Source organism: Mobula birostris, chromosome 4 (assembly GCF_030028105.1).
Source record: "Mobula birostris isolate sMobBir1 chromosome 4, sMobBir1.hap1, whole genome shotgun sequence".
Taxonomy (NCBI): Eukaryota; Metazoa; Chordata; class Chondrichthyes; order Myliobatiformes; family Myliobatidae; genus Mobula; species Mobula birostris.
Window position 1 is genome coordinate 135,888,009 of NC_092373.1, and position 1,153,433 is coordinate 137,041,441.

At 40.5% G+C, this 1,153,433-nt stretch overlaps 6 protein-coding genes, 1 long non-coding RNA gene and 1 other non-coding gene across 15 annotated transcripts; 4 read left to right on the forward strand and 4 right to left on the reverse strand.

Moving 5' to 3' along the window:
* Nucleotides 1–487: 487 nt before the first annotated feature.
* On the reverse strand, nucleotides 488–33,981 carry ccna2 (cyclin A2). Its single transcript, XM_072254729.1, has 8 exons — nucleotides 33,408–33,981; nucleotides 30,146–30,380; nucleotides 21,073–21,182; nucleotides 20,480–20,703; nucleotides 19,486–19,690; nucleotides 19,008–19,121; nucleotides 4,436–4,569; nucleotides 488–1,881 (listed from the first exon to the last, which is right to left on the reverse strand). Exons 1-8 carry the CDS (start codon nucleotides 33,603–33,605, stop codon nucleotides 1,821–1,823), a joined length of 1,281 nt encoding a protein of 426 aa, XP_072110830.1. The 5' UTR covers nucleotides 33,606–33,981; the 3' UTR covers nucleotides 488–1,820.
* Nucleotides 33,982–47,632: 13,651 nt separating this feature from the next.
* On the reverse strand, nucleotides 47,633–120,900 carry bbs7 (Bardet-Biedl syndrome 7). 2 transcript variants are annotated; one of them, XM_072256103.1, is made up of 19 exons: nucleotides 120,646–120,900; nucleotides 100,918–100,983; nucleotides 99,817–99,879; nucleotides 96,471–96,646; nucleotides 91,771–91,957; nucleotides 89,093–89,165; nucleotides 88,208–88,324; nucleotides 87,166–87,296; nucleotides 81,001–81,085; nucleotides 79,488–79,590; nucleotides 77,994–78,186; nucleotides 77,773–77,847; nucleotides 71,759–71,821; nucleotides 69,684–69,823; nucleotides 59,642–59,806; nucleotides 58,020–58,129; nucleotides 57,824–57,927; nucleotides 50,737–50,860; nucleotides 47,633–48,957 (listed from the first exon to the last, which is right to left on the reverse strand). In XM_072256103.1, exons 1-19 carry the CDS (start codon nucleotides 120,679–120,681, stop codon nucleotides 48,824–48,826), a joined length of 2,145 nt encoding a protein of 714 aa, XP_072112204.1. In that variant the 5' UTR covers nucleotides 120,682–120,900; the 3' UTR covers nucleotides 47,633–48,823. The 2 variants fall into 2 exon arrangements, with proteins under 2 accessions (XP_072112204.1, XP_072112203.1); XM_072256102.1 differs by having other exon boundaries at nucleotides 71,759–71,824.
* Nucleotides 120,901–120,974: 74 nt separating this feature from the next.
* On the forward strand, nucleotides 120,975–135,297 carry LOC140196618 (uncharacterized). Of its 2 annotated transcripts, none has more exons than XR_011885764.1 (4): nucleotides 120,975–121,054; nucleotides 124,879–124,962; nucleotides 129,221–129,492; nucleotides 134,913–135,297. It is a non-coding gene; the product is annotated as an uncharacterized lncRNA (long non-coding RNA). The 2 variants fall into 2 exon arrangements; XR_011885765.1 differs by having other exon boundaries at nucleotides 121,033–121,120.
* On the reverse strand, nucleotides 131,461–137,328 carry ost4 (oligosaccharyltransferase complex subunit 4 (non-catalytic)). Its single transcript, XM_072256105.1, has 3 exons — nucleotides 137,221–137,328; nucleotides 131,944–132,087; nucleotides 131,461–131,636 (listed from the first exon to the last, which is right to left on the reverse strand). The coding sequence occupies exon 2, from the start codon at nucleotides 132,084–132,086 to the stop codon at nucleotides 131,973–131,975; it is 114 nt and encodes a 37-aa protein (XP_072112206.1). The 5' UTR covers nucleotide 132,087; nucleotides 137,221–137,328; the 3' UTR covers nucleotides 131,461–131,636; nucleotides 131,944–131,972.
* A 248-nt stretch (nucleotides 137,329–137,576) lies between these two features.
* trnag-gcc (transfer RNA glycine (anticodon GCC)) lies at nucleotides 137,577–137,647 on the forward strand. The gene has a single exon. It is a non-coding gene; the product is annotated as a tRNA-Gly (tRNA).
* Nucleotides 137,648–195,084: 57,437 nt separating this feature from the next.
* On the reverse strand, nucleotides 195,085–335,667 carry LOC140196031 (short transient receptor potential channel 3-like). The gene is made up of 13 exons (XM_072254730.1): nucleotides 335,367–335,667; nucleotides 285,135–285,912; nucleotides 273,037–273,090; nucleotides 269,143–269,331; nucleotides 265,501–265,665; nucleotides 253,950–254,166; nucleotides 253,620–253,853; nucleotides 234,818–235,082; nucleotides 231,983–232,178; nucleotides 227,204–227,425; nucleotides 221,386–221,469; nucleotides 218,192–218,267; nucleotides 195,085–195,280 (listed from the first exon to the last, which is right to left on the reverse strand). The coding sequence occupies exons 1-13, from the start codon at nucleotides 335,522–335,524 to the stop codon at nucleotides 195,132–195,134; spliced, it is 2,787 nt and encodes a 928-aa protein (XP_072110831.1). The 5' UTR covers nucleotides 335,525–335,667; the 3' UTR covers nucleotides 195,085–195,131.
* A 76,768-nt stretch (nucleotides 335,668–412,435) lies between these two features.
* kiaa1109 (KIAA1109 ortholog) lies at nucleotides 412,436–846,166 on the forward strand. Of its 3 annotated transcripts, none has more exons than XM_072256106.1 (86): nucleotides 412,436–412,627; nucleotides 415,368–415,454; nucleotides 440,648–440,803; nucleotides 446,384–446,500; nucleotides 446,849–446,927; nucleotides 455,711–455,775; nucleotides 456,202–456,382; nucleotides 459,819–459,894; nucleotides 460,753–460,946; nucleotides 462,870–462,949; nucleotides 471,556–471,706; nucleotides 493,311–493,467; nucleotides 499,860–499,938; nucleotides 501,230–501,321; nucleotides 507,076–507,193; nucleotides 536,160–536,315; nucleotides 542,117–542,214; nucleotides 544,781–544,959; nucleotides 552,889–552,995; nucleotides 558,887–559,086; nucleotides 562,978–563,208; nucleotides 567,518–567,655; nucleotides 590,892–591,068; nucleotides 595,300–595,428; nucleotides 601,232–601,351; nucleotides 606,149–606,429; nucleotides 610,197–610,447; nucleotides 610,983–611,238; nucleotides 611,574–612,399; nucleotides 617,834–617,904; nucleotides 627,293–627,466; nucleotides 636,349–636,469; nucleotides 649,078–649,224; nucleotides 652,074–652,201; nucleotides 655,955–656,157; nucleotides 662,817–663,014; nucleotides 666,463–666,674; nucleotides 668,328–668,479; nucleotides 684,957–685,107; nucleotides 688,964–689,116; nucleotides 689,349–689,589; nucleotides 699,508–699,653; nucleotides 705,812–706,031; nucleotides 714,743–714,901; nucleotides 719,234–719,409; nucleotides 719,746–719,921; nucleotides 720,660–721,369; nucleotides 723,365–723,610; nucleotides 724,858–724,951; nucleotides 740,662–740,868; nucleotides 743,468–743,706; nucleotides 745,494–745,738; nucleotides 745,834–745,939; nucleotides 748,439–748,536; nucleotides 748,987–749,181; nucleotides 749,905–750,073; nucleotides 752,922–753,133; nucleotides 754,067–754,265; nucleotides 759,667–759,726; nucleotides 761,791–762,017; nucleotides 763,708–763,838; nucleotides 766,044–766,167; nucleotides 767,776–767,885; nucleotides 771,959–772,058; nucleotides 776,311–776,373; nucleotides 783,583–783,821; nucleotides 786,138–786,353; nucleotides 791,506–791,686; nucleotides 793,430–793,619; nucleotides 794,157–794,318; nucleotides 798,038–798,177; nucleotides 799,941–800,145; nucleotides 806,178–806,381; nucleotides 807,058–807,237; nucleotides 807,327–807,464; nucleotides 808,620–808,862; nucleotides 812,773–812,926; nucleotides 817,912–818,069; nucleotides 820,761–820,953; nucleotides 823,113–823,330; nucleotides 823,431–823,682; nucleotides 829,743–829,946; nucleotides 835,242–835,436; nucleotides 839,379–839,513; nucleotides 844,130–844,292; nucleotides 845,052–846,166. In XM_072256106.1, the coding sequence occupies exons 3-86, from the start codon at nucleotides 440,701–440,703 to the stop codon at nucleotides 845,272–845,274; spliced, it is 14,997 nt and encodes a 4,998-aa protein (XP_072112207.1). In that variant the 5' UTR covers nucleotides 412,436–412,627; nucleotides 415,368–415,454; nucleotides 440,648–440,700; the 3' UTR covers nucleotides 845,275–846,166. The 3 variants fall into 3 exon arrangements, with proteins under 3 accessions (XP_072112207.1, XP_072112209.1, XP_072112208.1); XM_072256107.1 differs by having other exon boundaries at nucleotides 412,439–412,523; XM_072256108.1 differs by lacking the exon at nucleotides 776,311–776,373.
* An 86-nt stretch (nucleotides 846,167–846,252) lies between these two features.
* On the forward strand, nucleotides 846,253–919,207 carry adad1 (adenosine deaminase domain containing 1 (testis-specific)). Of its 4 annotated transcripts, none has more exons than XM_072256109.1 (12): nucleotides 846,253–848,186; nucleotides 853,955–854,127; nucleotides 864,184–864,372; nucleotides 864,467–864,619; nucleotides 867,713–867,784; nucleotides 887,796–887,921; nucleotides 895,102–895,228; nucleotides 901,892–902,059; nucleotides 904,705–904,937; nucleotides 906,054–906,291; nucleotides 913,589–913,721; nucleotides 917,604–919,207. In XM_072256109.1, the coding sequence occupies exons 2-12, from the start codon at nucleotides 853,956–853,958 to the stop codon at nucleotides 917,718–917,720; spliced, it is 1,728 nt and encodes a 575-aa protein (XP_072112210.1). In that variant the 5' UTR covers nucleotides 846,253–848,186; nucleotide 853,955; the 3' UTR covers nucleotides 917,721–919,207. The 4 variants fall into 4 exon arrangements, with proteins under 4 accessions (XP_072112210.1, XP_072112211.1, XP_072112212.1 ...); XM_072256110.1 differs by having other exon boundaries at nucleotides 901,904–902,059; XM_072256111.1 differs by lacking the exon at nucleotides 917,604–919,207 and adding an exon at nucleotides 914,036–915,700.
* The last annotated feature ends 234,226 nt before the right edge of the window (nucleotides 919,208–1,153,433 follow it).

Sequence of the window (1,153,433 nt, forward strand, 5' to 3'; positions counted from 1 at the left end):
CAATGAAAAAAGTGCAAGACATATTCAGACCAGGCAATCAAGACAAGTTAAACTGAAGGATTTGAAGGGTGGGGAATTAAGGTATTAAAAGGAGACTTCCATCACAGTGTAAAGGAGCTGCTACTCAGAATGACTCTGGAAATGGTTTCAGTATAAATAATTGAATTTTACTTAAACTACTTGAAAATAATGAGTGCCACATAAGATATACCAAATTTTGCCAAAAGGAATATATGGATAGGTTCTGGATTGCAATGTGGGGAAAAGGCTTACATTATTTTAAATGTGTGTAAAACTTGATGTTGAAATTGGAAGCTATTTGTGCACTCAAATATGTATTTAAACAAAACACACAAATTGAAAAATTGCTACAATAGTTAACAATTTTGAAATCTACTGCTGACATCCCAACCATTATCATTCCCTTTGCAGAAAAATGATGGAGATCAATATATGTATTGTCTATCAATTGCCAAATGCAACATTTAGTTCTCTCCCCCCCCCAACACTCAAGTAAATTAATCTGTATTTCCTGATCTCTCTTTATTCTACTTCCCTGCTACCCAATTTGCCTCTGCTTCTTTCAACCAATTTACGATGCAACCAAATTCACACATTTGTCACTAAGCCTCCCCCATGCTGGCTCACAATCCTCTCTGCACACCTTTTGTCTACATTTCTGCAGAAATACATGTTTTTTTTATGTAATGCTTTAAGAATCCTGGTATCTAGCACTATTTAAACCAGACATTAGAACCAATGTATTTATTTACTACATGTTCCATAATTCACACAAGGAAGCTATTCAAATAGACATGGTAGCTGGACTCATTTTCCTCTCTCCCAAAGTACTTAAAGGTATTTGAACATATTTAGTACAGGCATTCCAACAAAAGAGTATTGAAGGGTTCCTTAAAAATGCTATGGTTGTGTTGTGGTGTCAATTGTTCAGTTAGAAGCAAAATCCCATTACTTTTGTCATACTAGAAATGGAAAAAAAAAATCAATGCTTTAAGCTCAGAAGACAATAAAATAAAAAAGCTAGAATGCTAATCACATAGAAGGCAGTATTCTGAAAGGCAAATTACTGATGAAGGCAACATTCTGTTCTAGACAATTAGATTTAATATCCTTATGAATTACAAAATATTCACATATAGCTGCACTTCAAGAATTTTTATCCCACATGATAGTAGCAGGAAATGGAACCATTAGCACTAAGTAGCTAATCCTCAGCTAGAGCTTGTTGATACTTGGTTTAACTAGTGAAGATACAATTTTGACATAATATTGATCATATTACAACAGGCTTTTGTTTTTTCAAGTTACTATAACTTATTCATGAGCCTTTCCCCTAAATGGATGTATTGGGTCATTCCGGCTTTATTCAAGTTGCTTAACATGTTTAATTCCCCTATTAGTCAAAACCAGTCAAGATTATTAAAAAATCAAGATGCCATCGTTTCAAAATACCTAATACACCATAAAAAATTGAATGCACATAGTTCCCGTGAATCAAGAAAAAAATACTTGCCCTATTTGCTAATCTGGGTTTGGTTATTTTAGCTCTAAATATAAAAGATGTACACAATGGGATTGCACATATGTTCATAATTCATAAAATATACAAGTATAAAACAATGCTTAAAGCATACACAAGTCATCAAAATTACTAATGGTGTAGATTGCAGTTATCCAGTGCTAAAAGATGTAGTGGCAAGTTGAAATCCCACATTTGTCCTCAAAAATACTATGCTGTACAAAAAGGTCTCCAGATTTTACAAATGTATGCAATATAAACACTAGGCAACGATGATGCATCACTGTGAAAATAGCAGGTTCAAAGATAGTGGAGGATCAATGACTGACACAGAGTGATACCTACAAGAGAAAGAAAAATAAATAAAAGTGAAAAGGCATGGCATTTTTTAAACTTAGCTTTGAAGTAATGAAGTGCTGAATTCGAAACCCAAAGCACATTGGCAATGTCATAAATCATACACTTGCTCTCCAATAGAGCAAAGGGTACACACTGTTCATGCTTTAACTAAATGGCACGTAAATACTTATTCAATACACTACATTACTCACATTTACACCATTCACAGACTAGAAACAATACACAATTTTGACAGATTTTAATTCCCGCCAACCCCCCCCCCCCGCCCCCACCACTAGTTGTAAGTTTCTCAACCTCTTCCAGTGGTCTAATAATCTAAGGAGGTTAGATCAGTGGTCCCCAACCACTGGGCCGCAAAGCATGCGCTATCGGGCCGCGAGGAAGCTATATGATTTGGCGATATGAGTCAGCTGCACCTTCCCTCATTCCCTGTCACGGCCACTGTTGAGCCATTACGCACACGAGGTCATTACCCGCGCGTCATCCATGTCAGTGCGGGAAGGAGATCAACTCCGAGCTTGCAAACGACAGTGGGCTGAGAAGTATGTTTGACATAACATCTCTGCCGGCATTCCGGATCAAAGTCAAGGCTAAAACTCCTGAGATAGCCATGAAAGCACTGAAAACGTTGCTTCCATTTCCAACATATCTCTGCAATGAATGCAACGAAAACTAAACTGCGGAACAGACTGGACATAAGGAACCCCGTTCGACTATCGCTGTCTCCCATCACCCTTTGATAGGACCGTGTTGTTGAAGGAAAACAAGCCCGGGGTTCCCACTGATTCAGCGATATTGGTGTGTTGCAATGATTTTATATGTTCATACGGGAAAAACATGTGTTGCGTGTTTAGTATCCAAACGTTACTTAAAATGTTATGATGCTATTGACTTATATAACCATATACAAATAAAACACAGAAACAGGCCATCTCTGCCCTTCTAGTCCATGCCGAACACTACTCTCACCTACTCTAATTTTAACGCTACTCTAATTTTTCTTTGAATGATAATATCGAACCTGCCTCTACCACTTCTACTGGAAGTTCGTTCAACATTTACTTCAAGCTCCCCTGATAATTGACATCACTATATTCATGCAAGGAAAATATGCACTGTGTGTTTAATATTAAATTCGTTAGATAAACCCTTTTAGAAAGGAAATTGAGTGTATTAGCCACTTATCACCGATATTCTGGTCATGAATAAGACCCCCCCCCCCCACCGAACAGAATCACCAAAAACGATTGGTAGAAAAAGAATCGTACACGCATGCCAAATCACGCATGCGCACTGGTGCCCACGCAAGGCTTCATGGTTATTGTAGTCTTTCCTGGGGAAAACCCAGCGTATTTGACTGCTACTCTCTTGTCCGTTGGCAACCCTACCCCCCCCCCCCCCACCCTGGGCCGGTCTGCAGTGCAAAAAAGGTTGGGGACCACTGGGTTAGACGACCAAAGAGCAAATATTACAAAACACAGCTGATTGATCCTGATCCTACACTCGTTTCACTCTGGTGAGAAATATTCAGGTGCAATAACAGCCAACTAGTAGCAAGGTCAAAGAACATCAACCCAAATTACTTCCTTAAACAGTGCTTGAAGTATTCCACTGTAATGAAATGAATGATACTTTGAAGGGAAGTTTAACAGCTTACAAATTAGCTAAACTAATTTAGTTTGTTTACTTTCACAAACACGAGGAAATCTGCAGATGCTGGGATTTTAAGCAACACACATAAAAGTTGGTGGTAACACCTTATATACCGTCTGGGTAACCTCCAACCTGATGGCATGAATATTGACTTTTCAAACTTCCGCTAATGCCCCACCTTCCCCTCGTACCCCATCCGTTGTTTATATACACACATTCTTTCTCTCACTCTCCTTTTACTCCCTCTGTCCCCCTCACTATACCCCTTGCCCATCCTCTGGTTTTTCTCCCCCTTCCCCCTTTTCTTTCTCCCTGGGCCTCCTGTCCCATGATCCGCTCATATCCCTTTTGCCAATCAACTGTCCAGCTCTTGGCTCCATCCCTCCCCCTCCTGTCTTCTCCTGTCATTTTGGATCTCCCCCTCTCAAATCTCTCACTAGCCCTTCTTTCCATTAGTCCTGACGAAGGGTCTCAGCCCAAAATGTCCACTGTACCTCTTCCTAGAGATGCTGCCTGGCCTGCTGCATTCACTAGCAACTTTGATGTGTGTTGTTTAGTTTGTTTACTGTTTGATTTACTGCCCAAACAGATTTCAACATTGCACCAAATTTCATTTGATGAGTTCTTTAAAACACAAAATTGCCATGTAATTTAAACATGGAACACAAGAATTCTCTTCTTCCAGTTGTCATTATGCTTCAGATTCTATTCGGTGTGGTGCTTGTCAGCTTTTTGACTCCACATATGGCACTGCATTTGCAATTACCAGTCTTTTTTAATTAATCCTATAAGTGTAACAAGACAAGCTAAACCAAAACTAAAGTCTCAATCATCTCAATCTTTTGCTTTGACAACAAATTAGGCAGTTCACACCATACTCACTTTGAGCTCTTGTATTTCTCTCTTACTGCTTGCTGTGCATGTTCTGGTGCTTTGAGGTAGTTTTGATAAAGGTCTGTCACACATGGCTTTAAGGTTTCCAAGACATACCCAGTTAACTGAGCCAATGACCTAGGCTGTAAAGAAAATGCATCAAGTTAATTAAGAAAAATAAAATTCTAATGAAAGACATACATACCAATTTAAAAGGGCAAATGAATAACACATCTAAAGAAGCCAGCAGTTTAGCTATAACACTTTAGTATTCCTTCTGAATCAAGGACTAAAAGGCTGAAGGGCCAAAAAGTCTACTGAGTATTCCTAGAGGCAAGGAAAAAAAATCTTCAAACTAGTACAAAGGACAAAAGAAAACAGTAATCGGAAACATGAAATGCAAACAAATGGCAGAACAGTTGGAAATCTGGTTTAATCAATAGATTGTTTCTCAAATCTCAGTTCAGGTTCATGTTACACCTGAGAAAAGGGATATTTTAATACCCAACGTGATCTATACAAAGTTGTTCACAGTTGAGCATCCAATAAAATTAACAAGATTTGCAAAACAGAGGTGATAATTTTGCTGTTTTTGTCTTACTTGATGGCTGGGTTGGAGAAGGCAATACCTTGGCAACATGTAACTTGCATTTATACCATAAAACAACGGGGGAAATGGTGCTCATCGCAGCTGGAGGCGCCTTAGAAAACTGCTGGCACCAAGCTACTCTTAAGCTGGTCAGTACACTGCATTTATAAAGTTTGCTAAATCCAGAATATGCAGAGCAGCAAATACCACATCTATCACTGAGCAAAAAGTAGGGGAAACAAAAGCCACAATCCAAAGATTCAAAAAAAAAAAAGGGCAAATGATGCATGGTAGTTGAATAGGTGAACTCCACACTAGAAGAAAGCAAATTACATTTGGTTGGGTGGGGGAAGGAAGAGAAGCAAAAATTAACACAAAAGAAAAGAGTAGATTGATATCTCCAACAAGATCAAGCCTTCAACCACGTGCCAGTTCCTCACAATTCTCAATTTTATGTCAATTTGTATTTAAATCTTCTCCCACTCCCAGGATCTTGCATCTTTTTTTAAAAGAAAACTTCCATATTTTTAAATTAGAATCAGCTTTGCAATAAAGACAAACATGCCATTTGCCTTTTCAATTTGTTTGAACTGCCTGCTAATTGTGATTCTTGCACTAGAACATCTAAATCCCTCTGAACTTCAACTCATTTGCAGGACAAAAGTCTGCTTTTTGATCCCTTAGTGCTCAACTCTACACTTAAGCACTTTAAACTCCATTTGCCAGAATTTTCCGCAAACAGGAATTCTGCAGATGCTGGAAATTCAAGCAACGCACAAAGTTGCTGGTGAACGCAGCAGGCCAGGCAGCATCTCTAGGAAGAGGTACAGTCGACGTTTCGGGCTGAGACCCTTCGTCAGGACTAACCAGCCTCTTGGTCCTGATGTACAGAATGCATTGGCATTCTCTTTAATCCTACTAGCCAAGCACTCTTCATGGCCCCTCCTGGTTTTCCTAATTCTCTTCAAAATCTTTTTTAGCTTCTTTGCAATCCCCAAGGGCTCCGTTTGATTCTAGCTTCCAAAGCTTTACATACTTTTCCTTTTTCTTCTTGACCAAATTCATTACCTCCCTCAATATCCAAGGTTCTCTTAATCTGCCATCTGTCCTTCCTTCTGACTGGAACATACCTGTCCTGTACTCTGTACAGTTGGTTTTTAAATATGTTGGATGTGGACTTGCCCCCGCCCCCAAACAGCTGTTCCCAATCAACTTTCCCTAGTTCCTGGCTAACACTCTTGTAATTTGCTCTGCTTCAGTTTAATACTCTCCAGCAAGGTCCACACTTACCCTCATCTATAACCATCTTTAAACTTAAGATGTTGTGTGGTCAACTGTTCTCTAACTGTCAACTGTTCCCAGAAAAGTCAGTCACCTGGCCAGGTTCAACACTCAGCAGCAGATCCAGTACACCACTCCTCTTATTGGTCTATCCACTTATTTAAGAAGCCTTCCTGGATCCACTTAAATACTGCCCCATCTAGACCACTTGCACCAAGGAGATCCCAGTTTATATTAGGGAATTTGAGGTCCCCCACAACAACTGTATTGCTTTTACACCTGTCCTTAATCTGTCTGCATACCTGTACTTCAATATCCTGGTGCCTACTGGAGGCCCTGTAGTACAATCCCAGAGCGATTGGACCCTCCATTATGGTAGGAATCTTCTGCCATGTGGGAATGATGCTTGCATAGATATCATTGCATTTTGCACTGAATTGGAATGATCAAGTTAAGCCCCTACGGTTTAACTACCTATTGCTCTTGGTTGGCCTGTTTTTTTAGAATTATAAATACATTGCTGGGTGTCTGCATTTCCAATTTGCAAACCATACGGGTTACAAACCCAAACCATATCATACCTTAGGGAGGACCTCTGCCAAGGAAAAAGATTCAAGATTGTTTAATGTCTTTTCCTGTACACAAGTGTAAAGGAGTACAAAATAATTTTTATTCTAGATCCAATGCAGCACATACTAAAAAGAGAGCATAATAAAAATAAAATACAATGAATATAACTATAGAAGATAGCTGATATGGGACTTCCGGGTCATCAAGGGAATGGCGGCCTAAGGAAAAGGTCTCTCGACAAAAAAAGTAAACTGCCCCAAAATCGAATTTAGACAAATACTTCATATTGCATAACTATATTAATAAAAGGGGCAAGGATGATGTCTAAGAACAAGATTAAAAAGTCCGCTCCGAAGGCTGATAAACACAAAGAGACGCAGCCAGGCGATGGGCCTAGCTCCCCCACGGCAAGCCAGGACGGAGAGAATGAGGGGGAAATCGGTGACTCTGTCTTTGATTCTCGGAGAGATTCACGAGTTCCAACAAGATAACAGCAAATAGCTGGAGGATATTAAAGGAGAAATAGTAAAAACTAACTTGAGGATAGATGAAGCCGAAGCGAGGATTGTTGGAATTGAAGAGAAGCTACAAAACGCCGAGGAAGTAATAGCAGAAATGCTAAAGCTGCAAGAGCAGCTCCAGTGGAAACTAATAGATCAAGAAAGCTGCTCAAGGGAAAATGTGAGGATCTACGGAGTTCCCGAAGGAACTGAAGGTAAACCCGGATTGATGATTCCCTTCATGGAGAAGCTGTTTAGAGAGAACCTTGATATACCGGCCACAAAAGACCTACAGATAGAAAGAGCTCACCGCGCGTTGGCACCACAGCCTCCGGCAGGTGCCCAGCCCAGATCGATTCTGGTCAGATTTCTCAGTTACAGAACGAAGGAAGAGGTGCTTAAACGGGCATGGCAAAAGAAAGGTTTCATGTGGAGCAACTGTAAAATCAGTTTAGACCACGACTACACACCGGAGATTCTTGCCAGGCGGAAGGAATATGCGGAAACACGGAGGGTCCTGAAGGAAAACAACATCAGATTTCAGACCCTGTATCCAGCTCGGCTGAGAGTCTTTTACGACGAAAGGACAAAAACTTACGCTATGGTGGAGGAGGCAACATTGGACCTGGCAGACCGGGGACTACCTATTAAAGTTATCACCCAACCGGAGTCGCTACTGGAGAGGATTCGGCAGAAGTCGTGGCAGTTAGTGGGGCGAGGATGCTCCACACAAACCAGAGTGTCAAACTACAAGGAAAAGCTGCAAATATTCAAACGCGAATGTACAGAGAATACAGACTAATTAAGAGAAATGACTGAAAAGAGCAATTCGGACTTAAAGGTAAAATGAAAGCTGGTATCTGAAAATAAACTAGACGGAATAACTTGAATGATAGCAATATGGTCGAGACATAAATAGAAGAAAATTCTCTATGATTATTCAAACTGCTGAGGGCCCTCTAACACAGGGTGAAGATAGAGGTTATCCCTCTGAACTGAGGCGGGTCGGTGCTCAGGCCTCACTGTGGGAAGTCGGGAAAAATTTTCAAATGTTATACGTTCAAAAATGTCTAGGGTGTGGTTATATGTCTTGGTTTACTGTTGAGAAGGGATTGCTTACTGTTTGGTTAGAAAAGGAGAGTTTTTTTTCTACTAGAGAAAAATGCAAACTGAATTGGTAAAAATAATTTCCTATAATGTTAATGGGGTTTTGAATCCAATTAAAAGAAATAAGATTATGCCTAATTTGAAAAAAGAGAGGGCAGGAAACACATATGAGCCAATCTGAACATGGAAAATTAAAAAGAATGGGCTTTAAGCATGTATTTTATTCATCATATAAATTGAGTCACAAAAGAGGGGTAGCTACTTTAATATCAAGTACTCTTAATTATGAACATATTTCAGAGACTAAAGACAAAGATGGACGGTTTGTAAAAATTACAGGAAGAATAGAAGGTACAGAAATAACACTGCTGAATGTTTATGCTCCTCCAGGTTGTGAATGGTCATTTTATAGACACATTTTTGACCTAATGGTCAGTTCTCAAGGGGTAGTAATTTGTGGAGGGGATTTTAATATTAGATTAAATCCTGTATTAGATTCTTCAAGAATAGTTACTCAGAATAAACCTCTGACTCGGAAAATGAATTTATTGATGGAGGAGTTGGGAATTATAGATGTGTGGAGGGAATTACACCCCACTAGTAAAGATTATACACATTACTCTTTCCCTCATTCGACCTATTCAAGGATAGACTATTTCTTTATCTTTAATACAGATAGATTCAGGATAAAAAACTGTAATATTGCAACAATTGATCTGTCGGATCATAGCCCGGTCTCTATGTCTCTAATCCTGGAAAGAAAAATGAGGAAAACACTATGGCGGCTAAACTCACATATACTCAATAACCCAAAAGTAATGGAGAGATTAAGGGGAGAAATCAAAGAATATCTAGATCTTAATGACACGGGAGAAACATCACCAGTGATCTTATGGGATACATTGAAAGCTGTACTGAGAGGGAAAATTATTTCTATTACCACTCACATGAAAAAAATCAATGCACAAAGATTAGCAGACCTTCAAGGAAAATTAAAACAACTTCAAGTTGTAGATAGCAACAAAAGTAATTCAAATCTAAAACAGGAAATTAGGAAATTGCAAAGTGAAACTGACAGTATTTATACATTGGAAACTCAAAGAAATTTTCTTTACCTGAGACAAAAGAATTATGAAGTAGGAGGTAAATCAACTAGATTATTAGCATATAAATTACAAAAACAACAAGCAGACAATACAATTCATAAAATAAAGAATCCAAAGACAAAGCTTGTGGAGAGTACAATAGGGAAAATTCAAGAGAGTCTTGAAACATATTATCGAGAGCTGTACTCCTAACCCCGGGCCCCCAATGAGCCCTATATAGACAGTTTATTGAATTCTTTAGATCTACCTAAACTTATAGATTTACAAAATGAAAGTTTATTAGAACCAGTAACTGCCAAAGAACTGAACGTGGCCATCTCTAGGTTAAAGCTGGAAAGTCCCCGGGTTCTGATGGGTTTACCTCAGAGTGGTACAAGTCCCTGAAGACACAGTTAGCCCCATTACTACTTAACGCCTTTAATTGGATCTTGCAGAGAGGAGAAACTCCACCTTCCTGGAGAGAAGCGATTATTTCAGTTATTCCTAAAGAGGGTAAAGATAAACTAGAATGTGGCAATTATCGGCCAATTAGTGTTCTTAATTTAGATTACAAACTATTTACATCTATATCAGCGTGCATATTGGAAAAGCTCTTACCTGGCCTAATCCACTTAGACTAGACTGGATTTATTCAACAAAGACAAACACAGGACAACATAAGGAGAACTCTACACATATTAGAACAGGTTAATAAGAACGAGACAGAGACAATGGTAGTAGGATTAGGTGCTGAGAAAGCTTTTGATTCGGTTAGTTGGGCATTCCTATACAGTGTTAGGAAGATTCAGCTTTCAAGACAAGTTTATTAAAGTAATTCAGACTCTATATGACAGCCCTACAGCCCGAATTAAGATAAATGGGGACCTCTCTGACTCTTTCATCTTAGAGAGGGCACTAGACAGGGATGTCCAATTTCTCCTCTCCTTTTTGCGCTATATATTGAACCACTTGCCCAACTAATAAGACAGAGCGAAATCGTAAAAGGTATCAAGGTGGCAGGGATTGAACAGAAAGTGGCATTATTCGCAGATGATGTTTTGGTCTTCTGAGTGAACCAGAAAAATCATTTATAGGATTGTTTACACTGTTGGATGACTTTGGGAAAATATCAGGTTATAAAATAAATGTAAAGAAAACGCAGGTTATGTCCCTATATTACACACCATCCAAAAAATTGCAGGATACATACAATCTTAAGTGGGAAGCTAAATCATTAAAATATTTAGGGAATAACCCTGCCGAAGGATCTTTCAACGCTGGCACAGGTAAATTATGGGCCATTAATCTCAGAGATAAAAGCAGATATGCATAGATGGAATCTTATCCCCTTTTTAAGTTTAAGTTCAAGGATAAATACTATAAAAATGAATATTCTTCCTCAGTTACTGTATCTTTTCCGTACTTTACCGGTGGAGGTGGATGATAATCAATTCAGGGAATGGGACAAATGGATTTCCTGCTTCATTTGGCAAGGAAAGAAACCTAGAATTCGATATAACACCTTACAGTTAGGGAAGGAAGGAGAAGGTATGGTTCTTCCTTGCCTGAGAAATTATTTTTATGCCTCACAGATAACCCCTCTATTATATTGGTGTAATAGGGAATATAAGGCTAGATGGAAGGAAATAGAATTTGGATTAGTTGACAGTTTTCCTCTACAGGCCTCAATAGCTGACAAAGGATTGATGGCCCAATTGGAAAAATTTAAAAACAGTTGGATAAATCTTACATTAAAAGTATGGCAGAAGGTGATTAATTCGTGTGGAATTAATAACATGTTAAAACTCTTCAGATGGTGTGCATATGATACCGAATTCCTTCCCAACAGAGGAGATAAAAGATTTAAATTATGGATAAAGGTCGGTCTTACAACCTACCTCTCATTTATAGATAAAAGAGTATTACAAAGTTTCCAAATCCTGCAGGACAAACATGGCCTAGAACATAATGACTTTTTTTAGGTACCTTCAAGTACGAAACTATGTTAACCAGAGTTGTAGATATACAGACCTATCAACAGTAGAATTAGAATTTTTCAAGATCCTGAATTCGGCTTGCAGTTCAATACCTAGTAAATCAGTTCCTCGATTATATAATGCACTCTCCCATGCTAAAAATGTAAACACATTGTATATTAAAGAGAAGTGGGAGAAAGAAGCGGGGTTGGTACTTTCAGAGGAGGCATGGGGGAAAATATGCAGCTTTCAGTGGTCCACGACTAATTCTTTGACTTGAAGAGAACATTGTTGGAAAAATATTATAAGATACTTCAAGACCCATCAGGAAAAATATAGAGATACAAACGTGATGTGTTGGAGAAGGTGTGGCTCCAAGGAGGCAAATCATTTTCATATTTTCTGGGATTGCCCTAAATTAAGTATATATTGGGAAAGTATTCATAGAACATTAATTAAGGTACTTAGGTTCCAGATACCTCTGAACTTTGAGACGCTCTATTTGGGGCATGTATTGTTTGTTGAACAGAAGGAAGATATAAAGTTGCTGCAGGCCCTCTTAGCGGCAAGTAAGAAATCAATCACTAGAAAGTGGCTAAATCCAATACCACCTACATTAGAAGATTGGTACGAAATTATCTTGGAAATATTTAAAATGGAACAGTTGACTTACTCCCTGAGAATTCAAAAAGAAAAGTTGTATCAAATCTGGAAGAAATGGATTGAATATATAACCCCAATGCGAGCAGACTTTAGATGACTCTCCAAATGATTTATACTGCTCTTCTCATCAACACAGTAATATTGCTAACGTAAGCACCCCTAGTCTAAATGTTTACCGTTTTTGTTTTCTTTTGGAAAATAGAGAATTAATACAAGTAAAGGAAAAGATTTGGGAAAGGGATAAGAAATGATAAAGTAAATAAGTACATAGGGATTGGATAATTATGTCTGGGGGCAGGAGCAAGCATGAACAAGTTAGGATATAAACACCTACAATGGTTGTTACATAGGCTTACATACATTTTGGACCAGAAGAGATTTATGGAAACTATTGTTACTATGTTTCTTAACAACTAATACCATTACTTAGCCTAATAGATTAGAATTACCACTGTACATAATTACCTATTTAAGTGTCTAATTTCATTTTATATCATCTCAATGTGTACTTAATGTATAAATAATTATAGTTTTACACATAAAAAAATGGAAAAGGTTATGTGTGGAAAAAGTACATGATACTTGTGAATTCCATATCCAAATAAAAATAAAATTTAAAAAAATGATAGCTGATATAAATAGATTGAATGAAAAGTCCATAAAGTGACACTAGGGTCTAAATAAGGCGACTGACAGGAAATAACAAAAGTAGTGGTGGAGGTGTTGATCAGACTTACTGCTTGGAAAGTAACTACTTTTGAATCTGGTGGCCCTGACATAGATGCTACACAGCCTCCTACTACTGACAGCATACTCTGATGCTCTCTACTACACATCTGTGTAATGATGTGAGCATCCAATTCTCTTCAGCCCCCTCAAAGTAGAGGCGCTGATCATCTTTGTTGACTGTGCATGATGTATTCATAGACCACGAGAGGTTGTGTGTGTACTCCCTGGAGCTTGAAACTATTTGTAGTTAGCACTGCTGTGCCACTAATGCAAAGGGGGTGTGGGACGCGAGTGTCACAAACTCCCCAGAAGTCTTTTGTTATGTTGGCATTGAGGAAGAGGGCATTTGCCTGGCACCAGTCCTTGAGATCTTCCACCTCTTCTGTAGGTCAGCTTGTTGGTGGTGAGCCCCACCGTCATGTCATCAGTGAATCTGACATCATGATTTTTCGGGTGCTTGACTGTGCAGTCACATGGGAGCAGCGTGTACTGCAACGGGCTCAGTACATAGCCCTGGTGGGCATCCGTGTTGAGGATGGTGGGGAGGGAGGAGAAGAATCAGATGGTACTCCATCTACCAACCTAAACTTCAGTGTGCATACTCAAAATACACTACAGTTAGGTGCCAGTCTCTTGAACAACTGCTCCCAAAGTCACGATCTCTATTAAAAACGTCAGTACCCAGGAACAACACTACTATATGGATCCCTCCAAATCACACACCATCTCCAACTGAATCACTGTTAATGATCAAGTACCAAGAACTCCTTACCAATAGCTTTATGGGAATACCTTCAGATGAGCCTGAAGTGGACTCAACACAAGGACAACGAAAATCATCTTGCTAGAAAAACCCCAGACCCCAAAAAGTAAACATACCTATTCACAGTTATCGGAAATTGGTAGCCAAAAATTGAACCCAATTTATATTTCAGTAGAAGACTTGGTTGCAAACCAAACGAATTGTTATTTGTTTTCTTTACTTTTAGTAAGTCAGTTCAGTGGGGCAATAAAATTTGGATACGTCACTGGATCGATGGGGTTAGCAGCTCATAGCCAAGTGCCTCCTTTGTCACCTCTAATCCAAGGAACTGTGAACAGATATCTGCTTGATTGCAGATTTCTCTAGCACACATCATTCTGGGGAGCCACGGTAGCCATGGCACATTCCTCAAAGTAATCCCTCAGTCTTTACACTATGAAGTTCTAAGTTGGGCATTACCCCTCTTTAATGTTAATGTTCTCCTATCTATGAACCTTGTGCTTAAGAATTTAAAAAATCCTTGCAGACCGAGCACAACAGCAGTACACTTAGATTTCTATTGACATGTTCTCAGACTGGAGTCTCTGGTAGACACAGGAGTGACTGCCAGTCTAATCAGTCACAGTGCCTATTACCCCAAGGTACTGAGTTACTAAAAATCATAATCGACAAAATGTCCATTCTTCCCACTTTTATTTGATACTAACATTCGATGGGTTTTAATGGGATATCCCCTCATTCTTCTAAGTTCCAGAGAGTACAGTCCCAGAATCAACAGCCGTCCTCATATGAGTTGCCATCTGTTGGTTTTAAAGTTTCCCAATCCTCGTAACTCTCCACAAATTTTTGCTCTATTATATGCCCTCTGCTTTGCTTTTATGTGGTCTTTGACTTCCTTGTCAGCCATGGTTGTGTTTTCCTGCCTTTAAGAACACTACTTCTTTATTATCATGTGTTATTTACAGTATATAAATACTGCCTTCCAAATTGCTCCCAGAAATTCCAACAATTGATGCTCTGCCATCATTGCTGTTACTGCTCCCTTCCAATCAACTTAGACCAGCTCATCTCTCATGCTCCTAATCCTCTTTACTCCACTGTAATACTGATACATCTGACTTCAGTATTTCCCTATCAAATTACGAGGCGAATTCTATCACATTAAGATCACTACCTCCTTAAGCTCCCTCATCAAACCTGGTTCATTACACAATGCCCAATCCAGAACAGCTGGTTCTCCTAGTGGGTTCAACCACAAGCTGCTCTAAAAAGCCATCTTGTAGGCATTCTAAGATCCAGCACCAACCTGATTTTCCCAATCTACGTGCATATTGAAATTCCCCATGACTATTGCAACATTGCCCTTTGACTGTGCTATATGATCATCTACCTTATTCTGTAGACTGCATGCATTCAAATATAGCACCTTTAGTCCTGTATCCATCACCCCTTTTGATTACATTCCCCTGCTTGTGCTTCACCACAACTCACCTCTGCATGTAAACCAAAAGCCCTATCACCCTGGTTCCCGTACTCCTGCCAAATTATTTTAAACCAGGGATTGCCAACCTGGGGTCCTCAGAACCTCAAATAATGGTAGGGGTACATAGCATAAAAAAAGAATGAGAAACCCTGGTTTAAACCCTTCCTAACACCTCTTGCAAACCTGTCTGCAAGGTTATTGGCCCCACTTGGGTTCGGGTGCAACTTGTCTCATTTGTACAGATCATTATAATAGAGATCTGAAACCCTTCAAGTTTCATTAGCAGCACAAGCAAAAGCAGAGATTATGCTGAACATTTATAAGCCTTTGGTATGGAAAACTAGGAGCAGCATGATCATTTCTGGTCACTATATATCCAAAGGGATCCTGAAAGATGCAGAGTAGAGTTAGAATTAGGCTGGAGAAGTTAGGGGTTAGCCCCCTCTTGTGGGGAACAAGGAGATGGCAAGATGTTTTAAAAGAAATTAGATGTAGAGTATCTATGGAAGGAAGTACAGTGGACTTTTTGGATCGAGACCCTTCGTCAGGACGAACGGAAAAAAGAGATAGTAAGAGATTTGAAAGTGGGAGGGGGAGGGGAGACCAGAAATGATAGAAGACAGGAGGGGGAGGGATGAAGCCAAGAGCTGGGAAGTTGATTGGCAAAAGGCTGAAGAAGGGGGAATATCATGGGACAGAAGGCCTTGGAAGAAAGAAAGGGGGAGGGGAGCACCAGCGGAAGATGGAGAACAGGCAAGGAGTTATGAGACGGAAAGAGGTAAATAAATAAATAGGGATGGGTTAAGAAGGGGAAGAGGGGCTTTAACAGAAGTTAGAGAAATAAACGTTCATGCCATCAAGTTGAAGGCTACCCAGATGGAATATAAGGTGTTGTTCCTCCAACCTGAGTGTGGCTTCATCTCAACAGTAGAGGAGACCGTGGATTAACATATCGGAATGGGAATGGGACGTAGAATTAAAATGTGTGGCCACTGGGAGATCCTGCTTCCTCTGGCGGACAGAGAGTGGGTGTTCAGTGAAGCAGTCTCCCAATCTGCGTCAGGTCTCACCAATATATAGAAAGCTACACCGGGAGCAACGGACACAGTATATCACACCAGCAGACTCACAGGTGAGGTGTCGCCTCACCTGGAAGGACTGTCTGGGGCCCAGAATGTTTGTGAGGGAGGAAGTGTAAGGGCAGGTGTAGCACTTGCTCTGCTTACAAGGATAAGTGTCAGGAGGAAGATCGGTGGGAAGGGATAGAGGGGCGAATGGACAAGGGAGTCGTGCAGGGAGCCATCCCTGCAGAAAGCAGGAAGTGGGGGGGGGGGAAAGGGAGGGAAAGATGTGCTTGGTGGTGGGATCCTGTTGGAGATGGCAGAAGTTATGGAGAATTATATGTTGGACACGGAGGGCTGGTGGAGTGGTAGGTGAGGACAAGAGGAACCCTATCCCTAGTTAATGCCCCTCCTCCCCTGATCCCTAATTTATTATTTATTTTTTCCCTCTTTCCCTCTCACAATAACTCCTTGCCTGTTCTCCATCTTCCTCTGGTGCTCCCCTCCCCTTTCTTTTCTTCCGTCCCATGATACTCCCCCTTCTCCAGCCTTGTATCCCTTTTCCCAATCAACTTCCCAGCTCTTGGCTTCATCCCTCCCCTTCATGTCTTCTCCTAACATTTCGGGTCTCCCCTTCCCCCTCTCAAATCTCTTACTATCTCTTTTTCTCCCCGTTAGTCCTGACAAAGGGTCTTGACCTGAAACATCGACTGTACTTCTTCCTATAAATGTTGCCTGGCCTGCTGCATTCCACCAGCATTTTGTGTGTGTTGCTTGAATTTCCAGCATCTGCAGATTTTCTTGTGTTAGATGCAGACTATGATAGGTTCACACAAATTACAAAGCTTGACCTATCAGCTTTTCTTTGGGTGAGGGGAGGAAGGGGTTGGAGACTGGGGATGAAACAGCAGTACTGCTGCAGCTCTGTGGAATAAAGACTTGCAATTTTGCCTGCAAGAGTGGTGAAAGTTAGATCAAATGAGTTCAAGAGGAAATTGGGTCAGTTCAAGGAAATAAATGTGAAGGAAAATGAGGATATAGCAGGGGAAATGGAATTGACTGGAATGCTCTACAGAGCCTTCACAAAGTTGTGAACCGAATGAAGACCTTTCATGCTATAGTGACTATTAAAAGAAGACCGCCTGACAAAGTCAAGAGAACGATAATGGGAAGAAAGCCTGTATGCTCCAAATGTGGACCTTTTAGAATGATAAAACTGAGAAGATGTCAAGGAGCATTGGACACCTAGATTAAAAGAGTTTTCTTCCTCTAACTACTTAAATGTTAAGGATAGTTTCACAGCGATTGTAATTGGGCAGCCGAGTTATTCCAAAATTGCTTTAGTTTATGTTCCATATTAATGATTTAGGGTACAGATGGTGTATTAAGCTTACAGACAATATTCAAGTTGGAGGGTATAACATGGATAAAAAGGTTGAACGGACAACTGATTTAAGTTGATTCGGGGTCAGAAAATGCAAAGTTACCGATTTTAGTTGATGAACTCAATGGCTTCTGCTGAATCATTTAAACATCAGAAGCTTGAGAGAGTTTGCATCTTACAAAATGCAAAAACACTACATCACCACTCAGTGAAGCTTTATGTCAAGAGCTGTAGAGCATAATGACAAGCAATAAGGCTTTAGCCAGACCAAAGCAGAGTTCAGTTGCACACCATGGATGATTGAGAATTCAATATATGGTTTAAGTATGAAGAAAAGGTTGAAATGTTTCATGAAGTGATATTCAATGTGGTACTTATGTTAAAATGGATGAAATGGATGCAAGATCAAAGGAATTTATAAAACAAATTTAAAATTAAAGCTATGTCTCATGAGCAAGTCAGTTGATAACAGGCTAGAATTATATAGTCTGTCAAAAAGAGGGAGATGGTAATCCTCAGATTATTTTTTTTGTAAAATTCGTAGTTTTTGCTGAATGTTTTTTCTTGTGAATGTCACATATCCGATGCTATGTACCCATGACACATTTACAAGTAAGCTTTTCGTTGTACTTGTGCATACATGTTTTGTCCATATCAACAATAAACTCAACTTCAATTTCAATGTGAAGATGGCTAAGGGACAAGAGATGATGCAGATACTGAGCAGTTGGATTGCTGACCTGAACTGACATTAGCACAAGTTCAAGCACCATTCCAGAGATACAAAACCCAAACAATTCCACATAGAAGAGTCGCTGTATTGTTGCACGTTTTATTTTGACTGAAGCTTCTCCTGTGCATTATATAGAAGAAAGTCGCTTTTTATATTAAAAATGCAAAATGGGGTCTTGAATATATCCAACCCAGTTTGGAGCTTAATTGGTTGTGGTAACAGAACATGAATGAAGCAATAAGTACCTTAACATTAAAAGTGACAAGAACATTATTATTTTTGCACAGAAGTATTAGTATCAAGCCAGATACAGGATGCAAATGAACCTGAAGCAATGAACAATACTGAAACATGGACAATACTTCCTGACTTTGTCAATTTGGGGGTAAGCTGATGTAGTGTTCAAAGGATGCTATTGAAAGAGTGAATGCAACATAAAGTAGAATTGGATAGAAAACAAGAATAAGGCACAATAGTAACCGAAATGTGTTAAACCAATTGTAATACACATGGATTATGGCAGGTATTTGTTGAAAATATACTAAAAAAAAAAAAGGGCAACTCCTCAACAGCAAATTGAGATCTTCTGCAGAATTATCAAAAGGAAAACTTCTTTATAAATGCATTCAGAATTTAAAATTACCATTTATGACTCACCCAGCCAGCCTGTGATATCGTATAGTTGGCCAAACAAAAAGCTGACGCAGCAAGGACAGAAGGTGGATATTTCAGAAATGGTTCAGAATCGATCAAGCTTAGTTCTCCCAGGTACTGCCAAAAGAGAGATCCTGGTTACAGAGTGCACAAGAAGCAGCGACTACTCAGCCCACAAGATCACATTCAATCTTTCATATCGACCCTCAGTCGTGCCCAATCTCCCTTACATCAAGCCTCTTATTGAATCCGGAGTTAAGAAATACTAAAAATTTGCTGTCAAATAAAGAAATCGCTCTTCAACTCAGTGCTAAATAACTAAGCTCTTGTGAGAATGATGCAGAATGCCAACATTTACAGTAGCCTTTCAGCAATCCACATCCTTGAGATTAAATGGTCCGTGCCACTCCAAACAGTGCTGCGGCTTGCAAAAATAATTAAAGTCAGATTCTGGTACAACTTGGATACAAACAGTACTCACCATACAGAGACTCTCAACTTTACTGCTCGCCTTCTCACGGCCAACATATTGAACAAGGAATTGGTTTATTGTTGGTGCTGCCAAGTCAAATGATAAAACTTTAAGAATGAGATGTTCCATCCGTAGAACTTGTTTCTTTGTGTAGGTATCATCAGTTATGTAAACAAATTCAGCTACTTCAGGTGGATATATTTCTTCAAATTTTCTGTAGAAAATGAAAATGAATAAGCATATCTTTTCCTTTTCAAATCAATGACCTACTGCAAAGCTTTGTACTATCTGCAAACTTTAAACTTTCCCATTAGGACTAAATACACAGGGATAAAGAATGACATCCCCACTAAATAGATAGTCATACTTTACTGGTCCTGAAGGAAATTGGTTTTCGTTACAGTTGCGAAAACCTATTCAGTATCCCATTCTATAAGCACCATGTACCCACTGTTCTGAATCAAATTCCAGTATCCAGCTGGAAGACTGAGAAAAGTTTATTCATCATAATGCCGGGAAAGCATTAGATCCTTTGTCATTCTTATATCTACCTATCTCTATTCTCTTCTCCCCCCCACACCTCAAACTCCCATACGCTTTTCCTTTCCCGCATGCAACTCTTACAGCTTTAAATGCAAGCAATCTGCCTTGACCAGTTAGTTCCATGCTGCCTCAGAAATGGCCCCAACATGTGAATACTTCTTAATCTACATATTCACTCATTATCCATGCTCCATTTTTAAATTAACGAGCATGTCTTGAGATAATTTCCTTAGTTATTTTTCCAATAGAGAATATATTCTCTCCATGTTTAACAGAAGGCAATTCACACTTTCCTATATTCAATGTTACACCAGCTTAACCAATTGCTACAATTTATTCTCACATAATACAGGGGATGAATATGCCTAGTACTTTCCAGGTCCTTCTGTCCCCTCCTTTAGTTCAGACAAAAAAATTAATGCACCAGACTGACTAAACTAGAAATTAAATTCATACTTACGAAGCCAACAGCATGGCGGCTGTTCCAACAAGCTGGAGTTTTCCTCTAAGGACTGACATGGATGACAAAAATCTGTCGATGTAGTTTACAGCTAAATACAGTGTTTCATTCTGCAATTTGTATTCTTCTCCAACTTCAACCAACCAGTCAACAAGAATAGCTCTCATACTGTTGGTTATATCAGGTTGTTTCTTCATGTAGCCAACTTTGGGTCTGCATTTCAACTAAGAGGTGGGGAAAAATGTTAGATTTTTGCACAAGTCTGACTTTATCAAGCCCATGGCTCAGGCTTACTAGTCATACTCAAAAACCTCTTACACATCTTGCAAATTCACTGGACTAATAAAAGTAGGTGATAAAACTGCATGATATGACAGTTAGAGCAGCTAAATGTTGATATACATTCCTTTTAGATAATTACATTCACACAAGTGATAAATGATAGCCTTCACCCACATCGCATGAAAAAATGCGTATATTAGACATTAATAATAAAAATAAACAATATGGTTACGCAACTATGATTGATTACGCCTTTGCAAATATCGGGGATGAAGGTAAATGGAATGGACCAACTATACAAAAGTTCTTACCTCCATTTCTCTTAGGTATTTATGTATATCATCTGCATATTCAGATAATTCATTAGCATTTACTTGTTTTGCTTCACCACATGAAGATATTGACATATCCATTGGAGAGTCTAGATGCAAAGAAAATCACAGTAAATTTGATTAAGTTACCAGTTAGAACAACATTACATCCATTTTAGTTCAGTGAATTAACAAACCAGTAGCCATGAAATAATCCTCTTTGAATTCTGCCGAGGTGAAAACTGAACAGTTGGAAAGTATCAATTGGAAGAGACAAAGTCAGGGAACTTGCAAGACCAAAATGCTCAACAAACTTGAACTTTTTTTTGGAAGTAACTGCTAGAATAGATAAGAATAGTTTTGGTCTTTAAAATAAAGGTTAGATTAGAGCAAGTGCAGCAAACTCTACCAGTTAAATTCCAGGAATTGGATGGGGTTGGTAAGAATGGGTACCATCATGGAGGATTGGGTTGACTAGTATAGTACTCAGGAGAAAAGTCTCAGGACTCAACAGGCTAAATGCAGAGATGTTCCCCTGTTGAGGCATTCTGGAACCAGGGATCACAGCCTAGAACCTGGGGCAAGAAAATTAATTCTAAAAGTCTGTGGAAGATAAATCTTTAAATATATTTAAGAAGATGGAAAGTGTAAATAGAGTAGGAACATGTCAAAGAACCAGCCCCTGCTTTGCAGTTTGTATCAATGACTTGGATGAAGAAGTGGAAGGATGGGTTAGTAGGTTTACAGTGGCATAATGCTTGGAGGTGTAGCCAGGGTAGGAGGTTATCATAGGTTACAACGTGACAATTACAAGATGCAGAGGTCGGCTGAGAAGCAGCAGATGGGTTCTACCCACAAAAGTGTGAAATGCTTCACTTAGGGAGGCCAAATTTGAAGGCAGAATACAGAGTTAATGGAAGGATTCTTAGCAATATGGAGGAACAGAGGGATCTTCAAGTGCCTGTCCATAGATCCCTCAAAGTTGCCACACCAGGTTAATAGGGTTGTTAAGAAGACATATGGTGTGTTGGCCTTCATTAGTAGGGGCATTCAGTTTAAGAGCCATGAGGCAATGGTCTACAAAACCCTGGTTAGACCATACTTGCAATACTGTGTTCAGTCCTGGCCGCCTCATTATAGGAACGATGTGGAAGCTTTAGAGGGGTGCTGACTAGATTCACCAGGATGCTGCCTGAATTAGAGAACAAGTCTTATGAGGATAGGATTAGTGAGCCAGGGCTTTTCTCTTTGGAGTGATGAAGGAGGTGACTTGATAGAGGTGTACAAGACTATGAGTCGTACATCAAGCCGACAACCAGGGACTTTTTCCCTCAGGGCAAAATGGCTAATACACAGGGGCAAAACTCAAGATGACTGGAGGAAAGTATGGGGGGGGGGGAGGGGGGGTCAGAATATATAGTCTTACTAATATGGGGGGGGGGGGTGCATGGAATGCACTGCCAAGGGTGTTAGTAGAGGCAGAAACATTATGGGCATTAAGAAACTTATCGATGGGGCACATGGATGATAGAAAAATGAAGCCTATGCTGGAGGGAAGGATTAGATTGATTTTAGAGAAGATTAAAAGGCTGGCACAACATCATGGACCGAAGGGCCTGTACTGTGTTGTAATACTCCATATTCTAATTGTGCTGAATGATAGACAAGGTTTGAAGGGACAAATGATTTACTACTGCTCCGAAATACAGTTGTCACAATAAAGGACAAACAAGTCAAACATGATCCAATGATTTAAGTAGTCATTATATAAGAGATCAGAATGCTTAAACTGAAAAAGACTCAAAAGATAAAGAAAGGCTTGGCAGTGATATGGAAAATGAATATCCAGGTGACCTCCTATGATTACACAAATGAAACAAGAGGTATCAGAAAGTAGCGCAGATCAAAAGTGTAGAAAGGGCCATTTCGAACCTCCCATTGTACCTCTGGCCAAAGGTTGTGTTGAAATTCAAAAATCAAGCTTGGAAAGAAAAGACAGGTTAGCACCAAGTAACAAAAGGTAAGCAAAGTATGTGAAGAGCAAGAGGATAAGACGTGAAAGAACAGGACCAGTCAAGTGTGACAGTAGAAAAATGTGTATGGAACCAAAAGAAACAGAGGTACTTAATGAATACTTTGCTTCAGTGTTCACTATGGAAAAGGATCTTGGCGATTGTAGGGATGACTTACAGCAGATTGAAAAGGTTGAGCATATAGACATTAAGAAAGAGGATGTGCTGGATGTTTTGAAAAGCATCAAGTTGGATAATTCTCTGGGACCGGATGAGATGTACCCCAGGCTACTGTGGGAGGCGAGGGAGATGATTGCTGAGCCTCTGGCAATGATCTTTGCATCATCAATGGGGACAGGAGAGATTCCGGAGGATTGGAGGGTTGTAGATGTTGTTCCCTTATTCAAGAAAGGGAGCAGATATGGACCAGGAAATTATAGACGAGTGAGTCTTACTTCAGTGGTTAAGTTGATTGAAAAATTCCTGAGAGGCAGGATTTCTGAACATCTGGAGAGGCATAATATGATTAGGAATAGTCAGCATGGCTTTGTCAAAGGCAGGTCAAGCATTACGAGCCTGATTGAATTTTTTGAGGATGTGACTAAACACATTGATGAAGGTAGAGTGGTGGATGTAGTGCATATGGATTTCAGCAAGGCATTTGACAAGGTACTCCATGCAAGGCTTATTGAGAAAGTAAGGAGGCATGGGATCCAAGGGGACATTGCTTTGTGGATCCAGAACTGGCTTGCCCACAGAAAGCAAAGAGTGGTTGCAGACGGGTCATTTTCTGCATGGAGGCTGGTGACCAGCGGTGTGCCTCAGGGATCTGTTCAGGGACCCTTTCTCTTCATGATTTTTATAAATGACCTGGACAAGAAAGTGGAGGGATGGGTTAGTAAATCTGTTGATGACACAAAGGTTGGGGGTGGTGTGGATAGTGTGGAGGGCTGTCAGAGGTTACAGCGGGACATCGACAGGATACAAAACTGAGCTGAGAAGTGGCAGATGAAGTTCAACCCAGATAAGTGTGAGGTGGTTCATTTTGGTAGGTCAAATATGATGGCAGAATATAGTATTACAGCTATATGGTGATGTTACAACTTTATAGGGCCCTGGTCAGACCCCAGTTGGAGTACTGTGCTCAGTTCTGGTCACCTCACTACAGGAAGGATGTGGAAACCATAGAAAGGGTGCAGAGGAGATTTACAAGGATGTTGCCTGGACTGGGGAGCATGCCTTATGAGAACAGGTTGAGTGACTCGGCCTTTTCTCCTTGGAGTGGCAGAGGATGAGCGGTGACCTGATAGAGGTGTATAAGATGATGAGAAGCATTGATCATGAGGATAGTCAGAGGCTTTTTCCAAGGGCTGAAATGGCTAAGACAAGAGGGCACAGTTTTAAGGTGCTTGGAAGTAGGTACAGAGGAGATGTCAGGGGCAAGTTGTTTTTTTTTTAAAAAGACATTAGACATTAAGAATGATGCCAATAGGAAAGGATGAAGAGGTGACCTATACAAGAGGTATGGGTTGCATTTGAACCAGAGAGAAACCTTGCAGGGAAATCTGTTTATGCTACATAGGAAGGTTTAACTGGATTGCCAGGGTAAGAGACTCTTAGCAGGAGCAAGTCACAGGATAAAACACTAGCCAACGAGAGCAAGTTTAGAAGTCAGGATAGCCAGAGGCACAAAAATCGCAAGGAATGGAATACTCATTTGAAGTGCATTCATTTAACACACAAGGTCAACAGGCAGGACAGACTGGCTCCAAAGACAGATGTTATACAAACACAGCTAAGGACTGGCAGCTCAATATTTCAGCATACAGGTGCTACCGTTGTTAATAGAGATACAGGTAGCAAAGAGAAGTAACCTTTTGATAACAGCAGTGCTTCGAGTGACACTCAAGGAAATTGCCCAGAGGCAAAATAGGTACAACTTAGAAACAGAAAAGGGAGAGTCATTCTGGTGGGACTGTATTATTATACATACTCCCAATAGTCACTGGAACAGGTTTGTAAAGAAAATGGCCAGAGTTTTCAAAATAATAGGTTGTGTTAGTGGGAGATTTTAATTTTCCCCATTATTGACTAGACCAGACCATGCAGACAATGCAAAGCTGGGAGGCAGTGTGAAATGTGAGGAGGATGTTATGAGAATGCAGGGTGACTTGGACAGGCTGGGTGAGTGGGCAGATGCAGTTTAATGTGGATATATGTGAGGTTATCCACTTTGGTGGTAAGAACGGGAAGGCAGATTATTATCTAAATGGAGTCAAGTTAGGAAAAGGGGAAGCACAACGAGATCTAGGTGTTCTTGTGTATCTGTCACTGAAAGCAAGCATGCAAGTACAGCAGGCAGTGAAAAAGGCTAATGGCATGCTGGCCTTCATAACAAGGGGAATTGAGTATAAGAGCAAAGAGGTCCTTCTGCAGCTGTACAGGGCCCTGGTGAGACCACACCTGGAGTACTGTGTGCAGTTTTGGTCTCCAAATTTGAGGAAGGACATTCTTGCTATTGAGGGAGTGCAGCGTAGGTTCACAAGGTTAATTCCCGGGATGGCAGGACCGTTATATGTCGAAAGATTGGAGCGACTGGGCTTATATACTCTGGAATTTAGAAGGCTGAGAGGGGATCTTATTGAAACATATATTATTCAGGGATTGGACACGCTGGAGGCAGGAAGCATGTTCCCGCTGATGGGTGAGTCCAGAACCAAAGGCCACAGTTTAAGAATTAGGGGTAGGCCATTTAGAACGGAGTTAAGGAAAAACTTTTTCACCCAGAGAGTGGTGGATATATGGAATGCTCTGCCCCAGAAGGCTGTGGAGGCCAAGTCTCTGGATGCTGTCAAGAAAGAGATGGATAGAGCTCTTAAAGATAGCGGAATCAAAGGTTATGGGGATAAGGCAGGAACTGAATACTGATAGTGGATGATCAGCCATGATCACAGTGAATGGCGGTGCTGGCTCAAAGGGCCGAATGGCCTACTCCTGCACCTATTTTCTATTGTCTGTTGACTGTTTCTTAGGTCTACACATAGACAGCCCTACTCAGGAGGATATAATACTGGAACCTTCTTAGGAATCAAGGCATGGCAAGTGACTGAAGTGGCAGTCAGGGAACACTTTGGCTTTTGTGACCCCAATCCCATTAGTTTTAATATAATGATGAAAGGCAATAGGCCAGCTTCACTGGTTAGGGTTCCAGCAGAGGCAAATTGGATGAACCTGTTAGAGGTAAAGAGAACAACAAGTGGGACACTGTTAAGAATGAGATATCAAGAATCCAGGAGCAACATGTTCCTGTTAAGAGTGGAGGGTTTTAGAGAATTTTGATGGACAAGATATTGAGGCTCTGGTCAAGGAATGAAGTACACATTGGGTTTAGGAGGTCAGAGACAAATGAATCCCTTGGTGACTATGAAAAGGTTAAGAACACAGGTGTCCCCTGCTTCATGCCACTTCACTTTTACGAAAGACCTACATTAGTACCTGTTTTCGCTAACCGAAAGAGGATTTTTGTTTTTACGAAAAAAGATGCCCGCTTTAAACTTTTGTTTACCTCGAGAAAGACTACCATGACCATAAAGCCTTGCACGGGCAGGTGTGTGCTCATGCATGTATGTGCCGATTTTTTTCTACAAATTGGTTTTGGCTAAATCTTCCCAATTCTGTTAAGTGAAACTACAGTGCACATACATTATTTCTACTTTATATAGGCTGTGTATTTATCATATCATTCCTGCTTTTACTATATGTTAGTGTTATTTTAGGTTTTATGTGCTATTTGGTATGATTTGGTAGGTTTTTTTTGGGTCTGGGAATGCTCACAAATTTTTCCCATATAAATTAATGGCAATTGTTTCTTTGTTTTACACCATTTCGGCTTACGAACGGTTTCATAGGAACGCTCTACCTTCGGATAACGGGGGAAACCTGTATCCTTAAAAGTTTTAGAGGAACGCGGTTTCCTTTAGTTGTGTACACGTACATTCAGATGACGGTAAACAAACTTGATCTTGAAGCAGGAAATGAGAGGGCAAAGAGGTTACAAGATGGATCTAGAAGGTTAGGGAAAAGCCCAAGAGGTTCTACAGATATATTAAAAAGGACGGCTAGGCGTAGGACCCCGAGAGATTAACAGGACACCTACGTCTTGAGCAAGAAGTGGGTGGGATTTTTAGCAGACATTTTTCTTGTGCTTACTGAGGAGAAAATCGTAGTTGCTCAAAATTCAAGGGAAACAAATTGAGATATTTTGGAGTACTTTCACGTTAGCAGGGAGGAGGTATCTGCAGCCTCACAGTGCATTAAGATGGATAAATTCGCAGGGCCTGACAGAGAACATCCTTGGACTTTGTGGAAGGCTAGTGAAGAAACTGGAGGCCCTTGAAGAGATATTCCATTGTTTAAAACAGTGCAACACAGGAAGAGGCCATTTGGCCCACAATATTGTGCTGAACCACCTAAAAAGCAAATCAAAAGCACCCGAACACTAATCCCTCCTACCTACACTATGCCCATATCCCTCCATCTTCCTTATATCCATGTGCCTATCCAAACACCTCTTAAAAACCTCAAGTATTTGCCTCTGCCACCATACTAGTCTGACTCAAACAGCTTTCCCTTCACATCCCCATTGAACCTAATCCCTCTCATCTGCAATGCATGTCCTGGGGTATTAGACATTTCAACCCTGGGAAACAGATATGCTCTGTCCACTATCTACACCTCTCAATCTTGTAAACCTCCACCAAATCTCCTCTCAGTCTCCAACATTCCAGAAAAAGCAACCCAAGTTATCCAGCCCCACATGATAGCACATGCCTTCTAAACCAAGTAGCATTCTGGTAAACCTTTTCTGCACGCTCTCAAAAGCCTCAAAATCCATCCTATTGTGGGACAACTAGAACTGTTTGCAATACTCCAAATCTAGCCAAACAAAAGTTTTATGAAGTTAGAAATTAACCTCCTGACTTTGAACTCAATGCCTCGATAAGACATACCATAAGCCTTCTTAACTACCTTATCGACCTGTGAGGCCACTTTCAAAGAGCTATGAACTTGGATCCCAAGATCTCTTTGTTCAGCAACACTATTAAGGATCTTGCCCTTAATAGTGTACTGTTTCCTTGCACTTGTCCTGCAAAGGTGCAGCAAATCACATTTATCAGGGTTAAACTCCATCTGTCGCTTCTAGGACAATATTTGCAACTGATCTATATCGTGCTAAATTCTTTGCCATCAACTCCACCAATCTTGGTGTCATATGCAAATTTACTAACCTGTACATCTATATTTTCAACCAGGTCATAACCCTCCAGCTCGAACAAGCCCCTTCAACCACTACCCTCTGTCTTCTATGCATAAGCCAGTTAAGAATCCACACTGCAGACACCATGCATTTTAATCTTCTGGGTTAGCCTCCCACCAGGGACTTTGTCAGAAGCCTTTCTAAATTCCATGCAGACAACATCCACAAAGAACAAGCTAGAGATCCACAGGGCAATCACACTGACACAAGTAGTGGTGAGGCTAGTGGAGCGAATGCTGAGGGACAGGACAATATATTGAAGTAACCAAAAATATAAGATGAGGGTAGGGCAGCAGATGCTGTCTATTAAGACTTTAGCAAGGCTTTCAACAAGATCCTACACAGTAGGCTGGTCTGAAAGGTCAGGTCCAATGGAATCCAGGGACAGCTTGTTAGTGGAGTTCAAAATTGGATTGGAGGTAGGAAGCAGACAGTGGTGGTTGAAGGTCATTTCTCAGAATAGAGGTTGGCGACTAATGTTGTGCCATGGGTATCAGTGTTGGGAACTTTGCTATTTGTTATTTACATAATTGATTGGATACAAATAGACAAATCCTGATTAGCAAGTATGCAGATGAAAAGAATTAAGGAAGTAATATTCTAGTGAAGACCATCGTAGATTACAAGGAGATTTTTATGAATTCGGGGAGTAGGCTGAGAAGTGGCAAATGGATTTCAATATGGGAGTGTGACACGATTCATTTTGGAAAGTCAAACCAGCATGGGACTTGCTGTATATTGTAAAAAGCAGGGTACAAGCAAGTGTAATGGAACAGAGGAACCCAGGAGACACACACATAGCTTGTTGAAAGAGGCATCACAGGTAGACAGGGTAGTGAGAAAGGTGATTAGCATGCTGCCTTCTTCACTCAGGGTAATGAGTACAGGATTGGGATGTTATGTTGCAGTTGCACAAGATGCTGGAGAGGCTGCACTCAAAAGTACTGTGTACAGATTTGGTTGCCCTGTATTGGAAGGATGTGGTTAAACTGAAGAGTACAGAAAAGATTTACAAGGATGTTGCTGGACTAGAGGCCCTGGGTTACAAGGAAAGGAAGGCCAGGCTAGGTACTTATTCCTTGTAAGGTAGAAGAATGAGAAGTATCCTTATTGATGTCTTAACATTGAGAGGGATAAATAAGCTAGATGACAAGTCTCTTCCGGAGGACTGGGAAGTCCAAGAGTGGAGGCGTAGATTTCAGGAGAGGGGAAAGACTAAAAGGGACTTGACTGGCAACATTTTCCACACAGAGGGTGGTCAGTATATGGACCCAGCTGTAGTGGTTGAGTCAGCTAGATTAGTGTCATTTATGAAATACATAAGCACATTGAGATGCAGGGCGAGGGGTATATGGGCTGAACACAGGAAATTAGGGCTACCCAGGTGGGCACTGTGGTCAACATGGATTCATTGGGATGAAGAGCCTACATCTGTGTTGCAAAGCTCTATGGCTATAAGAAAACAGAAAAAAGTGTAATTTGTTATTTAAAAGTGAGGTAGAATCTCTTATCCAACATCAAAACCAAAGGGAAGGCTCCAAAGCTGGTGCTTCAGGTTCAAAAGAACATTAATAACATCCATCCATCCATCAGTTACCCTTGCTCCACAAACTAATGCTGTAAACACACAGCACTGAACAGTGGCAACTCAGAACAGATGGAAGAGATGCACAGTAGTATAAAATTAAGAATGCCAACTGCAAGAATGAGCAGTAAATAATAAAAAGGATCCAACAAAACTTACCGAAGCTAACATCTGTGATGGACTTAACGGTAGGCAATGGCTGGTAACTTTCCAAAGAGAGCACTGTTGAAGTTAGCACCAAACCTGCAGAAATTCCTGCAGTGCTGTTCGCACTTTGAAGTGGGGCATCATCAGGTTCATCCACGTGGATAGTGAATGTTGGTTTGGTTGGTACTTTTCCTGTGAGTACTGGGCCAGAATTTTCTTTGCCGCAGCAAAATCCCAATGTTGAAACCTGCAGGTTAGATGCAAAAAGAAATCAGAATATAGAAAGAACTTTTATTACTAGGACTAGAGCAGCCATCTTTACACTGGGCCAATTTAATCGTCATAAGGGGTACTGCCATCTTTTGAACTAGATTGCATCAAATTTATTATTTTTAAATATTTTCCTCAGTCTGTAACTTTAGAATATGTTCCAAGAGAATAACTTGGGGAAGTATATGATTTATAATCAAAAAGAGCAGCACCACCAACTTGTTTGCCTAACAGATTAGGGAAATTTATAAGTTCAATTACATAAAAGCCTATGAAGGGCTAACAAGATTAAGTATAGTCAGTGGAGACTGTTTGGATGACATTTTGGGATTATCAAATAGATTCGATAAAGGAGGAAACCAGTGTTTGTGGCATCTTTTAGATTTTCAGAATAGTTTTATTAATTGTTACAGATTTTCATTTCCTTACATCAGGAATAGCTTTATACTGGCTCAAAGCAATCCTAGTCACATTTCTTCCCCCCCAAATCCCACATTTCATTTTGCTCTAACATTCTTTATCTCAGTCAAAGCCTCTCCAATTCTCCTGCCACCAATCTACACGAGGCAATGTAAAGAGGCCAACCCACAATCTGCATGTCTTTGAGATAATGGAAGATTCCTTATGAATCCAGGGGAAAACACAACTATCAGAGAGAGAACACGCAAATGACATACAGTAGTACCCAAGGCTAGGATTCTATCTGGGTCACTAAGCTACCCAAACCAGGTACATGAAATTGGCATAATATGATGGATTACATTGAAAGTTAACAGAAAGCAAGGAATGAGAATAAACTCATCTTTCTCAGGTTGACGAGACTTCAAGGGGAAACAATCTCAGTGCCAACAATATACGAGAAACATTGTCATTCACTTTGATGCACAAAGATTTTCTGAAATTCTGACAAACTTGGAAGTATTGAAAGCTGACATAGAAAGTAACCAGAAAGATAAATAATTTGGCACTTATTACAAAATGATTTGAGTACTGGAGTAGAACCATCTTAATGCAACAATTCAAGAACTACTTGAAATTATAAGACATAGGAGCAGAATTAAGTCATTCTGCACAGAATTTTGCTTATAGCCTTGATATCATTACCTTAGTAGAGGTAAGGGGAATGCAGAGTATTCACTTGACTGGCTCCTGATTTATAGGCATCCGTTAGTCTCGTGAGACCATGGAAGGTTTCCAAGGCGCAGGCAGTTGCCCATGCTGCAAGTCTCCCCTCTCCATGCCACCGATGTTGTCCAAGGGAAGGGCATTAGGACCCATACAGCTTGGCACCGGTGTCACCGCAGAGCAATGTGTGGTTAAGTGCCTTGCTCAAGGACCTCACCACTCATACACGCTGCCTCAGCCAAGGCTCGAACTAGCGACCTTCAGATCACTAGACGAATGCCTTAACCACTGGGCCAGAAACACGGCTCCTGATTTACTGTACAAGTAAACTGGGATTACATTCTCGAGTTTAGAATGAGAAGGGATCTCATTGAAGATTACGGAATTCTTGCAAGGCTCAGCAGGACAATAAAAAAAACTAGGAAAACTGAGTTGATTATTTTCCTTGGCTAGAGAGCCTAGAAATAAGGAATGCATTCTCAGTGTCAGAGCAGGAATTTCTTCCAGTGCTCAATCATGAAAGTACTGAACCCAAAGAGCTGTGGAAAATCAGTTATCAAGATTTCAAACAATCAAATCTCTGGATATTAAGGACAATGATGAATCTGGGGAGGGTGAAGAAAATGGAGCCAAAGGTGAGCATCAGCCAAAATTCTGAATAGTAGAGCAGGGTCAGAGGTCAAATAGCCTACTCCTGTTTTGACTTCATCTACTTAGAACACCACTAGAAACCGACAAGACTCCCACTCACCACCTCACCAAACATTAACGAACCTTCTACGTTCATTGAGGGCTATTGTCTACACAAGCACTTCTAACAGTCCAGTGCAAAAGTACTCAATTAGTAATTAAGTTTCCAAAATCCTGAATCAATGTAATAGGACAATTTATTCTAATTTATGGGCTTAAGATCTAATTTGAGGGAAAACAGGTAGGCACAGGCCTGAAGTATTGTGAACTGGCTCAAACTTTACAATTTGTTGTTTGAAATTTCCGAGTCTGGAAATCTGCTACAACAGTTAAATTGGTAAACTGCATGCTAACTCCCACGAATTCCAATCATAGATGACAAAAGCCCCACAATAACCCACAGAAAACGTTCCCTACTAACAACCAAAATCATGTATGCTTTACAACAGCGACCACGAATTCAAATTTACGAGTCGCCCACCCAAAATATACAAAAGGTCAGAACGCTTCATTTACATTTTCTGAAAAGAGATTATCCTTGTAAAATATTACCCAAGCGACACAATAAAATGCTACTTTTAATAGACTGGTGTACGTTAAAGTTTACATGTCCTTTTCTGTGGCAGTGACAAACAACCCAATTTTGATCCACAATTTCACATTTTGTGCCAATAGAGCGCAGCAACCTCCGCTCGGTAATAACTTCCAAGCGGAAATATTAAAGGGGCAGACGCAAGTTTGCATTCATTTCTACTACATCCGATTGTAGAGCTCTTCCGCAGTGTGAACGTTGAGTGGTGAGGTCCATTTTTTTTTAAACACAAGTACTGCTTTCGATTTCATTGTTGCGACAAGACGCCTTTAATTCGACCCCAATAAATCGGGGTTGGGAAGACACCCCCAGGTTCGAATCTTTTCAATGTAGCAAAGCAACGAACAGTCGTACAATGGAAGACTGATTAAATTGAATTTTATGTTATACATGCACCATGCTGATTTGTGGAAGGAGAAACTACGTATCGGTTTCCACAGATGCTGCCCGACCTGAGGAGCGTTGTTAGCATACCGCTTTCATCTGATTTCTTGCATCCCTTGACTTTCAAGCATCCAGCTCTGGATAATACATTAAAATCGGTGCACAAACCGTAACATTCGGTACCCAAGAGACCTTGCTTTATGCCCTACTTACAGACTTGGGGTGAGGCTGCAAAGCCTGGTTGTTCTGCAGCACCCCGAGCACCTTCCTGCCGCCCTCGGCCATCGTTTTGCGGAGGTTTCGCTCGCGGCCTTCTTGCTCCGGTTCCTCCCAAATTGCGCGTTTTAGCCCCGGGGGCATCACGTTCTCCCGGTTCCCGGCAGCATCGTCGGGAGAGCTCTGAAACATCATCCTCGGATTTTAAGGTTAGTTTTGGAGAATGGGGAGTGGGGGCGATCACATAGAAACGTGGGATCAAGCCGGGCGGTCCCAGAGCAGACGGTTTTCCCTTCCGGAAGCGTGAACGTTGCTGGCGGCAACAGAGCCCGGCCCAGGCTCGGTGCGGGGCCCTCCTCGGTACCTCGTGTCCCAGCTGCACCCACACTCTCCCTACGGCCACGCCGCTGCCGCTGCCGCTGTTCCCCCGTCCCCGGGCCGACTGGGGCAGTTGTTGTGCGACCAGCAGCCCCGCCGCCCGAGCCCTCTCACTCCCATACGTCAGCGGCGTTAACCGTAACCCAGTCCGTTCAAGTCTCCCGCGACTATTGAAATTGGCCAATCGCCGCTCGGCGCGCGGACGTTTGTCCCCTTTCAGATTTGAATTGCGTTCTGCGATTGGTGCGGGGTCGACTGTCAATCAAAGGCAGGAGGAGGAGGGCGGGGCTGCGGTCAATTCTCTGTCACCCTGACCCCGGGGGAGAAGCATCGGCCCTGGAAATGATGTGGATCCACGGGTTACTGCGCAATCGAAACTGACTCACTGGTTGCACTGTAAAAATGTCGGTCGCTTTCTTCATTTAATTGCTCCGACAGATAAATTCCCGCTGCTGATTTTTTTTAAATCGCAGGTGCCGGAAATCTGTGAAAAAAACACACACACACACTGAAAATGCTGGAATAGGTCAGGCGGGATGTGTAGAAAGAGATTAAACATTTCAGGCTGAAGAGCTTGCGACAGGACTGGGGCTTTAACAATACTGTCAGTTCCCGGAACTGAATGGGAGCAAGTGGGATTAGGCAGAGCACTGACAGATGGCGTTTAACACTGACGATGCAAGGTGATGCGTTTTGGGAAATTAAATAGGGACAGGACACACAGTGAATGATAGGGCCCCAGGAGTATTGATGAACAGAAAATATCTTGGAGGTAAAAGTCTGTAGTTCCCTGAAAGTAGCAACAGGTCGAAAGGGTGGTGACAAAGGTAAAGGCACACTTTACCTTTCCTGACGAAGGGTCTCGGCCTGAAACGTCGACTGTACCTCTTGCTGGAGATGCTGCCTGGCCTGCTGTGTTCACCAGCAACTTTGATGTGTTGCTTGAATTTCCAGCATCTGCAGAATTCCTGTTATAAAGGCATACTTGTCGTCATGAGATAGGAAATGGAATATAAGAGTTTACACTTTATACTTTATTGTCGCCAAACAATTGATAGAACGTACAATCATCACAGCGATATTTGATTCTGCGCTTCCCAAACTTTGAAACTTTATAAACTTCATAAAGTTTATAACTTTACAAACCATTAGGCTGCAACTGGAGTGCTGTGTGCTGTTCTGAATGTCAGGCATTAGAAGGATATAAATGAATTGGAGAGAGTGCAAGGTAGATTCACCACTGGGCAATTTGATTTTCTTGGAGCAAAGGAGGCTGAGGTGTGACTTAATACAACATTATGAGAAGCATAAATAGGATAGGTAGTAATATTGATTTTCCCATGGTGGGGGTGTCTAAAACAAGAGAGCGGAGGTTTAAGGTGAAAAGGAGTGGTTTGGATGGGATCAAAGGGGAAGATTTTTCATACAGAGAGTAGCCTATATCTGGAATGCTGTTAAAGAGGAGGAGGTGGAGACAGAATCACAACATTAAAGAGACATCTAGACAGACATTTGAACAGACAAGAGCATAGAAGATTATGGATCTAATGAGGCCAATTGGGATTTATTTGATAGGTTTGATAGATGGGATCAGAGGGCTGGGCCATATAGTTCATTTCTAAGCTGAACAACTCCATGACTCTGATTCTAGGAAACCCTGGAATTACACAGCAGGTTAGGCAGCATCTGTGAAGGGAGAAACATTCAACATTTCAGCTTAATGGGATCTGAGCAGAACTGGGAAAATTTGAAGAGAAGCTAGTTTTAAGACCAGATAAAAGGAGGAGGGTGTCAGAGAATACAAATGGTGTGATTAAATGACAAAAAAAGTAATAGCTCAAGATAATTAGCTTCACAAATTAAAGTTGGAATAATGATATGCCCTCATTAATTATTATGCTAATTATCTTGCGTCAACCCTTTCATTCCCAGAATTGTTCTCCTGAACCTCCTCTGGGCCCTCTCCAATGCAAGCACATCTTTTCATAGAGGGTCCCAAAACTGTTCACAATACTCCAAGTGTGATCTGATTTAGAGGCCTTATAAAGCCTCATCTCTGGATATTAAGGGCATCAAGGAATTTGGGGATAGACAGGAGGTGCTGAGGTAGGAAATCTGCTATAATTGGTGTTGGATGGAAGAGAAATGTCAAGGAGCTGAATGGCCTCCTCTTTTTATTTCTTACATTCTTATGAACAATCGATGTGGCTAACTATGAACCTCAGTTCAAGTGCATTTTAGGATGGAAACCGAATACCATCATTGCTACTGAATCCACATCCAGAGAATGAATAAGAAGAAACAGAAGGTCAGTGTGAGGAGACATATTGAGTACTTGTTTATCATTTGTAAAATTATTTATGATGTATTGAAGGCAGTGTGATAGGTTGCACCAGAAACAGATGATGAGAGATGGGATTGTGAGGAAAATCCCGGAGGTTAGATGATTTGGACTCATGTGTAGGGAAAAGGGAGTGGGTGCCTTTGGGACTTGTGTTCTCAAAGCTGAAGGATCACAGGTAGATGGGAGCAACATTGAGGGAGATTAAGCCAGGATGATTGAAACTGTAATGCAGAAGATGTGGTCCATGTAGATTTCAGTTGTTGTTATTATGTAAGGCAATGAAGTATGGCCCGGGAGGGGCAGGCACGAGTCTGTCCGTTCAGGAGCCGGGGCTGCATCAGTCTTCATCTGGCATCTTGTCTGGAAGTAAGCCTTTGATAATGTTCCACATGGCAGGCTGCTATGGAAAGTTGGATTGCATGGGATTTAGAGAGAGGTAACTAATTGGATACAGAATTGGCTTAATAGTAGGAAGCAGAGGGTGATGATAGAAAGTTGTTTCTTGGGTTGGAAGCCCGTGACTAGTATTGTTTTACAGAGTTTGGTGCTACATCCATTGCCGTATCAATGATCTGGATAAAAATATGGAAAGCATAGTTAGTAAGTTTGCAGGTGACTCTAAAATAGGTGCTGCCATTTACAGTGAAGATGGTTATCAGGATTTACAGAGGTACCTTGAGTCACAACATATTGCATTTTGGGAAGAGAAATGAGGGTTGAATTTTCATGGTGAACAGTAGACCTTCAGGAGTGTTGTAGAACAGAGGGACCGAGGAGTACAGATGTATGGTTCCTTAAATGTGGTGTTACAGGTAGACAAGGCAGACTTCACTCAGTGCATTGAGAGTAGAAGTTGGGCTGTTATAGTGCAGTTGTACAAGACATTGGTGAGGCTGAATTTGGAATACTGTGTTCAGATTTGGTTGCCCAGCTACAGAAAAGATGCTGTTAAGCCAGAAAGCATGTAGAGGAGATTTATAGAAACACAAAAGTGATTGCAGAGGCTGAAAACTGGAGCAATACACACACACGATGCTGGAGAAACTCAGCAGGTCAGGCAACATCTATGGAGGAAAATGAACAGTCGACGTTTTGGGCTGAGACCCGTTATTTATGAGAATGTTGCTAAGGCTCAAAGTTACGGAGAGAGGTTGAGCAGGTTAGAACTTTTTCACTGGAGTCTGGGAGAATGAGTAGTGATCATATAGAGGTGTATAAAATTATGGGGCACATAGATTGGTGAAATCACACAGTCCTTATTCAAGGTTAGGGAATTGTATAAGGGCTAAGAGAGTTGTAAAAGGGCGCCTGAAGGCTTTGTGTGTCAATGCAAGGAGCATTTGTAATAAGGTGGATGAATTGAAAGTGCAGATTGTTATTAATGATTATGATATAGTTGGGATCACTGAGACATGGCTCCAGGGTGACCAAGGATGGGAGCTCAACGTTCAGGGATATTCAATATTCAGGAGGGATAAACATGAAGGAAGGGGAGGTGGGGTGGCGTTGCTGGTTAAAGAAGAGATTAACGCAATAGAAAGGAAGGACATAAGACGGGAAGATGTGGAATCGATATGGGTAGAGCTGCGTAACACTAAGGGGCAGAAGACGCTGGTGGGAGTTGTGTACAGGCCACCTAACAGTAGTAGTGAGGTTGGAGATGGTATTAAACAGGAAATTAGAAATGCATGCAATAAAGGAACAGCAGTTATAATGGGTGACTTCAATCTACATGTAGATTGGGTGAACCAAATTGGTAAAGGTGCTGAGGAAGAGGATTTCTTGGAATGTATGCGGGATGGTTTTTTGAACCAACATGTCGAGGAACCGACTAGAGAGCAGGCTATTCTGGACTGGGTTTTGAGCAATGAGGAAGGGTTAATTAGCAATCTTGTCGTGAGAGGCCCCTTGGGTAAGAGTGACCATAATATGGTGGAATTCTTCATTAAGATGGAGAGTGACATAGTTAATTCAGAAACAAAGGTTCTGAACTTAAAGAGGGGTAACTTTGAAGGTATGAGACGTGAATTAGCTAAGATAGACTGGCAAATGACACTTAAAGGATTGACGGTGGATATGCAATGGCAAGCATTTAAAGGTTGCATGGATGAACTACAACAATTGTTCATCCCAGTTTGGCAAAAGAATAAATCAAGGAAGGTAGTGCATCCGTGACTGACAAGAGAAATTAGGGATAGTATCAATTCCAAAGAAGAAGCATGCAAATTAGCCAGAGAAAGTGGCTCACCTGAGGACTGGGAGAAATTCAGAGTTCAGCAGAGGAGGACAAAGGGCTTAATTAGGAAGGGGAAAAAAGATTGAGAGAAAACTGGCGGGGAACATAAAAACTGACTGTAAAAGCTTTTATAGATATGTAAAAAGGAAAAGACTAGTAAAGACAAATGTAGGTCCCCTACAGACAGAAACAGGTGAATTGATTATGGGGAGCAAGGACATGGCAGACCAATTGAATAATTACTTTGGTTCTGTCTTCACTAAGGAGGACAGAAATAATCTTCCAGAAATAGTAGGGGACAGAGGGTCCAGTGAGATGGAGGAACTGAGCGAAATACAGGTTAGTAGGGAAGTGGTGTTAGGTAAATTGAAGGGATTGAAGGCAGATAAATCCCCAGGGCCAGATGGTCTGCATCCTAGAGTGCTTAAGGAAGTAGTCCAAGAAATAGTGGATGCATTAGTGATAATTTTTCAAAACTCGTTAGATTCTGGACTAGTTCCTGAGGATTGGAGGGTGGCTAATGTAACCCCACTTTTTAAAAAAGGAGGGAGAGAGAAATCGGGGAATTATAGACCGGTTAGCCTAACGTTGGTGGTGGGGAAACTGCTGGAGTCAGTTAAAAAGATGTGATAACAGCACATTTGGAAAGCGGTGAAATCATCGGACAAAGCATGGATTTGTGAAAGGAACATCATGTCTGACGAATCTCATAGAATTTTTTGAAGATGTAACTAGTAGAGTGGATATTGGAGAACCAGTGGATGTGGTATATTTGGATTTTCAAAAGGCTTTTGACAAGGTCCCACCCAGGAGATTAGTGTGCAAACTTAAAGCACACGGTATTGGGGGTAAGGTATTGATGTGGATGGAGAATTGGTTAGCAGACAGGAAGCAAAGAGTGGGAATAAACGGGACCTTTTCAGAATGGCAGGCGGTGACTAGTGGGGTACCGCAAGGTTCAGTGCTGGGACCCCAGTTGTTTACAATATATATTTAATGACTTGGATGAGGGAATTAAATGCAGCATCTCCAAGTTTGCGGATGACACGAAGCTGGGTGGCAGTGTTAGCTGTGAGGAGGATGCTAAGAGGATGCAGAGTGACTTGGATAGGTTGGGTGAGTGGGCAAATTCATGGCAGATGCAATTTAATGTGGATAAATGTGAAGTTATCCGCTTTGGTGGCAAAAATAGGAAAATAGATTATTATCTGAATGGTGGCCGATTAGGAAAAGGGGAGGTGCAACGAGACCTGGGTGTCATTATACACCAGTCATTGAAAGTGGGCATGCAGGTACAGCAGGTGGTGAAAAAGGCAAATGGTATGCTGGCATTTATAGCGAGAGGATTCGAGTACAGGAGCAGGGAGGTACTACTGCAGTTGTACAAGGCCTTGGTGAGACCACACCTGGAGTATTGTGTGCAGTTTTGGTCCCCTAATCTGAGGAAAGACATCCTTGCCATAGAGGGAGTACAAAGAAGGTTCACCAGATTGATTCCTGGGATGGCAGGACTTTCATATGAAGAAAGACTGGATGAACTGGGCTTGTACTCATTGGAATTTAGAAGATTGAGGGGGGATCTGATTGAAACGTATAAGATCCTAAAGGGATTGGACAGGCTAGATGCAGGAAGATTGTTCCCGATGTTGGGGAAGTCCAGAACAAGGGGTCACAGTTTGAGGATAAAGGGGAAGCCTTTTAGGACCGAGATTAGGAAAAACTTCTTCACACAGAGAGTGGTGAATCTGTGGAATTCCCTGCCACAGGAAACAGTTGGGGCCAGTTCATTGGCTATATTTAAGAGGGAGTTAGATATGGCCCTTGTGGCTACGGGGAGCAGGGGGTATGGAGGGAAGGCTGGGGCGGGGTTCTGAGTTAGATGATCAGCCATGATCATAATAAATGGCAGTGCAGGCTCGAAGGGCCGAATGGCCTACTCCTGCACCTATTTATGTTTCTATGTTTCTATAACTAGAGGGTAAGGATTTTAAGCGTAGAGAGCAAAGATTTAATAGGATCCAGAAGACTAACTTTTGTTTTACTGGGATTGGTCAGGATTTGGAATGAGCTGCCAGAGGAAGTGGCTGAGGCAAGTATACGAACAACATTTAAAAGTACTTGGACAAGTACTTGGATAGGACAGGTTTATAGAGAAATGGGGCAAACACAGGCAAATGGGACAAGTGTAGATTGGAATCTTGGCTGGCATGGACCAGTTGGTTTGAATGGCCTATTTCAGTACTGCATGACTCTCAGGGGCTTGATTTTACATGAAGCTAATCTGTGATGGAAATACAGCCTCAAATCTTACCCTACCACTTGATTCATTATGATTAAATTGTGCTCTCTAAAATTCTGAGTTAATCTAAAAGTATGATTAGGGAATTCTAATGTTTTGCAGAGAAAACATGAAAATTGCAAATAAACCCATAATATTCAGAATACAATATTTAATAAAAATAAAGATAAATTATTAATTTGTGAAGCTAATTATCTTGCGATAATCCACATGCTCAGCATTATCAAATTAGCTGCTGTATTCAGAGACTGGCTTGACAGTTACAGCAAGGATCACAAGAGATTACTGAAGGCTCTGCTGGGAGTTTACACTCTGAGCTAACCTTACAAGGTAGCATCATATCTGTAAGCCCAAACTAAAGCAGATAAACAGCAATATTGTAAACAAAAATTTTCAAACAGATGTCTTCAATCAAGGTGTGCTTTGAGAGGTTGATTAAAATTTACCCGGTTAACCTGCAATGAACATACAATTCATACAATGTTCTTAATACTATTATTTCCGCATTATGTGAATTGATTGTTTTGTTTTCTTAATAAGACCCACTTCAATTTTTTTTATTTGCTTTGGTTTTCTTCACTCTTATTGTTTGCTCAAGATTTTTTTCACCTTTCTTATTATCTTGGCTCCATTAATAAAATCCTTTTTTTCCCCATTCTTTTCCATTGGTTGAAAATACATATTAGCACAGCCACTGAAAATCAGGATCAGATTTAATCAAGTTTAATATCACTGTCATATGTCAAGACATCTGTTGTTTCATATATATACATTTAAAGTAAGTCGTGTGAAAAGGGAGCCAGAAAATATTGACCAAGAGCAATTCTTCAATTACTCACATATGGCAATTTTCTCCAGGATTAGTACATGATTTAATCATCGGGGTATGTAAGTTGTATCTTCACGAATCAAGAACACTGGATAGAATTCAGTTGCTGCCTTTAGGAAATGAAAGGAGTAGGAGCAATATCATTTTGGTTGGAATAAGGGAGTATGCCTCTGTTTTCAAATGTTGCTTTTTCTGTCAATCTTAGATCCACAGAAAATCTTCTATTCACTCTACCACAGGCTACCAAATGAAAAAGGGCACATCCAACTCGACCAATTCACGAACACTTATCTTTATACACTGAAAGTTTTAACAGTCAGAAAATAGATTAGATATAGGGAGTTTCAGGAACACATTCATGGTTGTGCATAACTTACAAACTTACAAAAACAAGATATCGATGTAGTTATAAAGAAGGCAAGACAGTGGCTATACTTTATTAGGAGTTTGAAGAGATTTGGCATGTCAACAAATACACTCAAAAACTTCTATAGTTGTACTGTGGAGAGCATTCTGACAGGCTGCATCACTGTCTGGTATGGGGGGGGGGAAACGGGGGAAACACTAAAACACAGGACCGAAAGAAGCTGCAGAGGGTTGTAAATCTAGTCAGCTCCATCTTGGGTACTAGCCTACAAAGTACCCAGGACATCTTTAGGGAGCAGTGTCCCAGAAAGGCAGCATCCATTATTAAGGACTTCCAGCACACAGGGCATGCCCTTTTCTCACTGTTACCATCAGGTAGGAGGTACAGAAGCCTGAAGGCACAAACTCAGCAACTCAGGAACAGCTTCTTCCCCCCTGCCATCCGATTCCTAAATGGACATTGAAGCTTTGGACACTACCTCACTTTTTTAATGTACAGTATTTCTGTTTTTGCACATTTTAAAAAATCTATTCATCTAATTGATTTACTTGTTTATTTATTATTATGTTTTATTTTATTTATTATTATTTTAATTATTTTCTGATTCGGATATTCAATCACACTTCAGCTTTTGTATGAATCTTTCTGAGAAACATTTGTAAAGACTAGAGAGGTGAGTATGTAACAAAATAATTGGGGTACATTCACAGAAATACTTTGCATTTGGTGTGTACTGGTCTACTGTATCATTGAGTATTATTTACTTGGGTTACAAGAACCAATTTAGTGACACTGTGGCATAGTTGGTAGAATCAGAATCAGGTTTTTTATCACCAGCATGTGACATGAAATTTGTTAACTTAGCAGCAGCAGTTCAATGCAATACATAATCTAACAGAGAAACAGAAAAAATAATAATAAATAAATAAAATAAAACATAATAATAAATAAACAAGTAAATCAATTTCTGAGACACTGCTCCCTAAAGATATCCTGGGTACTTTGTAGGCTAGTGCCCAAGATGGAGCTGATTAGACTTACAACCTTCTGTAGCTTAGTCCTAATAAAGTATAGCCAGTCTTGCCTTCTTTATGACTATATCGATATGTTGGGACCAGGTTAGATCCTCAGAGATCTTGACACCGAGGAACTTGAAGCTGCTCACTCTCTCCACTTCTGACCCCTCTATGAGGATTGGTATATGCTCCTTCGTCTTCCCCTTCCTCACTGCCTTACAACTAGAATCATAGAGCTCTACAACACAGACACAGGCTCCTCAGTCCATCTAGTCCATGCCAAACTCTCATTCTACCTAGTTCCATGAGCCCGTATGTGCTCCATAGCCCTCCACGTATTTGTCTTAACTTCTCTTATATGTTGCAATTGAACCCGCATCCACCACTTCTGCTGGGAGCTCGTTCCATACTCACACTATGTCACAATGGTGGGTGCATTGGGAACAAGGGTGGACCCAAATGCAAGACATATCTTGTGAGGTTACGGTATGGACTCCGAGCCAGAGACTGGGCAAGGACCCAGTACCTGGGTCTTGCCTCGGGCTCGGACCCCAGAACCAGGCATGGATATGACATGGGCTAGGGAGAGGAGGAACATGGAAAAATAGAGCCTCGGTCTCGGGAAAGCAGGTACATGGAACCATGGACACATACACAGAAGACAGAGTCGGGACCCCTCCTTGGAAACAGGACATAGGGCCGGGACTCATGACCCCCCCCCCCCCCCGTGGGGCAATGGCAAGATGGCCTGACTTACCACAGGGAGGCGAGGACAAGACAAGACATGAACCCCCCGCCCCCCCATGGAGCAACGGCAAGACGGCCTGACTTACCCTACGGAGGCAAGGACAAGACAAGACAAACACCAAAGAACAACACAGTTCCTATCTAGCTCCAGCGATAGAACTAGACCGAGGTGCAGGTGAGGGCTACAGATGAGGGCTAGAGGCGAGAGAGGCAGAGAAGGGACTCAGACAGGGGGGTAGGACAGGAATCACAGACCGCCGGGGCCAGGACTTAACTAGGTACTCGGATGCCGCCAGGATCAGGACTTGACTTGGTACTCAGATGCCGCCAGGGCCAGGACTTGACTGGGTATTTGGATGCCACCAGGGCCAGGACTTGACTTGGTACTCAGATGCTGCCAGGGCCAGGACTTGGACTTAGATGCCGCCGGAGCCAAGACTTGGACGTGGTACTTGAATGCTGCTGGAGCCAGGACGTGGTACTTGGAACCTCCGGGTAGTGGCGAGTTCTAGACTTGGCCCAGGAACAGTAGACAGCGGCTCCTGATTCTCTCCGGCAGGTTAACTGACAGACCGATATTGATGAGGAAACTTTGCAGGCTCGCTTCAGCGAAATAACTGGACAGGGTTGCTCTGGTGAGGAAGGGCGAATTACCAACACTCACTTCGGCAGAGACTAGGCTTGCTCTGGCCAGATGACATCGGCACACCGCACCTTTGATGACTTTGCAGACGCTCCGGTCCCGAACAGCTGAAAGCCGGAGACTATAAACTACCGGTTCAGCTGAGCGTTAATTGCCTCTAATCACCAAAGCCGAGGGACACGGGAAAACAGGGAATCAACGGTCCGGATCGTAACATACACAAGGTAAATTTAAAGGGACCCCAATCCGGACCATGACACATTAATCTCTGAGTGAAGAAGTTCCCCCTCAGGTTCTCTTACTATTTCACCTTTTACCCTTAACCTACAACCTCTAGTTCTAGTCTCACCCAATTTCAGTGGGGTGGAAAGCCTGTCTGCATTTACCCTATCAATACCCCTCATAATTTTGATTCTCTAACAAATCTCCCCTCATTCTGGAATGCTCCAGGGAAAAAAGTCTTATCCTATTCAACTTTTTCCAGTAACTCAGGTCCTTGAGTCCTGGAAACATACTTGTAAATTATCTAGAGGCATAGAAATAATCCGGACTTTGCTATCTATGCAATGAAAAAGGATCTAATGCTTTCCCAGTGTATATGACAAGTAAACTCCTATCTTGCTTCCAGCCAGATATAGGTATCGATTTTAACCTACGTTTCAATGACAAACTCTGCTATCTTCATCAGGAATGATGCCTGGACACATCTAGTCTGGTGGTATTTATAAAGCCTTCATCCATCCCTCCTGATTGGTTAGTCCTCATCCAATCAGGTTTCTTCTGTAGTACCTTGTTTACAATCGAATTCCAGATGACCCCGGACTCAGGACGCTGCCGTTTACAGGATTCCCTGTTGAGTGTGGAGCAGCATATATCGGACAGTTGGGATTCACGGTGGAAACCTGCATTAAGGAGCACAGGAGGTGTACCTGTTTGGGTTATCTGGAGAAATCGGCGGTGGCAGTACATTGCATTTGCAATGGTCATAGGATTGACTTTGACGGGACAAACCACAAAGGTTGGGGGTGTTATGGATAGTCTGGAGGGCTGTCAGAGGTTACAGCAGGACATCAAAAGGATGCAAAACTGGGCTGAGAAGTAGCAGATGGAATTTAACCCAGATAAGTGTGAGGTGATTCATTTTGGTAGGTCAAATATGATGGCAGAATATACATTAATGGTAAGACTCTTGGCAGTGTGAAGGATCAGAGGGAACTTGGGGTCCGAGTCCATAGGACACTGAGAGCTGCTGCACAGGTTGACTGCGCGGTTAAGAAGGCGTACAGTGCATTGGCCTTCATCAACCATGGGATTGAATTCAAGAGCCAAGAGGTAATGTTACAACTAAAAAGGGTCCTGGTCAGACCCCACTTGGAGTATTGTGCTCAGTTCTGGTCACCTCACTACAGGAAGGATGTGGAAACTATAGAAAGGGCGCAGAGGAGATTTACAAGGATGTTGCCTGGATTCGGGAGCATGCCTTATGAGAATAGGTTGAGTGAACTTGCCTTTTTCTCCTTGGAATGACGGAGGATGAGAGGTGACCTGATAGAGGTGTATAAGATGATGAGAGGCATTGATCGTGTGGATAGTCAGAGGCTTTATCCCAGGGCTGAAATTGCTAACATGAGAGGGCACAGTTTTAAGGTGCTTGGAGAGATGTAGGAAGCCACCCAGCTTCAAAGACCATATTCCATCCGACTCCACCACCATTGTTGGCAGCCCATTCCACGCACTCACCACTCTGCATAAAAAAGACTTATCCCTACATCTTCCAGCTACTCAGCTGGAAGCCCACGAAGAGTTTATCTGTGCAATGTTTGCATGTTTTCTCTGTAACAGAATGGGATTGCTTTCAGTGTTCTGGTTTCCCCCCACATCCCTAAGATATATAGGGTCAATAGGTTAATTATACACTGAATTGCCCCTAGTGTGTAGGTGAGTGGTAGAATATAGGGATTGATGAGAATGTGGTGACAATGGAAAAAGGAATCAGTGTAAGTGGGTGCCTATTGGTCAGTGTAATCTGAAGGTCCTGTTTCAGTGTTTCTCAATGATGATAACTTTCCAAATATCTGAATGCCTGATCATAATGCATCCTTTCACTGCAAGCCTGCATTCTCTATGGGTTCAGCAATGACTGTTGCAAACCAATAACAGATTCCCACACACTTGCTGCAGTATCTGCATAAAAAGTAACCCAGGTCTTCCTGTTGAAAGATATTTAATGGATTTTTCAGCTAATTGCTTGATTTCTTAGAAACCTATGTGTTCATTTGGCCAACTATTTGCAGGACAAGACAATGCCAGGTCTTGGTGGAAATATTGAGATTAAACCACTGTCTGAAAAAAAAAATCATTTCTCCATCCAAAAGTGAAGCTCATTAGGTTTAACCTGACAGATAAATCTTGTGAGGTTTTTAATTGGTTCTGAAGGGACATGTGGGCACCTGCTACACAAATGATGCAAGAGGGTTGGCAGTTCAAACTGGATACCACACAACATTGTCCTCTACACAAATGATATGGGTTATATTACCAAGGCAAATTCCTTATCCTCAAGAAGGTTAATTAACTTTAAACGGGACATAATTTTTTATCTAAATCACTATAATAAAAAAAAGGCAACTGACCAAAAGCTTGCTCAGAGATGGGCTTTAAAGATGGCCTAATGGAAGAAAGGTAAACATATGGGTCGATTTAGTGCTATCATTCAGAAGTTTTAGACTTCAATGTCTGAAGCATGACCATCAATAAGGAAATTATTAAATCTGGACATGAACAAAAAGTCAAAATTAGACAAGGACATTTATGTTACGGGATTAAATGATGTTTCAGAAATAGTGAGGTGATTTGAAAAAAATGTACTGTGCAATTTAAAATTAAGATTTTACTTAACCAGAAAATTGAGTAAGTGAGCAAGTGTAAGATAAGAATTAGGTTCTGGTAGACATTAATAGAGCAAAATTAAGATGGTAGCTAACCTATTTAAAAAGACCTTTATCAGAGCATTAGTAAACATCTGACCAGTGTTAAGCAGGTGAGCAGTCTACTGTTACTGTTACAAAAATCAAAAATTACTTTTAATATCTTCTTCATACTCTATAAACCAACATTTTAGTCAAACACTGGGCCATGGGGACAACTGATTAATTATTTTGTTAAGAATCACCTTCACTAGCATGTAGGTACAGGGTTACATGTGCATCAACTTAATGACATTGTTCAATCCACATGCTTTTTCCATTTTATTTATATTTTCCTCACTGTTATGTTGTGTTTTTTTTCTTCTCCCTCTCTGTTATGTATTCAACAAAGTTGAGACAAAGAAAATATACAATAGACATCTGATAAACGTATTCCAATTTAATATTGATACAGTCTCTCATATAACACAATCACTGAATTAATGGATACATTTACTGAAATTAGTTTGGCAAAAATATACATGTAATGCAATCCAGCATTTGCGCTAGAAAAACAAGAATCGTTGTTGCACTTCCTTTAGTAAATGGAGTTACCTATTAACATTTCAGTGCTGATAAATTAGAAGTTTTAATGAACAGTATGCCAGATAACATTAAGAGTATTTTCAATATTTATTTGTTACTATATAAAGGGAATTACACTATTCAGTAACTCATAAAAGTATTACATAATATTGATTACAAGACTGATTATATATACATAAAATTAATGAATAATCCCATATCTACATATTTTGCCCAAAGTATGACTCAAAGCAGTATACATATTAGCTCTCACAAACAGCAAATATATTTTAAAGTCATATATTGCCCTATAAGAGGTCTTTTAGGTTTAGAGTGATAATTATAAACAATTATGTTGCTTCAGAGGAACAATGGGAAAATCAAACTGTACTCATTATTACTATATTTTAGTAAAAAGAAAAGGCATGAAAAAGTATACATTTAATACCTGTTGTAAATATATATTATCAAAATAAAAATGAGAAAAAAATGCAACTAAATCAAAGTGAATCTTGCGCTTATTCTTGCTGAATTCTTCTAAAGAACATTTCAGTATAGACATCTTGAGTTGGGTTGTCATTTTTTTCCCCCAAAGTAGAATGAACCACTGCCAAAAATACATTGTCTATATCAGCCAACAGGAAACTGGTTGGCGATAGATATTTCACAGTAGTTTTAATCAATTCTCAAACTCTGGAAAAATTGCCTTTTGTAAATATTTGACTACCATTTTCAAGAAAAGTAATGCAAGTTCAAAGTAGAGACAAATTTCCATAGTGGCTATCTCTTGACAAAAATATAAGCATCTATGGAAATGCAGGAATGCAGCATACAAACTATATATAAGCTTTTGATTTCCATGTTATCTTCTGCCCAAGCAACAGCAAATACTTGGCAGAAATGCATCAAGTATCTCCACAGTAAGGGTAAGCTGATTAGTTCTTGTGTATTCGGTCCATCAGTTAGGTTGAATACTTGCACCACCAATAGACAACATGTTCCATTCACATTTCTTTCATCAGGAACTTTATGTATGTTTTTCATCATGCTTTACATAATTCCTCTATGCTGAATCAAAGAATGCTGCAAGACTATTAGGGTCATAATTATCCAAAATTTCCAGAAGAAGTGGAACTTTGGTTTTCACATTTGTGCCTTTGAATTTGAATTTATCTATAAAGAGGTCAGTTATCATGCCTAAATGGAGTGGGTAGAAGTGCAGAGAGAACAAAGATAAAAGATAATTAGTTTTAACATATTGATGTATCCCACAGTGTATCAGTTCAAGAAATACTACTTTCAAAAGTAACATTGTACAATGTTTTATCTTTAACTTACTTTCATCAATTTTCCACAGATATGATGGAAGACAGAGAATTAATTCTCAAAAACTGGGTGTTCAACAGGTTAGGAAAGTTCTGCTGAGTTAACTGATAGTGATATGGAAAGGATATTCTAACCAGTGGCAAAGGTATTACAAGAAGTAGACATTTAAAGAACTTGCTTACAGAACTGTAGCTCGGTATTGTAACACAAATTTCCACTTTTCAGGCATAACCTGCAATCAGTCGACATCTGCGCAGGGTTACAGAGGTCCAGTAACTGCAGTGTCATTAAGTCAGCTAAGCAATCAAGCTGAAGATTGCAAACCAATAAGTGAAACAAAGTCTGGACAAGATTAAGATAGACGACAAATATATTTGTACGGTGTGAAAAATGATGAAGTTTCAAACATTATGGAACAAAGGAGACTCAAGTAATTTAACAGAGGTATATATAGGTGTGGCCAAGTGGTTAAGGCGTTCGTCTGGTGATTTGAAGGTTGCTAGTTTGAGCCTTGGCTGAGGCAGCGTGTGTGTCCTTGAACAAGGCACTTAACTACACATTGCTTTGCGATGACACCGGTGCCAAGCTGTATGGGTCCTAATGCTCTTCCCCTGGACAACGTCGGTGGCATGGAGAGGGGAGACTCGCATCATGGGTCCCAATGCCCTTCCCTTGGACGACATTGGTGGCGTGGAGAGGGGAGACTTGCAACATGAGACTTGCTGGTCTTCCATACAACCTTGCCCAGGCCTGTGCCCAGGAAACCTTCCAAGGTGAAAATCCATGGTCTCATGATGTTTATAACATTATTAGGGGTGTAGACTGAGTACTGAAAAATGGGGTAATTTCTTTCAGCATTAAAAGCCAGGAGGCATGTAATTAAAATGATTGGCAGAAAGATGAAAGGGAAGGTGTGGAAAAACTCCTTTTCTCCCAGTCATTCACCAAGGCTACATCAACTCCCAAGGCAACAATCTCCACCATCAGGAAGAGTCTAAGAGCCATACAGTTAAGCATAACAGAAACAGGCCCTGCTGCCCACCAAAAACACTTGCACAAATCTCTCTCACCTGCATTAGATTTGTATCTTTCATGCCTTGCCTAGTTAAGTGTCTGTCCAACTAATTCCACCACCTTCTCTGGCAGCAGCCTATTCCAGTTATCATCCATTCTCTGTGTAAAAAATCATTCCCTACAGATCCCTTTTAAAACTCCTACCTCTTACCTGAAAATTGTGCCTCTTGTTATTGATGCCTGGACCATGGGAAAAAGATTTTGACTATCTACTCCATGTATGCCTCTCATAGAGTTAAACAACACTAAAGCACAGAAACAGGACCTTCACCCCATCTAGTCTGTGCCAAGCTATTAATCTACCTCATCTCATCAACCTCAGGGGACGGCAGAGTCTGGAAGTCATTGCTAAGAAGGGTGGTTGAGACAGCAACCCTCATCACAATTAAATGGTACCAAATGATGGAGGTGAAACAGTACAATGAAGAATAAATTATATAATATTAACCGTGCTGGTCATTTAAGTTGAAAGCATGTTGATTTTAGAGGGCGGGGAGGACATGAAAATAATACGTTTGGTGCATACTATGCATTTTGAAGAGGCATTTACATTTACTCTCTGTTTATGGTACTTGCCATACAGTCTCTCCAAGTGAGCAGGCTGCTTCTTGAATTCCTCGAGCAGACTATCAGCTTCCTCCAAAATTGAACGATATTCAGGTATTAGGAAATCCACATTTCCTTCATAAACTTGTAGCTCCTGCAAATGGAAAGAATCACCTAATCACACAGATCTCAATGTTGAATTTCATAGACTTCCTACACTTTACTGTTGTTGTACTCTGCACTGTCTCTAACTATACCATCATATTCTGCATTTTTCACTCCTTTTGTACTACCTTGAAGTATGTATGAATGGAATGACCTGCTAGCACAGGCAAACAAAAAACTTTTTACTGTATTACATTATACATCAGGCAATAATAAACTAATGACCTATTAATATCTATTATGTTGGAACATTAGAACACAGAACATGGAACATAGTATCTACAGCACATTACAGGCCCTTTGGCCCACAATGTTGTGACAACCATGTAACCTGCTCTGGAAACTGTCTAGTTACCCTACTGCACGGCCCTCTATTTTTCTAAGCTTCATGTACCTATCTAAATCTCTTAAAAGACCCTATTGTATCTGCCTCTACCACTGTCACTGGCAGTGCATTCCATGCACCCACCACTCCATGTGAAAAGACTTACCTCTGACATCTCTACTTCCAAGCACCATAAAACGATGCCCCCTTGTGTTAGCCATTTCAGCTCTGGGAAAAAGCCTCTGGCTATCCACACCATCAATGCCTCTCATCATCTTATACTCCTTTATTCGGTCACCTCTCATCCTCCATCACTCCAAGGAGAAAAGGTCAAGTTCACTCAACCTAAGGTACGCTCTCCAATCCAGCAACATCCTTGTAAATCTCCTCTGCACTCTTTCTACAGTTCTTCCTGTAGTGAGGTGACTAGAAATGAACACAGTACTCCAAGTGGGGGCTGACCAAGGTCTTATACAGCTCTAACATTATCTCACAGCACTTGAACTCAATCCCATGGTTGATGAATGCCATCATGTCATACGCATTTTTAACAACACTGTCAACCTAAGCAGCAGCTTTGAGTGTCCTATGGACACAGACCCCAATATCTCTCTGATCTTTCACACCGCCAAGTCTTACCACAAATACTATATCCTGACTTCAAATTTGACCTACCAAAATGAACCACTTCACAATTATCTGGATTGAACTCCATCTGCCACTTCTCAGTCCAGTTCTGCATCCTATCGATGCCCCACTGTAACCTCTGACAACCCTCCAGACTATCCACAACACCCCCAACCTTTGTGTCATCAGCAAACTTACTAATCCACCCTTCTACTTCTTCAACCAGGTCATTTATAAAAATCACAAAGAGGAGGGATCCCAGAAAGATCCCTGTGAAACACCACTGGTCACCGGCCTCCATGCAGAATACGAACCATCTACAAACCCCCTTTGCCTTCTATGGGCAAGCCAATTCTGGATCCACAAAGTAAGGTTTCTTTGGATGCCATGCCTTCTTACTTTCTGAAGGAGCCTTGCATGGGGAACCTTATCAAAAGCCTTACTGAAATCCATATACACTACATCCACTGCTCTACCTTCATCAATGTATTTTGTTATATCCTCAAAGAATTCAATCAGGCTCACAAGACATGGCCAGCTTTTGACAAAGCCATGCTGACTATCCTTAATCAGGTTATGTCTCTCCAAATGCTCATAAATCCTGCCTCTCAGGATCTTCTCCCATAATTTGCCCATCACTGAAGTATGACTCAATGGTCTATAATTTCCTGGGTTATCTCTACTCCCTTTCTTGATCAAGGGAACAACATTTGCGACCCTCCAATCCTTTGATACTTCTCCCATCCCTATTGATGATGCAAAGATCATCGCCAGAGGTTCAACAATCTCCTCCCTCGCTTACCATAGTAGTCTGGGGTATATCTTGTCTGATCCAGGAGACTTATCTAACTTAATGCTTTTCAAAACCTCCAGCACATCCTCTTTCTTAATATCTATATGCTCAAGCATTTCAGTCCGTCGGAAGTCATCCCCACAATTGCCAAGGTCCTTTTCCCTGGTGAATACTGAAGCAAAGTATTCATTAAGTACCTCTGCTACCTCCTCTGACTCCACGCACACATTTCCACTACTGTACCTGATTAGTCCTATTCTCACACGGCTCATCCTCTTGCTCTTCACATACCTGTAGAATGCCATGGGGTTTTCCTTGCTTGCCAAGGCCTTTTATGGCCCCTTCTAGCTCTCCTAATTTCATTAAACTCCTTCCTGGCAACCTTGTAATTTTCTAGAACTCTGTCAGTACCTAGCTTCTTGAACCTTTCATAAGCTTTCCTTTCTTCTTAAACAGATTTCCTACATGTTCCCTGAACATATGCCACATTTCTGCCATGCATTTCCCTGAGAACATCTGCTCCCAAGTTCTTGCCTAATAGCATCATATTTCCCCCTACCCCGATTAAATGTTTTCCCAAATTGTCTGCTCCTATTCCTCTCCAGCGCTAAGGCAAAGGAGATAGAGTTACGATCACTATATTCAAAACATTCTCCCACTGAGAGATCTGACACCTAACCAGGTTCATTTTCCAATACCAGTTATTATTCATATTTGCTGTGGACATTATAGACAAGGGCAACATTTATTACTTACTTCTGAGTTCAATGTGGTTGTTTGTAAGCTTTATGCTCGCATAGATTTGTACAGCACAGTAACAAGCACTTTCACCCCATCTTGTCCATGCCGACTATTTATGTTAATCCCATTTGTATTGGCCTATATCTCTCCAAGCCTTTCCTGTCAAAGTACCTGTCAAAATGCTTCTTAAAAGTTGTAATTGTATCTGTTTCCACTACCTCCACTTGAATCCTCACTGAATTGTGGCTGAAAGAAGACTACAGCTGGAAGCTTAATGTTCAAGGATACATATTGTATCAGAAGGACAGGCAGATAGGCAGAATGGTGGCTTTGTTGGTAACAAATGAAATCAAAGTGACATTGGATCAGAAGGTGTGGAATCATTGTGGGTAGAGCTAAGAAACTGCAAGGGTAAAAAGACCCTGATCGGAGTTATAAACAGACTTCTGAACAGTAGCAAAGATGTGGGATACAAATTACAATAGGAGATAGAAACTACATGTCAAAAGTACAATGTTATGATAGTCGTTGGGAATTTCAATACGCAGATAGATTGGGAAAATCAGGTTGGTGATGGATCCCAAAAGCAGTAATTTGCAGAGTGCGTACAAGATGGCTTTTAAGAGCATCTTATGGTTGAACCCACTAGCGGATTAGGTATTCTGGATTGGGTGTTGTGTAAAGAACTGGAATTGATTAGAGAGCTTAAGGTAAAGGAACCCTTAGGAGACAGTGATTACAATATGATAGAATTCACCCTGTAATTTGAGGAGAAGCTAAAATCAGATATATCAGTATTACAGTGGAGTAAAGGGAATTACAGGGGCATGAGGGAGGAGTAAGCCAAAATGATTAGAAGGGAACACAAGCAGGGATGATGGCAGAGCAGCAATGGCTGGAGTTTCTGGGAGTAACTTGGAAGAAGCATGATAGATACATCCAAAATAAGTAGTATTCTAAAGGCAGGATGGCACAACCATGGCTGACAAGGGAAGTCAAAGACAACATAAAAGCCAAAGAGAGGGCATATAATAGAGCAAAAATTAGAGAATTGGGAAACTTTTAAAAACCAACAGAACACAATTTAAAGAGTCATAAAGTAGTAAAGAAGGAATACGAAGGTAAGGTAGCCAATAATATTACAGACATTACCAAAGTTTCTTCAGATATATGGAGTGTAAAAGAGAGGTGAGAGTAGATGTAGGACCACCAGAATATGATACTGGGAAGGTAGTAAAGTGGGACAAGGAAACAGCGGACAAACTGAATTAAGTATTTTGCATCAGTTTTCACTGTGATAAACACTAGCAGTATGCCAGATGTTCAAGAGTGTCAAGGAGCAGAAGTAAGTGAAGTTGCCATTACTAGGGAGAAGGTGCTTGGGGAACCGAAAGGAGTGAATGTAGATGTCACTTGGGCTAGATGGTCTACACCCCAGTTGGCTGAAGAAATTGTGGAGGCATTAGTATCGATCTTTCAAGAATCAATGGATTCTGGCATGGTTCTGGAGGACTGGAAAATTGCAAATGTCACTCTACTCTCCAAGAAGGGAGAGAGGCGAAAGAAAGGAAATTGTGGGCCAGTTAGTCTGACCTCAGTGGTTAGGAAGATGTTGGAGTCGATTGTTAATACATGGTTTCAGGCTACTTAGATGATAAACTAGGCCAAAGTCAGCATGGTTTCCTTGAGAGAACAACCTGCCCGACAAACTGTTGGAATTCTTTGAAGAAACAACAAACAGGATAGACAAAGGAGAATTGGTTGATGTTGTGTACTTGAATTTTCAGAAGCGTTTGACAAGGTTCCACACATGAGGTTGCTTAATAAGTTAAGAGTCCATGGACCGCAGAAAAGATACAGGCATGGATACAGTATTGGCTGGTTGGCAGGTGGTAAAGAAGAGGAACAAAGGGAGCCTTTTCTGGTAAACTGCCGGTGAACAGGTGGTGTTTCACAGGGGTCTGTGCTGGGATCACTTCTTTTTACATTATATTTCAATGACTTGGATGATGGATTTGATGGCTTTGTGGCCAAGTTCGTAGATGATACGAAGATAGATGGAGAAGCAGATAGTGTTGAGGAAACAGAGAGGCTACAGAAGGACTTAAGGCAGATTAGGAGAAAGGGTAGAGGAGTCACAGATGGGATACATGTTGGGAAGCATATGGTCGTGCACTTTAGAAAAGCATAGATTATTTTCTAAATGGAGAGAAAATTCAAAAATCTAAGGTGCAAGAGGTCTTGGGAGTCCTCATGCAGGATTCCCGAAAGGTTTATTTGCAGGTTGAGTCGTTGATGAGGAAGGCAAATGCAACGTTAGCATTCATTTTGAGAGGACTAGCATATAAAAGCAGGATGTAATGCTAAGGCTTTATAAGCACTGGTGAGGCCTCACTAGGAGTATCGTGAGCAGCTTTGGGCACCTTATCTAAGAAAAGATGTGCTGACATTGGAGAGGGTTCAAAGGAGTTTCACGAAAATGATTCCGGGATTGAAAGGCTTATCATATGAAGACCATTTAATGGCTCTGGGCCTCTACTCACTGGAATTCATAAGAATGGGGTGGGGGGGGGGGTAGGATCTCATTGAAACCTATCAAACATTGAAAGGCCTAAATAGAGTAGATATGGAGATTTCCTTAGAGTGGGGAAGCCTAAGACCGCAAGACACAGTCTCAGAATAGAGGGATGTCCATTTAAAATGGAGTTCAGGAGGAATTTCTTTAGCCAGAGAGTGGTGAATCTGGAATTCATTGCCACAGGAGGCTGTAGAGGCCATGTCAGAGGGTATATTTAAGGCAGAGTTTGATAGATTCTTGATTAGTCAGGGTATGAAGGGATATAGGGAGAAGGCAGGAGATTGGGGCTGAGAGGGGAATGAATCAGCCATGATGAAATGGCGAAGCAGACTCAATGGGTCAAGTGGTCTAATTCTGCTCCTATATCTTATGGTCTTTTTCTAGGTGGTGGAGCTCACCAGACTGAGAAGTGTTGTCAAAGAACCTTTGGTAGGTTGCTGTACCAGGAACTTATAAATAGCAGGTGGTGCATTGGCTGTGGTGAGAGAAAATATATGTAGTTAACATGAAGAATGGGCAGCTTATAAAAGTAGGCAATGGAGTCAGTCAATCAAACAAGCTGAGAATTCAGATTCTCAGGGAATCAGGATGCAAGCCTCTCATCATAGATTCTATTCCTTGTGGCCAAGTATTTGCATGGTTGATTAAGTTAAGAGTCTGGTGCTGACAGTATTTGATGTTTTTACTGTTGAACAGAGCCACACTAATGGAAATGGAGCGTACACAATGTACATGCTTATCAGTCCACACCCAGTCTTTGTCTGGGACTCACTGCATGCGGATGCAGTCTGCTGCATTATCTGAGGGGTTATAGATGGAATTGCACTATGGATCTTCATTAGAGAATGGAACATTTTCTGTGGTGACAGGAGGGAGTCATAAATTAAACAGCTGAAGATTGTTTACTCTAGGTCACGGCTCTGGAAGGACACCTATGATTGTGTCCTTGGGCTGAATGGATGGCCTCAGAACCACAAATATCTTCTTTTGTATTAAAAATGACTACAGTTGACTTTCAGTCTCATCTCTGATTTTTATTAGCTAGGACTCCCTGATATTAAACTTTGTCACAATGCCTTTATGCTAAGGCCAGTCACCCTCACTGTACCCTACATTTATAAACACATCAAACTGTTTCACAGAAACAGTAATACAAAAGCTGATAATAAATCAAACACAGGAAAGCAGGAGTGAAGAAAGTAAACTGGACCTTGTGACCGGATAGCTGAAAACATCCCAGCAATTGTAGGGTGCACAAAGGACAAGGTGAAGAAAAGGTGTTGAAGGATGCTGATCGGATTGTGTAGTTAGTCAAGGTCTGAAGTTTGGGACCACAAAAGGAATACCAGAAGAAAAAGGAATAATGAAAAGCTGAAGCCAGAAGAAGCAAAGGGATAAAAGTCCATATGGACACAAGGTGGTTAGAGAGTATAGGAGAAAAAGCACAAGCCAAGTCAAAATGAGGAAAGAGCAATATGCCATTGATGTGCGTGCAGAAGTGTTTTTATATTGTGTCAAACTTCTTAAACATTGGTAATACTGGAACTGCAGCCAATGACATTTCTATTGCAAAGGTAAAAAGTGACAAAATAACAATGATGTTACTGTAGTATGCAATGCTCTAGAGACAATAGCAGCTCTTAAGAACAGGTTAACATCACAAAGTTGTTGGGCAATGAGATACCAAGCTAAGATATGTCAGTTTACCTGGCTGTGATATGAAATGCATGGGATATAAATGCCCAATCCGGGTCACTTTAGATCTACATTAGCTTCCAAAAAAATGCATTTAACTGAGCAAATATTATTGATTACTGGAGGTGACTACTTCCTTCCTCATCTTGCTCTCAGCAGGTTGTTTCGTTGCTATATTAACAATGTAACTCACCTTCAAAGCATCAATCAGCTGGACTTTCTTGGCTAACAGCAACTGATGTTCCAATTTGGGATGGATCAGTTTTAAAGTATAGTTTACTGATTCCTCATTAACATCTTCAAAAAGAAAAACATATATCCTTCAGAAAAGCAGTTTATAAATATTTAAATTCTAGGACATCTGAAACAAGTTACAGTTTGGTTCTCACCATATGAAATGTTGAGGTTGATTTTTCTTTTTGTAGCTTCTTTAGTTAAGACATCCTTCAGGATGGAAATGGTAGAGATGTTGTCAGATTTAAAAGTTCCTTCACCTTTTCTAAAATTAAATGCAAAGTTGCAGATTAACATTCCTGAAGGTCAATTCTACTAGAGCAACATAAAAGAACAAAGATACCATTTTACAATAAACTGAAACTGAGGTAAATAAACTACTCTCTATCATCAATTCAGCTTCCTTGGTGAGACAATGACAAAAATAATATAAATTTTATATAAAAGGATTTACACAAATGCATGACTAAACAATACTCAAATATAATTGAGTTTCAGAGGCGTTAGAGACAGAAAAAAATGATAATTTAATGAAACATCATTATACAAGACGTTTTTATTCTCAGAATCCTAATGATGGATATTTCCTTTAACATGTGATACTGTACATAATAAAGTTCTTCATTTTTCATGTGCAAAACAAATTTAAAAAATCATTCCAAAAATATTCAATAAATAAATCCTTAGAAAGAAAACATAGTTATCAGTCTTTCTGTTTAAAGCATCAGGGTAATTAATAACTAGAATTTGTAAATTGCTTATTGTTATTTATGGTTTTTATGTAAGAGAAGAATGGTTGCAAAGTTGGAAGCAGGAAAACTAGATCCCTAAAATACAATATGTGTCACTGGAGAAAGTCTAGATGAATGTTGTACATCTGGTTTGTTTTCAACCAATCTGCTAACTGGGTGGTACAGTGATAATTTTTTTTTACTAATAGCAACAGTCTCTAAATATGAATCCGCAACAAATCCATACATTACATGTGTAAGTCCCTATGGTGAATAGCTTTTGAAAGTATCATTTTGAAAACTTGCTAGCAAAACCAGTTAGATACCAGAAAGCAGCAAAGCATATGACCCTGCATCGAGACTGAGATTGGAAAGGGAAGATCGCCTGTATGCAGAGAGGAAGCTCATAAGCAGTTCCTTTCCCCTTTCCCCCTACAGATGTTACCTGACACAATGACTTCCTCCAACAGTTCCTTTTGCACCAAATTCTAGCATTTGCAGTCTCCTCTGTCTGAACCTTAAGCATCCACCCTAATCATAAACATTTTATTTATTCTTTGCTAGCCCTCCACCCTTTACAACTTAAAATACACTTCAAGTAAATTAAATAAACTAGGTCAGAGGTATATTAAAAACCACACCTTAAAGGATAAGTAGCAGTGAGAAAAATTCAGAATTTAGAAATAACAGAAGCCAGAAGTGAAGTGAAATAAAAGTAGAATATGCACAAAAATAATTATAGAGTTTATGAAACAAATTTCACAACATATGTCAATGATAGCAACCCTAATTCTGATTCTGAAAGATTACAGGAGCTGAATGAAGTTAAGCAATTAGGGAGGAGTGACGTTATGGAGATATTTAAACATATGTAAGGTTTTTTATACCAAGGAATTGTAAATCACTGACAGGTGGTGACAGAGTATATTTGGATATGAAGCAGCACAGCTGAGGATGATACAAATTGGGTGGAAGATAGCTCAGCTACAAGAAAATGTAAAATGAGTCAACAATGGTAACGCAACTAGCATAGTAATTTCACTTACCTGTAGGTACATTCCAACTGTGTGTCCAGAAATGTATTCTGAAAGTAAAATGTAACACTATCACCCACTGGAACTTTATCCGGTACTTCTGGCACACAGAAGACGACCCAGGAATGAATTTCTGCAAAGCTGAACTGCCCTGTCAGTGTCAGTGAATTTACTGGTCTGTTACACAGAAAAAATGGGGGGGGGGGGGGGAGAGAGAGAAAAGGGAGTGAAAATTACTATCAATGAGAATTGCAGTGATAGTCACTTTCTAATTTTATGATATTGCCCCCTTTTATTCCGAAGATGGAAGTACAGTGGATTCTGGTTAATTGGAACAACTGTTAAAGAACAAAACTAATTGAGAAAATAGCCAGGATTCCCTTTGTTTATTTGGGACACAATGCCACTTAATTGGGACAGGAAACTGTTGCTGGACTGTTTCTAACTAGCATCAGACGTGAGCACTTGAGTAGCCACTAAACACTACACCGTGTTTAGAGCAGATTTTAAATAGTGTCACTTGCGTGTGCTTATTTTTAGAAAGCAGTGATTTTTGTCACTGATAGATGGTAAGAAATAAACATTAAGACAATTCAGAACTGTTTTGCTCGCTGCTGTTTTAATCATTCAGGCTTGGAGATGCCAGAAACCGCTGGGAATGAAAATGAAAAAATTCACTACTTAAACAAGTTAGGAACTACAAAAAACATGAAGGTATCAACAATCATATTGAATGCTACGATGGAAATGAAGATTGAGGATGCAAACGGCAAATGCATTGTATGAAGGCAGTCCATTATCTATGCAGGGAGGGAAGCACCTCTGGTCATGTCCACCCTGAGGCAGCTCACTCACCTTTGGTCCCCACCAGAAACTCAGCTCTCACCTGTGGCTCCAAGTATCTGTTTGCATGTGACAGTGATCACACCCCGGTACACCACAACAGGTGGGCTAAGCCAAGTGAGGGTAGCCAGCGGGTCTCATATTCCAGTGAGAGGGGGACATGCCTATCTCAGCATGTCAAATTAGCTTGAGCAGACTGCACAGATGAGATCAACAGTAAGATCTAATGGCCAGAAAGGTGATTCTGCAATGCTTTGTGGAGAATGAAGGTCATGACAAGGTACAGAAGATGACATGCTCATCTACTGCAGCCAAGGAATTTCCCAGTTTGTGATGACTACTCATACCACTGGACTTGGACTTCTGAGTTCAAGAGAATGGAACTGTCCCAGTGCAATGGCTTTTCCACTTTAAAAACTCTCTCGCACAGGTCTCGTCATTGTTGGATATGACGGACAACCAACCATCTGCACTGATTTTGTTCATTTACAGTCAATCAAAAGAACACAGGATGAACTTCTCCATCAATAACCATTAGGAACTAACACACAGTTTTATAGTACTGTAGTATTATTTCTAGTGTTCTAATTTGTTCTGTATTTCATTTAAATACATAATTTATTACTCAGTTAAATGGTAGTTTGTCTTTTTTATACCTTTTTAACTATTTCCTTGCAACTTTGGTTAATTGGGATAGCAGCTTAATTGAGCCAAAATATACTTGTCCTAAAGTGTCCCAATTAACTGGAATCCACGGTATATAATAGAAAATAACTCATTCACTGATTTCATGACTAATGAAGACAATGCTCATGTCACATAGTCTAACAAGAATCAATTAACATTGGATTCCCACCCTGGTGACAAGCACTGTAGATGATTATAGTATTTCTAATACTCTAGATCGTTATGGTGTGCACAGTGAAGTATTTATATAACTGAGACTTTAAAACTAAATATTGCAACTTACTAGTAACAGTGGGCAGAGCTCAGTACTTTAATAAAACCTTAATTTAATTATTAACCTGCTCTACAGTATCATTCACATTTTATTCTCATCCTCCAACAACATTTTCTTTAAAAAAAAACATGACCTATAAACTCAGTGGCCATGGAATGATTGTTGGTGCCAGACAGGATGGTTTGAGTATCTCAGAAACTGCTGATCTTCTGGGGTTTTCACACACAACAGTCTCTAGAGTTTACAGATAAACAAAAAGCATCCAGTGAGTGGCAGTTCTGACAGTGAAAATGCCTCGTTAATGAGAGGTCAAAGGAGAATGGCCAGGCTGGTTCAAGCTGACAGGAAGGTGACAGTAATTCAAATAACCATGCGTTACAACAGTGATGGGCAGAAGAGCATCTCTGAACACACAACACATCGGGCCTTGAAGTGGGTGGGCTACAGCAGAAGACCACAAATATATTAGTGGTCACTTTATTAGGTACAGGAGGTTCCTAATAAAGTGGCCATTGGTTGCATACTACATTCCTGTAGCCACAAATGATTTTACATAGAAAACCATTTACATACTTTTTAATTAAATGAGAGAACAATATACTTATGCAGCAAAACAAGAAACATGTCAAATTAATTACAACTTATAATACCATTACAAAAGCTACAAAATTCTACCCCTTAGTCTTAATCTTTATGCATTACATGATTTGGTATAAGTGCAAAATCCATCACATTTCTCCATGTATTTTACGCAGAATGTACAGATGAACTGGTAGCTTCTGTTCACACAGTGGAAGTACACATTGAAGTTGCTGGGATCAAGCAAAGACATTAATTGGTGAGCAATGCAATTCTCATGTTCCTGCTCAAGCATATATATATAATCTGAAGAAATAATATGGTATTAACTTAAAAAGTAGGCTTCAGAAGATGAATGAAAACTTTGATTCAAAACTAAACAAAAGGGGCAGTTCTTACCAAAGAAAGTGTTGTGATTCACCTTTGAAGACAACCATAGAATCCCTCTGATGGTTCAGATTTTACAGGTTAAAACATTCTGCTTTCTCTGAGTAGATCCAAATATCCAGCGCTTCCCTAGATAATCAATTCCGGTACCATGACATTTCATTATCTGTTGGTGAAGTATTCATTCTGTCTGCTCCAATTAGATTAGATTTATCTTCATTACTTGGAAAAAAGTTTCCCTTCAAGAGCTGTTAATTTAAGAGCTTCCATTATAGTGAGTGATTTGCAGAGGTAAGTTAGAGCTTTCTGCACAACACTTGAAATTATGTATGTATTGTTACTTGTTTAATAAAAATCCTTATGGATCGTGCATGTAAAACCATCCCATAGCACTGAAAGAAATTGGAAAGTGAAACCTTGCTATTTTAGCACACATTCCTATGATTTTAGAACTTCTAGTGCAATGGCTAGATTTTGAACAACCTCATGATTTTTCCTTCTTCAACAATAGAATCTGGACTAAAGCAAGATTATAAAAAGTCCTCTGTAAAAAGTACTAAGCTATCCAAAGTTATCATACACTGAAAGATTCAGGAACATCGAGACTTCAAGTCTACTCCACTACTCAAATACTTCGGTCATATCTTATCTGTACTTTACTAACTTGGTTCCAAATCTTCAATACCTTATTAAATATCCATCAGTCTCAGTTCTGAAACTTGAGAATAGATAAAATAGCCTTAAAACCATTCTGGTAGTGGCAGAGGAAAAGCAACATTTCCAGGATTTTACTAATCTTTTATGCATTGTGCTTTTTGATTTTCCTACTGAATTGCCCGAGGCCCCAACATGCTGGAATTATTTACTCCGTCAAGTACTTTACTTACCTTAGACACATCAGCTAGTCAATACTATCTATCTCCTCTTGATTTAACTATTTTAATAGGATTCTTGTGCAACTGCAACCCACCTAGACAATGCATCCTTCCTGAACTGTAGTGTCCACATGATACACTGAAATACCATACCTCAAAGCACACTGGAATCTCAATTTATACCATTATTTAATTTAATACTGAATGATTTTAGGTACAATTTACAACCATATGGATGAGAAAATAAAAGTTATTTAAAACAGTTTCTCTCATAAAAATCTATGTTCTTCACACTTCAGCAGATTGCCTGGGATGAAACATTTCAGTTATGAGGCGAGACAAAATCTCTTTTTCTTGGGACAGAGAAGATTAACAGGGGACACAATTGAGGTATACAGTACAAAAATTATCATGGGTATAGATTGGATAGGTTGCAGGAAATTATCATCCATTATCAGAGATAGATAAAACAGGCAGACTTAGATTCATGTAAAAGGAATTTATTTAGAGAGGATCTGTGGGGACATTTTTCCACCAGAGAGTGGTGAGTAATTGGAGTACATTGCCTGATAGCAGTGGAAGCACAGTTGCTGACACACTTAAGTAGAGTCTAGATGACCACTTGAATTGCCTTGGCATTGAAGGCCTTGGGCTAAATTCAATATTCAAGACTGTATAACATCATTTCCAGCACACGTGTAAAAGGACCAAAGTAATTGATACTCCAGATCTGATGCAGCATAAAAGAAAAACACAATTAGATAAATTGACTACCCATCGTAGAGCCTTCCTGTCCACCACAGTGCAGTTTCTTTACCATGCAGTGATACCGCATGTTAGGATGCTCTCTGCTGCTCATATGTAGAAGGACATGAGTATTGATGTGCATAGTCCACTCGCCTTAGCTTCCTCAGAAAGTAGAGGCGTCGGTGAGCTGTCTTGATTACGTAGAATGTGTTCTGGGTCATGAGAGTTTGTGTGAGATGTGCACTCCCACAAGCTTAAAATTGCTTGCAGTTTCCGCTGCTGTGCTGCTGATGTGAAGAGGGTTGTGAGTGATATGAGTTCTCCTGAACTACAGTTAAGACAAAACTGAACTGAGCTAAGACAAGATGGCAACAGCAACCAATGATGATGTCTTGCGAACATTTCACAAAACTACTTCTTCTGCGTGTGAGTGCAGCCTGCGATTTACATTTTAATGGTGTGCTTTTGGGCCTATCGAGCAATCAGGTGCATTGCTCTCTCAGAGGAAGTTTGGTGAGGTAGGGAGTGGAGTGTGCGGCCTGAAGACCTTGGAAGCCTAGAGGTGAGCCCATGATCAACTCCATTGCCTCTCTCAGATTGAGAGGTCAAGCAAGGTTAAAGTCGACGAGGATGAGGGCAGAGGGCGGGCGGGTGTTTGGCCTGTTTGACCAGTTTTCCTCTCCCTCTCACTAGCTGCTGTTGGAGGAAAGTGGTTCCACAATGCAAGGATTGATCGATGAGGCTCGTGGCTGTGGACTCATTTTGGAGGACTTGAGGTTCATGTTGCATATGTTTCTGGTTTGGTCAGGGTACTTCAGTGTTGATTGGGGCACTTTGACAAAGAATGGCTCTACGGCCTGCAGTTGGCTAGTGGCGTGGCACTGAACTGAACTGAACACTCCAGGACTCCGAGTCTGATGTCTGATATTTTATATTGTTCACTCATTTCTTGCTGTTTGCACAATCTGTTCTTTTTAAGCGCGTTGGGTGTTTGATGTTTTCTCTCAATGGGTTCCATGGTGTTTCTTTGTTCTGTGCCTGCCTGCAGGAGGACAACTCTCAGGAGTTATATTCTGAATAAACGTACTTTTGAATCTTTGAAGTTGATAACCATCTCCTTTGTCTTGCTGACATTGAGGAACAGGTTTTTTGCCTAGCACCAGACCTTCAGCTCTTCCACCTCCTCTCTGTAAGACGCCTGATTGTCATTGATGATGAGCCCCACCACTCTTGTATCATAGGCAAATTTGATAATGTGATTTCTCAAGTGTTTGGCTCTGCAGTCATGTGTGAGTAGAGTGTACAGCAATGGGCTCAGCACACAGCCCGGTGGGGCGGGGGGGGGGGCACTCTTGTTGAGGATGATGGGAAGGGAGGAAGAGTTGTGCATCCTGACTATCTCAGGTCAGGTGGTTAAGAATCCTACACCCAGTTGTACAGAGGTGTACTTAGACAAAGGAGAAGGAATTTGTTCACCAGCGTCTGTGTTGAATACCAAATTGCAATCCAGGAACAGCATCCTGACACAAGTGTTCTTGTTTTCCAGCTGTGTCAGGGTCAGGTGCATGACAGATACTATGGCATCTATCGTAGAGCAGTTCTGTCTGTAAGCATATTGGTGAGTGTCCTGTGTGGCAAGGAAGGTGTTTTTGATATGTGCCATTATCAGCTGTTCAAAGCACTTCATGATAATTGGTGTCAGTGCCACTGGGATGTAGTCGTTTCGTTCTGAAGATATAGAGTTCTTAGATACAGGACTGACAGTGGCAGATTTGAAGCATGAGGTGATAGCTGCCTAAATGAGAGAAGTGTTGAGGATGTCAGTGAACTGGTGTGCACACTCCCTGAATAGTCAGCCCGAGATGTTGTCTGTTCCAGCTATCTTGTGGGGACGGTGGGGGGGGGGGGGGGGGGTGTTGACTCTCTGCAGAGTCCTTCTCACGTCGTCAGTAATGCCACATACACTGCTGAATGTTATCGGACAGGTGTTCGTGAATTTTTGTGCATAGGTAAATCTTTGCTCCCTTGATGCCCAAGATGAGGATTCTCCTGGCTGCTCCAAGAGATGTTCTGTCTCCAGACTTGAAAGCAGTGTCCTAGACCAGGGGTCTCCAACCTTTTTTGCACTGTGGACCGGTTTAATATTGACAATATTCTTGCGGACCGGCCGACCGGGGGGGGGGGGGGGGGGGCCTGTAGGGCTGCCAACGGACAAGAGTAGCAGTCAAATACGTTGTGTTTACCCAGAGAAAGACCACAATGACCATGAAGCCTTGCGCGGGCACCAGTGCGCATGCGTGTACCTGCCGATTTCTTTTCCCCTGCAAATCGTTTTTGGTGATTCTGTTCGCGGGGGGGGGGGGGGGGGGGGGAGGTGGTAATCACGACCGGAATATAGATGATAAGTGGCTAATACACTCAATTTCGTTTCTAAAAGGGTTAATCTAACAAATTTAATATTAAACACACAGCGCATATTTTCCTCGCATGAATATAGTGACAAGTCAATTATCAGGGGAGGACAGGGGAGTTTGAAGTAAGTGTTGAACGAACTTCCAGTGGAAGTGGCAGAAGCAGGTTCGATATTATCATTTAAAGAAAAATTGGATAGGTATATGGCCAGGAAAGGAATGGAGGGTTATGGGCTGAGGGCAGGTCAGTGGGATTAGGTGAGAGTAGCGTTCAGCACGGACTAGAAGGGCCGAGATCGCCTATTTCCGTGCTGTAATTGTTATATGGTTACATAAGTAAGTCAACAGCATAATAACATTTTAAGTAACGTTTGGATATTAAACACACAGCACATATTTTCCCCGTATGAACATATAAAATCACTGCAACACACCAATATCGCTGAATCAGTGGGAGCCCTGGGCCTGTTTTCCTGCAACAAGACGGTCCTATCGAGGGGTGATGGGAGACAGCGATACTCGAAAGGGGTTCCTTATGTCCAGTTTATTCCACAATTTAGTTTTCATTGCATTCATTGCAGAAAACTCCGCTTCGCAAAAAAATGTTGGAAATGGAAGCAACGTTTTCAGTGCTTTCGTGGCTATCTCAGGATATTTAACCTTGACTTTGATCCAGAATGCCAGCAGAGATGTTATGTCAAACATATTTTTCAGCCCGCCGTCATTTGCAAGCTCAAGGAGTTGATCTCCTTCCCGCGCTGACATGGGTGACGCGTGGGTAATGAACTCGCGTGCGTAATGGCTCAACAGTGGGCGTGACAGGGAATGAGGAAAGGTGCAGTTGACTCATATCGCCAAATCATATTGTTTCCTCGCGGCCCGGTAGCACATGCTTTGCGGCCCAGTAGTTGGGGACCCCGTCATAGACTTTTAGTAGGGAGCGCACCTCTGCGTTCAGCCAGTGCTTCTGGTTGGGTCGTGAGATGACTGTTCTTGAGGTACCAACGTTCTCTACACACTTACAGATGTGGCCATAATAGACGAGGCATACTTCTCAGAGCTGTGTCTTCCACATTTGTGGCAGCCTCCTTGAACATCTGCCAATTAGTTTTTCAAAACAGTCCTGAAGTTAGAGATTACCTCATTAAGCCATTCAGCGATAGTCCTCTTAACTAGTCTTCCTCCATTTTCAGCATGCTGGGATTCACATTATGGAGATACGGTTTGAGAGGCAAAGATAAGGATGTGGGAATGCTTAGCGTCTGTTTGTATATATATGACCCAGTCTGTTTGTTCTCCTAGTGGTCATGGTAATATGTTGGTGGAATTTGGGTAGAATGTCCTACAGGTTATCATGATTGAAGTCTCCTGCAATTATGAACAGAACTCGTTTTGTGGAGTGCTGACCACACTGTCAAGCTCTCCCAGTGCATCTCTGGCGTTTGCAGATTGTAATGATGAACACAACAGCAAACTTCCTGAGCGGGTAATATGGCCAGCATTCCATTGTAAGATGTTCAATGGCCCCACAGCAGTGACGGTCAGGTGAGTTTATGCACCAACCTTGTTAATGTACTCACAGAGACCACCTTCTTTGGATTTCCCTAACAGGGAATTCCCTAACAAGATCAGGCAAGTTGTTGTTAAGCTATGTTTTGGTGAAAACCAGAATGCAGCAGTTTCTCATCTCCTTCTGTGCATTCATTCTCAGTTTCAGCAAGTCCATTTTATTTTCTATCAAGCAGACATTGCCAGGAAAAGTGATGGCACCACCGGCTTGGTCGGGTTAGCTTTCAGCCTAGCTAGTGCCCCGGCTTTTGCCACATTTCTATTTCCTCTCACACTGCCTGCTTCTGCCGCTTCCTCAGCTGAGCTGCCTAGCTGCCTGAGCTGTCACTGTCACTAGGTTTGGTGTCCATAGAATCCCTAGTCCATTAAGCACCTCTATTAGCTCTGGTGCTGGCAGATTAAAAGTAATTTGGTCTAAGGGTTCAGCGGTGCTATATTCACAGAGCTTTGGTTGTCTGAAATCCCTGACCAGACACTTTGAAGTACTATCTAAGAATTTAAAACTAGCCCCATTGTTGGGAACTGGAGAAGCCACAGATATCTCTGCGCTACCATTTTGTATACAGGTTTCCCCCGCCATCTGAAGGTTGAGCATTCCTATGAAACAATTCGTAAACCGGAATGTCCTAAAGCGACGCAATCGGCAATCGCCTCTGATCTGGGCCAAGATTTACGTGCCAGGTAGCACCTAATTAATTAGCTTGTTTATTTCGGCTTTTTTTCTTAAAGATGTGCTGGGTGCCTCCTGGCTACCGCTGCATTCTTCGCGGATCAGCATCTGTCCGTGGCCCGGGGGTTGGGGTGGTGGGACACTAGAGTGTCGTCTGTTTCCATCAGGGCAGGCAGGTCATCTTCTCTTATGACTGCCTGCCTCGATGTCGAAGGTCGAGGTTCGTCGTCTGCTGTGGCTGATGTGGAAGGCTTGCTTGACTGCTAGCCTCGCGCATTTTTAGATCATACAGTTCTTTGTAAGCACTCAAACCATCCTGCAAATATGCCCTAAACCGACATACCCTTTCAAAAGTAAAGTCGTACTTTATCATTGCAGCGAAAATCTCACGCAGTTGCTTCGCGTTCAGTTCCTGGACGACTTCACTTTCGGTCCGTTCGCTACTGCATTCAGTTTTGATTGTTATCCTTTCCTCTTCCAATTGCATCAGCTCTTCATCTATCAGTTCTTGGTCATGAGATGCCAAAACCCCTTCAACATCATCTTCGTCAACTTCCACAAGCCAAACTCACTTTGTCCTTACTTCGTTCACCACGATCGAAACACTTAATTATGTCTAGTGTTATGCTAAGTGTAACACCCTTACGAGCTCTTTCAGGCTTTTCCGATATCTTAGAACTCATCTTGCTAACGGCTGCTCACAGGCACGTGTTTAAGCAATGCCAGCTAGAATGCAGTTCCGGGGGAGGAGCGGCTGCTTGGGGTGTGCGCTGCTTTTTTTTGCGCACTGCCTTTTTTCATAACAGTGAAAACATCTTCTGAAAGCGAAAACAGGCAACTCATGTAGGTCTTTCGTAACAGTGAGGTTTCGTAAAGCGAACTTTCGAAAAGCGGGGGACACCTGTACTATAAATGGTACAAGATGATGCCTGCTGGTCAGCATAGATATGGTGGGCATTGTTCTGTGCTGTGTTACTCTATAACTCTATTACTTCTCATATTATTAATCTACCTGTTATGATCAATAACATATGTCCTCTGGTGAAGTGATAACGGTTTGATCTGATACTGATGGACCCGGCATGTTTTAGGCTGGAGACGTGGAGTAATGTAAGCTTGTAATGTTCCATGCTGCCCTTCAATTGAACGAATCTGCAAAAAGAAAGTGAAGTTTATCATCCAGAAAGGCATCTTATTCTATATACCCCTGCCTTTAGAGCCACAAATTTGAAACCGTTACACATTCATATATTAAATTAATTCTCCAAAGCACCTACACTACTTGAGGGCTTGGAAAAAAAAACAGAAGATTGTTATTTTCATTGATAGCATACCTCTTAATGGCTTTATAATAAGTTAATACAGATAGTCATATTTGGGAAACAGGCAGAAAGCTAGTCTATTTCATAGCTATTCTTAAATATGAACCTGGTACTTGAATCTCAAATGATAATTGACATATCAAATTCAGTATTCTTGGAATGAATTCAATCTATGAGAAGATCCCACATATTATAAAGTGGTTTAAGAATAAGTCACATTTATGTTGTGCCTTTCAGGATGTACTAAAATGGTTAAAAATGAGTGCAGTTATTGTGGCAATTTGTGAGGTGTAGGAAGCAACAAGATTCCACTATTAATAAAAAGGTTATATTGACTAGAAATTTTATTTATTGATTTATAATTTATTTATTGAGGGATAAGTATTAACAAAACAAACGCAAACAATCCTGCTATTCCTTGATCAATTATGGGACTGAAAACAATGCATTTAAAATACAATGAGCCAATTTGAGTTGGATTCTACCCTTTACCCAAACATGCCACTCATGATCCTGCTCCCCCTCACTTGCCAGAACAAGCTGATTCCCTCCACATTTTGGAGTCATCACAAGACTTCAGTAGATCTCAATCAACATTTTATGTGGGGCCAGCCCCCAAAATAGCCTTTCACAGGAATTGAAGATGTGAACGTGGGAGTGGAGCCTTATCCTCTATCAAATCTATATATCAACATCTAAGGATATTTGGAAACTATAAAGATTACCTCAACTGATTAATTAAAATAATAACTGTTAAAATAAAACCCTAAAATGTTAAAAAAAAAATTAAAATAATAATATAAAATAATTTGTCAATAAGAAATTTGATCTCCTAGATCAGAGATCCCCAACCTTTTTTGCACCACGGACTGGTTTAATATTGACAATATTCTTACGGACCGGCCGACCGGGGGTGGTGTTCAAATAAGGTTAAACTCACCTCAATATGTCTTTTACAGTTAGGGTTGCCAACTTTCTCACTCCCAAATAAGGGGCAAAAGTAGCAGTCAAATCCCGGGACACTTGTGTTTACCACAGAAAGACTACCATGACCAGTAAGCATTGTGCAGGCACCTGTGTGTGCATGCGTGATGTGCGCATATGTGACGTGCGCATGCACGTACACGCCGATCTTTTTCTCCACAAATCGGCTTTGGCTTAATCTTCCCCACTATACTGTACATACATTATTTCTACTTTATATAGGCTGTGTATTTATCATATCATTCCTGCTTTTACTATATGTTACTATTATTTTAGGTTTTATGTGTTATTTGGCATGATTTGGTAGGTTATTTTTGGGTCTGCGAATGCTCACAAAATTTTCCCATATAAATAAATGGTAATTGCTTCTTCACTTTACGACATTTCGGCTTACGAACCGTTTCATAGGAACGCTGTACCTTCGGATGGCCGGAGAAACCTGTACACGGGATGTCCCGGCTAATATGGGACAGTTGGCAACCCTGTGTTCAAGTTTAACAGTGCCTGACAGGGAATGAGGAAAAGGTGCAGCTGACTCATATTGTTTCGTCGCGGCCCGGTAGCACATGCTTTGCGGCCTGGTACCGCTCTGCGGCCCGGTGGTTGGGGACTGCTGTCCTAGATATAAGCTATATTAGCAACAGTTGAGAGACTCTTCACAAACGGGCTGTATTACAAGGCTGTGATTAGACCTTCACATATGCTGTAGGTCTAATTTTCATAAACTTCTAACAAACTCCATCGTCATAAGATATCTTACGACTTTACAAATTCATAGTACCTTTAGTTCCAACCTAGTGGTGTTTGCTTGGCATCGATAAGTAGCCAGGAGAAAATTACCGTTCTGCTATGAAAAAAAATACAAACAAGTTGCAAATATGAGACTATTTTAAAAACAGACTAAAAGTTACATCTCCTAAAAGCTAATAGTAGTTCATATCATCTGACTTTTTAAAAAAAAAGTATCACCAATATACTTTATGTATACTTCAAGGTCTGTTCAAATTTTACACCTGCCTACTATTAGGTTTCAGCTTAGTTTTAATTTCACATTTCACAGTGGAACATTATTCTCTGATGCTTCCCTTCCTTTATCACAGTGACGCAGCAGGGAACAAGACCCTCTGGTCCAGCTCATCTCTGTCAACTGCGATACCCAGCAAGCTAGTTCCATCTGCCAATAGCCCTCCGAATTCCTTCTCTCCATGTACTTACCTAGTCGGCTTTTAAACGTTGCTATTGTGCCCACCTCAACTATTATTTCTGGTAACTCATTCCAAATAAACATCATCCTTTGCATGAAGAAGCTGCCCCTTTTAAATCTCTTGAAGGCGAGCATGTCAAATGACCTTCTTCACCACCTAATCTAACTGTAACACTGCTTTCAACAAAATATCCACTTGCATTCCTGGTCGCGTTGTTCCATAACATTCCTCAGGGCTCTATCATTCACTGTATAAGTCCTAACATGGTTTGATCTCCCAAAATGTAATACCCTACATTTATCTTGATTGAAAGCCATTTGCCAATCCTCAGCCCGCAAAACTAGCTGATTAAGACCCCCAGTAATTTTTCATAACCTTCTACACTATCTACAACAACATTTAGGATTATATGACCATAAGACAGAAGCAGAATTAGGCCATTTGGTCCAACGAATATGCACTGCAATTCCATCAAGACTGATTTATTCTCTGAATCCCATTCTCCTGCCTTCTCCCTGTAACCTTTGACACCCTGACAAATAAAGAACCCATCAACATCTGCTTTAAATATACTCATGGCTTTGCTTCCACAGCCATCTGTGACAATGAATTCCACAGATTCACTACCCTCTAGCTAAAGAAATTTCTCCTCATCTCTGTTCAAAGCAGACGTCCCTTTATTCCAGGGGCTCCTAACCTGGGGTCCATGGACCCCTTGTTCAATGGGTTAATTGCTAGCTGTGTGTGTGTTCCAGTAAAATAGTGGCGTGCGCGACACAGCGGCCTCTCAAGGGCCAACCAAAGGTGATTTTTTTCCTTTGTAAATTTGTTTTTTTATGATTGAAAGACAATTCTACTCCAAGAAGTTTGGATACTGCAGGGTTCCTCCATTACTGGTTACTCCATCCACGGTTCACCCTATCCAGGCCTTCTCAGGCCATTCAATATTTGGTAGGTTTCAAAGGGATACTCCCTTATTCTTCTTAACTCCAGTGAGTACAGGGCCAGAGCCATCAAACATTCCTCATACATTAACCCTTTCATTCCTGTCATGCCTGGCTGAATCCCTCCAGCATTTTGTGTAACTCTTGCTACTAAAACAAGTTGCTCCCACATATGGGCTATTGGGAATGGTTTCCCAGCTGACAGGGAAGATCAGCTAACCAGAAAACCTACCCAGCTCTGGATTGATAGTGGTCATCATGTTCAATATTTCATTTTTGTATTATTCAGAAAACCAGGCATTATACATACATATCCAAATCATTTATATAAATTGCAGACAAAGGTCTCAGCACTGACCTCTTTCGTACGCTGCTAGACATAGGCTTCCAGTCTGTAAAACAACCTTTAACCATCACTCTCTGCTTCAGAGCCAATTATGAATCCAACCTGCTATCTCATCCTGAATCCTACGTGATCTAACCTTCCAGACTAGCCTGCCATGAGAGAGCTCATCAAAAGCCTTGTTGAATCCATGTAGGCAACATCAACTGCCTTATGCTCAGCTACCCTCTTGGTTACCTCCTCAAAGAAATTCAAGAGATTTGCCAGACACGACTTCCCATGCATAAAGCAATGTTGACTGTCCCACATCAGACTCTGGCTTCCCAAATGTTGGTAAATCCTGCCCCTCAGCAACCCCCACCCCCTCAACAATTTATCCACCACTGAAGTCAGGCTCACTGGCCTGATCATCCTGATTGTCTTCCGTATACTTTTTAAACAATGATGCTATATCAGTCATTAACCAGTCCTCTGGAATTTCACTACCTGTGGCCAGAGGTGAAGCAAAAATCTCTGCAAGGGCCTCAGCAATTTCTTCTCGAGCTCCCCACAATGTCCGAGAATGCACCAGTTCAGGCCCTGGGGATTTATTCACCTAACTGTACTTTAAGGACCCCGATACCTCTTCCCTGTTAATTTGTACATGGTCCAAGTCAAAATCACTCATTTGCCCCATTCCCTTAACTTCCACCATTTTCTTCACAATAAAAAGTGATGAAAAATATTCATTAAAATCTTCACCTATTTTCTTTGGTTCCACACACAGACAACTATAGACTATTCTCTCAATCGCTAGCACAGTAGTGTAGGGGTTAGCGCAATACTTTACAGTGGCAGCAATCACCGATCAGAGTTTAATTCCTGCTGCTGTCTGTTTGTATGCTCTTCCTGTGATTGTGTGGGTTTTCTTCGGGTGCTCCAGTTTTCTCCCACATTGCAAAGATAAATTGGTTAGGAAGTTGCTGACATGTGATGTCAGCACTGGAAGCGTGGCGACTCTTGTGGGCTGCCCCCACCAAATCCCGACTGTATTGGTTGTTTACTGTATGTTTTGATGTACATATGACAAATAAAGCTGATCTCTTTACTCTTAATATGCTTACATAATCTCTTCGGATTTTACTTCACCTCGTCTGCCAGATCCTTCTCAAATCCTTCTTTTGTCACTTTAACTCCTCTTGTTAGTGTACTCCTACACTTCTTGTAGTCATCAAGATAATTACTAGTTCCCAATTGCTTAAGCACAGGTAAAGCCCCTCTCTTTTTCTTAACCAGAGTGTCAACATTGCTCATCAAGAAGGGTTTCCTACCCCTGCCAACTTTGCCCTTCACCCAGACAGGAATATAAAGGCCCTGAATTCTTGACCACATCTTTAAAGGCCTCCCTCTACGTATTAATGCTCCTTACCCTGGAAATAATCTCCACCAATCAACCACTGTAAGAACCAGCATAATGGCTCCAAAATTTGCTCTGCCTTTATTCTGGCCTTAACTGCTGAACTGGCATTATACTTCTCCAGGACCATATTAAAACTGATAAAATTATACACAAAGTGCTCACCAACTTGCCCTATCTCATTCTTCAGAAGGTTGTTCAGTGTTCCACCCTCTCCAGTAGGTCCCTCTATGTACCGATAAAAGAAGCTTTCTGGGACACATTTCACAAATTCCACTCTTTTCAACCCTTTCACACTATGGTGGCCCAGTTAATATTAGGGAAGTTAAAATCTCTCACTAATGCTACTCTATTATGTTGTTAACTAACTGTAATCTTTATACACATCTGCTCCTCCAAATCCTGGTGTCCATTGAGGGTCCTATAATATAATTCACCAAAGAGTCTTGCAAGTTTCTACAGATGTACCATGGAGAGCATTCTGACTGGTTGCATCACCTTCTGGTATGCAGGTGTCAATGCACAGGAATTTAAGAGGCTTCAGCAAGTTGAAGATTCAGCCAGCTTCAACATGGGCGCAAGCCTCTCCACCAGGGAGGATATCTTCAAAAGGTAGTTCTGCCCTTCCCTTCGCTATGTTTTTGTTATGGCTATCTTACCCCAGTCCACAGAGCCAATCCACACCCTGAATTCAACGCCTTTTGCATTGAGACAAATGCAGTTTATACCAATGGTCTTCCTCTCCTTTCACTGTGCTCCTGTCTATCCTGATGACTAAGTTTGCTCTTGTTGGCTACAGTATTATCCCTTGATCTCTCATCAGCCACTCTACTGCTCTAGGCTCCAACCCTCGCTTTCTAGTTTAAACCCAGCCCCCAAGCAGCATTAGCAAATTTTCCAGCAACAATATTGGTCTACCTCCAGTTCAGGTGCCACCCATCTCTCTTGTACAGGTCACTCTTACCCTAGAAGAGATCCCAATGATCAAAGATTAAAGATTCAAGCTTACTGTTTTTATCATGCATACATTGAAAGTAGTGAAATGTGTCGTTTGTGTTAACAACCAACACACCCGAGGATGTGCTGGGGGCAGCCTGCCACATCTTCTGCTGCCAACACAGCATACCCACAATGTTGACAGAATAACACAAATCATAACAAGCAACAAAACAACAACAGCAAATCAAGTCCGATTCTTCCCTCCCACCCACACATGTACAGAGTGCCTTAACCCCAGTTTAGACCATCATCTTTGGCCTCCAGCCTCCAGCAGACTCAGACTCAGACTCAGACTCAGACTCAGACTCAGACTCAGACTCAGACTCAGACTCAGACTCAGACTCAGACTCAGACTCAGACTCAGACTCAGACTCAGACTCAGACTCAGACTCAGACTCAGACTCAGACTCAGACTCAGACTCAGACTCAGACTCAGACTCGTCAACATTGGATTTCTACTTCCCCAGTGGACTCACAGAGATTCAGAGACTTCACTTCAACCAACAGGCCTTGACTTCTATACTTCTGTTTTAACACTCGGGCCTCGTTGCTCAGCCTTCCCCAAGATATGCACATTGAACACTAGGCCTCAAACTCTGGTCTCACCAATTAGCAAACTCGGGCGGGGGGGGGGGGGTCATTGGACTCTGGGACCCACTGGCAGCTTGCTGACCTGGTGGGAGGCGGTGGGTCCCTTATCTACATTCTGTCAGCCCAACATCTGTCATCTGACCACGGATGTCCCATGTTAGTGTCACTGGCATTCGAACGCAAAGTGGAGATTTAGACCTCTAATTCCCCTACATCCTGTCCCTGATCCAAAACTGAACCCCTAATTCCCCTCTCTGCCTCAAAACCTTCCTTATGAATATTAAACAAATATAAGTAAATCTGAGATGCAAATCAGTGGAGGTCGCAGCTCAGCACCATCTTGGATCCAACAAAGAACTTGAGTCCCTGCCTGTGCACCTGCTCCCTGGCCAACTGAGCTATTGTTCAATCTCTACCATCACTAGCATGTGGCATAGGAAGTAATCCAGGGATTGTTCTTAATTATTCTCCCACCAACACATTAGTTATTTGTCCCATTTTTCTGTTTCAAGTCCAAAGATTTGTAGATCAGATATAATGGCCCACAAATTCAAATGTACTGTCGTTTCTGTGGTGGTCCATCTTTCCCTCTGATGCTCCAAAAGAAGCGCTGCACAGAGAAAGGTGACATCTCATACACCTGTTAGGCCCAAGGGTGACCAATGCCCAGGAATGTCTCATTGCAATCATGTTTCATTCCAGAAAAAATATTATTTTGTACTGTATACTGTAAAAGAAAATGGTGTCATTAGATTTACTTCATGGTCAAATGATTCAACTTCTATTGAAATGGAATTATAACGTGAACATTACTGGGGAGAATAAAGAATGGTTTAAATGTAACATATTCCATTTAGAAAGTAATTACAATGCCTCCTAACATTGTGTTAATAATGTGACTGGTCTGATACAATGCATCCTTGTGAACAATCATTTAGGCCTGAAAATAAAGTACAAAAAAAAAATCACAGATGTCAAGAATAACCTCTGTCGATTTGGAAGTAGTTAGTATTTTTCCTGAATCCAATGAGTCGGCAAAATAAGGCATTCACCACTTGTGCAGAAGGCAATGTACTTAAATATTGAATGAATCAGGAACACAATTTGGAATCCAAATCAGCATTTGTTCCAAGTCTTAATCTTAGCAGTAACTACCACTGACACAAAGTAGATAAAAGTAGTAAATTTCGAACATGATCTCCGGTTCTAAAAATTACCATACTATATATCCAAATAAAGAAACATTTCAGTGAGAGTCTGAGTTTGATATCAGTATCAACATTTCAGTTTTATCAATTAATCTTATATATTTTATACCTCGGCATCACAGCCACTGAAGCTAACCACAGCTGAATTTTTGTCTACATCCAGTAGATCAATTGGGACATCACTCTGTGAACAGAAACACATAGGAAATAAAGTACAAAAAACAAAATTAAATTTAGTTTTACATTGAAATTGCTATAAAAACAAAATTATCGACCAGACTTTTCTCTGGAGAACACATGAGCTCTAATGCTACAATCTGATGCACTTACCTGAAGCAACACATTGTCAATAGCTGTCTGCACTTCGAGGGTGAGGCTGTAGCTTGCATCATCACAGTTTAGAATAAACTTATCATTAACATTAAACACAGGCATTGCTGAAACTGCACCACTTGAATGTGCTGACTGGTGGTACTTCTCACGCTCTTGAAGCACTTTCAATTGTAACTGGTCCAACTCCACCCTAATGAAGAAAGGAATCCTATATTTAACTTCATGTCCCAAGATCAGAAAAGTACATTGGGTTATAAACCAATTCTTCTAAAATTTACAGAAAAACGTCTTATTTGGTGATCAGATTTTCCAAGTCCCAGATGACTAGTTACCATCTGTTTCTAAAAGTAATCTGTACTTGAGAAGATAATAGCATGGAAGGTAAATAAAAGTAAAAAGCAACTAATATCAACTATAGAACTAAGCAATGAAACATAACCCTGGTCTGGTTCTGGAATACTTTAAAGAACAAAATTATATGATGCCGAATGTGGATTTAGTGAGACTACAGAGATTCTAATTGTTATGTAGTGTACATTTCAGAAAACAGAAGAACTCTCAAGAGCACATTCAGCAAACAAGAACAACATTATAAAGTCAGAAAATTACAAGCATGATAAAATAAAAAATTCATCTGCATAAACAGAAAAAAAATCTTACAGTATACCTGAAAAGACAATGCAAAATATATATATATATATATATATATATAAAAACCAGGCAATACAAATAAAGTAGAAAGATCAGATTATCTATCTGGAAGAGCAGTACAGCTAATGCCAGTTATTTATATAAGACAAATCACTTGAACAGTGAAGGCAATATTTAATCAAAGCTTCCAAAATTATGAATTCTTTTAAAGTGTCAGAGTGCACTAGAATGCAAGGTAATATTAGATCTGAAGCTAATTACTGATTTTGAAGGAAATTGCAGGTTTGTGGATATTATGGAAAAGATCATACTCAGTAACCAAGAATCCCTGGCAAATATTCTACTCTTCCACAACATGAAACTCTTAGCTGCGCAAGGTGCCTGAGAACTACGAGGACCTGCGGGACTATAAACCAATCAAAAATGATACATAAGCGAAAAAAAAAGATATTTTCTTAGAGTTTATGTTGCATATTTGAAACAAAAAGAATCCAAAAATTTAACTATCCCTGTCAAAAATAAACCAAGAAATGCAAAGATTAATAGTGCTGATGTGAGGTGCTTTGCTGAAATCCATGCAGATGTGGGAAACATATATGGAAAGTACACCCAGTTTGTCACTGATTCTCTGTTTATTTACAGCTATTCAAATACTGCTCTCTCACAGTGTGACTGTTAAGAAAAACTGCAAACATTACCAGATATTGCATCATAAGAAATTTTTGTTTCACCTGTGCAGATTTAATCTGTCTTTGTTATTACAACATACTATTTTTATTAAAAATACTTCTCAGACTACAATACAAAAGGCAAAATGTAAACATGACTATTACTTCAGACCTCATATTCATGATTTTATTCTGCATATCTTGGCTTATCTTCACATCATCACAAGGCCCCGGCTCTCTCTGAACTGGCTCTGTAGTTAGAGCCATCACCCACCCTATGAATTAAATAACATAAACAGAAAATTTATTTCAGCAGAGAAAAATAAAATCAGCAATTCCAAGAACACCAATCATCGGTATTTTATTTATGAGCAAAGTTATAGGAAAACTAACTTGAGCTTAATTTCTTTCACCATTAAAAGGGTATTGGAAAAAATTCCAAGCTTAAAATATAAAAGCAGTTCTTACAAAACAAATAATTGCAAATACATTTGAAAAACAAATTTGTGCAGTTTGTAGACATTATTTCAAAACAACGGCAACTTCTAACAGATGATTTAGATTGGTATCAATCTTCTTCTGCCAGTTTATCATTTTAACAAAAGACATCTTGATACACAAAACTGCAAGAAAAATTGAATTAGTATCTTGCAGCTAGTATGTAGTACTTCAAAAGGAATTGAGGTATGGTTTAGATGGAGCAAAAATATACATACCAATAAAGATTTACAAGGCATCTGCCTTGCTAATCTGTGACATGCCTCCTCTTTTCCCAAGAAGCTTCTCCTAAGGTCACTTCACTTGTGCACCTGCTCAACTCCTGCTCTCTAACCTTAATCCATTAAATTGCTGAGCACCAAACTTTCCTTCCTGTCCCACAAACTCAATGACATTGTAAATATTTCCATCTGTCTCAGTGCAGTGAATTGACTCCTCACTTTTTCCTTACTACCTTCTCCTCTAGAATCCCATCACTTGCTCTCTACTTTCCTTGGCAAAGTCAGTGATGGCATTGTTACTTCACAAATACCTATCTTTCCTGAAGTTCCATGTTTGAACATCTCCCATCAGCTTTCTTCTACTGGAAAGGCAGTGACACTGATCTTAACAACATTGAAAATTAAATCCACTGTGATATTGTATCTCATCTCTCCTCATTCTTCTTTACTGTTTAAAGCTTTTGCTAAGATTGACACCATCCCAATCTCAAAACCTCCTCTGTTGTACATCAGACTGTACCTACCATGGGTGGGTCCACTCTCATCGAATGGAAAATTATGCATTCGAGGTATAATCTTGAAATGGAATCAGTCAAGAGAAATGCTTCCAAAAAAGTCTGAGATGGACAGGTTAAACATTAAAATGCTCAGATATCTTAAGGACAGAATGTGGGAAAGGCTGTTTCTTGGCAACCAATCAAAAAAGAAGTTTATTCACAGATAATAGATGCCAGTATGTTTTTTAAAAAAAAAATCAGTCAATATGGCTGAGACTGGAGGAGCTTCAATACTAAAACCCATTCAGATTCAGCTTCTTCAACAAGCAAATACTAATACTTCATAATATACTACCTCCAGCTTTAGATTCCACTATTTAGCTATTCAAGGAGTAACAGATTAAATTTTGCTTCATGGAAAAAATCATGAAATGTAGAAATACAAAAGTTAACTTGGTTACTTACATACCTGTGTATGTAGCTGTCAAAACTTCATCATATCCTTCTTTTCCAACACATCCTCCTTGAATTGAAGTGATGCTTTCAGACAAAGCCTGGAAAGTGCAAAAACTCACAAATTCAATGTTAGATACTCCACTAACATCTAAATTTGCAGCTCATAATTTTCTAAAGGTGATATGAAAATATTGACAAATGATAAAGTAGTTATACAGGTTTCCTTTCACAGAAAAAGATAGTAAGCAAACTCATACTAGATGGCTCAGCAGTTATTCTGTGCAGCTTCAGCTACAGTTTGATCTTATCCTCGGGTGCCCTCTGTATGGAGTTCACACTTTCTCCTTGTGTAACTCACAGGCTTCCTGCAGCGGCTCCAGTTTCTCCCCACATCCCAGCATGTGCTGGAAACTAACTGGCTACCAGAACTATCCCTAGAATATGGAGGCAACATGTAGTATATGATAATAGCTTAAAATAACATACCCATCACCCTAACAAGTGGAATTCTGCAGGTGCTGGAAATTCAAGCAACACACATCAAAGTTGCTGGTTAGTCCTGACGAAGGGTCTCGGCCTGAAACGTCGACTCATCTCTTCCTAGAGATGCTGCCTGGCCTGCTGCGTTCACCAGCAACTTTGATGTGTGCTGCCTGATACCCATAGCCCTACTCATTTCTTCTCCTTCCAGATACGTAGGAAATCTATCATTTTAAATGTTATAGCTGCAGTAACCAATGGTGGAACAGAGACCTCAGAGCCAATGCGGGAGACAGACTCCTGTGGACAGGCAACACAAGAAACAGAAGCCCTATGGGTAGAGAGTGCCCAGGGCTCCATTAGCAGAATGTTCAGTTAGCCATGCCATTCCGTGTCTCCTCATCCTTCAATTTCTTTTAAGAACATCTTTTCAAATCTTCTTCATTTCTAAGTACTCCCCTAAACTTAACCAGTCTTTACAGTGAAAGACAAGGAGTTGACTAAGATGAGTTGCACTCCTAACTTAAATTTTACACGGTGACAGCTCCTAATTTTTCATGACATTGGCTGACCACATGACAGAAATTGTGAACTCAATTGTTCAACGGTGAATAGTCCATATATCATGGTCCATCTGAAATTCCATTTAACTCTTTATCCAAAGCCTACATTTTCATACCAAAATGCAGCAAGTGCAAGGAAGTTTATGAACCCTTTAGAATTTTCTCTATTTCTGGCTAAATATGACACAAAATGTGATCAGATCTTCACACAAGTCCTAAAACTTGATAAAGAGAACCCAATTAAATAAATAACACAAAAAATTATACACCCTATCCTCATTATATATGTTTTCAGACAATGCGGATTCACAGTTATGCGAGGAACCTATTTCTACTAACATCTCCTTATATGCGTCCAAAACTCACAGTTATGCGAGGAGCACTGCTTTCCTGCCAATACAAGTCACATGCGCACACCTCACAGTCTCACTGTTGGGCTGAGAAGCACCACTTTCCCGCCAATACAAGTCAGGTTGGTGTGCCTCACAATCTCACTCCCACCAGTGTTGCATTGGTTTTGGCAAGGTGTGGATGCGCGATCTTGCGCTCTTAAACTTTTGTTGGTTTTACCTACGGTGCAGTGTTTTGTGCTTGAAATATTTAACCATGCCTCCTAAGCGTCCGATGTCATGTCCTGGGCCATCAGCCGAGCGGCAGAGAACTGCTTTAACATCTGAAAAAATGTTGGAAATTATAAACAGCGCAGCATCAGCTGAAGGTAACACAGCTCTGGGACGCTACTGCCGGGAACAGAATCTTGCCTTTAAAGTTCTTTTGTTGCTTGACAATGCGCTAGCCTATCCTAAACATTTGGACAGCATTCATCCTAACATAACAGTGCGTTTCCCGCTGCCTAACACGACATCGCTGATTTAACCACTCGACCAAGGTGTGATTCACATTCAAGGTGTACGTATCTTTTTTTTTTACGGCGAACTATCTCTCAGATGCTGCAAGCAACAGACGATTTTGAAAATCCCGGGAGTTTACCAGCGGTGAGGGAATGGTGGAAGTCGGAACACTTGGCACAAATGGTGATGGACATGGACCCAAGTTTAGAACGGAGTCAGCATTTCAGTCGTTCCCTGCCATCAACCCTTCTACCCTACAAGCAAGTTTATGCTGAAAAACAAAGTGCTGCCAAGCAAACAACCCTCACCACTTTCTTCAAACCGGTGTCATCTCCTGCTGCCGGCAGTTCTGTGAGTCTTCCTTCACCGCTTGGTATGATCTTGACGACCACAACCATCCACCTTATCCATGTAAAGCTGCCCGACACCACAACAACCACTCATCTCCCAGGGCAAACACACCTGCCACTGTTGGTGGGTGCTGTACACCCTAGGATGTTAACTTTCTGTGATTTATTACATTGAATATTACCTTAAATTGATGAAATATAATACAAATGTTGTCTTGTGGTACTGCCTTTGTGTAGTATTGGTATGAAAATGTGAACAAATTACAGATAAAACATAACACATTTTCTCCATTTAAATAATTATTCACATTATGCGTCAATTGCGAGGAACGTATCCCCTGCATATAATGAGGATAGGGTGTACTTGTTCATTTATTTATTGAGAAAAATAATCCAATATTACAGATATTTGTTGGAAAAAGTGTGTGAACCTCTGGGATTATCAGTTCATTTAAAGGAGAAATTAGAGTCAGTGGTTTCAATCATTGGGATGACTATCAGGTGTGAGGGTGGGAGGCCCTACGCTATTTAAAGAACATAAACCTGGGTCTTCACTATCAAAGTCTGATCTTCACCACACAGGTTTTTAGAAATGTGTCATGCTTGATCGAAGGAGATTTCTGAGGACCTCAGAAAAAAAGTTGTTGATGCTTACCAGGCTGGAAAAAGGATACAAAACCATGTCTAAAGAGTTTGGGCTCCACTAATCCATAGTCCGGCAGATAGTATACAAATGGAGGAAATTCAACACCGTTGTTACTCTCCCCAAGAGCGCTCAACCAATAAAAATCACTCCAAGAGTAAGGTGTGTAATATTCCAGGTCACAAAGAACCACAGGATAACATCTGAGGAGCTACAGGCCTCTCTTGCATTGGCTAATGTCAGTGTTCATGAGTCTACCATCAGACAAATACTGAACAACAATGGTGTGCATGGCAGGATTGCAAGGAAAAAGCCACTACGCTCCAAGAACATTGCTGCCTGTCTAAAGTTTGCTAAAGACCAATCACAAACAAGAGAAAATCTGCAGATGCTAGAAATCCAAGCAACACACAACAAAACACTAGAGGAACTCAGTAGTCCAGGCAGCATATATGGAAAAGAGTACAGTCGACGTTTCAGGCCGAGACCCTTCATCAGGACTGGAGAAAAAAAGCTGAGGAGTCAGAGTTAGAAGGTAGGGGAGGAGGAGCAAGAAACACAAGGTGATAGGTGAAACCAGAAGGAGAGGAGGAGGGGTGTAAAGAGATGAGAAGTGGATTGGTGAAAGAGATACAGGGCTGGAGAAGGGAAAATCTGATCGTAGAGGCCAGAAGGCCATGGAAGAAAGAAAAGGGGACAGGAGCACCAGAGGGAGGTGATAGGCAGGCAAGGAGTTAAGATGAGGGAGGAATGCAGCAGCATTACCGAAAGTTCAAAAAATTAATGTTCATGCTATCAGGTTGGAGGCTACCCAGACAGAATACAAGGTGTTGCTCCTCCAACCTAGAGTGTGACTTCATCGTGACAGTAGAGACCATGCACTGACATGTCAGAACGGGAATGGGATGTGAAAATAAAATGGGTGGCCACTAGAAGATCCCGCTTTTTCTGGTGGATGGAGTGTAGGTGCTCGGCGAAGCGGTCTCCCAATCTACATCGGTTCTCACCGATACATAGGGAGCCACACCAGGAGCACCAGATACAGTAGATGACCCCAGCAGACTCACAGATGAAGGTCGCCTCACCTGGAAGGACTGTTTGGGGCCCTGAATGGTAGAGAGGGAGGAGGTGTTGGGACAAGTAGAACATTTGTTCCATTTGCAAGGATAAATGCCAGGAAGCGGGGAGGGATAAATGGACAAGGGAGTTGTGTAGGGAGCAATCCCTACAGAAAGCAGAAAGTTGGGGGGGGGGGGTTGGGAAAGATGTGCTTGGTGATGAGATCCCGTTGGAGATGGCAGAAGTTGCGGAGAATTATGTGCTAGACACAGAGGCTGGTGGGGTGGTAGGTGAGGACAAGAGGAACCCTATCCTTGGTGGGGTGGTGGAAGGATGGGGTGAGGGCAGACGTGCATGAAATGGAAGAGATGCGGTTGACGGCAGCACTGATGGTGGGGGAAGGGAAGCTGCAGCTGAGGGCAGCGTTTATGGTGGAGGAAGACCATGTGGATAAGCCAGAGGCTATTGGAAGAGTGCTCTGTGGACTGACGAGTCCAAAATAGAACTGTTTGGCTTAAATGAGAAGTGTTATGTTTGGCGAAAAGCAAACACTGCATCCCAGCATAAGAACCTCATCCCACTGTGAAAGATGGTGGTGGCAGTCTCGTGGTCCGGGCCTGCTTTGCTGACCTGGGACCAGGATGCTTGCCATCATGGATTGAACTATGAATTCTGAATTGTACCAGCAAATTCTACAGGAAAATGTCAGGGTATCCATCCATGAACTGAAGCTCAAGTGAAAGTGGGTCAAGCAGCCAGACAACAACCATAAACACACAAGTCAGTTGACTAAAGAATGGTTAAAGCAGAAGAAATTTCAAGTTTTGGAATGCCATGTCGAAGTCCTGACCTTAATCCTATAGAAATGTTATGGATGGACCTGAAGCAAGCACCTTATGCAAGGAAGCCCACCAACATCCCAGAGTTGAAACAGTTTTGTAAGGAGAAATGGCCTAAAATTCCTCAAAGCCGATGCACAAGACTTATCAACAGTTACCCGAAACGTTTGGTTGAACTTATTGTCGTACAAGGGCTTTACACCAGTCACTGAAAACAAAGTTTCACATACTTCTTCCAATAAATACATGATCATTTTTCCTCAAGAAGTGAATGAAAAAGTATATATTATTTTGTGTTACAGGTATTTATTTAATTGGGTTCTCTTTATCTAGTTTTAGGACTTCCGTGAAGATCTGATCACATTTTAGGTCATATTTACACAGAGAAAGAGAAAATTCTAAAGCGTTCACAAACTTTCTAGCACCACTGTATGTTGTGCTAAATATGTTCAAGCATGCAACACAAGAGTCCATAGAAGAATCACATTATTTGGATTAAGCATTTATCTGCATCAGTTTTTTTCCCCCAATTTTGTGACTGTTTCTCACATGTGCCCTCATTTGTTAACACTACTGTTATGCTGGTAATTCGCTTTTTGTTACGAATTAAAGGAAAGATATTTAAAACATTCCCATTGAAATCATTTTTAGAAATTACCATTTAAGTAAGGAAATTAATTTTATTTTTCTTTTATATCATTTCTTCTGGGCTAGGATTGGATATTGTGCCATAAGTAAAACACCAATAATTTGCTATCCAGTTGTTTGAAAATCCTAATGGTTTGGCATCTGGTTCACTGGGTTCCATTTCCTGCACTCCCTTTAAACTTGCTGGGGCTGTTTCCCATGCTCCCTCTAAACTTACTGGGCTTAATGGAAAACTTACTATACCACTGTGTAACATTTTTAACAACATGCTTGGGTATTAATGAGAGTAATATTCACTGGCACCATCACATCCCAAAGGGCCAGAATTTTATTGTGAGGATACTTAAATAATGAAAATAACATTAAGAATAACAACATCTGTGGCAAAAGGGGAAAAAGATAACAAAAAACAATGGAATAAATATCAATACAGGAAAAAATATGATTCAATTAAAGAAACACACAAAGCATTTTCAATTGTGTATTAGGAATGCAGATATTATACCAGGTTACTGCTGATACCAAAAGAATGAAAATTGCATTGAAGTCAAAGAATAAAAACATCTGCAGCATGAATGAGAAAGGGAAAGGCAAAAGCACTAAAATATTAACCAACACCACCAGTGAAAGATGGTCATAATTGAAAACACAGATGTATATGTGTAATTTCAATTCATTGAACATTGAAGCACATTAACCTAAAATCATAGAGCCATCTTTATTCGCTCAAGCTTTGAAGACTTACATGTTCATATCGAAGGACTGGCTCATTATTGTTATCAAACCCATAGACTTCCACCATTCCATCATCACGGCCAATAAGCAGCTCTCTGACACCATCTCCCAGAATGTCATAGTAGTCAACACAAAGAGCACCTGCAGTCCATACAAAAAAAGATTAAATTTTTCTCCCTGTAGTTTCATTTTTTAAAGAAATTACCAATTAGTTCTATAACTTTTTTCTCCAATTCTGTTCCAATTATAACAACTGGATTTGAAAACATACTGTAGTTTCTTCAAGAACCAGTTCAAGATTCTGAATTCCCTTTCTTACAAAGCAAGAAAATTGAATTTCCACCAAGAACAAAAGTAGCTTAGATAGGCCCACCATTTCCTAATCTACACAGTGGCTAATTGGGATCTGACAATAAATATCTTTATTATCTGATTCTACCTAGCAAAGACACCTTTGTCAGCTTTGTGCAACATGGCAACAAAACTGCTCTCCATACCATCCTGGATTAGATCAGGAAAAAGTTCAAAGCCCTAAACATATTCAATTCTCAGTAATTCTAAAATGAAACCTCTGAAGAAAATAAACTACATTTTCCTAAAGTTGATTTTGTGCAGAATTGCATTTCACTATTCGTCAGGAAAGGAAAAGGAAAAGGAATAGGAATATTGATCTTGCGTACCAGATGTATTCTACTTAATTATATTATGAAGTTAAATCTGACTCTAGAGGTAGTCACATGAAATCATCTTGTCAATGACAATCCAAAAATAAATCAAATTGCAAAAATGTTAAAAATAATTAATTTGTAAGGACTGCTCAAATGATTTCAATTGCTTGTGTTTCAAATTAATTATTTGTTATTAGGACTCTTATTTGCTTTAACTCTGTTTTAATTCTGTTATTTATATTAGCACTTACACCTTATGGGAATTAGTTGGCTCACCAGGCTTCAAGAACAGGAGGTTGAACTAAGTGACGTCCTTAAGCAAAAACTAAACACTTCTTCTCTCTAACCAAGCCCATTTAAAAAGACATGCAAAATACCCCTTACCTCCCCTTTTCTTCTCATTGGAGATTTCCCACCGATGTATTGGAGAACTCTTAGTAAGCTGTACCAGTCCTATTTTTCCATCAGAAGTTCCATAAATTAGCTCTTCTCCAGAGTCACCTAGGCATATTGAAAAGTATATTCTCGTTTTAAATACAACACCATAGCATTTACAAATAAAAATAACTTAGTTTTACAAAACATGCATTTGAGATAAAAAGCACAATATGGATACACTGGGAAAGAACCTGACCAGCAATCATGTAGCAGCATTGTCATTACTTTTCCACTTCAATTGACACACAAGAAGTTCATTGCTGAGATTGGTTGGAATAATTAGAAATCAAATGGTGGTTACAGCAGCAGCAAGGACATATTGTTTCACATATAGCATCAATTTGGGAATTCTGCACTTGAGTATCCAAGGTAAGGTACAGTATAAATGCAAGAGATTCTGCAGATGCTGAGTTACACACACAAAATGCTGGAGGAACTCAGCACATCAAATCAGCACCTTTGGAGAGGAACAAAGAGTCAACGTTTCAAGCTAAGACCTTTCATCACAACATCCTGATGAAGGGCTGCAACTCAAAACTTTAACTCTTTATTCTCCTCCTTAGATTCTGCCTGACCAGGTGAGTTCCTCCAGCATATTATGTGTGTGTTAGAGTATAAATGCAATATTAGGTTAGTTGAGTGATATGCTTGTGCAAGGACCTAGTTTTTCCAGTTCTGTTGAGCGAATTTAGTAAACAGTGTTGCAACGTCATACACTGCAATTGGAGTATGGTTGCAGGCAGTGGATAACAAATTATGGGCTCAACTATACAATCATTGCAGAATAAACTATTATTATAATTCTACTCATGATTCCAGTATTATACTTACCTCCATTTCCATTGTGTAATGCCAGTACTTTAGGTACTCCAGGAACTTCTACCTTGTACAACAAGTCAGACCCCTGGTAAAAATATAATGAGTACAAGATTATCAAATATGCTGACTATGAAGTATGTGAAGAATAAAGTAATTAAAACTGATTTTAAATGTACTAAATTTACAAATTTTTACAAAACCTTCGCTCCCAAAGGTCACATAAAATGTGAACATGGAGCATATTATAATTGGTTAACCCTCATGTCAATTTTCTGCAATATTCCACTTTAACCTTCAAGAATTATTCAACATATGCAGCATTTCAAATATACTTCCACATAGAGTAGTATCCATCAAGAATCAAGATCACAGTTAGATTTTAAATGCTCTCGTTTCTACTTTTTTACATTTTCTAATTTTGATCATGGGATATGATGCAAATATAGAAACAGGGACTATTCTCTTGCTCTATATTTTATTCTCTTACCAGTTTCATCTAGCTATACTGCACACCATTTTTACATGCGATTACAAGCTATAGAAATTCATCCGTGCTGTTTCTTTTGGCATTAAAATTCATCAGCAATCTACATGCAATCCTCCAATAATGACTGTTCTGAAAACTGTTTGTGAGTTAAGATGAATAAAAACTGTATGGGAGGGTATCTCAGAAACGGCTATGACAGGAGAGCAATCAGGAACGGGAATAATCAGTGTGTGAGCGAGTCTGCTCAACACACCTTGATCTGCTTGAACCTGTACACGAGTATGTGATTGTTGTGGCTTAGTTCAGAGTGTGGGAGGTAGGTGTGAGAGAAGCTGCAGCAGAAGATGCCTGCAGCCCCACAACAATCAGCGTATCTATTCCAATAGTCTATCAAATGGCTGATCATATCTAGGGGTTGTTCAGAGTCAGGCGAACAAGATTAAGGTATTCACTAGCGTTATTTTAGAAATGACACTAGCAGGTTCAGCTTCAGGAACAGCAGGCATTAGGGCTGAATTTCCAGTACCTTCCCTCATAGTGCTGAACTCGAAAGGTTGCCCTAAAGAGTCACATTACCACTCTCTGCTACACTAGACTGTATAATAATGGGAGTGGGGGCCAGGGCAAGTGGAAGAAAAGTGGCAGGGTTATTCCAGGGTCAATGCTACCTGCCCATGTTTCTTACAGCTTCTTTATGCAAAGGGCAGTTGTTGCAGGAGGATGCCTGGGAATTACCTTCAGAATCATGACCACCATATAGAAATGATTACGCTATTGGGAGCATCTCACAGTTTAGCCAAATATCCACTCCAAGTTAGTGCATAAAAAGTTTCATTTATCAAAACTTAAAGACTTCCACTTTGCCAGTGCAGTTATTCTCGACCTTTGTGGCATATCTCAGCACAGTCAAACTACAAAGATTTTAAGACAATTTGTTTATTTAGGATTACCTCAGCTTTGAAAGCTCTGTGGATACTTGTGTACATTTGTCATTTGAGGCTTGACTTGAGGATTCCAAAAGTGCATCCATTCTCTTACGCCACCCTCGTGACTTCCTGCCCCAAGTGTCAGCTCCTTTGTCACATGTCCTACTATTGTACTTTATGTACTCCTGATACAATGTATATGGAACTATTTCTATTTTCACATAATTTATCCTGTCATTTAATTTTTAGGCGAGCTATGTTGACTGGGATCCCAGTTTGGACCAGCCTTCATGAGCTTTATTTGACAAGAGAAAGATTCTGCTTTAATTGCACAAGAGTAAAGTCAGACCTCCAAATAATGTTCAGTATCACCCTTCGCTATTATTAAGAATGGTCAAAATTTTTGCTAGAATAAAAGTTTGGTTAATGCATATTGACATCACCTGCTTGGGAAAATTAGTGCTAAGGCAGCAGCACCTTACACTCAAAATTTCATACCTTATTAGCACACAGTATTAATTTACTCAAAAACATTTGTGAAACAAGTTAACGTTATTTTAACATTCCTGCGCAATGCTGACTTTGTGGTATCGCACAACAAATTTCTAGGCCTAATCCTACTGTCTACATAATCCCCGACTTGCTATTATGGGATACTTTTTTTTCTTAATATCTTTCCATTATTTTCTTTATCTATGATTGATTTTCTTCAGTTCAACCATCCAGAAAAAGCAAAGGCTTGAGAGAATACTTCCACTGTTTCCTGGATCAATACAACAGTGTGAAACATTGTTGAGATACGCCAGAAAATTGCTTATCATTTACAATCTTATGGGAAGAATACTAATGATGATGATGATGATGATGTCAACTCAGGCTTGAGAGGCCAGCATCGGGCATTTTCATGCCTTACAAGGCACGGATTGGAAGGCTGTGTGGGGTGCCACTCCTCGCACAGACATTTCGCAGTATTTTTCTTTATTTTACGAGGTCGAGTTGTGAGCTCTACACTCAACCCGGCACGGATGGAAAGCATACTCGGGAGTGGCCCGACTGGATTCGAACCTGGGAACCTCTGTTCCGGAGTCCGGCGCTTATGTCACTGTGCCACCAGCCAACCTAAATTTAATTCATTACTATTTTAACTATATTTATCCTTAAATGCATTTTTAAAAACATGGCAGTAAGTTAATGCAAACATTGAAAACAGCCACATTCTTTAATTCTGTCTCAGAAGAATTGCTCCAAACTGTAATATCAGCACTCTGCCATATTACCTTTAACACTCTAAGCACCCGGTCTTGGCAGGCCAGTATTGGTGTAATATTGTCCACTTTTTCCACTGGCAAACAGATTATATCATTGATCTTGTCACTGGATAGGTAGTAGTCCTGATCTTTACAGTCACAATAGTGGTTATAGATATAACTTGCACACAGGAAAAGATCTGCACCAGACACATACCTATGAGGAGCCAAAGTACAATGAAAATTACAACAGGGGTCTCAAAGCACAAGTTCACATGCATAAGTACTTCTTTTAAGTGAAAGAAAATAAACAAAAGACTATTGATTTGTATATCATAAACACAAGAGATTCTGCAGATGCTGGAAATAACTAGCGCACTAATCGTGAGTTGGAAAGCTACGACAGAGGAGGCGGTGCACAGGTCCGGGAGTGAAGTTCAAAAGGGAGAGCTTCGCGGGAACTCAGCACTATCCGGTGCACCAATTGTGTGCTGGAGAGCAGGGAAGGTTCCGCCATAAAAGGGAGACACTGCCAGCGGAGTGGTCGTAGTCAGAGTGGTAGTGCTTTGATCGTTCGGGCTTCAGTGAGGTAAGTGGGTAAATGGACTTAGGTTTTCCTTGCATTTTTTGAGGAATAGAGAGCATGCTGTAGAGTTAGTACTTTGCTCTGAGTGTCAAATGTGGGAATCCAGGGAATCTTCCAGTCTCCCAGATGGCCACATCTGCACCAGGTACACCGAGATGCAGCTCCTTAGAGACCCTATTAGGGATCTGGAGCTGTGGCTTGATGACCTTGCTTATTAGGTAAGTGAGCAGGAGATAGATAGGAGCTACAGGGAGTTAGTCACCCCGCGGCTGCAGGAGTTAGATAAGGGTGACTGTCAGGGAAGGGAAAAGAAGAGCTCAAGTACTAGAAAGCACCCCTGTGGCCTTCCCCCTCAGTAACTGTTATCTAGTTTTGGATGCTGTTGAGGGGATTGACCTGACAGAGGACAACCACGGCGATCGGGTCTCTGACACTGAGCCTGGTTCCGTGGTGCAGAAGGGGAAGAGGAAGATGAGGAATGTGGTAGTCATAGGGGATTCCATAGTGAGGGGAACAGACAAGAGGTTCTGTCAGCTTGATAGGATGTGTTGCCTTCCAGGTGTCGGGTATGGGATGTCTCGGATCGGGTGCAGAGTATTCTGAAAAGAAAGGGTAAACAGCTAGAAGTCTTGGTACACGTTGGTACCAATGACATAGGTAGAAAAAGGGAGGAGGTCTGGAAGAGAGAATTCAGGGAGGTAGGTACGAAGCTTAAAAACAGGATCTCTAGGGTAGTAATCTCAGGATGCTGTCCGTGCCACCTGCTAACGAGCACAAGAATAGCATAATCAGAGAAATTAATGTGTGGCTGAGAGACCGGTGTAAGGGGCAGGGCTTCAGGTTCCTGAATCATTGGGGCCTCTTCTGGGGGAGGTACGACCTGTACAAAAAGAATGGGTTACACCTGAACCCAAAGGGGTCCAATATCCTAGCAGGCAGGTTTAATAGAGCTGTTAGGGAGAATTAAACTAATTTGGCAGGGGGATGGGAACTGGAGTGACAGGGCTGAGGAAGGGGAAAACAGAAATAAATCAAAGATAGCGTGCAACAGAGATGATAGAAAAGACAGGCAGGAGGTGAGGCATAATCACAGCCAGCTGGATCAGTTACAGGGCAATAGAGGCATGGTGCAGTTAAAACAAACAAAAAACAAATACTGGACTGAAAATGTTATATTTGAATGTACGCAGCATAAGAAATAAAATGGACGATCTTGAAATTCAGCTATAGATTGGCAAGTATGACGTTATGGCCATCTCTGAAACTTGACGAAAGGATGACTGCCATTGGGAGCTGAACGTCCAAGAATATAAGGTGTATCGGAAAGACAGGTTAATAAGCATAGGTGTGGCCCTGTGTATAAGAAATAATATTAAATCATTAGAAAGGGATGACCTACAATCGGAAGGTGTAGAGTCTCTATGGGTTGAGTTAAGAAATGGCAAAGAGTAAAAGGACACTAATGGCAGTTGCATACAAGCCTCCAAACAGCAGCCGGGGTGTGTATTACAAATTACAGCAGGAGATAGAAAAGGTGTGTCAGAAGGGCAATATCATGATAATTGTTGCGGATTTTAACATGAAAGTAGATTGGGAAAACCAGGTCGCAGAGATGGGGTGATGGGGAGGAAATGAATGTGTATTTTGCATCAGTGATCACAGTGGAAAACTGCTGCAGTATACCAGACATTCAAGAGTGTCAGGGAAGTGAAGTATGTGCAGTGAAAATTATGACTGAGAAGGTGCTCAGGAAGCTTAATGGTCTGAGGGTGGATAAATCTCCTGGACCTGATAAAATGCACCCTCATGTTCTGAAGGAAGTAGCTGGAGAGATTGTGGAGGCATTACAATGATCATTCAAGAATCGATAGATTCTGGCAGTGTACCGGATGACTGGAAAATTGCAAATGCTACTCTGCTGTTTAAGAAGGATGGGAGGCAGCAGAAAGGAAACTATAGACCTGTTAGCCTGACATCAGTGATTGGTAAGTTGTTGGACTCGACTGTTAGGGATGAGATTACAGAGTACCTGGAGGCACATGACAAGATAGGCCAAAGCCAGCATGGTATTCTGAAAATCCTGCCTGACTAACCTACTGCAATTTTTTGAGGAAATTACAAACAGGGTAAACAAAGGAGATTCAGTTGATGTGGTGTACTTGAATTTTCAGAAGCCCTGTGACAAGGTGCTGCACATGAGGCTGCTTAGCAAGATAAGAGCCCATGGAATTACAGGAAAGTTACTAGCACGGGTGGAGCATTGGCTGGTCGGCAGAAAACAGAGAGTGGGAATAAAGGGATCCTATTCTGGCTGGCTGCCGGTTACCAGTGGAGTTCCACAGGGGTTGGTGCTGGGACTGCTGCTTTTTACGATGTACGTCAATGATTTGGACTGTGGGATTAATGGATTTGTAGCTAAATTTGCTGATGACACAAAGATAGGTGGAGAAGCAGGTAGTGTTGAGGAAACTGAGAGCCTGCAGAGAGACTTAGATAGTTTATGAGAACGGGCAAAGAAATGGCAAATGAAATACAATGTTGGAAAGTGTACGGTCACGCACTTTGGTGGAAGAAATAAATGGGCAATTACTTAGATGGGGAGAGAATTGAAAATGCAGAGATGCAAAAGGACTTGGGAGTCATTGAGCAAGATAACCTCCAGGTTGAGTCAGTTGTGAAGAAGGTGAATACAATGTTGGCATTCATTTCTAGAGGTATAGAATATAAGAACAGGGATGTGATGTTGAGGCTCTATAAGGCACTCCTGAGACCACACTTGGAATATTGTGTGCAGTTTTGGGCTTCTTATTTTAGAAAGGATATACTGACATTGGAGAGGGTTCAGAGAAGATTCACGAGAATGATTCTAAGAATGAAGGGGTTACTGTATGAATGTCTGGCAGCTTTTGGGCTGTATTCCCGGGAGTTCAGGAGAATGAGGGGGGGATCTCATAGATACATTCCCAATGTTATAAGGCCTGAACAGATTAGATATGGCAAAGTTATTTCCCATTGTAGGGCAGTCTAGGACAAGAGGGCATGATTGAAAGATGTCCACTTCGAACAAAGATGTAGAGAAATTATTTCAGTCAGAGGGTGGTAAATCTGTGGAATTTGCTGCCACGAGCAGCTGTGGAGGCCAAGTCAGTGGGTGTATTTAAGGCAGAGATAGATAGGTTCTTGATTAGCCAGAGCATCAAAGGGTATGGGGAGAAGCCAGGGAAGTGGGGATGACCAGAAGAATTGGATCAGCGCATGATTGAATGGTGGGGCAGACTTGATGGGCAGAATGGCCTATTTCTGCTCCTCTATCTTATGGTCTTAAATACAGAGCAACAGACAAAATACTGGAGGAACTCAGCAAGTCAAGCAGCAATTATAGAAATGATTAAACAGTCAACCTATTGGGCCAAATCCTTCATTAGGACTGAAAAGGAAGGAGGAAAATGCCAGAATAAGAATTGGGGAAAGGAGAAGAATGGCAAGCTAGAAGGTGATAAGTGAAGCAGATGGGTGGTAGGGGTGGGGGGGGGGTGGATGAATTAAAAAGCAGGGAGGTGATAGGTGGAAAAAGGCGAAAGGTGGAGAAGAAGGAATATGACAGGAGAGGAGAGGGGATCATGAGAGAAAAAGGAGGAGGAGAAGCACCGGGGGAGGTGATAGGTGAGGGGAAGAGGTAAGAGGCCAGAGTGGGGAACTGAAGAAGAGGGTAAAAATTACAGGAAGATGGAGAAACATATGTTTACGCCATCAGGTTGGAGGCTACCTAGATGAATTATGACATGTTGCGCCTCCAACCTGAGAGTGGCCTCACCTTTGCATGTTGGAAAGGGAATGGAGATAGGAATTAAAATGGTTGGCCAAAAGGAAATTCTACTTTTTGCAGATGGAGTTTTTTTTGTATTGATTTGTATATTTCCTGATTACATAGGAAAATGGGCAACAAATGCAAATTCCAAACTGAAGCACACTTGGAGACAAATGAATACATTTACAGAAGCAATAAAAGGGAGTGAGCTTGCAGAAAGATTGTGAAGGACAGTAATCCTAACTACCATTAGCCACTAATTAATGAAAAGTTGTATGGCACAGGATGTAATAAGTCTGAACAAAATTAGACAGATATAATTAACAAACCACTTACAGAGCTTGAATACTTTCCATGAGATTACTTTCAAATGACAAGAACTGCTTTCCCTTTTTAGTGAACCCGCGCACCTCTGAACCAGCGCTAATGAAGATCTTCTCCTGTGGAGTACCAACGGCTCCTCCCAGTTCCAACCTGGAAACTTTCTGTCCTGGCAAGGTCTTGAACACTGGCTGTATACAATTTAAATATACATCCATGAATACAGAATCAAGTTTATTATCAATGTCTTATAATGACGTGAGTTTAGTTGTTTAGCAGCAGCAGTATAATTCAAATAGATAAAATTACTATAAATTACAAAATAAATAGTGCAAAAAAGGAATAATGAAGTATGTTTATGGACATTTCATGAACCATTCAGAAATCTGATAGTGAAGGGGAAGAAGCTTATCCTGAATTGTTGCAGCTTTAAAAACACATCCTTTAAAGTTTAGCAACATCACACATTTCAAGAAGCCATTGGAATATTTTCAAGCACAAGAAATAAAGCCTGATCTAAAACAGTTGAAGAACTACAAGGTGTGCTATTACATATATAATTATTCTTCAGGCCAAAGTCAAGAAGCTCTTCCCCACTAGTTCCAAATGAAGCTATTGTGTTTGATTTGGCCTAGGTCTTACGCTTAGCCCAACTAAACTATTGTGGTCAGTGTGGCAAATCAAGATCCAGGCATTGCTGCTGCTGTTGTCTCATGCAGCCAGATTTTAGGCGGTGGATTCAAAGATGAGGCCCTTAGATCACCTGAATAGCCTATTTCTAGCTCATTGTTCCCACATGCTCCTTTTTTTAAACTATATTTTTCATTCTCTAATATTTTGATCATTTTGCTACCCTAATCCTTCATGAGGATGTACTTAAATTGAAGCTAAAACAGCTCAACTTTAAAAGCTTTTAATTGTTTGACTACAAACAATTTCAATTCAATTTTACTCTTCAAGCTTTAATTTTAATTTATCTGGGCATGTTTTGTTGTCATCCAATGAAAGTGACCTTTCTCCAACTATTTTTAACTTGGAAATAGACAATTGGGTGACCCGTTGGGGCACCCTTCGAGAGAAGGGTAGTGCAGTCTGATGTGACCAGAATGAACATTAAATTTTCCTGAATGCTATTGGTATTGCTTTGCTTTGGAAACTGAAGTAGTAAACCTCAGTTTATTAAAGAAGAATGACGCGTAGCAAAGCAAATATAGCTCCTCCTCAATTAACGAAGGACACTTTTGATGGCATCATTTCTGGCTTATCTGCCATCCAGGAGATCTCAAATGTCCTCTTTCTTTAAGGATCATAGTTTCCCTTCTGCCGTCATCAATGATGTCCTCACCCGCATCTCCTCCGTTTCCTGCACTTCGGCCCTCATCCCATCCTCCTGTCACCACAATAGGGACAGAGTTCCCCTTGTCCTCACCTACCACCCCACCAGCCTCCAGATCCAGCACATTATCTTCCGCAATTTCCGCCACCTTCAACAGGACCCCACCACTAAGCACATCTTTCCCTCTCCACCCCTCTGCCCTTTCCGCAGGGATCGTTCCCTCCGTGACTCCCTGGTCCACACATCCCTCCCCACAGATCTCCCACCCAGCACTTATCCCTGTAAGCGTAAGTGCTACACCTGTCCCTACACCTCCTCTCTTGCCACCATTCAGGGCCCCAAACAGTCCTTCCAGGTGAGGCAACACTTCACTTGTGAGTCTTTTGGGGCCATCTATTGCATCTGGTGCTCCCCGTGCGGCCTCCTCTACATCGGTGAAACCTGATGCAGATTGGGGGACCACTTCGTTGAGCACCTCCGCTCCGTCCACCACAACAGACAGGATCTCCTGGCTGCCACCCACTTCAACTCTGCTTCACATTCCCATTCAGCTATGTCCATACATGGCTTCCTTTACTGCCAGGATGAGGTTAAACTCAGGTTGGAGGAGCAACACCTCATATACTGTGTGGGTAGTCTCCAGCCCCTGGGCATGAACATTGAATTCTCTAACTTCCAGTAATTCCCTCCCCCTTCCTTCCCCCATCGCTGTTTCACTGCCCCCTTCACCAGCTGCCTATCACTTCCCTCATGGTTCCGCCTCCCTCTACTACCCATTGTGCTTTCCCCTATTACTTCTTCACCTTTCCTGCCTATCCCCTCCCTGCTTCCTCTCCCCTACCCCTTTATCTTTCCCTTTACTGGTTTTTCACCCGGCACCTACCAGCCTTCTCCTTCCCACCCTCCCCCCACCTCCTTTATAGGGCCTCTGCCTCCTCCCTCTTCAGTCCTGAAGAAGGGTTCCGGCCCGAAACATTGACTGATCATTTCCACGGATGCTGCCCCACCTGCTGAGTTCCTCCAGCGTGTTGTGAGTGTTGCTCTGCCACCCTTGTGCCTCTCGTTGTCATTCTGGAGACGTGCAGCCCTTTCATCCCCCGTCTCTTCATCTCTTCTGCTGTTTGTTCTTTGTCTCTGATCCTGGAGACATGCATGCCTCTCCTCCTCTGTCTCTTCTTCCCTCATCTTTTTTTGTCCTGACTCTTTGATTCTGGAGTCGTGCAGCCCTGGCCTCATCCAATTCCTGTTCTCTCCCTCTCCTTGCCGCTTCCTGACAACGTTTGATGTCATCTCTTGACCATAATGTCCCCCTTTCCACGCAGCATAATTAGACTGACCATTTTTTTTTTAACCCTAATGATGGATAGAAGATACGAAGCACTAACACCAAAGGATACTGATTATTCTTGATGATGTATTTGGTGCTCTCCTAAATGGATGTGATATAGCCACCGCTGTCCTTCCACTGCAGTAAAGGGTTTTATGGGTGTCTCGGAGTACGTCATTACAATAAGATTTAATTATCTCTTATTGATGGGTGGCAGTTAGATCTGTCCCAATCCTGCACATGCTGATGGTGATTAGAAAATGTGACCCCTCGAAATAGAGCTGTCCTGCCCTTTTGCTCCAGTAGGTGTCGCTGCTGAGGCTGGCCGTGCGCATGCGTCGGGCTGTCGCGTCCCGATTTCCATGATGGACAATTGGGTCTCGGGTGAAAGCCAGCTTGTTGATTTTTGGTGAATGAGCAATTTTATACGAATATATAACCCTGATCTTTGCCTACATTCTGTAAGTTTGCGCATTTTAATTCGATTGAGCCAAAAAAAGTGCACCGTAATGCACCATTTGCGCTAATTGGAGGTCACAAACAGATTGATAGAGCATGAGAGTTTTAGTAGTAAATAGATACTCTATATCTTTGCACAGGCAGTCTAAATCTTGTAGATTCCACCTTTATTCCTTCTCCTCTCCTAATTACAGAATCCTGTGCAAGTATTTATTTAAATGTCTAAAATTTATACTTACAACCGCTTCTCCCTTTTTAATTCCAAAACAAGTAACCACTCCATCTTGATCTCCAATAACAACCTAATAGAACAAATTAAAAACATTAAAATAACAGAAGTCTATAAAGTATATTCTAACTAGTTTAAAAAGAAGTTCAAGTGTTGACAGAAAATTAAAAGGTAAGATTGCAATAAAAGTTTTTAAACATATGGCAAATATATCCTGCCTAGGTAATTTGACTGCTGCTATAACAAGGGCAGGGTTCTAACTTTCTTGACCTTCTTCCCCAATAGTTACACTGGAAATGGAAAATCAAATGACTATCTTAATATGAAATTACTTAGAGCTGCCATTATTGACTCCTATTCTCTATTAACTCCTATTCTCTATTATTTCCCACAGCATTTTTGCCCTCTTCCCTTCCCCCCAACTCATTCTTGCTCTCTCCTTTCCCCACCCTGTTTGTCTTCACAACACCTACACGTTCCCTCCCTCTCTTTAACCACCAGTTCCTCTCCCTCCCCAAATACCCCTCAGCCTTCCCCTCTCTCTCCATTCTCCTCTCCTTCTCACACACTATCCTTCCCCTCCCAGCCTCAAAAATGCTTCTTATCTCCCATCTCTGCCTTCCTTCATCCTTTCTCTTCCCAACAATTCTCCTTCAATTACTCCTTCACCCTAACTCTTCCCTCTCCTTATCTCCCTTCTAATTCATTTCTCCTCTCTTTGACTGCTCTCCCTTTCCTCTCTCCATCCCTCATCTCTTATCACCCATTCCCTCTATCATCTCCAGCTTTCTCCTCTTCCACACTCTCTAATCTGTACTATCTTCCTCTTTCTCCTGTTGCCCCTGCATTTTTGCTCCATCACTTTCTTCCTATTCCTCTTCCACAATGGTCCTACTCTTCCTCTCTGCCTTTTTCCTGCTACTCACCTCTCAACTCTAACCCCACAAATCATTTTAATTTTAATTTCTATAACTTGCACAATGTACATTAATTATTAAATTAACATGAAAATAACATTTTAAGACACCTGCAGTGTTAACTTATGCCACTACTACAATCATTTTAATTCACCAAAAATATCAACAGATTAACTGATAGTATTAAAATTGACCTTTTGGGTTGTTCGGCGTCCTGATGCAGGTAACAACCTCATAGTCTTTTGGGAAGTAACTCCGACCTTTGTTACAGATAAAGGAACAGAAATTATACATTTATTCCAACATAAAGATCATAATAAATTCTGAATGTACAACTTACTGCAGAATACTCAAATCTGTGGAAATGTTCTTTACTTGTAGTAACAAAATTGAACCTGTATTATATCAGAGTGCTTTGCTAATAGAGTTTGTGCAACATTATGTCAATGAAACCCGAGTCCTTGCCAAACTGCAGATTCCATTACTGGAAGAATAGCAAGTATAGATTAAGCAGACAAACAGAATGTGCCCTGTCCTTGAACTGACATGCAGTACATGTACATGTGTATAAAGGAATGACTAGGCTGCCTTCTTTTGGAAGTGATCACCTGCTCTTCTGCAGTGCTAGTTTTCCCTTACTGCAAGTAAAATAAATGCACTTTTGATTGATCCACTCTGAGTTAATTGCTGTTTGTTATAAGACATAGCAAAAAGGTGCTCAGCAAATGTGAAATTAAACCATGATTATCTTTTATATATGAAATTTAACAGAAATTACGGAATAAAGATCAAAGAAACCATCTTGACCCACCACATCTTATTAAAATCTCATAAACTGAATACAGTTAAACAATTCCACATGTCCAACCAAGTTAACTCAGTACAAAAATTAATAGTGGCTCTCATTACAGCATCCAGATGCATCTTGGTTAATTCCAAGGATTGTGCGTCTAGCTTTCTCAATGAATGTCAATATGATACATTCATCATTCTTTCTGTAAGGAATTCCCTGACAAGAAATCATGTGTTTTCAGAATAGTAAACACAACCTGTGGAAGCAAGAAGCTGAAAATGTTCATTTGTGGGACAGGACACTTTGAGTTAAATACTTGCTATCAGTGCAGAAATTATCTTATGACACATTAAAAACATGCACAATATTGGCAAACATAAATCTGATAACCATTTTGTCAACTATATGTCTTAAAATATAGTATATTTTAAGTAGATTTCATAAGAAGTAAATAGCTATGCACTAATTACAATAATTATAGATGCTGCTTTTATGTTAAGTCTACTTTAATTTGAGGATAGTTCACGTAGGTCTTTAATGACCCATACCTACCTTTGTAATTAAATACAATAAACTGCTCATATCTTATGTAATCTTTAGAACTAGTATATAAAACATATCATTTCTATGGAAAGTAATACTTATTAAACTGTTCATCATTTCATTTTTTTCCCCCAAGACAATGTAGGTTCTGTGTATCATAGCTGAGCCTGATTGCATAACCTCTGCACTAAATGTTATATATAAAAATAAATTGAGCAATGTTGTTATTACCAGAGAGAAAAAACTCACTCTCTTCAAAGTCATAAAATCAATTGTATTCATCAAACTCACTTCAGCAACAAAAAGGAATTATATTTGTGTCTAGTTGTTTATAGAATTAATTTGTCTACAAACGAAAATAAAGAGGATATGTTTACATAAACTTTTTTAATTAAACACATCAGTGAAGCTTCCCAAGAGAGTCAAGCTGTATAAAAGACACAGTGTTTTATTAAAATACCAGCTTATGGTAAAAAGGTAAATAGTGATGACAAATGTGGATTTCTTAAAGAGCTAGCAGAATTTATAATGGAGAATTTAAAAAATGACAGAGAAATTAAACAAATACTTTGTATTTTTTTCCATAGAAGATATAAAAATCATGCTAGATGTACTGGAGAACGTAAGGTAGCAGGAATGAAAAACAACAGAAATCAGAAAAGCTCTTTCCACCATTACCCCCAGCCTCCATCACCAAGCCAATTTTGGATCTAATTAGCTATCTTGCTTTGGATTATCTGTGCTTTAACCTCTGGACCAGCCTAACATGTGGGACCTCATCAAATGCTTGAGTGAAGTGCATATAGGCAATGTCTATATGCACTTTACCATTCTTTCCTAATTACCTCCTTTTAAAAAACTCAATTAGTGCACAAAGCTATGCTATCTTCGATCAACAACTGCCTATCTATAGCTACGTAATTACTATCCATTAGATTTTTCTCCAGTAAATTTCTTACACTGACAAAAGGTTCATCAACCAGTAAGCCAACTATCTTATTCTTACTGTACTTATTAAATAACAGCTCCAGCCTTCTCGTACTTATCCTGTGGCAAAGACAATTATTTCTGTCAAGGCCTCAATTACCTAGTGACAGTCCTTTGATTTCCACAGCATTTTAGAATAGATCTCATCTGGCCCTGGCCAGGGGCAGCGCTAAGGTGGTGCTAGCTGGTGCTATAGCCCCAGCAGAAATTGCAATAGCACCAGCATAGCACCACCAAGAAATTTACTGAAATTTCACATACAAATTGCAGCTGCTGTATAGTTTTGAATATAGCTTGTTTCTCCAGTTGATCTACTGAAACAGCGCCCCCAATTACCATAGCACCCATGGAGCAATAAAGTTGTAAACTCTGTCAGATCCACTCTACACTTCTGCTTATTCGTTCATTGTCAATGTCGTGCCGTTGCTGTCCTCAGATCAGTTAAGTTGATCTAAGATCACTTAAGGTGGTGATGTCACTCATTCTCACTCACGCAAGAGATTGATAGTATACAACCAGCCGCAGATCCATGGTCTCGTGAGACTAACGGATCACACACACACACACACACACACACACACACACACACACAACACACACAGTGTTTTTGCAAGCTAGCGTGGGCCTGGCACGTGCATTATTTTGGCGGCGTGAAAAATAGAGAAAACGACCTCATCCAGAGGAATCAGTGCTGTCTCAGCCTGAATCTGTCTTGAAAGTGACATGCAGAAAGAAGTAAGTGGGGATGAGGACGACAGCAGTTCATTGAAGAAGTGTGAGGGCAAAGTAGAGGAACAAGAAATGGAGTGGGATTCGGAAGAGAACGTGGATGAAGCTACTCTTAGTGCTAGTAGGAATACTGTTAGCGATGTTAGCCAGCAGCCTGAGGAAGGACCCCGATGGCCAGCATTGAAAATGTACCCTTCGCTGCCCACAACAAGTTTGGCAATCAGCAAAGGAGTTTTATTCATGGCTGGTTTGAATGACTGGAATATTCGATCACGAAAGATACTACATTCTGCTTCGCATGCAGGCATTTCCTGTGTGGAGGACATGGGTTCCATTCTGAGTCTACCTTCACTGTCACCAGTTACCGCAACTGGCGGAAAGCTACAACAGCTTTCAAAACCCACCATGTAAGTGCAGCTCATAAGTTTGCTATGGAGGCACGGGCCGAATTCAGAATAAGAAAACAAGACGGTTTAAGATTAGGAAATATGCTTGACAAAGGACATGCAAAGATTGTCCAAGAAAATCATGAGTATATGAGAGCTGTGTTTGAGTCTCTTGCGAGGACAGACAGTGAATGACACAGTGGAATTTCTAGCTCCAATGAGACCGTACCGCGATGCATTTATAGATTTATACAAACTAATCTGCATATCACTGACTCTACCCGTGACATCTGCCTCATGCAAACGGAGTTTCTCTTGCCTCAGACACCTCAAAAACTACCTAAGGAATAGCAGCGGCGATGCTCGGAACAGCAACTTGGCCCTGTTGGCCATAAACAGCCGGAGGACCAAAGCACTTGACATCCAGAAAATCATTGATGCTTTCATCACCAATCACAACAACAGACGGATTGTGCTTCTCTGAAAACATTAATGGTGAGTGCAGTTGATATTTTAAAAATTTGAGCCAAGACTAATGTTGATTATTATTATTATTTTGTGGTGGATACCCCATAGTCCTTAGGTTTCCTGCAAATCCTACACTATTACATTTACTGCTATTAATCCTACTGGTTTTGCTTAGACTTCCAAGCGGTGATTCTGTTGATTTTTGTTTTAAGTTCAGTAGCCGAATTAATTGAGGTATTGCATGGTCAGAGTATGATTTGTTCAACTCCTGGTAAAGCCTTGCATCTGTTGTTTGCCTTATTTGACTTTAATAACGGTGTATTTTTTGGCATTTTCTGTCTATGTAATGCAAATAGCAGTGGCCATTGTGGGTTAGTGTTGTGTTTTTCAGTTGAAAAGCACGTATTTGATGCTGACTGCGGGATTGGTGCGTGATTCACGTTGTGCGCTGTGGGGCGGATGCTCTGTTGGTTTGTTTGTTTATGCTCTGTGTAGCCCGGGTTGTCTCCGATGCTGTTGACACGGTCACAGTTCACTTCAATATTATATTTATCAATTGCTGTTGCTTGTGGATCAACAGAGGCATTTATAGTAGGCACATAATGCTTGAAACTGACTTTTGAACGCCACGCGTCTGGCCTTGCGAATAAATATTACCATAGGGTACATCCCTCAGCACCATCGCTGAATAATTCAGCCCCACTGCAGCACCAGCAAGAAAAAATCTCTGGTGCCGCCACTAGCCCTGGCATTTATCCACCCTCAAGCACCGTAGGCAACCAGCACCTCAACTCTCTTAATAATGACATGCTCCAGACTATCAATGTACTCAGATTTATTTATTTATGACACATACTGTGAATTGAAACATAGTGAAATGAATCGTTTGTCTTATCAACCAAAGCAGCCTAAGGAAGTGTTGGGGCAGCTCACAAATACTCTTCAGGTTCAAGTTTATTGTCAACAGACCGCACATTTATACAAGCAAAGGAAACAACGCATAAACAAAATATTACAAGTTAATAAAATATAATTCAAAATGTATGTGAACTGCGCAGCACATGTAAACAGTAGAGTCTAAGACCATAACATATAGGAGAAAAATTAGGTCATTTGGCCCATCGAGTCTGCTCCACCATTTCATCACAGTTGATCCATTCCTCTCTCAGCCCCAATCTCCTACCTTCTCCCTGTATCCCTTCATGCCCTGACTAATCAAGAATCTATTAACCTCAAACTTAAATATACACAATGACTTGGCCACCACAGCAACCTGTGGCAACAAATTTCACAGATTCACCACTCTCTGGCTAAATAAATTTCTCCTCATCTCTATTCTAAAAGGTCACCACTTTATTCTGAGGCTATGTCCTCTGGTCATAGACTCCACCACCACAGGAAACATCCCCTCCAAATCTACTTTATCAAGGCTTTTCAACATTCGATAGGTTTCAATAAAGTATCCCCTCATTCTTCTGAGTTCCAGTGAGTAGAGGCCCAGAGCCATCAGACACTCCTCATCTGACAAGCCTTTCAAACCCAGAATCATTTTCATGAAACTCCTTTGAACCCTGTCCAATAACAGCGGATCCTTTTTCAGATAAAGGGCAAAAAACTGTTCGCAATAATTAAAGTGAGGCCTCACCAGTGCTTTATAGAGCCTCAACAGTATATCCTTGTATTTATGTTCTAGTCCTCTTGAAATGAATGCTAACATTGCATTTACCTTCCTCACCACCGATTCAACCTGCAAATTAACCTTTAGGGAATCCTGCACAAGAACTCCCAAGTCCCTCTGCACCACAGATTTTTAAATTTTCTCTCAAATTTAGAAAAAAATCCTATGCTTTTATTTCTTTATGAAATGCATTACCATACACTTCTCAACACTGTATTCCATCTGCCACTTCTTTACCTATTCTCCTAATCTGTCCTAAGTCCTTCCATAGCCTCTCTACTCCCTTAAAACTATCTGCCTCTCCACCTATCTTCATATCATCCACAAACTTGGCAACAAAGCCATCAATTTTGTCATCCAAATTATTGGCATATTACATAAAAAGAAGTGGTCCCAACAAAGACCCCTGTGGAACACCACAAGTCAACCAGTGGCCAATCAGAAAAGGCTCCCTTTTTTCCCCAGCCCTTGCCTTCTGCCAATCAACCAATGCTCAATTCATGCTAGTATCTTTCCTGTAATACTTGTTAAGTAGCCTCATTTGGGGCAGCTTGTCAAAAGCCTTCTGAAAATCCAAGTACGCAACATCCACTGATTCTCCTTTGTCTATCCTGCTCATTATTTCTTCAAAAAATTCCAACAGATTCGTCAGGCAAAACGTTCTCTTAAGAAAACCATGTTGACTATGGGCTATCTTAACATATGCCCTCAAGTACCGCAAAACCACATCCTTAACAATCGACTCCAACAACTTTCAACTACTGAGGTCAGACTAACTAGCCTATAATTTTCTTCCTTTTGCCTCTCTCTTTCTAGAAGAGTGGAGTAGCATTTGCAACTTTCCATTCCTCCAGAACCATGCCAGTATCAATTGATCCTTGAAAGATCTTTACTAATTCCTCCACAATCTCTTCACCCACCTCTCTCAGAATCCTGGGGTGTATACCATTTAGTCCAAGTGACTTATCTACCTTTGGACCTTTCAGATTCCCAAGAACATTCTCCATAGTAATGGCAACTTCACCCCCTTCTGCCCACTGACCTCTTAAACTTCTGGCATACTGCTAGTGAAGAGTGATGCCAAATGCTTATTCAGTTTGTCACCCATTACTATCTCTCCAGCATCATTTTAAAGTAGTCCAATATCTATTCTCACCTCTCTTTTACACTTCATGTATTTGATGAAAACTTTGACATCCTCTTTAATATTATTGGCGAGCTTACTTTTGTATTCCATCTTTTTCTTCTTAAGACATTTTTAGTTGCCTTCTGTTGGTTTTAAAAGCTTCCCAATCCTCTAACTTTACACTATTTTTGCTCTATTTTATGCCCTTTCTTTGGCTTTTATGTTGGCTTTGACTTCTCTTGTCAGCCATGGTTGTGTCATCCTACCTTTAGAATACTTCTTCCTCTTTGGGATGTATATCACTGTGCCTTCCGAATTGCTCCAGAAATTCCAGCCATTGTTGTTCTGCCTTCATCCCTGCCAGTGTTCTTTACACCAATCAATTCTGGCCAACTCCTCCCTCATGCCATTGTAATTCCCTTTACTCCACTCTAAAATACTGATACACCTGACTTTAGCTTCTCGTTCTCAAATTTCAGGGTGAATTCGATCATATTATGATCACTTGCCATAATGGTTCTTTTACCTTAAGCTCTCTGATCAATTCCAGTTCATTGCACAGCACCCAAATTAGAATAGCTGATCCCCCAGTGGGCTCAACCTCGAGCTTCTCTTAAAAAAAAGCCACCTCATTGGCATTTTAGAAATTTCTGCTTTTGAGATCTAGCACCCACCTGATTTTCCCAATCTACCTGCATATTGTAATCAACTATTAGTATTGTAATGTTAGGACATTTTCTGGAGTTAGAGTATATAGCAAATATTAATCTCTAATCTCAAATGCAATCAACCTTGAGATCTGAATATGAATTACAAGATTAAATTTTAAAAGCCACTCAAAACAGGAAACATCTAATTGATTTTAGATGTCTGCATATGAATGAATGCAGTCAACATCCCACTGCATGAATATGACTCAGAGACCACAGTAATTAACACTCATTTTGGGTGTGTTGGTGGGAAGATACAGCCATTTGAAAAATTACATGTAACTCAAAGGAAGCATGATGAGGGCATTGTAACTATAGAAATGGTCCTATCACCTTGTTCTTTAACACACAAAAATGTGCTACCATGTTGGTTCATGGCAGTTCTGTCTCTTTCTCTCTCATATGACTCCAAAAGTTGCCAGCTTGTGTGTCCCAAATAAAGGCTCTCTGGTGACTTTGTTCACAGTTACAACAGTAACATTGCCCTTTTGACATGCATTTTCTATTTCCCATTGTAATTTGTAGACCACATCTTTACTACTGTTTGCGAGTCTATATATAACTCCCATCAGGGTTTTTTTTTTACACTTGCAGTTTCTTAATTCTACCCACAAAGATTCGAGATCTTCTAATCCTATGTCACCTCTTTTGAAAATTTGTTTTCATTTTATACCAACAGAGCTACCCAATCCCTTCTGCCTACCCACCAGACCATTTGATACAATGTATATACTTGGATGTTAAGCTCCCAGCTATAATCTTCATTCAGCCATGATTCAGTTATGCCCACAATGTCATAAATCCCAATCTGTAGCTGTGCTACAAGATCATCTACCTTATTCAGTTTGCTGCACAAATTCAAATATAACACCTTCAGTCCTGATTTCACCCTTTTCAATTCTGTCTGCCTTTTACATTGCACTCATCCTGTTGACTGCAATTTTGCCCTATCATCAGCCTGTTTGCCAGCAGTCTTACTACACATTGCCTGTGTTTGCAAACCAACTACCTCATCGTCAGCACTATCACTCCAGTTCACGACCCCTGCCAAATTAGTTTAAACCCTCCCAAACAGCTCTAGCAAACCTGTCTGCAAGGATATCGGTCCCTTTTGAACAGTCACACCTTCCCCAGAAGACATCCTAATGATCCATAAACCTGAACCTCTGCCTCCCACACCAGTTCCTTAGCCACACATTCATCTGCCAAATCATCCTATTCTTATTCTCACTGGCGCATGGCATGGGCACCAATTCAGAGATTACTATCCTGGAAGTCCTGTGTTTCTGCTTTCTACATAGCTGCCTAAAATCTCTCTTCAACTTCTCCTCACCTTTCCTACCCATGTCATTGATGCCAGTATGTACCAAGACTTCTAGCTGCTCACCCTTCCCCTTTAAAACGTCATGGACTTGATCTGAGACATTTCTGTTCCTGGCACCAGGGAGGCAACATACCATCTGGTATCTCTATCGCACCCACAGAATCTCGTTGCTGTTACTCTGACTATGGATCACCTACCACCACTGCAGTCCTCTCCACCTCATCTCCCTGAGCCACAGCACCAGACTCAGTGCCAGAGACCCAGTCACTCAGGCCCCCTGCCCCCCCGGTAGGTCACTCTCCTTCACCAGTATACACAGCTTGCTGTCCTAGTGATGAGACCTCGGTGGTGGCAGGGTATTCATTAGTCTCACAGCCTGGGGAAAGAAGCTTTTACTCAGTCTGGCAGTTCTAATCTTGATGCTCCTGTACCTCATTCCTGGCAGTAGTGGGTCTAAGAGATTGTGGGATGGATGGTAGGGATCCTTAAGAATGCTTCAGGCCCTCCATATACATCACTCCCAGTAAATGTCACAAATGGGGTGGACCTACAGCTTAATCTTCCACATTCCTCTTCAGTGGATACAGCCAAAAGGTATTATTTAGAACCGCATTCACATCTCCTGTCTCTACACACACATATTGCTGCTTTCCTTGACTACCCTTTTGCTCCAAATATCTTAATTTTACCTGCCAAAAATATTTAATGGCCCATTTCTGCCCTTCTGTTTTTCATTTTAAGTTCTCTCATGCACCATCTACATTCTTCATGTGATACACTCAATTACAGTTTCGTATACCTGTCACACGCTTCCTTTTGTATTAAATAACATCCTTCTGTATGAAATTACGTCTTTCAAATTATAGATTCAGGAATGCTGATGATACAAAAGTAGGTAACAGGAGCAGGATGTAAAGAAGCTTCCTGTAGTAGGTGAGCTAAGTGAGTTGGTGAGAACGCAACAAATGGAATACAATGTGAACAAATGTAAGGTCATTTACTTGGACATTTTTCACAACGATGACAGATTGGGAAGTGGTGATGTTCAAAGCAACTTTCCTAATAACTTATTGTACTGTCCTGAGCATTAAGCAATTAGAAAGATAAATGGCCTTTATTACGAGAGCTGAGTACTGCAGGCAAGATTGAGTACTGTTATAGTATTGGTCTCCCTACCAAAAGAAATGAGTTGCAGCCAAAGATTTACCAGATTAGTTCCTGGGATGTCAAGTTTGCCAAATAAAGAGAGATGAAGTAAACCTTGTCAATATTCTCTAGAGTTCAGAGAAATAAAACGTATTGAAAGCTACAAAGTTGTTAAAGCTTTGACAGTGTGAATACTAGGCAATTATTTATCCTGGCTGAAGAGTCTTGAACTAGAGAATAACAGGATTTAGGAATAGTATGAAAGTGGTGGATCTTTAGGATTTTCTACTTCAGAGACTGAGGAAACCCAGTAATTAAATTCATTCTATACAGCAAGCAAGTGTTTTCTGAATAATAAGGGACTCAAAGGGTATAGGGAGTGCAGGAAAGTTGTGTTGAGATAAATCAGCCATGATCTTGACAACACACACAAAATGCTGGAGAAATTCCTCCAGCATTTTGTGTGTGTTGCTTGGATTTCCAGCGTCTGCAGATTTCCTCTCGTTCATGATCTTGACAAAGGGATCCATAAGAATGGTATACCGTCCCAGCAACCTTGCAACTCTAGAGATGGGTGTGCAATCCTGACCTTCGTTACTACACAATAGAATTTACATATTCTCACCAAGCTTCCATGGGATTCCGCTAGATTTACTGGTTTCCTCATACAATATGGCCCAAAAACGTACTATGCAATGCCCCTTAGTCCAGGTATGTGATAAAAAGCATCAAAGGGGAGTTGTTGGGTATGCACAAGAGAATACTTTGCTAAACTACAGAGAAATAGTGTTTTTTTTTTGACAAGGTGATGAGAGGGATTGATGAGGGTAGGGCAGTGGATGTTGTCAACATGGATTTTAACAAGTCTCTCATGGGAGACTAATCCGGAAGATTAAGATGCATGGGGTCCCTGGCAAATTGCCTGTTTGGATTCAGAAATGGCTTGCGCATAGAAGACAGAGGGTATAGTGGTTGAAGGGACTTATTCGAGCTGGAGGTATGTAATTAGTGGAGTTCTGCAGGAACCTCTGCTGTTTGTGATGTATATAAATAACCTAGATGAAAATGCAGATGGGTGGGTTAGCAAGTTTGTGAACGATACCAAGATTGGTGGAGTTATGGATAGTGTAGAAGACTGGCAAAGAAAACAGTGCAATATGCATTTGTTGCAGATATGGGCAGCGAAATAGAAGATGGAGTTTAACTCAGATAAATGTGAGGTGTTGCACCCTGGAAGAGCAAATGTAAGGAGACAGTACGCTGTTAAGGACAAGATCCTTAACTGCGTTGCTGAGTAGAGCCTTCTTGGGATCCAAGCTCACCGCTTCTTGAAAGTGGCTACACAGGTCAGCAAGGCCTGTGAGTTTGACGTTAGTGGTGGGTAAATTGATGGAAGGTATTCTTGGAGATGGTATATATAATTATTTGGATAGACATGGTCTGATTAGAAACAGTCAACATGGATTTGTGCGTGGAAGATCATGTTTGACAAATCTTATTGAATTTTTCGAAGAGGTTACTAGGAAAGTTGACAAGGGTAAAGCGGTGGATGTTGTCTATATGGACTTCAGTAAGGCCTTTGACAAGGTTCCACATGGAAGGTTAGTTAGGAAGGTTCAATCATTAGGTATTAATATTGAAGTAGTAAAATGCATTCAGCAGTGGCTGAATGGGAGACGCCAGAGAGTAGTGGTGGATAACTGTGTGTCAGATTGGAGGCCAGTGACTAGTGGTGTGCCTCAGGGATCTGTACTGGGTACAATGTTGTTTGCTATATACATTAATGATCTGGATGATGGGGTGGTAAATTGGATGAGTAAGTATGCAGATGATACTAAGATAGGTGGCGTTGTGGATAATGAAGTAGGTTTTCAAAGCTTGCAGAGAGATTTAGGCTAGTTAGAAGAGTGGGCTGAAAGATGGCAGATGAAGTTTAATGCTGATAAGTATGAGGTGCTACATTTTGGTAAGACTAATCAAAATAGGACACACATGGTAAATGGTAGGGCATTGAAGAATGCAGTAGAACCGAGGGATCTAGGAATAATAGTGCATAGTTCCCTGAAGGTGGAATCTCATGTGGATAGGGTGGTGAAAAAAGCTTTCGGTATGCTGGCCTTTATAAATCAGAGCATTGAGTATAGGAGTTGGGATGTAATGTCAAAATTGTACAAGGCATTGGTAAAGCCAAATTTGGAGTATTGTGTACAGTTCTGGTCACCGAATTATAGGAAAGATGTCAACAAAATAGGGAGAGTACAGAGAAGATTTACGAGGATGTTACCTGGGTTTCAGCACCCAAGTTACAGAGAAAGGTTGAACAAGTTGGGTCTTTATTCTTTGGAGCGTAGAAGGTTGAGGGGGGACTTAGATTAGATTAGGTTAGACAATAGACAAGCAGTCCTCTTTTATTGTCATTTAGTAATGCATGCATTAAGAAATGATTCAATATTTCCTCCGGTGTGATATCACAAAACAGAGGACAGACCAGGACTGAAAAAAACTGACAAAACCACATAATTATAACATATAGTTACAACAGTGCAACAATACCATAACTTGATGAAGAAGTCCATGAGCACAGTAAAAGTTCAAAGTCTCTCAAATGTCCCACATCTCACGCAGACGGGAGAAGGAAGAAAAACTCTCCCTGCCATGCCCGATCACAGTCCGACTCTGAGTCATCGGAAAACTTCGAGCCTCCGATCAGCTCTCCGACACCGAGTACTGAGCACCATCTCTGTCCGAACAATTTCACCTCAATCTCGGTCGCCAATAGCAGGCAAAGCCGGCGATTTTGAGGCCTTCCCTCCGGAAGATTCCCAACCGCGCAGTAACAACAGCAGCGAACTGGCGTTTCAGAAATTTCTGCAGATGTTCCTCTGTCCTTTCATGTCCGTCTCCATCAAATCAGAATTGTCCACGGCCCCTATTTAACGGATACGATATCATTTTTCACCAGAGGGCTGCGCACGCATGGCGCACTACTCTCTCTCCTCCCGCCAATTTAATAGAGGTATGTAAAATTATGAGGGGGATAGAGTTGACGTGGATAGGCTTTTTCCATTTAGAGTAGGGGAGATTCAAACAAGAGGACATGAGTTGAGAGTTAGGGGGAAAAAGTTTAGAGGTAACATGAGGGGGAACTTCTTTACTCAGAGAGTGGTAGCTGTGTGGAACGAGCTTCCAGCAGAAGTGGTAGAGGCAGGTTCAATATTGTCAGTTAAAGTAAAATTGGATAGGTATATGGACAGGAAAAGAATGGAGGATATTGGGCTGAGTGCAGGTCGGTGGGACTAGGTGAGAGTAAGCGTTTGGCATGGACTTGAAGGGCCGAGATGGCCTGTTTCCGTGCTGTAATTGTTATATGGTTAAGGTGGTTAAGAACACTGCCTTCATTAGTCAGGGCACTGAGCTAAAAGTCAGGAAGTTATGTTGCAGCTTTATAAAACTCTGGTTAGGCCACATCTAGAGTACTGCATACAGTTCTGCTCACCTCACTATAGGAAGGATATTGAGGCTTTGAGAGGGTGCAGAACAGATTTACCAGGATGCTGCCTGGTTAACATGGTATGTGCTATCATAAGAGGCCCAGTAAACTTGGGTTGTTCTCTCTGGAGCGCCAGAGTCTGAGGAGAGATCTAATAGATGTTTCTAGGACTATGAGAGGCATAGATAAAGTAGACAGGGAGTATCTGTATCCCAGGGTTGAAATGCTTAATTCCAGAGGGTATGCATTAAATGTGAGGGGAGTAGGTTCAAGGGGGATATGAAGGGCAAGTTTGTTTACTCAGAGAGTGGTTGATGTCTGGAATGTGCTGCCTGGTACAGTGGTAGTGGCAGATACATTAGAAGCTTTTAAGAGACGTTGGATTGGCACATGAACGTGAGGCAGATGGAGGGATATGGACATTATATAGGGAGGAGGGATTAGTGTTTGGATGCTTTTGATTTGCTGCTTCATGCTTATTCAGCATGACATTGTGGGCAAATGACCTGTCCTGTCCTGTTCTATATTCTATGGGAATGAGAATGATGCAATCTGTTTGCTTTGAGCCCTCATCAACCTGACGAGATGAATGAATTCCTGTGTTGAAAAAAGTAAGTAAGTGCGAAAATGCACTTGATGAAGATGTTAAAAGATATTTTGTTTCTTTTGAGGAGTTTAGAACTGGGGACATAGTGTCATGATTCCATGGGTGATAAAAAAAATCACTGGGGACTTCAATATGAAGGCGGATTGGGAAAATCTGGTTGGTGCAGGATTACAGGAGAGGGAATGTCTACAGTGCCCATGAGATGGTTTATTAGAACAGCTTGTGGTTGAGCCCACTAGAGGATCAACTACTCTGGACGAGGTGTTATGCAATGAACCAGAATTGATTAGAGAGTTTAAGGTAAAAGAACCCTTCAGGGCAAGTGATCATAATATGATCAAATTCACCCTGAAATTTGAGGAGAAGCTAAAGTCAGATGTTCCTGTATTAAAGTGGAGTAATAAAATTACAGAGGCATGAGAGAGGAGTTGGCCAGAATTGACTGGAAAAGAATACTGGCAGGGATGACGGCACAGCAGTGATGGCTGGAATTTCTGGAAGCAATTCAGAAGGCACAGGATATATAAATCCCAAAGAGGAAGAAGTATTTGAAAGGAAAGATGATACAACTGTAGCTAACAAGAGAAGTCAAAGCCAACATAAAAGCTAAAGAAAGGGCATGTAATAGAGCAAAGATTAGTGGAAGTTAGAGGATTAGGAAGCTTTTAAAAATCAACTAAAGACAACTAAAAATAGCCATTAAGAAGATAAAGATGAAATAGGGAAGTAAGATAGCCAATAATATTGAAGAAGATACCAAAAGTTTCTTTAGATATACAAAGTGTAAAAGAGAGGTGAAAGTGGTAATCAGACCACTGGAAAACGATGCTGGAGAGGTAGTAATGGGGGACAATGAAATTGCAGATGAACTGAATAAGTATTTTGCATTAGTCTTCACCATGGAAGACACTAGAAGTATGATAGAAGTTCCAGGTGTAGGGGGCATGAAGTGTGTGAAGTTACCATTACTAGGGAGAAAGCTCTTGGGAAACTCAAAGCTGTAAAGGCAGATAAGTCACCTGGACCAGATGGTATATGTCCCAGAGTTCTGAAAGAGGTAGCTGAAGAGATGGTGGACGCATTAGTAATGACCTTTCAAAATTCACTAGATTCTGGAATGGCTTGGGAAGACTGGAAAATTACAAATGTTACTCCACTCTTCAAGAAGGAAGAGAGGCAGAAGAAAGGAAACTATAGGCCAGTTAGTTTGACCTCAGTGACTGGGAAGCTGTTGGAGTCAATTAATAAGGATGAAGCCTCAGGGTACTTGGAGGCACATGACAAAATGGACTGTAGTCAGATTTCCTGAAGGGAAAATCTTGCCATACAAATCTGTTTGAATTCTTTGAAGAAGTAACAAGTAGGATAGACAAAGAAGGATCAGTTGATGTGTACTTGGATTTTCAGAAGGCCTTTGACAAGGTGCCACACGAGGTTGCTTAACAAGTTATGAGCCCATGGTATTACAGGAAAGAGTCTAGCAAGGATAAAGCAGTAGATCCTTGACAGGAGGCAAAGAGTGGGATAAAGGGAGCCTTTCTGGTTGGCTGCCAGTAACAACCGGTGTTCCACAGCGGTTTGTGTTGGGACCGATTCTTCTTACGTTATATGTCAATAATTTGGATGATGGAACTGATGGCTTTGTTGCTAAGTCAGATAACATGAAGATAGGTGGAGGGGCAAGTAGCTTTGAGGAAGTAGAGAGGCTACAGAAGAACTTAGATTAGGAGAATGGGCAAAGAAATGGCAAATGGACTACAGTGTTGGGAAGAGTATGGTCACGCACTTTGGTAGAAGAAATGAAAGGATTGACTATTTGCTAATTGGAGAGAAAACACAAAAAAATGAGGTGCAAAGGGACTTGGGAGTCCTTGTGCAGGATTCCCTAAAGGTTAACTTGCAGGTTGAGCCTGTGGTGAGAAAGGGAAATGCAATGTTAGCATTCATTTCAAGCGGACTAGAATATAAGAGCAAGGATGTAACATTAAGACTTTATAAAGCATTGGTGAGGCCTCACTTGGAGTACCCTGAGCAGTTTGGGTCTCTTATGTTAAAAAGGATGTGCTGGAACTGGGGAGGGTTCAAAGGCCTTAAATATACATACTTGGTCTCCACAACTGCCTGTAGCAAAGAATTCCACAGATTCACCATTCTCTGGCTAGAGAAATTCCTCCTCATCTATGTTCTAAAAGGACACTCCTCTATTGAGGCTGTGTTCTCCAACCACAGGAAATATCTTGTCCTCATCCACTCTATCAAGGTCTTTCACTATTTTTTCCCTCCCCCCCCTCTGCATTCCGCAGGGATCGCTCCCTACGCAACTCCCTTGTCCATTCGTCCCCCCCCCATCCCTCCCCACTGATCTCCCTCCTGGCACTTATCCGTGTAAGTGGAACAAGTGCTACACATGCCCTTACACTTCTTCCCTTACCACCATTCAGGGCCCCAAACAGTCCTTCCAGGTGAGGCAACACTTCACCTGTGAGTCGGCTGGGGTGATATACTGCGTCCGGTGCTCCCGATGTGGCCTTTTATATATTGGCGAGACCCGACGCAGACTGGGAGACCGCTTTGCTGAACATCTACGCTCTGTCCACCAGAGAAAGCAGGATCTCCCAGTGGCCACACATTTTAATTCCACATCCCATTCCCATTCTGACATATCTATCCACGGCTTCCTCTACTGTAAAGATGAAGCCACACTCAGGTTGGAGGAACAACACCTTATATTCTGTCTGGGTAGCCTCCAACCTGATGGCATGAACATCGACTTCTCTAACTTCCGCTAATGCCCCACCTCCCCCTCGTACCCCATCTGTTACTTATTTTTATACACACATTCTTTCTCTCACTCTCCTTTTTCTCCCTCTGTCCCTCTGAATATACCCCTTGCCCATCCTCTGGGTCCCCCCCTCCCTTGTCTTTCTTCCTGGACCTCCTGTCCCATGATCCTCTCTTATCCCTTTTGCCTATCACCTGTCCAGCTCTTGGCTCCATCCCTCCCCCTCCTGTTTTCTCCTATCATTTTGGATCTCCCTCTCCCCCTCCAACTTTCAAATCCCTTACTCACTCTTCCTTCAGCTAGTCCTGACGAAGGGTCTCGGCCTGAAATGTCGACTGCATCTCTTCCTAGAGATGCTGCCTGGCCTGCTGCGTTCACCAGCAACTTTTATGTGTGTTGCTTGAATTTCCAGCATCTGCAGAATTCCTGTTGTTTTCTTTCACTATTCGACAGATTTCAATGAAGTCACCCCTCATTCTTCTGAATTCTACTGAATACAGGCTATCAGACGCTTTTCATATGACAAGCCATTGTATCCTGGAATCATTTTCGTGAACCTCCATAGAACATAGAACCATAGAACACTACAGCAGAGAAAACAGGCCATTCGGCCCTTCTAGTCTGTGCCGAAGCATTATTCTGCTAGTCCCATTGACCTGCATCCAGTCCATAACCCTCTAGACCTCTCCCATCCATGTACCTATCCAATTTATTCTTAAAACTTATGGGTGAGCCGGCATTTACCATGTCAGATGCCAGCTCCTTCCACACTGCCACCACTCTCTGAGTGAAGAAGTTCCCCCTCAACCTTTCTCCTTTCACCCTCAAGCCATGTCCTCTCGTATTTAGCTCTCCTAATCTAAGTGGAAAGAACCTATTCACATTTACAATGTCTGTACCCCTCATAACTTTGTAAACCTCTATCAAATCTCCCCTCATTCTTCTATGCTCCAAGGAATAAAGTCCTAACCTGTCCAATCTTTCCCTGTAACTCTACTCCTGAAGACATGGCAACATCCTAGTAAATCTTCTCTGCACTCTTTCAATCTTACTGATATCCTTCCTCATCTCTCTCTCTTCCCACGATACTTAAGGAGGTGGCTTTAGAAATCGTGGATGCATTGGTAATCATTTTCCAATGTTCTATAGATTCAGGATCAGTTCCTATGGATTGGAGGGTGGCTAATGTTGTCCCTCTCTTCAAGAAGGGAGGAAGAGAGAAAACAGGAAATTATAGACCAGTTAGCCTGACGTTGGTGGTGGGAAAGATGCTGGAGTCAATTATAAAAGATGAAATTACGACACATCTGGGTAGCAGAAACAGGGTCAGTCGGAGTCAGCATGGATTTACGAAGGGGAAATCGTGCTTGACTAATCTTCTGGAATTTTTTTGAGGATATAACTATGAAAATGGACAAGGGAGAGCCAGCGGATGTAGTGTACCTGGACTTTCAGAAAGCCTTTGATAAAGTCCCACATAGGAGATTAGTGGGCAAAATTAGGGCACATGGTATTGGGGGCAGAGTACTGACATGGATTGAAAATTGGCTGGCTGACAGAAAACAAAGAGTAGCGATTAATGGGTCCCTTTCGGAATGGAAGGCGGTGACCAATGGGGTACCACAGGGTTCAATGCTGGGACCGCAGCTGTTTACAATATATATTAAATGATTTAGATGAGGGAATTAAAAGTAACATTAGCAAATTTGCCGATGACACAAAGCTGGGTGGCAGTGTGAAATGTGAGGAGGATGTTATGAGAATGCAGGGTGACTTGGACAGGCTGGGTGAGTGGGCAGATGCAGTTTAATGTGGATAAATGTGAGGTTATCCACTTTGGTGCTAAGAACAGGAAGGCAGATTATCTAAATGGAGTCAAGTTAGAAAAAGGGGAAGCACAACGAGATCTAGGTGTTCTTGTACATCAGTCACTGAAAGCAACCATGCAAGTACAGCAGGCAGTGAAGAAAGCTAATGGCATGCTGGCCTTCATCACAAGGGGAATTGAGTTTAAGAGCAAGGCGGTCCTTCTGCAGCTGTACAGGGCCCTGGTGAGACCACACCTGGAGTACTGTGTGCAGTTTTGGTCTCCAAATTTGAGGAAGGACATTCTTGCTATTGAGGGAGTGCAGCGTAGGTTCACAAGGTTAATTCCTGGGATGGTGGGACTGTCGTATGTCGAAAGATTGGAGCGACTGGGCTTGTATACTCTGGAATTTAGAAGGCTGAGAGGGGATCTTATTGAAACATATTATTCAGGGATTGGACACGCTGGAGGCAGGAAGCATGTTCCTGCTGATAGGTGAGTCCAGAACCAGAAGCCACAGTTTAAGAATTAGGGGTAGGCCATTTAGAACGGAGTTGAGGAAAAACTTTTTTTACCCAGAGAGTGGTGGATATGTGGAATGCTCTGCACCAGAAGGCTGTGGAGGCCAAGTCTCTGGATGCTTTCAAGAAAGAGATGGATAGAGCTCTTAAAGATAGCGGAATCAAAGGTTATGGGGATAAGGCAGGAACTGGATACTGATTGTGGATGATCAGCTATGATCACAGTGAATGGCGGTGCTGGCTCGAAGGGCCGAATGGCCTACTCCTGCACCTATTGTCTATTGACTCTGTCTGTACCTCTCGCTAAGTAAAGCAACCAACGTGATTAACGACCCCATCCACCCTGGCCATTCTCTCATTTCCCCACTCCCACCGTACAGAAAGTATAAAAACTTGAAAGTACGAACCACCAAGCACAAGAACGGCTTCTGCCCCGCTGTTATAAGATTACTGTATACAGCGGGGTGGTAGAATAAATTGGGTTCTTGGCCTCACAATCTATCTCGTTATGACCTTGCACCTTATTGTTTACCCGCACTGCACTTTATCTGTATCTGTAGCACTTTATTCTGTATTGTTATTGTTTTACCCTTAGTGCGCTTTGTAATGATCTGATCTGAATGAACAGTATGCAAGACAAGTTTTTTCAAGTACCTCAGTACATGCGACATAAGAACCAAATTCCAATTGTTCACTGTGAACACTCTCGACGACTAGGTTTATATGTCGAATATAAAAATACCGTTTTCACCAAAAGACTTTAAACGCAGTAGCCAGGCCTTACTCAAAAGAAAAAAAACATTGCTGAATGGATCAAGGACCTACCTGTAGGTAGTCGACACGATTCAAATTTACCTCCATGGTCAATACGTTAGGGCCCGTTTCTGTTTCTGAAAAGTGGCAGCTCGAATATCGATGTCAGGGGGACATCACCGGTAAATCCAGGAATCTCATCCTGAATGACTCTTGATACATCTGTACGAACCGATAAAAAAAATTAGCTGTAAACAAACAGCATCGTAACGACACCTTTTTCCACACAAATCCACGCCAGACCTCCCCAATCCCGTTTCTAGGGAGATTTTAGGCGGCTCGCAAGCGCGCATTCCACTGGTTACAGATTATTGCACCGTCTTTAAACCTTGCCGCTCATTGGTGAGGAGAGAAGATCGGAGGGACGTGGCAGGGGCGCTTTTACAGCTTCTCATCGAAGGCAGGAAGGAATCGATGCTGGGTAAAATCTTGGCTGAATTTTCCACGGATTTTCAGCGCAATAGAGCTTTAAAAAGCAGGACTTAAAGTAATTTATTCCCTTATTTTATCTAGTGTCTCGCGTCACGTTTTGAAGTCGCTCGCTTTTCTCAGTGAGAAGCCAAGCACACTTTCAGACTAACTGAATCTTAGCAGTACTCCATGAGAACCATATTGTAACTCCTTCATCCTAAATTATTTATTAAAATGTATCAGATTGATTTATATTAACAATGGAAAACCCTCCAAAACTCCCATATAAAAGTAAAGTCCTGCTAGAGTTGGTGAGATCACACCCATAAACAGTGGCGGCGCCAGAGATTTTTTCTTGCTGGTGCTACGGAGGGGCTGAATGATTCAGTGATGGTGCTGAGGGATGCACTGTATGGTAATATGTATTTGCAAGGCCAGACGCGTGGCGTTAAAAAGTCAATTTCAAGCATTATGTCCCTACTCTAAATGCCTCTGTTGATTCACAGGCAACAGCAATTGATAGATCAAATATAGAAGTGAACTGTTACAGTGTCAATGGCATCGGAGACAACCTAAGCTACACGGAGCATAAACAAAAAGAAAACAAACAAGAGCATCCGAGCAACAGCGGACAACGTGAATCACGCACCAATCCCGCAATCAGCGTCAAATGCGTGATTTTCAACTGAAAAACACAAAACGAACCCACTACTATTCGTATTACATAGACAGCAATGCCAAAAGATATACCGTTATTAACGTCAAATAAGGCAAACAACAGATGCAAGGCTTTACCAGGAGTTGGACAAATCAGACTCTGACCATGCAATACCTCAATTAATTCGGCTACTGAATTTAAAACAAAAATCAACAGAATCACTGCTTGGAAGTCTAAGCAAAACCAGTAGGCTTAATAGCAGTAAATGTAATAGTATAGGATTTGCAGGAAACATAAGGACTATGGGGTATCCACCACAAAATAATAATAATAATCAGCATTAGTCTTGGCCCAAATTTTTTAAAAATCAACTGCACTCACCATTAATGTTTTCAGAGAAGCACAATCCGTCTGTTGTTGTGATTGGTGGCGAAAGCATCGATGATTTTCTGGATGTCACTGTCCTTGCTTTTGTTTTATTTCCAGCAGACGCTGAATCTGATGTAGCTCTGCAGTCAGGTTCACTTCAGTCACTCCATAGTATTGGGTCATTGGCCAAAAACAATTCTTGTCTAGGAAGAACTTGTGTTTGGGACTCAATGCTGAGACTCCAGTCAGAACACCCCCAGTCTCAATTGAGAACCGTCTTTTCATTTCAGTCAGAAGTCTGTCTATAACCGGATAGAAACAGTGGTTGCGAAGGTCATCAGAGGATGTGACAGGTGTGCATTCAGTTTGGGCCTCAACAACAAAATCATGTAGGCGGCGGGGTGGCTGGGCCTGTCTCCTTTCATGTGTTCTGCTCTGTATACCGGCCTTGACGCACAGGTCCCTAGCTCTTGTCTGAATTTCACTCTTGATTCCTCTCCCCATTTTGCTCAGAGTGCATCGATAACAGACTGAGCCAATTCCACAGCAGATGAAAGCTCCAAACTGGGAGATTGTAGCTGGTCTGACATGAACTTGGTGATTCGGAATAAATCCTCAAACAGAGTGAGAAGTAAAGCAAACTGCTCATCAATCAGTCCATTTACAGCTCTGGCCTCCTGTTTTCCTCTGTGCATTTGGTTGACCCATAATATCCTGTAGTGTAGCTAGAATGGCAGGGAGTGATTTCCTTATAGCCCACAAAGCTGTATACTGCCATGCCCAGCATGTATCTGACAATTTCTTCAACTCCTCGGGCTGTGCAGTTGATTCCAGTTCTCTCTGTTTCTTCATGAAAAGATCATGGGCAACAGAGTTTGAAAAGAAGTCGTAAAGCAGCTGCACAGTTTCAAAAAACTCACCCGCTTGTGGTACATTGCTCACAACATCCACTAAAACAAGGTTAAGTCTGTGAGCATGGCAGTGTATATATAATGCCTGCGGGACCTCTTTCCTGAACCTCTCTTGTACCCCGTTATTGCACCCGGACATCACTGCCGCCCCATCATAACACTGACCTATACACGCGTTCTTATCAATAACACACTGGGCGAGTGTCTGTTCAATGCTTTTAATAAGCGACTCTGCGTCCAACCCTTCTGCTGGAGTGAAGTGCAAGAATTCTTCAAGCACTGTTTCGTCATTCAAATACCGCACCACCACCGATATTTTCTCCTTTTTACTCAAGTTTTTACTTTCATCCACTATGATGGCAAAATGCCCAGCCTCCTTGATTTCTGCACTTATTTGACGTCTGACCATATCTGCCATAATACCCATAATTTCATTTTGGATATCGTGATGGGTGTTTTTTGCATTTCCAGGATTGTCCTCTATTTTTTTAGCTACAGTCTTATCAAACTTCCCAGTTACACTGAGCAACTCTACAAAGTTTCCCCTATTGCCAGATCCATCATTCTCCCGGTGTCCTCGCCGGGCAATGCCTTGGCACGCAGTATAGCATAGAGACTCAGCTACTGCTCTCATATACTCACGATTTTCTTGGACAATCTTTGCATGTCCTTTGTCAAGCATATTCCCCAATCTTGAACGGTCTTGTTTTCTCAATCTGAATTCAGCCCATGCCTCCATCGCAAACTTATGAGCTGCACTTACATGGTGGGTTTTGAAAGCTGTTGTAGCTTTCCGCCAGTTGCGGTAACTGGTGACAGTGAAGGTAGACTCAGAATGGAACCCATGTCCTCCACACAGGAAATGCCTGCATGCGAAGCAGAATGTAGCATCTTTTGTGATTGAATATTCCAGCCAGGAGTACAGGTCAAACCAGCCACGAATAAAACTCCTTTGCTGATTGCCAAACTGTTGCGAAGGGTACTTTTTCAATGCTGGCCGACAGGGTCCTTCCTCAGGTTGCTGGCTAACATCGCTAACAGTATTCCCACTAACACTAAGAGCAGCTTCATCCAAGTTCTCTTCCGAATCCCACTCCATTTCTTGTTCCTCCTCTACTTCGCCCTCACACTCCTTCGTGAACTGCTGTCGTCCTCATCCCCACTTACTTCTTTCTGCATGTCACTTTCAATTAAGACATGCTTGGGCTGAGACACCACTGATTCCTCTGGATGAGGTTGTTTTCTGACTAAAAATCGATCCATTTTTCATGCCAGCCAAAATAATGCACGTGCCAGGTCGATGCTAGCTTGCAAAAGAACAATATGTGTGTGTGGCATCCGTTAGTCTCGCGAGACCATGGATCTGCGCCTGGATGTATACTATCAATCTCTCGCGTGAGTGAGAGTGAGTGACATCACTACCTTAAGTGATCTTAGATCAGCTTAACTGATCTGAGGACAGCAACGGCAAGACATTGACAACGAACGAATAAGCAGAAGTGTAGAGTAGATCTGACAGAGTTTATAACTTTATTGCTGCGTGGGTGCTATGGTAATTGGGGGCGCTGTTTCACTAGATCAACTGAAGAAACAAGCTGTATTCAAAACTATACAGAGAAAGCAAAGCAGCTGCAGTTAATTTCTTGGTGGTGCAATGGTGAGGCTATTGCAATTTCTGCTGGGGCTATAGCCCCAGCTAGCACCACCTTACCGCTGCCCCTGTCCATATAGTACCTCATACAATTTTGTTTAAAAAGGGTGTGTATTAGTGAAGGCTCCGAGAATCTTCAATGGATTTATCCCTAAATTGTAAGGTGCTGAGCCCCGACATCAGGAAATGGATTTAACTCCGGATGACCGAACACTTACAAAAACTGATGAAAATTTTTCTTCCAGCCTGCCATCAAGGCCTATAGTTTGGAATTGACCGAAAGACAAAGGAACAGTGCCGCATGGATACAGACTGCTCAGCCCACAATGGTGTGTAATGAACTTATTAAAATATTCATTTTAACTAATTTGCGTACACAATATCAATATCCCTCCACCCTGCATGTTCACGTACCTATCTAAGAATCTCTTTTATGCCTCTGTCATAAAATATTTATTTCCAGTATCATCCCGGATAGTGTATTCCAGACGCCCACTACACTCTAAACTTACCCTGTACATCTCCTTTGAACTTCCCCACTCCCATTTTAAATGAATGCCCTCTACTCTTGTACATTTTGACCATCTGAAAAAAAAAAGATACTGGCTGTCTATCTATGCTTCTCAAACTTCTGTTTGATTTTCCCTCAGCCTCTGCCACACAAGATAAAAGAACCCAAATTTGTCTAACTTCTCATTGCATATGCCTTCCAATCCAGGTTGCATCCTTCTTTTGCACCTTCCCCAAAGCCGCTACATCCTTCCAATAATAAGACACCAGAACTGTATGCATTATTCCGGATGTGGCCTAACCAGTGTTTTATTAAAGCTATAATTTCTTGAGTTTAATGCCTCAACTAATATAGATACACATGCCATGTGCCCTTTTTTTACCACCCTATCAATCTGTGTAGCCGCTTTCAGGAAGCCAATAATTTCGACCCCTAGATCCCTCTGCACAAAGCCAATGGATTTACAGCGAAGTTTGTGGATGAATCAGACAGGTGGAGGGGCAGGTGGTGTTGGGGAAACAGGGAGTCTGCAGAAGGATTTAGACAGATTAGGAGAATGAACAAAGAAGTGCCAGATGGAATGAAGTGTAGGGAAGTATATGGTCATGCACTTAGGTAGAACATAGGGACCTAATTAGGCCAGTTGGCCTATTGAGTTTGCTCTGCCATTCCATCATGGCTGATTTATCATCCCTCTCAACCCCATTATTCTGCTTTCTCCCCATAACTTTTGACATCCTTACTAATCAACAACCTGGCAACCTCCGCTTTAAATGTACCCAATATCTTGGCCTCCACAGCCATCTGTAGCAATGAATTCCACAGATTCACCATCTTCTGGCTAAAGACGATGGCCCTTGTCTCTGTTCTAAAGGGATGTCCTTTTCCTCTGATGCTGTGCTCTCTGGTCCTAGAAGGAATGAAGACATGGACTATTTTCTAAATGGGGAGTAAATTCAGAAATCAGAGCTGCAAAGGGACTTGGAACTCTTCATGCAGCATTACCTAAAGGTTAACTTGCAGGTTGAGTTGGTAGTAAGGAAGGCAAATTCAACGTTAGCATTCATTTTATGAAGACTCGAATATAAAAGCAAGGATGTAATGCAGAGGCTTTATAAGGCATTGGTCAGAACGCACTTGGAGTTTTGTAGGCAATTTTGGGCCTTTTATCTAAGAAAGGACATGATGGCATTGGAGAGGGGCCAGAGGTGGTTTATGAGAATGATCTCGGGAGTGAAAAGGTTAATGCATGAGGAGCATTTGAGGAGGCTCTGGGTCCGTACTTACTGGAGTTTAGAAGAATGATGTGGTTGTGGGGGGGGGGGGGCAGGAGGAATACTCATTCAAACCTATTGAATTGTCAGTACCTCCAGGTGAACTTTGTCTTTCTGTTCATTTTTCTCCTAGCCATCAGTGTGTTGTTTTGTATTGCCATTTGCCCTTGTTTGTTTTCATGCCCCATGTGCTCCTGCTCTACTCCAGCCCCTGTATTACTGAGTACTCCACCTCTCACCTGTTTCTCATTATTACCTGTTTTGCTGCCACTTCTGTCTCATTGTGCTCCATCTATCATCTGCCTCTCTGTTTATTGCTCGGTGTATTTTAGTCCTGTGTTTTCACTTGTTTGTTTGCCAGATTGTGCCAGTGAATTTTCCTGAGCCTTTCCAGCATTCGTATCTGTGCTCTGCCCGTCTGAATATTGACCCTGCCTGTTTCCCGATTCTGGTTTTTGGATTTCTCTGAATGTTTTGATCTCTGCCTGAACTTTGACACCAACTTGGTTTGCACCTCGGGATTTGTTACTCAATTAATATCACTGTGTGCACAGTACTGGGTCTGTGATTGGATCCCTGCTCTAGCACCCTGACATGAATATTGAAAGATCTAGATCATGTGTTCATGGAGAGGATGTTTCCGATAGAGGGGGAGTCTAGGAACAAAAGGCACAGCCTCAGAATAAAAAGACATCCCTTTAGAACAGAAATTAGGAGGAATTACTTTCGCCAGGTGGTGAATTGGTGGAATTCATGAACACTGTTACAGGTCTTGTCATTAATAATATATTGACACTTTATATTTGTTCTCCCAATGTGCAACACCTTACATTTGGCCAGATTAAACTGTTCCAAAATTCAAAGTAGCTTTATTTTCAAAGTATGCATATGTCACCTTTTACACTATGAAGGCCCCAATCTACACTGGGAAAATTGAAGTCACCCATGACAACAACCCTGTTGGTTCAACAACTTTTCCTAACTGCAATAATTGCAGATAACACAGTAACCCCTTTTCCCTGCAGCATGTCTGCAGAATTTCAGTAAACAGAATGTGCTGGTGACCTCTCCCCTGTCAAAACAACCTCCCTGTGAAAATTCATAACAAGGGGTAACTAAATCAAGCAATGCAAATTGATTTAATTTATAAGGAGTGAACTGGGCATAGAAGGAACAATCAAAAGGGAGAATGTGTGTCAATCCATTCAGTGTTGAATCTTTTGTATTGAAAAGGAGAGCTTTTCTGAGAGAATGCAAACCATGGCAACCTGCAAATAAACTGCAAACTGGGGCAGATTCCTTCCATTGGTCACCAGGGTGAGCTGTATTCAGAATGAAAGTTAAGGATATTTATGTGGGATTGAAAGTGCCATTAAAAGTTAAACACTACAAGATCATTAGATCTCTAAGATTGTAATAGTGCTCGGTATTTTGTTATTATTATATTCCATATAACTTTCACTCATTGAATTATTTTAGCTGTAATTTTAGTACTAATAAACTTTTGTTGAACTCTCCTGCATAAGGCCAGCCTGAACAAAGAAACTAAGGATACAGTGCTGCTAAAATGAGGAAAGGAGGAATGGATCTTGTCACGGTCACTGAAGTTTAGGAATGACGTGCCTTTATTGGAATATAAAATCTTGCAGAACATTTGCAATTAGATGCCAAAAGGATATTTCCTGTTCCCAGTTGAGCTCAACACCTTTGTTGTGCGATTTGAAAGGGAGAATAAAACTACACCTATGCAAATCCCTGCAGTGACCTGTCCTTAAGGCCAATGTCAGAACATCTTTCATGAAGGTAAACCCTCGCAAGGCGTCAGACCCTGATGCTATACCTGGTAGGGCACTGAAAGCCTGTGCCAACCAACTGGCAGGGGTGTTCAATCTCCACTGCTGCAGTCAGAGGTTCCCATCTGCTCCAGAAGGGCAACAATCACACCAGTGAGAAGAGCAGACTTAGCTGCCTCATTGACTATTGCCCAGTTGCAGTCACATCTACTGTTATGAAGGACTTTGAGAGGTTGGTCATGGCAGTTCTACAGCAGATGCAATCTCATTGGCTCTGGATCACCTGCACAATACATACATCAGGCTGATGTTTATTAATTACAGCTCAACATTCAACACCATCATACCCTCAGGAAATAATCAATAAAGCTCCAAAACGTGGGACTCTGTGCCTCTCTCTGCAACTCCCTCATCGGGAGAACAGGGACAGTCCAGATTGGAAACATTTCCCCCTTGCAGACAATCAACACTAGTGCACCTCAAGGATGCGTGCTTACTCCACTGCTCTCTTCTCTACACCCATGTCTGTGTGGCTAGGCAGAGTTCAAATGACATTTATAAATTTGCCAATGATACTATTGTCAGAATTTCAGATGGTGACAGATGGTGTACAGGACTGACAAATCAGCTGGTTGTGTGGTGTTGGATTCTGTTTGTTGATGACATCACTGTTGTAAGCAGAAACAAAGGTGGTGATGAATCAGCATATAGGAGGGAGATTGAAGATCTGGCTGAGTGGTGCCATTAACAGCAACCTCTTACTCAATGTCAGCAAGACTAAGGAACTGATTATAGACTTTAGAAGGAAACCAGAGGTCTATGAGCCTGTCTTCATCGGAGAATCAGAGGTGGGGAGGGTTAGCATCTTGAAATTCCTAGGTGTTATTTCGGAGGACAGTCCTGGGCCCAGCACGCAAGTGCAGTTACGAAGAATGCACGGCAGCACCTCTACTTTCTTAGGTGTTTGCATTGATTCCATGACATCTAAAACTTTGACATATTTCTTTAGATGTGTAGTGAAGAATATATTGACTGGATGCATCACAGCCTTGTATGGAAACACCAAAGCTGTTGAAAATAGAAAATCCGACAATAAGCAGTGGATATGGCCCAGTCCATCACAGGTAAAGCCCCGCCAACCATTCAGCACACCTACACGAAAATGCTGTTGCAGAAAAGCAACATCCATCATCACGGACCCCCACCACACAGGACGTGTTCTCTTCTCGCTGCTGCCATTAAAATGATACAGGAGCCTAGGACTCACACCACCAAGTTCAGGTACAGTTACTACCTCTCAACCATCAGGCTCTTGAACCAAAGGGGTTAACTTCATTTGCCCCATTATTGAAATGTTCACAACTGATACTCTTCATCTCATGTTCTCAATATTTATTGTTTATTATTATTAATTCTTCATTTTATATTTGCAGTTTGTTATCTGGTTGAACACCCTAGTTGGACGGTCTTTCATTGATTCTGTTATGGTTATTATTTTATAGATTTATTGAATATCCCTGCAAGAAAATGAATCTCAGCATTGTATGTGATAACCTGTATATACTTTGATAATAAATTTACTTTGAACTATTACCACTAGGAAGCATACTAGGCAGCTATATGCACATAAGAATGCTATAAAATGCAAGCAGATTGTTAATCTGCAAAGAAAATAATGTTTAGTCAATCTAATTAAAAAATCAGATTCAAAAGTGGTGTCGAAATAGCAGCCTTGCATTCAAAGTCATTCAGAACAAGGAAATGATTGTGGACTTCAGGAAGTGCAAATAAAGGGAACACACACCAGTCCTTGAGGGATTATTAGTAGAAAGGGTGAGCAGTTTCAAGATCCTGGGTGTCAACATCCCTGAAGATCTATCCTGAGCTCAACGTATTGATGCAATTACAAAGATGACACAGCAGCAGCTATACTTCATTATTAGTTTGAAGAAACTTGTCACCAAAGACTCTCACAAATTTCTACAGATGTACCATGGAGAACATGCTAAGTGGTTGCATCACTGTCTGGTATGAAGGGACTACATTATCAGAAAAAGCTGCAGAAAGTTGCAAACTCAGCCAGCTCCATCGTGGCCACTAGCCTCCCCAGCATTGAGATAATCTTCAAAGGCAATGCATCAAACAGGCAGTATTCGTCATTATTATTTTTATTTATTGAGATACAGAACTGAACAAGCCCCTCTGGTCCTTCAAGCTGTGCCACTCAGCAATCCCCCGATTTAATCTGAGCCTAATCACAGGACAATTTACAATGACCAATTAACCTACCAACCAGTACATCTTTGGACTGTGGAGGAAACCCACACATTCATGGGGAGAGAATATAAACTCCTTACAGGCAGCAGCAGGAATTGAACCCAGGTCATTGGTACTGTAAAGCACTGTTCTAACTGCAACATCATTGTGCCACACCACTAAGGGCACCCATCACATGCCCTCTTCTTATTGCCACCATCAAGGTGGTGATACAGGAGCCTGAAGATACACACTCATTGTTTCAGGAACAGCTTCTTCCCCTCTGCCATCAGGTTTCTAAATGGACAATGAACCCAAACACATTACTTCACTATTTTCCCTTTTGCTCTCTACATATACTACTTGTTAATTGCTATATTTTATATTGCAATTTAGATTTTTTAACTATGTACTGCACTGCAGTGCTGCCACAAAACAGCACATTTCATGACATATGCTAGTGATATTAAACCTAATTCTGAGGATCTTAGATACTTGGAGTCTTCTATTCTGGCAAGCTGTGAAGGTAGAATCATGGAAACATGTTGAAAACCTTGCATGAAAATACAGCTAGACCAACTGGTCGTTCCTACTTCTTCTGTTCTTTTGATTTTCCTAAATCTACTATGCCAAACACTGGTTTCAAATTTTAAATGCTGCATTTATGGAAGAGAACTAGATGAACATCATGTTTTTCTCCAGCTCAAATTGCTTTCAATGATTTCTACCTTACTCCAACTTAGGGTTGAAATAAAAATGTACCTACATTTGGGACAATTTATTCTAATCTTGCAATAAGCAATTTATCAGGTAGCTTAGTTACTGCAGCAACAGGTTACACTACCGATTGATCTACAACTGGTATTTCTGAAGCTTAATTTGTTAACATTTCACCAAAGGTGGAGTAGCAACGATCCATTCTTCCTAATCAATACAGTTTTCACTCTGATTTTAATTTGTATATCATTTTAAGGGAATCACAAAGATGGGCGGTTCACAATTGCAGCAACATAAATATTTATTGACAAGGCACATTTTCCCTCTCAGTACAAAGCATACATTTTATTTTGAAAGTAGTATTGGTGAAATCCAGTGTGGACCTTGCTTCATCTTGTTCCTTTGCTGGCTTGCATCTTTCAAGTAATTTGTTTTTGGTCCTAATCTTCACACTATAAAACAAAAATTACAACATTATTGTTTACAACATAAGTTTAGGCTGGAAATTGTTGATGCTCGTGTTGTTCTACTGAACATTGTGGACACAGTGCTGACATCAGAATGTGCGCTTGTGCGCTGCACCCAGCACATCCTTAAATGTACTGTTAACACAAACAACAGTTCACTGTACATTTCGATGTACATGTGATAAATCTGCACCACAACCATTTCGAGATTAAGCTGTTTTACAAACAAGCATGACTATATTTCACAAATATTTTGAATCAGTGATTATTTTTCATAAATGTGATTCATTACCTGTTAAATGTTAAGATTGCGATTTTACATCACTCTAGTTTCTTGGGATTGTTAACAGCAACATAATGGTACAGGACAACTAGGAGGAATAAAGACACTCCTAGCATGTTGGCAAAGATTGCCAGCTGTACGTCTGTGATCATCCTAAAAGAAAAATAAAAAAATACATTAGAAAAAATGTGAAGAGCACAGCTGTTGTGCAAAGTAAACTATTGTGAAATTGATGAACCTGCGCAATTCTGGAACCCATCAATAGATAACTCCAGATTCCAATCACAAAATATTTATCCATCAGTAATGCGAAGTGAAGCTTATTGTCATTTAACTACATACATGTTACAAAACCATATAATGTATATAAAAACGAGACGTTTCTCCGAACCAGGGCATAAAGCACAGTAGTACACCTAACACACAATAACTTATGAAGGATAAAATCTACAAACTCTGATGCAGTCTGTGTTATTTTACAACATTGAATCACAGTGGATTTAATTTGGCTTCTTTTAACACTGATCAACACAAAAAGACTTGTGTAAAAATGAAAATAGATCTCTGTGAAGAGATCTAAATTACAAATATACAACACAAAATAATTTATTGCATAAGTATTCACACTAAATCACTGGTGCAGTCAGTTGGTTTCAGAAGTCACATAATTAATTAAATGGAGATCACCATGTGCAGTCAAGATGTTTCAATTGATTGTAGTAAAAATCCACCTGTATCTATCTGGAAGGAACAACTGCTGGTAAGTCAGTATCTTGGTGAAAACTACACCATGAAGACAAAAGAATACTCCAAGCAACTCCATGAAAAGGTTATTGAAGTCAGGAGATAGATACAAGATGATTTCCAAGACAGTGAATATCCCTTGGAGTACAGTCAAGTCAATCATCAAATGGAAAGAATATGGCACAGCTGGACAGCAGGACTACCTCAAAAACTGAGTGACTGTGGAAGAAGGGGACTAGTGAGGGAGGCCACCAGAGACCTATGACAACTCTGGAGGAGTTACAAGCTTCAGTGCTAAGATGGGAGAGACTGCGCATAAACTGTTGCGTGGGTGCTTCACTAGTCGCAGCTTTAGGTAGGTAGATATACTTTATTAATCCCGAGGGAAATTTGGTTTTGTTACAGCCGCACCAACCAAGAATAGAGTGTAAGTATAGCAATACAAAAAACCCCAACAATCAAACACCAAAATGCAAAACTATGCCAGATGGAAAATAAGTCCAGGACCAGTCTATTGGCTCAGGGTATCTGACCCTCCACGGGAGGAGCTGCACGTTCGATGGCCACAGGCAGGAACGACCTCCCATGCCGCCCAGTGTTGTATCACGGTGGAATGTGGCCGAAGTCCAACAGTAAAAAGTTCAATATCCGGTCTACAAACACGTTCCTCGATCGTAATATGACCCGGATTGCACCATCTGTTGTTAACCAGATCAGTAAGCACCCAACTCCTTTACGCTTACCGCTCTCAGTGCACCTCTGGTCACTTCCACTCACATGAAATCTTGGATAGAGTTTGCCAGAAGGCATGTGGGACACTCTGAAGTCAGCTGGAAGGAGGTTCTATGGTCTGATGAAAGCAAAATTGAGCTTTTTGGCTATCAGACTAAACACTATGTTTGGCATAAGCCAAACACCCGACTTCAACAAAATATGCCATCCCTGCTGTGAAGCATGGTGGTGGCTGCATCATGTTGTGGGGATGCTTCACTGCAGCAGGCCCCGGAAGGCTTGTAAAGGTAGAGGGTAAAATAAATGCAACAAAATACAGGGAATTCCTGGAGGAAAAACTAATGCAGTCTGTAAGAGAACTGTGACTTGGAAGAAGATTTGTTTTCCCGCAAGACAATGATTCCTAGCATAAAGCCGAAGCTACACAAAAATAGCTTAAAAACAAAGTCAATCTTCTGGAATGGCCAAGTCAGAGTCCAGACTTCAATCCAACTGACTTGAAAAGGGCTGTTCACTCACAATCCCCATGCAATCTGACAGAGTTTGAGCAGTTTTGCAAAGAAGAATGAGGAAAAATTGCAGTGTCCAGATGTGCAAAGCTGATAGAGATCTATCCACACAGAATCAAGGCTGTAACTACTGTCAAAGGTGCATTTCTACTAAATTATAACTTGAAGGGGGTGAGTAATTATGTAATCAATTACTTTGCTTAATAATTGTAATAAATTTAGACCAATTTGTAGAAATTTTGTTTTCACTTTGGTATGAAAGAGTTTTCCATTGATCAATGTCAAAAAAAGCTAAATTAAATCCACCATGATTCAATGTTGTAAAACATTAAAACACGAAAACTTCTAAAAGGGGATGAATACTTTTTATAGGCACTGTTGCTAAAGATTTGGCTTCTACTGCCCTTGGTGACAGAGGATTCCAAATTCATTACCCTATCTTGTACAACAATTCCCACACAGGAGCATGATGACTAGAAGTGATTGCAATATGGAATTTCTTTCCAAACATTAAATAATTCATTTCCAGTCATAACTATAGTTATGTACACATCCATAGAGACTACCCTACAGAAACAAAGAATTACTAATATTTAGGATTCAAGTCAGAAAACTACACCACAGAAACAGGCCCTTTGGCCCATCTAATCCATGCCGATCAATTTAAACTGTCTAGGTCCCATTGATCCGCACCAGAACCACAGCCCACCATATCCCTACTATCCATGTACCCATCTAAACTCTTAGCAATGTCCATGTTTACATTTGATTATCATTCAACTGTACATGAATACAGCCTAATGAAACAGCGTTCCTCCAGAGCCAAGGTACAAAATGTAGTACTAACAATCATACACAGCACATGTAGCACACAGTCACAAAGAATATATAGTCCAAGTTCCTGCCATCATGGGTGGAGCTAAGGAGACAATGGTGCCTAACAGCGACTCCTTTGCTCGCATCTTCAGAAATATCTCTATTTTTCCCTTTCAGGGTTCTTTTGAAGACCCTGACCTGGAGTTACACGCTGACTTCGATTCTTTGTGGGAATGGGACCCGCTCTCAGCGTCTTACAAATGGCCAATATTCGATATAGCCTAGAAGATTAGCTCGCCTTCAGAGTTCCGGGATCTCATGGCTCCGGAGGCTGGGCAGACTCGTGGTTGGTGCCTCTGCAGGGAATCCGTGTGTCATGGGAGACGGAAGATCAAAAGCAGCAAGCTGGCTGTGTGCCCAGAGACCCGAGTTCTTTGGACACAGAGCTCGGAAAAAGTGATGCAACGGACTTTTAACATCACAAATAAGCGAGTTATAAATTTACTGTGTGAACGAGTAATCTTTGGGGTACTGCAAGTCTGTGTCTTCATTAATGCGTGGGAGGGGGGAGCGGGGGGGACTTTGGGGTTCTAACATTTAACTGTCATTTATTCTTTGGGGCACTCCTCTGTTTTTGTGGATGGTTGCGAAGAAAAAGCATTTCAGGATGTGTATCATATACATTTCTGATATTAAATGTACCTTTGAAACCGTGAAGGTTGTTGGCAAGAGCAAGCCTGTAGCAGTCTGTAGATGAACACAATCCTACTTGGCTTTCACCAAGCAAACCCTGGAGACCAGCATCGACACCAGCATGGAAACTGTGCCACACTGCCTCTGGCACTGACTCCAATGCCTCTCTCCTGGGCAGCCGCAAACATACGACACCGCGGCATGGAGCCGAGTCCACATTACAACCGAGACTACACAGCTTCCCCGCCTTCGGTCTCCCCAGTGAACCAGACTCCCAGCATTCCACATTACCAATGTCCAAGAAGGTCTTGGGATCACAAAAAAAAAGTCTAAGATATTCACTTGACTGCACACGGCCTTCATGTACCGAATCCGACGTCTTTCTGTGGCAGGCAGCAATACAATCTGTACCAAGTCCAGCTCCCCCGCCGATGAGGAGATCACTGATGGGGGTAGACTTGCATTACTTGAACTTCTTAATGCTCAGCAGGGTCTTGCAATAGTAAAATAGTTTTAAAAAAAGGCAGTTGCGCTTTTGGCGGCCCTGTAAAGGCTGCTGGATCCAAGCACCCGCCATCTTACTGAAGTTCCGGAAGTCAACAAAGCAAAATCTCTGAATGATTAAATGCAGTAAATCAGTTAAGAAGGGCTATAAATAAAGGTTTAACAAGTGATATGGCTGAAAGTCTAAAAGGAAAATAGTATTAATGGTTCTAGTTCACATGCAAAGTTAAAATTAGCAGGAATTTATATACCTTGTGACTCAATTAAAAATATTACTGAAGACAGATCATTAACTTTCCCAAAGTTCAATCATTTAATACAATAAATGTCAAGGTGTAATCTACTAACCCACCTTTACAATCCACGTATTACCCACAGTCTTGCAAAATTCAATCAACCCAGACTCCAGTTTTAAGAGAGGGAGGGAGAGGGAGGAGGATGGCATTTCCTTTTATTATTCCTCTCTATTGTGAATTCTTTCATAAGAATATTGTTTTATCTAATTTATCATATTATATTATTTTGCATGCATACATATTTTTTGAAGTCCAGAGAATATAAACCAGGTTCAAAGAATGCATCTTCATAATTTATGGTCTTATGGTCTAAATTTAACTCTGGTACAATTGTGATGAATCCAAGTCAAATGCTCCCTTCCTGTGATATGCCCAAAGCTCAAAATACTGCTTAAAATTTAGCATAAATCACCGAAGCAACACTCTCTAAACGCAAGAGATTTAGCGGATGTTGGCAATCCGGAGGAACACGCAGAAAGTGCTGGAGCAACTCAACAGGTCAGACAGCCTCTATGAAGAGGAATTAACAGTTGAAGCTTCAGGCCAAGACCTTTCAGTGGAACGACTCTGTAAGTTTTAGTAAGATATAAGAAATGTAGCCTGTTTGATTACTTCTTAGTATTTCAGTATTCCCTGTAGGTGTGTAAAAAAAACCTGCTAGACTACCAAAATATTCAAATACATAATTACACATTTAATACCTTAAAATCAAGAATTTGACCAGTATGTTCAAAGATCGCACAATTATACTTTCCAGGAAAAAAAGGACCAAGAAAATGACGATGAATTAACACCTAGTAACAACATTTAATCCATCTATTAGCAAATCCTTTCCTTCCCCTTACGTCAACGCACATCAAACGACCCTGCTTCATGTAAACGGCCTAGTTAAACTTATCTGGCTATGCCACAAAAATACACTTGTAAGTAACTTATTTGCTGCTACGTGCATAGACCACACAATCCTGTCAAGACCCCAGAAACGGATTTACCTCTCAGAGGGGGATTTAATCTACCACACGCCACTTGGTCGCCTATTTTCGAGCCACGTCTCCTCCGCGCAAAGCCCGGGTACACGTCGCGCACTCGAGCATGCGCGGTAAGCGCTGCGCCGGCGTCCGTCACATGCTGGCAGGGCGGGCGGGAGAAGGCGCCGGAGGCCGCCTGTCGCGTAGCGAGTGGGAGTTCTTTTTTGGGGGGGGTGTGGGAACTTCATAACGACTGAATAGACGTGTTTTCCATGTGATAAAAAAAAGACTTTACATTGAACCACCGGGGCTATGGTATTTTGTCAATTAATGTGCTGGTAGATCTAATATAAGGGCAGAAGCGAGGGTGTCGTATAGATGCATTGGTGGTTCAGTGGTAGAATTCTCGCCTGCCACGCGGGAGGCCCGGGTTCGATTCCCGGCCAATGCAATCGCAAACTTTTTAATCCGTCTGCAAAGGTGAATAAACCCTAATTTTTATCCCGCTTCTCCTCAGTTCGCATTCTTTAAACATATAGTACTGTATAGCAAGTGGCCATGCAGGTACTTATAAAAGTCTGCGCCGTCTCATTCCGTGAGTTCCAGAGCCCCCTACCGCGCCGAGAAATGGAACTAGAAGCAGGACAAATCAACTTGACTGATTTGGGTCATTTGAGGTATTTCAGGAGGAGGTTGGTATTCTGCTTTTTTTTGAAAGATCAAGGACGTCAGGGTTAAGGGGAATCGGCAGAGAGGTGGAGTTGAGAGTAGATCATCTATGTTCATGTTTCATAAGGCCATAAGATAGGCACGAATTAAGCCATTCAGCCCATCAAGCCTGTCCTGTCGTTCAATCATGGTTGACTTATATTCTCTCTCAATAATTAAGAATATTATCACTGCCAGTATTTTTCCATTTGTGGGAATATTTTATAACATCTTTCAGCATATCCATTGTAACTTCAGGTATTTGCATTTCTTCAATCATGCCTGTGTTTTCTTTTTCCTCCCTAATCTAACTGGCTTCTTCATTGTGTGTCACCCTGTTTGACCAGATACTGTACTAGACCAAACGTTCATTATCTCTGTGTTTGATGGTAATTCTGTGCTAGGGTTGGTGACATTTTGGTACATTGAATTTAGCTTCAATGTCCTGAATAAACCTTTTTCATTGTTTCTGAACTGATAATAATGTTTTCTTTGGCAAAAGGGATATGAGAGGATCATGGGACGGGAGGCCTAGGGAGAAAGAAAGGGGGAGGGGGAAAAGCCCAGAGGATGGGCAAGGAGTACAGTGAGAGGGACTGAGGGAGAAAAAGGAGAGAGAGAGAAAGAATACATATATATAATAAATAAATAACGGATGGGGTACAAGGGGGAAGTGGGGCATTAACGGAAGTTAGAGAAGTCAATGTTCATGCCATCATGTTGGAGGCTACCCAGACGGAATATAAGGTGTTGTCCTCCAACCTGAGTGTGGCTTCATCTTTACAGTAGAGGAGGCAGTGCATAGACATATCAGAATGGGAATGGGATGTGGAATTAAAATATGTGGCCACTGGGAGACCCTGCTTTCTGTGGCGGACAGAGCGTAGGTGTTCAGCGAAACGGTCTCCCAGTCTGTGTCGGGTCGCCACCTCCCCCTCGTACCCCATCCGTTATTTATTTATTTATTATATATATGTATTCTTTTTCTCTCTCGATCCTTTTTCTCCCTCTGTCCCTCTCACTATACTCCTTGCCCATCCTCTGGGCTCCCCCCTTTTCTTTCTCCCTAGGCCTCCCATCCCATGATCCTCTCATATCCCTTTTGCCAATCAACTGTCCAGCTCTTGGCTCCATCCCTCCCCCTCCTGTCTTCTCCTATCATTTTGGATCTCCCCCTCCCCCTTCCACTTTCAAATCTCTTACTAGCTCTTCTTTCAGTTAGACCTGATGAAGGGTCTCGGCCCGAAACGTTGACTGTACCTCTTCCTAGAGATGCTGCCTGGCCTGCTGCGTACACTAGCAACTTTAATGTGTGTTGCTTGAAATTCCAGCATCTGCAGATTTCCGTGTGTTTGTGATAATGTTTTCTTCGTCTAGTGCATTTCATATACCTATTTAGTCTGGCTTTGTATGCACCAGCTTTTGGACCTTATATTTCTCTAGCTTTTCTTTTAACTTTCTTGCTCAGGTTATGCATTTTATAGTCCATTAGGTGGACTATTTCCGCTCTTAAGATTTAAATTTTGATTTTTAATCTCTTCTGTCATTTTGGTGATCTCACTTCATTACTCCATTTTGACTTTCTATTAATGAGTGCCTCTATTTTGGAGTCATTGCATTGTGCTGCCATTAATATTGCTCAGTATGTTACTGTGTGTAGTTCTTCAAATGTTTCAAGTTTTCCTAAATGTTATGATAATATAATATTGTTTTAGAGTATTAGCAATTTTTGCAAATTATTATTATTTCTTTTTTTCTCTTTCCTTAAGTACTTGCACTGTCTTTTTTTTTGTACATTGGTTGTTGTTCATCCTGTGGGCTGTGGTCTTTCATTGATTCTATTGTGTTTCTGTGATTACTATGATTGCCTGCAAAAAAATGAATCTCAGGGTTATATATAGTGACATATATGTACTCTGAAAATAAGTTTACTTAGAGCTTTGAACTACCAACTAAAACTGCAAGTTAACCTTGAGGGAATCTTAAACTAGGGCTCCCAAGTCCCTTTGCACCTTCATTTTTTTGAATTCTCTCCCATCTAGTGTATGTTTTTATTCCTTCTACCAATGTATACCTACCAGCATTGTATTCCATCTGCTACTTTGCCCATTCTCCTAATTTGTCCAAGTCATTCTGCAGACTCCCTGCCTCCTTAACACTACTTGCCTCTCCACCTTTCTTTGTATCATTCGTAAACTTGACGTTGATAGGCCAGATGGCCTTTGCCTGCTCCCGTTTTTTGTTTTCTTGTGTTGACCTTGACCAAACCAATCTATCAGTGGCAGATGTATCTGTCCGTAACAGTCTTTGTGGAAATCAAAGTCCACACAAAGTCATTACAGGGTAACATAACATAGAGTGGACTCAGAATTGACCTCGCAGGTCAGATCTGGGTATTCAGGTATCTGTAACCTCATGGCTTAGCATATCTTTATTACTAACCTAAAGGATCAGCCCTCATTCAATGAGGAGTGAGGAAAGGCACGCAGAGAACAGATATATCCTGTGAAACTGTAACTCGGAGTAACAATAACACAAAAGAGATTCTGCAGATGTTGGAAATCTGGAGTAACACACACAAGATGCTGGAGGAACTCAGCAGGTTAGACAGCATCTATGGAAGAGAGTAAACAATAGGTTCAGAGGGTACATTTAATGTCAGAGAAAGGTATACGGTTGATGTTTCAGGCTGAAACTTCTTTGGGACTGGAAAAGGAGGAGGAAGAAGACAGAATAAGGAGGTGGGGGGAGGAGAAAGAGTACAAGCTAGAAGGTGATAGGTGAAGCGCAATGCACACTAAATTCTGGAGGAACACAGGAGGTCAGGTGGCATTATGGAAGTGAATAAACAGTTGATATTTCGAGGCTGAGGCCCTTCATTAGGACTGGTGATAGGTGAAGCCAGGTGGGTAGGGGAAGTGGGATGACATAAGAAGCTGGGGTTAATAGGTGGAAAGATAAAGGGCTGAAGAAGAAGGAATCTGATAGAAAAGGAAAGTGGTCCATGGGAAAAAGGGAAAGAGGAGGGCCCCCATTGGGAGGTGATAGGCAGGTGAGAAGAAGAGAAGATGTATGAGGGAAGCCAGAATGTGGAATGGAAGAAGGGGGAGGGGGTCAAATTACCAGACGTTAGAGAAATCGATGTGTGCTACCAAGTTTAATGCCTTGGTTAAGATCTCTACTGCTATACTGTAGGTATTTCATTTTAGCGGTTTCTGCAAAAGCACTGTGTCCTGCTCGTAGAATGTTTTGGCTTTGGCTAAAGATAAAAAGCCCTGCTATTCAATTTAGGAATATTGTGTCAGCCAATCAGGATGGAGAAGTCGGGAGAAAGTTCTAGAAAGAGCGGGGCCGAGAGAGATTTGTGACGGACAGTAGTCTGGTTCGGGGTCTTTTGGCGGGAGCTGTGGAGAGGACCGGGGGCGGGGGGGGGGGAAGATGCCTCCGAATGTTGTGGGAAAGTGAGCCGCCATTGCGCAAAGTGCTTTGTGCAGATGAATGGATCAAGGAGGAAGTGCCAATACTCCCGAGAGACAGCCAGTTTCTTCTAGTTGGATTTCAAGCGAAGTTCAGTCTGTGATGTGTGCTTCCACGCAGACCGTGGATCCAGCATGTGAGTATACGACAAGACCAGGACGTGCTTGAACTTAATGTGCACATTGGGCTGGTTTAACTGTACTGGGCTCTTTTTTTTCCTTTTCTCTTTCCTACTAACTGTTGCTGAAATAAAGCTGAAATTTGTAAATATGCTTTGTTTATAATTTTTTGCAGTGTACGATCTGTTACTTCTTGTTGACTGACAATCGTGTGTGGGCAGCATTTACATGGCATTTGCTCAAATCAAGGTTTCTTTAATTGGACCATCACAACGTTCCTGTTTGGTTACCGGCCCTAGATGTATATTGTTTATAAAAGTTGGCCTTCTCATTGCTGAGTCATGTGGCTATTAGCAGAGTTGGCTAGTGAACCAAGTTTGCTTTTGAGCCCGGTGCGGGTCTGCACAAGTTTGAGGCTACTCAGGCAGAATATGAGGTTTTGCTCCTCCAACCTGAGAGTAGCCTCATCATGGTAGTAGAGGAGGTCATGGAGCGACAAGTCAGAATATGAATGTAAACTTGAAGTAAAATGGTTGACCACCAAGAAATCCGGCTAGATGTGGATAGAGCAATGGTGCTCGACTAAGCGGCCCCCTAATTTACGTAAGGTCTCACTGTTGTAGAGAAGGCCCCATCAGGCACCTCAGATGCAGTAGACAACTTCAACAAACTTACATGTGAGGTGTTGCCTCACCTGGAAAGACTGCTTAGGGCCCTGAATGAAGATGAGGGAGAAAATGAATTGACAGGTGTAGCACTTTTTCCGCTTGCTGGGGTAAATACCTGGATGGAGATTAGTGAAGAGGGATGAATGGAAAAGGAAATCACGGAGAGAGCAACCCCTGCAGAAAAGCAGAGATTGGAAGAGGGGTAGAGGTGAAGATATGTTTGGAGATAGGATCCCGTTGAAGATGGCAAAAGTTGTGGAGAATGATGTGCTGGATTTAGAGTCTCAAGGAGTGGTAGGTATAGACAAGAGGAATTCTATTCCTCTTAAGGGAGTGGGAAGATGGGGTGAGGGTGGATATCTGGGATACGGAGGAGATGAGATTGAGGGCAGTAGTAATGATGGAGGACATCCTGTGCTTTGAAATAGGATATCTCTGATGTTCTGGAAGAGTAAGCCTCATCCTGGCATCAGATGCAGCAGGTGCCCTTGGATTTGGAGAAAGTGGGAGGAGCCAAAAGAGATTATTGAGTCTGAGGATCAGTTCTGCCATATTGAGGAGGGTGATGGTGGAGAGGAACTGGTTAGGTCTATTGTCAAGAAAGGAGCAGAGGGCTTTCAGGCCTTTTTGATGGGAGATAGAAGTGTATAGGGATTTGGGCATCCGTGGTGAAAATGAGGTGATCAGGGTCAGGGAACTGAAAGGTGTTGAAGAGACCTTGAGCACGTAAAGTGTCGCAGATGTACTGTAGATGGGAAGGGGCTGAACCAAGGGGGATAACATGGAGTCGCAGTATGTGGACACAAGTTCAGTGGGGCAGGAACAGGCAGAAACAGTGGGCCTACTCGGACATTCGGGTTTGTGGATCTTGGTTGTTGTTCTTTTTCGCGCCCTGTGGGGCGGCATTTTTGCCTTTTCCATAGTATTTGACTGTTTGTTTTAATGAGGCTGAGTTGCTGGCTCGATGCTCGATGCTCAATGTGGATCTTGGTAGGAGGTAGAAATGAGCATTGTGCGGTAAGGAAACTATGAGCTTGGTGGCAGTGGATGGGAGTTCTCCAGAGTTGATGAGGTTGGTGATGGTGCAGGAGCCAGATGATCCTCAGCAATAGAAACATAGAAAATAGGTGCAGGAGTAGGCCATTCGGCCCTTCGAGCCTGCACCACCATTCAGTATGATCATGGCTGATCATCCAACTCAGAACCCTGTACCAGCCTTCCCTCCATACCCCCTAATCCCTTTAGCCACAAGGGCCATATCTAACTCCCTCTTAAATATAGCCAATGAACTGGCCTCAACTGTTTCCTGTGGCAGAAAATTCCACAGATTCACCACTCCCTGTGTGACGAAGTTTTTCTAATCTCGGTCCTAAAAGGCTTCCCCTTTATCCAATGAGTATAAGCCTAGTCGATCCAGTCTTTCATCATATGAAAGTCCTGCCATCCCAGGAATCAATCTGGTGAACCTTCTTTGTACTCTCTCTATGGCAAGGATGTCTTTCCTCAGATTAGGGGACCAAAACTGCACACAATACTCCAGGTGTAGTCTCACCAAGGCCTTGTACAACTGCAGTAGTACCTCCCTGCTCCTGTATTTGAATCCTGTTGCTATGAACGCCAGCATACCGTTCGCCTTTTTCACTGCCTGCTGTACCTGCATGCCCACTTTCAATGACTGGTGTACAATGACACCCAGGTCTCGTTGCACCTCCCCTTTTCCTAATCAGCCACCATTCAAATAGTAATCTGTTTTCCTGTTTTTGCCACCAAAGTGGATAACCTCACATTTATCCACATTAAATTGCATCTGCCATGAATTTGCCCACTCACCTAACCTATCCAAGCCACCCTGCATCCTCTTAGCATCCTCCTCACAGCTAACACTGCCACCCAGCTTCTTATCATCCGCAAACTTGGAGATGCTGCATTTAATTCCCTCATCTAAGTCATTAATATATATTGTAAACAACTGGGGTCCCAGCACTGAGCCTTGCGGTACCCCACTAGTCACTGCTTGCCATTCTGAAAAGGTCCCGTTTATTCCCACTCTTTGCTTCCTGTCTGCCAACCAATTCTCTATCCAGATCAATACCTTACCCCCAATACCGTGTGCTTTAAGTTTGCACACTAATCTCCTGTGTGGGACCTTGTCAAAAGCCTTTTGAAAATCCACATCCACTGGTTCTCCCCTATCCACTCTACTAGTTACATCCTCAAAAAATTCTATGAGACTCGTCAGACATGATTTTCCTTTCACAAATCCATGCTGACTTTGTCCGATGATTTCACCGCTTTCCAAATGTGCTGTTATCACATCTTTGATAATTGACTCTAGCATTTTCCCCACCACCGATGTTAGGCTAACTGGTCTATAATTCCCCGGTTTCTCTCTCCCTCCTTTTTTAAAAAGCGGGGTTACATTAGCCACCCTCCAATCCTCAGGAACTAGTCCAGAATCTAAAGAGTTTTGAAAAATTAGCACTAATGCATCCACTATTTCTTGGGCTCTTCCTTAAGCACTCTGGGATGCAGACCATCTGGCCCTGGGGATTTATCTGCCTTTAATCCCTTCAATTTACCTAACACCACTTTCCTACTAACATGTATTTCCCTCAGTTCCTCCATCTCACTGGACCCTCTGTCCCCTACTATTTCTGGAAGATTATTTATGTCCTCCTTAGTGAAGACAGAACCAAAGTAGTTATTCAATTGGTCTGCCATGTCCTTGCTCCCCATAATCAATTCACCTGTTTCTGTCTGTAGGGGACCTACATTTGTCTTAACCAATCTTTTTCTTTTCACATATCGATAAAAGCTTTTACAGTCAGTTTTTATGTTCCCTGCCAGCTTTCTCTCATAATCTTTTTTCCCTTTCCTAATTAAGCCCTTTGTCCTCCTCTGCTGGACTCTGAATTTCTCCCAGTCCTCAGGTGAGCCACTTCTGGCTAACTTATATGCTTCTTCTTTGGAATTGATACTATCCCTAATTTCCCTTGTCAGCCACGGATGCACTACCTTCCCTGATTTATTCTTTTGCGAAACTGGGATGAACAATTGTTGTAGTTCATCCATGCGATCATTAAGTGCTTGCCATTGCATATCCACCGTCAACCCTTTAAGTGTCATTTGTCAGTCTATCTTAGCTAATTCATGTCTCATACCTTCAAAGTTACCCTTCTTTAAGTTCAGAACCTTTGTTTCTGAATTAACTATGTCACTCTCCATCTTAATGAAGAACTCCACCATATTCTGGTCACTCTGACCCAAGGGGCCTCTCACGACAAGATTGCTAATTAACCCTTCCTCATTGCTCAATACTGTTGCGTAACCGGCAACAATGAATATTAATCGAGATGGGTTTTATAAAAACAACCAAACATTTCTTAGACACCTATAAACGATAAGAAAAAAAAACAAAGGAAACTTTAACCGGACGTTAACAGGTATGCAGCTGTTCACCAACTTGCCACTCGGCTCTGGTTCTTAAAGAGTTAAACGCGAAAACAGTTCTTAAAGCGATACAGTCAGATATAGTTCTTAAAGCGATAACTTCGAAAGTCCAACAGTTTTACACATTCAATTGGGAGAGACTTCTCTGGGGAAGGATTTCTTCACAGACGCAACTTTACTGCCGGTTCTGTCCACAGGATTCCTGATGCCGAAAATAAACAGTTTAAATTGATTGACCTTAAATTCCTTTTAGAGGGAGAGCCTTTGTGCATGAACTCATTGCGCTTTTGCAAGAGTTATCTCAATGCAGGTTCTCTCCAATGAAGACTCAATAAGGTCAATTCTTTATTAAACTGCCAAACGATGCCGACTTCTCTCGATCCTTCACTTCGATGAATTCTTCACTCCCTTCAAAACTGTTGGAATTGAGTAAATTGGCACTTCCAGCCACAAATTTCCAGTCCAAGTAATATGGAATCTTTCAACAGAACGTACAACCGTTTTAAAAATGAAACTGCGTCACAAAAACAAACGCAACAGAAATGGAGGAACAACACGTTCTACCTGGAAATCTACAAACTCAAAAAAACTAACTGCGTCACCTGGGTCGACCCTTATATGGACATGGGGCACATGTCATCACGTGACCTCATCGGCGGGAAAATCACATCAGGTGACCTCCAAAAGACCATTACATCATTCTCACAAAAAAAAACAGATCTCCTTGAGCATGTAACAATACCCAGTCTAGAATAGCCTGCTGTCTAGTTGGTTCCTCGACATGTTGGTTCAAAAAACCATCCCGCATACATTCCAAGAAATCCTCTTCCTCAGCACCCTTACCAATTTGGTTCACCCAATCTATATGTAGATTGAAGTCACCCATTATAACTGCTGTTCCTTTATTGCACGCATTTCTAATTTCCTGTTTAATACCATCCCCAACCTCACTACTACTGTTAGGTGGCCTGTACACAACTCCCACCAGCGTTTTCTGCCCGTTAGAGGTCCATCTGCTTCTCACTTCATTGCCGCACCCCCCCAACCACCAGTCTTCACCTATCACCTCCTAGCTTGTACTCTTTCCCCTCACCCGCCTTCATATTCTGGCTTCTTCCCCCTTCCTCTCCAATCCTGATGAAGGGTCTCGGTCCAAAACGTTAACTGCTTATTCCTTTCCATAGATGCTGCCTGATACGCTGAGTTCCTCCAGTATGTTAATTAGTCAGGATAACGTGTTTGCTAAAGAGCATGCAACAGATAAATCAAGGCATCACCCAACCAACAGATTTTCCAAAACTCTGCAGTCCTATACTTCCAGCCATGAATATTGGTGGATAATTAACAGCTAACGGGAAAAAAACCCGTCAACCAACAAAGTCCAGCAACTGAGTGGTAGAGGAAGAGCTGAAGCATCCATAAAAATCAGGTTTATTATCACTGTCATATCTTATTAAATTTGTTGTTTTGTGGCAATATCTAGTACAAGACATAAGTTACAATAAAAAATAAATAATGGTGCAGAAGAGGAGTAGTGAGTTACGCTTATAGGTTCATGGACTGTTCAGAAATCTGACGGCGCAGGGGAAAAAGCTGCATCTAAAATGTTGAATGTGTGTCTTCAGGTTTCTATGCCTCCTCCCTGGTGGTAGTAATGAAAAGAGGTTATGTCTGGAATGTTGAGGGTCCTTGATGGATGCCACCATCTTGGACCGCCACCCTTTGAAGACATTCTCGTTAGCAGGGAGGCCATAATGGAGTTGGCGGAGTCTACAACCGTCTGCAGCCGTTTTCAATGATACACATTGGAGTCTCCAACCGCCTGCAGCCTTTTTCAATAATATTGGAGTCTACATCCTCTTCAGCCTTTTTCAATGATACTCATTGGAGTCTACAACCGTCTGCAGCCTTTTTCAATGATACACATTGGAATCTCCAATCGTCTTCAGCCTTTTTCAATGATACTCAATGGAGTCTCCAACTGCCTGCAGCCTTTTTCAATGATACACATTGGAGTCTCCAACCGTTTGCAGCCTTTTTCAATGATACATATTGGAGTCTCCAACCGTCTGCAGCCTTTTTCAATGATACAGCTTGGAGTCTCCAAGCGTGGTGGTGATGCGACCAGTCGGAATGTTTTCCACAGTACATCAGAAATTTGCTAGATCATGGCTTCTTCCCAACATTGCAGAAGCCTGTCTACAGTTAATCAAGATCGCACCGTATGGTAAAGAAAGTCGGATCACTGCATACAGAAGATTCTGTGGGACGAGACAACATCCCAACTACAGTAAGTGAAGAATCACACTCCAAACGGACATCAAACCAATCTGTTCCATTAGTGGTTTTCACCTGACCAAGTGGAAAATTGCCCATATCTGTTTTGTTCACCAACTCAGGACAAATCCAAGCCAGCATATTACCATTAAGTTAGCAGAGAGACTGAAGGTGACTTTAACAATAATTTCAGATGGCATTTATTCTCTAGTAGTCTGCTCTCTGATGTCCAGTTTGAGTTTTACAATGATGCTTGATCACAAACATGGAATGAAGAACTACATTCTGGAGGGTTGTGAACATGACACCCTTTGACATCATGACAGCTTTTGGCCAAATGTGATGTCAAGAAACTCAGTGAAAAATTAAGTCAATGAAGATTAAAAATAAAGGATCCAGTTGTTGGATTCATCACTTGCAAGGAGGAAGACAGATGTGATTGTCATAATTTAATTTCCAGCCCCTAGACATCAGAGCATTGAACACAGGATTTGAGATATTATATTGAAGCTTTATAAGATTTTGATGAGGCCTCATTTGGGTATTGTGTGCAGATATGAATAAGCTTGAAAGAGTGCAGAGAAAATTTACAAAGCCACAGGGAAAGATTGAATAGATTTGGACTTCATTCACTGGTGCACAGGAGGATGAGGGGAGATCTTATAAAGATGTACAAAATTATGTGGGGTACAGATAAGGCGAATGCTTGCAGGCTTTTTCCCATCAGGTTTAGTAAGACTAGATTTATAGGTCATAGGTTTAGGGTGAAAGATGAAATATTTCAGGGGAATCTGAGGGGAAACTTCTTCACTCAGAAGATGGTGCATGTGTGGAATGAGCTGTTGGTGGAAGTAGTAGATGCAAGATCAATTGTGACATTTAAGAGAAGTTTGGATACGTGGGTGAGAGAGTCTTCTCCACTATTCATTAATGGCTGATTTATTATCCCTCTCAACGCCATTCTCCTTCCTTCTCATTGAAGCCCTTAATACTCAAGAACTTATCAACCTCTGCCTTATATATTCCCAATGGCTTTTCCTCCCCAGCCATCAGTGGCAATGAATTTCACAGATTTATACCCTTTGGCTAAAGAAATTCTTCCTCATCTGTTCTACTGGGATGTGCCTCTGTTCCGAGGCGGTATCCTCTAGTCTTAGACTCTCTTACTATAGGAAACAACTTCTCTACATCCACCCTATCTAGGCCTTTCAATATTTGATTAAGAATGTGTTTCAAAGGGTTAAGATGAAATAGATTGTGGTTTCAATGACTTCCTATCATAGGGAAATTATAAACGGAGTGTTCTGCAAGCAAAAAGAATTCTGTTAGGACTTGAAATCTTTCAACAAGTGTGATGAAAGAGAGAGGGAAGGAAAATGCATTAACTCATCTGAAGGTTAAGGAGAATTGATAAAGTCCCATGAGTTTACCAACAAACAAGTTGTTCTCTCTTAACTATTGTCTAGACATCATAACATGTTGGATCTATATTGAATAAAGCACAATCATGGTCATCAAAGAATATTTCAAATTTAAGAGCAATGAAACTGATAAATCTCAAAAAAAATCAGTACAAATGCAGAGGTGCAACACCAGACAACAGATCAGTTCAAGAATAGTTTAGAGAGATGAAAAAAATGATGGGATATTGATTGCTAGATCTCTTTTTTGCTAGCTGGTTTCAAGGCGTATTGTTTGACTGGGCAGAAAATGTTTCATTCTCAGATGTCTGTCTTGGAAGTGCCTGAATGTAGTAAAGTGAGTGGCTGAAAATCTCTTTTATTCCACAGCATTGACTCCCTTCCCTTGATCATAATCACAAGCCTAAAATGAAGCAGTTATAATGTAATTAAAATGCTGTGAAGGAAAGGCATACAGAGTAATTATAATTAAAGCAGACAGCATATCAATGAGAAATCATATTGGGAATATAATTAAAGCACATCGATAGAATTGAAAAATGAGCAACAGGAGACTGGCATCCTTGAGTACTGAGCTGCTAGATCAGTTCCATGTTGTTCCACAATGTATCTAACGGCAGTCTTTATATTAGTAAATAAATAGGATGGGATCCAAAGATCCAGAAGCTTTTAATGAGATACAGAAATAATGAGAATTAGCCATGAATCACTTCCACATCACACATTTAACGTGTCTGATGATAATATTACACAGCATTACAGGGATCTCACTTTACCAGATTATGTTGGGGTGCCTTATATTATCTCCCATGGTACTTTTCTATGCTAACAACTAGCTCTCTTATTATTAGTAATAGGAGATAAATGGTTCTAAAAGATAAACTGACTGCCGGTGAGACTTGATATTGGAATGGTTTTCAATTAAGGTAAGTTAAATAATGCAAGTGCTTCTGATAATATTTTATAAGCCTCCAAAGAAGTTTACTATTTCTGCAGCTAATGTTTTTGTTTTTTTCACATTTTTCCTTCAAACTTCCATATTCTAATAAAGTTTTCAGGACAAATACTTATTAGATTTAGCTGTCTGCTCTGCAAGTATATACAGTAGCATGCAAAAGTTTGGGCACCCCGGTCAAAATTTCTGTTACTGTGATTAAAATATGATCTGATTTCCAAGAGGAATAAAGTTAAAGATGACACATTTCTTTAATATTTTAAGCAAGATTACTTTTTTATTTCCATCTTTTACAGTTTCAAAATAACAAAAAAGGAAAAGGGCCCAAAGCAAAAGTTTCGGCACCCTGCATGGTCAGTACTTAGTAACACCCCCTTTGGCAAGTATCACAGCTTGTAAACGCTTTCTGTAGCCAGCTAAGAGTCTTTCAATTCTTGTCTGGGGGATTTTTGCCCATTCTTCTAGTTCTATGAGATTCTTGGGCCGTCTTGCATGCACTGCTCTTTTGAGGTTTATCCACAGATTTTCGATGATGTTTAGGTCGGGGGACTGTGAGGGCCATGGCAAAACCTTCAGCTTGTGCCTCTTGAGGTAGTCCATTCTGGATTTTGAGGTGTGTTTAGGATCATTATCCTGTTGTAGAAGCCATCCTCTTTTCATCTTCAGCTTTTTTACAGATGGTGTGATGTTTGCTTCCAGAATCTGCTGGTATTTAATTGAATTCATTCTTTCCTCTACCAGTGAAATGTTCCTCATGCCACTGGCTGCAACACAAGCCCAAAGTTCATGAAATTCTGCACCCTTTTTTATCCAAACATACCTTTGATCATTGTGGCCAAAAAGTTCTATTCTAACTTAATCAGTCCACAGATCTTATGTCCAAAATGCATCAGGCTTGTTTAGCTGTTCTTTTGCAAACTTCTGACGCTGAATTTTGTGGTGAGGACATAGGAAAGGTTTCCTTCTGATGGCTCTTCCATGAAAGTCATACTTGTGCAGGTGTCGCTGCACAGTAGAACAGTACACCACCACTCCAGAGTCTGCTAAATCTTCCTGAAGGTCTTTTGCAGTCAAACAGGGGTTTTGATTTGCCTTTCTAGCAATCCTATGAGCAGTTCTCTCAGAAAGTTTTCTTGGTCTTCCAGACCTCAACTTGACCTCCACCATTCCTGTTAACTGCCATTTCTTAATTACATTACGAACTGAGGAAATGGCTACTTGAAAACGCTTTGCTATCTTCTTATAGCCTTCTCCTGCTTTGTGGGCATCATTTATTTTAATTTTCAGAGTGCTAGGCAGCTGCTTAGAGGAGCCCATGGCTGCTGATTGTTGGGACAAGGTTTGAGGAGTCAGGGTATTTATAAAGCTTTGAAATTTGCATCACCTGGCCTTTCCTAATGATGACTGTGAACAAGCCATAGCCCTAACAAGCTAATTAAGGTCTGAGACCTTGGTAAAAGTTATCCGAGAGCTCAAATCTCTTGGGGTGCCCAAACTTTTGCATGGTGCTCCTTTCCTTTTTTTTTCACTCTAAAATTGTAAAAAACAAAAATAATACACTAATCTTGCTTAAAATGTTGAAAAGATTATTTCATCTTTAACTTTATGACTTTTGGAGATCAGTTCATCTTCTGCTCACTTAACTATTCACAGTAACAGAAATATTGACCAGAGTGCCCAAACTTTTGCATGCGATTGTAAGTATACACTTCCACCAAAGTGATAAAAGGAAGTTATTAACTGACAAATGAAGGGTACAATGCTATCCATTCTATTTTCTTTTCTGTTATGAGGAAGAACTTGTTGGGACCAAAACATTGGAGTCTGTTGATGAGGATGGATATTGGAGAAGCGCTGAACATAAGTTGGAAGGGATTCTCAGTGGAGAAAAAAGTTAGATGGAAGAAAATACCATGGGGCAAAAGCAGGCTAAATCAATAAGTCTGTTAAGATATCCTGCCTATGTATCTTGGGTATGATTAGTGGACATTATGCCTGGAGGAAACATCAGCTGAGGAAATAAGAACAACATGGAAGATAATGATTTGACATTTAATGGCAGGTTTATAATCTCTTGGGGAGGTTCAGAGATGTACCTGAGAGCTTACATTCAGCTTCTGTGAGACAGATGTTTGCCAGTAATGTTAGCCTCGATCCCTAGCAAGTGGGGGGCTGCAAGTTTGGTGGGGGATGGGAGCTAGGTTAGAGTGAGGAGAACTGTAAGAAAAGCTGAGCTAGTCAATCTGGTGTTGGAATTAGTAGTGAATAAGTCTAGAGAGGGTAATAGGGTCCAGTTGGATTGGAGTTCTGAAATGAGAGAAAGGGTCAGCAGATAGCTGAGAACCTCTGGTCAAAAAAGTGGGCATGGAAGTGTGGGTGACGGATGAAGAAGAGGTAAATGTCATCTCAGGTTCAGAATTCATTATGGGTAGCTGAGGACCAATCAGTGGATAGTGAAAACATGGTAAGGGATGAGAATGGAAGGGTTAGAGGAAACTGATGGAGAGAAAGGCCTGGAAAAGTATTTTCAGAATCCAGGAGCTATTGAAATTTGAAACCTTCTGGAAAAGGAAACAATTTGTTGTTGAAACTCCAAATGGAGCAAAGAACGAAGCAAAACTACAGGTTATTTTTGAGATGTTGCAGTGAAAGCCAAGGAGCATGCATGTGTCAAACACATGGCATTGAACATTTTAGTGTACAACAGGAGTAGTGATAAGAGAGACACTGGTGCCACACTCTACATTGCGGAAAGCTGTGTGTATCATTGTTGCTATGTTGGTCCATTGTAGAAACATCACGTTTTCTGCAGCAGCACTAAAATGGTGCAGATTTATGGGATTAATCTGGAGTTCCACTAGAGTTGTGCGTGGGGAGCTGATCTGTGGTGAGTCATGGTGGGATCAAAGCTGTGTCTTGGATGAAATGTTGATTGTGGGATTGGTGTCACAGAAAGGGCATTTGCAGAAATTTACTTTGATTAAAAATTTAACAGCTTGTCTGTAGACAGTAACTGACACATCATGATGATAATTTGAATTTAAGACCTTTTTAGAGGCTTAGACAATATATTCAGTATTATTTTTAATTTTGTAAGACAGAATACACAGGAGGAACTTGTGAAGGGAAATATTCAAATCTTGATTAAAATTGAAAGGAAGAGCACAATTTTTTTTTAAAATTTGTATGTGTCAAGGAATAGATTAATTGGGGAAATAAATTTAAACTTTATCAAAGCCTCTCTGTCTGACAATTTGCTGGAGGAACTCAGCATTTGAGCAGCATCTGTGGGGCTGGGGGGGGGGCGGGTGGGTGCAAAGGAATTGTCGACATTTTGGATGTGATCATGATTTGAGATCCTTTGAGTGGGTGAAAGAATAATTTATCAGGAGATTGATGGGAAATGGTGTTTTTTTAAATAACCATATATAATATTTTAATAAGTTTCCATTCTACTCTCTGTCTAGGACCACATCATTCTGTGAGCAAGTTTAGGGCAGTAAGAATAAGTCATATGGGAATATCCGATCAAGGTTTTTAACAAAAATACTCCATTTCTCATCTTTTTCCAGGGATTCTGATTAAGATAGTGGTAATTTCTATCATAAATATTCATTAGTAGAGAAATTATAAAACCAAATGGAAAGTTTTATAACTATTTTTGAATTGGATTAAGTACATAAATATAATTCAAAATAGTTACCAGACACATTGCCTCTGTGAGATGTTTGTTTCTCAGAATCAGAATCAGGTTTATCATCACTGACATATTTTGTAAAATTAGTTGTTTTAGACCAGCAGTACAGTGCAATACATGAAAAATGCGATGTTACAATAAGTATATATTCAAAACTAAATAAATATTGCAAAAAGAGAGCTAAGCGTTCATGGGTTCATGGACAGTTTAGAAATCTGATGGCAGAGTGGAAGAAGTTGTTGCTAAAACAATGATTTGCATCTTCAGGCTCCTGTACCTCCTTCTTCATGTTACTGCACTCTCATGCCATCCGCATGCCGCTACAGGTCCCTGCCTATCAGCACCAGAAGAGCCTTAACCAGTTTTGTGCCTTCCTCCATCCGCTTTCTCGACACCCAATTTTGAATATATAGTATGCATAGCACCCTTGACAGTAAAAACATTCAGTTTATTATGTGTATTTGTATTTTAAATCACATGCATTGATTTTTAGTATCTATTATATATTGTGAGTATTCTATATTGTGTTTAACTATATGTAGTGTGATGTTGTGTATATTAAGCTCTGTGATGTTGTCCTTACCCCTGCACAAACAAAGTTCCTCAAGGAACATAAAGTGAATTGAATTGAATAGTAATGAGAAGGGGCCATGTCCTAGACGGTAAGGTTCTTTCATGATGGACGCTGCCTTCTGAAGGCATCGCCTTTTGATGCTGTCCTGGATGGTGGGGAGGCTACTACCCATGATGGAACTGGCTGAGTCTACAATGTGAGATTGGTTATATCTATGCCAACAGGCCTGAAGAAACATATGATGCCCTTAACTGAAATCAGGACCAAGATTTAACTGCAGCTTTTTCCAATCCTGTGCATAGACTTCTCCATACCAGATAGTGATGCAACTAGTCATATTCTCTTCACAGTACATTTCTGTCTATAAGAATTTTAAGGAAATTGTACTTGATTGCCCAGCCATTCTCACAACATTGAAAAATTACCTATAAGCTTGCACAGATATTGAATTTCATAATCAAACATTTCCATAAGATGTATTTCAGATACTGTACATATATATCATATATTCATATTTGTCACAAATGTTCACATAATATTTATCTGAGGTATACACTTATTAAAAAGGAGAGGAAAGAAAGAACAATCGAAAGAAGAAAACTATGTACAGAGTAGGGAGTGATTTTTCTTTACAACGTATTCATTGACTTGTGAGAATAAAATCAGGCCTATGAGGTGTTATGTAGTTAAAGAATTTTTTTCCAGTATGAATAAAATTGTTCCAACATATGATTAACAGCTGCTGTTATCTTTTCCATTTTGTAAATGTCCATTGTAATTTCCATCCATACATTTAAAGTTAGGCTCTCCTGTGATAACTATTTCCTGATAAGGGTCTTTTTACCAGCCACCAGCAGTATATTCATTAAATATTTACCTCTTTTCAACCATTCTTAAGGTATATACCCAAAATATATGGTCTTACTCTCTAAGGATATTTCACATTTAAAGATGTCTTGTAGGGCATTATGTATCCCATTCTTTGATAGTCTTTGATAACGGGGCATTCCCAGAAAATATGAGCAATACACATCAAAGTTGCTGGTGAACGCAGCAGGCCAGGCAGCATCTCTAGGAAGAGGTGCAGTCGACGTTTCAGGCCGAGACCCTTCGTCAGGACTAACTGAAGGAAGAGTTAGTAAAGGATTTGAAAGTTGGGGGGGGAGGGGGAGATCCAAAATGATAGGAGAAGACAGGATGGGGAGGGATGGAGCCAAGAGCTGGACAGGTGATTGGCAAAAGGGGATACGAGAGGATCATGGGACAGGAGGTCTGGGAAGAAAGACAAGGGGGGGGGGACCCAGAGGATGGGCAAGAGGTATATTCAGAGGGACAGGGAGAAAAAGGAGAGTGAGAGAAAGAATGTGTGCATAAAAATAAGTAACAGATGGGGTACGAGGGGGAGGTGGGGCATTAGCGGAAGTTAGAGAAGTCGATGTTCATGCCATCAGGTTGGAGGCTACCCAGACGGAATATAAGGTGTTGTTCCTCCAACCTGAGTGTGGCTTCATCTTTACAGTAGAGGAGGCCGTGGATAGACATGTCAGAATGGGAATGGGATGTGGAATTAAAATGTGTGGCCACTGGGAGATCCTGCTTTCTCTGGCGGACAGAGCGTAGATGTTCAGCAAAGCGGTCTCCCAGTCTGCGTCGGGTCTCGCCAATATATAAAAGGCCACATCGGGAGCACCGGACGCAGTATATCACCCCAGTCGACTCACAGGTGAAGTGTTGCCTCACCTGGAAGGACTGTTTGGGGCCCTGAATGGTGGTAAGGGAAGAAGTGTAAAGGCATGTGTAGCACTTGTTCCGCTTACATGGATAAGTGCCAGGAGGGAGATCAGTGGGGAGGGATGGGGGGGACGAATGGACAAGGGAGTTGTGTAGGGAGCGATCCCTGCGGAATGCAGAGGGGGGGGAGGGAAAGATGTGCTTAGTGGTGGGATCCCGTTGGAGGTGGCGGAAGTTACGGAGAATAATAAGTTACGGAGAGTTGATAGTGGTGGAAGGGAAGCCCCTTTCTTTAAAAAAACTTCTCAACTCTGCTCTTAAACGCATCTCCCCCATTTCACGTACATCTGCTCTCACTCCATCCTCCTGCCACCCCACTAGGAATAGGGTTCCCCTGGTCCTCACCTACCACCCCACCAGCCTCCGGGTCCAACGTATTATTCTCCGTAACTTCCGCCACCTCCAACGGGATCCCACCACTAAGCACATCTTTCCCTCCCCCCCCTCTCTCTGCATTCCGCAGGGATCGCTCCCTACACAACTCCCTTGTCCATTCGTCCCCCCCATCCCTCCCCACTGATCTCCCTCCTGGCACTTATCCGTGTAAGCGGAACAAGTGCTACACATGCCCTTACACTTCTTCCCTTACCACCATTCAGGGCCCCAAACAGTCCTTCCAGGTGAGGCAACACTTCACCTGTGAGTCGACTGGGGTGATATACTGCGTCCGGTGCTCCCGATGTGGCCTTTTATATTTTGGCGAGACCCGACGCAGACTGGGAGACAGCTTTGCTGAACATCTATGCTCTGTCCGCCAGAGAAAGCAGGATCTCCCAGTGGCCACACATTTTAATTCCACATCCCATTCCCATTCTGACATGTCTATCCACGGCCTCCTCTACTGTAAAGATGAAGCCACACTCAGGTTGGAGGAACAACACCTTATATTCCGTCTGGGTAGCCTCCAACCTGATGGCATGAACATCGACTTCTCTAACTTCCGCTAGGCCCCACCTCCCCCTCGTACCCCATCTGTTACTTATTTTTATGCACACATTCTTTCTCTCACTCTCCTTTTACTCCCTCTGTCCCTCTGAATATACCTCTTGCCCATCCTCTGGGTCCCCCCCCCACCCCGTCTCTCTTCCCGGACCTCCTGTCCCATGATCCTCTCGTATCCCCTTTTGCCAATCACCTGTCCAGCTCTTGGCTCCATCCCTCCCCCTCCTGTCTTCTCCTATCATTTTGGATCTCCCCCTCCCCCTCCAACTTTCAAATCCCTTACTCACTCTTCCTTCAGTTAGTCCTGACGAAGGGTCTTGGCCTGAAACGTCGACTGCGCCTCTTCCTCGAGATGCTGCCTGGCCTGCTGCGTTCACCAGCAACTTTGATGTGTGTTGCTTGAATTTCCAGCATCTGCAGAATTCCTGTTGTTCCCAGAAAATATGATAATGGTTTGCATTTTGATTTCCACAATTTCTCCGGCAAACAGTGGGGTTACTATCATAATGGGATTTCTGAGAGGGTGTAATAAAATATCTGTCACGTACCCCGTGATGGGTTAAAGATCCAGCAGAAATGGAAAACACTTTGGAGTCCAGTATTGCTATTAACTAATGATATTTATTAGTAACTACGCATTACAGTAATATAAAACAGGTTAGCAATGATCATATATAAGTAAGTGTGGAAATATATATGAAAACCAAGCTTCTTCGAGTCTAGGGGTAAATAGATAGTCTTACGAAGATGAATAAAGTTCAGTTCAATTCGTGGTATTGAGTTGAGTAGTGATGGAGAGAGAGAGAGAGGGAGAGATTTGAGTCTTTAGGTGAGCTGACGCTGTCGATCTTCCCATTGTCCTCTGAAATGCTTTAGAAGTCACCGATTGTGACCACAACAAAGGGGACCGTTCTTCTGTGGTGGAATTATCAACCCAGGCGAGGGTGGACATGCATAACTCCCTGTCGGTCACACCCTTTTCTCACTGCGAGAGCCACTGATCGATCCACCTGATCAGTCCTCCAAAACCCATCTTTCTGTGGGCATAACAAAGCTTATTCCGTGTCCGAGCCATGTGTCTGTAGATGTAACAGTTGACCTTCTATTTATCTCACTGTGCTGAACACCAGCTGTCCATCTCTCTGTAAGAACTAGGAAGCTGCCAGTGTTCTTGCAGAAAGTATAAACATGCTGTGAGCAGTCTTTGTCTCTCGCTCTCTTTTTAACAAGGAGTCTGTGTTGGATCTCTCTCTCTCTCTCTCTCTCTCTCTCTCTCTCTCTCTCTCTCTCACTCTTTATAGGGGTAATTAAAGACCCCATCATATATCAAGTTTTTCCATCTGAACTCCCTCCAGTTCTGTGAACTGGTACACCTCCATTGATACCTCCATATTGTTGTCCAGTCTTCCTCAGATATTATTATCCCTCCTTCCTTCTCCCATTTTGTTTTGATGTATGAAGTTGAGTGTGTTTTAAGATTTGACAAACCCTTATAAATACTCTAAATTATTCTACTACCGTTGTCTGAATTATATGCTTTTCTAAATAGCTCTATCAGACATGCACTTGCTTTGGTTACATCTTTAACCATCCTATTAACATACTGTCACATCTGTGAATACCGGTAAAAGTCTTGTTTTTCTAATAAGTGTTTCTCTTTGAGCATTTCAAAACTGAACAGTGTTCCTTATTTCATTATATTCCAAATAGCTGTTATTCCTTTATCTGTCCAGTCCTTAAATCTAACATCCAGTTTATTTGGCGTAAAATCCAAGTCATATGCACACCATTTAAGAATTGCAATGTCTATCTCTAGTTTGTATTCTTTTATAATAGTTTTCCATATTTTAAGAGCCCATTTTACCCATGGGTTTTCAGTATTATTTATGTAACTTTGTAGATTATTATCAGCCAAAATTGCCTGTATGAGGATGGAAAGTATCCTCTCTTCCATTGTTTTTCCATTGAGCGTCATATGATGGGTTGCACCAGTGTATCACGGCTCTCAACAGTGCTGCAAAATAATAATCTCTAAAAGAAGGTAGGGGGCTTTTCCTTTCCCTCCTTTTCCTTGGCTCATTGCAAAGTTTTGAGATGAACCCTAGGCCTTTTACCTTGCCATATATATCTTGATAGCATCTTGTTCCATTTATTGAATTGATCTTGGTCAATCTCTGTTGGTAGGGTCTGAAAGATATAGTAGTCTGGGCAGTATATTCAACCCTTGAACTGAGACCAAGAAAGGGAATTAGGTTCCATCTTGTTATATCTTCCTTACTTTTTTTATATATAGGCTGATAATTACATTCTGATAATTTTGCCAAATCTTTTGGCATAATGATGCTCAAATATTTGATGGACTCTGTTTGCCATGCCCAAGGATATCCACTTTCAATTTCTCTTGGTGGGCTATAGTTACATAAAAGTAGTTGGGTTTTATCTGTGTGGATCTTGTATCCTGATAATTGGCCATATTGTTCAAAGGATTGCATCAATTTAGGTAAAGAGTATGTGGGTTGCCCTAGATAGATCAAAATGTCATCCACGTAATATGCTCTATCCCTTTAATAGTAATTCCCCTGATATCTTCATTTTGCCGGATGTATTGAGCTAATGGTTCCAGATATAATGCAAAGAGTAGCGGTGACTTCCAGGTCTTTGTTAATTCATCTGGCATTTACCTTCAGAATCACCATTACATTTACTGCTATTGCTTGTTTACTTTCCATACAGCTATCAAAAGCATCTTGTATTTATCTAGCTTTGCAATATATAATGTTATAATTTGTCACAGAATCTGGACAAACAATGACTGGGGAGAAAGATATTGTTTTAAAAAATGACATTGTGGGCGTAACCAAAAGAGGAATTAGATGGGAAAAGGACTCCCTTTTTTTTGTTAGCTAATCAGACTTGTATGAGGGTTCTTCCATTTATTACGTTCATGGCTTCCATTGGATCTTTTCTTGTTGCCATTTGTTCAATATTAATTTTAGTTTAACACTCAAAGTAAGTTAGATAATAGGTGACCATAGTTATAGAAGTGTGTCGTGTGGCCAAGTGGTTAGGGCGTTGGACTAGCGATCTGAAGGTTGTGGGTTTGAGCCTCAGCCGAGGCAGCACGTGTGTCCTTGAGCGAGGCACTTAACCACACAATGCTTCAGTCTACCCAGCTGAGAATGGGTACCGGCAAAAATGCTGGGGGTTAACCTCACGATAGACTAGTGTCCTATCGGGGGGTGGAGTCTCGTACTCTCAGTCGCTTCACACCACAGAAACCGGCGTAAGAACCATTACATGGTGGGCCACAAGGCTCGTGACAGACTTTAATCTTTAATAGTTATGGAAGTATTATTTGAAAAGCAGATGGGAAAATAATCAGCATCTGTGCAGAGAGAAATATAGTTAATACCACAGGTCAATGACAAAACACGTATCCCCTTGCCTCTTCTTTCAATATTGTGGACAATATTGGTTTCTGCCCAATCACAGAATTTTCTTTTTTTTTCTCTCTCCACTCCCAGCTCCTCTCTGCAACATAAAATATGCTCATTTCCCTACTTTTTCTGTTCTAATTAATGGTTATGGGCCGGAAATGTTAACTTTGCTCCATCTTGAAAGATGCTGCTGATAGTTTTCAACACTTTTAGGTGCAAGTTTTAAGCCTGGGACTTTTCATTTATGTTTTATGAAGCTTTCTTTTCTACTTATGTTTTTAATGTGGTAAATGTCAGCAGTAAATTTCCCTGCAAATGGAGAGCATTCTATAAATATCAATCAAGAGGAATGAAATAATATAAATATTTATATGTTTATTGCTTTGAGAAATTATTTTCTGCCCTTTTCAGAATCCAGTTAATATTTTCTTCCAATTTTCTTTTGAACATTGCTTTCAAGAACATTGGATTAAATCTGGCTTGTAAACAAATAAGAACAAGATGCACCCCACTTGTCTTTAAGGTCACTGAGCTCTACAGTATTGGAACAGGTCCTTGTCCCACTGAGTCTTTGCAGACTGCTGGGCACTCACTTTAACCAATCCTACATGAATATCCCCCCACATTCCTATCTGCACATCTGTGGTTTCTATAACCCACCTAAATTACTGGAGAAATATACAGCAACCAATTAACTTACCAACTCATGCCATGTGGATGTGGGAACAAACACAGACAGTCACAGAGAATACAAAGTTAATGCAGGCAACATGGGAAGTTAGGATTGAACTCTGAGGCAGCAGCTCACCAGCTACATCACTGTTGCAATATTACAGATTGCCAGGTATGAGGTTGTGGCCATCACTGAATCATGGCTAAAGGATGGTTGTAGTTGGGAGCCAAATGTCCAAGGTTACGTAGGGAGGTAGGTAGAGGGGGAGGCATGGTTCTACTGGTAAAGAGTGACATCAAATCAATAAAAGATGTGACATATGATTGGAAGATGTTGAATCCTTGTGGGTTGAGTTAAGAAACTGCAAGGGTAAAAGGACCCTGATGGCAGTTATATACAGGCCTCCCAACAGTGGCTGGGATGTGGACCACAGTTTACAAAAGGGAATAGAAAAGATGAGTCATGGGAGATTTTAATGTGCGGGTCAATTGGAAAAATCAGGCTGGTAATGGATCTCAAGACAGTGAGTTCATTGAATGCCTAAGAGATGGCTTTTTAAAGCAGTTTGTTGTTGAGCCTACTAGGGGATCAGCTATACTGGATTGGATGTCATGGAATGAACTGGAGACGATTAGGGAGCTTAAGGTAAAAGAACCCTTAGGAACCAGTGATCACAATATGATTGAGTTCAACTTGAAATTTGGTGGGGAGAAAGTAAAGTCTGACATAGCAGTATTTTAGTGGCGTAATGGAAATTACAGCATGTATGAGAGAGAAGTTGGCTAAAGTAAATTGGAAGCAGCTGCTGGCAGGGATGTCAGCAGGGCAGCAATGGTATTACTTTCTGGGAAAAATGAGGAAAGATGCAGGATAGATGTATTACAAAAATGAAGAAATACTCAAATGGCAAAATAGTACAACCATGGCTGACAAGGAAAGTCAAAGCTAATTTAAAAACAAAAGAGAGGGCATACAACAAAGCAAAATTAGTGGGAAGATAGAGGATTGGGAAGTTTTTAAAAACCTACAGAGAGCAACTAAAAGGAACATTAGAAGGGAAAAGGTGAAATATGAAAGTAAGCTAGCAAATAATATTAAAGCTTTTTCAAGTATGTAAAAAATAAAAGAGAGATGAGATTAGATATAGGACCGCTAGAAAATACTAACAGGCAGATGAACTAAATGAGTATTTTGCATCAGTCTTCACTGTAGAGGACACCGGCAGTGTGCCAGATTTAGTGTGTGAAGGAAGAGAAGCAGGTGCAGTTACTATTATAAGGGAGAAGGTGCAGTTCCAGTGACATCATTGTCCAGAATGGCAGCCTAAGAGAATACCTCCTTCGGAAAAACACTTACAGGTGTCCCCCGCTTTTTGAATGTTTGCTTTATGAAACCTCGCTGTTACGAAGGACCTACATTAGTACTCTGTTTTCACTTTCAGAAGGTGCTTTCACTGTTACGAAAAAAATTCAGCGCGCGCCCCGAGCAGCTGCTCTTCCCCCGGATTTGGAACTGCATTCTCGCCGGCATTGCTTAAACACATGCCTGTGAGCAGCCGTTAGCAAGATGAGTTCTATGGTGTCGGAAAAGCCTGAAAGAGCTCGTAAGGGTGTTACACTTAGTGTAAAACTAAACATAATTAAGTGTTTCGATTGTAGTGAACGAAGCAAGGACAAAGTGAGTTTGGCTTGTGGAAGTTGACGAAGATGATGTTGAAGATGTTTTGGCATCCCATGACCAAGAACTGATAGATGAAGAGCAAATGCAATTGGAAGAGGAAAAGATAACAATCGAAACTGAATGAGTAATGATAAAGTACAACTTTAATTTTGAAAGGGTACGTAGGTTTAGGGGATATTTGCAAGATGGTTTGAGCCCTTACAAAGAACTGTGTGATAGAAAAATGTGCAAGGCTCAGCAGTCAAGCAAGCCTTCCACATCAGCCACAGCAGACAACGAACCTCAACCTTTGACATTGAGGCGGGCAGTCATAGGAGAAGATGAGCTGCCTGCTCTAATGGAAACAGATGATGAGATGACACCCCAGTGTCCCACCATCCCAACGCCCAGGCCGCGGACAGATACCGTACCGATTCGCAGAGAATGCAGCAGTAGCAGGGAGGCACACAGCACATCTTTAAGAAAAAAGCCGAAATAAACATGCTAATTAGGTGCCGCCCGACACGTAATTATCGGCCCAGATCAGTGCCGATTTCTGATTGTGTCGTCTCTGACCTGGGCCGACAATTATGTGACGGGCGGCACCTAATTAATTAGCATGTTTATTTCGGCTTTTTTCTTAAAGATGTGCTGTGTGCCTTTCGGTTACCGCTGCACCCCTGCGTGCTTCGCGGCAATGTATCGGTTGGCAGCCTGGAGGGTGGGGGGCCACTGCACCACCCAACCTGTGACGACTCAGACTAACACACCACCATCAATGTGCTCGACACTGTCTTCCCAATTCCGGTAAGTGATACTACACTGTACATACATTGTTTCTACTTTATATAGGCTGTGTATTTTTATGTGTTATTTGGTATGATTTGGCAGCTTCATAGCTTAAAGGTTACTGGAGAGCGCTTGCACCGTGATTTTGCCAACAGCACTTCCGTGAGATTTTCTCTACGGAGAACAGTTCAGTAATGATTGTGGAAAAGTATTTCTACTTTATATAGGCTGTGTATTTAGCATATCATTCCTGTTTTTACTATATGTTACTGTTGTTTTAGGTTTTATGTGTTACTTGGCATGATTTGGTAGGTTATTTTTGGGTCTGGGAACGCTCACAAAATTTTCCCATATAAATAAATGGTAATTGCTTCTTTGCTTTATGACATTTCGGCTTACGAACCATTTCATAGGAACACTCTACCTTCAGATGGCGGGGGACACCTGTATTTTGCCCCGTTAATCCGCCAAATACAAGATCTCTCGAAAATATCTGAACTGGTAAGGGGGGCAAGAATGGGGAAAAGGAATGGAGATAAAAAAGCATCACTGCGGAGCCTATGGACGAGGAGTTTCCAACGAGCGGCTCTCCTACGCGAACGCGATGCTAGGCTTCGTTCAGGCAAAGCGGCAAATTTAGTAAAAATTCTGGAAGAGATATGGGAATTCCAAAAAGACATAAAACAGCAACTAAATGATATCAAGTCAGAGCTCACCAACATTAATCAAAAAATAGCAGTGGCAGAGACACGAATTGAAAAGGTGGAAGATCGCATTCAAAATGTGGAACCAATGCTAAATAAGATGATAAAAGTGTTAAATCAACAAGAAAATAAACTACTCGACCAACAAGGAAGGTCATGACGGAAGAATATCAGGATATATAATGTTCCCGAAGGAGCGGAGGGGTTATCTATGGTGGAGATTGTAGAAAAGTTACTACGGGACATGCTGGAGATTCCCTTGACTATGGAATTTGACATTGAGAGAGACAACGCGCGCTCATCCCGAGGCCTTCTAGAGACAGGGAAGATAAGCCACGGTCAATAGTAATTAGATTCCTTCGATACAAAATCAAAGCAGAGATTCTGCAGAAAGCCTGGGGAAAGAAGATGGTATTTTTGAACAGGAAATTAATATATTTTGATCAAGATTGCCCCCCCAGCGGTCCTGCAGAAAAGTAAGGAATATTCTGAAGCGAACCAAAGAAAGATTAGCTTCCAGACTCCATACCCTACTAAACTGCGAGTGTTTTATGAAGACGGGACGCAGCTGTATCAGACAGTGGAAGAGGTGATTGCTGACATGAAGGACAGAGGGTTGCCCGTCAGCGTGATCAAACCGAGGGAAAGCCTGGCAGGGCAGCTATCCCGCTCTGCTTGGGAAATAGTGAGAGAATCGAGAAAGCAGGAGATGGGAGGAGAGTGAGAGAAGAATATCAGGAAGAGACTGCGAGTTTTCAGAAGACAGCCCTCCAGAAGAGCCATAAGGTCTGACTAATTTCAAAAGTGTTGATAAGCTAAACAGAAGCAAAAATAGACGATGCTATACTTATCTCAAGAAATACATATTACAATGTGGATTTTATATTACTCAATTATTTTATTTTTTATTCAATCATTCATTCACTCCTTTTTCCCAACCTAAATGAGAATATATACTTGGGAGGAATACACAGGGAAGTCTTTTCTGTGTAATGGACCTAATTTTTTTCCATTTACTTTTATGGGTACTGCAGTAGGGGCCCTCAATTCACAGGTAGGAGTGGCTATCCCACACGGCTAGACGTTTCCTCTAGCTGAACCCAGGATCATCTACTAGAGAACTCAGCCTTGGAATCACACCTTCGTTACCTTTTTTTTCCATTCATGTTTCTTGGTTCTTATTTGTTCAGGGACGATTAAATTTATTCTGCTAAGTTTAATGATATACTGACAGATAAATACACATGGCTAAGGACGAAGTAAAATTCATTTCTTTTAATGTCAATGGGCTGTTAAATCCAATCAAACACAGTAAAATTCTATCAAAAATGAAGAAAGAACAAGCCCATGTAGTATATTTACAGGAAACTCACTTAAGTGATAATGAGCATGAAAAACTAAAGAGAATGGGCTTCACTAATTTGTTTTTCTCCTCATATAAATCAGGACATAGAAGGGGAGTTGCTATTCTCATCTCAAGCAAACTAAATTTTGAAAAAGTATTCGAAATGGGAGATAAGGAGGGCAGATATATTCTGGTAAGGGGCAATATAGACAGAAATTCAGTTACTCTGTTGAATATATACACAACCCCCAGAAACTGATAATAGTTTCTTCCAGAAAATTACTAATATTATGGTAAAGGAAACAGAAGGTCTCTTGATTTGTGGGGGAGACTTAAATTTACAATTACAACCAACATTAGACTCTTCCAATAGAAAAACCTATGAAACAAAGTCTTTACATAAGAAAGTTAACACACTTTTTGAGGATGTGGGTCTAACTGATATATGGAGGGATCTTTTCCCCAACAGAAGGGATTACACTCATTATTCTGCCCCCCATTCCATATATACAAGAATAGACTATTTCATAACATTTGGAAAAGACAAAGACAAAATAATCACCTGTGGAATTGGGACAATAGATGTAAGTGACCATGCACTTATATATTTATCTGTTGATTTTGACCTACAACCAAAGAATACTATTTGGAAGCTAAATTCAAGTCTACTCAATGATCCCTATTTTAAGGAACAAATTAAAAACTGAGATTGAGGTCGAATCGCTCGGACAGAGATGGTGATCAGTACTCGGTGTCGGAGAGCTGATCGGAGGCTCGAAGTTTTCCGATGACTCAGAGTCAGACTGTGATCGGGCATGGCAGGGAGAGTTTTTCTTCCTTCTCCCGTCTGCGTGAGATGTGGGACATTTGAGAGACTTTGAACTTTTACTGTGCTCATGGACTTCTTCATCAAGTTATGGTATTGTTGCACTGTTGTAACTATATGTTATAATTATGTGGTTTTGTTAGTTTTTTCAGTCTTGGTCTGTCCTGTGTTTTGTGATATCACACCGGAGGAAATATTCTATCATTTCTTAATGCATGCATTACTAAATGACAATAAAAGAGGACTGTGTGTCTTCATAATCTAAAAAAAAAGAAGAAATTGGTCTTTACTTAGAATTCAATGATAATGGAAAGGTTTCACCTCCCATTCTATGGGATACCCTGAAGGCTGTCTTAAGAGGGAAAATTATGGCAATATCTTCATATAAGGAAAAAAAGGACTAAAACATTTGAGGAATTACAAAATAAGCTGAAGGAACTAAAAAAAACACAAATTGAGTTTGGCACAGGATACATTAGAGGACATTTTAAAAATTAGGAATTAAATTAATAGTTTGGCTACACAAGAAATAAGGAAAAATTTAATGCTTCTGAAACAGAGACACTATGAAAGTGGATCTAAATCTATGAAAATACTGGCGTGGAAACTGGAAAAAATGATAGCAGAAAATACAATTCATAGAATTAGGGATTCAAGAACAAAAGTGATAAAAAAATAAGCTAAGTGAAATTCAAGAAGCTTTTGAAGTGTTTTACGAAACTCTATATTCCAAAGTTCCGGGGGGGAGCACAACCCAAATTGACACCTTCCTGAATCCTTTAGGGTTACCCACTTTAAGCAAAGAACAAAATGGAACGATGACAGCTGACATAACTGAAGCTGAACTAAAAACTGCAATTAGTAGGCTTAAATTAAGCAAGTCACCAGGTTCAGATAGATATATGGCAGAGTGGTATAAAGAGTTTAAAAATGAGTTAATTCCTGTTTTACTCCCCACACTGAACCGGGCTCTAAAAAAAGGCACAAATGCCACCCAGCTGGAAGGAGGTGATAATCTCAGCTATACTGAAAGAAGGCAAGGATAAAATGGAATGGGGGTCATTTAGACCAATATCTGTTCTTAATGTGGATTACAGATTATTTACCTCCATCATGGCCAAACGATTAGAAGAGTTTCTACCCACATTGATACATAATGATCAGACAGGTTTTATACAACAATGCCAAACACAAGACAATATGTGAAGGACACTTCACATTATGGATCATATATGAAAAATGAAATTGAAGCAATAGTGATAAGTGTGGATACTGAAAAGGCATTTGATTCGGTTAATTGGAATTTTCTTTACAGAGTTTTACATAGATTTGGTTTACATGACACAATTATTAAAACTATACAGGCACTATATGATAATCCTATTGCTAGGATTAAAATTAATGAATATGTATCAAATAGTCTTACCCTAGAAAGGGGCATGAGACAGGGTTGTACATGGTCACCGCTACTCTTCGCATTATATCTGGAACCATTAGCTCGATACATCAGACAAAATGAAGATATCAGGGGAATTACTATTAAAGGGACAGAGCATAAGTTGGCCTATTACGCGGTATTCATTTTGATCTACCTAGGGCAACCAACATACTCTTTACCTAAATTGATGCAATCCTTTGAACAATATGGCCAATTATCAGAATACAAGATCAACATAGATAGAACCCAATTACTTTCATATAACTATAGCCCACCAAGAGAAATTGAAAGTAGATATCCTTGGGCATGGCGAACAGAGTCTTCAAATATTTGGGCATCATTATGCCAAAAGATTTGGCAAAATTATCAGAATGCAATTATCTGCCTATAGATAAAAAAAATTAAGGAAGAAAAACAAGATGGAACCTAATTCCTTTTTTTAGTCTCACTTCAAGGATTGAATCCATTAAAATGAATATATTACCTAGACTATTATATCTCTTTCAGATTCTACCAATAGAGATTAACCAAAATCAATTCAATGAATGGAACAAAATGTTATCAAGTTATATATGGCAAGGTAAAAGGCCTAGAGTTCGTCTCAAAACCTTGCAATTAGCCAAGGAAAAGGGGGGATTGGGCCTACCTTCTCTTAGAGATTATTATTTTGCAGCACAGTTGAGAGCTGTGATATGCTGGTGCAACCCATCACATAACGCTCAATGGAAAAACATTGGAAGAGAGGATACTTTCCATCCCCATACAGACAATTTTGGCTGATACCAACCTACATAAATACTATTGATAACCCATGGGCAAAATGGGCTCTTAAAATATGGAAAACTATTATAAGAGAATATAAACTAAAGGGAGATATTGCAATTCTTAAGTGGTGTGCATATGACTCCAATTTTACGCCAAATAAACTGGATGTTAGATTTAAGGACTGGACAGCTAAAGGAATAGCAGTTCTTTGCAATATAATGAAAGAAGCAACATGTTCAGTTTTGAAATGCTTAAAGAGAAACGCTTATTAGAAAAACAAGACTTTTATCGGTATTTACGGATGCCACAGTATGTTAATAGGAGGGTTAAAAATATAACCAAGGCAAGTACATGTCTGATAGAGCTATTTAGAAAAGCATATAATTCAGATAATGGTAGTAGAATCATTTCAAGCATGTATAAGGGTTTCTCAAATCTTAAAACATATTCGACTTCATACATTAATACAAAATGGGGAAGGAAGGAGGGATAATTATATCTGAGGAAGAATGGACAATAATATGGAGGTATCAATGGAAGTATACCAGTTCACAGAAATGGAGGAAGTTTGGACGAAAAAACTTGATATTTTATTGCACCCTCTCAGGAATCCCATTATGATAGTAACCTCCCTGTTTGCTGGAAAAATTGTAGAAATCAAAATGCAAACCACTATCATATTTTCTGGGAATGCCCCGTTATCAAAGACTATTGGGGTGGGATACACAATGCCCTACAAGCCATCTTTAAATGTGAAATACCCTTAGAAAGTAAGACCATATATTTTCGGTATATACCTCAAAAATGGTTGAAAGGAGATAAATATTTAATGAATATACTGCTGGTGGCTGGTAAAAATACTCTTACCAGGAAATGGTTATCACAGGGGAGCCCAACTTTAAACGCATGGATGGAAATTACAATGGACATTTACAAAATGGAGAAGATAATAGCATCTGTTAATCATAAGTTGGAACAATTTGATTCATACTGGGAAAAATGCTTTATATAATACCTCATAAGCCTGATTTTATTCTCACAAATCAATGAATATGTTGTAAAAAAAGATCACTCCCTAATTCTACATAGTTTTCTCCTTTTGCTTGTTCTTTTTTTCCTCTCTTTGATAAATATTATGTGGAGATCTGTGACAAATATGATTATATGATATATATGTACAGTATCTGAAATACATCTTATGGAAATGTTTGTTGATGATATTACAAATAAAAAGGGAGAAGGTGCTCAAAAAACTGAAGGACCCAAAAGTACATAAGTCACCTGGACCCGATGAATTGCACCCCAGGGTTCTGAAAGAAGGGTAGTGTTAGAGATTGTGGCAGTATTAAAAATGCTCTTTCAAAAATCATTGGACTCTGGCATGGTGCCAGGGGACTGGAAAACTATGAATGTCACTCAACTCTTTAAGAAAGGAGGAAGGCAGCAGAAAGGAAATTATAGACCAGTTAGCCTGACCTCAGTGGTTGGGAAGATGTTAGAGTCAATTGTTAAGGATGAGGTGATGCTATACTTGGTGACACAGGACAAGATAGGACAAAGTCAGCATGGTTTTCTTCAGGGAAAATCCTGTCTGATGAACCTGTTGGAATTCTTTGAGGAGATAACAGATAGGATAGATAAAGGGGATGCAGTGGATGTTGTATATTTGGACTTAGAAAAGGCCTTTGACAAGGTGTCACACATGAGACTGCTTATCAAGTTAAGAGCCCATGATATTACAGGAAATTTACTAAGATGGTTCAAGCATTGGCTGATTGGTAGGAGGCAGCAAGTGGGAATAAAAGGATCCTTTTCTGGTTGGCTGCCAGTGACTAGTGGTGTTCCACAGGGGTTGGTGTTGGGACCACTTCTTTTTATGCTGTGTATAAATAATCTAGATGATGGAATAGATGGCTTTGTTGCCAAGTATGCAGATGATATGAAGATTGGTGGAGGGGCGGGATGTGTTGAGGAAACAGGTAGGATGCAGAAGAACATACAGATTCCTAATACAGATTAGGAGAATGAGCAAGAAAGTGGCAAATGAAATATAATGTTGGAAGATGCATGGTCATGTACTTTGGTAGTAGAAATAAATATGCTGACTATTTTCTAAACATGGAGAAAAATCCAAGAATTTGAGATGCAAAGGGACTTGGGAGTCCTTGTGCAGAACACCCTAAATGTTAACTTGTAGGTTGAGTTGGTGGTGAAGAAGGCAAATGCAATGTTAGCATTCAATTCAAGAGGTCTAGAATACAAGAGCAGGGACGTGATGCTGAGGCTTTATAAGGCACTGGTGAGGCCTCACCTTGAGTATTGTGAACAGTTTTGGGCCCCTCATCTAAGAAAAGATGTAACACACATCAAAGTTGCTGGTGAACGCAGCAGGCCAGGCAGCATCTTTAGGAAAAGGTACAGAGAGAGAGAGAGAAAGAATGTGTGTATATAAATAAGTAACGGATGGGCATGAACATTGACTTCTCTAACTTCCGCCAATGCCCCACCTCTCCCTCGTACCCCATCCGTTATTTATTTATATATACACATTCTTTCTCTCTCTTTCCTTTTTCTCCCTCTGTCCCTCTGACTATACCCCTTGCCCATCCTCTAGGTTTCTCCCCCCCCCCTTTTCCTTCTCCCTGGACCTCCTGTCCCATGGTCCTCTTATATCCCTTTTGCCAATCACCTGTCCAACTCTTGGCTCCATCCCTCCCCCTTCTGTCTTCTCCTATCATTTTGGATCTCCCCCTCCCCCTCCCACTTTCAAATCTCTTACTAGCTCTTCCTTCAGTTAGTCCTGACGAAGGGTCTTGGCCCGAAACGTTGACTGTACTTCTTCCTAGAGATGCTGCCTGGCCTGCTGCGTTCACCAGCAATTTTGATGTGTGTTGCTTTAATTTCCAGCATCTGCAGAATTCCACGTGTTTGCGTAAGAAAAGATGTACTGGCATTGGAGAAGGTCCAGAGGAAGTTCACAAAGATGATTCCAGGAATGAAAGGGTTATCATATGAGAAACGTTTGATGGCTCTGGGTCTGTACTTGCTGGAATTTAGAAGTATGAGGGGGGCTCTCATTGAAACCTTTCGAATGTTGAAAGGCCTAGACAGAGTAGATGTGGGAAGGATGTTTCCCATGGTGGGAGAGTCCAGGACAAGAGGGCACAGCCTCAGGATAGAGGGGCACCCTTTCAAAACAGAGATGTGGAGAAATTTCTTTAGCCAGATAGTGGTGAATTTATGGAATTTATTGCCACATGCAGCTGTGGAGGCCAGGTCTTTGGGTGTATTTAAGGCAGAGATTGATAGCTTCTTGATTGGACATGGTGTCAAAGATTACGGGGAGAAGGCTGGGAAATGGGATTGAGGAGGATAACAAAAAGGATCAGCCGTAATTGAATAGTGGAGCAGACTTGATGGGCCAAATGGCGTAATTCTGCTCCTATGTCTTATGGTCTTGTTATAGCCATCCAGAAATACATGGGGTTATAGGACCCAGGTATATTTGTTATTTTCAGACTAAAGTATTGACGTCAAGTAATGTTGTTGGAGATACTTTTCTAACCTACTCTGATTTCCACTTTTCACCTTCCTCCATCCTTCATGCTGACTAGATTTCATTCTTTCCCTTCACAACAGGATGGTGAGCATGTGTTGAGGAGGGGTCAGTGGTGAGTAGGACCAAGGGACTTTACTATTGACAATATAGGGAGCAAAGGATTACAATTGGTATTCTTGAAGCAAGATTTAGTCATTACAGAACAGAGAAGCCAATAAAAATGATCAAGAGCAGGAAAGCCTACAAGAAGTGATAAATACAGCCCAATGCATCATAGACAAAACTCTCCCCACCATTGAGCACATCTACAAGGAGCGGTGGCACAAGAAAGCAGCATCCATCGTCAAAGTTCCTTCAGTGTTTCTGAGATCAGTTGGTGGCATGGAGCTTAACTTGGCACAAAGGCCCATTAAAGAATACTCACTGACTTTCGTGCCATTTCTCAATTTAGTTCCTATTGGTTCTCACCAACGTTAAATGTAGATGAACTCTGAATCACTTTCTCAGTTTAGAATACAAATGCAAGCCAATGAGAAGGGTGGATCATTTAAAAGTACTATCAAAAGAATTCCCAGTGTGGGGAAGTGTGGCTGCAGTCTTTGAATAATATTGTGCAATGGAACTTCAGATAGGATATTGTATATGTTACCAATAGTGAGATATTTATATAAGTTCAATATATGATTGTGGAGTACAAGGTAAATCTAAATGTTAGCATTTTGCTGTTGGTAGTTGTCACAATTTCAGCAAGTTGTCATTTATTATTATTATGGAACACGAAAGCACAGCACAGGCCCTTCTGTCCATGACGTTGTGCTGACCTTTTAACCTACTCTAAGATCAATCTAACCCTTCCCTCCTACATAGCCTCCATTTTCGATCATTCATGTGCCTATCTAAGAGTTTCTTAACTTTTCCTAATGTATCTGCCTCTACCACCACCACTGGCAGGGCGATCCACACCCACGTCTCTGTACTATCAAAAGAATTTTTAAATACGTATCTTTGACATCTCCCCAATACATTCCTCCAATCACCTTAAAATTATGCCCTCCCTGTATTGCTATTTCTACCCTAGCTATCCATTTGATGCATGCCTCTTATTATCTTGTACACTTCTATCAAAATTGAAACAAATGTTTATTGAAACAGAGTTCCTCTGATGATCTCCTCTCCACCTTTAAATTGTTCTCTTTGCATGCTCAGTTGCCTTTCTTCACCTGGTCATGATTAGTCGCTTAGTTCTTCAAGCAATTCTAGATTAAATGCTGGAATAAAGCCTCATGCAAAGATGCTTGGCTACAATTATTAGGAAAATTTGAAGTTGCATAGTCAGATGTTATGTGATCAAATTTCTAAGAGTGCCTTTGACCAAAGATGGCAAGATGAATTAATGCTTGGAAACAGTGTGGGTTGTAGGATTGAGGATATGATGTTGCAGTGTTATCTCTGATCTATAAATGTTCAAAGTTCCAAGTAAAGTTTATTATCAAAGTACATATGTATCACCACATATAACCCTGAGATACTTTTTCCTGTGGGCATATTCATCAAATCTATAGAATAGTAACTGTAAACAGGATCAATGAAAGAGCAAGTAGAGCATAGGAGACAACAAACTGTGCAAATGCAAATATAAATTAAGAGCAACAAATAACAAGAACGTGAAATAACGAGATAAAGAAACTTTACAGTGAGATAATTGGTTGTGGGAACATCTCAATAGGTGAGTGAAGTTATCTTCTTTTGTTCAAGAATCTGATGGTTGAGGAGTAGTAACTGTTCTTGAATCTGGAGATGCAAGTTCTGAGGCTCTTGTACTTTCTATGTGAAGGCACAGCGGGAAAAAATCATGGTCTGGCTGGTGAGGATCTTTGATAAAGGATGCTGCTTTCCTATGGTTGTGTTTCATGTAGATGTGCTCAGTGGTTGGGAGGGCTTTACCCATGGTGTACTTGGTCGAATCCACTATCCTTTGTCAGATTTTCCACTCAAAGGCTTTGCTGTTCCCATACTGGGCTGTAATACATTCCATCAGTACACTTTCCACCACACATCTATAGATGTTTACCAAGGTTTTTGATGTCATGCCAAACCTCCACAGACTCATAAGGAAGTAGAGATGCTATTGTGCTTTCTTTGCAATTATATTTATATGATGGGTCTAACACAGGTCCTTTGAGATAGTTGGACCCAGGAATTTGAAGTTACTGACCCTCTCCACCTCTGATTCTCCGATGATTACTGGCTCGTGGACCTCTGGTTTCCCTCTCCTGTAATATACAATCAGTTGACATTGAGTGAGAGGTTGTTGTTATGACACCGCTCAGCCAAATTTTCAATCTTCCTCCTGTATGCTATCACTCATCACTACCTTTGATACAGCCCACAACAGTGGTGTCATCAGCAAACTTGTATATGGAGTTGGAGCTGTACTTAGCCACACAGTCATAGGTGTAAAGCGAGTAGATCAGGGGGCTAAGCACACTTCCCTGTGGTGCTCCTGTGCTGGTGGAGTTTGTGGAGGAGATGTTTTTGCCAATCCGAACTGACTGGGGTCTACAAGTGAGGAAATCCACAATCTAATTGCACAAGGGGTATTGAGGCCCAGGTCTAGGAGTTTACTGATTAGTTTTGAGGGGATGATGCTGTTAAATGCTGAGCTGCAATCAATGAAGAGCATCCTGATGTATGCATTTTTGCTGTCCAGACATTGCCTGATATGTTGACCATTTTCTGTTTTTTATCATAGTAGAGGAAGCTACCTATCTTTGTAAGGCATCAAACTCCCTACTTCAATAGTTCTCTCCATCGGATCAGCTTGCTATCTGGATCTGAGAATGTGCCTCAACCTCCCTCTTATGAGATCATGATGATATGCACTATACTTTGACATATAACCAAGAGTTTTAATGGAGGGGGTAGATTTGGGTTAAAAATATGCAGTTGTTTTTTCTCCTCTTTCTTTTATCTTACCGATGGGCTCACATTATGCTCATTGTCATGTCGTAGTTGAAGCAATAAAGTGGTAAAGCAAAATGAGAAGCTCACCATGAACTTCTGAAAACATCTTCAAACTACAGTTAATTTGGAAATATAAAAAAATACATAAAACCACTCACACCACAGTGCTTATACCATTTGCAACTTTCACATACTCCCCCACTATTTCTCTGGCAAAACAGTGAATTACTACATTTCAACTCTATTTTATAGAAATAATATTACTTGAAACTGAACAATGGAAAATGAAGCAGGATTTAATGAATATGGTAAAGCAAAAACAAAGTGGAAACGTCTACTCCATCATCTGGTTGGCAAGGAAATGCTAAGTTAGGTAAAAACTTATCTCAAGGACTCCTTGTGCCATATAACAGGAAGAAATGATGAAATCAGATGTCAGACACTTTGAAATAATAGCTGTTTTTTAACATCTCAAGGACAAAATTATACTAAAGCAGTAGCAAAAAGATGTGCTTATTAATATAACTAGCTTAATGCTGTACAGCAGGCAGTACAAATAGGCATTCTGTATGCTTACTTACTACATGTACTGCCTGTGTTTCATTTTTGAAACACAGGCAGTACATATCATAAGTAGAGATATACAGTAACAGTAAATGTCTAGAGTTGAAATTTCTGTTTGCCACTGAGAATAATGTATTATTCTTGGTCCATAAAGAGGGATTTAAAAAAATATTGTGCTATTATACTTCATGCTATTGTGCCACTGTTATCTGCCTTCTGAATGAAAATATTGCATCCACTTGTTAGGGTGTATTCTGGAGTATACAGCAAATATTAACTTTAACAGTAGCCATTCTTCAGCCATTCTATAAACATGGATTGTACATTAAACTTAAAATGCAGCCTTGAATAATAGTTTTCCTGGAGCTGTGGACACCAGCTGATTAACAACCGGACAATGCTGAGTAACATTCATTTTGGGTGTCTGGAGAGAGGATGCGCAGAAGGAGGTGTGTGAAAACTATGCGTACTTCAAAGGAAGCATTGTAACTATAGAATTGTCCTGTTGTTAACTTTGATCTTTACCATATAATATTGGGGTTGAACAGACCTCTTCCTACAAGAATGCCTCACTTTGTTGAATAAAACACTTTTATACAGTATCCATTAGCTTCAGTGTCTTTCCAGTTGCTTTGTTCATGATACTACATTTGGGCGCTTGTCTGGATGCCTTCGTGACCCATCGTGTGACCAGTGATCTCAGCAGTCTAAGTGGGTGAGTATTTTTAAAATTAACACTCACACTTGAATCTGTTCGGGTTGGTGGCTACGGGATCATGAGGTATCATGAACACGGCGGAGAGCTGAACTAGTAGATACAGTTAAAAGTAGTGTGGTGTGTGTGCATGCATGTGTGTTTATGAAAGAGACTGAACATATGTGTGTTAGTTTGGTGCCACCTGTTGCAAAGGGTGGCTACTGGCCGTTCAGGATGCCCGTGGAGTGCGTGTGTACTCACTTGGGGAATGGTATAGTGGCAGACGTGTTTGCGAGAGTGTGTGTTTTAAGAATAAGTCCGTAACCTTGGTGTAACAATTTTAAATGTAAAGGAATATAACAGGTATTACGAATTCAGACACACAGAAGTGACAGATTGCAGAATACATGCTCTGCGGTTTTAAGTGTGTACTATTTAATTTTTATCCATCATTTATATTTTGCATAATGTGGGAATTAGTGTGGAGATATTTAAGGGAGATGTTATCCCTGGATATATCTGTTGGGATGGCACCAATTGAAGTCAGGCAACATCAGCTCAAGAACCCTGATGAGCTGAAAGAAACCTTGACTTTGATTATGACCATCCATAAGCCCTTCACCCGGGGTAAAATCAGAGCATTTTGTCAGAGTTGCCCTCACTTAAAGTCGCCTGCAGGAATTTAGAATTCTGGTGCAAGCTCGAGGAAATGATTGAAATTCACCAGATGCATCCTAAAGATAGACATGTGTTGCTGAAAGCTAAGTGCCCAAGAAATATGTTGGACAGTATGGGGTGTGGGGTGGTACGTGAACAACTACCAGGAATGGCAGCAGTGAAGAAAGATATTGCTTTTTTAAAGAGGAAGTGAGGCAGTGACTGGGGGGAAAACACAGTAACAAGGGAACGGTAATGGCAGTGATTCAAAGAGCTGATGAGCCTGCAGAACATAAATATGGAGCGTATGAGGAGTATTCAGGGTTGGATAATCTCGGGAGGGATGACCCAGTCTTCCTGAAAATGCTGAAGGAAGGCCTGAGCTCAGCCCATGAGGAAGCTTTAGATTTGGGGATAATGGTGTGATTGATCTACTCCGCGATAGTATCATGGGCCAGTGAGATGGACTAGAGGATGGGGAAGAGACGTCGTAAAGTGGTTGTCGTGAATGTAGCTGCCATGACAGCACAGAGAACTTGCTTTGTGTGCCCACAGCCAGGGCACGTAGCAAGGAACTGCTGGAATAGACATGGGAAGGTAAAGGAGACGATTTGTTACAGCTGCGGCTTCTCAGGCCCTGGTTGGAGATAGTGTCCTGAAAAGAGAGAGAAGTGTGAAAACCACTCACTAAACCAGGCAGATTCCATAGCAGCACCTTCTCTTTCTGATTTGACTGCTGACCAGATTATAGAGCTGGTGAGGGCAGACAAACGGCTGACAGCCCCCTCTATTGCCAGTGGTGTCATCCACGGATGTACCCAAGAGGTTGATTAGGGGTCCGGCAAAGTGAAATGTAGATTTTTGGGTGTGCCCAAACAATGGAGGTACTCTCTTGGGGGTAGGCTCACTGAGTAAGACAGGTCCTATCATAGATTCGGGAAAAGGAGAAATAATGTGTACAAGACAGAGAGAATGAACATGTGTGACCTGCAAAGCAGCTAACGCGACCCACAGAGAGACAGCAGCCCCGGGCAGGGAGGAGAGACAGGGCGATGTGTGGGAGTCATGTCTGGTGGTCCTTAGGGTAGGGACCAAGCACAGGCAGGAGCTGTTAGAAATTGTGCAGCTGCCTGAGGAGGGTGCAGTGCTTACCAGGAAGGGGATAGTAAGGAGCATAAAGGGAATGAGTGGCCAGATATCAGTGTGAGAAGAGCAGCAGAAGTACAAGAAGCAACAGAAATTACAAGACTACAGGATGAAATGACAAAGCTAATTCAATAAGATTACATGGAGATGTGAAGGACCACTGCAACCAGGGTAACACAGTGAGGGATCGAGCAAAGCAGTAGTGACATATTGCGGATCAGAGGGAGCCAGAGGAAGAGAAGCCCTCCCACTGCCAGGTGGCCAGGTAACGTAGTCATGGTAAGGGAGCTGGTTGAAAGGACAGGTTTCACTCCCAGGTCAGTAGGACGACAGGGAGTGTTCTGGATGAATGACGCTTGTGTTGGTGAACAGTCCCAGCGGAAACACTGGACTTGGGTTAAATTGTGTGACTCACCTTCTTGTCACCCTCACAGACAGACCAAGAGGTCAAGTGTACCCAGTAGTGGTGTCATTGCAGAGACCTCCAGTGATGAACACCAGCCAGCTGCACCAGACCCGACCACAGCTGATGGAAGCAGACCCACAGCAAACACGAAGGCAGAGGACACCGAGAGAGCCGACAGCAAGCCATGAATAGCATGTTAAAGTCTAACGCTAACTGTATTCTGTATGAAGGCTGGTTACTGAAGGCAGATGATCAGCTGTATAGCTCAGAATCGAAAAACATTTGGGAAAAATAGATGAGACTGAATCTGAGTTACAGCAGAGGCATCAACTTTGATGGTGGAGCAGACTGAGAAAGAAAAGGAATTACACACAGCTGGGCCCTTTCAGTGGTTGGGCCAGCAATCAACTGGACAGTGTGGAAGAGGGTGACACTGGGGTGAGGTCCTTGCAGTCATTTATATAGACACCATGCCACCCTCTCCTGTACATGGATGAGAGGGTCTGAGAGACCAGTCATCGAAATTATGACAGTCTTTGGTCATGACTCGGAGTGTGAACTGTTGCCTTTGAGCCTGATACATGAAGGGCTGAAGATAAAGAATGTGATTAAACTGCAATCGGCCCACAGGGAAGGAGTCAACGGGCATATGAATGACAAGGCTGCATTTTAAGGGCTTGGTCAAATTTCTGGAACAAACTCTGCCGAAGTAGGTAACTATTAGGGATGGTAGCGTGGATGTAGATGCACATGATAGGTAATTGGGGAAGGGGGTTTCGAAGTCCAAGGCATTTTTGCTGCCCTATTTTTGATTAGATCCTCCTTAAAGTTTGGCCTTTCCTGGAACAAATTTATTTTTGTCCAGGAGGGCTAAGAGGAGGGACTGTTAGGGTGTATTCTGGAGCTAGGTTATATAACAAATATAAAGTTTAACAGCAGCCATTCTTCAGACATGAACATGGATTGTAGATTAAATTTAAAATGCAGTCCTGAACAATAGATCTCCTGAAGCCATGGAGACCAGTTGATTGAAAACCAGGCCATGCTAATTAACATTCATTTTGGGTGTCTGGAGTGTGGATGTGAAGAAGAAGATGTGTGAAAACTATCTGTAATTCAAAGGAAGCATTGTATATACATTGTAACAATAGAATTGCCCTGCAGCTATCTTTGATCTTCAGCATATAAATGTAATACTAAGTCGAACAGGGCTCTTCCTCCAAGAATGTCTCCTTTTGTTGAATAAAACATTTTTATATCCACTAGCTTCAGTGACACTCTGGTGACTTTGTTCACATTACGACACGCTGTCACTTCTTTTATTTTGTTTTATTCTACTGCCTCAAAACTAATTTAGAATTACATAGATTATGTAAGGCTGATTATTAAACCACAGTTAAGAAGAAGAGAATAATGAATCAGTCTGTCAAATGTTCTTTCTTTATTGAATGATTAGCTTGTGGTTTGCTTTTGCTTTTCAAGAAGGTAATATGATACTTTTCAGACATTTTTTTTCTGAGAATGCTTGCTGGCTTTGATATCAATGGGTAGCAGTGATCAAGGGTTAAATACTGGAAGGCAACCCCAACCCTGCAACATGTGTTGCCATTTCCATGGTGGCTGATAACTTGCTGTCTGAGTGACATGATGCAGGGTGCCAGGACAGTTTATAACCTATTAAAACTGAGTTCATTCAGTGCAATTGCCAGTTAGCTGTTGCCCAGGAGACCAGCTGCCTGGTGTGAATTGGAGCTAAAATGTGTTAAGGATGTTAAGGATGTTCTACTTTTAAGTCGGAAGGATGTTTACGTTCCTGGTCTTCTTGGGTAGGTGAAAATGTTCAAATCCTGACATCAGATTCTTCTAAAAGACACCTTATTCAAGGTCTGTCACGAGGAGAAACCATCAGGCAGACTACCAAAAAGATATTTCAAAGCTCCCTTGTAAAATGCAACATTGATTCTTGGGAACATTGAACAGTGCACTCCACTGTGAAAAGGAGTATTGAAGAGGATATTGGCAATCCTGAATTTATATTTCAAACAAGAGAAAATCTGCAGATGCTGGAAATCCAAGCAACACAAACAAAATGCAGGTGAAATTCAGCAGGTCAAGCAGCATCTAGGAAAAGAATACAGTCAACATTTCAGGCCACCAGCCTTCGGTAGGACTGGAGAAAAAAAGAGATGAGGACTAGGTTCAAAAGGTGGAGGACAGAAGAGAGAAACACAAGGTGATAGGTGAAACTGGGAGGGGGAGGGATGAAGTAAAGAGCTGGGACGTTGATTGGTGTAAGAGATACAGGGCTGAAGAAAGGGGATTCCGATAGAAGAGAACAGAAGGCCATGGAAGAAAGAAAAGGGGGGAGGAGCACCAGAGGTTGGTGATGGGCAGGCAAGGAGATAAGGTGAGAGGGAAAAGGAGATGGAAAATGGTAAAGCGGGTGGGGGGCATTACTGGAAGTTTGAGAAATCAATTTTCGTGCCATCAGGTTGGAAACTACCCAGAAGGAATATAAGGTGTTGTTTCTCCAACCTGAGTGTGCCCTCATCACGACAGCAGAGGAGGCCATGGATTGACATATCGGAATGGGAATGGGAAGTGGAATTAAAATGGGTGGCCACTGGGAGATCCTGTTTCTTCTGGTGGACAGAGCGTAGGTGCTCGGTGGAATGGCCTCCCAATCTACGTCAGGTCTTAGTGAGCAATCCCACCTTTTAGTCCAGCACATAATTCTCCAGAACTTCAGCCATCTCCAACGGGACCCCACCACCAAACACACCTTTCCCTCCCTACCACTTTCTGCTTTCCGCAGGGATCGCTACCTATGCAATGCAATTCCCTTGTCCATTCATCCCTCCCCACTGATCTCCCTCCTGGCACTTATCCTTGCAAGTGGAACAAGTACTACACCTGCCCCTACACCTCCTCCCTCACTACCATTTAGGGCCCCAAACAGCAACACTTCACCTGTGTGTCTGTTGGTGTCAGTGCTCCCAGTGTGGCCTCCCTTATATCAGTAAGACCCGACGTACATTGGGAGACCATTTGTCTGAGTATCTACGCTCCATCCGCCAGAAGAAGTGGGATCTCCCAGTAGCCACCCATTTTAATTTCACTTCCCATTCCCATTTCAACATCTCAGTCCATGGCCTCCTATACTGTCGTGACGAGGCCACACTCAGGTTGGAGGAACAACACCTTATATTCCATCTGGGTAGCCTCCAACCTGATGGCATGAACATCAATTTCTCTAACTTCCAGTAATGCCCCCACTTTCACCATTCCCAATCCCCTTTTCCCTCTCTCACCTTATCTCCTTGCCTGCCCATCGCCTCTCTCTGGTGCTCCTCCCCTACTTTTCTTTCTTCCATGGCCTTCTATCTGCATCTATCAGACTTCCCCTTCCCCAGCCCCGTTTCTCTTTCACCAATCAACTTCCCAGCCCTTTACTTCATCCCACCCCCCTCCCAGCTTCACCTATCACCTCGTGTTTCTCTCTCCCCTCCTCCACCTTTTAAACCTAGTCCTCATCTTTTTTTTTCTCCGGTCCTGCTGAAGGGTCTCAGCCCGAAACGAGAACTGGACTTTTTTTTCCATAGATGCTGCCTGGCCTGCTGAGTTCCTCCAGCATTTTGTGTGTGATGCTTGAATTTATATTTTGTGAGCGCACAGATGGCCATTGTAAATGGTGGAAAGAGAAAACCACCTCACAACTGATCCACCCATCTGGCCTGTCAGGTGTTTCCATTCACATCTCAAGGAAAAAATTCAGATCCCATATTGGCCACATCAGTCACCTCAGAACACACCAGAATAGAGATGAAGCAACTCAAGGATCAGACGATGAAGAAGGGCTCTATGGAACATAATGTTGGCAAGGTTTTAAAATCTATTTCAGCTACTGAATTTTAAGATCACCTGTGGAGATGATAGTTCAGTAGTCAATAAAGGTAGACATGAGTCCTAGAAATAAAGGATCAATATCAATTGTATTGATTGTTTCCGTCCATAATAAAAACAGTTTTCAAAATGGATTCAGATGAAGAAAACCCTTTGGTTCCCTCCCAGCACGAGTTCTACTATCTTCCCATTGAAAGCTCACCCACCTTATCTGACAACCTGTCACAATTGTTGATCAATCTCCATGCTTTCTGGAACAAACATTCCCTCACAGCTCCTAGTATATTATGCTGTCCAGCCCGCCGCATTTGAAGTAATTGTCCTGCACTGATCTTTGCTTTCATCTTAAGTCTCTGACTGAGTCATGAATTTGATACTATTTGATAAAGTAGATGAGAATATTTATCAAAGTATGTCTTATTTCTCATTTTGCTTGTCTTATTACCTTTGGATGGCATGCTATGCCACAAGGCTAGAATTTCAAATTCTCCTCCAACTCCCACAACGTCTCTTACTTCATACCTGTAGTGCCACACATCAGATGGTTCTTAATGCCAAACTGTTCCTGTATGATTTCAAAACAGAACTGTAACATAATGCATAGCAATAGCATCATTTTGAACTCATGTTCTTCTATTACAAACTCTTTCTGTAGGAGATGCTGGAATCTTTCCTGCACCAGGCTGCTCACAATCAGAATCAGATTTAATATCACTGGGATATGTTGTGAAATTTGCAGCAGCAGTACAATGCAATACATGATAATATAGAAATAAAACTGAATTACAGTAGGTATATATATAAAATAGTTAAATTAAGTAGTGCAAAAACAGAAATAAAAAAGTAGTGAGGTGGTGTTCCTGTGTTCAATGCCCATTCAGAAATCGGATGGCAGAGGGGAAGAAGCTGTCTCTGAATCGCTGAGTGTGTGCCTTTAGGCTTCTGTCCCTCCTTCCTGGTGATAACAACAAGAAGAGGGCATGTCCTGTCCTGGGTGGTGGGGGTCTTTAAAAATGGATGCTTCCTTTTTGAGGCACCACTCCTTGAAGGTTGCTGTCAGTTACCATCCCTCACATTTTTCTCTGGGCCCTGATTTTAAAGTGAGTCATATTTACGTTAAATATGTTCTTAGTTTCTTCCTTTCAGTTCTACAAATATACTGCAGCAATAGATGGTGTAAGAGGAAGAGGATAATAAAACGGAAGCTCCCCAGCATTTTAGTTACAGGTCTTCAGTAGATTCATATTCAGATTCAGATTCATTAATCACATGCACATCGAAACATACAGTGAAATATGTTGTTTGCATTAACTACTAACATAAACTAGTGACGTGCTGGGAGAACTTGCAAGCATCAGCACACAGCCTGCTGCCAGCACAGCATATCCACAATGTTCCGCAGAGCAGCACAGAACACAATGAGCACCAAAACAACAATAGCAAAGTCACCCCCTCCCAACCATCCACAGATAGGTAGTCCTCCAGCTCCGTGACAGGCCTCCAGTCTCCAGGCTTTGCCCATCAGGCTTTGACTTCCAGACTTCCGATCGACCTTTGGTCTATGATCTTCGGTGTTGACCCCCCCCCCTCCACCCCCCATTTAGCCAGTAACTGGACCCCGAACTCGAGATGAATTGCAGCTTCGAACTCCAGGCACACTGACCTACCGGTCCTTGTGCCTCCTGCTTGCATGGCCTTCAAATGTGGAATGGAGGCTTGGACTGTGGGTGTCCTTTGTCACCTGTCCAAATCACTGCACTTCAAATGTGGGGCATGGAGCGTGGAGCAGAGATGGGACCTCCAGCTCCTCCACATCCCTGCCCCTAAACCCTAACCTGACCTCTAATATCACCATATCACTGTCCTAAAGCCCTAACCTGACCTCTAACTCCCCTCACTGTCCCCCAAATCATCCCTACACACTTAATAAGACTATTAAGTCTGAGCCACGATCTTGATGGAGACCACAGCTGAGGCCATCTTGGAAAAACAAAGTATTACCCAGTACTCTAGCTGTTCTATCAGAGCATCATGTGAAGTGGGGGGAAAAGACCAAGATTTGTCAGGTAGCACTCGGTATTCTGCCCTTCTGCCCTCTTCCTTTCCAGTCCTGACAAGTGGCCTTGGCCCGAGATGTTGACTGCTCATTTCCTTCCATAGATGCTGCCTGACCCATCGAGTTCCTCCAGCAATCTATGTGTGTTGCTCCAGATTTCCAGCATCTGCAGTCTCTCTTGTGCCTCTGCACTCAGTATAGGCTTGATACCAAGAGACCCATGTCAGGTGAAGGACAGTTCTGAGTATCATAATAACTCAGCTACCAGTGATCATAACCATAAGATGGCATCAACAAAATTTATGATGAATGGCATGAATGGAAAATGGCATGTTCTTTTATCAATGGGCTGTGCTCATTCATGGCAAAGCCATCATCTGTTGTTGGTCTATCTTTGCCCTTGAGAAAGTAGTGCTGGGGGACTGGCTTGTTCAACTGCCGATCTCCATCTGGTGAAAGTACTTCCATTGCTTGACTGAGTTGGGAGTTCCACAGTTTATCCCCAGTAAAAAACCAGTAAGGAAGGATGACTTGAGACTTTGGGGAACCCACTGGAGGTGATCATCCCTTGAACTCTCAGCGGCAGATACTATGGGTTTGTGAGTTGCTTTCTAGTTTAGGTGGTGTTGATAATTAACTACGATATACTCTGTAAGTAATATGTACTGTAACCATGGTGTGTTGCTGCTGGTGTGAGTGAATGTTCAGGATAATGGATGGAGCTAGGCTGTTTCTGGAGCAATGTTCATCCCGGAGATGGGGAATATTGTGTTATGCTCCTGAATTTTACCTTATAGAACTCTTGTGGTTGACCTTTTTGTTTCTGGTCAAAGGTGACCGCAAGAAGATACTGCATTGTGGTGCACACCATGCCATTGAATGTGCACTCTCTAGTTGGGGATAATCATCATCTGGAACTTATATGGCATGAATGTTATTTCCCACTTAGCAGCCCATGGCTGAATGTTGTCCAGATCTTGCTCCACTTAGGCATGGGTTGCTTTTTTTTACTGAAAAGATACAAATGGAACTGAACGTTGTATAACTATCGGTGAATATCCCACTTCTAATATGAGGGAAGGAAAGTGAACAGCCAGTGGCATTCAGCCAATGACAATTGATTGCTCAATAGACAAATGCTTCAAATACAGGTTGTCACTTCATATTATGGACAACTGTTGACTTCCTGATGTGACTGTCTAAGTTCTTTGATGATGCCCTGAGGAGAAAATACTGGTGAAGTAGCTCATGAGCCATGTGGTTCACATCGACTTGGAGTAGAAGTCTGCTGCTATTGAGCCTCACATCCTCTTGAAGAATCCCGATAGGTTTTTAGAAACATAGAAACATAGAAGACCCACAGCACAATACAGGCCCTTCGGCCCACAGAGTTGTGCCGAACATCTCCCTACCTTAGAAATTACTAGGCTTACCTTTCACCCTCCATTTTACTAAGCTCCATGAACCTATCCAAAAGTCTCTTAAAAGACCCGATTGTATTCGCCTCCACCACCGTTGCCCGCAGCCCATTCCATGCACTCACCACGCTCTGAGTAAAAAACTTACCCCCGACATCCCCTCTGTACCTACTCCCCAGCACCTTAAACCTGTGTCTTCTTGTGGCAAGCATTTCAGCCCCGGGAAAAAGCCTCTGACTATCCACACAATCAATGCCTCTCATCATCTTATACACCTCTATCAGGTCACTTCTCATCCTCCGTCGCTCCAAGGAGAAAAGGCTGAGTTCACTCAACCTATTCTCATAAGGCATGCTCCCCAATCCAGGCAATATCCTAATAAAACCCCTCTGCACCCTTTCTATGGCTTCCACATCCTTCCTGTAGTGAGGCAACCAGAACTGAGCGCAGTACTCCAAGTGGGGTCTGACCAGGGTCCTGTATAGCTGCAACATTACCTCTCGGCTCCTAAATTCAATTCCATGATTGATGAAGGCCAATACACCATACACCTTCTTAACCACAGTGTCAACCTGCGCAGCTGCTTTGAGTGTCCTGTGGACTCGGACCCCAAGATCCCTCTGATCCTCCACACTGCCAAGAGTTTTACTGTTAATATGATATTCTGCTGTCATAATTGACCTACCAAAATGAACCACTTCACACTTATCTGTGTTGAACTCCATCTGCCACTTCTCAGCCCAGTTTTGCATCCTATCAATGTCCTGCTGTAACCTCTGACAGCCCTCCACACTATCCACAACACCTCCAACTTTTGTGTCATCAGCAAACTTACTAACCAACCCTCCACTTCCTCATCCAGATCATTTATAAAAACCACGAAGAGTAAGGGTCCCAGAACAGATCCCTGAGGCACTCCACTGGTGACCGACCTCCATGCAGAATATGACCCGTCTACAACCACTCTTTGCCTTCTGTGGGCAAGCCAGTTCTGGATCCACAAATCATGTCCCCTTGGATCCCATGCCTCCTTACTTGCTCAATAGGCCTTGCATGGGGTACCTTATCAAATGCCTTGCTGAAATCCATATACACTACATCTACTGCTCTTCCTTCATCAATGTGTTTAGCCACATCCTCAGAAAATTCAATCAGGCTCCTAAGGCATGACCTGCCCTTGACAAAGCCATGCTGACTATTCCTAATCATATTATGCCTCTCCAAATGTTCATAAATCCTGCCTCTCAGGATGCATGCGCCGGTCGTGCATGTAGCCTGTTACAGTTGCTCAGTAGTTTCTTACTTTTAAACTTTTTAACTTAGTTATTTGTTGTATTTTTAACCAATTTCCCCCGGGATCAATAAAGTATGACTATGACTATCTTCTCCATCAACTTACCAACCACTGAGGTAAGACTCACTGGTCTATAATTTCTTGGGCTATCTCTACTCCCTTTCTTGAATAAAAGAACAACATCTGCAACTCTCCAATCCTCTGGAACCTCTCCCGTCCCCATTGATGATGCAAAGATCATCACCAGAGGCTCAGCAATCTCCTTCCTCGCCTCCCGCAGTAGCCTGGGGTACATCTCATCCGGTCCTGGCAACTTATCCAACTTGATGCTTTCCAAAAGCTCCAGCACATCCTCTTCCTTAATATCTACATGCTCAAGCTTTTCAGTCTGCTGCAAGTCATCCCTACAATCACCAAGATCCTTTTCCACAGTGAATACTGAAGTAAAGTATTCATTAAGTACCTCTGCTATTTCCTCCGGTTCCATACACACTTTCCCTTTTTTTTCACACTTGATAGGTCCTATTCTTTTACATCTTATCCTCTTGCTCTTCACATACTTGTAGAATGCCTTGGGGTTTTCCTTAATCCTGCCTGCTAAGGCCTTCTCTTGGCCCCTTCTGGCTCTCCTAATTTCCTTCTTAAACTCCTTCCTATTAACCTTATAATCTTCTAGATCTCTAAAATTACCTAGCTCTCTAAACCTTTTGTAAGCTTTTCTTTTCTTCTTGACTAGATTTATTACAGCCTTTGTACACCATGGTTCCTGTAGCCTACCATAACTTCCCTGTCTCATTGGAACATACCTATGCAGAACTCCACACAAATATCCCCTGAATATTTGCCACATTTCTTCCGTACTTTTCCCTGAGAAACACACATCAAAGTTGCTGGTGAACGCAGCTGGCCAGGCAGCATCTGTAGGAGGAGGTGCAGTCGACGTTTCAGGCTGAGACCCTTCGTCAGGACTAACTGAAGGAAGAGCTAGTAAGAGATTTGAAAGTGGGAGAGGGAGGGGGAGATCCAAAATGATAGGAGAAGACAGGAGGGGGAGGGATGGAGCCAAGAGCTGGACAGGTGATTGGCAAAAGGGGATACGAGAGGATCATGGGCAGGAGGTCTGGGAAGAAAGACAAGGGGGGGGGGACCCAGAGGATGGGCAAGAGGTATATTCAGAGGGACAGAGGGAGAAAAAGGAGAGTGAGAGAAAGAATGTGTGCATAAAAATGAGTAACAGATGGGATACGAGGGGGAGGTGGGGCCTTAGCGGAAGTTAGAGAAGTCGATGTTCATGCCATCAGGTTGGAGGCTACCCAGACGGAATATAAGGTGTTGTTCCTCCAACCTGAGTGTGGCTTCATCTTTACAGTAGAGGAGGCCGTGGACGGACATGTCAGAATGGGAATGGGATGTGGAATTAAAATGTGTGGCCACTGGGAGATCCTGCTTTCTCTGGCGGACAGAGCGTAGATGTTCAGTAAATCAGTCTCCCAGTCTGCGTCGGGTCTCGCCAATATATAAAAGGCCACATCGGGAGCACCGGACGCAGTATATCACCCCAGTCGACTCACAGGTGAAGTGTTGCCTCACCTGGAAGGACTGTTTGGGGCCCTGAATGGTGGTAAGGGAGGAAGTGTAAGGGCATGTGTAGCACTTGTTCCGCTTACACGGATAAGTGCCAGGAGGGAGATCAGTGGGGAGGGATGGAGCGGACGAATGGACAAGGGAGTTGTGTAGGGAGCGATCCCTGCGGAATGCAGAGAGAGGGGGGGAGGGAAAGATGTGCTTAGTGGTGAGATCCCGTTGGAGGTGGCGGAAGTTACGGAGAATAATATGTTGGACTCGGAGGCTGGTGGGGTGGTAGGTGAGGACCAGGGGAACCCTATTCCTAGTGGGGTGGCGAGAGGATGGAGTGAGAGCAGATGTACGTGAAATGGGGGAGATGCGTTTAAGAGCAGAGTTGATAGTGGAGGAAGGGAAGCCCCTTTCTTTAAAAAAGGAAGACATCTCCCTCGTCCTAGAATGAAAAGCCTCATCCTGAGAGCAGATGCGGCAGAGACGGAGGAATTGCGAGAAGGGGATGGCGTTTTTGCAAGAGACAGGGTGAGAAGAGGAATAGTCCAGATAGCTGTGAGAGTCAGTAGGCTTATAGTAGACATCAGTGGATAAGCTGTCTCCAGAGACAGAGACAGAAAGATCTAGAAAGGGGAGGGAGGTGTCGGAAATGGACCAGGTAAACTTGAGGGCAGGGTGAAAGTTGGAGGCAAAGTTAATAAAGTCAACGAGTTCTGCATGCGTGCAGGAAGCAGCGCCAATGCAGTCATCGATGTAGCGAAGGAAAAGTGGGGGACAGATACCAGAATAGGCACGGAACATAGATTGTTCCACAAACCCAACAAAAAGGCAGGCATAGCTAGGACCCATACGGGTGCCCATAGCTACACCTTTAGTTTGGAGGAAGTGGGAGGAGCCAAAGGAGAAATTATTAAGAGTAAGGACTAATTCCGCTAGACGGAGCAGAGTGGTGGTAGAGGGGAACTGATTAGGTCTGGAATCCAAAAAGAAGCGTAGAGCTTTAAGACCTTCCTGATGGGGGATGGAAGTATATAAGGACTGGACATCCATGGTGAAAATAAAGCAGTGGGGGCCAGGGAACTTAAAATCATTGAAAAGTTTAAGAGCATGAGAAGTGTCACGAACATAGGTCGGAAGGGATTGAACAAGGGGTGATAAAACAGTGTCAAGGTATGCAGAGATGAGTTCGGTGGGGCAGGAGCCTCACCTGTCCAGCTCTTGGCTCCATCCCTCCCCCTCCTGTCTTCTCCTATCATTTTGGATCTCCCCCTCCCCCTCCAACTTTCAAATCCCTTACTCACTCTTCCTTCAGTTAGTCCTGATGAAGGGTCTCGGCCTGAAACGTCGACTGCACCTCCTCCTACAGATGCAGCCTGGCCTGCTGCGTTCACCAGCAACTTTGATGTGTGTTGCTTGAATTTCCAGCATCTGCAGAATTCCTGTTGTTTTTTCCCTGAGAACATCAGTTTCCAATTTAAGCCTCCAATTTCCAGCCTGATAGCCTCATAATTCCCCTTACTCCAATTAAACACTTTTCTAACTTGTCTGTTCCTCCCTCTCTCTCCAATGCTATTGTAAAGGAGATAGAATTACGATCACTATCTCCAAAATGCTCTCCCACTGAGAGATCTGACACCTGACCAGGTTCATTTCCCAATACCAAATCAAGTACAGTCTCTCCTCTTGTAGGCCTATCTACATGTTCTGTCAAGAAACCTTCCTGAACACGCCTAACAAACTCCATCCCATCTAAACCCCTTGCTCTAGGGAGATTCCAATCGATATTTGGGAAATTAAAATCTCCCATCACGACAACTCTGTTATTATTACACCTTCCAGGATCTGCTTCCCTATCTGCTCCTCGATATCCCTGCTACTGTTGGGCGGCCTATAAAAAACACCCAGTAAAGTTATTGACTCCTTCTTGTTCCTAACCTCCACCCACAGAGACTCCGATGATGATGATTGGATTGTTTTTTTGGAAGTGGACCAGCTAAGCCACTTTGAAGTCATCAAAATCACACGTTCTGAGCTGCCAGATCTTTTCTTAATCTATGCCCCAGAACACAACAGAGTTCCCTGGGTGATGGTGGAATTTACATAGCGCAGTGAAGTGGTCACTCCTAGAATAACTAACATGGATAGTTATATTTTCAACAGGTAAAACAAAACAGAATAAAATAAACCCCAGTGTTGGTTTACTTAGCACCCATTGCTGACTCAGAACCTAGCCAACTTGGTTGGTAACCACGCTACTCAGCCATTTTTGGTGTTGGAGCATTAGTATTCTCCAAAAAGACCACAATCTTTGTCCTTGCTGCTTTTGTGCTTCTTTACTGTTGTTCAATGAGGAAAAGTATCAAATTATCAGCTGAATGGTAATCAGCACGAGTTTTGTTGCCTGTGCTTGACATAATGCTGTAGAATTCTGCTATCCCATCTCAGGAGGGACAGAGCATACCCAGGGACTGTGAGAACAGAGTTCAGGACCATCTGCTTCACTCTGACAGAAGGACTATATCTTAATGTTGCTTGACTAATCTGTGGGTTAGCTCTTCCAATTTAGTCACCAAGGGATTTCCAAGGTCTCCCGAACAAAAGTAATTCACTGTGTTCTAATCGGGTGATTAAGTGATCAATCCAGTTTTCTTCTTATTTTGTTTGATTTATCTGATAATGCCACATGACCAGTTAGATAACTTCAGAGTCACAAGTAGCCCATACTGGGTATGCCTCTTGAATAATTGGGAACCAGTGCCCGAAGCAAATTTCCTTCTCTGAAGGATTCTAGTAGGTTTTTGATAACAATTAGATAGTTTTTAGGATACCATTCCCAAAACTATTTGTTTTAAATTCTAGATTATTTTATTAACTGAACTTAAACAGAACAGCTACCATAACAGAGATTTGGGATTTCAATATTGTTAATCCAGGTCTCTGGATTGCTCCTCTATTTATATGACAGTACACCACTGTTTCTTACCCCTTGAAAATAAAAAGCAGGCATCTTCGGTCAAATTGCAAAAAAGAATTTCTAAAAATAAATTCCATTCACTTTTCAGTTACTTAAACTCTTATTCTGAATGTCACTATTTCATGTAAGCTGTGTGTGCAAGAAAACCATAACGTAAACGCTCAAGGATCTTTCTAGGGAAAATTGTATGAGCTCCAGACGGCCTTCTGTGAGTTTTCTTGCTAGAACCACTTACAGCACAAGTCAGTGCACTTGAGGTTGTGGAAGCTTCATGGTTTCGGCTCCGTCCACACTACGCCGGATAATTTTGAAAACGCCGGTTTCGAGTAAAAACGACAGGCGTCCACACTAAGCGTTTTTCAAAATATCTCCGTCCACATTAGGCGGATATTTGGGCGAATCTCCTCTACTGGGCAAGTGCAGGACACACAGAAAACAAGCGAAGAGGAAACGATATACTTCGTGCGCGTTTGTCCAGTTACAGAGTAGAAACACTTTAAAGGAATCGCTCTTGGCTCTTGCACAGGAGGACTTAAAACTTAAAAAAAACAAATACTGGAGCGTATGGAGGCAACTGACAGGGAGTTCACAGACAGTATGACCCGGCTGACGACGAACATTGAAAAACTGACGAACTCTGTTGCATTAATAGAGCACCTTGTTAAATGTATAATACGTCTGCATCAGCGTTATCTTGTATTCCCATACAATGTTACATTAGGCTGTTACACATCTATTGTCAGAGAAGTACTTGCATAAATAGGTAAACCACCTTCATACAAGCAAGGACAGAAAACAGGGCGAAGTGAGTATACTTATTCACTTCGTTGTTAAAACAACGAACATCTGTTCCGGCACGCCATGACAGCGTTTTTAAATAGTCATTAAAGCTCACTTTACAATTTAACTCTCACGCCGTTCACACCGACTGCGCGTTATAACAGCCGTACGGCAGTGCTTGCGCAGTACCAAGCAGAAGCAGAAAAAAGCATTGTTGTTGTGGTGTTGTCATGACAGCGTTTTTAAATCTCTCCGGTTACCCCGTACACACTACGCCGGATATTGAGCGTTTTCAGATTTATTCACGTCTACACTACGCCGGATAATTTTGAAAACGAAGCTTTTTCTCTTCGTTTTGCCCTCCCGTCCACACTGAGCCGGCGTTTTCAGCCCCCGAAAACGGAGATTTTCGAAAACACTCTCCAGAGTGAATAAATCTGACAATAGATGTGTAACAGTCTAATGTAACGTTGTATGGGAATACAAGATAACGCTGATGCAGACATGTTTTATACATTTAACAAGGTGCTCTATTAATGTAACAGAGTTAGTTTTTCAATGTTCGTCGTCAGCTGGGTTATACTGTCCGTGAACTCCCTGTCGGTTGCCTCCATATGCTCCAGTATTCTTTTTTTAAGTTTTAAGTCCTCCTGTGCGAGAGCTAAGAGCAATTCCTTTAAAGTTTTTCTACTCTGTAACTGGACAAACGCGCACGAAATATACCGTTTCGTTTTCGCTTGTTTTCTGTGTGTCCTGCGCATGCCCGGTAGGAGGAGATTCGCCTAAATATCCGCCTAATGTGGACGGAGATATTTTGAAAAACGCTTAGTGTGGACGCCAATCGTTTTTACTCGAAACCGGTGTTTTCAAAATTATCCGGCGTAGTGTGGACGTAAGTCACCAATAAAACATATATGCTGAAGAAAGAGGCCCAGTACCCTGCACAATCAGCACGTCGTTGTTGGCACAATAATGCAATATATTCAAGATTTTGAGGATAGTCTGTATTCAGCTCCAGAAACAACACTGTAGTATGGTTGTTAAGGCCTCAAAGAAGCTTCAAAGTTCATAAAATATGTGAAAAGTGCTCTCATAAATTTGCACAAGCAATATCTCACCTTTATCTTCCTATAATATAAACACTAAGTGTTCACTGGCTAGTGATGATACAACTTTACCATCCTCCTGTACTAAACTGTACTGCTTCATACTTCAAAAAGTAACACTACAATAGTATTGATGATCCAATGATTGAGAGGAGCCTTACACTTTTGAATTTGCACATGAGATTTCTAAGGTACAGGTCCACTTTTCATCAAGCATATTGCTGGCAACCTGTATGGCTCTCACTGTGTACAAGGCTAGAAGGGCCTTTTATTGATTGCAGGCTTGGCTTCAGTAGAAGTGTGGTCTTTTCTGGTCACAACACTATTACATGAATGTTAAGACCTCAGAGAATAAGCTAAAGAGATTTACTTTGGAGAAGTAAGCCAAGGAGAAACTACTTAAAATGCCGCTAGTAAAGCTGAGGTTTTTTTAGTGCAGAGGAAATAACAGGAGATTTCATACAAATTTATAAAAGGTTTTGATATATATTTGAAACAAGACTTCAATGCTATAAAGGCAGAGAAGTGGCACTAATTGAATAACTTTTTCAAGGAGCCATGATGGGCCAAATGCTCCCACTCTATGCCATATGCAAGTTTCACATAACATGGATAGCAAATGTATTTGATGAATTACTATTAAAAGTGGTTGTTAATGAAATGTAAATTAATTTAGTTTGTTTCATATCTCACAGAAAATTTTGTACTCTAATATATATATCGTTTGTTCAATTGGTATCAAAGACACCAATAAAAGATAGGATAAGCTACTGTATGTGAAATTTATACATGACTAAACTTGCAATCTTGGTGTAAGTAGTGTGGCTAATAATTTCTGATATGATTACAAGCTAGTTAATAAATCTTTCAGACAGCTATAAATGAGAATACAATTCATTCAGCATTGAAGTCCTTCAGTATTGACAACTATATGAACTTTAGGCAATTGTAAGGACAGTATTTTTGACTGAATTGTGTTTATTAGTATATGAATTAACTATTATATTCTAGAGATGCTAAGTAGACAATATGCTAACTCGCAATTTTTTTATTTATAAATATTATTGCCATTAAGTTGTGCTGTTCTGTATTTCCATATATTGATCAATATTCTGATTTAATCACTGATGTTTTTGTTTTGACAGACAGGTATTAAGCTTTTCACCAAGCTTTTGAATGAGGAAAGCCAGCTCCTCAGTTGCTTGAGACTTGTCTTCCAGAAGTTCATATCGAAGGCTTGAGATATCCTGTTTGATTTCTTTAAGTTCACCTGGAAAATATGGGTGTAATGTTAGTGAGGACACCAAGGAGAAAACTGTAAAACAAATATTGATTTGAAGAACTAAGACGTGGAAAAGAACAGTAGAAAATATACACAGTGCAATGTAGTCAGAAATAGTAGATACAAATTGAAACTGAAGTTATCCTGTTACAGGCAAATTCAATACTATTCACCCTGTTGCCAAAGATGGATTCATTAACTTTCATTTATTTCTGTATTCCTTACTTTTACCTCTTCACATTGCCTACTCCCATGTGTTAAATTCTTGTTTTACTTTTTAGCTCATTTATGGAAAGTAGACTTTATCAAGGTTTTATTTATTGTATATTTTTGGTTTGGGAGTTTATTTGCAGGCCAGGGAATGATTTAGTCTGGAATCACATAAAAGTAAATGAGATCAGATTGACATTTTTATGAAATATGGGCAACACTGATAAAGGCAACATTTATTGTCCATCTCTAAATGCCCTTTGAGGAGATGTAGTGAACCACCCTTGAACACAGTGATGCTTTGGGTGAATGTATCCATAGTACAGTATTGGGATACATAATGCCCTACAAGACACCTATAAATGTGAAATACCCTTAGAGAGTAAGACCATATATTTTGGGTATATACCTCAAGAATGGTTGAAAAGAGATAAATATTTAATGAATGTACTGTTGGTGGCTGGTAAAAAGACTCTTACCAGGAAATGGTTATCACAGGAGAGCCTAACTTTAAATGTATGGATGGAAATTACAATGGACACTTACAAAATGGAGAAGATAACAGCATCTGTTAATCGTAAGTTGGAACAGTTTTATTCATACTGGAAAAAATGGTTTAACTACATTACACCTCATAGGCCTGATTTTATTCTCACAAGTCAATGAATATGTTGTAAAAAAATCACTCCCTACTCTGTACATAGTTTTCTTCTTTTGATTGTTCTTTCTTTCCTCTCCTTTCTATAAATGTATACCTCAGATAAGTATTATGTGGAGATTTGTGACAAATATGATTATATGATATATATGTACAGTGTCTGAAATACATCTTGTGGAAATGTTTGTTTGATGATGAAATTCAAGAAAAAATAAATTACAAAAAAAAAGAAATATTTCCCACTCAGGATGGTGTGTGATTAGTACTGTAAATTTGATGGACTACTAATACTGGGTTTATATTAATTTGGGGTGTCACAGGGTGTTAGCACAACACCTTACAGTATCAGCAACCTAGGTACCTGCCTGTAAGGAGTTTGCACATTCTCCCTGTGACTGTGTGGGTTTCCTCCAGGTGCTCCAATTTCCTCCCACAGTCTAAAGACATACTGGTTGGTAGGCTTGTAAATTGTTCTTTGATAGGCTTGGATTAAATTGGGCTATTGCTGGCCGGCATGGTTCGAAGGGCCTGACAGGTCTATTTCGTGCTCTATCTTAATCAATCAATCAATAAATAAATATTATTTAATTATCTAATTTTAATTCCCTATTTGCCATAGTGAGACCTGACCTCATGCCTCTTAACGATTAATTCTTGGTTTTAACTACTTTGCTGCTCTGTATTCTCTGCAAACATCTTGACTGGGGTTCATTCATTTGTCACTGATATATGTTCGGAATCCCAGGGAATCAATGCAGATAGCCTAATGGGCACTAAAATACCAACAAATGATACTCATTGCTTCCTGGAACGGTGACAGTTTTAGATCTGTCCTGTTACTTTTCAATTTTCATTGCTTCCTGGAACGGTGACAGTTTTAGATCTGTCCTGTTACTTTTCAATTTTCTGACTAATTTGTCTTGTTCCAGTTTGTCAAAAGACTTACTAAAATCCACTTGGAAGATCTCTTTGATCTTTTTATCACCTCTTCAAAAAGTTCAATTGTTAGTCAGACAACAATATTGTCAGTCAGACAACGTGTTAATGGTTTCCATTAACAGACTCTATCCTGACTATCCTCGGTTGAACACCACCTTTTTAAATGAAGATTTTCCATACAAGTGTATGCAAATGCCTGCAAAGAATCAATCCATCCCCTTCTTTACTGATATGCAACAATCTATTCCATAGCCAGAAAGGATTGGTAAATGATGTGCAGAATTTCCATGATCTCCTTCCTTGTCTTTCTGAACAGCCAGAAATATTTATTTCATTCTAGCATGTATTTACAAAGATTTTAAACAACTTAATATTTCCTTACCAAATGCAACATTTCCTTGTCCTGTTTCTCATCTACCATGTTTATATCACCACCATTTTACTCACTGAAGTCTGCGTACATATCTTTTGTGTCTATGCATATTAGGCTCAGCTGTTGGACTCCGGCCATATTATTTGCCAAGGGAAATCTCGCATGCAATTGTGGTTGTTGTGTACATCCCTCCCTCTGTCAACCCGACATCAGCGTGTAACATCATTTACACCGTCATAGCCAGACTACAAACCCAGCACCTGACTGCCCTCATTACCATCTCGGGTGACTTCAACCAGGTTACCATGGCTAGAACACTGCCAAACTTCACGCAGTATGTGAGCTGTACAACCAGAGGGGAGAGGACTCTGGATTTGATGTACGCTAACGTTAAGGATGCATACAGCTCCTCTCCCCTCCCCCCACTGAGAAGGTCAGATCACAACATGGTGCATCTAAAACCCTGCTACGTGTCTCTGGTGGAGAGTAAACCTGCAACCTCGAGGACAGTGAGAAAATGGTCGGAGGAGACTTATGAGGCACTCCAGGGTTGTTTTAAGGTGACAGACTGGCAGGCACTCTGTTAGCCACATGGAGAGGAATGTTCCGACAAGAACATTTTATTTGCTATTCAAATAACAAGCCATGGGTAACAAAGGACATTAAGGACATCCTGAACGCTAAAAAGAGGGTGTTTAGAGATGGAAATAGGGAGGAACTGAGGGCAATACAGAGGGACCTGAAAGCCAGGATCAGGGAGGCTAAAGACAGGTACAGGAGGAAGCTTGAATGGAAACTCCAGCAGAACAACATGAGAGAGGTCTGGAGGGGGATGAGGACCATCACTGGGTTCCGGCAAACTAGCAACAGAGGAGCGGAAGGCAGTGTGGACAGGGCCAATGAACTTAACCTGTTCTTTAACAGATTTGACATTGTGGCCCCTGCCCATCCCCCATATGAGTCATCGGTTGTCGGCCCCCAACCAACACATATTCCACTCTCCCCTCCTACCCCTCCTCACAGTCCCCCACCCTGCTCTCATGACTATACCCCTTCCCCACATGAAACCACCATGGTGGGCTTCACAGCTGAACAGGTGAGAAGACAGCTGAAACGTCTCAACCGAAGCAAGGCTGCAGGACTGGATAGTGTCAGTACCGGGTGCTCAAAGCTTGTGCCCTTCAGCTATGTGGAGTACTTCGCCATGTCTTCAACCTGAGCCTGAGGCTCCGGAGGGTTCCTGTGCTGTGGAAGACGTCCTGCCTCGTCCCTGTGTGAAGACGCCGCGCCCCAGCGGCCTCAATGACTACAGACCGGTGGCATTGACCTCCCACATCATGATGACCCTGGAGAGACTTGTTCTGGAGCTGCTCTGGCCTATGGTCAGGCCACACTTAGGTTCCCCCCAGTTTGCCTACCAGCCCCGACTAGGAGTTGAGGATGCCATCGTCTACCTGCTGAACCGTGTCTACGCCCACCTGGACAAGCCAGCGAGCACTGTGAGGGTCGTGTTTTTTGACTTCTCCAGTGGGTTCAACACCATCCGCCCTGCTCTGCTGGGGGAGAAGCTGACAGTGATTCAGGTGGATGCTTTCCTGTTGTCATGGATTCTTGATTACCTGACTGGCAGACCACAGTACGTGTGCTTGCAACACTGCGTGTCCGACAGAGTGATCAGCAGCACTGAGGCTCCACAGGGGACTGTGTTGTCTCCCTTTCTCTTCACCATTTACACCTCAGACTTCAACTACTGCACAGAGTCTTGTCATCTTCAGAAGTTTTCCGATGACCCTGCCATAGTTGGATGCATCAGCAAGGGAGATGAGGCTGAGTACAGGGTTACGGTAGGAAACTTTGTCACATGGTGTGAGCAGAATTATCTGCAGCATAATGTGAAAAAGACTACGGAGCTGGTGGTAGACCTGAGGAGAGCTAAGGTACCGGTGACCCCTTTATCCATCCAGGGGGTCAGTATGGACATGGAGGATTACAAATACCTGGGGTATGAATTGACAATAAACTGGACTGGTTAAAGAACACTGAGGCTGTCTACAAGAAGGGTCAGAGCCATCTCTCTTTCCTGAGGAGACTGAGGTCCTTTAACATCTGCCGGACGATGCTGAGGATGTTCTACGAGTCCGTGGTGGCCAGTGCTATCATGTTTGCTGTTGTGTGCTGGGGCAGCAGGCTGAGGGTAGCAGACACCAACAGAATCAACAAACTCATTCGTAAGGCCAGTGATGTTGTGGGGATGGAACTGGACTCTCTGACGGTGGTGTCTGAAAAGAGGATGCTGTCCAAGTTGCATGCCATCTTGGACAATGTCTCCCATCCACTACATAATGTACTGGTTGGGCACAGGAGTACATTCAGCCAGAGACTCATTCCACCAAGATGCAGCACTGACCGTCACAGGAAGTCATTCCTGCCTGTGGCCATCAAACTTTACAACTCCTCCCTTGGAGGGTCAGACACCCTGAGACAATAGGCTGGTCCTGGACTTATTTCCTGGCATAATTTACACATTGCTATTTAACTATTTATGGTTTTATTACTATTTATTATTTATGGTGCAACTGTAACAAAAACCAATTTCTCCCGGGATCAATAAAGTATGACTATGACTATAATTATCCTTAACTACTCTGTTACATTTTTTTTGTTGCATTTGACTTTCCTTGATTTAACTTATCAATAATTTCTTTGTGCTTTCTCTTTTCATCTCTACTTTCAGTTTAATATCTTCACTGAAGTTTTTATTTTTTTTTCTGAGTTTTTGACAGCATCAGTTAACATAGAAACATAGAAAACCTTACCCCCTCATTTACTACCCCGGAATGTATTATCTCTTAGATGCTGAGAAAGCCTTTGACAGAATTGAATGGCCTTATTTATTTAATATTCTTGAGAAATTTAATTTTAATTTGACATTTATATCTTGGATTAAATTGTTATATTACTCCCCGGTAGCCTCGGTTTGTACAAATAATTATAGATCTTTTTTTTGTCTTTTTCGTGGCACCAGGCAAGGTTGCCCTCTTAGTCCTTTACTATTCAATATTGCTCTTGAACCTTTAGCAATTGCTATTCGTGACTCGCCAAATATTGTTGGTATTACCCGTGGAAACGAAATACATAAATTATCATTATATGCAGATGATTTGTTGTTATACATCTCTAACCCGGAGAAGTCAATTCCTGCTATTTTAGATCTGTTAGCTCAATTTAGTAACTTCTCTGGTTACAAATTGAATCTTAATAAGAGTGAATTATTCCCTTTAAACAAGCATGTACCTACTTATGGACGTTTACCATTTAAATTGGTTACTGATTCATTTATATATTTAAGGATAACAATTACGAAAAAATATAAAGATTTATTTAAAGCTAATTTTTTACCTTTAATTGATCAGATTAAACTTTTATTTACCAAATGGTCGCTAATCTCTTTGTCTTTGATTGGTCCGATTAATGCTATTAAGATGATCATTTTGCCCAAATTTTTGTATATATTCCAATCGGTTCCAATTTTCATCCCAAAATCTTTTTTTGATAACGTAGATTCAAAAATTTCCTCATATATTTGGCAGAATAAAAATCCTAGGTTAGGTAAAAGGTATCTACAGAAATCTAAAAAGGAGGGGGGGCTCGCCCTCCCGAATTTTAGATTTTATTACTGGGCAATTAATATTCGATATTTAAAATTTTGGTTACGAGATTTGGACGTATCTTTAATCCCTCATTGGGTAAATCTTGAGTCTAATTCATTACAAGGGCTTTCCTTGGGTTCGGTTTTAGGAACTTCACTTCCTTTTACTTCTTTTAAATTATATAAACAAATGAATAACCCAATAGTTAAACATACTTTACGTATATGGTTTCAATTCCGAAGATTTTTTGGGTTTAATCAATTTATTCTAGCAAGTCCCATTATATCAAATTTTCTTTTTCAACCTTCCACGATGGATCAAGCTTACTTTGATTGGAAAACCAAAGGTATAATATCTTTTTGCGATTTATTTTTGGATAATTGTTTTATGTCTTTTGATCAACTCTCTAATAAATATAATTTACCCAGATCTCACTTTTTTAGATATTTACAGAATAGAAACTTTTTAATTACTGTTTCCCCTAATTTTCCACACCCATATCCAATGGACATTTTGGAAAAAATCTTAGATTTAAATCTCTCTCAGAAAAGTGTAGTAGCAATTATATGTAATATAATTATGAATTTATGTCCTGATGCTTCTAATAAAATTAAAGCTGACTGGGAAAGAGAACTTGAGATTAATATACTGACTGAAAAATGGGAAAAAATTCTTCAGTTGGTGAATTCATCCTCTGTATGTGCTAAGCATAGGTTGATACAGTTTAAAGTAGTGCACAGGGCTCATACGTCCAAAGATAAACTATCTCGTTATTACTCTTATATTAATCCAATATGTGACAGATGTCATTCCGAGATAGCTTCTTTAACCCACATGTTTTGGTCATGTCCCTTGTTGGAGAAATATTGGAAAGATACTTTTGATATTATTTCAACGGTCCTAAACATAGACTTACAACCTCATCCAATTACCGCTATCTTTGGACTACCAATGATAGACTTAAATAATTTAACCTCTTCATCATGAAGGATGATTGCATTTCTTACTTTAATGGCTAGAAGGTCCATTTTGCTGAATTGGAAAGAGATTAACCCTCCTAAGGTATTTCATTGGTTTTCACAAACTATGGTGTGTTTGAATTTGGAGAAAATTAGAAGTGCAGTTTATGACCCTTCCATTAAGTTTGAAAAAACCTGGAGGCCATTCATTCAGTATTTTCACTTGATGTAACTTGATCATTTCCAAACTTGTTTTATCTCTCTGTACTTTTGTTGGAGGAGAATGGAGTCGTCGACACTAAGGTTTTCTTCTTTTCCATTTTTAAGTTGTTAGTTTTGCCCAAGTCTTTTAGTTTAGTTGATTAATTCTGTTTTTCTTTGGGGATGGGGTTTGTTTTTTTTTTCTTTTTCATGATTTTTTTTTCCAGTTTTTTTTTGATTTGTATTATCCGTTGTCAGTTCTACATGATTAGGAGCTTTGTTAACTTACACTATTTGATTTTACAATTACTTTTCCTAAGTGTAACAATATTTCTCCTACTATTTGTATTATTGCTATGTTTTGTTTCTATACTTCGAAATTAATAAAAAGATTGAAAAAGAAAGAAAAGAAAAAGAAAACCTACAGCACTATACAGGCCCTTCAGCCCACAAAGCTGTGCCGAACATGTCCTTACATGAGAAATTACCTAGGGTTACCTATAGCACTCTATTTTTCTGAGCTCCATATACCTGCTCAGGAGTCTCTTAAAAGACCCTATCGTATCCGCCTCCACCACCATTGCTGGCAGCCCATTCCACGCACTCACTACTCTCTGCGTAAAAAACTTACCCCTGACATCTCCTCTGTACCCACTTCCAAGCACCTTAAAACTGTGCCCTCTTGTGCTAGCCATTTCAGCCCTGGGAAAAAAAGCCTCTGACTATCCACACGATCAATGCCTCTCATCATCTTATACACCTCTATCAAGTCACCTCTCATCCTCTGTCGCTCCAAGGAAAAAAAGGCCGAGCTCACACAACCTATTCTCATAAGGCATGCTCCCCAATCCAGGCAACATCCTCGCAAATCTCCTCTGCACCTTTTCTATGGTTTCCACATCGTTGCTGTAGTGAGGCGACCAGAACTGAGCACAGTACTCCAAGTAGGGTCTGACCAGGGTCCTATATAGCTGCAACATTATCTCTTGGTAAAGTTCTCTGTAACTTCAACAAAGGCCTTATTTCATGCCATTACTTCATTATCGCCTCCCTGAATGTCTTCCACTGAGCTCATAGAATGAGAATATTTAAAACAAGTCATAAAAGAGTAACACACACAAAATATGCTGGAGGAACTCAGCAGGTCAGGCAGCATCCATGGAAATGAATAAACAGTTAAGTTTTGGGCTGAGACCTTCTTCAGGTCTCGGTAAGGACAAGAGGAACTCTATCACCGTTAAGGCGGTGGGGAGATGGGGTGAGAAGTGTACGGGAAATGGAGGAGATGCGGGTGGAGGCAGCCTCAATAGTGGAGGGAGGGAAACCCCATTCTTTGAGGACATAATCTCTGATGTCCTGGAATGGAAAGTTGTGTCCTGGGAACCGATGCAGTGGATATGAAGCAACTGAGAAAAGGGAATAGTGTTTTTACAGGAGATAGGGTGGGAAGAGGCATAATCAAGATAACCATGGGAATCAGAAGGTTTATAAAAGAAGCCAGTTGACAGTTTGACTCCAGAGATGGAAACAGAGAGATCAAGAAAGAGGAGGAAGGTGTCAGAAATGGACCAAGTGAATTTCAGGGCAGGTTGGAAGTTAGAGGGAAAGTTAATGAAATTGATGAGCTCAGCATGGGTGCATGAAGCAGCACCAATGCAGTTGTCAGTGTGGCAGAGGAAGAGTTGGGGAGAATTACCAGGAAAGGCTTTGAACATGGACTGTTCTGCATCGCCAATGAAGAGGCAGGCATAGCTGGGGCCCACGTGGATGCCCATGGCTACCCCTCAAGTTTGGAGAAACTGGGAGGAGCCAAAGAAAAAAATTGTTGAGTAACTTGCTTAAAGAATCTTTTTAATTTCTTAACTTGTGACATTTGGAAGTCATTATGTAGGTCAACAGGTAATATTAAGTGTAAATGTCTCAAAATACAAGAGACTGAAAAAAAGGAGTCATAATCTAGAATCTGAATATTCAATCATAATATTGGATTCTGATACACTTGTTCCAAGACTGCTTTTATCTTAAACCAAAGAGTGGGCTTTGGTTCAGTGACAGTGCTTGTGTCTCTGAGTTAAAAGGTTACAAATCAATCCCTACTCTACAGTCTTCAGCTTGTAAACTAAACGGACACTTGGTTGGCAGGACATAAACAAGAGCTGCATCATTCCACCGCTGACTTTGGAATATTTATCTCACAGTCAATCCAGTCCCTCTGTGTACATAATAAAGAACTTCATTTCCCAGTGTGCAGTGTGGGTGGTTCACCCGGAACTGAAATGACTTGGTCAATGGGACACAGGCAGACAGACACGTGCCCTTGGTGGGCCGAAGGCCCAGAGTAAAATAAGGTCCAGCTGAAGCCATTCTATAAATCTGTAAAATAAAATAGTTCTGGTGTTTTTTACCCATGCAAGTTTGTCCTTGTTAAAGAACAAATGTAACACCTTCCATCACAGTTTAATTCATTACTTGTTTCATTCTGTGGAATTTGCTGTGCATATATCAGGTGGTGCATTTCTTCTGGTTACAGCACCTCAAAAATAGTCATCGAGCATGAAGTGCTTTAAGATGTCTTGAGGTTTTTAGACACGAGAGGAAAGAAATGTGTGATGGCACCTGACAGTGTGGCTGGGGAATGGGGTTGCCCATTAATTTTGACACAGGCAATAATCTAACTCTATGCTATTCACATGATTGCATTTACACCCAGCATTAATAAGCTGGTTGCAAGCCTTATTAGGCAGAAAATATTATGCACTGCTATCATCATGTATAGTTAGTATGCACAAACTAAAGCCAGGCTGTATCTTCGGAATGTACTGTACATTGTGATTGCAGGAAGAAGTTATAAATGGAAAAAATGAGAAAGCTGGACTTAAGATTTTCCAAAGCTGCACTGCCCTTGAATGGAGAGCAGACGTACAGTGGTCCTGCAGACTCTGTGGGTAAACTCAGTAAGCATTTCAAAGTCATTCCCCTATCCACAATCCCCATTCAATATAAAACAACGATTGCAGGATCGGTCCAATACAAATCCACACTGAAAACTCTCTAACCTTTCCATCACCCTATTAACAACAGTAATTTCCCAGCCAGAGATGTTAGGTTAACTGGACTGTAATTCACTGAGTCCCTTTTCATCTTTCTTTTAATAAAATGTGACAAAAACAATTTTTCAATCTAAAGGAATATTTCCCATGATGGCTAATCCTCCTTGTTCTCATGAACTGCTTTTGATCTCTCAATCAAACTTGTCATTGCCTTGGCACTTTATTGTCTGCTTGCATTTTCTCTGCATTTTGTTCATTTTTCTCTGCATCTGCTTATATTTCTCTGTCATTGCTTTTCCCTTTGTACCCTCTTGATGTACTTGTGTTTTGAAATTATCTGTATGGATGGCAAGCAGATACACAAGACAATAATAAACCAATTACTTCCATGGAATATTTAGTCCTGCCTTCAAAAAGAGTGCATAATTCACGGTGAACCAAAATTCCTGTCCCACTGTGAAGGACCCAGTACCAGCCCTGAATTTTTCAAATAGACAATAAGCTATTGTTAAGCATTGTTAATAATAAAAAAATGTTAAGTATTTATTTATGCAAGCGTTAGCTTTTCTTTTGGAACCCTGCTATCTGACAATGTTACCAAGATTGAAAGTCTTTAAGAATGGTTAGGTCTGTCCTCAGAAAGTATTTGTGAGAGGACAAACTCATTAACAAGATTTAGAAAACCGATAAATCTGTCCTCCACTTTTGTTGTGCTAATTGAACATTCCTGTATCAGAGAATTCATGGTCTTAGAGCAGACAGATGGATGAATGGGCACAATCATTTAGCTATATGAGGATAAAGAGCCGCTACTTGGACTGTTGAGCTCTAAATGATAAGCTGGTGTCAGACCTACTCTACAGACCAGTTGACATTACACTGTGCCCAATCTGCTTAATACTATTTGCTGTTGGTTGCCCATGGTTTAATGTCCTGCCAAGTAAATTGTCAGTTATATTTCATATCATAAATGTGTGAATGTTCAATTAATTTGGAATTGAATAGCACACAAAGCTCTTAAAATACATATGTTACACAAAATAATCTTTTTATGGTAAATGGTTCAAACATAAAGGTGTTTATTCCTCATACACGTCACTTTTGCCTCTTGGATAAAACCCATAAATTAGTAGCACAGTCTTTATATTGCCTTTTTGTTAGCTCCAATTCTGTGTGACCTATGCTGATGAACCAGATGGCTGACTTGCATAATGATTCTTGTTCCCAGTAGGGAAAACTGAAAGCCAGCACACAATGAATTTATGTTTCTAATTGCTAGATACATATCATAATTCACGAGCATTTAGCAACCAATGCCCTTGAATGACAAAGTCTACAAAAAGTAGTGGATACAGCACAGTCCCATCACAGGTAAAGCCCTCCCCATCATTGAGCTCACTTACAAGGTGTGCTGTTGCACAAAATCAACATTTACCAGCAAGGGTCCCCACCAACAAGCCCATGCTCTCTTCTCACTGCTGGCATCAGGAAGGACCCCACCAACAAGCCCATGCTCTCTTCTCACTGCTGGCATCAGGAAGGAGGAGCAGGAGCCCATTCTGCACCTTTGAGACTTCAGTTCCCACCGTAAAAATGCCAGGTCATACAGGCGATTCAAAACTCAACTCCGTTAGGGAAGGTTCAGTCTATTGTTGGCAGTGATCGTTAACCAGAAAGAGTGTTATTAATAAAGTATTTAGTTGTTTTCTTTGTTTCATTTGCCACCGGCGAGCAGTTGCTGAGCTTCACTAGTGCCATCTTGAACTGCACTTATTGTGGTTCTTTGTATTTACAGTGAATGCCCACAAGAAAATGAATTTTAGGGTTGTATATGGTCAGTCCCAGGCTGCCGGTGGAATCTGCAGGGGCTCGAAAAGCTGGTGGAGTGGGCTCGGATGCGTTTCAAACCAGCCAGATCAAAATCTGTGGTGCTGAGGCATCAGGAGATGTATGTGCACAGTGACAGATATATACTTTGATAATAAATTTACTTTGGACTTTGATCAGCCATTTCTAAGCTTTGATCTACACCATCCTGAAGAACAATGGCATGATGTGCATGAGAACACCACCTCTGGAAATTTGCCAACATCCCTTCATCATTACCAAGTCACAATCCTGGACTGTCAATTTAGAGCACTGCAGAAGCAATTTTACAGCAAAGCTGGCAGCAATTCCAGAAAGCAGTTTACTGACAATTTGGCAATCAGTGAAGAGTAACAGACACTGTCCTGCTAGTGATGTCTATCTCCCTTTATTGAATGAATTAGAAAATGCTTACAAGTACCTGCCTTCTAATCTAAGTTTTGTAATTTCATCTTTAATCCATAATACTGCCTGCATTAACAGATTAAGATATTTTGCTTTTAATTTATTTCAGTGATGTAAACAGAAATAAAGTTCACTGCCAAAATATAAATAGTGTTTTAATGTTTAAATATCAGAAAGCTCCTTTCAATGCCTTTGACCATTACTGCATTAACTTTCTCTTGTGTAAGCAATATCACCTCATATCTCAAAAAGGTTACATTTTCAAATCACCTGCTCCAGTTTCAACTGAGCCTTAAAAAAAGCTGGGAAAACACCCAGCATTGAGAATTACAGACACATTCCCGCACATCTGCAATGATGCTGAGCTTTGGAGGAAATTAAATTCCTACGATGCAGGGGTCACTACATCTATCTACACACTTTAATAACATACACCAACTGCTGGCTTCAGGTTGTTGTATCACACTGTTATTGCCTGAACACCAATAGGTTCATCTGTTTTTGCAGAAATTACTTCGTGTGTTAATAATAAAACTCTTGAACCAAAGCAAGATTTAATTGTGCTACTCTGATTCCAGTGATGTAAATTTAAATCCGGTTTGCATGTAACACAAGCATTAATAAAGAGCATTTGGATAGACATTTCCTCAAAGGTGCTTTGGTAATGATGCTATGATTTTATGGTACTGCAATTATAATTTGAATGAATTAATGTAGATTTATAAAGAGAGAAACAGAAAGCAGCTATCTATTTACATAAGGTTGTCCTCTATGTGATAAAACAGAGTCTAAACTGAGGAAGGTTGAGCAGATTGACATGAAAGACTAGATAGGTAAGAGCAAACATTAAGTTAAAAAATAACATAAAAGCAAAAAAACAACACATCTACTTGTCACTGAGAATAGCATAAAATGGTGGCAAGCAGAATACACACTCCCAAAGAGAGTAAGGAACTTAGAATGTTGAACGTAGAACAACACAGCACAGGAATGGGCCCTTCAGCCCACAATGCTTTGCCAAACCAATTAAATTAGTAATAAAATGGCCAACAAAACTAATTTCTTCTGCCAAGTCAGTGTCCATATCCGTCCATTTTCCTAACATTCATGTGTCAATCTAAACATATCTTAAAGATACTTAATGTATCTGCCTCTTACACCACCCAGGCAACTCATTCTAAGCACCAACCATTCTCTACATAAAAATCTTCCCTTCACATATCCTTTGAAACTGTCCTCTCTCACCTTATCTCCTTACCTGCCTATCACCTCCCTCTGGTGCTCCTTCCCCTTCCCTTCGTCAGTCCTGACGAAGGGTTCCGGCCCGGAACATCGACCGATCTTTTCCATGGATGCTGCTTGACCTGCTGAATTCCTCCAGCGTGTTGTGAGTGTTGCTTTCCCCCTTCCCTTTCTTCCATGGCCTTCTGCCCTCTCCTATCAGATTCCCCCTTCTCCAAGCCTTCATCTCTTTCATTAATTGACTTCCCAGCTCCTTCGTCCACCCCTCCCCTTCTCCCAGTTTCACCTATCACCTTCTACCTTGTATTTCTTCCTCCCCTCCCCCCACCTTCTTACTCCGACTTCCCATCTTTTTTCTCCAGTCCTGATGAAGGGTTTCAGCGTGAAACATTGATGTTTACTCTTTTCCATAGGTGCTGCCTGACCTGCTGAGTGTCTCCAGAGTTTTGTATGTGTTGCTTGGATTTCCAGCATCTGCAGATTTTCTCTTGTGTGCAATAGTTCATATGTGGCCTAACCAGAGTTTTATAAAGTTGCAACATAAATTCCTGACTTTTGAGTTTAACGAAAGCAAGCATGCTATGAGCCTTCTTTACCACCCTATCAATCTGTGTTGCCACTTTCAGGGAGCTATGAACTTGGACCCCAAGATCCCACTGTTCATCAACACTGTTAAGGATCTTGCCATTAATAGTGTACTGTCTCTTTACATTTGGCCTTCCGAGGTGCAACACTTCACAGTTAGTTGGGTTAAACTCCATCTGCCATTTCTCCACCCTTATCTGCAACTGATCTATATTCCACTGTATTCTTTGGCAGTTTTCTATGCTACTCACAACCCCATTGATCTTCATATCATCTGCAAATTTAGTAATCCACCCATCTACATTTTCATCCAGGTCATTTATATGCATCATAAACACAGAGGTCTCAGTTAACTATTCTTGCCTCTCTCAATAACCTGGGGTACAACCCATCAGGCCCTGGGGACTTATCTATTTTAATGCTCTTTAAGAGACCCAACATGATTTCCTCCTTAGCCTCAAAGTGCTCTAGCATTTTAATACTCTCAGCACTGATTTCCCTATCCTCCACGTCCCTGTCCTTGTTAAATTCTGATGTAAAGTTCTCATTAAGGACCTCACTCACATCCTTTGCATTTAAGCAAATGTTCCTCTCATTAGCCTTGAGTGGTTCCACCCTTTCCCCAGTTATCCTCTCACTCCTGATGTATGTACACAATGCCTTGGGATTCTCTTTAATCCTACTAGCCAAGGACTTTTCACACTCCCCACACCTCGGCTTTCCTAATTCCCTTCTTGAGTTCTTTTCTGGCTCCTTTATAATTCTTCAGGGCTCTGTTTGATTTTAGCTTCCTGAGGTTTACATACTTCTTTTTCTTCTCGACTAAATTCATCACCTCCCTCGACATCCAAGGTTCTCTTACCTTCCCATCCTTGTCCTTCCTGCTGATTGGAACATATCTGTCCTGTACTCTGCAGTTGGTCTTGAAACACCCTCCACATGTTGGATGTGGACCTGCCCCAAAATAGCTATTCCCAATCAATTTTCCCTAGTTCCTGCCTAATGCTCTTGTAATTTGCCCTGCTTCAGTTTAATACTCTCCCGCAAGGTCCTACTTATCCTAATCTATGTCTATCTTAAAATGTAAGGAATTGTGGTCACTGTTGCCTAACTGCTCAACCACTGAAAGGTCAATCATTAGGCCAGCCTCATTATCTAGCACCATGTCATAGTCATAGTTATACTTTATTGATCCCGGGGGAAATTGGTTTTCGTTACAGCTGCATCATAAATAATAAATAGTAATAGAACCACAAATAGTTAAATAGTAATATGTAAATTACACCAGTAAATTATGAAATAAGTCCAGGACCAGCCTATTGGCTCAGGGTGTCTGACCCTACAAGGGAGGAGTTGTAAAGTTTGATGGCCACAGGCAGGAATGACTTCCTATGACGTTCTGTGTTGCATCTCGGTGGAATGAGTCTCTGGCTGAATGTACTCCTGTGCCCACCCAGTACATTATGTAGTGGATGGGAGACATTGACCAAGATGGCATGCAACTTAGACAGCATCCTCTTTTCAGACACCACCGTTAGAGAGTCCAGTTCCATCCCCACAACATCACTGGCCTTACGAATGAGTTTGTTGATTCTGTTGGTGTCTGCTACCCTCAGCCTGCTGCCCCAGTACACAACAGCAAACATGATAGCACTGGCCACCACAGACTTGTAGAACATCCTCAGCATCGTCCGGCAGATGTTGAAGGACCTCAGTCTCCTTAGGAAATAGAGACGGCTCTGACCCTTCTTGTAGACAGCCTCAGTGCTCTTTGACCAGTCCAGTTTATTGTCAATTTGTATCCCCAGGTATGTCCAGCACAGCCCCTTGACTTGTTGGAGCATCAACATATTGATTTAAGAAACTTTCCTCGGTGCACCAAACAAATTCTGTCCTATTCAAAGCACTTGCACTCAGAGGGTCCCAGTTTACATGAGCAAATCTAAAGTCCCCCATGAGAACAACCCTATTGTTTTTACACCTTCCCTTAATCTGCTTGTATACCTGTTCCTCAATGTCCCAATGTCTATTGGAGGGTCTGTCATACAATCCTATCAGAGTGATTACAACCTTCCTACTTTTGAGTTCTACACATACAGACTGAATGGACGAGTCCTCCATAACATCTCCTCTAAGTGCAGCTGTGATATTGTCCCTGGTTGTTGTGTAACTCTGCCCCACTCTTTTACCTCCCTCCCTATCTTTCCTAAAACATCAAAACACTGGGACATTGAGCACCCATTCCTGTTCCTCTCTCAACCAAGTCTCTGTAATGGCCACAACATCGTAGTTTCATATACCATGCTCTAAATTCATCACCTTTAGCCATAATCCTCCTAGCATTAACTACTATCCCACCTGCCTCTTTTTACCTAATTTGCTATACCTTTGGCTCCAAATTCTTAAGCTTAAATTCTACAATCAAATAAATTATTCCAAATGACTGAGCACCCTTAGCATCTGGCTGTTCTTGCTGAAGTCTGTTGAGCCAAAGCCTCCCACTCTATAAAATGGTCACTCCCACAATGGCTTCTCAGCTTGTACCTAACTTTTTTGTTGAGCTTTGCTAAGTTACTAATAACCCAAGCAATCTCCTGCTCCTCAGGTAAGTCCCAACAGACCCAGATAGCTTTTTAAAATTAGTGTGTAAAGTCCATAAAGAGCTGTCTCCAAATCTTGCCACAATCTCCTGCTCCGCAAACTTGCATGCTATCATAAAATAATAGCAAATTTATCCTTCTGCGTTCACCAGCAACTTCGATGTGTGTTGCTTGAATTTCCAGCATCTTCCTGTTGTTAGCAAATTTATTCTAATCATATTATAATAAAATAGCCAGCACACCTTAATTTGGATAATGGTATTATTTTGGAGAAAGGCAGAGAATGGCAGAGATGTTTAGTGATCATTTTCCAATGAGTTGTTACAGTGGAGCGTGGAGCACCAGACGCCATAAGAAAACTAACATTAAATCAGAAATCAGGACCTGTTGGTATTAACTTTACGCATGGTAAGAATGATGAATAAAATAATACATTAAAGTCCTCAGGTCTAGCTGATTCCTATTTAACCTTTTTTTGACAAATTAGTTGAGAATATTGTAGATGTCTTAACTATAATTTTCTGAAGTTCTCTGATTATGGGAAGAGTTCTTTGAGACTGGCATAATGGCAGGTTACTCCAATACTTAAAGAAAGACAAGATATGGGAAACAGGGCTTTGTAGACCATTGGCTTAATATCTGTTTTCTCAAAAGTCCTAGAGTCTATGGATAACAATGTTGCATGTGATTGATCAGACCTGTCCATGTGGATAGGAGACTGTAGCTGAAATGGTACTCTGCAGAAGAGGGTGTCCGGAGGCCGTGATAAGACAGTAACAGGAACAAATAACTCATCATCCTTTTGACCATACATCTCATACCTCTGTAGTTGATGAGTGTGAGGTCAATTGGACTTCTCTTTTAGGATACCCACATCTTTAATTGGATCAGATTGTGCCCTATATCTGCTCTTACCAGACACAAGTTTAACAGTGCTTAATGAGAGCACGTTAGATTGGGCAGAACTCCAAAGATAGCTGGGAAACTCATCCAGATACTTCCTGGATGCCCTGGAATGAGCCTTTAAATCCAGCTAAACTGTGTTCTATTTTAAGATGCTGTCCTCCTTACAAGGATGTGACATTCATTTGCCACAAAATGAACCTTATTTATAGGATCATGACAGCAGTGTTGGCACTTAGTTTAACCTGTTAAAGCTGCGAGGAGCTGAGATGTTCAGACCTGGCACATCCTACATCTGTTCAGAATCCAGACAGGCTCCAGCACTTTCTCAATTAATATGCAGTACATCGAACATAAGTCATAGATCATAGAATGATACAGCACTGAAAGAGGCCCTTCAGCCTGTAACATTCTTCCAAACTAATTAGTAATCCTGCCCAACTAAACTAATTCTTCTGTCTACACCATGTTCAGATCCTTCCATCTCCTTCACATTCATGTGCCTGTCTAACAGCCTTTTGAACATATCTATCCCATTTACCTTCACCATCACCAGCACGGGTAGCACAGTGCAAACACCCACCACTCTCTGTATAAAAAAAACTTGCCCCACCCATCTCCTTCGAACTTACTCTTTCTCACCTTAAATACATGCCTGTCGGTATTAGCCACCTCAACCCTGGGAGAAAAGATGCCAGCTGTCTAAAGTTTAGTGATCTTAGATGTCAGCTTTATTTGCCACATTTATATCAAAACTTTTGAACATACAGTGAAGTGCACCGTTTGTGTCAATGACCAACTCAGTCCAACGACGTGCTGGGGGCAGCCCACAAGTGTTGCCATGCTTCTGCTGTCGATAAAGCACACCCAACAACGTACTGATCCTTTACCTACTTGTACATCCTTGGAATGAGGGAGGAAGCTGGAGTACCCGGAGGAAGCCAATGCAGTCATGAGGAGAACATACATCCTCCCTACAGACAGCAGTGGGAATTGAACCTGGATCGCTGGTACTTGCAAGTATTACACTAACTGCTAGGCTACTGCATCTCTATCTAGCCTCTCATAATCATATAAACCTACTATTCTGTCTACCCTAACTCTGTCTCTCATAATCTTATAAAACTCTGTCAGATCTCCCCTCAGCTTCAGCCACTCAGAGAAACCCCAAGTTTAACCAGCTTTTTATAGAAATGCTCTCTAATCCAAGCAGCGTTCTGGTAAACTTCTTTTGCACCCTCTTCAAAGCCTTCACACCCTTCCTATAATGGGATGACAAGAAATGAATGTCAGACAGGACCTGATGAAGGGTCTCGGCCTGAAATGTTTCCGTCCATAGATGCTGCTTGACCTGCTGAGGTTCTCCAGAATTTTGTGTGTGCTGCTCAGCCCTTAGGATGTAGTGTTGGTAAGTTCTTCAACCTAGCAAAGCTGGAGTCAAGCCCGAACATGGAATAAGCATGCTTTGCAATTGTAGTCTAGCAATCGGGAGTGGGAGCCCTAGTGATAGACTTTAGCTCCTCGTGTCCTGCTTGTTGTGCACAAATAGGCTTGAGTTCTACAATGAAATATCAGTAATTACCCAGGTACCTTCTGACATTTCACTACCGAGCTAACTACAATTTCAGGAATACAAAATAATCTGCAGATGCTGGGGTCAAAGCAACACTCACAACACGCTGGAGGAACTCAGCAGATCGGGCAGCATCCGTGGAAACAATCAGTCGACGTTTCGGGCCGGAACCCTTCGTCAGGACTGGAGAGGGAAGGGGCAGAGGCGCTATAAAGAAGGTGGGGGGAGGGTGGGAAGGAGAAGGCTGGTAGGTGCCAGGTGAAAAACCAGTAAGGGGAAAGATAAAGGGGTGGGGGAGGGGAGGCAGGGAGGTGATAGGCAGGAAAGATGAAGAAAGAATAGGAGAAAACACAATGGGTAGTAGAAGGAGGCGGAACCATGAGGGAGGTGATAGGCAGCTGGGGGAGGGGGCAGAGTGACATAGGGATGGGGAAGGGAGGGGGAGGGAATTACTGGAAGTTGGAGAACTCTATGTTCATACCAAGGGGCTGGAGACTACCTAGACGGTATATGAGGTGTTGCTCCTCCAACCTGAGTTTAGCCTCATCATGGCAGTAGAGGAGGCCATGTATGGACATATCTGAATGGGAGTGGGAAGCAGAGTTGAAGTGGGTGGCTACTGGGAGATCCTGTCTGTTGTGGCGGACGGAGCGGAGGTGCTCGACGAAGCCGTCCCCCAATCTGCGTCGGGTTTCATCGATGTAGAGGAGGCCGCACCAGGAGCACCGGATGCAATAGATGACCCCAACAGACTCACAAGCAAAGTGTTGCCTCGCCTGGAAGGACTGTTTGGGGCCCTGAATGGTGGCAAGAGAGGAGGTGTAGGGACAGGTGTAGCACTTGCGCTTACAGGGATAAGTGCCGGGTGGGAGATCCGTGGGGAGGGACGTGTGGACCAGGGAGTCACGGAGGGACCGATCCCTGCGGAAGGCGGAGAGGGCTGGAGAGGGAAAGATGTGCTTTTCAGGATTTCCACAAATACAGGGAAGTCCCAAAGATGGTGGTGGCTGCCTGCAGTATGTTTCACTGTACATGTCCGACTGGATATTGAGCATTGAGTACACCATGGGAACACAAAGTTGTAGGAATTGCAGTCACCAATCTGCTCCAGATCAGACCTAACCTAATGGAAACCACTTGCTTATTAATTTCAGTGGTGCAAAATGGCAGCAAAGAATTCAGAGAAGTAGCAGTATTATGAACATTTTTTAGAAAATTGAATTTATTTAAATGCTTTTAGGAGTCATATTTATTTAAAGAGTATATTTAAATGTTTGACACTTTGACTAAGTTTTAATAGTGTTTGCACTGGGTGACACAGTGACACAACAGCTGGTGCCCCAGATGCCTAGCTTTGATCCTAAGCTTGGATGCTCCTGTGTGGAGTTTAGCACGTGCTCCCTGTGACTATGTGGGTTACCCATTTCTGCAAGGCATGAACCCATAACCTATATGTGTTAGAAACAACATAAAAATGTTTGACATCTTTGATTGCTAGGCAAGGCCAGACTGAGTTGTTGGTTGAAGTTCATTGTTTTTGTCACTTATCAGTACAGCATGAGTTTAAAGTCTAACTCAGCACACCTCAGGTCTGCAGCCTCACTAAAACTGGGTAAATCTTAGAGTGCATGTCATTAAGTAGACAATTTCCTGTATCCTTTACTTCAAATACAATTTGCATCTTTCATTTACTGGAATTTTGAGTTTTAGTGAATTATTTATCTCCTTAAGCAATGATAATTAAAAATTGGGAAGGAAGCAGACAGAGAAAGAAGCTGTGACAAATTAGGTGGAATAAAATGAGCAAGAGAAAGACTGAATTAAGGGACTGAGAAAAAACAGAGATGACTTATAAAAAGAAAAGTTACAGTAATTTATAAATTACTAAAGAAGGATGTACTACATATAGTTATGTGTCTCAACAACTTGAACTGTTCCTGGTGTCAGAACCTTAAATTTATTTCGTGGGTAATTATTGGTAAGACTCAATCAATTAATAAAAACAATAGGGAGGTTGAGTACGAGTTATTGCTCACAGCTGAAAAATGATTGATCAGCAAATTATGAAGATTTACAGCTTGTTTGGTTTTTTTTAGAGTTTAAAAATGGGTTTTATTTGTCACATGTGAAATGCGTCATTTTCTCAAATCAAATCAGTGGGGAATGTACTGCACAATCGTTGCCATGCTTCTGTCACCAACATAACATGCCCGCAACTCATCAACCCTAACCGTATACACGAGGAAATCTGCAGAGGCTGGAAATTCAAGCAACACACACAAAAAGCTGGTGGAATGCAGCAGGCCAGTCAGCATCTATAGGAAGAGGTATAGTTGCCGTTTCGGGCCAGGACCCTTCGTCAGGACTAACTGAAAGAAGAGGTAGTAAGGTGGAGAGCAGGCAAGGAGTTACAGTGAGAGGGACAGAGGGAGAAAAAAAGAGAAAAAAAGGGAAAAAATATATTAAATAATAATATATTTTTATGGTGCGGCTTCTATATATTGGCGAGACCCGACGCAGGCTGGGAGACCGTTTCGCTGAACACTTACGCTCTGTCTGCCAGAGAAAGCAAGATCTCCCAGTGGCCACACATTTTAATTCCACATCCCATTCCCATTCTGACATGTCTATCCACAGCCTCCTCTACTGTCAAGTTGAAGCCACACTCAGGTTGGAGGAACAACACCTTATATTCCGTCTGGGTAGTCTCCAGCCTGATGGCATGAATATTGACTTCTCTAACTTCCATTGATGCCCCTCCTCCCCTTCACACCCCATCCCTTATTTATTTATTTAATATATTTTTTAATTTTTTCCCCTTTTTTTTCTCTCTCTCTTTTTTCTCCCTCTGTCCCTCTCACTATAACTCCTTGCCTGCTCTCCACCCGCCGGGCTCCCCTCCCCCCTTCTCTCTCTCCCCAGGCTTCCCGTCCCATGATCCTCTCCCTTCTCTAGTCTGGTATCCCTTTTGCCCATCTACTTTCCAGCTCTTAGATCCACCCCTCCCCTCCTGTCTTCTCCTATCATTTCAGGTCTCCCCCACCCCCTCCTACTTTCAAATCTCTTACTATCTCTTCTTTCAGTTAATTCTGACGAAAGGTCCCGGCCCGAAACGTCGACTGTACCTTCTTCCTATAGATGCTGCCTGGCCTGCTGCGTTCCACCAGCATGTTGTGTGTATGTAACCCTAACCGCATGTTGCCACCAACATACCCTACCCACAACTCACCAACCCTAACCGTATGTCTTTGGAACATGGTGGGAAACCAGAGAACCTGGAGGAAATCCACACTGTCACGGGGAAAACATACAAACACCTCACAGTCAGTGCTGGAATTGAACCCCGATCTTACTGTAAGTGGTGCTGTAAGGCGGTGTGCTAACTGTCGCACTAGTGTGTATTGTTCACATGAACTTGCTGAATGATTGTTAATTAACAAAGGTCTGTGTCATTAATTCCACCATTACTTTTCATGAAAGGTTTTCTAACAGTAGCCAAATGTCCAAATGGCTGAGCACGCTGAGGGTGTCAATGCACAGTTCTTGACACTGCTTTGTGTAAGCAATAGATCAGAAAGAGGAGAATTTTACAGCAAAATATGAACTTCAAAAATAAAGTTCAAGGGAAAACTAGATCCTAATTACATTTTGTTCAATAATCTTTCTGAACGTTACTGGTCCTTACCTTCATTAACCTCATCGTTTTCTTTATCAACTTGTGCTTTCAAGACATACCGTTTAATCAGTCGCTTCATTATTTGCTGAGAAAGACAAAGAGAATTAATAAAAGAAGAATATCAAAGAATATTTCTGAAAAAAATTACTGCTTAGAATGAAAATCATAGTGTATAATAATTATGCTTAAACTGGTTGTAGAAAACTAAGAAGCAAATGTATTATGTTAAAATAGTAATTCATATGAGCTAGCTTAGTCTGAGATTCATGCATAGGCTTCACTCACATGATTTCACCTTCCACTCAACTCCACCGCGTAGTTAAGTAAAGTGCAATTTCAGGACTGGAACTTAACTGGCACCAATTGAAACCATTCCTCTTAAGAGGAGGTTGATCATTGCTTTCAACCATTGGAAATATTTACATAATCTTTGAGGAGGTTGCATCAAGTCAAACCCAACCAGGGATATGAGATGATGCCATGATTTTCAGGTATATTCTCAACAAATTAGGGCTGCTGGAGAAGGAAATCCTCTATACACAGGGGTACAGGAAGACACTGTTTAACGATGAAATCTCCATAGCAGGACATTATTAATGAGGAGGCGTGAAACGATAATGTAGTGGCTAGCACAACACCATTCTGTGCTGCTGATCAGCAGTTGGGGTTCAATTCTCACCACTGTCTATCAGGAGTTTGTACATTCTCCCTGTGGCCATATTGGTTTCTGGGAGGACAAACCAGGGCAGGACTTGTACGGTGAATGGTAGAGCACCGAAGAGTGCAGCAGAACTGAGGAACCTGGGAGTACAGATCCATAATTCTTTGAAAGTGGTGTCATAGGTGGGTGAGGTCATAGAGAGACGGTTTGGCACATCGGCGTTCATAAATCAAGGTATTAAGTACAGAGGTGGGATGTAATGTTGAGCTTGTTGGCGAGGTCTAATTTGGAGTATTGCGTGCAGTTTAAAGTTCGAATTTATTATCAAAGTATGTATATCATATGCCACATTGAGATTCATTGTCTTGCAGGCACTAATAAAACAAAGAAACACAATAGAATTCACTGAAAAAACACACACAACAAAACCGCCACATGTCCTCTTTGGAAAAGAGGACAAATTGCACAAGCAGTAAAAAGAAGTAAACAAAGTCCTGTGGAACGCGAACTGCAGAGTCGCTGAAAGTGAGTCCACAGCTGAGGAGCCTATTCAGTGCTGAGCCGAGTGAAGCCAGTCCAGGAGCCCGATGGCCACACAGGGCAGTTCAGTGCTGAGCCGAGTGAAGCCAGTCCAGGAGCCCGATGGCCACACAGGGCAGTTCAGTGCTGAGCCGAGTGAAGCCAGTCCAGGAGCCCGATGGCCACACAGGGCAGTTCAGTGCTGAGCTGAGTGAAGCCAGTCCAGGAGCCCGATGGCCACACAGGGCAGTTCAGTGCTGAGACGAGTGAAGCCAGTCCGGGAGCCCGATGGCCGCCGACTACAGGCAGGACGGCAGTTCAGTGCTGAGGCGAGTGAAGCCAGTCCGGGAGCCCGATGGCCACAGGGCAACAACTGCTGCTGAATCTAGTGGTGTGGGACCCAAAACTCCTTCCCCTCCTGCCTGACAGGAGTAGCGAGAAGAGAGGGAGATCGGTCAAACACAGGCAGCCATCGCTGAACACCTGTTTGTTTTCTGCTCTTGTACTCAACAATTTTAATCCAGCTCAACGCTTTAATTGATGTGTGGTAATGGAGCCGACCATGTGTTCACCTTCCACTATCCAGCCTCGACACAGTGTCCACCCTGGTGAGGGCTCATGAGAGTTTAGTTCGCCTAAACCCCCAGGAGGTCGCAAAAGCGCTGTATCATTTAGTCGGCTCAAAAGTACATATTTAAAATGAAATTACAGGCTGCAGACTGCAGCGATCACATTCAGAAGTATATCTAGAGTTTTGTGAGCTGTCTGAAAAAAGTCGCCATTGGTTGCTGGCGCCATCTTCTGGTCACCTGCCTCCAGCAAATATATCAATAAGATTGAACGAGTGCAGAGACAATTTACAATGATGTCACCAGGACACAAGGACCTGTGTAATAGGGAAAGGCTCAATAGATTGGGACTTTATTTCTTAGAGTGTAGAGAATGAGGGGAAGTTTCATAGAGGTATACAGAATTATGAGGGGTAAATGTAAGCAGGCCTTTCCACTGAGGTTGGGTGAAACTAGAAATGGGAGTCCTAGGTTAAGGGTAAAAGGTAAAATGTTTCAGGGGAACATGAGGGGGAACATTCTCCACTCATAGGATAAAAATGAGCTGTTAGCAGAAGTGGTGGATGCAGGTTGAATTTTAACATTTAAGGGAAATTTGGATGGGTACATGGATGGGAAGGGTGTGGAAGGCTGTAGTCTGGGTGCTGATCGATGGGTGTAGGCAGATTAATAGTTCATCATGGACTAGAAGGCCTGGGGTCCTGTTTCTGTGCTGTCATGTTCTATGACTCTATAAGGTCAACATTAGAATGAAGTGCCCATGAGTTGGAAGTAGTGACAGGAACGGTTCCTGGCTAATGTTCGTAAAAACATCATCAAGAAGGGTATGAGTCACTCTGACACTTTCAAACGTTTGCACGCACAATATATTGTTTATCTGTATGCTGTGGAGGCTTTTCATCTTGTTTTTAATTCATGAATCGAAATTTGACTGTCATGGTGAAATTGTATCTGTGAAATCCCTAGCAATTTAGTAGAGCATCAATTATTGTGTACAATCTGGTAAGACCTCCATGCCTTTTTCATCCCTCTGATCTTCTAAGGAGGAACAGCGATTTTTTTTTTGTCCGTCCAGTTCCTGGCATTCTTTGAGGGCTATAGGTCTGCATATCAATGAGGTGATATAACTATTTGTTAGTATGTTGCAGTATGATAAACATATTAGGTCAACTCATGTGGTCTAGCAAGATCCATCCAAATTAATTGGTCATCTTACTGTTGAAAAAGTCATTCATAGTTTTGTCATGTGAAGATATTTTGCACAGAATTGTGAAAATGTTCTTTTTTCTTGTGACTTTGCAGTCGTATAACAGACGATGAGACATCTTTCTCAAAGTTGACAAACTGAATGGAATAAAGCTTTTATGAATAAAAATAAATTAATCACGACAATAGCAGCTGACACCCATTCAACTGATTTTGACAAGTAAAAAATGTTCACAAATAGCACTTACCTGATATCTAGTCGGCTGGTTTATAATGCTGTTGAAACTTTGGGTTTCTGAAATCCTTAGATTAGACTGTGCAAATAGATTTAGCTGAGAAAAACAACAAAAAAAACACTTCAAATTCACAGAATGATACAGCACAAAATGAGTCTTATCATCCCACTGCAACTGTGTAGTTTTTTGGTAGAGTTCACCGGGGAGATGACCACGTCCTGTCCTACCTCAGCTGATGGACAAGTGCTTCATAATGCTGAATAATTCCTGGAATAAGTACCGAAAGTAGCAAGGGCACAGTGCCTTCTTTGGATAGAGACGTCACTATCCTTCACCAGTAGAGGGTCGGTAACATAGCTGCCAGATTGAGATAGTGCCTACCAGCATGCAAGCCAACACCAGGGATGAACCTTCCCAAACTCATCTACATCATGCTACAAACTGCCAATGCATCTGGCCATCATAATGTTGGCTGGAGTAACCAGGTTTACAGTCCTAGTCAAACTCCCATCTTCATCCCCAAGTCATCTGCAATCTTAATGTGTGGTGCTATTATTACAGGTATGTTCAATAGATTAAACATAGAAAAAGTATGGCAGCTCAAAACTGCAGGCCATCAAATGGCAGTGGAAGTACATTCCACAGCAATCTTTATTCTCTTGCAAACATGCTGGAGAATGCCGTAGTTTCATTGAAGAAGGCAGCAAATCTAGGTGTACACTGCACTAGGCTGGCTTAAAAGTGGATACAGAGCTGCAACACAACCATGAGTATGTGCTAAGCAACAAAGCCACTGAGTAGCAGACAGAGCTAAGTGATCGCACAGCCGATGGAAGAAATCAAAGTTCAGCAATCTTGTCATGAATGTGGTAGACAATTAAAAAGCAATGGGAGGAGACAGCTCAAATACACACCCATATCATTGATAATGGAGTCCAGCTTGTGAGAAGGCAGAACCATTTTCATCCAGAAATCCTCAACTCCTTTGTAAGATTCATACCATTACAGAAGCCACTCTTCAGATAAATCATTGTACTCAATATGATAAAGAGAAAGAACTGACAGCATTGGGATAGGAAACATCTCAGTTGTAATACAGAAAGCCAGCTCTGGAAAACCTGCTGAGCCTCTGGCCAAGCTCTTCCAGTGCAGGCACAACACTGGCCACTACTAGCCAGTGCAGTACATTACCTGTTTGTGTCTGTCCACAAGAAGCAGGACAAATCCTCAGTTACCACCCAACCAGTTTATTTTCTATTATCAGCAGAGTGATGGATGGTGACATCAAGAATGTTATCAGGCGGAACTCACCACCAGTAGGTTTGCCCTTCAGTCACAAACCATTTGGAGTGAGAACTGCAATTGTTTCTTTATTGTCACTGGGTTGAAATCCTGGAACACGCTCCCACACACACGGTGGGAAACACCTTCACCAGAAGTATCACAGTAATCAAAGAAAGTGGCTGATTACTACCTTCTCAATAGCAATTAAAGACCAGCAATAAATACCAGAAAAAGCAATCGTGAAAATTAAAAGAAAATAAATCGAGTTCACTTTTGAGGAATATTATTGATTCTGCTTTCACCACTCTTTCCGGGGCGCATTTTGAGTTATTATTACCAATTCTTGAATAAAGTTTTATCCAATGCTAGTGATCTTCTGGAAGAAGATGGCATTAGCGAACAATGTGAGCAAGAGCAACACCCTCCAGACAGTTCACGAAACAATTTCTTTCACTTCTTTTCCATCTTCTTTTCCTTTCAAATGTGGTTCTGCTACTGTTGGAGCCTGTGATCGACACTTTGGTAGTGTGATTTCAGGCTGATTGAGTGATCTGGTGCTTTGCTGCCGGAGAGGGGAGACCTTGCTGCTGTGCCCAGAGAATGTTACCCAGGTTTTCTGTGATTTGGATATGGACTTGGACTATGGACATTTTTTTAATCAGTCTTATAATTTTTTATATTGTGTTTTTTGCTCAATCTTTCTTGTGCGGGGGGTGGTGAATTTGGGAGTTGATGTGTCTGTTCCATTATTGTGCAGGGAGAGGGGTTTGTGGGTTGATAATCATGTTGCTCTTTTTTTCTTAGTTTTGTGGCTATATGGGAAGAAGAATTTCAGAGATGTATACTTTGATAATAACGGAACCTTTGAGACTGTTTGGGGAAGTTTCGAGTGAAGTGTGTGGCCTCGTGGTCAAGAAGCTTAGAGATGGGGCGTGAGCCAATGATCAACTCCATTCCTCACTGATCTCACTGGTTAAAGCATTGAGGAATATTGAAATCATTGAGATGAGAGTGGAAGGCGAGCAGGTGTTCAGCACTGTCTACCAGCCTCTGACTCACAGCATCTGAAGGAAGGTGTCTGTGTGTGACAGACTCTCTCTCTCACTCGCTGCTCCCAAAGAAAGGTCCCTGTGTTGGAATGGTCTCTCCCTCACTCTCTTGCTCAATGCTGCTGTAGGATTGTGCTGGAGTCCTGGGTCTTGGGCAAGGTTTAATCGACGTGGTTTGTGGACTGGACGTTATGATGTGTTTCTGGTTTCTGGTCACTCTTTTTTTGGTTACTATTTTGAGCAATTTTGATCGGGGTGGCCTGCAAATAAAGAACAACTCTGCACTAGATTGAACTGAATGGAACATGCCTGGACTCTTTCGATTTTGTGGCTTATATTCCATGTTTTTTGTTTGATTTTTTTTTTCCTTTTTTGCCGTTTGCATAATTTGTCTTATTTTTGTGCTAGGACGGGTGTTGGTGGGGTAAGGGTTTAATGTTTTTTTTTGAATAGCTTCTAGTGTTTTCTTTGTTTCATGGATGTCGTGAAAAATCTTTGGGTTATGTGCTGCATCCGTAATTTGATAACAAATGCACTTGGAACCTTCGAATCAAATCTGCACTCTCTGTTTCCAATCCTCTTGTTAGAGCTAGTACTTCCTATTTAATAAACATTAACACTTTTCATAATTTGAACATGTTTATGAATTTTCACATTAATCTGCAGCAAAGAAAAGAAACCCAACTTCAGTAGCTCATTCAAACAAATGAATGTCCTTGGCGAGATAACATATGTCATGCAATTCTATTCACTACACATGTTTGTACTGGAGCAGCAAACAGCTTAATGAATGGGTGACTAGGTGCCAATGTAAAGCTTCATACGCTTGGCTCAATTGAAAGAAGCCCAGCAATTTTCTACAAAACTCTGTAGTGCATAGTTTTTCTAAAGGCAAATATGATGCCATGGATTTTGACATGGAATGTCTGAAAGATATTAATAAACAAAATGAAGAAGGTATCCACCAGATATCAGCAGAAAACTAGCCACGGACTGGTAGTTTATGACACAAGTTTTGTTTTGCACATTGGTTGTTGTGTTTATATTTGTAAATCTGCTACGTTATTAGTGAATTACTGTTAGTGGGAATACCAAGGCCAGGTGGTATGTCTCCTGAGAGAGTTCTTATCTTTTACATACCATTTTGATGCATATCACTTCTCCATATTAAAGCTGAAGTAATGATTGGGTGTTCATGCAACTTTTTAAAACACAAGTCTGCAATCATTACTTTGAGGAACGCTTATCAAATGTGAAGAACTTGCTGTAGCAAGTGAACTATTATAGAGAAGAAAAAACCAAGCAGCTCAGTTCGTATATGCACTATACTCTGCCTAGGAACACAAAATAAAATAAAGTACTAACCAATGAGATCAGGGCTGATCTTGCATCTCATTCACTTTTCTGCTTAAATCTAGATATCTCCTAATTCCCTTAGTAACAAAAGATCTATCAACATTCTCCTTGAATATACTCATTGACTGAGCAACTACATCTTTAAGTAGAAGACAAGGAATACCATATTTACAAGCCTCTGGATGCAGAATTCTGAATAGTTTGGCCTTACATAGCCAAATTCTTATCCTGAAATTTAGACCATTAGTCTTAGATTTTCCAGTCTGAAGAAATACTTCTTCGCATCTGCCCTGTCAATCCCTCCCAGAACCTTACGTGTCAATGAGATCCCTTTTCCTTCTTCTAAACTCCAGTTAGCATAGGGCTTCTCTGGTATCCCTGGTATGCCAAGGAATAGAACTGTAGCTCCATGTAAATTCCGTAATGTTCATAGCAGAAACTGAAACTGAAACATATCTTTCTCTAATTTTCTGTCTCATCAGGTTTTCCTAGTCTTGAATATAAAATAAAATTAGGATTTTGCCTTTGGTGACTTTAAGATGATTAAGCTATATCATCACACCATACATAATGAAGGAATCAAAATACTTTTCTGTCACGTATTATTAGACATCTCTCTCATTCTCTCTCTTTTTCATGCCTATGCACAGTATTGACCATGAAGGAATTAAAATATGGAAGAAAACATCAAATGAGTCAAGGACTGTGGAAGTAGACACACCAGATGTCTTTGTTCTTGCCATGTGTTTGAAGGAACGGAGACTGCCATTTTGTGAAGTTGCTTTGTAACCTCCATTTTGTGAACTGTCTGATAAGCTAACTCTTGCTCTGGGATAATTTAATCAGAGCAATTGAACTTAATTACAAAGAGTTTCTGCTATTGAGCTGCTAAACGTGAGGTCATTCTCCGATCAGCTGCTTATTGTGTATAATAGCAACTTTGCAGAGTCTCTGTGTCCTGAATTGACTAGTTTAAACCAGAGTTGAATAGAACAAAAAAAGTCACTTAAGGCACAAAGCTGTGCAACCCTTGATTACATCCAATCGGAATCCAACACAGGTCAGTCAGATGACCTCAAGCCAACGAGATTGAAATGTAACATTTGAACTGATAAGGAAAGACTATAAGAATGAAGGGCTTCAAATGCAAAGTGGCAAGAACACCGGAGACTGACTATTGCAAAAGAGAACCACCATGCCTGAGGCTGTGAGAAAACAGATCAATCATCTGGCACACAGGAGATACTCTGTTTCAGTGTTATAAATTGGAGAAGTGGTCTGTATTGGTACAGACAGCGGAGTAGAATTTATGTTTTAAGTTGTTGGCAGGGATTCAACATAGCTATGTCAGTGTTTTTGCAGAGACAATAAAGTGAAAACTTTGATTAATTGATGTTGTGTAGTGAGTTGCCTAACCTACATCAGCTGATGAATAGTCATCAACAAGGTCAGACAATCCGGCAATCTGCTTCCAGGTTTATGTAAGTGCAGATACAAGGAAGTGCATAGGATTTCTCCCCTTCGCACTGCAGGGAATCTTTAACATTCACCTCTGAGATAAAGATAAATCCAGAGAAGAGATACTGGTGCATTTTTCCAACACTAAATAATCCTTTATTAAACAACATATTTCGTAATTCCTTTCAGGATTGTCAAGAATTTGTGATTGTTTCTATTTTGGTTACTGCAGGTTTCCACTCTTTGAGGTCATTTTGAAATTAATTATGTTTGTTACTGGAAGTTTCTGTTCTGTTACTTCACTGTAATTGTCATTATGAAATTGATTTGTGGTAGCACTCTCATATCTGAATCAGGCAATTCTGAGTTCAAGTCCATCTCTGACATTATCACTGCAAACTCAAGGTACAGCAAGCAACATTGACAGATAAGCTACTAAAACACAATACCAAACACCCTTTTCGATGGATGTAAAAGATTATAGGAAGGGGCTGTGGTGTTCTCCCATTACCCTGACTAATATTTAAACATATAATCAGTAACTAGAAAGCAGATGACATGACCATTATCTTATTGCTGTTTATGTATTTTTCTGTGCTTTTTAAGTACTTCATTAGCCATAAAGGAAATGTTTTAATTGTTGCTACATAAAACAAAGTATTTATACCATTTTAAATACATACCCTGGACTTTGAATTCATCATTCCAATTTCTATGTCTTTCTTCAGTCTTTTCCTTCTGCATTTGAACAGGCCAAGGAGACAGTTTTTGATTCTTACTATCAAATTGATGCATGACTTTGGAGTAGGCACAAGACTGAACGGAGGGGGCAGTGTTTTCCCATGGTCAAAGTAGAACATCCACAGCTTTGAACGGGCAAATTTCCATTCCACATCTGCATCATCCTAAGGGTGAGATGAATAAATTGCATGAACTATTTCACAACAATAACAAGAATGCCAAGACCAGACTCAGCAAAATTTAATTGCTTCTAAGTCCATTTGGCCTTTGGAAGTAAATAATTTACGATTCAAAAGTAAAATTGTTAGTGTTGTTTTGAATGATGACCCCTCCCCCATCCCAAAGATTTATCTCCATCCTTACCTAATTAAAATAGCTACTCACCACTGTTCCCCATACAAATGCTATCTCACACACGTCTATCTAATCATTGTTGCTCCTTCCATAGGTTTCATTTCCCACTCAGTCTGCTCCACACCATTCAATCACCACCTGTGCCTCCAGAACTGCTCCCCTAACTAGCCTTGCTCTGCAGTTCAGCACCACTCTTCTCTCATCACTACACCTCCATGTCCTCCACTAGTGGTGCAGTACCAAACATCACTGTGTTGTCCCTGGATTACACCCGCTTCCTCCCCTCTACAGCAATTGCTTTTCTATTTGTATTTATAGTCCCTGATCGCCATCACCCTTCTCACCATAAAAACTACCATCCCATCCTCCTCCTTGATGATCATCCTTCCCTGTTTTGCATTTGGTCCATTTGAGTATCCACCATTGCTCTCTCAAAGACCACCTTTTCATCCAACCCAATGACCTTCTCACCTTCCCGAATGTCACCACTGACTTGACCATCAGCACTCTGTTACTCACCAAGTTACCACAGCCTATTGCCATTGCTTCCCCGTTGAAATTTTGCCCACCTAGCTTCTCAGAAATAATTTGATCCCTGCAATTGACCACCTCTGCATCGCAACCCTGCTCTCACCTTTCATTGCAGCTGCCACCACATGACCACACTGTGCTCCTGATCATTGTTGCTCCAGCCTATGGATTGGCACCACACCATTCACTCATTGTTCCAACTCTCTTTGTCCATCATGGCCCTCTCTACCACCACCACTCCACTCCCTCTGATCATCTCAGAGTGGCCAGTTCTCCCTTATTGACACTGGGCCATTGATTTTCCCCTGGACCGTTATTTTGGCTGGTTTGCATCAGATTGTGATTGCTGGAAAGCACATGATTGTTGAGCCAGTTTCATTTATCAGTGTTGCTTATTATTCCCTGCTTGCTTCTCGCACGTGACCAAGTGGTTAAGGCGTTCGTCTAGTTATCTCAAGGTCGCTAGTTCGAGCCTCAGCTGTGGCAGCGTGTTTGTGCCCTTGAGCAAGGCACTTAACCACACATTGCTCTAGTCTGTGCGAGGAATGGCGCCCCACACAGACTTCCAATCTGCGCCTTGTAAGGCATGAAAATGCCCTACGCAGGCCTCTCATGGTCTGAGTCGACGTCCCTCCCCTCCCCTGCTCCAACCTGGAAGTTTACTCAGCACAGACAGTGACTTTTTACTTGCTGAGTTGTGTATTTAATATTTCAGTAATATTTGAGCAATATGGTCGATATATTGCTTGGTAAAGCATTCTTTATTGTTTATATAATTCACTCTGGGTTATATATAAAAGTACATGAATGACATACAGATGGAGATAGAAGAAGAGTCTGAAGTGTTTCTCAGCATAAGCACACACAAAGGGCTTTGTCACTATAATAGACTTATTTCTGGAGTAGCATCTGCACCTGTACTTTGGCAGAAAGCTATGGACCAGGTGCCACAAGGCTGTCCAGGTATTCAATGTTAGCTGGATGACATCATTGTTACTGGTAAGGATGACAAGGAACATCTCCAAAATCTCAAGACAGTCTGAATGAGATTTGGACTCAGAGCACGACACAACTTAAGCCAAGAATCACTTACTGTGGTCACTCCGTTGATGCACAATGATTATACAAGTGTGCTGAGAAAATTCAAGCAGTGCTGGATGCTGTAAGGCCAAAGGGCATGTCACAGTTGTGTCCTTTTTAAGATTTGTCAATTACTATATCAGATTCCTGCCAAATCTGGCTACTGCGCTCTGCCCCTTGAAGTCATTACTACAGATGGGGAAGAAAAGACCGTGGACAAAGCAGTGTGAGGTAGCTTACAAAAATGTAAGGGAAATGGTGACATTCGACACCGTATTCACACATTATAATCCACATCGTCCAGTGAAATTTGCCTGTGATGCCTTGCCTTATGGACTACGTTAGATGTAGTTGTATCATATGTTATGAGTGATGGAAGTGAATGGTCCACAGCCTTTGCATCACATTCCCTTACTGCTGAAGAGAGTCTGGTTTGGGGTGTAAGATATTTCAACCTGTATGGAAGAAGGTTTACTCTCCTTACTGATCCTCAAGCACTAGTGTCTATTTTCAACCCAGTGAAGTATGTTTCACTAACAGCAGCAGCAAAGATGGGCTCTGTTTCTTGGAGGACACAATTACAAGATCGAATTCAAGAGGACAACTAATCATGGAAGTGTTGATGGATTGTCCTGTTTACCCTTGGAAAAGGAAATACTTGAAAAATTTACAAAAGAGGACACTTCCTCTCTAATGTAAATTGAAAGTGTCCCTATTATGGCAAAAATGACCAAAAGGGAAACCAGAAAAGACTCTATACTTTCCCAGGTCTACATGACCATCCAAAGTGCAGCAGAAAATCCTAGTTCTTGCATTTTTACCAGTGCCAGAATGAACTTACCCTTGACAGGAGTTGCTTTATATGGGGATTGCGAGTTGTTGTACCATCCAAGCTGAGAAGTAAAATGTTGGAGGAGCTACACGCCGGTCGTCTAGGCATGGTCAAAATGAAAACATTGACTCAAAGCCTGTCTGGTGTCCTGGGATCGATCAGCAGAGTCAGCAGTTTGCCATGCACTGGTCGAGATGCCAACACCTCCAGAAGGTGCCAAGAGTATTTCGGAGAAGAAAGAAGAAAGGAGAAGAAAAGTGTCCAAAGCTGTCAGAACCACTTCCTGCAGTCCCAGAGCCAACTCCTACAACCAGCATGAAGGAAGCGCCAGAACCTGAGATTGTTTCACAGCCTCAAGTCTCTCCTGCCGAGCAGAGTGACCTCTCTGATCAGGAACGACGTTATCCCACAAGGGTAAGAAATCCTCCACAGTGATTAAATCTCTAGGCGTGTATGGGACTATAGATCAATACATTCCATATTTCAGTTGTGATGCATTCTATATTGAGTTGGAGTTTATACTTAAGCAGGGAGGTATGCTGTTTATTTAATATTTCAGTAATATTTGAGTAATATAGTAAATGTACAGTATTGTTTGATTATGCATTCTTTGTTGTTTACATAATTCATTTTGAGTTATATGTAAAACTACGTGAAAGGCGTACGTCATTATGCCACCACGTCTTAAGTGTGTGCCTCACTAAAGTGAAAACAAAGTAGACACGCATTTGCCTGGTCCTGTGTTTTTCTTTTGATTAGTTTTCGAAGTTACAAAACATAACACTCAACATTAACAAAGCTAGAGCTGTCGAGCAAGATTACTATAACTGACGTGCATTTGGATAAGATCAGAAGAGTTAGTTCAGCTCTGAAAGTGCCACAAGAGAAAAAATTTAATGCAATTTGGCACGAAAGTGCAATTTCACCAAGATAGCCCACGAACAATGATAGAAATGCAATAGAGGGTGTTTTTCTGAAGCTGAAAACAAATACACATTGTTGAATGAAGTTAGATTGCAATGCCCATTGGGGAGGAGTACATGACGAGACAGGGCAAGATGCAGGAGCTTTGGATATTCGGTCCATTTTGCATTAGATATGCTATCACAAATATTGGCTTCAGAAGTGAGGTTCAGAAAACATGGGTATTTACAGGGGAATGTAGAGGGTGCAGCTTAAGATCAAATCATCCTGAGTACCTGGCAAAATCAAGGACATGGAGGCTCTATTATGCTAAATGGAGGGCATACAAAATATTGTAGGTTAAATCTTTCCAAGGTTTAGTAAATAGTCAGACTGAAAGTGACAGGAGGCCTCAACTCAGCAACCAGAAAGGATGCATAGAAATTGGGAAGGATGGAGATTAGGACAAGCATTGGATTAGAGTTCAGGAACAATACAGAAATTTAGGAGGTGGCCAAAAAATTCATCAGAGCATCTGAAAGGATATTCATCATTGTCCTGGTGCAAAAGATGAGCCAAAAGATCAAATTAACAAGGAGGAAGCCAACACCCACCCTTGGGTCAGTCACTGGGTTACACCAAGCTTGGGGACCATCCGCCAGTGAACACTGAATGCTGGAAGTATTGAGCAGGTCAAGCAGTAACAAACAAGGGGAGAAGCAGAATCAATGCTTCAGATCTGGGGCCTTTCAACATTCAGTCCTGCAACTAGAGGGGAAGCCAGAGTTAGGAAAAGTAAAGAAATCTTAAGGACATTGGTGTGAACCGAATAGTCATCAGAGAAAATGCAAGAGGCCATGAAACTGGACACAGAGCAGATGTGAGGTTGTCAGATTCCTTTAACCCTCTGACCATCCATCCTCTCACTCATTTACACCCACCTTGTCCATAATGGGGTGATTGAAATAAAGACCAATATTTTTACATTAACTAAGCTTTTAAAGTAGATGTCACATCTTACCTCAATTTCCTGATATGAGCTATTGATCATGGCAATTAGCATGTTGAGCAAAACCACCACCATAGTGACATTGTATATTCCATATAAGACATATCCAATGTTCTCAATGAATTTGTGGTCATATTTGAGGACAACAGAAGAAACTTCAGACAAACCGAAGATTGACCAGAATAGTGTCTTGAAACTTTCTTCAACTCTGAGAAATATAGCAGATTTAAATTAATCGGTTCTATTGAAACAAAATATTTTAATGATGATTAAAAGTAGGCTTGCAAAGTTCAGAAAAAAAATTGTTAACCTGCATACTGGGCATGAGAAATTTCCAATTGTTTTCTAGACAATCTAAGACTTGAATCTTACCTCTCTGATCACTCAAAGGAGCATCTCAGTTACTTCTATAACACCCATTTTATTCCATGCATCAATGGTGTACAATTTCCATTTTAGTCCTAATATCCCTGCATTTATGTAGCACAACTTTAGTTAATTTTTAATGTCCTTATTCTCTTCCTATCAGTTGTTCTTAATGCATGATTTGCTTTGCTTTGTCCTCCCTTCTCCTACTGCATGCGAATCAGGTGTTTACTTGTCTTCTCTTCAGGTTCCCCAGGAATATTACCATCTTTCACCCTAAGGACAGACTAAAGATCCTCTTTCAGGCCTCCATCAATGTCCTTATGTGACGATTAAGCACAAGAGTTCTTAATTTGCTTATTGTTTCTTGAAATGATTTCTGTCCCATTGCCACCACATAATAATTATAATCCCAATTATGGGACAATTCAACATAAGGAATCAACTTATTAAAATATCTATTTGCCTTGGATAATGGATTTCAATGGTATCACTATGTTTTTCCTTGATGCAAAACTCATCTACACAAATACTGTATATAAACACGAGTCCATCTGTATAAAAATAATTTAAAAAGGGCTTATAGCTTTTGTTTCAAGAAGTTTGAATGTACGGGGGTGGGTATACACTGCCTGCAAAGAGTTTTGATCAGATTCTATGTATTCTGCTCGTGGCAGGATGGATAACCTGACCTCAAAAGGAATGCAATGAGGATTCATCATATTGACAACATGACTAAGAGTTAAATTATGAAGGTATAGGAAATTGGTTTGTGTTACCTGGAGCTTAGTTATAATCTAAGCAAGACATCTACAAAAAAAAATCAATTAAATTGGTTTGTTACAAAGATATTATTTCCACCGATGGGGGAAATTGAAAATAAAGTCGTTCAGCGTGACCAGTGGCGCAGCTGCTCCATCGACCCAGGTTCGATCCTGAGCTCCAGAGCAGTCTGTGTGCAGCTTGTCCACTCTCCTTGTAACTGTGTGAGTTTCCTCACACAGGACACAGTCACAGGGAGGGAAGTAAACTGGGCACTGTTCACTGCCCCTGGTATGCAGGTGAGTGGTAGAACCTGAGGGGGGGGGAGGGGGTTGCGCAGATGATGAAATAGGTTACCGGGAAAACTTGAAGCAGAATGGAATTGCTCTGTGAGATGGCATAGATCTGAAGGGCCAAATGGCCTTCTACATTATAATGAAGTATGGAAAAGATCAGCAATTTTTTTTGGTAGTTTAGGTTGTAAGGGATATGAACACAGACACTAAATGAAGCTGAGATGCAGATAAAGCTTAAACTAACTGAACTGTGGAACAGATTTGATTTTCCAACTCTTGACTGAATGGACCTCTAAAACTGCAGCAAAATTTAATGTTGCAGCCATTGGTCTTTCTGAAGTGGCTGAGGCACAGGGCCTTCTCAATTTGTGGATAGAGAGCTATCAGGAAGCTTTATGTGAATGAGCATGAGTTACTGCAGGAAGTGTGGAATCCAGTTAGATGTCAAGGAGCAATCGTTGAGGCGGGGGAGGGGGTTGGCAGAAGGTCACAGGAACCTGTTGTTAGGCCATTCAGCAAATGTTGATTCAATGCAAGGAAGGATTCAAAAGAAATCCAGGGCAATTCCGAACTACGACCAACATCAGAGTATTCAAAAATAGGTAGAACATTCAGAGTGGAGTCTTCCAGTCATTTGTGTAACTTCTTAATCAGAGAGCTCTTGAGACCCTTTTCCAGCCACTTATTTCCTCCTCTTTCTCAGGAGTCTATATTACTAAAGGAGAATTGGGACAAAAGGGGTGTTTATGGGCAGCTGCAGGGAGGTGAGATTTATAAGAAAGGGGAGTCACCATTTGGAATTTATCAAGCTAGGATTGGCCTGGCGATGCTTTATATTGCTTTCAACACTGTTCTTCATATTTGCGTTAGACATGTTTTTGTAGGAGGCATAGCTTAAACCCTACACCTGTTTTATGCTGCACATACCCTTGAAAAGTCAAAAGTGGTTGACACACATAGTGTTTAATTCACACTCTTATCTGTTCTTTTTCACAGTCAAGGAAATTATATTTTTGAAAGAATCCTGTTGCTTAAAACCTTCCCTTTAAGTAATTGGAATCATCAGAATGTCAATGATTTCCCAGTGTTGAAAAAAATACTGAAAAATTAGTCCAGAATGTCTACATTCTGCAACAGTAAGTACACTGACTTTGTACTTGGGTAACTTTTAACTTATTTCCCTAATCCTATTGGTACATGGAACACTGATGCATGGCGCAAAGCGCTCTGAAATCAGAAGGTAATTCATCTTCCCCTTTTACAAGCGGGTATTTTGTAGCAATTAGCAATGGCATTAGTGGAAAGCAGAAAGCACAAGTTGAGTTTGCCTTGTTAAGCACAGTTCCCAGGGAAGTGAAGATAAACAAAGCAGATCTCATTAAGCAACAATATGAAATAAGTTGAAAAATAAACTTGTACTTACGTTGTGAAAGCCGGATTCACTTTTGCACCAAGGTAATAAGAATAAAGGATAAACATCCCAATCATGAAAGCAAGGAACACCATTATAAAAATGACCATGAATTTGAAAATATCTTTCACAGTCCTTCCAAGGGAAATTTGTAATGGACCAAAGCTTTCATTTGCAGGCAGGATATAAGCGATTCGCGAAAAACTAAGGACAACAGCTATTGCATAGAGGCCTTCAGAAATTATCTGAGGATCGGAGGGAACCCATCTATCTCTGGCTAAAAAGACAAGATAAAAAGTTATAAGAAGCATTATTAATTGTTATGGTCAAATTTGAAATTACAGCAGACTACATATCATTCACGAAGGCAGAAGCACTTCTGAATTATATCTTAAAATATTTATTGTATGTTTCCTTTTAATAACCTTTGTAGTAAGCATACATATTTCTGAACAGCCTTCTTGTAATTTCATGAAGAAAATCAAATAGAAAAAGCTTGAAGAATTCTCTAAGTCAGGTAGCATAAATGCAAGGTTAACAGCTTGAGAACCTTTCTTCATAACTGGCAAAGTTTTGTGAGAAATATTAAGCCTACATATCTCTAACCAAAGTTCAAAGTAAAATTATTATCAAAGTATATATATGCCATGATATACAACTCTGAGATTAATTTTCTTATGGGTATATGCAATAAATCTATAATAGAATAATAACTATAATTGAATCAATGAACAACTGCACCAGTTTGAGCATTCAACCAGTGTGCAAAAGACTATGCAATACAAAAAGAAATAATAATAAATAAATGAGCAATAAATATTGAGAACATGAGATGACGAGTCCTTAAAAGTGAGTCCATTGGTTGTGAGCACATTTCAATGCATGGGCAAGTGAAGTTGAGTGAGGTTATCCCCTTTGGTTCAAGAGGCTGAGGGGAAATAACTGTTCCTGAACCTGGTGGTGCGAGTCCTGAGGCTCCTGTACCTTCTTCCCGATGGCAGTAGAAGAAGACAGCATGTCCTGGATGGCAGGGGTCCCTGATGACGGATGCTGCTTTCCTGTGACAACCCTTGGTGTAAATGTGCTCAGTGGTGGAGAAGGCTTTACCCATGATGGAATAGGCCATATCCATTCTGTTCAAAAGCATTGGTGTTTCTATACCAGGCTGTGATGCACCCAGTCAATATACTTTCCACTATACATCTACAGAAGTTTGTCAAAGTTTTAGATATCATTTCAAATCTTTGCAAACTCCTAAAGAAGTAGAGGCATTGCTGTGCTTTCTTCCTAGTTGCACTTATGCGCTGGGCCCAGGACAGGTCCTTTGAAGTAATAACACCAAGGAACTTTAAAGTTGCTGACCCTCTCCATTTCTGAGCCTTCAATGAGAACTGGATCAAGGACCTCTGGTTTCACCCTCCTGAAGTCAATAATCAGCTCCATGGTCTTGCTGAAATTGAGTTGCTATGACACCACTCAGCCAGATTTTCAATCTCCCTCCTAAATGCTGATTCGTCACCACCCTTGATTTGGTCAATAACAGTAGTGTTGTCAGTAAAATTGAATATGGTATTAGTCACACAGTCACAAATGTAACATGAGTAGAGGAGCGGTGGGGGGGGTGGTGAGCATCTGTCAGGAAATGCATTTTCTCATTTTCCAGGAAAAAATGAAAATTCTGTCAAACACCTTTATTCCTCCACTGATGACAACCGTAGACTGAACTACTGTTGTGGCGTGAGGTTAACCACAAGATAAGATGCTGGAAGTTGATGTAGTCCGGCTTAAGCCAATTTCCGGTAGCAGAAAAAAACGTTTCTTTCAATCTCACTGGCCTGAAAACAGATACTTTTATTTCGCTCACCGAAGTTAAATGTTACTAATCTTGTTTCTTGTAACTGTGGGTAAAAGGGCCAATGCTATGGATGATTCCTTTGCTCTTGCTGAGATCTATAACCTGCAGTAATCTCCCTCACGTCCCTCGACTGCTTTACTCATTGAAATTCAAAATCATAGTGGCTTTCAGCTTCTTAGCCTCAGGATCATTTCAACTTGCTGTTACTGCATTATGGAGGTCACTCCCGTCATGGGATTGCTCATACTCCTGTGGAGGCCTCGTGAGCAGCCACATGACAAAAGTGATCTGCACAAAGAACATGTCTCCTGCATGCAGTGTTCTTCATATCATGTCCAGACTGCTCTGATTCCTTGCAATTATCCATTCATTCAGTCACACCACTCCCGTAGCTAAGGGAGCGTCAATTATGTTATATTATGTCTTTTAAGACTTGGCTGTAAAGATCACACTTGTTAGGCTAAATGGATAAAACTGTGAAAACTTGCAACATACCAACAGGGAACATTGCACTGAAACCAACATCAGTATCAGAATGGGATTGCACAGGAAGTTTTTACAACTTTCTTCATAGTTATTCCAAACATAATGACTAAATAATTGTTTCTTGGATATTCTGCTACTGACATTTGCTTCCCTTGGTTTGGTTCATTTCCCAAGACATATCCAACAATGCACCCTTCCTGTTTGGGTCAGAAGCACACTAATTAAGAAAATGCTCCTGAAAGTACATTTCAAACATTGCCGCTTACGTTATTGCTATTCCTGTCAATGGCTGAATAGTTGTAGTCCGCAGTATCACTACTCTATGGATCATACACATCTCTGTCATTTCTCTGCAAAGTTGCTGCCTGATATGCATCCTAGTTGGCAGGCTAAATAATAATCCCAGTGGCATATTTGTACCGCTATTGTTCCACGGCATTCTCTCTCTAGCACTGCGGTATATCCCCTACAGGTCCCCTCTGGGTTATGGACACCTAACTTTTGTCCAGCTTGAACACTAGAATGAGCATTGGGGAAACTGGCAGGATGGATCTGATGGCTGCTTTCAGGATTCAGTCATTTACTGCAATGTCAGGAATATCATTACATCTTGCAGAGGAATCTTAAAAGTTCAATTAAATGTCATGGTTTAACTACAGTATATGTTCCTCTTGCATTACTTATGTTTTAATTAATATACTGTATACCGATGGTCAGATTCAGTTCTGACCTATGAACTGTTTTCTTGCTCATCTTATGTGCTTCAATGTTTAGAATCCTTTCTGCCACTCAACTTGTTTAACAGGGTTTATACGTTTACAAAAAAACTAGACTGTAGAGTAAATCTATTTCAGAACTTCTTGTACTTCCTCATAGTCTGTGCACAACCCCCTGCCAAATTTATTAAAATCTCCCTCCACACCATTGGTGAACCTCCCCATAAAGGGACATTGGTCCCATTTCTGTTGAAATGCAGTTTCTTTAGCCTGACCAGGGTCCAAACTGCATCAGATCTGGTCCCCGTACCCTAGAATATAATGCCCTCCCTTCTGTATCCGCTCTTCAGCCATGCATTTATCTGTTTCATTTTTCCATTTCTATACTCATTAGCATGTGGTATGAGAGATAATTTGGATATAACCACCTTTGAGGCCCTTCTTATTAATCCCTTTCCTTTACGTTAAAATCTGTCTACAGGTCCACAAATTATTTTCCTTTGGCATCGCTGGCATTGATAAAGAGCATGACCTCTGGCTAGCCACCCTCCCATCCAGAACTTCACCTAGCTTTAACTGATCTTGTTAACCCTGGCACCATGGAACCCTCAAATCTTAAATATGAGAAATTGTTCAAATCTGTTCTTTAGCCTCAGAAATATCTGTCTGCTCCCTTAATGGGAGAATCTTCTGTAATCGTTCACCTTCTGCTCTTCTCAGCCAATTAACATTATTGCACATGACCCCTCTGCTCTCTCCTGTGCAGTTTTGCAGTCCACGGTACTGTGCCCTTGGCAATGGCTGCACTCTCCTGCAGAAACCTCTCCTCCATTGGTACTCAAGAGTGAATATAGGTTAGAAAACAAGATGCCTTGGGTTGCCTGATTCTCTTGAATTACCTGTCTATTCATTTTTGTCTATTTAGTAGTCATTCATTCTCTCCCTGCCTGTACTCTTTAAACTGTGAAATAGCCTCTACTTCAAAAATGCTGTTCACCAAACCTTCAGCCTCATGGATGGGTAAGAGTGATTACAAACAGCTCCCCTTTAAGAACTACAGGCTGTCTCTAATCAGCAACAGCTGGTCTGAAATGATGCTATCCAATCAGGAGGATGAACCCTGCGATGAAGTGCTGAGGCAATATATAGTGTGGTTAGCACTAACTTGTCGGTGCTATTAATGTCGCAGAATGAATTATCTGTGCATCTTAAACTGTGTCAATGAGTGTGTGATAATCATTTATTGTGAATTCTGTGTTCATTCCCAATGTTATCCAGTTTAGCCTTTTGCATTTTTTGGTGAGAATTCTGGAAAGGTGGGTCTAAACATGTTGATTATGTTTCTGTTTTTTTTAATGCTGTGACTGCTATACACTCACAGGATGGGACTTTGGCAAATACAAATACAGGTAAACAGTGAAAGGTAGCATTAATCAGTGAATAGGTTGCATCAATTCTGTTAATGTATAAATTCCTGCAGTCTAATCTCTAAAAAGAGTTTATCTTGTTTATCATGCATATTAAGTCTGTTACTTCAGTTCTTTTGCCCTGGTATTTGAATTTCTTTATCTTAAATTCACCAAAATATTTAAGGAATGTCTTTACCTCTGTTTCAGCTTTTCCTCTTAATTGAGCTTCATTAATAAAACCCCAACACACTGCTTTCATGATAAATTAACCCTATCTTGACATGCTCCAAATGTGCATTGAAAAATCAAATCTCTTATAAGACCTCAAGATACAGGATCAGAAATAGGTTAGTTGGCCCATCGAATCTACTCCGCCATTTCATCATGTCTGATCTATTTCCCTTTCAGCCCCAATCTCCTGCCTTCCCCACCCCCCCACCCTGTAACCCTTCATAGCCTGACTAATCAAGAATCTATCAACCTCTACCTTAAATATATCCAAATGACTTGGTTTCTACAGATATCTCTGACAATGAACTCCACAGGTTCACCACTCTCTGGCAAAAGAAATTCCTCCTCATCTCAGTTCTTAAAGAAAACCCCTCTATTCTGAGGCTGTGTTCTCTGGTCCTAGACTCCCCCACCATAGGAAACATCCTCTCCCCATCCATTCTGTCGAGACCTTACAACATTTTGATAGGTTTCAATGAGATCCCCTCTCACTCTTCTGAATTCCAGTGAGTACTGGCCCAGAGCCATTTAACACTCCTCATATGATAAGCCTTTCAATCTTGGAATCATTTTTGTGAACCTCCATTGAAGCCTCTCCAGTTTCAGCATATCCTTTCTAAGGTAAGTGACCCAAAAATGCTCTCAATATTCCAAGTGAGGCCTCACCAGTGCTTTATAAAGTCTTCACACTACATCCTAGCTTTTATATTCTAGTCCTCTCGAAATGAATGCTCACATTGCATTTGCCTTCGTCATCACAGACTCAACCTGCAAATTAACCTTTAGGGAATCCTGCACAAGGACTCCCAAGTCCCTTTATACATTTCATTTTTATATTTTCTCCATATTTAAAAACAGTCAACCCTTTCATTTTTTCTATTAACATGCATGACCGTACACTTCTTGACAATGTATTCCATCTGCCATTTCTTTGCCCGTTCTCCTAATCTGTCTAAGTCTTTCTGTAGCCTACTTCCTCAATACCTTCTGCCTCTTCACCTATCTTCATATCATCTGCAAACTTTGCAACAAAGCCATCAACTCCATTCATCCAAATCATTGACATATAACTTAAAAAGATTTGGTTCCAACACAAACCCCTGTGGAACACCACTATTCACCAACAGCCAGTCAGAAAAGGTTCCCTTTATTCCCACTCATTGCCTCCTGTCAATCAGCCACTGCTTTATCCATGCTAGGATCTTTCCAATAATACTATGGGCTCATAGTTTGTTCAGCAGCCTCATGTGTGGCACCTTGTCAAAGGCCTTCTGAAAATCCAAGTACAAACATCAACCGATTCTCCTTTGTATATCCTGCTTGTTACTACTTCAAAAAGTTCCAACAAATTTGTCAGGCAAGGTTCTTCCTTATTTATTCAGCCTATTATATCATCTGCCTCCAAGTACCCTGAGACCTCATCCTTAATAATTGAATCCAACATCTTCCCATCCACTGAGGTCATACTAACTGGCCTATAGTTTCCCTTCTTCTGCCTCTCTCACTTCTTGAAGAGTGGAGTGACATTTGCAATTTCCCAGTCTTGCCAAACCATTCCAGAATCTAGTGATTCTAGAAAGATCATTACTAATGCATCCACAATCTCTCCAGCCACCTTTTTGAGAACTCTGGGGTGGACACCATCTGGTCCAGGTGACTTGTCTACCTTCAGACCGTTCAGTTTCCCAACAACCTTCTCTAGTAATGGTAACTTCACACACTTCATGCCCCCAACACCTGGAACTTCCACCATACTTCTAGTGTCTTCCACAGTGAAGACTGATGCAAAATACTTAATCAGTTTGTCCACTATTTCATTGCCCCTCATTACTACCTCTCCAGCATCGTTTTCCAGCAGTCCGATATCCATTCTCGCCTCTCTTTTACGTTTTACATATCTTCTTTAATATTATTGGCTAGCTTACTTTTGTATTTCATCTTTACCTTCTTACTTTTTTAGTTGCCTTCTGTTGGTTTTTAAAAACTTCCCACTAATAGTTGCTTTATTATATAGCCCCTCTCTTTTATGCTTGCTTTGACTTACCTTGTTAGCCACAGTTGTGTTATGTTTCCTTTAAGATACTTCTTCCTCTTTGGGATGTATATATCCTGTGCATTCCGAATTGTCTCCAGAAATTCCAGCCATTGTTGCTCTGCTGCCATCCCTGCCAGTGTTTTTTCCAATCAATTCTGGCCAACTCCTCCCTCATACCTCTGTAATTCCCTTTACTCCACTGTAAAACTGATACATTTGACTTTAGCTTCTCCTTCTCAGATTTCAGGGTGAATTCAATCATATTATGATCACTTGCCCCGAATAGTTCTTTTGCCTTAAGCTCTCTAATCAATTCCAGTTCATTACACAACACCCAGTCCAGAATAGCTGATCCTCTAGTGGGCTCAACCACGAGCTGCTCTAAAAAGCTATCTCGTAGGCATGTGGTACTTATTTTGTATACTGTGTGCATTCAAGTATAAAACCTTCAGTTCTGTATTCATTATCCTTTTCAATTTTGTACCCTTTTACCTAAAAGTAATATTAAAGTGATACAAGACTTTGTCTATATAATTCATTGCAGCATCCCATGTCTTGCAACTTGCCATTCTTGTATTCCCCCACACTGTAAGTATAGCTCGGTGACTCCCAGCGGGGGTGGTTACATGTCCTAAGGGAGCATTAGGGGAAATAGAAGTCATCAGGGGGTGTTCAGGATTATTGGGGGGTGGGGTGGTAAGCAGCACCCTAAACTGAGGCACAAGACCTGACCAACCACTAGTAGAGCAGGCACTTCCAAAAATATGATGAGGCACTGGAACACAGGAAGAACCATCACTCTGCAGGCGATGAGCACTCATCGTCACAACACATCTGAAACTTGGCAACTTCATCCAATCTCACCAACCAAGCAGACATTATTGGGGATGCATAAATTAGCAAACAGGGTACCCAACTGTTCCCCTGAGCCACAACATGGAATGAGTTCCTGCAATTTAACAGTTGGTAAGTCGAGTACACCCTCTCAACTTTCTCTACAGATCTACAGAAAACAGGTCACACAATGATACAGCACTGCCAGAACCAAATGGTGAAATAGAGCCAATCAGTGAAACTGCCATCCCCGAGGATTCCTCTTCAGGTGTTCAAAGTGACCTCAGCTTAATATGTGTTGTTAAGAACCATCTTTGGGCATTATGAGACCTTACGTGGTTGGTCAATCATTCTTAACTGGAATACTATAAATTAGTTTGCCGAACACCAGCTCTATCCTGACTGACACTCAGATTCCAGTCTGAATCCTTGCCAATATAATTTTTGTTGTGATCGTCTTCATCCTCACCTCGCTGTTCCTTTGCGTGCCACTACCATCGTTCCATCCGTGTTAACTCGTTGCCGTTGTCAACATCTAATAGGCATTCCCAGTTTGTGTTAATATTTTACTTTAATTTAGCCCCGTTAATGATGGATAAGTACGTATGATGCGATCTCTACAAGTCTGAAGGCAGTGAAGTCTTGAATTCTAATCCTGCTAAGAAACAGAAACTGCAGGAAGTGTGTCAATAAAATGTTATAAACCTGGAGTACAGTTTTATTCCACTCCCGTCAGATCAGTGACACCCCATGTATCTGTAATACTGTACTGTCTAATGAAGTCATGAAACCATAAAGATTGTAGGAACACCCTGAAAAGGCTACTTATGGTATTGCTCAGTTCCAGAAGATGAAAGAAGTATTTGAAAAGCATTGTACACCCGAGTCATTTGCCAAGAAATCTAAAAATGACTTTGATAGTGGTCTCATTGCTTCTTATTACATTTCCAAAATATTAGCACAATGTGAAAAGTCCCATGCGATTGGTGAAAAATTAATAATGCTTGCTGTATCAGAAGTGCTCCCCACTGTTCTCAAAATGGCCACCAGTATTTTAAAATCAATTCCTCTGTGTAGTAACTCTGTAGCTCACTGTATTGATGAAATGAATGAAGACATTGAGTATCAACTATGCACAGAACTACAAAAAACAGAATTTGGGATACAACTGGATGAGTCAACAGTGCGAGACAACAAGGCATTGATAATGGCATATGTATGGTTTATCAAAAATGGAAAAGTTTATCGAAGTTCAGAATGAAGAAGAAACAAAAATGCTTTTTAAATATGTTGGCATTGGGGCATGTGGCTACACTGTCTTATGGAGTTTCTTGGTCTTTGGAGAAGAAGCAAACTGCTCTTTATTGTGTTTCTATCCTCCTAGCTCGTTGAAAGAGGCTTCAGGGCAGTGAACCACAAACTCACAAAGAACTGAAACTAGTTGGATATTGTTAGGCATGTGGGCTTAAGCGTTTTGCTGTCACAACTTGAACCAAATATTTCAACTCTCGCTAAAACCATTAAGCTCAAAGATCACATTGATGTCGAAGCCGCTGTACAGCGCACAGGTGCTGTGTAAGGACAAATAAAAAACTTTAAAGCAGAATCATTTTTCTCACATTAGCATATGGTAGACATGTTTTTACACTATGGGGGCACTGGAAAGCATATTGTGCCTAACAAGGGCGTTGGCAAGTATGAAGGTGCTTTAGGAGGGTATTGTCAAGTATGAAAATATTGAGAAACAGTGGTATAGCCTTACGCACAATATTATATTTTCAAAGCCATTAAGCCAAATACTGATAATCTGATCTAACAACTGTGTAACAATTTCCACAACCTCCCCTCTCAATGAGAATTATGGAACAACAGCTTACATTTATAGAGTACTTAAATAGTAAAGCATCCTTCACCATCGGTGGTATCTACGGAAGGTACTGCCTGAAGAAGGCAGCATCTCTCATCCAAGATCACCACCCGCTGGGCCATGCCATCTTCTTGCAGCTGGCATTGGACAGGAGGTACAGAAACCTGAAGTCCTGTACAAACATGTTCAAGAACAGTTACTTCCCTTCAGCCATTTGTTTTTTGAACCAATCAACTCAATGCTAATCACCAGAGTTTAGCAACGCTCGGACCATTAATCACTTTGCACTGAAATGGGCTAGGTTTTGTTTTTTTCTAAATTCACTCTTGTTTTGTAAAATTTGTGTTTAATTTATGTTTTTCTTTTGAATGTTGATTATATGGTGAGCCGATGATGCTGCTGCAAGTTTTTCATCACACTTGTGCATGCATAAAATGTGTGTATGACAATAAACCCACCTGTGACTTTGACTCTGAATATTACCAGACAAAATATGAGTTTGAGTTACATAGGTAGATGGGTTTGTTGGGATGCCTCAAAGGAGGAGAAAGTTGGAGATTAAGGTAGAAATTTCTGAACTTCGGAGTAAATGAAAATTTAAAAAAGAACTCTAGATGTTGTAAATCTGAAACAAAAACAGAAAATGCTGGAAACATTCAGCTTCTGTGAAAAAAGAAAGGTTCTGCTGTCAAGTCTATGACCTGAAATGTTAGTTTTTTTTTCTTTCCATGCAGACAGTTTGATCTGCTGAATGCTTTTAGAATCTTCTGTTTTTATCCTGGAGCTCAAGGCTGGGACACTGAAGACTGGTGGAAGTAAAGAAATTTGCAAAATATACAAGAAGTGAGAACTGAGAAAAATGGAGGTACTGTAATCTGGAAAGATATAGGGCTGAAAGGGGCTGCATTGGAAAGATTATGAAAATTCATGAGTTTTAAATTAAGAATGAGAATATTAGAATCAATATCTTGATTTACTAGTTCAAGGGTGAGGGGTGAATGGGACTTGATGCAAATTAGTGTACACGCAGCAGAATTTTGGTGCGCTTAAAGATTAACAATCATTTTTAAAGGTTAGCTTTATTTGTCATATATATATATTGAAATTTCGAAACATACAGTGAAATGAGTCAACAGCCAACAGAGTCTGAGTATTTGCTGGGAGGCAGACCGCAGGTGTCACCAGGCTTCCAGCACCAACATAGCATCCCCACAACTTAATAACCCAAGACTGTACATGTTTGCAAAGAGGGAGGCAACCGGAACACTCGGAGAAAACACACTTGGTCAGGTGGAGAATGGAAAACTCCTTACAGACAGTGATGGAAATAGAGCCCTGATCGTTGACCACTGGTGCTGTAAGGCACTGTACTAACCGCTACATCACTGTGCCACCCCGTACTGTGCAGGGGTTTATACTGGGTTTTAGATCAGAGGCAAGGCCGGAGTACTTAGGAGTTGTCTGTGCCGAGTGTTTTCAGGGCCCATACCTTCCTACTTTTTCCAGTCTACCTTGCACTTGCCCCAGACTCTCATCAATGTCAACAGGCCTTTCATACAATCCTGTTCAATTTTTGCGATATTTTACATCCTCTTGTCTCCTATTATCAACTTTATTGAAATCTGCTCTTCTCAACAAGCTTATTCGTAACACTTTGGTTTCATTCCAATGTTTAATTCAATTTCTTTTTCATGGGAATTGGATTACTTAGCATGTGAAAATGAGATACCCAATGATTTAATTTCTATGCATTCTCTTTCTAGACCTTGATTACTTTGCCCTTCCATAATGGTAGAAGCTGGAAGCTTTCAAACAGTCGCATTTTATAAAGGAACGTCCTATAGTCGTTAGCCTCCAGATTGATTCAAGACTTGCTCATTCACAACTCTGTATACAGCACTTGAAATTGACCTTATACCTGTATTCCATTCAACCCAATTCAATCCAGTAGCTAAACTTCATAGGGAAGGAAGGTCTCATTTACTCACCTGTGGAAAGTCACATTTACTCAACCTGTTGATAAATGTTTATGCAATAAAGCAGACAATTTTGGATGTACTGTATTTGTTGATTTGCGAAAGGTTGTTTACTGAAATACACTGGTTACTGTTATTATAAATACCCAAAATACCAGATACCTGAAATTATAGACTCAAGATTCAAAATAATTTATTGCCATTTTTCAGAACAAACACACGTGGAGAGTGAAATGATTGTTACTCTGGATCTGATGCAGCTTAAAAAACAATAAGCATAAAAAACACAATAAAACACAATAAATATGAAAGTAAAAGTAATCCTATAAAACACTGTACAAATAATTGTTTGAGTGTGGGCGCAATGTACAAGGTAATCAAAGGAAGGAAGATCAGGGCAGAAAATCTCACCTCCTTAACCCGCCCAGCCTGTCTGTGACTCTAAACCCATCAATATGTTTTTTTTCTAATCCCCAACTGAAATGACATAGAAAGCCATTAATTGCAGTGGATATTAGGGACGGACAATATATACTAGCAACACAAATGAAGAAATAAATAATTATCTATAAAAGCAATCAGAAAAGCAAATGCAAAGAGGTCAATCTGGAGGCCATGAGTGGGGATGCCTTAACTTGTTCTAATTAGTATTAACTAATGGAAAGGAAATTTGGCCAGTGATTTTAATATAAACAATAATTTTTGCCCATTTTGTACTATTTTCTGGTCTCTCTGCATTTGCAAATGAAGTGTAATAGGATTTTAAACTAATATGAGTGAAACATTGTAAATAAAAACTTTGATAAGTAGAGAAAAATTACACCAGTGAATTGCAGATTTAAGATAGTAAGTTATTTTTAGTATTCTAAAATAATGTTTGATGGTAATTTCTTTGTTAGAGAACACTGTGCAGATATGGTAACATGCACAAGGACATGCTACATAATATCACAGGAGCTGCATGCTTGTGTTTTTTTTTAATAAACCTTTTAAATACTAATTAGAAATATATCACTGATATTTAGTCACACATAAAGTGGCAAGCAGAGCTCGATTCTGACTTGAGTGACGTCTGTGCGGTGTTTGCACATTTTCCTTATGGTTTCTGTTTGGTGTTTGGGCTTCCTCCCACATCCCAGATAAGTGCTAATAGGTTAAGTTTCTACAGTAAATTGACCCTGGAATTGGTGGGTGCTGGGAGAATCTGCGTGGAGTTGATCAGCATGTGAGAGAGGAGCTGTTACAGGGAAATATGCAGGGGAAAGGATGGATGGGTTTGTTCTGAGATCCGGCACAGGCTCAAGAGACCAAATGCTCTCCTCCTATGTCATGAGAAATATGAAAATACAGATCAAAACGCTGTGATGTGCAATTGAAAGTGGACTTGATATTTGCCTCAGTTAGTGGCCATTTATATATCAGGAATGATATGTGCTGCTGTTCTGCCTATTTACAGTCAGCTGTTTATTTGCAGCATCAATAATTGTGACCATTTTCCTGTAACTCAATACATGTACACAGACATTGATGTAATATACGAAACATAACAATTAATAGTTTCATTCCAAATACTATCCATAACCTAATATAAAACAGATAGGAAGAGACTACACAGGTGAGGCTTGACAGTAGGTCTGCTCAATTCTAAATTTTCTAGCTAGGATTCTTACATTTGGCTTATTTGAACAAAATAATGGATATACAATCTATCGTGCATTTAATCACATTTGCAAGAGAGAAGCAATGGTGGGAAATATTAAGTTAACTCTCTAGGGTGCTGAACTTATCATGCTCTGAAGCCTCATGTCATGGTTGTTAATTTTTCTGGTCATTAATTTTAATGAATGATAAATCAGATAGGTCATAAATTGGACTGCTGACCTTCGAGGTCAATTATCCAATTTGCAATCCTCTCAAGCAAGGGTGTCTGTTGCCAGCAGTGACCTTTTCATGAAGTGATTTCAGTGAAGAACAGCACTTTCAATAGAAGACCTTTAATCCAATTCTCATTGTTTGTAATTGCAACAATTATTTCCATAAGCCTCTTAAGTTTATAAACAGGCATGCACTCTACTTTTCTGCAAAACCAGAAGGGGCTTGCAAAATCATTACATAATTCAAAGCAGATCATTGTCTTTTACCCATTAACCCACACCACCATTACATACACATCACCTAGTGTCACTCTATGTACAAACTCTTACTTGTACATTGTGGTTTTATAGGATTGCTTTTATATTTATATTTAAATTTCAATAGATGTATGTACACAGCTTATAATTATATTTAAATTTATTGTGTTTTTTTTTGTGTTCTTTATGCTTATTCTGTTTTTTCTTGTGCTGCATCGGATCCAGAGTAACAGTCACTTCATTGCAAAATTTAATCTGACCACCCACTGGATGAATTACAGAGAGCACATCTAAAAGGTCGGTAATGCATCTTTTAGAACATGAAGTGAACTCTAAGCAGAAGACCACCACTAATTTTAATCCTTGCAACAGACTGCAAGTAACAAAACAATTATTTCCACATTGATAAATTAACCCTGAAAGTACTTAGTATAAAATATTTACCTACTAAATTTACTCTATCTAGATTTCTACTTTTTTTCCCCCAAAAGATGTATGAACTTTATTCTTGAAATTTGCTGCTTTTGTTCTCTAATCTGAAATCAGATAGAATGCATGCAGGTTAATTTCAGATGAGTATCCTGAGACTGACAAGCAGGCAAGTCTTAGGGAATCCATAACTTTCTGAATTTACAGAGGTAGTTTTAGTAATTGAAAAGGGACTTCATGGAGTTGGTTTCATTACTCTCCAACTGGCAGAACTCATTTTAAAAGCACTGCTTGGAAAGGGACTCTTACAAGTTGTTTAGACCTATTTAACTCAAGTAGACAGGAATTTTCAAGATTTATGAAAATTAACCTTATGGCAATGTGACTCAAAGTACATTTTGACTGGACTCTGAGAAGGAGAGCTGCCATGGCCTTGCCATCAGTTTGAAGCAGACTTGGTCATTGGTTATACAGCAAACTTGGCCATTGAAGAAAAGTATAACACTTTAAGAAGGTAGAATATTCCACTTAGGCTCCTTTTTGGCTATCTTACCGCTTTTACTATCACTTGTCTGAATGTTGGTGGCTGCCCTTTCCTGAGTGTGAATTGAAACAGCAGCACTTAAATATGCACCAGAAGATAGGAACAGGAGTGAGTGACTGATCTTCTCATAGATGATCAGCAATTCAATCAGCTCATAGCTGTCTGCGCCCTTCCATCAAACCTCTAGCATATCCCTCGATATTTGTCTTATATAAAAATCAATCTTAAATTTAACAACTGTAATTTATGAAAGATAGTTCCAAACTTCTATCTTTTTCATGCATAAATATTCCCCAATTTCATTCCTAAAGGGCCCAAATTAAATCTTTACTTTAAGTTTTCTAATTTTGATTTCCCAGCCAACAGAAATCATTTCCTTCTCTCTACTTTTTCCATGTAATATATTGAATATTTTGCTCAATCTATCCTATCCTTTTCGGTACCAGGTGTCAAACCGAGTTTTTGTAATCTATCCTTTTAATTTAATCCTGGAATTTTACATAAAATTCCAGTAAGAATTCAATCCAGTTCTTCTGCCAATATAAAATTCCCAGTTTATGATGCCTGGAAAAGCTCCCAATACTCTTCGCATTATCTAAGCAGGACTTGGTGTAGCAAAAGAACAATCACTAACTTAATTCGTTCTGTCAATATAAGCCTTACTCACCTTCTAGATGTAGCCCCCACTTGCCCTGTATACCAGTTGGTTCTTTAGCTCATTTGGATAGCTAGTGGCAAATATTATTGATAAAAATGACCTCACCTTGTCCAAAACTATCAGGAAATATATACTTCAATCACTCAAACTATTAGAAAAAGAAGCTGTGCTATTGTCACAGCCTTAGATGATGGCATATTTTACAACCCTGTATTTAACAGTTTTTTGTATTTCTTTGTATTCTGGCTCTCAACACCCTACCCCCCCCCCCCCCCGCCAACCTATTAAACAGATAATCTCTGCAGCTGGTTTCCAGGGTAACCCTATCCTACCACAGCGATTCTCATTGACCAATCGCCTGCCGCCTCACAACTACCTTCGCTACTACTAAAAGATAATTTGTTTTCTCCCATCCCCAGTTCCTATGAAGTCCTGAAGCATTAGCTCTGTTTCTCTTTACAAATGCTGCCTGACTTGCTGAGAATTTCCAACATTTTCTGTTTTTTTAAAAATTTTGGATTTCCAGCATCTGCAGTTTATTTAATTTGCTTTTCATCGTATTCAATGATTTCAAGTACTGTAACTGGACTTTGCAGCATGTCATAGAGTTGTATAGCAGAGAAGCAAGCCTTTCAGCCTACCACATTAATGCAGAACATCATGTCCATCAATACCAATCTCACTTCCATATTCCGCTTGGCTCAATTCAGGGCCTGCCAAGATCTCTCAAATGTTATTACAGTTCCTGCCTCCACCAGCTTCCTGGCAGCTCGATTCAAATGTAAATTACTTTCCTACATGAAAGATTTATCTCCTAAATCTCCCTTAAACCTCATCCTTTTCACCTTATAGACACCCTTACCATAGGGAACAGACACTGGTTGTCTACCCTGTATACAGACATCCCACCCTGCAAAAACTCATTTCAGCGAGGTAGCACCATCAATTTGTGGGAGACTCTCGGAACTTCTGGGAGAGGTGGGATATCTGCAATAGAGTAGCTCCTTAGCAGCTAGCCAGTTAGTTTAAATAACGTTAGTCAGTCATAGTCATTGTCATACTTTATTGATCCCGGGGGAAATTGGTTTTTGTTACAGTTGCACCATAAATAATAAATGGTAATAGAACCATAAATAGTTAAATAGTAATATGTAAATTATGCCAGTAAATTATGAAATAAGTCCAGGACCAGCCTATTGGCTCAGGGTGTCTGACCCTCCAAGGGAGGAGTTGTAAAGTTTGATGACCACAGGGAGGAATGACTTCCTATGACGCTCTGTGCTGCATCTCGGTGGAATGAGTCTCTGACTGAATGTACTCCTGTGCCCAACCAGTACATTATGCAGTGGATGGGAGGCATTGACCAAGATGGCATGCAACTTAGACAGCATCCTCTTTTCAGACACCACCGTCAGAGAGTCCAGTTCCATCCTCACAACATCACTGGCCTTACGAATGAGTTTGTTGATTCTGTTGTTGTCTGCTACCCTCAGTCTGCTGCCCCAGCACACAACAGCAAACATGATAGCACTGGCCGCCACAGACTCGTAGAACATCCTCAGCATCGTCCGGCAGATGTTAAAGGACCTCAGTCTCCTCAAGAAATAGAGATGGCTCTGACCCTTCTTGTAGACAGCCTCAATGTTCTTTGACCAGTCCAGTTTATTGTCAATTCATATCCCCAGGTATTTGTAATCCTCCGCCATGTCCACACTGACCCCCTGGATGGAAACAGGGGTCACCGGTACCTTAGCTCTCCTCAGGTCTACCACCAGCTCCTTAGTCTTTTTCACATTAAGCTGCAGATAATTCTGCTCACACCATGTGACAAAGTTTCCTACCGCAGCCCTGTACTCAGCCTCATCTCCCTTGCTGATGCATCCAACTACGGCGGAGTCATCCGAAAACTTCTGAAGATGACAAGACTCTGTGCAGTAGTTGAAGTCTGAGGTGTAAATGGTGAAGAGAAAGGGAGACAAGACAGTCCCCTGTGGAGCCCCAGTGCTGCTGACCACTCTGTCTGACACACAGTGTTGCAAGCACATGTACTGTGGTCTGCCAGTCAGGTAATCAAGAATCCATGACACCAGGGAAGCATCCACCTGCATCGCTGTCAGCTTCTCCCCCAGCAGAGCAGGGCGGATGGTGTTGAACGCACTGGAGAAGTCAAAAAACATGACCCTCACAGTGCTCGCTAGCTTGTCCAGGTGGGCATAGACACGGTTCAGCAGGTAGACGATGGTATCCTCAACTCCTCGTCGGGGCTGGTATGCGAACTGGAGGGGATCTAAGTGTGGCCTGACCATAGGTTGAAGCAGCTCCAGAACAAGTCTCTCCAGGGTCTTCATGATGTGGGAGGCCAATGCCACCGGTCTGTAGTCATTGAGGCCGCTGGGGCGCGGCATCTTTGGCACAGGGACCAGGCAGGACGTCTTCCACAGCACAGGAAAGTACAGTACAGGAGCTATGCTAATGAACGAATGACACCTGTTAAACTCACCTCAACATGTCTTTTACATTTTAACCCACCATGGACAATAGAAAAGTCACTTTTGCAAACAGCGCACTGAGCAACACTGCCATTATTTTGACCCCTATTAGGCAGAGGTACACTTTAGTGTAGTCTGGGGTGAAGTACGTTTTATATTTTCTTTTTTTTGGAACATTCTGCCATGCCGTGCTCTTGCTCTCTCTCTCACTCGTGCTCTCTCTCTCTCGTGGTCGCTCTCACGCTCTCTCTTGTTTTCTCTCTCTCAATCGCTCTCAAAAAATTGATTTCCGTGATATCTGGGAGACGTGGGATGTCTGCTGTATATGCCGCACATAATTCAATATACTTCTATCATGTCATCGCACAGTTTTCTTTGCTCCGGGGAAAAGAGATCTGTCCTACCTAATCTTTCCTGCGAACTTAAGTCTTCCTGGTAACACTATCTGAATCTTCTCCGCATCATGTCTGCCTTACTGACATCCTTCACATAGTGTGGTGATCAGAACTCCCTCTAACCATAGCCTTCCTATTGTGAGATGACAGATCTGAGCTGTTCTGACGCAAGATCTTCAACCTGGACATGCTGACTTTATCTTTATGGGTGCTTAATATATCTAGCGCTTCTCTTTTTCATGCTCTAAGCTGAGTGTCTAAGAACGTGCAGCTTCAGACACCTTTGAATTTGCATCCAGGATAATATATGGCCAGAGGAGAAGGAATTTCTTCGACTGTCTACAAAAGTTACAGCAGCAAAGCAAGAGACATCACCAGAAAAGTCACAGTTTTAAAAACAGCACTACGTGTCAGCAAACAGCCTGCTGGAACTCGGCATGTCAAGTGGCATCTGTAGGAGGAAAGAAATTGTCGACATTTCGGGTGGACAAATTGTCAACATTTCAGGTCTAGATGCAGGGTTTTGACCCAAAACATGAATGATTCCTTTTCCCTCCACAGATGCTGCTCGACCTTCTGCGTTCCTTCAGTATATCGTTCATTGCTTTGGGTTCCAGCATCCGCAGTCTGGTGTCTCTAGTTGCTCAATATCAGCTTCACCTAGTTCTATTAGACTATATTATTAATCCAATGGTCCTGGAGTTCAAGCAGACCTTACTAGATGCACTCAAGCCAAACAGTGATGAACGTTACCTTACCATAGGTGTAGTACTCCACTTCTGGTGGCAGCGGCACAAGTGACAGGTTATTATCCTTCACAAGTTCATCTACAAACTGTTGTGCTTTTGAAGCTTCCAGAAATGCCAGGAATCTTGCTGTGAATGCAGCTATAAAAATTGACAGCATTCCAAAATCTAGAAGATTCCACATTTGGAAAATATACTCCCGTGGTCCTTCTGTCCAAATTTCCTTACATTCAGTCCACATCATGCCTATAAATAGATTATTTTGGACAGTTACTTTTCACGCAATTCTTCGCTATAAGTAAGATTTTATTACATACACTTTCCATGAAGGAATCTACCTACCTAGTATCCACACCATGATTAGCATTTCTGTCCAAGTAAACATGGTGGTTTTCATTCTGAAGACTTGTTCAGGATAATCCAGGACTGTGACATTGGGTAAGGTTTTGATGCCTTCAAATCTGTCAGAGGCATTAAATACTAGTAAACACAGGAAGATGATGAAGGATGCTGCATGCATCACAAACTTCATGAAGGGACTTCTTAGAATCTTCCCCAGCTAGAAGAAAGAAATTAAAATATGCATCCATCTTCTAGATACATGCTGATAATCAGTATTTTTACCTCAGAAATAACTGTGTACCCTGTTAAACACCTGATGTTCTCTTTTTTGAAACTGACTTTCACACTGGAAAACTACTTAAGCATTACCACCAGAAGCTGATATCCCATTTCCTCCTATCATGCTCCTGCTGCATTTGACTCTCTGGGTTGCAGTTCCACTGAGGTGGGAAACCCTCGTCTAACTGCATGTGTTTGAAGACTGAGTGTATTAACTCTTTGAGCAATGAGCCTCAATTTTGCTCTTCCTTGACAACTACAAATAACTTTTTTTCCAGCTGGAATCACATATTTTGTTAACAAGGAACATGAACAGTAGTTACTTTGCATTCTAGACCCTAACTTATTAATATCTTTAATATTGTTCTGAGGTAGATGAGCACATCGAATGCTGGAAGCTGAAGTTACAAATTTCCTGCTCTATGCAAAATCAACATTAAATAGTCCATTTGCTAATTAAATCATGGACATTGAATTAACGTATTGTTTTACAATCTTACATTGTTATAGAAGGCATAAGGTAATAAAAAAGCCTTTATATAGCTGTGCATTTCCCTGATGGCTGTAATATCCTTATGGGACAGCACATTTTCCAATTAAACAATGGACAATGCATTAAGGTATCATTTTGTAATCTTAAATAATTGTATAACTGAGGAAACATCAAAAGTATTTGCAAAGCAGCACCTTTTTCTGGTTGGGCAATATCCTCATTAAACATTACACTGGCTAAACAAATTAATGGAAATGCATCAATGCAAACAACAGGAATTCTGCAGATGCTGGAAATTCAAGCAACACACATCAAAGTTGCTGGTGAGCGCAGCAGGCCAGGCAGCATCTCTAGGAAGAGGTACAGTCGACATTTCAGGCCGAGACCCTTCATCAGGACTAACTGAAGGAAGAGTTAGTAAGAGATTTGAAAGTGGGAGGGGGAGGGAGAGATCCAAAATGATAGGAGAAGACAGGAGGGGGAGGGATGGAGCCAAAAGCTAGGCAGGTGTTTGGCAAAGGGGATATGAGAGGATCATGGGACAGGAGGCCCAGGGAGAAAGACAAAGGCGGGGGGGAAACCAGAGGATGGGCAAGGGGTATAGTCAGAGGGACAGAGGGACCGAGGGAGAAAAAGGAGAGAGAGAGAAAGAATGTGTATAAAAATAAATAACGGATGGGGTACGAGGGGGAGGTGGGGCATTAGTGGAAGTTAGAGAAGTCGATGTTCATGCCATCAGGTTGGAGGCTACCCAGACAGAGCCAGTTGGAGGAACAGCACCTTATATCCTGTCTGGGTAACCTCCAACCTGATGCCATGAACATCGACTTCTCTAACTTCCGCTAATGCCCCACCTCCCCCTCGTACTCCATCCGTTATTTATTTATATACACACATTCTTTCTCACACTCTCCTTTTTCTCCCTCTGTCCCTCTGACTATACCCCTTCTCATCCTCTGGGTCCCCCCCCCCGTCTTTCTCTCCGGTCCTCCTGTCCCATGATCCTCTCATATCCCCTTTGCCAATCACCTGTCCAGCTCTTGGCTCCATCCCTCCCCCTCCTGTCTTCTCCTATCATTTTGGATCTCCCCCTCCCCCTCCCACTTTCAAATCTCTTACTAACTCTTCCTTCAGTTAGTCCTGACGAAGGGTCTCGGCCTGAAACGTCGACTGCACCTCTTCCTAGAGATGCTACCTGGCCTGCTGCGTTCACCAGCAACTTTGATGTGTGTTGCTTGAAATGCATCAATGTATTGTTTTCTGATCTTAAATCATTGTATAAGTTAGAGGACAATAGAAGTCTTTAGAAAGCTGCACATGAGTTTTTGAGATCTTGAACTTTTACAATCAGTGTTACAAGTTTTTCCTATGAATCATGGTTGTTGTAAAAAAAAGCTGACTAGAACTCCGACAACAGTTACAGTCATTGATAACAATAAAAAAGGTAATGGATAATGCATGTATGAATGGAGCTAAACTAAGCCTTCATATAAAAAGCATAAATTAAATCATTAATTAAATTTTAATACAAAAATACCTGGACAAATTGATATGACAGTGAATCAACTACCATCAGTTCAAGCCATTTTAAATCAACTGATGGTTCCATTCATCTCTGTTTAAATGTTAAAATGTCAAAGTATTGATTTACCAATTTAATAATTTTAGCTCCAGCAGTCAAGGCCCAATGAAGAAAGGCTAACAAGGAAAGTGTGTCGTATCGACCGCCCTTATTTAGTTTGGATAGTCTCGGAGTCATAAACAGCTCGGAAATTGCCCTTCAGACCAAATCTCCATGCTGACTAAGGTGCCTTTGTGAGCTAGTCCCATTTGCCTGCATTTGGTCCGTATCCCTCTAAACCTTTCTTATCCATTGTCCAAATGTCTCTTAATTTGTAGTTATACATCTCGACATCACTTCCTCCTGGAGCTCCTTCTGTATACCTATCACCCTCTGTGTGAAAAACTGAGGCCTCCTTTAAATATTTCCCCTCTCTCCTGAAACCTATGCCTTCTAGCTTTAGACTTTCCTGGGTAAAAGTCTGTGACCACTCTTATCTGTACCACTCATGACACTCTATAAAGTCACCTCTTGTCCTCAATGAAGCCAAGCGTGTCAAACATTACCTCCACCATCTTGTCTGTCTGTGTTGTCATTCTCAGGGAAATCCATAGCTGTATCTCTAGTTCTCTCTGTTCAACAACATACTCCAGGATCTCTTTGTTTAGTGTACAAGTCCTGCTCTAGTTTACTTTCCCAAAATCCACCATTTCCCAATTGACTGGCTTCCATCTGTCATCCCATTTGATTTAGATCCTGTTGCACCTTAAACAATCTTCTTTCCTGTCCACCACCACCAAGTTTGGTGCCACTGATTATACCATCTGTATTCTCATCTAAATTGTTTCTCTACATGGCAAACGTTAGGGGACCAAGTATGAATCACTACAGCACACCACTGGATTGTCAAGTTGAAAAACAACCTTTCAAAACCATCTTCTAACTCAATCCACCAAGCCAATTTGGTTAGCTCACCCTGGATCCCATGTGATCTCACTTCTCAGACCAGTCTATCATGTAGGTCAAAAGTATCACTAAATTCAATTTAATTCACTTTATTCTTCCTGAGGAACTTTGGTTGTGCAGTGGTAAGGACAACATCACAGAACTTAAGATACACAACACCACACTACATATAGTTAAACACAATATAAAATACTCACAAGATTATGTAGATGACATCTTCAAAAGACAATTAAATTCGTGAGACACAATCTGCATATGCAAAGCCATGCTGATAATTCCTGATCAGTCCTTGCGTTTCCAATCCTGCTCTCAGAATTTCCTTCAGTAAATGAGCCATCATTGAAGTTAAACTCAGTAGCCTGGGGTTCTCTGGCTTAAAAGACTCGTATAATGTTCCCAGGAAGAACCGGAAAGTAAGATATCATGGGCTGGATGTGATCTATGGCAATATGTTCCTCAGGTGCTAAAGAAATTCAGCATGTCCCCATCAACTTGGACCAATGTTTATTGATGCTCCATAGAAAGCATTCTAACTGGAAACTTGGCAGTTGCTCTGCATGTGACCACAAGAAACTGCAGAGATTTGTGGACATCACAGGAAACAACGTCCCCTCTATAAAATCTGTCTAAACTCCTCGCTGCCTTAGTAAAGCAGTGAAAATAATCAAAGACCCCAGCCACTCCAGACATTGTCTCTTCTCCCCTTTCCCATTAGGCACAAGATACAAAAGCCTGAAGCTCATAACACAAGGCTCAAGGGCAGCTTCTATCCTATTGTTATCAAACTCTTGAATGGACTTTTTGTCTGATAAAATGTACTCCTGGCCTCACAATCTACCTTGTTATGATCTTGCACCTTATCGTTTACCTGCACTGCACTCTTCTGGTAGTTTTTAAACTTTATTCTGTATTGTTATTGTTTTACCATATTCTGGGTCAATGCACTGTGTAATGACTTGACCTGTATAAACAGTATGCAAGATAAGCTTTTCATTGTATCTTGGTATATGTGACAATAATAAACCAATTGCTGTGTTATTTACCAATGTACAAGCAAATATTATGCCCAGAAGTGTAAGATGAATTTTGAGAACTCGATAATTCACAGCAAGTGAGTGCAATTTAAATATAAAAACATCGAAATTCAACTGCATTAAACTCAAAAAAATGTGATATCTGACCAAATATTTAGGCCATTAACTATTCAAATACATATTCAATCACACATTTCAAAGTAAATTTATTATCAAAATATATATATGTCAACATATATAATCCAGAGATTTATTTTGTTGGAGGCATCACAGCAAATATAAAGAAACACTATAGAGTCAATGAAAAACTGCACACAACAAAGACGTTCAAACAATCAATGTGCAAAAGAGAACAAACTGTGTTACTACAAAAAGAAATAAAAACAAACAAAATAATAATAATAAATAATAAATAAGCAATAAATATCAAGACCTTGCGATGAAAAGTCTTTGAAAGTGAGTTCATAGGTTGTGGGAACAGTTCAATGGTGGGGTGAGTGAAGTTGAGTGGTTATCTTGAACCAGAGTCTGATAGTTAAAGGGTTAAAACTGCTCCTGAACCTTGTGGTGTGGGTCCTGAGGCTCCTTTACCTCCTTCCTGATGGTGGCAACTAGAAGAGAGCACAGCCTCGATGGAGGGGTCGTTGATGATAGATGCTGCTTTCCTGTGACAGCGCTCCCTGTAGATGTGCTCAGTGATGGGGAGGGCTGTGTTGGACTGGGACATATCCACTACTTTTTGTTTGCTTTTTTATTCAAGGGCTTTGGTGTTTCCATTCCAGGCTGTGATGCAACTACTCAGTATACTCTCCACTGTGCATCTATAGAAGTTTGTCAACGTCTTAGGTGACATGTTGGATCTTCTCAACTTCTAAGGAAGTAGAGATGCTGCTGTGCTTTCTTTTTAATCGCACTTGCATGTTGGTCCCAGAACAGATAATCTGTAATAATAACACTGAGGAATTTAACTCCACCTCTGATCCTCCAATGAGGCCTGGCTCATGGGCCTTTGGTTTCCTCTTCCTGTAGTCAATAATCAGCTCCTTGGTCTTGTTGACATTGAGTGAAAGGTCAATGTTATTACACCACTCAACCAGATTTTCAGTCTCTCTCCTATATGTTGATTTGTCACCACCTTTGATTTGGACAATGACATTGATGTCATCAGCAAACTTTAATATGGCTTTGGAGCTGTACTGAGGCACACATTCCTAAGTGTAAAGTGAGTAGAGCGGGGAATAAGCACAGAGCCCTATGGTGCACCTGTGCTGACTGAGATTGTGAAGAAGATGTTGTCGCCAATCCAAACTGACTGGGGTCTGCAAGTGAGGAAATTGAGGATCCAATTGCACAAGAAGGTATTGTGGCCAAGGTCTTGAAGTTTATTGATTAGTTTTGTGGGATTAGTTTGATAGGATTGAATGCAGAGCTGAAGTCAATGAACAGCACCCTGATGTATGTATCTTCACTGTTCAGGTGTTCCAGGGTTGAGTGAAGAGCCAATGAAATGGCATCTTCTGTTGACCTGTGGTGATGGTAGGCAAAATGGATCAGAAGCAAGTCACTCCTCAGACTGAAAGGCTGACACCAGATGAAATTATGCCCTGATCAAAGTCTGCACAATCAGCAGTGGAGCAGAATGGCAGAGAAATGTCGAACTAGGAAGCAATAACCATATCAGTGATAAAATACACTTGGAATGAGAAATAAATCTGCTGACATAAACTGAGGGAAGATCTTTATTTGCCAATGCATTTGCTCTCTGCACCTCAATTTGCTAAACAATCACAGTCAAATCTGAAGCAGAGTAAAAGCTTTGGCTCTGACAGAAACATAATTAAATTAATCAGCCCTCATTAGGAAATTATGTGATGTTTCGTTCCTTAATCTATTTGCATTGAAGTATGAAACCTTCTCTTTAAGGAGAGAGCTTTGAATGAATTTTTAGCATGACTCCTGGTAGTCAATTTCCAAAATCAAAGCCCAAAGAATATTCATGGTTCTGAACTAGAACACTTTGATAAATAAAGGGTGGAATTGGTGAATTTATATTTTGTTTGGCATATGTACTAATCATCATAATATTTTGAAAAATTCTTTGCCACATGAGAAGTACATCAAAAATTTATATTAATTATATTGTTCTGCTTTGTTTCCTCAATGAAAAATTGAACCGTTAGTTCCCTGAGCTGAGATCATTAATTCTTCACACCCTGAGCATAACATTTGGAAACATCAGCATATTTTTGGAAAATGTAGATAATCATAAACACAAGAAAGTCTGCAAATGCCGGTAATCCAGAGCAACACACACACAATGTTGGAGGAACTCAGCAGGCCAGGAAGTGTCTATGAAAATGAATAAACAGTCAACGTTTTGGTCCCAGACTCTACTTCGGGACTGGGAAGGAAGGGGGAAGACTTCAGAATAAAGAGGTGGGGGGAGCGCAAGGAGGATAGCTAGAAAGTGATGTGAAGTCAGGTGGGTAGGAAAGATAAAGGGCGGGAGAGAAAGGAATCTGATAGGGGAGGAGAGTGTACGACAGGCGAAAGGGAAGAAGGAGAGGCACCAGGGAGGTGACAGGCAGGTGAGAAGAGGTAAGAGGGCAGAGTGGAGAATTGAAGAAGGGAAAGGGAATTAAAACATTTTCTACCAGAAGGAGAAATTAATATTCATGCCATCAGGTAGCTATTAAACTCTAGAGGTAATTCAGGGTGAATAGTTGTGCACAGCATCAAAGAGGAGTAAATGCAAAGAAGAGTTGGTAGAGTCAGGCAGAAGCACACTGTATCCCCTTCCTGAACTGGTGTGTGAACTAACTACTTCTTTGTGATGTTTGCAGGCAACAGTTTAGCTATTTGAACTGTTTACCATTATGCTGCACTAAATGAGCTAAGACAGCAAAATTACAGGTGATGGTGACTGATCATAAAAAGTGATATTGTCATGCTAGGAAGCTTCCATACAGTAAATGCCTCAGCACTATGATTATTAAAACATTCTAAGGCCCATAGACTGATGAAGATTAAATAATCAATTTGGTCATCTTAGGATAGTGCCAGCTGATTTAGTGGACTGCTCTTTTTTATCATATTAAAAACAACCAAAGATCAATAATTGTAGATTGATTTCTCAAAAAGTAATGAATTCTGAAAAATTAAGTTAGGTTCCCTCTTGCTCACTGAATAGGTAAGTAGTATTCTTTGATCTTCTCTCTTTAAAGAAAATCTGCCTTGGAATTCATTCATATTCCAAGCATGTTACTTTGTGAAATCAGCTCATTGTACTCTTCCCCTAAAATTCAATTCCAATGTAATTTATTTATCTGTGTTTAATGGTCCTGGATGAATTCTTGGCAAAATTCCACCAAATAGTTGCAAATTCTTTGTTTGCAGCCAAAATTCCAACAATTTGTAGATAGTCTCAACTACCTCTGTGCTGACATTTGTTGCATGTTCTAAAACCAGACCGGAAACTGAGAAAATGATACAGCCTCATTAAAAGCCTTCCTATTTGTGAAATGGGAAATTGAAATGAAGATAACTAAGTGTAACCTAAAACAGTAATTGATTATTTTTGTGAAATGTTAGACATTATACTGGCCTCAAAATACATAAATCAACAAGGGATCTATTCAATCAATAGCCACATAATTTTCCAGCAACAATAGTGACCCTTATCTACCTTCAAAATCAATCTATCCCTCAGTCAGTGAACTTATGATTATTTATTATGTTAATAAACTAATCTCAATATTCTAGATGGATTTCAAAGTAGATGACGACAGACAAACAAGTTTCAGAACATTAATTTTTGCACCAATATGAAAAGTTGTTTGTAAGTGGACTTGGATAATTTATCAAGCTGCACTTTTATTAAAACTGTGATATTAAACCTTTGTTTAAGAAAATCCTGGACATGCAAAACAGCTTTCCTTTACTACAACTTCACAATATAGTTCCATGGTGTTTTATACAGTGTCAAAATTTATAGAAAATAGCTGATGTCTTGGTTTTTCCTTCTTTTCAACAAAAATCCTTCCTACATATAAAAGAAAAATTCAGGAATTTTACAGTGCTTGATTTCACATTGGAAGTATTCTGAGGACTGCTACTTCATCTAATTTGATTGCATATATGTGTTTTTTCTTGTTTCCAACCATTCTGGCGGGTCTTTCAAGATATAAAGCCCACTAGAACAGTCGGAGATAAAATATTAACGAATTCCAAAAATATTCACCATCTGACTCCATGGTTTATCAATGGGAGCTGTGCTGTTTGCATAATTTCAAAATATAATTTTTTAGAAGAGCAATATAGTTATTAATGCAGGGTAATCACACATGTGCATACATTATGGAAACAGCTTCTAAAGTAAAAATTCTCTCTTTTATATTTATTCAGTAAAAATAAATAAATATGTGGGGTTTCCAGTGTTTAAAACAATAGTTATCTAATTACTAATGCACATTTGATCAAAGACATGTTGAATACCATGGTGTTAGCGAAATCAGATGCATGTTTGGAGTAAAACATACATCTCTAGTTTCCAGGTGTCTCCTCAGGAAAATAAAGATCATGACTGATGGCGATCTAGATAACATCTGGGTCAAAGATTGTCTGGTAATACGAGAAATTAAAAATACATTAGAAATACGAGACTTTGTTAAATTAAAACAGAGCTGAAAGGCTGCCTTAATTTAAGAAAATCACATGAATTCAAAGAAATAATTTATTCTGTTAGTTGGATGCTTACTATGTAGTGTACAATATCAGAGACCTTCTGTCAGAAATGTAGATGTTACTAAAATAGGTACAAAAGCAATTCAATACTATTCATTTCCTCGGGTAAAGTACTGTATCCCTGAATTACGGTAAACTATGATGACAATGTTGAATGATTATGCAGATTATGAAGCAGACAATGGCAAGTTGTTTACTGCAGTATGACAAGTCTATTCTGAAATTTTCAAACCGCCAATTATAACCAGAGTAGTTGTCCAAGTACACTTACAAAAAACATATCATATTAGAGTAAAAAAATAATTTCCTACTCCTGACGATTGTTTCTCTATTTTCAACTGCTTTAGTTTTCTAGTACATCTTCCGTGTTTCAAACCTGCCACATGAAAAATGTTTTGAGTTAACACAATAACATTAAACCATGACACTGTAAATCAATGTGAGGTTCTTAATGGCTCCTGCTGCAAATTCAAGCTGTTCTTTCACCTTTGCCTTACAATATCAATAATTTTATCTATATATCTCTATAGTATGGGCCATTTTTCAATAGATTTTTATGATTAGAATTTTATATAAGAGCTCCACAGAAGATATCCATGATTTTCTTAAACATATGTACCAGAGAAATTTTGTTTAAAAATTACATCACTATTATTAAACATTATTTGGATCAGCCAATGACATAGTAAAGGTACCAATTTCTTAAAAAACATTAAAAAAATAAATATAGAAATGCTTTAGCCTTGAAACTGTTCTAAACCTCAAAAGGAGTGCTAAGCCTTTGATGTGTGGTTAAGTTAATGTACGTCTAGTGTATGAAACCTTTGATGCAACTGAACTGAAGCCTTTACTGAGAATTGAATCAGCTTTCCACAATTTTTCATCTTCTAGTTTCACCATCACAGAGGAACTCCAGCGTGTCACATTTTCAAAAGGCTGGGGAAGGTAGGACGAGCTGGTGATGGTTGGGATTAGAGCAGCAGGGGGAGGGGCAATAAGGGGTGGGCTGGGATATATTTGGGGTGGAACCGGTGGTAAGAGAACCTCGCACTTTGGGGACAGATCAACATGTGTTCAGCAGAAAATATAAAAGGAGGATCTATGCATGGACCATATTAAGTTGATCTACATGTATGATGCGCCAAAGCTTCTTGTGGATTGTGAATGAACAAAGTAATTTGACAACAATGGCATCAATGTGTGCATTAATTGCTTTTTGACAACTGTATATGACAGCCCTCCATGCCTGTTTTTAGTGAAACTCCCGGCTTCCTTGGCTGCGTAAGTCAAGGGAAGACACAATCTGGTCCTGCCAAACTCGTGAGATTGAGACGGTTCTTCCACCCCAATCCTCAGTTTGTGTGACTCTGTGTGATTTGCTACCCTGTTACAAATTAGTGCCACGAAATAAGAGACAGTACATATGATTAAAGGAATCATATTTATGAACCTTAACTTAAGTGAAGGGTTAGTGAAGAAAAACAAAAAGGGCCCATTTTAATTAAACAGTCATTGTGCACAAGTTGGAGCTCAAGGCTTCACTGATATTCACTGATCTTCAGTCGATCTTGGCACCTGGGACCATAGAGTCATGGTCCCACACAGTGTCGAATCCTACGACCGGTTCTCTCCAACATCCTCTCTCTTCATCTCCCGCCAAACAAAAGCCCCACGACCAACCTCAGTGTCCCTCATCAAACCTACCCCCAGTTCCATCATCCTAATTGGATGGCACACATTCCTCATCGTCCCTTATCTTCAAAAATAACCCAAACATGCTGAAAGCAGAATGAACTGCTCTTACAGAGCTGCTAAATGAAATACCTACAGCATAACAGTAAAAATGTGAATCAGGGCATTACATTAGTTTCTTTCCGTTGTGGACATTTCTAAGCCTTAGTAGTTTTAAATGAAAATTTTATCCCTTTAATAATGACTTTAAATTGGGCAAGATAAAGTATCTGACAGAAATGAAAAGACAAGGGCAAGCCTCAGGCAAAATTTAGAATGAAAAGAGTTGAATTTCAAAGTACGCATTTCTACAGCTACATTTGAGGAAAATAGAATGAGAAATGACAATGAAGTACTATTGCCATTGACAGTAACATTGACGTCCAAACTAATACACAACATGTGCAGATTAAGTTGCTGCTCACAAATTGAAAACTTTAATTTATGTCTTCATGCCCTGTGGCTTTATTTTCACATTTAAATTGTGAAATGATGCAAGCAATGTATATTTGTAACTATTTTCATAAAGAACCAAGCTTTGAAAATATATTGTGGGACATTAGTCATGTTATGTTGAGCTGAATGTACTTATAATGGAATTCATTTGAAATAAACCGATCTATGGCAAAGATAACATATTAGTTAAATAAATTTGGGACAGCTGGGCTAAGGTTTTGTATGCCAATGCACCACTTTGATTTCAAAGCTTTTTGAAATTTCTTTCATAAAGACAACACTGCATACCTTGCTACATGGTGCAATCCAATAGCCAATTGCAAGAAATGGGAGTCCAATTGCAATAACGAGCACCACAAGGCATTTCATGGTGATGGGCTGCTCCCGTAATCCTGAGAGGTTTTCATACCATATTGTGAGTAGCTGCTGCTGGCAATTTGGATGGGCTACAAACTGTAAGGAACACACAATTATTGATTACAACAATATCTCCAACATATCGGTGGACATTCTGAAACTCTTCAGTTCTCATACATTTATTTATGTGAATGAGCTTTCAGAAAAAAAATGTAACAGAATGACTGTCAACGGCAACATTTGTCAAATGTCAACATCCACAGCAAATTGTAATTGGTCCCATTCAGGCTTTGCTTTACTGATAGCATTCCTTCCTCCAAGTCAGAAGGTTCACGGTCCGAATTTTGCTCTAGACAGCACTGGGAACTGAAGGTTAACTCTCAGTTTTTGGTTGGTGTCCAGCAGAATATAGCCATCCAGTGGTGAATTCCCTTTGATAAAAGGATTGTAGGATAAAACCAGTTCCCCATCAACTTCTATAAAAATCGTCAGAGATAAGAAAAGAGTGGGCTGACTGGAATCATGCTAACTTTCAAAATGGTTTTGCACTGGAAGAACGAAATGTCCTCTCAGTGTAATAAGACGTCCTCTCTGATCCACCCTGACTGTTAACTTTTACCACCCTGTCTCTTAGCTGTTCTAGCACAGGTGTAAAGGCCTGGCAGAGAAAGAGGGATCATTTAGAGGCTGCAAATTATAAACACACAAGCTGCTTCAGATGCTGGAAATCCAGAGTAACACACACAAAATGCCGGAGAAACTCGGCAGTGTAGGTGTTATGGTTTGTAACTCCAAACCATTAAACTAATTCAAAGGAAAACAAGAGAGCTGAGAGATGTGAGTCTTAATTTGTTCTTTAAGCAAAGCACTCACATATCATGTGGTAGCATCATTACGTATGCAATTCACTTATTTTTACATACAACCCATAATTATTTATTTAAATAAAAATGCTTTATCAAACAATATATTTACAGTATTAACTAAATACTACTGAAATATTAAATGCACAACCCTCCTCTATGCTTAGCTACAAACTCTCATTCAATATAAAATGCACCTTAACTATATACAATATAATACCACTTCTATATCCATACATCCACAGCAAAATTTAACTTGTCCCATTCAGGCCTAAAGATTTAATCGCTGTGGAGGATTTCTTACTCTTGTGGGATAATGTCTTTCCTGACAAGGGGGTGGGGATCACTCTGCTTGGCAGGTGAGACTTGTGGCTGTGAAACAATCCCAGGTTCTGGGTGATGGTTGTAGGAGTTGACTCTGAGACTGCAGGAAGTGGTTCTGACAGCAGCAGCTGCAGCCCCCCTTTCTTCTTCATCCTTTTTGTTCTAGTTTGTGCATCTTGATCTTGGAAGGTTCATTTAGTTCAATGGAATATTCTCTTATTAATCGTTCTATTGCTCCCTTTATGAACTGATCTCTCCTTCTGGTTTCCTCACCCACAGCATCATCTGACAAACCCTCTGTTTTCCATAGACTCCTTTTTTCCTGACCTTCCTTTCATCCAGCTGGGCTTTGGTCTTTGTATCTACTTTTACAAGCAGTTTTTTGTCTCCCACTTGAAGTTAATGCAATAACCTTAATGCACGCAAAATGGATTCTGGTTCTTTGTACTCACAAAAGCTGAATATTTGCAACTTTCCTGAAGTTCCTAGAACTCTTTTCCTGCTTTAAATCAAGCAACATTTTGCATGTGCCTGCCTGATTAACATATCTGAAACTTTCTCAGATATGTTGCCTACAAAAACGGTTATGGTTGGATCACTGCTTTTGTCACTTTTACGCTTCCTAAGAGCAGTATGGTCCTTCCTTGGTCCAATATGCTTTCCAATCAGAGAGCACCAACACCTGTTTTCCCTCTATTGGGTAATGGTTCATGGTGTTCAGCATGAAGACAGTTGTGGTATTATCCAGTACTTTCCTTAATTTGCAAGGGATGTGACATGCAAATGGTGGATGGATCTCCAATCAAGTTGTAATAGTTTCAGCAACTCACGTCCCCACAATGAAGGTCCTCTTGGTTTTACCATAAACAAGCCCAATGTGGCTTGTTGGTTGTTGTATTGTTTTTTTGGAGTTACCTTTCTCCGGTTTAAGTTCTTAATTGGATATCTGCAGGCTTCAGCTTAGTATTTTTGAATGCATCTCAAACCCATTTTGTGGAATGACTGAAACAGCCAAGCATGAGTTCAATTCCAATTTAATTAATTTGCTGTTGACTTCTGCTGTCGGCCATATCACTTGTTTATCGTTAATTTTCACAAATTGTAAATTTCAAGGCTACATAGTCCTGTAGCACCCTCATCATTATCAGATTTTTCATCAACAGCATGCAGATTGGTGCTTTTTTTTAAACTGCACCTTGACTTTTAATCTTTTTCTCTTCTCTGTGCAGTCCATTTATTTTTGTCTGACTGACATGCTCCTTGTATGTGTCCTACTTTGCTGCATTTTCTGCAAGTTTTGCCTTTAAACCTGTACTGCTCTGGTGTATGCGAGCCCCTGCCACAATGGTAACACCATTTGTTCATCCAGGCTGATTTCTGTTTCAATTCTGCATTTTGTTCATGCTGTCCTTCATTCCTGACTGCAACTCAGTTATGTCTGTCTGTGGTTTCCACTGAATACAGCAATTTTAATTGCTCTTTTAAATGCTTTAGTTAGGAGTTGTTTTTGAATGCTTTCTTATAAGATTCCACAAACTAAATGATCTCTCAGAGCATCATTAAGCACATTGCTGAACTGACATTTTATTTATCTTTAAACAGTGCAGCTTTAAAGTTTGAGGTAGTTTTAAAACTGCAGTTCCTTTATGGATTATCTGATACTTATCTCTTTTGATCATTGCTGTCAAAGCAGTAGATACAAAAATTTCATATAGACACTCTATATCCATTGCTATTCCACGGACTGTTTGGTTGATTTTATCTAACCAGGGAAGATCAATATTGGGAAGGTTAAAATCTTTAGTGTACATACCTATTTAGAATTTGATTCTTTGCAATATTACTCTTTAGGGGTTTCCAGATAGATAAGACTGGCTGTCAAGGCTCATGGAAGTTTCAAGTATCTGTACAAATTAGGAGCATCTAATGTCAAAATGGTCCCCAGTGCAGTTTTAACTAGGGCCAGAATGAACTTTGCAATAACTTTCCCTCGAGCTGAAGCTGTTTTTGCTGATAGTCTTTGGGTATAAAAGATATATTCAGGAAAATATATCTGAAACTTTCTTCTCTGAAACCATAATAAGTCTCACAGAGTAAAATGCACCCTCTCAAAACACAGTGTTTCCATTTGAGACCCTTCTCAGATTTTCATTCCTGCCAAGTACTTAGTAATTATGAGGGAGCTAACGACCCCCAACCCTGGTCTTCACCAGCCTCTGTCATTTCTATCCTTGGCATGAATGAGTCAGCACTATGCAGTCATTGTAAATGAAACCCAAAGCTACTTATCTAGAGCAAATAAAATACTGGATGTAAGTTCAGAGTGCACATTGTTAGTGGAAACTGTAAGTGTAACTAAATGGTAAGACTCTAAAGGAAAGTGTACCTTTTTGACTTCATATTTGATGGCCAGTTTGACACGGGTCAAGCCTGCTCTTTGACAGTGGTGTCCTTCATCTTGATCAGCTTCCACGTCACCATTCAGAATAGCTTCAACTTCCTCACTGTCTCGGCACAGGTCGAGGACACCAACAACAAAGTCTTTGCACTGCATAGATAGCTTGCGATAGTCATTCTATATTAAAACAGTAAAAAGACACTGCTCAAGAAATTGGACTCATAAATCATTGTGGGTATTCATTCTGTCTATGGAGTACAAAAATGAAAATTTGTTTAAAAGTTATATTTTCTCTCTAATTTTGAAAAATAAATCTTCACTCTTTTGTTTCCTCCATGCCAAAATCCCCAAGCAAGTTGTGAAGAGAGAAAGGCAGTCTCAAAGTTGGGAACACTAAATGTTCATATTCAAAAGCTTAAGCTTTTAGGGAATTACATCTTTTCGAAGCATTTCTGTGAAAATTCAGCTGAAATTGGCCATATACAAGATGCTAAAATAGAGACATCAGATTATATTTCCATTAACTCGGGGTAGCACCCCATTACACTACATTACACGGTATTTCTATATTCTATATTCATTTATGGCACGTTCACATTGCTGACAATCTTGTCCATTTGTATTTGTTTGGAAGGATGGCGTGGCATGACTTCCTTAAATCACTACAGTGTTTGTGTTAAAAACTGCTACACTGTTTGGTAGGAAATTCTAGGATTTACATCCAGCAGTGATGAAGGAGCCATGATATATTTCCAAGTCAGTTTGGAAGGGGACCTGCAGGTAGTGGTGTTCCTACATTCAGACTGATTTTATCTTTATTGGCTGCAAAGGAATGCAATTTGAAGTTCAGTTGGTGCAGTTGCAGTACATTTTGCAGACATCACAAGGTGGTGATAGCACAAGGCGCATACATTTACTGCAGTGGATGTGTTGCTGGTTTAAGCAGGCTGCTTCGCTCAGGAGCATTTTCTGACCTGTATTCCTCCACAAAAGTAGAGATTATTTTATCATAAAAACGGACTCACATCTTACAGTCAGAGGAAATGGTCTGGGGTGTCAGAAAATAAGTCACTCATTGCAGACCATCAAGCCTCTGACCTGCTTTTGTGGCTACACAACCATGACTTTATGATGGCAAAGCCAATAAATGTCAAAATGGTTAGATTCCCTCTTGCTGGAGACGGCGTCATGGTGGAAACAGTGCCCACCTCTCTACAGCACATTGCTGAATATTGCCTCTGTTTTGTAAACAAGGAGATAGGTTAATTTGCTGGGAAGTTACAAATAAATCTGAACTTAGTGCAACTATTGATGAAATACTTGCAGCCATGGATGAGATAAACTGAGCATAGCTGAAGGTCATTAATCTTTGGATGCCGTCCTCAAGAACTCCTGCAGTGACACCCTGGAGCTGTGATGATTGACTTTAATAACCCCTCTGTCTCCCTTAACATCTAGAAAACTTCAATCAAGTCATTCCTTAATCTCTTCTACTAACTTACAAGTAATATTGCAGTGTGATTTCTCCTTGTATGTGGACTCTTGGAATCCAGGTATCATTCTGATAAACCTTCACTTCACCCCCTCCATGTCCAATCTATCTTTCTGAAGATGAGTGTTCAGAATGCTCTGGGTGCAGCTTAACCTGGATTTTAACAGCTGTAGTCTAACTGATACCCTTTTGTGTTCCAGTTCTCTAGATCGGAGTGGCTGAATTCCAATAGCTCATTGCATGTTCAACACAGCAGGAAAGAGAATGACAAGAAGCAGTGGTGCTTCGAATGATTAGCCAGAAATACCGTCTGTGAACTCAATATGGGGCAGCACGGTAGCGTAGTGGTTAGCACAATGTTTTACAGTACAGGCAATTCATGTTCAATTCCCGCTGCTGCTCATAAGGCATTTGAACATTCTCCCCCGTTACCGTATTAGTTTCCCCCAGGTGTTCTGATTTCTTCCCACAGTCCAAAGACCTATCAGTTGATCATTGTAAATTGTCCCATGATTAGGCTATGACTGAATAGGGGGATTGCTGGGTGGCTAAGCTCAAAGGGCCAGGAAGGCCTATTCCGTGCTGTATCTCAATAAATAAATACAGATATAAATAAATTTAAATATATTTTTAATCCAGTTCATTATTTTGATCTCCATATTTGCTCAGACTACTCTTGATAATCCAAGAATTCTGCAGAAGAAACAAGGGTACTGCAGAGCAAGCCACTCAATTCAATGTTTGAATCCATTACATTGATAAAATATTGAATGTCTTTACAATGACTCATTTTTGATTCACTTTGGAAGGTCAAATTTGAAGGCCAAATACGGAATTAATGACAGGATTCTTGACAATGTGGAGGAACAGAGGAATCTTGGGGTCCAAATCCATAGATCCCTCTAAATTGCTGCACAAATTGATGGGATTATTAAGAAGGTGTATGGTGTGTTGGCCCTCATTAGTTAGGGGATTGAGTTCAAGATCCGTGAGGTAATGCAGCAGCTCTATAAAACACTGGCTAGTCCACACTTGGAATATAGTGTTCGGTGCTGGTCGCTTCATTATAGTAAAGATGTGGATGATATAGCGAGGGTGCAGAGGAGGTTTACCAGGAAGCTGGCTAGATTTGAGAGCATCTCTTATGAGGATAGGTTGAGTGAGGTAGGGTATTTCTCTTTGAGGCAAAGGAAGAGAAGAGGTGACTTGATAGAAGTGTACAAGATGATAAGATGCATAGATTGAGTGATAGCCAGAGACTTTTTCCCAGGGCGGAAAAGGCTAATGCAAGGAATCATAACTTTAACGTGATTGGAAGAAAGTATACGGGGGGGGGGAGGTGTCAGAGGCAACAGCTTTTTTAAAACACGTATATAGTAGGTGCATGGAATGCTCTGCCAGGGATGGTGGTAGAGGGGGATCACAGTAGGGATATTTAAGAAACTCTACAATAGGTACACGAATGATAGAAAAATGAAGAACGATTTAGGAGGGAAGGGTTATATTGATCTTAGAGTAGGTAAAAAAAGTTGGCACAATATCATGGGTTGAAAGGCCTTTACTGTTGTATGTTGTATATTCAGTGTTTTCCCATTTGGTTCATATAACAAATATATTGACATATCCTCCATTTGATGGTATTATTTATTTGTCATCATAAATATTTTGGGAAGGAGAAGGATACATAAGAGTGTAATTGAATCATACAGCAGTGACATTTAAATGGGATAAAATTACATGATCATGCCAAAACTGGCAAGCCCGAAGAATGCATTCCTGGACTGAATACCATTGCTGATGGTAGTCTTCTAAAAGGCAAAACAAAAAGTACTCTAACTGCAAAAATAAACATGGAACATAAGGGTAGCCATTTCCTCTAGACAGCAGGAATTTGATAAGCCTGACCAAAAACATGTATGTATGTAGCTGGGATGACGTAGAAGAAGAAGACAACTGCACTAATAAGTGTTTGCCTTGAAGTGATACACAGTACGTTGCTTTGATTTCCTTGCAAGTTAATGTCTGAGAATCCAGCACTCCTTCACTGGGGAAGAGGAAATGGTCAAGAGCGTGAACACCATTTTTATTAACTACCCAATTCATGGCAGCATAAGAATTGGAGCTGGTCAATTTAATTTCCTATTAACCAGCAGAGCAATATAACTTGAGAAGGCCAGAAAGGAGGATAAGAACAGGCAAGAAACATCTAGAATAACATAGAACTGTGATATAGTAAGTGAAGATATTTTCTGGTATTTGGTTGATCAAGAATCAGGGATTACTGTATATCAACTGTCTAACCTTTCACATAAATTATGGATTATGGCATAGAGTAACCTAAAAAGAGGGAATGGAGAAAAATATAACTACAAGAAAAGGTTAACGCTCACCGATGATGTCACCTTGTGTGGACCCTTTACCAATTCAATTTTCTTGTTTTTAAGCTAGAAAAAAGATAATGGCACTGAATAGGTGAGGTTACAATGTTCACACTGTTAATTGTTGGTATAATTTTATCATCAATTTTGCCATTCGATATATTGTCTCCTTGAAGAATAGTTGAGAACATGATTACCATAACACGAAGCTGATAAAAAACAGCAAAATAAATTTGAACATTTTGGTCAAATCCCATGTTAAGTATCACTGAGGAAAAACTTAAGGAGAAAGTCTGCACAGACTTAAAATTGGAATGTTGCTTTGTAAAGGCTGCCCTTGAGCTCAGATCACTAATAGATAAATGAGAGCGTCTCATCTAAATTTGTCTGTATTTCGTGGGAAATAGAAATCACACCTCAAAAGAATAAAAAATGCAATATGTCTGCCTTGCTGAGTTGACAGAGTGAGTTTTTAGATACTTAATTGCTCTGTTAACTTTGCCACTTTGCTTAAATTAAACAGAAAGGAAAATCTACCAATCATTAATCTGCAGGCAGATTGCAAAAAAAAAACCCTGGAAATTTTAACATACAGCACTGTTTACTTCAGAAATGGCTGGTTAACAACCCATTTGGATGAAGTGAAAGATGATAAGAACCATTTCTGGATTGCTGTGCATCACTCAGAAATTCTGTTGCATTCTTCCTGACATTAGTAAGGCTTTAAATGATGTAATTTCCTCTTCATGTGTTCCTTTTCAAGCATTGTTGGGGAAATAGTTAGCATTTTCCTGGGAGTACCATCAGTGATCATACCCAAGGCAGCTGAAGTTCCATTGTGTGGTCTCAGGAAACTCCATACTTAAATTTTATCTTTCAGAGCCTCCCAATGGTACAGAACTACTGCCCAAACCGACCACCTTAACCCCTGACACAACCAAATACATGATTGCTGACATAACACCCGTATTCTCCATGATGCCCTCCAAGCAAACACATATGAACATCAAATCTTGCACTCAACTTTCAATATGCACAAGGCATGTACAATCTGTTACATTTGGGCAGAGACAATATATCGAAAATTATTTGCTACAACCAAATTGCAAAGGCAAAAAATTTAAAAACAAGCTTAATTCAGTCCAATAAGATCTCAATCCTCTACTAAGCCATCAACAGTTGTGATAACTACATGTTGGCTTGCATATATTAAAGTCTCAATAAAGGCATATAGATTTATCATAAATATCCAAACCAACTCCTATTAAATCTGGAAGTGGAGCACGTTTGAGCTGTGCTGCATTCATGATATAAAAAACCATTTACTTTAATTATCTTAGTATCATCACCCCATTCTTTCTTGAGATTCAAACAAGCCTTCAAAGTTTTTCTATCAAAAACTCACTCCACTAGTTCAATTTCCAGTCTCACCCAGTCTCACAACCCTCTATGTCTTACATTGAGCACAAGATGTCCACACATGGTTTGTGTGCATATAATGCAGGCGCCATGCATATTTTGTATTAGTGCACATGTAACTGTGAGTAACTTCTGTTCTTTCATGCACTCTACTCTTTTGTGTTTAATTCTCTCAGCCCTACCAGCTCTGATCCAGCATGGCACTGATCCTTCATTTTGCCGAGGGTTTCATGGGCCTGGTTTTGCAATGTTAAGATTTCTCAATCTTTAGTCACACCTGAACAAGTCCTGATCCTCTGATCATTCCCCACATACCAATTCTGATTCTCCAATCACTGGTAAGCTTCACCCTTCCACTCCCCACCCCCACCATTGTCTATAGATTCCCAGGAACATCTCCTACTATTATCCTTCTCCACAATCTCCACCCCCCTCAACTCCAGGGGCTTCACTCATTCCTGGACAATTTCCCTTGTCTTGAGCAGAGCAGGAAATTTGTGCTGTAGGGAATTCAACCATACAAGAAACATGAATGAAAACAGTAATGCTCTGGGACTCATGAAAACCTGTCCTAGTGTTGTGTGCAAGATAGTGTATATAATGCTGGTAACAAATATGGATTTTTGCATCTGTGCACATGCAATTATGAGTTATTTCAGTCTTTTTTGTGCACTAGAGGAAAGAACTTGCACAAATGAGCATCATGCCAGCATCTTCTGAAGGATTGTCATTGCTGGTATTAACTAACCCTTCTTCTCTGAGGTGTACTCAAAGCTCCTAGGAGAAGGGAAGTTTGACACACTGCTGTTGACTCCAGCAGAAGACCAGTTCATTCCAGCTGGTGACATCTGTTATAAGATATGTTGTATTGGTAGGAAGTTGTGGAGCTTCTTACAGAGAGAGAGATTTTACTCTTGTTGCCTTAACAATGAGCATCAGGCAATGCAGGCACATTGAGGGTCTTCGCCACATTGCTGGCATGCAGCATTGCCACAGCTTTTAAGGTATAGTATGCATCAGCTGCAGTTACCTGGAGAGATCTGAAGACCACAGGGTAACAGCAAATTACTTCCTTCTAAAGGCAGAACAACCCAGATCAGCAGATGAATGGTTACATCATTGCCTTTGAAAACCATCCTCTGGAAACATTGCTCTCTCGAGGTGGAAAGCGCTTCCAAACAACGCCTGAAGGCTACATCCTCTACACCAAAGCTGTTTCCCCATTCTTCCTATACCCTTCTTATTGAAATAGTCCTTGCCTTCTCCTTTTGTTCCTGTTTGTGCCAGGCCAAAATAGCTTGGAAAAAATACCTGTCTCAATATTGTGAAAAGCAATCTGTTCATTCATTGCCGCTTCACAGAACTTTCCACTGACTTGGTCCCCAACAATCCTGCAAGTAATTGATAATGCCTTTAAATAGCACAGTTGTATGACTGCTTCCCGCTGTTTAGACCTCACTTCTTTGACTGAAACAGCGTATTAGTGCATGCACTAACTTAACAGGACAGATACCAAATTCACATTGCTCAATAACTTGCATTCTCTATGTTCTCCAAGCAAAGGTGTATGATCCACATCATATCTTTTACTCAACCTTCATATGTACAAGGCATATTTAATCTATCTAAATTTCAAATTTATTTCGATAAGATCTCATAAATAAGACCCAACAATTGTTGTGATAACTGAATGCCAACTAGCATAAAGTCCTAACAAAGGAAAATAAATTTATCATAAATATCACTTCTGCTAAATCTGGAAATGTACCAGATTTGAGTTGTATTACAATCATGATCAGAAAATTGCTCATTGAATTATCCAAAAACCACATATGAGGGTTCAAAATAAGCCTTTAATCCTTTTACATCTGAGTGCAACAGTATTCCTGAGTTTCCACCAGGGACTTGAATGGCTGACAGCAGTGAAAACCAAGAGGAAGCTACTGACATGATGAAGGAAGCCCTGAACATTGCCAGAGATGGTGGGTTTTTATTGCTGCCCAAAACGTAATGGGCAGTAAGTAGTAAGTAAGTAAGCTTTCAAAATTACTCTATCAAAAGTTCATTCTCTAGCTTCAGAATGCAAATTGCATTTTTTAAAACTTATTATTTATCCCACACACTTTACAGTTAATTGTAAATCCGATCTTCCTTAATTCTAGACTGTTAGGCCACTGGCAATTACTTGTTTCTACTACTTCACTCTAACTCTTCATCATTCGAAATAACTTTAATCACTCAGTGAACTCTTCTGCTGAAGGAAAAATAATCTGTTTTTTTTCAGGTCTTTCTTTGCACTTCCAGTACATTTCTCACACCAGGAAGCATCAATTAGAGAAATTGCATTTTGTTCTCTATCAGTTCACCTTCTATTTACAAGACTATTTCAAAACCGTCCAGGCTTGCACCGATTTTATGTAGCTTCAGAAGTTTATCTCTATTTCTCTGTCTTACAAGGATAAAATTCATCTTGCACAGCAGAAGAATGGCATTAGCATTCTGTTTAACATTCTTCCCAATTTCCTACTTACGTAATCGTTAAGAACCAATTTCAACTTTGGATTTAAAGTTAAATTCTTATAATATACCAATTATTATACAATTGGGCATGTCAGCGTAGGGAATAGAACCATATGCCTGTTTGCATTTTGTTCCAATGTACAACAAACTGCCTCACAGTTAACAGGTTACTAGGCTCAAAAAACACAAAAATATTCATGAGAAAGTTCTGGTAATGAATTCAGTCTCACATTGGCAGAAATATTTTACATCTACAACATTTTGTTTTGATGTTATTTCAAATTTCTTTGAGTGCTTATTTCAACTCTGACATATAGATGCCTTAGGGACAATATGATACTCCTTAGCAATGTCATCCAAAGTCCTCCTTAAACCAATACCAGTTTCTTTCTAGTATTTTGGATGTGGTGGTTAATGTTGAATGGAATAATTTTAAATAAAAGACCATAGAAACATAGAAAACCTACAGCACAATACAAGCCCTTCAGTCCACAAAGTTGTGCCGAACATGTCCCTCAGAAATTACTAGACTCCCCCATAGCCCTCTATTTTTCTGAGCTCCATGTACCTATCCAAAAGTCTCTTAAAAGACCCTATCATATCTGCCTCCATCACCGTTGCTGGCAGCCCATTCCACGCACTCACTACTCTCTGAGTAAAAAAACTTACCCCTGACATCTCCTCTGTACCTACTCCCCAGCACCTTAAACCTGTGTCCTCTTGTGGCAACCATTTCAACCTGGGAAAAAGCCACTGACTATCCAAACATTGAGATAGTGCAAACACGAGGAAATCTGCAGATGCTGGAATTTCAAGCAACACACATAAAAATTGCTGGTGAATGCAGCAGGCCAGGCAGCATCTATAGGATAGTGTTTTACTTTAACTAATAATTGCTGGAGTCTGATTGAATTATTTGATAAACTGCCACTTCCTACTGAGCTTTTGCCAATGAGGAGAATAATACCCTCACACCTGACCTTATGTTTGGTGAATAATATGAGTTTAAATATATAGGATAATTTATCATACATATAAATATATAAGGCACAGTATATAATATACCACACTTTATATGGATTCCTTTTCCTGTGAATAAGTTCTTTTAATTTGTCTATATGTGCAAATGAAAAGTATTGCTTTATTGAATTGCCAGTTCCAACTCCTATTCTGTATGTTTCCATGGCAGAACACCAAAATGAAGGGAAGACTTTAAAATAGACATTATCACTAGAGAGCAAGTGCTAGGTAATCTACTGGAACTAAAGACTGACCTTGTCTGCATTACAGCAACTTAAAAGAAGTGGCTACAGAGCAAATCAGGAATATTTCATTCTGGAAATATCCCAACAGACTGGAACATCACAAGTGTACTGTTCCTATTCAAGCAAGGATGGAGACAGCAAGCAAAAAATGGTAAGTCAACTACAGCAATGTTTGTCATCAGGGAAATGCTGGACCTTCTTATGTAAGTTGATAGAGAGCACTTAGTGAGCCATCCAGTAAGGTCAGCATGGTATTATGGGGGGGGGGGGGATTCTGTTTAGCAAGTATATTAGCTTGTATTGAGGATGTTATGAGCATGGTGGGTAATGGAGAACCAGATTTATTATATTTCCAGTGGAATTCCAAAAGGCATTCATTAAGAAGCCACATAACGGTTACTGATCATATTGAGAGCTGAAGGAGATGGGGATAATATAATAAAACAGACGGATGACAAGCTCACATAAAACTGATCAGCAAGCTACAATTAGTGGGATACACAGTTATAACCTAGGGTCTCAATTAGTTATGAGCCACATTTTGATGACAGGACCCTGTATATTTTAGTCAAGTTCACTGATAACACAAAGATAAGCAGGATTGCTGGCAAGCATACGCAGAAAGGACACAAAGAGTCTGCCAAAAAATATGGGTAGGTTAAATAAGTGGCAAAGGTTTAGTAAATGCGAGGAAATATAAATTTATCCACTTTGGTAAGGAAAATAGAATATCTGGAATTCTCTACCCTGGGGAGCTGTGAAGAATGATTTCTTGAATATATGCAAGGTTGAAATAATGTTGGGGGTTAAAGAAAGTGATTTAAAGCCAAGATTAGTTCAGCCATGGATAAGCTCAAAGGACATTCTTGTCTACTTCTGTTCTGTTTTTTTGCATATTTTCACCAGGAAAATAATGAGATTAATAACGAAACGAAGTAATAACTTGATCAATAACGAAGTCACTTGAAGCATACAGCACTGACCAAACCCAGATATTCATCCATCTTCCTCCCAACTCCGACCACTGTTAAACTTCTAACACTTGCCAGTTTACACTCTCTCCTGCGAGAGAGAGAGAGAGAGAGAGAGAGAGAGAGAGAGAGAGAGAGAGAGAGAGAGAGAGAGAGAGAGAGAGAGGGAGAGAGAGAGGGAGGGAGGGAGGGAGGGAGAGAGAGAGGGAGAGAGAGAGGGAGAGAGGGAGAGGGGAGAGGAGAGGGAGAGGGAGAGGGAGAGGGAGAGGGAGAGAGGAGGGAGAGAGAGAGGGGGAGGGAGAGGGGAGAGGGAGGGAGGGAGAGAGAGAGAGGAGAGAGAGAGAGAGAGAGAGAGAGAGAGAGAGAGAGAGAGAGAGAGAGAGAGAGAGAGAGAGAGAAGGGTCAGCTATGATTAAATACGATTAAATGGCAGGGCAGACTCAGTGGGCCAGATGGCCTAATTCTAGTCCTATGTCTTATGGTCTTACGGTCTGACTGCTGGTCCTATACCGTACATCCCAATCAATGTGATCTTTTCTGGTTGTAGGATCCATGCTTAGTGATCCCCTTCATCTGCAGGCCACCAGCCAGGAACGGAGTGAAAGGACGTTCATGAGTTCATGAGTATGGTCAGTATCGACTACGTGCATGCAGTATTTCTGGATTTCTTCACACTACTGTGACCACTTGTTCACCCTGTCCATAAATATTAATGCTGTCTTATGTAAATTGGAAATCCACAGACAAGTTACAATTAAACGGATGAGAATCTCAGGACCTGTGATAGTTGAAAATGGTACCTCGGCCTAAGAGTAATATAATTGTTTTTACACTTCTGTCTAAGGCTGTAGCAGGATATGGATCAGCTGGAAAGTTGGGCATCTTTTATTTTTCCCTTTCAGGGTTCTTTTGAAGACCCTGACCTAGAGTTACATGCTGACTACGGTTCTTTGTGGGAATGGGACCCACTCTCAGGGTTTCATAACTGGCCGTTGTTGTTTGGCACGCCAAGGGGTCGGCCTAAGGACCTGGCTCGGCTTTGGAGGCCTAGGATCTTGGGGCTCTGGAGACGGGCGGATCGAAGGTCGGTGTCACAGCAGGAGACCCGTGTGTTGTCAGGGGAGTCAGAATATCTACAGCTGTGTGCCCAGATCTTTGGGGACAGAGCTTGAAAATAACAATGTAATGGACTTTTAACATCGTAAATCAGTGAGTTGTTTGTTATGTCTCCCCGCTCGATGTGAAAACAGTGACATCTCTTTCTCCCGTATGAGGGAGAGAGAGAGTCTGTGGCATGCTGAATACCTGGTGAACGAGTAGTCTTTGGGGTAACTGCAAGTCTGTGTCTTTTCTATTGCTTTACTCACGCTTGAGTACTCAGTGGTGGGTGCCGGTGGGGTGAGGGGGGATTGCTGCTTGTTGCCGCTTATGTGTGGGAGGGAGGAGAGCTGGGGGGGACTTTGGGGTTCTAACATTTAACTGTCATTCATTCTTTGGGGCACTCCTCTGTTTTCGTGGATGGTTGCAAAGAAAAAGCATCTCAAGACGTATATTGTATACATTTCTCTGACATTAAATGTACCTTTGAAACCTTTGAAAGATTGTTCGCAGATTGAATTTTTAGTCCTGTCATGTGTTATGTGATGTGGTTTGGGAAGTTAAACAGAGTAGGACATATACATTAAATGGTAGAGCTCTTAGGAATGAACTGGGAGATCTAAGGATAAAAGGTCCAAGTTCTCGAAAAGCAACAACATAAATAGATTTGGTGGTGAAGAAGGCACGTGACATACTTGTCTTCATAGATTAGGGTATAGACTATAAAAGAGGTAGGACATTATGTTGCAAGATTACACAAGACTGATTAGGGCACACTTGGAGTATTGTGCAGTCCTGGTGTGACTATGTTGGGGAGAATAGAGAGGAGATTCATCCAGATGTTGTTGAATTGGAGAATTTTAGTTATTGGAGATTGGATGGGCTGGGCTTGTTTTCTCTGGGGTACAGAAGAATAAGAGGTGACCTGACAGAAGGGTGTAAAGTTATGAGTGGAATTGATAGAGTGGACAATCAATTTTTCTCCCCATGGTAGGGCTATCAAAAACAGGAGTGTACAATTTTAAGGTAAGAGGTGGGAGGTTGAAAGGGAATTTCAGGAGCCAGTGTTTTTTATGCTGTGAATGGGTGATACACTTTATACTTTATTGTCGCCAAACAATTGGTACTAGAACGTACAATCATCACAGCGATATTTGATTCTGCGTTTCCCACTCCCTGGATTACAAATATCTGGCCAAGTGGTGGAATTGGATACAATTGCTGTCTGAGAGGCATTCAGACAGAAACTTAATTGGGCAAGGCACAGAAGGATATGGACCTCATGTGGGTAAGTGGGGATTACTGTAGATTGTCAAAACGGTTGGTAGGATGTGGTTGGATGAAGGTACAGCTCTGAAATCCTATAACTTTGTCTCCTTATTTGTCATTTACTTGATGAAAGAAGTTTGTCAAGTTATGAGTCAGCTTGGCATAGTAACAAGGTTCCTTTCACATTAATATCCTTCCCTATACTTTCAGTCCACCCTGTGTTTTCTTTCCATTTGTGGCATTTGCTTTTCTTTTGTACTGTTTGTTTGAATTCTCTGAAAAGGTCAAGGTTCAGTGTTGATTTGGGAGCTTTATAGAAAATTGTCCGTCAAATGTCACCAACTTATGTTTTAGTTTTATTCTACAGGTAATCTCTTTAAATGGGTTCGAGTAATCACTAAAGAGATTGCCAGCTTCCTCATTTCCTGCTTTGGGATGTTCATACTTTCTTTTCAATGCCTCAACCTTTAAAACATTGAATTGAACCAAAACATTGATTTTGAGTTCAGCTGTCATCTAAATAAAGTGAAGGTTCACTTAGAAAGGGCATGTCTATAACGGTGGTGGCTAGACAAACTGAGTGAGACTAATCATGTGGACACCAACTATGAAACAATAGAGACAGCTGCTTCCCACATTTACATATTTCTCACCACACTGAATTTATGCTAGGTCATTGAACAATCCCATTACTCAGCTTATTTCATTATAACCTATTTTCCCTCACATCCTTTCAACTCCTCTTTGAATTGCAGCTGAGCCAGTGCAAATGGAGGAAGGTGAATGAGAACAGAGTGAAAAACAATAAAAACAACACAGAGATGCCGAACATGGCAGGTGTTTGTTATCTAAAATAAAAGTGAATCTGGAAATACCCAGACAGTCGGGCAGCACTCGTGGAGGAAGACTGAGTTAATGTTACAGATTATTGACCTAACAGTTGAACTGTTAGGTCACAAACTGGAAAAAAAACTGGTTATACATACTGAGCAACACACACAATATGCTGGAAGGACTCAGCAGGCCAGGCAGTATCTTTGGAGAAGAATAAAGAGCTGACATTTTGGGCCATGACACTTTATCAGGTCTTTTGGTTATAAACGTTGAATTCCAAAATCTTTAATGCATCTAACCAGAAGATAAGATATTGTTAATTAAGTTTACATTCAGATTTGCTGTGACAGTATAAGAGCCAATGGACAAGTACTTTGAGAAGGGAAGTGGACGTTGGTAGAGATGGAAGAATATACTAGCAAATTATGTAGGAAACAGTCCCTCTGGAGAGCCTAAGGGGATGAGAAAATGTATCTATTGGTCTATCTCATACAAAGCAACAGTAATTATGGATGATAATCCATTAAGTATGATAAATGTGAGAAAGTCTGCAGATGCTGGAAATCCAGAGCAACACACACAAAGTGCTGCAGGAACTCAGCAGGTCAGGCAGCATCTATGGACATGAATAAACAGTCATCATTTCAGTTCGAGACCCGTCTTCAAGACTGAATGGGAAGGAAGAAAACACCAGAATAAAAAGGTGGTGGTAGGGGAAGGAGGGTAACTCAAGGTGGTAGATGAAGCCAGGTGGGCGGGAAAGGTAAAGGGCTGGAGAAGAAGAAATCTGATAGGAAGGGAGAATGGACTATAAGAGAAAGGGAAGGAGGAGGGGACCCAGGGGGAAATGATGGGCAAGTAAGAAGAGATGAAAGGCCAGTGTGGGGAATAAAAGAGGGGAGGGGGAGGGAATTTTTTTTTAACCAGAAGCAGAAATCGATATTCATGCCATCAGGTTGGAGGATACCCAGATAGAGAATAGGATATCCATTAAGTAGGGATAGGGTGGAAGGAGAGTCCTATACTTTCCTACCCTATCCAAGAATCTTATCCTTTCTCTGGGTGAAAGGAGAATAGTTGAAAGGAGAAGTACATGAAGTAGAATAGAAACATTTGAAAATCCATCAGCTATGGTGCTGGTACCGCCACGGTTAAGGAGAAAGAACAGCATCTCGGAAACGCTGATGAAGGAGCGCCATTGCCACAACAGATTGAGTAGAAGCAGACATTCTGGGAGAATAGAATGGAGTGATTTCAAGAAGCAGGATAGTGTAGGCAAGATAGGTTTGGGTTCTGTGGCTTACAGTATATATAAATTTCTTACTTATCCCTTCTGCAGCTTCTATTAAAGTAAAATATGTTAAATTCACTATTTTCTGTTCACATGAATGCAAATAACCTATAGTACGTGTGATGTGCCTCCTGGTTGAAATAAAATTAGCTACAAAGGAGTTCAAGCTTAAGGACTTGGACTAAGTACAAGGGTCACCATCTACATGCTCAATGTTGGGAGAGTTTGCTATAGAAGCTTGATGCAATGTTTTGGCTTTCTGATATGCAGAGCGATTATTTTATTATTCACCTCCTGTGAATAAGGTGGTTACTGTATATGTCTGTGGTCATGCAGTGCTGTAGCCCATCCACTTCAAGCTTTGACATGTTGTGCGTTCAGAGATGCTCTTCTGCACACTGTTGTAAGGCGTAGTTATTTGAATTTCTGTCACCTTCCTGTCAGCTTGAACCAGTCTAGCCATCCTTCTTTGACCTCTCCCATTAAAAAGGTATTTTTTTCCCACAGAACTGCTGCTTACTGGGTGGCTTTTGTTTTTCACACCATTCTCTGCAAACACTAGAGTCTGCTGTGCGTGAAATTCCCAGGAGATCAGCAGTTTCTGAGATACTCAAACCACCCCGTCTGCCACCAACAATCATTCCACAGTAAAAGTCACTTAGATCACATTTCTTCCCCATTCTGATGTTTGGTCTGAACAACAACAACTGAACCTCTTGACTATGTCTACATGTGTTTATGCATTGAGTTGCTGCCACATGACTGGCTGATTAGATACTTGCATTAGTGAGCAGATATGCAGGCATACCTAATAATGTGGCCACTGAGTGTATGTCTGAAACTACAAAAACTGGAGATACCTAGGGCAGTTAAACTGATGGGACAAAGTGTGGTTTAACCACCATTACTGTTGAAACGTTTAGCTGGAATCTTGTAGTAGAATTCAAAGATGGTAGACTTTAAAGCATTTTTTTTTGGTTTAGTATTTTTTTAATTTCCCAAACAACTTAATAATTATGTGGCTATTTTTCACATGCAGCCTGACGCCGACAGCAAGTATTACAATGTTATGACAGTTAGTATGTTAACCTCATTCTGCAGCATTAAACTAATGGATGATTTTTCCATGTAACACTATCTAGATCAGGACACAACAACCAAATCACACACTAATATTCACATTGACTCATGTAGAAAACAGTTTGCATTAACCTTCGCCATGGCAGAAAATTACAGTTCGTTTCAGTATCACAAGGCATGAAATGCTGGATCAGAGAAACTGCTCCAGGGAAATAAATTCTGTGCACCACCAACCCACCCTTGGCAGTTGAAGGATTAACTATCTCAATGTTCCAATTCACTTTTTTTAACCAGCGCAGCTTTTATAAAATTTAAATAAAATATACCTGTTTAGACGTATATTTAAGAATTCATAAATCTTACCTTAAATTCTTTTTCAATGTTTGCCAACTTGGCTAATTCATTACTAAGTTCCAGTGCAGTATGTACTGGATCCTCACTAGACAATGACAAATAGGCAGGGCTTGCTAATCCTTTGTATGCATTGATCCTGGATCTGGAGTGGCTAAAGGAATCGTGTTTTTGCTTCTCCACACATTCAGTACATTTGCAGAAATAGTCATGGGGTTTCTCAATCCGTGCTCCCTTCATCAACAACATATGCACCACTTCATATTTCTGGCAGTGTGCTGCCAGTATTATTGGGGTGATATCTGGAGAAAATCTGGTGCCATCTTCATCATAGGCATAAAAATCATCATCCTGCATTTCTTGTTCACATGGGCTAAGGGTCAGACGATTACTGGGCTCAAATCCAGAGTGATTCAAAATTGCTTCCACAATTCGTATGTAACCCTTACTGATAGCAAGTAATAACGCATCTCCGATTCGAGCCAGGTTATCCCTCTTCAGAAGAAGCTCTGTTACTTCCAGATGTTCATTTCCAACTGCTAGTTGGAGTGCGTTTTGGCCCATGTAATCAACACAGTTAACATTCAGTGACTTGTTCTCCTCCAGCATCCTCCGGACAACTGGGATGTTTCCATATTCGGCCGCGTCCAAAAAACGCTCCTCTTCTGGGGTTAAACTCGTTCCCCTGTCATTGAACATGAACGCTGGTCCCCGCACAGCCTGCCTCCTTCCTTTCTCTCTGAGCACTGTCATTCTCCGCTGCATTACTGCTGGGTTACTGACACGTTGCCTAGGATAGGGAGAGAAAAATACACCACAGTTATATATGAAACATTTCGGCAATCAATGCCGCTGACCTTAGTACAGCTGCATTTTAAAAATAAAATTGTTTACATAACATTTAACTTTTCCTAAAGCTTGCCTAATGTAATTTTAATATGATTACTTGCGGTTACTGTGGTTTTCTCAAGAAATTAATGAAATAAATGAAACTGAATTGGATAGAGCCAAGAAATGTGCTGGATTGAGGCATGCAATGTTCAGCTTACAGTAATTCCAGATACGAGCCAACACCATCCCTAGCCTTAATGAGTTGAAGATCGCTAGCAATAATTAAAAATACTTCTCTTAAAAGGTAGTAGACATGATTGCAACCAGAGGTATAAAGCATTATTGTAATCAAAGTGAGCTGCAAGTGATGGCAGGGTGCAGGTAAAAGTGAATAAGTTTTTTTCTATGGAGGGAGGAGAGAAGTTTCTCCTCATGAAGGATAGAAAGTCCTTAGAGATATTGTCAGCTGGCAATGGTCCATATGAAAAACCATGCACAGAGGATATCGACTTAGTATTGCAAGAAGTTTGAAAGCTTCAGTCAAAATCTGTGAAAATATTACTTAGTCTTACCTCCCAACAGCAGTCATAGACAACACCCAGAGTAACATTCATCCACACTGTCATCAATCTCACATCAATGTTTCGCAGTTTACATCACTCCAGCTATTCAACAAGGATGAACACATCATTCAATGTGACAGATTCTCATTGATCTACTTCCTTTCCACTTGCAGGACAAGAGATACGTGGATAACGCCAGGCTGGCTGATTACCATTCCAGTTGGATAAGTTGTTTACAGATGACTCAACCATAAAAAAGATTACTTGACCACCTCCACCAAATTCTTCTTCTCCTGCTTGGTATCAACTCCATGAAAGGAAGCAAAGAATAAGCCCTCATCAAGGCCAGGTAGTGCACCCTTTGGTAGACAAGGGGTGAGTACCACAGAGGTTCAGGCAGTGCAATAATTGCTTCTGCATGTCAATAGTCTGCTCCACCACAATGACCCTAGTAGGATATCCTTTGTTTTCCTGGATTACCCGTGAGCTATGCATAGAGTCAAGAGTCATCAGTGAATAGTCCTTGATGCATAGTTGTTGTGGCACAATTACAGATGTCTCTGTGGAATGTATCCAAATGAAGTCATCACTACTATTGACAGGATGCTGGGTATTGACCTGTAAGATGTATCGCATGTGATGACACCAGCTGAACCTTGAGGGAATAGAGCCCCTGTCAGGTAGCAGCCGTTCCTGGGTCAGCATGAGATGCTATCAAAGCAAGATCAGTGGTGCCCTGCAACCCCATAAAACTGTCTGCTCTCTCTTCCCAATTGTCTTGTGTAAGACATGATGAAATGGATTGAGGTCTTTTTGTGAAGAAAGTGTAGGGATCTCCTTAGCTTTAGATCACACCAGAATAGCCATGGATTCTCAGTTAGTTTGCAGAGGTTTAAGGCACTGAGGACTTGATAATGAATAACCAAGCGGGAAAGAAATCCACATTATGTGATGTAGAAAACCTTGACAGCTTTTGGAAGAAGCAGTTCTGGGTGTGTGCTGTCGGACTTCAAACAATTGTGAAAATAATCTTTTTTTTCCTCTCATGGAAGAATTCAGCAGCAACATTGAAAGGAGTGCAACGCCCTGAGGGATAGGAAACGTGCCAGGATGAAACACTGGAGTCTTTCTGAAAATACACTTTTGTCTGGAGACATAACCATCTCTAGAGTTGTGTACGCCATCTCCACATGTGCCTAGCTGCAAGATGTGGCTTAAGGAATATGGGGTGAGGGCAATGTAGAAGTTCTCTAGTGTGCTTACGATGGATGTTTACTCATAAATCTTTACAATCACTCATTCAATCACATGCTTTGAAATTCACACGTTGGGATTGCCCCTATCTCATTCCCATCAGATAACCGAGAAAGTACAACCAAAGTGGCAAGTTGCAGTCACTGACAGAAAATTTGCCAGTGGGATTGATTAGGTCAAAAGTGGATGGGAATGATCAGCGGGATCAGAGTGTTGATTAATAGCTGGTAGCAAATACTCTTCCTGACACTGCATTGAGAAACATTTAACCTATGTTATTGCTTTGTTGCTGCCCTAAATGCCATTCATTTTATTTCCGTGAGCCTTTTAGGCTGCATTCCTACGTGTAGAGAGGCAAGAAGTCCTGGAGTGCACCACTGAGTTTAAGATATAGAATGTGTCTGGATCCTGTCTGTGGTGGTATGAATTTCTTGTTGAGGCATTGTACATCATTTAGTACCTGCAAACTGTACACTGTACACTGTACGGTTAAATGCCAAGAGCTTTAGAGTAATTATGTGGGTTTTCAGAGACATTTACGTTTAATCTTATTGGTATTCAAAGCTGAACTTTTGCAAAAGCACTATTCTATATATGTACAGTGACCATCTCCTTTACCTTAGTCACTTACTTCAGTTACTGCCTTGACTTCAATCCAATACCTATCTTGTTGTAATTAGCATGTTATATGAGCACAGTGCACATTTCTGTCTTACCAAGTTTACACAACAATTTGAGAGAGATGAGAGCTGCTTCAAATGATAGTGGTGGTGACAGGGGAAGCAGAAGAGGATGAAAAGATAGTCAACTCTGAAAGTGATGCAGTCAGGTCATATCCTACAGGCCTGGCGTTCACAGGAACACCTCACTTCACCAGCTCAGATCTAAGATAGAGTAACACATAAAAAGGTCTTGTCGCTGTTCAGTAATGAATAATAAGTGGTGAGTTCCTATTTCCTGACACTAATCTTCTCTAAAAATTGGAAATCTCACCATTTTCCCTTGAAATTCAATGACATTACCATGGTCTGTTCCTACAGCACTAACATCCTGGGCATCATAATTGACAAGAGAGTGATCCGGACTAAGCAATGGGGACAGTCTCCAGGTTGTATAGGGGTTTGTTCCTGAAAACTGTCTCAAAATTAAATCAATTTCTCCCAAAACTGGATTATGAAATTTTAAGTCTTGACAGCCCCTAGGGACTGATTTGTATCAGGTACACTGAGATCTCTATCACTATCATTAGATTATTGCTTGAAAACAACCCTTTAATCAATTTTCTCTTCTGTGGAAAGCTTTATTGCTAATAACTGCAAATAGTAAAGCAATATATGTGATATTAATCATGATAAATAGAACTGCAGTAATGTCCTACTGCCTACTTATAATTACATTTTTGTTCTTTCTTGAATTGGAAGAGGATTTCTGCTGCAATCATCACATGATCAGCTTCTGCAAGTTGCTCATCAGGAAAGTTCACACTTAGTTTTAAATCAGCTGAACCCTGATCCTCTCAGTCCAATGCTTGCTATTTCACCATAATTCATAGTATTTCAATGTCCTGCAGTACATATACACTCAATGGCCACTTTATTAGGTACACCTTGGAGTCCAGAGTGGTCTTCTGCTGCTGTAGAACATCTCCTTCAAGGTTTGATGTGTTGTTCAGAAATGCTCTTCCGTACACCACTGTTGTAACATGTGTTTTACTGTCACTTTTCTGTCAGCTTCAAACAGTCTGCCCTTTCTCCTCCGACCTCTCTCAGTAACAATGCATTTTGCCCACAGGACTGCCACCTATTGGATGTTATTCTTGCTTCTTTGTACCATTCTTTGTAAACTCGAGAGACTGTTGTGCATGAAAATCCCAGGAAATCAGCAATTTCTGAGATATTCAAATCATCCCATCTGCCACCAACAATCAAAATTTAAAGTACATTTATTATCAAAGTCTGTATACTATTTACAGTCTTGAGATTTGTCTCCTTACAGGCAGCCACAAAACAAAGAACCCCAATAGAACCCGTTAGAAATAGACCGTTAAACACCCAAAGTTTAGAAAACAAACAAATCGTACAAACCACAAAAGTAAGCAAATAGCATTCAGAACTGACATTCACAAAAGTGGCTCCACAGCCATGAAGCCAGTCGCAGCTGTTTCTGGAGCCCATGAGCTGCAAGCCACAGCCCCAGTCCAGAGCATAGATGAATAAACCTCTCGGAGCAGTGAGCTGAACACCAGCCCATCCCTGGCCTCTGAGCCCGACACCCTGACCTTAAATCAGCCAAGCCTCAGGTTCTTTCTCACTCTTGGGCCTGGGCCCTGCTGCCTCGACTCTGCCTCACCTTGGTCCTGCCGCTTCAAATTGCCTCCAAGTCTGCTCCAGCAGCCAAACGTTGGCTTGTTCCCTGTTCTCGGGCCCGGGTCCTGCTGCCTCGATTTGGCTTGTACGTGCCATGCCACAACCATCATGCACTTTCGAGATTTCAGTTCAAACAGTAAAAATGCCAGATCATACAGGCAGTTCAAAAGCTCAGCTCTGAAAAGGACGTTACAGGCTATTGATTGCAGTGATCATTCTTGAAAAGAGTGTGCGATCAATAAAGTGATTAATAGTTGTTTTTGCTTCCAGTCAGTCGTTGCTGTGCTTCACCAGGGCCAGCTTAAACCGGAAATTAAAGTCACTCAAATCACATTTCTTCCCCATTTTGATGTTTGGTCTGAAAAGTAACTGAACCTCTTGACCATGTCTGAATGCTTTTATTCATTGAGCTGCTGCCACATGATTGACTGATTAGATATCTGCATTAATAATCAGGTGTACCTAATAAAGTGGCCACTGGGTGTATGCCTGTATTAAGCTCATCCGTCACTGATAGGTTCTCAAAGATGGAGACAGAGTGGTGGTGGCCAAGAAGGGTCATGTGTGGAGGACCAGATCAAGAGGGCTCAGAGCTTTCTTCTTCAGTCAATAGGAGCAAACCTTTTCCATCCATCACACAAAAAACCTAAATATTTAAACATCATCCTTACCTTTGGAGCTTCTTCCGACCCAAGATTTAATTCCCTGAATGTACTATCAGAAGTTGTGCTGACATGGCTTCACCTCATTTCACTGCTGGACCCGGTCTATATAATTTAGAGCGAACCTGCCTCCTACCCGTAAATGCCCTGCTCATTTAAACTAGGATAGTCTGGTGTCATGTCAGGAAGGAAACAACATCTCCATGGTTATCTCACACACTTACATCTCCACAACATCACTGCCACATTGCAACTTGTAGCATTTGTGAGTTTCTTTAATAAATAGTACAAAGAACTAGTTATTTACAGATATATCTGTACATATCTTTAACTAAACACAAACTTCAGTTTCTTAGTCTTTTTCTCTAATTGTTTACCTTCTCTGTTGTTGTTATACTAACATAATTACATCCATAACTTTGAACAGGGTGCAGTTTATGCAAACTTTAAGACAAACAGAAATAATTCTAATTAATACATATAAGATTGGCTTTATTTGATACATATACATCGAAGCATACAGTGAAATGTGTCATTTGCATCAAATCAAATCAGCAGGTAGAGTACTGGGCAACTACAAGTGCCGCCATGCTTCCAATGGCAACGTAGCATGCCCACAATTTACCAATCCTAATCCATACATCTTTGGGATGTGGTAGGAAACCAGAACACCCGGAGAAGCCCAAGGAGAACATATGAACTCTTTCCAGACAGTGATAGAAATTGATCACTGAAACTGTAATAGTGTTATGCTACCATGTTGCCCTAACATGGCACATAAATAAATATCATGAACTCATTAGTAACAGTCCCTAGTTGCAGTAGATTGACTGTTAGCACTTCCAGTTTACGGTACTTGCTGTCTTGCATGTTGATCTCCTTTCTTCTTATCCAGTTCCTAAACAGTACTTCTCTTCTTCCCTACCTTCTTAACCCAAGTGCTATGAGTCCACTGTTTTCCTTTATGAGGTGAGTAACCTGGTCTCTGCCTCCTACAGATCACTCCACCTACAGCTGGGGTCACAACTCATTCAGATGACCCATAATCCATGGGTACTTCAGTCTTTGTCTTGTGATTGAAACAAATAAGCCCCAATTTCACTTGATACTTCTTCTAAGTGAAACCCTCTCACTGGGCTTTATACAAACTGGGCTTTTCAGCTAGACCTGCCAACAGTCTCATGACTCAGCAGTGAGCAGGCCACCTTTCATAAACAATACACGGCTCGGGTCAGTGTGATTTGGGGTTCAACCAAAGCAGAACATCGTGATGTTCCGATTAAAGAAACCTTGACCTGAGTGAATACTGTGCAAGCGCTGCCCATACACAATTGTCGGTCAGCAAGAAATAACAGATTGTGCACCACATTAAATTATAGAGAAAGCTTATTTACAAATTTCAGCTTTATTGAACAATTAGTAGGAAAAAGAAAGGAAAAGAAAAGGGCCCATTACAGTTAAACTGGTCCAATGTGCACAATGACCATTGGAGCTTGTACTGGAGTTGTCCTTTACTCACGTGCTGGACCCACGGTCTGCACGAAAGCACACACACCACATTCCAAACTTCCCGCGAACTCAGTCCTGAACAAACTGGTCCTCCCTCAGCAGTATTGGCCCTTCCTTTTTGGAGCCATTCATCTGCACAAAGCAGAAGACAAAAGACCCCAAACTAGACTACTGTCCTTCTGACTCACATTCCTAACGTTTACAGCAGGGCTCCTAATCTCAGCTAAAACCAAAACATTCTACCAGCAGGACACACTGCTTTTGCAGACAACTGCTGAAATGAAATACCTACAGCATAGCAATACAAATCTTAACCAAGGCATTACACTCTCCCCCCACCAAAAATAGTCATGTCCTCATGACTGTGGAATTTATTAAACCATTACCAATAACACAGTATTCAAATAAATGTTGTGGTTTCCAGACCCCCAAACCATTTGTAAATGGCAATAACGCATCTCACTATTGGAATAGATGCAACAAAGTTTTCCCAATGCATCTCATGCCAGCCTATCTGGGGATTTTCTGACTCTGAGACCTCCTGATCTCATCTTAGGCTTCTCCAGCCTCAGCCACTTCTTGTGAGGGTGCCTCCTCCTGTCTGTCATTTGTACCTTCCGGCAGCTCAGGTCCCCATGGCTTCCTTGAACTTGGCTTCCTTCAGTTTAAGCAGGTTCTGACAAACACCTTCAACCTCCACTGGTGCTAACTGACGAGGCCTCTCTTGGAAAGGGGTGTCCTCAGTCACTCTAATAGTCTGGAGCAACCAACATCAGACTCATCAGTAGGAACAACATCTTCACATTCCAGCATCTTCGTCCTTTTCCACTCCTCGGGTCTTGGCGAGTCACCAAATTTGAAAGAATTCAATGTTAACTTCCTTGACCCAGGAGACGGTTTCTCTTCCATTTCCTCGGCAAAACTAGACACTACCATCACAGGAAAAAGAGGGGCAATCGGCATCCCACGTCTGAGGGTAACATCTGTTCCTGAGGTGTACCTGAGAATCACTGTCATCCGATTTGCGTAGACAGCTGAAGATTTCTGCACTTCAGGTCTCACCAGCACTCCTGCAGGTAAGCCTGACTCTTTCTCCTGATTATCAGGAGCATCCACCTGGCTGGCTGAGGTGTTGGGTTTTTTGGCAAATGCAGGGATTCCTATCACTATAGCTACTTGTCCAGGACATAACATGACAGGTTTTTCTTGTTTCTGCTCATCATCCTGCTTAGGAGGACATGCACCTTCTCAAAAGCAGCTCTGAACACATGGACAAGGACAAGGTTTTCTCTCCATTCCTCCCCTTACATGCTCCTGCAAGCCTTCTCACAATGGAAATATTTGTTCCCAGAAAGATGGAAGCTTCACTCTTTTCAACCAGACCAACACTGGCGAGTCAATACTCTCAGTTTCTCCAACATCAGCTCCTGAAAACTCCAGTTTCAATAATAAGCATCTATCTACAGGTACTCATCAGTACTAAACCCCCAAATCTCAAATGCACTGAGTGGCATCATTGGTAGATGTGTCCAATACCGGTTGTGAAAGGATCTGTAGAGTAAAGTATCTTGAGGACCTGTGTCAAGTATGGCTCTAGCATAAACACCTTCAATCCATGTGAATATATCAGAGCTGGGTCCCACTATGATGAGAAACCAGAGCAAGAATTTAGGGGGAGGGGAGGAATAAGTACAAGGTGATAGGTGAAACCAGGAGAGAGTGAGGTGGTGAAGTAAAGAACTGGGAAGTTGATTGGTGAAAGAGATAACGGGCTGGAGAAGGGGGAATCTGATAGGAGAGGGTAGAAGACCAAGGGAAGGGGGAGGAGCACCAGAGATAGGTGTTGGGCAGGTAAGAAGATAAGGTAGGAGAGGGAAACGGGAATGTTGAAACGAGATGATCATACCATCAGGTTGGAGGCTTCTCAGATGGAACATAAGGTGCTGCTCCTGAGTTTGGCCTCATTGCAGCACCAGAGGAGGCCATGGTCTAACATAACACCATAAAACCATAAGACATAGGAGCAGAATTAGGCCATTCAGCCCATCCAGTGTGCTCTGCCATTCCATCATGGCTGATCCTGGATCCCACTCAACTCCATACACCTAGCTTCTCGCCATATCCTTTGATGCCTTGAACAATCTACTTACCCACAGACTTTGCCTCCACCACAGTCTATGACAGAGCATTCCATAGCTTTGCTACTCTCTGACTAAAAGAAATCCTTCCTTACCTCTGTTCTAAAGGTTCGCCCTTCAATTTTGAGGCTGTGCCCTCTAGTTCTGGATACCCTCACTGTAGGAAGCATCCTCTCCACATCCACCCTATCTAGTCCTTTCAACATTCGGTATGTTTCAATGAGATTCCACCACCCCCAACCCCATATTCTTCTAAATTCCAGTGAGTACAGGCCCAGAGCTACCAAACGCTCCTCATATATTCACATCTTCATTCCCTGAATCATCCTCGTGAACCTCGTGAGGTGTATAAGATGATGAGAGGCACTGATCATGTGGATAGTCAGAGGCTTTTTCTCAGGGCTGAAATGGCTAGCACAAGAGGGCACAGTTTTAAGGTGCTTGGAAGTAGGTACAGAGGAGATGTCAGGGGTAAGTTTTTTTACGCAGAGAGCGGTGAGTGTGTGGAATGGGCTGCCGGTGACAGTGGTGGAGGCGGATACGATGGGGTCTTTTAAGAGACTCCTGGATAGGTACATGGAGCTCAGAAAAATAGAGGGCTATGGGTAACTCTAGATAATTTCTAAAGTAAGTACATGTTCGGCGCAGCATTGTGGGCGGAAGGGCCTGTATTGTGCTGTAGGTTTTCTATGTTTCTAAACCTTCAGGAATAGTGTTTTGCACTTTAGTATTTCCCTTGATACACTGATTGGACTACATCTCCTCCGAGACTCCAGCCCATTCCTTTACTGGGTTCCTCTGTAGTTTTGCCTCTTTTGCTCTCTGTTTGATTAACCACTAACTTACTCTTCGAAGATTTTCCTGCCCCTCACAGTCTCACTTGAAATGTTCACCTTCTCTGCAATTGTAACAGAAAATACTAGTCACCTCTCTAGTCAAGAGACTCTTTTCAGCAGCAGTCCTCTGCAGATGGGTGGGGTTTCCCAACAGACGCATCAAATTTAGCTGAAACATTAGCAGACATCCATCGAAACAGTTCAGCTCAAAGGTTTTCCACCTCATTCGTCAAAAGCTCTATCTCCATGGCATCAGAGGTCACTTTAGCAGCAGGGGCTACCACTGAAGGCATCACTCGGCTTTTGAAAATGCCCTGCTTCTCAATCACGATTTTCACCTCTCTAACTTCTCTGAGTAGCTCGGTAGAAGATGGAGGAGGGAGCATTTTGTGGGTCATTTGAATATGCTGAGCAATCACGTCATGTGACATTGTGTCTTTCACAACTTGCTCCATTCTCAAGTAATGTCTCTCAGACAATTAAATGCCCCCTTTCTTCCCCATTAGCTGTGGGCTTGACTCCAGAGAACACTCCAGCCGATGATAACTTTGGTATTTATCAACCAGTGATGCAATAGCTGAAACCAGCACAGAATTTAAATCAACCCCTGAAGGACCCATTAAACCTTTCACATCAGACAGATCTTTTCCCTCACTTTGCAGAAATGAGAACAGCTTGTCTTTAAAGCCTTCACCCTCAGCTACCTTCCCCACTTCTCTAAAGATATAGCCTGCTCATGGTCCCACTTCTCCAGGGTCTCCTAATGTATTGGATAGCGTGACATCAGTCACGTCGCTGTTAGTCTGGATTAACGCAACATCCTTACCAGCTGATTGGTCAAAACACCAATCAGCGTAACTTTCACCAACACTTTTACAGAACTTAGCACTCTGAGTAACAGTTCATTGGGACTTTGGATATTCATTTGGTACATGGAGCTTAGAAAAATAAAGGGCTATGCGAGGGAAATTCTAGACAATTTCTACAGCAGGTTACATGGTCGGCACAACATTGTGGGCCAAAGGGCCTGTAATGTGCTGTAGGTTTCCATGTTCTTTGTTGAACTTGAATAAAATAGCTCAGTTGTATATGTGGCTGAAGAGCTAGTGCAGTGGTCAGGGATTCAGGTTCTTGCATCATTGGGATCACTTCTGGGTAAGGGTGACCTGTACAAGAGAGATGGCTTGCACCTGAACTGGAGGGAGATTTGCTAGTGCTACTCAGTAGGGTTTAGCGTGGCTGATGAGATACCAAGGGATATGACTGTAGCCCTTGTAGTTCTACGGTCACCCTGCTCAGAGCACAAGCATTAGTTGTGAATAACCTCTTTGAATCGCACCAAACCTTAATCGCTGCCGCCTCCATAATAAAGTACTTTAAACACTTTCCCTGACGCTAGTTTAAACACAGGCTTAAACACACAAACCACTTAGTCAATCCTAAAACAATATTCCGACAGCATCCAAAATCCTGGACAAGCTCTATCTTTCCTTTTCTTAACTAAAACTTCTTATAGTTTTAGTTTGGTCTCTCTCGTGACCTGTGGTTTCTGTCAACTTTCTTTTCTTTTTCCAGTTACGTATCCAATCTGTCTTTTGGCGTTAGCCCTCTAAATTGTATCTACTTTGGGAATTCTGCTCTCATTCAAGGTTTATGCTGTGTCTTGGGGGCTTTGGTTGTGCCTTCTACCTCTGCTGCTCAAGCTCCCACTGTATCAGTAAATTCCCATATTGTGTCACCTCAGCCTGGACCTTTATTAATGAAGTTCCATTAGAACCGCATTTGAAGGCTGTATTTGTGTCACAACTTGCCACACTTGTGATCAAGATTTTAATTTTTTTTAAAGATTATAGAGGAAATGTCTGTTTGTACTGTTGCAACACCCTGATAGATTTTCCATACTGAGTTTTAACTTTAAAGTGTTGATTAGCAATTTGCAGTTTATAAAAAGGATTCTAGTCAGACAGCATCTAAACTGATAATGAGCCTGGTCATGTAATCAGGGCTTCAGTGTGTGTGTGGTAAGGTGCATTTTGGGAACAGTAACAATAATTCCACTTCTATGCAAGCACATTTCCACATCCACTCTCTCAGCATTGGTATGCCACAGGGGTGTAGTCTCTCCCCTCTCCTATTTTCTCTATACACCAATGACTATGTCTCCAGTGATCCGTCAGTTAAACTGATGAAGTTTGCAGACAAAACTGCCGTCATTAGACTAATCACCCGAAGTGACGAATGCAAGTACCACCAGGAAGTAAACAAACTAGTGGCCTGCTGCAATCATAGTAATTTGCAGCTGAATGCCCTCAAAACCAAGGATATTGTGTATCAACTTTGGGAGAGATGTATCTGCTCTGCCCCCATTCATCAGAAGCAAATCTGCAGTTAGCACCGTTTCAACATTCAGTTTCCTGAGCATCAGCTGTTTGCAGGATTTCATGAGGGAGAACCACATCTCCTTCATAAAAGGCCTGACGGATGATATATTTCTTGCTGTTCCATCTTCTCTAGAACACACTGGCAATGCCACACTGCCCTCTCACATCAGCCATTTCTGTCTGGTGTGGTGCAGCATCCTCTTACAATATATGAAAACCACAGCAAGATGTCAGGTGAGCAGAAAAAGTTCTTGTCTGCAGTCTACCATCACCGCAGGACTTGTACGTGCCCAGGACAAAGAAGCAGGCAGGAAAAATCATGGTGGACACTACCCACCCAGCAAACTGCCTTTTTCAAAAACTCCCTTCAGGAAAGCACTAAAGGGCAATTAAAACAAAAACCACACCACTCTAAAATTTTTTCTACCAGGCAGTCAATCTGATTATTTATTCTGGTTAGCCCCCCCCCCCCCCCCATTACGTCAATCTCTGAACTGCACTGTAAACACTTTAAACCACTTCTTGTAATATTTACATTGGAAATACATCTGTACTGTGACCTACAGATCCAAACAAAAGTTTTGGTCTATAGAGCAGTCATTCTTCCTACATTACTGTATTGAGCTGAGTCATGGACTACCTACAGGAGACCCTGAAAGCCTTGGAACAATACTACCAAAGAACCTTATGAAAGATTTTTAGCATCAGCTGGAAGAACAGATACACTAACACCAGCATACTGGAAGAGGCCAACGTGAACAATGTTTTCACCACGATAAAACAACTTCAACTCTGATGGATTGGCCATGTAATTCAGATGCCTAACTCACTCCTCCACAATCAGATCCCTTACTCCCAGTTGGAGGAAGGTCAGTGAGCCCCTGGTGGGCAAAGGAAAAGCTTCAAAGATAACATCAAAATCAGCCTGAAGAAATTCAACATTACATCTAAAAACTGGGAAGACATTGCACTACCAGATGCACCTGGAGCATATCTATTCAAGAGGGAGCTGCACTACATGAGAGTGACCTCTGCTGTGCCGCAGAGAACAAGTGGCAGCTGTGAAAGCAGAGACTGAACAACCAAAAGACCCAACCACTCACCACAGCCACCACCTACTCATGTCCACACTACACCAGAATATGTGGATCCTGGATCAGCCCCTACAGCCCCTGAGGACACACCACGAGAAAACCCCTTAGGAGAACATCATACTCGACTCGAGTGACCGCACTCCTACATGCTGGTGTTTATGTCGTTATGCACATTTTATTTCATATCCTTACTTTAACCTCTAACTTTATTTTTATATAATTCTTTATTCTTACAATTGTTGAATGTTGATTTTTTTTTTGTTGCATGTCACACCAGCACACCACAAAAAAATTACATACATGTAAATGTGTATGACGAATAAAGTTGATCTTTGATGTTTTAAGAGAGTTATGGATAAGAATATATAAAGGTCCTCATGTAAAAGTGATACATTGGAGGAATCCAGTTACAACAGTAATGGCAGAAACTGGGGGAAGTAAATTGGGGGTAAATGTTTGCGGGTAACTCCACTTCTAATATGTGGGAGTCATTTAAAAACTAGTTGATTTAGAGTTCTGAACCAATATGTTCCTGTGAGGATGAAAAATAAGGACGTCAAGGTTCAGGAAATTTGGATTATTAGATGAGTTTTAAAGTTCATCAAAAAGATAAAACATACATATATAATTTTTTGGAATATGAATTTAGTCAAGAAAGCAGGGGAAAACTTAAACAAGAAATTAAGAGGGCTAAAAGGGGCCATTAATTACTTGACAAGTAGGATGACGGCACTTTATACGTACACTAGGAGCAAGAGGGTTGCTAGGGAAGAAGAAGATCCATTCCAGGAGAAGGGAAGGAATTTATGCAGGGAGGTAGGTGAAGTGACTGAGGTCCATTACTAATACTCAAGAAGGATACTTATATTTTATTGTTGCCAAACACTTGGTACTAGAACATACAATCATCACAGTGATATTTGATTCTGCACTTTCACACTCCCTGGATTAAAAATATTAAATATTAAAAATAGTTAAAATTAGTAAATATTAAAAATTTAAATTATAAATCATATATAGAAAATAGAAAAATGGGAAGTAAGGTAGCGCAAAAAAAAAACCGAGAGGCAGGTCCAGATATTTGGACGGTATGGCCCAGATCCGGGTCAGAACCTGTTCAGCAGTCTTATCACAGTTGGAAAGAAGCTGTTCCCAAATCTGGCAGTACGTGTCTTCAAGCTCCTGAACCTCCTCCCGGAGGGAAGAGGGACGAAAAGTGTGTTGGCTGGGTGGGTCGTGTCCTTGATTATCCTGGCAGTACTGCTCCGACAGTGTGCAGTGTAATGTGAGTCCAAGGACGGAAGATTGGTTTGTGTGATGTGCTGCACTGTGTTCACGATCTCCTGCAGCTTCTTTCGGTCTTGGACAGGACAACTTCCATGCCAGGTTGTGATGCACCCTAGGAGAATGCTTTCTACGGTGCATCTATAAAAAATAGTGAGGGTTTTAGGGGACAGGCCAAATTTCTTTAGTTTTCTCAGGAAGTAAAGGTGCTGGAGGGCCTTCTTGGCAGTGAACTCTGCTTGGTTAGACCAAGTCAGGTCATTTGTGATATTGACCCCGAGGAACTTAAAGCTTTTGACTCGTTCCACTTGTGCACCACCGATGTAAATTGGGTCGTGCGGTCCGCTACTCCAACTGAAGTCAACAACCAATTCCTTTGTCTTGCTGACATTGAGGGATAGGTTATTGTCTTCGCACCATGCCACCAGGTTCTTAATTTCCTCTCTGTACTCAAACTCATCATTACCCGAGATACGGCCTACAATTGTTGTGTCATCAGCAAACTGATATATTGAGTTTGATGGAAACTTGGCTACACAATCATGAGTGAACAGTGAATACAGCAGGGGGCTGAGTACACAGCCTTGTGGGGCACCGATGCTCAGTGTGATTGCAGAGGAGAGCTTGTCCCCTGGGTCCTGTCTGTCAGGAATTTGAAGATCCAGCTGCAGATCTGAGTGCTAAGGTCCAGGTTCCAGGGCTTAGGAATCAGTTTATTTGGAATGATGGTATTAAAGGCAGAGCTGTAGTCAGTGAAAAGGAGCCTTACGTATGAGTCTTTATTCTCCAGGTGTTCTAAGAAGGAATGTAGGGTCAGAGAGATGGCATCTGCCATTGACCTGTTGCTCTGGTAGGTGAATTGCAAAGTGTCGAGGTTGACCGGTAGGCTGTGGTTGATGTGTGCCATAACCAATCTCTCGAAGCACTTCATAGCAATTGATGTCAGAGCCACAGGTCGATAGTTGTTCAGGCATGCCACCTTGCTCTTCTTCGGCACTGGGATTATTGTTGCCTTCTTAAAACACGAGGGGATCCTAGACTGAAGCAAAGAGCAGTTGAAGATGTCAGCAAACACTCCAGCTAGCTCGCTTGCACAGGCCCGGAGAACCCGTCCTGGGACGCCATCTGGGCCCGTCGCCTTCCTTGGATTTATCTTCAGGAAGGCCCTTCTAACGTCCTCCTCGGTGATGATGAATCTCAATGCCACCAGGTCCAGTTCATCCAGAGGGAGCGGGATCTGTCTTCACTAGGGAAGACGCAAACGATCTCCCAGATGTAATAGTGGCCAAAGGACCTAGGGTAATGGATGAATTGAAGGAAATTTATATTAGGCAGGAAATGGTGTTGTATGGGCTGTTGGGTCTGAAGGCTGATAAGTCCCCGGGACCTGATGGTCTGCATCCCAGGGTACTTAAGGAAGTGGCTTTAGAAATCGTGAACGCATTGGTAATCATTTCCCAATGTTCTATAGATTCAGGATTAGTTCCTGTGGATTGGAGGGCGGCTAATGTCGTCCCTCTCTTCAAGAAGGGAGGAAGAGAGAAAACAGGGAATTATAGACCGGTTAGCCTGACGTCGGTGGTGGGAAAGATGCTGGAGTCAATTATAAAAGATGAAATTACGACACATCTGGATAGCAGTAACAGGATCGGTTGGAGTCAGCATGGATTTACAAAGGGGAAATCGTGCTTGACTAATCTTCTGGAATTTTTTGAGGATGTAACTATGAAAATGGACAAGGGAGAGCCAGTGGACATAGTGTACCTGGACTTTCAGAAAGCCTTTGATAAGGTCCCACATAGGAGATTAGTGGGCAAAATTAGGGCACATGGTATTGGGGGCAGAGTACTGACATGGATTGAAAATTGGCTGGCTGACAGAAAACAAAGAGTAGTGATTAACGGGCCCCTTTCGGAATGGCAGGCGGTGACCAGTGGGGTACCGTAGGGTTCAGTGCTGGGACCACAGCTGTTTATAATATATATTAATGATTTAGATGAGGGAATTAATAGTAACATTAGCAAATTTGCTGATGACACAAAGCTGGGTGGCAGTGTGAAATGTGAGGAGGATGATATGAGAATGCAGGGTGACTTGGACAGGCTGGATGAGTGGGCAGATGCATGGCAGATGCAGTTTAATGTGGATAAATAGATTATGAAGACACGTAGTCCCCTTTTATTGTCATTTAGTAATGCATGCATTAAGAAATGATATATTATTTCCTCCGGTGTGATATCACAAAACACAGGACAAACCAAGACTGAAAAAACTGACAAAATCACATAATTATACATATAGTTACAACAGTGCACAATACCATAACTTGATGAAGAAAGTCCGTGAGCACAGTAAAGTTCAAAGTTCCTCAAATGTCCCACATCTCACGCAGACGGGAGAAGGAAGAACTCTCCCTGCCATGCCGACCACAGTCCGACTCTGAGTCATCCGAAAACTTCAAGCTCTGATCAGCTCTCCGACACCGAGTACTGAGCGCCATCTCTGTCCGAGCGATTTGACCTCTTTCTCTGTCGCCAAAAGCATGCAAGGCCGGGGATTTAGAGGCCTGCCCTCCGAAAGATTCCCGACCACACAGTAACGACAGCAGCGGATGGGCATTTCAGAAATTTCTCTAGATGTTCCTCTGTGATTTCACGTCCATTCTCCATCAATCAGAATTGTCCACGGCCCCTATTTAACAGATACGACATCATTTTTCACCGGAGAGCTGCGCACGGGCGGCGTGCTGCCATCTTCTCCTCCCGCCGAGGAGAATGTGAGGTTATCCACTTTGGTGGTAAGAACGGGAAGGCAGATTATTATCTAAATGAAGTCAAGTTAGGAAAAGGGGAAGCACAACGAGATCTAGGTGTTCTTGTACATCAGTCACTGAAAGCAAGCATGCAAGTACAGCAGGCTGTGAAGAAAGCTAATGGCATGCTGGCCTTCATAACAAGGGGAATTGAGTATAAGAGCAAAGAGGTCCTTCTGCAGCAGTACAGGGCCCTGGTGAGACCACACCTGGAGTACTGTGTGCAGTTTTGGTCTCCAAATTTGAGGAAGGACATTCTTGCTATTGAGGGAGTGCAGCGTAGGTTCACAAGGTTAATTCCCGGGATGGCGGGACTGTCATATGTCGAAAGATTGGAGCAACTGGGATTGTATTCTGGAATTTAGAAGGCTGAGAGGGGATCTGATTGAAACATATAAGATTATTAAGGGATTGGACACGCTGGAGGCAGGAAGCATGTTCCCGCTGATGGGTGAGTCCAGAATCAGAGGCCACAGTTTAAGAATAAGGGGTAGGCCATTTAGAACGGAGTTGAGGAAAAACTTTTTCACCCAGAGAGTGGTGGATATATGGAATGCTCTGCCCCAGAAGGCTGTGGAGGCCAAGTCTCTGGGTGCTTTCAAGAAAGAGATGGATAGAGCTCTTAAGGATAGCGGAATCAAAGGTCATGGGGATAAGTCAGGAACTGATTGTGGATGATCAGATATGATCACAGTGAATGGTGGTGCTGGCTTGAAGGGCTGAATGGCCTACTCCTGCACCTATTGTCTATTGTCTATTGGGACGCTCCTCTTCTGTTCGAATCTTGTGAAGAATATGTTAAGTTTGTCAGGAAGAGAAGTGCCACAGTTATTGATATTCCCAGCCTTTTCTTTGCGCCCAGTGATCTCATTTAGACCCCGCCATAGTCTATTAGCATCCCTTTGGTTAGCCTGGGCTTCCAACTTGGCTCGATATTGCCTCTTGGCGCCCTTAATGGCTTTCTGGAGTTCACACCTGGATTCCCTGTAGCGACTGATATCCCCGAACCTAAAAGCCGCAGCTCTAGCCTTTAAAGGGGACTTGACCTTATAATTTATCCAAGGTTTCCGGTTAGGGAATACCCAGATATGAATGATTGTGAGATTTGTTGATATTCCAGGGCAGGTCAGTATTAAAGTGAAGGATATTTTGTTGTTGCTGATTAACTGGAGTCTGTTGATTTGCACTTGTTCCTCAATCACACTTTACTTACTTGTGCACAAGAACAGCATGGCCTCTGTCACCAAACTGTTCTGAAGATTGAACAAAGAAATACCATTTTATACAGAAACTGACTACCAGATATGGATATTGACCCATTGGGATATTCAAATTTCTTATTTGCATTATCAGTCACCATTCACAGTATAATAATAAAGATGTTAAAATTCAATAGAAACTGCAAGCTAACAACCAATGTTACTTTGAAGTTGGTAAAGTAACTATCCCCTAGTCAGTGTGTGCCTTGCATCCTTTGATTATCTCCATATGCCAAATGTTTCCAGTTCCCTGTTGTGCAAGGGAAAGCTGTGCTCTTCAAAGGCCTCACTTGCCTGAGTTGACTACACACGATCTGTAAACTATTTATCTATATTCCCATGTTTTCACAGGAACTAAATGCTGTAGTTTGGGAAAGCTGAAATAAAATTCCGTGGAAATTTCAGAATATTTCACATGAAAGATTGTTGACCTGAAAAGCTTCATTGAGTCCGATATGCTCAGTGTTTCTAGCATTTTTAGACTTTATTCTATATATCAAACATCTCAACAAAAGAAAAAAAAGTCCAAAGGTGTTTGATCAGACAAAATACAATATTGATGATCAGGAGATTTTGCTGGAGTTTAGAAGAATGATGGGAGGGATCTCATTCAGACATATTGAATATTGAAAGGCCTAGATAGAGTGGACGAGGAGAGGAGGCTTCCTATAGTGGAAGAACCTAAGAATAGAGGGCACAACCTCAGGATAGAAGCATATCCCTTTAGAAGAGAAATGAGGAGAAATTTCTTAGCCAGAGGGTGGTTACAATAGATAAATTGAATATATTTAAAGTTGTGCTTGATAAATTCTTGATTATTAAGGGAGTCAGAGGTTACAGGGAGAAGGGAGGAGAATGGTGTTGTGAGAGGTAATCAGCCATGATCAAATGGCAGACTAGACTTGATGGGTCAAATGGCCTAATTCTGCTCCAATGTCTTATGGTCTTATTAAGGGATGATAAAATTGTTTCTGGTAACTCTAGCCTTGATAAGGGGGCTGTAATTGATACAGTTGCACAATAGCACAGATGCTGGAAAACTGTAGGGAAAAGAGAAATGCTGGAAATATTCAGCAAGTCAAGCTTTATAGACAGAAATAGAGGCAATGTTACATCTCAATGACTTCTACTAAATTGGTTATTGACCAGAGAATCACCCAGCAGTTCAGTGTAGGTTTTAAACGAATTTATAATAAATCACGATCCTGATTAACATTACTGCTCTTTGTGGATTATGGATTTGTGGAACTCATCCAGTGAGAAACCCAGACAAGCTCTACTTAATGATAGTTTACAAGCCGCACCTTGTGGCTGATTCTACAAAAGTAGTTTGTTAGAGATTAGGAAGAGGTGTGTGGGCTTTCTTTTGTTCGAGAGGCATCATGAACATTATTTTCAATTTGACAGTCTAAGACTGGAACTTATTACATCCAACAATAGGCTGTTCACTGATAGTAATGCAAATGAAAATAAACTGAGTTATGAACTATTGCATCCAGTCCTGACAGACCCTACATTGTAGAGAAGGGTATTGCCAACAACTGAAAATGGTTAGGATGCATACTTCATAATTCCTTTAGTCACAGTGACAGGAGGGTGTTCCAAATATTGCCAACATTTCAATGACTTTTTAAAAATAATTTTGTTTTCTTTATACTTTCTCAAAAATTTCAAAAAAACAATGAAATCAACAAGAACACACCAGCTCAGACATGTGTAAAAATGAAATAAGCAAAAAAAAGGGACATAACATTAGAGGGATGCCTATTGTACAAAGTGCTCAAAAATACTAAACATTAAATCTCAAATGAGGGCCGTGAGAAATCAGCTGGGGGGAAATTGCTCATCCGCCCCCGGCCTCATCCAGGTAGGCAAGAAATGGATCCCAGATAGCCGAAAATTTTTTAATTGAGTTGGTTCTCAAGAACCTAAGTTTCTCCTACTATTTGTTTCTCTGCAGCCATACAACAGTCTCTGATGCTGGGGATGATTGTTGCCAAAAGACTTATCTTGAGGGAATGGAAATCACCTTCTCCCCCTTGCTTTCGGAGATGGACGGCTGATATGATCTCAGTCATACAGCTGGAGAAACTTAGGTTCTTAAAATAAGTTTGTTAACCAGACTTATTCTTTAGAAAGAACACATCAGAAATCAATTAAAAGTGCTGTAAAATAATGAATATTCTTCCAGAGGCAGTTCCATAATTCAACTAACAAAGGCAGGTTGAATGAGGGTTCTTGCTTCTGAAAGATCATTGGAACATTTCAGTAAATAGTGAAATGGCAAATTAGTGTCACAAAGTCTGTGCTTGGCATTGCTATTGATTTTTCCTTTACTCTTCCTTTTTCTTTATTTAAGTTACACACATCAAAGTTGCTGGTGAACGCAGCAGGCCAGGCAGCATCTCTAGGAAGAGGTGCAGTCGACGTTTCAGGCCGAGACCCTTTGTCAGGACTAACTGAAGGAAGAGTGAGTAAGGGATTTGAAAGTTGGAGGGGGAGGGGAAATCCAAAATGATAGGAGAAGACAGGAGGGGGAGGGATGGAGCCAAGAGCTGGACAGGTGATTGGCAACAGGGGATACGAGAGGATCATGGGACAGGAGGTCCGGGAAGAAAGACAAGGGGGGGGGACCCAGAGGATGGGCAAGAGGTATATTCAGAGGGACAGAGGGAGAAAAAGGAGAGTGAGAGAAAGAATGTGTGCATAAAAATAAGTAACAGATGGGGTACGAGGGGGAGGTGAGGCCTAGCGGAAGTTAGAGAAGTCAATGTTCATGCCATCAGGTTGGAGGCTACCCAGACGGAATATAAGGTGTTGTTCCTCCAACCTGAGTGTGGCTTCATCTTTACAGTAGAGGAGGCCGTGGATAGACATGTCAGAATGGGAATGGGATGTGGAATTAAAATATGTGGCCACTGGGAGATCCTGCTTTCTCTGGCGGACAGAGCGTAGATGTTCAGCAAAGCGGTCTCCCAGTCTGCGTCGGGTCTCGCCAATATATAAAAGGCCACATCCGGAGCACCGGACGCAGTATATCACCCCAGTCGACTCACAGGTGAAGTGTTGCCTCACCTGGAAGGACTGTTTGGGGCCCTGAATGGTGGCAAGGGAGGAAGTGTAAGGGCATGTGTAGCACTTGTTCCGCTTACACGGATAGGTGCCAGGAGGGAGATCAGTGGGGAGGGATGGGGGGGACGAATGGACAAGGGAGTTGTGTAGGGAGCAATCCCTGTGGAATGCAGAGAGAGGGGGGGAGGGAAAAATGTGCTTAGTGGTGGGATCCCGTTGGAGGTGGCGGAAGTTACGGAGAATAATATGTTGGACCCGGAGGCTGGTGGGGTGGTAGGTGAGGACCAGGGGAACCCTATTCCTAGTGGGGTGGCAGGAGGATGGAGTGAGAGCAGATGTACGTGAAATGGGGGAGATGTGTTTAAGAGCAGAGTTGATAGTGGAGGAAGGGAAGCCCCTTTCTTTAAAAATGGAGGACATCTCCCTCGAACTAGAATGAAAAGCCTCATCCTGAGAGCAGATGCGGCGGAGACAGAGGAATTGCGAGAAGGGGATGACATTTTTGCAAGAGACAGGGTGAGAGGAGGAATAGTCCAGATAGCTGTGAGATCAGTAGGCTTATAGTAGACATCAGTGGATAAGCTGTCTCCAGAGACAGAGACAGAAAGATCTAGAAAGGGGAGGGAGGTGTCGGAAATGGACCAGGTAAACTTGAGGGCAGGGTGAAAGTTGGAGGCAAAGTTAATAAAGTCAACGAGCTCAGCATGCGTGCAGGAAGCAGCGCCAATGCAGTCGTCGATGTAGGGAAGGAAAAGTGGGGGACAGATACCAGAATAGGCACGGAACATAGATTGTTCCACAAACTCAACAAAAAGGCAGGCATAGCTAGGACCCATACGGGTGCCCATAGCTACACCTTTAGTTTGGAGGAAGTGGGAGGAGCCAAAGGAGAAATTATTAAGAGTAAGGACTAATTCCGCTAGACGGAGCAGAGTGGTGGTAGAGGGGAACTGATTAGGTCTGAAGCGGAGAGCTTTGAGACCTTCCTGATGGGGGATGGAAGTATATAAGGACTGGACATCCATGGTGAAAATAAAGCGGTGAGGGCCAGGGAACTTAAAATCATTGAAAGGTTTAAGAGCGTGAGAAGTGTCACGAACATAGGTCGGAAGGGATTGAACAAGGGGTGATAAAACCATGTCGAGGTATGCAGAAACGAGTTCGGTGGGGCAGGAGCAAGCTGAGACAATAGGTCGGCCAGGACAGGCAGGTTTGTGGATCTTGGATAGGAGGTAGAAACGGGAAGTGCATCTTGGGTAGGAGGTAGAAACAGGAAGTGCATCTTGGGTAGGAGGTAGAAATGGGAAGTGCATCTTGGGTAGGAGGTAGAAACAGGAAGTGCATCTTGGGTAGGAGGTAGAAATGGGAAGTGCATCTTGGGTAGGAGGTAGAAACAGGAAGTGCATCTTGGGTAGGAGGTAGAACGGGAAGTGCTTATTGACTCTTTATTTAAGTTGTTCAGTTAATGGAAGTACTAATTTTTCCATTTGAACTATATCACAAAGTTCTTCGCTAAGCATCTGAACTTTTGATTAACATTTTCTTGTTCTGATAAGCTCACAGTCAATCATTCCCACTCATCACTGTATATTTAAGTACTGCAGTCCATGAACAAAGAAGCCTCACACTTGATGGCGAATGCTTAGGCTTTTTAAATTTTTTCTAAAGCCAGGCATCACCCAGTTGTTATGGTACCTGACTCAACCACTTCCTCTGGCAGTTCATTGCACATAGATACCACACTTTGTGTCAGTTGTCCCTCAAGCTCCATAATAAATCTTTCCTTTCTCTATACCCTCATCTATACCCTCTAGTTCTTGATTCCCTAACTCTTGGGAAAAGACTGAGTGCTTTTACCATATCAATGGCCCTGATGACTTTATACAGCTCTATATGATCATCTCTCAGACTCCAATACCCTAACAAAGCTCTTGCCTGTCCATCCTCTCCCTTTAACTCAGTCCCTCAGTCTCAGCAACATCATTATACATGTTTTCATTCTTTCAAGTTTAATAACGTCTTTCCTATTATCGGGTGCCTAAAACTGAACACAACACTCCAAGGGCAGCTCGACTAGTGTCCTGTTGAACTGCATCATAATCTCCTATTCTTTTAACTCAGTGAACTGACTTATGAAGGCCAGCATGCCCAATGTCCTTCCTGAGAGGGCATTCCCACAATGTATTATGGAACAAATTCTGGAATTTAGACCCAACAATGCCATATTCATATTTCCAAATCAGGATGGTGTAAAACTTGGAGGATGACCTGGAGGTAGTGGTATTTCTGTATGCCCCTTGTCCTTCCTTTTCCCTATGGCAGAGGTTGCAGGTTTGAGGGGTTTCCCAAGGTAGCCTGGACAAGTAACTGCAGACCGCAGCCACTGTATGCCAATGGTGGAAGGAGTGAATGATTTGGGTGGCAGATGGCATATCAATCAAGTCGGCTGCATTGACCTGGATGGTGTGAAGTTAAACCCGTTGAAAGTTGTTAGAGCTGTACTCATCCCAGGTGGTATTCTATTTACACTCTTAACGTATGCCATATAAATATATATACATGGAAAGAATTTAGGAAGTCAGAAAGTGAGTCAGCTGCACAATGTATCAATCTCCTGAACTGATCTTGTAACTATGGTATTTCCATGGCTGGTTCAATTAAGGTCCTGGTCAATGCCAACCCCCCAAGATGTTGATGGTGGGGCATTTGGCAATGCCACTATTGCCTAAGGCTTGATTTAATCAATTTTCTGACTTGTAGTTCAGCTCCAGCCCACCTTTCCTTCAGATGTGGTAGGCTGGTTGGGTTTGATGGGTACTCATTGCTTAAAACCTGTTTTTACACTTTAGGATTGGTGGTTAGTGAGTGAGTGAGTGAGTGACCATGGATTACAAATTGAATTGAGTTTATAGTCTGAGAGTATAGGCAAATTTCAATGATAGAGTTATCACTACACTCAGTTCATATCCATCTTGTGTGTCCACATATCAAAATTCTCTTCTCTGTGTAGAACATAGAATATAGAACACTAAACACAGTACAGGCCCTTTGGCCCACAATGTTGGGTCGACCTTTTAACCTACTATAATGACAATCTAACCCTTCCCTCCTACATAACCCACCATTTTTCTTTCATCCATGTGCCTAACTATAAAAATGCCTCTGATGTGTCACTACACCTGGTTGTGTATTCCATGCACTGACCACTCTCTGTGTCAAAAATGTAGCTCTAACATACCTTTATACTTTCCTCCGACCACCTAGCTAATGCCAAAGGAAAATTGATTACCAGAGCATTTGGAAGCAGTTTATCTGATGGAACTGTAACTCTTTAGTTCGTGCACCTGTTTAGTTCTGCTCTTGGGCTAGTTGACAAACAAAGCTGGAGCTAGATCACCCTACCGTGGGATCCTCCGTTAAGTAGCTCTTCATCCTCATTTATTGAAAAGTTACACACCTTGTTGCTTCTTTGCATATGGCACTTTGGAGGTGGCCAGGCCACTTCCCACAAGCTATTTCACAGCATTGACAGCTGTAAGTAGCCTCATCTCATCAGTAACAGTGGCAGACTTGTCCTAGTTATCATTCAATAGTTTTATCATTGACTGGATATTTTCAAGTCACTGATATGCTGCTTTGGTTGGTACTTTTCATGGTTTGTGCTGAACCTCAAGATAACACGCGTGATGTGATTGTAACATGGCAGCTTCTTTGTGATCAGGATTTGGGCTCCTTTTCACTGTGAAACAAATATGAGATGTTAGCATGTAAATATAATCCCTACCTGCAGCTGAAAGCGGCTGTCTCCATGACTCACTCCAGTCAGTATGTGTAGATGGACCACTTTGGACAGTGACTAGCAATCTCACAGGGATGAGGAAATACACTCCCAGGTTAGGGCAATGATTCCATGATATAGGTTGTGCGTACTGAAGCCATAGCCTATTGTTGGCCATCAGCGTATCTGATCAGGGTGGTCAACAGAAACAACAATCAAGTGAGCTTGTTTGTCTTAAATCAATTCAAATTTCTTCACTGTGTCAGAGTTGAATATTTTGCTACAGGTCATGCTGTCACAATGTGGGGGCATTGGGAGCAAGGGTGGACCCAAATGCAAGACACATCTCTTGAGGTTAATTAAATTAAGTTTATTGTTTGATACCAGGAGAGCAAAGCAGAAGCAGGAATAGCGAACTGGACAAGGACTCAGGACTACGACTAGGCTGGCACAAGGGTCTGGGCTAGGACTTGGAATCGGATCCCAGAACCAGAGGAGACATGAAGAGGCTAGGGTATGGACTCCGAGCCAGGGACTGGGCAAGGACCCAGTACCTGGGTCTTGACTCGGGCTCGGACCCCAGAACCAGGCATGGACATGACATGGGCTAGGGAGGGGAGGAACATGGAAAAACAGAGCCTCGGTCTTGGGAGAGCAGGTACATGAAACCATGAACACATACACAGAACACAGAGTCGGGACCCCTCCTTGGGTACAGGACATAGGGCCGGGACTCACACACAGAACAGAGAGCCGGGACCCCTCCTTGGGTACAGGACATAGGGCCGGGACTCATGACCCCCCACGGGGCAATGGCAAGACGGCCTGACTTACCCCACGGAGGCAAGGACAAGACAAGACAAGACATGACCCCCCGTGGGGCAATGGCAAGACAGCCAGACTTACCCCACGGAAGCAAGGACCAGACAAGACAAGACATGACCCCCCCCGGGGCAACGGCAAGGTGGTCTGACTTACCCCATGGAGGCGAGGACAAGACAAGACATGACCCGCCGCGGGGCAACAGCAAGACAGCCTGACTTACCCCACGGAGGCGAGGACAAGACAAGACAAGACATGTCCCCTCACGGGGCAATGGCAAGACGGCCAGACTTACCCCACGGAGGCAAGGACAAGACAAGACAAGACATGACCCCCCCGTGAGGCAATGGCAAGACAGCCAGACTTACTCCACGGAAGCGAGGACCAGACAAGACAAGACATGACCCCCCCCCGGGGCAACGGCAAGATGGTCTGACTTACCCCATGGAGGCAAGGACAAGACAAGACCAACACAAAAGAACACCAGACAGTACCTATAGAGCTCTGGCAATAGAACTAGACCAAAGTGCAGGCGAGGGCTGCAGATGAGGACTAGAGGCAAGAGAGGCAGAGAAGGGATCAGACAAGGGGGTAGGACAGGAATCACAGACCGTCAGGGCCAGAACTTGACTCGGAACTTGGATGCCACCAGGACCAGGACTTGACTCGGAACTTGGATGCCGCCAGGGTCGGGACTTGACTTGGTACTTGAATGCCCCCAGAGCCAGGACTTGACTTGGAGCTCCGGGTAGTGGCGAGCTCTCGACTCGGCCCAGGAACAGTAGACAGCGGTTCTTGATTCCCTCCGGCGGGTTAACTGACGGACCCACCTCGGAGAGGAAACTTTGCAGGCTCGCTTTGGCAAGGTCACTTGACAGGGTTGGTCCGGTGAGGAAAGGCGAATTACCAGCACTCACTTCGGGCGGAGACTAGGCTGGCTCCGGCCAGATGACATTGGCATGCCGTACCTTTGGTGACTTTGCAGACGCTTTCCCGCCAAACGGCTGAAAGCCGGAGACTATAAACTACCGGTTCAGTCGAGAGTAAATTGCCTGTAATCACAAAAGCCGAGGGACACAGGAAAAAAGGGAACCAAAGGGAAACAGGGAGTCAACGGTCCAGATTGTAACATAAACAAAGAAAATTTAGAGGGACCCCAATCCGGACCATGACACAGGCAGTCTTTCAGGTGCTTTTCTGTTTCCCCCTGTAGATACTGTTGGGTTCCACCAGCATCTTGTGTGTTGCTCAAGATTACAATTGGAGTGTCTTTTGTCTTCTATGTGCTATAGTAGCCACAGTCTGGTCTAGGTTTGTTCTTACTCAATATTAAGCCCCAGGTAGAGAGGGTGGGGTAATGGACAATGGTTACATTATTGACTGTGACTGGAAAATAGTCAGAACTTAGTTAATCTGTAGGCTTTCCTAGTTGAGGGAAAGGCTACTTTAATATACAACAGTTGGTCTCACGTACTTCAATAATAAAAGTCACCTTCATCTCTGTATTCAGCAAGTCATCCCAAGGCTTCCAGCAAGTAACTGGAACTTGCTTCCTAAATAATCCATGGTAGAGATGCAGGCAATTAATGATCCTTTGAAAAAGCAAGAGATTCAAGGTAAGGAGGGGCAGCGAGAGACAGGTCGGCTTATCTTGTTGCTCAGATCTTGAGTTGTGTGTGTGATTAATACTGTATGTGGGGTATTCATACATTGTCCTCTTTGGCAGGACAGGCATTGAATCAGGTTAACATGAGGACTGGAGTCACTACTGCCTCTGCTGTATTTTTCTAGTGTACATCTTAACCATGCAATTCAATGTAGCAAGATTAGCAAAGCCCCCTTTAAATTAGGTACCTGGAGAGAAAAGTATTGCATAGAGCAGTATTGTGTAATGGATTCTGAAGTTGGTTTACAGACTGCCCAGCCGAATATTATTTTGCAGCCAGAAGGAAATGGTGAATCATGTATATGTATATGGAGTGTGAGAGCTTGGAGCCTCTGTTCGTGTATCTGAAGGGGCTGCTCCTCAGGTGTTGGCTGCACTTTAGTCCCAAACTCCTGACCTTTGGTCACCCAGTGTGGGGGGAGGTGGGATTGTCCAAGGTGGCCACTTAAGGGTCTAGGTGTTGGGCACTCAAGGGTTCTGCCTGAGCTAATTACCTGTCCTTCTTCTGGTGTTACACTCAGTGCCTGTGTGGCTTTGGAGAAGCAATATGTGGTGTCCATGGGTACAACTGGGACACAGTGGCACGACTGCATTCTGGATAGTGATGACTGGGTATAATTTGAAACTGCTTTATGAAGTACTGTAATATCGTAATAATGTGATCTTGTAATCACTGAATCAACTATTTTTGGAAAAGGAAAAGATTAGAAAAGCAAACTAAAGGCTGTGATCACCATGCCCTAAATATTCCACAGGAATCAAAACTTCTAGAAGCAAAAGAAAACAAAATATTCTATTATATTTTCTGATAGGGTTCTTTGAATATATGGCATTTTCACCTTGTGCTAATGGACCATATTTATTCATAAATGAATATTCTAGCCTTCATTAGCTTTTGAATGTGACACATCCTGAACCTGCAGACATCACTGCAGAAACTAAATGCATGAACTCTGAATCCTTTTCATTCCAAATCACACATAAGTCAGTTTCAGCTCCTGCATTTACTGGTTGTAGGAGCCATGTATCTATTTCCTGTCTGTGTTGAATTTTGTGGTGGGTTGGGACACGGGAGAAGCAAATGAGTATAGCTATGTGTTCACACTTTGTCTTAATTAGTTGTTTAGTTTAGTCTAGTGGAGAAGGGTTGAACCACAGAGAATTTTTTGTTGTTGTTGATGCTTAAGTACATTAACTTAGCTAATTGGAATGCTAATTCAGTTCAACCGCTAATTACGCTTAGTATCACTTGGTTACGATGATTTGAATGCTAAGGTTGCAATATCACTAATTTAGCTTTGTTAGCTTTTTTAAAATCATTATAAGATTATTTGTCTTTACTGGTTTTGTGATAAAGGACCATAAGTACCTTTTTCAACTTTGGACCTTCGTTACTTGGAAGCACACCATACAGTGTTGATCTCCTGGCTTAGTCTCTCAGTGGTTTTGGTTGGTTTTAGAGTGACCGCTACACCGGTAGTTTACCAACGTAAAATTTGGCTGCATTTAAAAATTACTTCAGGAGGCTTCATTAATTCAGATGCAACTTTGTTTTATAAATACAGCAGAATTAAACATGGGAAAACACAAGGTATTATTCTCTTGTGGTGAGACTGCTGTCACAGAGCAACCATGTTATTATATCACCAGTATATCTCTTCGAGCATTACAGATGAAATGTTAGTTGCATGTTAATCAGAGTAATTGAAATGAAGTCATCAACTGCAGAGTTGTTCTGTTCCAGGAAACCAAGTTAAGACAGCAATGAGCAGGAAGCTAATGAATATTTCATACGTAAGACTCCTGCCGCAGGATTTTACACAAGCCTCTACACTCGCCATATCTGCCACACCAGAACCCACAGAACTGGAATGAAGGCAAGTGTACTTGACTACAAGAGGAAGAGCATATGTGAGACCAAAACCTTGATGCATGTCACACAAAAAAAAATCAGGGATCTGGTACTCTTCGCTACAAACAGCCACTCAGTCAATTAAGTTTACTCAAAACATTAATAGCTTCTTTCTGAGCTACTTTTGGTTTCGACTTGCTATTTTCCTCAGATTGTTTAACTTTTTATGTTTCTGATAATAACCTTGCTAATACACTGGTAAACTATACCAAAAGCATTGCCTTCATCAACCCTCCCTGTCACCTCCTCAAAAATTTCACTCAAGTTAATCAGTCATGAAATTCATTTCACAAATCCATGTTGTTCCTCCTTTTCTTCCCATTCTGATTTTAAAAACCTTGGATCTACCCATTTTGTTTCAGTGTATCTCATGAGATTTCCTGTCCCCACATATTACTTCACACTCTTCCTGCTTAGCATCAAACTGTGTATCGCTTCCCAGCCACCAACTTCTTTTGAAGACTCAAAGACTTTAGTACCATGTCTTCTCCTACCACAACCAGGTTTTGCTTTTGGTCATTAATTTAACTTTTCCTTCCTCTTTCCCTTTGTGTGTTCATAAATATCTTTGGGATTTTCGTCCTTTTGACACATTGCTCTTACTTCATGCACCCTCTTTGTTTCCTTGTACAGTATCTCTTTCCACAGATGTCACCCGAGCACATGCGACACTTTATCTTTTTATTTCAGATTTCAAGCATGTGTAGACTTTTTTCCACCCATTTTGCCTCTCTAATTTCTTTAATCTTACCGCTTCACATTCAGGATCTAGACTCTCTGTAGTGTGGGGCCCCTGTATCTGTCATAAGCCTCCCTTTTCTTGTCCTATGCTGCCCTACCTGCATTTAAGCCACTTAAGGGATCCAGTTTGGGAGTGTTTTATCTTATTGAAACATAATTGGTCTATGACTACCTCCTCCTATTACTTAACCACCATTTACAACAACCAGAGCAGCAGAGGAACCAGTGGCTTCTTAGTTTTTTTCCAGGTATAAAAGGGACTTCAGGAAGGTACAGGCTGACCGTTCTTCACTACACATAAATGGCTTTTCTGTGGGTGAGTTAGGAGCACCAGGTTTCTGGGAGTGCACATAATGAATCTCACCTGGTTCCCAAACACCACCACTTCGGTCAAGAAAGTACAGCAGTGTCTCCACTTCCTGAGGAGATTAAAGCAAGCGAGGCTCCACTCCTCCCTTTCCCCTATTCTAATCAACTTTTACAGGAGCACCATTGAGAATGTTCTGATCATCTGCATCATCATCTGATATGGGAATTGCAAGGGATCTGATGACAAGACCTGCAAAGGATTGTGAGGACTGCTGAGGGGATCATCGGGGTCTCTCTTCCACCCATCCGAGATAATTACCAGGAGTGCTGCGTATGCAGGACCCTTAGCATTATCACTCATCCCTCCCAACCATCCTACAATCTCTTCGACCCCCTACCATTGGGCAGGAGGTACCATAGCGGTTGGACGAGGAATGTTAGGGTGGTAAGCAGCTTCTACACCCAGGACATGAAACTACTGAACTCCCTGCCACCACCTAGGTCCCACCATGTATGAGCGCCAGTCGTGCTGTAGTGTTTACTTTTTAACTTGCGACGAAAATGCACCTTATTATTTGTTAATTTATTTGTGGTAATATTACTTTATGTGCTGTGGATGAGTTATACTTATCATGTTGTGCACCTTGGTCTGGAGGAATGTTGTTTCATTTGGTAGTATACATGTTTATGGTTGAAATCACGATGAACTTGAACTTGAGTAAAATAGATGTGGTTGAGTAAAATATGTGGCTGAGGAGCTGGTGCAGTAGCGAGGGATTCAGGTTCTTGGATCATTGGGATTACTTCTGGATAAGGGTGACCTGTATGAGAGAGATGGGTTGCACCTGAAATGGAGGGAGATTTTCTCATGCTACACAGTAGGGTTTAGAGTGGCTGATGAGAGATCAAGGGATATGACTGGAGCCAATGGCAGCAAACTTAAACATCAGAATAACAGTCCTTAGAGAGGATATTCTTGGGGAATCATCTAGTGAAGCCATACGGGTAGATCTTGGAGACAAAACGGGGATGATCACTCAGATGGGATTGTTTTATAGGTTCCCATTATAGTCAGTAAGAACTGGAGGAACAGATATGAAGTCCAATTGCAGTTAATTGTAAACATAATAGGGCAATATTAGTGAGAGATTTTAACTTCTCTAATCATTAACTGGGCCATCCAGGAAGGGGGGTGCTAAAAGTAAGAGGGTGTAGGGTTAATATCACAGGTAACAGATTTAAAAGGGACATTAGAAGCAGTTCCTTCACACAAAGGGTGATGCATATTCGGAATGAGCTGCCAGAAGTAGTGGTTGAAATGGCACATTAGCAACATCTAGATAAATACATAAATTAAAGAGGTTCAGAAGGCCAAGGGCCCAATGCAGGAAAATTGCACTATCTTGTTGGGTTGGAGGGCCTTTTCCATGACATATGACTCTATGACTGACTCTACTGCTCTAACACTGATTTACCGTCAAGTTTCTACTTATTGTCCAATTTCACTAAATTCGTGACACATGAAACCTGCATGTGTTGCATTACAGTACACAGAAAACAGGTAATTTTCCATTTTCAGCACAGATACTAGGGCTGATCTTGTTTTCACATATTTTCATATGATTATTTTTCACAGGATTGCAGGAAATCACAGTTACACAGTTTGTTTCTTTTTTTATTTATTAACAGGAAAAAAACTATATATTATGAGCAGCAATTTGTGCATGACATGCTCTAGTGTCTTGCTGTTCTTTTCTAAAAGGTTTTTGAATAGTTTGCAGCACTTTTCATATTTATTGGACTGCAATTAATGATTTCATTATCGTCCACTATTCCCATCTTTGCAATGCATAACACACAGTGAATGACACACAATCAGGAGAGTAGAAAAAGATTATTTCATTCCGAGGCATTCAGATGATGGTATAAAGTCTAGCAGCTTCAATCTCATAAAAATGGGAAAGAAATAAACTCATCTTGTGTTCCTTAAGGTTGTCCCATCTATGTCTTAGTCAATGAAGTGCTGCTAAGAAAAAGTATTGCAGTTTTGTGGCTTGCAAACTCAAGCAACTCCATTGTGGATACTAGCCTCCCTGGCACTGAGAACAGGAATTAGAGTCAGAACCAGGTTTAATATCACTGACACATATCATGAATTATGTTGCTTTGTGACAGCATTATTATGTATTGTGTATACATAATAAACTATAAATTACATTAAAAACTATAGTATACATAAATAAATGATATTAAATGAGTAGTGCAGACAGAGAGCAATTAAAGAAAAAAACAGTGAGGTAGTGTACATGGGTTCTTTGTCCATTCAGAAATCTGATGGTCCTGGGAAGAAGCCGTTCCTAAAACACTGTACCTCCTCTGTGATGTAGCAATGAGAAGAGGACATGTCCTGGATGGTGGGGGGTCTTTAATAATAGATGCCGCCTTTTTCAGGCATTGCCTTTTGAAGATGTCCTTGACGCGGGGAAGGCTAGTGCCCCTGATGGAGCTGACTAAGTTTGCAGCTTTTTACAATCTCTCCATAACTGATGGTGATGCAACCAGTTAGAATGCTCTCCACCGTACGAATGTACAAACATACGAGTTTTTGGTGACATGCCAAGCCTCCCCAAATTCCTAATGAATTTAGCTGCTGTTATGCCTTCTTTCTAATTACATCATCATGTTGGGCCCCAGGATAGATCCTCAGAGATGTTGACACCCAGGAATTTGAAACTGCTGATCCTTTCCTCTGCTGATCACTCGATGAGAACTGGTGTGTGTTCCCTCGACTTCCCCTCCTGAAGTCCACTATTAATTCCTTGGCCTTACTGATGTTGAGTACAAGGTTGTTGTTTCGACACAACTCAACTAGCTCATTTAACTCATTCCTGTACATCTCCTCATCATCATCCGAAATTCTGCCAACAATAGCAAATTTATAGATGGCATTAGAGCTGTGCCTAGCCACACTATTGTGGATAGAGAGAGTAGAGCAGTGGGCTGAGCACACATCCTTGAGGTGCACCAGTGGTGACTGTCAGCAAGGAGATGTTGTTTCCAATCTGCACAGACTGTGGTTTCCCAATGAGGAAGTCAAGGATCCAATTGCAGAGGTATAGAGGTCCAGGTTTTGGAGCTTGCTGATTAGTACTGAGGGTATGGTGGTGTTGAATTCTGACCTGTAATCAGTAAACAGCAGCCTGACGCACGTATAATTGTCCAGGTGATCTGAGGCCGAATGGAGAGCCAGTGAGATTGCATCCTCTGCAGACTTATTGTGGCAATAAGCAAATCACAGTGTGTCCTGGTCCTTGCTTAGGCAGGAGTTGATTCTGGCAATGAGCAACTTCTCAAAGCACTTCTTAACAGTAGATGTGAGTGCCACTGGGTGCTGGTCACTGAGGCAGCTCACCCTGCTCTTCCTGGGCACTGGTATGAACATTATGGCAGAGGTGAAGTGCTATAGGCACCATCATTAAATTACTCATTTAATGTCACCCTTTTGAAGCAGGTGGGAACCTGCGACTGAGGCAGGAGAGATTGAAGATGTCCTTGAACACTTCTGCCAGTTGGTTGGCACTGGTTTTCAGTTCCCTACCAGGTACACCATCAGGGCCTAATGCCCTACAGGGTTCATCCTCATGAAAGATGTTCAAGACACAGAATGCAGAGTCATCAGATGCTGCAGGAATTTATCCGGATGTAGTTTTATTCTCCCTTTCAAAACTTGCATAAAAAGCTTGTAGATTATCTGGGAGTGAAGCATCACAGCTATTCGTGGTGTTAGGTTTTGCCTTGTAAGAAATAATGGCCTACAAACCCCTGCCAGAACTGACGTACATCCAATTCCATCTTAACTTCAAATGGAATTGTTGTCTTGCTCTTAAAATAGCCTTCCATATGTCATATTGGAATTTCTTGTAAAGTTCTGGATCACAGGTCTTGAATGCCATAGATATAGCCCTCAGAAGATGATGAATTTCCTGGTTCATTCATGGCTTTTGGTGTGGGTATGTCCAGTATGTTCTCGAAGGCACATACTCATTCACACAGCTCTTGATGAATTTGGTGACAATTGTGGTGTATTCATTCAGACTCGAAGATGAATCCCTGAACATTGTCCAGGCCACCAACTCAAAGCTGTCCCGTACTTGCTCCTCTGCCTCCCTTGACCATATCTCCTCACCACTGGTGCTGCTGTCTTTAGTCTCTGCCTATCCATTGGGAGTAGAAGTACAGTCAGGGGATCGGATTTTCAAAGTGCAGGTGTGGCGTGGCACCGTAAGCATTCTTGACGGTGGTATAATAGTGGTCAAGTGTGTTGGTTCCTCTGGTTCTACAGGTGATATGTTGGTGGTAGTTGTTCAAAGACTTCTTCAAGCTGGCCTGGTTAAAATCCCTTGCGATGATAAGGAAGGCATCAGGGTACACTATTTTGTGACTGCTGATCACAGCACTCAGATCCTCCAGTGCCTGCCTAACATTGGCCTGAGGTGGAATGAACATTGCTACAAGGATGATAGCAGAAAACTCCCTCGGCAGATGAAATAGATGACACTTGACTGCTAAATGCTCCAGGTTGGTTGAGCAGGGCTGAGATAGAACTGTCACGTCAGTGCACCATGATGAGTTAATCACCCATTCTCCCCCTCCTCTACCTTTAAAAGACTCAACTGACGTGTGTTTGTGGAGAATGGTGAAGCTATCGGGCTGCAGCAATGTATTTGAAATGGCGGAGGTGAGCCATGCTTCTGTGAGGCCAAGTACACAGCAGTCCCTGATGTCCTTCTGGTACTGCAATCTTACTCTGAGGTCTTCAATTTTATTTTTGAGAGACTGTGCATTCACCAGCAAGACAGTAGGGAGTGGTGGTCAAAGGACTCTGCATTCCAATCAAACTTGTTGACCAGTGCACCTTCCCCACTTCCATTTTCTTAAATGGGAAACTACACTCGTGGCCTGAGTCTGCCATCCAAGGTCCATCAATTTTGAGGACTAGTAGATGTTTTAAATGTCTTAAAGGTGAATTTGCTTACTGAAGTACCTATGTCTGTGAGTGTGGATTTCAGCTGTAATAGTCCTAAATGGGAATATTTGATGATTTCAGTTGGAGCTGCACGTAAAGAGTCACCACTTATTGTCGCCATCTTTATGTTACCAATGTTTTATACTATCTTCAAAAGCAATGATTCGAGGCGGTGGCATTCATCATTAAGGACTCTCGCCATGCTCTCTTTTCATTACTGACTATCAGGGAGGAGGTACAGGAGCCTGAAGACACACTCTCAATGTTTTAGGAATGCCTTCTTTCCCTCCACCCTCAGATTTCAGAATGGTCCATGAACCCATGGTCCATGAATACTTTAGTTATTGCTCTCTTTTTGCACTAATGTTTTTTAAAATATTTCTTATTGTAAGTTACAGTAGTTTTATGTATTGCATTGTACTGCTGGCACAAGCAACAAATTTTATAATATATGTCATTGATAATAAACTTGATTCTGAATTGCATTACCGCAATGAAGCACAATCCAGACATGTCATCCTTTGCAACACTGGAGAAAGTACAAGAGATCGCTACTGAGTTCCCTTCACATTTTACTGTAAATTCAGTAGATCAGCAGAAGTCCAAGTGCTATCAAATAACCCCCATGAAAACTCCAAGAGATTGGGAGATTTTTGGATACTTGCAAAAGGAGATTATTCAGAGACAGCAGCAAACAATTCTATAAGCTAGAAGTAAAAAAAATCAATTAGATACTTGCAGATTGAAACAAAAAATCTATTTTTAAAAATATAAATAAGATTAATCAGATTATCTAAGTGAAAACACAAATAGAAAATTACACTGAGTTTTGCAGTCTTGAAGAAAAGCTCTCAATCATAGTGGTAAAACTGGGCAATCGCTATTTACAAAAATAAGGTGTTTTGTGCAATACGTTAGATCCTGGGGAGCTGAGATAAGAACGGTGACAGCAAGGAAGATAAGTGATCCAGGACATATAATGGAAGATCCAAAATTGATTAATAGTCTGAGTTTGATTGATTTATGGTTGGTGAGCAAAGTCTGAAGTTAACCTTGGGAAATTAAATGAGTAACTTAATGATGATGCCTATAGCACTTCACCTCTGCCATAACACCTTCTTCACACTTGAAATTAATTGTTGGGATTACCAACGTTTTTTTAAGAAAAGCATGCATTTACTTAATACCTTTCTTTTACATCTTTAGGCAGGAGGTACAGAAAGTGTCAAGAAATGTAGTTGAGGCTTGGCACAAAAACAAAGCAGTGGAGACGATTCAGCAATGAATGACAACTGTAATAATATACTGCAAAAATAACAAGCCACAAGGGGCCACAAAACAAGAGAGAGCTGACACCAAACACCACAGGCCACAAGGTAACAGAAGGCTAAGTGCAATTGGTTAGGGCTAGTTGGTTCGATGGGTGAACAAGGACTTTGAATGGGAGATGGGTTTAAATGGGCCGCAGGTGATGGGTATAAAATGAATGGTAGGTGACTCCTGTTAGCCGGGTGGGAACTGGGAGGTGCCTGGCCATGCAGGCCTGACAGGAGTCCCCCTCCTACAGCCAGCACCTGATGGCGTAAGGTGATATGGATGGTTCTGGTGGAACTTCTCAATGAGTGATGGATCCAAGATGAAACTGTTTGGCACCCAAGATCTCTCCTCCGGGTTGTACCCTTCCCAGCTAACAGTGTGCTGCACACCCCACCATAACAATGTGAATCTATCAATCGGTGGCCTGCGTACACTGGAATGCTTTTCACCATCGTAGGCTCTGGAGGTGCAGGCTCAGGTCGGTTGAGTGCCCCCCCCACCCATGGACAACAGGCTTGAGGCAGGACACATAGAAGGTAGGTGTCATCCTGAGGGATGGTGGCTGCTGGAGACAGTAAGTGACTGGATTGATGCGACGGATGATACTGAAGGGAATGATGAACCAGGGTGAGAACTTGCAGGCGTTGGTGCACAGGGGCAGATCTCAGGTAGACAGCCAGATAGAGTCACCAGGCCAGAGTAGTCTGGCCACATACCACTGGTGATTGGTCTGGCAGCAGTCAGCGCAGTTGGCAGCTAGGATGGCCTTCCATGCCCTCTTCCAAGCATTCTGGCAGTGGCAAACCAAGGTGCTGGCAGACAGGACCTCCACCGTTGCCTCCTCCATGGGAGGAGATACTTCTTCTATGTGAAAGGGTTAAAGGCAGAAACTTCTCCACCTGCTGAATGGCTCTTTCTGATTGACTGTTGGTCTGCAAATGATAGCCGGAGGACAAACTCACTGAGGTGCAGAGGAGGGAGCAGAAGGCTCAACAGAAGTGAGAGATGAATTGTGGGCCCTGGTCTGAAACGATAGCCTGAGGGAGACCATGGAGGTGATCTCTGGGAGCCTTGCAGAACTGGTCCTCCATTGTCATGATCACTGTGGCCCCAACAGAAGGTGGCAAACCCATGAAGAAATCCATGGTGATGTGGGACCATGAGCGTTGAGGGACCAGTAGGGGCTACAAAAGCCCAGGGGGGTCACTGTTTGGAGGAAAGGGACTGGGCATATTTGAGGGCAGGCAGTGATGAGCTGACATACATCAGCCAACACATCATGGTGGACCACCAAAACAGCAGTCACAGAAAATCCAGAGTCTGCTGTGCACCTGAATAGCCGGAGAGGGCTGAGGAGTGGCCACATTGGAGTGCCTTAGAGAGCATGGCCACCAGCACATACATGTGGATGTCAGGTGTTTCGGCAAAGCAGGCTCGTGCTGTAGGGCATGACAGTCTGGCTCTCAAGGTCCCAGACGCTCTGGAAGGATGGAAGGATGAGCTGAGAGTCAATCACAATTTCAGCTGGGCTGAACTGTTTTGGCAGGGTGTCTGCCTCAGTGTTCTTGGAGCCCGATTGGTAGGAGATGGTAAAGTTGAATTGTTGGAAGAAGAGAGCACAGCAAGCCTGACATGGGTTAAGTTGTTAAGTTTGTCAAATGGATATGAGGTTCTGGTGGTCAGTCCAGATCAGGAAGAGCTTGGTGTTTCCTATCAGCCAATGTCTCCGTTCCACCAAGGTCTATTTAATGGCGAGTAGCTCTCTATTTCTGATGCTGAGGATGTTCTACGAGTCTGTGGTGGCCAGTGCTATCATGTTTGCTGTAGTGTGCTGGGGCAGCAGGCTGAGGGTAACAGACACCAACAGAATCAGCAAACTCATTCGTAAGGCCAGTGATGTTGTGGGAATGGAACTGGACTCTCTGACGGTGGTGTCTGAAAAGAGGATGCTGTCCAAGTTGCATGCCATCTTGGTCAATGTCTCCCATCCACTACATAATGTACTGGGTGGCCACAGGAGTACATTCAGTCAGAGACTCATTCCACCGAGATGCAACACAGAGCGTCATAGGAAGTCATTCCTGCCCGTGGCCATCAAACTTTACAACTCCTCCCTTGGAGGGTCAGACACCCTCAGCCAATAGGCTGGTCCTGGACTTATTTCATAATTTACTGGCATAACTTACATATTACTATTTAACTACTTATGGTTCTATTGCTATTTATTATTTATGGTGCAACTGTAACGAAAACCGGTTTCCCCTGGGATCAATAAAGTATGACTATAACTATGACTATGACTATTTCCTACTCTATGAAGGCATTATGTAGAGTTGAAATTGCACAAGAAAGCAACACAAGGGTATGTCTTCCATCCAGTCCTTGCTGGGAGAGGATGGCCCCAGCACCCACGCCAAATGTGTCCACCTGTACCACTAAAGATCTAGAAGGGTTCAGATGGTAGAGAATGGGAGTGGTACTGAAGCATCACTTGAGCTCCTTGAGACCATGGCCCACAGCAGCTGACCATGAGATAGGTGACTTGGTGAGGAAGGTGAGAGGAGCGGTGATTTGGCTGTAGTTCCTGACGAACTAGAAAGTGGAGAAGCCCAAGAAGGCAGATAGCTGTTTGAGGGAGTCATTCAACGATGGGATGCACTTTCTCTAGGTCCATGGATATGCCTTGGGGTGAAAGGACGTAACCCAGGAAGAAAATGACTGGGGTGCGAAAATGGCCGTTTTCTAACTTGCAGTATAGTTGGTTTTTCAGAAGATGCTGAAGGACTGAATGGACATGTTCTACATGTTCCTGGGGAAACCTGAGGAAGATGAGAATGCCCTCAAGGTAAACAAACTCATATCTGTATAGCAATCCTTGAGGATTTTGTTAATGAAAGCTTGGGATAGAGCTGGACTATCGGAAATTCTGATGGGCGTCACCGAGTATTTGTAGTGGCCAGAGGGTGTTATGAATGCTGTCTTCCACTCATCCCCCTGGCAGATGCAGATCAGGTTGTACGCTCTCCATACATCCAGTATGGAGAAGATCTGGGCCCAGTGGAGTGTTCCAAATGCACTATCCATCAAGGGGAAAGGGTACTGGTTCTCAAAAGTGATTTTGTTGAGTCCGTGGTAGCCAATACAGGGATAAAGAACAACCTCCCCTCCTCCATCTTCCTATTTGACAAAGATGAATCCTGCACTGGCTGGGGACAGGGATAGTTGAATGAAGCTGTGCTGTAGCTGTTCATGGCTTGGTTCTCAGGAGGGGAGAGGGAGAAGAGACGACCTCACGGAGGTGTAGTGCCCAGGAGGAGGTTGATCAGGTAGTCATGTGGTCTGTGAGGTGGTAGGGTTCTGACTTTTCTTTCGCTGAAGATAATGGCTATGTCGTGGTATTTTGTGGGAGTTTGGTGAGGTCAAGGGTTTCCTTCGTCTCTGCAGATTTACGGGTGAAGTCAATTGGGGTTGCAGGCAGGTGGGTCTCCAACTCAGCTGCGAACTGGATGACCAGTTGAAGTGAGGGTTGTGAATGGAGAGCTGGGGTAATCGAAGATGAGAGTCGATAAGGAGAAATTGGATGGACTCACATTGCTCTCTGAGGCTCATGAGCACAGGTCATATGCATGCTCTGATTATCCCAGACCCCAAGGGATGTCTGTCAATAGCTGTGATGCAGAGGAGTGAGAAGTAGATTTGGTCAGGAGTCCAAGCTGCACACACACAATCCGGTCCGTAAAGTTGCCTGCTGTGCCAGAATTCACCAGAGCCTCCTGTGTATGTAGGTCCGCCGGGGTCTGGAGGAGGACAGGGAGTGAATCCAGCTATTGTGATTAAACAAGGGACTGGGGAGAGCTTACCAGACAGAAGGTCCCTCATTTCTACCATGTGGGGCTGTTTCCTGGATGCAGTGGACACTTGATGGGTTGGTGGTCAGCTGCTCCGCAGTAGATGCACCAGTTGTTTCTCCAAGGGCACTCGTGCTCTTCTTGAGGCATTAAGGGATCTCCCCCTAGCTGCACGGGCTCTGGAGGCATTGCCGAGGAGGGTCCTACAGCCTGAAATGGTTCTGGGAACGGGACTGGGGGTCTGGAGGGTCCTTCCATAAGAAGCTTGTCAATATGCTGGGCCAGAGCGATGAAGCTTCTGAGGTCGGTGGTCATCTCCTGGGTAGACAGCTCATTTTCAAATGCTCTGAGAGGCTGTGATGGTAATGGCTAGCAGTGCTTCTGCATTCCAGCTGCACTCTGCCATTGGGTCCTGAATTTGATGGTGTAATCCAGTACTGAGCGGGAGCCTTGATGCAGGGAAAGTATCTAATCCACTGCCTCCCTTCCACCTCCCAGGTGGTCAAAAACATGGGACATCCCAGTGGTGAAATCTTCATACATGTTGTAAGTGGGGGTTTTATAGTGCAAATTAGTGGCAACCCAGGTCAGAGCTCGCTCAGCCAAGAGCGAGATGACAAAGGTAAACTTGACTCAGTCCATAAAATAGAGATGGATGAAGCTTGAAATGTAAGGCACAATGTGACAGGAAGTTGTGGCACCAGGTTGGGGATTTGCCAAGGAGCTCAGACACTGGAACCCAGGGCTCCCAGAGAGGAGGATGACTGGAGCAGGGTTGCTGAGTCGAGACAAAGGGTTGGTTGAGAGTGGCGAGCAGATGGTCAATGGTTTTCTGATGCTTCTGGATCATGTGCTCATGTTGACAAATGGCTTCCTTTCGACAAGCAAACTCTGCTGGGTCAATAGCTACTTCACCCACCCTGTCAGGAAATGGGGTGGAGGCTTGACCCAAAAGCAGAGCAGTGGAGACGATTCACTTTAATAATAGCTTTCAAAAAGAACAAGCCATGAGGGGCCACAAGATAAGAGAGGAAAAATACTAAACATCACAGACAACACGGTAACTGGAGGTTAGGAGCAACTGGTTGGGGCCAGCTGGTTCGATGGGTGAACAAGGGCTGTGGATGAGAGCTGGGTTTAAATAGGCTGCAAGTAAGGAGTTGAAAGCGAGCAGCGGGAGACCTCTGTTAGCTGGGAGGAGACGGGGGTGGGGAGGGGGGGTTCCTACTTGTCCAAACCTGACAGAAAGACTTAAGTTGCACACCACCAAGTTCATGAATAGCTACTGCCTTTAAGTCACTTAGTTCTTAAACCAACTAGCAAAACACTAATCACTAGCTTCCCAACACTATGACACCTTGACCACTTTGCACTACAGTGGACTTTTTTTTGTTCTAATTGTATTTCCTTGCAAAATTGTGTGTAATTTGTTTAATTTATGTTTTTCTTCAATTCAAGTCTAATTGTCATTTAATTGTATATGAATACTCATGAATACAGCATAGCAAGGCAGCGTTAATATAAGGTCAAAGTACTAAAACACATTACCACGTTACACACAACACATTCATGTAATAAGAGAGTCCCGATATCTCCCCCACCCCCCGCGACACTGCAGTTTGATGCCTATTCCTTGTACATACAAGTCAACAAAACCATATATAATACTCTGTGTCTGTGATACCGCAAGTAAGTTTTTTCATCTCATCAGTACGTACACGTACTTGTGCATATGACAATAAACTCAGCTTTGATTTCAGAAAGTCTCAAATTTAAAACCTATTACATTTGAAGCAAGTTATGGTCAATATCTATGAAAATTATAGCATATGACAATATTGTTTTAAGGAAGGTTTGGAACACTAAGATTCGTCAGTGATACCATATGGTCTATTGTGTTCAGCCGAACTACTAGAATAGGAATGATATTTTATCCCTAAAAGATGACATCCATGACAATGCAGCAGATCAGTATAACAAAGAACTGTTATTTTAGAATTTCTGCTCATGTCTTCTAAATCAATGTGAATGCACTTTCAGATCTTGTTTCCAAAACTGAGTGTAACTTATATATTGTTGCTCCATACTCCATAGATACTGGAATTTATTTCCAAGATGAAGGACGTTTGAAATGAAGGAGAAGGTGGGCAGCTCAGGTTGGCTGCTTGTTTGTAGGGTTGTTCTCCAAGCCTGGAGGTTAGCTCACAAGTGTTTTGTCACCAGTCGAGTCGACATCATCAGTGCGCAATTGAGTGTTGTTTCTGCTGAGTGTTCATCTTTATTTTGGTCCTACTCATTGTTCTGTTTGACAATTAAATAATTACCAGGAGGGAGAGGTGTGATGGATGTTCTCTGTCCAGGGCCCTGGGGGTTCTTTGCCAAGCTGAGCTTTCTAACACAGCAGCTGACTTTTCCAGGGTTGAAGAGTTGATTTTGAATAAGTTAAACTTCCATTCAATATTTCTTATTCAGCCTCTTGTTGTAAGCAAGTGAACAAAAGGGTTCTCATTGGCCCATTATTTAATCAACAGAAAATAATGGGGCCTGTTTCAGCTTAGTTAAATACTGCATTCACCTGGCCTGACAAATGTAAATGAAAAAAATCACACGCACGTGAAGTCACCGAGGAGCAAAAAAACAGTATACAGTCAGGCTTGTTAGGAATGGTCAAGGAACGACAAGAAGAATGGCAGAAAGATGGGGAGACTAGAATACCATCTACTGCTTTTGATTTCTGCAATAGACAACTCATTGGGATGTCTTTTTAATAATCGTACTTGTGTTTTGGAAATCCTTTGTGTTTTTGAATTGTACGTAATTCAGAATTTTTTTTATAAGATAGAAATCCTCAGTGAGTTATAAATATATTTTAAGAATTTTATCTAAAAGTGTACCACTAAAAATAAATGAAATATGCTTAAACTATTTTGTTAGCTGGAAGTATCTCCTCTTTGACAGGGAAAGGGGGGCTTACTACTCAAATAGTGTTTATTGGCAGCTAAACTCACTGTGGAGGATAAACAGGGAAGTGATCTAGCCTTTGAAGAGTAGGTGACTAAAGTATAATCTCCCTTTATTGAAGGTATTCATTACTATCTATATCAGTTAGGGCATAAGTTACTCGTTTCAGTTCAGAACTTCATGAACAGCAAACCCTATATCATTGCAAAGGATATAGGCTTATTCTAATCCTCAATGAGGATGAAACACTTGCTGCCATATTCAGCCAAAAATATAGACTGTCTGATTCATGATCAGACTTGTCCAGGCATTATTACTAACACAGAATCCAGTCATCAGCCAACTTGATTCACTTTATGTGCTATGGGACATGGCTTATGAGATCAGACAGCATCTTGGCTGTGGCTCTGATGATGTACAGTCCAAATTATTCCTCCTTTATCCATGTTTTTCCAGCAGAGCTGGCATTGATCTGAGAATGTGCAAAATTGCCAAGCAGGTTCTCTCACATAAAAGCAGATTAAATCAAACCAGCCACATATTTCCTTCCAAATCACACACTTCTGATTTGATGATTGCTGAATTACCTTAACCAGAAGGGCAACAGTTATTTAAAATGACCTTGCATCAACAGCTTCTCAACAGTGAACAGGATGGGCCATAAATGCTAACTTTGTGAGTGATATCCATAATCTGTATATCAGGTGGAAGAAAAATATCATATCTGTACTTATCACTAAATACAATGTTTAAAAATAAGTTTGGCATCCTTCTTTCTAGTTTAATACCTGTAATAATAATATTACCACCTGTAATAATTCTGTTTAATATGATTAGCTGATAAGTCAGCTTTGACAACACAACTGCTGGATTTGTATGAAATGAAGCCTAGTAGGAACAAATGTTGCTAAAATCAAAGTTTTCGCCTCACCACAGAAGTAAGTAGAACACTTAGTGATGTCTCTTATCAAAGAAAAGCGTAGGGCTTCTAAATGAAAATTATCCCTCACTTCCTGGAGAGTTAGAAACATACACATAGGTAACATGAAAAGGGAATATAATGGAAAATACAAACAACTGAATATTAAAATATATGAACACATATTTCCACACTAGAGTGAAATATATGTTTTTCAGAGGATAGGAACAGAAAGAAACAAATGGAATTGATGAAAGGCAATAAGGCTGAAAGACTAGCTACTTCTCTGTCCACAGATTTTGACTGAACTGCTAAGAATTTCCAACTCTTTCTGGTTCCATAATAAATGAAAGAGTAGCAGGAAATTATAGGCCAGTTAGCCCGATTCAATAGTTGGCAAGATGTTGGAATCTATTATTAAAGATGAGGTTCAGGGTACTTGGAGACAGATGATAAAACACAGGCCAAAGTCAACATGGTTTCCTTAAGGGGAAATCTTGGCTGACAAATCCATTAGAATTATTTAATGAAATGACAGGCAGGATAGATAAAGGAGTGCAGTAGATGTTGTGTACATTTTCAGAAGGCTTTTGACAAGGTTGTTACACATGAGGCTGCTAAACAAGATGGTATTACAGGAAAGATCAACATGGATGAAAGATTAGCTGACTGGCAGAAGGGAAACAGTGGAAGTAAAAGGGGCCTTTTTGGGTTGGCTGTCGATGACCAGTGGGATTCCACAAGGGTCAGTGTTGGGACCACTACTTTAATGATCTGGATGAATGAATTGATGGATTTGTGGATGTTATGAAGATAGGCAGAGAGGCAGGTCTTGAGGAAGTAGGGAGTTTGCAGAAGGACTTGGACAAATTAGGAGAATGGGCAAAAAAGTGGCAGATGGAATACAGTGTAGAGGAATGTATCGACGTGCACTTTGGTAGAAGGCATAAAGGCATAGACTATTTTCTAAATGGTGTGAGGATTCAGAAATCTTGAGAGTCCTAGTGCAGCATTCCCTAAAGGTTAAATTGCAGGTTGAGTTGGTAGTAAGGAAGGCAAATGCAATATTAACATTCATTTCAAGAGGACTCGAATATACAAACAAGGAGGTAATGCTGAGGCTTCATAAGGCATTAGTCAGACTGCACTTGGAGTATTGTGAGCAGTTTTGTGCCCTATATCTACAAAAGGATGTGCTGGCATTGGACAGGGTCCAACGGAGGTTTATGAGAATGATCCTGGGAATGAGAGGGTTAACATAGGAGATCTGATTTTGATAGCTCTGAGCTTGCAGTCGCTGTAGTTTAGAACAATGAGGAGGGATCTCATTGTAACTTACTAAATATTGAAAGACCTAGATAGAGTGGATGTGTAGAGGATGCTTTCAATAGTGGGATAGTCTAGGATTAGAGGCACCACCTCTGAATTGAGGGGTGTTCCTTCAGAACAGAGGAGGGATATCTTTATCCAGAGGATGGTGAATCTGTGGATTCATTGTCACAGATTCATTGTGGAGGCTAAGTCATTGGGCATATTTAAAGCTGAGGTTGATAGGTACCTAAGTACAAAAAGAATCAAAAGTTATGGGGAGGACACAGGAGAATGGGGTTGAGAGAAAATAAATCACCCATGATCAAAATGCAGAGCAGACTTTATAGGCCAAATGGCCCAATTCTGTTCCTATGTTTTATGGTCTTATGGTTTTTTATATAGCAAAAGGTATCCTTTGAGAAAGCAGAAAATACAAAATCAGAAACAGACATAAAAACATGAAATTGTTACATCACAGCTGGATGCTGTTTGACTCATAAAGCCAGTGACAATTCTCCAAATAGAGACCCAGGCACCTGCTTATTCCTCACCATTTCCACATCTTCTGTCGTCCTATTTTACATATCCAATTCGTTGTTGTAAAAATAGAATAATTGAATCTGGATCCACTTTACTTCCAAATCGTAACCACCCACTGCATTAAAAATATTTTTCCTCACATTTTCCCTGGATCCTTTGCTAACTGCATTAAATCCATTTCCACTAATGGATATTTCTCTCTATCCACCCTCTCTAAGCTGACCGTGATCATCCCTAACAATTCTCCTTTCAATCTTCTCTGACCCCAGGAGAACTGTACCCGATATATTAGTCTATCCTTGTAAAAGACGTGCAGCATTCACAGAATTGTTCTTGTAAATTATTTCATTGTCCTCTCTAAGATCTTCACATCCTTCCAAAAATGTGGTGCCTTGAATGAGGAGAGCTATAATTGAGTACTTTGTGTGTGTGTGTCTTCCCAGAAGAGAGAGACCATGCAGATGTTACAGTGAAAAAGGAATAATTCATACTAATAAATCTGATATAAATAGAGAGCTAGCAAACATCAAGGGACACACATCAAAGTTGCTGGTGAATGCAGCAGGCCAGGCAGCACCTCTAGGAAGAGGTACAGTCGACGTTTCAGGCCGAGACCCTTTGTTAGGCCTGCTGTGTTCACCAGCAACTTTGATGTGTGTTGCTTGAATTTCCAGCATCTGCAGAATTCCTGTTATTTGCATTTTAAACATCAAGGGGTTAAGTATTTTTAAAAATGAAAAACAGAACAAGTAAGATAACATGTACCTATGCTGCTGTGAAAAGGCAGGGAGAAAGGTTAAGATGCCTGAGGACTTGAATTAAGACGACATGATTTTTTTGTTTAATAGGAAAGAAATGGTTGGACTGAATAATCACAGATCATTCAGCCAAATTCTGGAAAGAATTCTGAGGGACAGTATAAACTATTGCTTGAAAATTCTCAGAATAATCAAATGCTGTCAGCTTAGGCATGTTAAGGAGAGGTCATAGCATATTTTTTTAATGTTGTGAGGTAGGAATGTCATTGAGTACGGTGGTTTGGATGTCCCAAAACCAAATGCCCCTGACTGATCAGGACTCCCATGGTAGGTGTATATATATAATGATTTCAAAATAAATGCAGGGAACACGATTAAGAAGTTTACAAAAGAGGCAAAAATTGGCCGAAATATTGAAAATATGAAACAAGGTTGTAGAGTTCAGGAGGTTGTGGATTGGCTGTTCAGAGGGACAGAGATTCAGTATGTGGAATTCATTCTGAAGAAATGTGAAGTAGTGTCTTTGAAGACGTACACACAAAATAATGGAACATTCTATAAAAAAGTAGGATAGTGATAAGTGTCGAGGGGCACAGACAGACAGCTGTTTCAATCCACAGATCTCTGAAAATAGTCGGGCAGTTAAAAGGGTCATGGGGACATATGCATGGCTATCCTTTATTGGTCAAGCCACAGAATAAAGGCACTGACAGTCATGCCAGAACTATAAAATACTACTTTGACTGTACCCAGATTACAGTGCAAATTTGTCATCACTACCTCACTACTTTACAGGAAGGATGATCACACAAGAGGGTCAATGAGGAGACTTGCCATGCTGTTACCAAGATGGGGAAGTTCAGTGGAGGAAACAGAGAGGCTGAGAAGAGATTTAATTGATGTACACAAAACAGTAAGGGGTAAAGAGAGAAGGAATGGGAAGGATTTACTAAGGGTCATAGACTTAAAGTGAAAGAAAGATGAAGTAGAGGGGATCTGAGAATTATTACAATATCCAGAGAGTGGTCAGGATCTAGAATTCACTGGCTGGAAAGGTGGTGGAAGTAGAAATTCCTAATACATTTAAGATTACTTGAAGTACAGTAACTCAGAAGGTTTCTGACCAAGAGCTGGAAGGTGGTTTGGTCTTAATAGCTCATATTAGCAAGAAGACAGATGACCGGAAAAAAAAACGAAGTTCGTTAAAAGCTTTAGAAAAACTCAGGTAGTCGATTGGCGAGTGCAGATGTAAGTCAAGGGCAATCATCCTGTGTTAACCCTGAATCTCTTCACAATTCATCGCTAACTCACCTGTCTTCACAATTCATCGCTAACTCACCTGTTCAGTGGATTCAGAATTTCATAGCTGGGCGCCGCTCCGGTACTTAGTGCCAGGAATCTCTTCACAATTCATCGCTAACTCACCTGTCTTCACAATTCATCGCTAACTCACCTGTTCAGTGGATTCAGAATTTCATAGCTGGGCGCCGCACCGGTACTTAGTGCCAGGAATCTCGATCGGCTCTTGAACTAAGCAATAGTGAATCTTCCCATTGCCCCTCTGAGTGCGTGCGTTTATATTTGTTAGCGTCGCGAATGCTTTTGAGGCAAATGAACAGATAGATAATGGTCGGAGCTCAATGGCTTACCCACTGGCTCGCTTGGTGGCGCTAATTTTCCAGTTGGGTAAAACACCTATATCCTAATTTCAACTCATTAAACCCTATTTTCTGAAGGAATATTTTGGAGATGTTGTGATAACCTTCATCTTGAGCGGTGCACTCAGATTAGCAACTCAGGAATTGAATAATCACACGTTACCGAGTTATTTAAAATTATTAACTCTAAGTGATTAGAATTTTAACGCGCGGCAGCAAAACCCTCAATATACACAATAACTAATTTATACAGGTAGCTTCAACGAGGGGGTTAGCGGTTAAAGTAAAGAAAAATTAAATGTTTCCGTCTAGTTCCGTTCGATTTTACGATTATAATGTCATTTTCTCCGGATCACGTTAAAGTTGAGCCTGTACATTAGAGCTTATAGTGGACACTCAGACCACATTAACTGTCAACATTTCCCCATTTTATTCATCTCCAACATTCTGCAAAAGTTGTATTGTTTTTTAAATTAAAACGAGGAACCATCGCAGGAAAATTATTTCAAAATGGCTTAATATTTCCTATACTTCTTTACTAGAATTGATGAATTCGATTTTCATTGAAAAAAACAACATGATTTGTGTGTGAATGAACGGAATACAAAAGTACTTACATGGTTTTTGGATATCCATGTAGACTCTTGTCCTCCGTTTTTGGGTTGTAATGATGCGAACTAAGATCTCCGTTCTCCTCTTTCCAGTCGTGTCTGTTTTCTTCTTCATGGAAGGACACGCTTGTCTGAACCTGGTACCTTCTATCTTCTTCTGACATTCAGGCGGAATAATAGTTCACGCCGGTATATATAGAAAGTAGAATTAATCACGTTCCTGTGGGCCGCCGCAACTCATTGCACCCCGCTGCAGTGGGATTTCTCCTGGTGCTGGATGCGCTGCCGGTGGCACTGGCGCAGATTCACCAGGGAAGAGTGACACTGCCTAACCTACAACGATTCTTATCAACGCCCCCCACCCGACACAAAAACACACACACACACACACACACACACACACACACACACACACACACACACACACACACACACACACACACACACACACACTCTCCTGTGACACCGAGAGCTTCGCCTGAGAGACAGTGATGCCGCAGAACCATATGGTCAGCGGTCTAACATCGCGTCGAGCAAACGCAGCTAGTGGATACACGAACTGGCCTCTCAGATGAAAAGTTAACGCTTCTGAGCAGCTGGTACTGGAAGTGAGCGGCGGGTCAAAAGCCACGAAAATCGATATCGCATTAAAATCTCAACACAGACCCCTGAGCAATCACGAGAATGCTCGGCTCGGTAATTTCCTCGGAAAAGTCTATCTTATTCATTCAAATACGTTAATCAATTATTAACTTTCGGCACTCTATGGAGAGAGAGGATTCCCAAGTTTCTTCGAGCTCCCCAGTGAAATCAGAGAAAGGACAGGGCTTGAGTGGAGAGAGATGGGGATGTCTCCAGTATCCTAGCCTCAATCCTGCTTTCTGAAGTGCCACTGAGAAGGGTTTTCTTATTGTGCTAACTTGACGAATGTCCCGACACTTTAAATCAATTCGCAACGCTCCCACAGCTGCTGCTGGTGTGGTTGGGGTGAAACTGGTTGTTTCAGGAACGGCAGCGGTCTGCTCCTCACGTGTTTGTAGCTGCGGACAAGGGATGGGTATTGAGAAAGGCCAGATGATCATAATGCTGTTTGGGTTTACAAGTAGAGCATTAGTTTCCTGATAATGCATTTCACTAATGCCTAAAGCAACGCAGAATATCGGGGTTATTCAGTGGCAGATCTTTGCAGACTTGTACAAGACTTACTCGCTGCTGGATCTCTTAACACGCTGTGGCGGTGAAAGTGCCTCCCCGAGATCGCAGCAGGGCTCTACTGGAGACGTTACTGCAATTAGCTGCTGATAAGTGAGTCAGGTATACGATATGTGCCTTCATTCTGAGTGCGGGTAGCTCCACCGGTAAGCCAGTCAAAAACAAGCATCACCTGGGGTTGTACCTCCAGCTGACATGGCATGAGTTCTCCAGGCACTCCACATCACCTAGAAATAGTCATTAATTTCAAAGGATGCACTGGCGATATACAGGAAGAATACAGTACCACACTCAGGGGCTACTTTATTAGGTACACCTGTACACCCTGTTGATGTAAATATCTCACGTGGAAGCAACTCAATTAATAAAAGCATGCAGACATGGTCAAGAGGTTCAGTTGTTGTCCAGACCAAACATAGGAATGGGGAAGAAGTGTGATCTAGGTGACTTTGACTGTGGAATAATTGTTGGTGCCAGACAAGGTGGTTTGAATATATCCGACTGCTGATTTCCTGAGATTTTTATACTCAACAGTCCTAGAATGTACAGAGAATGGTATGGAAAACAAACAAAAAAAATCCAGTGAGTAGCAGTTCTGTGGGCAGAAACACCTTGTTAATGTGAGAGGTCAGAGGAGAATGGCCAGACTGGTTCAAGGTGACAGTAGCTCGAAGAACTACACCTTACAACAGTTGTGTGTAGAGGAGCATCTCTGAATGCACAACACATCAAACCTTGAAGTGGACAGGCTACGGCAGCAGAAGACCACACAGGATTCCACTCCTGTACCCAATAAAGTGGCCACAGAGTGTGTGTAGGAGCAGAGGCAGTATTTACAAGATAGCTGTTGATTATGACTCGGAGGAGGAGGGGTAACATTGTGCAAAGATGTGGTTAAACATCTGTGCTGCTTGAACAGCTGGAGATGTGAGAAAGTGCATGGACAGGTGGATGGCTGTGAAATAACTAAGTCGTGATGAGCTGGAGGATAGATAGCATAATGAAGAAGAGCATAAGGCAATAGGGGCAGGAGTTGTCATCTCAATGCTGACCTACCCAGGTCTCACCTCCTCTTATCTGCTAGTTTCCCATAGCCCTCAAATCCTCAATCTTAAAAGAAAATCCATCTTCACTTTAAATACCAACAGTGATTCAGTCTCCACAATCCCCTGCGGAAGAAATGTCCAGAGATCCACCATACTCTATGAGAAGAGGTATCTTTGCATTTCAGTTTTACATGGCTGTCCCTTTTCTTGTAACTTGTAGGTATGAGCAGCAGGATGAATATAAAAAAACCAGGATATGAGTCACTATTCTCACCCTTTGCTGAGGTCATGAAACTACCTGTGGCACCGAATTCAGGTGTAGAGGACCATGCCCCCATGGTTGACTCCTGTGGCAAATCCGTCGGGCTGGCTACCTGTTGCATGGAAAAGCAGTCATCCCTCAGCTCGTTCAAGCCCATAGTTTGATGTTAAGCAATGATTCACCGAATACCGATACTGCCATCACCTCCTCTGCTCAAGAGCCGACTGAATTTGATGCTTTCTAAGTTCCATTAAAGTCAAGCTAAGTTATTCAGATACTTTAATGCATTAGTGTTATGCCTGAGCCTAAACTGCCCTAACAGAATCACTGTCAAAAATTCAGGATTTCATGCCCACAAAGTCTTTCCAGGCTTTGGTTGTCAGGAATCGTAGTGCAGGTTTGACCCAAAAGTAGAGCAGCAGAGGGGATTTTGCAGTAAATGATACTTTACAAATAAGTTGCAAAATAATAAGCCACAAGGGGCCAGAAAAGAAGGGAGGCCAGGTACTGAACACAACAGGCAACAAGGTAACTAAAGGCTACCTTCAGAATGGCTGATTCAATGGGTGAACAAGGACCGTGAATGAGAGCTGGGTTTAAACAGGTTGCAGATTATGCTTTGGAAGTGAGTGGCAGGTGACTCCTGTTAGCTGGGTAGAGAATAGAAGATGCCTGTCTGTGCAAACCTGACTCCAGTGCAACAGAGAATTATTGTGATTCAGGAATACAGCAGGCTTGAGCAGGTTTTTCACAGAAGCAAGATCACTGTCATTAGAACAATGGATCGTGGAAACTATCATCGCAAAAAGAAGGAATCGTCTGAGAAATATGAAAGTAAATATGTTATGTGGAAAAACGTCTCAATTCATGGGAAAGGCTCATGATTCTGGACACAAAGTAACAAACAAAGCCACCAGTGGACAATCACTGATTGGTTATAAAAAAAAGGGTTATACAAGGGGACATAGCCTTAAGATTCGGGGAGAGTAGATTTAGGACAGAGATGAGGAGGAACTGCTTTTCCCAGAGGGTGATGAATCTGTGGAGTTCTCTGCCCAATGAAGCAGTGGAGGCTACCTCAGTAAATATATTTAATCAAGGTTGGATAGATTTTTGCATAGTAGGGGAATTGAGGGTTGTGGGGAAACGGCAGGTAGGTGGAGATGAATCCATGGCCAGATGAGCCACGATCCTGTTGAGTGGCGGTGCAGGCTCGACGGGCCAGATGGCCTACTCCTGCTCCTATTTCTTATATTCTTATGTAAAAATTTGGTTGTGCACCAGGAGTGGATAAACCTGTGTAATATTTTTGTAATAGTGGAACTGCTGATTAAAGTTAGATGCATCAGCTTGGATAGAGTGCATGGAGAAGATGTTTTGAAATAAACAGTAACACACCATCAAACATTCCTTTATTGTGAAGGGGAAAGACATAAAACATTAATGTATCTATAGTTGATGCTGAGAAAGATTCAGAAAATTTGCTTAAGTATCAAGGGAGCAATCATTATTTTATGTGTTTGTGTCTTCATCATAGAGGATATCAATGTAGCAGAATGCACAGTCCCATAAACAAGATGGACAAGAATAACTGCCAGGTCAACAAATAGTTCATTGTCAGGGATCAGACAGAATCCAAACTGCTGTAATTATAAATGACAATCATTATAACGCTTGCTGCTGTGAATTTGTACAAGGTTGCAGAATTTGGAGATTCAATGTGAACTTGTTTGTACTTTTCACTGAGAGATTCAAAGCAATAACAATAAGAATTCATGGAAAATATATTACATTAATAAATTAATATTAATATTAAATGGTTTTGTGTTTTTGATAATTTTTTATAAAATATTCTAAGATTTGTTCATGCATTTTTAAACCATGGCTAAAAACAATTATCCTACTTCTTTTAAATGTTTCTCATCTCTTATATATCTATAATAATATCAACACTCTGAAGCTCACCAGCTATGTTGGAATCATGATGGTAGTGATTGCAAAATGTGTAATTTCCAGATTTTTTTTGTTGCTATTTTCTCTAGCATATTCCTATGATAGATTAGCATCTTGAATTTCAGACAGCTATTTGAGTGGCAGTCCGTGATGTCTGGGTTCTTTGTATAATCTGTGGGTAAGGAACTCACAAACCAGTTGCTCAACAAAGCATGACTGTTTATTCCAAGGTCTCCAGGTTAAGCAAATCTTGACAGACAATTATTACAACCACGAAAGCAGTTGGTCACATGATATGCACTTAATGAGACAGCAGCCTTAAAGCAACACTCACATTTTCACAGCTTCAGAATCAGATAGATTTATTATCACTGACATGTGTCAGGAAATTTGTTTTGTGGCAGCAGGAGTACACTGCAATACATTAAAATTACTGAAAGTTCAGAAAACTAGCGCAGAAGAGGAATAACGAGGTAGTGTTTATGGGTTCAAAGACTGTTCAGAAATCTGATGGTGTGATTGTGTGTGGGTCTTCATGATTCTGAATCTTTTCCCCCGATGGTAGTAATGAGAAAAGGGCATTCCTAGAATGTGAGGGTCCTTAATGATGGATGCTACATTCCTGAGGTATTGTTGTTTGAAAGGTTGTGCCCGGATTAGAGCTGGCTGAGTCTATAACACGCTGCAGCCCTTTTTTAGTCATGCAAACAGTCAGAATTATCTCCTCCATACAGTTGCAGAAATTTACCAGATCTCAAATTCCTAATGAAGCATAGATACTGGCGTGCTTTCTTCATGATTGCATCAATGTGCTGGGCCCAGAATAGGTATCTGAGATAAAGGTGTACAATAACAACAATCATTTCCCTCTTTTTAACAAATAAAAAAGGTAAGAAAACTATATAATCACAGACATTCATGCTCTTAGACCTGTGATGTGACATAATACTCCCATTCCTTTTGGGTGTCATCTTACTGTTCTCGTGGGCTTCTCTAGGATTTCTCTAGGAGCCTCTGTTACCGCTTCCCCAATGTTTTTCTTGGCTGGTCCTTCCATTTTCCTGTTTTTCTGTATTTATAATGCAATGATAGACTTTGTTCAAGTCTAGCATTAATTTTGGGTTTGTTGTCAAGCTCTCAAGTAGTGTCAAATGTTCAAAAGATAACCAGATGCATCATTAACAATCTCATCCATGACATAATCAGTTTCTTGAAAGATGATGAAAATGGCGGCTGGAGGTATGCCCTTACTGATGTCGCTGTCTTTCTGTCCTAGGATCCTCTGGTGCTGCAAACAATTTGTTACTTCTCGAACATGGGTCATTTGAGTAATACACCACTGACATAGGTCCTTTAGCCCAACTAATCAATGCTAACCACAGCATAGTCCATGCTAGTCCCAGCTATCTGCATTTGGCCCATAACCCTCCAAGCTTCTGTCCTCCATTGGTGTTGGGAGCACTTCTTTTCCCATCATATGTTAATGATTTGGATGCTGAAATGGATGGCTTTGTGGTCAGTCTGTGGAGAATTCAAAGACAGGTGGAGGGGGCAGATATTGTTAAGGAAGTTTGGAGTTTGCAGAAGGATTTGGCCAGATTATGAGAATGGGCAAAGAAGTGGCAGATGGAATACAGTGGAGGGATGTGTATGATCGTACACTTTGGTAGAAGGAATAAAGGTATTGATTATTTTCTAAATGGGGAGTAAATTTAGAAATCAGAAGTGTAAAGGGACTTGGAGGTCCTCGTGCAGGATACCCTAAAGGTTAGCCTGTAGGTTGAGTTGGTGGTAGGAAGGCAAATACATTTTGAAAGGACTAAAATGTAAAAGCAAGGATGTAATGCTGAGAATTTATAAGGCATCGGTCAGATAGTACTTGAAGTATTGTGAGCAGTTTTGGGCCCCTTATTTATTTAGAGATGCAGCGCAGAATAGGTTCTCCCAGCCTTTCAAGCAGAATCGCTCAGCAACCCCCGACGTGATTTAGCCCTAACCTAGTCACAGGTCAATTTACAATGATGAATTAACCCCCTAACTGGTACGCCTTTACCTGAGAAAGGATGTGCTGGCATTGGGGAGGATCCAGAGCAGGCTCTCGAGACTTAACCTAGAAATGACAGGGTTAACTATATGAGGAGCATTCTAGGTCTCTACTTGATGGAGTTTAGAAGAATGAGGGGGATCTCATTGAAACCCATTGAATATTGAAAGTCTTAGATAGTGTTCTTGGAGAGGATAGTTCTTATAGTGGGGGAATCTAGGACCAGCAGGTGGAGTCTCAGAATAGAAGGATGTCCCTTTAGAGCAGAGATGAGGAGAAATATTTTTAAGCAGAGTGTGGTGAGTCAGTGGAATTCTTTGCCACAGTAGGCTGCGGAGGCCAAGTCATTGGGTACATTTAAAGTGGAGATTGATAGGTTGCCAGTTAAAAATGGTGTCAAAGATTATGGGAAGAAGGCAGGAGAATGGGGTTGAGAGACAATAAATCAGCCATGGAGAAGACCCAATGGGCAGAATCTGCTCCTATGTCTTAAGATCTTATCCAATTGTACTCGACTCAAATATTTTCCCTGGCAACTCATCCAGGTACTCACTACCCTTTGGGTAAAGAAGTTACCTGTGAGGTTCCTTTTAAATTTCTCCCCTCTAATCATGTATCTGTTCCCCTTAGTTTTTGACTTCCCAACCATGAGGAAAAGACTGTGACAAACCACTTTTTCCATTCCTCTCATAATTATAAATGTCTACAAGGTCACCCTTCTTTCTCCTATGCTCTAGGAAATAAAGATTCAGAATGGCCAACCTCTTCCTATAACTCCAGACCTCTAATCCAGGTGGCATCCTCGTAACTCTCTTCTGCACCCTCTCTAGCTTAACCATATTTTTCCCTAAACAGGGTGACCAAAACTGTGTACAATACTCCAAACAACACACATCAAAGTTGTTGCTGAATGCAGCAGGCCAGGCAGCATCTCTGGGAAGAGGTACAGTTGACGTTTCAGGCCAAGACCCTTCAACTGAAGGAAGAGTTAGTAAGCAATTTGTAAGTGGGAGGGGGAGGGGGAGATCCAAAATGATAGGAGAAGACAGGAGGGGGAGGGATGGAGCCAAGAGCTGGACAGGCGATTGGCAATGGGGATATGAGAGGATCATGGGACAGGAGGCCCAAGGAGAAAGACAAGGGGAGGGGGAACCCAGAGGATAGGCAAGGGGTATAGTCAGAGGGACAGAGGGAGAAAAAAGGCGAGTGAGAGAAAGAATGTGTGTATAAAAATAAATAACAGATGGGGTACGAGGGGGAGGTGAGGCATTAGCGGAAGTTAGAGAAGTCAATGTTCATGCCATCAGGTTGGAGGCTACCCAGACGGAATATAAGGTGTTGTTCCTCCAACTTGAGTGTGGCTTCATCTTTACAGTAGAGGAGGCCGTGGATAGACATGTCAGATTGGGAATGGGATGTGGAATTAAAATGTGTGGCCACTGGGAGATCCTGCATTCTCTGGCGGACAGAGCATAGGTGTTCAGCAAAGCGGTCCCCCAGTCTGCGTCGGGTCTCGCCAATATATAGAAGGCCACATTGGGAGCACCGGACGCAGTATATCACCCCAGCCGACTCACAGGTGAAGTGTCGCCTCACCTGGAAGGACTGTCTGGGGCCCTGAATGGTGGTGAGGGAGGAAGTGTAAGGGCATGTGTAGCACTTGTTCCGCTTACGAGGATAAATGCCAGGAGGGAGATCGGTGGGGACGAATGGACAAGGCAGTTGTGTAGGGAGTGATCCCTGCAGAAAGCGGGGAGGGGAGGGAAAGATGTGCTTAGTGGTGGGATCCCGTTGGAGGTGGCAGAAGTTACGGAGAATAATATGTTGGACCCGGAGGCTGGTGGGGTGGTAGGTGAGGACCAGGGGAACCCTATTCCTAGTGGGGTGGTGGGAGGATGGAGTGAGAGCAGATGTGCGTGAAATGGGGGAGATGCGTTTGAGAGCAGAGTTGATGGTGGAGGAAGGGAAGCCCCTTTCTTTAAAAAAGGAGGACATCTCCCTCGTCCTGGACTGAAAAGCCTCATCTTGAGAGCAGATGCAGTGGAGGTGGAGGAATTGCGAGAAGGGGATGGCATTTTTGCAAGAGACAGGGTGAGAAGAGGAATAGTCCAGATAGCTGTGAGAGTCAGTAGGCTTTTAGTAGACATCAGTGGATAAGCTGTCTCCAGAGATAGAGACAGAAAGATCTAGAAAAGGGAGGGAGGTGTCGGAAATGGACCAGGTAAACTTGAGGGCAGGGTGAAAGTTGGAGGCAAAGTTAATAAAGTCAACGAGCTCAGCATGCGTGCAGGAAGCAGCGCCAATGCAATCGTCGATGTAGCAAAGAAAAAGTGGGGGACGGATACCAGAATAGATATGGAACATAGATTGTTCCACAAAGCCAACAAAAAGGCAGGCATAGCTAGGACCCATACGGGTGCCCATAGCTACACCTTTAGTTTGGAGGAAGTGGGAGGAGCCAAAGGAGAAATTATTAAGAGTAAGGACTAATTCCGCTAGACGGAGCAGAGTGGTGGTAGAGGGGAACTGATTAGGTCTGAAGCGGAGAGCTTTGAGACCTTCCTGATGGGGGATGGAAGTATATAGGGACTGGGCATCCATGGTGAAAATAAAGCGGTGGGGGCCAGAAAACTTAAAATCATCGAAAAGTTTAAGAGCGTGAGAAGTGTCACGAACATAGGTAGGAAGGGATTGAACAAGGGGGGATAAAACCGTGTCGAGGTATGCAGAAACGAGTTCAGTGGGGCAGGAGCAAGCTGAGACAAGAGGTCTGCCAGGACAGGCAGGTTTGTGGATCTTGGGTAGGAGGTAGAAACTGGAAGTGCGAGGTGTGGGAACTATAAGGTTGGTAGCAGTGGATGGGAGATCCCCTGAGCGGATAAAGTCGGTGATGGTGTGGGAGACAATGGCCTGGTGCTCCTTAGTGGGGTCACGATCGAGGGGTAAATAAGAGGAGGTATCCGCGAGTTGTCGCTGTGCCTCGGCAAGGTAGAGGTCAGTACGCCAGACTACAACAGCACTCCACTTATCGGCGGGTTTAATAGTAAGGTTAGGATTAGTGCGGAGGGAGTGGAGAGCAGAGCGTTCCGAAGGAATGAGGTTGGAATGGGAATAAGATGCGGTAAAGTCGAAACGGTTGATGTCCCGTCGGCAGTTAACAATAAAGAGATCCAGAGCAGGCAGAAGACCAGAGCAGGGTGTCCATGAAGAGGAGGAGTGTTGAATACGGGAGGAAGGGGTCATCGGTGGGGGTGGAAGAGTCCTTGCTGAAGAAGTAGGCTCGGAGACGGAGACGGCAGAGGAAGAGTTCCGCATCATGGCGAACACGGAACTCGCTGAGATGTGGGCGAAGGGGAACAAAGGTGAGGCCCTTACTGAGAACAGAGCGTTCTGCCTCCGACAGTTGAAGGTCGGAGGGGATGGTAAAGACCCGGCACGGATGAGAGCTGGGATCAGAGGGGGGAGGGGGGAGGCTGGGGGTGTCAGTGGAGAGGGGAGGGTTGGGGTGAGAGGAAGATGGAGCCTCTGAAGACCCAGGAGCTGACAATGGGATCTGAGGGAGACGGGATTGCAGAGTATTGGTGGGGGAAGGGGAGATGGGAGTCACAATAGCAGCACATAAAGACCCCGCCTGGAGTTCAAGGCTGGAGTCGCAGTTGGTGGTTGCGCAATCGCTGTGAAGGTGTCCATGGTCGTTGCTGGAGTCCGGGTTTTGAATACTCCAAGGCTAGCTTCACCATATAACTGCAATATAATGTCCCTACTCCTAAACTTGATGCCTTGACTGGTGAAGGCCAGAATTCTAAACACCTTCTTTATTAATCTGTCTACTTGTGCAGCCCCTTTTAGCAAACTTTGCACTTGTACTCCCAGGTCCTCCTGTTTCATAAAACTTGTCAGTGCTCTGCCATTCATTTTAAAAGTCCTATCCTGGTCTGACTGTCCATTTGCCATTGCTCAGCCCATCTTGCTAAATGATCAAGATCTCTTTGCAATTCACCGTAACCAGCTTCACTACCAACAGGATCCCCTAATTTAGTATCATTAACAAACTTGCTAATTGTTCCACGTCCATTCACATCCAAATTATTTACATAAATAATGAGTAACAGAAGCCCCAACACTGACCTCTGGAGTACCCCACTAATCACAGGCCTCCAGTTGGAGAAATGGCCTTCACTGTCACCTTCTGCTTCCTATCATCATGCCAATTCTGAATCCGCCTCATCAGGACCCTGAATCCCTTGCACCCTAACTTTGCTGATCAAACTATCATGTGGGACCTTGTCAAAGGCCATACTATAAAGTCCATATAGTCAATATCCATGCACAAACCATGCTGACTATACTTGATCAGATGTTGATTTTTCAAGTGATTATAGATCTTGTCTCTCAGAATTCCCTCCGATAACTTCTCTACAACTTAAGTCAGACTCATTGGTCTTTAGTTCCCTGGCCTGTTTTTCCTACCCTTCTTGAACAAGGAAACATTAGCTACCCCACAGACTTCTCATGAACCTCCTCTGAACCCTCTCCAAGTCAGCACATCCTTTCTTAGATCAGGGGCCCAAAACTGCATTTGCCTTTCTCACTACTGACTCAACCTGCAAATTAATCTTTTAGGGAATTCTGCACAAGGTCTCCCAAATCCTCTTGCACCTCAGATTCTTGGATTTTCTCACAATTTAGAAAATAGTCTACACTTTTATTTCTTCTGTCAAAGTGTATGACCATATAATTCCCAACACTGTATTCCATCTGCTACTTCTTTGCCCATTCTCCTAATTTGTCTAAATCCTTCTGCAGCCTACCTGCTTCTTCAACAGTACCTGTTCCTCTACCTATAGTTGGCATAAGCCAAACACCTCATCATCAAACTAGTAATATGAAGCATGGCCGGCTGGTGGCATAGTGGCATCAGTGCCGGACTCGGACTTCCCGAATTCGAATCCAGCTGGCTCCCTTGCATGCTTTCCATCCATGCTGGGTTGAGGGTTGAGCGTCGAGCTAGCAAATTGGCCTCGTAAAATAAAGCCTGCTAAAAAAAAGTGCTGTCATGATGGCGTCCCGATGACTCCACTTGTAGTTAAGGGCTTAACTGCAGCAGGCCCTAGAAGGTTTGTGAAGGTAGAGGGTAAAACAAATGCAGCAAAATACAGGGAAATCTTGGAGGAAAATCTGATGCAGATCTGCAAGAGAACTGCAACTTGGGAAAAGATTTGTTTTCCAGCAGGACAAAGACCCCAAGCACAAAGCCAAAGCTACACAAGGACGGCTTAAAAAGAACAAAATTAATGTCCTGGAGTAGCCAAGTCAGAGCCCAGACCTCAATCCAATTGAGAATTTAGCAGCACTGTAAGTTCCTAAACTGGAAATCAATGCTTAAAACCATAAGGGATGCAGACTCAGCTAACACTTTTGAATGCCACCTCAAAGCCTATTTACTTGACCTTGCTTTTAACTAATATATTTTTTCCTTTTATTTTCATGTATATTTTAAATTTTATTTTATTACATGTCTGTACTTTCATCCATTGTAAAGCATAAACTATGTCACCTGTACGAAAAGTGCTCTCTAAATAATTACTTTTACTTCATATCCTCATATCTTAGGCATCCATGATATTCTCATTTCATGAACACCATAGAAAAGTACACATTAAGAACTCCAGACATCCCCAGTGGTTCCACACATAGGCAGCCCTGATGTTCTTTAAAAGGACCTAGTCACTCTTTTACTGTTAATATCACTGAAGAACCCATCTTTCTATCCTGGACTCACCAGCACGTGGCACAAGGAGTAATTCAGAGATCACTACACTTAAGGTCCTACATTTTAATTTCTTACCTGACTCTCTATATTCATTCTGCAAGACATCATTCCTTGGTCAATCATATGAACGAGTCCAATAACCTCTGGGTGTTTGCCCTCCCTGTCAAGAATTTTCTGGAGCCACTCAGTGGCATCCTTGACCTTGGCATCTGTAGTCATAGTCATAAAGCATGGAAACAGGCCCCGTTGCCAACTTGTTCGAGTTGACCATGGTGCCCACCAAGCTGGTCTAATTTGATCACATTTAGCCCATGTCCTTTGAAAGCCATTCTATCCTTGAACTTATTCAAGTGTTTGTAAGTTGCTATTGTACCTGCCTCAGCCGCTTTCTCTGGCAGCTCATTCTGTCGACCCTGTGCAAAAAGCTGTTGACCCTTAGGTCATTTTTAAAACTTGCACCTGTCATCTCAAACATATGCCCTCTTCCCCAGGAAAATGAATTTATGCATTCACCCTACCTACACCCCTCATGGTTTTATACACCTCTGTACCCTGTGCTCCAAGAAATAAAGTCTTAGTCCACCAGACCTCTCCCTATAACTCAGGTCCTGGAGTCAAGGCAGCATTTTTGAAATCTTATCTGCACCATTTACAGCTTTATGATATCTTTCATATGACACAGTGACTGAAACAATAGACAATACTCAAAGTGTAGTCTCTCCAATGTCTTGTACATTTGTAACATTTCAACTCCTATACTCATTGTCTTGATTTATGAAGGCCAGTATTCCAACGGCCTTCTTTGCCACCATCTCTACCTGTGACACAACCTTCAATGAACTACATACTTGTACTCTTCGCCCTCTGTCCACAACACTCTCCAAGGCCCAACCATTTACTGCATAGGCTTTAACTTGGTTTGGCTCCCTGGTTGAGTTTCTGCATCTTGGATAGGTGACTTGGATAGGTTGGGTGAGTGGGCAAATTCATGGCAGATGCAATTTAATGTGGATAAATGTGAAGTTATCCACTTTGGTGGCAAAAATAGGAAAACAGATTATTATCTGAATGGTGGTCAATTAGGAAAAGGGGAGGTGCAACGAGACCTGGGTGTCATTATACACCAGTCATTGAAAGTGGGCATGCAGGTACAGCAGGCGGTGAAAAAGGCGAATGGTATGCTGGCATTCATAGCGAGAGGATTCGACTACAGGAGCAGGGAGGTACTACTGCAATTGTACAAGGCCTTGGTGAGACCACACCTGGAGTATTGTGTGCAGTTTTGGTCCCCTAATCTGAGGAAAGACATCCTTGCCATAGAGGGAGTACAAAGAGTGTTCACCAGATTGATTCCTGGGATGGCAGGACTTTCATATGATGAAAGGCTGGATCGACTAGGCTTATTATCGTTGGAATTTAGAAGATTGAGGGGGGATCTTATTGAAACATATAAAATCCTAAAGGGATTGGACAGGCTAGATGCAGGAAGATTGTTCCCGATGTTGGGGAAGTCCAGAACAAGGGGTCACAGTTTGAGGAGAAAGGCGAAGCCTTTTAGGACCAAGATTAGGAAAAACTTCTTTAGACAGGGAGTAGTGAATCTGTGGAATTCTCTGCCACAGGAAACAGTTGAGGCCAGTTCATTGGCTATATTTAAGAGGGAGTTAGATATGGCCCTTGTGGCTAAAGGGATCGGGGGTATGGGGGGAAGACTGGTACAGGGTTCTGAGTTGGATGATCAGCCATGATCATACTGAATGGCAGTGCAGGCTCGAAGGGCTGAATGGCCTAATCCTTCACCTATTTTCTATGTTTCTATCTTCCACCAACAGTTCTACTAATATTGCACTTCTTTAATAGCAAGCTCCTAGAAACATATACAGAATTATGAGGGGTAGAGATAGGGCTAATACAAGCAGGCTTTTTTCAGTGAGATTGGGTGAGGCTGTAACTACAGATTATGGGCTAAGGTTGAAAGATGAAATGTTTAAATGGAACACAAGGGAGGAAAATTTCTTCCCTTAGAGGGGTGGGTGTGTGGAACGAGCTGCCATTGGATGTAGTGGATGAGGGTTCGATTTCAAGAAGTTTGTATAGGTACGTGGATATGAGGGGCATGGAGTGCAATGGTCATGGTGAAGGTTGGTGGGACTACGCAGATTAATAGTTTGGCCTGGACTAGATGGGCTGAAGGACCTGTTTCTGTGCTGTAGTGTTCTATGACTCTATGTCTCATATGGTGAGTTTCTAAAATGCTCAATTGGCCCACTTGTGGTGCTCTCATCTGTTTCAGTCAAAAAGCTGCCGTCTGACTGGATACAATACCACTTTATTCTTGAAAAGAGGAAATTCACCCTCAAAGTTCTTCTGGCAACTGTAGACTTTGTTTTAATAGATTGAAAATGAACTGTTGCAAATCCTTACTATTTGCAATCCTTTCTTGATAGTTTGATCCAGATGCCTTTGCAAGAGTATCCTGAAAAATTACTTCAGTCACAGAAACTGCCAGATTATTAAACTCGCATGAGCAGTTTAGCTTTGGATGTACGGTAGTTTTGCCAAGAATAGATCTTCCTTGTCAGTGAAGTCAACAATGATGGGGCAACTCTCAAGTGCAATGCTCTAGTTCTGATTTATGTCTGATTCTGCAGCCTCTCTGAATATAAACTTAACGTATTGAATGCCTCACCTTCCCAACTCATCTTGAGAGACAGATATTCTGATGGTAGTAACATCTTTGAAATCCATTTTAATTTTTTTTTTAAATAAACAATGCCTCTCAATTCTGTTATTGGGATTGCTTCATCTGCATGACCCAACATTGTCCTCCTGTTAAGATCGAATCCCCTTCCTGGTAATCCCTCCACTTCAAATGTTGACAAAATTGGATTTCTTATTTATCCAGTCTGAATACCAACAATTGGTAGATTCTTTTCAGTGAAAAGGCCAGTTAACATCATTATTTTCTCAAGATTCATTACTGAGCTTAGATTTCCAACAAATAAGTAAAGCCTTCTGCCCTTGGTGAAAGAAGATGTTTCTCCCATGCTTTCTCTTCAACTTTCATTGGTTTATGTTCATACCGGTCTTTTATTCCCATGTCTGCCATTGTTGACAATAAACTCTTTCTTGACCCACATTGCTATACATAAAATGAAGGCCTGCAATATATCAGGTTGAACTCTGCCTAGTACAATGCCCATGCCCTGAATGCTATCACTGGAGGGTTTGAACTTGTTCTGATTTGAAAGCATTGCATGTCACTATCAAAAACTTGATGAGCTCAAAAAAAAAAAGCTAATGTATAGTGGTTGCTGTTGCTCCTTGCAGTTCTCTTGGAATTAATAGCCAGTGAATACTTACGTCATAAAAATTGCTGGTGAACACAGCAGGCCAGGCAGCATCTATAGGAAGAGTTACAGTTGACATTTCGGGCCGAGATCCTTCGTCAGGACTAACTGGAAAAAGACATAGTAAGACACTCAGGTTGGAGGAACAACACCTTATGTTCCGTCTGGGTAGCCTCCAATGTGATGGCATGAACATTGACTTCTCTAACTTCCGTTAATGCCCCACTTCCCCTTCGTACCCCATCCGTTATTTATTTGTCTTTTATTATTATTAATTTTTTTCTCTCTTTCCTTTTTCTCCCTCTGTCCCTCTCACTATACTCCTTCCCACCCTCTGGGCTTCACCTCTCCCCCTTTCTTTCTCCCTAGGCCTCCCATCTGTCCCATAATCCTCTCATACATGACCACAGGGGGTACATGTCCACAGATCCCTGAAAGTTGCCTCACAGGTGGATAGGGTAGTTAAGAAAGCTTATGCAGTGTTAGCTTTCATAAGTCGAGGGATAGAGTTTAAGAGTCGCGATGTAATGATGCAGCTCTATAAAACTCTGGTTAAGCCACACTTGGAGTACTGTGTCCAGTTCTGGTCGCCTCACTATTGTAAGGATGTGGAAGCACTGGAAAGAGTACAGAGGTGATTTACCGGAATGCTGCCTGGTTTAAGGAGTATACATTATGATCAGAGATTAAGGGACTTAGGGCTTTACTCTTTGGAGAGAAGGAGGATGAGAGGAGACATGATAGAGGTGTACAAGATAATAAGAGGAATAGATAGAGTGGATAGCCAGTGCCTCTTCCCCAGGGCACCACTGCTCAATACAAGAGGACATGGCTTTAAGGTAAGGAGTGGGAAGTTCAAGGGGGATATTAGAGGAAGGTTTTTTACTCAGAGAGTGGTTGGTGCGTGGAATGCACTGCCTGAGTCAGTGGTAGAGGCAGATACACTAGTGAAGTTTAAGAGACTACTAGACAGGTATATGGAGGAATTTAAGGTGGGGGCTTATATGGGCAGGGTTTGAGGGTGGGCATAACATTGTGGGCCGAAGGGCCAGTACTGTGCTGTACTATTCTATGTTCTATATCCCTTTTGCTAATCAACTTTCCAGCTCTTAGCTCCATCCCTCCCCCTCCTGTCTTCTCCTATCATTTCCGATCTCCCCCTCCCCCTCCCACTTTCAAATCTCTTACTATCTCTTCTTCAGTTAGTCCTGATGAAGGGTCTCAGCCCGAAATGTCAACTGTACCTCTTCCTATAGATGCTGCCTGGCCTGCTGCATTCACCAGCAATTTTTATGTGTGCTGCTTGAAATTCCAGCATCTGCAGATTTCCTCGTGAATACTTACGTCAATTGGACAGAAACCACACCAGCTGAGAAAGCAGCTCCTCAGCAACTGGGAAGAGGAAGGTGAAGAGGACCTTGGTGTCAAACAGCACACAGACCTTTCTATAGTTATTCCAGTTGTACAGTATCTATCTTCCCATGAGTCTTTTGGGGTCATCTACTGTACCTGGTGTTCCCAGTGTGGCCTGCTGTACAGTATATCAGTGAGACACAATGTAGATTGGGAGACAGTTTGCCAAGCATCTACGCTCTGTCCGCCACAAAAAGCCAGATCTCTCGGTGGACACACATTTCAATTCTACTTCCCATTCTCATTCTGACATGTCAGTTCATGGCCTTCTCTCTCGCCGTGATCAGGCCACACTCAGGTTGGAGAAGTAACACCTTGTATTCTGTCTGGGTAGCCTTCAACCAGATGACATGGACATCGATTTCTCAAACTTCAAGTAATTGCCTCCCTCCCCTCTCCTTCACCGTTCCCCATTCCCCTCTCTCACCACATCTCATTATCTGCCCATCAACTCCCTCTGGTGCTCCTCCCCCTTCTCTTTCTTCCATTGCCTTCTGTTCTCTCCTATCAGATTCTCCCTTCTCTCGCCCTTTATTTCTTTCCCCTATCACCCCCTTCCCTTCTCCCAGTTTCACCTATCACCTACCACATTGTACATCTTCCTCCCCTCCCCCCACCTTCTCACTCTGACCTCATTTTTTTTTTCCAGGACTGATGAAGGGTCTTGGCCCAAAACATCGACTGTTTACTCTTTTCCATAGAAGCTGCCTGGCCTGCTGAGTTCCTCCAGCATTTTGTGTGTATTATTTTGATTTCCAGCATCTGCAGATTTTCCGTTTGAGTATCTATCTTCATACTTCTGGCATCTCTGAGGTACCCTAGCATGTCCTTTTCTTCCCAAATGTGGGAGACGAGGCTGTGAATTCATGATTGAAGTTCTTCCCCACCAAGTTTTTAATCTTTAGCAGGAATCCTGTCTGCTCCTGAGACCTAGCTGCTTTACAGCTAGCATATGACTATTTAGTTGTGTGATGGAATTAACAATATTCCTGTCAAGGAAGAGCCCTCAGTCCAGCAGGGTCAACCACAGTAGCACAGCAGTTAACACAACACTATTATAACTCTGGATGTTCCGGAGTTTGAAGTTTAATTCCAGCGCTGTCTGTAAAGAGCTTTTATGTTCTCCCATTGAAACTTATGGAATTCCTCTGGGTGCTCCGGTTTCCTCCCACAGTCCAAAGACGTACCACTAAGTAGGTTAATTGTTCAGTGTAAATTGTCCTGTGATTTGGCTAGTGTTAAATAGGTGGGTGGCTGGGCCATGCAGCTCATTGGGCTGGAAGGGTCTGTTCTGCAAAGTATTGCTAAATAAACAAAAATATATCAATAAACACCCTTGCCTTCACAGCATGAAGGATACATGGATGCCATCATCATCAGTGACCTGTTAGATTTCTTACATCTTCTGATCCAGCAGGCGGAGCAGCATGGCAGCAGCGGCCTTTCAGATCTGGTGCTACTTTAATTTAGTTTTTTAATTTAATTTTAAGGCACAATTAGAGTTTAGGGCAATGGATAACAGAGTGACTATCTACCATTGCCAGATACTGCTAGAATACAGAGATGGCCCAAAAACAAACATTCATGAAGATCAGCTGGTTAAATTGTGCGACCTCGGCTTGCTGAGAGAATTGGCCTGCTGTCCTCGGAGTCGCCTGATGTCGGTGGCTGGAGGTGGAGATGTCGTAAGCGGTGTGCGAGGAAGTGGAAGCGAGGCGAGCGGGCAGGCAGGAGTCCATGTCAGGAAAACAGTAAACCTTGGCTGGCCGGCTCTCCCATCCATTCTGCTCTCCAATGTCTGCTTGCTGAGGGAATCGGGCCTGCAGTCCTCAGAGTCGCCTGATGCCGGTGGCCGGAGGTGGGGATGTCGTAAGCGGTGTGCGAGGAAGTGAGGCGAGAGGGCAGGAGTCTGTGCCAGGAAAAAAGCAAGCCCTAACCGGGCTCCCCTGTCCATTTTGCTCTCCGATGGACATTAAGTTGGACTGCATCCGACTCCAACGAAATACTCGGCGGGAGTACAGAAACGGATGGAATCCCGGACTCAACTGTTTATTTATGTAACAGTTTTTTCCCCCAAGCCATCAGACTACCAACCTACTGCCCTCTGCTGTGCCTATTGTCTTGTTTATTATTTATTGTAGTGCCTGCACTGTTCTGTGTACTGTATGCAGTCCTGGGTAGGTCTGTAGTCTAGTGTAGTTCTTGTGTTGTTTTACGTAGTTCAGTGTAGTTTTTGTATTGTTTCATGTAGCACCATGGTCCTGAAAAATGTTGCCTCGTTTTTACGGTGTACTGTACCAGCAGTTATGGTGGAAATGACAATAAAAAGTGACTTGACTTGACTTGAAATGGTTTCAAGGTCATTAGTTCTTTGCTGGACTTCAGCCTTCAGGTGCTTGTAGACATGCTATAGTCAAGATCTGACTTAAAACAGAGACTGCTGGAAACACACAGCAGGTCAGATGTCTGCCATGAAAGAGATTGAGAGTTAATGTTTCAGATCTGAACCCTTAGTCAGAATGTCAGAGCCAAGATGTTAACTATTTTTCTTTTTACACAGATTTTACATGGTCTGATGAAATATTCCAGCATTTTCTGTCTTTATCCACAGAACTAAGCCTTAAATTATGCTCAGTCCTCTTCAATGGATAGATCACATCATTCACAGACCCAAAACAGATATTGTACTCTACGCTGTATGACATCAACTTATAGAGTAATACAGCATAGAAATGGGTCTAACTTGTCAATGCTGGCCATGAGACTCAATGAAGCTAGTCCCATTTGTACATTTGTCCCATATCTCTTAAAGGATTTCCTTGCCATGTACCTGTCCAAATAAATTTTTCATGTTACTGTACCTGCCACAACCATTTCCTTTAGAGACTAATTCCATAAACACATACTGAAGAAATTGTCCCTCAGACCTATGTTCTCTAGTTTTTAAATTCCCTTTCCCTGGGCATAAGACAGGTGCATTCACCATATCTGTGCCCTGCAGGATTTTATACACCTCTGCAAAGGTCAACCCTTTATCGTAGGCTCCAAAAAATAAAGTCCCAGCCTGTGCAATTTCTTCTTGCAACTCCAGCCTTCAAGTCCTAGCAACATTCTTGTAAATCTTCCTTGAGCCCTTTTCAGCTTAATTGTATCTTTCCTATAACAAGGCAACCAGAACTGTATACAATACTCCAGGAGCAGCGTCACCAACTTCTTGGACAACATGCCAACTCCTATATGGCCAGTGTGCCAAACATCATCTTCATTATCCAATAACTGTGACACCATTGACAGGGAGCTATGTCCTTCTACTTCTAAGTCCCTCTGTGTGGTATCAAATTACCAGGAAGAGAGAGGAAATGATTCAACATGTTTAAAAATTGTCCTCGAAAGAATGTAAAAATCCCAATGACATGTGCTAATCTTTGGCCCAAGAAGGGTAAAAATAGATGAGGAATTTTCAACTGCCTTGCACAATAGTGGACATTATCTATTCCAGTTTCTTCAATATCTTACCTGCGGCACACTATATTGCTGTCAATAAAAGGAATTGTCATGATTTGTGATATTCCCTGTTCTTCTCTTTTTGCTAAACTTGCTTTCTAAATAGCAGCTTCTCTTTGAAAGACTGCAAACAGTTGTAAATAAACTTTCAACTATGTTTTGTTTAACTTCTGGTCATAAAAGGAAGTCAGTCATCAGTTCTTGAACTGTAAATGGCAAGCAGTAATAAGCTTGAAGTTAAAAAACACTGCTTTGCAAACAAGCTCTGTCTGTAAATAGTCACGGCACCTGCTTTATTGCTGGTTGAGTTGTAATAAGACAAGGGATTGTTTAGTCTTGGTTGTTTCAAACAGACAAGCTGACTCTTAAGTTGCTTAGTTGAAGGAAGTCTGCAAAACAGATGGATAATTTTATTTAGCATATCAATAACTGAAGTGTTTATAGTTGGGTGTTTTATGTTAGCTTTATAGCATTAATGGAGATATTTAAAATGTATGTTGCCAAAAATGCTTTTGGACCATTTGTGTTAAAAGGATATCTGAGGAAATATCATGTGCTTGTGAAGTCACACAAGTGGAAGTAAATGGAGTATAAATGTAGAGAGCAGTTTCAGGCTTATTGGGAATCTGGTAAAGAACATCACAAAACCATGAAAGAAACCAAGGGGAATGAGCGTCCGTTCCTTCAACTTTCGTTTTTGCAATGGACAATTTGTCTGCATCATGTTATGTGTTTTTAGTTTGTAGGAATTCTACCTGTGTTTTGTAAATCCTTTGTTCTTTCTGCTTAAGAAATGCTTTGGAAAAGGTTCATATTTTAGAAATGGTTCGTAATTTGGAAATGTTTCAAGTTAAGATAGAAGTCTTCTGAGAATTTGGAAATGTTTAAGATACAAATCCTTTGAGTTTTAAATGTGTTTTAAAAATGTTGTTTGGATTTAAACACTGAAAATAAATGAACTGTGTTTTAAACTACTTTGTTAGCTGGTAGTATCTTCTCCTTGGTAGGGAGAAGGGACCCAATGCTTGAACTGTGGGTCTTGGCAGCTAAACTTGTGTAGAGAATAAACAGAAGTTAATTAGTCTTTGAAGATTGGGTAGTAACAATATAATCTTCCATTAGTGAGAATACTTGCAACTATTTATATCCTTATGGGGTTAAAGCCTTTGTCTGAATTTAAAATTCTGCAGTCAGCAAATCCTATACCGTCACTCACAGATTCATAAAGGTTATAGTTAGCTAAGTGATGGATAAGTATTTTATGCAATAATTTGTGACACACTGCTGCGGTCTTCCAGTCGACTGCATACAATGCTGTCAGTCGACATCTTCTGGATAGATCATGAAATCATATTTTCACTTCTTTTATGTCTTTTACATTTGTTTTTCATCTTCAGTGTGATTCTGGAACTGTTGGAGCCTGAGATTTGCAGTTTGGAAATTGTTTGGGTGTTTCAGCGCTCTGCAGTCTCCAAGGGGATTCCAGGACACAGACTGCCTTTTATCACTGGTGGGATGGCTATGCTACAGAGATGGGAGAACGTTGCCAAAGTTTTCTGCACTTTGGAAGTGGACTTGGGACTGTGGACTTCCCCCTCCCCCCAATCTTATGTATTTTTTGTATTCTGTGTTTCTCGCCTGATCTTTCTTTTTTTGTGCGTGCCGGGAAGTGGATTTGGGGGTTGATGAGCCTGTTCTGATTATGTTTGGTTTTTTTTGTATGGGAGGGGTTGGGGTTGATGATCATGCTGCCTTTCTTTTTTTTCCTGGTTTCATAGCTATCTGGAGAAGAAGAATTTTAGAATAACATACTTTGATAATAAATGAATCTTTGAAGCTATTTGTGGGTGTACTGGGAAAAAGCAATTCTCTTTGTGTCCCATGATTTGTCCATGTGTAAGGTCAATAAACTGATTTTTATGGCAGTGAATCCAGATCTTGAGAGCTTCATTCTGGCACTGACCATGTTAACCACCCTTTGCCTGTGTGGAACTCTGCAATGAGTTTGGATAGCTTTTTGTTTGAAGGTGACTCTCATCTATTCCTTCACAACCTTGCTTGTCCCTTTCTGTTGTCAAGTTGATTGAATGTTACTTTGGCTTGAATGGACTTCAAATTCTTGAAATTAGGTAATGGAAGGATTAAGCACCTCATCTATGGAAACCACCAGGAACTTGGGTTTCACAAGTTAATGCCTCTCAGGTGAGTGTTCTTGAAGCCTATTTGTTGCCTTCACCAAAAGGACACACAACTTATTTCAAAGTCAATTTAAAGCCTTTGTCATCTGTTTAGCTCTTTGAGATTTGACATGGAACCATAACATCTTTAGAGCAAATAATATAAGAATTGGAGAGAAAACTCATGAGGAAGTTAGAGTGGAAATCTGCAAGAGCAAATTGGACTTAATGTCCTTAAAAGGATTGATATTACTTAGGATTGTTACATAGAACTGTTGTATTTTATAAAATTCACTCTTGGCTATTCTGTTTGCTAATTCCCACTAGTTCCCTCAAGTCCCACACTCGGATCTCTCTGCTTCTCTGTGTCTCCATCTTTTATCTCCTTAAAACCTATCTCTTTGACTAAGCTTTATATCATCGTTTTATCTCCCCTCATGGCCTTTTGATAATGCTCTTTAAAGAATATTACACTAAAAGTACTTTCAAAGCACACATGTTGTTTATCAATCCACATCTTGGGGAAAAAATCATTTCCGAAAATGAATAGTTTGTGTTATATCACATTAAATCACAAAAAAATTGGAAGATAATTGCACTGTTACATCATAGAAGCAGCTTACCAAATATATGCTGCTCCCCTGTGAAACGATTAATTAGCCCCACCCCAGCTCCACTCTTCCCAGAGTCCAGTAAATTACATCATGTTATTCGAATTTCCTTCTGAAAGCTATCATTGACTGTATTGCTACTTCCCCTACAAGCAGTGATTTTTGATATTCACTCCCTGCATAAATAAGATTTTCACTCACTTCTGTGCCTTTAGCTCTTAGGTTTATTCCTGTGTCTTCAAGTCATTGAAACATCTGTTAATGATGACAGACGTAAATGACTAGTCATTGTAATGATTGTTGATTTTTTTTGCTGGTAAGATGTATTTTCATTTCGAGCAAGTGTACAGTATCCAGATTCAATTAACTGAACTCCACTCTGTGTAATACGGAAGTGGACCTAGATAGATTTCTTCTAATTTTCTCTCTTTCCCTTTGATGAAGCACCTAACATCTTTTGCAACAGGGTTGAAATCAATATCTCCCTGCACAGCAAAATATGGGTACTTATGAATGCACCGGCTAATATGTGGTTTGGGATTTAATGTCTCAATGCATTCTCACATTATATCAATATTTATATTAGGCCATACTGTGCAGAGAGTTCCTACCAACATCATATTTACTAATAAAAGTATTGCCTTAATGTTTTTCACAATGGATATGTATCTCATCTAGATGTAACACTTGTAGCTTGTGTTCATGTTGGACAATTTAAATGCATTGGAGTTATTCATGCAATCAAGAATCATAAAAAGAACACAAGATTGCTTTATGCACCATTCACTCTTCCCGTCTCTTTCAATTCATTGGATAAAATGAGGCTCCAGGTTTAAAGCAATATACGCTTGGAAATTTATTCCAGTAGGGAGCACTAAATCAGCAGTCCCCAACCACCGGGCCGCGGACTGGTACCAGGCCGCAGAGCATGTGCTACCGGGCCACGAAGAAACGATATGATTTGGCGATATGAGCCAGCTGCACCTTTCCTCATTCCGTGTCATGGGCGGCACCTTTCCTCATTCCCTGCCGGGCCGCGAGGAAATGATATGATTTGGCAATAGGAGTCAGCTGCACCTTTCCTCATTCCCTGTCACGCACTGTTGAGCTATTACGCACGCGAGGTCATTACGCATGAGTCATCCATGTCAGGGCAGGAAGGAGACCAACTCCTCTAGCTTGCAAATGACGGAGGGCTGCAAAGTATGTTTAACATAACATCTCTGCCGGCATTCCGGATCAAAGTCCAGGCTAAATATCCTGAGATAGCCACGAAAGCACCAAAAACGTTGCTTCCATTTCTAACATATCTCTGCGATGAATGCAACGAAAACTAAATTGCGGAATAGACTGGACATAAGGAACCCCGTTCGAGTATCGCTGTCTCCCGTCACCCCTCGATAGGACCGTCTTGAGCCCAGGTCTCCCACTGATTCAGCGATATTGGTGTGTTGCAATGATTTTATATGTTCATACGGGGAAAATATGCGCTGTGTGTTCAATATCCAAACGTTACTTACAATGTTATGATGCTATTGACTTATATAACCATATAACAATTACAGCACGGAAACAGGCCATCTCTGCCCTTCTAGTCCGTGCCGAACGCTACCCTCACCTCGTCCCACCGACCTGCACTCAGCCCATAACCCTCCATTCCTTTCCTGTCCATATACCTATCCAATTTAACTTTAAATGATAATATCGAACCTGCTTCTGCCACTTCTACTGGAAGGTCATTCAACACTTACTTCAAGCTCCCCTGTCCTCACCTGATAATTCACTTATCACTGTATTCATGCGAGGAAAATATGCGCTGTGTGTTTAATATTAAATTTGTTAGATAAACCCTTTTAGAAACGAAATTGAGTGTATTAGCCACTTATCACCTATATTCCGGTCGTGATTAACACCCGCCCCCCAAACAGAATCGCCAAAAACGATTTGTAGCAAAATAATCGGCACGTGCACGCATGCGCAAGTCACACATGCGCACTGGTGCCCGCGCAAGGCTTCATGGTCATTGTAATCTTTCAGGGGGTAAACCCAACGTATTTGACTGCTATTCTTCTCCGTTGGCAACCCTACCCACGCGCCCCCCCCCCCCGCCCGCAGTTGGCCGGTCCGCAAGAATATTGTCAATATGAAACCGGTCCGCAGTGCATAAAAGGTTGGGGACCCCTGCACTAAATGCATGGATGGCATATAATCTGCTGCCAAAAATCACATTATGTGATTAGCCATATGGTTTGGAGTCAAACTTCAATTAAGATTCTCATATAATTTGTGCACCAAAATCATTTGCAACCTCATGTAAGTTTTGCAAAAAACACCCAGTTGAAGTGAGCAGCATTTGTATACAAATAATATGGTATAAGATAGGAGGAGGATAAAACACAGGGACCAAAATAAATTGCAAGCAAGACTAACATTTGTGGTCTTGCTTTTGGCCACTCAAACTTAGCACAAAAAGTTACTAACTTAACAGCCTGATATGATGTTCAGGAAGAGGTTGCACCTATCCAGGAAGAAGAACACCATCTATCATATTGGATAACATAATTGCATTTGCATCAGATAGGAATGCCAGAAAATTTGAAATAGGGACATCATTATATTAAATTTGAATCCTAGCTTTCTTGCAAGGCCTGCTTTCAGTTTTTTGAATTTTCTGGGCCTACAGTGACATAGGAGCTTGTGTAACAAACAGCTAGGTACACTTTTCTGCTATAACTGTTTAAAGAGATTAAGTAATAGTGAATGCTGTACAAATATCCAGACAGCGTTCAGGGGGTTTCCGTCTTCCTCAGGAACAAAGCATGAGGAGACATCCCTTTAACAAAATACTTACCACCAAATTGTGCCATGAACATCTGTGGAGAGAGAAAAAGAGTTGAAGCATATAAGGTGGGTGTATTGATAAAAGGGAAGGTCTGTGATAAGATGGAAAGCAGCAAAGGTAAAATACAGGGCAAATTGTAAAAGGACTAGAAACTAAAGGCAGGCCTAGACATGTTACAAAAGAAAAAGAAAAATGATCTGAAGTTATTAAAAATACCAGTTATTGAGAACTGTAGCAAACTTAGTCAAAAGCTATCATGCTATTCTTTGAACCTGGGTTGCATTTCACTAGAACATCATAAGTGGCTAAGCAAAGAAAGTTCAGATCTACATATAGAGGAATAATAGTGTAAAGTAAGAGGTGACCAGAAGCTCATGTTCTGAATAGTGACTATCTGCTCTGCATTTAGTCAGCATACTGCAGGGAAGACTATATTGTGAGTACAGTAAGGAAGTACAACCATTTCATATTTTAACCTGAAATGGGTGTTTGGGGATCGAGACAACAACAAACTTCTGAAAGAAGGGAAGTTTTGTTATATCATGTGGATGTAGAAGAAACGCAGACTGATCTGTTCAATATGGAGGCTGATAGGGAGGAAGTTAGAACTTGGGAATCATTGAAGAAAAATGAATGCAGATTAGAAGTGGTGATACAGAAGTTGGGGCACAACAGATACAATGAGCTAGGAAAAACTTGGAGAATATATTGATTTCTGTCAAAAGCCAAAAAGCAGAATGAGAGTAAGTGAAGCTAAGTCAACTGTGTGACTCAGTAAAATTACGGAGGATATTGGTCAAAAGTCTATCCCTTGAATGGAAGATAGTAAAGACACGGTGATATATCAGGTGAAGCTAGTAGACTACAAATGTTGATCATATATTCTGGTCTAATTTGGGCAAGAGCTGGAAATGACATCAATATAGTTTTTGATAAAACATAAAGAGGCGAGGAAGGGAATTTGGAATAGGAACAAGTGAGTTAGTCCTTGGCGTTGCAGAATGGTAGAGTTGGTTAGTGGTAGGCGGAACTGGTTTGGCCTCCTTTCAAGGAAAATGTGCAGAGCATTCAGTATCTTCTGATAAAGGCTGAGATATAGAAGGTTTGAACATCCAGTGGTGAAAATAGGACGGTAAGGACAAAGAAAGTGGTTAAAATAGTAAACGGAGTTGAGAACAGTCACAAGTGAATTACAGGAGAGAATCACTAATGAAGGACTGAGGAGATCATATTTAAAAGCACTAAATGAGATTTCTCAAAAATATTTCATTAGAAGTGATCGGAAACAGGTGAGAGAGAATATGTGAATCAACAATATTATGCATACAAACATATAGATGCTTTTAAACCATTTTTAACATATATTGCATTTGAATATTAAATGTTGTATATTGCTTTGCCCATAATGTAAGTGAAAGTGGCTTTATTTTTTTCACATGATGTTAACTATGATCAATGGATAACAATTTTATTTGGTGCCTCTAGCCCCAGAGTCATTGTACATCTTATGACACAGGATATATAAAAATATATTTTCAAATGTAATATTCCCTCTAGTTTTGTCCATCATGAAGGTGGAAAGTGATCTAATTTTTTAAATATTTAAATGAGGTGCCATTTCCCTTGCCCATGGCATTTTATCAGTATCTTGGTAGGAATCGAAGTTCGCAGCTGCAGGTGGGCACGTAGCAATATTTTAATGATTACCATAATTTGCTGTTAAATAATGGCAAGAATAACTCAGTGTTCATTTTTAATATTCAAATGCCAAAGCAAATATATACAAAGGACAGATATGCAATTCAACAGGGAAATCCAAAAATTGCTGACAAAAATGCAATGTTCTGCTGTGAACTTCATGGAGATAATACCCCATTGACTGGCTCACCATTCAAATATACTGAGATAGGTTTCTGAATCTGAGAAATTATGAGCAAAATATTGACAAAATTATGAGCAAAGTATGAACTAAATTATCAAATGTACTTAATGTAGTCTACATGAATTTCAGTAATGCCTTTGACAAGGTCAAAAGACTAGCCCATGGGATCCAGAACAAGGTATCAAATTAGATCCAAACTTTCTTGGTGGTGGGAAGCAGAGGGTGATGCAGGAGGGCTATTTCTGTGATTGGGAACCAGGATCAGTGCTGCACCCAATATTTATGATACATCTTGCCAACTTGGATATGAATGTAGGAGGTATGGCTAGCAAGTTTGTAGATGAAATAAAAATCAGTAGTGTTGTTAATGATGAAGACTGCCATAGAATACGAGATACATTGATCATTTTGTAAGATAAACAGAACAATGGTAGAAAGAATTTATCCTGACAAGTGCAAGGTGATGTGCTTTGGGAAAATTCATAAGGTGGAACGTACGCAGTGAATGGTAGTGTCTTGGTGCTTAAGGCCAAAAATTCATCAGGAGACAGCACATATAGGTAGGTGGTGAAGATGCATGAAATTCTTGAGTTTGCTAGCTGGGGCATGGAATACATGAGCAGAGAAGTCAGGCCATTAATGTAATATTGTGTGCAATTCTAGAAGCCAATTTAGGAAGATTGTAATTACGCTGGACGAGGAGAGGATGCAGAGGAGATTTACCAGGATGTTGCGTGGTAAATGAGTTATTGCCTGGAGATGAGTTATTAACTTCAAACTTCCTGCGTAATCACTCAGAGTTGAACTGCATGTGCGTGTAACGAGAGCTTTATAACCCACCTCCTTCTACCTTAGGTCACGAACTTATCAATCACACATGCTGTAGACACTTTCTGGAGGTCCAAGTTCCATATGCTCCACGACCGCTGGACTAAGTATGTAAATGTAGGAGGGGACTATGTTGAAAAATAAACATGCTAGGTTTTCTAAAATTGACTCCTTCTACCCTAGGCCACGAACTTATCAATCACCCCTCGTATGTTGTAAGGTGAGACTGGATAAGCTGTGTTTGTTTTCCTTGGTGAAGAGAAAATGATTTGATAGAAGTACATGAAATTATGAAATGTTAGAGGAGATAAAAGTTTATTTCCAAATACCCTTTAAAACTACTAAATCCAGAAGACGGTTGGACGTGGAACAGTCTGCCTAAGTGTAGTGGAAGCAGATACTCTCATGACATTTCCGTGCACAATCCGGATTTGATGGAGACAGCCATGAGAAACGCAGAGGAACATCTGGAGTAACTTCTGAAATGCCTGCTTCGCTGCCGCTGCTACTGTGCAATCGAGAATCTCCAGAGACGAAGGCCCCAAATCCTCGGCTTTGCATATCGCCTGTTGCCGGGGCCGGGGTCAAAGCGCTTGGCAGAGACGGTGCTCGGTGCTCGGTGTCAAAGAGATGGGTCGGAGGCTCGGAGTTTTCGGATGGACTCGGAGTCAGACTGTGGTCGGATGCTTCCAGTATGCTGCACCGACAAGTTGGCAGTGCTGGAGGTTTACCGTCTGTGTGAGATGATGGGACTTTCAAGAGACTTTGGGACTTTTACTGTGCCATGGTCTGTTCTTATCAAATTACGGTATTGCTTTGCACTGTTGTAACTATATGTTATAATTATGTGGTTTTTGTTAGTTTTTAAGTCGGTTTGTCATGTGTTTTCGTGATATCATTCTGGAAAAACATCTTATCATTTCTTAATGCATGCATTACTAAATGACAATAAAAGGGGACTGCGTGTCCTCATAATCATAATCATAATCATAATAATCATTCGAGAAATAGTTAGACAAGGTTAATATGGCAACACATGAAAACTACAGACAATGGCAAATGAGATTAGTATAGTAGGTATGTGAAGGTTGATTTTGACATTGTGTGCTGAAGTGTTTGTATCAGCGCTATGAGTATAACTCAAGAAATACTAGAAAAGTGCCAGGACTGAGTTAACACAAGGAGCCTGTTTGGAAGTTATTTAAATTCTGAACAGACAAAACTAATCTCGAAAGGTGTGCTTATTGTTCATTGACCATTCTGGTACTGAAATTTTTCTAACATGAACATAGGGCCTCCTTTAACTAGTAAATATGTTAAAAGTTCAAAGTAAACTTATCAAAGTACATGTATGTCACTGTATACACAACGCTGAGATTCATTTTCTTGTGAGCATACTCAATAAATCTATAATAGAATAATAATCATAATAGAATCATTGAAAGGCCACACTAAACTTGTGTGTCCAGCCGGTGTACAAAACACAACAAACTGTCCAAATACAAGCAAAAGAAATAATAAATAAATAAACAAACAAACAAACAAACAATTAATATCAAGAACATGAGATGAAGAGTCCATGGAAGTGAGACCATAGGTTGCGGAACCAGTTGAAAGATAGTGCAAGTGATGTTGAGTGAAGTTATCCCCTTTGATTAAAGAGTCTGATAACTGAAGGTTATTAACTGTTCCTGAACCTGATGGTGTGAGTCCTGTGGCTCCTGTACCTTCTTCCTGTTGGCAGCAACAAGAAAAGAGCATGACCTGGTGATGGAAGTCCCTGATGAAGGATGTCATTTTTCTGTGATAATGGTTCATGCAGATGTGCTCAATTGTGGGGAGGGTGTTACCTGTGATGGACGGGGCTGTATCCACTACTTTTTGTAGGACTTTCTGTTCAAGGGCATTGGTGTTTCAGTACCAGGCTGTGATGCAGCTAGTCAATATACTCTTCACTACACATCTATAGGAGTTTGTCAAAGTTTTAGATGTCATGCTGAATCTTCGCAAACTGCTAAGGAAATAGAGGTGCTGCCATGTTTTCTTTATTATCGCACTTACATGCTAGGCCCAGGACAGGTCCTCCAAAATAATATCAACAAGATATGTAAAGATGCAGACCCCCTCCACCTCTGATCCTCCGATAAGGACTGGTTCATGGATCTCTGGTTGCCTTTTCCCAAAGTCAGTAATCAGCAACTTGGTCTTACAGAATGCAGAAGCGAGAGGTTAAAGATCCTCGTGAACACTCCAGCTAGCTGATTAGAACACGTTTTTAGTACATGGCCTAGTACCTCAACTTGACTAGATGCTTTTTGTTATAAATCATGCAATAAGATTTCTTTTCACTTTTCTTTCAGCCTCTATTACAATATCCATCATCAGTTTTTCTGTGACATATACATCACCGCCTTCTTGAGTATTGAAAGCCAGCCAGTCTAATTTTCACATTCTAAAGCCTGACTGATTAAGGTGATGCATATTTTCTTGCCTTGTACACTTACTGTACGTCTCAGATGACCAGTTTCCCTTACCCTGGTGACGTAAGCCTGCACTTCTACAAATTGCCACACATCGTATCAGCAAAAACAGATCGGGAAAACTAACTGAAGGTGGACACCATCCATTGCCCTGGTTTTACAGATTATTGGTCATTTTTCGTTAAGGTCACTGACTCAATTGGGTGTTAAATGATTCATGATTATTAATGTACTTTCACCACTTTTGCAAATTATCAATTCTGTAAATCAATCATTATAGGTTAATGTATTCCAGTTCCATTCTAGTTGCTAATTTAATTTTTTGTTGCAACATCAGTGAATTAATAGAAAGAAATTTAGATAATTTGGTGATATTTACTGTTCAAACAGTGACTTATTGTTCTGGGAAAACAAGAATATCCTAAATTAATACTGAATTAATGTTTGTGAATAAGAGAACATCAGATAAAAAAAACAAGGGACCAGGCCCTCCCCTGAACTATAAAAAAATTTGTCACCTTAATCTGCTATTAACATGCAAACCCCACACATGCTGACTGCTGACATTGACATTGAATTCTTACTCTCCTGATGATGGACAGACTTTGCCAACAGAACTGAAAAGCAACAAAAAAACTATATCTTCTGGGAATCTAAGAAAAACAGAAGATGCTAGAAATGTTCAAATGGTGAGGCCACAACTGTAGAAAGAGAAATGGACCACCTCAGTGTCGACAAACATGGCTCTTGCTGTGATTGTGTGCATTTTGATGCTTGCGTACACAAAACTAGGTACAAATGTGAACAAAACAGCCAGTACTCTCGATATGGACACACTGAGGTCTTGTTGCTGAGTCTTATGACTCTCTCACTTATTCTCACATACTTCCACTGTTGCTTCTCCACTCTTTCCAATAAGCTAGGCGGCACCCAAACTCAATCAAGTGCAAAAATAAAACCCAAAATAAGAGAAACTATTTAAACAAAACAACTAATTGATAATTTTTCAGCGTACAAGACAAATAAACTTTTCTCAGGCTTACAGCTGGGTGCAGATGTCGATTTTAACCGACATTTTGATAACAAACTCTGCCATCTTCGTCAGGGATGATACCTGGGCATGTCTAATCCAGTGGTATTTATACCCCTGTCATTTGCCCCTCCTGAATGTTTAGTCCTTATCTAATCAGGATTCCAGTTCTTACTTAGGGCAAGATCTTCACCTTTGTTAGAAGTTGTTTTCCTCTAGAACATAGAAATTTACAGTACATTACTGGCCCTTCAGCCAATTGTGTGCCGACCATGTAATCTACTCTAGAGACTGCCTAGAATTTCCCTAGCGCATAGCCCTCTATTTTTCTGAGCTCTAGTTTTATTTCAATGCATGGTCCCAAAAGCCATCGGCATGACACAGTATTTTTGTGCCAAAGTCAATCCTATAGCCATTGCAAATACAATGTTCTGCTACCATCGATTCCTCTGGGTAACCCAAACGGATACACCTCCTGTATTCCTTGACGTGGGTTTCCACCATGTACCCATCTGGCTGATATACACTGCTCTACATTCACAGGGAATCCTGTAAATGCCAGCCGTCCTGAGTCCCAGGTAATCTTTGAACCACATAAGCTGTGAATTGAGCTTCCTTACGGGTTTGTGGATAGTCCCAGATAGGATACATGGTGGAAACCTGCAGCATGGAGCACAAGAGGTGTGTCTGTTTGGGTTACCCAGAGAAATTGGCAGTAGCAGAACATTGCATTCTCAATGGCCATAGGATTTACTTCAACAGTACAAAATGACTGTGTTGTGCCAATGGCTTGTGGGACCACTATGTGAAGGAAGCCATTTCAAGGTGGATGGGGTTCTGTTGCACTCAAACTGCCGATCATTACAGTGGTGATTCATACTTCTCCAGCTTACCAATCAGCAGTTTTTTTGATAGCCCCAGGATGTGGCCTGGAAGACGCATGCTTTTGGGTCAAGGCTCTGCAGCCCTGTGGACAAACCAATTCCATACCGATGTCACCAACTAAGCTGTTGCGGGAGAAACGGAACTTTGCGAACAGTGGATCGGCTGTCAGGGGCCTCTTCCTTTTCTTTCTCTCTCGCCAGTTCTCGACTCGGAGAACTCAGAATAAAAGTGACACAGCAACCCTAACATCATAATCAGCCAGTTGTTTTGTTTTGTCGGTCTCCCCTCTCGCTGTGAAAAGGTGACATCTCTCTGTCCCTTGTTAGGGAAAGAGAGCCTATGGCATGTCAACTTGTTGGGTGAACAATTAGTTTTGTTGGACTGCAGATCATGGTCTGTCTTTGGAGGCTTTGCTATTGCTTGCTTGGTGGGTGGTAGGTGCTGATGCTTCCAGCTGAAATAAGAGGGGGTGAGGGAGGGTTGGTGCTTTGCTGTTGCTTGTGTGTGTTGGGGGGGGGGGAGGAGAGGGGACTTTGGGGTTCTAACGCTTTACTGCATTCAATCTTTGGGGTTCTCTTCTGTTTTAGTAGATGTCCATGGAGAGTAAGAATTTCAGATTGTACACTGTATACATTCTCTGATATTAAATGGAACCAATGAACCTGGTGGTCTGGGACCCAAGGCTCCGATACCTCTTTCCCAAAGGCAGCAGCAAGAAGGGAGCATGGCCTGGATCACGGGGGTTCTTGATAACAGATACTATTTGCTTGTGGCTGTGCTCCTTGTCGATGTGCTCAATGCTGGGGAAAGCTTTTCCTGTAGTGAGTGGGGCTGCATCTACCAGTTGTAGACTTTTCCATTATTGGGCAATGGTGTTTCCATACTAGTCTGTGATGTAACCAGTCAAGATAATCTCCACTGTGCATCTATAGAAGTTTCTCAACGTTTTACATGACATGCCAAATCTGTACAAATGTCTAAGAAAGTAGAGGTACCGTTGTGCCTTCTTTGTAATGGCACTTACGTGTTGGCATTAGAGCTATATTTAGCCTCACAGTCATAAGTATAAAGTGAATAGAGTAGGGTGGTGAGCACGCAGCCTTGTTTTGCACCTGTGCTGATGGAGATTGTGGAGAAGACATTGTTGCCAATTAGTATTGACTGGGGTCTGCAAGTGAGGAAGTTGAGGATTCAATTCAACAACGAGGTACCAAGGCCCACGTCTGAGAGCTTATTCGTTGATTTTGAGAGGATGAAAGCGTTGAACATTGAACTATAGTCAATGAAGAGCATTCTGATGTATCTTCATTATCCAGATGGTTCAGAGCTGAATGAAGTGATAATGAAATGTCATCTGCTGTTGACCTATTGTGGTAACAGACAAATTGGAGCTAATACAAGTCACTTCTCCGGGAGAACACAACTTCCCACAATTCTAGCTATATCTACCCAAAATAAAAAAGTTCTTAACAATAACCTTACAGGTACAGGAGCCTCAGGATCTACACCACTAGGTTGAGGAACAATTATTACTTCTCAACCATCAGGCTTCTGAACCAGAGGAGATAACTTCACTCAATATCATTCACCCCATTACTGAACTGTTCCCACAACCAACGGCTTCATTTTCAAGAATTCTTCATCTCATGTTCTCAATATTTACTGTTTATCTATTTATCACCATTTTTTTCTTTTGTATTTGCGTAGTTCATAGTCTTTTGCACAGTGGTTGTTTGTCCATCCTGTTGGGTATGTTGTGTTTCTAGGATTTACTGAGCATGTCCACAGCAAAATGAATCTCAGGGTAGTATATTGTGACATATTTTAGATTATGAGAACACTCAGTCCTCTTTTATTGTCATTTAGAAATGCATACATGCATTAAGAAATGATACAATGTTTCTCCGGAGTGATATCACAGAAAACAAGACAGACCAAAGATTAACACTGACAGAACCACATAATTATAACATATAGTTACAGCAGTGCAAAGCAATACTATAATTTGATAAAGAACAAACCATGGGCACAGTAAAAAAAATGTCTCAAAGTCCTGAGTCGATCGACTCCCGAGTCCCCGATAGCAGGCGGCAAAAGGGAGAAACTCCCTGCCATAAACCTCCAGGCGCCGTCAACTTGCCGATACCTTGGAAGCAACCGACACTGAGTCATCTGTCTGAAAACTCAGAGCTTCCTGCCAGCTTCTCCGACACAGTCTGCCGAGCGCCTTCGACCTCTCCCCGGCTGCTGAAACATGCAAAGCTGAGGATTTTGAAGCCTTCAGCTCTGGAGATTCCGGTTACCACAGTGGCAGCGGCAGCAAAGCAGTCATTTCAGAAGTTTTCCAGATGTTCCGCTGTGCTCTCACGTCTGTCTCAATCAAATCAGAATTGTGCATGGTCCCCTACTTGACAGATAACAGGTATTCATCACCGAAGTGGCCGCACACACTGTCATCGCGCCGCCATCTTCTCCCCCCTCCTGGGAGGATTTAGGATTCTCAGGGTAGTATATTGTGACATTTCTGTACTTTAATTATATATTTACTTTGATTTTTTTTATATTAATAATCTGGAGTGTGAAGCATATAACTCATCTACAGTCCTTTGCTGATTACATCTGAAATGGCTACTCAATATGCCCATGGTAAACATTCTTCATCAACTGGGAACTCTAAAGTGTAATTATGGACTGCCTGTATGTTTGAGCTCAACATGAACCAGAATTTTCTTCTTCTGCCAAAAAAGTGTTGAACTTTTTTTTTGTATCTATCAATTCTGAGCTTGGCACTATTTCTTATTTTACTATTTGCAGCTGCTATCTTCACAGTCAGAGCCTGAAGCTCTCTCTGCCCATCTTTGATCTGACTCACAAGACTCATCCATGTACACTTACTGAGTCTGCACCTGGCTGATTGAACATTCAGGCCCATTTTCTGCTGCTTTTTTTTTGTTTCTTGTGTAACCTCCAAGTTTTCACAGAGTGTACAAGGTTTGAATGTTGCTCCCAAAGGCAGATCACAAACTATTTCTATTTATTCTATTTTATCAAATTCTTGGCACTAATGTAATGTGGAGTACCTATAAAAGATATTCACCACCCAGAGGTTTTCATGTTTTATTGTTTTACAACATTCAGTTACAGTGAGTTTAATTTGGCTTTTTGACACTGATCAACAGAAAATGACTCTTCCATGTCAAAGTGAAAACAAATTTCTACAGATTGGTTTAAATTTATTACAATTGTTAAACAGAAAACAATTGATTGCATAATTACTCACCCCCTTCAAGCCAATATTTAGTGGATGCACCTTTGGCAACAATTAGTCTTGCATCTGTGTTTTATAGTAGGGATGATGAATTTTTGATGATGTTTAATCTAATAACCAAAAAGCTCAATTTTGGTGTTATCAAACTATAGAACTTCTTCCAGATGACTTCGGAGTCTCCCACATGCCTTCTGGCAAACCCTAGCTGAGATTTCATGTGAGTTTTTTTTCCAACAGTGGCTTTCTCTTTCCCACTGTCCCATAAAGCTGTAATTGGTGGAGCACCCGGGCAACAGTTGTTGTATGTGTAGTCTCTTCCATCTCAGCCACTGTAGCTCTTAATTCCTCCAGACCTGTCATAGGTTTCTTTGTGGCCTCCGTCATTAGTCCCCCTTCTTGCACGGTCACTCAGTTTTTGAGGACAGCCTACTCCAGGCAGATATACATCTGTGCCATATTCTTTGTATTTCTTGATGATTGACTTAACTGTACTCCAAAGGATATTCAATGACTTGGAAATATTCTTGTATCCATCTTCTGATTTGTGTTTTTCAACAATCATTCCACAGAGTTGCTTGGAGTGTTCTTTAGTCTTCATGGTGTAGTTTCTGCCAGGATACTAACTCACAAACAGTTGGAGCTTTTAGACACAGGTGTATTTTTACTGCAATCAATTGAAACACCTTGACTGCACATATGTGATCTCCATTTAACTAATTATGTGAATTCTAAAACCAATTTGCTGCACTGGTGATTCGGTGTGTCATATTAAAGGGGGATGAATACTTCTACAATCAATTATTTTGTGTTTTATATTTGTAATTAATTTAGATCACTTTGTAGAGATCTGTTTTCACTTTGACACGAAAGAGTCTTTTTCTGTTGATCAGTGTCAAAAAAGACAATTTAATCCTCTGTAATTCAATGTTGTAAAACAATAAAACATGAAAACTTCTGGGGGGGGGTGAATACGTTCTATAGGCACTGTATGTTAGGATTTACCTTGAATAATACTGGAGTGTGCTGAGTTCTATTTACAAAAGCAGTTAGAAGGTGTTTATCTTATTCTACTCCAGCAGTACAATATGAAAGCTGTACAAATAAGTTTACATTCATCAGAAGGTATCACTATTTGTACTTGGCCACATTACCTAACTACAAGTACACCAAAAACATGTTCACAGAAACCAAACCAGTGAGTTATTGCACCTTCAAACTCAAAGAACAAATGATAAGTAGCTGATTTCAACAGGCTGCACATTCCACTACTTATCATAACCAAACCTACTCATGTGAAGAGTGAATGATAGTCACAAATAAATTCTGCAAATCTCATATAGTGTAAAATGATTATATGACACAATGGATTTCAATGATGGCACAGGTTTTGCAATTGTGCTGATGAAAAACTGTCAACATTGTCATTAAACCTCTAGACTGGATAAATCAACATGTGTTAATAAAGTGGACGATGAATTTTTGGAATGAATGAATTTTTGGTTTTTAGATCGATATATTGCAGAATCTACTGGGTAAAAGCTATTTGAGACATTGTATTGTGCAATAAATTAATGTTAATCTTGTTAAAGGGCATTTAGACAAAGTGACTACAAGATGATAGATTTTTACATTGCACTTGAAGGTGATGTAGATTAATCCAAAGTTAAAGCACTGAACTAAATAAAGTTAAGGTGGGGGAAGTGGGTTGATCAGATTAAAATATATGACAATAAACAGGCAATGGTTAGTACTTTAAAATGATTTGCAAAACAAAAAGGAACCCTTTAAAAGTACAAAAACATAACAGTAAGGCAGCTTTGATTTACAGATGTAATTGTGAAGTCCATTCTTTCACTGAACAAGTTCATATTGACATGGAAGTATGTGCATGTAAGTAAATATCATCTGCATACTGGAGCTTAATGACTGAGGCTGGAGGTGTGGTAGGTTGAACAGTTTCAATTTGTCCCGTAGATTAGCTTCATTCCAGCAGGAAGTTTATTGAAAAGAGTTCAGTAATTAGGTTGGAAGGATTGATAAAAGTGCTGGGGTAATGAAGTTTCCATGCTCAACAGCAGGCAGCATGGAATTTAGGTCTATTATGGTCTCATTGGTTAAAATCACAGTTGGCATGTGATTCTGTAGCAAGAGTACAATGGAAATGAACTTCTGAAGACAGGGATTGTTGAGAAGGGTGCCCCACGTTTCTTTCTGATTTACAAAATGAAGGCTTGCATCAGATGAGTAAAGGCCATATCTAATGCTTAAAACTGGGTGAGGTGAGGGCCTCCATCGGTCTGGGTTGACCATGGGTATTGCATCCTAGCTGTCTAGATACGCAAGTCTGGGCAGTACAATGTGGAGAGCAAGCTGTTGCCCTTGTAGCAAGCTCCCCCTCTCCACACATCTGATGAACCCAAAGGAACAGCAGAGACTGATAGAGTTTGGTACCAACAGCGTCAGCACTGAATTCAACGTAGGACTGCCTTAGGGACCCCAGATCTGGATTTTTTCCTCGGGGTTTACCCCATGAGTAAGATCAAGACTTTTCCTTCTCCGAGATGAGCTGCCAACCATGGCTGATGAGCCACATCTGCCTGAAGCAACAGGTTTCAAGATGCCAGTAACCTGCCTTTGCCCCTTCTCCTGGTAGTAGAAACAGCTCTGCCAGGTTCAGTAGCTATGTCACACATGAAGGCCAGGAGCTGTAATTGGTTGTCTGAGACTATTTGAAGCGCACACCATTGGGAGCATTTATTAAGTAGTGGGAGCTTGTCCCCATTACCACTCCCAGCTATAACCTTAATGAACCAATGTTTAAAACTAATCCATACATTTCTTTTGGAGTCAATGCATTAAGAAGATCATGTCTATTGTGACTACAGATGGACAGAAGTACACACTGCATATTAGGGAGCCACTCTTTGGCCACTGGGTAGAAGCGTTTAAACGAGGCTTGTGATCACCTTTTTTGTAGAAAGTAGCAGAAAAGGCGTAGTTACCATAATTGATGTCTTCTTTCTTGAATTTATGGAGATATTGCGGTTCTCTAGTCCTTCTCTTCCCAGATGTGAGAGATGAGGCTAAGAATTTGTGTCCAAAGTTCTTCCTTTCAAATCTCTTAAGCCGTCGTCTTTCAGTTGGCAGGTGATGTTTTCAAATTCTTGACAGTCTGGGAGGGTTGTGAGACAAGGAAGGGCATTTGCTATAGTATGAAATGATGCACATGCATCTAGGGAAGACTTACATATAGATGTAGAACTCTTTAATGGGATCCTTTCAGTAGATTACTTTGTTCCATTCTTGGTTCTCAACAAAGCAAGATCTTGCATGTTTGAGATGTAGATGACCATAACCTCACTGAAGAATCTGAAGTGTCACGGTTATCAGTGAGTTGTGGGCCTCCTGTGATTCTTTCACATACCAGCTGTTCTTCAGGTGATGAGTCTTAAGGTGAATTTTAACAATACAGAAAGCCATAAACACTAGTTTGAGGATTCTGATATTAATAAACTAATTTATGTAATTTTAAATTGTAATACAATTACTTGAAAGCACAATTGCTTAAAATGTAATCTGACAGTATTCGATTTTTGCAACTGAAAATAGATAATTTTCTGAAGTGAAGCACGATAATACTACTTCATGTTATTCCATTAATTTAACCAGGTACATGGTGATTTTGATGACAAGAGCTAAAAGTAAGATACAAGCTGGAATAGGCAAAGAACAATGTGGTTTTGTGAAAGACAAAGGTACAAGAAACGCAATATTGATGTTAAGGGTACTATCAGAACGAGCTATTCAAGTGCAAAAAGATTTGTTTGTTTGTTTTATCGACTACACAAAAGCATTTGATAAAGTGAAGCACAATAAGTTATTTGAAATATTACAGAAAACTCTAGATCCAGATTCGAAAGACCTCCGCCTAATCAGAAATCTGTACTGGGAACAAACTGCCGCTGTAAGCATAGATGGAGAAGTGAGTCAGTTTACGAAAGTCAAGAGAGGCGTTAGACAAGGGTGTGTTTTCTCTCCTGATTTATTTAATGTGTACAGTGAACCAATATTACAAAAAAAAAGAGACATCTTGGGAATCAAAGTTGGCGGTGAAAACATCAATAATTTCAGATATGCGGATGACACTGTGTTAGTTGCAAGTACGGAGGAAGAACTACAAAACTTAATTGATGTAATCGTTGAAGAAAGTGCAAAAATGGGTATATCTATCAATTGCAAAAAGACAGAATGTATGGTGATATCCAAAAAGAAGGAGAATCCTATCTGCAGGCAGAGAATAAATGGGGAAGACATAAAACAAGTACAGAACTTTTGCTGCTTAGGAAGCTGGGTGACATCAGATGGCAGGTACAACATGGACATCAAAAGAAGAATAGGGGTGGCAAAAGACACCTTTATGAGAATGAAGAGTATACTGACCAACACTAAACTAGGCATGACAACCCACCTCAGAGTACTGAAATGTTATCCGGTTATGTTATATGGCTCAGAATGTTGGACAATATCTAGTAACATGAGGAAACGAATTGTAGCAGCAGAGATGTAGTTTTTGAGGAGGATGCAAAGAATATCATGGACGAAATGAATATCTAAAGAGGGTGTCATGAACAGAGTAAACACAAAAACAGAAATAACGTATGAGATCATGAAAAGGCAACGTAACTTCATTGGACATGTGATTAGGAAAGAGGAATTAGAATGCACAGTAATTATGGGAAAGATTGAAGGGAAGAAAGCAAGAGGAAGACAAAGACAAATGATGATGGAGACAGCAGCCAGAGAACTGGAAATGAATACCAATGAATTGATCCACTTGACCCGAAACAGGATTGTGTGGGCCATGGCAGTCAAAGCTCAAACTGGGCATGGCACCTGATGATAATGATGACATGGTGGCATGAGTCATCCTTATGACAGTGACACACAGGATGGTATCATTCCCTGTGCAGTGTGTCCTAAGAGTAAACATCATAGGTAAAGCCAGGAAAACTAAATCTACACTCCATGAGCAACACATTCTAAATGCTGGAGAAACTCATCACGTCAAGCAGCACCTATGGAAATGAATCAACGATCAATGTTTTGGCCCAAGGTACTTCATCAGGACTAGGAAGGAAGGGGGACAATCCCAGAATGAGAAGGTGGCAGGCAGGGAAGGAGGACAAGCTAGAAGGTGATAGGTGAAGCCAGGTGGGTGGGGGAGGGGGTATGAAGAAAGAAATTGGGAAGTGATAATTGGAAAAGGCAAAGGGCTAGAGAAAAGAGGACTGCAAGTCCCTTACTCTGCTTTCAACTTTCCAAAAACTTACAACACTGCATAGCAAAGGCAGGCCAAGGTATTGATGAGGAAAAGTAGAATACAAGAGTAATCCAGCAAGAAACTTAGAAGCAAAATGTGAAATGTTCAATAAATGTGTTAACAAAAAAGAAAAAAATGGAAGTTATTAGAGTGCCTTAGAAACGGAGACAGGAGAAATCATGTTTTGTATTAAAGCTACAGCAGTAAAATTAAACTAATATTTTATGACTGTGCAGAAGACACAAATACTTCCAGGAAATGGTAGAGGACGATGTGTTTAGAGGGAATAAGGAGCTAAAGAAATTAGCATGAGTGAAAAATTATTTAATAGAAATTAATAGGACTGGAAGTTAATAAATCTCCAAAAACCAATAAACTGCATCATAGATGTTTGAAGAAAGTGGGTACAGTGGAGATCATGGGTACACTGGTTATTATTTTCCAGAATTTCATAGATTTCAGCATGGTTCCCATAAAATTTGAAGGTAGAAAATGTAACCCTGCTATTTAAGAAAGGGTGGAGGGATAAAACAGAATCAGAGATCAACTTGCTTGACATCAATAATGGGAGATTGCCATATCTATCATCACGGAAGTGGTAACAGGACTCTGAAATAAATAATAAGATCATAGAATCATAACAGAATCATAGGAAAATAACAGAATCAGCATTGATTTGTGAAAGAGAAATCATGTTTGCCAAATCCATTCGAGTTTTTTGAGCTTATAACAAGCAGAGTAGATTAGGATAAACCAACTGATGAGGTACTTGGACTTTCAGAAGTCTTTCAGTAAATGCCACACAAAAGATTATTTAACAAAATGGAGAATGTGTGACATTGTTGAACATGGAATGGTTAACAAATAATTTTTGGAATAAATGGATTATTTCTTGGTTGAGAAGCTCTAGCCAATGGGACACTGCAGGGACTGATGTTAGGATTTGAATAAAATGATCATGTGCATTATATCTGGGACTTGGAGGAGAATGCAGAGAAACCTTAGGGGATGTAGACAAATTAAATGAATGGGGAAGGGATAGAACATAAAATGGGAAGTCATTCACTTTGTCAGACAGAAAGGCAAACTGTTTTTTAAATGGTGAGTGATTAGATGAGGCTGGTGTTCAAAAGACCAGCAGGGCATCTTTATGCACAAATCAATGGATATGTTATGGAGGTTCAGTAAACAATTAGGAAGGCAAATCACATTAAGCTGAGCAGTTATCACAAGAGGATTCAGGTACTAGATTAGCATTCTTATTCCCAATGATATGGAGCTTGGTGAGATTGCATCTGGAATATTGTATAATTCTGGTCTCACTACCCAATCACCATAAAATTATGTCCCCTTGTATTAGCCATTTCCACCCTGGGGAAAAGTCTCTAGCTGTCCATTCGGTCTGTGCCTCTCTTATCATCTCACTGAGAGCTACAAAAGTTTTACAGGGCATGATGAGGTAGATGCAAGAATGACATTTCACCTGACAAGTGTGCCTGAAACTGTAGGTTACAGTCTCAGACCTAGGGCTGGCTACTTAACAAAGAATGAGAAGAACTTATTTTTCACACAACGGGCATTAATCTTTGTACTTTTTTACTCAACAAAGGCTATACAGTAGATGCTCAGTCATTGAATATATTCTAGAAAGAAATTAATATTGTAGATATTTAGATTTTAGGGTCACTGAGAAAGTGGCACTGAAATAAACAGTTATCCATGCTTTTACTGAGTGGCAAAGGAGACAAGTGGTCTTCTTTACTTCTGTTTCTTCTTTCCTTATGTTCTATACAGCAATCACTACGCCCTCACCATCATTACTCTCCCACGGACGTTATCCCCAAATTTCATTGGCCCAATAGTTGCCGGCCCTCTTCCAATAATACCCTTCCCTCAATGTCAACCTTTCCCTCAAACCTGGTCTCATTTTTAATCCTAAAGTGGCACATTCCTGAAGTATGCAATAGTCTTTCCATTATGCCAAATGCAACCATTCATACCCTTCTGCTAAACCAGTATCATCTATTTTCATGCAAAAAATATTAGAGGCACATGGATTTTTAAACGACATGTATTTTTTGATTTGTTTCTGAATGCCACTCAGGAAAACATTAGTGCTCAATTTTCCTCTCATAATCTTTAGAAGTCTGATGCGCTGATGCATAGAGGCACCTTGGCATCAGTAGCAGAATATATACAAGCATGTACAGTATATGTATGTGGCTAACAAATACTATGTGGAAAGTTTGCATCACCGTAATTTAAATTTGATTTGCATAATAAAATAAAAATAAAAATGAAAATAGAAGACAAAAAGACGTTAGTTAAAAGCAAGATTAAATAAATAGGTTTTGTGCTGGCAGTTAAAAGTGTCAACTGAGTCTGCATCCCTTATAGTTTTAGCTATTATACTCTACCGTTTAAGAGCGTAGTTCAAAAAAGCTAATCTGGCAATTATCTTTTGAAGGAAATTGTTTAAATTTAAGAGACCAGCAAAAGAAGACCAGAGAGTTCAAGCAGGATTATAAAACAAAAGTGTTTCTATGATATACTCTGGTCCCAAACCATTAAAAGCTTTAATAAGAAGTAAGAGTACTTTAAAATAAATTCTAAAATAGCCAAATATACTGGAGTAGCTATGATGGGAGTGATATGCTCCTCATCCTAGTTTTAGTTAAAAGCCTAGCAGCGCAGTCTGAATGAGTTGAAGTTTGTCAGTAGATTGCTTTAGAAGGCTAGTAAAATGTGCATTGCAATAATCTAGTCTATCTGATATAAAGGCTTGAATTAATTTTTCAGCATCATTACATGACAGAAACAGGCATATCTTTGCAATATTCATTAAGTGTAGAAATGCTGCTCTGGTCACTTTCTTCGTGGGATTTAAAGTTCAAATCAGAATCAAGGATAACACCCAGGCTTGTTACTTCTGATTTTACAAGGGGAACCAAGTTTTTAAGATTATCAAGAAGTTTATCTTTTTTGCTTTTGGGATCAACCAAAAGTATTTCAGTTTTATCTTCATTTAGTTTTAGGAAATTATTGGTCATCCATTTGTTTATTGCAGCCATATCAGAAGTCAGAGACGATAGGGTATTATTATTCTCAGGCTTGACTGAGTTGTACTATTGTCCATCATCTGCATAACTGTGGAAATCAAGTTTATACTCTCTAATGATGTTTCCTAAGGAGATCATGTTTCAGGAGAAGAGTAGGGGACCAAGACAACTTCCCTGAGCAACACGATCTCTTTGAAAACTATCTCTTCAAAAATTGGCCTCAAAGACAGAAAGGAAAAATTCTCTGTAAGATATAGAAGTAAAAGCAATTAGGACACTACTAGAAAGGTTAACCCAGTTCTCAAGGCAATCTAGGAGAACATTGTGGTCAATTGTGTGAAGGTAGCACTTAGATCGAAAAGAATTAGAACTGAAGACCAAAGGGTATCATAGTGAACAGAAACAGACCCAGAAACATGTGGAAGGCAGTGATGGGTTTTGATTGGTCATCCAGGGGAACCTGCCAGCAGCCTTTACAATGGTTTAGTGTGGTAATGTAGTTTGCCCCTTCAATCCTTCCTGGGCATCCTTCAGGGCCTCCACCACACCTTAGGCTCAGCATTCATAACTGAGGCTCTGTTGGCATCAGTGCTGAGTCTAAGGTCCGTGTTTATTTATCCATTTTATGTGGCTTTTTACATTTTAAATGGGAAATATTAATTTCTTGTATTCTGACATTGTTTTTCCTTAAGGTTTTCTGTAGCATATAAATATTAACTTGAAGGTTAAGAGTTGTATTAAGGTTGGCATGATCACTATTAACCTGAACAGCAGCCAATCAGAGATCGGGAGGCAGAGAAGAAGGGACTCACTCAGATCGGTAAGTGTACATTGGAAAGCAGTGCCTCGCAGGAGTTCCGGTGTTTGCACAGTAGCCAATCAGAGATCGGGATTCTTTAGCAAGTGCAAATTAAAATAAAGAAGGGGCAAGTAGACTGGCCTTTGTTGGGAGTGAGGATTTTGAGGCGTTAGCTCTTTAAGGTTTCAGTGAGGAGAGGCTTGAGTGAGAGAAGGTGAAAAACTGTTGGTAGATTTTTTTGGACTCCGGAACAATGCCAGAGTTTTGATTCTTGAAAGATCATTACTAATGCCTCCACAATTTCTTCAGCTACCTCTTTTAGAATCCTGAGGAGTAGTTCATCAGGTCCAGGTGACTTATCTACCTTCAGATGTTTGAATCGTCCCCAAGCACCATGCCCCTAGCAACCATAGTAATAGCAACTGCACTGACTTCTCCCCCTTGACACTCTTGAAGTTCTGGCATACTACTAGTGTCCTCCACCATGAAGGCAAATGCAAATTACTTATTTAGTTCATCTTCCATTTCCTCGTCCCCTGTTACTATCTCTCCAGCATCATTTTCCAGCGGTCTAATATCTACGCTCGCCTCTCTTTTACTCCTTATATATCAGAAAAAACTTTGGTTTCATTTTTGATACTATTGGCTAGCTTACCTTCATATTTCATCTTCTCCCTCTATATGGTCTTTTTAGTTGCCTTCTGCTGGTTTTGAAAACCACAGCACCCAAAACAAATAGAAAGTGCTTAAGTTATGGTGAATGATGTCAAAGAGCTGAGTATGTACTTGTCAGCAGCATTTGGTCATTGACAGTTCCTTGCACCAGAAAACTAGCAACCTTTGGATGGACCACAGGGAAATTTCTAATAGATTGAGAATCTTCTAGCTGCAGTTTCTGCTTGTCTCAGTGTGTGTCCCTACTGACAGATGATTATGGATGTCCTGCTAAGAGGGACAGGTAGGAAGGCTGAATAAAAAGAACAAAAATTGCAGCAATGTCAGACCAGACAAATAGGACATTGGCACAGAGTGCTACTGGTGTTTATGACCTTACAGTTTATGCAGCCATACATGAAGGTATGCTTCAGGATGAATGCTATGCTGACTGCACTTTTCTTCCCCATGCTTTGGTGATTTGCATATTGTGTTTCTACAGTTTTAGTGTATTCCCTGGCATCATGACCCTGTCACTTTCACAGCTCTGGTTGTTGGCCAACAAAAGATCTGTTGGACCTGTGGCCAATGTGAATTTGCATTTGTTGTGAATCCAAAGTAGTTGCGAATGCACATAATTGTACAGACTGACAGTGGGTTCAATCAAAAGGCAATGACATCATGCACATACAGTACAAAATAAACTTTGATCTGTGTGACTTAAATCCTGGGATCGGGATCAGAATCAGAATCAGGATTAGGTTTATTATCACTGGCATGTGTCATAGAATTTGTTAACTTAGCAGCAGCAGTTCAATGGAATACATAATCGAGAATAAATAAATAAATACATAACTTACAGTATATGTATATCGAATAGATTAAAAATCCTGTATAAGCAGAAATAATATATATTAGAAAAGTAAGGTAGTGTTCATGGGTTCCATGTCCATTCAGGGATCGGATGGCAGAGGGGAAGAAGCTGTTCCTGAATTGCTGAGTGTGTGCCTTCAGGCTTCTGCACCTCCTACCTGATGGTAGCAGTGAGAAAAGGGCATGCTCTGGGTGCTGGAGGTCCTTAATAATGGACACTGTCTTTCTGAGACCCTGCTCCTTGAAGATGTCCTGGGTACTTTGTATGCTAGTACCCAAGATGGAGCTGACTAAATTTACAACCCTCTGCAGCTTCTTTTGGTCCTGTGCAGTAGCTCCCCCATACCTGAGAGTGATGCAGCCTGTCAGAATGCTCTTTATTAAATTATGAGGACACTCAGTCCTCGTTTATTGTCATTTAGAAATGCATGCATGCATTAAGAAATGATACGATGTTCCTCCAGAGTGATATCACAAACAAAACAGGACAAACCGAAGACTAACACTGACAAGACCACATAATTATAACATATAGTTACAGCAGTGCAAAGCAATACCATAATTTGATAAAGAGCAGACCATGGGAACGGTTAAAAAAAAGTCTCAAAGTTCCGATCGACTCCCGATAGTCCCCGATAGCAGGCGGCAGAAGGAAGAAACTCTCTCTGCCATAAACCTCCTGGCACCGACAACCGTCGATGCATTGGAAGCACCTGACCACAGCCAACTCTGAGTCTGTCCGAAAACTTTGAGCCTCCGACCAGCTCTTCGACATTGAGCACCGAGCACCATCTCTGCCGAGCGCTTCGTCTCTGTCCCAGCTGCCAAGCAACAAGCAAAGCCGAGGACTCGGGGCCTTCCCCTCCGGAGATTCTGGATCACACAGTAATATGGCAGTGAAAAAGGCATTTCAGAAGTTTCTCCAGATGTTCCTCCGTTCTCTCATATCTGTCTCCATCAAATCAGGATTGTGCACGGCACCCTACTTGACAGATAACAGATATCATTCACAGGAGTGGCTGCTGCGCGCTGCGTCACGCCGCCATCTTCTCCTCCACCTCTGTGGTACATCTATAAAAGTTTTTGCATGTTTTTGTTGACATACCAAATCTCTTCAAATTCCTAACAAAGTATAGTTGCTGTCCTGCCCTCTCCATAGGTGCATTGATATGTTGGGACCAGGTTAGGTCATCAGAGATCTTGACACCCAGGAACTTGAAACTGCTCACTCTTTCCACTTCTGATCCCCCTATGAGGATTGGTATGTGTTCCTTCATCTTACCCTTCCTGATGTCCACAATCAGCTCTTTTGTCTTAATGATATTGAGTGCAAAGCTGTTGCTAGCGACACCACTCCACTAGTTGGCATATCTTGCTCCTGTACGCCTTCTTGTTTCAGTCTAAGATTCTACCAACCCTTGTACCAAGTGAAGTTGCCAAAGGATTGGCTGCAACACTAAAATAACGTAGTGCAAGTCAGTAGCCTGGCTTTGTTCACAAGTTTTACCTTTCCATCCATTGATTAGTCCTAAACTATTGATATCTGTGTAGGATACTGATATCCAATTATAGATTTCTTTCCCAAACTTCATTTGGGTGAGCACATCCATCATGTATATGTGTACTCTTCAAGTCTTCATCTGGTCCAAGCTGACCAGGCAGGGTTGCATTCACTGTCCTGTTTGTGTACAATTGTATTCCTGAGTAGTGGAAGGCTTTCAGAGGAATTCCTGATGGCTACTGTGCAGATGCCATCTCAGTGAATCACCAGACCTAGACCAGACTTGCGTTAATTGATGATGACTTTGGACTGAAACATTAAATCCTTATTAAGCAATTAAGACAGGTTGCCAATTTCTGATTCCTCTCCCTTTTTTGCTTATATTTAAGGACAATGATGTCTGTCCTCTTGGATCCTGACAAGCTGCCAGTTGGATGCATAGCACAGTTAACTTTCTGTGGGTCTGATCCAAAAAAATAATGTAATAGATTACCAAGTCCTTGAAAATGCAGTAACCTTGGCAGCACAACAATCGCTATACTTCTCTGACATTCAATAAATCTCTCCAATTTTCTGTGACAGCCCTTGTTAGGCAGTTCTTAGGCCATTCCAATCTGGTCTCAAACTGTTAAAATACTTTCAAGTTTCAGTGCCATCAAGGGATCACGATTTACACATAATTCCAATGGCCGCTTTGTGTATTTCACTGCCTAAGTCAAAATGTTGGATTCACAGCAAGAGCAGTCTACTGAATTGATCTGCATAATTCTAACAACCCATTCGGGGTACAGGGGGCTCTGGATAGAGCCTTTGATGTCTGGCATGCTGCTCCCTACCAGACAGGGTGGACGGGCATCACTGGTCCTCATCCATCTCCTAAATCCCTCACATGTTGGCTCCAAGCACCATACCCTGGTAAACCGCTTTAGCTGGCGGGCTAAGCCACGAGAGGGGGTGGTGTTAACACGGCACCACTGGGCGAAAGACTTCCATGATTAAGTCACCGGCTGGGACGGAAAGGTCCTCAGATGAAATATAATAGCCATGTGTTCACAACCAAGGTGAGCCACCTGGTTGGAGGAAATCAGCTATGCTCAAACATGGAGAGGGATGGGCTCTGCCAGGTTTCAGATGCCCAAGACACGCTGCATGATGAGCACACCAAAAAGCAACTTTATACCGGATCGATTGCAGCCCAGGTTACCAATGACCGCACTATCTGTCTCACACCAGGGCGGATGCGATAAATGTGCTACTGGTGATTTGATACGGAAGATCCGTGGCAGAGAGAACATCACAATCGCCACATGGAATGTAAGAATGCTGAACCAAGCAGGGAAACTCAAGGAACTCATGCATCAGATGGAAAGGTACAATTGGCACCTCCTCGGGCTCTGTGAAGCCAGGTGGAAGAACGCTGGAGAAGTGCATACTGAGGAAGGACATCTACTCTATTACAACAGAGAAGAGAACAGACATGAAAATGGCGTAGGGTTCCTAGTCAGCAGATCCATCAAGAATGCTGCCCTAGGATGCCAACCAGTGTCAGGGAGGCTCATAACCATCCACCTGTGAGTAAAGCCATTCAACATCACAGTGGCACAAGTCTACGCCGCAACAACAGACTATGACGATGAACACGTTGAAGAATTCTATAAGAAACTACAAGATGTCATCGACAAGGTGGACAAAAAAAATATTTTGATCATTCAGGGTGACTGGAATGCTAAGCTGGGCAGAGACGCACAAAATGAGTGGGGGGATCTCATCGGCCCCTCATGCAATGACACCTCCAATGAGAGGGGACTGCGCCTGCTGGAATTTGCCAGTTATAACAACCTGGTGCTGTCTAACACACCTGCAGAGCACAAAGCATCCTGAAGATGGACCGGGCATGCCCCCAATGGTCAACATCACCAGACTGACTACATCCTGGTGCAAAGACGGCACAAATCTGGTGTGAACAGACCGAAGACCAGAACATTCCCAGGAGCAGACGTGGGCAGTAACCATGACCTTGTCATGGTGAACATCAGAGTGTGCTTGAAGAGAATCAGCAAGCCAAAAAACAGCCGGCTGAGATTCGACCTTGAAAATCTGAAAGACCCCGCCATCCCTGAAGAATTTCAGGCAGCAATTGGGAGGAAGTTTGCACTACTACTCCTCCTTGATGAAGACTGGGAGACCACCACAAATAAATTTAACACAGTGATGACGGAAACAGCAAGCAAGATTCTGGGGAAAAGCCGCTGTAAGTCTAAACCATGGGTCACTAACAAGCTACTGGATATGTGTGACACAAGAAGGAAATTAAAGAAAGATAAAAACACAGCAGAGGGAAGAACAGAATACAGGAAAATCAACAAGTAAATCAGAAGGGAAATGAAGGATGCAAAGCAAAGATGGATAGCCGAACAATGTGCGGACATTGAAGACAGCTTCTCTAACAACAACACAAAGAAGGCATTCCAACTGGCAAAAGATCTTACCAAAGAAAAACAAGCCAAAGTGAACACCATCCAAGACAAAAATGGCAAAAGTCTCACAGAAGAAAAGGAAATAATGAAAGGGTGGACAGAGTACTGCTCAGAACTGTCTGTGAAACTACTAGAGCAAAGGGGATCCAAGCATGCTGAATGTGCAGGAATCTTCCAATGAGGAAGACTATCCAATCATGAGTGAGGAAGTTGAAGCCGCAATACAATCACTGAAGTGTGAGAAGTCAGCAGGAGTTGACAATATCCCTGCTGAACTGCTGAAGCATGGAGGAGAGGCCATGATAGACAAGCTTACCACCATCTGCAATAAGATCTGGCAGACAGGTGAATGGCCGACACCTCAGACTCAGTCGCTGATCATTGTGCTTCCCAAGAAAGGCAATCTCCAACTTTGCCAGGATTACCGTACCATCAGTTTGATCAGCCATGTAAGCAAGGTAATGCTCAGAATCATCTTGAACAGACTGAGACCTCAGGCAGAAGACATCATTGCCGAGGAACAAGCAGGCTTCTGTAAGGGCAGAAGCACCACTGAGCAGATTTTCAACCTCCGCACCCTCTGTGAGAAACACCTTCCGCACCAGAGAGAGTTCTACCATGTCTTCATAGACTTCAACAAGGCGTTTGACAGAGTCTGACATGATGCCTTACGGGCCACCATGAAGAAATTCAACATGGGGCAGAAGCTGATTCATACAATCCATCAGCTTTACGCCAAGGCAACCAGTGCAGTACTCGCTCAGGGCACCATCGGGGAGTGGTTCTATACCTCTGGAGGAGTCCATCAGGGCTGCCTCTTCTCCAGTCTCTACAACGTCTTCCTGGAATGAATCATGAGTGTTGCCCTTGAAGATAATGTGAGCACAGTCAGCATCAGAGGGAGGAACATCACAAACCTAAGATTTGCTGATGACATTGATGGACTTGCAGGAAAAGAGGATGAACCGGCCAACCTGGTCAGCCATCTTGACAGAGCCTCCACAAAGTTAGGAATGGAAATAAGTGCCGAGAAAACCAAGCTCATGGCAAGTGCCAATGGTGCCATCACAACAGACATCTCAGTCCATGGTCAGAAACTTGAGACAGTGCAGCAGTTCAAATACTTGGGGGCAATCACCAGTGATGAAGGATCAAGACAAGAAGTCCTGGCAAGAACTGCACAGACAATGACTGCACTATCCAAACTCAAGACAATATGGAGGGACAGAACCATCACCATGAAGTACAAAATCAGACCCCTGCGTGCATTGGTATTCTCCATCTTCCCGAACGCATGTGAGACATGGACCCCACACAGCAGAGCTACAGAGGAAGATACAGGCATTGGAAATGAGATGCTATCGCAACACCTTGGGCATCTCATACTTGGACCACATCACAAACGAGCAGGTCAGCAAGACCATCCAGCGCCACATTGGCCCCCGTGAAGACCTTCTCACAACGGTGAAGTAAAGAAAGCTGAGATGGTATGGCCATGTAACAAGATCCAGTGGCCTTGCAAAGACTGTTCTACAAGGAACTGTGGAGGGGGAAAGAAGGAGAGGTAGACAGAGGAAAAAATGGATGGACAACATTAAAGAATGGACAGGGAAAACACTTGCGGTGACCCAGGCTCTGGCACACAACCGCAACAGATGGGAAAAGACTGGTGCAAAGCTTGTCATGATGGTGCCCCGATGACTCCACCAGGAGTTTAGGGTGCAAGGCAAGGCAACAACCAATTCACCATATCAATTAAAACAGAGGCCCCTGTCTATTTCAAACCAATACATTCTTGTAAATAAACAAAGAGAAATAAAGATAGATATTCAGCATTAAAAACTTAATTATCAGAAAAATATGATGTTTTATTTTAATAATTAGAAACAAATATACTTCATTTTTCCTGTTAACTATTATAATTTTTTATAATTTGCATTTAAACTTTATGGAGAAGTCTTTCAGCACCAAGAGAAATGACACTCTATGTCAAATATGTTAGATGTTAGACTTATTTGATATTATTAGCAACACACACGAAATACTGGAGGAACTCAACGGGTCAAGATCTATGGAAATGAATAACCAGTTGACGATCTGGGCTGAGAACTTTCTTCGGGACTGGAAAGGAAGGGGGAAGATGCCAGAATAAAAACGTGGAGAGAGAGGAAGGAGGATTAGCTAGAACATGATAGGTGGGTGGGAAAGGTAAATGGCTGGAGAAGACGAATCTGATAGGAGAAGAGAGTGGAATATGGGAGAAAGGGATGAAGGCAGGGCACCACTGGGAGGCAATAGGCAAGTGAGAAGAGGTTAAGAGTTCAGAGTGGGGAATAAAAGGGAAGGGGAGGGAAGGAAATAAAATTACCAGAAGGAGTAATCAATACAGGTTGGAGGCTACCTAAACAGATTATAAGCTGTTGTTCCTCCACCCTGAGAGTGGCCTCATCATTGTGAAAGAGGAGGCCATGGACCGACATGTTGGAACAGGAATAGGGATAGGAATTAAAATGGCTGGCATTTCGATTTTTTTTTTAATTTCAGAAAGTCAACCACTGTCTTTTCAGGACAATTAGATAGGTCTATTGCATCACTTTGCCCATTTTGCTAGAGTCATGAGAGCAACTTAAAAATGATGTGAACTGAATGGATAATTGATATGACAGCTTTATTCCATCCTTCCCTCCATTTTTCCACTTAGATTCCAATTTTGACAAGATTATTCACGCAGTCGAATGGTTGGGTGTTGTATTTCTCGAGATAATTCAATAAACCCTGTAACCACAGTAGTTTTTACTACTGTCAGCTGAAGTTAATCAGATTTGAGCATTGACAAGATGTGGTGCACTGAGTTACAAATCCAAAGCAAGGGTTACCATTTAAGCAGGTCATAACTAAAGCAATGAAGATCATTTGTTACAATGAAATATGTTTTTAACAGAATGATTAAACATCCCTTGAATTCATCTGTTACCATGGGCAGCTTTAATAATTTTATTTTGCATGCTGCAGTATCAATCAGAAAATATTACAAACTAATTCGTATTCATGTATCAAAACAAAATTTAGATATTATCACTGCCTAAAATATACCAAATGCTGTAAAATAAACCGCAGTACACATTTCAAAGTCAGATCAAAAAATCCAACATTGAAACAGTCTAAGTGGAGTATTTCCAGTTTACCAAACACTACTGATGTTCTTCTCATCTGGGAGCAAAATATGGCAAATTCCAAGACTTGCCTTTGTTGGTTGAATAAGTGCTATTGAGAAATCATATGGTGACATGTAAACATATCTTTGAAGTTATAATCCGCCATGGTGCATTTGATAATTCTAATGTGCTTATATTACTAGATACAAAAATATGCTCTTTTTACATATTTTACATTTTAAACAAAATCTAATGCTGGATGAATATTTCATATGAGATAAATGAAGACAAAAAATGACAGAATTAGGTCTTTAAATTGCAACTAATTGCTCAAATGTGAATCTGTTGTTGTACTTCAAGTATTCCTCACTACATACAGTTTATCATGATTATAGTTGCATGTTTTATTTTAGTGAAAACTTGGCTGGAATATCAAATAATTATGGTGGTATGCATTGAATACTTGATGGAATCGATATGACAATTAGCAGATGTTATGGTGATAAATACCCTACAGTAAATAGTGATCAAAACAGATAAGTTGTTACAAATTCAGAAATCAGAACAGATAATGCTGGAGATGCTTGGTTGGTCCTCACCTTTTACCCCACAAGCCTCTACATCTAGCATATCATCCTTTGCCACCTCCAACAGTTCCCCTCCACCAGAGTCATCTTTCCTTCTCCCCTCCTTTTTGATTTCCTCAGTGATCACTCTCTCTGTGATTCCCTACATTTCTCACCCCTTCCCACTCAGGCCTCGCCATCCCCTGCCATCTTTCCCTGCAACCATAGAAGGTGCAAGACTTGTTACTTCACCTCCTCTCTCAAGACCATCCAGGGACCTAAACAGTCCTTTCAGGTGAGGAAGAGATTGACGTGCACCTCCTCCAACCTGGTTTAATGCATTTCATGTTCATCACGTGCCCGCTTCTACATTCACGAATCCGAGTACAGACTAGATGCAGAGCACCAGCACTCTGTAGCAACAGCTATCTTCTGATGAAAGTAATTTCAATTCCCTCTCCCACACTGACTGTTTCTCCTTGGCCTTTTCTTCTACCATGGTGAGGCTAAAACCAAACAAAGAATAGCAGCTCATATTCTGCTTGCGTAGCCTACAGCTCAATGGTATGAACATTCAATTTTCCCATTTCAACCAAAATAAAACACTCCCCAATGTTTCTTTCTCACTCCCACTAGTCCACCTATGATCACCTTTTCTTTCACCCCTTGTCTCACTCCATTACCTAGGCATCACCTTTCCCCATCTGCCCATCACCTACAAATCTATCTATCTGGTTTTCTTTTCCATCTTTAATGGGAACCTAGTATGAAAAATATTTTTACCTTCCCCCCAGCCCCCGCTCACCCACTAATCTCCTTCCTGGCACATAGTCCTGCAAGCAACAGAAATGCTATTCCTGCCAATTTACTTCTTCCCTTACCTTCATTCAGGGCCCAAACAATCCTTCCAGGTGAGACAACACTTCATCCCAAAATGTTGGGGGGTTGTCTATTGCATGTGATGCTTCCGATGTGACCTCCTCTACATGAGTGAAACCTGACATAAATTGGGGGACTACTTTGTTGACCACCACCACTCCATCTGCCAAGAGCAGAATTTGCTTATGGCCAATCATTTTAATTCCTATCTCTATTCCCATTCCGACATGTTGGTCCATAGCCTCCTCTTTTGCCTTGATGAGGTGACTCTCAGGCCTCATATTCCATCTGGGTAGCCTCCAATCTATTGGCATGAACATTGATTTCTCCTTCTGGTAAAAATTTCCCTCCCCCTTCCCTCTTCTTCTATTCCCCACTTAGGCCTCTTACTTCTCACCTGCCTATCACTGCCCCTGCTCTTCCCTCTGTCCCATGATCCACTCTTCTCTCCTTTCAGGTTCCTTCTTCTCCAGCCCTTTACCTTACCCACCCACCTGGCTTCACTTATCATCTTCTAGCTAGTCCTCATTCCCCTCCCTCCCACTCCCTTTTTATTCTGGCATCTTCCCCCTTCCTTTCCAGTCCTGAAGAAGACTCTTGACCTGAAACATCGACTGTTTATTCATTCCTATAGATGCTACCTGACCTGTTGAGTTCCTTCAGCATTTTAGTGTGCCTTGCTCTGGATTTCCAGCATCTGCAGAATTTCATTTGTTTTTGATTTCTTCTCCATTTGTTTGTCTTTCCTATCTCCTCCAGCACCAAGTTCCATCTATCCATCATCTCTCTCATCTCTGGCTCCACCCACCACCTACCAGCCTTTGGCTCTACCCTTTCTCCTCCTCTTCCCCATCTGACTCCAGCTAACCCGAATTTTTCTATTTATGTTTCCACCTATCACCAATCAGCAGCTGAATCAACAAACCCCATGACCCCATCTGGCTTCATCTGCCCCCTCCCCCCTGCATCTGGTTCCAACGATCAGCCTCTATTTCACCCTTCCTCTCACTTCTATATACTATCTTCCCCCCACACTATCACTCCTGACGCAGTCTGAACCTGAGATACTGCTTGACACATCGTGTTCTTCCAGCAGTTTTTGTTTCATTTGTAAAAGCTGCAGGTTCATCCCTGTGGAAGGAATCGGTAGTACAAGCTTTCTCTATATCTTTCTCTGTTGCACATTTTGCAACCGCTGCTTGGGTTTTTGCTTGCAGACTCCCTGGTCAGACTGAGCATAATTTAATACATCACTGTGATACACCTTGCTCACTGCCACACCACAAAGCCTGTGCCAAATTTGTCCTGGTCATAGTGATATCTGTATGGTGTGATTTGCTCCTAAAATTCTCTTCCCAAAAAGTTTCTGGTCTAAATCTTCCTCAGTACACATGTCATTTCCTCAGGAGTGGTGTTGATGAGTACAATCCCATTTTAATGATATTGACCCAACCATAGAATGCCATTTGCATTCTGGAGACAGTACTTCTGTGATATATTACAGTCCCATACATTGCTCTCTAATGGCAATTTTACAGTAAGTAGTGTCCTGTATTGCTTTTTATGTAGCAAAAAAAGCTATGAAAATAAATATGTTGCTGACAGAGGAATTAAGATTGAGAACACTGAGTAAAGTAAAAGAGATAGAGACATATGAAAGCTTTCATAGATCCCTAGCATTCTGAACATTATATTTCAGTGAAACTAAATATGGATGGAACTTATTGTGGGACAGAATCGCAATTCTCAATGTCTGAAAGAGCAACCCAGGAGCAGCACAGGCTCTATGGACCAAGACATCCCCTTTATACCATGGATATTGTATGATTAGATAAGTGAAAGTAGACAAAGGATCTACTAATTACTTTTAGTGAAATTAAGCCCCAAAGATAACACTACCGGCACTGAAAAAACATAAAAGCTTTGCTTGTTTTCCACAACTCTTTAATCAGATCTTGGACAATGAGTCATTGACCAAAATTATTAACTGTTTATCTGTTTATCCCTTCAGAAATGCTGTTTGAGATGTTTAATCTTCCTTGCATTTTCTGAGTTTATTTCTGATATACAGCATCTACAGTTTTTGTTTCAGGGAAAAAACAGTATTAGTATTTAATAAGTTTATCAAGGCTTCCCCACTGTATACTGTGCCACTGACTGAATGCATATTGCCTTGCAGGTGCTGTAATAAACTAATTCCTTTTCTCTTTATCCTGATGACATGATTTATAACCTATGCAATCACATGTAGCATTTATACAATGAAAGCATGCTGCCACATAAAATCTGACAGAACTGACCATTTATGCACCAAAGAAATGTTTTTGCTGTTTGCCCATACTAGAGAATAATACATAGCAAGGCAGATGTCAAAACTTGTAGTGATCAACTACAACTTCACCAACATGAGGCAACAGCTCCAGTCATAAGGTATATTGGGAGGAGCTCAGAATCATGAATATGAAGAGGAGGAGTTGTAAGAGTGGGAGGTGGAAAGAATGATTCAATTTAGTCAGGTTTTCCTGCCAGGACTAGAATTTATACAAAACAGTAATTTCATTCCTAATTTATCAATATTCTCATATCATATCTTCTTTCTATCACTAACCATCATAGAATGTGAAACTAGAACCTAACCCAAAGCATGCAGAAAACAAAAATATAAATAAAATTATGATGTATTGCATTAAATGTAAAATTGGTTTCCCAAGTGCTGTTGTAAGGACTGCACAAGAACAGCAGCAATACATATTCAGTAGAGGAGAAAATGATTGTTCATAGAGTACTATCACAAGCAATTGAGTGCTCCAAGACCCTATCTCATCAGTAGTTTGGGCAGGTTAATAAGACAATACTGTGCAAGAATGGTGAAGAAAGGGGACTGGAGAAAGGATAAAGAAAGAGGTCCGTTATTCGACTATTTACAACAGGTAAAACAAAAGAAGCTGTGGGTCAATGGAAAATGGGATGGAAAAAGCATAAGGATGAGGATGCCACCAAGTCTGATTGGTTCAGAACCCATTGGTTCATTTGCTCTATTATCAATAAGGCCATATAGCTATCCTAATAAAAGCTAACATTATCTCACCCATGGGACGACAGATAAACTAGAGTGCCTGTTCCCTTTCATCAAATACTACTATTTCTAGTTGTACACTCCTCCTCTATGAAAGTGAAGTATTTCAGTGAGCGTTTTGTAATGTCTTTGGGTGACGTTGCTGTCTTAGTTGAAAACTATGAGACGTAGGTCCAATGTTAAGTGTCACTCTGAAGTTTCCTGTATGAATGTTAATTATGAGTGCTGATTAAATGGTAGGTGACTGATAGGAGGGTGGTACATTAAGCACTGGCTCAGGCTTGTAGTGCCATTGACAATTGTAACACTCAGCTATATTGGCTCGTATCTATCTAGGGGAAACCCCGTCCGCTGCCCACCTTGTCTCCCGGTTACGTCGGTTGCTGTACAAATGCCACCTGATTCGGCTTCAAACATCAATCATCAGCCAGCATACAATGTACGTTTTACCAATTACACTTTATAGATATTACTAGGTCTATGAGATTAATAGAGGTACAATACAAAAAAGGAATGGACAAGGCGCCAGACTTATCAAAGTTCAATTTTTCGTGCACACGTTGGAACTCAGGACCTCCTTTCTTCCCTCTGCGATCCACTTGGACCCCTTCGACTCGCAGCCCGGGACCAACCAGAGTGATCAACCAGCGCACTCCCCGTACGTCCGTCGTCCCCCCGGTCTCTCCTCCAACTCCCCACCCGGAGTGATTGAGCAGAGCACTCCCTGTACGTCCGTCGTCCTCATGGTCTCTCCTCCAACTCCCCACTCGGAGTGCTCAACCAGCGCACTCCCCGTACGTCCGTCGTCCTCCCGGTCTCTCCTCCAACTCCCCCCCAAAACCCAGTACGTCCGTCGTCCTCCCGGTCTCTCCTCCAACTCCCCACCAAAACCCAGTATGTCCGTCGTCCTCCCGGTCTCCCCTCCAACTCCCTGCCAAAACCCAGTACGTCCGTCGTCCTCCCGGTCTCTCCTCCAACTCCCCCCGCAAAACACAGTACGTCCGTCGTCCTCCCGGTCTCTCCTCCAACTCCCCACCAAAACCCAGTACGTCCGTCGTCCTCCTGGTCTCCCCTCCAACTCCCCCCCAAAACCCAGTACGTCCGTCGTCCTCCCGGTCTCCCCTCCAACTCCCCCCCAAAACCCAGTACATCCCTCGTCCTCCCTGTCTCCCCTCCAACTCCCCCACAAAACCCAGTACGTCCGTCGTCCTCCCAGTCTCTCCTCCAACTCCCCGCCAAAACCCAGTACGTCCGTCGTCCTCCCGGTCTCCCCTCCAAAACCCAGTACGTCCGTAGTCCTCCCGGTCTCCCCTCCAACTCCCCCCCAAAACCCAGTACATCCGTCGTCCTCCCGGTCTCCCCTCCAAAACCCAGTACGTCCGTCGTCCTCCCGGTCTCCCCTCCAACTCCCCGCCAAAACCCAGTACGTCCGTCATCCTCCCGGTCTCCCCTCCAACTCCCCCCCAAAACCCAGTACGTCCGTCATCCTCCCGGTCTCCCCTCCAACTCCCCCACAAAACCCAGTACGTCCGTCGTCCTCCCGGTCTCTCCTCCAACTCCCCCCCAAAACCCAGTACATCCCTCGTCCTCCCGGTCTCTCCTCCAACTCCCTGCCCGAAGTGATCAAGCAGAGCACTCCCCGTACGTCCGTCATCCTCCCGGTCTCTCCTCCAACTACCCCCAAAACCCAGTACGTCCGTCGTCCTCCCGGTCCCTCCTCCAACTCCCCACCAAAACCCAGTAGGCCCGTCGTCCTCCCGGTCTCTCCTCCAACTCCCCACCAAAACCCAGTACGTCCGTCGTCCTCCCGGTCTCTCCTCCAACTCCCCACCAAAACCCAGTACGTCCGTCGTCCTCCCGGTCTCCCCCCAAAACCCAGTACGTCCGTCGTCCTCCCGGTCTCTCCTCCAACTCCCCACCAAAACCCAACACGTCCGTTGTCCTCCCGGTCTCCCCTCCAACTCCCCCCCAAAACCCAGTATGTCCGTCGTCCTCCCGGTCTCTCCTCCAACTCCCCACCAAAACCCAGTACGTCCGTCTTCCTCCCGGTCTCTCCTCCAACTCCCCACCAAAACCCAGTACATCCGTCGTCCTCACGGTCTCTCCTCCAACTCCCTGCCAAAACCCAGTACGCCCGTCTTCCTCCCGAACTCCCCTCCAACTCCCCGCCAAAACCCAGTACATCCCTCGTCCTCCCTGTCTCCCCTCCAACTCCCCACCAAAACCTAGTACGTCCGTCTTCCTCCCGGTCTCTCCTCCAACTCCCTACCAAAATCCAGTACGTCCGTCGTCCTCACGGTCTCTCCTCCAACTCCCCACCCGGAGTGATCAACCAGAGCACTCCCCGTACGTCCGTCGTCCTCCCGATCTCTCCTCCAACTCCCCCCCAAAACCCAGTACATTATTCGTCCTCCCGTTCTCCTCTCCAACTCCCCACCCGGAGTGATCGAGCAGAGCACTCCCTGTTCGTCCGTCGTCCTCCCGGTCTCCCCTCCAACTCCCCCCCAAAACCCAGTACGTCCGTCGTCCTCCTGGTCTCCCCTCCAACTCCCCGCCAAAACCCAGTACATCCCTCGTCCTCCCGGTCTCCCCTCCAACTCCCCGCCCGAAGTGATCGAGCAGAGCACTCCCCGTACGTCCGTCATCCTCCCGGTGTCTCCTCCAACTCACCGCCAAAACCCCGTTTCCCAGCCATATGAGACAGCATATCACCCCAAGAAAGAATAACATAGACACCCATTGGTTCATTTGCTCTATTATCAATAATATAACGCAAGCAAACTGCTAGCTAGAGACTTTATCAGCATTTAACATAACAAAGAAGCCATTTTGATTAACATACGCAGTAACATAAAAGAAGAAACCCCTTACACTCTCCCCCCACCAAATAAAATTCATGCCCTCATGACATTAACAGAGTTCGCCATTGCTCCTTGCAAATTGCAAAACACAAAACCCAACCCAGGGGCATAAAGCAGTGACATAACTTTCCAGGGCAGTAGAGATAACACTTCTCAGGCATGACCAGCTGCCAGCGCTGGGGGTGGTCCGGGGGGTGACGTGACTCGGTACAAGACTTGGTTCTTCAGCTTCAACCGAGGCCACTCCTTCAGTAGTAGGGGCACTGAGGTGTGCTTCACCTTCTCCACCTGAGCCATATCCCCCTTTCTAACTGCGTACCAGATAGTGCCAATGCTCGGGTCATCACGCTGAGCCACCCCCACTTCCTGAAGGCTCACCTCCGGCAGCTGCCTGTTCCTCAGAGCAGTCAAATTACAGTACACAGTGGATAGCGCGTCATCATCTGCCCCCAATTGATCCACTGCCCAATCCGGCCCCATCGGGGCTCCTGCTTCCGCGTCGCTTGCAAATTGACACATGGCCTTCACTCCCGGGGCAGGGACACTCTCCCACTCCTCATCTGTGCCCGACCTCTCATGCACCCGACGAGATAGAGCAGCTGTATCGATGTTCCGACTCCCCGGCCGGTACTTCAGGCTGAACTCATAGACAGACAAGGCCGCCAACCACTGATGCCCGGTAGCGTCCAGTTTTGCCGAGGTCAGAATATAAGTGAGAGGGTTGTTGTCTGTTCTCACCTCAAACTTGGCCCTGTATAGATAGTCGCTCAACTTGTCCACCACTGCCCATTTCAGCACCAGGAGCCCCAACTAGTGAGTGGGATAGTTTCTCTCAGATGGCGACAAGCTTTGGCTGACAATCGCCACCAGCCTCAATCGGTTGCCCTGTTCCTGGTACAGGACAGCCCCCAGACCCTCTCGACTGGCATCAGTGTGTAGAACATACGGCTTCCGGGGATCAGTAAAAGCCAACACCGGGGCCTGAGTCAGCGCCCTTTCCAGAGATTGGAACGCCTCCTCACATTGAGCATCCCACCTCAATCCAAAAGGCTCCGCTGGGTTCAAGTATCCTCCTGCCTCCTACCCTTGGTCTCCCTTTTCTTCCCCACAGGTGGAGAGCCACATAACAGCTGGTTCAATGGGTGAATCATTTTAGTGTATCCTTTCACGAATCGCTGGTAATACCCACAGAACCCCAAAAACGAGCACAGGGCACTCACCTTCTGGGGTCTTGGCCAGGTGGTCACTGCGTCTATCTTAGCCGGATCAGTAGCTACTCCATTTCGCAAAATTATGTGTCCAACATTGCCAACCAACAGCTTACAGAACTGGCATTTATCCAGGGAAAGTTTCAACCCTTCCTCCTTCAGCCGACTCAACACCTTCAGCCGACTCAACACCTTCAGCAGCCGCTCCTCAAGTTCTTCCAAAGTAGATCCAAACACTATCAGGTCATCCAGATACACCAACACCTCGAGCAGGTTCATATCCCCCACCGTCCTCTCCATGAGCCTCTGGAAGGTGGCTGGGACCCCTGATATGCTTGGGACTTCATTCGAACTGAAAAAATTCCCTCTACCCTGCCCCATCTGGTGAAACTCCGCTAAAAGCTCCCAGGGATCTCCTGACATTCCAAATGCTCCCTCCAAAGCTTCCAGATATTCTGCCAGGGAAGCCGAGGGCCGTTTCGCCTTCAGCACCCAGACTACACCGGCCGCCCCTCCCCTCAAACTTTCCACCAATTGCTGTCTCTTTTCCTCATCCGAACCTGGCCACGCCTCTAACAACTGGGACGTATTTTCAATCCATACCTCACAGTTGTCCTCCCCTTCCGGGGTAGGCATGGCTCCTGACAAAATTCTCAGCTTCTCACCAGGGAGGTAATGGCGGCTGCTAACTCGGAGGTCTCACCTCTAGCTGGGGGATGGGGCCTAGCCAAGCCTTCCCACTCTGACCCTCCATCACTGGCTACTGGCACCTCCCCTGGGGTCTCATCTAGCTCCTCCTCTGGTGTCTCACTTTCTTCCTCCAGGAGGGCAGTTCCAATGTCATGACGTCAGCACTCATACGAACCAACACCCAGCTAGATTCCACTTCTTTATCACACCTGCTAGCTACCAGTTCTACCTGCCCTATACCTTTGATCAAACTCAACCCTCGCATTAATACATCTCCCGAAATGCGGAAATCTACCCCACTTAACATGCATGCATGATTCACCGGTACGTCCTCCAACTCTCACCAGCTTACAATCTTATCTCGATTCATCTCCGCACTACTGAACGTGTAGATTTATACAGCTTTACCGAAAATCCAAACCCAGACGTCTGCCCCCACAAATGTAACACTCAGCTGTATTGGCTCGTATCTATCGAGGGGAAACCCTGTCCGCCGTCCACCTTGTCTCCCGCTTACGTTGGTTGCTGTACAAATGCCACCTGATTCGGCTTCAAACATCAATCATCAGCCAGCACACAATGTACGTTTTACCAATTACACTTTATAGATATTACCAGGTCTATGAGATTAATAGAGGTACAATACAAAAAGGAATGGAAAAGATGCCAGACTTATCAAAGTTCAATTTCTTCGTGCACACGTTGGAGCTCGGGACCTCCTTCCTTCCCTCCGCGATCCACTTGGACCTCCTCGACTCGCAGCTCGGGACCATCCGAAGTGATCGAGCAGAGCACTCCCCGTACATCCGTCATCCTCCCAGTCTCTCCTCCAACTCCCCGCCAAAACCCCTGCTTCCCAGCCATATGAGACAGCATATCACCCCAAGAAAGAATAACATGGACACCCATTGGTTCATTTGCTCTGTTATCAATAATATAACCCAAGCAAACTGCTAGCTAGAGAACGCTCTCAGCATTTAACATAACCAAGAAGCCATTTTAATTAACATATGCAGTAACATAAAAGATAAACATAACAAAGAAGTCATTTTGATAAACATACACAGTAACATAAAAGAAGAAACCCCTTACACAATAAAAAAACAGTCACTTACCATGATGTACTAAGAGGTTATTGAACTTCTTGCATCACCGGCATCTCCGCACCCCACTTCAAGACCAACGCATTTGACCACAGGGCCATCAGGCAGTGGTCGGCACGTAGTGTCCTGCAGGCACTGCAGGAGAAGGACGTGATGGACACAGTGGCGTGGTTCCCTGAGCAGACTGTCCAGTTCATCTGGCAAAATGCCTCATCGCCAGATCTCACAAACAGGCACAAAGACCTCGCCTGGCTGGCGGTGAGAGGGGCCCTCCCAGTCAGATCCCTCCTGTACGCCCGGAACAGTTCCTCCACACCCCACTGCCCACGGGAGGACTGTAATGGGGTGGAGTCGGTGGCTCACCTCTTTGCACACTGTGGGTTCGCAAAGAAGGTGTGGAAGAGAATGGAAGGGACAGTACTAAGATTCATGCCCAGCAGCTGCGTTACCGAGGACTCCGTGATCTACGGGCTGTTCCCGGGGACGCACACGGAGACCAACATCCGGTGCTGCTGGCAGATCATCAATTCGGTGAAAGACGCTCTTTGGTCGGCCCGAAACTTGATGGTCTGCCAGCTGATGGAGATGTCCGTGACTGAATGCTGCCGACTGGCACACTCTCGTCTGCAGGAGTACGTTCTGAGGGATGCACTCAAACTTGGTGCAGCCACCGCGAAGGCCCGGTGGGGAAGGACCACAGTTTAACGTTCATCACCCGTAGGAGGGGGAGAGGTTGGGTGGGGAGGAGACCTACCCTCATCAGCGGTGTGGACAGATAATCAACATGGTGCCCAAGGAGTGGGTGGAATTGTTAATTTGGGAAAGTATTAGAGCCATTGCCTGCCTTTATTGTTGAAAATTTTGATTGTTAATAAGTCTTAACACTTGACCAAGAGTTGAGAGTAAACGCATGATTTACTGTAAACATCTTTCATTTGTAAATGAACAGAGTCAACGCAAAATTTTATTGTTAATAACTGTATTGAATAAGGACTCACAGTCAACGAATGGTTTTCTTTTTCTGTATGTAATTATTTTTATTTTGTAATATTTCTGAATAAAGTATTTTTGGAAAAAAAAATCTCCGCACCCCACTGCCCACTGCCCATGGGAGGACTGCAGTGAGGAGGACTCTGTGACCCACCTCTTTGCACACTGTCAGTTTGCAAAGAGGGTGTGGAGGAGGATGGATGGGCTAGTGTCACGTTTCATCCCCAGCAGCTGCGTAACAGAGGACTCTCTGATCTACGGGCTGTTCCTGGGGAAGCACACGGAGACCAACATCCGGTGCTGCTGGCAGATCATCAACTCAGTGAAAGACGCTCTTTGGTCGGCCCGAAACTTGATGATCTACCAGCACATGGAGATGTCCGTGGGAGAATGCTGCCGACTGGCACATTCTCGGTTGCAGGAGTACGTGCTGAGGGACGCACTGAAACTCGGTGCAGCCACCGCGAGGGCCTGGTGGGGAAGGACCACAGTATAGGTTTCTCCACCCGTGGGAGTGGGAGGGGTCGGGGAGCGGGGAGTATACCCCTCAACAATGATATGGTAAGCTGAACTACTGGAGTGCCACGTGGGTGGCTATAAATACGGATACGTACTGACTATAATGGAAACGTATGTAAAGGATGGAAAGTTATTGAATGGTTTATTGTATATATTTATTTTTGAATAAAGTATATTTTGAAATTTTAAAAAATCTGTATAAGACAATGAAGCTGTTAAAAAGAGGCAGATACATTAGCTTAATTTAGTTTTTGCTTTGCTTACCCCATTGTCTGATAAAATGATATGATAATAAATAGTTATGAATTAGTTTTTTTGCAGTGACTACAGATAGAAAGTTCATATAACTAAAAAAATGTCAGATGAAATTCATGACATATAAGTAAGAGATATTAATCTAGAATTGAAAGCTGGCAATAATATATTAAATAATGACATAAAATTACCTATTATTAAAAACAACTATCTGATTTCTTGTGTCCTTAAAAATAATCAACTGCCCTTACCTGGTTTGAGCAACATGTGACTAGACCTACATCATTGCAGTTGACCATTAGTTGCTATTAGAGCCACTCAATTGAACGAAACCATTACCATGAAGTAAAGAAAGAATAAAATCAGACCATTTAACATTGGCTTCTGCACCAACTCTGGCAAAAATATTTTCTGACTAATGTCTGTGGATTCCTTACATTAAAGCTGGAAGGACTGGCCTTCCCCCCAAAAAAATTGCAGTCTGATGTAGTCATACTTATGGAATCATACCTGAATGACAATATTCCATATACATTGTAGCACCCCACCTTCAACGCACTCTGGATTCTATATTTTAATAGCTAGGTGGAGAAGGTAGTGATGAACTGGACAGCCAGAAGGGGTGAAATGTTTGTTCCCCAAGTTTTGTACAGCATACAAGAGCTTTGAATGTCACTGATTCGATTCTGATGGACCTTCACATGCAATATTTTTTCCATTTTAATGTTCTCAGTGGCTGGCACCCAACCCAACACCACCATACACATTCACTCCCTCCCTCACTCCAGCAAAATGAGGACAAGAGCAGACATTTTCTTCAGTTTATTTCTCACTGCCTTTTCAATATCACTGGAGAAAAGATTGTCCAGACTATAAACAAATTGATGCTATGTTTTTGGTGATATATAGAGTTCAAATAAGTGAAACATTAAATTGTGAAGACTCATAACTTTTATTCCAGTTTCTACTATGTACACACAGAGGACCCAGGACATGTGCACTGGCAACATGTATTGCACACTCCATTTCTATGGCTAATTCCAGAAGATATAGGTTTCTGGTTGCCCTACTTTAGCACCACTTGAGTGGAACTTTCAGAAATTGGTTCCATCCAGAGATGTTCTCATTTCAGAGGATCTATCCTGGGTCCAGCATGCAAGTGTTGTTACAAAGAAAGCACGGCAGCACCTCTGTTTAGAAGTTTGCAAAGGTTCAGTATGACATCTAAAACTTTGACAAACTTCTGAAAATGTGTGGTGGAGAGTACCTTATACTGACTGGATGCATCATGGCTTGGTATGGAAATACCAATGCTCTTGAATGGAAAAACTTACAAATAATAGAGGATATGCTGCGGTCCATCATGGGTAAAGCCCTCCCACCCATTGAGAACGTCTACACAGAGCACTGTCGCCGGAAAGCAAGAGCCATCTTCAAGGACTTGCACCACTCAGATCAGGCTCTCTTCTCACTGCTGCAAGCAGGAATAAGGTACAGGAGCCTCAGGACTCACACCACCCGGCCCAGGAACAACCATCAGGCTCCTGAAACCGAGGGGATAACTTTACTCAACTTCATTTGCTCTATCATTGAAATGTTCCCACAACCTAAGGACTTACTTTCAAGGACTCTTCATCTCATGTTCTTTATATTTAATGCTTATTTATTATTTTGTTTGTTTTTTTTTTGCACAGTTCAATGTCCTTTGTGCATTGGTCATTTGGCCGTCCTGTTGGATATGGTCTTTCATGGATTCTATTGTGTTTCTTGGATTTACTGTGTATGCTTGCAAAAAATAAATCTCAGAGTTGTATATGTTGACATATATGATATTTCATAATAAATTTACTTTGAACTCTGAACTGAAAACCTGATTAGGTATGCCTCCTTTAAGCTCTCCATTGGTCTGCACCCTGCCGTAATACTGAGCCCTGTTCTGAGCTGACATAACATTCCAAATCACAGATGATCCTCACCCAGTCCAAATCTTAAATCACAAGAGATTCTGCAAATGCTGGAAATCTTCAGCAACACACCAAAATGGTGGACAAACTCATTAAGTCAGGCAGCATCTATGGAGTGGAATAACCAATCGACATTTCATGCTGAATCACTTCATCAGGACTGGACGTGAAGAGGGAAGAAGCCAGAAAAAGATGGTGGAGGAGCGGAAAGAGAGATAAATGATAGGTGAAACCAGGTGAGGGGGAAGATGAGTAATTGGAGGGGGGGATGAAGTGAGAATCTGGTAGGTGATAGGTGGAAGAGGTAAAGGGCTGAAAAAGAAGGAATTTGATAGGAGAGTATGCACCGGAGGAGATGATGGGTAGGTAAGGAGAAGGGTTATGAGGAGACAGGCAGCATCTATGGAGAAGAATAAACAGTTGATGTAAATCCCAAGCATTGCACCCCACCCCTGTCTAGCACTACACATCTCTGTCAGTTTTCCATCTCCCAGACTATAAGACCATAGGATCGCCCCATTCTGATCCTCAATCCTTTTCTCTGCATCTGTTCATTTCTCATTTTCAACTGACTTCCTTCAAACTTCTTGCACTGTTCAACTCATGTGAATTCAGGTCATTACCTTCTGACATTTTGGGCTTCATGTACCATTTAATCTTCAAGTTGACCTGTAATGCAGATATGAAAAAGAAATTCCAGATGTTTCTTTCAAAAATATCAGCCTTAAAGCAAGACATATATCAAATCAATAATTTTAAAGGAGTGATTACATATGTTTTACTGCTATATATCATAAACCTGTTTTGATTCTTTAGACCATTCTTTTCCCAAGAATTAAGAATGTGTAATCTCCGGAGATCTAAATAGGTTGCATTAGTCCATAGTTCCTTTTACATTGGCCGGTGCTTGCCTATCTTTTTAAAGATGGCCGAATTCAACAAGAAATAATTTATGTTTTAGATTTTATCTGTATTATCTCTGCAGTGGAAGTATATATAATTTTTGGATTTTATAATTCTACCTCCAAATATATTTGAAAGTACTGCCAGCTATGTGGTGCCGTAGTTTAACTCATTGAATTATAAAAGATAAAATAATGTCCATTGTCTATGGCGAAAGAGCAGAGAATGTGTTTAATTGAATAGTTACACCACAGAGCTGACAAAGCTCAATGTGCTTTCAATCCAACATCATTTTGAGATTTTAAAATTTACAATTCAGGATATCCTGGACCCTTCTCAGAATCAGAATCAGGTTCAATCACCCAGGTCAAGCCTTGTATCCACTGGTCAGGGGATTAACTCTGGTTCAAAGAGAAGCACAGAACTGCATATCAGAAACATGATGTATCAGCCTAGCGAAGCTGCAGATCAAAACCACCAACGTGTGAGGAAAAAGAAATGACAGACTATATTTAGAGCCAAGCAATTCTGTAATCAAACAATCAGATTAAGGTCCTTGAGCCCTGCCTTGTCTTGTCATTACTGCTGACAAGTGAATAAAGAAAAGGAATAGGACCTGCAACCATACCCATCCAGAACAAAGACAGAGCATTAGTTCATAATTACTTTTACATTGGCTGGTGCTTGCCTATCTTTTTAAAGATGGCCGAATGTACGCAGAGTAAGAAAATGAAGAATGATCTATCTTGAACACTTCCTGAGAACCTCAATGTGGTGTTGTTATTTTGTCATGTTACATTATTGCCATGCTCTTACACTTTAATTCCCTTTGAAGAATGTTGTGTTTATTTCCTCTTTGAAGGCATTGTGTATAATTCTGTACATGAACAGTGTCTTCTATATAACGATAAAGAAAAGCATCTGTGTTTACCTCATACTCCTTAACATATTTGTGTAATTAACTGCAAGTATAAAGACTAAAACAGTCTGTGTTTACACTGACAATGAGAATAAACAATTGGAAGCAAAGGTGCTGATAGTTTGAGCATTTTGTGAATTTATTGGTAAAAGTGAACTTGTGTTTTCATTTTCACTCCTTATGTGGGATTTCCTACAGCACCATTACAATTCTCATGTTTCAAATTTGAGTCAGCCTGCCATTTAACCCTACAGCTTTCATGTAGACAATAAATTCCCACATCCAATTTATTTAAGCTAACCAATATTGAAGTATCTGTTTGAGCATGCTCAGTACTAACAACCCTCTATTCACATACTGTAAAGATGGCAATACCCATGCCTAATCTTACGCCATTCGATGTGCATTTTGAATTATTCTCATTTCTTAACCAATGGAAAATTAGATCTACAAGTTTAAAGAATTAATAGTAGGATTTGCATGTATAGATAACACAAGAAATATAGCACTCCTGTTGTATTATGCAGATGAAAAATTACAGATTTATAACATTTGATGACTTAAAATTGCTGCCTACAAATGAGCAAAAAAGGTACCAATTGCACATTTCACTTCAAAGCAGTATGAAGGATATGGGGCAATTGTGCCCCGTCTCTCAAAGCAAAAAAAAATCATTATTGTACTGCCTGAGACAACTGCAGCAAAAGGCAATTTACTGATCTTGAGTAAGAGCTGAAAACAGATCATTGAAGGGCACATATCAAAGCAAATTTAACAGAAAGCCTTTGATAACAACATCAAACTGCCTGACCAGCTTGAATGACAAGATCATTGTCACATTCAGAGTTTAGAACAGTTGAAGTGCAAAGACCTCAAGATGTGATGAATAGAATCAGATGGAAAATGAACACCAGGGCAGAAAATTTATTCAAGTTTTGAAATTAATTCAAAACTACCAATAGAGAAAAAATTGCCAGCAAAGTTCAAAGTAAATTTATTATTGAAGTACATATATGTCATCATATACAACCCTGAGATTCATTTTCTTGTGGAAATAATAAATCTAATAACTATTATAGGATCAATAAAAGATTGTACCAATAGGGTAGTGAACCAGTGTGCAAAAGACAACAAACTGTGCAAATACAAAAAGAAAGAGAAAAAAGAAATAATAATACCTATGTTAATGTATTCTTTTGCCATAGTATCTTGGTCCAAAACCGGTCTGGAAAGTTTACAAAAAAAAGAACTGAAATGACAAATTTCAGAAAAGATTATGTACATTCAAATGTGCTTACCTAGGACAGAAGGGGGAAGAGGAATGACAGACATTAAAAATCTACAAAACAGTCAAATGAAACTTCTAAGTATATACTTCGTCAACGAAAACAGGAATCATCAGTTCACATAAGCATATGCAATTCCAATAAGAAGGATACACCACTAAACTTAAATGATCCACAAACCAGGAAATTGAAGACATTATCACTACTGAAGATAAAGTTAACTCATGGAAGAGCATGACTCACTATGGAAGACATTCCCTTGATCCGAGCGGACCAGATGTCAACAAGGAAGCGCCGAATGCCTGGCTCAGATTTGGAGACCTCATCCCAGAAACAGAAGGGTTCCTTGTGGCAATACAAGACCAGGTGGTTAACACAAAAAATATCTAATATACATAATAAAAAAACCAACAAATTCAAGATGATAAATGTAGAAAATGCAGAGGAGAACATAGTCATAATCATAGTCATACTTTATTGATCCTGGGGGAAATTTGTTTTCATTACAGTTGCGCCATGAATAATTAAATAGTAATAAATAAATAGTAATATGTAAATTATGCCAGTAAATTATGAAATAAGTCCAGGACCAGCCTATTGGCTCAGGGTGTCTGACCCTCCAAGGGAGGAGTTGTAAAGTTTGAGGGCCACAGGCAGGAATGACTTCCTATGATGCTCTGTGTTGCATCTCGGTGGAATGAGTCTCTGGCTGAATGTACTCCCGTGCCCAACCAGTACATTATGTAGTGGATGGGAGACATTGTCCAAGATGGCATGCAACTTGGACAGCATCCTCTTTTCAGACACCACCGTCGGAGAGTCCAGTTCCATCCCCACAACATCACTGGCCTTACGAATGAGTTTGTTGATTCTGTTGGTGTCTGCTACCCTCAGCCTGCTGCCCCAGCACACAACAGCAAACATGATCGCACTGGCCACCACAGACTCATAGAACATCCTCAGCATCGTCCGGCAGATGTTAAAGGACCTCAGTCTCTTCAGGAAATAGAGACGGCTCTGACCCTTCTTGTAGACAGCCTCAGTGTTCTTTGACCAGTCCAGTTTATTGTCAATTCGTATCCCCAGGTATTTGTAATCCTCCACCATTTCCACACTGACCCCCTGGATGGAAACAGGGGTCATCGGTGCCTTAGCTCTCCTCAGGTCTACCACCAGCTCCATGGTCTTTTTCACATTAAGCTGCAGATAATTCTGCTCACACCATGTGACAAAGTTTCCTACCGTAGCCCTGTACTCAGCCTCATCTCCCTTGCTGATGCATCCAACTATGGCAGAGTCATCCGAAAATTTCTGAAGATGACAAGACTCTGTGCAGTAGTTGAAGTCTGAGGTGTAAATGGTGAAGAGAAAGAGAGACAAGACAGTCCCCTGTGGAGCCCCAGTGCTGCTGATCACTCTGTCGGACAGACAGTGTTGCAAGCACACGTACTGTGGTCTGCCAGTCAGGTAATCAAGAATCCATGACACCAGGAAAGCATCCACCTGCATCCACCAGAAACAATCCAACATATTACAGGATCCTGTACCAGTTTAACACAATATGATTACTTACAAAGGCACAATCAAGTGGCAAACATCATTCCTCAAAATCTTGCTTTAAAATACAAACTCATAAACGAAATCACACCTCACTATAAATACAAGTCTGATTCAGTTTTAGAGTCAGAATAACACTAATGATATTATGACCGATCAGTTATTATGGACAGTGCAATCCATAATAACTGTCTGGATATAATAATACAAGATAAACATGCAAGAACAACTTATTTAATAGAAATAGCCAATACAAACACACAGAACTTACAGAAATCAGTAAGTGAAAAACACCAGAAAAATGCTAAATTAAAAGAGGAAACTGAAGGACTCTGGAACATGAACAAGGTATTCATTGTCCCAATAGTAATATCTACAACTGGTGTCATCCCAAAGGCATTATACAATAGCATTAAACAATTAGAGCTACACAGTAGTATCTATGTAAATCTTCAGATACTAAATACCACTAGAACACTTCCAAAAGTTCCTAGCAATTGACAAATGAGTGTGCTTGGCTATGCCTGTACCTCAGGTTTTACCAACTTGTGCTAAGAGAAAAAAATAACAATAATAATAAATAAATAAGCAATAAATATTGAGAATGTGAGATGAAGAGTCCTCGAAAGTGAGTCCATAGGTTGCGGGAACAGTACAGTGTTGGGGTAAGTGAAGTTATCCCCCCTAGTTCAGGAGTCTAATAGTTGAGAGGTAGTAATTGTTCCTGAACCTGGTAGTTGAAGTCTTGAGGCTCTTGTGCCTTCTTCCTGATGGCAGCAGCAAGAACAAAGCATGACCTGATGATGGATGCTGCTTTCCTGTGACAATGCTCCATGTAGATGCGCTTAACAGTGGGAAGAATTCAGCATGAATTCAGAGTTGTTCACAGAAGGCAGAGGTTTGAAGTAGATGGAGTACATTCTGCTTGGAGATTAGTGACAAGTAGTGTCTCGCGAGGATCTGTTTTGGGACCCCTGCTCCTGTGATTTTTAAAAATCACTTGGATGAGGACATGGAAAGGTGGATTAGTAAGTTTGCAGATGACATTAATGGTTGTGTTATGGATAGTGCAGAAGGATGTTGCAGGCCACAATGGGACAGTGACAGGATGAAAAGCTGGGCTGTGAAGTGGTAAATGGAGTTCAACCAGGAGAAATATGAAATGATACACTTTGGAAGGTTGAAATTGAAGACAGGGTACAAGGTTAATGGCAGTATTCTGAGTAGTGTGGAGCCCACATCCATATATCCCTCAGTTGGCACACAAGTTTATAGTGTGTTTAAGAAGAGGTATGGTATGTTGACCTTCATTAGTTAGGAGGTTGAGTTCAAGAGCTGGGAGGTAATGTTGCAGCTCTATAAAACTCTGGTTAGACCACACTTAGAATTCAGATCTGGTTGCCTCATTATAAAAAGGATGTGGAAGCTTTAGATAAGGTGTAGAGGTGATTTATCAGGATGCTGCCTGGATTAAATACTATATCTAATGAGAAGAGGTTGAGCGAGCTAAGGCTTTTCTCTTTGGAACGTAGGGGGATGAGAGGTGATTTGATAGAGGTATATAAGAGGCACAGATTGGACAGCTTGTGCCCTTATCCCTGGAACAAATGACTAATATCGGAGGGGATAACTTTAAGGTGATTAAAGTATAGGGAGGATGTCAGATGTAGGGTTTTTACACAGTGCATGGAACAAACAACAAGTGATGGTGGTAGAGGTAGATATATTAGGGAGATACAACAGCCTCTTAGATAGGCACATGGATGAAAAAAAGTGGAAGCCTATGTGGGAGTGAAACATTAAATTGATACTGGGGGTAGGTTAAAAGGCCAGCAGAACATTGTGGGACAAAGGGCATGCAATGTACTGTATTGCTCTAAGTTCTATGTATAGTGAGTATGAAAATTTATATAGAGATCAACAACTTTGATGGTTGAATATTAACCACAATCATCAGAGCATTTAGCCAGGGTCAAAATGGATATTTGCTACTCACAAAATGATGTACTGGTTGAGGCAGCTGTACCTATCAATTGGATGAGATAACAAATTTTCATTCTAACGTAACAAGGAAATATCAAGATGTTGCCTTACAATAGTTATTGGACCTGCTGACACAGTTTTATATTTGGACGCAAGTGTGAATGTGGCAAATTTAGGGTTAGGGTTAGGCCATATTCTCACTAAAAGGTCAAAATTACCAACAGTTTTATAGATAATATTTCATGTGAAATCTCATGATGACTTTTTCCACTGATGAGTTCCTGTAACATAAATCAGCTTCTATAAACATTAATGTCTTACAGAATAATCGAACATGACTATTCCTCCTGAAAGTACAATGCTATACATACTGGCCATTTGAAACGAAAACAAAAGGTGCTAGAAATACTCAGCAGTGGGGTTGCAATACACAGAAAATAAGTCTTACCATTGCAGGATAATGGCAGAACATTGTGGACTGAAGGACCTATAGTGCACTGTACAGTTCTATGATGAACATTTCTGTAATTCTTTGTTATTATATTGGTATTGTCAAAATATATCAGATACTACTATTACCTATGAGCCAACTGGAGGAAATATTTGGCAATTTACAAAGTTACTAAATGCCACATTCCCTATTTATTATCTGAGTGAATTGCTGTGGTTTACTTAAGTTATTTTATAATGCTTTATTATTACAACAAATAATGAAAGAACTGGTATACATGGTTTTATTTGATTACTAAAAAAAATCCATTGTGAAAGCATTAATCCATAACCATAGAACCATAGAAACTACAGCACAGAAACAGAAACAGAAACTATTTCCAGTAGTGGAAATAACAAAATATTTGTCCAAGGCTTAGATTAAACCTTTAAAAGTAGTTGAGGTATTGTAAGAGCCACCCTAATTATTCAAGTACTCTGCACATTGGTACGCTTGTTGCCAAAGATCTCAGCTTGCTTCATAGTTTCTTTCCTTAGGGTTTTTACTTCATAGATTGCTGTTTTTGAGCAGAGTCTTTCAGGTATATTGGGGAGGAAAACAGATCATTGCAATTACCTTCACTCCTCTTACTATTGAAATCTTAGTAATCATCCTTCAATATTTTCAAGGAGTGCTATCATTATGTATCTAACAACACAATGACAACCAACCTTGATGTTTGCGCTTTTAATTGTCTGGGAGAGGAATGTCACATTAAACCACGCGAAGATTGCACTTCACACAAAAATATTCAAGATGTTCTTATCAACAGAGATAAAATGTTGTTGCATGTCAACTGGGGCATATACCAGTTGACCAATAGTAAACGCTCAGTGACCACTGAGTATATATTCGTGGTCAACAGGCGCTATAGCCTATGGACGTTAAGCTTCAACGTGTTGTTCATTCAGAGATGCTCTTCTGCACACCAGTGCTGTAACGTGTTATTTGTGTTAGTGTCGCCTTCCTGTCAGCTTGAACCAGTCTGGCTAGTTTCCTCTAATTTCTATCATTAACAAGGCATTTTCGCCTACAGAACTGCCTGGATTTGTTTGTTTTTTGCACCATTCTCTGTGAACTCTAAAGACGTGAACATGCCAAATCAGCAATTTCTGAAATACTCAATCCACCTAGCCTGGTACGAACAACCTAGAATCCCATATCTTCCCCATTCTGATATTTGGTCTCGGGACCTCTACTTGCATCATTTTCAAACGATAATTCTCTTTTTCTTCTCCACGCCGGCTGGAGATGCTTCATTTTCCTGCTATTAGTTTAATTTAAACATACAAATGTGTTTTTAAAATTATTGAACTGTGTTTTAACAGGCCATTGAGCGGACTCACACACCACACGGCAGGCGCAGCGCAATGAGCGCAGGCGCAGGCGCGGAGCCGTTAGTGCGTCTCGCGAGAGCTGGCACCCGGCGACTGGCAGGAAACGTCATGTTGGAAATGGGCCGGGGAGAGGCGGCGTCGTGTTCCCGGAAAGCAGGGACAAGTGGAGAATGGGTCAGGTAGACAGGCGCTGTGCGAAGAGCGGTCGGGTGCTGTTCAACTGCTGCCGGGCAGTTCCTTCGTGTTACAGGAGAAAGTAACGTTTAGGCCAATGGCGGAACGGGTAAATCCATTTGACAACGCCAACTCCCTGTCCCATTTGGAATGAAGTGGGCCTAGGCTGATGGAATGTTGCGAGGTTTTCAGTCGTAAACATTAAAACAGTGTTACTGCCCACTGCTTGTCTGGGCAGTTATTGTGCTTCCTGTCATCGGAAACCCGACGTCTGTTGCTTCAGTGCAAGATCAGTGGGGCACATTGTTTATTCCAGGGAAAACAAGATTAATAATTAGAATAAATTCTAGCGGCCACAGATGTAAATGTATTTAATCATCGCTAATATTTCAGCTTGATTATCCTTCAGCAGTAAAGGGTCGTTCTGTATCTCCTCGATAGCTGCTTATCCTATTTCCATTGTTTTCCTTTGTCGTCTTCTAACATCTGTGTCTCACTTCACATTTGTACTATTGAGTGCTACTTCTTGGTCATAGATGTATAAAATCACTGTTTAGTTTCTACTCTGACTCTATTAAACACCAGTGGGGTAATAATGATTACCTTATATAAGATTCAGTGAAGTAGAGTGTTGTTGTATTTGACACCATACTTCACCGACCTTATCATTGATTTTAAAAATAACTAGTGTACATAATAGATTTGTTAGTAAAACACATATCTGATACACAAACCAGTTTGAAAGAATACATATTTAAATGGTCCAAATTTTAGTTTAATTCTCTCTAAACTCCAAATGAGAGAAAATGGAGAAATTATGCAGTTTTATCTTGTGGGTTTTAGAGGTAAATGTGTGTTTTGATCCTCTGCCCTATTCAGTAACAGCAGTTTGCTTGCAGCCCACACCTTAATCATAAAACTTGGCAGTTTTCTGCTTACCATGTACTGTCAACTGTTATTTGAGTGTCATACCTATTCTGGCTATTCCATGTCCATGCATAAGTGAAACGACCCCAAATGACTCAAAATGAACAGTATGTAATTTAGCAGCTTTGGGTGGGAGGTAGTAAATTTGTTGTTATTGGCTAATCTGTGACAAAGGTTATGGATGAAAAATACTCATTTCCAGTTTTTGTCCAGAGCTGAAGGGCTGGCTGTATTTGATACACAGGGGAACTGACAATTGGCTAAATTGACTTTACAACAGCAGCAGCAGCTATGCTTTTGCAGCATTATCTGTATCCTGCAGACTTAGAATCTTCCTTTAAGTTTCACTTCTCTTGCAAAACAACTGTTTAATACAATTATAAAGCTCAGTCAAGTCCATGGTGCTAGGTTCATTTCTGCTTCTAAGGCAGTTGTTATTTCTGGAGTTCGTTGACTCATAGAACTCAGTCAAGCTATCAAATCCAGGTGATTCCTGGTGAACGCAGCAGACCAGGCAGCATCTCTAGGAAGAGGTACAGTCAACGCTTCGGGGCGAGACCCTTAGTCCTGACGAAGGGTCTCGGCCCGAAACGTCGACTGTAGCTCTTCCTAGAGATGCTGCCTGGCCTGCTGCGTTCACCAGCAACTTTTATGTGTGTTGCTTGAAATTCCAGCATCTGCAGATTTGTTTGTGTAGGTGATTCCTCAATGCTTTTCAGAGCAAGCTGGTATAGAAATATTTAATCGCTTTCTACAATTAGTAGGAGAGCAAAGCTGTTTTACAGCTCTTGATTTGTAAGATTTAGAATTTTTGCATAATGCTTCAGTAGTTTTTTTGCAGTAGGACTGCTTATTTTGTAGAATCCTATCATGTTGGTGGTTTGCCTGGCCTGCCATGAGGAAAATTGCAGCTTTGGGTTGTGGGATAGTAATGGCATTTTAACTCAGGCTAACCATATTTTCTAGATGCCTTGAAGCAATAGCCATAATGTTTTCCTGCATTCTGTTGACAGGGGTTGGGCAAACCAGTCTGTTGTGTTTTATTCTCCTCACACAGTAGTGTCTTATATTCCGTCTTTTAATCTGCTAAGGTAGTTTCAGAATTTAAACACTTTGGAATTCTATTGCTAATGTGCCACCGCCATCCCAGCAGGCAATTTCAGAACCCTGACATCTTGGCTATATGGTGTTGAGATTTTGTCTGCATTTAGTCCACTTAATTTCTCTAGTATTTTCTCTTTGATATTATTTGTTTAATGGCTCAGCTATTTCTTCATCTCCTGAGAATAATTTCTCATGCAGCACAGCTTTTTTTATTGCTACTCCTTTAATTGTTGACAGTCTTTCAGTAGTTTTTAGATATTTTGCTAATTTATTGCCATGGTTTACTATCTTGCTCTATTATTTTTATTGCACTTCCTAAAACTACCTATGCTCTAGCTTACTACATAAGGCAATATTATAAGTCTCTTCTAATCGACTGTTATTTTAGTCTGTGGAGAGTCATGGATCAATTATGTGGAATATTTATTTCCCCATGGAATGTATAGTTATATTTTTTATTTAGAGATACAACATGATAATAGGCCTTCCGCTCCAGTAAGGCCAGCATTGCCCACTTAAACCTCTGTTACCAATTAACCTACTAAGTTGTAGTTCTTTGGGATGTGGATGGAAATTGAAGCACCAGGAAGAAATCCACACGATTACGAGCAGAACATACAAACTCCTTACAGACAGCACAGGAGGAAATTGAGCCCAGAGGTTGCATGTGCTGTAAAGTGTTTCGCTAACCACTATGTTACCATGACACACACAAAGTATTTCTTGAACTCTATTGCCAGTCACATAGAAACTGATTGCATATGTATTTTCTTAGTTTCTGAGTATTCTGGAGTAACATTTAAATTTATTATGTTTAGGTTTTGAGGTCAAACTGAAGGATGATTGTCAAGAGTTTTCACAATCCATATAGGTATTCTTCCAGGATATATCCTGTTTAATTTATGGTAAGTAATTTGATTTATTATTTTATTATTTCCTTTTGAGATATTCTAATTTGGTGCTATTTATTTATAACTGCATTAATCATGTAAACGCTTTGATTGAAAATTTCTGCAGTTAAATTTTGTAGCTTCAGCTTTGTGGATTAAATGTATAGTAGCAAACTGTGTTGAACATCAGGAGAGTATTACAAAGTGATAGATATCATGGGAGTGCTACAATGCAGTTAGACGATTGGACTTATAATCCACTAGCCTATTCTAATGACCCAGAGACATTAGCTCAAGTGCTGTTTTGACATACCTGGAATTTAGACTAATGTTTGTATTCTTGTTTATAAAGCCATCAGAGCATTTTTAAAAATAAAATATCTGGATTATCAATGTTCTTTAAGAAAAAATGTTGAAAACTCTTATCAGATCTGGCTCATAAGGGACTTCTGAAAGTATTTAAAGAACTATGAAATCTCCTGGTATCAGCTCAAACATGGATAAGAATGATTATCACCTTCAGTTGATGAATCAGTAGTTATTTGTGTTCCACCAGTCACGGAGAGTAGCAGGGTTAAGAATGTACTCTTGGGACTTAGCATTGTCATTAGCTATGCTAGCTGAGGTTTGAATTCTGTAGTTTGTCAAATTGGATCTGTACGGGATTAACCCAGAACAAGAGTTAAACTGACTTGATCTCTTCCTTGAAAATCTATCTGTTGCAGATGCACCTGCTATGAAATATTTCCTAAGAGTGAACACTAAACAGTGTCTGTAGGATCAAAGACCCTTATTACCTGTGTTGTGTTGCTGTTTAATTTTTCTCAGTGGGATAAATGAAGAATGAATCGGGCATTTCAAAATGGGATATTTTTGTGATGCTATGGACTATAAACAGTGGAAAATAGTATTTCACTGCATTCTTACGACAAAGTATTTCACTCATTCTGCCATTGTCATCAAGCCAGGGAACAATCATAAACTTTTTTGTTTTTATTGACGCATGTAATTCCAGCATGTTGAAGTTCAATTTTATTGTCATTCAATCATACACGTGAATACAGCTAAATGAAACATCGTCCCTGTGGGGCCAAGGTAGAAAACTCAGTGCATATGGTCACACACAACATATATACCTTATGAACCAGCACATACAGTCACAAAATAAAAGTTATCAAAATAATAGAACTCATCCCTGAGTGGCATGGCCTGAAGCTTGACAGGATGCCATAAAGTGCGAGATGCATTTTTATGTAAGACAGTACAGTATAATGTTACTGGCACTTATAAGCAGTAGTATAAATATGTGATACAGTAGCAATAAAAGGCGAAAAGTGACCAGTGCAGGATGAGAGTGTGTCTGTGAGTTTGAGAGTTGGGGGAGGTGGTGGCAGGGCATTCAGGCAGGGTGTACATGAGTGCTGGGTGGCAGCAGGGTGTTAAGATGTCTAAAAGCCTGGAGGAAGAAGTTCTGGTGCTTATTATGTGGAACCTTCTGCCTGATGGCAGGAGGTCAATGCGATTGTGGGAACATGGGAGGGCTCTTTGACAATTGGAGGCACGGTGTATGCGATGCTTCTGTTATATATCCTGAATAGGGGGAGGGAGAGAGACTCCAATAATGTTTATCAGCAGTCCTTACTATCTATTGCAGGATCTTGCGATCTAATGCATTGCAATTCCTGTACCAAACGGTGATGCAGTTGATCAGAATACTCGCGATGGTGCTGTGCTCCTACAGAACGTGGTGAGAACTGGGGTGGGGGGCTGTGAGAGCTTTGCTTGCCACAATCATCTTGGGGTGTGGAGGTTCTCCTGTGCTGTCTTGGCTAAAGAGAATGTGTTGAGAGACCATGTGAGATCGTCAGTAATGTGCACGCCGTAAAACTTTGCCCTGACTCCACAGAGATGCTGTTGATGTGTAGTAGAGAGTGGTCAGCCTGCACTTTCCTGAAGTCCACAGTCACCTCTTTAGTCTTGTCCATGTTGAGACTCAGGTTGTCGTGTTTACAGTGGTCTGCAAGCTGCAATGTGTATTGAGGTCAAGGCAATGCAATCATCTTCAGCCGCAAGATACCTCAGCCATCACGGGAGCTAGTCATCAGCAAATTAAATGTACTTTTTTGATATTTAAAAAAAAAACTGCTTTTAGTACAGAATAAAGCTCACGCTATAGGAACATACAACATCTCACTGTTCTGAAGACGATGATGCTGAACTTAATGCGTCTGTAGCTGAGGTTTTTCAGTGCAGCTACCATATTGGCATCTATGTGATATTTGTCCAGGAATGTTTTTTCCACATAGGCAGAACTCTAAAGTGCAAAACTGCTGACATATAATGAGGGACTGTACATTTTGAATAGCAAAACATACCTGTGTTTGCCATAGTTAAGTGATCCCACAATCAATAGATGAGACCAAAGCTGTGCAGTAATACCACATTTAACTGTGAATAGCGATGGATCGTTAAATAAATGTAGAAGGACTACAAACATCTCTACTCTTTGCCCAAGCTCTCCTCTACAATCACTCTGAGCACTGGTGCCCCACAAGGCTGTGTACTCAGCCCCCTGCTGTACTCACTGTACACCCATGATTGTGTACCCAAGTTTCCATCAAACTCAATATATAAGTTTGCTGACGACACAACAATTGTAGGCCGTATCTCGGGTAATGATGAGTTTGAGTACAGACAGGAAATTAAGAACCTGGTGGCATGGTGCAAAGACAGTAACCTATCCCTCAACGTCAGCAAGACGAAGGAATTGGTTGTTGACTTCAGAAGGAGTAGGGGACCACACGACCCAATTTACATCGGTGGTGCGCAAGTGGAACAGATCAAAAGCTTTAAGTTCCTCGGGGTCAATATCACAAATGACCTGACTTGGTCCAACCAAGCAGAGTCCACTGCCAAGAAGGCCTACTAGCACCTTTACTTCCTGAGAAAACTAAAGAAATTTGTCCTGTCCCCTAAAACCCTCACTAATTTCTATAAAAGAAAGCATTCTTCTAGGGTGCATCACAACCTGATATGGAAGTTGTCCTGTCCAAGGCTGGAAGAAGCTGCAGAAGATCGTGAACACGGCGCAGCACATCACACAAACCAATTGTCCTCCGTGGACTCACTTTACACCGCTCGCTGTTGGAGCTGTGCTGCCAGGATAATCAAGGGCACGACCCACCCAGCCAACAGACTTTTTGTCCCTCTTCCTTCCGGGAGAAGGTTCAGGAGCTTGAAGTCTCATACGGCCAGATTTGGGAACAGCTTCTTTCCAACTGTGGTAAGACTGCTGAACGGATCCTGACCCAGATCTGGGCTGTACCCTCCAAATATCCGGACCTGCCTCTCGGTTTTTTTTGCACTACCTTACTTCCCATTTTTCTATTTTCTATTTATGATTTATAATTTATATTTTTAATATTTACTAATTTTATTTTTAATATCTTTAATATCTAATATTTGTAATCCAGGGAGTGTGAAGCGCAGAATCAAATATCGCTGTGATGATTGTACGTTATAGTACCAATTGTTTGGCAACAATAAAGTATAAAGTATATGGAGGTTGGTGTATGACTGCCAAAGGGCTCAGGCATTTATGGCCACCACTTATAGGCACTCCTCTGTTTTCGTGGATGTTTGCAAAGAAAAAGAATTTCAGGATGTATATTGTATACATTTGTCTGATATTAAATGTACCTATTGAAACCTATTGAAATTCTAAGTGACTGACGCATCTGTCTTTTCCTGAGCTTATTGCCATCCCAGAAATCAGACTTCAGTCAATTAAATTAACTGAAATGCAAAATCCAAAAATGCATCAGATATAGCAAAGGATTTAGGACCAGAAATTTATGTGAACCGATCAGTGACTGTGTGTCATGCAAGCATCTCCTGAAACCTTTGTTTGTCACACTTCCCTACCTTCCCAAGGCTTTTCCACTTCCAGCAGGATAGGATTCAGGAATCTGGAATATTTTTCAACCAGTGAGTGCAAGTTCAAAAACAATCGAGATGTTGCATGGCTTGTGACAAAACAACCTACCTAAGGTACATTCTCGCCATTATTGGGTGCCGAATCAGTGACCGTGAAGCTGTTTCACATCCATATTTCCCATCATAGATGCTGCCTGACTTGCTGAGTTTCTCCAGCATTTTGTGTGTGTTTTGCTCAAAATTTCCAGCATCTGCCGAATCTCTTGTATCTATGATTTGCTTCTTGACCGGCTGTCTTCCTCCAGCAGCTCGTTCTTGTGCTTTAGATTCTAGCATCTACAGTCTCTTGTGTTTCAGACCTACTAGTTTGCTATGTTCTCCTGAAGGTATGCCTACTTTGAGGAATTTCTCTTTTTTTTTATTTGGGAGTTGTATGAGTTCTCTGTTTTGACTGCTTTTCGTCAACATTCTTGCCAAGACTTGATACCTGCATTTGTCACCCACCAGTGTCTGCCTGATCCCTCTTTCTTACTTTAATATGCTGGCCATCTTCCCTGATGTGAGCTCTTAACCTAAAATAATGAATAATGACCGTCCCATGACCTTCATAGATACTGCTTGACCAGCTGAGTTCCTACTGCACTTTTTTTTTTGTGAAAGGTGATGTTTCACATTGACCTTTAATCACAACCATTGCTTAGTCAGTGCAGTCCAGACTCTATTCCTTCTCTCTTGTAACACACACAAAATGCTGGAGGAACTCAGCAGGCCAGTCAGCATCAATGAGAAGGAGTTAACCCTTCATGAGTCCTGATGAAGAGTCTTGGCCCAAAACATTGACTGTTTACTCTTTTCCATCAATGCTACTGAGTTCCTCCAACATTTTGTGTGTATTACTTTGATTTTCAGCATCTGTAGATTTTCTTGCTTGCTGCTTCTGTTGTTTTGGTTTGGTTTCAATTATTAAGAACATAGAATAGAGGTAGGTAATGGGAATGGTAGGACTTCCTATGTGGTTTATATCCAGGTGAAGTTTAGGTTTCTTTATTTTATTGTTTATATATGTTTCTCAGCTGAGGTTTTCCTCTTTGAAAAGGCTATATATTAGTGAACTGACCACTTTGTGATTTGACAAATAATAATAAAATTCTGAATGATATGGTGCTAATATATTAGGATATCATAAATTATGAGAAGCTTGCAACCAAATAATCATTACAATAAACTGATTCATACTATAATTTTACTATGATTACCATTGAGGTAAGAGCTAACAAGGAACAAAAACACTGGTTGTAGTAGATTACAGGGTGCCTAACACATTTAGAGCAAAATTAATGGAGGAATATTTTATGATAAAGGTGGTACAGTATTGAGAAGGAACTTCAATTTTCTTGTGGCACAAGAATATAAAATGGCAAAATTCGTGTTAGAGATGAAGTCATAAATTGAGCTGAACTATTTTCTGAAACAATAGCTGTGGATCTACCCAAGCAATAGGGTATCTTGGTTTTTATGTCATGTGTTGGATTAATTAGTAATTTTCCTATGAATGATGATTGTGGGAAAAATCATCACAATGTAATATCTTTAATGTTTTATAGAGAGGCAGATTAGTTGATAAGTAGTCATGAGCAAGTTTAATAATTGTTTAAGGCTGATAACTTTTATACAAATATATTAGGTAAAACAATGGCAACCATTTAAAGTTGTTGTAAAATTCTCAGTGGGCGTAACTTATTTAGAAATGCTAATAACGATAATACAGATATATCCCTCTATATTGCAAATTGAAGAATAGAAACAAAAGGGTAAACAAAATGGCAGTGAAATAGTTAACATCACAAAAGAGGAAGTACTAGAGAAATGAAAGGAGCTGGATACAGACAAATCCATATCATGCTGGATTTCAAAGAGCTGAAATATAAACAAAAGCACAAAATGCTGCCAACACTCATAGGTCCAATTTCACTTTTCTAGCATATTCAATTTTTTTGATTTTCCAATTAAAGTTACTATGTTCATGATGCTCTTAAGTACTCAAGATTCTGGAACAGGATAAGCAAACTGGAAAGTAATAAACAGACTGTAACACTTAATGAATTAAGAGAAGTTGAAGTTACACTAAAGGAATTGTTTTTGACTGAGATGAACAAGATATGGACTTGAGACTATAATTCAAATTGAATTTTATTAAGTTCTTCAAAGATGTACAACAAACTTAAATGAGGTGGTATGTCTACAGTTGAGCCTAATAGCAATATCTCAATCTCTAAACTTCTCTAAGGTGCATGTTCAGTTCTTGCTATGTTGTGTTGACTAACTTTATAAAGTCTATCAATCATATGCAGAGTATTCCTGATTTAATCTTCTTCTCTGGGCTTGTGGTTTGGTACCTTGCCATGGCCAGCCAAGAATGGCTGCCAAAATAATTAGTTTGTCATTATTTTATTTGCTTCTCTGTGGCTTCTAGAAGGTTCAATATGCAGACCTTTCCTGAGTGGTTATCTCAACGTGTTCACTTCTCAGTTGAGTTTTCAAGTCTGTGGTTTCCCTACTTTCTTTTCTGACCTTGCACTCTGGCACAATCACATTAATGCTTGTAGCTGTCCTTTCCTAAGTGCCTTGAGGGAACAATACTTTGTGCAGTGCATTGTTCACTTGTACCTATTACTGAAGAATGACTAACAAAATTTATGTGCATAATTAAATATCGGGTCCTTGCCCTAGGCTTACAGAAGAAACCAGAATGTGTAGACAAGTTTGATTAACATCTATTGCTGTCAAAATTCTGTAATTCATCATTTAAGGACAGTATAACAAAACACTTGGGGAAATATATGGTTGGGCAGTGTCTTCATATGTTTGTATTGGGAAAATGCTTTGATAAACTCTATGGAATTAATTTTGATGAAGTAGCCAGCAAGATAGATAAATTGCAATTAGGGTTGGGAGCTTGCACGGCGGTACAGTAAATTCTGGTTAATCAAGACACATCGGGACCTGTACATTTTGGCCCTATTAAGTGGCTGCCTGTTAGCTGAAGTTTCAGGGAAATAGTTTAAAAAAGTATCACAAAAAGACAAACTACGTAACAAATTTTGTATTTAAATGAAATACAGAACAAATTAGAACATTAGCAATATTACAAAACTGTATTAGTTCCAAATAGCTATTGAAGGAGGAATTCATCCAGTGGAAGGTGTTGTGTTCTTTTGACTGACTGTAAATGAACAAAATCAGTGCAGATAATAGACTGCCTTCATACAATACTTTTGATGATTGCATCCTTCAAATCTTCATTTTCGTTGTAACATTTGAGGTTGTCAATCCCTTCAAATTCTTCATCATTCCTAACTTGAAGTAGTGGATTGGTTTCATTTTCACTCCAGGCCGTTTCTGGCACCTCCAAGCCTGAATGTTTGAAACTGCAGTGAGCAAAACGGTTCTGAATTGACTTCCTGCTATTTTCTCACCAACCATCAGTGATTAAAAGCCACTGCTTTTTGAACACAAGCACACGCAACTGACGTGTTTTAAAAACAGTTCACTCTAAGCACGATGTAGTGTCTAACAGCCACACAAGTGTACATGACTGATGCTAGTTAGAAGCAGTTTGGCACCAGTCTCCTATCTCAGGCAGTATATAGTGTCCCAAATAAACAACGGGAATTCCAGCTATGTTAAATGCTGTCCTGAGGGCCACGGTAAAACCTTCAGCTTGTGCCTCTTGAGGTGGTCCATTGTGGATTTTGAGGTGTGTTTCAGATCATTATCCTGTTGTAGAAGCAATCCTCTTTTCGCCTTCAGCTTTTTTATAGATGGTGTGATGTTTGCTTCCAGAATTTGCTGGTATTTATTTGAATTCATTCTTCCCTCTTACCAGTGAAATATTCCCCGTGCCACAGGCTGCAACACAAGCCTAAAGCATGATCGATCTACCCCCATGCTTTAACAGTTGTAGAGGTGTTCTTTTCATGAAATTCTGCACCCTTTTTTCTCCAAACATACCTTTGCTGATTGCGGCCAAAAAGTTCTATTTTAACTTCTTCAGTCCGCAGGACTTGTTTCCAAAATGCATCAGGCTTGTTTTGATGTTCCTTTGCAAGCTTCTGACACTGAATTTTGTGGTGAGGACGTAGGAAAGGTTTTCTTCTGGTGACTCTTCCATGAAGGTCATATTTGTGCAGGTGTCACTGCACAGTAAAACAGTGCACCATCACTCCAGAGTCTGCTAAATCTTCCTCAAGGTCTTTTGCAGTAAAACGGGGGTTTTGATTTGCCTTTCTAGCAATCCTACGAGCAGTTCTCTCAGAAAGTTTTCTTGGTCATCCAGACCTCAACTTGACCTCCACCGTTCCTGTTAACTGCCATTTCTTAATTAATTACTGAGGAAATGGCTACCTGAAAGCACTTTGCTATCTTCTTATAGCCTTCTCCTACTTTGTGGGCATCATTTATTTAAATTTTCAGAGTGCTAGGCAGCTGCTTAGAGTTGCCCATGGCTGCTGGTTGTTGGGACAAGGTTTGAGGAGTCAGGGTATTTGAAAATTGCATCACCTGGGCTTTACTAACGATGGTTATGAACAAGCCATAGCACTAACAAGCTAATTAAGGCGTGAGACCTTGGTAAAAGTTATCTGAGAGCTTAAATCTCTTGGTGTGCCCAAACTTTTGCATGGTGCTGCTTTCCTTTTTTGCACTCTAAAATTGTGCAAAACAAAAATAATACACTAATCTTGCTTAAAATGTTGAAAAGAATGTTTCATCTTTAACTTTGAGTTTTGGAGATCAGTTCATCTTCTACTCAACTATTCATAGTAACAGAAATTTTGACCAGGGGTGCCCAAACTTTTGCATGCTACTGTAGATGCCTTGGGGACAATATGATACCCCTTAGCAATGTCATCCGAAGTTCTCCTTAAACAATACCACTAACTTTGTAGTTTTTTGGATGTGGTGGTGAATGTTGAATGGAGTAATTTTAAATAAAAGAACATTGAGATAGTGTTTTACATTAATAATTACTGGAGTCTGATCGAATTATTTGATAAACTGCCACTTCACACTGAGCTTTTGCCAATGAGGAGAATAATATCCTCACACTTGACCTTGTGTTTGGTGAATATATAGGATACTTTATCATACATGTAAATATACAAGGCACAGTATATAATATACCACACTTTATATGGATTCCTCTTCCTGTGAATAAGTTCTTTTAATTTGTTTATATGTGTGAATGAAAAGTATTGCTTTATTGAATAATCAATTCCAACTCCTATTCTGCATGTTTTCATGGCAGAACACCCAAAATGAAGGGAAGACCTTAAAATAGACATTATCACTAGAGACCAAGTGCTAGGTAATCTACTGCAGTGGTCCCCAACCACTGGGCTGTGGACCGGTACCGGGCCACAAAGCATGTGCTACCGGGCCACGAGGAAATGATATGATTTGGCGATATGAAACTATATGAGTCAGCTGCACCTTTCCTCATTCCCTGTCACGCCCATTGTTGGAACTTGAATGCACGCGAGGTCATTACCCACACGTCATCCATGTCAGCGTGGGAGGAAGATCAACTTCTTGGGCTTAAAAAATGACGATGGGCTGAAAAGTATGTTTGACATAACATCTCTGCCAGCATTCTAGATCAAAGTCAAGACTGAATATCCTGAGATAGCCACGAAAGCACTAAAAACGTTGCTTCCATTTCCAAGATCATATCTCTGCGAAGCGGGCTTTTTTTGCAATGAATGCAACGAAAACTAAATTGTGGAATAGACTGGACACAAGGAACCCTCTTCGAGTATCGCTGTCTCCCATCACCCCTCGATGGGACTGTCTTGTTGCAGGGAAACAAGCCCAGGGCTCCCACTGATTCAGCGGCATTGGTGTGTTGGTGTGTTGCAATGATTTTATATGTTCATACAGGGAAAATATGTGCTGTGTGTTTAATATTAAATTCGTTAGGTAAACCCTGTTAGAAATGAAATTGAGTGTATTAGCCACTTATAAGTGACTTAGTTGACTTATCACCTATATTCCGGTCGTGATTAACACCTCCACTCTCGCCCCCCCCCCCCCCCCCTTCGGTTGGCCAGTCCACAAGAGTATTATCAATATTAAACCGGTCCGCGGTGCAAAAAAGGTTGGGGACCCCTGATCTACTGGAACTAAAGACTGACCTTGTCTGCATTACAGGAACTTAAAAGAAGTGGCTACAGAGCAAATCAGGAATATTTCATTCTGGAAATAGCCTAACAGACTGGAATATCTCATCAGTATTTCCCGCACTTTGCTTTTATTTCAGGTTTCCACCATCTGCAGTTTATTGGTTTTGTGAACAATTTTGAGATTAGGAAGTATTTGATTTTTTTTTAAAATGAGCTCCTGATGCACTATGCTGTGCTATTGTACATAAACCAGTATCTAATAATAATCATTTAAGTGATTAGATGGTAGTGCCCTTCAAAAATTGCATTGTAGATGGAAACTTTCTTAAAACCCTTTTTTATTTACCAAGACTTCCCTTTTCCAGTTATTGTCTTTCTTCGACTATTTTACACAGTGCGCTCAAACAGCACCTGGTGTTGGATAGATTCAATTAACAACAACCGTTAGGCCGTTTCATTTTATTTTTCTGAGATGCAACTTCTTTCTTGTCAATATATTATTACACAGATTAGTCTATTATTTTGGTTTTCAACCATATGACCACCAGTTGCATTAAGTTGTAGAGAAGCTCTTTGGATATTTGCACTAAATTTACCCAACAAGTGGAAGAGTTTCTGTTGGCCGGGAGGACACAAGACCTTGGCACTATGGCTTGGTCAGTTGTAATGTGAAAGAGGAGAGCATTAAAAGGAGCAATAGCTATTAGAGATTAGGAGATCAGATAAGAGTTTGTGACAATTAGAATTTAATCCAGAGGAGTTTGATGTAAAACATTGAGAAGGTGCAACAGAGCAAGAAAATATATATATTTTAAATAGATAAGTAGTTAGAATTGTGGAGGAACAGAGGAATCTTGAAGTGAATATCTATGGATTCCTGGAAGTATTTAAATGGTAGGTGAGGTGAGTGAAAGGTATATAGGATGCTTTTCTTCACTAACCAAGCTGTAGAATACAAGAATAGATAGGAGCCCAGAACAAGCTAAGTTACTTTTGGACATTGGTTTTAATATCATGTACATTTACAGCACTAGGTTCTGTATTTTTGATTTCGTTTTTTTATTACTTTGATGTAATTTTGTATCCTTGATCTGCCTGGAAGGCATCCAAACAAGCTTTTTACTATATCTGAGTGCATGTGACAGCAATAAATGAATCCATTTCTCAACATCACACTGCAGGAAGGATGTAATTGTACTGAAGTTGGTGCAGGGAAGAACTATGAGGATCTTGTAAGGACTGGGGAAATTTTACCAAGAGAGAAAAATTGGGTGAGGTAGGATTGCTCTTTACAGAGCAGAGGAGGCTGAGGAGAGGCTTAATTGAGGAGTAGAAACATTCAGGGCTGTTGAATTTGGAATTCCAGGATTTATACCAAGCAATGATGAAAGACCAAAGTTATATTTCCAAATCAGAATTGAGTGTGACCTGAAGGGGAACCTTAAGGTTGTGGTTTTCTCCCATGCACTATGCTGTCATCCTCAGTGGCAGAGGTAAGTGAATTTGGAAGTCCGGGTGAATAACTGCAATGAGTTTTGTAGAGGGTACATACTATGGTTACTGTGTACCAGTGCTAATGAAGATTGAGGTGGCTCAGGGTGTGCTATTCAAGTTGGTTAGATGGTGTTGTACGTGTGAGTTGGGGCTATGTTCATCCAGGGAAATGGAGAATTTTCCATCATTCTCTTGATTTGTGTGTTATAAATGGTGGAAAGGTATTGGAGCAGGTGGAAGTGAGTCAATTTTTCTTTTTTTTTGCAGGATTCTCCCCTGTACATATGCCTTTGGTATTGATACAAGTCCATAGGACATGGGAACAGAATTAGGCTATTCAGCCCATTAAGCCTGCTCTGCCATTCCATCATTGCTAATTTATTATCCCTCTCAAACCCCATTCTCCTGCCTTCTCCACATAATCTTTGATGCCTTGGCTAATCAACAACACCTCAATGTCCACTTTAAATATACCCAATGACATGGCCTCCACAGCCATGTGTGGCATGAATTCCACAGATTCATCAATCTCTAGCTAAAGAAATTCCTCTTCATCTCTGTTCTAAAGGGATATTCTTCTATTCTGAGGCTGTATCCTCTTGTCCTAGACTGTTCCACTATAGGAAATTTCTTTCCCTGTCCACTCTATTTAAGCCTTTCAATATTCTTTAGGTTTCAATATGACTTGGCTAGTTACTTTTTTGGTCAATGTCACCCCCCTTCCCCCCCCCCCCCAGATGATGTTGACAATCATAGTCTATAGTGGTAGTAATGCCATTTGAAAGTTGAGAATACTTGGTTAGATTCTCTTTTATCTTAATGATTGTCATTGTCTGGCATCTTTGTGGCCTGGTTCCTAATTGTCATTTATCTGTTCAAATCTTGCTGCCTGAAACGTGGGTCTGCTTCATTTCCTGAGGAGTTGCAATTAGAATTGTGTAATCATCAATGAACATCCTCACATCTGATCTTTTATGGGGAGGGGGAAGTGAGTCACTGAGAATGGGCAGATCTGGGACACTACCCTGAGGAACTCCTGCAGTGGTATCCCTGGGTATGATTATTTCTGTTTTACCAGTACTCCATGATCATGCACTCAATCATATGCTGTCATGAAGTTCATGACTGTTACTCTCAGTCTGTCTTTGCAGCTCAGCTCTTTGTTTGTAACAAGACTGTGGTGCGGTTAGGAGCTGAGTGGTTTTGTGAAATACAGACTGGCTATTGCTACTCTATAGCATGGACTCTGGATGACATTGGTGATTGTGAATTGATTGGATTAACTAACCGAATCTGTCCTGCTTTTTGAGATCACAACAAATATGGGGAATTTCCAGGTTGTTGCAATCTTGTAACTGTACTGTGACAACTTGTCTGGGAGCAGAGCTGGTTTTGGACAATAGGCTTTTACTATTATAGTTGGAAAGTTGTTAAGTCCCTTAGCCTTAGCTGTTTTCAGTGCTCGAATCTGTTTCTTATATTACGTGGAGTGAATTGAATTGGCTGATTTCTGTGAGGGTGGAAATTCCAGGAGGATGTTGAGATGGATCTTCAAAAACAGCAATTCTAATTGAAAGTGAAAATGTCATCCAACACTTGCATGCTGAGCCTGCTATCGCTGAGCTTTGGGATGTTCTTGAAGCCACCATCTCTTCCTGTTTAGCTGTTGAGATGTTATTTACAAGTGGTTGTGATAGGGCAATGAAGTTCTAACCTGATCCTTTTTTTGTGAGATGGCTTGTCTTTGTCTGTTGTATGTGTCTGCAGTCTGTGGTGAAGTCTCACTGGCCTGTTATCTCATTTTAGTTGTACCTGGTGCTGCACTTTGCATGCCTTTCCACACCCCTCATTTGAATCAGGTTGGTTATCTGGCTTGATGTTAACAAAAGTGAGCCTTAAATTATTACGCTGAATGTGGGCAGATTATCGCGCTGTACATGTATTTCTGCTCCTTCAGATGGTCCACCATTTTTCCCTGATACCAGTTTTGGGCTGATAGCTCAAAACCGTATAGTATGATTTGTAATAATATGTTACACAATGGGGACCCCTGTGTGAAGATGGGACTTTGTTTCCATATCTGTGTGGTTTGTCAAAGAATCTGCTTTTGATAGATTAGTGGTGATGAGGTCAGGTGGCTTTATCCCTTATGTTAATTAACATATTACTTTCTACAAACCCAGCCTGGCAGCTGTTTTATTTTGGGCTTTACTGAGGGTGGCATGGTAGAGTGAGGGCAGCACAGGAGTTTAGCAGTTAACACAACACTTTATAGTATCAGCAATCACTGATCAGTTCAATACCTACCACTGTCACTGAAACTGCATGGGTTTCCTTTGGGCGCTCCAATTTCTTCCTACGTTCCAAAAAGATGTTAGGATTAATAAGTTACGGGGATGTTATGTTGGTGCTGGAAGCATGGTGACTTTTGTGGGCTTCCTCAGCACATTCTGACACTGTTGGTCATTGATAAGAACAATGCATTTCACTGCATGTTTTGATGTTTCTATGTAAATGTGACAAAGTTAATCTTGGGCAGGTAGTGGCATCAAACCAGAGGTGAAAGGCATTGAAATTTCTCACCCAGAGTTTGCTTTGCGCTTTCATGCTGTCAGTGCTTCTTCTAAATTTTTTTCAACATGTATGAATAATTGGGAGGAAGGTCCTCTGCCTATATTTGATTAAATGAAAAGTCTTTTCACAAAGGGTGGTAGAGTCTGGAACCTGGTGCTGGAAAGGGTGATAGAGGCAGAAATCTTTACCACATTTAAAGTGTTTGGATAAATACTTGAAGAGCTGTAACTTGCAGGACTACTTGTCAAATGCTGGGAGACGGTATGAATTTTATTTTTTCGTCATCAACAAAAAATGTTCATGGCCTCTCATCTAAGTCATTGATGGAGAATGTAAACAGTTGATGTCTAATGCAGATATGCTGACTGGTAAAGGTTTGTTAACGCTGTATATTGGGGTTTAAACTAGAGTTGCAAGGGGTGGGAGCCACAGTTCCAGAATAGTTAGTGGAGAGGTTGTAGGGGCAGATGTTGCTAAGACCTCAGACAAAGTTAGGAATCAAAAAGTTGAGCATGGTGTGACGAGTGTCCTGAGCTGCATATATTTCAAGGCAAGAAGTATCATAGAAAAGGCAGATGAGCTCGGTATGGATCAACACCTGGAATTATGGCATTGTAGCTATTAGTTAGACTTGGTTGTGGGAGGAGCAGGACCGGCAGCCTGATATTCTGGAGTTCCGTTGTTTTAGATTTGACAGAGCGGGTGGGATTAAAGGAGGAGGAGCGACATTACTAGTCAGGGAAAATGTACCTGCAGTGCTCTTTCAGGACAGAATGGAGAACTTGATTAGTGAGGCATTGTGGGTATGACCACATTAATAGGGATATATTACAGACCACCCATCGATCTTTGGGATTTAGAGGAACAAATTTGTCGAGAGATCACAGACTGCCGCAGGAAACGTAAGGTTGTTATAATAACTTTCCACATATTGACTGAGAATGCCATACTGTAAAAGGACTAGATGGGTTGGAGTTTGTCAAATGCATTCAGGAAAGTTTTCCTCATAAGTATGTGGAAGTCCCAATGAGAAAGTGTGTAATACTGGATCTGCTATCAGGGTATGAGACAGGGCAGGTGACAGAAGTTTGTGTAGGTGACAGAACTTTGCATCCAGTGACCACAGATCCATGAATTTCAAAGTAAATATGCAAAGACATAGGTCTGGTCCACGGGTTGAGATTCTAAGTTGGAGAAAGACCAATTTTGATGGTATCAGTAATGATCTGGCCATTGTAGATTGGGGCAGGCTGTTTTAGAAACATAGAAACATAAAACCTACAGCACAATACAGGCCCTTTGGCCCACAATGCTATGCCAAACACATACTTACTTAGAAATTATCTAAGTTTACTCGTAACCCTCTATTTTTCTAAGCTCCAAGTACCTATCTAGAAGTCTTTTAAAAGACCCTATCGTATCCGCCTCCACCACCATCACCAGCAGCCCATTCCACACACTCACCGCTCTCTGTGTAGGTATGTGCCTGTCAGAATAAAAGGTAACAATAACAAGTACAGGAAAGCTTGCTTTTCAAGACATATTAAGGCCCTGGTTAAGAGAAAAAAGGAGATGCACAGCAGGTATAAGCAAGTAGGAACAAATCAAACCTCAAAATAAATTTATAATCAAAGTATATATATGTCACCATATACGACTCTGAGATTCTTTTTCTGCGGGCATACTTAGCAAATATATAGAACAGTAACTGTAAACAGGATCAATGGGCAAAAAAACTGAAAATGCAAATATAAATAAATAGCAACTTACAAGGATCATGAAGTAACAATATAAATAGTCCTTAGAGTGAGGCTATCAGTTGTGGGAACACCAGAAGTAGAATGAGTGTAGTTATCCTCTTTTGTTCAAGAGCCTGATGGCTGAGGAGTAGTACCTGTTTTTGAACCTGGTGGTGGGAGTCCTGAGGCACTTGTACCTTCTACCTGAGGGTAGCAGCGAAAAAAGAGCCTGGCCTGGCAGGTGAGGGTCTTTGAGGATGGATGCTGCTTTTTTATGGCATATTTTCATGTAGATGTGCTCGATGGTTGGGAGGGTTTTACCTGTGATATTTCGCTCAAAGGCATTGGCGTTTGTTCCCATACCAGGCTGTAATGTCGTCAGTCAGCACACTTTCCACTCCACATCTGTAGAAGTTTGCCAAGGTTTTTGAGGACATGCTGATTCTCTGCAGACTCCGAAGGAAATAGAGGCACTATTGTACTTTCTTTGCAATTATATTTATATGATGGGTTCAGGCTAGGTCTTCTGAGATAGTGATACCCAGGAGTTTAAAGTTACTATCCTTCTCCACCTCTGATACTCTGATGAAGATTGGCTCGTGGGCCTCTGGTTTCCCTCTCCTTAGTCTACAATCAGTTCCTTGGTCTTGCTGACATTGAGTGAGGGGTTGTTGTTACACCACTCAGCCAAATTTTCAATTGCCCTCCTGAATGCTGATTCATCACCACCTTTGTTACAGCCCACAACAGTGTGTCATCAGCAAACTTGTATATAGTTTTGGAGCTGTGCTTGGCCACGCAGTCATAGATGTAAAGTGAGTAGAGCAGGAGACTAAATGTACATACCTGCGGTGCTCCTGTGTTGATGGAGATTGTGGAGGAGATGTTTGTGCCAGTCCGAACTAGGCATCCAGGATCCATTTGCACAAGGGGGTATGGAATCCCAGGTCTTGGAGTTTACTGACTAGTTATGGAGTACAAGAAATGCAAGAGAACATTTAAGAAAGAAATCAGGAAGGCTAAAGAAGGCATGAAATTATTCTAACAAAGTGAAGGAGAATTTCAAGAGATTCTACAGGTATATTAAGAGCAAAAGGATTACTAAGGACAAAATTGGTCCCCTGGATTACCATTCTAGTCTTCCACTTATGAAGCCAAAACAGATGAGGGAGTTCTTTAATGCATTTTGTTTGCATCTGTGTTTACTCGGGAGACATGTACAGAGTCTATAGAAGTGGGGCAAAGTGGCATCAACTTCATAGACCCTGGGCAGGTAACAGAGGAGGAGGTGTCTGCTACCCTGAGGCAAATCTTGGTGGATAGGGCTTGACAGGGTGTTCCCTCGAACTCCATGGGAAGGCAGTGCAGAAATTGATGGGGCCCTAGTAGAGATATTTAAAATGTCCTTAGCAACAGGAGAGGTACTAGAAGATTGGAGGATAGCCATTGTTGTTCCGCTGTTTAAAAAAGGTTCTAAACATAAACCAGGAAATTATAGGCCAGTGAGCTTGACATCAGTTGTGGGTAAGTTATTGGAAGGTGTCCTAAGGGACCAGATATATAAGTATTTGGATAGACATGGACTGATAAGAATAGTCAGCAAAGCTTTGTGCACATTGGGTCATGTCTAACCAATCTTACTGAGTTTTTTAAGGAAGCTACCAGGAAAGTAGATGAAGGCAAGGCAGTGAGTTGGAAGGAAAGATTGAATAGGTTAGGACTGTATTCTTTAGAACGTAGCAGATTGAGAGGAGATTTGATAGAGGTATACAAAATTATGAGGAGTATAGATAGGGTAAATACAGCAGGCATTTTCCACTGAGGTTGGGTGGGACTACAACCAGAGGTCATGGGTTAGGGTGAAAGGTGAGAAGTTTAAGGGGAACTTGGAGAGGAAACTTCTTCATTCAGAGGATCACGAAAGCGTGGAATGAGCTGCCAGTGCAAGTGGTCAATGTGAGCTCGATTTCAGCTTCATGAGAAGTTTGGATAGGAACATGAATAGTAGAGATATGGATGGCTATGGTTCTGGTGCAGATCATTGGGAATAGGCAATTTAAATGGTTTCAACATGGACTAGATGGGCTGAAGGGCCCGTTTCTATGCTGTACTTTTCTATGACTTGAGTGCAGAAATGATCTGCTGGAAAAATTGACATTCAAGGGCCACTTGCATGGAAAGCTAGCTTTCTCTTTGTTTGAACAGGGAAGGTTGTTTTGATTATGTTCGAAGTATTGGGTATACAGTGAGTTGTACCTTCTTAACTGGAAGGTGCAGATTTTTAAGGTTCATTGATAACACGATGAAAAAATAATTTATTGATAAATTAATGATATAATGTTCATTGCCAGTTTTCAAAGAAAAAATCTGTAGGTTTATGAGAATGATACCAGGGAATAAGCTTAACAAATTTTCTTCAAAACACTAACATGGGGTCTGCAAGAATTAGATAACAAGTGAGTGCTGCATCATCACTATCGTCTTGGAATTGTTTGCCTTTATCTGTCTGCTGTTTTGTTAACCTTGCTTTTTCCAGTTTACTGTAACTGTTTTATCCCTTTCACACCAGTTTATGACTTTCAAAAGCCTTTTTGTTGGCTATAACACACGGCTCAGGAACTTGGTGAAAATCTCTTGGCTGCATGAGTATAGTTCCAACAACATAGGAAGTTGGACATCATCCAGGGAAAATTGTACCCTAATTATTGGCACCCTATTTATCTTAATATTGGTTTTTCACCAACAGCGGAACTTCATAGCTGCAGTTAGCAAGCAGTGGTGATGGGTGAATGAGGCTTGATGCGATCGAAAACAGGATCTTGTATAACATCAGTCAAAGCAGGTTACCAGGCATGAAGAAATGTTTTGAAATGTTCAAGTTTATAGGTAGAAAAGTTGTGGATGAGAGTTTTAGCAGCTAATGAACTGAGGCAAAAGAAGATTTGAGTGATGTTGCAGAGGTGGAAATAGTGTTTCAAAATATATCGTGTGGGTAAATATGACAAAGATTGCCAAGGGTATGATTCATTTTTGGAAAATCATTAAAAAAAGCAGTGGAGTTGCTGGCAAGGAAAGCTGATTGTGAAAGAGATATAGGAGTGTGCTTCAGTCATTACTTGCAGTTCTGCATAGCTTTTGAAGTTGTAGATAAAGCAAAACTGAAAGAGTATCTTTCAAGTTTCTTTTTTATAGTTTGTGAATACAATTTATATATACTCATATACCCCTTATTCATTCTCAGTACTTGTGTCATGCGATTATCAACATCTGCCTTCCACCACCCACCTAATTCTATAAGGAAAGTTCAAGTGTTGAAACATAGATCATTTCCATGATGGAAATCAGGTATTAAAAGATTTATAATTCTAAGCATAGCAGGCTTGGAGTGCTCTATTTTAAAAGAGCAAAGCCAGAAGAATTCAGCAGGTCATGTGGAACTGAGGAAAGATTTTCATATTTCACTTGATGACTCTTTATCACAACTTGAAATGAGGAAGGAAACACTTTAAATTCAAAGTTCAAAGTAAACTTATTATTAAAGTACATACATGTGACCATATACAACCCTGAGGTTCATTTTCTTGCGGGTATTCTCAATAAATCCATAGAATAATGACCATAACATAATCAAAGAAAGACCGCACCAACTTGGGCATTTAATTATTCTGCAAAAGACAACAAATTGTGCAAATGCAAAAAAGAAATAATAATAAATAAATAATAACTATTGAGAATGTGAGATGAAGAATCCTTGAAAGGGAGTCCATTGGTTGTGGGAACATTTCATTGATGGGGCAAGTGAAGTTATCCCCTTTGGTTCAAGAGCCTGATGGCTGAGGGGTAGTAACTATTCCTGAACCTGGTGGTGTGAGTCCTGAGGATCCTGTACCGTCCTGATGGCAGCAGTGAGAAGGGAGTATGTCCTGGGTGGTGGGAGTCCATGATGATAGATGCTGCTTTCCTGCGACAGCATTTCTTATAGGTGTGCTCAATGGTGGGGAGGGACTTAGCTGTGGTGAACTGGGCCATATCTCCTACTTCTTGTAGGATTTTCTTTTCAAGGGCATTGGTGTTTCCATATCAGGCTGTGATACAGCCAGTCAATATACTCTCCACTGCACATCTATAGAAAGTAGTAAAAGTTTTAGATGCCATGCTGAATCTTTGCACACTTCTAAGGAAGTAGAGGCACTGCTGTGCTTTCTTCATAGTTGCAGTTGTGTTGTGGGCCAGGACAGGTAATAACAAAATAATAACACAGGGGAATTTAAGGTTGCTGATTCTCGCCATCTCTAATCCTCAGATGAGGACTAGCTCATGGACCTGTGGTTTCCTTCTCCTGAAGTTAATAAGCTCCTTGGTCATGCTGGCATTGAGTGCGAGGTTGTTGTAGTGACATCACTCAACCAATTTACAATATCCTTCTTATATGCTGATTCATTACCACCTTTGATTTGGCCTACGATCGTGTGTTGTCAGCAAACTTGAATACAGCACTGGAGCTGTGCACAGCTACACAGTCATAAGTGGAAAGCAGGGGTCTAAGCACACAGCCTTGTAGTGCACCTGTGCTGATGGAGATTATGGAGGAGATGTTATGGCCAATCCAAACTGACTGGGGTCAATAAGTGAGGAAATTGAGGATCCAGTTGCATAAGGAGGTATAGAGGCCAAGGTCTAGGAGCTTATTGATTTGATTTGAGGAGATGATATTGAATGCCAAGCTGTAATTGATAAAGGGCATCCTGATTTATGTATCTTTGCTGTTCAGATGTTCCAGGGTTGATTGAATAGCCAATGAGATGGCATCTGCTATGAGCTTGTTGCTCCAGTAGGCAAATTGGAGTGGATCTAAGTTGCTTGTCAGGCAGGAGTTGATAACTTTCATCACCTACATCTCAAAACACTTTATCACTGTGGATGTAAGTACTACTGGACAATAGTCATTGAGGCAGGTCACCATGTTCTTCTTGGACACCGGCATAATTGAACCCTGTTTGAAGCACATGGATACAGACATCCCACCCTGCAAAAACTCATTTCAGGGAGGTAGCACCACCATTTCAGGGACGTAGCACCCCCTGCTCCCCGCAACCCCATACCCTCTCCCCACCGTTGACCTCCAAGGGTGTATGTAATACTTTGTTTAGTGATTTTGTCTAATCTGTAAACCAAATTGGGTATATACAGCACATGGGACATTAAAGTATGTACTTATATTATATTATCATGTTTATTCTATTACAACTTTAAGCAAGTCTGCAGGGAGTTTGGCCTCATCACGTAGGACATCAATAGCGTAGCTCCTTGGCAGCTAGCCAGCTGGTTTAATTCAGGGGTCCCCAACCTGTTTTGCACCGCGGACCAGTTTAATATTGACAATATTCTTGCGGACCGGCCGACCTCGGCGATGGGGGTGGGTGGCTGGGTGTTAAACGCGACTGGAATATAGGTGATAAGTCAACTATAAGTCGCTTGTAAGTGGCTAATACACACTCAATTTCGTTTCCAATGGGGTTTATCTAACGAATTTAATATTAAACACGCAGTGCACATTTTCCTCGCATGAATTTAATGATAAGTCAATTATAACAGTGGTCCCAAACCTCTGAGCTGGGAAGAATGCAGGAGTACAGCGGTGGCCAGAACGAACCCAGCACATCTTTAAGGAAAAGGCCAAAATAAACAAGCTAATTGATTCGGTCCTGCCCGGCACGTAAATGTCGGCCCAGATCAGAGATGACGCAGTCGGCAATCGGCAATCGCCTCTGATCTGGGCCAACATTTACGTGTTGGGCGGCACCTAATTAATTAGCTTGTTTATTTCAGCTTTTTTTCTTAAAGATGTGCTGGGTGTGTTCCGGCCACCGCTGTATTCTTCGCGGCCCGGGAGCTGGGGACCACTGAATTATAAGTTACTTATAAGTCAATAGCATCATAACATTTTAAGTAATGTTTCGATATTAAACAGACAGCACATATTTTCCTCATATGAACATATAAAATCATTGCAACACACCAATACCTGTATTGCTGAGTCAGTGGGAGCCCTGGGCTTGTTTTCCTGCACGGTCCTATTGAGGGGTGATGGGAGACAACGATACTTGAAGGGGGTTCCTCCTTATGTCCAGTCTGTTCCGCAATTTAGCTTTTGTTGCGTTCATTGCTGAAAACTCCGCTTCGCAGAAATATGTTGGAAATGGAAGCAACGTTTTCAGTGCTTTCGTGGCTATCTCAGGATATTCAGCCTTGACTTTGATCCAGAATGCCGGCAGGGATATTATATCAAGCATACTTTTCAGCCCATCGTCATTTGCAAGCTGGAGGAATTGATCTTTTTCCAGTGCTGACATGGATGATTCACCGGGGACATTCACAAATGGGTTACGGACCCATTCCTTTGCACGTCTTGGGTCACTGATGACCTCACGTGCGTTAAAATTCAACAGTACGTGACAGGGAATGAGGAAAGGTGCAGTTGACTCATATCGCCAAATCATATCGTTTCCTCGCGGGCCCGGTGGTTGGGAACCTCTCTTAGCATGAAGAGAGACCAATCAGGATGCTCGCTCTCCCTCTCCCTCTCCCGCTCAAAAAAATCTATTTCCGGGATATTGTATATAATTTCTGGGCATCAGGGAGCCACTATCGATATGCAGGAGACTCCCGGAACTTCCGGGAGAGATGGGATGTCTGTGGATACCTCGGACTACTGAAGCGAGAGGTTAAAGATATAAGTGCATGCTCCAGCCAGTTGATCAGCACAGGACTTTAGTGCTTGGCCAGGTACCCTGTCTAGGCCAGATGCTTTTTGTGTGTTCACCTTCCTGAAGGCTGCTTGCATGTTGGCCTCAGGATCTGAAGTCATAGGATTATCAGTGGCTGTGGGAGTTTGTGATGGTTCCTCCATGTTTTGATGGTCATAGCGAGTTTAGAAGGCATTGAGCTCATCTGGAAGTGAAGTCCTGTTGTCACCTATGTCACTTGAGTTTATTTTATAAGAGGTGATAGCATTCAAGCCCTGCCACAAATGTTGAGCATCCTTTGTTGATTCACGTTTAGTCTGGGATTGCCACTTCGTCTGTGAGATTGCTTTCTGGAGATTGTACCTGGACCTCTTGTAACTTTCTTAGTCATCAGATTTGCCTCTAATTTGACTGTCAACAGGTTGCGGACCTCATGGTTTATCTAGGGTTTCTGATTGAGAGAGACTGAATGATTTTGTGGGGACACACTTGTAAATAGCTGTTTTAATAAAATGCAGAAAGGGGGCAGTGGAGAAGATAGAGGGAATATCTCAGGAAGGGGAAGCAGGGTAAGCATAGGCCAGGCTACATTGGGGAGAGTCAGCAGCTTTAAATTTATTGGTGTTAACAATTTGGATGACCTGTTCTGGGCTGAGTACATAAATGCAATCATAAGGAAAGTATGTTAGCATCTTTACTTTCTTGGGAGGTTAAGGCGGTTTGTCTTATCAATAAACAGTAACAAACTTTATAGATGTAGAAAGTATTTTGACTGGTGGCATCATGGTCTGGTATGGTAGTTTGCATGGGAACGTAAGAAGTTGCAGAGAGTAAGGGACTCCACTCAATACATCACAGACACATCCCTCCTCACCCTTGGTAGTATCTACAGAAGACACTGCCTCAAGAAAGGAACATCTATAATCAAAGGTCTCCAGCATATAGGCCATGCTATCTTCTTGCAGCTCCCATCAGGCAGGAGGTACAGAAGCCCGAAGTCCCATATTACCAGATTCAAGAACAGCTTCTTCCCTTCAACCGTTTGGTTCTTCATCCTACTGGCAAAACCTTCATGACTACAGTTTAGCAACACTATGACCACTTCACACTAAAATGAGCTTAGTGTTTTTTTTTCTGTTCCAATTGTGATCTCTTGATTTTTTTTTTGTTGTTCATGCTGCTTATATGAAGCTATGTGCCTGTGTTGTTGCTACAAATAAGTTTTTCATTGTACCTTTGGATACATGTACTTGTGCATATTTTAATTTGTCTCAACATTGTCAGTGATAATTATTACTTTAAAATTCAGTGAGTGGAGATAGAAGAGACAAAATAATTAGAAACTGAAATATCCAAAAGTATCTGTTTATAGAAAAAGTGGCTGCACTTGACACCATAACTGATACGATGTTCTAGGAGTTCCAATGTTGTCTTCATTTCAAACATAAGTGTATAGTTAATGGTGAGCAGTTTGAATGCTTAGTTATGAGCTTGAATCCAGCCAGCAAAACAGTGGACTGAGAATTGTTACACTGAATATTTACATTTTTCCCTTTTCCTGACTTTTATCTTTCCCATTTTCCATTGACTGCTCAATATATCTTTTTTTTTCTCACAGCAGGGTTGTTGTGATCTGATGTTTCCTTTGCTTGGAGCTTTCTTTCCCTCATTGACTATAAATATAGATAGCTGTTTGCATCCTCGTCCTTCAAAGCAAGGATCACTGCTTCCTACCTACTTCGCTTTGTATTTTGAAGGATCTAAAGTTTTAATCCCATCAGTGTGAAATCTAATATAGTGTTGGTGTCAAAATGCTAGTAAAGTATAATGCTTAAGTGGTTGAGTTCTAGACATTTCTTAACTTTATCCTTGCTACATTGGGGTGTTACAGCACTTTTATTTGGATATTACACATGCAAAACTCAACAATCAAGGGGTATCTACGGAGGGAAGTAAACAGTGATACCCTTTATCAGGATGAAGTGCCGATGAAGGGTCTCAGCCTGAATCACAACTGTTTATTTCTCTTCATAGATGCTTTCTGACTTGCTGAGTTCCTCCAGCATTTTGTATGTATTATTTAATCTTTCCAGCTTCTGCAGAATCTCTTTGTTTGTTAAAATTAGATTATTTATTGGCTGTATTGGTCATAGTTGGTTCATGGCCAAGTGGTTAAGGCGTTGGGCTAGTGATCTGAAGGTCGCTAGTTCGAGCCTCAGCTGAGGCACTGTGGTGTCCCCTTGAGCAAGGCACTTAACCACACATTGCTCTGTAATGACACCGGTGCCAAGCTGTATCAGCCCTAGTGCCCTTCCCTTGGACAACATCGGTGGCGTGGAGAGGTGAGACTTGCAGCATGGGCAACTGCCGGTCTTCCATACAACCTTGCCTAGGCTTGCGCCCTGGAAACCTTCCAAGGTGCAAATCCATGGTCTCACGAGACTAACGGGTGCCTAAGAAATTCGTCATAGTAATAATATTATTTCTCACAATGAAGTGTACATATTTTCAAGTATAAAATTTTTGTTTTTTTCACTTAGCAAATCCAGAGAGTGTTCAAATCATCTGTTTTGATCCACTGCCTACTCCTAAGATGGAGCATTATTCAAGAGAAAATGACAGCATTGTGCCATCACTTACTGATTTGGAAGGTTTTCTCACAGAACATAATTCTAACGTTGTGTGGCTGTTTGTTGGTGAGTGTTCACAATTGTTTTAAAAAATAATCTGTTTATCATCTTCTAGCTTAATTTGTTCCATTGTAATGACAATTTTAATTGGGCATAAAAATGGAATTGCGTTTTCAGCTATCCAGTCATTTTTTTCGCTGCTATGGGGGCAGTGAGATTTTGGATTCCCACTCTAACTTTTCCCATTCTCTAAGTTTACAGTAAGGACAATGTTTTCATGTCTTCATTATGCTAAATGCCATTTTATTTTTATATCTAATCTTCATTGATTTGCAATGTTTGGGAATCCCCACCCCATTTCATCAACCCGTGGATGAAGAGGCGGAAGGATGGGTGAGTAAGTTTGCGGATGACATTAAGATTGGAGATGTTGTGGATGGAGCTGTAGGTTGTCGAAGGTTACAAGAGGATATAGACAGGATGCAGAGTTGGGCAGACAAGTGGCAGATGGAGTTCAGTCCAGATAAGTGTGAGGTGATGCATTTTGGAAGGACAAACCAGAAGACTGAGTACAGGGTTAATGGTCGGTTACTTAAGAGTGTGGATGAACAGAGGGACCTTGAGGTTCAAATCCATACATCCCTCAAGGTCGCTGCACAGGTTGATAGGATAGTTAAGAAGGCCTATGGGATGCTAGACTTCATTAATAGGGGATTGAGTTCAAGAGTAGAGAGGTCATGTTGCAACTCTACAAATCTCTGGTGAGACCACACTTGGAGTATTATGTTCAGTTCTGGTCACCTCATTATAGGAAGGGTGTGGAAGCTATGGAGAGGGTGCAGAGGAGATTTACCAGGTTGTTGCCTGGATTGGAAAACAAGTCTTAGGAGGCAAGGTTAGCAGAGCTGGGACTTTTCTCTTTGGAGCGTAGAAGGATGAGAGGGGACTTGATAGAGGTCTACAAGATTATGAGAGGCATAAATAGGGTGGATAGCCAGTACCTGTTTCCCAGGGCACAAATAGCAAATACCAGAGGGCATATGTACAAAGTTAAGGGAGGGAAGTTTAGGGGAGACATCAGGGGTAAGTTTTTTACACAGAGGGTTGTGGGTGCCTGGAATGACTTGCTAGGGATGGTGGTGGAGGCTAAAACATTTGGGGTATTTAAGATCCTCTTGGACAGACACATGGATGAAAGAAAAATAGAGGGTTATGGGGTAGTGTGGGTTTAGTACTTTCTTTTTTGGAAAATGTGGGTCGGCACAACATCGAGGGCCAAAGAGCCTGTACTGTGCTGTAGTATTCTAGTGTCTAGTGTCATTTACAGAGATAGATACCTATAAAATTTCTCTTAATCCAGAATGAAATTAGAATCATTTTCTTCTGTAGGAACAGTAACCACCTAGCCATACATTTATGGCAAGCACATAGGTCAAAATGTGGATATTGGGGTTCTGAAATGAGATGCGCTTCTCCAGGCCAAATAAACAATATGCTATTAAAGCTTAGCACCATCACAGTTTAGTCCGTACACAGTTATGTCAACTTGTCCCCTTGCCTGCAAGGATTGATAGCCGGTACCCAGTAACCAGTGACTGGAAGTTTAGAGTGAAGAAGCATGGGAGACAGTGCGGCTAGACAGAGCATAAAGTTGACAGAAGCAGATTTGAACCAAGGGTTTAAATATATCTGGAGGATAACTGACTTGGGAATATGGGAATCCATCCATCCCTGTGCAAGAGCCTGTTCACAAACCGGTGGTTGCACAAACAGTCTTAAAAAATGTTAGCCTCCGTTCCTTCAACCACATGGCAACGACAAAGACATTTGGCTTGCATACTTCCACTGTCCTTGTAGATCTTAATTCCTTTCTGGACTTAGTAGCATGCATTTTAATTGCTTTAGTGTTTAGTCCATCGATGGATTATTTTCCTTGCCTCTCCTGCAACTTGTGTTCGGTTTGCAGTCAAGAGTGTAATTGGTAACAATTTGGTGAGGACATAACCCAACACATCAGTGTGTTGAATCATGAGGCTTTCTGTCGTTATCATGTTTATCAGTAAATACATTATGTCCTTCCAAATGGCACTGTTTACATCCCTTGGTATGACTTGTATTTAGCAAAGGCAGCAATTACGTCTGTCCTACAAGCGCATGCTGCAAGAAAGGCAAAATAGTCAACAATTTTCATAACTACTGAAACCCCAGTTTGTAAGTTTCTATCTTACTATCTCGTCTGGACAAGTCCAGTTGTCTACCCCTTGATGACATCTGGATACGTCTATTTCCCAGTACCATTTTCACAACAGCATGAGTTGGTGGGTAATTTAAGGATACTTGCCCACATTGTGAACCTTTTTCGAAGATTGTTTCCATTTCAGGGAATGTGGAACACTGCACCAGCATAAATCTTCCCTTTACCATTGTCAGAGGGACCCACTACTCCATTGGTTAGTGTAAGCCTTCTAAGGTGACATAAGGATACCTTTTCCACAACCCATTATTTTAGCTGCTTGTTTGAAATCTAATTTGGTCCTTGATGTACATCAAGTTGTAATAAGTATCTGTCAATCATGGACTGTGCCCAATGACCATATGCAGTACATGTTTCAGACTTGTGTGTGTTTTTATGACATTACCCTTATTACATGCCTTTTCCAGCTCCCTTTGCAATCTCAACCCCACATCTTGGCAACTATTTGGAGACCTATATATGATTCCTATAATGGTTTTTTCAGACTTGCAATTTCTTAACTCCACCTACAAAGATTTGACATTCTCTGACCCTATGTCACCTCTTTACATAGAAACATAGAAAATAGGTGCAGGAGTAGGCCATTCGGCCTTTCGAGCCTGTACTGCCATTCAGTATGATCATGGCTGATCATCCAACTCAGAACCCTGTACCAGCTTTCCCTCCATACCCCCGATCCCTTTAGCCACAAGGGCCATATCTAACTCCCTCTTAAATATAGCCAACGAACTGGCCTCAACTCTTTCCTGTGGCAGAGAATTCCACAGATTCACCACTCTCTGTGTGAAGAAGTTTTTCCTAATCTCAGTCCTAAAAGGCTTCCCCTTTATCCTCAAACTGTGACCCCTCGTTCTGGACTTCCCCAACATCGGGAACAATCTTCCTGCATCTAGCCTGTCCAATCCCTTTAGGATTTTATACGTTTCAATAAGATCCCCCCTCAGTCTTCTAAATTCCAACGAGTATAAGCCTAGTCGATCCAGTCTTTCATCATATGAAAGTCCTGCCATCCCAGGAATCAATCTGGTGAACCTTCTTTGCACTCCCTCTATGGCAAGAATGTCTTTCCTCAGATTAGGGGCCCAAAACTGCACACAGTACTCCAGTACCTGCTGGTTTCTCAATAAATGGGCCTAAGATCTGTCTGATAATTCTCCCTTCTAGGATAATTGATAATTTTCACCTCTGGAATTTTGTTACTTAAGCAATATATCTATGTACCCTGCTGGATACCCAAGATTATGTCCATGCATGTAAAACCATTCATAATACAAATTCAAGTCTTCTATTTCCCCTTTGTTATCCTGAATTAATTGGACACATTGAGCAAAATTGTTTTTGATCATTGGGTATTCAGATGTTGATGCTGGTGTACTCAACAGGTGTAATGATTCTGAAACAAGTTCAACTACAATGGAGTTAACTATAGTTAATTCTATTGCAGTACAAAACATTATTCCCTTCATCTTGGGTTAAAGCATGGTGTACCATTTTGTTGCTCTTTCTTTTATCCTTTCTGGGGCACTTTTAGCTCCCTAGTGTCCTCATAGGTCATGGTACAGTAGATCATTTTGTTTTGTCTCCTCCTCTGGAACCACAAATGTTCTGTCACAAAAGACTACTTAGTCGTAAACACAAGTTTCTGCATATGCTGGAAATGTTGAGCAGCACCCACAAAGAGCTGGAAGAACTCAGCAGGACAGGCGGCATCTACGGAGGGAAATGAACAGTCAATGTATCCTTGAGCTCTTTGTATATTTCTGGCCATGCTCCTTCTGTCAGTTTTTGTAATTCTTTTGCTCCTCTGTTAAGCCATAACCTTATTCTGTTGCTGCTTCTGCTTTCTGATTTCCTCAATCAGCAACTGCCCTTTCCAATTAAGTGTTGTTTTGCTAACTTGTTGGCCTTCCTATTTCCCTCAGGATAATTTTGATTGTGCTTTCACCATTATAATTCTATAAACAACAGTAATTCTGCAGATGCTGGAAATTCAAGCAACACACATCAAAGTTGCTGGTGAACGCAGCAGGCCAGGCAGCATCTGTAGGAAGAGGTGCAGTCGACGTTTCAGGCCGAGACCCTTCGTCAGGACTTTTTTCTTTTTTTTCCTTTTCCTTGTGTCTTTATTCTTGGGTGTTTTTCTACCTGATCTCTTCCCACCATCGTTCCCCCCCCCCCCCCCACACTCGTTGATTTAATAACGTCAACCCTTGGGATCATTTACTATCATAATCTGGTTCTCCATAATAATTAAAATAATCATTGAGGAAGATAGGAATCTTAAGACCCACTTCACCTACATCACAACCCTGCAGTATCAGAGCTGACTGAGCAAATCATTTTAATTCAACCATCTCGAGGCAAGATAAGTGTGTACTTTGTTAAGCTGATGAAGGAATTAGGGCTGATGATGCAAGCAAAACATTAAACTCCTGTTCGGATCATGTTTACCGAGTTCAACTGACTTTATTGAAGTGGTGGAAGAACAGCAGCATTGTTGGGGGAACATATTTGGAAGAGTATTGAACTGGATTATGATATATTCTGTAATGTAATTTGCCAGATTTCAAGACTAACTGTTTAGGAAAGTTGCTCGATGACATTTGAAAGCTATATGAATTAAATTTTCACACAGCATTATGCCTCCCGCCACTTTTCTTTCTTGTGTTATCCCAGATATGGGATATTCCATTAGTTGATTGTCCTATACAGATGCCATTTGTCTCTGATTTATCTGATTGATGGAACTAGTATAACACGACTTTCAGTCCAGAATATTGCTGTATATAGTTCTTCAATTTCTTATTTACTAAAATCAGATAATTCGTAATGGATCATTTCTGTATCACAAAATTCCTGGCCTTTTTTTGATCCAGATACTTTTCAAATCAAATCAAGTTTAATTATCATTCAAACCATACATGGATACAGTTGAATGAGACAATGTTTCTCTGGAGCCAATACTTTCAAACTAGCGAGAGAGAGAAAAAAAACATTGTTATGCAAGAAAACACATGTATAGTCCAAGTCCCTGAGTGACATGCAAAAACTTTTGAGCATTTATTGTTGTTATCCTAAATAATTTAGAATTAAGACTGATCTATAATTTTAAACTAATAATCTCTGTTGGAAAAAATCTGGTGCAGTTTTTCTATAGTGTGTATGTCAATGCAGTGAGATAATAAATGAAACAGTTTGATGGAAGATTCAGAACAAGTAAATATGGCAAAAATTTGTTATCTGGTTATTCATTCTTATCATTTTCTGTTTGTGAGGATTGTGAGTATCTATTTGATCATTGCAATCAATGTATTTTAAATAGTTACTCATTGAATGTGAGTGATTTTGGGAAGTAAAATAGACCATGATCTGTACAATTTCTCTCTTTATAGCCACAATCCTATCATGCGGATGGATCATTTATTTGACTTACTACAATTCCCGTAATTTAGGTCTGATCCTGACTCAGGTTCTTAATAGACTCTATAAAAATGGATATGTCCACATTGGTAAGTCGTTTGTTTCTCACTTGCAGAAGTATTAATATATGTTCATCTGATAAATAATACATTTTTTATCTTCATTGAGAACTTTGTTTCCTATTAATTGTATTTAAAATTTGCAATATTCACCAATATTGAAATATATTTTCAGGAAGTTTATAATGTTATATCTGCCCTTCGTTAAATTTGTATTTAGAAACATTGGAATATTGTAATTAGTTGAACTGTTATTCGAACTGAATCTTGTGTTTGGAACACAGATGCCAAATTAAATCTTGTTTTTCCATATTTTGTGTAACAGATCTTTTGACATAACTATAACAAGTAAAGTGATGAACTGTTTATTTTTAATAGGTTCATTTTCATTCTCTGTGTTATCTGGAAAGGTCATGTTTCGTGAAATTTATTATATCAATGAAGATGTGTCTATCAGGTAGGAACTAATTCATATTTAGGATGAAAGTTAAACTATTGTACTATAAAGTTCCTTTGAATGGATGCAATGCAAATTGAAAAATGGATACAAGTTATAATGGGACGGTCACATGAGGTAAATTCTAAAGAGTCATGTATAGTATGTATAGGAGCATAAGAAATATAATTGGGTGGGCCAGTGGTCTCCTTGAGTCTATCCTGTTGTATAGGTTTATGGCAAATCCCCCTACGTTAATCCCGATTTACAATAAAACTCAGATAATCTAGCACCCTCCGTAATCTGGCAGTGGACTGGCAGATTTTCCAGACATTAGTTGCTAATCCTATTTGGATGTCAGCTTATTTGTAATTCATGTTTTTATATTGTCACATAGTAGTATAATATATTTACTAGTAAACCAGGGAGTGTGGGAACATGGTCCTGGTGAATTTAAAGGGAATGTGAGAACGTAAATTTAAAGTTGAGTGTGAGATTGGGGTGCTGGTGATTTTAAAGGGAGCTTATTGGGAATAGCAGTGAGAGTCTAAATGGACTGTGAAAATGAGGCTGCAGGATGTTTAAAGAAAGCATGAGAATTGGGCTTCAGGGGGTACGGTACAGGGTGCTTTACTGTATTTTGATTCCATTAATGTCCAAAAAGTCTATCAGAAGATCAGCAGTCGAGAACTAGCTGCACTTCTAAATAAGTTGTTCCGTTATTATTATAAAACTGGCATCTGGCCACATGGGAGATTGTCTGAATATGTCTTGTTCTCAAAATCCAACTCAACTAATTTTTGCTAATTGTTCTATTCTCAGTCTTTAGCAGAACCAACATGTTAAAAAAAGAACAAATTGTGCAAATGGTAAAAAGATTCAAAGTACATTATTAAAGTAGTATGCACTATACAACCCTGAGATTTGTCTTCCTACTGACAGCCACAAACAAAGAAACACCATAGAACCTGTTCAAAGAAAAACATCAAGTCCCCAAAGTGAAAAAAAGAGCAAATCATGCAAATGGCAAAAAAATGAGCAAAAAATGCAGAATATAAAACAGCAAAACACAAATTATCGAAACAGTCCAGGCATATTCAATTCAGCCCAGTTCATTTCAATCTAGTGCTGGGTCATTTGTTAACTTCAGTCGCAGAGCCAGTTCCCTCCCCCGATCAAAATTGCACAAAATAGCAACCAAAAAGGAGAACTATAAATCAGAAAGCACATCAAAACATGAACTACAGAGTCCAATGCACAAACTGCATCGATTTAAACCTTGCCCAAGGCTTTGGACTCCTGCAGCATTGCAGAAGAGGGAGAGAGATGATTCGAATGCAGGGATATTTGTCTGGGAGCAGTGGACGAGAGGGAGAGGGAGACCAGTCACCTGCACGCATTCGGTGCTGTATACCCACTCATCTTCCGCTCTCAACCTTGTTGATTGCAATCTTGCTCGACAATAACATAGGTATTATTAATATGTGTGACAATAAACTTACATTTATAAACCCAATGCATTGACGTACATACTACAGAAAAATTGTAACAGATTTTTTCCCCCACAGATTATTTGTTTAAAATTATAGATCAATCTTAATTCTAAATTATTTAGGATGATGACAATAAACGTCTAAAAGTATCTGGATCAAAAAATGGCAAGTCAATAACACAGAATGTTAAGCATTAAACTGCAGGTCCTCGAAACAGTTTTGGGGTGTTCAATTTAGTGTAGCGTTGTATCATTTGTTGACAAGGCTAGTCCGTTCCAAAACATCACTCTCTGTGCTGAAGCAGCCCGATCAAATCACGCAAAATGGCAAAAAAAGAGGAGTAACCAGAACCCAGAAACATGTAAGATAAACTGCAAAGTACTCCAGAAACAAGTCCACAGCCATGAACGGCACCGATCAGGCCTTGCAGCATGGGACCCAACACTCCTGCATCTTCCTCCAGCAGCAGTCAGCGAGAAGGAGAGGGAGAAGAAAACTGATCAAACACAGGCAGATGGCTCTCACCTTCCAAGCTCTTCCTCATTGATTTCATTCTTGGGTGTCAAGATCTCTGAGGACTTAACCTGGTCCCAACATATCGATGCAGTTATAAAGGCAAGACAGCAACTATACTTCATTAGGAGTTTGAAGAGATTTGGTATGTCAACAAGTACACTGAAAAACTTCTATAAATGTACTGTGGAGAGCATTCTGACAGGCTGCATCACTGTCTGGTATGGGGGGGGCGCATTGCACAAGACTGTAAGGTGCTGCAGCTGGGTGGTAAATCTAGTCAGCTCCATCTTGGGTACTAGCCTACAAAGTACCCAGGACATCTTCAAGGAGTGGTGTCTCAGAAAGGCAGTGTCCATTATTAAGGACCTCCGGCACCCAGGGCATGCCCTTTTCTCACTGTTACCATCAGGTAGGAGATAGAGAAGCCTGCAGGCACACACATTCAGCGATTCAGGAACAGCTTCTTCCCCTCTGCCATCCAGTTCCTAAATGGACACTGAATCCATGAACACTACCTCACTTTTTTAATATCTATTATTTCTGGGTTTTTTTTGCACGATTTTTAATCTATTCAATATACGTCTACTGCTATTTATTTATTATTATTTTATTATTATTTTTGCTTCTACATTATGTTTTGCATTGAACTGCTGCTGCTATGTTAAGAAATTTCACGACACATGCCAGTGATAATAAACCTGATTCTGATTCTGAAATAATGGAGCGGATTATGGGTTTGCATTTAGGCTGCACACTCCACTCTCAACCTTGGTGAATTCCCCCGGAGGCAGCAAGAGTGCCAGATCGCTCAGTCGGTTGGGGAAAAAAAATCAGAACGTAGCTTATAGGCTCAATCTCACCCAGTTTAGTAGTAGATGCATTCTTAAAAGAAGTAGTTACACTACTGACGTGTGTGATAGCCCACTGGTAGTTCGAAGGCAACGTAATTTGATGTAAAAAAAAACCAATAACACTTTTTTGAGGTGAATTGTAGTGAACTATCACCACAAACAATGAACAGGTGAGCGAAAGCAAAATAAATTTGAGAGATGTGTCCTGCTAGTGTGCTGCAAAATCAATGCACTTGGAGTTGGAGCCATGTTAGTTGGAGTCATGTTAGTTGGAGTAAACGATTCAGAGGGGAGAAGATGGAACAGAAGAGTTTCAATGCCCATACAACTGGTCCAGGTGCAAGGTTGGATCCCTCTGTGCACCGAGCTCATTTGAAGAGCTTGAGAGGGGCAAATTCTGGGCCTGGTGAGAATCATTGGGTGGTGTGGTCTTGGCCCAGGGCCCTTTGCAGCAGCAGTTCCTGGGTCGTCATGCGAGGTGCGATCCACTGTATAGACAATTTGAATGCTGGCCCAAAGGGACTGGAAAGGCAGTATCGGGATCAGAGGTGAGAGCCCGTTTTGCTCACTCTCTGCGATAGTGACTCCTACCTTCATGGCGCTGAGGTTGCAAAGACTACCCCAGCTGCTGTGCTCCATGCCCACTAATATGATGAACTGATTGATACCAAGGCTTTGGGCCTACTCTGGGCTGCTCCGGGGTTCGGATCTGAGGACTTAATTTGGTTCGGAATGTTGTTGCTGGCTTCTATTGTTCGCATTTGTGTATTTTTACCCCTTTCTCTGCATTGTTTTTTTAAAAAAAAATTAATTGGGTTCTTTTAGGTTTCTTTCTTTGTGGCTACCTGTAAGCAAACAAATCTCAAGTTGTATAAATATACTTCGAAATTTTGAACAGTCTGCAGTCACTGTTGGTCTCTGTGCCATCCTGAAGAATTTGTTACAGTAGTTTGTAGCATTTGATTCAGTGTGGAGTCAAGGAACCCTGGTAAAATGAAATCATTAGGTGTCAAGAGGAACAGATCTATTTACCTACCCCTTAAATACTGAACAAAATTATTGCTGCCCCATCACAGAATCTTTAGGGTTGCTGTTGGCCAGAAATTCATGTGGATCAGGCACAGATTTCATCACCATAGAGATATTCTTAAGATGGGTATTCTACAGTGAGTAACTTGCCTCCTGAAGGGTCTTGGCCCGAAATGTTGACTGGATGCTGCCTGTCCTGTTGAATTCTTCCAGTATTTTGTGTGTGTTGCCATAATACTCCAAATTAGGCCTTATCAATGTCTTGTACAATTTTAACATAACGTCCCATCTCCTGTAGTTAATACTTTGATTTATGAAGGCCAGTGTGCCAAAAGCTTTCTTTATGACCCTATCAACCTGTGACACCACTTTCAATGAATTATGAACCTGTATTCCCAGATCTCTTTCTTCTATCACACTCCTTAATGCCCTGCCATTCACTGTGTAAGACCTACCCTGATTGGTCCTACCAAAGTGCAAAGCCTTGCACATGTCTGCACTAAATTCTGCCTGCCAATTTTTAGCCCATTTTTCCAGCTGGTCCAGATCCCACTGCAAGCTCTGATAGTCTTCCTCACTGTCCATTACACCCTCAATCTTGGTGTCAACGCAGATTTGCTGATCCAGTTAACCACATTATCATCCAGTTCATTATTTTGGATGACAAGCAACAAGGGACCCAGCTCCAACCCCTATGGCACTCCATTAGTCACAGGCCTTCAGTCAAAGAGGCAAGTATCTGCTACCACTCTCTAACTTCTCCCACAAAGCCAATATTTAATCCAATTTACTACCTCATCTTGAATGCCAAACAACTGAACTATCTTGAACAGCTTCCCATTTGGGACCTTGTCAAATGTTCTATTTATAACATGTCATTTAGAATTTCACTTCCATAAAATTATGTTGAATTTGCCTCCGTGTTTTTCAGGAGCTATTACCTTGTTTTGATTCATTGATTTTGGCATTTTCCTGTCAGCTGATGTCAGAGTAATTAGATGGTAGTTTCGTGTTTCCTCTTACTTTACTTTCTTGAAAGTGCTAGTTTCCAATGACTGAATTTTGGAATATCATTATTAAAACTTCCGCTGTCTGTGCAGCCTTTACTTTAACTGTGCAATGTATAATCTATGTCAAGTGCCCATTGCCACTCTCTATTAATGGATTTCATTCAAGCAAATTGCCACCTTTTAGATCCCTTACTTAGTTGCTCCAGTGCATTCTCTTTACTTGATAAACAGAAATTTCAATTTCATTAGCTTCTTGGTGCCAACAGTCTCTGCATGTTCCTTGAGTTTTGTATGGTGAAGATGGATACAAAATGTTTATTAAATATCGCAATATTTTCTTATGTTAGTTTACTCTCATTCTTTTCCTCTCTACTTTGTTTATATCTTTTGTTTCAAGAACTTTCCCAGTCCTTTTTCCTGTCAGTAATATATGCCTCCTTTTAAAATCGAATATAAATCTTAGTTGTCCTTTGATCAATCACTCTTTTTATTCACATTACGAGCAGTGGTATATATTTTAATTTTCCAAACAATTTCATTCATATATCAGTTTAATTTATTTACTCACAAACAAGATTCTGCTTTCCAAGTCACACATGTCACTCTTGAAATCACTAAAATTATATAATATTGTAATAATTTTTTTCTGTTGGAAAATCCCTTAGTTTGAGATTATCTATTTACCTCATGTTATTAGACAAGGCAGGTTTTAAATAACTAATTGTTGTTTCGCAGATGAGAGTCCTGAATGATTTCTATGCACTCGGAATCCAACCTATTTTTTGGAATTACTTTTGCAGTCTATAGGCTGCTTACCAGGTTAAGAGCCCATGGTATCAGAGGAAAGTTACTAACATGGTTAGAGCATTGGTTGATTGGAAGGGGGCAGTGAGTGGGAATAAAAGGATCTCAGTGACTAGCGGTGTTCCGCAGGGATCGGTGTTGGGAGCACTTCTTTTTATGCTGTATATAAATGATTTAGATGATGGAATAAAAGCTTTGTTGCCAAGTTTGCAGATGATACGAAGATTGGTGGAGGGGCAGGTAGTGTTGAGGAGACAGGTAGGATGCAGAAAGACTTGGATAGATTAAGAGAATGGGCAAGAAAGTGGCAAATGAGATACAATGTTGGAAAATGCACGCTCATGCACTTTGGTAGTAGAAATAAATGCGCGGACTATTTTCTGAACGGGGAGAAAATCCAAAAATCTGAGATGCAAAGGGACTTGGGAGTCTGTGTGCAAAACACCCTAAAGGTTAACTTGCAGATTGAGTCAGTGGTGAGGAAGGCAAATGCCATGTTAACATTCAATTGAAGAGATCTGGAATACAAGAGCAACGATGTGATGCTGAGGCTTTATAAGGCACTGGCAAGGCCTCATCTTGAGTATTGTGAACAGTTTTGGGCTACTCATCTTAGAAAAGATGTGCTGGTATTGGAGAAGGTCCAAAGGAGGTTCACAAGGATGATTCCAGGATTGGAAGGGTTAACATATGAGGAATGTTTGATGTCTCTGGGTCTGTACTCACTGGAATTCAGAAAGATTGTGGGGAGGGGTATCTCATTGAAAGCTTTTGAATGTTGAAAGGCCTAGACAGAGTCGATATGGAAGGGATGTTTTCCATAGTGGGGGAGTCGAGGATAAGGGGGCACAGCCTCAGGATAGAGGGGTACCCTTTCAAAACAGAGATGTGGAGACATTTCTTTAGCCAAAGGGTGGTGAACTTGTGGAATTTGTTGCCACATGCAGCTGTGGAGCCTAGGTCGTTGGGTGTATTTAAAGCAGAGATTGATAAGTTATTGATTGGACATGGCATCAAAGGTTACAGGGAGAAGCCCGGGAACAGGGGTTGAGGAGGCGGAGAGATAAAGGATTAGCCATGATTGAATGATGGAGCAGACTCTTTAGGCCAGATGGCCTTATTCTGCTCCTATGTCGTATGTTCTTAAGACCATTAAAATCTACCACAATCACTGTATTACTTTTTCTTAAGGCTTTTTGTTTTGTGCTTTTCAACATTGCTTGTGCTGATTTGCTGCACATTCTTCTGAGCTCTGATCATTTCTCACTGCAGCCATCTCTTAACCATCCTATTGGTATTCCTATTGTGAAATCCATCTTTAATATCCAGGCAATACTGTTGGGAAACCTAATGTTCTTAATATACATGGTTCAGTAACTTTTTGTTATCACGATGAAACTTGATTTTGGTGTTCTTTGAGCATTTGCTATCTTCTAATTTTGTTAGTACATCCCTTATTTCTGCCACTCCCTTCAAAGGCAAGCTTGATTAAGAAAAGCTTAATCTGGCTATCTTCATCTGATATTTGTCTTTCTGTAAAAAGCTGTCTCTCGGATTTTAGGATGAGTCTGATGGTGCTGCTCTTCTTCCTATTATTTCCATTTCTGAAGCTGGATGCAACTCGTTTGTTATAAATGATGTCTGTAATCCTGTTATATACTCCTGTTTTAAGTTATTTTGTTGATATCAGTTTATCCTCTGATGCTCTTTCAATTGATAGGTCATAAAATGTCCAATATATAATAGATGCATTCTTAACTGTTACGTCAAATGTTTTTCGATAGTTTCACTTTTAGAAAAAAATTCCATTTTCTCTGATTTTTGATTTTTTTTAAAACTGTACTACTATTACTTAAAATTTCTCTGTAATGCTTTTCTTTTCATGATACTTTCTTCTGTTCTTTGGCATTCCTGGCTAAGATGGAATTTGCTTTCCATTCTAGTATACATTGGTATTTTGTGGTCACTTTCATAGAGTCACCTTTGTTGTCAGAAACACTTCTTAAATTTTCTTATTAATGTAGCATGAGAAATATTTTCCTTTTCATTCCTTTGCTCTTCCCTTCTCCCAAGGATGATCTGGCTGCTTGACAGTAAGATATAAAGCAGCAAATCTACTTGCATTTGTTTTAAACTTCTGAGATTTCCTGTCAGTTGTAGCCTGTAGACTTGTTCCACTTGTGTCAGTACAATTTGAATATTCACCACTGAAAAGTTCATGATTGGTTCTATATTCTGCTGGGAATGTCACAACAATAATATAGTGAAGTTGAACATAGTCAAGCAGAAATCTTGGGCAAATTAGCTGAAACAGATAATTTTCAGTGAGATAATTCACACTAATTTAGTTTGACCAGCATGTAATTTCCATCAATTTCTAATGATCTTCTACTCTTTTAAAATTCCTGGTATGTGCTTGTACTTGCCCTCCAATTCTTTGCCATTCAGTCACCAATAAGAAAGCATTAAATTGTGATAATGTTGTCACAATTCATTAATGTTTGGCTTTTTGTTGATCATTTTGAGCAGTCTTCATGTGTATATATTGTTAGGTTCTTAGGTTAATAGTTCTGAAGTTCAAAATATTGTAGAACAGTATTAATTGGTTGGTATTCTTTTGCAAAATCACTGACTCTCAATTTTGTTTTGTATATGCATGTACAAGATAGAAGACTTTTGATCGAAAATTACATTCCTTATCTGTTTAATCTGACCTTATTCTTGAATGTTCTGTCTTGATTTGTTCCATTTTTATTTTGATAGTGTTTTTATTTTGTTTCATATTTCTGATATTTGAAACAGTACACCTTACTTCAATGTATTTGTGGTTTGGAACGTAATTCTGTTACTGTCCACAGTGTGTTTTAGAACATTTAGTTTTCAGTTTTATTCCTCTTCCATCATCTGTTGAAATATTTAACGGATTGAGATTGACAGGACCTGGCTGAGTGTTATTTTGTTGCTCATGTTTTAGCTTTTGGATTTGGTAAGTGCAGGTAGCATGATCACAAAGTTAGCAGTTTTTATATTACTAGGTATCTGCTGTATTCAACTGGAATCCTCTAATAGAGTATATTCTTTTACTATATTCGTTCTGTCAGAATCCAAGATGGATTTCTTATCTTTCGTTGGTGGAAAATGTACAATCCCAAACAGAAGCAGCATGGTGAGTTTCTACTACCAAAGTTTTTATTAGATTTATACCTTTTTCCTAAGTCAGGAGTCGTAGTGTGGTATAATTTTTATACCTGTAGGAAAATTTAAGGGTACTTGATTGGTAATGAATGAAGCTACCTTACTTGGTGAGGGGTGGAGTTTGAATGCATTGTCACAATTTATTGACTGTCTAATAGGTACTTCATATACCATAACCTGTAGGACTGGAAAATGAAGGGCGAAAGGAGGATAAGTCCCTTTTTATTTGGCTTGCATGGGTACAATGAGTTGAATGATCTTGTACTGTCATATATTCTATGAATTTGTGTTACCTTATTTCAAACTTTTTCTTAAAAAGTGCAGATTTTCAGTTTGGTTTTAAATAATGACGTTTTATATATTAATGCAACCATAATTGTACTTCTGTTTGCTTTAGATCCAAAAGCAGAAACAAGATTATATATAACAGTGAATGGATTTGAATTCCATGTTTACAATCGTTATGACCTGTATGCACATTTGCAAGAACTCTTTGGATTGGAACCAACAATCATTCCTAAAAGCGAAAATGCAAAGATCAAAAAGAGTAGGGAGAAAGCAAAGTCTAAACTTGAAAGGTATGGATACTATTAATATACTTCCTCAATACTTGACATGTGTATGCACTCCTGTAATTAGCTCCCATGCCCGTGCATTGATTACCAAAACAAACATATGTCTCTGAAATGGAAATTGAACTTGGATCTTAATAATTCAAAGAAAATTGTGCCCTGAATTGAGCCACGTTGATGCAGCACAAAATACAAAGTCAGAAATAAGCAACACACATCAAAGTTGCTGGTGAACGCAGCAGGCCAGGCAGCATCTCTAGGAAGAGGTACAGTCAACGTTTCGGGCCGAGACCCTTCGTCAGGACTAACTGAAAGAAGAGCTAGTAAAGCTTGAATTTCTGGCATCTGCAGATTTCCTCGTGTTTGCGTTTTTAAAGTCAGAAATAATCTGTTTTTTCTCATTTTTTTCTTATAGTCATAGAGTTGAACAGCATAGGAATTGGTCCTTGGCCCTCTGTATCCATGCCAAACCTTTTCCCCATCTAAGTTAGTCCTCTATCCTCCTTCGCCTTAAATATCTGTAAGTGCCCATCAAAATGTCTCTTATTCATAGTGAATGAATGTTGCCTGCACCACCTCCTCTGGCAGCAAGTTCCAGATATCACCCATATGTAAAAGACATCTTTCCTTCAAATCTCCTTTAAGACTCCACTCATTTTAAACCAAAGCTGTCTTAACTTTCAAGCAACACACACAAAAGTTGCTGGTGAATGCAGCAGGCCAGGCAGCATCTCTAGGAAGAGGTACAGTCGACATTTTGGGCCAAGACCCTTCGTCAGGACTAACTGAAAGAAGAGCTAGTAAGAGGTTTGGAAGTTTGGAATTGTCTCAGATTGCTCTGTCTAGCGGAATTAGTCCTTACTCTTAATAATTTCTCCTTTGGCTCCTCCCACTTCCTCCAAACTAAAGGTGCAGCCATGGGCACCCGTATGGGTCCCAGCTATGCCTGCCTTTTTGTTGGCTTTGTGGAACAATCAATGTTCCAAACCTATTCTGGTATCTGTCCCCCACTTTTCCTTCGCTACATCGACGACTGCATTGGCGCTGCTTTCTGCATGCATGCAGAACTCGTTGACTTCATTAACTTTGCCTCCAACTTTCACCCTGCCCTCAAGTTTACCTGGTCCATTTCCGGCACCTCACTCCCCTTTCTAGATCTTTCTGTCTCTATCTCTGGAGACAGCTTATCTACCGATGTCTACTATAAGCCTACTGACTCTCACAGCTATCTGGACTATTCCTCTTCTCACCCTGTCTCTTGCAAAAATGCTATCCCCTTCTCGCAATTCCTCCGTCTCCGCTGCATCTGCTCTCAGGATGAGGCTTTTCATTCCAGGACGAAGGAGATGTCCTCCTTTTTTAAAGAAAGGGGATTCCCTTCCTCCACCATCAACTCTGCTCTCAAATGCATCTCCCCCATTTCACACACATCTGCTCTCACTTCATCCTCCCGCTACCCCACTGGGAATAGGGTTCCCTTTGTCCTCACCTACTACCCCACCAGCCTCCGGGCCCAACATAGAATTCTCAGTAACTTCCACCACCTCCAACGGGATCCCATCACTAAGCACATCTTTCCCTCCCCTCCTCTTTGCTTTCCGCAGGGATTGCTCCCTACACGACTCCCTTGTCCATTCGTCCCCCCATCCCTCCCCACCGATCTCCCTTCTGGCACTTATCCTTGTAAGCAGAACAAGTACTACACATGTCCTTACACTTCCTCCCTCACTACCATTCAGGGCCCCAGACAGTCCTTCCAGGTAAGGCGACACTTCACCTGTGAGTTGGCTGGGGTGATATACTGCGTCCGGTGCTCCCGATGTGGCCTTCTATATATTGGCGAGACCTGACGCAGACTGGGAGATTGTTTCGCAGGACACCTATGCTCTGTCTGCCAGAGAAAGCAGGATCTCCCAGTGGCCTCACATTTTAATTCCACGTCCCATTCCCATTCTGATATGTCTATCCACGGCCTCCTCTACTGTAAAGATGAAGCCACACTCAGGTTGAAGGAACAACACCTTATATTCCGTCTGGATAGCCTCCAACCTGATGGCATGAACATTGACTTCTCAAACTTCCGCTAATGCCCCACCTCCACCTCGTACCCATCCGTTATTTATTTATTTATATGCACACATTCTTTTTCTCTCTCTCCTCTTTCTCCCTCTATCCCTCTTACTATATCCCTTGCCCATCCTCTGGGCTTCTTCCCCCCCACCCCTTTTCTTTCTCCCTGGACCTCCTGTCCCATCATCCTCTCATATCTCTTTTGCCAATCAACTGTCCAGCTCTTGGCTCCATCCCTCCCCCTCCTGTCTTCTCCTATCATTTTGGATCTCCTCCTCCCCCTCCCACTTTCAAATCTCTCACTAGCTCTTCTTTCAGTTAGTCCTGACGAAGGGTCTTGGCCCGAAACGTCGACTGTACCTCTTCCTAGAGATGCTGCCTGGCCTGCTGCGTTCACCAGCATCTTTTATGTGTGTTGCTTGAAATTCCAGCATCTGCAGATTTCCTCGTGTTTGCTCTCTTGACTTTGCTACCCTTACACTAGTAAAAGGATTCTGAACATCTATCATGTATCACTCTTATAATTTAATATACCTCTATCAAGTCACTTCCTAGTCTAATTTGCTCCAGGAAAAATAAACCCAACCTATCCAAATTTCTCCATATCTAATCCAGGCAACATCCTGGTGAATCTAATCTGCACTTGCTCCAGCATCATCATATCAGTCTTTTCTGTACTGTTTATAAAGCTCCAAAGGTGTCCTGATTGTAGTTTGTAAACTTGCAACTTAATGTCTCAACAGCAAGTACACCATATGCCTCCTTCAACAGTCCTATCTAGTGATGTTGCCACTTTCAGGGAACTATGGGCTTGAACTCCAGCATTCCTCTCTTCATCAATATTCTTTACTGTTCTATATTCTGTGTCTGACTCTCAGAATGCATCATATTGCATTTGTTGGAACTAAATTACATCTGCCAGTACTATGCCTAACTTGCCATCCGATCAATATCTTTTTGTAGCCTTGCGTGCATTTCCTCACTATCCACACGCCTCCAATTCTCAGATTGTTTGCAAACTGAACATATTTGCTACATTTGCACTCAAGTTATTAATGTATTTCACAAACAACCAGGATACCTGCAAAACACCCATCCATCAGCAACCCCCCCCCCCCCCGCAACCATCTTGGATGTCGTGCCTTAAAATGGAATTCGTCAGGAGAGGAGCTGGTGGATAAAAAGACATTTAGATAGGTATTGAAGGATTAGTTCTGACAAATAAGATTAATGCAGATGGGCAAGAAGTTTGGCATGGATGGGGTGGGCTAAACAGCCTGATTCTGTGCTGTGCAACCATCTCCGTGACTCCTTTCGTGTTTTCTTTTGAGTAGACTATGGAAATTTATATACCTTACAACTATTTTCACAGCATTACAACTGAAACACAAGATCCTTCATCATCCTGGCGATCACTCATCCCAGTGATTAAAGTTGATGTTAATACAGTGAGTATACTCTTGTAATTTCATTTACAAGAATTCCTAGTGCCATTTCGAGTAACAAAGTATCATACTTTGTGTGATGGTGTCTTAAATTTGCTTTTAAATTTTTGGTCTTTTCCACGTGTCTGCTGGATAATACTACACTTAATTTTTGATACCTCAAATATACTGTTATTTTCCTGTGATGGAATACTTTATTTGATCAGTACTGTCACATCTGCTATTTTCTTACTTATAGCAGATATATTAACCCCCAATTGTTCTTTTGTTTTTGGAAGAAATCCTTGCTCTTACTTATTAACCTAATTTTACATATTGTGCATAGGCAGAATGTCTCAGACTTGCCCCTGTTTTAGCCATCCTTTTTCTAAACTACCCAGTATCTTAATGCTGCTTCACCTTAGTCCTCTCTGTACTTTTTCTTAATTTCACCCTGATGTTTATTGTTCTACTCTGGGTAACATCCCTAAAAGGGTAGTTAGTGCCTGCACAGAAATGGGATGAATTTTTGTACTTCGTACTCCAGAACTGAGCCCAATGTCCTATAATCTTGAATCTTATCCTCCCTTGCGGTTTCTCCAGCTATATGTTGCACAAGTTGTAGAATTACTGACTTAGAGGCCAATTGTGGATTATAATTGTACATGAATGGGGAAACCGCAGTACAAATACTTATAGAAGTTATCTAACTTTTAACTCATTCTATCATTTTTAACATTATATATGAATAAAAATGTTAAATCTTATTATTCTTGAGAGTTTGCAGCTTAGTTTTCTTTGATAAACTTAGGACATGTATTTGGGTGTGCTGCTATGAAAACAGATGATTAGTTCAGTTATACTAATAATTTTTTTTATTAGGGTCGTCTGGCATTTGGAAACCGTTTTTTACCTCAGACGCTCTGCATAAATTTTGATGATGCTTTCCTGACTTATACTACAAAACTACCTTCTAGTCATCTTGACCAATTTATGCACATCGTGAAAGGAAAATTGGAAAATGTTAGGGTTATGCTTGTTCCTAGTCCAAGATACGTTTGCCTGCAAAATGATGAGTATGTACTTATATTTTGTAATAATAAATACTAAATTGTACTGTACTGGTGAATGTTTGTAACAATATTTTTAGTTCCTTAAGGTATTCATTAAATATGCATTCTATATAGACATCAATACTGTACATATATTGAATGTTCTACAGGATATACAGCATGGTGGCACAATAGTTGTTGCTGATAGCCACACCATTTCAGATATCTGCATTTGTTTCTGATCTTGGGTACTGTCAGTGTACTTAAACATGCATGACTATGCATTTCATCTGGGTGATCATAATCTCATTCCCAAAGCTAGGCAGATAGATTGGTTACTGTAAATTACTTTTTAGGCAAGGTTTTCATCCATTGGATTATGACTGAGCTTTCAAGTTGAAAACCCACCTAAATGTAAGTGGTAGAAGAATCAAAGAGAATTGTTTGGCTGATGTGAGAGAGTCTAAGTTAGAGGAAGAATGGGACTGTTGGAATTGCTTTACTAGGAACAGGCATAAACTGGATGGACTAAGTGGCCTCCCTGTGCTATTATAATTAAATAAGCCTGAAGCACCTTATAAATCTGTAGATTTATGCTCTGAAGTGTAATTTGCTTAGTTTGCATCAGAATATAATCAGTTTTACATCTGCTTTGAGTCTCTTAGCTAGAATGTATATTGATGCTTGTTTTAAATCCTCTAATTTCTCAAAATTCTACCATAGAGCAATACAGCATGGAAATGGGTACTTTGGCCCAACTTGTCCATGCTGACGATGGAACCCTCAATTTGGTACCTATCCCTCTAAAAAAGATGGCACCATCAAACAATGCGACCAAAGGCAATGTCCTTCAGACAGTTCACAAAACTACTACTTTTACTTTTACTAGCTACTACTTCTTTCAAGTATGATTCTTCTACTATTGGAACACATTTTGGTGTGTTTTTGGGACAGTTGAGCAATTTGGCACTTTGCTGGCTCTAAGGGAGTTCGGTGATGTTTTGAGCGGAGTGTGTGACCTGGAGGCCAAGAAGCCTCAAGAGGGGGTACAAGCCCATGATTGACTCCATTTCTTGCCGATGTTGCTGATTAAAGTGTCGAGCAAGATTGAAATGAATGAGGATGAGTGCAGAAGGCTCAGCAGGTATTAAGCACAGTCTGGCTGTGTTTGATTGGTCTCTCTCTCCGTCTCGCTCGCTGCTCCCAGGGGAAGGTGCCTTAGTTTGATTGGTCTTTCTCTCTCTCTCCCTCTTGTTTGATCCTGCTTGGAGGATGTTGCCAGAGTCTTGGGTCTTGTGCAAGGTTTAATCAACGCCATTTGTGTTTGGACTCTGCAGTTCATGTTAAATTTAGAAAATTAGATAATGATTCTGAATATCCAGAATGGTAATGATAGTGATTTAACAAATTAGTTTATTTAAATTCATCAATTTTATAATGCATATTTGTGTGAAAACAATTGAAATTCATTGTGAAATTTTATTATTTCAACCCCCCCCTCCCCCCCCCCAATATGGTGGTACTTTACATCCACGCACAGAAGCGTATATTCAATGCTAGCGTGGAATATTTTTAGTGCTCTGAGTCAAACTCAAATTAAAACATCGTTTTCACCCAAGCGAGTATGTTAAATTGCTAACCTGTAAAATTCGCTGCATTAATATACAGTATTTTCTGGAATAATTCATAGTTATTCCCTTGATGAGATTTAAATTTAGTTATTTTTGGCTTGTGTAATTGAATGATTTTATTGTTAATCATTTACTGGTCATGGCGATGAAACTTTCATCCTCTGAGTTTGTATGTTTGGACCCAGGTGGAGTGAGGAATATGGAGTTGGACTAATTGCTTGTGATTCATAGGATGTAGTCTATGATATTTTTCCTATTAAAATGTGAAATATGATTGATGTAATTTGGAGTTTAATTCCATTTTCTTTCTCTCTAGGCCACCCCGGTTGATGGGAGAGGGCTTTGTAGTAATGCAGTCAAATGATGTTGATATCTATTACTACATGGATGAACCAGGTCTGTTTAAAATGCAACACTTGTATATCATTTTAGTTTAATTTAGTTTTATCCATTGTTGTTGCCTGGAATTGAGGCAATTTGATAAAGAAAATGAGAAACATTTTTATTCAATTTTTGCAGCTGTTTCTGTTGCTGAAGACTTTTCCCACTATCAAGTTCCAAACTCAAATCACGCAAACACAAGTTTCGAAGCTCAAATCCCCAAAATTCCTGATTGAATTTATTGGTGCTATTCTTGTATATTAATGGCATCTAGGTTTAGAATCACCTGCAAGAAATAAATGCTAACCATTTCTGTCAAACATCAAAGATATTTTAAATACTTCTTACAGGCTGTATCTCAGCCTTATCCTTCAAGGGAATGGTACCAATTTTCTCACCCTTATTTTGCACTTTCTGCACCCCTGTATGCCTTTTGTCAATGGAGACCTGAATTGTGGGCAGTACTGTCAAGAAACTGAAAACACTTCTGTACATTTAATATAACATCTCTGCTTTATAATTATATTCCTCCAAAAATTAATCCAAATGTTTTGTTTGCTTTTCTTAATGGTCTTTAAATAAAACCTAGATTGGTAGTTTTAATAATTTGCAAGCCTGTACCTCAGAGTTTTTTCCATTCACCACTTTTAAAGACTTGTTTTAAACAGAGTATGTGATTTACCTTTTCCACTTCTCTGTATGTTGTATCACTTATGTTAAATTGAAATTCTTACTGTTTTAATGATAGCATGTTTATTAAGTTTTCTGCAACTTTTGAAACTACATTCTTCACTCCCAAATCAAAACTAATAAAATCCCAAAGCACCAGTACTGCTGGTGCTGAAAATCTGAAATAAAGAACAGCACTTACTAGATCTGCTCATTTGGTTAGACAGCATCTTTGGAGAGAAAAATTGAGTTAATGTTTCAGAACACATCTCAGGCCTTAAGAGTCATCGATCTGAAGTGTTATCTCAGTTCCTCTTTATGCTATCTGTCCAGTGAATTTTCAAATGCTTCTGAACTTGTAAACAATGTGGTTCTAACAGTAGCTTTCGTAGAAAACCCTGCCTATCTTTTGTTAGTGAGGTAAATATCTCTAAGCCTTATTTTCAGTATTGCTTTGTAACCAGCTTGCTATTTATTTTACTACCAGGCCTTAGAACCTGTGTGGAGTTTGCAATTGAACCCTGGTCTCTGGTGGTGTGAGGCAGCAGCTATAATACCTGTCAATTGTACCACTCAAATTCTGTTGAATTTCAAAGGGTTCCATTTAGATTGGTTGAGGTTGGAAGCTTATTATATATTTGATTTCTCCATTTTTCCCTTCTCTACCGTACTTCTTTACCTTCACTACCATGTTTGGACTCTAATGGAAATGAAATACTTTTGTAAAATTATAGTCATGGAGCAATACAGCACAGATGTAGGCTCTTCGGTCCATGCCTACCAAGGTCCCCACCCGGTTCCCATTTTCCTCTGTTTTGTTCTTTGCCTTCTGAGTCCTGTACCTCCCATGTAACTATCTAAATGCTTCTCAAATGACACTATTGTACCTGTCTCAATTACTGCTTCTGGCAGCTTGTTCCACAAGTGTCTGCATGAACAAGTTGTCCCTCAGGTCCCTTTTAAGTCTTTCTCCTCTCACCCTAAATCTATGCCTTCAAGTTTGGTCTCCCCTTACTCTGGGGAAACGATTGTTATCCTTCACCTTATCTCTGCCTTTCATAATTTTAAATATTTCTATAAGGTTTCCTCTCATTCTCCCACATCTTTCCTATAACAGGGTGACCAAAACTGCACACTGTACTTCAAGTGCAGCTTCACCAGTGACATGTACAACTGCAATACAATGCCCGACTTCCTATACCCAATGCCTTGACTGATGCATGGCAGAATGCTAAATTCCTTTTCTCTCCACCCTGTCTACCAGTGATACCATTTTCAACAAACTGTGCGCTTGTACTCCATCGTCCCACTGATCCATTACACTCCCTAGTACCCTGCCATTCACAATACAAGACGTATACTGGTTTGACTTTCCAAAAAACATCTTATTCCCCACCCCCCATCCCACATTTATTTGCCACTCCTTGGCCTACTTCACTAACTGATCAAGTTCCCTTTGTAATCTATGATAACCTTCTTCATTATCAACAGCACCTCCTAATTTCATATTATCTGCTAATTATTGATTATCCCTGATCAAGTCTTGTGTATAAACATCTAAATCATTTATAAAAATAACAAATAGCAAGGGTACTAACACTGTACCCTGTGGTACACAACTAGTCACGAGTATCTATTCCGAGAAACAACCTTCAACCACCACCCTCTGCTTCCTCCCTCTAAGCCAATGTTGAATCCACCTAATTAGTTCTCCCTGAATTCCACAGGGTCTGACTTTTCAAACCAGCCTACCAAGTGGGACCTTGACAAAGGCCTTACTAAAGACCAGGTGGACAACTGGTTTTCAGTGTTCTGCCAGGTTCTTTCCCTTATTTTCTGAGCAACCACAATTTTATCTGCACTAAACACAGAGGAGAAATATTGTTAAACATCTCCTTTGGTTCAAGATGTAGATGTCCTTGCAGATCTCTGAAGGGACCTTTTCTCTCCCTAGCCATCCTATTAATATAGCTTTACAACCTTTTGGTTGTAATATATGAATAAAGTAACTGGTACACCTTTGGACTGTGAGAGGAAACAGGAGTGCCAGAGGAGATTCATGTGCTTCATGGGAAGGATGTACAGGCTTTCTTACAAAGGACACCGGATTTGAACTCCGAACACCAATGCCTTGAGCTGTAATTGCATTGTGCTATCTGCTCCGCTACCATGGTGCCCCATAATATTCTTTTTATAATTATCAAAAATTCACTCGATTCTGACACCCTAAAGCAGTGTATGCTTCCTCCTTCTTGACTGGAGCCTCAATTTCTCCCATCAGACAAGATTCCTTAAACTTGCAAGATTTTTCCTTTCATCCTAACAATTGCTCCTAGAGACTTGCAAGCACACTCTTAAAAGCTTCCCACTTGCTCTTCTATTCCTTTCCTTTAAAACAGGCTCACTCATTCGACTTTTGCTACATCCCATTACCATTAAATTATCCCTGCTCCAGTTTAGCACCCTAACCCGTGCACCTGTCCTATCCTTTTCCAATACTGTCTTAAAACTGAAGGAATTAAAGCCAAAGTGCTCCTTGACTGTCACTTCAGTTACTTGTTGGTGTGTATTTAAGGTTTCAATAATATTTGAGTAATCTTGTGTGTATATTGTTCAAGTACTCTTGATTTAAATAATTAATCATGAAATATTAATTATTCAAATAATTATGTAAAGATTGAAAGATTGACAAGTTTGATTACACAGCAGATAATTGGCTCATGTACACTGAGCTATTGGATCGCTATTTGAAGCAAATCAAATAGCCAATGAGAAGCAAGTGCCAATTTTGCTAAGTGCATTAGGTTTAAAGGCATACAGTTTGCTTTGAAGTTTGACTGCTCCAACCAAACCATTAGAAATGAGCTTTGCTACTATTGTAAAAGTGATGCAGGAACACTTAGAACCCAAGCCATTGTTAATTGCAGAATGCTTTAGGTTTCATAAGCAGAATCAGAAAGAAGGTGAGTCCATTTCAATATACGTGGCTGAATTGGAGATTGAGCATTGTCAGTTCGGTAATGGGCTTAATGATACACTGAGATATCATTCAGTTTTTTGGGAATCTTAAAAGAATGCATTCAAAAATGGCTTCAGCACAGCTTACATTCAAACGAACAGTGGAAATTGTTGTTTCAATAGAAACTGCAGGCAGACACAGTTGGGTTGCTGTCTGGAATGAAAGTGACCATGAGCAAAACTGCATAATCTAAACAGAAAGCAGCCTGGCCAAACAAATTGTGTTACCATTGTGGCGGGGACTCCATGCAGATTTAAAGGTGATACTTGCAGAAAGTGTGACAAACTTGGACACGTACAAAGAGCATGTCAGGCAGACAGAATTAAATGAACAGCTTGGAAGAGAAAAAACTGAAAAGTGAAGTTGCAGTTTCAAAATGAGCACGAATCTGCATGCTATTGATGAAAAATCTGACGATCATGAGAGTGAAACAGGACTGGATAATCTTGAGATCTACACTTTGGAAGCTAACAGGAGACAAGCAATATGGCTCACACCAGAAGTGAATGGCAGATTAATTGAAATGGAATTGGACATTAGTTCAGCTGTTTCAGTCATTCCACAAAATGAGTTTGTACGGCATTTCAAAGATACTAAATTGAAGCTTACAGAAATCCAACTGAGAACTTATACTGGAGAAAAGATAACTCCTGTGGGAATGACGTTCGTGACACTGAAATATAACAACCAACAATCTACGTTAAGCTTGTACGTGATAAAAACAGGAGGACCAACATTATGGGGACGTGAGTGACTGAGACAATTACAATTTGATTGGATTGATTGGATTTCAATCCACAGTTTGCATGCTGCATGCCTTACATTGAAACCATATGAAAGCAAATTAAGAAAGATTTTGGATGATGCCACAGCTATCCCCATGCTAAACACCATGAATCATTGTCCAACAGAGGATAAACAGACATCAGTGCCAACCTCTGTGCCTCTAGTTGGAAAGCATATTGGATCAGAGGAAGTGTGAAAGTGATGAAAACTGGTCTGACTACAACAGTTTTTGTAGGCAACTTATCTGAGAAAACTTCTGATAATGAGCTTCAGGAAAGTTGCAAGCATTCGGCTTTTGTGAGGATTAAAAAAACCCGAATCTATTCCTTGTGCATTAATTATTGCATGAACTTCAAGTGGGAGACAAAAAGCTGCTTGTAAAAGTAGGTGCAGAGACTGGCCTTACTGGATGAATCGCAAGAATGCCAAGTGCTGCTATTATGCACCCCCCACCCCATCAAAAAGGCTACATGCCCTCTTTGCTTACCTGTATCTCTCATAGCTGTAGCATCTGTACCCTGGAATATTCAGCTGTCAGTTCTACCCTTCTCTCAGCCGTGTTTCTGTTATGGCTACAACAGTCCAGTCTATTCACTTGCCTCACCTGTTAAACCTTGAGCATTGAAATAAATGCAGTTTAACTGAATATTCTTCCTTTACAGTGTCCCTGGTTGTCTTGATTGGTAGACTTGCTCTCACTGGCTAATACTTTATTGTATGCCTTGCTCCTGCATAGAGTCCCGCCTCTTTGTCAGTCTAGTTTAAATACTCCTGTGTAATGCTAGTAAATTTCCCTGTAATGATTTTAGTCCCAGCTGGATGAATGAAAGGCCAAGAAGAAAGTGGTCAATGGAGATACAAAAACAAAGGATTCATCAGATGATGTTGTGGATGAGGAAACAAAAAGGTAAACTCAGATTGTAAAGGGAGCAATGCAAGGATTAATAGGAGAATACTCCAGTGAACTAAATGGACCTTCTCAAGATCAAGATGCACAAGCTAGAAGAAGAAAAAGGAGGGAGGAGATGGAGAAAAAAGAATGGTGAGAAAGAAAAAGAAAGGGATTGAAGTAGATCCAAAGAAAGAAAAGGAGAAGAAAGGTGTCCAGAGCTGTCAGAACCAGTTCCTGCAATCTTAGTCAGCTCCTGCAGCCACCATGGAGGAGGCCCCAGTACCTGATATTATTCACGGCCTCAAGCATTGTGATGGCCCTTGTCAGGGAAGACATTGTCTCTCAAGAATGAGAAATCCTTCATAGCGATGAAATCTTTAGGCCTGAATGGGACAATTTAAAATTTACTATGCTGTGGATGTTGGTATATAGTTGTTGTATTATAGAGATGTTTGTGTAGATAGTTGAGATGCATTTTCTATCGAGTTGGAGTTTATAGCTAAGCAGGGAGGAGTGTGGTGTATTTGAAGTTTCAATAATATGAGTAATCTAGCATAGGTCATCACACCATCAAGTGATACATGGGCACCTTGCTTGAGGTAAAGACAAAGTTACACCTGTGTTCCCGGACTCCCGGCATCTGCCTTTGAATTAGTTTAATACTTTGAAATAACAAAACAACACTTGCCATGCCTCATTCCCGAAGAGGAGATACAGTATTGCTCCCTTCCATGTAGAGTCCTCTATATATTGACTCCAAATTCCACCAAGTCCAGACCCTTTGCACTCTGGGTGGTTCAGTAAATACCTAGTAAATCAATATTTTCCACTAATACAACCCTATTGTTCTTACAACTCTGAGCAATTTCTCTACACAGCTGCTACTCAAGTTCGCACTGACTATTTGGTGTGAAGGGGTGGGTTATAATCCAGCCCTACGAGAGTGTCTCTCCCTTTTGTTTCTGAGATTTGCCCATGTGGCCTCACTGGACGATCCCCAAGAATGCCATCTCTGAGTACTGCTATTATGCCCCCCCACCCCACACACAATCAAAAAGGCTACATGCCCTCCTTGCTTACCTGTATATCTCATACCTATAGCATCTGTACCCTGGAATATTGAGCTGTCAGTCCTAGCCTTCTCTCAGCCATGTTTCTGTTATGGCTACAACAGTCCAGTCTGTTCACTTGCCATACCTGTTAAACCTTGAGCATTGAAATAAATGCAGTTTAGCTGAATATTCTTCCTTTGAATTGTCCCTGGTTGTCTTGATTGCTAGACTTGCTCTCACTGGCTACTACTTTATTGCATAACTTGCTCCTGCACAGAGTCCCACCTCTTTGCTAATATTAGTAAATTTCCCTGCAATGATATTAGTCGCTCTGTGATTCAAATACAGGCTGTCTCTCTTGTACAGATTGCCTCAATTCCAGAAGTGATCCCAGTGATCCAAGAATTTAGATCTCTGCCTACTGCACCAGTTTCTCAGTGACAAGTTCATTTGGCCTATCATTCCAATTCTGTCCTTGCTGGTATGTAGTGCTGGGAGTAATCTGGAGTTCACGATTCTGGGAGTCCTGCCTCTTAACTTCCTACCTAACTCCCTACACTTATTCTGCAGGTCCTTATTCCTTGTTCTGTATGTTGTTTGTGCCAATGTACAATGACCTCTGGCTGTTAACTCTTCCTTTCTCTCCCCCCCCCCCAAGAATTTTCTTCACCTGCTGAGGTATCATTGACCTTGGCACCCAGAAAGCAACACACCATCCTGACATCTCCTTTACTCTGAATCTCCTATCTCTCCCCCTCATTAATGAGTCTCCTGTTGGTATCACCCTGCCTGAAGCACTTTTCTCCTCTGAGTCTCAGAGTCAATCTCAGTGCCAGAGACCCAACTACTGCTGCTGGGCACTGAAAGTACATCAATACAACTTCAACAGTATCCAAGGAGGTCTACCAGATAGTGAGGGGAATCACCACTGGCTGCATTGACTGCCTATTCCCCTTACTTTTCCTGGATCTATCTGAATCCTGTACCTAATGTGTGACTACCTCAGTAATAGTCAGTCTCATCTGTGTTGTTCTCAGCCTAATGGATAGTCCTAGGTACAGTCAGATCTAATTCCTTGAGCTGGCCTGCCAAGAGCTGCATCTGTGTGCACTTCTTACAGATGTAGTCATCATGGTGATGTGAGATTTCCTAATGACTATATAAAAATGAGTTAGAAAATAACTGGTGCTTCACTACTTTACACGCCATGTTTACTTCAATTTGTTTTCTTATTATCAAGAGCATTTGGGAATACAACTTAATTTTGCATGTTATAATTGTTAAAATTTTGTCCTTTGGTTTACCATCTGAGTGTGAGATGCTCGTAACTCCATTTTATGCTGCTTTTGTTGCCACAATGTTTTCACAGATAGGAATTTTAACTATTCATTTCAGAAATTTAAGTTTCTTATGAGGCCAAAGTATTTAATGTTTTATGTCCCTGTTTTGCCCTCATGATTTTCTTTTTCAGTGTACTCCTATATCCCTTCTACTCAAATAGATCTGTTTGATCCCAGCATCTACGATTTTCCTGACCAGAGCTTCAATATCCCTTATCAGCCAGGGTTCCCTAATCCTGCCAGCCTTGTCCTTCAGTATGATGGGCACATGTTGGCTTTGAACTCCTTATCTTACTTTTAAATGCCTCCCACTTGCCGGGTGTCCATGTATCTGCTAACAAACTTTCTGAATCAATCTTAGCAAGATCTTGTCGATATCCATCAAAATCAGAATTTAGGACTTCAACTTGTGGATCAACCATATCTTTTTCCATAACTGCCTTAACTGCTAGAATGTATTTACTGGTCCCAAAGTGCTCCTCTGCTGACACTTCAGCCACTTGTTCAGCTTATTTTCCGAGGGAGGTAAAATATTGCTCCCTCTATCGTAGGGCCATTCACATATTGCTAGGTAAAGCCTTTCTGAGCACTTTTTCTGCCTCGTCTCATCCCTTAGCATGATAGCACTCCCATTCAATATTAGGGAAGTTAAAATCTTTATCAGTACAACTTTATTATTCCTACATCTGTCTACATATTTGTTCCTCTAATTCCCACTTACTAATGAGGGGCTTATTAGTACATTTCCACCAAAATATCATTCACTTATTCCTAAGTTCTACTTGTAATGCTTCACTGGACTTTACCTCTGCTTGTTGTCTTCTGTTTAAATGCACATTTATAGTTTTGATTTTGTTCTGTAGGTATTGTACCTGAAGAAACAGATGAAAATGCTGAAGAAAGTCCTGATAATGAAAGTACAAAATTAGAAGACTTGCCACCCTGTTGGGGACTTGACATTGTTTGTGGTAAAGGAACAGATTTCAACTATGGACCTTGGGCTGATAGACAAAGGTAAAAAGAGACAATTCAACTGTTCGTGTTAAACTACTTCCTCGTGCCAATTTGCCTTGCTACTTTAAGCAATGGACTGCACGTGGGTATAGGGTTGTTGTAATACAGAATGAGGTTAAGAGTTTTTTTATGATTCCTTCATTGTAAGAATTTTGGCTGATATGTGTTGCCTTTTTCCTTTGATCACAATGCTTTATACATCCACCAAGAAATTCAAATTAAACATGGATATATAGAAATGGCAATGGTAATAATTGTGAACTGAGTAAAAAAAATAGTTTTATTTATTTCATTTAATTATCTTAAATTTGATTTAGTGGCCCTCAAACTTTTTATGCTCCTTCTCCTCTTCCAATTGCAGTATTTCTGTGGCTATATTTCTCCCATTTGCTTCAATTGTTTTATTAATTACTTTGTCTGGTGGAAATATATTTGCCATAACTGAGCATCTTACATTTGCGTGCTTATCTAAAAGCTGGTTTATCTCATTGGCTATGGGTTCCATTCATTAATAGAACATTAAGATCGTTGTGTTTTACCAAACTCTGAAATGTTCTTCAAACCTATTCAGTTGTATCATTATAGAAAAATAACAAAATCTGACATCCCACCCAGTGCCAATGTAGGGACCAAAATCGAGTGCTGCAAAGTCATTTCAAGTCCAAATGACCTTGCAAAGTCCTTCTCACAACCTTTTGTGAGGTGTTGTATAAATTAGGAGTGCTGACCCAGGGACAAGTCAAATAACAGCCTAACATATTTGAGCATAAGGAATTATACTTTCCATTACAATTCCAATATGGATCCAACAGAGAAGGTGGTACAGTATATAGTCCTTGGTGTCCTTAATGTTAATGTCAAATCTTATAAAAACTGTCAGACCAAAGATAGGTAAGAAATCTTCCTCCTGATTTAGTATTTGTTGAATCAATATTCCTTCATGTTGAACATCACTTAGAATTAAGTACTAAATAAGTAATGGCACAGAACATAATCTGGATGGCAAACTTTGTTGTCCTTTACCAAGAAGGATTTGGTAGCACCACCACTGAGCAAATGTTGCATCAAGAAACTGTGGTGAAGCTGCTTAATGGGAAGTTTATGAAAATGATCAAATATTTGGAGTTATGTACCTTGTGCATAGGAACTTGGTTGTGATTTTGGTTTTTGGAGATCAATCATCATAACTCCTTGCCATTGCTGCAGGAGCTTCTTAGGGCAGTGACTAGCAACATAAATGATACATATAGCAGCAAGTCAGAAGATAGCATTTCTTTAATGAGTCAGTCACCCTCTGATACACTAAATTCTTCTTTCATCTGTAGTGTGATGGTTTCCTTTGTTTATTTGAATGAGTGCAGCTCCATCATCATCAAATAAGCTTGCTGTTATTGCAGTGTGTGTGTGTACAATCTGTGAAATGCACTACAGTTACATGTCATTTGTATGTACTGATATATTAAAAAAAACTCATGACCTCTATCACCAAGAATGATGAGCAGCAGCTGCATGATTCCTCTCCAAATCGTATACCATTCTGTCTTAGAAGTACGCCATCCTCCCCCTTTTTTTGGTCACTTGCACTAAATTCAGAAACTTGTTTTCTAACAGTACTGTGTGACTATCTCCACCAGAAGGATCGCAGCATTTCAAGAAGGAGGCTCACAAAAAAATCAAATTGATTTTGATGAACTGATAAATGATCTGTACATGCTGTGAAATATTTCCTGTATATACAGATATAGCAATAAGTTAATGTAACAAATGAAGGTATTTACATAAACATGACTGATCTTGCAGCAGCTTCCTGGAGTATTTGGGTGGATTCTTGTGTAATCTTCACAGAAAAAGATGGAAGTTGTGTAAACTGTTTCTAACCGTGTCATCCATCTGGTTGTATAAAGTACGTAAAAACCCAAGCTGTTTATTGTCAACAGGTTGTGCTTCAATGTTCCCAACATATTGTTTACAAAAAAAACAGGAATTCTGCAGATGCTGGAAATTCAAGCAACACACATCAAAGTTGCTGGTGAATGCAGCAGGCCAAGCAGCATCTGTAGGAAGAGGTGCGGTCGACGTTTCAGGCCGAGACCCTTCGTCAGGACCTGCATTCACTAGCAACTTTGATGTATATTGTTTACAACGTCACTCACTGGTAGACGTATTTCACTCAAAGTATTGAGAGAGTTTTCATAGTCACATGTCGCTCAGTATGCAGGTTGTTGATTCTGATACATGAAGGTTAGAGTTGATTGTGTAATGAAATATATTGCAGCATGTTATTTAAGTTAGTATGCAGCAATAGAGTTGGTAATTTCCCTTTTCTGTATATCTCTTGTCAACCTCAGTTATAGTGGTTTAGCCCTTGAATATGTGTAGTTAATTATGCTAACCTGTAAATCTTACAGAAAGTGTATTCTAGCAGAATTGCATAGTTAAAGTATGTTCCCTTTGGCAAGAACAGGGATGTATCAATGTTTCCGTTGTATACAGCAGTCTAATAGGTAACTGATTCTTCTGGTAAGATGATGCCATTAAGTGGTGACTGTTAGCATCCAATTCTAATGGGGATTCTGAAATATTTCCATTTAGGAATACTATAGTTGAAATCCACAGTCACAGCCATGGGTATTTCAGTAAACAGCATTGTTTTAAGACATTTAAAAAATATATCTATACTCAAAATTGACAAACCTCGGATGGCACACTCCCCCTTAAGAAAAAATATATACAGTTTTCCCCTTTAAGAAAACGGAAGTGGGGAGAGCATGCGGGTGTAATGGTACGATTGAAACACAGAGGCCTTACACTTCCACTCCTGATTATTCTGCTGGTGAATGTACAGTTTCTGGAAAACAAAATTACAGACCTCAGAGCAAGACTGCTGGACTAGAGGGACATCAAGGACTGCTGTGTACTTTGCCTCCTTGCCATTTTAGATGCAGCACTGAGCTTGATGGCTTCAATCCTGCTCATGCAACCTGGAACATCTAGCAGTCAAATATTAACCATTTTATCTGCTGAGGGAGTTTTCTGGCATCATCCTGTTAGCAGTGTACATTCCACCTCTGGCCAATGTCAGACAGGCAACTTAATCAGCAGGTGTGAAACTGCGTACCCTTTTGCCTTCCCTATCATTGTGCGAGATTTCAACCAGACAAGCTTGAAGAAGTCTCTGAACAACTACCACCAACATATCACCATCAAGAAAGCTTACTGTGCCATTCCACATGCAGACTTCGGACATTCCGATCATCTGGCTGTACTTCTACTGGCGTAGAGGCAGAAGCTAAAGACCGCAGCACCAGTGATGTGGACCAAGAGTGTATGGTCAAGGCCAGTGGAGGAGTTCATACAGGACTGCTTTGACTTGGTGGACTGGACTATATTCAGGGATTCATCTTTGAATCTAAATGAGTATACCATAACTGTCACTAACTTCATCAAGACCTGTGCAGTTTAGTGTGTGTCTTCAAGAACATTCCGGACATGCCCAAACCAAAAGCCATGGATGAACCATGACATCTGTAGTCTGCTGAGGGCTACATCTGTGGCACTCAAGGCTGGTGATCCAGAACTATCCAAGAAGTCAAGGTACGACCTACGGAAGGCTAATTTAAGGGGAAGAAAACAATTCTGTTTGAGGATAGAGATGGAATCGGATACATGTCACCTCTGGTATGATTTGCAGGTCGTTACTTCCTACAAAGCAAAACCTAACATCGTGAATGGGTGTGATGCTTTACTCCCAGATGAGCTCAATATCTTTTATGCACACTTTGAAAGGGTAGATACAACTACACCTGTACAAATTTCTGCAGCATCTGGTGACCCTGTGATCTGTTTTGGAGTCCAACATCAGAACATCTTTCATAAGGATGAACCCTTGCGAGGTGTTTGGGCCTGATGGTGTAGTTGGTGGAGCTCTGAGAACCTGTGTGCCAACAAACTGGTGGGAGTGTTCAAGGACATCTTCAGTCTCTCACTGTTGCAGTTGGAGGTTGCCACCTGCTTCAAAAGGGCAGCTATTATACCAGTGTCCAAGAAGAACAGGGTGAGCTGCCTGAATGACTGTCACTCAGTGGCAGTTACATCTACTGTAATGAAGTGCTTTGCGAGGTTGGTTATGGCTACAATCAACTCCTGCCTAAGCAAGAACTTGGACCTGCTGCAATTTATCTATTACTACAATCACCTGGACAATAGTAATACCTACGTCAGGCTACTGTTTATTGACTACAGCTCAGTGTTCAACACAATCATGCCCTCAGTTCTTAGCAACAAACTCCAAAACCTGAGCTTCTGTACCTCCCTTTGCAACTGGATCCTTCCTCACCGGGAGACCACAGTCTGTGCAGATTAGAAATAATAACTCCTCCTTGCTAACACTCAACACTGGTGCACCTCGAGGATGTGTGCTTAGTCCATTGCTCTACTCTACACCCATGTTCGTATGGCTATGTACAACTCAAACACCATCTATAAATTTGTCAGTGACATAACATTTGTTAGCAGAATTTTAGATGGTGACGAGGAGGTGCAAGGTAGATCAGCTGGTTGCTTCGTGTCGCAGCAACAAACTTGCACTCAATGTCAGTAAGACCATGGAATTTATCGTGGACTTCAGGAAAGGGAAGTCCAGGCAACAAACACCAGTCCTCATACAAGGATCAGAAATAGAAAGGATGAGCAGTTTCAAGTTCCCTGAGGATCTTTCTTAAGCCCAATACACTGATTCAATTGCAAAAGAGGTATGATAGCAGCTATATTTCATTGGGAGTTTGAAGAATCTTGGTATATCACCAAAGACACTCACAAATTTCTACCCCTGTACTGTAGAGAGCATTCTAACTTGTCGCATCAGTGTTTGGTATGGAGTGGCCACTGTACAGGATTGGAAAAAGTTGTAGAAAGTTATAGACTCAACCAACTCCATCTTGGGCACTAGCCTCCCCAGCATCGAGGTCACCTTCAAAAGGTGATGCCTCAGAAAGGTTGCATCTTTCATTATGGACCCACATGACACAGGACATGCCCTCTTCTCATTGCTACTGTCAAGGATGTGGTTCAGGAGCCTGAAGACACATACTCAACATTTCAGGAACAGCTTGTTCCCCTCCACCATGATATTTCCAAATGGACAATGAATCCATGAATACTACCTCAGTATTTTTTTTACCTTCTCTTTTTGCACTACTGTTTAATTTAATTTGCTTTTTTAATATATTGTAGTTTGTAGCATTTATTACTATGTGTTGCAATGCACTGCTGCCGCAAAACATCAAATACAATGATATATCTGTGATATTAAACCTCATTCTAATTTGGGGATAATAGAATGGATGACTGGAAATGGCATGAAGAGTATCATTTGAATATTGTAATTGTTGCCTTTCTAAATTTCAAAGCTGCAGATAAGCTGAATATGGCAAATATATTTGGTATGATCTGGGGAATAGAATCAATGCATCTGTTGTTTAAAAAAAAAACAAGGAAGTGATCTGATAAATCTGCTGAGTAGCAAATTGGGATAGTTTCTTGTTTATGCAGGGGTGTTAAAACTTTTGAGAATAAAGCAAGATTTTCAAATGTGGAATTCAAATGGTTTGAAATTTTAGGAATGATAAACTGTGCTAATAATACTAAAGAAATTATTCATATTTTAAACTGAATAGTTAAAAAATTTCTTGCTAACTTTAGATTTTTTAAGAAATAAAGATATTAAATGAAGCAGTTACATTTTTTGTCACAATTCTGTGTTAAATTGCAATAAATTTGTATAAATTTACATGTAATGCAATATGATACCAAACCTGATGTATGTTGTCTGAATTAATTTATGATATAATATTATATAACCCATGCTGCTGTTTGAGCAGAGTTCTGTGGGTGCCTCTGTACGAATTGTTGATTTTTGAATGACATGTGAAATCAAGGTGCCTTACTAAGTAGCCTATAAAAGAGCCCACATCATGATTTAGAATGTGATTTTGACATTACTTAGTAGTCAGCATAATTCAAACAAATTATCTGGTCAATCATATTGCTGTAAGCTACAACCTACTGTTCTTCTGTTAGCTACTGTATTTAATGGCACAACAAAACATATACACCGCAGGGATTACACTTTAATGGCTCATAAAATTGCTTGCTACAATGGTGCTGGGACTTGTGCTAATTTATTCTAGTACCAGTGCAAACTCTTGGTGGATGTTTCTGGTTTGAGGACTTGTGTGTAGTTGGTGTGAGGTTTGATGGTTCTCCTGGTAGAGTAGTTTAAATCCAAGTAATTTCAGGAACCCCATGTATTTGTTGATACTAGTCAGTGATACTTGACTTCATGTGTGTTGCTTAAACATTTAAATCTACCCTCTACTTGAAGTCATTATGCAGCTGGATGAATGCTAAAAGGAGTCATGGCAACGTTGGCACCTTAATTTTTAGGAGATGTTTTGGTGGAAGAGGTGATGCCCTTATGGTTGAGATCAGAAATCTGAGGATGATGACATCCTGATATTGAATGCTGTTTCTCTCATTCTACCTTCTTCTAATTCTACAATCTTATCTCATTTGACTCAAATTGTGCCCTGTTTATTTGTTTCCTTTGTTCAAATAAGCACAATCTTGTGCCTTTCTCATTTCAGGACATTAAGAAAGTCTACCTAACCAGGTCCTGGGAGCAGAGTTCTAGGTTTGAGGAGGAAAATGAATGTACTTGCATACACCAATTCAAATCTTGACATTTCATTGACAATGGAAAATAGTTTAGATATAGCATCTGTACTTGATTAATTATGAGACCCAAGTGGACTGCAACCAGATGAGTGGAAAAGGTGGTGTGGGTGCTAGGTCCTAAAGTCAGTGATTCTTTCTTTCTATCTTTCTATCTATCTATGTATCGCTTTTGAATTGGTTCGTGTTGACAATGTATGGATTACTTCATGTTGAACGAAATACATGAATAGAAATCATTCCTTGTTGTGTTGCAGCTCTGGGTTATGTGGTAAGTTACCATGATTTGATCCTTGGATTTGATGGAATGGCTTTTTCAAATATTATGTTGAGTTCCTCACTGGGGTATATGCAACCTCTGCCATGCACTTGCAGCCATAGTGATTCCTTATAGAGATTTTCTAGGCAGTAGCAATCCCCAAAATCCTGGTGTTTCAGAGAATAGTGAATAGTAATGCTATTGAGTTTGAAGTTCCTATTCCATGCAGCCATGAAAAATATTCTTATTGACCCAGGGAGAGAGGGGGAAGGAGATCGATCTTTGGCAACACACACAAAAAACTGGAGGAACTCAGCAGGCCAAGCAGCACCTATGGAAAAAGAGTTAACATTAGATGGTTTGAGCTGAGGCCCTTCACCAGGCCTGAAGGATCTTTGTTAGCTTCTGCTATACTCTTCTGTTTCCTCCCTCATCCAATATTTACTTCCCCCTGTGTTTCCTGCTGCTCTTTCTGAGCCCAGTTGATGGCCAAGGAGTGATGGATGCAGCAACATGTAGCAAAGTGTACAGCCCTTTGCTCGCTTTGACCAACAAAACCTTTACAAACTCCTACAGCCCCTGACAACTCTGTGATTTCGGTCTCTGAGGCTTTCGTGAGTGTATCCTTCAGGAGGGTGAACCCACGAAGAGCATCTGGCCCAGACAGCTACTGAGAACCTGTGCTATCTTTCACCTCTTGCTTCAGCTGTCTGAGGTACCTCAAGAAGAGCATAGTAATCTGAATCAATGGCTATCGTCCAGTGGCACTTATATCCACTGTGATTGATGAAGTGCTTTGAGAGGAGGGTGATGAAACATATCAACTCCAGCCTGAGGAGCAATTTGGATCTGCTCCAATGTCTACTGTCACAAAAGGTCCACAGCAGATATAATTTCATTGGCTCTTCACTCAACCCTGGAACATCTGAACGGGGAAGATGCTTACATTAGGATGTTCTTCATTGACTACAGCTCTGTGTTCAATGCTACCATCCCCTCAAAGCTAATCAATAAGCTTCAAGTGCTAGGCCTCAATACCTCCTTGTGCAACTGGATCCTCTGTTAACAAATCTGCAGATCCCGGTCGTTCCAACTGGCAACAATATCTCCTCCCAATCACTATCAACACAGGTGAACCACAAGGCTGTGTTCTTAGCCCACTGCTGTACTAATTTTATGCTTATAACTGTGAGGCTAACCACAGTTCCAATGCCATATATAAGTTTTCCTGATGACACCACTGTCATTGGTTGAATCAAAGATGGTGATGAATCAGCACCTACAAGGGAGATTGAAAATCTAGCTGAATGGTAACACAGCAACCACCTCTCACTCAACGTTGACAAAACTAAAGAGCTTATTATTGACTTCAGGAGAAGGAAAATGGAGTTTGATGAGCCAGTCCTTATCAGGGGATCAGAGGTGGACAGAGTCAACAGTTTTAAATTCCTTAGTGTTATAATTTCAGAAGGTTTGTCCTATGTCCAGCATGTAAGTGCTATTATAAAGAAGACGCACATCACCTCTACTTTCTTGGAAGTTTATGAAGCTTCAGCATGTCATCTAAAACTTTGACAAACTAATATAAATGTGCAGTGGAGGATACACTGACTGGTTGCATCATGGCTTGGTTTGGAAATACCAATGCTCTTGAATGGAAAAGCATACCAAAAGCAGATATACCCCAGTCCATCACGGGTAAAGCCCTCCCCACCATTGTGCACACTTACAGGGAGTACTGTCACAGGAAAACAGTATCCATTATTGAAGACCCCCACCATCCAGACCATGCTTTCCTTTTGTTGAAGCCATCAGGTAGGAGATACAGGAGCCTCTGGTCCCATCCCACCAAGATCAGGAACAGTTATTACCCCTCAACCATCAGACTCTTGAACCAGAGAGGATAACTTCATTAAACTTCATACCCCAGCAATGAGCGGATTCCACAGCCTATCAATGACTCTACAATATTTATTGCTTTTTTTTTGTATTTGTGTAGTTTGTTGTCTTTTGCACATTGGTTGTTTGTCCATCTTTGTTGTGTGTGTTTTTTCTTTTATTTATATATACCTTAATAAAAAATTTACTTTGAACTTTGACCGTCTTTGGAAAGCACTCTGGGTAACTACCCGAGCAGCAGGATTGCATTGTGGGAAGTCAAAGTCCAGCTCCAGTGCCTGCAGTTGTAATTGTGCTGTAGGCATAACCACTTGTCAGAGAACTGAGTGCAGTTTAGAGAGGTGTTTTCTGGCACAGCAGCTAAAAATGGCAGGCATCATACTTTGTTTCAGAATGTGATGTTCATGGACGCATGGCATCAACCATGTGGAATTATCTACATTCAGGAGTGGCATGTTATTGAAGAGTGATTCACATATTGATTTGGGAGTACCAGGTAAGTGTGGTCAATTTACCTTTTGAATTTCCATGAAGCTTGCAATTCAGCAAAACCAATATGCTCGTGTCACCTGCTCTCCAATTGGAGAGGAATTGTATTTTCTTTAAGAATGGAAAGCACTTGTGACATTCTGAATTCTGGAGAGTTGCAAACTGGGGATTATGACACATATCAGCTGTCACCAGAAGAACTGATCTTGGAGTTAAATAGTTCGGGGTACTCCTAACCAGGTTTTAATAGGTACATTTAATGTTAGAGAAATGTATACAACATACATCCTGAAATTATTCGTCTTTGCAAACATCCACGAAAACAGAGGAGTGCCCGAAGAATGGCAATTAAATGTTCAAAACCCAAAAACCCACACCAACTACCCCTTCCAGGCACAAGTAGCAGCAAAGCAGTGACTCCCCTTCCCCCACTAGCAAAAAGCATTGGCACTCCCCACTGAGTACTCAAGCATGCAGCAAAGCATCAGTAAAGACACAGACTTGTAGTGCCCCAAAGACTACTCTTTGACCTGGTAATTCGACATACCACAGGCTCTCTCTTTCTCCCTTATAAGGGAAAAAGAGGTGTCCCTGTTTCACAGTGAGAGGGAGACATAACAAAACAACTCGCTGATTTATGGTGTTGAAAGTCTGTTGTGTCACTTTTTCCGAGCTCTGTACCCAAAGAACTAGGGTCTCTAGATACACAGCCAGCGGCCATCTCGCTGCTTTTGATCTTCCGTATACTCCCACGACACATCAGGCGGTAGCACCGGCCTTGAATCCACCCGCCTCCGGAGTCACGAAAATCCATCACCCTGAAGGTGTGCTAGTCTTTCAGACCGCATCCTTGGCATATTGAAAAGCAGCTGGTCGTGAGGCCCTGAGAGCGGGTCCCATTTCCACAAAGAACCGAAGTCAGCGTGTAACTCGAGGTCAGGGTCTTCAAAAGAGACTTGAAAGGGAAAAAAACAGATATCAAAGAAATAGAGCTGTTTCTGAAGATGTCAGCAAAGGAACCGCCGTTAGTCACCATCATCCTCCTAAACTCCGCCCAAGATCACCTTTATCGACAAAACATTTCAGCCACAGGTTCTATAAACTCTGTCTATGGGTGGATCTTTTCCCTGTGCTCTTTGCATCTTTCACCAGGACACCTGGTTGGGCCACTTCTGTGCAGGGGCAAAAAAAAACTTTAGTTATAAAAGTGATGACTTATTTGTTTGAGGAATGAAAATAATGTGGAATACATGTCTCCATGTCTATCTCACTTGTTTATTGCAACAGCTTGGCAAAGTTCAAGATTGTTTGTTGTTATTCTTCAGCACAAGAATGTAAAGAAAAACAAAATGATTGTTACACTGGATCCGAAGTGGCATAAAAAACCAATAAGCATAAAAACACAATAAATATAAATATGAAAGCAATCCTATACAAATGCATGTACATGTAACTATAAAGTGGGAAGTGAATGCAGGGATGTAGTTTGCTGAGTGGCTAATGTGGATGTAGTTTTGGGGGTGGTGGAGTGAGTTAATGGAGGGAGGTGTTGATCAGCCTTATGGCTTAGGGGGCTTTGCGGGGGGGAGGGAAGTAACTGATTTTTGTGTGTGTGTGTTATAATATGTGTGATACAGCATATTAGGATGTTCTTTCTCAACTGAGCATCTTCAGGTGGCCGCGTGTGTTGATGTGCATAATTCAGTTCTCTTCAGCCTCCTCAGAAAGTAGGAGCAATGGTGAGCTTTCTTGACTGTGAAGGATGTGTTCTGAGACCATGAGAGGACTAATATCCTGACATCTGTATTTTAGTATCAAAGTAGAGTAAAATGTCTCTTGAAATAGGAATTTTTATTTCAGAGCATTTATGAATATTGATACAAGGTATAAATGAACCAGATGTATCACATTCATCCATGGTGATGGTGAAACTTTATAAATGTTTTCAATGGTTTTAAATGCAATACATATTGCATTTAAAACCATTGAAGGCATATATAAAGTTTCTTGCATTTCTTGGTGCTTAGTGCTTCTTGTTTCAAGCATTTCCATTGGACTGACATTCTGGCATATTATATTGTTATGCTAGATTTCCAGTAATAGTGGGTTTAGATTCTGTGAGGTTGTAAATGACATTGTCAAATAGAACTGCAAAATGATTCATGAGATAATAGGTGCAGTAATGTATTGTGTATATTTTTTGTGTATATTGCTTTTTTTTTGTTTGTATCTCAATGACAAGGACAGATGTCTTGCAACAGGAGTTCATTAATTCAAACTCATCAATGTGCTAGACACATTGTGCATGTAAAATATATTTTAAAATGCCACACAGTGAGATTGTGAAGTTTTTTTCTTTGATGTGCCCTTTTTAAGGATGTCCTTCTGTATAAAAACAAAAGAGGAAAGATAAAGCCCATTAGAATCTTTCAATATTTAGCAGGAGTGTTTTCACTAGTGATTTAATAAAGTACAACAGTGGGCGTGTGAAATGTTCGTGCTATTCCTCTTGAACTGTGAAAACACCCAATAGTATGATAAATATAGATTTTGTTCTTTGAAACGAGCTAGTTTGCACTGATGCTTATAATAGTAGCTCTGAACTCTGGGTATCGGTTTTAAATGTGAATTCAGAATATCAAACAAGACTGCAAGTTTTAAGTTTGTTTTCATCAGGACTGCTGTTAAATAATCCCAATAAATTTTGAAACGTGTTGTTTAAACCATGAACTGGACGAAAATTTTCATTGATTAACTTAATGTGCAGAGCTGTCAAATGTAGTGTACTTTCTTCTTGGAGAGTTATAGAGCTGCATGGTGGAAGAAAGATGATAGATGGGGTTTGTATTATTTGACAATGTTAAGCAAGTTGTGTTTGTGATTTTCCTGGAAGGTTTTACATTTTGAACAACTAGAAATTGGATTGAAGGAATCTGCAGTGATGTTTGGAGAGCAATTGGATAACATAAATTAGTTAAGGAAGAATATAAAAATAGTTAATGTAGGGAGTAAAAGAAGCCTGCATAAAATCTCAGGCAGTATTTTCAGTATCACATTCTGTAGTAGGAAAATATAAAAGAAATTAAAACATTTAATTAAGATAGTGCCTTTTCAATAGCATAGCATAATAAGAGTTACCTTAACAGTGTTTCAAAATTATGAATGGTTATCACAATAATATGAATGGTTAAAAGAGTAATAAATTACCTCTATTTGTTGGTAACTGAGTAGTTAAAATGCATTAAATTTGATAGACTATCTAGAGATATTTGAACTCAGGAGAATTCTTGATACTTTAAGTGTGATTTACAGTTGTAAAAGTAACTACTTTCCAATTCTATTCCTTAGTTGGCAAGGTTTAAATGAAAAGCATCTTGATTGGCAACTTCTTTATTCTCTTTGGCACTTAGTTGGTCCTTTATTCATTTTTATCTTTGAATTTTCAAAATCCTCTTCCCATTTTGTAATATTTCATCTTTTTGAAAGTATTATTGCTGTTTATCCAGCTGGAGCCCTTTGGTTTACTCCCTTCTTTGACTGCTGTCTTGTCTTTCCTTGTCCTTTGTTTCTTTAATGAGATCTTCTGATTTCAAATAAACTGGTCTCTCTGAGTTGCAAAAGTCCTGATCTATGTAAATCTGATTTATGCAAATTCTCCCAGAAGTTTTTAAAGCATTTTTCAAGACACGGAAGTTACCTATGGAAATACAAACATCTTCAGCTGTTATGGAATGGAGCAGCAGCTAATTCAGTTAAAAGACAATGAAAAACTGTCTTCTAAGATTGCAACTTCCAGTTCACAGCAGGAGCCCGCTTAAGAGATTTGTTTTTTTTTTGAAACAGTCAGGGCAAATCTCATCCACTTACTCTAATAAGATTCTTTATGAAACAAAATGACATCTATTGTCTGGTGACTTAATATTTCTTAAATCCCAAAGATCTAACAATGAGAACATTGATTATTATTTTATAATTGGCTTGTCATGCTTTTATGAGAAGATTGGCCTGGAAACTGATCTCAGTTACTAATGGGTGAAAATTAGCTTGTATTTGGGATTGTAGCTGGTGTAGAGAAAAATTGATTCAGATACTTGATTGTTCCAGAAAGGAAGTCTTGGCTCAGTATATATCCTTACTTCAGTGACCTGGAGGACTTCATCTCAGAATACAGATTAGTTTGATTATGTACCACAGGTGACTACAAAAGTGTAGTGTATGAGTCAGCACTTTTAGAGAAGATAAAGTTAAATGAAAAAGGTATTATTACTATTGCATTTTTTCTAAACCTTAAGGGGCTTTTGTGATAAATGAATCTGTAATGAATCAGTATGCAATTTTAAAATTACATGTACAAATCATCACATAGATGGTTTGCTTAATGTTTTTTAAATTTTGCAAACAACATTTGGCTTTTTTAATGGTATATTTTGTCATTTATTGAACAGGTTTTGTCCAGTCTTGAGAATCTTTTAGATGCTATTAAAACATTTTTTAAAATTCAGGTGATTGCATCAAGACTATGAATTTGCAACAATTTTGATGATATAGAATATCATTGACCAACATTTTGTTTAACAGTAATGCTTAAGGGATTAACAAATGATGATAAAAAATTATTTCAAGGAGAATTATACCATGATGTTAAAATATGAACACAGCTGCCACAATTTCTAAATTACCTGCCTCAATGATTTCTTTGTAATTTATTTTACTGCCTCCAAGATTTTTGATGCCACCAGTTAATTTTTGTTAGTTATTTCTGCTATTCAAAACTCACGTTAAATGATAGCGAGAGGAAAAGTACTACATTTTTATGTTTATTGCTTTTATTTTTGTATTGCTAACTTGTACATTAAAGGTTTATTTTATTTACTCACACACTACACCTTGCTGTCTTCAGTTCACTTTTTAAGAAAAGATGGAGTCATAGAATATTACAGCGCAGAAACAGGCCATTCAGTCGACCTAGTTTGTGCTAAGCCATTAATCTGCCTATGCTGAAATCGAATCTGCATCTCACCACTTGTGCTGGCACCCTCTGAGTAAGAAGTTTCCCCTCATGTTCCCCTTAAACATTTTACCTTTCACCCTTAATCCATGACCTCAAGTTGTAGTCTCACCCACCTTAGTGGAAAATGCCTGCTTGCATTCTCCCTATATATTCCCTTATAATCTTGTATACCTCCATCAAATCTCCCCTCAATCTACGCCCTAGGGAATACAGTCCTAACCTATTCAATCTTTCTCTATAACTGGGGTGCTCAAGTCCTGGCAACATCCTTGTAAGTTTTCTCTGCACTCTTTCAACCTTGTTTACATGTTTCCTGTTATTGGGTGACCAGTACTCCAAATTAGGCCTCACTAATGTCTTACACAATTTCAACATAACATCTCAACTCCTGTACTCAATACATTAATTTATGAAGGACAATATGCCGAACGCTTTCTTCACAACTCTTATCTATCTATAAGGCCACTTTCAAGGAGTTATGGATCTGTATTCCCAAATCCCTCTGTTCAAATCAATTCCTCAGTGCCTATAGTTCACCATGTAAGACCTACCCCGGCTGCTCCTCCCAAAGTGCAGCACCATACACTAGTCTGCCTTAAATTCTATCTGCCATTTTCAGATGCTTAATCAAGTGCCTAGCTTCCAGATCCCGCTGCAAGCTTTGATAGTCTTCCTAGCTGTTCACTACACCCCTAATCTTGGTATCATCCACAAATTTGTTGATTCAGTTAACCACATTATCATCCAGATCTTTGATCTGGATGACAAGCAACAACAACAGATTCAGCACTATTCCCTGCAGCACACCACTGGTCACAGGTCTCCAGTCAGAAAAGCAACTATCTATTACCACTCTCCGGGTTCTCCTGTGAAGCCAATGTCTAATTCAGTTTACTACCTCATCTTGAATGCCAAGTGACTTAACTTTCTTGACCAACTTCCCATGTGGCACCTTGTTAAAGACCTTGGTAGGGTCCATAGACAACATCCACTGACTTGTGCTTATTATCTCTTGAAAATCAATGTTCCCTAAACCTGTTATCCTTTCCTTTTATTCTGACAGGAACATATAGATACTGTACTCTCAAAAGTTCACTTTGAAGGCCTTCCACTTAGCAAGTCCATGTTGCCAGAAAACTGCCTGTCCCAAAGCACATTTGCCAGATCCTTTCTGATACCATCACAATTTCTGATACCAATGCTGAGGACTTGATCCGAGATGTACCTGACCCTGGCACCCAGAAGGCAACATACCATCTGGGAATCTCATTCTTGTCCACAGTACCTCCTTTCTGTTTCCCTAACGAATGACTCCACTATTGCTAAAGGCTCACCTCTTTTCCTCCTTCCCTTCTGAGCCACAGAGCCAGACTCAGTGCCAGAGACCCGACTGCTATGACTTTCCTCTGTTCTCCATTAGTATCCAAAGTGATATACCTGTTGTTGAGCGTAACGGTCACAGGGTTACTCTGCACAGGTTGCCTATCCCCTTTTCCCCTCCTGACTGTCACCTAGTTAACTGTGTCCTACACCTTGAGTGAAACTACTGTACCTCAGAGTATGTCCATTCTATCAACCCCTCATCCTCCTGAATGATTTGGAGATCTATGGAAAAAAGTACAGTCGACATTTTGGGCTGAAACCCTTCGGCAGGACTGGAGAAAAAATGCTGAGTAGATTTGAAAGCTGCCTATCCATCTATCTATCTATCTTTTTAATCAAGTGCCTAACTATGCATAGTAACTTAAAATGTAAAGTGTGCCAACTACCCCGCTTGCTACTTTTAAACACTCTCTCCTATGCAATCCTGGGGAACTGTGGCATGCAAAATGATCTTTGTGAATTTTGCATCATCTGTTTAAAACCATTTTAAATGGAATTCCTTTCATTACTTTTTCTATGCTGAATTTTTACCTCATTTCAGATTTATCACATGTACGTCGAAACATCCAATGAAATGCAGTCTTTGCATTAACAGCCAGCACAAGTGTTGCCATACATTCCGGCACCAACATAGCATGTCCATAATGCTTTACAGAACAACATAAGCAGCAGCAACAACAGCAGAAGAACCGAACAAAACAAGACAACAGCAAAACAAGCCCCATTTTTGTCAACGTCGCAAAAGCAAAGGAGCTGATTGTGGACTACAGGAGGAATGGAGACAGCCTAACCTCTATAGACATCCATGGAACTGGGGTTGAAAGGGTGAATAGTTTCAAGTTCCTCAGCATAAACATCACCAAGGATCTCACGTGGTCTGTACATACTGGCTGTGTGGTGAGAAAGGCAAAACAGCGCCTCTTTCACCTCAGAAGTTTGATATGGCCCCCCAAATTCTGATAACTTTCTATAGGGGCACGATTGAGAGCATCCTGACTGGCTGCATCACTGCCTGGAATGGAAACTGTCCCTCCCTCATTTGCAGGATTCTGCAGAGTTGTGCAGGCAGCCCAGTGCATCTGTAGATGTGAACTTCCCACTATTCAGGACACTTACAAAGACAGTGTGTAAAAAGGGCCCGAAGGATCATTGGAGACCTGAGTCACCCCAACCACAAACTGTTCCAGCTGCTATCATCCGGGAAACGGTACCACAGCATAAAAGCCAGGACCAACAGGCTCCGGAACAGCTTCTTCCACCAGGCATCAGACTGTTTAATTCATGCTGACGCTACTGTATTTCTATGTTATATTGACCATCTCGTTGTACATAATATTTATTATAAATTACAATAATTGCACATTTGAACAGAGACATAACGTAAAGATTTTTACTTCTCATCTATTTGAAAGGTGTAAGTAAAAAAAGTCAATTCAATTCAATTCAGTTCAATTTTCCCATCCTTCCCACCCATCCAGACAGGGCTCCAAGCCTCCTGTCCTTGGCCCTAGATTCTCAGACTCGCACGGATCAGGTCTCCAACTTTGGACTTCACTGCAGATTGCTGATCACATGTTTGACCTTCAGATTATTTAACCTCAATGTGATTTTTGCACCACTAGATATAGATTTTATGTTTAAAATCCAAAATAAATTGGAAATGCACCTCATGTCAGACAACTTTAAAAAAAAATTTTAGGTGCTGCCTGCCCTCCTAAATGCTTACAATTATAGTGTCATACTGCATAAAAGAGGTCCTTTGGTTCAGTTTGTCCATGTTGACCATGGTGCCCACCTTGGCTAGTTCCATTTGACCTCATTTAATTCATATCTTTCTAAGTGATTCCTGTCCATGTGCTTATACAAATTCTCTTAAATATTGTTATTGTGCCTATCTAAACTATTTTTTCTAGCAGCTTTTTCTATACATGCATCATCCCTGCATTAAGAAGTTGCTCTTCAGGTCTCTGTTAAACCTTTTTCCCCTCACCTTAACCTGTGTCCTCTAATCTTTGGTTTCTTTTCCTTGGGAAAATGACTTTGCACTCACCCTTTCTATGACTGGCATGTCTATTATACACTACTGTGAGGTCACCCTTCATTCCCTTATGTTCCAAGGAATAAACTCCTAGCCCACCCACCCTCTCCCTATAAGGTTAGGCCCTCATGTCTTTCCTACAACAGGGTAACCAAAACTATATATTAGTCCAATTGTAGCCTCACCACCGTCTTGTACGATAGTGTTTGTTTTTCTGTGTTCATTTCAGATTTCCAGCATTTTGGATTGTTTTTAAATATCCCTCTATAGTTTTATGTTCCATTTGGCGATCTTTATGCTGCATAGTTCAATTCAGATCCAAAGGATTATATAAGATTTATAGATTTACAGTGACTATAAAAAGTATTCATCCCTCCCCCCTTGGAAGCTTTCATGTTTTAAAGTTTTACAACATTGAATCACAGTGGATTTAATTTGGCTTTTTTGACACTAACCAACAGAAAAAGATACTTTTTTTTCGCAAAGTGAAAACAGATCTCTACAAAGTGATCTAAATTAATTACACATATAAAACACAAAATAGTTGTATAAGCATTCACCCTCCTGTAATATGACATACCAGATCATCACTGGTGCAGCCAATTACTTTCAGAAGTCATGTAATTAGTTAAATGGAGATCTGTTTTTGAGACCTCTGTGCAGTCAAGGTGTTTCAGTTGATTGTAGTAAACTACACTTGCATCTGGAAGGTGTAATTGCTGGTAAGTCAGTATCCTGGCAAAAACTACGCCATGAAAACAAAAGAACACTCCAAACAACTTTGCGAAAAGGTTATTGAAAAGCACGTCAGGAGATGGATACAAGAAAATTTCCAAGCCACTGAATATCCCTTGGAGTACAGTTAAGTCAATCATCAAGAAATGGAAAGACTATGGCTGTAAATCTGCCTAGAACAGGCCTTCCTCAAAAACTGAGTGACCATGCAAGAAGGGGACTAGTGAGGAAGGCCACCTAGAGACCTATGACAATTCTGGAGGAGTTACAAGCATCAGTGTTTGAGATAGGAGAGACTGCACATATAACAACTGTTGCCAGGGTGCCTTAGCTTTATGGGAGAGTGGCAAAGAGAAATCCACTGTTGGGGAAAAAAAAAATTCACATGCAGTAACGTCTAGAGTTTTCCAGAAGGCATATGGGAGACTCTGAAATCAGTTGGGAGAAGGTTCTATGGTCTGATGAAACCAAAATTGAGCTTTTTGGCCATCAGACTATACGCTATGTTTGGCATAAGTCAAATGCTGCACATCAAGCACACCATCCCTACCGTAAAGCATGGTGATGGCTGCGTCATTCTGTAGGGATGCTTCACTGCAGCAGGCCCTGGAAGGCTTGTGAAGGTAGAGGGTAAAATGAATGCAGCAAAATATAGGGAAATTCTGGAGGAAAACCTGATGTAGTCTGCAAGAGAACCACGACTTAGGAGAAGATTTGTTTCGCAGCAACACAATGAACCTAATCATAAAGCCAAAGCTACACAGTAATGGTTTAAAAACAACAGAATTAGTCCTGGAGTGGCCAAGCCTGAGTTCAAACGTCAATACAGTTGAGAATTTGTGACTGGACTTGAAAAGGGCTGTTCACTCATGATCCTCATGCAATCTGACAGAGCTTGAGCAGTTTTTTTTTAAAGAAGAAAGGGGAAAAATTGCAGTGTCCAGATATGCAAAGCTATTAGAGACCTATCCACACAGACTCAAGGCTGTAATTGCTGCCAAAGGTGCATCTTCTAAATACTGACTTGAAGGGGTGAATACTTAAGCAATCAATTATTTTGCATTTTATATTTGTAATTAATTTAGATCAATTTATAGAGATCTGTTTTTACTTTGACATGAAAGAGTCTTTTTCTGTTGACCAGTGTCAAAAAAGTCAAATTAAATCCAGTGTGATTCAATGATTTAAAACAATAAAAGATGAAAACTTCCAAGTTGTGGGGGTGGGGTGGGGTGGCCAATACTTTTTATAGACACTACATAAGCTGCTTCAGCCTCTTCACACCCTGGTACTATTCATCTTCCCAATATATATAAAAAAATTATCTTCTCATGTTCCTATCTAGCTCATAGTAGTTGCTTTGTAACTAAATGTGCTAGCAAATGTATTCTCACTGCCCTCAGGATAAAAAAGTTTCTCCTGAATTTATTATCAACTTACTGGAATTCTTTAGAATTAGTAATTATCTTATTTATAGATGCAAATTATAGCTGACCATATTCCTAAATTGAAGCATCTTTTAATCAAACCATATTTTGATAAAGTCTCTATTAGATCACTCTTCACCCTTCGATGTTTCTAGAGAACAAATACCCCCAGGATGTTCAGATGCGTTCTGCTTCTTACAACTTCTTAATTTATGAATCTCCACGTTATGAATCTTTTTTGCAGTTTTGCCAATGTCTTTGTATCCCTAGTGCAGTATGGGGTCCAGGGCTTCTATGATCAGCAGCCAAGGTTTTGTATGTTTAACCCAACTTGTTGGATTCTTTATTGTCGATTTATAAATATAAAACCTACTGTTTTATTCATAAAACCCTTGCAATTATTCATTAATATATTCCTCTGGATATTTCATCTGATTTAGATAACAATGCTTATTGCATATAGTATGTTTCCAGTTTTGTAACTTGCAAAGTTATTAAATTTGTTGTAAAGCCGCCTCTGGTCTTTGTTACTTCCTTCAGTTTTTTATAAAGATATCAATAGCATCTATATAATTATGATCTTCAGCTTTGAAATTGCATTCAACTTCAGTGTCGCAATATTAGATTGTAGGTGCTTTATGTTTTAATCTATGTTTTTTGTGTAAGTTGTTCATAACTTTTGCTTTCTATTGTCATTAAGCTATCTGCTTTTTTGCTCGCTAATCTTGATCTAGTTCTTCTAAAATCTGGAAATAGTGTTAGTTTTCCACCTTCAGTTGCTGGGTTTTCTTTTGAATACAAATAGAGATGTGATGTTCTTACTTACAGTTTTTGTAAATGTAATTCATCTGTAGTTTTATCATTTCAGTCACATCTGCATGATCTCTATCTAACATATCCTGATTCCTTAATTCCTTCCAAAATGATGCCAATTCCAATAATCCTTGATAAATATAGGGGAAATAAGTATAAATTGGTACTAGTGCTATTTTAAACTTCATGTTTGTCTTGTACACCCTTTGGTGGCAAAATTAAGACAAGATTTTCATTATTCCTAATGGGATAAAGGGCTGACTTGTTTTAATTTTGGATGATATAGTTCCACCTTTAAGATCAAAGCCCTCATTCTGCATTTCATCTCCAGTTTTACTGACATTGGCATTAGTGTTTCCCCTTGGGGAGATCTGATTTTATTTTGTTGGAGATGGTAGATAAATACAAATGCTCTTGTAAATAATTGCATTTGTGTTTGCTTGCATAAGTTGTTTTTATTTAACAAGTAGAATCTATTTAGTACTTTTGGAATCCTGAATATCTGCACTTCATTAAAGAATTAGCAAATGGATGATGATAATAATCTTTGAAAAATTGATGATCAATGTTGATAAATATGTCTAAATGATTCTTAGCTTTCTAATAAAAGAAAATAAGTGAACTGAATTATTTTCATTTAAATAAAAGTGAGCATTGACCACTTTGTAGAAATTGTACATATATGGTACATAATATTTGAGAAAAGTTAAAATAATATTGCCTGAAACAAACATTTTAGTTTTATCTAACCTCTGTGTAGTTGGCCTTTTGTTATTTGCAAACAAAATTAATGTTTAAAATGCTTTGTTTTGTTACAGGGAATGTTTATGGAAGTTTTTCTTTCCAGCTGATTATCAGAAGTTGAAAGTTACTGAACCAGCAAAACCTAGAAAACCACGGCAAATTCTAGCATTTGAATTGCGCATGAATATCATTGCAGATGCGACTATTGATTTGCTTTTTACAAAGAACCGGGTAAGAACAATCAACTTGATTTTATATTGCTGAGTTACATCATATACCAAAAACAAGTGGCAAGTTAATTAAAAAGCATAGCAAGTGATAACATCTGAAAGATTTGTAACACCTGTTATATTACTAATTTTGATGAGGACAGATGGTTGATCCCCTTGGAGTCCAGGGTACTGAGTTAAATTGGAATTGCTGCTGAGTCCTTGAAGATTGTTGCTGCATTAGTTCTGGATCAAAACTTCATGATAACTAGTTTGATAAGCTTCTTACAACTCTTGAAAATTAAATTTTACATTAATAAGTGAGACAAATTTTGTTGAGCAAAGCAGTTGGAACATGATGAAAACTTGTATTATAAAGCCATTGTTTTTCTTATGAATTCATATGCAGTCACAGATTTAAGTGCATGAAAAATGGAGAAATAAGTTGGTTGTCATATTTTTGGATTAAAATAGTCAAAAAGAATTCATTGCCCAAAGGAATGAAAATCGTTATGTCTAGTTGTTAGCATTCAGGACAATTGAAATTATCTGGCAGTTGTTAACTATTACCAGGTTGTTATAAGCCTGTTAATTTACTATTCAGATCTGAAAAAGAACCTGAAACAGGTGTGACAAGGTTTGGGGTGGTAATACCAGCAAAAGAAATTGGAATCAGCAGAAGAACATCTAATAAGTTAGGGGTGTTTACAGTGGAGATGCTGGCATTGTTGGTTGCGTTGCAATGGGTGCAGAAAGCCAGACAAGCCAAAGCATTGATATGTTCAGATTCATCCTCAGTTCTAGCAAGCTTAAGGTCTTTTCACACAAACAGTCGGCAAGATGTACTTTATGAAGTCCTTCAGTTAGTTACAAGAATTGCAAATCAGGGAGGTCAGGTAAAATTTCTATGGGTTCCAGCACATGTAGAGGTGAAGGGGAATGAGAGGGTGAATGAGTTGGCAAAGAGGGCGTTAAAGAAAGAAAATGTGGAAATGCACATTAGTATCAGTAAAGCAGAGGTTAAGTGTGTAATCTGGGAAAAAGTCAACCGAATGTGGCAAGAAAGATGGGACAGGGAGGGGAAAGGGAGGCATTTATATCAAATACAAAAGAGTGTTGCAGTTACTAAGGTAGGTAATGGAAACAGAAGAGAGGAAATTGTGTGGACTAGGTTAAGGCTGGGGCATTGTGCATTAAACAAAACATTGAAAATGATAGGGAAACACCAGACAGGATTGTGTGAGGAATGTCAGGAAGAGGAGTCAGTAGAACATGTAGTTCTGAGTTGCAGGAAGTATGGGATACAGAGAGAGATGATGAGAAATAAATTAAGGGAGTTGGGGATGCAGGAATTCACATTAAAAGGGTTGCTGGGCATGGGTGAGAGAGCACAAGTCCAGGTATTTTTAGAGTTTTTAAGGGGTACAGGGGTTTTTTATAGAATATGACGAATAAACAGGAATGGGATACTAGGATGGTCAAAGATGGGAGGGTGATATGTGTGTGTGTGTGTGTGTATTTAGAATGTATGTCTAGTGCACATTCTGGAGCAGAGGGTGGCGGTAATGCACCATTAAGCTGGATGTCAACCGCCGTAAAACAAGAGACAGACAGACAGACATTCAGATCTGAGTTTAAGCGTTGAAACAGTCAAGGACTCCCAAGTCCCTTTGCCTCTTTGATTTTTCAATTTTCTCCCCATTTAGAAAATTATCTATGCCTTTATTCCTTCTAGCGAAGTGCATGCCTGTACATTTCCTTAAACTATATACCATCTGCCACTTTTTTGCCCATTCTCCAAATCTACGTACTTCTGCAGACTCCCTACTTCCTCAACACTTCCTGCCCCTCCATCTTTCTTTGCATCATCTGCAAATTTGGCCACAAAGACATCAATTGTGTCCAAATAATTGTTGATGTATAACATGAAACGTAGCGGTCCCAATACTGATCCCTGTGGACCACCACTAGTCACTGACAGCCATACTGCTAGTGTCCTCCACATGACAACTGATGCAAAATATTTATGAAGTTCATCTACTATTTCTTTGTTCCTCCATTAGTAACTCGTCAATTTCCAGAGGTCCAATGTCCACTCTTGCCTCCCTTTTTGTTTTTTATGTATCTACAAACACTTTTGGTATTCTTTTATATTATTGGCTAGTTTATCCTCATATTTCATCTTTTCTTTTTTAGTCACCTTTTCTTCCCAATCCTCCATCTTCCCACCAATTTTTGCGATATTATTTGCCCTCTCTTTTCCTTTTATGCTGTCTTTGACTTCCTTTGTCAGCTATAGTTGCCTCATTTCTCTTTGGGATGTATCTCCTCTGCACCTTCCGAATTGCCCCCAGAAACTGCATTCATTGCTGTTATCCCTCATAGTGCCCCCTTCCAATCAACTTTGGCCAGCTCCATCTCATGCCTTTGTAATTCCCCTACTGAAATACTGATCCATCTGACTTTATCTTCTCCCTCTCTTACTGCAGAGTGAATTCTATCATATTATGATCATTGATTCCGTAAGGTTCCTTTAACTCAGGAGTCGGCAACCGTTTTGCCTCGGTGGGCTGAATCGCATATTAATGAGTGAACGGTGGGCCAGATAAATGCCATAAAAAATTTGAAATATGGGAATTATCCATTATTTAAATACATCTAGTTATGTTTGGCCTCAAATTAATGAATAACGCATGCTAGAAAATCATTTGTGCTGAAGGTTGCCTACCCTTGCTTTAACTGAAGTTCTCTATCAAATCTGGTTCATGATACAACACCCCACCCAGAATTGCCTTTTCCCTGTGAGCTCAGCCAGAAGCTGCTCTGAAAAGCCATCTCGTAGGCTTTCTACAAATTCCCTCGCTTGGGGTCCAACACCAACCTTATTTTCCAAATCTACTGATTTTGAAGTCTCCCGTGACAGTCATAACATTGCTCTTATTACATGCTTTTCCTACCTTTCGTTGTAATTTATATCTCTCATCCTACCTATTGTTTGGAGGCCTGTATATAACTCCCATCAGCATCTTTTTATCCTTGTAGTTTCTTTACTCACAAAGAACTTCTGATCTTGTGTCACCTCTTTCGAAGGATTTAATTTCATTTGTTACCAACAAAGCCCCTTCACTCTTTCTTTCTGTCTACCTGTCTGTCTTTTCAAGACAATGTGTTGGATGTTAAGCTTCCAACTATGATCTTCTTTCAGCCATGCCTTGGTGATGCCCATCTCTAACTGTGCAACAGGATCATCTGTCTTATTCCATATATTGAGTGCATTCAAATATAACACCTTCAGTCCTATATAATTCATAGTTTTTGATTTTTCTCACGTTACACTTCAGCTCATTGCACTAAGTGCAATTTTGCCCCATCTTCCTTCCTTGTCCTTCCTCAGTCTCATTACACAATGCATCAACTAGTATATCTTCTGCCATTCTCAGCCTTATAAACTACCAGATTAGTTTAAACCCTCCCCAACAACTCTAGCAAACCTAGCCGCAAGGATATTGGTCCCCCTCAGGTCAGGTGTAACCCATCCTTCTTGTACAGGTCACGTCTTCCTCAGAAGAGGTCCTGGTGAACCAGAAATCTGAAACCCTGCCCCCTGCACCAGTTCTTCAGCCTACTCATCGATACTATCATCCTATTTCTGCCCTGACTAGCACGTGGTACTGGGAGTTATCCAGACATTACTACCTTGGGGGTCCTGCTCTTCAGCCTCTTTTCTAATTCCCTATACTCTACGCAGGACCTTTTTCCTCCTTTCTACCTGTGTCATTGCTGCCAATGTGCACTATGACATCTGGCTGTTCACCCTCCCTCTTGGGAATCTTTTGCAGCTGCTCTGAGCATTCCTCGATCCTAGCATCTGGGAGACAACACACCATCATGGCATCTCTTTTGCGGCCATAATCTCCTGACTGTCCTCGTAACTGTTGAGTTTCCTATCAATATTGCTGTGCCTGACTTTATCCTTTCCTGCTGAACCTCAGAGCTGGCCACAGTTTCACTAGCCTGGCTGCTGCTCTGCCCTTGTAGATCATCCCCCCTACCCCAGCTCACCGGGTCACCGCCCCACTGTCCCACTGAGTAGTACCTGAGGGGAATGACCAATGGGAACCCTGCACTGACTGCACCTCAGTTCTCCATTTCCTGCCTGTAGTCTGGGTGTGACCACCTCAGTAAATGTCTCTGAGGATTTCAGTCTCCTGGACGACCCTGAGCGCATCCAGCTCCAGTTTCTCCAACAATGGTTACTTCGCTTAAACCTTGCTTCTTTTTAATGGCCCACGTGCTGATTAGATCATTATGATTGCAGATAGATGAATAGTTCCAAAAGGCCCTGAGCTCTTTTTAAACCTCGCGCTGTTGAACCAGTAAACGATTTCTAAAGAAGATGATTCACTATCACGTTAAGTGCCTTTAGAGATGAATAATTAAATGCTCTCATTGTCAGCAATGGCAATGCGTTCTGTGTTGAATGAAAGAAAATGCAGTAATTTAAGAAAAAACTGGAGAAAGGATCAAAAATGGTCATCGCATACCAATCATCCTGTAGCTTATGGTTCATCGAGTGTCTTCTTTTTTCAAAGGTTTTTACCCAATTTATACATTATTAATTGTGTATTCAGACACGATCAGTATATGGGCCCACTTATAGGCGGTCTTGTCCCACAGTAGAATTATGCCGCTGTACATAATAGATTCAGAAAATTTGTTATTTTATCTCTTACCTATTCATTTTTAGCTGTTAATTAACAAATAAGAAGAAAGGGAAACTTATTAATTGGTTTGAGATAAGGGAGGCAAAACAATTCAGAGTTTGAGAGTCAGGTGATATGAAATGTGACGGCCATTGCTCTTTAAATAAATTGCAAGCCAGCTTTTGTCAAGATTTGCATGTTGCAATGTTAACAGTTCAGGAGGGAATGGTGTCAAAAATCTGAAAGAAACATTTTCATTTCATTATACTTCTGTTAGTAGGCTAACTAGAGCAGAACTCTGAACAAGCTTCAGAGGTGTTTAGTTCTGGACACCTCATTACAGGAAGGATGTGGATGCTATAGAAGGAGCACGGAGGAGATTTACAAGGATGTTGCCTGGATTAGGGAGCATGCCTTATTATTTGAATGGTGGCCGATTAGGAAAAAGGGAGGTGCAACGAGACCTGGGTGTCATTGTACACCAGTCATTGAAAGTGGGCATGCAGGTACAGCAGGTGGTGAAAAAGGCAAATGGTATGCTGGCATTTATAGCAAGAGGATTCGAGTACAGGAGCAGGGAGGTACTACTGCAGTTGTACAAGGCCTTGGTGAGACCACACCTGGAGTATTGTGTGCAGTTTTGGTCCCCTAATCTGAGGAAAGACATTTTTGCCATAGAGGGAGTACAAAGAAGGTTCACCAGATTGATTCCTGAGATGGCAGGACTTTCATATGATGAAAGACTGGACCGACTAGGCTTATACTCTCTGGAATTTAGAAGATTGAGGAGGGATCTGATTGAAACATATAAAATTCTAAAGGGATTGGACAGGCTAGATGCAGGAAGATTGTTTCCGATGTTGGGGAAATCCAGAACAAGGGGTCACAGTTTGAGGATAAAGGGGAAGCCTTTAGGACCGAGATGAGAAAAAACTTCTTCACACAGAGAGGGGTAAATCTGTGGAATTCTCTGCCACAGGAAACAGTTGAGGCCAGTTCATTGGCTATATTTAAGAGGGAGTTAGATATGGCCCTTGTGGCTACAGGGATTGGGGGTATGGAGAGAAGGCAGGTACAGGGTTCTGAGTTGGATGATCAGCCATGATCGTACTGAATGGCGGTGCAGGCTCGAAGGGCCGAATGGCCTACTCCTGCACCTATTTTCTATGTTCCTATGTTTCTATGTAGAATAGGTTGAGTGAACTTGGCCTTTTCTCCTTAGAGCGACGGAGGATGAGAGGTGACCTGATAGAGGTGTATAAGATGAAGAGAGGCATTGATCATGTGGATAGTCAGAGGCTTTTTCCGAGGACTGAAATGGCTAACATGAGAGGACATAGTTTTAAGGTGCTTGGAAGTAGGTACAAGGGGGATGTCAGAGGTAAGTTTTTCACACAGAGAGTGGTGGGTGCATGGAACGCACTGCCAGCAAAGGTTTTAGAGGTGGATACAATAGGGTCTTTTAAGAGACTTTTAGGTACATGGAGCTTAGAAAAATAGAGGGCTATGGAGTAGGGAAATTCTAGGCAGCTTCTGGAGTAGGTTACATGGTCGATACAACATTGTGGGCCGAAGGCCTGTAGTGTGCTGTAGATTTTCTATGTTTATGTTTAGATGAGAGATTTTTTGATGTTTAAGTGTAATAGCTTTGATTTAATGCATATATTCTGGGTATCAAAGATGCATTATGTTGCAATATTTGTTTATTTAGGAGACCAATGCCATACATGTAAATGTTGGAGCAGGTTCATATTTGGAAGTCAATGTTCCCATGACTGTAGATGAAAATGGTAAGGATGTGTTTACATTTTAAAATAGGATAGAACCATTTTACCTTGTGTCTATTAAATTCGAGGGCCATTACTTGATCTTTAACTATTCACAATTTTGATTAATGAATTACATGAAAAAACGGTATCCAATTTTTTTGGTGATAAGTGGCTAGCTGGAAGAATTTGGTGTCAAGAGAATAGAGTCCAGAAAAGAAGTTGAGCATTTAAGATTTATGTGAAAAATGGGGGTGGTGTGAGTTGGGGTATGTGAGCTTATGTATTTTAATAGAAAGGTGAACAATGCTTTGACATGAGCAAATGCTAGTATATTAGCACGTTAATTGATCATTGTAAATTGTCTCCGATTAGACTAGGGTTAAATTAGTGAGTTGCTGGATGGGCCAAAAGGGCTGTTCCGTGCTGTATCTCAAAATAAGATAAAACGTGAGCTGAAATACAAAGGGATATGCAAGTTTGCAAGCTCATGGGGAAAGCAGAAGGTAAAAATGTAGATATATTAAGTATTTGGGAAGGTAACTGGTATATTGGGCTTTTATTGCATGGAGGTTTGAAGTTCAAAAATTAACAAGTCCATCTGAAATTGTACGCATTATTTTGGTGTGACCTGTTGATCATTTGTCTCTTCATCTGGAGAACGCTTGAGTCAGTGAAACATAGATTCACCGGATTAATTCCTGTAATGGGGGAAGTTGTCCTTCAAGGAGAGCTGAAGAAAGACTGACCTATATTTCTGTTGAAATGAATGAGAGATTTATCAATAAAAATGATGTTGGCAGTATTAAGCAATAGGTGCTTAGAGACTGTTTTCTCTTAGTCTGAAATAAGGCCCTTGTTTTTTGGTCATGAAGATGACTATTGAGAACTGAAATGAACAGTAGTCTATGGCATTCACTCCCTGCAGAGGGTTGTGATACTCAGTTTATGTATGGATTTAAGAGAAATAGATTTCTGAGCACTAAAAGATTCAGAATTTACAGGACTTGGTGTGGTGGGAGGGGTGAGAAATGAATGAGGCAGAGGATTAGGTCATTTAAAGGCAAAGCGGACTTGGGGATTGTGGTGGTTGCGAAGTAGCTTGCTCCTTTTTATGTTATACACAAAACATGTTCATGTAAGCTTAGCTGCTTTCTCTTTGGAAAGTTCATTTGAACATAGTTCTCAATAACTGCCATCTTTAACACTTTTCGATACGTGTGCATGTTATATTAGTTGTCCATATTTTGGAGGAAGGTCAAAATAATTGTTTACAATTTTAATTCTGAACATATGTTGGTTTTTGATTCTATAGGCTTTTCACCGACTATTAAAGGTCAGCTTCTCCATGTGGATGCAACGAGTAGCATGCTGTATCGAACTCTGTTGGAAGCAGAAATGTTAGCTGTGAGTTTTTTTTTTCAGCTTTTCTGAGTAATCTTATCAGGCTGAGGAGCCAGTTTCAAAATTTAAGTGCGTTTGGGTCAAAGTTGATAGGTCATTGGATAAATTTAAATTTTGAATATCTGCACAACAACATTGTAAGTTGTATTCCTTGCTTCTTTGTCTGGTGCATTTTATTTATTTGCTGTTTTTTGATGATATGAAGTTAGTAAATGGGTTACTCTAGGTACAAAACTGGGAAGGTTGAATGTAATGTGAAAGTTCACCAGCACAGGATGCACACACGATTTTGATTCATTGTGGGTTCAAATCCCACTCAATTGATTTAACTGCAGAAATCTTACCTAATACCAGTGTAGTACTTAGATAATGCTGCACTATGTCAGCACTACCCTGGTATTAGATAAGATTTCATCCATTCCATCTTTTAGATGCAATGGTGATGGGAGACTTCCATTTTTTGAATGTAGAACATAAACATAGAACAGTACAGAGCAGGAACAGGACCTTTGGCCTAGGATGTCTGTGCCAACCATTTTCCCATTTCAAACTAATCCCATGTGCCTGTAGATAGTCTATATCCCTCCATTCCATGTTTGTTCATTTGCCTGTCTAAATGCTTTTTAATGATTGCCATGGTATTTGCTCTCACCAGATCCCCTGGCAGGGTGTTCCAGGCACCGAGCACTCTCTGTGGTTAGAAACGTTCCTCATAAATCTCATTCTAACTTTCTGCCTCTCATCTGAAGCTGTAATTTTTGATTTTTCATCCTGGGAATAAGGCTATGACTATCTAGGCTGTCTATGCCCCTCATAATTTTATATACTCTCAGCCTCTTGTGCTCCAGAGAACACAATCCAGATTCATGCAACCTCGTATAGTTTATACAAATCTAATCTGGGCAACATCCTGTGAAACCTCTCTTGTAGTGTCTCCAAAGCTTTCTGTAATGCAGTGGCCAGAATTGTACATGATACTCCAAATGAGGCTTAATGACTTCCCAGTTTTTATATTCAGCATTCTGAGCATGAAGGCAAGTGCCACCTTTACCACCCTATCTACATATGCTGCAATTATCAGGGAGTCCTGGACTTGCACTACAAGATCCCTCTGTACATCAGTACTCCAAAGGATTCTGCATTTACTGTATACTCTTACATTTGGCCTCCCAAGGTGTGTGTATATCAGATGAGGATCAGCTTGAGTGGATATGAAATATTTTAATTCGGCTTTGATGACCGTAGTTATCCTAGAAGTTAGGGTTGTTATTTATTCCTCAATTGGTAATACTAAAAGATTATCCATTTAATCAGTTGGATTATATTTACCTCTTAGTCTAGAGCTAATTTTCTACACAGAATTGCAAGCTGGCTGCTCCATGCTGGTCAACTTATTTGACTTGCATCTCTGCAGGTCAGGTGTTGATGCAATGCATATATTCTGTGATGGTAAAGGTATCGCAGGCAGGATGAGAACAGCATTTTGCATCCAACTTCTCTGTTTACGCTCAAGTTGCATCATCTTATTCATTTCAATGGGCTCACAAATACTGAGTGGAAAAAGTAATGCCAAGTTTGCTATTTTTTGTATATTTTACTTTGTAATACTTCATTTAGTTTTAAGATGGCAAGGCATGTTAATTATACTTTTTTATTTATATAAGTCTATTTGAACAGTTTGTAAATGTTATCTTTTGTAAATCCAAAACATAAAAACTAGTTGCAAGATAAAGACAGTAGGCCAGGAGAAGGGGTTTAGTTTGTTTTTACTTTAAATGAGGCCTGCATGAATAACGTATGCTATTTATGTACTTTTACATATAAACCACAATGCATTATGTGAGCAACAAAGGATGCTTAACCAAACAATATATTTATAATATTACTGAAATATAAAATACACAACAGTAAATGCTTCTAATTTCAAAGAAATTGAAAGACTATTCACTATCTTGAGATCTGTGAGTTATCAGAAGATCATTAGACTTGTGGCCACAAAGTACACTACTTGAAGCGGAGTCATTGCTACAGCCTTTTCTGTCATTGGGTGAGATTGGCCTGCTCTTCATATCCAGCAGACAAGATCTTTAGGTTCCAAGTTCAGTCATTAGATGAAATCCAGTGTAACTTAGTCAATACAGTATTGGCGTGTGTGGGAACGTGTTTTATACAAGTTGAAAGTTGTTTTTTTTAACCATAGATAGGAAGAAAAACAGAAAATAATGTTCTTCTCAATATTTTGCTCCAGTGTTGACGGAGTTTTTTTGAAAAAAGTCACTGGGCATTAAACCCACAAGGAAAGATATATTTTTACTTATAACTTCTTTGACCAAATGTCTTCTCACTTAATTTTTATGTTACTTCATTTGTTTATCTTGTAACTCAGTGGCTTGACCCTCAACATGTACATTCCATAATTATTCATGAAATGAGGATATTTGGAAATAATATACATCCAAAGAAAATGCGTTGAAGTTAATAAAAGGCTAAGTAGTAATAGCTAAGAACCAAAAACAAAACACAGGAAACCCTCAGGAACCTTGTTGAGGGCTCAGCCATATGTTGGTGCATTCACAGTGATGTAATGGTTAAAGTGAACCCACTGTCACTTGGCTTAGTTTTGGTTGAGTCACTGAGTTTAAACGGTTTTATGTCGAGTGAACCACAGAAGCAGTGCACCACGTTTGCTTGTGGGGCTGACGCTGGGATGAACAGTGTGTCTGTTCAGCACTGAGATTTGGTGCTCAGATGCCCCTGGCTAATGTTATGAGCTCAAGCCATTGCTGAGGACTAATGGCATTTGCTGTGTATGTTACCTGTCTACCCAGGTTCTTCATCTGATTTCATCCCTTTCTGATTGTATCATGAACAAATTTACTAAAAATGTTTTGCGGGCATGGACTACTTCATTGTCCAATGAATGGAAAATGGGATTAAACACAACAGTCATCTCCTTTCCTCACTGACAAAAGAAGGAAGGTTACTGTTCCAGGACAAAGCAAAGAGCTGCTGTATTGTCATGGTTTGAAGTAATTTGTCAGGTAGACCATCGATGTTGGGAGTTTGGACCAATTTCCATTTGTGCTTTCGCCTACTTGTACTTACTGTTTTTTTTGTTAATACTGTATTTTCCCATTATTACCTGCCTTCTGCATCTGTGCCATTGGCCAAACTGCTTTACCTCCTTGCAGTTTGTTGTCCCCACTGAACATCTGACTGCATTCTGCTTTAATTATTCTGATTCTAATTTTATTGCATAATTGAAGCCATAGGTTACAGCTAATTTTGATAAATTTAACTGTTATTTTGGACTAATTCATAGGGGACAGATGCTTTTAGTAAATCTGAATTATTATTTCTGTCTTGGTGCTCTTTTTGGGTGCCTACATAGAGCTTGATGTATTCTGGTTGGGTGCTCACATTAGGGAAAGTACTTTCAATTGTCTAGGATCTGTGTATGCATTTTGATGACCATATATTAAAATGTGTCATTTTAATACCAAGCAACAAAAATACAAATTGGAAGATCTGGAAATCAAATGATTTAAGGTCGATAAGAGTAGCTTTAATAATATTTGAATGAAGCAAGGAGTTTTAAATTGGGAATACCAAGCCATGCTGTTTTTGCTGCATAGTATCATGATTTATTCAGAAAGATTCTTATTTCTTACTGGCTCTTTTCGTACAGGCTCGGTAAGTTGCACTGTAACTGTTTAAAACACTGAAGTTAGTAAAGCTTGCTTTTTCATGATAGCAGTCAGAGCAGTAATGAAGCTGAATCTAGTTGGGGAAGCAAACTCTGCAGACTAATATCACTCCATACTCCACACCTTTCCTGTGTGGTGTGTGAGACCAAGCCAAATTTGACCCATAGCCACTAAAGATTTTTTAATCAAAGGGACCAAAAGCTTTGTTTCAAAAAGCTGTTTTAAGGAGTGTCTTAAAAAGAGAGCAGGAAATAATTACTTCAAGTCTGTCTTTGATCTTTCCCATAACTGATCTGAGCTATGATCCTTACAACCATGTTACTTTTCCATTGATACATTTTCCACCTCCCAGCTTTATTCTTATTTTATATATTCTTTTCATCATTGTATTTGAAAATCCTGTAGGACTATTAAACTGATATCCCTACCATTTAACTTGATTTTCTACAATGGCTAGTTTTTACTTAGCTTTTTATATATGTACTCATAACTTACCTATCGTTTCCTTGACCCTTTCCTTTGTAATGTATGCCAGTAAGTGCTGATGAAGATTTTTTCCCTCTGTGCCTTTCAAGCTCATTGATATCTTGCCTTCTATATCAAACTTTGGTTCTGTTTTCACCTGAAAATACCCTGGGTTCCAGACTGCCTAAAACTTTTGCAGTGGCAAAACAAATTTCCTGGTGAGCATTTTTGTTCTGACCCTTTTGAGCTGCACCAACTTATTTTGCACAAGTCCTGTCCACTTCAAAATTAGCCTGATGCCCCAGGAGTCTAATGTTTTCACTGTTGTACCACCTCCAATGGCCCCACTCACTGTCGTCTTCACCTACCAGGTTGGAGCAATGGGCGGTTGACCTTTAAAAAGATGATCATGCTGCTGTTTAAGATAATATAGATGTGGGTATAATTCTATAAGACTGAAGAGCTGAAAGAAAAATACAAATGAAAGAGTAAAATCAGGGCAAGTAATAATTTTAAATAAATCTAGGAAAGAACTGAGGGGGACAAAAGTGTATCTATGTTCTAAATGTTATAGTTTTTATAGGGATATATGTTTATTGATTTCTATTTGTGTATTAATTTAGTTTATTATCCATCAACAGTACTTTTTAATTCAACACAGCAAAATAGTTTTGACTTGCTAATGAAGTAGTAATGCTGTTTGAACTGCTTAAATGAATAGAAGCAGATTTTGCAATGAAAATGTGGGCTGGCGGTATTCACTGCTGACCTTGGGAAAAAGTAAATATGATTCTACCTTTTGCCATTCTCTCAGCGGGAATTTGCAGAGACTGCTGGAGAATTCTTTGTTGCAGGCTTCCTGTGTTATAAATCCTTGATAGTGGGGCACCATGTGGGGTGGCCAAAAATAACCATGCCCAGGAAATGAGAAAATTGTCATCCTGCAAAGTCATGCCACCAGACAAATGTCATTTTTGGAAACACACAGTGTTTCTGAATGTTTGGGCGATTCAAAAGAGTCAAAAGCTTTTAAAACAGATATTAAAAGTAGCCTAAAGTAAACTTGAAATAAAAATATTGAAACATTTTCAAATATTTTATGTCACAATCAAAATAAGCTTAAGATTTTAAATTCATGTGTCATAAATTTTACAAATGTTAATACTTAGAGCTAGTTTTAAAGTCATTTTTGAAAGACATCTTAAGTTGTTGAACTTTTTACCAATGGACCTTGGAATTCCTCTTTAGTAATAAAAGTAGAGAAATTGCAAGGTCCATTGGTGACTTTTGAGCAAATTTGGATACTAGGTGATGGCCAGTTAGCTGAAGTTGCATTCACAGACTGAAATTGGTGATGACTTTAATATTGGAGCACATCCTCCCATCTCTAATTTCTGTGCTTCTGTAGATGTGATAGAAACGATACAATTGCTGTCAGTTCCATTGGACAGTGATGGCAAGTAACTACAGTTCTGCCAACATTACTCATCAATATCTCATCCGAAGCTGAATTTTGTTTTATCATACAGTTGATTTGTGAATTTTTATGCTCTGTTAATCAATGCATTCAAATTTTTCATTTTAGTTTCATCTCAATGCCACCTATCAAAGGATATGGAACATGCCTCAGGAGTGGCAATGTGAAATTGAAGTTTATAAGGCAACGTATCATTTTATTTTTGCTCAGAAGAACTTCTTTACTGGTAAGCTAGTCCTGTTTTTTAAAAAATATGGAAATTGTGGTTGGATTCACTCTTGTTCACATCTGCTAGATCTGAGAGGACTCTATATCCATGACTATTTGACAAGTCACGATCAAGGGTTATGTTTAGGTGAAGAAGTTGGAAAATATTTTGCAGTTGGGGTTCAGACTTAAATTTGTTTCCAATTTAAGCATCTGGACTTTTTTTTGTATTTGGATTATAATGGTCTACCTCAAAGCTTACTAATTTGTCAATACTGGAATCACTAGTGGATAGTGTCAGTGTTGGGTGGGTGCTAGAAATCTTGGCTTGTTTCTATTACCCATACATTCACTTCTGCATAGGTATTCATAAATTGGTGCCTTTGACTTGAACGTTTATAATTCCCGTTAGTTGCCATTTAATATCATTTTGTGGTTTTTGATGAATTTGAGCATTTAATCATTAGCAGAATTTAGGTGGACTGAAAGAGAATTTTTAAAACTATAGTGTGTATAATTTTGCTCTACATATAATTTTTGGGATAATAATATTTCTTGCTAAAAAATAATTTTTCCAGTTGCTCTTGTATTTTTTTTCATCCTTGGTGCTCAGATATCAAGCTGGGGATGAGGGATGACTGCCTTTTAGTAGAGAGACAACATTCAAATCATAGATGTCTTTTCAATCCCTGTGAAGTTTGAGATCTTCATCATTACCACTATATACCAATGTAAAAGAAATGCAATGTCGTGTACCATTAATAGAAAAAAATCCAGACAATGGCAATGATCAAGGATGTACTTACAGGTTCTCCCACTTTATGAATGCCCTGCTTAGTGACAGCCTGTGCATAAGAATGAGCATTTGGGATACTGACGGGATAAATTTGCTAGCAACTGTGGGGCTGCAGGCATTCTCCTCTCCCTGCAAAGTCAGTTCGTGGCTGCATCTCCAATCTGCAAACTGTACATGTTACAAACAATTCACAGATATGGAACCCTGCCATACATAACCTGGGGATTACTTGTATTAACTTGAAATAACTTTGAGGAATTTAATAATATAGATAGCTATGAGGTTGAAACAAATAATGTGGCTTAATCAGATGATGCATGATTATAAAATAGCCTAAGGTTATCTTCGAGCTGATAAATTCTCAGATTTTTCACTTATTAAGGCTTTACATTTAGTACATTGGTTTTTTAATTGATTTTGTGTGAAATTGCGCATTTTTAACATGATGCACTGAACAATTCACAACAATGTACCACCTTAGGGCAAAGAAATGTAATATATTCTTGATGACTCGTGGAATTTGATAACTTATTAAATATTTGACACCTTGACTGAGTAAGTGAACATAATTTTGAATGGCCAAAATTTCCAGGTCACTCCAAAGTGTCTGATCTCAGTGATCTGTGAAAATCTGGCCTATTGCCATTTCAGTTGAAAATTAAGTATACAGATTTGTTATGGTTAACATTTGCTCTTCTTTGCAATTTGAAATGACATTGGTTTACATTAGAAGAGGTGGGTGTTGTAAAGCTTTTTCAGATTCTGGAGATGTGTCAAGAACTAAAGATTCTGTTAATGCCCGGTGTGACCATTAACATCTGAAGAATATTAATTCTCTTTATAGACCAATTTGCCAGATATAAGAAAGTGTTTGCCAGCCTTAAATAAATTATCAGTATTTATGTGACTCACTAATAAATTACCTATGATCTTTTCTTCCTTGTTCCTTGTAATGCATCACCTGTTAAAGCTGTTTTGAATTTCTTAATTTACTACACATTTTCTATGCCCACATTGGTTTCACTGATATCATAAGTTATCTCTTGATTTGTTGTACTTGCTGTCTTTTTATTAGTGCTTATGGATAATGAGATGAAGGGTCTATAATGGAGAAAGGAAGTGATACATGTTTCAAAGTCTATGGTAAGGCTAGAGTATTTAATGAGTATTTTACAAGAGTTTTTTTTAAAGGAAGAGGATATTGAATAAAGAATGGTACAACTGAACAAAGTACAGAGTGAAAATGAATATGTAGCTTATGCTGGATTGCATAAAACACTTTGCGATAGCTTGGATATTAGGTTATTAAGGGAGGTTGGTGTGAGGTAACAGGGAAAAAAAAACTTGCTATATCTTTCCTAAATTCAGGGGAAGTTCCCGATGATTGGAAAATGTCAAATGTGACGCTGGTTAGGGAGAGTGTGTGTGAATATTCCTATTAAATACAGTCTAGTCTGTTTAACTCCAGGATTGGCAAAACTCTAAGAATGATAATTGGGGAAAACATAATAGGCCTTTGGATGGCATAGATTTGTGAAAAGGCTGATCAGGGTGGGTTACTTTAATTGCTTTTCTTTAAAAAGGAAGTTGAGCAAGGGATTGTGAGGACACTGTCTTTTAGGATGTTAAGGAAACCTCTAACAATGTGCAACATAAAGGCTGGATACTAGAAATGAGGTTTGTGAAATGAGAGAGCTGGTGTTAGTATGAATGGGGGAAAAAATTACTTAAGGACAGGAAAAAAGCATGTGATGGTAAATTTTGTTGGTCAGTTTGGAGGATGATGGACAAGGGGTCTGTGCTGGGATAACTTCTTTGTCTTGATTTGTGATGCTATCATGGACCTTGAATTTGCAGTAAAAGTTTAAAGTTTGCCAGTGATACCAAAACGTGGAGGTGTGGTCAAAGAGAAGGTGATACCAGTTGATGCAGCAGGACATAAATAGGCTGACAGAATTGCAAATAGGAGGCAGATGGAGTGTGAAATGTATTTAGCAGATTTGAGAAGGTTGAGACTGATGCAGTTCTGAAGAGTGCAAAGTAACATAGTTTATTTGGATAGATTTGAAGTTGACAGGTGATTTTTGTGATTGTCATCAGCTAAGCTTGTGTTCTTGGGCTTCAGAAGTATATATAATGAGTATAAGATAGACGAGAGCTGTTCAGGTTAGTTTATGTACAAGGACTGGAGTCTGCAGAGCTCTGGTTTGGAGTGAGGACATGAGAAAAAACTTTCTTACAACAGATGGAGTTGATCTGAAACTTGCTGTGCAATGAGGACAGTGACGTTGGTTCCTCCGTGTTGAATACCACTTGGTAGAAGCACTGAGACAGCAAAAACTGCAGATTGCAGGGCTTTGGTACTTTTCTGGCGGGTGTGTGGGTGATGCAGAGTGCACTTAAAGCAGACAGTTAAGGAAGGTTGATTATCAACGTTTATCAGCATTAAACTATTTTTGCTTCATTCTCCAGTATTGATTCTTCTTTGAATTTAGTATAATTGTAAATTTGAATTTGTTTTTGATTCCTGAGTTTCAATTTTAACCTAAATTAACAGTGGTAATTCTTGAACTGTTTCTGTGGAATGCCACTCACCATCTTCCATTTCAAGAAGCTTTCCTTTACTTCTGTTGTTTAGCTTTCTGTATTGAAAGTGTTTTGCAACATTCTGTAACTTGTCTGCAATATGTAATTTTAATTATTAGTTAATAATGGGGTACATTACCAATGGCCTACTGAAAGTTTAGCTGAATTATATCCACTGTTACCATTGACTACTCTAGAAGATTCAGAAAACTTAGTCAACAATAAATTTCACATTTGAAATGCATGCTGATGATTCAGTAATGTATTTTCCATTTCTTGGCATCTCACTTTTAATCAGGATGCTATTGTTTTTCCAATTATCGATGTTAAGCTGACAGCCCAGTTGTTACCTGAATATGATCTTAAGTAGGGGCATTGTGTTAGCTGATGGCTGATTCCTTTGTATTACTCTTATTAATAAATTGTTAAGTATGTATTTTTGCACTTATCTCTTCCTTAGATTCTTCCAATGTACATGAATGCAATTCATTGCAGTATAGAGATGCTTATTCTTTTGAGTTTGGGTACTTTAGTTAAGATATCCTTTTTTTCCCCACTTGAACTGCTTTATTCCTTTCATCATCTAACATACTGGTTCCATCTCCCCGACAAACACTGAAGCAAAAATGATTTAATTCTTCTGCCATTTGTATAATTAACTGTCCTGATGCCCTGTTATCCTAATCATCTTTTAATTGATGTGTTTGTAAATTTTTTTTTCTATTTCATTTTCTTTTATTTTCTGTTCCTAATTTATTTTCATAATTGCCCTGTCTCCTTTGTGGGTCATTAACAGCTCAAATACAAAAAAAAAGGAAACACCCTATATTTGTCCTTTTCCTATTATATTCATCCCAAATTGGTGCATGTGGATTTTGTTTTGTAGCTACAGCTCATTCTTGCTTCAACTGGTGCCACATTCCTACAAAAAGGAACACATTTTAACCCACACAGACTATTTAGCCACATGTTAATTCATCAGATCTATGTACTTCTAGTCCAGTTTAAATGTCGTTTGGGTAATAATCCATTGATTTTAATCCTTGGATCCTAAATTGAAAGGAATCTTAACTTGTATTTCTTTCAACAAAGAGGTTGTTGTGGGAGGCAGAGGAACGGCTGTGGGATTGCATTGAATCGGTGGACTGGGCCATGTTCAAAGATTCATCAATGGAACTCAGTGAATACACCACAGTTGTCATGGATTTTATAAAAACAGTGTGGCCCCACAAAATTATTCAGAGTCTTCCACAGCCAGAAGCCCTGAATGAACCATGAGATCCGCAGTCTGCTGAGCATTCAGGTTTGGTGACCAAGTAAGATACAAGAGGTTAAGGTATGATCTGTAGAAAGCCATCTCACAGACAAAGTGGCAATTCCATACTAAACTTGAATCAATGAAGGATGCTCGATGACCAAGCAGGGGCTTGAATGCGATTACTTCTTATAAGGTGAAATCAGGTGACTATGGCTTCACTCCCAGATGAGATGAATGCCTTTTATGCTCACTTTGATTGTCAAAACATGGAGGTACCTTCATGAACTCTCACAGCACTGATGACCCTATGATTTCAGTCTCTAAGGCCGACATGAGAGCATTCTTCTGAAGGGTGAACCCACGGAAGGCAACCGGCCCAGACGGGGTACCTGGCTGAGTACAATGACCTGTGCTGATCAACTGGCTGGAGTGTTACTGATATCTTTACCCTCTTTCTTCAGAAGTCTGAGGTACCCACCTGCTTCAAGCAGGCTTCAATTATACAGGTGCCTAAGAAGAACATGGTAATGTGCCTCAATGACTATTGTCCAGTAGGACTACATCCACTGTGATGGAGTGTTTTGAGAGGCTGGTGATGAAACACATCAACTCCTGCCTGAGAAGTGATATAGATCCACTCCAATTTATCAACCATCACAACAGGTTAACAGCAGATCCCTCAACCCTGGAACATATGGACAGGGAGGATGCTCTTCATTGATTACAGGTTGACATTCGATACTATCATTACCTGAAAAGTAATTAATAAGCTTCAAGACCTTTGCCTTGATATCTCCTTATGCAATTGGATCCTCTATTTCCTCACCTTAAGTCTCCAGTCAATTTGGATTGGCAACAACATTTCCTCCACATTCTCTATCAGCAATGGTGCACCACCAACTTAGCACCCTCCCCTACTTGCTTTACACTTATGACTGTGTGGGTAAGCATAGTTCTAATGTCATATTTAAGTTTGCTGATGACGCCACTGTAGTTGGACAAATCAAAGGTGGTGACGAATCGGCCTATAGGAGGAAGATTGAAAATCTGGCTGAATGGTGTCACAACAACAGCTTCTCACTCAATGTAAGCAAGACTAAGGAACTGATTTTTGACTTCAAGGAGTAAACTGGAGGTCAGTGAGCCTGTCCTCTCAGGGGATAACTCCAATCAACTTCAGTTGCCCTATCACTGAACTGTTCCCACAGACTATGAACTCACTTCGTGGACTCTTCATCTCATGTTCTTGATATTTATTGCATATTTATTTATTATTACTATTCTTTTTTCTTTTGTGTTTACACAGTTTGTTGCCTTTTGCACATTGGTTGTTTGTCATTCCTGTTGGGTGTGGTCTTCCATTGATTCTGTTATGATTCTTAGAATTACTGAGTATGCCCACAGGAAAACAAAGCTCAGGCTTTTATAATCGTGACATATATGGACTTTGATAATAAATTTACTATGAACTTTTAAGTTCAAAAGGACCTTCAATTTGTTTCTACTTTTGGATCACAGCAACTGGGTTTATTGCTCTCCAGGCACGATGAGGGATCTCTTCTTAGGAAGGCACAGCTGCAGTAGATTCTCTTTCCCCATAATTATTGAATCTTCTATCCTTCACACCTCAAATGATTCCTGATCACAATGCCTTCCTATATTTCCAGGTTGCTTAACTTGCAGATTTTCTTCTTGTCTTCAGAGATGGTGACTGCATCTACCTGACGGATTAGCCAAGATTTATGGAGCACCCCCCCCTCCCTTTTCAGCCTGTCATCAATTCCCACTACTAAGGTCCCTAACAATAACTTTTCTGCTTCCTGATGCTTTGATTTCCTGTGGGAGGTAACACATTCTGGATAAACAGTCCAGGAAATTCTTCCCTGTTCTTGTCTCCAACGTGCATTGTAGCTCACTGAGCTAAAGAGTTTAGGGATGGAGCTTGTTCATACCGATATGGACTGTCCTGTTTGCAGGTTCTCACGTGCTACTTGTGTTCGTGCATAACCAGCCATATCTTTGACTAGCTTTATTTAGTTCACTTAATTATTATCTTTATTCTATTATTTAACGAGAATCAGAGGGAAAACTTCAGTGGTGATGTTCAGATAAAAGAAGATAGCTGTGGTTGATGACAGTTAAATATTTCAGTCGCAAGGCATTGCAGAGGACTTCCTCAAGGCAATGTGACCAGTCTAAATAACCTTAGTTGTTTCATCAATGGCCTTCTGTCTTTTGTAGGGTCATGAAATCATCCACTGGAATGATAAGAGATGTACTCGTCTACAGTTGATATTATAGTTTTCAGATTTGGTTTAAACCAGAGTTAACTTTATATAGATAGAATACATAGATAAAGCATTGGCTGATTGGCAAACAGTGGGAATAAAGGGACCCTTTTCTGGTTGGCTCTCGGTGACTAGTGGTGTTACACAGGGGTCTGTGTTGGGACCGCTTCTGTTTACATTATATGTCAATGATTTGGATGAAGGAATTTTGTGGTCAAGTTTATGGATGATACAAAGATAGGTGGAGGGGCAGAAAGTGTAGATGTAGAGAGACTATAAAAGGACTTGGACAGATTCGGAGAATGGGCAAAGAAGTTGCAGATGAAGTGCAGTGTGGGGAAGTGAATGGTTGGGCACTTTGGTAGAAGAAATAATATGCAGACTATTTTCTAAATGGAGAGAAAATTCAAAAATATGAGGTGCAAAAGGACATGGAAGTCGTAAAGGTTAATTTGCACATCGAGTCGGTCGTGAGGAAGACAAATGCAATGTTAGCATTCATTTCAAGAAGACTAGAGTATAAAAGCAAGGATGCAATGTTGAGGCTTTTGAAAAGCACTGGCAAGGCCACGTTTGGAGTATTTTGGGTTCTTATCTAAGAAAGGATGTGCTGGAACTGGAGAGAATTCAAAGGAGGTTCAATGGCTTGTATTATGAAGAGTGTCTGATGGCTCTGGGCCTGTATTCACTAGAATTCAGAAGAATAATGGGGGATGTCATTGAAACCTATTGAATGTTGAAAGGCCTTGATAGAGTAGCTTTGGAGAAAATGTTTTCTATGGTGGGGGAGTCTAAGACCATAACACACAGCCTCAGAACAGAGGGGCATCCATTTAGAATGGTGATAAGAAGGAATTTCTTTAGCCAGAGAGTGTTGAATCTGTGAAATTTGTTGCCATAGGTAGCTGTAGAAGCCACATCATTGAGTATATTTAAGGCAGAGGTTGATAGATTCTTGATTAGTCAGGGCATGAAGGGATATGGGAAGAAGGCAGGAGATAGGGACTGAGATGAAATGATGGAGCAGACTTGATGAACTAAATGGTCTAATCCTGCTCCTATGTTTTATGGTCTTATGGTCTCTGAAATATCCAATGATATTAGTTGAAAGTTACTTGAAAGGATGATATAATTTCATCATTGGTCAGCGTATCTGTTTTCATCATCACCATTTGCTGTTCACTCTTAACCAACAATTGCGAGAGCTCCTTGATGTTGCTCCAAACCATTGCAGCAGTGTTAAATATGTTTATACAAATGCAAGTTGGGATAGTGATATGGCCAATAGACTTGCAGTTTCAGGAAAGAATAACTGTTTGCATGTCTATGTTGATAATAGAAAAATCTACATTGCAAGAAAGCATCATACACATCAAAGGAGTAAAGCAATGCTATTAATTAAATCAGGAAATGAGTCACTTTCATCTTTCAAGCAACTGAGTCTTTAAATATATTAATATTTTGAACTGTATTAACAGTTTCTTCCTGTGACACCATTATTCTGAATATATCCAATGCTATTTTGATCTAGTATTCATCATACAAAGCAATTAAGAAAACTACAGCCATTTTTCTGAACATTAACAAACTACAATATTGCTTGAATAAAGTATCTTTGGTTACTTCAGGATAGTGCAGGAAGAGAGCCATCTAGTAGTTTAATTTGCTCAGATGCCTGAAATGGAAAGGTTAATAAATGTATTCTGATACACATTATTATGAGGATGTCACGAGAGTGAGTATGCTTTCCATCACTGAGGCTTTTAAGCGATTTTTTTTAATTTGAAGAATACATCTGATGATGCTCTGAACACATCATCAGTGATTCAACCTGGGGTCAGCAGGTGTTTCGGGTCTTTCAACATCAGACAGACTCACCCAGACAACCCAGCCTTCGTTGATCAAGCCATGACTTGTGTTCAGGTAGCATGTGCTGTGGATCCCCATGGACTTGCTCTTTGCATCCAGAACCATTTTGAGGCTTTCTCTGCTGGCTTGGTGATGTTGCTGATAGCTCTCTGCTTGCTTGTACCAGCAATGTCCAATGCAGTGAGGGCTCTGTGAAGGGACCGTCTGATGAAACTCCGGCAGCCCAGTTCAACGGGCATATACTTTGCCTTCCATTCATGCCTCCGACAGTTGCTGACTAGTTCTTTGTTTCTGGCAAGCTTCCTCTCATGGGCCTCGTCGAGGCGCTCCTCCCACGGCACTGTCAGCTCCAGCAAGGTGATGTGTTTTGCTGTCTCTGAGACCACAAGGATGTCTGGTCTCAAGGTGGTCTTGATGATGTGCTGTGGGAACTTTAGTTGTTTCTCCAGGCTAGTTGTCAGTAGATTCCAGGATCCCCATGGGTAGCTTTACTCTTGCTTCTGGTTGCTCTTCTGCTCTCACAAAGGTGATAGTTTGATTGCAGGATTGAGCTCATTTGGTGTTACAGATTTTTAAGAAGATTGCTTCCATGAGGGTCTTCAATACCTGGTCATGTCTCCAGTGGTATTGGCCTTCTCTAAGAGCTTTCGTGGAGCAGCTCAAGATGTGCTCAAAGGTTCCTCTCCTGGAACACATGAAAGAGTCTGGAGCGTCAATCTTCCCCAGCTGTGCTGGTTGGATGGACTGGGCAAGATGTAATGTACCACCTGGACAAGGAACCTGATTCAGTGTGTCTTTACTCGCCATAGATCAGTCAATGTCACTCTACTTTCCGTGCCTGCTCCACCTGGTCCATGCTCCTTGCTGCTTCATGCCCACTTTGGTGTTACACGGCTGCTCTCACTTCCTCCTGGATAAGCTTACGCTTTTCCCTCCCATTATCCATGTCGTACCTACGGACTGGGAAGCTTTCCAGGCCAGCTCTTTCTCAGTCACCATTCCCACCAGGACATAGAGGCACAGCCGTGATTCAGCCTGCTGCATGGCCTCTTCCGCTCTCCACTTTCTCCCGGTCTTAATAATGTCCCATGCCTGAGCCACCTTTGGGTCACTGGACTTCCTATACTGCATCACCTCTCTTGCTCTTGTCACCTTGAACTCTTCATCCAAGGATTTCAAGGGCAGCCACAGCTTTGTGTTCTTTCCATAGAGGGTGATGTTGCTAAGAGCCCTGGGCAATTCCAGCCACCTCTGGTGAAAACTGCTGACCTTTCTCTCTAGGTTCTCAACAGTAGAAATTGGAACTCCGTATACCAGCAATGGGCAAAGAATCCTTGGTAGGCTGCCGTGCTGGTATATCCGTGCTTTGAACTTGTCAGGTAGTCCTGACCTGGCTGGTTTCAACCAGCCCTCCAGCTCCTGACAGGTTATCTGGATTGATAGTGTGTCTTTCAGGTTGTAGTAGAGCACCTTGCCAAGGCTGTTCACTGGCATTTCAGAGACAGTTGGAAGCAGAATCTGTCGGTGCCTCTGCCCTTCCTCAACACCAATGACCTTCATTTTGTGGCCATGAACCTCATCCGTGGCCAGTCGATGAGCTTCTCCATCCTTTGCAGAATCCCCCTAGTTCCAGCTGCGGTCTCTATGGTGACTGTCAGGTCATTGATGAAAGCTCTAATTGGTGGTTGCCATACACCAGACTTGGAGCAGGGGTTGTGGCACTCTGGTTTGGCAGACTTTGAAATCATATTCATTGCAAGGGCAAGATGGTCATAGAGATGATAGAGGCTGTGATGGTTCCGATCTACAGCCTGTCCCACTCCTTTGTAGCTTGGTCTGATGAGACTCTCATTCTGAAATGGTTATAATAAACCATGCTTGTCCATGGTTGTCTGCAGCAGCTTGTGGGGGATTAATCCATGGGCATTGACCATTCAAGCCAGAGTACTGCCAGGTCTCCTCTATTCTTCTGCACCTCTCAAATGAGTTGGGCCACCATTCCTTTTGCATAGATGTATTGATGTAGCCATTGTTGGAGAGGGAAGCTGTCAGCTGGCTTGTGACAATGCTGAAAAAGTTCTTTCCTTTGACCCTGAGCAAGGAGATGTTCCTGAACCTGTCGAAGTTTGTGGAGTCTTCTTCCTTTGGGATCTCCACTGCTTAGCTGCTTTCTTGTCCTCCAAATGACTCTCAGTATCCTCCAGTCATTAAGCAATCAGGACAGTGCTTATAGACTTTGTATAGGACTTCACTTGGTCCAGTTGCAGAGCTGGACCTTGACCTCCTCACCACATCTTTCAGTTCTTTCAGGAGTGGTTCCCTGCTTTCAAATTCAGTGCTGTGTGGAGGTGGATCTATTAAGATGCTACAGTGACCCAGATCTCTTCCTTTGGCGTCACTGTAAGTGGTCTAGATATGTAGGTCTAGTTTCTCCTTGGAGCACACCAAGGTTCCATTTAGCACCTGCCCCAGTAGTCGTTTGGTGACCTCTTGGCTCTCTCCTTGCGGCATCTTCTATACCACTCCACTCAGCTCTGCACATGGTCATAAGCCTTTCCTGAGGATGCTATGCAGCTCTGCCAGAGGTAGTTGCTGCTTCTCACTGACTTTCCTCTATCGGCTTTTCAGGGACTTCAACTCCTGTCGGATTTTGTAGTTCTTGCCCACGCTCTGGTTCATAGTGTATTGTGTTCTGGCTGGCTTCTGTTCCACTACACCAAACAGTTCTTCAGCAAAGTTGACTATGATTGTTGTCATTGCCTGCAGTCGTCTTTTGGCATCTCCCTTTGTTATCACGTACAACATCCTTTCAATATCCTAATCAAACTGCCCCCAGACTCATTTCGCAGGCCTATGGCCACTTTGTTCGAACTTTCTGAGATCTTCTGCCTATATGGGTTTACTGCAGTACATGGAGGTTTTGGGGACCGTGGGGTGACTCTGGGCCTGCTTCCTCCTGCATCTCACCAGGTGGTCTTCCTGTGCAATGTGTTGCAGCTTCTCCCACTGTACATCTCATCTGAACCTTCAAGGCTTGGTTGTTCTTGCAGATCTTCCCACAGATGCATCAGCATCAGTTTTCCTTTTCCGTGGTTCGTTAACCATGGATCAGTCAGGTTGGGGTGCTCATCCTTCCCACCCCCCCACCCCCCTCGGGCTTTTAACATCTCTGCATTATAATGATGCAGTTCAGATTGTTATTTGTACTTCACCATGAGCCACAATAGGCTGCTTTATGTTTACTTTTGCAACTTGCTCTGATTATATCTCTTACTTGCTAGTTTTCAGCACAAGTCTTTATCGGGATGTGTCATAGTGTCAGTAAGATAAATTATAAAGCAAAATTTCAAATGCAGTTTATAAATAAATTTCAAATTAAGCACAAGATGTACCTAGAAATTCTAGGGTCTAACGAATGGGAATTTAGCATTGGGACAATGAATCTGTTCTGCTGTTCGTTGAGACTTTGACTGATGTGTTACCAAGCTCTATGTAATAATGAGTAACATGGTTGTACCTCAGCCTACCTGTTGCAGGTGCATCTGGCCATAACTGCACAGGTAGTGGTGGGCACTGCAGTCTGTGAGGTTGGAGGGGAGAAACAAAATTCTATTTTCACAAACAAAATTCTCTTTTCATTTTGAGAATAGTGTAGTAATATGTAGCACTACTGTTGCACTAAATAGGATAGGCTTAGGACGTGTTTGGCAGATCAAAGTGTGTACAGATCATGAGGCAGCCTGCTATATCCCTTCCTCTCCCATTACAATTACTCATTGCTCTCGTGTTGAGTGCAGAATGACATGCTGAGAAACAATAGGCATATCTTAAAATGAGGTGCCAGTGGTAAGAAACTGTAGCATGAGACAAGTGCCTTAAAGAGCTAAACAACCAATAGATCCGATCACATCCTCACAATCCCATCACATCATCTTGTAGTGGTGCTGGGCAATAAACAGGATTAAGGGACTCAATCTTACTACCTCAAGAATGGGCCCATAGATGAGGCTGAAACTTTCACAACTGTCTTCATCCAGAAGTGTTTAGTGTATGATCCAATGTGACTTCCGATTATGATCCTCACTGACACAGAAGCTAGTGCTCAGCAAATTTGGTTCACTCTTTGTGATATCTATGGAACTTGACAACACCTTGGTCGTAATGCGAATATATATACTTTATCCAAGTTTCTCTCTTTTTTCCCAGCTTTTGTTTCCTTTGACTTTCAAGGCTATTTACTGACACCGTCTACACCCCACCCCCTCCACCCACCATAAACAATTTTGCCTTTTCCTTCTGATTCTGTTGTGAAGTTGGTTGGGAATGCAGCCAACATAATTAAAGTCCCCTCCCATCCCAGGCATTCTCTCTTCACTCTCCTTCTATCACGTAGAAGCTTGAGAACACATACCACCAGGTTCAAGAGAAGCTTCTATCTCATTCTTATCAGACTCTTGAATAGACATGAACTGATCTGTTTGTCTACCATGTCATGACCCTTGTACCTTGTATGTCAACCCACACTGTACTTTCTCTATGATGATAACACTATATTCTCCCACTGATCTTCTTTCATACTTGCATATGGAATAATCTGCCTGGATGGCATGCAGAGTTTTTTTTTACTGTAACTGGTACAAGTGACAATAACTCAGTTACCAATTACCAATCATCTTCCTGGGGTTAAGTTAGCTTAAATACTCTCCAGTGGCATCAGTCAACAACCTGCAGGGTTATTGATCCCACCTTGTAATCCTTGTACAGCTCTTACCACCTGCAGAACTGTTCAGTATTCCAAGAATTTAAAGCCTTCGATTTTCAATCATCTCTTCGGTCATGTACTCGTTTGCACTATCCTCCTCGTTCTGGATTTGCTTGAAATTGTAACCTTAGACAGTCCATTTACTTTTAACACCTCCCCCTCACTTAAAGAAGACCCTTCCATGCCGGTATTTTCAGCTGCTCAGTGACATCTTTAACCCTGACATCTGGGAGGCAAAATACTCTATCCTGAGATGGTCATCCTTTTCAGCAGACAAATACCTATTTTCCTTTCTTGCCTATTTAATTATCTCTTAATGACACACTCCTGTACACCCTGGGAAAGGTTTCACTGCTAACATAATTATCTTTCTGTAGAAGCAGTGTTTAGGTTATGGTTAGAGATAATGGGTGCTTTGGAATGTGAGCTGGGTCTTTTGTTCGGCGGGAGATGGAGAGCGAAGATGCTGGAGAGAACTGGTTATAGGATACAATCCATTGGGGAGATCATGATTCGGTGGAGCCAGCCGCCGAGATTGACTGAAGATTGGTGAATTGAGCTCCAACTGGTGCACATTTGACTGTTTAATTATAATGGGCCCTTTTTGTTCTTTCTTTACTAACCCTTTAGTTGAGATTCATAAATATAATTTCTTTAATTGTATGCAGTATGTTGTCTGTTGTTTCTTGGCACTGAGTTGGAACAGGGTAGCGAATTACACAGCATCCACAGAAACTGAGGTTTGGGGTGGGAGAACCATCTCAATCTCACGGGTTTGGCAGGCTGCGTCTTCCGTAGACTTACGCAGCCAAGGAAACCAGCAGGGTTTCATGCACTTCTCTGTACATCTGAGTCAACCATACTCCAATGGGTTTTACTTTGGCTCACTGTTCCCTCTAAGCTGAGCAGGTGCATGGCTGCTTGCTCCCACACACAGAGTGCAGTCATACACTTGTGTTGAAAAGGAGGAAAATACAATTGAATTTTGTTCTGCAGTTCTTCCAGGTAGTTTTCAATAAGACTCAGACTCTCTGATATCCTTCCTCACTCTCAAGCCCAAGCAGCAGTTGAAACATTTTTAAAGTATTCCATAGGATGAATGCTCATATTATTTTTGTACAAGAAACTCATGTCTGGAAAGAGGATAATCAACGTTTCTTTAGATTTTGGAGGGGCAACAGTATCATGCGAATTCACAAGCTAAAGTAAAAGGCGTTTCTATATTTATAGATTCGTCAATTTCATTTACGCACTATGAGACAATTTCAGATTCTAATGGCAGATTTTTGTTGATTACTGGCTTGCTATTTAACAAAAAAGTTGCTATGTTCAATGTTTATGCCCCAAATGTTGACTGTCCTGATTTTTTAAAGAATCTCCTCACATCTCTTCCCAACTTAAATGACTATATGCTGATTATGGGTGGTGATTTTAATTGTTGTTTAAGTCCTTTGATAGATAGATCCAAGTTTAATCAAGCACTTCCGAATAAATCGGCTACCCTTATTAACTCTTTTATGATCGACTCTGGAACCTCAGAAATTTAGAGATTCTTGTATCCGAATGACAAAGAGTTCTCTTTTTTTTCACATGTACATCAGCACTATTCAAGAATTGACTACTTTCTTATTGACTCTCGATTAATTCCTTTTGCTACGGGTTGTGAATATGATTCTATTGCTGTTTCTGACCATGCACCGTTGAAATTATTTATTAACTTGAGGGATATATCTACTAATTCTAGACAATGGTGATTTAATATCTCTTTGCTTCAAGATTCCGATTTCGTTAGGTTTATTGATGAACAGATTAAGTTTTTCTTTACAACGAATTCCACGGATGATATTTCCATTGGGATCCTCTGGGATACTTTTAAAGCATATATTCGTGGACAAATTATTTCATACACTGCTGGACCAAAAAAGTGAACTAATAAGGGAATACTTAAACTGGTTGACAAGATTAAAGAAGTTGATAAGAAATATTCTATAGCTCCTAATCAAGAACTTTATAAACAGAGAGTTGAACTTCAAATGGAACATAACCTATTATCATCTTCAATTGAAAGACAGTTAATCAAAAATAAGAGTCAATTTTATATACATGGTGATAAAACTGGGAAACTTTTAGCTAATCAATTGAAATCGGCCTCGGTTAAACGACAGATTCTTAAAATTCGTAAACAAGATGGCACTTTGACAGTTCACCATGACAAGGTTAATAAATCCTTTCAAGAATTTTATACCTCCCTTTATCAATCAGAATTTCCTGATGACTCCACTATAGTGCATGAATTTTTTAAGAAATTGAATATTCCAAAATTATCATCTAATGAACGTTCAAAACTAGATGTACCTATTACAGTAGAGGAAATAAAGAATGCTATTTTTTCAATGAATTCAGGTAAAGCACCTGGTCCAGATGGATTTACAGTAGAATTTAAAAAATTTTTCTCAACTACACTAACTCCTTGGCTATGTAGTGTTTTTAGGGATGCAGTTTCAATAGGTAAATTACCACAATCTTTCTATCGAGCTTCTATTTCCCTAATTCTTAAAAAAGATAAGGATCCTACTGAATGTGCATCTTATAGGCCTATATCTCTGCTGAATGTCGATTCTAAGATTTTTTCTAAAATATTCACAACGAGATTGGAGAATGTATTACCCCAAATTATTTCTGCTGATCAAACTGGATTTATTAAAAACCGTTACTCTTTTTTTAATATTAGGAGATTAATGAATATCCTTTATACGCCTTCACCCAAAATTCCTGAATGTGTCATTTCATTGGATGCTGAAAAAGCTTTTGATAGATTTGAATGGGTATATTTATTCAATACCCTTGAGAAATTTAATTTTAGTCCGATATTCATTTCCTGGATTAAACTGATATATTTTACCCCTTTGGCCTCGGTATTTACTAACAACCAAAGATCCCCTTTTTTTCATTTATTCCGTGGTACTGGGCAGGGTTGCCCTCTTAGTCCATTACTATTTGATATTGCTTTGGAACCGCTAGCTATTGCCATTCGTGGCTCCCCTAATATATTTGGTATTACCCGTGGAAATGAGACTCATAAATTATCACTATATGCAGATGATCTACTATTATATATTTCTAACACAGGAAAATCTATTCCGGCAGTATTAACTTTGCTTGCTCAGTTTAGTAGCTTTTCTGGTTATAAACTGAACCTAAGTAAGAGTGAACTCTTTCCATTAAATATGCAGGTTCCTATTTATAGAAATTCTCCATTTAGACTGATTACTGATTATTTTACTTATTTGGGAGTTAATTACCAAGAAACATAAGGATCTACTCAATTTCAACCTTTTACCATTAATTAATCAGGTTAAACAACTAATTACTAAATGGTCCCCTTTGTCTCTATCATTGATTGGCCGTATTAATGCTTTTAAAATAATTATTTTACCCAAATTTTAATATTTATTTCAAGCGAGACCGATTTTTATTCCTAAATCTTTTTTTGATACTATTGACTCTCAAGTTTCTTCTTGTATATGGCAAAATAGAAATCCCAGATTAAGTAAAAAATACTTACAGAAATTTAAGAAAGAGGATGGTTTGGCATTGCCTGTCCTAAGATTTTACTACTGGGCAATTAATATCCGATACTTAATATTTTGGACACAAGATTGGAATATAACTCCAAGCCCACATTGGGTAAACCTTGAAGGCCATTCTGTACAAGGGTTTTCTTTAGCCTCTATTTTAGGAACTTCATTGCCTTTTGCACTATCTAAATTGAATAAACAAATTTTCAACCCTATAGTTAAACATACATTGCAAATATGGTTTCAATTTCGTAAATTTTTTGACCTGAATGAATTTATGTTATCAAGTCCTATTATATCTAATTTTTTTTTCCAACCCTCGGTAATGGACCAAGCCTTTTTGATATGGAAAATGAAAGGCATAATATGTTTTCATGATTTATTTTTGGATAACTGCTTTATGTCTTTTGAGCAGTTATCTGAGAAATTTGATTTGCCTAGATCCTATTTTTTTAGATACTTACAAATAAGAAATTTTTTAAATATTACGTTGCCTACCTTTCCAACTTCAAATCCTTCAGGCATTCTTGATAAAATTTTAGGTTTTAATCCTTTGCAGAAGGGATCAATAGCAATAATTTATGATATAATTATGAAATTACAGCCAGATATATCTGATAAAATCAAAAATGAATGGGAAAGGGAACTTCAACTTTCCCTACCTACAGAGAAATGGGATAAAATTTTTCAATTAGTTAGTACTTCTTCTATATGTGCTAAACATACTTTAATACAATTTAAAGTAGTACACAGAGCTCATATGTCCAAAGATAAACTAGCTCGTTTTTATTCCTATATAAACCCTGCTTGTGACAGATGTCACTCTGAAGTGGCTTCTTTAACTCATATGTTTTGGTCCTGTCCTCTTTTGGAAAATATTGGAAAGACATTTTTGATATTATTTCAACAGTTCTATGCTTCGATTTAAAACCCCATCCTATTACGGCAATCTTTGGATTGCCAATGATAGAACATAGATCTTTATCTTCTTCAGCCTCTCGAATGATAGTTTTTGTTACTTTAATGGCGAGAAGATCTATTTTGTTGAACTGGAAGGAAATTAATCCTCCAACTCCTTTCCAATGGTTTTCTCAAACCATATTAAGTTTAAATTTAGAAAAAATTAGAAGTGATATTTTTGACCCTTCGGTTAAATTTGAAGATACCTGGAAACCTTTTATGCAACATTTTCATATGATGTAATCTGACCTTTCCGAATCTTTTTTCTAAAATTATATGATGAGAGGAGCGGAGTTAGCGACATTATGGATCATGTCTGATACAAGTTGTTGGTCTAGCCCTGTTTTGCCTTTTTTTTTGGTTTTTTTTTTCTCTTTTTCTTTTGGGTTTTTTTTTGTTTATATATTTTTTTTCTTTTTGTTTCTTTGTTAATGTTTAATCTCATTATGAGTTTGGAAGTCTTTTATTTCTATGTTACTTAAAATTCATTTTATATATGCTGATGAACATTTTTCCAATCTCTTTGTACCAACTTTGTTACTGACTTTATAATTTTGAAAAATTAATAAAAAGATTTAAAAAGAAAAAGAAACATTTCAACATTTCCTTTTGCAACATTATTTTTTTCAAAGAATCAGTTTCCTTTTGAAGTGAAAACAGTTTTTCCAGGGCCTTGCAGAGACTTGTTCAACTGGTTCATATGATGAAAAATGTCTGCTCAGTAGGCTAGTTTCTGCAGCCATTCTTCATCTTCAAAGCACTCAGCAAAATCTGGCTTACTATTTTCTTGAAAGTACTCCTGCAATTCACCTTTCAGCTCAAACACCCTGTTGAGAACTCTTCTTCTGCTAAGCCACCGGATTTTTGTATGTAGCAGGAGATGGGTGTGCTCTTTGTCCAGGTTTTCACATAGTTTTTTAAAACATTCTTGAGTCAACAGGTCATTTTTTAATAAAGTTAACCATTTTTGTAGCACTATCCAGAACTTCTTTCATTTCATCTCCAAGAGTTTTTGACACCAGCACCTCTCTGTGAAGAAAGCAGTGTGTTGTGACAATGTCAGGATTTTCTTTTTTTAATAACAACAACAGCAAAGCAGCAGGCCAGCAGCTGAGTCACGGTGTGTAAAAATTCCTTCTTTAGAATGAAAATTTCCCTCCAATTTTACAGCGGTAGAATTTGTTTGCTCTCATAAGTCAGTAGGCAGCGTGTAAGGGGAAGTTGGGGGAGGTAAGTTTGGGGGGGGGGGTGGTGAAGAGAGGCTGACATCACAGCCCAAGTTGGGTGAGTCCACTTAATGCTTAGAAAACACACTTCACGCTCCTCATTGGCTGACCGTCCTCCTCTCTGTGCAATACAGCACTCACCAATTATTAACAGCCTCCCCTATCTCACGTCAAAAACTGAGAATAAATACAGTCTTACTGTGCACTTCCTTACTGGGCTGGGAGATCTCTAGCGAGATTGCAAATGGGCTGCTTGGTCAATGCCCACCACTGTGAACGCTAACATCGAGCGTTGTGCGATGTTCAAAAAACTATGTCTAGTTTTTTTAATCGCGATCTTTCACAAAAACCTGGTTGAGAAACCCTGGTCTAGGGTGTAAGAAATATCCTGGATTTCAAACATGAGACATTGTGCATTCTATTTGTCCTGCCATAATTCTGTTTATCAGAAGAAGAAAACCAATTATTATTCTGGGTTGACAGTTTCTTGACTTTAGGCTTTTTGATTGACTTAATCAATTGCATAATTGTTCATGTCAACCTTTTTAAATACCAAGCAACATCTCTTCCCTACTTTATTTACCAAATAAGTCCTACCTACTTACTCAATTATCAAATAGCAAATACCCTACTTACCAAATTATTTTTCTCACTGGTCCTTAAATTCCTAAATGAAGGGGGGATGTCTAATTTTGATGGCATCGGAAGGTATTCTCAAACATTATTTGGAGAGGTTTTTTTGCAGGTAAAGGAATGTCCTTCAAGAAGGAAGCTTTTTAAAGGAAGAGTTCTGGGCCAATATGTTTCTATTAGAGTGAATGGCAAGGCAAGTTGGATTCAGGAATATGGGTTGATGAGGGATATTGAGTGTCTGTATGGTCAGGAAAAAGGAGGCAGGTGTTTAGTATAGGTAGCTGGGAACAGTGAAATTTCTTGAAGAGTAAGGGATATATGTTGATACTTGAAGAGGACATTAGGAGGACAAAAAGGGGCCATGAGATAATCCTGGCAAATAAGAGAAGGGAGATTCCTAAAAGATTTTACAAGCAAATAAAAGACAAAGAGATGATTAGAAAGAGAGTAGGTTCCCTTCAGGAACAATGCGTTGTACTATGTGTGGAGGCAGAGGAAACGGGGAAAATTCTCGAAAAAATTCTACTTGTCTATGTCTTTCTTGTCCAATACAAGGGTAAATCCCTGGGCCTTGACCAGTTGTATCCTAAGATGTTATGGGAAACAAGAAAGAAGATTGTTGGAGCCCGAACTTTGTTAGCCGCAGCTGAAGTGCTGAAAGGCTGAAGGATAGTTACTGTTGCATCTGCATATGAGAAGAACTGGAGGGATAAGTCGGGGAACAACAGGCCAGAGAGCTTTTCAGAGGGTGGTAATGGAAGTCAGATGTTGGTGGTGTGCTGCAGAGATCGCGGCTGGGTTCTCTGTTGTTACTTACAGTGCATATAAAAAAAATCCCCCCCCACCCCCGGAAGTTTTCATGTTTTAGTGTTGACAACATTGAACCACGGTGGATTGACTTTGAATTTTTTTGACACTGATCAGCAGAAAAAGATTCTTTTGTGTTAAAGTGAAAACAGATCTCTGCAAAGTAACCTAAATTAATTATAAAAATAAAACACAAAATAATTGATTGTATTAGTATTCACCCTCTTTAACATGACACACCAGATCATCACTGGTACAGCCAATTGGTTTTAGAAGTCACATAATTAGTTAAATGGAGATCACCTGTGTGTAGTCAAGGTGTTTCCATTGATAATAGTAAAAATACACCTGTATCTGGAAGGTCCGACTGCTGGAGAGTCAGTATCCTGAAAAAAGCTACACCATGAAAACGAACACTCCAAGCAACTCTTCAAAAAGACTATTGAAAAGCATAAGTCAGGAGGTGGATGCAAGAACATTTTCTAGTCACTGAATATCCTTTGGAGTACAGTTAAGTCAATCATCAAGAAATGGAAGGAAAATGGCACAGCTGTAAATCTGCCTAGAGCAGGCCGCCCTCAAAAACTGAGTTACTGTACAAGAAGGGGATTAGTGAGGGAGGCCACCAAGAGACCTATGACAACTCTGGAGGAGTTACAAGCTTCAGTGGATGAGGTTGGAAAGACTGCACGTACGACAACTGTTGTCCGGGTGCTTCACCAGTTGTGGCTTTATAGGAGAGTGACAAAGAGAAAGCCACTATTGGGGAAAAAACCTCACATGCAATCTTGGATAGAGTTTGCCAGAAGGCATGTGGGAGACTCTGAAGTCAGCTGGAAGAGGTTCTGTGGTCTGATGAAAGCAAAATTGAGCTTTTTAGCCATCAGACTAAACACTGTTTGTTGTAAGCCAGCCACTGCACATCATCAAAAACACACCATCCCTGCAGTGGAGCATGGTGGTGGCTGCAATATGCTGGAGATGATCTGGTGATGCTTCACTGCAGCAGGCCCTGGAAAGCTTCTGAAGATTGTGGGTAAAATGATTACAGGAAAATATGGAGAAATCCTGGAGGAAAACCTGATGCAGTCTGCAAGAGAACTGTGATTTGGGAGAAGGTTTGTTTTCCAGCAAGACAATAACCCCAAGCATAAAGCCAAAGCTGCACAGGAATGGCTTAAAAACAACAAAGTTGATGCCCTGGAGAGGCCAAGTCAGAGTCCACTCCTCAATTCAATTGAGAATTTGTGGTTGGATTTGAAAAGAGCTGCTCACTCGTGATCCCCATGCGATCTGACAAGAGCTTGAGCAGCTTTGTAAAGAATAGAGAAAAATTGCAGTATCCAGATGTGCAAAGCTGATAAGACCTATCCACACAGACTCAAGGCTGTAATTCCTGCCAAAGTTGCATCTACTAAATACGGACTTGAAGGGGGTGAATACTTTAGCAATCAATTTTCTGTTTTATAATTGTAATTAGATCTGTTTTCACTTTGACACGAAAGAGTCATTAGTGTTGATCAGTTTCAAAAAAAGCCAAGTTAAATCCACTGTGATTTGATGTTGTAAAACAATAAAACATGAAAACTTCTAAGCAGAGCGGGGGGGCAGTGAGGTGAATACTTTTCAAAGGCACAGTATTTGTATAAATGATTTGCATGGGAATATAAGGGACATGGTTAGTATGGGTGCATCACAACTGGTGGTATTATGGCTCGTAAAGAAGTTTAAATTCACAACAGGATACTGATCACTGGGAAAGTGACCGAGAAATGGCAGATGGAATTTAACTCGCGTGTATAAGGTGATGCATTTTGGAAAGCTAAACCAGCCCCTTAAGTGCATAATGACTGCCCTAGGAAGTGTTAATGAACAGTAAAACTTAGAGGTACAAGTCCATACTGCCCTGAAACTGGCAACACAGATAAACATGGTGGTGAGGAAGGAGTCAGGTGTCATGTTACACCCTTGTTTAAGGTCAGACATGGAGTACAATGCACTGTTTTGGTTGCCACACCACATGAAAGATGATTAAGCTAGACAGGATGCAGAAGAGGTTCATAAGGATATAACCTGGATTAGCGTGCTTGAGTTATAAGGAGAGATTGGATAGGCTGGGTCAGTTTCAGTGCAGCAGAGGAAATAGGTGACATGATCGAAGTATATAAAATAATGGGAAGGGTAGATAGTCTGTTTTCCATAGTAAGAGTATTTAATGCTAGAAGTCATAGTTTAAGATGAGAAGAGGAAGTTTATATGGCAAGTTGAGGGGGAGAATTTTTCACACAAAATAGTTGGTATTAAGAATGAGAACCAGAAGATGCATTTGGATGACAGAGATACAGAGGGATATGGAATTAATCCAGATGTGGGATTATTGTGGCTGTGCTTTCCATGATGGCTGGCATGAATGTTATGGGCCTTGTGTTTCTAAGCTGTACAGCACTGACCGAGTTCCTGTCTTTGACACTCTACATAAATTAAACTGTATTGAAGCTGTATGATACAAGCTATTGTCTATCTTTGTTATCGGTAAATTTCAAAGATAGATTAGAATGTCATAGGTTAATATTTACAAATAAAAAAGAATCTATGCTCTATCCTTCTCAGTATCTCTACTTCAGATGCTCTATCAATTTTATAGTCAAGCCAATAAATTGCCATGATTATTAAGAGCTGTGCGCAGTCTGTACACAGCTCAGAATAATATCCATAGTTTGTGCGGATCAGAATTAACATCTCCTCGCTGATAATCAAACTGGCACACCTCAAGGATGCGTGCTTAGCTCTTTCTACACTCTACTGTGTGGCTGGGCACAGCTCAAACACCATCTATAAATTTGCCAACAATTCAGCTATTGTAAGCAGAATTTCAGATGGTGACATGGAGACATACAGCAGCGAGATTGATCAGATGGTTGAGCGGTGTCACAACAAGAACCTTGCACTGAACGTCAGTGAGACCAAGAAACTTCAAGAAGGGGAAGTTGATGGGACACACACTAGTTCTCATTGACAGACCATCACTGGATAGGGTGAGCAGTTTCAAATTCCTGGGTGTCAACATCAATGAAGATCAATCCTGCGCCCAGCATATTGGTGTAGTTACAAAGAAGGCACAACAATAGCTCTATTTCATCAGGAATTTGAGGAGATTTGGTATGTCATTAAAGACACTTGCAGAGTTTTACAGATGGACTATGGAGAGCATTTTAATTGATTGCATCACCATCTAGTATGGAGGAGCCACTGCACAAGATCAGAAAAAACTGCAGAAAGTTGTAAACTCAAGCGAGTTCCATCATGGTGACTGTCCTCTCCAGCATCGAGGATGCCTTCAAAAGCTGATGCCTCAAAAAGGCAGCATCCATCATTAAGGGTCCCTAGCACCCAGGACATGACCTCTGCTCATTGCTGCCATCAAGAAAGAGGTACAGGAGCCTGAAGACATACATTTAACATTTCAAGAATAGCTTCCTCCCCTCCGCTGTCAGATTTCAGAATGGACAGCGAGTCCATGAACACTACCAAACGATTTTTTCCCTCTATTTTTGCACTACTTTAATTTTTTAATATATGCTTATTGTAATTTATAGTTTTTTATTATTATGTATTGCAATGTACTACCACAAAACATCAAATTTCATAATATATGCCAGTGATATTAAATTTGATTCTGAGTTTTAACCTGTTAAGAATATTTTTGAGGGACTTTATTGTACTCTTCCTGAAAATCCATTGATGTCATAACTCCTGTGCTAGAAACATAGAAAAACCTACAGCACAATACAGGCCCTTCGGCCCACAAAGTTGTGCCGAACATGTCCCTAGCTTAGTAATTACTAGGGTTACCCACAGCCCTCTATTTTTCTAACCTCCATGTACCTATCCAAACGCCTCTTAAAAGACCCTATCGTATCTGCCTCCACCACCATTGCTGGCAGCCCATTCCACGCAGTCACCACTCTCTGCATTAAAAAAAACTTACCCCTGACATCTCCTCTGTACCTACTCCCAAGCACCTTAAACCTGTGCCCCCTTGTGGCAGCCATTTCAGCACTGGGAAAAAGCCTCTGACTATCCACACGGCCAATGCCTCTCATCATCTTGTACACCTCTATCAGGTCACCTCTCAGCCTACGTCGCTCCAAGGAGAAAAGGCCGAGTTCACTCAACCTATTTTCAAAAGCATGCTTCCCAATCCAGGCAACATCCTTGTTCATCTCCTCTGCACCCCTTCTATGGTTTCCATGTCCTTCCTGTAGTGAGGCGACCAGAACTGAGCACAGTACTCCAAGTATGGTCTAACCAGGGTCCTATGTAGCTGCAACATTACCTCTTGGCTCCTAAATTCCATTCCACGATTGATGAAGGCCAATACACGGTAACCACAGAGTCAACCTGCACAGCTGCTTTGAGTGTCCTATGGACTCGGACCCCAAGATCCTGCTGATCCTCCACACTGCCAAGAGTCTTACCATTAATACTATATTCTGCCATCATATTTGACCAACCAAAATGAACCACTTCACTCTTATCTGGGTTGAACTCCATCTGCCACTTCTCAGCCCAGTTTTGCATCCTGTGAATGTCCTGCTGTAACCTCTGACAGCTCTCCACACTATCCACAACACCCCCAACCTTTGTGTCATCAGCAAACTTACTAACCCATCCCTCCACTTCCTTATCCAGGTCATTTTATAAAAACCACGAAGAGTAAGGGTCCCATAACAGATCCCTGAGGCGACCTCCATGCAGAATATGACCCGTCTACAACCACTCTCTGCCTTTTGTGGGCAAGCCAGTTCTGGATCCACAAAGCAATGCCCCTTTGGATCTCATGCCTCCTTACTTTTTTTAGTAAGCCTTGCATGGGGTAACTTATCAAATGCCTTACTGAGATCCATATACACTACACCTACTGGTCTTCCTTCATCAATGTGTTTAGTCACATCCTCAAAAAATTCAATCAGGCTCATAAGGCATGACCTGCCTTTTACAAACCCATGCTGACTATTCCTAATCATATTATGCCTCTCAAAATGTTCGTAAATCCTGCCTCTCAGGATTTTTTCCATCAACTTACCAACCACTGAAGTAAGACTCACTGGTCTATAATTTCCTGGGCTATCTCTACTCCCTTTCTTGAATAAGGGACCAAAATCTGTAACCCTCCAATCCTCCGGAACCTCTCCTGTCCCCATTGATGATGCAAAGATCATCGCCAGAGGCTCAGCAAGCTCCTCCCTCGCCTCCTACAGTAGCCTGGGGTACATCTCATCTGGTCCTGGCCACCTATCCAAGTTGATGCTTTCCAAAAGCTCCAGCACATCCTCTTTCTTAATATCTACATGCTCAAGCTTTTCAGTCTGCTGCAAGTCATCACGACAATCACCAAGATCCTTTTCCATAGTGAATACTGAAGTACCTCTTCATTAAGTATCTCTGCTGTTTCCTCTGGTTCCATACATACTTTCGCACTGTCACACTTGATAGGTTCTATTCTTTCACATCTTATCCTCTTGCTCTTCACATACTTGTAGAATGCCTTGGGGTTTTCTTTAATCCTGCCCGCCAAGGCCTTCTCATGGCCCCTTCTGGCTCTCCTAATTTCCTTCTTAAGCTCCTTCCTGTTAGCCTTATAATCTTCTAGATCTCTAACATTACCTAGCTCTCTGAACCTCTTGTAAGCTTTTCTTTTCTTCTTGACTAGATTTATTACAGCCTTTGTACACCACGGTTCCTGTACCCTACCATAACTTCCCTGTCTCATTGGAAAGTACCTATGCAGAACTCCACACAAATATCCCCCGTACATTTGCCAGATTTCTTCCGTACGTTTCCTTGAGAACATCTGTTTACAATTTATGCTTCCAAGTTCCTGCCTGATAGCCTAATATTTCCCCTTACTCCAGTTAAACGTTTCCCTAACTTGTCTGTTCCTATCCCTCTCCAATGCTATGGTAAAGGAGATAGAATTATGATCACTATCTCCAAAATGCTCTCCCACTGAAAGATCTGACACCTGACCAGGTTCATTTCTCAATACCAAATCAAGTACAGTCTCTCTTCTTGTAGGCTTATCTACATATTCTGTCAAGAAACGTTCCTGAACACCCCATCCAAATCCCTTGCTGTTGGGAGATGCCAGTCAATATTTGGGAAATTAAAATCTCCCATCAGGGCAACTATTATTATTACACCTTTCCAGGATCTGTTTCCCTATCTGCTCCTCGATATCCCTGTTACTGTTGAGCGGCCTATAAAAAGCACCAGTAATGTTATTGAGCCCTTCCTGTTCCTAACATCCACCCACAGAGACTCCGTAGACAATCCCTCCATGACGTCCATCTTTTCTGCAGCTGTGACACTATCTCTGTACAACAGTGCGACGCCCCCACCTCTTTTGCCTCCCTCCGTGTCCTTTCTGAAACATCTAAAACCCAGCACTTGAAGTAACAATTTCTGTCCCTGAGCCATCCAAGTCTCTGTAATGGCCACCACATCATAGCTCCAAGTACTGATCCACACTCTAAGCTCACCCGCTTTGTCCACAATACTTCTTGCGTTAAAATAGGCACATCTCAAACCGTTGGTCTGAGTGCATCCCTTCTCTATCACCTGCCTATCCTCCCTCACACACTGTCTCCATGCTCTCTCTATTTGTGAGCCAACCGCCTCTTCCCCAGTCTCTTCAGTTCAGTTCCCACCCACCAAAGTGTTCTAATTCTACACTTCAGATAATTCATGCTTCAATCTACCTTTCAACTCCTCTGCTTTTGGTTCACTGATCAATCAAAAATTTTCAAGTTGAATTGTCACTTTCCATAATTATAGACTCCAGTAATTTGATGTCCTCGTGGTGCAGCAGATAGACTTGCTGTCTCAGATCCAGAGACTTGGGATTGATTTTGAACTTGAATAGTGAATTTCAAAGGTTCAAAGGTCCAACTTAATGTCAGAGAAATGTATACAATATACATCCTGAAATGCTTTTTCTTTGCAAACATCCACAAAAACAGAGAAATGCCCCAAAGAATGAATGACAGTTAAGCGTAAAAACCCCAAAGTCCCCCCAGCTCCTCTCCTTCCCGCGCGTAAGCAGCAGCAAGCAACAATCCCCCCTCCCCCTACCGGCAAAAAAAAAGCCAGCACAGGCACCACCACGGAGCACTTAAGCATGAGCAAAGCAATAGCAAAGACACAGACTTGCAGTTACCCCAAAGACTTGGCCTTTCACCTGGCATTCGATATACTGCAGATTCTCTCTTCCCCTAATAAGGGAGAAAGGGGTGTCTCCATTTTCTCAGCGAGCGGGGAGACATCACAAATAACTCGCTGGTTTATGATGTTAAAAGTCTGTTATGTCGCTTTTGTCAAGCTCTGTGCCTGAAGGTCGCAAAGATTCCGGGTCTTTGGGCCCATAGCAGTAGATTTTTCAACTCCCCCAACGACACGCGGGTCTCCTGCCGTGACACCGACCCTCAAACCGTTCATCTCCAGAGCCCCAAGATCTTAGGCTTCCGAATTCGAGCCAGACTCTCAGCCTGTACCCCTGGAGTGCCGAACAGGCAGTCCTGAAACCTCGAGAACGGGTCCCATTCCCGCAAAGAACTGAAGTCAGCGTGTAACTCTAGGTCAGGGTCTTCAAAAGAACCCTGAAAAGGAAAAATAAAGATATTAAAGATGGAAATAGAGCTGTTTCTGAAGATGCAAGCAAAGGAGTTGCCGTTTAGCGCCATCTTAACTTCGCTCTGCCTAAATAAACGGCAGGTTTTCACAGCAAATGAATTTGGAGAAATTTGTGAAATTTGCAGGTTTTCTCTGTGACCTCATGGCTTTTGACCAGGTGCTTATTTTTTCCAACATACCAGAAGCATGTTCCTAGCTTAATTAGCTATTGTAAATTACTCCTTTGTGTAGGCAGAATGATCAAATAGTAGTTGATGGGTCTGTGAAGTGAAATGGAAGAGCTATGAGGAAATAGGAAAGGGTGAACCATGAGATTTTTTTCCCTGTTGGAGATAGCATGGACCTGAGAGGCTGAATGGTCTGCTTCTGTTTTATTAAGTAAGTGGCAGATATCAGGCTGACTTGTACATTATTTCCAAGTTTCTGTTCTTTTAAATTAATTCTGAAATAATTCTTACTATTTTTGCTAATTTCTATTTACTTTGGTAAGTTTGAATATTGTTTAACCCTTGTGCTATCTTTTTTTCAAGACTTAATACAAGATTGGGCCAGTGATAGTGCTCCAGATATCTACTCATTTGTTCCATACACTTGGAAGATGAAATTGATGTTTCATCAGTTTGAGATGATCTGGGCAGCTAATCAACACAACTGGATAGATTGCTCTACCAAACAGCAGGAAAATGGTATGAAGCCTTACAAAAAGCCCTTTCTTATTTCATTGTAGATTTATACAATTTGCCTGTAACCTTTATCAGTAGAGCTAAAATTGTATCTTGGTGTGACCCAAAGGTACTGTTAGTCTTATTTGCTGCAGCTGTTTATAATCGTTGTGAATTAATGTCACTTTTATTGGAATTCAGACTTGTTGAATGACCTGATCATTTCACCACATGACTCTAAAAGAGAAGCAGATTTATCTATTGCACCAAGAAAGCCATAGAAAATTTATATAAATTAAGTTTTAAATAAATTAGTTATTAAAAGTGGGAAACTGGTGAATTTTATTCCTTTTTACGTTTTTGTTAGTAGGAAACACAACCTTGTTAAAAAGATTGAACACTGACTGTAGAGTGGCAATCTGAGGATTGAAATAATTTTAAATTGGGCTTGTTTGATACAAAAAGCATTAGAATTGTGGTGCTGAAGACCAACCCTTTTTTTCCCTCTTCTTTGGATTACTGTTGGTAGTTATTGCAAGATGAGAAGCATTTCTGCTTGCTCTGATGTTAAGTGCTTACACATGTATTCATTTTGAGTTCTGCCAGAAAAAAATAAAATTTATATTTTACCTTCAAGCATGAGTTTGAATTTGGCACCTCTGATTTGAGAAATTCATGCATTCCACTTGTATCATAGGGCTTGGCCTTAAATCACAAAGTTTTACCCGCACCAGTTTCCCAGTTTATTCACTCTTGACAGATGGAGTTGGTCTTTAGCGGATAAATTTCCAATTGCCTGGGAATTATGACCTTCTTGATTTTAAAACTAAAAACAATTTTCTAAAAAGTCGCTTTTTCCTCTCATCTATTCTTGGGCATTAAAATTCCTCTTAATATTTTAACATTGTTCTGACATTAAATAGGTATAGTTTTGTTAAAAAATTAATCTGCTTTTGCAAATGACTGTGTTTAGAATTGTGCTGGGATCTCATGCCTACCTTTGAGGGAAGCAACATGTATTCTCAAGTATAATCTATGGCAAGTTACACAGAAAAATGTTGGCTGCTGGTGTTTGCAGGTTTTCACAGCAAATGAATTTGAAGAAACTCAGAAATGCTTGTGCCCCATATGCTCCCATATTCATAAGGGCTGTTAACAAATTTCTGCCTTTGTCTTTCTTGAGAAACCGCATTTGGTGAATCCTATTGCCTGTTAAGCTCTTCTGGAGGCCTGTGTCCACGAGTGTATTGGAAGCAATAAGTAATAACATACATCTGTTGTGTCTAAGACAAATATATTAGAAACACTACTGACAACTGGTAAAAGATAAACCTGGCTTTATTCAAACATCTGTTTGCAAAGAAAAAGTACAAGCACTTGCAATTTGCACCTGCACCCTGCATTATTTGTGTTCTAATCTTCCAGACAGCCTACCACATGTAACTTCGTAAAAAAATCATGTTAAATTTCAAGTAGACAACAGTTATTATCCTCCCCATGTAAATCCTTTCAACCACCTTCTCAAATTTGTGGGATATGATTTCCCATGCCTAAAACCAAGCTAATTATCCCTAATCAGACCTTGCTTTTCCAAATGCAAATAAGTCCTGTCCTGAATTTCTGCTGAGCTTTCCCAGCACTGATGTAAGACTCACTGACGTGATGCCCTAAAGCTCCCTGCTGCTCTTTTTAAATAAAGGCATAACGTTAGCTATATACCTGTATTCCAGTACCTTGCCTGTGGTTATCCGAGGTATAACACTGTCTGAATAGTTGTCAGCAATGTCCTCCCTTCCCTCCCATAACATCCTTGGATACATGTAGTCCAAGTCCAAGTCCAAGGATTTTTATCTACCCTTAAGCATTTCAAGATCTTTAACAGCACGTCCTTAATAACGTTGATAAATTCTGTGATATTGCAGTGCCTTCTCTTGAGATCTCTTGCTTCCCTATCCTTCGCCATGGCAAATACAGATGTCCAGTATTTATTTAAGAACTTTCCCACTTTTTTTTGGCTCCACACATAGCCACATGGATCCTTCAGGGTACTGATTCTCTCTGGCTGTCTTTTTACCCTTAATAAATTTCTAGAATCTTACAGGATTCTCTTTTAACTTTTTTTGCCAGTAGTACCCCGTGATCCCTTTTCCTCCTCATTATTTCATTCTTAAGTATGCTCCTGTGTCCTTCATACTCATAGAACATAATTGATTCCAGCTGCTTATAGAACAGAGAACATAGAATAGTACAGCACAGTACAGGCCCTTCGGTCCGCATTGTTGTGCCGACCCTCAAACCCTGCCTCCCATATAACCCCCCCCCACCTTAAATTCCTCCATCTACCTGTCTAGTAGTCTCTTAAATTTCAATAGTGTATCTGCCTCCACCACTCACTCAGGCAGTGTATTCCACGCACCACCCACTCTCTGATTAAAAAACCTTCCTCTAATATCCCCCTTGAACTTCCCACCCCTTACCTTAAAGCCATGTCCCTTTGTATTGAGCAGTGGTACCCTGGGCAAGAGGCGCTGGCTATCCACTCTATCTATTCCTCCTATTATCTTGTATACCTTTATCATGTCTCCTCTCATCCTCCTCCTCTCCAAAGAGTAACGCCCTAGCTCCCTTAATCTCTGATCATAATCCATACTCTCTTAACCGGGCAGCATCCTGTTAAGTCTCCTCTGTACCCTTTCCAATACTTCCACATTCTTCCTGTAGTGAGGCGACCAGAACTGGACACAGACTGCAAGTGTGGCCTAACCTGAGTTTTATAGAACTGCATCATTACCTCGCGACTCTTAAACTCTATCCCTCGACTTATGAAAGCTAACACCCCATAAGCTTTCTTAACTACCCTATCTACCTGTGAGACAATGCTCAGGGATCTGTGGACATGTACCCCCAGATCCCTCTGCTCCTCCACACTACCAAGTAGATCCATACTAGATCTAGTACTAGGTAATGAACCGGGTCAGGTCACAGATCTCTCAGTGGGTGAGCATCTGGGGGACAGTGACCACCGCTCCCTGGCCTTTAGCATTATCATGGAAAAGGATAGAATTAGAGAGGACAGGAAAATTTTTAATTGGGGAAGGGCAAATTATGAGGCTATAAGGCTAGAACTTGCGGGTGTGAATTGGGATGATGTTTTTGCAGGGAAATGTACTATGGACGTGTGGTCTATGTTTAGAGATCTCTTGCAGGGTGTTAGGGATAAATTTGTCCCGATGAGGAAGATAAGGAATGGTAGGGTGAAGGAACCATGGGTGACAAGTGAGGTGGAAAATCTAGTCAGGTGGAAGAAGGCAGCATACATGAGGTTTAGGAAGCAAGGATCAGATGGATCAGAGGATTATAGGGAAGCAAGAAAGGAGCTTAAGAAGGGGCTGAGAAGAGCAAGAAGGGGGCATGAGAAGGCCTTGGTGAGTAGGGTAAAGGAAAACCTCAAGGCATTCTTCAATTATGTGAAGAAGAAAAGGATGACAGGAGTGAAGGTAGGACCGATTAGAAATAAAGGTGGGAAGATGTGCCTGGAGGCTGTGGAAGTGATCGAGGTCCTCAATGAATACTTCTCTTCAGTATTTACCAATGAGAGGGAACTTGATGATGGTGAGGACAAAATGAGTGAGGTTGATGTTCTGGAGCATGTTGATATTAAGGGAGAGAAGGTGTTGGAGTTGTTAAAATACATTAGGACGGATAAGTCCCCGGGGCCTGACGGAATATTCCCCAGGCTGCTCCACGAGGCGAGGGAAGAGATTGCTGAGCCTCTGGCTAGGATCTTTATGTCCTCGTTGTCCACGGGAATGGTACCGGAGGATTGGAGGGAGGCAAATGTTGTCCCTTAGTTCAAAAAAGGTAGTAGGGATAGTCCGGGTAATTATAGACCAGTGAGCCTTAGGTCTGTGGTGGGAAAGCTGTTGGAAAAGATTCTTAGAGATAGGATCTCTGGGCATTTAGAGAATCATGGTCTGATCAGGGACAGTCAGCATGGCTTTGTGAAGGGCAGATCGTGTCTAACAAGCCTGATAGAGTTCTTTGAGGAGGTGACCAGGCATATAGATGAGGGTATTGCAGTGGATGTGATCTATATGGATTTTAGTAAAGCATTTGACAAGGTTCCACACGGTAGGCTTATTCAGAAAGTCAGAAGGCATGGGATCCAGGGAAGTTTGGCCAGGTGGATTCAGAATTGGCTTGCCTGCAGAAGGCAGAGGGTGGTGGTGGAGGGAGTACATTCAGATTGGAGGATTGTGACTAGTGGTGTCCCACAAGGATCTGTTCTGGGACCTCTACGTTTCGTGATTTTTATTAGCAACCTGGATGTGGAGTAGAAGGGTGGATTGGCAGGTTTGCAGACGACACGAAGGTTGGTGGTGTTGTAGATAGTGTAGAGGATTGTCGAAGATTGCAGAGAGACATTGATAGGATGCAGAAGTGGGCTGAGATGTGGCAGATGGAGTTCAACCCGGAGAAGTGTGAGGTGATACACTTTGGAAGGACAAACTCCAAGGCAGAGTACAAAGTAAATGGCAGGATACTTGGTAGTGTGGAGGAGCAGAGGGATCTCGGGGTACATGTCCACAGATCCCTGAAAGTTGCCTCACAGGTAGATAGGGTAGTTAAGAAAGCTTATGGGGTATTAGCTTTCATAAGTTGAGGGATAGAGTTTAAGAGTCGCGATGTAACGATGCAGCTCTATAAAACTCTGGTTAGGCCACACTTGCAGTACTGTGTCCAGTTCTGGTCGCCTCACTATAGGAAGGATGTGGAAGCATTGGAAAGGGTACAGAGGAGATTTACCAGGATGCTGCCTGGTTTAGAGAGTATGGATCATGATCAGAGATCAAGGGAGCTAGGGCTTTACTCTTTGGAGAGAAGGAGGATGAGAGGAGACATGATAGAGGTATACAAGATAATAGGAGGAATAGATAGAGTGGATAGCCAGCGCCTCTTCCCCAGGGCAACACTGCTCAATACAAGAGGACATGGCTTTAAGGTAAGGGGTGGGAAGTTCAAGGGGGATATTAGAGGAAGGTTTTTTACTCAGAGAGTGGTTGATGTGTGGAATGCACTGCCTGATTCAGTGGTGGAGGTAGATACACTCATGAAGTTTAGTACTACACAGGAATATGGAGGTATTTAAGGTGGGGGGTATATGGGAGGCAGGGTTTGAGGGTCGGCACAACTTTGTGGGCCGAAGGGCCTGTACTGTGCTGTACTATTCTATAAATCTATAAGTATCCTGCCATTTACTTTGTACTCTGCCTTGGAGTTTCAAAAAGTACACCTGACACATTCTTTTTTTTCCCTTGTCTTGACTGTCAATATCCCTTGTAAACCAAGATTTCCTAATCTTGTTGGCCTTTCCCTTCCATTGAACAGGAACTCATTGGCCCTGATCCTTTGCTGTCTCACTTTTAAAAGCTTCCGAGCTGCCACACAGTCTTTATCTGCGAAAAGCTTGTTGCTATTTCCTGTTTGATGCCATCAACATTGGCCTTGTCCCTAACCGTTCCTACCTTCATCCAGAACTATCTTGAAAGTAATAGTTTTATGGTCACTGATCCCAAATCCAGACCTCCAGCACATAAATTTTATGCTGTTCCTTTGTAAGTTTAATTTTATTTGGTTCTATAGAATTTGGGTGATGTTTAAAAATGACTGAAGGAATATGCTTGTTTCCAATTTGTGTGAATTGTGGTTAAACATTCCAAACTGTACAATGAACAGTTCATAATAATAAACTATTGTTCACTTCCTAATAAATTTTAGTGATATATTTTAGTTGTTTTAGAAACTGACGCATTGTTCTTTTGCAGTTTACTTAGCAGCATGTGGAGAAACACTGAATATCGAATTCTCATTGCCTTTCAGTGACTTTGTTCCTGAAACTTGCAACACAAAATTTTGTTTGAAGGTATGTGTTACTGTATATTTAAGCAGCAATCTACAGTTTATTGACGGTAATCAGCAAAGAAAAGTCAGAAATAACAGGAGTTTGTGCCAATATTTTCCACGTAGCTATCAGCAGCTTTAATATTTCTGTAAGATTACAATTTTTTTGATGTTGTCAGCCATTCTTTGTTCTTTTCCTAAATACACCCCTTGGCAAGGAAGCATAAAGTTCTGGCAATCCCCAATAACTTGAGTAGAGAATGACCAAGCTGGAGCAAGTGAGTGTTTTCTCCATTTATTTTAATTGAAGAAATGGCTGAAAACATGTCAGTTAAAGCTCACCCGGGGATGACATATACAGCAAGAGACTAAAAGGTTGGATTTACTTCATACCATTTTTCAAAGCTGTTCATAGATGCTCTTTAATGATTTTAAATCTTTGAGTATTTGACAGTTTTGTCACCTTGGTAAGTGAATACAGGGTATTTTAAATTTTTGAGTGTCCCCTCGTATAATCTCTTCAAGTTGATTGAGATTTTGTAGAAAAACATGGTTAGTTTGCATCTTGATATCAATTCTGGGCCTCTGTTGTTACTGGAAATATGTTTTTTTAATGTACCTCTAAAAGATGTATCATAAAAAATAGAAAGTTAAACCATTTCAATACTTCTATTTGAAATATCCAAGGTTTTGATTTAATTGAGGCTTGAAATTCTGGGTAACCAATAGGCACTGGCAGTGATTACTCTTTATTCTAATGTTTAGAATACTCTTTATTCTAAACATTGATGAAATGTTTTTGGGCAATCACCTAGAATTGTGTTGCTTTGGGCTTATTTCATGGCTGTCTGCAGTCCAATAACCTAGTGCCATAAGCTGTCTGAAGAACTAGTAGCATTAAAGTTTTATTATAAGTGACTTCCTGGTAAGAGAAAAGTACAATTTACTCATTGCACTTACTCAAAGAACACCTTTGTCTTGCAGGTCTTTGACTATTAGGCTTGTCCTTTTGTGTACTTTGTTCAGTGAGTGGATGTGGGTTGGAGCTAGGTGTCAGCATGTGCAAATTCATACTACTGTTTGATAACTGAGGTTGGGCAGCCTTCGTTTTAGGGTATACTCACTTTAGTTTGAATAGTATTTTCCTTAATTCTGAATATTAAACCGGTCTTTTGGGGAGTTGTGAGGTGCAATACTGTGGTAAGCATGATTGATTAACATAGGGCATTTTCACAGTTTTATAAGTTTTTTGTGAAATTTGTTTTCTTATGGGCCAATTGTTTTGCATCATGGCTTTCATTATGTTATGTAGCAAAAGGGAGATGGTGAGAAATTTCTGTGAGCTTTCAAATTTAGGAGGTGTTCCATGGTCCCTTATGGTTGAATGAGTCGGTGACTAGTGAGGTCAAAAGGTCATTGGAAGTTTGTTTCAAAGAATTGTGCATTAAAGTTCATGTGCACTCTGCTTTCAGATTAATAGAATCCACTGTACAGTTCAGGGGTCAGCTCTTCATCCACTGGACGGAGGTGATTGAGGAACACCCTGGTACTGATGTTTCTTGTAGCAGACTATAGTCACTATGGACTCCATTCCTTATAATAGTCACAAATATTGTGTCTCTGAGGTTCCCTGGTATGTACTTCTCCTCTCAAATGGAGAGTTGGATTGTGGATTTACAACTAAAGCTCTTCATTGCTGAACTTTAGAATTTTAGTGGAAATACTGCCCGTCTTTGAGCTATTGTTGTTTTTTACAGTATTACCTTTACAATGACTTACTGGTCATGACAGGTATCAGGGCTGAACTAAATAGGTTGTTATGCAGTGGGATCAAGGAAATGTCATGGCCAGAGATGCAGCTGAAGAAAAAACTGCATTTTCCAGTGGCTATCAACCACCTCTCTGTCTTTGATTAGTTCATTTCTATAACATTCCTTTAGTCTCCTACTCTACTCTCATCTATTGCTGTAATACTGTCTTCTTTATTAATAATTATAACAAGTTTATTCCTTTATGCATCATATTCATATCACTGCATTTGTTGTCCTTCCTCCTAGTAACTTACTTTAATATCTTCCCCAGTCAAGTGAGAGAAGCTCCAGATTTGAGTACGTTATCTAGGCTGACGTATTGGTATTAAATTACAAGCTGCCAGAGGAGCTCAATAAGTCAGGCAGCTTCTATAGAGGGAAATAGAGTGTTGACATTTCAGGTTAAGCACCTTTTATTTGGGCCCTTCTCAGACATATTAATATATCTATCAGAGCTGCTGTATTTTATAGATGCTAAACTGAACACTTGTGGTATTAATTTGAGGCATTAAAAATCCCATGTCAGAGTTCAGAGAGTAGATTTTTTTTCCAGTGCAGGCAATATTTCTTTCTTATCCAATTAGTTTTTTGTGGCATTTGCTTTCTGAGGTAACTAATTAATTTGTTGTAGCTTGTGGAAGTTTACCATGCATTTGATTTGTTTACTCAACATTGATCTGTATAAATAAATTGCTATGTGACATTTTTTTGCGTTTTAAGAACGTTTTCATACATGATATGCTGCAATGTGTATTTTTTATTATTTTACAATTGCAGGCAGAAAATATAGATCTGCGTTTATTTCTCCCCGACTGCCACCCTAGTAAGTATGCTACTGCTACGTTAGTAAATGATTCCCAGCCCAACAAAGTAAATCCTCAGGCATCTGCTTCAAACGAGTCTCAAGCTAGTCAAAAAGCACGAAAGCTGAAATGGCGCAATGTTACCCAACCAGAGTAAGTATCCATGTTATATTTGTAATTATTTAACTTTCTACAAATCGGCCTTCATGAACATAATTCTCAATGCTTGCTTAAGGACTGTTGTGAACTAAAAATTTTGTTCTTTTTTAGAATTTTTCTGAAGCATAATAATACAGGACAACTGCATTAAACAACTACAGATAAAACAGAATATTGATAGATTATTCAAATACTCAATTTATTTCTCCTTCCACAAATGTAGCTCGACCTACTAAGTAATATTGGTTATACTGCTACAACATGACAGTTGTATTCCTAAGAAACCTTGTATTATAAAGAAATTGTGTTATGAAAACAGTTATGTCAATAGGATAAAAGGGGTTGAGATTGGCAGGTATGATGTGGGCATCACTGTGTCATGGCTGAAAGAAGATAATAGTTGAGAGTTTAACATCCAAGGATACACATTGTATTGAAAAGATGGGCAGGTATTTTCCACAGATGGCTGAGGAGTCCAGGTCATTGAGTGTATTTTAGGTGTAGGTTGATACGTTCTTGATTCGTCAGTGTGTGAAAGGTTACGGGGAGATATTCCGCCCACCCGTCCCCCTGGCCACCATCCAAGACATTCTCCCCCCCCCCCCCCCCCCACCAGGACAGCATTTTTTTTCTGCTCATCAACTTTCCAAGTACTCAAGTGCATCCCTAGTTTCTGATCCAAGATTGCATAATTTATCAGTTGTGTTATATTCAATTAGTGTTATGGTGATACTGATTGAGGCAGAACTGCTTGTATTAAAACTTCCTCTGTTTGGATTTTACTCATTTGTACTGTTTTCTTTCCAAATCAAAACTGCTGGTAATCCCAGATATATATACTGTTAAGTTTATAAACAGCATGCAACAGATGTTAGGATTTTATGTGTACTTTTCTGGGCTTGTTTTTTTTTATATTCTTTTTATTTTTTTTATTACAAACAAAAAAACAGAAAAAAACAGCACATCTACAAAAACCATGACCTTAACAAAATCTAACTAAATATTGAGCAGCAAAAGGGAGAAAAATATAAAGGCAAAAGTAAACATACACAGCAGAGGTGCACTGCACCAAAAAACCTCAGTTCTCACCCTGTAAGAAAGTCCAATACAGGGCCCCATATCCTTTCAAAGATGTCCCCTCTGTCCTCATTACATAGTCTCAGTCTCTCCAAATGTAAAGTGTTTGCTAGTTCTCTCAGCCGTAGATCGTATGTAGGCACAGAGTCCATTTTCCACATTTGCAGGATTAACTTCTTAGCAATCACCATGCCAAACAATACAGCCTTTTTTTCATACTTATTGGCTGAAGATAAGGAGCTTGTTGCTCCAAGGATGGCTATAAGCAGGTCTGGTTCCCACCGCTTCCCATAAGCCTCAGAGAAACAGTGAAAAATATTTTTCCAGTATGCATAAAACTTACAACATGACCAGAATGAATGTGACAAGTTACTGTTCACAGATTTACATCTATTACAAACTGGTGAAACATCAGGGTAGAAACTGTGCAACTTTTCTTTGGAATAATGAAGTCTATGTATTGTTTTAAACTGTATAAGTCTGTGTCTGAGGTTGACTGAACAATCATGTATACTCTTTAAACCCTCATCCCAGACCTCCTCTGTCAGTTCTATACCCAATTCATCCACCCATGCCTGTTTAAGACCTGCAGTATTCACCCGAGCTCCATTACGTAGGATCTGATAAAAATAGGATACCGCACTACGAGTAACAGGATCAAATTTATTTATTGTCTCCAAGGACTCATGTTTGTCTAAAACTTCAAAGTTAGGTATATATTTCCTAACATAATCTTGAATTTGTAAATATCTAAAAAAACTAGATGCAAGGATATTGTAAACTGCTTGTAACTACGCAAATGAGGTAAAGTTTCCATTAATATATAGGTCACCTACACTACAGATGCCTCTCTGTTTCCAGGTAGAAAAAACAGTATCATTCAGGCCAGGCAAAAAGGAATGATTGTCACAAATTGGAGTGTTAATATAAGTTTTTGGGGCCTTAATGTGTAGTTGAATCTGCTTCCAAATTCTTATGGTGCTGCCAACCATGAAGCTGTTACTAAAATGTGACTTATTAACTACAGTGGGGCTATCAAGGAGAGCTGGTAAGGAAGTCTTCTTACAAAGCACTTGCTCTATGAGTAACCATGCTGGGCATGAGTCTGAGGTAGAGGGTGGGCCTTTTTTCCACCATGCAAGAATGGATAGGTGGGCAGCCCAGTAATACATTTTAACGTCCGGTAGGGCAAAGCCACCTGGTTCCTTGGGCTTTGACAAGTGCTTTTTAGTAATTCTAATGGCTTTATAATTCCAAATGAAGGGTATAATAATTGAATCCAATTGCTTAAAATATGACAGAGAAATAAAACATGGAATTGACTGGAATAAATGAAGAAATCGTGGCAGTACAATCATCTTGATTGCGTTAACCCTCCCCACCAAAGAAATTGGAAGGATTTTCCAAAAGTCAATATTGCGCTTAACCTGCTCAACTTTGTTTCGCCAATTCACTTACAAAAGGTCATCTGTGTTTTTTGTAATAGTCACACCAAGACAGGAAAAATTATCCTAAGTTATTTTAAAGGGAATGGACTGTAAGTATGCTGTATTAACCACTGCAGTGACTGGCATTAGTTCGCTCTTATCCCAATTAATAGAGAAACCTGAGAAACTACCAAAATTATTAATTAGAGTCAGAAGGGCGGGTATTGATGTTTGTGGGCTGGAGATATATAAAAGGACATCGTCAACGCATAACGAAAGGTGATGTTTATGTCCATGCATATCGATGGGAGATATCAAAGGGTCCTGTCGGATGCTAACAGCCAGTGGCTCAGTGATAACTGCAAACAAAAACGGAGAAGGGGGCAGCCTTGACGAGTCCCACGATGAATTGCAAAAGGGGAAGAAATATTCTGATTAGTGATAATAGAAGCAGATGGGTGTGAATAAATTATCTCAATCCATTTAATGAAAGATGGTCCAAATCCAAATTTCTTAAGTGCAAACATCATATATGGCCATTCCACTTGCGCATCTACTGAAATGACTACAGCCTCTTCTGCATGTTTTGTATGTAAAATATTGAAAAGACAACGCAAATTAAAATGCATATGTCTACCTGGCATAAAGCCAGTTTGACCTGGATGAATAATAGAACAAATGCATTCTTTTAACCTATTGGCCAGGACTTTCACAAGAATTTTGGTTTCAATGGGCAGCAGCGAATGGGGCAATATGATGAAACCACCTCAGGATGACGACCTGGTTTTGGAATCAGAGAAACATTGGCTTTACATAAAGTGGGTGGCTGTCTGGAAGCTGTCCTAGAGTGATTAAACATTCGTAAGAGCAGAGGTGACAATTTTGAACCAAATACTTTGAAGAATTCCATGCTAAAACCATCAGGACGCGTTGCCTTATTATTGGGGAGGGAAGAGATGACCTTCTTGATCTCATCTAGGCTTATATCAGCATCAAGTGTATTTACTGAATCTATTGACAGTGTGGGCAGATTCAGATTATCAAAAAATGCATCCATAGCTTCAACGTCTGGACCGCCTTGTGATTGGTAAACATTATGGGCTTGGTTTTCTGCACCTGCTTTTTTCAGAGATGATGGTGATCATGATTATGAGAAAAGAATCTTTCCAGCAAAGCTTAAAGAATTGAGGGAAATATGAATATGAAAGTAAGTAAAGTTGTGAACTGGAAAGGTGTAAAATACTCAGAACAGAAAGGGAAGGAGGGTATTATTAGAGAAGAGAACTAGGAACATATTCAGTAATTCTGTTACTCCTGTATAGCCATATTATCTAAACTGCATCTATAGCATAATAGAAGGACAAGGAAGTAGTCTTGGCACAAACTATTCTGAGCATGGAAATGAACAACAGCATCATATTATGCTTCAAATGGACAACTATTGTTTATATAATTACATCAGATGTGATATCACACCACTGAAAAGCATTGAGACACGGTTTGTACTTTTCAGATTTGATAATGCCACGTGGCTGCTTGGTGTGAGATTTGCACAGTCTGGATGGGCATGTTGGTTGTGGATATTTCTCACTTCCTCCTATCCGCTCTCACCGAAATTCTTCTGCCACTTTTGATATTGTGTGCTCTACCTCCTCAGATACACTATCCTATCTATAATTTTATTCCACACCATCTACTTGCCATTGTAGTTGTGATGAGGCAGTCTTTTCCCTCCTCTAATTTCTTGATGATTTATATGAGTGCTTCCAGGACTAAGCACAGTTCGGTCACAGCCTGATTAGAAGGACCTGAAGTACGTACTCTCAAGAATTCTGGAATTTCGAAACTTACACAGAAAAACCCAGAAATATTTAGCAGGCTAGGGACTTAGAATAAAACGGAGATAGCATTTCAGGTGAATGATATTTCTTCAGAACCTTCCTTTTCATAACTGTAACATAACCTTTAACTCCTTGTATTCTAGTTTCTTAGATTAAATTCTAGCATTGCAGTTATCTTAGACATTCCCTTTACTCCCTCAGGGAATGTATCCCTGCAAATGCTACACCTGCCCTCTCTTGCCTACCATTAGGGCCCCAAACAGTCCTTCCACGCGAGGCAACACTTTGCCTGCAAATCTGTTGTGGTCATCTACTCCTTCTGGCTCTCCCGCTGTGGTCTCTACATTGGTGAGACCTGACGTAAATTGGTGGATTGCTTTGTCAAGCACCTCTGCTTCATGCACAAGAAGCAGAATTTCCCGGAGGCCATTTTAAATCCTATACCCATTCCCATTCCAAAATGTTGGTCCATGTCCTTCCCTTGAGCCATAATGAAGCCACTCTCAAGTTGGAGGAGCAACACCTCATATTCTGTCTAGTTAGCCTCCAACCTGATGACATGAGCATTGATTTCTCCTTTTTGTTTGTTTACTTATTTATTCCCCCTCCCTCGTCTTCTATTCCCCTTTCTGTCCTCTTACTGCCTCTCATGTGCCTATCACCTTCTCCTGGTGCCCCTCATCCTTCCCTTTCTCCCACGGTCTACTGTCCTCTCCTATCAGATTCCTTCTTCTCTAGCACTTTGCCTTTTCCACTTATCACTTCCCAGTTTCTTACTTCAATCGCCTCCCCTACCCACCTGGCTTCATCTATCACATTCATGCTTGCCTTCCATCCCTCTCCCCATCTTCTTATTCTGGTATCTTCCCCCTTCCATTCCAGTCCTGATGAAGGGTCTCAGCCCAAAATATCAATTGTTCCTCTCCATGGATGCTGCCTGACCTCCTGAGTTCCTCCAGTATTTTGTGTGTCCTGCTCTGTATTTGCGGAATCAGCAGAATCTGTTGTGTTTATAGTTTAACTGGCCATGCTGTTTTTAATTACCTGAGTCACTTGTGATCTCTATCATCCTGACATTTCTGAATTCAAGGTACTCCTTCCCTTTGCTAGCCTGCAGGTCACTCTTGGTTCAGGTGTAGCACCTGCTTAGTCCCCCATTTAGGGTCACATGAAGCTGTGGGAGCAGGTGGTGGGTGGTCATATGAGTAGTTGGTACATATCATGTCCTGATTATGTGACCACTGACTCCAGGCAGACAAACTCTGAAGAATATTGATAATGGCTGGGTTCACCCGTCTTCTAAAGATGCTGCCCAGAAGAAGGCAATGACAAACTACTTCTGTAGAAAAATTTGCCAAGAACAATCATGGACACCTACATCTTATCCATTCACTTGACAATTAACATAGTTTTATAACTGTATGTCTCCATTTATGCAGCATAAAGGTTCATAATCTTGAGTGATTAGGTCCTCTAATAGCTTCTCACAGCTTAAATTCTGACTTAGCTTTATATTGTCAGGAAATGGATGTATTGCATTTAGTCCTCTCACCTCAGCTGTTGTATAGATTAGAATTAGCTGAAGCTCAATCAGTGAATCTTGCCATATAACATACCATACAAAATACCCCCTATTTTCCTGACTGTTTTTAATCATTATTTATTGGCAATCTTTAATTCAGGTCATTACTCCCAGTATCATTTTATCTAGCAAGCTGTGGTGTGGTTCATAATTGAATCTATATACTACTAAAACTCTCATGCTCTGTCTGTCTATTTGTCTGTTTGTGATCTCCAATTAGTGCAAACGGTCATTACAGCGGCACTTTTTTTGACTAAGTTGAATTAAAATGCGCTAACTTACAGAATGCAGGCAAAGTTCAGGGTTATATATTCGTATAAAATTGTTCATTGGCCAAAATCAACAGGCTCCCTTTCAACCCGAGAGCCGATCCACCATCATGGAAATCGGGACACAACAGCCCAACGCATGTGCACGGCCAGCCTCAGCAGCGACACCTACCGGAGCAAAAGGGCAGAGCAGCTCTATTTCGAGGGGTCACATTCTGCTAATCACCATCAGCATGTGCAGGATCGGGACAGATCTAACTGCCACCCATCAGTAAGAGATAATTAAATCTTATTGTAATGACATACTTCAGGACACCCATAAAACCCTTTGCTGCAGTCAAAGGACAGCGGTGACTATATCACATCCATTTAGGAGAGTGCCAGCCACATCATCAAGAATAATCAGCATCCTTTGGTGTTACTGCTTCTTATCTTCTATCCAGCATCAGGGTAAAAAAAAAATGGTCAGCCTAATTATGCTGCGTGGAAAGGGAAAGGGGACATTATGGTCAAGAGATGATGCCAAACGTCGTCGGGAAGCAGCAAGGAGAGGGAGAGAACAAGAATCAGATGAGACCAGGGCCGCACGACTCCAGGATCAAAGAGTCAGGACAAAAAAAGATGAGAGAAGAAGAGACAGAGGAGGAGAGGCATGCACGTCTCCAAGATCAGAGACAAACAACAAATAGCAGAAGAGATGAGGAGACAGGGGACGAAAAGGCTGCACGTCTCCAGAATGACAATGAGAGTCACAAGGGTGGCAGATAAACCAGAAATGATGCCATCAAAAGTGTCCTTTGTTAAGTGAGGAGCAGCTATATTTGCTTCGCTACGCTTCATTCTTCTTTCATAAACTGAGGTTTTCTACTTCAGTTTCCAAAGCAAAGCGATACCAATAGCATTCAGGAAAATTTAATGTTCATTCTGGTCACATCAGACTGCACTACCCTTCTCTCAAAGGGTGCCCCAATGGGTCACCCTGTTGTCTAGTATCTTCTGAAAATTGAATTTTCCAAATGCATTATTCCTCCCCTTGATTCACGCTTTCAAAAGAATACTTTGCTTAGTTAGGTATCACTGTTTCTTCGCAACTTACTCTGTATGAATATAATTTGAATATATTTTAGTAAAGCAAAAAAACCAAACTGCAATTACTAGAAATTTGAAATAAAACCAGAAAATGCTAGAAGTGTATATCAGCTATAGAATTTTTGGGGAGAGGAACAGAATTCATGAAGTTAAGGAGATTAAGGCAGTGAGATTGTAGCCTTTTCTTCATTACTTACATTAGAATAAAAGTTAAAACCCAGGTATAAGTTGCTTACTTAGGCAGATGCTGAAAGCATCTCATGATGATCATTGAACATGTAGTAGTTCTCCCAGCATACTACCAGCAAACAGATGAAATAATTGCTATTTTACTGTCTGTTGTGTCTTAAGTCTGTTTTCATCCATAACAATTGTCCTGTGCTTCACAATTCACTTGTATGAGATGGATTGGCATTAAAGATTTAATGATCTTAAAGATTTAAGGTGCCATCTCATTGCATTTTTTTAAACTTTTAACTATCTGTATGTAATGCCAGATCAAATAAGAATGCACTTTTAAATTCTCTGAACAGTATAAAAGATCTTTGACAATATGGGTTGTTTTTCAAATAAAAACTTCATTTAATTGGTGTTTGATTATATTAATTGTGATCCTTTCACTTTTGATTTCTTTATAGGTCTGATTGGATTGAGTGTTGGTCTGTACCAAATATTTTACTTACTATTGACTATACTTGGCATCCCATCTACCCTCAGAAGGCTGACGAGCAACTGAAGCAAAGCTGTAAGAAATTATTTTATTCATTTTTTCATTCTTTACTACTTCCAAAAGTTATATAAAAAAAAACAAGGATAGGGATAGATTAACAGCTCAATTCCTTGTGTTGTTCATCTGTAAATTAGATTATTGCTGGTTTGTATCTTAAATGCTTTTTTTCCCTTGGCTTCATATTTTATTGCAATCAAAGGGAATGCAATTTAAAACAGGTCAAATTGGAAGTTCAACAGCTGTGTTATTTTACAGCTGGGAGTAAAGATAAAGGCGCAATTTCTTATGCTTAACCAAAAACATGAAGGAACTTTTTAAATGATATTTAAACATTTGATGTAATGACATATGTGAGCAGTTGATGCTTCTTTTTTAATGTTATCTCCATAAAATTTGTCAATACTTTATTTGACAAAATGTCTATCAAAGTCATTTAGGTGCAAAAGTTGAGCTGTAAGCATGCAGTATTAGTTTAGTGGCTAATTATAAGGAAACTATCTTGAGCCTTAAATCCATAAAGAAACCTATTGTGATTGAAAGTATGAAGCATAAATGAGTAAGTATTACTTGATCTTACTTGATCATGCTGTTTTTAAATTTTTCGTTATGATTGAGACTAGGCTGATGGGATGGCAATTATTTTTATTGGATTTACCCTGTTTTCTATGAGCCTTTGATTGTAATAAAGCATCTTTTGCAATAAAGTATTTGATTGCAATAAAAATATTTCATTTTGTTAGGCAAGTGATAGTTTTGTTTGGATTAGCTTGGCAAGAGGTGAGGAAGTATTCTGAATTATGTTTGTTTTTTTTTCACTTTGCATTCTTTATTTACAAATGTTTGTAATTACTACTTCAATTCCCAGTAGGTATCCAGTCCTGTATCAAGGCAGCTGACCTGGGAAAATGCCAACCACAGGCCTGGTTGTGATTTTTACTTTTGTCCATTCACTCAGTTTACAAGAGGCAAAAACTACTAAACAGAACATTTTATTCACATTTAACAATCATACATTACTCTGGTCTCTGTAGTCTCATCACTAAAATTAAATGGGACACAACAGGAATCTTCACAATCCTTTGACAGGCAACTTCTGCTTTGATATATACCGTGTGCAGGGCGACATCGCTTCAGCACCTCATTGAAACCGTCACAGAGGGTTAGGTCATGCTGGTTCTGGGCACACTCCAGAAACTGTTTCATTTCATACCGGCAGGGTCTGAAGGCTTGGGAATGAGGTTGGGCCGGAGGGACTGCCACTGGAGGCTCCTGGTAGGTGACATCTGCCCTGGCTGGCTCCGAGCCACTACCACCACTGATGGCCCCGGTCGATGTGCTCCCCATGACGTTTTGCATTGCTGAGCCCACTGCCACTCCTGCCGCCGTGCTTGCCATCTGCGCCATCAGGCCCGGCTGCCAGGGCTGCACGGTTGGAGGAGCGACAGCAGCTGGAGGAGGGTGAGCTGGGGGAGCAGCTCACTCGGCTGCGGCTTCCGCAGGGCATAGCGACAGTTCTGAAGGACTTGACTGCGGCCGCATAATAGCAACTGCTAGTATTCCAAACTATAGCCTAGAAATTGTTTTGGACCTATTGTCTTTATGATATCTGTTGTTTTCATTTGTTTCTTGATATCATGTGGATTGGGTGAAATGGCGGGAAACTCAAAAGGAGGCCTTACATTGATCATTTTGGAAAATTATCTTGTTAGAAGTCACTGTTCTTGAGGAATTCCATCAGCGAGGTCCCCAGAGAAGAAAGTTTAGATCCAGCCAATGGAGAGATTTTCCCTGATCTGAATAATGAAAGTAACTACTTAATGCCACACATGGTTAAATATGACCTTGATGTCAATTACAATTACAATTAAAATTACAGTGAACATCACCGAGTTAGATTTCAACCAAAAATGCTTGGGTAATTGAGCATTTTAACCTGTTTGAACTGATTTTTGAGAGGAAAATTGATTGGAGCTTTTTGAAGATGCAACTGGCAGTATAAATGAAGGGAAGTCAGCTGATGTGGTTTGTTTGGATTTCCAATGAAAAGTATTCCAGTCATTTTCTCCGCACTTTATCTCTCTGCCCTGCTAACTTCAGGGGTCGGTTGAGACATACTCCAAGGCCGCTTTGCATCTTTATACTCAGTATAAAACATTGATTATGTATTCCCTAGTTTATCCCTCCATATTAGTGGCCAGTATTTAATGACAAGAACTGTATATGCCCCCAATAATGAAATGCATTAAATTTTACTGATTTCTTTCTGAAGTCTGCTGTGCTCCTCTTCACTGCCAACCAGGTGACCAATTTTTGTTCATTTTTAATCTGGGATCCTACATTAATTCTGCATATCCTCAACTAAACTCAAGTTATAATCAAGACGTGTATTTTCCTGAACAAATACTCACTGCCTGTCCTTGGCTGTGTCTTGTAAATGATTTATACTGCACTCAAGAATTTAAACAACCTGCCTACCACCAACATTAGATAGATGATACTTTATTGATCCCAAAGGAAATTATAGTGTCACGGTAGCATTACAAGTGCACAGATTTACTAATATTAGAAAAGAAGCAAGAAAGAATAAAAATTAAGTTACTTCAAACAGTCTAACAGGAGGGGATCATCACTTCCCCAGTTATAGGTTGACACATTATAGAGCCTGATGGCTAAGAACGACCTTATATAGTGCTCTTTGGACTAGCACAGTTGTCTTAGTCTATTACTAAAAATGCTCCTCTGTTTAGCCAAGGTGGCATGCAGAGGGTGAGAAATATTGTCCAGAATTACCAGGATTTTCCGTAGGGTCCTTTGATCTACCACAGCCTCCAATGTGTCCAGTTTTGACTCCTATAATAGAGCCATCCTTTCTAATCAGTTTATTGAGCCTTTTGCATCACTCGTGTTGATGCCATTGCCCCAGCTTACTGCTATATAGAAGATTGTACTGGCGATAACAGACTGGTAGAACATATGAAGGCATACACCGAAGGATCTCAGTCTCCTTAGGAAGTAGAGGTGATCTGGCCCTTCTTGTACACAGCCTCTGTGTTGATGCTTCACTCAAGTCTGTCGTCCAGGTGCACCCCCCTCGGTACTTGTGGAGCCTCACCACATCCACGTCCTCACCATCAATAGTAATGGAGCGGTGCAGGCATAGTCTTCCTAAAGTCCATCACTATCTCCTTTGTCTTACTGATGTTGAGCTGCAGATGATTCAGCTTGTACCATTTGACAAAGTCCTCCTCCAAGGCTGCTGTATTCACCCTTCTGTCCTCCCTTCGTACACCAAACTATTGCTGAGACATCAGATAATTTCTGCAGATGACATGACTCAGCGTTGTAGGTTGATTGAGCTGGAATTACATGGCTTATTTCTATTTATTTTTAAATAAATGTAGCTAATTAGGATCTGTCCCATCCAAAGAGAATTGTAAAATTAGCATCAGAGACTTCAAACTTTTTTTTTCCAACTTTATTTGTACCCCTCCTTCACTTTACGTGTGTCTGTACCTGGTAATGTAACCAATTTTAAAGCTGTTAAACCAATACAATATTTATGGAGAAAGAAATCACAGTTCTGGGGATATGGCTGCAAGGTGTTTAGGAATGGGACCTGAATATCCCGAGGTATTTAGTACTGATGAGGGACAAGCAAAAAGGGAAGGGATGTGGAAAGACATTGCTTGTAGAAGGTGAAATAAAATCAATGGTGTGGAAGAACATTCGTTCTGAAAAACCTGAGGAGCAACTAAGAATATGGACCACACACGCGTACGCACATGCACACAAATGCGCTTGGCATTAAACGAACAATTAGAAATGAACATAGTAAGAAGACTACGTTAATAATGGGTGACTTAAGTCTACATATAATTTGGGCAAATCAGACCACCATTATTCAACCAGAAGAGCAATTTCCAGAGTACATTCATGATGGGCATTTGGACCAATATATTGAGAAGCCGAATAAGTAGTGGGCCATATAGAATGGGTACTATTTAATGTGAAAGGATCAATAATTAACATTATTTTGTGGGGTCTCTTTGGAAAAAGTGATCATAATATGAGAGTAATCGTTAAGATGGAATGTGCATATGTTAATTTGAGACTAGATATGATCCTGAATAAAGGAAACCATGACTATATGTGGCATATGCTGGGTATATGCTGGAATTGGGGAATAAATATATGGCAACCCTGAGGATTGGGAATGGTTTTGTAATTCAACAAAGATGGACAAAAGAATTAATTAGGAAGTGGAATACAGCGCATGAAAGTTAGCCAGCCAAGAAGATAAAATCAAGAAGATAAAATGCTTCTGTAGCTATGTGGAAAAAGAACTAATAAAATGAAGAACAAAGAAAAGATAGTCTAAATAAATATTAAAACATTATTTCTATGTTCACAAAAAAGGATATGTGTATCTTCCCAAAATTGTTGTGTCAAGTGAGAAGGAGAAATTGTTAGTACAGAAATTGTGTTAAACAATTGAAGGGATTATAGACTGATAAATCTCCAGGGCTCAGTTTGTATTCCAGAGTACTCAATAGGCCCTAGTGAAAGTATTGATTGCCATTTTCCAAATTGTTTAGCTTCTGGTATACTTCCAACAGATTGGAGGATACAGTCTTTATGAAAAGTCTCTGCCTGAAACGTTGACTGTTTACTCCTTTCAATTGATGCTGCCTGGCCTGCTAAGTTCCTCCAGCATTTTGTGCGTGTTGCTTTGGATGGTACAAATATTGTTAAGATGAGATAGAGGAGAAAAATCTGATGTCAGTATTAGGTGATGCTTGATGATTTTAGATGAGGAAATTTAATATTTCCAAGTTTGCAGATGGCATGGTGCACGAGAGAGTGAACCTTGAGGAAGAAGCAGAGAAGCTCAAGATTAGTCTGGATATATTTGAGGAGTGACAGAAACATGGCAGATACAATATAATGTGAATAAATGGTGGCAATAATTGGCAGGCAGATGATTATCCAGATGAGAATAGATTAGGAGGTGCAACAACACTATTTTCATCATTTGCTGGAGGTAGGCATTATGATGGCTAGATTTCACAGTGAGGGGACAGAAATATAGGAGTAGTGATGTTTTACTACAATTGTGCATTGCCTTGATGCAGCTGTTGTTAGATATTGTGTACAGCTTTGCTGTGTTAGGTTAAGAAAGTATCTTCTTTCTTTGAAAGGAGTTCAGTTAAAGTTCAGAATGATTCCTGTTATGACAGGACTGATATATGAAAAGAAATTGAGTCAGTCAGATGTATGTCCAATAGAAGAATGAGAGGAAATCCCACAGAAAGCAACAGAAATCAAACAGCTGCTTATATGCAGGAAGGATGATGACACAGGAGTTCAGGATATGGCTCACTGTCTAAGGAAAAGGGGTGAACCTTTTAAATTGAGATGAGGAGAAACTTCTAGGCAGTGGTTGTGTCTCCTGTGGAGTTTCCTGCAACAAAAGACATTCAAACCAAATCATCACCTATATTCAATAGGGTTAAATATTATTCTTAAAATAGAGGAATTGAGGGATATTAGGAGAACTCTGGAATAGGGTGTTAAATTTGGATGATCAGCCTTGATTATATTGAATGGGTGGAAAGGGTCACATAGCTTAATCCCTATTTCCATGATTCTTTATTTTCCTCTGTCCATTTTTTGATTGCACCTGGTATTTATTTCAATTCAACCTACGATGATGCATGCAAAAGTTAAGTTGGTGCTGAAACAATTTCAAGTGTTTCTGTTGTACTTTATACAGCATTTTCAGCTCTTGAGGTTGTTCAAAGATCAGTTATAATAGTTGAGAAGATCTATTATCAAATGAAAGATTGGTTTTAATAACAACGCTATCTGTAGAATGATTTTTATTAAATATATATTTTTTCTTAAAGTATTTGAAATGCAGCAGTTGACATCAAGATCATCACAGAAGACTTCAGAACGAATTATGCATTCTCCTACAGTTTCACAAAAACTGCGGATAGACCCATCTGAACTTTTACCTGATAAACTACACGTGGAACTAGAAATGGCTCCAGATTCACAAATCACTCTCTATGGTCCATTGCTTAAAGCATTGTTGTGTATAAAGGTAAAGATCATTTACTTGCCAATCTGATGTTTAAGCCAGATTTTCTAAATAAATTGAAACTTACTGTTTGTCTTTTAAGTATGCCTCATTCAGTAGGAAGAGAGAATGTTGGCTTGTGTCACAGTATCTCACTGGTGTGACTTGATAGTAAGTGTCACAATCTGTTTAATGCGTGTGATGTTTACGAGTTTATACAGTCAAACTTTCAGCAGAGTTCTAGAGGATAAGCAGGATTGGGAATTCTTCATCCCTCTTTGTCTTGCTTCACCCCCTGCCATTGTCTGCCCATTTCATTTCCAAGGAAGAGTGAGTGTATGGTAGAAGTAACAGCTAATAAACAGGTTGAAGCAGCTGCTGTGTCCTCTATTTACTATTAAGAGTCTTAATAATTAATGTATGAAAGGGGAAACTGCTAAACTCAAATCACCATCCACTTAAATAGCTTAGGTGTGAAACTCAGATACCAAGATAGATGTAGCAATTAGATTTGTGATTTAAGCTGTCAACCACAATTATGCAGCAATTTCATGTTGGTATCATTGTGAACATTGTCCTGCCATGTAAAGTATATAAAATTTGCTCTCGTGGTTAAACGAAACAGAAAATATATGTAGGAATACTTCCATTTCTTCCTTTTTGGTGCATGATTGAGTACAAAATATTTTGATTGAATTTAAGCAACATGATAAAGTAATAACACAGTTGGTTTGGTACAAACAATTTAAAGTTCAAAAGTAAATTTATTATCAAAGTACATATATATTGCCATGTACTAAACTGTGATTCATTTCTTGCGTGCATTCACTGTAAACACAAAGAAACACAATAGAATCAATGAAAAAAACTGCGCACTACGAATAGAGACGAACAACCAATGTGCAAATACAAAAAAGAAAACAAAATAATAATAATAATAATAATAATAAAAATAAATAAATAAATAATAAATATTGAAAACATGGGTTGTAGAGTCCTCGAAAGTGAATCCACGGGTTGTGAATTCAATTCAGTGTTGGGGTGAGTGAAGTTAGAAGCTCTGGTTTAGGGGCCTGATGTTTGAGGAGTGATAACTGTTCCAGAACCTGGTGGTGTAGGACCTAAAGCTCCTGTACCACCTTCTTGTTGGCAGCAGTGAGAAGACAGCATGGCCTGGATAGTTGATTTCTTGATGGATGCTGCTTTCCTGCGACAGCAATCCATGTGATGGGGAGAGCTTTATCTGTGATGAACTGGGCCATATCCACTACATTTTGTAAGTTTTCCATTTTAGGACATTGGTGTTTCCATACCAGGCCAAGACGAAACTCTCCACTGTGCATATATTGAAATTCGTCAGAGATTTAGATGACATGCCAAATCTTCATAAACTTTTAAGGAAGTAGAGGCACTGCTATGCCTTCTTTGTAATGGCACTTACATAGCAGATTAAGAACAGATCCACTGTTGCTGAATTTAAAGTTATTGACTCTTTCCAGCTCTGATCCCCTGATGAGAATTGCCTCATGGACCTTCGATTTCCTCCTCATGTAGTTAGTGATCAGCTCTTTGGTTTTGCTGATGTTAAGCGAGAGGTTGTTATGGTGGCATGTTCAACCAGATTTTCAGTCTCCCTCTTATATGCTGATTCTTCACCACCTTTGATTCGGCGAATAGCATTGACAACATTAAGTCATCAAACTTAAAAATGGCATTGAAACTATGCTTAGCCTCACAGTAATAAGTAGAAAGTGAGTAGAGCAGGTGACTAAGCACACAGCCTTGTGGTACCCCTGTGCTGGTGGTGATTATGAAGGAGATGTTGTTGTCGATCCATACTGACTGGGGTCAGCAGGTGGATGTAAACAATGGATGTAAATATTCAATTTTGATAATAACCAAGCATCAGCTAGGAATGGTTTTTGTGATCTTTTGACCAGTTCTTAACATAAAGTCAAACAAGCCTTTAAATATTTAAGCAGAATTTTGTCAATCCTGATGGATGATCTTCGATCTGAATTCACAGCATATTTTTGTCCTTATTTTAAATTTTCTTTTATTTATTTATTTTCTTCTTTTTAATCTTAGCCAAAAGGCCGAGAAGTGATTTTATTTTAAATTTTCAGTTAAATGTGCATGTACAAATACAAAATGAAAGTTGCTTTCCATAGAGAATAACTTAAATGGAAATTGTTAGGTTTTATTGTAAAATAAATTGCACATTTTTGTTATAGTATGTGTTCTCTTTATGAGAGAGGAATAAAATAAGAGTTTGAGCTATTTCTGTAAGTGGAAAAATTTGTAAACTACTGACTTCCAAATAGATTGCTAAAAGCTTAATGCAGACTCAGAAATTCGAAAAGTGGCAAAGTTTTCAAAAGATATTTTGTTGAATATGAGTAAGCTGAGCAACTGATGTGGTGGAAGTATTGCTTTTTAAATGTTGCAGTATCATGTGAGGGTAAGTTACGTTGTTGGAATTCAATGAGTATGGTTATAAATACTGGTTCCTGTGTTTCTTAATGTGAACAAGGAAGTTAGTAATTTGTATAAACCCCTGTCTCACTAAATATTTATTTGGTTTATATTAGGAGATACTTAAATACATTTGTGATAGGTGCACATATTGTTCAGGTCATAAGTGGATACTATTACTAGGTAGAATATGCATGGAGCAGCATGTGTTAATTCAGATTTTTAAAATGGATGTTTTATTTTGAGTCATCGAGTTAAAGAGACTGAGAGATCCAAAGTTTGCTTGAATTTTTTTCACCTGATTATACAATATTTTATGCAACTTTTTTCTAGATATTAGCAGAGCACCTATCAGTTGTTGTAATATTATACTTTTGCTTCTCCTGAATAATCTGTGCAGATTGGTGATGACATCTCCTTGCTGACAATTAACATTGGTGCACCTCACGGGTGTGTGCTTAGTCCACTGCCCTACTCTTTGTATACACATGACTGTGTGGCTAGGCATAGTTCAAATACCATCTATAAATTTGCTGACGATACAACCAGTGTTGGTAGAATCTCAGGTGGTGATGAGAGGGTGTACAGGAGTGAGATATGCCAACTAGTGGAGAGGTGCTGCAGCAACAACCTAGCACTCGGTGTCATTAAGATGAAAGAGCTGATTGTGGACTTCTGAAGGGTAAGACGAAGGAGCACATACCAATGCTCGTAGAGGGATTAGAAGTGGAGAGAGTGAGCAGTTTTGAGTGTCAAGATCTCTGAGGATCTTACCTGGTCCCAATATTTTGATACAGTTATAAAGAAGGCAAGACAGCAGCTATACTTTATTAGGAGTTTGAAGAGATTTGGTATATCAACAAATACACTCAAAAACTTCTAGAGATGTACAGTGGAAAGCATTCTGACAGGCTGCATCACTGTCTGGTATGGGGGGGGGCGCTATTGCAGAGGACCAAAAGAAGCTGCAAAGGGTTGTAAATTTGGTCAGCTCCATCTTTGGTATTAGCCTACAAAGTATCCAGGACATCTTCAAGCAGCGGTGTCTCAGAAAAGCAGCAAAGCAGCATGCATCAGGTAGGAGATACAGAAGCCTGAAGGCACACACTCAGCAATTCAGGAACAGCTTCTTTCCCTCTGCCATCCGATTCCTAAATGGACATTGAACCCTTGGACACTGCCTCACTTTTTTAATATATAGTATTTCTGTTGTTTGCCCAAATTTTAATCTATTCAATATACGTATGCTGTAAAAAGTATACTGAATAAGATTGATTTATTTATTATTATTATTTTATTTTTTTCCTTCTGTATTATATATTGCATTGAACTGCTGCTACTAAGTTAACAAATTTCACATCACATACCTGATTCTAATAATAAACCTGATTCTGATAATCTTTTCACACATGTATGACAAGTCTTTTTAATTTTAAAAAGGAAAACTACTTTGGAGAAGATGACATGTATACAGACTTTGAGGAAGCTCTGACAAGTCCTGTTCTGTCATTGTCAACATCTTCTAGTTCTGGATGGACAGCAGTTGGTGTTGAAGAAAATGAGAAAAAAGAAACTGAGGGTGGAAGTAAGCAAATTCACCCACTTACTCTCCGCCCTTGGGATATCTCTGTCCTCATTAATTTATATAAAGTACATGGAAGACTCCCAGTGGTAAGTGAAATGCATCAGAAAATATGTTCCCTTTGTGGTTTAAATAAGCTGCCATTGAATCTTTGATTTGTATTTCCACACATGAAAATTGATATAGTTGTGTTAGTGCTGGTAGAGTGATTATGTTATTGAGTTAGTGATTTCAGAGTTCTGGGCAAGTAATTGAGAGAGATGAGTTAATTAAGTAAATCTGGAAAGCAAAGCCAGTATCAATAATGGCAACTATAAAGCGACTGAGTTGTTATTTCAAAACACAATTGCAAGGAAATCTGTCCTTTCCTATTCCAACTTTTGTATGTTCCAGAACTGCATCAGTTTGGTTGAACCTCTCTGCTTTCTGAAATTGCTTGCCAGGTCAAGCAGCTGAAGGCCAGTTAAATAACGTACAATAAATAACTGTGATGTGTAAATGTAAAAATATAATCAGCTTTATTTGTTCTATCTCTGAAGTGATTTTATGGATATGGAAAATATGCAAATACATAAATTGGCTGCATTTAATTGCACAATGTCATAACTCTGTCACCTTTTGATGCACTAAAAATGGCATTATAATTCAGAGATTCTAATTGAGTATCAAAATTGAAAAGCCAGCTATCAAGATATCACAAGGTGTGATGGCAGATGTTCACAAAAATAACTGAATCAAAATATCGATGTGCAAAATGTTGTTTCCTTCATTTTAAAGGGAAGATTGAAATGTAATGAGGCCGACCTTTGGGGTCAATGATGACTTCTTCCACTTCAGTTGTGTAAGCTCTAAGGTTGATGGTGAAGCTGATGTACACTCAGTGGCCACTTTACTTGTACACCTGTTCCTTAATGCAAATATCTAATTAGTCAATCATGTAGTAACAACTTGATACATAAAATCATGCAGACATGGTCAAGAGGTTCGAGTTGTTGCTCAGACCAAACATCAGAAAGGGGAAAAAATGTGATTGAAGTGACTTTGAAAGTGGAATAAGTGGCAGTTCTGTGGGTGATAAAGCCTTGTTAATGAGAGGGTCAGAGGAGAATGGCAGACTGGTTAAAACTGACAAGAAGGCAATAGTAATTCAGTTAACCACATGTTACAACAGTGGTGTGCAGAAGAGTTTCTCTTGAGTGCACAACATTTTGAACCTTGCAGTGGATGGGCTACAGCAGCAACTTAAGCAACACTAAATTCCTCAGAGTTATCATTTCAGAGGACCTGTAGTGGGCCCAGCACATAAGTGCAATTACAAAGAAAACATGGCTGCACCTCTACTTCGAATTTTGCAAAGATTCGGCATGACATCTCAAACTTTGACAATCTTCTTTGGATGTGTGGTGGAGAATATATTGACTGGCTGCATCATAGCCTGGTATGGAAACACTAATGCCCCTGAATGGAATAACCTACAAAAAAGTAGCGGGTACAGTCCAGATAGTTGTGGATAAAATCCTTCCCACCATTGAGCACATCTACATGGAGCGTTGTTGCAGGAAAATAGCATCAGGGATCCCCACTACCCATGTCATGCTTTCTTCTGGCTGCTGCCGTCAGAAAGAATGTACAGGAGCCTGAAGCTTCAGGAACAGTTATCAACCCTCAAACATCAGACTCTTGAAGCAGAGGGGATAACTTCACTCAACTTCACTTGCCCCATCTCTGAACTGAACATTTCCCACAGCCTAAGGACTCACTTTCAATGACTTTCCATCTCATGTTCTTGATATTTATTGCTCCTTCCTTCCTTCCTTCCTTCCTTCCTTCCCTCCCTCCCTCCCTCCCTCCCTCCCTCCCTTTCTCCCTTCCTCCCTCCCTTTCTCCTTTCCTCCCTTCCTCCCTCAGTTGCCTTTTGCACACTGGTTGTTTGCCCTGTTGGTGAGGTCTTCCATTGATTCTGTTTGGGTTATTGGATTTATTGAGTATGCCCACATGAAAATGAATCTCAGGGTTGTATATGATGGCATGTATTGTTTGTATTTTAATAATAAAATTACTTTAAACCACGAGCATACACTCGGCTACTTTATTAGGTACAGTGTAGGTTTACAGATTCTGTCACTGAAGCGGGAATTGTGCTTTACAGGGCGAGTGGGTCTTATGAGAAATGAAAAGAATTTTTTTCACTTGAGAATCCTGGATCTTTGAAATTCTCTATTTAAGAGGGCATTGGGAGTTCAGTCATTCCATACATTTAAAAAAAAAAGATAAATTTTAGATATTGAAAGGAATCAAGGGATATGGAAGTATTGCAGGAAAATTAGACTAACATAAAAGATCAACCACAATTTTTTTGATGTGCAGGAAGGCACGGGGGTCAAATAGCTGACCATTCTTTCATATGTTCTTATGTATGGTGTAATGCTTTTACTGTTTTGTGCTTTCAACAAAACAGTTTGGTTCTTGCTAACATCCTTGATACTACTACATTTTAATTGACCTGGCAGCAGTGAGAAGAGAGCGAGGTCTGGATGGTGGGGGTCCTTGATGATGGATGCTGCTTTCTTGTGACTGCACTCCATGTTGATGTGCTCATTGGTAGGGAGGGCTTTCCCCGTGGTGGAATAAGCCCTTTCACTGAAGAGCATCGGTGTTTCCAGATCAGGCTGTGAAGTAACCAGTCTATATACTCCTCTCTACACATTTGTGGAAGTTTGTCAAAGTTTTAGATGCCATGTCAAATTTCTGTAAGCTCCTAAGGAAATAGAGGTGCTGCTGTGCTTTCTTCGTATTTGCACTTACGTGCTGGGTCCTGGACAGGTCCTCTGAAATAATACCTAGGAATTTGAAGTTGCCACCTCTCTCTACCGCTGATCCTCCAATGAGGATTGGCTCATGGACTGGTTTCCTTTTCCTGAAGTCTATAATCAGTTTATTAGTCTTGCTGACAATGAGTGAGGGATTGTTGTTATGATATCATTCAGCCAGATTTTCAGTCATTCTCCTATATATACTGATTCATCACCACCTATGATTTGGCCTACGACAGTGGTGTCATCAGCAAACTTGAATATGGCATTAGAGCTGTGCTTTAGCAAGACAGTCATAAGTGTAAAGCAAGTAGAACAGGGGGCTAAGCATAATGCCTTGTGGTGCACCTGCACTGATGGAAATTGTGGAGGAGATGTTGCCAATCTGAAGGTCAAGGTCTTGGAGTTTGTTGATTAGTTTTGAGGGAACAGTGATATTGATTACTGAGCAGTAGTTGATAAAGTGCATTCTGGTGTATGCACCTTTGCTGTCCAGATTTTCCAGGGTTGAGTGAAGGAACAAATGAGATTGAGACAGCATCTGCTATGGACCTGTTCCTCCTGTAGGCAAACTGAGCGGATCTAAGTTGCCTCTCAGGCAGGAATTGATATGTTTCATCACCAACCTCTCAAAACACTTAATTGCTGTGGACGTTAATGCTACTGGGCAATAGTCATTGAGGTAGGTCACCACGTTTTTCTTGGGCACCGGTATAATTGAAGTCTGCTTGAAGCAGGTGGGTACTGCACACTGCTGAAGCAAGAGTTAAAGATCTCAGTGAACTCACCAGCCAGTTGATCAGCATTGGCCTTTAGTATGTGGCTAGGTACCCTGTTCAGGTCCAATGCTTTTCGCGGGTTCGCCCTCCTGAAGGCAGAGACGGAAATCATATGATCATCAGGGGATGTGGAAGTTTGTGATGGTTCCTCCAAGTTTTGGTGGTCAAAGTGAGCATAGAAGGCATTGAGCTCATCTGGAAGTGAAGCCCTGCTGTCTCCCATGTCACTTGATTGAACTTTGTAAGAGGTGATAGTATTCAAGCACTGCCCCAATTGCCAAGCATCCTTTGTTTATTCAAGTTTGGTCCAGAATTTCTGCTTCAATGGTGAAATGGCTTTCCGGAGATTGTACTGGACCTCTTGTAATTTTCTTGGTTAAAGACTTGAATGCTTCTGATCTGGCTCTCAGCAGATTTTGGATTTCATGGTTCATTCAGGGCTTCTGATTGGAGAAGACTTGGAATGATTTAGTGGGGATACACTTGTCTACAACTGTTTTAATAAATTTCTTAGAAGAAATTAATCAGAAAGTTTATGTAATTATGTGTGAATTATATATATTATTGCCTTTTCTGTGTTACATGTAGAAAACTGAATACATTTGGGCTACTACTGTCTCTTTGCTTTACATGTGTGTGCACGTATAGTTGTTCACCCAGCTATTCATGTGAAGGCTTTTGTTAAAATATCCTAGTATGGTCAATTAAACTGGATTAACAACTTAAATGTATTAATCTATGTGATTCAGAAATTGAAGTGTGAGTAAGTTTAATAGCCTGAAGTTTAAAATTTTGACCTCTTTCAGCATTGTAGTGGTGATGGTTCAGAATGCCCATCAGCATTCCTGGAGAGGCTTTGTTTTGAAATGAAGAAGGGTTACAAGGAGACCATGCTGCAGCTTATATTGTCACCTGTATATATTTTTGTAAGCGATAACTACCCGGTAAGTAACCCAGAAAAGCCCTTATTTGTTCCAGTAATATTTTGGTTGATATGTGTCATTTGAAAGCAGATTTTCTTTTTATTTTAATTATTCATATCTTGAGTTATGAAATGCTGAATGAAGCATATTTGCCTTGAACACTTCAGTTTTTAAAATGTAAAAACTTTGTAATAATGTCTTCCTGTACTGATTTGAATTTGTGAAAATGAAAACCACAATCTCAGATCAAAATGAGCACGCAACACGGCCATGCGTAATGATCGTCAAAGGCTTCCTTATTATAAAAGAAGCACATTCCTTGATTGTTTCTTTGTGCATTTATTCTGCTACTGGCAGCTTTTGCAGCATTCATTTTGTCAGTGAGACTACAGCAACATCAGGGGAACGAGCATACAGGGGACGGAAAGACATTCGAAGGTGCACTGACTGTATTGAAGATCTATGTTGTTGCACTTTATGCTAAAAGGATGGTAATTTGTGCTGAGGAGGACAGGAATTAACTAGATCAGCCATTTCTAACTGGAATTCTGATTTCCAAAAGCTGAACAATGGCAAGAAAAAAGTTACTACTGATTGATATGTCAAGGTGAATTAGACCATAAGACCATAAGACAAAGGAGCAGAAGTCGGCCATTCGGCCCATTGAGTTTGCTCCGCCATTTTATCATGAGCTGATCCATTTAGTCCCACTCCCCCGCCTTCTCACCATAACCTTTGATGCCCTGGCTACTCAGATACCTATCAATCTCTGCCTTAAATACACCCAGTGACTTGGCCTCTACTGCTGCCCGTGGCAACAAATTCCATAGATTCACCACCCTCTGGCTAAAAAAAACTTCCTCACATCTCTGTTCTGAATGGGCGCCCTTTAATCCTTAAGTCTTGCCCTCTCGTACTAGACTCCCCCATCATGGGAAACAATTTTGTCACATCCACTCTGTCCATGCCTTTCAACATTCGAAATGTTTCTATGAGGTTCCCCCTCATTCTTCTAAACTCCAAGGAATACAGTCCAAGAGCAGACAAACGTTCCTCATATGTTAACCCTCTCATTCCCAGAATCATTCCAGTGAATCTTCTCTGAACCCTCTCCAACGTCTTAAATAAGGAGCCCAAGACTGCCCACAGTAATCCAAGTGAGGTCTTACCAGTGCCTTATAGAGCCTCAACATCACATCCCTGCTCCTATACTCTGTTCCTCTAGGAATGAATGCCAACATTGCATTCGCCTTCTTCACCACCGACTCAACCTGGAGGTTAACCTTAAGGGTATCCTGCATGAGGGCTTCCAAGTCCTGATGCATCTCAGAACTTTGAATTCTCTCCCAATTTAAATAATAGTCTGCCCATTTATTTCTTCTGCAAAAGTGCATAACCATACACTTTCCAACATTGTATTTCATTTGCCACTTCTTTGCCCATTCTCCCAATCTATCCAAGTTTCTCTGCAGACTCCCTGTTTCCTCAGCACTACCGGCCCCTCCACCTATCTTTGCATCATCAGCAAACTTAGCCACAAAGCCATCTATTCCATAATCCAAATTGTTGATGTACAACGTAAAAAGAAGCGGCCCCAACACAGACCCCTGTGGAACACCACTGGTAACCGGCAGCCAACCAGAATGGGATCCCTTTATTCCCACTCTCTGTTTCCTGCCAATCAGACAACACTCTATCCATGTATGTAACTTTCCAGTAATTCCATGGGCTTTTATCTTGTTAAGCAGCCTCATGTGTGGCACCTTGTCAAAGGCCTTCTGAAAATCCAAATCTACAACATCCACTGCATCTCCATTGTTTAGCCTACTTGTAATTTCCTCAAAAAATTGCAATAAGTTTGTCAGGCAGGATTTTCCTTTAAGGAAACCATGCTGAGTTCTGCCTATCTTGTCATATGCCTCCAGGTACTCCGTAACCTCATCCTTGACAATCGACTCCAACAACTTCCCAACCATCGATGTCAAGCTAATAGGTCTATAATTTCCTTTTTGCTTCCTTGCCCCTTTCTTAAATAGCGGAGTGACATTTGCAGTCTTCCAGTCCTCTTGAACCATTGCAGAATCTATTGACTTTTGAAAGATCATTACTAATGCCTCCGCAATCTCCACAGCTACTTCCTTCAGAACATGAGAGTGCTTTCCATCTGGTCCGGGAGATTTATCTCCCCTTAGACTATTCAGCTTTCTGAGTACTTTCTCTGTCGTAATTGTGACTGCGCACACTTCTCTTCCCTGACACCCTTGAGTGCCTGGTATACTGCTGATGTCTTCCTCAGTGAAGACTGATGCAAAATACTCATTCAGTTCCTCCGCCATCTCCTTATCTCCCATTACAATTTCTCCAGCATCATTTTCTATCGGTCCTATATGTACTCTCACCTGTCTTTTACTCTTTATATACTTGAAAAAGCTTTTAGTATCCTCTTTGATATTATTTGCTAGCTTCCTTTCATAGTTCATCTTTTCCCTCTTAATAACCTTCTTAGTTTCCTTTTGTAAGCTTTTAAAAACTTCCCAACCCTCTGTCTTTCCACTAATTTTTGCTTCCTTGTATGCCCTCTCCTTTGCTTTAACTTTGGCTTTGACTTCTCTTGTCAGCCATGGTTGCATCCTTTTTCCATTTGAAAATTTCTTCTTTTTTGGAATATATCTGTCTTGCACCTTCCTCACTTCTCACATAAAGTCCAGCCGCTGCTGCTCTGCCGTCCTTCCTGCTAGTGTCCCTTTCCAGTCAACTTTGGCCAGTTCTTCTCTCATGCCACTGTAATTTCCTTTACTGAACTGAAATAACGACACATCGGATTTTGGCTTCTCTTTCTCAAACTTCACAATGAACCCAATCATGTTATGATCACTGCCTGCTAAGGGTTCCTTCACCTCAATCTCTCTAATCACCTCTGGTTCATTACACAATACCCAATCCAGTACAGCCGATCCCCTAGTGGGCTCAACAACAAGCTGTTCTAAAAAGCCATCCCACAGACATTCTACAAATTCTCTCTCTTGAGATCCAGTGCCAACCTGATTTTCCCAATTCACTCACCTGTTAAAATCCCCCACAATTTTCATAACACTGTCCTTCTGACAAGTCTTTTCTATTTCCTGTTGTAATTTGTAGTCCACATCACTGCAGCTGTTAGGAGGCCTGTATATACTATAACTGCCGTCAGGGTCCTTTTACCCCTGCGATTTCTTAGCTCAACCCATAAAGATTCTGCACCTTCCGATCCTATGTCACCTCTTTCGAATGACTTAATATCATTTCTTACCAATAAAGCCATGCCACCCCCTCTGCCTGCCTGCCTGCCTGTCTTTCCGATACACCGTGTATTCTTGGATGTTCAGCTCCCAGACACATGCATCCTTTAGCTATGTCTCAGTGATGGCCACAGTATCATACCTGCCAATCTGTAGCTGTACGACAAGATCTAGAATTCTAGAATGTGGTCACATGCATACACCTACCTTTTTGATTTCTCTGAGGAGTACCATTTGCTTTCATGAATCGTAGTTCATTTTGCCAAAAGAGCATCAAGCAAAGCTTAGACAAAAGAAGCTGCAGCGGCTGGAATCTAGAACATAAAAAAGAATGCTGGCAGAACTTAGTGGATCAAGCAGCATCCATTGTGTAAGGTGACATTTTGGGCTGATGTTTAGGGCAGCATCTGGTCTACGAGAAGAAAGGAAACATTGCCAGAGTACAGCAGTATAAGGGGAGGGATAGGACTGAGCTGATAGGTTATAGATGGAACCAGTGGAGGGAGAAGATGATAGGTCAGGTGGTGGATGAGGAAGGGGATAGGATAGGTTCACAAAAGAAGAAGAAACCTGGGTAGACAGGTGATTTTTGTGAGTGTGGGAGAAGAACACTGGGACTGTAGGTACCTGATAATGGAAAACTGGTAAGACTATTGAATTTTCCATTCACAGGTAACCCATTCCTTTGAGTTCTTCTTCAACATAACACTTACCTGTCCACCTAGGCTTCTTCTTCTTTTGTTCACATTTCCCAACCCTTTCCCACTCCCCTCCAAATCTGGTTCAACTTATCACCTACCAGGTGTCCCACCCCTCCCTCAGACTGATATATACTGACAAAGTTTCCTCTTTCTCCTCAGTCTTGAAATGTTGTAATACAACTTTTGCTTCCACAGATGCTGCTTGACCTACTGAGACTTTTTTTCCCTCCCCTGCTTGAAGCACACATGCGCACGATTGCTTAGTACAGTCTCCTCAAGTGTCACCTTGAAGGAAGGAGAAAATACATTTGAGGAGCCTTTTGTTGGGTCTCCTGATCTAATTGTGACCTGGAAGAGCTGATCTCTCACCCATGCCAGGTTTTGTGAAATCATTAAAATACTTCTGGATCAGTAACCATTCCATTATCTACTGGGTTAGGTGGAAGCTGCAATAGTGGTACACATATAGGCCATGTGTAATCTTAGTATCTCAACAAAATTTTATGCTGATCTAAGAGTTTTGTTTCTTCAAAGGCCAGGTAACAGCTCTTCAAAAGCAATGACATACCACTTGTTAACAATTTGCTGTTCTTACTCAGAAATGAGATTCTGCCAAGATCAGCATTGTGAAAAATACAGCTGTTCTGCAGAAGTTTAAAAAAATGATCACCCTATCCCCCCCCCCACCCCAACCAGTCAGATCCTTATCTATTTGGTGCTCAGTGCTACTAAAGTAATACAAATAATTGGAAAAATATATGGGATGAACAGCTGCAATGCATAATGTCTAAATTACATCTGGCATGAGTCTGGAAGCAGAACCAATTAGAACGTAGCTTGGTCACAGCTAATCTGACAAACCGTTATCTGCCCCGTCCCCCAAAATGTCCAATGTCTTGTAGAGCTTGACTTTGTTATCTCCCTCATAGGAGTCCCTTAGGGAACTATTACTTTAGTTCCTGCTTTTGAAGCCTGTCCACTCGTGGTGGCCTGCCCTTGTATTTGCATTTTATTGAAGTGAAAGGGCTACACCCTGCAGTGTAATTTGTGACAGCAACAGAGCAGGGGTGAGAGAGAAGGGCTCTGCAACAAATAGCAAGGCCATCTTATAACTAGTCAGCAGCAATGAAAATAGAGTTCTAAAACATACCTACTGTTTTATATTATAAAACCTACTGTTTAAATTATACTAACTTTTGTGTAGCTCTCCACAATGGAAGAAACTGTCTCTGAAAATTATTTATCATGAAAGAAAGAGGAGCTCGCAGGAAATCTGTCACTCAAAAAATCATTCTATTTCAACTATTTTAAGTAACTAATTATCTAAACTGCATTATCTGCAGGTTAATGTACCTACAGAGCACTGGTGAGGCACTGCAGCTGGTAAAGCATTTAGCAGATTGTATGACAGATTTATTCACCATTTATACACGATTTAATAATGATCAATAAATCGGTAGCATATTAAAATGAAGCCAGTCAAAAGCTGCAGCAGTGCTTGGAATAAATAATTCATCCTTTGGTGTAGACAATACAGTATGTTAACTTAGAAATGTAGGCAGATGACCAAAGGGATTATAATGCCTGTGGGGATGGATTATTCCTGCAGTTACCAACTGGTCATTTTTAATAACAATATACCTGTAAAGGCAATTCAGTCCTTAATTTCTAATCAATGCTACCTCATTCTACTGAATTTTCTCTTTCTGGGTGAATTGTCTGTCAAAACATTGTTGTGTATCAATAAAAGCCTTGTCTGAGAAACTTCACAGCAGAGAATAAGGTTTCATAATCATTACAATGCTGCAGACATCTAGTTGCATCTCTGCAAGGTCTTCATTGTTGAAAGATTAAAGCTGACAGTGATAGTCCAGAGTGATTCATTGTCCTAAGGATATCAACTGATGCCGAAGAGTTATGTGACTTAATTTAAGAAAGGACAACTGATTAGACTGAAGTAGAAGTACATAAAGTGATCTGTTTTTTTTGGCAGGCATCATTTTGATTAATGACTTTAAGTTAACCTCATAACTTGTTTTTTCACTTCTGTTAAATTATCATTAAGCAGATTCTTTATTGATACTGAGTGGTTACTTGTTATCGTACTACCGACTCCCCCGTTTCCTGACAGCAAAAAAAATTGTTGCTTTGGGTTTTGAATGATGTCATTGACTGAACCTTTACAACCCTTCAAGCTGTAGAATTCCAAAAAATTGCTACCTTTTGAGGAAAGAAATTTCTCCTCGTGTTGCTTCTTAGTATTCTATTGCTTGTTAATATTCTTTTCCATATTCTGAGATTCTTACCCCTAGTTTTAGATCCCTCAGTCATGGGAACCATCCTCTTCATATGTACCCTATTAAGAATTTAAAACATTTCCACTTAAATGACGGACCTACCAGGAACTAGTCAGGTAATTACTTGCTGCACTCACTCTGCAGCAAGTGTATTCCCCCGCCCCCCCCCTTTTTTTTGGTAAGAAAACCAAAGTTGTACACAAAACTGCAAGTATAGTCTCATCAAGTCCTATTTAATTATACTAAGACATGTTTATTCTTGTGTAGAAATCCTGTAGCATTAAAGACCAATATAAAATTTGTCTTCCTAATTGCCTATTGCACCTTCACTGTAGTTTACAAAGACATGAGAGTTTTGAATATCCACATTCCTCACACTTTAATTATTTAATGAAAACTCAGCAATCCTCTTCTGATATTGTGGATAGCATTTCATTTTTTCTAATTATTTCTGCAATGTGTATTGTGGTTGCTTTGGGTCAATTGTTCATTGATTTTATGCTTGTTTAAGAAATTTAACCAGAAAGTCGTCTTGTGAACTTCAAAATATGGTGTCAGTTTTGGTAGTACATTATTAAAGGGACTTTCGTTCACTTCATTGTTGATGTAGTGAGCACCAAGCTGTAAATAGACATAGAGTGACAGAATGTCTTGGCAGTCATACAGTGTAAAGACTTATTCACATCATCATACTGTTTCTTTTCTGGTCTTAGTGTGATACGGTACTGAAACAAGGCCCATGTGCCTACCTATACTAATCCCATTTACCATCACTTGCTCTGTAGTGTTTTATGCATTGGCAATTCGAGTGCTAGTCTAAGTAGAAAAACTTAAAATAATTGAAGGTCACCAGACCACAAGCCTCCCCCATAATTCAATACAATCATAACTGATTTACACAACCCTCACTCAACACTACTGCTGTGTCGGTTCCCCATTGATCTTTTAAATGGCTATCCATCTCAACCCGAAATATTTCTACTTAAATGTGAGAGTTCCTGCTTCCACCACCTACATAGTCAGTTACTTCTGATTACAACCTTCCTCAAGGTGAAATATTCCTTCCTTGGATACCCTCTAAATCTCTTGCTCTTACCCTAGACCTATGTCCTCTAGGTTAGTTATCTCTTGGATTACCTGATGGCTTGTGAATTTGGTGGTTAGCGTAGTCTGGCAGTATAACTAACTAGATATCCTCCTGGAGAACGTCCACATTTTATTAATGACTAACTTGTAAACTCAACTTTGTGGGTTGAGACATTACTGCTCAGAGAGGTTGAAATAAGATCTTGTGTTGTCATCAATGGGGGTAGGATGTCCTCTCCCTGTGATAATCAGAATCAGGTTTAATATCATCGGCATATGTTGTGAAATCTGTTGTCTTTGTGGCAGCAGCACAATGCAATAAATACTGTAATAACAGAGAAAAACTGAATTGCAGTAATTTCATACATAGGTATTTTTCCAATTAAATAAGTAGTGCAAAAATAAAAAAATACTGAGGTGGTGTTCATGGGTTCAATGTCCACTCAGAAATGACAGAGGGGAAGAAGCCATTCCTGAATCATTGAGTATGTGCCTTCAGGCTCCTGTACCTTCTCCCTGATGGTCGCAATGAGAAGAAGGCTCATCCTGGGTGATGGAGGTCTTTAATCATGGATGCTGACTTCTTGAGGCATCACTCCTTGAAGATGCCTTGGATGCTACAGAGACTAGTGTCCATGTTAGAACTGACTAAGTTTACAGCTCTCTGCAGCTTTTGATCCTGTGCAGTTGCCCCCTCCCCCCATATATGGCGATGCAGCCAGTTAGAATGTTGTCTACGGTACGTCTGTAGAAATTGTGAATGTCTTTGGTGACATACCACATCTCCTCAAACCCCGAATGAATTATAGCCTACAATGAAACATAGGTGTTGAGTGAGGCTAACCGAACATTAGTTGCCTTTGTCTGAAAGCTCTACCAGCTGTTTCTGAAACACTTTGTTTAAAATTTGTCATTTTGTAAAGATATTTATGTATTGAAATATACTGGTTTGTATCCTTTCTCATCCATAAATTCCATTTGATAAGTCACTTATATCACTTTTTTTTTACCTGAGTGCTCACAGTAGTAACTTTATTGATGGAAAAATGTGAACTTGAAAACTGCTGCTATCTGATGTACCCTTGGAAATTTATCCTTGTATTTCTCAGTCTTCACTTTGTTCCAGACTAAGTGGATTTGTTCAATTCAAGTTTTGAAAATATTTGTTTTTCTCCATGGAGTTTCTTCCCTTGGATACAACCTGTGAGCTGAGTACTTCCAACAATTTCTTTTTTAATTTCTAGCATCAATAGCATATAAGTTATTTTTAACTCATCCTTTTGGAGTTCTTTTAAATCGAAAAAAATTGTAATCCTGAATGGTACAGCAGGTCTACAGTGGATGCAATCTCCTCTCTGCCTTGGACACCTAGTACATCAGGCTGCTGTTTATTGATTAGAGCACAGCATTCATCACCGTCGCCCCCTCAGTACTAATCAACGGGCTCCAAAACCTGGGCCCTTATGTGCCTCTTCTGCAACTATATCCTTGACTTCCTCATGTTAATAATGCAATATTTTTCATTGTAATTTGTAGTATATTTTGTGTATTGCACTGTATTGTTGGTGCAAAACAGTAAATTTCATGACATAGGTCAGTTGACAATAAACCTGATTCTGTTTCTTGTTTGCTGTAGTCAAAAATATTTCATTCAATGTAATTTTACTTCCATTGTTTTTATTTATAAAGAGAGGATTTTTTGTGTAAGTTTACTTTGTTGAACACTTACTCCACATGAAAGCATTGACCTGAGTTCAGAGGAATGGTCTTAACTCAAACAGTGATTGCCCATTTCCCTCCACAGATGCTACCTGACCCACTGACTTTCTTCAGAATCACATTTGCTATATGTAATGTACTTCTGAATGAAAATTTTGACATCTGGAAATTGGCCTTTAAAATTGTTCATTTCTGCAGAAATATGTATATTAAAATGAAAAAGAAAATGCAGATCTTGATTTTCTTGAAGCTGAGAAAATATTTAAATTTTCTTTCATTTTTGCTCTGTCTATTTATAAAGTCATTCATCTCATGCCTTTTTTTTTACAGCTTGTAGTGTCACCTTCAAAGGCAGGTGCACATAAAAAGCAAGTCTCTCAGTTTCTGTACATTTAGTTTATATTGCTTGTCCTCATTTTTCCTACCACAATGAATCACTTCACACTTCCCTGCTTTAAGTTGCATCTGGCATCTGTATGCCCATTTCATCAGTTTGTTTGATATGTTTAATATTTTCAGTGATTATTGTATTTGTCAATGGGAAATTTCAAAATTATATGCTGATTGACCAAGTATTCACAATCAGGTTTATTATCACTGACATATGTCATGAAATTTGTTGCTTATGGCAGTAGTATCAGAATCAGAATTGGGTTTATTATCACTGGCATGTGTCGTGAAATTTCTTAACTACCAGCAGCGGTTCAGTGCAATACATAATATAGAAGAAGAATAAAATAATAGTAATAATAATAAGTAAATCGATTACTGTATATGTATATTGAATAGATTAAAATTTGTGCAAAAATCAGAAATAATATATATTAAAAAAGTGAGGTAGTGTTCACGGGTTCAATGTCCATTTGGGAATCAGATGGCAAAGGGGAAGAAGCTGTTCCTAAATCGCTGAGTGTGTGCCTGCAGGCTTCTGTATCTCCTACCTGATGGTAACAGTGAGGAAAAGGGCATGCCCTGGGTGCTGGAGATCCTTAATAATGGACACTGCCTTTCTGAGACACTGCTCCTTGAAGATGTCCTGGGTACTTTGTAGGCTAGTACCCAAGCTGCAGCTGACTAAATTTACAATCTTCTGCAGCTTCTTTTGGTCCTGTGCAGTAGCCCCCCCCCCCCGCATACCAGACAGTGATGCAGCCTGTCAGAAGGCTCTCCACAGTACATCTATAGAAATTTTTGAGTGTATTTGTGACATACCAAATCTCTTCAAACTCCTAATGAAATATAGTCGCTGTCTTGCCTTTTTTATAACTGCATCAATATGTTGGGACCAGATTAGGTCCTCAGAGATCTTGACACCCAGGAACTTGAAACTGCTCACTCTCTTCACTTCTGATCCCTCTGAGTTTTGGTATGTGTTACTTCGTCTTACCCTTCCTGAAGTCCACAATCAGCTCTTTTGTCTTACTGATGTTGAATGTAAGGTTTTTGCTGCGGCACCACTCCACTAGTTGACATAGCTTGCTCCTGTACGTCCTCTCATCACCATCTGAGATTCTACCAACAATGGCTGTATCATCAGTAAATTTATAGATGGTATTTGAGCTATGCCTATCCACTCAGTCATGGGTATAGAAAGAGTAGAGCAGTGGGCTAAGCACACATCTGAGGTGCACCAGTGTTGATTGGCAGGAGGAGGAGATGTTATCACCAATCCGCACAGATTGTGGTCTTCTGGTCAGGAAGTTGAGGATCCAATTGCAGAGGGAGGTACAGAGGCCCAGGTTCTGTAACTTCTCAATGATGGTATTAAATGCTGAGCTATAGTCGATGAACAGCATCCTGATGTAGGTGTTTGTGTTGTCCAGGTGGTCTAAAGCCATGTGAAGAGCCATTGAGATTGCATTTGTCATTGCCCTATTGTGGCAATAGGCAAATTGCAATGGGTCCAGGTCCTTGCTGAGGCAGGAGTTCAGTCTAGTCATGACCAACCTCTCAAAGCATTTCATCACTGTAGATGTGAGTGCTACCGGGTGATAATCATGAAGGCAGTTCACATTATTCTTCTTAGGCACTGGTATAGAGTGATCAGCAGCACTGGGGCTCCACAGGGGACTGTCTTGTGTCCCTTTCTCTTCACCATTTACACCTCGGACTTCAACTACTGCACAGAGTCTTGTCATCTTCAGAAGTTTTCGGATGACTCTGCCATAGTTGGATGCATCAGCAAGGGAGATGAGGCTGAGTACAGGGCTACGGTAGGAAACTTTGTCACACTGTGTGAGCAGAATTATCTGCAGCTTAATGTGAAAAAGATTAAGGAGCTGGTGGTAGATCTGAGGAGGGCCAAGGCACCGGTGACCCCTGTTTCCATCCAGGGGGTCAGTGTGGACATGGTGGAGGATTACAAATACCTGGGGATACGAATTGACAATAAACTGGACTGGTCAAAGAGCACTGAGGCTGTCTACAAGAAGGGTCAGAGCAGTCTCTATTTCCTGAGGAGACTGAGGTCCTTTAACATCTGCCGGACGATGCTGAGGATGTTCTACAAGTCTGTGGTGGCCAGTGCTATCATGTTTGCTGTTGTGTACTGGGGCAGCAGGCTGAGGGTAGCAGACACCAACAGAATCAACAAACTCAATTCGTAAGGCCAGTGATGTTGTGGGGATGGAACTGGACTCTCTAACGGTGGTGTCTGAAAAGAGGATGCTGTCTAAGTTGTATGCCATCTTGGTCAATGTCTCCCATCCACTACATAATGTACTGGGTGGGCACAGGAGTACATTCAGCCAGAGTCTCATTCCTCCGAGATGCAGCACAGAGTGTCATAGGAAGTCATTCCTGCCTATGGCCATCAAACTTTACAACTCCTCCCTTGGAGTGTCAGACACCCTGAGCCGATAGGCTGGTCCTGGACTTATTTCATAATTTACTGGCATATTATTTAACTATTTATTACTATTTTTCTATTACTATTCTATTACTAGTTATTATTTCCATGACTATTACTATTTACTAATAGTACTATTATTATTACTATTTCTATTACTACTTATTATTTATGGTGCAACTGTAACGAAAACCAATTTTCCCCAGTATCAATAAAGTATGACTATGACTATAATTGTTGACTTTTTGAAGCAAGTGGGAACTTCTGCCCGTATCAGTGAGAAGTTGAAATACTTGAATACTCCCACCAGTTGGTTGGCACAGAGCCTTACCAGGTACTCCATTGGGACCTTCAGCCTTGTGAGGGTTCACCTTCTTTAAAGACAGCCTAACATCAGCCTCTGAGACAGATCACAGGGTCACCAGGTGCAGCAGGGATCTTCACAGCTGTAGTTATATCCTCCCTTTCAAAGCAGCATAGAAGGCGTTGAGCTCATCTAGTAGTGACACATTGCTGCCATTGGGTTTTGCTTTGTAGGAAGTAATGCATTAACAAACCCTGCCAGAGTTGTCATGCATCTGATGTCACCTCCAACCTTGTTCGGAATTGTCTCTTCGCCCTTGAAATAGCCCTCTGCAAATCATATCTGGTTTTCTGGTACAGACCTGGGTCGCCAGACTTGAATGCCAGAGATCTAGCCTTCAGCAGACAACATACCTCCTGGTTCATCCACGGCTTTTGGTTTGGGAATGTACAGCAAATCTTTGTAGGCACACACTCATCCACGCAGGTTTTAAGGAAGTCGGTAACAACTGCAGCATACTCATCCAGATTCGAAGATGAATCCCTAAATACAGTCCAGACTACTGATTCAAAGCAGCCCTGTAGGCGCCCCTGTGCTTCCCTTTTCCATATCTTCTTGGTCCTCACTACTGGTGCTGCAGACTTCAGTCTTTGCCTATGTTCGAGGAGTAGAAGTATAGCCAGGTGATCAGACTTCGCGAAGTAAAGGCATGGAATAGTGTGGTCAGCATTCTTGATGGTGGTGTAACAATGGTCCAGTGTGTTGTTTGACAAAAAATTGCTGTAAATTACAATATAAATAAATAGTGTGAAAGAGAAATAGTGAGATAATGTTCATGGGGCATTCAGAAACCTGATGACAAAGGTGAAGAAACACACATCAAAGTTGTTGGTGAACGCAGCAGGCCAAGCAGCATCTGTAGGAAGAGGTACAGTCGACGTTTCAGGCCGAGACCCTTCGTCAGGACTAACGTGAAGAACAAAGGTGAAGAAGCTGTTCTGAAAATGTCTGTTCTAAAAGGGTCTTCGGGCCCTTTTAGTTCTTGATGATGGTAATGAGAAGAGGCGTGCCCGGATGGTGAGGGTCCTTAGTGATGGATGCTACCTACTTAAGGCACCTCCTTATGAAGATGTTCTCGACACTGGGGAGGATTGTGCTCATGATGGAGCTGGCTGAGTCCACAACACTCTAAAGCATCTTTAAATTCTGCACATTTGAGCCTTGATACCAGACAGTGAATCAACCAGTCAGAATGCTGTCCACGCTACATCTATAGAAATTTGCTGGAGTCATTGCTGAAATACCAAATCTTCTCAAACTCCTAAATGAAATATAGCCACAGGTGTGAGGTGTGCTGCCTTCATAATTGTATCAGTATTTTAGGCCCAGGATAGATCTTCAGAAATATTGACATCCAGGAGCTTGAAGCTGCTCATTCTTTCCACTGCTGACCCCTCGATGAGGACTGGTGTGTTTTCCCTCAACTTCCCTTTCCTGAAGTCCACAATCAATTCCTTGGTCTTGCGTTGATTCCAAGGTTGCTGTGATACCACTCAATCAGCCAATTTGTCTCACTACTGTACCTCTTCATCAACATCTGAGAATCTGTCGACAACAGTTGTATCATTGGCGAATTTATCGATTGTGTTTGCTCTGTGTCAAGTCGCACAGTCGTGGGTGTAGTCACAGTAAAGCAGCAGGCTGAACATGCATCCTTGAGGTGCACCTTTGCTGATTGTCAGGAGGAGATGTTATTTCCGATTCACACTAACTGTGATCTCCCGATGAGGAAGTCAAGGATGCAGTTGCAGAGGGAGGTAGAGACTGAGAGATTGATGCTTAGTGATTAGTACTGAGGGGATGATGGTGTTGAACACTGAGCTGTAGTCAATAAGTAGCTCGGCGTATGTATTAATGCAAGTGAAAAAGAATATGCAATAAACTGCACAAGCACACACCAGATCTTTGAGCTGTGTTTAAAAACTAGATCAAAACTGACCTCCAGCTTGCTGAGGCCAGATACCACTTGATACCTACCCCTTGACAAATTCTCCATCACAGACCACCAGAAAACTGTCTCCAACACCATTACTAACCTCATCAACTCTGGAGAACTCCCACCCACTGCCACCAAACTCCTAGTTCTCTTACCCCACACCGGACGCTTCTACCTCCTAGCCAAGATCGTCAAACTTGACTGTCTGGATAGGCCTATTGTCTCTACCTGCTCCTGCCCCACTGAACTCTTGTACTCACACCTTGGCTCCATTCTATCCTCATCTTCCCGCTGCTTTAACAATGATAGAGTTCCTCTTGTCATTACCTACCATTCCATAAGTCTCCACAACCAATGTGTAATCCTCTGCAACTTCCACCATTTCTACTGTCCTACCACCAAACTTCCTCCCCCCACTGCTTTCTGCAGGGATTGCTCCCTCTATGATTCCCAAGTCCATTTGTCCGTCCCCACTCTCCCTCCCAGCTCTCATCCCTGCAAATGGCCAAAGTGCTACACCTGTCCATTCACCTCCTCCCTCATCTTCATTCAGGGCCCCAAACAGTCCTTGCAGGTGAGGCAGCACCTCACTTGTGAATCTGCTGGGGTCATCAGATGTTGATGCACATTGCCACCGGTGCTCCCAATGTAGCCTTCTCTACGTTGGTGAAACTCATTGTAACTTCTGGGGCTGCTTCATCAAGTGCCTCTGCTCCATCCCCAAAAGCGGAACTTACCAGTGGTCAAACGTTTTAATTCCAATTCCCTTTCCTGTTCTGGCATGCTGATCTGGTTTCCTGATCGATGGCCTCCACTTGTGCCAAGATGATGCCACCGTTCTGGTGGAAGAGCAACACCTTATACTCCATCTGGGTAGCCTCCAACTTGATGTCATGAATATTGATTTACCCTTCCAGCTTAAAAAAAATCCCTCCTCCTCCCTCCTCCTTCTATTCCCCCCTCTGGCCTCTTACCTCTTCTCAACCTCCTATTATGTCCCCCTAGGTCATATCTTCCTTCCTCTCCAGCCCTTTCTTTTTCCTACCCACTGAACTTCACCTTTCACCTCCAGCTATCTCCACCTTTCTGTTCTGGCATCTTGCCCCTTCCTGAAGAAGGGTTTCAGGCCAAAACATTGGCTATTTATTCATCTCTATGGGTGTTGCCTGACCTGCTGAGTTCCCCCAGCTGTGCCAAGAGTCTGCTTGCAAGGCCATTGAATTGGTGTACAGGAACTTAGATTTGTCACTGGGCTTGCTTCCATTTGCTAGAATTATAACCCCGGCAATGGATTCAGCTTAAAAAATAGAGAGCATTTTATCTGCCAAGTGTTATTCAGGCTGTCCCTCAAAAATGTACCTCAGTTAAGCACCGGCCTATCAATATTCTGTTCGTAAAGAAAATAGTAGATTTTTGCTTGATGAAAATTGTGTGATTTCTGCTCTCCATATTTAGCTAGTTTTACTGAAGTGACTAATTACTCAGCAATACATCTGAGCAGAACTGTTGAGTTTATATAGCTCACAATAAGCAGAATTATAGGGAAAGGGTCAAACAAAGGAAACTTCAGGAGACCTAATAACAATACAATATTTTTAATGGTCTGATTAATATGGCCCAAAAGGATTTGCCTCATCTAGGTTAAGGGGGAAGGTGTCCAGTAGGTGTGGTCTAACAAAATTGCATATACTATTTTATAAATAGTTCAGTTGAAATTGGTTTATTATTGTCATATTACTGAGATACAGTAGAAAGCTTGACTTGATCATTATACAATGCTTTGAGGTAAAACAAGGTAGAACAATAACAATGCAAAATGAAGTATAACAGCTATAGGGAAAGTGCAGTGCAGATAAACAATAAGGTGTAAGGTCATAACTTGATAGATTATGAGGTCAGGAGTCCAAATTAAGAGTCCTAGAGCCTGGTCGTTTCAGGCTTTTGTATCTTCTTTTTGATGGAAGAGAGAAGAGTGGGTGGGTTCTGCTCGCTACTCTGCTATGTTTGCTCAGCTCTGTGCTGAGGTGAGGCTGTGGCCTGCTCCAAGCTCCGCGTCTGAGGATCCGCGATGTTTACTGGGCTCTGCACTGAACTGAGGCTGACACTGTATGGACTCAATTTTGTTCTGAATGCTACTTGTTTACTTTTATTGTTGCACGATTTGTTGTATTTTCTATCTGCACACTGGGTGCTTGACAAGTCTTTTTTTTAACGAGTTCTTTTTGGGTTTCCTTGTTTTGTGGCTGCCTGTAAGGAGATGAATTTCAAGGTTGTATAATGTATTCATATTTTGTTAATGAATGTACTTAAAAACTGATTATATTGTTTGCTTTACTGATGCAATTAAAGTAATAGATGGTGTCCATCGAAGGGCAGCTGCTTTCTGTGATGTGCTGAGCTCTGTCCTCAACTCAGTTTCTTGCGGTCTTGTGCAGATGATATGCCAGGGGTCGGCAACCTTTTTGCCTCTGTGGGCCGGATCGCGTATTAATGAGCGGACAGTGGGCCAGATAAATGCCATAAAAAACTTGAAATATGGAAATTATCCATTTAAATACATCTAGTTATGTTTTGCCTCAAATTAATGAATAACACATACTAGAAAATCATTTTTGCTTAACCAAGGATGCCAATTAGTAATCAAAGAACTCAGTTTAGTTTTCCTGTCCCACCACTGCTGGTGCCCCATCGGTTGTGATGCCAATTAGCTTCGACACATTAAGTTACATTTCTGACGTCATTTTCAACAAAACTTCAAAAATGTCTTCTCCAGTAACTGTGTCCTTCATAGGAATTAATTGAATAAACTCTTCAAAAATTTGAAAAGTTGATGTCACTCCTCGCACAAACACTGCAAGTTGAGCAATGTCTCTCAAGTCTGTACTCTCATCAAGCGCAATTGAAAAAAAATGCAATTCGTTGCAGGCATCCCTTAAACAACTTTTAACAACTGCTGATGTGAACTCGCCGTGTGATTGTTCTTGCTGACAAGCTGATAGGTGCAAATAAAAATTTCTTTTCAGGACAAGCAATATCCACCACTGCCAGTAAACATTCTTTGACAAACTCTCCATCTGTAAAAGGCTTCATCTTTTCTGCAATCCATTTTGAGACTTTGTAGCTGGCACGGGTATTTCCTTCATTTTCATTGCTTTTTCGGCACTCAGCGTCTACCTTCCTGCGTTTTGCATTCATTCCTATTGGAATTTTTTTCTTTGATTTTATTTCGAAACGCGAGTTATTGAACAAGTATCGTATTACATGTAAATATCTGGATATTTAGCGTGGAAAACACAGTGACGCTGTTTCTGTTTACAAAATTGAACGATCCCATCTGAAAACCTGTGCGTGCATGGAGAGTATCTAATACACATTAATGAGGTAGTCTGCCTTCCCGTCATTCGTATATACCAGTGTTTGGTTTGGAACAAAATGGAACCTGGGGACAATGTAACAAGACACCATGCATGTCCATCAGTGTGGTCGCGTGAAACACTCAATAAGGAAAATTCACTCACGGGCCGGATAAGCATAGTATCCCAATATTTGCTCGCGGGCCAGATCTGGTCCGTGGGCTATAGATTTCCTACCCCTGTGATATTCATACCAACCTGTGATGCATCCTGATTTGATGCATTCTGTGGTGCAAATTGGTGAGGGTTGATGGGGACATGCCCCATATTTCTTTAGCCTCCTGATGAAGTTGAGATGTTGGTGAGATTTCTTGGCCATGATTTCTATTTACATAATTCAACCAGAACAAGTTGGTGATGATCACTCCCAAGAACTTGAAGCTGTTAACCTCAATGGTATTGATGTGAACAGAGCACGTGCATTGCCCCCCCCCCACCTTTGCTGAAGTCAACGACCAGCTTTTTTTTAATATTGCTAACGTTGAGGGAAAGGTTGGAGAAATGACATCATGTTATGAAGCTCTTTGTGTTCTTCCTGTACTCTGACTTGTGGTTATTTGTGATATGGCCCATTGTGGTGTAATGACGTGCAAGCTTGTAAATGGAGTTAGAGCAGAACCTGGCCACATAGTCATGAGTGTTGAGGGATTAGAGTGGGAGCTGGGCATGGCAACCTTGCGGAGCACCAGTGTTTAGAATAATTGTGGCAAAAGTGTTGCTGCCTGCACTCACTGATTTGTGGTCTGTTGCTCAGGTATCAAGGATTGCACAGAGAGGCACTGACTGCCAGAGTCCGGAGCTTTGAGATGAGTTTGCTTGGAATTATAATGTTGATGGTGGAGCTGCAGTCAATAAACAATAGTCTAACATAAGTGTCTTTATTGTCCAGATGCTCCAGAGATGATTCCAAGGCCAGGAAGAAGGCATCTGCTGTAGCCCATTTCAGCAGAAGGTGAATTGTAGTGTGTTGAGGTTCTCTGGAAGGCTGAAGTTAATGCATGCCATGACCAACCATGTAAAGCACTTCCATGATGATAGATGTCAGAGACATCTGGCATCTGGGCAGTAGTCATTTAGCCAAGTTGCCTTGTTTTACTTGGATACCAGGATGGTAGTGGTCTTTGTAATACAGATGTGGACCACAAATTGAAACGGGGAAGAGGTTAAAAATGACAGCAAATACTCATGCCAGCTGATATGCATAGGATCTATGACAAGGAAATGCCTTCTCACTCCACTATAAAAGTGTATTTTTTTCTCCTGTGAATCTGAGGTATGGTTAATGCATCTCATTAGATGCAACAACATATTCAATTCAGGATGAGCTACATAATTCAATGCAAAGCAATAAGCAAGTATCACACACAAACTGTTGGAGGAACTCAGCAGGCCAGGCAGCATCTTTGGGAGAAAAAGTACCCAGACTCAGTAAACAGGTTTGCTGGTTGACCATAAGATATAGGAGCAGCATTAGGCCATTTGGCCTTTTGAGTCAGCTCTGCCATTTCATCATGGCTGATCTATTTCCCTTTCAGCCCCTATCTCCTGCCTTACCCTCATAAGACCATAAAATATAGGAGCAGAAGTAGGCCATTCGGCCCATTGAGCCTGCTCTGCCATTCAATCATGGGCTGATCCAATTCTTCCAGTCATCCCCACTCCCCTGCTTTCACCCCATATGCTTTGATGCCCTGGTTAATCAAGAACATATCTATCTCTGCCTTAAATACACCTAATGACTTGACCTCCACAACCGCTCGCGGCAACAAATTCCACAGATTTACCACCCTCTGACTAAAGTAATTTCTGTACATCTCAGTTCTAAAAGGACATCCTTCAATCCTGAAGTCATGCCCTCTTGTCCTAGAAAACCCCTACCATGGGAAATAACTCTGCCATATCTAATCTGTTCAGGCCTTTTAACATTTGGAATGTTTCTATGAGATCCCCCCTCATTCTCCTGAACTCCAGGGAATACAGCCCAAGAACTGCCAGACGTTCCTCATACGGTAACCTTTTCATTCCTGGAATCATTCTTGCGAATGCTCTTTGAACCCTCTCCAATGTTAGTATATCCTTTCTAAAATAAGGAGCCCAAAACTGCACACGATACTCCAAGTGTGGTCTCACGAGTGCCTTGTAGAGCCTCAACATCACATCCCTGCTCTTATATTCTGTACCTCTAAAAACATTGCACTCGCCTTCTTCACAACCGACTCAACCTGGAGGTTAACCTTTAGGGTATCTTGCACTAGGACTCCCAAGTCCTTTCATAACCTGACTAATCAAGGATCTATCAACCTCTGCTTTAAATATACCCAAATGACTTGGTCTCTACAGTTGCCTGTAACAACAAATTCCACAGATTCATCACTCTCTGGCTAAAGAAATTTCTCCTCATCTCTGTTCTAAAAGGACACCCCTCTATTCTGAGGCTGTGTCCTCTGGTCTTAGACTCCCCCACCATAGGAAACATCCTCTCCACATCCATTCTTCTGAGACCTTACAACATTTGATAGGTTTCATTGAGATCTCCCTTCATTCTTCTAAATTCCATTGAGTACCGGCCCAGAGCCATTTAACACTCCTCATATGATAAGCTGTTCAATCCTGGAATCCTTTTCCTGAACCAACTTTGAAGCCTATCCTGTTTCAGCATATCCTTTCTAAGGTAATTGATCAGAAAATGCTCTCAATACTGCAACTGAGGCCTTACTAGTTCCTTATAAATCCTTAACATTACATCCTTGCTTTTATATTCTAGTCCTCTTGAAATGAATGCTAACATTGCATTTGCCAACAACTCAACCTGCAAGATCACCCTTAGGGAATCTGAGGTCATTTTCTACCGCAGATACTAAGTTTTTCTCTCAATTTATAAAATAGTCTGTGCTTGTATTCTTTCTGCCAAAGTGCATGACCATACACTTCCTGACACTGTATTCCATCAGGTACTTCTCTGCCCATTCTCCTAATCTGTGTTAAGTCCTTCTGTAGTCTCTTTGCTTCTTGAGTACTCCCTGCCTCTTCACCTGCCTTCATATTGTCCGCTCCCTTGGCCACAAAACCATCAACTCCTTCATCCAAATCATTGCTATATAATGTAAAAAGAATCGGTCCCAACACAGAACCCTGTTGAGCACTATAGTACGAGTCCTAAAATGTCGACTAGAGAGTGTAAGGACCAATTGCTGGAATCAGATTTGTGATGTGTTAGGGAAGAGTGACCTAGGCACAAGGTGACCACAGTATTGTCTCTGAAGACCTGAGACTGTAGTGCCCAAGGCAATGGTCACGTGATGGGTTGACCTAGAGAAGGGATTGACCCAGGTAGGGGTGGAGAGAAGTAACCAGGGTATAAAAGAATGAACACACTGGTGGTGAGGTCTCTTGGATTTGGGCTCACCACAGGTTAGGTTGTGACTATTACTGTGGACTGATTGCAACAGGGCACTGCAGTTAAATGGGTTCTGGCACGCTTCCGAGATAGTAACTTAGCAATAAAGTGTTGTGTGCAGCATTGTGTGTGCGAGACTTATTTCCATCGGGTCTGCAAACATCCTTAACTTCTGGCACAGCAAACGCCACTAGTCACCAGCTGCCAACCAGAAAAGACTCCCTTTATTCCCACTCATTGCCTCCTGCCAATCAACAATGCTCTATCCATGCAAGTACCTTTCCTTGTTAACTTGTTAAGCAGCCTCATGTGTAGCACCTTGTCAAAGGCCTTCTGAGAATCTAAGTATGCAACATCTACCGATTCTCCTTATCTATACTGCTTGTTATTTCTGAAGGAATTCCAACAGATTTGTCAGGCAAGATTTTCCCTTAAGAAAACCATGCTGACTTTGGTCTGTTCTACTCCCAAGTACCCTGAAACCACATCCTTAACAATTGACTCCAACATCTTCCCAACCACTGGGGTCAGATAAACTGGCCTATAATTTTCTATCTTCTGCTTCTCTCCCTTCCTGAGGAGCGGAGTGACATTTCAAATTTTCTGGTCCTCTGGAACCAAGCCGGAATCCATTGATTATTGAAAGATCATTACTAATGCCTCCACAATCTCTGCAGCCACCTCCTTCAGAACCCAGGGGTATAGACCATCTGGTTTAGGTGACTTAGCTACCTTCAGACCTTTCAGTTTCTCAATCACCTTCTCCCTAGTAATGGCAACCTCACTCACTTCTGCCCCTGATAGTCTTGAACCTTCGTCATACTGTTTGTGTCTTCCACAGTGAAGACTGATGTAAGATACTTATTCAGTTCGTCTGTCATTTCCTTGTCCCTCATTACTACCTCTCCAGAATAATTTTCCAGCCTTTCGATATCCATTATCACTTCTTTTTTTTACTCTTTATATATCTGAAGAAACTTTTTGGTAACCTCTTTAACATTATTAGTTAGCTTATTTTCCTGTTCCATCTTTTCCCTCTTTATGATCTCATAAGTTGCCTTCTGTTGGTTTTTAAAAGCTTCCCAGTCCTCTAACTTCCCACTAAATTTTGCTGCATTATATGCCCTCACTTTTGCTTTTGTATTGGCTTTAACTTCTTTTGTCAGCCATGGTTGCGTCATCCAGCCTTTGGAATACTACTTCTTTGGGATGTATCTATCCTGAGCCTTCCAAGTTGCTCCCAGAAATTCCAGCCATTGGTACTCTGCCATCGTCCCTGCTAGTGTTCTCTTCCAATCAGTTCTGGCCAGCTTCTCTCTCATGCCTCTGTAATTCCCTTTACTCTACTATAATACTGATACATCTGACTTTAGCCTCTCCTCCTCAAATTTCAGGGTGAATTCTATCATATTATGATCACTGTCTCCAAAGGGGTCCTTTACCTTAAGCTTTCTAATCAATTCTGGTTCAGTTCAGAATAACTGATCCCCTGGTGATCTTTACCATGAGCTGCTCTAGTAAGAAAAGATGACAAAGTAGTCTTAATATTCAAGTACATCTCAAATGCTATATTTATCTGTATTTGGCATTTATGAAAAAAAAAGTATGAGCACTATACAGGTTCTTTTGTTTTTTTACTATGATTTATAACTTGTAATATGTTATAAAGTTTGAGACTCTATGCTGACTATTCTCTCTCTATATAGTAATTTAACAGAATGACTGATTTTACTCTAATTCTGTGTTTAGTACTAATTTTCTGTTAAGCTTAGGCCCGTAATTTATCCATTGATCAGTCCAGTATCTCGGTTTCATTTGGGCAAGATTTATCACCCGTGAGGACATAGTGGTGATCTTGAAGTTTGTGTGTTGAAAGTCTTCTCACAGAATGGCTGGTTAATGAATTTTTAAAAATACATCTTTCCAGTAACAACAAAGGCATGATGATGTATTGCCAAGTTGAATTCATGCAAAAGCACCTGCAGATGGAAGAATTCCCTTGTACTGTACATAACCCTAGTTTTCCTTCTTGTCTCCAAAGGTTGGAGGTTGAAGAAGCTTTGGCAAGTTGTTTCATGTGCATCTTGTTAATACATTGTCATGGATGATATTGCTGTTTTGCAGTTTTGTGCACAGTGCACTAATTTCGTCCATATTATTTTTTGCTTTCAACATTAATAATATAAGTAGGAATAATTTTTATCTATCTTTGTTACAGAGGCCGTCTGTGGATGGACTACTACGTGAAGGTCATATCAGTCTGTCAGGATTGCAGCTACGAGCCCATGCCATGTTCTCAGCAGAAGGGCTACCACTGGGAAGCACTACGTTGGAATATGCATGGCTCATTGATGTGCAAGCAGGCCTGTTTACAGCAAAAGTAACTTTGCCACAGGTAGTTAATCCTGTTTATGAGAAATAAAATTGGTGTTCATCCTTTTCGTTTCTAAGAGTAAATTTGGTCTGTGAAGTAAAAGATAAAGACAAGGTAATTAGTATTTAGGATCATAGAAACACAGAAACATAGAAAACCTACAGCACTATACAGGCCCTTCAGCCCACAGAGTTGTGCCGAATATGTCCCTACCTTAGAAATTACTAGGGTTACCCACAGCCCTCTATTTTCCTAATCTCCATGTACCTATCCAAAAGCCTCTTAAAAGACCCTGTCGTATCTGCCTCCACCACCATTGCCAGCAGCCCATTCCACACACTCACCACTCTCTGAGTAAAGAACTTACCCTTGACATCTCTGCTGTACCTACTCCCCAGCACCTTAAACCTGTGTCCTCTTGTGGCAACCATTTCAGCCCTGGGAAAAAGCCTCTGACTATCCACACGGCCAATGCCTCTCATCATCTTATACACCTCTATCAGGTCACCTCTCATGCTCCGTCGCTCTAAGGAGAAAAGGTTGAGTTCACTCAACCTATTCTCATAAGTCATGCTCCCCCATCCAGGCAACATCCTTGTAAATCTCCTCTGCACCCTTTCTATGGCTTCCACATCCTTCCTGTAGTGGGGCGACCAGAACTGAGCATAGTACTCCAAGTGTGGTCTGATCAGGGTCCTATATAGCTGCAACATTACCTCTCAGCTCCTAAATTCAATTCCACAATTGATGAAGGTCAGTGCACCGTACGCCTTCTTAACCACAGAGTCAATCTGCGCTGCTGGTTTGAGTGTCCTGTGGACTCGGACCCCAAGATCCCTCTGATCCTCCACACTACCAAGAGTCTTACCATTAATACTATATTCTACCATCATATTTGACCTACCAAAATGAATCACTTCATTCTTATCTGGGTTGAACTCCATCTGCCACTTCTCAGCCCAGTTTTGCATCCTATCAATGTCCTGCTGTAACTTCTGACAGCCTTCCACACTATCCACAACACCTCCAACCTTTGTGTCATCAGCAAACTTACTAACGCATCCCTCCACTTCCTCATCCGGGTTATTAATAAAAATCACAAAGAGTAGAGGTCCCATAACAGATCCCTGAGGCAGTCCACTGGTGACCGACCTCCGTGCAGAATATGACCCGTCTACAACCACTCTTTGCCTTCTGTGGGCAAGCCAGTTCTGGATCCACAAAGCAATGTCCCCTTGGATCCCATGCCTCCTTACTTTCTCAATAAACCTTGCATGGGGTAACTTATCAAATGCTTTGCTGAAATCCATATACACTACATCTACTGCTCTTCCTTCATCAATGTGTTTAGTCACATCCTCAAAAAATTCAGTCAGGCTCGTAAGGTATGACCTGCCCTTGACAAAGCCATGCTGACTATTCCTAATCATATTATACCTCTCCAAATATTCATAAATCCTGCCTTCTCCATCAACTTACCAACCACTGAAGTAAGATATAATATAATTTCCTGGGCTATCTCTACTCCCTTTCTTGAACAACATCCGCAACCCTCCAATCCTCCGGAACCTCTCCTGTCCCCACTGATGATGCAAAGATCATCCCCAGAGGCTCAGCAATTTCCTTCCTCGCCTTCCAGATTGGCTGGGGTACATCTCAACCGGTCCCGGCGACTTATCCAACTTGATGCTTTCCAAGAGCTCCCTATAATGTAAACTCATGAATGTGGTATAATTCAAGGTGACGTGAAATGAGTTAAAAAGGGCTAAGAGAAGAATTCAAACTAAATTTATAAAGTAAGATTTTAGTTTACGCCTCTGATGCACCTTGCTTCTATGTTCATTGTTTATGAGTTTTGTCTTGTATAAAGAATACAATTTAGGAGTCTTATTTTGCACTTTTGTGGAATTTTGAGTTAGCTTTGTGAATAGTTAAAATATTCAATGTTTTTGGGTGAGTATTAGAAGAATGATTGCAAAAAGCAAAGCAAGAGGTGAAACTTGTTTGTTTCCTATTAAATTTTGCAATAACTTGACTTTAATCTGCTTAGCTAATAAGATTAATAAAATTGACAGCAGTAGGCTAGCTGGCTGTTGTGATCTATATATCTGTCATAAACAATTTTACTTGTCAAGTCACAAGGGAACTGTAGCAGATTAATCAAAGCTGTTAGTGTGCTTCAATTTAGATTGCTGATAGGTGATTGCTCACAGTTAAGTGATAAAGTGTGTTGTTTTTATATTACATATCAGCAGGTAGATGCAAGTAGGGGTTACTAGCTGTCTACTCAGTTTTGTTTGTACAGTAATTTGTGTGAAACATACCGATCATGTCAGATTCCTTACAAATTAATATTTTTAAATTTTAAAGTAAATGTACATGTAATTAGCAGACAAGGCTAGAGCTGCTCAAGTTGTCTAGTAGCAACTGTGCAAATGAAAACCAATTTTACGAGAGGCAATACTTTAAGCTGGTGCAGTGGCATGTAATTTTGAGGAAGAAGGAGGGGAGGAAATAACAGATATGGTAATGCAGGAAAGAGAATAATTATAAGAAATATTGATGGTGGAAGTGTATTGGGGAGACGGTGGGAAAATAAAGGAGCAAAGGATTTAGTTGAGGTTGCTATAAATAACAACAGAGCATTAATTATCTTCATTTTCTGCACAATATCATGTGTGCGTGGCCAAGTGGTTAAGGTGTCGGTCTAGTGATCTGCAGGTCACTAGTTTGAGCCTCAGCTGAAGCAATGTGTTGCATCCTTGAGCAAGGCACTTAATGGCACATTGCTCTGCGACTACACGAGTGCCAAGCTGTATCAGCCCTAGTGCCCTTCCCTTGGACAACATTGGTGGCGTGGAGAGGGGAGACTTGCAACATGGGCAACTGCTGGTCTTCCGTACAACCTTGTCCAGGCCTGCACCCTGGAAACCTTCCAAGGCGCAAATCCATGGTCTCACGAGACTAACGGACGCCTATAAAAATGTGTGTAGGATTTATGATATGGATATTGAATGATGTACAGAAGATTAAAAGCTGCCTCAATAGTTGGTTTTCCCAAAATTTGATCGTGCCTCATTGCAACTATATATAGGCTACAGAGGGATGGATAGTTAAAATTCCATTGTGGTCTTGGAAAGGAGGAAAAGGGTACAGGCAGAAATATAGGATGTGGGTAGAGTAAGTGTTTTGTTAACTACAGTGGAGTGAATCATCTGTTTAGGGAGTAGAAAGATGTTAACAATCTCTCATCATTTCCTTTAAGACAGCAAGTGCTGGTAGCCATTATGCTGTTGCCTTTTTACAGCTGCTCGGATTTCTGTTCTTTCTTTTATCACAATTCATATTTGCCTTAAAATTTTTCCCTTTAATTGTTTATCTTCCATTCTTTCATAGATTGACCCTTTTGTTCGTGCTGTCTCATTTGTCTTGTTGTCCTGAAGTTCATTAAGATAGATATGTTGCTCATGTTACACCAGCCTGAAGCTTTTACTGTTTCTATGTACCAAAAATGGCCCAAATAGCTGCATTTTCAGAATCTTTAATTTTTAGATTTATTGTTTATGCGCATGTAGAATGGGTATCTTTCTTGAAAGAATATTCTTTTTAATGTTTCAGATTAGTTTGTATTGCAGATTTTAAGTAGTTTGTTAAATTTTAAATGTAATGTAAACAAGTGAATTTTGAACACCAAATGGATGAAGGACTGATCACAGGTGTTTCTTATAGACACAAGTCAATTTCTCATCATTTGGTCACAGGATCCTTTGTATGTATTTGTTTCTTTCACCCACTAAACTATGGTGTAGAACTAATCAAACTATTTTGTTATACCTAACTTCACATTCTTTCAGTTTAAAATGGCAAATTAAAAGTGGTAAATTGTTTTATTATTGTCACGTGTACCACGGTACAGTGAACATACCATCCGTACAAATCATTCCATTACAACACTATATTGTGCTAGTACACAGGAAATCTTCTGCAGGGCCATAATGAGGTAGTTTGTAAAATCACAAGTCCATCTCCTTGTACTGGGGACCTTTCGGTAGTTTTGTAGCAGCAGGACAGAAGCTGTTCTCGAGTCTGTTGCACTTTTTCAGGCTTTTACATATGGGATGAGGGAGAAGAGAGGATGTTCCGGCTGGTTGAGGTCTGATTATGTTGGTTGCTTCCCCAAGGCAATGTGAAGTGTAAACAAGTTTATATTCGTGAACATCTACAAAGTTTATAATGTCTTTATCTCTTACAGCTAGCAACTTTACTGGAGTGGGGTCAAACATTCGTCTTTCATGTGATGTGTCAAGAATACGAATTAGAGAGGCCTAAATGTATTGTCCTTTGTCAGCATGGAGTTGATCAGCGTTTCTGTGATTTAAAGGTAATGAAATTCAAATATTTCTCATCTGTGATGTGTATCCACTTGATGTGTAATGCTACATCAAGTGGATATGGGCACCTTCTAGAACGAACTAATCATTTGCTTTCCTTGTATTTTCTTGCTTCCTCCAAAACATTTTCTGAAGCACCCATCCGATTACCTTTCAAAATTCCTAATTGATACCCTTTTGGCCCTTGAGTCATCTGATGATTCAAATGGCTTCGTTTTATTAATTCACTTTAAATTCATTATGACCTTGTACACTTCCACAGAATTCCTTTCCATGTTCTTTGCTCTGACGATTTCAGTCTCTTTGTAACTGAAATCCCTCATCCCTCAAACCTCAAACCTCAGATCATTCGAGGAAGTCAGTTTTCCACCATTTTTGGGTCATTTTTAACATCTTTACCAAAGTGATGTGACCAGAATTTGATACGATAATCCAGCTATAGCTGAACTGGTGCAAAACCACTCTTTAAGGTTACTAAGATCTTATCGGCTGTACCAACCACTCACGACACATCGTTTTCCACTTTCAAGCACATATACGGTAAGGTTTCTCTGTTCCTTGCCAACCTTTCAGAGATGTAATGTTTCGTCAATGTTATCTCTCCTTTTCCTTTTGTCAGCACTTCCAAATTTTATGAGAATCGTACATTCAGAAATTTAAAAATCATGTCCTGCTCACTAGTAGCTAAGTAATTGAAGTAGATTGAAGAGTACCAACATCAGAAAACAATAATTTACCACTGTTCTTTGTTTTCTGCCTTTTAAGCTGTTTTCATGTTCACTGTTTAATTTCATAGTTCTCAATTTTGTTAATCAGTTTTATATAAAGGACTTTATCTAGAATGCTAAGGGATTCGCGAACTCAATATCCACTGCATTCTCTTCATATTGTTAGCTCTTACCTCAAAAAATTATATATTAGTCAAACACTATTTGCTTTTTTTAGCAAGTTCCTGTTGGCTGTCCTTTATCAAATCAACCTTCTTCAAGTGTCTATTAATATTTTCCTTGGTTATTACTCCCACAGCCAAGAGTAAATTCACTGGCCTCTAGTTGCTTAACATGACCTTGTATCCTTTTTATCCTTTGTTACGGTTACTGGCATATTAGACTTAAAACATTTTGGTTATGTCAACTGAATCATAATCCCAGATAGTTATTATACTTGCAGCTCTCTAATCTCTTTGATTACACTGTGTGGGTTTATACACATGCATTCTAAACTTATTTTGCACCATTCTACTAGTTTTCTACTTCATTCTTTATTCCTTTTTAACATTTCTCATCTGCTGTCCCTTAATCCACTTTTTCATTACTATATTCTGGTGCCTTTCCACTGGAGATTTAAATTAAGTCCTTCCATGCATACAATAACCACGCAAACACGAGGAAATCTGCAGATGCTGGAATTTCAAGCAACACACATAAAAGTTGCTGGTGAACGCAGCAGGCCAAGCAGCATCTCTAGGAAGAGGTACAGTCGACGTTTCGGGCCGAGACCCTTTGTCAGGACTAACTGAAAGAAGAGCTAGTAAGAGATTTGAAATCTCTTTACTAGCTCTTCTTTCAGTTAGTCCTGACGAAGGGTCTCGGCCCGAAACGTTGACTATACAATAACCACATTGCTTTGATGTTGGTTGTCATTCTATTATGGTACTATGTGTCTATCCATTTCATCTTAAGTACTTTTTTCCTACCCTAGAACTGGCCCCATTTGCAATGGGTGTAATGCTCAGTTGTTGAAAGACTATGGTGGGGAGCCTGTAGTCAGTTTCTAATTTTGTGATCAATACTACTTTGAATTTGATAATGGTTCATACTTCTCCTATCAGTAGAGATATAGTAGATCTTAAGTCCAAAAGTGTAGGTAATAAGGTAATAGCTTAAGTATACTCTTGCATTTCAGGTTTCAACATGCAAGAAGACTCTGGTTCATGATTGCTATTTACAAATTATTTCAATGTTATAGCTAGGAACATATAAAATAGAAACAGGACAACATGGTAAATCTCTCAAAGCTCTTGATATCTTAATGTCACTTTCCAGCCCAATCCCTATTCACCTTTCTGTGGGGATCGTGTGCGTGATATAATTACTTTTAGGTCATTATTCCTTAATAGGTTATAAATGAGGTCAGAAAAATCCTGATGCAATGCTCTGTTTTGACTCATGGTGACACCTTCAACTTTTTTCTCTTGAGAAATTGATTAATTTTGTAATGGTAATACTTTTGCACACTTACAAGAAAAAACAATGAACATTAATTTTTACTTTATAATATATTTGATCTCTGTCTTCCATGATGTGTGATCAAAATTATTTTAAATTTTGAACCAATGACTTTAAGATATGATTCAAAGAAATTGTTCCCTTTTCTTTCCAGGACAGTTATTCCAAATCAAATTATATTGGGTGCAGAATAAGTGGATTAAGCTCTTAACTAAATTAAGCACAGTCAGTATTTGATTTGATTAGCTTTGCTAATATTTGATACCTTTTTTACCCTTGTGAGTTCTATCAGTTACAAAAAGGATTGAAATGTGATTTGACCTCAAATTACTTAATTTAACATTTCCCCTGTGTGTATTATTTTTGTCCACTAGTTATAAGAATAATGTTCTTCAAGGCTGAGGATCAAGTTTTAAAAGGATAATTTGTAATTGAAATCTTCTTTAAGAGGCTGCTCATTATCTCCTACCAATTTAGTTTGCCTTCACTTTAAACTTCTATTAATAATGTACTGTACCTATAAATGAAAAGGTTAATTAGCAATTATTAAAAGTCTGCTGGGCACATTGAACGAAAGGTTCTAAATTGACCTGCAGTTTACTTTCAGAAATGCTTCAATGGATGTGGACCAAAATTGAATAGATTAATCAGTTTGGTCTTGTCGCTCAGCATTTTCTTGATAGTCTAAATCTCCATAGCACTCAAAAATTTGATGTTTATTGCAAATGTTATTTATTTCAATTCAAATTTTCCAGTTAATGTAGATAGGCAGAAAGATGCTAATGAAAGAACAATGTTATATCTGGACAAATTGTTTATAATTTAGAAGCATATTTATTTGTGGTTAATTATTAGAATTTTACCACTGGTTCATGAGGAATGAAAAGATAATTCATTCTTTTTCTTCTAAATGCTCTTGATATTTGTAGATATCAAGTACACGGATTCCAAAAGTTAAAAACTTTGACACGTATTTTTGGTAAAATGTTGTGTAATTGTTTTTCTGGAGGATTGCCTTTTGAATCAGATTGTCTTTAGACAGTGAGAAAAATCTGTTAGGAGGGTGATTTTTTTTTAAAGTTCCTTAGGAATAGAAAACTCAGTGAACAGTAAAGCAAAGTTACTAAGTCCTGTAATAATGCCAGTGTTACATTTAATCACTTAATACTAATTATTATTTGTTTGGGTTGGATGTCAATGGCATTCGCCAAACCAGTTATACTGGACAAATTGCAGCTGCCCTGGAGATATAATAGTTCCTTTGAATTAGAGGATTCTGGTAACTTGTTTCAGCAGTGATGGCTTATGCAAGGATGCTCATGGTCAAATGATTGCCCCCCTTGTTTTCTTCTTGGTTATGGAGATCACAGAGCTAAGGAATACTTCTGAAGTAATCAAATTGAATTGATATCTTACATCCTGTGGTTGGCATTTGCTGTGGCAGTGGTGGAAATCAATGTCATGATTACACATACACTGATAACTGTCATTTAAATTGAGTGTAGCAATCGTGCACCACAGGAGCACCCCTGCAACTGCCCATTCCCACCCAATGTTCCATTGAAGTGTTAATGAAGTTTGAGGATGTTGAATCAGACAGCAGGCCTTTCGAGACCGGGGCTTGGCTTGTGGGTGTGGATGTGAGATTGGTACTTGAAAGCTGCTTGGAAGACTGGAGCACTGACAGAAGTAGAAACTGAGACTATGGCATGGGAGCTTTGATAGGTTGAGGAGCTGAGGGGAGAGAGTTGATTGGTATGTATCGTAGGAACTGATTTTAGACTTCATGAAAGGGAAACTAGAGGTCCATGAGCTAGTTCTCATCGGAGGGTCAGTAACTTTAAATTCCTGTGTGTCACTATCTCAGAGGACCTGTGCTGGACCCGTCATATAAATATAATTGCATAAAAAGCATGGCAGTGCCTCTACTTCCTCAGGAGTCTGTGTAGGTTCAGCATGTCATTGAAAATCTGTGGAAGTTCAGCATGTCATTGGCAAACTTCTGTAGATATGTGGTGGAAAGTGTGCTGACTGGCTGCATTTTGGCCTGGTATGGGAATACCAGTGCCTTTGAGTGGAAAATACTACAAAAGGTAGTGGATTTGGCCAAGTACATCACAGGCAAAATCTTCCCAGCCATTGAGCACGCCTACATGAAATGTTGCTCTAGGAAAGCAGCATCCATCATCAAAGATCCTCACCACTCAAGCCATGGTCTTTTCTTGCTGCTACCCTCGGGTAGAAAGTACGGATGCCTCAGGACTTTCACCATTAGGTTCAAGAACAGTTACTACCCCCTCAACCATCAGGCTCCTAAACAAAAGAGGGTAACTCCACTTATTTAAAGGCTTGGTTATATTGTTAGTTCATGCTCGTTATTTATTGCTATTTATTTATATTTTCATTTGCACAGTTTGTTTACAGTTACTGTTCTATTGTTTTGCTAAGTATACTGCAGTAAAATAATCTCTGGGTTGTATGTACTGACGTGTATGTACTCTGATAATAAATTTTACTGTGAATTTTCATTTTGTACTAGGATCAACCACAATATTGTGATTAGTAAAATCAGTACTTAGAGAGGTGCATCCAGTACATAGGTGAATGACAATTTGAAACCATGCTGCTGGGGAACAGAAATTATCTATGATTTTTGATATCCTTCTGCTCCATCTAAAAGCAAAGGAGCAGCATGAAAGCTGTTATGCTATAAGTGCAGATAAGTCATAGTCATACTTTATTGATCCCAGGGGGAAATTGGTTTTCGTTACAGTTGCACCATAAATAATAAATAGTAATAGAACCATGAATAGTTGAATAGTAATATGTACATTATGCCTGTAAATTATTTCATAAGTCCAGGACCAGCCTATTGGCTCAGGGTGTCTGACCCTCCGAGGGAGGAGTTGTAAAGTTTGATGGCCACAGGCAGGAATGACTTCCTATGACGTTCTGTGCTGCATCTCGGAGGAATGAGTCTCTGGCTGAATGTACTCCTGTGCCCACCCAGTACATTATGTAGTGGATGGGAGACATTGACCAATATGTCATTCAACTTAGACAGAATGGGACTTTGCAGGTATGGGAATTTACAGTTAGCATTTGTATATACTGATTTTATTTTCCCCAAAGCTAAGTGAGAAGCATACCGTTTCTCTCCTGTTGATCACAAAATGAGTAGTTGAGTATGGATCATGCCAAACAGCAGGATGCTTGATCAGTCCCTCCACATTAATTGAATTTACACTTGTAATCCAATGTAATGTTTATGCAAGCACTCTTTCTAGATTGGGATGTTAAAACCCAGAAGATATTTTCTGTATCTTGTAGTGGCTCAATTGCAAACAGAGGTGATAGTGAAAAAGAAATGTGATTTGAAAATTATGCTGGTAGATTTAGGGAAACATTGCTTCAAAGTGAAGATTTGAATGATTAAATGAGAGAGTTTAGGATCTGAACTGAAGAAATTATTTCTTAATTTGCTTTTTTTGCTGTAATCTATATTTGCAATATTTATTGATGTTTCAGCATGTGTTTATTTCTGTTTTCTTTTCAATACCATTAGCTAAAAAGCGTGCCTGGGCCATGTCAACAAGCTGACAATTTGAAGTACACAATGACTCGCATAGCAATTGATGGAGCAGATCTTTTTATTGTTGAACATGGTTGTGCTGGCAATTTAAAGGTAATGATTTCTATTTAGTTTGCCTCCAAGCCAAAGCGAAATATGTTGGTGGAGCTTTGAATAACTGGCACAAGATTAAAATAACAAGCATGACTTGTCTTTTGCAAAACATTTAGAGTGACAAACATAGTGGGTTTTTATAGACTGATGGGAGCAATTTAAGGTAGTGATTAGAATTGTTGTGTGTTGTGTAATATAATACTTAACTACAATTTCCCAATCAGATTCTTTTATTGTAAAATTCAAAAGATTCACATTTAACAATGAAATGTTGTGCCTTATGGTGAATTTATGCAGAAGTTGAATTCCTTTTATTGCTGCATATTACAAATCAAAGACTACTGATTCACCTAAAGAGCAGCCTTGTCAGTATATAAATGATGAAAAGGAAATTATTGAATCCAGAGTTTCTAAATCCATTCACAGTTCTGTTGCAATGATGACTCATGATGTTCTTGGTTTTTTTTTTAGTTATGATCACACATATGTCATCATCTTCCATGTCTGTGTATATTTTCTTGTAATACACATGATTATGTATAATGGAATGCTGATAAATGTAGAATCAGCTAAATGTTAAATAGGTATAAATTAAGCTGTCTGTGGACTACAGGATAAACATATAAATCTGGCTACCAAAATTCCACCGAAAATGTATTTATCTTTGAATTGCGTGTTTCCCTTGTTCTCCCTCCTTTACCTGAGTTTTGTTAACAATCCTTCAATTTCATGAGCTTCAACTTGAGTCACATCTCTTGAGAGCTTTCCTCAAATATTTTCTGGAAGTTATGTTAACAACAGCCATTGATATGCAGTCGTCGGTTATTTTTGCGATGTTATCAAAAATTCAGTTAGATTTGATGTGTCAGAATTATTTTTTTTATAAAGTGTTCAGCCATTAGGTAATGCACAGCAGTAATTTCCAAACAACAGGTGATGAGATAACCTGTAAAGAATTTGAGAGAAGATCAAAAGATGAATTGAGGTCACAGCAGCACTCTCCCCGGCATCAGGAGTTCTTGAACCGATCTGAAAATCCTAACACTACTTCTCACTATATTTCTTCTCTCTCAGTCTTCTACTAGTGTCATTATGCTTAATTTGTTTATTTTTGTATGTGTATAACATGTATAATTATGTTTGTCATGTTTGTAATGTACTGTGCTACTGCAAAAAGCAAATTTTCATGACATTTATACCATATGTATGTACAGTATACATGTGACAATAAATGAACATGAATACCTTATTCAAAACCATGGACAATAAGTCAACTTTTACGATGTTTTAATTATTATTATTATTTTTTCCATTTATACTGTTTTATTTACACAGTTCTTGATGTGACTCCAGCCTTGAACTAATGTTAATTTCCTCAGGATATCCAGTAGATCTCCTCTTCCTTTTACAAACATTGAAGCAAAGTAATAGGACTAGTATTTAATTATTTTTATTTTGAATTAATTTGTAATCAGCTTATATTGCTGCTGTTAATACTCTTCTACCTGGTATATTTGTAGCATGTTTTAATGTAATGCATTTCCTTATGAGCTTCTCTTTCCCTCTACCTCCCTCTGTGGCTTTTAATATCTATTTTGTCACTTTCAATTGTTCTTTGTTTTTCTAGCAGTCAAGTCTGTGATAGGTTTGTGTTTTCTTGTTTTAGTGCTTTTCTATGTCACTTCTTTTGTCATTTATGACTTCTTGTCAAATCAAGCTCTTGCTCTTCAAGGTTACAGATTGCTTGTACATCATATTACAGCCGTTTTCAGTCATTTCTTTTGTTAGCTTCCTTCCATGTTCTCACCTCATTTTATAGTTGCCAGGTTTCCCTAAATATAGAATCTTCACAACTGTTTCTCCCTTTCAAAACTTACATTAAAGTCAATTATATTATGATTGTTATTAAATAAATCTTCATGTACCATTAGTCTGTTAAATAAATCTGCTAATTAACTGTTTATTGGTTTTGCTTGTTTATTGGTTCCTGGACATAGCATTGCAGGAAAATATCCTGAGTACTGTCGCATATGATGTAGTCTGCTTCTCCAATCCTGTTAAATCTATTTTGCCTCAGCTGAAAAGTGATAATAAGTGCTTCCCTCTCGGTGGGAGCAATGTATAAAAAAAGCTATTTTAAAAGTCTGTATTAATTAGACCAATCACGTTCTCCAATATTCACTCATCAATCCTTCTGAAGATTTGGGACACTTGCCTAGAGCAGCCAATACTTGATCTTACATGCAAGTGATTTAATAAAAGGTTAGTTGACAGTTTAGACTTGATAATCTGTGACCAGTGTTGTTTCCCTTCCTACACAAGAGTAAAAATTAATTGTCACTACAATTATGTTAGTGCCATTTGTTAGTGTTTAATGTTCATTTACAGGTTGTATTCATGAAATAAAATTTTTAATATTTTATATTTTTGTGTTACAATTCTATATATTTTAGGGTCAGGATGAATTCAGAATTTACTCCCTTTAGAATGTTCTATCTTTTGTGTTTATATTTTGCTGACTTGATGTAGAATTTGCATTATTCGTGAATTAGAAATGTGGAGCTGTAGGAGCATAGAGCTGTTTGGAGTGAGGAAAAGAAAGCAGATGGGAAAGGATTATGCTCTGAAGGAGAAAAATTAGAAGACAGGAGAGTAGAAGGAGCATGAGGAATGAAGAGAGATGAATAGGTGATTAAAATGGGAGAGGGTGGAATGAAAAGGAAAGTTAAAGAGAAAAAATGACGCTAAGATAGGTTAGTTTTCAAATAATATAGCATTGAACAGTAGAGATATCTACAGGTAAAATGATGTTCAGTACAGGAGTAACATTCTCAAGACCATGCTGAAGGCCTGGAGACATATCTTTCCCAATGGCTGTAGATTCTTTAGTCTGCCAAACCCAGCTTTGTGAATCTAGTTAGAGGAGTATGATGTTGTATAAAGTTAAGCTGGTGGCTTCAAGCTAATTTTCAGGTTGGACTTAAAAGTGTTCAGAGGTTCATAGCAAGTTCTGATATTACTGCAAATGAGATTTTGTACTGTGATCTTGCAATTTCCATTAAAAGTGCCCAGGATTATTTTTCATTTTTTCCATGGTGACCACAGAGAACATATAATTGCAAGAAAAAAATTGTGAACCCTTTGCAGTTACCTGGTTTTCTGTATTAATTACTCATAAAATGTGGTCTGGTCTTCATCTAAGTCATAATAATAGTCATAAACACAATCTGCCTAAACTAATAACACAAACAATTGTACTTCTTGTCAATACGGAATACACCATTTAAACAATTACTAGTTTCAAAAAAGTATGTGAACCTCTAGGGTAATGCCTTCTACAAAAGCTATTTGGAGTCAGGTGTTCCAATCAATGAGATGAGATCAGAGCTGTGGGATATAGAGGTGCCTTGCCCTATAAAAAAGACATACAAAGTCAGGTGACTGACAGAGCCTGCTCTTCTCAAGAAAGATCTGTTTATGAGCGTCATGCCTTAATCAAAACAACTTTTAGAGGACTTTAGAAGAAGAATTGTAGAGATGCATGAAACTGGAAAAGGCTACAAAGGCATTTCTAAAGACCTGAGTGTTCATCAATCCACAGCAAGAGAAATTGAGTACTGTTGCTAATCTCCCGAGGGGTGGGTGTCCTGCAAAGGTGAAAACAAATTCAAGGGTAACAGCAAAGGATCTGTTAAAATCTAGAACTTGACATGTGATCAGACCACATTTTATGAATCTGACATGTGTCGACTAAGAAAAATATTGAACAAGAATGGTGTTTATTGAAGAACACCACGGAGGAAACCACTGCTGCATGTCTGAAGTTTGCAAAAAACCACGTGGATGTTTCACAATGCTGTATGGGTAGATGAGACAAAAGTTGAATGTTTTGGCCAAAATGAACACCGCTATGTTTGGAGGAAAGAGTGCACTGCACACCAACACTAAACCCTCATCCTAACTGTGAAGCATGGTGGATGGAGCATTGTGGTTTGGGGCTGTTTTGATGCTTCAAGGCCTGGACAGCTTGCAGTCGTTGAGGGAACAATGAATTCAAAATTGTAGCAGGACATTTTGCAGAAGGATGTCAGGGTAGCAGTCCATCGCCTGAAGCTTGATGGATGTTGAATGATGCAACAAGACAATGACCTGAAACACAAGAGTAAATCAACAGCAGATGGTTTAAAAAGAAGAAAATTTGGCCAAGTCAGAGTCCAGACCGTAACCCAATTAAGATGCTGTGGCATGACCTGATGAGGGCTGTTCATGCAAGGTATCCCAGAAATATTGGTGAATTAAAACAGTTTTGTCTGGAGGAACGATCTAAAATTCCTCCTTGCCATTGTTCAAGTCTAATCAGCAGCTACAGGAAACATTTGGTGGAGGTTATTGCTGCTAAAAGAAGTTCTACCAATTATTAAATACAAGGGTTTACATACTTTTTCCAGCATGGACTATGAATGATAAAGCAATATGTTCAATATAGACATAAAAAGTACAAATGTTTGTGTGTTGTTAGTTTAAGCAGATTGTATTTGTATGTTATTGTGACTTGAATGAAGATCAGACCACATTTTATAAGTAATTAATGCAGAAAACCAGGTAATTGTAAAGAGTTCACAAACTTTTTCTTGCAACTGTACATGATAAAATGCTAGCTTTTAAACATTCATAAACAATACTTGTTTATATGTGACCCACCTATAGAAAAGTAAAGGCTTTTTCATTCTAATTTAATGTTACTACATAACATGGTACTAGCCCAGATGCTATTAACTTCTAACTCTTGTATTCTAGATAGGTGCGATTCGCATTGCTACTTGTAATCTTCATAACCAAGCAGTTGGAGAAGGTGTAAGTGCTGTCATGCAAGATGTTCAGTTGAAGCAATATATTGAACAATTGGAAAACAGTAGGCTTGGAGTTCAATCCACAGTACTCCGTCGATCATATTGGCTGGAAGCTGGTTCAGTAAATTTTGGATTAATCACTGCAGATGTAGCTTTGGCTGCAGATCATCCTGCAAAGCATGAAGTGCAGAGGCAATTTTTGGAAACACATGATAACAGAACTAAAAGGTACTATACAATTATATTTGTATGTAGAAGATGTGATTTTCAGCTCCCAGTTTGGAAAAGATGATCACAATTTATGTCTGAATCAAATGCCCATTGTTCCAGTTTTTCTAACTGATATTTCAACTTTAGGAATTAGTGATGTCAGTTGACATAATATCTTGCAATGAGCAGTGACAGAATAATTACTTTAATTGTTTTATATATAATTAGTGATACGGCACTGTAACATGCCCTTTCAGTCCATTGAGTTTGTGTTGCCTAATTACACCCATGTGACCAATTAATCTACTAACCCTTAAGGTTTTGGAATGTGGGAGGAGACCGGAGCGTCTGGAGGAAACCCATGCGGTCGTGGGGAGACCATACATACTCCTTACGAACAGTGGCAGGGAATGAACCTGGATTATTGGCACTGTAATAGTGTTGTGCTAACCACTACATTACCATGTTGCCCCATTAGGAAGAGTGCAATTTAAAAAATCCATGTTAGAATAGGTAGGGTCTGTGTTTTATGATACTACTCTTTCTGTAAGTGTTTTAATTTAATTTCTAATTGGTAAAATGTGTATATCGACTTCTAGAGACTTAATATTAATTTAATGTGAGAAAACAAAATAATTCTCTTTGTCCTCGTGAGAAAAGTAAAAAGCAAAATGTGATTTTCTTACCATGAGTTTATGTTTGAGAGATATCCTATCCTATTTCCAAAAATGACTTTAGAAAGCATTGAATGTGGCGGGACCATAGAAACTATAAGTGACTGAGATAAACTACCCAAAATAAATTTTGAGATAAACTACCCAAGCCCTTGTTAGGAATGTTGCATTGACTGTATAGAAGTGGGAGGTTGAAGGAATAAGCCCAGCTTAGAGTAAAAGACTGCAGTTTAACTTGGATTAATTACCACCTGAAATGCTATATACGTAGTTAGGTTGCATTAGCATGATGTAGTCACCAAGTGAATAATACGCATTCTGACTTGAGTACGGTATTGAAAGTGAAGTTCATTTGATAATCTTGTCAAAACATTTCATTGTGTTAGCAGCAGATTAACAATTTAAAATAATATTGTAGGATAATAGAGACTACTGACAGACAGAAAAGCACAATTTTGAGTGTGCCTATATAGCTGTGAAAGTATGGGATCATAAAATAAGTGTGCCATGCTGGTGTGATAATTGTAATTGTGAAATAAATTGGAATAAATGTTTGCTATGTTACCTAGTTACATGACTGTAAATCTATCTGCTAGTATATTTATGAGCCTATAGGTCAGATTGGTGCCAATTTAACCTGTGTATCACAATTCTGGTGCCTAACACAAGTTCTGGTTATCCGACCACTGATGCCAGGAAGACAATCTCTGAAGAGGCTTAACAATGGCTGGATTTACCTGTCTTGTAAAGACACTGCTCAGAAGGCGGCAATGGCAAACCACCTCTGTAGAAAACTTTGCCTGGAACAGTCATAGACATAAGATCATGATTGCCCATGTTACACGGCATGGTACATAATGATGATAATCATAGTTAAGGCACTGTTATTCACTGTGTTTGTGTATTTCCAAAATAAAATTCTGTGAAGATGGCATTGGCGAGACACAGTGGCGCTTTGCAGGCGACAAACAAAGTTACTAACAATTCTGCTAAATATATATTTTTGGGACTATGATCACTGCAACCTGCATCCTATAATTTCCCATTGGGAGGTGTGTTTTTAAACTATCTGTGTAACCATGCATTTTTGTGGTATCCTGGAATATTCAGTGAACTGGACTCTGTGGCGACCATCACTGGAAAGGACTTGGGGTCAGACTAAAGCGGTGGGACCTGGGCCAAGGAGTGGATAATGAACTGATGTTTGGCTGATTTAAGCACTGAGCCAGATTAAAAAGTTTAAGGCATCAAGGACAAGGGTATGGACGAACTGGTGTTCAGCTCAGTACTCCAGGAAGCTTTACTTAACTCAGCGCTGAACTGACTCTGCAGCAGCAATCGACACTTAATCGAACTGAATCTGGCTGTGTGGCTTGCAGCCACCAGGCTCCAGGATTGGCTGCAGCATTGAACTGGCTTAACTGCGGACTTACTTTCAGGGACTCCGCGGTTCACGTTCTGTGAATTGTTTGCTTTTTTCTTTTTTTCTTTTTCACACATTGGATGCATGACTATATTTATGGTATGGCATTTTTCGTGAACTCTGCCTAAACTAATAACATACAAACGACTGTTCTTCTCATCAATACTGAGTACACTACTTAAACAATCACTGTCTAGCTTCAAAAAATAAGGTGAACCTCCAGCGTAAAGCCTTCTTCAAAAGCTGTTTGGAGTCAGGTGTTCCTATCAATGAGATGAGATTAGAGGTGTGGCTTGTGGAGATGTCCTGCCCCATAAAAAAAAACTTATAAAGTTTGGCTACTGACAGAGTTTGCTGTTCTCAAGAAAGATCTGTTTATGTGCACCATGCCTCGATCAGAACAACTTTCAGAGAACTTTAGAAGAAGAATTGTAGAGATGCATGAAGCTGGAAAAGGCTACAAAAACATTTCTAAAGTCCTAAGTAAGAGAAATTGTCTACAAATGAAGGAAATTCAATGCTGTCGCTACTCTCCCTAGGAGTGGGCATCCTGCAAAGATCGCACCAGGAGCAGAATGTGCTTTGCTGAAGGAGGTAAAAAAGAACCCAAGGGTAACAGCAAAATACCTGCAGGAATCACTAGAACTTGCTAAAGTCTCTGTTCATGTTTCCACGATAACAAAAACATTGAACAAGTATGGTGTTCGTGGAAGAACACCATGGGGGAAACCAGTGCTCTCAGAAAAAAAAAATTGCTGCACGTCTCAAGTTTGCAAACAAGCACCTGAATATTCCACAACACTTCTGGGGCAATGTTTGGTGGACAGATGAGACAAAAATTGAACTTTTGGCAGAAATTCACACTGCTATGTTTGGATGAAAAAGGGCACTGCACACTAACAGCACAACCTCATCCCAACTGTGAAGTCTGGTGAAAGGAGCATCATGGTTTTGGCCGGCTTTGCTGCCTCAGAGCTTGGACAGCCTGCAGTCATTGAGGGAACAATGAAATCAAAATTGTTTCAAGACATTTTACAGGAAAATGTCAGGGTTGCAATCCATCATATGAAGCTTAATAGAAGTTGGAAGATGCAACAAGACAATGATCTGAAACACAAGAGTAAATCTACAGAGTAAATGGTTTTAAAAAAAAGAAAATTTGTTTTTGAATGGGCAAGTCAGAGCCCAGACCTTAAGCCAGTTGAGGTGTTGTGGCATGACCTAAAGTGGGCTGTTCCTACAAGGATGAACTAAAACAGTTTTGACTGGAGGAATGGTCTAAAATTCCTCCTGGCCGTTGTGCAAGTTGGATCAGCAGCTAATGGAAATGTTTTGTGGAGGTTATTGCTGCAAAGGAGGTTCTAGCAATTATTAAATATAAAGGTTTACATACTTTCTCCAGCATGGACTGTGAATGATTAAATAATGTGTTCAATAAAGACATGAAAAGGACAATGTTTTATCTGTTATTAGCTTAGGCAGATTGTGCTTGTCTATTATTGTGCCTTGGATGAAGATCAGACCACATGTTATGAGTTATTAATGCAGAAAACTAGGTATTTGCAAAGGCTCACAAACTTTTTCTTGCAACTGTATATTGAAGTTGGCAGCTATTCTGCTTCAAAGTGAACTTCTAGTGATTTGTTATTGTTAGGTTTCTTTGACATTATACAATTTTTTTCTCGTAGGTTATGGTTTCTGTGGCCAGATGATGATGTTAAGAATAAACGAAGTAAGAATAAGTGTGGCTGCCTTGGAGGTTGCAAGTTCTATGCAGGCATATGTTCAGCACTTGATTTCTTTAAACTGGATGAAATGACTCCCTCTACAAGTTCTGCCTACTCTGCCATAAACACTGAATTAGAGATGTTCTATGGTCAGTCACTGTTGCAGCCAAATGAATGGATAATATCAAAGGATACTTCAAAAACCGCGGATGGTAATGTCTTGTATATATACTTCAAATATTTCTTGTGATTTACAAGAACATCCACCTGAAATTTCTGCCTCAATTAGTCTGAGGGTTTGAAGGAAAACAATTGTAGTAAAATGTGAGACCATAAGACATAGGAGCAGAATTAGGCCATTCAGCCCATCAAGTCTACTCCACCTCATGACTGATCCCAGATCCCGCTCAACCCCATACATTTGCCTTCTCGCCACATCCTTTGATGCCCTGACCGATCAGGAAATGATCAACACCCGCCTTAAATATACGCACGGATTTGGCCTCCAGCACAGTCTGTGGCAGAGCTTTCCACAGATTTACTACTCTGACTAAAAGAATTCTTCCTTACCTCTGTTCTAAAGGGTAGTCCCTCAATTTTGAGGCTGTGCCCTCTCATTCTGGAGGCAGCATAATGGGTTTACAACTATTTGTAGTTGCATTTTGCCACATGATTCAAAATTCATATATCTAACAAAAAGTATTGGAAATCATTTATATTAATGGTGCTTGTGTTTTTATTATTTAGGTAAAACAAATGGGGTAAAAAGAAAAGAATGGGATTGCAGATCGTTAGGAACTGATTCAGAGAGAAAGAACCAGCATAATAACTTGCAGGTGCCTTTACGATCGCATAGTTCAACATCCTCGTCGGAAGAAAACAGTAGTTCTACTGCTGCAGTCCCTCTGTTGGCAAGTGAAAAAAACAGTCCTTCCTCGAATGCTGATGACAATGTTATACAGATGCATATTCCTGTTTTAAGCACAGAGGAAACAATTGGAAAGTAAGAAAATTTATTACATTGATTTTTTTTCAATGCAGAACAATTTTACCTTGTGCATCATTTCATTATATGATGAGTAATTGAGCGCTAGTGTAGTAAATCCTGGTAAGGCAAGCTACTGATTATAGCAGGTTGCAGATATGTCACCTTGGGCTTAAGATTCTTGGGTGTTTGACAGAAAAGAAAATTTAAAGCACTGTGGCTGTGCTGCACTTGTTTTATTGCTTGGGTTACTTGTTTGTATTTATTGTCTGGAAAATTGATAAAAAGAGACAAGGAATGAATGTTTATGCTTTCTTCTAAAGAAAGGTCACAATTGTGTGTCTTTTTTTTAGTGGTCCAGCAGATGTTTCAGGAAGCACTCCTGTTTCTCCCAATGTTCAAGATAAATCTTTCGCCCAATCTCCTTTGAAACGGCAGGCCTCTGTTTCTTCTACACGACTTGGAAGTACCAAGAGTTTGTCAGCAGCCATTTTTGGTGAGCGGCAGCCTGCAACGATGGGTGTACAATTCACCAGTGAAGTGTCTCGGAGTGATGAAAACGTTTTGGATTCTCCTCGTCAGAGGAGGAGCTTTGGATCCTTCCCCTTTACTCCTTCAGCGGATTCTCACACCTTTCATCAGTATCGATCAGTTGAGTCAAGTATATCTGTCGCTGACAGCGAGGCATACTACTCCGCTGCTGAAGACTTTGATCCAGTCAGTAGTGATGAAGGTCCAGGAACCTATCCCGGAAGAAAGAAGAGACGCCGTGCCCAAGCAGTAGACTACAGCAGGAGCACAATTTATCACAGTGTGGAGGGACCACTAACTACTTCTGTTAATGGAGATAACCAGGAACCCAAAAACTACTCCATAAAAACTCATGCCTCTCAGGCGTCTTTTGTTTCTGCTCTTGAAGGGGAAGAAGAGATAACTGACCATATTTATACTGTTGAAGGTGACAAGTCTGTAGATAACAGACAGCAAACACATCAGCAGATTGTAATGGCTTCTTACTTAAATTACCTTACACAGTTACAGGTCTCCAACTGGTCAGTAAAACAACCAACAAACAAGAGAACATCAAAATCTTCTCTGCATCGCCCTCTTGATCTTGATACCCCAACCAGTGAGGAGAGCTCCTCTTCATTTGATCAGCTTTCTGTTCCCTTTTTTAAGGTTGGTGATATTTTCTGTGTCAATAATAGGTATTCTTTCTTATTAGTTATACGTAGGGTGGTTATTATCCATTGGGAAATTTGTCTTTTGATAAATTGAAAGCAAAGGTGAGATGATCAACCAAAGTGACATTTATAAAATTGCTTGAACAGAAGTTAAACTTAAGTCTTTACAAAGATGAAATCTGTTAAAATGCTGCAGTGCTGTTTTAGGATAAATGAAGGGGAAGAGTTAAGGGTGGATTGCAGAATATGGACCTAGATAGCTGAAAGCTCTGCTGCCAAAGATGGGAAGAGGTATTAGGATTGCTAGAGAGGTCTGATTTGAAGGAACGGGTAGTTGTTGGAATGAGTATATTGTGCTGTTTACAGAAATAAGGTGGATAGTGTTATAAAAGATATTAAACAAGAGAATGAGAACTGTAATTTTGAAGCCACAATTCTTAAATTACAGCAATGACTGCACCTTTGAAACACTTAATTCATTGTAAAGCACTTTGGAATTAGAACCATAGAACCACAGAAACTACAGCACAGAAACAGGCCCTTTGGCCCTTCTTGGCTGTGCTGAACCATTTTCTGCCTAGTCCCACTGACCTGCCCACGGACCATATCCCTCCATACACCTCCCATCCATGTATCTGTCCAATTTATTCTTAAATGTTAAAAAAGAACCCGCATTTACCACCTCGTCTGGCAGCTCATTCCATACTCCCACCACTCTTTGTGTGAAGAAGCCCCCCCTAATGTTCCCTTTAAACTTTTCCCCCCTCACCCTTAACCCATGTCCTCTGGTTTTTTTTCTCCCCTAGTCTCAGTGGAAAAGGCCTGCTTGCATTCACTCTATCTATACCCATCATAACTTTATATACCTCTATCAAATCTCCCCTCATTCTTCTACGCTCCAGGGAATAAAGTCCTAACCTATTCAACCTTTCTCTGTAACTGAGTTTCTCAAGTCCCGGCAATATCCTTGTAAACCTTCTCTGCACTCTTTCAACCTTATTTATATCCTTCCTGTAATTTGGTGACCAAAACTGAACACGATACTCCAGATTCAGCCTCACCAATGCCTTATACAACCTCATCATAACATTCCAGCTCTTATACTCAATACTTCGATTAATAAAGGCCAATGTACCAAAAGCTCTCTTTACGACCCTATCTACCTGTGACGACACTTTTAGGGAATTTTGTATCTGTATTCCCAGATCCCTCTGTTCCACAGCACTCCTCAGTGTCTTACCATTAACCCTGTATGTTCTACGTTGGTTTGTCCTTCCAACGTGCAATACCTCACACTTGTCAGTATTAAACTCCATCTGCCATTTTTCAGCCCATTTTTCCAGATGGTCCAAGTCCCTCTGCAGGCTCTGAAAACCTTCCTCACTGTCTACTACACCTCCAATCTTTGTATCATCAGCAAACTTGCTGATCCAATTTACCACATTATCATCCAGATCATTGATATAGATGACAAATAACAATGGACCCAGCACTGATCCCTATGGCACACCGCTAGTCACAGGCCTCCACTCAGAGAAGCAATTCTCTACCACCGCTCTCTGGCTTCTTCCATCGAGCCAATGTCTAATCCAATTTACCACCTCTCCATGTATACCTAGCGACTGAATTTTCCTAACTAACCTCCCATGCGGGACCTTGTCAAAGGCCTTACTGAAGTCCACGTAGACAATATCCACTGCCTTCCCTTCATCCACTTTCCTGGTAACCTCCTCGAAAAACTCCAACAGATTGGTCAAACATGACCTACCACGCACAAAGCCATGTTGACGCTCCCTAATAAGCCCCTGTCTGTCTAAATGCTTGTAGATTCTGTCTCTTGGTACTCCCTCCAATAACTTACCTACTACTGATGTTAAACTCACCGGCCTATAATTTCCCGGATTACTTTTCGATCCTTTTTTAAACAACGGAACAACATGAGCCACTCTCCAATCCTCCGGCACTTCACCCGTAGACAGCGACATTTTAAATATTTCTGCCAGGGCCCCCGCAATTTCAACACTAGTCTCCTTCAAGGTCCGAGGGAACACTCTGTCAGGTCCTGGGGATTTATCCACTTTAATTTTCCTCAAGACAGCAAGCACCTCCTCCTTTTCAATCTGTACAGTTTCCATGGTCTCACTACTCGATTCCTTCAATTCCATAGATTTCATGCCAGCTTCCTTAGTAAATACAGACGCAAAAAACCTATTTAAGATCTCCCCCATTTCCTTTGGTTCCGCACAAAGCCGACCACTCTGATCTTCAAGAGCACCAATTTTATCCCTTACAATCCTTTTGCTCTTAATATACTTGTAAAAGCTCTTTGGATTATCCTTCACTTTGACTGCCAAGGCAACCTCATGTCTTCTTTTAGCCCTCCTGATTTCTTTCTTAAGTATTTTCTTGCACTTCTTATACTCCTCAAGCACCTGATTTACCCCCTGTTTCCTATACATTTCATACAACTCCCTCTTCTTCTTTATCAGAGTTGTAATATCCCTTGAAAACCAAGATTCCTTATTCCTATTCAATTTGCCTTTAATCCTGACAGGAACATACAAACTCTGCACTCTCAAAATTTCCCCTTTGAAGGCTTCCCACCTACCAATCACATCTTTGCCAGAGAACAACCTGTCCCAATCCACGCTTTTTAGACCCTTTCTCATTTCTTCAAATTTGGCCTTCTTCCAGTTCAGAACCCCAACCCTAGGACCAGATCTATCCTTGTCCATGATCAAATTGAAACTAATGGTGTTATGATCACTGGAACCAAAGTGCTCCCCTACACAGACTTCTGTCACTTGCCCTAATTCGTTACCTAACAGGAGATCCAATATTGCATCCCCTCTAGTTGGTCCCTCTATATATTGATTTAGAAAACTTCCCTGAACACATTTTACAAACTCTAAACCATCTAGACCCCTAACAGTATGGGAGTCCCAATCAATGTATGGAAAATTAAAATCCCCTACCACCACAACTTTATGTTTCCTGCAGTTGCCTGCTATCTCTCTGCAGATTTGCTCTTCCAAGTCTCGTTGACTATTGGGTGTTCTGTAATACAATCCCACTAATGTGGCCATACCTTTCCTGTTTCTCAGCTCCACCCATAAGGACTCAGTAGACAAGCCCTCTAATCTGTCCTGCCTGAGCACTGCTGTAATATTTTCCCTAACAAGCAATGCCACTCCCCCACCTTTCATTCCTCTGCTTCGATCACATCTGAAACATCGGAACCCTGGAATATTAAGCTGCCAGTCCTGCCCCTCCTGTAGCCAAGTTTCACTAATTGCTACAACATCATAATTCCACGTGTTAATCCACGCCCTCAACTCATCCGCCTTCCCCGCAATACTCCCAGCATTGAAATTCTGAGCCTCCTGCATCTTCTTCTTCTAAACTTAATTCCAGTGCTCCTATCTAGCTCTTCAAATTTTAACCCAGTTTTTTTTATTAACTGTTTCAGAAGTAATGTTCATAAAAGACTCATTAAAGTTTGACTTTTGTGGTGATCATCCATGTCACTGATTCACCAATTAGCTATTTCTATTCTTTTCTTCAAAAACTATTCTGTCTCAGTTAAATAGTCACATACCTCCTTGTATCATTCTCATGTGTCTTCTTAATGTTACTAGTGTTTTTATGTGTTAGGCATCATAATTTGACCCATTGTATCTTGCATTTTAAAATATTCACCATTCTATAAATCACGTGCTCCTTTATGTCGCATACTCAGGCTGGCCTGGTTTAGCATGATTTTTAAAGACAATAAAACTACCCCAATTTCTCTTTGTCTCTCCAAGTTGTATTTAAGCACGTATATTTATATTTATTCTTGAGCTAGTAATAACTCAGCTCCTCATCTGAGGGAGATTAACTTCCTTTCATGGAAGTCTGTTTCATACATTAGTATCTGGCATTCTCAGTTTTCTGTGCAATTATGAAAATTATCAATGAAATGTTCAGGTATAGGCCAATGGGTGGTAAGTAACATGCCATGTGTGTGCTTGGCATTGACCATCTGCAGGAGCAAGTCTAACGACATTTGATGGTATATTCATGAATATACCATCCAAGTTTCTCCAATTTTCAATATCTTGATAACACTATTGATCATAAATAGTGGGACTAACTGCTTAAAATATGTGGTTGCATTAACAGATTAGAGGGTGGGTATTCTGTGGTGAGAAACTTACCATTTGTCTCCCTCAATTTTCCAAGGCACAATTCAGGAGGGCAATGGAATACCATCTGATATCTGCAAGACAGTGGCTTGATTAGCAACCCATTTACTCATTCCTAGTCTGGTGCATAGAGAGTACAGTCTATATTATCCACAAAAAGCAGCTATCCAAGTCATCTTTGATAGCTCTTAACCTTTATCACCAAGAAAGGCAAGATAGAACATCATAGAAGAAGAAGAAAGCAACTAACTCCAAGTGGTGTCATCGGGACATTGTCATGACAGCATTTTTTTTTAGCAGGCTTTCTTACTTTTACGAGGCCGAGTTTGCTAGCTTGATGCTCAACCCAGCATGGATGGAAAGCAGGCAAGGGAGCCGACTGGATTCGAACTCAGGAGCCTTCGCTATGCCACTATGCCACCAGCCGGCCATAGAACATCATAACTTACAAGTTTTTCTTTAAGTTGCACAGTATTTTAATGTGAAGTATTGCTGCTATTTGTTTATAGCTGGGGAAAAACTGTGAAATTCCCAATGCTACGTCAGTAATACAAAACGGTGGCACCTGTCATTGAGGACCGTCATCACCCAGGAATGCCCTCTCCTGATCGCTACCATTAGCGAGGAGGAACAGGAGCTTGAAGACACACACTCAACATTTCAGGAACAGCTTCTTTCCAGCTACCATCAGATTTCTGAATAGACAATGGACCTGTCCACACTACCTCACGACTACTTCCTTTCTTTTACTTTCTTTATGCACTGCTTGTTTAATTTATTATATATAGATATTTATTATTGTAATTTATAGTGCTTATTTTTATGTATTGCAATGTACTGCTGCTGAAGAACAACAAATTTCATGACATATTCCAATGACATTAAAACTAATCCTGATTATGAGTGACAGATATTGTGTAGTTGTAGCCATGGAATCTAGTTACTCTGGGTAAAAATATATATTTGAAATTCAAGATGTTTCTTTTTCTTCTATAATTTGACTTTTCAACTTCTATCTTTTTTTGTTACTTTCTCTGTGCAACTAATGTGGCAGGGCAAAAGTTTTCGCTAAATTAGATGAGAAGTAGTTTGTGGAATGTTTGACTCAAGGCATTTCTGGGTTAATTATGCAGTTATTGGGGATAGCCACAAAAATTTGAAAAATCATTGATGTCCATATTTTATTGGGTAGCAATTTATGTTTCCCGATGAAGATCAATTTCTATGTTAATTTGTTTCCAGGTTATTAAACAAGGTCTTACAGCAAGTGCATTACTTGATAGAGGTGCTCAACTAATGGGATCTAATGAAAGGTACTGTTTTTTTACTATTGACTGCCAGAACTTTGTTTTAAATCGTATTTGGAAAATAAGGCACATTTTTCTGCAGCAGCATTTGAAAGTTTTTGATTGTTTTACGTGACAAGCCTTAAAGAAACCATATCCCAATTTTTGAAAGATGGTATTATTATGAAATTTTTTATATAAAATCATAATGCCCTTGAGTCTTAAGCCATGTCTGTATGGTTACCGGTTACTTATATTTCCCATGACTTGTGTCTTTGAAAGTTTTCATGTTCTATTTTGATAGTCACAATCAAATTTGTTTCCAGCATCATACTAATAGCAAATTCCAGATTTTGACTACTCTCTGAAAAAGTTGTTGCTTGTATCATTCGTCATTCTTTTAGAACTCATTTTGCCTTTCAGTTTTCATCCTTTCCACTAGTGGGAACATCTGTCCGTTAACTAACCCTTCCAGGGTTTTGCTTCTATCACCACTCAATTTTCTCTGCTGCTGGCAGAACAATCGTAGCCCTCTTGTCTATCTATATAATGAACTTCCTCAAACTGGGAATGATCTATTATATTCTACTGGTTTTTCAATTCTCCTTAAGTTCTAACACCTTCCTTAATATTCATCACTGCAAATTTTGAATTGGAGCCCTGTACATCTTTGTTCAAATTTCAAAGTAAATGTATTATCAAAGTACATGTATATCATCAAGTACAATCCTGAGATTCATTTTCTAATGGGCAATCACAGTAAATACAAAAGACACAATAAAATCAATGGAAGACTGCACCCAACAGGATGGGCAAAGAACAACAAACTGTGCCAATACAGAAAGAAAGAGAAAATAATAAATAAGCAATGAAAGAGTCCTTGAAAATGAGTCCATAGGTTGTGGGGGCAATTTAAAGTAAATTTATTGTCAAAGTACGTACAGTGCCTGTAAAAAGTATTCACCCTTTTGAAGGTTTTCATGTTTTATTATTTACATTCAATCATGGGTGATTTAATTTGACGTTTTTTTGACACTGGAAAGAAAAGGTACGTCACATCCGGAGATTCTCCGGTTAGCGGACGATTTCCCTCCACGCCTCTCTGACACGGGGAATCGCGTACGAGGCAAGTTACAGCAGTGGTTTGCCATTGCCTTCTGCCGGGTGAGTTTCCCAAAGAGATCACCAGCTCGTAACCCAGCACGGATGGAAAGTATGCAGGCTAGATTCAAACTTGGGACCTTTCGTCCTGAAGTCCGGCACTGATGCCACTACGCCACCAGCCCGATCTTTTGACACTGATCAACAGAAAAAAGACTTTCATGTTAATGTGAAAACAGATCTCTACAAAATGATCTAAATTAGTTATAAATATACAACACAAAATAATTGATTGCATAAGTATTCACCCCCTTCAAGTCAGTATTTAGTAGATGCACCTTTGGCAGCAATTATAGCCTTGAGTCTGTGTGGATAGGTCTCTATCAGCTTTGCCCATCTGGACACTGCAATTTTTCCCTATTCTTTACAAAATTACTCGGGTTCTATCAGATTGCATGGGGATTGTGAGTAAACAACTCATTTCAACTCCAGCCACAAATTCTCAATTAGATTGAGGTCTGAAATCTGACTTGGCCATTCCAAGAGATGAACTTTTTTTAAAGCCATTCTTGTGTAGCTTTGGCTTTAATCTTGGGGCCATTGTCTTGCTGGAAAACAAATCTTCTCCCTAGTCGTAGTTCTCTCGCAGACTGAATCAGGTTTTCCTCCTGGATTGCCCTGTATTTTGCTGCATTCATTTTACCTTCTACCTTCACGAGCCTTCCAGAGTCTGCTGCAGTGAAGCATCACCATGCTTCACAGTAGGGATGGTGTGTTTTTGATGAAGTGTGGTGTTTGGATTGTGCCAAATACAGGGCTTCTCCCACTATCCGAAAGTAGAGTGTTCCTATGAAATGGTTCGTAAGCTGGAATGTCGTAAAGTGAATAAGCAATTACCATTTATTAATATGGAAAAAATTTTTGAGCATTCCCAGACCCAAAAAATAACCTACAAAATCATGCCAAATAACACATAAAACCTAAAATAACAGTAACATATAGTAAAAGCAGGAATGATATGATAAATACACAGCCTATATAAAGTAGAAATACTTTTCTGCAGCACTGTCTAGTGCAGCGAAAATCTCGTGGAAGCACTCTCGGCAGAAGTGCTCACGGCAGAAACACGGTGCAAGTGCTCTGGGCAGAAACACTCTCTCCAATAACCTTAAAGCTGTGAAGCTGCCAAATCATACCAAATAACACATAAAAATACACAGCCTATATAAAGTAGAAATAACACCTGTACAGTGTAGTTTCACTTACCGGAATCGGGAAGACTCCAATAATTTTCAGTTTCGTCACAGTTAAGCACTTGCTTATATGAATAACCACCTGACGCAATCGGCAATCGCCTCTGATCTGGGCCGACATTTACGTGCCGGGCGGCACCTAATTAATTAGCTTGATTATTTTGGCTTTTTTTTCTTAAAGATACCCTGGGTACGTTCCGAATACCGCTGCACCCCTGCATTCTGTGCAGCAATGTATCGGTCCGCGGCCCGGAGGTTGGGGACCACTGCTTAAACTATAAAGTTGCCCTCGCCTCAGAAACTGATCAAACCTCCCATGACTATCTTTAAATTCCACTTTCGTAACACTTTCATCACCATCGTCCAGTGCTTTCTGTTACAGCTTATTAAAAGTGGAGGGAACGTCGACTTAGACCATGAGAGGCCTGCGTCGGGCATTTTCATGCCTTACAAGGCGCAGATTGGAAGTCTGTGTGGGGCGCCACTCCTCGCACAGACTAGAGCAATGTGTGATTAAGTGCCTTGCTCAAGGGCACAAACATGCTACCACTGCTGAGACGTGAACTAGCGACCTTGAGGTCACTAGACGAATGCCTTAACCACTTGGCCACGTGCCCAACAGTCTTATTAAAAAGACTGACTGATTTCTCCTTAAGTATAAGAAAACTTAACGGAACACCACGCTTTGTACACCCATCAATCCATTGAAGCAATAGACTTTCCATTTTATCCATTATTGGATGCCGACTAAGAGAGACCACTTTGCTACGAGCAGAACCAACACTAACATGGCAGCTTTCAAAATTCTCTCTCTCTGTGTATAAATAGTGCGAACGGTGGACGCAGGCAAGTTCAACGCGCGGACAATGTCCTTACTTTGTTCACCACGATCGAAATGCTTAATTATGTCTAGTTTTATGTTAAGTGTAACACCCTTACGAGCTCTTTTAGGCTTTTCCGATAACTTAGAACTCATCTTGCTAACAGATGCACAAAATAAATCACGTGTTTAAGCAATAGCGGCTAGAATGCAGTTCCGGGGGAGGAGCTTGGCTGTTCGGGTGCGCGCTGCCTTTTTTCGTAACAGTGAAAATACCTTCTGTTAGCGAAAACAGGTAACTAATGTAGGTAACAAACAACAGGAATTCTGCAGATGCTGGAAATTCAAGCAACACACATCAAAGTTGCTGGTGAACGCAGCAGGCCAGGCAGCATCTGTAGGAAGAGGTGCAGTCGACGTTTCAGGCCGAGACCCTTCGTCAGGACAGAAGGGTCTCGGCCTGAAACGTCGACTGCACCTCTTCCTACAGATGCTGCCTGAATTAATGTAGGTCTTTTGTAACAGCGAGGTGTTCTAAAGCGAACGTTTGGAAAACGGGGGCCACCTGTTTAGCGTTTATGGTTTCATTAGACCAGGGGTTCGCAACCATTTTTTGCACCGCGGGCCGGCTTAATACTGACAATATTCTTGTGGACCGGCTGACCGGGGGAGGGGTGTTCAAGTAGGGTTAAACTCACCTCAGCATGTCTTTTACGGTTAGGTTTGCCAACTTTCTCACTCCCAAATAAGGAACAAAAGTAGCAGTCAAATCCCGGGACACTTGTTTACCCCGAGAAAGACCACCATGACCATGAAGCCTTGCATGGGCATCTGTGTGCGCATGCGCATACGTGCCAATTTTTTTTCCACAAATTGGTTTTGCCTTCATCTTCCTGACTATACACTACATATATTATTTCTACTTTATATAGGCTGTGTATTTATCATATCATTCCTGCTTTTACTATATGTTAGTGTTATTTTCGGTTTTATTTGGTAAGTTATTTTTTGGGTCTGGGAACGCTCAAAAATTTTTCCCATTTAAATTAATGGTAATTGCTTCTTCGCATTACGCCATTTTGGTGCAAAAGGTTTCATAGGAATGCTCTACCTTAGTGGGGGAAATACGGGTCAAGGGTGGTCCCGTATGGGACAAACCAATTTAGCCCAATATACGGGATGTCCTGGCAAATATGGGACAGTTGGCAACCCTATATTCAAGTTCAACAGGGAATGAGGAAAGGTGCAGCTGACTCATATTGTTTCCTCATGGCCCAGTAGCACATGCTTTGCGGCCTGGTGGTTGGGAACTGCTGCATGAGACCATAGAATCTTCTTCCAGCTGACTTCCGAGTCTCCCACATGCATTTTGGCAATCTCTAGCCAATATTTCATGCAAGTTATTTTTCAACAGTGGCTTCCTATTTGCCACTGTCCCATAAAGCCGTGACTGGTGAAGCACCTGGGCAACAGTTGTTGTATACGCAGTCTCTCCCATCTCAGCTACTGTAGCTTGTAACTCCTCCAGAGTTGTCATAGATTTCTTGGTGGCCTCCCTCACTAGTCCCCTTCTTGCATAGTCTCAGCTTTTGAGGACAGCCTGCTCTTGGCAGATTTACAACTTTTCTTTCCATTTCTTGACGATTGACTTAACCGTACTCCAAAGGATATTCAGTGACTTGGAAATGTTTTTGTATCCATCTCCTGACTCATGCTTTTTAATACCCTTTTCGTGGAGTTGCTTGGAGTGCTCTTTTGTCTTCATGGTGTAGTTTTTGCTAGTATATTGACTCACCAGCAGTTGTTCCTTCCAGATACAGGTGTATTTTCACTACAATCAATTGAAACACCTTTACTGCACACAGGTGATCTCCATTTAACTAGTTATGTGACTTCTAAAACCAATTGGCTGCATTAGTGATGGTCTGGTATGTCATGTTACTGGGTGAATACTTATGCAAACAATTATTTTGTATTTTACATTTGTAATTAATTTACATCACTTTGTAGAGATCTGTTTTCATTGACATGAAAGAATCTTTTTCTGTTAATCAGTGTCAAAAAAAGCCAAATTAAATCTATTGTCATTCAATATTGTAAAACAATAAAACATGAAAATATGTGGGGGGGGGAATACTTTTTTATAGGCACTGTAGATGTCACTATATACAACACTGAGATTAATTTTTTTGTGGGCACACTCAATAAATCTATAGAGTAATAACCATATAAGATTCATTTGGTTATTTTCATTCTAGGGCTTTCAACCAGTGTGCCAGAAGACAAATGGTACAAATACAAAAAGAATTAAATAATAATTATAATAATAGATAAGCAATAAATATTGAGAACATGAGATGAAAAGTCCTTGAAACTGAGTCCATAGGTTGTGGGAACATCTCAAAGATGGCGCAAGGGAAGTTGAGTGAAGTTATCCCCTTTGGTTGAGGGGAAATGATCGTACATGAAACTAGTGGTTGGGTCCAGAAGCTCTTGTATCACCTCCCTGATGCAAGAAGAGAGCATGGCCTGGATGGTGCACGTCCTTGATAATTGATACTTCTTTTGTAGATGTGCTCAATGGTGGGGAGGGCTTTACCCATGATGGACTGGGCCCAATGCACTATTTTTTTGTATGATTTATCATTCAAGGACATTGGTGTTTCCATACCAAGCTGTGATGCAACCAGTCAATATGCTTTCCACCACACATCTATAGAAGTTAGTTAAAGTTTTAGATGACATGCCAAATTTTCACAGACTTCTAGGAAAGTAGGGGTACTGTCGTAATGGCACTATATACTGCACCCAGGATAGATCCTTTGAAGTGATAACGCCAGGGAATTTAAAGTGTTTGACTTTTTACCTCTGATCCCCTGATGAGAACTGGCTCATGGACCTCTGTTTCCTCCTCTTGAAGTCAATAATCATCTCCTTGGTCTTGCTGACATTGAGTGAGAGGTTGCTGTTATGACATAATTTTCAGTCTATTTCTAATGTGCTGATTCGTCACCACTTTCGATTCGTCCTAGGACAGTCAGTAAAAGTGAGTTGGGCATTGGAGCTGTGCTTAGCTTCAGAGTCATAAGTATAAAGCAATTTGAGCAGGGGATTAAGCACACAGCCTTGTGGTGCACCTATGTTGATGGAGGTTGTGGAGGAGATACTGACTGGGGTCTGCAAGTTAGGAAATGTAGGATCCTGTTACACAAGGAGGTATTGAGGCCCCAGTCTTGAAACTTACTGAGTTGTTTTGAAGGGATGATACTTTAGAATGCAGTACTGTAGTCAATGAAGTACACCCAGATGTAGGCATCTTCCCTACCCAGATGCTCCAGGGTTGAGGGAAGAGCCAATGAAATGGCATCGGCTGTATACCTCTTGTCCCAGTAGGCAAATTGTAGCTGATCCAAGTCGCTTCTCAGGCATGAGTTGATGTATTTCATCACCAACCTCTCAAAGTACTACAACACAGTGGATATAAGTGTTACTGGATGATAGTCATTGAGGCAGGTTACCATGTTCTTCTTAGGCACTGGTATAATTGAAGCCTGTTTGTGCACTCGGCCAGGTATATTGTCTGGACCTGATGCTTTCTATAATTTCATCCTCCTGAAGGATGCACTCATGTGAGCCTCAGAGACTGAAATCACGGGGGCATTGGGGGGGGGTGGGATTTCATGAAGGTGCCTTCGTGTCGTGATAGTTAAAGCGAGCATAAAATGCATTAAGTTCATCTGGGAGTGAAGTCTTGTCATCTATGTAACTATTTTGCTTAGTTTCACTTTGTAAGAGATGACAGCATTAAAGCCTTGCCACAGCTGTCAAGCATCCTTCAGTGTTTCAAGTTTGTTCCAGAATTGCCACTTCGCGCATGTAGCTTTTCGGAGATTGTACCTGGACCTCTTGTGTTTAACTTGGCTGCCAGACCTGAATGCCAGTGATCTGGCCCTCAGCAGATGGTTCATCAAGAGCTTTTGGTTAGGGAAGATTCTGAATGATCTTGTGGAAACACAGTTGTCTACATCTGTTTTTATAAAGTCAGTGACAACCCTGTGTATTTGTTCAGATCCTCTGAGTCCTTGAATGTGGTTTAATCCACCGACTTGAAGCAATCCAGTGGCTGCTCCTCTGCTTTCCGTGACTACTGCTTTGTTTGTCTTATCTCTGGAACCTTGCTCTTCCGCCTCTGCCTGCATGCAGGTAGATCAGATACAGGGGATCAGATTTCCTAAAATGTGGTCTAGGCATGGAATATTAGGCATACCTGATCGTAGTGTAACACTGGCTGAGTGTGTTGGGAACCCTGGTGCTACAGGTGATATGTTGATGATAATTGGGCAGAGATTTCTTCAAGCAAGCCTAATTAAATTCCCCAGCAATGATTTAAAAGGCATCAAGGTAGGCTAGTTCTTGTTCGCTGATCACAGCTCTGAATACCTTGAGTGGCTGTTTAACATCAGCCTTTGGTGGTATGTAAACTGTGGTCAGGATCATGGAGGCGAACCCTCTTGGTAAGAATGGTTGGCACTTAATTGTTAGACGTTCCAGCTCGGGGAACCAAGAGTGTGAGAAGACTGCTGCAACGGAGCACCATAAAGAGCTTATCATGAAACACAGGCTCCCACATTTTGATTTTTCCAAATCAGCAGTCCATTGGAGGAGAGGAGAAGATGGCGGCGCGATGCAGCGTGTGCGGCCACTCCAAAGTGATATTGTATTTGTAAGTAGGGTGCCGTGCACAATCCTGATTTGATGGAGACAGACGTGAGAAGCACGGAGGAACATCTGGAGAAACTTCTGAAATGTCTGCTTCGCTGCCGCTGCTACTGTGCAATTGAGAATCTGTGGAGGGGAAGGCCCCGAGTCCTCGGCTTTGCCTATTGCCTGTTGCCGGGGCCGGGGTCGAAGCGCTCGGCAGAGATGGTACTCGGTGCTCAGTGTTGGAGGGCTGGTCGGAGGCTCGAAGTTTTCGGACAGACTCAAGAGTCGGCTGTGGTCGCGTGCTTCCAGGGTGCAGCATCGGCAAGTTTGCGGCGCAGGAAGCTCATGGCAGGGAGTGTTTTTCTTCCTTCTACCGTCTGCGTGAGATGATGGGACTTTTGAGAGACTTTGAGACTTTTTTTACCGTGCCCATGGTCTGTTCTTTATCAAATTACGGTATTGCTTTGCACTGTTGTAACTATATGTTATAATTATGTGGTTTTTGGCAGTTTTTTTAGTCTTGGTTTGTCGTGTTTCTGTGATATCATTCTGGAGGAACATTGTATCATTTCTTAATGCATGCATTACTAAATGACAATAAAAGAGGACTGCGTGTCCTCATAATCTAATCTAATCTAATTCTATCTAGTGTATCGAAAAGCGCCTGTGTCTCACCAACATATCTGGTGGTCCAGGGTGATCCACATCTCCATAAAAAGCACAGAGCGCAGCATTTCCTCATTTCCCACCAACATAGCAATCTTGCCCTAAGGTCCTCACTTTTTTTCTAGTGTCTGAGCATTTGCTAACAAGTTACAGGATAGAAGAAGTTTAATTCCGCAGCATTTCAATGTGACTTGGAGTCTTTCTCTCTCTCCCCCCCCCCCCGCCCCCTTTGACTACGGTGATATACCGTCGTCCACGTAAAGATGTTGCACCTGCACCTGCATACTAGGGAGCTAGGGAGTTAGGTCTGCCGAGTCCTTCAGGAGATCATGAAATAGCTAGTTCGTTAAGATGGTTCAAGTGTACAGGGAAACTACAGGTGGCAGACTGTAGTGAGAATAGTTCAGAAGAAGTATATTTGGAAGTTTTGTTATCTGCTCTCACCATTTCAGTGTTTCATCGATGCCATCGTACAAAAACATCCTACTACCAGTCCTTGACAAAGACTATTCTTTAGCTTTGTCCTGAAAAATAACCACACCCCATGATGCTGTTTATTGTCCCCAATTCATTTTCATCTCTGCAGTTGATGCCCATTTTAATCCGTGTGAATCAATTTTAGCATTTGGCTTGTATAGCTCTTTGTCACAGAAATTTTATGCTCTATGCATGATTCAAATAATGCTGCCAATTAAATGATAATTATCAAATTTATAGCTGGATTCATTTATCTTTTTTTTGTATTATAAATACACGTAATGTTGTTTCAAAATACTGGAAAGTAAATTGAATGTGTTTTGCAAGATCATGTTTCATGTAAACAAAATGGTTGATAGAATTAAATATTTAGTCATTTATTGAAAACTTCTAGTACTCCATATACTCCATTGGAAAGGACGACAATGGAAAACACAGATGATGAGACAGTTACTGAGCAATGGAGTGTTGATCAGCCAGTCACTCAGACCAGAACTACTGCCATTGTGGAAGTAAAGGGAGCAGTGGATGTTGTCCTGAGCCCACTTGTGACAGAAGCCTTTGATAGGTGAGTGTATTATTCATGTCTAAGAGAAGAAATGCAGTAGCATTTGTGTGCATGTGCCTGTTTTGCAGGGGAAATATTACTTTTTATCGTCACTTTTTTTACTTATCAGCTCATTTCATAGTTCATTTAGGGGCTTGATTTTTATTTTATTTGTTGTGTTGAGAAACTACTTGAGAATAATTTTGTATTGTTGGTGCTAATGGAAATAACATGAAGTGAAGGAAGATCATATAAAATCATCAGAGGCATAGATAAGGTGGATAGTCACAGTCTCTTTCCCAGAGTTTGGGAATCTCTAAAGTTAGAGGGAATGGGTTTATGGTCAAGTGGGAGAGATTTAAAAAGTACCTGAGGGGCATGTTTTTCACACAGAGGTGTTAGATTTACAAAATAAACTGCCAGAGGAAGCTGTATAGGCAAGTACAGTTACAACTTTAAAAGATATTTGGACATGTTTGTGAATAGGGACGGTTTAGAGGTACATGACCAGATACAAGCAAATGTGACTAGCTTAGGAAGACATGTTGATTAGTATGTATGAGTATGGCCAAAGGGCAGGTTGCCAGGCTGTATAACTGTAAGACTCTATAACACGGGTGGCCAACCTTTTACATTCCATACGTCAGTTTTTTCACGCACGAGTTCAGATGCGCTATACAACTCTTGTACCCCCATTCAATTCTTGTAAAAATATGTTAATGTAGACATACTTAGCATTTTTACATGATATATTGATTTAATATAAAAACAAGATAAGCATTACTTACCGTAATGAGACTTTTAACAAATATATTTTATCTTCTTTTGATTTCCTTTTTCTTAATCACATATTCTTTCCGTAACTCAGAACCAAGCACTAGTTTCAGTTTTCCTTCTATTTCAGTCTGATGTTGTGTTTTATAGTGTCTAGTAAGATCATGTCTTCTATTATGTGAGAAAGTGTTTTCACAAACAATGCACAATGGTTTTCCTGACGGACCCACTATAAATAAGAGCTCATTTTCCCACTGTTCATTGAATTCACGCTTACTATCACTGTCTGCTTTTCTTTTGCTCATTTTCTTTTGCACTGTGATGGGTAACTGAATGTAAACACAAGGCTTAATTTTGAAAAAGTACAAAACTGTGAATGTTCACAAAGGACGAACAAAGCAGAACTCCGTAGCGCATGAGTGTCAATTGTAAACTGACTGGCAAAAACCTGTGACGCAGCGCTGGTGCAGACGCCTGGCACCTCAGGATCAAACAAGTATTGAACAGTTATGGAATGACTGCAGAACAAAAATCCTTCTTTCCTAGTTTGATTCATTGAACATTTTTTAAAAATTGAAAACAGATTAATGTGAAAGAAGATAACATTCGCCAAAAGATGTGCACGAAGTAATAAAGTTGCTAAAAATAATTGCTAAGTTTTAGATTTATTCTCAGTAAAACCCATTTCTAGCTCTAAGCTACTTGAATTCCTGTTATAGATTTTTTTTTACAAATCGGTTTTTGGTTAATACTTTTTGCATGAGTAGGCTTACTTTTTTATTACTATCACTGGGGTGCAATGCGCCACTTCTAATCATTCAATGCGCCACAGGTTGGCCATGGTAAGATGCAGGATGCCTCGGTATGATTCTGATTTTACTTGAACACTATTAATAATTTTCTGTAAGCTTTACATAGCTATTAATACTGTAACTTTATAGAAGCCTTACTTCAATTACCTTTGAATTTAATGGCTGAATTTATTTTAAAAAATGGATTTACAGCAATTCCTAAATTTTTTTGCAGTCTTCTCTTTGTCATAACTTTGTAATATGTTGTTCAATCATTATTATTGTTTCCACAGTGGGAAAAGTTCAGCCAAACAAGAGCAAGAGAAAATCTGCAGATGCTAGGAATTGAAGTAACACACACAAAATGCTGGAGGAACTCAGCAGGTCAGGCAGCATCTAGGAAAAGAGTGCAGTGGATGTTTCGGGCTAAAACACTTCGCCAGTCCTGCCGAAGGGTTTTGGCCTGAAATGTTGATTGTACTCTTTTTGTAGATGCTGCCCGGCCTGCTGAGTTCCTCCAGCACTTTGTGTGTGTTACTCTAATAATCAGGAGCTGAGTTGTCTGCGTAATTGTATGATCACTATCATTCTTAAGGCAGAGGTTTTTTTACATTCTCATAGTGAAACTTCCAAGTTCATATTTCCATCAGTTATCAGCAATAACTTTTTCAAGTGTCAAGCACTTTATTGATTTTCACATAAAAACATAATTTGTTGTTTTGCAATCATATCTTATTTCTGTATTTGGTACCATGTGCTTAGAAGGAATTGGATCACAAAAATGTGCAACAGGAGAAAGGAAGGTAAAGTTGGGGGCAGATTGAAATGTGTAGGAAAGATATTTTTTCCTTTATAACCTGTGTTTGTATGGGTAGTGCATCTATTTTTAAATTTGTTTATTAGATATGCATAACACTGATAATATCAAAATTTATTGTTCATCTCTGTGCCTTACCTGAGGAAATGCCAGGAGTCCACCTCATTAGCAGGACAGCAGCCATATATCAGCTGAGCTGATAAGAAAGGCAGATTTCCTTCCCTGAAGGATAGTGCTGATAATCTACTGGTTTAATGGTTATCATTACTAAGAATTTTTTTTAAACTCCAGATTTAATTACTTGTGGTTCCTATTTCCTGGTTGCTATGGAGAGACTTAATGTATCTTGATAAAGGATTCAGAATTCTGACAATAAGTCAGGTAAATTGAATAGATTTTTTCCCATATAAGACCATAAGATATAGGAGCAGAATTAAGTCATTCAGCCCATTGAGTTGCTCTGTCATTTCATTTTGGCTGATTTATTATCCCTTTCAATCCCATTCTCCTGCCTTCTCCCGTAAGCTTTGACTCCCTGATTAATCAAGAGCCCATCAATCTCCGCCTTAAATGTACCCAATGACTTCGTCTCCACAGCTGCCTGTGGCAATGAATTCCACAGATTCATCACCCTGTAGCTAATGAAAATTTTCTTCATCTATTCTGAATGAATGTCCCTCTATTCTGAGGCTGTGCCTTCTGGTCCTAGACTCACCCCACTACAGAAAATATCCTGTCCACATCCACTTTATCCAACCCTTACAATATTTGATAGGTTGCAATGAGATTCCCTGTCATTCTTCTAAACTCTAGCGAATACAGGCCCAGAGCTATAAGACCAAAAGACCGTAAGATGTAGGAACAGAAGTAGACCATTTGGCCCATTAAATCTGCTCCGCCATTCAATCATGGGCTGATCCAATTCTTCCAGTCACCCCCACTCCCCTGTCTTCTCCCCATACCCTTTGATGCCCCGTCTAATCAAGAACCTATCTGTCTCTGCCTTAAATGCACCCAATGACTTGGCCTCCACAGCCGCTCCTGGCAACAAATTGCACAGATTTACCACCCTCTGACTAAAGTAATTTCTATGCATCTCTTTTCTAAATGGATGTCCTTCAAACCTGAAAACATACCCTCTTGTCCTAGAATCCCCTACCATGGGAAATAACTTTGCCATATCTAATCTGTTCAGGCCTTTTAACATACGGAATGTTTCTATGAGATTCTCCCTCATTTTCCTGAACTCCAGGGAATACAGCCCAAGAGGTGCCAGACGTTCCTCATACGGTAACCCTTTCATTCCTGGAATCATTCTTGTGAATCTTCTCTGAACCTCTCCTATGTCAGTATATCCTTTCTAAAATAAGGAGCTCAAAACTGCATGCAGTACTCCAAGTGTGGTTTCAGGAGTGCCTTATAGAGCCTCAACATTACATCCCTGCTTTTATGTTCTATACCTCTAGAAATGAATGCCAACATTACATTCGCCTTCTTCAGCACCAGCTCACCCTGGAGGTTAACCTTTAGGGTATCCTGCCCAAGGACTCCCAAGTCCCTTTGCATCTCTGCATTTTGAATTCTCTCCCTATCTAAATAATAGCCTGCCTGTTTATTTCTTCCACCAAAGTGCTTGACCATACACTTTTCAACATTGTATTTCATTTGCCACTTCATTGCCCATTCCGCTAAACTATCTAAATCTCTCTGCAGGCTCTCAGTTTCCTCAACACTACCCACTCCTCCACCTACCTTTGTATCAGCAGCAAATTTAGCCACAAATCCACTAATTCCATAGTTCAAATTATTGACATACGTTGTTAAAAAGCAGCGGTTCCAACACCAACCCCTGTGGAACTCCACTGGAAACCGGCAGCCAGCCAGAATAGGATCCCTTTATTCCCACTCTCTGTTTTCTGCTGCTCAGCCAATGCTCCACCCATGCTAGTAACTCCCCTGTAATTCCATGGGCTCTTATCTTGCTAAGCAGCCTCATGTGCGGCACCTTGGCCTTCTGAAAATCCAAGTACACCACATTACTTCATCTCCTTTGTCTACCCTGCTTTTAATTTCCTCAAAAAATTGCATAAGGTTAGTCAGGCAGGATTTTCCTTTCAGGAAACCATGCTGGGTTTGGCCTATCTTGTCATGTGCCTTCAGGTACTCCATAATCTCATCCCTAACTATCGATTCCAACAACTTCCCAACCACTGATGTCAGGCTAACAGGTCTATAGTTTCCTTTCTGCTGCCTCCCACCCTTCTTAAATAGTGGAGTATCATTTGTAGTTTTCCAGTCATCCGGAACAATGCCAGAATCTATTGATTCTTGAAAGATCATTGTCAATGCCTCTGCAATCTCTCCACCTACTTCCTTCAGAACCCGAAGGTGCATTCCATCAGGTCCACAAGATTTATCCACCCTCAGACCATTAAATTTCCTGAGCAGATTCTCGGTGGTAATTTTCACTGCACATACTTCACTTCCCTGATACTCTTGAATGTCCGGTACTCTGCAGATGTCTTCCACTGTAAAGACTGATGCATAATATGCATTCAATCCCTCTGCCATCTCTGCATCTCTTGTTACAATATCTCCAGCTTCATTTTCTATTGGTCCTATACCTACCCTCAACTCTCTTTTACCCTTTATATACTTAAAAAACTTTTAGCATCTTCTTTGATATTAGTTGCCAGTTTCCTTTCATAATTTATTTTTTCCTTCCTAATGCGTCCACAATGTCTTCAGCTACCTCTTTCAGAACCTGGTGTAGTCCATCTGATCGAGGTGACTTGTCTACCTTCGGGGTTTTCAGCTTCCTAAGCACGTTCTCCTTATAATAACACCTACACTCACTTCTACCCCCTGACAATCTTGCATTTCTGCCATTTTGCTAGTGTTTTCCAAGGTGAAGACTGTCACAATATAATTAGCGTTCCTCTGCCATTTCTTTGTCCCCCATTACTACCTCTAGAATGGAGACACTTTTTTTTTTTTACTAAGCAGATAATATGCCATTTAAATCCTTTACCACTTCTATCAAAAAGAACAGGTTAGAAAGCAGTACTGGAAGAGTGTCTCGATGAGGGGTTCCCAACCTGGGATCCACAGACTCCTTGACTAATGATAGGGGTCCGTGGCATAAAAAAGGTGGAGAGTCCCTTGTCTAGATCATAAGAATAAATAATTGAATTGTCAGTGATGATGGCATTTAGATCAGGAAACTAAGTCCAAACATGATTAATCGTGCTGAACTTGCTTTGAAACTCCATGTTGTTGGAACAAGTTTGCTGAATTTCTGGTTGTTAATGCTCCCATGTGAGATGCAAGTAGCCAGAAATATAGATGTCCTTCTGGTCTGTGTAATAGCATCTCATAAATTAACTTTTGAATATTTGTTAATAACTTTTATAAACCTATGATGTACTTTGTTTTCCTTAGGCTAATATGTTTACCTTTGTGTTCATCTCATTGTAGTGTAGATAACCAGCGTTTTGTGCAGCTTTAACATCATTTTGGTTCTTTTTCATACATAAAATATTAAAAATATACATTAACCTCTCTCATTAATCTCTTGGACTTCTACAGTTTAATAAGTTGCATATTTCCATCAGTTCTCAACAGTTCTTTTCATGCTTTATCAACCTCTGTATTCATAGCCTAATTGATGAAGACAAGCTTGCTTACTAACCTGTCTATTTGGGTTAAATTCTTTATAAACCTATTTTGCTCTTAGTACTTGTTTGTTTAAACTCTATATTAATATATTCTGCAATTGTTACATTTATTTACAAAAGTCATCCTAGTGTTAAAATGTTTCTGCTTCACAATTACGTAGAAAGTTTCCACCATGTGCTTAGAAAAGGTCATGCTTTATGAAAATGAATTATAGTTTTTTGAAAATATGATCCATCTTTTTAAACTAATGTTCGTAATGTACTGTGTGTGTAAGTACTTGAATTCTCATTGACAGAATCTAAGTCCTCAGAAGATGTTTAATTGAAGATCATGGGATTAAAGGCATATTAATAACCTGGCAAGGAAATGAGCACTGTTGTGGGAGTAACACACATAAAAGTTGCTGGTGGAACGCAGCAGGCCAGGCAGCATCTCTAGGAAGAGGCATAGTCGACATTTCAGGCTGAGACCCTACGTCAGGACTAACTGAAAGAAGAGCTAGTAAGAGATTTGAAAGCGGAAGGGGGAGGGGCGATCCGAAATGATAGGAGAAGACATGAGGGGGAGAGATGGAGCCAAGAGCTGGACAGGAGATTGGCAAAAGGGATATGAGAGGATCATGGGACAGGAGGCCTAGGGAGAAAGAAAAGGGGGGGGAACCCAGAGGATGGGCAAGGAGTATAGTGAGAGGGACAGAGGGAGAAAAAGGAGAGAGAAAGAGAAAGAAAAGAAACATATAAATAAAATAATAAATAAATAACGGATGGAGTACGAGCGGGAGGTGGGGCATTAACGGAAGTTGAAGGTCAGTGTTCATGCCATCAGGTTGGAGGCTACCCAGACAGAATATAAGGTGTTGTTCCTCAAACCTGAGTGTGTGTGTGTGTGTGTGTGTGTGTGTGTGTGTGTGTGTGTATGTATATATATATTCTTTCTCTCTCTCTCTCCTTTTTCTCCCTCTGTCCCTCTCACTATACCCCTTGCCCATCCTCTGGGCTTCCCCCCTCCCCCTTTCTTTCTCCCTAGGCCTCCTGTCCCATGATCCTCTCATATCCCTTTTGCCAATCAACTGTCCAGCTCTTGGCTCCATCCCTCCCCCTTCTGTCTACTCCTATCATTTTGGATCTCCCCCTCCCCCTCCCACTTTAAAATCTCTTACTATCTCTTCTTTTAGTTAGTCCTGATGAAGGGTCTTGGCCCGAAATATTGACTGTACCTCTTCCTATAGATGCTGCCTGGCCTACTGCGTTCACCAGCAACTTTTATGTGTGTTGCTTGAAATTCCAGCACCTGCAGATCTCCTCATGTTTAATGTTATGGGAGTGCCTGGTGCTGATGGCTTCATGCATACATCAGCTTTAAAACTTAGTAATTTACTATATCTTGAAGGATAGAAAGCCAGATGTCCTAATTTGTTGATTACATACTGTATAGATAAGCATCAGTGGAAAGATTAATTTTATAAACGTATGTCACCAGATTAAGCATGATGTTGCAAATAAATTTTAATATAATTTCAAGTAGATTAAAAAAGATGGAACAAGATATTTTGTAAGTGTAGCCAAACATCTGAGATTTCATTTATGCCATTTAAATGCCATGAATAGATGAGGTTTTCAGATGCAGTGAAGTGTACATAGCCCTGGTTAGACTATACCTGGCATGCCCACTGTTCTGGGCACATTTCAGGAAGGGCATACAGCAAAACTCTGATATTCTAGCATGTTTGGGACGAACAAACAATCCTGGGACTTTGGTACCAGAGTAGCACATTTTCTGGGCTGTTGAATTTTATTCATTCTAATATACCCTCTTAGTGTCACATTTAGACTCACCCATTCTCTTAGTCTCCAGCCTAGAAAAAATAACTATCAAAATTATTAACGCAAACAACAGGAATTCTGCAGATGCTGGAAATTCAAGCAACACACATAAACGTTGCTGGTGAACGCAGCAAACAGGCAGCATCTCTAGGAAGAGGTGCAGTCAACGTTTCAGGCCGAGACCCTTCTAGTGCTGACGAAGGGTCTCGGCCTGAAACGTCGACTGCACCTCTTCCTAGAGATGCTGCCTGGCCTGCTGCGTTCACCAGCAACTTTTATGTGTGTTGGTTTATCAAAATTATTGTTATTTTACCTTTGTTTTGAGATGAGCTTTAGGTATTATATTTAATTTATTGTTATTAGTTTATTATTGTCACATGTACCAAGATAGTAAAGCTTTTTTTGTATATTGTTCACACAGATCTAATTATTACACAGTGCATTGAGCTCGAATAAAGTGCAAAGGCAGCTGAAAAAGTACAGTGCTGGTAAATGATAAAGTACAAGGTTGTAATGAGGTAGATAGTGAGGCCAAGAGTCCATCTTAGTGAACAAGATGTCTGTGGTAGAGCTTGTTAAGTGTTCTTGAACCTGGTGGTACAGGCTTTTACACTTCTATATCTTCTGCCCAATGGAGGACAGAAGAAGAGAGAATATCCAGCGTGGGCAGGATCTTCGATTATTCTGGTTGCTTTACTGAGGTAGCAAGAAGTAGAGTGAATTAGGGAGGGGTGGGGTGCTGGTTCCTGTGATATGCTGAGCTTTGAGCTTTGTCTTCAACTCTGCAGTTTCTTGCAGTCACGTGCAAAGCAGTTGCCATACCATGCTGTTATACAGCCAGACCGAAATTTACAGTGAAATTGAATGTTTAGGTTCACATTTAATTAAAATAAGTGTTAAATTTGCTGAAGAAACTGTTGGAAAATTTCTCGTAGATATTTGGTTGAATAAAAGTCAGTAAGTCTATGCGACATTTTTCATCCTATGTAGTAAACTAATCACATTTTTCATCATTAATAGATATTTTGAAGCAATGGTCCACTTTTCCAGCATTTGGCACCCTTCTGCAATTGTAGACAATCTGCATGCTAAAGTGCTGAAGGAGGCTCTTCTGAATAGCAAATCAACAAATTCAGAACACGTAAGTTCGTTGGTGGAATTTAGTTTAAATAAGTATAATATCTCTCTTTAGACTTAATGATTATTAGAAAAATAGCAATTTCTTTGGGTAACATTCATTGTACTTTTATTACTTTTTAATGGATGCTTTACACCATTTTCAAAATGCCATGTAGCTGAATATCAATGTGACTAAATTGTGAGCTCCTTTGCTTAATTTGAAAAATACAGCTCATTTCCCACTGTGGAGTTATAAATTGGTTACCAATCAACAAATAAATCCCAGTTGTAAATTATGTTGTACAGTTAAACAACTAATAAGAGGAGGAGGCTGAAAGAACATTTCTGACATCTACAATGAGCCCAGTACAAGCCCCAAAGATGAGACAGAAGAGTTTTCAATCAACTAGCCTAGTATTGAGTTGTTGATTCCCTTAAATCTTTTCCTGAAGTGCCACATAACTTCAATTTCTTTATAGTGGCAAGTGTATTCCCATGAATTGAAGATTAGTTATCACATAGTAGGCAGAGAGTGGAAATAAGGATGTCTTTTTTAGGCTGGAAGGATGTAACTTTCAATAACTGGTTATATTAATAACCTGGAGTGGATCGGAGGGTAAGGAATCTCAGTTTACTATTGAAACTAATATGGGAAAGCATGTTTTGATGAGGAAATTGGACTTCGCAATACGATGTAGGTAGATGAGTGAGTGGGCAAAATCTTGGCAAACTGAGGTTAATATGGGAATGTGTGAGGTCGTGCACTCTGATAAGAGGAATCTAAAGTCAGACTTTTATTGAAAAGGAGTATTGCAGGTTAGTAGAGTAAAGTGGGACCTGGGTGCATATGAGCACAAATTGTTAAAAGGTAGCAGGCAGGTGCAGCAACTGGCGAGGAAGTCAAATGGTATATTGGTTTTATTTCAAAGGTTTGGAGTTTAGAATTAGAGATGGATTGTCTAAGTTGTTCAGTGTGTTTGTGAGGCTGCACCTGGATTACTGTGCACCATTTTGGTCCCCTTGTTTATGAAGCAACCATACCAGATTTGGAGCCACCCACTTCAACTTTACTTCCCATTTCCATTCCAACATGCCAGTCCATGGTCTCCTCTACTGCTGAGATGCCACACTGAGGTTGGAGGAGCAACACCTTATATTCCGTCTGGGTAGCTTCCAACCCGATGACATGAACATCAATTTCTAGAACTTTTGGTAATTGCCCCACCCCTCTCCATTCCCATTTCCCTCTCTCATCTTGTGTTGAAAGTCTTAATACCAGAGGGCATGCATTTATTTTAGGTGAAAGGTAATTTCAAGGGAGATGTGAGGGGCAAGTTTTTTACACAGAGTGGTGAGTGCCTGGGGTGAGTGGTAGAGGCAGAAACATAGGAGGCTTTTAGAGACATTTAGATAAATGCATGAATGTGAGGAAAATGGAAGGACATGGACATTGTGTAGGCAGAAGAGATTAGGTTAGTTAGACATTTAATTGGCTTAGTAGAACATTGTGGGCCGAAGGGCCTGTTCCTGTGCTGTTCTTCTGCAATAATAGAGAATTACAGACCAGATGGCAAACATCAGAAGGGCAGAAAATGCTAAAAATTTCTAATAAAAAATATAATGAACAGAGTACTTGGAAAGTATTAATGAAGGTGGACAAAGTCTATGTGGGTTTATAAAAAGGACTTCATGCTTAATAAAACCACTGGGATTTTTTTGAGGATGTAACTGTTGGAGGTGGGTAAGATAAAACCAGTAGATGTAATGTAATTGGACTTTAACAGAGTTCCATGGCAGATGTTGGTGTGCAAGGTTAAACCATGTGGGACTGGGGTTGATTATTGTCATAGACTAAAAAATTGGCTGAAATACAGGAAATAGTAGGAATAAACCCCATGTTTTCAAGGCATCCAGTGGCAAGCACTTGGGCACGGGTAAATCACAATGTATGCCAATCATTTGAACGAGAGAACTAAACACAACCAGTTCCAGGAGAAAGTGAAGAGGGAATCTCATAGAAATGTATAACAATTCCAACATGTTTAGACAGAATAATACAGGGAAGGTGTTCCTAATGACTTGGGAACCCTGAATCAGGAGATACAGCCTTGTGATATAGGGTATGAAATTTAAAATATAGATGAGAAAAAAATTCAGAGGTTGGTGAATCTCTGGAATTCTTCCCACAAAAGGTAGTGGTGACTCAGGTATTAAATATTCTCAGAAAAAAGATAATGATATTTCTTAATTCTAAAGGGGTTAAGGGACATGAGGTGAAAGCAGGAATAGGGACTGAACTGAATGATCAGCATGATCAGATTGAATAGTGGAGAAGGGCTGAATGACCTACTGTTGTTATTTGAAGGGATAATACTTGAAATCATAGAAGGGAGGTCTTTTCTGTATGTCCTGTCAGGATTGAATAGTTAACAGACTCTCATTAAGACAGCAGCTGGAACAGAGGTTGGAAGTGTTTAAAAACCTTTTGAAATAGAAACTCTGAGTACCCAGGATTGGGTAAGAGAAGCTGTGACTGATTTAAAAATGCCCCAAAAACAGAAATGTAAGATCATTTTAAATAGAAGCAGAAGTAGGCTCCTGGGCTCTTCTCACCTGTAGTGCCATTCAGCATATTTTTATGCTCATCCCATATCCCTTACTTTCTAAAAATCTATCATTTTCTGTCTTGAAGTGGTTATGGTGGTAGTGGTACTCTGGCATCTTTTTATGGATTTGAGAACAGTTTTCATAGATTTGAAGGTAGCAAATATATTCTCACGATGTAAGAAAGGAGTGGGTAAAATGGTAGCAAAGTACCATTTAGCAAAAAATCAGCAGTAGATAACATGCAAAAATTCTATTTGAAGGACCCAAAAGGTCTATTGATTTGCTATGGAAGTTGATTGAGTGGTTGAGATTAACCAGAGACACAGTGTCACTGTTCTCCCACAGTGACTTCTGTCATGTTGATTGAAGGACTATTCTGTTTTCGGCTATCAATTGCAAATGCAAACAGTGGGCTTCCATAATTAGCCGGTGCCCTGGGACACCTTACTTGTGCTATTGATTGGACAGTGTAGCTAACAGAGCCAATGAGTCATCTAGCACATAGAATAATACAGCATAGGAACAGGCACTTTATTCCACAATGTTGTGCTGAACTAACTAAATTAGCTTACTAAACGAATCCCTTCTGCCTACAGGATGTCCATATCCTTCTATTTCATACACATTCGTGTGATTCTTGAATGCCCTATTATGTTTTCCTCCAATACCATTCCAGGCACCCACTACTCTCTGTAAAAAAAAAGATACAAGTATGTGAGAGTAAGAGTTCGGCACGGACTAGAAGGGCCGAGATGGCCTGTTTCCGTGCCATAATTGTTATATGGTTATATGTTCTGCACATTTCCTTTGAACTTACCCCCCCACCCCACTTTAAATACATGCCCTCTGGTATTGGACATTTCAACCCTCTATTAGATCTCCTCTTAGCTTCTGTTCCAGTAATAAACAGTCCAAGTTTGTCCAGTCTCCTGTTATAGCCTATGTCCTCTAATCCAGTCAGCATCCTGATAAGCCTTTTCTGCACCCTCTCTAAAGCCTCGACATCTTGCCAGTAATGGGGTGACCGGAGCTGAATGCAGTACTTGAGATACAGCCCAACGAAGAGTTTTATAAAACTGTAATATAATTTCCTGACTCTCCAGCTCATTTCCTTGACTAGTAAAGGGAAACATGCCATATGCCTTCTTTACCACCGTATCAACCTATGTAGCCATTTTCAAGAAGCTATGAACTTGGACCCCAAAATCTCTCTGTTCATCAATACTGTTGGGTGCCTTACCATTAACAGTGTACTGTCTCTTTACATTTGATCTCCCAAAGTGCAACACTTACATTCAGCTGGGATAAACTCCATCTGTTGTTTGTCCTCCCAACTGATCTATATCCTGCTGTATCCTTTGCCAGTCTTCTACATTATCTACAACACCACCAATCTTCATATCATCTGTGAACTTACTAACCTACCTATCCACGTTTTCCTCCACCAGAGGTCCCAGAATGGATCCCTGTGGAACACCAGTTGTCATGGTCCTTCAACAAATGTACATTCCATTAACCACTCGCTCTAAATTATTCGGGAAAAGTCAATTTTGAATTCAAATAACTAATTCATTGAGGATCCTACGCAGCTTGATCTTCTGGATAAGCTCCCATGAGGTACCTTGTCAAGCACCTTGTTAAAATCTATGTAGTCAACTTCTACAACTCATTACTTTTATCATCTGCTTGAAAAACTCAGTCAAGTTACTAAGACTTGGCCTGCACAAAGCCATGCTGACTGTTTCTAATTATGCCATGGTTTTCCAATTGATCATAAAGCCTAAGAATAGTCCTAAGAATAGTCTCCAGTAGTGTAAAACTCACCAGTCTATAGTTTCTAGGATTATCTTCATTTCAGTCCTTGAGTAATGGAACAACATTAGCTACTTGAAGTTCAATGTAAATTTTATTATCAAAGTATACACGTGTCACCACATAAAACCCTGAGATGTAGTTTCCTTCAGACATACTCAGCAATATAACAGGATCAATGAAAGATCAGCTAGAATACAGAAGACAACAACCTGTGCAAATGCAAATATAAGTGAATGAGTGAGACCACAGTTGGTCAGAATCAACCATAGGTGTTACTTCCTAGTTGTCTAGATACTCAAACCTGGGCACTTTGATATGGCGAGCAAGCTGTTGGCCATGTAGCAGGCTCTCCCCCTCCATGCAACTGATGAATGAAAGGAAAGACAGAGCCCAATACTGTTTGGACCAGCAGCGTCACAGAAGTTGCCAGTCAATGTTGAACTGAACGTACGACTGCCTTAGAGGGACTCTAGCCCCGGAATTTACCCTCAGGCTTTACTCCAGAAGCCTTCCCCATGAGTGGGTATAGCCACAAGGCAGCAGAAGTTTGAGATCAGAGTTTTCCTTCTCATAGATGAGCTGCCAATCACAGCTGATGAGCCCCATTTGCCCAAAGCGACTGGTTTTAAGACACCAGTAATATGCCTTTGCCCCTTCCCCTGTCAGTAGAAACAGTTCTACCATACTTGGTAGCTAAGCCACACATGAAGGCCAGGAACTGCACTTGGTTGTTTGAGGCTATTTAAGTACTGGGAGCTTATGTCCCCATTACCAGCCCTGGATATAACAACCTTAAGGAACCCAAGTATAAATAAATAGCAATAAGTAATGAGAACATGAAATAACAAGAAATAGAGTCCTTAAAGTGAGTTATTCGTTGAGGGAACACTTCAATGGATGGTCAAGTGAGTGTAGTTATCCCTTTTGTCAGGAACCTGATGATTGTGGGGTAGTAAGTGTTCTTGAACCTGGTGGAGCAAGACTTAAGGCTTTTGTGCCTTCTACCTGATGGCAGCAGTGGAAAAAAAGAGCATGGACTGGATGATGAGGAACTTTGATAATGGATGCCACTTTCCTACAATATCATTTCAAGTAGATGTGCTCAATAATTGAGAGGGCTTACCTGTGATGGACTGGGCTGAATCCACTACCTTTTGTAAGATTTTTCATTGAAAGTCATTGGTGTTTCCATACAAGGCCATGATGCAGCCAGTCAATACACTCTGCACCACACATCCATAGGAGGTTGTCAGAGTTTTAGATGTCATAGAAAACCTACAGCACAATACAGGCCCTTCGGCCCACAGAGCTGTGCTGAACATGTCCTTACCTAAGAAATTACCTAGGGTTACCTATAGCCCTCTATTTTTCTGAGCTCCATATACCTGTCCAGGAGTCTCTTAAAAGAGACTCTGTCATGTCAAATCTCCGCAAACTTCTAAGGAAGTAGAGGCAATTTTACTGATGTGCTGGGTCCAGGACAGGTCCTCTGAAATAGTAACACCCAGAACTTCAAAGTTGCTAACCCTCTCCACTTCTGATCCTCCAATGACGACTATCTCATGGACCTCTGATTTCCCTCTCCTGAAGTCTACAATCAGTTCCTTGTCTTGGCGGACATTGAGTGAGAGGTTATTGTTATGACACCACTCAGCCAAATTTTAAATCTCCTTTCTATATACTGATTCATTATCATCTTTGATTTGGCCTGCAACAGTGGTGTCATCAGCAAACGTGAATATGGTATTGGAGCTGTGCTCAGCCGCAGTCATAGATGTAAAGTGAGTAGAGCAGGGAGTTAAGCTTACAGCTCTATGGTGCACCTCTGCTGATGGAGATTGTGGAGGAGATGTTGCCAGTCTGAACTGACTGTGATCTACAAGTGAGGAAATTGAAGATCAAATTGCACAAGGAAGTATTTAGGCCAAGACCTTGGGAGTTTATTGATTAGTTTTGATTCGTCCCAGAGAACCTCCCAGTCTTCTGGGAAGCCCCGTATGGCTAGAAGACACAATTATATTGGTCAAGGCCCCAGCAGGTACATCTCTTGCCTCTCTTAATATCCTGAGATATATTTCATCAGGCGTCAGGGACTTGTGCACCTTAATGTTCTTTAATAGACCAATCACTACCACCTCCTCTGTCTTGAAATGTTCTAGCAAATTTGCATGCTCCACATTGATCTCCCTATCCTCTATATCATTCTCCTTAATAAATACTGACTCAAAAGATTTAGGATCTCAACCACATCCTCTACTGTCAAGAACACTTGCCTTGTACTCGCTAGTTACCCTCTTGCTCTTGATGTATCTATAGAATGCCTTGGGATTCTCTTTAATACTTTCTGCCAAGGTCTTTTCATGGCTCCTCCTGGATTTCCTAATTCCCTTGTTGAGTTCTTTCCTGGCTTTATAATACTCACTAACTCTGTTACTCACTAAATCTAACCCTTGACTAAATTCACTACCTCTCTCAACTACCAAGCTTCCCTGATCTTACCATTCTTGCCCATTCTTACTGTAACATATCTATCCTCGCCAAAAACAGTTGTTCTCAATTAACTCTCCCTTGTTCCTGCCTAATACTGTCATAATTTACCCTGCTTCAATTTAATCCGCTTCCACAATGTCTAGCCTCCACCAGCATAGATGCAACACAGGGCTGAGCACACCTCCAATGCCGTATTTTAAATTTGCTGACAACACCACTGTCATAGGCTGAATCAAAGGTGGCGTCAAATCAGCACCTAAGAGTGAGTTTGAAAATCTGGCAGAGCGCTGCCACAACACCAACCTCTCAGTTAATGTCAGAATGAACAAGGAGATGACTATTGACTTCAGGAGGAGAAAACTAGAGGTCCATAAACCAGTCTTCATCGGGGGAATCAGAGGTGGAAAAGATTAGCAACTTTAAATTCCTCGGTGTTATCATTTCAGAGGACTAGCCTATAAATGCAATTATGAAGAATGTATGGCAGTGCCTCTACTTCCTTATACGTTTATGAAGAGTCAGCATGACATCTAAATCTTTCACTAATTTCTATAGATGTATGGTGGAGAGTTTATTGACTGATTGCATCACTGTGTGGTACGAAAACACCAATGCCCTTGAACAGAAAAGCCTACAAAAAGTATTGCCCAGTACACATCACGTGTAAAAGTCCTTCCCGCTGATGAGCACATCTACATGTAGCATTGTTGCAGGAAAGCAGCATCCATCATCAGAGACCCCCACCGCCCAGTTGCCTTCTCTTCTTAGTGTCTGAGAAGAACAATGTGAGCTGCCTTAATGACTATTGCCCGATAGCACTCACATCTACAGTGATGAAATGCTTTGAGAGGTTTGTCATGACTAGACTGAACTTCTGCCTCAGCAAGGACCTGGACCCATTGCAAACACAAAATAATCTGCAGATGCTGTTGTCAAAGGAACACTCACAATGAGCTGGAGGAACTCAGCAGGTCAGTCAGCATCAGTTGAAAAGATTAGTCGATGTTTCGGGCCGAAGCCCTTCGTCAGGACTGAAGGAAGGACTTTGGGGAGGGTTTGAAGAATGCTGGTAGTTGGAAAAAAACAGTAATTTGAAAGACAAAGGGGTGGGGGAGGAGACGCAGGGAGGTGATTGGCAGGAGAACAATGCGCAGTAGTAGCAGGAGGTGGAATTATGAGGGAGATAATGTGAAATAGGGATAGAGGAAGGGAGGGGGAGGGAATTACCGGAAGGTGGTGTATTCTATGTTCATACCAATGTTTCACCAATGTAAAGGAGGCCGCACCGGATGCAATCGATGACCCCAACAGATTCGCAAGTGAAGTGTTGCCTCACCAGGAAGGACTGTTTGGGGCCCTGAATGGTAGCAAGAGAGGAGGTGTAGGGACAGGTTTAGCATTTTCGCTTACAGGGATAAGTGCCGGGTGGGAGATCCGTGGGGACGGATGTGCGGATAAGTGAGTCGTGGAGCGATTGATCCCTGCGGAAAGTGGAGAGGGGTGGAGAGGGAAAAATTACTGTTTTTTTCAACTACCAGCTTTCTTCAAACCCTCCCCAAAGTTCTTCCTTCAGTCCTGATGAAGGGTTTCGGCCAGAAACATCGACTAATCTTTTCAACTGACGCTGACTGACCTGCTGAGTTCCTCCAGCGCATTGTGAGTGTTCCTTGGACCCAATGCAATTTGCCTATTGCCACAATAGGTCAATGGCAGATACAATCTCAATGGCTCTTCACACAGCTTTAGACCTCCTGGACAACACAAACACCTATGTCAGAATGCTGTTCATTGACTGTAGCTCAGCATTTAATACCATCATTCCCACAATCCTGATTGAGAAGTTGTAGAACCTGGGCCTTTATACTTCCCTCTGCAATTGGATCCTCAACTTCGTAACCGGAAAACCATCATCTTTGCGGATTGGTGATAACATCTTCTCCTCAATGAAGATCAACATTGGCGCACCTCAGGAGTGTGTGCTTAGCCCACTGCTCTACTCTTTCCATACCCATGACTGTGTGGCTAGGCATAGCTCAAATACCATCTATAAATTTTCTTATGATACAACCATTGTTGGTAGACTCTCAGATGGTGACGAGAGGGCATACAGGAGGGAAATATGCCAACTAATGGGTGGTGTTGCAGCATAGACCTGGCATTCAACGTCAGTAAGACGAAAGAGCTGATTATGGACTTCAGGAAGGGTAAGATGAAGGAATACATACCAATCCTCATTGAGGGATCAGAAGTGGAGAGAGTGAGCAGTTTCAAGTTTCTGGGTGTCAAGATCTCTGAGGATCTAACCTGGTCCCAACATATCAATGCAGTTATAAAGAAGGAGAGGCAGCGGTTATACTTCCTTAGGAATTTGAAGAAATTTGGTATGTCAACAAATACACTCAAAAGCTTCTATAGATGTACTATGGAGAGCATTCTGACAGGCTGCATCACTGTGTGGTATGTGGGGGTGGGGGCTGCTACAGCACAGGACCAAAAGAAACTGCAGAAGGTTGTAAATTTAGTCGGCTACATCTTTGGTACTAGCCAACAAAGTACCCAGGACATCTTCAAGGAGCGGTGTCTCAGAAAGGCAGCGTCCATTATTAAGGACCTCCAGCACCCAGGGCATGCCCTTTCTTCACTGTTACCATCAGGTAGGAGGTACAGAAGCCTGAACGCACACACTCAGCGATTCAGGAACAGCTTCTTCCCCTCTGCCATCCAATTCCTAAATGGACATTGAACCCTTGGACACTACCTCACTTTTTAAGTATGTATTATTTCTGTTTTTTGCATGATTTTTGATCTATTCAATATACGTATATTGTAATTGATTAACTTTTATTATTATTATTATTTTGTTTCTTTCTTCTATATTATGTATTGCATTGAACTACTGCTGCCAAGTTAACAAGTTTCATGACACATGCTGGTGATAATAAACCTGATTCTGATTCTCACGCCTGTGCCTTCTTCCTCATGACAGCAGCCTCAGGACTGACTGCACCAGGTTCGGGTACAGTTATTACCCTTCAGATATCAGGGTCTTGAACCAGAAAGGATAACTTCACTTGCCCCATCACTGAACTGTTCCCACGACCAAAGGACTTGCTTTCAAGGACTCTTCATCTCATGCTCTTGATAGTTATTACTTATTTATTTATTATGATTTCTTTTTTTTCTTTTTGTATTTACATTTTGTTGTTTTCTGCACATTGTTCACCCTGTTAGTGCAGTCTTTCATTGATTCTATTATGGTTATTGGATTTATTGAGAATGCCTGGAAGAAAATTAATCTCAGGGTTGTATACGGGGACATAAGTGTACTTTGTTAATAAATTTCCTTTGAACTTTGGTGCTAATGAATTACTAAATCTTTGTTCTTTCCAGTAGTTAAGGCAGGTCAGCCAAATGAGAGAAATTATAAGAAAAATTTTAGGGCTAGTGTTTATTATTAATTTGGCCATCATGACTTAGAAATTCATGAATATATGACTTACCTTTATTGTCCTGATAGAATTATTCACATTAGTCTTTAAAATTAGCCATCAATTCTGTACTCACTCTGGGTTGACTTAGTGTTATTTCTTCCAGTACTTTACCACCTGTGATTCTCTTTTACAAACCCCATTTCCAGAAAACTTGGGATATTTTCCAAAATGCAATAAAAACAAAAATCTGTGATATGTTAATTCACGTGAACCTTTATTTAACTGACAAAAGTACAAAGAAAAGATTTTCAATAGTCTTACTGACCAACTTAATTGTATTTTGTAAATATACACAAATTTAGAATTTGATGGCTGCAACACACTCAACAAAAGTTGGGACAGAGTTAAAATAAGATTGAAAAGTGCACAGAATATTCAAGTAACACCGGTTTGGAAGACTCCACATTAAGCAGGCTAATTGGTAGCAGGTGAGGTATCATGACTGGGTATAAAAGTAGCGTCCATCAAAGGCTCAGTCTTTGCAAGCAAGGATAGGTCGTGGCTCACCCCTTTGTGCCAAAATTCGTGAGAGAATTGTTAGTCAGTTCAAAAGGAACATTTCTCAATGCAAGATTGCAGAGAATTTAGGTCTTTCAACATCTACTGTACATAATATTGTGAAAAGATTCAGAGAATTCAGAGACATCTCAGTGCGTAAAGGGCAAGTTCGGAAACCACTGTTGAATGTGCGTGGTCTTCGAGCCCTCAGGTGGCACTGCCTAAGAAACCGTCATGCTCCTGTGACAATTATAGCCACCTGGCCTCGGGAGTACTCCAGAAAACCATTGTCACTCAACACAGTTCGTCGCTGCATCCAGAAATGCAACTTGAAACTGTATTACGCAAGGAGGAAGCCATACATCAACTCTATGCAGAAACGCCGACAAGTTTTCCGGGCCTGAGCTCATCTCAGATGGACCGAAAGATTGTGGAACCATGTGCTGTTGTCAGATGAGTCCATATTTCAGCTAGTTTTCGGAAAAAAACGGGCTTCAAGTTCTCCGTGCCAAAGATGAAACGACGATCCAGATTGTTATCAGCGAAAGGTGCAAAAGCCAGCATCTGTGATGGTATGGGGGTGCATCAGTGCCCACGGCGTGGGTGAGTTGCATGTATGTGAAGGTACTATTGACTCTGAGGCGTATATTAGGATTTTAGAGAGACATATATTGCCATCAAGGTGACGTCTCTTCCCGGGACGTCCATGCTTATTTCAGCAGGACAGTGCCAGACCACATTCTGCACGGGCTACAACAGTGTGGCTTTGTAGACACAGAGTGTGTGTGCTTGACTGGCCTGCTGCCAGTCCAGATCTATCTCCTATTGAAAACGTATGGCACATGATGAAGAGGAGAATCAGACAACGGAGACCATGGACTGTTGAGCAGCTGAAGTCTTATATCAAGCAAGAATGGACAAAATTTCCAATTGCAAATCTACTACAATTAGTATCCTCAGTTCCAAAATGATTAAAAAGTGTTATTAAAAGGAAAGGTGATGTAACACAATGGTAAACATGCCTCTGTCCCAACTTTTGTTGAGTGTGTTGCAGCCATCAAATTCGAAATTTGTGTATGTTTACAAAATACAATTAAGTTGGTCAGTAAAACTATTGAAAATCTTTTCTTTGTAATTTTGTCAGTTAAATAAAGGTTAACGTGAATTAACATATCACAGATTTTTGTTTTTATCGCATTTTGGAAAATATCCCAACTTTTCTGGAAATGGGGTTTGTATAAAGGTATAGCCTTTTTCTTAATAAACAATGGAATTCATTGTTTTTTTTGGATATTCATGGGGTGTTTCATATTTACAGCTGTGGAAATGTGACCCAGATTGTTTAGAATATCTGGATGCACAGAAAGATGTCAGTGTCTAAGTGTGATGAGACCTTGTATCCCAATTGCCTTTGATCTGAATGTATGCAATTTAATCAAATATAAAGCAATGTTTCAGGAATACGAAACTGTGTTAAATAACACTCAGAAATGCTGCAGTGTTTGTAAAATAATATAGTTTTAAATTCTGTCAGTTCTATTACAATTTTTGTTTAAGATGTGACCATTATTTGAAGAGTAACAATGTATCTTAGCACTGGGAGTAAACAAAACTCCTTATCATGCATTATTTTACTTCTCTCTGTAAGCTGTAGTTTCCCATAAAGTAAATGTGTTTCAATCTTTATAATTTCAGGCATTGTTGTTTCACCAAAATTCTCTCTTTGCAGACAACTACAAAACATGAAAGTAGAGCCTCCAAAATAGAAAATAGCACAACTGGTGTAACAAAATCAAGCCAGGCACACAAAAACCCAACAAATAAACAAGACAATGTGAAAATAAAGGGTCTTCAAGCTAATGTTTCCATTCCAAAGGTATGCACTTTACCTTATTTATGATTATCAACATTTATAATGTATAATGTGTGTTTTCAAACAAGGTCATGTAACAGCAATTATAATCCATGCTTTTTGAAATGTGGAATGATTTTCTCAAGGCATTTATTGAACTGGATCCATCTGGTAAATACTACAGGGTCTGAATTCCAGCAACTGAGTTCTGTCTTGATGATACTCTACATAATTTATATTGGGCAATCTGCTCTTGAATTTTATGCCAGTTTATACATGATACAGATTCTCATACTTTGACTTCAGTAGGGATTTCAGGGTTGCAGACATAAACAGAATTCATTTTTAGTTATTTTAATGTTTTAAAATTCTGATAGGGGTTGTATTATTCTGGGGCTGCTGTTGGGTACAGGTTGCCTTCACTGTGGCTGAAGTCATGTTGCTGCACTCAGAGACACATCAAGTCAGCTTGGCAGGTGGTGGGCATGTAGAGACTATGGTGGCATGCCTACACCAGTATGATTCGTCTAATTTTGTTCTTAATATTCAGTTTTTGGTGATAAGTTGTATGTAATAAATTCTTGGGCATTGGGATTTCTGAAGCTTAGTTGCAGTGTTAGGGATTCAGGAGGTTTGAAATTAATGTAAATATTGCAGGTATTATTTCACATGAAAACCTGGCTTTGGTTTTTTTTAAAACATAAATTGCAAGCAGTATTCAGTTTGAAGTTAAATGGTCAGCTTTGTAAATAAACAGCACTATTGAACAAAATATAGGATACTTGCCCACAACAGGGGGCTGACTGTTCAAAAATTATGGTTTGCATAGAGAATTGACCAAGAAACATTCTAGTATGAATCAGCCAAATGCAAGACAATGAGGTTATGTTAATTGGTCTACACCAAACCAGATAACATTGGCTAAGTTGTGAAAGAGTTTAAGGATGTAGATCAGACTGAAAATTGCCATCTAGCACATCAAACAGGCATACTTGTTCTTTCAGTAGCTGAATTATTTGCACACTCAGCAAGTCAGCTCTCATAGTATTAACTTTGGGCATCTGAGATGTGTCCTCAGAAGGCTTTGGAACATCCATATAAATTATTTTGTCCCAGCAAAGTGTTTGAACATTCAGAAGTGTCTCCTGTTGTAGATGTGCAGCTCAATGGTACCATTGTCAGATTCATAATGTTGAAGTTTACAATGTCATTGCAACTTTTGCAATGTCAGTGAATCTCCTGAAGTTACCTTTGTTCTCAAGGCTATAAAAGTTTGATGCACTTTGAGTTTTGAAAACCAAATGAGTTTCTGGAAGAATACCTGCTTGTTCTGAGAAATAAAAAAAAATTTCAAACTTCAAAGTAAATTTATTATCAAAATATATATGCTACCATGACATTCAACTTAAGGTTCAGTGTCTCTACTGTAAGTCACTTCGCAACAACAGTAACCATTGGGCAAGCAATGCCACCACACATGTTCTTAGTACCTCTGTATAGGTGACAAAGGTTGTTATGAAGCTAGTATGTGTAATTAGTCATATTTGTGGTTTTTGAAAATAAATTTTATTTTGCTTTCTGCCATCTATCAGGAGTATTATATCCTTCAGCACCAATTAGTGAATAGCTAATACAGGGGTAGGCAACCTTAAGCACAAATGATTTTCTAGCATGCGTTATTCATTAATTTGAGGCAAAACATAACTAGATGTATTTAAATGGATAATTCCCATATTTCAAATTTTTTATGGCATTTAGCTGGCCCACCGTCCGCTCATTAATATGCGATCCGGCCCACAGAGGCAAAAAGGTTGCCAACTCCTGAGCGGGTACCTACCAGTCACTTTTCAAAACTGGAGTGCTGGACCAGAGAGCAAACTAGGTCAATAGTATGAGTACAGTGTCCTGTTTAATAAAGGAAATGGATTTTAAAATGAGCTGCTGTTCCTCATTTTTTCCAAATGGACATGAAGCATGTGATTCATTTATTTTCTGCTTTGCACCACTGAACCTTCCATACAAATGGCCAGCATTCTCATGGTCTCTATTTTTCAGGTATTTTGACTAACTAATGATATGATATAGAGTTTTCCATAGAGCAAAAAACCTACAACCTTCATATAGAGTCACCACCATTAATCATCTCCTGCAAGTATTACTAATCAGGATATGAACTGAGAGCAAGAATAGACCAACAAATTCTTCAAGCCTGCTTCACCATTTCACAAGATCACGGCAGATTTATTTGTACCACAATTCTGCATTTTCATTGACTTCTGATAATCTTTCACCTTGTCAATTTTTAAATATGTAGTTACCTGTGCGTTAAGCTTATTCAAAAACTCAACACCCCCTGCTCTTTGAGAAAAAAAAATCCAAAACTTTAGGATTATTTTACTCTTCTAAACTCAAGTAGATGCAAATTGTTTAGTCGTTCCTTGGGAAGTAACTTGATATTTCATGGTATTTGTCCCATAAGCCATCCCTGAACTCCTCCTGATATTTTAACATGCATCCTTAAGTAATAAAACCAGCCAAGGCTCTTTGCTTCATTAACATAGTCCATAGCTTAAGTCACTCGCGCTCAAAAATCATGGAAAGATGATTGAATAAGGTATTTTCTAGTCTGGTTACAGATAAGATGGGCATTAAAAAAATCATAAAAACGATTTATCAATTTCGCAACATTAAAGAAGTAACTTGGTTCTCAACATATCTGGTATAAATGTTATTGCAGTTCCTCATTACTTGGGTAACGGAGTTTGATATCAGACAGACGACAATTAATTCAGTGTGTTACTCTTCACTCAAAAGAATTTATTTTTTAAAAAATGGTACTTTCAACTTACATGATTTGTTCTTGGAACGTTTAGGTGAATTTATGTCTTTTACAAGCTTCAATGGAAGAACCTCCAAACTTCATCACAAACAAGAACATCAGTCAGGTTTCTCTGGTTGCATTGTGTTTTGACAGAATTTCTACCCAAATTTTGATTAACAGGTAAATTATTAAATCTTTGTTTTTCATAAATGATAATTCAAGCCTATAACAGTACATAGTTAAAGCGAACTGCAGACAGATTACACAGATTACTTGGAGGTGGTTCAGTAAAGTGCACAAATACAGAACATGCTGGTGGCTAGAAGGTCCAGCATCAGATCTCCTATTCTGCCATGCTAAGCACCGTCCAGAGACAGTTCCATAACGTATTGCACCATGCGGCTGGATACACTTTATTTCTGCCCCTTACTTTAGCATTACTCACGACCAGCTACAGATGTGTAGTGGAGGGCATCTTAAGTTGTGTGGTACAGAAACTGCACTGCGTGGACAGGAATGCCATCTAGGACATATGTACAGAAAGGTGCAGAAATATCATGAAGGACCTACCCACCCTGCTTTTTTACTGCTTGTCACATTCCCATCAGGAGAGAAACTACTCAACATCCATGCCTGGACTAATAAGCTCAAAAAAAGTTTCCCCCAAGCTGTCGGGCTGATCAAACCCGCCACCCATTAACCCATTTAACTAGCTCCCAACACCATTATACAGTGTCTATAAAAAAAGTATTCACCGCCCCTTGGAAGTTTTCATGTTTTATTGTTTTACTACATTGAATCACAGTGGATTTAATTTGGCTTCTTTTGTGTCGAAGTGAAAACAGTTCTCAGCAAAGTGATCTAAATTAATTACAAATATAAAACACAAAATAATTGCATAAGTATTCATCTGCTTTAATATGGCACACTAAATCATCACTGGTGCAGCTAATTGGTTTCAGAAGTCACATAATTAGTTAAATGGAGACTGCCTGTATGCAGTCAAGGTGTTTCAATTGATTGTAGCAAAAATACACCTGTATCTCGAAGGTCCATCTGCTGATGAGTCAGTATCCTGGCAAAATCTGCACCATGAAGACAAAAGAACACCCCAAGCAACTCCGCAAAAAGGTTATTGAAAAGCACAAGTCAGGAGATGGATACAAGAAAATTTCCAAGTCACTGAATATCCCTTGGAGTACAGATAGTCAATGATCAAGAAATTGAAAGAATATGGCACAGCTGTAAATCTACCTAGAGCAGGTTGTCCTCAAAAACTGAGTGACCCTGCAAAAAGGGGATTAGTGAGGAAGGCCACTGAGAGATCTTTGACAACTATGGAGAAGTTACAAACTTCAGTGACTGAGATGGGACAGACTGCACATACAACAGCTGTGGCCTGGCTGCTTCAGCAGTCACCGCTTTATGGGAGAGTGGCAAAGGGAAAGCCACTGTTGAAAAAAATCTCACATGAAATCTTGTCCAGAGTTTTTCAGAAGGCATGTGGGAGACTGACGTCAGCTGGAAGAATGTTCTATCGTCTGACGAAACCAAATTGAGCTTTTTGGCCACCAGACTGAACACTATGCCAAACACTGCACATCATCAAAAGCACACCATCCCTTCCGTGAAGTATATTGGTGGTTGCATCATGCTGTGGGGATGCTTGTGAAGGTAGAGGGTAAATCGAATGCAGCAAAGTACAGGGAAATTCTGGAAGAAAATCTGATGCAGTCTGCAAGAGAACTGAAACCTGGGAGAAAATTAGTTTTCCAGCAAGGCAGTGACCCCAAGCATAAAGCCAAAGTTACACAGGAATAGCTTGAAAACATTCCTGGAGTGACCAAGTGAGAACCCAGACCTCAATCCAATTGAGAATTTGTGGTTGGACTTGAAAAGGGTTGTTCGCTCGTAATCCCCATGCAATCTGACAGAGCTTGAGCAGTTTTGTATAGATGAATAGGGAAAAATTGCAGTCCAGATGTGCAAAGTTGAAAGAGACCTATTCACACAGACTCAAGGCTGTAGTTGCTACTGTAACTCTCACTTCGGCTGGCAGCTTAATATAGGGGATGATAGCCCCTGGCCCGGCCAAACTTAAGAAATCTCGTTTGGGTGGATGCTGCGCGGTGTCCTCCTTTACAAATCAGTACCACAAAATAACAAGCAGTACACAATATGCGACTGAACGATTGAGCATTATAATTCTTAATTTGACTATATGGTTAGTAAAGAAAAGAAAAAGGGCCCATTCTCATGAACAGTCTATTGCGCAAGTTTGGAACTCACTGATAAGGTCATTCGTCCACCATTGACCTCCTCCGATCGTCGCTGACCTTCGGACCCTCGAACCCTCGATCCAAGTCCACTCCATCTGGCAGTCTACCAACTCTCTCCATTCGCGTCTTCTCTCCTCATGTCTCCCAGGCAAAAGACCGCGAATTCCCAGCTCCCAGACACACAAGAAAGAACAACATCCTGCTCATTGGCTAGCATGTCCCGTTATCTCTAGTCATAACCCAGACATTGCTGTTACAGAGAAACCATTACCTCAACAGTGGAACATTACAGAGTGTTACACTGTCAAAGGTGCATATACTAAATATTGACTTGAAGGGGGTAATAATGCAAACAATTATTTTGTGTTTAATAATTCTAATTCATTTGGAAATTTAGACCAATTTGTGGAAATTTGTTTTCATTTTGACACAAAAGAATCTTTATTGTTGATCAGTGTCAAAAAGCTAAATTAAATCCACTGTGATTCAATGTTGTAAAACGATAAAACATGAAAACTTCTGGGGAATGGCGGAGGTGAATAATTTTTATAGGCACTGTATACGCGTCATCTAGCATTACTTAATGTACATACAGTCACTCCCTGTATACAACAGTTACTTGTACATTATATTTAATCGGATTGCTTTTCTATTTATATTTATTGTGTTTTTTTATTTTATTATGTGTTCTTTATACTTATCGTTTTTTTTATGCTGTGTCAGATCTAGAGTAACAATCTCCTTTATACTTGTGTACTGAAGAATGGCATTCAACAATCTTGAATCTTTAACCTTTTGCATTGGACACAGCTGGCACAACTAACACAGTCCCACAATAGCTATTGTTGAAAGTATAACCTATTTTGTTGGATAAGACTAGAGAAATTTTTATCCAACAAAGGGACATTGAGTTTCATAAAGCAGTATGGAGGATCTCAGTCCAAAACATCACAATTCTTTTGCCCACCACTGGTACTAATTGACCTGTTGAGTTCTTTTGGCAGTTTTTTAAAAACGTTTCTGTTTCCACCTTCTGAATTCTCCTGTTGACATGGAAATTTGTCCTAAAAATGTAAATTTTAACTTGAGGCTTCCAAAGATGTAACTTATTTCTTGATCATTTTTCCATTATTGTAAATGTTTTAACCAGTACTTACATTGCTATACTCTAATCTTAATGCCATTATTAATGTTTCATCCTTTGAAATGGTTCTTCTTTCAGTAGAATCTTATAAAGCATGTAGATTGTAATACACTCAATTTTAGAATGTTTATTTCCTATAGAAGGTAATCAATTATTAAATTTCATTATTATTTTATGAACATCTTTTGCTACTGTGCAAAGTTTGTTCACAACCAAATATATAATCTCCCTTTTAAAAAGAGTTAAGTTATGCTTGGGTCAAACCATAGTGGCTTATTAATCTTTACATACAAAGCATTCAATATTAATTTAAAAAAGTACTCCCAAACATGTGTATGTTGATTTTTTTTTTGAATCATGCAAAAGAATTGGTCAGCTTTATACTAAACCATAAGCATTACAGTTTAGGACAATAAATGAATGTTTGAATTCTGTGTTTGTTGTGTTTGCATGTATTGAATAACCTTCAATATACTATCACTTAATCTCTTTTATAACTGTTTCTAATAGGGGAATAGTAGAAGATGGAAGCAACAATCCAGATGCAGGGAGAGTTTCTGTTGCATTTGACAAATACGTAAATGCCAGTAAGATGCAGCCACAGTCATCTGGCTCTCTTAGGTCAAATGCAGGTGCAGAGAGGGGAAAAGAATTGGCTGCCAAGCTCAATGTCCATCGAATTCATGGCCAGTTAAGAGGTCTTAGTGCAACAGGTGAGATGACTGTTATTTGAAAATTGTTGAAATCAATATGTTCATGCACCAGTATACAGGTGTCCCCCGCTTTTCGAACATTCACTTTACGAAACCTCGCTGTTACGAAAGACCTACGTTAGTTACCTGTTTTCGCTAACAGAAGGTATTTTCACTGTTACAAAAAAAGGCAGCGCGCTGAAAAAGCAGCGCATGCCCTGAGCAGCCAAGCTCCTCCCCCGGAACTGCATTCTCACCAGCATTGCTTAAACACGTGCCTGTGAGCAGCTGTTAGCAAGATGAGTTCTAAGGTATCAGAAAAGCCTAAAAGAGCTCGTAAGGGTGTTACACTTAGCGTAAAACTAGACATAATTAAGTGTTTCGATCGTGGTGAACGAAATAAGGACAAAGTGACTTTGGCTTGTGGAAGTTGATGAAGATGATGTTGAAGAGGTTTTGGCATCCCATGACCAAGAACTGATAGGTGAAGAGCTGATGCAATTGGAAGAGGAAAGGATAACAATCGAAACCGAATGCAGTAGCAAACGGACCGAAAGTGAAGTCGTCCAGGAACTGAACATGAAGCAACTGCATGAGATTTTCACTGCAATTGATAACAATGATTGCAGAAAAGTACGACTTTAATTTTGAAAGGGTACGTCGGTTTAGGGCATATTTGCAGGATGGTTTGAGTGCTTACAAAGAACTGTATGATAGAAAAATGCGCGAGGCTAAGCAGTCAAGCATGCTGTCGTCTTTCAAGCCTTCCACATCAGCCACAGCAGACGATGAACCTCGACCTTCGACATCGAGGCAGGGAGACATAGAAGAAGATGACCTTCCTGCCCTGATGGAAACAGACGACGATGAGATAACACCCCAGTGTCCCACCACCCCAACCCCCGGGCCGCGGACCGATACATTGCCGCGAAGAATGCAGTGGTGCAGCAGTAGCCGGGATGCACCCAACACATCTTTAAGAAAAAAGCCGAAATAAACAAGCTAATTAATTAGGTGCCGCCTGGCACGTAAATGTCAGCCCAGATCAGAGGCGATTGCCGATTTTAATTAATCAGATAAAGTTTTATTTAAAATGATAGTGCTTCTGCATATCAGCACTTTAAAATTACTTTTGCATGTTTCCTAAAGGAACAAGGTAAAATATTGACCTTGACTAAATAATTGCTGCCATATAATCTCTACATGTGAGGCAAAAATGTTCATCTTTAACTCCACTAGAGAAAATATTTCTATTCCAATCTTACTTCAACAAACAAAAAATGAAAAAGCTAATAGACTACCAAGAAAATATTTCAAAACAATTTTGTTTTGACCAGATCATAATGCTTATTTGAATACTTGTGATATATACAACATAATAGTATTTGTATAAATTACAATGATTGAGATGCTAAGCAGAGAAACTAATCTGTAATAGAAAGTTTAATTCTAAATAATTTAGAATTACTGGATGAGAAAGACTGCTGACAGAATGGCCAGCACCTTTATTTGAGCAATATTAGAGATGGATGTTGGGAGAGATATTAAGAAGAATAAATAAGAGCTTTAAAAAGAAATAAGAAAATAAGCTGCTTGAAATAATATTTCTACTGAAATGAGATGGAAGTGGGTGGTTAAGAGTGTTTTACAACATAAGAAGTATAAGAACTTTGCCACATGGTCCCATGAGCCCACTTCATTTACGTTTGTAACAAAATCATGGCAGATGCTTTGTCTGTGCTTGCTCCTGACTCCAATATCCTTGTTTACCAACATATTCAAGTATCCCAATTTCCACTGTGAATGACTGAGAATTACTGAGATTCCAGACATTACAAGGAATCTTAAAAAAAGTCAGAACTTATTCATGTTAGTAAATGGGAAAAATACAGTTCAATGATTAAACACTGAAACCTCCAGTATCTCCTGGTTTCTAGACTGGAGTTTTAAGCAAGTAAGTGATGAAATTAACTTCTTTGTGAAATGCTGAAGTTTAATGAATGCCAGTTCTAATTTCATTGTTCAGTATGAATGAGATGTACATTTGTAAAGGGTAGTTCATATTTAATGAGGTATTTTTTTGAGCAAGCAACTTAGTCTAAAGAGACAGGGTGATGTTTGTCATTTATGTGACTCTCCAGGGAGGCATTCAATAATGTTCCAGATTAGGAAATGTTAGCTAAAGTTATAGCTCATGGAATTGACATCATTGTTAATATCAATAGGATTTTAAGTAGTCAGTGAAAAATTAGGCAATAGACAATAGGTGCAGAAGTAGACCATTCGGCCCTTCGAGCCTGCACCGCCATTCTGAGATCATGACTGATCATCTACTATCAATACCCGGTTCCTGCCTTGTCCTCATAACCCTTGATTCCCCTATCCATAAGATACCTATCTAGCTCCTTCTTGAAAGCATCCAGAGAATTGGCCTCCACTGCCTTCTGAGGCAGCGCGTTCCACACCTCCACAACTCTCTGGGAGAAGTAGTTCCTCCTCAACTCTGTCCTAAATGACCTACCCCTTATTCTTAAACCATGCCCTCTGGTACTGGACTCTCCCAGCATCTGGAACATATTTCCTGTCTCTATCTTGTCCAATCCCTTAATAATCTTATATGTCTCAATCAGATCCCCCCTCAATCTCCTTAATTCCAGTGTGTACAAGCCTAACCTCTCTGCGTAAGACAGTCCAGACATCCCAGGAATTAACCTAGTGAACCTACGCTGCACTTCCTCCACAGCCAGGATGTCCTTCCTTAACCCTGGAGACCAAAACTGCACACAATACTCCAGGTGTGGTCTCACCAGGGCCCTGTACAAATGCAAAAGGATTTCCTTGCTCTTGTACTCAATTCCCTTTGTAATAAAGGCCAACATTCCATTAGCCTTCTTCGCTGCCTGCTGCACTTGCTCATTCACCTTCAGAGACTGATGAACAAGTACTCCTAGATCTCTTTGTATTTCTCCCTTACCTAACTCCACACCGTTCAGATAATAATCTGCCTTCCTGTTCTTGCTCCCAAAGTGAATAACCTCACACTTATTCACATTAAACGCCATCTGCCAAGTTTCTGCCCACTCACCCAGCCTATCCAAATCACCTTGAATTCTCCTCACATCCTCATCACATGTCACACTGCCACCCAGCTTAGTATCATCAGCAAACTTGCTGATGTAATTCACAATGCCTTCCTCTAAATTATTGACGTAAATCGTAAACAGCTGTGGTCCCAATACCGAGCCCTGTGGCACCCCACTAGTCACCACCTGCCATTCCGAGAAACACCCATTCACTGCTACCCTTTGCTTTCTATCTGCCAACCAGTTTTCTATCCATGTCCATATCCTCCCCCCAATGCCATGAGCTCTGATTTTACCCACCAATCTCCTATGTGGTACCTTATCAAATGCCTTCTGAAAGTCAAAGTACACCACATCCACTGGATCTCCCGCATCTATCTTCCTGGTTACATCCTGGAAAAACTCCAATAGATTAGTCTAGCATGATTTGCCTTTGGTAAATCCATGCTGGCTCGGCCCAATCCTATCACTGCTATTAAGATATGCTGCTATTTCATCTTTAATAATGGACTCTAGCATCTTCCCCACTACTGATGTTAGGCTAACAGGGCGATAGTTCTCTGTTTTCTCCCTCCCTCCTTTCTTAAAAAGTGGGATAACATTAGCCATTCGCCAATCCTCAGGAACTGATCCTGAATCTAAGGAACATTGGAAAATGATCACCAATGCATCTGCAATTTCCAGAGCCACCTCCTTTAGTACCCTAGGATGCAGACCAACTGGACCTGGGGATTTGTTAGCTTTCAGTCCCATCAGTCTACTCATCACCGTTTCCTTACTAATGTCAATCTGTTTCAGTTCCTCTGTTACCCTATGTCCTTGGCCCATCCATACATCTGGGAGATTGCTTATGTCTTCCCTAGTGAAGACAGCTCCAAAGTACTTATTAAATTCGTCTGCCATTTCTCTGTTTCCCATAACAATTTCTCCCAATTCATTCTTCAAGGGCCCAACATTGTTCTTAACTATCTTCCTTCTCTTCACATACCTAAAAAAAACTTTTGCTATCCTCCTTTATATTCCTAGCTAGCTTGCGTTCATACCTCATTTTTTCTCCCCGTATTGCCTTTTTAGTAAGTTCTGTTGCTCCTTAAAAATTTCCCAATCATCTGTCTTCCCACTCACCTTAGCTCTGCTATACTTCTTTTTTAATGCTATGCTATCTCTGACTTCCTTTGTCAACCACTGTGGCCACTTTCCCCCCTTTGAATCCTTCCTTCTCCGGAGGATGAACTGATTTTGCACCTTGTGCATGCTAGGATATCCGACCAGTCAACTTTGGCCAGCTCCTCCCTCATGGCTCCATGGTCTCCTTTGTTCAACTGCAATACTGACACTTCTGATCTGCCCTTATCACTCTCAATTTGCAGATAAAAACTTATCATATTATGGTCACTACCTCCTAATGGCTCCTTTACTTCAAGATCACTTATCAAATCTTGTTCATTGCACAACACTAAATCCAGAATAGCCTTATCCCTGGTCGGCTCTCGTACAAGCTGCTCCAAAAATGCATCCCGTAGGCACTCTACAAACTCCCTATCCTGGGGTCCAGTACCAACCTGATTTTCCCAGTTCACCTGCATGTTGAAATCCCCCATAACTACTGCGACATTTCCTTTGCCACATGTCATTGTTAACTCCCTATTCAACTTGCACCCAATATCCATGCTACTGTTTGGGGGCTTGTAGATAACACCTATTAGGGTCTTTTTGCCCTTACTGTTCCTCAGTTCTATCCACACTGACTCTACTTCTCCTGATTCTATGTCCCCCCTTGCAAGGGACTGAATCTCATTCCTCACCAACAGGGCCACCCCACCCCCTCTGCCCACCTTTCTGTCCCTTCGATAGCACGTATACCCTTGTACATTCAGTTCCCAGATCTGATCCCCCTGTAGCCATGTCTCCATTATCCCAACAACATCATAGTTACCCATTCGCACCTGAGCTTCAAGCTCATCCGGTTTATTTCTGACACTTCGTGCATTCAGATATAGAATTTTTAACCCATTTCTCCTCTCTGTTTAAATCACTACCTATTGTGCATAACCCAGCTCCCCGAACTCTCACTGGGCTATACGCCCCTTGAATTTTGTTGTCCTTCTTAAATTTATTTACTCTTTCTGCACATTTATCTCTATGCTCCGTCAGACCATCCCTCTGCACATGTATCCTCCTTATCACTTGTTCTGCCTCACCTTTCTCTACTTCACACTTAATATTCCGGAACCGTGTAGTCCCCACCTGTCCTTTATACTTCATCTCGCTATCCTCTCTCACATTCTAGATCCCTGCCTCCTGCAAATTTAGTTTAAACCCCCCCAAGCAGCACTAGCAAACTTTCCTGCAAGAATGTTAGTACCCCTCCAGTTCAGGTGCAAACCGTCCCGTCGGAACAGATCCCACCTTCCCTGGGACAAAGTCCAATTATCTAAAATTATTAGGATCTTTCAGCTTAAATGAAAGAAAATGACTCATAATGGCCCTAAAACTATGTGCTTAAACCCAATCTCCACCAGGCCTGTATGCAAACTTGGCTCATTAGCCAGCTCTGCCAACAGCCACAAGGCTCTGCGGTGAGAAAGTGAACCTTCATAAACAATATACATCTAGGGTTGGTATGATTTGGGGTTGAACCAAACAGAATCGCCGTAATGTTCCGATTAAAGAAACCTCGATTTGAGTGAATGCTGTGTAAATACCGGTCATACACAATTGTCAGTCAGCAAGAAATAACAGATCGTACAATGCATAAAATTATAAAGAAAGTATATTTACAAATTTTAGTATTATTGAAAAGTTAGTAGGAAAAAGAAAATTTAAAAAAATAGAGGGCCCATGAGTTAACCCAGTCCAAACGTGCACATAAAGTTGGAGCTCATCTTGAAATTGTTGTTTTATTCACACGCTGGACCCTCTGAGTGAAAGCACATACCACCTTCCAAACGTTGCTCGAAATCCTCAAATAAATGGGCGCTTTCTCAGGTGTATTGGCCCTTCCTCCTTGGAGCCATTCATCTGCACAAAGCGCTTTGTGCAACAGGAATGCTCCTTCCCATGGCATCCTCAGCCATCTTCCCTCCTGTCCTTTCTGCAGCTTCCACCAAAAAGACCCACAAACCACACTGGCAGTCACAAATCTCACTTCTCTCAGTTCTCTCTAGAACCTTTTCCCAATTCCACCATATTAATTGGCTGACACGACATTCCTAAGTTGAACATCATAGCCCCTTTTAGACGAAATCAAACCAGTCTACCAGCAGAACACACTGCTTTTACAGATTTGCTAAAATGAAATATCTCCAGCATAACAGTAGAAATCTTCACCAGGGCATTACATTATATTTACAATTGATTTAGGGAACAACAAATTCAAGTTTGATGATGGAAAAATAGTGGTATATTATCAGCATAATCAGGTAATTTAAAATGACTAAAAGATAGCAGCTAGATTTGAGGTCGTTTAAGATTAAAGTATTCATTTTATATCAACAAGGAATAGATCAATCTATTTTTAACTGATCGCAAGATAAAAACTGTAGTCTGTGCATTGATATATTGCTTTGAACATGTATTTTCCTGTCTTATTTAAAGACTTAGGAGCATGTGCAATTACTGCTATTCCTTTTGAGAAGTCAAAAGTTCTCTTCACATTAGAAGAATCTGAGGATTTTAGTTTCACAGACGATACTGAACATCTTAAATCTACTGAAACAACCAAACCTCCTCAATATATAGAGAAGTGGGGCTGGATAATGTTTGAATGTGGGATTGAAAATTTAACCATAAAAGGTATGCTTTTTTACTACTTTTATGGGGCTCTCAACAAATATGTTGCTCTGTTAAATATTTCCATTTCTTGATTCTCTTATTATGTTGTAACAGATGCTTTTAAATAAATACATTTGCTTGTGGGATCAGCGAAAAAAATACTATTGAATTGGCATATCATGCAGAAAATTTACTTGAAAAAATCCTGAACGTCATTGTTTAAACATGATATAAAAAGCTTTGTATTTAAGATATTTTCAGAAGTATATTACAGATGTTTGTTAGGCTTGTAATACCAAATAATGTCATTTAAGTGGTGTGCAAAAAAAAACAAACTTGTATACCTACATTTAAATTGCCAATACTGTGTGTCATTACAAGTATCTTTCAAGTTCAGAATCAGAGTAACCAATATAGGGAGTTCATCTTTAGCCCTAGGTTTTTAAACAATACCAGTTCACTATCAGTACTCATCTAAGGCTGGATTGTTTGTGTTTTATTAGGTATTTAGCTGGCTTTGTGCTGACTCCTTTTTAACTGGTTGTTTATTAAGCTTTAAAAATCTTGATTTTTTCCTTATAAAATGTTTCGTCTTTTGGATTGGAATAGAAAATGACAACTTTCATTTTTCATTAGATGTAGTTCAAACCATAATATTCTTGAAATTTTGGAGTTAATTTATTAAGTTTATAGTCTGTTAATATTCAAAATACTACTAAGAGATAAAACTTAAAGTTGTACCTGATGGTTGAAAACTAAAATACATTGTAAATCAGAGATCAGTATTTCAAATCTTATAATCTTACCTATCCTTGCAAATGGCCACATTTAGATAGATAGATAGAAATACTTTATTAATCCCGAGGGAAATTTGGTTTCGTTACAGCCGCACCAACCAAGAATAGAGTGTAAATATAGCAATACAAAAACCCTCAACAATCAAACAACAAAATGCAAACTATGCCAGATGGAAAATAAGTCCAGGACCAGTCTATTGGCTCAGGGTGTCTGACCCTCCACGGGAGGAGCTGTATATTCGATGGCCATGGTCAGGAATGACCTCCCGTGCCACCAAGTGTTGTATCATGGTGGAATGTGGCCAAAGTCCAACAGTAAAAAGTTCAATATCCAGTCTGCAAACACGTTCCTCGATTGTAATATGCCCCGGATTGCACCATCCGTTGTTAACCAGATCAGTAAGCACCCAACTCCTTTACGCTTACCGCTCTCAGTGCACTTCCGGTCAGCCGGAACGGTATTACCCACCGAACTCCTCTTCTCCAAAAGTCTCTGTTGTCTCAAACTGGTCCTCTTTCCTCGGCTTTGTAATCCCCCTCTGCATCCTCTGTGTGTTTTCTTCCGGATTTCAGCAGGGGTGTCTGCCGCTCTGTTTGCTAAACCGGCCGGTATTTGCTGGTCAGTGGAATACACAATGCGACCTTGCTTCTGTCCCGTGTGTCAGGATGTAACCATTTCCAGCGCTAAAGAAAACCCAAATAAAACTCTCTCTACCAGCATGTTAGAGAGGGTGCAGCTTCGACGTGTTACCGTGAGAAAAAAAATCTAAAAAAAAACATAAATTAAAAAGTCAGAAGAAGAAAGTAAGAATAGATCGGAACGGCTGTACCAGGCTGCATGCACTTTTACGTCTTAGTTATGATGATTTAGGCATTTTTGTTTGACTGTAACACTAGATTAAAATACAAAGCTGCAAGGAAGATTTTTTGATATATAAATAATTTGTTTTCAAATTATCATTTAATTCTCTATGTCATTCAGCGTAATTTTATGTCAATCAACAGGAGCCCCTTTGAAAAAGATAGTCAGTTTATTGCTGCAGTGTGCTTCATTAGCTAGATATCTTTTGTTAACTTTAGGCACAAAAATCATTTGCCTGTAAGTTTTTAGAAGTAAGCATAGATAATGGGACATCTAGGATCTTTCTGAATAAATCTCATTGACTAATAAAAATTAATAAGTGATAGAGAAAAATATTGGTTAGAATTTTTTCTGGACCAGAAAGAAAAATCAGTATGGGGGAAAATAAATGAGAGTAACAAAGAAAGATAATTAGAAAGGTAAAGTGTGATGAAAACCAATTAAAAAGAAACGGCTTATTATCTATACAAAAGTGACTCCACATTTTAAATTGTTCCCTCTCTAGGACTTCATGTTTGATTGCTTTTGCTGTTACCTTTTAAATCTGCTATCATGTCCATTACGCAATTTCTCAGCCAAATTTTGACAAGTATAATAGTCCTTTAGGGTCCCAATGCAACAATTTCATTGAACACAGGAAATTAGTGGCGTGCTGCCTTGTTTTTGTGTGCGTAATAATAGTGATGTAAGTTATCCACAACTTATGGCTATTTGTATTTCTGTATATGCTTTCCATTGCACAAGTAGTTGAATGATTCAGATGCTATTAACACTGTGTGCAAATACGTCATTATTTTGACAAATGAATGTTGGTCAACTAATTTCCTTTCACAGGACTGTTTTTCTTCATTAAATCTTCAGGGAGTACCCAATGACACATCTTTAATGAAGTTCTATTAATGTATTGTTTCATATTAAAATTTGCATTTGGTCTGCAGTCAGTCTCAATTCAAGAATGCAGATCTTTTTGATAATTTTAATTAGGTTATCTAGACATAACTTGTTTTGTTGCACTTTAAGTCAGGAAATTGGATTTGGAGCTGGAGTATTTCCCAAGTCTAGGAAATTCATTTCACGAAAAGAGGATTGTAACATAGATAATGATGCGCTTTCTCTTTGTACTTCTTTTACATCTGACAGGAAAGCAAACTCCAATCTCCTGTGTGTACCTTACTGAATATGTGCATGTTTTAAGTACTCTGCATGCTGCAGTGTTGCACATGCGCAAATATACTTCTATCAAATGATTTTGGCAGGTGATAATCACATTATTTCTGGCCATTCTGGTGAGATGGCTGAAATTTCTTTTCTCCCTTTAACCCAAGTCACATGACCAGCTGCAGTTATGAAATTCAGGTTATTTCCTAATGACTGAGGTGGGTGAGAGGGAGTGAGGAGAGTAGAAAAGCTGAATGGTCAATGCCATGCTGTAAGCTTTCGTTGAAAAGTGATGAGGCCAGAAAGAGAGTAAGGTATGGAGTTAGCTTTCCCGTCAGATTTAAAATGTATACAAAGAGAAAACACATCATCTATGTCACTTGCCTCAGCCAAACTCTCCTCTCCATACCCCAATTTCCCAACCATTAGAATATGCAGGAAAGGGTGTTTTGGTGTGTGGTGAGATCTCCTAGACAAAGAAGTAACAGGATGTTAAAGTGGATGTGCTGAATGTTATTATTAGTTTTGAAAATGGGATTAAAAGGGAAACGGTTGTGACAGTGAATTTGATTTAAATCGGAAATCTGAAAACAGGTTTGTATGTACATTTTTGAGGTGATGCCAGCTGTTGTTACTGTACTTGGATTCTTAGGAGGAAGACAGTCAGGAGCTGTTCTGTACAATGTGTTGGGGGCTCTTGGAAAATCAAATACAGCAGAAGGAAATGGGATGCTGAAGTCAGGGGATAGCACTGGTTCTCCGACTGGCAGTGGCTATAGCACTGATGTATCAGAAGATAACCTGCCTCGTGATGATAAAAGTCCAACTTCAGACAACAATGGAAATTCAGCGTCTGATGATCAGGTAATAAATTAATTATGCTGAATAAATGCATTATAAATACCATTTAAGTGTATTAACAACCCTTTAAGATCATATTTCTCTGTTTGGTATACTTTCAGCAGTTCTTGGTATATTTGCAGGTATATCCATGCCTTGGGTATAATTGTAGACTGTAAAGGGATGTGCATTCATAAAGATGGGCAATCAAAAGTAAAAGATTGGACTGACAGTTGATGTAATTGTTTCAACCAGTGTTGCACAATGACAATCAGTGAATCCAAGGTGCACATAGTCTTAAACTTGAGACTTTAAAAGCTGTGAATTCTTTTGTAAACATAGAATATTAATTTAGCAAACAGTAAAGAAAAGATGTGGAGTTAATTTAAAATGTGCCTACAGCTAATACAACTCGTGAGTGAAACTATACCAGTTGCCCCTGATGGAAGTGCGATAACTTCTTCAGCAAGCATTAGTGACTGAGAATAGTTACATTTCAATGAGGTGTGTAACTTCACCTCCAAATACAGGGTGTCAATCCATGGAAGTAATTAATGGTGATTGCCTAATCAACTCCATTCTGCCATAGGTATTGGTATTACCATAACCTGCCCTATTAAGAAATGTAAGTAAAATCAAGTGCAATTAACTGCAGGTTTTCTATTCTATAATTACTATATTGGGTCTTGAAATTGCTATTTTTATCTTAAACTTTATTATTTGATGATACATGAGCATAACTAGCAGGTTCAGCATTTATTATCCATTCCCACCAGCACTCATGAAGGTGGAGATGGTTGTTCTTGAACTGCAGGAATCTGTGTTGAAGGTGATTCTATCATTGCTGCTAGTTGGAAAGTAGTGTGATTTTGATCCATTGGAAATTGGAAATCTATTTCCAAATCAGAATTTTGTTTGATGGTGGATATGGTCAGGCTTCTTTGCACCCCTTTTAGATGTTTAAGCTGAGGATTTGAAAGGTGCTGCTGAACTGATACAGCGCCTGTTAGGTAGCACCTTGTAGGTGGCAGAAATGTGCACTGACAGCAAAAAAAAATTGCTGAAGTAAAGAAGTAATTAATTAATAATGTAGATTGTTTTGTCCTGAGGGCATTGTATTTCTTGATTATGGCTGGAACTGCTCTCATGTAGGAAGATGAACTGTACTCTAGGACACACCCAAAGTGGTTTCAAGACTTTGAGAAGGTTGTAAGTTATTGAGGTTTGAATTGTTCACAAAAGATTGCATGTTATGTCCATTGACTTGTATCTACTTTATCTAGATGATGTTGAAATTAATCTTTAGTTACAGTGTATAAATAGGATAATCATGTTAAATTAAATGCCTGTCACCTTTAGAATAAAATTCCAAGTTTCAGCTTAACAAATCATGATTATGAAACAATGATACTAATTGTTATAATTTTCAAACAAAATGTGTCAGTGAACAGCAACACAACACTGCATCCAAATATTGATTAGCTCTCAAATTATGGAGCATAGACTTCAACTGCTTCTGAGTGTTTTAAATTTTTATATGTTTGACCATTCTCCTACTCGAGACACACAGGATCAGGTAATCTGTCTAGTAAAGATGGCAAACATTGCAGCAAAGATGAGGCGGTAATTTGAAATTTTAGCATTTTGACTTTTATTTTGTTGCCTCTATTTGTTTAGGATGAAGGGGTTGAGTCTGATGACCTCAAGAAAGATCTTCCACTGATGCCACCGCCCCCAGATTCCAGCAGCATGAAACTTACCATTAGTGAGATTTGGTTCAGCTTTGCCGCCCCAACCAATTTACATTCACAGGTTCAGATTTATTCCAGGTACGTGTCCCTTTACTTTATGTAAGATAGTTCCACACGTGAAGGTCTCAATAAGGAAACTCTTAATGTAAATCTTCCTTCATAAATGCTCCTAAAGTTGAAATATTTGCTTATGAATAACTTGGTAACATTGTAAATCTACTGACACATTCTTTGAAGATTTGTGGCCAGCAATGGGTAGACTTTCAGCTAAACACTGATCATATGAGCATTTTGCTTTAACACCAAACATATCCTTGGGATACAGAACAAGCCCTACCCAGAAGTTGAAAAGAGTTTGCAAAGCCAGGTACCAGCTTCACTGGAGTTGTCCCTCACCTTGGCCACAGCAGTCAAACACAAAGTCTCCCTGGATAAAATGGAGTTGTCAAAGTTGTCTGACTATATATTTTGTATGTGTAACTTCCAGTCATTTAGGAATGAATAAAATGTTTTAAATTTAAAGTTACAATTAATTTGTTAAACTACAAAAAATGCACATGGATATACTGAAGTCAGTGGAGAAGTAGTCACTGCCTAGTGTAGTGTTTTTTTGTGGATTTCCATTGTAAATTGTGGGGGAAAACCTATGAAACCCCGCTGATTTCCTTGGCTGCATAAGTCCAAGGAAGACACTCTCTGGTCCCGCCAAACTTATAAGATTGAGATGGCTCTCTCACTCCAGACCTAGGTTTGTGTGGATGCTGTGTAATTTGCTACCCTGTTACAACTCAGTGCCAAGAAATAACAGACAACACACGACTAAAGGAATTATGTTTATGTTTATAAACTAAAGGGTTAGTAAAAAAAAAAAACAAGAAGTGCACATTATAATTAAACAGTCAAATGTGCACAAGTTGGAGCTCATCTTAAACTTCTGTGTCACTTGTGTACTGGGCCCTCGGTCTGGACCATCTTCCGAATGTCGCTCACAATCCATCTCAAACAAATAGGTCTCCCACCAGGTTGTATCCTACAACCGGTTCTCCCCAGCCTCTTCTCTCTTCATCTGCTGCCGAACAAAAACTCCAGGACCAACCTTAGTGTGCCTCACTAAAAAAACCTCTCCCCAGTTCCACCATCCTAATTGGATGGCACACATTTCTCACCATCCCTCATCTTCAGCAATCACCCAAGCAGGCTGAAAGCAGAACAGACTGCTCTTTCAGAACTGCTAGATGAAATATGTACATCAATAATAGTAAAGATGTGAACCAGGGCATTATACCTACAACTTTGGACATGAAGGCCATTATTTTGGTCTCTTTCACTGGTCTAGCTAGACTGCTGAGGAGTGAAATGTCGGAGGGAAAAACAGCAATGAGCATCTGACAGCAATTTCAAGATTGATTTGAAATCCTGTACTCGTGACAGTTAGATTCAAAGTACATTTCTATTCAAGTTATGTGCACAGAATATAGCTCTGAGATTCATCCTCCCACTGACAGCGATGAAACGAAGAAACACCATTGAATCTGTTTAAGAAAACATCAAACACCCATTGTGCAAAAAAGAACAGAGTTTACAAATGGCAAAATGCAAGCGGACAACACACAGAATATCAAACGTAAAACCAGGAGTCCAGTGTTCAGTTCAATGGGCCACTAGCCCACTGCAGGCCGCGGAGCAAAGAATTCTTTACTGAAGCACCCCAGACCGCATCAATCACTTGATCAAACCACTCAAAAACAGCAAAAAAGTAACCAGATGCCAGGAACGCATGCAACATAAACCTCAAAGCCCCATAACGAGTCCACAGCCTCTCCAATTGATCCTTGCAACATGGATCCCATGACTCCCACACTTTCCTCTGACAGCAGCCTGTGAGAGGGAGAGGAAGACAACACCAAGCACCCAACGGTCTTTGGCTCTAGTCCTTGTCGACTTCAGCCTTGCTTGACGTCTCAATTGGAGAAAAGAAATGGAGTTATTCATGGGCTCATGCACTGTCTTCAGGCTTGTAGACCTCCAGGCCGCACACTCCATGCCAAACTCACTGAACTCCATCAGAGATAGTAAAGTATCAGATTGTTCAATCGGGTCCAAAACACACATGAGTCACAGATACCAATGACATGCAGCTCGGTAATAGAATCATATTTGAAAGAACAAGAGGTAAATATAGTAGTTTTGTGAACTCTTTGCAAGATGTTGCTGTTGGTCACATTGTTCGCTGGCGCCATCAGTTATATGGGGAATATTCTCACAAATCCTTGCAATTACTGAGCTTCAATTGTATAGTGTGAATGTAATAGCTTCTGCAGGAGAACGTGTACTAGAGTTTCTTGCAGAAAGTTCATGAGAAGCTACATACATTTTGAACTTTGAAAATTAACTTTGAGAGGTTAGTCATGGCTAGAATCAACTCCTGCCTCAGCAAGGACATGGGTCTGCTACAATTTTCCTATTGCCGCAATCGGTCAACAGTGGATTCAATCTCACTGGCTCTCCAGATGACCTTAGATCACTTGGACTATAGTAATACCTATTGACTACAACTCAGTGTTCAACATAATCATATGGTCAATTCTAATTAACAAGCTCCAAAAACTAGGCCTCTGTACCTCCCTCTGCAACTGGATCCTTGACCTCTTCGCCTGGAGACCACAGTCTGTGTGGATCAGAAATAACATTTCCTCCTTGCTGACAATCAACACTGGCGCACCTCAAGAATGTGTGCTTCATCCACTGCTTTACTCTCTCTACACTCATGATTGCGTGGCTAGGCGCAGCTCAAAAGTCATCTATAAACTTGCCAATGACAGAACTATTGTTGGCAGAATTTCAGAGGGTGATGAGGAGGTGTACAGGAGTGAGATAGATCAGCTGGCTGAGTGGTGTTGCAGCAGCAGCCTTGCACTCAGTAAGACCAAGGATTTCTAGTGCACATTCTGGCCATTTTGGGTTGCCATGTACTGGAGACGGTGTGGAATCTTTTTTGATTTCCCTTTGGGTCATCTCTGCCATAAAAAGGAAACTTCCGATCTGCTTAAGGAAGAATATGTCATGAGCAGTGTCCTCTTTCGTGAATTTTTCAGATATTTCCTTCTTAAAGGGTAAACGGGGCGACCCATCAGCATTTCCATGATTAGTCAGCCTCTTGAATTCCATCTTGTAATTGTGTCCTCCAAGAAACAGAGCCCATCTCTGCATTCATGCTGGTGTTGTTAGAAGAATATCCTTCTGTGAGTTGAAAATAGATAACAGTAGTTGATGATCACGAATGAGGGTAAACTCTTCCATACAAGTACTGGTTGAAACATTTTATACCCCAAACCAAACTAAGGTCGCTGTGTCAATCTGTGCATAATTTTTCTCTGCATCAGTAAAGGAAGGTGATGCAAAAGTTATACGGCATTCACTTCCATCCCTCATAAAACATGTGACTGCACCTATACCATAAGGCGAGGTATCACAGGCAGCTTCAAAGGGCGGTGTGGATCATGATGTGTGAGTACAGTGTCTGACGTCGCCATTTTCTTTGTTTTTTGGAAAGCTACCTCACACTGCTTTGTCCATTTCTTCCCAATCTGTAGTACTGAGTTCAAGGGGTTGACTGCAGTAGCCAGGTTTGGCAGGAACCTATTGTAGTAATTGACAAATCCTAAAAAGGACTGCAACTGTGACACATCCTTTGACCTTGGTGTGACCACAGTAAGTGATGCGTGGTTTAAAGAATTCATATTTGTTGCATCATGCTCTGAGCCCATAATCTTTTAACCTTTATAACACTGTCTTGAGATTTTGGGAGTGCTCCTTGTCATCCTCACTGGTAACAATGAAGTCATTCAGGTAACACTGAGTGCGTGAGCAGCCTTGCTGCACCTGGTCCATAGCTTTCTGCTAGAGTACCGGTGCAGATGCTTCTACAAAAATAAACCTATTGTGGCGATATAGCCCTTTGAGAGTGTTCATGATGAGAAACACCTGGGATTCTTCTTCCATCTTCATCTGTAGATAGGCCTCAGCTAAGTCCACTTTGCTGTAGTGTTTTCCTCCAGAAAGGTTTGCAAAGATATCCTCTATCCTGAGCAGAGGGTATTGATCTACTTTCAGTACTGAGTTGATTGTGACCTTAAAATCACCACAGATCCTGACAGACCCATTCTTTGTTACTGTGGCCAAAGGCGTTGCCCATGGGCTCCACTCAACCTTGCAATCTTGGAAAGAATTCCTACACCTCTATGTGATCTAACTTACTGGCTACTTCATCACAGATTGTATAAGGAACCAGGCAGGCTTTGTTAAACTTGGATGTGACATTTTCATTTAACATTATTTTACGCTTGATAGAGTTTTCTAATGCCATCCTGTCACTGTGGCATCATCCAATACCTTTCTTAATCCACTTTCAGTTGACTCCTTGTGACATGCTAATGGTAGATGGATGTCCGATCAAGTTGTACTTGTCTCAGCCAATCACGGTCCACAGTGCTGGCCCTCCTCTTTTAACCACATACAAGCCCAGTGGGGCTTGTTGGTCGCCGTATTTCACTTCTATGAATGTTATTCCCACAGGAGTTATCTTTTCTTCAGTGTAAGTTCTCAGTTGGATATCCGCAGACTTCAGTTCAGCATCTTTCAAATTCCGGTCAGACTCATTTTGTGGAACGACTGAAACAGCCAAACCAGTGTTCAATTTCATTTGGATTAATTTGCTGTTCATTTCATTTGTAGGTCATATTGTTTGCCTCCTGTTAATTTTCACATTGTAACTCTCAAGGCTATCCAATCCTGTGTCACTCTCATCATTATCAGATTTTTCACCAACAGCATGTCTTGAAAACACAACTTGACTTATTATCTTTATCTCTTCCTTGTGCAGTCCATTTATTTTTGTCTGACTCATATGCTCTTTGTTCTGTATGTGTCCTATTTTGTTGCATTTTCTGCAAGTTTCGCCTTTAAACCTGCATTGGTCTGGTGTATGTGAGCCCCTGTCACAATGGTAACACAATTTGTTCAGCAAGGCAGGTTTCTGTCTAAACTTTGCCATATTGTTTAAGCTCACTTTCATTTCTGACTGCAACTCATTTGCATCTCTGATTGCTGTTTCCATTGATATGGTGATTGCAACTGCTCCTTTAAATGTGAATTGTGCTTCAGTTAGGAATCTTTTTTGAATGCTTTCTTGTAAGTTTCCACAAACTAAATGATCTCTCAATGCATTATTGAATTGACAATGTTCAGACAGCTTCCTCAATTCAGCCATGTAAGCTGATATGGACTCCCATTCTTTTTGATTCCACTTATAAAACCTGCAGTCGACAATGGTTTCAGTTGTAGATGTTCCTGCATCATGTTCACAGTATCTGCAAAGCTCATTTTGGTTGGTTTGGTTGGATGCTCTTCTACCTATTACGCTGTAAAACTGGCACTGACTCTTCATTGGCTATTTCATTTGCTTCAAAAAGCTCCTTAATTCATTCCGTATACCTAATCCAGTTATCTGCTGGATGCGACCATGTTTCTGATTTAGCCAGCTATTTCTGATTATTTATTTGTTTGTTTGTTTGTTATTATCACCCGGTACTTACCATTTATGAACCAGTGAATTTTGTCCGTTTTCTGCCTTGTTTCTTAACTGGAAAGTCTTTCTCCCTTTCTGGAAAAATCCATGCTGCATTTTTAAAATTTGAATCTCTTTCTCTCTTTCTCTCTTTCTCTCTTTCTCTTTCTCTCCCCCCCCTCTCTCTCTCCTTTTCTCGCTCTCTTTCTCTTGCTCTCTCTTGCTCCCCCTCTATCTCTCTTTCTCTCTCGCTCTCTCTCACGCTCTCCCTCCCCCTCTCCCCCTCCCACTCCCTCCCCCTCCTTGCCCCCCCAAAGAGAAACAAGCATATATATATATAAAAAATTTGTCACTACATATTTTGTCTCTTTAGTAACCTTTCCCTGGGAATGAAATTTGCTTTGACAACTATAGGAACAGTTCAACCTATGGCAGCTGCACTTCACAAATGATTGAGCTTGTTGTGCTTGGAGGTAGAATTGCAAGATGTTAGTGACTCAGTTCATTGAAATGCTTGTGTAGTTGGGAATAGTGAAATGGCACTGCAGTGGAGAACATGGGGATCGTCATATAGCAGAGAGATAACAGTGGTTGGTACTAGAGAAAATCTAGAAAAGAATCAGAACCATAAACTACAGGCTAAAGTGAACTATGGTAAACTTATTTCTGGTTATCAGCCAACAATGGATGGAAGCTTGCCGTTGTATGTATGAGGTACGGTTGTAACTGCACACAGCTTGTGTGGCACACAAAGTGCTCAAAATCGACAGTTCACGTGACACACTGGCACTGAAGCTTGACATCGCAAAACGCTTACTCCATTCTGTATATACAGTGCATGCAGGGTGCAGGTAGTTCTGGGTTAAAGTAAGTGCAAAATGATATAATAATGTTGAAAAACTTTGGATACAATGATGAGAACTTTGTTCCAGGATGAATGACACCCCTGTTCATGTCAACTTGTGGAGAAAGTTTGTTCTGACCGTTTTCTGAAGGCCTTTGACAAGGTGCCACACATGAGGGTACTTAACAAGATAAGAGCCCATGGAATTATGGGAAAGTTACACATGTGGATAGAGCGTTGGGTGATTGGCAGGAAACAGAGAGTGGGAATAAAGGGATCCTATTCTGGTTGGCTGCCGGTTACCAGTGGTGTTCCACAGGGGTCCGTGTTGGGGCCGCTTCTTTTTACGTTGTACATCAACGATTTGGATTACGGAATAGATAGCTTTGTGGCTAAGTTTGCTGATGATATGAAGATAGATGGAGGGGCCGGTAGTGCTGAGGAAACAGAGAGTCTTGGATAGATTGGAAGAATGGGCAAAGAAGTGGCAAATGAAGTACAATGTTGGAAAGTGTATGGTTATGCACTTTGGCAGAAGAAATAAACGGGCAGACTATTATTTAAATGGGGAAAGAATTCAAAATTCTTAGGTGCAACAGGACTTAGGAGTCCTCGTGCCGGATACCCTTAAGGTTAACCTCCAGGTTGAGTCGGTGGTGAAGAAGGCGAATGCAATGTTGGCATTCATTTCTAGAGGAATAGAGCATAGGAGCAGGGATGTGATGTTGAGGCTCTGTAAGGTGCTGGTGAGACCTCACTTGGAGTTCTGTGGGCATTTTTGGTCTCCTTATTTAAGAAAGGATGTGCTGACGTTGGAGAGGGTACAGAGAAGATTCACTCGAATGATTCCAGGAATGAGAGGGTTAACATATGAGGAACGTTTGTCCGCTCTTGGACTGTATTCCTTGGAGTTTAGAAGACTGAGGGGGGGACCTCATAGAAACATTTCGAATGTTGAAAGGCATGGACAGAGTGGATGTGGTAAAGTTGTTTCCCATGATGGTGGAGTCTAGTACGAGAGGGCATGACTTAAGGATTGAAGAGTGCCCATTCAGAACAGAGATGCGAAGAAATTTTTTTAGCCAGAGGGTAGTGAATCTATGGAATTTGTTGCCACGGGCGGCAGTGGAGGCCAAGTCATTGGGTGTATTTAAGGCAGAGATTGATAGGTATCTGAGTAGCCAGGGCATCAAAGGTTATGGTGAGAAGGCGGGGGAGTGGAACTAAATGGGAGAATGGATCAGCTCATGATAAAATGGTGGAGCAGGGTCGATGGGCCGAATGTCCGACTTCTGCTCCTTTGTCTTATGGTCTAAACCCTAGACTCCATGTGAATTCTTCTCTTCTACCATTGGAAGGTTGGGCTTTAAATTCAGCATTTTCATTATCAAGTTCTTTTCCCATCTTGCTATATCATACTGCCCTCTGAAAACTTTGACCCACCTATCTTTGGAGCCATGAATTGGAGAAGGCAGATATTAATGATTTCACCATCACATTCAATGTGCAGCACAACCTTTGGTTGATTGAGGTAAATGGTATTCAAAATTCAGGACTTAAGTCGTAGCATAAAACACATACCAGTCATGATCCTTGCCCCTTATTATAATCCTGAGACAAAACTACTTGTAGCAATGAGTCTTCACAAAATCCCCAAATACACCTGAAAGATAAATGAACCAATATTGAGGTGTGCTCCCAAGTCAACTTCCTCAGCATTGAGCTGTAATTACTTTCAGTCAACATGCCACATTGTTGTGTATAAGACTCTGAAGTTGACACTGCATTCTGAATTTTTTTATTGAAGGACATTACAGATGGGATTCTTTTGCGAGAAGAAAATAAATCAACAATGTGGTGAAAGAAAAAATGCAAGACCTCCATTGGGACTTGGAATTCATTTCCTCACGTTTGTGAGAGTACAGAAAAAATTGCCCCTCACATCTCCTTTGAAGTTACCTCCTCTCACCTTAAATGCATGCCCTCTACTATTAGACATTTCAATCCTGGGAAAAAGATGCTGTCTGTCTATTCTATGTATGCCTCTCATAATCTTATAAACCTTTATCAGATGTCCCTCTGCCTCGCCAGAGAAAACAACCCAAGTTAATCCAACTTCTCATTCTAGCACATGCCCTCTAATCCAGGCAGCATCCTAATAAACATCTTCTGCACCTTCTCCAAAACCTTGACATCCTTAATATAATGAGACAACCAGAAATGTATACGATGCTCTAGATGCGGCCTAACTAGAGTTTCATAAAACTGCAACCAAACTTCCTGACCTTTGACCTCAATATCTCAATTAATAAAGACAAGTATGCCATATGCCTTCATAACCACCCTATCAATCTGTGTAGCCACTTTCAGGGAGCCATGAACTTGGACGCCAAAACCCTCTGGTTTTCAACATTGCTAAGGGTCTTGCCTTAGAATTTTCTTTAACCCTACTTGCTAAGAACATTTTCCTAATTCCCTCCTTGTGTTTTTTTCTGGCTTCTTTTTAACATTCAAAGCTCTGTTTGATTCTAGCTTCCTAAGTTTTGCATGCTTTTCCTTTTTTTTTTTGAATAAATTCAAGACATCTATTGGCATCCAGAGTTCTCTTACCTTGCCATCCTTGTCCTTCCTTCTGACTGGAGCATATCTGTCCTGTACTCTCCGCAGTTATTCTTTAAACACCCTTTGCATGATGGATATGGACTTTCCAAAAAACAGCTGTTCCCAGTTTACTCTCCCTAATTCCTGCCTAATGCTCTTATAATTTTTCCCTACTCCAATTTTCCCACAAGGTTCATACTTATCCCTATCTATAGCTATCTTAAAACTTAAAAGGAGTTGTGGTCACTGTTTTATAACTGCTCACCTACTGAATGGTTGGTTACCTGACCAGGCTCATTGCCTAACACCAAGTCCAGTACAATCCTTCCTCTTGTTTGACTGTCTACATATTGATTTAAGAAACCCTCTTGGGTGCACCTAACAAATTATACGCTGTCTAAACCTCTTATACTCAGTAGGGCCAGTTTATATTAGTGAAGTTGAAGTTCCCCATGGAAACAACCCTATTGTTTTTACGCCTTTCCTTAATCTGCTTGCATATCTGTTCAGTGTCCTGGTGGCCATTGGGTAGTCTATAGTACAAACCCTTCAGAGTGATTACATCCTTCCTATTGTTGACTTTTACCTATACAGACTCAGTGGATAAGCCCTCCTTTATGTCCCTTTTGAGTGTCTGGTTTGAAGCCTTTGTTGGTCAGAGTCGACCATGGATGTTGTGTCCTAGCTGTCTGGATAGGCAAGCAATGCAGGGCAGTACAATGTGGAGAGCAAGCTGTCCCTCTCCACGCATCTGATGAACCAAAAGGAATGGCAGAAACTGATACAGCTGGCAGCAACAGGGTCGCAAGATTTGCCAAACAGCATTGGAGTCAACTTTGAACTGCCTTAAGGAATCCAGCTTTGAATTTTTTCCCTGGGGTTTACTCCTAAAGCCTTCCCCATGAGTGGGTATGGCCACAAGGCAGTAGAGATTTGAAATCAAAGTTTTCCTTCTCCTAGATGAGCTGCTAACCATAGCTGATGAGCCTCATATAACTATATAACAATTACAGCATGGAAACAGGCCATCTCGGCCCTTCTACTCTGTGCCAAACTCTTACCCTCACCTAGTCCCACCGACCTGCATTCAGCCCATAACCCTCCATTCCTTTCCTGTCCATATAGCTGTTCAATTTAACTTTAAACAACAACATCGAACCTGCCTCAACCACTTCTGCTGGAAGCTCATTCCACACAGCTACCTCTCTCTGAGTAAAGAAGTTCCCCCTCATGTTACCCCTAAACTTTTGCCCTTTAACTCTCAACTCGTGTCCTCTTGTTTGAATCTCCCCCACTCTCAATGGAAAAAGCCTATCCACGTCAACTCCATCTATCCCCCTCATAATTTTAAATACCTCTATCAAGTCCCCCCTCAACCTTCTACATTCCAAAGAATGAAGACCCAATTTGTTCAACCTTTCTGTGTAACTTTAGTGATGAAACCCAGGTAACATTCTAGCAAATCTTCTCTGTACTCTCTCTATTTTGTTGACATCTTTCCTATAATTCGGTGACCAAAACTGTACACAGTATTCCAAATTTGGCCTCACCAATGCCTTGCGGAATTTCAGCATTACATCCCAACTCCTATACTCAATGCTCTGATTTATAAAGACCAGCATACCAAAAGCTTTCTTCACCACCCTATCAACATAAGATTCCACCTTCAGGGAACTATGCAGCATTATTCCTAGATCCCTCTGTTCTACTGCATTCTTCAGTGCCCTACTATTTACCATGTATGTCCTATTTTGATTAGTCCAACCAAAATGTAGCACCTCACATTTACCAGCATTAAACTCCATCTGCCATCTTTCAGCCCACTCTTCTAACTGGCCTAAATCTCTCTGCAAGCTTTGAAAACCTACTTCTCCACCTATCTTAGTATCATCTGCATACTTACTCATCGAATTTACTACCCCATCATCCAGATCATTAATGTATATGACAAACAACACTGGACCCAGTACAGATCCCTGAGGCACACCACTAGTCACTGGCCTCCAATCTGACAAACAGTTATCCACCACTACTCTCTGGCGTCTCCCATCCATCCACTGCTGAATCCGTTTTACTACTTCAATATTAATACCTGACGATTGAACCTTTCTGTCAAAGACCTTACTGAAGTCCATATAGACAACATCCACTGCTTTACCCTCGTCAACCTTCCTAGTAACCTCTTCAAAAAATTCAATAAGATTTGTCAAACATGACCTTCCACACACAAATCCATGTTGACTGTTCCTAATCAGACCCTGTCTATCCAGATAATTATATATACTATCTCTAAGCATACTTTCCGTCAATTTATCCACCACTGACATTGAACTCACAGGCCAATAATTGCTAGGTTTACTCTTAGAACCCTTTTTAAACTATGGAATCTATGGAATTTGTTGCCACGGGCAGCAGTGGAGGCCAAGTCATTGGGTGTATTTAAGGCAGAGATTGATAGGTATCTGAGTAGCCAGGGCATCAAAGGTTATGGTGAGAAGGTGGGGGAGTGGGACTAAAGGGAGAATGGATCAGCTCATGATAAAATGGCGGAGCAGACTCGATGGGCCGAATGGCTGACTTCTGCTCCTTTGTTTTATGTCTTATGGTCTTAAACAATGGAACCACATGAGCAATACGCCAATCCTCCGGCACCATCCCTGTTTCTAATGACATTTGAAATATTTCTTTCAGAGCCCCTGCTATTTCCACACTAACTTCCCTCAAGGTCCTAGGGAATATCCTGTCAGGACCCGGAGACTTATCCACTTTTATATTCCTTAAAAGTGCTAGTACTTCCTCTTCTTTAATCATCATAGTTTCCATAACTTCCCTACCTGTTTCCCTTACCTTACACAATTCAATATCCTTCTCCTTAGTGAATACCGAAGAAAAGAAATTGTTCAGAATCTCCCCCATCTCTTTTGGCTCCACACATAGCTGTCCACTCTGATTCTCTAAGGGACCAATTTTATCTCTCACTATCCTTTTGCTATTAATATAACTGTAGACACCCTTGGGATTTATTTTCACCTTACTTGCCAAAGCAACCTCATATCTTCTTTTAGCTTTTCTAATTTCTTTCTTAAGATTCTTCTTACATTCTTTATATTCCTCGAGCACCTCATTTACTCCATGCTGCCTATATTTATTGTAGATATCTCTCTTTTTCCAAACCAAGTTTCCAATATTCCTTGAAAGCCATGGCTCTCTCAAACTTTTAACCTTTCCTTTCAACCTAACAGGAACATAAAGATTCTGTACCCTCAAAATTTCACCTTTAAATGACCTCCATTTCTCTATTACATTTTTCTCATAAAACAAATTGTCCCAATCCACTCTTTCTAAATCCTTTCGCACCTCCTCAAAGTTAGCCTTTCTCCAATCAAAAATCTCAACCCTGGGTCCAGACCTATCCTTCTCCATAATTATATTGAAACTAATAGCATTGTGATCACTGGACCCGAAGTGCTCCCCAACACAAACCTCCATCACCTGACCTATCTCATTCCCTAATAGGAGATCCAACACTACCCCTTCTCTCGTTGGTGCCTCTATGTATTGCTGCAAAAAACTATCCTGCACACATTTTACAAACTCCAAACCATCCAGCCCTTTTACAGTATGGGCTTCCCAGTCTATGTGTGGAAAATGAAAATCTCCCACAATCACAACCTTGTGCTTACTACAAATATCTGCTATCTCCTTACAAATTTGCTCCTCCAATCCTCGCTCCCCATTTAGTGGTCTATAATACACCCCCATAAGTGTTACTACACCTTTCCCATTCCTCAATTCCACCCAAATAGCCTCCCTAGCCGAGACCTCTAATCTATCCTGCCAGAACACCGCTGTAATATTTCCTCTGACAAGCAATGCAACACCTCCCCCTCTTGTTCCTCTGATTCTATCACACCTGAAGCAATTAAATCCAGGAATATTTACTTGCCAATCACACCCCTCCTGTCACCATGTTTCACTAATAGCTACCACATCATACTTCCAGGTATCAATCCATGCTTTAAGCTCATCCACCTTTCTTATAAAATGCTCCTAGCATTAAAATAAATGCATTTAAGAAATTTTCCACCTCTTACTCTCTGTTTATCACTAACGGTGCAAACAGCTTTACTATTTTCTTTTTCTTCCTTCTCCCCTACATCTGTTCCTACACGCTCTTTCCCCTCCCCCCTTGTATCTAGTTTAAATTCACCAGAGCTTCTCTAGCAAACCTACCTGCAAGAATACTTGTTCCCCCTCCAGTTCAGACGTAAGCCATCCCACTTTCCCTGGAAAACTGTCCAATTATCTGTAAATCTGAAGCCCTCCCTTCTGCACCATGTCTTCAGCCACGTGCTGATCTGCACTATCTTACTATTTCTAAACCCGCCTGCATGTGGCACTGGTAGCAATCCTGAGATTGCTATCCTGGAGGTCCTGTCCTTTAACTTGGCACCTAACTCCCTAAATTCACCTTTCAGGACCTCCTCACTCTTCCTACCCACGTCATTGGTCCCTACATGGACCACAACATCCGGCTGCTCACCCTCCCTCTTGAGAATACAGAGAACTCGATCCGAGGTATCGTGGAACCTGGCACCAGGGAGGCAACAGACCATCTGGAATTCTCTATCTCTTCCGCAGAACCTCTTGTCTGTCCCCCTAACTATAGAATCCCTTATCACTACTGCTCTCCTCTTTTCCCTCCTTCCCTTCTGAGCTGAGGGTCCAGTCTCGGTGCCAGAGACGCAACCACTGCAACTTGTCCCTGGTAGGTCGTCCCCACCAACAGTATCCAAAACGATGCAGTTATTATTGGTGGGAACGGCCACAGGGGTGCTCTGCTCATTCTGTCTATTCCCCTTCCCTCTCCTGACAGTCACCCAGCTACCTGTCTTCTGACTCTTAGGGGTGACTATCTCCCTGTAACTCCTGTTTATTTCTGCCTCTGCCTCCCGAATGATTTGAAGTTCAGTCAGCTCCAGCTCCAGCTCCAGCTCCAGCTCCAGTTCCAGTTCCCTAATTCAGTTTGTCAGGAGCTGCAGACGGATGCACCTTTTGCAGGTGTAGTCATCAGGGACGATTGTGCTCGCCCTGACTTCCCACGTACTGCAAACGGAGCACTCAACTGCCCTAACTGCTGCCTCCATTACTTACTCTTAAGGTAATTAGATTTATTAAAGGAACTTACCCGGCCTTACCTCACTTGGAGTGAAGCTCTTCCTCAGCCTCAGGAGCCAAAGCCTTCCTACTCTATCTCCCTCTACTCTGTCGCTCGCTACAAGGTCGCCCACTCCGTTAATCTGCTCTCTTTTAAACACTCCTGCTGCTTCACGGTCTGACTTACACGCGCTTGCGCAGTCATGCCCTGTTCAACTGCCGAAGGAATGACCGGCTTCCACAAACTGCTCTCTTTTAAACATTCCCGCTGCCTCACGGTCTGACTTACACACACTTGCTCAGCTGTGCCCCGTTCAGCTGCCGAAGAAATGGCATGTGCCCATTTTGAGTGCAGCTGTAATATTGTTCTTGATTAGTAATGCAACACCCCCCCACTTTTACCTCCCTCTCAGTCTTTTCTAAAACATTGAAACCCTGCAACATTAAGCACTCATTCTTGTCCCTCTCAACCAAGTCTCTGTAATAGCCATAACGTCATAGCTTGATGTACAGATCCATGCCCTAAGTTCATCACCTTTACCCATAAGTGTTGGCGTATGGCCAAGTGGTTAAGGCGTTGGTCTAGTGATCTGAAGGTCGCTAGTTCGAGCTTCAGCTGAGGCAGCATGTTGTGTCCTTGAGCAAGCCACTTAACAACACATTGTTCTGCAACAACACCGGTGCCAAGTTGTATTGGCCCTAGTGCCCTTCCCTTGGACAACATCGGTGGCGTGGAGAGGAGAGACTTGCAGCATGGGCAACTGTCGGTCTTCCATATAACCTTGCCCAGGCCTGCACCCTGGAAACTTTCCAAGGCGCAAATCCATGGTCTCACGAGACTAACGGATGCCTATTACTATTTACCCATAATACTCCTAGCACAAAATACACACTCATCAAGCTGTCCATTCCATTGTATCTATTACTTTGCTTCTGTCTGTTTTTACTGGCCCTAACATTTACCTTGCTCACCATCCCTCCACCTTCTGACCTGGTGCTCTGGTTCTCATCCCCCTTTCAAACTAGTTTAATACTTCCTGAGTAACACTAGCAAACCTAAGAATTGAAGAGGAAAACAGTGGTGAGCTTAAATCCAATTCAAAGCACAACTGTTCCCCATTAGTCTCTTCTTTCCAGTACCATCAATTCCATATCCATGCAGCCAGTACCTTTGATCACATCTACTAACAATTTATTAGCAGTATATTTTCAACTTACTTCTGTGGGTTAATAAACAGATCAGTTACACTGCCTTCATTGTGGATAACCTTTGTAAAGAATTTGTTCACATAGCCAGTGAGTATCTATGGCAATAATTCAATGAACTAAGGAAATTGTTAAGGATATGTTTGTAGTTTAAAATTCAGAAGAGTCAAAATTTTGAATAGTTTTGGTTGACTGTTTATTGTTCAGATCAAGAATTAGATTTATTATCCATGCGATATGTCGTGAAATTTGTTATTTTGTGGAATTATTGCAGTGCAGGACATAAAAGGTTTCTATAAATTACAATATAAATTAGTAGTGGAAAAGTGGAATAGCAAGGCAGTGCTTATGGGTTCATGATCGGTTTAGAAATCAGATAGCCATGAGGAAGAATTTGTTCTTAAAACATTGAATCTGGATCTTCAGCCTCCTGAACCTTCTCCCTGATGGTAGTAAGGAGAAGGTGAAGGTCTTTAATGATGGGTGCCACCTTCTTGAGGGACTGCCTTTTGAAGGTGTCTTTGACAGTTGGAAGGGCTATATCCATGCTGGAGCTGGCTAAGTCTACAACTCCCTAAAACCTCGTTCCCATACCACTTAGTAATGTAACCACTCTGACTGCTCTCTGTGTTACTAACATTGAGGGTTGCCAATCACTGTAAAAGTAAATAAGTAGTGCAATGCAATCCATTAATTTGTACATGTTAGCAGGAAGTTGTTATAAATAAGATGGTTTTGTAGTAGTTTCTGTGCCGTATTTGGTTGAATCTTATTCACTTCCCCCATGCTTCCTTGGGGTCAAGATAAAGCTTGAAGCTAAGTTCAGGACATTTAACCCTTTCTACCAGCTATAGTACTCCCCACACCCGTCTACCCACTGTTGGGCTCAAGACAGCAACCCCAATTTCCTGCTGTCTCAATGACAGGTATAGTCAGCTATCTAAATGGTCTAGGAAGAATTATTCTGAGTTTAACTGCTTTTTGTTTTGATGAATAGAAGGAACATTTATGAAAGATGGGAGGGTGAATAGAGAGGATGGGGAGAAAGCGGATAAGTTTTTGAACATTTATTTTCTTGTATTGCACATTAAACTAGCTGTTCATTTTCATGAAATTCTGTTATAAAATTTAAAAAGTAGCTGCTTCAGTTTGGTAAAAGACTGGTACATATTTTGTTACAGGCAGCTGAATCTTTTAAGCACAGCTACACCAGCTATTAGTGCCTGGCTTATTCCCATTGATCAGCTGAAATCATCCCTGAATAAACTGGAAATGGAAAGAACTCTCCGTGTGTGTGCTGTGATGGGCTGTATTATGACAGAAGCTCTAGAGGTAAGTTGAAACCTTTTTTAAAAAAGAGAAGCACTACATATTTAATTTGCTTGCTCAGTGTAGTCTTATGACTGTCTTAGGTTACTAATGGGAAAATTGAAAAATGATGGGTGTGACTGAGTGTACCTCTTCCTTCTCAGAAGTTAGTTTTTTTTATATATAACCACCTCCAGATACTACTTTGGTGAAAATGTCAATTGGAGTGAACTTTATTATTTATAAACACAGACGTTTATTATTTACAATTCTGTCAGCTGACAGTTCAGTTTTTTACCGGACTTTGGAGAGAACAACTCTTTCACAACAAATTGCCTGAGTACTTTCCAGTAAGATGTCAGCGCACTTGGACTCAGAGGTATCTACAGGGTCAACCAAAAGTGGTTTTGCCTTTTTAAAATGTATTTTTTATGATTGTAAGAGTTTTAAAGTACTGCTGGTCTACCGTATAAATGAGTTGCTCATTGGTGGAGAAACTGAAGGAGCTGGACTCTATGCGGACCGTTATGCTGCTGCAACAGAGAGGTGTACAGTCCAACAACGAGTGACCGTCTTGGATGCACAAGACCCCGTTGGACATGGGCGACGTGGATTGCCGCAAGTCCATTTATTTGGTTTATTGGTGAATGGCGGAGACTGTGTGGCTTCAGCTGCAGCAAGAGCTAGGCTTCAAGCTGCATTGTCACTTGTTTACATACGTCCGGGGGAGGCATTGGGGTCGGGTGTTCCACCAGTGCGCTGGAGGTGGTGTAGTGAGGCGTCCATGCTGGAGTAGGTGCTGCACTCCAGTGTGCGTTCGGCAGAAGGCAGGCTAGATTGTGTCCTGCTGCAACGTTCATGGACTCGGAATCGGACTATGGTTTTTGTGTGACTGTACAGTACTGATATCTTATACGTGCTCACTATCTTGTATGTGCCTGATATCTTGTATGTGCTATATGTGGCTTGTGCTATGTATGACTGTTGGTGCTGTGTTTGGCACCTTGGCCCCAGAGTAATGCTGTTTTGTTTGGCTGTGTTCATGTATGGGTGAACTTGAACTTGTACTTGAACCTTTTGTTTTGTGAATTTAAGTGCTGGCTTTGTTGCTTACACCTTTATATCAAGTATGAATACATTAAAGTTTGTTTTAACAATGAAAAATTACCACAGTGGTTTCCATTTAATTAGGACAGATTGGAACCAGTATATTTTGGTTCAATTAAGCGACTGCCCTAATTAGCTGAAGGTTCATGGCAATAGTTAAAAAGATATAAAAAAGACAAACTATTGTTTAACTGAGTAACAAATTAGGTATTTAAATGAAATTTAGAACAACTTAGAACACTACCAATGCTAGAATAGTACTATATAACTGTGTATTAGTTCCTAATAGTTATCAAAAATGGGATTCATCCATTGTACGCTGCCATGTATGGGGTGTCCAGGGAGGGGTAGCACCTCTGATGTTGTGTCCAGTACTTTATCCACCCTATTTGTTTCATCCTTAAAGAGCTTTTACAAATTTGCCATATATGATTTCCCTTTCATGAAACCAGATTAAATTTGCTTGATTTTCTAAATATCCTGTAGTTGTCTCTTAATGCTTCCAAATGATAGCTGTTAGCCTAATTGGTCTGTTCTTTTTTCTTTATTTCTCATTCCTTTCTTCAGTTATGGTGTTACACTTGCACCTCACAATCCTTCTAGAACTTAAAGAATTTTGGTAGATTATTTCTAGCAAATCCTCTGTCCCTACAATTCCTTGCCCTCAAATGCTAGGATGTAGGCCATCAGGATCCATGAACTTGTTGGCTTTAAAGGCCTTTACTTCTCATAGTACTACTAATATAGTGGTAGAGTTAGTTTTACATTCAACCCACCTCATGGCTTCCTGTATCGTTATTGGAATCTTCTGGAGTCTTCCTCTCTGAAAACTGAACCAAAGCTATTATTTAGAATCTTCTATTTCTCTATTTTCCAGTATTAAACCCCTTGTCTCAACATCTATGAGCCCAATATTTACTTTAGCTATTTTCTTCATTTTTATATACCCCTTGTAGCTCTTACTGTTGGTCTTTCTCTGTTAATTTGTTGTCATACTCTTACCTTCTTCCTTTTTATTTTTCTGTCCTCCTTTCCTGATTTCTAAAAACAAAATCCAATATTCTGCCCTACTATTAATCATGTTTTGCGTGTTTTTTTTGTTTAATTTTATATCATTTTTTATTTGAATAGTTAGCCTCAATTGGTACATGCTTCTAATAGAGCTGTTCTTTCTTACAGGTTTAAACATTTACTGAAACTTAAGAAGTACCTCCTCAATGCTTGTTACTGGTCTTAATCTTAATAGCATTTTAACTTTTAATCCTTTTTCCTAGTCCATCCAAATTACACTTGTGAATTTAACTTGTCCTGTATGATAAAGAAAATCACCTAAATATGTATCGAAAAGATGACAACGTTATTTTTTTGAACTTGTAGTAGAGTATATAACTTGACATTTTAAGGAGCATTAAAGTACAATTCCTACAGGAGATGATCACTCAGCCCATTATGTTCGTTTTTAGGATCTACCTTCTAGGTCATTTCAATTCATTTAATTAAAAATACCTTCTCATCATTTAATTAAAAAGACCTTCTGTTGGTCTCCACAGTCTGGTCACTTACCATAGACCACTCTCCTCCAAGTAATAGTGCCTGATTTGTGCACCCAAAATCAGACTTTGTGGAACATGTGTTTGAAATTGCCTTTTAATTATTGAAATTTAGTTGAAGATTTCTTATGAAGTTTTATTGCATAATCCAATTGAAATTTCTCGTTGTAACAAAATCCCAATTGCCACAGTTGATAACTTGGGTATTTTATCCCCTGTCAATTAGGCTCCTGAAAATCTCTCATTTCATATGAAATCTTACCAAGTAGACTGCCTTCTTACTTACCTTGTTATTTTTATTCATAAATATTTTCACTTTCTGGTAAGATGCCAGCATATGAAGTCAATAAGTTCGTGGCCTAAGGTAGAAGGAGTCAATTTTAGAAAACCTAGCGTATTTATTTTTCTTACATTTACACACTTAGTCCAGCGGTCGTGGAGCATACGGATCCCTTCTTTGTAGAGATCGGCGTCTTGGACCTCCAGAAGTGGTCCACAGCAGGGGTGATTGATAAGTTCGTGGCCTAAGGTAGAAGGAGATGAGTTATTAACTTCAAACTTTCTGCATAATCACTCAAAGATTTGAACTGCATGTGCATATAACGAGAGCTGTATAACTCATCTCCTTCTACCTTAGGCCTTGAACTTACCAATCACCCCTGCTGTGGACCACCTGTCGTGCAGAAAGTTTGAAGTTAATAACTCATCTCCTTCTACCTTAGGCTACAAACTGATCAATCACCCTTGCTGTGGACCGCTTCTACAAAGAAGGGATCCATATGCTCCACGACCGCTGGACTAAGTGTGTACATGTAGGAGGGGACTATGTTGAAAAATAAATGTGCTAGGTTTTGTAAAATTGACTCCTGCTACCTTAGGCCACGAACTTATCAATCACCCCTCGTATACTTACAGGAGAAGATCTAATTCTCTAAAGCAAATCTTTTCAAGGCAAATTTTATACAATGTACTGTATCTAAGCAGGAAAAGACAAAACCATTAAATAAATATTTTTGCATGTTTAAACTTATTTTCCTTATTTTCAAGATACTCATTGCTGTTACTGTTAAAGACTTTTGAAACTTATCCATATTTAATGTGGTTGCTTTCATTGAAATCTGAACATTCATTTTGGTTTTGTTTGGAATATTGAAATAAACGATGTGACAAATAGATAATTTGGTATAAGTGGTGTAACTTATTTTCTAATTGGTTTCTTTCAGAGAAAGAGTGTACATTTTCCACTGAAAAGCAAATACAACAGAGTTAATAAATTGGCTCAGTATCTACAAGAAAATCCTTCCTGTTTATTGTGCAATATACTTCATCGATACTTATACCAAGCAGACTATTCTGTCATTGAGGATGCCACTATGGTAAGCATTTGTAAGACCTATGGCAAACGTTCTGAACTAAGTGTGGGTGGAAAGTACTATTAATATGCAGGTGCTCTGGCACTATTTCTTACTTTCCTGCTTGTTAAAGGTTTCTGTGTTGTAGTACTCTGTGACTTGATTATGTACAAAAATTAGTAAGAATATAATTTTGGTGAACCTTAGGAACATTGAATTGATTAATTATGCATCTATTGTGTTTCATTTCTTGCAGAACAATGGGCTTCCTGCACTAGTCACTCTAAAGAAGGGCTTGGTGGCATTAGCTAGGCAGTGGATGAAGTTCATAGTTGTCACTCCAGCTTTCAAAGGAGTTACTTTATTGCTCAGGCCAGCACAACTGCCAAAGCCCCAGCCAATGACCCAGGCTCACCTTCAAGCTTGTGGTTTGGATAATGGAGGCGCCATACAAAGTGACACAAGTGCAGATGGAGCAGAATTTGAATTTGATGCTGGTAATTAAATACATTTTATTCTGCACATGGTCTGCAGTTATTTCGTTGTATGTTTAAAGTTATTTTTAAATGCATGCATGTGTAAAGCTTAAGTATTCTAATTATCAATCTGTATCAAATATTAAATTTAAATTAAAATGATGCATCGGTGTTGATATTCGAGCATACAGCATGATGTTTGATATCACAGAATGCTAGTTCATAAGATATTTGTAAAAAGATGTAGTTCTGGCAGTCTATTATATTGTTATTCATTTACAACATCTCATAGTTCCTGATACTTTAAAGTTCACTCCCTCTTGCTAACAGAACATATTTATAGTCATTTTAAATTGAATTCTATTACTAATTTTTAAAAAAATGATCTATCTTAATAATAGCTGAATGCTTGAATCACTTGCCGTACTCTTGCACTTTAGAGCTTTGTTTGATATGGCATGGAAAATTTATTTTTTATAAAATATACCACACTAACAACAATTGAGTATTATTTAGATGATCTCATGGTGTAAAACAACTGTGGGCCAAGTGCTGGATAATAGGATTAGTCTTGATTGATTGTTAATAGCTGGCACTGAGATGATGGGCCACCAAGCCTGTTTCTATGCTGTATGACTTAATAATTCTGTAACTCTCAGTGAAAATGTTGGTAAGTGGCATGTTCCATGTAGCTGGGAATACAATTTACAATATATTCTTGGCACCATATGTCGTCATGGCGTACAACTTTTTTCAGTGGATTATATTGATGGTCGGAATCACCACTGAGGGATATTTACATTAAACTTGCTTTATTTTGAACATAACCAGGTACTGACATTTATCAGTCATGCATATGATGACATGAAGTTTCATAACAGTTTAATTTTTGTTCAGATTGTTACCAAGCAACAGGTCCATGTTTCCTCATTTAAAATGCAGGGCATTGTAATTGATATTTTGGTGTTTGAACATATAATTTCCTTTGAATTGTTTTTGAAGTCAGTTCAGGAGACTCAATAATAGTCTGAGTTTTTGATCGAACCAGGATTTTTATTGCTCATCTTTAAGTATTCATTGATTTACAAATGAAGCATTCTGTTAGCAATGTTTGCTTTAAATATTTCTTAATTCCTTCCTTTATCTCCCTTAAATATTACATTCAGCCCCAGTATCTTAGGCTTATTTTTAATAAATAATTATCCAGTTCTTCATTTGAGATATTAATTTCCCATGGAAAACATCAACCTATTTGCAATTATAATTTGCGAACAAAGCTGATATTTTCTGATGTTTACAAACTTTTTATAGGAAATTTACTTCTCTCTATTTACTGGATGCAAAAGCAGGAAATATATATGGTGTTATGTTTATTGTCATAATCTCTGGTTTTTATGAAGCACGCAAAAGATGTAAGTTATTGTGATTTATGTTTTTAATTTGTAGTAGAAATTCTAAAGTTAATTGCAATTAAGATCCTGAAAAAAATACTATACAAAGAGAAGTCAAGTAATCAACACACCTTGTATTTAATGGTGTATTTTGGATTTTGGACCAGTTAACTGTTTGATCACAAAGAAATCTTGGGTATCCAATTTAGGTATCGAAAAGATTCAACTTTAACAACTTCTGTTTGCCTGATATTCTGTAAACATCATCTCCCCTAAACCTTGACCCTGTCAATCTTCAGATGAGTTTTTTGAACTTAGTCCAACAAGTTTACATATAAATTGACATGTGAGTTAGGGGTCACCATATTTGCACAGGTCTACTGGAACTTAACAAACTAAAACAAAGCAATTTATGCCAGCAGACCAAACTGCTACTAACCCAGTAGGATCAGCTGCTTGCATATTATCCATGCACACGTTGAAGAGTCTGGAATCAATGTATGACAGCCACTGAGGTCTCAGGGTTTGCCAAAGAATGGCAGCTCCTGTGCCCTGGTTAACTGTGTTGGAGGCTTCAAGAGAACACTGCAGTAATTAACAACCTCCTTACTCAGTATAATAGGCTAGAAGAAAAATGCCGATTGGGAGATTAAGATCTAGACTCCACTAGTGTGTTAAAACCAGTTTGTCTGTGCAGCCCCAAATGGTTTGGGATCTAAATACACAAGTGGATGTTCAGTTACTACACCTAGAGGTCTGGAAAGTTCCATTTCAATTTCTGTTCTCTGCTGACCTCTGCTGATTGATTGACCCTGACTAGAAAGGCATCCTAAGGCCTTACCCTATTGAGTTGTACTCATATAGATGTAGGATTCAGATTTGTTCTCTATTGGTAAGATAAGTGCTTTTTAAAAAAACCTATGTTCCTTACTAAAAATGTGCCTAAGCACATTTTGCTAATGTTACAGCAGGGGACTGAGTAATAATCGTCCCTCCCTTCTCTTTGACTTCCATGTCTTCAAAGTAGAAGTTTAAAGTAGAGAAGGAGATCAAATCCCAACAAAACTGACATCCTCTTCTGCTGGATTCAGTATCTAATTGAGGGAGCTAAGGGGGGGGGGCATATTACCTCTCAGTTTGCATATACATCTAATTCTCATTCTTTTGAGTGATAGTAAAGTAAATTTAGATAAATTCACAAACAAGAGAAAATCTGCAGATACTGGAAATCCAGGCAACACACACAAAATGCTAAAGGAACTCAGCAGGCCAGGCACCATCTATGGAAAAATGTATAGTCGATGTTTTGGGCCAAGACCCTTTGGCAGGACTGAACAATAAATAATTTTTTTTGTTTTTCTTTATGTATCTTTATTTTAGTTCATTTGCAGTGCATTAAGATATTTGAAAGTTTATAACCTGCTTGAAATGGTTTGATGTTTCTTGTTCATTAGAAACATTTAGAAAATAATAGGCTTTTGAGGGAAAAGCGCAGTCAACTGCAGAGATTTCATGGGGGGGCTGGAGGACACTTTGATTTCGCTGCTTTATGGCCAGTCATGCATATAGTCTGCCCTCCACCATGGGATTGCTGCAGGCCTCCAGTTTGACCAATCCTCCAGGTCCTCATACAGTAACTCCGGTTGGGGTACGATCCAACCCAATAAAATTGACCAAGATGTTGTATAGCTCAAGTCCTACCTTGTGTCTACATGGTCAAGAGGTTCTGTCGTTTTTGTTCAAACCAAACTTGGAATGGAGAAAATATGTATACCAGATGGGGTAGTTTGAATATTTCAGAAACTGCTGATCTCCTGGTATTTTCACACAATAATCTTTACAGTTTGCAAAGAATGGTGAGAAAAACAAACAAAAAAATCCAGTGGGCGGCAGTTCTGTGGGTGAAAACGCCTTGTTAATAAGAGGTCAGAGAAGAACAACCCGACTGGTGCAGCTGATAGGAAGGTGACAGTACCTCAACCATGCATTACTGTAGGGGTGTGCAAGAGACCATCTTTGAATGCATACCACATCACACCTTGAAGTGGATAGACTATAGCAGTAGAAGACCACATACATAGAGTCAGTGGTCACTTTATGAGGTAAAGTGGCTACTGAGTGCATCGAAATGACCTGGGATGAAAATAAAGATCGGTGTATTAGTAAGTTTGCAGACCATACAAAAGTTGGTGTTGTTGTGGATGGCATAGAAGACTGGCAAGGATGTTGGTAATGTTGATGGCATAGAAGACTGGCAAGGATGTTGGTGATGTTGTGGATGGCGTAGTGCCAAGGAATGAAGCGGGATATAATAAAGTTGGAGGTATGGGAGGAGAAATGACAGATGGATTTCAGCCTGGCCAAATGTGAAGTGTTGCATCTCCTCTTTGCTGACACTCAACACTAGCACACCTCAAAGATGTGTCCTTAGCCCACTGCTCTACTCTCTCTACACCCATGATTGTATGGCTAGCCACAGCTCAAGCAGCATCTATAAATTTGCCCATGACACAAATATTGGCAGAATTTTAGATGGTGACGAGGAGGCATACAAGCGTGAGCTAGATCAGCTGCTTGAGTAGTGTCACAACAGTAACCTTGCACTCAATGTCAGTAAGTCCAAGCAATCAATTGTGACCTTCAGGAAAAGAAGTCAAGGGAACACACAAACAAGAGAAAATCTGCAGATGCTGGAAATCCAAGTAACACACACAAATGCAAGAAGAACTCAGCAGGCCAGGGAATAAACACCAGTCCTCTTTGAGGGATCAGCAGCGTAAAGGGTGAGCAGTTTCAAGTTCCTGGGTGTCAGCATCTCTGAAAATCTATCCTGGGCCCAACATACTGTTATAATTACTACGAAGGCACAACAGCAGCAATATTTCATTAGGAGCTTGAGGGGGACTTGGTATGTCACCAAAGACACTTGCAAATTTCTACAAATGTGCTGTGGAGAACATTCTAACGCGTTGCATCACCGTATGCTGTGGAGGCACTGCACGGGATTGGGAAAAGCTACAGAAAATTGTAAACTCAACCAGCTCTGTCATGAGTCCTAGCCTTCCCCAGCATCGAGAACTCCTTTAAAAGGCAATTCCTGAAAAAGATGGCATCCATCATTAAGTACCTCCATACCCAGGACATGCCCTCTTCTTATTGCTACCAGCAAGAAGAGGTGCAGGAGGATGAAGCCACACACCCAACGATTCAGGAACAACTTCTTCCCCTACACCATCAGATTTCTGAATGAGTAATAAATCCATGGGAACTAACTCACTGTTGTTTCTCCTTTGTTTTTGCACTACTTATTTACTTTATATTTTATATACTGTAATAATTATAACTTATGTTTTTTTATTTTGTACTGCTGCTGTAAAACAATAAATTTCACAACATATGCCAGTGATATTAAATCTGATTCTGATTCAGAGACCAGAGGTAAAAGGACAGTGCACTTTTCATGGCAAGACCCTGAGCAGTGTTGATATGTAGAGTGATACTGGGGTCCAAGTCGCTAACTCCCTGAAAATGGCTACACGGGTGGATAATGTGGTAAAGAAGGCATATTGAATGCTTGCCTTTATTAGTCAAGGGACTGAGTTCAACAGTCCAGAAGTTACGCTGTAGTTGTATGATATTCTAACAATGTCACATCTGGAGAATTGCATTCAGTTTTGGTTGCCAATTACAGAAAGGATGTTGAGGCTTTGGAGAGGGGTAGAAGGGGTTTATCAAGATGTTAGTTGGATTAGAAATTATGTGCTAACAATGAGGTTAGGCAGACTTCAGTTGTTTTCTCTGCAACAATGGAGGCTGAGGGGGACATCTGATAGAGGTTTATAATATTTTGAGAGGCATAGAGAGACAGCCAGTACTTTTTCCCAGTGTTGAAATGTCTAATACCAGAGGGCATGCATTTAAAGATGAGAGAGGGCAAATTCCAAGGAGGTTTGAGGGGCAAGTATTTTTTGTAGGGAGTGGTGGGTGCATGGAATGCACTGTAGGTGTGGTGGTGGAGGCAAAAATGCAGTAAAGGCATTCATGAGGTCTTAGATAGGCATATGAATGTAGAAAAGAAAGAATATGGACATGTGTAGGCAGAAGAGATGAGTTTAGTTGGATACTTGCTTACTAATTAGCTTGGCTTAACACCATTGGTCAGATGGCGTGTTCCTGTGCTGTACTATTACTGTTTTTTGGGAAATTTTGATGAAGCTTGGGGTTCAAACCCACAGTTCCCTACAAATGGCAACAGGGTCTAATAAATAGAGGTTGATGGATCAAGATGTTGAATGTAAAAGTTGGTTTGTGACATTGCGACTTTGCCACACAGTGTTTGGGCTGCACTTGCAATATTGTGTACATATCTGGTTGCCACACCATAGGAAGGATGTGGTTGTGCTGGAGAGGGGATTTGAGGACTGGAGTTATGGAAGGAGTTTGAGCTTTTTTACCCAGGCTGAGGGATATCAAATGCAAGAGGGCATAAATTTATGCTGAAATGGAAGTAGCTTTGAAGGGAATTTAGAGCAAAGTTTTTTTTTAAAGAGTACAAGTACGGCTGATAGAGGAAATGGCAGAATCAGATACGATCACATTATTTAAGCGCTCAAGTGAAAAGACATGGATCTAAGACAAGTAAATGAGTTTAGTATAAATAGGCTCAAAAATGCATTAATGTGGTGGGCCCAGTAGCCTGTTTCTGTATTGCATGACTTTATAATTGTCTGGGGTTTTGTGAATGTACCAGATTAAAGTTCAAGCAAGAACCAGGCTTCATTTCTCATTATAAATGTAAATAAGTTCAAGAAGCTTGCAATTAGCCTTCAGTTAACAAGCAGTAAACTTAAAGTTAAAAACAGAGCCTAAGAGATTGCATATGCAAGACAGTGGTGTTTTGTTAATGAACTGGCATTGAACTAGGGAACATGACCAAGTTATTTGCTCCATTGTGACTTGCGTGCAAACTGACAAGTTGATGGTTGTTGTCACTTAACACATCAAACATGATCACAGTCAATCAATAGTTTTTGTGAACTCAGAGACAGCCTGACGACATTAATTTTAAGTGCCTGGCTCTCTCTCGTCCATGGTTTTAGGATATTTATGTTAATTAGTTTCTCCCAAAGGTGTTTGGACCTTCAGAGGTGTCTTATGAATTACAATGTGCTTCCACTCAGTATTTCAAAGGAACCATTTGTCAACCCAAAGTATTGAAGTAAACAATGTCAATGTAGTTATTGAAATTGTATTGAAACACCTGCTGTTACCATTGATCCTTAGGGTATAAAAATATGATGTACCTTTAAGTTTGTGAGCCTCTACCGGAGTGCCTCCAGAATGATGCCTGCTGCCAGCAAACAATGCAATCAAGGAAGACATCCTGCAGACGGTTCACAAGACTACTTTTGCTTTTTTTGAAAAGTCGTCTTTTTCTTTCAAATGTGGTTCGAAAGGTTTAAAAGGGTCAAAGGTTAATTTATTATCAAAGTATACAACTCTGAAATTCTTCTCTAAGTAGCCACAAACCAAGAAAGGAAACCCTTCGCATTCACCTGGATGTTTCAGTCTCCCTCATAGCTTTAATCAGTGAACAGTGGAAGCTTTGATTGGCGAAATGGAGTTGAATATCAGCTCATGCCCCGTCCTGTGGTCTCCTCGCCACGAGGCTCGCGCTCGCTGCCTCTGCCTCCTGGAATCCTCTCGAAGACTGCAAAGTGCTGGATCACCCAAACAATCTCCAAACTGCAAATAACAGGCTCCAACTGTTCCAGAAACGCACTCAAGAGGAAAAACAGACGTAAAAGACATAAAAGAAATGAAATGAAGATGTCGACCATGGGAGCATTGCACGCAGGTGCCATTGTGACCAGAAATCTATTATATTCTGCTACTGTGATCTGCATTTTGATGGTGTGTTTTCAGGATGATTGAGCGATCTGCTGGTTTGCTGTCTCTGAGCGTGTTGGTAAGGTTTCGAGCAAAGCATGTGGCCTCGAGGCGAAGAAACCTGGAAACAGAGTGTGAGGCCACAGTCAACTCCATTTCTTACCATCTCGCTGATTAAATCATTGAAGAAGATTGAAATCATCGAGGCACGAGCAGTAGGTGAGCGGGTGTTTAGTGTCATCTACCAGCTTCTTGCTCGCTGCTTCCAGAGGAGGATGTCTGTGTGTGATGATCCCTCTCTCCCTTGATGCTGTCAGAGGATGGTGCCAAAGACAGGGTCTTCGGCAAGGTTTAATCGATACAGTTTGTGGATTGGTCTGTAGTTCAGGTTATGTGTTTCTGGTCTCTGGTTGCTCCATTTTTTTGTGTGATTTTGATTAGAGCGGCCTGCAAATAAAGAATAACACAGCACTAGGTTGAACTGAGCTGAACTTAGTATGCCTGGACTCTTTTGATGACTTTCATGGGTTGGTGTTTTACATCGTATTTTTTTCTCTTAAGTCATTTACGACATTTGCTTTTTTGTACATGGGACAATGGTTTGAGTGGGTTCCATGGTTTTCTTGATTTTGTGGCTGTCTGTGGGAAGACAGATCTCAGGACTATATACTACATACATACAGAACTTTGATAATAAATGTACTTTGAATCTTTGCTTGTTCCGATAAAGACTTTTATATCTCCAGCTTCAATGTTTCTCTGGTGACTTCAGCCCTGGTCTCTCTAGCTGCCATTCTGACAGCTAATACTGGGATAACCTTTCCTGTTTGTGGGTACTTTTCCACATGTCAACTCCCTGGTCCAGCGCTCCCAATTTACCTCATCTTCCTCAGCAGTTACTCCCATGGCTACTCCCCAGTGAGCACCCACCTGCTGGGCCTTATTCTAGTCCCTCTCAGTCTGCCCAGATCCCTGACGAATTCATTCCTGTAATGTTCTAATTGTTCTGCCTGTTGTTCATCTCTCTCCTAACTGTTCCTTCAATTTGTCTAGCTCTGCTTGTGCACTGCCTCGCTGTTCCATGTATTCATTACTTTTTTTCTGTAGCTCTGCTATTTGTACACTGTGTGATTCCAGACACTTTGTTCTCTCTTGCGAATATTCATGATATAGAATGACTGCTGCTTGTTCTCCCCTCCTGTTTGATAGGTTTTTCCACAACTGCCAATGATACTCTAGGCTCCTGATCTTAACCCACCCAGCTTTGTCCATTCCCTGTTCAACCTTCTCAAGTTTATGGAGCATATACTCTGTGAGTTGTGCCGTCTTCATAATTGAGCCTGTGATGTTGCTGCATCCCTTTGATGTAGAAAATTAAATATTGCCTGTCGTAGGCTTTGATTGTCATGTTTTACCACACAGTATCTCCCACACTACTCAAATGTTCTCAGTAGCCACGCTAGGCCTGATCTGTTGCCCACAAGCATACACACTCTCTGGAATCCCGAGCAGACAGTAGCCACCTTTTGCAACTGGTGGCTCTGTCTCCAACAAACAGCCCGGTGCTGTTGGTCAGCTGGTCCCTGACACAAAACACAGAAACATACACAAACTTTTACATCTGTCAGATCAGATCTTTGCCATGTTCTTTGATGCTCTGTGATCTCATGGTTGTTGACCTAAACAGATCTAAGTATGGGTGCCACCCTTTTTTAAAAAAAATACTCACTCCCTTCGACTGCTGAAGTCACTGGACACAATGTGGGTCACGAACATATCCCAGCTGACCATCCAAATATTGTGACTGTGATTGAAGTCACTGGAGAGACAATGAAGCTGGTGATGTAGGAGTTTTTATTAAGAAAAAGCAGGCATCATTCTGGAGGCTCACAAACCAAAAGGTACATCACATTTTTACACCCCTAGGATCAAAGGTAACAGTACATCATCCAATACGGTTTCAATATCCACAATGACATTGTTTACTTCAATGCTTTGGATGGACAGATGGTTCCTTTGGGATACATAGTGGAAGCACATTATAATCGATCAGACACCTCTGAAGGTGCAAAGGCCTTCGGGAGAAAATAATTAACGTAAATATTCTAAGACATTTGGATGACAGTGAGCCAGACACCCAAAATCAATGTTGTCAGGGCTGTCTCTGTGTACACAAATACGGTAAGTACATAAACTATTGATTGCCTGTTCCTGTGACCATGTTTGATATGAAAGTGACAACATCTTCCTGGTCTGTCAGCTTGCACTCAAGTCATAATGATGCAAATAACAGCCATGTAGCCTGATTTGATGCAAGCCAATTAACGCATCCCATTTTCTTAATGTTTGGCTCTTGCATATGCAATCTCTTAGTCTGTGGAGCAGCCTGTGCTTTTAACTTCAATTTACTGCCTGCAATTGACAAAAAACTGATGGCTAATTGCAGGCTTCCTGAATTTATTTACATTTACAATAAGAAATGAAGCCTGATTCTTTTCTGAATTACTATCTAGTTTATTTGCATAATCCAGAATACTCCTTAACAATAATAACAGATTAGTTTTATGAACTGTGGGCCCCAGAATTTAACCCTGATGTAGTTTAGTTAGGTGTAACTGCTTAGATGTGATTTTCTCAAGTCTGCTGTTCTTTGTTGCAGCTACAGTGAGTGAACACACTATGCTTTTGGAGAGCAGTCGTCCACCAGGAGGTGGAACAACCTCTGGACCAGTAACTGGCTCTGATATCATGAGAAAGTTATCCAAAACAAATACTCATGCACATGAATCCACTCTTAAGATAAAAGTAAGTACAAAATAAAAGTTGCTTGTAATTTAACAAGGTGTCTATTCCCTATGTTTATTTATTAAGAATGATGTGCTATCTTAATCTTATTTTTATTTCTACTAAGTGTAATTCACTTTCAAACCTATTTTGGCATTTAAAATTATGCACTGCAGTTTAATATTTTAAGTCCAGTGGTTATGGAAAGACAGACAAACTGCAAACCATAATCTTAGTCCCTTCCAAATAATATTCAGAATTTCTTTACAGCATAAATTATTTTGTTTATTATACCAATAATCTCTTAATTTAGCTTTTAGATTGTAGGTGTAAATATAGTTTTCAGGATGAAAATTTTTTTCATTAATCCTGGAGTACTGTTTTCTTTTACACCAAAATGACATTTATAAACAATGGCCACCAAGTGGTGTGCATTTTAGACTGAAAGACCATAAGACATAGGAGCAGAAATAGGCCATCTGGCCCATTGAGTCTGCTCCACCATTCAATCATGGCTGATCCTTTTTTTTCTCCTCCTCAACCCCAGTTCCTGGCATTCTCCCTGTAACCCTTGATACCATGTCCAATCAGGAGCTTATCAATCTCTGCCTTAAATATACCCAACGACCTGGGCTCCACAGCTGCAGGTGGCAACAAATTCCACAAATTCACCACCCTTTGGCTAAAGAAATTTCTCTGCATCTCTGTTTTGAAAGGGCGCCCCTCTATCCTGAGGCTGTGTTTTCTTGTCCTAGACTCTCCCACTACGGGAGCATCCTTTCCACATCGACTCTGTCTAGGCCTTTCAACATTTGAAAGGTTTCAATGAGATTCCCCCCTCATCCTTCTGAATTCTAGCGAGCACAGACCCAAAGCCATCAAACGTTCCTCGTATGATAACCCTTTCATTCCTGGAATCATCCTTGTGAACCTCCTCTGGACCCTCTCCAACGCCAACACAACTTTTCTAAGATGAGGGGCCCAAAACTGTTCACAATACTCAAGGTGAGGCCTCACCAGTGCTTTATAAAGCCTCAGCATCACATCCTTACTCTTGTATTCTAGACCTGTTGAAATGAATGCTAACGTGGCACTTGCTTTCCTCAACACCGACTCGAGCTGCAAGTTAACCTTTAGGGTGTACTGCACAAGGACCCCCAAGTCCCTCTGCATCTCAGATTTTGTGATCACTGTTTCCTAAGGGCTCCCTAATCGCCTCTGGTTCATTACATAACACCCAATCTAGTATAGCTGATCCTCTATTAGGCTCAATGACAAACTACTCTAAAAAGCCATCTCTTAGGCATTCAACAAGGCACTCTCTTGAGATCCATTACCAATCTGATTTTTCCAATTGACCTGCATGTTAAAATCTCCCATGACTATCCTAACATTGCCCTTTTGACTCGCCTTTTCTATTTCCTTTTGTAATATCTGGTCCACCTTCCAGCCACTGTTGGGAGGTCTGTATATAACTGCCATCAATGTCTTTTTACCCTTGCAGTTTCTTAACTCAACCTACAAGGATTCAACATCTTCCGATCCTATATCACACCTTTCTAGAGATTTGGTGCCATTCTTTACCAGTAGAGCCACACCACCCCCTCTGCCTACCTCCTATCCCTCTAATGTTATATGTAACCTAGGACATTCGGCCATCTACAACCATCCTTCAGCCATGATTCAATAACAACTGAAGATCAACAAGATCATCCACCTTATTTCTTTTACTACGTGCATTTAGATTCAACTTGAGTACTATGTTTGCTGTCCTTCCTGATTCTGCATCTCTAATGTTTTGATACTCAGCCTGATGGCTTCAACTAAGTCCCATGACCTGCCTGCCCTTCCTGACAGTCTGACTGCATGCAATCTACTTTTTTACCATCCGTCCTATCCTGAGTCCCTTCACTCCAGTTCCCAACCCCCTGCCAAATTAGTTTAAACCCTTCCCAACAGCTCTAACAAACATGCCCGTGAAAATATTGGGCACCCTTGGATTCAGGTGCAACTCACCATTTTTGAACAGGTCATACCTCCCCCAGAGGAGATCCCAATGATCCAAGAACCTGAAGCCCTGCCTCCTACACCAGCTTCACAGCCATGCATTTATCTGCCAAATCATCCTGTTTCTACCCTTACTGGCGTGTAGCACAGGCAGCAATCCAGAAATTACTACCTGGGAGGTCCTGCTTCTCAGCCTTCTACCTAGCTCTCTAAATTCTCTTTTCAGGACCCTCATTGCTTTTCCTTCCTATGTTATTGGTACCAGTATGTATCTGGCTGCTCCCCCTCCCTCTCCAAAATGTTGTGGACACGATCTAAGATATCCCTGACCCTGACACTTGGGAGGCAACATTCTATCTGAGTGTCCCGTTCACGTCCACAGAATCTCCTGTCTGTTCCCCTCACTATTTTGTTACTAAAAGTTTTTGTTATGTATTTATTTGCAAACTTCAAAATTAATTTAATAAGTTATCAACATATCTTCCAACATCCGCTAGCTCTGGTAGTTGTTGATGCTGATTGGAAAAATAGCTTAATGATCAAACAGACAAATGAATATATTGATTCAGTATTTGCTGATAGCCAGAAACTGCCCATGCTTGTTCCTTACTTGTATTTCAATTGCATTGTATATTAAGTGAAACCAGTATGATCATCTTCAACGAGGCCCCAAAGAGCGTTCACCTTCCAAATGTAACATTAGGTGAGAGGTGTTTTGGAGGGGCAGAGGTTTGGTGATTATGAGTGGAGTAGGTGCAGAACATGTTGCCCACACAAAAAAGGAGAAAAGCACTTGGACAGCTATCTCACATCACTCAAAGTTTGGTTATTTATTTATGAATGAGTGTAGCTATTGTTCCTAAATTTGCTGCAGGTTCCTTACAAAAAAAATTGTAGTGTGGTAGTGAGAAATTGGCAGAATTTGTATTCCCCTGCTGAACTCTGTGAGGATTGCAGTGGTCGGATGTAATTTCAGAATCATCAAAGAATAGCTGCCAAATAGCAGAGGATTGCCATTGAGTCCTGAATTTTCTGGGTTATGTGAGATAATCCTGTCTGTTTTAAATAGACTATAATCATTTATCCATTGGGCAGTCAATTCCATTTTGTTTCTGAGAGATAACCATGAACTCTCACAATGCGCTGGAGGAACTCAGCAGGTCAGTCAGCATCAGTTGAAAAGATTAGTTGACGTTTCGGGCCGAAACCCTTCGTCAGGACTGAAGGAAGAACTTTGGGGAGGGTTTGAAGAATGCTGGTCGTTGAAAAAAACAGTAATTTGAAAGACAAAAGGGTGGGGGAGGGGAAGCAAGAAGGTGATTGGCAGGAGAACAATGCGCAGTAGTAGAAGGAGGCGGAACTATGAGGGAAGTGATGTGAAATAAGGATAGAGGAAGGGAGGGAGAGGGAATTACTGGAAGTTGGAGAATTCTATGTTCATACCAAGGGGCTGGAGACTACCTAGATGGTATATGAGGTGTTACTCCTCCAACCTGAGTTTAGCCTCATCATGGCAGTAGAGGAGGCCATGTATGGACATATCTGAATGGGAATGGGAAACAGAGTTGAAGTGGGTGGCTACCGAGAGATCCTGTCTGTTGTGGCGGACAGAGTGGAGGTACTCGACGAAGCGGTCCCCCAATCTGTGTCGGGTTTCACCGATGTAGAGGAGACCACACCGGGAGCACCGGATGCAATAGATGACCCCAACAGATTCGCAAGTGAAGTGTTGCCTCACCTGGAAGGACTGTTTGGGGCCCTGAATGGTAGCAAGAGAGGAGGTGTAGGGACAGGTGTAGCACTTACGCTTACAGGGATAAGTGCCGGGTGGAAGATCCGTGGGGATGGACGTGTGGATAAGTGAGTTGCGGAGGGATCAATCCCTGCGGATAGTGGAGAGGGGTGGAGAGGGAAAGATGTGCTTAGTGGTGGGGTCCTGTTGAAGGTGGCAGAAGTTGCGGAGGATAATGTGCTGGATCCGGAGGCTGGTGGGGTGGTAGGTGAGGACAAGGGGAGCTCTCTGACACCTCCTCTTACTTACTCCTGGAACAGGACCCCACCAAAAAACATCAAACCATTGTCTCCTGCACAATCACTGCCCTTATCAACTCCGGAGACCTTCCATCCTCAGCTGCTAAACTCATTATTCCCATACCCCATATCGTTCGGTTTTACCTCCTCCCAAAGATACACAAGCCTGACTGTCCCGGTAGACCCACAGTTTCTGCCTGCTCCTGTCCCACCGAACGTGTATCTGCCTGCCTGGACTCCATTTTGTCACCCATAGTTCAGTCCCTCCCCACCTACATCCGGGATACATCCCATGCCCTCCACCTCTTCCATAACTTCCAGTTCCCCGGTCCCAACCGCTTCATTTTTACTATGGATGTCCAATCCTTATACACCTCCATTCCCCGTCAAGAAGGCCTCAAAGCCCTCCACTACTTCCTGGATAATAGACCTCACCAGTTCCCCACCACCACTACCCTCCTCCGATTGGCGGAACTGGTTCTCACACCTAATAACTTCTCTTTTGGCTCTTCCCACTTTCTTCAGACTAAGGGTGTAGCTATGGGAGCTCGCATGGGACCCAGCTGTGCCTGCCTCTTCATTGGTTATGTGGAACAGTCTGTGCTCCAAACCTATTCTGGTACTGCTCCCCAACTTTTCCTTCGATACATTGACGACTACGTTGGTGCTGCTTCCTGCACCCATGCTGAGCTCGTCAATTTCATCGACTTTACTTAAAACTTCCACCCAGCCCTCAAATTCACTTGGTCTATCTCTGACACTTCTCTCCCCTTTCTTGATGTCTCGGTCTCCATCTCTGGAGACAGACTGTCCACTGACATCTTCTACAAGCCCACTGACTCTCATAACTACCTCGGCTATACCTCTTCCCACCCTGCCACATGCAAAAATGCCATTCCCTATTCCAAGTTCCTCCGTCTCCACCGCATCTGCTCCCAGGATGAGGCTTTCCATTCCAGGACATCTCAAATGTCCTCTTTCTTTAAGGCTCATGGTTTCCCTTCTACGGTGATCAATGATGCCCTCACCCGCATCTCCTCCATTTCCCACACTTCGGCCCTCACCCCATCTTCCCGCCACCACAACAAGGACAGAGTTCTCCTTGTCCTCACCTACCACCCCACCAGCCTCCGGATCCAGCACATTATCCTCCGCAACTTCCGCCACCTTCAACAGGACCCCACCACTAGGCACATCTTACCCTCTCCACCCCTCTCCGCTTTCCGCAGGGATCGATCCCTCCGTGACTCACTTATCCGCACGTCCATCCCCACGGATCTCCCACCCGGCACTTATCCTTGTAAGCGTAAGTGCTACACCTGTCCCTACACCTCCTCTCTTGCCACCATTCAGGGCCCCAAACAGTCCTTCCAATTGAGGCAACACTTCACTTGCAAATCTGTTGGGGTCATCTATTGCATCCGGTGCTCCCGGTGCGGCCTCCTCTACATCGGTGAAACCTGACGCAGATTGGGGGACCGCTTTGTCGAGCACCTCCACTCCGTCTGTCACAACAGACAGAATCTCCCCGTAGCCACCCACTTCAACTCTGCTTCCCATTCCCATTCAAATATGTCCATACATGGCCTCCTCTACTGCCATGATGAGGCTAAACTCAGGTTGGAGGAGCAACACCTCATATACCGTCTAGGTAGTCTCCAGCCCCTTGGTATGAACATAGAATTCTCCTAATTCCGCCTCCTTCTACTACTGCGCATTGTTCTCCTGCCAATCACCTCCCTGCTTCCCCTCCCCCACCCCTTTGTCTTTCAAATTACTGTTTTTTTCAACTACCAGCATTCTTCAAACCCTCCCCAAAGTTCTTCCTTCAGTCCTGACGAAGGGTTTTGGCCTGAAACGTCGACTAATCTTTTCAACTGATGCTGACTGACCTGCTGAGTTCCTCCAGCGCATTGTGAGTGTTCCTTTGACAACAGCATCTGCAGATTATTTTGTGTTAACCATGAACTACCAAGCTATGATATGCAAAGTCTATTTAATTTAAAAATATTAAAATTTCTGCAGCATGTTTATAGACCTATTGTACAGAAAGTGAAATGCATAAGAAAAGTCAAAATTAAATCTATCCCATTATCTAAGCTTTCAAAGTATTCCAACTTTTTTCTATGCTTGTCATACAGGGTGTTCATCCTTACCAATCTCTCAGCTACACCAGTGGAGATACAGTAGCAGACTCACCTGCCCATATTAGCCGAGCAGGACTGCCAACAAGGGAAAGTCCTAGAAAGGAAAGTCTACTGAGCTATTTGACTGGGAGCTTCCCTAGTCTTCACAATCTTCTTGAAGGAACTCCACAACGTAATGCAACAGTGATTAAAAGCAGCTCACTTACACGTCAAGGTATATTTCACATTTGTTCACATAGATCCACCTCAGAGATTGATGTTCCTGAATTATGTGTGGTCTGAAAGCTTGAATTTTTGTCTTCTTCTTAGCCTGTACATGCATACTTTGTTGTTGTTTTATGTGAAATGAAAGTGAGACATTATCATGAAAACTGTTGAAACTGACTGACCCAACTTTGGTGACTGTTATACCACAGGTCAAAATTGAAGTAATTTTCAAAAAAATGTAGTAGGTATAGCTTTCAAAGCTAAATTCCAGCCCTAATTCTTAATCTTTGATCAAGTGACATAGGTGACAACAAGGCTTTGCTCCCAAATGCCTTCTATGTTCACTTTTATCGTCAAAATTTGGAGGAACCTTCATGAACTCCCACAGCCCCCGATGGCCCTGTGATTTCAGTTTCTGAGGCCAAAGTTAGAGCATCCTTCAGGAGGGTGAACCCACAGAAAGCATCTGGCGCAGAAGGAGTAATGGGCTGAGTACTAAAGATCTGTGCTGATCAACTGGCTGGAGTATTCACTGATATCTTTAACCTCTCACTTTGGCAGTCTGAAGCACCTACCTGCTTCAAGCAGGCTTTGATTATACTGGTGCCCTACGAAGAATGTGGTAACCTGCCTCAATGACTATCGTTCAGCACTTCCATGCACTGTGATGAAATACTTTGAGAGGCTGGAGATGAAGCATCTCAACTCTTGCCTGAGAAGTGATTTCGATCCGCTCCAATTTGCCTCCTGACAGACAGATCCACAGCATATGCCATTTCATTGGCTTCTCACTCAAATCTGGAACAGTTGGACAGCAAAGATGCGTACTTCAGGATGCTCTGTATCGACTACAGCTGGGCATTCAATACCATCATCCCCATAAAACTAATCAATAAGTTTTAGTACCTTTGCCTCAGGACCTCCTTGTGCAACTGGATCCTTTATTTCTTCACTTGCAGACCCCAATCAATTAGCCTTCATCAGCACAGGGCAGTGTGCTTAACCCTCTGATCTACTCGCTTTATACTTATGACTGTGAGATTAAGCACAGCTCCAATGCCATATTTAAGTTTGCTGATGACACCACTGTTGGCCAAATCAAAGGTGTGACAAATCAGCATATAGGAGGGAGATTGAAAATGTGGATGAGTGGTCCCATAACAACAATTTCTCAATGTCAGCAAGACCAAGGAGATGATTATTGATTCTTGATAGGTAGAGGAAACTAGAGGTCCATGAGCCAGTCCTCATTGGAGGATCAGAGGTGGAGAGGGTCAGCAACTTTAAACTTCTCGGTGTTATCATTTCAGAGGATCTGACCTGGGTCCAGCACAAATTGCCATTATGAAGAAAGCACAGCGGTGCCTTCCCTAGATGTTTACAAAGATTTGGCAGGACTTCTAAAACTTTGACAAACTTCTATAGAGTCGATTGACTAGATGCATCACAGTCTGGTATGGAAAAACCTATGTCCTTGAAAGGAAAATCCTGCAAAAAGTAGTGGATACGGTCTAGTCCATCACAGGTAAAGTCCTCCCCACCGTTAAGCATGTCTACAAGGAGTGCTGTCATAGGAAAACAACATCCATCCTGGACCTGCACCATCCAGGCCATGCTCTCTTCTCACTGCTGCCATCAGAAAGGTGATACAGGAGCCTCAGGACCCAGACCATCAGGTTCAGGAACGGTTATTATTCCTTAACCATTAGACTCTTGAACCAGTGGGGATAATTTCACTTAACTTCATTCACCCCATCACTGAACTCCCACAACCTATGCACTCACTCTTAAGGACTCTTCATCTCATGTTCTTGATATTCATTGCCTATTTATTTATTATTATTATTTGTTCTTCAACATGTTCAACAGAGTTGAGGCAATGATGCACCTGTTTGACCCTGGTCTCAACCTTAAAAGGTGCTGTTTCAGAGCCGCTGTTGCTGGTGACTGTTGCACTCATATCATTGTGTTAGAGCTGCAGGACCCTAAGGTATTTTTCCAGACACCCGATTTTGGCCAGTACTTGCCAAAGGGCAGGACGATTTGTAGCCCTGAGGTTCGGTCGACAGCATAAGTCTAGGGAAGACTATCTCTGGCCCCACCAAACATGTGAAAATTTCAGGTGCAAAACCTCCTGTTAGTGTGGATGCTGCATGATTTGTTCTCTTATGACAAATCAGTACCACAAAATAATGGCCAGTACACCATAAGCAATTAAACAATTTTGCTTTATAATTCTGAATTTGACTAAAGGGTTAGTAAAGTAAAACAAAAAGAACAGGGCCCATTTTAATGAAACAGTTAATGTGCACAAGTTGGAGCTCACGGCTTTCCTTCCGCTGGTCCTCCATCGATTTCTCTGGACTTCGTGCCCAATTCCAAATCCGCTCCTTTCTGGTGTCTACGACATCTCCTTTCTGGCATCTTCTCTCTTTATCTCTCACTTAACAGAAGACCTTGATTACCCGATCTCAAGCACACAACAAGAAAAACACACTCCCTTCATTGGACGGTGCACATTCCATAGCCCTCGTTATCTCCAGCCGTAACCCAAACACTGCTGCTGCAGAAAAACCATTACATTAGCAGTGCTTCTACAGAAAGACCATTATATTACCTTTCCCAAGGATGTTACATTCTCTCCTCCCCCCCCACCACCAAATTTAGTCTTGTCCTCATGACATTGAGATAATTTGCCAACTCTTCGTGCAAAGCACTAAATCCAACCCAGAGGTATAAGACAGTGACATAGCTCCCTAAGGTGGTAGGTGCCACACTCTGTTCCCCCGGTGCTACATAGGCCAGCCTATCCAGTGGTTTCCTGATTCTTTGAGACCTCTGTACCCCTTCATCTACTTCTTCAGGTTCTGACCCTATTGGGCATACTTCTGGTCTACCTGGCGAGGCCTCCCCTGGTCTATCGCTCGTGCCCCCCTATGACTTGGACCCCTCTGTTCCTTAGCTGAGCCCCACTTCATCCCTTGCAGGCTCTCGCTGAAACCCAGGCTGTCTACAGATAGTCCCCACAATTTCATCTGACTCAGCGTGAGAAGGGTTGTGAATCTCTTCCTCAATCAGTGGAGAGTTAGCAAAAGGCAGCATATACCACACCCCATTTTCCTCATCTTCTGAATCAGTATCCCATTCAGAGGCTGGGGCCTGAACAATAATTGTTTGAATTATTATTTGCATCTCAGACATGGAACTGGTTCTTTCAGCTATGTAGTTGCTGAGATATGAATTAGAAGGGAAATAGGATTGGCATAGAACTTGTATGTTATACTGTAAAGCAATTGCTTTATTCTTACTGTAGAATATAGATTATACATATATACTCTGTTGTGTGTATGTGCATGTGTGTGTATGTATGTACTGTATATGTGTGTAAGTCTCATCTTCATGGGCCCTTAGCTCCCACTGGAGCATAGGCCATCGATGACCTCCCATCCCGATCATCCTCAGTTCTAAGCCAGTTGAGCCAATTTCTCGAGGGTGGACCAGGAGTGGTCCTGTCATCTGATTTTGGCCTTGACGTCTCTCCTCCATGTGTACTTTGGACGTTCCTTTTTCCTCTTTCCTCGAGGATTCCATTTTAATGCATACCTGGTGATGTTGTGGGTTGGCCTCTTCAAGGTGTGACCAATCCACCTTCATTTGTGTTTTTGCATATTTGTATCTCTTTGGATTCCTGTTTGGTGTTTTCCCACAGTGTCTATTTGGTTACTTTGTCAGTCCAACTGTTTAGGATTTTTCACAGGCACCTGTTGTTTTTGTAGTGTCTTTTTTGTTCTCTATCTTTCAGAGCCATATAGGAGCACTCTTTTAACATTTGAGTTGAAGATCTGATTTTGGTTTTCCTTGAGATAACTTTGGATGTCCGTACTTTCTTCAATGTGGGAAAACTGCTCTGACCTTGTTGATCCTGGCTTTGACACCCTCATCCATTCCACCATATATGCTCTCAATGCTTCCAAGCTAGACAAAGAAAGACACTTCTTCCAGGGTTGTATCTCTCATCGCTATGGGTCTATTGCTAGTGCAGTTTATCTTGATTACTTTTGTTATATCTACATTTGGCATTCGACCTAGCATGGTGGAGTTAGTGGTCAAGAGTGTTGATTTCTCATGCATCTTTTGGTTAGAGCATGACAGTAGGGCGATGTCATCTGTAAACTCTGGGTCATCAGGTTGCTGCCACATAGTCCACTGGATTCCATTTCTTTTTTCACTTATCTGTTTCATAATCCAGTCTATTGCCAACAGGAACAGGAAAGGAGCCACCAGATATCCCTGCTTCAGTACAGTGGTGCTTTCTGACAGGTTTCCTGTATGTATGATTTTGCATGACATGTTGATATTGGAGTTCCTGATGATAGTGATAAGTTTCTGCATAATGTTTTATAAGTTTCCAAAGGGTGTTTCTACTTAAGTTATTGAAGACTTTCTTGTAGTCGAGAAAATTGACATAGAGAGAGGAATTCCATTTGATTGACTGTTCTATGATTACCTTAAGGTAGCTATTTGGTCTGTAAAGGAGCGAATTTTCCTAGAGCCTGCTTGCTGGCCCCTAAATGTTGTGATATCTGCTTGTTAAAGGCATTGCAGAATAATTCTGTTTAGCACCTTCCCTATGACAGCCATTAAGGTCATAACTCGGTAGATTTTACAGTCTCATTAGTCACCTTTCCTTAGAAGCTTGGTAATGTGACGTTCCTTGCACTCTTGTGGCATTTCTTCTTTGTCGCAGAAGTTTCAGAACAATGTGTATAGGATATCTGCTGAAGGTTTAGGGCCTGCCTTCAACACCTCTGGTAGTATGCTGTCTGGGCTAGCTACTTTTCCTGACTTTAGTCTCTTGATTGCCTGTACGATTTCCTTCTTTGGCTTGGTACTGTTAGAGTGAGTTTTTGGGGAGATGATTCATTTACACTTAAGTGACTCTGGCCACCAGTCTTTGGATTGAGCTCACAACAATGCATTTCCTAAAAGCTGTGAATATCGGAATACTAGCCAGACACTGCAGATGGAAGTGTGAAGTTTACAGGTAGTTTCGAAGACAGTATTATCTATACTTTATAAATATGAATTGTCCTCTATGTTAGCACGTAAAATACAAAATAAGTGTATTGTGGATTTGACTTGCATTCCTAAAGGCTGTGAGTACCAACCGAGACATGTTGGCGTCAGGAGGAAAGGATGAATTCAGAAGGTGTGATGTTTTGTATGTAGCTTCAAAAGGAAGCATTGTCTATAACTTGGTAAATAGCGATTGCCCTTTGTGTTTAGCATATAAATATCGAGCCCACATTGGGCTAGCAGACCTTTCTACTGAAAGTGTCTCCGTCTGTATGATGCCTGCTGTACCTTGTTGTGTCGAATAAAGAAGCTGCTTTGTATCTACCAGTGACTCTGTCTCTCCGGTGATTTCATCCACGCAACAACAAGGTACAATTGACATCCAAGTGTGATGGTGCTTCTGGAATTAAAGGAGAATCTGGAGGAGGTGGTCTGTTCAGAAGCTTATTGAAAGACTACCCAATGTTGGAGCTGTTCATCTTCTTTAGTTAAGACATTTCCATCTTTATCCTTCACACGAGCGTTGATTTGAATTTGCCAGCTAGTTTCTTGGTCGTATTGTATAGTTCTTTCATATTCCCATTTGCAGATGCTGCTTCTGCTTGGGACACAAGGGTGTTGATGTACTCTCTCCTGTCCCTTGATGTTTCTCCTTACATCCTTGTGCCCTTTGTCATATTCCCTCTGTGCTTCTGCTTTCTCGTTCCTGGTTCTGGTCCTGGTTCTGCTTCTATTGCATTTTTCTTTTAGTTTTCTCCTCTTGTTGATTGTTTCCATCATTCCTGGTGTAATCCCCTCTTTATGCTCAAATGTCCTTTTTCCCAGCACTTCTTCACAAGTTTCATTTATTGCCTTTTTGACAGTAGTCCATTCATCTTTGATATCAAGGCCTGGAACCTGTTGGAAAGTGTGAGGGCAAATCTATGAAGTCTTTCTTTGTCTTTCAGGTAGCTCACCTTGTACTCAGTCTCTGGGTGGTGTGTAGCTTCTTTATTGCTTCATCTGTACTTTGGCGATCAAAAGATAGTGTCTTGATCCTGCATCTGCACCACGTTTCACTCTTACATCATGGAGTGATTTTCAAAACTACTTTGAGATGCATATTGGTTTATCTGGTTCTTTGTTACCTTTCTTGGTGACATCCATGCTGCCTTCTGTATTTGCTTGTGTGGGAATAAGCTTCCTCCAGTAACTAGTTTGAAGTTAGCACAAGTTTCAGTAAATCAGTTCAAAGGTTCAAAGGTCCAATTTAATGTCAGAGAAATGTATACAATATACATCTTGATATGCATTTTCTTTGCAAAACATCCACGAAAACAGTGAAGTGCCCCAAAGAATGAACAACAGTTAAACGTGAGAACCCCAAAGTTCTCCCCCCCCCCACCGTCAGCAGCAGCGAGCAACAATCCCCCCTCCCCCTACCGGCAAAAAAAAGCATCAGCACGGCCACTGAGCATTCAAGCGTGAGCAAGGCAATAGCAAAGACACACACTTGCAGTTACCGCAAAGACTTAGCGTTTTATCCGGCATTCGACATACCACAGGTTTTCTCTCTCTCCCTAATAAAGGTGAGGGAGGTGTCTCCTTTTTCCCAGCGGACTGGGAGACATAACAGACAACTCGCTGGTTTACAATGTTAAAAGTCTGTTACGTCGCTTTTTTCTAGCTCTGTGCCTGAAGATCGCAAAGGTTTCAGGTCTTCGGGTCCACCGCAGTAGATTTTCCAACTCCTCTGACGACACACGGGACTCCTGCCATGACACCGACCTGCAATCCATCCGTCTCCAGAGCCCCGAGATCTTAGGCTTCCAATCCAAATATGAACCGGACTCTCAGGCCAAACCCTTGCCATGCCGAACAGCGGCCAGTCCTGAAACCCCAAGAACAGGTGCCATTCCTGCAAAGAACCGAAGTCTGCGTGTAACTTCAGGTCAGGGTCTTCAAAGTAAACCTGAAAGGGAAAAATAAAAGACATTAAAGATGGAAATAGAGCTGTTTCCTTAGATACAAGCAAAGGAGTTGCCGTTTAGCGCCATCTTAGCTCTGCCCCATTCATTTCTCTGAGACCGTGTTTCCCCATCACCTATCTGTATCTTGCATTATCCCTGCCTATTTTGGCATTAAAATCTCCCATTACAATGGTCAGGTCTTTTTCCTTCCCTCTGCTGATGACTCCACTGAGTGTGTTGTAGAACCCATCTTTGTCTTTTTCATTAGCATCATTTGTTAACTTAATGGATAACTTAAGTTGTTTTCTTTTTGTGCTTGGTTTTAAAGCTAGCAATGATAGTTGTGGAAGTGATGGCTTCCCTTGTGATCTTGGCTCTACGTGCTTCTGGTGTCATCATGGAGGCTACACCCTCTGTATTTAGTGCATCATTGCTCTGAAGGTCTGAGTAGATGATACTTATCCTGTCTCTCCAGATGACGTCTATCTTGTCTCACTCAGTCCAAGAACTGACTTCTTGTACCTTTTCATCTCATTTGCTATGATGGTGAATTTTCCTGCCTGGTACATGGTTCTCACTTTCCAGGTACCCAAGAATTGTGGACTTTGGTGACAAAAGAGTTGTCAACGATGCAGGATCCAGATAACTTACCCTGCAATGCATCATGTGCTCACTCGATGATGAGCCTCTTCTCAAAAAGTCGATGGTATGGTTGGAGTTCATCAATGTTTCTGTAGTCCATTCTATCCACTGTATCCACTGGGATTTGCCTATACAGCTTCACCGGAACCCTGATGGCCAGCCTTGCCCATTTCCACCTCTCATGACGATTACGTAGGTTTGGACTTTGAATGTTGTCTGTGTGTGCACGCGTGTGTGTGTGTAAGGTGTGTACACACTGGCCATTTTATTAGGTACACCTGTTCATTAATGCAAATATCAAAATAGCCAATCGTGTGGCAGCAACTCAATGCATAAAAGCATACAGAAATTGTCATGAGGTTCAGTTGTTCAGACCAAAAATCAGAATGTGAAAGGACCTGATCTAAGCAACTTTGACCTTGAAATGATTGTTGATGCCAGACGGGGTGGTTTGAATATCTCAGAAACTGCTGATCTCCTGTGATTTTCACGCGCAGTAGTCCCTAGAGTTCACAGAGAATAGTGCCAATAACAAAAAACATCTGGTAAGCAGCAGTCCTGTGGGCAAAATCGCCTCGTTAATGAGAGAGGTCAGAGGAAAATGGCCAGACTGATTCAAGCTGACAGGAAAGCAACAATAACCACACATTACAACAGTGATGCACAGAAGAGCGTCTCTGAAATCACAACACACTGAAGCTTGAAGTGGATGGCAAGAGCAGCAGAAGACCACACCAGGTTCTGAGGTGTACCTAATAAAGTGGCCACTGAGTGTAGATTAAAGTTAATAAAAGCAACTGCTGTTAAATTCAATGATTAGGGCTAGAAGGTAAATCGTTAATTTGTCACATTTTCACAAAGTAAAGCCTCTTCTACTTTTTTAGGAGAAAAAAAACACTATCCAAGAATGTGAAAATGTTACTCTGTTTTCCCTGTTGTGTTTCAAAGAGTTATTTTTATTGTTCTGATATACAGTTTCATAAGTAGATCCATTTCTCAAGTACTAATTGTGACCATGGATGTTGTTTAACTACTTATTTTGCAAATTCAGGAAATGCTGTTGCTACAGATATGTTGTCTGAACATCCACTTTTGTCTGAACCATCATCAGTCAGTTTTTATAACTGGATGTCAAATGCTGTGAGTAACCGAGGAAGCATTACTCAAGAATCACCAGTGCCTAGATCTGGCCACAACGCTCTTCCCACAGGTAAACCAATGGAAGCACATGTGGTATATATACTGTATATAAAAATGCAATAAACTAATATTCAAACAGCTGAATGATGCTATATTCAGAATCCAATGTTAACATTGGTTAATAAATTAATTGAAAGTTATAAAAATAATTAAATGCTCAGGAACCATATGGTTTGAGAAAAATCACTTCCAGAAATAAATGAGCAAAGATGAAAGTATGGAGTCATTTCATTAACTCAGTGTAAGATTTTGCTGCCCTACAGAGCAAATTAGTAACATGCCTGACATCAATCTGGTTATAATAAATTCATTGCACTAAATTTCAGATCTCAATTTCTTGAGCGGTTTATTCAATAGTTTACAGCATCAAGGTTATAGGTACATTGATGTTGGACAAAAGGAAAAGGTGTTAGTGAACCATTTTAGCTGATTTTGCATCATGCCTTAGCCTTGTTTTCTCTCAGTTGTTCTCTTTATTGTATCCCTACAGCTACTATTGCATCTACAAACACATCCCAAATCCTTATTTTTTTGCCTTAGTTTCTGTAATTTTATTTGTTTTAAGTACTTCAATATATTGCTATTTTCTTGAGGCAGTAGAAGTTGCAGCACAATTTCATTTTCTTCCAAAGATACGGTGTTAAGCCAATAGTGAGACATCTGGTAAGATTAGCTGTGCCATTATTCTCTGTATAGTTCAGTGGTTTTAATGTGGCTAGATTTCGCTGTTTTAACATATTTCATACCAAGTTAAGACCATAACCAATAGTAGCAGAATTAGACCATTTGATAGATAGATAGATAGGTAGATATACTTTATTAATCCTGAGGGAAATTGGGTTTCGTTACAGCCGCACCAACCAAGAATAGAGCGTAAATATAGCAATACAAAAACCCCCAACAATCAAACAATAAAATGCAAACTATGCCAGATGGAAAATAAGTCCAGGACCAGTCTATTGGCTCAGGGTGTCTGACCCTCCACGGGAGGAGCTGCACGTTCAATGGCCACAGGCAGGAACGACCTCCCGTACCGCCAAGTGTTGTATCACGGTGCTTACTGCTCTCAGTGCACTTCCAGTCAGCCGGAACGGTATTACCCACCAAACTCCTCTTCTCCAAAAGTCTCTGCTGTCTCGACCTGGTCCTCTTTCCTTGGCTTTGTGATCCCCCTCTGCATCTTCTGTGTGTTTTCCTCCGGATTTCAGCAGGGGTGTCCGCCGCTCTGCTCGCTAAACCGGCCGGTATTTGCTGGTCGGTGGAATACACAATGCGACCTTGCTTCTGTCCTGCGTGTCGGGATGTAACCATTTCCAGCGCTAAAAAAAACCCAAATAAAACTCTCTCTACCAGTATGTTAGAGAGGGTGCAGCTTCGACGTGTTACCGTGAGAAAAAAAATACAAAAAATAACGTAAATTAAAAAGTAAGAATAAGAAAGTAAGAATAGATCGGAACGGCTGTACCAGGCTGCATGCACGACTGGCGCATGCACACTATGGTTTGGCTCATTGGTTCTTCTCATCATGGAAATAAATGAGCAAAGTTGAAAGTATAGGATCATTTCATTAACCTGGAGAATAAGATTTTCCTGCCCTCCAGAGTAAATTAGTAACATACCTGACACCAACCTGGTTATAATAAATTCATTGCATTAAATTTCAGATCTCAATTCCCTGAAAGCTGTTTATTCAATAGCTTACAACATCAAGGTTATAGGTACATTGATTTATTTTCCCAAACATGGTAACATTTTTTTCATAATTATTGCCTTACAGATAGATGCATGTTCTGATTAAGTATTCTGATTTAATGTTATCAATTAATTCAAAGAAAAAATGTATTTGCCCTTTCCTGAGAAATCAGTTAGATTGTGAAGACACGTAGTCCTCTCTTATTGTCATTTAGTAATGCGTGCATTAAGAAATGATACAATAGTTCCTCCAGTGTGATATCACAAAACACAGGACAGACCAAGACTGAAAAAACTGACAAAACCACATCATTATAACATATAGTTACAACAGTGCAACAATACCATAACTTGATAAAGAAGTCCATGAGCACAGTAAAGTTCAAAGTCTCTCAAATGTCCCACATCTCACACAGACAGAGAGAAGGAAGAAAAACTCTCCCTGCCATACCTGACCACGGTCCGACTCGGAGTCATCCGAAAACTTCCAGCTCTGATCAGCTCTCCAACACCGAGTACTGAGCACCATCACTATCCGAACAATTCAACCTCCTTCTCGGTCACCAACAGCAGGCAAAGCCGGGGATTTGAGGCTTACCCTCTGAAAGATTCCTGACTGCACAGTAACGACAGCAGCAAACAAGCATTTCAGAAATTTTTCCAGATGTTCCTCTGTGCTTTCACGTCTATCTTCATCAAATCAGAATTGTCCACGGCCCCTATTTAACAGATACGATATCATGTTGTATGACAACATGTAAAATGTCCAGTGTTTTAAAGTGTGACGATAATAGATCCCAGTAGGTACGCATCACAGCTTCACTAATTTTGAATTTTGTGATCCCAGTACTTCAATAACATTTTAAATTGCCTTGATCTAAATTTATGTATTTCAATAATTTCTTCATCTGACTCTCCAGCTGCTTTTGCTTAACCAATTGCTCATTTCCCCCTAATTTAGGTGATGTACCTGTGAATGTATAGTATCTCACATTTATCTTTGTTAGTTGTTTTACCACTTAGCTGCTCAAGTTAAAAATGATTGAATGTTTTTGTATGCCATGATATTCCTCAGTGTTTGCTATAATCTTTGAGAAGGCTTCACTGCTAGTCCTATCGTGCTTTTTTTTGAATTGGATTCCTAGCTTAAGAATTGTAGGCCAATTACTTGCCATTTTGCCAATTCGATGTAAATAGTAAAAGCAAAATTATTGAGCTTTTTTTTTATGACAGTTTGCATGCTGACATGAATATGTTCCTTCTCCCAATGTGTTTTTGGTAAGGTCATCCTATAGGTAGTAGGCGCCCAGCCACAGTTATCCAACCCATACCCCTGAATTTCATTGCTTTTTACTGGCCCCAAAATAAAGGCCTGCAGATAGGCTGGAGGTATAAAAGATTACAGGAGACTCACTATTGGGAGGTAGCGGTTTCTGGGGGGAGGCTGTAAATTGCTTGGGACTGGAGGTTGGTGGGGCTGTAAGAAGGCTGAAGATTAGGAGAGATCTAGAGCTTCTGTGAGGCTGAGGTTTGCAAAAAAAGGTATAAGACTTGTATCTTGGAAACACGATTATACCTCTGACTTTTTAGTAGAATGAATGCACCAAATTTTCAGCTCAGGATTGCCAGTCGTGGTGGTGCTCCATTGACACAGTAACCTGGATATACTTCCTGGTCAGCTGGGCTCTCTGAGGTGCTAACCAATTCATTGGGATTTTAGGAGGAAATGTGCATATATGTCAGAAATAACCAGACTGCAGAGCTTGGCACCTATAACCATTCAATCAAATTCCAATTAGTAAAAGCTGTAGGCACCAACAGTTGCAGCTATAACTAGTTTAGGGCATTGGAAGACCTGGCTCATTTCTGCATATTCCAACTGCAGTATGCAGTATAAAAGGAACAAAAATACTGTTCTCCACAAGCCACAACAAACAATAGTATTCAGTCTTAATCTATATGTATTAAGAAGCAAAGTTTTAATCTAAGTTCTTTTCATAGAGTACTGGTTTTACATGTGATTTGGCTTTACCATTTCTGGATGTGTTTACATTTTAAAATAGGATAGAACCATTTTACCTTGTGTCTATTAAATTCGAGGGCTATTACTTGATTTTTAACTATTCACAATTTAGATTAATGAATTAGATGAAAAAACAGTATCCAATTTTTTTGGTGGTAAGTGGCTAGCTGGAAAGATTCGGTGTCAAGAGTCCAGAAAAGAATATAGAGAAGTTATGCATTTAAGATTTATGTGAAAAATGGGGGTGGCATGATTTGGGGTATGTGAGCTTATGCATTTTAATAGAAAAGCGAACAATGCTTTGACATGAGCAAATGCTAGTATATTAGTAGGTTAATTGGTCATTGTAAATTGTCTCCGATTAGACTAGGGTTAAATTAGTGGGTTGCTGGGTGGCATGGCTGGAAGGGCCAAAAGGGCTGTTCCATGCTGTATCTCAAAATAAGATAAAACATACGCTGAAGTACATGTAAAACCAAGATGATTATGTGGCTTATTTTGAATTGATTTGATTTACATTTGAAACAGTTGTGCATGCTGGCATGAGTTAGATTATTTGTTAAACTATTTCTATATCCCTAAAACATTTTCCACTTTGGTTTAAACATATTTCAATATTTTGCATAGGTTTGATGTATAATCTTCCAACAATACAATCTGCATCTGACTTTAATACAATGCTCTCCAGTGATCAGAACACTTTGGATGGCACGCAGTCACAGAATAGCACCAGTCAGGATGAAATTGTTGGTATTGAGGAGGGTAATCAAGGCCCTCCTGCTGTTCAGCTGGCTGATGCACAGGTAATTGAAGTATCCTACAGTTTTAAGGTCATAAACACATTTAACATTATTACAGTCAATCTTTATTTTTACATTTGTATAAGTATGTTTCAGTTTCATTTAATATCTCAGTCTTATGTACAATTGATCATTCTGAGATTAGCATGGACCATCTCTCAGAAATAGTATTTTGGTAAACTTGTATTTTTCATTTAAAATCATTTTATTCAACTTGCTATCTGAAATTTAAAATTCACAGTATTGTTTTGGACTTAATTTTATAAAGATTGAAGTAAAAATACAGATTTAAAATTACTTATTGAACTTAAAATATTATTCATCTTTCATTATTCTTAGGTTGTGTTTAAGCCTTTACTGAGCAACACCGGAATACAATCACAAGATATTGTACCTTTAACTTATGGGATGTATTTTGGGAAACATTTGTCATTTTCTGGAAGCCTGGATTGTCTCAGAGCCGATATTGTTGATTCTGATACATCGAAAGAAAGAAAGATCAGAAGAAAAAGAAGGTATTTAATTTCAAGTGCCATTTTTGTTTCTAATAGAGTTGAAAGACAGTTGAATTAATAATAAAGGTAACAATCATTCTGTCACCAATCTTCAATACTTTAATCTTCAGCTGTTTAGTTTATTTGAGCAGAAAGCTGACCAAGGTTCCTATCATTGATCTTAAACATTTTCATTGGTCATTTCCCTAGGTTACCACGTACCTCTTAAGCAGTCGTCATAGTTGTTGAATGTGAATTTCAATCTGCACCACATACGTTTTCATTCTTGGGATAAAATAATTCAAGCTCTAACTCGTCTTGAGTCACACTCCTATTTTTGTTTCAGGAATGTGTTTCATGGCAAAATCAGCAATAATTGCCCTGAGAATGGTGGTAGTGTGAGGCACCATCTAGGAAAGCTACAGTGTATCTGGTGAAGATGCTTGACCTAATGCCTCACTTTATGTGCAAATACATCAGAATTACTGTCTCCTCTATAATCTGCATTATGACACAATTTGTACCAACATCAAAGCAAACTTGGGTCTTAAAATCGCCATACGGCTTTACTTCTGTCTTGTGAACCCAAGACAGATCCACCTTTATTTCTAATGTAAATCTTGACTTCAGTTGACAAACTACAGAAGTTTAATTTATAGTTTAATTATATGCAATGCATAAATAATAATGCATTTTTATTTAAGTACATTTCAGCTTGAGTGCAGAATTCCTATCTGTTTCATCTCTTTTGATTTTCAGACAGGGCATGATAAATCTTCCACCTCTTGACTTCAAACCAGCCTTGATGTTTAACACCTTTTGCATAAATGCTATTGTGATGGACAGGCCAACTTATAACCAAAACTCAACAAATACTCTTTCATTCCATGAACTTAATAGACATCATCAGAACACCTTCCATGTTAACTTTACTATCTCCTGTCAGTCTATCAGCCAGCACGTGGACATGGCATTAGTCCGTCTCATCCATCAATTTAGCACAATGGTCGATGATATAAAGGCTACTCAAACAGACATTAAACTGAGTAGATACACAGCTGGGTCTGTATCTCCCACGCCAACATTCAAAACACGAAAACATCGGGATTTCCGTTCATCAGATTTCAGTCGCAGTTCTCGTGGCAGTCTTAATGGAGGTGTCAGAGGAAATAGCACAAAAGCAAGCAAAAGACTTGGAAATGAGAACAATAAAAGAGAAACACGAAATAAGAATTCATCAGGTCCAACACAAAGAAGAACCTCAAAGGTTTCCAGGAAGGGATCAAAGGATGTAGTGGACCATGTGACTATTCATATGGATGACTCTGACTCAATCACTGTGTCTGAACAAAGTGAGCCTTCTGCAGAGTGTTGGCAGAACATGTACAAACTGCTTAACTTTTATTCATTAATCTCAGATCCAACGGGTATCCTTGAAAAATCTTCTCCAGATGTATTGGAGCCTCCAGGTAGGATCAGTCTATGATTTTTTTTAAAGTAGAAATCAGATTTGAAAGTTTGCTCTGTTCCCTCAGATGCCATATAAATAACTTAAAACCTTTTTCAGTGTTTTATCACTTCCAGGTGGTGACTTGTATAATTGCTGCTGCCATATCCTTAGCAATTAGATTCTAAAGTTAGATAAGGGAGTATTTAGTTCACTGAGTTTGTTCCACTTAAGGGGTAAAATCTTTTGTCCATACACCATATGAAAAGCATTGATCTATATGAAAGGCCATGCGTTCACCAGCAACTTTGAGTTGTGTTGCTTGAATTTCCAGCATCTGCAGTATTCCTGTTGTTTGCGACCTATATGAAACCCCTTTTTATCGGGTCTCTCTAGAGATATGGCTCATTATCCCCTTGCTAACAGCCACCGGACTCAGCAGTGAGAAAACCACCTTTACAGACTCCATAAGTCTAGGGTTGGTATGACTTGGATCCCACCAAAACTGGGAAGTTGGATGTCTCAACCACCTGAACCTTGATCTGTGAATACTGTGTAAATACTGCCCCTATGCAATTAGCCAAATGGCAAAAAATAACAGATGGTACACTGCATACAATTATAAAGAAAGTATATTTATGAGTGTCAACTTACCCAACAATTATTAAAGAAGAAAAAAAACAGAAGGGCCCATTATAATTGAAACAGTCAAATGTCCACAAGGTTGTAGTTCAGATCTTCCAATAGCTAGATGTGTCCATTTTACTCACAGCGCCAATTCCTATTCATCGATCACTGGTAGAATTTTCCATCTTGGACTCCATCGAATCGCACGTTCCAGTTGGATCAAATCCTACGGCTGGTTCCCTCGAGCCGATTCTTCTTTCTCCATCTCCCACTGAAAAGACCCCTCCCCACATTTCCATCACAAAATCTCTTAGCCCAGTTCCACCAATCTAATTGGCTGAATCGACATTCCTAAGCTGAACATCACAACACCTTATCTTTAACAGTAACATAAACACTACCAGCAGAACACTTTGCTCCCACAGAAAGCCATTAAATGAACTACCCTACACATTAGCAGTAAACTCTTAACCAGGGCGTTGCATATAATTTGCAGACTCTTGTCTCATCTTCCTTGTGTTTGCTGCAATGTAACTTTCTTGAGTAACACACACAAATTGCTGGAAGAATGAAGTAAGTGAGGCAGAATCTATGGAGGGGAATAAACGGAGGTTTATGTGTATAGAAAACTTTAAAATTGCATGATGCTGTCCCAAATAGTAAGGCTGACTGTTGACAGCCTGTTTGTTGACTGGAAATAGAGACCCAATGAGTCAGCTTTTTATATTTACTGCTTTTTGGATTGATGTTTGACCTTCCAAAGCCATAAGCAAGCTTCACATACATCTCATTGTCGCTGCTGGAGTTAAATTTTCAGAGGCATTGCACAGCAGATTACGGTTTTAAACTTAAATACCGCCTGATGATTTATTACATTGTCTGTATTTTCTCACAATCTCTACTGATAACATGAACACAAATTTATCAAACCTCCACAAGAATCTTTATGGTCCTTTCACAAAGATAACAAAGAAAGTAAATTACATAGCATAATCACAGTTATTTGTTAATATGTTACTTGATATAAATATTTTATGCAAAGGAACTTTATCTTTGACACTTTCTCCATTTCACCAATTTGTCAAATTTAATACCAACTTTGCAATCCATTCTTATTTAAGTGGGTCATGGGAAAGAACCAGTTGTTTTTAAAACACTGCATTATGTAGAAAGAAGTTCCAAACACACTTCAGAGATACTTAAGCAAAAAAGAAGTGGTGATCCAGAAAAGACCTATTTATGGAACACTTTATTTTAAAGATTTCAATGTTAGTTGTGTGTAGATTTGTAGTTTGGGGTTCCAATAGCTGAAGGCATCATGCTTTGTATGATTGTGCAATATAATGCTATGTTATACCTTCTAAATGAACTATTTTATCTGTAAACCTAGGTGGTCGAAGTCCCACTGATCCTGCTTGCAAAGTAATCTTTGAAAATGAACAAGAGTGCTCGAGTCCTAATAAATTATCAAGAAAGCGCAGCTTAGTGAATTCTGAACCTCAGCACGTTACCCTCATAGTATTTGGAGTTGGTATGGTGAACCGTACTCACCTAGAAGCAGACATTGGAGGTTTAACAATGGAAGCAGAGCTTAAGAAGATCCATGGAAGTTTTACTGTGAAAGAGAAAATGAAAGGTAATGGTATCAAATATTTGAACAATGGGTAAGTGAAATTTAACGGTAATTGAAGGATCTGTAGCCTTTCAACAAACACATCTTATTTTATAGATTTGGTACATAAACAGATAATGCTAGAAATATAAAAAGCACCAATGAAGAGAGAAACATAACATTTCAAGTCGATGATTTTTTTTGTCAGTGCTAAGAAAATTTAGAAATTGAACGTGTTGTAAGTTACACCACAGGGGAGATGGCTGAGAGCGCAGGAAATGCCTGTGGCTGGGTGTAAGTGAGGAGAGATGGGGAAACCCAAATGGTGGTGGTCCATCTCCCAGCTGTCAATAGCATCAATCCTCCTGTGCCATATTACAGGCTTTTCATAGAGTCCTACAGCACAGAAGTAGACCCTTTGGCCTAACTGATACTTGCCAAAAAATGTTGCCATTTACACTGGTTCCATTTGCCTGTATTTGGTCCATATCCCTCTAAACCTTTTCTATCCATGTACCTGTCCAAGTGCCTTTTGAATGATGTTAATGCCTCAGCCACTTTCTACGTCAGCTCATCCTATATGCTGATGACCTCTGGGTGAAAAGAAACCCCTCAGGTTCTTATTAAATCTCTCCCTTCTCAATTTAGGACCTCTAATTGTTGCTTTTCCCAACCTTGTTCTTTTTAGCTATTGTGCCTTTGTAACTTGAAACATAATTAAGTTATAACTTATGAACCTGAAGCAGTAACTGTATTTCTCTCCATAGATGCTATCTGACTGTAGCTTGATATCAATTAGTTAGGTGTCAACAATACTTAAAACCAAAAAAAATTATGATGTTGGATATCGAAGTCTGAGCAGTTTTATGTGTAATTTGTAAATTCTTGTCAAGTTAAAGTTGTTCACCACATAGATTATGGAAAACATTAAATTAAAAAAGTACAAATGCTGGAAATCAGAGATAAATCCATAACATTCGAGAAATACAAAATGGATAATATCAACATCCAAACAAAAAAATAAACCAGCCTGCTGCCAGTTATATTTGGGAAAGAAAAAGAAAGGATCTTAGATAGACAGTGTAAAGTGATTGATGTGAAGGAACCAGAAACAAGTTAGTTAAACTATTTGGAATTATAATAAAATATAAAATTGTTCCAACGTTACATTGTACAAGACATTTATTTATTAATTGATGCAATTCAATCTAATACTGATTTGCTAATTCATCTTAAGAATAGGATAATGTTTAATTTTATTTTTAATTCAGATGTTTTGCACCAAAAAATGACGGAAACCTGTGCAACTGCTCACATAGGTGGTGTAAACATCGTCCTCCTGGAAGGAATTACACCAAACATTCAGTGAGTAAAGACTGTTCTTTGGGTCGGCTGTTAAAAGAAAATTAATTACAGAAGTTTTTAAAAATGCAGGGGTGTTGATAGGGGTTCACAGAATTAGTTTGCCAGTGTTTTTGGTTGTATGCCTCAGATGTTATGGGCAACTATGCATCCAATTTGTTTTCTAAATGAAGATAAATATATTGCCAAAGCATTAGTGATGTGGGGAGCAGCTTTTATGTGTAAAGCAGCTATCCATGTTTTTACATTAACATCCCGCATATAAACTATAAATTAGCTTATTTTTATATTAAATTTGTTGCAGGATTTTGTATGGAAAATTGAAAGTTGTGATCGCTGTTGATACAATAGTTTATAAAGTGCTTTAAATTTGGCACATGAGAGCATTAATTCTTCGTCAGTTTTCAAATCATGATTCTCAGTTGAACACTGATCTACCAAATGCATTTTTGGACAGGAGGACAGCCTTGAATGATACAGTTTTGCATTGAATAATGCTGTGGTTGAGATTTGAACAAATTTTCCACTCCAGCTCCAGCACTTAAATTGTGAACAACAGGAATTCTGCAGATGCTGGAAATTCAAGCAACACACATAAAAGTTGCTGGTGAACACAGCAAGCCAAATTGTGATATGTTATTTATCCCTGCAAGAGGTTTGGTTTCTGTTGCTGATGTGGAGTTAAACTGCCATGGACATGTACTACCCTGCTACAGTCTTCTGTGGCTACCTTGTACTGTATAGGTTGACCGTTCACATGAGTGGCTCTTGTCTGTTCACATGAGTAGCTCTTGCCTGTGAAGCCTGCAGTGAGCCTAACCTACTTTCACCTGATGCAAGCAGGCAGTCTCCATTAAAAAGGGTGGTATTGGCTCATGGGAGAAAGACAAATGGAGTTATTGTTTATTTAAGTTACATAATTAACATTTTCTTTTGCTAAGTGAATATTTCTAGTGCAAAATAGTCATAGACATAGTCATACTTTATTGATCCCGGGGGAAATTGGTTTTCGTTACAGTTGCACCATAAATAATAAATAGTAATAAAATCATAAATAGTTAAATAGTAATATGTAAATTATGCCAGGAAATAAGTCCAGGACCAGCCTATTGGCTCAGGGTGTCTGACCCTCCAAGGGAGGAGTTGTAAAGTTTGATGGCCACAGGCAGGAATGACTTCCTATGACGCTCTGTGTTGCATCTCGGTGGAATGAGTCTCTGGCTGAATGTACTCCTGTGCCCAACCAGTACATTATGTAGTAGATGGGAGACATTGTCCAAGATGGCATGCAACTTGGACAGCATCCTCTTTTCAGACACCACCGTCAGAGAGTCCAGTTCCATCCCCACAACATCACTGGCCTTACGAATGAGTTTGTTGATTCTGTTGGTGTCTGCTACCCTCAGCCTGCTGCCCCAGCACACAACAGTAAACATGATCGCACTGGCCACCACAGACTCGTAGAACATCCTCAGCATCGTCCGGCAGATGTTAAAGGACCTCAGTCTCCTCAGGAAATAGAGATGGCTCTGACCCTTCTTGTAGACAGCCTCAATGTTCTTTGACCAGTGCAGTTTATTATCAATTCGTATCCCCAGGTATTTGTAATCCTCCACCATGTCCACACTGACCCTCTGAATGGAAACAGGGGTCACCGGTACCTTAGCTCTCCTCAGGTCTACCACCAGCTCCTTAGTCTTTTTCACATTAAGCTGTAGATAATTCTGCTCACACCATGTGACAAATATTTAATGATGAAACAATATTATTACTTTTTAATTGATTCCAGAATATAAAATGTTCATGAAAGTCAATGATTTCATATGGTTTAATAATACTGCCATTTTTGACAGCCAGTGAGCCTGGTTGTCAAAGTTATTCTGTGAATGCAATAAGCTGCCTGCATTGCAAAAGCCTCTAATTATGTATGCAGTGATGGTGAAGTGTTGAGAGCTGGTTACCCAGTGAGAGTCTATGCCAAAGTCTAAAGCAAGAGAGTGGCCCAGGGTAGTCTTCTAATAACTTTGGCAGAGCAGCAAATCTACCTTGTCAACTAAGCATGTATAAGATTTTGTTTTACAAAAATATATAGAATGTGTATTTGGGAATGCAAAGCATTAAAGATGGTGTTAAAATACTTAAAAGTGATCAATGGAAAATTGAGCATAATACAGCCTACATTAACACAAATTTTCACTGAGATTGGCTCTGTTGTAGATGTGCTGGTTAGAATCATGGCATTTATACCATAAGATGGTGATGTATTTCTGTGGGCAGCTGAATTAGAGGAGAATGCTTCAGAATTCCTTTCATGTTATTAGAGTCAAAAGCTTTAGTGAGGTCATGAAAGGCCACATATGATGGTTGGTAGTGTTCCCTGTATCTCTCTTGGAATTGCTGCATGCTGAGATCATGTGTACTGTACTTCTTGATGGATAGAATTTATATTATGATTTACAGAGCACTTTTTGTTTGGATTTTGGAAGATGTGGGAGGGAGTTGAGGGTAACTCCAGCAAAGAATTTCCATGTGGCAAATACAGGTCCACAATCCCTTATCCGAAATCCTTGGGGCCAGTTGCATTTCGGAATTCAGAATTTTTCGGATTTCAGACCTCCCTCCATACCAAAAAACACATATGCTCAAGTCCCTTATTTAACCTGTCTCACCTCAATGCGGTGGACTTTAAGACCCAGCTGTGCACCAAACCTACGCACATCCTCCCATATACTTTAAATCATCTCTAGATTACTTATAATACCTAATACAATGTGAATGCTATGTAAATAATTGTTATACTGCATTGTTTAGGGAATAATGACAAGAAGAAATTTTATTTCCAACAAAAACATTCAATAAAACATAAAAATATACAGCTTTAAACGAACCGAATCAAACACATGGTAAATGACTTATTGGAATAAATGTAGAACGTCACTGTCACTATAAAACTTCAGTAACTTGTCTTTCTGTTTATTTAAATCATATACAGTGGTAGTTCCAACACTATTTTCTTCAGTAAGACGCCACACAGACACACCATGATCAAGCTTCTGCAATAACTCCACTTTCCGCGTTATTGATAGAGAAGATTCCTTCTCTTTTTCTCATTGTTACCTATGGGGGTATCTGCAGCTCTTTTTGACATTTTCACAGTGAAATTAAACACAAGTCAACAGTGAACACAAAATATCAGCGAACAGCAAATGCACGTGTAACCATTACGAGCGCTGAGCCACAACTGACGTCTGGTGGCCTCTGCTAGTGCTGCCTTTGCACACCTGAGTGACGTCAGCTGTTGGTGAAAAAAAACTTTGTTTTCGGAGCTTTTTGGATTTCAGAATTTCGGATAAAGGAATGTGCACCTGTAGTAGGGAGAGCCATTTGTAGTTAGTCCATGTGAATCTATCTCCTTTCTTAAAGACAGCCTCAAATACAATATCACAGAGGTATGCTCTCCTCTTCCTGAATGCACAATATGACTGTGAGTTTAAGAAGGGGTGATAGAGGGAAATGAGCAGTTGACATTCAGTTCTTGGCCCAAAACATCGATGATTCATTTCCCTGACTTGCTCAGTTCATCTAGAGTTTTGTCTGTGTTACTCAAGATCTCCAGTATCTGCAGAATCTCTTGTCTCTGTGTGAGCTCAAACCTCATGACCGGAAGAAGCACTGACATCCATTAGATTATATGACATTTAACTGTCATTCATTCTTTGGGGCACTCCTCTGTTTTTGTGATGCTTGCGAAGAAAAATAATTTCAGGATGTATATTGTATACATTTCTCTGACATTAAATGTACCAATTGAAACCTATAGGTAGTCTGAGCGAGGGACCTCACTGTGCCATGATTGGTACCAATGGATGCTGGACAGAGCATTGTCCAACTTGCTCTATTATCTCTATCAACTGGTTCCAAAACATCAGCTTCAGCGTAAATGTTGCTGCAAGATTGATATTGAACAGCACCTCACATCTGGATCTTTTGACTCCCAGTAACAGAAGCTGAAAAACACTGTAGATGGATAGATACTTTATTGATCTCAAAGGAAATTACAGTGTCACAGTAGCATTACAAGTGCACAAATATACAAATATTAGAAGAGAAGTAAGAAAGAATAAAAGATAAGTTACTTCAAACTGTCTAAAAGGAGGGGGTCATCACTTCCTCGTCTATCGGTTGACTCATTATAGAGCCTGATAACAAAGGGTAAGAATGACCTCACATAGCGATCTTTGGAGCAGTGCAGTTGTCTTAGTCTGTCACTAAAAGTGTTCCTCTGTTCAGCCAAGATGGCATGGTGAGGGTGAGAAACATTGTCCAGAATTGCCAGGATTTTCCGTAGGGTCCTTTTGTTCTACCAGAGCCTCCAGTGCGTCCAGTTTGACTCCTACGTATACCAGAGCCAGCCTTTCTAATCAGTTTTTTGAGCCTGTTGGCATCACCTGTGTTGATGCCATTGCCCCAGCACACCACCGCATAGAAGATTGTACTGGCAACAACAGACTGGTAAAAACGTGTAGGAGAGCCCTGCGTACTCCAAAGGAGCTCAGTCTCCTCAGGAAATAGAAGCGACTCTGGCCCTCTTGTACACAACCTCTTTGTTGGTGCTGCACTCAAGTCTGTCATCCAGGTGCCCCCCCAGGTACTTGTGATCCTCACCACATTCACATCCTCACCAGCAATAGTAACAGGGAGCAGTGCAGCTTAGTCTTCCTAAAGTCTCCTTTGCATTCTTGATGTTGAGGTGCAGACGATCTAGCCTGCACCATTTGATAAAGTCTACCAGGGCCCTGTATTCATCCTCGCGTCTTCCCTTTATACACCCAACTAATGCTAAGTCATCAGAGAATTTTTGCAGATAGCATGACTCAGAGTTGTATCTAAAGTCAGAGGTATACAGGATAAACAGGAAGGGAGCCAAAACTGTCCCCTGTGGGGCCCCACTGCTGCTTATGCCATGTCTGACACACAGCTTTGAAGCCACATAGACTGTGGTCTGCCAGACAGGTTAATTGTTATCTGTGAAGCGACTCTTGCCTTTTCTACCATGAAGAACCATGACAGATTTGATGAGAATGACCAGGAGATTGAGGAACTAATTAACCAGAAATGTTGGCCAGTCCTGGATTGGAAGCTTCATTCCTCAGGCGAATATAAACTATGCAGCAGTTTCCTGAAAACCAGGCCCCAGCGGAGAAACCATGACTTAAAGAGAACGTGGTGGATAGAAAGAGTGCAGAGAGGTTGGCAGTTCACTAACAGGCATGATATCCAAGTTCTTCAGAACTGCCAATGCCACTGGCCTATTTGAACACCCAAGGAACTTATCAAGGACAGACAGGAGGCTGGAAGAAAAACTGCAAAGTTCTTTTTAACAGTAACTCTGTTGTTGATGTGTGCACTCAGTCCAGCCCACAGTAGCCTACTCGAAAGGTGAAAAATTGGAAGTTGTTGGGTGCCTCAGTAACACAGAAGTTATCGCAACACTATTATGGCTTGGGAAGTTCTGCAGTTCCAAGTTCAACTCTGGCAACATCTGTAAGGAGTTTGTACGTTCATCCCTTGAACCGCCTGGGGTTCCTCCTGGTGCTCCAGTTGCTTCCCACAGTCCAAAAATGTGCCGGTTAGTAAGGTAATTGGTCATTGTAAATTTTCTTGTGTTTAGGCTAGTGTTAAATAGGTGGGTAGCTGGGTAGTGCAGCTTGCCAGACCAGAACGTACTGTTCCATGCTGTATCTCTAAATAAAATAAATAAAGCCTCTGGTTCTGCATTGTATGGTTAGCATGTGCTTTGTATTCAACAGTCTAGTATGTCAGAATCAGAGTCAGGTTTATTATCACTGGCATGTGTTGTGAAATTTGTTAACTTAGCAGCAGTAGTTCAATGCAATACATAATATAGAAGAAGAGAGAAAAACTAAATATAATTAAATTACGGTATACGTATATTGAACAGATTAAAAATCGTGCAAAAACAGAAATAATATATATTAAAAAAGTGAGGTAGTGTTCACAGGTTCAATGTCCATTTAGGAATCGGATGGTAGATGGGAGGCAGCTGTTCCTGGATCGTTGACTGTGTGCCTTCAGACTTTTGTACCTCCTAACTGATGGTAATAGTGAGAAAAGGGCATGCCTGGGTGCTGGGAGTCCTTAATAATGGATGCTGCCTTTCTGAGACACTGCTCCTTGAAAATGTCATTTGTACTTTGTAGGCTAGTACTCAAGATGGAGTCGACTAAATTTACGACCCTCTGCAGCTTCTTTCGGTTAGCATGAACCCTTTCCTTTTTCGCGTAAAACAAGGAGGCACCCAACTGAACCGTGACCGATGTTAAATACACTTAAATAGTTTAATCATTACTGATGACAGTAGGTTATTTGTCCAACATAAAGGAGGATTGTTACAAGTTTGCCAATGACAGCAAATTGTAGGTATCTTAGACCCCTTCTATACGTTTGGAATCTGCGGACAGCCTCAAAGCAAAGTGAAAATATATTTTACGTTCTCATGGTCACCAATAGTAATAACTGAAAGTAGCATTAATGCTTTGTTTACCAATAAGTATTGGTGATAAGTAGTGATGATAAGGTAGTACCTGAGATCTTATTATGAGATACAGTCTTTTGTTCTGTCCCTTTAAAGCAGGGGTTAGAACATAGAACATAGAAATCTACAGCACATTACAGGCCCTTCGGCCAACAATGTTGTGCCGATCATGTAACTTACTCTAGAAGCTGCCTAGAATTTCCCTATCGCATGGCCCTCTATTTTTCTAAGCTCCATGTACCTATCTTAAGAATCTCTTAATTTTTTATGCTTTGAACCCCTTTGGCAGTCCAGTGAAGCCTCCAGATCCCTTCTCAGAATAATATATTTAAATATAAATAATAAAGTGCATAGTATTCCGAAAGAAACCAAATATATTGAAGTAGAGATAACAAAATAGTTAAAAAAGCAAATTTGTGATTGAGTAATAATATATGTGCTTCTTTATTAATGCATTAAGTATCAAGAATATACATTTAAAATATAGGGAAGATAAAATTACCTATTTGTGTTGGGCACGTGGCCAAGTGGTAATGCGTTCGTCTAGTGATTTGAAGGTCACTAGTTTGAGTCTCAGCTGTGGCAGCAAGTTTGTGTCCTTGAGCAAGGCACTTAATCACACACTGCTCTAGTGTCTGTGCGAGGAGTGGCGCCCCACACAGACTTCCAATCTGCGCCTTGTAAGGCATTAAAATGCCCGACGCAGGCCTCTCATGGTCTGAGTCGACGTTCCCTCCCTCCTAAGATAAAATTAAATTTTATTTTGTAAAGATATATCAGTGTGAAGGCTGTTGCTGCTTAGCGTGAATCAGAACATTAAACTGTGGGGTGGTCTTTGACAAAGCAACACGCATGTCATGTTGGACATTCAGTTGATTTCAACTTTTTGTTTTAATGGTTATCAGTGTTAAAAATCCCGATTCACAAAGATAATTCGTTGCAAGTGGAATTAAAGCTTCCATAGCTCACTAATACTACTGTGGTTTGGTGCCTATATTCATAATTGAAGGAAATGCTAAATTTCATTTAGAGGTTAGTGAAAATAAAGATGCAAATTTTTTTTCCATCCAAGTTCACAGACCTCTTGGTATCCATCCACAGACCCCCCCCTCCCCCCCAAGGGGACTCCAGGTTAAGAACCCCTGCTTTAAAAGATCAAACAAGCATTATCTTTTCTCAGAGCACTAAGATTTTGACGACTTTGTAGGAATTTCATTCATTTTCCTTTATTTTCAGATGCAAATTTTTGTTTCCATTATTCGGGAAGGTTTAAATTATGTCTTATGCTTTACAAGTTGGTAGTCGTATCAAACTTAAAAACATGTTGAGGTTTTCTGTTCCCCATTAAGTTCAGATGTTTTGGTTGGTTACATTCAAGTTTTGCCAGCCACAGTGCTGAGCTGCATCTTTCCACTGGAACAAAAGCAGATGCCCTTGCTAAATGAGAGCGGAGTTTAATTGCAGTAGAGACTTTCTAGGTAGCTTCCAGAAACAAACTTAAATTTCCACGGGAATACATGGCATAACAGAAACACCTGCTTCTATAGACTTTGAAGCACTGGATGTCAGGACAATGGAGGCCACTCTTGTTGAGTGTTCAGTTGCTAGTAAGTACATCAATTGGTACATTTTCTTGTTTGCATTTCTTTTATATCTGCCCTGTATGATTTGCTTCTTGCCATCTTGCTAGGGCAGTAGGGAATGGGATAAACTAAAATGTGGTAGAAAATAGCCTGAACTATTTACTTCACCTGTCATTTTTTTCTGAAAAACAGATAGAAGATTTAAACCGCCATGAAATTAAAGTTTTGAAAATGTTGTTGGCAATGCTTTGGTGCCATTTTGAGTAGTGATCTAAGACATTCCCTAATTAGATTGAGTGGCTGCTGACAATTGTTTATTTATTTATTATTTATTATATATCATGCAGAATAGGTCCTACTGGCCCTCAAGCCATGCTGCCAGCAACTCCCAGTTTAACCCTAGCCTAATTATGGGACAACTTACAATGAGCAATTAATTTACTAACCAGTACATCTTTGGACTGTGGGAGGAAACCAGAGCACTGAGAGGAAACACATGCATTCACGGGGAGAACATATAGACTCCTCACAGAAGACGTCAGAATAGAACTCCAACACCCCAAGCTGTAATAGTGCTGCACTAACTGTTACACTACTGTGGTGCCCACTGGACTTGACTTCATAACGCATTGATTTGTTTTTTTGCTTGCAACTAATTCAAGAAACACTCATGCTTGTTTTCACATTATCACTTGATTTTCAAGAGTAAAATTTTCTTCAAATACACTTTTGAGATAAAGCATGTAGCACTCTAGTTAAACCGGAATCTGAAAGAAACAGCACCAAAGTTCAGTTCTCAATTTGTGACAAAATAGAGAATGGAGAATAACAGAAAAGCTGTCTTCCTATATTTGTAATATCTTGACTACCTGGGAAGGAGTTTTGGATTATTTAAGTTATACATAACCACAAAGTGAAATCAGTTGAATATGCATCTTGCTTGATAACAGTGTAGGTGATGTTTATTGCATGGCTCGTCCTAATAGTCATCACAGAAATTATGGTCTTCACTAATTAATAAATTCAGATCTTGCATTTTTGCTTTTAATTAATTTTAATAAACTTTCACTCCTAATCGAGTGACTTCCTGGGGATACTGGGTAGTTGAAAGGAAGATCTTTTCAATTTGTATTCAGAGATACAGCTCTGTAACAGGCCCTTCTAGCCCAATGAGCCTGTGCTGCCCAATTACACTCAGGTAACCAATTAACCAACTGACATGTACCTCTGTAAAGTGGGAGGAAATGGTGCACCTGGAGGAAACCCATACGATTGCAGGGTGAAAGTACAAACTCCTTATAGATAGCGATGGAGCTGAACTTGGGTTGCTAACGCTGCAGTAGCATTTTACTAACTACTATGAAAACGTACCACCCTAATTAATTTGAGTTCTAACATAATATGCAGTTCATTATTCTGCAGGCTGTGTTTCTATTTTCTATCTAATGTCTAACAAAGACTTAGTTTTTGTGATACAAACCCAGTTTTAGTTGATATTCGGTGATCCAGAGCAGGGAAATAATTATTTTGTTAACGTGCTTTGTGATGGATGAAGTTGAACTACATAGGAAGTTATATTACTGATATATAGCGTCCATAAAAAGTATTCACCCTCCAACCTCCGCCCCGGAAGTTTTCATGTTGTATTGAATCACAGTGGATTTAATTTGGCTTTTATTTGACACTGATCAACAGAAAGAAGATTCTTTCATGTCAAAGTAAAACCAGATCTCTACAAAGTGATCAAAATTAATTACAAATATAAAACACAAAATAATTGATTGCATAAGTATTCATCCCCTTTAATATGACACACCAAATTGTCACTGGTGCAACCAATTGGTTTTAGAAATCACATAATTAGTTAAATGGAGATCTATTTTTGGAGACCTGTGGGCAGTCAAGGTGTTGCAATTGATTGTAGTAAAAATGTACCTGTAGTTGGAAGGTCCAACTGCTGGTGAGTCAGTATCCTGGCAAAAAACACACCATGAAGATAAAAGAACACTCCAAGCAACTCCGCAAAAATGTTATTGAAAAGCGCAAGTCAATAGATGGATTAAAAGGAAGTTTCCAAGTCGCTGAATATCCCTTGGAGTACAGTTAAGTCAATCATCAAGAAATCAAGAAAAGAAATATGGCACAGCTATGGCACAGGCCACCAAGAGACCTATGACAGATCTGAAGGAGTTACCAACTTCAGTGGCTGAGATGGGAGAAACTGTGCATACAATAAGTGTTGCTGGGTGCTTCGCCAGTCACAGCCTTATGGGAGCGTGGCAAAGAGAAAGCCACTGTTGGAAAAAACAACCACATGAAATCTCTGCTAGAGATTACCAAAAGGCCTGTGGGAGACGCTGAAGTCAGCTGGAAGAAGGTTCTATGGTGTGATGAAAGCAAAATTGAGCTTTTCAGTCAGCAGATACCGCACATCATCAGAAACATACGATCCCTATCATAAAGCATGATGATGGCTGCATCATGCTGTGGGAATGCTTCACTGCAGCAGACCCTGAAAGGCTTGTGTAGGCAGAGGGTAAAATTAATGCAGCAAAATACTGGGAAATCTTTCTTTCTTTATTATTTTTATTGATTTAGAAAAAGCATATATACAAACAAGAGGAGAATTATCTCAAATATATATATCAATAACAATACAAACAGAAAGTGAAATAGACATTATCAAAATCATACATAGTATTAAGCAAATATGTGATATACAATAAAAAAGAAAGACAACTAATTCTCCTCTTATCAGTTCATAGAGAAAAAAAAACTAAATTTTTAAAATGAGAAGAAAAAAACCCACTACACTCTAAGAAAAAATGGAAAACTGGGAAATCCTGGAGGAAACCCTGATGCAGTCTGCAAGAGAACTGCAACTTAGGAGAAGGTTTGTTTTCCGGCAAGACAATGATCCCAAGCATAAAGCCAAAGCTACACAGAAATGGCTGTAAAACAAAAACAGTTAATGTCCTGGAGTGGCCAAGTCAGAGTCCAGACCTTAACCCAATTGGGAATTTGTGGCTGGACTTGAAAAGGGCTGTTCATTCACGATCCCAATGCAATCTGGCAGAGCTTGAGCAGTTTTGTAAAGAAGAATTGCAGTGTCCAACTGTGCAAAGCTGATAGAGATACCTATTCACACAGACTCAAGGCTGTAATTGCTGCCAAAGGTGCATCTACTAAATACTGATTGAAGGGGGTGAGTAATTTTGTGTTTAATGATTGTAATAAATTTAGACCAATTTGTAGAAATTTGTTTTCACTTTGAGACAAAAGAGTCTCTCTGTTGATCAGTGTCGAAAAAGCCAAATTAAATCCACTGTGATTCACTGTTGTAAAATAATAAAACTTGAAAACTTTCGGGAGGGGGTGTGAATGCTTTTTTATAGGCATGATAATCTTAGTGGAAATTAGACTATTTTTATTTGCCATTAAATCTAGTTCTTTTTTATTTAAATATGTTGGAAAAACTAGGATTGACACCTTGGACTTTTACTGCATGATAGTGGGTCCCTGAATGTAGAAATATGCGGGGTTCAGCTTGCAAGATAAAAGATATAATGCTGGGTTGTGAACCTTTGGTCACTGCAGAGTGATTTGTGCTGTTATCTGCTTCATCCTGATTTTAAATTGGACTCCATGTCCCGATTATTTTAAGAACAGGCTGGATGTTGACTAATTTGCTTGCTTCACTGCCACAGTATTTCAGAAATTAATAACGTATTTTCTTTTTACAGAAGTATGTAAAAACGGAATGCCAAAAATAAACTAGTCTTCCATAGAGTTAGTGAAAATATTGTAAATATGGAAATCATGAAAGCATTCATATATTTTGCATTCATCCCCATTATTGCAAACAAACAGAATATGCTAAGCTTAAATAAAATCAAGAAGCAATTTTCATTTTGGTATGCCATTTACTGCACGGTCCTTCAAGGATTAACTCTGCCCCTTTGGCTGTCAAAATCATGAAGGTTCTTTTGATAAGCTCCTTGCTTCTATACGTTTGTAATGATTAATGAATACCAATTGTTCACTTTTAAAACTAGAGAAATGTCTTGTCCCCTTGAATATGTGGCTGGATATTTGCTAGCTGCTTAATTTCTCTATTTGTCCTTTTCTCGTCAATGCAATTTCATTTCATTTTCTGTCCCACCTGTAATTGTAATTCACTGTCTTCACTTCCTCCACTTGGTCCAACAAATTGTTCATTTTTCAGATCCCTCAATTCCAGCAAATTAGTTTGCAAAAATACTCAACCATTTGCAACCATTCATGCAACATGATCCCATGCTCCAAATGTCTGAAGATAAAATGTTAATAATGACAATTTTTGATGGTGGAGTATTAATGAATAAAATACTGAAATAGTAAATGAGAGCATTTGGACTTTAGTGGTGGCTGTGCAGTTGACTTCTGGTCTGTTATATTAGACTAGATACTTCTCTGTGGGATTGAGTTTTGGATGTTTACTAAGCTATTAATTAATGTCATTTTATTTTAAATCTAACTTTTTCTTAACTTGCATATTTTCTTTTAAATCTGTTACACACTTTATGGTCTTGCGTTTCAGATTATGTTTTGGAAAAACGGATTTTATTATAAGTGTATGCTAATATATTCCCTCTTAATTTATAAATTTACTATTCTTTTATTATTGATGTGGTAACCCTTAGTCTGTGTGGTATTATAGTCGAAAAAGTTGACAATACATTTAATAACCTCATGCCATGGAATGTTCTGCATATTCCACTCAGCACATAATGCAATTTTGCCATTCAAATTTAAGTATCTCACTGAGCCTTTGTGTGATATAAACAGCATGTTAATAAAAGGAGATCTGCATACTAACGGTTCCACTGCTTGAATAACGATTTATGCATGAATGTCTATACTTCATTTGTTCTTCTTTTATTTTCTGCTTTCTCTACAACCATCTTGCATAGGCTGGAGGATTTTCCTACTTCACCTACAAGTACAGTCAAACAAGAATTTCTGTATGTTAAACTAGCATGATTTCAATTTGCATTTTTAACTTAGCAGAAATATTAACGAAGCGATACACCTGATCAAATATTATGTTGTAATGTTATGCTTAAATCAATCCTCGAAAAGGCGTTTTGATTTTTAAATGTTATGCTTTATGTTGCATTAAAACTAGATAGAAAATTAATAATATTAACTAATGGTAAGACTTTGATGGAGGAACTAACTTGTAGTTTTAACTTTTTAATATTTTATGTTTTAAGGAAAATGTTTTATTTACTTTTAGTACAGTTCGTAAATCGTATAGTCCTGCGATGCGATGCAGCAGTTTAATTTAATGAGTGATCAGTACAAGTCCAAATTCAATGCATGCAAATCTAGAATAATGTAATGTATAGGTGAGTGCTGACCTTGTGTAAAGTTTGTTCACATTTCAACAGAGTACAGATGATTACATTAATGTGGAAGAGGGAGACTGTTATATTCCTAGAAAATGGTCCTTATCACAAATTTCTGAAATGACATACTTGTGTATTTTTTTCACGTAAATTTTATTCTGAATTGTAAATATCTGTGCAGTGATTCAGAAATTCACAATAGATAAATTTCCATCACAAGGTTGATCATAACGAGGAGGCCACCTGTATAGAATAAGGTTATTTAGCCCATCACACTTGAAGCTCTGTCCCAGTCACAACCTCCCAGCTTGAAAATATCCTGTTTCCCTAACCTCTGTTTTCTTTCCTTTGATCAGTCCTTCCTCCTTACCTATAAAGTGCACAAATTCTGACTTACAACTCCTTGTGTAGCATCTTGTCAAAGTTTACCAGAAAGTTGAAATGCTCCTCATGTGGTTCTCCTTTATCTGTTATGCCAATTGCAATGTTGAAACACTCAGATTTGTTTAATATAATTATATTGCCCAACATACCCCTACTCACTCCACTATTTTTGAAACCCTAGAATGCAAGTCCTCAGATCCTGGGGATTTAGGAGCTTTCAGTCCATTCATTCCCCTATATGTTGTTATTAATACGAATCTCTTTGATCTCCTCACTCACACCAGAGATGCTGTTACATTTTCAAGAGTTAGTTACAGTTATTTCTGTGAAGACCGGCACACAATATTCGTTTAATTTCTCTGTCATATCCTTGTTCTTGAATATAATTTTTCCGTTTCAGTTCTGACCATAGTTTTCATTGTTAGTGCAGATTGAAATTTGTCACTTTTTTTATTCCTTGTAGAAAAGATGTCTAACAGACAGAAAATATGTCTGACAGATATAAGATTTCAGCAGCCAATTCGTCTTAGCACAGGTTTTATATTCCTGACTTCTCCCACACATCAATGACATCATCAATGTGCACCTTGCTTGATTGAATGAAATTTGTGGAAAAAAAATGTGCTAATGATGACTTACATTTTTTCATTTATTTTCAAACAAAGTGCAAACCACACATTAAATCCTTGACTACACATGCACTAAAGATCCTCATGGATGTTTTGCCCTTATTGTATCTGCATGGCTGTTGATTGATCTACTGATCTACTTGTACAGTAGGTCAGTACTTCATTTCTGAGTTTGGGTTCCTGTAGCAGCTTCTCACTGCAGAGTTCACCATTCTAATCATTGCCTGCCTCACAGAACACGCATGTCTGTAATCATTGTTCAAGTGATGTAGCCAGACACTTGTTCATTCTATTCCTGTGTTTTCCTCTATCTCATTGGAAGCCATTTACTGTAGTTGTGCTAGAGTGTACTCCTAAAGGCTTGAAATGTTTTGCACAATTCCTTGCAGCAGTATGAGGCTAGATGTAATTGCTGCATGGAGCAGCTTTTTGGAATCATGCACATCCAACCTTAGTTTGCCAATTTTGGGGAGGGAGTGGTGCAGGGAAGCATATTAATGGATTTGTAAAGGCAGTTGTCATCAACTTAGCCATTTTGCTTTTGTGGATTTCACAAGTACAAGCTAAATCTAGTACAAGTATCAAAAGTTCATGAGATCTAACTTAGAAGTAATGACTTGTTTTATGGTTTGTATTGTAGGGATAGAAGGAATAGAAGGGATAGGAAAGGTAGAATTACTGGTACATTATCCCATAACTGTTTTTCAGACTTGCAAAATTATGGGATTGTTTGCTTCAATTGAAGAAGAAAAAATTGAGATATTGTTATGAATAATGTATTATTACATAATGGAAATTTTGGTAGCTTATTTTCAATGGTCAAAAGAAATATAGAAACATACTGTACAGATTTAAAGTTAGCATGTCACTTATGTAGCAGATTGTAAAAAAAAAATGTCCTCATAATGTCCTGGACAAAGAGGAAAGCAATTGTATTGTCACAAATCGCTGAATTATAATTGTCAATTTATTGTCAAAAGGAATTAGAAGTATTTGTTTGAAATGACTTGGAACATGTGATTGGGTTAAATGGCTTGCAAAAAGATAATTTGATAAGATAACTGGCCTGTTCCTATTGTATAGTTTTTTTACAATTCTGCATTGTTTGATGTTTCCAGTAACATTGGTTGACAGATTTTGAAGGTTTAATATCTTTTGCTTATCCTTTTAGAACTGTAGTTAAATGCAGTATTGCCAAATCTCAGGCCCTCTACAGTGCGCAGAGAGGACTTAAGACCAACAACACAATGGTTATAAAAGTAGGAGCGATCAGCATCAATATCCCACAACATCCTGCTACACTACATAGCATGATGGTTCGGAGCTCTCACCAGCTCTCCAAACAAATTTCTGATCTCATTCGTCAGCCATCAACAGGGTAAGCAGCCTGTAAAAATAAAACTCGTTCACGTGCTATGTATTATATGGAAATATATTTTGCCTTGGTGGATGGTGAAAACATGCAAACATCAATCCTAATAAGGGTCTCAGCCTGAGCTGTCGACTCTTCATTTTCCTCCATAGGTGCTGCTTGACCTGCTTTCTGCCAGCATTGTGTGTCTGTTGCTCCAGATTGCCAGCATTTGCAATCACTCTTGTCTCCAAAAATAAGATTTACTGGCTGCGAACAGGTCCGTGACATTTGCTTTCTACCATCTTCATGGCCACATTGCTAATGATTAGCTAGTAATTCTTTAAAGTACAGGCAGCATTAATTGCACTACAATCAATTAGGTATATCATGTTTACTACTCACTCCACACCGGAGTGACCAAAAGCAGATTGTTTGAGCCCTGAGCTTCTCATTGCTCACTACTTCAATCTTCTGCACTGGGTCCATTTTGACCATCACTTCCTTGTAAGATTTTAACTTCCTCTTGATGTGGTTCATTGTCTCGCAGAGAGGGAACAACTGTCATAAGCAACTGGCTACAGTTGCATAAAACAGATATACATACCAAAACAATGTGGTAATTAATAAGTAGAGAGACATCTCACACTCACAGTCGCTGTCTTCTTGCTCATGGTAAAGAACAGGTAAGCATGGTTCTAAATTGTCTGCTACCTCTTTGCTTTTGTGTTGGATTTCAAGGCAGTGAAGCCCCTCAAATTGATCAATGATTTTAGACACATCCCCTCAACTGAACTATCCTTTTGTGAGAAAACAGGGCTTTTCTTAACTAGAGATCTGTACAGATTATAGTTTATTTAATTTGGCTTAACGAGATGCCCTTCCTGAAGGGTCTAAAACACTGTTTTTCACTCCTTATCAATTTGCCACATTAAGGCCTGTGTTCTATCCAATGTCCTTGCCATTGACAGTTTCTGACTCATGCTGGTTGTAACTCAAAAAAAGCTGCATGTGCTGGAAAACTAAAATAAAAGCAGAAGATGCTGGAAAAACCCAGCAGGATGGGCTCATCTGTAGAAAGAGGAACAAAGCTCTAGTTTAAAGTTGAATTGGGACACAAGCTAAAGTTTTAAATTTTAGAGGGGGGAGGGAAAGGGAAAAGAAAATCAGCCAAAGAAAATATCTTTGATGGTTCTAATGTTTTATGGAGTTGCCTGATTAATAGATTAATGAGAGACCGTCAGCGCAGGAGTTGAGTGGGCGAAGTGGTCCCGACCTCCAAGCAGACCATTGCCTTTGTCAGAGCTGGGGAGCAGCCAATACCTGCCAAAAGAAAATCTGCAGGTATTCTGACCTCTGCAAGGGACTGGCAGCTGTTGGTGGACCTCGAAGGGCAGCTGAAGTTCCCCAACCATATCGCAGCCACCACCCTGCGACTAGACATTGTCCTAGTGTCTGAGTCTACTAAGCAAGTGGTGCTGCTGGAGCTGACAGTCCCATGGGAAGATAGCTTGGAAGAGACCTTTGAAAGGAAGCTCTCCAAGTACGCAGGACTGGTCAGCAACTGTCAGCAGGCTGGATGGAGAGCGAGGTGTCTCCCAGTGGCTGTGGCTCAAAAGAGGGGAGCCATGGAGTCATAAGTAGCTAGCCATCTGGACACAAGCTGGGGTCTGATCAGCCCCGGCTGGGTCACCTGGAGGAGGGTGTATGATGTTGAAAGACCCAAAACACCCGATGATTCCAGGAACATCACTGAAGATGTGTCCAGAAGCATCAATAGATGTATGTACACAGCAGAGAACTAAAAGAGTGGAAACAAAACCAAAGGACATAATAAAGATGTGAAATGTAGTCAGATGTGGAACCTGAGAACTGAAGGAAAATACCAGAAATGCCCGCAGTTCAATTTCAAATTTATTGTAATATTAAGTAATTAAATAATATTAACACAAATAAATCAGCAAAAAATAAAATATGTTCTAGAAGATTGACATGTTGCAAGTTATAATTGTAATTTGGCCTTTCCCCGCACCCCCCACAGCTATTTCCTGATGTACTGGGGATATCCAGCATCCTTGTTTTGGTTTCTGGTCAGCAGCAAGGTCTGACTTGCATTCCACAGCTTTAAAATGTCGCTTTTGTTTGATTAACTGGGCAGCTTACAATGTGCTGAGGTTAGGTGACCCACACTATTGATCAAAATTTACATCAAAATAATGGCCACTGGATATAGATGGATAATTACAGAATATAACCTCAGTAATACTTTTCATAATGAGTATCTGAAGGTGACTTTGAAAGAAGTGTGATTAACCATTGTATTGTCATCAGTTAACTGTTCCAGCAGTCTATATATTAAAATATCTAAAAAATGACTTTGTCCTCATTTTCTAAACTAAACTTGTCTTGCAGAAATGATAATTTGATTATTTAATGTTAAAAGGAAATAATCAACTTTTTTTAGTATTATTTCATTGTAGCAGTAAAATGTGTTTTAGATTCTCCAAAGCCATTAAAAACCTATTAAATATATCTGAGCACTAAATTCTATCCCAAATCAAAGTTATAAAATATTACTATGATCATTCAGTCAAGACTTAGATGTTCTTTTATTTGTTATGTATAGCATACCAGTGCCAAAGGAGGATGTTTCTACTCCGCAACCCTCTGAGAAGCCACCTTCAAGTGTCAATCAAACTCCTGTTGAAACAAATGAATTTCCTCAGTTGCCAGAGGGTTTGGAGAAGAAGCCAATTGTACTTAAATTTAGTGCCTTGTTGGATGGCATCACCATTGGTGCTGCATTACTACCGTCTCTTAAAGCGGAATACAAAATGGGCAGGATGAAAAGTCATGGAATGACAGGTACTGGTGTGTCAATGTCTTCAAAAAGTTTTCATTGGCAGCAAATTTTTTAATCATGGCAAGATGAGTGGTTATGTTCATGATTGGAATCTTAAAAATTTAGAAAACTTAATTTATTTCAGTCAATGAGTGAAATATCAGTCTACCTATACCAAGGACATTTGTTTGCTGTAATTAAACTTATAAAGTGATGTGTCAGCTTATTTGAGTGGAATCAGTAATTGTAGGATTGGTTGTTCTAAAAAAAAATATGAAGCCTGTCATCCATTTGGAATTATAATTGGTAGGTTTCATTGATAATTACAATTCCAAAAGGATGACAGGCTTCATGCATATTCGATGCACAAGTTAACTTAGTGGGCTTGGTCTTATTGGACAGATTTGTAACACAATGAAGTAGGTTTCAGATTCAGGTACAACCCGTTGAGCTGAATGTACAGTTTCATTCTATATGTGGCCTGTTTTAAAATCTAATTCATAAAAACTACCATTTTGTGATTGTAATGATGGTAAAGCTATTATTATTTCCTGTTAAAAGCAAGTAATATTGCACCCTGTAATTCAGTAAAATCAGTTGTACTGATATGACTTCCAGCTTTGTTGTTAAAATACACTGATCTTATTTACATGAGGTTTTGATGTGTTTTTTTATTAGTGAACACTGCCATGGTTGTGTAGTCAACAATCTGGTCTTGTAGATATCAAAATCTATTTATGCATGTTTTTATCTATTTAGTTGTTTTATTTCATACAAATATTTTAAGATACAAGTATTTTAAAAATATTTTATCATCTTCGCTGCATGTATGGCATCTAGTTCTTGAAGAAGCCTAGCTATTACTTTCCAATTAATCTTGAGGATGGAAACCCATTGCAAAATCTCTCTCAAACTCTGTTCTTAAGCTACTACTTCCCGTTAACATGCATGCCATTGTCTCAAACTCACCAGTTGCTGCCCTAATCTATATTTTTGTACCTTTACGTTGTACCATTGAACTGTTCTTTCACTGGCCTCTCATTTATAAAATTGACATCCTCTGAAACACCGCTGCCCTTATCCTAAACTGCTCACTCATCATTCTCTGCTTGTTGACCCACAGATCCTGATCCACCATTACTCTATTACTATGCTTGCAATACAGTATTCACATATAAGATAACCTTAAAGACCTGTACTGCTGTTTTCCATTCTGCCCATTTCTCATTATAAAATCTTTCAATTTAGTATGTAGATTGGAAAATAACTGGGAAAAGAGCCAAAATTTATATGTCTGTATCCCCAGTATTCACCCACTTGCTCCAATTCCTAAATAGCCTAACTATCCAGCTAGAATTTGGTACAGCTGCATGTCCTAATCCTTTGAAAGAAAGCACAGGAAAGCTATGAATAGGTTAAAGCTACTTGAACTGCTGTCATCTAAGTAAGTTGGTCTAGTAACATTTGTAGAAACATGGAATTAATACTGTTTCCATGTGTTGTTAAAGCTTGAATAAAATTGCTTCCCTAATGATTTTGTTATGCCAAGGCTTGAATCTCAGGAATTGTATATAATGAGGAACAAGAAGCAAATGCATGAAAGGTCTGTGGTTACTAAGGTATGTATTGTGGATGGTAGTAGCAAAACCACCCACAATACATTTTCCTTTGTCCAAATGGAAAAAATGTTAAATTCTGTTTTTCCTTATTGTTATCAGTGGACTTAAGTAATTATCAGCATCAGTTAGTTAAAACTGACATAGCTCCAATGTAAATATTCTATTATTACATATTCTCTTCTAATCATTAGGAGCTCAAACACGGTTCACATTTGAGCTGCCCAGTCATAGGCTGCGCTTCCAGTCCAAAGTAACACCTGTTGACGTGGCAGCATTGCCACCATCAGCCAGCCTTAATCTACCACAAGTTACCATGTCTGGAGAATATATCATGGAAGAGCATGAGTGTCACCCAGACAAATCCTGGAATGCAGATGAATTCCCATTGAAACAAGGCAACTACCTACAGGGGAACTATTTGCGATGTGTTGCTGAGGTATGTCTCTGATTAGAAAAGTCTATTGATATCAAACTAGTAAATTATGTTAAAAAATAAGAAGCATTCTTCATCTGTGCTGATTATGCTTTCAGGTTGGTTCTTTTGAGCACAACTTGACAACGGACCTTTTGAATCAGCTAGTCTTTTTACAGAAAGTTTTCATGAAAGAGGTCAATGAAGTAATTCAGAAAGTATCAGGTATGCAATAAATTTATCTTGGCTTAAAATTAATTGAAAGATTATTTGTAGATCAGACCAACAACGTTATCATGAAAGCAAGACTCAGTAGTACCCGCTATGTTAACCACCACAACTTTTTGTTGCTTATTCTCCTTTGCACACTTATAAATGTGTCAATGAAAATATGGTGGCACTAATGTTTGAAAGGCGTAGAGGTGTTGAGTTGGTGGGAAAAGGAAGTAGGTGGTAGTCTAATTGGGGCTTCCCGTATTGCAGGAGGTGATATTGGAAGGACAGGATATGATGAGATGAAATAGCAGCATGGGTTGCAAGGTTAAAGTTTGTACAGGTGTGGTGTTCTATCTGGGGAGGAGCTGAGAGCAGGTTAACTTTTCTTAAATGATTAAAATGGATATCCTTGTCAGGTGTCTTTTCACCTTAGGAAGGAAATGAAAAGTGACATAAATGTTCCTGGAATAAGGGATTTCAGCTGCAATAATTAGGTGATATTTTCCTTGTGACAAAGAAGATCAAGAGGCGGTTTAATAAACATTTAGAAGCTCACAGCTGGTTGAAACAGGCTAAATAAAGAGAAGATATTCCCATTCAGATGAGAGTACAGATTTAAACTTTCAAATAAAGATATGTGAAGTGGATGTGAGGAAAAGATCTTTCTGTATACATACTGGCATCCACTGCCTGTAGAAGTGATAAAAACAGTCAATCAGAGATCTTAAAAAGGACTTGGTAGTTGAGAGAAATTAATTGCAGATTGTAGGGAAAGAGAGGGGGTATTTGATTTTTCATGATTGTTATAAAAAGAGCTATCAGGGAGGAGTCAGTAGGATGAATGGTCTCCATCTGTGGCACGATCATTTTGTGATTCTATGCATAACAACAAATGCAGAACTGAGAAACTCAGAACATCGGCTTAGAAGTTGTTATGTAGTGAAAACACTAATTAAAGGGACAAGAATGTGTTTGGAAGTGGCACTCTGGGTCTGGTGTGTTGTAGTTCATGAATATTTTTAAGTTTCAAGCTGTTGAAATGGAATTGATGTGTAGATTATGAGCTTGAGAGAGGAATGAAACATGATGAGCTTGGTTTGCCAATGTTTAGTTGGAAGAAATTTATTCGTATCTAGTGATGGATGTGAAGCATGCAGTTTGGAGAAAGCAGATGTTTCAAGAGAAGTGATGGTGAGTTAAAGTTCGATGTCATAGCAGTAATTTTGGAAGATGACAATATATTTTAGGAGCATTTTTGCTGGAAGGGAACATGTAGAGAACACACAAGGAAATTAGAAGGGACAAGAGTGGTGATATATGAATACAGGCAGAGCAGCTGTTACTGGAAAGTCTTTGGTTTTGATTGGGTAATTAGGAAAGATGTGAAATTATTTTGATCTTGATGAACCAAATATTATGGAGAGATGTTGAGAAAGACAGTGGATACAGCCACTGCAGAAGATACAGGCAGGTTGAGATCACTGAGGAAATGGATTACCAGGGATTCCATTTCAGCGCTCAGTTTTTGCACAGCAATAGTAAATTGAGTTGCTGCATTGACGTTTTGTGTTGTGTAACATCTGGCTCACAGCATAGATTCTTCAAGCTCATTCTTCGGTGACAGTCCTTGAGAGTCGGCTTCACGGTGGAGCCCTCCCTAGACCAAAGACATCGCTTAGATTTTCAGGAAAAGACATCCAAGGACCATGTCAGATGAGTTCCAACTTCCTTAGCTGACCCCACATCTTCATCCATATCCAAATGTAGTGCTAGCGCACCACAGTAGCAATTAGTGTAACACTTTACAGCTCAGAGCATCGGAATTGGGAGTTCAATTCTGGCTTCCTCTGTAGTGAAGTTTGTACATTTCTTACCGCATGCATGGGGTTTCCTCCAGGTGCCCTGATTTCCTCCCACAGTCCAAAGATGTACCAGTTAATAGATTAATTTGTCATTGTGAATTGTCCCATGATTAGGCTAGGGTTAATGGGCTGCTGGCTGATGTGGCTGTAAGGGCTGGAGGAGCCTGTCCCACACTATATCTTAAAATAAATCTAAATAGGGCTGTCAATACAAAATTTACATGGTACTGGTGTGTACAGGTCTTTCAATGCATAATAGTGCAGTACATTGTTGATTGGTTTAGGTTTAGCAGTGTCCAGTAGTAGGTACATTATTGGTGGGTACAGCTCTGGAAATGTCATGAGGATTACCAGAATGTGGTGAATGGAACATCCAAGAATCAGTGATTGACACAGTGAGAGATATCAAAAGTGCAGTGCCAGTAAGAAGGCAGCAGAGCAGGTGTGAGAATACTAATAAGGCAACAGGGAGAAAAATGACATTTGTGTGTTTTAATCTGACAAGAAATATCAAACATATTTCTTGCGATTAACCTTCAGAAGCATCTTGAATTGTAATTTGACATCCCACAGAAAATGTGGAATGCTGTTTTAAGTAAAAATTACTTCAATTTATGTTCCCTTGTAACAAACATTGTATCTGCAGGTGGGGAGCAACCTATACCACTGTGGAATGAACATGATATTTTAATGGATGGAGAAAAGCCCAAAATTTTGCTATATTCTTTAAATCTACAATTTAAGGTAATTAATATAAAATATTAATGTTTAAATATGGGAGTTATTCTGAATTGAATTTACTTTTAAATCTGTTTTAGAAGCACTAATTTCTGAAAATAAATTCCAGTCCTTTATAATTCACCAATGTAATTAACATTAGCTTCTGCCAGTGTTCAAGGTGTTAGTGTGAAACAAGTGATATCTGATTTCTCTGCCTCTTTCATTTGTGCAGCAATAAAAGGGAGCTAATACTTTGCTTATTCACCACTGGAATCCTGTCTTTTGGACCTATGGCTTTATACAGAATTATTGTATAGTGGATTTGATTAAAAGTAGCACAGCATCGTGATACAATTATTTTTAATTGAGCAGATAACTTCTAATTAGTAGCTTTGCTTTATTTTTACCTTGTAGGATAATACTAGAGGTAAAAAAATACCTTCAGTATTTATATTTTGTTAATTTTGTATCTAGGGTATCCAGGTTACAGCAACTACTCCTTCCATGAGAGCTGTAAGGTTAGAGACTGGACTTATTGAACTGGAACTTTCAAATCGTATCCAAGCTAAGGCACAACTAGGTGCAGGCCATAACAGCAGTTACCTGAAACTGTTTGGCAAATGTCAGGTTGATCTAAACCTGGCACTAGGACAAATTGTTAAACATCAGGTACAAATTTTTCAAATTAATAGTAATGATTTAGCTTTCTCAAAGCTAATTATAATGTGGTAGTTTGCACAGTGTTACATATATTCTGACTTTGCATTGCATTAAATGTGATTTAAAGTTGAAAGAAAAAATGTCTTGATGAAATGCCATTTAAAGAAAACACTGATACATTGAATTCGTTAAGCTGTATAATTCATAAGACATGTTCTTTTAAGAAAAAAAAATGACAGGTGTTACTGAATATATTAATTTGAGTTAATTTCTCTTTGATCCAGTGGGACGAGGCTACTCTTAACCACACTCTCTGTTCTTTATGTTACAAACTGTGATCCACATATTTATACTTCATCTATACCTCTGTTTTTTTTTGTTGACTTGATTTATATTCAATAAAAAGTTGCCCTTGTTATTTCTATCAATGGGGAGTAACTTATATCTGTAAATTAACTTCTCAATTAATATCACGTATTTATCAATTTGTGTACTATTTGCAGCACAGAAGGTTTCTTAGTGTTTGATGTAAAACATTAATCCTAAACGCAGACCAGTTACTCCTGTGCTCTTGTTTTGTTACTCAGAACCATACCCTCTGCTTGTTACTGTGTTGCATTTCTGTTTGTCCCATGCCACATAGTTGTATCCTGACCTCCAGCTCTAACTTTTTCCATATTTCAGTATGTTCTTGGTTTCCATTTTATGCATTGTTTCTATTATTGATTTTAGGTCTATGAAGAGGCTGGTTCAGATTTTCATCAGGTAGCATATTTCAAAACACGGATCGGATTGAGAAATGCATTGCAAGAAGAGATCAGTGGTGCATTTGATAGAGAAGCTGTACTCATCACGCTTAGTCGGCCAATAATATATGCACAGCCTGTGGCCTTTGATAGAGGTATGAATTTCTAACTCTCATTTGATCATAAGAGATGTATCTGAAGCCCCTATGTTCTTGCTTCCACATTCTGTGTGAGTAAAGGTATCCAATTTACATCTCCTCACCCAGGCACAATTCAGTGTTGCTTCAGTCCAGCATCTTCCTCTTTGCCCCCACCTCACTAAATGCTCATTCACTATACTATTGACCTTCTCAGTGTAACATTCTGTCTGTTGAGTATCCCTTGCATTCTATCAGTGTTTTCAGAAATACTCCAGATCCTAAAAATCTGAAACAAAAGCGGAAGATAATAAAAATACGGCAAAAGGTAGGGTAGCACCTGTAGAGAGGTCAAGGGAGCAAATGGTTCATGTCACTGCTGCTGAGTATTTCCAGCATTTTGAGAGACAGAGAGAGAATGAAAGAATGAATGAATGAATTTCAAGAAAAGAATTCCTCAGCTTAGAGCTCTGGCAGCTTAAGGCAGGCTGCCAGCAGTGCAACAATTATCTTAGGTAAGTAGAACAGTTCAGAGCAATATACAGTGGTGCTAGAAAGTTTGTGAGCCCTGTAGAATTTTCTGTTTCTACATAAATATGACCTAAATTGTGATCAGATCGTCACCTGTCCTAAAACTAAATAAAGAGAACCCAGTTAGATAAATAACACAAAAGCATACTTGTTCATTTATTTGTGGAGAAAAATTATCCAATATTACAAAACGCAAACATGAGGAAATCTGCAGATTCTGGAAATTCGAGCAACACACACAAAAAGTGCTGGTGAACGCAGCAGGCCAGGCAGCATCTATAGGAAGAGGTACAGTCGACGTTTCAGGCCAAGACCCTTCTGAAAGTTAGTCCTGACAAAGGGTCTTGGCCCGAAACGTCGACTGTACCTCTTCCTATAGATGCTGCCTGGCCTACTGCGTTCACCAGCATTTTTTGTGTGTGTTGATCCAATATTACATGCATTTTTTGGAAAAAGTATGTGAACCTTTGCTTTCAGTAACTGGTGTGACCCCCTTGTACAGCAATAACTTCAACCAAAGGTTTCCGGTAATTGTTGATCAGTCCTGCACATCGGCCATTCCTCCTTACAAAACTGCTTCAACTTTGGGATATTGGTGAGCTTCCTTGCATGAACTGCTTGCTTCAGGCCCTTCCACAACATTTCTACAGGATTAAGGTCAGGACTTTGACTCGGCCATTCCGAAACACAAATTTTCTTCTTTTTAAGCTATTCTATTGTTGATTTACTCTTGTCTTTTGGATCATTGTCTTGTGGCATTATCCAACTTCTATTAAGCTTCAGGTGATGAACTGCTACCCTGATATTCTCCTGTAAAGTGTCTCGATACAATTTTGAATTCATTGTTCCGTCAACAATTACAAGCTATCCAGGCCCTGTGGCAGCAAAGCAGCCCCAAATCATGATGCTCCTTCCATCATGCTTCACAGTTGGGATGAGGTTTTGGTGTTGGTGTGCAGTGCCCTTTTTCCTCCAAACTTAGCAATGTGCATTTCTGCCAAAAAGTTCAATTTTTGTTTCATCTACCCACAGAATATTGTTCCAGAAGCATTGTAGAGCATCCAGGTGGTCTTTTGCAAACTTGAGACATGCAGCAACTTTTTTTTTGGGAGAGCAGTGTCTTCCATGGTGTCTTTCCATGGACACCATTCTTGTTCAGTGTTTTCCGTATAGTGGGCACATGAATAGAGACTTTTGCAAGTTCTAGAGATTTCTGCAGATCTTTTGCTGTTACCTTTGGATTCTTTTTCACCTCATTCAGCATTGCATGTCGTGCTCTTGGTGTGATCTTTGTAGGATGCCCACTCCTAGGAAGGGTAGCAACAGTACTAAGTTTCCTCCATTTGTAGACAATTTCTCTTACTGTGTACTGATTAACACTCAGGTCTTTAGATGTTTGTAGCCTTTTGTAGCCTTTTCCAGCTTCATGCATCTCTACAATTCTTCTTCTAAGGTGCTCTGAAAGTTATTTTGATCGAGGCATGGTGCACATAAACAGATCTTGAGAAGAGTGGGCTCTATCAGTAACCTGACTTTATGTGTCATTTTTATAGGGCAGGGCATCCCTACAGCCCACACCTCCAATCTCATCTCATTGATTGAAATCCCTGACTGCAAATAGCTTTTGTAGAAGGCATTACCCCAGAGATACACATACTTTTTCCAGCAAATACATGTAATATTGGATCATTTTTCTCAAAAAATAAATCAACATGTATATTGTTTTATGTGTTATTGGTTTAATTGAGCATGAAGGTCACATTTTAGGTCGTATTTATGCAGAAATAGGGAAAATTCTACAGGGTTCGCAAATTTTCTAGTACTACTGCATGTATACAAGGGTAAACCAAAGGTTTAAAATGGATTGGAAGGCATTGTCATAATAAGGAGATGCTCAGAAATATGATGAATATGTCCATTGATAACCTTGTTAATTATGGAGTAAGCTGGGGATAGAGCAAGACAATGGCTGATTGAAATAGTTTTGTCTCCATCAGCAGCAAATTTTCTGTAGAAAGGAGCCTGAGTATGTGTTGAAATAATACAATCTTCAATCTCAGACAAAATACTTTGAAACTTGATGCCTTGAAAATGTCAACGTATAATCATTGTATTGCAATAAAGAAACTGGTATATTGTAAAAAGCTGTATGTGGCTGCCTCATTTCATCTTGATACATAGATATACAGTGTTAAGCTAGTATTGGCTCTTGTTTTTCTCCATCTTGTTCCCATATTAGTCATATCAAAATCATTCTGAGCAACTATAAAATCAATGTAAAAATTGAAAAAGAGCATAATGTGGATATTTAAATCTTTTTGTTTCCTTCTTGAAGCTGTCCTTTTCTGGCTAAACTACAAAGCTGCCTATGACAACTGGAATGAGCAACGAATGGCATTACATAAGGATATTCATGTTGCTACAAAAGAGGTTGTTGACAAGCTGCCTGGAATTCAACAGACCTCTGCTCAAGCATTTGGTACACTCTTTTTGCAGTTGACTGTGAATGATTTGGGCATCTGTTTACCTATCACCAGCACTATACAGGTATGATGTTTCCTCTATGTGATATCAGATTGTTATACTGTATTAGTACAGTTACTAATGCTCAAGTGTTTGATATTTTAACAAAGTTATAATTTCACGTTTTGTACCAGTTCCTTTTGCCAAGTATTTATTACCCGTCTCTTGAGAGTTACTATCATCCCAATGCCCATAGCTTTCATGAATTTTTGTGTTCCTAATCCGAAAGCTTTAAAGCCATTTATTTTCACCTATGACTCCCTCCAGTTAGAATGGATAATTAAATCATATTAACCTGGGACAATTGTGATATTTATGCTGAAGCTACTCTTTGGTTTAAACATTAAAAATATCAGCTGAAGTTTTACAATAGCCGAAAGGAAGGGGTTTCAGAGCATTTCAAGCTTTCCTTATTTGTTTTCCTCCCATCATATTTTGGGGAAAAATTGAATTGCAAATCTCAAATGTCACATTTGTAGACTACATAGTATTTTATATCAGAAGCTTTGCCAATCTTTCATATTCAGGAATTTAATTTCATTGTGTTTCCTGATGTTCCTGTTATGCCCTCATCATGAGTCCCCAAGCCTGGGAATATTATTTATGTTTTATTACTGTAAACCTAAAAGTAGTAATCGTATTATGTTTATACTTTAAGTTTACCAACATGGAAATCACATGTAAAAATGTTTTGTTTTGTGAAATTTTAATTCAGCCACCCTTAATTGAAAGCAAAGATGTGTATTAAAGAAACTGGTCATTTAGTGTCATGGATAAAAGTGCTTGTTTTCCAATAAAGTTTCCAGTTTTTTATATTATTTAACGCATCATAGTAGCTCAATGGTTAATTAAACCTATGAAGGTATTAAATATTTTAATATTTGAAATTATTGAAATATATTTTGCTTTTATTAACTATGGATAATACTTCAACTTTTTTTCAATGTGTTTTGCCAGGCGAATCATGCAACTGATCTTGACCCTGGCTCAGCTATGGTTCTTACAATTGAGAGCACCTTGATCACTGCTTGTTCATCTGAATCCCTCGTGAGCAAAGGTCATTTCAAAAATTTCTGCATACGATTTGCAGATGGGTTTGAAACAAGTTGGGATGACTGGAAACCTGAACTTCAGGGAGATATTGTAATGAATGCTTGTAAGTTTTCTCTTCTCAATACCATTAATAATGATAATATTAATCACTTCCATCCCTGTGAAAAGAAAGTGAGCTAATTTTCCGTACATACTATTTTGTCTGTCTAGTGTTACATAATTAACAAACACTGATGTATTTAAATTTATTGTTTCTCATGTAAAAGCTTCAGTATCTTTACAAAATGCAAGATAATGAATATGAGAGCAAGTCTTGTTTTGATCAGTCTTAAACTGTGCCTGTTTTGGTAAAGAGCTACGATGAGACAACGGCTCAAAAATTATACTAAACTTAAGTTGAGCCTCAGCTTTAATTTGTTACTATCAGCAATTCAACATACAGTGGCATGCAATAGTTTGGGCACCCCGGTCAAAATTTCTGTGAATAGCTAAGCGAGTTAAAGATGACACATTTCTTTAGTATTTTAAGCAAGATTACTTTTTTTATTTCCTTCTTTTACAGTTTAAAAATAACAAAAAAGGAAAAGGGCCCAAAGTAAAAGTTTGGGCACTCTGCATGGTCAGTACTCAGTAACACCCCTTTTTGCAAGTATCACAGCTTGTAGACGCTTTCTGTAGCCAGCTAAGAGTCTTTCAATTCTTGTTTGGGGGATTTCCGCCCATTCTTCCTTGCAAATGGCTTCTAGTTCTGTGAGATTCTTGGGCCGTCTTGCATGCACTGCTCTTTTGAGGTCTATTCACAGATTTTCGATGATGCTTAGGTCGGGGGACTGTGAGGGCCATGGCAAAAACTTCAGCTTGCGCCTCTTGAGGTAGTCCGTTGTGGATTTTGAGGTGTGTTTGGGATCATTATCCTGTTGTAGAAGCCATCCTGTTTTCATCTTCAGCTTTTTTACAGACGGTGTGATGTTTGCTTCTAGAATTTGCTGGTATTTACCTGAATTCATTCTTCCCTCTACTAGTGAAATATTCCTCGTGCCACTGGCTGCAACACAAGCTCCAAAGCATGATCGATCCACCCCCGTGCTTAACAGTTGGAGAGGTGTTCTTTTCATGAAATTCTCCAAACATACCTTGTTCATTGCAGCCAAAAAGTTCTATTTTAACTTCATCAGTCCACAGGACTTGTTTCCAAAATGCATCAGGCTTGTTTAGGTGTTCCTTTGAAAACTTCTGATGCTGAATTTTTTGGTGAGGACGCAGGAACGGTTTTCTTCTGATGACTCTTCCATGAAGGTCATATTTGTGGAGGTGTCGCTGAAGGTCCTTTGCAGTCAAATGGGGGTTTTGATTTGCCTTTCTAGCAATCCTATGAGCAGTTCTCTCGGAAAGTTTTCTTGGCCTTCCAGACCTCAACTTGACTTCCACTGTTCCTGTTAACTACCATTTCTTAATTCATTACGAACTGAGGAAACAGCTACCTGAAAACGCTTTGCTATCTTATAGTCTTCTCCTGCTTTGTGGGCATCATTTATTTTAATTTTCAGAGTGCTAGGCAACTGCTTAGAGGAGCCCATGGCTGCTGATTGTTGGGACAAGGTTTGAGGAGTCAGGGTATTTATAAAACTTAAAAATTTGCATCACTTGGCCTTTCCTAACGATGACTGTGAACAAGCCATAGCCCTAACAAGCTAATTAAGGTCTGAGACCCTGGTAAAATTTATCTGAGAGCTCAAATCTCTTGGGGTGCCCAAACTTTTGCATAGTGCTCCTTTCCTTTTTTTCACTCTATATTGTACAAAACAAAAATAATACACTAATCTTGCTTAAAGTGTTGAAAAGAATGTTTCATCTTTAACTTTCATAAAGTTAAAGATGAAACATTTGGAGATCAGTTCATCTACTCATTTAACTATTCACAGTAACAGAAATTTTGAACAGGGTGCCTGAACTTTTGCATAACACTGTATATTGTATTCTCTCTCTTTATCTCTATCTCTCACTAACTCTCTCTAACTCTCAATCTCTCTCTCTCTATCTCTCTCTCTCTCTCACACACACACACACACACACACACACACACACACACACACACACACTCACCACCTCCCCTCCCCTGCACTCCTTTGCCCTGTCAATCATCTGTTTAAAAAGCAAATGGAAAACTTTATGAACTTCATCATAGCTGCTAATCTACAGTACTATGCAGAAGTATTAGGCACATATATATAGTCAGGGTGCTTAGATGTTTTGCACACTACTGCATTTGTCTACCTGGAGTGAAGAACGAGTTTGTAAATATGGCTGGAGCAAAGGATGTTGGGAATGGTGAGGTTGGAGCACCACAGGAGGGGTGTGGGACACGTGACAGAGGAGGAGTGGTGGGGCGGGTGAAGATACATCCAGCCCTGAGACAACAGACAAGGTTATTTGATTTGAAACAATAGGTTTATTAATCATTACAGAGTTTCTTTGATGCTTCCCACTCCATCCCCCTTTTCCAAACCATGATTCTCCTCTCCTTGCCCCCTTTCACTCTCAGTTCGCAATAGAGACCCAAATCAGAATCACCCACATATATCATTAAATTTGTTTTTTTTTTTGCAGAAGCAGTACAGTGCAATGCATAAAATTACTGTTGTACTCTGCAAAAGTTTTAGGCACCCTAGCTATATATATGTGCCTCTTTTGTGTATGCACTTTTTACAGTACTGTATGTCCTCCCTTATCACAGGGCACCCTGCTCATCCATTCCTTTTCCTAGTCTCCTGCTTAATCCTTGAGCATTTTGCACATTTCTCTTCTTGCACTTTCTAGGGTCATTTAATCATGTTTGTTTACCTATATTTCATTCCCACTAAACTGTTGATCACAACTTTGCATTCTGGTCCTCATATTACATCATTTACACTGATGCCATCCCTTTGTTCAAAATTTGTGCAGTTACACACCCTTAACCCCTTTACAAGTTACTATTCCAAGTTCACGCACTCATTTCCTTGTGACAGTTGAATGTATTTTATCGAAAGCCCACCCTGTCCTTGGCAAAAATACATCAAATAATTTAGCCGCGTGTCATTTGGATATGAAAAGGGACCCTTGGATTTCGGGATCTGAACATTGCTGGCAATGCCAGTATTTATTGCCCATCATTATTTGTCCCTGAGAAGTCAGTGGTAAGAGACCACCTTGAATTGTCACAGTCCTTCTGATGAAGGTACTTGCTTACCTTTCTTCGGCTGGGAATTAGACATTAGACCCAGCACTACTGAAGGATGGGCAGTATATTTCCAAGTTTGGCTTACCATTTCTTGAACTTGGGACATTATAACCAACCTTTTTGAAATGTTATTATTTTTATTTGAAGAAAATGTGGCTAATTTGCATATATGTCAATTTTAATTGAATCAGTGTAAGAACAACCAGATGATCAAATTTTTGGTGACTTCAGTTGAGGCACAAATGTTGGTCAGTGGACAGGGAAATACTCACTTGCACTTAAAGAAGTGACTTGGCTTCTTTTGTGCTCATCTATTAAGATTAACAAAGCAATAATGTTGAATTCTATGAATGGTTTGATAGATAATATTTGGGAATCTTGTCAGTGGGTCTGAAATGAGGGGCCACAAATACAAGATAAACGATTAGATTCAGTGAGGAATTCAGGAAAAATCTTCTACAATGCTGAGTATACAGAACTTGATGTCATGTGTAACGATTGAGGTAAATCTGGGATGATACTAGGTAAATACATTAAAGGGAATTAAATACAGATATTCTGAGGGCAATCAAGTAAAATAGGTGGAGGCATGTCGAGCATAACCATAAGCATGAAAATGAAATTAGCTTTTTCCATGCATTAAGTTTTATTTACTTGGCACTGATTTTTCTTGGACATTTGAAGTGCCCTGGGACGTTTCTCAATGAAGAATTTTCAATTTATTTGCAAGCACTTGGTCTGCCATGTGTTTACATACAACTCGGATTCATTTTCTGATACAGTTTTGCCTGGGGTTTCAGTTAAACCAGTGGTCCCCAACCACGGGCCGCAAAGTATGTGCTACCAGGCCGTGAGGAAACGATATGAGTCAGCTGCGCCTTTCCTCATTCCCTGTCACGCACTGTTGAACTTGAACATAGGGTTGCCAACTGTCCCGTATTTGCTGGGACATCCTGTATATTGGGCTAGATTGGTTTGTCCCATACGGGACCACCCTTGACCCGTATTTCCCCAGCTAAGGTAGAGCGTTCCTATGAAACCTTTTATGTCGAAATGGCGTGAAGCGAAGAAGCAATTACCATTAATTTATATGGGAAAAAATTTTGAGCGTTCCCAGACCCAAAAAAAACCTACCAAATCATTCCAAATAACACATAAAACCTAAAATAGCACTAACATATAGTAAAAGCAGGAATGATATGATAAATACACAGCCTATATAAAGTAGAAATAATGTATGTACAGTATGGTCGGGAAGATTAAGTCAAAACCGATTTGTGGAAAAAAAAAATCAGCACGTACGTGCTTGTGCACACAGGTGCCCACACAAGGCTTCATGGTCATGGTAGTCTTTGTCGGGGTAAACACTGTCCGGTATTTGACTACTACTTTTGTCCCTTATTTGGCAGTGAGAAAGTTGGCAACCCTAACTGTAAAAGACATGTCGAGGTGAGTTTAACGCTACTTGATACCCCTCCCCCCCCACCCGGGTTGGCTGGCCCGCAAGAATATTGTCAATATTATACCGGTCTGCGGTGCAAAAAAGGTTGGGACCCCTGATTTAAACAGTTCTTGTATAATTTCTATTCAGGTGAACTGCTGAAAAGATTCTGCAAATTGTCACTATGTGTCACCAGTGTAATAATGAGTGAACTTTGCAATTTACTAAAAGAAAACCTGCAGATGCTGGAAATCCAAGCAACACGCACAAAATGCTGGAGGAACTCAACAGGCCAGGCAGCATCTATGGAAAAGAGTACAGTCGACATTTTGGGCGGAGACCCTTCAGCAGGACTGGAGAAACAAAGATGAGGAGTTAGAGTTAGAAGGAGGGAGGAGAGGAGGGAGATACATAAGGTGATGGGTGAAATTGGGGGGGGAAGGGGGAATCTACTAGGAGAGACAGTCAGATTCCCCCTTCTCCACCCTTGTATCTCTTTCACCAATCAACTTCCCAACTCTTTACTTCACCCATCCACCTGCCCCCCCCTCGGTTTCACCCATCACCTTGTGTTTGTCCCTCTTTCCCTCCCGCCTTCTAACTCTTAACTCCTCATCTTTGTTTTTCTAGTCCTGCTGGTAGGTCTCGACCCGAAACGTCAACTGTATTCTTTACCATAGATGCTACCTAGCCTGCTGAGTTCAATGAGCATTTTGTGTGTGTTGTCTGCAATTTACTAATGTTTATTTCCTCCTTGCCTCCAAGAAAAATTCCAGCTAGAAATTCCACTGGATTGGTGAATGTCAATCAGGAATGCTAATTTATTTCTGAATGTTTCAACAGGTGTGGTACCAGATGGAACATATGAAGTGTGTTCACGTACTACTGGGCAGGCCGCAGCAGGTAATTTATTTACTAAAATTAATCCATATCAGCAAACAATTCAGATTGCTGTTGGAGATGATGACATAATGTAAGTTAGTGATAATAAACCTGATTCTGATTCTGTTAATCAAAAATTTCTGAAAATAATTCTGCATAAGCCATGACAAATAGCATGTGACCAACACTATAATAAAGAATATTTATAGATTTGATGAGTTTTTAATAACTAGTAATTTGGTGCAACAGGTATTGAAACTTGTAAAGGCCAGGTAAAACATAAGACATTTTTAAAACATAAGGCATTTTCAAAACAGAGATTTATTATGAATCAACAAGTTCGATAACTAAATAAGAGCTGCATCTTGAAACTGTGATCGGCTCATTATTATCTAGGGCTCATTATTATCTAGAGTTGAAGGCTTTATTTTTTAAAAAATACAGTTATCTATATATCAAAGTTGCTGGTGAACGCAGCAGGCCAGGCAGCATCTCCAGGAAGCGGTACAGTCGACGTTTTGGGCCGAGACCCTTCGTCAGGACTAACTGAAGGAAGAGCTAGTAAGAGATTTGAAAGTGGGAAGGGGAGGGGGAGATCCAAAATGATAGGAGAAGACAGGAGGGGGAGGTATGGAGCCAGGAGCTGGACAGGTGATTGGCAAAAGGGATATGAGAGGATCATGGGACAGGAGGCCTAGGGAGAAGGAAAAGGGGGAGGGGGGGGAAACCCAGAGGATGAGCAAGGGGTATAGTGAGAGGGACAGAGGGAGAAAAAGGAGAGAGAGAGAGAAAAAAGTGTATATAAATAAATAATGGATGGGGTATGGGTGGGGGGGGGGGCGCATTAGCAGAAGTTAGAGAAGTCAGTGTTCATGCCATCAGGGTGGAGGCTACCCAGAGGGAATATAAGGTGTTGTTCCTCCAACCTGAGTGTGGCTTCATCTTTACAGTAGAGGAGGCCGTGGATAGACATATCAGAATGGGAATGGGACATGGAATTAAAATGTGTGGCCACTGAGAGGTCCTGCTTTCTCTGGCGGACAGAGCGTAGGTGTTCCGCAGAACGATCTCCCAGTCTGCGTCGGGTCTCACCAATATATAGAAGGCCACATCGGGAGCACCGGACGCAGTATATCACCCCAGCCGACTCACAGGTGAAGTGTCGCCTCACCTGGAAGGACTGTCTGGGGCCCTGAATAGTGGTAAGGGAGGAAGTGTAAGGGCATGTGTAGCACTTGTTCGGCTGACAAGGATAAGTGCCAGGAGGGAGATCAGTGGGAAGGGATGGGGGGGATGAATAGACAAGGGAGTCGCGTAGGGAGCGATCCCTGCGGAAAGCAGAGGGGGTGGAGGGAAAGATGTGCTTAGGGACATCTGTCCCTCTGACTATACCCCTTGCCCATCCTCTGAGTTCCCCCCACTTCCTTCTCCGTGGGCCTCCTGTCCCATGATCCTCTCGTATCCCTTTTGCCAATCATCTGTCCAGCTCTTGGCTCCAGCCCTCCCCCTCCTGTCTTCTCCTAGCATTTTGCATCTCTCCCTTCCACTTTCAAATCTCTTACTAGCTCTTCCTTCAGTTAGTCCTGACTAAGAGTCTCAGCCTGAAACATCGACTGTACCTCTTTCTAGAGATGCTGCCTGGCCTGCTGCGTTCACCAGCAACTTTGATGTGTGTTACTTGAATTTCCAGCATCTGCAGAATTCCTCATGTTTGAGTTATCTATATATTGTTGCTGAGTATTAAGCTATTCACTCTAGGAAGTCCATGTGAATAGCTCCATAATAAATAAACTGGTGCATTTAATCGTGGATATATTGCTTTGGAATAATACACTTAAATAGTTTAAACAATTGAATTAGGAAATAGGAACCTGAAGCAAAAAATGGTAATAAAGAGAGGGGTTTGTCTTTATACCACTATAAGTTTGTTTTCAGAATATGTTAGGTCAAATTAATTTAGAATAACATTTCTTAGATGTTGGAGTAAGACTATTCAAATATGCTGAAATCAAATTACAGTATAGTCTATTGTAAAATGCTATTTATTTCATGGATAAGGTTATGCCAAATCTTCTTTACTTTTAGACAGTAGCAGTGCCGGAACCTGGACACTAAATGTTTTGTGGAAAATGTGCGGTATTGATGTGCACATGGATCCTAACATAGGGAAAAGACTCAGTGCCTTGGGTAACACAATGACAACTTTGACTGGTGAGGAAGAAAGTGATGATATTGCTGACCTGAACTCAGTCAACAATGTTGATCTAACAGATGAGGATGAACCTGACAGCATGTCCCCCACCATCATGGCTGTAAGTAAATCAATGCTGCAAAGCAGCTTCTATTGAAGTTATAAAAAATATTCAGTAACCTTTTTATTTGTATTTAAAAATTGAAAGTAAATCATAAAATCACAGCTATTATGGCACGAAATAAGACCATTCAGCCCATGAAGCTCACATGGTCAACAGTTCTTTTTTCATACTTCCTTAATTTTTGTCTTCCTCGAATATTTATCCAAATACATTTTTTATTGCATCTGCTTAACTTGCCTTTCAGGCAGTGAATTCAGAATACCTTACAGCATTGATTTTCTTTTCCTTATTACCTTATTTTTTTTGCTAGTCACTTTAAGTCTCTTCTGCAATTTGGAGCATGTTTTCCTGTATCTTGTTTCGACCCCTCATATTTTTAAATGTACGTTAAAGTTAATTGACAAAAATTAACTTAAATTGATAAGTATTTGATTTATTAGGTCAGATCACACTGCCCAGAGCCATACTTGCCTGTTCTACCGAGGCCAATGTCATTCTCCTTTCGCAACCTTAAGTCCAGCATGGTCCAGACAGCAATTCAGAAATTTGATCAGTGGTGAAACCTGTTTTGACTCTTGTACTTGTAACCTATGGCGCGAGTTCAATTTTTTTCATTAGGTATAAAATCAAGATCTGTTTGTGTATCACTTTGAAGTACATTTTAAAGTCAAAGTTGAATTTATTATTACATACGCATTATGCACAGGTTCAATGAAAAACTTATTTATAATAAAAATGAAAATGAAATATAAATTTTACACTACTTTTACAAGAAAGAATACAATCAGAATGAAGAGAAGTCCACTTTAGGGCAAAGTGTTCAAAGAGGTCATAGTGTTGCCAAACTATAGAGATGTGGAATAACTGAAGGGAAAAAGCTGTTCTTGAACCTGGTGGGCTGGAAGTTCGGACTTCTGATACAAACTATGGGAGACTTGTAATTTTATCCTTCTTAGTCTTAAATATTGTTTCGGTGGTATTTCTTGAACCAGTCATGAAGCAGTGAGTGTCTTACTGTGTTGCGCCTTATGGGAACAGCAATTGAGCTGACATCCTGTATTTTTAAAAATGTGGCATCATTATTGCTGCTTGCAGTTCATCAGATAAGTTCAGTACTTACTAATACTGGCAACAGTAATATTTGGGACCATACATCTTAAATGTGTTACATGGAGGTTTCAATTTGAATTTATAGTGATTAATAATCAAAATCTACTAATGCAATTGATACTAGTTATTCTGCTTTATTAATTAGAATGCAGATGAAATTTCAAATTTGTTATATTTTTATTTGGGCAATGACTTGTAAACCAGTTCCTTAATCTGTGCTTTGAACACTAGTTTTACTTCTGCAGTATTTCTAAGTCTCCCTTACACCAAAATCCAGCTATTTACAAACACAAAAAAAATCTTAATCTCACTCATGGCATGTTGCATGTAAAAGTTAGGTATCTGTTCATTGAAATTTTAAAAAAATATTGACCTTGTGAATTAGGATCTGTGATTGGTATCTTTTGTAACTGTAATTAAGTGTATTGAAGCAATTTTAATGAAGCACTATTTGGTTTTCTTTTTGTATCTGTATGAGTTGTGATGGAGTATTAAGTCACAGGGGTTAACACAGAAGCATTTCCCAGGATTTTTCTGGGTCACTATTTAATATCAAAATCTACTTGTTTCTCTACAGGAAACTAGTGAGTATCGAAGACAGGGGGTTACTGGGAGCCAAACAGCAGATCCAAGGGGAAGAAAGTTTGTCAAACGTTTAGTGGATATGAGGGAATTGAATGAACAAGCCAAAGTTATCGATGACCTGAAGTATGTGTTCGTCTATAATTTCAAAGTTTACAATCTATCTTTATCATTCTTTTACCATCACAAACTTGTCAAACAGTACTCATATTGACATCTATAACAATTATTTGGATGAGAATCTACAAGGCATGGTCATTAAGTTTGCAGATGGCTCTAAAATAGGTGGTGTCATAGACAATGAAGATGATTAACAAGATTTATGGAAGCGTCTTGATCACCCAGATAAGTGGGCTTGAGAAATAGCAAATAGAGTTTAATTCTGATAATTGTGAGGTTTTGCATTTTGGGAAATTACATCAGGATAGGACTTCCACTGTGAACCCCAGGATCCTGTGGAGTTTTGAAGACAAGGGGGACATAGGAGTACAAGTTCTTGGTTCCCTGACACTGGCACCGCAGATAGGCAGGGTAGTGGAGAAACCTATTGCAAGGTTAGCCTTCATTGGTCTGAGTATTGGAATTGATTTATTGTCACATGTACTGAGCTACAGTAAAATGCTTGTTTTGCAAACTGTTCATGCAGACCAATTTATTACACAGTGCATTAAAACAATAACAGAAAGTAGTATAAAGCATTATAGCTATATAGCAAGTGCAGTGTAGATAGTCAATAAGGTGCAAGGGAATAACAAGGTAGATTATGAGCTGTAGAAGTTGAGATGATATCTTGCAATTGTACAAGACATTGATGAGGCCACATTTATAGTCATAGAAAAGTACAGCACAGAAACAGGCCTTTCAGCCCATCTAGTCCATGCTGAACTATTTAAACCACCTACTCCCATTGACCTGCACTGAGATTATAGCCCTCTCTACCCCTAACATCCATATACCTGTCCAAACTTGTCTTAAACATTGAAATTGAGATCACATAGACCACTTGTTCTGGAAACCTGTTCCACACTCTCACGACCCTCTGAGTGAAGAAGCTTTCCCTCGTGTTCCCCTTAAACTTTCCACCTTTCACACTTAACCTCTGACCTTTAGTTGTAGTCCCACCCAGCCTCTGGAAAAAGCCTGCTTGCATTTATCCTGTCTATACCCCTCATAATTTTGTATACCTCTATCAAATTGCCTGTCAATCTTCTATGGCCCAAGGAATAAAATCCTAACCTATTTAATCTTTAATTATAACTCAGGTTCTCCAGACACACCAACATCCTTGTAAATTTTCTCTGTAATCTTTCATCCTTATTTACACCTCTGTGAGTAAGTGCCCAAAACTGTATATAATATTCTAAATTAGGCTTCACCAATGTCTTATGTAACTTCAGCATAGTGTCCTGTAATCAATGCTATAATTTATGAAGGTTTTTTTTGGACATCAATATTTGGAATGTTGTGTTCAGTTTTGGCTGCTTTGCCATAGGAAAAATTCCATTAAGCTGAAAAGAATGCAAAGAAGATTTATGAGGATGTTGCTCAGACTTGCGAGACTGAGTTATGGAGAGAGGTTATACAGGTTGACTCCTTTGTCAATGGAATGTAGGAGAATGAGGGGCAATATTATACTGGTGTATAAAATCATGGGGTTAGTACACAATCTTTTTCAAAGGATTGGGAATCAAGAACTAAAGGGCATATATTGAAGGTAAGATGGGAGAGATTTAATAGAAAACTGAAGGGTAGCTTTTTCACCCAGAGGGATATGGTCCAAACACAGGCAAAGTAGCATTAGCTTAGCTGGGAACCTTGCTCAGTGTGAACTAGTTGGGCGGAGGGACCCACTTCCAAGCTGTATGACTCTACTGAATCAGATTATCAATCACCCAAAACATTTTTGTAACTCTTCTATTTACCATGTTTCCTTCTGAAATTAAAGTTAGGAATGTTCAGTACATATTTAACCTATATTAAAGTACAAAAATAAGCATAGTTTTCAACTCTATGATCAGATCTTTATGGTCGATTATTTTTTATTTGTTTAATAAAAAAAATGAAAGATTTTCTTTCTAAATGATAGGATTGTTTTGGACAGTTCAAAGTTTTTCCTATCACTTTTTAATTCATTTGCTCTCCATGGTACATTTCTGCTTGAAATTGCACCTACTTGGCTTGTTTAAATTTCAGAATGTATATGGCAAATTGTAAGGAAAATCATTTTTTGAATAACATAGAACACAAAAGTTGTCTCAAAGAACTGAATAAGAAGCAAATAATCTAAAACTTGTCCACTACTAAAATAATAAAATATTTAAATTATTATAGAAAACTTGGTGCAAGTGAAGGAACAATAAACCAAGAGATTCAACGTTATCAGCAATTAGAATCAGTAGCAGTTAATGATATTCGCCGAGATGTTCGCAAAAAACTAAGGCGATCCAGCATGAGGGTGAGCAACTTATTTGTTAATATAGTTTCAGCCTCTTAAGAAACCATGTTTGGTTAGGTTTTTTTATATAATCTCTATGCAGAGAAATGTGTATGTGTACCAAAGTGGCCTATCTTGTCACGCACTGCAATATAGCGGTCTGTGATTTAATTGTGTATGTGATGCCATCTATCCAACGCATCAATATCATCCTGCAGAGTCTTCAAACCATAGAAGAGATATCCGATAAAGTGCTGGGCCTTTGTACTTAGTCCTTAAATTTTAAGTAAATTTTTTTTGTTCGTAATTTTGAGCATAAGAGGAACCTGTTTTACAGATATAATTGTGTCCTTGTCACAAACACAAGAAAATAAGCAGATGCTGGGAATCCAAAGCAACACACTTAGTGCTGATGAAGGGTCTCGGCCTGAAACTTCAACTGTGTACTCTTTTCCATAAAGTTTGGTTCTATAGAAAGGATATATAAGGTTGCTGATGACACAATTGTAGGCCATATCTCGGGTAATGATGAGTTTGAGTACAGAGAGGAAATTAAGAACCTGGTGGCATTGTGCGAAGACAATAACCTATCCCTCAACATCAGCAAGATGAAGGAATTGGTTGTTGACTTCAGGAGGAGTAGCAGACCGCACGACCCAATTAACACTTGGTGCGCAAGTGGAACAGGTCAAAAGCTTTAAGTTCCTCAGGGTCAGTATCACAAATGACCTGACTTGGACCAACCAAGCAGAGTGCACTGCCAAGAAGGCCCACCAGCGCCTTTACTTCCTGAGAAAACTAAAGAAATTTGGTGAAGACTCTTAATGTGCAATGAGAAGAGCCTTGGATTGAGAAGGATTTTGAATCCAGATGAAGTGTTTTGACCTGAAATGACGACTGACCATTGTCATCCTTGGCTGCTGCCTGTCCTGTTGAGCACCTCCGGATTCTTGTTTGTTCCTCCAGATTCCTGCATCTGTAGTCTTGTATGTCCATACAGATTTTAGAATAGAAGCATTTGAGAAGAGGAAACATTGCATTCAATGATTATGGGAATGTATTTGAAATAAATATAGGTTGCATCTGTGGAAGAGAGTCGGATAAGATTGGAAGGGACTTTGGGGCAATAATAGGGAACAGTAGGGAATGTTAAATTTTTACTGTGGGTGTATTAATTTTATTGAGATACACATAAGTAATATCATTCAAGGCTGCATGATTTATCTAAAATAGAAGAAAGCCAAACTGGAGTTGAAGTAATGAGATTTTGAAAGCACTGGAAATTAATAGAAAAAACTACATCCATACCTGGGCTTGAACCACAGAAACAATTGTGCAATGATGGTTTTCCATGCAATAAGTTTAATGAATAAAGGGTATTCCTGGGTTCCTATTTGTTCTGTGTGACCAACAAATAATGGTTAAGTTAGTCTGCAAAATTTCTTTATAACAAGAACACTGGAGGTAACATTAAAGATACGTGAATAGGTTTGTCTTAGGGAGAGGTGACTTGAAATATATGGTCAAATTCAGCTAAAGTTGTCCATAAAGTGCTTGGGATAATATTTGATCTGATTTTGTTTTTATTTCAATGTAACTTCAAATATTAAGAGGATTTGTTTTCTATAGGCAGCGTCCCTTAAAGACAAGTGGGGTCTAGGTTACAAGCCCAGCTACAACAGGTCGAAAAGTATCTCAGCCTCTGGAAGACCACCAATGAGAAGACCAGAAAGGACCAGGTGAAAAACTTCTTTCCTGTTCAAAATTTTGTTTTTTGTTATATATAACATGTAACAGACTTGCATTTAGTATCTGGCAAGGGGATGGGACCCAGTATCATAGCGCTGAGGATGAGCCAGCAGGCTTACAAGTAGATGATGTAATCTGTCATATGAATGTAAGGAAAGACAAACCAATGATTGGGTACAACTGCAGACAGAGCAAAGAGTTAAGTTATACCACAGAGGCAAAATTCTAGTTGTATTTAAATGCACGTGGCATTCAGAATAAGGTGGATGAACTCATGCAATTACAGTCGGTATGACGTTGCGGGCATCACTGAGTCGTGTCTGAAAGCAGGTCATAGTTGGGAGTTTAACATCAAAGGATATACTTTGTATCAAAAGGACAGGCAGGAGGGCATAGACGGTGGTACGTCTCTCTGGGTAAGAGATGGAATTACATCTTCAGAAGTAGGTGACATAAGGGCAGAGAATGTTGAATCTTTGTGGGTGGAAATATGGAACTGCAAGGGTGGAAAAACCCTTACGGAAATCACATATAGACTTCCAAATAGTAGGCAAAATGTGGGGTTGAGATTGCAAGGGGAACTGGAAAAGGCATCTAATAAGGGTAATGTCATAATTGACATTAATGTGCAAGGGGACTTCAATATGCAAGGGGATTGGGTAAATCAGGTTGGTGTCAGATCGCAAGAGGGAGAGTTTGTTGAATGCCTACAAGATGGCTTTATAGAGCAGCTTGTGCTTCAACCTACTTGGAAAAAGGCCGTCTTAGATGGGGTGTTGTGTAATAACCCAGATCTTATTAGGGAGCTTAACATGAAGGAACCTTTAGAAGACAGTGATCATAATATGATTGAATTCATCCTGCAATTTGAGAGGTAGAAGCACAAGTCATGTGTATCAGTATCATAATGGAATAAAGGGAATTACAGAGGCATGAGAGAGGAAGTTGACCAGGTGGATTGGAGGGGGAAACTGTTAGGGATGATGGCAGAATAGAGGTGGCTGAAATTTTTGGGAATAGTTGAAAAGGCGGACAATAGATATATCCCACTGAACAAGTTCTCAAATGGCAGGGCCAGGCAACCGTGGCTGACAAGGGAATTTAAGGACCGCATAAAAGCCAAGGAAAGGGCATATAAGGTAACAAAAGTGAGTGGGAAGTTGGATGATTGGGAAGCTTTTAAAATCCAACAAAAGGCAACTGAAAATGCCATAAGAAGGGAAGAGAAGAAATATTAGGGCAAACTAGCCAATAATATAAAGCAGGATACTAAAAGGTTTTTCATTTATATAAAGAGTAAAAGGGAGGTGAGAGTTGATATTGGACCGCTGGAAAATGATACTGGTCATGGGGGCCAAAGAAATGGCAGATGAACTTAATAAGTACTTTGCTTCAGTCTTTACTGTGGAAGACACTAACAATGTGCCAGAGGTCTGTGAGTGTCAGGGAGCAGGAGTGAGTGCCATTGCTATTACAAAGGACTGAAGGTAGATAAGTCACCTGGACCAGATGGACTACATTTCAGAGTCCTGAGAGATGTTGCTTAAGAGATATTGGATGCATTGGTCACGATCTTTCAAGGATCATTTGATTCTGGCATGGTCCTGGAAGACTGGAAAATTGCAAATGTCCCTCCATTCTTTAAGAAGGGAGGAAGACAAAAGTGAGGAAATTATAGACTAGTTAGCCTAACCTCAGTGGTTGGAAAAGTGTTGGAGATGTGATTGCAGCAGGACCTAGACAAATTGGACAAATGGGCAAAAAAGTGGCAGATAGAATACAGTGTTGGGAAATATATGATAATACATTTGGTAAAAGGAACAGTAGTGCAGACTATTATCTAAATGGAGGGAAAATTCAAACGTCAGAGTTGCAAAGGGACTTGGGAGACCTTGTGCAAGACTTCCAGAAGGCTAATTCACAGGTTGAGTCTGTGGTTAAGAAGGCAAATGCAATGTTGGCATTTATTTCAAGGGGAATAGAATATATAAGAAAGGAGATAATGCTGAAACTTTTTAAGACACTAGTCAGGCTTCACTTGAGAGTATTGTCAACTGTTTTGGATCCCTCAGCTCAGAAAGGATGTATTGTCATTGGAGAGAGTCCAGAGGAGGTTCACGAGAATGATTCCGTGAGTGAAGGGGTTAACACAGCTTTGGACCTGTACTCACTGGTATTTAGAAGAATGCATGGGGATCTCATTAAAACTTGCTGAATTTTGAAAGGACTGGATAAGGTGTATGTGGAAAGGATCTTTCCTCTAGTGGGGCTATCCAAAACTAGAGGACACAGCCACAAAATTGAGGGACAACCTTTTAGAACAGAATTAAGGAGAAATTTTTTTTAGCTAAAGAGTAGTGAATTTGTAGAATGCTCTCCCAAAGACCGCGGTGGAGGCCAAGTCATTAGGTATATTCAATGCTGAAATTGATAGAGTCCTGATTGGTTGAGGCATCAAGGGTTGTGGTGAGAGGGCAGATGTATGAGCTTGAATGGGTTCCAGGATCAGCCATGATGAAATAGTGGAATGGACTCATTGGGCTGAATGGCCTAATTCTGCTCCTATGTCTTATAGTCTTATATTAAATCTCATCTTAGAACTTGCCTTTAAGATGAAAATGCCACTGTGAGTGAGATAAGCAGGATGCAAATATTGTGTCATCCATGTTGTTTATGCGTGCATAAACTAGCAGAAAAGCCAGTCTGGGTATTTGTTCAACATCTCATTTGAACGACAATGCTACTGGTCCTTCAAGGTTTTGGGATAGATCTAATCTCCTATCTCGGAAAGGTTGCATCAGTTGGGCATAACCAACTGTAGTTAAAGCTGTAAAGCAGTTTCATCAAACAAGTTGAACTAATCATTTATCAGCTAACTGATGCTGAGAGTTACAGCCAGACTTCAGTTATCACATGGCTGTCATTTATAATGTATGTGCTCATACAAATAACTGCTTCAAATTTACAATCTGCCTAAAAGAAGGACAGAAAAGAACAATTAAGGTCTATGTACACGTATCTATTAAGTGAAATCTTTAGATGAACTAATAGATTTATCAAAAGCCTCAAATGAGGTATTGGGCAACATAGTAACTTACTGACGAATATAACAATTGTCTGATCAATAAATGTAAAGCTTGGTTTGAAAAATCAATTAAACTTAATTAGATAACTAATGACTATTAAAATGTAAAATAAAGGACTCATTTTAATATAAGACCATAAGACATAGGAGCGGAATTAGGCCATTCAGCCCATCGAGTCTGCTATTTAGGATGTGCAAGCATTATGTATATTTCTCTGTATTTCAAAGCAATCTATCTAAGATTCCTAATGCTTATCCATAAGCAGCTTCAGTCTGAAATATTCTCTCTCTAAAATATTACATAGATCACTGTAGCATTCTTGGTCCTCTGTCCAAAAACTGACATGTATGTTCCCATTGTACTCTTTTAAAAAATAAAAATGCCTGTGTCCAAAATGCTTTCTGAGCAATGCTGTGTTGGGAATTTGCAGCGAGCTTCTACATTTGCAGTTGTTGTGTTGGAACCCTGACACAGATTCCTGTTCTTCACTGACACTCACATGGCTTGATGTAGTGATATGCCTCTGAAGGCTAATTTTGGATGGGCAGGGTTGAGCTGCAAGGCTGCTTAGTACTCGTGCGGTCTTGGTGCTGTTGTTTGGCCAGTACTTATTAGTCATGGTCATTGCCTAAGACTAACCTTACCTCCATTTGTTAACAAACTTTCCAGACCCTACATTTGCTTTCATTACCTCTTTTAAGATGTATTGGAAGTTGTTGTTTCACCCTCTTTGCTTGTCTGCTAACTTTTACTAGCCCAAAGATTTCTGTGTTGTAACAAGTTTAAAGACCATCAGTGACAGAGAAAGAGGAGTGAAGAGATTCAATGCAGTCGCATTGTTGGTAATGCAACTCCATATTTATATGTTCCCTTTTTTCCATTAGTGTTTTCCTTCCTATTGTGACCACTAAGCAAAATGCCAGTATATACTCCAGGCAATTTCTCATTTATCCTGTGTTCATACCATTTTCTTTCAGCTCCAGAGTTAATGAAATGGAAGATGCTGGTGAAGTCCAAACTCCAGAGCAACCAATACCAGGGTCAGGACCGAGAGTGACTTTTAAAGTGCAGGAAATGGTAAGGCTATTGTAAAGGCTAACAATCAATGATGAGATGATGCAAATGATTTGTACCATACTACTACTACTACTATGTCGACTCAGGCCTAGGGGGCCGGCATCGGGCAAGACATTTGTACCATGCAGGATGTATGAGTATGGCAATTAAAGAAGAAAGTCAACAATGAAGCATCCATACATAGACACCGAAAATTGAACTAAGTTCATTATTTTAGTTGATCTCAAAATTCAGATTGTAAATATAAATATAATTAGGACTGAGTTTCGGGAATGTGTCCATAAATTTGGGATTGGATTTTTTAAAGTAGACTATAAAGCCATAAGAGATAAGAGCAGAATTAGACTATTCAGCCCATCGAGTCTCCCACATTCTATTATACCTAGTTTATCATTCCCCTCAACTCCATTCTCATGCTTCTCCCCATAACCTTTAACACTCTTACTAATCAAGAACCTATCAACCTCTGCTTTAAATATACCCAATGACTTAGCCCCCACACCCGTCTGACACAATAGATTCCACAGATTCACCACCTAAAGAAATTCCACCTCACCTCTGTTCTGAGCTGTCCTTGCGTTCTGAGGCTGCGTCCTCTGTTTGAGACTCCCCTACTGTAGGAAACATTTTTTCCATATTCACTCTATCCAGGCCTTTCAATATTCGATAGGTTTCAATGAGATTTCCCCCTCTCATTCTTTTAAACTCCAGCGAGTACAGGCCCAGAGCCAACAAGCGCGCCTCCTATGTTGACGCTTTCATTGCGGGGATCATTTTCATGAACAGACTCTTGACTCTTCCCCAATGCAGTCACGTTCTTTATTAGATAAGAGGCCCAAAGCTGCTCACCATATCCCACGTGTGGTAATTATGATCTGATTGATCCAGATCATAAAGCCTTGACCTAGCCTTATAAAGCTTCAGCATTATAACTTGCTGTTATATTCTAGTCCTCTGTAAATGAACACTAACATGGCATTTGCCTTTTTCACTACTGATTTAACCTGCAAGGAATCATGCACTTGGACTCCCAAATAACCCTTGCACCTCTGATTTTTAAATTTGCTCCCTGTTTAGAAAATGGGAAGCAAAGTGCATGTTCATGCACTTCCCTGCACTGTATTCCATTTGCCAGTTCTTTGCCCATTCTCCTAATCTATCCAAGTCCTTCTGCAGACTCCCTGTTTCCTCAACATTTCCTCCACCTATCTTTATTTCATCTGCAAGCCTGGCCACCAATTCTGTCCTCCAGATCATTGATATATAACGTGAAAAGAAGTGGTCCCAACGCTGTCCCTTATGGAACAACTCTAATCAAAGTTTAAAGTTCAAAAACACTAGTTAAAAAGTTCAAAGTACATTTATTATCAAGATATGTATAGTATATACAGCCTTGAGATTCATTTCCTGACAGGCAGCCATAAAACAGAGAAACCCAGCAGAACCCATTAAAACAAGACTGTCAATCACCCAATGTGCAGCAAAGTAAGCGAGTAACATTCAGAACAAAAGTTCATAAAGTGAGTCAATAGCCATGAAGCCAGTCACAGCGGATCCAGGAGCCTGTTAGTTGCAGGCCACAGTTCAGCACAAAGAAGAATAAACCTCGCAAAGCAGCGAGCTGAACACTGGCCTGTCCTTCATCTCTGGTCCTGACCCTTTCAATCTGGACTGGCGCTAAAATTGACCAAACCTCGGGTCGTTTTAAGTGCTGGGCCGGATAGAAAAGGTCAAGGGATCGGGACCGGAGTCACCGGAAGCCAACCAGTAAAGGTCCCTTTCATTTCCACTCTTTACTTCCTGCCAGTCAGTCAATCTTCTATTCATGCTAGTATCTTTCCTGTAATAGTGTGGGCTCTTACCTTGTTAAGCAGCCTCGTGTGTGGCACCTTGTCAAAGCCTTCAAAAATCCAAGTAAACAACATTCACTGATTCTCATTTCTCTATTCTAACAACTATTTCCTCAAAGAATTCCGACAGATTTGTCAGGCAAGATTTCCCCTTAAGGAAACTATACTGTCTTTGGCCTAGTTTATCATGTGCCCCCAAGTACCCCAAAACCTCATCCTTTACAATGGACTCCAGTGTCTTCCTGATCACTGAAGTCAGGCTAATTGCCCTATGATTTCCTATAGTTTGCTTCTCTCCCTTCTTAAAAACTGGAGTGGCATTTGCAGTTTTCCAGTCCTCCAGACCGTTCCAGAATCTAATAATTCTTGAAGGATCATTACTAATACCTCCTCAATGTCTTCAGCTGCCTCCTTCAGAATCCTGGGTGTTGGTCCAGTCCTGCCTTCAGACCTTTCAGTTTCTCAAGCACCATATTCTTAGTAATAGTTACTACATGCACTTCTGCCCCCTGACATTCTCTAATTTCTGGAGCGACCTGATGTTTCAACAATTTAAATACCGGGTCAGATTGAAAAGGCGGGCTGTCAGGACCAGAGGTGAGAGTTGGGTTGGTTCTGTTCACTGCTTCACCATGTTTATTCAGCTCTGCACTGTACTGAGGCTGTGGCTTGCTTTAGTGATGCCTAGCTTCGAGACTGTAGGGTCACTCTTGTTCTGATGTAATTTGCATACTTTATTTATACGATTTGTTGTTTTTTCTCTTTCTGCACATTGGACCGTTGATGGTTTTTTTTAATGGGTTATTTGGGTTTCTTTGTTTTGTGGCGACCTGTAAGGAAGCAAATCTCAAGGTTGTATAATGCATACAGACTTTGATAATAAATTTACTTTGAACTTTGTACTGCTGGTGCCTTCCACAGTGCAGACTGACAAAAAAATACCTATTGAGTTTATCACCATTTCTTTGTCCATTCATTACTACCTCTCCAGCTTGATTTTCCAGAGACTCTAACCTCTCTTTTACTATATATAGTATATCTGAAAAACTTTTGCTATCCTCTTATATTATTGGCCAGCATAGAATGAGCTCAACTAAGAAAACCACATTGTTTAATTTTCCTGGCTTCTTTAGGAATGTAGTAAAAAACTAAATCATTTTTCTTTCAAGACCACAATGGTGAAAACTACTTCATTAGTTTTAGCTTATGTGTGAAATATTAAAGCTATTCAATTTATTTTCTCTTTATTAAAGAAAGTAAATATTTTTTATATGTGTTCTCTTTTAAAAATATACTATATACAAATCATATATCTTTTTAATTTCTACTGCTCCAATCAAATTACATGCAGTAAATTAGTGCGCATAACTGGGACCACAGTTGATTTTTTTAAATATTATTAATGCTATGACTTGTTTATTTTGCTTATATATTGAAAAAGGAAGGAAAAAAATAAAGATCCAGCATAGTGTTGATCTAACAATAGAAAAATGATTTTTGACTCATTTTATGCACGTAAATGGGGTGGTTTCATATAAATTAAATGGAATCTAACAGTATTCTAGACTTTTAGCATGTGTAAACTTTTTTTCTTGAAAAATGGATCCAAAATTTAATCTTGCTCAGAAAAATTTTGCATTGTATTGTAATTAAATGAGTGATAACGTAGGAAGTGCAAGAACAGCTCTTGAACACAAGTAACATATTCACTGAGAAGCCAATGAAGAACGTTAGTTAGGCTGTAAATTGTGAGTAGAGAGAGATGGATGTGGAGAATGGGGAACTGATTTGGTTGGGAGGGGGGAAAACATTGTGAGGAGGATCAGGTTAGGGGTGTGGGTTTGAGGAAGGAACAACTTTGGAAGGAGACCCAACACCACCAAAGTCCCAAGTGTGGTGGTGTAATGATGTTTTACTGTACCTGATCAGCATGTCAATTCCCGATAGATTCAGGACTGGTAGTTTGTAAGGTGTTATCAGGGAAAACAGACATCTGGTAATTCTGTATCATATAGGTGGTCTGATGAAGTGAATAATTTTAAATATTGATTTGTTAAATATCAGAAGTTAATGCTGAGGTGATTGACATTGATGTCAGCTGGTTATCATTGATGATAGCTGTCAGAATATTCTAATATGATTACAGAGATAAATCTTACTTCTGAATATTATTTTGCAGAGCATTTTTCAGTGGTATTTAGGAGTTGCGTAACTCTTAACTTTGAAAACATATTGATTAGTTAAGAGCTAGGAGTTTTCATACTTCGTTAGGTTACAGCATCTCTATAATTTCAAGTGTTTTTGATTATATAAGAGGTCATTTCTTATTTATCCTGCACAATGGGAGTGTTGCATGTTGTAAATTATCATATAATTACATTTTCCTTTTCACTTCATTAAAGCTGAATGAAACAGCTTTGACTGTAGCGAGGCAAGCCAGCACTCCAAAGGATGGGTATTTTCAGGTACTGGTTTAAAATCTGCTCTGCAACAAAATCAAGCACTTCATGGGGGAATCTTCTCAAAAATCTATCATCTTTAAACTTTGCAAGTTCAGTTTCACACAAAGTATGTAGTGTGACTGCATGTCTTGTAGCATTTTAAATATAACAGAGTAATTCAGAAATCAATGCATATTGCATTTTTTGGATCATAAAATCTGGTACAAATGGAGTTCTAGCAAATAACCTAAAAAAATGTTTTGTAGTGTTTTTTTTGAAAATCCATTGTGTTGTAAAGGTGCACAGTCATTAAGAAGTAAACAAGAGAAACAATTTTACTCTACACATGAGATTTTTACTTTAATGGTTATATTCAAAGTATAATTTCAGTCGCACTCTGCCAGTGTTACTGAACTTGTGTTAAACTTTTCGCTAACTAACTCACATTTTCTTTAATCAACAGGGAATTAAAATTTGCACTCAATTTGCTTTATTAACCTTCATCTCTATCTCCATGACGTTTGTAGGTGTATGGTTGTTTTTGTAATCAAAGTTGAGATTTATAGTTAATATCTCAACTTGATATTGAGAATGAGAAGGTGATAAGTGCTCCAGGGAGGTAGTCAGCCCTAAGTAGCAGGAGGCGGGTAGCTGGGTGACTGTCAGGAGAGGGGGAGAGAATAGGTATGCAATGCAGGCTACCCCTTTGGCTATTCCCCTCAATAAGAAGAATACCACTTCGTTGGGGGAGGGCAATCTATCAGGAGAAAGCTGCAGCAATCAGGTCTCTGGCACTGAGTCTGGCTCTGTGTATTTGAAGTGGAGGGAGGAAGAGGAGTGCAGCAGTAATAGAGTATTCAATAGTGAGGGGAGCAAAGAGACATCCAGGTGGTATGTTTCCTCCCAGATACCAAGGTTAGGGAGGTCTCAGATCGAGTCCGCCATGTTCTAAAGGGGGAGGTGGAACAGCCAGAAGTCATGGTATGATATAGTTAGGAAAAGGGATGTGGTCCTGAAACAGGAATATAGGGAGCTGGGTAGGAAGCTGAAAAACAGAACCTCAAGGGTAGTAATCTCTGGATTGCTGCCTGTGCCATGCACCAGTAAGGAAAGATTAGGATCATTTGGTAGATGTGCTGAGGAATTAGTTCAGGGGGCAGGGTTTCAGATTTGCGATCTCTTCTGGGGAAGGAATGACCTGCACAAAAAGCATTGGTTTCACCTGAACTTGGGGGGGGTGGGGGCAATATCCTTGTGGGCAGATTTGCTAGAGCGTTGGGGACGGTTTAATCTAGTTTGGCAGGAGAATAGGAACCAGAGTGAAGATCAGGCAATGGGGCAGTAGGTGTACAGGTAGATGCTGCATGTAGAGAGATTGAGGAAACTTAGAGAGTTCATAGAGAAAATTGCGGTCATTGGGATGGGTTGAAATGTATCTATTTCAATGCAAGAAATATCAGGAACAAGGACATGAATCAGTACATAAAATTATGATGTTATGACAGAAACTTAGCTGTCACAAGGGCTAGAATGGCTTCTGGAAGTTCTGGTTTTGAGATGTTTTAAAAGGAACAGAGAGGGATATAATAGAGGTGGAAGCAGCATTGCTAATCAGGAATTGTATGACAGCTGCAGAAAAGGAGGATGTCATAAGGGGATTGCCTACTGAGTCAGTCTAGATTTCAACTTCCCCAATAAATTTATTATCAAACTATATATAGGTCACCATATACCCTGAGATTCATTTTCTTGCAGGCATTCTCAATAAATCCAATAGCCGTAATAGAATTATTGAAACACCACACCAACAGAGCCAGTATGCAAAAGACTATTAACTGTGCAAATACAAAAAGAAAGAAGAAATAATAATAACAAACAAACAAGCAATAAATATGGAGATCATGAGATGAAGAGTCCTTGAAAGAGAGTCGATACGTTGTGGGAACATCTTGGTGACGGGGCAAGTGAAGTTCAGTGAGATAATATCCTTTGGCTCAAGAGCCTGATAGTTGAGGTATAATAACTATTCCTGAACCTGGTGGTAGAGTCTGGAGGCTCCTGTTCTTTCTACCTGACGGCAGCAGTGAGAAGAGAGCATGGCCTTGGTGGTAGTCCCTGATGGTGGATGGTGATTTCATGCAACAGTGCTCTGTGTAGATGTGCTCAATGGTGGAGAGGGTTTTACTTGTGATGGACTGGGCCGTATTAAATACATTTTGTAGAATTTTCCATTCAAGGGCATTGATATTTCCATACCAAGCTGTGAGGCAGCCAGTCAATATGCTCCCCACCACACTTCAAGAGAAATTCATCAGAATTTTAGATGCCATGATGAATCTTGGCAAACTCCTGAAGAAGCAGAGGTGCTTCCTTCATAATAGCACTTGTGCGCTGGGCCCAGGACAGGCCTGCTGAAATGATAACACCAAGGAAATTAAAGTTGCTAACCCTCTTCACCTCTGATCCCTGGATGAGAACTGGCTCATGGACCTCCGATTTCCTCCTCCTGAAGTCAAAAACCAGTTCCTTGGTCATGCTGACATTGAGCAAGAGATTGTTGTTGTGACAACCCTCAGCAAGATTTTCGATCTCCCTCCTATATGATGATTCATCACCACTTTTGATTTGGCCTACGACATTCAGCAAACTTGAATGTGACATTGGAGGTGTTCTAAGCCCCACAGTCATAAGTATGAAACAAGTAGAGCAGGGGGCTAAGCACAGAGCCTTGTGGTGCACCTGTGCTGATGGAGATTGTGGAGGAGATGTTGTTGTCAATCTGAACCGACTGGCGTCTGCAAGTGAGAAAATCGAGGATCCAATTTCATGAGAAGGAATTGAGGGCAAAGTCTCAGAGCGTATTGATTTGTTTTAAGGGGATTATAGTATTGAGATGCCCTGCTGTAGTCAATAAGGAGCATCCTGATGTATGCGTCTTTGCTGTTTGGATATTCCAGGGTTGAGTGAAGAACCAATGAGATGGCATCTGCTATGGACCTGTTGTACCTATGGGCAAATTAGAGAGGAGCCAAGTCACTTCTCAGGCAACAGTTGATATGTTTCATCTCCAACCTCTCAAAACACTTTATCACTTGGATGTAAGTGCTACTGAACGATAGATGTTGTGTGTAATATACCACATTCTTCATAGGCACCGGTATAATTAAAGCCTGCTTGAAGCAGATGAATACCTCAGACTGACGAAGCGAGAGAAGTTAAAGATCTGAATGAACACTTTAGCCGGTTGATCAGCACAGGTCCTTAGTACTTGGCCAGGTACTCCATCTGGGCTGGATGCTTTCCATGTGTTCACCTTCCTGAAGGATGCTCACATGTTGGACTGAGAGACTGAAATCATATGATCAACGGGGGCTGTGGGAGTTTGTGAAGGTTCCCCCATGTTTGACAGTCAAAGCGAGCATGGAAAGCATAGAGTTCATCTGGAAGCAAAGCCCTGTTTTACAGTGCCTATAAAATGTATTCAACCCCCTTGGAAGTTTTCTATGTTTTATTGTTTTGCAACATTGAATCACAGTTGATTTAATTTAGCTTTTTTGACATTGATCAACAGAAAAATACTTTTTTGTGTCAAAATGAAAACAGATCTCTACAAAGTAATCTAAGTTAAAAAGAAGTATGAAACACAAAATAATTATTGCACAAGTATTCGCCCCCCCCCTTTAATATGTCACACCAAATCATCACTGGTGCAGCCAATTCATTTTAGAAGTCACATAATTAGTTAAGTGGAGATCACTGTGTGCAGTCAAGGTGTTTCAATTGATTATAGTAAAAATACACCTGTATCTGGAAGGTCCAACTACTGGTGAGTCAATATACTGGCAAAAACTACACCATGAGACAAAAGAACACTCCAAGCAACCCCATGAGAAGGTTATTGAAAAGCGCAAGTCAGGAGATGGATACAAGAAAATTTCCAAGTCACTGAATATCCCTTGGTGTACATCAAGAAATGGAAAGAATATTGCACAGCTGTAAGTCTGCCTAGAGCAGACTATCCTCAAGATAGCCTGAAGGGGGTCTACCAAGTGACCTTAGACATCTCTGGCAGAGTTGCAGGCTTCAGTGGCTGAGATGGGAGAGAATGCGCGTACAACTGTTACCCGGGTGCTTCACCAATCACAGATTTATAGGACAGTGAGGAAAAAAAACTCTCATGAAATCTTGGCTATAATTTGCCAGAAGACGTGGGAGACTCTGAAATCGCTGGAAGAAGGTTCTATGGTTGGATAAAACCAAAATTGAGCTTTTTGTCCATCAGACTAAACATTACATTTGGCGTAAGCCAAACACCACACATCATCAAAAACACACCATCCCTACCATGAAGCACGGTGGTGGTTGCATCGTGCTGTCAGGATGCTTCACTGCAGCAGGCCTGGGAAGGTTTGTGAAGGTGGAGGCTAAAATGAATGCAGCAAAGTACAGAGAAATCCCGGAGGAAAACTTGATGCAGTCTGCAAGAGAACAGCAACATGGGAGAAGATTTGTTTTCCAGCAAAGCAATGACCCCAAGCATAAAGCCAAAGCTACACAAGAATGGCTTAAAAACAATAAAGTTAATAACCTCGAGTAGCCAAGTCAGAGTCCAGGCCTTAATCAAATTGAGAATTTGTGGCTGGACTTGAAAAGGGCTGTTCACTCACCATCCCCATGCAATCTGACAGAGCTTGAGCAGTTATGTAAAGAAGAATGGGGACAATTGCAGTGTTGAGATGTGCAAAGCTGGTAGAGACCTATCCACACAGACTCAAGGCTGTAATTGTTGCCAAAGGTGCATCTACTAAATATTAATGTGAAGGGGATGAATACTTATGCAATCAATTATTTTGTGTTTTATATTTGTAATTAACTTAGATCACTTTGTAGAGATCTGTTTTTACTTTTTGACATGAAACAGTCTTTTTCTGTTGAAGTGTCAAACAAAACAATTTAAATTCACTGGAATTCAACGTTGTAAAACAATAAAACATGAAAACTTCCGGGCGGGGGGGTGAATAGTTTTCATAAGCTCTGTATATCTCTGTTGATTTTACTTTATAAATGGTGATAGCATTCAAGAATGGCCTCAACTGTCAAGCATCCTTCATTGATTCAAGTTTAGTCACCAGTTGGCACTTAGTCTGTGGGATGGCTTTCTGGAGATCGTACCTCAACCTCTTGAAACTTTCTTGGTCATCCTACTTGAATACCTGTGACCTGGCCCTCAGCATTGATTGACAGCTCCTTACTGCAAAAGGTTTAGATAGTGCAGAATTTGTTAGGTGTTCAGCAAGGATTCCTGACAATAGGCGAAGAGGCCATACTAGACCTGGTGCTGGGGAACGAACCTGGTCAGGTGTCAGATTGCTTGGTGAGTGAATTTTTCACAGACAGTGACCATAACTCCCTGACTTTTATAGTAGCCTTGGACAGGAATAGGAGCAGATAGTATGGGAAAGTATTTAGTTGAGGGACATGGGAACAACGATGCTAATAGGCATGAACTTGCAAACAAATTGTGAATTAATGTACTCAGGGAAATGCACAACAGAAACATGGAGAGAGCATGTATTTAGAGGGCATTTGTTTAGGGAACGCTTGCACGGGTTTCTTGCTAGGCTTGTCCCTTGTCCCATTGAGGCAAGGAAAGGATGCTAGAGTGAAGGAAGCTGCCTGACAGGAAATGTGGAACATGTAGTCAAGAGGAAGAAAGAAGCTGCTTAAGGTTTAGGAATCAAGCATCAGACAGGGCTGTAGAGAGTTATAAGGTAGACAGGAAAGAGCTGAAGAATAGACTTGGGAGAGCTAGAAAGGGGAATACCCCAAGGAGTTTTACAGATATGTGAAGAACAGAAGGATGACTAGACTGGGGGTAGGGATAATAGGGGAAATGTGCCTGGAGTAAGAAGTGATGGGAGGTCTTTCAGTATTCATCAGAGAGAACAACCTTGACATTTGTGAGGACAGTGTAAAATAAAGCGAATGTAGTGCAATGTGTCTACGTTAACAAAGAGTCTTATTTCAGTGGTGGGTAAATGATTGGAGAAAACACTGAGAGATGGGATTTACAAACATTTGGAGAAGCACAGTCTGATTAGAGATAGTCAGCATAATTTTGTGAGAGGCAGGCTAATCCTCATGAGGCTAATTGAATTCTTTGAGGATGTGACAAAGCACATGGACGAAAGTGGAGCAGTTGATGTCCTGAATATGAATTTTAATAAGGCGCTTGAGAATATTCCCCATGGTAGGCTTATTCAGAAAATCAGGAAGCATGAGATCAGAGGAAACTTGGCTGTGTGGATATGAATTGGCTTACCCATAAGGCAGAGTGTGGTTGCAGGTGGAGCATATTCTTCCAGGAGTTTAGTGACCAGTGGTGTTCTGCGAGGATCTGTACTGGGACCCCTGATTTTTATAAATAACTTAGATGTGGAACTGGAAGGGTGGATTAGTAAGTTTGCAGATGACACAAAGTTTGGTGGAGTTTTCTATAGTGTGAAGGGTTGTTGTAGGTTGCAATGGGGCATAGACAGGATGTTCTGTAATGTTTATGTTTAGTCTTCTAAATCCTCTTGCTAAAAAGAATGGATTTGTGAACAGCATAGACCTAATAGTCTGCAAATCATATTGTTTAGTTCCTTCCCATGGTTGAAAAGGATGGAAAGTAATGGCTGGAGCTTGCATGGTTTACACCCTTGCTTTCCCTCTGGAACCCATGAGGTATCCTATGTTTTTCTGAATGCAGACTTTTCATTTCCAATGATGGTGCTACTCTTGTTTCCTACTTTGTGATGGCTACATTGCAATTAAACAGTACTGGGTTAACACAAATGCTTCGGTGAGAAATTATCTTAACATACACTCTACTTATGCTTGAGAGATAAATTTCCAGCTTACTAATTATAGAGTACCTATCAGTGAGCATACTTGTACTGCGCTGCTTGTTACGTAAGATTTCATTTAATAAGATTTCATTTAAAAAATAAAACTACTTCCAAGCTCTTTGGAGCAACTGATTTCTTTCCTTTCCATCTTTGGTCATAGATTTCTTCTGCTCTGTTTTAGTTTTCATAATGTGTCTGGATTATGTTCATTTCATACTACAAAGCCATTCTGTCTGCTCAAGTGTAGGTGGTGATTGGGTTCTCATTCAAACTCTTATAAGTTATTCATAGGTGAATGTTACATAAAAGTAATCATTGTCTTTTTAATTTTTTATGACATCAGTTCCCTGAGGAGACAGAACTGGATCTGTTATCAGTCACCGTTGATAGTCCATCTCATTTTTCACCTATCAATGATCGTTCAGTGTTTAGTTCACCTAACACCCCACGTGTTGCTCAACAAAGACTTGCCTTCCAGCTTGACGATGCAAAGCGCGATGATAGTTTGACATCTTCTAGTGAAGAATCTGAACGGGATGAAGAGTTTGATAAAGAGAAAACACGATACATCAGGAGGACACCGTAAGCATCCTTTTTTTTCTCATTAATTGATAAATTAAATAATTATTTAAGAATCTGATTAGAAGGTTAAGATGATGTTGCCAGTGGTCAATTACTGAGTTAAATATTGAACCTGCAGCAAATTTGTACTGAAGATTTTAAGTTCATCTTGGTATAGTAAGAAAAGCAGCTAAATTGATGAATGGATTAGGTTAAAGAAGTGGTTATTTGTGGGTGCCTTGGAATAGGTAAGGTGAAATGTCAGTCATTTATAATCAGTACCCTTAATACATTTATGTTTCGTACTTCATCTGTCAATGTTTGCTCATGATCCAAAGAAATGTGGACAACTGCAAGGTGAGGAAGATGTAAATAATCTGAAAAGAATACGAAAAACTGAGTGGACAGAAAGAAGCGAAGAATATGAAGTTGGGAAGCTGCAAATGATGACATTGTGAGAAACTAGTTAATGTTGGGCTATAGGTCTGGGTGTGCAGCGATTTAAAATGTAGAGTTAATATGCAATAAGGCAAACAATTGGTAAGTTTGACTTTATTCAAAAGGATATGAGTACCAAAATTTAGATTCAATTACACACAACTTTGAAGTGATCATATTTCAGAACTGTGTGCAGTTTAATTCTCTACATTAAGGAATGATATTCTTGCTTTAGAGGTGGTGTTACATTGACAGATTGTTTCCACATTCCTGGGATTGCCCTTACAAAGAGAAGTAAGTTTGAATAGGTTTAACCTCTCTTGGGAGATCTCATTTAAACACATTTTGAAAGAGCTTGATCACATCAATGCATGGACACTTTCCTGTAGCTGAAAAGTGTAGGACTAGAATATTGTCTCAAGATAAGTGGACAACAACTTAAAACTGAGAATATAAGGAATTTCTTTATTCAGAGTTGTGAATACTTAATTGAGACTTTTTTGATACGAACAGAATCAAGTGAATTGGGGATTAGGGAGTAACAGGAACAAACAAAGGATCAGCCATAAATATTTTGAATGCTGGAGCAGGCTCAAGGGACTAAGATAGCATAAACATCTGTAAATTGTGAAAAGTAACTCAAAGAACTGAACTGTAAAGAAATATTAGAAAATATGGAAAAATATTAGGAAGCTAATTTGAAGCAAAAAAAAGTCTTGACAATTTAAATCAGTATCTTTAAGCAAACAAAGTATCAGAAATGCTTAAGTTATCAAACACTTCAAGTGGAAAGATGTAAGAAATATAAGAGAGAACAATAGTCAATCATTTGCAAGTTTGAGGTAAATTATTTTTAAACAGCAGATCTCCCAGACTTGGTGTTATTTAATGCCCAGTGCTAAATGATGATACAATGAGGACATTTCTGAATTACCAACAGTTGGAGAAGCAGGTCATCAGAGAATGAAAGCTAAATTTAAAATTTGTTTGAATCCAACATGGGTGCCTGCTTATTTACAAACCATGCTAATTGTAGGCATAAACTCAAAGATAACCAAACGAGCAGATTTGAAAAAAGAAACAATCATCAAGCAATATTTTCATTTTCTTTCAAGAAGTGACAATCCAAAGTTGTAGAGATTTCTACACTCAGTTGCATCTAGACAATCAAAAGGGAATTGATGAGTGGCTGTCAATTAAATTGAAAGCTTTACTGATTCTGGACAAAGAAATAAAGTATAAAAAACAAAGTCACATAAGAGTGGGACAGGAAAGATTGGAATGCCCTGAGCTTTGGTGCAGGGACCAGTTGTTATTTTCAATTTACACCAATGATTGGAATACAAAACAGTCACAATATAGTGCATTGATCAGCAATGTTTCAGAAAGTATTACAGATATTATTGTAAACTAAAATAAATTAGCAGGAAACAAATGCATTTAAAATTGGCTGTTTACATGTGTAGGATGCTGCTAAGAGGAAGATGCTTCATTTTGTGTTTTTAATTTGAATTAATGTTGCATTTAATCTGAACATTTACAATAATGGCAAAAGAGCACAACTTTTGATAAATGAAACTTTAAAATTAAATCTCCAGTACCAAAGGCACACTGAAGAAATCAGCAAATGTCACTTGGCCAATGGTTATTTCTTCTGCAAACTTTGTTCATGTTCGGGACAGGATTAGAAACACTTTAAAAGTAATCAAAGACAAATTTAATGTGGCTTAGAAATTCTGTATTATAGGGTGCGTGGGGGAGGTGAAAATAAGAATCATGTAATGTTAACAATTGTATCTCGTAAGCTTTGAGGTCAGTTTTGTGTGTGTTGCTTGGATTTCCAGCATCTGCAGATTTTCTCTCGTTTGTGATAGGTCAATTATTCTGATCATTTTACAGACATAGTTTGCGTAAAAAGTCTCCTGGCTTTGCTGCGCTTTTTAGTGACCGATGGCCATCGGCAGCAATGAACAGAAATTCTCTTAATGCGACAACTGAAAGGAACATTGATTTTGAGCTTGACGTTAGAGTTGAGATTGAAAGTGGAAAATGTGTTTTACACCCAACTACCCAGCAGCCTCAGCAAATGGAACATGATGAATTCAACTTGAAAAGGTAACTTGACCATTCATTACTCTATTTGATTTGTGAAGTACCTTGGTCATACAAGTATGTCTGGTTTTAAAACTGTTTGTTTCATATGAATTAAGTTCAGTGAAAGGTTAGATATCTCCCATTTTTGTTCAGCAATCAAATAATTAACAAAGGTGGTGTGACAATGGCGAGAGGAAATCTGAGAACTTGGTGAACAATGGAACAGATAGCTATTAAAATTTAAGGACTGGAAAATAAAAAGAAAAAAGAAGTCTGAATTGGGAGTAAGGTAAATTAAAACTGGGTACAGATGCAGAATAAATAATGGAATTTAAGAAGGAATAGAGTCAGGGAGGAAAAATGGAAAAGTAAAACAAATTTTTAAATGTTTTTGGAGTTCAGGACTCCAGCATGTGTACACAACTTATGAAATTAACCAAACTCTAGCAATTTCCTTCTGGGGTCCTGCAGCAAGATGGGAGCTGGCTGTGGTTCTTCGTGTTTACACTGGCAGATATGCTCGAAATTAAACTTGATAACGCAGACATCATAGCTAAACTGAGAGAACTGGTGATGAGATGGAAATTTTCAACTTACAAGTAAAACGTTAATATAAGCAAATGAGCAAGAATGGGAACAAACTGAATACAGTTGCATAGAGCTTTACAACTAAGGGGTTTTATCAGTGTGCTTATCAATTTCAAAGGTAGAGAGGCTGAGAACAACATGGAGGAATGCTGCATCTGTGTCATAAGATATAATTTGTACCATTTATGTGCTTTAGCATTAGTAGAAACTTGATTTAGGTAGGTTCAAACATGGAGTTAAATCATGTTTGACCAGGTTATGGTAGATGATACAGACTGGGATCCCTGCACTTGAAAATACATTTTTGTGACCGGGCTATCACTGGAAAGGCCACCATTTATTGCCCATCCTGAATTGCCATTGATAGGTGGTGAACTGCCTCCTTGAATGGCTGCAATCCCACAATCTCACTTTTGGGTTTTAAGTTCCAGGAATCGATCCAAAGATGACAGTGAAGGAGCAACAATACACTTCCTACATGTAGGTAGTCTGCTTATGTCTCATAAATGTCTCATTCACACTTTTTGTATGAGAAGTTCCAAGAATTAGGAAGTGATTTATACGCAGATTCAACAAACGTGAAAATTAATAAAGAGGGGAAGATGAACTGAGCACAGAACAGTTTATTTTAGATCTGGTATTTTACACCAGTGGAGAGTTAATTAATAACTTAGTACTAATTAAAGGACACTTTGTCGTACAGGATCATAATACAATAAAGGAAATGTATGGAGTTAAGTTTGGAACAATTGAAATAGGTTTTTAAATCTTGAAAAAAGCTTCTAGGAGTTGTAAGAATTGAGAAAGCTTAGAAAAATTGGGGAAACTAAATGAAAAATATAGCAGAATATGCAGATTTGAAGAAAATAGTTCATATTTAAATATACATTCTTTGAAAGAACAAGAAGCCCAGGAAAAGAGATACAACCATGGTTTACAGAGGAAATTAATATATTAATTTAGAGAGGATGGTTATGACACTGCTGAAGGATAGTAAGCTAGAGGACTGGGAATTGTGTAAAAAACATTCAAACATTAACTACCATACATTGATTGTCAAACATCATTCAGTAAGATGCCACACAAGGTTATGACATAAAATTGGAAATTGTGGAATTGGGTATAATATTATTGTGGATTAATGGGAAGCAGTTGGAGTAATTAAATTCTGACTTCTGCCCCCTTCCTTTCCAGTCCTGATGAAGAGTATTGGGCTGAAATTTTGACTGTTGATTCCCCTCCATAGATGCCGCCCGAATTACTGAGACTCACTAACGTTTTTCTGTGTGTCAGAATAAAGTGGCTAACAGTTTATAAGGACTAGCGTACCACAAGGTTCTATGCTCAGGTCTCAACTATTAACAGTCTATGTTAATAATGAGACTGAGCATGACATTTCCACGTTCACTGATTATATAAAGCTACATAGGAAAACAAGCTGTGAGGAAAAAGCAGGGAGGGTGTGATGGAATATGTAATTTTTAAGTGAATGAATAAGTGTGGGAGATTGGTGACAGGTGGAAGATAATTGGGGGAAATGTGAAGCAGTCCTTGGGAGAAAATATAAGCATAGTCTTTTTTAATGGTGTGAAAGTTGGGAAATGTGGGTCTTTGGAAGATATGAGTTTCCTTACGCAAGTCAATTTATCTGTAGGTTCAGCAAGGGCTAACAGATGGAAAAGAACATAACAAAGTGAATAAGAGAAATAAAATGAGTGCTGGGTGAAGAATGAAAGCAGGGTAAAGGAAGCAGAATATTAATGACATTTGCTTCAGGACAGATTGCAAACAAGCTATTCAGAAGAGATCTCCATGTTTTCTGTGGAAATACATGCAAAATTGTTGTTTTTCTTTTTGATTGTATTACCAACTTGCAATATTCATAGAGTGATAGAGAAAACTTTCACAGAAAATGTATGATTATTTTTAATTTCCACCAAAAACAGAACTGTAATTTATTGTTTGCAGGGCATTTTGGCAATAAAGATAATTTCCTTAATCTATCAGAACACTCTATTTCAGACATCCACTTCTGATGCATATTTTCTATTCTTTGCTACCACATAACAGTCACTATGGCTCGGAATGTTTCATTAGATAAACTACTTTGGAATGATCTGAAATCTTGAAAGCGAGTTATGTGAAACTTTATTTTGTTGCACCACTTCTAAATAGATCATTTGGTAATCCTTTAGTTTTTAATTTGGACATTTGTTCAATTTTGCCTGATTGTTGCCAAGTTCTAATAATTTGTGTTTTTTAAAAACATACTTTAGCTTAACTTATTTTAATACCTGAAGACTGAGCTGTTCTACTTGTAATTAAGGAAACCAGTTCTGTTTTATAATGGTGTTCATTTTAGTTGAGATATGGCTTTCTTAATGATATATCAGCAAAGAGTTGATGTGGCCTACATCTGGTATGGGATGGAATCAAAGGCAATCATGACAAGGACAGAGTTGCAGTTGGGGAGATTTTGGAAATGTTCTTACTTCCAGCAGATGTTGACTGAATATTTGTACCACCTTGAAAAAAATCTTCTGTTGATCAGGATGATAAAAGTTAATAAAGCTGTCGATTTTTTTCATATTATAATTTGATTTGTCATGTTCTGAGAGATGACAGACTATTGCTGCTGTCCTTATAGTCACAGCTGTTGAAATTCTCGTTTAAAATACGAACTATGCAAAAGTCTTTTTCTGGTGTCTCAGGGCTGGAGGTGTCTGCTTCTATGTATGTGCATGTATGTATGTGTGTGTGTGTATGTATACGTATGTGTGTGTGTATATATGTATATGTACATATAGATATATGTGTGTATGTATGTGTGTGTCATTTGATTTCATACAATTGGTTTATAATCATTTTATTGATCATTACAAAATGTCTCTTTGGTGCTTCCTGCTTCCCTCTCCTCTCCTTTCCCCTTTTCCCAACTATGATTCCCCTCTCCCTGCTCCATTCCCACTTTCAGTCCACAATAGAGACCTACATCGGAGTCAGTTTTATCATCACTCACATATATCATGAAATTAATTCTTTTTTTATGATGGCAATACGGTGCAATATATAAAATTACAGTACTGTGAAAAAGCTTTAGGCACCCTAGCTATATGTATGTGTCCTTTTGCCCAGTACCACATATGTTTCATATGACAAGAAATGGAAGAATAATCTGATTCATCATCATTATAAATCTCTCTGGAAAGTAATCCTCACTAGTTCATCACCCTACAAGTTTTATCATCAGATTTGTTTTCTCTTGAAATCTGCAGTTGCCATAACTGTTTAATGAACCATTAAAAAAAAAGTCCTACTCATCTTGTGTTTTCCATGTCTCTGTATTTTCTACTTACCTCAGGCTGTTCATCTCTCTGAAATTAATATCTGTGCTCTTCCAAATCTGGCGCCTTGAGTGGTCCCATTTTTAGTCACTTGATGTTTATGGTTTCATCTGCTAAGCCCTGAAGCTCTTGAATTTCCTTGCTAATTCTTGGCATTCTCATTTAAGATACCATTTAAAATCATGTATCAATTGTACTAATGTTTTTTTCTTTGATTTAATGCCACATTTTGTGTCTGAAGCATCTTTGAACTTTTTACCTCACTGTGTCCTGATCAATGTTGTTTTTGCTGCTGTTTTAATTTTGTTTTGTAGATGTTCCTCATTAAAGCTGATTAGAATGATTGTTGACAGTTAGCTTAAAAATTACAGAGGAAATCTTCAAACTTCACTTTACTAATTGTTTAGAAATATGAAATGGGGAACGGGTAAACTAGAGAATTTGCACACTCACTCCCCTCTTAACATCGGTGGCACAGCTTTGGAAACTGTGAGCAGTTTTAATCTCCCGAGAGTTCAGTTCTCACACAAGCTCTCATGGTCCCAGAACACATTCTACACAGTCAGGAAAGCTCACCAACACCTCTACTTTCTGAGGAGGCTGAAGAGCGCTGGACTCTGCACATTTATACTCATATCATTCTGCAGATGTGCAGTAGAGAGCATCCTAACAAGTTGCATCACTGCATGCTATGGAAACTGCACTGCAGCGTATAGGATGCCTGCACAACAGGTAGTCAAAACTGGCCCAATGTTTCACAGGCCTATCTACCATCAAGACATATATATACAGAAAGTCGCCAGAAAAGGGTCAGTAATGTCATGAAGGATCCCACCCACCCTGTCCATGGACTGTTGGTCCCGCTCCCATAGAGAAGAGGCCTCATAGCATCCATGCTAGGATCACCAGACTCAAAGACAGTTACTTTTCCCAAGCAGTAAGGCTGAACAATACCTCTACCCACTAACCCACACCTCTACAACCCCAATCACCACTACTTTATCATTTCCTGTCACTCACCTTATGTGCCTAACATCACTTTATGGACATATAACCACTCCATGTATATAAGTTATTTTATGTATTTATATTTATTGTGTTTCTATTATTATTGTGTTCTTTATCTTATGGGTTTCCTTGTGCTACGTCAATTTGGAGTAACAATTATTTTGTTCTCCTTTAAACTTGTGTACTGGAAATGACATTAAATAATCTTGAATCATAATTATTTATTTTTACAGGAATATTGAGAAGAATTTAAAAAACGTGGACCAGGAAACACCTCCAAAGAGGAAAAAACCTCATCAAAACTATACTTCAAGTACTCATGTATCAGGTGGCAAAAAAGTACCACATACTCTTCAGACCAAAACTACAGAGTTTGAAACTACGGTTTTTTACATTCCAGGAGTAGATGTAAAGGTAATAAACACACCTTTATATTAAGTGTTTACTCATACATTGTCCTTTGTAGCAGTAATAAGAATTTCTTGCTCTATATTTAAAAAGGCTAGTTACCTGGTGCGCTAAATGTTTTTCTATGCAACTGTGTTCTTTTCCGCTATTTCTACTGTACCGTGCAAAAGTCTTAGGGACATGTAAAAAAATTTTGTAAAGTGAAGATGCTTTCAAAAACAATGAAATAGATAGTTTCTAAATGTCAAAAAATACTATAAAAAGCAGGGACAGTAAAAAAAACTAAGTCAAATCAGTATTTGGTGAGACCACTCTTTGCCTTTAAAACTGCACCAGCTCTCTTTGGTGCACTGTCGTGCAACTTTATTTTAGAAAATCGGCTAGTAGAATGCTCCAAGCATCTTGGACAACTTGCCACAGTTCTTCTGCAGATTTTGGCTTTCTCGCTTACTTCTGACTCTCCAGGTGTCCCAGATAGTCTCAATGTTGTTGAGATCAGTGTTCTTTGGAGGCCATACCATCTGAAACCATATCAAAAATATAAGGTGTCTAAGACTTTTACACAGTACTGTACATTGAACTGTATCTATCCTGCAGTCGTAATTCATTAACAGTTTCCATCCTTCTGTTCGTGTTTACCCGTCAGTGGCTTTTCAACTGTTTTTAAATATTTCTGATCATCCGAGAAGTCTAAAAGCAGTTCAAATAGTTTCAATGGAAGTAAATAAAATAAATATTTAAATAGTTGAAGTCAACTAAAATGTAAAACGATGAAGAAACATACAAACCTTGCAAGAAAATACTGCAAATAAAACCTGAGTTTTTTTTGGCATTCAGGTGAGCAAGTTTGAAACTTGTACTTTGGGCATCACTGTCTGAGGCTGAGGAACTGATTGCAAAATACCTCCATCACATTACTGCTCTGCTACTGCACTAAATACTCAAAATTAACCTCTGGGTCATTGTGCTTGACTGAGCACGCATTGAAATTTGACATAAACTGAACTGCAAACAGCTGACTGCAGTTTGTTATTGCTTTACCTGGAGGGTGAATAACATTCAGCAAAAATACATTAATGTAGAAAATCTGTCTTTGGAGGAATATCCATTAATTTTTAGAACAGTTTTCTCCAAAACACTTCTTTCTCATTTTAAGCCAGAATGTTCTTTCTCATATAGTTACACTTATAATGCTCACAGATAACAATTAAAATTAGTAATGCATTTTTTTGTTGTAGGTTAGTCAGGAATGCAGTAGCATAATATCCTCATGTTTAACTTATTTCTCTGTCATTTCCTGATATTTGGCTCTTTCAGTAGATAGCTCTGAAAAAGTAAATAAATTTGCAGGGCTATTTTTGCAGGAAGTAAACATGTACGAAACAATTACTGTGAGCTACATGCTATTATTGGTCTAGATTTTCCTGCCAGTTCTGAACCGCTCACTCTCATGGCTGCCCTTATAACACAGTTTGATAGATTCAAGCTTAGCTTTCCAAAATCTGTCTGTCAGTTTCCTGATTACAATGTTTCTAATCCTCAAGAAACAAAAGCTGGACCTGGTATGTATAAATCTCATCACTTGGGAAATCAATCATGACCACAAACCAACTGAACAAACTTTTGACGCACCAGTGAGCAATTAAATTAATCATAAACTTTGTTTCTGAATACAATTTTTGAATGTTAAATTTTGTGATGGATTCATTTTGAATCAAATATTTCTGGTAATTACAACTTTTTTAACAGCTGCATTACAATTCCAAAACTCTGAAGACTGATTCACCTAATGCATCCAGAGGGTCATCTTTGCCAAGAACCCTTTCTAAAGAATCAAAGCTATATGGAATGAAAGACACTGGTCTTCCTTCTCTATCCAATACCACCTACACAAAGGGGACTCTCTTGATTCCTCCCCAACCTCCACCTATACCATCAGGTATTTATACCATTAATTTCTGTATAAACACAACCTAATGACTTTGTATTTCTGTGTTTTAGGTTGTATTTTGCAGTGAATAATATTTAAAATAACAATAATATTTTGTTACAATTAAGAATATACCTGCTAAAAGTAACATACAATAAGCATGTTACAGTAATAGAAAAGAGTGGGGCATTATTAACCCTGGTGAGGATTTATCTTGTTATCTACTGTAAACATTGCCTGAAAGGGGCTTTAAAGTAATTTACAGATATTTCTGCTTCTAATCAAGGAAGTAATTTTAATTCCAGCTTGTCTAAGCTTCCAATTTTGTTGCCTTAAACAGCATAATCTTCAGTGTATGTCTTCAAGAGCTCTAATGTAATTAATGTTAAAATGAATCGTGAATATCATGAGTATGAATTTTACATCCATAATACCAATAGCTTTCAAAGTGTTCTGGTGTTATCAAAATTGTAGAAAAATATATTGATGTATATAAACAAACTTGTATTTCACATTGTCGTAACAACAAAATAATATTCTTTCCAGCCAAAGGGAAAGGGAGTGGAGGTGTGAAAACAGCAAAGCTTTATGCTTGGGTTGCTTTGCAGTCCCTTCCTGAAGAAATGGTCATTAGTCCTTGTCTGCTGGACTTCCTGGAAAAAGCTCTGGAAACAATTCCCATCACTCCAATTGAAAGAAATTATACAGGTATCTCATAAAATGAAATATTTTCAATTGATGTACAAACCCCATTTCCAGAAAAGTTGGGATATTTTCCAAAATGCAATAAAAACAAAAATCTGTGATATGTTAATTCATGTGAACCTTTATTTAACTGACAAAAGTACAAAGAAAAGATTTTCAATAGTTTTTCTGACCAACTTAATTGTATTTTGTAAACATACACAAATTTCGAATTTGATGGCTGCAACACACTCAACAAAAGTTGGGACAGAGGCATGTTTACCATTGTGTTACATCACCTTTCCTTTTAATAACACTTTTTAATTGTTTTGGAACTGAGGATACTAATTGTAGTAGATTTGCAATTGGAAATTTTGTCCATTCTTGCTTGATATAAGACTTCAGCTGCTCAGCAGTCCATGGTCTCCGTTGTCTGATTCTCCTCTTCATGATGTGCCATACATTTTCAATAGGAGATAGATCTGGACTGGTAGCAGGCCAGTCAAGCACACACACTCTGTGTCTACAAAGCCACGCTGTTGTAGCCCGTGCAGAATGTGGTCTGGCATTGTCCTGCTGAAATAAGCATGGACGTCCCGGGAAGAGACATTGCCTTGTTGGCAAGATATGTCTCTCTAAAATCCTAATATATGCCTCAGAGTCAATGGTACCTTCACATACATGCAACTACCCATGCTGTGGGCACTGCTGCACCCCCATACCATCACAGATGCTGGCTTTTGCACCTTTCGCTGATAACAATCTGGATGGTCGTTTTCATCTTTAGCACGGAGAACTCGATGCCCGTTTTTTCCGAAAACTAGCTGAAATGTGGACTCATCTGACCACAGCACACGGTTCCACAATCTTTCGGTCCATCTGAGATGAGCTCGGGCCCAGAGAACTCGCTGGCGTTTCTGCATAGAGTTGATGTATGGCTTCCTCCTTGCATGATACAGTTTCAAGTTGCATTTCTGGATGCAGCGACAGACTGTGTTGAGTGACAATGGTTTTCCGAAGTACTCCGGAGCCCAGGTGGCTATAATTGTCACAAGAGCATGACGCTTAGGCAGTACTGCCTGAGGGCTCGAAGATCACGCGCATTCAACAGTGGTTTCCGACCTTGCCCTTTACGCACTGAGATGTCTCTGAATTCTCTGAATCTTTTCACAATATTATGTACAGTAGATGTTGAAAGACCTAAATTCTCTGCAATCTTGTGTTGAGATATGTTCCTTTTGAACTGACTAACAGTTCTCTCACGAATTTTGGCACAAAGGGGTGAGCCACGACCCATCCTTGCCTGCAAAGACTGAGCCTTTGATGGACGCTACTTTTATACCCAGTCATGATACCTCACCTGCTACCAATTAGCCTGCTTAATGTGGAGTCTTCCAAACCGGTGTTACTTGAATATTCTGTGCACTTTTCAATCTTATTTTAACTCTGTCCCAACTTTTGTTGAGTGTGTTGCAGCCATCAAATTCTAAATTTGTGTATATTTACAAAATACAATCAAGTTGGTCAGTAAAACTATTGAAAATCTTTTCTTTGTATTTTTGTCAGTTAAATAAAGGTTCACGTGAATTAACGTATCACAGATTTTTATTTTTATTGCATTTAGGAAAATATCCCAACTTTTCTGGAAATAGGGTTTGTAAATACGATAACAGTAGTAACAATCTACTTGACAACTACTTTATTTTATGCCTTCTTGACCTCCTTTTAAGATGAATTTTCTATATAGTGTTCCAAGATGCCACATTTCAGTTCTTTTTTTTAAATCTCATGCATATTTTCCATGATCTTTATTTTCACCGCTTCAGTACACCATCCACCTTCCAAAACAACCGTATTTTGTACAGGTTTCCCCCACCATCCGAAGGTACAGCGTTCCTATGAAATGGTTCATAAGCCGGAATGTCGTAAAGTGAAGAAGCAATTACCACGTATTTATATGGGAACAATTTGTGAGCGTTCGCAGACCCAAAAATTAGCTACCAAATCATGCCAAATAACACATAAAACCTAAAATAACAGTAACATATAGTAAAAGCAGGAATAATATGATAAATACACAGCCTATAAAAAGTAGAAATACTTCTCTACAATCATTGCCTGCACTGCCCTCTGTAGCGAAAATCTCACGCAAGCGCTCTCGGCAGAAACACGGCGCAAGCACTCTCAGCTAAAACACTCTCCAGTAACCTTTAAGCTATGAAGCTGCCAAATCGTACCAAATAACGCATAAAAATACACAGCCTGTATAAAGTAGAAATAATGTATGTAGAGTGTAGTATCACTTACCAGAATGGAGAAGTCAGCGCAGAGCGCACTGATGGTGGTGTGTTAAGCTGAGTCATCAGAGATTGGGGTGGTGCAGTGGCCTCCACCCTCCGGGCCGCCGACCAATACCGATCCGCGAAGCATGCAGGGGTGCAGCGGTAGCCGGTACGCACCCAGCACATCTTTAAGAAAAAATGCCAAAATAAACAAGCTAATTAATTAGGTGCCGCTCAGCACGTAAATGTCGGCCCAGATCAGAGGCGACACAATCGGCGATCTGGGCCGACATTTACGTGTGGGGCGGCACCTAATTAATTAGCTCGTTTATTTTGGCTTTTTTTCTTAAAGATGTGCTTGGTGCGTCCCGGCTACCACCGCATTCTTCGCGGATCGGTATCTGTTTGCGGCCCAGGGGTTGGGGTGATGGGACACTGAGGTGTCACCTCATTGTCTGTTTCCATCAGGGCATGCAGGTCATCATCTTCTATGTTTGCCTGCCTCGATGTCTAAGGTTGAGGTTCGTCATCTGCTGTGGCTGATGTGGAAGGCTTGAAAAACGACAGTATGCTTGACTGCTTAGCTTCGCGCATTTTTCTATCATACTGTTCTTTGTAAGCACTCAAACCATCTTGCAAATATGCCCAAAACTGATGTACCCTTTCAAAATTAAAGTCGTACTTTATTATTGCAGCGAAAATCTCACGCAGTTGCGTAATGTTCAGTTCCTGGACAACTTCACTTTCATTTCGTTTGCTACTGCATGTGTTTTCGATTGTTATCCTTTCCTCTTCCAATTCCATCAGCTCTTCATCTATCAGTTCTTGGTCATGGGATGCCAAAACCTCTTCAACATCATCTTCGTCAACTTCCACAAGCCAAACTCACTTTGTCCTTACTTCGTTCACCTCGATCAAAACACTTAATTATGTCTAGTTTTACGCTAAGTGTAACACCCTTACGAACTCTTTTAGTCTTTTCCGATACCTTAGGACTCATCTTGCAAACGACTGCTCACAGGCACGTGTTTAAGCAATGCCGGCTAGAATGCCGTTCCGAATCTGGGGAAGGAGTGGCTGCTCGGGGTGCGCGCTGCTTTTTATCGCGCGCTGCCTTTTTTCGTAACAGTGAAAACGCCTTCTGTTAGCGAAAACGGGTAACTAATGTAGGTCTTTCGTAACAGTGAGGTTTCGTAAAGCGAACGTTCGAAAAGCAGGGGACACCTGTACCTGAAAGCTGCCTTCAAGAAAGTGATTTTTCAAGCCATAGTACTTAGTCCTTCCTCATTATTTTACATCAGCTTGAGTGAAGAGTTCGAAAGTCTTGGTTTTACCTTAAATATTCTTAGTAAAAATACTCAGACTAAATTTAATGTTGATAATCTGGTAACACCTAAATTTGATATATTAATTTGTTCTTAAGTAAAATAGTAGAATGAAATCAATGGCATTCTCTAACAGCACTCAGCTCCCAAGATGAAGATGTGGGGCAGTTTGAAGTTCAGGATGCTTTAGAGGAATCAACAATCTCTCTCGTATCCTCGTCTACATCAGCATATTCCTCATTTCCTGTGGATGTTGTGGTTTATATTAGGGTCCAGGTAAGAATGCATTTACTGCATGTATTTTTTCTATAACATTTTACTCATGCAAGTGATATTGGCAAGATCAACATTTATTGCCCATTCCTAATTGCCCTTGATAAAGTTGCTCTGATTGTGCCACCTTGAATCACTGCAGCTTATATGATGCAGTAACTCTCAAACTAATATTAGAGAGGGAATTCTAGGATTTTGATTTAATGGTGACAATGTTATGTATAATTTTATATTTTGAATGTTTGGGTGTATTTGATTTGAGGAAGTAGAGAATGTTTCTAATATGTCTGCCGTTCTTATCCATTCCAATGGTGGGGTTTGTGTGTTTAGTAGGCCCTGTCAAAGAAGCAAGTTCTATAGTATATCTTGTAGTTGATGCACGCACTGTAGCCAAACTATGATGAGTATCTGGCCAACGTCAACCGAAACTTCCAATATGTTTATTCTGAAATTTGGGATGGAAAGAGGAGCAAGCTAAGACAGTCAAGAGACTGAAGGTGGTCAATAGTGGTATCTATATGCTGCCTGAAAGACCATTATACATTTGTCAGCTGAGTCTGAATACTTTTTTGCATTCAAGAACATAAGAAGTTTGTTATATGTACATATTTGTAGAAATAATACTTAAGGAATATTCTAACATAAAGTGAATAATAGAAATTCTGCAAATTATAATCACTGCACTCTCTCCAGACCTGACTCACTTGTATTATACCCTTCAGTCGCTGACCACAAATCTACTCTGAACTTGTTAATCTGGGGAATGTAAGATCAAGTAACTTTCTCTCTTTCCTGTATCTTGTAGAACCTTAAACTGCAGCCCTTCATTGCTGAGCCCAAGTCCATGGAGACATTGCAGATGTGGTCAGCTTAGATTAATGTGTTGACAGGTTCCCACATATTACGACAGGAACCCATGTCCTGACCTCCTGTCATTTCATTTATTTTATTTAACATTTATACTATTCACCTCATTGAGTTTACTAAATTAATTACATTTTGTTATTAGAATCTAGTTAAATGTTGCATGTTAGTTTAAAACTTATGTTACTGTCACTGCCAGTCATTTTGTTGCTTTTACCTGTGATGCCATGATATGGTTTTGCTTGATCTACCTGTGAAATCATAATGTTGTAAGCTGTCAAACCAAATTCAGTTGTATCTGCTGACCTGTTATTCCTATCTGATCAAAGCCCATTTCCATATCAAACCCTGCATTCTTAAAAACACTTCTTCCAAAATGAGATTGGCTAAGATCATATAAAGGCATTTGTAAAACATTTTCACTTTAATTTTAATCTACCATATCATCAAATTAGATGTTTTAAATTGAACCCAGCAGTGCCTTTTATCACTGACTCAGCAGATTAATAAGGTCACATATCTCTTTGCCAGCACAGTGACCGTACCTAGTGTCAGTTAGCCAAATATTTAACAAATAGTGTATTTGCAATTTTTAGTACTGATGGAGCATTTAGTAACTATTTTTTGTTTGATGTTTGTTATTAGGTTTGAATTTTTTAGCTATGCTTTTTATTTCCTCCATTTTTTTCTTTTTATTTTTGTGATGTATGAATTAATTTTGCGACAAGATGCTGAAACTCAGGTATATATTTCAGATTCTGAATTATCTGAAAGCACCACTCTCTGAGCTGTATTGCGATACTTGCATGTTTGATTTTAAAGATTGTTAATTGCATAATGAATCAAATGTATTTTAACAATGAATTGTAAATCCTTGAAACCCTTTTAACTGCATTTTGTAGCCATCACAGATCAAGTTCAGCTGCTTACCTGTGTCAAGAGTTGAATGTATGTTAAAACTTCCTTCGCTGGACTTGGTGTTTTCGTCAAACAGAAGTGAACTGGAAAGCCTGGGTTTCTCACATTCATTTGATGGAACTCAAGTATCTGCCACTGCCACTTCACTGCTTGCTCATACTGTATTAAAAGCTGCTACCAATAAAACAGGTATGTGAACAATCTACAGTACGGGGTTACCATAACACTTTACAACACCAGCATTCAGTGATAGGGTTCAATTCCCGCCACTGTCTATAAGGAGCTTGTACGTTCTTTCTAAAATCAAATGTGTTTCCTCCAGGTGCTCTGGTGTTCTCCAACGTTCCAAGATGTACGGGTTAGAGTTTGTAAGTTGGCACCCGAAGCATGGTGCCACTTGCAGGCTGCCCTAGTACAGTTTTGACCATTGACACAAATGGCATATCAATGTCATATGTTACAATATACAGTACTATGCAAATGTCTAAGGTGCGTATATGGAGGTAGGGTGTCTTAAGACGTTTGCACAGTACTGTAGTAATTTTATGTATTGCACTGTACTGCTACCACAAAAAAAACAAATTTCATGACATATGTGAGTAATAGTAAACCTGATTCTGATATGGGTCTCTATTGTGGACTGAGAGTGGGAATGGGGAGGAGAGAGGGGAATCATGATTGGGGAAAACAGGAGGGAGCAGGAAGCATCAGAGAGACATTCTGTAATGATCAATAAACCAATTATTTAGAATCCTTGAAGATGTCTTGGATGCTGCAGAGGCTAGTACCCATGAATAAGCTGACCTTTCCTGATTTAAAGCAGCAGAGTCGTTAACCTCATCCATTTGCTATCATCAAAGATATTTAGCCTATTTCTGTTGCACCCATTGCTGAAGATGAGATTATATCATTTCAAAATCAGCATAAAGCTCTGGAAAATGCTTTTGGTGGTCTCAGCAACAAACACAAAGTGGTGGAGGAACTCAGCAGGCCAGGCAGCATCGATAGAAAAGAGTCAACAGTCGATGTTTAGGCTGAGTTCCTTCAGTCTCACTTTGGTAAAAATAATTGTGGCTAATGCCTTGTAAGATCAAATTAATATAATAAGCTTAAAACCAAATGTGGAATTGGTTTTCAAGGCCACATTTTATAACAATAAGACCAAGAATTCTATAGCATGTATTCAGATGCTTACAAGAGTAAAATGTTTTTCAGCATTATGTATGTAAACTTTGTGATCTGAAGTTGGCAGAGGCTTTCAGCCACTTTTAAATCTCGAAGTTGTAAGATGAATCAAACAGAGTATTTGAATACACACAAAATGCTGGCCTGGCAGCATCTATGGAAAAAAAAAGTACTGTTGACCTCTCGGTCCAAAATATCGACTGTACTTTTTTCCATAGGTGCTGTCTAGCCTGCTGAGTTCCTCTAGCATTTTGTGTGTGTTGCTTGGATTTCCAGCATCTGCAGATTCTCTCTTATTTGTGATTTGATTACTACACTGCAAAGTCTCTTCCAGGAATGCCTACCCTGAAGAAGTTTAAATCTTCTCAGGAAGGGTCTCGGCCCTAAACATCAACTGTACTTTTTTCCATAGATGCTGCGTGGCCTGCTGAGTTTTGTATATGATGCTTGGATTTCCAGCATGTGCAGATTCTCTCTTGTTAGAGTATTTGAATAATTTTTTTTCACTATAGACATAGTCCTTTACAGCATTAATCAATATTCTGTCTTATCACAAAACTGAAACAGCCCTTATCAAGTTCGCTAATGACACCCTGGATGATTGAGGGCAATGTAAACTGAATCAAAATCAAGTTTATTATCACTGGCAGACACTCAGTGTCCGCTTTATTAGGTACCTTCTGTACTTATTAAAGTGGAACTTAGTGTTTGTTCATGATCTTCTACTGCTATAGCCCAGCCACTTCAAGGTTCAAAATACTATGTGTTCAGAAATGCGCTTCTGCACACCACTGTTGTAACACAGTTATTTGAGTTACTCTTGCCTTCCTGTCAGCTTGCACCAGTCTGGCCATTCTTCTCTGACCTCTCACATTAAGAAGGTGTTTTTGTCCACAGAACTAATGCTCACCAGATGCTTTTTGTCTTTCACATGATTCTCTGTAAACTCTGAAGATTGTTGTGCGTGAATATTCTAGATTAGCAACTTCTGAGATACCACAACCACTCCGTCTGGCACCAACAATCATTCCACAGTCAAAGTAACTTAGATCGCATTTTTTCCCCATTCTCATGTTTGGTTTGAACAACATCTGTACCTTTTGACAATGTCTACATGATATTTTGCATTAAATTGCTGCCACATGATCGGCTAATTAGATATTTGCATTAACAAGCTGGTGTACCTAATAAAGTGGCCACTATATATGTCACTTTAAATCCTTCCTGAATTGTTTTCTGCCTTTGACATTGTTAAGTACACCACCCTCCTTTAGTGTTTATCATTTAGCTTGGTTAGAGTGCACTTGCTTAGTTATGTCTTAGTTATTGAAACTGACAGCAGTTGAGACTCACCACTCACTGGAATAACCCCTAGTGAAAGGAAGATGAAGGCAAATGATGAAGTCCATTTACCCTATTCTCAGTACAGTGTACTTTATCAGGAAAATGTAGACCTAACCTTTCCCAGCATTTAATGATATCAGGGTGATATGTTTAGATTTTTGTACAGTGTTAATTTTTTAAGCTCCTCAGCCAGTGAAGCAGTTTAAGTCTATCTGCAGCAAACTTAGAAAACATTCTGGTAAGTGTCTAACATTCACATTAGGCAGTGACCACCTCCAACAGAAGAACAACAAACATCCTACATTGGCATGTAATATATGACAAGTGTCATCTTCCCCCTTCCTTCTCAGTTCTGAAGAAGGGTCTTGGCCTGAAGTGTTGACTGTTAATGCTGCCTGACCTACTGAGTTCCTCCAGCACTTTGTGTGTGTGGCATCAAATTCATGGCTAATTGTGTATGTGGCTTTGAAGATCGCAGGCTTTTCCATGGTGCGAGGATGCAGGCAATGGCATACATAATGATTTGTGGCTGCAGCGTGCTGATTTCTACAAATCAATTAAACATTACTTAGAATACCATTCAATTCCAATATAGGATGGAGCTGCCATGCAACAGTCACAAATAGTGCATTTTGTGTAAATAGTAATGCACGACATCCTTGATCCATTATTGTAAATGCATTACTATTGGCATATGAGCCATTGACAAGTGCTTACCAGGTGATAAGAGATGGCTGTTGATGATAAAATATGCATTGGGCAGCACACGATAGAACTTAAGAGCAGACCCTGAGCCTATGAACTCAATGCCCCCTGTGCCTGGATCATTCCAGTGGACTTACAATGCTCAGCATACAAATTGTCAAGATTGTTCATGGTCTAGTGCACGCTGTCCCATGACTATCGTGAAACAATTCTTGTCAGTGATACTCTGAGGCAAGTGAAGTGACAAAAGTAAGGTAGTAAAAGAGAGAGTTCTTTATGGCCACTTCTCCTCATTTGTGGAGGGAAATGAACGGCCAGCTTCAACTGTATTGAAATAATCACCTAAAGGAAATAAAAGAATGAATGAGTTGGTACCTCTTGGATGACTTTCAAGACATCCACTTGACCACTATGCAAATATATAAATTAATATAAAGTAATAATTATATTAATATATATATATATTTGGTGAAAGGAACTTCAGATGGCTGTGGAGGACTAGTTTGAATAATTCTAAGGCTAATGTACTTGGCTTCATAGTACATTTCTGGCATAGCTTCAGCATATGCTAGTGGTGGGAGAATAAATGTACTCACCCTTAAAAGGCTACAGCGCATTCTTGTTTATTAAGGACATTGCCTGTATGACAATCCCGTTAATCTGTTGAGGAATCTGTGGCTGCCACAGTGTTCATTCCTCTTTGCAAGGGTATCTAAATCAGATGCACTAAGGTGAACTTATGAGAACCTGATATTGGATGCTTCTGCTTGCGTTCTAATGGTAGTTGTGAAATAAAACATTCCATCACATTAGGAACATATGTGGCAATTGGAATATTCACCACTTCCAGGCTTGAGTTTGAAGCTTAAATTATTACACCAAGTTATTGCTACAATTCTTCATGCTCTGAAATTGCATGTAGGCTTTCTAGTAGGCTTGTAAATTGTACCAAATATTTTTGTTTGTGCGCATGCACCACATAAAATGCTAATCTGAGATCACTGCAGCAGAACTTGTCTGTGGCCTATTCTAGGCAGTTGGCACTTCGATATTCTGCCAATCCTCTCTCTACGTTAACATTTGTCCAGTACTACTCTCTGAACTTATGTTTGCAATTATGAATTATGTCTTCCTAAGTCATCATTATCTTTATTCTCACTATTGATTTCTTTCTTTACTGAAAGAAAATGATAGAGGTGAAGTAAGGGAGAGAGGAAAATGAGTGATACCCACTTTCTCCACCTGCAACAAGTAATGCCTTGAATAGGTGGAATGTCTTTTGAGGAAAGAGAATAATAAATAAAAATGTACTATGAAGCCAAGTATATTAGCCTCAGAATTATTCAAACTAGTCCCCCACAGCCATCTGAAGTTGCTTTCACCAAACATCTACAACCGTTCACCAATCATGATGCAATCATAGAAGTAGAAGCAGTTGGATTAAGACAGTCAAAGGCATACAACAAACCAATAACAAAGGAATGAACAAGGACATTTATTGATATTTCTCTGCTCTATGGCATGCTTTTAATTTATTATGTCTTTTAATTGTTAATTATAGGAAACCATAATTACTGTTAGATAACTGACTTTAAAAACCTAATATACTTTTAACAAGTTCAGTTATCCTAGCTCTAAAAATATTTAAGCATTGGATTAAAATTGTGATCTTCATGGTTTACTGCCAGAGAACTATAAAATATGCAAACATGAGGAAATCTGCAGATGCTGGAATTTCTAGCAATACACACAAGAAATGCTGGTGGAATGCAGCAGGCCAGGCAGCATTTATAGGAAGGGGTACAGTCGATGTTTCAGGCCGAGACCCTTCGTCAGGACTAACTGAAAGAAGAGATAGTAAGAGATTTGAAAGTGGGAGGGGGAGGGGGAGATCCGAAATGATAGGAGAAGACAAGAGGGGGAGGGAAGAAGCTAAGAGCTGGAAAGTTGATTGGAAAAAGGGATATGAGGTTGGAGAAAGGAGAAGATCATGGGACGGGAGGCCTAGGGAGAAAGAAAAGGGGAGGGGGGAAGCCCAGAGGATGGACAAGGAGTATAGTGAGGTCGACAGAGGGAGAAAAAGGAGAGAGAGAGGGGGAAAAAGTTAATTAATACAAATAAATAAATCAATAACGAATGGGGTACGAAGGGGAGGTGGGGCATTAACGGAAGTTAGAGAAGTCAATGTTCATGCCATCAGGTTGGAGGCTACCCAGACAGAATATAAGGTGGTGTTCCAACAACCTGAGTGTGGCTTCATCTTGACAGTAGAGGAGGCCGTGGATAGACATGTCAGAATGGGAATGGGACATGGAATTAAAATGTGTGGCCACTGGGAGATCCTGCTTTCTCTGGTGGACAGAGTGTAGGTGTTCAGCAAACCCGTCTCCCAGTCTGCGTCGGGTCTCGCCAATATATAGAAGGCTGCATCGGGAGCACCGGACGCAGTATAAAATATGCTTGTCTGCTTCACCAACATTGCCTGTAACATTTAAACATCCCTGTGAGTTAATGTCTGACTGAGATTCATTTAAGGAAGGTGAAATGCATGCTAAAAAGATTACTGCATTTTTGTGGATACCTTCCTTTAAGGTTAGCACGAGTCCAATTATTTTACCACCAAGCACCAAATTCCAGGCCAAAAATCAAGCTGAATGTTTTTAAGATTAAAAATGAAGAGAAGTAATTGTCCTCATTCAATAAAATCTTGTAAAGATAATCTTTAGGATGAATCAATGAGCATAAAGTAAAATTTGCACAATGTAAATGTTTTGCATTTATATGGAAGGAGGTAATATCGTAATGTTTAAGTGGCATTGGGCAGGTCAATGAAGAGGCAGGAAATAGAGGGATATGGGTCTTGTGCAGGCCGAGGACATTAGTTATATTGTCATGGTCAGCACAGACATCATGGACCAAATGACCTGTCCCTTTTCTGTGATCCTGTCACTTCAACCTTGTATTCATCAACTAACTTCTCTTTGAAGGTACATCCTCTGGATTTGGCAGCCCTCTTGGAAGAAGCCGACACAGCAGCAGCCAATCTGATCTTTCTTATTCCAGCACTACTGCATCAGGACTGAGCTTTACAGCTTGTATGTCAGACTTCTCTCTGTATGTTTTTCATCCATATGGAACTGGGAAGCAGAAAACAACTGTAACTGGCCTGACTCCTGGATCAAGTACATCCGGTAAGATGACCCTAAATAGTTTCAGTTGTTTTTGTATATTTTTATTATTTTTATGCTTCTGTAAAGTTCTGCATGGAATTACAATACTTTTGATAAACTTATTTAGTTTTAAACCCCAAACCCTTATTATAAATGTAAATGTGTTGCCATTTTGATGAATGCTTGTCCACCATCTGTATCTTTGGGTTTTTGGAAAGATGCAGTTTGAAACAACTTTTAACAAACTGGTTGTGTATGCATGAGTTAGTTTATTAATATCAGCAATTCTCCAAAATATATTTGCTCTTCCTGCATATAGATGCTGAGGCTACGCCTAAGTGCTGTTGAGGAGGGATATTATAGGCTATATTTATTTTTCAATAGATTGTAGTATAAGTTTGGAGTAAACTGGTTTATATTTCAACTCCATGATGTTGTGCCTCTGGGATTCTCACCTATTGACCTTCACATGATGACTTCATGTCATGGCTGAATAGCACTGATAGGGGTTATAAGATAAAATTAACTAAAGACTGACAATCCTTATACATTTGCACCCTTGAACATTCATGTCTTCATTTGGCTTTTGGAATATGGAGTGAGAAAACATGAAAATAAGTAGAAAATTGAAATAACTTGGAAAAGTTGGGAAGAAAAACAAAATAATTGTTTTCTTGATTACCTTCTCATGCTCCAGGTGTTGTTGACGAAGAAGCCAGTTCTGTCACAGGCCGTAAGGATTCTCTCAGTATTAACTTGGAATTTGTGAAAGTTAGCTTGTCCAGGATGAGGCGATCTGGAGGGAGTTCATTGTTCGACAACCAAACACCGATCAAAATTAACAGCAAGATGGAAACCACTTTAATCAATATCTCTGGTACACAAAGAAATTTCTTACCCATCCCTTTAACAAAATTATGAGGTAATTGGAATTATGGTGTGCTAACTCTATATATTTTTCTTCAGCTGTCTGTGACATAGGATCTGCTTCCTTCAAGTATGACATGCGTAGACTTAGTGAAATTCTAGCCTTTCCAAGAGCCTGGTACAGAAGAAGCATTGCTCGGCGCCTCTTCCTAGGTGATCAGACAATCAATTTACCAGGTGAGATTATACAAAAACTTATGTTTAGAATCATGACGTGAGATAGCACAGAAACAGACTCCTGCGCAAATTTATCTAGCACCCACTTAGACTAATCCTACATTAATCCCATTCTCCTTGCATTCCCCCAAACTCCTCCCAGATTCTACTATTCATCTACATAGAACATGGGGCAATTTGTAGTGGCTAATTAATATCCTAAAAGTTAAGAGTAGTGAACACATAAATCTACAGCTGAAATAAACCATGTGTTAAAAACATAATATCGCAATTTAAGATGCCCGAACATTTCAAGTAGAGTACAGAGTGGGAAACAGACAATAATTGTTCCAGAAACAGAATCTACTCGTCATTTGCTGACACAAAAACGGCAATGTTCCATTGAGACCAAAATAAAACAAATGAAATAATAAGTAATTTTGTTAATGAAGTAGAAGAAATAGCACACATTGTTTGTATAGTGTCAAGTTATTTATATGATGCCAGCAGTTTTTTGTAAGGCTATTGACAAGTGTATTCACAAGCTTTAAGTGTTGTGTATAGCTTAAAATTAGGGGTATATTAACAAAGCTGGAAGGTGTATAATTTCTGAGGCTCATCAGGCATTCCATCACTTATGGTTAAGGATCAGTACATTTCAGGTGAAGAACTATGCACTTTGCTTTGAAATGTTTTTTTTTGTTGCAAGAGATTGAAATGCATAACGTATATGTGATTCCATTGCACTTTGCAAGAAATTTGGTTTATTTTTATCAAAGACAGAGAATGTGCAAAATCCACACAGACAGCAGGTCAGGACTGAACCCGGTTTGCTGGAGTTCTATTAACTGCATCACAATGTGCAAGGAAAATTACCAACATAATGGAGAAAGAGAGGGTATTGTGGTTAATTCTGTACCTTTTTTCTTGTGCCATTGTCACAAATGTGATAAAGCAAATGCATTTCTTTTGTGATGTGATTCCATGGATCTGTGATTTATTTGTATTTGAAATTAACACTAATTTTATCTGATGGATAAGGCTGTGATCACAAAAAGGAATTTTGCATTTTGTTGTGTTATAAACTATGCATTATTTATTGTGGAAACTGGCTTTTGTTAAAGTTTCTGAATTACTTAGTTTTTAATATTTTGGAATATTTGTAATTTTTTTAAGCCTCTGGACCTGTAACTCCGGATTCTATTGAAAGTCAACATCTTTCTCCTGAATCAACACGTAAGGCTTACTGGCGTACCTGGGAGCAATCTGCACAGTCTTCTAATTATTCGCACATGTCTCAGACAGCAAATGTTTTCAATGATCACACTTCATCATCACCAGCTGGCATGATTCACAGTGTGAAATCCCCTTCGGTGATCCGATCTAGGAATATCTCAGAATCATCCGTTCCAAGGAGAGGTACAGACACAGAGAGCAGTAGTGATGTTAAATAAAAATCAAAGCTGTGTGCCTTTATAATAAGCCATTGTTTGCAAAGCATGCTCTATAAGCCAAATATGAAATCAGGAGGTTGCAATTTTAAACAATCATTGCTTTATTGACTTTCTTCAAGAGAAACCCTGATTTGTAACTGTATGCTTCATGTTTTATAATTAATACCCTTAGAGTTAGCCCTTACCCATCTGATAATAGATTGGTAAAGGGTCATTGTTTTCTAGAAAATCCGGTCAGCATTGGACCCTAAAGCTAAGATGCCAGAGCTTCTAAAAGAGCTGTAAAACCTGACGGAAGAGTCCTGACTGTGATGTTGGAAAGTGTATGGTTATGCACTTTGGTAGAAGAAATAAACGGGCAGATTATTATTTAAATGGGGAGAGAATTCAAAGTTCTGAGATGCAACAGGACTTGGGAGTCCTTGTGCAAGATACCCTTAAGGTTAACCTCATGTTTGAGTCGGTGGTGAGGAAGGCGAATGCAATGTTGGCATTCATTTCTAGAGGAATAGAGTATAGGAGCAGGGATGCGATGTTGAGGCTCTATAAGACACTGGTAAGACCTCACTTGGAGTACTGTGTGCAGTTTTGGGCTCCTTATTTAAGAAAGGATGTGCTGACATTGGAGAGGGTTCAGAGAAGATTCACTAGAGTGATTCTGGGAATGAGAGGGTTAACATATGAGGAACGTTTGACCGCTCTTGGACTGTACTCCTTGGAGTTTAGAAGAATGGGGGGGGGGACCTCATAGAAACATTTCGAACGTTGAAAGGCATGGACAGAGTGGATGTGGCAAAGTTGTTTCCCATGGTGGGGGAGTCTAGTACGAGAGGGCATGACTTAAGGATTGAAGGGCACCCATTCAGAACAGAGATGTGAAGAAAGTTTTTTAGCCAGAGGGTGGTGAATCTGTGGAATTTGTTGCCATGGGTGGCAGTGCAGGTCAAGTCATTGGGTGTATTTATGGCAAAGATTGATAGGTATCTGAGTAGCCAGGGCATCAAAGGCTATGGTGAGAAGGCGGGGGAGTGGGACTAAATGGGAGAATGGATCAGCTCATGATAAAATGGCGAAGCAGACTCGATGGGCCGAGTGACCAACTTCTGCTCCTTTGTCTTATGGTCTTACTGGACTCCAAAAATTCAGTCATTCCTCAATCACACTTTATTTACTTGTGCACAAGGAGAGTAAGATGGCCCCCATCACCACACTGTTCTGAAGTTTGAACTGTGGAATGCCATTTTTATACAGAATTAACTAGCAGTTATGGATATTAACCATTTGGTAACCCTGGGTATGTTCAAATTCCTTATTTGCGAGATCAATTGCCGTTCGTAATACAGATGTTAAAGTTAATAGAAACTACAAGCTGACAACTGAACATCCTTTGAAATTAGTAAAGTAATTATCCCCTTATTGAGTGTTTGGCTCACATTATCTGATTACGTCCTTACCTTATCTCCATATGCCAAATGACTTCACCCCCTGCTGCCCAAAGGGAAACTGTGCTGTTCAAAAGACCTTTCTTGCCTGGGCTGACTGCACACTATATGCAAATCGCCCTTGCCTGGACATTATCTTAATCCGTATCTTGCTGCAACTTCCAAAGTGTCAATGCCATAATCACTATTAAATTATTTTTATGTATGTGGGTGTTACTGTCAAACTAGCACTACCATCCATCCCTTCAGCCTGAGAAAATACTGTTGAATTGCCACTTTAAGCTGCTGTAGTTTATGTCTGTTTTAAGGTATGGACACCTAATTTTGCAATGAAGGATTAGCACTATATTTCTGAATCAAAATGTTCTGTGACTTAGACTGAAATTTGCAGGTGGTGGTGACCCATGCATCTGATACCCTTGATCTTTCTATAGGTAGTAGAGGTTTGGGAAGGACTGTTGGAAAAACTTCTGTCATGTTCCCGCCATTCATCTTTATAGATTGGACATGTATCATCCTTTATAGATTTATAATGGAAGAGGTGAAAATTTAAGCTGATAGTATGCAAAGTGAGCTACTTTGTCCAAGGCGATAGTGAGTTTTTCTAAGTGCTGTTGGACCTGCATCCAGACAAACATAAGCTGTTACACAGAAAATGCTGGAAGAACTCAGCAGGCAAAGCAGCATCTGTGGAAAAGAGTAAACGGTCGACGTTTCAGACTAAGATCCTTCATCAGGACTGGAAAACTTCTTCCTCCTCTCCTCTCATCTTCTTACTCTGATTTCTTTTTCTTTCCAGTCCTGATGAAGGATCTTGGCCTGAATTGTTAGCTGTTAACTCTTTTCTGTAGACACTACCTGGCCTGCTGAGTTCCTCCAGCATTTTGTGTGTGTTGCTTCGATTTTGAGCATCTGCAAATTTACTCGTGTTTGAGAAGCTGTAACTTTTCACTCCTGGCATGCTTTGTATAGTAGAAAGACTTTAAGAAGCTAGGACATAATTACTCACTCTAAAATGACCAGCCCATCTTGTTGATAGAGCTCAACAAGTAGTCCATGCTCTTCATATACAGTAGCTGACGCACATTTTGGTGTTGAACTCCTCCTTGTTCTGCAGTTTTGTAAGCAAACTTGCTGGTACACATCTTACTGACATTGCCAGCAAATTATATAGACACCTATCAATTCAGTTTTAGCTCTTTCTTACAGAGCATGTAAGATCCATCTTCCAATTGTATATCAATTGAGTGAAAAGCATAGAGAACATGTATGCACTTGTTAGTCACCTCTATTAAGACCATAAGATATAGGAGCAGAAGTAGGCCATTCAGCCAGTGGAGTCTGCTCCGCCATTCAATCATGGCTGATCCAATTCTTCCAGTCATCCCAACTCCACTGCCTTCTCCCCATACCCTTTGATGCCCTGGCTAATCAAGACTTATCTATCTCTGCCTAAAATGCACCCAATGACTTGGTCTGCACAGCCGCTCGTGGCAACAAATTCCACAGATTTACCACCCTCTGACTAAAGTAAGTTCTCCGCATCTCTGTTCTAAATGGACGTCCTTTAATCCTGAAGTCATGCCCTCTTACCCTAGACTCCTCTACCATGGGAAATAACTTTGCCATATCTAATCTGTTCAGGCCTTTTAATATTTGGAGTGTTTCAATGAGATCCCCCCTCATTCTCCTGAACTCCAGGGAATACAGCCCAAGAGCTGCTAGATGTTCCTCATATGGTAACCTTTTCATTCCTGGAATCATTCTCATGAATCTTCTCTGAACCCTCTCCAATGTCAGTATATCCTTTCTAAAATAAGGAGTCAAAACTGCACACAGTACTCCAAGTGTGGTCTCACAAGTGCCTTATAGAGCTTCAACATCATATCCCTGCTCTTATATTCTATACCTCTAGAAATGAATGCCAACACTGCATTTGCCTTCTTCATCACTAACTCAACCTGGAGGTTAACCTTTAGGGTATCCTGCAAAAGGACTCCCAAGTCCCTTTGCATCCCTGCATTTTGAATTCTCTCTCCATCTAAGTAATAGTTTGCCCATTTATTTCTTCCACCAAGGTGCATTACCATACACTTTCCAACATTGTATTTCATTTGCCACTTCTTTGCCCATTCCCCTAACTATCTAAGTCTCTCTGCAGGCTCTCTGTTTCCTCAACACTACCCACTCCTCTATTGCAAAGACCTAGGCAATAAGTGACCAATTATGATAAGAACAGATAGAAGTAGCCGTAACACTAGGAGAGATTAATCTTGCTTTAATTTTGTAATGGCTTACAATAGAACAAAAAATGGTTTCCATTTGCATTCATTTGTTTTCATTTCATGGAATCTGGTATGATAGAAATCATTTCTTCATTGTTATTCATGCTTCTCATCGAGAGTTACACAGATATTCTCTTGTTTTTGACAGATTCTATTACCAAAATGTCATCAACAGCATTCAATAAGAATGGAAAAGTTGCAAACCAGCAAACAGCGCCTTGGGAGACTTTAGTCGTTTTTGCAATCAATCTGAAGCAGTTAAATGTTCAAATGAATATGAGTAATGTAATGGGAAATACTACGTAAGTGATGCTCTTTAGTCATGTGTAGCATGTTATGAATACAATTTTTTCTCTGCAGAATATTCATAACTTAAGTATCTGTTCTTTTTATTCTAGAATTTAGAACATTTGCTAACATAGTGAATGTACATGGAGGAGAGTACATGAAATGGATTTTCATGAGTGCACTGTTTAGTTTAATTATTCTTCTTTATATAAAATCTTATACTGCCGGCTTTTTTTGCTGTATAGTTGTTAAATGATTCCAGGACTTTGACTGCACTTCTGGAAAACCCATTAAACTTAATCATACTTTTCAGCCTAAGCAGATATCATTGTCTCTTCCTAAACCAAAATATTGCAAATACTGGAAATCTGAAGTAAAACAGAAAATGCTCAGTAAAACAGGCAGCATCCGCGGAGGGGGAATGTTAATGTTTCACTTTGCCCACATTTCATTACAGCTAGTGTTACGTACCCTGTAACTGGGTTGCCAAACCAGCAGAAATGGACCACTTAGTTGGAGTCTGGTTTAACAGAAACTAATGAAGTTTTATTAAAGAAATAAGTAACACAGTACTCTAATCGTAAGGATATAAATGCAACAGGTTAGCAATGATGAAACACACATGTACACAGAACTAGGGTAATAGGAATCAACCAAGCTCTATCACAGTCTAGGGGTAAAATGATCAGTCTCAAGTGACGCAGAGTTCAGCTTAGTACAGTTCGCAGTAATCGCTGTTGTGCCGTTGGAGAGAGAGAGAGAGATATGCAAATCTGATTCAGCAGACCTTTGATGTTCTTCGCATTTGGCTTTCGGGTGGACCCTTTTTATGTCTTCTGTGGTCACCGACTGTGACCCCTCCGTTCCGGATATGACCGTTCTTCCGCGGTGAACCCGGCACCCAGGCAAGGGCGGATACACACACCAGGTTCCCGCTGATCATACCTTTTCACCCTGTGAGCCTATGGTCGGTTCCCTCGATACCAACCTCCAAACTCCAAACTCCAAACTCCCACCAACTTGTGGGGGCACACCGCTCTTCCAGAGTCTCGTTGTCTCGTGATCTCGTGATGTCCCGTGCCTTAGCGAACCTGTTCTTTTTTATCCCCTTGCTGGGATATCGCCTGTCCATCAAACTTCAAACAGTTCAGCTTCAAAGCAACCGGTCTGTCAATACTCGGAATTGTGTCTCTTTTCGTTACCTTTCTCCTCTCTCATTAACATTTTAAACGTTTCTCCATTTGTCTCTCTTATCTCTCTCATCAGCATCAATCTTCTGATAACTTGGTTTGTCGTCACAGTAGCAAAAGATTTTCAATTAATTTCTGCTTCTATCTCCACAGATGTGCCTGATTATGTACAGTAGTTCCATGATTTTCTGTTGTGTCGTTTGTACTTTTACTCCAGCATATCCAAAAGTATTATCTCCTTTCCCTCTTGCCACTTAACCAGCTCCTTTTTTAACAATGCTCCTTAAAATCAATGAACCATGTAATAGGTTAATCAAAGCCACCAAGAATTATAATGGACTATCAAATCATATCATCTTAGCTCACCAATATTCAAGGGACTTTGTTAATGTTTTAGTGCTTATACACTGATTTTACAAGAGAGTTCAAGAGATACCAATAATTGAACTAAGTTATTGATTCTGTCATCAGAGGTTTCTTCTTTGAGAATTCAGACCCTTACCATTTGGCTGCTGCCATTAATTTAGATCACCAGGAGGAAAAATATGTTGTCATACATGCTTCATATCAATCATAATACAAAACACAAAATATATGCATGTAAGGTCAATTGGTGTGTTGAGTCCATACCAATTTTATGCAAGAGTAATTCACTTCGTCACAGTTCCCAGTCCTTTTCTCAGAGACCCATATGTTTACTTATGGGTAATATCCAGTTCCCTTTTGAACCCTACCACTGGATCTGCTTCCACAACTTTCCTAACAATGCATTCCAGACCTGAATGCCTCTAATTTTCCTGTCACTTATGGATCTTTCGCAAATCATCTTCTCTCTACGCTTCTTGGTTCTTGATGCAAATGGTTTCTTTTTGTGTTTATATCCTCCTTGATTTTAAAATACCTGCCAGATCTGCTCTCATCCTTTCTCTGTTCCAAGCCTCTTTGGTCTATCCACATAACTAAAGCCTATTTCCTTAGGAATCATTTCAGTAATTCTCTTTTACATCTTCTCTAAAGCACTTAAATTCTTTCTGAAGTGTGGCACCCAATTATGGGCTCAACTCCAGTTGTGACTAGAATTTTCCAAAGATGTATCATTCATTCATCTTGTATTCTATACCTCTTTATAAGGTTCAGGATGCTATTTGCTTTTCTTACTATCACTTTCTTAGCCTGTCATGCCACTTTCAAGAACTGTGCCCCCCCCCCAGAAGTCTCTGTTCTTTGTACCTCTTTTAAAATTGAGCCAACTAGTTTGCATTGGCTCTTCTCAATAGTCAAGCTAAAATAAAACACTTAACATTTGTCATTATTAAAATGAATGAGGCATCTATTCAATTATTTCTATTACAGTCCCTTTAGGGAGCACTTGCATTATGTTCTGGATAGGTTTGTCCCACTGAGTCAGGGAAATGATGGTAGGGTGAAGGAACTATAGTTGACAAAAGATGTGGAACGCCTAGTTAAGAAGAAGGAAGCATATTTGAGGATTAGGAAGCAGGGATCAGACAGGGCTGTTGAGAGTTATAAGGTAGCCAGGAAGGAGCTTAAGAACGGAGCAGGAGAAGGGGACATGAGAATGCCTTGGTAAGTAGGATTAAGGAAAATTACAAGATGTTCTACATGTCCTCGAAGAACAGGAGGACGACAAGAGTGAGAGTATGAACAATCAAGGATAAGAGGAAACAAGTGCCTGGAGTTGGAGGAGATATGGGAGATTCTAAATAAATGTGCTGCTTTGGTGTTCACCAGTGAGAGGAATCATGAAGAATGTGAGGACAGAGTAGAACAGGCTAATATGCTGAAACATATCAATATTAAGAAGAGGATGTGCTAGACCTTTTGAATTGCATTGGTATAGATAAGTCCCCAGGACTGGACTGGTTATTCCCCAAGCTATTACAGGAAGTGAAGGAAAAGATTGCTACGCCTGTGGCAATGAACTTTGCATTCTGGTGACCAGTTGTGTTCTGCAGGGATCTCTTCTGGGACTCCTGCTCTTTGTGAATTTTATAAATGACTTGGATGAGGAAGTGGAAGGGTAGGTTAGTAAGACTGCAAATGACTCAAAGGTTGGTGGAGTTCTGGGTAGTGTAGAAGGGTATCTTAGGTTATAACAGGGCATTGATAGAATGCAGAGCTGGGCTGAGAATGGTAGATGAGTTTAAATCTGGAAATTTGTGAAGTGATACGCTTTAGAAGACAGGCAGGGTTAATGACAGGATTCCTGGCAATGTGGAGGTACGGAGGGATCTTGGGATCCATGTCCATCGATCCTTCAAAGTTGCCATGCAAAGGGTGGTTAAGAAGGCATATAATATGTTGGTATTCATTAGTCAGAGGATTGAGAAGTTTAGAGAGAGTGCAGAGGAGATTAACCAGCATGCTACCTGGATTAGATAGCATGCCTTATGAGGAAAAGTTGAGTGAGTTTAGGGCATTTCACTCTGGAGCAAAGGAGGTTGATAAAGTTACCTGATAGAGATGTATAAGATGTTAAGAGGCATTGATATAATAAGTAAGTAGCCAGCACCTTTTTTGAAGGGTAGAAATGGCTAATACGAGTGGGTATAATTTTAAGGTGATTCGAAGAGAGTATAGTGAGTATCAGCAGAAGAATTTTTACACAGAGTGGTGAGTGCATAGAATGAGCTGTCAGGGAAGGTGGTAGCAGATACATAAGATATATTTAAGAGACACTTGGGCACATTGATGAAATAAAAATGGAGGGCTATGTGGGAGGGAAATATTACATTGATCTTCGAGTAGGTTAAAAGATGGGCACAATATTGCGCACTAAAGGGGCTGTACTGTGTTGTACTGTTCCACGTTCTACGTTTTCTCATCTGCAAGTCTGGACATTGTGCCCTGATTCCCCCAAAATGTAACTCAAATAACTTATTTATGTTTAGCAAAGTTAAAGTATAATCAACAAATTACCTGAAACCAAGCAAAAGGCTCAGCCAAAAAAATCAACAAAATCATTACAAAATTCCAAAATGGGTGCCTGGACTGTCAGAGGACCTTGAGCTAACCATTTGTACAAATGTAAATGTACAATGAATTTGGTTGAATGAAGAATTGTCATTTACAGCAAACATTCACAGATCAAGTTGAAAAATGAAATTTAAATTCGGAAATTTGACAACTAAAAGCACATTTGGAAAAAAATGCTGCAACTTGTTAAAATCAAACCAAAGTCTAACAGAAAGTGACAAAGGTAAAATAAAGCAAGTCAAAGCCAATGATAGAAAAGACTGGAAAAGGGTGTAAATCGATACTGAATTGACCTGCATCAGAAAATACAATTAGATCTGGCCTGAAGAAAACCCGTGACATATTTGTCACTACAATCACTTCACTCATATCATAACAAAGACACTTTGTTCTAATGAATATTATTCTGGATCAAACATTACTTAAAGTTCTTCTCCCATGGTAAACACATTTACGGTCAATTGAAATTGAATTGCAGATTCAGCTAGATGTATACATTGACTGGTCTCCAATATGTTTGGTGTTTCTGTGTTCACATGGGAGTCTCAAAATCTACCAACACTGAGTAATGTCAGGTGTTTAATGCATGCCAACAAAATTAGACCATTAAAATAGAGATTGCTTGAAGCCAAGATACTCATGTTTGCATTTAGTAGTCTTATATATTACAAAATTACTGGAGTTCTACGTAGGTTTTACATCTATTGTCTCTGCCTTTTCCTTATAATACTATTTATTACACTGTTAAATAGTTCATGGTGTAGCAAATATATTTCCTATGTTCTTGTCATTACTATTTTATTCTGTCTTAGGTGGACAACTAGTGGATTAAAGAGCCAAGGACGACTGTCTGTGGGCAGCAACAGAGACAGAGAAATATCAATGTCTGTTGGCCTTGGCAGATCTCAGCTAGATTCCAAGGGAGGTGTGGTTGGGGGCACCATAGACGTTAACACCTTGGAGATGGTTTGTAAGTTTCAAAATAAATAACCTGCAATGTCCTGGAGCATTGTGAGCATTTTTAATCTTTAAATGCCTACAACCAAAATTTGTTGAAAATCAGATATAAATTTTAGCATCCACTAGGAAAGTTTACCTTTTAAATATGGTTATCATAAATTTCCTCTTTCCTCTCCAATTCCATTGGTTCCTCTAGAGTCAGTCTCAGCCTTTCCTATAATTTGCAGCTTATAGTCCGCAGCTGTTTGTGTTAGAGAATTCCAAAGATGACCTATTATTCTCTGTGTCTGACTACCTACTCTCTCAATAGCTAGTATATAGAAAGCAAACTCATGAGTTTACACTTACCTTCAAGATAAGTAAATGAAAACCCAAACTACAGATTATTCTTCAATGTAATCTCAATAAAGTAGTTTTACAGTTCAACAGAGATTACTTGCTCTTATATTTTCAACATAGCTCATCATAACACTTGCTTCACAAACACAAGAAAATCTGCAGAAGCTGGGAATATAAAGCAACACATACAAAATGCCGGAGAGTTCAGCGGGTCAGGCAGCATCTATGGACAAGAGTAAACAGGCGATGTTTCAGACCGAGATCCTTCATCAGGACTGGAAAGGAAGAGGAGAAATCAGATTAAGAAGGTGGGGGGAGAGAAGGAAGAAGTACTAGGTTGCAGGTGATAGGTGAAAGCGGGAGAGACAGAGGATGAAGTAAAGAGCTAGGAAGTTAATTGGTAAAAGAGATAAAGGACTGGAGAAGGGGGAGTGATCGGAGAGGACAGAAGGCCATGAAAGAAAGGGGAAGGGGAGGAGCACCAGATGAATGTGATGGGCGGGTAGAGAGATGAGGTGAGAGGGACACAGGAATGGAGAATGGTGAAGGGTGGGGGGGGGGGCAATTATTGAAAGTTCAAGAAATCGATGTTCATGCCATCAGGTTGGAAGCTAGCCAGACGGAATATAACATGTTGCTCCTTCAACCTGAATGTGGTGAAGGTGCTCAGAGAAGCAGTCTCCAGTCAGTTCATGGCCTTTTCTACTGCCATGATGACACCATGCTACATGTGACAATAATAAACCAATTCTATGTCCCAATCCAAAAGACATTCATATTCAACCATACATCTGCCATTACTATACCAGTTACACTAATATGACTGTTGATCCTTTATAACCTGACTGAAGATATTTATTGTCTCTGAATAGCAGCTGCAATGATAACAAATTAATCATGAAATAAGAAGAGCTCACAGTGAAGATAATATAATAATTACAGACTTTAATTATCATATAGACTGTGCAAATGAAATTTGTGAAAGTGGTTTGGTGTGATTTCACAGGAATATTTATTGATAATGTAGCCAGAAAGTTAGATATGAGACAGAGTGTGCAACTCCCAAGAAACTATCTACTGTACACCAAACAAGCTCACCTTACTCAGTAAACGTAGTCTGTACTTTAAATAATTGATTTCTCCCATGAAAAAGAGTAATAACTTCAGAAACTGTCATTCTTTATTTTTGTTCTTATAATTTCCATCATATATATTAAATGGTTTTGGTTTATGGTTATGGAATGTTTCAATTATCATTGATTTTAGTTCGATTTTTTTAAGGTGCATATAAATTCTGCACATAAAATCTAAGTCTTAAAGCCTTTTTGTGGTTAGTAAGCTAGATTGGAGAATTATTCAGTCATTTGCAGTAGGACCAACACCTATTGATACAAACTACTTTGGATTTTACCTTGGATAGTGTTGGTTAGGAACTCTGTAGAACAGGATCCTCCATGGAAAATGATCACTCAGATAGGATTTTGTACACTATTTTTAAAAATGCACAGATCAGCCAAAACTATCGTTTTAAATTTAAAGTCAACTATCATTGTAAATTAACTCAGGAATAGCGGAAAATAGATTAAAAGATTTTCCAATTGGTAAAACAATAGTAAAGAATAAAGAAAATCTTTCAAAATTCTGAACAAAATATACACAGCACTGAGAAATAAGAACTCTATGGGGAAAAGTGAGCCTACATTGGCTGTCTAAAAGTTTAATAATAGTATTAGATTAAAAAGGTAATTGTAAGCTCCATTGACACAATGACAAGAGAAGTCAATAATGGGGCATAAAGATATTACTGAGGTATTAAATTATTAATTTATATCTATCTTCACTAGAAATAATAAATGTAACAGAAATGAAATGGAGTCTTTGACCAAAGTGAATATGTGGTTATTTAATTTGTTAAACATTTGAACTAAGACAATTTTCATCAAGTTCTTCTATAGGTTGGGTTTGCACTTTTCACACCAACATTTTTACACATGTACTTAAAATTCACACTGTGCATCAATAATGTAATCATAACAGTCTGCATTTCTTTTGTGACTTCCATCCAAGAAATGTTCAAAAATACATTCCAGAAAGTTGAAGAATGTAATTTGAGAGAATAAGGGAAACATGGGACGATTTTCACTAATTAACAAAAAATATTTGCTGTGAGATGTTTTAATCATTAATGTATGGATTAGTTGAGAAAGGATCTAGTACTTAATTGTGCAATAATATTAATAAAGTTGAGAAAGGAAGTTTAAAACCACAGCACAACGTAAAAGGTTTTGTGTCAAAAAGAATTTTAGATATTACTGCTGCTTTGAGTTTTACAGAAAATGACTTGTTAATTTACTGTTTAAAGCTCATATCTCAGAACATCGAAACCAGCAACCCAGCCATAAAATCCAAATCACGTTGGGTTCCACTGATGCTCGAGTTGATTACATGGGATCAAGCATACTGATGGGAATTTTCAGCAATGCAGATCTGCAACTACAAGATGAATGGAAAGTTAACCTTTATAATACAGTAGACCTGAGCATGACTGAAAAAAGGTATCTGTACTTTTATTAATTATAGATTAAATGATAAATATATTTATGCATAGCAAGTTTTTTGGCTTGCTTTCATGCAAGTGCAATTCATGTGTGCTGTGCTTTCAATTCATTTCATAAATGGTAAGTTCCATATTGTACAACAAGTACTTGCTAGCACTTTGTGTGTACAGATGATGGTACTGTGGATATTGTCGGTTAAATACCAATATCTATAAACTCAATAGGAATATATAGTAATGTTAACTAATAAAGAATGGAAATTGTGTCAGTGATTGTTCACATCTGCTTCTCTACAGTGCCTTGATCAAGTATCCAACTATTTTCACATTTTGCTTTCTCATTTTCTGAATTTAATACTATAAATTTTTGATTTTTGAGCTAATCTACGAAACATTGTGCATCACATCAAATCAAAAGAAAAATTCCAAAACCTGTCAACACTTTACTAAAAATTAAAAAGCAAAATTGTGAGACTGAACAAATATTCATCCCCTTTGTAATTACTGTGCTAACTTTTCTCAGGTGCAATACTGTATAATATACCTTGCCAACTCATCCAATTTGCAGATGTAGAAGATTGGAGGATCATAAGAATAAACATCCCCTCTCTCTGTAAGGTCCAACAGTAGGCTAAATTTTCAACAGTCCAAAGCAAAGGGAAGACAAAAGAGCAGTCAAGACAAGTCAGGGGAATAATAATAGAAAAGCACAGGTCTAGCAAAAGATACAAGACCCTCCCAAAGGCACTGAACAAACCTCAGAGCTCCGTGCAGTTCTTTGCGAAAAAGTGGAAAAAATATGAAACCACAGCCATACTGCCTAGATCAGGTTACCCTTCTAAGCTTAGTTGCCAGAGAAGATTGGCATTTGTAAGAAAGGCTCCTATGACACCAGCAGTCACTCTGAGTGAGCTGCAGAAGTCGGTGACTGTACTTGGAGATGAAGTTAATGGCTGCACTGTGTCTGAAGCCTTGCACAAAAGAAGTTATTTATGGAAGAGTGACAAGGAAGAAGCCATGGCTTAAAACAAAATACATCCTTTCCTATAAAGACTTTGCAAAGCAGCACTTAAAAGATAATGTAAAGATGTGGAAGAAGGTCTTGAGGTCAGATGAGATTAAAGTGGAACATTTTTGGCCTCCACCCTAAGCAGTACGTGCGGCGTAAATCTAATACTGCACATCTGCCAGGTAACGCCATCTCTGTTGTAAAGTATGGTGGAGGTAGCAGCATGCTAAGGGGATGCTTTTCAGCAACAGGGACTGGAAATCTAGTCAGGATTGAGGGAAGATGAATGCTGTTAAATACAGAAAGATCCTGGATAAATACCTACTAGCCTCTGCCAGAAAGCTTAAACTGGGGAGGAAGTTGCTCTTTCAGCAGGACGATAACCCGAAGCATACTGCCAGAGCAATGTGGTTTCAAATGACGAAAATTGATGTCCTTTAGTTGCCTGGTCCAAGTCCTGACCTTAACCCAATGAAACATCTCTGACAAGGCTTTAAGATTGCTTTCCACCGCCACTCGCCAAATAACCTGGCACAGCTTGAGCAATTTTGCAAGGAGGAGTGGGCAAATCTTGCTCCATCACATTCTTCAAAGCTGATGGAGGCTCTTCCAAAAAGATTACTGGCTTTAATAGCCGTGAAAGGTGGTTCAACCAATTACGCAGCAAAGGGAGGTGAATATTTTTGAATTGCTGACATTTCAGTTTTTGAAATTTTAGTCATTCATGCTTTACAATTTTTCCTGTTCTTGGGCTCTACTCTGTAAAAAGGAGCATGTGATTGATAAATAAAAATTTTCAGTTAAGTTTATCAAAAATCCCTGTTGTAGTATTCATTTGTGTGAATAAAGGGTTGGGGCCTGAATACTTTTTCAAGGCACTGTATATAGCTGGCTAGTTAGTATGTCAAGAAAAGTAAGATGGTATCCAAAGGTGAGAATACATTGTAGAATGAATCTGCTCCAGTTTTAAAAACTTGGAGAAGCTGTCTGCTGTACTGGTGTCAGAGAGTTAGGAATTAGTCAAAATTTACTCAGTTAGTAATGATGCAATAGTACACAAAGATCAGAAAGGATGTTGAAAATGATTAGACAAATGAAAAATGGAGTTTATTAATACCCAAATAACATTTATTCTTCCATCCCCACAGTGAAGTGTTTGTTCATGGCGATCTGCAGTGGGACATTTTCCAGGTCATGATTTCACGATCAACCACACCTGACCTAATTAAAATTGGAATGAAATTGCAAGAATTTTTCACCCAGCAGTTCGATACAAGCAAACGTGCCCTGTCCACCTGGGGACCTGTCCTCTACATACCTCCTAAAACACCAGTAATAAATGTGGAGAGAAGTTCTAGTGAACATTGTAAGAATTCCCGATGCAATTTTCTTTAAAAAATACAGAATTGAAATTGATACATTTTACAGTTGTATTCCCTAATTATTATCTACTTTCTTACTTGTAGTATTGGATGCAGCCCATCATCGCCATTGGCCAGAAGTGTTAAAGGTGATTGCTGGATGCCAAATTTCCTTATTCCAAATGCCTCTGCCTGAAGATGCCGTGCAACTGGGTGGATCTATGAGTTTGCATGGAAATCACATGACTCTAGCATGTTTTCATGGACCAAACTTCCGTTCAAAATCATGGGCATTATTCCACCTCGATGAGCCCAATATTGCTTTCTGGACAGAGGCTCAGAAAATCTGGGAAGATGGTAAATGAGAAACAGCTTTTAAGTTACAAATAAGTTCAATTTTTATAAAGCAGTTATTAAGAATAATTAATAATATTCCAGTCCTCTTATACTGGCATAAATTTGAACAGGCAAAGGTGACAAGAATCGGGCATAATATAATATGAGTCACTAAAGCCGAGGTGCTTAAGCCTTTACACCTGAGAGATCATTTCATCATCTGGGTTTAAATTTGCAAATTACAAGGAAAAGGTTTTATTTTGTAAATATCTGAGTAGAACCTAGGTATCCTGAATGCCTTACAGGCATAGTATTTGAGAAATTTTATGCCATGAAACAGCAGATATTTCCTACTAAGATTAAAAATTAGCTTCGGGGGAAAGAAAACTTTGTGTATGGTCAAAGCACTTTCCTCACATATACTTTGATATCTTATCAAGTGCATAATATTATGTAACTATCATTTCAGGCTGTTTATATAGTTCGAAGTAAATTCATTATCAAAGTACATAAATGTCGCCATATATAACTCTGAAATTTTCTTGCGTGTATCCACAGTGAGTACATGGAATACAATAGAATCAATGAATGACCACACCCAACAGGGCAGGCAATAGCTAGTGTGCAAAAAAACCCAACAAACTGTGCGAATGCAAAAAGAAAGAGAAAATAAAGAAATAATGATAATAATATTGAACAAATAAGCAATAAGAATGGAAAACATGAGATGAAGAGTCCTTGAAAATGAGCCCATAGGTTGTGGGAACAGTTCAGTAATGGGGCAAGTGAAGTTATCCCAGCTGGTTCAAGAGCTTGATAGTTGAGGGGTAATAACTTCCTGGACCTGGTGGTGTGGGTCCTAAACCTCCTGCAACATTTGCCTGATGGCAGCAAGAAGAGAGCATGACTTGGATGGTGGGGCTCTTTGATGATGGATGCTGCTTTCTGTGACAGTTTCCTTGTATATGTGCTAAGTGATGCAGAGGGCTTTACCCATGATGAAGTGTGCTATATCCACAACTTTTGGTAGACTTTTCCTTATAAGGGCACTGCTGTTTCCATACCAGACTGAGATGCAACTAGTCAATATACTCTCCATCTCACATCTGTAGCAGTTTGTTAAAATTTTAGATGACATGCTGAATCTTTGCAAACTTCTAAGAAAGCAGAGGCGATGCCGTGCTTTCTTCATAATAGCACTTACGTGCTGGACCCAGAGCAGATCCTCTGAAGTGATAACACCGATGAATTTGAAGTTGCTGGACTCTCTCCACCTCTGATCCCCTGATGAGAACTAGTTCATGGGCCTTCGGTTTTCTTCTCCTGAAGTCAATAATCATCTCTTTGGTCATGCTAACATTGAATGAGAGGTTGTTGTTGTGGCACCACTCAACCAAATTTTCACTCTCTCCTACATGCTGAATCATCACCAGCCTTGATTCAGCCAAAGACAGAGTTGTCGTCAGCAAACTTAAATATGGCATTGGAGCTGTGCTTAGCCCCAAGGTCATAAGTATAAAGCGAGTAGAGCAGGGGGCTAAGCACAGAGGCCATGTTGTGCACCTACCCTGAGCGAGATTATGGAGGAAATATTTTTGCCAATCTGAACTGACTGGGGTCTGCAAGTGAGGAAATTAAGGATGCAGTTGCACAAGGACATTTTGAGGGCACGACTTGAAGCTTATTGATTAGCTTTGAGAGGATGATAGTATTGACTGTTGAGCTGTAGTCAATGAAGAGCATCCTGATATATGCATCTTTGCTATCCAGATGTTCCAGGATTGAGTGGAGAGCCAATGAAACGGCATCTACTATTGACCTGTTGTGACGGTAGTTAAATTGGAGTCGATTAAAGTCGCTTCTCAGGCAGAAGTTGATATTTTTCATCACCAGTCTCGCAAACCATTTCATCACGGTGGATGTAGGTGCTACTGGGTGATAGTCATTGAGGCAGGTTACCACATTCTTCTTAGGCACCGGTATAGTCGAAGCCTGCTTGAAGCCAGTGAGCACCACAGACTCCCAAGGTGAGAGGTGAAAGATATCTGTGAACACTCCAGCCACTTGATCAGCACAGGTCTTTAGTACTCGATTAGGTACCCCGTCTGAGCCAGATGCTTTCCGTCGGTTCACCCTCCTGAAGGCTGCTCCACATTGGCCTCAGAGATTGAAATCACAGGGTGTTTTGATGGGAGTTTAAAAAGCCTTGAGCTGATCAAGGGGGCAAAACCTTGTTGTCATCTATGTCGCTTGGTTTCACTTTGTAGTAGGTGATAGCATTCAAGCCCTTCCGCAGCTGTCAAGCATCCTTCAGTCTTTCAAGTTTGGTTCAGATTTGCCACTTTGCAAGTGAGATGGCTTTCCAGCGATCATACCTGGATCTTTTGTGTTTAACTTGGTCGCCAGACCTTAATGCCACTGATCTGGCTCTCAATAGATTGTGGAGCTCATAGTTCATACAAGGCTTCTGATTAGGGCAAGACTGTGAATGATATCGTGGAGACACACTCATCTACAACTGTTTTTATAAAGTCCATGACAACTGTAGTGTATTCATTCAGGTCCCTGATGAGTTCTTGAACATGGCCCAGTCCACTAATTCAAGTAATCTTCTAGCCACTCCTCAGCCTCCCGTGACCACCTCTTTGTTGTCCTTATCTCTGGAGCCTTGCTTTTTCGCCTCTGCCTATATGCAGGTAGGAGGAGGGCAGCTAAGAAATCAAATATTCCGGAAATGCAGTCTGGGCATGGAATGGTAGGCATTCCTAGTTTACATGCAGCCTCTGAAATGGATTGATATCAATTTGATGGGAGTAGTCAAATATGTTAAATTGATCAGTAATGCCTTTTATCACTTGAGAGAAAATAGAGGATAAAATATAAATCCATTATTCATATTTGCTGTCATTTATTATAGAGGAGTGGAATGGTAAACAAATGGATTTTAGGTATAATTTCTGCTTTAGTTGCAATCAAACAGCTGTAACCAAAAAAAAACACACCCAAATTTATGCAACCTAATTTTTCTGATGTGATGATAGAAATAAATATGCCCAGAGATTTATACTTCGGTGGCCATTTTCAAAGTTAGAGGCACATTTCATTTGCCTTCCCAATTACTTTTGGTACCTAATTTTTTGTGCTTCATGTACTGTATAAGGACATTGAAATCCCTGTACAGCAATGTTCCACAGACTTTCTCTATTTAAATAATATTCTGCATTCTGTTGATCTCCCAAGGTGAATAGATTGTTATTTCTCCACATTATATTCTAGCTGCCACATTTTTGCACATTCACCCAATTGTTTTCTGTTCTTTATCATCTTTTCAACTTTTTTTTCCTTTTGCCTCCTAATTCTCTATTATCATTGGCATGTTTTTGTACCATGAAGATATAAAATATTCATACAAAGTTCCTGCTATTTCTTTCTTTCCCAGTCTCATTCTCTGAGGCTAATATTTACTTCAACTACTCTTTTCAAGTTTATATACTTGTAAGTTTCTTATTTGAGTGGTCAGCTGAAAACCAAGCAAATGGTGTTTCGAGTGTGAAAGTGTGAGATCAATGCACTTCAGTAGGAGGAATCAAATAGCAGATTATTATTTAAATGGAGAGACAGTGAAAATGAGTGAAGATCAGAAGGATTTAGGTGTTCCAGTGCATGAATCTGAAGTTAGTAAGCAAGGTCCAACAAGCAGTTAGAAGCAAGCAACATGTTGATCCAAAGGGATTGGAGTTTAAGAAGAGGTAAGTTTTGTTATAGTTGTACAGAATACTGTGAGGCCACACTCTAATACTGTGCACAGTTTTGCTGGTCCTAAGTGATAGGACGTACAGGCATTGGAGGTATTCCGAAGGAGATTCACCAGCCTAATTCCCAGTCAGTACTATCGAGAGAGGCTAGATAGTTGGGGTCTGTATTTTTTTGAATTTATAAGAATAATGGGTAATATTATTCGCACATAAAAGATCCTAAGAGGGCTTGACAGGTTAAATGTTGAGATGCTTTCACTAGTTGGAGAGTCACATCGGGGCACAGCTACAGAATAAGGGGCCGATCATTTGAAACCAGAATACTTTAAAAAAATTATTTTTTCAAAGGGTAATAAATTTGTGTAATACTCTGCCCCCCAAGGATTGTCTATGCACACTGAACCATGAAGAGATAAATATTTGAAAAATTATAGAATTGAGGATTATGGGGATCTGACACAAAACAGCCATAAATTGTGCATGATATTGAATGATGGGGTTAGGATTGAGGGCTTGGTAGCCAGTTCTTGCTCCTATTTTGTTGGGTTCTTGCATTTGTTCCTGCTGTTTGTTTTTGTATTTCTTGTTAGCTTCAAAAGTTTGTTGGTTGAGGGGTAATAACCTCTTGTTAGCTTACTCTTTAAATGCATCCACTCCATTTTTATCATTTAGTTATTGTTTCCCAAACTTTAAAGCTTCCTCACAATTTTATTGCTTATTCTGTAAATTGGGTACTGCACTTGTCCACCAGCACGTACAGATTATCTTTATATATTATTAAGAAATGATGAATTTCTCTTTAAGAAGTAGTCCATTATTTTTCTTTTCAGTTGATTTTAGCTAACACCTTTATTTCTCACAATGTGAAATTTTATCATCTTATCTGAGAGGAAGCTTAACAATGGGACTATTAATTAATCATTTCACACTACATACAACCAGATCTAGTCTGTTCCTGATTCGTTCCACAATGCTTAGTTCAAAGAAACTGTACAAGGTACAACCTCATCCAATTTACCAACTTTATTTGTCTAATCTTTTTGAATATTATTGCAATATCTTCCTTATTATTCCATGACTTGTACTGTATCATACAGTATCACCTGTTATTGCTTTTCAAGACTAGCCACCATTGTTAACTACTTTGCTTTACTGTTTATCCCCACACAAAATGGTTCTGCAGCATGAACTTCCAAGCCAAGATCATTTCTTACTATGGTAGTCATCAGGTCCCACATCAACAGAACTAATTCTTCCTACTCTTCTTGACTGGCCTTGTAAAATGTTAAGCACTTCATCATATTCACCTTGCAGCTGAGTCACCTGTCTTACAATATCTCTTTAAAAACCCTTGGATTACACCAACTTATGTTTTATTTGTGCAGTTGTGCTAAGTTGTTGCAGATGCTGTCTGCATTATGATAGTTGCCTTTAATTTTATCTTATTACTTTTCTCCCTAACTCAATGATGCTATTTGCAGCTGTTTCTTAAGTGGATATGGCTGATCCCTTCCTGTTACAATCTTATTGTGACTCAATCTCCATCCTACATTTCTATCATATCCCTTCTCTTAATCTTTCCATTCTTCCAATTCACCTGAACTCTCCTGTCCTGTTCTGTTTAAAATTCAGTTTATTGAAGTGAAGCATGCCCACAGGACTGTGCAGTTTTTACGTCTATTACCATTGCAATAATATGAATAATGAATGCTAATGTCAGATTGTTAAATATATTCAATATCAATTAGTAAACTTTATTTTGTGCTTATTTCTGTAATATTTCATTATAATCTCAAATGGTTTTGGTTTATGGTTATGGAATGTTTCAATTATCATTGATTTATTTTGATTTATTTTAAGTGGAAAACTCTGCTTGGTTATATAATCAAAAGCCTTGAAGTTTTTCAATGCTGTGCTATGGACACTAATTATTTTATAGAACTAATATCCCCTCAAAAACAAGCTGGGCATCATTCCCCAGTGGACCAAATGTTTCTGCTAACAAATACTCAAGACCCTGCTGTTCCTTGGTCTTCTATTTTGTACATCAGCAGTTCCATTGCAAATGAGCATCTCCATAATTTAAAAAAAGTTGACATTTGTCATTTTCTTAAAACTGTAAATAGTAGTAAAACTGGCATTTAATTTTACAAAACGAAAAATGCCATGCAGATTCTTTGAGATGAAGCAAAGAAATTTTATTTTTGCTATACAAAATCTGTAGAAAGGTAGAATAGCTGAAAAGGGAAGAGAGTATGCTAATTCTAACAATTTTAAGCTTGCTTTATTCAACTTAGCCGCAGCTATTTTTTTATTCTACACAAAGGTGCTAGTGACCATTCAACGTACATTGTACAAACTTTGGACTTTCATTTGGGACACAATACAATGGTTACAAAACCTGGTGGTGCTTTAGAAAGTCCAATGGCCACAATAACCAAAATAACGAGACGCCGTCATGAAAACCCTCCACATGGTGTTGCAACAGTACAGGAGTGGTTTAATTACGTTACTGCCACGAAGAATGAAGGTAAGAAAGTATAATAATCTATTCTCTTTAAATTTCAGTTTTTCTTATTTCCATTGATTTAATTTTGAGTCAAAGCTTCAAATAGATTTGATCTTTATTTTCTTTAGGCCATGCTATATCACCTCAGTACCATGCTACCTCATTAATAATTCCTCTCTAATTGGTGGTCTTTTGTTCTTATGCATTGCATATCAATGCAATGCTATCTGGTTGAGTTTTTGTGCATTTTATTTTAGTTTGGTAGGGTGAAAAGTGAGCTGAAGGAGAATTTTATCCCTGTTATTTAGAGAAGGGGAAATGAGAAATAAAATACAGGAAATAGAAGAAATGCAATTGTAATCTAGGGTTAGGAGGGTGTTACGCCACAACTAAGGGGAAAATAGACATCTCAGAGGTATGGAAAGACTCATTACCAGGACGATGGGATGGAGATAGAGAAACTTTGAGAATGTAATTGTGTCTTTAAAGGAAAGAGGTTGAGAGAAGGAATAATCAATATCTAAGTGGCAAAGGACTGAACAATGGAGAGGGGGACATGTCAAAGCAGGACAAAATAAATTTTATGAATGCCCAGCAGGTTGATAATATGTGCCAATCTGGACAGCCCTACTTCTGCTTCTTGGGAACTAGGAGAAGTAGGTCATCCGAGGTTTGGGAAATGACAAGGCCTAAGGTTTTTTTTATTGTTAACTGATTTTGAATATGTTGGGCCTAGGCTACTGCCCTGAGGAAGTCCTGCAGTGATGTCTTGGGACTAGAATAATTGATCTGTGAAAACCATGGCTGTGAATGTTTACCCTCTGATGCCTGTTAAATAATTTTATCAAGGCACCTTGATGCAAAGCTTAGTCAAATATTTTTTTGATTATCTTATCACTGAAATTCAGTCATCTGTGCTTTGCTTGCGTCAAAGCTTTGATGAAGTCTGAAGACGTTAAAACTCAAACTGAACATCAGTAAGTTATTGATGAGTAAGTGCCACCTAACAGCATTGTCAATGACAGCTTCCTTCATTTTTTGAATTATTGTGATTAGACTGGCCAGTAATTAGCCAAATTGGATTTGCCCTGCTTTTTTTTTTAGTAAGACCCACTTGGTCAATGTTTTATGCTGTTTGGCAGATGTCATGTTGTAATTGAACAACATTAACTTAATTAGAGGCAGTGTTAGTTCTGGAGTGCATGTCTGAACTGGAATGTTGTTGGTCCCATAACATTTGCTATATCCCGTCCTCTCAGATTCACCAGAGTAAGTCCAGTAAGATGATGGGTTTTTCGGATGCAGCGGCTTCTACAGGGCCAACCAAAGGTGTTGTCTTTATTGAACATATTTTTTACAATTGCAACTTAAGGTACTGCAGGTCTACCCCATCAACAAGTTGCTTGTTGGCAAAAAAACTGAGGAGCTGGACTTGGTACAGACTGTGTTACTGAAGAGGTATCAGAGTCAAAGCACGAAGGCAGTGTGCAGTCTAATAGCGAGTGATTGGCTTAGTTGCTTTTCTTGTGATCTGATCTCAAGACTCTGTTGGTTATTGGTAACGTGGAATGCTACAAGTCTGGTTACCTGATTTATTGGCGGTGGGTGCAAACAGCAGAGGAGCTGCATGACAGCGATAACTGTGAGGGCTAGGCCAGAAGTCACGGTGTCGCCCATTTGTAGCCATTCAGGAGGGGGGCGTCATTGCTGCTCTCCAGTGCTTGGTCATCAGAAGACAAGCTACGTTGCGTTTGACTGCAGACTGCTGTGGCATTTATGGACTTAGGGAATTGGACTTTTTTGTGCGACTTTTTTACTGCTGTCTTGCATCTGTTGTGTGTTCTTTGTGCTGTGCGGAAGGCGGAGGAGCTACATGGCCTTGGCTGTAATGAGAAACTAGGACTCAGGCCGCAGTGTCACCTGTTTGAAGCCGTCCAGAGGTGCCTCCTGATGTCCACTTGGCAGAAAACAAGCTATATTGTGTTCGACTGCGGACTGCTGCAACATTCATGGACTCAGGGACTTGGGCTATATTTTTTTTCTGTGTGATTGTATTTTACTGCTATTTTACATGTGCTTTTGTGCTGTGTATGACTGTTGGTGGTATGTGTTGCAGAGTCATAGTCATACTTTATTGATCTCGGGGGAAATTGGTTTTCATTACAGTTACACCATAAATAATTATATAGTAATAAATCCATAAATAGTTAAATAGTAATATGTAATTTATGCCAGGAAATAAGTCCAGGACCAGCCTATTGGCTCAGGAAGTTTGATGGCCACAGGCAGGAATGACCTCCTATGATGCTCTGTGTTGCATCTCGGTGGAATGAGTCCCTGGCTGAATGTACTCCTGTGCCCAACCAGTACATTATGTAGTGGATGGAAGACATTGTCCAAGATGGCATGCAACTTGGACAGCATCCTCTTTTCAGACACCGCCGTCAGAGAGTCCAGTTCCATCCCCACAACTTCACTGGCCTTACTAATGAGTTTGTTGATTCTGTTGGTGTCTGCTACCCTCAGCCTGCTGTCCCAGCACGCAACAGCAAACATGATCGCACTGGCCACCACAGACTCATAGAACATCCTCAGCATCGTCCGGCAGATGTTAAAGGTCCTCAGTCTCTTCAGGAAATAGAGACGGCTCTGACCCTTCTTGTAGACAGCCTCAGTGTTCTTTGACCAGTCCAGTTTATTGTCATTCTTGCCCCAGAGTAACACTGTTTTATTGGCTTCATTCATGGGTATTCATGTTATGGTTAAATGGCAGTTAAACTTGAACTCAGAAGTTCCTTTATATGAGTAATTGTAGACTGCGATGGTGAGGATCGCAAGAAGAAGCCAAGATGGATCAGCTATTCAACACTTCTGGTTGAACAAGTCCTTTTTTAGCAGTACAACAATTGAGCAATCAAAGTAATAACTTTGACAATGTCGTGGTTGGTTCTTTGTCAGTGAGTAAAAGTAGTGGAAACATTGAGGCCATCAATGGCATATTGACATTTAGTAATGAATGACCAGAAAAGTCATGGAGGGTACAGATGAATCATGAATTTTAGCAACAGCAGTAAGGGTCTACATCAGGTCATATTTAGAATCAAGTAAAATGAGGATACATTTGAAATCTTTGTAGGGCATCAATCATTTAGAACTCAGAAGGAAAAAGATGAGAAGGGATAATGAAAACACAGTGGGGGGGGTAGGGTGGAGGGTTTGTGGAAGGGTCTTGAAAATATGGTCAGAGGAAAGTGAAAGGGAAGAAACATCCAGAGGAACATTATAGTTCTAGAGCAGTTAAAGTTGATGATCTTTCATATCGGAAAGGAAAGAACAAAATCTTTACTGAAGATCTGTTTCCACAGAAGATTCACAATATATAGAACTTGCAAAAAATAAATAAAAACCACCTGAAAAGGTTTTGGGCAGCAAAGGATTGAGCAGTTATGATTTATTCTCTTATCATTTGGAGATATTACAAATGTCCAGTAAGAAAAACTATAGCAATCAAAAAAATTCCTGAACAGACAGCTGTCAATGAAACACCCATTTTGGCCTAGTGACATGTTCTGAGGTGGGATACTTGAGGCCCTCCATTGGTTGAGGTCGACCATGGGTGTACGGTCCCAACAATCTTGGTTATATGCAAGGCAGTGCTGTAAGACATAGAGAGCCATCTGTTCCCTATGTAGCAGACTCCCACTCTCCACACATCTGATGAACCCAAAACAACGATAGAGACTGATGCATTTTGGCTCTAGCTGCGTCACAGAAATTGTGGGTCAGTGTTGAACTCAATGTAGGACCGTCTTAGGGGCTGCAGCTCCAGATTTTTCCTCAGGGTGTACTTCCAAAGCCTTTCTAATGAGTGGGTACAGCCACAAGGCAGTGGAGGTTTGAGATCAGAGTTTTCCTTATAGATGAGCTGCCAACCATGGCTGACGAGCCCCATCTGCCCATAGTGGCTTATTTTAAGGCACTGCTAATCTGCCTTTGCCCCTTCTCCCGTCAGTCGAAACAGTTTTTCTGGGCTTAGTAGTTAAGCCACACATGAACACCAGGAGCTGGACTTGGTTGTAAGAGGCTATTTGAGGTGCACGCCATTGGGAGCACTTAATAGGTAATGGGAGCTTATCCCCACTACCATCCCCAGCTATAACAACCTTAAGGAGCTGAGGTGGGATTATAATTTTAAAATAAATATTAATATATAGTTATGGTTAACAAATATGCTGAAATATATGCACACAGCAAATTGGACTGATTTGTATATTTTTGTTCAATTTTTAAGACCACAGTTATATGAAAAATAATGTAGGCCAATAAATTCAAAGTCATATAGAGACTTAAAACTCAATGTCAAGTCAAACTTGGAACCCTTAACTGACAAACCATTTACCAGTAGATTCTCGTGTTATTAATTTCCGTGCTTATTTGAAATTGCATGAAGGACAAACAAAATTTACACAGCATTCAATAGGTTTATCCACGTAACAGCAAGTTTAGGCTCAATCTGGAGCACTGCAGATCATTTTGTTTAATTTATATATCAACACCTTGTTAAACTGTGATAAATTTGCATGCTAAAAAAACAATATATTACCATATAAATGTGTTTGAAGTCTCCTTTAAATTATGCATAATTTCATCTAATACACTGACCTGCAGAAATATTATAAACATCAATGTTGAGAACATGCTTAATTTATACAAATCTAAAATAATTAAATAAGTAGTGCAAAAAAAATGTAGTAAGTTAGTATTCATGCGTTCAATGTCCATTTAGAAATCTGATCGCAGAGGGAAGAAACTGTTCCTGAATCACTGAGTTTGTGCCTGCAGGCTTCTGTACCTCCTTCCTGATGGTAACAATGAGAAGAAGACATGTCCTGGGTGATGGGGTTCCTTAATGGTGCATATTGCCTTTCCCAGGCATCCTTCCTTGAAGATGACCTGAATGCTATGGAGGCTAGTGCCCGTGATGGAGCTGACTGAGTTCACAACTTTATGCAGCTTCTTTCATATCTGTGCAGTAGACCCCACCCGCATACCAGACAGTGACGCAGCTAGTTAGAATGCTGTCTGTAGAAATCTGTAGAAATTTGTGAGCGTCTTTGGTGACATACCAAATCTCCTCATACTCCTAATAAATAAAGCTGCTGTTGTGTTTTTGTAACTGCTTAAAAAGCAGTTTCCAACTAAGAAAATAGCATTTTATGCATGCCTATTGTTTAAAGTCAGTGTGGCAACATGCTTTCAGCTTACTAGAATAGTAATAAAAATTTTGGACAAAAATTACTTTCTCTTTAAATGTAGAGCTCAACCTCCTTCGAAATGTTGATGCTAACACCACAGACAATAAGGCAACTATTAAAAATTCCAGTCTGCTAAGTGGTTTCCGTGGAACTGCTAACTACAACCATGAGACAGAAAAGATCTTTGCTTTGCCAAGGATGCAGCTGGACTTCAAATCAATACACATGCAGGAACCTCAAGAACCTTCACTACAAGGTAAATACTCGATTAATCTGAAAAACATAGTTTAATGTTGCAATTGCTGCATTTATATATTTACTTATATAATTTTTAAGCTTGTGTAGTTAAGGAGGGAAGGATTTCTGTGCAGGTTTGTGACCTGCCCACTTTTTAGGTTTAAAAATTACCTACTGCTTTGTAAAAGTCTATATTTAACCTACATTTTCTTAAATTCAGTTGTAAGCACCTTTAGATTGGTCACAACTGAATTTATTATGGAGAAGTTTCCTCGATTTATAAATTGGTTAAAACTAGCAATTTTAAGAAATTTTCTTCTGAGTTTTGATTAACTTGAATAACTTTTAAGTGCCTCTGATTATGAAGACATTAAAACAGTTTAAAAAAAAGAATGGTGAACCAAATGATGCAGTGTAAGGAAAGATAACCAAAACCCTGTTCAGAGATGTCAGTCTTAATTACTGATCAGAACACAAGTAACTGAAGAGTTTTCAGTAGTGTTGTATAATCTGGTAACATCAAGGCTTTTAGTGACATCTTTATGAAACATCCAATACTGAAAATATTACCTCTGTGTATGATCTCATTCACCATTTGTTTGATTCCAAAATTAACTCACTCTACCCCACCAACCTTTATCACTGACTCACTCTATCTATTGTGGAAATGTAGCTGTCACCTCCACAGCATCATAAGTGAAATTCCACCACCTACACTCTATCCCATTTCAGAAGTCATTCACCTGTTACCCTTATCCTTACTGACCTACTGTATATCATCTCTCATCTGCAAGTGTTAAAAATGTCACCCCTCTTTATCTCTGTAATCTTCAGCTAATTCTTTCATAATTTGTACAGCCCCTCTAAACATTCTGGATTTTAATTTTGATCTCTCCTTCTAAAGAATTCAAGTCCTCACCTTCCTGAGTACCACACTCTGAAGTTCTATTCCCAAATGTTATCTTAAGTCAATCTCCACCAGGCTTTTGGTTATCATTCCCTACACTGCATCTTTTAGGCCTCAACATTCCTCTTTAGTTGTGTTTGGATGTCTTAAAAATCAAAGACACTTAAAATCATCCAAATTAATATAAAAAAAGATTACTTGGAATAGGTATTTTGACAAGTTACTCGAGGGAAAAGCAATTTAGCTGCAGTTATCTCTTCAACATATGGGTAGCTTCTTGAAGCTGAAGGTCAGATGCAGTGTCCCTCTAGCCCCTCAGTTCACCACATTTTTGTTTCACTGCTAGTCTTAGCAACAGAACAGGAAATCAGTTACACTGGTATCTGAACTCCAGCTTATCTACAACACCTGTTTTCTAATGCACAGACAGGGAAGTTCGGTATGAACTAGTTCACAAGGATATCCAGCTAGATGAGTATCTTTCACCCAAATATTTACAGTTGATCATAAATGACTTTACCAGTAGTTTCATATGTGTGAAAAAGCATGATTCAGTATTTACTTATTTTGTAATGATTATTAAAATCAGCATAAATTTCTAGAAGTGAAATATTTTAATAGTTGTTGAAAGTATTATAGTAAAAACAACATGCTGGAAATACTCTTAAGTCAGGCTGACTGTATGAGGAGAGAAACAGTGTTAATACTTCAGGTTAAAAAAATTGACTGTTTCTCTTCCTGCTGATGTGGCTTTTCCTGTTGATTATTAACATGAGAAAGTCTGCAGATGCTTGAAATCCAAAGCAACCAACACAAAATGCTGGAGGAATTCAGCAGGTCAGGCAGCATCTATGGAAATGAATAAACAGTCGACATTTCAGGCTGAGACCCTTCTTCAAGACTGGAAAAGAAGGGAGAAGACACCAGAATAAAAAGCTTGGGGGAGGGGAAGGAGAAGGTGATAGGTGAAGCCAGGTGAATAGGAAAGATAAAGAGCTGAAGAGGAAAGAATCTGATAGGAGAGGAAAGCGGACCATAGGAGAAAAGGACGGAGGAGGGGATCTGGGGAGATGATATGAAGACGAGAAGAGGTAAGTGGCCAGAGTGAGGAATAGAAGAAGTTGGGGAGGCAGGGGTAAAGGTGAATTTTTTTTATGGAATGACAAATCAATATTCATACTATCAGGTTAGAGCTACCCAGACAGAATGTAAGGGTTTGCTCCTCCACCCTGAGGGTGGCCTCATCTTGAAACAAGTGGGGATCATGGAACGACGTTGGAACGAGAATCGGAATTAAAATATTTGACCACTGGAAAGTTCTGCTTTTGGCGGATGGAGTGGAGGTGCTCAATGAAGCGATCCTCCAATTTACGACAAGTCTCACCAATGTAGAGGAGACTGTATCGGAAGCACCAGACACAATAGTTGACCCCAGCAGATTCGCAGGTGAAGTGTTGCGTCACCTGGAAGGACTGTGTGGGGTTCTGAATGGAGGTGAGGGATGAGATGAATGGGCAAGTGTAGCACTTTGACTGCTTGCAGGGATATGTGTCAGGAGGGACAAATGGACAAGGGAATCACAGATCCCTGCAGAAAGTGGAGAGAGGGGAAGTAAAGCTATGTTTGGTGGTAGGATCCCTTTGAACATTGTAGAAATTGCAGAAGATGATGTGTTAGATGTTAGGCTCATGAGGTGCTAGGTAAGGATAGAAGAACTCTCTCACTGTAAAGGCAGTCGGAAGATGGGGTGAGCACATATGCTCCAGAAATGGAGAGGATGTATGTGAGGTCAGCATCTACAGTGGAGGAAGGGAAACCCTGTTCTGTGAAGAAGGAGGACATCTCTGATGTTCTGGAAAGGAAAAGCACTTCCTGGGAACAATGTGGTGAAAACAAATGAACTGTGAAAAGGGGGAATAGCATTTTCACAGAATACAGGGTGGGAAGAGATGTAGTCAACTTAACAGTGAGAATTGGTAGGTTTGTAAAAGATGTCAGTTGACAAGTTTGTCTCCAGAGATGGAAACAAAGAGACCAAGGAAGGGGAGGGAGGTGTCAGAAATGGACCAAATGAACTCAAGTGCATGGTGGAAGTTAGAGGCAAAGTTGATGAAATTGACTAGCTCAGCATGGGTGCATGAAGCAGCATCAATGCATTTGTCAGTGTGAAGGAAGAAGAGCTGGGGAGCATTACCACAGAAGCCTTGGAACATGAACTGTTCTACATAGCCATCAAAGAGGCAGGCATAGCTGGGGCCTATAGCTGCCCCTCAAGTCTGGAAAAAGTGAGAAGAGCCGAAGGAAATTGTTGAGGGTGATGACCAGTCCTGCCAGACAGGGGAGAGTGATGGTGGAGTGGAACTGCTTGGCTGGTTTATTGAGAAAGAAATGGAAAGGTTTAAGGTTTCTTGATGGGGGATAGAAGGATAGAAATGTATAGGGACTGGACATTCATGGTGGGAAAAAAAGAGGTAGTCAGGGCCAGGGAATTGTAAGTTACCGCAGAGATCAAGAGCACAAGAAGTGTCACAGATGTAGGCAGGGATTGAACCAAGGGAGATTAAATGGAGCTGAGGTATGAGGTCATGAGTTCAGTGGGGCAGGAGCAGGCAGAGACAAAAAGCCTATCCAGGCAGTCAGGTTTGTGGGTCTTGGTAGAGGTAGAAGTGCGGGGTAAGGTAACTATGAGTTTGGTGGCAGTGGATGGGAGTTCGCCAGAGTTGATGAGGTCAGGAATGGTGTTGGAGACAGTTTTCTGATGGTCCAGATTGGGATCCTCTTCAAAGGGTGGGTATGAGGAAGTTTCTGAGAGTTTCCACCTGGCCGCAGCAAGGTCCGCCACACTACAACAGCACCCCCTTTATCTGCGGGTTTGATGGTAGGGTTGGGATTGGTGCGGAGAAAGTGGAAGGCAGTGCATTCAGAGGGGGTATTTCTGATTATGATAAAATTGGTATTTCTGGATTCAACTTTTAGTCTTTAATATGAATAATTTAAGCAAAAATATCTGCACACAAGGCTTTAAAAATATAATATTTTTCTCCTTTCTGTTAGATGCCAACAGTAAGCCTAAGGTAGAATGCAGTGTTGTGACAGAATTCACTGATCACATTTGTGTCACCATGGACGCTGAACTGATTATGTTCTTGCATGATCTTGTATCTGCTTACCTCAAAGAGAAAGAAAAAGGTAAACTATATTTTAGGTAATTCATAAACTTGATAACAGCTACCAATCTTCATGGATTTTTTACAAATTGACACTTTCTTCTAAATAGTCACAGTTTCTCCTCAGCTTACCCCATTTCCCACATATTTTGTAGTTGTGAGATGAGAGAGAAACAAATTTTTCCAGATGCTGGTTATTTTCATTGATCTCTTTGGAATCAGGTCTAATCATCTAGAGCTGCTTCACCAACTTCTACCTGAAGGTCAGAAATAGGATGCATACTGATAATTTCACATAGTACAGTCCCTTAAGTCATGAATTAGCAAATACTTGTCTGCATATAGCAGGATAAGTAAGGGCAAGACATGACAAAGGGTAGCAAATACAGTACTCAGTGTTTTATCTCAATGCACGGAGGATAAGAAGTAAGGTGGATGATCTTGTTGCACTATTACTGAATGTCAGGTATAATGTTGTGGCCATCACTGAATCATGGCTGAAGGATGGTTGTAGTTGGAAGCTAAACGTCCAAGGTTACACATTGTTTCGGATGGTTAGGAAGGTAAGCAGAGGGGGTAACATGGCTCTGCTGGTAACGAATGGCATCAAATCAGTAGAGATATTGAATACAGGATCGGAAGATGTTGAATCCTCGTGGGTTGAGTTAAGAAACTGCAAGGGTAAAAGGACCCTGATGTATACAGCCCTCCCAACAGTAGCTGGGATGTGAACCACAGATTACAACAGGAAGTAGGAAAGGCGTGTCAAAAGGGCAATGTTATGATCGTCATGGAAGATTTCAACTTGCAGGTCGATTGGGAAAATCAGGTTGGAAATAGATCTCAAAGAGTGAGCTTGTTGCATGCCTACAAGAGGGATTTTTAGAGCAGTTTGTTATTAAGCTTACTTGGAGATCAGCTATACTGGATGGGGTATTATGTAATGAACCGGAGGTGATTAGGGAGCTTAAGGTGCAAGAGCCCTTAGGAGGCAGTGATCACAATATGATTGAGTTCAACTTGAAATTTGATAGGGAGAAAATAAAGTCTGATGTAACAGTATTTTATTATTATTGTTAATATTAACATACACCATGGAATAGGCCCTTCCAATCCTTTGAGCCATGATGTCCAGTAACCCCCGACTTAACCCTAGCCTAATCATGGGACAGTATACAATGGCCAATTAACTTAGCAACTGGTACATCTTTGAACTGTGGGAGGAAACCGGAGGACCCAGAGGAAACCCACACGGTCACAGGGAGAAGGTACAAAATCCTTACAGGCAGCTGTGGGAGTTGAACCCGGATCACTGGAACTATAAAGCATTGCGCTAACCACTATGCTACCGTGCTGCCCAATTTCAGTGGAGTAAAGGAAATTACAGTAGCATGAGAGAAGAGTTAGCCAAAGTAAATTGGAAGGAGATGCTGGCAGGGATGATAGCAAAGCAGCAATGGCTTGAGTTTCTGGGAAAAATGAGGAGGGTGGAGGATTGATGTATTCCAAAAATGAAGAAATACTCAAATAGCAAAATAGTATAACCATGGCTGACCAGGGAAGTAAAAGCAGAAGAGAGGACATACAACAAAGCAACAATTAGTGGGAGGACAGAGGAATGGGAAGATTTTAAAAATCCTATGGAGATCAACTAAAAGAATCATTAGGAGGGAAAATATGAAAGCAAGCTAGCAAACAATCTCAAATTGGATAGTAACAACTTTTACAAGTATGTAAAAAATAAGAGAGATGAGAGTGAATGTGGGACTGCTAAAAAATAAGGCTGGATAAATAATAATGGGGGCCAAGGAGATGGCTGATGAACTAAATGAGTATTTTGCATCAGTCTTCATTGTGGAAGACACTAGCAGTGTGCCAGTTGTTGAAGGGTGTGAGGGAAGAGAAGTGAGTGTAATTACTACTACAAGGGAGAAGGTGCTCAAAAAGCTGAGAGACTTAAGGGTACATAGGTCACCCGGACCAGATGAACTGCACCCTAGGGTTCTGAAAGAGATAGCAGTTGAGATTATAGAGGCATTAGTAATGATCTTTCAAAAATCATTGGACTGTTGCATGGTGCCAGAGACTGGAAAATTGCAAATGTCACTCCACTCTTTAAGAAAGGAGGAAAGCCGAATAAAGGAAATTGTAGACCAGTTAGCCTGACCTCAGTAGTTGGGAAGATGCTGGAGTCAATTGTTAAGGATGAGGCAATGGAGTACTTGGTGACACAGTACAAGATAGGACAAAATCAGTATGATTTCCTTGAGGGAAAATCTTATCTGACGAACTTGTTGGAAATCTTTGAGGAGATTACACATAGGATAGATAACTGGGATAGAGTGCATATTGTATATTTGGTCTCTCAGAAAGCCTTTGACAGGGTGCCACACATGAGGCTGCTTACCAAGTTTGAGCCCATGGTATTACAGGAAAGTTGCTGGCATCGATACAGCATTGGCTGATTGGTAGAAGGTAGAGTAGGAATAAAAGGATCCTTTTCTGGTTGGCTGTCAGTGACTAGTGGGGTTCGGTGTTGGGACTACTTCTTTTTATGCTGTATATCAATGATTTAGATTATGAAATAGATGGCTTTGTCGCCTTGTTTTCAAATGATATGAAGATTGGTGGAGGGGCAGATAGTGTTGAGGAAACAGTGTTGCAGAAAGACTGAGACAGATTAGGAGAATGGGCAAGAGAGTGGCAAATGAAACACAATGTTGGAAAATGCACTTTGGTAGCAGAAATGAATGTGCAAGCTATTTTCTAAACAGGGAGAAAATCCAAAAATCTGAGATGCAGAGAGACTTGGGAGTCCTTATACTGAACACCCTAAAGGTTAACTTGCAGGTATAGTTAGTGATGAGATAGACAAATGCAATGTTAGCATTCAATTCAAGAGGTCTAGAATACAAGAGCAGTGATGTGATGCTGAGGCTTTATAAAGCACTGGTGGGGCCTCACCTTGAGTATAGTGAACACTTTTGGGCTCCTCATCTAAGAAAAGATGTGCTGGCATTGGAGAGGGTTCAGAGGACGTACACAAGTATGATTCTGGGAATGAAAGGGTTATCATACGAGGAACATTTCATAGTTCTGGGTCTGTACTCATTGGAATTTAGAAGAATGAGGGGGGATCTCATTGAAACCTTTCGAATGTTGAAAGGCCTAGACAGAGTAGATGTGGAAAGGATGTTTCCTATGGTGGGCAAATCTAGGACAAGAGAGCATAGCCTCAGGATTGGTGGCGGGTGGGGGGGGGTGTCCATTTAAAGCAGAGATGCGGAGAAATTTCTTTAGCTATAGGATGGTGAATTTGTGGAATTTATTACCACAGGCAGCTGTGGAGGACAGGTCATTGGTTGTATTTAAGGCAGAGCTTGATACGTTCTTGATTGGACATGGCATCAAAGGTTATGGGGAGAAGGCCAGGGAGTGGGGCTAAAGAGGGGTGAAAAGGATCAGCCATGATTGAATGGCGGAGGTGATCAATAGGCTAAATGGCCTAATTCTGCTCCTCTGCCTTATGGACTTAAACAGTTAAATTCAGGCATCATATAGGTTTAAAGTAAAATTTACACAAGGCAAGAACAGTTACCAGTAAGAGACACATCTCCTCAATATTCGTCGACATTAGTGTTACAAAGTTTTTTTTCAGCAATGACCAGAAACTTAGCTGAATTAGCTATATTAAATACAAGGTTACAAAACAAATTATTAAGTGGTGAGTGATTCACCTCCTGACTACCCAAGGCATTCTGCCATCTACAAATCACTGCATTCCTGACAAATCATCCTTCACCCTGATGTTAACCAAGCACCACCTGAACCTAACATCTCAGCTATCTTAGAGGACAATGACAGCATTCACATGAGAATACCAACATCAGAATTGGATATTAATTGCTTCTTTACTTGAATTATTGTCAATGTTACACATAAGAACACAGCAACTGAAGATTGTCATTCAGACCATCAGCTCTTAATTTCCAATTCAACAGTGATCAGGAATTGTCCAACCTACTTTTCCTCAAAATTCTATGTTCTATTGAGCTTCCTTTTATTGCCTCCTTCATTTAATGCCTTAGGTTCTTACTGACTAAAGGAGGTTAAATTTCTTTAACTGTAATCCTTCTGAAAATCATTATTTTTATTTTCTTTTTGCTAATGTCAGCTACAAATATGTGCTTATGGATACAGCTTGAAATTAAAAGATCTGACTTAAAAGTGAGATGGGTGTCAATTCATTCAAATTGATCTTTGGATCATTTAAAACAAAACATTGAGTATTTTGGCACCTCATCAGTTCCCTTGCTGATGCTACATATTTTTGAATAATATTGTCTGCACTTTTATAACTATTCTGAATATGGAAATTTTGGATAGTAATTTGGGGCATTAATAGGAACAATAATCATTATTGAACTAATCTTCATGTGGTCCTTAAAACATATAATAGGCTTTCATTGTTTCTTTCTTGTACTAAAATTCCGCGGTTGGATTTAATAGAACTTTAACCCTTTTCCCATGATTCAATGCAATTTCTTTCACTATATCTAGAATTTTACGTGAGTAAGTGGTAAAGTATGTTGAATAAATGAAGAGTGATTCTTTTCAATATCCACTCTCTCTTTGTAGCAATATTTCCTCCTCGAGTTCTTGCCATGCGCCCTGGCCAAAAAAGTCCTGTTATTGCTCATGACGACAGTTCCACAGATAAAAACAAGGAGGAGGTGATCTACACAACTGTAGATTGGAGAGAGTTTGTTTGTAATACCTGGCACCTGGAACCCACACTAAGGTTAGCATTACAAGTTATAATTCTAGAATGGAGATTATATACTTTTGGAACCTTTGCATTAAATTTGAAATTATTCCAGACTTGCATTTTTCCCATGTAATTTGAGGCTGTTAATCACACTTCAGAATTCCTTTATATGAAAATTCCTTATAATCACTACTTTCCTAAATAATGACCATTTACCAAATAAAGAAATTGTAAAGATGGTTTTCAAAAACATAAGTACAATTCCTGTAAAAGAAATGATCTCTTAGATTAGTAAGAACACATTTTTTAAACAAGAAAATAATTGCCTTTTGTGCTCTTTCAGAACCTTAACTACATTGTTAACAAAGTATATTTCCCATCAAAGATGTTAAGGAATTAACTGAATTTATATCTAGAAGTTAAATGAAAAATTTCTAATAATTTCGGGTACTTGTGAAATGTCTTTAGTTTGCATTCATGTTCACTTACTGTTTATAGCTTGCTAAGCAAATCAAAAATCTCAAGAGAAAAGTTATCCTTTTTATGCTGGAATAAAATTATAAGCTGTAAAACAGTTTGTTTGCAGCAATGACAAATACTTGACTGCTTTATATGAAAACATATGATTGAACCCCAACCTTTTCTTTGATTAAGTAACCCTAACATTTCACTTTGAAGGTATCACAATCATTTTTCATAGGAAATACATGGATCAAAAATATTAAGAGTTTATACCTTTGGCAATAATTGGTGATGGTTTAATAAAGTTGGCATGTTGATATTTTTAAACAGATTAATATCCTGGACTGGAAGAAAGATTGACCCCGTGGGTGTAGATTATATTCTTCAAAAACTGGGATTCCATCATGCCAGAATCACTATACCGAAATGGGTGCAGCGAGGTGTCATGGATCCATTAGATAAAGTTCTGTCAGTTCTTATTAAAAAACTGGGAGTAGCACTACAGGATGAAAAAGAAAAGAAAGGAAAAGATAAGGAAGAGCATCAAAAATAAAGTTCATTACAAGAGAACAGGCACTCATTGTTATTGCTGTAAATTTCATTTGTGGATTTAATGGTGTTTAATTATTTTAATAGAATTCAACTTTATGAAACTTTATTAGCAAAGATCAACTGGAGAATACTTCCATATGATAATTTAATGACTGGCATAACTGTTGTTATGAATGTATTACTGTAACGGTTTGCTGTGGTGCCACTTTAAACTAGTTCAGTATTGCACAATTATTATATTGTATATATGGAAATATAGTAGTGAACAGTGTCAAAATGCTGATCAGCTTTGTGATTATGTACAATGCATTTAATGTCTTTATTTTAATTACCAAAATGAACATTAAGAGTTATCCTATATTTCAGTTGTTCATAATTATATTGCTACTGTTATGTATTTGTTGTGATATGGATTGCACTGGAAAGAAAAAATGTTATGGTTAAAATTATTAATCACTTTATTGCTCATACAGAACAAAATGGTTATAAGTTCATCGGTGAATGTCATGTATTTTAAAACTCAAAAGTGAATGACACTGCTCTTTAAACTGTAACCACTCTCTAATCAACAAAACATATGCATTGTACTTCATATTAAGCTATATATTTTATTTTTTTAAACTGTATTGGCATATTTATACTGGCAACAGTGATGTCTTATCAACAAGATACTAAATTGACATCCCTTTTCCCTGTCATTCTTAAAAAAGAGCAGAGATGTGGTTTTAATCACTTAACATTTGTCCCTCATCCAACCCCTAAAACCACGACCTCAAGATTTATTTAATCCCTTTTTGTGAAATGACATGTTTATGCATTAGCAGATGTATTTCTGTAATTTACTACTGTGATCACAGTTCAAAGTACTTTTTTTCATAAAGTGCTTTGACAGATGTTGGGTTTGTTTGCTTTATTTCAGAGATTGACAACTTGTTTTTATGTAACATCTTTAACACACAAATATTAAGAGTAGATGTTGACCTTAAAGGAGGTATAGAGGCGTTTGCTGAGGAAATTCCAGACTGGTTTCCTAAAGCAACAAATAAAGAACTTGATTACTCTGGAAGTACTTCTGTCATGGAGGATTTAGAGATAGGAGAAATGAGAAAAGGAATTGATGGTTTTGATGTTGAAGCAGGAGCTCTGGAGTTTGGGAAAAGTCAAGCACTGGAAAATGCAGTTTACCAAATAAAATCAGAATGACAGAAGTAGGTTGGGATGGTAAAAGAACTTGCAAGGATGTGGGTGAAATCATTACTCAGCTGGGGTAAGGGATAAAATTACATATGGTTGTGCAGAGGCCTGCTTTTTTTGTGGCTAAGAAAGAAACACGGGAAAGTAATCAGTAAAAGTGGTCTTCGTGATGATCGGCTTAAAAAAAGGGGGGAATGAAATGTGGGGATCTTCCTGTGATTGTGAATGGAAAACAGGAATCCTTGCAAGAATTAATGAGAGAAGGGGTAGGGAAACCTTGAAGATGATAACTAATAATGTCTTCATTTTATACCACAATAATTCTCATTAACGGAAAGTTTAAAAATTTGATACAAATCTGAGATGAAGTATAGGAAGACCTGGTGGATAAGAGGGATTAGAGAAATAGCTTGGAGTGCTGATTGCTGGTGCTAGGTTGAGCTTGAAACACTTATCTGAACTCCCACAGACAAAGCCTATAAACTTCAATGGAAGGAATGGAGAATATGCATCACATAGTCTTCCACATGACCTGGTCATTGTGTTTGTTCCTTGCAGGCACATTGCATTTAACATCATCCTTCCATAAATGATTAGGCTACAGGTAGCAAAGAGGCTAGAGTTTTGAACAAAGTGGAAACTTAAGTCTCCTCTATGAATCACTCTGCTGGGCTTTTCACAACCTGTGCAGTCAAATATCATTTACATTTTCTAAGTACATTTACATAAACAGTAAATTTATTTGAATACATCCCAAGTCATAACTATTTAAAAAAAACATTTATTCTAACTTTAAAGTATTTTATTTTGGAATATCCCTGGACAATGTGGGATCTCATCTGATTTCCACTGTTATGTTCCCTATTTGTGTGAAGTACTCTTGCCATAAGCCTATTTAAAACTAATGAAGAAGGTATATAAGTCACGAAACAGCCGTCACATTTAGAACCTTTTCAAAATGCATTGCCATCTCTGGAACCTGTCTCTGCATCATTACATGTTTAAGTGTCCATAAAAAGCTTTAATGAAGTTTGCTCATCGGATTAAAATCATTCAACAATTTCAATAGAGAAACTGGATAACCTATACTTGGCTCTCGGCTGAACCAGAAACTACAGCTCCACTGACTTAAATCACGGGTGCATAAACGCCGGCTGGTATAGGTGCACGTCACTTCCAGATTGAACAGTCCTGCAAGATGCTAGAGATAAACCTGGTAATATTCCTTGTAACAATGGGTCAAGTACCTTTGAGCAGGGTGGTCGATAGTATCAGGCACTGTCTATCTCCTCTGCATCATGATGTTCCCATACACAAAAGGTCAGGGGTTGGAATGGTGAAACCTCTATGCGCAACGATAAAACAACAAAAAAACTCCTAAATGTTATATTTTTTAAAAAGGCTCATGATCTCCTCAGCCTACATTGTACTTTACCAGTCAATATCGTTTCCTAAAAACAGAAAACGTTACACTAAGAAGCGTCAGAAAGAAACCAATACAGACAATACTTAAAAATGCTCAGATTTAAACTTTCAAGGCTTTGAACCGGCGAACCAATGGGTTCTGCCCTGCGGCGTGACGTAGATAAGCGCGCAGGCGCATTGTCTCCGCGCGGTTTTTAGGCCATAACGGCCGTTTGCAGCGTCGAGTTGGCACGAAGCGTTCGCTGAGTTTGGGAATCTCTCGGTTTATCAGATCCCGCGACGTTCACTTCTGAAGTACGCTGCTCAGCTTTCTCTTCTTTTTAACGTGATATTTTACAGAGGTGTTAACATAGTAAAAGAAGTGATTGTCGTGTATTTATCATGTACGCAATCTTTTTTAGGAGGAGAGGAGCGGAGGCCTATCGGTAAACGTGGGATTGTGATTTGTGTTTGAGGGCATAGTCGGCTTGGGCATCATAAACATTCATAGGTTGACACTTCAAAAAATGATGTCAATGTTAATCATGTAGCACTTTAGTTTTTGTGTAGGAATATTTCTGTTTATGTTAAAGTAACTCAAGTCACTTCATTGTCCATGTTAAGAAAACCATTACACAAAGTATGTTAACGAATTTACCTAATTGTACCCATAATATATCATACTGTGAAATTCGAAAATGCGACAATAATAAAATGGTAAAATGTGCTCTCACCAAATGGAAATATTTATTTTTCATTACTTGCGAGTTTTGCTGTTGCGGCCCTTAACGCAAGCACTATTCGAAATTTTTTTATGTGTATGAATAACATGCTTTTTTGAAGACATGGTTTGATTAAATTGTGTGTATATGTAATCATTTTCAGGTTGTTTCTACTTTATGCAATTACTTTTATTAGCTGCAGTGTATTTTCCAGACTAATATTAATTCAAGTGAATATGAAATTTATCTCCTTAAAGTCACTATTTACCTTACCGCATTTCCCGAAGTGTATGATTTGATCCGGAAATTATGACAATTGAATCCTGCTGTAATCTTCTTTTGATTTTCTGGCCTTTCAGGCTTTTAAAAAAGTGTCTTCCCATAGCGTTATCATATGCATTAAAAAAAAGAGGTTGTGCGTTATGTATACTAAAAGATGCTTAGGAAGACAGTAGCGCTCAGAGAAGAGACCATCATGTAGAAACTTAATGATTTGAACATTGTATTTGTAGATGACAATAATTGGCTATAAATTTGCTGGTACAGCAGAGGAGAAATACTGTGTTGGAAGTATAGCTTTTCGAACTTTTCAACTAGTCAATAACTTCATGTATTGTTTGCAAATTGTATAATTGCAATGAGCACTATTATTTTTATTTGAATCTATTTATCCGTGTCTGTTTTTGCTTTGTAATAATTGGTAGATCCTTTTGACCCCACCCTCTTATTAATGACACCCTTGAAAATTTGCAAATCACATGTTATTCAATTCCTTCGGTCTACTGATTTTAAAAAAAGGGACGTGAGCTTTCTATAGGACCTGAATGTTTCCTTTATCTGGAACTTGGTTGGCCTAAGTAATTGTAGGCATTGAACATTACTTTAACCAACTTTATTGATTTAGTTTTTTTAATTTGTGTACTGTAGTGAAATTTGTTAAGAACTATCAAATCTGTTGGTGTTTCTGTTCTGATATGGTATAGTAATTTAATTTGCATTAAGTTTCTGCTTGAAAGTAATTGGTGGAAATTTAAAGGTATAATTCTCGGGCACTAGGCAAAATGGATGCATACCCTTTTGATGCAGCTCTTCTAAATGATCCCTTTTAACTAATTCATTGCCCATTTCAGGTTATACCTCTGACTCTTTTCCACAATTTGTTGTTTGAAAGTCAAGCACTACTAGGTGTTATTGTGAATTTTTTTGAGATGGTTATTATCTCAGATTCAAAGAAGAAATTTAATGGGGTAACATCTACCCCATGAGCCCAAATTAGGTTATTACTGTGCTTTACTTTCTTGATATTCCATTATTTTGCACTTTATTATTGTAAACCCTTTATTGATTTCTTCTTTACATTACCAAAGATAGATTTTTTTTTAAATCAGGTAAATGTTATTCTTTCCTGAGCCTTGTTATTTGCAGTTTCCCTTCTTGGTAGTTGCTATTCAAATATATAAAATGGATGCTCAAATTGTGATCAAATTACTTCAATTCGGGATGAATGTGTTTACTGTGCACGGTTGAGAGGATGGGAGTCAAAGTGTTGTTGGATAAGCAATCCTCCACTTGGCTTGCTTCATTAGTAAGTTGCCCTGTGATTAGGCTAGGGTTAAATAAGTAGGTTGCTGGGTGGTATGGTTCTGGAAGGTTCTGTACTGTATCTCTAAGTTAATCTCCAATAGGATTGCTATCTTATTTGTGCTTTCAATATTAAAATTGGTTGAAATAATCTTGTAAAAAATTACATTTGTTCAGTGGTTGGATGAAATGTGTGTGCAGTTAGTGCAAATAGAAGATCTTAACAGATACTTAAAGGCATTCGCACAGGAAATTGTACTTTTATTATTCGTAGAACAGGACAGGCCCTTCAGCCCAGTGATCTGTTGAACTAATTAAACCAATGACTCCTAATTAATCCTTCTTCCCTGCACATTGACTATCTCCCTCCCTTCTCTGCTAATTTGCTGATCTAAGAACCTCTAAACAGTTCTAAGCTTTTGGTCTCTGCTACCGTCTGTTCCAGTGAATTCTAGGTCCCCCACCACTTTTTTAACTAAATATGCCTCGCACATCTCCTTAGTACTTTGCTGCTCTCACCTTTTTTTTTTAAAAAAAAGAAAAAAAATACTAGCTGCCTATGTAGATATTCTACATCAGGGGTCCCCAACCTTTTTGGCACCGCAGACCGGTTTAATATTGACAATATTGTTGCGGACCGGCTGACCACAGGGCGGGTGCGCAAGTAGGGTTAAACTCACCTCAACATGTCTTTTACAGTTAGGGTTGCCAACTTTCTCACTCCCAAATAAGGGACAAAAGTAGCAGTCAAATCCCAGGACACTTTACCCCAGAAAGACTACCACGACCATGAAGCTTTGTGTGGGCACCTGTGTGCGTATGCAGGTACATACTGATTTTTTTCCTCCCACAAATCAGTTTGCCTTCATCTTCCTGACTATACTGTACATACATTATTTCTACTTTATATAGGGGGTGTATTTATCATATTCCTGCTTTTACTATATGTTAGTGTTACTTATTTCTGGTTTTATGTGTTATTTGGTATGATTTGTTAGGTTATTTTTTGGGTCTGGGAACGCTCAAAAAAATTTTCCCTTATAAATTAATGGTAATTGCTTCACTTCATCCCATTTTGGCACGAAGGGTTTCATAGGAATGCTCTACCTTAGTGGGGGAAATACGGGACAAACCAATTTAGCCCAATATTCGGGATGTCCCAGCAAATACAGGACAGTTGGCAACCCTATGTTCAAGTTCAATAGTGGGCGACAGGGAATGAGGAAAGGTGCAGCTGACTCATATTGTTTCCTCATGACCCGGTAGCATATGCTTTGCAGCCCGGTGGTTGGGGACTGCTGTTCTACATCTCCAATCTGATGTTACCTTTTTTTTTTAACCAACAGCCACTCCACACCCCTCTGCCTACCTGCCTGTCCTTTCAATACAATGTGCATGCTTGGATGTTACGCTCCTGGCTATCATCTTTCAGTCACGACTCAGCGATGCACACAACACCATACCTGCCAATCTAACTGTGCTACACGATCATCTACTGTGTACATTCAAATATAATACCTTCAGTTCTGTTTTCATCACCTTTTTCAATTTTGTACCCCATGTTCAAAGATTGATTTTGTCCAAGTACAATACAACTCTGATATTTGTCTACTCCAGACTGCCATTAAATACAGAAAAACCATGGGTGTAGATGAAAGAAATGACATCAATTGTCCCCCACCCCTGGCATGGGGAAAAAAATAAGCAAAATTTGCAGACCCTGAAAATCCCTCTCTCACACCAAAAAAATGACAATTGCAGAAAAGAACAGCAATGATAATCCCTGACCCACTCACTTGCAGAAAAGAACAGCAACAGAGTAGCCCCATGTCCCCCTTACATACCAAAAAAATTAACATCAACCACCCGCGAATCTGCCACAAGAAAGAAAACGCCAAAAAACAGAAGGAAACCAATATAAAGTTCATCTGATAATCACATATAGGAAATATTTCTCACAGCAGCACAAACTCAGTCCTGCTGTAAAGAGTGACCGCTGACCTAGGACCTAAAGTCGCTGAAATGGCTACGGACTGTCTTCATTGGGAGCCATCACTGATCCCCTCCCAGTTCACCTCAATGTTTCACTCATCCCACTGGCTGCAATTTTACTCTATCATTTGCATGTGTCCTCCTTCACAGTCTCACTACATGCTGGTTTTGCTTGTATACCAACTGTCCCATCCTCAACCCTATCCTTCTGGTTTCCATCCCCCAGCCAAATTAGATTTAACCCTCCCCAACAGCTCTAGCAAACCTGGCCACAAAGATATTGGTCCTCCTCAAGTTCAGGTGTAACTCATCCTTTTTGTACAAGTTATGCCTTCCCCAGAAGATATCCCAATGATCCAGAAATCTGAAACCCTGCCCCTTGCACCCATTCCTCAGCCATGCATTCATCTGCCAAATCATACTATTCTTACCCTCACTGACGAGTGGCACAGGCAGCAATCCAGAGATTACTAACCTTGAGGTCCTGCTTTTCAGTATTCTACCTAACTCCCTATATTCTCTCTTCAGAACCTCATCCCTTTTACCACTCGTGTCATTAGTACTGATATGTACTACAACTTCCAGCTGTAACCCCTACCACTTTAGAATGCTGTGGATCTGATCCGAGACATCCTTGACCCTGGCTCCTGAGAGGCAACATGCCATCTATCACCTCCTTGTTCTTTCGTATGAGCTAAAAGTCATCCAGCTGCGGCTCCTGTTCTTTAACATGGTCTGTAAGGAGCTGTAGCTCGATGTTATCAGGGATACTGGAGGCCTCCCAGAATTCCTACATCTCACACAAAGAACATATTACTAACCCTGAATCCATTTTCAGTGCACTAGCTATGTACTAATAGATAGAGGAAAAATACTTAATAGAAATTTAGAGCCTCCACCTGTCCTTGCCAAAGCCTTGCATTCGAACTGTAGCCTACTCTTACAATGGCTGTGTTGCTTTTCCTCACTTTTTATTAGCCCTTGCTAAGTTACTAATAAGCCAAGCAGTCACCCACTCCACAGACAAATCCCAACAGGCCTCATTTGCTTTTGAAAGTTGGTGTGTAAACTCCATAAGGAACTGTCTCCAACTGGGTTATCTAAGAAAAATTGATTTGAGAAGGACTGCAAGATTTGAGACTGAATTTATGAATCTTTAAAATGGGACAGTTTGAAAGTGCATAGTTTGGTATTTGGTGCCCCTATTTCAAATTATTTGAAATCGAGATCTCCATAGAGGGCCTTTGCAGGTATAGTTAGGATGGGAATTTGTGAGTTGAGCATCAAAATAGAAGAATAGTGGGGAGGCAGAGATGGTAGTCTATGCTCTATGAGAAGTACAGGGGTAGAAGTGAGTTCTGAAACATGAGATAGACCTATTGGCTATGCTCTTGCTATGCATCCAAAACTGGGATTGTCCAACAATATTGTTCCTGGACATCCTGGTGTTAGAGTCTTGATGTGACTCCAAAATGTGTTTTTTCCCATGTGTTATTGACGTACAAATCATGTTCAAGTATGCAGTATCTAACTCAGGAGTGTCCAGTTGAATTTTTAGTGTTATGATATAACCATGGACTGGTTGCAATTGCATTTCACTAATTTCATTCATGTAACACTGAGGGGGAAAAACCCAGCATTTTGCAACTCAATTACCAGACAAGCAACCTAAATATTTTGTATGATAGATTTAAACATAGAGTTGTACACTGTTCTTTTTCTTTGCATCAAGTTGTGTTGGTATTTATTCCTCTTTCAATGTCCTTTTTTCCCTGTTTCATGTTTCAGGATGTCCACTGAAAGTCCCTGGCATAAGGGTTTAGGAGAACCTAGTTTTGCTCAGATTTTAAAGAAGAACATACCTCCTAAACCTGAACAAATGTTAAATGTAACATGCACACCGCAAGGTGAAGGTGCTGAAGATTTAGAGGCAGGTGTATCCAGAGTCATTCAAATTTCAGGTGTGATAGAATGATTTCTAATGTTGCAGTCATGAAAGATCTTTCAGACAGTTCTTTATACTTTAATGACAGTTATTTATTGCATCTATTTGTTCTATCCATGTAATAATATCATTCTTGTATTAAGAAAAAGTTAAACTGTTTTATTAGAAACTGAGGTAGATGGGCAATGCTCAAATGAAAGTCATACAGCATGGAAATCGACCCTTTGGCCCAATTCGTCCATGCCAACTGTGTTGTCTCACAAGCTGGTTTGTCTTTCAGGGCCAGAGAAGTTGATAGACATGGAATTAATAATTACAATTGTTAAAAGAGAATTGTATTCTGAATTGCTAGATCTAATTCTGTGGCACTTTCTGGGAATGATGTGCTAATGCAGAATGAGCAAGGTATAATTTGGATGAAACAAATTATGAGGTGTCATCATTAAGAGCATTCTGGAGGTTTTTTGCTATACCTTGTGTAGCTCTTAATCCATTAAATTTGTTTAACAATTTGCAGGTTAATGAAGGTAAGTAAATTTATTTTTCCAGCAAGAGGAGATTCTTAGAGGATTTACAAGTTTTTTTTTGGGAGAATGAGGGATATAGCCAGCATGGCATTATGAAGGCAGGTCATACTTCAAGATCCTGAAGATATGACAAAGGTAGAACAGTCAATGTGATGTTTATGGATTTTAGTAAGATGTTTGCTAAGGTTCCCTGTGGTAGGCTCATTCAGAAAGTCTGGAGGCATGGGATCCAGGGACAGCTGGTTGTGAATTTACAGAGTTGCCTTGCCTATAGAAAGCAGAGTGTGTATTAAGATAGAGTGTATTCTGCCTGAAAGTTCGTGGCCAGTGATGTTACCCAAGGTTCTGGGACTCCTGCTCTTCTCTGTTTTTTAAAAAATAAATGACTTGGATGTGGAAGTGAGAGGGTGAGTTAGTAAATTTGCAAATGACATGAAGGTTAGGATTGGGGATAGTGTGAAGTGTTGTAGGTTGTAATGACACATTGATAGGATGCAGAGCTGGGCTGAGAATTGACAGATGAAGTTCAGCCCAGAAAAGTGTGAACTGGTTGATTTTGGAAGGTTGATTTTTGAAGGCAGAATGCAAGGTCAATGGCAGGATCCTTGTCAGTGTGGAGGACCAGAGGTATCTTAGAGTCCATGTCCATAGATCTCTCGAAGTTGCCTTGCATGTTGATAGTGTTATAAGAAGGCATATTACATTGGTCATCATTAGTTGAGGGATTGAGATCAAGGACTGTGTAGGTAATCTTGCAGTGCCATAAAACTATGGGTAGATCACACTTGGAATATTGAATACAGTTCTGGTCACCTCTGTTAGGAAGAATGTGGAAGTTTTATAGAGGGTGCAGAAGAAATTAGCCAGGAGACTTCCTTGTCCGGAGGACATGTCTTGTGAGGATAGGTTGAGCAAGCTAGAGCTTTTCTCTCTGGAGTGAATGAGGATGAAAGGTGGCTTGTTAGAGGTATACAAAATGATAAGTGGCTTAAATCGAATGGCTCTTTGCATCATCAATGAGGGCGGGAGAGGTTCCAGAGGATTGGAGGGTTGCGGATATTGTTCCCTTATTCAAGAAAGGGAGTAGAGATAGCCCAGGAAATTGTAGACCAGTGAATCTTACTTCGGTGGTTGGTAAGCTGATGGAGAAGATCCTGAGAGGCAGAATTTATGAACATTTGGAGAGACATAATATGGTTAGGAATAGTCAGCATGGCTTTGTCAAAGGCAGGTTGTGTCTTATGAGCCTGATTGAATTTTTTTGAGGATATGATTAAACATGTTGAAGGTCGAGCAGTAGATACAGTGTATATGGATTTCAGCAAGACGTTTGATAAGGTACCCCATGCAAGGCTTATTGAGAAAGTAAGGAGGCATGGGATCCAAGGGGGCATAGCTTTGTGGATCCATAACTGGCTTGCCCACGGAAGGCAAAGACTGATTATAAATGGGTCATATTCTGCATGGAGGTTGGTGACCTCAGGGATCTGTTCCGGGACCCCTACTTTTCATGATTTTTATAAATGACCTGCATGAGTAAGTGGAGGGATGAGTTAGTAGGTTTGATGACACAAAGATTGGAGGGCTGTCGGAGGTCACAGCGGGACATTGATAGGATTTAAAACTGGGCCGAGAAGTGGCAGATGGAGTTCAACCCAGGTAAGTGTGAGGTGGTTCATTTTGGTAGGTCAAATATGATGGCAGAATATAGTGTTAATGGTAAGACTCTTGGCAGTATGGAGGATCAGAGGGGATCTTGGGGTCTGAGTCCATGGGACATTCAAAGCTGCTATGCAAGTTGACTCTGTGGTTAAGAAGGCATACAGTGCATTGGCCTTCCTCAACTGTGGGATTGAGTTTAAGATCCGAGAGGTACTGTTGCAGCTATATAGGACCCTGGTTAGACCCCACTTGGAGAATAGTGCTCAATTCTGGTTGCCTCACTACAGGAAGGACGTGGAAACGGAAACCATAGAAAGGGTGCAGAGGAGATTTACAAAGGATGTTGCCTGGATTGGGGAGCATAGGCCCAGTGTCATCTCATAAACGCAAGGGATTCTGCAGATGCTGGAAATCGAGCAATATATGCAAAATGCTATATGAACTCAGCAGGTCAAGTAGCATTATGGAAATGAATAAACAGTCGATGTTTTGGACTGAGACCTTTCTTCAGGACTGTCATCTCAGTTGGGTAGGCCCCATTGTTTCTGTGGCTAACACAAGACTCCAAAAAAAAAAGAAGAAAAAAAAATTACTTTTGCTCTATCATGGGAAGATATGATCAGGCAGATTTAGAAAAGATTAAAGAGTGCTCATTGTTGAATCATAACTCCTGGAAATTCATAGCCAATATGTGCTCAAAGAAGCATTCAGATGGCATTGAACATCTTGAGTTTTTGCATCAGGAACACCTCAGCCCAGAGGACTCGAATTTGATGTACGCTAACGTTAAGGATGCATACAGCTCCTCTCCCCTCCCCCCACTGGGAAGGTCAGATCACGACCTGGTGCATCTAAAACCCTGCTACATGCCTCTGGTGAAGAGTAAACCTGTAACCTCGAGGACAATGAGAAAATGTTCAGAGGAGGCTTATGAGGCGCTCCAGGGTTGATTTGAGGTGACAGACTGGCAGGCACTCTGTGAGCCACATGGAGAGGATATTGATGAGCTCACAGAGTGCATCACTGATTACATCAACTTCTGTGTGGACTGCAATGTTCTGACAAGAACTGTCCTTTGTTATTCAAATAACAAGCCATGGGTGACAAAGGACATTAAGGACATCAAGGACATCCTGAACGCTAAAAAGAGGGCGTTTAGAGATGGAAATAAGGAGGAGCTGAGGGCAATACAGAGGGACCTGAGGGCCAGGATCAGGGAGGCTAAAGACAGGTACAGGAGGAAGCTTGAGTGGAAACTGCAGCAGAACAACATGAGAGAGGTCTGGAGGGGGATGAGGACCATCACTGGGTTACGACAAACTAGCAACAGAGGAGCTGAAGGCAGTGTGGACAGGGCCAATGAACTTAACCTGTTCTTTAACAGGTTTGACATTGTGGCCCCTGCCCATCCCCCACATGAGCCATCTGTTGTTGGCCCCCAACCAAGACATATTCCACTCTCCCCTCCTACCTGGTTTGATTCGAAGAAGGAAGTCTGAGAGTCGGAGCGTGAGTGCGGAGGAAGACATTTTTGAAATTTTCATTTTTTTTTTCCTCCAACGGCGTTCAGAGAGGTGGGACTGCGCAGGCGTGTGACGTCGGGCAGTGCAGCGCGGCAGATTTAAAAGGAACAGAGCCTCATACAACGGGCAGCGTAGTTTGCGGGCGGCGGAATGAGCCGGGAGCAGAGTGAAGACTTAAGGGCTTCGGCTCAACGGGCTTAGGCGGAAACGGACGAGGCGAGGAAGGTTTGGTATTCATTTTCTGTTGTTATTTGAGGAGAGGGGCAGTATGAGTGTGAGGGCAGTTTGTTGTTCTCGGTGTCAGATGTGGGAGGCCCTGGAGTCTCTGAGCCTCCCGGATGTCTACATCTGCGCCAAGTGCATCGAGATGCAGCTCCTAAGGGACCGCATTACGGAACTGGAGCTGCAGCTGGATGACCTTCGTCTGGTCAGGGAGAGTGAGGAGTTGATAGAGAGGAGTTACAGGCAGGTAGTCACACCGGGGCCACGGGAGGCAGACAAGTGGGTCACGGTTAGGAGGGGGAAGGGGAAGAGTCAGGTAATAGATAGTACCCCGGTGGCTGTGCCCCGTAACAATAGGTACTCCTGTTTGAGTACTGTTGGGGGGGATAGCTTACCCGGGGGAAGCGACAGTGGCCGTGCCTCCGGCACAGAGTCCGGCCCTGTAGCTCAGAAGGGTAGGGAAAGGAAGAGGAGGGCAGTTGTGATAGGGGACTCGATAGTAAGGATTTCAGATAGGCGATTCTGTGTATGCAGTCCAGAGACCCGGATGGTAGTTTGCCTCCCTGGTGCCAGGGTCCAGGATATTTCTGATCGTGTTCAAGATATCCTGAAGTGGGAGGGTGGGGGGCCAGAGGTCGTGGTACATATAGGTACCAATGACATAGGTAGGAAAAGGGAAGAGGTCCTGAAAGGAGAATATAGGGAGCTAGGAAGCGAGTTGAGAAAAAGGACTGCAAAGGTAGTAATCTCGGGATTACTGCCTGTGCCACGCGACGGTGAGTGTAGGAATGCGATGAGGTGGAGGATAAATGCGTGGCTGAGGGATTGGAGCAGGAGGCAGGGATTCAAGTTTTTGGATCATTGGGACCTCTTTTGGCGCAGGCGTGACCTGTACAAAAAGGATGGGTTACACTTGAATCCTAGGGGGACCAATATCCTGGCAGGGAGGTTAGCGAGGGCTACTGAGGTGACTTTAAACTAGAATGGTTGGGGGGTGGGAATCAAATTAAAGAGGCTAGGCGTGAGGAGGTTAGTTCACAACGGGGATGGGAACCAGAGCAGAGAGACAGAGGGGTGTAAAGTGAGGGTAGAAGCAAAAAGTAGTAAGGAGAAAAGTAAAAGTGGCAGGCCGACAAATCCAGGGCAAGCATCAAAAAGGGCCACTTTTCAACATAATTGTAAAGGGCTAAGAGAGTTGTAAATGAGCACCTGAAGGCTTTGTGTGTCAATGCAAGGAGCATTCGTAACAAGGTGGATGAATTGAAAGTGCAGATTGTTATTAATGATTATGATATAGTTGGGATTATAGAGACATGGCTCCAGGGTGACCAAGGATGGGAGCTCAATGTTCAGGGATGTTCAATATTCAGGAGAGATAGACATGAAAGAAAAGGAAGTGGGGTGGCGTTGCTGGTTAAAGAAGAGATTAACGCAATAGAAAGGAAGAACATCAGCCGGGAAGATGTGGAATCGATATGGGTAGAGCTGCGTAACACTAAGGGGCAGAAAACGTTGGTGGGAGTTGTGTACAGGCCACCTAACAGTAGTAGTGAGGTTGGAGATGGTATTAAACAGGAAATTAGAAATGTGTGCAATAAAGGAACAGCAGTTATAATGGGTGACTTCAATCTACATGTAGATTGGGTGAACCAAATTGGTAAAGGTGCTGAGGAAGACGATTTCTTGGAATGTATGGGGGATGGCTTTTTGAACCAACATGTCGAGGAACCAGCTAGAGAGCAGGCTATTCTAGACTGGGTTTTGAGCAATAAGGAAGGGTTAATTAGCAATCTTGTCGTGAGAGGCTCCTTGGGTAAGAGTGACCATAATATGGTGGGATTCTTCATTAAGGTGGAGAGTGACATAGTTAATTCAGAAACAAAGGTTCTGAACTTAAAGAGGGGTAACTTTGAAGGTATGAGACGTGAATTAGCTAAGATAGACTGGCAAATGACACTTAAAAGATTGACGGTGGATATGCAATGGCAAGCATTTAAAGATTGCATGGATGAACTACAACAATTGTTCATCCCAGTTTGGCAAAAGAGTAAATCAAGGAAGGTAGTGCACCCGTGGCTGACTAGAGAAATTAGGGATAGTATCAATTCCAAAGAAGAAGCATACAAATTAGCCAGAAAAAGTGGCTCACCTGAGGACTGGGAGAAATTCAGAGTTCAGCAGAGGAGGACAAAGGGCTTAATTAGGAAGGGGAAAAAAGATGAGAGAAAACTGGCAGGGAACATAAAAACTGACTGTAAAAGCTTTTATAGATATGTAAAAAGGAAAAGACTGGTAAAGACAAATGTAGGTCCCCCACAGACAGAAACAGGTGAATTGATTATGGGGAGCAAGGACATGGCAGACCAATTGAATAATTACTTTGGTTCTGTCTTCACTAAGGAGGACATAAATAATCTTCCAGAAATAGTAGGGGACAGAGGGTCCAGTGAGATGGAGGAACTGAGCGAAATACATGTTAGTAGGGAAGTGGTGTTAGGTAAATTGAAGGGATTAAAGGCAGATAAATCCCCAGGGCCAGATGGTCTGCATCCCAGAGTGCTTAAGGAAGTAGCCCAAGAAATAGTGGATGCATTAGTGATAATTTTTCAAAACTCGTTAGATTCTGGACTAGTTCCTGAGGATTGGAAGGTGGCTAATGTAACCCCACTTTTTAAAAAAGGAGGGAGAGAGAAACCGGGGAATTATAGACCGGTTAGCCTAACGTCGGTGGTGGGGAAACTGCTGGAGTCAGTTATCAAAGTCAGCACATTTGGAAAGCGGTGAAATCATCGGACAAAGTCAGCATGGATTTGTGAAAGGAAAATCATGTTTGACGAATTTTATAGAATTTTTTGAGGATGTAACTAGTAGAGTGGATAGGGGAGAACCAGTGGATGTGGTATATTTGGATTTTCAAAAGGCTTTTGACAAGGTCCCACACAGGAGATTAGTGTGCAAACTTAAAGCACACTGTATTGGGGGTAAGGTATTGATGTGGATAGAGAATTGGTTAGCAGACAGGAAGCAAAGAGTGGGAATAAACGGGACCTTTTCAGAATGGCAGGCAGTGACTAGTGGGGTACCGCAAGGCTCAGTGCTGGGACTCCAGTTGTTTACAATATATATTAATGACTTGGATGAGGGAATTAAATGCAGCATCTCCAAGTTTGCAGATGACATGAAGCTGGGCGGCAGTGTTAGCTGTGAGGAGGATGCAGGGTGACTTGGATAGGTTGGGTGAGTGGGCAAATTCATGGCAGATGCAATTTAATGTAGATAAATGTGAAGTTATCCACTTTGGTGGCAAAAATAGGAAAACATTATTATCTGAATGGTGGCCGATTAGGAAAAGGGGAGGTGCAACGAGACCTGGGTGTCATTATACACCAGTCATTGAAAGTGGGCATGTAGGTACAGCAGGCGGTGAAAAAGGCGAATGGTATGCTGGCATTTATAGCGAGAGGATTTGAGTACAGGAGCAGGGAGGTACTACTGCAGTTGTACAAGGCCTTGGTGAGACCACACCTGGAGTATTGTGTGCAGTTTTGGTCCCCTAATCTGAGGAAAGACATCCTTGCCATAGAGGGAGTACAAAGAAGGTTCACCAGATTGATTCCTGGGATGGCAGGACTTTCATATGAAGAAAGACTGGATGAACTGGGCTTGCACTCGTTGGAATTTAGAAGATTGAGGGGGGATCTGATTGAAACGTACAAAATCCTAAAGGGATTGGACAGGCTAGATGCAGGAAGATTGTTCCCGATGTTGGGGAAGTCCAGAACGAGGGGTCACAGTTTGAGGATAAGAGGGAAGCCTTTTAGGACTGAGATTAGGCAAAACTTCTTCACACAGAGAGTGGTGAATCTGTGGAATTCTCTGCCACAGGAAACAGTTGAGGCCAGTTCATTGGCTATATTTAAGAGGGAGTTAGATATGGCCCTTGTGGCTACGGGGATCAGGGGGTATGGAGGGAAGGCTGGTGCAGGGTTCTGAGTTGGATGATCAGCCATGATCATAATAAATGGTGGTGCAGGCTCGAAGGGCTGAATGGCCTACTCCTGCACCTATTTTCTATGTTTCTACCCCTCCTCACCGTCCCCCACCCTGCTCTCATGAGTATACCCCTTCCCCACACGAAACCACCACGGTGGGCTTCACAGCTCTACAGGTGAGAAGACAGCTGAAACGTCTCAACCCAAGCAAGGCTGCAGGACTGGATGGTGTCAGTACCAGGGTGCTCAAAGCCTGTGCCCCTCAGCTATGTGGAGTACTTCACCATGTATTCAACCTGAGCCTGAGGCTCCGGAGGGTTCCTGTACTGTGGATGACGTCCTGCCTCGTCCCTGTGCCGAAGGTGCCGCGCCCCAGCAGCCTCTATGACTACAGACCGGTGGCACTGACCTCCCACATCATGAAGACCCTGGAGAGACTTGTTCTGGAGCTGCTCCGGCCTATGGTCAGGTCACACAGATCCCCTCCAGTTCGCCTACCAGCCCCGACTAGGAGCTGAGGATGCCGTCGTCTACCTGCTGAACCATGTCTACGCCCACCTGGACAAGCCAGCGAGCACTGTGAGGGTTATGTTTTTTGACTTCTCCAGTGCGTTCAACATCATCCGCCCTGCTCTGCTGGGGGAGAAGCTGACAGCGATGCAGACGGATGCTTCCCTGGTATCATGGATTCTTGATTACCTGACTGGCAGACCACAGTATGTGTGCTTGCAAAACTGTGTGTCCAACAGAGTGATCAGCAGCACTGGGGCTCCACAGGGGACTGTCTTGTTTCCCTTTCTCTTCACCATTTACACCTCGGACTTCATCTACTGCACAGAGTCTTGTCATCTTCAGAAGTTTTCGGATGACTCTGCCATAGTTGGATGCATCAGCAAAGGAGATGAGGCTGAGTACAGGGCTGCGGTAGGAAACTTTGTCACGTGGTGTGAGCAGAATTATCTGCAGCTTAATGTGAAAAAGGCTAAGGAGCTGGTGGTAGACTTGAGGAGAGCTAAGGTACCGGTGACCCCTGTTTCCATCCAGGGGGTCAGTGTGGACATGGTGGAGGATTACAAATACCTGGGGATACGAATTGATAATAAACTGGACTGGTCAAAGAACATTGAGGCTGTCTACAAGAAGGGTCAGAGCCGTCTGTATTTCCTGAGGAGACTGAGGTCCTTAAACATCTGCTGGACGATGCTGAGGATGTTCTACGAGTCTGTGGTGGCCAGTGCGATCATGTTTGCTGCTGTGTGCTGGGGCAGCAGGCTGAGGGTAGCAGACACCAACAGAATCAACAAACTCATTCGTAAGGCCAGTGATGTTGTGGGGATGGAACTGGACTCTCTCACGGTGGTGTCTGGAAAGAGGATGCTGCCCAAGTTGCATGCCATCTTGGTCAATGTGTCCCATCCAGTACATAATGTACTGGGTGGGGCACAGGAGTACATTCAGCCAGAGACTCATTCCACCGAGATGCAGCACAGAGCGTCATAGGAGGTCATTCCTGCCTGTGGCCATCAAACTTTACACCTCCTTTCTTGGAGGGTCAGACACCCTGAGACAATAGGCTGGTCCTGGACTTAATTTCATAATTTACTGGCATAATTTAAATATTACTATTTAACTATTTATGGTTCTATTATTATTTATGGTGCATTTGTAACGAAAACCAATTTTCCTCCGGGATCAATAAAGTATGACTATGACTGGTGGAAGGAGCATATCATCTCACAAACTTGGTCCTTCGGTGCCTTTTCAGTCATGTCCTGTAAGAGTTCTCTCAGTAGCGTTATCAGTCACATCAGAGCTCACAGAACTGGAATGGGTGTTCAATGCTGTGGAGCTTCCAAAGAAGAACAAATCTTGAATCGACACCAGTATATTATTTGCTCCTACATGCTCTTATTTACTAAATTCTTGTTTGGCACTTTCTTGAGGGCCTCAGGAAAACATAAATGCAGTAGGTTTTGTGGGGATTCAAAAAAAAATCCATTAATCACATTCTTTAGGGCACCATGTGTAGTGTTGATATGAATGTAGGTAATTCTATTGTATCTGACTTTATGTCTAATAATCTGTAAAATAATATGTTTTGATTACAAATAAATTCATTTTGCTTTTCACTTGTATGTTTTCACAGGTCAGTATCCAAAGTCACAATTTGCTGACTATCCTAAATCACTCCCAAACAGTGCATTGCCACCTAAGAAGGTTTCTAGGGAATTTATTGATAAATACAGACGTGGTGACATCAACCCAGTTTCAGCTTTACATCAATATGCACAGATGTTACGAGTACAACTAATTTTAAAAGAAACAGTAGCAGCAGGTAAATGTAATTTGAAGCAGATGTCTTGCTGCAAATTACTGTCATTTATTATAGTGATTTCCTTCAGCTAAAATTAATAAATTTAACTTTTCAGGCAACATATTTGGACAGTACTTTGCATTCTGTGCTGTGGTTGATGGTGTTGAATATAGAACTGGAATGGGCCAGAATAAGAAAGAAGCAAAAGCCAATGCTGCACAATTAGCTCTTGATGAACTTCTGGCCACAGAACTGAATAAAACTTCAAGTAAGTTTCCAGAACAGTCTCAAAATTACTCAGACTGATTGATTTAACCACTGGACATTTTGTTGGTTAATACGATAAATACTTAGATTTTTTTTTACATTGGTTATTAAAACACCTTATTGAGTTTTATAAATTGCACATTTGATTTCTGAATCTTCATATTTCTAATGCATCAATTTGTAACTTTGAATGGATACTCCTGAATTAAGAGCATTTGATTATATTCATTGAAAACTTGTAGATTTGTATAGAAAAATAATAAATTACAAACCCACCACAAGAGTTTAAGATGGGGTATAGGATTGTGATTTATCATAAGCTTGCAAGGCTCACTGATAAATTGATTTAACATAGGTTAAATATGAAACTTGGAATTAATCTACTGAATTTGATCTTAATGGTCTTTCGTATATCGTGTTTAGCTTCACAACAGTTCATAGGAATTTGTGGGAATCAAATTAGGTTATATTCACTGGACTCAACTCTTCCTTGAAGATTTGTAATGTTGCTCCTGAATTCATGTTCACTCTCCCTCATAATAGTATATGTTTTCACTGAAACTAATGCTTTTAAATTCTTATGTTCACATTCATTCTATAATATATCAGTCGGGTTTGTCACTACCTTATATTACGTGGTATTTGTTGTCTCAGTAGTACAGTGCAAAGACATAATTATAAAATACAAAATAATTTAAAACAGAAGAACAATGATGCAATATTAATAGACCATTCAGATGAAACTGTTCTTGAATCATTTGAGAGTGGATTTTTAGGCTCCTGTTACTCTTCCCTGATGGTAGTACCGAGAAGAAAGCACATCTTGGATGGTGCAGTTCTTGCATAATGGATGCCACCTTCTTGAAAATGCCCTCAATGGTGGGGAGGGTTGTGGCTGTGATGGTGCTGGCTGAGTTGATAAATGCTGCAGTCTTTTTCGTTCCTGTGCATTGGAGCCTTCATACCAGACTGAATACAACTTGTCAGAACGCTCTCCACTGTACATCTATAGAAATTTGTAGAAGTTTCTATAGATACTAAATTTTCTCAAACACTTATCAAGTAGAGCTGCTGGTGTGCTGCCTTCATAATTTTATCACTGTTTGGGCCCAGGACATATCTTCCCAGATGTCAACAGCTAGGAACTTAAAGCTGTTAAGGCTAAAAGCCTTTTCACTGTTCCAATTGTTATCCAAGTAGGTGTGCTGTATACAACCCTGAGATTCGTCTACCCACAGACAGCCATGAAGTAAAGAAAGAAAAACCATGGAACCCCTTCAAAGAAAAACATCAAACCCCCAATGTGCAAAAAGAACAAATCACGCAAATGGTTAAAAACACAGAATATGAAACACCAAACTTCTAATCATTCAACCAGTCCAGGCATATTCAGTTCAATCTAGCTCTGTGTCATTCATTAAGTTCATACTGTTTAATCACCAACTCCTCAAATCACTTCACTGTAGATGCAAGTGCTTCTGGGTGATGGTCATTGATACAGGTGACTATGCTCTTGTGTACCAGTATAATTGAACCCCGCTTGAGGAAAGTGAATTCCACACACTGCCGAAGGGAGAGGTTAAAGATCTCAGTGAATACACCTGCCATTTGATCAGCACAGGTCTTTACTAGTTGTCCAGGTATCCCATCTGGGCCAGATGTTTTTATGGGTTCACCCCCCTGAAGGTGCTTGCACCATTGGCTTCTGAGATTGAAGTCACCGTATCATCAGGGGATGTGGAGTTCGTTATGGTTCCTCCCTGTTTTGACAGTTAAAGCAAGCATAGAAGGCATTGAGTACATATGGAAGCGAAGCCATTCTGTCTCCTATGACACATTATTTAACTTTATAAGAGGTGAATAGTATTCAAGCCTTGCCACAATTGTCAAGCATCCTTCATTGATTCAAGTTTGGTCTTGAACTTGCACTTCACCTGCGAGATGTCTTTCCAGAGATTGTAACTTCCTTCGTCGCCAGACTTAAATGTCAGTGATCTGGCTCTCAGCAGATTTCAGATCACGTGGTTCATCCAGGGCTTCTGACTGGGGAAGACTGAATGATTTTTTTGGGGACACACTCAACTACAGTTATTTTAATAAAGTCAATTACAACCATAGTATATTCAGTCATATCCCCAGAAGAGTCCTTGAACATGGCTCAGTCCACTGACTTGAACCATCCTGTAGCTGTTCTTCTCCCTCCTGTGACCACCACCTTTGTCCTAATCTTTGGAGTTTTTCTCTTTAGCTTCTGCCTTTATGCAGATAGAAGGACAGCCAAGTGATCCAATTTACTGAAATATGGACTAGGCATAGAATGGTTGGCTTCACTTATCTTAGTATATCAGTGGTCCAGTATGTTGGGACTTCTGGTGCTACAGGTTATATGCTGACGGTAATTGAACTGTTTTTTTTTTCCAAACAAACCTGGTTGAAGTCTTCAACTGATTTGAAATGCATTGGAATGGGTTGTTTCTTGTTTGGAGAGGGCATTATGCAGTATTGCAAGCACTTTATTATAGTTTGCCTCTGGTGGTATGTAAACTGCAGTTAGGATCACAGATGAGAATCCCTAGGTAAATAGAATGGATGGCATTTGACAGGTGTTCCAGGTTGGGAGAACACAAATGGAACAAAACCACCACATTGGAGCACCACCGAGAATTTATCATGAAGCGCACACTTCCTCCTTTTGCCTTTTGTGCATCAGCAATTTGGTCCATTTAGTAAATTGAGAAGTCTTCAGGTCTGATCTCTGTATCTGGTGTGTCCAGAGAAAGCAGAGTCTCTGTCAGACATACAATACCACAGGGTCTCATTTCTCTCTCAATACAGCAAATCTTGCCCTCAGATCCTCAGTTTTGTTCTCCAACGACTGCACATTTGTCAGTAAGATGCTGTGTGGAGGAGGCCTCATCCCTCTGTGTTTTCAGCCTGGATTGTAGTCCTGCCTCATTTTCAGCCATGGCGATCAACCTTTGTCATCTTAGAGGTGGTAAAATATTAAGAACAGTAACTGAAAGATGAGGAAATGTTGCTGATTTTAAGGATAAACAAAATTATTTAGAGCAATATTTTCAATGTTTATTTTCAGCTTCGAATTCTGCTGCAGTACCTGGTGAACGCAGCCTGTCTTCAAGAAATCGCCTATCAAAGCTGGATTATGGTGAGAATATAGTAACTTCCCATATTTCAACATGAATACATGAAAAGAATGGCTGATGCTTCCATATTAGATTGACATCTAGATATGAAATAGATCCATTCAAAAGCAGTGTAATTTGAAAACGCAGACACAAGGATGCTGGAAATTTGAGCAACACACACAAAAAATGCTGGTGAATGCAACAGGCCAGGCAGCATCTATAGGAAGAGGTACAGGCGACGTTTCGAGCCGGGACCCTTAGTCAGGACTAATTGAAAAGAGAGATAGTAAGAGATTTGAAAGTGGGAGGGGGCGGGGGAGATACAAAATGATAGAAGACAGGAGGGGAGGGGGGAGAAGGGAAAGGATCATGGGATGGGAAGCCTAGGGGGAGAGAGAGAGAAGGGGTTCCTGTCCCATGATCCTTTCCCTTCTCCAGCTCTTAGATTTACCCCTCCCCTCCTGTCTTCTCCTATCATTTCGGGTCTCCCCCTCCCACTTTCAAATCTCTTACTATCTCTTCTTTCAGTTAGTCCTGACGAAGGGTCCCAGCCCGAAACGTCAACTGTACCTCTTCCTATAGATGCTGCCTGGCCTGCTGGGTTCACTAGCATTTTTTGTGTGTGTTGCAAAAGCAGTGTAAATTCTGTTTTCTAGAAATCTGTTTGCTCGTAAATAGAATCCTGGGCAGAATTTTTAATCTAAGGTTTCTACCCTCCCTCCCTCCCCCCAAGAAAAGGTGTACACTACAGCATATCATTGTATGTCACCCCATGTCACTGCATCAAAATATCTTGCTGTGTTCCTTTTACCATGAAAATAGTCTGAGTTTCTAAATTTGAAAGTGTCAGAAGAATTGCCAAACTATAAGCAGGTTTTTCTTTTGCCAGTGTATGTTGGGACAGAACAATGAATAGTATTATTGATCAATAAAACTATAAAGATGTTGGCTATTATAAAAGTCTGTTGATTTTGCATTTACAGATAAGTTGCTCATTGTTCTCCTTTGCTTTTGTTGGAAGCTAGTTCGGAATAGTTCTGGTGGAAATTTGGCTCCAGATTGCTCGTTTTAGAGATTGGTCTGCTACTGTCTCCACTCAGCAGAAGCTAGCCTATCAAGTAGCTATGGCTAAGTTAGTGCAATCAAATATTTTGTGCAATATGGTGACCCGTTCTGAATGTGGCACTCAAACTGTAGACTAACGGTGTATTCAGTTTAGGCATCACCTCCCTGCTGTTAGTTTCTATTCCTCAACCGGTAAGGTATAACATTCCCTTGCCTTTTTGCACTATTCTAAATTCAAATGACCTGAGCAATGATGTTTTTCTGAAGTCCTCATTGGTAGACAGTTTTTGAATTATTTGCAAACTATTATGTTCACAATAATTGGGTCTAAATAATATGTATAGTGGACTCTAGTTAATTGGGACACATTAGGACTAGTACATTTTGGCCAATTAACGGCTGTCCTAATTAGCCGAAGTTTCATTGAAATAGTTAAAAAGTATAAAAAAAAGACAGACTGTCATTTAACTGAGTAACAAATTATGCATTTAAATGAAGTACAGAACAAATTGGAACACTGCCAATACAACTACGTTATAAAACTCTTAGTTCTTAATAGTTATTGACGGAAGAATTAAACTCTACCCTGTTCTTTTGATTGACTGAATGAACACAATTAGCACAGACACCTAATGTAAATAATTGACTGCTTTCCTACATAAAGTCAAAATAAAGAAAATTATTAAAAATTACTACTTTTTGAATTGGCGTCCTTTGGTCCAAATGGATAACATAAGGCAAGCATGCACAACTGAATCTCTTTTTAAAAAAACATTTGCTTCCTAGTGTCCAACATCTGCACAAGCATGCAACTGATGTTAGTTGGAAACTGTTCAGCAACAGTTCTTTGACCCACTTAAGTAAATAAAGGGAATTCCAGCTATTTCCTGGAATAGTTTTTGTTCTCTAAGAGTTGTCCCAAATAACTGATTAACCAATGGCCCAATTAACTAGAATCCACTGCATTAGAAAAAACAATATGTTTTAGAGATCCGAATTCCAGACTATCTTAGTGGTGCAATTTGTTCATTATTCCCCTCCTTCATAGAGCTAGATGTTAATTATCCATTATATAGTTGTAATGCCTCATGTTAATGTGTTATCAATCAATTTAGAATAACGGCAGGTACACTTTTGACAGAAACAAGTACTCCAGTCTGCTTGGACAAACTTGGGATTGTTTTCTTTGGAGCATTAAGGCCAAGAGGAAACCTGGTTAATACTTACAAATTATTGAAACGTAGGTAGTGTAGACACCCAGAAACTTTGTCAGCTCATGATATTGTTCCGAGCAAATAAAGCTAGCAATTAAAAGCCTACTAATCTAGTCTCTTCTCCCTTCATACGTGCATATTCATGTACCCGTTGAAGAACTTTTAAAATGCCTCTATTGTATTTCCCTCCTCTATCATCCTTAACACTGCATTCCAGACACCAACCATAGATTCATTTAAATTATTTTATTGTTTGTATATGAATCACTCTGGTTCTGTCAGCTGCATAAGTCCAGGGAAGCCAATTTCCGGCCTCACCAAACGTGTGAGAGTGAGGTGTAAGCCCACCCCAAAACCCCCTGTTTGTGTGGATGCTGCGTGATTCGTTACCCTGTTACAAATAAGTACAATGAAATAACAGACAGTACACCACACACAATTAAACAATTTAGCTTTATAACTAATTTGACTAAAGGGTTAATAAGCAAAAGGCAAAAAAATGGGGCCCATTTTAATGAAACAGTCTAATGTGCACAAGTTGGAGCTCGTGGTTTCCCCTTCACCGATCTTCCTTTGAGCTCCCCGAGCTTTGTCGAATCATGGCCCTGCTATGGGTCGAGTCCTACGATCCCTTCTCTCCGGAGTCTTCTCCCTTCATCTCTTGCCGAACAAAGGATCCAGCTCCAACCAGTGTCAGGCACACAACACGAAAAACATACTCCCTTCATTGGGCGGCACCTGTTATGTCTAACCATAACCTAAACACTGCTTCTGCAGAAAGACCACTACATTAGCAGTGAAACCTTTCCCAGGCTGTTACATGTATTTATTACGCATGCATCAAACATACAGTGAAATGTGTCATTTGCATTAACCAACACAACCTCACAATTTGCTGAGGGCAGTCCACAAGTATTGCCACACATTCTAACACCAACATAGCGTAACCACAGTATTCATCAGAACAGCACAACCGTCAACAAAACAAGCCCTTTCCTGCTTCCCATCCACCTACTCAAACACACAGACAAACCTCCAACACCAAGTCAGGCTTCCTCCAGTCTTACAACTTCCAGTCGCTGGTTATGAGCTCACAGACATCAGGAGTTCAACTTCTGGATACATCATTTGGCATCCAACTCGTGGAGTCAGTCTCAACTTCTGGACTTGTCAAATTTAGCCTTTGACCTTCCCATCTTTGCTATCGACCCCAGGTCTTGCTGAATTTGAGGGTGACTAGCCCTTGTGCATCCTTCACACACAGATCTCTAGTCCTGGGACTCGCTGGCCTGGAGGGTCACCAGCCCGTGTTCGTGGAGCAAGTCAACTTCAGCCATTGACCATGTGTATCACTGGTCTTCAACATCCATTTGTAAGACATAAGACTTCGGAGCAGAATTAGGCCATTTGGCCCATTGAATTTTCTCTGCCATTCCATAATGGCTGATTTTATTATCCCTCCCAATCCCATTCTCCTGCCTTCTCCTTCTAAACCCTTGACACCCTAATTCATCAAGAAGCTGTCAATATCCACCTTAAATATACTCAACGAACTGGCCTGCAGAGGTGTCTGTGGCAATGAATTCCACAGATTTGACACTCTCTGGCTAAAGTCACACTGGGGCTCAGGAAACAGATGATAAGTGGGTAACAGTCAGGAGAGGGAAGGACAGGAGTCAGTTGCTAGAGAGCATCCCTGTGGCTATACTCCTTGGCAATAAGTACTCCTACTTGAGTACTGTTGGGGGGATGGCCTACCTGGAGGAAACAACAGTGGCCGTGCCTCTGGCACAGAGTCTGTCCCTGTGGCTTAGAAGGGTAGGGAAAGGAAGACGAAGGAAGCAGTGATAGGGGACTTTATAGTTAGGCGGTCAGACAGGTGATTCTCTGGATGCAGAAAAGAAGCACGGATGGTAGTCCTCCCAGGTGCCAGGGCCGGGGATGTTTCTGATCGCATCCATGATATCCTGAAGTGAGAAGGAGAACAGCCAGAGGTCGTGGTACATATTGGTACCAATGACATAGGCAGGAAAAGGGAGGAGGTCCTGAAAGCAGACTGCAGGGAGTTAGGAAGGAAGTTGAGAAGCAGGACTACAAAGGTAGTAATCTTGGGATTACTGCTTGTGCCACATGGCAGTGAATATAGGAATAGAGTGAGGTGGAGGATAAATGCGCGGCTGAGGGATTGGTGCAGAGGGCGGGGATTCAGATTTCTGGATCATTGGGATCTCTTTTGGGGCAGGAGTGACCTGTACAAAAAACATGGGTTGCACTTGAATCCCAGGGGGACCAGTATCCTGGCGAGGAGATTTGCTAAGGCTATTGAGAGAGTTTAAACTAGCATTGCTGGGGGGTGGAAACCAAACTGAAGAGACAGAGGAAGAGATGGTTGGCTCACAAATAGAGAAAGCTTGGAGACAGTGCAAGAGGGAGAATAGGCAGGTGATAGAGAAGGGACACACTCGGACCAGTGGTTTGAGATGTGTCTATTTTAATGCAAGGAGTATTATGTATAAAGTAGATGAGCTTAGAGCGTGGATCAGTACTTGGAGCTATGATGTGACCATTACAGAGATTTGGATGGCTCGGGCAAGAATGGCTACTTCAAGTGCCAGGCGTTAGATGTCTCAGAAAGGACAGGGAGGGAGTCAAAAGAGGTGATCAGAGATAGTGTCACGGCTGCAGAAAAGAAGGAAGACATGGAGGGATTGTCTATGGAGTCTCTGTGGGTGGAAGTTAGGAACAGGAAGGGGTCTGTAACTCTACTGGGTGTTTTTTATAGACCACCCAATAGTAACAGGGACATCAGAGCAGATAAGAAGACAGATTCTGGAAAGATGTAATAATAACAGGATTGTCGTGGTGGGAGATTTTAATTTCCCAAATATCGATTGGCATGTCCCTAGATCAAGGGATTTAGATGGGGTGGAGTTTGTTAGGTGTGTTCAGGAAAGTTTCTTGACACAATATGTAGATAAGCCTACAATAGGAGAAGCTGTACTCGATCTGGTATTGGGAAATGAACCTGGTCAAGTGTCTAAGATCTCTCAGTAGGAGAGCATTTTGGAGATGGTGATCACAATTCTATCTCCTTTACCACAGCAAGAGGGATAGGAACAGACGAGTTAGGAGAGCTTTTAATTGCAGTCAGGGGAAATATGAGGCTATCAGGCAGGAACTTGGAAGCATAAATTGGGAACAGATGTTCTCAGGGAAATGTACGGAAGAAATATGGCAAATGTTCAGGGGATATTTGCAAGGAGTTCTGCATAGGTACGTTCCAATGAGACAGGGAAGAGGGTGATAGGGTACAGGAACCGTGGCATACAAAGGCTGTTGTAAATCTAGTCAAGAAGAAAAGCAGAGCGTATGGGAGGTTCAAAAAAACTAGGTAATGTTAGAGATCTAGAAGATTATAAGGCTAGTAGGAAGGAGCTTAAAAAAGAAATTAGGAGAGCCAGAAGGGCCATGAGAATGCCTTGGCGGACAGGATTAAGGAAAATCCCAAGGCATTCTACAAGTATGACAAGAGCAAGAGGATAAGATATGAGAGAATAGGACCAATCAAGAGTGACATTGGAAAAGTGTGTATGGAACTGGATGAGATGGCAGAGGTACTTAATGAGTAATTGGCTTCACTGTTCACCACGGAAAAAGATCTTGGCGATTGTAGGGATGACTTACAGCGGACTGAACAGCTTGAGCATGTAGATATTAAGGAAGAGGATATGCTGGAGCTTTTGGAAAGCATCAAGTTGGATAAGTCACCGGGACTGGACGAGATATACCCCAGGCTACTGTGGGAGGTGAGGGAGGAGATTGTTGAACCTCTGGCAATGATATTTGCATCATTAATGGGGATAGGAGAGGTTCTGGAAGATTGGAGGGTTGTGGATGTTGTTCCATTATTCAAGAAAGGGAATAGAAATAGCCCAGGAAATTATAGACCAGTGAGTCTTCCTTCAGTAGTTGGTAAGTTGATGGAGAAGATCCTGAGAGGCAGGATTTATGAATATATGGAGAGGCATAATATGATTAGGAATAGTCAGCATGGCTTTGTCAAAGGCCGGTTGTGCCTTATGAGCCATAGAACATTACAGCACAGAAATAGGCCTTTTGGCCCTTCTTGGCTGTGCCGAACCATTTTTCTTTCTAGTCCCACTGACCTGCACCTGGACCATATCCTTCCATACACCTCTCAGTTTTTTCTTAAAAGTGAGCCCGCATTTACCACTTCATCTGGCAGCTCATTCCACACTCCCACCACTCTCTGTGTGAAGAAGCCCCACCTAATGTTCCCTTTAAACTTCTCCCCCTTCACCCTTGTGGTAAACCATGTATATAGGTTGTAACCGGGTTACCTGTCTGGACATGCCTGGACACGCCCCTCTGCTGACTGCTCCTGTGGCTCCTCCCACAGACCCCTGAATAAAGGCGATTGTGTTACTGCTGCTCCCACAGTCCAGGACAGACATACAGCATGGACATGGATCCATTTTGCTATTAATAAAAACCTTACAGTATTTACTCCACTTCCAGTCTTTTGGAGTAATTGATAGTGCACCAATTTTATTAACAGTAATTTTAAAGCATGGAACACGTCCCGAGACCCAACAAGTTAGACCTTGACCCGCAAACACCTGAAGCCGGAAACGCTTTCGAACTCTGGCTAGCCTGCTTTGAATCATATCTGGAGGAAATTGAAGTGACCGAGTCCGCCGTGAAGCACAGAGTTCTTCTCTCCAGGGTCAGTCCATGGGTCTACTTGATGATTAGAGACCAGCTGAGCTATGATGGCGCGATGAGCGCCCTCAGAAGACAATACCTGCAGCCAATAAACACTGTCTATGCGCGACATCGCTTAGCGATGCGGCAGCAGCAACCTGGAGAGTAGAGTACTGAGTTCGTCCTGGCCCTACAGACACTCGTGCAGGCCTGTGATTGCCGGGGGCTGACGGCCGAACATCATGTGGAGCTCCTAGTAAGAGATGCCTTGGTCACGGGGACCAAGTCAGTGTATGTGCGCCAGCGGCTGCTGGACATGCCATTCTTACTTTACGTTCGGCAGTTGAGCTGGCGGACACGCTGGAGGCCGCTCTGCACAACTCTGACGCTGTCCAGGCACGCGATCTCCTGACGACCTCGTGGATGCCACAGACCCCGCAACCTGCTGGCGAATCGACCACGGATGCTGCCAGTCACGAGTTCGCGAAGCACTACTTCTGCGGACTCGAGAAGCACCCCCGGAAGCGCTGCCCGGCCCGAGAAGCTACCTGCTCCAGCTGCGGAAAGAAGGGCCACTTTGCCAAGGCCTGTAAGTCCAAACCGCGAACAGGATCGAGCAGCGCTGCGTGCGAGGCATGGGTGTCGCCATCTTAGCCGTCGCCACCATGTGCGAGACGGGGTGGCCATCTTGGTCAGTGCCACCTCGCACCACCTACGACCCACAGGTGCTCACCAGGCACCCCACCACGCTGGACCAAGACACCGACTCAATTCTGGTATCAGTGACCCTTGACCAAAGTGCTTCCCACCAGCTCGCAAGGTCAATGATGGACATCCTGGTGGAGGGGCGCAGGACAAGCTGCCTGTTTGACACGGGCAGCACGGAGAGTTTTATCCACCCGGACACGGAGCAGCGTTGCGGGCTCGTGACACGGCCGGTAAGCCAGAGGGTCGCCATGGCTTCTGGGTCGCATACAACAGACATCCGGTGGGGGGGGGGGGGGTTAGTGTAGTGACGCTAGTGGTGCAGGGCACAGAATATCGAGACTTCACACTACTCGTCATGCCTCAACTGTGTGCCCCTGTGCTATTGGGGCTCGACTTCCAGAGCCACCTGAAAAGCATGACAATGGAGTATGATGGGCCCCTCCCACCAATCACTGTCGGAAATCCTCAGTTTTGTAGGAATATGTCACACACCCCGCTACTGACCACCCACACACACCAATCTGCACATCCCACCCAACACCATGCCAACAGCCCGCACTACGGACACCACTTGCAGCCTCTCCACCCTCAAGATTCCTCCCCCACCGCTGTTCTCTAACCTGACCCCCGACTGTAAACCTGTGGCAACTAAAAGCAGGAAGTACAGCGCGGGGTACAGAGACTTCATTAAGTTGGAGGTGCAGCGGCTGCTTAGGGAAGGGATCATTGAGGCAAGCACAAGTCCTTGGAGGGCCCAGGTGGTCGTTGTTCGGAATGGAGAGAAAAATAGGATGGTCGTGGACTATAGCCAGACCATCAATAAGTTCATGCAGCTCGACGCGTACCCTCTACCCCACATCACGGATATGGTCAATCAGATAGGACAGTACAAGATGTACTCGACCATAGACCTAAAATCCGCTTACCATCAGCTCCCCATCTGCCGGGAGGGCAGGCTTTATCACTTCCTGCTCGTCCCCTTCGGCGTCACGAATGATGTATCTGTCTTCCAAAGAGAAATGGACCGGATGGTGGACCAGTGCCAACTGAAGGCTATGTTCCCATATCTGGATAACATCACCATCTGCGGTCACGACCGGCAAGATCACAACAACCTCCGAAAATTTCTCCAAGCGGCCAAAGCTTTCAGTCTCTCCTATAACAAGGACAAGTGTGTGTTCAGAACCACCTGACTTGCTATCCTTGGGTGTGTTGTGGAGAACAGAGTCATTGGCCCTGACCCCGACCATTTGCAGCCCCTGTTGGAACTCCCTCTTCCCAAAACCCTCAGAGCCCTCAAAAGGTGCTTGGGCTTCTTTTCATATTACGCCCAATGGGCCCCTAACTACGCAGACAAGGCCCGCCCCCTGGTCAAGTCCACCACATTTCCCCTCTCAACCGAGGCCCGCGCAGGCTTCAGCTGCATTAAAGGGGACATTGCCAAAGCAGCAATGCATGTGTTGGACGAGGCCATTCCCTTCCAAGTAGAGAGTGACGCCTCCGACTTTGAGCTGGCTGCTACCCTCAACCAGGCTGGAAGACCAGTGGTGTTCTTCTCTCGTACCCTTCAAGGCCCTGAAATTTGGCACTCTGCGGTGGAGAAAGAGGCCCAGGCCATAGTGGAAGCTATTAGCCACTGGAGGCACTATCTCGCTGGCAAAAAGTTTACCCTGCTGATTGACCAGCGCTCAGTCGCATTCCTGTTTAGCAACCAACAGTGGGGCAAAATCAAAAATGATAAAATTCTGAGGTGGAGAATAGAACTCTCCACCTACAACTATGACATCATGTACAGGCCTGGGAAGCTCAATAAGGATGTCCTATCCTGGGGAACGTGCGCCAGCGCGCATATCGACCGGCTATATGCCCTACATGCAGATCTTTGCCACCCGGGGGTCACCCAGCTTTTCCACTTCGTGAAAGCCCGGAACCTGCCTTACTCCCCTGAGAAGATCAGGACGATGACCAGGGACTGCCAAGTCTGCGCAGAGTGCAAACCGCACTTCTACCGACCCGAAAAGCCACAACTAATCAAGACCACCTGCCCCTTTGAGCGACTGAGTGTCGACTTTAAGGGCCCCCTTCCCTCCACCGACTGCAATATGTACTTCCTTAACATAATTGACGAGTACTCGCGGTTCTCCTTCGCCATCCCATGCCCCGATACCACTACCAGGTCAGCCATAAAAGCCCTGCGCAAGCTCTTCACTCTGTTCGGATACCCATGCTATTTCCACAGTGACAGAGGGTCCTTGTTTATGAGTGACGAGCTGTGCCAATACCTGCTGGCTAGGGGTATTGCAACTAGTAGGACCACGAACTATAATCCCCAGGGGAATGGACAGGTGGAGAAGGAGAATGACACGGTGTGGAAGGCCACACTCTTAGCCCTCAGGTCAAAGGGACTGCCGGTCTCCTGCTGGCAGGAGGTCCTTCCCGAGGCACTCCACTCCATCTCCTCCCTGTTACGCACGTCCACCAATGCCACCCCTCATGAGCGGCTCTTTTCATTTCCCAGGAAATCGACCACCGGGACCACCCGACCAACTTGGCTGATGTCCCTGGGGCCAATGCTGCTCCAGAAACATGCGAGGAGTAATAAATACTCCCCGATGGTCGAGAGGGTTCACTTACTTCATGCGAACCCCCAGTATGCCTACGTGGTTTCATCTGATGGGCGGGAGGACACGGTCTCCATCTGTGGCCTGGCACCCGCAGGAGCACCAGGCCCCTACCCTGAACACTCCATGGTGACTATTAACCCCGTACTCACTGATATATAAACCCTAAAGACACTGCACACTCCAAGCCCCACACAGACACCATACGACACTCCCATATGAGGTGCGATGCACACGAACGAGGAATTACCACTGCCTAACGTGCTGGCACCTCAAGTCAGGCCAGAGCCAGCACAACCACCGTCGCCGGTGCAATCACCACCGGTGCTATGTAGATCACAGCGACGGACTCGACCGCCTGATAGACTTAACCTGTAAATATACTTCTTGTAAATATTGTCAGTCACTTCACCCCGCGGGACTTTTTTTAAAAAGGAGGGATGAATGTGGTAAACCATGTATATATGTTGTAACTGGGTTACCTGTCTGGACATGCCCCTCTGCTGACTGCTCCAGTGGCTCCTCCCACAGACCTCTGAATAAAGGTGATTGTGTTACTGCTCCTTCCACAGTCCAGGACAGACATACAGCATGGATGTGGATCCATTTTACTGTTAATAAGAGCCTTTCAGTATTTACTCTACTTCCAGTCTTTTGGAGTAATTGATAGTGCATCAACCCTTAACCCATGTCCTCTGGTTTTTTTTCTCCCCTAGCCTCAGTGGAAAAGGCCTGCTTGCATTCACTCTATCTATACCCATCATAATTTTATATACCTCTATCAAATCTCCCCTCATTCTTCTACGCTCCAGGGAATAAAGTCCTAACCTATTCAACCCTTCTCTGTAACTCAGTTTCTCAAGTCCTGGCAACATCCTTGTAAACCTTCTTTGCACTCTTTCAAACCTATTAATATCCTTCCTGTAGTTTGGTGACCAAAACTGCACACAGTACTCCAAATTCGGCCTCACCAATGCCTTATACAACCTCACCATAATATTCCAACTCTTATACTCTACTTTGATTTATAAAGGCCAATGTACCAAAAGCTCTCTTTGTGACCCTATCTACTTGTGACGCCACTTTTAGGGAATTTTGTATCTGTATTCTCAGATCCCTCTGTTCTACTGCACTCCTCAGTGCCTTACCATTAATCCTGTATGTTCTACCTTGGTTTGTCCTTCCAACGTGCAATATCTCACACTTGTCTAATTAAACTCCATCTGCCATTTTTCAGCCCATTTTCCCAGCTAGTCCAAATCCCTCTGCAAGCTTTGAAAACTTTCCTCACTGTCCACTACACCTCTAATCTTTGTATCATCAGCAAATTTGCAGATCCAGTTTACCACATTATCATCCAGATCATTGATATAGATGACAAATAACAATGGACCCAGCACTGATCCCTGTGGCACACCACTAGTCACAGGCCTCCACTCAGAGAAGCAAGCCTCCACTACCACTCTCTGGCTTCTTCCATTGAGCCAATGTCTAATCCAATTTACTATCTATCTGTGTGTGTCTCTGTCTCTGTCTCTCTCTCTCTCTCTCTCTCCCCCCCCCCCATGTATGTATTTATAAATATATATATATATATATATATATCTCTAGCGACTGAATCTTCCTAACTAACCTCCCATGCGGGACCTTGTCAAAGGCCTTACTAAAGTCCATGTAGACAACATCCACTGCTTTCCCTTCATCCACTTTCCTGGTAACCTCTTTGGAAAAACTGTAATAGATTGGTTAAACATGACCTACCATGCACAAAGCCATGTTGATTCTCCCTAAAGTCCCTGTCTATCCAAATACTTGTAGATCCTATCTCTCAGTACTGCATCCAATAATTTACCTACTTCCAACGTCAAACTTACGGCCTATAATTTCCCAGATTACTTTTACAGCCTTTTATAAATAACGGAACAACGTGAGCCACTCTCCAATCCTCCAGCACCTCACCCATAGATACCGACATTTTAAATATATCTACCAGGGCCCCTGCAATTTCAACACTAGTCTCCTTCAAGGTCCAAGGGAATACCCTGTCAGGTCCTGGGGATTTATCTACTCTGATTTACCTCAAGATAGCAAGCACCTCCTCCTCCTCAATCTGTATAGGATCCATGACCTCACTACTTGTTTGCCTTATTTCTATTGACTCCATGCCCATTTCCTTAGTAAATACAGATGCAAAAAACCCATTTAAGATCTCCCCATTTCTTTTGGTTCCATACGTAGCCAACCACTCTGATCTTCAAGAGGACCGATTTTATCCCTTACTGTCCTTTTGCTCTTAATAAACCTGTAGAAGCTCTTTGGATTATCCTTCACATTGACTGCCAAAGCAACCTCATGTCTTTTAGCCCTCCTGATTTCTTTCTTAAGTAATTTTTTGCACTTTTTGTACTCCTCAAGCACCTTATTTGCTGCCTGTTTCCTGTACATGTCATACATCTCTCTCTCTTTCTTTATCAGAGTTCCAATATTCCTTGAAAACCAAGGTTCCTTATTCACTTTGCCTTTAATCCTGACAGGAACATGCAAACTCTGCGCTCTCAAAATTTCTCCTTTGAAGGCCTCCCACTTACCAATCACATCCTTGCCAGAGACCAACCTGTCCCAATCCACGCTTTTTAGATCCTTTCTCATTTCTTCAAATTTGGCATTTTTCCAGTTTAGAACCTTAACCCAAGGACCAGATCTATCTTTATCCATGATCAAGTTGAAACTAATGGTGTTATGATCACTGGAACCAAAGTGTTCCCCTATACACACTTCCATCACTTGTTCTAACTCGTTTCCTAATAGGAGATCTAATATTGCATCCTCTCTAGTTGGTTCCTCTGTATATTGATTTAGAAAACTTTCCTGAACACATTTTACAAACTCTAACCCGTCTAGACTTTTAACAGTATGGAAGTCCCAATCAATATGTGGAAAATTAAAATCCCCTACTATCACAACTTTTATGTTTCCTGCAATTGTCTGCTATCTCTCTGCAGATTTTCTCCTTCAATTCTCGCTGACTATTGGGTGGTCTATAATACAACCCCATTAATGTGGTCATACCTTTCCTATTTCTCAGCTCCACCCATATGGCCTCGGTAGACAAGCCCTCTAATCTGTCCTGCCTGAGCACTGCTGTAAAATTTTCCCTGACTAGCAATGCCACCTCCCCACCCTTCATTCCTCTGTCTCTATCACCTCTGAAACATCGGAACCCTGGAATATTAAGCTGCCAGTCCTGCCCCTCCTGCAGCCAAGTTTTGCTAATCGCTATAATGTCATAATTCCATGTGTCAATCCACACCCTCAGCTCATCAGCCTTCCCCACAATACTCCTTGCACTGAAATAGACACACCTTAGAAGAAGATTATTACCACCACACACAACCCTTCTATTTGTGACTTTGCATGAACTTTTAACATAATTTATTTTCACCCCGCTTCACTATCTGCTCTGGCACTCTGGTTCCCATCCCCCTGCAAACCTAGTTTAAACCCTCCCCAAAAGCACCAGCAAACCTCCCTGCAAGGATATTGGTCCCCTTGTAGTTCAGGTGTAACCTGTCTCTCTTGTACAGGTCCCGACTGCCCCAGAAGAGGTCCCAATGATCCTGAAATCTGAAACCCTGCCCCCTACACCAGTTCCTCAGCCACGTGTTCATCCGCTAGAGCATCTTGTTCTTACCTTCACTGGCACGTGACACAGGTAGCAATCCTGAGATTACCACCCTCGAGGTCCTGCTTTTTAACTTTCTACCAAGCTTTCTATACTCACTCTTCAGGACCTCCTCACTCTTTCTTCATATGTCATTTGAATGTTTTGAGTATATGACTAAACACATTGATGAAGGTAGAGCGGTAGATGTAGCGTATATGGATTTCAGCAAGGCATTTGACAAGGTACCCCATGCAAGGCTTATTGAGAAAGTAAGGAGGCATGAGATCCAAGGAGACATTGCTTTGTGGATCCAGAACTGGCTTGCCCACAGAAGGCAAAGAGTGTTTGTAGATGGGTCATATTCTGCCTAGAGGTCAGTGACCAGTGGTGTGCCTCAGGGATCTGTTCTGGGACTCTTACTCTTTGTGATTTTTATAAATGACCTGCATGAGGAAGTGGAGGGATGGGTTAGTAAATTTGCTAATGACACAAAGGTTGAGGATGTTGTGGATAGTGTGGAGGGCTGTCAGAGGTTACAGTGGGACATTGATAGGATGCAAAACTGGGCTGAGAAGTGACAGATAGAGTTCAACCCAGATAAGTGTGAGGTGGTTCAGTTTGGTAGGTCAATTGTGATGGCAGAATATAGTATTAATGTTAAGACTCTTGGCAGTGTGGAGGATCAGAGGGATCTTGGGATCCGAGTCCTTAGGACCCTCAAAGCTGCTGCGCAGGTTGACTCTGTGGTTAAGAAAGCATACAGTGCTTTGGCCTTTATCAATTGTGGATTGCGTTTAGGAGCCGAGAGGTAATGTTGCAGCTCTACAGGACCCTGGTCAGACTCCACTTGGAGTACTGTGCTTAGTTTTGGTCGCCTCACTACAGGAAGGATGTGGAAACCATAGAAAGGGTACAGAGGAGATTTACAAAGATGTTGCCTGGATTAGGAGCATGCCTTGTTAGAATAAATTGAGTGAACTCGGCATTTTTTCTTTGGAGCGACGGAGGATGAGGGGTGACCTGATAGAGGTGTAGAAGATGATGAGAGGCATTGATCGTGTTGATAGAGGCTTTTTCCCAGGGCTGAAATGGCTAGTATGAGAGGACACAGTTTTAAGGTTCTTGGATGTAGATACAGAGGAGATGTCAGGGGCAAGTTTTTTATGCAGAGAGTGGTGAGTGCGTGGAATGGGCTGCTGGCGATGGAGGTGAAGGCGGATACAATAGAGTCTTTTAAGAGTCTCCTGGATAGGTACATGGAGCTCAGAAAAATAGAGGGCTATGGGTAACCCTAAGTAATCTCTAAGGTAAGGACATTTTCAGCACAGATTTGTGGGCCGAAGGGCCTGTATTGCGCTGTAGGTTTTCTATGTTTCTAAAGAAACTTCTCTTCATCTTGTGTATCTATCAGGTTACTCCTCAGCTTCCGTATTTCCAGGGAGAACAACCCAACATAGATGTGGTACATAGATGAGGAATTCAGGGAAAGGGAGGGTGATACTCTAGACATGCACCATAAGGAGGAGGAGATGTTAGGTGTTCTTGGGGCCCATAAAATTGGATAAATCACTGGAGTGTGAGGAGATGTATCCCAGTATGCTGCTATAGGCAAGAGAAAAGATGGCTGGAACACTGATAGATTTTTACATCTTTCCTAGGTACAGATGAAGTATATGTCTAGAGAGTAGCAAATACAGCAGGGATAAGCCTGGTAACTTCAGGACAATCAATCTTGAATCTAGGGTGGGAATTATTTGAAGAAATATTAAGGGATGGGATTTATTTGTACTTGAAAAGATAGGGTTTGGTTAGGGTAGTCATTTTGTTGGGAAATCCTGTATTACTAAATGACTGAATTTATGAGATAAACTGACAAAATTGATTTAAGTTTGGATTATTGATGGGCAGAGTGGTGGTGGAGAGTTACTTTTCTGATTGGAAGTCTCTGAACAATGGTATGTGACAAAGGTTGGTGCTGTGGCCTTTGATGTTTGTCATTAGTGGTTTGGATGTTAATGCAGAAGGTGTGATTCGTAATGTGGGGTGTACATTGCAAGGAAAGGCTGCATAGGCTACAACATAATCAGCTGAAAGGTGAGAGGAGAAATTGTAGATGGAACTGAACCTTGGTTAGTGCTAGGTGATACATTTTGGAAGATGAAATAAGGGTTGAGGATACAATGTATTTGCTAGGAACCTTGAAAATGCTGATGAACAGGGATCTTGAGAGTTTCATAGATCACTGAAAATGGCTGCACCAGTATATAGAGTGATTTTAAAAAAGGCATGCAAGTTATTTGCATTCTTCAGTCAGAAATATCAGAGAGAAGAGATCATGTTCAGGAAGGATATGATTGTGCTGGAGTTGGTACAGAGGTACTAGGATGCTGTCTGAATTGAAGTATTTCATTTATAAGGAGAGATTGGCTGTGTTGTTCTCCCTGGAGCTAAGGAAGCTGAGGAATAACCTAATAGAGGTACATAAAATTGAGAGGGAATAGAAAGGATAGATAATAAGAATCGTTTATCAGGCTGGGTGGAGGTGTTTAAAAACAATATAGCATTAATAAGTTGAGAGTTAGGCAGTTTGGAGAGGTTCTGAGAAGAAACTTTTCAGAGTTGCTGGAATCTGAAATATGATGCCCAAGGATGTGGTGGAGGTAGCTGCTTTCACAAAGCTTAAACATTCAGCTGAGGTTTAGAAAGCTATGGATCAAATACTGGTAAACTGGATGTGTTCAATGGTCAGTATGAACATTGGGCCATGGAACCTATTGCTATGCTGCACAGCTCTGGGAATAACTATTTATTTGTCGGGGTGGTGGGTAGTCAATGATGAGCAGGAGGACTTTTACCCCGTATTTAATCTAATGCTTTGGGATATTAAAGGCACTCTCTGAACTGACTGTATCTCTGGTCTGCCACCCTAGTTATGGTGATTCAACTGATATATCACAAGTTATATCTTGTGAGTACAATTGTGTTAGATTTTGCTCTTCTAGTCCAAGGGACAGCATTCTTAATTTTGGTACAGCTGGGAAGTTAGCAAGAAGTACTTTGCAAAGTTCACTTTATCCTGTTGAAATCGGCTGCTATTATTGTATCCTTTTGTAATGATTTAGATGCACTTGATTTGCTTACTAGATCATTTCAGAGAATAGCTCCAAATTGAAATATTTCACTTATAAGGAGAAATTAGCTAGGTTTTTTCTCCTGGAGTAAAGAAGATTTAAGGAGTTACCTGGAAGAGGCGTATAAAAATTGAGTGGGAGTTGAAAAGATAATATGATCTTTTGTCAGTGTGGAGTTGTTTAAAAACAAAAGGGCATTGTTATAAGGATATTGGTATTGATTTTGGCTGTTAGTATATCTGTAATTGTTAGTATAACGCTTTATAGCACCAGCTGTAAGATCAGGGATTCAATTCTTGCCACTGTCTGTAAGGAGTTTGTTTATTCTCTCTGTGATCATGTGGGGTACTCTGATTTCCCGTCGTATTCTAAAAATGTACAAGTTAGAGTTAGTAACTTGTAGTTATGCTACAGTATGTTGGTGTCAGAGCATGGCAACAGTTGCAGGCTGTCCTCGGCACATCTTGGACAGTGTTGGTCCCCAATACAAACAATGCATTTCACTGTTTCGATGTACATGTGACAAATAAAGATGATCTTTTAATCTTTTAACTCAGAGTCAATCACGTTGCTGGGAATCTAGAACCAGATTAAGGGAGAATTCTAGGTTCCCTTACCTAATGAATGATGGAGCTTTGATTGTCTGTTACTTTCACGGTAACTGTTGTGGATGCCATCTCTATCCCATAAATATTTAATTGAATTTAAATTTTCATTTGTTGGGGTCATGTCTATGTCATTAATCTACAGTGGCATGCAAAAGTTTGGGCACCCCTGTTCAAAATTTCTGTTACTGTGAATAGTTAAGTGAGTAGAAGATGAACTGATCTCCAAAAGTCATAAAGTTAAAGATGAACATTCTTTTCAACATTTTAAGCAAGATTAGTGTATTATTTTTGTTTTGTACAATTTTAGAGTGGGAAAAAAAGGAAAGGAGCACCATGCAAAAGTTTGGGCACCCCAAGAGATTTGAGCTCTCGGATAACTTTTACCAAGGTCTCAGACCTTAATTAGCTTGTTAGGGCTATGGCTTGTTGACAGTCATCATTAGGAAAGGCCAGGTGATGCAAATTTCAAAGCTTTATAAATACCCTTTATAAATATTCCTCAAACCTTGTCCCAACAATCAGCAGCCATGGGCTCCTCTAAGCAGCTGCCTAGCACTCTGAAAATTAAAATAAATGATGCCCACAAAGCAGGAGAAGGCTATAAGAAGATAGCAAAGCGTTTTCAGGTAATCGTTTCCTCAGTTCGTAATGTAATTAAGAAATGGCAGTTAACAGGAACAGTGGAGGTCAAGTTGAGGTCTGGAAGACCAAGAAAACTTTCTGAGAGAACTGCTCGTAGGATTGCTAGAAAGGCAAATCAAAACCCCCGTTTTACTGCAAAAGACCTTCAGGAAGACTTAGCAGACTCTGGAGTGGTGGTGCACTGTTCTACTGTGCAGCGACACCTGCACAAATATGACTTTCATGGAAGAGGGATCAGAAGGAAACCACTCCTACGTCCTCACCACAAAATTCAGCGTCAGAAGTTTGCAAAGGAACATCTAAACAAGCCTGATGCATTTTGGAAACAAGTCCTGTGGACTGATGAAGTTAAAATGAGAACTTTTTGGCCACAATGAGCAAAGGAGTTTGGAGAAAAAAGGGTGCAGAATTTCATGAAAAGAACACCTCTCCAACTGTTAAGCACGGGGGTGGATCGATCATGCTTTGGGCTTGTGTTGCAGCCAGTGGCACGAGGAACATTTCACTGGTAGAGGGAAGAATGAATTCAATTAAATGCCAGCAAATTCTGGAAGCAAACATCACCCTGTCTGTAAAAAAAGCTGAAGATGAAAAGAGGATAGCTTCTACTCAACAGGATAATGATCCTAAACACACCTCAAAATCCACAATGGACTACCTCAAGAGGCGCAAGCTGAAGCTTTTGCCATGGCCCTCATTGTCCCCCGACCTAAACATCATCGAAAATCTGTGGATAGACCTCAAAAGAGCAGTGCATGCAAGACGGCCCAAGAATCTCACAGAACTAGAAGCTTTTTGCAAGGAAGAATGGGCGAAAATCCCCCAAACAAGAATTGAAAGACTCTTAGCTGGCTACAGAGAGCGTTTACAATCTGTGATACTTGCCAAAGGGGGGGTGTTACTAAGTACTGACCATGCAGGGTGCCCTTACATTCGCTTTGGGCCTTTTCCCTTTTTTGTTATTTTGAAACTGTAAAAGCTGGAAATAAAAAAAGTAATCTTGCTTAAAATATTAAAGAAATGTGTCATCTTTAACTTTATGCCTTTTGGAAATCAGGTCATCTTTTACTCACTTAGCTATTCACAGTAACAGAAATTTTGACCGGGGTGCCCAAACTTTTGCATCTGTAGGCCTCTGTATCCGGTAGCATTATCTTTTATTACCATATTCCTTGAACAGCTAGTATACGTGATTCTTTTCACTAAAAATATCTTTTATTTTCATTGTCTTTGAATAAAAGTTCCTCCTTGTTTATCGTGGAATTGCTTAAGTAATTTAGTGCTCTTTTGTGAAATAAACCATAGTCATCTTATTTCTCTTTCAGCCCTTTTGCAGAACAGATTTTAAATTTTTTCTCATCAATTTTAAGACCAGCTGTGCAGGCACCTTTGAATTAGTTTTATTTCTGCCACTTGTTTATGGTAGTGAAAACTAATTATTAACTTAAGTCTTGACAATGATTTGGAAAATGTAAATAAAAAATAATTATCTTTTCTGTGATTTCAATGATTCATTTAATATTTGTTTCATTTTCCGTCTGCTCTAAATATCGAGGTACTCTTGGTCTGAGGTCATATTTTGCTATAATTATTTCAATTTAATACATTTATACTTGGATATATAGATGTTTTTCCTTCAATATCTTCTTGTAGAGGGAAGAAATTTGTATTACAAAGCAGTTTCCATAGCCTGCAGAGAAGTTTTTGACAAGCTGACTGCTAACCTGCCTGAATATCAGAATTGCAGTAGTTCTTTGGCTGCTTTTGTTGTTGAAAGATGTGAGTATAGCACAAATGAATTTTACATATGTAAGTCACAGACGTGTTATCATGCCTTTAAGAGCTAAGCAAGAATGACTAACAGAAAATGCTTTTTTTTTAAAAAAACTCACTAGGTCAGGCAGCATCTATCAATATTTTTTATCTCCAATGTTAACTGTTTCTCTTACCAGGGATCCTGTCTGACCTGTTTTCTAGCATTTACTGAGTTTTTAAATTTCTAGCATCTTTTTATTGCATATGTGTAAGAACTGAGGTAAAGTCTACTGTCAGCTGATTATTATCATAAGCATTCAACCAGTGACATGGATAACATTTGTTCACTACATGGCAGTGGTGAGGTGGGAGGGAGGAGGTGGTGGAAATAGATATTATGTGTTTCTCATGTTACTTAAAAATATCATGGACTTAATAAGGAAAGTGCAGTCTGACTGCAGAGGGAAGTGCAAAACATGAGAATAGAATCCTAGTAAGGAAATTTGCTGCAATGGCATATGTTTTTATTTTCTTAAATCTTGGATTGTTCACAATGCAGTTATTAGAAAATGTCTATTCTCCAGCAACGTAATAATTTGAAAAAAATGGAAAGTAGATCAAAGCTGGCATTTCAGTTTTCACCAAAAGTTTTGTGAAACTGCAAAATATTAAGTAACCTTGTAAGGGTTAAACTAATAAAATAGTTGTACTCACCACTCCTACAACTCTATTTCTTACTTTCAAATGATTGGATTTAATATCAAAGAATGTATACAGTATACAACTTGAAATTACTCTTTGCAAACATCCATGAAACGGGGTAAAACCCCAAAGAATGAATGACAGAAAACGTTAGAATCCCAAAGCCCCCCCATGTGCAAGCAGCAGCAAAAGCATCAACTGCTCCACCACACCCCATGCATGCAATAGCAGAGCCCCCAAAGAGACAATGATCTAGTGCCCACCAATAACTACTGTCCATCCTGACACTGTGACATCTCAAACAAGCTCTCTCATTAGCGAGGGGGAGAGAGAAAGAGAGCGCTATCGCCCCTGCAACAACGAGAGGGGAGACCAACAGCTCACTGTTTTAATGTTACAATCTTCCATATTGCTTCTCCGAGCCCCCTGACTCAAGGACTCATTCACCTTAAAGAGAAGAAATTGTTCGAGTACAGGGGCCTTCCAACAGCAGTGCACATTGCCTGCTGCTTCAATGTTTCAATCTCCCACAACACTTCATTCAGCTATATCGGTAAGGAATTGGGTTATCCACAGGGCCGCACCCCAAAGGTGCATGCCTTCCAGGCCACACCTGGAGTTATTGAATTACCAAGCTGCACGGCAAGAAGGAGACCCACTGCCCATGGAGAACCATAGTTTCTTCCAATTACTGTATCTCTCTCACAAACTCTTGCAGTGTGTCCTGCCTTTCTGCACTTTTTAATACGTGTGACACACAGGACGCCAGTTTGACAGTGATATTGAAGTTCTTTGAACTCCTCAGAAGGCTCTCAGTAACTTCAGGTCAGCCATGATCTTATTGAATGGTGGAGCAGGCTCGATGGGTCAGATGGCTTACTCCTGCTCCTATTTCTTATGTTCTTGTGTTCATTTACTACATTCTTGAAGTTGAATGCTGCTCATAGCCTGGTCCAGAAGATTGCTGGGAGTGCACTCTATAGAAGTTCTCCTTTTATAGTTGTCATTCTGCACTCCCAATAAAAAATGTTAACCCTTGAACCTTTTAGTGCAGATACTGAGATAATGCAGCTGATTTTGGAGTTGCTGAAGTTAGATCCACTCACAATGAAGGAACTGAAATATATTTCTAAGTTTGAATGCTTTGTAACTTAAATTCATAAACGTTTATAACATGTTGCAAATCTCAGTGCTGATCCTGAAAGAGTGCCACTGCCTAATCTCATCTCCCAGCATTTAGTAGCCTTGCAGGTCATAGCTCATCAGATTCACATTCAACTCTTTTTTTTTAATATTTAAAAGTCATGAGGGTTTCTTCCTCTACTTTTTCAGGCAATGAGTTCCAAATCCTCCTTGCTCTTTTGGTGATGTTTTTGTCCCTGTCTCCCTCCTGTCTTTCTATTATTTTATATTGGTGCTGCAGGGATTTTGATCCTTAACTGAAGAAAATGCATCTAGTGTTTCTAGACCTTTCACAATTTTGGCATCTTAAGTTTCTTTTTACTCTCTTCTTTTCCATTGAAAATAATCCTAGATTATCCAATCTTTCTTCGTATATGCAATTTTCCCAGCCTGATAATGTCTCTTCCAAACATCCTGCAGTCAAATCAGATGTTTTCCTTCCTGGTGTCCAGAATTATATTAGTTACTTGAGCCGTAGCCAGATAATGTTACATGAAGTTCAAGAGTCACCTTTCTGTTCAGATAACTTGTGGCTACACTTGAGCATCTCCATTGCGTACCACAACATCCAAGTGCTTTACTGCAAACTACTGAAACAAGCAATCTACTTCAAACTCTGTGACTAGGAGAGAATTCCAAAGAGGTCAAAGAAAATGTTTCAAGAACCTTCTCAAAGTTTCTTTGGGGGGAAATTCTACGCCTTCTGCAGGGTTAGAATTTCATAACCCATGAATGTAAATATGGGGAAAGAATTCTCCAGATAGCATAGAATGCCTTGCACAGAGATCATATGGAGGCCTTGTGAAGCGGCCAAAAACATAATACAAGGCTTCCTTCCAAAGCTTTATCTCAAGGGGAAAAAAAATGAATTCCCAGAATCAAGCAATGGATTGCAATTAGTATTCTGGAATCATAAGCCACAGGTTAAAGCCTTCATTCTGTTTATTACTTTTGAGCAGTGCTATTGTGCTGTTTCTCCACTGATTAACACTTTTTTTTTAGTTCGGCATATGATGAATCTTAATAGGATTAAGGGGGGAGAAATCCATTGAGCAGCAGTTCCGTGAGTGAAAATGTCTTGTTAACGAGAGAGGTCCGAGGAGAATGGCCAGACATTCAAGCTGACAGGAAGGCAACAGTAACTCAAATAACCACATGTTACAACAGTGGTGTACAGAAGAGTATCTCTGAATGCACAGCACGACTACCTTGAAGTTGATGGGCTACAGCAGCAGAAGACCACAAACATGTGCTCTGTTGCCATTTTATTAGGTACCTTTCAACTGTTAAAAGTGAAAGAGGTAAAGCAGGTAGATACTCTGGCTTAGTAAAACTTTTCCTTAAACTTAAACTTGACCAACGAACCACGGTATTGAGCCAAAGCATCATTTTGGAAAACCCACTGGTGCTGTTGTAATAGGAATTCAATGCAGCGTTCCCTCATATACGGCTGGTGCAAGACAGCACAAATGGCATATTTTTAATACAATTTCTGCTCAGCAAATTAGACTCTGGATTCCCTTGATCACATGCACCGGTAAATGAAGCGGGTCCTCCTTTTGAACCTCTTCTGCCAAAAAGACACCACAAACATTCACACTATATCCAGTATAGTTGCAGAACGCCGAATTCTGGTTTCATGGGCAAGTTGTCCACTGTATGTGTTACCAAGTAAGGAGGCTGATTTTGGTGATTCATGTCACGGGTTTGGAAAATAGTGCATTCCAGCTGTTTCCTTACATGGAGTTGATGGGCAAATTCTGCTGCTTTCCCATGTTACCATGGGAAAATTGCAGAATTTGAAGTACCCTACCTTCTGACAGAGCCGGCTGAATGTCCTTTGATGCTTGCAATTAGACCATTGGGCATGGCTTTCCTGCCAGCAATGGCATCTCTGTGGAGGCTTATTTGATCTCTATGGAGACTGTTGACTGTGGGTCAGTATCTGCTGACAAACACTGACAGTTTCGAGAGGGGGCTCTTACTTACGTACTGCCTGAATTGGTGATGGGGAAGGGGTAGCTGAATCTGTGTCAGCTAATAGAAGGCTGTGGAGAATGCCTTGTCTTAGGACAAATCATGCTTATTGAACAGGAGGCTCTCGTGTGTCCTCCCATCTTGGACTCCAACAATCAACACTTTGTTAAGGATCATTTCTTCGAATTTGCTTGGGACAATATCTTTGTACATGTATTCCTGCCCAGTTAGAGTCAGTCATGTGATATAATTATCTATGTTCTCATCAGGGGTCTGCTGCAACTGTGAGAACTTGAGGCACGCTATAAAGACATTGTCCTACATCTTCTAAGCATCATCCAAAGCCTCAAACGTATTCAGATTCATTCAGTAGGTGCAGGGCAACGAAGTATTTCTACCTGAGTTCTGCCAAGTGCAAGTGGAGCAGTTTGTGTTTCGTTGCTTCCTCCAGCTTTGCCACTGGTGTTAAAATTGGTAGGAGTTCTATGTAGTCTGGGAAGATTTTCTTCCATTGTAGCCAGATTCCAAGCATCGGTTTTATCATAGATGCTGCCCAAAATGGATTGGGTGCTTGGAGTAGAGCAACCATTTTTGTTTTGACCCTCGTCACCAAATGTAAGCATATGTGCAAAGTAAGGACAATGGAACAGTATGATTAAACATATTTACCATGTCATGTTAGTGGTACATACTGAGTAACTTAGTGTGGAAGTTCTAAATCAGGCCCACGGAGACAAAAACATGTTCATTTCAAAGCCCACGACCAAAAGAGTGCCAACCATACATAAGATGCCAAGTCAATTCACTGTGTGATCAATCAGCTACATGCACACTTGCCAATTCTCACAATCAATACGATATTTTTCAATAAAGGATAGGATTGTCAGTTCATTGGTTTCTCACAGTGCAACATTTATAAAGAGTGATTATCATTAAACAAATATAACACTTTTGAGCAAAGATATAGCATTTTCATTTTTCTTCCCTTGGGTACTTCATGTAAATGAATGGAAGGATGTTGTCTGGGGCATCAAAGTTTGCAGGAAGAGGACAGGAGATTGGGGTTGAGGGGGATAGGAAATCAGCTATGATAGAATGGAGGAGCAGACTTGATGGTCCGAATGGCCTAATTCTGCACCTATGTCAAGATCTAAACCTTTAAAAGTCCCAGCAATTTAAGAGATTCTTTACTTTTCCCCCTCCATCACTCTTCGGACAATCTACTCTGTTTTTCTATAGAATTGGCAGCACTTTTTTACTTAGTAAATACAGGTGCAAAATGATCACTTAGTGTCACTATCACATTTACTGGCTGCATTTATAGAAACTTGTTTGGTCCCAAATTAAACCTTGGTTGTTGTTTTCATACGGTCTACATAGATCATTAAAGGCATTTAGGTGTGCAGAGTCACAAACAATTACTTTAAATGCTGCAATTTACTAGGCTTGAGAAAAGCAGTGGGAATTGCTGTTAGAAGGATAATATTCAAATGCATGAATTATATTCAAAAACAGTACTGTTACTGGAATCAGAAATGAAAACTGGAAATGTTTAGGTTGAAGAGCATCTAGTAAGAGAGAAAGTTTACTATTTTAAGTTGGTGACTTGTCATTCTGATTGAGGATGGGAATAAAAGTAGAGAACAGCAAGTTACGAAGTGAAGAAAAAGTGAGAAATGCTTGTGTTCACTCTGTCTATACCCATCGTAATTTTATAGAGGTATATAAAATTATGATGGGTATAGATAGAGTGAATGCAAGCAGGCTTTTTCCACTGAGGCTAGGAGAGAAAAAAACCCAGAGGACATATATTTAGAGTGAAGGGGGGAAAGTTTAAAGGGAATATTAGGTAGGGCAGCTCCAGTCAGAGAGTGGTGGGAGTGTGGAATGAGCTGCCAGGTGAAGTGGTAAATGCGGGCTCACTTTTAAAATTTAAGATAAACTTGGACAGGTACATGGATGAGAGGTGTATGGAAGGTTATGGTCCAGGTGCAGGTCAGTGGGACGAGGCAGAAAAATGGTTCGGCACAGCCAAGAAGGGCCAAAAGGCCTGTTTCTGTGCTGTAATGTTCTATGGTTCTAAAGGGAAACCCTGAGATTAAATAACAACAAAGAAATGATGACCAGGTAAGTATGGAAGCCAAAAATAGAGATGCAGGAAAAACACTAGAATAATTTGATTGCTGAGACAGTGTTGCTTAAGTATCTAAAATGCTTTGTTTAAAAAAAAAAAAGACTAAGAATTGTATGGCACTGGTAGAGTTTTGTAAAACGTTTAGTATAGAATGGATTATGAACGTTCTGTGTTTGGGGGAGGAAGAGAAGGAACCCCAGTGTAGGGAAATTGTCGATGCAAAGAATTCCCACGGACCCCAGACTGTACCTTCAGAACAAACTTTCCCTTTATTCGAAGCTGATGTCAAGAGAGGAATCACTCGTCCTGGAATGTTTCTGTTATTCTTATGCTATTTCTTAACTACTTCATCTCACATTATCTCTACCCTGTATGCACTGTGTGCATAGTGAAGTAAATCTTTTGCAATGTCAAGCTTCAGTGCCAATGAACGTCAAGCTTGAAAACCTCATGTGCTACTTGGGCTGTGTGCAGTTCCATCTTTACCTCGTGCTATATGAACAGTGGTAAGCTTTTGCCCTGGAGTTGCTGCTATTGTTGTTAGGCTGGTAACTAGGCATGAGTTTACTATGCTCACTTCAGCCTGAAGTCTATGTTTGAATTGGCTTCAATTGTTTTCAGATTTTCTCTGCCTGGTCCAACTCTGTAGAGGTCCCTTATCGTTGTGCAACATAATCAGCTCCTTGTTATCTATTACAGTGTTAGAGCCATTTCACTTTTCCCTACTTTAGGAGGTATAGGAAAGGTCCAGCATGAAGAGATGCATTGGAGATAGAATTGGTTCAAGATGAGGGGAATTGAGGAGAAAACTATAAAATATAGTTGGAGAATTAGGCCATTCAGACCATCAAGTCTACTCCGTCATCCTATCGTGGGTGATTTACTATCCACCTCAACCATTTCAAGAGGGTCGAGCCAAAAGTAAAGGGATGACCAAGATTGAAAGTAATTTGGCATAGATGATAATGATGGGTTGATGTGAACATTTCCATGGCAATGTGGAGTAATTGATTAACCACTTAGCCTATCAAATCCATGCCAGATGAATGGGTAAAGGACTATTGAAAGCAATTAAAAGACGAAAAAGATAGGAGGCTGTTCATAGTAACAAGCCTTAATAATAATAATTCATTGGCTTAATAACGTGTTTTTATGCTCTGTTGCTGCTAATTTCACTGAGAATTTTATTTAATCAACTTATAAATTTAGATGGACAGCCTTATGAAGTTATTGCAATTGGAACAGGAGAGAAGAACTGTAATGATCCCTTATGTTCTGAAGGCCGAATTGTTCATGATTCCCATGCTGTTGTCACTGCAAGACGCTCACTATTGAGGTAAATGTACAAAATTGAAAATCCATTATTAGAACTATAAGGCTACAAACATTCTATTGAATTAGAAATAATAGAGGAAAAGATGAAAATCTGCTTCCTCTGATAAATAAAATGAGTTTTGCACCTCAGATAAGATCGAAAGAACAGTCAAATAGGCAGAGGGGTTGGGCTGGCTCTAATGGTAAAAATTGAAATCAAATCCTTTGGAACAGGTGCAATAGGATCAAAAATGTAGAATCCTTATGGGCATTTAAGAAACTGCAAGGGTAAAAAGACTCTGATGGGAGTTGTATATAGGCCTTCAACCTGAGGCCAGGATGTGGAATACGAATTACAGCAGGAGATAAAAGGCATCTGAAAAGGGAAACGCTATGATTGTCATGGGGGATTTCACAATGCAAGTAGATTGGGAAAATCAGATTGGTGCTGGATCCTAAGAGAGAATCAGAATGATGTCTACAAGGTGCCTTTTTAGAGCAGCTTGGGAAGAAGTAATTCTGGATTGGATGTTGTGTACTGAATCAGATTAGATTAGCGAGTTTTAAGTGAAGAAACCCTTTGGTAGGAGTGATCGTAAGCTTTGCTGTTGGAAAGAAGATAAAATCAGATGTATCATTATTACAGTGAAGTAAAGAGAATTGGAGGCAAGAGAGAGGAGCTGGCCAAAGATGATTGGAAGTTGATTCATCATAGTCTAGATGGGCCGAAAGTCCTGTTTCTATGCTGTAGTGTTTTGAGACTCTATGAAGAGGTCACTAGCAGGGATGACTGCAATGGCAGGAGTTTCTAGGAACAATTCAGAAGGCACAGGATAGATACATCCCAGAGATGAAGATGGGTGGATGAGGCTACTGTGGCTGACAAGGGAAGTCATGGACAACATAAAAGCCAAAGAGAGGACATAACAGCAAAAATTAGAGGGAAGTTAGAGGATTGTGAAGCTTTCAAAAACCAGCAGAAGACAACTTAAAAAAAAAAAAAAAAAAAAAAAAAAAGCTATAAGAAGGGAAAAGATGAAATATCAAGGTAAACGGGACAAAGAGGATACCATGAGTTTTTTCCCCCAAAATATAAAAAGAGTAAAAGAGAGGTGAGAGTGGATATCAGACTGCTGGACAATGGTGCTGGAGTAGTAGTAATGAGGGATAAATAAATAGTGGACGAACTTAAATATTTTGCATCAGTTTTCACTGTGAAAGACACGAGCAGTGTGCTAGAAATTTGAGTATTGGGAACAGAAGTGAGTATAGTTACTATTACGCAGGAGAAAGTTCTTGGGAAGCTGAAAGGTCTGAAGGTAGATAAGTCACCTTAACCAAATGGACTACACTCTAGGGTTCTGAAAGAGGTAGCTGAAGAGATTGTAGAGGCATTAGTAATGATCTTTCAAGACTAGATTCTGGAATGGTTCCAGAGGACTGGAAAATTGTAAATGTCACTCCACTCTTTAAGAAAGGAGGGAGGCAGAAAAAGGAAATTGTAGGTCAGTTAGCCTGACTTCAGTGGTTGGGAAGATATTTTAATCCATTATTATGGATGAGGTTTCGGGGTACTTACATGATAAAATAGGCTAAAGTCAGAATGGTTTTTTTCAAACGTGAGATCTTGCTTGACAAATCTTTTCGAATTATTTGAGGTAATAACAGGCAGAATAGACAAATGAGAGTCGGTGGATGCTGTTTACTTGGATTTTCAGAGAGCGTTTGACAATGTGCTGCTGATGAGGTTGCTTAACTAGATAAGAGTCCATGCTATTACAGGAAAGATACAAGCATGGATAGAAGATTAGCTGACTGGCAAGAGGCAAAGAGTAAAAATAAAGGGAGCCTTTTCTGGTTGGCCACTGGTGGCTAGTGGTGTTCTGCAGGGCTCAGTGTTGGGACCACTTCTTTTCACGTTCTGTGTTAATGACTTGGATGGTGGAATTGATGGTTTTGTGGCTAAGTTTGCAGACAATATAAAGATATGTGAAGAAGCACATATTGTTAAAGAAGCTGTTTGTCTGAAGAAGGACTTGGATAGATTAGAAAAATGGGCAAAGCAGTAGTAGATGGAATATAATGTAGGGAAATGTATGGTCATTCACTTTGATAGCAGGGAAAAGGTGTATAGTTTTCTAAACAGGGAGAAAATTCAAAATCAGAGGCACAAAGGAACTTGGGAGTCCCCATGCAGGAATCCTGAGAGGTTAACTTGCAAGTTGAGTTGGTTGTAAAGGAGGCAAATGCACTGTTAATATTAATTTCGAGAGGACTAGAATATAAAAGCAAAGATGTAATGCTGAGGCATTGGTTAGACTGTACTTGGAGTACTGTAAATAGTTTTGGGCCCCTTGTTTAAGAAAAGATGTGCTGGCATTAGAGAGCGTCCAGAGGAATTTCATGAGAATGATTTGCTGGAGTTTAGAACAATGTGGTGGGATCTCATTGGAACCTATTACATATTGAAAGGCATAGATAGAGTGGGTGTGGAGAGGATGTTTCCTATACTGGGGGGGTATCTAGGGCCAGAGGACACAGCCTCAGAATAGAGCGATGCCCATTTAGAACAGAGGGCAGTGAATCTGTGCAAATCATCACCACAGAAGGCTGTGGAGGTCAAGTCATTGGATATACTTAAAACATAGGTTGGTAGGTTCTTGATTAGCTAGTGTGTAAAAGGTTATGGGGAGGTATAATAAATCTGCCATGATGGAGGGCAGAGTAGATTCAATGGGCAGAATAGCCTAATTCTGCTCCCTATATCTTATGGTCTAAATGACTGGAAGGTTCAACTAAGGCAGGACATGTAGTGAATGGCATGTCTTTGGGAGTGTTATTGAAACAGCAAAACTATCGGGCACAAGTACGTAATTCCCTGAAAATGGGAACACAGTGTGGTTTGGAAATTTTAGTCTGCAGAAAGGATGTGAATATGCTAGAATGGATATAGATAAGAATCACAAGGATGTTGCCCAGACTGGAGGGTTTGCGTCATCAGGAGTGATTGGATAGGCTAGATCTGTTATCCTTGAAGAGGAGGAAGCTGAGAGACAATATGATAACAGTACAGGAGATTTTGAGAGGCATAGAAAGAGTAGATGGCCAGTGTCAGTAGGGCAGTCTATAACGAGGGTCATAGGGTTAAAGTGAGGGGGATGAGGTTTAAAGAAGAACTGAAGGGAAGTTTTTTCAAAGAATGGTTGGTATCTGGAATGAGCTGCCAGAGGGGCTGGTGGAGGCAGGAACAGTAACAACTTCTAGAAAGCATTTTGATAGGCAGTTGAATGAAGAGAACATAGAGTTACAGTACAGTGCAGAAATCTTAGGCACATATAATAATTAGGGTGCCTAAGACTTGCACAGCACTGATGTTGGTTAAAATAGGAAGGTGGCTGGGAAACAGAAATAAGACTATTTAGCTTTGTATTGGCTCTGTAGTATTAAGTGTTATTTGGTAACCAAAAAGACATAATATGCTGTACTATGCAGAAGTCTTAGGTAGTTTAGCTATATATATGTGCCTAAGACTTTTGCACAGTACTGTATATGGAATTTAATGCAGGCAAATGGGGTCATTATGGATAGGCATGATGGTCATCATTGATGTATTGGGCCTAGAGATCTCTTTTGATGCTGTACAACTTTAACTGTAATAACAAATTCTCCATTTGTATTAACGCCAATATTTATTCTTCACCCAATACCACAGAAATGAGTGTTCTGATTATTTCTTGTTTGTAAGACCTTAAATAGTATTACAAAAACACTCAGTTAGGCTAGGCAGCATCGATGGAAAGAGAAGCCAATTTAATAATGTATATTGAAGATCCTTCTTCAGATCTTGTTTAAAGTATGTAGGTTGTTTCATTTTCTATGTTACAATTATACATGTACTTTTAAAACAAATACTTAATTGGCAGTAAATTTGCTTGAATTATTTTAACTCTGAAATGGAAATTTTCCTTTTGACAAAATAATACACTTTTTATTAATATTAGTTTTTTAAGGAAGTATTTTGAAGGCTCTTGAACCAGAGGGGATAGCTTCACTCAACTTCACTTGCCCCATCACTGAACTGTTCCCACAACCTATGGACTCTTCAAGGACTCCTCACCTTGTATTCTCAATATTATTTGAGTATTTATTTACTGCTATTATTTTTCCTTTCATCTTTTATTTGCAAAGTGTGTTATCTTTTGTGCAGAAGTTGTCCGCCCTGTTGGTGCAGTCTTTCTTTAATTCTGTTATGGTTATTGGATTTATTGTGTATGCCTGCAAGAAAGTGAATCTCAGGGTTGTATTTGGTGACATATATGTAACTTTGATAATTTACTCCAAACTTTTTGGAGGAGCAATTTGATAGAAGTGTGAAAATAATGGTGATGTGTTTTTTTTAAAAAAAAGGCTGTGGGAAGAGAAAGTACCCATTGTTACTTTATGTGTATACTATTGTGATGCTAGGACAATGACTTCTATTTCTATAGCATCTTTGATGTATTAAAACTTCACTTACTAGTCATATAGAGTGGTGTTATGACAGGTGATTGATCTTGGAGTAGGTAAAAAGGTTAGTACAACATTGTGGGCCAAAGGGCCTGAACTGTGCTGTTATATTCTATCGTTATCTTCAAGGAAATGTGCTGGGTGGCTTTAATCTGTCTCTTTACAAACATTCTGTAAGACCAAATGTGTAGTACAAATCTCCAGAAGGCTTCTGGCTCTCAGGCTGCAAAGGCTGCCTTGTAAAGATTTGCCAGTTTAGAACATCCTCACTTGAATAAATGTAAGGAAGATGAACAATATTGTTTTAATTTTTTAATTATTTTCCATAGTTTTCATATCCCAGTATTGTTAATCTTTTAGTGTCTTCAGTTGTGAAGGCAAATAAAATATATTCACGTAACATCTATATAATTTACTCTTTTCTATCTCAACTGACTTTAATTTCTTTTTCCCTATGTGTATATATACAGTGGAATCCAGTTAATTATGCCATCGGTTAATCGGGCAGCCGCTTATTTGGGACAATGCTTAAAGAACAAAAACTAATTGAGAAAATAGCCAGGATTCCCTCTGTTTATTTGGGACACTTTGCTGCTTCATTGAGGCATGTGTCTGTTCCCTAACATTTTCTAACTAGCGTCAGTCAAGTACACTTGTGTGGCCGTTAAGACACTACATTGTGATTAGAGCACGCAGTTCTTTTAAAATAGTTGCGTGTGTTTATATTCAAAAAGTAGTGATTTTTGTCGGATGTTTGGTGAGAAATAAGCAGTAATGCAAGTCTGAACTATTTTGCTCACTGTGGTTTCAAGCATTCAGGCTTGGCGAAGCGAGAAATGGCCAGGAGTGAAAATTAAATTATTTTACTGCATCAGCAAGTTAGGAACTATGAAAATTTGAAGGTTATCGACAATCACCTTGATTGTTATAATGAAAACTAAGATTTGGAGGATACAATCATTGAAAGCAGTGTGTGAAGGTAGTCCAATATCTGCACTAGGAGTCTGTGCTAGTTTTGTTTATTTAGTATCAATCAGAAGAACACAGTGGCGTACACTGGATGAATTTCTCCATCAATAACTATTAAGAACTAATCTACATTTAATTTCTTCTGTATTTAATTTAAATACATAATTTGTTACTTAGTTTAAATTAGTTTTTCATTTTTTATACTGTACCTTAACTTTTTCCATTAAACCTTGGCTAATTGGGGCAGTTGCTTAATTGGGCCAAAATGTACTGGTCCCAATTTGTCCCATTTAACTGGATTTCACTGCATATGTAATAGTTCTAACAGACTTTTATATTTTTGATATTTTACTCTCATTTTATTTTCTCCCTTTGGGTAGCCTTATTTTTGTTATCCTTTGGGTCAATCTTCTACCCTGCCTCAGCTCTTTGTAATAGTACGTGAAGATGTCTTTTTAATATCATCTTTGGAGTGTGTCTTCTGTATGGTGGAATTTTGTTAGTGAAATATTATTGAGGTTTTGACAGAGAAGGTGCTCAGTGTTCTGTTTAGTTGAAGTATCTAAAACTGATAGCTTATGATCTCAAGAAAAGAGACCAAAGTTTTGAATTTAGGTGAGAAAATTCTTCTTAAATGGAATTCTTTATTCCAGAGGAATGTGGAGGCTCATATTTTTAAGTTGATACAATATAATGTATGGATATCAAGAGGGAAAGGAGTGTTAAAATAGAGGATTAGTCGTAATCTTATAGAACAACAGAGTAGATGTAATGGGTCAAGATTCCTGTCTCCTAATTAGCTCAGAGCAATATATATCAATAAAATAAAATTATTCACTCTTCAGGGCAATCTTAAGTACCTTAAGATTGCCCTGAAAGTATAAATGCCTTCGTTAAACCCTTTTAGTGTAAATAGTAAATTTACAAAATATTCTATAAAGTAAGGCTCGCCCATTTGTATTAGGACACATAGTTGCTTATGTTAGATTCCCTGGAGTAAGTATTTATAACCTAACCTACCCTATTTGCATCTGGTAGATTGTTTTTTAAATGTAGTTTCATGGCCCTATTTCACATGGTATCTAATGTTGCATTTACTTTCAATTATTTTCTTGTGTGTAGTCCAGACATAAACCAGTTGCAGAGAATTTGTGTCAGTGGAAGATAATATAGAGAGTCACTGTTTCATACATCCTTGTACACTTTGTAGATATCTCTACAGGCATCTCCTTATGTTCTACAACAAAAATCCTGATGTGGTGAGCCAGTCCATTTTTTGCATTGATTCTGGACGAAAAGTTCTCACTGTTAAGGATCATACAAACTTCCACCTTTATTTGAATCAACTGCCAAAAGGGTCTGCTCAGATCAAACAGCTGTAAGTAGCCATGACAAGTAATATAATAAGTTAATATAATCTTCCAAAGTTGTATATGAAATAGTTCCATCCAGATTAAGTATTTTTCTTATTTTCATGTATTTTTGGTTGAGGATTGTAATACAGTAAGTACTAATTTAATTGAGAGTTGTTCCAAAATCTTTAAACTATGTATGCTTAAAAGGTAATTCCTGTAAAGCCTATTGAGTATTTTCAACTTTCTCCATTCAATTTCCAGGTATTTACCACATAGCGGGGGTATAACAGTTACATTCATAGAAAACAGTCTGTATCACATTTTTCCATGGTCCAAAGCCCTGTTATCTCCATGTATATCAAGAACCACAAGTTTAATGATCAGTTTTGTATTGATTTATGTATTTCTTTGAGGGCAATATTTTTATTCTGTATCTCAAAAATTTTGTGTGGTAATTTGCAAATTCCTTCCTTTTCCATAACCTGAATGGTTGTAATGGGGGAATAACCTATATTGAGGTTATTGGTTTAATAATATGTATCTGCAAAACTTTATCATTTTAAATTTATTAAAGTCTATGACAAATTCTTTTCAATGTACAAATCTTCCATCTATATATACACTAGCTTTTTTGGGCATAAATCATTTGGTAATTATGTTATCAAGATCATCTGTGGTTTTGCAGTGACTTTTGAAGGTGCAATTATCTGCTGCATTTCTGAATTATTTTGGGAGCTTGGGGATGATTTTGTCAACCTTGTTTTTAAAAACTGTTGAATGTTAATTTTGTCACAGACAACCAGTGCAATCTGCCCTGAACCATTTCTTCCATTATCTGTGGCATGCTGTTGAACTATCAAAAAACTATTCTTCTGCTTTAGCTCAGCAGTCTAAATGAAGGTGTTAAAACCACTTCGTTGTAGAACTTCAGTTTTGCAAAGAATTGTTCTGAGTTCTTGTTATTTAAATGAGATAAGCAAGAACCTGGATAAAAGGGAATCCGGGACAAATATTTTATGGAATTATTCAGCACAAGATTGGAGCCTTGTGGATTCAGACCAACTAAAAGCAAAAGTGATGATGGTCACCCTTTGCTGGATATATAATGATGAATGTACATAGTTAAAACAAAATAACTGGCAGAACATGGTAATTTAATCTAAATTAGCAATTGTGTCAGGATGACTAACTATCCAGTTATGTACAAATGTAACTGGAGCAGGGGTTGGGGGGTGCACTTTCCTTCCCGGAGATCCTGTCATTAGTGGCACAGTAAAACTCTTAATTTAGAATGCTTGGAACATTGAGACAAGACCTACAGATTTTCGGAATTATGAGATAGCATCTAATGTATATTTAAAAATTTGCATTCCAGTAAGTTTCAAGGAAATTGCACCAGTAGAACCAAGTGAGTTTTGCAGGAGCTTGGGCCTGGGCACGAGGCCAGAGAACATGATAAATGTCACCTGGCAGACCAAATGCTGAACCATTGGGATTTTTGTATGGTTGCATAACGAATTTTCTGAGTTTTCTTGCACTTCCGAAGTGTTGGTATTGCATTTTATTTTTACTGTCATGGAGGTCACTGGACTGAGATTGAAACAAAACCCCCATCTTTACTTAATGATACAATGTTGAGTAGGCCTTACCAGCCTTTCAAGCCGCAACATTTCCCGACATCCACAATTAACCTTAACCTAATCATGGGACAATTTACCATGACCAGTTAACCTACCTGGTACATCTTTGGATTGTGGGAGGAAACCGGAGCACCATGAGAAAACCCATGAGTTCCATGGGGAGGACATACAAAAACTCCTTACAGAGGGTGCTGGAAAATCACTTCGAACTCCTCCCCGAGCTGTAATATTACTCTAACTGCTATACTACCATGGTGCACAGTCTGGCTGAGATTGGTGATATACACAAGTTGTGATGCCTAGAAGATCTGATGGTATCTTAAAACTCTTAATCTGGCACCATTGGAACTAGATGAACACATTTTTTAAGACTATTTGATGTTATTCTATTAATGATCCATCAAATATTGAATTTGGATTTTGTGTATTATATGGTAGGGTCACTGCTCTCAAGTTTAGGAAAAGGAATGATGACCTAAATAAAACAACGAAAATTCTTAGAGTTTAACAAGATGGATGCAGATCCTTGCATATCAGTTGTTTTATGCGTACATAAAATGTGTGAATATGAATGCTATGGGAATTGTGGAGATTGGAAGAAATAAAGTAATCATATTTTTGAGCTTCTAGGCAAGATTATTTTAATACTTTGATAGTTCCAGTTAAATTAGAAATTGGTCAGAGGAGGTTGTTGGCTGTTCTTCTTTTTGGTGTGCTGGCCTTGCTTTTGGAGCATATGTTCTTGTTATAATGTACAAACCCTTTTGGTATTTAGGATCTCCACAATTCCTCCCAATGGTTTTCAGAGTTCCTGCTGCTACAATGTTTGCCAGTGATTGAAAAATGTCACCACCTTTCTCTATCTCAGCCCTGTGAGACTTGCTTTATTAATCCAGTTATTACTTTTGATAGATTAATAACTTGAATGTAAGCAGACTTTCCCTTTTATGGTTGCTGATTCACTTGTTTTCACATTATTTGAATTATTCTTATTTGTAATAGAAAAATGCATTTTTAATTTTACACAGGCACTTGGCTCCTCATTCAATATCTACATACCATACGAACAAAGAAATGGAACTTCATGTTATTTGGGATGGAAAAGTGTACTCAGTTAGTCATTGCAGTTCTGAAGTAACTGGTTCCAGAATGTGTAGCATGTCTGCCAGTGACAAACTTATTCGTTGGGAGGTTCTTGGAATTCAGGGGGCACTGCTTAGTCATTTTATTGAACCCATTTATATTAGCAGCATTCTTATTGGTAAGTTTTTTGTTTTAATCCATAAGAAATTGATACTCTGCTAATCATGATGTAGAAAATAAAGCCACCTGTCATTTTGACGTCGACAATTTGTTAACTAGGATGCTGTTTTTTAAGGGTGCTTTTGGTAGGTTGGCACAAATTTGGTGGGATGAAGCCTCCATTTCCTTACTATATTACACACTGTGGCTATTTTCAGTAGATTACATTCACTCTAGCATGTCGCCATCCTTAGAAATTTCTTAATCTATTAGAAAGAATAATCTCAGTGTGAAGTACTTCAATCAAGTGATATTTAAGTTATTGTGTCAGCCTCTGCTCAGTGGTGACACCTTTGCATCTAAGTGAAAAGATTGCCTCAGATCACAATATGAAAATCTTTGTACAGAGATTCTACGATATAAGTGAAGGACTGCTGTCTTTAGGATAAGTCATATGACAATGGTCTATCTGCTTTATCTGGTGAATATAATTTCCTATTGTGCTTTTGGTAGAGATGTAAAGAAAAATTTTTGTACCTACTAACTAATATTTATCCTTCACTCAAAATTACCTAACACAGAACATTTGGTCATTATTTGTAGAAAAATAGCTGGTATGTCTTTCTATAAGTATACTCCAAATTTGCTTAATTGCAAATCATTTTCGGATGTCCTGAGACCATGAAATATGCATGAGGTAAATGTATTTCCCTATTTATCTAAAATTTAAGAATGAAAGATATAGCTGTATAAATACAAAAGCACTGAGCTGGATATGTTTTGCAATCCATAGTGAGTAAAGTAAACAAAACTTGACTACAGTTATTAGGATGTAACAGCTTAATCTTTTGAGTAGAATTTGGCTTTTGTTTCAGTACAAGCAAATTATGTGTTTGTGACTTGCAGAAATGGATCTCTGAATCCCAAAGTAGGAAACATTTCGTATTCACTTCCATCTATTTGACCACAGCTTTTGTTAAGTCAAAAAATAAAGTTGTTACAGCCAAAGTCTAACTAAAAATCTTACCCAGTAATTTCCTCCTGAGTTTGTTAAATCTTTCCTGTATTTTGCGCACTGCCTGAAAGACAGCTGTTTGTTCCTCAATGTTTGTAATAACACATGTTAATCTTCCAGGTGATGCAAACTGTTTAGACACACGAGGTGTGGAGGTTGCAATTAAACAGCGCATTGATGATTCACTGACATCAAAGCTCCCAGATTTCTATATTGTCAGCAAACCACATATAAGCCTTACGGAGACTGCTTATCCCTACCAGTCAGATGTCGTTTGTAAATCTCTCAGTCTAAATTGGTCTCAATCAGATGGGTTAATAGAGGTGGTGAATGGTACAACAGGAAAGATCGCTGAAAGGTAAAGTACCCCAAAAACTGAAGTAAATTGAGTGAATTAATTTTGTTTCAGTGTATACAATTTCCAATGCAATACATTTCATTTAGGGGGAACACTCAAGTCAACTTTTTTTTAAAATTGATACCAATGCTGCCTTCGTATGTTTATATTATACTGAACTTGATATGTATATTGTTAATAATGCTTTTTCCCACATTAGCTGATGGGGATTCATGTCTAATGCCTTGTGTTGTAGTTATCACTTCTACTCCCAAATGGTGGGATCATTGATAGAATTTGCCGTCTTGAGGCAGTGCCTCCCATTGATACTACCAGTGATGGGAAAGGATGTGCATTAGAATCCAAGCAACACACATAAAAGTTGCTAGTGAACGCAGTAGGCCAGGCAGCATCTATAGGAAGAAGTACAGTCAGCGTTTCGGGCCGAGACCCTTCATCAGGACTAGCTGAAAGAGGAGCTAGCAAGAGATTTGAAAGTGGGAGGGGGAGATCCTAAATGATAGGGGAAGACAGGAGGGAGAGGGATGGAGCCAAGAGCTGGACAGTCCTTCCAGGTGAGGTGACACTTCACCTGTGAGTCGGCTGGGGTGATATACTGTGCCCGGTACTCCCGATGCGGCCTTCTATACTTTGGCGAGACCCTGACGCAGACTGGGAGACCGTTTGGCTGAACACCTATGCTCTATCCGCCAGAGAAAGCAGGATCTCCCAGTAGCCACACATTTTAATTCCACATCCCATTCCCATTCTGATATGTCTCTCCACGGCCTCCTCTACTGTAAATATGAAGCCACACTCAGGTTGGAGGAACAACACCTATATTCCGTCTGGGTAGCCTCCAATCTGATGGCATAAACATTGACTTCTCTAGCTTCCGTTAATGCCCCACCTCCCCCTCGTACCCTATCCATTATTTATTTATATACACACATTCTTTCTCTCTCTCTCTTTTTTCTCCCTCTGTCCCTCTGATTATACCCCTTGCCCATCCTCTGGGTTTTTCCCCCCTCCCCCTTTTCCTTCTCCCTGGGCCTCCTGTCCCATGATCCTCTCATATCCCTTTTGCCAATCAACTGTCTAGCTCTTGGCTCCATCCCTCCCCCTCCTGTCTTCCCCTATCATTTTGGATCTCCCCCTCCCACTTTCAAATCTCCTGCTATCTCCTCTTTCAGTTAGTCCTGACGAAGGGTCTCGGCCTGAAATGTCGACTGTACCTCTTCCTACAGATGCTGCCTGGCCTGCTGCGTTCACCAGCAACTTTGATATGTGTTGCTTGAAATTCCAGCATATGCAAATTTGAGGAAATCTGCAGTAGAGTCCACTGCTCTTTGCAGCTTGTTCCTGTGCATTTGAATTACCCTACCAGGACATAATTCATCGAATCAGGATACTTTTAGCAATATATCCTGTAGAAATTTGTTAGTGTTCTGTGACAAGCTGAACCTCGTTAGAATATGGAGGTGTTGATACACTTCCCTCATAATTGCATCTATGTGCTAGGTTGTTCAGTATGCTAACACCCAGGAATTTTTAAGTTGCTGTCTGTCTCCACCCTTGATATTCTTTCTCCCCACCCCATCCCCCAGTGTAGACTGGCATATGTTCACTCTCCCTCCTCTTCCCGAAGTCAACAATCAACTCTTTAGTTTTGCTGGCTTTGAGCAAGAGGTTGCTCCATCACTCAACCAGATGTCCTATCCTGCTCTGGTAAGCTAACCTATTGCCACCTGTGATTTGTCCAACAGCTGTAGTATTATCGGTGAATATGAAGGTTGCATTTAAGCTGTTTTTATCCACATAGTTGTGTGTATTCAAAAGAGCATGGAGCTAAGCACCCAATGTTGAGATGCATCCATGTTGATGACCATCGAGGTGGAGGTGTTACCAATTCTTTGAGGTCTGCCAATGAGGAAGTAGAGTATCCAGTTCCAAAGGGAGGTACAGAGGCCCAAGCCTTGAAGCTTGATCATGAGTTTGGATGGGATGACTGTGGAAATGATCACTGAGTCATGATGAACAGCAGGCTGATATGATTTCCTGCTGTTTGAAGTGGTCTGAGCTTAGGTTGTAACCAGAATTTTGGAGTGGTTAGTGACAGAATTGGGCAAATATGAAGTTCAGATGAGATGTTACAGGCATACCTACTTTTTGAGTAGCGCAACCCACACATAAATGTGAATAAAGATTATAGGGAGGCTGTTCAATATGACTATAGCAGCATGGTTTACCAAATGCATAAAATGAAAAGTTAAGAGTTCTAGTAGTCTTGTTATATTCAGGAATAGATATTTATCAGCTTATGGATAGGGTTATGGATAGCTAGTTGTATCTGGAAAGGAACTTGACATGTGAAAAGGAGAATCTAATTGTAAGATCCATGTAGCCCCATTCCCATAATTCCCTCCCCCTCCCTTCCCCCGTCCCAGTTTCATTCTCCCCCTCCCTCAGCTGTCTATCACCTCCCTCATAGTTTTGCCTCCCTCTACTACCCATTGTGCTTTCCCCTATTCCTTCTTCACCTTTCCTGCCTATCCCCTCCCTGCTTTCCCTCCCCCACTCCTTTATCTTTCCCCTTACTGGTTTTTCACCTGGCACCTATCAGCCTTCTCCTTCCCACCCTCCCCCCACCTTTATAGGGCCTCTACCCCTTCTCCCTTCAGTCCTGATGAAGGGTTCTGGCCTGAAACATTGACCGATCATTTCCATGGATGCTGCCTGACCTGCTGAGTTCCTCCAGCTTGTTGTGAGTGTTAAATTAGCTAGAACTGAGAGACTTCTCAGAAACAGAGCTGAAATTAAAAAGTCAACCATCAGGAATTCCGCAGATTATTATGCTAACTGTATACTAATTGATATACAGTAAAGTTGCTCTGGAGCACGTTCTAGGTACTTTTGGAAGAGTATTAGTAATTGAGGTGGGGAATTCTAACTGCGCCTCAAATAAAATTGACCTGAGTAGAATTCAGCATTTGTTTTTGAAACTTAGTTTGTTAAAGTCTATATTTTCAGGTTTGCTTCAAGATGAGTAAAATATGAACAATGAAATTGTAAAACATAATTTATTATTGAATGTTAATGAATGGCACAATAGTGTAGTGGTTAGCGTAATGCTTTTACAGTGCTAGTGATTGGAAGATCAGAGTTCAATTCTTGCTGCTGTCTGCAAGAAGTTTGCACATTCTCCTGATGGGTTTCCTCTGTGTACTCTGGTTTCCTCCCACACTCCAAAGATGTATGGATTAGGGTTAGTAAATTGTGAGCATATGTTAGTGCTGGAAGCATGGCAATAATAGTGGGCTGCAGCCACCACATCCTTGGACTGTGTTGGTCCTTGATGGAAATGACGCATTTCACTGTATGTATTGATGGACATATGACAGCTGTGTACATACATCTATTGATGCTTCTGGACACATCTTCAGTGATGTTCCTGGAATCATTGGGTGTTTCGGGTCTTTCAATATCATACAACCTCCTCCAGGTGACCCAGCCGGGGCTGATCAGACCCCAGCTTGTGTCCAGATGGCTATCTACTTATGACTCCGTGGCTCCCCTCTTTTGAGCCACAGCTATCTTGAGGCCCTCTCTGCCGCATCGGTGGTACTGCGGATGACTCTCCTCTTCCTCTCTCCCTCGATGCCCAAAATGCTGAAGGCCCTAACTAAAGAACGGGCTATGAATCCCCTACAACCAACCTCCACTGGGAGACACCTCGCTCTCCATCCAGCCTGCTGACAGTTGCTGACCAGTCCTGCGTACTTGGATAGCTTCCTTTCAAAGGCCTCCTCCAAGCTATCTTCCCATGGGACTGTCAGCTCCAGCAGCACCACTTGCTTAGTAGACTCAATGTAGACAATGTCTGGTCGCAGGGTGGTGGCTGCAATATGGTTGGGGAACTTCAGCTGCCCTTCGAGGTCCACCAACAGCTGCCAGTCCCTTGCAGAGATCAGAATGCCTGCAGACGTTCTTTTGGCAGGTATTGGCTACTCCCCAGCTCTGACAAAGGCAATGGTCTGCTTGGAGGGTCGGGACCGCTTCGCCCACTCAACTCCTGCACTGACCGCTTCAGCGATGGTCTTCAGGACCTGATCATGCCTCCACCTGTACCGTCCCTCACCAAGTGCCCTTGCACAGTCACTGAGGATGTGCTCCAGAGTTCCTCTCTTGGAGCACAGTGGGCACGCAGATGACTCTGCCTTGCCCCATGTGTGCAGGTTTGATGGGCTTGGAAGCACATCGTGCACTGCCTGGATGAGAAATTGGATGCGGTGTGGTTCGGCTTTCCAAAGATCAGCCCAGGTCACTTTCCTCTCAACCACATTCTCCCATCTTGTCCAAGCTCCCTGTTGCTTCATTCCCACCGCCTTGCAGGCTCTCATCTCCTCCACTACTGCTCTCACCTCCTCCTAAACTAGACGACGCCTTTCCTTCCCTCTGGTGTCCATTTGGGGAGTTGGAAAGGATCCTAGCCCAGCTCGGCCTTGTGTGACCACTCCCACCAGCCTCCTGTGACGCAGCCTCGCCTCTGCCTCCTGAACAGCTTCCTCTGCCCTCCACTTCCTGCAAGTACTTACATGGATCCCTGCTCCAGCCACCTTTGGGTCACTTGAGTCCCTATACTGTAGCACTTCTCTGGCTCTTGTTACCTTGAATTCTTCCTCCAAGGATTTGAAGGGCAGTTGCAGTTTGTTGTGGTGTCCATAGAGTGCGATGCTGCTCAGGCTCTTTGGCAGCCCAAGCCATCTCCTGAGGTGGTTGCTAACCCTCCTCTCTAAGGTTTCGACTGTCGAGATCAGAACTGCATAGACGAGGAGGGGCCACAGGATTCTGGGAAGAATGCCATGCTGATACACCCAGGCTTTAAACTTCCCAGGTAGGCCAGACTTGTCCACAGATTTCAGCCAGCCGTCCAACTCGGTGCAGGTTGCCTGAATGGATGTTGTGTCCCTTAAAGAGCTGTCAAAAACCTTGCCTAAGCTCTTGACTGGCTTTTCTGTGATGGTTGGGATGGCTGTGCCTGTGATGCTGAATGGGCACTTGTTCTCCACCTTCCCTTTCCTCAGCACCATCGATCTTGATTTGGCAGGTTTGAAATGCATCCAGGCCCACTCCACCAGCTTTTCGAGCCCTTGCAGAATCCTCCAGCAGCCTGGAACTGATCCTGTGGTGGCTGTGAGGTCATCCATGAATGCCCTGATAGGTGGTTGCTGTTGAGCGGAATTCAGTCTGGGCCCTCTGCAGTCTGGTTCAGCAGACTTAGTGAGCATGTTCATGGCTAGGGAGAACAGTGTCACTGAGATAGTGCACCCTTTGATGATGCCGATCTCCACCTTGTGCCAGGTTGATGTAATTGCTCCTGAAGAGACCCTCATCCTGAAGTTGCTGTAATAATCAGCGATAAGGTCTCTGATTCTGCTGGGGACGTGATATTTGGTCAGTGTGAGCTGCACCAGCTTGTGTGGAATGGAGCCATATGCATTTGCCAGGTCGAGCCACAACACTGACAGGTTGTCCTTGTTCTCTCTGGCCTCCCTGATGAGCTGTGTCACCACACCGATGTGCTCCAGACAGCCCGGCATCCCTGAAATGCCACCCTTCTGGACTGATGTATCAATATAGGTGTTCTTTGCTAAGTAGGTGCACAACCGGTTGGAAACTGCACTGAAGAAGATCTTCGCCTCGACACACAGCAGGGAGATGATGCGAAACTGATCTATCTGGGTGGCATTTTCCTCCTTCGGGATCCACACCCCTTCAGCCACTCTCCACTGTTCTGGGATCTTCCCCCTTCTCCAGAAGATTCCCAGGATCTTCCACAGATGCAGCAGGAGTTTGGGGCAGTTCTTGTACACTTTGTACGAGGTGTTGCTTGGTCCTGGAGCCGAGCTTGCCCTTGCTTTGCGGACGACCTCTCTGACTTCCTTTAGTTGCAGCTCTGACATGTCGAACTGCACATCCGGTTCAGGTGGGTCTATTAGGATGTCGCACTCTCCCAACTCCTGCTGTCTGTCTTTCAGGATCATTATATATCTTCTTCAGATGTTGGTTTATGTCTTCCTGCGAACAGGCCAGTTTCCCACTGTGCTTCTCCCCCAGCAACTCCTTGGTGAGCTTGAAGGGGTTGGTGATAAAGGCAGCATGTTTTCAAGCCCTTTCACGACGCCGCCTCTGATGCCACTCTGCCCGGGGGAGGACCCTGATCTTCTTTCGTAGTATGCACATCAGCTGGGCCAAGCCAATGCACTCCTCTTCTCCTGCCTCCTTGTATTGGGACTTCAGCGCTTTCATCTCCTGCCTGATGTTGTGGATCCTCAATGCTCTTTGGTTCTTCGAGTAAGATGTTTTGGAGCCTTCCTTCTCCTCTTCTCCGAACCGTTCAGCTGCAATACTGACAATAATTGTTGTCATGGCTTGCAGCTTCCTATCAACCCCTCCCTTCGCCGTTGCCTCCAGAATTTGGTTAACATCTTCATCAAACTGCTTCCACAGTGAAGTCATGTTAGCTGCAGGCTATTTGATCCACCTCCTGTTAGACTTCATGTTCGAGGGATTAGTTTTCAACACTTGGAGGTTCCGGGCACTATGGGGTGACTTCGGGCCTGGCCCCTCCTTCGTTTCACCAGGTTGGACACCTGTGCGTTGTGCTGCTCCTGCTCCCGCCAAACACTTCTTCCTCGCTTGGTGGATCTTCAAGCTGCGGTCGTTCTTGCAGATTTTGCCACATGCACACTGCTTCCTCATCGTCGTTTGTTCATTGCCTGGGTCTGATGTCGTTGTATCCATCCGACTGGGGTGCTTATCCTCCCCCCCCCACCCTCGGGCACACCTGGGGGTATCTTTTCCTTAGATTCTTTGTGGCTTTTGTGGGGGTCCTCCTCTCAGAGGACGCAGATTGGATTGCCAGCCCATTCTGCCCTGGTTGCCATCTCTCCGGGCTGTCACTGACTCTCCAGTCGTCACCACTCTGACAAATAAAGCTAATCTTTAAAATCTTTACACTTTGGAGGGTGAAATTAAACTCCTAGTTCCTGTTACTCAGCCAGGCAGTATCTATTGGAAAAGAGTACAGTCAACATTTCAGGCTGAAACATCGATTGTACTTTTTCTCATAGATGCTGCCTGGCCTGCTGAGTTCCTCCACTATTTTGTGTGTGTTGCTTGGATTTCCTGTGTCTGCAGATATTCTCTTGTTTATTACTATGATAGCATTCGCAAAGAACAGAAGTAACTGAAGTAACCGCAATTTGAATGTGTATTGCCCTTTTAGGGAAAATATGTTCTTTGTTTTGTTTTTAAGTTCGCCATTTAAAAGTGGTACCTCCATGACCAGTCGATTATGCAAAGCAGCCATGCTCAGTCGCTTTTATCTTGTTGCTAAAGAAGCAAATCGAGAAGATCTGACTGCAGTTCCAACATATCATGCAGCAAAGGTAAAATTAAATTCTATTTAAGAAAATATTTAACAATAAAATTTATATGAATTCTTTTGCTCATGGATATTAATTGTAGCTCTTAATTTTCTAAATTTAGACTAAATTTTCTAGGGTAGAAATCAAATTCAGTTATTTAAACAGTCATTTAATCTTTTAAAATATGCACAAATTAAGGAGTTAGTGTGCTTTAAGTCTGAAATTTATATTTATGCTGAGGCTAGGTAAGTCAGTTTTATTTCCACTAATAGCAGTCAAAAGAACACAACTCCTATCCATGTTTCTCAGCCTGTGATAACTTTGTTTCTCTGCAGGTACACTTTGGCATTTATTAACCAGTGATGTGATGGCCAAAGCCAGCTCAGAACTTAAATCAACAACTGAAGGACTAACTGACGTCCCACATCAGACAGCTCCTTTTCCTCACTTTGCAGAAACAAAAACAACTTGTCTTTAAGAGCTTCACCCTCAGCTACGCTTTCCCCCTTTCTCTAGAGATATGAACTGGCCATGGCCCTGCCTCTCCAGGTGCTCCTATCCTATCGGCAGTATGTCTTCAGTCTAGTCGCTGGGAGTCTGGATTAACATGACATCCGTACCAGCTGATTGATCAAAGCACCATTCATTCAATGTAACTTTCCCCAATGCTTTTACAGAACTCATTGCTCTAAGTAGCATTTTTTCAGGAATTGGGACATCCACCCTGCTCAGAATACAAGCACTCTTTGTATTACACCAGACGTTGATCCCCATGGCATCCATAATAACGTATCTTAACTATGATGCACCTCACTTTCCACAAATACTAGTTTAAGCTCTGACTTAACAGACAAATGAATTGTTTAATCAATCCTTGTACAGCATTCACACAGCATCCGAGCTCCGGACGAGCCATCCTAAGGCGCCCACTCACTGCACTCGTGTACAAACTTGGCTCTTTAACTAGCTCTGCTAATGACTACATGATTTGGCAGTAAGAAGACCACCTTTCATAAGCAGTATGTGTCTAGGTTTGGTATGATTTGTGGTTCACCAAACAGGAAAGTTAGGATGTTCTGGTTAAGGAACATTGATTGTAACGAATGCTCTGCAAATATTGCCCATACACAATTATTGGTCACCAAGAAATGGCAGTTTATACACTAGCATAAAATTATAAAGGAAATATATTTACCAATTTTTTTACTTTATCAAACAGTTAATAGGAAAAGAAAAGAAAGACAAAAGAGCCCATTACAGTTAAACCAGTCCAATATACACATAAGCGTTGGAGCTCATTTCTGTAGCGATTTTTACTCACTCAAACCCGTGTTCTGTGTGAAAGGCACCAGTCACAGTTTGAACTTGCCTCGAAGATCATCTCAAATGAACTGGCTAACTCAGGAGTATCGGCACTTCCTCCTTAGAACCATTTCTTCGCACAAAGCACTTCTTCCAACAGGGTCTCTCCTTCAAATGGCATTTGCCAAGCATCTTCCCTTATGCCCCGCTCCGCAGCTCCTGCCAAAAGACCACAAACCAGACTACTGTCCTTCAGAAATCTCATCCCTGTCTAGCTCTCTCAAATGTTCCAAGGCAACCAACTGAGCTGAAAATTTCAATATGTACCAAGATAATCTGGATTGGTTGACACAACATTCCTAAGTTGGACAACATGGTTCCTTATCTTTAGCCAAAGCCAAAACATTCATACTAGCAGGGCACACTGCTTTTACAGAAAACTTGTAAAATAAAAATACGTTGCAACATAGCAGTAGAAATCTTACCCAGGGTATTATATTAATATACGTTCATATCTTCCCTAACCTAATACAGTGACCTAGTTCTGGTTTCCATTTCACTGACTGCATACAAATAAGGCTCAACTATCGGTGATGAATTGACAACTTTCTGCTGTAATTTGGCAGATTGCATGATGATAGCAGGATCCATCATCTACCTAATTACTACAGTACATCAAAATCCATCCCCTGGTGACTCATGCAGTTTCAGGCAAAAAAGGTGAAATGATTTGGGTTGTTAGATGTTCCATATTCTCATTACTTAGCTGCTTTGAATTATGATTTATAATTGGATGCTAATAGGAATAAAGATCTTGGATTTTCTTCTGAGTAGGAAATGCTATAGTTAAGATGTTCTTCTGCACTTATTATAAGTTGAGATGTTTGATTAGAATGTTTCTAATAGAGCCCTTAGTTAGCTGCAGTCCTACAATAAGGATAGCCCCTCACTTGGCTGCCTTCATAGTTGTGTCTCTGTTTCCTGGAGTTAGAGAAACACAGAAAACCTGCAGCAGAAAATACGCCCTTCGACCCACAAAGCTGTGCCGAACATGTCCTTACCGTAGAAATTACCTAGGGTTACCCATTGCCCTCTATTTTTCTGAGTTCCATGTACCTGTCCAGGAGTCTCTTAAAAGACCCAGTTGTATCCACTTCCACCACTGTTGCCAGCAGCCCATTCCACACACTCACCACTCTCTGCATAATAAAAAAAAAACTTACCCCTGACATCTCCTCTGTACTTTAAAACTGTGCCCACTTGTGCTAGCCATTTCAGCCTCAGTAAAAAGCCTCTGACTCTCCACATGATCAGTGCCTCTCATCATGTTATGTACCTCTATCAGGTCACCTCTCATCCTCCGTCGCTCCAAGGAAAAAAAGGCGGAGTTATCTGAAGCCAAGGGGCCTGTGAATTGAGCTGTTTTTAAAAACATGTCTGACATCATAGGACTAATAAAGACATAGTGTCTGACTTGGTATGACTAAAATCTCAGATCATATAATGTTAAATTGTATCACTCTTGATATCATTGGATTTATCATGCTATGGTAATGCTCCTTGTGGTTGGAAATCTTATTTATAAGTTCTGTATCGTGAGCTCCTGTATGAAAAGTAACAACAATATAGTTAGCTGATAGTAACCAAAATTTTATTCTTGCTGGAAAAAGAGATTTCTTTTGCATCTAAGCTATGTTTTTTCCCATTTTTAGCCATATTGTACTTGTGTGTGTTTAAGTCACAGATTAAGACTGTCTGTCATTTTAATTCACTTAGTTTCTATCTCTGTATCTTGGCTAATCCTGAAATATCTACATCCCTGTCTGACACTTTTGGGTTCTCAGGTCCCTATTTCAACTGCTGCTAAGGTTTCTGCTCTACACCTCTCCACCACCATGGCCACTTACTTGTGCTTGATTTCTGCTTATCTACTCCCAATCTCAAATTTACTTGTTTCTGCTAAAGGCTTCACTAGCCACATCAATCATATTCCTGGATTGGAACAATACACTGCAGTAAACCAAGGAAAATTGTTTAGGAAGGCGTAGTAAAAGATAATTACTAAGGTAAAACATCCCAAAAATACAATTTAATGAATAATCAAGAATCCAGCTTTTGTAAAACAATATAAAATGTGCTTAAACAGTTTAACTTTCCCTAACTGCTAACCCGGAAATAAATATGGAGATTACTTCGGTTAATACATGAACATTACTTTTCTTCAATTTTGACAAAGTCAACTACAATATTTTGATGGTATTGCACTTTGTGTACCTCTTGAAATTGCAATTTTTATTTGTATATGGAAACTAATTTGAACTTCATTTAGTGTTCACTTTTTCAGATCTTGTTTTATGTGAGTAATTAGTTGAAAGACAATCACTAAGCAGCTGCATTTTTTTTAAACTTTTACAATATTTTCCATTGAAGTCACAAGGAATACATAGCTGAGCAGTCTGTATTTTGAAGTGAAAGACAAGTTAATACCTTGTTTATTATATTTCACCTTTCCTATCATTTATTACATTTTCCAGTATTTTCCATGTTAATTTGGATTCCTAATACTAATATTCTCACTGCTTTAATTTTCATTCTTTCCAGGTGATGGCAAAGTCATATCAAGAAGCTAAAGGTTTACTGAAATCATCATTAGCGCACCATGGTTTTGGTACCTGGCTGGCCAAGAGTCCAAATGCAGAAATGTTCCATACGCAGTGATGAGGCAAAGCCTTGATTGCAAACTCTAATACAGTCTCTTTATCATCAGGGTACTGTTTACTCTCATTTAGAAGAGATTCAGATAGATCTTTTGTGAAATAATGGGCAAAGAACATATTAAAAATTCATTATATCACATGCTTGAATTCCCCGGACCATGCATTTAACCATATAACAACTTTGGTAGCTAAATCAATTTCTTTGGATTTGTCAACTTTTATCAATACACATATTCCTTTTAGTCTAGTTGCTGCTTTTCAAAGGCAGACTGATAAGCTATACAATTTCATTACTAATGGTTCCTGTAATACAGCCATAGTAGAAACGTAATACTATGGTAGATACTGTGGGAAATTTTATTGTTTCATTGTCTGTGAAATAGAGTATTCATTCATATACAATGTTAGTTGGTTCACTGTTACAGCATTTGAGTAGTTATTAGAGGTATGTAACTAATAATTAGAACTTTAATCTACAGAGGCATTCAATTGCTTGAACAATTGCGCAGTTTGCATCTGACCAATTCTGTATGTAATATGATTATGTTAGAAAATGTATGTGATTTTTTTATGCTATGGAGTTAAATGTGAAGTTATTTTTTCCATAATGTAACATGTATAATGGATAGCTTTTTGATTTTAAATAGGTCTTCAAAGTAAACCTAGTTAGCTTTATTAAAATGTTGACCAAGTTCACCAAATGCGTATTTGACTATGCTCATCCTGTGGTGTAGAAACTGACTTCGTATAGGCACTGTCAAGGTGATAACATCATGACAAGTCATTCCTTATATAGAGAGTAGTTAGAACTAAATACAGATCCTGTCACTACATTCAGTCTGGTGTACAGTTTTACAGTTTTTCACTTTTTCTTCCTTTTGTTGATGTATCTTCTCTCCACAGCTACATTCAAAAGTGAAATAGAATGCAGCAATGATGATATGAAAATGCAACTTCAAGATATGCTTTTGTGTTAAAATTACTATCGAATGTACATGATGAGATGTTTTCAGGACTGCAGTAAATTATCACTATATGGATGTGATATTTCTTGCTCCAGTCCAGTAAAGACTGATATGACTCATTTTGGATCACCATTGCTTGTTGTGCACTTTTGAAAAACATTTATTTAGAATATAATTAAATCTGTATAAAATACCAAATATTCTACATTTTTGTGAAATCATCCATGTATTAAAACAAGATTAATGGGGTTAATATTTGTAATAATGTCAATAGCTGCAATGCCCTTATGACATGAATGTTCTGGATTATGATTCTTGGTCTCAGTTTGAATTGGCTGCCAGGAATGATGTTCCTGACTTTTCCTTCCACAGTAGAAAGATACAGTTTCTAATTTATCTGCTTAACTGTAATTTGAATGAGGAATTAGATTATCTGCCATCATACTAAAGATTTGCTGAAATTTTTCAGATGCACAAATTGAGCAATCCTTTACTGTGTTGCTATTTTCAATAAAATTCACACTACAGCCAGCGATATGAGAATTGATGGAATGATTAGTGTACTATAATTTGCCAGATATGAGATTTGAATACTTTTCAGCCTGAACCTGATGACAGTGGATAGGGATGACTTACAGGAAGGGAAGCTTGAAGGTGGATGTTAACAGTTGAAATAGTGTCTATATTGGTATGCGTTTGTATGTGTAAAATGCAATCCTGATTTGAAGCAAGTTTCCAACAGTTTCAAATTTTTAAACTGGTTGTCTTGTTACAGGCTAGTCTAAGAAGTTTTTTACCCTCCTCCTGTTCTCAACTGTTAAATCACCATTCTTCAGATTATCTCCCTGCTCCTAATTCGTTCACTGCACATGAAAATAAATCAGTAAGAACCTCATTATTTAATAGCTTAGGGTAATATTGACATAGCGTTCAGATCAAAATTCGCTGTTAATTCTCAAAAATGATGCAGAGGGATGAAACCATAAAGGATTTTTAAAGAGAAATGGTTTGGTAATGGTCGATATGTGCTTTTGATTAATGAAACATTATTCTTAAAAAAAAGATATTTGAAACTTTGAAGTGTTACTCAAAATTCAACACTTGCATATCATATTATTCTGTATGAAAATAACTGTGGGACTGCAATAGTATAGAACTCCGGAGAATATAAAATAAATAAACACCCTACAGACAAGTCTAAAACTACATAGTGTAGGCCTTATTTGTGTGTGTTTACCATGCTTTCCTTTATTCCATTTCTTTTATTATTTTGATTTTTACTACTTACTGCTTTGTTCTTTCTTTATTTTACCCCAGCTCCTTTTATTTAGCTGTTATCTCTTTCATGGCCATGGTTCAGTATCTAAGTGGGAGTAATTTCTAACAGTAGTCAATTTAATTTAAAACCTGCTGTTTTTTAAACCAAGAAAAATTAATAGACAAAAAATGTTATTGACACTGAAAAATTCAAGTGTGGAATTACTGCAGGGTCAAATACAACAGCAACTCCTAGAGCCTCTTTGTGTTTCAATGGGTGTAGCATTTGGAAAAAGTAAAAAATATCAATGACAAATAGGGCAGGGCAGCAGTGTGCTTGGGTGTGGTGAATGGAAGGTGTAATGAGTAGAAATTAAAACTGTTTTTGGCTTCGTAGTTATATAAAATTACTATCACAGTTAACAATATATTTCAGGAATTGAGTAGTACTGATGCCATAAGCCTTTAGTTTGCTTTAGTCGAATTGACTTATAGTCAACTTATCCTAATTTATCCTGAGGAACTTGGAATGACTGAAGGTTTAAAATCATCACTGCTATTGTTATGAACTGATCAATATTTAAGCAGTTAAACTTATTAGCAATGATTGTCAAAAATAATGCCCTCTTAATGAGCTACCTCAGAGAGGGACAGATGTTACTATATTCGGTTTTCTATTTGCTTAATTAGCTAACTTTGTTACAGCTAAATGAAATTTTTCAGAAATAAACAACAGCTTTTCATTTTATATTCTTTATGCCTTGACCACCCTCTGCCCCCAAACCTTAACTTCTTTGCATCAACATTTGCTTGCTTTTTTAATAGGACTCATTTTGCACATGACAAAATGACATCTAAGGTCTTAAAAACTAGCCTCTAGGTGGTGCAAATAGATTAGATTGACTTTTGTGAATTAAATTTATTTCTGGCATGATGTATAAAGGTTGGATGTGGAGATTTTAAAGGTGTCACATGTTCTGTTGTTCCATATTTATCAGATCCAAAGATTTTATTTCACATTGCTAGACATAAGAGGAAGGGTGAAATTAAAGTAGTATTCCTGGATCCTATGGTTTCTGAGGCCAGAATCCATTATTGATCAGCCATTCTTTTCCTTTGAAAGAGACCCTTTGCAGTTTCCCAGAAATGCATAGACAGGAGACTTTTTCACCCAACAAGTCCACCCTAGTTTTATGCAAGTATAAACCAGCTCCCCACTTTTTTTTCTCCCCTACTGTCTTTTTTCCAAAGTCCAGCAGTATTGTTTATAATCTTTCAAGTACTTACTCCTAATGAGCACCACCTGAGGCAATGCATTCTAAGTTCTAATACTTGCTAAATAAAAATAAGTAGAAAATGTTTTAGGGTTTTTTTTTTGTAAATTATGTTCCTTTTATGTGCTGCAGTTTTTGACTCCTCTGCATATGTAAACATCTTTATCTACAGCATCTACTGTAGCGCCTTCATTATTCAGGTTGCCTCTCAGCCAACTCTGTTTCAAGAAGATCTCTAGCTTTCTCCATACTACCCCTATAACAAAAGTCCATTAATCTTTGAATCATTCTTGTATCTTTCTTCTGCATACTCTAAGGCTTTTTACGTCATTTCTGATGTGTGGTTCCCAGAACTGGGCAACGTAATTCATCAGTGGCTAACACAGTGTTTTATAAAGGTTCATCGTTATTTCCTGATCTCATGATTTTTTTAACCCATTTTCTCAACCTGTCCTGCCAGTTGCACAGATTTGACTTCTCTTAAATCGGAGCACTTATTAAAAATTGTGTCCATGGTTTTGAGTAATCTTGTTCCTCTACCAAAATGTAATGCTGCACATTGCTATATTACATTTTCTGTTATGTCTGTCGATTTCACCAGCCAGCTGATATCTTTTTTACAATGTACAATGCTTACAAGTTTTTAGTGCCAACAGAAGATTTGATGGCTACGCTGTACAGTCAAGTCCAAATTATTAATATGCATCAAGAAAACTGGTCCTAAGTTCTGTGGTGTCCCCTGGGAACTGAACAAGTTTATTACTAATGTTTTCTCTTGACCAATTTTAGATCCTGTCTTCTACTGCTGCCTTTATTCAATGGGCTTTGTTTTTGATTATAAGCCAATTAAGCAGCTCCTTATCTAATACCTTTTGGAAGTCTCTGTGCACTAATCAAGTCTTTAGCATATTCAGTGGTTTATCCTGTTCAATTTTGAATACTTCAAATGACTGTCAATTCTGCCATTGGTTATGATTCATAATTTTTCACATCATTGCAGTTAATCTAGCTGACCTGCAATTGCTGAAATTAATTGCAAACTGTTTTGAATAGGAGTGTAATATTTGCAATTCTCCAGTTATCAGACATGATCACTAAACTAGTGCTTCTGTTTTCACCTTTGCTTCCCCAACAAAAGAGCAAAAATCTTGCTCAGTATTGATGATTTCCCAAAGTACCAAACCCTCATGTAGACAATGTGCGTTTTACATTTGTACACCAAGTCATAAAGGTAAAGCAGCATTCTATGAGTGAATGAATAATGTTGTCCATATCAAAAAAGTGTATTATTGTTTCTCAGGATGGATCAATAATTGCTTCCTTTGGAAGGAATCCAATAATGCAAAGTTCTTTAAAATCAAATGAATAATTGATTGTTGACTTAAAGATATAGCCTATGCAGTGGGACTATGGAGATGATATTCTACATCAGAGGTACCCAACCTTTCTTATGCCATGGACCCCTACCATTAACCAAGGTGTCCATAGACCCCAGGTTGGGAGCTCCTGTTCTAGATAATCTTTATACCCCACCACCCACCCCCAAGAATAACTTGAATTATGGTTAAATCTGAATTTTATTTTAGTGTATTGAAATACTGGTTCCAGATTTTAATGGAAGTTGGTCATTGCACTTGCATTTACTTGTTACACTCACATGTATCTCCTCTACTGTCAATGTTGCCCTCACCCAATCTCCTTGATGCTGCCCTCACATTTTCTCCATTTCCTGGACATATTACCTTACTTCATTATCCTGTCGCCATAATAGGGACAGAGTTTCCCTTATCCTTACTTACCACCCCACAAGCCTCTGCATCCAGCACACCATGCTTCACTCCCCACTGGTCTCCCTCCTGGCACTTATCCCTGCAGGTGGAGTACCACGGTAGTGTAGTGGTTAGCCTGACACTATTACAACCTGGTCCATTGGAGTTCAGAGTTCAGTTCCAACATCATCTGTAAGGAGTCTGTATGCCTTCCCTGTGGAATGCATGGGTTTCCTCCCATAGTCCAAAGGCATATTGATTAGTAGATTTATTGATCATTGTAAATTGTCCCATGAGTAGTCTAAAGTTACATCGGCTTGACTCTATGGGTCTGTTCCACACTGCATCTATAAATAAGTAAGTGTTACACCTCCTCTCTCACCACCATTTAGAGCCTCAGATAGTCCTTCCAGGTGAGGCAACACTTCACCTGCAACTCTGTCAGGGTCAGCTGTATCCAATGCTCCGAGTGCAGCTTCTTCTACATTGCTGAAACCCAACATAGATTGAAGGACTGTTTTACAGAGCACCTTTGCTTTATCTGCCACACCAAATGTAATTACCCAGTGGCTACCTATTTTAATTCTGCTTCCCTTTTCCCATTCTGACAGTTTGGTCCCTTGCCTCCTCGATGGCCACTATGAGGCCACCCTAAAATTGGAGGAGCAAATCTAATATTCCATCTGGGTAGCCTTCAATGTGACAGTATGAACATTAATTTCCCTAACTTACAGTAATTTCTCTCTTCCCTCCCCCCCCCCCCATGTCTTTTTCTGGCTCCGCCTCTTACCTCTTCTCCCCTGCCCACCGCCTTCCTTTCCTTTCTCCCATGGTTTGCTGTCCTATCAGATTCCTTCAGTCCTCCGCCTTTTCCACTTATCACCTCCTAGCTTCTCACTTCATACCCCCACCTCCACAACCCATTCACCTTTCCCTCACATGGCCTCATCTATCACCTACCAGCCTTTTGGTGGTGGGGGAGGGGAGTTGGATGATACTTGGATTCAGACAAGGGATATTGTAGAAATACTTGAGGAAAGACCTTTGAGGATATCAATAGAGATGATAACAGCATTGTTAAACCCAGCTCAAGGCTTTTGAGTAATGTCAAGAAGCAATCTCAGTGGAACTTGTACAGCTATCAGCACTTTGCTGTTAGTCTCGAAAGGATGTACATATCAATATCGGGAATCAGAATCAGGTTTGTTATCACTGTCCTATGTGAAATTTGTCTTACGATGGCAGTACATTATTGCTCTTTTTTCACTATTTTTGGACTGCTCAGTAATCTAATGATGGGGGGGGAAGAAGTTGATCCTTTTCAATTGCTGACCTTTCAGTGTAGACTTGTGTGCGCTCAACTTTCCCTTCCTTGAGTTTACAGCCAGTTCCTTTGTTGCCATTTGAGGTATTTTGCCAACAACAGTAGTGTCATCTGCAAATTTCTAAATGGTAGTGGAGGAAGCACACACTCTTGAGGTGCACTTACATTAATTATCAGAGAGGAGGAGATGTATCAACTGTGGTCTCTCAATGAGAATGTTACAGAGGGAGGTGCAGAAGCCCAAATGATTAATACTGAGGGAATGATATTAAACACTAAGTTGTAATTAATAAACAGTAGCCTGATGTGTTTTTCTATTGCCTGTATGCTCCAAAGCAAACTGGAGAGCCAATAAGATTGCATCTGCTGTAGATCTGCAGTGGTGATGGGCAAATTTTAGTGAGTCCAGATCTACCTTTGGGCAGGAGTTAATTATAACTATAAACCAACATCTCAGAGCACTTTATTCTGGTAGATGTGAATGATACCGGTTGATAGCTATTGAGGTACAGGAAAATGATGCTGGTGAGGTAGTAATGGGGGACAAGGAAATGACATGAAATTAATGGATGCTTTACATATGTCTTCACTGTGGAAGTCACTAGCAGTATGTGAGAAGTCTGTGAGTGTCGGAACAGGAGTGAGTGCCATTGCTATTACGAAGGAAAAAGTGCTAGGAAAGCTGATAGGTCACCTGGACCAGATGGACTACATCTCAGAGTCCTGAGAGGTGTTGCTGAAGAGATAATTGATGCATTGGTCCTGATCTTTCAAGAATCACTTGATTCTGGAATGGTCCCAGAGGACTGGAGAACTACAAATGTCACTCCACTTTTTAAGAAGGGAGGAAGGCAAAAGAAAGGAAATGCCCAGTGCATTTGTAATTGTGAACTTCCCATGATTCTGGACACTTACAAAGACAGGTGTGAGAAAAGAGCCCGAAGGATCATTGGGGACCTGAGTCACCCCAACCACAATCTATTCCAGCTGCTACCATCTGGGAAACAGTACCACAGCATAAAAGCCAGGACCAACAGGCTCCAGGACAGCTTCTTCCACCAGCCCATCAGACTGATTAACTCACACTGGTTTAAGTGTACTCTATATTACATTGACTGTTCTATTTATTATAAATTATTATGATTGCACATTTAGATAGAGACATAATGTAAAGATTTTTACTCATGTATGTGAAGGATGTAAGTAATCCAAACAACAGATGGAGACTGAATTGTGCAGAATTTGCTTTGTGGACAATTCAATTCAAAAGAAAGGAAATGATAGGCCAGTTAATCAGCGGTTGGGCAATGTGTGATGATGCATTTTGGTAACAGGAACAATAGTGTGGGCTATCATCTAAATGGGGAGAAGGTTCAAATATCCGGGGTGCAGAGAGACTTGAGAATCCTCGTACAAGACTCAGAAGATTAATTTACAAGTTGATTCTGTGGTAAAGAAGCAAATGCAATGCTGGCATTTATTTCAAGGGGAATAGAATATAAATGCAAGGAAATAATGCTGAGCCTTTATAAGACACTAGTCAGGTTGCACTTGAATTTTGGGCTCCATATCTCAGAAAGGTTTTGTTTTCATTGGAGAGAGTCCAAAGGAGGTTCACAAGGATAATTCCAGGAATGAAGGGGTTAACATGAGGAACATTTGGCAGCTTTGGATCTGTACTCATTGAAATTTAGAAGAATGCAGAGGATTCTTATTGAAAGGATAGATAGGGTGGATGTGAAGACGTTTCCTATGGTGGGGTGTATCCAGAATTAGAGGTCAAAACCTCAAAATTGAGGTGCGAACCTTTAGAACAGAGATATGGAGGAATTTTTTTTAGCCAGAGAGTGGTAAAAATGTGGAATGCTCTGCCACAGACTTTGGTGGAGGCCAAGTCTCTGGGTATATTCAAGGCAGAAGTTGATAGTTTCCTGATCGGTGAGGGCATCAAAGGATATGGCAAAAAGGCAGGTGTATGGGGTTGAGTGGGATCTGGGATCAGCCATGATGGAAAGGTGGAGCAAATACTATGGGCTAAATGGCCTAATTCTGCTCCTATGTCTAATGGTCTTATGGAGGCAGCTAGCTCTGATCTTGGGCACCAGTATGATTGCTACCCTTTTGAAGCAGTTGAGACTCAGCCCATAGCAGTAAGTTCAAGATGTCCTTGTACATTCCAGCCAGTTGGTTGGCCCAGGTTTTCAGTAACCAGCCAGTTTCACCTTTGGGGCCTGGTACCTTGCAATGGTTCATTCTTTTGAAGATTGTGCTGACATTGGACTCAGATCGCTGGATGTATGGAGGTTCACACAGGTGTAGTGTTATTTTCCTTCAAAGTGTGTTTAAAAGGAGTTGAGCTCATAAGGGAGTGAAGTATCACTACCATTTATGCTGTTGGGTTTCACCTAACACTATAGATGGTATGCAAAACCTGCCACAGCTGTTGTGTATCCAATTGTATCTCTAATTCAGAATTTCCTTTTTGCTCACAATGTGCTTCTGCATGTCACACATGTATTTGATAGGTGGAATTGTTTGTCCCTTGTGGAGCTGAAAATGGAGCAGAATTCCGTGTTTGCAATAATAATTCCTCTGGGTCGAATGCTGTTTGAATTACACCTGTTCAAAGTTATCCAAAAATAGGCTGGTATTATACTAAGTCAGAGAGATGTCATCAAGAAATGATATTAATTTCTTCAAAAATGAGATGACAACAAGGAGGACATTTCTGCTATCAGCAAGAATACCATTCATGAATCCTAGCTGTTAGTGCAGGTTGGGAGATATTGACAGCTGCAATGTGATCTGCACCAGACCACATTCACAGCTTGTGTGTCTGTCCCAGTCTCTGCCACTTCCTTTCCCACTAATTAACCTGATATTTGGGGTGGTTTTATGTTTCTGAAGTCACTAAGCTTATGGATGAGATGAACATGATGGGTGGATGGCTACAAGCAAGTGTGCCACAAAAGTACTGGCAGATGACTGGACTCATTTAGGCTAAAGGGCCGATGTTTGGAATAGCTAACTGAGCAACACATGCTAGGGTGTTGCCAAAGGACCAACGCTGGGAACAGAGAAACTGACAACTTGAAAGAGTGCAACATTTTCTAATTCCATAATGTTATTGTCATTGTAAATGTTGGATCAGGTAAATGTCAGACCAGCTGGACTTTGAAGGAATTAACAAGTATTTGTAGTAAAAGTAGTAGACTTATGAACATATAATTGGTTATAAAACCAAACCAATGTCTAGAAGGTAGGCAAAAAAATGGATCAAAAGCTGCCTTATGGAATAACTAACAGCAATAAAACCAGAGACCTGCAATGACAGAAGAAGACTCTTAAATCAGGAATTTGGAGAAGAACTCATCACAATGAACATCGTCCTAGTTCATCTAAAGTGGGCAATATTGAAATACAAATGATGGGCTTTGGAAGCCGTGAAACTAGAGTTAATGAAACCATATAGTAAATCTTCAAGTTAATCATGATTAAAGAAAATTCTTGGTGTTTTATCAAATGCCATGTTTAATGATCAACATGATGTAATAGTTCTTTCAAGAATGGTGCTTGGGTAATCAATGGATGTAGTTAAATATCTAGAAGGCCTTGGATATGGTACCATATTCCAATTAATTTTGATAATTAAAGGCTTGTTTAGGATGTAACAAGATTGACAGCCTAATTGGAAACAGAGTAGACATAAATACATGTTTTATTTTTTTCTCTCAGGCTGGCAAGGTGTAACATCTGGATTATTGCTAGGAGCAGAATTGGGCTATTTGGCCCATTGGGTCTACTGCACCATTTTATCATGACCAATTTAATTTTCCTCTCATTCCCAATCTCTTGCCTTCTCCCCATATCCCTTCATACCCTGACAAATCAAGAATCTATCAAGCTCTGCATAAAGACCTTGCATCCACATCTTTGGTAAAATAAAAATTCCGCACATTCACCACTCTCTGGCAAAAGAAAATCCTCTTTATCTCTGTTCTTAAAAAGGAAACCCCTCTATTCTGAGGCATATCCTCTTCTCTTAGACTCTCCCACCATAGGAAACATCCTCTCCACATCCACTCTTATCAAGGCCTTCAACCATCTGATAAGCTTCAATGAGGTCCCCCCTCATACTTATGAATTCCAGTAAATACAGGCCCAGAGCCATCAGACGCTCGTCATATGACAAGCCATTGAATCCTGGAATCACTTTTGTGAACCTCCTTTGGACCTTCTCCAGTTTCAGCATATTCTTTCTAAGATGAAGGGCCCAAAACTGTTCATAATATTCTACGTGAGGCCTCACCAGTGCTTTATGAAGTCTTAATGTTACATCCTTGCTTTTATATTCTATTCCTCTAGAAATGAATGCTAACATTTTATTTGCCTTCCTCACTACAGATTCAACCTCCAAATTAACCTTTAGGGAATACTGTTTTCCACAGATGCTGCCTAGCCTGCTGAATTCCTCCAGAATTTTGTCTGTGTTGCTTAGATTTCAAGAATCCGCAGATTTTTTCTTGTTCGTGAAAGGACTCCCAAGTCCCTTTGCACCTCAGTTTCTTTTTGTACTTCCCCTCCATTTAGAAAATAGTCAACTCTAATTCCTTCTATCAAAGGATACGACCATACACTTTCCAACACTGTATTTCATCTGCCATTTCTTTGCCCATTCTCCTTATCTGTCTAAGGCCTTCTGTAGCGCCTCTACTTCCTCAAAACTACCTGCCCTTCCACCTATCTTCATATCATCTGCAAACTTGGCAACAAAGCCATCAATTCCATTATCCAAGTCATTGACGTAACATAAAATAATTGGTCCCAACACAGGCCGCTATGGAACATCGCTAGTCACTAGCATGCAACCAGAAAAGGCTCCCTTTATTTCCACTCCACCTCCTGCTGATCAGCCACTGCTTTATCTATGCTAGAATATTTCCTATAATACCATGGGCTTGTAGCTCGTCAAGCAGATTCATGTGTGGCACCTTGTCAAAGGCCTTCTGAAAATCCAAGTACACAACCTCAACCAATTCTGCTTTGTCTATCCTGCTTGTTATTTCTTCAAATAATTCCAACAGATTTGTCAGGCAACATTTTCCTTTGAGAAAAGCATGCTGACTATGGGCTACTTTATCATGTGCCTCCTAGTACCAAAACCTATTCTTCACAATAGATTCTGACATCTCCCCAACCACTGTGATCAGACTAATGGGCTTATAGTTTCCTTTCTTCTGTCTCTCTACCGTTTTGAAGAGTGGAGGGATATTTGCAATTTTTCAGTCTTCCGGAACCATTGCAGAATCTAGTGATTCTTGAAAGATTATTACTAATGCCTCCATGATCTCTTCAGCCACCTCTTTCCGAACCCTGGGGTGTACACCATCTGGTCCACATGCTTCATCTACCTTAAGACAGACCTTTCAGTTTCCCAAGAACCCCCTCTCTAGTTATGGTAACTTCACACTTTTCATGACACCTGACACCCCTGGAACTACCACCATACTGCTAGTGTCTTCCACAGAAGACTGATGCAAAATACTTATTCAGTTTGTCTGCCATTTCATTGTCCCCTGTTACTACCTCTGCAGCATCATTTTCCAATGGTCCAATATCCATTCTCACCTCTGTTTTATACTTTATGTATCTGAAGAAACTTTGATATCCTCTTTAATATTATTGGCTAGCTTACTTTTGTATTCCATCGTTACCTTATTGACTTTTTAGTTGCCTTCTGTTGGTTTTTAAAAACTTCCCAATCCTCTATCTTCCCCCTAATGTTTGCTCTATTATATGCCCTGTCTTTGGCTTTTATGTTGGCTTTGACTTTCCTTGTTAGCCACAGTTGTGAATCTTTCTTTTAGAATACTTCTTTCTCTTTGGGATTTATATATCCTGTGCATTCCGAATTGCCTCCAGAAATTCCAACCGTTGCTGCTCTGCCATCACCCCTGCCAGTATTCTTTTCCAGTCAATTCTGACCAACTCCTCCCTCATACCTCTGTAATTTCCTTTACTCCACTATAAAACTGATACATCTGACTTTAGCTTCTCCTCCTCAATTTCAGGGTGAATTCAATCATATTATGATCACTTTCCCCAAATAGTTCTTTTACCTTAAGCTCTCTAATCCAATTCTGGTTCATTACACAACACCCAATCCAGAATAGCTGATCCTCTAGTGCGCTCAACCACTAGCTGCTCTAAAAAGCTATCTCGTAGGCATGTGGTACTTGTATATTGCGTGCATTCAAGTATAAAACCTCCAGTCTTGAATTCATCATCCTTTTCAATTTTATACCCTGATAAATGATTTTGTCTATATAATTCATTGCAGCATCTCATATCTTGCAACTTGCCATTCTTGTATTTCCCCCACACTCTTAAGTATAGCTCAGTGATTCCCATTGCGGGTGGTTACATGTCCTTAGGGGGCATTATAGACAATAGGTGCAGAAGTAGACCATTCGGCCCTTCGAGCCTGCACCGCCATTCTGAGATCATGGCTGATCATCTACTATCAATACCTGGTTCCTGCCTTGTCCCCATAACCCTTGATTCCCCTATCCATAAGATACTTATCCAGCTCCTTCTCGAAAGCATCCAGAGAATTGGCCTCCACTGCCTTCTGAGGCAGCGCGTTCCACACCTCCACAACTCTCTGGGAGAAGAAGTTCCTCCTCAATTCTGTCCTAAATGACCTATCCCTTGTTCTTAAATCATGCCCTCTGGTACTGGACTCTCCCAGCATCTGGAACATATTTCCTGTCTCTATCTTGTCCAATCCCTTAATAATCTTTTATGTCTCAATCAGATCCCCCCTAAATCTCCTTAATTTCAGCGTGTACAAGCCCAGTCTCTCTAACCTCTCTGCGTAAGACAGTCCGGACATCCCAGGAATTCACCTAGTGAACCTACGCTGCACCTCCTCCACAGCCAGGATGTCCTTCCTTAACCCTGGAGACCAAAACTGCACACAATACTCCAGGTGTGGTCTCACCAGGGCCCTGTACAAATGCAAAAGGATTTCCTTGCTCTTGTACTCAATTCCCTTTGTAATAAAGGCCAACATTCCATTAACCTTTTTCACCTCCTGCTGCACTTGCTCATTCACCTTCAGGGACTGATGAACAAGTGCCCCTAGATCTCTTTGTATTTCTCCCTTACCTAACTCCACACTGTTCAGATAATAATCTGCCTTCCTGTTCTTGCTCCCAAAGTGAATAACCTCACACTTACTCACATTAAACACTCACCCAGTTTCTGCCCACTCACCCAGCCTATCCAAGTCACCTTGAATTCTCCTAACATCCTCATCACATGTCACACTGCCACCCAGCTTAGTATCATCAGCAAACTTGCTGATGTTATTCATAATGCCTTCCTCTAAATCATTGACATAAATCATAAACAGCTGTGGTCCCAATACCGAGCCCTGTGGCACCCCACTAGTCACCGATGCCGATGCAGGCAGTGAACACTCATCGTCACAACACATCTGAAACTCGGCAACTTCATCCGACCTCACCAAGCAAGCAGACATTATTGGGGATGCATAAATTAGCAACCTAATTATAATTAAACAGTCAAATCTGCACAAGCTGGAGCTCAACTCTTCCAAAAGTAATATTCACTGATCCTCAGTTGACCTCTGCCCCTTGCTCCATTGATTCACAGTCTCCACCAGGTCGAGTCCTATGACTGGTCCTCTCCAGTATCTACTCTCTTCTCCCACAGAACAATGACCCAGCTCATACGGGTGTCAGGCACACAAAATAAAACCTTGCTCACCTGATCGAATGGCTCACATTCCAAAGCACCCGTTATCTCTAACCATAACCCAAACACTGCTTCTACAGAAAGGCCATTACATTAACAATGAAACCTTTACCATGGCGTTACACCAGAAAGATAAAAATGTGTGATTGCAGGGTTCTGAGATGCAGAAGAATTTAGCCAACTTAATGTATGATTCTTAAAAGTCTGTATGCAAGTACTGCAAGGTAATTGAAAATCTAACAATGTTATTGTTTATTAAAACTAGTCAAGTCAAGTCGAGTCACTTTTTATTGTCATTTTGACCATAACTGCTGGTACAGTGCACAGTAAATATGAGACAACATTTTTCAGGACCATGGTGCTACATGAACAATACAAAAACTACACTAAACTACATAAAACAACACAAAACTACACTAGACTAGGCAGGTTATGTTTTAATTATATAGGGCAGTGGTGAAACAATATCTGGAATAAGGTGCATAGTTTTTTTTTAAAGGTATTAATGCATAGGAGCATTTCAGAGAAAGTATGATAGACTAATACTTAGAATTGATGGCTTGTCTTAAGAGAATCACTTAAATAAAGGCACAATATTTGCTATCCTCCAGTCTTCTGGCACCTCAGCAGAGGATTGCAATGTTTCAAATATCTCAGCAAGATCTCCCATAATTGTTCTTTAGCTTCCTATAGTTTTCATGGATATACTGTACCTCATCTTTGAAAAGGAATTGGAAGTTGTTATATCCAAATTCTGCAAAGAACAATGTATTCCCTTTCAGTTGAAGATACAGAAATTAAAGCCAAAGTAAAGACTTCTGGGTGTCTCTTATCCTTTTGACTCATTCAGGCAGTGTTACAGAAAAAAATATAAGATGGAGATTATTAAAATGGTCCATGGTGTCCCAATGAGCAGACACTAAAAATCTCTTTTTACTTTGAAAATATGTGAATTCAACAGCTTATACAAGGCTTTATACAACTTGGTGCCATCCAATTCCTGATTCTACTGGATGCATGACAACTGAACTTAGAGTAAACACCAGACAGGATCTCCAGCGTGTCTGTGAGGTGCTGTAGACACATTTTTGTCTTCGGATGGGTATAAGGACAGCTTTTACAAAAGCATAAGGCAGGGGACATGATTTCCTTTTCTTTCTTTTTAAATATTTTTATTAATTTTCCAAAATTATAAACAAGATAACAATGTTGATACAAAGAGATTGGAATAATCTTATTATTAATAAACACATACAAAAAAGATTTCAGATAATACAGATACAATAGACTTCCAAACTCATGATGTAGTTAATCATAAAGAAAAAAATAAATAAAAAGAAAAAAAATTACAAAGGAAAACCACCAAAAAAGAAAACAAAATAAATACTAAACCCAAAAAGGCAAACAGAACAAGACAGGGCTGGACCAATATCTTAAATCAAACACGTTCAGTATGTCGTCAACTCTGCTCCTCTATTCATATATTTCAAGTTAATAAGAAGCATTTGGGAAGGTCAAATTACATCATATGAAAATGTTGAATAAATGGTTTCCAAGTTTCTTCAAATTTAACTGAAGGATCAAAAATATCACTTCTAATTTTTTTCTAAATTTAAACATAATATAGTTTGGGAAAACCATTGGAATGTAGTAGGAGGATTGGTCTCCTTCCAGTTTAATAAAAGAGATCTTCTGGCCATTAAAGTAACAAATGCAGTCATCCAATAGGCTGAAGAAGACAAAGATCTATGTTCTACCATTGGCAATCCAAAAATTGCGGTAATAGGATGGGGTTGTAAATCAAAACACAGAACTGTTGAGATAATATCAAAAATATCTTTCCAATGTTTTTCCAAGAGAGGACAGGACCAGAATATATGAGTGAATGAAGCCACCTCACAGTGATATCTGTCAAAAATAGGGTTTATATGGGAATAAAAATGGGCTAATTTATCCTTAGACATATGGGCTCTATGCACTACTTTAAATTGTATTAATGTATGTTTAGCACATATAGAAGAAGTACTGAATAACCGAAAAATTTTATCCCATTTCTCTATAGGTAGGCGAAGTTGAAGTTCCCTTTCCCATTCATTTTTAATTTTATCAGATATACCTGGCTGTAATTTCATGATTATATCATAGATAGATGCTATTAATCCCTTCTGAAGAGGATTTAAACCTAAAATTTTATTGATAAAAATCAGTAGGGTATGAGGTCGGTAAGGTAGGCATCATAGTATTTTAAAAAATTCTTATTTGTAAATATCTAAAAAAAATGGGATCTAGGCAAATCAAATTTCTTAGATAACTGTTCAGAAGACATGAAACAGTTATCCAGAAATAAGTCACGAAAACATGATATACCTTTCGTTTTCCATATCAAAAAGGCTTGGTCCATAACCAAGGGTTTAAAAAAAATTAGATATAAATTAGATATGATAATATAAATTTGTTCAAAACAAAAAATTTACTGAATTGAAACCATATTTGCAATGTATGTTTTAACTATTGGATTAACCATTTGTTTATTCAATTTAGATAGTACAAAAGGAAGAGAAGTTCCTAAAAAGCCTCCACCTCTTCCTTACTACCATTTCAAAAGTATCTATGGAAATCATGTCCCCTGCCTTATGCTTTTGTAAAAGCTATCCTTATACCCATCCAAAGACAAGAATGTGTCTACAGCACCTCACAGACACTCTGGACATCCTTTCTGGTATTTACTCTAAGTTCAGTTGTCATGCATCCAGCGGAATCAGGAATTGGATGGCACCAAGTTGTATAAAGCCTTGTATAAACTGTTGAATTCACATATTTTCAAAGTAAAAAGAGATTTTTAGTGTCTGCTCATTGGGACAACATGGACCATTTTAATAATTGCCATTTTATATTTTTTTCTGTAACACTGCCTGAATGAATCAAAAGGATAAGAGACACCCAAAAGTCTCTACTTCAGCTTTAATTTCTGTATTTTCAACTTATGTGAAAGGGAATACATTGTGGTTTGCAGAATTTGAGTAGAATATCTGCCAAATCCTCTTCAAAGTTCAAAGTAAATTTTATTATCAAAGTACATGTATAGTCACCATATGAGATTTATTTTCTTGTGGACACACTCAACGAATCTAGAGAATAGAAACTATAACAGAATCAGTGAAAGTCCACCCAACTAGGATGTTCAAACAGAGTGTAGAAGACAACAAACTGCAAATGCAAATAAAAATAAATATCAATAACATGAGGTGAAGAGTTCTTGAAAGTGTATCCATGGTTGTGGAATTATTTCAATGATGGGGCAAGTGAAACTGAGTTCAATTTAGTTCAAGGGCCTGATGGTTGAAGGGTAATAACTATTCCTGAACCTGGTGATGTGAGTCTTGAGGCTCCTGCATCTTCCTGATGGCAACAGTGAGAAAAGAGCATGTCATGGGTGGTGGGGTCCCTGATGATGGATGCTGCTTTCTTGCAATGGCGTTTCATGTAGATGTGCTCAATGGCTGGCAGGGCTTTATCCTTCATGGACTGGGCTGAAGTCACCACTTATTGTTTGATTTTCCATTCAAAGGCATTGGTGTATCTTAATATCATGTTTTAAAATCTTTGGTTATTTTTACCTAATTTATATGAACATCTTATTTCTACAGTATACTATCAAATGTGTAGTATATTAGAAATGTTCATAACTTTGATGTTTTGCAACAAGGGTTTCGTTGTTCCCCCATCTCCCCTCCCCCGTACTTTCAGATACCTGTGGCAATATCTACTTTTAATTTTTTTGTTAAGAAACTTGTCAATATCTCTTGTTTGTACGTCAGGTTACCCTATTTGTATTTTGTATATAAGACTGATTATAATATATGAGCACAGAGATTCATCTATGAGGTTTGTGTTAAAAAATGGAAGGGCATCCGTTAGTGCCGTGCTATATATGAACAAAGAGCTAATAAAGTAGATGTTGCATTGAGATAATTGTATTTTCCAGGTTGTTTGTAAACCCATAAACCTTAATGACACACAATAAAGTAAATTTTAACTCTTTTTATTGGTGTTTATATCTTGAATTACAAAATTCTAAAATGTAAATACCACAGCAGCAATTGTAATAACTTAAGGTAAAAATACATCATGTATAAATAAGGCAAATTAAATATGGTGTACTTAATATATGTTATTTAAAAATTTTATAAATATTGGCATTGCAGCAATCTATATAAAGTAGCTGATTACAACATTTTTAATTGTTACGATCAACATACAAACAAGGCAATGTTAAGGCATATTGTCCAACAAGATCCATGTAGAAGAGTTGTTTCAGCACTAGCTGTAAGGATCTAATAACTTATATTTTACAAAGCAGCCTTCATATAATGTTAAAGTTAAATATTTAAACATCATCTTCAAATCTTAAGTATTGTGTCAGTTTTACTGTTTAAATCTTTAGCTTAGAAATATGATCATTTTTCTGTGAATCATTTAATTAACTTCTTCTGTATTTTTGTAAGAATGTCAACAGGTCATCCATGAATTTAGTGAAGTTCCTCTCTTTGATTTTCCATTCTGGATTTGATGTCTGGAAATAAAATTATAATTATTAAGTTCTTTTAAAGTAATGGTATCTCCTCATATATTGAGATAGGTCTCTATAATGATCCATAGCAACTTGCTGCTGATGTTTTCACATGAATCACCTTGTAGGTATTTATTTCTATTTTTGTTACACAAAAGACAATATTAATAAGTAAATAATATACATTCAATGGCTACTTTATTAGGTACACCTGTAAACCTACTCATTATTGCAAATATCTAATCAGCCAATCAAGTGGCAGAAACTCAATACGTTAAAGCATGCAGACATGATCAAGAGGTTCAGTTATTGTTTAGATCAAACATCAGAATGGGGAAGAAATGTGATCTAAGTGACTTTGATCATGGAATGATGGATGGTGCCAGATGGGGTGGTTTGAGTATCTTAGAAACTGCAGATTTTCTGGAATTTTCACACATAGAGTATCTAAAATTTAGAGAATGTTGCAAAGGAGCAAAAAAAAAAAAGGAAAATATCCAATGAGCAGCAGACCTATTGCCAAACACCTTGTTAATTACAGAGGTCAGTGGAGAAAGGCCAGACTGGTTCATGCGACAGGAAGGTGACAGCAACTCAAATAACCATAGTGGTATGCAGAAGAGCATCTCTGAATGCACAAAACATGGAATCTTGAAGTAGACAGGATTCAGCAGCAGAAAACCATGAACATATTATGGTTAAGATAGAATAATATATTTAACAAGTGAGATTTTTTTCAGATTATGATACAAACTTTTACACATATTTTGTACTTACTGTTTTCAAGATGGTCAGATTCTTTATTATGATATGAATTGTCCGTGTGCACTCTTTTCTTTCAGGGATGAATTTACACCTATATTTCAAGTTCCTTAAGCCTTTTTTAAAGTAGTTCAAAATGGAGGTATGCTACAGAATGAAAGAAAAGGAAGCTTAGAATAAAACATATTTTGTATGTTGCATAAAAGTAATTGACCAAAAGTGTAAAATCTTACTTTACTTTCACTTTCAGCTGTACTTATAACATTTACTATTTGCAACTGATGAGGGCAATATTTAGCGCCTTCACCCTCAAATGAACCCACAGTAAATACTTTGACTTTTCTTGACCCAGCAGTACAACTGTGTTCCTCGAAAGAAAACTATATGCTTTTTATTGCAACCTAGCCTAACCTCAGTGCTTCATTTAGTATCTCAGCTACAAAGAAGATTTAGAATGAAAACATATTTTTGATCAACTTTAATTGTGAAGTTTTAGTGTAAAAATGACTTGTTGGCTGAATGTAGAAATTGATATAGTTAAATGGAAGAAATGGAACTGAGTGTCAGGCGATGAGCACAGCCACCACAAGTATTGACTCACCTATTCTGAACTAACAACCAAATTCAAATTTCTCCCTTCATATTTCAAAATTGCAGCTAATAGCTGATTGAAGTGAATATTCCTGACATCTTAGAATATCTTCACATTATTTATAGCAGTTAAAGAAATATTTTTTATCATGAAAACTTCTGGCCAGTAGATTGAATTGATTCAAAACCTGTCTTTCATTTTAATACTGTTAACAACCAGCCTTCTAGCCTAGCAGAAAGGTGAAACTTGTTAATATCTCTTTTAGTTATCTCATTTTGTTTTTAGAATCAAATTTAGTTTATGTTACAACTTTATTATAGTATTTGTATGAAATGGCATTTTACAAATGGCCCTTTTCAAAATAATTTACTGTCCTTCACAAGCTGAATACCTTCAAGAACTAATTACTAATATCAGTAATTTAACATACTTGGAAACGGCCATGATTAATTTCATTGTATAATATTTAGGTTTTTTTCTCTATATATCTTCACCAAATAACAAATAACATTCACTCTATCCTTTAATCAAAATAAACACATACCTCATTTTTGATGGAAGAGAATGACATGTCCCATGTCCCCTGAAATTATGAAATACAAAGCAATTAATATTTTATTAATGTTAAAAATAGTTACTAACAATAATACAGATTTCATGCAACTTTTTACCTGTCCCTTTTCCTTGAGAGTTTGAGCAGCATTGATCATTTCCTCTATCGCAGCTTCATTACTTTCATTTCTTTCAACGGCATCTGTTACAGAGCTAGAAATTAGCATAATGAAAAATGCAAACAGTAACCGCTTCATCTTTTTTCTCTGTAGGTAGGAGCGTGACAGATGTTAAATTCGACGTGTGATGTTAACCATACTTGAAGATGTCTACATTTATACCCTCCAAGGGGAAATCGTGGGAGTGTTCAATAGTCATTAGTTTAGTTTTCTGTACCTACTATGATAGATGAATAATTTTAGATTTTCCTCTTTGATGACTCTCTGGAATTTCTTTAAGCCTGGTAATAGTGAAATGGATGCAGGTAAAATCCCTTTCGGGTAACCACTAAAACCCAGAAGTTGGACTGTTTCATGCATGTGCATGAGTACAAATTTCCACAGTATTATCCCAGCAAGTCTATTTTCTAAACTATATATCTTGATTATCACAGCATATCAGTAGAAAATCAACACAAATGCATAGGTAACAGGAGTTCATAAAAGGTGAAACGTGAAAGCGGAGTAAATGCTTTGTACTTGTCTGTTATTTAAACAACAGGAAGACTATTGGCTTCCTGTTACTAGGTAATCTGCATTGAACAAGCAAAAATATTTTTTCATTTTAAAATCTGAAATGGTGCCAAAATTAGGTTACTTATTTTTGCTGATTAGCATTAAATTTTAACTCAAGTTATCTGATGTGAATACAGCATTACTGGTGTACAACATTACTGGTGTGGTAAACGTTGCGGGCTAAACCTAGCTCAAGATCTTTGGGTTCTTCAAAAGCTACCCCACTGCTCCTGTTTCTCCCTTGACATTAGTTGTCACAATCTCAATGCACTCTCTGGAAAATTCAGGCTTGTGACTGTTCTGCAATATTAGTAATCTTAGTTTGATAGTAGGGTTCCTATGACTTTGCTCTTGGTTATTTTCGGGAGATGCTAATTTATAATGTTTTAAAAAGTATTGTAAAAGTGTTACAGGACGAATGTAAGAAGTGCACATTTGGCTTGATATTCTGCCTAGAATATGGCAAATCTGCTTGAATCTCCACTAACCTCTACACATTTCATCGGGCAGAAGCATGGCACTTCAAAGATGGGTAGGAATTCAGTCTTGCTTGCACAATCTGACTGGATTCCTCTTGCAGACTTTTAAGAGATTTTGCAGCATTTATTCATTAAACCGTTTTAATAGCAGAGATATTTAATGAATACTTTGCTTCAGTATTCACTACAGAAAAGGAACTTGGCGATTGTAGGGATGACTTGCAGTGGACTGAAAAGCTTGAGAATGTAGATATTAAGAAAGAGGATGTGCTGGAGATTTTGGAAAGCATCAAGTTCAACCAGATGGGATGTACCCTAGGCTACTGTGGAAAGTGAGGAAGGAGATTGCTGAGCCTCTGGCAATGATCTTTGCATCATCAATGAGGACGGGAGAGGTTCCAGAGGATTGGAGAGTTGCGGATGTTGTTCCCTTATTCAAGAAAGGGAGTAGGGATAGCCCAGGAAATTATAGACCAGTGAGTCTTACTTCAGTGGTTGGTAAGTTGATGGAGAAGATCCTGAGAGGCAGGATTTATGAACATTTGGAGAGGCATAATATGTTTAGGAATAGTCAGCATGGCTTTGTCAAAGGAAGGTCGTGCCTCACGAGCCTGATTGAATCTTTTGAGGATGTGACTAAGCACATTGATGAAGGTAGAACAGTAGATGTAGTGTATATGGATTTTGGCAAGGCATTTGATAAGGTACCCCATGCAAGGCTTATTGAGAAAGTAAGGAGGCATGGGATCCAAGGAGACATTGCTTTGTGGATCCAGAACTGGCTTGCCCACAGAAGGCAAAGAGTGGTTGTAGGTGGGTCATATTCAGCATGGAAGCCAGTGACCAGTAGTGTGCCTCAGGGATCTGTTCTGGGACCCCTACTCTTTGTGATTTTTATAAATGATCTAGATGAGGAAGTGGAGGGATGGGTTATTAAATGGGCTGATGACACAAAGGTTGGGGGTGCTGTGGATAGTGTGGAGGGCTGTCAGAGGTTACAACGGGATATTGATAAGATGCAAAACTGGGCTGAGAAGTGGCAGATGGCGTTCAATCCAGGTAAGTGTGAAGTGGTTCATTTTGGTAGGTCAAATATGATGGCAGAATATAGCATTAATGGTAAGACTCTTGGAAGTGTGGACGATCAGAGAGATCTTGGGGTCTGAGTCCATAGGACACTGAAAGCTGCTATTCAGGTTGACTCTGTGGTTAAGAAGGCATACGGTGCATTGGCCCTCATCAATCATGGGATTGAGTTTAAGAGCCAAGAGATAATGCTGCAACTATATAGGACTCTAGTTGGAGTACTGTGCTCAATCTGGTCGCCTCACTATAGGAAGGACGTAGAAACCATAGAAAGGGTGCAGAGGAGATTAACAAGGATGTTGCCTGGATTGGGGAGCATGCCTTATGAGAATAGGTTAAGCAAACTCGGCCTTTTCCCCTTGGAGCGACGGAGAATGAGAGGTGACTTAATAGAGGTGTACAAGATAATGAGAAGCATTGAATATGTGGATAGTCAGAGGCTTTTCCCCAGGGCTGAAATGGCTAGCATGAGAGGGCATAGTTTTAAGGTGCTGGGGAGTAGGGACAGAAGAGATGTCAGGAGTGAGTTTTTCACGCAGAGAGTGGTGAGTGCGTGGAATGGGCTGCCGGCGGCGGTGGTGGAGGCAGATAAAATAGGGTCTTTTAAGAGACTCCTGGATGGCTACATGGGGCTTAGAAAAATAAAGGGCTATGGGTAAAGCCTAGGTAGTTCTAAGGTAGGGACGTGTTTCGGCACAGCTTTGTGGGCCAAAGGGCCTGTATTATGCTGTATGTTTTCTATGTTTCTAAATTTGATTTAATTGAATTGGATTAAGTGGGTTTAATTGTATTTATCTGTGTTCGCATACTTAGATTGTTCTAACTTTTTTTAACTTTTAGTTTGACTGGTAGTTCAGACAGTGGAATGCTCCTCTTGTGAGATGTGGGATTTCACAGTACCTAACGGTGTCCCTGATGGTTACATCTGCTCCTGACTGACTAGGTCAAGGAACTGAAGCTGGATGCACTCAGGACCATCCAGGAGGCTGAAAACTTCATAGATGAGTCTTTTATTGAGATGGTCACCCCCAGAGTGCATACTTCAGGTGGTAGATGGGAGGCCACTCATGGAAATAAGGGGATTAAGAGGTCAGTGCAGGGTTCCTCTGTGGCCATTCCCCTCAGCAACAAGTATATCACTTTGATAACTGCAAGTTGGGGGGGGGAAATAACCCACCAGGGCACAGCAACAGCAGCCAGGCCAGTAGCATCGTAGCCATCTCTGAGGCTCAGCAGGCAAGGGGAAAGTCAGACAGCGGTAGTGATAGGGGACTCGATAGTCAGAGGGCTGGACAGGATATGCTGTGGCTGCGAAAGAGATAACAATATGTTGAGTTCTGTCCAGGGTACTAGGGTCCAGGTGCAGAAGATCCTCAAGAGGGAGGAGAGCAGCCAGAGGTGGTGGTGTCGTGGTGCACATTGGCTTCAACGGCACGGGTAGAAAGAGGGAAGAGTTCCTGTGCAGAGAGTATAGGGAGTTAGGGAAAAGGCTGAAGAACAGGACCTCCAAGGTAGTAATCTCTGGATTACTCCCAGTGCAACATGCTAGTCAGGGCAGGAATAAGATGAATGTGTGGCTGAGGAAGTGGTACCGGGGGTAGGGGTTCAGATTTCTGGGATCTCTTCTGGGGAAGGTAAGACCTGTACAAAAAGGGCAGGTTACTCCTGAGCCTGAGGGGGACCAATATCCTTGCAATCAGGTTTACGAGAGGCGTCAGTGAGGGCTTAAACTAATTTTGCAGGGGGTGGGGTACCAGAATGATAGCACTGAATATGGGGCAGTTGGTATACAAGTCGTTACAGTGTGTAATGAGACTGTGAGCTAGGATGGGCAGATGATAAGGCTAAATTGCAGTCAGTGGGATAAGGTGAAGTGTAACATATGAGCAAAATCAAAAAGGATAATGAATGTAGACTGAAGGTATAATATTTGAATGCACTCAGTATACGGAATAAAGTAGATGATTTTGTAGCACAGTTAGAGATTAATAGGTATAATATTGTGGGCTGAAAGATTATAGCTGGCAGCTTAACATCTAACGTTACACATTGTATTGGAAGGATAGACAGGTAGATAGAGGGCTTGGCTCTTTCGATAGAGAATGAAATCAAATCATTAGAAAAAGGTGATATAAGATCAGAAGATGTAGAATCCTTGTGGGTAGGTTTAAGAAACTCCAGGGTAAAAACACCCTGATGGGAGTTATATACAGGTTGCCATACAGCAGCCAGGATGGGGGATGTAAATCTCAACGGGATATAGAAAAGTTACGTAAAAAGGGCAAGTTTACGATAGTCATGGGCTAATTCATAGAATGCCTATGAGATGGCTTTTTAGAGCAGCTTGTGATTGAGCCCACTAAGGAAAATGCAATTTTGGATTCTGTATTGTATAAAAACCAGATTTGATTCAGGAGATGAAGGTAAAGGGACCCTTGTGAGGCAGTGATCATAATGTGACAGAATTCACCCTGCAGTCTGAGAGTGAGAAGATAAAGTCAGACATATCAGTATTAGAGTGAAGTAAAAGGAATTACAGAGGCATGAAAGAAGAGCTAGCCAAAGTTGATAAGAAGTGGACATTAGCAGAGATGATGACAGAACAGCAATGGCTGGAGTTTCTGGGGCAATTCAGAAGGCGCAGGATAGATACATACCAAAGATGAAGAAGTATTCTAAAGCGATGATGAAGCAATCATGACTGACAAGAGGGCAAATATAGTGAGCAGTTTTGGTCCCCTTATCTTCCAAATGATGTGCTAGAACTGGAGAGGGTTCAAAGGACTTTAACAAAAATGGTCCATTCACAAACAAGAGAAAATTTGCAGATGCTGTAAATCCAAACAACACACACAAAATGCTGGAGAAACTCAGCAGGCCATGCAGCATCCATGGAGAAAAGTATGGTTGATGTTTTGGGCCAAGACCCTTCAGCAGGACTGGAGAAAAAAAGATGAGGAATAGAGTTAAAAGGTGGGGGAGATGAGGGAGAAACACGAGGTGATAAGTGATGTTGAGGCTTTATAAGGCATTGAATAGACAACACATGGAATATTGCGAACTTATCTAAGTAAAATCAAGGCTGGATTTTTTTTGGAGAATGTAGAGCTACTAGGACTTGACATTCTCCAAAAAAAAAATCCAGCCTTGATAAATTTACTTCTCAAGCCTTTAAGAAGAATCTTCCATTCATAACTTTGCAATGTCTTAGCAAATTGTTAGATATCCTGTCTTTGGATGCAGTCAAATCCTGATCAATTACTTTAGTTGAGTATTGGGGGTCCTGATACCTGAGAAAGAAAAGCTTCCCAGTTTGCAGACCAACATTATTCTGTCAGTCATAGAGTCTTAGAAAAGTAGAGCACAGAAACAGACCCTTTGGCCCATCTAGTCCATGCCGAAACAATTTAAAATGCCTACTTCCATCGACCTGCACTGGGACAACAGCCCTTCATACCCCTATCATCCATTTACCTAGCCAAGCTTCACTGAAGTGTTGAAATTAAGCTCAGATGAACCATTTGTGGTGGCAGCGTGTTCCATAATCTCATGACTCTCTGAGTGAAGAAGTTTTCTCTTGTGTTTCTCTTAAATATTTCACCTTTCACCCTTAATCCATGATCTCTGGCTCCACACATGGATTAACACATTTATCTTCCAGAGGAGAAAATTTGTTCCTCTTAGGATTCTCCTTCATTTTGTCTGCCAGAGCAACCTCATGCCTTTTCTTAGACTTCCTGATTTCTTTCTTAAGTTTTCTCTTGCATTTCTTACACTCCATCAGCATCTCAGTTGTTCTGACCTGCCTATACCTGCTATGCACCTCCTTTTTTCTCATAACCAGGGCTTCAATATCTCTTGTAAACCAATGTTTCCCTACACGTGTTATCTTTACCTTTTATTCTGACAGGCATATACAAGCTCTGTACTCTCTTAATTTCACATTTGAAGACCTGCCACTTACTAAGTACACCTTTGCCAAAAAACAGCCTGTCCCAATCTACACTTGCCAGATCATTTCCGATACCATCAAAATTGGCCTTTCTCCAATTTGGAATCTCAACCCATGGACCAGACCTATTTTTTTTCCATATTTACTTTAAAAGTAATGGCATTATGATCTCTAGATGCAAAATGTTCCCCCACACAAATTTCTGTCACTTGCCCTCTCTCATTCCCTTACAGCAAATCAAGTAGTGCACACTCTCTCATTGGGACCTCTATGTACTGATGAGGAAAACTTTCCTGAACACATTTGACAAACTCTATCCCATCTAGTCCTCTTACATATGGGAGTCCCAGTAAATATATGGAAGGTTAAAATTACCTACTATAACACCTTATGTTTCTTGCAACAGTCTGCGATCTCTCAGCAAATTTATTCTTCTAATTCCTACGGACTGTTCAATGGCCTGTAATATAGCCCTATTAACATGGTCATACCTTTCTTATTTCTCATAATGCCTTACTCAGAGGAGAAGATGGCGGCGCGACGCAGCTCGCAGCGGCCACTCTGGTGGTGATGTCTGTTATTTGTCAAGTAGGGTGCCGTGCACGATCCTGATTTGATGGAGACAGACGTGAGAGCACGGAGGAACATCCGGTGAAACTTCTGAAATGCCTGCTTCACTGCTGCTGCTACTGTGTGGTCCAAAATCTCCAGAGGGGAAGGCCCCGAGTCCTTGGCTCGGCAGCTGGGGCAGGGTCGAAGTGCTCAGCAGAGGATGGTGCTCAGTGCTCGGTTCGGTGTAGGAGGGCTGGTCAGAGGCTCAAAGTTTTCAGATGGACTCAGAGTCCACTGCGGTCGGGTGCTTCCAATGGTGCTGCATTGACAAGTTCGCGGTGCTTGGAGGTTCATGGCAGGGAGAGTATCTCCCTTCTACCATCTGTGTGAGATGATGAGGCTATCAAGGCTTTGAGACATTTTTTTACCGTGCCCATGGTCTGCTCTTTATCAAATTACGGTATTGCTTTGCACTGTTGTAACTATAAGTTATAATTACGTGGTTTTGGCAGTTTTAGTCTTGGTTTGTCCTGTGTTTCTTGTGATATCATTCTGCAGGAACATTGTATCATTTTTTAATGCATGCATTTCTAAATGACAATTAACGAGGACTGAGTGTCCTCATAATCTAATCTAATCTCAAGAAGTTTTCCAGTCTGTCTTGACTGAACACGGCTGTGACATGTTCCCTAACTAGTAATGCCTTCCAAGCTGTCATATCTAAAACAACGGATCCCCAGAATATTGAGCTGCCAGTCCTGCCCCTCCTGCAACCAAGTCTCATTAATGGCTACAGTATCATAATTCCATGTGTTGAATCCATTTTCCTTTCCTGTGATATTTCTTTCATTGAAGTATATGCAGTTCAGGACACTAGCCGCACCACGCTCAACCTTTTGATGCCTGACTTTGACTGAGGTCTTTCCAACATATATCTCCACAACCTCTCAACTATCCATTCTGGCACTGTGGTTCCTACCCCCCTGCAGCTCAAGTTTAAACCCCACTGTGCAGCAGTAGTAAACCTTTTTTGCTAGGATGCTAGTTGCTTTCCAGTTCAGGTGCAAACCTCTCTTTGGCACAGGTCCCACCTTCCCTGGAAGGGAGCCCAATGATCCAAAAATCTTATGCCTTCCCTCCTACAACAACTCCGTAGCCACGTGTTTATCTGTGTAATCTTCCTACTTCTGGCCACACAAGCATGTGGCAAGAGTAGCATTCCTGAGATCACAACTCTGGAGTTCCTGCTCTTTAACTTAGTACCTAAAATCCTGAACTCTCTATGCAGAACCTCGTCACTCTTCCTACCTATGTCATTGGTACCAACACGGACCACAACTTCTGGTTGTTCACCCTCCCACTTAAGAATGCTAAGGACTCGATCTGAGATGTACTGGAACTGGCAACCGGGAGGCAAGATACCATCCAGGAATCTCATCCTTGTCCACAGAACCTTCTTTCTATAACCCTAACTAATGAGTGCCTTAACACCACAGCTCACCTCTTCTCCCCCATTCCTTCTGAATCTCAGAGTCAGTCAGTCACACTCTACCACCATGACTTTCCTCTGCTAGGTCATCCTCCCCAACAGTATCCAAAGTGATACACCTGTTGTTGAGAGGGACAGCTACAGGAGTACTCTGCACTGGCTCCTTAACCCCTTTCCCCTTCCTGACTGTCACCCAGTTTCCTGTGTCCAACACTTTGGGTATAACTACTCTCTATATGCCCTATCTATCACACCATCTGCCACATGAAGGATCTGGAGATCTTCCAGTTCCGGCTCCAGCTTCTTCACGGGAATTGTTAGAAGCTGCAGCTGGATGCACTTCTCACTAGTGTAGTCATCAGGGACACTGGAGATCTCCCTGCCTTCCCACATCCTGCAAGAGGAGCATTCAACTATCATGCTGGAATCCCTACCATTCTAACTGAGCAAATATAAAGAAGGAAGAACAATAAACTGTGGGGTGTAACAACTCTACCTTCAGCTTTTTGTTTTGCTTTCTCTCACTGAAGCCTTGAAAAGCTGAAGCCTTAAAATCTCTACTCTAACTCTGACCACTCTAATGATGGTCACTCCACCTGCTTCTGCCTTATTTTAGTTTGTTCTTGTCAATCAATCCTGAATACTGATTGGCCACTGCTCAAAGCTCAAACTGTTGTGGGTCACTGCCTTTTCTACTCAATCAGCCAACCTGAGTGAAACTAATGTAATTAGTTTCAAAATTTTAAACTCAATGTAATTAATCAAAGGTGTTTTAAAGGTAAATGTAGTTGTCACCCTAAACTTCATACATATCATACCTTCCTTCAGCATTTATCAGTTTTGGTTGTTAAAACAGTTACTTACCCCAAACTGTCAAGCTGATCAACATCTCCACCCATTAACCATCCCCACCACCACTACAAACACATCACCTAGCATCACTTTATGTACTGCATGCAGTCTATGTATATCAGTTACTTGTGCATTGTGCTTTACTTCTATATTTATTGTGTGTGATTTTTGTTTTTTAGTATGTTGTTGATGCTTATTGTGGGTTTTTTTGTTCACATCGGATCTAGAGTAACAATCAATTTGTCCTCCTTTACATTTGTGCACTGAAGAATGACAATAAACAATCTTGAATCTCAGTTACTCTCTCCTTGTATCTTTAGATGTAATATATCTTCAGATGCAATATAGATCATATTCTTATGGGAGGAAGTGGATAGGAGGGAAATTAATATTACTCAAGTTACTTGGTCTTTCCAGATATGCAGAGTTAATAGTTGATGATCTCCAGTTCCCAGGTCAAAACTTGCACCCTTTCTCAAACATCCATCTGCTCATACTTTAGGTACTGTTTAACCAACACTTTTATTTTAAGATTATTTGATAAGATTGGTTAGACCTGACCTACCCTTTTGACATGGGCGACAGCAGGGCTTCACCTCAGTGGCTTCGATGCTCGTTTTGACCATCGAAACATGGAGGTACAGTCATGAGCTCCCACAGTCCCCAGTGATCCTGTGATTCAGACTCTGAGGCCAATGTGCGAGCAGCCTTCAGGAGGGTGAACCCACAAAAAACATCCGGTCCAGACGGGGTACCTGGCCAAGTAGTAAAGACCCACGCTGATCAACTGGCTGGAGAGTTCATTGAGATCTTTAACCTCTTGCTTCGATAGGCTAAGGTACCCACCTGCTTCAAGCAGGCTTCAACTATACCAGTGCCCAAGAAGAACATGGTAACCTGCCTCAATGACTATCATCCCGTAGCACTTACATCGATAGTGATGAAGTGTTTTGCAAGGTTGGTGATGAAACATATCAACTCCTGCCTGAGAAGCAACTTAGATCCACTCCAATTTGCTCAGCAGAGCAACTGGTCCACAGCAGATGCCATTTCATTGGCTCTTCAATCAACCCTGGAACATCTGGACAGCAAAGATGCATACATCAGGACGCTCTTTATCGACTACAGCTCAACATTCAATATCATCATCCCCTCAAAACTAATCAATAATCTCCTAGTTTTTGGCCTCAATAACTCCTTGATGTCCTCACTTGCAGACCTCAGTCAGTCAGATTGGGAACAACATCTCCTCCATGATCTCCATCAACACAGGTGCACCACGAGATAGTGTGCTTATCTCCCTGCTGTACTTGCTTCACCCTTGTGACTGTGTGGCTAAACACAGCTCCGGTGCCATATTCAAGTTTGCTGCTGACACCAGCAGACCGAATCAAAGGTGGTGACAAGTCATCATATAGGAGGGAGGTTGAAAATCTGGCTGAGTGGTACCATACAACAACCTCTTACTCAATGCCGGCAAGACCAAGGAGCTGACTATTGACTTCAGGAAAAAGAAACCAGGGTGAAGAGGGTCAGCAGCTCGGTGTTATCATTTCAGAGGACCTTTCCTGGGCCCAGCACAAGTGCAGTTAAGAAGAAAGCACGGCAACACCTCTACTTCCTTAGGAGTTTGCCGAGATTCAGCATGACGTCTAGAACTTTGGCAAACTTCTATAGATGTGTGGTGGAGAGCATATTGACTTGCTGCATCACAGCCTGGTGTGGAAACACCAATGTCCTTGAACGGAAAATCCTACAAAAAGTAATGGTTTGGCCAGTTCATCATGGGTTAATACCTCCCCACCACTGAGCACATCTACATGAAACACTGTCACAGGAAGGTGGCATGCATTATCAGGGACCTCCACCACCCAGGCTGTGCTCTCTTCTCACTGCTACCATCAGGAAGATGGTTTTAGAAGCCTCAGGACTCACCACCAGGATCAGGAACAGTTACTACCCCTTAATCATCAGGGTCAAAGTAGAGAGGATAACTTCACTCAACTTCACTTGCCTCATCATTGAAATGTTCTCCCAACCTCAAGACTCACTTTCAAGGGTCCATCCACGGAAGGCTGCTGGACCAGACAATATTCCTGGCAGAGTGCTTAGAGGACGTGCAGACCAGCTAGCAGATATTCTCACTGACATCTTCTACATCTCCCTGAGCAGCACCATCGTTCCTACATGCTTCAAGGCCGCCACCATCATTCCCGTGCCAAAGAAGTTTTCAGTGTCCTGCCTCAACGATTACCGTCCCGTTGCTCTCACATCCATCATCATGAAGTGTTTTGAGAGGCTCGTCATGAGGCACATCAAGACCCTGTTGCCCCCCTCACTGGACCCCCTGCAGTTTGCATACCGTCCCAATCGTTTAACAGACGATGCCATTGCCATCACCCTCCACCTGGCCCTCACCCACCTGGACAAAAAAGACAAGGTACGTTTAAATGCTGTTCATAGACTTCAGTTCAGCATTCAACACAATCATTCCTCAGCACCTGATTGGAAAGCTGAGCCTACTGGACCTGAACACCTCCCTCTGCAACTGGATCCGAGACTTCCTGACTGGGAGACCTCAGTCAGTCCGGATTGGAAGCAGCATCTCCAACACCATCACACTGAGCCCGGGGGCCCCCCAGGGCTGTGTGCTCAGTCCACTGCTGTTCACTCTGCTGACCCACGACCGTGCAGCAATATACAACACGAACCACATCATCAAATTCGCCAATGACGCGACCATGGTTGGTCACATCAGCAAGAACAATGAGTCAGCATACAGAGAGGAGGCGCAGCGGCTAACAGACTGGTGCAGAGCCAACAACCTGTCTCTGAATGTGAACAAAACAAAAGAGATGGTTGTTGACTTCAGGAAGACACGGAGCGACCACTCACCGCTGAACATCGACGACTCCTCCGTAGAGATCGTTAAGAGCATCAAATTTCTTGGTATTCACCTGGCGGAGAATCTCACCTGGTCCCTCAACACCAGCTCCATAGCAAAGAAAGCCCAGCAGCGTCTCTACTTTCTGCGAAGGCTTAGAAAAGTCCATCTCCCACTCCCCATCCTCACCACATTCTACAGAGATTGTATTGAGAGCATCCTGAGCAGCTGCATCACTGCCTGGTTCGGAAATTGCACCATCTCGGATCGCAAGACCCTGCAGCGGATAGTGAGGTCAGCTGAGAAGATCATTGGGGTCTCTCTTCCCACCATTACAGACATTTACACCACACTCTGCATCTTCAAAGCAAGCAGCATTATGAAGGACCACACACATCCCTCATACAAACTCTTCTCCCTCCTGCCATCTGGTAAAAGGCACCGAAGCATTTGGGCTCTCACGACCAGACTATGTAACAGTTTCTTCCCCCAAGGCATCAGACTCCTCAATACCCAGAGCCTGGACTGACAGTAACCTACTATACCCTCTACTGTGCCTATTGTCTTGTTTATTATTTATTGTAATGCCTGCACTGTTTTGTGCACTTTATGCAGTCCTGGGTTGGTCTGTAGTTTAGTGTAGTTTTTGTGTTGCTTCAGGTAGCACCATGGTTCTGAAAAATGTTGTCTCATTTTTAATGTGTACTGTACCAGCAGTTATGGTTGAAATGACAATAAAAAGTGACTTGACTTGTCACGTGACCAAGTGGTTAAGGCATTCATCTAGTTACCTCAAGGTTGCTAGTTCGAGCCTCAGCTGTGGCAGCGTCTTTGTGCCCTTGAGCAAGGCACTTAATCACACATTGCTCTAGTCTGTGCGAGGAGTGGCGCCCCACACAGACTTCCAATCTGCGCCTTGTAAGGCACGAAAATGCCTGACGCAGGCCTCTCATGGTCTGAGTCGGTGTTCCCTCCCCTCCCCTCTCCTGACTTGACTTGAATTGAAGGACTCTTCATCTCATGTTCTTGATATTATTGTTTGCTTGTTTATGTATTTATTATTATTTCTTTCTTTTTGTCTTTGTGCAATTTGTTGTCTTTTGCACACTGGTTGAATGCCCACATTGGTGTGGTCTTTTATTGATTCTGTTATGGTTATTATTCTATAGATTTATTGAGTATGGCCACAAGAAAATAAATCTCAGGGTTGTAAGTGGTGGCGTACATGCACTTAGATAATGTATTTTCTTTGAATTTTGAACTTTAATCAGGCCCTGTCTATCCCGATACTTATTATGTCCTGTCTCTTAGAATCCACTCCAATAATTTACCACTGACATCGGGCTCACTAGCCTATAGTTTCCCGGCACGTTTTTAAGCCTTCCTTGAAAGATATTAACTATCGTCCAGTCTTCCAGAACTCACCTGTGGTCAAGGACATTTTAAATACCCATGCAGGGCCCCTGCAATTTCTGTATTAGCCTCCATCAAGGTCTGAAGGGATACCTTGTCAGGTCCTGGAGACTTATCCAGTCTAATTTTCCTCAAGACAGCAAGCATCCCCTCCTCTGTAATCAGCATACAGTCCCTGACCTCACTGCTGATTTGCCTCAGTCCATCAGGTGAAGTGATCATTCAGTGATGTGTACATATAGGTAAGGATCTTGAAAGAAAATGTTTGCTAATGCTTGCCAATGTGAATCAGAAAAGCTTTAAAGGAATTGGGTAAGAAGACAGGCCCAAGGCCAAAATCAGAGGGTCATGATCTTACTGAAAGGTGATGCTGCTAATTGGAAAGTTGGAATAATCCAACACAAGAATGCAGGCTTTTTCTTCCTCTGGAATTCTCCTGCAGGATGTTAGAAAATATAAGAGTTCTATGACATTTTGTGAAAGGCTATCATGGTTGATCTCTGTTAATTGGTGTGAGATGTGAGCTGTCATAGGGCTCAATTTGAATGCGAGAAGCTGGCATGAAACGCAGTGCCATAATTGTGGGAGTGTAAAGAAAATCAGGGAGAGGAGAGTCTTTGCAAAAGTAATGCAGCTGTTTGCAAGGTGTAACAGAACATATTTGATTCTTTATGATTTGCCACAAATGTTACCGTGATGCAGCCATTTCCCAGGTACAATACTCCAATCCTTGTGTTCTTCAATTTGTTCTACAGAGCAGATTACTGAAGAACTCCCTATCCCTTAGGCAAATGAAGATATCAGTCTTTCTATCAACGGCAGCAGCAAAGCCTTTCCAGATAGTGCTATTTCAGAATTAGTTTCAGTAATATTGGAGCATCAGAAATGGAAGCGGAAGTATTGGCCCTATTGGCCCTTGTACTTGCTCCACTGTGCAATACGATTCCATATCATTTGATTTCCTTGATATTAAAAAAAAGTTTGGCTAGATGTCTAAAAGAATCATAGAGTAAACTCACCTGTATTAACTGTGTTATTGGCTTCTCTTCATTGGTAATTGAGATGACTAGTTTTGGCTACTTCTGTCTTGGCATGATGTCACAGTTAGCAGCACTGCCCACTGGCTATATGCCTGAAGCTTGCTGTACACTGCTCTGCTCATTTGAGACTGATGAACATTGATCCTGGGCTCCAGTTCATGAGCTGAATAGCAATGCCATATGAAGGGCTCTAATGCTTCAAAGTATTTTACAAATTTGGGTCTCCATTGAACATAAGTTTTTGTTTCTGAATTGTCTAGTTGTACTATAATGTAAATAAACAATTTGTAGCATGCAAAGGCTACAGTGCAAATGGTTATAATATTAGTCGAAAATGTGTAAATTGGGCAGAACTGTACAGAAAGATAAAACCAAACAATCATCAATGAATACTTCTGAAAAATTCTTAGACAGTATTTTGCTCACATTATCTGCTTCAAGTTTCCTTTCACTCAGGAGAGTCAACAGATACAGAACTGAAAGAGGCTCTTGAATGTGGACTGTCAGTAAACATCAGAGTATTAGGAAAATTAGGTCAGTTAGTAGCCCCAGGTTGTGAACAACATGATAATTTTTATTATTGCCATTTAAATGGTCATGGCTGGCAAGGCTAGCATTTATTCTCCATCCCTTTGAAAGCAGTTGGGATTATGAAGGAGTAACATATTTCTAAATTTGCAAACGTTGCAACCTAGTGAGGAACTTTAAGTTGCAGACCACATGGCCCCCAATTCCTACCGCCATTACCCTTCTAGACTGTATAGGACATTGGGTTGGGAAATATTGTGGAAGAAGCCTTGACAGATTGCTGCAGTGCATTGGTAATGGTACACACCAACACCCACATTGCACTGGAGTGATAAAATTTGACCTTTGGGTTATTATCTGCAATGAAGTGGCTGGTTTATCCCGGGTGATGTCAAACCTCTTGAGAGTTGTTGGAGCTGCTTGAGAAGTGGAGAGTATTCAATCATAATCCTGACTCGTGTCATATATGTGATGGTAAAACCTCCGGAAATTGGGAGGAAAGTCAGTTGCCACAATATTCTTCTGCTACTTTTGTAGCTATGTGCATGCTGTTGGTTTGGTCAAACTTTGTTGACTAGTGATCACAAGTTAGTGATGACTGTACTTATGAGTTATGCCCTGCCACAACACTGAGCTCTTCTACCATTACCTCCATCTCTAAGTCCACTTCTTTGGCAACAATTCCACACTCTGCACTGATGACCCCTTCTGCCATCTCCAACTCTCCTCCTCTTCTTGGAGGCCCCATTCTGGATCTCTGTCTGCTCTGGATCTTTTCATCTTGAATTGCCAATGAGACATCAACTGGCTTGACTTCAACTCCTTGAACCTTATCCCCTCTGAATGCCCTGCCCTCTGCTCTCTCTGCATCTATCCCAACATTACCACCAAACCTGCAGACAAAGGGGATGCTGTTGTAGTGTGCTGGACTAACCTCTACTTTGCTGAGGCCAGGTGGCAACTCTCACACATCTTCTCATACCTACCCCTTGATGAGGATTGCTGGACATTGTCGCTAAGGGACTTGGACCATATATATGTTTTTTTTTTCGAGTGAATAAGCTTTTTGCTTGCTAATTTGAATTATATTACTCGCTATTTTTGAATGTTTGCTTGCTATTTTGAATTGTTTTGCACCTGGGCCCCAGGGGAATACTGCCTCATTCAGCTGTATCTATGTCTGATTTGAATGATAATTAAACTTGATTTGATTTGATTTCATCACTGATCTCTTCAACTGTGGAGAACTCTCATCCACTGCAACCAAACTCATAGTTCCTTTACCCCGCACTGCAAGTTTCTACCTCCTACCCAAGATCCACAAACCTGACTGTCTGGGTTTGCCCATTATCTCTGCCTGCTCCTGCCCCACTGAACTCATGTCCACATAACTCGACTGCATTCTATCCCAGTTGGTTCAGTCTTTTCCCACTTATATCCACGGCACTTCTGAGCATGATTTCCTCAGTAACTTTCAATTCCCTGGCTCTGCCTCATTTTCATCATGGATGTCCAATTCCTGTGCAGTTCTATCCCTCATCAAGAGGACATCAGAGCCCTCCACTTCTTTCTCTATAAAAGAACCACCCAGTTCTACTCCACTACGACCCTCCTCTGTCTGGAAGAACTGATCCTCACCCTCAACAATTTTTCATTTGGCTCCTCCCACTTTCTCCAGACTCAAGGGATAGCCATGGGCACCCACATGGGCCCCAGCTATGCCTGCCTTTTCTTTGGCCGGGAGGAACCATCCATGTTCCAAGCCTTCCACGGTAATGCTCCCCAACTTTTCTTCTGCTGCATTGACAACTCCATTGGTGCTGCTTCATGCACCCATGCTGAGCTCATCAATTTCATCAACCTGGCCTCCAACTTCCACCCTGTCCTTAAATTCACTTGGTCCATTTCCGACACCTCCCTCAACTTTCTCAATCTCTCTGTCTATATCTCTGGAGACAAAACATTGCTGACATCCTTTATCAACCTACTGATTCCCACTGTTATTATGACTATACAGTACCTCTTCCCACCCTGTCTCCTGTAAGAATCCATTCCTTTTTCTCAGTTCCTTTGTCTCCACCGCATCTGTTCCCAGATTGCAACTTTCCTTTCCAGGACATTGGCGATATCCTCTTTCTTCAAAGAACGGGGTTTCCCTTCCTCCACCATTGATGCTACCCTCATCTGCATCTCCTCCATTTCCCAAACATCCATGCTTATGTCATCTTTCCGCCACCTCAACAGTGGTAGTGCTCCTCTTGTCCTTACCTACCACCCATGAGTCTCTGCATCCAACAGGGATTCTACCATGAAACGTATCTTTACCTCCCCTACCCCTCTCCAGTTTCTACAGCGATCACTCCCTCTGGGAATACTTTGCTCGTTTATCCATCCCCACTAATCTCCCTCTTGGCATTTATCCCTGAAAGCAGCCAAAGTGCTACACCTGCCCATTCAGGGCTCCAAACAGTCCTTCCAGGTGAGGCACCACTTCATCTGTGAATCTGCTAGGGTCATCTATTGTGTCTGGTGCTCCCAATGCGACCTCCTCTACACTGGTGACACTTGTCTTAAATTGAGGGACCACTTCATCTGCCAAAAGCAGAACTTCCTGATCGCCAAACATTTTAATTCCCATTCCCATTCCTGTTCAGACGTGTGGTTTCATGGCCTCCTCTTGCACCACAATAAGGCAATCCTCAGGGTGGAGGAGCAACACCTTATATTCCATCTAGGTAGTCTTCAACCTGATGGCATGAACATCAATTTCTCCTTCCTATTAAAAAAAAAATTCCCTCCCCTTCCCCTCTTCTTGTATTCCCCCACTCTTGCCTCTTACCTCTTCTCACCTGCCTATCACTTCCCCCTGGGTCCTCTCCTTCCTCCCTTTCTCCTATGTCAACTCTCCTCTCCTATCAGATTCCTTCCTCTCCAGCCCCTTACCTTTCCTACCCATCTGGCTTCACCTATCACCTTCTTGCAATCCTCCTTCCCCTCCCCTTATCTTTTTATTCAGTCATATTCCCCCTTCCTTTCCAGGCCGGAAGAAGGGCCTCAGCTCAAAACGTCGACTGTTTGTTCATTTCTGTAGATGCTGCCGGTGCCGGACCTGCTGAGTTCCTCCAGCATTTTGTGTGTGTTGCTTTGGATTTCCAGCACCTGCAGAATGTCTTGTACTTATAACTGCAATGTCTTTAACGCCTCGCCAAGCATCAAACCCCGACCGTATACCTGGCAGGGTATTAAAAGCTGTGCTCACCAATTAGCTGGAGTGCTCAAGGACATATTCAATCTCTCACTTCTGCAGCCGAAGGTTCCAAAGGGCATCAATCATAACAGTATTCAAGAAGAGAGGATGAGCTACCTCATTGACTATCATGCACTCACGTCTACTGTGATGAAGTGCTTTGAGAGATTGGTCAAGGCTAGAATTAACTCCTGACTGAGCAAGGACATGGGCCTGCTGAAATTTACCTACCAGTGCAGTAGATCAACAGCAGACACAATCTCACTGGCTCTCTTCTCAGCCTTGGAGCCCTTGGACAAAAGCAACACAGGTGATGATAGTGATGGGCGTTCAATACCATCAGTACGAATCAACAGGCTTCAAAATGTGGGTGTCTATACCTGTCTCTAAAAATGGATCTTTGACTTCCTGATTAGAAGAGCACAGTCAGTGCGGATTGGTAATAGCATATCCTCCTTGCTGACGAACAACACGGGTGCAGATCAGGATTTGTGCTGAGTCCACTGCTCTGCCTCTGTATACTCATCATCTCTAAATTCGTCAATAACACCACTGTTGTTGGCAGAATCTCAGACGACGACGAAGAGGTGTACAGGAGTTAGACTGGCTGGTGGAGTGGTGTAAAATCAACTTTGTACTCAACATCAGCAAGACCAAAGTATTGATTGTGGACTAAAGGAAGGAGATATTGAGAGAACACATTCCAGTCCTCATCGAGGGGTCAGTAATGGAAATCCTGAGCAGCTTCAAGTTCTTGGGTGACAATGTCTCAGAGAAACTATCCTGGGCCCAACACATTGATGCACTCACAAAGAAGGTATGGCAACTTCATTAGGCATTTGATAAGATTTATTATGTCACCAAAGACTTCAGCAAACTTCTACAGTTGTACTGTGGAGAGCATTCTTACATATGATGTTCATCACCACTGGAAATGGAGGCTCCAATGCACAGCATCCAAAGAGGTTGCAGAGGGTTGTATGTAGGCTCAGCCAGCTCCATCATGTGCATAAGCTTCCTCAGCATCTTCAAAAGACAGTGCCTCCATCAAAGAGGCAGCATCCAGCATTAAGGACCCTCACCTTTCATTTTCTTGCTACTACCATCAGGAGGGAGATACAGGAACCTGAAGATACACACTCAACTCTTTAGCAACAGCTCCTTCTCCTCTGGCTGCAGATTTCTGAATGGTCCATGAATTCACGTACACGATCTTAGTATTTTGTTTGGAGCATATTGTACTGTTGCCACAAAACAATAACGTATGTTAGTGATAAAATTGATTCTGATTCCAAATAGTAAAAGATGGTGCTGGAATATCATTGACTGACAACTGCTTGGTGCAATTTTTACTTCACACAGTTAAGCCTTTGCAATAAATTGTGGCGAAAGTTTCATTGAGCAAAAAACGGGAGAAAGTACTTGGGTCTAGGACACAACTCAAATGAAATTCTGCAGTATGTCCTGGGCCAAGATGACTATTTTCATAGCCACAACCATCTTTATGCTATGCATAACTTCAGTGGGTATAGAGTTTTCCTTGGCTCCTTTTGTAATAATGCTCTTTGATAAGCACCCATGATAAGGTCCTACCTATATATCGAGGACAGCCACCCTCTCCTCACAACTAGAATTATGCTTTTCTGTACAGGGTTATATCAATGCTTGAATGAGGGCTGGAGGTGAGTTGACCTATTGAAACCCCAAATGGACATGAGCCCATAGATTATTAGCAAAACTGTGTATGATACTTTACAAAACAGCACTGATGATTGAAAGCTACTCTGGGAAACAGCATCACCACAGTACATTCTGACTCAGCTGATAAGTGCAAAGTATCTGTGTGGAAAAAAAAAGTCAGAAATTTGAAGCTTGTCCTGTTCTGTATGTTTAGATGTAAAAGTGGTGATGGTGAGTGGTGAGAGGGTCTTCCTACTTTATGCAAAGTATGTGGGTCATTGAATTCTCGTGCTGTGTGGGTATTTTAAACTTGTGGGAAAGTTACAAGAAATGAGCCTTGTTTGTATGTCACAGCAGATTCATATCTTCCAAAAACATAATGGAATAGGTGATCTTATTGGTGAAACTTTCTCCAACAGCATGCTGTTGTTCTTTTGATTTGCTAATTTATTTTCTTTAGATTTTAAGAAATATGGGGAAAATATAACTAAAAACCTATGATTTTTAATATTTTAATTATTTTTGTTGTGCATTGCTGAGACTTTCCAGCACTCAAAACAATTTCGACACAGATGAAAGTTAACCAGAACAGGACAGGAAATAAGACACCAGAAGTGATCCACATTGTACAAGAGCGGACATTGTGGTAAAACTTTGATCATTTTATGTACCACAGGTCCACTTTTTGCGCAAATTGAAATGTAACCTTGATCTCGACATTATTGCACACTTCATTACATTGAACTGCATGGTCATATGCATGCCTCACTTCGCAAAGACTAGGTTCACGGTGGTGACATCAATCCTCGTGGAACATTCATTTGATGTCACTTTGGGTTGGAGCTTCTGCCACCTACTTGAATGATGCAGATCACCAGCCGCACATCAGTGCTGGGTCTCTGTACTTCCAGAAATGAAGAACATCCGCGATGCCTGTCCATGCTAATCCTATTTGCCCATTTTAGGCAATTACAGAATCTCTCTCTTCCCCTCGGCCATTGATCTCTGAATGGTGCATGAACCCATGAACACTGCCTCACGAGTTTGCTCTCTCTCTGCATTGCTCATTTATTTGTTTAAAATAGTTCTTACTGTAACTATAGTATTTTTTATAATGTATTGCACTGTACTGCTGCCCCAAAACTGCAAATTTCATGACATATGTATGTCAGTGACAATAAATTTGTTTCTGATTCCCCATTCCCTATCCAAGTACTGGTAATAAAATGCCTTTTAAAACGAGTCATAATGTCTACCTTCACTACCTCTTCCGGCAGCCCGCTCCAGATATCTACCTAAGTGAAAACACTCAGTCTTGTTGCTAGTCTATTGAGCAATTTCCTGAAGAGCTGTCACCAAATTCAAGCTAACTTATACCACACAAAGCCAGCTTCTCCTCTTAGAAGGAACATACATTGTCTCTGCAATGGATAGTACTCGTTATTGTGAAGGTGATTGATTTTCCAACATGCAAAGGGCCTGACAATGGGCTCCAGAGATTCCCAATGCATCACTGAAGGCAGAGAATGTGTAAAGGAGGAGAGCTATTTTGCTTTCACAGGAGGCTGTGGGAGAAGAAATTTATGGCAGTCAATTCAAAGAGGCAATATTTTAAGAAATAAAATGATTTCAAGGTCAATGAATGCACAGTGTCACACCAGCTGCACCACAAACCACAAACATGCTTTGCAATCTACCGACAAACTCTTATTGATTGTGCTAGGTGTCTAATGTTTACTGGCACTGGCTTAGCATCGCAGCTACAACTCTCAGCCTGCACACAGTCACTTGTTTAAAAATGACTGGCACATTATTTTGCACCAAGATAATCCAACATTCTCCTCACATGGTGAAAATGGTGATGAGCAACCAGAGGATTAGTCTCAATCTCAAGTGACATGGAACCATCTTGCCTACCTTGTGGAAAGGTGCTTGCCGTCATCATAATGCATTTCATGACAAGACGTTATTGAAGTTTATTGTACACTAAGATCTGATTTTTTTTCAAACTTAAATGATTGTATACTGATTTCTAATTCACTTCCTAACATAACATTTTTATACATTCCCCGGTATCTTTATGATGCAAAGTGTGTGATTACACCTCAGCTGTACATGGAGGGAGTGCTACCCATAGTGGTTGTCTATAGACAAATGTTACTTCAACATCTTGAAAGGGAATGGCATTCGGTATCATGGAGCAATTTGTCACATTTTTTTCTACTTTAAGTACATTATCTGTTGTTTCCATGGATCTGTGGTTTTGTTTTGTGGAAGAACTCTGTTGGAAGTGAGGTAAAGTTTTCCATTAACTGTGGTGGTTCTATCAGGGAGGGTATTGCTTGATTTCATCATGGAGCAGAAAGAGTGGTGATGATTTTTTTAGAACCTGGCAAATTTTGGAAGAATTTTTCAGATAATAAAGTGGAGGTATTTATTAAGCCAGTTGAGGTCATGTACAATAAGTTCAGGTACGGTGCTGATGTTGTTCTCTTAACCTTTATTGAATTTGTCATTATTGAGAAGAATGTGTCCACTGTGTACCTTGATGGACAGAACTCAGATTCAAACTGTTAGGAGCTTCTAGACCACTTGAAGAATTTAACTGAGGAAGAGTCTTACAATGACTTCACCTGCCGACAGGCAGAAGGGAAGCTCTCTTGTAATAAACAAAAAGTTGTTTGACTTTTTAAAAGATTATTCTGGGTGCTTTAGAGATTTCCTGGTGTGTTCTTGCGCTGCTGATCAAGAGAGATGAGATCATGCATAACACTGGAACTGCATCTCTGGCAGGTAAATCACAACCACAAGAAAATCTCCAGATTCTGGAAATCCAAGGCAACACAAAATGCTGGTGGAACTCAACAGGTCAGACAGAGAGAACAGTGAACGTCAATGTTTCAGTCCGAGACCCCTCTTCAGGACTGAGAGGGAAGTGGGAGATTAAAAGGTGGGAATAGGGAAAAGAGACTAGATGGAAGGTGATAGGTGAAAGGTGGGTGGGAAAGATCAAGGGCTGGAGAAGAAAGAATCTGATAGAAGAGGAGAGTGGGCCATAAGAGAAAGAGAAGGAGGAGGAGACCCATGAGAAGGTAATAGACAAGTGAGAAAAAGTAGAAGGTCCTAGTGGGTTAGTAGAGGACGGGGGGAGGTGGATTTCGTTCACCAGAAGGGGAAATTGAAATTCATACCATCGGGTTAGAGGGTACTAAGATGGACTACACGTGTTGCTCCTCCACCCTGAAGGGCACCTCATTTTGGCACAAGAGGAGGCCACGGATCGACACGTTGGAATGTGAATCAGTGTTAAAATGCTTGGCTACCGGAAAGTCCCACTTGTGGCGGATGGACCTGACGTGCTCGATGAAGTGGTCCTCCAATTTACAACAGGTCTCACCAATGTAGAGGAGGCCACATCGGGAGCACCGGACACAATGGTCAACCCAGCAGATTCCCATATGAAGCTTTGCCTCACTTGGAAGGACTGTTTAGGGCCCTGAATGGAGGGGAAGGAAGAGGAGTATGGCCACTTGTAGAGATAAGTGCCTGGAAGGAGATTAGTGAGGAGGGATGAATGGACAAAGAATTATGGAGGGAGCAATCCCTGTGGAAAGCAGAGGGGGAGGGGAGGTAAAGTGTGTTTTGTGGTAGAGTCCCTTTGGAAATGACGCAAGGCGCAGAGGATATGGTAGCTGATGGGGAGCGAGATAAGGACAAGGGGGACCCTATCACTATTATGGCAACAGATAAACATAGATGTACGGCAACTGGAGGAGATGTGGGTGAGGGCAGCGTCAATGGTAGAGGGAGGAAAACCCCATTCTTTAAAGGAGGACATCCCTGATGCCCTGGAATGGAAATCTGCATCCTGAGAACAGATGAGGTGGAGGCAAAGAAACTGAGAAAAGGGAATAGCATTTTTACAGGAGATAGGATAGGAAGAGGAACAGCCAAAATAACTATGGGAATCAGTAGGTTTATAAAAGATGTCAGTTGACAGAGAAATCAAGAAAGGAGAGTGAAGTATCAGTGATGGCCCAAGGACGGCACTGAAGTTAAGGCAAAATTGACGAGCATGGATGCATGAAGCAGCACCAACAAGGTCATCAATGTAGCGGAGGAAGATTGGGGAGTATAACAAGAGAAGGCTTTGAACATAGACTGTTCTACATAGCCATTGAAGAGGCAGGCATAGCTTGGGCCCATGTGAATGCCCATCGCTACCCCTCGGAAGTGGGAGAAGCCAAAGGAAAATATGTTCAGGGTGAGGATCAGTTCAGCCAGGAGGAGGAGGGTGGTGGTGGAGGTGGATTACCTCATCCTTCTGTCTCTGGGATGCTTAAGTATTTCAGCAGGTATTATACTTGCTCCCAAAATCCTGCATTTTAGCTTATAAGCCTCTTGCCAGACTACGGTAGCACTAAGGTTCTTATGGAAAGCATACTGTGGAATAGAGTCAATAATATTCACAACAAAAACTGAATGTTGGTTGAGGAGATCTTTGGAATGCTCGTACTTGTGGTTACTGGCTACCTTACTGTCTGTGACAAGCTCTCCTTCATTCTTGGGATGTTAATATACTCGCTCTGCTCCTTTCCTATCTAGCCGTATACTGTCTTGTCTATGATGAAGAATCCACACTTATTGTGACTGGTATATCTGGCAAATCTAAATTACTTTTGATTGGATCTCTTATATTCTTCACAGTTGCTTATTGTGTTAGTGTCACTTTGTATATTTTTCTGCATAAAATCAGCTTGGCTTAAAATTCCAACTACATTTACATTACCCACAAATTTGGTATGTCCCTGTCCTTCTCAGCATCAAAGTCATAGTGACTATTGTAAGTAGTTAATGTCCCACCATCAATCCTATAGGTCAGAATCAGGCACTTTATCCTCTGTTTCTTACTATTTGAACTATTTTTGATTATCTGATAATCCCAAGAGAAGAGTGTTATCTAAACGTTGCTGGAAGACCATATATGCACGTTCTTGGGCATTCAGGGACATTCCTTTGCCTATCAGTTTAGTAACTTCAAAAGTTATTTAGATTTGCCAGATATGACTTTCTCTTTAACAAAACCATTGTAGTCTTCTCTGCTAACCTGAGTACTTTCAAGATTTCATTCACCTTTCTTTACTCTGGACAAAGGATAATGCATTGCTAAGGAGAGGTAATATCCATTTGTGGTCAGAGAATGAGAAGAGTGAAACCAACAGGAGCCAAATGGAAAGTGGAAAAGTGCACTGGAGGAGGATGATGTACATTGAAGACAGATTGAGAGAGATAAAGAGGTAGTCATGAAGGATATCGTTAGTGACCTTTATTTTTGACAAGTTCAATGCTGTGACAAAGACGTAACCCAGATAAGAAAAGTACCTTAAACGCTGAAGGTAGATACATTGGGATGACTGGGGAGAAAACCTATTTATAATATCAGCAATGATTAGGGTCAAGAAGGAAAGTTTATGTGAAAGGAGTGGATTTAACATATTGTTATCTTCTCCTTTATCTATGCCAGGAAGTTCTGATTCTCTTTATTTCCCTTCTGGGTGATTGATTTCAGCTGTTGTCCCATCCATTGTTGTAGGCACCCCATTCTTGCCCAACCTCAAAAGAAAATTTGCTCCAAAGCTGTGCTGTGATTTTGGCAGTAATTTCCATGTGCAGTTTGTGGTCCAATTTGCAGTTACAAAGCTATGCATGTTTATACACCTTGCACTATCACACCTCAGAGGGCCTCAAACCAAATTGGCATGAATTCACCACAAGGATCCCATTGCTTTAACGTGCATTTTTACACACTGAAGCACTTCTGGGCCAATACTTTACCAACTTGTATACTAAATATTTTATAATTCCACAGTTTGTATAGAATTGTATTTTCAGAAAACCATATTTTAAAGTTTTCCTTGAATTATTGTGTTGTGTTGTGTTACACAATTATGCACTTAGAAAGAGAAGAAAAGGTGAATCTTGCATCTTCTGCCACAAAGAACAAAAAAAAATTATATGTTTTCATGTAGTGTGTGTTGAATAAATTTCTTTTCACTATCCTCAAGATAGTTAGAGAATAGGGAAATTGCCAGAAAAACCGACAGAAACAGAAGCTGAAGTTGCTTTTAACAAAGCACATATGTCTACATTATTGGTTTAGGTGAAGGTGTTGCGTTTCAGTTGCAAGCTGAACTTCTCGATCGCAAAGGATGCATCAAAATCTACACATTACTGAACTGGCCAATTAAATTGCTCCTAGCAAACTAAAAGCAATGGTAGCAGTGTACATTTTCAAACTTAGCCCTAGACTTGTTGCATGGACAAGGGGACCTGTTGTAGAGTAGAATAGCAAACCATAAACTTGTTAAGTGTTATTGAAATTCCTGTGCCATTTAGTTTTCTGTTTGGTGTGGAAACCAAGTGACAATTTTCATACATGCTTGCAGTGGTGCTTTTAGCTGCCACATCCTCCACTCACCTTAACCCTTTCCTTCCTTTAATAGAATTTGTTGTCTGCTCATGGTTGCTCTGGCCCTTACATATATCCCTAGCACTCTCATAATATTTTTTCAAGGTGTATTTTGAAGTTCTTATACTCTATGTTTCTATGGTTTGTTGTTCTTTTACAATCTGAATTTCCTCAGGAATCCTGCAAAAGTACCAGAGCAACAGAAACTACATTAACATAAAGCTGGGGGAATTCAGGGCCAAGTACTGCACCACATTTAAGAGATGTGTCATTAACAGGTATTAGGGAAAGGATGATGCCCTAAGTGTGCAAGACAAGACCTACCTGTACACACAAGTTTGACCTATTTTGATGTATTAATGCAACATTCACAATATTCAACCTGCCTCAAGACTATGATATGTATTAATATATGCAAGATGTTAATTGCATTAAATAAGGAAATATGTCTTGGTAATTGGCACCCTGGCTTCAGGATTATTCCAAGTAATGATATCAAATAATCTAAGATGTATGCAGTGGTTTACTGCTTACCAAAGTGTTGTGATCCGTGTTCCAGTCAAGTCTAACAGGCCTTTGCCTAGTTTCATTTGAGTAGGGACATCCGATGGATTTGTAGGGCTTCATGGGAGATTCATTTAGTAAGACTGTACTTAGTAAGGTTCAAAGTTTAATGAACATTTTCTATCTAAGTATGTATACTACAGACATACCACCCTACAAAAACTCATTTCAGGGAGGTATAAACCATCAATTTGCAGGAGACTCCCAGAATTCCGGGAGAGGTGGAATGTCTGCAATAGGGTAGCTCCTTAGCAGCTAGCCAGCTAGTTTAAATAATGTTAGCTATGCTAATGAATGGATGACACCTGTTAAACTCACCTCAACACGCCTTTTACAGTCTTAACCCACCATGAGCAATAGAAAAGTCACTGTTGCAAACAGTGCAGTGAGCAACACTGTCATTATTTTTGACCCCTATTAGGCAGGGGTACACTTTAGTGTAGTCTGGGGTGACGTACGTTTTATATTTTCTTTTTTGGAACACTCTGCCATGCCGCGCTCGCTCTCTCACTCTCTCTAACGCGCTCTCTTGCTCTCTCTCTCTCTCTGTCTCGTGGTCACTCTCGCGCTTGCTCTCTCACTCTCTCTAGTGTGCTCTCTTGCTCTCTCTCTCTCTCTGTCTCATGGTCACTTTCTTCTCTCTCTCACACTCTCTCTCTCTCTCTCTCTCTCTCTCTCTCTCGTGGTCACTCTCGTGCTCTCTCTCACGCTCTCACTTGCTCTCTTGCTCTATCTCTCTCTCTCTCTCTCTCACTCGCTCTCAAAAAAATTAATTTCCAGGACATGGTATATAATTTGCAGGCATCCGGGAGCCACTATTAATATGCGGGAGACTCCTGGAACTTCCAGGAGAGGTGGGATGTCTGATACTATATACAACCTTGAGATTCATTCACAAAACAAAGAACACCAATAGAAATCATTTAAAAAGAAGACTGTCAAACACCCAATGTGCAGGAAAGATAAACAAATCAAGAAAACAATAAAAGTAAGCAAATAACATTCAGAACTGAAGCTCACAAAAGTGAGTCCACAGCCACAAATCCAGTAATCACTGCAGCCGATCAGGAGCCCACTGGTTGCAGGCCAGGCCTCTGTTCGGCGCAGAGATTAGTAAACCTCAGAAGGCTGCTAGTTGACCACCACCCATCCCTCTCCTCTGACCCCGACACCCTGACCTTTTCAATCTGGCTTGGTGCATCAATCGGCCAAACTTCAGATCGTTCCTCACTCTTAGAGCCGGGCCCTGTGGTCTTAGTTCGGCCCGTAGCTGACCTTTCCAATCTGGTCCAAAGATTAAATCAGCCAAACTGCGGGTTGTTCCTCGAGAACTTACAAGTTCTATATCAAAAACAAGCAGCTTTCTTGTGAATCTCAAATTCATGTGCAACTATCGGAAGATGTTTCTCATGGGCTATCCCATGTATTCAGAAAAGTTGTACAATCTTTGCCTGTAATAAATAACTCATCACATTGCATTGAAAACTGCACAACTGAGGAGTACAGTCCCCTTCTTCCATTGCTCTTGGCTCCATATTAGTATTCTTGCCTCTATAGCATGAGCACCTTTATAATGGCCAGCAATGCTTTGTCTGGACTTTGCTGGGGATGTTCTGCAGAACAACAGGGCATATGTTTGCTGAATAACCTGCAATCAGGAAGGCCCAGTCTTTGTTTGAAGACCTCCAGCAGTAGGAAGGCCAGGGTAGAAGAAATGACATAGAGTGTGTGCTAAGCTGACCATGACACAGAAATTGGTTTCTCGTATAGGCTCGGAAAAATCATTCGGTGCAACTAACAGTTATCATTAAGGATCTATAAAGATAAATACTGCAGCTACAATTAGACTATCCGTAGAGTTAATGAGGAAGAGCTGATGATGTGTGTTCAGGAGAATTTTCTCGGTCATTGCCATAAGACCATAAGCAGAGTTAAGCCATTTGGCCCATCGAGTCTGCTCCGTTCTTGAATTATGGCTGATTTATTATCCTTCTCAACCTCATTCCCCTTACTTCTCTCTGTAACCTTTAATCTAGAACCTATAGACCTCCGTTTTAAACACACCCAAACTCTTGGCTTCCACAGCTATATTGGTATAATGAGAAGGAAGTATTGTTGGTCAAGTAAAGTAAGAGTCAGTGGGGACGCATAGGCAAAAGTGATGGCAGAGGTTCAGATTAGCAATGGAAGGGGAACCAGAGCACCTTCGGCAGGAGTAAGTTTCACTTTAAAAGATGTAAAATACACCTGCACCAGGTATATTAAATTCTATTTCCTGATAATGGTGTGCTATATGAAACACGTAAGAACTCTGGAGCTTAAGCTGGTATCTAGTCTACTTGATTTTCTCCAGGGTGCTAGCTGCAGTCAGTATGCCCTGAATGATGGTGACATTGCCAATATTGCACAACAGAGTGAATTGGAACTAGAGGGGCTTTCAGGCAAAATTGAGATCCATGAATGGAATGCATATTAAGAGCTTTATACAAGATTATGTCAGTACAAGAAACAAGAAAGATGAGAGGTTGCTATACAATTATTTATCCTCTGAAAGAAGACATACCATGAGCAACACACACAGAATGAAGGGGGTACTCAGCAAGTCAGTCTTCATCTATGGACGGGAAGTAAGCAGTTAATGTTTTGGATCAAGTCATTTCAACAGGACTGGAAAGAAGGGGCCAGTAGCCAGAATAAGAAGGTAGGGGCAGGGGAAATACAAACTGTCCCCAAGTTATGGGGAAGGGGGGAAGGACTATTTCAGACCCTGAATGGTAGTGAGGGAGGCAGTGTAAGGGCAGGTGTAGCACTTGTCAACCTTGAAGGATTAAGTGCCAAGAGGGAGAGTGGGGGGTGGCGGTAAGATGTGCTTAGTAGTATGATGCCACTGGAAGTGGCAGAAGCTGCAGAGAATGAGGTGCTGGACATGGAGGATCGCGTGATAGTGGGTAAGGAGAAGGGAAACTGACCTTTTTACAATGGTAGTAGTGAAGTCAGAGGTGCGGGGAATTTAGTGCCCCAAACAATCCTTCCAGGTGAGGCATCACTTCACCTGTGAGTCTGTCCCAGTCATCTACTGTATCTGGCACTCCTGGTGTGACCTTCTCTACATCGGTGAGAAATTGGGAGACTGGTTCACTGAACACCTTTACTCTGTCTGTCACAAAAAGAAAGATCCCCTGCTGGTACCCATTTCAATACGGATTCTTATTCCCATACAAACATGTTTGCCCACGCCCTCCTCTACGGGCCAAACTCAGGTTGGAGGAGTAACACCTCATATTCCGTCTGGGTAGGCTCCAACCTGATGGTATGAACATCAATTTCTCTAACCTCTGCTAATTACCCTCTTCCCCCTCCCACGTTTTCCATTCCCCTTCTGGTTACCCTGTCACTCCTTCTCTTTTCACCTGCTCATCACCTCCTTCTGATTACCATCCTCCCAAAATGTCGACAGTTTGTTCCCCTCTGTAGATGTTTATCCCCCTCTGTAGATGTTTATTCCCCTCTGTAGATGTTTATTCCCATCTAAAGATGATTATTCCCCTCTATAGATATTTATTCCCCTCTATAGATGTTTATCCCCCTCTGTAGATATTTATTCCCCTCTATAGATGTTTATCCCCCTCTGTAGATGTTTATTCCCCTCTATAGATGTTTATCCCCCTCTGTAGATGTTTATTCTCCTCTGTAGATGTTTATTCCCATCTAAAGATGATTATTTCCCTCTGTAGATGTTTATTCCCCTCTGTAGATTTTTATTCCCATCTAAAGATGATTATTCCCCTCTCTAGATGTTTATTGCCCTCTGTAGATGTTTATTCCCCTCTGTAGATGTTTATTCCCCTCTATAGATGTTTATCCCCCTCTGTAGATGTTTATTCCCATCTAAAGATGATTATTCCCTTCTGTAGATGTTTATTCCCCTCTGTAGATGTTTTTGCCCATCTAAAGATGATTATTCTCCTCTATAGATGTTTATTGCCCTCTGTAGATGTTTATTCCCCTCTATAGATGTTTATCCCCCTCTATAGATGTTTATTCCCCTCTATAGATGTTTATCCCCCTCTGTAGATGTTCATTCCCCTCTGTAGATGTTTATTCCCCTCTGTAGATGTTCATTCCCCTCTATAGATGTTTATTCCCCTCTATAGATGTTTATCCCCCTCTGTAGATGTTTATTCCCCTCTGTAGATGTTTATTCCCATCTAAAGATGATTATTCCCCTCTGTAGATGTTTATTCCACTCTATAGATGTTTATTCACATCTAAAGATGATTATTCCCCTCTATAGATGTTTATTCCCCTCTATAGATGTTTATTTCCCTCCGTAGATGTTTATTCCCCTCTGTAGATGTTTATTCCCCTCTATAGATGTTTATTCCCCTCTGTAGATGTTTATTCTCCTCTGTAGATGTTTATTCCCATCTAAAGATGATTATTTCCCCCAGTAGATGTTTATTCCCCTCTGTAGATTTTTATTCCCATCTAAAGATGATTAATCCCCTCTGTAGATGTTTATTCCCATCTAAAGATGATTATTCCCCTCTGTAGAATGTTTATTTCCCTCTGCAGATGTTTATTCCCCTCTGTAGATGTTTATTCCCCTCTATAGATGTTTATCCCCCTCTATAGATGTTTATTCCCATCTAAAGATGATTATTCCCCCCTCTAGATGTTTATTCCCCTCCATAGATGTTTATTCCCCTCTGTAGATGTTTATTCCCCTCTATAGATGTTTATCCCCATCTGTAGATGTTTATTCTTCTCTGTAGATGTTTATTCCCCTCTGTAGATGTTTATTCCCCTCTGTAGACATTCATTCCCCTCTGTAGATGTTTATTCCCCTCTATAGATGTTTATCCCCCTCTATAGATGTTTATTCCCATCTAAAGATGATTATTCCCCTCTCTAGATGTTTATTCCCCTCTGTAGATGTTTATTCCCCTCCGTAGATGTTTATTCCCCTCTGTAGATGTTTATTCCCCTCTGTAGATGTTTATTCCCCTCTATAGATGTTTATCCCCCTCTGTAGATGTTTATTCTTCTCTGTAGATGTTTATTCCCCTCTATAGATGTTTATCCCCCTCTATAGATGTTTATTCCCATCTAAAGATGATTATTCCTCTCTCTAGATGTTTATTCCCCTCCGTAGATGTTTATTCCCCTCTATAGATGTTTATCCCCCTCTGTAGATGTTTATTCTTCTCTGTAGATGTTTATTCCCATCTAAAGATGATTATTCCCTTCTGTAGATGTTTATTCCCCTCTGTAGATGTTTTTTCCCATCTAAAGATGATTATTCCCCTCTGTAGATGTTTATTGCCCTCTGTAGATGTTTATTCCCCTCTATAGATGTTTATCCCCCTCTATAGATGTTTATTCCCCTCTATAGATGTTTATCCCCCTCTGTAGATGTTCATTCCCCTCTGTAGATGTTTATTCCCCTCTATAGATGTTTATTCCCCTCTATAGATGTTTATTCCCCTCTGTAGTTTATTCCCCTCTGTAGATATTTATTCCCCTCTGTAGATGTTTATTCCCCTCTGTAGATATTTATTCTCCTCTGTAGATGTTTATTCCCTTCTATAGATGTTTATCCCCTTCTGTAGATGTTTATTCCCCTCTGTAGATGTTTATTCTCCTCTGTAGATGTTTATTCCCCTCTGTAGCTGCTGCCTGACTTATTGAGACCCTCTAGCACTGTGTATGTTGCTCAAGATCTGTGGCATCTGCAGTACCTTTTGTGAAGATATACCATGTTGTTTACCAGGTTCTAGTTCTGGGACTGTTGTCCTTCCTGGTATTGTAAAAGAAGGCAATTTTTAAAAATGCCCATGGCACAAACTTTGGAGTTGTAGTAAGCAGTGAAGAGGATAGTGGTAGGCTTCAGAAGGATAGATACTGGTGATGGAAGACAAATAGATATTGCACAAACATATGAAGTATTAAGTTAATTAAATGGAGAATGAGGAAAGTAAGATAATATACAAATAAAGTCTAAGGAACAAATCCAACGGGGTACATGCACACATATTTGAAAATGGAAGGACTAATTGCAAAAGTGATTGTATTGGCATGTGGGACATTATATATAGTGCCACAATGTACAAAAGCAATGAACAAGACTTTGTGTCCCATTGCAGGAAGTATTTTTCAGGAAAAAGTAAGGCTTTGAAGAGGCCTTAGGAAAAATAAAATAGAATTGTCCTAAGGATGAAGAAACTTAGTTAGAAAAGGTGGTGTTGTTCTTTGAAGAGAGAAGGCTGAGAGAAAACCTGATGCAATCATGGAGGGTCTGGACTTGGCAAGTAAAAATAATCTTTTCTGTTGGTCAAGTGTCAGGAACAAAGCTTTCAAAAGTACGAGGGGTGATTGATAAGTTTGTGGCCTACAGTAGAAGGAGTCAATTTTAGAAAACCTAGCACATTTATTTTTCAACATAGTCTCCTCCTACATGTACACACTTAGTCCAGCAGTTATGGAGCATTCTTTGTAGAAGTGGTCCACAGCAGGGGTGATTGAAAAGTTCGTGGCCTAAGGTAGAAGGAGATGAGTTATTAACTTCAAACTTTCTGCATTATCACTCAAAGAGTTGAACTGTACATGCATGTAACGAGAGCATCTTGGACCTTCAGGTGGTCCACAGCAGGGGTGATTGATAAGTTCATGGCCTAAGGCAGAAGGAAGTGAGTTATACAGCTCTCGTTAGGCCACAAACTTATCAATCACCCCTGCTGTGGACCACTTTCTGGAGGTCCAAGACACCGACTTCTACAAAGAAGGGATCCGTATGCTCCACGACTGCTAGACTAAGTGTGTAAATGTAGGAAAAATAAATTTGCTAGGTTTTCTGAAATTGACTCCTTCTACCTTAGGCCACGAACTTATCAATCACCCCTTGTATATTTAATGTCAGAGAAATGTATACAATATACATCCTAAACTGCTTTTTCTTTGCAACCATCCAAGAAAACAGAGAAGTGCCCCAAAGAATGAATGACAGTTAAATGTTAGAATCCCAAAGTCCCCTCCACTCCCCTCTTGCCCATGTGTAAGCGGCAGCGAGCAATGATCCCCCTCCCCCCACCAGCAAAAAAAGCATTGGCACTCGCCACCAAGCATTGAAGTATGAGCAAAGGCACAGACTTGCAGTACTCCAAAGACTACTTGTTCAGCTGGTATTCGACATACCACAGGCTCTCCCTCTCCCTAGTAAGGGAGAAAGAGATGTCTCCATTTCACAGTAAGATGGGAGACATAACAAACAACTCGCTGGCTTATGATGTTAAAAGTCCATTGCGTCACTTTTTCCGAGCTCTGTGCCCAAAGATTTTGGGTCTCTGGGCACGCAGCCTTAGATCTTCCATCTCCCACAACACACCGGTCTTCTGCTTGGACACCGACCTCCTATCCCTCGGTCTCCAGTGCCGCAAAAGCTCGGTCCTCCAAAGGCGAGTGGAGCTCTTAGGCCAAGCCCTTAGCGTGCCAAACAATGGCCAGTTGTGAAACCCCAAGAGCAGGTCCCATTCCCACAAAGAACCATAGTCAGCATGTAACTTCAGGTCAGGGTCTTCAAAAGAATCCAGAAAGGGAAAAATAGAGATATTAAAGATGGAAATAGAGCTGTTTCCGACGATTCAAGCAAAAAAGTTGCTGTTAGGCGCCATTAACTTTCTTAAACTCCACCTTCTACAAGAGGATGAATTGAATAAGTTGGCTGAAACAAATGTTGGCTCCGTCTGTCTAAGTAGACAATTGATGCGCCCGGTTCTCCGGGGTGCAGACCTGGGCGATGAATATGGAGATCCTGGGCTGCCCAGACATCAAGATCCCCCTCCTGGCCTTGCTGATGTGGTCCAAAGGAATGTGAAGCGGTACATTTGGCATCAGCTTGGCTGCAGGAGCTGCCGGGAGGTGACATGATACGTCATCCAATCGTCTTAGGGGCTCCACTCCAGATTTGTCTAGGGTTTACTCCTTAGCCTTCTCTTCTCCCGAAGATACCCACAAGGCAGTGGGATCCGTAACCCTGGATAGGGTCCCGTACAGGGTACTGTCAGCCGGAGCCAGCTGAGCCCAGGACTTGTGTAAGGCAGGGTCATCACGCCCTGTAGTAGTAACATATGGAGCCACTACCCACTACCTTAGGCCAAATCAAAGGTGGTGATGAATCAGCACATATGAGGAAGATTGTAAATCTGGCTGAATGGTATCACAACAACAACCTCTCACTCAACATCAGCAAAACCAAAGAACTGATATTGAGTACAGGATGAAGCAGCCAAAGATCCATGATCAAGCCTCATTAGAGGATTGGAAGTGGAGAGGGTCAGTAACTTTAAATTCCTTAGAGTCTGCATATCACTGATCTGTCCTTGTGCCAGCAGATAACAAGGCAAGAGGGAACCTTTACTTTCTTAGAAGTTTGTTTAGATTCGGCACATCACCAAAAAGTTTGTCAAACTTCTATAGCTGTGCAGTACAGAGTAGCTTATCTGGTTGCATTATGACCTGGCATGGGAACACCAATGCTCAAGAGTGGAAAAGTAGACAGAAAGTGGTGGTTACAGCCCCATCCATCAAAAGCAAACCCTCTCCACCATTGAGAGCATTTCCATGGAGCTCTGCCACAAGAAAATAGCGTTCATCATCAAGGACGTCCATTATCCAGGTCATGCTCTCTTCTCACTACTACTGTAGGCAGGTGCTACAGGACCCCTAAGTCGCATACCTCAAGGTTCAGGAACAGTTATTACTCTACAGCTATCAGGGTCCCGAACCATAAGGCCATAAGACCATAACATATAGGAGCAGAAGTAGGCCATTTGGCCCATCAAGTCTGCTCCACCATTCAAACATGGGCTGATCCAATTCTTCAGAACTCCAATTCTGAAGTTGTGGTAACTTCACTCACCACAACACTAATTTAATTCCTCAAACTATAGACTCACTTTTAAGGACTCTGCACATCATGTTCTCAGTTTTATTCTTCGTTTGCACAAGTAATCATCTTTTTGCATGTGGTTGTTTGTCAGTCTTTGTTTATGCATAGTGTTGTTCATAAGTTCTATTATATTTATTTATACTCTTGTAAATGCCTGCAAAAATGATTCTCATGGTAGTATATGATAACATATAAGAGAAAATCTGCAGATGCTGGAAATCCAAGCAACACACACAAAATGGCCAGGCAGCATCTATGGAAAAGAGTAAACGTTCGATGTTTTGGGCCGAGACCCTTCATCAGAACTGGAAAAAAAGATGATGAGTCAGAGCAAGAAGGTTGAGGGAGGAGATGAAGAAACACAAAGTGATAGGTGAAAGCAGAAGGTGGGAGGGGGAGGGTGAAGTAAAGAGCTGGGAAGTTGTTTGGTGAAAGAGATACAGGGCTGAAGAAAGGGAAATCTGATAGAGGAGGACAGAAGGCCATGGAAGAAAGAAAAGGGGAGAAGCACCAGAAGGAAGTGATGGGCAGGTAAGGAGATAAGGTGAGATTGGAGGAACAACACCTTATATTCTATCTGGGTAGCTTCCAACCTGATGGCTTGGACATCAATTTCTTGAATTTCTGGTAATGCCCCCCCCCCACCCACCCCTTCACCATTCCCCATTCCCATTTCCCTCTCTCACCTTATCTCCTTGCCTGCCCATCACCTCCCTCTGGTGCTCCTCCCCTTTTTCTTTCTTCCATGGCCTTCTGTCCTCTCCTATCAGATTCCCCTTCTCCAGCCCTGTATCTCTTTCACCAATCAACTTTGCAGCTCCTTACTTCACCCCTCCCCACCCCCTGCCGGTTTCACCTATCACCTTGTGTTTGTTCCTCTCCTCCCCCCACCTTTCTACTCTGACTCCTCATCTTAGAAAGGTCTCAACCCAAAACATTGACTGTAATCTTTTCCATAGATGCTACCTGGCCTGCTGAGTTCCTCCAGCATTTTGTGTGTGTTGATATGATAACATATTGTACTTTGATAATAAATTTTATTTTGATTTTGATTTTGACTTTAAGTTGTGACCAACAGAAGACAATTACCTGCAATTGATGTGGATATGTTGGTTTTAAAAATTGAATTAGCTTACAAGATTAGGGTGAAGAATAGGATTACCTATTTATCTTATGTGACAATAAGGATATAGTCTCAATGAACTTCATGGCCTTGTTCTCCACTGGAAATATTACACGATTCAGTGTGTCTTGCAGCTTCACTAGGATCTCAGTAATTATAGGCAAGTTTAGAATTTAAAAGATATTGGCCTTACTCTTAATCAGCAGCCTGTAGCTCAACGTTTCGGAACTTGAAACTGGTACCTTTAAATATAATGAACGTGAACACGAACAGAAGTTAGGAAAAATCACATCGATACATCTAGATTTTTGTACAATTTTTACTACACAAACCAGCACAGCGTCAGAGTTCAGAGCTCAATGCCAGGTGTCTTCTGTAAGGAGCCTGTATGTCCTTCCCATGGAATGGGTGGGTTTTCTCCGGGTGCTCCAATTTCCACCCGCAAAGCAAAGACATACTCATTGGTAGATTAACTGGTTATTGTAAATTGTCCCGTGATTCAGTCAGGGTTAAATTGAGGGTTGTCAGAGGTTGTTGGGGGTTGCTGGGTGACGCGGCCTGAAGGACCTATTCCGTGCTGTACCGCAATACATGAATAAAATCACCATAAAATGCTTGTACTTTATGAAATCAACATAAGTCATGGTATGTAAATATCTTTTGTCTAATAGCATATGACAAGGTTCCACACAGAAGGTTAGTTAGGAAGGTTCAATCGTTAGGTATTAATATTAATAGTAGTAAAATGGATTCAGCATTGGCTGGATGGGAGACGCCAGAGAGTAGTGGTGGTTAACCGTTTGTCAGATTGGAGGCCGGTGACTAGTGGTGTGCCTCCAGGGATCTGTACTGGGTCCAACGTTGTTTGCTATATACATTAATGATTTGGATGATGGGGTGGTAAATTGCATTAGTAAGTATGCAGATGATACTAAGATAGGTGGTGTTGTGGATAATGAAGTAGGTTTTCAAAGCTTGCAGAGAGATTTAGGCCAGTTAGAAGAGTGGGCTGAAAGATGGCAGATGGAGTTTAATGCTGATAAATGTGAGGTGCTACATTTTGGTAGGACTAATCAAAATAGGACATACATGGTAAATGGTAGCGCATCGAAGAATGCAGTAGAACAGAGGGATCTAGGAATAATGGTGCATAGTTCCCTGAAGGTGGAATCTCATGTGGATAGGGTGGTGAAGAAAGTTTTTGGTATGCTGGCCTTTATAAATCAGAGCATTGAGAATAGGAGTTGGGATGTAATGTTGAAATTGTACAAGGCATTGGTAAGGCCAAATTTGGAGTATTGTGTACAGTTCTGGTCACTGAATTATAGGAAAGATGTCAACAAAATAGAGAGAGTACAGAGAAGATTTACTAGAACGTTACCTGGGTTTCAGCACCCAAGTTACAGAGAAAAGGTTGAACAAGTTGGGTCTTTATTTTTTGGAGTGTAGAAGGTTGAGGGGGGACTTGATAGAGGTATTTCAAATTATGAGGGGGATAGATCGAGTTGACGTGGATAGGCTTTTTCCATTGAGAGAGGGGGAGATTCAAACAAGAGGACATGAGTTGACAGTTAAAGGACAAAAGTTTAGGTGTAACATGGGGGGGAACTTCTTTACTCAGAGAGTGGTAGCTGTGTGAAATGAGCTTCCAGCAGAAGTGGTTGAGACAGGTTCGATGTTGTCATTTAAAGTTAAATTGGATAGCTATACGGACAGGAAAGGAATGGAGGGTTATGGGCTGAGTGCAGGTCGGTGGGACTAGGTGAAAGTAAGAGTTCGGCACAGACTAGAAGGGCTGAGATGGCCTGTTTCCGTGCTGTAATTGTTATATGGTTATATGGTTATATGCAGTCATTGAATCGCAGTGTATGAAGCCACTAAATTATTTACATACTGTATGTAGTTTTAATGAAAATAATGCATGCACTAGAAATTGTTTAGAGCTTCAAAAAGTACATTACTGGTAACTCTCACATTTCCGAAAATTGTTTGTATCATGGTTTTCTGTTACATAATCTGGCCATGGGTATTGTGGCTCCACACAATGCAGAGCATCATAGAAGATGACTCACAGCTGAGGAGAGTCCAGCCCTAATCCTGTTACATCTGCTCACATATTCTTGGACTTGGTAAGATATGGCAAAGGAAGGATAGGACTGTCACTGCCAACTCAGTCGACAAAGTGAATATCATATCCAAATCCCATTGTCCCATACTACTAAGTGACTAAAATTAAAAGACCATAAGATCACAAGACATAGGATCAGAATTAAGCCATTTGGCCCATCGAGCCTGCTCCACAATTCAATCATGGCTGAACGTCTTTGCCCCTCTTCAATCCCATTCCCTGGCCTCCTCCCTGTAACCTTTGATGCTGTGTCCAATCAAGAACCTATCAATCTCTGCTTTAAATGTTACCCAATGACCTGGCCTGCACAGCTGCCAGTGGTAACAAGTTCCACAAATTCACCACCCTCTGGCTAAAGAAATTTCTCCTCATCTCTGTTTTAAATGGATACCACTCTATCCTGGTGTGCGCAGTCACAATTACGACAGAGGAAGTACTCAGGAAGCTGAATAGTCTAAAGGTCGATAAATCTCCCGGACCAGATGGAATGCACCCTCGTGTTCTGAAGGAAGTAGCTGTGGAGATTGCGGAGGCATTAGTGATGATCTTTCAAAAGTCGATAGATTCTGGCATGGTTCCGGAGGACTGGAAGATTGCAACTGTCACTCCACTATTTAAGAAGGGAGCAAGGAAGCAAAAAGGAAATTATAGACCTGTTAGCTTGACATTGGTGCTTGGGAAGTTGTTGGAGTTGATTGTCAAGGATGAGGTTACAGAGTACCTGGAGGCATATGACAAGATAGGCAGAACTCAGCATAGATTCCTTAAAGGAAAATCCTGCCTGACAAACCTATTACAATTTTTTGAGGAAATTACCAGTAGGATAGACAAGGGAGATGTAGTGGATGTTGTATATTTGGATTTTCAGAAGGCCTTTGACAAGGTGCCACACATGAGGCTACTTAACAAGATAAGGGCCCATGGAATTATGGGAAAGTTACATACGTGGATAGAGCATTGGCTGATTGGCAGGAAACAGAGAGTGGGAATAAAGGGATCCTATTCTGGTTGGCTGCCGGTTATCAGTGGTGTTCCACAGGGGTCTGTGTTGGGGCCGCTTCTTTTTACATTGTACATCAACGATTTGGATTATGGAATAGATGGCTTTGTGGCTAAGTTTGCTGACGATACAAAGATAGGTGGAGGGGCCGGTAGTGCTGAGGAAACGGAGAGTCTGCAGAGAGACTTGGATAGATTGGAAGAATGGGCAAAGAAGTGGCAAATGAAATACAATGTTGGAAAGTGTATGGTTATGCACTTTGGCAGAAGAAATAAACGGGAAGACTATTATTTAAATGGGGAAAGAATTCAAAGTTCTGAGATGCAACGGGACTTGGGAGTCCTCGTACAAGATACCCTTAAGGTTAACCTCCAGGTTGAGTCGGTGGTGAAGAAGGCGAATGCAATGTTGGCATTCATTTCTAGAGGAATAGAGTATAGGAGAAGGGATGTGATGTTGAGGCTCTATAAGGCACTGGTGAGACCTCACTTGGAGTACTGTGGGCAGTTTTGGTCTCCTTATTTAAGAAAGGATGTGCTGACGTTGGAGAGGGTACAAAGAAAATTCACTAGAATGATTCCAGGAATGAGAGAGTTAGCATATGAGGAACGTTTGTCCGCTCTTGGACTGTATTCCTTGGAGTTTAGAAGAATGAGGGGAGACCTCATAGAAACATTTCGAATGTTGAAAGGCATGGACAGAGTGGATGTGGCAAAGTTGTTTCCCATGATGGGGTAATCTAGTATGAGAGGGCATGACTTAAAGATTGAAGGGCGCCCATTCAGAACAGAAATGCGAAGAAATTTTTTTAGTCAGAGGGTGGTGAATCTATGGAATTTGTTGCCACGGGCAGCAGTGGAGGCCAAGTCATTGGGTGTATTTAAGGCAGAGATTGATAAGTATCTGAGTAGCCAGGGCATCAAAGGTTATGGTGAGAAGGCCGGGGAGTGGAACTAAATGGGAGAATGGATCAGCTCATGATAAAATGGTGGAGCAGACTCGATGGGCCGAATGGCCAACTTCTGCTCCTTTGTCTTATGGTCTTATGGTCTTATGGTCCATCCTGAGGCTGTGCTCTCTTGTCCTAGACTCCCTCACCATGAGAAACATCCTTTCCACATCTACCCTGTGTAGGCCTTTCAACATTCAAAAGGTTTCAATGAGATCCCCCTTCATCCTTCTAAATTCTAACAAGTACAGACCCAGAGCCATCAAACTTTCCTCGTATGATAACCCTTTCATTCCTGGAATCACCCTTGTGAACCACCTCTGGACACTCTCCAAGCCAGCACACCTTTTCATAGATGAGGAGCCTAAATCTGTCCACAATACTCAAGGTGTGGCCTCACCAGTACCTTATAAATCCTCAGCATCACATCCTTGCTCTTGTATTTTAGACCACTTGAAATGAATGCTAATGTGGCATTTGCTTTCCTCAACACCAACTTTCCAACATTGTATTTCATTTGCCACTTTGTTGTCCATTCTCCTAATATGTCTAAGACCTTCTGCAGCCTACCTGTTTCCTCAACACTACCTGTCCCACCACCAATCTTTGTATCATCTGCAAACTTGGCAACAAAGCCATCTATTTCATCATCTAATTCATTTATATACAGCATAAAAAGAAGTGGTCCCAACACCAATCTCTACGAACACCACTAGTCACTGGCAGTCAACCAGACAAAGATCCTTTTATTCCCACTGCCTCCTACCAATCAGCCAATGCTCTAACCATGTTAGCAAAGTTCCTGTAATACCAGGGCTCTTAACTTGGTGAGCAGCCTCATGTGTGGCACCTTGTCAAATGCTTTATGAAAGTCCAAATATACAACATCCACTACATCCCCTCTATTCATCCTACTTGTAATACCTTCAAAGAATTCCAACAGGTTCGTCAGGCAAGATTTTCCCTTACGGAAACCATGCTGACTTTGTCCTATCTTGTCCTGTGTCATCAAGCACTCTGTAACCTCATCCTTAACAATTGACTCCAACAGCTTCTCAACCACTAAGGTCAGGCTAATAAACTTGTCGCTTCTTTTGCATTTTGTGTACCTCCCCCTCCCCCCACCCCCACACACATAAATTCCTTAGAACAAATTTTATTCATATCTTGGGTTCTTGGGGTAGTTTGGGGTATTGTCTTGTGAATTCCATAAGAATGAATTTTCATAACCCAGATGGCTGTATAACAGTAATGCACATGGGATCAAGTCATATTTTATGTGGTAGTCCTGTGTAACAATTTTCTGCTGTTGTAGAGGGCAGAGGAATCTGTAAAGGTATTGGACCATGAATCATTGGACAGAATGTTGTGGAGAACTGTATAGTGTGGTTAGGCCGGGGCTCCTGTCATTTGGGAGTTGTGGGTAGGGGACAAGTTGGATCTACACATGGGATGGTGAAGATAATCAGGCTGGGATCAAGGATGTCCAAAGCAGACCTGAAGTGAGAACTGCTGAATGAATGAGAAAAGTTTAAAATCTTATCAGGGACCTAATTGAAAAAGTGTCCAGCAGTCAAACTCTGGGCTGATAAGATCAATCATAGATGATACATGTGTAATCTTAAGTGAGCAATGACCAAGCAGGCATGAACTGTCATTTGATGCCACTGTGCATGTCCAGACACCTTGTGCTAAAGCACAACTTGTGCAGTTCAATCTATTCTAAGTTGCATGTAAAGCTAGTTAAACCCTTCCATGTAGCACAAAAACATTGCCCTTGTAGAAGAATGACTAGATCCATATCAGTGAAAATTCCTGGAAAGTCTACAGAAAGGAAATTGTAGAACTGGGCGGAAACCTCAATGCATGCTTAAAGCCTCAGGATAAAACTTTAAGCTCCAAGAGTGAGATAACAGTTGTCAAAAATAAAGTAGTGCCAGCAAACCGAAACTATTAATACTGAAAATTGAATAAAAATAGAAAATTCCAGAAATGAGGTGGGTTATGTGAAAAGGACCTAAAACCGAGAGAAGCGAAGTTTAACATTCTGGGTCAGTTACATTTCATCAAATCTGGAAAAGTTAGAAAATCAGAATTTTGTTTTGCAGAGAGGGCAGAGAACAGAGAAAATGCCTGATAGGATAGAGACCTAAGACTGTCGAGGTAACAATTATTTTTGGTGGCAGGAATTACGGGGAAAAAAGAAACAAAAGGATCTGTTAGAACTGTCCCAGACAAATTGAGTTTAATTTGACTTGGTTGCATTCTGCGCCTTTGGTGTGCAGATTGGCTACTACAGTACATTTTAAATCTTTGCTGTGCTTTACAGTGTTCTATTGATATGGAAGGAACATGCATTTTTTTAAGTACTTTCAAAATGTACTGTACCAAACCATTCAGCATATTTAATGATTTGCTGGCAACTTAGATTGAACACACATTCAGTTGTAGATGTTAGTTGTTGAGACTGTGGGTTTGAGGTTATGCAGGATGTAGAAACTTAGCCATGCAGGTGAGAAGTGCTTATTGTTTAAGAAGTGAGAAAAAGAAGTTGGTGGAAATTTCTTCCAAATAATAACCATGTATGTGAAATTAAATAATTGATTTAAAGTCTGGGTATTTTTATTAGTGGTGTGCAGCTGTATGTCTTTTACATTGTGGCTAAATTGAGGGGTTCCCCACCTAAGTTTTTGCATGGTCTTACTGGGTCCTCCTGCATTTATCTCCTTGGTTAACATCCTTTGGAGGTACGTGGTGAACCCTTGGTGCTTTTTGTACACATATCTTGTACTTTTTTTCAGAATGCTGAATGTTTTATTTTAACCAATGGCTTTAGATTTATCACCTGGGGAAAATTGTGGTGGAGTTGGGTTGGGGAGCTGGGTGGGAGGGTTAGTGGAGTTGTATTTTACACGTGCACAGAAGCATCGCAGGTGGCATGCAAGAAATTCAAAGCATCTGTCACCATCAGCTTTCTTACACACAAAGATGTGTTTATCTTTGTTATCTATACATACCTCAAGAAGCATTCTGATGAAACTCCATTAAAAAATGGAACTAGAAATGTCTCTAACCCTCTTTTTTCTTTCTCTCTCTACCCCTCTCCACTTTCCGCAGGGATCGGTCCCTCCGCGACTCCCTGATCTACATGTCCCTCCCCACGGATCTCCCACGCGGCACTTATCCCTGTAAGCGTAAGTGCTACACCTGTCCCTACACCTCCTCTCTTGCCACCATTCAGGGCCCCAAACAGTCCTTCCAGGTGAGGCAACACTTTGCTTGTGAGTCTGTTGGGGTCATCTATTGTATCCGGTGCTCCCGGTGTGGCCTCCTCTACATCGGTGAAACCCGACGCAGATTGGAGGACTACTTCGTCGAGCACCTCCTCTCCGTCCATTACAACAGACAGGATCTCCCTGTAGCCACCCACTTCAACTCTGCTTCCCATTCCCATTCAAATATTTCCATACATGGCCTCCTCTACTGCCATGATGAGGCTAAACTCAGGTTTTGAGGAGCAACATCTCATATACCGTCTAGGTAGTCTCCAGCCCCTTGGTATGAACATAGAATTCTCCAACTTCAGGTAATTCCTTCCCCCTCCCTTCCTCTATCCCTGTTTCACTCTGCCCCCTCCTCCAGCTGCCTATCACCTCCCTCATGGTTCTGCCTCCTTCTACTACCCGTTGTGTTTACCCCTATTCCTTCTTCACCTTTCCTGCCTATCACCTCCCTGCTTCCCCTCCCCCACCCCTTTGTCTTTCAAATTACTGGTTTTTCAACTGGACCTACTAGCCTTCTCCTTCCCACCCTCCCCCACCTTCTTTATAGGGCCTCTGCCCTTCCCTCTTCATTCCTGACTAAGGGTTCCAGCCCGAAACGTCGACTCATCGTTTCCACGGATGCTGCCCGACCTGCTGAATTCCTCCAGCGTGTTGTGAGTGGAACTAGAAATGTGTTTGGGCAACCCCCAAAAACATGGCATTAACCAACTGAAGATCATATTAATGAAGAATGATCCAATTTTGTTCCCAATTCAATCTGGTTCTTACTGTCGATTACTAGCATTGCCTATTTTTGGAGGGATTTTCATGTCCACTGTCACTTTGTTTTCCAGCATTTAACTAGCCCTGTGTGGGCATGTGGCCAAGTGGTTCGTGAGGTCGAGCCCCAGCCGAGGGAACGTGTTGTGTCCTTGGGCAAGGCACTTAATCACACAATGCTCTGCGATGACACTGGTGCCAAGCTGTATGGGTCCTAATGCCCTTCCCTTGGACAACATTGGTGTCGTGGAGAGGAGAGACTTGCAGCATGGGCAACTGCTGGTCTTCCATACAACCTTGCCCAGGCCTGAGCCCTGGAGAGTGGTCTCACAAGACTAACAGATGCCTTTACTAGCCCCATGATGTCAACCACAGTCAAAATTTGTCATCAGTCTCTAAAGAATCAATTAATTGACGGTAGATTGGAAAAACTTTGTAAATCAAATCAGGTTTATTATCATTGATATATGCCATGAAATTTGATGTTTTGTGACAAGGCATAACATTTCTGTAAGCTTAAAAAAAATAGGAAAAAAAAGGAATAATGTAGTAGTGTTCGTGAACCATTCAGAAATTTGATGGTGAAGAGGAAGAAGCTGTTCTTAGAACATTCAATGTGATCTTCAGGCTCCTGTATCTCCTCCCTGATGGTAGTAACAAGAAGAGTCCTTAATTGTGGATGACGCCTTCCTGAGACCCCACTTCTTGAAAATTTCTTGGATGATGGTGGAGGGTTGAGTCTAAAGCATTCTGCAGCCTCTTGCTATCCTGTGCATTGAAGCCTCCATACAAGTCAAAACTCCACAGTAGACCTCAGATGATCTCTGTTTCTCCTAATTGTTTGATCCATATCTGTCCCAGCATCCATCGGGAATACAGTCTCTCAACCATGGCTGCCACCCTGATCTCCAATGTTCTGAAGCAACATGCATGTACCTTTACCCATACAACAGGTAACAAATGCAGCAAATTGTTGAGTGGACATGACACTGTGGTCTTCTTTAATGATTATCCAACCTGGAGTCCACACACTCCTTATTTAACGGTAGGGGTCCATGGCATAAGAAAGGTTGTATAGAATAGTAAGGAATGGATTGTGGATAGGGGAGATAAATGCAACAGCTTATTGTCAAGTCAGCACATGAGTGAATGAGTTATGAAGCACAGGAACTGGCCCTTTGTCCCACCACCTATGCCAACCATCAAGAACTCCTCTCTTCTTATCCCATTTATCATCACAAGGACAGTAGTCTTCTTTGCCTATGATTTGAGTGCTTTTCTAGATAATTAAATGTTCTCAGAATACCTGCCTTCTTCCCTCAACTCAGATTCCAACTATGCTCTAGGTGAAAAAAAATCTTTCGTACCCTAAATCTACGCCCTTGAGTTTTAGACACCTCTGCTATAGGGAAAATGCTTTCTACTATCTAGGCTCTCATGATTTTAATGACCCTGTAAAGTCTTTGTCTGCGGATTCACAACTTTCGTATTTGTATCCAAATCATTAATCGTATGATAACTGGTCAGGGACTTAGCAGCAGCTCCTTTAGTACAGCAGTCATAGAGCTATAGTAAAATGAAGTATCACCATCCCTCTCTGCCTCCTATTACCAAGCCAGTTTTGGATCTAATTTGTCAACTTTTCTTGGACTGCATGGGCTCTAACCGTTTTGAAATAGTTTCCCATGGCATGACCATGTGACTGCATAAAAGGCCTTATTGAAATCCATATAAGTCCATATACTGTCATCAGCCATAAACTTTATTACTTCAAAGATTTCAACAAAATTGTTCATTGTTTTTAATTGACAAAGCAATAGTAACTATCTTTGATGAATCCCTACTTTTCTAACTGCAGATTGATCCTGTCCCTCTAATATATTTTCCAATCATTTCACTGATACTGATGCAGAGATCTGTGGTTACCAGACCATCCCTGTTTTCCTTCTTGAATAAAGATACCACATGTGCATTCTCCAATCATTTGTCACCTTAACTGCAGCCGTAACAGTATAAAAATTGCTGTCAGGGCTCCAGAAATCTCCTTCCTTTCTTTCCATAGCAGCCTAAGATACATCTTATCAGGCCCAGACAATTTACTTTAAACCCACTAAGAGAACTAGTATCTGCTTTCCAATGATGATGTGGATTAGGATTCCACAGTTTTCTTCTTGGATTTTCCAATGACAGTTTCTTGCTCCTTGGAGAATTCACATGGCAAGTTTTAATTGAAGACCTCACCTACATCCTCTACCTCCAAGCTCAGGTTGCATCTTTGGCTCTTAACATGATCAAAGCTTATAACAGGTTACCCCTCATTATCGTCCTTCACAAGTTGCATTACCTCAATACACACCAATAAAAGAATCCATTATACCGAGTGCAACGTTTTTCAGCTGAACTATTAACCATTGTTGGAGAGCACTGACCTGCACAAGAAAACCAATATCAGTGATTCTTTCTCTCTCTTGATATGCGTAATCTTTGTTTCAAATACTGAACCCTTTGGTTCGCTCCAAAATAAAAATAGACATTAAAAGGAAAAGTTGCCAAAGTAATGTACCTAATGTAGATTAAATTGCCATTCAGAGGATATGGTAATCCTCATAGTGGTTAATATTTCCTTCCAAACAAATCCCATCTCTTTTGTCAATGAGGGCAACCTTATGAGATTTCACATGAGGGTAATTAACACCATGGTGTGTCATTTCTTGGATAGGAGAGATGATTGCTGTCACCAAATGTTCTGAAACTGGTGATGATATGGTAGGTAGGAAAACATTGTTTTATGCACTTTTCAGAAACATGATATGATCAAAGTGTTATGTTGCTTTCTTGCCCAAAATATCACTGAATACTACAACAGCCTCACATAAGAAAATTTGAGTGTAAGACTCACTGCCCACCATATGACTCTTTCTCCCACCCTGTAAAACACCTCCTGATCCACCTCTGGCAAAATATGCAAGTCCCGCATAACTGGAGTGGAAGCTGTCCTAGAAGCTGCTGGAGGTGAAAGAATGGGGAATGTAATCACGTGTATTTGGTTGTGAGTGTATGTACCAGCATGAAAGAGCCGCTTTATATTTGACATCTCTCGTCAAATCAAAAGCCTCCGGGGTGTGGTGCTGTGGATGACCGATTCAGGCCAGTGTTGCCAGCAACTTTTAGTGCTACTCTTTACGAATCTGCATGCCTAATGCACTAATACTCACCCTGCTAGCTGCAATTTTGTCCTATCACGTGCCTGTCCTTCCTGACAGTCTGACTGCACGCTGTCTTTGCTTTTTTACCATTCATCCTATCCTGAATCCCTTCACTCTGGTTCCCACCCCCAGCCAAATTAGTGTAAACTCTTCCCAACAGCTCTCACAAACCTGCCATCGAGAATATTGGTTCTCCTCGGTTCAGGTGCAACACATCCCTTTTGAACAGGTCATACCTCCCCCAGGAGAGGTCCCAATGATCCGAGACCCTGAAACCCTGCCCCCTGCACCAGCTTCTCAGCCACGTATTAATCTGCCAGATCATCCTGTTTCTACGTGCCCTATCAGCAGCATCAACAGAGCTTTACCAAGAGCGATTTCTCGCTGGTCAGTGGCGGTTATTTAAAAAGGGAGCTTAGAGAGCGTTTGTCCATTGTACGTGGCCTACCAACAGCTATAACTGGAGCACCAATCATGAGTTAGATAGCAGGGAAGGTTCAGGCATAAAAGGGAGACACGGCCTAGCAGAGCGGTCGTTGACGTATTGAACTGAGGCAGAGTGGTAGGGTTTTGGCTCATTTGGGCTTCGGCAAGGGGAGCGGGTGAGTAGACTTCGGTTTTTTTTCTTTCCTTTTTATAGAGGAACAAGTGAGTGAGTGTGAGAGACTGACTGTGGCATGTCGAACTGTCGAATGAAGAATAATTTTTGTTGTTGCAGATCATGGTCTCTTTTTGAGTGCTTTGCTGTTGCTTGGTGGGTGGTGGCTGCTGCTGATTTTTACTGAAATGGGCGATGGGGGGGAGGTTGATATTTTGCTGTTGCTTGTGTGGGGGTGGGGGGATAAAGGACTTTGGGATTCCAATGTTTTTCTGTTGATCACTCTTTTGGTGTGCTTCGTAAGAATGTCTGTGAAAACAAGACAAATATTTCAGTTTGTATACTGTATATATTCCCTGACGATAAACAGAACCAGTTGAACCATTTGACTGCAGATCCTGGAATCTTGAGCAACACAGAAGTTGGAACTACAGGGGGGAAATGGACAATCATCGTTTTGGGTTGAGACATTTCATCTGTATAGCTGTCCAGTCACTTTAATGTTAGTTCAATTAGCCAAAGATAAGATAACAAATTTCTTATTGAGTAATATACAGTATGGTGATTTGTGCCTAGGTTCCATAGGGGAGTGTACCAATAAAAGGCTAATAAGCAGCAAGTAACATTCCATATAAGTGCCAGTCTATAGCCTTGCTCAAAAGACAGTCCAGCCATATATCATTCATATTTAATGGGCAAAGTGAAGACAATCGATATCCTGGGGTTCGTCACTGACCAGAAACTCAGTTGGACATCATGCCATTGCTGCAAGAGCAGGTCAAAGGCTGTGCATCGTCAGGCAAGTTGCTCACATTCAGACAGCCCAAGGGCTTTCCACCAACTACAAGGCATGAACCTGCCTTGATGAAATGTTTTCCATGTACCCAGATGAGTCTAGCATCCTCTTGATTGTTGGGTACTCCAGCCATCATCCCAAACATTCATGGCTTCTGCACCAGCTCACAGTGGCGGCTGTCTATACATCCGCAAAATCAGCACTGTTACTTGTTCAATCGTGCATAATCCTGACTGACTTGTAAACATATCACTGTTCCTTTATCATTCCTGGGTCAAAATTCTGGAACTCTCTGCTGAACAGCGCTAGAAGGACAGCAGAAGTTAAAGAAGACTGCTCCCAACCATCTTTTCAAGGACAATTGGGTATATTGAATTGTTTCCAAATTTCTTGGATGGTGTGCTTTTGGGTATCATTTGTGTCTTATGAAATATCCTTCTCAAATAATATGTCTTGAATGCGACAAAAATAACCTGTCCCATGGGCTACAAAAGAGCTGTTGTTCCTGGTGACATAACTTCAGGACACAAGGTTTCAAAATCAACATCAAAGGCTGGTAATATAAGAATGTACTTGAAAATAAAATTGTTTCCTAATGTACGTAAGTGTGCAAAAATGTCCTGTTGTAGGGTCTCGGCCCGAAACGTCAACTGTACTCTTTTCCATAGATGCTGCCTGGCCTGCTGAGTTCCTCCAGCATTTTGTGTGTGTTGCTCAGATTTCCAGCATCTGCAGATTTTCTTTTGTTTGCCAAAAATATCCTCAGTTTGTCAACAGTGTAAAAACGTAGAACATAGAACATACAACATACAAACGTAGAATAGTACAGCACAGTACAGGCCCTTCAGCCCATATTGTCATGCTGACCCTCAAACCCTGCCTCCTATATACCCCCCCCACCTTAAATTCCTCCAAATACCTGTCTAGTAGTCTCTTATATTTCACTAGTGTATCTGCCTCCACCACTGACTCAGGCAGTGTATTCCACACGCCAACCACTCTCTAAGTAAAAAACCTTCCTCTAATATCCCCCTTGAACTTCCCACCCCTTACCTTAAAGCCATGTCCTCTTGTATTGAGCAGCGGTGCCCTGGGGAAGAGGCGCTGGCTATCCACTCTATCTATTCCTCTTAATATCTTGTATACCTCTATCATGTCTCCTCTCATCCTCCTTCTCTCCAAAGGGTAAAGCCCTAGCTCCCTTAATCTCTGATCATAATGCATACTCTCTAAACCAGGCAGCATCATTACCTCATGACTCTTAAACTCTATCCCTCTACTTGTGAAAGCTAACATCCCATGAGCTTTCTACCCTATCTACCTGTGAGGCAACTTTCAGGGATCTGTGGACATGTACCCCCAGATCCCTCTGCTCCTCCACACTACCAAGTATCCTGCCATTTACTTTGTACTCTGCCTTGGAGTTTGTCCTTCCAAAGTGTACCACCTTACACTTCCCCGGGTTAAACTCCATCTGCCACTTCTCAGCCCACTTCTGCAACCTATCAATGTCTCTCTGCAATCGTCCACAATCCTCTACACTATCTACAACACCACCAATCTTTGTATCATCTGCAAACTTGCCAACCCACCCTTCTAGCCCACATCCAGGTCGTTAATAAAAATCACGAAAAGTAGAGGTCCCAGAACTGATCCTTGAGGGACACCACTAGTCACAACCCTCCAATCCGAATGTACTCCTTCCACCACGACCCTCTGCCTTCTGCAGGCAAGCCAATTCTGAATCCACCTGTCCAAACTTCCCTGGATCCCATGCCTTCTGACTTTCTGAATAAGCCTACCGTGTGGAACCTTGTCAAATGCCTTACTAAAATCCATATAGATCACATCCACTACACTACCCTCATCTATATGCCTGGTCACCTCCTCAAAGAACTCTATCAGGCTTGTTAGACACGACCTGCCCTTCACAAAGCCATGCTGACTGTCCCTGATCAGACCATGATTCTCTAAATGCCCATAGATCCTATCTCTAAGAATCTTTTCCAACAGCTTTCCCACCACAGACGTAAGGCTCACTGGTCTATAATTACCCGGACTATCCCTACTACCTTTTTTGAACAAGTGTAAGTGTGAAACAATGTCCAGCTGGACAACATATGGAGGGGAGCCCTTGTATATGGAAGTATATGCCCTGGATATCATGCAAGTCTTACTTCATGACATTATTCCAAAACACTAAACACCATTATAACTTTTGAAGACATCTTTGCCCAACTACATGCAGTATCAAATTAGGGCATCGAATTTTATTATCCTACAACATTGTATGTGACGATTAATGCTAAGGAATCAGAATTAATATAATCAAGAAGGCAGAAGTATTAATATAATACTAAAAAGAAGGCAGGGCAGTCCTGACTTTTTTTTACTCATGGAAACAGATAATTTGAACAATAGATGTTCTGCATAAAATCAGGCTTTTGCAGTCATAATTTGTCATAAACTGGGTCATTGTCCTTTAGCTTTCTGCTGTTGATTTAAGGCCACATATTTTACCATTTATTTTATTCATTTAGAGATTATGGTGTGGGACAGGCCCTTCTGGCTCAACAAGCCGTGTCGCCTAGCAACCCACCGATTTAACAGAAGCCTAATCACAGGACAATTTACAATGACCAATTAACCTAGTAACCTCAAACAAGAGAAAATCTGCAGATGATGGAAATCTAAGCAACACACACTTAACTCTGTGTGTGTGAGTGTGTGTGTGTGTGTGTGTGTGTGTGTAACCTACTAACCTACTTACCTACTAGTTCTTGGGACTGTGGGAGGAAACCAGAGCACCCAGAGGAAACCTAGATGCTCATGGAAAAAATACATAAACTTTCTTACAGACGGCGCCGGAAGTAAACTCCGAACTGAGGAGAAAAGGGCAGCAGCTCGTGGCAGTTTTTTCTTGGAGCTTTGACCAGTGACTAATCAGCATTTGGGATTGATTAGCAAATTAAAGGAAATCAGGGGCAAGTGCAATGGCCATAGTTGGAGTGGACAGAGTTACAGTGGTGATTTTGAGGCTATAGCTCTTTTAGACTTCAGTGAAGAGATGCTTCAGTCAGAGAAGGCAAAAAAAGAAAAGTTGTAAATAAAGTTTTTCACCTCCCTTCTTTACATTTGCACACCCAGGACAGTAGAGATGCCTGGCGAGGTAGTTGAATACTCCTCTTGCGGGATGTGGGAAGGCAGGAAGAACCTCCAGTGTCCCTGACGACTACAACTGCGAGAGGCGCATCCAGCTGCAGCTTCTAACAATCTGCATTAAGGAGCTGGAGCTGGAACTGGATGAACTCCAGATCATTTGGGAGGCTGAAGAGGTGATAAATAGGACATATAGAGAAGTAGTTACACCCAAGGTGCAGGAAACTGGGTGACAGAAAGGGGAAGGGGGTTAAGGAGCCAGTGCAGTGTACCCCTGTGGCCATCCCCCCAACAACAGCCATATCACTTTGAATACTGTGTTGGGGGGGGGTGGAAATGACTAAGCAGAGGAAAGTCACAGCAGTTTGGTCTCTGGCACTGAGTCTGCCTCTGTGCTCAGAAAGGAAGGGGGTGGGGGGGTGAAGAGGCATGCTGTGGTGATAGGAGATTCATTAGTTAGGGAAAATAGACAGAAGGTTCTGTGGTCGAGAACGAGATTTCTGGATGGTATGTTTCTTCCCGGGTGTCGGGGTCCATGACATCTCAGATCGAGTCCTCAGCATCCTTAAGTGGGAGGGTGAACAGCCAGAGGTCGTGGTCCATGTAGATACCAATGACATTGGTAGGATGAGTGATGAGTTTCTGCATAGGGAGTTCAGGGAGTTAGGTGCTAAATTAAAGGGCAGGACCTCCAGGGTTGTGATCTCAGGATTGCAAGATGTACCACATGCTCAACAGCCCAGAAACAGGAAGATTATGCAGTTTAACATGTAGCTAACGAGTTGGTGTAGGAGGGAGGGCTCTCTTCCAAGGAAAGTAGGACCTGTAGAGAAGAGATGGTATCAACCTGAACTGGTGGGATCTAATATCCTAGCAGGAAGGTTTGCTAGTGCCGTACAGTAGGGTTTAAACTAGAGTTCTGGGGGATGGGAACCAGAGTGCCAAAACAGATAGTGGAGAGGACGTGGAGACAGATGTTGGTAAGACTTCAGACAAAGTCAGGAATCAAAATGTTGAGCACGGTGTGACTAGTGTCCTGACCTGCATATATTTCAATTGTGAGAAAGGCAGATGAGCTCAGGGCATGACTCAACACCTGGAATTATGATATTGTAGCCATTAGTGAGACTTGGTTGCAGGGGAGCAGGACTGGCAGCTCAATGTTCCAGGGCTTTGTTGTTTTAGACATGACAGAGTGGGAGGGATTAAAGGAGAAGGGAGACGTTACTAGTCAGGGAAAATATCATGGCACTGCTTCATCAGGACAGACTGGAAAACTCATCTAGTGAGACCCTACAGGTGGAACCAAAAAATAAGAAAGGTATGACCATATTACAGACCACCCAACCCTCGTAATTTAGAGGAACAAATTTGTAAAGAGATCACAGACTGTTGCAAGAAACATAAGGCTTTTTTTGTAGGTGATTTTAACTTTCCAAATATTGACTGGCAATCCCATACTGTAAAAGGATTAGATGGGATAGTTTGTCAGATGTGTTCCGGAAAGTTTCCTTCACTAGTATGTAGAAGTCCCAATGAGAGAGCATGCAATACGAGATCTGCTATTAGGGAATGGGTCAGGGCAGGTGACGGAAGCTTGTGAAGGGGAACATTTTGCATCCAGTGATCAAAATGCAATCAGTTTCAAAGTAAACACCGCAAAAAGAGAAGTCTGGTCTCTGGATTGAGATTCTAAGTTGGAGTAAGGCCAGTTTTGCTGGTATCAGAAGTGATCTGACAAATGTTTTCTGGCAAGGTATATTTATTAAGTCGGGGACTCTCAAAAGTGAAATTTTAAGAGTACAGAGCTTGTATGTGCCTGTCAGAATAAAAGGTAACGAGAACATGTGTAGGAAACCTTGGTTTTCAAGATATATTGAGGGCCTGGTTAAGAGAGAGAGAAAAAATTAGATGGATAGCGAGTATAGGCAGGTAGGAATGATCATAGTGCATGTATGCATCTGTACTTACTCAGGAGATGGGCACAGAGTTTATAGAAATGAGGCAGAGCAGCATCATCTTCATAGACCTTGTACAGATTACAGAGGAGGAGGTGTTTGCTATCCTGAGGCAAGTCAAGGTGAATAAATCCCCAGGGCCTGACAAGGCATTCCCTCGGGCCCTACAGGATGCAAGTGCAGAAATTGCTGGGGCACTAGCAGCGATATTTAAATCACCCATAGCGACAGGAGAAGTACCAAAGGATTGGAAGGTAGCCAACATTGTTCCGCTGTTTAATAAGGCTCTGAACATAAATCAGAAAATTATAGGCTGGTGAGTCTGACATTAGTTGTAAGGAAATTTTTGGAAGTTATTCTAAGGGGACAAGATATATAAGTATTTGAACATAGAAATTTACAGCACACTACAGGCCCTTCGGCCCACAATGTTGTGCCGACCATGTAACCTGCTCCAGAAACTGCCTAGAAGTTCCCCAGCACGTAGCCCTTTATTTTTCTAAGCTCCATTTGAATAGACATGGACTGAAAAAAAAAATAGTCAGTATGGCTTCATGTGTGGTAGGCCATTTCCAACATATCATATAGAGTTATTTGAAGAAGTTATCACGGAAGTGGTTGAAAGCAAGTCAGTGGATGTTATCTATGTGGACTTTAGCAAGACATTTGTGAAGGCGCTTCGTGGAAGCTTGGTCAAAAAGATTCAGTCACTCATCATTCAAGATGAGGTAGTAAATTGGATTTGACATTGGCTTTGTGGGAGAAGCCAGAGAATGGTAGTAGAAGGTTGCCTCTCTAACAGGAGGCCTGTGACTAATGGAACGTCACAGGGATCAGTGCTGGCCCATTGTTTGTTATATATACCAAAGATATGGATGATAATATTGCTAAGTGGATCAGAATATTTGTGGATGAAACCAAGATTAGGGATGCAGCGGACAGTGAGAAAGGCTATCATGGCTTATGAGGGATCTGCATCAGCTGAAAATATGGGCTGAAAAATGGCAGATGGAATTTAATGCAGAACAATGTGAGGCTTTGCACTTCGGTACAACCAACCAGGGTAGGTCTTACACAGTGGTGGTAGAGCACTGAGGAGTGTGGTGGAACAAAGGGATCTGGGAATACAGGTACATAATTCATTGAAAATGCCATCACAGGTAGATAGGGTCGTAAAGAAATCTTCTGTCACATTGGCCTTCATAAATCAAAGTATTGAGAACAGGAGATGGGATGTTATGTTGAAGTTGTTTAAGACATTGGTGAGTCCTAATTTGGAGTATTGTGTACAGTTTTGATCACCTGCCTACAGGAAAGATGTAAACAAGGTTGAAAGAATACAGAGACAATTTACAAGGATGTTGCCGGGTCTGGAGGACCGGAGGTATAAGGAAAGATTGAACAGGTTAGGACTTTATTCCTTTGAATGTATAAGATTGAGAGATTTGATAGTGGTATACAAAATTATGAATTGAATTGAATTGACTTTATTACTTACATCCTTCATATCCATGAGGAGTAAAACTCTTTATGTTATGTCTCCATCTAAGTGTGCAATGTGCAGTTTATAGTAATTTATAATAAATAGTATGTACAACAGGACAGTCAATATAACAGAGAAATTGTGTCAGCATGAGTTAAGCAGTCTGATGGCCTAGTGGAAGAAGCTGTCCCGGAGCCTGTTGGTCCTGGCTGTGGTACCGTTTCCCAGATGGTAGCCGCTGGAACAGTTCGTAGTTGGGTTGCCTCGGGTCCCTGATGATCCTTCAGGCCCTTTTTACACACCTGTCTTTGTAAATGTCCTGAATAGTGGAAGTTCACATCTACAGATGCACTGAGCTGTCCACAATTGAGGATGCTCTCAATTGTACCCCAATAGAAAGTTCTTAGGATTTGGGGGCCCACACCAAACTTCTTCAACTGTCTGAGGTGAAAGAGGTGCTGTTGTGACATTTTCACCACACAGCCGGTATGTACAGACCGTGTGAGATCCTCGGTGATGTTTATGCCGAGGAACTTAAAGCTGTTCATCTCCTCGACCCCAGATCCATTGATGTTAATAGGGGTGAGCCTGTCTCCATTCCTCCCGTTGTCCACAACCAGCTCCTTTGTTTTTGCGACATTGAGGGAGAGGTTGTTTTCTTGACACCATTGTGTCAGGGTGATGACTTCTTCTCTGTAGGCTGCCTCATTATTATTTGAGATTAGGCCAATCAGTATAGTGTCATCAGCAAATTTAATTAGCAGATTGGAGCTGTGGTTGGCAACACAGTCATGGATATACAGAGAGTAAAGGAGGGGATTTAGGACACAGTCCTGAGGAGCACCTGTGTTGAGGGTCAGAGGTGAGGAAGCTCACTCTTACCACCTGCTGGTAATCTGACAGGAAGTCCAGGATCCAGCTACACAAGGCAGGGTGAAGGCCAAGGTCTCTGAGCTACTTGTCGAGCCTGGAGGGAACTATGGTGTTGAATGCTGAACTGTAGTCTGAGAACAGCATTCTCACATAAGCTACCTCCTCCAGATGTGTAAGGACGATATGTAGAGCTGTGGCTATTGCATCATCCGTTGATCAGTTGTGTCGGTAGGAGAATTGTAGGGGGTCCAGTATGGGTGGAAGCAAGCTGCAGATGTAGTCCCTAATCAGCCTCTCAAAGCATTTACTTATTATTGAGGTGAGTGTGACAGGATGCCAGTTGTTCAGACATGTTACCTTGGTCTTTTTATGTACAGGGATAATGGTGGATGTTTTGAAGCAGGAGGGCACTCTACATTGGGAGTGGGAGAGATTAAAAATGTCTGTAAACACACCTGCCAGATAGATAGGGTTAATGCAGGCAAGTTTTTTTTCCACTGAGGTTGGGTGGGACTGCAACCAGAGTTCATGGGGGTTAAGGGTGAAAGGTGAAAAGTTTGCAGGGAACATGAGGGGAAACCTCTTCACTCAGAGGGTTTGTGAGAGTGGGGATTGAGTTGCCAGAACAATTGGTGCACGCAAACTCAATTTCAATGTTTAAGAGAGGTTTGGATAGGTACATGGATGGTAGGGGTATGGAAGGCTATGGTCTCAGTGCTGGTTGATAGGAGTAGGCAGTTTAAATAGTTTCAGCAAGGACTAGATGGGCTGAAGGGTGTGTTTCTCTGCAGTGCTTCTCTATGTCTCTCTGACTCTAACTCCTATCCCTGTGCTGTAATAGTGGCGCGCTAACTGCTACACTACCATGGTGCCCCAGATCTACAAAGCTAATGGCACATCTCTCAATTACTCCAAAGCTGGTACAATCTATTTTCGTGATTGATTTGACAGCATCAAAGCAGCAACGATCATTTTGTAATTTCTTCATGCTTGCATTATAACTCTGCATTAGAATATGCAGCAATTCATTTTGCTGAAGTAAGGTAGACTTTATCTGTAATCATGTGGTTTCACTCTTATCTTCTGATCAAGTCTATAAACATTAATTTTTCTGTAAATTAACCAAGATTAAGAACAGTTTCAGTTGACAAACCATGATTCTATTTTTAACTACATTTTCATTTAAAATCAAAAAAAAATTTGCACTTGATAATAGATGCTATCCAGTTTCCATTAATGCTGATTGAACACATACAGTAATAACTTGAGCTTTAACAGTGTGCTTAACTGGTTGTGTTAAAAATATGGATTTTGCTGCCAATGGCAAACCAACATTGGTTGAGCAACATTTGTTGCAGTTGTCAAGTAATATCATAGAATAATGATAATGCAGGATTATATCATTGTGTGCCTAACAACCAGAAAAGCCTCATCAGCTTTGCAGAGTGGCTATGGCATCATTTAACCTGGAATGATCATAATCATGGCACACTCCAGAAATAAACAAGTTTCATCTCTATCATGTTAACAAAGCAGCACCGACAATCATTATTATGAGAGAGGAGAAGATGGCGACATGACGCTGCGCGCAGCGGCCACTCCGGTGATGAATATCTGTTATCTGTCAAATAGGATGCCGTGCACAATCCTGATTTGATGGAGGCAGACGTGAGAGCACAGAGGAACATCTGGTGAAACTTCTGAAATGCCTGTTTCGCTGTTGCTGCTACTGTGTGATCCAGAATCTCCGGAGGGGAAGGCCCCGAGTCCTCGGCTTTGCTTGTTGCTTGGCGGCCGGGGTGGAGTCGAAGCACTCGGCAGAGATGGTGCTCGGTGCTCGGTGTCGGAGGGCTGGTTGGAGGCTTGAAGTTTTCCGACGGACTCAAGAGTCGGCTGTGGTCGGGTGCTTCCAGGATGCTGCATCGGCAAGTTTGCGGCGCTGGAGGTTCATGGCAGGGAGAGTTTCTCCCTCCTACTGTCTGCCTGTCTGCGTGAGATGATGGAGCTATCAGGACTTTGAGACTTTTTTTTTACTGTGTCCATAGTCTGCTCTTTATCAAATTACGGTATTACTTTGCACTGTTGTAACTATATGTTATAATTATGTGATTTTCGTCAGTTTTAGTCTTGGTCTGTCCTGTGTTTCTGTGATATCATACTGGAGGAACATTGTATCATTTCTTAATGCATGCATTTCTAAATGACAATAAATGAGGACCGAGTGTCCTCATAATCTAATCTAATCTAATCAATATTAGTCCTAAAAGTCAAATGAAAAAAAATCTAATCAACATTAGTCCTAAAAGTCAAATGAGAGAAAAAAATGAATGTTCCAAGGTTGTCAAGCCGAGGAGTGGTATTGGGGACAAGTTCCCACTACCTAAAAGTGCTCCTCGCAGCATGCGCCTCAAATAGCCTCTGACAACCAAGTCCAACTCCTGGCCTTCTCATGTGGCTTAGCCTCTAAGCCCGGCGGAACTGTTTCTACTGACAGGAGAAGGGGCGAAGGCGGGTCTTGGCACCTTAAAACCAGTGCTTCAGGTAGATGGAGCTCGTCAGCCTGGGAAGGCAGTCCATCTAAGAGAGGGAAAACTCTGATTTCAAACCTTGGCTGCCTTGCGGCCATACCCACTTATGGGAAAGGCTTCGGGAGTAAACCCTGAGGACAAATCTGGAGATGGAGTCCCTAAGGCAGTCCGACGTTGTCTTCAACCTCGCTCCGGCAATTCCTACAGCAACACTGGTGCCAAACTGTATCGGCCCTTGCCCTTCCCTTGGACAACATCGGTGTCATGGAGAGGGGAGACTTGCTGCATGGGCAACTGCCGGTCTTCCATACAACTTTGCCCAGGCCTGTGCCCTGGAGAGACTGAAGCAAGACTTTCCAGGTGTCCCTCTCCCATCAGGGAGAAGGCTACGTAGCATCCATGCCAGGAACACAAGACTCAAAAATAGTTACAATAAGACTGATCACCACCTCCACTCACTAACTCAGCCCGCAATCACCACTAATTTATCATTTCCTGTCAGTTACTTAATATACAGGCACTTTCGTGCCTGGCATCACTTTATAGACATTCTATCAATCTATGTATATATCTTATGTATTTATATTTATTGTGTTTTTTTATCATTGTATTCTTTTTTGTGCTACCTCAGATCTGGAATAACAATTATTTCATTCTCCTCCACATTTGGGTAGTGGAAATGACATTAAATAATTTTTAATCATGAATCTTGCATATCTCAGGAATGTATTCAAATGAATTTTAATTTAAAAGGCCATTTAAAAGATTTTTTAAGTGCCTCTATATTAAAATGATATTAAAAAGTCATTTCAATAAGAGATTTTTTCACTCAGTACCAAGGATACTCACGGCATTTCACTTCAATTACATCATTTTCCAGTCGAGGAAAACGTTCCTTCTTCTTCAACTCCGATGCCAAATACTTGGGCAGATTATCTTTGTAAATTCTGGGCAATTAGTACAATTTCACAAGTTTTACATCTTTACAATTATTACAATCACACTTTAGTATGTGATTACAGAAAATCAAGATGGCCACAGTATGTGAGATTACAGAGCTGTGTATCAGATACTGTGGTTAACAGCTCAGGGGCACCTCAGGGGACTGTCCTGTCCTCTTTCCTGTTCATCGTATGCACCTCAGACTTCAGATACAATTCAGAGTCCTGCCACCTACTGACATTTTTGGATAATTCAACAGTGGTGGGCTGTGTCAGCTGGGGTCAAGACGCTGAGTACAGAAGAGTGGTGGACAACTTTGTTAAGTGCTGAGAACTGAATTACATGCAGCTGAACATCACAAAGACAAAGGAGTTGGTGGTGGACTCCAGAAATGTGAAAACACCCTGCATTCCCATCTCCATCAAGGGAACGGATGTGGAAGTCGTCTGGGACTAAAAATACCTGGGCACTCACCTGGACTATAAACTGGCTTTGTACAAGAAGGGACGGAGCTGACTGTACTTCCTGAGGAGGCTCTGGTCATTCAATGTCTGCTGTTCTATGCTGCAGATGTTCTACGACTCAGTGGTGGCCAGCATTTGATTCTACGCTGCAGTCGGCCTGAACAACAGGGTGAGAGCAGCTGATGCCAAGAAGATCGATAAGCTCATCAGGAAGGCTGGTTCTGCTCTTGAGGACGGAACTGGATTCCCTGGGGGTTGTGTTTGAGAGGAGGATGCTGCAGAAACTACAGAGCACTATAGATAATCCTTCTCACCCCTTCCATGACAAACTGGACAAACAGAGGAGCACCTTTAGTAACAGACTGAATCCATCGAGGTGCACCACTGAACTCCACAGGAGGTCCTTTCTCCCTGTGTCTATAGGACTCTACAACTCCTCCTCCTTAATTATATGGGTATATGGTTTCATCGCACATCTGTATTTTGCACGATTACTTTTTAATGAACAGTTTGTATTCTTTTTCATACCTCAATGCTTACATTTTGTTTTTTAAAATATATATATTTCTGACTGAGCAACATTGTAACAATAATTTCCTTTGGGATAAATAGAGTTTTATCTTCAGTTATTGCCATAACTGTCATAAAATCCAAGCCAATTCATTGAACAGGAGGCAATACTATGGTGCGCGAAAAATCTAAGTAAATATTACAAAAAAAATGTTAATTGAAAATATTATGCTGTTTCTGTTTTAAAAATAGTGCTAACCCAATTATGTTTTTAAAATGACTGGTGGAATAATAGAGGTAAGCTTGGACAGGTTTGGCACAGAGTCTAAAGACTGAGGCAGAACAGTAGTGAAATCATGGACCCAATACAGATTACAAAGGAGAAAGTGTTTGCTGTCTTGAAGCAAATTAGGAAGATAAATCACCAAGGTTTTCTCTCAGACCCTGCGGGAAGACAAGTGCAAAAATTGCAGGGGCCCTAACTGAGACATTTAGATTATCCTTAGTGACAGGTAAGGTACTGGAGGATTGGAAAATAGATAACATTGTCTGCTGTTTAAGAAAAGCTCTAAAATAAACCAGGAAATTATAGTCTGGTGAGCCTGACATCAGCAGTGGGAAAGTTATTGGAAGGTATTCTGAGGGATTTGATATATGAGTAATTGGATAGATATGGACTGATTAGGGATGGTCAGCATGGCTTTAAGTGCTAGGTCACATCCAACTGATCTTACAGAGTTTTTCAAGGAAGTTACCAGGAAAGTTGATGTAGGCAAGACAGTGGATGTTGTCAACATGGACATTAGCAAGGCATTTGATAAAGACCTGCATGGGAGGTTGGTAAAGAAAGTTCAGTCGTTTGGCATTCAAGATGAGGTAGTAAATTGGATTAGACATTGGTTTTGTGGGAGATGCCAGAGAGTGGTAGTAGATGGTTGCCTCCCTGACTGGAGGCCTGTGGCTAGTGGAGTGCCCTAGGGATCAGTACTGGGTCCACTGTTGTTTGTCATTTATATCAATGATCTAGATGATAATATGGTTGACTGGATCAGCAAATATGTAGGTGACACCAAGATAGGGGGTGTAGTGGACAGCGAGGAAGACTATCAGAGCTTGCAGCAGGATCTAGACCAGCTGGAAAACTGGACTGAAAAATGGCAGATGGGATTTAATGCAGACAAGTGTGAGGTGTTGCATTTTGGTAGGACTAACCACGGCAGGTCTTACACAGTGAACACTGAGGAGTGTGATTGAACAGAGGGATCTGGCAATACAGGTCCATAATTCATTGAAAGTGGTGTCACAGATAGGTAGGGTCATAAAGAAAGCTTTTGGCACATTGGCCTTCATAAATCAAAGTATTGAATACAGGAGATGGGATGTTATATTGAAGTTGTATAAGATGTTGGTGAGGCCTAATTTGGAATATTGTGTGCAGTTTTGATCACTGACCAACAGGAAAATGTAAATAAGGTTGAAAGAGTACAGAGAAAATTTACAAGGATTTTGCTGGGACTGGAGGACCTGAGTCATGAAGAAAGATTGACTAATTTGGGAACATTCCTTGGAACATAGAAGATTGAGGGGAGATTTAATAAAGCCATATAAAATTATGAGGGGTATAGATAGGATAAGTGCAAGCAGGCTTTTTCCACTGACATTGGGTGGAACTACAACCAGAGGTCATGGGTTAAGGGTGAAAGGTGAAAAGTTTAAGGGGAACATGAAGAGAATCTTCTCACTCAGAGGATCGTGAGAGTGTGGAATGAGCTGCCAGTGCAATTTTTGCATGGAAGCTCGATTTCAACGTTTAAGGGAAGTTTGGATAGGCACATGGAGGGCTGTGGTCTGGGTGCAGGTCGATTGGAAGTGGACAGATTAAATGGTTCAGCGTGGACTGGATGTGCCAAAAGCTCAGTTTCTGTGCTGAACTTTTCTGTGATTCTGTGATTCGAGGTTAGGTTCATTTCCAGTTCAGTTTAGAGATGTGAGAAATACTTGTTTGAAAATAACATCCATATAGGGTGGACACAGAGAGAATGTTTCCTCTTGTAGGTGAATTTAAACTGGAAGATGTATTTTTAAAAATAAGGAGTGAACCAGGTAGGACTGAGATGAGGTGGACAATTTTTTATTAGAGGATTCTATCTTTGAAGCTCTCTTCTTTAAGGGTTGATAAAAGTAATCATTGAATTGGAAAAGTAGAGCAACGATGGCTTATAATCATTTTCTTTCTGGGTTTGGTTATTAATTACAGAGTAGTGAATGTGATTAGGAACCCCACAAATAGACTTGCATTTCAAGTGCCATTTTAAAGAGATAATTTAGTCAAGGTAGGAGTTTAAATAAAGGAAGGCATAAGTTTTGTGAAGAAATCAGGCGGCTGAGGGTAAATAATAACTCACCATACACTGTGTTGACTAGCTGGGATCAACGAGATCCCGGAAGGAGATGCCATTTCCCAGCTACATAAGAAAATCAAAACAAAAGCAAGAATGCTGTAAATGAATTTTGAGGAAGTGAAAGGGAATGAGAACCTGATCTTACCACAGAAGAAGCTGGAAAATTGTGACCAGGTGGTCAGGAGCTGGAAAATTGTCTCAAGCTCCTGGATTCAGTGCCTTCATAATTTAATTAAGACCATAAGATGCAGGAGCAGAATTAGGCCATTTGGCCTATCGAGTCTGCTCTGCCATTTCATCAATTTTCCCTCTCAGCCCCAGTCGCATGCCTTCTCCCCGTATCCATTCATGCACTGACTAATCAAGAAATTGTTTACCATGTTCAATAAAATTGCATATGTGGAATATCCCGCTGCACACTTCATCCCACCCAACTCTGCCTTCTCAAGACGGCTGTCCTTTCAGTCTGTGCATCCATTAGTTTGCACATCCACATGTCTTCATCTTTGGTGCACATGCTTGTACTGTCATATATCCATCCACTATTGTTACTCACTTTGATCTTTATGATTGATCCTGACAGTTTCGCTGCATTGAATGCACTGCATCTTTTGACTGAGCGTATAGTTACTCTTAGGGATGTTCATTCTTCATTGCCTTGGTAGAGGGCACAGGACATGAAGAAGAAGTAAGGACTTGAACATAATCCTCCAGGAACCTGGAGTGTTGCAGATCAGTGTGCATTCAGGGTTTGGAGAGATGAAGTCACTTAGTGACCTTGTAGGTTAGTTAAATCTCAGGGATTCTTACTGAGACATTTTCACAGATTCATAGAGTTTTGCAGCACTGAAATAAGTCCACCTTGCCCATATTAACAATGAAGCTTATCTGCTCTATTCCTATATCCTTTAAACATTTCTTATACAGGTACCCGTCCAAATGTCCTTTAAACATTGTAATTGTACTGGTCTCTACCACCTCCTCTGGTTGTTTGGCCCATATACTTACCACTATCTGTGCCGCTCAGATTTCATTTAAATCTCTTCCCTCCCACCTTAAGCTTATGCCCTCTAGTTTTAGGACTGGAGAGACAAAGACAATGACTATCTACTCTATCTGTGCCACTCATATTATAATCCCCATAAGGTCACCCTCAATGTTTATCAGCCTCCAGCCTATCTAGTCTCTGTTTATATCGCCAGCCTCTTTGATCAAGCAACATTTCTGTGAACCTTTTCTTCACCCACTCCAACTTAATCACATGGTGACCAGAAATGCACACAGTAATCCAAGTGATGCCTGACCAATGATTCGTACAAATGTAACATTACGTCCCAACCCCTATACTCAGTGCCTCAGGTGATGAAGACAAACATATCGTATACCATCTTCACCGCTCTCTCTACCTGCGTTGCCACCTGCATACTTGTACCCTGAGACTCCATTGTTCAAAAACACTCCCAGGGCACTCCCATTCACTTTGTATGTTGTCGGCTGGTTTAACTTCTCAAAATGCATCATTTCACTCTTGCTGGAGTTAAATTCTATCTACCATTCCCTTACCCACATTCTCAGTTAATTTACACTAGTTTATTTCATAACCTTCTTCACTACCCACTGGTTCACCATTTCGGTTGTCATTTTTGACCTGATTTCAGCAGTGAGTAAAATATTATCATCTTTACAATACAAATGTAGAACATTATTTCATCTTGTCAGTGCTAACTTACATCACTTTGCTTCACTAGGGGCTTCAGTGGTGCAACATAATGCAAGAAACTTGTGATAACAAATCCCCACAAGAACTAAATTGTTCTGAGGCTGCGCATTCATTGAATCCGTGTTTGCTACACTTGTATTTACTTACATAGGTAAAAGTGCTAATCATTGAAGATTTGCAGAGAATGTACTTTATGATGTGCTTACAGCTCTTCCACTAGTTGTGACTGCAGAGAGGATGGAAGAGTTGTCCCTCTCAAGGAGGGGGTTTTTGTCACAATGTATTATGACCATATGTTTTATATGAACACCATGGCCATCTCCTGAAGCTACAACACCATGAGTATGCACACATCCTTGGATTCTGAATGCCATCGCATGTTAATTCTTTATGATATAGTATGCCACTTGGCCCAACAGATCACAGAGCAATCCCATTCTAAGAGATTTATCCTCTCCTCACTCCCATCAATTCTACTGGTCAACACTAGTCAACTGCTTACCAACCCACATGTCTTAAATAGGAGGAAACTGGGTAACCCAAGGGAAACACACGCAATCAGAAGACGAATGTGGAAACTGCACTGGAAGTCAGGGTTAAACCTGGATCATTGCAGCTGTGAATAGCAGCTCTTCTAGCTACACCAATACACTCATTCACATGCACACACATCTCCATCCAAAAACAGCAGCCTCCCCCGCCACCCCATCATCTTACACCTTGCTCCACCTTCACCCTGCTGTGGAAGATCTACTCTCCACACTACTGCACGGAGGCCTAGCCTCTAATTGTAGGATAATAGAAAGGTAACTCAATACTCTTCATGTTTAGGATATGACAATAACGATAAAGGGAGCCATCAGCATGGTTGTAGCATTTAACCCATATCGAGCAGAAGGATCACTGAGCCTGAGAACGGTTCTGAAGCAAAGGCAATCCTCAGTCTGCCAGGTACGTTCTCCAAAAATATTTCCTCCCACTAAGGTCTGCTAAGCAGCATGCTCGTCCTTGTAAACTGACATCCATTTCAAACTGTTGCCTTGGTTGTCTTGAGTAGCCTTCTGAAACTAAGCCAACCATGGCAAGAGTGCCTCAAGGCTCAAAAGCATCGATACAGACTCAAAGTGAAAGGGAGCAGCTTTCCAGCAACCAGGTAGTGGACATATAGGTGACTCTGCGTTCATGGAGCTGTACATCAAACCCACATGAAAAAGTTTGAAGTGAAAAGGACAGTAAACTGTGATTTTAGTGACAGCAGTTAAGATTCGTGATGTTTGTATGACTTGACTATTTTTTGGTGATAAATGATGCTTAATGCACTTGCACTGCTGGTGCATTCTCATATACTAAGATAATTCACAAAGGCATAATCTCTTCTGGCGTTGCTGCAGACGGTTATGTCTCAGCTGGAAAGTTTACTCATAGAGGTTTGTCAGCAGTGCCAAAACTGAGGTATTTTCGCAATGAGTCATTAAATTCTGAAAAAAAAAATCTGCACAATCTCTGAACCTTGGAAACCTTTTGAATAACCTGTGGTGAGATCTGAAGCTGCTTAGTAAAGTGTCCAGATATTGGTAGAGTCTTTTACAAAACGTGTAGCACAGTAGTGCAATACACTGGTATCAGAACAGTTAAAGTCTTGTACCACATGTACTGTGAAGAGCATTCTGACAGGCTGCATCTGCGTCAGGTATGGGGGGGGTAGTGGGGGCAGCTACTGCACAGGGTTGTAAGAAGCTATAGAACGTTGTAGAATTACTCAGCTCCAGCATGGGCTCTAGCCTCTTCAGCACCCAGGACATCTTCAAGGTGTGATGCCTCAAAAAGGCGGCATCCATCACTGAGGGTCCCCATTATTCAGGATATGCCCTCTTCTCATTTTAATCATCAGCTAGGAGGTGCAGAAGCCTGAAGGCACACACTCAGCAATTCAGGAACAGCTTTTTCCCCTCTGCCATCTGATTCCTAAATGGACATTGAACCCATGAACACAACCCCACTTTTTTACTATTTCTGTTTTTGCACTATTTTTGTAGTTAACTAATATACATATATATACTTACTGTAATTGATTTATTTCTTTTTTCTCTATGTTTATCATGCATTGTATTGTACTGTTTCTGCTAAGTTAGCAAATTTCACGGTGTATGCTCATTCTGGCATCTGTCACCACAGGAAGAAATGTGTGAAGTCATTTAGGTGCATGACTAAAGCATTAAAAGCACTAAAGATGTATTTTGCACAGATTTGCCTGGGCCAGTCTGCCAGTGGCCACAGTTTCATCTAGCAACGTTGGCTTTGGTGATCTACTTAGAATGAAGTTGTGCTATTTTCACGTGGAAATTGTGTGGTAATAGACTCAATTTATAGGTCAGTAATTTTCCTTTATGTTCATGATGGTAGGAGTTGGATGGAAGAAAAATCATCACGTGCGGAACTGCAAAGAATACCAAAAAAATTCAGAAATTTTCAGAACATGCTGTATCTCAATATTTATATCAGAAATTAATTTGCAGTTTTGCTAATTGATTGAAAAATAAGATATTGGATACTTTGGTCTTCAAAGAAGCACTGAAACAAACTGTGCAGGTATACACTTTCTTTATAGGAAAGACGTAACATTTTAAGATGACAAATCAGAACATATTTAAGAGTATTTACAGTACGAGTTTGAATTTTATGTTGTCTCAGCAAGATTGTGGATTTAAGGCACATACAGTATGCGGAAGGGTAACGAGCTACAAGTCTCTGCTATGTATTAGTATTCAACAGCATGTTGCTAACACACAATCATTTAGACAAGCAGACAAGATATCAAATCGCAAAATGGAAATGAGCTGATCTGCACTTCAAGCTAATTAACTGGTGTGGGCAAGATTTAGGAAGTTTGGTATGATTCAGAGATCAAAAATATTCTTAAGTGCAAGTGCTTTTCTTAGCTGTCTTTACAAAAGACTCACCTAAAAGGTTGCTATCATATTGTGATTTCCTGTGTAATCATTTTATACAGGAAAGAATTGCAAATTGAGGGAAAGTTCCTGAAGAAGGGCAAGGGAAAAGGTGGCACAGTTTTGTCTGTATAAAGAGTTTTCAATATGACCACAGTTACACAGATGAATGGAGAAATTAAATTATACTGAATTTTTTTGCTTTATGGCCAAGTATTTCCCAAACTATCTGGAGGTGGGAGGGGGGTGGGGGGGTGGCGGGGGGGGGTGCGGGAAGAAGGATAAATTTAACACACAGTGCAGGGAAAATGTAAAACACTTTCAATTTCAGGCAAAAAAAATTCCTGACACATCACGAATGGAAACATTTATTATTGTCTGTCAGCTTGCTCTTAACCAGAGTAGCCCATGTACATTCCGCTCTTCCTGATCACACAGCACAGTCATTTTACCAGTCAGTGTGAAAAAAACAACTTTTTCACAGACAAAAGCAACTTCACTTGATATAGTGCATTAATGAAGCAAAATATTCCAAAATACTTTGCAGGCAATATGATGGCAAATGACCGTAATCTAAAATTGTAGGGCATTTAATGGTAAGATTAAAGGGTGAAGAGAGGCAAATTTAAGGCCAACAAAGTGAAACTATGACCTAGAGATCTGAATGTGCTGGAAAACCTTTACTGGAATCACAGTCTGCAAGGAAGCAATGTCTTTGGGCAGGAGTTGCAAGCCAGATCTGAAGTTTGTGTCTGCTTCCAACGCCCACTCAGTAATGTCAAGGATTGTTCACTCCTGAACCATAGGGAAACCCACTATTTTGATGTATTGACTGTCTTCTACCTTCAAATTCCCTCTCCTTTTCTCTATGAATCCCCTTGAATGACAGTTTATAATTCAAGATTCAAGGTCTTGCATTCAGTGGCTGCAGACTGAGACATATGCTCAAAGCCTGGTCCGTCTAGAGAAGCTGATGGAAAAACTATGAGATGAAGGGCCACTGTGACCTTCAGCCCAAGTTGTTCAGGCACGTTATGGTGCTTGGATCTGCAGTTAAAGGCTCCACAACACAATTTTTCTGGATATGCCATCATGTTAATCAAACCCCAGAACCTGAGACTAATTAAATATCCCTCCATATAGAGCAGGTCAGAGGTTCCCAAACCTTTTAATGCCAAGGACCAATGCCATTAAGCAAGGGGCCATGGATACAAGGTTGGCAGCACCTGGTGCAGGTGGAGATGTTCATTTTGTTGGTCAAGCTCATGTTTTTGTGTCGTTCATACTTATCAGAGGTGCACACTGTAGCCTGGTTCACCAGGGAAAGCAGCAGATCAGATAACCCATAAAAACTAGCATCACTGTAGTGTGTCTGTTTTAGTATTAACACATTTAGTTTGAAGATACTTTGTTTTAATTGCAATGCTTAGAATAACTATGCAAAAGGAGTGTACTTAAATGTTGGCTTTTGTGCTTCACATTGTAAATCATATAGTTTTTTTTAATCTTTTACTGAACCGGGCATTGCAGAATATCTTTTCTCTCTTCTGCTTCCAAAGGCCTTATGAGCATATCTCCTTTTCCACCTATGAAGCAGTTTCCCTTGATGCATCCACTAATTTATGCTTTTCAAAAAAAAAAGTCTTCACTGTTTTAGCTTCATGTATCATTGTTTTTATGTTTTACAGTCCATTTTTAATCAAGCTTATTTGCGCCACTAATACATACAACTTTATTCCTTACCACTGCCTGCATAACCAGCTGGTGGGCATCACACATAGGACATATACAATCAAAATAAAAAAAAGAGAGGCCAATATTTATCTCCCTTCAACCTATCCATTAAGAGCTCCTTATGAGCGATGCTTTTAGATTTTGGTCACACGTTCACTATGACATCAGACTTCTCTGTGCATTATGATAGTTCCTTAATCTGTCAGTAACCAGTGAGTTTCTGCAGGAATTTTGTATCGGAGAAACCAGTCCCTTCTTCCTAAGCCAACCAGAAACAGCTGCTACTACTGGATTTATTCCACTGAAGTATTAAGTATTCCAGAGTTATCCCTGGCCCTCAAGCCAGTATTTTTACTGCTGGCTTATGTTGATCCCCTTTAGTAGATATACCCAACTCCCAGACACTAGGTTTAAATTCACAGCAGGTAAGTTAGATCCAAATCTGTTCCTGGTGTAATCTATTACTTCAATGTTGGATTCTGCTCCATGTGTCTTTGTTCAAATGAACAAGAAGAAGGCACATTCTAATCATTTGCCTTTGTAGGAGAAAGATTCATCTTGAGATTGCATTACTGGAATGATTTTCCTCACAAACTGTCATAACCACAGACTCTGCTACAGGCTCTATGCGCCCCTGCAGGCAGTATGCGCAACGTGTTCGGCAATTGCATTTGTGAATACGGATGTTTCAGCTAAATTACTGTTTCATTATGACAGTATTTAATTCCCTTCTTTTTGTCGCAGTCTTGCTGAGACTCGAGCAAAAGCACAGCAATGTTATGCTCCCTGCTTACCTTCATCCTTGTCCGGAAATTTAGTATTTAGATATTGCTTTCAGACGTAGTGTTGGCATTTAACTTTCGTTGTTAGAGTTTTAGTTAACGGCCCTGATGGCCTAGTGTTTATTGTTTCCCTTTCCCTTAAAATTCTGCAACAGTTCTTATTAAAGTCAGTGAACTGTCGGCCCACTTCAGTGTCCCCCTCTCCGCACTTGTTTCCGACACAGACATTTCATTCGATTTTTCTTTGCACTTTCCTGCATGCACCTACTCAACAGAGAAATCTGTTGAGAGTAGATCTTGATACAGAGTGATGAAACTTGCCGATCTTGATACTCAAAACTCAGTTCCAGTTTCAGTTTTCTTTTTGAATCAATTTTGTTGACCTTGAAGATGATCTCTTTGATGTAATCAGTCAGTAACTAGGTGCAACTGATAACTTCAATAACCAGAAGAAAGATGGGGGATTATGATAGCTGCAGGCTCACACTGTATGTAATTGTCAGATTTAATTTTGTTTTACTATCTTCAAACAAAATTTCTTCCCATCAATCTTGAAAACGTTCATCTTTACTGCTATTGATCATATCTGGGCTTGAACAGCTTGTGTGTGCAGTGGCTCTCAGACAAAATGATTCCACAACTAACTTCCATAGTCATTTTAGCTTCCAAGGGATTTACTACTACACTGAAAGTCTGGTCTTCCATACACCAGACTCATACATGACAGCTCAAATACATGATGCTTTTTCAGCACGGGGTAATCTTGCAGCAGAATGTTCAGGAAAAAAAAGATAAAAGGACAGACTGCCTGCTAATTTAATCTTATAAACCACAATCTCTGACATCCACTCTACAGAGTGGGTAACAGACAAGTTTTTATCAATCTGCAAGAAGAACCACCAAGTGAACAACTTCTAATCTATTGAAAATGTTCCATTTCTCAAAATGGAAGTTCATTTTACCTTTTTCAGTTGCCGTAAGGTAGCATAATGGAGTCAAGGCTTTCTTTTACTTGAGTATAGTGTGTGACATTTCAGATGAATGACTCCAAAAATAACTTTTATTCTTCATATAACATTTAATCCTTTTTAAAGTATTTCTGCTAACCCCATGATACCAAATCAATCATACTCTCTTTCCTCATTTTTAGATGGCCGTTGTGTCCTGAAATATGGAATGGAGATGAACAGTAAAATGAGCAAAAGAGCTGATGAGCAATTTGAGCCCTTGGCCTCAATACCTCCCTGTTCAATTGGATCCTCAATTTCCTCACTTGCAGACCTTTGTCAATTCAGATTGGCAACAACATTTCCTTCACAATCACCAGCAGTACGGGTGCACTATGAGATTGTGTGCTTAGAACCCCCCCCTCCCCCCCACCGCTCTACTCGCTTTACACTTATGACTAAACACAAAATAATCTGCAGATGCTGGGGTCAAAGCAACACTCACAACATGCTGGAGGAACTCAGCAGGTCGGGCAGCATCCGTGGAAAAGATCGGTCGACGTATTGGGCCGGCCCAATACGTTGACCGATCTTTTCCACAAATGCTGCCCAACCTGCTGAGTTCCTCCAGCGTGTTGTGAGTGACACTTATGACTGTGTGGCTACACAAAGCTCCAATACCAGATTTGAGTTTGCTGACAACATCACTGTCATTGGCCGAATCAAAGGTAGTGATGAATCAGCATATAGGAAGGAGGTTGAAAATCTGGCTGAACGATGCTATAACAACAACTTTTCCCTCAATGTCAGCAAGACCAAGCAGCTGATTATTGACTTCAGAAGGAGGAAACCAGAGGTCCATGAGCAAGTCCTCACTGGGGCATCAGAGGTAGAGAGGGTCAGCAACTTTAATTTTCTCGGTGCTATCATTTCAGAGGACCTGTCCTGGGCCCAGCACATAAGTTCAATTATGAAAAAGGCATTGCAGCACCTCTACTTCCTTAACAGTCTGCAAAGATTCAGCATGACATCTAAAACTTTGACAAACTTCTATAGATGTGCAGTGGAGAGTGTATTGACTGGCTGCATCACAGTCTGGTATGGAAACACCAATGCCCTTGAATGGAAAATCCTTGAAAAAGTAGTGGATATGGGCCAGTTCATCACAGATAAATCCCTCCCTGTCACTAAACACGTTCACATGAAGGGTTGTCACAGGAAAGCAGCATCCATCATCAGGGACCCCAACTACCAGGGCATGCTCTCTTCTCAGTGCAGCCATCAGGAGAGTACGGGAGCCTCAGGACTCACACCACCAGGTTCAGGAACAATTACTACCCCTCAGCCATTATGCCCTTAAACCAGAGCGGATAACTTCACTTGCCCCAATCTCTGAACTGTTCCCACAACCTATGAACTCACTCTCAAGGGCTCTTCATTTCACGTTCATGATATTTATGATTATCTATTTATTATTATTAATTCTATTTTTTTCTTTTGTACTTGAACAGTCTGTTGTCTTTTGCAGACTGGCTGTCTGCCCTTTTGGTGTGGTATTTCATTGACTGCAGATGCTGGAAATCTGAAACGGAACCAGAAGTGCTGGAGATATTGAGCAGGTCAGGCGCATCCGTGGGAAGAGAAACAAAGTCAATGTTTCAGCTCAGGGATCCCTGAGTTCTGCTGAAGAGCATTTTCCCTTTGCTCGCTGAGGGCCCCCAAGTCATCCCATACAGATCAAGAGGTTTACATAGATCTACCTAATAAGGCTCAGCAGCTTTTGGCAGATTTTAGTCAGAAGGATCATCATTATTATACACTAAGATTTTCCAGCTATCTTACCCACACGTTAGCCAGAACGATATAATAGGATTAGCAGGAAATCATGCCTCTGGCTGTTTCCTCTTAAATTGGCACATATATCTCCCAGTTAGTTCTGGCCAGATTACTTCAGTTAATTGGCTTTACCTGCATGAGCTAGAGCAGACTATCCATTCCTATTTGAATGTTGCTAACCTTGTTGCAGTATATTTTATTAAAACTACGACTCTTCCAATTATTTAAAGCAGATGACCTTGGGTGCAATAGAACACCTCTCGCTCCTCTGAACAGCAATATGTACAAGCCCTTCCTGCTCAATAATTTTTCACAAGACCATGAGAAATAAGAGCAGAATTAAGTCATTCGATACATTGAGTCTGTTCTGCCATTTAACCATGGCTGAATTTATTTTCAAGTTATCCTCCCATCTTCTCACTGTAGCCTTTAACACCCTTACCAATCAATTTCTGCCTTAAGTACCCCCAGTTACTTTGCATCCACAGCTCTCTGTGGCAATGAATTCCACAGATTCACCTCCCTCTGGCTGAAGAAATTCCTCTTCATTTTGGTTTTAAAGGGATGTCATTTTATTCTAAGGCTACAGTCTTGGATCTTAGACTCTCTTACTATGAGAAACATCCTCTTGACTTCCACTCTATTGAGGTCTTTCAGTATCTAGTAGTTTTCAATAAGGTTACTGCCTCATCCTTCTGAATTCCATGGAATACAGGCCCAGGGATATCACATATTCCTCATATGGTAAGACTTTTATTTCTGAGATCATTCTCATAAACCTCCTCTGGATTTTCTTCAGGATCAGCACATCCTTCCTCGGGTACAGGGCCCAAAATTTCTCACAATATTCCTTGATACAACCAACACATTAAATCCTCTGCATCACATCATTGTTTTTATTCTTAGTCCTCTCAAAAGAAAAATATTGCATTTGTCTTCTTTATTACTGACTCAACCTACAAATTAACCTTGAGGGAATCCTTGAGGGAACAAGGATTCCCAAGTCCTGTTGCTCCTCCTCTCAGTTTCTGATTTTTCCCCCCCAATTTGGACAATAGTGCCTACCCCTACCAAAATGCATAACCCCATATTTCTCTAATTGCCACTTACCAAACCAATCAACCCCTCTTGCAGAGTCTCTGCCACTGCAACACGACCTATTCCTTCACTTATCATCTGCAAACTTGGCCACAATGCTATCACTTCATTCATTTAGATCATCCACATTCTCACATTCCATATGTGAACTACCCCTGGGTGAAACAGTTGCCACTCGGGTTCCTATTAATTCTCTCCCCTCTCACCTTAAATAAGACCTCTGGTTCATGATTCCACGACATGTGAAAAAGATAACTTGTCCTATAATCCTCCAAAACAAAATGAACTGAATTGTGACCTGCTTTAAGTTTGAATCAAAAATGAAATAATAGATTTTTGGATGTTTTATGATTTTCAACTAAGGATTGTAATTCTGGTATTAATAATAAATATTTTCATAAATATTAAAATAAACAAAAGAACAACTATTTGTGGGTCTGCCAAATAATTGACATTAATGTGTGTGATTATTTTAAATTCATATTAATACATTATTTTTAAAATACTCATGAATCATATACTACAATTTGAAAAATATACTTAGTGACAACATATTATGAGGCGATGAATTAGAAATGGGGTGAGATATATGAATGAAAGCAAGCAAAGTTAATTTACTCAAAAGTTTCAAAGGTTCAAAGATTCAAAGTATATATATTATCAAAGTACGTATGCAGTGTATAACCCTGAGATTTTTCTTCCCAGAGAGAGCCATGAAACAAAGAAACACCATTGAACAAAAAATATCAAAACCCCAACACACAAAAATACAGAATAAATCACTCAAACAGCAAAAAAATTGAGCAAAAAACACAATATAAAACACCAAACCACCAAAGTCATCAAAAAAGTCCAAGCATATTCAGTACTCAGTAACCATTCTATACAAAGGGCATAGGAAATTAGCATTGGCATCTTCCCCCAATAAAAACAGAGTAGTTTCACCAGTTAAAAAAAATCAGCATATGGAGGAGAGTTGTGTGCATGAGGTCAATCACAGTCTCCTACAACATCTAATGTGATTAACTTAGAAATTATTCAATTATCTTATCACCACATGCATCATAGAAAAATGAATGATATGCCTCTCATGGACCATATCCATTGGACCACGATAGCTCCCTGTGCAGATAGAAAACAGAAAAAAATTGAAACAAGCAAAATGTTACTGCAATTTGATTTTAAACAATATTTCAGTTCTCATTAAACTCTTTTACCTTTGTTTGGGTGTCTGAGTTACCTGGTTCCATATCATGGATTCATAACTGTTTTAGGATTGAGGCTCATTAATGGTTTGATTATCTGCATTTTCTCCAGCTCATTTTTGACACAATTGTGACATTTGTGTTTTTTTTACAGTTTTACCTTTGCATGTGATTTACTATGGGTCCAAGTTGCTTTTTACATCTGATTTTGCTTTCTTATGAATAGCTTGGATCGTTTATGTGCCAATCCTGTGGGAAATGTGCCACCGGAAACGGCTGAGTGAAGGCAACACTGAACAATCTTTGGAGAAAATAGGAAGATCAGAGCTCTGGGCTTGGACATGCAGTTGGAGTTGAATGTTCCTCATAGTGATTGTGAGCCAAGACTTTAACTTTAAAGCTGTAATCCCTTTAAGTTTAATTAACCTTTTATATTTATATGCACTCATATTTACAGTAATTTCCCCTTTGTACACTGGACACACTCTGACCTCATATTCCACAGACACTCATTGGCCACTTTACCAGGTACACCTGTACACCTGCTTGTCAATGCAAATATCTTATCAGCAATCATGTGGCAACAACACAATTCATAAAAGCTTGCAGACATGGTCAAGAGGTTCTGTTGTTGTTCAGACCAAATATCAGAATGAGGAAGAAGTGACTTTGATGATGGAATGTTTCTTAGTGCCAGGCGGAGTGGCTTCAGTATCTCAGAAACTGCTGATCTTCTGGAATTCTCATGCACAACGATCTCTGGAGTTTACAGAGAATGGTGTGAAAAAGAAAACATCCAGAACTACCTAACAAAGTGGCCACTGAGCGAACATCTCTTGTGCGTCCTGCACCAGAACCTACTGAGCACTCTTAATTTGCAGTCATATTCCCTCTGTGAGAAATATTGTCAAATCAGACACATGCAAATTTAAATGTGTTAAAAGTTGTTCAATTTTAAGATCAAGCTGCTTTAATGGCACTCTTTCACTGAGACAGAACATCAGTTTTTAAAAATATTTTGGTTATTGAATATTCAGAAATACTGGGAGATGAGAAAGGACATGTGCCTGGCAGTCTCCTCGCTAGTTAGAAAAGATAAACTAGATGATTCAGATGTATTTGAAAGAAAAGCTTTGAATTTCCCTAACCAATAGTTTTTTTCATACAGATTTCTGAGCATCAAGAAGCTGTCAAGCAAATTTGTACTTAAACTTCAAAATAGAATTATTGGGGTATTTTGATTGCCTTGATAAAAATGGGAAAGTATACACTTAAGAGTAGTGAAAGACAGAAACGTTCAATGATCATAAGTGATCCCTCCTGATCAATGGCCTGGTATCAGCAAAAAAAGTACCAGCAGTTGAGTTACTCACTTAACAGCCAACATTTTCCTGCCTTGGAATTTCCCTGCAGCACTGCTCAACTCCAGATGAAAAGAAATAGATATTTTTAGATAGATCTGCTAACAAAGACGAGAGGAATACTGATTGGTGATAAGTTGTACAAGAATTAAAGACCATTAGAAATATAAGACTTCATTATTCAGTTTCAGTGGCATATGAAAGAAAATTTAACATGACTCAAGATCTCCAGAGGAGTTTTCCATGTGACTTACTTCCCAGCTCTCATTACCTTCATTACCTTGTACAATTGTTGTTTAACTTGTTAACATCTGAGGACTTCTCTGCCCAACAAAGCAGTGGAGGCTTCCTCAGTAAATATACTTAAGACAAGGTTGGATAGATTTTTGCATAGTAAGGGTTATGGGGGAAAGGCAGGTAGGGAGATAGTTTGATGCTAGAGTATGGGATGTTTCCATCTCCTTCCCTATGCTCTGATTCTTGTTAAAATGTACAGAGATCCAAAAATCTCACGTAAAAATGTTGCATTATTTTACACTTCTGGGGAATATGACAAAATAATCTCACAATTTTCCAACCTAACATCCTTTCCCACAGTTGTACCAACTTCATCTTTCACTAACAGTGCCATCCCGTATAGTTTTTTTATTTTGCTGTCCCTTAGAATGGAATATCTTCAATACAAGAAGCTTAGATAGGACAGAATTTCGCTAGTGCATCCAAAAGATGCTTTTGAAACAGTTTGTGAGGAGTTCAACTAGAGGAGAGAACATACTAGACCTAGTTTTGAAAATGAGCTGGGCCAGATAACAGATCCTTGTGAACCTCCTCGGGACTCTCTCCAATGACAATACATCCTTTCTGAGATAAGGGGCCCAAATCTGTTGATAATACTTCAGCCTGACTCATCATCATCATCATCATCATCAGGTGCCGTGCCCAGTTTAAGCCTTGACTGCCATGGCCCACACACTGCTGTTTCGGGTCAAGAGGATCAATTCATTGGTATTCATTTCCAGTTCTCTGGTTGCTGTCTCCATCATTGTTTGTCTTTGCCTTCCTCTTGCTTTCTTCCCTTCAATCTTTCCCATAATTGCTGTACATTCTAACTCCTCTTTCCTAATCACATGTCCAATGAAGTCATGTTGCCTTTTCATGATCTCATACATTACTTCTCTTTTTGTGCTTGCTCTGTTCATGACATCCTCGTTAGATATTCGTTTCGTCCATGATATTCTTTGCATCCTCCTCAAAAACCACATCTCTGCTGCTTCAATTTGTTTCCTCATGTTACTAGGTGTTGTTCAAAATTCTGAGCCATATCACATAACTGGATAAACATAACATTTCAGTACTCTGAGGCAGGTTGTCATGCCTAGTTTAGTATTGGTCAGTATACTCTTCATTCTCATAAAGGTGTCTTTTGCCATCCCTATTCTTCTTTTGATGTCCATGTCGCACCTGCCATCTGACGTCACCCAGCTTCCTAAGCTGCAAAAGTTCTGTACTTGCTTTATGTCTTCCCCGTTTATTCTTAGCCTGCTGAAAGGATTCTCCTTCTTTTTGGATATCACCATACATTCTGTCTTTTTGCGATTGATGGACCATTTTTGCACTTTCTTCAACAACTATATCAATTAAGTTTTGTAGTTCTTCCTCCGTACTTGTAATTAACTCAGTGGCATCCGCATATCTAAAATTATTGATGTTTTCACCGCCAACTTTGATACCCAAGATGTCTCTTACTTTTTGTAATATTGTTTCACTGTACACATTAAATAAATCAGGGGAGAAAACACACCCTTGTCTAACGCCTCTCTTGATTTTTGTAAACTGACTCACTTCTCCATCTATTCTTACAGCGGCAATTTGTTCCCAGTACAGATTTCTGATTAGGCAGAGATCTTTCGAATCTAGATCTAAAGTTTCCTGTAATATTTCGAATAACTTATTGTGTTTCACTTTATCAAGTGCTTTTGTGTAGTCGATAAAACAAACAAACAAATCTTTTTGCACTTGAATAACTTGTTCTGATAGTATCCTTAACATCAGTATCGGATTTCTTGTACCTTTGTCTTTCAAAAAACCACATTGTTCTTCACCTATTTCAGCTTGTATCCTACTTTTAGCTCTTGTCATCAAAATTCTTAGAAGTATCTTAGTGATATGACTCATTAAACTTATGGTCCTATGTAATTCACATTCTATTGCTCCAGGTTTCTTAGGAAGAGTGATAAATACTGATTTTTTCATCTCTTCCAGTATTATTCCAGTCTCATAAATGTCATTGATTAAATCAGTAAGTTTTTCAATTCCATAATCTTCAAGGGCGAAAATTTGTTCTATTACCAATTCATCAGGACCTGCTGCCTTTCCTTTCTTCATCTTATTTATTGCATTACGAACTTCAGATTTTAAAATACTTGGACCTTCAATGTTCTTCTTAATTTCTGGTTTTTTGCCTCAATCGTCTTCAAGCAATTCCTGAATATACTCAAACAGGAGGAAATCTGCAGATGCTGGAATATACTCAGTCCATCTGTTCATAATCTCATCTTTTTCCATGTTAATGGTACTGTCCTTTGCTTTCAAACATCCACCTGAAGAACAGAGGAGCTTTTAACTTTTTTTATCTATATTCTATAGGATTTGCTTTCTTCTGTCTCCTTTCTTCCATTAGATTTTTGATTTCATCTGTCATCCATTTATTCTTTGTGCTTTTTTTTTAGGAATCACTGACTTTGCTGATTCTACCAAAGCATCCTTTAGAGAGTTAAACTTCATTTCTACATGATTGCTATCATCTTCAACAGATTCTACTTCTAGACTTTGAAATCTATTCCTTACTTCAATTGTAAATTTTTGTCTTAATTTTTCTTCTTTAATTAATTAATTGCGAATAGTCAAGGGACTTTTCATGTTTTTGCTTCTTTAGTTTTTTAAGTTTTACTTTTACATGAAATACTACTGGGTTATGGTCACTATTACAGTCTGCACCTGGATACGTTTTGCATTGAGTCACTGAGTTTCTAAATCTTTGGTTTATAGTAACAAAGTCAATTTGATTTCTGGTGTTATCACCTGGACTTTTCCAGGTCCACAAGCGCCTTGGATGGTTTTTAAAGTAGGTATTCATAATGATCTGATTATTCATCTTGCACCATTCTACCCACTTCTCGCCTCTTTCATTTCTTTCCCCTAGTCCAAATTTTCCTATGGTATTTCCATCAGCACCTTGTCCTACTTTAGCATTTACATCTCCCATGACAATGACAATATCTTGAGATTTGCATCCATTCTTTGCTTGTTCAAGCTCTTCATAGAATTTATCTACATCCTCATTTGTTCCATCTGTTGTTGGTGCATATACCTGCATAACTGCTAAATCAAACGGTTGTCCTCTGAATCTAACAAGGAGCACTCTTTCTGATATTGCCCAATGTCCTAAAACACTTTTTGCCATGTTTTCATCCATAAGAATTCCTACTCCATTAGTATGGGATGTTCCACAAGAATAAATTAGTGTTTTATTTCTATTCTGACATGCTCCAGCACCTATCCAACGAACTTCGCTAATTCCCATGATGTTAATCTTTAGTCTTTCCATTTCATTTATCACATTGTCCAATCTCCCTGCTTGATATAGGGTTCTTACATTCCAAGTGGCAATAATTTTCTTTTGTGTTACTTGATTTTTATGAACAGTAGCTTGACGACTGTCAGGGATCCCCTGCTGCCCAGAATCAACCCTACTGAACGAAGCATCTTCAGAATTGTCTTGAAGATCCTCTTGACACTGTTGTTGTGCGATACATTTTGTGAGTTTGACTATGGTTTTCTTAGCAAATAGATTCTAGGAAACCTAGTATCTAGCAATGGTGATTTGCTATTGCCTACTGTTGGGCGAACTAAAGAAATCTCCATCTCTCTTCCCAAACGTTCATCCGCCTGTACTATAGCCATTGGCATTTGAGGTTCTAGCTCATCCACCTTCTCCATCATAAGTTCAGTTACTGAACCTGCAGGATCCACCGTTGGCCTTCACTCGTATCCTTGTTCTGGGTCAGAGTGCCCCTGGAAGCAATGAATGACTAAGGGCTAACTCCACTTTCCCCAAAGCTCTGCAAGTCCCCAATCAGAGCCTCATCACTGGTTGCGGTTTAGAGTCATACCCAGGACTTATCCACCTTAAAACCTTTCAATTTGCCTAGTACTTTTTCCTTTATAATAGCAATGGCACTTACTCCTGTTCCCTGACATTCAGGGACCCTGGCATACAGCTAGTACTTCCACAGTAAAGACTGAAGCAAAGTACTTACTACTGTCTTATAAAGACTCAGCATCATCTCCTTGCTTTTATATTCTATGCTACTTGAAATAAATGCCAACGTTGCATTTGCCTTCTTTACCACAGATTCAACCTGTAAGTTAACATTCTGGGAGTCTTGCACGAAGACTTATAAGTCCCTATAACCTCTGATGTTTGAACCTTCTCCCCATTTAGGTAATAGCCTGCACTATTGATCCTTTTACCAAAATGCATTATCATATATTTCCCAACACTGTATTCCATCTGCCACTTTTTTGCCCATCCTTCCAAAATATCTAAGCTCTGCTGCGATTGAATTGCTTTCAGCACTACCTCCCCCTCTACCTATCTTCATATCATGTGCAAATTTTGCACAAAGTCATCAATTCCACTATCTAAATCATTGACAAACAATGTGAAAAGTAGCTGTCCCAATAGTGACCTCTAATGAAAACCACTAGCTAACCAGAAAAGGCCCATTTCATTCCTGCTGGCTGCCTCCTGCCTGTCAGCCATTCCTCTATCCATGCCGTTATATTTCTCGTAACGCCATAGGATTTTATTTTGTTAAGCAGTTTCATGTGGGGCACCTTATCAAATGTCTTCCAAAAATCTAAGTAAATGGCATCCACTACCTCTCCTTTGTGCACCCTGCTTGTTACTTCTTCGAAGAATTCTAACAGATCTGTCAGGCAAGACTTCCTTTTACAGAAACCATGCTGACCTTGACTAACCCCACCAGGCTTAAGGTTGGAGGGGATAAGTTTAAGCATGACATGAGGAGCAAGCTTTTATGCGGACAATGGTGGGTTCTTCGAACGAGTTACCGTGGATAATTATAGAATCAGACTATTTGGTGGAGTTTAAAAGGTTTTTAGATAGACACATGAATATGAAGGGAATGGACGGGTGTGGTTAATAAACAGGAAAAGGACATTTTGCATCAATCAGCATCAAGATGAGTACAATATTGTGGTCTGAATGGTCTATCCTGTGCTGTAACATTCTGTGTTATATGATTTTCTAATAATTAATCCCTGATATTTTTCATTTATTAACCTATACTATCCAAATAACTTCAGTTTTCTCTGATTGTTTTTTATTAGTACTTTGAAAGTTTTGATTTGAATTGAAGACCAAAACTTTGTCAAATAACAGGGCGGAGTCTAAGCCACATTAACTGCCGAATTTCTTCACCACGAGAACTGTTTCTTGCCCTCTGCCATCCGATTTCTGATTGGTCTATGAACCTGCTTTACTACTCCTGTCTGTTTGCACTCTGATTCTGATTTTAAAGCCTTGCCAAGTATCAGAATTGCAGCCTTGTCAAAGTAATACGGTCATGCCTATATCTGGATTGGGTTAGGTTAGGTTACACAATTTCTCTTATTTAACCTTCTCCCCTGTGGCTTCCTCTGCACTGGGAGATTACGCAGACTAAGCATCACTTTGCGGTATCCTCCACTATCTGGCCCCATCTGCCCATCATCTTTCCCTACTTGGTTGCATTTATTACCTTCTAGACTTTGTCTCTAGCCTCCTCCTCCTTTTCTGACCTGGTTCCATCTTCCCTTTATTTTACATTGTTTCCTTCTGGTTTCCATTTGTCACGTCAAAGCTAACTCCGGCCTCTCTTCCATCTGCCCTTCATTTCCCACCTCATCTGATTCCCTCTATTACCTAGCAGCCCCTGTCTCACCCCTTCCTCTCTCATTTTTATTCTAGCTATCTCCTCTCTACACACTCTGTTCTGAGGCAGGACCTCTGAAGAAAATTCTGACACTTTTGTACCTTGGAATTTTTGGGAAAAATGATCAGAAGGATTACATTTTTCCCAAAAATTCTGTAATTGCTTTCCTCATGGTGCAGGTGTAAATATTCTTCACAATCTGCATAAAAAATTATGAGTATTCAGCAGTTATTTAATATGTAGATTCTTTAACTGTTACACTCATGGGGAGAGAAGATCAAGTAGGCACGCTTACATGGTTTCTGGTCAATCTGGTGTGAACTCTTGTTATCTGAGGTACAAAAGTGTCAGAATTTTCTTCACGAGTTTTTTCATTTTCTCCAAAGGAGCAGTAGTTTTGTTCTTCCCCTCAGTAACCCCCCAACCCAGGAGAAGGTAACCAGACATGAGGAATTCTGCAGACGCTGGAAATTCAAGCAACACACATCAAAGTTGCTGGTGAACGCAGCAGGCCAGGCAGCATCTCTAGGAAGAGGTCCAGTCGATGTTTTGGGCCGAGACCCTTCATCAGGACTAACAGTTTAGACAGAACGTGTCTCATACCAAAAATAAGTTCAGTGTTTAATGACAGCTCCACTACGTGGGTGGAAGTCAGATCATATTACCTGGACTTCCCAGTGGCCAAACATTTTAATTCCGATTCACAGTCCTGTTCCAATGTGTCGATCCATGACCTCCTCTTGTGCCAACATGAGGCCACCCTCAGGGTGTGGGAGCAACACCTTATGTTCCATCTGGGTATTCTCCGTCCCGATGTAATGAATATCGATTTCTTGACCCAATAAACAAATTCCACCCCCCCCTTCCTTTGTTCCCTCTGATCTTTTACTTCTTCTCCCCTGCCTATTACTTCCCCAGGGTCCCCTCTTCCTTCCCTTTCTCCTATGGTCCACTCTCCTCTCTGATCAGAATCTTTCTTATTCACCCCTTGAGCTTACACACCCACCTGGCTTCACCTATTACCTTCCAGCTAGCCTCTTTCCCCTTCCCGCTCCCTTCCTTCTCAGTCCTGAAGAAAGGTTTCAGCCTGAAACGCGGACTTAATCTTTTCCCTAGATGCTTCCTGACCAGTGGAGCTCCTCCAGCATTTTGTGTGTGTTGCTTTGAAGTTCTAGCATCTGCAGACTTTCTCATATTTGTACTTCATAATGCAATTCAGGATGCAGCTCACTTACATTTCTTCTCCTGTCATTGGTTTTCCTTTTTTGAGGGAACTGTTCAAATCCAGCTACAGTTGTGTGTTTGTCTCCTGTTCACTCTACAGGAAGCTTATTGGGTCAGTTAAAGTTTCCTATCATAATGATCTATATCCCAGGCAGTTCTCGTCTCTCCAAATCAGTACTCAGTTGTCTTCTCAGATGGACGTAGTAGAACCCAAGGCATAATTTCAAAGAAGAGAAGGATTGTTAACCCAGGGGTCCTGACCAATGTTTCTATCTCACTCAACATTATTAAAAATTGGACCATCAGTCATGCTTACGTAAAAGTCTGTGGGAACATGCTGTGTGAAAATTAGTTTCCATTTTTCTTACATTATGCTAATAACTATGTATACTTCATAAGTATTGCTTTATCAATCAAGGAATGTGAAATGTGCTGATAAATGCAAGTATTTACTTTATTCCATATTTTGATATTCTGGTTAACAAAGGCATGTGAATAATGATATGGGGCTATGGGATACCCTTCAGAGAGCTTATGTTCCTTCTTTCAAATACCTTGACTCAGGCAGATGTAACCCAACACCTTGGGGAACCCCGAGCATGACTATCATTTGAAAAGACACTTTGGTTATATAGGTCTGATTTTCATGCATTATTGTGGCTTTGTTTTTGTGGTTGTCATGTCAGCTTGCTTTTTATGTTTCACCGCTTGTCAAGTAGCATAATACAGTCGCACTGTCTGAACAACTGTTAAATTATCATTTGTTGTCCCCAAATAACCAGCAATCAGTTTGTCAGCAAATGTAAAGAATTCAACTGGACTTGGATTTAACAATGATGTAAAAGCAATTAACATGGTGCAAAGTCAATGATAGATTAAAACTCTAACCTGCAGGAACATGTGACCTTTCTAGTAGTTTCTGTAATGCAACGAATGTGATGGGGGGTGAAGTGGGGCTTTTTTATCTCCTGTAAATCAATTTGTGGCAGCAGGTGACTCAATGGTTATTTGTCATAAAATGTCAGTATTTGAAATAAATCAGGTGAGAGAATATCGACTTAACTATAGCAAAAATTGTATCACTCTTGTGTCAAGTGTAGCACCACATTTCAGCAAGAGGTTTATCTAAGTGGAAAACGCTTGAGCAGCATTGTACATTTGGTTAGGTTCATGAGTTTAAATTTAGTACTACACATGGCTCGTAGGCTGTAGCTGCCTTCAGATCCACATCCTCTCTAAACCATTTTCCAGGACCTGCCTTATGACAAAAATCATGTCTGTATGGTCCTGACATGGCTTGAGAGTGTACCACACTTCCAAAAGTTTCTTTTCGTACCAGGTCATAACTCTGCTCAGTAAGATATAAATGAGTATTTTTCCTACCGTACAAAGAAGGGAATTATCTCTCTAAATTCATAGTATTATACAGAATGGAAATAGGCCCTTCAGCCTGACCAGTCCGTGCTGGTAGTGTTGCCCAATAAGCTAGACCTGTATGCCTGTGTTTGTCCCATAGCCCTCTAAACCTTTCTTATATATGTATTTATCTATATGGCCTTTAAATACTGCTAATTATGCATGCCTCAATCACTATTTAAGACCATATGACCTTAGACATAGGAGAAGGATTAGGCCATTTGGCCCATCGATTCTACTCCGCCATTCCATCACGGTTGATTTATTGTCCCTCTCAACTTAATTTTCCTCCCTTCTCCCCATAGCTTTTGACACCCTTACTAATCAAGAAGAGTGCTCTCTATTAACCTCTGCTTTAAATATACCCAATGGCTTGGCCCGCTTTACAATGAATTCCACAAATTCATTGTCCCCTGACTAAAGAAAGTTCTCCTTTTCATTGTTGAAAAGAATTCCCCCACTATAGGAAACATTCTTTCCATGTCCACTCTATCCCGGCTTTTCAATATTCTATATGTTTCAATGAGATTCTGCCACCCCCGCCCCCCCCACCATTCTTCTGAGCTCCAGCAAGTACAAGCCCAGAGCCATCAAACACTCTCATACATACGTTAACCCTTTCATTTCCAGCATCATTCTTGTGAGCACCCCCCCCCCCACGCACCCTCTCCAGTGCCAGCAGATCCTTTCTGAGAGAAAGGGCCCAAAACTGCTCACAATACTCCAAATGTGGTCTGCCCAATGGTCTCTAAAGCCTAGGCGTTATATCATTGTTTTTATATTCCAGTTCTCTCAAAATGAATGCTAACATTTACCTTCCCTACCATTGACTCAACTGCAAGTTAACATTTAAAGAATCCTCTATGTGGACTCCTAAGTACCTTTGTACCTCTAATTTCAGAACTTTATCACCCTGTGGAATATAGTCTGTGTCTTTACTCTTTCCACCAAAGTGCATGATCATACAATTCCCTACACTGTAGTTTCTGGCAAATCAGAACCCTTTACATAAAGAAGCTAGCTGCCCCTGATGTCCCTTTAGAATCGCTCACCTCTGCTTTTAATCATATTTATTTTTAGCAGCCGCTCACTAGGTAAAAAGCAATGTGGTTTCACCCTAAGTATGTCCCTCGTGATCTGACATACATAAGAGCTTCGGCAGATGTAATGTTGAGGAAACAGAGAGGCTGCAGAAGGACGTAGACAGATTAGGAAAATGGGCAAAGAAGTGGCAGAGGGAATATAGTGTAGGGAGGTGTCATGCACTTTGGTAGAAGGAATAAAAGGATAGACAATTTTCTAAACGGGGAGAAAATTCAAAAATATGAGGTACAAAGGGAATTGGGAATCCTCGTGCAGGATTCCCTAAAGGTTAATTTGCTGTTGAATCGATGACGAATGCAATGTTAGTATTAATTTCAAGAGGACTAGAATATAAAAGCATGGATGTAATGATGAGGCTGTATAAGGCTCTGGTGAGGCATTGTGAGCAGTTTTGGGCCCTTATTTAAGAAAGGATGTGTTGAAGAAAGTTCAGAGGAGACTCACAGGGATGATTCTGTGAATGAATGGGTTATCATACGAGCAGTGTTTGAATGCGCTGGGTCTGTACTCACAGGAATTAATGAGAATGGCAGGGTGAGTCTCACTGAAATCTTCCAAATGTGGAAACGCCTAGGTAGAGTGGATGTGAAGAGAATGATTCCTTAGGCAGGGGAGTCTAGAACCAGAGGACACAGCTTCAAAATAAAGGCATGTCAATTTAGAATAGGGATAAAGAGGAATTTTAGCCTGAGGGTAGTGAATCTGTGGAATTTGTTGCTACAGGTGACTGTGCAGGTCAAGTCATTGGGTATATATAAAGTGGAGGTTAATAGATTCTTGATTAGACAGGGCATGAAAGGTAATTGGGAAAAGGCAAGAGAATGGGGCTGAGAGGGAAATGGAACAGCCATGATGAAATAGCAGAGTGGACTCGATGGGCCAAATGGCCTAATTCTGCTGCTATATTTTATGGTCATATGCTGGAAATCTTGTTCAGCACACACACAGTGCTGGGGGATCTCGTCAAGTCAGGCAGCATCTATGGAGAAGAGTAATCAGTCGATGTTTTGGGCCAAGACTCTTTGCCAGGACTGGAAAGGAAGGAGGAAGAAGCCAGAATAAAAAGGTGAGGGAGGGTAAGGAGTACGTGCTGGTGGTGATAGGTGATAGGGGGCAGTTAGGTGCGTGGGGGAGGGTGAATGAAGTAAGAATCTGTGTGGCAATAGGTGAAAGAGGTGAAGGACTGGAGAAGAAGGAGTATGATAGGAGAGGAGAGTGGATCAAGGGAGAGAGGAAAGGAGGAAGTGTACCAGAGAGAGGTGATGGACAACTGAGGAGAAGAGAAAGGAGCCAGAATGGGGAATAGGACAAGAGAGAAGGTGGAGTGGGGAGAAATTACCAGTTAGAGAAACTGACATTGATACCATCAGATTGGAGGCTATCCAGACAGAATATGAGGTGTTACTCCACCAGCCTGACTGTGGCCTCATTGTGGCAGCAGAGGAGTTGATGGACTGACCTGTCGGAATGGGAATGGGAAGTAGAATTTAAATGGGTGGCAGATGGAATGAAGGTGCTTGGTGAAGGGGTCCTCCAATTTATGTCGGGGTTCACTGATGTAGAGGAGGCCACATTAGGAGCACGGGATACGGTAGATGACCCCAACAGACTTTCAGTGAAGTTCCGCCTCAGCAGGAAGGATTGTTTAGGGGCCCTGAATAATGGCGGTGAAGAGCAGTTGTAACTCTTGTCCTTCTTGCAGGGTAAGTGCCAAAAGGAAGATCAGTGGAAAGGGATGGGTGGACAAGCGAGTGACAAAAAGAGTGATCCCTGCAGCAAGTGGAGAGTGGTGTGGGAGGGTGACCTGGTTTACTGACTCTGTTATTAGGTCCTGTACAAACAAAGCATCCTTGATGTCCTGTAGCAGTTTATCAACCATGCAGACAGTGCTGAATGGTTTGTGGAGCACCTCAGTAGCTCTTGGGCTGCTAATTTCCAACCCTGTTAGCTACTTTGAGAGAATTCGATTTCTTGGAGTATTTTTGAACTCCTCAACTGCTGGAGGGAAGTTGATTTCCTCAAATAATCCAAAAGCAAAACGAAAGAATTGCTGCCAGCCTGTGACCTCAGACAGGGTTGTCATACTTGTGTGATGAAATGAGTGAAAAAGAGTCGAATTCCTTATTTCAATCCTTAGCAATTATCAAATATACAATTTCAAAGTAATATTAAGTGGACAGCAAAGATATGACCTCCTCCCGTTCCAAGCTACAAACTGCCACAAAATAAGCAAGAATACAAAACTTATTCTCTTCACTTCTACCATGCCCTCACTAATGTGACATGTTACCACAATAAACAAGCGAACAGACCAGAATACACAGCTCCTTCATTCAAACCACTTAATTATTATACTATGATAATTACAACTACATTCTACTAAGACACAGGAGATATGAAATCTCAACATTCACACAAATGTCCCCCTTCTGTAAGTAGTCTATCCTGGATTCTGTCCTACTCCTGCCAAACCAGGTTGTTCCTCTTGACCGCATCCAGGAAATTCTTTCTTGAATCGCTGATGCCAAAGCTCATCTAAGTGTAAAACTGAGGTCCCATTAACTGTTAGCTTTAGCTCAACATAGTCTCTTCCACCACCACGGTCTGCTTTCAGTGGTAAGTCCAACCAAGCATTGTTCTGATTGCACAGGGTCCATCATTAACACTGCAAGTCACTGCTCAATGACCTCAGGCACATTCACCCCTATCAGCCCCTCAAATTCTGGCTGCAGGTGAGACCATTCCTGAAGATATTTCTGGCAAGGAATCTTCCTTTTGTAGACAGGCATAAGTTCCTTCATATAGACAGTAGGCAGTTCACAATAGTTTCACTATCTAAGCCAGCCACTTCCAATCCTGAGATGATGTAGCCGTGCAGGAGCTTCTCATGATGCATCGTGTGTAAGAGAATGTGTGCTCTTTTTCCTGTCAGGTTGAGCTTGTTCATGAGGCTCTCTGTGCAGAACTCTATGTTACTTCCTTGATCTAGGAAAGCATAAGTAACCATTGTCTTGTTACTCTTCTTAGACTTCACCTAAACTGGAATTATGGTAAGTTTACAATCATGGTCACCAGCTCCGTAAGGCCATTAGGGTGGTACTCACTGCTGTGTTTGCGTCGTTCACGGCTCGTTTCGAATCTGCACCCTTTTCATCAGTTCCGGGCTCAGCTTCAGCTTCACTATCCACAACAGTCACAGTAGTGGAAAAGCTGTGTCCTTTAGCTTGAGAATGAATCTGTAATCCAGTTTTGTTCACACCCTTACTTAATGTTGGTGATGTAGCATTGTATTCCTTTGTAAACACTGGGTGTACAGTAATCTTCACCTGCCTTTCGATAAAATCAACAATGTCAGTGAAAGTAACTTTACGGTTGTACTTTTCTTGCAGTTTATACACTGCTGATCTCCATTCTTTCCAAAGCTCACCGGGCTATTTACTTACGACAATCTCCATATTAGCAGACTTGTTCAACTCCCGCAGGGCATGCACATCTTCCATGGCATTGCGACACCTTCTAAGAACAAGACTGTAGTCTTGAAGAGCTCTCACTTCTGATTTAATATGTGGCCAAAAAACAGCCATGTAGGCTACTTACCAAAATATTTACAAATTCATTCTCAAGTTAAAGGGAGCAGCTTTGTCACTATTGTGGCTACTCTGGAAAAGTGAAGCTGAAACTGAGCCCAGAGCTGATGAAAAGAATGCAGATTCAAAAAATCTATAGCTTGGGCCTTTAGATATCCTTGCTCCCATCCAGCCTGCTGACAATTTTTGACAAAATCTCCAGGATGACCCTTGATGTACTGTTTGAGAAGATAAAGACGGTCAACATAAATATTAGTCATGCCTTCAATGCTGTTCTTGAAAGCCTTCATAAATGAATGATACTGTGACGGATGGCCATCAAAGATCTGAATCTCTCTTTTAGGCAGAGATGCAATGCTTTGTTGTTGCATCACTAAGCTTGTTATCTCCTTTTGTGTTCTTATCGCCTCCAGTGCAGGATTTAGATCTTTATCATCTGAAATATGAATGTCACCACACCTTAACTCAATGGTCTCAGAGGCACCTTGTGCTGTTGGACATGGTATAGGTTCAGAGTACCTCCTTGGTGCAGGTTGAGTGTGAACTACCCCTTGGGATTCAAATTGGTTACTCATAGACATTTGATCCTCAAGTGTGTCCACTTTGACATTGAGTATGTTGGATTTTCTCTGTTCCATGTCGATATAGGAGCTCTCACCAAAGAACTGTCCTGCTGGAGTACATTCGTGCCCACAGCACTGACAGGCCTCAGCACTTTACCTCTGGCCATCTTACCGCAATTTCTTCCTGCAACTTAAGCTCCCACATCTTCCTTCAAAGCTGCTCTGGCTGTTCTTCCTAATTTCTCCAGATCTGTTCCTGGTCTCTTCAAAGCTCCTCCAAGGTGTTCTTATCCCTCAGTACCTGTTGTCTTGCATGTAGCTCAGCTAAATCAGCCTCCATTTTAATGCATACCAATGTGCTATTAGACGCATGGGACATCTTGCTAACAATGGAACGTGCTCCATGCACATTAGACACGTTGTCCTCAGTGTGTATGCCATCCCGTAACTTATCATCAGTTGTCAGAGCTTGTTCATAAATATTTTCATTTCCCCCAGGATTGTTCCAAAGAGTTGAATTCCTTATTTTGATCCTTTATTAGCAATTAGAAAATATACAATTTTGAAGTGATATTAAGTGGTATTAATTAGTCAGCAAAGATATAACCTCCGTCGGTCCCAAGCTGTAAACTGCCATGAAATAAACAAGAATATGAAACGTATTCCTTTCACTTTTACTATGCCCCGACTTGTGATTAGTTACCACAATAAATGCACAACACAATGCACAGCTCCTACAACAAGTTTGAACTTAATAAAGTGGTTTTAATGAAGTGACTTCAATACAAGTGCATTCTTCTTAAGAAATGGGCTTAATATTACAGGTGTAGTTGAACCTGAACTTTATATAGCTTCAGCATACCTTCTACTCTCTAGCATACTGATCCTCCAGATTGCTTCAAAAGGCGCTAGGCTTTTTGATTATTTCTATGCCTTTCTATGACAATTTAGATAGAACATAGAACAGTGCAGTACGGGAACAGGCCTGTTGGTCTACAATATTGTGCCAATCCAATTAAATTAGTAATCAAATGGCTAACCGAACTTCTGCTGACACAATGTCCATATCCCTCCAATTTCCTCACACTCCTGCACCTATCTCTTAAAAGTCCCGAATGTATCTGCCTCTACAACCACCAAGGCAGCTCATTCCAGGCACCTTCCACTCTCTATAGAATAAATTTGCCCTCACATCTCCTTTAAAATTACCCCCTCACCTTAAATGCATGCCCTTGGATATTAGACATTTCAATTCTAGGAGAAAGATACTGTCTGTCCACTCTATCTATGTTTCTCAGACTCTTATAAAACTCCACCAGTCTGCCACTCCAAAGTAAACAACCTAAGTCTGTCCAAGCCCTTGTACTATCACATGCAATTTCACATGCCCTCTAATCTAGGAGCATCCTGCGAAACTTCTTCTGCATCCTCTCCAAAGGCTTGACATTCTTCCTAACTGGTGTAGTCACTTTCATAGAGCTATGAATCTTCTGCTCTTCAACACTGTTAAGGGTTTTTCCCTTAAGGGTGCACTGTCTCTTTACATTTGTCCTACCAAGGTGCAACACTTCACATTTGGCCAGGTTAATCTCCGCCTGCCATTTCTCCACCCATATCTGCAACTGATCTATATCCATTGTATGGTTTGCCGGTCACCTGCACTTTGCACAATACCACCAATCTTTCTATCATCTGCAAACTTCCTAACCCAACCATCTACATTCTCATCCAGGTCATTTATATACATCATAAACAGAAGAGGTCCAAATACAGATCTCTGTGGAACACCGTTAATCTCAGTCCTTCAGCTAGAATAAGTCCCTTCAACCACTACCCTCTGTCTTCTATGGGCAAACCATATCTGAATCTAAACAGCCAATTCACCATTGATCCCATGTCTGAAACTCCCATGAAGGACATTGTCAAATGCCTTACTAAAATCCATGTAGACAACATCCACAGCTCTACCTTCATCACTCATCCTTGTCACTTGATCTAAAAACGCCATCAAGTTAGTAAGACGTGAGTCACCCTGCACAAAGTCATGCTGGTTCTCCCTAATTAGGACATGGTTTTCCAAATGTTCCTAAGTCCTATCTTCTTCTTCTTCTTCTTAAATTCTTCACTTCCCTCGACATCCAAGGTTCTCTTACCTTGCCATCCTTGTCCATCTTTCTGACTGGAACATACCTGTCCTGTATTCTGTGCAGTTGTTCTTTAAACACTCCTGTATGTCGGATGTGGACTTGCCCCAAAGCAACTGTTCTCAATCAACCCTCCCTAGTTCCTGCCTCATGCTCTTGTAATTTGCCCTGCTCCTGCAATGTCCACGCATATCCTTATCGGTAGCTATGTTAAAACTTAAGGTTTTATGGTCATTATACGCTAACTACTCAACACTGAAAGGTCAGTGACCTGGCCAGGCTCATTACCCAATGCCGGATCCAGTACAGCCCCTCCTCTTGTTGGACTATCTACACTTAACAAATTCTACCCCATCTAATCCACTTGCACTAAGAAAGTCTCAGTTTATATTAGGGAAGTTGAAGTCCCCCATGACAATAACCCGATTAGCTTTAGACCTTTCCTTAAACCACTTGCTTATCTGTTCCTCAGTGTCCCGGTGGCCATTGGGAACTCCAGCTGGAGATTGCACCTTTCCTATATTAGAGTTCTACCCATGTAGAGTCAGTGTGCGAGCCCTCCACTATGTCCCCTGTGAGTGCAGCTGTGATATTTTCCTGATTAGCATTGCAACTCCAGCCTTTCCCCCTTTTACCTCTCTCTATCATTCCTAAAACATCAAAAACCTAGGAAATTAAGCATCCATTCCTGTCCCTCTCTCAACCAAGTCTCGGTAACAACTGCAACATCATTGTTCCGTGTACTGATGCATGAACTAAGTTTAATACTCTTACCCATACTACTTCTAGAACTACAATACACACACTACAAACTATTCATCCAATCATATCTATTACCTTGCTCCTATTGGCCGAGACATCTACCTTCCACTGTATCTGACCTAGATATCTGACCTATCTGACCTAGGGTTCTGGCTCCCATTCCCCTGCCCAACCAGTTTAAATCCTTCCAAGCAGTACTAGTGAACCTCCCAGGCAGGATATTGGTTCCAATTTAATGACTTTCTATTTCAGTCCCTACGGCTGGTTGGACTTGAAATGCTTCTAGCTATAACTATATTTAAAAAGTGACATGCTCTGTCCATTTCAGTCTAAAATGTGTGAACATGATTTTTCCACACAAGATTAATTTTCTGGCTTTTTTCTCCCCTTCATTTCAGTCCTAATGAGAGGTCTTGGCTCAAAACATCGACTGTTTATTCCTCTCCATAGACGTTAACTGACCTGCGGAGTTCCTCCAGCATTTTGTGTGCATTACTCAGGTTTTCCAGTATCTGCAGAATCTCTTGCCTTCAAAATTAATTTACCACAATTTTCCCATGGGCTTAATTAGGTCATATTTATTTGTAATTGTATTAACCCGATGTACTTCGGAACAATAAGGAAGGAAATCAAAGGCCTTAAGTCCTTCAAACCAGATGACAAGACAAGCAATATACAAGATACTCCTTGAGCTATGTGTAAGAAAAGGGATTAGGAATTATAGTGGGTGCAGCCATCTGGACACCCCGCAACAAGTTGTTGCTAATGTGCTGCTTCATTTTGTGATATTCCCTTACGAAGTCAGTCTTGTTGAACTGGGGAAGTGTCCAAGGTATGGAGGTTGCATATCAGCTATAACAAAGTCTCATTCCGAGGTTTTGTGTAAAAATATATAAGAGATTAGACAGGAGTAAAAAGTAGAGTTAATGTACCTTTCAATATCCATTAGGATCAGAGTAAGTGAAGTTCAATGGATGAGGAAGGAGCAAATGCACCTCCACACCATCCGCCACAGGCAGGACTTCCCAGTAACCAACATTTAAATAACAGTTCCTATTCACCTTCTGACATGTCAGCTCATGGTTTCCTCTTGTGCCAAGATGAGACAACCCTCAGGGTGGAGGAGCAATATCTTATATTCTGTCTCGGTAGCCTCCCAACCTGATTGATTTCTCCTCCAAGAAAACAAATTCCTTCCCCTTTCTCTATTCCCCATACTGACCTTTTACCTCTTCTCACCTACTTAATACTTCCCCTTGGGCTCTCTCCTCCTTCCCATAGAACCATAAGACATAGGATCAGATATTAGGACATTCAGCCCATCCGGTCTGCTCTGTCATTCCATCATGGCTGATCCCGGATCCCACTCAACCCCATACATATGTCTTCTTTGATGCCTTGACTGATCTCCTTTCTCAAATGGTCCACTCTCCTCTCCTATCAGATTCCTTCTTCTCCAGTCCTTGACCTTTCCCACCCTTCTGGCTTCACCTATCACCTTCCAGCTAGCCTCTTTCTCCTCACTCCCCTTTCCCCCTTCCTTCTCAGACCTGAAGAAAGGTCTTGGCCTGAAACATTGACTATCTGTTCATTTCCATAGAAGCTGCCTGAACTGCTGCAGTCCTCCAGCATTGTGTGTGTGTGTGTTGCAATGCAATTTTGTGTTTTATTTAAGAATTTCTATAACATATTTACTGTAAAAATTTTAATATTTCAGTTTTCAGAGATAGGTCTTTTGCTTCAGGTAGACTAGTTTTTAACTTTTTCACTCTGGGTTTACCCATCTACCTATACATAACGACATTGTACTATTGTACTCATGAGGATGTTCTCGTAAACCCGGATCCATTTGAACTTTCCATAATGGCAAGATCGTATTTTTTAATAAATTGCAATGACTTTTTGCCTCAGGCTATGTTGCATCCTTCTTCCCTTCTGACCTTCTGTTCCTCAAGGTGAATAAATACACTGTAAAACACGAAAATCATTTTGTTACCATCACATCGATTAAATTTCACCTGGTCTTAAACTAACAGAAGCTGAAGGGCAAAGCAAGGCTCCAGAAATACTATTACAATCTCCTATCTGACCTTTAAAATATTTTCACATTAAACCTCTCGCTTGTAATGTGGGTGTCTGATACTTCTCAATTTCCAATGATCTTGTATTTTTTCTATACAGTGAGCTTTATATTTAGACCATAACATAAAACTAATAGTAAACTTCTTACAACTGAGGGAAATTTAGTAGTCGGATTGTAAAATTAGACTTAAAAATGATGAAACATTACCTTTGATGGTTGAATTGCCAGGTTCTAGTACTTAGTCACCATATTTTGTTAACATAAATTCTCTATTTGTTCCAAAAACTATGACATGATAGCACTCACATACATTAAACCACATATCCAGTTGGCTATCTTATAACTTCTTTTGTCTACCTCTGTGCTTCGATCAGGCTTATGTCGAGTGACAGCAGCAGAGAAGGTGAATGACTGCCCAGAGCCCAAAGAACACTTGACTCAGGGTTGAGGACACAGATGGGCTTAACTTAGGTTGAATCTACTCAACATTGGTTCAAGTGGACTTGGCTGCAAATTGATAATAATTTGCAAATAGAATGGTAGAGTTGGCCAGAACCAGGAAATTTAGCTTTCAGAAATAGCAACACACATCAAAGTTGCTGGTGAACGCAGCAGGCCAGGCAGCATCTCTAGGAAGAGGTACAGTCGATGTTTCAGGCCGAGACCCTTTGTCAGGACTAACTGAAGGAAGAGCTAGTAAGAGCTAGTAAACGTATCTCCCCCATTTCAGGCACATCTGCTCTCACTCCATCCTCCCGCCACCCCACCAGGAATAGGGTTCCCCTGGTCCTCACCTACAACCCCACCAGCCTCCGGGTCCAACATATTATTCTCCGTAACTTCCGCCACCTCCAACGGGATCCCACCGCTAAGCACATCTTTCCCTCCCCCCCCGCTTTCCGCAGGGATCACTTCCTACGCGACTCTCTTGTCCATTCGTCCCCCTCATCCCTCCCCACTGATCTCCCTCCTGGCACCTATCCGTGTAAGCGGAACAAGTGCTACACATGCCCTTACACTTCCTCCCTTACCACCATTCAGGGCCCCAAACAGTCCTTCCAGGTGAGGCGACACTGCATCTGTGAGTCGACTGGGGTGATATACTGCGTCCGGTGCTCCCGATGTGGCCTTTTATATATTGGTGAGACCTGACGCGGACTGGGAGACCGTTTTGCTGAACATCTACGCTCTGTCCGCCAGAGAAAGTAGGATCTCCCAGTGGCCACACATTTAAATTCCGCATCCCATTCCCATTCTGACATGTCTATCCACGGCCTCCTCTACTGTAAAGATGAAGCCACACTCAAGTTGGAGGAACAACACCTTATATTCCGTCTGGGTAGCCTCCAACCTGATGGGCATGAACGTTGACTTCTCAAACTTCCGCTAATGCCCCACATCCCCCTCGTACCCCATCCGTTATTTATTTTTATACACATGTTCTTTCTCTCACTCTCCTTTTTCTCCCTCTGTCCCTCTGACTATACCCCTTGCCCATCCTCTGGGTTCCCTCACCTCTTTTCCTTCTCCCTGGGCCTCCTGTTCCATGATCCTCTCATATCCCTTTTGCCTATCACCTGTCCAGCTCTTGGCTCCATCCCTCCACCTCCTGTCTTCCCCTATCATTTTGGATCTCCCCCTCCCCCTCCAACTTTCTAATCTCCTACTAGCTCTTCCTTCAGTTAGTCCTGACGAAGGGTCTCGGCCTGAAACGTCCACTATACCTCTTCCTAGAGATGCTGCCTGGCCTGCTGCGTTCACCAGCAACTTTGACGTGTGTTGCTTGAATTTCCAGCGTCTGCAGAATTCCTCATGTCTGGTTACCTTCTCCTGGGTTGGGGGGTTACTGAAGGGAAGAACAAAACTACTGCTCCTTTGGAGAAAATGAAAAAACTCATGAAGAAAATTCTGACACTTTTGTACCTCAGATAACAAGAGTTCACACCAGATTGACCAGAAACCATGTAAGCGTGCCTACTTGATCTTCTCTCCCCATGAGTGTAACAGTTAAAGAATCTACATATTAAATAACTGCTGAATACTCATAATTTTTTATGCAGATTGTGAAGAATATTTACACCTGCACCATGAGGAAAGCAATTACAGAATTTTTGGGAAAAATGTAATCCTTCTGATCATTTTTCCCAAAAATTCCAAGGTACAAAAGTGTCAGAATTTTCTTCAGAGGTCCTGCCTCAGAACAGAGTGTGTAGAGAGGAGATAGCTAGAATAAAAATGAGAGAGGAAGGGGTGAGACAGAGGCTGCTAGTAATAGAGGGAATCAGATGAGGTGGGAAATGAAGGGCAGATGGAAGAGGGGCCGGGGCCGGAATTCCTCGTGTTTGCGTTTCAGAAATAGCCCTGTTTGTTGCTGCTTCATATTTCCCATTATACCTCCAACTGATCAGCTAGTTCACTGACATAGAACATAGAAACCTATAGCACATTACAGGCCCTTCTGCCCTCAATATTGAGTCAACCATGAAACCCACTCTAGAAACTGCTAGAATTTCCCTTGCGCATAGCCCTCTATTTTTCTAAGCTCCACGTATCTATCTAGGAGGCTCTTAAAAGACCCTATTGAACCTACTTCTACCACCGCCGCTCGCAGTGCATTCCACGCACCCACCACTCTCTGTGTGAAAAACGTAACCCTGACATCCCCTCGGTACCCATTTCCAAGCACCTTAAAACTGTGCCCCCTCGTGTTAGACATTTCAGCCCTGGGAAGAAGCTACCCACATGATCAATGCCCCCTCCTCATCTTACATACCTCTATCAGGTCACCTCTTATCCTCCATCACTTCAAGGAGAAATAGCCAAGTTCACTCAATCTACTCTTATAAGGTACACCTTCCAAACCAGGCAATATCCTTGTAAATCTTCTCTGACATGCTGGAGAAACTTATTGTCGCTGGAACACCCATGACAATTGCATACAGTAAGCCTTTATTACATTTCTTTGCAGTCCAGGACAAACACCATTTTTATGTTAAAAGCAAATTATTCGCCATTAACATCACATTGCCATTCTGTGTAAGCCATTCTGTATTACACAGGAATCCTGTGGCTGCAGTAAAAACAGGGACCGGCATCAGATGTACATTGGACGCCATGGGTTGCTAAATGCCACTGAATAACTTCTGTATGCTAGAGAGGTTGAATTCCAGGCTCAGCATCAAGCAATGAGTCGAGGTAGAGGCAGAAAACAGCGCCCCCATTGCCATGATCAATAATGTTGCTTTCCCTTTCTTGGCCCTGCAAAGTCACATACATAGGACTGGCATGTGACTTTGTCTCCCTGAAGGGAAGCAACAATTGAATAGTGTTGCAAGACTGACACAGAGGCTGTGGGTCAAATTGTTGGGTTTTTTTTGCAGTATTAGTGTCAAATTCAATCTGTGCAGGAAACCTGGTCGTGACCTCCCCCTGCAATTACATTAGTATGTCTGGCTTCCTTCTACCTTACACATCCTGGACCTATCTTCTTCTCCCAATGCTATAAAGGAGAACCTCGACTGCTACCTCTGAGAAACTGTAAAGCTCCTTTCTTCGGTTCATTAATCATAATAATGTCTTGGTCCAGGAGCCACCTTATTCTGTTCCTCCCTTGGAAGTGCCTGCATAGACAGTTGAAAATTTACAAAAGTTTAGTTCTCTTGAATATGCTTGAATGATCTCAATAATCCGCCATCCAAAATATGCAAACTGAATCTGGGCATTTTAAATCTCCACCTATTTTTCCTTCATCCTTTCTGTAAGGCAACACTTGATTATGTTAAAGTTCTGATGTAATTGCAAATTGTTGATCGTTCTGTAAAGGTCCCGGACTCAGCTGATCACACAAAATAGTCTTTTATCATCATCTAGTTTAGCTATTACTGAGTTACAGTATTACGTAGGCCAACAATCTTGATTCATAACTTGGCTTCCTGAGTTATTTGATGACAAGCAATTTAGATTCATCAGAATGTCACTGAGCCTCTTTGGTCAAGACAGCACAGCAGTGTCTGCACCTCCTGAGGACATTGAGGTTAGTGAGGGCATCCACCACCACCCCCACCCCCAACATTCTAAACATATTTTACAAGAACACCATCGAGATTGTCCTGACCAGCTACATTACTGTTTGGTACATGACTTGCAAGACATTTGACTGCAAGTCCCCACAAAGAATTGTGAGGACTGCTGAGAAGATTATCGACCTCTCTTCTACCCATCTGAGATACTTACCAGGAGCACTGCATACGCAGGATCCTTAGCATTGTCAATGACCCTCCGTAGAATTAGGACAAGAAATGTTAGGATGGGAAACAGCTTCTTCCCCCATGCCCTAAGACAACTGAGCTCCTTGCCACTACCCAGGTCTCATCATGTATGAAGCAACAGTAGTGTTATACTGTTTACTTTTTAACTTGTGTCGAAAATGTGCATTAGTATTTATGGTAATATTACTTTATGAGTTATGTGTGTGAGTTATATGCACTGTGTTGTGCACCTCAGTCCAGAGGAACTTTGTTTCATTTGGTGGTATACATGCGTATGGTTGAATGACGGTAAACTGAAATTGAACTTGAGTTATATCAAGATTTTTTAACGAGCAAATCTGGACAAGGAGTATAATAAAACTGAAGCTGGGTGATTCTGGAGATAAATTAGGAAACAGCTCTTCATGCAAAGCACATCCAAAATATAGATTCTGTTTTTGAAATGGGACAGATACAAGTTCAAACAAATGAATTTAGATCAATGAATTTCTTGCTGGTCACAAGCATAAAATATAGTCAAAGCACAACAACAGAAAAATACAGACTTTATAGGATAAAAGGTTTGAATGCAATATTCCCTCTAATTTGTAATGACCAGTGTGCACAAAAATCTTGTGCAGTGCAATTGTTTGCCCAGTGACAACAACATGTACACACCGAGTTTTTAAATGGAAGTAAACCTGAAGCTATTCTATGGATAATAAACTGCAAAGTTTAGTCTGTTGTCCATTGTTTAAAATAAATAAAATAATTGAATTGAACTGAATTGAATTAACTTTATTTCTTACTTCCTTTGCATAGATGAGGAGTAAAAATCTTTACTTTACGTCTCCATCTAAATGTGCAATGTGCAATCATAGTAATTTATAATAAATAGAACAGTCAATGTAATTTTGAGTACAATCAAATTAGCATGAGTTTACCAGTCTGATGGCCTGGTGGAAGAAGCAGTCCTGGATCCTGTTGGTCCTGGCTTTTATGCTGCAGTACCGCTTCCCAGATGGTAGCAGCTGGAATAGATTGTGGTTGGGGTGACTTGGGTCCACAATGATCCTACGGGCCCTTTTTACACACCTGTCCTTGTAAATGACCTGAATCATGGGAAGTTCACATCTACAGATTCACTGGACTGTCCACACCACTCTCTGCAGAGTCCTGCAATTAAAGGAGGTACAGTTCACATACCAGGCAGTGAAATACACATCAATGAGACTTATTTCTCATATACTGTACAACAGCAGGTAATAATATCAATCTTTTCACAAGTTACAAAAGTTGTTTAAAATGGTCAAGCTTATAAAATTAAAAAGCTAGCTGACAAAGTATCCAGCTAGGTATTTTATTTGGAAATCATTGCATACAGTAGAGATTTTGTAGCTTAATTACACAACGAACATAAAGTTGACAAAATAATTAGCATATTTAAGTTCCTTAGTTACTTTTCTCCCTCCTGTCTTTGTTAACATCATCCGCATCAGAAACCAGAAAAGGAAATGTGATTGTGTACAATCGTGAAGTATATTGAACATGCCAGCGAGGTATAGGGTGACAACAGTTTGTGCACAGTTTAAATTCCTTTGTGCGCTAGTAGTAAAAGATATGTGTGCACGCATATGCTTATGCCTTAGAGGGAGCATTGGATGGATGACTTTCTTTTGTTCCTAGAATGATTAGTAGCAATGACAGCACTGGACACTTCTCAGGAGCCACCTCTTAGTGAGAACAGACATTGTTAAGGAAATCCCTTTCCTCCTCCGATGCACCAGCAAAGCTTTTGGCAGTGTGTTCAAAGATCAAGTCCCATACTCAGCACCCAGCTCATGGTCTACCAGGCAGCAGTGTCTCAGGACTTCCTGTACTTCTCCATTACGTCAGAGATGTGTAGTACTTAAAATAACTTGAAGCATTTTAGAAGTTCCACCAACACCATTTCAGCAAACTCCTGCTTATCTGCCAGTACCCATTCCCAGCCAATGTGCCCAGCGCTGCGACTCTGCTCATACCCAGACGGATCTGATGGGCAGGCCCCATAAACACATGCTCAACACAGGACATCGAAAAAACTTCAAAGCCTCCTTGAAAAATGTAACATTTTCACAGACCTTTGAAAATGCCTGACCTTAAGTCCATTCATATGGATGAAGAAGTATCCAGGAACCCACAGGGCATTCTGAAGTTCCTCGCAGGATCGTGTAGAATCCAATAGCTTAGAGCCAAAGGAGTAGTCAATAACCTATGTGAGACATTCTGCTCTTCCACCCGCGGCAGGACCCTGCACTGTGGCCATATCGGGCACCTCAGAGCCCACAGAACTGGCAATGGAAGCAAGTCCTTCTTGACCCTGATGGACCATCCAGGTGAAAGAGCAGGCTCATGGAGGGCAAAGCTACTTGTCGGTAGATGCTATGTTGCTCTGAATATCAGGGAGGGGTAGTCCACAGCTGGTGAAGAGACCTGATCTTATTGCTTCGTTCCGAGAATCAAGGAGTGGAAAACCCCTAATGGCTTGCTTCAATTTATCTACCACCATGACAGGTCAACAGCAAATGAATTTCCCTGGTCTGGCTCTGCACTGTTTTCTGGGTCATCTGAACGACAGGAACTCAAACGTCAGGTGGCTATCCATCGACTACAGGCTTGGCATTCCTCACAACAATCCCATCAAAACTAATCATCAAGCTTCAAGACAATGGCCTTCATAACTCTCTCTGCAATTGGATCTTTGGATTCTTCATTAGCAAACCTCAGTCAATGAGGATTAGTTACAATGTCTCCTCCTTGCTGACTATCTGTACAGATACGCCTGAAGGCTGTGTGCTCAGCCCCTGCTCTAATCTTTAAACATACTTCACTATGTGGCTAAGCACAGCTCCAAAACCAGATACAATTTTGCCAATGTCACCACTGCTGTTGGATGAATCACAGGTGGTGATGAGTTTACCAGGGCGTGATCGGTCACCAGGCTGAGTGGTGCCACAACTAAACCACTCAGTCAACATCAGCAAAACCAAAGAGCTGATTGCTAACTTCAGGAAGGGGAAGGAGAATGAACGTGTATGAGTCTGCATTGGGGGCTTGCGGTGGAAAGAGACAGTAGCTTTAAATTCCTCAGCGTTAACATATCAGATGACCAGCACATAGATGCAACCACAAACAATTTGCACCAGTCCCTTACTTTCTTAGGGAATTAAGGAGCTTCATCTTGTCAATGAACACTTCTGCAGATTTACAGTTGACAGTGTCCTGACTGGTTGCATCATGGAAAATCTAATGAGGAGAAACACAAGGAGCTGCAGAGAGTGATGGACTCTACCCGTCACATCAAGTGCACATCCCTCCCCTCCATTGATCCCATCTACAAGAGGTCCTCCTGCAAGAAGGCAACATCCTTTATCAAACATCCCTACCATCCAGGCTATGCATCTTCATGCAATTACCATCAGATATTCAGCTACAGGTGCCTAAATCCCTGCTAACAGCTGAGTCCCTTGAGCCTGAAGAATAGCCAAGCCCCTTGAACCATTCAGTGTTTGAACCAACTGGCAAAATCCTTATCACTGAAGTTCAAGATGGCGCCAGTGTACAATCTCCCTCAATCGACATCTTCCTTAGAGCAAACTAAAATGTGCTTTTTTTCTTCTCTTATGTATGTTTTTCACCTTAAATATGTTTCTGGGACTGTTAGACTTGGAACTTACTAATTACAGTTTGGAAATTGATTAAGTGATCCTTCAAAGTTGCTGGTGAACGCAGCAGGCCAGGCAGCACCTCTAGGAAGAGGTAAAGTCAACGTTTCCGGCTGAGACCCTGACGAAGGGTCTCGGCCCGAAACGCCGACTGTACCTCTTCCTAGAGATTCTGCCTGGCCTGCTGCGTTCACCAGCAACTTTGATGTGTGTTGCTTGAATTTCCAGCATCTGCAGAGTTCCTCGTGTTTAACTGATCCTTCACTTTGCTGTCTCCGAGAAAATTCCGGGAAGCGAGTGCGTACTCGGTCGGCCTCAATGCAAAGAAACTTCGAGACGGGGCACGAGCCAATGTTCAACTCCATTTCGGCAGTTAAAGTGTCCATTAATCAGCGATTAAAGTGCCGAAGAAGACTGAGACATCGAAGTGAATGGATGGCGAGTGAGAGTTTCAGCCCCGACTGCCTGCCTTTTGATCTCTGCCTGTGAGCTGCCTTTCGCTGTGTGGCTCGCTGTGGTAGGTGTGTAGATCTCTCTGCCTCATGTGGTGTCCCTCTCTTTCAATGAAAGTTGGTGTTATCGTAGGATGGTGTCGTGATTCTGCGTTTATGGATTGGACTGTTGCGCTTATGGACTGTGACCTTTTTCAGTCTTATGGTTTTTATATTCTGTTTTTTTTCTTTAAATCATCCATTCATTTTCTGTTTTGTTGTGTGAAGGGATGGTGTTTGGTGGTTGATATCCTGTTGGTATTTTGTGCGTGGTAAGGGTTTGGTTTTTGGGGGTTGATGTTCCTGTTTCATTTTGTCCAGGGGAGGGGGTTTTGGGGTGTGTTGATGATCGGGCTGCCATTCTTTTTGTTTGGGTGATGTTGGTGGGGGGGGGGGGAGAGAGAGAGGTTGACTGTTTTCTCTGAATGACCTTCATGTTCTTTCCCGTAAAAAATGTTCATAATGTATGTTTAATCTACTCTTTTCTTGTGAATGCTGCTCATACGATGCTGCAAATAAGCCAGAGTCACAACTAGAATCAGAGTCAGAATCAAAGATTTTGATTCTTGTCATAAATGCTGTGAATTGTGTTGTTTTGAGGCACCTGTACAGCGTAAAGAAGTAAAGTTACAAAATAAATAAAACGTGCAAAGAAAAATAATAACAAGGCAGTGCTCATGAGCTCTTGAACTGTTCAGAACTCTGATAACGGATGGGAGGCAGCTGTTCCTGAATTGTTGAATGTGGGTGGGGGTTCAGGCTCCTGCATCCTGCTCCTTGACAGTAATAACAACAAAAGAAGTTCAAAGATAAAAAAAATGTATTATCAATGTACCCTAAGACGCATTTTGCTGCAGGCATTCACAGTAAATATAAAGAGACACAATAGAATCAATGAAAAAGCTGCACACAAAGATGGACAAACAACCAACATGCAGAAGGGAATGTGCAAAAGAGGGCATGTCCCGGATGATCAGAGTCCTTAATGGTGGCTGCTGCTTTCACGAGGCACAGCCTGTTGAGGATGTCCTTGGTGGGTGGGAGGGTTGCACCGTGATGGAGCTAGCTGAGTTTACAACCTTCGGCAGCATCTTTTGATCGTGCATATTGGAGCCTCCGTACCAGGCTGTGATACGACCAGTCAGAATGCTCTCCATTGTCATCTGTCGAAATTTATAAGAGCACCATGCAGGAATTTATAAATGTCGTTCGAGCTCTGCTTAGCCGTATATCCATGAGTGTAAAGTGAGTAGAGAATTGAGCTAAGCATTGTTAATCACTAGGTAAGCTTTTCATAACATCTGTATACACATGTAATTATCCATATGACAATAAACTCAACTTTTGACTTTATTAGTGTGCTATTTAGCATGTTCCAAAATTCTAGGATGGTTATGCCCCCTGCTGGTAAGTATACTAGGGTGCAGCCACTTTGGTCTGAGGATCATGGCGTGTTAAGCCCCCTGCTGGTGGAGTGCAAGATTGTTACTCTAATGCTTCCCAGATCAGGGAGTGTTAAGAGTTGTGCATGTACACACTCAAGAGTCAAAGCTCTAAGTTATAGAAACATAGAAAATAGGTGCAGGAGTAGGCCATTCGGCCCTTTGAGCCTGCACCGCCATTTATTATGATCATGGCTGATCATCCAACTCAGAACCCCGCCCCAGCCTTCCCTCCATACCCCCTGACCCCCGTAGCCACAAGGGCCATATCTAACTCCCTCTTAAATATAGCCAATGAACTGGCCTCAACTGTTTCCTGTGGCAGAGAATTCCATAGATTCACCACTCTCCGTGTGAAGAAGTTTTTCCTAATCTCGGTCCTAAAAGGCTTCCCCTCTATCCTCAAACTGTGGCCCCTCGTTCTGGACTTCCCCAACATCGGGAACAAGCTTCCTGTATCTAGCCTGTCCAATCCCTTTAGGATTTTATACGTTTCAATCAGATCCCCCCTCAATCTTCTAAATTCCAATGAGTACAAGCCCAGTTCATCCAGTCTTTCTTCATATGAAAGTCCTGCCATCCCAGGAATCAATCTGGTGAACCTTCTTTGTACTCCCTCTATGGCAAGGATGTCTTTCCTCAGATTAGGGGACCAAAACTGCACACAATACTCCAGGTGTGGTCTCACCAAGGCTTTGTACAACTGCAGTAGTACCTCCCTGCTCCTGTACTCGAACCCTCTCGCTAAAAATGCCAGCATACCATTCGCCTTTTTCACTGCCTGCTGTACCTGCATGCCCACTTTCAATGACTGGTGTATAATGACACCCAGGTCTCGTTGCACCTCCCCTTTTCCTAATCGGCCACCATTCAGATAATAATCTGTTTTCCTATTTTTGCCACCAAAGTGGATAACTTCACATTTATCCACATTAAATTGCATCTGCCATGAATTTGCCCACTCACCCAACCTATCCAAGTCACCTTGAATCCTCTTAGCATCCTCCTCACAGCTAACACTGCCACCCAGCTTCGTGTCATCCGCAAACTTGGAGATGCTGCATTTAATTCCCTCATCCAAGTCATTAATATATATTGTAAACAACTGGGGTCCCAGCACTGAGCCTTGCAGTACCCCACTAGTCACCGCCTGCCATTCTGAAAAGGTCCCATTTATTCCCACTCTTTGCTTCCTGTCTGCTAACCAACTCTCCACCCACACCAATACCTTACCCCCAATACCGTGTGCTTTAAGCTTGCACACTAATCTCCTGTGTGGAACCTTGTCAAAAGCCTTCTGAAAATCCAAATATACCACATCCACTGGTTCTCCCCTATCCACTCTACTATTTACATCCTCAAAAAATTCTATGAGATTCGTCAGACATGATTTTCCCTTCACAAATCCATGCTGACTTTGTCCGATCATTTCACCGTTTTCCAATTGTGCTGTTATCACATCCTTGATAACTGACTCCAGCAGTTTCCCCACCACCGACGTTAGGCTAACCGATCTATAATTATCGCCAACTTGTTCACCGAGATGTGCAAGAAAATGTCCCTACACTTGGCATACACAATGTCCCATTACCTGGAAACTCAAGCTGAGAAGCTCTGGGAAAAGAACACCTGTGCAAAGACATTTTGATGGCGAAAAACTCAAGGACACCAGTGTGAGATCTGACTTCACCATTCAGCTTAGGAACAGATTCCAGGCCTTACAAGATCTTGATGAGGATTTGTCAGTAGACAGGATTGGCACGATGTGGAAACGGATTGCCTCAGTCCTGAAGGAGAACAGCGAGGCTTGCCTAGAATACAGAACTAGAAAGAAGAACAAAGAATGGATACACCAGGAAACATGGACAGCCTTAGAAGAAAGATGGAAATTAAGAAACTAGCTCCAAAAAGTGGAATCTATTGCTCTTATGCATCACAGCATATTGCAAAAGCAAGCAGTATTCTAATCTGAGCTCTGTCACACCAAGTAATTACCAAGACAACGAAGAAATGTTCCAAGGATGTTATAAAATCCTCTTTGCAAAAGATCTTCAACAATTCGTTATGATGGCTGAGTAGATTAACTAGTATGCAGACTACTCAACAGCTATACTTCCTCAGGAGTTTGAACAGATTTGGTATACCATTATAGACTCCAGTAAATGTCTACAGATTTACTGCAAAGAGTGTTCTGACTAGTGTTATCACTGTCTGGTATGGAAGATCCTTATAAGCTTGGTTATATGGTTAAGCTTCAAGACATGGGTCTTCCTAACACCCTCTGCAATTGGATCTTCTTCGGCAGACCTCAGCCGGTGAGGATTGGTCACAACGTCTCCTCCTCACTGACGATCGGTACAGATACACCTGAAGACTGTGTGCTCATCCCTTGCTCTTCTTTAAACATACTTCAGTACGTGGCTAAGCACAGCTCCAAAACTAGATACAATTTTGCCAATGTCACCACTGCTGTTGGATGAATCACAGGTGATGGTGAGTCAGTTTACCAGAGCGAGATATGTCACCAGGTTGAGTGGTGCCACAACTAAACCACTCAGTCAACATCAGCAAAACCAAAGAGCTGATTGCTAACTTCAGGAAGGGGAAGGAGAATGAATGTGTATGAGTCTGCATTGGGGGCTTGCGGTGGAAAGAGACAGTAGCTTTAAATTCCTCAGCGTTAACATATCAGATGACCAGCACATAGATGCAACCACAAGGAATTTGCACCAGTCCCTTACTTTCTTAGGAATTAAGGAGCTTCATCTTGTCAATGAACACTTCTGCAGATTTACAGTTGACAGTGTCCTGACTGGTTGCATCATGGAAAATCTAATGAGGAGAAACACAAGGAGCTGCAGAGAGTGATGGACTCTACCCGTCACATCAAGTGCACATCTCTCCCCTCCATTGATCCCATCTACAAGAGGTCCTCCTGCAAGAAGGCAACATCCTTCAATAAAAAAATCCCTACCATCCAGGCTATGCATCCTCATGCAAGTACCATCAGATATTCAGCTACAGGTGCCTAAATCCCTACTAACAGCTGAGTCCCTTGAGCCTGAAGAATAGCCAAGCCCCTTGAACCATTCAGTGTTTGACCAACTGGCAAAACCCTCATCATTGGAGTTTAAGATGGCGCCAACATACAACCTCCCTCATTTGACATCTTTGAGCAAACTAAAATGTGTTGTTTTCTTTTATTTTGTTTTTCACTGTAAATGTGTTTCTGGGACTGTTGGAGTTAGAGTGTGTGATTTACAGTTTAGAGATTGATTGAGCGATCCATCACTCGGCTGTCTCCAAGAAGAGTCCGGGAAGTGAGCACGTACTCGGACCGCCTCTGTGCGAAGAAACTTCGAGCCGGGGCACAAGCCGATGTTCAACTCTATTTCGCCATTTAAAGTGTCCGTTAATCAGCGATTAAAGTGCCAAGGAAGACTGAGACATCGAAGCAAATGTAGGGCAAGCATGAGCTCTACCGGAAGTCTCCCAATTAATTTCTTTTTGTCTGGGGGGGGGAAAGATTTTGGGGGTGAGCTTGATGATTGGACGCTATTGATTTTGTACAAGGGGTGTGGGGAGGGGTTTGATGTTTTTCTCTGAATGACCTTCATGTTAGTTCTTTGTTTCATGTCTATCTGGAGAAGACACATTTCAGAGTTGTATATGGATACATGCTTTGATAATAAATGAACCTTTGAAACCCTTGGCAACACTATGACCAATTTGATCACTTTGCATTAAAATGGACATAGATATATCTATCTATCATAAGGGGATGTTGGGAGCAGACCCAAATGCAAGACACGGACACTGAAGTACTAGGAACAGGACTCGGTGTGTCAAGAAAGCAAGGAAAGTGGGGAAGAAAGGACGCTGGACATTGACACAGGCCCTGGACGAGACTAGGATGCAGGGCCTGGGCTAGGACATGGACAAGAAACACAGAACCCAGACAAGGAACAGGAACAAGGAGCCTGGACTAGGGACACGGGACTCTGGAACTAAAGCCTGGACAAGGACCCAGAACCTGGGTCTTGGTTGGGACTAGGAACCCGGGTCTTTTACTCGGAAACAGATTCAGGGTTTAGGCTAGGACAAGACATGGCTACAGGACGGGATGTGAGACTCCTGGACTGGGCGAGGGATATTGACAGGATGAGTCACATGGACAGGACTAGATCACGAAGCCTTGAAATGGTCTTGGGAGACAGGAACCTCGGAGCCTGGGACGAGCGTGGGAAACACGAAGCCTTGGTCTCGAGCACAGGAACATGGAACACAGAGCCAGGACCCCTCCTTGGGAGCAGGACATAGGGCCGGGACTCGTACACAGAGCCAGGACCCCCCCCCCCCCCCCAACTCCTTGGGAACAGGACCAAGGGCCGGGGTTCTTTCTATATACAGTACACTGATAATGAAGAGACAGTTCTCCACTCAGGGTAGTGGCAAACAGCTGAACCTTCCTAGCAGAGGCGAGGACACAAAGAGACAATTCCAAACAATGGCAGACTGTTCCTTATCTTGACACAGCAAGGCCCTGGTCTTTCTCCGGCGGTTGAACTTGTCAGCGTTACAGGCAAGGGCACAGGCAGAGGTTGCAGGCAAGGCTTCAGAAGGAAGGGAACAGTCCAGCAATTGAATCTGAACCCAGGATCTATTTATGTAGCCAGCCCAAAATGAGAATCAGGTGCCTCAATTGAGGCACCCCAACAGAACAAGGGAAAACCGGAAAACCTGTGTTACAAACGGGGTGCTGGGAACGGACCCAAATGTGAGACACAGACACTGAAGTACAAGGAAGAGGACTTGACTAGAGTAGGGACGTGAACGCAGACTTGGGCTAGGAAAAGCGGGGCCAGGACTAGGAACCATGGACTAGGAGACAAGGCTTGGACTCCGAGCCCAAGACTGGACAAGGACCCAGAACCTGGGTCTTGCCTCGGGCTCAGACCCCAGAACCAGGCAAGGACATGACATGGCTTCAGGACAGGACGAGGCTGGGGTCTAGAGGCCTGAGCTTAGGGACAAGACAAGGCTTGGACTCCAAGCCCGAGACTGGACAAGGACCTAGAACCTGGGCCTTGCATCAGGCTCGGACCCCAGAACCAGGCAAGGACATGACGAGGCTTGGGTCTTGAGCGTGGCTGCGGGACCCTCGAGGCTTGGGTTCTTGGAGCCGGAGCGTGGCTGCGGGACCCTCGAGGCTTGGGTTCTTGGAGCCGGGGCGTGGCTGTGGGACCCTCGAGGCTTGGGTTCTTGGAGCCGGGGCGTGGCTGCGGGACCCTCGAGGCTTGGGTTCTTGGAGCCAGGGCGTGGCTGCGGGACCCTCGAGGCTTGGGTTCCCGGAGCTTGGCTGAGGGACCCTCATCTTGAAATGCGGAGTCTGATAACTTGGAGGCTGGAGCTGAGACACAGACTGGGAACTGAACATCAACATAGAGCCAGGACTTATCCTTCAACAAGCCAAGACTCATCTTTAACACAACACTAACATGAGACAGGACAGAATATAGACAGAGCCGGGACTTATCCTACAACAAGCCGGGACTCAACTTCATCTCCACACCAAGGTGGGACAGGTCCACCTGTTGGGCAACAGCAGAACAGCCATACTTACCCAACAGAGGCAAAGACATGTCCCCCCACAGGGCAACAGCAAGATGGCCTGACTTACCCCACAGAGGTGAGGACAAGACATAACCCCCCTCCCCTTCCACAGGGCAACAGTAAGACAGCCTGACTTACCCCACAGAGGTAAGGACAAAACAAGACATGACCCCCCACAGGGCAACAGTAAGACAGCCTGACTTACCCCACAGAGGTAAGGACAAGACAAGACATGACCCCCCACAGGGCAACAGTAAGACAGCCTGACTTACCCCACAGAGGTAAGGACAAGACAAGACATGACCCCCCACAGGGCAACAGCAAGAAGGCCTGAGTTATCCCACAGAGGGGAGGACAAGAAGAGACAAACACCAAAGAACAACAGACAGTTCCATCTCTGCTCCAGGGGTAGCTCCAATTCTCAGTTCAGCCAGCAACCTCAGCTGGCTACAGAAACAGCCAGATCCCTACGTAGCTCACAGTGGCTGGCAGCCACTCAGCTGGCCCAGGAAACAGCCAAATCCATACCGCAAAGACAGCTCTGACTCCATGAGGGGATGGTTCCCCAACACAGCTTAAAGATGGCAGTTGGCTGCTCTAACCTTCCACCAGCAGGTTGCTCCAAAGGGGACTGACAAGACAAACCAGCAGCCCACACACAATCCCAAGGCTACTTATATTGCAAGCCCAAAGATGGGAATCAGGTGCCTTTGATTTAGTCAAACAAGGGACAGCTGGAAGACCAGGAGTCCTGAATCCATGGACCGGACCGTGAACCAGAATGGGGACTTCACGGACCGGACCATGAAAACCTGGAATAAGGATCGGTGGACCGGACCAGGAACTGGAATGCGGACGTCACGGACTGGACCATGACAATATAATTTTTATTTTAACCATGTTCTTTCTCATAAAAATTGTGTTTACTGTATGTTTAATCTACGCTTTTCTTGTGGATACTGCTCATAAAATGCTGCAAGTCAGCCACAGTCAGAATTGGAATCAGAATCAGGATTTTCATGAATGAAGTGAAATTTGTTTATTGTGGCACGTGTACAATGCAAAGACATAAAGTTACAAAATAAATAAATTGTGCAATAAAATGTAATAATGAAGCAGTGTTCATAGGTTCATTAGCTGTTCAGAAATCTGATAACAGAGGGGAAGAAGCTGTCCCTGAATTATTGAGTGGGTGGGGAGGGGGTTTACAGACTCCTGCACACCCCTCCTTGACGGTAATAACAAAAAGTTTAAAGTAAATGTATTATCAAAGTACATAATTATCACCATATACTACACTGAGATACAATTTCTTATAGGCATTCACAGTAAATATAAAGAGACACAATAGAATCAATGAAAAAGCTGCACACAAAGATGGACAAACAACCAACATGCAGAAGGGAATGTGCAAAAGAGGGCATGTCCCGGATGATCAGAGTCCTTAATGGTGGCTGCTGCTTTCACGAGGCACAGCCTGTTGAGGATGCCCTTGGTGGGTGGGAGGGTTGCACCGTGATGGAGCTAGCTGAGTTTACAACCTTCGGCAGCATCTTTTGATCGTGCATATTGGAGCCTCCGTACCAGGCTGTGATACGACCAGTCAGAATGCTCTCCATTGTCATCTGTAGAAATTTATAAGAGCACCATGCAGGAATTTATAAATGTCGTTCGAGCTCTGCTTAGCCATATATCCATGAGTGTAAAGTGAGTAGAGAATTGAGCTAAGCATTGTTAATCACTAGGTAAGCTTTTCATAACATCTGTATACACATGTAATTATCCATATGACAATAAACTCAACTTTTGACTTTATTAGTGTGCTATTAGCATGTTCCAAAATTCTAGGATGGTTATGCCCCCTGCTGGTAAGTATACTAGGGTGCAGCCACTTTGGTCTGAGGATCATGGCGTGTTAAGCCCCCTGCTGGTGGAGTGCAAGATTGTTACTCTAATGTAGTGGCCGCCAAACTTTTTAAACCCAAGATCCCCTACCTCGGCCTTAGTGAAAGGCAAGGTCAACCTAGACACACGCATGCGCACTGGGCAGAAAAGACCAGCAAAACCGTGCAACCCTGGAAACAACCTCTCTTTACAAACAGTGGGAGTATTGCTATATTACCATTATCCTAATCAGTATTACTTATTTTTATAATGCTCAAATTACAACACCTTTAATTCTATGTTTCATTAATTAATTTTATTTCAACACAAAAAATAAATGAATAAAAATTGACTGTTGCACTCAGTGTGATGACTGGGGCTGAATACTTTCTGCTAGTTCCCTGAAATTTGGCTCATAACTACAGACAGCCAGTCTGAGACAGTCTGTGAGGTGTCTGTCAGTAAGACAGCTCCTGTATTTAGATTTAATAATTTTCATCTGTTGCAGCACAGCGTCCTCGCAAACCTCCTGACAGACTGAATATTTGAATGGACAATTTCCTTTGTGAGACTGAATGTTGAATCTGCCACGTTTTTCAGGTGTTTTGTGCTGGTAAACTGTTACCGAGACACTAAGTTTCAGGGGTACGCATACTAATGACACCACTGTTTTTTTGTTTCCCAGTTCTTTTACATTTGGGGAATGTTGGAATTTAAAGGGGGAGAAATGGTAATATAGCAATACTCCTGTTTGTAAAGAGAGGTTGTTTCCGAGGTTGCAGGGTTTTACTTTCAGTCTTTTCTGCCTGGTGCGCATTTTTCATTTTATTTTGGGATCCACTGGGAAAGTCTCAAAGATTGACCGGTTGATCGCGATCGACTGGTTGGCGACCACTACTCTAATGCTTCTCAGATCAGGAAGCGTTAAGAGTTGTGCATGTACACACTCAAGAGTCAAAGCTGTAAGTCATCGCCAACTTGTTCACTGAGATGTGCAAGAAAATGACGTAACACTGAGCATACATAATGTACTAATACTGTGAAACTCAAGCTGAGAAGCATTGGGAGAGGAACACATGTGCAAAGATGTTTTGATGACAAAAAGCTCAAGGACACCAGTGTGAGATCTGCCTTAACCATTTAGTTTAAGAACAGATTCCAGGCCTTGCAAGACCTTGATGAAGATTTTTCAGTAGACAGGATTGGCACAATGTGGAAATAGATTGCCTCAGTCCTCAAGGAGAGCAGCAAGGCTTGTCTAGGACAGCGGTCCCCAACCACTGGGCCACAAAGCATGTGCTACTGGGCCGCGAGGAAACGATATGAGTCAGCTGCACTTTTCCTCATTCCCTGTCACGCACTGTTGAGCTTGAACATAGGGTTGCCAACTGCCCCGTATTTGCCGGGACATCCGGTATATTGGGCTAAATTGGTTTGCCCCATACGGGACCGCCCTTGTCCCGTATTTCCCCCGAGGAGCGTTCCTATGAAACCTTTCGTGCCGAAATGGCGTACAGTGAAGAAACAATTACCATTAATTTATATGGGAAAACTTTTTGAGACTTCCCAGATCCAAATAATAACCTACCAAATCATGCCAAATAACACATAAAACCTAAAATAACACTAACATATAATAAAAGCAGGAATGATACGATAAATACACAGTCTATATAAAATAGAAATAATGTATGTACAGTGTAGTGGGGAAGATTAAGCCAGAACTGACTTGTGGAAACAAAATCGTCATGCATGCGCACACAGGTGCCCGCGCAAGGCTTCATGGTCATGGTAGTCTTTCTCAGGGTAAACACAAATGTCCCAGATTTGACTGCTACTTTTGTTCCTTATTTGGGAGTGAGAAAGTTGGCAACCCTAACTGTAAAAGACATGTTGAGGTGAGTTTAACCCTACTTGAACACCACCACCCCCCCCACACCGGTCGGCCGGTCCGCAAGAACATTGTCAATATTAAACCGGTCCATGGTGCAAAAAAGGTAGGGGACCCCGGTCTAGGATACAGAACTGGAAAGAAGAACAAAGAATGGATACACCAGGAAACATGGACAGCTTTAGAAGAAAGATGGAAATTGAGAGGACCGCCCCTGTCTGCAAATGGAGTCGCAGTATTTTTGTGCTGCTCTTAGTTTTCTTTCTCTCCCCCTAGTTTAATATTTGAGTTTAAAATTTTTACTTGCTGATTCTTGAGGGGGAACAATATGTCTCTATCTACGAGAAGTGGGAAGAATTTACCTGAATCTAGTGATAAAGGTAATGGGAAAGGAAAGGTGCAAAAGGAAAGATCTGATGAAATGCCATCGTGGGCTGAAGATATCGTTCGGACACTGAATTCAATTAAGGATCAGAATGGATCAATTAAGGACCAACTGGAAAAGAATAGTAATGAAACGAAGTCATTTCTGGGAAAACTTAAAGACCTGGAAACTCAAGTTATTACACATGAAGAGGAATTGAAGATAACTAAGCAAAAGTTGTCTGAAGCTACAACTCGTTTGGAAAGATATCAAAATAAGATTATAGACCTGGAAACTAGGTCTCGCCGAAAGAATATACGAATTGTTGGGCTGTAAGAAGGAGCTGAAGATGGAGATTTAACTGCTTACTTTGGTAAGCTTTTCCACACTTTATCTCCTACCATGTTATTAAAGCCGCCTGCTATAGAAAGGTCATACAGGGCATTTACTTCGAAATTGAAGGATTCTAGTAAACCAAGATCTGTTCTGGCTTGCTTTCATCACTTTAAAATTAAAGATCAAATAATGCGACAGTCAAGAAAACAGAGAGTTTTTAGATTTATGGAGTCTCAGCTCCGTTTTTATGAAGATTACCCGAGAGAGATACTGGAACAAAGATCAAAATTTGCCCTGGTAATGAAACAGGCATATGATAAAAAACTGTTCCCTCTCTGCAGTATCCAACAAAAATTGAGTTTTTCCTGCTAATTCTCCTCCTCGTACTTTTTTTGATCCTAAAGCTGCACTGGACTTGTTCAGGCTATACCCACCGCTGTTACTGACGCCACTGCTGAATGAACTATCTGAAAGGCTGTTTGGCTATCTGTATATTATTTGCATTTTGGAAAGAAGATTTATGAAGGTCATTTGTATATTTCATTGAGAGACTAATTAAAGAAGACAAGGAGAGTTGTTCATTATTGCATATTGTTGGTTTTCCTTTGGAAAGAAGATTCATGGCTCAAGTATGGCTGTCTAAGTGATTTCATCTGAACTTTCGACTGAGAAAAGAAGATAAGGGGATTTGTTCCTTTAATTTAATACTTGGTTTGAGTTTTTTTGTTTCTTTTTTAAATCAGCTAATTGGTAGTTTTTTCCTACTAATAGGGCTTTTAATATATATATATATATATATATATATATATAATATGTATATTTGGGAGGGTTTAATTACTTATAATATTAATAATTAGTATTTTTGAAAATTCAGCTGGGTCAAATATACTATTAATTTTTTTCTGTTTTATTATAACATTTTATAATTGAATTTAAAGTTTTTTTAGGGAGTTAATGTTAAACGTAAAGATGGCGCTGGTTTTTCTCTCTAAGATATAACATTATTTTGGTTCTTTCTTGTTTATTAGATGATGGAATGTAAATGCTTTTCTTTGCTGAGACTTTATTGTCTTTGTTATAAGGTCACTCTACTCTTTTTACTAACTGGGGGAGGGAAAGAAAATACAGATGGAGCGGTCAGTGGCTTTGAACTCTATCATAGATTGCTTGCCTTTTTCTTGGGTTTTCAGGAAGGGGGTGGGATTAGAGTTAAGGGATTTTTCCCATTGGTGGTTCTGGAGCATGTGTATTTTCTATCTGGTTGTATTCTTCATCGCCACCATTTTTGATCATCCTGTATTGGTATGTGGTCTGCGCATGTATAAAGTAGAATAAAATTATAGTATGGTATTTAAATGGATTAATATAATAAGTTGGAATGCACGTGGTTGGAATCATCCTATTAAACGAAAAAAGACTTTTAAAATTATTAACCGATTCCAACCTGATATAATTTTTGCTCAAGAGACACATATCAGGGTAGGAGATCAAAATAGATTTTTTGGATGGTGGAATGGTTTGCAATTCTACTCTACTTCTCAGAGTAAAACAAAAGATGTGTCTATTTTTATTAAATCTAATATATTTGTTCAGGAGGATATTGAATTATATTCTAATGGTAGATTTTTAATTGTTAAAGGAACGATCTGTAACAGAAAAGTTGTTTTGGTTAATTTATATGGTCCTAACTTAGATGATCCATCTTTTTTTAAAAAGGTATTTGCCTTACTGCCTGATTTAAATGAATATATGCTGATAAAGGGCAGGGATTTTAACTGCTGCTTAAATCCTATGATTGATAAGAGCTCAACCAATCAGCAACTTCCAAATCGATCCGCGTCATTTATTAATTCCTTTTTGATTGATTTTGGGTTGATTGATTTGTGGAGATATCTTTATCCAAATTACAGAGAATATTCTTTCTTCTCACATGTTTATAAAAAATATTCGAGGATCGATTATATTGTAATCGATCCCTGCTTCTTGCCTAATGTTAAAAATTGTGAATATGACGCTATTGCTATATCTGATCATGCACCTCTGAGTTTGTCTTTTGAACTTGATGATGTCATTCTTGCCCACCCACCATGGCGCATGTCTCAGACATTATTACAAAACTCTGACTTTGTCAGTTTCATTGAAACCCAGATAAAAGATTTTTTTCTTTTTAGGGAGAATGTCTAAATTAATTATATGGGATACATTCAAAGCATTTTTACATGGTCAGATTATTTCTTATTCAGCTGAACTTAAAAAACAGACTAAAGCAGAATTAGATAGAATTTCAAAACAAATTAAAGATTTAGATAATATCTATGCAATTTCCCCCAATATTGATTTATTTAAACAAAGGGTGGAACTTCAATCACAATATAACCTGTTATTAACTCATCCCAGTGAAGGATATTTGCTTAAGTCAAAGAGTCAATTTTATATGTTTGGAGATAAAAATAATAAACTGCTCGGATCGCAATTAAAATGGCTGCAGCCAAAAGACAAATCATGAAAATTTGTAGGAAAGATGGTACCTTGGCTCAGGAATATGAAGAAATTGATAAGATTTTTCAAGATTCTTATGCTGAACTTTATAAATCTCAATGTCCGTTAGATTCCTCTGAAATGAATGCTTTTTTACGAAAGATTGTTTTTCCTAAAATCTCGGCTGAGGATCAAAAAACTCCTGATGCTCAAATCACTGAAGCCGAGATTCATAAAGCTATTTTTTCAATGCAATCTGGTAAGTCCCTGGGACTTGATGGTTATTCTGTAGAATTTTATAAAAAATTTGGAAAGTTGCTTTCTCCGTACATGTTGGAAATGTTTAAGGATTCTTTTGTGAAAGGTGACTTACCCTTTGCTTTTTAGGAGGCTTCTATTTCTTTAATTCTTAAAAAAGATAAAGATCCTACTGACTGTGCTTCATATAGACCTATTTCATTACTGAATGTCGACGCTAAGATTCTGTCAAAGATAATGGCCAATCGGTTGGAGAATATTTTGGGTAAAATTAGTTTTAAAGATCAAACAGGCTTTGTAAAGGGTTGCTATTCTTTTTCAAATATTCAGAGACTATTTAATATTACATATTTGTCCTCTTTTAAAACTCCACAATGTGTTGTATCTTTGGATGCTGAAAGAGCGTTCGACCGAGTTGAATGGAAATATTTATTCAATTTTTTAGAGAAATTTGGCTTTGGTGTTAATTTTAATAATTGGATTAAAATGATATATAAAGTCCCTATTGCTACTGTTGTCACTAACAATTGTAGGTCTCTTTTTTCTCAGCTTTCACGGGGGACAAGGCAAGGCTGTCCGTTAAGTCCTTTGTTGTTTAATTTAATATTAGAACCCCTTGCTATTGCTCTTCCTGAGGCTAAAAATATCCATGGGATTTTTGTGAATGAGACCATGCATAAGATCTCTCTTTACGCTGACGATTTATTGGGTTATATAGCTAATCCTGACAAATCTATTCCTGCCTTGATAAACTTATTTAATGAATTTGGAGATTTTTCAGGATATGAAATAAATTTTAGTAAAAGCGAATTGTTTCCTTTAAATGATTTCCTTTATATGATAATACTCCTTTTAAAGTCACGGATTCTTTCAGATATTTAGGTATTATAATTACTAAAAAATATAAGGATCTTTATAAAGCCAACTTTGTTCCTTTATTAGACTCTATGAAGTATTTATTTAGTAGATGGAGTCCACTTACACTTTCACTTGTTGGTCACATTCATATAGTTAAAATGATGATTTTACCAAAATTTTAATATTTATTTCAGAATATCCCTGTTTTTTGACTAGGAAGTTTTTGATCGGATTGATTCTATTATTTTATCTTTTATTTGGAATAATAGGAGACCAAGAATTAATACATGTCACTTACAAAATTTGAAAAAGGATGGAGGTCTTGCTTTGCCTAATCTAAGAATGTATTATTGGGCTGTTAATGTGCAATACATGTCTTTTTGGTTATATTGGGTTGATAAGAGTGATTGGCCAATTTGGGTAGAACTGGAACTGAAAGTTGTAAAACAGTTTTATTTAACCTCATTATTGGGAGCTGCTTTACCTATACAATTAGCTAAAGTTGTTAATTTAAACCTATATCCTGTGATTAAGTATTCTTTACAAATTTGGCTCCAGTTCTGCAATTTTTTTAATCTTAAAAAATTTAAACTTTGTAGTTTAATTTATCAAAATTACTTTTTTAAGCCTTCTTTGAATGATCCAATTTTTTTACTTTGGAAAAATAAAGGTATTAATTCTTTTTTGGATTTATTTAAAGAAGATAGATTGATGTATTTTGAACAATTAATTGATAAGTATTCTCTTTCATACTCACACTTTATGCAATACCTTCAAGTTAGACATTTTTTACAAAAATATTTAAGTAATTTTCCTTAACCAATTTCCCCCGGGATTAATAAAGTATGACTATGACTATATTAGAGGCTGACCTGTTAGATACTATTATGAGTATGAATCCTTTGATCAAGGGTTCTATTGGAAGAATTTATAATTTGTTATTACAATGGGATAAGCGTCCTTTATCTAAGATTAAACAGGATTGGGAAAAAGAACTCAATTTGACTTTTATGATGGAGGATTGGATGCAGATTTTGAAGTTGGTTAACTCTTCTTCAATTTGTGCTAGCCATTCATTGATACAATTTAAAATTGTACATCGTTATCATTTGACGAAGGAGAGACTTTCTAAAATCTTTTCTAATGTTGATAGTTATTGTGATAGATGTAAAACTGAGATAGCTACACTGACATATATGTTTTGGTCTTGTTCGATATTGGAACAGTTGTGGAAGTCAGTTTTTTCAACAATTTCTAAAGCATTTAAAATTAATCTACAACCTAATAAATTAACTGTGCTTTTTGGAATAATTCCTCAAAATATTCATGGTGTTTCTGTGTCTGACAAACATATTATTGCATTTGTTACATTGATAGCTAGGAGGGCCATTTTGTTGAAGTGGAAGGATACATCAGCTCCCACTTTGTCGCAATGGTTCTCTCAAATGAAGCTATGTCTTAGTTTGGAGAAAATTAGAAGTCAAACCTTTGAACCTTTATTTGATTTTGAGAAAAGATAGAGCTCATTTGCTCATTATTATCATTTGAGCTAATTGATAGACTTTTTTCCATGATCTAATTGTAAATTTTTTGGTATATTTTCTTTTCTTGCTGGTGGTTTGATGTTTATTTTTAGAAGCTTTTTGCCTGACGTATGGCTCCAGGGTTGAACACCGAATGGTTTTTTTTCCTCACCTTTTCTGTTTAGTAGGTTTTTTTTGTTATCACAAATTTTTTTAAATCCTTAAGATAATGTCTTTTTGAGACATTGTAAGTGTTGTTACTGCAATGTACTTGTGTTATTTCTTTTGTATAATATAACAATAAAAAGATTTGAAAAGAAAGATGGAAATTAAGAAACCAGCTCCAAAAAAATGGAATCTATTGCTCTTATGCCTCACAACATATTGCAAAAGCAAGCAGTATTCTAATCTGAGCTCTGTCACAGCAAGTAATTACCAAGACAACAAGGAAATGTTTCAAGGGTGTTACGAAATCCTCTTTGCAAAAGATCCTCACCACATCCCTATTTCGGCTTAGTATACAGATTACTCAGCAGCTATACTTCATCAGCAGTCTGACAAGATTCGTTATATCACCAAACTCCAGTGAATTTCTACAGATGTACTGTGGTGAGCATTATGACTTGTTTTATTACTGTCTGGAAGGAAGCTTCTTACAAGCTTCAAGACATGGGCTTCCATAACTCCCTCTGTAACTGGATCTTCATCGGCAGACCTCAGCCAGTGAGGATTGGTCACAATGTCTCCTCCTCGCTGACTTTAAGCACAGGGGCACCTGAAGGCTGTGTGCTCAGCCCTTGCTCTACTCTTTAATCATGCTTCACTATGTGGCTAAGCACAGCTCCAAACTCAGATAAAATTTTGCCAATGTCACCACTGATGTTGGATGAATCACAGGTGATGGTGAGTCAGTTTACCAGAGCGAGATCGGTCATCAGGTTGAGTGGTGCCACAACTAAACCACTCAGTCAACATCAGCAAAACCAAAGAGCTGATTGCTAACTTCAGGAAGGGGAAGGAGAATGAATGTGTATGAGTCTGCATTGGGGGCTTGCGGTGGAAAGAGACAGTAGCTTTAAATTCCTCAGCGTTAACATATCAGATGACCAGCACATAGATGCAACCACAAGGAATTTGCACCGGTCCCTTACTTTCTTAGGGAATTAAGGAGCTTCATCTTGTCATTGAACACTTCCGCAGATTTACAGTTGACAGTGTCCTGACTGGTTGCATCATGATCTGGTATGGAAACTCAAATAAGGAGAAACACAAGGAGCTGCAGAGAGTGATGGACTCTACCCATCACATCAAGTGCACATCCCTCCCCTCCATTGATCCCATCTACAAGAGGTCCTCCTGCAAGAAGGCAACATCCTTCATCAAACATCCCTACCATCCAGGCCATGCATCCTCATGCAACTACCATCAGATATTCAGCTACAGGTGCCTAAATCCCTGCTAACAGCTGAGTCCCTTGAGCCTGAAGAATAGCCAAGCCCCTTGAACCATTCAGTGTTTGACCAACTGGCAAAACCCTTATCACTGAAGTTCAAGATGGCGCCAGCGTACAATCTCCCTCAATCGACATCTTCCTTATAGCAAACTAAAATATCCTTTTTTTCTTCTTTTATGTATGTTTTTCATCTTAAATATGTTTCTGGGACTGTTAGACTTGGAACCTACTATTCACAGTTTGGAGATTAATTAAGTGATCCGTCACTTTGCTGTCTCCGAGAAAATTCCGGGAAGTGAGCGCGTACTCGGTCGGCCTCAATGCAAAGAAACTTCGAGACGGGGCACGAGCCAATGTTCAACTCCATTTCGGCAGTTAAAGTGTCCATTAATCAGCAATTAAAGTGCCGAGGAAGACTGAGACGTCGAAGCGAATGGGTGGCGAGTGAGAGTTTCGCCCCGACTGCCTGTCTTTTGATCTCTGCCTGTGAGCGGCCTTTCGCTGTGTGGCTCGCTGTGGTAGGTGTGTAGATCTCTCTGCCTCATGTGGTGTCTCTCTCTTTCAATGAAAGTTGGTGTTATCGTAGGATGGTGTCGTGATTCTGCGTTTATGGATTGGACTGTTGCGTTTATGGACTGTGGACTTTTTCACTCTCATGGTTTTTATATTGTGTTTTTTTTAATCGCCCGTTCATTTACCATTTTGTGCGAAGGGACAGTTTTTGGGGTTGATGGTCTGTTATCTTTTTCGTGCGGGAGGAGGGATGAGGATGTTATGAAACCCCCTTATCAAAAGATCCTCACCACTTCACTATGATTGCTGAGTATGCAGACTACCTCTCAGCTATACTTCCTTAGGAGTTTGAGGAGATTTGGTACGTCACCAAAGACTCCAGTAAATTTCTGCAGATGTACTGCAGAAAGCATTGGGACTGGTGTGGAAGCTCCATGCACAGGACTGAAAAAAGCTGGCCAGAGTTGCAGGCTCAGTCAGCTCCTCAGGCAAAAGCCTCCTCGCAATTGAGGATACCTTCAAAAGGTGGTGCCTCCAGAAAGGTCCTCACCATCTGCAACATGCCCTCGTTTCATTGCTACCATCCAGGAGGAGGTACAGGAGCCTGAAAACCCACAATCAGTGTTTAGAAACAACTTCTTCCCATCCGCCATCAGATTTCTCAACGGGCCATGAATTCATCACCACTGCCGCACTATTTTGCTCTGTTTTTGCATTATTTATATTTTTTTATTATTACTTATTGTAGCTTATAATTTGTTTTGTATTGCTGCCGCAAAACAACAGATTTCAGGACATGTCAGTGATAGAAAGCCTGATTCTGAGTGACATAAACAAAATGCTGGGGGAAGGAACACAGCAACGCAGGCAGAAGATGTAGGAGAACGAAGTCAACGTTTCCGGCCAAGACGCTTGATCAGAACTTGCTTTCACTCCACTCCTGTTGGATCTGGAGTGACATTTAAGCCTAGTGTGGGATATGATTCTCAGTGATACCAGTTGTGGAAAAAAAACCTTAAGTCTCTTTGTTGACTCTTCCCTGTAATGGTCCTCCTACCCCTCTAGTTCTAGAGCAGTGGTCCCCAACCTCCGGGCCGTGGACCGATACATTGCCGCAAAGAATGCAGCGGTGCAGCGGTAGCTGCAGTGCACCCAGTACATCTTTAAGAAAAAAAGCCAAAATAAACAAGCTAATTAATTAGGTGCCACCCGGCACGTAGATGTCGGCCCAGACCAGAGGCGTGGGCAGGTCGTAATTAACTAGCTTGTTTATTTCAGCTTTTTTTCTTAAAGACATGCTGGGCGCGTTCCGACTACAGTTGCACCGCTGCATTCTTTGCAGCAATGTATCGGTCCGCGGCCCGGAGACTGGGGACCGCTGTTGTAGAGTCTGCAGCTTCCATACTTGCCTCAACAGCCAGCACAGTTCCAACAGGACTAGAGGGAAAGCAAGTCATCCTGAACATTAAGGGACTGAGTTGAAGCTGACCTCCAAGCCATCGGCAAGTTGTTCATTTACGTGTATGACCATAAGAGCAGAACTAGGCCATTCAGCCCATTTAGTATGCTCTGCCACTGCATCAAGGCTGATTTATTTTCCTTCTCAACTCCATTCTCCTGCTTTCTTCCTGTAACCTTTGACACCCTTACAAATAAACCTCTGCTTTAAATGTATGCAATGTCTCCACAACTCTCTTTCACAGATTCACCACTCTCTAGCTGAAAAAAACATTCTCTTCATTTCTAAAGAGGTAACCTTCTATTCTGAGGCAGTGTCCTCTTGTCTAAGGTTCTCCCAATATTGAAAGGATCCCCTCAACATCACTGTTTTGAGAAGCAGTCAGTTGGAGATCCAAAGTGTGAGAAGACGTATCTAACTCAGGTTCACTGATTGAGTACATAGGTGGCCGGTATTGCTTGGAAGAACAAATTAAAATAAGGCAGGTGAAAGTGGAGTGGCCTTTGTTGGAATGGACAGTGTTAGGGTGAGGATTTTGAGACTTCAGACTTTAGCTCTTTGAGGCTTCAGCAAGGACAAGTTTCAGACAGAGAAATTGAAAGGCTATTTTTTCCAACAGTTTATTTATTGTTTTTCTTCTTTATATTTGCTGAGTTAGAACAGTAGAGATGGCCATCAGGATAGTTGAATGCTCTTCTTGTGGGATGTGGGAAGGCAGGGGGACCTTCTAACACTCCATGGTAAGGGGTTGGAGCTGGAACTGAGTGAACTCCGGACCATTTGTGATGCTGGGCGTGGGGTGAGGTGCTAGATAGGACATACAGAGATATAGTTACACTCAAGGTGCAGGACAAAGGAAACTGGGTGACAGTCAGAAAGGGAAAGGGGTTAAACAGCCAGCACAGAGTACCCCTGTGGCCGTCCCCCTCAGCAACAGGGATGTTACTTCGGATACAGTTTGGAGGGGGGTGGGGAGGAATGGCCTAGCAAAGGAAAGCCACAGTGGTCATGTCTCTGGTATTGATCCAGGACATCTTGGATTGAGTCCTCAGCATTCTTAAATGGGAGTTTGAGCAGCCAGAGGTCATAGTCTATGTAAGTACCAAAGACAGAGTTAGGAAGACTGACGAGGTTCTTCAGAGTGATTTCAGGAAGTTAGCTGCTAAGTTGAAGGGCAGGATCTCCAGGGTTGTGATCTCAGGATTGCTATCCATGCCATGTGCTAGTGAGGCCAGAACTAGGAAGATTACACGTGGTTAAGGAGTTGTTGTGGGAGGGAGGGTGTCATATTTTTGGATCGTTGCTCTGTTCCAGGGAAGGTTGGACCAGTACAGAAGAGACGGTTTGCAGCTGAACTGGAGGGGCACTAATATCCTAATGGAAAGGTCTGCTATGTGCACTGGGAGATTTAAACTAGAATTTCAGGAGGATGGGAACCAGAGTGCCAGATAGTGGAGAGGCTGTGGAAACAGATATTGTTAAGACCTCACACAAAGCCAGGAATCAAAAGGTTGAGCACCTTGTGACTAATATCTTGGGCTGCAGAAATTTCAAAGTAAGAGTATCGTAGGAAAGGTAAATGAACTCAGAGCCTGGATCAATACATGGAATTATGACTTTGTTTTAATTAGTGAGACTCGGTTGCAGGAGGGACAGGACTGGCAGCTCAGTATTCTGGGGTTCCATTATTTTAGACGTGACAGCACAGAAGGGATTAAAGGAGGGGGTGGTGTTACTAGTCAGGGAAAATGTCAGTCAGGACAGACTAAAGAACGTGACTAGTGGGGTATTATGGGTGGAACAGAGAAATAAGAATGGTATGACCACCTTGTTGGGACTATATTACAGTCCATCCATCAGTCATAGGGAACAAATTTGTAGAGCACTTGCAGACTCTTGCAAGAGAAACAAAGTTGTTATAGTGAGCGATTTAAATTTACCATATATTGACTGGGACCCCATACTGTAAAAGGACTAAATGGGATAGAGTTTGTTAAATGCATTCAGGAAAGTTTCCTTAATCAGTATGTAGAAGTCCCAATGAGAGAGTGTGCAACACTTGATCTGCTATTAGGGAATGAGACAAGGCAGGTTTTAGAAGTTTGTGTAGGGGAACACCTTGCATCTAGAGATTATAATGCCATTAGTTTCAAAGTAAGAATGCAAAAAGATAGGTTTGGTTCTTGGGTTGAGATTCTAAATTGGAGAAAGGCCAATTTGATGGTATCGAAATGACCGGGCAAGTATGGATTGGGACAGGTTGTTTCCTAGTAAAGAAGTACTTAGTAAGTGGGAGGCCTTCAAAACTGAAATTTTGAGAGTACAGACTTGTATGTGTCTGTCAGAATAAAACATAATGATAACAGGTTCAGGATACTTTGGTCTTCAAGAGATATTGAGGGGAAAAGATGGTGTATTGCAGGTATAGGTGCTTATGGAGTACAAGAAATGCAAGAGAACACTTTAGAAAGAAATCAGGAAGGCTAAAAGTAGGCATGTGGTTACCCTAGCAGACAAGGTGAAGGAGTATCCCAAGCAATTCTACAGATACGTTAGGAACAAAAGGATAGGTATAGATAGGGTAAATGCAAGCAGGCCTTTTCCACTGAGGTTGGGTGGGACTACAACCAGAGGTCATGAATTATACAACTACAACCAGAGCACCCATAGAAAACCCACATGGGGAGAATGTATAAACTCCTTACAGATGGCACCAGAGTTGAACACTAAACCCTAGCTCCCTGACCTGTAACACCATTGTATTAACCACTATGCTATTGTGGCGTCCCTGTGGTTGGTTCCAACACAAACAATTCTTTACCATTCACTGGTGTTGAAGAAAAAGTTCCTAAAGCTTTTAAATTTTCATGCTTATTCTAATTTTCAACTTTTTAATAGTTTAAACTCTTAAATCAAATTTTGATTTGATTTATTAGTACTTTTTCATCTGTTTTGCTAGACAAAATCAGGAAGACCTTCTATATTTGCTTATGGCATTAAAGGCAACCATGTTGGCCCACTAAGTCCCTGCCACACAAGCCTATCCTATTCCCAGCTTGTGCACCTCACCCTCCCCCATCCTTTTATTTTGACATCTGCCCTCTTTATTTCTAGTCCTGATAAAGGGTCTTGGCCCGAAATGCTGTCTTTCCATTTCACTCTATAGACGCCGCCTGACCTGCTGAGTTTTTGTGTGTTGAACCAGACGGAGACCATAGGCTATACAATGAACCTAATCATTTGTGCCTAGATGGTCAGTGTGAGTCAGAAGCAATGGTTCCACACACACTTTGCTCCCTGTTGTGTTACTCACATTATACAGGTACATAAGTGTTTCGTTGTACTGCGGCTATACAAACATTCACAATATTCTACTCAACCAGAGTGACCAAGAGTGTCTGCCAAGTGTGGGCACAGTGTCTTCCTGATCCAAACATCATCGGGGTCCGAGATCAATTACTTAACCTCCAGCTGAGTCCGATATTATCTGGAAGTCTGTTCATCCCAGTCAACAACAACAACAAACATGCTCCCTCTCGTGGCTATAAATTCTGAGCCATTCAATACAGAAAATCCTTAGAAAGGAACATTTTGCTCTGTGTGTGATGCGCCATCCAGTGGGCAATTATGGAAGTATAAATCAGAACAGCTCTAAAACTATTACTTTCCTAGCCTGGGATCAATTCAATAGCCTAGCCTTCCAAATTTTAGCACTACCAAGCCAAATTACAAAATAATCCTGAAAATACTTATTTTCTAATGTTTAGAAAATTTAAGATTAATGTGCATCTGAAGCCAATTACATTTTAGCTGCTGTAATAAAGAACAATGCTGGAAATGTTCAACACATCAGGCAGCATCGATAGAAAGAGATACAGAGTTAATGGCTCAGTTTCAAGACCCTTCATCAGAACTGAGAAAGAGAGAAATATTAGTTTCTCCTTACATTTCTCTCTCTTTCCCAATTTGAGGTCTGGACTCTGGCTTGGCCATTCCTGGCCATTCAGTCTGTTGTTTTTTTAAGCTATTCCTGTGTAGCTTTGGCTTTATGCTTGGGGTCATTGTCTTGCTAGAAGACAAATCTTCTCCCAAGTCACAGTTCTTTTGCAGACTGCATTAGGTTTTCCTCCAGGATTTCCCTGTATTTTGCTACATTTATTTTACCCTCTATCTTCACAAGCCTTCCAGGGCCTGCTGCAGTGAAGCATCCCCACAGCATAGTAGTCATAGTCATACTTTATTGATCCCGGGGGAAATTGGTTTTCGTTACAGTTGCACCATAAATAATAAATAGTAATAGAACCATAAATAGTTAAATAGTAATATGTAACTTATGCCAGTAAATTATGAAATAAGTCCAGGACCAGCCTATTGGCTCAGAGTGTCTGACCGTCCAAGGGAGGAGTCGTAAAGTTTGATGGTCACAGGCAGGAATGACTTCCTATGACGCTCAGTGCTGCATCTCGGTGGAATGACTCTCTGGCTGAATGTACTCCTGTGCCCACCCAGTACATTATGCAGTGGATGGGAGACATTGACCAAGATGGCATGCAACTTAGACAGCATCCTCTTTTCAGACACCACCGTCAGAGAGTCCAGTTCCATCCCCACAACATCACTGGTCTTACAAATGAGTTTGTTGATTCTGTTGATGTCTGCTACCCTCAGCCTGCTGCCCCAGCACACAACAGCGAACATGATAGCACTGGCCACCACAGACATGTAGAACATCCTCAGCATCGGCCGGCAGATGTTAAAGGACCTCAGTCTCCTCAGGAAATAGAGACTGCTCTGACCCTTCTTGTAGACAGCCTCAGTGCTCTTTGACCAGTCCAGTTTATTGTCAATTCGTATCCCCAGGTATTTGTAGTCCTCCACCACGTCCACACTGACCCCCTGGATGGAAACAGGGGTCACCGGTGCCTTGGCCCTCCTCAGATCTACCACCAGCTCCTTAATCTTTTTCACATTAAGCTGCAGATAATTCTGCTCACACCATGTGACAAAGTTTCCTACCGTAGCCCTGTACTCAGCCTCATCTCCCTTGCTGATGCATCCAACTATGGCAGAGTCATCCGAAAACTTCTGAAGATGCCAAGACTCTGTGCAGTAGTTGAAGTCCAAGGTGTAAATGGTGAAGAGAAAGGGAGACAAGACAGTCCCCTGTGGAGCCCCAGTGCTGCTGATCACTCTGTCGGACGCACAGTGTTGCAAGCACACGTACTGTGGTCTGCCAGTCAGGTAATCAAGAATCCATGACAACAGGAAAGCATCCACCTGCATCGCTGTCAGTTTCTCCCCCAGCAGAGCAGGGCGGATGGTGCTGAACGCACTGGAGAAGTGAAAAAACATGACCCTCACAGTGTTCGCTGGCTTGTCCAGGTGGGTGTAGACATGGTTCAGCAGGTAAACGGTGGCATCCTCAACTCCTAGTCGGGGCTGGTAGGCGAACTGGAGGGGATCTAAGTTGGCCTGACCATAGGCCGGAGCAGCTCCAGAACAAGTCTCTCCAGGGTCTTCATGATGTGGGAGGTCAATGCCACCGGTCTGTAGTCATTGAGGCCGCTGGGGTGCAGCGTCTCGTAGCCACCACCATGCTTCACAGCAGGGATGGTGTGCTTTTGATGATATGTGGTGTTCGTCTTAAGCCAAACATAGCGTTTAGTCTGATGGCCAAAATCTCAATTTTGGTTTCATCAGACCATAGAGCCTTCCTCCAGCTGACTTCAGAGTCTCCCACGTGTCTTCCAGCAAACTCTAGACAAGATTTCAAGTGAGTTTTTTTTCCAACGGTGGCTTTCTCTTTGCCAGTCTCCCATAAAGCTGCGACTGATGAGGCACCCGGGCAACAGTGCCGTCTCTTCTACCTCAGCCCCTGAAACTTGTAACTCCTCCAGAGTTGTCATAGTTCTCTTGCTGGTATACCTCACCAGCCCCCTTCTTGCACAGTCACTCAGTGTTTGAGGACAGCCTGCTCTAGGTAGATTTACAGCTGTGCCATATTCTTTCCATTTCTTTATATTTGACTTAACTGTACTCCGAAGGATATATGGTGACTTGGAAATGTTCTTGTATCCATCCTCGGACCTATGCTTTTCAGGAACACTTTTTGTGGAGTTGCTTGGAGTGTTCTTTTGTCTTCATGGTGTAGTTTTTTGCCAGGATACTGACTCACCAGCAGAGGAACCTTTCAGATACAGGCGTATTTTTACTACATTCAGTTGAAGCACCTTGACTGTACACAGGTGATCTGCATTTAACTAATTATGTGACTTGTAAAACCAATTGGCTGTACCAGTGATGTATGGTGTGTCATTTTAAAGGGGGTGAATACTTATGCAATCAATTATTGTGCTTTATATTTGTGATTAATTTAGACCACTTGGTAGAGATCTGATTTTACTTTGACATGAAAGAGATTTTTTTTCTGTTGATCAGTGTGAAAAAAGCCAAATTAAATCCACCCGTGATTCAGTGTTGTAAAATAAGAAAACATGAAAACTTCTGGGGGGGTGGGGGGTGATGAATACTTTTTCTAGGCACTGTATGACCCATAATTAATTATTTATATGAATAAGAAGCTTAATCAACCATTATACATACAAGATTATTCAAATATTACTTAAGTAGTATTCCCACAATACACCTCCCTGCTTAACTATAAACTCCAATTCAATAGAAAATATATCAACTATGTACACAGTGTACTATATATTACAAGTACTATGTACAGACATCCACAGCACAGTAAATTGTAATTTGTCCCATTCAGGCCTAAAGATTTAATTGCTGTAGGGGATTTCTTACCCTTGTGGGATAACATCTTTCTTGACAAGGGGGATCACTCTGCTTGGCAGGTGAGACTTGTGGCTGTGAAACAATCTCATGTTCTGGGGCCTCCTCTGTGGTGGTTGTAGGAGTTAACCCTGAGACTGCAGGAAGTGGTTCTGACAGCAGTAGCCGCCTTTCTTTTGTTTCCTTTTTCTTCTTCTAATTAATACATCTTGATCTTGGAAGGTTCATTTAGTTCATAGGAGCATTCTCTGATTAATCCTTCTATTGCTCCCTTTATGATCTGATCTCTCTTCCTGGTTTCCTCAGCCACAACATCATCTGACAAATTCTCTGTTTTCGTGTCTTCATTGAGTCCTTTTTTTTGCCTTCCAGTCCTCCTGTTGGCTTTGGTCTTTGCAAATACTTTCACAAACAGCTTTTTTGTCTCCCACTTGAACTTCATGCAATAACCTTAATGCACATAGAGTAGATTCTGGTTCTTTATATTCACAAAAGCCGAATGCTTGCAACTCTCCTGAAGCTTCTTGAACTCCCTTGCAGCTTAAAACCAAGCCACATTTCGCAAGTAACTGCCTGATTAACATATCACAAGCTTTCTCAGGAATGTTGCCTACAAGAAATTGTTGTAGTCGAACCAGTGATTTTGTCACTTACACGGATCCTCTGAGCAGCACAGTCCTTCCTTGGTCCATAATGCTTTCAAACCGGAGGCACAGAGGTTGGCAGCAACACATGTTCGTCTTCTGATGGGCATCGGTTCATGGTGTTTGGCCTGGAGACAGTGCCTGGCATTCAGTACCTTCCTTAATTTGCTTTCAGTTGACTTTATTGTAGGAGATGAAGCATGAAAATGGTGGGCAGATTTCCAATCAAGTTGTAGTTGTCTCAGCCACTCACATCCACACAAAAATGGCTCTCCTATTTTTATCACATACAAGCTCAATGTGGCTTGTTGGTTGTTGTATTCCACTGTTACAGATATCTTTCCCAGTAGAGTTATCTTTTCTCTAGTATAAAATTTTAGCTGGATATCTGCAAGCTTGAAATGCCATTCACACTCATTTTGTGGAATGAGTGAAACAGCTGAACTAGTCTAATTTCATTTTAATTAATTTGCCATTCACTTCTGATGTAAACCACATTGCTTGTCTATTATTAGTTTTCATATTCTAATTCTCAAGGCTGGACAGTCTTGTGTCACTCTCATCATTATTAGATTTTTTATCAACCCCATGCAGATTATTGCTCTTTTTGAAACCATAACTTGACATTTGGCTTTTTCTCTTCCCAGAACAGTCCACTTATTTTTGCCTACCGACATATTCTTTGTATAGGTCCTCCTCTGTTACATTTTCTACAAGTTTTGCCTTTATATGTGCATTTGTTTGGTGTGTGTGAGCCCCAACCACAATGGTAACACAACATGTTTGGCCAGGTTGGTGACTGTTCAGACGCTGCAATTTTATTTCTGTGTTTCCATTGAAACAGTGATTTCAACTGCTCTTTTGAATGTAGGTTGTGTGCCAGTTAGGAGCCTTTTCGAATGTCTTTTTTTAAGATTCCACAAACTAAACAATCTCTTAGTGTATCATTAAATTCATTACCAAACTGACAATGCTCAGAGAATCTCTTCAATTCAGCCATGTAAGATGAATGGTCTCTCCTTCCTTTTGATTCCACTTATGAAACCTAAAGCATGCTGTGATCAACAATAGTTTTGGTTCTAAATATTCCTGCGTTACTTTGACAATATCATTAAAGCTCTTTCTGGATGGTTTGGCTGGAGCTGTTAAACTTCAAAGCAGGTTTAAAACCCAATGCAGTGGGCAAGATTGGTATTTGTTTCTCATTGGCTATTTCATTTGCTTGAAAATATTGTTGAATTAGCTCAGAATACATATTCCAGTTATCTTTTGTGTAATAAAACATGTCAATTTTTCAGATATAGCCATTTCTGCTTTAATTAAATAATTATTATCACCCGTACTCATTCTTCTTGAAAAGGTGAATTCTTCCATTTCCTGACTTTTTTAAAACTAGATTATGTCTTCCCTTCCAAAGAACATGTGCTGTGCTGTTTTTAACTCGACCATTCCTCTCTGCACTGTTTTTCTTGAACTTGAACATTTTGCTGCGCTTGAATGGGTCAGTAGCCATCTTGGATTTGATTTAAAAATACCTCATTGTCAATGTTATGTTTTATAACCATATAATCATATAACAATTACAGCATGGAAACAGGCCATCTCGGCCCTTCAAGTCCGTGCCGAACTTGAAAACATTAAACTAATTCAAAGGAAGACAAAGGAATCCGAAATGTGGGTTTAACTTTGAGTTTACTTTAAGCAAGGTGCACGTATATCATGTGGTAGTGTGATGACGAATGCAATTAATGTAATTTTACTAGTTATTTAGACAAACAAGAATGCTGAATCAACCTATATATATTTTTACATACACAGGATTACGCAAATATTACTTAAGTATTAAATACACGACATATAGCCAGATAGCACATGGCTGAGGGAAGTGCAGGACTGGCAGCTCAGTGTTCCAGGATGAAGATGCCACAGGCCTGACAAGAGCAGCTCGGAGGTGGCTGAAGAGGAGCTTTCAATGACTTTCCTTATGGCATACAGGAGGTATACACCTCTGTAACTATTGCTGTTTGATTGGTCTTCTTTCTTCAATAGAGTCACTGATTAGATTTTCCCTGCATCAGGAATACTGGAATGATAAAATCAGCTTTGATGGTGCTAAGCCCTTAGCAAAGAAAGAGCTTTTCAGTCTGCATGTCAAGGATAATCTGGTGACTCCCAAATGATGGGAGCCAGAAAGTTTCCACAGTATTATTATCTGTAAAGTTGAGAGATTCTGCAGATGTTGGAAATCCTGAGTAACACATAAAATGCTGGAGGACCTCTGCAGGTCAGGCAGCATCTGTGGAGAGGAGAACAGAGTTGATAATTCAGGCCAAGAACCTTAATCAGGACTGTATCATCAGGATTAGCTACAAAGAATTCTTCTTTGTTTTTGTTCCATAAAATGTCAGAATTATTGATGAGAACAATTAGGAAATCCAAGAGTTAATTAACTGTGAACACAAGGGATTCTTGGAATAGAATCTTCATAATCTTAGCCTTCCTTTCCTGGTTGAGGAGAGAAACTGTGAATTTGTGACACATTCGTCTCTGTGAGTTTTTATTATTTCAGTCAGGGTGCTGTCAGCTTTTAATAACCATTTTCTTCAACTGGCATAAGGCCTCTCCAACCTCTTGTTGGCCTGGGGTAGTCGCAAGGCTGGACCTGATAGTGTGTTGGAAATGGAGTCAAGGGCACTCATATCAATAATATTGTCACAGCTGAGGAGTTTCTCAAATCTTCAAAGTGCCTCTCCCAGCCACTGCTTACTGTCTTGCTGTCTTCAACAAGCTCTCAACTTTGATGGTAAGGACTAATCCAAATGCAGTATATGGTGATCATCAGTTGTTTTCTTTACCCCTTGTGCTTTTTCCACCAGTCAAAAGTTCTTTAGGTCAGATTTTCTTTGTTGGTATTTGGCCTGGGAAGCTATTTCTCTCCCTGAGATATGATGGAGGCTCCAATCCTGGAGCACATTGGGTTTGCAGATAACTAACTCTTAGATTTCCTGATCATTCTCATTGAACTGGTTCTGAAACTTTCTGGTAGGGAAACAGTAAATCTCTTTATAGAAGATGATAATGATGGAAACTTTCTGGTTCCTATTGTTTGGGAGTCATCAAGCCCTTGACTTGCAGACTGAAAAGCTTCTTCTATGCTGAGGGGTGGCACCAATAACATTAATTTGGGAGGAGAGAGAGCAGCGCACCATGCGTGCGCAGTCCTCCGGTGAAAAATGATATCGTATCCGTTAAATAGGGGCCGTGGACAATTCTGATTTGATGGAGAGAGACGTGAAAATACAGAGGAACATCTGGAGAAATTTCTGAAACGCTCGTTCGCTGCCGTCGTTACTGCATGGTCGGGAATCTTTCGAAGGGTAGGCCTCAAAATCCCCGGCTTTGCCTGCTGTTGGCGACTGAGATTGAGGTCAAATCGTTCGGACAGAGATGGCGCTCAGTACTCGGTGTCAGAGAGCTGATCAGAGCTCGAAGTTTTCAGATGACTCAGAGTCAGACTGTGGTCGGCATGGCAGGAAGAGTTCTTCCTTCTCCCGTCTGCGTAGATGTGGGACATTTGAGAGACTTTGAACTTTTACTGTGCTCATGGACTTCATCAAGTTATGGTATTGTTGCAGTGTTGTAACTATATGTTATAATTATATGGTTTTGTCAGTTTTTTTCAGTCTTGGTCTGTCCTGTGTTTTGTGATATCACACCGGAGGAAATATTGTATCATTTCTTAATGCAAGCATTACCAAATGACAATAAAAGAGGACTGCGTGTCTTCATAAAATAAAAAAAATTCTATCATTCCAACAGCACTGTTGCTGCCATTGCTTTTCAGCTAAATTGCTAGAAATAACAGAATGGATAAAACAGCACTGAATCCAATGATTTATTTATTTATTTATATTGAAATTCAGCTCAGAAGAGGCTTTTCTGGCCCTTTGAGCTCCACCACCCAGCAATCCCCTGATTTAATCCTCACCTAATCATGGGACGATTTACAATGACCTGTTAATCGACCAACTGGTACATCTTTGGATAGTGGGGAGGAAACCAGAGCACCCAGAGGAAACCCAAATGATCATGGGAAGAATGTACAAGCTCCTTACAGACAGCAGTGAGAATTGGATGAGGGTCGCTGGTATTATAAAGAGTTGTGCTAACCATTATGCTGCCATGCTGCCCCAATATGAGGTTATAGGACTCAGACCTGGAACTCAGCCCAAAGTCCATGACCAACAGTACAGTAATTCCTGCATCTATGTGAGTTTAGGAGACAAGGACTGCCACAGCAGGCACCTCAAAACACTGGCAGAGAGTCACAGATGCTATCTCCACAATGTCCTCCAAATCCATTGGCAAGATAAGGAACCAATATCAGTCAGGAGAAGGTAGACTGATATTGGTTCTTATCTTGCCAATGGATTTGGAGGACGTTGTGGAGATAGCATCTCTGCCAGTGTTTTGAGGCTCCTGCTGTGGCCGTCCTTGTCTCCTAAACTCACATAAATGCAGGAATCACTGCTGTCGAATTCAGCATCCTCAGAGTCAAAGCTTTAATAGGGTGCCTCGTAGTGTAGTGTTTAGCGTGATGATATTACAGTTCAGCGCGTTGGAGTTTGGAGTTCAATTCCAGTGTGCTCTGTAAAGAATTTGCATGTTCTCCCTATGACCGCGTGAAGTTCCTCCAGGTGCTCTGGTTGCCTCCCACAGTCCAAAAGACTAACCGGTTAGGAGGTTAATTGGTTACTGTAAATTGTCCTGTGACTAGGCTAGTGTTAACTAGGTATGTTGCTGGGTGGCGGTGTTCATCGGGCTGGAAGGACCTGGTTCCACACTGTATCTCTAAATAAATAAAATTGCATTTGGACGGCTCCAATAGGCAGACTACAGTATCTGCAGTCTTAATGCAAGATTCCCAAAGTAGGCATTTTACCTTGAGTTCCATCTCACAGAAAAAGTACAAATGTGACAGAGAAGCCACTTCAATGATATTCTCAACATCTCCTTAAAAAAAAATCCTCATCAATTCATGGGAATCCCTGGTTGATGACCAATCAAAATGGAGATGCAGAATGACATGGATAATCTCGAATGTCTTTGGCGAGAGCATGGAAGCTTAATATAGATGAAAGAGTACAGCACAGCCTCCCCATCCAGGAATCACTCACCTCATCACACCTACCTCCCTGCCCCACCTGTGGCAGATCCTGTGGGTTCCACATTGGCTGCATCAGAACCTACAGAAATGAATAGAAGTAAGTTTTCCTCAAACCCATATGTGCCTAAAAATGACTACTTCAAAGACAAGTAACTTAATACAGTTAAATGCTGTTCTTTATTGTCACATGAAAATGGATTGATGGGGACTATATCTAGTAATTCATTCATTTTTTATTAATATTCCAAAGAGTAGGTACTGTAAGTAGGCAATTGCTCAACTAAATATTAATATTAAAAGATCCAAAAGACAATCAGACCATCTCAGACTGAAGGCAAACCTGCCGCTTTCCTGGCGCTAAGGAAATCCAGCAACATCTTAACCCCTGGCAGCTCATGGGCCTATTCTCAAGCAACTATGCATCACTTCTTTTAGATTGGTGCGATAAAATGTTGCTTAAAAATCTAATTTTTAACTATTCAGTCTGACGTCATTATCGATGTGATAGGCATGTTGATATTAAGGGAGAGGAGGTGTTGGAGTTGTTAAAATACATTAGGACGGATAAGTCCCCGGGGCCTGACGGAATATTCCCCAGGCTGCTCCACGAGGCAAGGGAAGAGATTGTTGAGCCTCTGGCTAGGATCTTTATGTCCTCATTGTCTACGGGAATGGTACCGAAGGATTGGAGGGAGGCGAATATTGTCCCCTTGTTCAAAAAAGGTAGTAGGGATAGTCCGAGTAATTATAGACCAGTGAGCCTTACGTATGTGGTGGGAAAGCTGTTAGAAAAGATTCTTAGAGATAGGATCTATGGGCATTTAGAGAATCGTGGTCTGATCAGGGACAGTCAGCATGGCTTTGTGAAGGGTAGATCGTGTCTAACAAACCTGATGGAGTTCTTTGAGGAGGTGACCAGGCATATAGATGAGGGTAGTGCAGTGGATGCGATCTACATGGATTTTAGTAAGGCATTTGACAAGGTTCCATACGGTAGGCTTATTCAGAAAATCAGAAGGCATGGGATCCAGGGAAGTTTGGCCTGGTAGATTCGGAATTGGCTTGCCTGCAGAAGGCAGAGGGTGGTGGTGGAGTGAGTACGTTCAGATTGGAGGATTGTGACTAGTGGTGTCCCACAAGGATCGGTTCTGGGACCTCTACTTTTCGTGATTTTTAGTAACGACCTGGATGTGGGGGTAGAAGGGTGGGTTGGCAAGTTTGCAGATGACGCATAGGTTGGTGGTGTTGTAACTAGTGTAGAGGATTGTTGAAGATTGCAGAGAGACATTGATAGGATGCAGAAGTGGGCTGAGAAATGGCAGATACAGTTCAACCTGGAGAAGTGTGAGGTAGTACAATTTGGAAGAACAAACTCCAAGGCAGAGTAGAAAGTAAATGGCAGGATACTTGGTAGTGTGAAGGAGCAGATGGATCTGGGGGTACATGTCCACAGATCCCTGAAAGTTGCCTCACAGGTGGATAGGGTAGTTAAGAAAGCTTATGGGGTGTTAGCTTTCATAAGTCGAGGGATAGAGTTTAAGAGTCACGATGTAATGATGCAGCTCTATAAAACTCTGGTTAGGCCATACTTTTTTTTAGATTATCAGGACACTCAGTCCTCGTTTATTGTCATTTAGAAATGCATGCATTAAAAAATGATACAATGTTCCTCCAGTATGATATCACAGAAACACAAGACAGACCAAGACTAAAACTGACAAAAACCACATTATCATAACATATAGTTACAACAGCGCAAAGCAATACCGTAATTTGATAACAGCAGACCATGGGCACGGTAAAAAAAAGTCTCAAAGTCCTGATAGCCCCAACATCTCACGCAGATGGTAGAAGGGAGAAACTTTCCCTGTCATGAGCTTCCAGTGCCGCAAACTTGCCAATGCAGCAACCTGGAAGCACCTGATCACAGTCTGACTCTGAGTCTGTCTGAAAACTTTGAGCCTCCGACCAGCCCTCCGACACCAAGCACCGAGCACCATCTCTGCCGAGCGCTTCGACCCCGCCCCGGCCACTGAGCAACAAGCAAAGCCAAGGACTTGGGGCCTTCCCTTCCGGAGATTTCGGACCACACAGTAGTGGCGGCAGCGAAACAGGATTTCAGAATTTTCACCAGATGTTCCTCCATGCTCTCATGTCTGCCTCCATCAAATCAGAATTGTGCACAGTACTTGCAGTACTGTGTCCAGTTCCGGTCACCTCACTATAGGAAGGATGTGAAAGCATTGGAAAGGGTACAGAGGAGATTTACCAGGATGCTGCCAGGTTTAGAAAGTATGCATTATGATCAGAGATTAAGGGAGCTAGGGCTTTATTCTTTGGAGAGAAGGAGGATGAGAGGAGACATGATAGAGGTGTACAAGATAATAAGAGGAATAGATAGAGTGGATAGCCAGCGCCTCTTCCCCAGGGCACCACTGCTCAATACAGGAGGACATGGCTTTAAGGTAAGGGGTGGGAACGTCAAGGGGGATATTAGAGGAAGGTTTTTTACTCAGGGAGTGGGTGGTGCGTGGAATACACTGCCTGAGGCAGATACACTAGTGAAATTTAAGAGACTACTAAACAGGTATATGGAGGAATTTAAGGTGTGGGGTTATATGGGAGGCAGGGTTTGAGGGTCTGCACAATATTGTGGGCCAAAGGGCCTGTACTGTGCTGTACTATTCTATGTTCTATGTAACATTGCTGAAGAAATAAAGATTACAGTGTATTTGAAGCATCAAACAATGATATACATTCAGAGAAAGCAACATAGGGAAAGTCATGGGCTAACATATAATTTCAATCGTAGATGCAAATTTGTACTCTCCTTAATTGCAACCCATAGATAATTATGCAAGGGATTAAAAAACATGATTAGCATGAGAGGTATTAAATATATATGTTCTGAGAATTTGAGTCAATGTTCCATACTTATCAGTCAGGGGAAACATCATTTCTGCATCCAACCTGTAAAATCCTCACAGAACTTTATGCATTTCAATCAGATCTCTTCTCATTTATTTGAACTAAATTGACTTCATATGGTTGCCTATTGCGGAACAGAATTTTGATTTTTTTAAGCTATGTTTGTGTTTCTTATCTTTGCTTCATAAAGTCCCAACTCTAAGTTTTAGGCCGTCCCCCAGTTTTATTCTTAACCACCGGAACAGGTTCCCCTTGGCACCTTGAAAACCTCAATCAAATCTGTCCCTTCACCTCCTAACTTCCAGTAAATACTTTCCCAGGCTATGTAGTTTCCGCTCATAATTTTAACCCTCAGAATCTAGTTACAAATCTGGTAACTAAATGTTACACTGGTCCTATGATCAATGTAGCTTTTCTAAGGGCAGAAGAGCTGATAGTAACACAAATGTGGTCAAACTGGGGTTTTGTGTGGGTGTAACATAATTTCTGTCTCCTCTGTGTCAGTCACCTGGATGTACATGCCAGTATTGTCCCAGCTTCTTGATTGTTTTCTGTACCTGTACTTGACCCTGTTCTCCCAAGTCTCGTACTGTTCTTTCCTTTATAGGCTGACGGTAAATTACCTCAGGGTGGTCCAAGTTATGATCCACCTGTCTCAGTTTGGGTAATTCTTTTACTCTGTTAATATTGTTTTAATATTTCCACCCACATCAGTTACATTTCTTCTTGTTTTTGTATTGGTGGTAACTACAGTGAATAGTTGCAGCCTTAATACAGATCCTTGCTGCACATCGCTGGTCGTATACTACTCCACCATTACCTCCTGTCTTCTGGCACTCAGTAAATGTCACTCCAGTTTCCAAGCCAGGGACAAAACTTTGCCTTAACTTCCATGAGCTTTGAATTCTGCTATGTGTCTGATATGACAGGGATTATATCACGCAAACACGAGGAAATCTGCAGATGCTGGAACTTCAAGCAACACACATCAAAGTTGCTGGTGAATGCAGCAGACCAGGCAGCATCTCTAGGAAGAGGTACAGTCGACGTTTCAGGCCGAGACCCTTCGTCAGGACTAACTGAAAGAAGAGCTAGTAAGAGATTTGAAAGTGGGAGGGGGAGGGGGAGGTCCGAAATGATAGGAGAAGACAGGAGGGGGAGGGATGGAGCCAAGAGCTGGACAGGTGATTGGCAAAAGGGGTATGAGAGGTTCATGGGACGGGAGGCCTAGGGAGAAAGAAAGGGGGAGGGATGAAGCCCAGAGGATGGGCAAGGAGTATAGTGAGAGGGACAGTGGGAGAAAAAGGAGAGAGAGAAAAAGAATGTGTGTATATAAATAAATAACGGATCGGGTACGAGGGGGAGGTGGGGCATTAACGGAAGTTAGAGAAGTCAATGTTCATGCCATTAGGTTGGAGGCTACCCAGACAGAATATAAGATGTTGTTCCTCCAACCTGAGTGTGGCTTCATCTTGACAGTAGAGGAGGCCGTGGATGGGCATCAGAATGGGAATGGGACGTGGAATTAAAATGTGTGGCCACTTGGAGATCCTGCTTTCTCTGGCAGACAGAGGGATTATATCAAATGTCTTCCAGAGTTCCAATGAAGCAAAATTCCCCAGTCTATTGAATTAGGCTTTTCTTTAAAAAAAGATCAATCAAATCTAATCTTTACAAATCCTCATGGGTCCTCTGATAATTGACAAAGGTAATTCTATCCCTGATAATAGATTTTACTAATTTACTGACAATAGATAATAGGCTGACTGGTCTACAATTCCTTGATGTCGCCTATCTCAGCTTTCTGAAGAGCTGTGCAAATTTTCACTTTGAAAGAACAGCTTCTAAATTGAAAGAATTTTGGAAGATTTTAGATGTGCTCCTACTTCTTCTAAAACCTCGAGATGGCAGTTTGCCTTGGAGATTTGTCGCTTCTTGATTCCAATGATTATTCTATCCCTTCTTGATTAGTTTAACTTTGCTGGCTCATCATTCCTGATTCAGTCAATAGAACCAGCCACATTAACATTAACTACAACAGTAGGTCAAACATTGAATATCCTGCAATGAGTGACTCATCTCCTGATATCTCAAAACCTTTTCACTAACAACAGCGTGTACGACAAGAACAATGGAACAAACTGTCGCTTACCTATTTCCATAGATGCTGCCTGACCTGCTGAGTTCCTTAAGCCCTTTGTGTGCGTTGCTTTGGATTTCCAGAATGTGCAGAATGTCTTGTGTTTGTAATCATCACCTGCCTGGATGAGTACAGCTTTAACAACACTGATGAAATTATTCAGAGCAAAGCAGTCTGCTTAAATAGCAAAGCACTCTAACTTAAATATTAATGTTCTCCATCACTGATTTTATTTAGTAATTGACATTAGCAACAGTCAACTTCTCTTTACATAAAAGATTAGGTATGTTTGTCACATTTATGTTGAAATGTCGAAATGTCATACAGTGAAGAGTGTTGCTTGCGTCAAAGACCAGCGCAGTCCGAGAACGTGCTGGGAGCAGCCTGTAAGTGTTGCCACGCTTCCAGTGCCAGCATAGCATGCCCACAACTTGCCCTCAACTGTGTGTCTTTGGAATGTGGGAAGAAACCGGAAGCCACATGTCCTGGGGGAGAATGTACAAACTCGTTACAGACAGTGGCAGGAACTGAACGCAGGCCACTGGCACTGTAAAGCATTACATTAGCCGCTACGCTGCCCTGCTGCCCTCTCTCTACTACGCTGCTACCACGAAGGGTGCGATCTTGGTTACAGGAAGGCTGAGGGCTAGGTATGTACGGGTATGGCAACACCACAGTTTATGGGTTTTACTTCCAAGTCAGGCACCATTCCAACACGGAAATGTATGCAACACATGCAAAATGCTGGAGGAACTCAGCAGGCCAGGCAGCATCTTTGGAAAAGGGTAAAAAGTTGAAATTTCAGCCCAACACCCTTTATCAGGACTTGCAAGGATATAGAAACATAGAAAACCTACAGCACAATACAGGCCCTCCAGCCCACAAAGCTGTGTCGAACTTGTCCTTACCTTAGAACTACCTAGGCTTACCCATAGCCCTCTATTTTTCTAAGTCTCTTAAAAGACCCTATCGTTTCCGCCTCCACCACCGCTGCCGGCAGCCTATTCCACACACTCACCACTCTCTGCGTAAAAGATTTATCCCTCACAACTCCTCTGTACCTACTTCCAAGCACCTTAAAAATATGCCCTATGTATTGCTATTTCATCAGTGGCAGTATCTAAATCCTAGAATGCCTTACTCAACAGGACTATGGGAATATATTCACCAAAAGAATTGCAATGGTTTCAGAAGAAGAGACACCACCAGCTTCTCAATACATATGGCCCTGCGAGTGATGCCCACCTGTGACTTGCTTTGACATTGCCATGGAGCTCAAGTGCACATTTGATCAAACACAGACGGCCTGTAAAATGAGGGTAGGGGCCCTCCAGTCTGATTGGAGTCAGCACCCTATTTATCCTGTTGTCCTTAGTTTGTAAGCCACATAACCATTTACTTTAAAAATGAATTGAACAACCAATGTTTTATCAAAATATTTTATTAACAAAATTAAAAATACATTTTCAGCAACATGGTGGCTCATTTGAGCTCTATTTAAATAATTAATATTAAATATGGCAAATAAATGTAAAGCAACTTTTACACAGAAAGACAGGCTATATCTCAGATAGCTTATTCCTGAATGCATGCCAAAGCTGTATCTTACACTAATCGTGCAATAACATAATGCAATGTCTTAATGATAAATCTCCATCACCTGTAAACAACCCCTTGATCATCATCGTTAAATATTTAAAAAAATATTTTGATTAATTTATTCAATTAACGAAGGCATTTTAGTTATCCTTTTAATTTTGCATCTAAATGGTAGATTGTTGAGGACACGTGTGGACATTTAACAGCTGGAAACAGAGGGAGGGGGAGAAATTCAACGACCAACTGTAATGACGAGGGACAGGCAATGCACGAATCCTTACGAGCAGCCGGAACAGTCGCTATTGCAGCAGTCGGGTGTAATTCGCTCTGTATCCGTGCTAACACCTACAGCAGAATGCCCTTGGTGACAGGAATCGATAATCCCGTCCGAGAGTTGCGGAATTTACCAAGAACCGGACCAAAAGAGCAGCAGGAATCCTGCTGCTGTGTTGTTAGGTTATCATAAACTATTTCCCTCATTTAGGACAGAATTAAATATTAACATCCATTTTGACACAGACCGGCCAATTTAAAAGTTGGAGAATTACGCCAGATGTTAGCGCTGACCTCATAAACTCTGTGTTGATTTATTGCTACGAGGTGAGACAGGATATCGGTTCTTTGTGGAATCTCGGAAGACGGCAATGCCTAGAATTATATTTTGACACGATAGCTTAATAACTTGGCATATCACAATATGAATGTCATAACAGGCTTATTTTGGTAAAAGGATGCAAAGAATGTAGGAAACAAAACTGTCACCTCCACCTTCGTAATATGTTGCTAGTGACAGGGGACTTTTCGTTTACGTTGTTCTGCTGAGTTATTGCAGTTAACCGAGTTATGGAAAATAAGAGAAAATTTTGATAATGCCAATTATTGTGAGATTCTAAACATTGAAAAAATAGATCGAATGAGGGAGATTCTTCAAATATAAATTGCTTAAGAAAAGTATCGGATTTTTTTAAACCGACAATATATGAGAAAATCGAATTTCTGACTGTTTTTAAAATACGTCTTTAAAATCACTATTTCTCCTTGTTGCCCTGTGAATATTAACGATTCATTTTAGAAATGGCTTTCGAAGCATTATCCGAAAACGTTGCTCACTTTTCCTCAATCTCCTTGGAGCAGTTACGTTGAGAACTAGCAACACACACGGTGGCAAATCAACAGAGTAAACGAAAGTTATCCTACCTTTAAAGAAATTCTAGAAGAAAACTTCACCTTTAACTAGCCACAATTAAGATTTTTGTTTCCCTGAGCAGCAATGTTTACTTGTTTAATGTAAATAATAAATAAATCACTTTTATTGAGAGACTAGTGTTAGGCTCATCGTTAACAACTATCTTGAGAACTTAAAATGTATAAAATAATCTTTTATATGTTTACATCCAACTTTTTAGATATGAATAGCCTTGAATTCATTGCAGAGTAAGTTTCTTTCTGATGTTCATTTGGACCTCTTACTGATATGATCTTGAAGAAGGGCTTTGTCAATGATCAAATCAGTGCTAAAATTGAGTCCCTTCAGTGTATACAGTGCATCAATTGGATTGATTCATTTTCAGATTAACTGTTAAACTGAAGTGCTGTAATGAGTTGATATATTCTATACATAACTCACTGTAATGAAACAATCCAATTTGTGGAACTCTGTTGAGCAATGATCTAGGGCAAATCAGATTAATATTCAAGACATATAACGTCTGAAAAGTGTATGGATATATGATATCTGTTCCAAAGCAATTATTAAGCTCCAGTGCATTCATTCCTTGGAATGCATGACTGGATAGGAAGTAATATTTATATTAAACTGTTTTCAGAAATATTGTTCAGTGAAAAGAGTTCTTATCTAAATAGACAATAAATAATAATATATAATATTAATCATTCATACTCTTGTGAGTTAAAGAAAAACAACTTCTTCCTCTTGGAATAGATCACAGTGGCTTGAAATGTGCATCATCCAGTTACCATTTTGAAATATCTGGAGTTTGGCATATCACTGTGAAAGAAAATAAAATATCATCAGTAAATGTGACATCAATTGAAGTAATTATTTTTAAATAATCACCTACAAATACAAACAACTACCTTAAATACTAAATCCAGAACTATTCTGAATGGGAATGATTGAAGCCAATACCGGATATTTAGCTAGGTACAGACATTTAATATTTTTATGGAATTCATTTTGTCTACTACTTGCCAATGCTATATCTCCAGATCAATAACATGGTAACGTGTGAAATAGGCAAGATGCTAAATTTCTTCCTTCCACTGCAACTGCAAAACTCTTACTTATTTACTTTACTGACATGAAATGAAATTAGTGATTTCTTACATAGAGTTCATAGGTATTGAGATTGTACAAGGAGCTGGAGATTCACAAGTACGTTATACCTTGTATTTTAGAAAAGGTAGGCAAATAATCTTTATAAGTGTGGCAATTAATAGGTTTAAACTCTACAATCTGTGTTCAGTGCTAAAGCTACTATAACATCACACCTCATACATTAGAAAATGTGTTAAAAAGGTTGTTTCCTATCACTGAAAAGCAGCTGACAATTTTTTTGTGATATTTGCATTATTTTAACAACTGGCATTATTTTCCTTAAGCTTTTAGTGAAGGAACTGCAATGCCAATAAATTTCAGTAAATTAGTTGCTACTCTTACCTTAAATCTTAATCTTAACCTTTGAATTTCCTCTGTAGGATATTCTCCATTTTATCCAGAAAGGAGGTGGTGTTCCTTGTTGGATCATTCTGCTCAGAACAGTTGTTCTGTGAAATAAACAAAGGGGGAATGAAGATTTTGTATGACTTTTAAATGCATTTAAAGCCAAAGGTTTTAACAGGAGTTGAACTATTTAGGATACTGCTATGTGTACAGGGAAGTTAAAGAGCAACATACATTCTTTTACTTGCAAATGGGGTAAACATTAAGAAATTTATTTCAAAATCTTAACTATTAGTCACATATTAGCACTAGACATTTTGAAAGAAAACATACAGGAAATTGCCAGTAAGGAGCTTGGTATGGCACCCAGGAACATATATTTGTAACTAGGCTCCTTTTCTGTATAGTTAACAGAGTGAAATGTCTGTTCACCATGCATAGGAGGTGTGTTTTCCCCTTCAGAGCAAAAACACCCCACATCTACATCTAATGCTTATTTGGAGATGGTGACAGTCAATGAATTTGGAACCCAGATTTTGCACAGGGATATCACTAGAGTTTAATCAGAATATTTCTGTAGCTGGCAGTTCTAGAATTTTAGTGAGATTCGTCCAGAGCCTTGTCAACAGTTTAAAATTTGTTTTAAAGTGTTATCCAGAACAAATTATAAAATTCCAGCATTCAGTAACTAAGCAATAGTCCAGATCCAATTAATGATCATTTTGAAAAATTCTAGAAACTTACACCAATATGGGACAGTTGTGTTGCTTTTTTGATCAGTCTTCGTATGGTTTTACTGTAACTTTGATGACTGGAGGCGGCCTGGAATCTTTTCAGTTCAGCTACAAAGCAGGAAAGGTAATCCTAAAGAGAAGAGAAAAGTAATCAACATCATTGCACAATACATGGCAAATACATTTATTCGTTTTTGGAGATAAAAACTGCTTATTGTAACCAAATTTCTTTAAAACTATTATTTTAAAAAACCTTAGCAGTCACTGATATTACTGGAGCTTTATGGCTCAGTCTGCAGATATAAAGAAGAATTTGCTAGTTTATGGAAAGATGCATTTACCATCTGCTCAAAAGAATATATTGCACATTAGGGAAATTTTTACATTAATAATCTGTGAATTTTGTTGAACTTTGTACATTGTTCTCATCATATAAATTATATCAACATCATGCAGTTACTATGTCAAAAACTTCATGTTATAATTATATTTACTGTTGATGCAATTTCCTTTTTTCCATTAACTGCAAAATCTAAGCCTGCTCCACTAACTCAACGATTTTTATATTTTTTCCCTACAGTAAAGGTAACTAGCTTATTTTGCTGACCTGCACAGGAAACTCTAACTGAGGTTAAGTAGTTCAATAATCATAGTTACCTACTTTAAAGTACTAATTTTCACAGTGTGAAAAGTTCTCCTGTTTTTGCAGCTTATTTATGGCTATGCAAAGTGTTAGAAAAGAAAATTTCTGATCTGCTGACAGGAAGTGGGGAATCCCCTAAAAGTTTCCTGGTTTATTTACATTGTACCAGTAACTGACTGCGGTGTACCTTGTAGAATGCAAGCATTAACACTGAATTTAGTGACTTACATTTACTATAGTGTTCCATCTCGATATAACTAGAATTATATCTTCAGGAGAAACTTGAACTTGACCCACATATAAAGTCAATAGTTATACTGTTAGTCTGTGGTTTCTTGATCCCAGGCCATATTTGATGAGATTTACTTGATTGCCACTGACAAACCATTCATGTCAAGTGAGTGCCCTATTGCAGACCACTGGTGTTCAAAGAAGGGTTGGTCAGTTCACAGCAGAGTGTTTGTACCTGAGTATTGCAACTAGAGTTTAACAATTGGCTTAAAATCTTATTTGGTATATTTGATGAGATTTGACTGATCCAGGCAGGAATCTGCTTCCTTATTTAGAACTTTATATTAAGTTAAACCCACTTCAATACTTCCTTTATTGTTTCTGGTTGCCTTACTTATATGTACACAAGTCATGTGTTGCCAATGATGTTCCACAGGTTTATGTATACAGATGTAGATTTATTTTTATTGTATAAAAACTTACAAGATGTTAACCCATCTTAAATGATCTTACTTGTTTTTAAAGCCTTTAATGGTCTAGGAGTGGAGTGCATCACAGTATCGTTTTTGTTTATTAAACCTGTTTGGGCTCTCATGTCTTCTTTTTCTGGTCTTTTAAATTTAAATTTAAACAACCTCCCTTGAAAGATAATTGGTGGGTTAACTTTTTTGAACTACACTCCTAAGATGTATATTGTATACATTTCTCTGACATTAAATGTACCTTTTGAAACGTTTTGAAACCTAAACTGTGAAACTCAATACCTAAAATTACGAGGGCTGCAGACTTATTTGACACTTTTAAACACCAGCTCAAAACCTATTTATCTAACATCTTTTGGTTTTTTCATTTTTATTTTTATATTTATTTTATTTTCATGTTTGTACTTCATCCCCTTGTAAAACACTTTGAACTACATCACCTGTATGAAAAATGCTCGATAAAGAAGTTGATATTATTATTATTTATCACATCTTCTCTTCTCTATAAAGATTTTCCTAACTTTTCTACTCAATTAACTGAAGTAAATATCAATGGCAACCTCCCTTTTGGGTATAAATAATCATTTATTTATCAAATATGAATGAAAGATGAATTTAAGTTGTTATTTTAATTTGTTGGGTAATTGCTAGCTTGCTGTTAGTGCAATTCAGAAACTGGCCACTAGGAGATATTCAAGAATCAACCAGATTAATTTGACTATAATCAAATTAATTTGACAGTTAAAAGCTATCAAAGTTGTGTAAATGATGTAATTTTTATAAACTTAGAGAACACAAGCAATTAAAACTCATTAAAACATGTAGAAATAACTGAAAAGTAAAATAGGAAGATCAAAAATCTGCAGATGCCAGATATTCTCTTTGTCCTATCCATCCATCGTTAACCTTCACTTCAACTTTAAAAAATCCTGCTTTTCCTCTTTCCTCGTTCTGAGAAGAGGCTTTCATCCGAAACATTAATAGCATTAACAGCATGTTCTGCTTTTAATTAAAAAACTCCCCCCACCATTTAAATGAATTGGCTCTTCAAATCTGCAGCAGGTCAGGTCAAGTGGAGGGTCTAACTGACAGAACCTAGCAAGAGCTTGTCTCTGTTTCTTCTGCTATCCTGTAACAGTACATGAAGTCCCATCTGGCACTCAGAACGTCCCAGTCTTATAGCAGGTCTGTGTAAATCCTGGGGCCACCTTTGTCTCAGATGAGAGCTGACAGTTCCCTTTGGAGCTGCCAACAAGACTCCCCAATGATCATAATATCATTTTTAACTTTTCCTGAAATTTTTGAGTTTTTATGGAAATCATTATCTTTATCTAGTAAAATTGAGAAGTTTATATCTGCCATGTTAACATTTCACTTCAAGTTTCACTCTTTACCCTTTCAATGGTAGTATTTACTACAAAGCATGAAATTCCTTTCAGTCTCCTATAATAGATGACTTAGATGGAGTTGAACCCTGATTATTCATTATTCACTTGGACTAGATTTTATTTTCGTTAACTATGAACAGGTATGTTTCTTTAAACACAAAAACAAGAAAAGAGTGCGGGCTCAAGCCATCCACTCAACTCCCTGACCTTCTCCATTATTTAGTATGATCATTGTCAATCCATATTCCTGCCCTCTCCTGCCAAGGGAATCAGGGACCAGAGAGCAGGAGTCTAAGGCAATCAGTAACACAAAGAAAATTGCCAAGAATAAAGCATTTTTACATTTTGAAATGCACTGAAAGGACAAGAAAAATACATTAAAGTAATTTTCAAAAATTATGGAATTACTTGATGTAGTTTGTGTCCATAAATTCTACCTAACTGAGAACAAGTAATGGCAATATGTAATGGAACATAATATTTTAGGTACACATGATCATTTTTAATATCTAAATCTCTTTAAAAAAATAAGCCAAAAGTGATTTGAATTATTCTGTTTGATGGGCTGCAATGACCCAGTGTTAGAAATTAACAAACCAAATAGAAGCAACTGTTAAGTATAATTCTGGGGTAGTTAAATCATTATTGGTAAGTAACAATAGATTGTTGTTCAATTTTGTCTTCAGGGTTGTACTTCAAGATTTAATATTCTAAGACCCTTGTCAAGGCCATCCTCTTCACTCTTCATTACTACCTTATTCTGACCTCCATATTTTTTAATTTCTTCTGAAAAAATTATCGTGTTAACATTTCAGTGACAGAATTCTGCATGATTTGTAAGGTAGTTAGCCTTTTTAACACAGATCACCTCTTTTAATTGCTTAAAGTTTTCCTCCAATTGTAATATGAATGTTGCTGTGCATATTCATACTCTACTTTTTTTCTTATTTGCTAACGGCTCAAATACTTAATTTTGTTCATAGTTATTTAATGGAAGGAGTGAAACAAGCTATTTTGTGTTTATTACTAGATTTGTGTATGAGCTTTTGGTAAGCACACCGGAAATTTCTCTTCCTTCCTGTGATTATATTTTAACTGATGAGACACAAATACAAACCCATTCCACGATTTTGACAACAGGTTTGCAATCCAACAAAAATAAATGATTTTAGCAGATAGTAGTTTATGTTTATTTATTTTCTATATTTGTGCTTGCCTGGAGAAAGCAAGTTTGCAGTTAACTGTTGGCCATCAGCTTTGCACAATTCATGTGAATTTAAACACTTTAATCTGAAAGCTCACACAAAGTTCACATCTAGTTCAAAGTTCAAGGTAATATTTCCAAATGTTTTATATTAGCTTCACCCTTTGATCTACTTAAATCTGAGAGAATTCTTCTAGTCTGACATCTAGAAATTGTATATTGAAATTTAAAATATTCAGTGAAGGTAAAAAGCATTAAAACCTTGCATGATTTTAACATATTATGAAATATGGAATCTAACTTCTATCACATAAAATTTCTGCAGATCAAATTAATTATTAACTATACTTTCTCATTTGAAAAAAAAGACAACTTAAAATCCTAATGCATCCAGTATTTAGTACTGCATCATTAGATTGCAATCGCATGTGATATACGGGGGTGAATGTTGGTAAGTGCAAGCTACTGACTCATGCACTTTCAAATGTGATTCATGTTTTTAGCCTTTCACTTTAAACAGTCAGTAAAATGGTTTGGCATCATTTGCTTGTGCCTTCCCATAAAATTAATTTTTATTTTCATAATTAGTAATGCTAAATTTCAAAGAAATTATAACTTTTTAAGATAGAGCACATGTTGACAAAGCAGATCTAGCCAGTATTCATTTAAGTGCTTTAACTATCTGAAATTCACATCTGATACAACAGCAAAACAAGAAAGCAACATATGCCTACAATACAAACAGTGCATCTACAAATTGCATTCAATTTAAAGAATATTGCCTACCGAATCATTTTCTGAAGGGACAGGTAACTGAGGTTCAACGCCCTGGGAAAATAGGAGGTAATTCAAACCATTAGATCTCATTTTAAATTGAACGTAAAGTTATTCAAAATGAAAATTGCCATCTAATATTTAATCTTACCTTCATCAGGATTTTCAGATTATTTACATCTTTTATTAGCTCCCTGAGCTGACTCACTGGAGCGCCATGAAGACTGATACTGACAGCAGTCAAGATAAAGCTGTAGAGTATTATCCTGTTCATTGTGATGACGATCAGTCGAAGACTTGCTGATGTTTGTTGTAGTTGTTTCAAAAGAAGACTTGGTTGAAAAATGAATAGTGCTAACAACAGTGGATGACATGTATATATTCTTGCCGAGAGAGGTAAGACCCTCCCATTTAACATGTTGGAAATGTTTTTGAAGCAGTTGATGAGTAATCCTTTTCTTTTCCAATGGCAAGGTGTACGTACGTACGTACGTGTGTATGTGTGTATGTGTTCCTCTATGGCTGTATGTGATAAAGGGGGTGGGGGAATAGGAGATGTGGACGGACAGAAGTTGATCTCCATGTTGGTTAGGGAAACTAGTGAAACTGGTAAATTCCCATGTCAGCATAAACCAATAGAACTGCACAATACAGTTGCGAACAGCATCAGCTTTACTCCTAGCTGGAAAATGACAGCCGTATTTTCTCTTTGATTTTCCATATCGCATTACCTGTCCAAAAAGACAACATATAGTCATATCTAAACTAAAGTAATGAGTAATGCTGTATGCAAGTGAGGTGCAAATTCCTTTCATCTTCTATTTTATGATGGTGCAGGAATCTATTGGCAAAGAGGGTGCTTCAGAATAAGTACCGCAAAACATAAACGTATCTTGTTATAGACCGTGCATTCACGTTGTTTCAACAGTGAAAAAGCTGACAAGTTATAAAGGGCCAGTGTTAGTAAAAGGCAATGCACTGTGTGAGATGACTTGATCATGTGTCATATTGAATTGCATGTTATGCTCTAACATCCAATGGATCTCAATTGCATGCACTGAAGTGGGGAGAGCCTGGGGGAGACCACTAATAGAAAAATAACCACTGCTTGTCATTTTGATACACTACTTCCGTCACAGACCTAAACCTACCTAAGTTTGTTTTTATAAAAACAGTTGATGTGCTCTCATACACTTGGAAGGTTCAAAATTAAAATATCTCTTTTATTCATATGTTAGTAAGTTTAGACCACAGCCAGCATTCTAAAATGTTCATCATTTTATCTCCTCCAAATAGAACGTAATGCAGTGCATTATTTTTATTCATCAACTTGGGAGCTATAATTTGGATCTGAACTAATTTCTGTGTTTTTTTCTGGCATGATTCAAGGTTTTATGGCATAGGGTAAAATTCCTGCCCAAATACTGATCATTGTTCTCCAATGCTATCTCCACTTCACACCATGAATACAGTTACTTGTTTTAAGTAAATGTTCTTTCCATAGTTTGTTTCTACACTAAAGCTTGCTTAATTTAAGGAAAAAGGAAAAACATGAATGGTGTATGTTCTTTCAGAAATAACTTTAAAAATATTGTGTGTTTACACATTTGACTTCCTCATTCTTATTGGCAGGCATTTATTTTCCAACTATAGAGAAAAGTGCAATATTGCAGGAGATATTCTAATTTTTAGTAGTCAATATTTAGTTGAAGAGTCAGCCAAAACATTTATGAATGCCGTTAATATCCAGAAATTAATCAAAAGATAATTAGAAACCTTAAACTGAAAAATCTTAATATTTCACCAGGCTAAGCAAAAGTTTTTATGTGTATTTAAGCTTTTATTTTAAATAAATAAAATTGAAGACGTTTAATAGGTAAATGAATATTTACTTTATTTTGCACGTTGTAAGCATAAAAGGAATGGAACGTATAATGCTTTTAAGACAAAAGTTCAGCTTCATTCACATCAATGATAAACTATCTTCAGCAGCAATGTAGATAAATCTCCCCCACCCCCACTGAGGTGATAGACTACCCATACTTTGTAATTGTGGATTTGAACTCTCAAAGAACACCACTAACCTTTGTCTGATGTTTCCCCTCACCTGTCTCCTACCTGCCCCACTTTCCACTTTGCATCATGAATATAGTTATAATTAAATAGTTTTAATGTAGTCATTCTTTACTTTGACACGTTTACTGCACCACGCCAAGTCATTACTTGGAAGTAATTATTATTATTGATTTTAAATATAGACTGTTTACAGGTAACTTAGTAAATACACATGCTTTTTTAAAAAATAAATTCGCATAATGCAAATCCACTGAATTGATATTGACTGATGTAACCGTAGTGGTGGGCAAAAGGGCCTGTTACCACACTGTATCTCTAAACAGAGCAATAGACAGATAGATTAATAAATAAATGTATATGATTGACTACTGCGTCATCTAGGAGGTATGTAATCTGAAAAATAAAAATAAAAATTCTTAAAATCTGAATTAAAAATTTTAAATGCTGGAAGTGTCAGTAGGCTAGTCAGTATTTATGTTCAGAGTACTTCAGTGGGATTGAATGTTGTATTTTTTAATAGCAAAAGAGGCAGTCAAAACTCAATATAGCTGTAAATAGAGAGAACATATCAATTTTGAATGGAGCTAAAAGGATATACTTAAAATTATTCCCAATAAATATAGAAGTTATCTTTTAAAAGCTATAGCATTCTTAATGCTAGCCATATAGGGAATATTTTTGAAAGCTTGGCTTTGCCTATTATATGATTAGCCCACTAACAAATTATAAGAACAATTTAACTATAAACTTAGAGCCATCAACCTGTATAATTGTTTAAAAATTACAGTGATGCTTAGGTCTAGCAGGTATGTCCATAATTGGGTTTTTCATAGATGAAGGCTCTAAACTGGCCTATTACTCAGCGGAGCACTGGTTGTGGGATACTTGCACTGTGCTGGTGGACTTCTTGCAGAGTGCTAAAGGGCAAAGTGAACTTTCACAGATTTCCCAGTTCTCAGGCTAGGAAATCCATCCATTGAACCCACATCAGTTTAATTTGCTGCAAGAATAGTCAGCCTATTTAATCATTCTGGGAAAGAACTTGTAAAGAGAAAGATAAATGCTTGTTATTTTAATTACTTAATAGTTAAATTTGCAGACTTCCAAATTTCTCTTTTTTTTAAATAAAGCTGTTCTGCTGGTTGTACTGTCATTTGTGCTGGAGTGAATTGGACTGGCTAGTCCTTGCTGTTAAGCTGGCAGCAGGCTTACTGGTAGAAGACTGCGTCTGAATCATACTGGAAGAAACAAAGTAGTCCACAGCGCTGGTGACTAGCTATCCGTGGGCAGTGAAAGCTCTGGTAGTAAGGTTACTTCAAACGTTTTCTCCGGCTGTTTCCGCTTCTCTGATTCCAGAGGATTATTTCTTTACTCTAGTTGTATTGACCGTATGATGAGTTGTTAAACTAATGAAGGGTCCTTCAAATTTTATATCTCAATATTTTCATGGGGGTATAATTGTAAGCTTACTGCAACAAAAGAACTGGACCAGCCAGGTTTTTTAGTAAATACGATTCATAGAGGAAGTAACAGTAACAAGCAACACACATCAAAGTTGCCGGTGAACGCAGCAGGCCAGGCAGCATCTCTAGGAAGAGTTACAGTCGACGTTTCAGGCCGAGACTCTTCGTCAGGATTCTTCCTAGAGATGCTGCCTGGCCTGCTGCGTTCACCAGCAACTTTGATGTGTGTTGCTTGAATTTCCAGCAGAATTCCTCTTGTTTGCATTTTTAAAGTAACAGTAACAGTTCATTTTGCACCCCATTAATTCCTCGGAGAGTGTGCTAACAGGTTACAAGATAGAATTACTGTTATGTACACGCATGAGGGTAGCAGATGATAATCATATGCTGCTGAGTTAGGGACGTGCCTGTCCTAGCATGAGAAGGCAGCTCCAGCAGATTGGGCAGAAGAGATCAACGATGAGGAAGGCAGTTTTGCAACACTTCATAGTGAGCAAAAGGCATGACAAGACACAGACGAAGCAACCAAGGAAGACCACAGTTCAGATGAATACTTGTACCACTGGACCCAGACTTCCAAGCTCGAGAGAGTAGAACTACTCTAGTGCATGGCTGTTCCACTTTAGAAACTCTCTCACACAGGTTTCCTGCCATTGTCGGACACGATGGACAGCCACCACTATTGCACAGGTGCAACAGAGAACTACAAGAATCTCCATGATTTGTGCATTGCATGCCAATTGACATCCTCCAAAAGAACCTCGTGCTTTTTCTTTTGGACATCAATTACAAAGAAGACCATAAATGAACTAGAAAGAAGCAGACTTTGTAGTCAACTGTATGTCGGGAACCTCTAAATTGACAATATATTGTTGTGCCCGAAGGCTGAAGTTTGGTTGAGAGTTACGACATAAAATAAAAGATGTTCAAACATACATAGTTTTATGTATGTTTATTTGGTTGTGTTTACAGGTTTCATTGGTTACCAAAGAAACCAATGGATGGAACATTATGATTGAATTACACCGTGACAGAACTGTGATCCAAAGTGACTAAACTGGAGAATGAAATTTTCTAAATTGATCGGTGAATATGTCAAGTGCATCAGGGAACTTGAGCAGTATGAGTTCTATGCCTAGTCTATGGAACACGTGGAAATATTCTTGAAAGCATTGCATATTGCTAACCCCCAGAGGAGGGCTCTGTCCTGAGTGAGAGAGAAAGAGATGGAGTGAGAGAGGGGAAGAGGGGAGGAGAGAGAGCACAGATAGCGAGAAAGCATAGAGACAGAGCAAGAAAGAGAAAGCAGAAATAGAGAGAGCAGAAATAGAGAGTGCAGGGAGAGGGAAAACATAGCTAGATAAAGAGAGAGAGAAAGAGAGAGGAAAGCAATATTGTTGCAGGTGGTGCAACTGGAAATGTAAGGCATTGGTAAGACTTCTAGCACCTCAAACCGCAAACCAGGACTTGGGTGAGAACGTAATAAAGATCTTGAAAGGCTATTAAGTTCAAAGTTCAAAGTAAATTGAGATGAATTGACTTTATTACTTACATCCTTCATATGCACGAGGAGTAAAAATCTTTACATTATGTCTCTGTCTAAATGTGCAATGTGCAATTTATAGTAATTTATAATAAATAATTATACAACAGGACAGTCAATATAACATTGAAATACAATTGTATCAGCATGAATTAATCTGTCTGATGGGCTGGTGGAAGAAGCTCTCCCGGAGCCTGTTGGTCCTGGCTTTTATGTTGCAGTACTGTTTCCCGGATGGTAGCAGCTGGAACAGTTTGTGGTTGGGGTGACTTGCGTCCCCACTGATCCTTTGGGTCTTTTTTACACACCTGTCTTTGTAAATGTCCTGAATAGTGGGAAGTTCACATCTACAGATGCGCTGGGCTGTCCGCACCACTCTCTGCAGAGTCCCGCGATTGAGGAAGGTTAAGTTCCCATACTAGGCAGTGATGCAGCCAGTCAGGTGCTCTCAATTGTGCTCCTGTAAAAAATTCTCAGGATTTGAGGGCCATACCAAACTTCTTCAACCGTCTGAGGTGAAAGAGGCGCTGTTGTGCTTTTTTCACCACACAGCTGGCTTGTACAGACCACGTGAGAAATTTAAAGCAAAGTGCATATACGTCACTATGTATAGCCCCTGAGATTCATTTTCTTGAGGGCATACACAGTAAATTCAAGAATACAATAGGATCAATGAAAGACCGCACCCAATGGGGAAACAACTAAAGTGCAAAAGACAACAAACTGTACAAATACAAAAAAAAAATGAATAAATAAGTAAGCAATAAATATCGAGAACATGAGACGAAGCATCCTTGAAGGTGAGTCCATAGACTGTGGGAACAGTTCAGTGACGGGGCGAGTGAAGTTGAGTGAAGTTATCCATCTGGTTCAAGAGCCTGATGGTTGAGGGGTAGTAACTGTTTCTGAACCTGGTGGTGGGGGTCCTTGAAGATGGATGCGGCCTTTCCGTGACAGGTCTCTGTGTAGGTGTGTCCAATGGTAAAGAGGGCTTTAACCATAATAGACTGGGCCATACTCATTACCATTTGTAGGATTTTCCATTCAAAGGCATAGATGTTTCCATATTAAGCCATGATCGAGAGTCAATATACTCTCCACCACACATCTACAGAAGTATGTCAAAGTTTTCGATGTTATGCCAAATCTTCACAAACTTCTAAGGAAGTAGAGGCCTGCTGTGCTTTCTTCATATTTGCACTTATGTGCTGGGTCCAGGCCAGGTCATCTGATAACACCGAGGAATGCTTTCTGTTAGGAGGTGAAAGTGGGCGGATGAAAGTGAAGCAGGCAGATGTATTTTAAGAAAACCAAAGAAGAGTTGTATGGCAAAGAGCCAATGGATGTGGTAAAGCAGCAGTGTAGTGAATGGGAGTGAGATACCTATAAATATGACTTTAAAATGAAAGTGTATTGTATTAACAAATATTTAATTTAAAACACATAAAGAGCGTGCTGAAGCCATTTTTCAAGAGTTGCCCTTTGTTTGGCTGTCACACAGTAAGGACACATATGTATTCCATTACTAATCAACAGATGAAGCAGGTATTCTGTCACAATGGCAGATGTTTATAGGGATAACTGTGAAATTGAGAATCAAACCTGTAAAGCAAAGTGACAAACTGGTCAGGGAATTAGGCCAGGGTGAGGTGTCAGAGGGAAAGATGTTCTGAGTCCCATGTTGATGGACGTCTGCTTACTATGAGGGAACCAAGTCAAAGGGTCTGTTTGATGATTACTTCAGTGCAATTGTTCATGAATCTCAAAGGAAAATAGTCGAAGAATGAACCTGCAATCTGTGTGAGTTCACAGAAGATGTGGGACAACAACTCCATCACCATAACAGTCCAAAAACTAAGGAGCAACAAGGTTCAACATGAAGGAATTTAATTGTGTCAGGCAAATTAACATAAGTAGAAAACTTGAATTTGCACAAGTTCTAGGGAAGAGCTCTGTTAGTATTACAAACAGACTTTATATTGGAATGAATCAAACACTGATTGGGTTGGATGCTTTTAGAGGTAACATTGCATTGTTGAGATAGTTTGAAGCTTGGAAGATCTAAAGGATGCTCTAGCAGGCATGGAATGTTAAATTTCAGACCAAGCAATAGTCATGCTAGATGTGGGCATCTTGGAGGCAATCTCAGAAGGGCAAGTCAGGGGAGATGATTCTATGAGCTCAAAGGTGACTGTTGGAAAGTAGAAAGGCCAAGTATCGATAGTGAGTTGCATCAGGTGATTCAGAATTGGATCCAAATTACAAGGCAGTGTAAAAGTAGAGGGACAAAGAAGAGAGCTTTCAGAAGCAAGCCAACAGGAGACGATCATGATTGTATGATGGTATAATGGTAACTAGTGTATTTATTAATAAAAATGATCAGACCCTCATGCTAAGACTTATGTGGAATCTTTCACGCATACAGATGACACCAAGAAGATTGTGATCCAGAATATCTAAAAACAAAGTCACAAAGCAATTATATTGAAGCAACAGCTGCAGAACTGGTTTGAGGCCAGATAGACATGAGGTGTCTCTGAGGAAATGAGCCAGTAGAGCTACTAGTGCTTGAATGCCTAGTAGAGTTTGCTGGGTCCCAAGAATGAATTGGACAAGAGGTTGAGTGCGTTCATGATTGTTTGAGATTACAACTGAATATTAATGCAAAATTGTATACAAGAAAATAGGTAAATTGATTGTAAACACAATTAATTCTGCAGATGCTGGAAATCCTAAGCAATACACACACAATGGTGAAATTCAGGTCGGGGGCATCTATGGAAATGAATAAACATTTGGCATTTCAGACTGCGACCCTTCTTCAGGACTGAAAAGGAAGGGAGAAGATGCCAGAATAAAAAAGTGGGTGGAGGACTAGCAAGAAGGTGATAGGTGAAGCCAGGTGGGTGGGAAAGGTAAAAACTGCAGGAGAAGTAATCTGACAGGAGAGGAGAGTGGACTAGAGGAGGAAGGGAAAGAGGAGGGGACCCCCAAGGAGGGGAGGTAGGCAGGTGGGAAGAGGTAAGGAGCCAGAATGGTATAGAAGATGAGGGGAGGGGTGGGAATTTTTTTTAACTGGAAGGGGAAATCGATATCCTTACCATCAGTCTCATGACTACCTAGACAGAATATAAGGTGTTGCTCCTCGACCCTGAAGGTGGCCTCCTCACAGCGCATGAAGAGGCTATGGACTGATATGTCAGAACAGGAATGGAAATTGGAATTAAAACATTTGGCCACGGGGAAGTTCCACTTTTGGTGAATGGAACAGAGGTGCTCAATGATACGATCTCCCAATTTATGTGTCTCACCAATGTCGAGGAGGATGCATCGGGTAAATTGATTGTCTGGGTTTCTTTTTAAAGTTGTTAATGAGTGTGGATACCTTTAATAGTGGGTTTGTCCCACATGGTGCGAAACATTTTTGTACTCAGACATTGCAGTTTTAGCCAAGATTAATGCCATTAGTAAAGAACATTTAGCATGTATCTCGTAAACACGAGGAATTCTGCAGATGCTGGAAATTCAAGCAACACACATCAAAGTTGCTGGTGAACGCAGCAGGCCAGGCAGCATCTCTAGGAAGAGGTACAGTCGACGTTTCGGGCCGAGACCCTTCATCAGGACTAACTGAAAGAAGAGCTGGTAAGAGATTTGAAAGTGGGAGGGGGAGGGGGAGATCCAAAATGATAGGAGAAGACAGGAGGGGGAGGGATGGAGCCAAGAGCTGGACAGGTGATTGGCAAAAGGGATATGAGAAAATCATGGGACAGGAGGCCCAGGGAGAAGGATAGGGGAGAGGGGGGGAAAACCCAGAGGATGGGCAAGGGGTATAGTCAGAGGGACAACGGGAGGAAAAGGAGAGAGAGAGAGAAAGAATGTGTGTATATAAATAAATAACGGATGGGGTACGAGAGGGAGGTGGGGCATTAGCGGAAGTTAGAGAAGTCAATGTTCATGCCATCAGGTTGGAAGCTACCCAGACGGAATATAAGGTGTTGTTCCTCCAACCTGAGTGTGGCTTCATCTTTACAGTAGAGGAGGCTGTGGATAGACATGTCAGAATGGGAATGGGATGTGGAATTAAAATGTGTGGCCACTGGGAGATCCTGCTTTCTCTGGCGGACATGTTATTGAAATATCAAATACACAACAGTTTGAATTAGAATCAGATTTATTATCGTTATCTTAGATGATGTGAAATGTATTGTGCTGTAGCAGTAGTACCATGCAAAGATGTAAAATTACTATAAATTACAAAATAAGTAAATAATGCAAACAAAAGGAATTGTAGAGAATTGTAGGTATTGTAGAAAAGCATTATATCTCTACCTGTATATGCTTACTGTTTATATTGCTGTATTTTATTTATTCCATTGTAGATTGTTGTCTCTTCATTTAAAATGGATGCTGCTTAATGGAAGCATTAAATCCTCCATTCACTGAAGCACTGATGTTTTGGTAGTTGTGCATATTATACTGGAGAAACTACTCCAAATATTTTTGCAGGAGTAATTGAAAGAACATAAAATCTAGAGGCAGGAGTCTTCTAACTCCACCATTCAATAAAAATCATGGATTTTACCACTGCATTCCTTTCCTGCATTAACTTCATATTTCTTCACTTGCAAAATCTATTGTTCTCTGTCTTGAGTATAGTCAGAGCTACCACTGCTCTTTTCTATAGTTAATTTCAATGATTCACCAGTGGTTGAAGAACTGTTTTCTCTTGTCTATGCTGAATGGTTGAGCTCTTATTTTCTTTTTTTGACTCTACAGCTAGGGGAAAAATCATTCCAGATTTTTTGCAAGGGCTTTCTCCATTTCACTCAGCTCGCCTCTCATTGTTCTAACCTCAAGAGGTTGCACATTTACTTTACTCTATCTCTCTTCATATCACTCTCTCTATCATAGATATCTTCTTGCTTGTTGTATTTTGGGAATATAGCCCCTTATGTAGTGTTCCAGTGCAGTCCCTTTCGAGCTCTATATAATTGAACCAAGATGTCTTTACTCTTGTAATTCCAATCCTCTTGCAATAAAGGCCGACAAGTTGTTTGTTGATCCTCCATTTTAACCCAGTAATTCATATACTTCCAGGTTCCTCTAACTACCGATACCCTTCAAACTCTCATTTGAAAAATATATTCTCTAGATTTGAAAAATATGCTCTTTTTTCCCTACCAAAGTGGATGACCTCACATTTTTTTCAACTTTTATTTCATCTGCTAATCAGCCCCCTCACATCTTGTGCTGCCCTGTCAAAAACCTTTTGTAATTTCACATAGTCACATTATCTGACTTGTCATTATTTATTTTGCTTGTTACAATCTCAAAATATTCCAGTACATTTGTCAAACTTGATTTCCCTTTCAGAAATCCATGCTGACGGCACCTTTTGCAAATGCTCTATTACAACTTATCTAATAATAAATTGCAGGCCAACTGGTCCACTGTTCATGTTTTCTCTCTCCTTGTCTTTACATTTGCTATCTTTCCTTACATAGTAACAATTCTAGAATAGATCAGGTTTCAGAAAATGACAGTTAGTGTATTGGTGATCTCCAAAAGAAACTCCTCTAAAATTTCACATATTAGGACAAGCAGATATTAGGACTTGTAGATAGGATTTAATAATTGTTGAAAAGGAGGAGACAGTTCTAGACAGGGTCCTATTTTATTAATTGTGAAATTCTGGAGCTTAGGTTTTAGGATGCTAAATGTAGGCTGCCAATCATGGAGCACTAAAACCAAGGAGGCACAGGATTTGAGAAATGGAGGTGTGTTGTTATCTTGGAGCTGGAAGATGCAACAGAGCTAAGGATATTTTAGACAAGCAAGTATCTTAGAATAAAGATTAGGATTTTTAAATTGAGATGTTGCTAGACTAAAAAACATTGTAGTTCAATTAACAAGAAGTAACACACAAAGGATAACCTGCAAGGAGCTGAAGAGATTAAACCCATCACCTAGTGGCAGCCAGAAGTGGAAAGGTTGAGAATAGAGTTAATGGTGGCATTGATGAGGGTTGCATTGATGTATTAGCAAAAGCCTGGTTGAAGGGGAAGAGAAAAACTAGCAGTCTTACAGATGGAAGCAGGGATTTATGGTGGTAGCAGAAATGGGGTCATGTCTGTAGCCCTGTGCAGAGCAAACTGTTGATACATGCCTAAACAATGATTACTTCCCATTAAGATGACACAACAATTATTCTTTTCCATTATGGTGGCTGGATAAAGAGCAGACCTCTGAATGGATTGCCTGCCTTTATCCTTTATTGAGTGAATTACCATATGAGATTAAAATACAGTTTTTAAGATAACACAGTACATTCACAGCTCCTGATTTAATCTGATCAGCTTGGTGGAAATTCATTCAGTTGCTTTCGTTGATACTGATTCTACATTAACCTGATGTTTTGAGCAGCAAATCTACAGAAGGAAGCGGAAACCATTTTTAAACATGCAAATTTGGCCCGGTGATGCTATTAAGATTTGATATGCTACAGAAGCAGAACAGGGCTGTGAATGAAAATTAAAAAGCTTTTGATGTTGGAAATCTGAAACAAAAAAAGAAATGTCAGAAAATTTATAGCATTTTCTGGAACAGGGCAGTATTGTTCCCAGTCAGACAAAATCAATTTGAATGATGATCTTGGGCCAAAAGAGAGGTTTTTTTTTAAAACTTCTCCTTATAAATCAGGAGGGGAAGACTGCTTTTTTAGGCCACAAAGAAAAGCCATAACCTAATCGTGAACTCACTGGTTGGTATTCTTTCAATAATTGCCAAATCTGCGGAGCGGTAGCGTAGTGGTTAGCACAACACTTTACAGTACAGGCAACCCAGGTTCAATTCCTGCTGCAGCCTCTGAGGAGTTTGTACGTTCTCCCCATGACCATGTGGGTTTCCTCTGAGTGCTCCGGTTTCCTCCCACGGTCCAAACTCATACCAGCAGGTAGGTTAATTGGTTATTGTAAATTGTCCCATGATTAAGTTAGGCCAGGGATAAATTGGGAGATTGCTAGGTGTTGTGGCTCGAAGGCTGGGAATGGCCTGTTCTCCACTGCATCTCAATAAATAATTTAAAAAAAAATTGATCCAGCATAATATATCCCACATCCACGATCACTGCTACACATCTCCCATCTTCTTTCCTATTCACATCTCCCATCTTCTTTCCTATTCAAACTAGTGTTTTCTTCATTCTACTATTCATAGTCAGACTCATGAACATGAATGAGATATTGCTGTTAAAATCATCTTGGCCTCTACATCAATAATCTTGCCAAGACTTTCCACTGTGCTATTAATTTAAGGAAAGACAAGCTAGCATACATTGAATGCCTTTGGAGATGTTTGTCAGGCTGTTGGAAACAACTTACCATCCATTGAAATGTTTTTGATGTGCAGGCACTGTAATAAAGTATTTAACAGGTATAAATACAATTTACTGAGACCATACATAACGTGTGACCAGAACATTGCCACCAATATTCTTGCAGGTAGGTTTTCTTTCTTTAAATCAACGGTGGGCAATGGGGAGGAAAATTTGCTCGGTTTTATTTGTAGCAAAATTACAAACATTTTTTATTAACTTGTCAAAAGTAGGTTTTGGTAGAACAACAAATGAAAATGCCATTTTAAAGAGAATTGTGTGAGCATGCATGTAAAATAATCATACAGCTATTGTACCATAATGGTACTATACTAGAGACATGGGTGAAATCCCTCCAGGGTTTCAGAAAAATTATTTGAAAGCAACTGAATGCATGTATAATTATTATCTGCCTTACTCTATTTCTGCAATGACTAACAACTAGCAAAGGAAACGCTCTGAATGGGTCTGCATTCAATGGAGAATAAAGGAATGTGTAGGTGGGGGAGAGACCCACCCCTTTTTTACCCATGCTGTCATTCTAAAGGAAAAGCCATGGTTATGGGCTAAAAGAATTACAGCTGGGACTTCCACAGAGCGAGATATCCGTTTGTCTTCGTGATGTCATAATCACAGGAACTGGCTTGAGGTGATTTGCTGAGTCATATACGTATCCAGACTAGCAGCATACAGTGATCAGGTAGGAAAGGTTGGGGTTTTCTCTTATCAGGTGGGTAAGTTTGCATTTTGATCACTGATAAGATGCATGATGACAGAAGGATCGGCTATATCCCTTTACTACAAGTTCCACATAACTGAGTACACCTCTCTGCAAACAACCACATTTCAGCTGTGCCCACAAACTGAGCCCACACTACTGATGCCCTTATTTAGCAATCTTAGTGCATTTGCTTATGGTATCATGCTGCAAGTCATTAAATTAAGCTTTCTTTATAGTTGTCTAATATTTTTTGTCCCCATTTTATAAACCATTATATAATAGTGATGGCCTTAGCTTTTAAAATGTGTCCTTTAATGTTACAAAAACAACACATTATAAAATGAGATGAAATTATGTCAAGGGTGATATTCAGGAATATTCATTGGCAAGGCCTGTAAAGTATATAATAAATGATGAAAATTGTAAAGATTTGGAAAATAGAGACTGCTCTTTTAATCTGTTTGATGTGAAGAAAAACTTACGCAGTGCTAGATGATGTAATAAGTAGTTAATGGAGAGAGAAGAGCAGACTAGGCAGTGTTCCCTGCAGAAAGGTGCAGTAAATTATGTGGGACTCGTAGTAAGGGGTGTCAGGCTCAGAATTCCTTAAAATGGGAATGTTGAGGGAGGAAGCTGAGACCTCTGCTGGGGGGAGGAGGGGAGAAAAGATGTTTGAAGGAAATGAAGAAGGAGAAATTCACAATGGATATGATTGCAGCGTCGAATATTTTGGAGAATGAAGTGGAACTACAAACCACATCAATAGAGTTAGTCAGTGTTGCAGAGAACAGTCGGACTATGCACGTGTGGAGATGTCAGGATATGATAAGAACAGTGCTTTAATACATCTTGGATGGGAATTCTTTATTGTGAACGATGGAATTTGAGTAGAAATTCAAAACCCAGCTATTAATCATACACTACACAGACGAAGTGACATAATCACCCTCTAACTGTCCCAATTATCCAGATGTCATCTCACTTTGTCCAAATATTCCCCTTGTCCTGTCTATTTCTCTCAACAACTTCAATGCAAAGTTTTTTGAAATCTTTTGTGTCTTTTTATATTCTTTCCCAGTTCTGATGACGACTCTTTGATCTGAAACAATAACACTGCTTCGTCTTCAACAGATGCTTCCTGACCTACTATGCATTTGCAGCATTTTCAATTTTTATTCCTAACTCATTTTGCCTGGAACAATTTCAAAGGTGGGATTAGAAATCTCAACTACATTTAATCGCTGTTGACTGAACTATTTTAGGGCATGCAAGTAATGACAATAAAATCTGTCAGAGGTGCTGATTGCATCCTGGTGTCCAAGTACTACCTGGAGTCACTCAAGGAGATATTTGCTCTGTTCATAGTGACCCCTCACGTCTACAATCTTCCTTCAAGAACTGATCGGAATGTTCGGAGACAAAGCGTGGCAATAAAAAACAAAACCGAAGGTAAAGGAGCAGGAGTAGGCTACTTGCCCCTTAAAGTCTGTTCTATCATTTATCATATCATGACAGTTCTTTCACATCAGCACCATTTTCTGCCCTGTCTTCCACCCACAATTGCCTCAATATCTACGGGTTGATTTCTGAATTCATAACCCTGTGGAACAGAGAATTTCAATAACTTATCAAACTCTTCATGAAATACTTTCACCTCTTCTCAATTCTAAATGACTTATTTTGTGAGACTTTAACCCTTAGTTCTAGACATCTCACCAGAAGAATCAGTCTCCCTGCATCCTTCCTGTCCTGTCTTGGAAGAATGTTATTAGTTTCCTTGAGATATTATCCAAACTAGTGAAATGAATGTTTAGTCTACTAATCTCTCCTCATACAATGAATCTGGTATCCCTGCCACATCATGTGAATTTTCACTGAACTCTCTCTCGTGGTAAGTATATCCTTTTTTCAAGAAGAGAGATTAAAACTGCACAACATACTCCAGGTGCAGTCTCATTCAGGCTCAATATATTGTATTAAGGCAATTTTATTCCTGTACTAAAATCCTCTTGTGATGATGGCTTTGATCATTTTCCTCGGTCCATCTGGAATATTTATTCACGACAGAGTTTGAAGTGGAGTACAGTGGTTCAGGTAATGGAAATTTGTTCTTTTGGAATTTGCAAATCACTACCAAAGCATCTGAGACATGGGTAAAAATTTGCTCTTATGGAATTCATATTAAGAAAAGTATAAAATACATTCTAGCAATTTTCCAATAGTAGTCAAACAGTCCACATTGTCTGTAAATATCAAAGATGTCAGTTAATGATGGGGACTACTTAAAAGACTTGCTTTGGAAATTGACAAGGCAATCTCTTATACTGATGCTTTGTAGAGAATAAAAGCAACAAACTTTTCAATTCTGACTACATTCTATTTGAATTCTGTGTAAATTTCTCAAACTGCTTACTTTAAATGTATGAAATAAGCTCATCTTTTAGCTTTCATGAAAATGTAGACAGCTGAGAGTTATGAGCATTGTTGACAACAGCATTTCAGACTGATGATGTGAAATCCAGTTCATGTGTTTTAACCCAGTACCAGTAAGTTTCTGCAAAAGTCACAGAAAATCAAGCTGTAATTGAAATTATCTAGATCAATTTACACAGAACCTTTTAGATATGAGCAGCAGAAGTGGCATTCAAAAAATCCTGGTATCAAGGTTCTCAGTCCTGACCTGCCCACAGCCAGTTACATCATCAGGAAAGCCAGGTTCTGTGCATGTTTTTTGTAAATACATTGAACTGCAGCGGTTATTTCCTGTGGATATTGTGCAAGTTCATGCCACAGATAGGAACTACTTGTGTATCTTGGAGGCAATTAACAATTTAAAAAAAGTAGTTTTTCTGTATAATCTAATGGGGCCAAGAGACCACATTGTCACACATATTGAGCATCATCTACATTGCCATTCATTGGAATTGGTCATTCTGGCTTGGCTTTATTTGAAGAAAAAGCAGGAATTCTATATGCCTTGCTCCACAAAGAGTGAAGGTGACTTTAAACACTGATTCATCTCACATAGTTTGTATTCCTGTTGAAATGAAACTTGGTCTTTAAAAGAGTTCAGACTTCACAGAGTTTTAGTAGAAGGTACTTACACACATTCATTCAACCTTCCTCAAGACTGAAGTTAAAATGGACCAACTGTTTTGATATAATTGCGAGGATCTTGATTGGTTGTGTATTATATTCACCAAAGATCATTTGCCATTTATAGTTCAAGTATTAAATCTTATAAAATAATGAATTTATTATGTGCATTAAATTAACAGATGAATACTTTATTTAAATCTGTTAAGTGTTCTTGTTAAATATTAAATGGATAATATCAGGGCTAGAATGTTACATTGAGGTTCTGATCATTTTAAAATTATAGGAATGACCTGTGATAACAATTTCAGTCTTGCAAACTTTTCCAATCTGTCACATTAATTATGTTACATATTATGGATGAGAGGTAGAAGAGTCATACTGAATAGTACAACAGAAAATGTTGCTTTTTGAATCAAATAATTTTGCATGCAAACTTTAAAAAGTCCTTATATGAATTTTAAAAGCTGTCTTTACAAGTTTGACTAATGTCTTGGTTTCAGACAACTCAGACAGAGGGACAGGCTTATTCAGTTGTTTTGTTTTATTTTTAAGTACTTGAAATCAAAGAGAACACTGGTAACAATTAAAATTCACCACCAAGATGACAACAATAAAAGCTGAATGAAAAACTCATGACTTGACACCTTGGATTTTGATAATTAAAGGTTATATGGAAAGACAGAAGCAAAGATGCTAAGGTGATTTACAAATTTGAAATCTCTTGACCTCACAGTCTACCTTGTTACGATTTTGCCCTTTACTGTTTACCTGCACTGCACCTTCTCTGTAACTGTTGCACTTATTCTGCATTCTGTTATTGTTTTACCTCAATGGACTGTGTATTGATTTGATCTGTATGAGGATTCAGAATCAAGTTTAATATTACCAGCACGTCGTGAAATTTGTTAGCATTTGCACCAGCAGTACAATGCGATAGATGATAAATATAGAAAAAAACCTGAATTACAGTAATTATATATGTATATTAAATAGTTATATTAAAGTAAGTAATGCACAAACAGAAATAAATAAAAAGTAGTGAGGTAGTGTTCATGGGTTCAATGTCCATTTAGAAATCTGATGGCAGAGGAGAAGTTGTTTTTCCTGAATTGTTGAGTGTTAGCCTTCAGGCTTCTGTACTTCCGTCCTGATGGTAACAATGAGAAGAGGGCATGTCCTGGGCATTGTGATACATGTGACAATAATAAACCAGTTTCATTCCACCAATCACAATTCTGATCTAAAAAGGACTAAATTAGAGCAAGAGAGTGTGTTTTAGGTCCCAATGTTAATGCAGGCATGATTTAAAATGACAACAAATATATGTATGGTAAGTCAGTGATAAAAGATCTAATTCTGATTCTGAAAAAAATCAATTAGACAATGTATTTGAAATGTATAAGAGAAGAGAATTCATGGAAGCACGGACTAAAATACAGAGAAGAAAGGTTGTTGTGGAGAGCCTAGAGGTTAAGAAATCCTTTCTCATCTATATACTAATTTAGGACAAGTATTGGAGACTCTTCCACTTAATGACAGCAGAAATCTTGTAATAATGTTTTTTATATAGCAAATTAAGAATCTTTGTGGAGAAAAGCATTTATTACAGAAAAGGGAAAATGATACTCAACTGCCTGTAACTAACTGCAGCAATGCCAGGAATGTGGAATTTCAGTTTTACCTCACAGAATATAACATGGTCAAGGAACTTAATGACAAGATACAAGTAATGCCTTCTAAGTGATGCATAGTAAAATTACAAAACTGGAGTAGAACTGTAAGTTTTCTTGTGTGTGAACTCTTCATGTTCAATGCTGATTCTTTTGGGCAGCCAGTGTGTATAAACATTATTGTCCCGGTATCTATGTTGTTTATCTCATGCAATATGTATGTAATAAAAAGTTCAACATTGCTTCTTTTTAGGGAGGTGCTGGGGAATATTGTAGTGAATATATCTTTAAGTAATTGTTATCGTTCTGGAATAAATTCACAAATAATATATTTTAATCCGAAGAACTGAAGCTTCCCTCATTGGCTCGTAATCTGTTGCTTTCTCAGAAAAAAAAACAGTAAAAGTGTAAGCTAACTTTACGTATGGATATCTGATTGGAATATTTGAATTTTCACATTTTGCATATGTGCCTCAAAATAGAATTTTTTTAAAGAAGTATATCACTAGGAATTGGTATTTCTTGCCTTTTATATATTGGATGGTTGATTTAAAATCAGCAGTCAGACAACAGATTGTTGATTCAGTGTATTATTTTAATTATCTTAAATTACTTGTCAGAGTTTTTTTTGTTTTAGTATCCAGCTGTTTCATAGCTACTGTACAAGGACAATATTCCAATTTCAATGTAGTTACTGCTGGTATAAATCTGTAATGATCAGTTTTTTTATATGCTTAATTTAGCAAACTATTAAATGGATTATTTATCTCAATCTATTAAAGTAATGTCAAATACAATGTTAGAATGAACCAAATAACTTACCAATATTTATTACCATAGTCTGTAGAAAATGACCATTTGTTATTTGCACAATGTAAACTCCTCTCCCAGAAACTGATACAGGATTGTCAAAGAAATCCTTAATGAATTTATCATCCACTCTGTTGCAATTTTTTTGCTGCACCAAGAGGTTGCACTCAAATTTCCTATCAAATCACATCATGTAGGAATTGATGTATTCTTAGAAAGTATTATAGTACATTCTTGCCAATATTTTTGGATGCATTTTTTTCATTATTGAATTGGTATTTTTTGTTCTATTTTTAGTTTGTATAATACATTACATTTTGTTTCATCTTCAGTAATACCTTCCTTCAAAATGTTTGTATTAGCTAATTAAAGGACAGATTGGAGAAATCAATGAAATATCAAAAGCAACAATACTTTTGTACATCAATTCAGATTACCTGCTTTCATTTGGATTTTCAAAACACTGGATTTGGGGAAAAAATTAGCTTCAATTTTATTGTACTTTTGAACTTGTAATCTTTTATTCTTCAAAATGATTCCGTGATTATAATATGCTTCCGTGGCTGACTGACTGTCTCTGCAGAAGTTCAAAAGCATGTAATGGAATGGCAAAAAAAATCTTTTTCTTAACTAGTCAGATCTCAAAGTTGGTAACTTGGATATATCATCCTCGTGACTCATACAAATGATGTTTTAAAATTTGTAATGTTTTATCACAGACACTTCCTGTATATTGAGATAGGGTTGTCCTGACTTCCGTATATAACTTAGACTTCACGTAAAGTGATGCAATGGGATTAACAGATAGGTTTTTACAGCAAGGAAAATGTTATACTGATGGATCACAGCAGGGCATACATTTTCTGGTTCTAGTAGTGGAATTCCACATAGTGGAAAGAGATGAAGGCGGCAGTGTACATGCTCAGCTATTAATAATTAGTTGTAAAGAATTGCAAGTTCCACAGATATATTGACATTATAATACCACCCTTAATTATATTCTAATATGTAGAATTAAAACATAAGGAATGTTTCTTTTACTGAACATTAATGCTTTAGCTTATTTAAGGTATTTATTGTTTTTCCTATGCTTTAAAAATGACATTTTCATACACCGTTAGTCATATAAAAAGCTGACAAAAAGTACTTCAATGTTTCAAAGTGCTAAAGCACAAGCAAAACCATAAAAACTCAGTATGATGGATATGCTCTGAGATCAGCAAAATATGGACAAAGAAAGTCAAATTGTAAACCAATTTGTTCTTAGAGCCAACAACTGCTTGTTAGTGATTAGAAAAGAGAGTATGGTGAGTGGGCGATTGTCTGGAAATGAGAGCCAACATTCTTGTCAACCCTGGCATTAAAATGTGATATTCTAGTAATTTTATTTAGTAACAGTCAACAAGAAACAACAGAGCGCATTTAAAGGCAATGATAATGGTATAAGTATTTTATGATTAGCTATGTTTCTTTAAAGAAAGATGTTTAGTCGCAAAATAGGACTGTTGGAAAATGTCTGATTGAGAATATTTATCTAGGAAATGGTCAAGGGCCTTCAACGGAGGTAGTATTAATGTCTTAATACATAAATAGTATTAGCAGGTGGGTTGGGGTTACAATGCTGTAACAGCTCAAGTCTAAACACTTTGTGAACATAGCTTTTCTGCTGGGTCTAATGGATTACTGAGGGTATTAAAAGAAACAAGCATCATTAATCTCTAAGATATTCAGTACTACGTTATACGTACTGTAGTTTTAATTTGAGAACCACCAGATACTGGAATATTAAAATAAACAAAAATAAATACCACCTGTTTATGATAAAAATGCAGTCTAACTTATGCATGGCAATATAAAATCTTGCAATTTCCAGAAACATAGAAATATGAATGGACTATTTTGACATTGTAGAACTTTATTGGAGTCATTTAATGCCAAATTTGCAGCCTTCTAGGCTGTTTTAAAATGTTATCTTTTTTTCAGTAAAGCGTGTTGTGGTATATTTTACCAAATTACTATGGAATCTCATGTACATGCCTTGTGTCTGGGTATTTTTCAAAGGAGAATGTACACTGGTATGAATTTTTCTTCAAAAAAATACTTGGGCTTGGAGAAATTTTATGTGTAATGTTCAAAACAATGAATTATTCTCTGAATTTTTATGTGTATTCTTTTCATCTAACATGTTTTCATTTTCATAGAAATATGTCTTTGAACATCTAGGTCTCTCTATTTATCTACTTTAATCTTGCTTTCAATAGTTCCACCCAGCATGTGCCCTCATCACTTGTATTTCAACTAGGACCTAACAGGAAATTTATACTACAACTAAAAACAATAATAAATGCTGGGAATACTGAAACAAGTTGAGCAGCATCTGTTGAGAGAAAAACAGGGATAATGCTTCAGCCCAAAGTCCCTTCATCAGAATCTCTTACTGCCATTACTCTACTCCTTTGAATAGTTTAAAAGGAGCACTTGGAAAACAATGAGTTTAGTCTTACAACATTTGTCTTCTGAAACTTGTTTGATGCCCCTGACAGCTTTCACTGTATGAAATCTAGTACCCTGACTAATGATGTGCGAGTCAAGGTCAGTATGACTATCACAGTTTCGATAGTTTCATTCGTTTTTGTTTACTCGTTACTAATTTTTGATTTGAATTTATTGAAACTTGTAAACAATACAAAATGTGGGTGGCTTTTGAAAGAATGCTAAATTTTAAGACAAATAATCCTTTTTGCAAATTTAATAGCAAGTTATGGAATATGTTTGTTTCAATAATCTATTAAAAATTAATTTATAATGAAACTTTTGATGAAAATATAAAATATCATTGATCAGAGAAAGATTTAATAGTTTTCTGGATTATTCTAAGAAACACTTCCCATTTGTATCATTTCAACAGTGGGATATTTAACTATAATAAATTAACTCAGGGAAGATGGGTTGGACCCATTATTATTGAAACCACCTTTGTGCAAAGTAAAAATGTTATCTTCACACCAATTTACTTGTGAGAATGTTTTCTGTGCAACTTATCAACTTTGTACTGAAATTAGATTGCGGATCACCCCAAGTTCCTAAGGTGGTTTGTGGCAGCAATATGTGTCAACCTGTGCTAACACAACTTCAGCTCTTTCATTGATATGTTAAGGATGGCGTGGACTTATCTGAGCCTAATAGGGAGACAGTGTTTTTAATTTGAATTAAATCTAGATGTGACTTGTATTAATAGCGGCATGGTGGTGTCCTGGTTAGCACCATGCTTTGCATTACAGGCAACCAGGGTTCAATTCCCGTCACTACCTGTAAGGAATTTGTATGTTCTCCCGTGACTGTATGGGTTTGCTCCGAGTGCTCTGGTTTCTTCCCACAGTCCAAAAGCCTACCGGTTGGTAGGTTAATTGGTCAGTGAAAATAGGCTAGGATTAAATCGGGGGATTGCTGGGCGGCGTGACTCAAAGGGCCGGAAGACCCTATTCCATGTTGTATCTCAATACATAAATAAATAAATAAATAAACAAAATATATAGTATTTATAATAGCTATTCTTTTGATTTTCATTCCCAAAACTCCAATAAAATTATGCACAATATCATATTATTTGTTTTAAAAACTAGAAAAAGGCAAATTAAAGATGCACATCTTTAGACAATAAAGTGCAAGATCATAAGGAGGTAGATTATCAAGTCATGAGTCCATCTTATTTTACTTATCAATTGTACTTTTTGTACTTATCTATTAATTGTCCTCACCCACCCAAGAATCCCTGAATTAATTCTGTGCTATTCTAACTCCCTGCACTGCTCTAACTAAGGTTTAAATCATGGTCTTTATAGAGTCATAGAGAAATACGGCACAGAAATAGGCTCTTCTGCCCATCTAGTCCATGCAGAAATCATTTAAACTACCTACTCTCATTGACCTACACTGGGACCATAGCCCTCCATACACCTATTCAATTACCTTCCAAACTTCCCTTAACCATTGAACTCAAGCTCACATGTGTGACTTGTGCTGGCAGCTCATTCCACATTCTCACAATCCTCTAAGTGAAGAAGTTTCCTCTCATGTTCCCCTTAATCTTTTCACCTTTCACCGTTAACCCATGACCTCTAGTTGTAGTCCCACCCAACCTCAGCGGAAAAAACCTGCTTGCATTTACCCTATCTATACCCCTCATAATTTTGTACACCTCTATCAAATCTCCTCTCAATCTTCTACGTTGAAGAATACAGTCCCAACCTAGTCAACCTTTCCTTATAACTCAGGTCCTCCAGAACTAGCAACAGCCTTGTGAATTGTCTCTGTACTCTTTCAACCTTGTTTACATCTTTCCTGTAGGTAGGTGACCAAAACTGCTCACAATACTTCATATTAGGCCTCACCAACACCTTGTACACCTTCAACATAACATCCCTTCTCCTGTACTCAATACTTCGAGTCATGAAGGCCAACAATATTTACTTGTAATATTAGTGGTAGTAGCTTTGTGTTCAGTTTTGTTTAAAATACTGCAAATTTTAAGATTTTAAAGCATGATATTGATATTCAATCTAAAATATAAACTTTTTCACTGTATGCAGATAGTGCCTGCCTCATCTGTTGCGTATTTCCAGTAGTTGCTGTTATTTCAGATTTTCAGCAGTTGCTAGTTACAGTATTCACATTTTTGTTATCCACTTGTTATAGAAAGTGACATCTCATACACTGCCCTCATGGCCATTCTCCAAGTCTGACCAATTACATTTAATCTCATGAGCCAGCTAGGAACATCTTGTAACTGAATAATCTAGTAATTTTTGTTAAAAATCACATCAATGTGATATGAAACAATTCTGTGCATATTTTTGGGTATGTTACTGCCAGTTATTAACAATGTTTGTTTATTTTTAAATGAGATTTTTGCATTCACTACCACATATTCTGTTGTCAGACTTACCCAGAAGACATCATTCATAATGCAATGCTTAACATTTATTACCAGCAAGATTTTCAATCATGAAGATCTGAAAAAAGGCAGATGATTTTCACTCAAAGAAACTACAGTTTTTATTAATGCTAAAGACTAAAAAAATTCTTATTTAAGGGCATAATCGCACTAAACCCCTATCCTTAACCAAACTTCTGTACACAATTCTACAAATTCATGGCTCTAGCTGAAAACAAACCTTTCCTTCTTGCATCTTGCAGCCAAAGAGAGGGCATATAATGGAACAAAGATTAGCGGGAAGTTAGAGGATTGGGAAACTTAAAAAAACAACAGAAGGCAACTGAAAAAGTCATTAAGAAGGTAAAGATGGAATATGAAAGTAAGCCAGCTAATAATATTAAAGAAGGTACCAAAAGCTTCTTCAGATATATACAGTATAAAAGGGAAACGAGAGTGGATATCAGACTGCTGGTAAATGATACTGGAGGGGTAATAATGGGTGACAACAAGGTAGTGGATGAACTGAATAAGTATTTTGCATCAGTGTTCACTATGGAAGACACTAGCAGTATGTTGGAGGTTCCAGCTGTCAGGGGGCATGAAGTGTGTGAAGTTACCATAGCTAGAGAGAAGGTTCTTGGGAAACTGAAAGATCTGAAGATAAGTCACCTAGACCAGATGGTGTACACCCTAGAGTTCTGAAGGAGGTGGCTGAAGAGATTGTGGAGGTATTAGTAATGATCTTTCAAGAATCACTAGGTTCTGGAATGGTTCCAGAAGACTGAAAAATTGCAAATGTCACTCCACTCTTTAAGAGGGGAGAGAAGCAGAAGAAAGGAAACTATAGGCCAGTTAGTCTGAACCCAGTGGTTGGGAAGATGTTGGAGTTGATTAGTAAGGATGAGGTCTCAGGGTACTTGGAGGTACATAATAAGATAGGTCATAGTCAGCATGGTTTCCTCAAGGGAAAATCTTGCCTGACAAATCTGTTGGAATTCTTTGAAGAATTAACAGGCAGGGTAGACAGAGGAGAACCTGTTGCTGTTGTTTAGCTGGATTTTCAGAAGGCCTTTGACAAGGTGCCATACAGGGCTGCTTAACAAGCTACGAACCCATGGTATTATAGGAAAGATTCTAGCATGGATAAAGCAGTGGTTGATTGGCAGGAGGCAAAGAGTGGGAATAAAGGGAGCCTTTTCTGACTGGTTGCCAGTGACCAGTAGTGTTCCACAGGGGTCTGTTTTGGGACCAATTCTTTTTACGTTATATCTCAATGATTTGGATGATGGAATTGATGGCTTTGTTGCAAAGTTTGCAGATGGTATGAAGTTAGGTGGAAGGGCAGGTAGTTTTGAGAAAGTAGAGAGGCTACAGAAGGACTTAGTCAGATTAGGAGAATGGGCGAAGAAATGGCAGATGGAATACAGTGTCAGGAAGTGTATGGTCATGTACTTTGATAGATTAAACGAAAGGGTTGACTTTTCTAAATGGAGAGAAACTGAGACATAAAAGGACTTGGGAGTCCTTGTGCAGGACTCCCTAAAGGTTAGTTTTCAGGTTGAGTCTGTGGTGAGGAAGGCAAATGCAATGTTAGCATTCATTTCAAGAGGACTAGAATATAAAAGCAAGGATGTAAGTTGAAACTTTATAAAGCACTGGTGAGGCCTCACTTGGAGTATTGAGAGCAGTTTTGGGCCCCTTATCTCAGAAATGATGTGCTGAAGCTGAAGAGGGTTCAAAGAAGGTTCACAGAATGGATCCAGGATTGAATGGCTTGTCATATGAAGAGCGTCTGATGGCTCTGGGCCTGTATTCATTAGAATTCAGAAGAATGAGACGTGACCTCATTGAAACCTATTGAATGGTGAAAGTCCTTGGTAGAATGGATGTGGAAAGGATGTTTCCTATGGTGGAGGAGTCTGAGACCAGAGGACACAGCCTCACAATAGAGGGGTTTCCTTTTAGAACGGAGATGAGGAGGAATTTCTTTAGCCATGGTGTGGTGAATCTGTGGAATTCTTTGCCTCAGGCAGCTGAGGAGGCCAAGTCTTTATGTATATTTAAAGCAGAGGTTGATAGGTTCTTGATTGGTCAAAGAATGAGGGGATACAGGGAGAAGACAGGAGATTGTAGCTGAGAGCAGGCTTGATGGTCCAAATAGCCTAATTCTGCTCCTATATCTTATGGTCTTATGATCTTCAAAATGTTTGGTGCAGCCAAAAGCAACTTGCAATGCCCAATATTCCTCTTCATGAATAGTATGGCTACACAACAACTGGCTTCTAGGCTATGATTTTATAAAGTAGACTTCACTCAAAATTGTGAAGTCATATTGCCTCAAGCACAAGGTCACAAATGTGTCTATACTCCTTTCATACTCATTCTGAACCTCATAGCCCTAGGATAATTCAAATACCCAGCTGCTGATCTTTGATATACAGTCTGCAGCTTGCCTCTGCACCATCAAAACCATTAACATTCACTACACAATTCCAGACTTCATGTGCTTCGACAGTCACTCATGGGTGTGGGCATACTGAGCACAGATGTGGTCTTCCATTCATACTGTGCACTCCTACAGCCACAACAGTTCTTATTTTCAATTCACAAGTACGTGACTATGAAAGGATTGTACACTCTTAACATACACTTGATCGCTGAGCAAAAAAGGACTTTTACTGTACTTAATTCAAAGTCAGCTAGCAGATGCCATTATCCATACCATCTTAGTTGGTTGCAGTTGCTTCACATTTTTCAGGGGCAATACAGCTCTGAAAGACAAGTTTGAGATTTATGGTCTATCTTCCATTGAAATCTTTTCATAAATCCAAACACAATCATAGCCACATCTTTAACAATGGTTAAGTGAATGTCACAAAAGAATAGCTCAGAATGAGACTTTCCCGTAGAGTCAACGTATTCAACAGGCAGGTAGCTGTTTGAAGGGTCATCATAGAAAGATTCAACAATGGGAGGACTGACCCTGAGAGCGATATATGTAGCAGAATAAGCTGACCACAAGGAATCAAAAGCAGGTGAAGGTGATGATTCTCATAAAGCCCACAGCATCCGATACACTCATTCTAAAACCACTCACACATTTACCCTGTCCCTCAAGTCACTACTGTATCATCAGAATAGACTTCAGTCGGTGTAATTCAATCAATTACATCCATATTTATAATGCAACAAAAATGATTTCAACAAACATATTTTAATATCAATATGTACTTTGAAGAAGGACCTAATTGAATAACTCTATTTTTCTAGGTATGAAGCTTTGGTAAAATAAAAATGTTATTCTTCATTATCCACATACTACCTATGTTTTTCAAATCTAAAACCTGTCCCATCTTGAACTAACTTGGACTCTGAACACCTTCATAGCAAGCAGCTTTTTCTAGGTCCTCCTCAAAGCACCTACTTAATAACACATGAAGCCGTGGGCTCTAGTGGATATTTAAGAACGATATAAAGAATCTTGGCTACTCAATCAGAATGGTTCGAAATAAATTTCATGAATTATTTATCAGGCCTGCACAGGCAGGCACCACCCCGTCTCCACCCAGCTAACAGGAGTTACCTGCCAACCAACACCCACAAAATGCTAGAGGACATCAGTGGCCCGGCAGTATCTATAGAAAAGAGTACACGGTCAACGTTTTGGGCCGAGATCCTTCATCAGGACTGGAAAAAGGATGAGAAGTCAGCAAGGAGGTGGGGGAAGGGGGGAAAGGAATACAACATGGTATGTGATAGGTGAGACCTGGACAGGGGGAGCGGTGAAGTAAAGAGAGAGAAAACTGATAGGTAAGCGAGGTAAAGGGCTGGAGAAGGGGAAATCTGATGGGAGAGTATGGAAGGCCTTGGAAAAAAGAGAAGGGGAAGGAGCATCAGAAGGTGGTGATGGGCAGGTAAAGAGATGTTGTGTGCATCTATCATGAGCAATGACAACATCTTTGGGTGGATGTGTTTGTTATTTGTGTGTCCTGAGGTGACTGATGAGTCCAATCTGGGCTAGGAAGTACCTCCCGCATCTGGGGAAACTGGGTGAAGTTGAGGTGCCTGCTGCTCATTCTTTCTGCTGTTGTTGTTTGGAGTGTATGGGGTGACAGGGAGGGATAGCACCTCTGGTGTGAAGACCTGTTATACGTTCCAAGGAGTGGTCCTCATCTGGCACTCAGCTCTCACATGTGGCTCCAAGTAAGCTGTTTGCATGCAACAGTGGCCACACCCTGGGTAAAGGCTTCAACAGGCCGGCCAAACCAGGTGAGAGTAGCTGTTGTGGATTTTTTTTTTAACTCTCGGTGACTTTGGGTTAGTCTACCCAAAACATATGAAGACCAGATTCGGCAGATTGCGCAGAAGAAACACCAGCTGGTTCAACAGGCAGGAAGGCATTTTCCGGTCTTGCCAATGGATCCAGATAGACTAGGACAAGTGAGTGAGGTTGACAACCTGTGCAACTCTCCCTCACTTAAATCAAACTCACACACAAGTTACAACATCCAAGGTAAGGAGATAAGGTGAGAGAGGAAAATGGGAATGGTAAAAAGGGGAGGAGGGTGCAATTACCAGAAGTTCAAGATATCAATATTCATGCCATCAGATTATAGGCTACCAGGACAAAATGTAAGGTGTCCCTCCAATCTGATAGCATGAACATTGATTTCTCAAGCTTCCAGTATTGCCCTCCGATTTTCACCATTCCCATTCCTGTTTCCCATTCTCTCTGCTGCTTTGACAAGATAGGTAAATAAAGAATGTGGATAGAGGTGGGTTTAAATAGGCTGCAGGTGATGAGTTGGAAACAAGTGGTAGGTAACTCCTGTTAGCTGGGTGGAGGCTGGGAGGCTCTTGCCTTGCAGGTCTATCAGGACCATGACAGTAATGGACTGATTCTCCAAGGCAGCTTACTTCATTGCCCTCCCCGCAAAACTTTGTCAGCTGCTGAGGATGGTGAACATGGTTCTCCAATGTACAGTGCCTACAAAAAGTATTCCCCCCCCCACACACCCAGAAGTTTTCATGTTTGATTGTTTTACAACATTGAATCACAGTGGAATTAATTTGGCTTTTTTTGACACGGATCAGCAGAATTCAATTGAATTGAATTAACATTATTTCTTACATTCTTCACATACATGAGGAGTAAAAATCTTTACATCTCCATCTAAATGTGCAATGTGCAATTTATAGTAATTTGTAATAAATAGTATGTAATAAGTAATAAAAAGTCAATATAACATAGAAATACAATTGTATCAGCATGAATAAATCAGTCTGATGGCCTGGTGGAAGAAGCCGTCCAGGAGCCTGTTGGGCCTGGCTTTTATGCTGTGGTACTGTTTCCTGGATGGTAGCAGCTTGAACAGTTTGTGGTTGGGGCGACTTGGGTCCCAGTGATCCATCGGGCCCATTTTACACATCTGTCTTTGTACATGTCCTGAATAGTGGGAAGTTCACATCTACAGATGCGCTGGGGCTGTCTGCACCACTCTCTGCAGAATCCTGCAGTTGAGGGAAGTAGAGTTCCCATCCCAGGCAGTAATGCAACCAGTCAGGATGCTCTCAATTGTGCCCCTGTAGAAAGTCCTTAGGATCTGGGGACTCATGCCAAAGCTTCTTCAGCTGTCTGAGATGAAAGATGCCCTGTTGTGCTTTTTTCACCACATGGCCAGTATATACAGACCACGCAAGATCCTTGGTGATGTGTATGCCGAAGAACTTAAAGCTGTTCACCCTCTCAACCTCAGATCCATTGATGTCAATAGGGGTTAGCCTGTTTCCATTCCTCCTGTAGTCCACAACCATCTCCTTTGTTTTTGCGACATTGAAGGGGGGGGGGGGGTTGTTTTCTTGACACTATTGTGTCAGGGTGATTACTTTTTCACTGTAGCATGCCTTGTTATTATTTGAGAAAAGGCCAATCAATGTAGTGTGTGGCGACGCAGTCATGGGTATACAGAGTGTAAAAGAGGGGGTTTAGGACACAGTCCTGAGGGGCACCTGTGTTGAGGGTCAGAGGATCAGAGGTGAAGGAGCCCACTCTTAGCACTCTTTCATGTCAAAGTGAAAACAGATCTCTAGAAAGTGATCTAAGTTAATTACAAATATAAAACACAAAATAATTGATTGCATAAGTATTCGCCCCCTTAAATATGACACACCAAATCACTAGTGCATCCATTTGGTTTTACAAGTCACACAATTAGTTAAATGGAGATCTGGTTTTGGAGACCTGCATATCATTTGTATCAGAAAGGTCCAACTGCTGGTGAGTCCGTATCCTGGCAAAAGCTACACCATGAAGACAAAAGGACACTCCAAGCAACTCCTCAAAAAGTCTATGGAAAAGCCCATCAGGAGATGGATACAGGAAAATTTCCATGTCACTGAATATCCCTTGAGGTACAGTTAAATCAATCACAGACATCCCACCCTGCAAAAACTCATTTCAGGGAGGTAGCACCCTTGCCCCCCGCAACCCCATATATCCCCCTCCGTTGGCCTCCAAGTGTGTATGTAATACTTTATTTGGTGATTTTGTCTAATCTGTAAACCAAGTTGGGTATATGCAGCAAATGTGACATTAAAATATGTACTTATATTATATTATCATGTTTATTCTATTACAACTTTAAGCAAGTCTACAGGGAGTTTGGCCTCATCACATAGGACATCAATAGCGTAGCTCCTTGGCAGCTAGCCAGCTAGTTTAAATCACCTGTTTTGCACCATGGACTGGTTTAATATTGACAATATTCTTGTGGACTGGCTGACCCCGGGGGGGAGGGGGGGTGGTTGTTAAACGCGACCGGAATATAGGTGATAAGTCAACTGTAAGTCACTAAAGGGGTTTATCTAATGAATTTAATATTAAACACACCGCATATTTTCCTCGCATGAATGTAGAGATAAGTCAATTATAACAGCGGTCCCAAACCTCCGGGCTGCGAAGAATGCATCGGTACAGCAGTAGCCAGAACGCACCCAGCACACCTTTAAGAAAAAAGCCGGAATAAACAAGCTGATTAATTAGGTGCCTGCCCGGCACGTAAATGTCGGCCCAGATCAGAGGCGACGCAAATTGTTTAATTTGGCTTTTTTCTTAAAGATGTGCCTGGTGCGTTCCGGCCACCGCCGTATTCTTCGCAGCCCGGAGGTTGGGGACCACTGAATTATAAGTCACTTTTAAGTCAATAGTATCATAACATTTTAAGTAATGTTTGGATATTAAACCCACAGTGCATATTTTCCTCATATGAACATGTAAAATCATTGCAACACACCGATATTGCTGAATCAGTGGGAGCCCTGGGCTTATTTTCCTGCAACAACACAGTCCTATCGAGGGGTAATGGGAGACAGCGATACTTGAAGGGGGTTCCTTATATCCAGTCTATTTGGCAATTTAGTTTTCGTTGCATTCATTGAAATTCATTGTTGGAAATGGAATCAATGTTTTCAGTGCTTTCGTGGCTACCTCAGGATATTCAGCCTTGACTTTGATCCAGAATGCCGGCAGAGATGTTATGTCAAACATACTTTTCAGCCCCCATCATTTGCAAGCTCGAGGAGTTGATCTTTTTCCCGCGCTGAGATGGATAATTCACCGCGGACATTCACAAATGGGTCACGGACCCATTCCTTTGCACGTCTTGGGTCACTGATGACCTCGCGTGCATTAAGATTCAACAGTGCGTGACAGGGAATGAGGAAAGGTGCAGCTGACTCATATCGTTTCATATGGCCAAATTGTATTGTTTCCTCGCAGCCCGTCATTAGGAACCACTCTTAGCACGAGGAGAGACCAAATCAAGATGCTCCCTCTCAAAAAAATCTATTTCTGGGATATTGTATATAATTTCCGGGCATCAGGGAGCCACTATCGATACGCGGGAGACTCCCGGAACTTCCGGGAGAGGTGGGATGTCTGCAATCATAAAGAAATGGAAAGAATATGGCACAGCTGTAAATCTGCCTAAACCAGGCCATCCTCAAAAACTGAGTGACCGTGCAAGAAGGAAGGAAGGCCACCAAGAGACCTGTGACAATTCGCAGGAGTTACAAACTTCAGGTACTGTGATGGGACAGACTGCACATACAACAACTGTTGCCTGGGTGCTTCACCAGTAACAGCTTTGTGGGGGAATGGTAAATAGAAAGCCACTGTTGAAAAAAAACTCACATGCAATCTTGGCTAGAGTTTGCTAGAAGGCATGTGGAAGACTCTAAAGTTGTTCTGGATGCTGTTGAGGGGGATGACCTGACAGGGGACGCCCACGGTGACCGGGTCTCTGGCACTGAGCCTGGCGCTGTTGTGCAGGAGGGAAGGAGGGAGAAGAGAAATGTTGTAGTCGTAGGGGATTCCATAGTCAGGGGAACAGACAGGAGATTCTGTGAGCCTGATAGAGATACCCGCATGGTGTGTTGCCTCCCAGATGCCAGGGTACGGGATGTCTCGGATTGGGTCCTGAACATTTTAAAGGGGGAAGGTGAGCAGCCAGTTGTCTTGGTACATGCTGGTACCAATGACATAGATAGGACAAAGGAGGAGGTCCTGAAGAGAGATTTCCAGGAGTTAGGAAGGAAGCTGACAAGCAGAACCTCCAGGGTAGTAATCTCAGGATTGCTACCTGTGCCACGTGCTAGCGAGGGCAAGAATAGTCGGATCAGGCAGATGAATGCGTGGCTGAGAGACTGGTGTAGGGGGCAGGGCTTCAGATTCTTGGATAATTGGGATCTCTTCTAGGGGAAGTATGACCTGTTCAAAAAGGACAGGTTACACCTGAACCCGAAGGGGACCAATATCCTGGCGGGAAAGTTTAATAGAGCTATTAGGGAGGGTTTAAACTAATCTGGCAGGGGGATGGGAACCGGAATGATAGAGCGGATGAATGGGAAAACAGAAATAAATCTAAGATAGTGAGCAGTAAAGATGTCAGGAAAGACAGGCAGGTGATGGGGCAAATTTGTAGCCACTGGGATGAGTTGCAGTGCAATAAATTTGCAGTGAAATCAAAGCAAAAAGTATCAAATACTTTTCTCAAGGTGTTGTACTTAAATGCACGCAGCATAAGGAATAAGGTGGATGATCTTGTTGTACAGCTACAGATTGGCGGGTATGATATTGTGGCCATCACTGAGACCTGGCTAAAGGATGCATGTCTCTGGGAGCTGAACGTCCAAGGATACACGGTGTATCGGAAGGATAGGAAGGTAGGTAGAGGGGGAGGCGTGGCTTTATTGGTAAGAAATGATATTAAATCATTAGAAAGAGGTGATATAGGATCGGAAGGTGCAGAATCTTTATGGGTTAAGCTAAGAAATAGCAGGGGTAAAAGGACCCTGATGGCAGTTATTTATAGGCCTCCAAACAGCTGCAGGGAAGTGGACTACAAATTACAACTGGAAATAGAAAAGGCTTGTCAGAAGGGCAGTGTTATGATAATTGTGGGGGATTTTAACATGCGAGTAGATTAGGAAAATCAGGTCAGCACTGGATCTCAAGAGAGAGAATTTGTAGAATGTCTGTGAGATGGCTTTCTAGAATAGCTTGTTGTTGAGCCCACTAGAGGATCGGTTGTACTGGATTGGGTATTGTGTAATGAACCGGAGGTGATTAGAGAGATTGAGGTGAAGGAACCCTTAGGAGGCAGTGATCATAACATGATTGAGTTCACTGTGAAATTAGAAAAAGAGAAGCCGAAATCTGATGTGTCGGTATTTCAGTGGAGTAAAGGAAATTACAGTGGCATGAGAGAGGAACTGGCCAAAGTTGACTGGAAAGGGACACTGGCGGGAAAGATGGCAGAGCAGCAGTGGCTGGAGTTTATGCGAGAAATGAGGAATGTGCAAGACAGGTATATTCCAAAAAAGAAGAAATTTTCAAATGGGAAAAGGATGCAACCGTGACTGACAAGAGAAGTCAAAGCCAAAATTAAAGCAAAGGAGAGGGCATACAAAGAACCAAAAATTAGTGGGAAGACAGAGGATTGGAAGGTTTTTAAAATCTTACAAAAGGAAACCAAGAAGGTCATTAAGAGAGAAAAGATTAACTATGAAAGGAAGCCAGCAAATAATATCAAAGAGGATACTAAAAGCTTTTTCAAGTATATAAAAAGTAAAAGACAGGTGAGAATAGATATAGGACCGATAGAAAATGATGCTGGAGAAATTGTAATGGGAGATAAGGAGATGGCAGAGGAACTGAACGAGTATTTTGCATCAGTCTTCACTGAGGAAGACATCAGCAGTATACCGGACACTCAAGGGTGGCAGGGAAGAGAAGTGTGCGCAGTCACAATTACGACAGAGAAAGTACTCAGGAAGCTGAAAAGGCTAAAGGTCAATAAATCTCCTGGACCAGATGGAATGCACCCTCGTGTTCTGAAGGAAGTAGCTGTGGAGATTGTGGAGGCATTAGCGATGATCTTTCGAAAGTCGATAGATTCTGGCATGGTTCCGGAGGACTGGAAGATTGCAAATGTCACTGCGCTATTTAAGAAGGGGGCAAGGAAGCAAAAAGGTAATTATAGACCTGTTAGCTTGACATCGGTGGTTGGGAAGTTGTTGGAGTCGATTGTCAAGGATGAGGTTACAGAGTACCTGGAGGCATATGACAAGATAGGCAGAACCCAGCATGGATTCCTTAAAGGAAAATCCTGCCTGACAAACCTATTACAATTTTTTGAGGAAATTACCAGTAGGCTAAACAAGGGAGATGCAGTGGATGTTGTATATTTGGATTTTCAGAATGCCTTTGACAAGGTGCCACACATGAGGCTACTTAACAAGGTAAGAGCCCATGGAATTACAGGAAAGTTACATATGTGGATAGAGCATTGGCTGATTGGTAGGAAACAGAGAGTGGGAATAAAGGGATCCTATTCTGGTTGGCTGCTGATTACCAGTGGTGTTCCACAGGGATCAGTGTTGGGGCCGCTTCTTTTTACATTGTACATCAACGATTTGGATTATGGAATAGATGGCTTTGTGGCTAAGTTTGCTGACGATACGAAGATAGGTGGAGGGGCTGGTAGTGCTGAGGAAATGGAGAGTCTGCAGAGAGACTTGGATAGATTGGAAGAATGGGCAGAGAAGTGGCAAATGAAGTACAATGTTGGAAAGTGTATGGTTATGCACTTTGGCAGAAAAAATAAACGGGCAGACTATTATTTAAATGGGGAAAGAATTCAAAGTTCTGAGATGCAACGGGACTTGGGAGTCCTCGTACAGGATACCCTTAAAGTTAACCTTCAGGTTGAGTCAGTAGTGAAGAAGGCGAATACAAGGTTGGCATTCATTTCTAGGGGAATAGAGTATAGGAGCAGGGATGTGATGTTGTGGCTCTATAAGGCGCTGGTGAGACCTCACTTGGAGTACTGTGGGCAGTTTTGGTCTCCTTATTTAAGAAAGGATGTGCTGACGTTGGAGAGGGTACAGAGAAGATTCACTAGAATGATTCCGGGAATGAGAGGGTTAACATATGAGGAACGTTTGTCCGCTCTTGGACTGTATTCCTTGGAGTTTAGAAGAATGAGGGGAGACCTCATAGAAACATTTCGAATGTTAAAAGGCATGGACAGAGTGGATGTGGCAAAGTTGTTTCCCATGTTGGGGGAGTCTAGTACGAGAGGGCATGACTTAAGGATTGAAGGGCGCCCATTCAGAACAGAAATGCGAAGAATTTTTTTTAGTCAGAGGGTGGTGAATCTATGGGATTTGTTGCCACGGGCAGCAGTGGAGGCCAAGTCATTGGGTGTATTTAGGCAGAGATTGATAGGTATCTGAGTAGCCAGGGCATCAAAGGTTATGGTGAGAAGGCGGGGGAGTGGGACTAAATGGGAGAATGGATCAGCTCATGATAAAATGGCAGAGCAGACTCGATGGGCTGAATGGCCTTCTGCTCCTTTGTCTTATGGTCTGATGGTCTTAAGTCAGCTGGAAGAATGTTCTATGATCTGATGAAATCAAAATTGAGCTTTTTGGCCATCAGACTAAACACTATGTTTGGCATAAGCCAAACTCCACACATCAAAAACACATCATCCCTATCGTGAAGCATGGTGGTGGCTGCAACATGCTGTGGGGATGCTTCACTGTAGCAGGCCCTGGAAGGCTTGTGAAGGTACAGGGTAAAATGAATATAGCAAAATACAGGGAAATCCTGGAGTAAAACCTGATGCAGTCTTCAAGAGAACTGCGACTTGGGAGAAGATTTGTTTTCCAGCAAGATGATGACTCCAAGCATAAAGCCAAAGCTACACAGGAATGGCTTGAAAACAACAAAGTTAACCTAGTGTGGCCAAGTCAGAGTCCAGACCTCAATTCAATTGAGAATTTGTGGCTGGCCTTAAAAAGCACTGTTCTCTCACAATCCCCATGCAATCTGACAGAGCCTGAGCAGTTTTGTAAAGAAGAATGGGCAAAAATTGCAGTGTGCAGATGTGCAAAACTGACAGAGACTTCTTTTTCAGTCTTGTAATTTTTACATTCTGTGTTTTTCACCCAATCTTTCTAATTTTTTGTGTGCAGGGAGGGGGATTTGGGGGTCGATGTGCCTGTTCCTTATTTGTTTGTTTTTTTTCTGCACGGGAGGGGAAACTTCGGAGTTGATGATCATGCTGCTGTTTTTTTTCTCTCTTGGTTTCATGGCTATCTGGAGAAGAAGAATTTCAGAGTTGTATACTTTGATAATAAAGATAAATGAACCTTTGAACCTTCGGTCTGAGAACATGAGAAGATTTTCAAAGCTGAAAAGGGAGTATTTTTCTACAATCAATGGTAAGTCTTTCCCTCTTTGTCCTTCTTGACCATTCTCTACCCCTAAACCCTGGCCCTTCCATTCTAAAGTTCTGAGGATTCATATTAATTTTAGAAATTAAACCATAAATAAATATATTGTGTATTGCATTAACTCAAAGCTCGTTCATGGTAAACTTTCAATATTATATTAGTTTGGAAGCAGTCATTGCTCTGCCCTGCAAACAAACAGAGCAATTGTCCTTATCTCTGAAAAACTGAAAGATTATTTGAATAAGATAAACATATAGAACATAGAATAAATAGTACAGCACAGTACAGGCCCTTTGGCCCACAATGTTGTGCCGACCCTCAAACCCTGCCTCCCATATAACCCCCCACCTTAAATTCCTCCATCTACCTGTCTAGTAGTCTCTTAACCTTCACTAGTGTATCTGCCTCCACCCCTTACCTTAAAGCCATGTCCTCTTGTATTGTGCAGTGGTGCCCTGGGGAAGAGGCATTAGCTATCCACTCTACCTATTCCTCTTATTATCTTGTACACCTCTATCATGTCTCCTCTCATCCTCCTTCTCTCCAAAGAGTAAAGCCCTAGCTCCCTTAATCTCTCATCATAATGCATACTTTCTAAACCAGGCAGCATCGTGGTAAATCTCCTCTCTACCCTTTCCAATGCTTCCACATCCTTCCTATAGTGAGGCGACCAGAACTGGACACAGTACTCCAAGTGTGGCCTAACCAGAGTTTTATAGAGCTGCATCATTACATCGCGACTCTTAAACTCTATCCCTCGACTTATGAAAGCTAACACCCCATAAGCTTTCTTAACTACCCTATCCACCTGCGAGGCAACTTTCAGGGATCTGTGGACATGTACCCCCAGATCCCTCTGCTCCTCCACACTACTAAGTATCCTGCCATTTACTTTGTACTCTGCCCCGGAGTTTGTCCTTCCAAAGTGTACCACCTCACACTTCTCCGGGTTGAACTCCATCTGCCACTTCTCAGCCCACTTCTGCATCCTATCAATATCTCTCTGCAATCTTTGACAATCCTCTACACTATCTACAACACCACCAACCTTTGTGTAATCTGCAAACTTGCCAGCCCACCCTTCTACCCCCACATCCAGGTCGTTAATAAAAATCACGAAAAGTAGAGGTCCCAGAACAGATCCTTGTGGGACACCACTAGTCACAATCCTTCAATCCGAATGTACTCCCTCCACCACGACCCTCTGCCTTCTGCAGGCAAGCCACCTTGCCAAACTTCCCTGGATCCCGTGCCTTCTGACTTTCCAAAAACAATAATCTACTTTTAACATTTCAAATGTCAGTTCAAAAAATGGACAAGTCGGTTTTGCCCTCTTGTTCCCATTCCTTACAGTTGACTGGGAGCATTATCATCCTGTTTTAGTTGTTTACTGACACCGTGAACAGTTCAACCAGTGACCTTCAGGAACCAGCACATGAACACATTATGTGAGTCATTAGGTACTTTCCTGGAAGCTCTAACCGTGACTGAAAAAGAAACTAGTTGATGCTTCGCTTTAGAGGAATTACTTTTAAAGACAAAGTGCTTGCTATACTGACCAACCACCACATTTATAATTTTTTGTTTGAAGGAGTAAAGAAAATGCTGGGGAAGAGTTTGAATATGAAGATCTTTTTCACAAATACAGGGAGAGCTGGAAATCGGTGATTAAAGCTTCTTTGAAGTTGTGAAGACCAGCAGTTTTCCTGCTAAAATCACCTTTTTGTTTATTGGTTGTCTTCATTTTGATTCATCAAAATAACTGGTAAGTTTTCCTTCAGCTATAAAAATAAATCATTATTTTAATAGTCATTGACCTATAGTGAAAGACAGACCAGCCCTGATGAGGATGTTGATGATTTAGCATCATTTCAAAATTGTACAGTTCAATTGCCTTTCCTTCCTTCCAGAGTGCAGCTTCTCCTATGAGTTAGATTCGGATGTTTTTAGTCCAAGGTTCTTTCGGAAGTCAGGAAAGAGGTATAAAACTTAGTTGCTTCACAATTGTTTTACTAAGCGTTAATAGAACAAAGAAAGTTGAAAAATGGACAGTGATGGAGGCTAGTAGCAAAAGGGAGAGAAGAGACGAAAGAGAAAAAAATGGCATTGCCACATGGTCAGCTCTTTGTATACCCATAAATAAGAAATATTCCATTCAAATTTGCAGAGAAGAGTCAACCAATCAGATATCCCCATTAAAATAATACAATACCAAGGGAAGTTTCTAGACACATACAAAGATTGCATATACACACTGTAACCACTAAGAAATATATAAACAATTACATGTATACAAGTAGTTCTATAAAATACAATTATACAATTCATTGATAAATCGCTAAGAAAATAATAATTAAACAGTCCACCCTAAGAACTAAGCAGTCTGATCAAACATATGTTAACATAAAAATGTAAGAGATTGTAGTAGGATTAGGTCATTTGGTCCCTCAAACAAACTCTACCATCACTGATTTTCATTTCACATCAACTTTCCTAGAGGCTAATCTATTATTTTGAAACTGTGACCCCTGGTTCTAAGGAAAACCTCATCCATGCTTCAACACTATCAAGCCTCATAAAAGTTTTGTATGTTTCAATAAGAGCACTTCCTGTTCTTCTAAAGACAAGAGATCATTGTATTATTAACCTTTTTGCATAGGAGAAATTCAACAGCATGGAATATGGTGAAACGGTGTTGTGCATTTTCCATTGCAAGTTGGGGAGTCAGATTTGTACACCATGTTCCAGGTGTTATCTCAGCAAAGGCCTGTATATTTGCAGCAAGTTGTTTCTACATTTTTCCTCAAATCTTCTGATATTAAAAGCTAAAACATTGCTTGTCTCCCTAATTGCTCTCTGTACCTGCATGCTAACTTTCAATGATATCTGCACAACAATGTTCAAGATGTTCTGAACACCATCATCATTCAATTTTTTCCACTGATTAAGAACATTCATCCTTTTCATTTTTTACCAAAACAGAAAATCTCCATTATTCCATGTTATATTTCATGTTCCATATCTGTATTCTCTTGGTTTCTCTGCATCCTCCTCCCAACATACGGTGCCATTCAGCTTAGTATCAGCAGCAAACTTGAATTTATTACTCTTGGTCCCTTTATTTAAATCATTACTTTAGATTGTGAACAGCTGTGTCCAAAACACCAGCTGCTTCAGCACCATAAGACCATAAAACATAGGAGCAAAATTATACCAATCAGCCCATTGAGTATGCTGTGCTATTCTATCACGGCTGGTTTATTTTCCCTCTCAACCCCATTCTCCTGCCGTCTTCCCATAACCTTTGACACTATTACTAATCAAAAACCCATCAACCTTTGCTTTAAATATGCCCAATGGCTTGGCCTCCACAGCTGTCTGTGGCAATGAATTCCAGAGATTCACCACTCCCTGGCTAAAGAAAGCCATTTTAGATTTATCTGTGTTTTCTCGTCCTTGAGGGCACACACTAGTCACAGTCTCCAAATTCAAACTGGACCAATTTATTCCTAGTCTCTTTATTTCTGTATTTCTGTTAACCATTTCCCAACCTATGCCAATATGCTACTCCAATGCCATGTGCTTGAACTTTGCTCATGATCTCTTTTGTGACACCTTATCAAAGACCTTTGAAAGTCTAAATAGGCCACAGTTTATCTATTCTATTTTTAACAATTTCAAAAAACAAACAGATTTGTTGGACGTCAGTGTTCTTTCATAAATCTGAGATGACTCTCATTTTACAATGCCTATAAAAAGTATTCTCTCCCCTTGGAAGTTTTCATGTTTTATTGTTTTATAACATTGAATCGCACTGGATTTAATTTGGCTTTTTTGACACTGATCAACAGAAAAGGACTCTTTCGTGTCAAAATGAAAACAGATCTCTACAAAGTAATTTAGGTTAATTACAAATATAAAATATAAAATAATTGATTGCATAAGTATTCACCCCCTTCAAGTCGGTATTTAGTGATGCACGTTTGGCAGTAATAACAGCCTTGAGTCTGTTTGGATAGGTCTCTATCAGCTTTGTACAACTGGACACTGCAATTTTCCCCCAAACTTCTTTACAAAACTGCTCAACCTCTGCATGGGGATTGTCAGTGAACAGCGTTTTTCAAGTCCAGCCACAAATTCTCAATTGGATTGAGGTCTGGACTCTGACTTGGCCACACCAGGTTAACTTTGTTGTTTTTAAGCCATTCCTGTACAGCTTTGGCTTTATGCTTGGAGTCATCATCTTGCTGGAAAACAAATCTTCTCCCAGGTCACAGTTCTCTTGCAAAATGCATTAGGTTTTCCTCCAGGACTTCCCTGTACTTTGCTGCATTCATTTTACCCTCTACCTTCACAGGCCTTCCAGAGCCTGCTACAGTGAAGTATCCCCATAGCATGATGCAGCCACCACCATGTTTCATGGTAGGGATGGCATGTTTTTGATGATATGCGGTGTTTGACTTATGCCAAACATAATGTTTAGTCTGATGACCAAAAAGCTCAATTTTAGTTTCATCAGACCATAGAACCTTCTTGCAGCTGACCTCAGAGTCTCCCACATGCCTTCTGGCAAACTCTAGCCAAGATTTCATTTTGTCTTTGGCTCTCTCTCTAAAGCTGTGACTGGTGAACCACCCAGGCAACAGTTGTTGTACGTGCCATCTCTCCCATCTCAGCCACTAAAATTTGTAACTCCTCCAGAGTTGTCATAGGTCTCTTGGTGGCCCTCCTCACTAGTCCCCCTCTTGTACAGTCATTCAGTTTTTGAGGACGGCCTGCTCTAGGCAGATTTTTCACTATGACATCTTCTTTCCATTTCTTAATGATTGACTTAGCTGTACTCAAAGAGATATTCCGTGACTTGGAAATTTTCTTGTATCCATCTCCTGACTTGTGCTTTTCAATAACCTTTCCATGGAGTTGCTTGGGATGCTCTTTTGTCATCATGGTGTAGTTTTTGCCAGGATACTGACTCACCAGCAGCTGGACCTTCCAGATACAGGTGTATTTTTACTGCAGTCAATAGAAACACCTTGTCTGCACACAGTTGATCTCATTTTAACTAATTACATGACTTGTGAAACCAATTGGATGCACCAGTGATGATTTGGTGTGTCATATTAAAGGGGTTGAATATTTATGCAATCAATTATTTTGTGCTTTATATTTGTAATTGATTTAGATCACTTTGTAGAGATCTGTTTTCACTTTGACATGAAAGTGTTTTTTTCTGCTGATCAGTGTCAAAAGCCGGCTGGTGGCATAGTGGCATCAGCGCTGGACATGGTGGCGAGAGGTCCCAAGTTCGAATCCGGCCGGCTCCCTTGCACGCTCTCCATCCGTGCCTGGGTTGAGTGTCAAGTTAACAACTCAACCTCATAAAAAAAACACCTGGCGGTTCCCAAGACACGTCGTACAATGAGCATACCGAAAAGATCGGTGCAAAAAGATCAGTGCAAAAAGCTTGTCACGGCGGCGCCCCGACGACTCCACCAGGAGTTAAGGGCACACACACACACATACAGAGTCAAAAAGAGCCAAATTAAACCCATTGTGATTCAATTTTGTAAAATAATAAAACATGAAAACGAAGGATGTTGAATACTTTTTATAGGCACTGTATTTTCTCTGGCCAGATACCATTTCCTAAATAACAAATCCTAGCGTTTTTGCTGCAACTAATATTAGAGTAAATATTGGTAGTTTCTTATTTTCTCACTTCCTCCTTTCTTAATGCCAGAATGGTTTTCGCAAATTGGAAGAAGCAACTATCTTTGGAATTTTTGAAAATGACAACCAGTGTGTTCACTATCTTCATAGATGCCATGTTCAAAATGTTGAGATGCAAATGATCAGGTTCTGGGGATTCAGTGACTTCCAATCCTATTAATATCCACAATTTTTCTTCACTATTTTTATCTAAAGCCAGTAATTAAATCAGACTATTTTCAACCTGTTGACTCTTGGAGAATTGTCACCTTGTCATGATAGATAGATAGATAGGTAGATATACTTTATTAATCCCGAGGGAAATTTGGTTTCGTTACAGCCGCACCAACCAAGAATAGAGCGTAAATATAGCAATACAAAAAACCCCAACAATCAAACAACAAAATGCAAACTATGCCAGATGGAAAATAAGTCCAGGACCAGTCTATTGGCTCAGGGTGTCTGACCCTCCACGGAGGAGCTGCACGTTCGATGGCCACAGGCAGGAACGACCTCCAGTGCCGCCAAGTGTTGTATCACGGTGGAACGTGGACGAAGTCCAACAGTAAAAAGTTCAATATCCGGTCTGCAAACACGTTCCTTGATCGTAATATGCCCGGGATTGCACCGTCCGTTGTTAACCAGATCAGCAAGCACCCAACTCCTTTACGCTTACCGCTCTCAGTGCACTTCCGGTCAGCTGGAATGGTATTACCCACCGAACTCTTCTCCAAAAGTCTCTGTTGTCTCAACCCGGTCCTCTTTCCTCGGCTTTGTGATCCCCCTCCGTGTGTTTTCCTCTGGATTTCAGCAGGGGTGTCCAGCGCTCTGTTTGCTAAGCCGGCCGGAATTTGCTGGTCCGTGGAATACATAATGCGACCTTGCTTCTGTCCCGCGTGTCGGGATGTAACCATTTCCAGTGCTAAAGAAAACCCAAATAAAACTCTCTCTTACAGCATGTTAGAGAGGGTGCAGCTTCGACGTGTTACCGTGAGAAAAAAAATACAAAAAAATAACGTAAATTAAAAAGTAAGAATAAGAAAGTAAGAATAGATCGGAACGGCTGTACCAGGCTGCATGCACAACCGGCACATGTGCACTAAGCATGATGGAGAGGCTTGTGAGTTCCTGAGATCCCAAGAGTAATATCATCTGGAGCTTATCTCCTAATAGAGTCACCTATGGTGGTAAGGTCAAGGAAGGGTTCCAGACAAAGAGTGATTCAGTCAGGAATTCAGCAATGGAGCTGGCAGTAAATGATGACGTATCACAATGGTAGTGAAAGCGAAGGAAGGCTACAGCAGTGAAGTGTCCCCAGTTGTCTTGCATACTATGCCACTGGACCCTGACTGAATCATGATTGCCTGTGCATCGGCCTCCATTTTAAGCTTAGTCACACAGGCATTCTCCATTAAAGGAATAACCTCTTAGGATAACTTCATACTCGACTCGAGTGATCGCTCCACTACTACTTCATGCTCTTGAAACCTGAAAAATCCCTTTGCCTTCATCACTTGTTTTTTAAATATAATTGCAACATGTATTTTCAGAATCAGAATCAGGTTTAATATCAGTGGTATGTGATGTAAAATTTGTTAACTTAGCAGCAGCAGTTCAATGTAATACATAATCTAGCAGAGAGAGAAAAAAATAATAAATAAAATAAAACAATAATAAATATACAAGTAAATCAATTACGTATATTGAATAGATTATTTAAAATGTGCAAAAACAGAAATAATGTATATTAAAAAAAGTGAAGTAGCATCCTAAGCTTCAATGTCCATTTAGGAATCGGATGGCAGAGGGGAAGAAGCTGTTCCTGAATCACTGAGTGTGTGCCTTCAGGCTTCTGTACCTCCTACCTGATGGTAACAGTGAGAAAAGGGATGCCTTGGGTGTTGGGGGTCCTTAATAATGGACGCTGCCTTTCTGAGACACCGCTCCCTAAAGATGTCCTGGGTACTTTGTAGGCTAGTACCCAAGGTGCAGCTGACTAGATTTACAACCTTCTGCAGCTTCTTTCAGTTCTGTGCAGTAGCCCCTCCATACCAGACAGTGATGCAGCCTGTCAGAATGCTCTCCATGGTACAACTATAGAAGTTTTTGAGTATATTTGTTGACATCCCAAATCGCTTCAAACTCCTAATAAAGTATAGCCACTGTCTTGCCATCTTTATAACTGCATCAACATGTTGAGACTAGGTTAGATCCTCAGAGATCTTGACACCCAGGAACTTGAAACTTCTCACTCCCTCTACTTGAAGTAATCTCTTTTGAGTCGACCTCCAAACCATCAATATGTCAAACATATTACTCGACCATTAGAAAACACTACTCTAGCACACCCTTTTTAACACATGGTTAAGTTTTCCTGAATCAGATTTTGATTTTTAGATTTTGATGATGCACTCATTAACTGGCCTTGATCACATATGTTCAGCATGCCTTCCATTTTATAAAAATCAGCTATGCATTTATCCGTTACACACAAGTTCCATGTCATCAGCATATAGCTCTTCTTCACACCACTGCCTGCAGTGGTCAGCAATTTTATTAAATAGAAATCCCCAAGTACTTGTAGAAATGCAAACTCAACCACTAGAAACCAGATATTAGTTGGTGAATTAATAAATTATTTTATTATTGTGAGGTGGTCAGCAATTTTATTAAATAGAAATCCCCAAGCACTTGTAGAAATGCAAACTCAACTACTAGAAACCAGATATTAGTTGGTGAATTAATAAATTATTTTATTATTATGAGGTGGTCAGCAATTTTATTAAATAGAAATCCCCAAGCACTTGTAGAAATGTAAACTCAACCACTAGAAACCAGATATTAGTTAGTGAATTAATAAATTATTTTATTATTGTGACTTATAGCTAGGTACATTGAAAAGCTTTGTTTTGCATACCATCTGTACAGATTGTTTCTTGAGGTGGTACAAAGGAAAGCAATAACAGAAGACAGAATAAAGTGTTAGAGTCACATAGAAAATGCAGAGCAAGTAAACAAAAAGGTGTAAAGCCATTACATTGCAAATAGTGAAGTCAAGAGTCCATCTTATCATACTAGGGAACTACTCAACGGTGCCACAGAGTTGCCCTTGAGCGTGTTGGTATTATATGTCAAGCTTTTGTATCCTCTGGCTAATGGGAGAGGGAAGAAGAGAGGACATCTGGGTGGGTGGGTCATTAATTAATTTGGTGGCTTAAGGCAGAAGTGTAGATAGAATCCAAGGCAGGGAGACTGGCTTCCATGATGAGCTGAGCTGTGTCCACAACTCTACAGTTTACTGGGGACTTGTGCAGAACAGTTGCCTACCAAGCTATAATGCACCTGGATAGGATGCTTTTTATGGTGCTGATATAAAAAATTGGTGAGGGTCCATAGAGACATGCCAAATTTATGTCGCATCCTGAGGAAGTAGAAGTGCTGGTCTGCTTTCTACATAATTGGAGCAGGACAGGCTGTTAGTACTATTCACTCTTGAGTCACTTACCCTCTCGACTTCAGCACTGTGGATGTAAACAGAAGCATGTGCCCTCCCCCTCTTCAATGAATACCTCTTTAGTTTTGCGGACATTGAGGAAAAGATTGTTGTCATGATACCACTTATGCTCGCTTTGACCATCAGAACATGGAGGCACGGTCACACCTCCCAGAGTCCCCGATGATCCTGTGATTTCAGTCTCTGAGGCTGATGTAAGAGCATTTTTCAGGAGGGTGAACCTATGGAATACATCCAGCCCAGCTGGGGTACTGGGCCAAGTACTAAAGACCTGTGTCGATCAACTAGCTGGAGCGTTCACTGATATTTTTACCATCTTACTTTGGCAGTCTGAGGTACATACCTGTTTCAAGCAGGCTTCAACTATACCAGTGCCTAAGAAGAACATGATAACCTGCCTCAATGACTACCATCCAGTGCACTTACATCCACTGTCATGAAGTGTTATGAGAGGTTGCTGATAAAACATATCAACTCCTGCCTGAGAAGCAATTTAGATCTGTTCTTATCTGCCTACTGTCACAACAGGTCAACAGCAGATACCATTTCACTGGCTTTTCACGCAACCCTGGAACATCTGGACAGTGAAGATGCATACATAACGATGCACTTCACTGACTACAGCTCGGCATCCAATACCATCACCCCCTCCAAACTAATCAATAAGTTCCAAGAACTAGGTCACAATACCACCTTGTGTAACTGGATCCTCACTTTCCTGACTTGCAGCCCCCTGTGAATTTGGATTGGAAACAACATCTCCTCCATAAACACCATCAGCACAGGTGCACCACAAGGCTGTGTGCTTAGCCCCCTGCTCTACTCACTTTATACTTATGACTTGAGGCCAGGCATAGCTCCAATGCCATATTGATGTTTGCCAACGACACCACTGTCACTGGCCGAATCAAGGGTGGTAATGAATCATTATGTAGGAGGGAAACTGAAAATCTGCCTCACCAGCAATCTCTTATTCTATGTCAGCGAGACTGAGGAGCTTATTATTGACTACAGGAGGAGGAAACCGAAGGTCTATGAGCCAGTCATGATCAGGGTATCAGAGATGGTCAGCAACTTTAAATTCCTCGGTGCTATCATTTCAGAGGATCTGACCTGGGTCCAGCATGTAGGTGCCATTACAAAGAAAGCTCTGCAACACCTCTACTTTCCTAGATATTTGTGAAGATTTGACATGTTATCTAAAACTTGGACAAACTTCTATAGATGTGTAGAGGAGAGTGTATTAATTAGTTGAATTATGGTCTGGTATGGAAACACCAATGCCCTTGAACAGAAAAGCCTACAAAAAGTAGTGGACACAGCTCAGTCCATCATAGGTAAATCCCTCATCACCATTGAGCACATCTACATGGAGCTCTGTTGCAGGAAAGCAGCATCCATCATCAAGGGCCCTCACCATCCAGGGCATACTTTCTTCTCGCTGCTGCCATCAGGAAAGAGATACAGGAGCCTCAGGACTCGTCATCAAGAAGTTATTACACTTCAAACTTCAGGCTCTTGAACTGGAAGGGGTATCTTCACTCATTCACCCCAACACTGAATGTTCCCACAACCTGTGGACTCACTTTCAAGGACTCGTCATCTCATGGTCTCAATATTTTTATTATTATTATTATTATTCCTTTTTGTATTTGCACAGGTTGTTGTCTTTTGCACATTGGTTACTTGTCTGTTTTGTTGTGCATGGTCTTTCATAGATTCTATGGTGTTTCGTTGTATTTATTGTGAATGCCCACAAGAAAATGAATCTCAGGGTTTTATATGGTGACATTTATGTACTTTGATAATAAATTTACTTTGAACTTTTGACTCATTGTTATTTATGGTGGGATCATCTGTAAACTTGTAGATGGAGTTAAAGCAGAATCTGGCCACGTGGCAATGAGTGTTCAGGGAGAGGACCAGGGGCTGAGGATAGTCATGTTGAAAGTGTTACAGCCTATTCTTACTGACTGCAGTCTGTTTGTCAGGAAGTCAATCATCCACTTGCTTAGGAGAGTCAATGGCACCTTATGGAGACTCCTTTGCTGGCATCTTCAGAAACTACACTATTTCTATCTTTAATATCTCTATTTTTCCCTTTCAGGGCTCTTTTGAAGACCCTGACCTGGAATTACACGCTGACTTCGGTTCTTTGCAGGAATGAGACCCACTCTCAGGGTTTCATGACTGGCCGTTATTTGACACGCCAAGAGCTTCGTTCGCCTTCGGAGATTCGAGATATCGTGGCTCTCGGGATGGGCGGATCGAAGGTTGGTATCACGACAGATCAGTATGGCGTGGGAGTCGGAAGATCTATGGCTGTGTGCCCAGAAACCTGAGATCTTTGGGCACAGGGCTCAGAAAAAGCAATGCAACAGACTTTTAACATTGTAAACCAGTGAGTTGTTTGTTATGTCTCCCCTTTTGCTGTGAAACGGAGACACCTCTTTCTCTGTTATTAGGGAGAGAGAGAGACTATGGTATGTCAAATACTGGGTGAATGAGTAGCCTTTGGGGTACTGCAAGTCTGTGCCTTTGCTGTTGCTTTGCTGCTCGCTTGAGTGCATGGTGGTGGGTGCTGATGCTTTTTTTTGCTGGTGGGGGCAAGGGGGGGATTGTTGCTTGCTGCTGCTTACACACAGGAGAGAGGGGAGCTGGGGGGGACTTTGGGGTTCTAACATTTAACTGTCTATCATTCTTTGGGGCACTCTTCTGTTTTCGTGGATGCTTGCGAAGAAAAAAAAATCAGGATGCATGTTGTAGACATTTCTCTGAAACTAAATATACCTTTGAAACCTTTGAAAAAGAGGTTTTGAGTCCCAGGTCTTAGAGTTTTGGGATGTTTTCTTTGAATTATAGTACTAAAGCTGGAGCTAGAGTCAATAAATCATAGTCTAACATTGGTGCCTTTACTGTCCAGGTGCTCCGGAGAAGAGTGTAAGACCAGGGAGATGGCATCTATTATAGACCTATTTTGGTGGTAGGTGTATTGCAGTGGGTCAAGGTTGTCTTGGAAGCTGGAGTTAACGTGTGCCATGACCTGCCTGATGTTGAAGCCTCTGGACAGTAGTCGTTAAAGCACATTACCTTATTCTTCTTAGGTACTGGAAATCTAGTGATCTTCTTAAAGTGGATGAGAACCTCAAACTGGTGAAGTAAAAAAATGTCTGTAAATACCCCGTCAGCTGATCTGCATGGGATCTAAGGATGCAGCCAAGTACACCATCTGGGCCAGATGTTTTCCAAAAGTTCAGTCTCGGAAAGACTGACCTCCTGTCCCCAATGGTGAATGTGGCTTCAGGTGCGTTGGAGGCTGTTAGGGTAACTAATAACATACCGTACCTTTTCTATTCAAAATGTCCCTATGTAGAATGTGTTAGGCTCATCAGGAAAGAATACACTGTTGTTGATGATGCTTTCTGACTTCTGTCTGTAGCCTGTCATAGCATGCAAGCCCAACCACAACTGCAAGCTGGTCTGGGACTCAATAATGGACTGGTGTTGTCTCTTGGGTAGCTTTAAGGTAGCATCTCAACATCTGTTATGGTTGGGATCACTTGGTTTGAATGCCACAAACTTGGACTTGGACAGGGAGTGATTCTCCCGGTTCAGCCAAAGTTTCCAATTTGGGAATACCTGGATTGATCTCTTTGGTGTGCAATCCTCTACATTTTTGCTGATAAAGTCTTGGATGGTGGTGACATATTCATTTAAGCTGACCACCGAGTCTTTGAACATGGAAAGTCTGCTGATTCATTGTGGTCGTGTAGAAGCTCATCTATTTTCTCAGACCATCTCTGCACGACTGAGTTCCAAATCAGAACCAGAATCAGATTTAATATCACTGGCATAAGTTGTGAAATTTGTTAACTTAGTGGCAGCAGTACAATGCAATACATGATAATAGAAAAAAAGAACTAAATCAATTACAGTAAGTATATATGACTATTAAATAGTTAAAGTAAAAATAGTGCAAAAACAGAAATAATATTTAAAAAGTGAGGTCGTGTTCATGGGTTCAATGTCCATTCAGAAATCAGATGGCAGAGGGGAAGAGGCTGTTACTGAACCATTGAGTGTGCGCCTTCAATCTTCTGTGCCTCCATCCTGATGGTGACAGTGAGAAGAAGGCATGACCTGGGTGATGGGGGTCCTTAATAATAGGTGCTGCCTGAGTTGGTGATGCCTTCAATGAGCTCCCATGGAATGTGTAGTGTTGGTGTAGTGGTGGAGGTGGGAAGAGTGGGGTAGTCACCTGCATCCTGGCAGTGGCTAAGTGATCTTTCTAAACCTCACAAATTTACGACTACCTCCAGCGAAAATAATGTAGTTTACTAGCGCTTTGGCCTGCCTGTCATTTTGACAGGCTGTGCTCCAAAGTTTACTTTTGTTTTTCAGTTGAAGCTCTCCAAATTTAGAAGATTAAGCTCTCCTAATATCTCACCTTTCCATTGAACAGAGAACAGCGGAGCACAGTACAGGCTCTTCGATCCACAATGTGATGCTGACTTTTTAATCCTCTGCAAGATCAATCTAACCCATCTTTCTTTCATCCATGTGCCTAACTAAGACTCTCTGAAATGTCCCTAATGTATCTACTTTTACCACCACCCCTGGTAGCATGTTCTACATACACTCAGTCTAAAAGATCTACCTCTTCCATCTCCTTGTATTTATTTTCATTTATAAAAGGGTTCACTATTTACTGCACATACAATATAATACAAATCAGTTTGTATTTGGTCACAATTATTTTCAGAGAGCAGTTCATGGAGGTAAATAAAACTGCTGATGCTGGAAATGCAATGCAAAAACAGAAAATGCAAGTCAGACTGTACCTGCAGAAAGGAAAACACAAGGGAATATGTGGGCTTGTCTAGGAATGCTGTCGTTAATATTAGGTACAATAAAAATTAACAGCCTCTTTTAATTGCTACTGTTAGCAGATTTGACACTAATTTGTGAAACATCAATACCTCAATAAAATTTGCACAAGCAACCAACCTTCCTATCTGGAAATTTCAGATACCTGACCGTAAACCGTGTCCACGCCCACCTGGACAAGCCAGCGAGCACTGTGAGGGTCATGTTTTTTGACTTCTCCAGTGTGTTCAACACCATCTGCCCTGCTCTGCTGGGGGAGAAGCTGACAGCGATGCAGGTGGATGCTTTCCTGGTGTCATGGATTCTTGATTACCTGACTGGCAGAAAACAGTATGTGTGCTCGCAACACTGTGTGTCCGACAGAGTAATCAGCAGCCCTGGGGCTCCACAGGGGACTGTCTTGTCTCCCTTTCTCTTCACCATTTACACCTCGGACTTCAACTACTGCACAGAGTCTTGTCATCTTCAGAAGTTTTTGGATGACTCTGCCATAGTTGGATGCATCAGCAAGGGAGATGAGGTTGAGTACAGGGCTACTGTGGGAAACTTTGTCACATGGTGTGAGCAGAATTATCTGCAGCTTAATGTGAAAAAGACTAAGGAGCTGGTGGTAGACCTGAGGAGAGCTAAGGTACCGGTGACCCCTGTTTCCATCCAGGGGGTCAGTGTGGACATGGTGGAGGATTACAAATACCTGGGGATATGAATTGACAATAAACTGGACTGGTCAAAGAACACTGAGGCTGTCTACAAGAAGGGTCAGAGCCGTCTCTATTTCCTGAGGAGACTGAGGTCCTTTAACATCTGCCGGACGATGCTGAGGATGTTCTACGAGTCTGTGATGGCCAGTGCTATCATGTTTGCTGCTGTGTGCTGGGGCAGCAGGCTGAGGGTAGCAGACACCAACAGAATCAACAAACTTATTCGTAAGGCCAGTGATGTTGTGGGGATGGAACTAGACTCTCTCATGGTGGTGTCTGAAAAGAGGATGCTGTCCAAGTTGCATGCCATCTTGGTCAATGTCTCCCATCCACTACATAATGTACTGGGTGGGCACAGGAGTACGTTCAGCCAGGGACTCATTCCTCCAAGATGCAGCACTGAGCGTCATAGGAAGTCATTCCTGCCTGTGGCCATCAAATTTTACAACTCCTCCCTTGGAGGGTCAGACACCCTGTGCCGATGGGCTGGTCCTGGACTTAATTTACTGGCATAATTTACATATTACCATTTAACTATTTATGGTTCTATTACTATTTATTATTTATGGTGCAACTGTAATGAAAACCAATTTCCCCCTGGGATCAATAAAGTATGACTATGACTATTCTACTGTAGACATGGCTCAAACCCATAGTTTGAGCTTACAAGTATTGCACTAAATATTTTAGAGATAAATGTTTATGAATATAAAAATTAATAACAAGAAACTGGGGAAGCAACATGAATTCCAAGCTTCCCTCTAGACAATTGGTTTTCTGGACTTGATTGAATAGGAAAAAATGATTGAGCGTTTTCCTATATTGTTTCCAGGGTGACAATTGAGAGAAAGTCACAATGTTTCACTCTGTATATTCCCATTAGGCCACTCTTGGGGGCCTAGAATGTTCATTATTAAAGGTAGACAATTCTATCCTAGCTTTTTCTGGAAAAATCTTAATAGATTAACTGTTGAGTATCAGGTTGGTTTACCTTTATATCATATTGTGCAATGTTTATGTTAAGAACTTAATGGTAATTCATCGAAAAACTAATGCAAAGGTAGTATAAGTAACAATTGCTTAATCTGTTCACAAAATTTCTCGTAGGTTCACCGTACATAAAATTATTTGAGAGGCTGGTCATGATGGGCAGTCACTCCGATCTTCCAGACGACTTCAAGCCACTGCATTTCACACACTGCCAAAACAAGTCAAACCAGATGCCACCTCCCTGGTCTTACACTCTTCTCTGGGCCATCTGGACAGCAAGATCACCTATCTGAACAGTTAGACTATTGTTCATTAACTACAGTTCCACCTTCTGTACTATAATTCCACATCTCAGACCTGGGACTCAACATCTCCCTCTGCAACTGGGTCCTTGACTTCCTCACCTACAGACCACAATCAGTAAGGACAGGTTGCAACAGCTCTGCCACAATTATCCTTGTCCTCAACATGAGGCTGTGTCCTCAGCTCCCTACTTTACCCCCGTACACTCACAACTGCGAGGCCAGATTCTCCTCTAACTCCACCTACAAGTTTGCAGATGATATCACTGCAGTGGGCTGATACTCGAGTAATGATGAGTCAGAGTACGGAAAGGAGACCTGGTGTCATGGCAACTGCCTTAACCTACCAACTCGTACGTCCTTAGACTGTGGGAGGAAACCGGAGCACCCAAAGGAAATTCACGTGGTCACGGGTAGAACATACAAACTCCTTACGGCAGTGGTGGGAATTGAACCTACGTCACTGGTACGATAAAGCGTTGTGCTAAACGCTGTGCTACCGTGCTTATTGTCTACCTGCACCGGATGTTCTCTGCACTGTAAAAATTTATTCTGCACTCTGTTATTGTTTTAAATGTACTGCCTCAATGCACTGTTGTAAGGAGTTGATCTGTGAATGGTATGCAAGACACGTTTTTTAACTGTACCTCAACACATATGATAATAATAAACTAATTTACCAATTTACCAGTGCATTAAACCCCAATAACATACAACAGTATCTGATGGTATATATTGGACATTCAGATTCTAGAAAATTCACTTGTGCACTTGTGCAGAAGCAGGTTTCCACTAATGCCTTTGTTATAGACAAATGTAAAGGGAGGCTGCTTAAGCAGGTGCTAACCTAGGGAGTGCACAATTGGAAACTTGTCTAATTAGACATCCATTGATAAAATGTAATACCAGCTTCTATTCATTCCTTAGAACTCACCTTCACTAAACATGAGCTTTACTATGACCCTGGCATCACCAGAATCTAGAATTTAGTATACCGCCCGCCCCACCATCCCGTGGCAACCTCCACCGAGAAAGGAGATAGTGATGGTCATCATCTGCCTATCTGACTGATCCTCCTCTTCACCCTCCCCATCTGAGTCTGTCTCCACAGAGGAAGTCCCAGCACCCTACCCTATCCCTTCTCCATTTCCCAGCTATAACTTGGGATTTACCCAAGTTCACCCGTTCACTCTAATATGCAAAGTGAGCAATGGAAAGTCCTTACAGGGTTTAAACATGTGATGCCAGTTTCACAAAACACCTTTGTCAATATGTGCAGTGGAATATAGAGCATACAAAAGTGGTGGGCTGCATTGAATTACCCATTAATGCAAATACCTCACCATGAAAATATGCCTAGCCTGTTAGCTTACTGGCCTGCTAGCTTCAGCCTTCTGGATATCCTCCAGCAATCTCTTCCGATGCCTTTAAAACACACCTCATAACTTCAGCATGATACTTGATAATGCAACCATCTATGATTTCCACCCAATTTACAGTGGCCATTTGTGAAGCCTAATGGAAGAAATCCCCACAAAAGCTACAGATTTAGGACTTGAAGAAAATAACATCCTGTCACAGGACTATGAAATGCATACCTTTTTAATTTATTAATTAATCATAGATTGGGCAGGTATAATTCACACATTAACATACCTTCTTCTGCATCCTATCACTTTATCCACAATTCAGAAGTATCTTCTAGGTCTTAGTTTAGTGAGTGATTGATTAAAAGAAAAGGAAATGGGTTTATATGCTAGTGAACTTATTGAACCAATTGTTTGTGAATGGAATGACCTTTATAATTTCTAGACTAGAAAACTTATAAAGTTTCCAGGTTCCAGAAATGAACTTTGGTGAGATTAAAGGCCATGGTAAACCAAACCAACTTGATTGTTTCCACCCCCACCAATCATCTCGTCACAATATGTACGATTTGGAAACATATATAAAGTATTTAGAGCAAGTTATCCAAAGCATTTTTTTTTTAATCCAGACATTATCATTGCCTTTCAGGACTCTCATTATTGAACTCATATCTTGGGTCCCCACCAGGCCACATCTTTGTGTTAGAAGGCTTTAAATGTCTTGAATGTTGTTGGAACTGTTCTTGAATTCCTCATTTGCTGAAGTTAGGTTTGTGTTTACACTTTCAGATTACTGGACTGAGCTCCTAGGTTACTCGTCCAGTAAAGTAACAATGATGTAATTATTACTAAACAGAGCATTTCAACAATATCCAAGAGTAATTATTGGTGTTCCCCAGGGACCTGTGCTGGTATCGCTGATATTTGTGATGTATGTAAATGACCTGGATGAAAATGTAGATTGGTGGGTTACGAAGTTTGCGAATTATAACAAGATGTGTGGAGTTGTGGATAGTGTAGAAGACTGGCAAAGAATACAGTGTAATATAGATCAGTTGCAGATGCGGGCAGAGAAATGGGATTTAACCCAGATAAATGTGAAGTGTTGCACCATGGTAGAGCAAATGCAAGGAGACAGTACACTGTTAAGGAGGGCAAGAACCTTAACAGTGTTGCTGAGCAGAGAGATCTTGGGGTCCAAATTCATAGCTTTTGTGGCTATACAGTTCGATAGTGGTTAAGAAAGCTTATGGAAGGTTTGATTTTATCAATAGAGGCATTGAGTTCAAAAATCAAGAGGTTATGTTGCATCTTTATAGAGCTCTGGTTAAGCCACATCTGAAGTATTACATAAAGTTCTGGTCGTCCCACGATGGTAAAGATATTGAGGCTTTGGAGAGGGTGCAGAAGGGGTTTACCAGGATGCTGCCAGGTTTAGAGGACATGTGTTATGAGAGGCTGAACAAACTTGAGTTGTTTTCTGTAGAGCGGCGGAGGCTGAGTGGAAATCTGACAGAGATGTGTAAGATAGGAGAGGCATCGTTAGAGGAGGCAGGGAGTATCTGTTTTGCAGGGTTGAAATGTCTAATACCAGAGTTCACGTATTAAAGGAGGGAGGGGGTAGGTTCAAAGGGGATATGAGGGGTAAGTTTTTTAACTCGGAGCTTGGACTGCACTGCCTGGTATGGTGATAGAGGCAAATACATTACAGGCTTCTAAGAGACAGTTAGATAGGCACATGAATATGAGGAAGATGATGAGTATGGACATTGTGTAGGCAGGATTTTTACTTTTTAGCTGGTTCTGCACAACTTTGTGGGCTGAAGGGCAGGTTCTTCTGCTGTACTTTTCTATATTCTATGTTCTATGTAACAATATATTCTGTTTCAGGCTTCCTGCACTAATCCTTAAGCAGCTAACCCTGCTTAAAGAATTTCAGTCTTTAAATAAAATCATTTTCGTTGCTGTAGATGGATTAAATGAAATTAAAGGATGCTAAAATTCCTTAAATACTTCCCAAAGGAATGGATGTTGTAGAGATTTAGCATTGGTCGATTTAAAAAGTGCTGTATCATTGTTAGAAACAGAAAGAGTTTCCTTAGGTACCTAAGTGAAATTAATTTGGACAATTTAAATGCAGTGGTTAATAGCTGGAGTAGAGAGAGAACAAACTAGCATTTAAATATTTAAAATAAGCTTAAGGATGTAAAGCTAGGCCACTTAACACATCCCTGCTTCTCTATCCAGAGGATATAGAATATTCTTCTTTGATTGAGTTCCTATTTTAGAAATTACATTTCTTCATTAGAACATGAGAACACAAATGTGAAGGATGCAGGTGCAACTGCAAAATTTAAGAGAAGTTTAGATAACTGCATGGATAGGAAAGGTATGGAGCAGGTGCAGATCGACGGAACTAGGCAGAATAATAGTATGACATAGACTAGATGGGCTGAAGGGTCTGTTTCTGTGTTGTCGTGCTCTATGACTCTATGACAAGAAAATAAGAGCTGGAATGATCTACTGGTCCTAACCAGCCTGCCTACCATTCAGTCATGGCCGATCTATGTTGGCCTCACTTCTCTTCTGTGCTTGTTCCCATAAACATCTTGAATCCCATAAACATCTCAGACTGTTTGATCTTTCAAAAGTTATCTGTCTCCACCTTAAATATATATGATGATCCGACCTTCACCATCCTTGAGGACAGAGAATTCCAAAGATTCACTATCCTCTGAGAGAAGATATTTCTATGTACCTCAGTTATAATTTTTTGACTCTTTATTCTGTAGATATGTTTCCTTGTCCGTGTCTCTACCCCTAATGAAAATATCTCAATCGCTACCCTCTCAGGTGCCCACAACCCCCCCTACCCCAGCATTTAGGATCTTATACAGAATAAGATCACTCCTCATTCTTCCAAACTCCAAGGAATACAAGACCCAATCTATCTACCTTCTCTTGATAGGTTGACCCTCATAACACTCATATAACAGGAATTAATCTGATGAATCTCCATGTACTAGAAGATTTAAATCCCTCTGATCTTTACTGATATGCTCTTCCCTACATTAAATCCCATTTATCAGGATTTTGCTCTATCACTCAACCCTAATGCAACCCTATTCTAATGCAGAATCACAATGTCTTCATCACAACATATCTTTCCATTTATTTTCAAATCCTCTGAAAACCTTTCATTTTGGTCCTTCCTCTAGGTCATTAATGTAAATAATGAACAATTAAGGTTCTAGAACAAAGTCCTGGAATACTCCACTAGCTACATTGCTCCATTCTGATAACAATCCACTTATTCCTACTCTGTTTTCAATGTGACAGTCAGTTTTCAATCCTCCAGACACCTCCTCCAATATCTTGGGCTCTTAATTTTTCACCGGTCTCTTATGTGCCACCTTGTCAAACACTTTTTTAAAGTCTAAATACACCACATCTGCAGGTTCCCTTATTATCTCTGAAAGAATTCAAACAAACTTGTCAAACATAATTTACCCAAAATGAAACCTTGTTGACTCAGTTTACTTATACAGGTAGAAATACGAGTATGGTACCCTTGGGACCAGACAAGTGCCAGATCACAAAAAATGATAGACCACAGAAATCCCTTCTAAGCTGGAGAACAGTTCCTTTTTTTCAAACATGACAGGACAGTTGTGGTAAATGGAATCTGGAGTGCAAGAAAATGAATCTCAGGGTAACATCTTCATACTTTGATAATAAATTTATTTTGAACTTTGAATGCTGTGGACTTTGGTTAACTAACTACAGACTAGTGCAGATCTTAATTTAAATTTGTATCGTAGGTAGATATTAGTTAGAATTAGTTAATTAGTACAAATCTGTTCCCACAAATTCAAAATATGCTGGACCACAGAATGCTGTATTAGAGAGTTTCAACCTGTATTCAACTTTCCTAACTCATTCGTTATTTTCACATAGATTATTGAATCAAATATATCTTGGCAATAATAACTAACTAGCTTAGAATTCCCCACTTTCTGCCATCCCTCTTATTTGGTAGTTTTCTGTATTCTGATACCTTCCCAAAAGTTGGCAATTTTGAATATTTTCAGCCAAGGAGTCCACTATCCCTTCTGTCACTTCTTTTAAATATTCAGTTGCAGGTCATCAAGTTTTTTTTTTGTCTGCCTTTCACTTCTCCAGTGCTTTAACCCCTGTGAATGGGATTCTTCCAGTATCTCAATATTATTTGAAATGAGTGTATCTGTTAACATAGGGGTATTTGCAGTGTCCTTTTTGGGGAAGATTGATGCAAAAAAATTGAATTAATATATTGTATATTCCATTTTATTGTTTCCTGTTATTAATTCCATAGTCTTGTTCTCTGGAGGTCTTTTGATGCCAGATCCTTAAAAAATACCAGTCTTCATAGCAATGGCACTTGCTATGTTATATATCCTATTTTTCAGTTTAATATCCTCCTTGATCTCCTTTGTTAAACATAGATTGTGTCTCTTTCTCATGGAACCCCACTTTCCAATTGGGATAAATTCCTGCTGAGCACTGCGGACACAGCTGATGGTATATATTCACATGTATGAAAGCTAAATAGCAGTAAATTCATTTGAGCAAAGAGTAAATGAGGGATCATGCCATTCTGAAGCTGTGTTATGTCACATTTCAATTAAGGCATTTTAACATGTCTTGAAAGTTCTCAGTACTATTTTGCAGGGGAAAGCTGCACAACATCTTGTCATTGTTAATTAATTACTTCAATAAATGCAGAGAATGAATTGGTGAGCTTAGATAATTTGAAATTAGTTCAGTACTCAGTTTTCACTGTGCTCATAATTTAAGCTCTCTTTATCACAGATCTCCTGCGGGAAGTTGTACAGTCTAATAAGATATTTGTAAGTTGATTTCTTTGCCATGCACAGACTTTACTCATTATTTACTGGTAAGATTGCTTAATGAGCTTTTGATTACTCATAATAACCTACATTCTAGAGAGATATGTACCATTTATTGTATTCACAAATATGTTCAAAATGATGTCTGTTAACATTTTGTAGGTGTGGAGAAAAATGTTGAAGAAATGTTGAGAATTATGTTATGAATTTAACAACAAGAATTTAGTCAAATTCCAATCATTAATCAAACCCATGAGAGTGCATTGTGTTTGGCCCTTTTTGATATTTTATTCATGAATGGGTAGCCAATGTATCTACATTCAGAGCTGGATGACATATAAATGTGCTCAGCATGAGTAGATAGCCAAGGAAGGAGACAAAATAGGGCTAAGACCAACTTTTGAGCACGATGTGGGAAAGGAAACTTTTTAAAAGGGGAAAGTCTGGCTTCGTTTACGAGTTAATAAAATTGAACTAAGCAGAGCCAGCATCTAAATCAAATGAAATTAAGTTTTAGAAAGTAAAGCTAGAGAATCGTGATAAAGAGAGGCTTTTGGATAGAACTTGACAAGCTAATTCAGGAAAAAGAAATATCACTAACAGTACTGGGTCAATGTGATGAACAAGGAGCATCATTATACAAAAAATCTGGTAGCTGGCATTGTTGGACTCGGTCACGTAATTTTGTTAAATCAGATTTTATGGTATCATATTAATTATTTTATCAACTGTATAATTTATGAATGAATCACTACCAATGCCACAGAAACTTCCCACAATAGATTTAATAAATTTGTTGTCATAATGGAAAATTACAGTTATGTAATTAACAACAAAAGCTGCTTTTTTTTGCAGTGAAGCTAATTAGACCAAAATGTTTTAGACAGGGTAAATGCAAGGAAACACTTTCCAAAGTCACAAGGTGTGTTTAAAAGAATAGGGGGATAAAGGTGTGCTGGTGGCCTGATTAGGGGAAGGTGATACATTTAATACATTTAATTATAGGCATCTGTTAGTCTTGTGAGACCATGGATTTGTGCCTTGGAAGGTTTCCAGGGCGCAGGCCTGGGCAAGGGTGTATGGAAGACCGGCAACTGCCCATGCTGCAAGTCTCACCTCTCCACGCCACCAATGTTGTCCAAGGGAAGGGCATTAGGACCCATACAGCTTGGCACCGGTGTCATCGCAGAGCAATGTGTGGTTAAGTGCCTTGCTCAAGGACACAACAAGTTGCTTCAGCCAAGGCTTGAACTAGTGACCTTCAGATCACTAGACGAATGCCTTAACCATTTGGTCACGCGCCAACACTAATGGTAAAAGCCATTTGCTTGGCGGAGGGATGGGGGGCAAGAGTCATAGGTCAGAGGATGGAGCAGTTGATGTAAAGGCAGATGTAACATGCAGAGAGACTGTGAGGAAGAACAAGCCGTGGAGATGGCATCACTGCAGTCAGTTGGATGGGTTGAAAGGTATTTATTTTAATGCAAGAAGTATCAGGAACAAGGGTGATTAAATTAAATTAGAGCATGGATCAGTAGATGGAACTATGATGCTGGGGCCATTACAGAGATTTGGCTGTCACAGGGGTGGGAATGGCTGCTGGATATTCTGGGCTTTAGATGTTTCAGAAGGGACAGGGAGGGAGGTAAAAAAGGTAGGGGAGTAAAGTTGCTAATCAGGGACTGCATGTATGATAGCTGCAGAAAGGAAGAAACGTCATGGAGGGATTGCTTGCAGGAGTCAGTGTGGGTAGAGCCAGAAACCAAAAGGGGGAGGAGCAGATCAGAAGGCAGATTTTGGAAAGATGCAAAAATAACAGGGTTGCTGTCTAGGGTGACTTCATCCTCCCAAATATTGATTGGCTCTTCCTTGGTGCAAAAGTTAGAAGGGGAGTAATTTGTTAGGTGTGTCCAGAAATGATTCTTGGCACAATATGTAGGCAGGCTGACTAGAGGAAAGGCCATGCTGAATCTAGTGCTAGACAATGAACCTTGTCAGGTGACAGATCTCTCAATGGGTGAACATTTCAGAGACAATGACCACAACTCTGTGACCTTCACCATAGCCTTGGAGAGGGACAGGAGCAAACGGTCTGGAAAGTATTTAATTATGGTAGGGTGAATTATGATGCTATTAGGCAGGAACTTGGGAGCATAAATTTAGGACAGATGTACTCAGGGAAATGCAAAATGGAAATGTAGAGCTTTTTAGGGGGCACTTGCATGGGGTTCTGGATGGGTTCATCCCATCAAAGCAGGGAAAGGATAACAAGGTAAAGGAACCATAGTTGACAGGAGAAGTCAAACATTTAGTCGAGAGAAAGAAGGATACATACTTAGCATTTAGGATGCAAGGATGAGGCAGGCCTCTTGAAAGTTATAAGGTAGCCAGGAAGGAGCACAAGAATGGACTCAAGACAAGTAGAAGGAGAGATAAGAAGACCTCGAGGAATGCAGTTTAGGAAAACCCCAAGGCATTCTACACATACAGTATGTGAAGAACAGGAGGATGACTAGAGTGAGGGTAGGACCAGTCAGAGATAAAAAGGGAATCAAGTGCCTAGATTTGGAGGAAGTAGAGGAGGTCTTTAATGTATATGTTGTTTCAGTATTCACCTCTGAGAAGGACCATGACAAATGTGAGGATTGTGTGTAAGAGGCTTATATGCTGGAACCAGTGGACATTAAGAAAGTGTATGTGCTGGAACATTTGAAAAGCATTAGGATAGGTAAGTCCCTGGGGCCAAACAGGATATACCCCCAGGTTACTACCGGAAACGTTTGCTGTGCCTTTGCCGATGATCTTTGTATTCTCACTGGCCACAGGAGCAGAACCAAAGGGGACTGGAGAGTGGCAAATGTTATTCTTTTGTTCAAGACCCTAGGAATTATAAACCTGTGAATATTATGTCAATGATGGGCAAACTATTAGAGAAGATTTTTAGAGATGGGATTTCTGAGCATTTGGAAAAGCATGGCCTGATTACAGAGAGTCAACATGGCTTTGTGAGGCAGGTCATACCTCATGAGCCTGATTGAATTCTTTAATGGTGTGACAAAGTGAAGTGATGAAGGTAAAGCAATGGATGTGGTGCATACAGATTTTAGTAAGGCAATTGACAAGGTTCACCATAATAGGCTCATTCAGAAAACCAGGAGGCGTGAGATCCAAGGAACTTTGGCCGTGCGGATTCAGAATTGGATTGCCCACAGAAGGCAAAAGGTGGTCGTAGGTGGAGCTTATTCTGCCCGGAGGTTGGTGACCAGTGGTGTTCCACAGGGATCTGTTCTGGATCCCCTGCTGCTTGTGTTTTCACAAATGACCTGAATGAGGAAGTGATAGGAGAGGTTAGTAAGTTTGCAGATGACATGAAGGTTGATGGTGTTGTGGATAGTGCAGAAGGATGTTGTAGCTTACAATGGGACATTGACAGGTTGCAGAGCAGGATTAAGAATTGGCAGATGGAATTCAATCTAGAGAGGTATGAAGTGATT

Coding starts and splice junctions, on each gene's coding strand:
- ccna2 (XM_072254729.1), bottom strand. CDS start 33,605: ATGATGTTTCAGAGCTCTCCCGACGATGCTGCCGGGAACCGGGAGAAC. Junction 21,183..30,145: donor CATCACAGATGTTAGCTTCG/GTAAGTTTTGTT, acceptor CTTTGCATCTAG/ACTCTCCAATGGATATGTCA. Junction 19,691..20,479: donor GCCGCCATGCTGTTGGCTTC/GTAAGTATGAAT, acceptor CATTTTCTACAG/AAAATTTGAAGAAATATATC.
- bbs7 (XM_072256102.1), bottom strand. CDS start 120,681: ATGGAGGTAAATTTGAATCGTGTCGACTACCTACAG. Junction 100,984..120,645: donor ATCGTGTCGACTACCTACAG/GTAGGTCCTTGA, acceptor TCTGTAACAAAG/GTCGGAGTTACTTCCCAAAA. Junction 89,166..91,770: donor GGGTGCTTAGAGTGTTAAAG/GTAATATGGCAG, acceptor TATTTTTACCAG/GGGTCTGACTTGTTGTACAA.
- ost4 (XM_072256105.1), bottom strand. CDS start 132,086: ATGATCACAGACGTACAGCTGGCAATCTTTGCCAACATGCTAGGAGTG.
- LOC140196031 (XM_072254730.1), bottom strand. CDS start 335,524: ATGTCAGAAGAAGATAGAAGGTACCAGGTTCAGACAAGCGTGTCCTTC. Junction 254,167..265,500: donor GGATTGCACCATGTAGCAAG/GTATGCAGTGTT, acceptor TCTTTCTTCTAG/CTGGGGAAGATTCTAAGAAG. Junction 227,426..231,982: donor GCTCATATCAGGAAATTGAG/GTAAGATGTGAC, acceptor TCTCACCCTTAG/GATGATGCAGATGTGGAATG.
- kiaa1109 (XM_072256106.1), top strand. CDS start 440,701: ATGGAGCATTATTCAAGAGAAAATGACAGCATTGTGCCATCACTTACT. Junction 460,947..462,869: donor GTTTGCCTGCAAAATGATGA/GTATGTACTTAT, acceptor CTTTCTCTCTAG/GCCACCCCGGTTGATGGGAG. Junction 812,927..817,911: donor AATGTAATGGGAAATACTAC/GTAAGTGATGCT, acceptor ATTCTGTCTTAG/GTGGACAACTAGTGGATTAA.
- adad1 (XM_072256109.1), top strand. CDS start 853,956: ATGTCCACTGAAAGTCCCTGGCATAAGGGTTTAGGAGAACCTAGTTTT. Junction 867,785..887,795: donor CCTATCAAAGCTGGATTATG/GTGAGAATATAG, acceptor ATCTTCTTGTAG/AGGGAAGAAATTTGTATTAC. Junction 913,722..917,603: donor CAACATATCATGCAGCAAAG/GTAAAATTAAAT, acceptor CATTCTTTCCAG/GTGATGGCAAAGTCATATCA.